The sequence below is a fragment of the Suillus subaureus genome, assembly GCF_016647635.1.
Source record: "Suillus subaureus strain MN1 chromosome Unknown BJ212scaffold_1, whole genome shotgun sequence".
Taxonomy (NCBI): domain Eukaryota; kingdom Fungi; phylum Basidiomycota; class Agaricomycetes; order Boletales; family Suillaceae; genus Suillus; species Suillus subaureus.
Window position 1 is genome coordinate 852115 of NW_024538557.1, and position 967711 is coordinate 1819825.

The 967711-nt window shown below is 47.5% G+C and overlaps 375 protein-coding genes and 8 non-coding genes across 383 annotated transcripts; 178 read left to right on the plus strand and 205 right to left on the minus strand.

Moving 5' to 3' along the window:
• Nucleotides 1–1001: 1001 nt before the first annotated feature.
• Nucleotides 1002–1635, minus strand: BJ212DRAFT_1252374 (uncharacterized protein; the record flags this gene model as incomplete). The annotated part of the gene is made up of 2 exons (XM_041329727.1): nt 1002–1161; nt 1472–1635. Coding segments are annotated over 2 exons (324 nt in total), but the record flags the coding sequence as incomplete, so codon positions are not given.
• Nucleotides 1636–3940: 2305 nt separating this feature from the next.
• Nucleotides 3941–4523, minus strand: BJ212DRAFT_1294408 (uncharacterized protein; the record flags this gene model as incomplete). The annotated part of the gene is made up of 4 exons (XM_041332202.1): nt 3941–4172; nt 4204–4214; nt 4298–4376; nt 4411–4523. 4 exons carry the CDS (start codon nt 4521–4523, stop codon nt 3941–3943), a joined length of 435 nt encoding a protein of 144 aa, XP_041199873.1.
• A 1057-nt stretch (nt 4524–5580) lies between these two features.
• BJ212DRAFT_1474219 (uncharacterized protein) lies at nt 5581–6513 on the plus strand (the record flags this gene model as incomplete). Its single annotated transcript, XM_041339054.1, has 2 exons — nt 5581–5914; nt 5978–6513. 2 exons carry the CDS (start codon nt 5581–5583, stop codon nt 6511–6513), a joined length of 870 nt encoding a protein of 289 aa, XP_041199874.1.
• Nucleotides 6514–11384: 4871 nt separating this feature from the next.
• On the plus strand, nt 11385–12228 carry BJ212DRAFT_1294410 (uncharacterized protein; the record flags this gene model as incomplete). Its single annotated transcript, XM_041332203.1, has 4 exons — nt 11385–11448; nt 11505–11773; nt 12022–12072; nt 12133–12228. 4 exons carry the CDS (start codon nt 11385–11387, stop codon nt 12226–12228), a joined length of 480 nt encoding a protein of 159 aa, XP_041199875.1.
• A 388-nt stretch (nt 12229–12616) lies between these two features.
• BJ212DRAFT_1294411 (uncharacterized protein) lies at nt 12617–13492 on the plus strand (the record flags this gene model as incomplete). The annotated part of the gene is made up of 4 exons (XM_041332204.1): nt 12617–12710; nt 12767–12966; nt 13019–13283; nt 13332–13492. The coding sequence occupies 4 exons, from the start codon at nt 12617–12619 to the stop codon at nt 13490–13492; spliced, it is 720 nt and encodes a 239-aa protein (XP_041199876.1).
• A 2615-nt stretch (nt 13493–16107) lies between these two features.
• On the plus strand, nt 16108–17914 carry BJ212DRAFT_1451888 (NADP-dependent oxidoreductase domain-containing protein; the record flags this gene model as incomplete). Its single annotated transcript, XM_041338834.1, has 12 exons — nt 16108–16390; nt 16442–16461; nt 16511–16608; nt 16658–16761; nt 16814–16854; nt 16905–17112; nt 17165–17231; nt 17282–17327; nt 17390–17445; nt 17498–17538; nt 17588–17721; nt 17773–17914. Exons 1-12 carry the CDS (start codon nt 16325–16327, stop codon nt 17912–17914), a joined length of 1023 nt encoding a protein of 340 aa, XP_041199877.1. The 5' UTR covers nt 16108–16324.
• A 214-nt stretch (nt 17915–18128) lies between these two features.
• Nucleotides 18129–19335, plus strand: BJ212DRAFT_1309923 (FAR-17a/AIG1-like protein). The gene is made up of 5 exons (XM_041333962.1): nt 18129–18376; nt 18435–18499; nt 18555–18598; nt 18651–18960; nt 19016–19335. Exons 1-5 carry the CDS (start codon nt 18234–18236, stop codon nt 19126–19128), a joined length of 675 nt encoding a protein of 224 aa, XP_041199878.1. The 5' UTR covers nt 18129–18233; the 3' UTR covers nt 19129–19335.
• Nucleotides 19336–20777: 1442 nt separating this feature from the next.
• On the plus strand, nt 20778–23355 carry BJ212DRAFT_1492550 (asparagine synthase; the record flags this gene model as incomplete). The annotated part of the gene is made up of 11 exons (XM_041341499.1): nt 20778–20943; nt 20997–21145; nt 21194–21755; nt 21806–22096; nt 22147–22249; nt 22303–22453; nt 22509–22550; nt 22604–22680; nt 22743–22861; nt 22917–22956; nt 23012–23355. The coding sequence occupies 11 exons, from the start codon at nt 20778–20780 to the stop codon at nt 23097–23099; spliced, it is 1788 nt and encodes a 595-aa protein (XP_041199879.1). The 3' UTR covers nt 23100–23355.
• Nucleotides 23356–23568: 213 nt separating this feature from the next.
• On the minus strand, nt 23569–27052 carry BJ212DRAFT_1474225 (uncharacterized protein; the record flags this gene model as incomplete). Its single annotated transcript, XM_041339055.1, has 5 exons — nt 23569–24169; nt 24218–24279; nt 24326–25135; nt 25184–25955; nt 26019–27052. The coding sequence occupies 5 exons, from the start codon at nt 27050–27052 to the stop codon at nt 23569–23571; spliced, it is 3279 nt and encodes a 1092-aa protein (XP_041199880.1).
• A 1720-nt stretch (nt 27053–28772) lies between these two features.
• On the plus strand, nt 28773–28862 carry BJ212DRAFT_t3. Its single transcript has one exon. It is a non-coding gene; the product is annotated as a tRNA-Ser (tRNA).
• Nucleotides 28863–28978: 116 nt separating this feature from the next.
• Nucleotides 28979–29063, plus strand: BJ212DRAFT_t4. The gene has a single exon. It is a non-coding gene; the product is annotated as a tRNA-Asn (tRNA).
• Nucleotides 29064–29141: 78 nt separating this feature from the next.
• BJ212DRAFT_1258156 (glycosyltransferase family 58 protein) lies at nt 29142–30673 on the plus strand (the record flags this gene model as incomplete). The annotated part of the gene is made up of 6 exons (XM_041329917.1): nt 29142–29268; nt 29320–29419; nt 29474–29776; nt 29829–30241; nt 30293–30428; nt 30481–30673. 6 exons carry the CDS (start codon nt 29142–29144, stop codon nt 30671–30673), a joined length of 1272 nt encoding a protein of 423 aa, XP_041199881.1.
• A 12-nt stretch (nt 30674–30685) lies between these two features.
• BJ212DRAFT_1443214 (trafficking protein particle complex subunit 10) lies at nt 30686–35190 on the minus strand (the record flags this gene model as incomplete). Its single annotated transcript, XM_041337792.1, is given in 19 exon segments — nt 30686–30913; nt 30966–31205; nt 31266–31349; nt 31405–31622; nt 31769–31829; nt 31880–32009; nt 32056–32186; nt 32294–32352; nt 32372–32533; nt 32585–32762; nt 32814–32933; nt 32986–33101; nt 33160–33443; nt 33491–33765; nt 33816–33977; nt 34031–34378; nt 34436–34625; nt 34674–34873; nt 34921–35190. 19 exon segments carry the CDS (start codon nt 35188–35190, stop codon nt 30686–30688), a joined length of 3456 nt encoding a protein of 1151 aa, XP_041199882.1.
• Nucleotides 35191–35296: 106 nt separating this feature from the next.
• On the plus strand, nt 35297–37021 carry BJ212DRAFT_1309984 (P-loop containing nucleoside triphosphate hydrolase protein). Its single transcript, XM_041333963.1, has 5 exons — nt 35297–35860; nt 35908–36086; nt 36137–36277; nt 36341–36481; nt 36538–37021. Exons 1-5 carry the CDS (start codon nt 35375–35377, stop codon nt 36935–36937), a joined length of 1347 nt encoding a protein of 448 aa, XP_041199883.1. The 5' UTR covers nt 35297–35374; the 3' UTR covers nt 36938–37021.
• A 39-nt stretch (nt 37022–37060) lies between these two features.
• Nucleotides 37061–37563, minus strand: BJ212DRAFT_1309987 (uncharacterized protein). Its single transcript, XM_041333964.1, has 2 exons — nt 37542–37563; nt 37061–37491 (listed from the first exon to the last, which is right to left on the minus strand). Exon 2 carries the CDS (start codon nt 37304–37306, stop codon nt 37118–37120), a length of 189 nt encoding a protein of 62 aa, XP_041199884.1. The 5' UTR covers nt 37307–37491; nt 37542–37563; the 3' UTR covers nt 37061–37117.
• On the plus strand, nt 37400–37825 carry BJ212DRAFT_1294417 (uncharacterized protein; the record flags this gene model as incomplete). The annotated part of the gene is made up of 2 exons (XM_041332205.1): nt 37400–37597; nt 37652–37825. 2 exons carry the CDS (start codon nt 37400–37402, stop codon nt 37823–37825), a joined length of 372 nt encoding a protein of 123 aa, XP_041199885.1.
• A 746-nt stretch (nt 37826–38571) lies between these two features.
• On the plus strand, nt 38572–39564 carry BJ212DRAFT_1474230 (uncharacterized protein; the record flags this gene model as incomplete). Its single annotated transcript, XM_041339056.1, has 4 exons — nt 38572–38862; nt 38918–38971; nt 39030–39497; nt 39550–39564. The coding sequence occupies 4 exons, from the start codon at nt 38572–38574 to the stop codon at nt 39562–39564; spliced, it is 828 nt and encodes a 275-aa protein (XP_041199886.1).
• A 385-nt stretch (nt 39565–39949) lies between these two features.
• BJ212DRAFT_1255919 (uncharacterized protein) lies at nt 39950–40826 on the minus strand (the record flags this gene model as incomplete). Its single annotated transcript, XM_041329767.1, has 5 exons — nt 39950–40031; nt 40085–40167; nt 40221–40510; nt 40582–40687; nt 40740–40826. Coding segments are annotated over 5 exons (648 nt in total), but the record flags the coding sequence as incomplete, so codon positions are not given.
• Nucleotides 40827–40988: 162 nt separating this feature from the next.
• BJ212DRAFT_t5 lies at nt 40989–41071 on the plus strand. The gene has a single exon. It is a non-coding gene; the product is annotated as a tRNA-Asn (tRNA).
• Nucleotides 41063–41998, plus strand: BJ212DRAFT_26470 (uncharacterized protein). The gene is made up of 4 exons (XM_041342784.1): nt 41063–41374; nt 41434–41518; nt 41566–41783; nt 41840–41998. Exons 1-4 carry the CDS (start codon nt 41183–41185, stop codon nt 41936–41938), a joined length of 594 nt encoding a protein of 197 aa, XP_041199888.1. The 5' UTR covers nt 41063–41182; the 3' UTR covers nt 41939–41998.
• BJ212DRAFT_26478 (regulator of Vps4 activity in the MVB pathway-domain-containing protein) lies at nt 41946–46608 on the minus strand. Its single transcript, XM_041342785.1, has 12 exons — nt 46413–46608; nt 46127–46356; nt 45993–46066; nt 45845–45936; nt 45682–45797; nt 45551–45633; nt 45459–45501; nt 45331–45406; nt 44586–45284; nt 44492–44532; nt 44273–44443; nt 41946–44224 (listed from the first exon to the last, which is right to left on the minus strand). The coding sequence occupies exons 1-12, from the start codon at nt 46440–46442 to the stop codon at nt 42058–42060; spliced, it is 3822 nt and encodes a 1273-aa protein (XP_041199889.1). The 5' UTR covers nt 46443–46608; the 3' UTR covers nt 41946–42057.
• A 1-nt stretch (nt 46609) lies between these two features.
• On the minus strand, nt 46610–48033 carry BJ212DRAFT_26402 (uncharacterized protein). Its single transcript, XM_041342782.1, has 6 exons — nt 47822–48033; nt 47556–47766; nt 47433–47500; nt 47329–47382; nt 47201–47275; nt 46610–47147 (listed from the first exon to the last, which is right to left on the minus strand). Exons 1-6 carry the CDS (start codon nt 47865–47867, stop codon nt 46702–46704), a joined length of 900 nt encoding a protein of 299 aa, XP_041199890.1. The 5' UTR covers nt 47868–48033; the 3' UTR covers nt 46610–46701.
• Nucleotides 48034–48446: 413 nt separating this feature from the next.
• Nucleotides 48447–50258, plus strand: BJ212DRAFT_1256504 (MFS general substrate transporter; the record flags this gene model as incomplete). The annotated part of the gene is made up of 7 exons (XM_041329794.1): nt 48447–48541; nt 48602–48700; nt 48749–48973; nt 49021–49471; nt 49523–49848; nt 49898–49939; nt 50003–50258. The coding sequence occupies 7 exons, from the start codon at nt 48447–48449 to the stop codon at nt 50256–50258; spliced, it is 1494 nt and encodes a 497-aa protein (XP_041199891.1).
• Nucleotides 50259–50490: 232 nt separating this feature from the next.
• BJ212DRAFT_1310045 (t-SNARE) lies at nt 50491–52281 on the minus strand. The gene is made up of 9 exons (XM_041333965.1): nt 52107–52281; nt 52032–52048; nt 51845–51974; nt 51560–51793; nt 51403–51511; nt 51274–51350; nt 51104–51223; nt 50965–51050; nt 50491–50915 (listed from the first exon to the last, which is right to left on the minus strand). Exons 1-9 carry the CDS (start codon nt 52128–52130, stop codon nt 50783–50785), a joined length of 930 nt encoding a protein of 309 aa, XP_041199892.1. The 5' UTR covers nt 52131–52281; the 3' UTR covers nt 50491–50782.
• On the minus strand, nt 52282–54398 carry BJ212DRAFT_1565310 (putative argininosuccinate lyase). The gene is given in 9 exon segments (XM_041341950.1): nt 52282–52734; nt 52784–52864; nt 52920–53063; nt 53121–53205; nt 53258–53604; nt 53651–53701; nt 53721–53903; nt 53965–54139; nt 54189–54398. The coding sequence occupies 9 exon segments, from the start codon at nt 54251–54253 to the stop codon at nt 52489–52491; spliced, it is 1377 nt and encodes a 458-aa protein (XP_041199893.1). The 5' UTR covers nt 54254–54398; the 3' UTR covers nt 52282–52488.
• Nucleotide 54399: 1 nt separating this feature from the next.
• On the plus strand, nt 54400–54471 carry BJ212DRAFT_t6. Its single transcript has one exon. It is a non-coding gene; the product is annotated as a tRNA-Glu (tRNA).
• A 648-nt stretch (nt 54472–55119) lies between these two features.
• On the plus strand, nt 55120–55402 carry BJ212DRAFT_1443221 (uncharacterized protein; the record flags this gene model as incomplete). Its single annotated transcript, XM_041337793.1, has 2 exons — nt 55120–55227; nt 55280–55402. The coding sequence occupies 2 exons, from the start codon at nt 55120–55122 to the stop codon at nt 55400–55402; spliced, it is 231 nt and encodes a 76-aa protein (XP_041199894.1).
• Nucleotides 55403–58037: 2635 nt separating this feature from the next.
• Nucleotides 58038–63511, plus strand: BJ212DRAFT_1294424 (armadillo-type protein; the record flags this gene model as incomplete). Its single annotated transcript, XM_041332206.1, has 13 exons — nt 58038–58555; nt 58614–58717; nt 58769–58830; nt 58890–59305; nt 59473–59672; nt 59728–59876; nt 59928–60258; nt 60319–60848; nt 61078–61210; nt 61994–62077; nt 62263–62328; nt 62378–62431; nt 62631–63511. The coding sequence occupies 13 exons, from the start codon at nt 58038–58040 to the stop codon at nt 63509–63511; spliced, it is 3528 nt and encodes a 1175-aa protein (XP_041199895.1).
• A 102-nt stretch (nt 63512–63613) lies between these two features.
• Nucleotides 63614–64243, plus strand: BJ212DRAFT_27278 (DASH complex subunit Dad4). The gene is made up of 3 exons (XM_041342795.1): nt 63614–63774; nt 63829–63873; nt 63931–64243. The coding sequence occupies exons 1-3, from the start codon at nt 63715–63717 to the stop codon at nt 64042–64044; spliced, it is 219 nt and encodes a 72-aa protein (XP_041199896.1). The 5' UTR covers nt 63614–63714; the 3' UTR covers nt 64045–64243.
• Nucleotides 64244–64273: 30 nt separating this feature from the next.
• On the plus strand, nt 64274–66028 carry BJ212DRAFT_1492606 (uncharacterized protein; the record flags this gene model as incomplete). The annotated part of the gene is made up of 6 exons (XM_041341500.1): nt 64274–64834; nt 64883–64943; nt 64994–65088; nt 65155–65214; nt 65264–65329; nt 65379–66028. The coding sequence occupies exons 1-6, from the start codon at nt 64663–64665 to the stop codon at nt 66026–66028; spliced, it is 1104 nt and encodes a 367-aa protein (XP_041199897.1). The 5' UTR covers nt 64274–64662.
• A 191-nt stretch (nt 66029–66219) lies between these two features.
• BJ212DRAFT_1310096 (uncharacterized protein) lies at nt 66220–67075 on the minus strand. Its single transcript, XM_041333966.1, has 3 exons — nt 66916–67075; nt 66517–66859; nt 66220–66462 (listed from the first exon to the last, which is right to left on the minus strand). The coding sequence occupies exons 1-3, from the start codon at nt 67060–67062 to the stop codon at nt 66287–66289; spliced, it is 666 nt and encodes a 221-aa protein (XP_041199898.1). The 5' UTR covers nt 67063–67075; the 3' UTR covers nt 66220–66286.
• A 119-nt stretch (nt 67076–67194) lies between these two features.
• On the plus strand, nt 67195–69637 carry BJ212DRAFT_1310097 (uncharacterized protein). The gene is made up of 8 exons (XM_041333967.1): nt 67195–67667; nt 67718–67804; nt 67858–67918; nt 67968–68035; nt 68091–68144; nt 68193–68261; nt 68313–69131; nt 69207–69637. The coding sequence occupies exons 1-8, from the start codon at nt 67613–67615 to the stop codon at nt 69425–69427; spliced, it is 1434 nt and encodes a 477-aa protein (XP_041199899.1). The 5' UTR covers nt 67195–67612; the 3' UTR covers nt 69428–69637.
• BJ212DRAFT_27481 (uncharacterized protein) lies at nt 69524–70319 on the plus strand. The gene is made up of 2 exons (XM_041342799.1): nt 69524–70198; nt 70249–70319. The coding sequence occupies exon 1, from the start codon at nt 69619–69621 to the stop codon at nt 70006–70008; it is 390 nt and encodes a 129-aa protein (XP_041199900.1). The 5' UTR covers nt 69524–69618; the 3' UTR covers nt 70009–70198; nt 70249–70319.
• On the plus strand, nt 70037–70458 carry BJ212DRAFT_1257777 (FUN14 family-domain-containing protein; the record flags this gene model as incomplete). Its single annotated transcript, XM_041329891.1, has 2 exons — nt 70037–70198; nt 70249–70458. Coding segments are annotated over 2 exons (372 nt in total), but the record flags the coding sequence as incomplete, so codon positions are not given.
• Nucleotides 70459–70534: 76 nt separating this feature from the next.
• On the plus strand, nt 70535–71071 carry BJ212DRAFT_1310106 (uncharacterized protein). The gene has a single exon (XM_041333968.1). It carries the CDS (start codon nt 70581–70583, stop codon nt 70938–70940), a length of 360 nt encoding a protein of 119 aa, XP_041199902.1. The 5' UTR covers nt 70535–70580; the 3' UTR covers nt 70941–71071.
• BJ212DRAFT_27650 (NOL1/NOP2/sun family-domain-containing protein) lies at nt 70950–73197 on the plus strand. The gene is made up of 6 exons (XM_041342800.1): nt 70950–71446; nt 71504–71609; nt 71668–71845; nt 71896–72266; nt 72319–72760; nt 72813–73197. The coding sequence occupies exons 1-6, from the start codon at nt 71244–71246 to the stop codon at nt 72905–72907; spliced, it is 1395 nt and encodes a 464-aa protein (XP_041199903.1). The 5' UTR covers nt 70950–71243; the 3' UTR covers nt 72908–73197.
• A 2166-nt stretch (nt 73198–75363) lies between these two features.
• BJ212DRAFT_1474245 (uncharacterized protein) lies at nt 75364–76544 on the plus strand (the record flags this gene model as incomplete). Its single annotated transcript, XM_041339057.1, has 7 exons — nt 75364–75486; nt 75543–75572; nt 75628–75696; nt 75753–75902; nt 75952–76079; nt 76125–76212; nt 76263–76544. The coding sequence occupies 7 exons, from the start codon at nt 75364–75366 to the stop codon at nt 76542–76544; spliced, it is 870 nt and encodes a 289-aa protein (XP_041199904.1).
• A 454-nt stretch (nt 76545–76998) lies between these two features.
• Nucleotides 76999–79896, plus strand: BJ212DRAFT_1474246 (nucleotide-diphospho-sugar transferase; the record flags this gene model as incomplete). Its single annotated transcript, XM_041339058.1, has 12 exons — nt 76999–77130; nt 77182–77306; nt 77362–77625; nt 77673–77859; nt 77917–78080; nt 78131–78256; nt 78308–78658; nt 78685–78743; nt 78794–78925; nt 78981–79036; nt 79147–79452; nt 79504–79896. 12 exons carry the CDS (start codon nt 76999–77001, stop codon nt 79894–79896), a joined length of 2295 nt encoding a protein of 764 aa, XP_041199905.1.
• Nucleotides 79897–80062: 166 nt separating this feature from the next.
• Nucleotides 80063–80963, minus strand: BJ212DRAFT_27705 (uncharacterized protein). Its single transcript, XM_041342803.1, has 8 exons — nt 80851–80963; nt 80787–80791; nt 80670–80730; nt 80591–80618; nt 80468–80529; nt 80393–80409; nt 80290–80336; nt 80063–80226 (listed from the first exon to the last, which is right to left on the minus strand). Exons 1-8 carry the CDS (start codon nt 80878–80880, stop codon nt 80201–80203), a joined length of 276 nt encoding a protein of 91 aa, XP_041199906.1. The 5' UTR covers nt 80881–80963; the 3' UTR covers nt 80063–80200.
• Nucleotides 80964–81061: 98 nt separating this feature from the next.
• BJ212DRAFT_1474247 (Alpha/Beta hydrolase protein) lies at nt 81062–81930 on the plus strand (the record flags this gene model as incomplete). The annotated part of the gene is made up of 2 exons (XM_041339059.1): nt 81062–81207; nt 81261–81930. 2 exons carry the CDS (start codon nt 81062–81064, stop codon nt 81928–81930), a joined length of 816 nt encoding a protein of 271 aa, XP_041199907.1.
• A 59-nt stretch (nt 81931–81989) lies between these two features.
• On the minus strand, nt 81990–83851 carry BJ212DRAFT_1256941 (pyridoxal phosphate-dependent transferase; the record flags this gene model as incomplete). Its single annotated transcript, XM_041329822.1, has 7 exons — nt 81990–82563; nt 82627–82799; nt 82955–83176; nt 83227–83360; nt 83427–83515; nt 83606–83705; nt 83755–83851. 7 exons carry the CDS (start codon nt 83849–83851, stop codon nt 81990–81992), a joined length of 1389 nt encoding a protein of 462 aa, XP_041199908.1.
• A 278-nt stretch (nt 83852–84129) lies between these two features.
• Nucleotides 84130–85957, plus strand: BJ212DRAFT_1443229 (uncharacterized protein; the record flags this gene model as incomplete). The annotated part of the gene is made up of 7 exons (XM_041337794.1): nt 84130–84166; nt 84223–84425; nt 84522–84757; nt 84824–84980; nt 85034–85213; nt 85280–85560; nt 85618–85957. 7 exons carry the CDS (start codon nt 84130–84132, stop codon nt 85955–85957), a joined length of 1434 nt encoding a protein of 477 aa, XP_041199909.1.
• A 493-nt stretch (nt 85958–86450) lies between these two features.
• Nucleotides 86451–87229, minus strand: BJ212DRAFT_1474250 (uncharacterized protein; the record flags this gene model as incomplete). Its single annotated transcript, XM_041339060.1, has 4 exons — nt 86451–86621; nt 86670–86815; nt 86895–87111; nt 87161–87229. The coding sequence occupies 4 exons, from the start codon at nt 87227–87229 to the stop codon at nt 86451–86453; spliced, it is 603 nt and encodes a 200-aa protein (XP_041199910.1).
• Nucleotides 87230–87767: 538 nt separating this feature from the next.
• Nucleotides 87768–89928, plus strand: BJ212DRAFT_1310146 (uncharacterized protein). The gene is made up of 7 exons (XM_041333969.1): nt 87768–88094; nt 88152–88342; nt 88397–88487; nt 88537–88565; nt 88612–88803; nt 88854–89532; nt 89590–89928. Exons 1-6 carry the CDS (start codon nt 87797–87799, stop codon nt 89529–89531), a joined length of 1479 nt encoding a protein of 492 aa, XP_041199911.1. The 5' UTR covers nt 87768–87796; the 3' UTR covers nt 89532; nt 89590–89928.
• Nucleotides 89929–90401: 473 nt separating this feature from the next.
• BJ212DRAFT_28472 (uncharacterized protein) lies at nt 90402–91055 on the plus strand. Its single transcript, XM_041342824.1, has 3 exons — nt 90402–90455; nt 90555–90815; nt 90878–91055. The coding sequence occupies exons 2-3, from the start codon at nt 90698–90700 to the stop codon at nt 91006–91008; spliced, it is 249 nt and encodes an 82-aa protein (XP_041199912.1). The 5' UTR covers nt 90402–90455; nt 90555–90697; the 3' UTR covers nt 91009–91055.
• A 2449-nt stretch (nt 91056–93504) lies between these two features.
• BJ212DRAFT_1257889 (kinase-like domain-containing protein) lies at nt 93505–94635 on the minus strand (the record flags this gene model as incomplete). The annotated part of the gene is made up of 4 exons (XM_041329899.1): nt 93505–93615; nt 93863–93954; nt 94057–94330; nt 94381–94635. Coding segments are annotated over 4 exons (732 nt in total), but the record flags the coding sequence as incomplete, so codon positions are not given.
• Nucleotides 94636–96568: 1933 nt separating this feature from the next.
• On the minus strand, nt 96569–99818 carry BJ212DRAFT_1257946 (P-loop containing nucleoside triphosphate hydrolase protein; the record flags this gene model as incomplete). Its single annotated transcript, XM_041329902.1, has 11 exons — nt 96569–96684; nt 97089–97105; nt 97249–97318; nt 97378–97570; nt 97620–97731; nt 97783–98213; nt 98273–98472; nt 98521–98685; nt 98739–99443; nt 99494–99686; nt 99741–99818. 11 exons carry the CDS (start codon nt 99816–99818, stop codon nt 96569–96571), a joined length of 2280 nt encoding a protein of 759 aa, XP_041199914.1.
• Nucleotides 99692–101113, plus strand: BJ212DRAFT_29332 (uncharacterized protein). Its single transcript, XM_041342846.1, has 6 exons — nt 99692–99697; nt 99749–100159; nt 100224–100447; nt 100547–100616; nt 100789–100879; nt 100937–101113. Coding segments are annotated over exons 2-6 (522 nt in total). The 5' UTR covers nt 99692–99697; nt 99749–100024; the 3' UTR covers nt 100939–101113.
• Nucleotides 101114–101288: 175 nt separating this feature from the next.
• Nucleotides 101289–103783, minus strand: BJ212DRAFT_1474255 (uncharacterized protein; the record flags this gene model as incomplete). Its single annotated transcript, XM_041339061.1, has 8 exons — nt 101289–101931; nt 102027–102361; nt 102416–102517; nt 102555–102603; nt 102849–103035; nt 103090–103138; nt 103203–103255; nt 103312–103783. The coding sequence occupies 8 exons, from the start codon at nt 103781–103783 to the stop codon at nt 101289–101291; spliced, it is 1890 nt and encodes a 629-aa protein (XP_041199916.1).
• Nucleotides 103784–103877: 94 nt separating this feature from the next.
• BJ212DRAFT_1583689 (pyridoxal phosphate-dependent transferase) lies at nt 103878–107695 on the minus strand. The gene is made up of 14 exons (XM_041342329.1): nt 107435–107695; nt 107354–107374; nt 107232–107297; nt 107168–107179; nt 107091–107115; nt 106926–107034; nt 106802–106873; nt 106613–106750; nt 106489–106565; nt 106358–106433; nt 106023–106304; nt 104598–105669; nt 104529–104539; nt 103878–104473 (listed from the first exon to the last, which is right to left on the minus strand). The coding sequence occupies exons 1-14, from the start codon at nt 107536–107538 to the stop codon at nt 104370–104372; spliced, it is 2169 nt and encodes a 722-aa protein (XP_041199917.1). The 5' UTR covers nt 107539–107695; the 3' UTR covers nt 103878–104369.
• On the plus strand, nt 107696–109214 carry BJ212DRAFT_1310197 (PPP4R2-domain-containing protein). Its single transcript, XM_041333970.1, has 5 exons — nt 107696–107951; nt 108002–108053; nt 108106–108154; nt 108204–108424; nt 108475–109214. The coding sequence occupies exons 1-5, from the start codon at nt 107894–107896 to the stop codon at nt 109034–109036; spliced, it is 942 nt and encodes a 313-aa protein (XP_041199918.1). The 5' UTR covers nt 107696–107893; the 3' UTR covers nt 109037–109214.
• On the minus strand, nt 109126–109737 carry BJ212DRAFT_1257301 (uncharacterized protein; the record flags this gene model as incomplete). Its single annotated transcript, XM_041329845.1, has 2 exons — nt 109126–109604; nt 109656–109737. Coding segments are annotated over 2 exons (561 nt in total), but the record flags the coding sequence as incomplete, so codon positions are not given.
• Nucleotides 109737–110592, plus strand: BJ212DRAFT_1310204 (translation initiation factor SUI1). The gene is made up of 4 exons (XM_041333971.1): nt 109737–109921; nt 109978–110109; nt 110164–110201; nt 110251–110592. Exons 1-4 carry the CDS (start codon nt 109894–109896, stop codon nt 110392–110394), a joined length of 342 nt encoding a protein of 113 aa, XP_041199920.1. The 5' UTR covers nt 109737–109893; the 3' UTR covers nt 110395–110592.
• Nucleotides 110593–111614, minus strand: BJ212DRAFT_1310208 (uncharacterized protein). Its single transcript, XM_041333972.1, has 5 exons — nt 111430–111614; nt 111124–111375; nt 110918–111072; nt 110791–110867; nt 110593–110741 (listed from the first exon to the last, which is right to left on the minus strand). Exons 1-5 carry the CDS (start codon nt 111587–111589, stop codon nt 110702–110704), a joined length of 684 nt encoding a protein of 227 aa, XP_041199921.1. The 5' UTR covers nt 111590–111614; the 3' UTR covers nt 110593–110701.
• A 60-nt stretch (nt 111615–111674) lies between these two features.
• Nucleotides 111675–112509, plus strand: BJ212DRAFT_1443241 (uncharacterized protein; the record flags this gene model as incomplete). Its single annotated transcript, XM_041337795.1, has 4 exons — nt 111675–111723; nt 111780–111881; nt 111941–112295; nt 112356–112509. 4 exons carry the CDS (start codon nt 111675–111677, stop codon nt 112507–112509), a joined length of 660 nt encoding a protein of 219 aa, XP_041199922.1.
• Nucleotides 112455–113561, minus strand: BJ212DRAFT_28149 (uncharacterized protein). The gene is made up of 4 exons (XM_041342817.1): nt 113324–113561; nt 113153–113274; nt 112703–113096; nt 112455–112654 (listed from the first exon to the last, which is right to left on the minus strand). Exons 1-4 carry the CDS (start codon nt 113432–113434, stop codon nt 112610–112612), a joined length of 672 nt encoding a protein of 223 aa, XP_041199923.1. The 5' UTR covers nt 113435–113561; the 3' UTR covers nt 112455–112609.
• Nucleotides 113562–113570: 9 nt separating this feature from the next.
• BJ212DRAFT_1258141 (P-loop containing nucleoside triphosphate hydrolase protein) lies at nt 113571–115230 on the plus strand (the record flags this gene model as incomplete). Its single annotated transcript, XM_041329915.1, has 7 exons — nt 113571–113603; nt 113656–114229; nt 114278–114570; nt 114629–114797; nt 114857–114925; nt 114984–115039; nt 115111–115230. 7 exons carry the CDS (start codon nt 113571–113573, stop codon nt 115228–115230), a joined length of 1314 nt encoding a protein of 437 aa, XP_041199924.1.
• A 434-nt stretch (nt 115231–115664) lies between these two features.
• On the minus strand, nt 115665–117200 carry BJ212DRAFT_28598 (putative delta 1-pyrroline-5-carboxylate reductase). The gene is made up of 6 exons (XM_041342825.1): nt 117087–117200; nt 116739–117033; nt 116521–116689; nt 116215–116464; nt 116096–116167; nt 115665–116034 (listed from the first exon to the last, which is right to left on the minus strand). The coding sequence occupies exons 1-6, from the start codon at nt 117109–117111 to the stop codon at nt 115907–115909; spliced, it is 939 nt and encodes a 312-aa protein (XP_041199925.1). The 5' UTR covers nt 117112–117200; the 3' UTR covers nt 115665–115906.
• An 89-nt stretch (nt 117201–117289) lies between these two features.
• Nucleotides 117290–117904, plus strand: BJ212DRAFT_1474266 (glycosyltransferase family 1 protein; the record flags this gene model as incomplete). Its single annotated transcript, XM_041339062.1, has 3 exons — nt 117290–117551; nt 117602–117740; nt 117793–117904. 3 exons carry the CDS (start codon nt 117290–117292, stop codon nt 117902–117904), a joined length of 513 nt encoding a protein of 170 aa, XP_041199926.1.
• Nucleotides 117905–118020: 116 nt separating this feature from the next.
• On the plus strand, nt 118021–119084 carry BJ212DRAFT_1256312 (uncharacterized protein; the record flags this gene model as incomplete). Its single annotated transcript, XM_041329780.1, has 5 exons — nt 118021–118134; nt 118189–118440; nt 118500–118583; nt 118623–118824; nt 118879–119084. The coding sequence occupies 5 exons, from the start codon at nt 118021–118023 to the stop codon at nt 119082–119084; spliced, it is 858 nt and encodes a 285-aa protein (XP_041199927.1).
• Nucleotides 118901–120089, minus strand: BJ212DRAFT_29016 (NAC domain-containing protein). The gene is made up of 3 exons (XM_041342839.1): nt 119596–120089; nt 119261–119543; nt 118901–119207 (listed from the first exon to the last, which is right to left on the minus strand). Exons 1-3 carry the CDS (start codon nt 119860–119862, stop codon nt 119188–119190), a joined length of 570 nt encoding a protein of 189 aa, XP_041199928.1. The 5' UTR covers nt 119863–120089; the 3' UTR covers nt 118901–119187.
• A 405-nt stretch (nt 120090–120494) lies between these two features.
• On the plus strand, nt 120495–120938 carry BJ212DRAFT_1474269 (uncharacterized protein; the record flags this gene model as incomplete). The annotated part of the gene is made up of 5 exons (XM_041339063.1): nt 120495–120551; nt 120604–120675; nt 120726–120782; nt 120835–120861; nt 120912–120938. 5 exons carry the CDS (start codon nt 120495–120497, stop codon nt 120936–120938), a joined length of 240 nt encoding a protein of 79 aa, XP_041199929.1.
• Nucleotides 120939–121398: 460 nt separating this feature from the next.
• On the plus strand, nt 121399–124533 carry BJ212DRAFT_28161 (uncharacterized protein). The gene is made up of 7 exons (XM_041342819.1): nt 121399–122039; nt 122093–122740; nt 122793–123425; nt 123476–123679; nt 123726–123877; nt 123931–124059; nt 124110–124533. The coding sequence occupies exons 1-7, from the start codon at nt 121464–121466 to the stop codon at nt 124378–124380; spliced, it is 2613 nt and encodes an 870-aa protein (XP_041199930.1). The 5' UTR covers nt 121399–121463; the 3' UTR covers nt 124381–124533.
• Nucleotides 124534–130952: 6419 nt separating this feature from the next.
• On the minus strand, nt 130953–132587 carry BJ212DRAFT_1256551 (major facilitator superfamily domain-containing protein; the record flags this gene model as incomplete). The annotated part of the gene is made up of 6 exons (XM_041329799.1): nt 130953–131636; nt 131690–131849; nt 131901–132035; nt 132096–132256; nt 132312–132377; nt 132435–132587. 6 exons carry the CDS (start codon nt 132585–132587, stop codon nt 130953–130955), a joined length of 1359 nt encoding a protein of 452 aa, XP_041199931.1.
• Nucleotides 132588–133130: 543 nt separating this feature from the next.
• On the plus strand, nt 133131–134069 carry BJ212DRAFT_1572588 (uncharacterized protein; the record flags this gene model as incomplete). The annotated part of the gene is made up of 2 exons (XM_041342074.1): nt 133131–133945; nt 134003–134069. Exons 1-2 carry the CDS (start codon nt 133506–133508, stop codon nt 134067–134069), a joined length of 507 nt encoding a protein of 168 aa, XP_041199932.1. The 5' UTR covers nt 133131–133505.
• A 1868-nt stretch (nt 134070–135937) lies between these two features.
• On the plus strand, nt 135938–136592 carry BJ212DRAFT_1572589 (uncharacterized protein; the record flags this gene model as incomplete). Its single annotated transcript, XM_041342075.1, has 2 exons — nt 135938–136072; nt 136128–136592. 2 exons carry the CDS (start codon nt 135938–135940, stop codon nt 136590–136592), a joined length of 600 nt encoding a protein of 199 aa, XP_041199933.1.
• A 2319-nt stretch (nt 136593–138911) lies between these two features.
• On the plus strand, nt 138912–139396 carry BJ212DRAFT_1294451 (uncharacterized protein; the record flags this gene model as incomplete). The annotated part of the gene is made up of 2 exons (XM_041332207.1): nt 138912–139245; nt 139302–139396. 2 exons carry the CDS (start codon nt 138912–138914, stop codon nt 139394–139396), a joined length of 429 nt encoding a protein of 142 aa, XP_041199934.1.
• A 660-nt stretch (nt 139397–140056) lies between these two features.
• BJ212DRAFT_1310283 (uncharacterized protein) lies at nt 140057–140478 on the minus strand. Its single transcript, XM_041333973.1, has one exon. It carries the CDS (start codon nt 140452–140454, stop codon nt 140158–140160), a length of 297 nt encoding a protein of 98 aa, XP_041199935.1. The 5' UTR covers nt 140455–140478; the 3' UTR covers nt 140057–140157.
• An 873-nt stretch (nt 140479–141351) lies between these two features.
• On the minus strand, nt 141352–141605 carry BJ212DRAFT_1474276 (uncharacterized protein; the record flags this gene model as incomplete). Its single annotated transcript, XM_041339064.1, has 2 exons — nt 141352–141488; nt 141542–141605. 2 exons carry the CDS (start codon nt 141603–141605, stop codon nt 141352–141354), a joined length of 201 nt encoding a protein of 66 aa, XP_041199936.1.
• A 329-nt stretch (nt 141606–141934) lies between these two features.
• On the minus strand, nt 141935–144870 carry BJ212DRAFT_1257435 (GTPase-activating protein gyp7; the record flags this gene model as incomplete). The annotated part of the gene is made up of 10 exons (XM_041329854.1): nt 141935–142207; nt 142264–142423; nt 142478–142514; nt 142568–142667; nt 142734–142822; nt 142877–143172; nt 143222–144308; nt 144363–144473; nt 144525–144651; nt 144706–144870. 10 exons carry the CDS (start codon nt 144868–144870, stop codon nt 141935–141937), a joined length of 2445 nt encoding a protein of 814 aa, XP_041199937.1.
• Nucleotides 144871–145589: 719 nt separating this feature from the next.
• Nucleotides 145590–146112, minus strand: BJ212DRAFT_1310290 (ribosomal protein S21e). The gene is made up of 3 exons (XM_041333974.1): nt 145991–146112; nt 145892–145937; nt 145590–145839 (listed from the first exon to the last, which is right to left on the minus strand). The coding sequence occupies exons 1-3, from the start codon at nt 146003–146005 to the stop codon at nt 145652–145654; spliced, it is 249 nt and encodes an 82-aa protein (XP_041199938.1). The 5' UTR covers nt 146006–146112; the 3' UTR covers nt 145590–145651.
• A 591-nt stretch (nt 146113–146703) lies between these two features.
• BJ212DRAFT_1474278 (uncharacterized protein) lies at nt 146704–147505 on the minus strand (the record flags this gene model as incomplete). The annotated part of the gene is made up of 3 exons (XM_041339065.1): nt 146704–147192; nt 147252–147335; nt 147389–147505. The coding sequence occupies 3 exons, from the start codon at nt 147503–147505 to the stop codon at nt 146704–146706; spliced, it is 690 nt and encodes a 229-aa protein (XP_041199939.1).
• Nucleotides 147506–149588: 2083 nt separating this feature from the next.
• Nucleotides 149589–152005, minus strand: BJ212DRAFT_1257508 (HSP90-domain-containing protein; the record flags this gene model as incomplete). Its single annotated transcript, XM_041329862.1, has 7 exons — nt 149589–149948; nt 150002–150396; nt 150450–150847; nt 150898–151189; nt 151210–151588; nt 151643–151887; nt 151945–152005. 7 exons carry the CDS (start codon nt 152003–152005, stop codon nt 149589–149591), a joined length of 2130 nt encoding a protein of 709 aa, XP_041199940.1.
• Nucleotides 152006–152226: 221 nt separating this feature from the next.
• BJ212DRAFT_1310302 (tryptophan synthase beta subunit-like PLP-dependent enzyme) lies at nt 152227–154432 on the plus strand. Its single transcript, XM_041333975.1, has 4 exons — nt 152227–152570; nt 152619–153197; nt 153257–153844; nt 153904–154432. Exons 1-4 carry the CDS (start codon nt 152520–152522, stop codon nt 154219–154221), a joined length of 1536 nt encoding a protein of 511 aa, XP_041199941.1. The 5' UTR covers nt 152227–152519; the 3' UTR covers nt 154222–154432.
• A 552-nt stretch (nt 154433–154984) lies between these two features.
• On the minus strand, nt 154985–155499 carry BJ212DRAFT_1474281 (uncharacterized protein; the record flags this gene model as incomplete). The annotated part of the gene is made up of 2 exons (XM_041339066.1): nt 154985–155079; nt 155136–155499. The coding sequence occupies 2 exons, from the start codon at nt 155497–155499 to the stop codon at nt 154985–154987; spliced, it is 459 nt and encodes a 152-aa protein (XP_041199942.1).
• Nucleotides 155500–155593: 94 nt separating this feature from the next.
• BJ212DRAFT_30262 (uncharacterized protein) lies at nt 155594–156843 on the minus strand. The gene is made up of 5 exons (XM_041342867.1): nt 156302–156843; nt 156189–156256; nt 156045–156126; nt 155935–155991; nt 155594–155875 (listed from the first exon to the last, which is right to left on the minus strand). Exons 1-5 carry the CDS (start codon nt 156736–156738, stop codon nt 155689–155691), a joined length of 831 nt encoding a protein of 276 aa, XP_041199943.1. The 5' UTR covers nt 156739–156843; the 3' UTR covers nt 155594–155688.
• On the minus strand, nt 156834–159159 carry BJ212DRAFT_1443260 (uncharacterized protein; the record flags this gene model as incomplete). The annotated part of the gene is made up of 11 exons (XM_041337796.1): nt 156834–156919; nt 156972–157013; nt 157068–157222; nt 157272–157396; nt 157456–157498; nt 157625–157757; nt 157813–157916; nt 158172–158385; nt 158492–158646; nt 158705–158849; nt 158901–159159. 11 exons carry the CDS (start codon nt 159157–159159, stop codon nt 156834–156836), a joined length of 1461 nt encoding a protein of 486 aa, XP_041199944.1.
• A 367-nt stretch (nt 159160–159526) lies between these two features.
• Nucleotides 159527–160615, plus strand: BJ212DRAFT_1310315 (HIT-like domain-containing protein). The gene is made up of 4 exons (XM_041333976.1): nt 159527–159947; nt 160002–160155; nt 160219–160401; nt 160473–160615. Exons 1-4 carry the CDS (start codon nt 159592–159594, stop codon nt 160506–160508), a joined length of 729 nt encoding a protein of 242 aa, XP_041199945.1. The 5' UTR covers nt 159527–159591; the 3' UTR covers nt 160509–160615.
• Nucleotides 160616–160664: 49 nt separating this feature from the next.
• BJ212DRAFT_30340 (uncharacterized protein) lies at nt 160665–162514 on the plus strand. Its single transcript, XM_041342868.1, has 9 exons — nt 160665–160868; nt 160930–160952; nt 161003–161147; nt 161198–161219; nt 161275–161541; nt 161590–161650; nt 161702–161723; nt 161773–162234; nt 162290–162514. The coding sequence occupies exons 1-9, from the start codon at nt 160803–160805 to the stop codon at nt 162359–162361; spliced, it is 1140 nt and encodes a 379-aa protein (XP_041199946.1). The 5' UTR covers nt 160665–160802; the 3' UTR covers nt 162362–162514.
• BJ212DRAFT_29995 (putative oxidoreductase C terminal-domain-containing protein) lies at nt 162510–164751 on the minus strand. Its single transcript, XM_041342861.1, has 10 exons — nt 164404–164751; nt 164286–164353; nt 164181–164223; nt 163758–164132; nt 163562–163705; nt 163311–163505; nt 163156–163260; nt 163004–163106; nt 162878–162953; nt 162510–162822 (listed from the first exon to the last, which is right to left on the minus strand). Exons 1-10 carry the CDS (start codon nt 164571–164573, stop codon nt 162698–162700), a joined length of 1404 nt encoding a protein of 467 aa, XP_041199947.1. The 5' UTR covers nt 164574–164751; the 3' UTR covers nt 162510–162697.
• Nucleotides 164752–165031: 280 nt separating this feature from the next.
• BJ212DRAFT_1474285 (uncharacterized protein) lies at nt 165032–165494 on the minus strand (the record flags this gene model as incomplete). Its single annotated transcript, XM_041339067.1, has 3 exons — nt 165032–165206; nt 165271–165417; nt 165472–165494. 3 exons carry the CDS (start codon nt 165492–165494, stop codon nt 165032–165034), a joined length of 345 nt encoding a protein of 114 aa, XP_041199948.1.
• Nucleotides 165495–165656: 162 nt separating this feature from the next.
• BJ212DRAFT_1310332 (uncharacterized protein) lies at nt 165657–168091 on the plus strand. The gene is made up of 3 exons (XM_041333977.1): nt 165657–166354; nt 166404–166678; nt 166752–168091. The coding sequence occupies exons 1-3, from the start codon at nt 165740–165742 to the stop codon at nt 167680–167682; spliced, it is 1821 nt and encodes a 606-aa protein (XP_041199949.1). The 5' UTR covers nt 165657–165739; the 3' UTR covers nt 167683–168091.
• Nucleotides 167931–168707, plus strand: BJ212DRAFT_30444 (uncharacterized protein). The gene is made up of 3 exons (XM_041342869.1): nt 167931–168231; nt 168301–168422; nt 168486–168707. The coding sequence occupies exons 1-2, from the start codon at nt 168127–168129 to the stop codon at nt 168418–168420; spliced, it is 225 nt and encodes a 74-aa protein (XP_041199950.1). The 5' UTR covers nt 167931–168126; the 3' UTR covers nt 168421–168422; nt 168486–168707.
• On the minus strand, nt 168697–172786 carry BJ212DRAFT_1443264 (uncharacterized protein; the record flags this gene model as incomplete). Its single annotated transcript, XM_041337797.1, has 15 exons — nt 168697–169240; nt 169294–169354; nt 169409–169535; nt 169583–169648; nt 169712–169837; nt 169872–169876; nt 169930–170018; nt 170072–170172; nt 170224–170297; nt 170359–170682; nt 170736–170919; nt 170966–171056; nt 171107–171651; nt 171702–172604; nt 172634–172786. 15 exons carry the CDS (start codon nt 172784–172786, stop codon nt 168697–168699), a joined length of 3393 nt encoding a protein of 1130 aa, XP_041199951.1.
• Nucleotides 172787–172930: 144 nt separating this feature from the next.
• On the minus strand, nt 172931–176717 carry BJ212DRAFT_1310340 (Utp21 specific WD40 associated putative domain-containing protein). The gene is made up of 15 exons (XM_041333978.1): nt 176344–176717; nt 176179–176279; nt 176009–176129; nt 175822–175873; nt 175542–175771; nt 175311–175489; nt 175074–175260; nt 174785–175020; nt 174485–174736; nt 174235–174429; nt 173995–174182; nt 173842–173945; nt 173645–173790; nt 173391–173598; nt 172931–173335 (listed from the first exon to the last, which is right to left on the minus strand). The coding sequence occupies exons 1-15, from the start codon at nt 176630–176632 to the stop codon at nt 173013–173015; spliced, it is 2811 nt and encodes a 936-aa protein (XP_041199952.1). The 5' UTR covers nt 176633–176717; the 3' UTR covers nt 172931–173012.
• Nucleotides 176718–176856: 139 nt separating this feature from the next.
• On the minus strand, nt 176857–180302 carry BJ212DRAFT_1572605 (MFS general substrate transporter). Its single transcript, XM_041342076.1, has 19 exons — nt 179787–180302; nt 179663–179736; nt 179548–179609; nt 179445–179485; nt 179264–179397; nt 179164–179211; nt 179086–179110; nt 178997–179025; nt 178928–178945; nt 178688–178857; nt 178523–178638; nt 178406–178475; nt 178349–178355; nt 178270–178292; nt 178184–178217; nt 177867–178134; nt 177736–177812; nt 177541–177688; nt 176857–177488 (listed from the first exon to the last, which is right to left on the minus strand). Exons 1-19 carry the CDS (start codon nt 179943–179945, stop codon nt 177153–177155), a joined length of 1839 nt encoding a protein of 612 aa, XP_041199953.1. The 5' UTR covers nt 179946–180302; the 3' UTR covers nt 176857–177152.
• A 2241-nt stretch (nt 180303–182543) lies between these two features.
• On the plus strand, nt 182544–185191 carry BJ212DRAFT_1474290 (uncharacterized protein; the record flags this gene model as incomplete). The annotated part of the gene is made up of 8 exons (XM_041339068.1): nt 182544–182705; nt 182760–182990; nt 183048–183441; nt 183490–184163; nt 184215–184409; nt 184509–184758; nt 184806–184840; nt 184886–185191. The coding sequence occupies 8 exons, from the start codon at nt 182544–182546 to the stop codon at nt 185189–185191; spliced, it is 2247 nt and encodes a 748-aa protein (XP_041199954.1).
• Nucleotides 185192–185449: 258 nt separating this feature from the next.
• Nucleotides 185450–187522, minus strand: BJ212DRAFT_31017 (uncharacterized protein). The gene is made up of 3 exons (XM_041342881.1): nt 186384–187522; nt 185816–186329; nt 185450–185766 (listed from the first exon to the last, which is right to left on the minus strand). Exons 1-3 carry the CDS (start codon nt 187090–187092, stop codon nt 185712–185714), a joined length of 1278 nt encoding a protein of 425 aa, XP_041199955.1. The 5' UTR covers nt 187093–187522; the 3' UTR covers nt 185450–185711.
• Nucleotides 187523–188381: 859 nt separating this feature from the next.
• On the minus strand, nt 188382–189098 carry BJ212DRAFT_1257724 (Spc19-domain-containing protein; the record flags this gene model as incomplete). Its single annotated transcript, XM_041329883.1, has 4 exons — nt 188382–188570; nt 188607–188771; nt 188826–188903; nt 188958–189098. 4 exons carry the CDS (start codon nt 189096–189098, stop codon nt 188382–188384), a joined length of 573 nt encoding a protein of 190 aa, XP_041199956.1.
• A 261-nt stretch (nt 189099–189359) lies between these two features.
• On the minus strand, nt 189360–189518 carry BJ212DRAFT_1199470 (uncharacterized protein; the record flags this gene model as incomplete). The annotated part of the gene is made up of 1 exon (XM_041329049.1): nt 189360–189518. A coding segment is annotated over one exon (159 nt), but the record flags the coding sequence as incomplete, so codon positions are not given.
• Nucleotides 189519–189694: 176 nt separating this feature from the next.
• On the plus strand, nt 189695–191038 carry BJ212DRAFT_31146 (GTP-binding nuclear protein RAN). The gene is made up of 7 exons (XM_041342886.1): nt 189695–189869; nt 190016–190053; nt 190110–190146; nt 190218–190477; nt 190534–190661; nt 190716–190815; nt 190874–191038. Exons 1-7 carry the CDS (start codon nt 189830–189832, stop codon nt 190913–190915), a joined length of 645 nt encoding a protein of 214 aa, XP_041199958.1. The 5' UTR covers nt 189695–189829; the 3' UTR covers nt 190916–191038.
• Nucleotides 191039–191160: 122 nt separating this feature from the next.
• On the minus strand, nt 191161–191943 carry BJ212DRAFT_1474294 (uncharacterized protein; the record flags this gene model as incomplete). The annotated part of the gene is made up of 3 exons (XM_041339069.1): nt 191161–191607; nt 191671–191799; nt 191863–191943. 3 exons carry the CDS (start codon nt 191941–191943, stop codon nt 191161–191163), a joined length of 657 nt encoding a protein of 218 aa, XP_041199959.1.
• Nucleotides 191944–193911: 1968 nt separating this feature from the next.
• On the plus strand, nt 193912–195062 carry BJ212DRAFT_1257103 (vacuolar import and degradation protein-domain-containing protein; the record flags this gene model as incomplete). Its single annotated transcript, XM_041329834.1, has 4 exons — nt 193912–194187; nt 194248–194572; nt 194673–194949; nt 194999–195062. The coding sequence occupies 4 exons, from the start codon at nt 193912–193914 to the stop codon at nt 195060–195062; spliced, it is 942 nt and encodes a 313-aa protein (XP_041199960.1).
• A 592-nt stretch (nt 195063–195654) lies between these two features.
• BJ212DRAFT_1443272 (FAD/NAD(P)-binding domain-containing protein) lies at nt 195655–197932 on the plus strand (the record flags this gene model as incomplete). Its single annotated transcript, XM_041337798.1, has 11 exons — nt 195655–195695; nt 195757–195817; nt 195868–195899; nt 196046–196456; nt 196517–196601; nt 196654–196743; nt 196902–196968; nt 197028–197200; nt 197257–197377; nt 197435–197487; nt 197549–197932. The coding sequence occupies 11 exons, from the start codon at nt 195655–195657 to the stop codon at nt 197930–197932; spliced, it is 1518 nt and encodes a 505-aa protein (XP_041199961.1).
• A 297-nt stretch (nt 197933–198229) lies between these two features.
• On the plus strand, nt 198230–200197 carry BJ212DRAFT_1474296 (CK1/CK1/CK1-G protein kinase; the record flags this gene model as incomplete). The annotated part of the gene is made up of 10 exons (XM_041339070.1): nt 198230–198326; nt 198379–198416; nt 198481–198550; nt 198607–198755; nt 198805–198904; nt 198955–199089; nt 199137–199307; nt 199359–199505; nt 199563–199588; nt 199640–200197. The coding sequence occupies 10 exons, from the start codon at nt 198230–198232 to the stop codon at nt 200195–200197; spliced, it is 1491 nt and encodes a 496-aa protein (XP_041199962.1).
• A 186-nt stretch (nt 200198–200383) lies between these two features.
• BJ212DRAFT_31327 (uncharacterized protein) lies at nt 200384–202019 on the minus strand. Its single transcript, XM_041342890.1, has 3 exons — nt 201631–202019; nt 201389–201577; nt 200384–201335 (listed from the first exon to the last, which is right to left on the minus strand). Exons 2-3 carry the CDS (start codon nt 201571–201573, stop codon nt 200699–200701), a joined length of 822 nt encoding a protein of 273 aa, XP_041199963.1. The 5' UTR covers nt 201574–201577; nt 201631–202019; the 3' UTR covers nt 200384–200698.
• Nucleotides 201343–202469, minus strand: BJ212DRAFT_31339 (uncharacterized protein). The gene has a single exon (XM_041342891.1). The coding sequence runs from the start codon at nt 202246–202248 to the stop codon at nt 201592–201594; it is 657 nt and encodes a 218-aa protein (XP_041199964.1). The 5' UTR covers nt 202249–202469; the 3' UTR covers nt 201343–201591.
• BJ212DRAFT_31326 (uncharacterized protein) lies at nt 202021–204371 on the minus strand. The gene is made up of 6 exons (XM_041342889.1): nt 203936–204371; nt 203775–203876; nt 203598–203725; nt 203130–203542; nt 202517–203074; nt 202021–202467 (listed from the first exon to the last, which is right to left on the minus strand). The coding sequence occupies exons 1-6, from the start codon at nt 204285–204287 to the stop codon at nt 202332–202334; spliced, it is 1689 nt and encodes a 562-aa protein (XP_041199965.1). The 5' UTR covers nt 204288–204371; the 3' UTR covers nt 202021–202331.
• Nucleotides 204372–204752: 381 nt separating this feature from the next.
• Nucleotides 204753–206074, plus strand: BJ212DRAFT_1310428 (uncharacterized protein). Its single transcript, XM_041333979.1, has 6 exons — nt 204753–204775; nt 204835–204906; nt 204964–205070; nt 205120–205251; nt 205297–205455; nt 205507–206074. The coding sequence occupies exons 2-6, from the start codon at nt 204847–204849 to the stop codon at nt 205988–205990; spliced, it is 942 nt and encodes a 313-aa protein (XP_041199966.1). The 5' UTR covers nt 204753–204775; nt 204835–204846; the 3' UTR covers nt 205991–206074.
• A 2082-nt stretch (nt 206075–208156) lies between these two features.
• BJ212DRAFT_1443274 (uncharacterized protein) lies at nt 208157–209469 on the plus strand (the record flags this gene model as incomplete). Its single annotated transcript, XM_041337799.1, has 9 exons — nt 208157–208404; nt 208458–208515; nt 208576–208668; nt 208717–208776; nt 208825–208874; nt 208925–208976; nt 209024–209236; nt 209296–209385; nt 209434–209469. The coding sequence occupies 9 exons, from the start codon at nt 208157–208159 to the stop codon at nt 209467–209469; spliced, it is 900 nt and encodes a 299-aa protein (XP_041199967.1).
• Nucleotides 209470–211709: 2240 nt separating this feature from the next.
• Nucleotides 211710–213543, minus strand: BJ212DRAFT_1310446 (uncharacterized protein). Its single transcript, XM_041333980.1, is given in 6 exon segments — nt 211710–211953; nt 211968–212186; nt 212234–212369; nt 212491–212720; nt 212779–213134; nt 213187–213543. The coding sequence occupies 5 exon segments, from the start codon at nt 213509–213511 to the stop codon at nt 212046–212048; spliced, it is 1188 nt and encodes a 395-aa protein (XP_041199968.1). The 5' UTR covers nt 213512–213543; the 3' UTR covers nt 211710–211953; nt 211968–212045.
• Nucleotides 213544–214275: 732 nt separating this feature from the next.
• Nucleotides 214276–214772, plus strand: BJ212DRAFT_1294475 (uncharacterized protein; the record flags this gene model as incomplete). Its single annotated transcript, XM_041332208.1, has 2 exons — nt 214276–214464; nt 214518–214772. The coding sequence occupies 2 exons, from the start codon at nt 214276–214278 to the stop codon at nt 214770–214772; spliced, it is 444 nt and encodes a 147-aa protein (XP_041199969.1).
• An 815-nt stretch (nt 214773–215587) lies between these two features.
• On the plus strand, nt 215588–217117 carry BJ212DRAFT_32153 (uncharacterized protein). Its single transcript, XM_041342918.1, has 5 exons — nt 215588–216032; nt 216092–216114; nt 216167–216202; nt 216254–216834; nt 216884–217117. Exons 1-5 carry the CDS (start codon nt 215727–215729, stop codon nt 216991–216993), a joined length of 1056 nt encoding a protein of 351 aa, XP_041199970.1. The 5' UTR covers nt 215588–215726; the 3' UTR covers nt 216994–217117.
• Nucleotides 217118–218858: 1741 nt separating this feature from the next.
• BJ212DRAFT_1474304 (uncharacterized protein) lies at nt 218859–220103 on the minus strand (the record flags this gene model as incomplete). The annotated part of the gene is made up of 7 exons (XM_041339071.1): nt 218859–218973; nt 219028–219155; nt 219210–219351; nt 219410–219582; nt 219635–219898; nt 219956–219984; nt 220037–220103. 7 exons carry the CDS (start codon nt 220101–220103, stop codon nt 218859–218861), a joined length of 918 nt encoding a protein of 305 aa, XP_041199971.1.
• Nucleotides 220104–220288: 185 nt separating this feature from the next.
• BJ212DRAFT_1310462 (uncharacterized protein) lies at nt 220289–222102 on the minus strand. The gene is made up of 8 exons (XM_041333981.1): nt 221904–222102; nt 221689–221852; nt 221550–221630; nt 221319–221491; nt 221093–221269; nt 220874–221043; nt 220604–220810; nt 220289–220498 (listed from the first exon to the last, which is right to left on the minus strand). Exons 1-8 carry the CDS (start codon nt 222030–222032, stop codon nt 220367–220369), a joined length of 1233 nt encoding a protein of 410 aa, XP_041199972.1. The 5' UTR covers nt 222033–222102; the 3' UTR covers nt 220289–220366.
• A 48-nt stretch (nt 222103–222150) lies between these two features.
• BJ212DRAFT_1258205 (18S rRNA biogenesis protein) lies at nt 222151–223599 on the plus strand (the record flags this gene model as incomplete). The annotated part of the gene is made up of 8 exons (XM_041329923.1): nt 222151–222283; nt 222339–222410; nt 222464–222639; nt 222685–222756; nt 222807–222931; nt 222987–223112; nt 223162–223407; nt 223455–223599. The coding sequence occupies 8 exons, from the start codon at nt 222151–222153 to the stop codon at nt 223597–223599; spliced, it is 1095 nt and encodes a 364-aa protein (XP_041199973.1).
• A 237-nt stretch (nt 223600–223836) lies between these two features.
• BJ212DRAFT_1443280 (nitrogen permease regulator 2-domain-containing protein) lies at nt 223837–226003 on the minus strand (the record flags this gene model as incomplete). Its single annotated transcript, XM_041337800.1, has 6 exons — nt 223837–224586; nt 224635–224780; nt 224828–224964; nt 225015–225112; nt 225162–225407; nt 225476–226003. The coding sequence occupies 6 exons, from the start codon at nt 226001–226003 to the stop codon at nt 223837–223839; spliced, it is 1905 nt and encodes a 634-aa protein (XP_041199974.1).
• A 50-nt stretch (nt 226004–226053) lies between these two features.
• On the plus strand, nt 226054–228191 carry BJ212DRAFT_1310474 (DNA glycosylase). The gene is made up of 4 exons (XM_041333982.1): nt 226054–226654; nt 226712–227132; nt 227186–227357; nt 227595–228191. The coding sequence occupies exons 1-4, from the start codon at nt 226224–226226 to the stop codon at nt 227759–227761; spliced, it is 1191 nt and encodes a 396-aa protein (XP_041199975.1). The 5' UTR covers nt 226054–226223; the 3' UTR covers nt 227762–228191.
• A 116-nt stretch (nt 228192–228307) lies between these two features.
• BJ212DRAFT_1310478 (signal recognition particle receptor beta subunit-domain-containing protein) lies at nt 228308–229541 on the minus strand. Its single transcript, XM_041333983.1, has 4 exons — nt 229326–229541; nt 229183–229277; nt 228912–229123; nt 228308–228854 (listed from the first exon to the last, which is right to left on the minus strand). Exons 1-4 carry the CDS (start codon nt 229444–229446, stop codon nt 228479–228481), a joined length of 804 nt encoding a protein of 267 aa, XP_041199976.1. The 5' UTR covers nt 229447–229541; the 3' UTR covers nt 228308–228478.
• On the minus strand, nt 229385–230752 carry BJ212DRAFT_32956 (uncharacterized protein). The gene is made up of 4 exons (XM_041342936.1): nt 230591–230752; nt 230447–230539; nt 230213–230389; nt 229385–230158 (listed from the first exon to the last, which is right to left on the minus strand). Exons 1-4 carry the CDS (start codon nt 230696–230698, stop codon nt 229703–229705), a joined length of 834 nt encoding a protein of 277 aa, XP_041199977.1. The 5' UTR covers nt 230699–230752; the 3' UTR covers nt 229385–229702.
• Nucleotide 230753: 1 nt separating this feature from the next.
• Nucleotides 230754–231926, minus strand: BJ212DRAFT_32412 (FRG1-like family-domain-containing protein). Its single transcript, XM_041342926.1, has 4 exons — nt 231175–231926; nt 231066–231126; nt 230941–231008; nt 230754–230891 (listed from the first exon to the last, which is right to left on the minus strand). The coding sequence occupies exons 1-4, from the start codon at nt 231858–231860 to the stop codon at nt 230876–230878; spliced, it is 831 nt and encodes a 276-aa protein (XP_041199978.1). The 5' UTR covers nt 231861–231926; the 3' UTR covers nt 230754–230875.
• Nucleotides 231927–231931: 5 nt separating this feature from the next.
• BJ212DRAFT_32625 (translation protein SH3-like domain-containing protein) lies at nt 231932–232988 on the plus strand. The gene is made up of 5 exons (XM_041342929.1): nt 231932–232035; nt 232178–232302; nt 232358–232569; nt 232623–232698; nt 232759–232988. The coding sequence occupies exons 1-5, from the start codon at nt 232020–232022 to the stop codon at nt 232759–232761; spliced, it is 432 nt and encodes a 143-aa protein (XP_041199979.1). The 5' UTR covers nt 231932–232019; the 3' UTR covers nt 232762–232988.
• BJ212DRAFT_1256528 (vacuolar ATP synthase subunit D) lies at nt 232970–233885 on the minus strand (the record flags this gene model as incomplete). The annotated part of the gene is made up of 4 exons (XM_041329798.1): nt 232970–233123; nt 233176–233425; nt 233477–233669; nt 233724–233885. The coding sequence occupies 4 exons, from the start codon at nt 233883–233885 to the stop codon at nt 232970–232972; spliced, it is 759 nt and encodes a 252-aa protein (XP_041199980.1).
• Nucleotides 233886–233994: 109 nt separating this feature from the next.
• Nucleotides 233995–234067, plus strand: BJ212DRAFT_t7. Its single transcript has one exon. It is a non-coding gene; the product is annotated as a tRNA-Phe (tRNA).
• Nucleotides 234068–234285: 218 nt separating this feature from the next.
• On the minus strand, nt 234286–236320 carry BJ212DRAFT_1443286 (T-complex protein 1; the record flags this gene model as incomplete). Its single annotated transcript, XM_041337801.1, has 9 exons — nt 234286–234414; nt 234468–234702; nt 234756–235231; nt 235281–235538; nt 235596–235847; nt 235898–235987; nt 236047–236099; nt 236152–236197; nt 236249–236320. The coding sequence occupies 9 exons, from the start codon at nt 236318–236320 to the stop codon at nt 234286–234288; spliced, it is 1611 nt and encodes a 536-aa protein (XP_041199981.1).
• Nucleotides 236321–236502: 182 nt separating this feature from the next.
• Nucleotides 236503–238217, plus strand: BJ212DRAFT_1294485 (ubiquitin fusion degradation protein UFD1-domain-containing protein; the record flags this gene model as incomplete). Its single annotated transcript, XM_041332209.1, has 6 exons — nt 236503–236511; nt 236564–236622; nt 236684–236814; nt 236871–237165; nt 237207–237861; nt 237912–238217. The coding sequence occupies 6 exons, from the start codon at nt 236503–236505 to the stop codon at nt 238215–238217; spliced, it is 1455 nt and encodes a 484-aa protein (XP_041199982.1).
• A 160-nt stretch (nt 238218–238377) lies between these two features.
• BJ212DRAFT_1256773 (N-myristoyl transferase) lies at nt 238378–240442 on the minus strand (the record flags this gene model as incomplete). Its single annotated transcript, XM_041329812.1, has 9 exons — nt 238378–238500; nt 238554–238829; nt 238881–239202; nt 239252–239422; nt 239477–239593; nt 239641–239732; nt 239785–239912; nt 239967–239997; nt 240053–240442. 9 exons carry the CDS (start codon nt 240440–240442, stop codon nt 238378–238380), a joined length of 1650 nt encoding a protein of 549 aa, XP_041199983.1.
• A 37-nt stretch (nt 240443–240479) lies between these two features.
• BJ212DRAFT_1310496 (ADP-ribosylation factor family-domain-containing protein) lies at nt 240480–241744 on the plus strand. The gene is made up of 8 exons (XM_041333984.1): nt 240480–240591; nt 240647–240705; nt 240761–240821; nt 240876–240941; nt 241003–241235; nt 241295–241373; nt 241433–241455; nt 241508–241744. Exons 1-8 carry the CDS (start codon nt 240549–240551, stop codon nt 241511–241513), a joined length of 570 nt encoding a protein of 189 aa, XP_041199984.1. The 5' UTR covers nt 240480–240548; the 3' UTR covers nt 241514–241744.
• A 267-nt stretch (nt 241745–242011) lies between these two features.
• On the plus strand, nt 242012–242944 carry BJ212DRAFT_1443290 (uncharacterized protein; the record flags this gene model as incomplete). Its single annotated transcript, XM_041337802.1, has 4 exons — nt 242012–242135; nt 242309–242439; nt 242474–242712; nt 242851–242944. The coding sequence occupies 4 exons, from the start codon at nt 242012–242014 to the stop codon at nt 242942–242944; spliced, it is 588 nt and encodes a 195-aa protein (XP_041199985.1).
• An 82-nt stretch (nt 242945–243026) lies between these two features.
• Nucleotides 243027–244515, minus strand: BJ212DRAFT_1256999 (glycosyltransferase family 50 protein; the record flags this gene model as incomplete). Its single annotated transcript, XM_041329828.1, has 3 exons — nt 243027–243603; nt 243653–244219; nt 244268–244515. 3 exons carry the CDS (start codon nt 244513–244515, stop codon nt 243027–243029), a joined length of 1392 nt encoding a protein of 463 aa, XP_041199986.1.
• A 244-nt stretch (nt 244516–244759) lies between these two features.
• On the plus strand, nt 244760–248275 carry BJ212DRAFT_1443292 (major facilitator superfamily domain-containing protein; the record flags this gene model as incomplete). Its single annotated transcript, XM_041337803.1, has 14 exons — nt 244760–244864; nt 245325–245402; nt 245478–245497; nt 245553–245660; nt 245710–245799; nt 245916–246002; nt 246052–246095; nt 247100–247151; nt 247211–247591; nt 247640–247680; nt 247828–247945; nt 247995–248024; nt 248060–248176; nt 248239–248275. 14 exons carry the CDS (start codon nt 244760–244762, stop codon nt 248273–248275), a joined length of 1308 nt encoding a protein of 435 aa, XP_041199987.1.
• An 89-nt stretch (nt 248276–248364) lies between these two features.
• Nucleotides 248365–251777, minus strand: BJ212DRAFT_1257897 (OPT oligopeptide transporter protein-domain-containing protein; the record flags this gene model as incomplete). Its single annotated transcript, XM_041329900.1, has 22 exons — nt 248365–248501; nt 248554–248690; nt 248743–249010; nt 249060–249134; nt 249187–249238; nt 249292–249306; nt 249362–249426; nt 249489–249568; nt 249622–249719; nt 249774–249968; nt 250031–250183; nt 250240–250297; nt 250345–250376; nt 250427–250477; nt 250534–250696; nt 250756–250885; nt 250945–250970; nt 251027–251095; nt 251146–251240; nt 251296–251403; nt 251461–251483; nt 251540–251777. The coding sequence occupies 22 exons, from the start codon at nt 251775–251777 to the stop codon at nt 248365–248367; spliced, it is 2268 nt and encodes a 755-aa protein (XP_041199988.1).
• Nucleotides 251778–252404: 627 nt separating this feature from the next.
• On the plus strand, nt 252405–253462 carry BJ212DRAFT_1294492 (uncharacterized protein; the record flags this gene model as incomplete). Its single annotated transcript, XM_041332210.1, has 7 exons — nt 252405–252517; nt 252607–252780; nt 252904–252925; nt 252984–253024; nt 253136–253192; nt 253219–253229; nt 253374–253462. The coding sequence occupies 7 exons, from the start codon at nt 252405–252407 to the stop codon at nt 253460–253462; spliced, it is 507 nt and encodes a 168-aa protein (XP_041199989.1).
• Nucleotides 253463–255012: 1550 nt separating this feature from the next.
• Nucleotides 255013–256167, minus strand: BJ212DRAFT_1474320 (uncharacterized protein; the record flags this gene model as incomplete). The annotated part of the gene is made up of 7 exons (XM_041339072.1): nt 255013–255120; nt 255174–255323; nt 255377–255563; nt 255603–255811; nt 255871–255912; nt 255964–256026; nt 256093–256167. 7 exons carry the CDS (start codon nt 256165–256167, stop codon nt 255013–255015), a joined length of 834 nt encoding a protein of 277 aa, XP_041199990.1.
• A 1001-nt stretch (nt 256168–257168) lies between these two features.
• On the plus strand, nt 257169–258867 carry BJ212DRAFT_1294494 (uncharacterized protein; the record flags this gene model as incomplete). The annotated part of the gene is made up of 8 exons (XM_041332211.1): nt 257169–257244; nt 257317–257340; nt 257410–257421; nt 257805–257884; nt 258059–258336; nt 258486–258606; nt 258734–258763; nt 258805–258867. 8 exons carry the CDS (start codon nt 257169–257171, stop codon nt 258865–258867), a joined length of 684 nt encoding a protein of 227 aa, XP_041199991.1.
• A 2188-nt stretch (nt 258868–261055) lies between these two features.
• On the plus strand, nt 261056–261295 carry BJ212DRAFT_1257001 (uncharacterized protein; the record flags this gene model as incomplete). Its single annotated transcript, XM_041329829.1, has 1 exon — nt 261056–261295. A coding segment is annotated over one exon (240 nt), but the record flags the coding sequence as incomplete, so codon positions are not given.
• A 381-nt stretch (nt 261296–261676) lies between these two features.
• BJ212DRAFT_1294495 (uncharacterized protein) lies at nt 261677–262155 on the plus strand (the record flags this gene model as incomplete). The annotated part of the gene is made up of 2 exons (XM_041332212.1): nt 261677–261763; nt 261820–262155. 2 exons carry the CDS (start codon nt 261677–261679, stop codon nt 262153–262155), a joined length of 423 nt encoding a protein of 140 aa, XP_041199993.1.
• A 23563-nt stretch (nt 262156–285718) lies between these two features.
• BJ212DRAFT_1310549 (uncharacterized protein) lies at nt 285719–286447 on the plus strand. Its single transcript, XM_041333985.1, has 2 exons — nt 285719–285904; nt 286049–286447. Exons 1-2 carry the CDS (start codon nt 285771–285773, stop codon nt 286410–286412), a joined length of 498 nt encoding a protein of 165 aa, XP_041199994.1. The 5' UTR covers nt 285719–285770; the 3' UTR covers nt 286413–286447.
• An 868-nt stretch (nt 286448–287315) lies between these two features.
• Nucleotides 287316–287695, minus strand: BJ212DRAFT_1215256 (uncharacterized protein; the record flags this gene model as incomplete). The annotated part of the gene is made up of 2 exons (XM_041329295.1): nt 287316–287384; nt 287435–287695. Coding segments are annotated over 2 exons (330 nt in total), but the record flags the coding sequence as incomplete, so codon positions are not given.
• Nucleotides 287696–288582: 887 nt separating this feature from the next.
• BJ212DRAFT_1256959 (OPT oligopeptide transporter protein-domain-containing protein) lies at nt 288583–291999 on the minus strand (the record flags this gene model as incomplete). Its single annotated transcript, XM_041329824.1, has 22 exons — nt 288583–288719; nt 288774–288910; nt 288963–289230; nt 289280–289354; nt 289407–289458; nt 289512–289526; nt 289582–289646; nt 289698–289789; nt 289843–289940; nt 289995–290189; nt 290244–290396; nt 290453–290510; nt 290558–290589; nt 290637–290684; nt 290740–290902; nt 290962–291091; nt 291148–291173; nt 291230–291298; nt 291349–291443; nt 291500–291607; nt 291665–291687; nt 291744–291999. The coding sequence occupies 22 exons, from the start codon at nt 291997–291999 to the stop codon at nt 288583–288585; spliced, it is 2295 nt and encodes a 764-aa protein (XP_041199996.1).
• Nucleotides 292000–293760: 1761 nt separating this feature from the next.
• On the plus strand, nt 293761–295256 carry BJ212DRAFT_1443295 (inositol polyphosphate phosphatase; the record flags this gene model as incomplete). Its single annotated transcript, XM_041337804.1, has 5 exons — nt 293761–293956; nt 294008–294290; nt 294340–294732; nt 294782–294914; nt 294960–295256. 5 exons carry the CDS (start codon nt 293761–293763, stop codon nt 295254–295256), a joined length of 1302 nt encoding a protein of 433 aa, XP_041199997.1.
• A 995-nt stretch (nt 295257–296251) lies between these two features.
• On the minus strand, nt 296252–298767 carry BJ212DRAFT_1257757 (major facilitator superfamily domain-containing protein; the record flags this gene model as incomplete). Its single annotated transcript, XM_041329888.1, has 10 exons — nt 296252–296513; nt 296563–296923; nt 296974–297037; nt 297084–297143; nt 297202–297610; nt 297662–297725; nt 297777–297936; nt 297993–298048; nt 298102–298457; nt 298508–298767. The coding sequence occupies 10 exons, from the start codon at nt 298765–298767 to the stop codon at nt 296252–296254; spliced, it is 2052 nt and encodes a 683-aa protein (XP_041199998.1).
• A 196-nt stretch (nt 298768–298963) lies between these two features.
• On the plus strand, nt 298964–299555 carry BJ212DRAFT_1474332 (uncharacterized protein; the record flags this gene model as incomplete). Its single annotated transcript, XM_041339073.1, has 4 exons — nt 298964–298969; nt 299019–299193; nt 299243–299406; nt 299472–299555. 4 exons carry the CDS (start codon nt 298964–298966, stop codon nt 299553–299555), a joined length of 429 nt encoding a protein of 142 aa, XP_041199999.1.
• A 369-nt stretch (nt 299556–299924) lies between these two features.
• BJ212DRAFT_1310582 (mitochondrial 50S ribosomal protein L3) lies at nt 299925–301301 on the minus strand. The gene is made up of 6 exons (XM_041333986.1): nt 301020–301301; nt 300772–300973; nt 300657–300717; nt 300499–300610; nt 300006–300449; nt 299925–299963 (listed from the first exon to the last, which is right to left on the minus strand). Exons 1-5 carry the CDS (start codon nt 301245–301247, stop codon nt 300102–300104), a joined length of 951 nt encoding a protein of 316 aa, XP_041200000.1. The 5' UTR covers nt 301248–301301; the 3' UTR covers nt 299925–299963; nt 300006–300101.
• A 124-nt stretch (nt 301302–301425) lies between these two features.
• On the plus strand, nt 301426–306389 carry BJ212DRAFT_1443298 (uncharacterized protein; the record flags this gene model as incomplete). Its single annotated transcript, XM_041337805.1, has 23 exons — nt 301426–301627; nt 301683–301789; nt 301846–302050; nt 302106–302466; nt 302516–302642; nt 302692–302908; nt 302962–303360; nt 303418–303541; nt 303597–303699; nt 303723–304347; nt 304400–304419; nt 304455–304569; nt 304636–304691; nt 304874–304938; nt 304993–305045; nt 305096–305157; nt 305211–305352; nt 305402–305548; nt 305598–305614; nt 305669–305810; nt 305860–306049; nt 306107–306189; nt 306238–306389. The coding sequence occupies 23 exons, from the start codon at nt 301426–301428 to the stop codon at nt 306387–306389; spliced, it is 3714 nt and encodes a 1237-aa protein (XP_041200001.1).
• Nucleotides 306390–306658: 269 nt separating this feature from the next.
• On the plus strand, nt 306659–306749 carry BJ212DRAFT_t8. Its single transcript has one exon. It is a non-coding gene; the product is annotated as a tRNA-Phe (tRNA).
• On the minus strand, nt 306683–308084 carry BJ212DRAFT_1310598 (XAP5, circadian clock regulator-domain-containing protein). The gene is made up of 5 exons (XM_041333987.1): nt 307762–308084; nt 307342–307672; nt 307169–307288; nt 306919–307113; nt 306683–306869 (listed from the first exon to the last, which is right to left on the minus strand). The coding sequence occupies exons 1-5, from the start codon at nt 308034–308036 to the stop codon at nt 306825–306827; spliced, it is 966 nt and encodes a 321-aa protein (XP_041200002.1). The 5' UTR covers nt 308037–308084; the 3' UTR covers nt 306683–306824.
• Nucleotides 308085–308161: 77 nt separating this feature from the next.
• On the plus strand, nt 308162–308711 carry BJ212DRAFT_1474337 (mitochondrial 30S ribosomal protein S13; the record flags this gene model as incomplete). Its single annotated transcript, XM_041339074.1, has 2 exons — nt 308162–308209; nt 308259–308711. 2 exons carry the CDS (start codon nt 308162–308164, stop codon nt 308709–308711), a joined length of 501 nt encoding a protein of 166 aa, XP_041200003.1.
• Nucleotides 308712–308824: 113 nt separating this feature from the next.
• BJ212DRAFT_1256257 (transport protein particle complex subunit) lies at nt 308825–309623 on the minus strand (the record flags this gene model as incomplete). Its single annotated transcript, XM_041329778.1, has 4 exons — nt 308825–308944; nt 309000–309236; nt 309295–309492; nt 309555–309623. The coding sequence occupies 4 exons, from the start codon at nt 309621–309623 to the stop codon at nt 308825–308827; spliced, it is 624 nt and encodes a 207-aa protein (XP_041200004.1).
• Nucleotides 309624–309739: 116 nt separating this feature from the next.
• On the plus strand, nt 309740–310850 carry BJ212DRAFT_1257513 (S-adenosyl-L-methionine-dependent methyltransferase; the record flags this gene model as incomplete). The annotated part of the gene is made up of 6 exons (XM_041329863.1): nt 309740–309775; nt 309835–309872; nt 309923–310101; nt 310157–310253; nt 310302–310731; nt 310773–310850. The coding sequence occupies 6 exons, from the start codon at nt 309740–309742 to the stop codon at nt 310848–310850; spliced, it is 858 nt and encodes a 285-aa protein (XP_041200005.1).
• Nucleotides 310851–310921: 71 nt separating this feature from the next.
• Nucleotides 310922–312562, minus strand: BJ212DRAFT_1474340 (mitochondrial chaperone BCS1; the record flags this gene model as incomplete). The annotated part of the gene is made up of 5 exons (XM_041339075.1): nt 310922–311312; nt 311367–311917; nt 311972–312286; nt 312340–312370; nt 312432–312562. 5 exons carry the CDS (start codon nt 312560–312562, stop codon nt 310922–310924), a joined length of 1419 nt encoding a protein of 472 aa, XP_041200006.1.
• A 219-nt stretch (nt 312563–312781) lies between these two features.
• Nucleotides 312782–314636, plus strand: BJ212DRAFT_1443304 (DnaJ domain-containing protein; the record flags this gene model as incomplete). Its single annotated transcript, XM_041337806.1, has 6 exons — nt 312782–312835; nt 312888–312926; nt 312982–313220; nt 313364–313542; nt 313592–313924; nt 313978–314636. 6 exons carry the CDS (start codon nt 312782–312784, stop codon nt 314634–314636), a joined length of 1503 nt encoding a protein of 500 aa, XP_041200007.1.
• A 434-nt stretch (nt 314637–315070) lies between these two features.
• On the plus strand, nt 315071–316209 carry BJ212DRAFT_1257463 (putative U1 snRNP protein; the record flags this gene model as incomplete). The annotated part of the gene is made up of 6 exons (XM_041329858.1): nt 315071–315109; nt 315161–315277; nt 315330–315615; nt 315665–315744; nt 315806–315937; nt 315994–316209. 6 exons carry the CDS (start codon nt 315071–315073, stop codon nt 316207–316209), a joined length of 870 nt encoding a protein of 289 aa, XP_041200008.1.
• A 707-nt stretch (nt 316210–316916) lies between these two features.
• Nucleotides 316917–320991, plus strand: BJ212DRAFT_34444 (uncharacterized protein). The gene is made up of 8 exons (XM_041342965.1): nt 316917–317751; nt 317811–319168; nt 319223–319359; nt 319414–319458; nt 319517–319873; nt 319925–320097; nt 320150–320675; nt 320767–320991. The coding sequence occupies exons 1-8, from the start codon at nt 317036–317038 to the stop codon at nt 320788–320790; spliced, it is 3336 nt and encodes a 1111-aa protein (XP_041200009.1). The 5' UTR covers nt 316917–317035; the 3' UTR covers nt 320791–320991.
• On the minus strand, nt 320974–325933 carry BJ212DRAFT_34473 (cysteine proteinase). The gene is made up of 24 exons (XM_041342967.1): nt 325386–325933; nt 325228–325319; nt 325123–325161; nt 324994–325071; nt 324816–324943; nt 324682–324766; nt 324537–324632; nt 324414–324481; nt 324181–324358; nt 324041–324126; nt 323880–323993; nt 323754–323831; nt 323646–323702; nt 323370–323594; nt 323233–323320; nt 322992–323180; nt 322843–322942; nt 322686–322793; nt 322493–322635; nt 322296–322436; nt 321980–322248; nt 321811–321927; nt 321502–321754; nt 320974–321454 (listed from the first exon to the last, which is right to left on the minus strand). Exons 1-24 carry the CDS (start codon nt 325771–325773, stop codon nt 321074–321076), a joined length of 3501 nt encoding a protein of 1166 aa, XP_041200010.1. The 5' UTR covers nt 325774–325933; the 3' UTR covers nt 320974–321073.
• Nucleotides 325934–326254: 321 nt separating this feature from the next.
• Nucleotides 326255–328476, plus strand: BJ212DRAFT_1452110 (Gaa1-like GPI transamidase component; the record flags this gene model as incomplete). Its single annotated transcript, XM_041338835.1, has 10 exons — nt 326255–326326; nt 326375–326469; nt 326524–326608; nt 326655–326814; nt 326866–326967; nt 327023–327124; nt 327177–327456; nt 327507–327578; nt 327630–327999; nt 328054–328476. 10 exons carry the CDS (start codon nt 326255–326257, stop codon nt 328474–328476), a joined length of 1761 nt encoding a protein of 586 aa, XP_041200011.1.
• Nucleotides 328477–328561: 85 nt separating this feature from the next.
• BJ212DRAFT_1256979 (TAFII55 protein conserved region-domain-containing protein) lies at nt 328562–330109 on the minus strand (the record flags this gene model as incomplete). Its single annotated transcript, XM_041329826.1, has 5 exons — nt 328562–328777; nt 328828–329246; nt 329301–329373; nt 329428–329577; nt 329627–330109. 5 exons carry the CDS (start codon nt 330107–330109, stop codon nt 328562–328564), a joined length of 1341 nt encoding a protein of 446 aa, XP_041200012.1.
• Nucleotides 330110–330513: 404 nt separating this feature from the next.
• Nucleotides 330514–331905, minus strand: BJ212DRAFT_1257447 (outer mitochondrial membrane transport complex protein-domain-containing protein; the record flags this gene model as incomplete). Its single annotated transcript, XM_041329856.1, has 5 exons — nt 330514–331015; nt 331066–331142; nt 331194–331439; nt 331492–331678; nt 331730–331905. 5 exons carry the CDS (start codon nt 331903–331905, stop codon nt 330514–330516), a joined length of 1188 nt encoding a protein of 395 aa, XP_041200013.1.
• A 79-nt stretch (nt 331906–331984) lies between these two features.
• On the minus strand, nt 331985–333715 carry BJ212DRAFT_1310621 (uncharacterized protein). The gene is made up of 8 exons (XM_041333988.1): nt 333646–333715; nt 333355–333584; nt 333124–333304; nt 332927–333071; nt 332758–332873; nt 332541–332707; nt 332194–332487; nt 331985–332119 (listed from the first exon to the last, which is right to left on the minus strand). Exons 2-7 carry the CDS (start codon nt 333478–333480, stop codon nt 332278–332280), a joined length of 945 nt encoding a protein of 314 aa, XP_041200014.1. The 5' UTR covers nt 333481–333584; nt 333646–333715; the 3' UTR covers nt 331985–332119; nt 332194–332277.
• On the plus strand, nt 333616–335451 carry BJ212DRAFT_34882 (Endonuclease/exonuclease/phosphatase). Its single transcript, XM_041342983.1, has 8 exons — nt 333616–333724; nt 333782–334179; nt 334237–334296; nt 334344–334425; nt 334476–334636; nt 334684–334798; nt 334858–335076; nt 335133–335451. Exons 2-8 carry the CDS (start codon nt 333808–333810, stop codon nt 335255–335257), a joined length of 1134 nt encoding a protein of 377 aa, XP_041200015.1. The 5' UTR covers nt 333616–333724; nt 333782–333807; the 3' UTR covers nt 335258–335451.
• On the minus strand, nt 335231–337149 carry BJ212DRAFT_34952 (uncharacterized protein). The gene is made up of 8 exons (XM_041342989.1): nt 336637–337149; nt 336311–336576; nt 336174–336261; nt 336054–336099; nt 335828–335998; nt 335673–335769; nt 335507–335617; nt 335231–335448 (listed from the first exon to the last, which is right to left on the minus strand). Exons 1-8 carry the CDS (start codon nt 336764–336766, stop codon nt 335356–335358), a joined length of 1002 nt encoding a protein of 333 aa, XP_041200016.1. The 5' UTR covers nt 336767–337149; the 3' UTR covers nt 335231–335355.
• BJ212DRAFT_34914 (Snf7-domain-containing protein) lies at nt 336517–338539 on the minus strand. The gene is made up of 6 exons (XM_041342987.1): nt 338187–338539; nt 337699–338124; nt 337522–337649; nt 337298–337466; nt 336637–337241; nt 336517–336576 (listed from the first exon to the last, which is right to left on the minus strand). The coding sequence occupies exons 1-5, from the start codon at nt 338475–338477 to the stop codon at nt 336885–336887; spliced, it is 1371 nt and encodes a 456-aa protein (XP_041200017.1). The 5' UTR covers nt 338478–338539; the 3' UTR covers nt 336517–336576; nt 336637–336884.
• A 63-nt stretch (nt 338540–338602) lies between these two features.
• On the minus strand, nt 338603–339924 carry BJ212DRAFT_1565393 (NADP-dependent oxidoreductase domain-containing protein). Its single transcript, XM_041341951.1, has 2 exons — nt 339225–339924; nt 338603–339171 (listed from the first exon to the last, which is right to left on the minus strand). Exons 1-2 carry the CDS (start codon nt 339885–339887, stop codon nt 338929–338931), a joined length of 906 nt encoding a protein of 301 aa, XP_041200018.1. The 5' UTR covers nt 339888–339924; the 3' UTR covers nt 338603–338928.
• A 756-nt stretch (nt 339925–340680) lies between these two features.
• BJ212DRAFT_1474352 (uncharacterized protein) lies at nt 340681–342282 on the plus strand (the record flags this gene model as incomplete). The annotated part of the gene is made up of 6 exons (XM_041339076.1): nt 340681–340975; nt 341521–341557; nt 341606–341663; nt 341719–341953; nt 342009–342196; nt 342250–342282. 6 exons carry the CDS (start codon nt 340681–340683, stop codon nt 342280–342282), a joined length of 846 nt encoding a protein of 281 aa, XP_041200019.1.
• Nucleotides 342283–342966: 684 nt separating this feature from the next.
• Nucleotides 342967–344332, minus strand: BJ212DRAFT_1294516 (uncharacterized protein; the record flags this gene model as incomplete). Its single annotated transcript, XM_041332213.1, has 8 exons — nt 342967–343122; nt 343178–343530; nt 343588–343633; nt 343685–343739; nt 343797–343868; nt 343895–344033; nt 344091–344160; nt 344219–344332. 8 exons carry the CDS (start codon nt 344330–344332, stop codon nt 342967–342969), a joined length of 1005 nt encoding a protein of 334 aa, XP_041200020.1.
• Nucleotides 344333–346085: 1753 nt separating this feature from the next.
• BJ212DRAFT_1572657 (uncharacterized protein) lies at nt 346086–348000 on the minus strand. Its single transcript, XM_041342077.1, has 8 exons — nt 347483–348000; nt 347353–347416; nt 347163–347301; nt 347056–347100; nt 346943–346997; nt 346846–346891; nt 346414–346787; nt 346086–346360 (listed from the first exon to the last, which is right to left on the minus strand). The coding sequence occupies exons 1-8, from the start codon at nt 347600–347602 to the stop codon at nt 346205–346207; spliced, it is 999 nt and encodes a 332-aa protein (XP_041200021.1). The 5' UTR covers nt 347603–348000; the 3' UTR covers nt 346086–346204.
• Nucleotides 348001–349402: 1402 nt separating this feature from the next.
• On the minus strand, nt 349403–350764 carry BJ212DRAFT_1294518 (uncharacterized protein; the record flags this gene model as incomplete). The annotated part of the gene is made up of 7 exons (XM_041332214.1): nt 349403–349552; nt 349601–349944; nt 350002–350047; nt 350101–350257; nt 350315–350453; nt 350511–350580; nt 350648–350764. 7 exons carry the CDS (start codon nt 350762–350764, stop codon nt 349403–349405), a joined length of 1023 nt encoding a protein of 340 aa, XP_041200022.1.
• A 499-nt stretch (nt 350765–351263) lies between these two features.
• Nucleotides 351264–352677, plus strand: BJ212DRAFT_35731 (60S ribosomal protein L7). Its single transcript, XM_041342999.1, has 7 exons — nt 351264–351354; nt 351406–351421; nt 351473–351565; nt 351742–351908; nt 351958–352095; nt 352146–352326; nt 352378–352677. The coding sequence occupies exons 1-7, from the start codon at nt 351338–351340 to the stop codon at nt 352516–352518; spliced, it is 753 nt and encodes a 250-aa protein (XP_041200023.1). The 5' UTR covers nt 351264–351337; the 3' UTR covers nt 352519–352677.
• A 159-nt stretch (nt 352678–352836) lies between these two features.
• On the plus strand, nt 352837–353992 carry BJ212DRAFT_1257429 (uncharacterized protein; the record flags this gene model as incomplete). Its single annotated transcript, XM_041329852.1, has 2 exons — nt 352837–352913; nt 352969–353992. 2 exons carry the CDS (start codon nt 352837–352839, stop codon nt 353990–353992), a joined length of 1101 nt encoding a protein of 366 aa, XP_041200024.1.
• BJ212DRAFT_1310711 (CTLH/CRA C-terminal to lish motif domain-containing protein) lies at nt 353963–355497 on the minus strand. The gene is made up of 5 exons (XM_041333989.1): nt 355305–355497; nt 355053–355239; nt 354467–355003; nt 354215–354411; nt 353963–354162 (listed from the first exon to the last, which is right to left on the minus strand). Exons 1-5 carry the CDS (start codon nt 355404–355406, stop codon nt 354115–354117), a joined length of 1071 nt encoding a protein of 356 aa, XP_041200025.1. The 5' UTR covers nt 355407–355497; the 3' UTR covers nt 353963–354114.
• A 942-nt stretch (nt 355498–356439) lies between these two features.
• BJ212DRAFT_1474358 (PQ loop repeat-domain-containing protein) lies at nt 356440–358289 on the minus strand (the record flags this gene model as incomplete). Its single annotated transcript, XM_041339077.1, has 7 exons — nt 356440–356471; nt 356533–356702; nt 356752–356900; nt 356955–357881; nt 357939–357991; nt 358044–358117; nt 358216–358289. 7 exons carry the CDS (start codon nt 358287–358289, stop codon nt 356440–356442), a joined length of 1479 nt encoding a protein of 492 aa, XP_041200026.1.
• An 870-nt stretch (nt 358290–359159) lies between these two features.
• Nucleotides 359160–360274, plus strand: BJ212DRAFT_1310723 (uncharacterized protein). The gene is made up of 2 exons (XM_041333990.1): nt 359160–359780; nt 359839–360274. Exons 1-2 carry the CDS (start codon nt 359218–359220, stop codon nt 360140–360142), a joined length of 867 nt encoding a protein of 288 aa, XP_041200027.1. The 5' UTR covers nt 359160–359217; the 3' UTR covers nt 360143–360274.
• BJ212DRAFT_1310733 (uncharacterized protein) lies at nt 360275–362419 on the minus strand. The gene is made up of 9 exons (XM_041333991.1): nt 361740–362419; nt 361542–361688; nt 361237–361489; nt 361039–361187; nt 360981–360989; nt 360808–360932; nt 360736–360757; nt 360616–360673; nt 360275–360564 (listed from the first exon to the last, which is right to left on the minus strand). Exons 1-9 carry the CDS (start codon nt 362276–362278, stop codon nt 360373–360375), a joined length of 1494 nt encoding a protein of 497 aa, XP_041200028.1. The 5' UTR covers nt 362279–362419; the 3' UTR covers nt 360275–360372.
• Nucleotides 362420–362897: 478 nt separating this feature from the next.
• BJ212DRAFT_1474361 (P-loop containing nucleoside triphosphate hydrolase protein) lies at nt 362898–365824 on the plus strand (the record flags this gene model as incomplete). Its single annotated transcript, XM_041339078.1, has 10 exons — nt 362898–363602; nt 363652–363859; nt 363911–364033; nt 364087–364191; nt 364250–364546; nt 364599–365010; nt 365063–365232; nt 365283–365348; nt 365402–365663; nt 365716–365824. 10 exons carry the CDS (start codon nt 362898–362900, stop codon nt 365822–365824), a joined length of 2457 nt encoding a protein of 818 aa, XP_041200029.1.
• Nucleotides 365825–365983: 159 nt separating this feature from the next.
• Nucleotides 365984–367250, minus strand: BJ212DRAFT_1256671 (uncharacterized protein; the record flags this gene model as incomplete). The annotated part of the gene is made up of 2 exons (XM_041329805.1): nt 365984–366386; nt 366445–367250. The coding sequence occupies 2 exons, from the start codon at nt 367248–367250 to the stop codon at nt 365984–365986; spliced, it is 1209 nt and encodes a 402-aa protein (XP_041200030.1).
• A 71-nt stretch (nt 367251–367321) lies between these two features.
• On the minus strand, nt 367322–370740 carry BJ212DRAFT_1310757 (uncharacterized protein). The gene is made up of 10 exons (XM_041333992.1): nt 370217–370740; nt 370105–370157; nt 370033–370047; nt 369951–369979; nt 369756–369898; nt 368375–369701; nt 368205–368318; nt 368109–368153; nt 367783–368062; nt 367322–367725 (listed from the first exon to the last, which is right to left on the minus strand). The coding sequence occupies exons 1-10, from the start codon at nt 370239–370241 to the stop codon at nt 367543–367545; spliced, it is 2214 nt and encodes a 737-aa protein (XP_041200031.1). The 5' UTR covers nt 370242–370740; the 3' UTR covers nt 367322–367542.
• On the minus strand, nt 370558–372120 carry BJ212DRAFT_1256622 (uncharacterized protein; the record flags this gene model as incomplete). The annotated part of the gene is made up of 3 exons (XM_041329802.1): nt 370558–370809; nt 370860–371066; nt 371119–372120. 3 exons carry the CDS (start codon nt 372118–372120, stop codon nt 370558–370560), a joined length of 1461 nt encoding a protein of 486 aa, XP_041200032.1.
• Nucleotides 372121–375026: 2906 nt separating this feature from the next.
• On the plus strand, nt 375027–377057 carry BJ212DRAFT_1443320 (uncharacterized protein; the record flags this gene model as incomplete). Its single annotated transcript, XM_041337807.1, has 2 exons — nt 375027–375500; nt 375540–377057. The coding sequence occupies 2 exons, from the start codon at nt 375027–375029 to the stop codon at nt 377055–377057; spliced, it is 1992 nt and encodes a 663-aa protein (XP_041200033.1).
• A 545-nt stretch (nt 377058–377602) lies between these two features.
• Nucleotides 377603–378958, plus strand: BJ212DRAFT_1256425 (nucleotide-sugar transporter; the record flags this gene model as incomplete). The annotated part of the gene is made up of 3 exons (XM_041329789.1): nt 377603–377754; nt 377859–378175; nt 378231–378958. 3 exons carry the CDS (start codon nt 377603–377605, stop codon nt 378956–378958), a joined length of 1197 nt encoding a protein of 398 aa, XP_041200034.1.
• A 101-nt stretch (nt 378959–379059) lies between these two features.
• BJ212DRAFT_1493018 (PNTB-domain-containing protein) lies at nt 379060–383557 on the minus strand (the record flags this gene model as incomplete). Its single annotated transcript, XM_041341501.1, has 18 exons — nt 379060–379385; nt 379441–379515; nt 379565–379922; nt 379969–380121; nt 380173–380252; nt 380300–380353; nt 380405–380992; nt 381051–381191; nt 381244–381396; nt 381444–381893; nt 381940–382018; nt 382075–382113; nt 382134–382205; nt 382256–382471; nt 382527–382589; nt 382713–382788; nt 382844–383261; nt 383458–383557. The coding sequence occupies 18 exons, from the start codon at nt 383555–383557 to the stop codon at nt 379354–379356; spliced, it is 3147 nt and encodes a 1048-aa protein (XP_041200035.1). The 3' UTR covers nt 379060–379353.
• An 821-nt stretch (nt 383558–384378) lies between these two features.
• BJ212DRAFT_1257822 (uncharacterized protein) lies at nt 384379–385648 on the minus strand (the record flags this gene model as incomplete). Its single annotated transcript, XM_041329894.1, has 5 exons — nt 384379–384666; nt 384722–384908; nt 384962–385052; nt 385107–385472; nt 385543–385648. The coding sequence occupies 5 exons, from the start codon at nt 385646–385648 to the stop codon at nt 384379–384381; spliced, it is 1038 nt and encodes a 345-aa protein (XP_041200036.1).
• A 1291-nt stretch (nt 385649–386939) lies between these two features.
• On the minus strand, nt 386940–388138 carry BJ212DRAFT_1443342 (pseudouridine synthase; the record flags this gene model as incomplete). Its single annotated transcript, XM_041337810.1, has 4 exons — nt 386940–387507; nt 387559–387713; nt 387771–387826; nt 387889–388138. 4 exons carry the CDS (start codon nt 388136–388138, stop codon nt 386940–386942), a joined length of 1029 nt encoding a protein of 342 aa, XP_041200037.1.
• Nucleotides 388139–388393: 255 nt separating this feature from the next.
• Nucleotides 388394–392199, minus strand: BJ212DRAFT_1310804 (uncharacterized protein). The gene is made up of 14 exons (XM_041333993.1): nt 392115–392199; nt 391856–392059; nt 391466–391799; nt 391143–391416; nt 390847–391086; nt 390597–390797; nt 390463–390539; nt 390224–390411; nt 390102–390175; nt 389941–390051; nt 389669–389894; nt 389481–389620; nt 388947–389411; nt 388394–388889 (listed from the first exon to the last, which is right to left on the minus strand). The coding sequence occupies exons 2-14, from the start codon at nt 391966–391968 to the stop codon at nt 388504–388506; spliced, it is 2829 nt and encodes a 942-aa protein (XP_041200038.1). The 5' UTR covers nt 391969–392059; nt 392115–392199; the 3' UTR covers nt 388394–388503.
• Nucleotides 392055–392800, plus strand: BJ212DRAFT_1310805 (uncharacterized protein). Its single transcript, XM_041333994.1, has 2 exons — nt 392055–392191; nt 392244–392800. Exons 1-2 carry the CDS (start codon nt 392072–392074, stop codon nt 392568–392570), a joined length of 447 nt encoding a protein of 148 aa, XP_041200039.1. The 5' UTR covers nt 392055–392071; the 3' UTR covers nt 392571–392800.
• Nucleotides 392801–392828: 28 nt separating this feature from the next.
• Nucleotides 392829–394217, plus strand: BJ212DRAFT_1421109 (uncharacterized protein). Its single transcript, XM_041337630.1, has 4 exons — nt 392829–393178; nt 393234–393589; nt 393663–393889; nt 393941–394217. The coding sequence occupies exons 1-4, from the start codon at nt 392971–392973 to the stop codon at nt 393954–393956; spliced, it is 807 nt and encodes a 268-aa protein (XP_041200040.1). The 5' UTR covers nt 392829–392970; the 3' UTR covers nt 393957–394217.
• An 895-nt stretch (nt 394218–395112) lies between these two features.
• BJ212DRAFT_1583771 (uncharacterized protein) lies at nt 395113–396669 on the plus strand (the record flags this gene model as incomplete). Its single annotated transcript, XM_041342330.1, has 8 exons — nt 395113–395163; nt 395212–395472; nt 395743–395763; nt 395806–395926; nt 396003–396052; nt 396114–396310; nt 396373–396414; nt 396466–396669. Exons 2-8 carry the CDS (start codon nt 395442–395444, stop codon nt 396667–396669), a joined length of 666 nt encoding a protein of 221 aa, XP_041200041.1. The 5' UTR covers nt 395113–395163; nt 395212–395441.
• Nucleotides 395138–395413, plus strand: BJ212DRAFT_1474372 (uncharacterized protein; the record flags this gene model as incomplete). Its single annotated transcript, XM_041339079.1, has 2 exons — nt 395138–395163; nt 395212–395413. The coding sequence occupies 2 exons, from the start codon at nt 395138–395140 to the stop codon at nt 395411–395413; spliced, it is 228 nt and encodes a 75-aa protein (XP_041200042.1).
• Nucleotides 396670–401744: 5075 nt separating the features above from the next.
• BJ212DRAFT_1310828 (N-acetyltransferase B complex non catalytic subunit-domain-containing protein) lies at nt 401745–405763 on the plus strand. Its single transcript, XM_041333995.1, has 19 exons — nt 401745–401865; nt 401913–401998; nt 402050–402188; nt 402245–402363; nt 402426–402500; nt 402554–402849; nt 402900–403123; nt 403178–403329; nt 403388–403730; nt 403782–403963; nt 404009–404056; nt 404104–404260; nt 404310–404410; nt 404465–404647; nt 404695–404959; nt 405007–405089; nt 405140–405214; nt 405276–405428; nt 405479–405763. The coding sequence occupies exons 1-19, from the start codon at nt 401823–401825 to the stop codon at nt 405590–405592; spliced, it is 2838 nt and encodes a 945-aa protein (XP_041200043.1). The 5' UTR covers nt 401745–401822; the 3' UTR covers nt 405593–405763.
• On the plus strand, nt 405764–407146 carry BJ212DRAFT_1310834 (uncharacterized protein). Its single transcript, XM_041333996.1, has 6 exons — nt 405764–405987; nt 406039–406149; nt 406205–406350; nt 406398–406554; nt 406603–406847; nt 406898–407146. The coding sequence occupies exons 1-6, from the start codon at nt 405931–405933 to the stop codon at nt 406974–406976; spliced, it is 795 nt and encodes a 264-aa protein (XP_041200044.1). The 5' UTR covers nt 405764–405930; the 3' UTR covers nt 406977–407146.
• Nucleotides 407147–407816: 670 nt separating this feature from the next.
• On the plus strand, nt 407817–408748 carry BJ212DRAFT_37681 (uncharacterized protein). Its single transcript, XM_041343050.1, has 2 exons — nt 407817–408425; nt 408481–408748. The coding sequence occupies exons 1-2, from the start codon at nt 407908–407910 to the stop codon at nt 408569–408571; spliced, it is 609 nt and encodes a 202-aa protein (XP_041200045.1). The 5' UTR covers nt 407817–407907; the 3' UTR covers nt 408572–408748.
• Nucleotides 408749–408925: 177 nt separating this feature from the next.
• Nucleotides 408926–415980, plus strand: BJ212DRAFT_1493063 (uncharacterized protein; the record flags this gene model as incomplete). Its single annotated transcript, XM_041341502.1, has 16 exons — nt 408926–409132; nt 409184–411586; nt 411634–412372; nt 412427–412539; nt 412597–412701; nt 412752–412922; nt 412970–413245; nt 413299–413385; nt 413434–413528; nt 413601–413680; nt 413708–414032; nt 414083–414761; nt 414817–414946; nt 415001–415155; nt 415205–415735; nt 415786–415980. The coding sequence occupies 16 exons, from the start codon at nt 408926–408928 to the stop codon at nt 415924–415926; spliced, it is 6237 nt and encodes a 2078-aa protein (XP_041200046.1). The 3' UTR covers nt 415927–415980.
• A 1982-nt stretch (nt 415981–417962) lies between these two features.
• BJ212DRAFT_1421123 (ribosomal protein L24e-domain-containing protein) lies at nt 417963–419055 on the minus strand. The gene is made up of 6 exons (XM_041337631.1): nt 418962–419055; nt 418858–418909; nt 418789–418806; nt 418665–418737; nt 418477–418613; nt 417963–418420 (listed from the first exon to the last, which is right to left on the minus strand). The coding sequence occupies exons 1-6, from the start codon at nt 419011–419013 to the stop codon at nt 418225–418227; spliced, it is 528 nt and encodes a 175-aa protein (XP_041200047.1). The 5' UTR covers nt 419014–419055; the 3' UTR covers nt 417963–418224.
• Nucleotides 419056–419063: 8 nt separating this feature from the next.
• BJ212DRAFT_1310850 (DHS-like NAD/FAD-binding domain-containing protein) lies at nt 419064–420457 on the minus strand. The gene is made up of 4 exons (XM_041333997.1): nt 420154–420457; nt 419711–420109; nt 419379–419637; nt 419064–419330 (listed from the first exon to the last, which is right to left on the minus strand). Exons 1-4 carry the CDS (start codon nt 420372–420374, stop codon nt 419235–419237), a joined length of 975 nt encoding a protein of 324 aa, XP_041200048.1. The 5' UTR covers nt 420375–420457; the 3' UTR covers nt 419064–419234.
• A 1976-nt stretch (nt 420458–422433) lies between these two features.
• On the plus strand, nt 422434–430499 carry BJ212DRAFT_1493066 (uncharacterized protein; the record flags this gene model as incomplete). The annotated part of the gene is made up of 17 exons (XM_041341503.1): nt 422434–422541; nt 422578–423426; nt 423481–423700; nt 423755–423886; nt 423943–424193; nt 424245–424297; nt 424348–424988; nt 425017–425087; nt 425146–425609; nt 425658–426267; nt 426316–426603; nt 426658–427299; nt 427354–428136; nt 428187–428429; nt 428479–430088; nt 430139–430259; nt 430313–430499. The coding sequence occupies 17 exons, from the start codon at nt 422434–422436 to the stop codon at nt 430472–430474; spliced, it is 7248 nt and encodes a 2415-aa protein (XP_041200049.1). The 3' UTR covers nt 430475–430499.
• On the minus strand, nt 430425–431300 carry BJ212DRAFT_1310865 (uncharacterized protein). Its single transcript, XM_041333998.1, has 4 exons — nt 431159–431300; nt 430583–431103; nt 430514–430560; nt 430425–430447 (listed from the first exon to the last, which is right to left on the minus strand). Exons 2-3 carry the CDS (start codon nt 431067–431069, stop codon nt 430517–430519), a joined length of 531 nt encoding a protein of 176 aa, XP_041200050.1. The 5' UTR covers nt 431070–431103; nt 431159–431300; the 3' UTR covers nt 430425–430447; nt 430514–430516.
• A 134-nt stretch (nt 431301–431434) lies between these two features.
• On the plus strand, nt 431435–436230 carry BJ212DRAFT_1257955 (SH2 domain-containing protein; the record flags this gene model as incomplete). The annotated part of the gene is made up of 12 exons (XM_041329903.1): nt 431435–431612; nt 431664–432075; nt 432131–432251; nt 432308–433024; nt 433081–433383; nt 433438–433770; nt 433819–434400; nt 434448–434624; nt 434676–435690; nt 435740–435910; nt 435963–436093; nt 436141–436230. 12 exons carry the CDS (start codon nt 431435–431437, stop codon nt 436228–436230), a joined length of 4230 nt encoding a protein of 1409 aa, XP_041200051.1.
• A 1021-nt stretch (nt 436231–437251) lies between these two features.
• Nucleotides 437252–438945, minus strand: BJ212DRAFT_1294539 (phosphoglycerate mutase-like protein; the record flags this gene model as incomplete). Its single annotated transcript, XM_041332215.1, has 9 exons — nt 437252–437477; nt 437529–437642; nt 437695–437790; nt 437839–437940; nt 437990–438180; nt 438218–438352; nt 438383–438443; nt 438495–438712; nt 438763–438945. 9 exons carry the CDS (start codon nt 438943–438945, stop codon nt 437252–437254), a joined length of 1326 nt encoding a protein of 441 aa, XP_041200052.1.
• Nucleotides 438946–439634: 689 nt separating this feature from the next.
• On the minus strand, nt 439635–441693 carry BJ212DRAFT_1310877 (histidine phosphatase superfamily). The gene is made up of 7 exons (XM_041333999.1): nt 441459–441693; nt 441195–441400; nt 440739–441143; nt 440584–440685; nt 440438–440533; nt 440274–440387; nt 439635–440217 (listed from the first exon to the last, which is right to left on the minus strand). The coding sequence occupies exons 1-7, from the start codon at nt 441642–441644 to the stop codon at nt 440037–440039; spliced, it is 1290 nt and encodes a 429-aa protein (XP_041200053.1). The 5' UTR covers nt 441645–441693; the 3' UTR covers nt 439635–440036.
• Nucleotides 441694–441794: 101 nt separating this feature from the next.
• Nucleotides 441795–442639, plus strand: BJ212DRAFT_1443335 (uncharacterized protein; the record flags this gene model as incomplete). Its single annotated transcript, XM_041337808.1, has 4 exons — nt 441795–441946; nt 442007–442166; nt 442258–442413; nt 442472–442639. 4 exons carry the CDS (start codon nt 441795–441797, stop codon nt 442637–442639), a joined length of 636 nt encoding a protein of 211 aa, XP_041200054.1.
• Nucleotides 442607–444987, minus strand: BJ212DRAFT_1493104 (signal recognition particle protein; the record flags this gene model as incomplete). The annotated part of the gene is made up of 10 exons (XM_041341504.1): nt 442607–442939; nt 442994–443123; nt 443174–443267; nt 443319–443630; nt 443678–443926; nt 443979–444087; nt 444139–444484; nt 444541–444639; nt 444692–444856; nt 444910–444987. 10 exons carry the CDS (start codon nt 444985–444987, stop codon nt 442815–442817), a joined length of 1707 nt encoding a protein of 568 aa, XP_041200055.1. The 3' UTR covers nt 442607–442814.
• Nucleotides 444988–445047: 60 nt separating this feature from the next.
• Nucleotides 445048–447468, plus strand: BJ212DRAFT_1443337 (WD40-repeat-containing domain protein; the record flags this gene model as incomplete). The annotated part of the gene is made up of 8 exons (XM_041337809.1): nt 445048–445200; nt 445256–445418; nt 445484–445923; nt 445981–446130; nt 446189–446875; nt 446927–447120; nt 447175–447305; nt 447362–447468. 8 exons carry the CDS (start codon nt 445048–445050, stop codon nt 447466–447468), a joined length of 2025 nt encoding a protein of 674 aa, XP_041200056.1.
• A 302-nt stretch (nt 447469–447770) lies between these two features.
• On the plus strand, nt 447771–449086 carry BJ212DRAFT_1256168 (S-adenosyl-L-methionine-dependent methyltransferase; the record flags this gene model as incomplete). The annotated part of the gene is made up of 7 exons (XM_041329771.1): nt 447771–447920; nt 447979–448118; nt 448159–448251; nt 448305–448325; nt 448373–448460; nt 448512–448821; nt 448875–449086. The coding sequence occupies 7 exons, from the start codon at nt 447771–447773 to the stop codon at nt 449084–449086; spliced, it is 1014 nt and encodes a 337-aa protein (XP_041200057.1).
• Nucleotides 449087–449471: 385 nt separating this feature from the next.
• BJ212DRAFT_1257765 (uncharacterized protein) lies at nt 449472–451765 on the minus strand (the record flags this gene model as incomplete). Its single annotated transcript, XM_041329889.1, has 7 exons — nt 449472–449625; nt 449678–450909; nt 450968–451162; nt 451214–451307; nt 451363–451414; nt 451463–451539; nt 451596–451765. The coding sequence occupies 7 exons, from the start codon at nt 451763–451765 to the stop codon at nt 449472–449474; spliced, it is 1974 nt and encodes a 657-aa protein (XP_041200058.1).
• Nucleotides 451766–452346: 581 nt separating this feature from the next.
• Nucleotides 452347–454281, minus strand: BJ212DRAFT_1474387 (scamp family-domain-containing protein; the record flags this gene model as incomplete). Its single annotated transcript, XM_041339080.1, has 9 exons — nt 452347–452400; nt 452456–452497; nt 452557–452707; nt 452767–452973; nt 453023–453067; nt 453118–453301; nt 453355–453558; nt 453611–453641; nt 454198–454281. The coding sequence occupies 9 exons, from the start codon at nt 454279–454281 to the stop codon at nt 452347–452349; spliced, it is 1002 nt and encodes a 333-aa protein (XP_041200059.1).
• Nucleotides 454149–455865, plus strand: BJ212DRAFT_1310936 (RlpA-like double-psi beta-barrel-protein domain-containing protein-containing protein). The gene is made up of 7 exons (XM_041334000.1): nt 454149–454233; nt 454298–454521; nt 454577–454669; nt 454721–454805; nt 454854–455058; nt 455110–455387; nt 455441–455865. Exons 2-7 carry the CDS (start codon nt 454408–454410, stop codon nt 455458–455460), a joined length of 795 nt encoding a protein of 264 aa, XP_041200060.1. The 5' UTR covers nt 454149–454233; nt 454298–454407; the 3' UTR covers nt 455461–455865.
• Nucleotides 455866–457154: 1289 nt separating this feature from the next.
• On the plus strand, nt 457155–458736 carry BJ212DRAFT_38670 (mitochondrial protein). Its single transcript, XM_041343070.1, has 6 exons — nt 457155–457366; nt 457417–457471; nt 457524–457581; nt 457638–457866; nt 457922–458125; nt 458177–458736. The coding sequence occupies exons 1-6, from the start codon at nt 457315–457317 to the stop codon at nt 458527–458529; spliced, it is 951 nt and encodes a 316-aa protein (XP_041200061.1). The 5' UTR covers nt 457155–457314; the 3' UTR covers nt 458530–458736.
• A 1293-nt stretch (nt 458737–460029) lies between these two features.
• On the plus strand, nt 460030–461219 carry BJ212DRAFT_1474390 (adenylate kinase-domain-containing protein; the record flags this gene model as incomplete). The annotated part of the gene is made up of 5 exons (XM_041339081.1): nt 460030–460301; nt 460374–460482; nt 460546–460610; nt 460664–460860; nt 460915–461219. 5 exons carry the CDS (start codon nt 460030–460032, stop codon nt 461217–461219), a joined length of 948 nt encoding a protein of 315 aa, XP_041200062.1.
• Nucleotides 461220–461635: 416 nt separating this feature from the next.
• Nucleotides 461636–462221, plus strand: BJ212DRAFT_1474391 (uncharacterized protein; the record flags this gene model as incomplete). The annotated part of the gene is made up of 2 exons (XM_041339082.1): nt 461636–461914; nt 461970–462221. The coding sequence occupies 2 exons, from the start codon at nt 461636–461638 to the stop codon at nt 462219–462221; spliced, it is 531 nt and encodes a 176-aa protein (XP_041200063.1).
• A 34-nt stretch (nt 462222–462255) lies between these two features.
• On the minus strand, nt 462256–466971 carry BJ212DRAFT_1443350 (uncharacterized protein; the record flags this gene model as incomplete). The annotated part of the gene is made up of 20 exons (XM_041337811.1): nt 462256–462595; nt 462645–462695; nt 462735–462907; nt 462962–463137; nt 463191–463269; nt 463331–463731; nt 463795–463889; nt 463945–464058; nt 464114–464250; nt 464319–464526; nt 464584–464785; nt 464895–465052; nt 465116–465224; nt 465270–465332; nt 465394–465493; nt 465547–465802; nt 465855–466022; nt 466085–466224; nt 466274–466620; nt 466683–466971. 20 exons carry the CDS (start codon nt 466969–466971, stop codon nt 462256–462258), a joined length of 3606 nt encoding a protein of 1201 aa, XP_041200064.1.
• A 59-nt stretch (nt 466972–467030) lies between these two features.
• Nucleotides 467031–468693, plus strand: BJ212DRAFT_39176 (mitotic checkpoint regulator, MAD2B-interacting-domain-containing protein). Its single transcript, XM_041343086.1, has 4 exons — nt 467031–467622; nt 467668–468068; nt 468136–468274; nt 468331–468693. The coding sequence occupies exons 1-4, from the start codon at nt 467076–467078 to the stop codon at nt 468336–468338; spliced, it is 1095 nt and encodes a 364-aa protein (XP_041200065.1). The 5' UTR covers nt 467031–467075; the 3' UTR covers nt 468339–468693.
• Nucleotides 468478–470192, minus strand: BJ212DRAFT_1443352 (histone-fold-containing protein; the record flags this gene model as incomplete). The annotated part of the gene is made up of 5 exons (XM_041337812.1): nt 468478–468527; nt 468597–468719; nt 468782–468886; nt 468955–469077; nt 470165–470192. The coding sequence occupies 5 exons, from the start codon at nt 470190–470192 to the stop codon at nt 468478–468480; spliced, it is 429 nt and encodes a 142-aa protein (XP_041200066.1).
• BJ212DRAFT_t9 lies at nt 469320–469417 on the plus strand. Its single transcript has one exon. It is a non-coding gene; the product is annotated as a tRNA-Lys (tRNA).
• Nucleotides 470193–470387: 195 nt separating the features above from the next.
• BJ212DRAFT_1474395 (uncharacterized protein) lies at nt 470388–471498 on the minus strand (the record flags this gene model as incomplete). Its single annotated transcript, XM_041339083.1, has 3 exons — nt 470388–470852; nt 471007–471250; nt 471341–471498. The coding sequence occupies 3 exons, from the start codon at nt 471496–471498 to the stop codon at nt 470388–470390; spliced, it is 867 nt and encodes a 288-aa protein (XP_041200067.1).
• Nucleotides 471499–471967: 469 nt separating this feature from the next.
• Nucleotides 471968–473950, plus strand: BJ212DRAFT_1493182 (uncharacterized protein; the record flags this gene model as incomplete). Its single annotated transcript, XM_041341505.1, has 9 exons — nt 471968–472138; nt 472197–472214; nt 472265–472360; nt 472410–472436; nt 472491–472588; nt 472639–472647; nt 472695–473198; nt 473249–473392; nt 473450–473950. The coding sequence occupies 9 exons, from the start codon at nt 471968–471970 to the stop codon at nt 473736–473738; spliced, it is 1356 nt and encodes a 451-aa protein (XP_041200068.1). The 3' UTR covers nt 473739–473950.
• A 353-nt stretch (nt 473951–474303) lies between these two features.
• BJ212DRAFT_1474397 (WD40-repeat-containing domain protein) lies at nt 474304–476487 on the plus strand (the record flags this gene model as incomplete). Its single annotated transcript, XM_041339084.1, has 11 exons — nt 474304–474323; nt 474377–474632; nt 474687–475056; nt 475105–475289; nt 475341–475627; nt 475677–475885; nt 475933–476021; nt 476075–476140; nt 476196–476237; nt 476296–476327; nt 476376–476487. The coding sequence occupies 11 exons, from the start codon at nt 474304–474306 to the stop codon at nt 476485–476487; spliced, it is 1668 nt and encodes a 555-aa protein (XP_041200069.1).
• Nucleotides 476488–477619: 1132 nt separating this feature from the next.
• Nucleotides 477620–478973, plus strand: BJ212DRAFT_1443355 (replication fork protection component Swi3-domain-containing protein; the record flags this gene model as incomplete). Its single annotated transcript, XM_041337813.1, has 3 exons — nt 477620–478141; nt 478200–478289; nt 478377–478973. 3 exons carry the CDS (start codon nt 477620–477622, stop codon nt 478971–478973), a joined length of 1209 nt encoding a protein of 402 aa, XP_041200070.1.
• Nucleotides 478974–479250: 277 nt separating this feature from the next.
• BJ212DRAFT_1474399 (alpha-N-methyltransferase NTM1) lies at nt 479251–480304 on the plus strand (the record flags this gene model as incomplete). Its single annotated transcript, XM_041339085.1, has 5 exons — nt 479251–479335; nt 479391–479407; nt 479461–480087; nt 480138–480235; nt 480283–480304. 5 exons carry the CDS (start codon nt 479251–479253, stop codon nt 480302–480304), a joined length of 849 nt encoding a protein of 282 aa, XP_041200071.1.
• Nucleotides 480305–480382: 78 nt separating this feature from the next.
• BJ212DRAFT_1583789 (uncharacterized protein) lies at nt 480383–481679 on the minus strand. The gene is made up of 3 exons (XM_041342331.1): nt 481034–481679; nt 480834–480974; nt 480383–480782 (listed from the first exon to the last, which is right to left on the minus strand). Exons 1-3 carry the CDS (start codon nt 481596–481598, stop codon nt 480553–480555), a joined length of 936 nt encoding a protein of 311 aa, XP_041200072.1. The 5' UTR covers nt 481599–481679; the 3' UTR covers nt 480383–480552.
• A 275-nt stretch (nt 481680–481954) lies between these two features.
• BJ212DRAFT_39915 (salicylate hydroxylase) lies at nt 481955–483971 on the plus strand. Its single transcript, XM_041343102.1, has 9 exons — nt 481955–482089; nt 482144–482279; nt 482330–482405; nt 482458–482526; nt 482583–482971; nt 483032–483049; nt 483102–483320; nt 483367–483507; nt 483566–483971. Exons 1-9 carry the CDS (start codon nt 482058–482060, stop codon nt 483848–483850), a joined length of 1365 nt encoding a protein of 454 aa, XP_041200073.1. The 5' UTR covers nt 481955–482057; the 3' UTR covers nt 483851–483971.
• Nucleotides 483972–483976: 5 nt separating this feature from the next.
• Nucleotides 483977–485012, minus strand: BJ212DRAFT_1256933 (S-adenosyl-L-methionine-dependent methyltransferase; the record flags this gene model as incomplete). The annotated part of the gene is made up of 5 exons (XM_041329821.1): nt 483977–484337; nt 484387–484487; nt 484545–484758; nt 484807–484887; nt 484945–485012. The coding sequence occupies 5 exons, from the start codon at nt 485010–485012 to the stop codon at nt 483977–483979; spliced, it is 825 nt and encodes a 274-aa protein (XP_041200074.1).
• Nucleotides 485013–486092: 1080 nt separating this feature from the next.
• BJ212DRAFT_39829 (uncharacterized protein) lies at nt 486093–486858 on the minus strand. The gene is made up of 5 exons (XM_041343100.1): nt 486739–486858; nt 486614–486688; nt 486503–486562; nt 486257–486336; nt 486093–486203 (listed from the first exon to the last, which is right to left on the minus strand). The coding sequence occupies exons 1-4, from the start codon at nt 486824–486826 to the stop codon at nt 486281–486283; spliced, it is 279 nt and encodes a 92-aa protein (XP_041200075.1). The 5' UTR covers nt 486827–486858; the 3' UTR covers nt 486093–486203; nt 486257–486280.
• A 1122-nt stretch (nt 486859–487980) lies between these two features.
• Nucleotides 487981–488400, minus strand: BJ212DRAFT_1311068 (uncharacterized protein). Its single transcript, XM_041334001.1, has 2 exons — nt 488254–488400; nt 487981–488200 (listed from the first exon to the last, which is right to left on the minus strand). The coding sequence occupies exons 1-2, from the start codon at nt 488266–488268 to the stop codon at nt 487985–487987; spliced, it is 231 nt and encodes a 76-aa protein (XP_041200076.1). The 5' UTR covers nt 488269–488400; the 3' UTR covers nt 487981–487984.
• An 898-nt stretch (nt 488401–489298) lies between these two features.
• Nucleotides 489299–490498, minus strand: BJ212DRAFT_40264 (uncharacterized protein). Its single transcript, XM_041343112.1, has 5 exons — nt 490234–490498; nt 490057–490185; nt 489868–490004; nt 489731–489821; nt 489299–489675 (listed from the first exon to the last, which is right to left on the minus strand). The coding sequence occupies exons 1-5, from the start codon at nt 490448–490450 to the stop codon at nt 489446–489448; spliced, it is 804 nt and encodes a 267-aa protein (XP_041200077.1). The 5' UTR covers nt 490451–490498; the 3' UTR covers nt 489299–489445.
• Nucleotides 490499–491386: 888 nt separating this feature from the next.
• Nucleotides 491387–493277, plus strand: BJ212DRAFT_1311072 (uncharacterized protein). Its single transcript, XM_041334002.1, has 7 exons — nt 491387–491478; nt 491536–492044; nt 492093–492254; nt 492317–492453; nt 492506–492593; nt 492646–493193; nt 493255–493277. Exons 2-6 carry the CDS (start codon nt 491840–491842, stop codon nt 492876–492878), a joined length of 825 nt encoding a protein of 274 aa, XP_041200078.1. The 5' UTR covers nt 491387–491478; nt 491536–491839; the 3' UTR covers nt 492879–493193; nt 493255–493277.
• A 1573-nt stretch (nt 493278–494850) lies between these two features.
• Nucleotides 494851–497528, plus strand: BJ212DRAFT_1294562 (uncharacterized protein; the record flags this gene model as incomplete). The annotated part of the gene is made up of 11 exons (XM_041332216.1): nt 494851–494933; nt 495144–495219; nt 495265–495411; nt 495454–495697; nt 495747–495876; nt 496105–496205; nt 496303–496465; nt 496517–496618; nt 496688–496946; nt 497001–497057; nt 497220–497528. 11 exons carry the CDS (start codon nt 494851–494853, stop codon nt 497526–497528), a joined length of 1671 nt encoding a protein of 556 aa, XP_041200079.1.
• A 2688-nt stretch (nt 497529–500216) lies between these two features.
• Nucleotides 500217–500427, plus strand: BJ212DRAFT_1311086 (uncharacterized protein). Its single transcript, XM_041334003.1, has one exon. It carries the CDS (start codon nt 500221–500223, stop codon nt 500380–500382), a length of 162 nt encoding a protein of 53 aa, XP_041200080.1. The 5' UTR covers nt 500217–500220; the 3' UTR covers nt 500383–500427.
• Nucleotides 500428–503089: 2662 nt separating this feature from the next.
• On the minus strand, nt 503090–503818 carry BJ212DRAFT_1443360 (uncharacterized protein; the record flags this gene model as incomplete). The annotated part of the gene is made up of 3 exons (XM_041337814.1): nt 503090–503199; nt 503238–503719; nt 503772–503818. 3 exons carry the CDS (start codon nt 503816–503818, stop codon nt 503090–503092), a joined length of 639 nt encoding a protein of 212 aa, XP_041200081.1.
• Nucleotides 503819–505683: 1865 nt separating this feature from the next.
• Nucleotides 505684–507940, plus strand: BJ212DRAFT_1311088 (ATP-NAD kinase-like domain-containing protein). Its single transcript, XM_041334004.1, has 10 exons — nt 505684–506155; nt 506206–506258; nt 506309–506384; nt 506442–506696; nt 506749–506910; nt 506961–507207; nt 507261–507327; nt 507380–507448; nt 507499–507873; nt 507922–507940. Exons 1-9 carry the CDS (start codon nt 505831–505833, stop codon nt 507688–507690), a joined length of 1446 nt encoding a protein of 481 aa, XP_041200082.1. The 5' UTR covers nt 505684–505830; the 3' UTR covers nt 507691–507873; nt 507922–507940.
• A 351-nt stretch (nt 507941–508291) lies between these two features.
• BJ212DRAFT_1210820 (uncharacterized protein) lies at nt 508292–509082 on the minus strand (the record flags this gene model as incomplete). The annotated part of the gene is made up of 2 exons (XM_041329228.1): nt 508292–508790; nt 508844–509082. Coding segments are annotated over 2 exons (738 nt in total), but the record flags the coding sequence as incomplete, so codon positions are not given.
• A 402-nt stretch (nt 509083–509484) lies between these two features.
• Nucleotides 509485–510137, plus strand: BJ212DRAFT_1443362 (histone-fold-containing protein; the record flags this gene model as incomplete). Its single annotated transcript, XM_041337815.1, has 5 exons — nt 509485–509496; nt 509554–509731; nt 509788–509892; nt 509942–510064; nt 510115–510137. 5 exons carry the CDS (start codon nt 509485–509487, stop codon nt 510135–510137), a joined length of 441 nt encoding a protein of 146 aa, XP_041200084.1.
• A 512-nt stretch (nt 510138–510649) lies between these two features.
• Nucleotides 510650–518709, minus strand: BJ212DRAFT_1294567 (glycoside hydrolase family 13/glycosyltransferase family 5 protein; the record flags this gene model as incomplete). Its single annotated transcript, XM_041332217.1, has 21 exons — nt 510650–510660; nt 510723–510828; nt 510864–511115; nt 511169–511357; nt 511408–511450; nt 511504–511576; nt 511626–511830; nt 511881–512201; nt 512255–512397; nt 512450–512708; nt 512771–513472; nt 513526–513811; nt 513867–515502; nt 515553–515820; nt 515873–516845; nt 516896–516960; nt 517010–517406; nt 517460–517878; nt 517949–518051; nt 518104–518254; nt 518304–518709. The coding sequence occupies 21 exons, from the start codon at nt 518707–518709 to the stop codon at nt 510650–510652; spliced, it is 7008 nt and encodes a 2335-aa protein (XP_041200085.1).
• A 644-nt stretch (nt 518710–519353) lies between these two features.
• BJ212DRAFT_1256743 (uncharacterized protein) lies at nt 519354–523337 on the plus strand (the record flags this gene model as incomplete). The annotated part of the gene is made up of 6 exons (XM_041329811.1): nt 519354–520944; nt 520995–522221; nt 522273–522491; nt 522559–522816; nt 522886–523076; nt 523128–523337. The coding sequence occupies 6 exons, from the start codon at nt 519354–519356 to the stop codon at nt 523335–523337; spliced, it is 3696 nt and encodes a 1231-aa protein (XP_041200086.1).
• Nucleotides 523338–523458: 121 nt separating this feature from the next.
• On the minus strand, nt 523459–526209 carry BJ212DRAFT_1493276 (tRNA methyltransferase; the record flags this gene model as incomplete). Its single annotated transcript, XM_041341506.1, is given in 14 exon segments — nt 523459–523612; nt 523661–523846; nt 523895–523977; nt 524036–524170; nt 524219–524390; nt 524444–524592; nt 524641–524692; nt 524751–524814; nt 524870–524985; nt 525039–525086; nt 525106–525207; nt 525257–525345; nt 525395–525492; nt 525547–526209. The coding sequence occupies 14 exon segments, from the start codon at nt 525815–525817 to the stop codon at nt 523459–523461; spliced, it is 1719 nt and encodes a 572-aa protein (XP_041200087.1). The 5' UTR covers nt 525818–526209.
• Nucleotides 525974–526640, plus strand: BJ212DRAFT_1474416 (tRNA intron endonuclease; the record flags this gene model as incomplete). The annotated part of the gene is made up of 6 exons (XM_041339086.1): nt 525974–526002; nt 526062–526077; nt 526128–526209; nt 526265–526344; nt 526395–526465; nt 526517–526640. 6 exons carry the CDS (start codon nt 525974–525976, stop codon nt 526638–526640), a joined length of 402 nt encoding a protein of 133 aa, XP_041200088.1.
• Nucleotides 526641–526974: 334 nt separating this feature from the next.
• On the minus strand, nt 526975–530476 carry BJ212DRAFT_1443366 (uncharacterized protein; the record flags this gene model as incomplete). Its single annotated transcript, XM_041337816.1, has 8 exons — nt 526975–527102; nt 527155–527284; nt 527332–527443; nt 527535–528150; nt 528207–528596; nt 528618–529284; nt 529332–530131; nt 530455–530476. The coding sequence occupies 8 exons, from the start codon at nt 530474–530476 to the stop codon at nt 526975–526977; spliced, it is 2865 nt and encodes a 954-aa protein (XP_041200089.1).
• Nucleotides 530477–530742: 266 nt separating this feature from the next.
• BJ212DRAFT_1257990 (uncharacterized protein) lies at nt 530743–531028 on the minus strand (the record flags this gene model as incomplete). Its single annotated transcript, XM_041329906.1, has 2 exons — nt 530743–530909; nt 530968–531028. 2 exons carry the CDS (start codon nt 531026–531028, stop codon nt 530743–530745), a joined length of 228 nt encoding a protein of 75 aa, XP_041200090.1.
• Nucleotides 531029–531256: 228 nt separating this feature from the next.
• Nucleotides 531257–534062, minus strand: BJ212DRAFT_1311145 (L-methionine transporter). Its single transcript, XM_041334005.1, has 15 exons — nt 533627–534062; nt 533545–533570; nt 533475–533491; nt 533309–533422; nt 533146–533252; nt 532881–533086; nt 532816–532827; nt 532535–532768; nt 532319–532484; nt 532055–532269; nt 531959–532005; nt 531863–531905; nt 531744–531807; nt 531610–531687; nt 531257–531555 (listed from the first exon to the last, which is right to left on the minus strand). Exons 1-15 carry the CDS (start codon nt 533916–533918, stop codon nt 531419–531421), a joined length of 1758 nt encoding a protein of 585 aa, XP_041200091.1. The 5' UTR covers nt 533919–534062; the 3' UTR covers nt 531257–531418.
• A 279-nt stretch (nt 534063–534341) lies between these two features.
• On the minus strand, nt 534342–535347 carry BJ212DRAFT_1311151 (mRNA transport regulator 3). The gene is made up of 5 exons (XM_041334006.1): nt 535179–535347; nt 535049–535127; nt 534882–534990; nt 534611–534826; nt 534342–534559 (listed from the first exon to the last, which is right to left on the minus strand). The coding sequence occupies exons 1-5, from the start codon at nt 535312–535314 to the stop codon at nt 534392–534394; spliced, it is 708 nt and encodes a 235-aa protein (XP_041200092.1). The 5' UTR covers nt 535315–535347; the 3' UTR covers nt 534342–534391.
• Nucleotides 535348–535375: 28 nt separating this feature from the next.
• Nucleotides 535376–536627, plus strand: BJ212DRAFT_1443369 (uncharacterized protein; the record flags this gene model as incomplete). Its single annotated transcript, XM_041337817.1, has 3 exons — nt 535376–535696; nt 535818–535950; nt 535999–536627. The coding sequence occupies 3 exons, from the start codon at nt 535376–535378 to the stop codon at nt 536625–536627; spliced, it is 1083 nt and encodes a 360-aa protein (XP_041200093.1).
• A 129-nt stretch (nt 536628–536756) lies between these two features.
• BJ212DRAFT_1257288 (kinase-like domain-containing protein) lies at nt 536757–537949 on the minus strand (the record flags this gene model as incomplete). Its single annotated transcript, XM_041329843.1, has 5 exons — nt 536757–536915; nt 536972–537223; nt 537276–537409; nt 537462–537606; nt 537659–537949. The coding sequence occupies 5 exons, from the start codon at nt 537947–537949 to the stop codon at nt 536757–536759; spliced, it is 981 nt and encodes a 326-aa protein (XP_041200094.1).
• A 656-nt stretch (nt 537950–538605) lies between these two features.
• On the minus strand, nt 538606–540972 carry BJ212DRAFT_40808 (uncharacterized protein). Its single transcript, XM_041343131.1, has 4 exons — nt 540733–540972; nt 540517–540680; nt 540077–540461; nt 538606–540027 (listed from the first exon to the last, which is right to left on the minus strand). Exons 1-4 carry the CDS (start codon nt 540873–540875, stop codon nt 538800–538802), a joined length of 1920 nt encoding a protein of 639 aa, XP_041200095.1. The 5' UTR covers nt 540876–540972; the 3' UTR covers nt 538606–538799.
• A 70-nt stretch (nt 540973–541042) lies between these two features.
• On the plus strand, nt 541043–541946 carry BJ212DRAFT_1311161 (RNA-binding domain-containing protein). The gene is made up of 4 exons (XM_041334007.1): nt 541043–541172; nt 541224–541280; nt 541328–541489; nt 541546–541946. Exons 1-4 carry the CDS (start codon nt 541076–541078, stop codon nt 541605–541607), a joined length of 378 nt encoding a protein of 125 aa, XP_041200096.1. The 5' UTR covers nt 541043–541075; the 3' UTR covers nt 541608–541946.
• On the minus strand, nt 541947–542845 carry BJ212DRAFT_1311164 (transcription initiation factor IID, 18kD subunit-domain-containing protein). The gene is made up of 3 exons (XM_041334008.1): nt 542431–542845; nt 542238–542349; nt 541947–542157 (listed from the first exon to the last, which is right to left on the minus strand). The coding sequence occupies exons 1-3, from the start codon at nt 542805–542807 to the stop codon at nt 541969–541971; spliced, it is 678 nt and encodes a 225-aa protein (XP_041200097.1). The 5' UTR covers nt 542808–542845; the 3' UTR covers nt 541947–541968.
• A 26-nt stretch (nt 542846–542871) lies between these two features.
• BJ212DRAFT_1565445 (uncharacterized protein) lies at nt 542872–544782 on the minus strand. Its single transcript, XM_041341952.1, has 7 exons — nt 544173–544782; nt 544050–544121; nt 543923–543996; nt 543761–543893; nt 543467–543711; nt 543277–543417; nt 542872–543225 (listed from the first exon to the last, which is right to left on the minus strand). The coding sequence occupies exons 1-7, from the start codon at nt 544639–544641 to the stop codon at nt 542971–542973; spliced, it is 1389 nt and encodes a 462-aa protein (XP_041200098.1). The 5' UTR covers nt 544642–544782; the 3' UTR covers nt 542872–542970.
• A 27-nt stretch (nt 544783–544809) lies between these two features.
• BJ212DRAFT_41579 (uncharacterized protein) lies at nt 544810–545771 on the plus strand. Its single transcript, XM_041343142.1, has one exon. It carries the CDS (start codon nt 544884–544886, stop codon nt 545553–545555), a length of 672 nt encoding a protein of 223 aa, XP_041200099.1. The 5' UTR covers nt 544810–544883; the 3' UTR covers nt 545556–545771.
• An 845-nt stretch (nt 545772–546616) lies between these two features.
• On the plus strand, nt 546617–552895 carry BJ212DRAFT_1256361 (uncharacterized protein; the record flags this gene model as incomplete). Its single annotated transcript, XM_041329787.1, has 20 exons — nt 546617–547813; nt 547862–548164; nt 548220–548351; nt 548404–548828; nt 548886–549009; nt 549066–549274; nt 549332–549475; nt 549527–549665; nt 549723–549891; nt 549947–550041; nt 550221–550816; nt 550872–550976; nt 551029–551065; nt 551118–551340; nt 551391–551518; nt 551706–551822; nt 551874–552074; nt 552124–552465; nt 552527–552697; nt 552737–552895. The coding sequence occupies 20 exons, from the start codon at nt 546617–546619 to the stop codon at nt 552893–552895; spliced, it is 5016 nt and encodes a 1671-aa protein (XP_041200100.1).
• Nucleotides 552896–553001: 106 nt separating this feature from the next.
• On the minus strand, nt 553002–553298 carry BJ212DRAFT_1256248 (dolichol phosphate-mannose biosynthesis regulatory; the record flags this gene model as incomplete). The annotated part of the gene is made up of 2 exons (XM_041329777.1): nt 553002–553178; nt 553242–553298. The coding sequence occupies 2 exons, from the start codon at nt 553296–553298 to the stop codon at nt 553002–553004; spliced, it is 234 nt and encodes a 77-aa protein (XP_041200101.1).
• Nucleotides 553299–553671: 373 nt separating this feature from the next.
• Nucleotides 553672–558444, plus strand: BJ212DRAFT_1257713 (TRAPP II complex; the record flags this gene model as incomplete). Its single annotated transcript, XM_041329882.1, has 15 exons — nt 553672–553831; nt 553883–554280; nt 554335–554702; nt 554755–554872; nt 554920–555799; nt 555840–556032; nt 556083–556215; nt 556276–556373; nt 556426–556848; nt 556898–557155; nt 557208–557527; nt 557585–557636; nt 557690–557876; nt 557929–558145; nt 558197–558444. 15 exons carry the CDS (start codon nt 553672–553674, stop codon nt 558442–558444), a joined length of 4053 nt encoding a protein of 1350 aa, XP_041200102.1.
• BJ212DRAFT_41612 (CybS-domain-containing protein) lies at nt 558364–559345 on the minus strand. Its single transcript, XM_041343144.1, has 6 exons — nt 559131–559345; nt 559041–559079; nt 558782–558973; nt 558590–558722; nt 558454–558537; nt 558364–558406 (listed from the first exon to the last, which is right to left on the minus strand). Exons 2-5 carry the CDS (start codon nt 559053–559055, stop codon nt 558500–558502), a joined length of 378 nt encoding a protein of 125 aa, XP_041200103.1. The 5' UTR covers nt 559056–559079; nt 559131–559345; the 3' UTR covers nt 558364–558406; nt 558454–558499.
• A 33-nt stretch (nt 559346–559378) lies between these two features.
• Nucleotides 559379–559463, minus strand: BJ212DRAFT_t12. Its single transcript has one exon. It is a non-coding gene; the product is annotated as a tRNA-Ile (tRNA).
• Nucleotides 559399–560680, minus strand: BJ212DRAFT_41707 (ATP-binding cassette transporter). Its single transcript, XM_041343145.1, has 5 exons — nt 560379–560680; nt 560246–560314; nt 560164–560180; nt 559815–560093; nt 559399–559746 (listed from the first exon to the last, which is right to left on the minus strand). The coding sequence occupies exons 1-5, from the start codon at nt 560504–560506 to the stop codon at nt 559547–559549; spliced, it is 693 nt and encodes a 230-aa protein (XP_041200104.1). The 5' UTR covers nt 560507–560680; the 3' UTR covers nt 559399–559546.
• BJ212DRAFT_1311192 (eukaryotic porin-domain-containing protein) lies at nt 560564–562154 on the minus strand. Its single transcript, XM_041334009.1, has 5 exons — nt 561879–562154; nt 561667–561824; nt 561516–561611; nt 560940–561461; nt 560564–560883 (listed from the first exon to the last, which is right to left on the minus strand). Exons 1-5 carry the CDS (start codon nt 562075–562077, stop codon nt 560800–560802), a joined length of 1059 nt encoding a protein of 352 aa, XP_041200105.1. The 5' UTR covers nt 562078–562154; the 3' UTR covers nt 560564–560799.
• Nucleotides 562155–563769: 1615 nt separating this feature from the next.
• On the plus strand, nt 563770–565839 carry BJ212DRAFT_1311212 (nucleotide-diphospho-sugar transferase). Its single transcript, XM_041334010.1, has 12 exons — nt 563770–563987; nt 564036–564175; nt 564229–564238; nt 564291–564321; nt 564382–564556; nt 564609–564629; nt 564683–564724; nt 564776–564868; nt 564919–565019; nt 565067–565148; nt 565197–565652; nt 565745–565839. The coding sequence occupies exons 1-11, from the start codon at nt 563857–563859 to the stop codon at nt 565379–565381; spliced, it is 1011 nt and encodes a 336-aa protein (XP_041200106.1). The 5' UTR covers nt 563770–563856; the 3' UTR covers nt 565382–565652; nt 565745–565839.
• Nucleotides 565795–567730, plus strand: BJ212DRAFT_1493351 (glycosyltransferase family 15 protein; the record flags this gene model as incomplete). The annotated part of the gene is made up of 11 exons (XM_041341507.1): nt 565795–565839; nt 565890–566209; nt 566258–566401; nt 566513–566543; nt 566592–566644; nt 566703–566776; nt 566821–566886; nt 566935–567027; nt 567081–567181; nt 567230–567398; nt 567448–567730. The coding sequence occupies 11 exons, from the start codon at nt 565795–565797 to the stop codon at nt 567495–567497; spliced, it is 1146 nt and encodes a 381-aa protein (XP_041200107.1). The 3' UTR covers nt 567498–567730.
• Nucleotides 567731–568403: 673 nt separating this feature from the next.
• Nucleotides 568404–572284, minus strand: BJ212DRAFT_1474430 (kinase-like domain-containing protein; the record flags this gene model as incomplete). Its single annotated transcript, XM_041339087.1, has 15 exons — nt 568404–568433; nt 568487–568644; nt 568696–568719; nt 568777–568956; nt 569018–569047; nt 569098–569164; nt 569223–569373; nt 569426–569555; nt 569615–569651; nt 569703–570908; nt 570958–571077; nt 571129–571302; nt 571357–571917; nt 571970–572060; nt 572112–572284. The coding sequence occupies 15 exons, from the start codon at nt 572282–572284 to the stop codon at nt 568404–568406; spliced, it is 3132 nt and encodes a 1043-aa protein (XP_041200108.1).
• Nucleotides 572285–572434: 150 nt separating this feature from the next.
• On the plus strand, nt 572435–573633 carry BJ212DRAFT_1474431 (uncharacterized protein; the record flags this gene model as incomplete). Its single annotated transcript, XM_041339088.1, has 6 exons — nt 572435–572649; nt 572702–572822; nt 572879–572976; nt 573027–573352; nt 573402–573554; nt 573608–573633. The coding sequence occupies 6 exons, from the start codon at nt 572435–572437 to the stop codon at nt 573631–573633; spliced, it is 939 nt and encodes a 312-aa protein (XP_041200109.1).
• A 167-nt stretch (nt 573634–573800) lies between these two features.
• Nucleotides 573801–579288, minus strand: BJ212DRAFT_1474432 (Sec23-binding domain of Sec16-domain-containing protein; the record flags this gene model as incomplete). Its single annotated transcript, XM_041339089.1, has 8 exons — nt 573801–574157; nt 574209–574366; nt 574420–575405; nt 575459–575731; nt 575784–576051; nt 576107–576582; nt 576633–578847; nt 578898–579288. 8 exons carry the CDS (start codon nt 579286–579288, stop codon nt 573801–573803), a joined length of 5124 nt encoding a protein of 1707 aa, XP_041200110.1.
• A 505-nt stretch (nt 579289–579793) lies between these two features.
• BJ212DRAFT_1256718 (armadillo-type protein) lies at nt 579794–581349 on the minus strand (the record flags this gene model as incomplete). The annotated part of the gene is made up of 8 exons (XM_041329808.1): nt 579794–579885; nt 579944–580072; nt 580125–580362; nt 580415–580621; nt 580671–580766; nt 580818–580937; nt 580991–581152; nt 581200–581349. The coding sequence occupies 8 exons, from the start codon at nt 581347–581349 to the stop codon at nt 579794–579796; spliced, it is 1194 nt and encodes a 397-aa protein (XP_041200111.1).
• Nucleotides 581350–581389: 40 nt separating this feature from the next.
• BJ212DRAFT_1493365 (uncharacterized protein) lies at nt 581390–582752 on the minus strand (the record flags this gene model as incomplete). Its single annotated transcript, XM_041341508.1, has 5 exons — nt 581390–581475; nt 581555–582257; nt 582306–582392; nt 582441–582638; nt 582693–582752. The coding sequence occupies 5 exons, from the start codon at nt 582750–582752 to the stop codon at nt 581390–581392; spliced, it is 1134 nt and encodes a 377-aa protein (XP_041200112.1).
• A 1557-nt stretch (nt 582753–584309) lies between these two features.
• BJ212DRAFT_1572723 (kinesin heavy chain) lies at nt 584310–588198 on the minus strand (the record flags this gene model as incomplete). Its single annotated transcript, XM_041342078.1, has 15 exons — nt 588007–588198; nt 587736–587927; nt 587662–587672; nt 587494–587567; nt 587285–587441; nt 587091–587234; nt 586808–587037; nt 585832–586728; nt 585512–585776; nt 585395–585459; nt 585188–585337; nt 584972–585133; nt 584775–584915; nt 584533–584719; nt 584310–584485 (listed from the first exon to the last, which is right to left on the minus strand). The coding sequence occupies exons 1-15, from the start codon at nt 588039–588041 to the stop codon at nt 584310–584312; spliced, it is 2886 nt and encodes a 961-aa protein (XP_041200113.1). The 5' UTR covers nt 588042–588198.
• Nucleotides 588199–588495: 297 nt separating this feature from the next.
• BJ212DRAFT_1443387 (transcription elongation factor Elf1 like-domain-containing protein) lies at nt 588496–588948 on the minus strand (the record flags this gene model as incomplete). Its single annotated transcript, XM_041337818.1, has 3 exons — nt 588496–588641; nt 588703–588828; nt 588879–588948. The coding sequence occupies 3 exons, from the start codon at nt 588946–588948 to the stop codon at nt 588496–588498; spliced, it is 342 nt and encodes a 113-aa protein (XP_041200114.1).
• A 91-nt stretch (nt 588949–589039) lies between these two features.
• On the plus strand, nt 589040–593047 carry BJ212DRAFT_42730 (P-loop containing nucleoside triphosphate hydrolase protein). Its single transcript, XM_041343175.1, has 8 exons — nt 589040–589624; nt 589675–590313; nt 590369–591006; nt 591062–591477; nt 591527–591979; nt 592033–592165; nt 592216–592367; nt 592428–593047. Exons 1-8 carry the CDS (start codon nt 589125–589127, stop codon nt 592956–592958), a joined length of 3462 nt encoding a protein of 1153 aa, XP_041200115.1. The 5' UTR covers nt 589040–589124; the 3' UTR covers nt 592959–593047.
• Nucleotides 593048–593385: 338 nt separating this feature from the next.
• Nucleotides 593386–593935, plus strand: BJ212DRAFT_1257712 (vacuolar protein sorting 55 protein; the record flags this gene model as incomplete). The annotated part of the gene is made up of 3 exons (XM_041329881.1): nt 593386–593551; nt 593607–593820; nt 593872–593935. The coding sequence occupies 3 exons, from the start codon at nt 593386–593388 to the stop codon at nt 593933–593935; spliced, it is 444 nt and encodes a 147-aa protein (XP_041200116.1).
• A 164-nt stretch (nt 593936–594099) lies between these two features.
• Nucleotides 594100–596156, minus strand: BJ212DRAFT_1474438 (uncharacterized protein; the record flags this gene model as incomplete). Its single annotated transcript, XM_041339090.1, has 4 exons — nt 594100–594450; nt 594504–595296; nt 595351–596048; nt 596121–596156. 4 exons carry the CDS (start codon nt 596154–596156, stop codon nt 594100–594102), a joined length of 1878 nt encoding a protein of 625 aa, XP_041200117.1.
• A 73-nt stretch (nt 596157–596229) lies between these two features.
• Nucleotides 596230–599259, minus strand: BJ212DRAFT_42723 (uncharacterized protein). The gene is made up of 6 exons (XM_041343173.1): nt 599050–599259; nt 598797–598940; nt 598574–598736; nt 597646–598519; nt 596800–597592; nt 596230–596747 (listed from the first exon to the last, which is right to left on the minus strand). Exons 1-6 carry the CDS (start codon nt 599068–599070, stop codon nt 596388–596390), a joined length of 2355 nt encoding a protein of 784 aa, XP_041200118.1. The 5' UTR covers nt 599071–599259; the 3' UTR covers nt 596230–596387.
• Nucleotides 599260–599650: 391 nt separating this feature from the next.
• On the minus strand, nt 599651–601119 carry BJ212DRAFT_1294587 (uncharacterized protein; the record flags this gene model as incomplete). Its single annotated transcript, XM_041332218.1, has 4 exons — nt 599651–599989; nt 600355–600430; nt 600488–600983; nt 601071–601119. The coding sequence occupies 4 exons, from the start codon at nt 601117–601119 to the stop codon at nt 599651–599653; spliced, it is 960 nt and encodes a 319-aa protein (XP_041200119.1).
• Nucleotides 601120–601836: 717 nt separating this feature from the next.
• On the minus strand, nt 601837–605274 carry BJ212DRAFT_1311265 (PGAP1-domain-containing protein; the record flags this gene model as incomplete). Its single annotated transcript, XM_041334011.1, has 10 exons — nt 601837–601874; nt 601924–602138; nt 602191–602763; nt 602817–603405; nt 603462–603611; nt 603668–604348; nt 604377–604772; nt 604867–604910; nt 604931–605025; nt 605119–605274. Coding segments are annotated over 9 exons (2850 nt in total), but the record flags the coding sequence as incomplete, so codon positions are not given.
• A 273-nt stretch (nt 605275–605547) lies between these two features.
• On the minus strand, nt 605548–607344 carry BJ212DRAFT_1311269 (uncharacterized protein). The gene is made up of 4 exons (XM_041334012.1): nt 606904–607344; nt 606618–606834; nt 605997–606566; nt 605548–605938 (listed from the first exon to the last, which is right to left on the minus strand). The coding sequence occupies exons 1-4, from the start codon at nt 607218–607220 to the stop codon at nt 605852–605854; spliced, it is 1191 nt and encodes a 396-aa protein (XP_041200121.1). The 5' UTR covers nt 607221–607344; the 3' UTR covers nt 605548–605851.
• A 243-nt stretch (nt 607345–607587) lies between these two features.
• BJ212DRAFT_1311273 (uncharacterized protein) lies at nt 607588–608780 on the minus strand. The gene is made up of 3 exons (XM_041334013.1): nt 608502–608780; nt 608273–608445; nt 607588–608205 (listed from the first exon to the last, which is right to left on the minus strand). Exons 1-3 carry the CDS (start codon nt 608535–608537, stop codon nt 607890–607892), a joined length of 525 nt encoding a protein of 174 aa, XP_041200122.1. The 5' UTR covers nt 608538–608780; the 3' UTR covers nt 607588–607889.
• Nucleotides 608781–608885: 105 nt separating this feature from the next.
• Nucleotides 608886–609337, minus strand: BJ212DRAFT_1311281 (uncharacterized protein). Its single transcript, XM_041334014.1, has one exon. The coding sequence runs from the start codon at nt 609299–609301 to the stop codon at nt 609110–609112; it is 192 nt and encodes a 63-aa protein (XP_041200123.1). The 5' UTR covers nt 609302–609337; the 3' UTR covers nt 608886–609109.
• A 623-nt stretch (nt 609338–609960) lies between these two features.
• Nucleotides 609961–611016, minus strand: BJ212DRAFT_1443394 (uncharacterized protein; the record flags this gene model as incomplete). The annotated part of the gene is made up of 2 exons (XM_041337819.1): nt 609961–610771; nt 610937–611016. 2 exons carry the CDS (start codon nt 611014–611016, stop codon nt 609961–609963), a joined length of 891 nt encoding a protein of 296 aa, XP_041200124.1.
• Nucleotides 611017–611701: 685 nt separating this feature from the next.
• Nucleotides 611702–613045, minus strand: BJ212DRAFT_1443395 (fructose-1,6-bisphosphatase class 1/Sedoheputulose-1,7-bisphosphatase; the record flags this gene model as incomplete). Its single annotated transcript, XM_041337820.1, has 7 exons — nt 611702–611842; nt 611899–612168; nt 612223–612322; nt 612372–612445; nt 612496–612751; nt 612810–612938; nt 612993–613045. The coding sequence occupies 7 exons, from the start codon at nt 613043–613045 to the stop codon at nt 611702–611704; spliced, it is 1023 nt and encodes a 340-aa protein (XP_041200125.1).
• Nucleotides 613046–613337: 292 nt separating this feature from the next.
• On the minus strand, nt 613338–615600 carry BJ212DRAFT_43196 (uncharacterized protein). The gene is made up of 4 exons (XM_041343182.1): nt 615511–615600; nt 614185–615458; nt 613890–614131; nt 613338–613837 (listed from the first exon to the last, which is right to left on the minus strand). The coding sequence occupies exons 2-4, from the start codon at nt 615388–615390 to the stop codon at nt 613354–613356; spliced, it is 1932 nt and encodes a 643-aa protein (XP_041200126.1). The 5' UTR covers nt 615391–615458; nt 615511–615600; the 3' UTR covers nt 613338–613353.
• Nucleotides 615601–615715: 115 nt separating this feature from the next.
• Nucleotides 615716–617143, plus strand: BJ212DRAFT_1311295 (uncharacterized protein). The gene is made up of 4 exons (XM_041334015.1): nt 615716–615864; nt 615938–616012; nt 616068–616093; nt 616158–617143. Exons 1-4 carry the CDS (start codon nt 615762–615764, stop codon nt 616818–616820), a joined length of 867 nt encoding a protein of 288 aa, XP_041200127.1. The 5' UTR covers nt 615716–615761; the 3' UTR covers nt 616821–617143.
• A 2177-nt stretch (nt 617144–619320) lies between these two features.
• On the plus strand, nt 619321–621085 carry BJ212DRAFT_1583818 (uncharacterized protein). Its single transcript, XM_041342332.1, has 6 exons — nt 619321–619372; nt 619421–619689; nt 619751–619934; nt 619994–620391; nt 620441–620564; nt 620617–621085. The coding sequence occupies exons 3-6, from the start codon at nt 619806–619808 to the stop codon at nt 620905–620907; spliced, it is 942 nt and encodes a 313-aa protein (XP_041200128.1). The 5' UTR covers nt 619321–619372; nt 619421–619689; nt 619751–619805; the 3' UTR covers nt 620908–621085.
• Nucleotides 621086–623627: 2542 nt separating this feature from the next.
• BJ212DRAFT_1474447 (Nucleotidylyl transferase) lies at nt 623628–624589 on the minus strand (the record flags this gene model as incomplete). The annotated part of the gene is made up of 3 exons (XM_041339091.1): nt 623628–623963; nt 624015–624258; nt 624318–624589. 3 exons carry the CDS (start codon nt 624587–624589, stop codon nt 623628–623630), a joined length of 852 nt encoding a protein of 283 aa, XP_041200129.1.
• Nucleotides 624590–625875: 1286 nt separating this feature from the next.
• BJ212DRAFT_1311316 (RNA polymerase III subunit Rpc25-domain-containing protein) lies at nt 625876–627290 on the minus strand. Its single transcript, XM_041334016.1, has 6 exons — nt 627165–627290; nt 626932–627115; nt 626790–626876; nt 626682–626745; nt 626405–626630; nt 625876–626353 (listed from the first exon to the last, which is right to left on the minus strand). The coding sequence occupies exons 1-6, from the start codon at nt 627186–627188 to the stop codon at nt 626270–626272; spliced, it is 669 nt and encodes a 222-aa protein (XP_041200130.1). The 5' UTR covers nt 627189–627290; the 3' UTR covers nt 625876–626269.
• Nucleotides 627291–627462: 172 nt separating this feature from the next.
• On the plus strand, nt 627463–628676 carry BJ212DRAFT_1294596 (mitochondrial carrier protein RIM2; the record flags this gene model as incomplete). Its single annotated transcript, XM_041332219.1, has 4 exons — nt 627463–627551; nt 627613–627795; nt 627859–628420; nt 628467–628676. The coding sequence occupies 4 exons, from the start codon at nt 627463–627465 to the stop codon at nt 628674–628676; spliced, it is 1044 nt and encodes a 347-aa protein (XP_041200131.1).
• Nucleotides 628677–630024: 1348 nt separating this feature from the next.
• Nucleotides 630025–630841, minus strand: BJ212DRAFT_1311321 (uncharacterized protein). Its single transcript, XM_041334017.1, has 2 exons — nt 630361–630841; nt 630025–630307 (listed from the first exon to the last, which is right to left on the minus strand). The coding sequence occupies exon 1, from the start codon at nt 630720–630722 to the stop codon at nt 630438–630440; it is 285 nt and encodes a 94-aa protein (XP_041200132.1). The 5' UTR covers nt 630723–630841; the 3' UTR covers nt 630025–630307; nt 630361–630437.
• Nucleotides 630842–632781: 1940 nt separating this feature from the next.
• Nucleotides 632782–635081, plus strand: BJ212DRAFT_1443401 (peptide N-acetyl-beta-D-glucosaminyl asparaginase amidase A-domain-containing protein; the record flags this gene model as incomplete). The annotated part of the gene is made up of 12 exons (XM_041337821.1): nt 632782–632915; nt 632968–632994; nt 633051–633071; nt 633124–633242; nt 633301–633456; nt 633507–633637; nt 633684–633764; nt 633824–633987; nt 634043–634460; nt 634514–634618; nt 634732–634786; nt 634834–635081. 12 exons carry the CDS (start codon nt 632782–632784, stop codon nt 635079–635081), a joined length of 1659 nt encoding a protein of 552 aa, XP_041200133.1.
• Nucleotides 635059–639034, minus strand: BJ212DRAFT_1311332 (formate--tetrahydrofolate ligase-domain-containing protein). Its single transcript, XM_041334018.1, has 13 exons — nt 638922–639034; nt 638733–638866; nt 638339–638677; nt 638056–638293; nt 637887–637998; nt 637442–637832; nt 637207–637390; nt 637099–637156; nt 636999–637048; nt 636069–636952; nt 635715–636019; nt 635495–635662; nt 635059–635438 (listed from the first exon to the last, which is right to left on the minus strand). The coding sequence occupies exons 2-13, from the start codon at nt 638864–638866 to the stop codon at nt 635383–635385; spliced, it is 2919 nt and encodes a 972-aa protein (XP_041200134.1). The 5' UTR covers nt 638922–639034; the 3' UTR covers nt 635059–635382.
• Nucleotides 639035–639386: 352 nt separating this feature from the next.
• On the plus strand, nt 639387–639964 carry BJ212DRAFT_1247793 (GrpE nucleotide exchange factor; the record flags this gene model as incomplete). Its single annotated transcript, XM_041329679.1, has 2 exons — nt 639387–639443; nt 639491–639964. Coding segments are annotated over 2 exons (531 nt in total), but the record flags the coding sequence as incomplete, so codon positions are not given.
• Nucleotides 639965–640070: 106 nt separating this feature from the next.
• Nucleotides 640071–641750, minus strand: BJ212DRAFT_43729 (uncharacterized protein). The gene is made up of 4 exons (XM_041343197.1): nt 640718–641750; nt 640387–640667; nt 640265–640338; nt 640071–640219 (listed from the first exon to the last, which is right to left on the minus strand). Exons 1-4 carry the CDS (start codon nt 641598–641600, stop codon nt 640135–640137), a joined length of 1323 nt encoding a protein of 440 aa, XP_041200136.1. The 5' UTR covers nt 641601–641750; the 3' UTR covers nt 640071–640134.
• A 47-nt stretch (nt 641751–641797) lies between these two features.
• BJ212DRAFT_1311338 (uncharacterized protein) lies at nt 641798–643404 on the plus strand. The gene is made up of 3 exons (XM_041334019.1): nt 641798–642873; nt 642928–643041; nt 643095–643404. The coding sequence occupies exons 1-3, from the start codon at nt 642025–642027 to the stop codon at nt 643290–643292; spliced, it is 1161 nt and encodes a 386-aa protein (XP_041200137.1). The 5' UTR covers nt 641798–642024; the 3' UTR covers nt 643293–643404.
• Nucleotides 643405–644770, minus strand: BJ212DRAFT_1311346 (uncharacterized protein). Its single transcript, XM_041334020.1, has 3 exons — nt 644688–644770; nt 643950–644635; nt 643405–643892 (listed from the first exon to the last, which is right to left on the minus strand). Exons 1-3 carry the CDS (start codon nt 644704–644706, stop codon nt 643443–643445), a joined length of 1155 nt encoding a protein of 384 aa, XP_041200138.1. The 5' UTR covers nt 644707–644770; the 3' UTR covers nt 643405–643442.
• BJ212DRAFT_1311351 (P-loop containing nucleoside triphosphate hydrolase protein) lies at nt 644771–648159 on the plus strand. Its single transcript, XM_041334021.1, has 16 exons — nt 644771–644872; nt 644928–645323; nt 645390–645798; nt 645849–645911; nt 645967–646103; nt 646160–646578; nt 646635–646747; nt 646809–646878; nt 646938–647007; nt 647073–647150; nt 647210–647299; nt 647359–647458; nt 647509–647588; nt 647657–647876; nt 647940–648090; nt 648137–648159. The coding sequence occupies exons 1-14, from the start codon at nt 644855–644857 to the stop codon at nt 647792–647794; spliced, it is 2181 nt and encodes a 726-aa protein (XP_041200139.1). The 5' UTR covers nt 644771–644854; the 3' UTR covers nt 647795–647876; nt 647940–648090; nt 648137–648159.
• A 2083-nt stretch (nt 648160–650242) lies between these two features.
• BJ212DRAFT_43973 (uncharacterized protein) lies at nt 650243–651244 on the plus strand. Its single transcript, XM_041343209.1, has 4 exons — nt 650243–650357; nt 650408–650483; nt 650546–650848; nt 650917–651244. Exons 1-4 carry the CDS (start codon nt 650285–650287, stop codon nt 651074–651076), a joined length of 612 nt encoding a protein of 203 aa, XP_041200140.1. The 5' UTR covers nt 650243–650284; the 3' UTR covers nt 651077–651244.
• On the minus strand, nt 651214–654594 carry BJ212DRAFT_1443407 (uncharacterized protein; the record flags this gene model as incomplete). Its single annotated transcript, XM_041337822.1, has 20 exons — nt 651214–651528; nt 651581–651761; nt 651815–651921; nt 651975–652067; nt 652117–652302; nt 652352–652523; nt 652579–652648; nt 652697–652815; nt 652864–652958; nt 653008–653105; nt 653156–653268; nt 653322–653418; nt 653468–653591; nt 653638–653754; nt 653807–653926; nt 654000–654191; nt 654242–654319; nt 654374–654420; nt 654473–654503; nt 654568–654594. 20 exons carry the CDS (start codon nt 654592–654594, stop codon nt 651214–651216), a joined length of 2382 nt encoding a protein of 793 aa, XP_041200141.1.
• A 1289-nt stretch (nt 654595–655883) lies between these two features.
• BJ212DRAFT_1257342 (uncharacterized protein) lies at nt 655884–656096 on the minus strand (the record flags this gene model as incomplete). The annotated part of the gene is made up of 1 exon (XM_041329846.1): nt 655884–656096. A coding segment is annotated over one exon (213 nt), but the record flags the coding sequence as incomplete, so codon positions are not given.
• Nucleotides 656097–668125: 12029 nt separating this feature from the next.
• BJ212DRAFT_1474459 (uncharacterized protein) lies at nt 668126–669308 on the minus strand (the record flags this gene model as incomplete). Its single annotated transcript, XM_041339092.1, has 6 exons — nt 668126–668248; nt 668303–668382; nt 668428–668909; nt 668963–669039; nt 669091–669149; nt 669203–669308. The coding sequence occupies 6 exons, from the start codon at nt 669306–669308 to the stop codon at nt 668126–668128; spliced, it is 927 nt and encodes a 308-aa protein (XP_041200143.1).
• A 733-nt stretch (nt 669309–670041) lies between these two features.
• Nucleotides 670042–670710, minus strand: BJ212DRAFT_1294606 (uncharacterized protein; the record flags this gene model as incomplete). Its single annotated transcript, XM_041332220.1, has 4 exons — nt 670042–670099; nt 670223–670265; nt 670326–670521; nt 670627–670710. 4 exons carry the CDS (start codon nt 670708–670710, stop codon nt 670042–670044), a joined length of 381 nt encoding a protein of 126 aa, XP_041200144.1.
• A 9144-nt stretch (nt 670711–679854) lies between these two features.
• Nucleotides 679855–680172, plus strand: BJ212DRAFT_1257044 (uncharacterized protein; the record flags this gene model as incomplete). Its single annotated transcript, XM_041329830.1, has 1 exon — nt 679855–680172. A coding segment is annotated over one exon (318 nt), but the record flags the coding sequence as incomplete, so codon positions are not given.
• An 858-nt stretch (nt 680173–681030) lies between these two features.
• BJ212DRAFT_1311412 (glycoside hydrolase superfamily) lies at nt 681031–684007 on the minus strand. The gene is made up of 11 exons (XM_041334022.1): nt 683397–684007; nt 683216–683343; nt 682911–683153; nt 682696–682858; nt 682527–682643; nt 682236–682474; nt 681965–682187; nt 681805–681911; nt 681691–681756; nt 681447–681633; nt 681031–681398 (listed from the first exon to the last, which is right to left on the minus strand). The coding sequence occupies exons 1-11, from the start codon at nt 683537–683539 to the stop codon at nt 681335–681337; spliced, it is 1680 nt and encodes a 559-aa protein (XP_041200146.1). The 5' UTR covers nt 683540–684007; the 3' UTR covers nt 681031–681334.
• Nucleotides 684008–684060: 53 nt separating this feature from the next.
• BJ212DRAFT_1443409 (uncharacterized protein) lies at nt 684061–686206 on the plus strand (the record flags this gene model as incomplete). Its single annotated transcript, XM_041337823.1, has 2 exons — nt 684061–684087; nt 684707–686206. 2 exons carry the CDS (start codon nt 684061–684063, stop codon nt 686204–686206), a joined length of 1527 nt encoding a protein of 508 aa, XP_041200147.1.
• A 1533-nt stretch (nt 686207–687739) lies between these two features.
• BJ212DRAFT_1474463 (uncharacterized protein) lies at nt 687740–689192 on the minus strand (the record flags this gene model as incomplete). Its single annotated transcript, XM_041339093.1, has 3 exons — nt 687740–688570; nt 688651–688965; nt 689022–689192. 3 exons carry the CDS (start codon nt 689190–689192, stop codon nt 687740–687742), a joined length of 1317 nt encoding a protein of 438 aa, XP_041200148.1.
• A 3051-nt stretch (nt 689193–692243) lies between these two features.
• On the plus strand, nt 692244–692644 carry BJ212DRAFT_1209915 (hypoxia induced protein conserved region-domain-containing protein; the record flags this gene model as incomplete). The annotated part of the gene is made up of 2 exons (XM_041329211.1): nt 692244–692301; nt 692367–692644. Coding segments are annotated over 2 exons (336 nt in total), but the record flags the coding sequence as incomplete, so codon positions are not given.
• A 447-nt stretch (nt 692645–693091) lies between these two features.
• BJ212DRAFT_1256476 (uncharacterized protein) lies at nt 693092–693438 on the minus strand (the record flags this gene model as incomplete). The annotated part of the gene is made up of 2 exons (XM_041329793.1): nt 693092–693247; nt 693304–693438. The coding sequence occupies 2 exons, from the start codon at nt 693436–693438 to the stop codon at nt 693092–693094; spliced, it is 291 nt and encodes a 96-aa protein (XP_041200150.1).
• A 2947-nt stretch (nt 693439–696385) lies between these two features.
• On the minus strand, nt 696386–697899 carry BJ212DRAFT_1257456 (uncharacterized protein; the record flags this gene model as incomplete). Its single annotated transcript, XM_041329857.1, has 4 exons — nt 696386–696903; nt 696926–697286; nt 697345–697683; nt 697735–697899. 4 exons carry the CDS (start codon nt 697897–697899, stop codon nt 696386–696388), a joined length of 1383 nt encoding a protein of 460 aa, XP_041200151.1.
• Nucleotides 697900–698203: 304 nt separating this feature from the next.
• BJ212DRAFT_1311444 (peptidase family M49-domain-containing protein) lies at nt 698204–701671 on the plus strand. The gene is made up of 20 exons (XM_041334023.1): nt 698204–698476; nt 698524–698740; nt 698800–698931; nt 698985–699151; nt 699210–699375; nt 699431–699489; nt 699543–699679; nt 699730–699894; nt 699945–699964; nt 700018–700023; nt 700079–700129; nt 700179–700203; nt 700259–700422; nt 700475–700503; nt 700552–700649; nt 700710–700744; nt 700797–700927; nt 700986–701079; nt 701135–701314; nt 701364–701671. The coding sequence occupies exons 1-20, from the start codon at nt 698301–698303 to the stop codon at nt 701478–701480; spliced, it is 2169 nt and encodes a 722-aa protein (XP_041200152.1). The 5' UTR covers nt 698204–698300; the 3' UTR covers nt 701481–701671.
• Nucleotides 701672–703702, plus strand: BJ212DRAFT_1311460 (phosphatase 2C-like domain-containing protein). The gene is made up of 10 exons (XM_041334024.1): nt 701672–702004; nt 702085–702099; nt 702163–702412; nt 702462–702522; nt 702574–702660; nt 702713–702827; nt 702880–703048; nt 703107–703144; nt 703198–703208; nt 703260–703702. Exons 1-10 carry the CDS (start codon nt 701678–701680, stop codon nt 703297–703299), a joined length of 1113 nt encoding a protein of 370 aa, XP_041200153.1. The 5' UTR covers nt 701672–701677; the 3' UTR covers nt 703300–703702.
• A 204-nt stretch (nt 703703–703906) lies between these two features.
• Nucleotides 703907–709583, minus strand: BJ212DRAFT_1474468 (glycosyltransferase family 48 protein; the record flags this gene model as incomplete). The annotated part of the gene is made up of 9 exons (XM_041339094.1): nt 703907–703962; nt 704011–704074; nt 704124–704197; nt 704251–704581; nt 704633–705477; nt 705530–705715; nt 705766–708445; nt 708494–709095; nt 709163–709583. 9 exons carry the CDS (start codon nt 709581–709583, stop codon nt 703907–703909), a joined length of 5259 nt encoding a protein of 1752 aa, XP_041200154.1.
• Nucleotides 709584–709848: 265 nt separating this feature from the next.
• Nucleotides 709849–712412, plus strand: BJ212DRAFT_1311466 (uncharacterized protein). Its single transcript, XM_041334025.1, has 2 exons — nt 709849–710758; nt 710814–712412. The coding sequence occupies exons 1-2, from the start codon at nt 710017–710019 to the stop codon at nt 712163–712165; spliced, it is 2094 nt and encodes a 697-aa protein (XP_041200155.1). The 5' UTR covers nt 709849–710016; the 3' UTR covers nt 712166–712412.
• BJ212DRAFT_1311470 (Retinoic acid induced 16-like protein-domain-containing protein) lies at nt 712413–715951 on the plus strand. The gene is made up of 9 exons (XM_041334026.1): nt 712413–712563; nt 712622–712743; nt 712803–712840; nt 712902–713162; nt 713213–714928; nt 714962–715033; nt 715262–715322; nt 715383–715389; nt 715561–715951. Exons 1-9 carry the CDS (start codon nt 712462–712464, stop codon nt 715909–715911), a joined length of 2730 nt encoding a protein of 909 aa, XP_041200156.1. The 5' UTR covers nt 712413–712461; the 3' UTR covers nt 715912–715951.
• On the minus strand, nt 715916–717309 carry BJ212DRAFT_1311472 (uncharacterized protein). Its single transcript, XM_041334027.1, has 2 exons — nt 716867–717309; nt 715916–716818 (listed from the first exon to the last, which is right to left on the minus strand). The coding sequence occupies exons 1-2, from the start codon at nt 717246–717248 to the stop codon at nt 716133–716135; spliced, it is 1068 nt and encodes a 355-aa protein (XP_041200157.1). The 5' UTR covers nt 717249–717309; the 3' UTR covers nt 715916–716132.
• Nucleotides 717310–717939: 630 nt separating this feature from the next.
• BJ212DRAFT_44858 (uncharacterized protein) lies at nt 717940–718920 on the plus strand. The gene has a single exon (XM_041343222.1). It carries the CDS (start codon nt 718132–718134, stop codon nt 718741–718743), a length of 612 nt encoding a protein of 203 aa, XP_041200158.1. The 5' UTR covers nt 717940–718131; the 3' UTR covers nt 718744–718920.
• Nucleotides 718921–719059: 139 nt separating this feature from the next.
• On the minus strand, nt 719060–719849 carry BJ212DRAFT_1311482 (uncharacterized protein). The gene is made up of 2 exons (XM_041334028.1): nt 719244–719849; nt 719060–719151 (listed from the first exon to the last, which is right to left on the minus strand). The coding sequence occupies exons 1-2, from the start codon at nt 719451–719453 to the stop codon at nt 719086–719088; spliced, it is 276 nt and encodes a 91-aa protein (XP_041200159.1). The 5' UTR covers nt 719454–719849; the 3' UTR covers nt 719060–719085.
• Nucleotides 719850–721585: 1736 nt separating this feature from the next.
• On the minus strand, nt 721586–722149 carry BJ212DRAFT_1311487 (uncharacterized protein; the record flags this gene model as incomplete). Its single annotated transcript, XM_041334029.1, has 1 exon — nt 721586–722149. A coding segment is annotated over exon 1 (191 nt), but the record flags the coding sequence as incomplete, so codon positions are not given.
• On the minus strand, nt 722085–722988 carry BJ212DRAFT_45029 (uncharacterized protein). Its single transcript, XM_041343226.1, has 2 exons — nt 722792–722988; nt 722085–722737 (listed from the first exon to the last, which is right to left on the minus strand). The coding sequence occupies exon 2, from the start codon at nt 722696–722698 to the stop codon at nt 722159–722161; it is 540 nt and encodes a 179-aa protein (XP_041200161.1). The 5' UTR covers nt 722699–722737; nt 722792–722988; the 3' UTR covers nt 722085–722158.
• A 1307-nt stretch (nt 722989–724295) lies between these two features.
• On the plus strand, nt 724296–726347 carry BJ212DRAFT_45656 (kinase-like domain-containing protein). The gene is made up of 8 exons (XM_041343253.1): nt 724296–724533; nt 724583–724703; nt 724756–724932; nt 724982–725218; nt 725273–725449; nt 725506–725580; nt 725628–725843; nt 725897–726347. The coding sequence occupies exons 1-8, from the start codon at nt 724412–724414 to the stop codon at nt 726170–726172; spliced, it is 1401 nt and encodes a 466-aa protein (XP_041200162.1). The 5' UTR covers nt 724296–724411; the 3' UTR covers nt 726173–726347.
• Nucleotides 726348–726389: 42 nt separating this feature from the next.
• Nucleotides 726390–728204, minus strand: BJ212DRAFT_1256717 (uncharacterized protein; the record flags this gene model as incomplete). The annotated part of the gene is made up of 13 exons (XM_041329807.1): nt 726390–726463; nt 726531–726677; nt 726743–726820; nt 726925–726971; nt 727023–727141; nt 727190–727266; nt 727319–727362; nt 727414–727624; nt 727676–727746; nt 727796–727833; nt 727885–727913; nt 727979–728032; nt 728150–728204. The coding sequence occupies 13 exons, from the start codon at nt 728202–728204 to the stop codon at nt 726390–726392; spliced, it is 1044 nt and encodes a 347-aa protein (XP_041200163.1).
• Nucleotides 728205–729031: 827 nt separating this feature from the next.
• BJ212DRAFT_1493618 (uncharacterized protein) lies at nt 729032–730692 on the minus strand (the record flags this gene model as incomplete). The annotated part of the gene is made up of 5 exons (XM_041341509.1): nt 729032–729607; nt 729660–730074; nt 730124–730214; nt 730266–730625; nt 730681–730692. The coding sequence occupies 5 exons, from the start codon at nt 730690–730692 to the stop codon at nt 729229–729231; spliced, it is 1257 nt and encodes a 418-aa protein (XP_041200164.1). The 3' UTR covers nt 729032–729228.
• A 474-nt stretch (nt 730693–731166) lies between these two features.
• Nucleotides 731167–732654, plus strand: BJ212DRAFT_1493632 (NAD(P)-binding protein; the record flags this gene model as incomplete). Its single annotated transcript, XM_041341510.1, has 8 exons — nt 731167–731172; nt 731204–731242; nt 731301–731324; nt 731372–731573; nt 731629–731751; nt 731797–731970; nt 732019–732102; nt 732153–732654. 8 exons carry the CDS (start codon nt 731167–731169, stop codon nt 732284–732286), a joined length of 786 nt encoding a protein of 261 aa, XP_041200165.1. The 3' UTR covers nt 732287–732654.
• Nucleotides 732609–738264, minus strand: BJ212DRAFT_1474479 (uncharacterized protein; the record flags this gene model as incomplete). The annotated part of the gene is made up of 8 exons (XM_041339095.1): nt 732609–732621; nt 732674–733941; nt 734000–735831; nt 735885–736488; nt 736754–736861; nt 736909–737542; nt 737593–737768; nt 737824–738264. The coding sequence occupies 8 exons, from the start codon at nt 738262–738264 to the stop codon at nt 732609–732611; spliced, it is 5076 nt and encodes a 1691-aa protein (XP_041200166.1).
• Nucleotides 738265–738979: 715 nt separating this feature from the next.
• Nucleotides 738980–740924, plus strand: BJ212DRAFT_45336 (Alpha/Beta hydrolase protein). The gene is made up of 8 exons (XM_041343242.1): nt 738980–739296; nt 739350–739418; nt 739471–739503; nt 739555–739637; nt 739695–739796; nt 739856–740061; nt 740117–740145; nt 740193–740924. Exons 1-8 carry the CDS (start codon nt 739112–739114, stop codon nt 740821–740823), a joined length of 1338 nt encoding a protein of 445 aa, XP_041200167.1. The 5' UTR covers nt 738980–739111; the 3' UTR covers nt 740824–740924.
• BJ212DRAFT_1294626 (RWD-domain-containing protein) lies at nt 740864–741902 on the minus strand (the record flags this gene model as incomplete). The annotated part of the gene is made up of 7 exons (XM_041332221.1): nt 740864–741024; nt 741076–741267; nt 741288–741432; nt 741482–741612; nt 741667–741732; nt 741786–741819; nt 741870–741902. 7 exons carry the CDS (start codon nt 741900–741902, stop codon nt 740864–740866), a joined length of 762 nt encoding a protein of 253 aa, XP_041200168.1.
• A 215-nt stretch (nt 741903–742117) lies between these two features.
• Nucleotides 742118–742650, plus strand: BJ212DRAFT_1474482 (uncharacterized protein; the record flags this gene model as incomplete). Its single annotated transcript, XM_041339096.1, has 3 exons — nt 742118–742316; nt 742370–742542; nt 742597–742650. The coding sequence occupies 3 exons, from the start codon at nt 742118–742120 to the stop codon at nt 742648–742650; spliced, it is 426 nt and encodes a 141-aa protein (XP_041200169.1).
• Nucleotides 742651–743662: 1012 nt separating this feature from the next.
• On the plus strand, nt 743663–743969 carry BJ212DRAFT_1257118 (uncharacterized protein; the record flags this gene model as incomplete). Its single annotated transcript, XM_041329836.1, has 2 exons — nt 743663–743777; nt 743827–743969. Coding segments are annotated over 2 exons (258 nt in total), but the record flags the coding sequence as incomplete, so codon positions are not given.
• Nucleotides 743970–744221: 252 nt separating this feature from the next.
• On the plus strand, nt 744222–745833 carry BJ212DRAFT_1311562 (uncharacterized protein). The gene is made up of 7 exons (XM_041334030.1): nt 744222–744607; nt 744656–744794; nt 744844–744852; nt 744921–745218; nt 745271–745355; nt 745409–745516; nt 745574–745833. The coding sequence occupies exons 1-7, from the start codon at nt 744424–744426 to the stop codon at nt 745636–745638; spliced, it is 888 nt and encodes a 295-aa protein (XP_041200171.1). The 5' UTR covers nt 744222–744423; the 3' UTR covers nt 745639–745833.
• A 177-nt stretch (nt 745834–746010) lies between these two features.
• Nucleotides 746011–747410, minus strand: BJ212DRAFT_1443423 (cyclin-like protein; the record flags this gene model as incomplete). The annotated part of the gene is made up of 7 exons (XM_041337824.1): nt 746011–746244; nt 746298–746364; nt 746427–746669; nt 746727–746896; nt 746944–747075; nt 747126–747207; nt 747268–747410. 7 exons carry the CDS (start codon nt 747408–747410, stop codon nt 746011–746013), a joined length of 1071 nt encoding a protein of 356 aa, XP_041200172.1.
• Nucleotides 747411–749656: 2246 nt separating this feature from the next.
• On the minus strand, nt 749657–751577 carry BJ212DRAFT_46292 (uncharacterized protein). Its single transcript, XM_041343275.1, has 8 exons — nt 751383–751577; nt 751274–751331; nt 751082–751221; nt 750914–751033; nt 750755–750861; nt 750481–750693; nt 750210–750425; nt 749657–750161 (listed from the first exon to the last, which is right to left on the minus strand). Exons 1-8 carry the CDS (start codon nt 751485–751487, stop codon nt 750071–750073), a joined length of 1050 nt encoding a protein of 349 aa, XP_041200173.1. The 5' UTR covers nt 751488–751577; the 3' UTR covers nt 749657–750070.
• Nucleotides 751578–752523: 946 nt separating this feature from the next.
• Nucleotides 752524–753760, plus strand: BJ212DRAFT_46304 (uncharacterized protein). Its single transcript, XM_041343276.1, has 2 exons — nt 752524–752813; nt 752872–753760. The coding sequence occupies exons 1-2, from the start codon at nt 752806–752808 to the stop codon at nt 753518–753520; spliced, it is 657 nt and encodes a 218-aa protein (XP_041200174.1). The 5' UTR covers nt 752524–752805; the 3' UTR covers nt 753521–753760.
• A 769-nt stretch (nt 753761–754529) lies between these two features.
• BJ212DRAFT_1443427 (peptidase M24, structural domain-containing protein) lies at nt 754530–756397 on the plus strand (the record flags this gene model as incomplete). Its single annotated transcript, XM_041337825.1, has 14 exons — nt 754530–754615; nt 754672–754724; nt 754784–754785; nt 754854–754917; nt 754968–755093; nt 755171–755259; nt 755313–755464; nt 755515–755588; nt 755636–755656; nt 755711–755858; nt 755909–756047; nt 756100–756117; nt 756189–756292; nt 756346–756397. The coding sequence occupies 14 exons, from the start codon at nt 754530–754532 to the stop codon at nt 756395–756397; spliced, it is 1128 nt and encodes a 375-aa protein (XP_041200175.1).
• A 610-nt stretch (nt 756398–757007) lies between these two features.
• On the plus strand, nt 757008–757305 carry BJ212DRAFT_1256787 (uncharacterized protein; the record flags this gene model as incomplete). Its single annotated transcript, XM_041329814.1, has 2 exons — nt 757008–757114; nt 757224–757305. Coding segments are annotated over 2 exons (189 nt in total), but the record flags the coding sequence as incomplete, so codon positions are not given.
• Nucleotides 757306–757500: 195 nt separating this feature from the next.
• Nucleotides 757501–760276, minus strand: BJ212DRAFT_1474488 (glycerol-3-phosphate O-acyltransferase; the record flags this gene model as incomplete). The annotated part of the gene is made up of 9 exons (XM_041339097.1): nt 757501–757962; nt 758014–758129; nt 758173–758321; nt 758380–758626; nt 758684–758840; nt 758892–759083; nt 759137–759900; nt 759949–760075; nt 760130–760276. The coding sequence occupies 9 exons, from the start codon at nt 760274–760276 to the stop codon at nt 757501–757503; spliced, it is 2361 nt and encodes a 786-aa protein (XP_041200177.1).
• Nucleotides 760277–760931: 655 nt separating this feature from the next.
• On the minus strand, nt 760932–768777 carry BJ212DRAFT_47034 (microtubule associated protein). The gene is made up of 15 exons (XM_041343281.1): nt 768084–768777; nt 767943–768022; nt 767524–767855; nt 767073–767470; nt 766523–767023; nt 766098–766466; nt 765856–766045; nt 765594–765803; nt 765215–765544; nt 763826–765162; nt 763493–763773; nt 762351–763442; nt 761998–762293; nt 761408–761950; nt 760932–761357 (listed from the first exon to the last, which is right to left on the minus strand). The coding sequence occupies exons 1-15, from the start codon at nt 768486–768488 to the stop codon at nt 761146–761148; spliced, it is 6576 nt and encodes a 2191-aa protein (XP_041200178.1). The 5' UTR covers nt 768489–768777; the 3' UTR covers nt 760932–761145.
• On the minus strand, nt 768636–771471 carry BJ212DRAFT_1493848 (uncharacterized protein; the record flags this gene model as incomplete). Its single annotated transcript, XM_041341511.1, has 16 exons — nt 768636–768907; nt 768956–769040; nt 769096–769269; nt 769317–769461; nt 769519–769655; nt 769709–769815; nt 769862–770006; nt 770058–770172; nt 770220–770287; nt 770342–770417; nt 770470–770562; nt 770622–770848; nt 770960–770997; nt 771044–771089; nt 771146–771250; nt 771304–771471. 16 exons carry the CDS (start codon nt 771469–771471, stop codon nt 768636–768638), a joined length of 2001 nt encoding a protein of 666 aa, XP_041200179.1.
• Nucleotides 771472–771662: 191 nt separating this feature from the next.
• Nucleotides 771663–774447, plus strand: BJ212DRAFT_1443431 (nucleolar complex-associated protein-domain-containing protein; the record flags this gene model as incomplete). The annotated part of the gene is made up of 8 exons (XM_041337826.1): nt 771663–771704; nt 771756–771988; nt 772038–772581; nt 772631–772910; nt 772972–773102; nt 773163–773537; nt 773594–773882; nt 773936–774447. 8 exons carry the CDS (start codon nt 771663–771665, stop codon nt 774445–774447), a joined length of 2406 nt encoding a protein of 801 aa, XP_041200180.1.
• Nucleotides 774448–774485: 38 nt separating this feature from the next.
• BJ212DRAFT_47210 (uncharacterized protein) lies at nt 774486–776003 on the minus strand. The gene is made up of 3 exons (XM_041343285.1): nt 775835–776003; nt 775058–775781; nt 774486–775006 (listed from the first exon to the last, which is right to left on the minus strand). Exons 1-3 carry the CDS (start codon nt 775877–775879, stop codon nt 774681–774683), a joined length of 1095 nt encoding a protein of 364 aa, XP_041200181.1. The 5' UTR covers nt 775880–776003; the 3' UTR covers nt 774486–774680.
• BJ212DRAFT_1217581 (uncharacterized protein) lies at nt 775860–776399 on the minus strand (the record flags this gene model as incomplete). Its single annotated transcript, XM_041329327.1, has 3 exons — nt 775860–775990; nt 776047–776214; nt 776264–776399. Coding segments are annotated over 3 exons (435 nt in total), but the record flags the coding sequence as incomplete, so codon positions are not given.
• A 507-nt stretch (nt 776400–776906) lies between these two features.
• Nucleotides 776907–779135, plus strand: BJ212DRAFT_1311697 (UEV domain-containing protein). Its single transcript, XM_041334031.1, has 6 exons — nt 776907–777156; nt 777213–777451; nt 777506–777778; nt 777829–778547; nt 778618–778720; nt 778805–779135. The coding sequence occupies exons 1-6, from the start codon at nt 776928–776930 to the stop codon at nt 778880–778882; spliced, it is 1641 nt and encodes a 546-aa protein (XP_041200183.1). The 5' UTR covers nt 776907–776927; the 3' UTR covers nt 778883–779135.
• Nucleotides 779121–782123, minus strand: BJ212DRAFT_1311709 (Man1-Src1p-C-terminal domain-containing protein). The gene is made up of 10 exons (XM_041334032.1): nt 781744–782123; nt 781621–781692; nt 781421–781570; nt 781336–781371; nt 781206–781286; nt 780997–781164; nt 780067–780939; nt 779914–780005; nt 779759–779862; nt 779121–779704 (listed from the first exon to the last, which is right to left on the minus strand). The coding sequence occupies exons 1-10, from the start codon at nt 782032–782034 to the stop codon at nt 779295–779297; spliced, it is 2277 nt and encodes a 758-aa protein (XP_041200184.1). The 5' UTR covers nt 782035–782123; the 3' UTR covers nt 779121–779294.
• A 440-nt stretch (nt 782124–782563) lies between these two features.
• BJ212DRAFT_1258139 (uncharacterized protein) lies at nt 782564–784350 on the minus strand (the record flags this gene model as incomplete). Its single annotated transcript, XM_041329914.1, has 9 exons — nt 782564–782617; nt 782686–782718; nt 782780–782801; nt 782859–782962; nt 783014–783546; nt 783593–783951; nt 784001–784008; nt 784071–784186; nt 784236–784350. 9 exons carry the CDS (start codon nt 784348–784350, stop codon nt 782564–782566), a joined length of 1344 nt encoding a protein of 447 aa, XP_041200185.1.
• Nucleotides 784351–788718: 4368 nt separating this feature from the next.
• BJ212DRAFT_1256241 (uncharacterized protein) lies at nt 788719–788959 on the plus strand (the record flags this gene model as incomplete). The annotated part of the gene is made up of 2 exons (XM_041329776.1): nt 788719–788782; nt 788832–788959. Coding segments are annotated over 2 exons (192 nt in total), but the record flags the coding sequence as incomplete, so codon positions are not given.
• Nucleotides 788960–791950: 2991 nt separating this feature from the next.
• BJ212DRAFT_1294640 (uncharacterized protein) lies at nt 791951–792505 on the minus strand (the record flags this gene model as incomplete). The annotated part of the gene is made up of 4 exons (XM_041332222.1): nt 791951–792122; nt 792176–792205; nt 792245–792351; nt 792404–792505. The coding sequence occupies 4 exons, from the start codon at nt 792503–792505 to the stop codon at nt 791951–791953; spliced, it is 411 nt and encodes a 136-aa protein (XP_041200187.1).
• An 828-nt stretch (nt 792506–793333) lies between these two features.
• Nucleotides 793334–794161, minus strand: BJ212DRAFT_1294641 (uncharacterized protein; the record flags this gene model as incomplete). The annotated part of the gene is made up of 5 exons (XM_041332223.1): nt 793334–793455; nt 793502–793727; nt 793779–793794; nt 793886–793913; nt 794005–794161. The coding sequence occupies 5 exons, from the start codon at nt 794159–794161 to the stop codon at nt 793334–793336; spliced, it is 549 nt and encodes a 182-aa protein (XP_041200188.1).
• A 1937-nt stretch (nt 794162–796098) lies between these two features.
• Nucleotides 796099–797059, minus strand: BJ212DRAFT_1294642 (uncharacterized protein; the record flags this gene model as incomplete). Its single annotated transcript, XM_041332224.1, has 5 exons — nt 796099–796158; nt 796229–796477; nt 796664–796751; nt 796824–796933; nt 796970–797059. The coding sequence occupies 5 exons, from the start codon at nt 797057–797059 to the stop codon at nt 796099–796101; spliced, it is 597 nt and encodes a 198-aa protein (XP_041200189.1).
• A 244-nt stretch (nt 797060–797303) lies between these two features.
• Nucleotides 797304–797892, minus strand: BJ212DRAFT_1474499 (uncharacterized protein; the record flags this gene model as incomplete). Its single annotated transcript, XM_041339098.1, has 3 exons — nt 797304–797612; nt 797667–797806; nt 797856–797892. 3 exons carry the CDS (start codon nt 797890–797892, stop codon nt 797304–797306), a joined length of 486 nt encoding a protein of 161 aa, XP_041200190.1.
• Nucleotides 797893–798209: 317 nt separating this feature from the next.
• On the minus strand, nt 798210–799081 carry BJ212DRAFT_1443436 (uncharacterized protein; the record flags this gene model as incomplete). The annotated part of the gene is made up of 6 exons (XM_041337827.1): nt 798210–798250; nt 798290–798540; nt 798592–798610; nt 798644–798734; nt 798864–798868; nt 798901–799081. 6 exons carry the CDS (start codon nt 799079–799081, stop codon nt 798210–798212), a joined length of 588 nt encoding a protein of 195 aa, XP_041200191.1.
• A 111-nt stretch (nt 799082–799192) lies between these two features.
• On the minus strand, nt 799193–799366 carry BJ212DRAFT_1210127 (uncharacterized protein; the record flags this gene model as incomplete). Its single annotated transcript, XM_041329215.1, has 1 exon — nt 799193–799366. A coding segment is annotated over one exon (174 nt), but the record flags the coding sequence as incomplete, so codon positions are not given.
• A 668-nt stretch (nt 799367–800034) lies between these two features.
• On the plus strand, nt 800035–801824 carry BJ212DRAFT_1474500 (uncharacterized protein; the record flags this gene model as incomplete). The annotated part of the gene is made up of 6 exons (XM_041339099.1): nt 800035–800247; nt 800313–800372; nt 800422–800732; nt 800788–800891; nt 800947–800985; nt 801172–801824. The coding sequence occupies 6 exons, from the start codon at nt 800035–800037 to the stop codon at nt 801822–801824; spliced, it is 1380 nt and encodes a 459-aa protein (XP_041200193.1).
• Nucleotides 801825–802458: 634 nt separating this feature from the next.
• Nucleotides 802459–803152, minus strand: BJ212DRAFT_1294644 (uncharacterized protein; the record flags this gene model as incomplete). Its single annotated transcript, XM_041332225.1, has 4 exons — nt 802459–802550; nt 802764–802919; nt 802980–803063; nt 803113–803152. 4 exons carry the CDS (start codon nt 803150–803152, stop codon nt 802459–802461), a joined length of 372 nt encoding a protein of 123 aa, XP_041200194.1.
• A 558-nt stretch (nt 803153–803710) lies between these two features.
• On the plus strand, nt 803711–805197 carry BJ212DRAFT_1294645 (uncharacterized protein; the record flags this gene model as incomplete). Its single annotated transcript, XM_041332226.1, has 7 exons — nt 803711–803839; nt 803952–803984; nt 804037–804147; nt 804172–804275; nt 804472–804569; nt 804625–805095; nt 805121–805197. 7 exons carry the CDS (start codon nt 803711–803713, stop codon nt 805195–805197), a joined length of 1023 nt encoding a protein of 340 aa, XP_041200195.1.
• A 2225-nt stretch (nt 805198–807422) lies between these two features.
• BJ212DRAFT_1256638 (uncharacterized protein) lies at nt 807423–808490 on the minus strand (the record flags this gene model as incomplete). Its single annotated transcript, XM_041329804.1, has 1 exon — nt 807423–808490. The coding sequence occupies one exon, from the start codon at nt 808488–808490 to the stop codon at nt 807423–807425; it is 1068 nt and encodes a 355-aa protein (XP_041200196.1).
• A 1906-nt stretch (nt 808491–810396) lies between these two features.
• On the plus strand, nt 810397–810787 carry BJ212DRAFT_1256736 (uncharacterized protein; the record flags this gene model as incomplete). The annotated part of the gene is made up of 2 exons (XM_041329810.1): nt 810397–810516; nt 810560–810787. Coding segments are annotated over 2 exons (348 nt in total), but the record flags the coding sequence as incomplete, so codon positions are not given.
• A 36-nt stretch (nt 810788–810823) lies between these two features.
• BJ212DRAFT_1311719 (uncharacterized protein) lies at nt 810824–811370 on the plus strand (the record flags this gene model as incomplete). The annotated part of the gene is made up of 2 exons (XM_041334033.1): nt 810824–811102; nt 811160–811370. Exons 1-2 carry the CDS (start codon nt 810903–810905, stop codon nt 811365–811367), a joined length of 408 nt encoding a protein of 135 aa, XP_041200198.1. The 5' UTR covers nt 810824–810902.
• Nucleotides 811371–811412: 42 nt separating this feature from the next.
• Nucleotides 811413–813738, minus strand: BJ212DRAFT_1421346 (sulfide-quinone oxidoreductase). The gene is made up of 10 exons (XM_041337632.1): nt 813443–813738; nt 813279–813394; nt 813212–813219; nt 812802–813160; nt 812223–812755; nt 812068–812171; nt 811989–812010; nt 811895–811927; nt 811500–811830; nt 811413–811442 (listed from the first exon to the last, which is right to left on the minus strand). The coding sequence occupies exons 1-9, from the start codon at nt 813564–813566 to the stop codon at nt 811777–811779; spliced, it is 1353 nt and encodes a 450-aa protein (XP_041200199.1). The 5' UTR covers nt 813567–813738; the 3' UTR covers nt 811413–811442; nt 811500–811776.
• Nucleotides 813739–813784: 46 nt separating this feature from the next.
• On the plus strand, nt 813785–815357 carry BJ212DRAFT_1311724 (uncharacterized protein). Its single transcript, XM_041334034.1, has 3 exons — nt 813785–814302; nt 814457–814594; nt 814649–815357. Exons 1-3 carry the CDS (start codon nt 813981–813983, stop codon nt 815155–815157), a joined length of 969 nt encoding a protein of 322 aa, XP_041200200.1. The 5' UTR covers nt 813785–813980; the 3' UTR covers nt 815158–815357.
• Nucleotides 815358–816648: 1291 nt separating this feature from the next.
• Nucleotides 816649–817906, plus strand: BJ212DRAFT_1443438 (uncharacterized protein; the record flags this gene model as incomplete). The annotated part of the gene is made up of 7 exons (XM_041337828.1): nt 816649–816733; nt 816786–817015; nt 817069–817129; nt 817180–817264; nt 817315–817384; nt 817434–817570; nt 817630–817906. 7 exons carry the CDS (start codon nt 816649–816651, stop codon nt 817904–817906), a joined length of 945 nt encoding a protein of 314 aa, XP_041200201.1.
• A 174-nt stretch (nt 817907–818080) lies between these two features.
• Nucleotides 818081–819563, minus strand: BJ212DRAFT_47567 (uncharacterized protein). Its single transcript, XM_041343296.1, has 6 exons — nt 819147–819563; nt 818994–819093; nt 818915–818943; nt 818711–818864; nt 818416–818656; nt 818081–818352 (listed from the first exon to the last, which is right to left on the minus strand). Exons 1-6 carry the CDS (start codon nt 819479–819481, stop codon nt 818204–818206), a joined length of 1008 nt encoding a protein of 335 aa, XP_041200202.1. The 5' UTR covers nt 819482–819563; the 3' UTR covers nt 818081–818203.
• Nucleotides 819564–819654: 91 nt separating this feature from the next.
• BJ212DRAFT_1474509 (Adaptor protein complex beta subunit) lies at nt 819655–822247 on the plus strand (the record flags this gene model as incomplete). The annotated part of the gene is made up of 10 exons (XM_041339100.1): nt 819655–819708; nt 819764–819869; nt 819927–819989; nt 820038–820114; nt 820164–820528; nt 820580–820794; nt 820851–821064; nt 821115–821472; nt 821525–821830; nt 821885–822247. The coding sequence occupies 10 exons, from the start codon at nt 819655–819657 to the stop codon at nt 822245–822247; spliced, it is 2121 nt and encodes a 706-aa protein (XP_041200203.1).
• A 178-nt stretch (nt 822248–822425) lies between these two features.
• On the minus strand, nt 822426–823480 carry BJ212DRAFT_1443441 (OTU-domain-containing protein; the record flags this gene model as incomplete). The annotated part of the gene is made up of 5 exons (XM_041337829.1): nt 822426–822497; nt 822556–822596; nt 822628–822982; nt 823032–823172; nt 823220–823480. The coding sequence occupies 5 exons, from the start codon at nt 823478–823480 to the stop codon at nt 822426–822428; spliced, it is 870 nt and encodes a 289-aa protein (XP_041200204.1).
• A 774-nt stretch (nt 823481–824254) lies between these two features.
• On the minus strand, nt 824255–825377 carry BJ212DRAFT_47801 (uncharacterized protein). Its single transcript, XM_041343302.1, has 3 exons — nt 825092–825377; nt 824770–825034; nt 824255–824719 (listed from the first exon to the last, which is right to left on the minus strand). The coding sequence occupies exons 2-3, from the start codon at nt 824920–824922 to the stop codon at nt 824537–824539; spliced, it is 336 nt and encodes a 111-aa protein (XP_041200205.1). The 5' UTR covers nt 824923–825034; nt 825092–825377; the 3' UTR covers nt 824255–824536.
• Nucleotides 825378–825861: 484 nt separating this feature from the next.
• BJ212DRAFT_1311752 (uncharacterized protein) lies at nt 825862–827119 on the minus strand (the record flags this gene model as incomplete). The annotated part of the gene is made up of 5 exons (XM_041334035.1): nt 827000–827119; nt 826708–826950; nt 826467–826657; nt 826002–826363; nt 825862–825945 (listed from the first exon to the last, which is right to left on the minus strand). Exons 2-5 carry the CDS (start codon nt 826902–826904, stop codon nt 825862–825864), a joined length of 834 nt encoding a protein of 277 aa, XP_041200206.1. The 5' UTR covers nt 826905–826950; nt 827000–827119.
• An 801-nt stretch (nt 827120–827920) lies between these two features.
• Nucleotides 827921–828687, minus strand: BJ212DRAFT_1311756 (uncharacterized protein; the record flags this gene model as incomplete). Its single annotated transcript, XM_041334036.1, has 3 exons — nt 828215–828687; nt 828051–828162; nt 827921–827973 (listed from the first exon to the last, which is right to left on the minus strand). A coding segment is annotated over exon 1 (186 nt), but the record flags the coding sequence as incomplete, so codon positions are not given.
• A 117-nt stretch (nt 828688–828804) lies between these two features.
• Nucleotides 828805–830830, minus strand: BJ212DRAFT_1311765 (P-loop containing nucleoside triphosphate hydrolase protein). The gene is made up of 4 exons (XM_041334037.1): nt 830570–830830; nt 830264–830522; nt 829764–830214; nt 828805–829711 (listed from the first exon to the last, which is right to left on the minus strand). The coding sequence occupies exons 1-4, from the start codon at nt 830606–830608 to the stop codon at nt 828934–828936; spliced, it is 1527 nt and encodes a 508-aa protein (XP_041200208.1). The 5' UTR covers nt 830609–830830; the 3' UTR covers nt 828805–828933.
• Nucleotides 830831–832446: 1616 nt separating this feature from the next.
• BJ212DRAFT_1311768 (uncharacterized protein) lies at nt 832447–835498 on the plus strand. The gene is made up of 10 exons (XM_041334038.1): nt 832447–832810; nt 832866–833021; nt 833076–833261; nt 833313–833537; nt 833594–833874; nt 833915–834191; nt 834238–834531; nt 834586–834838; nt 834873–834909; nt 835048–835498. The coding sequence occupies exons 1-10, from the start codon at nt 832651–832653 to the stop codon at nt 835399–835401; spliced, it is 2223 nt and encodes a 740-aa protein (XP_041200209.1). The 5' UTR covers nt 832447–832650; the 3' UTR covers nt 835402–835498.
• A 424-nt stretch (nt 835499–835922) lies between these two features.
• Nucleotides 835923–836630, minus strand: BJ212DRAFT_1474514 (uncharacterized protein; the record flags this gene model as incomplete). Its single annotated transcript, XM_041339101.1, has 4 exons — nt 835923–836155; nt 836187–836363; nt 836415–836552; nt 836609–836630. The coding sequence occupies 4 exons, from the start codon at nt 836628–836630 to the stop codon at nt 835923–835925; spliced, it is 570 nt and encodes a 189-aa protein (XP_041200210.1).
• Nucleotides 836631–838687: 2057 nt separating this feature from the next.
• BJ212DRAFT_1294657 (uncharacterized protein) lies at nt 838688–840516 on the plus strand (the record flags this gene model as incomplete). Its single annotated transcript, XM_041332227.1, has 6 exons — nt 838688–838846; nt 838962–839089; nt 839613–839674; nt 839972–840119; nt 840240–840351; nt 840403–840516. 6 exons carry the CDS (start codon nt 838688–838690, stop codon nt 840514–840516), a joined length of 723 nt encoding a protein of 240 aa, XP_041200211.1.
• A 141-nt stretch (nt 840517–840657) lies between these two features.
• Nucleotides 840658–841015, minus strand: BJ212DRAFT_1294658 (uncharacterized protein; the record flags this gene model as incomplete). The annotated part of the gene is made up of 2 exons (XM_041332228.1): nt 840658–840744; nt 840794–841015. 2 exons carry the CDS (start codon nt 841013–841015, stop codon nt 840658–840660), a joined length of 309 nt encoding a protein of 102 aa, XP_041200212.1.
• Nucleotides 841016–841620: 605 nt separating this feature from the next.
• BJ212DRAFT_48267 (uncharacterized protein) lies at nt 841621–842304 on the minus strand. The gene is made up of 2 exons (XM_041343311.1): nt 841872–842304; nt 841621–841825 (listed from the first exon to the last, which is right to left on the minus strand). Exons 1-2 carry the CDS (start codon nt 842213–842215, stop codon nt 841804–841806), a joined length of 366 nt encoding a protein of 121 aa, XP_041200213.1. The 5' UTR covers nt 842216–842304; the 3' UTR covers nt 841621–841803.
• Nucleotides 842305–842940: 636 nt separating this feature from the next.
• On the minus strand, nt 842941–843775 carry BJ212DRAFT_1258167 (GNAT family acetyltransferase; the record flags this gene model as incomplete). The annotated part of the gene is made up of 2 exons (XM_041329919.1): nt 842941–843627; nt 843695–843775. 2 exons carry the CDS (start codon nt 843773–843775, stop codon nt 842941–842943), a joined length of 768 nt encoding a protein of 255 aa, XP_041200214.1.
• Nucleotides 843776–844409: 634 nt separating this feature from the next.
• Nucleotides 844410–847101, minus strand: BJ212DRAFT_1294661 (kinase-like domain-containing protein; the record flags this gene model as incomplete). Its single annotated transcript, XM_041332229.1, has 8 exons — nt 844410–845823; nt 845876–845958; nt 846034–846112; nt 846175–846329; nt 846378–846469; nt 846521–846831; nt 846879–846949; nt 847006–847101. The coding sequence occupies 8 exons, from the start codon at nt 847099–847101 to the stop codon at nt 844410–844412; spliced, it is 2301 nt and encodes a 766-aa protein (XP_041200215.1).
• A 3959-nt stretch (nt 847102–851060) lies between these two features.
• On the minus strand, nt 851061–852332 carry BJ212DRAFT_1257146 (uncharacterized protein; the record flags this gene model as incomplete). The annotated part of the gene is made up of 3 exons (XM_041329837.1): nt 851061–851851; nt 851906–852159; nt 852208–852332. 3 exons carry the CDS (start codon nt 852330–852332, stop codon nt 851061–851063), a joined length of 1170 nt encoding a protein of 389 aa, XP_041200216.1.
• Nucleotide 852333: 1 nt separating this feature from the next.
• On the minus strand, nt 852334–854493 carry BJ212DRAFT_1311812 (uncharacterized protein). Its single transcript, XM_041334039.1, has 4 exons — nt 854088–854493; nt 853705–854042; nt 853447–853653; nt 852334–853400 (listed from the first exon to the last, which is right to left on the minus strand). The coding sequence occupies exons 1-4, from the start codon at nt 854302–854304 to the stop codon at nt 852717–852719; spliced, it is 1446 nt and encodes a 481-aa protein (XP_041200217.1). The 5' UTR covers nt 854305–854493; the 3' UTR covers nt 852334–852716.
• A 17-nt stretch (nt 854494–854510) lies between these two features.
• Nucleotides 854511–856163, plus strand: BJ212DRAFT_1311814 (uncharacterized protein). The gene is made up of 6 exons (XM_041334040.1): nt 854511–854566; nt 854615–854666; nt 854721–855372; nt 855423–855759; nt 855812–855954; nt 856003–856163. The coding sequence occupies exons 1-5, from the start codon at nt 854543–854545 to the stop codon at nt 855950–855952; spliced, it is 1206 nt and encodes a 401-aa protein (XP_041200218.1). The 5' UTR covers nt 854511–854542; the 3' UTR covers nt 855953–855954; nt 856003–856163.
• Nucleotides 856164–856369: 206 nt separating this feature from the next.
• Nucleotides 856370–859458, minus strand: BJ212DRAFT_1493949 (armadillo-type protein; the record flags this gene model as incomplete). The annotated part of the gene is made up of 12 exons (XM_041341512.1): nt 856370–857060; nt 857116–857286; nt 857340–857507; nt 857561–857875; nt 857925–858079; nt 858129–858277; nt 858330–858405; nt 858448–858550; nt 858597–858866; nt 858917–859152; nt 859204–859298; nt 859349–859458. 12 exons carry the CDS (start codon nt 859456–859458, stop codon nt 856692–856694), a joined length of 2217 nt encoding a protein of 738 aa, XP_041200219.1. The 3' UTR covers nt 856370–856691.
• A 402-nt stretch (nt 859459–859860) lies between these two features.
• BJ212DRAFT_1257744 (outer membrane protein Iml2/Tetratricopeptide repeat protein 39) lies at nt 859861–862618 on the plus strand (the record flags this gene model as incomplete). The annotated part of the gene is made up of 15 exons (XM_041329886.1): nt 859861–860034; nt 860085–860257; nt 860307–860332; nt 860486–860773; nt 860824–860872; nt 860919–861020; nt 861071–861169; nt 861220–861265; nt 861312–861416; nt 861475–861566; nt 861621–861652; nt 861706–861831; nt 861888–861971; nt 862026–862037; nt 862092–862618. The coding sequence occupies 15 exons, from the start codon at nt 859861–859863 to the stop codon at nt 862616–862618; spliced, it is 1935 nt and encodes a 644-aa protein (XP_041200220.1).
• An 89-nt stretch (nt 862619–862707) lies between these two features.
• Nucleotides 862708–863509, minus strand: BJ212DRAFT_1493953 (dephospho-CoA kinase-domain-containing protein; the record flags this gene model as incomplete). The annotated part of the gene is made up of 3 exons (XM_041341513.1): nt 862708–863029; nt 863084–863409; nt 863438–863509. 3 exons carry the CDS (start codon nt 863507–863509, stop codon nt 862708–862710), a joined length of 720 nt encoding a protein of 239 aa, XP_041200221.1.
• A 1716-nt stretch (nt 863510–865225) lies between these two features.
• On the plus strand, nt 865226–866764 carry BJ212DRAFT_1474526 (RmlC-like cupin domain-containing protein; the record flags this gene model as incomplete). The annotated part of the gene is made up of 12 exons (XM_041339102.1): nt 865226–865276; nt 865330–865428; nt 865482–865537; nt 865594–865627; nt 865683–865871; nt 865927–865938; nt 865992–866021; nt 866079–866235; nt 866285–866311; nt 866363–866496; nt 866549–866639; nt 866700–866764. 12 exons carry the CDS (start codon nt 865226–865228, stop codon nt 866762–866764), a joined length of 945 nt encoding a protein of 314 aa, XP_041200222.1.
• A 1278-nt stretch (nt 866765–868042) lies between these two features.
• Nucleotides 868043–869115, minus strand: BJ212DRAFT_1294669 (uncharacterized protein; the record flags this gene model as incomplete). Its single annotated transcript, XM_041332230.1, has 5 exons — nt 868043–868233; nt 868359–868458; nt 868653–868704; nt 868757–868782; nt 868894–869115. 5 exons carry the CDS (start codon nt 869113–869115, stop codon nt 868043–868045), a joined length of 591 nt encoding a protein of 196 aa, XP_041200223.1.
• Nucleotides 869116–869958: 843 nt separating this feature from the next.
• BJ212DRAFT_1452446 (uncharacterized protein) lies at nt 869959–870771 on the plus strand (the record flags this gene model as incomplete). Its single annotated transcript, XM_041338836.1, has 4 exons — nt 869959–870014; nt 870072–870221; nt 870279–870357; nt 870410–870771. The coding sequence occupies 4 exons, from the start codon at nt 869959–869961 to the stop codon at nt 870557–870559; spliced, it is 435 nt and encodes a 144-aa protein (XP_041200224.1). The 3' UTR covers nt 870560–870771.
• Nucleotides 870772–871814: 1043 nt separating this feature from the next.
• Nucleotides 871815–873928, minus strand: BJ212DRAFT_1257257 (amino acid permease/ SLC12A domain-containing protein; the record flags this gene model as incomplete). The annotated part of the gene is made up of 9 exons (XM_041329841.1): nt 871815–872016; nt 872069–872111; nt 872169–872293; nt 872340–872412; nt 872462–872710; nt 872769–872826; nt 872883–873304; nt 873422–873746; nt 873794–873928. 9 exons carry the CDS (start codon nt 873926–873928, stop codon nt 871815–871817), a joined length of 1632 nt encoding a protein of 543 aa, XP_041200225.1.
• Nucleotides 873929–874138: 210 nt separating this feature from the next.
• BJ212DRAFT_1257352 (ClpP/crotonase-like domain-containing protein) lies at nt 874139–875458 on the minus strand (the record flags this gene model as incomplete). The annotated part of the gene is made up of 9 exons (XM_041329847.1): nt 874139–874394; nt 874445–874526; nt 874574–874618; nt 874674–874745; nt 874867–874911; nt 874975–875085; nt 875159–875169; nt 875236–875311; nt 875365–875458. The coding sequence occupies 9 exons, from the start codon at nt 875456–875458 to the stop codon at nt 874139–874141; spliced, it is 792 nt and encodes a 263-aa protein (XP_041200226.1).
• A 1857-nt stretch (nt 875459–877315) lies between these two features.
• On the plus strand, nt 877316–879427 carry BJ212DRAFT_1294671 (uncharacterized protein; the record flags this gene model as incomplete). Its single annotated transcript, XM_041332231.1, has 8 exons — nt 877316–877441; nt 877474–877659; nt 877714–878231; nt 878285–878479; nt 878530–878641; nt 878692–878764; nt 878796–879055; nt 879206–879427. 8 exons carry the CDS (start codon nt 877316–877318, stop codon nt 879425–879427), a joined length of 1692 nt encoding a protein of 563 aa, XP_041200227.1.
• Nucleotides 879428–879761: 334 nt separating this feature from the next.
• BJ212DRAFT_1474530 (uncharacterized protein) lies at nt 879762–883114 on the plus strand (the record flags this gene model as incomplete). The annotated part of the gene is made up of 12 exons (XM_041339103.1): nt 879762–879778; nt 879828–879865; nt 879918–879973; nt 880024–880197; nt 880254–880320; nt 880375–880423; nt 880476–881015; nt 881065–881088; nt 881138–881765; nt 881815–882000; nt 882062–882833; nt 882903–883114. The coding sequence occupies 12 exons, from the start codon at nt 879762–879764 to the stop codon at nt 883112–883114; spliced, it is 2763 nt and encodes a 920-aa protein (XP_041200228.1).
• Nucleotides 883115–884378: 1264 nt separating this feature from the next.
• Nucleotides 884379–885725, minus strand: BJ212DRAFT_49634 (uncharacterized protein). The gene is made up of 3 exons (XM_041343335.1): nt 885561–885725; nt 885425–885489; nt 884379–885367 (listed from the first exon to the last, which is right to left on the minus strand). Exons 1-3 carry the CDS (start codon nt 885668–885670, stop codon nt 884571–884573), a joined length of 972 nt encoding a protein of 323 aa, XP_041200229.1. The 5' UTR covers nt 885671–885725; the 3' UTR covers nt 884379–884570.
• A 55-nt stretch (nt 885726–885780) lies between these two features.
• On the minus strand, nt 885781–887855 carry BJ212DRAFT_1311921 (uncharacterized protein). The gene is made up of 6 exons (XM_041334041.1): nt 887557–887855; nt 887148–887505; nt 887080–887094; nt 886912–887027; nt 886080–886861; nt 885781–886029 (listed from the first exon to the last, which is right to left on the minus strand). The coding sequence occupies exons 1-6, from the start codon at nt 887819–887821 to the stop codon at nt 885868–885870; spliced, it is 1698 nt and encodes a 565-aa protein (XP_041200230.1). The 5' UTR covers nt 887822–887855; the 3' UTR covers nt 885781–885867.
• A 1793-nt stretch (nt 887856–889648) lies between these two features.
• Nucleotides 889649–891113, minus strand: BJ212DRAFT_1294674 (uncharacterized protein; the record flags this gene model as incomplete). The annotated part of the gene is made up of 8 exons (XM_041332232.1): nt 889649–889769; nt 889821–889975; nt 890086–890205; nt 890251–890389; nt 890437–890627; nt 890675–890762; nt 890842–890973; nt 891025–891113. 8 exons carry the CDS (start codon nt 891111–891113, stop codon nt 889649–889651), a joined length of 1035 nt encoding a protein of 344 aa, XP_041200231.1.
• Nucleotides 891114–919921: 28808 nt separating this feature from the next.
• On the plus strand, nt 919922–920919 carry BJ212DRAFT_1474541 (uncharacterized protein; the record flags this gene model as incomplete). The annotated part of the gene is made up of 3 exons (XM_041339104.1): nt 919922–920074; nt 920125–920415; nt 920467–920919. The coding sequence occupies 3 exons, from the start codon at nt 919922–919924 to the stop codon at nt 920917–920919; spliced, it is 897 nt and encodes a 298-aa protein (XP_041200232.1).
• A 343-nt stretch (nt 920920–921262) lies between these two features.
• On the plus strand, nt 921263–921487 carry BJ212DRAFT_1258179 (uncharacterized protein; the record flags this gene model as incomplete). The annotated part of the gene is made up of 1 exon (XM_041329921.1): nt 921263–921487. A coding segment is annotated over one exon (225 nt), but the record flags the coding sequence as incomplete, so codon positions are not given.
• A 1603-nt stretch (nt 921488–923090) lies between these two features.
• BJ212DRAFT_1474542 (uncharacterized protein) lies at nt 923091–925668 on the plus strand (the record flags this gene model as incomplete). The annotated part of the gene is made up of 3 exons (XM_041339105.1): nt 923091–923142; nt 923194–923332; nt 925296–925668. The coding sequence occupies 3 exons, from the start codon at nt 923091–923093 to the stop codon at nt 925666–925668; spliced, it is 564 nt and encodes a 187-aa protein (XP_041200234.1).
• A 316-nt stretch (nt 925669–925984) lies between these two features.
• On the plus strand, nt 925985–926721 carry BJ212DRAFT_1474543 (uncharacterized protein; the record flags this gene model as incomplete). Its single annotated transcript, XM_041339106.1, has 5 exons — nt 925985–926239; nt 926286–926405; nt 926454–926471; nt 926524–926566; nt 926618–926721. The coding sequence occupies 5 exons, from the start codon at nt 925985–925987 to the stop codon at nt 926719–926721; spliced, it is 540 nt and encodes a 179-aa protein (XP_041200235.1).
• Nucleotides 926722–933027: 6306 nt separating this feature from the next.
• On the plus strand, nt 933028–933720 carry BJ212DRAFT_1294676 (uncharacterized protein; the record flags this gene model as incomplete). The annotated part of the gene is made up of 3 exons (XM_041332233.1): nt 933028–933088; nt 933151–933521; nt 933634–933720. 3 exons carry the CDS (start codon nt 933028–933030, stop codon nt 933718–933720), a joined length of 519 nt encoding a protein of 172 aa, XP_041200236.1.
• A 766-nt stretch (nt 933721–934486) lies between these two features.
• Nucleotides 934487–934681, plus strand: BJ212DRAFT_1227355 (uncharacterized protein; the record flags this gene model as incomplete). Its single annotated transcript, XM_041329465.1, has 1 exon — nt 934487–934681. A coding segment is annotated over one exon (195 nt), but the record flags the coding sequence as incomplete, so codon positions are not given.
• An 895-nt stretch (nt 934682–935576) lies between these two features.
• BJ212DRAFT_49839 (uncharacterized protein) lies at nt 935577–937919 on the minus strand. The gene is made up of 7 exons (XM_041343343.1): nt 937592–937919; nt 937182–937539; nt 937114–937128; nt 936947–937062; nt 936115–936896; nt 935742–936064; nt 935577–935682 (listed from the first exon to the last, which is right to left on the minus strand). The coding sequence occupies exons 1-6, from the start codon at nt 937824–937826 to the stop codon at nt 935897–935899; spliced, it is 1674 nt and encodes a 557-aa protein (XP_041200238.1). The 5' UTR covers nt 937827–937919; the 3' UTR covers nt 935577–935682; nt 935742–935896.
• On the minus strand, nt 937809–938725 carry BJ212DRAFT_1311944 (uncharacterized protein). Its single transcript, XM_041334042.1, has one exon. It carries the CDS (start codon nt 938388–938390, stop codon nt 938121–938123), a length of 270 nt encoding a protein of 89 aa, XP_041200239.1. The 5' UTR covers nt 938391–938725; the 3' UTR covers nt 937809–938120.
• A 1514-nt stretch (nt 938726–940239) lies between these two features.
• BJ212DRAFT_1443457 (uncharacterized protein) lies at nt 940240–944462 on the minus strand (the record flags this gene model as incomplete). Its single annotated transcript, XM_041337830.1, has 9 exons — nt 940240–941383; nt 941438–941664; nt 941719–941924; nt 941978–942433; nt 942482–942863; nt 942919–943128; nt 943189–943650; nt 943721–944303; nt 944368–944462. The coding sequence occupies 9 exons, from the start codon at nt 944460–944462 to the stop codon at nt 940240–940242; spliced, it is 3765 nt and encodes a 1254-aa protein (XP_041200240.1).
• A 1092-nt stretch (nt 944463–945554) lies between these two features.
• On the minus strand, nt 945555–949003 carry BJ212DRAFT_1474546 (uncharacterized protein; the record flags this gene model as incomplete). The annotated part of the gene is made up of 4 exons (XM_041339107.1): nt 945555–946921; nt 946974–948586; nt 948636–948703; nt 948755–949003. 4 exons carry the CDS (start codon nt 949001–949003, stop codon nt 945555–945557), a joined length of 3297 nt encoding a protein of 1098 aa, XP_041200241.1.
• Nucleotides 949004–951041: 2038 nt separating this feature from the next.
• Nucleotides 951042–951814, minus strand: BJ212DRAFT_1474547 (uncharacterized protein; the record flags this gene model as incomplete). The annotated part of the gene is made up of 5 exons (XM_041339108.1): nt 951042–951171; nt 951239–951400; nt 951454–951475; nt 951534–951556; nt 951612–951814. 5 exons carry the CDS (start codon nt 951812–951814, stop codon nt 951042–951044), a joined length of 540 nt encoding a protein of 179 aa, XP_041200242.1.
• A 1737-nt stretch (nt 951815–953551) lies between these two features.
• BJ212DRAFT_1474548 (uncharacterized protein) lies at nt 953552–954590 on the minus strand (the record flags this gene model as incomplete). Its single annotated transcript, XM_041339109.1, has 8 exons — nt 953552–953612; nt 953676–953791; nt 953853–953902; nt 953969–954069; nt 954139–954300; nt 954358–954367; nt 954424–954446; nt 954502–954590. The coding sequence occupies 8 exons, from the start codon at nt 954588–954590 to the stop codon at nt 953552–953554; spliced, it is 612 nt and encodes a 203-aa protein (XP_041200243.1).
• A 4142-nt stretch (nt 954591–958732) lies between these two features.
• BJ212DRAFT_1255842 (uncharacterized protein) lies at nt 958733–959623 on the minus strand (the record flags this gene model as incomplete). The annotated part of the gene is made up of 2 exons (XM_041329765.1): nt 958733–959385; nt 959425–959623. Coding segments are annotated over 2 exons (852 nt in total), but the record flags the coding sequence as incomplete, so codon positions are not given.
• A 13-nt stretch (nt 959624–959636) lies between these two features.
• On the minus strand, nt 959637–960088 carry BJ212DRAFT_1312028 (uncharacterized protein). The gene has a single exon (XM_041334043.1). The coding sequence runs from the start codon at nt 960014–960016 to the stop codon at nt 959810–959812; it is 207 nt and encodes a 68-aa protein (XP_041200245.1). The 5' UTR covers nt 960017–960088; the 3' UTR covers nt 959637–959809.
• Nucleotides 960089–961220: 1132 nt separating this feature from the next.
• BJ212DRAFT_1474550 (uncharacterized protein) lies at nt 961221–962713 on the minus strand (the record flags this gene model as incomplete). The annotated part of the gene is made up of 11 exons (XM_041339110.1): nt 961221–961260; nt 961319–961470; nt 961520–961605; nt 961679–961779; nt 961845–961993; nt 962044–962060; nt 962123–962139; nt 962211–962445; nt 962514–962546; nt 962592–962636; nt 962692–962713. The coding sequence occupies 11 exons, from the start codon at nt 962711–962713 to the stop codon at nt 961221–961223; spliced, it is 897 nt and encodes a 298-aa protein (XP_041200246.1).
• Nucleotides 962714–967711: the final 4998 nt, after the last annotated feature.

Below are 967711 nucleotides of genomic sequence, written 5' to 3' on the forward strand. Positions count from 1 at the left end.
AAGCAAACAGAGGTAGACTATTCTAAGGTAGAGTCGGAGGGACAGGAAGTGGACATAAGTCCGGAAAGAGGGTAAGTTCTGGAAAGGTGGAGCTCCAGCCTAGGGAATCAATCCCTAGGCCTGATGGATAGGACAGACTTAGCTGGACCAAAGTCTGAGAGAGGATTGGGCAGGTAGAGCAAAGTCTAAGATGATATTCAAACTAAGGAAACTACAGGAGTATCTACAGGGGTTATATACTGGAGGATATCTGAGGGGATCAGTAAGCAAAGGAGCAGGGCTATGTACGAGCATGTGGAAACACATTAGTAAGTAAGATGGAACATAACTAAATGAACTCGGAGATGAAGACTCATACAAGGATCAATCAGCAAGAAGGAACAGGAGGTAACCAAAAGCTGGAAAGGCAGAGATGTCTAAATGGGGATAGGCGCAGGATATTGGACAGAGGGTGGGAATAGGTCTGGAGTTAATATCCGGAGGTCCGGAGATCTGGGGATCCAGAAGACAAGGTGGATACAGGACCAGGATATGAGAAAGTGGATGTAGTCCGGAATCCAAGACAAGGTGAAGTCCGGATGTCTTGCTGGATGGAGTGTGCATAGGGTGGACAGGATAGGGTGGTATAGATCAGGCTAGCAGTGAGGATCCAGAGGTCCGGAGCTCAGGGGTAAATCCGGAGCAGAGTCGATCCTACTGAGGTGTGGAGCACACAGTGGAAGGGGATCTGGCAATGAGTCGGATATGGGTCTGGATGTAGGCTCGGAAGGCGTGGGAATATTATGGAAAGTGGGTCTGGATTGTGGGGTATGACATTTGCCCATTAGAGTACAGTGTAGATGTTCCACATGGCCATTTTGAGCAGAAGTATATGGTGCAGTAAATTGATGTTGAGACCCATGTGAGAGGAGCCACTCTCACATAGACTTGGATTTGAGTTCTCCATTGTCTGAGTGGTATATTCTGACCTTCAGACCAGTTTCAAGCTTGTGGGCCTGTTCCCATGCTTGAAGGGCTGGGAAGGTGTCAGATTTAGCTGCTAAGGGAACTGACCATGCATAGGACAAAAAATTGTCAATCAAGTCCATTACATATCTATTTCCTGCTGCAGACACAGTGTCTGGATGTTCCATGAGGCCTACATGCATGATGCCCAACTTCCTAGTAGCCTGATGTGACAGTCAAGTTTTCCTTGGGCTTAGATTTACTTACTTTCATTACCTTTACCTACCCCCACTTTCTTTAGCTTATGTTCGCATTTTTGCAGCTTATATAAGCATCTACCATTACATCTTACCTTTCACTCTTTACCTGTAGTTTGAGACTACCCATTTCATGATGATTTCCTCTACTCTCTGAGCTCTGAGTCTAGTACAGAAACCCTTGTGGGTCAAATAGCAGCTAGGTACAGCACTTTAGACCCAACATATTGGCTAGGTACTTTACCAAGTATCTAGCCAAGTTGTGTTACTCACACCAATCCCCCACCCAAACCTTTGGGACACTGGACCTGGTCTGTTTTCCAAGGATGCAAGTGTCACAAATTGGAGGCTCAGTAGAGAGATTGATGGGCATACCAGTTGCATTGCTGGAACATGCAAGATCATACACTGTGCGATAATTTGTGTGGCCAAGACAATGGTGCCAAGATTGTAAGGTAGGAAGACATTGAGCAAGGTAAGTGTGCTCTGCAGATAGCTGACTGGTGGAGAGTGCATGGAGTTTGTGGGAGGTGAGGGTACCAGACAACATGTGAGTACCACTGTGGGCTTGGACCCAGCAACTAGTGGCATCAAATGAGGCAATACAGCAATGGGCAGTGCAGAGTGCCAACACAGAGAGAAGACAGATAGTAGCAACAGGAATAAAGAGGACATGGTCAAGGGTAAGATGAATACCCTTGGTGATGACAAGACAAACAGTTCTGATCCTGATGGCCTGAATTGAGGGGCCACCCACACCACTAACCATATGAGGAGGGACAGGACGAAGGCTAAAGAAATCCTCCTCATTGTTGCTAATGTGGACGGAGGCACCGCTATCCAGGAAGAAGGGCACAACAGAAGGGTCTACTATGGTGCAGTGATGCTAGTTGGGTGCCTTATACATGATACCTGCAAAGTCCACTGACTTAGAGTGGTTGCACCAGTCAATACTGGTCTGTAGGGTGTCCACTGTGGCTAGGAGGGCTAAGAACTCACCATTGTCATTTGCAGATAGTTCCTGAATAAAAGCAGGGGTCATTGTATTGCATGTGAGGCCAGTGAATTTGCAAGATTCTGGAGTGGGCAAGATGCTGGTAGGTGCAGGGGAAGGAACAGAGGTGATATAAATAGCCTCACCAGACTCACTGTCGAGTAAGTAGGCACATCCACCCTGATCATACTGAACTTCTCCTGGTTTCCCAGTGGAAACAGCTCTCTTGCTGGTGGGTGTCATATCCCACAATCCGGACCCACGTTCCATCATATTCCCACGCCTTCCAAGCCTACATCTGGACCCCACTTCATATCCAGCTCATTCCCAGATCCCCTTCCACTGTGCTCCACACCTCAGCAGGATCAACTATACTCCAGATTTACCCCTGAGCTCCAAACCATTGGATCTCCACTGCTAGCCTGATCCATACCCCCCTGTCCCATCCACCCTATGCACACTCCATCCAGCAAGACATCTGGACTTCACCTCATCTCGGATTCTGGACTATATCCACCTTCTCATATTCTGGTCCTGTATCCACCTTGTCTTCTAGATCCCCAGATCTCTGGACCTATTCCCACCCTCTGTCCGATATCCTGCACCTATCCCCATTTAGGCATTCTCTGCTTTCCAGCTTTTGGTTACCTCTTCTTCCATCTTGCTTATTGATCCTTGTATGAGTCTTCATCTCTGAGTTCATTTACTTATGTTCCATCTTACTTACTAATGTGTTTCCACATGCTTGTACATAGCCCTGCTCCTTTGCTTACTGATCCCCTCAGATATTGTTCAGTATATAACCCCTGTAGATACTCCTGTAGTTCCTTAGTTTGAATATCAACTTAGACTTGCCCAATCCTCTCTCAGACTTTGGTCTACCTAAGTCTGTCCTACCCATCAGGCCTAGGGATTGATTCCCTAGGCCAGAGCTCCGCCTTTCCGGCACTTTCCCTCTTTCCGGACTTAGGTCCAATCCCTGTCTCTCCAACTCTACCTTAGGGTAGTCTACCTCTGTTTGCTTCTACATCAGACTTCATCCAATGTAGCCCCTATTCCTTCTGGACCTCTGGACCTCCTGTCCCTTGTACCTCCAGACCTCCTGTCCCTTGTACCTCCGGGCATCCTGTTCTTCAGACATTCCGTCCTCCTAACCCTCAGACATCCTATCCTCCTGTCCTTCAGACATCCTGTCCTTCTGTCCTCCATCATCCTGCCCTCCTGTCCTCCTGTCCTCTGGACCTTCAGACCTCCTATCCTTCCATCCTGTTTCCTGTAGAAGTATTACCTTGCAGTGGGAACTCTCCTGAGCACTTCCTGCATTCCTCTAGACATTTCCCATGCTCCTCCAGAAGTCCTCTAGCACTCTCCAGCAGAGTAGCCAGCCTCCAGAAGTCCTCCAGACTTCATTGGACCATCATTGGACCTCATACAAAATGAAGGGCACATACTTGGGTAAGGGGCACAGCATACAAGCTGAGGCCAAGCCCCTCTGAGTCAGTCTCTCTCCCCCTTGAGCAATATGGTTCTTAACAGTGGGCTTGCTGGTAGATCCTCCCTTACCAGCTGCTTCGCAAGCAGCACACTTACAGGCTAAGACTTTGTCCTGCTTGCCCTCCATTGTGCCACCCTTGGTGAAACAGTCCTTTGTGTAATGTCCTCACCTATGGCAGGTGGTGCAACAGAAAGCATGGCCAGTGCAGCTGCACTCAGAGCAAGTCTTAGACTGGTTGGACTGAGACTGCTATCCTCCCTTTCCAGTGGCCATCATAGCAAGGTCACCTGATCCCTTCATTTTCTCAGTGTTGATGAGCTGTTGCTCAACATCAAGTGGAGCACGAATGTTGGATGGACCATATGCATTGGTAGAAGAGCTTGTAGAAAGGGCATCCATGATATGATTCTGAATGTGAGGCAAGTCATCACTCATCACATTAAGCATCATGATGGTGAGGAAATCGTTCTCCTTGGGTAGCCTGATCACATATATGCATCAGACTAGCTTACCAAGTTGAGTACTGGTAGTGGAAAGGTGCTTGGAGTGGCAATAATGAACAGCAAGAGCCTGCTGAATCAACAGGATCTGTGCAATAGGGCCAACCTTCTCATAACAGGACTTGAGAGTGTCCCAGGCTAAGTATGTGTTGGAGTACATGCAAAGGAATTCCTGTTCTTCAGGACTGGAATGAGTGTGTAAAGTGGCAACTGATGCACAGATTGTTTAAGTTCCGATGGGCTGCACTCAAGGGGTCAACAGAGGGGTCAGGATGAGGGATGATACCAAGGATGTAGCCTCCACCATGCTTCAAGAGCAGGTAGTTCTGCATCTTATCAGACCATACTCCTTAGTTATTCTTGCTGTGGTCAAGGACTTCAATCTTTTCTAAGTCCATCTGGCTAAGCATTATGGCACTGACAGTAGGGGAGACAAGAGTTGCACTGGTAGAATTTCCAGGTGAGGCCAATCCCCCCCTTTTGTTACTGGAACTGTGTGAGCACATATGGGGACTGGCAACAGCAACTGTGGCATGATGGATGATGAAAGAGAGAAAGAGAGTTGGGAGAGGGTTTGTGTCCTGCTGTCCTACTACTTAAGGGTCTTATGTACAACACATATATAGTGACAACACAACTATACAGGATAAGACTTCTTGCCAGTCCTTAAGTACACAGTCTATGACTTTTCTAGTTTTCATGGTAGATAACATGTGAGTTCTTGGGAGGGATATGTTTCAATTATCCTCTTCTTGTTTCCTTGGTCTAAAAGCAACTAGTAGTCTGGAGTACTGCATGTGAACTTTGAATGTGTAGCACTTTGTATGCTTGTGAATTGTGTCTCCCTTCCTGAAAAAGAGAGAAGAAAGTAGTGTAGATGAAGCTTTAGCTTAGTCAGCTGTACTGTTAGTTATATAGTCAACCCCTGTAAGGTAGTATATAACCTGAATAGATGTTTCTTAGTCTTACTTCAAGGCTACTGAATGGCCTGCACTTAAATCTTAAATGTTCTCACACAGTTTGTCAAGTTTAACTTTATTTACACCAGGGTAATTGGACGAGTGTGCTCCTTAGCAGCCTCGTTCTTTGGGTCTTCCCAAAGCCCATCTTTACTAGGGCCTGTCCCTTGGTCAATTGTAGTTGATGCCCCATGCATCATGCAATATGACTAATTCATCTTGCACAATCATTATTGCCACCTCCTTTAGTGGAGCCAATGGTCTATGACTAGCAGGATGTATCGAGTTGGGGGGTCCTTACCTCTTCTCACTTGAATTTCTTGTCTTGCTAGGTACGCCATTTATATTTTGAGTAGGTTCCTCTTCTCACTTGAATTTCTTGTCTCACTAGCTATTTTGCACATTGTTTAATCCCATCGAAATCTTTCTCATGTCAGATAATGCAATCAAATCCTCCCATACTCTCTCCTCTGAGAATCACCAAGAGTTTGACCAAAACTCTGTTAAAGAATGTCTTAATCACATTGAGGACTTTAAGAAAGGCCTCACACAAAAAGGGGATGCCCTACTTGAAATACAAACCATACTTCAAAAGGCTATTGCAGAATCAGATTCCCTTACACAGCTCAACTTCAAACCTGGATTTAAGCATTTCCTTGAACTCCTTGATCACACCATTATCTCAGGTGAAGCCTCAGATCATTGGGAGGAACCTTCTCTCGAAGAACCTGAGCATCAGGAGTCCTCTGTTGTCCCCAAGGAGAGTCAGATCATTTCTAAAGAGAAAGAATTGCACACAAAGATCTGACAACAAATTCAATCTGAAGAGGCAGAAAGTGTTTTGTCCAGAGATGAGCATGAGTATGTCTTGCAAGGGAAAAGACGAAAGCTTACCCCTGATCGCCTTCAATTCTACCTGTGGCTTGAACCTGACCAATATCACCAGGTCTCCAACAAGCGAGCAGAACAACTCATGCTCGACTGTTATGAGGAGTGGTCAGAAGAGACCAAGTATTATCTAGGGCAAGTTACTTCAACTCCAGGGTGTCCAAGTTTCCCAACCTCTCAATGGACTCTCTTGCTCGACAGACATGCCCCAGATCTTGAGAAAGTCCTCTCTGGACATTACTCAACCACCATTGAGCTGAAGCAATCCCAACCTCTTGGGAAAGGATTTGAAATCACTTTATCCCAGCCTACCTCCACTCATAAAGTCAAAACTTATGGAGACTGGAGTGTTGCCACTGATCTCTGGGTTGAAGCCCTCTCCTTTATCATGCCCTGGAAAGAGTCAGAATTGTGCTCCTACAAATGCTATGTATCCAGATTCTTTGTCAATGTTCACTACAGTCTTCATTCCTGAATCATTGACTTTGACAAAGCTTGTCGGCTCAAGATCAAAGGGCAAAAATACCTCTGTTTCGATGCCATTAATGAATTCTGTCACCTTGAGATCACTCATCTCTCCTCCCTTGGAATGGTCGCTTATTCCGAGCTCCAACAACTCTCTTCTGGAGAAAGGGGTTTGGGAAAAGGTGTTGGGACAGGAAAGAAGTCACTTCGCCAAGACTCTTTCTCATGAGGTGAACCTTGCCATAACTGGAATTGTGGATCATGCAACAAGTCCACTGCTGACTGTATCCAATTCCATGTGTGCAGTAAATGCCGAGGAGGACATAAGCATGCTGAATGTCCCATGGCAAAGACAACTAAATGAATCCATTGCTTGAGGTCAGCATTTTCGGAGATGAATGATTTGGGGAGAGGAAATGAGATTGATTAGTGGAACTGCTCAATGGACTGAAACTGCAGAGCCTCTCCCATGTCCTCCTCCAGTAGAGTTCGAAAATTCTGCTGCTTTATCCACTATCACCAAGTATCCTCATCTCTTTCATATATTGACTCCTATAAACGTTGATTGATTTGAAACACTCTTATCTCTTGCCCAACATCCTAACCCTCCTTTTGTTCGGTCTGTCTGTCAGGGTCTCCATGAAGGTTTTTGGCCCTGGGCCAATACCCAGTATGGAGTCTACCCTACTACTTGGGATATTTCTTCTCCTACTCCATCCTCCAAGGTGGAACATCTTTTCTTGCAAGACCAGATCTTGAAGGAAGAGTCTGTAGGAAGATACTCCCCTAATTTTGGTCCAGACCTTCTCCCAGGGATGTATAGTATGCCAATCCACACCATACCCAAAGAAGGGGGAAAGTTTTGTCTAGTGACCAATCATAGTGCTAGTGAGTTCTCTTTGAACTCAATGATCGACAAAGAGGACATTGCTGGAGTTACCCTCAATAACATCCAGGACTTAGGAGACACTATTAGAGATTATTGGTGAAATCATCCCAATGACCTCCTCCATATTTGGAAGGCTGATGTCTCTGAGGCTTACCAGTATATGCCAATGCATCCTTTGTGGCAAATCAAGCAAGTCATCTCTTTCAATGGCAAAAGACGAGTTGACCGAGCTAATGTGTTTGGTGGGAGAGCTTCACAATGTATCTTTCATGCCTTCATGTCTCTGGTGATATGGCTTGCTGTCTTTGTACAACTCATTCAAGCCTTCATCTATGTGGATGACTCTTTCTCTTTCACCAAAGTTGGCAACATGGCATACTATGTCAAGTACCGCAAGATGCTACCTATGGATATGGTTGCTCTCCTTCTTCTTTGGGACGAACTTGGAATCCCTCATGAAGAATGGAAGCAGATTTTCGGGTCACCTCTGCCTGTTATTGGCTTTGAGGTTGACCCAAATTTGATGAAGATAACCCTCAAGGAGGAATCTAAGAGACAATTAGTTCAGGAGTTGTGGAATTTTGCAAGGTATAAGCAAAGAAGGTCACTTCAAGACTTCGAACATATTGCCAGATCACTTAACTGGGCATTGAATGTCTGCCCACTCTTATGGCCTGGCCTTTCGGCTGTCTATGCGAAGACCAAGGGAAAGACTAATTCTAAAGGTATGATCTGGCTTAATCAAAGCATTGTTGAAGAGCTACTTTGAGCAGCATTTCATTTGGAATGATTGGATGGTATTTTCCTTTTGAAATCTGTCTCCTGGCAATTTCGACCTCTTGCTCCCGATATACTCCAAGTTTACTGTGACACCTCTGGTTCTGGGATGGGTTACTGGTACCCATCCCTTAATCTTGGCTTCCAATCCAACCTCCCATCCCATTTGCCTGTCCAAGACATATTCTTCCATGAAGCTCTATGTGTTGGTTCAGCAATTCATGATGCCATCACTCAGCTTCCTTGGAATGGTCGATTTGTGGTGTTTACTGATTGTTAAGAACCATGTTGCTCAAGGGAGAGAGAGACTGACTCAGAGGGGCTTGGCCTCAGCTCATACGCTGTGCCCCTTACCCAAGTATGTGCCCTTCATTTTGTATGAGGTCCGATGATGGTCTGATGAAGTCCAGAGGACTTCCAGAGGCTGGCTACTCTGCTGGAGAGCGCTAGAGGACTTCTGGAGGAGCGCGGGAAATATCCAGAGGTGCACAGGAGAGTTCCCACTGCAAGGTAATACTTCTACAGGAACAGGATGAAAGGATAGGAGGTACAAAGGACAGGATGTCCAGAGGTACAAAGGGCAGGATGTCCGAAGGACAGGAGGATGGGATGTCTGAGGGCTAGGAGGACAGAACGTCCAAAGGTATGGAGGGCAGAACATCCAAAGGTATGGAGGGCAGAACGTCCGAAGGACAGGATGCCCAGAGGTATGAGGGACAGGAGGTCCAGAGGTCCAGAAGGAATAGGGGCTACATCAGATGAAGTCCAATGTAGAAACAAGCAGGGGTAGACTACCCTAAGGTAGAGTTGGAGGGACAGGGATTGGACCTAAGTCCGGAAAGAGGGTAAGTGCCAGAAGGGCGGAACTCCAGCCTAGGGAATCAATCCCTAGGCCTGATGGGTAGGACAGACTTAGGTGGACCAAAGTCTGAGAGAGGATTGGGCAAGTCTAAGTCAATATTCAAACTAAGGAACTACAGGAGTATCTACAGGGGTTATATACTGAACAATATCTGAGGGGATCAGTAAGCAAAGGAGCAAGGCTATGTATGAGCATGTGGAAACACATTAGTAAGTAAGACAGAACATAACTAAATGAACTTGGAGATGAAGACTTGTACAAGGATCAATAAGCAAGACAGAACAAGAGGTAACCAAAAGCTGGAAAGGCAGAGATGCCTAAATGGGGATAGGCACAGGATATCAGACAGAGGGTGGGAATAGGTCCGGAGTTAATATCCAGAGGTCCAGAGATCTGGGGATCCAGAAGACAAGGTGGATACAGGACCAGGATATGAGAAGGTGGATATAGTCCAGAATCCAAGACAAGGTGAAGTCTGGATGTCTTGCTGGATGGAGTGTGCATAGGGTGGACAGGATAGGGTGATATGGATCAGGCTAGCAGTGAGGATCCAGAGGTCCAGAGCTCAGAGGTAAATCCAGAGCAGAGTTGATTCTACTGAGGTGTGGAGCACACAGCGGAAGGGGATCTGGCAATGAGTTGGATATGGGGTCCAGATGTAGGCTCAGAAGGCGTGGGAATATTATGGAAAGTGGGTCTGGATTGTGGGATATGACAATATACCTAGACACACATCAATCTATCAAGATATTGTTAGTGTCTAGGTGGTGTGTAAGTGATAACGGAACATACCCTCAGTCTTGTGTAAGTGACTGAGGGAAAAGGGAAAACACAGAGAAACAAGTATATATATGCGTCCATGTTGGAATTCCAACCACTCTGCTGCAACTCTCTCCCACAGCTGAAATAACCCCTATTGAGGATCTTGATAGACTGCAAGTGATATCTTGAGTAATTACCAGGGTTGTTTAATAGGGTTGAGGTCTGAGGACTGGACTTGCCATGATAGAACACTGATACCATAGTTTTCAAACCATTTTATGATTAACTTGAAGTATGCTTAGGGTCATTGTCTTGTTAGAAGGTAATGTTTTCTTTGTTAATTCTTGATTCTTGCATGCTTCTGAGCAGATACTTTTCCAAAATTGAAATGTGCTGCTTCACATTCATCCTCCCCCCCACCTTACAGAGAATTCCTACTCCATTCCACCTCATACAACACCATACAATCAAGTTTCCTACTCCATACTTTAGTGTTTTCTTGACCTTTCTTTCTTCTAGTAGTTCTTCTGCATTTCATTACATATATTCCTGGCCATCTGGCCCCATCCTATTGATTTTTGTCTCATGTGACCAGGTAGCCCTATTCCAGTCCTCAACAGTCCAATATTGAGGCTTTAAAGCAAAGACTAATCTTCTTCCTATATAGGCTGAAGACAGGAAAGGCTTTTCTGCCTGTTTACAGCTTTAAGATTGGCTGCCTTAAGAGTACCCCTGACTATTTGAGTGGAGAGAGTAGTGTAGATGATGTAATTAATGAATTTGGTGGCTTGAGTAGCATTGGCAGCCTGCCTAGTTGGAATATTATGAACAAGAGATTTTTTGTTATATGATGTAAGCTTGAAAGGACAATCTAATTTGATATTTTTCTTGTCTGGAATGACTTTTTTATGATCCTAATGATAGCAACCCTGCTCAGACCAGTTTTAGTAGCAATCTGCCTGGTATACAGATTAGAAAAGCTAATGATGATAACAATAGGGGCTATTTCAGCTGTGGGAGAGAGTTGCAGCAGAGTGGGGCAAGATTGTTGATGAGGAATGCCTCAAATTGATAGATAGTATGCATAGAAGAGTGGCAGAAGTAATTAGAGCAACAGGAGGAAACACCAAGTACCAGAATTATAGAGATTGTGTTGGTCAAACTGAAAGTCAAAAAAAGTGTCTCAATGAGTCACCAAATTAAATTAACCATATCTTCACTTGATGCCATAATTTTCTCATGCTAGAGGGATCAAACATAAAGCTTAGAAGCAGAGCTTTTCCACACCTCCCTATGGCTTAGTCATACTCTCACACACTAGCTCATAATACAGCAATTACACAAAAAATCACAAATATTGAGACACTTTTCTGAGCCACTGTAAGTCTCACTTGTTTCCCAGCTGAGTATGCAAGGTCACCTTGATGGTGGAATTTCTGTCCTCATTTGATGTGCTGGGTCTGAAGCAGTTGCTTCACCTGAAAATCTTCCCATCAACCTCTACATTACACCTCATGAACTACAAGAAACTCCTGAGTAAATTGGTAGAGACCTTGCCATCTAGGTGCAGGTCTTTGCCCAGGAGTTTGCAATGCCACATCTTGAGCAGTTCAATCAATGCTGTGTCATCAAAAATATTCAACCATCACCATGCTGTAAGTAGTAGATCATTTTTGGCTTCACTGTTCACACAACTGACTCAAACCAACAGTTGCTGCAGCTCATGTCCATGTCAAAGGCCCGCAGTATCTACCTGGCCCAGTGGTTGCTACTGGAGCACATATGCAATGCTCTGCTCAACTGGCCCACACCTTCACAAAAGAATTGAAAGCAACTGCAGCACACAATGCTCCACCTGCAGGTATCCACAGGGGTGCTGAAATGGGCAAAGGTCTTGGCAAGAAAATTTCACCACAGCTGATCACCCAACACACACAAGTTCACCAACATAGGCATGCAGAAGTTTTCACACCTGGCAAGGTAATCAGTGATGGCCTAATTTTTTTGGTACCAAGACTGGAGCAGGATACTGCATTTTTTACCAGTGGACCACCACTCATTAGTATTGGACTGAATACTGACACTGCTCTGGATTTGATTAAGTTGGGGGATGAAGTCTTACCTAAGCTTTGTGTTCTAGTTCAAACTGTGCATAGCAGCTGATGGGAGGCAGTGTTCAGGTCTCCGAAGTGGGATCTCTCATATAAACATGCTTCCATTCTGTCTAGGACACTTCTGGCTGGCTTCAGGGCATGCTACCCAGCCCTGATGTTGTAAAGGTCAGTGATACTTATGTTGACTGCTGCTATCATACTAACTTAATTGAATGACCATAGCAGCTGTCATCTGTCCTCATGTCCATTCTGAAGCTTATTGGTATATTGATTTTCTTATGCAGCCTGTACTTTGTCGGCATCTTATTATTTTGGCTGTAGATCACTTTCCCCTTTTGAGTTTTAGTTATGAGCCATTTGTCCTGTTTTTTTGCCATGGCTTAGAAAAAATAAATGCATTGGTGTATAAAAAATATTCAACTTCAACTACAAAAGCTGTTTGCTGATTTTTGCCATCCCTCTGTGGGTGATGGTCTCCCAGTCCTTCTATGCTGCAAAGTGCATGAAATGCATTCAAGCACAACCTTGTAGTCATCCTAAGGTCACCCTCAGCAAAGAAGCTCACACAGCACTCAAGTTTCAATGAACCAAGAAGTCGCGTCAATTCAAGGATGTGCTTGGTGTTGCATGGGGCCAAATTGACAATGTTACAGCAACCATTGCTGCTACCCATCACAAGAGCTTCCATCATGTACAGCACAATTTATACATGGGTCAGGGATCACTCCATTCAAAGCATTCAAAGCCCAGCATTTGGAACACATTTTGCTGGAAGAAATCTCAGGAAGTGAAGAAAGAAAACTGTAAGTCTGCTGATTTATATCATATGCATTTTCATGACTTGATGTTGAATTAACAGGCAATGGCCATGGAAAGGAAGCACTCCAGTCACTGGTCTGCAACCACAAGGATGAATACCATGCTCTCACACAGGAAGAACAACAAGAGTTGCTCCAGGAATTTGCTGACCAGAAGGAGACCAAGGTCTCTGGGTTACATGTCTCAATGAAGTCAAAGGTTAACAACATAACTCAAATCCTGAAGGCAGCAGAAAATGAGGTATGCACCCTTTAATTGCAATACAATGTTACTAAGTGTCTCTCATTACTAGCTCAATAGTTTAAACTCTCACACTGGTGCCAAGATCATGTTGTATATGACACATGGTACTACTGATTTACCTCTCCACACAATCACCTTCACAACACCAGGTGTCAATCACTTTATGGACTCTGTCATCGGCATTGATACTCAGGACTTTCTCAGCAAAATGGAAGGGTTCACAACCCAAGGGATACAAGGTTCCACAAGCAACCATCAAAAAGAGGTTTCTAAGCTTCACAGAGACATTTGGGCAATCATCACTCAGAAATTGAGTAAGTTTTTCCCCTCTTTTGATGGCACACAATTCATTTTATTCATAGGGAAGGTGACCAGAGAAAGCAATGCCAGGATGCAGTGGGTAGATTATTTTCATAATGTGGTCAACAGCTATCAGGTCACCATCAAAGGATGGCCAGAGCATATCACATTTACAAACCTTAGTAATGCAACCAACACACTTCTGGACCTCCAAATTCTTTGAGACAGTTGGAAGTCAGGTGATACAAAGTGGAAAGTCTTGGACGACAAGGAACTTGAGCAACTCCATCACAAGCACAATGAAAAAATTGACAGTGGTGAAATTATCAAGTCTTGCAGAAGGACATGATCTGACAAGGGTAAGAAATGAATGTGATAGCTGACCCCAAGTCTCACAAGAAGCACAAGAGTGCAGAGACCATCAAGTCCAGTGATGACAAAGACAACCAGAGTCATGGACAGACACCAGATGCTTCAGGGGATATTACTGACAATAATGTTCCTGCACTATAACTCATTTCATAATGGTATTGCTCATGGTAGACTTGGTTGAATCTTAAAAAAGTGCAATGACATATCAGTTTGATCTACACATCACAGTGCAAGTAGAGTGCAATAAGGTGTGACAAAGTGAGAACAATGAAGGCACAAAGGAGGAGGAGGACAAAGGCACGAGGGAGGAGGAGGACAAAGGCACAGATGAGGATGGCAACAAATGAAAGAGGAGAATGACAAAGGCACAAAGGAGGAGAATGACAAAGGCACAAGGGAGGAGGATGACAAAGGCACAAAGGAGGAGGAGAATGATGAAGGCACAAGGGAGGAGGACAACAAAGGAGGGAGGAGGACAATGAAAGCACAAGGGAAGAGGACAATGACAAAGGCACAAAGGAAGAGGAGAACGACAAAGGCAAGAGGGAGGAGGATGACAAAGGCATGAGGGAGGAGGACAACAAAGGCATGAGGGAGGACAACAATGAAAGCACAAGGGAGGAGGACAATGAAAGCACAAGGGAGGAAGACAACAAAGGCACAAAGGAGGAGGAGAACAACAAAGGCAAGAGGGAGGCGTGAAATGGCAGGGACAATGAGCACAATGAGCATGAAATGGTGGGAGCTAGGAAGCATGAGAAGCCCCTGGGTTTGAATTGGGAAGCATAGCTGGCATTGCCAAGGGTGCTGAATTAAAATAGGAATGACACAATGAGGTGGGGCAGGATGCTTACCAAATATAGCCTATATGTGCACACCCCCACCATAATGAGGTGTATTGTTTTTTTTGAAGGTATCTTTGTGAGCTGGGGCACTATTTAATGCTGGTGTAGGGATTTGATGAAACCAAGCCCAATTATAGTTGGCGAGACACGTAATTACCAAGTATAATAAGGCTTATAAATTGGGCAACCCAGGTGTGTCAATGACAAGTTTCATGTGACACTACTTGACATAGCTTGACTACACTCTCATACATTATTGTTGTCAATTATTAAAATTATAATACATCAGTCATGTATATCACAGTACTTATCATCATTCTAGCACTTAGAAACAATTATTTTGGAGGTATGTGGTGTACAGGGGGACGATTAACATTTGCTGTGTCAACCAGTGGTTGTACACTGTAGTATTATTTCGAGTAGAATTTCAGTCAATTTAATTATCTCAAAGTCTTCATTAAGTCTATACTACAGATTGCAGGAATCCCATTAATGTAAGGATGCACGCTACTAGGAGTTTTACTACTACTGATATGTCTGAGGTCGCATTTGAGCTCCATCTGCCGGAAGGAGGAGGATGCCGAACCAACACTGACTCTTAGTAATACTATCATTCCAGGTAATCTGCAACATTTTCAGCAAATCTTTTGTAGCTTGTCAATCACTTCATATTATCTTCCATGAATTTAGAGTGTTGTAGATTTGTACCGCCTCTATATAGATCTTATTTTTGCTCATTTTTAGGATTTTGTGGTGTGGTGTCAGGTGAAAGCCGAGAAAATTCAGGGTCTGACTGCTAATCTGCAAAATATGGTCACGTTGAGTCACACCTCGGCATAGCACCGGCACAGTCAACTTTGACTCTCCGCACTGCGCTCTCGATCTGTTGGCGTTGAGTCGTCAAACTGGAAGCTTGAAACTTAATGCTCTGATAAATAATGAATACAGCAATATATTATCATCAAGTATCGTGATTCATGTAATTATTGTGAGTGTACTGGTGATACGGTCCTGAATAAGGTTCTTGGTCTTCTCCTCTCTGATAGCCTGAATAGCAGCAGTGAAGTTGGCTTCGCGAATCACATCTTCTTCAGCTTTCTTCTGACTGGTAGTATGCCTGTGGTTTGGTGCCATTGTAACAAGGATGTGAGAATGATGCAAGAGGAGACAACAATATTTGCAAGACTTCGTGCACTTGCTGAGTGTGCCATAGAGGAGATTGAATTTGTTACACACTCTCCTATCTACTGTCACATTTTCATACATGTCGTCAATTCTTCTTCTATAGCATCTTAAAATGACAGGATGAGCTTTATCGAAATTGTGTTCTGTAATCCTGACGAGGTGATTGTTGTGCTCCAGGTATAACTTCAGGAATATACCTGCAGGATCTATGGGATCTGGATAATTTATGTTCCTGCATGGTTACAAATTACCACTATTTCATCCCTCGCAGCTGCAACACGCAAGAAATTTTCATTCTACTTGTACAGTACATCATATATAAGTAGTCTACATATGCATGAATTTTTTTGAAGTGAGTTGAGCAGTGCGTTGAGGTGTTTTGAACATTTTGCATATTACATGCATGTTGCAGATTACCCGGAATGATAGTAGTGATCATGTCATCAAAATCAACGTTCTGACAAACGCGTGACGTGGTTACCCCCTTTCACAAAGCAAGTATGCAACCGCTCGATAATCAAATCTGCCGCAGACACTGCGTAACATCTCGGCCAGCTCATCATTCAAGTTGCGTACTTCCTAGGCGGCTATAAAGACCACTCCAGCTTCCTGCGGTCTATCGTCAATCCAAGATCTCACAACCTTTCATCAGAATGTCTATTCGAGCCACTACGTCTCTCGGCGGTACTGCATCTAACGTCACTGTCGGTAAAGTAGCTGTATGTATGTTGGTCTTTATCCTGTTTTTTTCACTGACCTTCCCCTCTTAGCATGGATTGATGATGATGACGTGTGTTTTCTTTTGACATCGTTGGATTAAGTTCACATAGATCATGCAGATGGACGCCCGAGCCGGTCCCAGATGAACAGTGTTTTGAAGCCATTAAGGCTGGCGTGGACGCTCTTCCTCCCGGAACAAAGATGTTCCTCAACGGAGGTGGGCAAAAGTCCCCGACATAGGACATATGTGCTAACTTCAGCCATAGGAGAATTCTACGGGCACGACTTAACGACGACGAACCTCGAGATGATCGCCCGGTTCTTCGAAAAATACCCCGACTACGTAGACAAGACTTTCTTGTCCATCAAGGTACGGTCTATCCCAGCTTCCGCCTTATTGTGATTAACTCCATGTGTTTCAGGGAGGGATAAAACGTGGTGGAGTACCAGTGCCCGATAGCTCGTAAGTTTTGGTTGCACATCATTATAATAAGATGCTATGTTGCCCGTCAGGCCCGCCAACTTGAGACGAAGCGTCGAGCTCATCAATGAGAAGCTTCGCGGCACTAAGCGCCTTGATTTGTTCCAGAGTGCACGTGTAGACCCCAATGTCCCTTTGGAAGAATCGATCAGGGCCCTCGTGGAACTCAAGAACGAGGGTAAACTAGATCATATTGGCATGTCTGAATGCAGCGCTGACTCTCTACGGCGTGGTAATGCTGTGCGTGGATAGTATGACTGTCTTTGCAAGACATTTGCTCAATATATTCCAGATACACCCCATTACTGCTGTCGAGATTGAGGTAAGCCCATGGGAATACGCAGAGGAGGCCAAGAAAGGTACGTCATCATACATCATGTTCCGTTGGAGTAACTCATCTTTCTCTCAGTCATTGCCACTGCCGAAGAGCTAGGTATTGCTGTTATTGCGTACTCGTGCGTGTCATACTAGCAAACGTCTGTCCTGACCTGACATACAATCCTTGAATCGTCTTTAGCCCGCTTGGCCGTGGGTTTTTGACTGGTCAAATCAAGAGGCCTGAGGACATTCCGGGTAATACCATCGGACCATCACATTTATCTGCCATACTTACCATATTTGCCAGAGGGAGATTTCCGCCGCTCAATGCCTCGTTTCCAGGAAGATGTAAGTTCTCCGACATGCACTTGATCATTACCTCATCATAGGTTTACAGAACTTCAAACACAACTTTGCCATTGTCGATGCGTTGACTGCGATTGCAAGGAGCAAGAATGTAACTTCTGCTCAACTCAGCATTGCTTGGGTTGCATCGTTGGGCAAGCACGTCATCCCTTTGCCAGGTTCCTCGTGAGTCCCTGTCCAGACATGTGATTGGTATGGGTCTTGACATTGGTACAGGCATGCAAAGCGCACTCGAGAGAATTGTGCTGGAGGAGATGTCGAGCTGTCTACTGAAGATGTCACAGAAATCAACAGTGTTATCAACGCTGCCGAGATCAGAGGTGGCAGGTATGGCCACGAAGCATACCTCTGGGGTTAGACGGCTTCTTGATCCTACTTGGACTATTCAAGTTGTACTTTTATTTGCCTTTGGACCGTTTGACTTCAAACAAATCATTTCGTTTCTTGAACGTAGCGTACCTCAGATCGTCATGCCTTTACTCCTGGCAAGAGGAATCTGCGTGTACAAAATTTGTGACCTGATCATGTGTATGAAGCCTTGTCGTGAGCAGTATAACCAGCGATCATACGATGGGCCTGGGCTCCTTGGCTGAGCACTATTACATATTCGAACTCCACGAGCGACTAGCCTGCTTTCCCTTAGACTTGCACAAGCACATCCTCAACCTCTCATTAATATGCCTCGCCCTGAAGCGTTGTTTTTACATGGAGTCGCTGTGGGCGTGATGACATACGGTTTTATTAGCCTCAGAACACTACCCATGGATGGCTGGATTCGAGCACAGAAGGGAGGGCACTTTCAATTTCTGACTATACAAGGGTGAGTGCTGCCTACCCTGGACCTTCTCCGAGAGAAGCTGAATCCAGTTCGTGGCAAGGCTAGCTGTCGCTTGGTTTACCATGGTCCTAAACCTTGGCTGTGATTTGCTGCCTTCATTCGCCGGTAAGAGCGACAGTCAAGTAGCTCTCCCTACTTGGATTTATGACCCATTCTCTAGCCCTTCGCGCAGTCAAGCGTGCTTCCCTCATGATGGCTCTTCCTGTAACTCTTTTTACCCCTCTGATGGTGTTGTTCGCTGATGAATCCATCCCAGCTCACATTTGTGATATCCGCAGTGTACTGGTCACTCCTGTTGTTTTTCCCATCATTGATTCTACAACGCCAGCTTCCGGGACTATCTGAGCCATCTTCTTCGTCGACCCTCCCTGCACTGGCACGGATTCCTCTTGACATAGATTTCTCTCTCCATCTCGCTCCTGTTGTCACCCTCCTTGCAGACTTTGTTTTCTTCGAGAAGAAATATACCAAAAAGCAAGTTCAAATCGGCTCACCACTCGCCGTCCTCGCCTGTGGAACATGGTATGCCTGCTGGGTAGAATATTGCGCTAGTTATAATCATACATGTGAGCATATGCATTTTCCTTTGGTTGCATGTTACTGAAACACCTCGATGTCCAGTCCCATACCCTTTCCTGACAGAGAACCCATTTAACATCCGCGTTGGCATTTATATATTCGTGTCCTTCCTTGCTTGGAGCTGTTTCCGCCTCATGAACGCGCTCCATCCTTAGAGGGTTATACCATCCTTATACCTTCGTGTAGAGCTGGGTGTTAACAACAGAACGTCAATGTTCCACATAATAGGCGGGGCTCAGTACGGTAGATTGTCGAAATGTGATAATAGTGCACATCTTGTTATGAGCAGTATAAACCGTTGGTGAACCCAACGGGAAGTTTGTCCGTTTTTCCTCGTTGTTTTAGAACCAATATATTTCGGAAGTATAACATTACCTAGGACATTGCACACAGGTATTACAATGTAAGGTGTTCGATCTCACCACGATACGCCAACGGGAATCTTGTTCTTTACTACTGGTGTATATTTGATGATTGAATATCGAGAGGATTGATGGTGGACCTTTAGATGGCACCAGTGCGCAGTTCTTTGGCTAGAGGTTAGTTGTGGCTTAGGATTGCTGAAACGTTGATGCCTCACCATGGTGCTCTTGTCCTACTTTCCTATCACCCCCGTAGTGTCAGTTGAACCACGAGCATACTCCGTTAGCACCAGAACGACACTCTGTCTTTGCGCAGACCCAGAGAAGAGATTTGCTGAGCCGTGTAGTGTTGTTTGATTTTTCCCGGCCACTATCATACCCTGTAGTAGGGCCTTCTGTCGTTTCCATGATATTCTCTGCACGATGAATGACCATATGCTGCAGGTCCCAAAGGGCTAGTCTTGGATCACCCAGTAATTAGTGGGTATAGGTAATCATTCTCGATGCCCGATTGAAAATGCTTAGCAAAATCGAATCAACGTTCTGCATTCCTCCAAGAATAAACGGTAGTCCCAGAGATTATAACAAGAAGCGCCATCAGAATGGGCAAGGTAGTATGCGCTTCCTTGGATGTTGATTGAAATCATTATTGACTACAGCATCTCCACTGAGAGTGTTGCCTTATTAATGATTGAGTCAGAATTTTAGAATGTCAACCAACTTGATGTCAATTTTGCCTACCAAATGACGGTACGTCCGGCAACTCCAGTAACAATGTTTGACTGATGCATGGCTGATATGAGGCCCTAGTGTCTGGACAATCTGGGAACAGTGTAATGTGTATGCGAACTGCACGCACTTGATACCCCACACTCGATGAAGAGGGTTACCAGGGTCGAGAGTGATGCTGAACAACACGTTAAAGCTGCCATATGAAGTAATCGTGCCGACATGTCTAAGGTCCCGTATTCCCTCGTTCTGACACTCCTCTCGGAGAATATTGTCGTCCAACACTGGACACCATAGAGGATAGCCGAAGTAGCTGAAGCCTCCTGAAAGTAAAATTCTTGCATAAGCTTGGCTCTCGTCTTGATGTCAATCGCTGGGGAAGATCTTAGTTGTTGATCATCGAGATCACGATACTAAGACAAATGAGATTCAGGCAGCTGCCACATCGTGGTTCCCACGAAGCGATTAACCGTATGTTTTTCGGACTCCATGCCATTGTCGATGTCTCAGACGTGCCGACGAGGATAATGAGGTATTAATCTTGAGTCATGATGAGCCAGCCTGTCGACAGCACTGAGCATGATGGGAACTGGCAAGGTTTGAAGATCTATTATTACCTAAGCATCAATTTTCTGAATTATCTTATCTGGTCGAGTCACTAGGAACTGCCAAAATGACAGAGATCGAGGTGTTTTATCGTTGCCCTCTCCAAAATGTGCGGCATACTTGCAGTCCATGGTATCGAAAACCCAGCAGCCGAGCGCACTCGATTTTTAGCTCTCTCAAAACGTCTTCGTCACCGTGGGCCTGACTGGTCTGGGTGTTTTGTCGGAAAGGAAAGTATACTTCTTCACGAACGCCTTGCTATTGTTGGTGTTGGTGCGTGACTTATCATCTATTCTATTATTGATCTTGACCCATTGTGGGTTAAGACACCGGTGCCCAACCCCTCGTCAGCGAGGACGGTCAGGTCATACTCGCTGTCAACGGTGAAATTTATAACCATCTAGCACTTCGTGCGACTCTCAGCTCAATTGCCAAGTTTAAGACACACTCTGATTGCGAGGTCATTATTCCTCTGGTATGTTATTCTATGCATCCGCCTGTAACAATTACTGATGGTCTGCAGTACAAAAAACATGACAAGGATCTTTGCAGTATGCTCGACGGGATGTTTTCATTCGTACTTTTGGATGAGTCTGTGACTCCTACTAGAGTGATTGCCTCCCGTGACCCCATTGGGATCACAACATTATACCAAGGATGGAGCTCGAAGCACCCTGGTGCAACGTATTTTTCCTCAGAGTTAAAAGCTCTCGTCGATGAATGCGACACGATTATTTCATTCCCCCCTGGTCATGTCTACGACAGCCGCGACAAGTCCACGACACGTTATTTCCAGCCATCCTGGTGGGATGGAGATGCAGAAACGAATCCTGTGCTCCCGATCACACCTGTAGATTACACCCTTCTCCGGGAAACCCTGGAAGCTGCAGTGCGCAAGCGGCTAATGTCCGAAGTGCCTTATGGTGTTCTCCTTAGTGGTGGACTGGACAGTAGCTTGATCGCTTCTATAGCTGCAAGGGAGACAGAAAAAGTTGCTCGGGCTCAGTACGAAGCTCGGCAGCGTAAGCTCGCTGAGTCCACCAGTGGCCCCCCAACACCAAGGATGGATGACCTGACACAGCAGGGTAGGCATACTGAATTTCGCTCCTCATTTTCACACTGAAAATCACCACAGCTATGTTGGCTTCTTGGCCACAATTGCATTCATTCTCAATCGGACTGGAGAACTCGCCTGATCTGCTTGCTGCCAGGAAAGCAGCACATTTCTTGGGTACCGTGCACCACGAATATGTTTTCACAGTCCAGGAGGGCCTGGACGCCATCCCGGACGTCATTTATCACCTTGAGACCTATGATGTGACAACTGTTCGTGCAAGCACACCGATGTACCTCCTCAGCCGGAAAATCAAGGCGATGGGTGTTAAGATGGTTCTCAGCGGGGAGGGTAGCGATGAAATTCTTGGCGGTAAGATGCCTTGAATTCGCCACCGCGAGCTTGATTAACATGCTGTTTAGGCTATCTGTATTTCCATGCTGCTCCAGATAGTAACTCTTTCCATCAGGAATGTGTTCGGCGCGTCAAGAATCTTCACACTGCTGACTGCCTGCGCGCCAACAAGTGAGTTTTGAGGATCCCACTTTTCCTCGGATCACTGACGGATCCGCGCATAGGTCAACAATGGCCTGGGGCTTGGAAGCTCGGGTACCTTTCCTCGACAAGGCCTTTTTAGAAGTCGCCATGAACATCGACGCGAAGGAAAAGATGTTTAGGAAGGACTTAAACCAAGCGGTTGACGAAGATGGTCGTCCGAAGATGGAGAAGGTCAGCTGGCCCACTGAGTATTCACGGACATTCATGCTTCATCGGTTTCTCACAGTACATTCTTCGGAAAGCATTTGACTGTAGGCCAGAGGGCACGGTCTGTCGATCCCGATAATTTCCACACTTGCCCTGCTCATCCTCAAACTTCAGGCTTATCTCCCAAAGTCTATCCTATGGCGCCAAAAGGAGCAGTTCTCAGACGGTGTTGGATATTCTTGGATAGACGGGTTAGCCTACACCTTTTTCCCATCGGCAGCGAGACACACAGGCTGACGGACTTCGATCACAGCATCAAGGATAACGCCGCTGCCTTTGTTTCTGATAAAGATTTCGCTAAGCGTACAGAGCGCTGGCCGGTCGATACCCCAGATACAAAAGAAGCCTATTATATTCGAGAAATATTCGATGGTGAGCGATATCTGGAAATAAACCGCTCCGAAGCACGTGTCCTCATGTTCGTCAGGTCTTTTCCCCTCTGAGGCCGCAGCGAGGACTGCAGTACGGTAAGTTTAAGTTAACTCCCTTTTGAGGGGTGTTTTCTGATTTCTATCGGACCAGCTGGATACCACGAGGCGACTGGGGATGTTCCTTGGACCCAAGCGGGCGTAGCGTCAGTATTCACAACGCGGCGTACGAAACAGACTAAATCGATCAAAATGGTGTCATACAATCGATAGCGAAGAAGCACGATTAAAACTGTATATAGAGTGGTGACTGCATCGTAGTAGCTCTAGACCCTGAGAGCATAGGGGAGCACATCTTAAGTACTTTAGATGAAATCAGGGATGATTGAATGACTGTCAATTGTTCGATGTTTGTGTTCCAAATAGAGAATGTGATAAAAATTGAAGGAGCATGAGGGAAGAACAACGAGAGTGATAAGGAATCATCAAATAATTGGGTACCGACTCTGACATAGCAGGAGTAAAACTCGGAGGTGAGACGCAAGAGCAAGATGAACGATGAATGAATGTGTGTCGGCTGCGCGATGAGGGTAAGGAAGTAATAAAGTAAGAGAGTGCAATATGCGATGATGAACGCCGTGAATGATTGTAGTGAAGATGGATGGACGAGGAAAGCTAGCGGAAATCTAGGCCTGATTGACGAAGGTCAGGCTACGTGATCAATGATGGATCCTGGGCCACTATTTGGCGGTACAAGCCCACTCCCGAGTCTTCAGATCCAACAGGAGAGACTTGCGGTTTGGTGGTGGTGGAAGTTGCGCGGACAGCTGCACTCGTTTGGGAGGTCTGACGTGACCGCTTCATGCCAGGAGCATGCAGATTGCCGCGTGTGCTCATATCCCAAGCGGGTCGCGTGACGGTAGCCTTCATAGAATGACTGTCTTCTGAAGCATTCACACGTGTGCGCGTGCTGGGCGTTGTTTGCGTTCGCCGGCTCATGGGGCGTGTAGAATGAGAGGCATGGTCTCCCGAAGCTAGACGAGTCCCAAACTTAGCGTTTGCAGAGGACTCCCTGCTATAGGAGGACGTGCCGCCTGGAGATACACGACGTGTTGAACCAACGACGCCGTGTTGCTTGGGCTTGAGGACAGGTTTCTGGAGGGTGATCTTGTCTGCACCCCAGTATGAAAAGCTCATTTTGCTCTTCTTGTCCGAGTCGTCTGATTCTCCCTCGCCATCTTCATCATCGTCAGGGAGAGGCACGATCTTAGGTTGCGCAGCAGACCGTGCTTCTGCTTTGGAGCGTACAACGCTGCAAACCGCTGAGCAGACATCAGTGATAGGAGCACAAAATACATACTCTTCCATCGAGACAACCCCTTCCTTGGGCTGGACGACATCTCCAATCGCCCAAGTCTCGATCTATGCCAGAGTAAGAACAAGTCGAACAGCGTCATCGGTGCTTTACCTTTAGAAACTTGTACAGGTTCCTCGGCTTCGTATGCGAATTTCTCCGCCCTGTCGAGGCATACTTTGATTTCCCTTGCATCTCTGGCAACGAAGTCGCCCTCGAATTCGACCCCGAAACCAAAGGTAACGACGTCGTCCCCGTGCGCTGGCACCGTAGGACAACATCATTAAATACCACGAGCCATAGGTCTTTCTTGCCCCCTATGCCTGAGCCCGTGCCCAGCACATCACTCAGCCGGCGGAATGACGTCTTGCCCTTTACGCCCTTAGCACTGATGACTGGTGGTGGGCTCGACCCTGGGCCTTTTGACGGACCTGAACCATGGAGAGACCCAAAAATCTGCCGTTCCTCCAGCAGCAACCTTGACGGCTTCGGGATCGCAAGCTGCTTCACCTTGTCAAGCCCCTCAATGCGTGCAAACACATCGCGCGTCTTGTCACGGTCCTCTTTCTGGATCTTCTCGTCCTCGATGCTGCGCACGATCGTCTCGACTTCTGCAACCATCTGCAGAGTACTCTCATACTCAAACGTGCTCGGATCTGTGTGGAAGAGTAGGTTTTGGAAGAGTAGAGGGTATTTGAGGAGACGCTGGAAGGGTTTCGAGAGGGTGATAGCAAGCCCGGTTTCGCCTTTATCGGCTGCCAGCTCTTCTAGCCGCTGCAGAGACTTGCAAACCTTGAGCCATTCAGCGGCATCTTGGTTCTTGGGCTTCTTGGCAGCGCTTGCAGTGCTCAAAGCGTTGTCCACCTGCTCAAGTGCACGCTCAAGGTGCAAGACATATGTTGCATAGCCTTGGAAGATATGTGACTAAAGTAGCATGAGCATATTATGTCGAAGAAGAACTCTGATACTCACACTCGAGACAAATACGTCCGCGAGGGACCGCACAAGAGGGTATTGCTCCTCGTACCGCTTCAACAGGCCTTCGCTGAGCTTGACGTGCCCATCAAGCACACCACTTTCGATGACTTCAAGGCATATGCGTAGATCCTCGGGTAGTAGGTGTGGAGGGACTGCACTCTGGAGGGGACTACTGGCCTGCGAAGTCGAGCGCTTGAATTTGCGCAATACCCGAGTGCCTTGTGGAGGAGTGGTCTTGGCACTGTCTTTGCGCTCCCGCTCCCTATCCTTGTCTCCCAGTGATTGAGAGGAAGCGGTAGCGAGCTTACGCTGAGGTGCAGGAAGGGATGCGTGCGAACGTGAAGGGAATGGGACAATATCGTGTATTTTGGTTGCTCTACCACCACTGCCTCCCCCATGATAAGGAGAGCGAGGATGGCTCGGATTAGCGCGATTGGTTTGCAGCCCCTCGCCTAATGTGTCCTCGGCATCCTCATCACTTTCATCATCAATTTGAGGCGTCGTGGTAGCGAGGCTGCGACCATCTGCAGGCTTTGGACCTGCATCTGCAGGCTTGGAGGCTCCATCAGCACGGAAGCCAAGAGGGCTCATGAAGCGTGCAGCGATGGGTAAGACGTCGATCGATTCCTGCGGTGACTCAACCCTGCCATAGTCATCGTACTCGTTGAATGGAGTCGGTGTAGGGCTGACAGGAGGAGGCGTGGCATAAGGGTGCAGAAGGGGCTCGATGAAGGATTCTTTCATTTTTGTGAGGTCATTTACGTATCTGTAACGAATACAACGATCGCATCAGGATCAGTGGATCAGTGTGTGGGGAGGGGCAGCGCACCGCTCTTCAGAAGCCACGATTTCCCATAGGACTTCTTGACGAGTGCGTTCACGGGGGCCAAGGTTGCTGACGAGGTCTTCTTCTGCAGCCTCGCTCCACGAGGTGACTGCAAGAATGCGGCTGCTGGCATTGGACATTTGAGAATAGGGCGTGGTGGAGCGCATTGAGCCTGGGTAAGGGGAAACTGCTGTGCGTGTACTCGTGGCTTTTGCAGTATTGGTTGACGGAGTAGGAGCTACGGTGGTAGACGTGGATGGAGAAGAACCAGTGGTGGTGGTAGTAGACTTTGCAGCGAGGTCTGTGCGTGATGTCGAGGCGGCTGTGGAGATGGAGCCACGCGTGTCTTTGCCATGTGTTGCCTGAAAACGCGACACGGTGGTTTTGAGCGGGGCGCCCGAGGGCGTCTGAACGATTTGAGAGGGGCTGAGCACCGATGTATCCGGAAGTTGGGTATTAAGAGGCGAGGGTGTCGGAGGGGGTGAAAGGAAGGCTACCTTTTTCTGTACATCATTTGATGTGGTACTACCATTTGCCTTGCGACGATTTGCAGGGTCCGGGTCGTGTGTAGGCGGGGAAATGGTAAGGCCGACGCCACTGTCGTCGTCAAGGGGCTCCTCGATTGGAGGTAAAGGACGAGCACAGATGTCAGGCAGTGGTTTATGCGATGAAATTGAAGTAGGAGTTCCTGCACTGGTATTGACTGTACCTGCACTATTGGAGCGTTGAATTTGAATCAAGCTGGGAGATGTGACATGTCTACTGCTGGCGTCGGTTGCTGGTCTACTGACAGGCTCAATAGAGAGTCTTTCATGGGTAGGAGGCCAGACCAGGAGCGGTGGAAGCTGGACTAGCTCACGCTTTTCTCGGCTGGGGGGTGAGTGGGAGTTGGTAGAGGAGTTGTCGCTGCGGTCCTTGGTCAAAACGGAGACATTGTCACGATCTTTTTCTTTTTCTTTTTCCTTGTCCTTGTCCTTGTCTCGGTCCCTGTCCTTTGATGTTAGGCCTCTGTTGAGCCTGTTCAGAAATGCTTTCATGGCCGTGGGGCCAGAATGAAAGAATGATAGTGACAAGAGCAGAACAAGTTGTGGGGTAGTGAAAGTGAAAGGTGATTACAAGCAATGACCACAGTAGAACCGACGTTGTTAATGCTGTACTGAGATGTCGTTGGTAGGATCACGACCGTAGTCCCTCATGTCAGACTCATGTACTAATATCCTTTCACGGCCAACCCTTTACATACATGCGAAACTCAAACTCACGCGGATACATTTAGCCTCGTGTTCATCGTCAAGTCTCTCGGAGCTCACTCCTGTCTTTTTCGGATCCAAGGCGCTTCTACAAATTTATGGTCTCCTTGCTATGACATGGTAGAGCTTGCTGTAACTATCACCAGGGTATATACATCTCCTTTCACTCGGCTGTCGGTCCAGAAATATTCATATCGTTCGCCCTCGGAACACCGTAGCTTCTCATAGTCGGCAGTTTTGCTGATGGTCCGTGTCCTTCCTCACCGTAGATGACAGCAAGAATACTGAATTTATCATACTTTCAAATTCCTAGATACGGTCGTGGGCGGCCTATGGCGAAACTCACTATTGGAATCAACTCGGAAAAGGTCGTGACGCCGCCTCCGAATCAGCAACTCACTTGATTGTGCTTGCACCCAACTTGCACCTCCCAAATTCAGTGCGGAAGTCCGATTTCCACTCTATCGTACGGCGAGTGACAAAACTGTCAAGACACGATGTCACTGAGGTGTATACCCTGCGAGAGTCTGGGGCATTCTTTCGAACGTTTCCTGTCGAGCGATGACGGAATGCATCCTCAATAACGCACCGAGTAGATGCCATGCTCATATGATACCCGTACGTGTCTGGTCAACGAACTTTCTTTGTGCTCCCATGTTCCACAGTTCCATGTGGTTAAACTCGGGATATGCGCTTTCTCATTTCATTCCATGCAGTCACAAACAGTGGTTTCCCAGATTTCCTCCGCCGTCTGGCAAAATGAAGGCACCAGGAGAGACTTGACGTCAGCCGAGGTTCGGCAAAGACCCACCTTCAATTTAAAATAAAGTCATTGTTCTATCGACAGCATGCATCTGTATCATCATGTTCATCATCGCTCTCGGAAGCTCCTCTAATGAACGTTCATGCTCACTGCTCGATCGACGTGTGCTTCAGATTGCTTGAACGTCGGTGGCGCGCGAAGGGAATTGGCGCATGCGAAGAGCTCCAGGACCAGTCCACGGTCCAACTCGGTGGTAAAGAGATCGAATATATATCTTCTTAATGGTAAACAACACCGTTGCATCGAAACAGTGTGCAGAGCACGGAAAAGACAAAGGGTGACGAGAATGCTGATCGGCCGCGGTGCTCTAGTCGAGGCTTCATCGATGCTTAGCTTCATCCCGGGATGGTTGTTGAAAATTTGTGGTAAGGCGCGAAACCATTTTATATGGTTTACCTGGCAAGTGATCTTGACGCGGCGTTTGCAATCACACCGGTTAGTAGTGTTACAGATATCTTCATATATTGCGGTCCGCGGATATCACCTCCAGGACCCACACGCAAGTAACTGAAAAGAGAACTTTGAAAGCCATCAGATATACAATATGAGGACTTCACTTATCCAGATCAAAGGGTATGCATAACCCGGTCGGAAATGATGTGCGCCACATTGTGCCTCGGTGACCATGGATCTATTGAATTAGCATACTTATATTTACATAGCCCCATCTCAACATGCTAACAAGTCACTTTGCCGGAGTGGTTAACGGGATCGCCTGCTATACAGCTAAGCGGTTGGGCTTTGCCCGCGAGTGTTCGAATCGCTCAGGTGACGCTTTTTTCAACCAATTTGAGACAATTAGGGATTTGCCCTTTTTCAGCTTTAAATCTTCACTTCGGCTAATACGATCCTAATCGGGTATATTGCTCTCAAAACATATGAAATACACATGCCCCATGGCTGAGTTGGTTACAGCGTCCGACTGTTACGCATTGTTTCATCGGAAGGTCGTGAGTTCGAGCCTCACTGGGGCAGTCACCTTTTGCATTTTTGCTCAGCGCTATACTTACCACACTCAGACTGACACTCCGAGTCTTGGATCATCTTCCATTCATGCAGGGTTCTGTCTTCAAGTACGTCAGATTGCTTTTTTTCAATGAGCAATATTTCTGGATTACTGCATCTCTTGTTGTTCTCGGAGATGCTATCCTCACTCAACTCATAATGCGGTTCGTTCCCTGTTAGCGTGTTTTACTAGCTCGCATAACACCATGACCGATTCGTCAAGCAGATACCGAAATCGACTGGGAAACGTACATGGTCCACATTGACCTTTACCTGAAGGGAGAGCGCAACTATGTCAATATCACAGGTCCCACAGGTCCTTTAGTGTAAGTTAACTTGACGTGAACAGAAGTACACTGCGCTTACCTTGACGAAACTAGCTATCCAGCTGGACACGTTTATATTCATCGCCTTCTTCATCTAATCACAGACTCGGGTCGTAATGTTGCGCAAGCCCAACAGATTTACGGCGGCCTATACGTGCTATCCATCGCCCTCGTATGCGTGATATATAAGAAAGCAAAGGTTCCAAATTGGACGCTTCTGCTACTACCACTCAGCAAAAGGCTGCATTCTATCTTCGTTCTCCGCCTATTCAATGACTGCTGGTCATTAATCTTCGTGCAAGCAGCGATTCTCGCATTCCAGAGCGCTTGGGATGACGTGGGCATCTTGTTATTCAGGTGAGCATTATACTTTCTTCACCCATGTTGAACGTCCATAACTTCCTACAAGTCTCGCTCTCTCCGTAAAAATGTCAGCAATACTGTATCTGCCAGGTCTACTAGTCATTCTCTTCAAACGACACGGCCTCTTTGCGACCGTCCGACACATGCTCGTCTTGGCGTGCACTCAGACTCTACTTGCGCGCTCTTTCCTAATTGCAAATACAAAGTCCTACATGCGAAATGCATTCGATTTATCACGCGTTTTCCTGTACAAGTGGACTGTGAACTGGCGCTTTGTTGATGAACGTACATTTTTGAGTCCCGCATGGGCGAAAGGCTTACTTCTGGGTCACGTTACGGTGTTGATTGCCTTTGGATTATTTCGATGGTGTCGCGGCGACGGTGGCGTAGCTAGAGTTCTGCAGAGAGGCCTCTGGCGACCCGGTCGGCCTGCTGGTTTGGCGCCTGTAGATCCCGATTGTGAGTCATTCTGGGAGTTCGTCAATTTCTGTTTGCTGACCTGTGCACCAGACGTTGTTACTGTACTTACGACGTCCAACCTCATCGGCATCATCTTTGCACGATCGCTGCACTACCAATTCTACTCGTGGTATGCGCAACAATTGCCTCTTCTTACTCAAAGAACAAGATTTCCTTTTATCGTGCAGTGAGTTTCTTCGTGCAGGAACGTGTATTTTTGCGGTCTAATGTGTGCAAAGAATGGCACTCATAGGCACAATCGAATATGCCTGGAATGTTTATCCATCCACGCCACTTTCATCTGGCCTTCTTCTCGCAGCAAATCTTGTGATGCTACTTGGGATTTGGTTCGGATACCCAGAAGGGAAGGTATTTTCAAAACGTTCAAACCTCAGTCAAGTCTCCCCCAAACGATTATCCCAAAAGCAATAGTAGTTGATACATTCATTCGTATTCGCTTCCCATACCTACGATATATGTACTTCTGCCACCTCTGGGCAGAATCAAAACCTTTTCAGCTTCATGGACCTGACAAGCATCAGCGCTTGGCACTGTAGATCCCATCGGGGCTTGCGTTGATATTGGTAGTGGCCGAACGTCGACCTTGGGTAAGGTAATTTCGCCATGATGCAGAGCTATCAATGTCAGCGGAACAGTGAATGAACCACCGTCCTAGATATCGCTTAAATCAACAGCGAGAATGGACTAATACCAGTGGACTTACAGTTGCAATGAAATCTCCACGCTTTCGTCCACACAAAAGCCAATCCTTCACTCGCTCTTCGACATCGTATCGCATCGTGTAGCAGCGCTGTTTGCCCTCTATCTCAGCCCAATGAAAAGATGTCTTGAAGATGAGAGTTGCGTTGATTGGCTGGCCTGCGTAGATTGGTGGTAGTTGATTTGACTGAATGTCACTGGGAAGTGAAGAGGGTTGGACAGTGATTTGTGCTGCAGTCACAATCTGGTTTAGACATGTCAAATTAATTCGGATATGGATTGGAACAACTTAGGAAACACTAACATTCATCCTTGGCACGTCAACCGGTATCTTGATCTCTCTCCAAGGGCAGGGTGATGCAGTCTCTGGGCGACATTGTGCCAATGCCTAAAGATCACGTGCGATGAGCAAAAGCAACAGAACCAGAAATCGACGAACGAACCTCCCGAATAGGACCTTGAAAATCCCCGCCATCTTCAAACGAACGAGGTAAAACGATTTCACCAGTAGCCCTGTATGCTTCTATCCATTCAGCGTTACTCTCCAGTTGTGCGACAAGTTTGTCGATGAGCATGCGTCGTAAAGAGACGTATTGGGGCTCCTCGACTGGCATACTTGACAAAACAACTTCCACTGTTTGTCGAACTAATGCCTCCACCTCTGGGTATTATATAGCTGCAGTCAAAGTAATACTGGATAGAGAGAACCTCACCGTCACGTAGTATGCGGTATTTGATGACAAGGTTCAGTGGATCAAGAACTGGGTTTCTCTTAGCACTCGACAAGTAAACTGGCTAGCAACGCACCAGGTCCATTCGAAGACTCTATGGAGAACAAGAAGTTCACAGGATATTCTGGCGTAACTGTCTATGTGGAGTTTAATATCCTCAGCAATCAGTGAAAATATAGAATCCTACTACGACAGGACGACTGGGACGACAACCTGAGATTTTCACCCCATCGAGACTTCGTGTACCCTTCAGCTCCGTCGATGAGATTCGAACATGCTGGTGGGAAGTTGCCGAAATAGTAAACTTGGAAAACAGTCTAAAAGGACTTCAGAACAAAGTGCAAGGTGATGTAATAATCGAACCTTTTGCCACGGAAAAAGTCTTCTACGTTAACTGCTATGGGTAGCGAGACCGCGACAACTCTTGAAGTCTGTAAGGTGCGGACCACACCCATCGAGGATTGCGTGTTATATGTCACATTTAGCCAGATTTTCTTCACTTCAGCAGTGAATAAGAGTCATCTTTTTTTAAGAAAAAACGCCTACCATTGCATGATATCTTGAAGCATCGGAGTGTGGTAGCGAAAGTACAACAGTCCACGTCGACGGGAGCATCCAGAAGGACGACAGCGTTGTCAGAGGGCTCAAGAGTTCCCGTACCTTGTCCTGGTTCAAAAACATATCAAAACGTATTGAAAAAACTGACCTTGGGCCTCTAAGCGTGCCGCTGAATAGTTAAATTGCACTCCAGAAGGTGGAGTTAGCTTAATAGTTGCTCTCGAGATGTCATTCTGGCCAGTGGAAATCACAAGTAAGAGGTGTGACGTCGTTCCAAGCTCAACTTGAATCCACAAGTTAGAATTAGTACGATCAAGAAGACTGTACCACTTACTTTGCTGAGGTTGACGTATCTGTACATCCAAAGCGCGCAAACTGCGCGGCACGCGGACCAATGAAATCTGGTTCTTCTTGGGAGTAGCGGCCGCAGTAACCGTATGTTGCCATTGAAAGTGGACACGCGACATTACTACTTCACTGCTCTCAAGAGTATATAGACCCCACGAAGATGACTATAATGTACGGTTCAGTCCACGGGAGACCGTTGAGATGGTCAGACGCACTGGACAAGATAGGGTCACGGTCGATTGACCAGGAGGAAGTTTATCCACCTTCGCAATGAACTTCAGACGTTCAGAATCCCGACCGCGCAATGTTATGTTAATTTCATCAACAAAGACATCCTTGAAATAAAAGTTAGCTCTGGAAGCGATGTCTAAACACAAGAACACGCACACATGGTAGGTGGTTTGAAACGGTGACATCGACCAAGGCTAAGTCTTCATCGTCACTACAGGTAGCATCGCCAGATACTTGAATTGCCATGATAGGATGGTCTGTATGAATCAGATCTATAATTTGTTAATTATTGATGATTCCAAATTGCCAGTACGTTTGGCAAGTACACACCTGAGTCTAAGCTCGCAGCAGCAGTGTGAAGTGCTCTAATAAGCTCCGTAACAGACTTCTCATCCACTTCCGATGTTAGCTCTTTGCTCGTGTCATTTGTGCATGTCCTAATATATGCAAGTAAGATATGTATCCACTCTCGATCTTGAGGATTTTCCAACTCTGCATGTATGTCGAGTGCACGAGAGAGCACGAAGGACTCCAGTGATACCCACATATGAGGTGCATAGTGAGCGGGCAATGATGTGAAAATCGCCAGAGCACTCGCTAGGCGTCCTCGATGGCTGTCCTGCAGTAAGCAGGCGGATCATATGTCGAACAACATGCTTACATGTCAAGAGCGGCAAGGAAGCCATGCAGCTTTAGCGCGAATTTGCGACGGCCAGCCTTCACGTACATGTCGATGGCACGATTTGAAGTTGCACAATACAAGTCATAAAAAACCTCCTTGTCCCCAATAGCTAGCACGACCTCGTGATTGCTTATCCGCCGCGTCGATGAACGTTTACTGTTTTGGTCTGGATGCAAGGCAGTTTCTTCCATACATGTGGCTGCAAAGGGCGGTTTTTTGGGTAAATGTCCTACTTTGACGCCAATAACGTCAAGCTGCAAAGAAAAATCAGGATATAGCGAGAATTTTAAAAATGATATCTGACCTGAGTCTTAGCTAATTCAAGGAGTTCACCTTTACTCGCACTGAATCGCGCGAGCTGAATGCCATCCAGTTCTGTCGCAGGAGCCCACATATCACATTGATCGACAACACTGAGAGCAGAAGAGAATATCCACGACTCAATAAAGTATTCCGGTAACTTGGCCTATAGAGGGCATGAGTTTCTACGATACAGAATAGTATGATGCGACCCCTGACCTCTACCTCTCGCAATCGTCTACCAAACATGCCCAAAAAGGTGGTGACCTTCTGGCAAATCTCGGACGGGCGACCCATCTTATTTAGCAGAGCGCACTGGCGAGCAAGCAAGTATATCCGGAAATCAAATACCGAGATAGAATTGGCGAGGATGAGGTCACGATAATGTTTCTTCGTAATTGAGAGTAGAGGCACCGAGTCATCCTTGTCCACAGGCTGGATGAGACTACCAAACCATGACATGTTCTTCTCTCTCAGAACTTGGATGAAGGATACCTCCAGCTCGTTGTACTGGTGTAGGGCATCTTCAAAAAGCTTCACTCCTTCAAAGGAGCTCGCAAGGCTTTCCTAAGAGTCAAAAATCTCAGCTAAGATACGTTCAAAAATGCCATGTATGAGACATGCCTTCAATATGAAAAACGTGCAGAAATTCCAACCAGGCATTTGCCTCTGACTCTCAGAGCGTCTGACCTCTTCCTCACGTTGAGATACGGATGAATCTAGAGCGGACAGCAAACCGTCCTTGATCTTGTTCACAAGATCAGCCCATATGACGGGACTGTGATCTCCCGCTGTCCATGACAACTGTACGCATCTGATAAATGTAAGCGTGAGGAGAGACGCAATAGGCGGGTAGTCGCACCGGTCTCGCTTGTCAATATTGAAATCTGCCTTTATTTTATCAAGGACAGAGCTCTTCATGTTGAAGAACTTGCGGTCTGTGGTCTTGATATCAGAACGAACGACATGCACAATGATCCATTCTTGATTCTTCCGCTGAGATATGGCAGAATGCCAGTCTTTGATCTGTTTCTTCACATTTGCTTTATACGAGTCATTATCCTGAATACCTCGTCAGATTACCGCCACCACTTGTTCACCATGTTTACCTCGCACGTTACAACGTACAGGTTGAGTAATGGCTTTTCTAACAGAGTAACTGGTACTTGTGACGTGTGTTCATCGCGAAGAGAATCCAAAGGAACAAGAGTAAGCTCAAGTTCCTGAATGGTTTTGAGATTCGGTCGGGAGGCTGACTTCCAGTGAATGCTCCGAAGCGGTAGTTGAGATTGCAAGGCTCCTAGCACTTGCCTCCAGCTCTCTGAAGCCAGAAATGATACTGGTGCAGAGTATGTCACTAGGACATTCTGATTAGACATTCGAAGATACCAGATAGGTGGTAACCTGGACGCAGCGAAGAAAGTAGCGCTACAGCTGGTAGTACACTGACAGACGCGGACGTCGGGACAAAGTTCTGTATTCTACTCAGTCAACGTGAGAAAAACATTTTATCAAAACCTTTGCTCTGAACCACTACACTGTCGACGACCACGGCCGGACAGCATGCCTTCACCAGAAGAAGCAAGCACGTCGACCACACCGCCAGAAACCTTCAAAGAACTGGGTCTCATTGATCCTTTACTGGAAGCCCTAGATAAGATTAACTTTACAAAACCTACTGAGATTCAGCAACAAGCACTTCCTCATGCATTAGAGGGTCGAGATATTATCGGCGTGGCGGAAACTGGTTCAGGAAAAACTGCAGCTTTCGCTCTTCCCATCTTACAAAAACTTTGGGACGAACCAAAAGGATTATTTGCGTGCATTCTTGCACCAACCCGCGAACTTGCATATCAGATAGCGCAGCAGTTCGAGAGTCTAGGTTCCGCTATGGGGGTACGGTCCTTGGTCCTTGTTGGAGGAATGGATAGGATGCAACAGGCTGTTGGCCTTGCTAAGCGGCCTCATATCATAGTGGCAACCCCCGGTCGTTTGAACGATCATCTTCAGAACACAAAGGGGTTCAGCCTAAGAAGCTTAAAATTCTTGGTGTGTTTTCCCCGGCCCTTGTAGCCTAAGTCCTCACAGTCGCACAGGTTATGGATGAAGCAGACCGTCTTCTCGACATGGATTTTGGTCCTGAAATAGACCAGATTCTCAAAGTCATACCCAAGGAGCGCACAACATATCTGTTCTCCGCTACCATGACCACCAAAGTTGCGAAGCTACAGCGAGCCAGTCTAATAAACCCTATACGGGTTGAAGTTTCTTCAAAGTACGGGCTAATCGCCGGCATCCTGAGCTGTACTGAGAGCATCAATGTAGATACCAGACCGTGTCCACCTTGTTGCAATATTATCTACTCGTCCCCTTGGTTCATAAAGATGTGCATCTCATATATCTCGCCAACCATCTTGCATCGAATTCCATCATAATCTTCACCCGGACAGTGCATGATGCCCAGAGGTGGGTGGTGCATTGCAATCATTCTGTTGTTCTCGGCTTATTTTTCCCATTACTCTATTCCAGATTGTCAATCATGTTGCGATCACTTGGCTTTCCTGCCGTTCCATTGCACGGTCAGCTGAGCCAAAGCCAACGCTTAGGCGCTCTGGGCAAGTTTAAGAGCGGAGACCGCAAGTTGCTCGTGGCAACTGACGTAGCTAGCCGGTTTGTTCCTTATTTCTTTTCCATCTCTGCATGAATTGATGTCGCTCTGCTTACAGTGGTCTTGATCTGCCTTCCGTTGACATTGTCATCAACTTTGATATTCCAACCCATTCCAAGGACTATATTCACCGCGTTGGACGCACTGCGCGAGCAGGTCGATCTGGAAAATCGATTACAATGGTGACGCAATACGACGTGGAGCTCATCCAACGAATAGAAAAGGTAATAGACAAGAAAATGGAACTTTGGCCAACAGACAAGGAGGAAGTAATGTTACTGAAAGAACGTGTGGATGAGGCTGCCCGGTTGGCCATCAACGAACTCAAAGAAGAAGCTAAAGCAGGTGGAAAGAAACGCAAACGTGAGGATGGCGTTGGAAGGGACGAAAGAGATCGTGATGATGATATTGTGGAGGCAGGTGTCCCGAGAAAGAGACATTCGAAAAAGGGACGATAAATTTTTCCTGTGTTCGATACTTGCGCGGGGAATCATCTCGTCAAAATAAAATTAGTCATGCGCAAGGTCACGTGCGTGGCAGAGCCCCACCTGTTGTTACATCTCAGCCCAATCTCTGTACACGGGGAAACACTACTAACAAATCTACTCGACGCGCATCTTTTTGAACTCTAGCAGAATTTATTCGAAGTCTGCGTCATGAGCTGCTGAGGCCCACCCGCCCTCACGGCTTATCCTGGACTTTCTCCACAGGTTTGAAACGATGTTTCGGAATCGGGTCGCATAACCCTTCGGGTTTGATCCCAAATAGCCTCGTAGTACCACCGCTACTGGGTGACTTCCCATATCAATAAACCTGATTTCTTTCATGCTAAATCACGAAACCGGAAGCTGCACATAGACTGTTGTTTATTACGCATTCTCTCTCCTCCATGGATGTCGATGAAGCACTAAAGGCTCCAGATGGGAAAGAGAGCCTATTTTATAGGCCTCCTAGTACTACTCCACCACCTCCTGGCATTTCTCTTCGTGGACGGTACTTGCGGGAACGAATGGTCAGAACCATACCCTCTCTGCGCAGCTCCGCTAGAGCTTCGGTTTGCAGCTCGTGTAACAGGGAGAGTACGCCAACCAGAATTCACTCCCGAAGAAATTGAAGAGGTATTTTTTCTTGTACTTATTTATTCGTTCTCATGCTCAATGCCATATCTCAAGAATGAGGAACTTGCGGAGAGAGGTCTCTCGCAATTGAGCCTCGCAACCCTGTACAAGGCATTCAAAGCGAAGCTTGCTTCTCGTGAGGCTGCGCGTCAACATCTGTTGACGACAACGTGGGAGCTTGAAGAGGCCGAGCACTACACATCATTCCTTGAGGCATTCCATGCCTAGAACAAACAGCTGTTGGGGTTAGAGGATGTCAAGTTGCAGAGAATGAGGGCGTGGTTTTCTTCCCGTAACTCGACAGAAGTTGCGGACGACACCAACTATCTTCAAGCTGTCTATGATGACGAATGCGAGATCCTCCGATCGCTCACTGCTCAAGCACAACAAGTCTCGAAGATCTTAGGGAAACGTTCTGATAGTATTTTTTCGGCGTCCACAGGTGAATCTACCAGCAAGTCACCCTTAGATGTGTCTTTGGTTGTAGATGATGGGGATAGCTCGGTTGATTTCTCGGACCTTGAAGACTAATCCATATCTACTATCTGGCGCTCTCCAATCCAAACATGGTGTGTGCATGTGACTGCAATTATGATTTCATGCACTGATTTCGTATCACAGTAGATACCTGCCCTGTCTAAATGCACATCACGAAACCGCCGCCCTCGCTCCATTCGAGGTTGCAGTAGCTGCACTCGCAGTCAAAGTTGAGAGTGCTGCAGTACACGCTGCATTAGCAGAACAAGCTATCTATGATCACATCTATCTCGATGCAAACACTCGCTTGACTCTCTGTTTCTCTTTTCTACGAGTAGAAAGATTAGAATACTGCTTTCATTCGTGATGAATGCGTACTCGTCGTCTGGAGCGCCTCTTATACAATCATCGCCATCATACGTGACTTAGAAGATCGTCTCATTCATCTACTCTGGCGTACAACTTGTAAAACCACCACTATCCTCAACAAAACCCACATGGTACGGTCGCGTCGTTCCTTCAGACCTATTAACGAGGTTCCACAGAAACGGCAAACTCGTCCAATCATTCTATACGCTCCAGTATACAACAGTATCTCCGCGGCATTCGCTTTCAGTTCGTCGTCTCCTTTTAATTCTCACCTGCTCACATTCCCTAATCCTCAGCGGCCATGGCCTTCGCATACTCTTCACATAATTTCACCTGGACAGCGACTACACTCATTTCGCTCTCTGTGCTCTCATACTTCTTCTATTTTGTGTCTCTTTGGTATTTATTCCTTTTACCTTGTACGCACCAGATCACACGTTTCGCTTCGAATCCTCTAAAATATCACATTCGCAGTCGGCTCCATCGCTCCTTGCCACAAAAACAGTCTTCCCTACGGCTAAATCTTCTGTGTATGCAACTTCTTTTCCTCTTCCTGGGAGTCGCGATTTCTCGAATGTTGCTTTAGACTCTGAATGCTCATCCCGATCTTTTCACAATTGTCACTCCCATTAAAATCAATACCTTCCGTGAGCTACTTTGGGAGCATCCAAACCATCCTTTTACCGGGTTTATCCTGCATGGTCTGCGTGAGGGCGTCTGGCATGGCACAGATACTGCTATGGACAGTGGTTACCCTTTGACATGGGATAACTCTTATCAACCACTCAAGAGTGAAAAGCATCGGGCTTTCGTTCAGGAGCAGGTTGATGAAGAAGTGCGGATTGGCTATTTTTCACTTCCTTTTGGTCCAGAGTTGCTTGCCAGCGTGTACAGCAGCACAGCAGTTCATGTTGTGCCGAAACACAACTCACCCAAACTTTGCCTTGTTATAGACCACAGTGCCAGAGAAATTTCCCTCAACTCTATGATCAACTTAGATGACTTATCTGGTGTCAAACTTCGCGGGTGTACCTCTGCAAGCAACGGGGAGATGGTCATCGGAGGAATTTTAGAGATATATTCGAGTTCACCGTTTCATTCTGCAGGCACCTGCTACCTGACTCATCAAACTTGGCTATGTTGTCACGACTGGAGAACAACAATTTTCATCTATTCCATCTTGACACACGTGTTGCACATCTTTCAATCCATTTAGTCCTTTAGTGATCTATACTCAAACTTTTGTACTTTTAACCCCGGTGAACCTGAGCTTTTCATTTGGGGATACTGGGCTTGTCAAATGCAGCTGTTTCTCGGCAGACACTCTCGAGCTAAGTGCTGAGGGTGTCGCGTTCCTCCTATTTTATGTTCTCGATGCAAGATTCGCAAGTCGAATGTAGAACTGACTAAAGCTTGGTCTAAAGTTAACAAATGAGCTGCAGTCCAACCTAGGCCAGATTACCAGAGATCACGAGTACGATATGGTGATCGTGATGGTCATTACATGAACATGAGATCTGAGCGGAGGATGTACTTAGTGCCATTGCGGACTAGCGAACCCTCGTGAAGTAGGCATTCATTCCCATGGCTAGCCAGTCAGTGTTAGTCTGCGGTGAAGAAACAAGGCCGGGGATCACTAACCGATGGAGGAGAACAGTTCCACGCGTTAGAGGTGCTACAATGGTTTCGCGTGCTTTCCCTCGCTCATCCTTGTAGAATAGTGTCTTGCACACACTGATCAGTCCCGAAATTTGCAATTATAGTCACGGATTAGTACCTCACCGCCTTCAACTCCATCCTCGATTCCAGTTAGGTAGACAAGCACTGTCCATTCAGACTTTGCTTCCGTCTCTGGGTCACGGACAGAATCGTCATAGTGGGGACCAAAGTACTGGGATGGCGTGTATTTATACATGCGAATATTTGAGTTGCATGAGTGAGGCGAGCGCTTTTCGCCAAGGGGAGGGCGGCGCCTGGATGAAGTCGGAGGAGGGAAAGATGGGAGATGTGGCAACAGAAGGGAATGTAACTTCTGAGCAAAGAAAACAGAGGTCACAGAGAAACGAACTAGAGTTAGGAGTGTGGGTGCACCGGTGAGCACTGATTCCTGCATGCAAACTACTGATGTAACTACTTACAATTGACCCTCTCAGCTTCCCCCTTCTTCCTGGGAGGTGTCAACTCCAATGGAGCATTGTCGATAAACTTCACAAAGCGTTTACATTCTTCAACAGAGAGAAATTCCTGTGTGTCAATTCATGATGCGCAATTGTAATCATACAGAAATGAGACGAACATCTATAAGGATGATCTGGTCTTCCAGCAGTACGCGACATTCGAGAGCTTCTTTCTGCAAGATGTCTGGAAAGGTAAGAGCTGGCGACACTGCAGATTTATGTGATGGTTGGACAATATCCCTTGATGCTTTCGATTTCTTTGGCATGCCAGGCGCCGCCAACTGCCTAAACTCGGTTAATGGGAGCTTGAAGGATACAAGGTACGGTACGGCACTGGCTAAATTGGACGAGGTGGCACCGACAAGACATGCCCCATGGCTGAGTTGGTTACAGCGTCCGACTGTTATTTACTGGCATCGGAAGGTCGTGAGTTCGAGCCTCACTGGGGCAGTCCTTTTTCATGTCTTCTAACTTTTTATTTGTCCGGATTTGTCACATGCGGCACCTCAGCTGATCCGTTCATATTTTTGAATCTTTTTGCACTCTTCAACGAACTCGATGAATGCAACAGACTAGACCTTTACTCGATTGTCATCCTGAGCTATCTGTTATAGAATGGCCTAGTTTTCGGGAGTATCGCGTTGAGAACTGGCAACTTGCTCGGGATGGGAGTGGGAATGTTGTTCGCGGTGCGACATCATGGGGGTGGATTGACCTTTGTCTGCCCGTGGTCATCTCATTCATTTGGCCAAGAGTCAGTATCTAAGACGCTCAGCTTAAGAGCTGAAAGCTAACAGTCTCTGAATTTTGTAGTTTCGCGGCAGCACCATATTGTGTGCATTTGTTGTCCTGGTAGTTGGGTTTACCATGTACTGCCGTTGTGTGCAAGTTCTTCATGGTATGTTCCGAAAAGTTGTGTCTGTGCATTCCTCATTTTTGGAACAGAGTCTGTGCTAGTGTTTCCAGCCTACGGTATACAGCTCGAGACGCATCGGGGATACCCTTTGCTAAAGCCACTCTTCGTGTCTAGGCGATTTATTCACGCATCCCTTTTAGAAGACTTCGTCATAAATGAGGGTTTAAGAAGATGGAACGTCCGCTATTATCTGGCTGCTGTTCACGGATCCAGCACAGACAAGATTGCTTTGGATGTCGCATTTGAGGTTAGCGATTTGCTTACTATCTTTTCTTTCCCTAATCTAATTTTGCCTTGATTCAGAATATTTTGCCCCACTTTCCCGTACTCCTTGAAGTATATCAAGGAGTGCAAGAACTCATGTTCTACAACCACACGGACAATATGCATACCCCCATATAATATACCATCTATTTTTTCCATCAAAAACAATCCTTTCCCTCACGCAGCGTTCTGGGCCTATTTCCTATAGTTTATCGCATTAGCTAGTACACTACCAGCAGGAACAGTTACGAGGACATCTATTCCTTACTCCCTTCCTCACTCTCATATGCGCTCAGAATATCATCGTAGCCTTCGTCGTCCCCTTCTTCTGCAGCACTATCTCTAGTTTCCCGCGCCTCGTGGAAGGAAGATCTACTAAGCCGGACAACCGATTCCCCCGAAATTTTCCGTGACCGTCCAACCGTATCCCCGGATGCTTTCCGCCTAGGACGTGGAGAATGCGACGAAAAATTCGGAGATGTTGATGTGGAACCAAATTCAGGAGCACGAGGTGTCATGACTATCTCTTGCTCCTCAGGCCACTCTGGAGGAGCGAGTGAGTTTGGGCTCACGTTCTTGTGCTCGGCCACAGAAGTAGGCCGGAGGTTGGCGTCCCGAGTTCGCAGGCTGGGTAGTTTTGGATGATGACGCTTCGAGCGCAAATGGGGATTCCTGGAGGGTGTCCAATCCTGCGAGTCAGAATTGTCCGTATCTTGTAGAGGCGGAGTCTTTTTTCGTAGTAAAACCTTGCTTGGTGTGGGTGACCTCAGAGGTATACTATCTTCGCTAAAGGAACTCTGCCGACTTTCGCCATTCACCCGTACCTTCCCTGCTTCGATATGAACCATGGTAATAGGTGTCGGAGGAATAGGTGGAGATGACACCGTTGTGGGTGAATCAGCGGGGGTGTATGCACGCCAGCCCCTGTCAGACGAGCTGTCCTCAGCGGCGGACCTAATATATGTTCTAGTTGATGGATCGCGTGTCGTTGCATCAGACACGCTTAAAGGAGAAGTCGTCCAAGGACCTCGCAGCGCGCGGGACGCAGGTGCCATTGGCGATATCGACTTGCGATTTAGTGCCACCCTCCGGCTGTTGCCATCAGATTCGATGTCAGATCTGGAGCCTATGCTTGGTTTCGAGTGTGGTCCGCTGAGGGCATCAGAAGGCGACAGCGATGAAACCGAAGACACCGAGTCAGTGCGCAGTCCGTGTCCTTTGCTGCGCGTAACATCCATCCAATCGCCATGTCGTTTGACTGGCATCCCGCCGTCCGAGTGCGCGGCCAACGGAGGTTTCGCGGTGATCAAAGAGCTTGAATTGAGTAGAAGAGGACGTGGTGGACCCCTGGGAGACTGTTGTGGGGCTGATGTACGTGAGGTTGTGGTGCGCGAGTTTAAAGCAGCCAAGGATGCCAGAGAGGCCTGCGCCTTGTGTATGAAGTTATCTTCTCGCTGAGGCTGGACTTCTGGGCTCGGAGGGGCGGTGTAAGTTCCTCTGCGCGGCAATGGCAAAAAGCTGTCTCGTGGTGATCGAAAGAATGCGGGGCGAGGAGGTTCTTCAAAAGTAGTCCCTCGACTGCTACCAGGAAGCGAGCTCCCTCTACTCCCATCTCTAGAATGGCTAGCACCATCTCTCAGCGGTGACCACTTGTCCGGAACTGAGGGCGGTAACTCAGATTTCGCGATCACTGGTGATGATGCATCTCCATTCGATGACAAGCTATTGCGTCGACTGCCCCATGCATCCATCGCTCGTGCGCGCCAATTTGTGCTTACTTTCGCGAAAGCCGCAATTGTGTCAGAGTCTTTGAGTTTTCCAGCATAACCCCAAATACTTGCAGGTGGTGGGCTTAGAGATGGGTTTGAGGTGATTTGCTCTGGGGGGATCTGAGGGGAATGAGGGAGTGGTGGTGACTGTGGTCGTAGCGGGGAAGTTGGCGATGGTGGAGACGGTGAATTGTCCATAGAGCTTTGGTTGGTAATCCCTCTCCAAACCGTATTGGCAAAACGCGAAGTCAGAGTTGGAGCAGCCGGAGTTTCTGTCTCATTACCGTCTTCGTGGGAGTCCTCTTCATCCGAACTCGAGTCTTCCTCTTCATCATCTTCCTCCTCTTCCTCGTTATCAGCATTAGCGACTTGGTTTGTAAACCCCTTCCACATGGTGGCTTTGATCCGAGCACCGAGGGTAGCATTGTCCGACTTCAGAAGTCTATTTTCCTCGATGCGCCTTTGGGCCAAATCGTGTGCAGTTTGCAAGACTCGGTCGATACCACCAGCTGCTTCAATCGGATAGGATTGCAAAAGAGCAATGCCCTCGAGGAAAGCATCACTGAACTCCCATGGTCGAAGCGGAGAAGAAGGACGAATGGTAGCATGCTCTTCAGCCCACAGTCCCGGAGACTTACCTCCAGGTTTTGCAAGTCTAGAAGGATTCAATATAATCGTCAGTTCATATGAATGATTGACCGACCTAAAAAGCGGCGCACGCGCACGGATCAGAAGACTCGTGCAGATATCAACGAGGGCGTCGAGTTTATGGTTCTCGTCTCGAGTTCTCATTGGATACGAGAAAAGCACATCCCATATAGGTAGGAGGGAAGTAAGAGGAAGTGTTTGCGACAAGAGAGGTGCAAGCCAGCGACTGCGAGCTTGTGTTAGCCATGAAATGTCAGATAAGAGTGCATCTTACTAGGAGTAATGTGGAAGCATAGGATCCAAGCCTTTGGTGTGCTGTTACATCTAGAGTCGGGAGTAGTCTATGATTCGCTAAGAAGAGCACATACCAAGCTCGCAGCAAGTTCTCCGTCGGCTTGTGCCAATCGATCGCTGAACTTCTTCATCCAAACTTTACCACCCTCCTGATCTGCCAGTTCAGAAAACTCCCCAACGAGAGCTTCGAACAACCAGAATGTATCTGCTTCAGCGTGAACTAAATCTTCTGGTTCCACTTCCTTGACAAGAACAGCGTACAACGGTACAAGTAAGGAAGGAATGTCTGGAGATTGGTTTGCTGGATTTATACATGAATGCAGATATAGCAGACGGAGGAGGGCTGAGATGTGCTGTGGATGCGCGCTGGAACCACCGAACGGTCCAGCATGTAATAATGTGGTGGGTGCCCCTGGTCTACGGGATGCAATGGAATCCGAGCTCGGCAATTGTGACAACTCGGGTGTGCCAGCGTCAGGCTCTAGACGAATTTCGGGAATACCTGCGGGTTTCGATGTGGAAATTTGCGCGCGGAGGACCTGTAGTCGTGCATCAAGAAGATGAGCGCATCCAATCCTTTCGGCCTCGTCAGCATTTTCATCTAATGGGGACATAATTGGACAGTTTGGGCCACTATCAAGCGTGTCGAAGAGTCCAGGGGGAAGACGAAATAGAGATTCGGATATTTTCATTAGCGTCGTATCTATGTTGCTCAGCGGCTTCGTGGGCGCTGGCAGGTCGTAAAGTGGTGATAACAAACGGCGAACGAGATCCTAGTCGATGCATAAGTGTGCGTTCCAAGACATGAACGGCACATACATAGTAGCTGTCTCGTTGTTTCCGATTTTCTTTTTGCCATGTTGACTTCAAGACCGGAACTGTTCCCAGTAAAAGCCTACATTGCAAGTCAGGTATGTCAGAGGTCAGTCACACCGACTTTCACGTACTTCCATATCCTAGGCCTAAGCCATGGAGGTTCATCGGGTAACCCTGGCGATTCGCATCAGATATTGCTCCATGACGATTTGTAGTTTCTTACCTTGCGAACATAGCCTCCGCAGACGAGGTAAGTCAACAATGGGTGAACCTTGTGGATCCAAAATTTCAGAGATCATATTCAAGCTAACTCGAACGTTGAGCTTGCCTCACAAAGAACTAGAAAACACGCACATATCCTGCCGGGGAGGTTCTGCGGCCCAGTTTACATGATACACCTTTGATACATTAGTCAGACAGTCATTCATCTTGGATGCAGAAGGGGTTGGGGAGTGTAGTAATTGCATGACCTAATAAGGCGTCAGTAAACAGGTACAGTAACCAAAGAGACACTTGCACGCAAAGGGACGTGTTTTTCGAGGCTATTGGGTGAACTAGAAAAATGATGATGCATGCGCTGAATTAACATATCCCGAACAACATTGAGTTCTGTTTGATTCCATGAGTACGATCGATCACACGAGACGGCCTGGTTTCACGCTTACCCTTAATACTAACACTGGGAGCTGCAGCTATGATGGAGGCTGCAGCCTCTGCAAGGACGGGGCTTGGCGAACGCCTAATGCACGGTCGCTGCGATCAGCTATAGCCCAATTTTATGAAAGGCTTGGAAACACACCCTTCGTCCAACTCGCCAAGATGCTCAATGACCGTGCTGACGTACATTTCCACCACTTCCAATAAGTCGCCCTTCGCATCATCTTGTATGAGATTCTGTGCTTTGGCGCGTGCAAGAGCAGTATTGTTCTGTTGCAATAGCGTTGCAATGTCGCGTCGGGTGATTTGTCCTTGAGAGTCTATTCGCTCTTGAATTTGACCAAGACGCTGCGATGTCGACCGCAGTAAGACCTGCAGGGAATATAAACTTCTTGTGGATGTGAGGTAAGGACAAAGACGACGCATACTTTAGTTGCAGTTGGGTCCCAGTTCGTCATGTTCGTCGTCAGTCACTCGAAAGCTTATGATCGAGTGAAGCTATAGGTATGTAGTCATGAAAGTTTGAGCGTAGCCTAGTGCAGCGCCTGGTACTCTCTCCGTTTGAAACGTCGGTGACAATATTGAGTTAATCGCACTTTGGCTGCCAGTACAGTCAGATCTTTAAATAGATCTAGGTCGATAGGGCTTTGCCGTGTTTACAATATTACATATTGATTGATTACTAGTACGTGGAATCTAAGTAGACTATCATGATAGTTACATACACCAGGGTGGTAGGGGTTTTGACAATCGCCCCGACTTGCGAGCATTACTTTCACCCTGTACAAATTCAGCGAATGACGGCGCGAGAGACATGTGTCGCTGAGGAGACTGCGAATCCCGTTTATCGAGTGCTCCTGGTTGCAAGACAACCGAATGCGGATCACGAGAGGCACGACGTGGCATGGCAGTGGTCGTGAGTGGAGATGCAATATTTGCCTCCGGACGTGGGAACAACACAGAGTCAGATGACAAAGTGCGAAGTGGTGGCATTGAAGCCCGAATGTCGAGAACAGGAAGATGGGGCGAAGCGATCGCCATTTCTGGGTCTACCACGAGAGGTGACCCTATACCCGTAAAGGTTTTTTCGCGCGACTCGACCACCACGGGTATCCTCGACTGGCGGTAAACCATGGCAGCAAAGTAGCTGGCATATAGAATAACTGCTCAGGCTGTAAGCGGTTGTGTTCACAAGAAAAATTAGCTTGCAACTGACATATGATAGGAACTACCCAACAGCCCATGAGCATGTAGAAGTTGATCAATTTGCAGACACCTTGCTGGTCGGCTGCTGAAGTCAAATTAGAACGGTACATAAATTCGAGGCATCTGTATCAGACGTACTTTGATCTGGGCATTGTATTTGAGGATTCCAGTAAGTGAAAGCGACAGCAGATCCTGGAAACAGATTATGAGGGTTGTTACACAACCGCTTACAGGTGCCGCACCTATTTGTCCTATTACAAGTAATAATATTCGAGCGGCATCCAACCACACTCGGAACTCAAGTAGTAATCTGCAACGCAATGCCTGTCAAGCACGCCGGTGTGGAAAATGTCAAAATGACCTACAGGAAAGGTAGAATCAGGATTGTTGTCGCATTGGTCAAGAGGAAGACAGCGGTTAACGAGCCTGATTGACATGGGCCCCATCTCAGCAGACATTCAGTACAATAACTGTGATTGGACAGCTCACGACTGCAGCGGTCAGATATGTCCCAGCGGGTGTAAACTTGAACTGAAAGAAGTACAGTCCACAGAAAGCTAATGAGAATGACGGAGCCTAATGAAACTGGTGATCAGATATTTACGCAGTGATCGATTGAGGTGACACGCACTGAAAGTTACAGCTCGAACCTTGAAAAATACAGGGAAAGATTCCATGACAGATCTATACAATGATTGTAGGGCCGCCGTCCGTTCGTTCGATAAAATAATGCAGGATGTGAGATAGTAGAGAATATTAATGTCAAGTACAAACGAGAACACCTCCAGAGGTGGCTCGAGGAAGGGACGTTGGAAAACACGGGAGCAGGGGATTACCTACACGCATCGCAGAATATAAGAAAGACTGAACAAAAAGCTGTGGGACTTCCAAAGCTTGTGGATGCGAGCAAGTCTATCAATTTCGATTCTTTTGTTCGTTACGTACATGCATGTTGTTCCCTATTTGTACAAGGATAACGTTAGTCAAGTACTTCAGGCATGTCATTGTACTAACTTATAAGAACTTGAGATCTATAGCTGAGTAGCTCCTATGTAGCTAGGTCGATGATCATGCATATGCCTTGGATGAAACCAAGATTGAAAACTCGCAGTTTGAAGAATGATCAGAAGAGCAAGTCACTATATGGGATTTCCCGAGAGGGACTGCAGCCACTGGGGTACTATCACTTATCCTCTGAGTTCTCATTCAAACAGCCCATTTCATGCAACGGAACACCGTCCAGTACATTCTATAACATGCCTCAGGTTCTTTCTGCACAGTCCCAGTCTCAACCCACTCATTTGCGTCGAGCTCGGCTCGCCCTCGCTTGCGTGTCCATTGCTGCCAATGCGTCTGTCATACCCTCGCGCGTCCAACCTCAAAGCTGACTTATATCATTAATTTAATGTAGGCTCTGTGGTGGAAGTGTTTTCACCTTTCCCCTCATGTCACCTGCTTTGGTCGATCACTTGAAGTTGACTCAACCTCAACTGACTACCATAGCCTTGGCGTAAGCTCATCTTCCAGCACACAAAATGATGGCTGATCGGCTTCCTAGCGGGATGATGGGCCAATATCCCTTTGCAGCCATCATAGGCAAGGTTGTCGACAAATACGGTCCTTGGGCCTGTTCCATCATCGCCAGTTGCCTGTTCTTCGCAGGCTTTGGATTATTTGCGAAGGAAATTGCTAACACACCAGACGACATCACCGTACCCTCAACATCTACGTTCCATCATCTCACCATCTACTTCTTTATCGCGGGACTTGGAACTGCCTTCTCGTCGGTTGCTCACTTCCTCGGGGTTTTCGACACTTATCGTTGTTTAGATATTTCTCTTCTTTATTTGCCGCCTGTAAGAACTTCCCGGATTTCATCGGCATAGCATCTGGAACTAGCATTACCTTGTTCGGCTTATCGCCGATGTTCATATCAATATTGGCTTCGAGGTTCTTCTCCCATCCTGACGAAGGCCTTGATATCACGCGCTTCTTACAATTCCTGGCCCTTTTTTGCGGTGCCGTTCATTTGTTCGGTGCCCTCACTCTCCATATCATACCTCTCCCCAAAGATTCTCCAAGTGTTGTCTTGGAGGATCCAGAAGGGTTGGTCCAAATCGACGAGCAAACAGCTCTTCTCCATGGAAAGCGCAATCATACTGCTGAAGCCGAGACTGGCATCGTCGTTGCTTCCCCCATCAAGAGTAGTTCGGTAGTTGACCTTACCAAGGACCGTTATTTCTGGGCTCTGGCGTTCGTCTTGTTCGTGATATTAGGTTCTGTGAGTTTGCTCTCACATCACTGGATTGACCTGATATTCTAACTTGGCAAGAGCGAAATGGTGATATCCAACATTGGCACAATAGTCCTTTCTCTTGCATCACAAGCTTCAAGCACAATCGTAGCTCCGTCTACTGATATGGCAACTGCAACACAAGTCCGCTTTCTCTCTGTTGCCAACACGCTGTCTCGTCTGGTTGTCGGACCTTTGGCAGACTTCGTTTCTCCCACAGCCACTGCATCTGGTACCCAAAATGTCCCCCGCAAGCGCTGTGTCAGCCGTGTAGCATTTCTCTTCTTCTCGATACTAGTGCTTGTATTGACCTATCTGTGGATGGTACTCGGCGTAAGGTCACAGGTGGACTTGTGGGCTCTTAGGTCAGTGACAACATCTTGAACCTGATCTGCACTCTCATCAGGTTATTAGTATCGGCGCTGGGATCGCTTACGGTTCAGCTTTCACAATCTTGTACGTTCCGTTAGTTCTTGTTTCCAGTATGTTCCGGTTGACGTTGTTTGGCTTGTTCTATAGACCGAGTCTGGTGTCGTCTGCATGGGGTATAGAAAACCTCGGACGCAACTTCGGCATTCTGACCTACGCTCCTTTCCTCGGTACTCCTGCATTCTCATACTTCTACGCCTTTAATGCCGCCAGCCACTCAAATGATGGTGTTGTCTGTAAAGGCATCGAGTGCTGGAGCACGACCTTTTCATGGTATACTGCAATTGCCATAGTTGCGTGTGGCGTCACAGGATACCTCTGGCGCAGTTGGAGAGACCAAGTATAGTCCACATCGGTGCATGTATTGGCAACATACATTATGGAGATCTGCGCAGTATTTTTGCATTTGTCTGATGTCTAGGCTGTCCAGTGCAAATTGTCGAATTATTGTGCCTGGTTATATGGATTTTCTCGAGCTTGCAGAATTATGCTTTCTGTACAATCTATCATACAATCTTGTACAAGGACCCCTAATTTGTTGTTTCGCAACCACTGCTCTGGGATACTTCATGCATTATGACTGGCCCTCCCTAAGAACAATCCCCGTGTGTGAACCTGTGCGGGTTGCATTCATAGCACGGCCCCTGGTGCCGAGGCTGCGCTCAGGTCTAGATTTCATGGTCTGTCTTTTAAAATGTCTTGATATCAATGTCTATGTGCAAACTGTAATAATAGAAACCTAATGTCCAATTGACTGATAGAGAAGGTAGATAGTAAAGAGCGTGAGCAACCAGGTAGGTGACAGGTTATTAAGTAAGATGGTGGAATAAGCATGAGGCGACAGGTGCAGACGAGTCACAAACAGACGTTTTACTTGTTCTTGATGACGACGACGACGACAATGGCAATGATTGCGATGATGACAAGTGAAAGGAAGAAGCAGATCCACCGCTTTTTGCGGGCTGAGCGAGCAGAGGTGACAGCTTTTCCCGTTTGCTGGAGGCTGCAGAAATGTTTAGAGACTGTACAATTATTCCAAGGGAAACATTTACCCGGATTCCATGTCTTTTTCGACGGCTTCTGCTGTTGTTTGAATCGTGTTGATAGTTTCATCTTGTTGTTCTACCAACATACTCATCTGAAAATTTCCAGAGATTAGCAGTTAACTCGGCTAAGAATGCCAGGACGCACATCGTTGAAAAGCTGAGCAAGTTCTGCAATGGTTTGCTCAATACGTTTGATATCCTGGTGCCGCTCCTGTACTTCCCGGTATGCTGCTCTTGATTCGCCGTATCGAGTGGAGTTCATCAACTAGTACGTGGATGAGATTCTGTTTGAAGGAATAGATGAAGACCGCATACAGCTTGGCTGAATATTTGCCCCCCATTCTCGTCGTTCACGACGGCCCGAACCTCTTCAGGCGTAGCATCCGGCTTAACTAGGGATTGTTAACCATAAGTGACGGACAAAGAATAATACATCCATCCTACCGATCTTGAATTGTCGCTCCATTCGCTGTTTGTACTTTTGGCGATACTGTTGCTCAACAGTCTGATAGGATTGGATGGCGTCAACAAACTTCGACTTGACGAGAGCCGTCTAGGAGCCAATTTAGTCACTCCTCTGCTACTGTAAAAAGTGGCACACTTGTTGTTTACGGATCTGGCCGTCACGCCCGCTGCCTCCCTGCCTCTCCAGGTCCTTTACACGGCGCTTGAGTGTCGCACTTAGGGCACTGGTATCCTCCACGAGCTCTTGTAGCTGAGAGGCATTGCGCTGCGCAGCAGTATCATCCGTGTTGTTCAGTGAACGAGAGTGCAACTCGTCAATGCGAGAAACGTTGGCGTTGAAAGTCTTAATAGTGTCTTGAATGGATGAAATCTAATTGTAACACATTAGTTGGGCGATGTAGTCCTGACGAGAAGCACCCACCTCCGCATAAAAATCCGACATACTGTCGCCTCTTGAAGTCAGGTTTGTTGAGCTATCCCGCACGTCAGCCATTTCGTACTCATGGTCGTCTTGCCTGGCATATGGATTTTGTCTTTGGTAGCCCGAATTACTGTAATCCCGTGAAGTCAGAAGAACCCGTATGAATTTGAATGACAGGCGAACTCACCCGCCCTGTTGTTGGGCCTGTAGTGCAGAATACATCAACTATACACCCTTGATGTGAAAAAAAGGATAAACGTACTCTCATTGCCGCCAACCTATCCATGTTATGTCGTCAAGGTATGTTGAAAGAAGGTAGATGTGTTTTGGAAAAAGATGAGGTGAAATTTGTGTATAATATATATAATCGTGTAAATGAACTGCAGGGTCCCGATGAGTCGGATGAGTGCTTGCTGGAGTATTAAGAACGAAGCGAGTACAGCCACAAATCACAGCATATGCATGTCACAAGCCCGCAGTATTAATTATAGTACTAAAGTGCTAGTGGTCCTCTCCCAGACACAGGTTCAACGGTTGTCGTCTCAGGGCTATGAGTTGTAAGGGCTCATGTACTACATTATTGATTGACTGAAGTCGCAGCGATTGACATCGGTGACCAAACAGATTTCGTAGTAGTATCAGTATTATTTTTGGCCAAGCGCTGCTCGCAAGACCGCGATCTGCCTGTCCAGCGTCTTGCGGCTTGGTCCACCGATAGATGTCCTTCTCTCAACGCTGGCTTCGAAGTCGAAGACTTCGACCACATCGTCAGAGAACTTTTCGTGTAGACCCTTGTAGTCCTCAACAGACAATCCATTCAACTGGCATTTTCTAGCCTCGGCCAAAGCAACGGCACGGCCGGAGACATGATGCGTCTCACGGAAGGGTACCTACTCAGTCGTCAATAAGTAATAAGCGTGAGCCGATAAGAATACGAACCCCTTTCCGGACGAGATAATCAGCAAGATCGGTAGCGAGGACATCCATAGTCAGTGCTTGTTGCATCTTTTCGCCATGGACCTATTTGACCACCACGTCACTGAGTGCCATAGAAATATAATGAAATTAGACGGACCTCCATAGTCGCTATGACACCCTCTGCGATCTTGAGCGATGCAGAGATGTTATCGACAGTGTCAAATAATGGTTCTTTGTCTTCCTGAAGATCTTTGTTGTATGTCGACGGTAAACCCTTCAGCGTCATCATGAATCCTGCCATCTAGGAAAGGGGTTGCACTGGTGAAAATTGATAATACCACAATACCACATGACGTACATCGCCAAAGATGCGCCCAGATTTTCCTCGCAATAGTTCAAGAGAGTCTGGGTTCTTTTTCTGGGGCATCATGCTCGAGCCGGTGCTAAAGACAAGGTATGATTACGTCTCAGACTGCCGTTCGTACAAAACCATACCTATATGCATCGCTGAGAGTGACGAAGCCAAACTCGGCAGTGGAATATATGATCAAATCCTCAGCCAGACGGCTCATGTGAGTCATGGTGAGGCTTGACCACATCAAAAATTCGACAATGAAGTCGCGATCACCGACCCCCCACATGCTGTTTTCGGCAAGTGAAATGAACCCCAGTTCTTTGGCAAGAAATTCGCGATCGATTGAGAATGGATTGCCGGCTAAGGCACCGCTTCCAAGTGGCAGAACGGAAATACGGGGGATGAGTTGTTGAAGTCGCTCAAGATCGTTGCGGAACGAAAAAGCGTGCGACAACAGGAAGTGTGACCACCGAATGGGTTGTCCTCGCTGCCTCACCATGAGCGACCCCCTTGTATGAGAAGCATGCACCTACTTGGAGATGGGTATATCCAGGGAGGAGAATATCTCTCTCCTTGTCTGCACGCTCTACCAGTGATGCGCACGAGACATTTAAGACTGGATTCGATATCATCCACTTCACCGAGAAGCCAAAGGCGCATATCAGTCGCCACTTGATCATTGCGAGACCGTCCAGTATGAAGTTTTCCGCCGAGTGAGCCAATCAGCTCACTTAGTCTGCGTTCGTTTGCAGTGTGGATGTCCTCATCATCAGCGGCAGGTTGGAACTGTGACGCAAGGTTATGAGATAAAACGCCGGATTGAGTGCCTCGTGAATGAGGTATGTACTTGACCAGTTGCCCATTCTCGACCGACAGCATCTAAACCTTGGGTCATTTTGACTTCTTCTTCCTCGGTAAGAAGACCAACGCGTCGGAGAGCTTTTGCATACGCGATGGATCCACGAATATCGGCAGCATGCATCCTCTGATCATACTTGAGGGACTGATTAAACGCATGCATTCTTCGAGACCATCAGAATATCAGTGATTCATCGCGAGTCATATGCGTACAGAGGATCTGTTTTGCCTGTAAACCTCCCGCCCCATAGTTTTTGTTTTGTGGGTTGATCGGTCATTGTGTGTCGACAGAGTGAAGGGTAGCTCACAGCTAAGTCACCTCTAGATCAATCTTTAAAAAGTCAATTAGACGCAAGGATGCCTCTCATTCAAGTCAGCGTTACAACGCCGGCTCATGAGTGCAATGTCGAGAGCTCATGATACATCGGATATGGTGTAACGGTTAACATTGCTGTCTTTCACACAGCGGCCCCGGGTTCGACTCCCGGTATCCGAATAATTTTTGTAACCATGCCAGTTCGACAACACCAAGTCACTTCAATAAGAATCCTATCTATGGCAAACAACAGTAATATGAGAAATGTGTACAGCAATTACTACTTAAGTATGGGGGTCCCAGAAACCCTGTGTGCAAGGTAATATGTTCATGGATTTTTGATCTGACTCTGTCAAAACCTTCGACTCGCCGATTTCGTGATGAAGCCCGTGATTTCCGAGTGTTTTAGTTACTAACTTAGTATGGCTTGCCACGGTTTGTTGAAATTGCCGGGTACTCGAGTTCTTGGGTTCCTTTACCTTCTTGCTACCACCGGTGGCTCTCAGTAAGCTCCTTTCGTTATTTTGTTATGACCCGGATCGCTAGAGTAAGGTCGCCGATTCGGACTCCCGCAGGATACCTTTACCCCTCTATGCCACGTGCTGGCGGCTATTTTGGGAGGCTTAGCAGTTACATGGCTGACGCGTCGTCGAAGCTGTGCGCCTTATAAGATCGACACACCTCCACCTCCCCTTCCCCTCCTGCCACCACCATCGTTGCGTATTCGAGCATCCTTCCCTCCACTCTTCACAGTATGTTTCCCCTTTGTTGATCTGATCTCGAGCTCATAGCCGGTCATTTACAGGTTCTCACTCACTTGCCACCACCATGCCTGCCAAGAAGCGTTGTCAATTCCAGTCTGAGACTCCTTGCAATTCCGCAGCTCTTCGCATAGTTGGCCAGTGCCCACACTGCAGGGCGGACTTCTGTGGCGCAGTTAGTAGATCGTTTTACGTCGTATGCAGTTCACTCATCGCAACCCTTTCAGCATCGCTTGCCTGAACATCATAATTGCAACAACCTGGAAGATTGCCGGCAGCAAGCCTTCGAACGCAACAAGGCGAAGCTAGAGAGCGAACGCACTGTGGCTTCCAAGATGGCTACTGCATGATGGTGCTCCCCCTCTACGTGCCGATATTATGTCGCTCCTCATTAACATTTTTCTTTTGCTGGCCTCTGCATTATTAGCATGTCCCACATCCCGCTATTTTATATTACTTGGTCTTTCATCTATTGCGTCCCATCCATCCATCCCTTCCTACACCGTGACACTTAGTGATACCTGGGTCACCTCTCCTCCAGCTATAGGACGCTCGATCTGTTGTGGGTTGTACTGCTTGTAACTTGGTTTGTAATAGAATTCTCACATACACACGTATACTTTGACAACGAGCATGCATGTTTGCATCACTCGGCTGGGCGGGGTTTATGTTGGACTTTTGTTGTCTAGGTATCTTCTGGATTTATCTTTCTTTACATATGTATTTGTCCGGTTTCTGATCATCGTCACGAAGAACTGCTGAATCATTATCCGCCTTTTTCACATGTCCGGAATCCGGATGGACGATCGCCAGCAAGTAACGAAATGGTCGATTCAAAGGGTTTGAGCTGGCGGTTTGCTCACTCAGAGTAGCTGCCCTGCAGCGGCATCGATAACGATAAGTTCAGTGGCCTTCCGCTGGCACGTCTCTGACTGCATTTGAAAAGTAGAACTTAAAACACTACCAGCCCTTTAGGCTTTGGCTCATCCGCATCATGAATCAAGCGATACGTCAAGATATGATCTAGATCTAAGACAATATTTTGGTTACTACAACCTGATTTAGCAGTCTATCGATTGCGTGATGTTCGTGCATGTTGCTAGATGTATTGCCCTACCCATTCAAACTCATTGTGGCATCAGTGAGGGCAGGTCGCAGCATCTGTTACTCCTGTCGCAGAATGCGGCGTCGCTAAGGTTCTCGGCAAGCCAACATGGTACACGGGAGTATATCAGCAGGCAAGTGGCACCCGTCACGATTGCGTTACTGTGCACGGCATTCAAACCCTTCCATGCTCCAGAACCGACCATTACACGATAGTTCCTTGCTCCGTCCGACAGGTGCGTATCAACTGCAACAAGTTTATCCTGTTCGCTGACTGATTGTCAGACTGAGTGAAGCGTGTAACATGGATATGCGTGACAACAACAAGCTTCAGTCCTCCCTGTCATCAAAGGTGTGTCCTCTTTACCTCTTTACCATACTCTGAACTCAATCACCGCGCCCAAGCCGCTCAGATCTGTAAATGATCTTACCCTAACCTCAATCATAAATATCTCTTATCGCGGGTTTACCGGGGATTTCACCGCCGGGACAAGGCCTGGCGCAGCTCATTCATGAATGATCTCAAATGACGCTGGTACTATTGTAAAAGGGCGCGCTGTTATCGTATAGACCATCTCCGGATCTGGTACGTATGACGCTTGTTCCTGAGCAACTCTTTATTATTGGGATAGCCATAAGCATGTTTAATGAAAGCGGTCGCAGTGAAAGTTCACAGCTGGCTAACAGAGCATTTTTAAGAGTGTCATACCCGACCTCTGGGTCACCCCTTACTATTACCCGGCCACCATGGCCGTGCAATTTGATGCCCTACGAAGGGCAGCGCTGCGCTCGGTGTTCTTCCTACACGCTTGTGCCCAAGTTGACCTCAATCGTGACTCATGCAAGCGGTGACCTCAACGACGACGCGTGGGCGGTACATCATGGAAAAGGACTCCTATGCCCATGTTCGTGTGTCAGGTCAGTGGGTTATTAAACCACTATAGCATAACAAATTGAGTAAAGTTGGAGCTTCGCCAGAGTACGCGAGTGGACTACACGTCAGTGCTAGGACCTACGAAGGAGCTAGTCGTCGGTTTCGGCGTGGCAAACCACTTCACACCTAACAAGTCAATTTCGTTGTGGACACATGGCTTGCGCTACTTACATCGGGGGGTATGACATATATCATTGGCATGCTCAGGTCAGTCAGTGGACTAAATTTACACGTTTGCGACGACATGTGTTGTACTCGAGGAGAGAATAATAAGACTACGGCGCTAGTAATGAAATGGGGGATGTATGTGCATGTGGATTATCATCGGTATTCGGGGAGCGTGGGAAAGGAAGGGAATCGAATACGGGGGAACACGCATAAAATGACGTCAATATGTGCCTTACAGCCGATGACATCACAAGGAAATTTACAGGTTTGCTATTCCGATTCTCCGGACTTGCCTAAACTTGATCCCATTTTCCGCGGTGTCAATTCTGCTTGTACAATCTCGTCCTCCCTCAGTCTCCCGTTCCGGTCCCTTCTTATTCTTTTCGGCTCTGTCTTGTAATTCTTTTCGTCCTGTCTAGGTACCTAGCCTGACCTTGGCTAGCGCTTCAATCCTCCGGGCTGCTGCTGCTGCTGCTTACTTGAAAATTTCACCGTGAATTTAGCTATTCACCACGGTGCAAACTCTCATCTGCAGGCAGTTCTTCAGTAATGCGTCTGTATTATTCTGTAATGAACTTGTGTACTAAACTGACCAAGATTGACTTGCTGCATTGTGGCCTTGCGTCATTTCTTAATTCGCTCTTTACTGGGCAGCCCGTTGTCCTCGTGTCCCCCTCACTTCACTCCCCGCGGTCCTTCCTCGAGGGGTCTTATAGGAAGGCCTCTTCCAAAGTCCGTCCCCATCATCTTTCTATTTCCTTGATGTATCTTATGCCAACATGGGTAATGTAGTGTCTCTTGTCGATATTCAACACAGCAACCCCGCCTCAGAGGAACCTGTACCACTGGAACCCATTTCGGAGGCTCATCAACGTCCTTCGGCTCCTGCAAGGGCAACCACTCCTCTTTCTCATATACGTCTGACTTATCCACAGGTGCTGGGCGCCTTCGCACTACCACTTATTATTTCCCCTTCTCCGGGTGAGAATCCTCTTGATTCCCCTCCGCTATCGCCCACACTTTCCTTCCATACTGCTCCTTCTACACCTGTCACCTCTCCGCAAGGCGAAGATCCACCACCAGATCCTCCGCCTGTTCCTATCTTTGGCAACTCCACACCGCCATCACCACCGCTCACAAACATTCCATCAATAGCCTCTGTTGAAATCGAAACAATACCACCACTCGAGGCCCTTTCATCGCCTGACTTTGCACTAGATTTCACCCTCGATGATGAGGGTTTAAGTACCCTTGAAAAGATATACCTTTTTTCTCGTAGTAGATCAGCGCATCACAGGTAGGCTTTGCGTAGTAGTAGCGCTTAAACACTGCTGAGAACAAAGTATCGCGTACAGGGTATTTATTTCACATGCTCTACCAGCATTCCTAGCGCAGGTATCGCCTATAGAGGCTGTCGAGTATGTCCTACCTCTGCTCCCGAGTTTGTCTGTTGATGAAGGTGTGTCCGTCGCGCAGTTCCGGGGTTCTCCGGCTTTAATGATATTTCTAGACGAGGCAGTGAAAGAGGCTCTATCAGCGGAGCTTGTTTCCATCATGTGGTGGTTTTTCACGGTCGGTTTACCTCATTATCGATTTTGACCCTGTGACATTGAATTTCATCGCACATGTAGCATTGTCACTTGGTTGAAGAGCCGAGCGACCCGTCTAATGCCGATTATTCTCAGCCTCAATCTGACGATCAGGTCACGTTAATTTCAGTCCAGGCGTTCACTCCTATTCTAGCAACGCTCCTCCTGAGCTCAAACGGAGTTGTCAGCGGCTCTGCGAGATCTGCCGTTGTTGAATTACTGGCAAGAATACATAAGGCTGATGATCTGGGAGACCAACACGCTGATGACCTATCTTGCGGATTATTCGGGAGACACGAAAGGATGCTGTTCGAAGAAGAGGTCATCCAGCAACTTGTGATAGGTATGGGCCGCCTTGAACCAGGCGAAGATGAAATAGATCCGGATGAAGTGTGGTATACACCCGCGTTAGAGGTTCCTCAGCCAGATCCTTTACCAAGCAACAGTCCCGTCAATCCGTATTTTCCAACCACGCAAACTTCAGCAACGCACATCCCCTGCGACGGCATCGACTCTACCGCCCATTTCTAACCTTCCTAGTCCACCAGCTGGTGTACCCCCGCCCTTTCCTGAAGCCGGAGTCATTGGGGTAGTAACATCACCCATTGCTGTATTATCTCTCCAGCTGGAGAATACTGGTCAACACAGTCCAATGCAGATTACTGAGGGACCCTGGGAGCACGACTCGATACCTACTCACGACTCACGCTGGATCTGCAAATTCTGATACTGAGATGGACGGGGAGGAAGACATGGATCCCGGCGAACAAGCCGCTGTTGGACGACTATCAAGCATGAGTCTCATTGCTGCCGTAGTTGCTGGGGGTACGTATGATACCAACTTCATCATATACCTTTGTCAACAACTCTTTTCATGCAGGCACACCGAGGGCCGATACTCAACGTGCTTTCGTGAGAGAAGTTGAACGAGTCGGAAGAGATCCTATCCACTGGGTCAGAAGAGAGGCGTCATTTGCGTTGGGTGCTCTTGCGAAAGTCGTTCCCGATGAGCTTATCATTGGCTCGCTCGTGAGTACGCTGCACTCAAACTTATCAACTTCTTAACACTATTCCCCATAGCTTCCATTGTTTGAATCCCTACGTGCCGATCCCGCATGGCACGTGAGGCATTCCTCCCTTTTTGCCTTGCCTGCGCTTTTGTCACGTTTGCCATCAAGCCTGCGCCGATCAATCGCTGTCTCTACTATCATGCCTCTGTCGCGAGACGAATCTGCTCCAGTTCGCACTGGGGTCCTGGAGGCCCTAGGAGAAGTTGTATACACCTTCCATGATGATGACCGCGGACCACCCGATGAACTTCTACGTCTGTTCCTTGGCATCGACAATAACTCTCCACCACGAGAACGTTATGTACACCCTACTCGACGATCACCATTACAGGTACTGTCCGGTGCGTATTGATGATTCATCAATCATGTGTGATGATTAACGAATACTTTTTTTCGTGCAGCAAATGCTCCAATGTTAATAGTTGATGATGACCCAGCTCGTCCGCTTGCGTGTGCATTTAACTTTCCTGCGGTAGCATTTACCCTTGGCCGAGCGCGATGGGGAGAGCTACGAGGACTATACCTCACACTCGCGCAGGACCGCTCGCCTAAAATTCGGCGAACATTAGCTGCGAGCCTTGGTGAATTAGCGAAGATTATCGGTCCAGACAATGCTCAACGAGATATGATGAGCCTGTGGTGGGATGCGATGCGATCTGAAGACGATCACGAGATTAAATTCAAAGCAATTGAGGCTGTCCCTCTCTTTGTTGAGGCTTTGGGCGAGGGAAGGGCGAGGGAGGAGGTGATCGCCGGTCTGCTCAATGCATGGGAGGAAGGCTGGTTGCGCAATTGGAGAGCGCGTGAAGGCGTCATCAAGATTATCGCTGACCTCGCTGGCGGACCTGAACGACCTGATAGCATACGTGCACTGTTAAGAAAAGCACTTGAAGACGACTTTGGTGCAGTGAGGGAGACCGCTATCTCTGTGGTGCGTGGAGGCTTGACAAACAGTGGTTCTGATTAACAAGGACTCCGTCCTGCTCTGAAGATCTGTCGAATAGCGCCGCAAGACGTCTGGAGACCTACTCTAAACCTGATCAACGAAGATATACTTTCGCTAGCTAACTCTCCAATTTTTCGGAGACGAATGACGTAGGTGTATCCTCTACTGCATTCAGCCTTTTACATTGTTCTACAGGTTTGTTGCATGTCAACAGGCTTTAGCATCCTCAGTAGGTGGGCTATCAATCTTAGTGGATGATGCAAGATGGCACACTCTCGAGCGGTTAAGCAATGATAGCATAGTGGGCGTTCGCATTGGCGTCGCTCGTTTATCTGGGTCGATACTTGGTATGCCTCTGATTTTACACCTTGTACCGCATTGCTTACTCTGCACTAGAAAACGCTTTGCGCCACACATCCGTAGTGCCCCGGCGAATCTTTGACATGATAGATCATCTGCAGCAGGACTGTTCTGCAGAAGTCCGATCTTATATTCCTAGTATGGCCGACCTTCAGCGAGGCCGGACAATATTCCCCTCTCACTCGGATAGTTTCTTGACCTTTTCCCGCCCACCCCCCTTGTCCTCGTAGAAGAAAAATCAAGAAGCCCGTCTTCCCAATGGCCGCTGGTCGAATGTTCGGCTGGATATCTCTGTCGCTCTTGACGAAGTCACCATCGGTGTATAATAACTTTGTTCTGGACTTCCATCTGTCTGACTTCATTTAACTTGTTATTACTCAATCACCCATCTGTATTATAAAGTTCATCTGTCATAAAAGTCAAACGCAGATTATGCATGATAATTATCGATAAATATCTGTGGGAAGCGTGTTTGTGAATGCTTGAATAGCGGTGCCGCGGACTTTGTAATCGGGTGCATAAGCATGGGACCTAAGTTAACGCAAGACGGTCATTCCTGCACAAAGCTGGATCTTTGTAGCTAAGCTTCCCTTCCTTGCTCCTCCTGCCGTGAGGTTTAATCTCTCAGGTCCTTTAATCTGCATATGTACTCCTAAAATCCTATCAATATCGAAAATGAAGTCTACTCTGCTTTTCGCTCGTTATATTCTGTTCGGTATGCCTTGTTTTCTCACCTTTGGATGTTTTGTCACATATCCTTCGCCCGATAGGTCTTTTCGTCGTCTGTAATGCCATCATATGCACCATTGCTGTATGGAATCGCAGCCTCGTCCAAGCTACAGGAAGCCAGACTGGTACGTAGTGATTCGTATGGGTCATGTCATCACTCTAAGATCCATCCTCAGTGCAAGTCGATGTCTATCTCATATTTCTGGGCGCCTTTAGCCTTGCTTTTATCTTTCCAATGCAAGTGTTCTGTGTCTGTTGTTCCCAGATACTGACATCTTCTCTAGTATTTTCGTCGACTTACTATGTACAGATCCATTCTCTTCGCGAGTGTGGATCGAATGTGCATGGGTAGCACTCATCTGGCTCATGCAGTTGGGTGCGTTTCTCCGTGCCCATCGGGAAAATATGTCTCACATTTACTTCAGGTGGTGCGGCCGCCGTGACCGCAATTGCACCGCATATTCAATGCTCCGCACAAGGTTGATTCCATCATCTTTTATCCGAGCAATGTGCTAATTATGCATCTAGCCACCAAAGTGAATGACAATTCTTGTTCGTCGACCAATGTTCTTGTAGCTTTTACTTGGATCTGTACTATTATATGTATGTTCCAGACTTTTTCATGTAGCCCTGCTGATTAGCCAACTGTACTAGTGCTTCTTTATCTGTCTCTTCTAGTCATAACAGCGGTTACGACACAACCGATCGATCCGGGCGTATGGCATCACAATGTTCGTTATCTCCGCATTGAGACCACTCGCCAATGCCTGCCTAGTGCTCAGAACTCGCCGACAACTCCCCGCTTTGTCAAAGGACGCGGAACATCGGTACCCCATAAACCCCGTTCGCCTCGCCCAGTTGCTCTGAATCCGGGCTATGAACATCGTGCTGGACTTGACTCTGAGTACGAGATCGAACATTATCGCCCTCATGAGCCACAACATATGCCCGTGGATTCTGCCTTGTCCTTACCTCAAGCGATACCTGCTCCCTCTGTATCATATCCTTCCCCCGCTCTCGTCTACTCGCAAAGAATTCGTGGTTTGATTCCTCCGCAGATGGATATTTTACCGGCACCTTCTCGACTTAATACGTCCATCAGCTATTCGAAGCCGGTCCAATCATCAATACCGACGCAGGAGGCGCGAGCACCCCCCTCATCTCCATCACCCTCATCTTCGTCGCCATTTGATTGGCCTCGAGCAAATGCTATGGGACAACCATTTAGGACAAGAAGGAAACCACCACCCAGCGCTTCGAACATGGTCCAATCATCAATTCCGGCGCAGGAGGCGCGAACATCGCCCTCTCCATCGCCCCCGTCTTCATCATCATTTGATTGGCCACGAGCAAATATCATGGAGCAACCAATTAGGGCGAAGAGAAAACCACCACCCAGCGCTTTCGAGTTTCCGGGACGAAGCGCTCCGTCGGAGCTCCCTCCCCTTGATTCGTTGACACATCCCCGCACTAGACGGCCTTCTGGTCCTCGCGTGCGGCCACCATCAGCTGACGAGACACAGCATCCTACACCTTATTTGGCCCACCACACACATTGATATTGATAAAACAGGAGCGTGAACTTTGAAGTCGAGTTAGGAAGTAGGGTATACATATACGATACTAGAGAACACCTTTGAGTCTTGTCAGCTGTCTTCTTTAAAGTCTACCAAGAGAGGAAATTGAATTCAGTGTACATCAATTTCGGGCCCGTCTGCCATCACCACAAATTTACAACACAGCAGTAAATTGTCAGTAAATCATGGAGAATCCTCACGCCGAACGACAAGCAGTATTGCTGGAGCGTATTCTCAAGAACGCTGTGAGTTTATCTATATCTGATGCTAATCGACCATGCTGATATCGCTACAAACAGTCAGCGTGCACCGAGATGATCCTCGAGCTGAACCACTGTGTGGAGGTGCGTATTGTCACGACTCAAATGCTCAGTATCATCAAGAGTCAATTGCACCTGCAGGAAATACTTCGTGCCAATGCTTCTGTGAAGATTGCAGCAGATTTGGCGACGAAATACCGCAAAAATGTTCAGTATAATCTAGCAGCAACAACTTTGCACTCGGAGGCTCCATAACCACCCAAGTTCAAGTTCCATTTTGTCGAGGTCCGTCTACACTCATCGCTCGGTTAGAAAGTATCTTCGATTCCCATTAAACAGTGTCCAAGAGTACAACATCGAGCCGGTGATCGCGTTGCACACTGAAGCTTCAAGATGGTTTACGCTCACACTCAACTTCCTTATACCAATCACTCAGCTGCGCCGTCTTTTCGCAACTATCCGGAGTCGTTAATGGGTCTACTGCTAGAGACGCCATAGATATTTGGTACCTCAGGCCTCACTGAGCGCTCAGCCGGCATTCTCATGCGCTTCGTCCTTGCGTTGTTGTAATTTCCTTATTTGGACAATGCAATTAGCTTCTTATTGTTACATGCACTCTTATTGTTCTCTATAATGTGAAGCTTGTCCCTCGCTTACCACGTTGACAATGGTCGATATTTAATGGGATCCTCTGCGGACTGATCCCCTTTGTCTCTGGTGGACCAAACAGTACTTGCTCCTAGAGGGGTGCAACCCAGTTTTATTAATCCCCGCTCCGCTTCGTTTTCACCTTTCACAGTTGTTCGACAGTGCACGACTTTCCCTACCGTCACTCTTTCTTTCACGACCAACAGCACCATTGAAGCCGACGAAATGCAGAATTCCTTCATCATCATTCGAGCCATATTTTTCAGTAAGCACACGATATCAGTAAATGCGATCCAGCCAGATAACATCGACGCAGCTCTCATCCTTTATTTCAATTTGTTAGCCATCATATTTGCGGGGTGGAATATCATGTCCTCTACTTCTTCTGGGATGCCAGGTTTGTATCTCAGTGTGGCGATGATAACCTCGACTGACGCGTTTGCAGTGCCTGGTGCAGCGGCATTCCTTGTTGTAAATGCTGCACTTATATTCGCCTTTACGATGCTGTAAGTGTCGTGTTGTTGACCCTACATAACCCCCTGACTTTTCTCTTTAGAGCATATTCGGCGGAGGTTATATGCCCCAAAGCGAGGCCTTCCCAGGTTAGATTTGAGTGTGGCTGGACTGTATTGATGGGCGTGCTTCAGCTAGGTAAACCATCGCTGGCTGTAACATCTTAAATCCATGCCTCTGACCACACCATCATTACGTTTGAAGCTGCCAGCATTTATGTCACAACCGTTAGTCCCCAAGCATTGTGTCAATCGCATTGTAAGTGTGGTTGATCGGTGATTTGTTGCGTAGCTGACTTCCTCTGTTCTTTTAGCCACGTGGACTATCTGCGCTTCTGCAGCACTACTTATGCCGATCAGCTGGTTGGCTACGTTCATCAGTATGTCATCATCAATCGTGGCTCATGGCTGGCACTGATGACGTGACAGTGCTCGTGTATTGTATTACACTATGCGTAATGGCAGCAACCCATGTATATTTCCTGCCTACCCTTTGGAAAATGCCTGTGACCGCGGTTCCTTGGTTCAATCTCACCGATTCGATACCTGTCTCTTTTCCCTCGCGCCCATTGTCGGAAATCTCATCGTCCACCTGGGCTGAAAGCGGCAGTTCTTGCAAGATCTCCAAATACATCGCGGATACTTGGGAAAGGCTCCATAGAGTCGAAGGACGTGACATCGAGCCCACAAAGCCTATTCTGTTTTCCCGCAGTTGTCCGTCCATCGATTCTACTCGACCGGCGTGGGCGAAGCAGCTTGAACTCCAGACTCGGCGTGGCGTGGACCAACCTTTTTTGACACAACGCGTATTGCCGTCCAGCAGCTCTCCAAAGGTACCCCTGCCGCCTCCAAAAGCTCGTGCTAGAGAGGTGTCGGGCCCGAATAACTTCAAGTATGCTGAGACTTCCATGGATTCGCAGTTGGATAAAAATAAATCTTACTCAACTTTCACGCCACGGACGCCGACCATCTTTCCAAAGAGGATTGCAGATCCTGATCTGCCCATCCCACGACCGCGATTATCTCAGTGGATACCCGCTGACCCGGCCAACGTTGCTGATCTTCACGCTGAACTCTGATGAGCTGACCCCATAGAGCTGGTTTTTGATTACCATCCTTGCACTTTAATCTTGTTAACTTCTTGTCCCATCAACATATCCAATTGTATATCTAAGCATATCAGATCTAGCTTCATTTGGACTTGGGTATCACCACGTTGTATTAAATATATCCACCATCGTAATACAGTTGTAGAATTTTGAATACTTAGGCCTCGACTTTCCAAGAATAGGTGATAGAAAGAGTCCAAGTCGTGTGTTCAAGAAATCCGTTCCAGCTCAAAACTCGGTTCCTTCGGATCCGCCTGTCTCCAACCAGGCCACCCGGCCACGCAGCTTGCGATTCTCCTCACGGGCCTTTGCAAGTGCGCTTGTGGTGCCCTCAAGCTGCCTCTTTGTCTCTTCGAGTTCCTGTGCTGTTTCTTCTTCTAGTTCGGCAGCTCCCACGGCAATGCCTGTTGGAAAGGTCATGAGACGAGACGAGAAAAATGGGTCTAATTTAGAATTACCTCCAACAAGCTTTACCAATCGCCACAGACGAAGAATGATCAGCAGTCCAGCCAATTCACGTTGGCGTCCCTTGAGAACGAATTCGAGTACGAAAGTCGTGACAATGATCGCGGTATCGAACAGATGAAAAGCTGCATGTGAAACACCTGAGAATGGGGTGTAGAAGCGGATTCCAAAAGCCCAGAGAGTAACTGGTATTTCAATAAGAAAGAGCGTGGTTATGGCAAGAGATATAGTGGCCAGGACTTCGAGCCACTCAGGGCCTTCGTCTGGTGGGGTGCACCCATCGGACAAAACGGTATAGCCTAGGTCAGCGAGGACACATGTAGCATCAATCACAATCTAGAGCAGTGCTGCACGTCAATAAGAGGCGAATATATATGACACCGGCTGCTCACCAATGCAATAACGAATGTGTGAAAGCGTTGGGACTCTAAAATGCACGAAATGTTCTCGCGCCAGACACCGAGAGTCCCTTTGGGCCGCTCAGCGAGCGCACCGTCCTCACTATAGAGGAGAGGCTGTTGTTCTCCTGGACTGGACATGATGGTTTGAGCTTGCTGTCAATATTTGTGCCTTCCGATCTGCTAAGCGTTTTCTACTTTGCCTCTTACGGAAGTTCGTCCCTATATAGCGAACACTGCTTTCTTCCTTCTTAGGAACATGCAGCCTGGGGACTACGCCCTCCTACGGCGTATGCCAGTCGCCATTCGCTTCTAGTGTTTACTCAAACAAACACCCTTCATTCTCAGGAAAGTTTCTATTTGAGCGAGTCTTGATTGCAAGGCAGTGTCCACGACCGCCACCAACAGGATGCGCCGAAAACTCGAGGCTGGCACCGCATACCAGTACCTAGGCGACTAAATTTGCCATGCCCCTTCCCAGGGATACAGTGCTGCTGCGGTATTAAATAAAACACCATGTAAGCTGTTGACTAAGAAAGCAAGGCTGGTCCCATCCCTGTGTCCGTCTGGTACTGACTGCGGCAAATTTGTTTCATCGTGGCCACGTTTTGACTTTTATTTTCTTCTTTCCTATATTACATTGAAGTTCTTCACCCTTCGATTTCGCTGACTACGTCAGTCCCCCCTTTTAATGGCTCCAAACACTTTGTGGAACAGATTTCGGAGATTTCGTCTCATTGTTCTCGGTGAGTTTCATATCTATGATATGGCTGATTCTGACCAACTGCCTTCGAAGCTTTTGCCTCGATTCTTTCGTTGATATGGTCCATCATCATTTCCGTGTACATGGCCAATAATTGGTCGGGCTACAATTCCGGCGAGCGTAAGTAGCATCACCACGTTTCGCAATGACCTGTGCTGAAACCGTCATCGCAGGCGGATTTCTCTTCGGTCTCATTGCTCTTGACTTCATTGGTTCGATTTTGTTGTATCTCATGTGAGTATTATCACTCCACTCTTATTCGCAATATGCTTACGGTGCCCAGGATTGTTGTGCAATATCAATTTTGGCCTGACGCCGCACGAACTATAGTACTTTTGGGTCTTAACGTCGGTTCGTGTTGACCGTGCTGTGCGTGCGGCAATGGAACTTACGTCGCTTTCTTTAGCTGGTGCTGTGGTCCTTTTGATTCTCAGCCCAAAATTTCCCTGCAGCGCTTTTGGTTAGTTCTCTCGACCGTGTGAGTGATTCGTAGGCTGACTGAACCCAGGCTCGACTGCAAAATGCCACAATATGACAATGACAGTCCTTATAGGATCTTGGGTTATTTCCGCACTGAGTAGGTGCTGGTTCACCCCGTCCTTTTGCACATAATGATAAATGATGACAGTGCTTCTGTATGCCATCTGCCTGCCTTTCGTGGCCTTTATCCCTCATACACCCAGCCCAATTCAAGTTGACGATTTGGAGAATCGGTCTGATGTTGCGGAGGTCACAGAGGTCACGAACGATCTGCGCATGTCTCATGCATCGTCTGCGTCCCAGGGGTGGCTCTTGAAAAACCAGGAAGGGACGTCTCCTGAGGTCTTTGTGTCGGAGCTACCGCTTCCCCAATACATCCCTACTCCTCACGATGTTCCTAGCAATCCTTTGTCATTATCCTCATTGCAAATGCCACAACAAGCGATGGGTGATGATCCCGTCGAATTGCAGGCGCCAGGTGCTGCTTCAGTCTACTCTGACGCATCTCCGTCCAGCTTTGCGAGAACCATCCGTGCACCAGATAATGTCGACAGAAACCTGAATACATCTGGCTCATCAGGCTCATCATCTCCACGACAATACCCACGTTACTCGGATTCTCTTGAGTCGTCCACTTTGCCCAACCGCTTCGTTGGCGATACTTTGGATGCCAATCGTAATTCAGTGGCCAGCAGCTTCTATGGATCGACTTATGAATTCCCCACGGTCTCCATACCACTGACTGAGGCATCTCATCGAACCCTGAGTGTGATCACGGGAAGTTCGACATCAGTGTATTCCCAAACCACTATACCTGCTCGTGCCAAAACTATATCCCCTGTCAATGCAAATACTCGGCAAACCAGTTTGCTCACATCACGGTCGATGTCGTGCTCCCCCCCTCGCCTGTCTGTACATTCCATGTCGGCTAGCGTCCACGATCACGCGGAGCATCAGGCTGCGGGAGGTGGTTACGGCGCTCCCAGCAATGGTTTTTTGTCTCCTCCACTGACTGCCCTTCCCACACCACGACTCTCCACAGGATCAAATGAACCTACATTCGAACTTCACCTTTCCGATGCCCCCAGAAGAAATTCTAAAGACAAGTTATCAGATTTTCCTCGGGATGTAGTGCAAGATCCTGTTCTACATCCCCCGATAGTACGACCCGGCTTGCAACATCTTCGCACTGATTCTTCGAATTCTAATATCGATCTAGACGAGTGGAGGAGACTCGTGCTTAGCGCTGCTGGACGAAAATAATGATGATCTTGGACTTCTTTCACTTACAGTAATTTATGAGAGCATTGGCATTTGATGGTCTGCCTATATGACCCGGACATCGTGTTTAAAAGCGCTGTCTGGACTTGAGCTCAAGTCCACGTACTTACCCGCTTGCCTTGTGAAGATGACGTCAACTTACTTACTCATATATTGACGGTTTACTACTAGTTATGGACTCCTTGAGCTTGTACATAAATAACAGCTTCAGCACCAAACCATTTCTAGTGTTACTTATGTCGTTCTCGTTTGTCCGGCCATTGCTTGGCTTCAGCCCAATCACTGCTCGTTCGAGTTTGAGCACTACTCAGTTTATCCGCCATCGCTCACTCTCAGGCTCTGTCATTTGTCGGCAACATTTACTTCCCGCACGCGCGTATGTGCCTCAGACATGGGTAGTGAATCGACTGGGAGTTGCACGCAAAGGGCAGCTCCTCCTGCCCAGCTTGCTCACAGCTACAGGGATAGCAGGGATCGTGCTTGGCATAGCAACGTGCACCGCGCCAATCATTCATTGTGACAGTAAAGGCACTGGTGCGATTGCTGTTGCTATGCCTAGCTGAACACGAGTTGATCTTGAGGCACCCAGGTTCCACACCCGCCCCGCCTCCTCAGGCCCCACTCCCGGAGTCCACTGTCAATCTGTATGAATTGACATTTGGTACAGCAGCTGGCATATGCGCGGGTGTGTTCGTCAAGAAAGGTGCAAAAATGGTCGCATTCTTCCTAGGTGGTGTGTTCGTCCTCCTTCAAGTATGTAATATGTGTTCTTGGTAGACAACGTGCACTTATTAATTTAACAGTACCTTGGGTCGATGTCACTCGTCCGTGTTGATTGGGGTCGCATGGCTGCTCGATTCGAGAACTTGTTGTATACGAAAGACGCGTTAGGCAACAAGAAGCCACCAACTATTTCATCACTGTGGAGATGGGTGGTAGACTTTTTAACAGCAGACTTTCAGCCAAGAGCGTCTTTCATTGCTGGGCTCGCGTTAGGGTTGCGCATCGGTTGAAGCGACGTGTAGAGGGGACACTATCCAAATCGGGAAAAAGAAAAAATAGCTCGTAATTTGTCTCAGTCTGTATTTAGCTATCTGTCCGCGCGGTCGACCATATCAATATCAACTAGCCTGCCATGGGAGGGCGACGAACAAAGTACAAGCAAGGGCCTCCAGCTCCACTTCGCAATCCGGATGAAACTCGCCCTTCGACAAAAAAGCTTGGAAAACGGAAGGCAGATGTAGATCATGAGCCTGAGCCAACTACCAACAGCCGTCCTATAAAAAAAGCTAAGGCAGATAAACCACCAGCCTCAAGGAAGCGGACAAAGGGTTCAGAGAAGATATCAAAGGTTAAGCCTACACCTACCAAAGAAAAAAGCAACCCGCTCTCGGAGGATGGCGAAAGTGATGGGTGGGAAGTCGCTAGCGATTTGGAAGATGTTGATGGGTTCGCGGCGGACGGTCTGGATGACCTGGATATGGATGAGGAGTGAGTTTCACTTCTCACTTATATTCTTGGCTAAAGTTTTTTGTCTTGCAGCGATGACCTTTTACGAGGGGACCCGGAAGAACTGGATCTTGGCTCAGACGACGAGGAAGTCGAACTGCTCCCACAAAAAGGCCGTAAATCTAAACAGGCTGAACGTCCAACCAAAATTATTCCAACAGCTTCAGATGAAGACTCCGATGATGAGTCCGACAACGAGGACGGGCCAATTACTGGCAAGAACATTGAATCCCGCTCTCGTGCACTCGATGAAAAGGCTCTTCGTGAGGCGGAGCTTGATATCGAGGAGATGCAGGATGCTGCCTTGGAGGGCAGCGACGAGGAGATTGACATGGAAGGGGAGGAAGAAACTGCAGAGGCATTTCACTTACCTACAGCTGAAGAGAGAGCAGAGGAGAAAAACCATGTTGCTGATATCCATGTCGTTCAGCGGAGGATGCGAGAATGTGTCCGTGTCTTGGGCAATTTCAGAAAACTGGGCGCGAATGGCCGGTACGTCTTTTAATCAGCCGCTTTTAATTGTGTCTGTATTTTCAATGACATATACAGGTTACGGTCAGAATATGTCGAGCAGCTCGTCTCCGACATCGCTAGTTACTACGGGTATAATGATTTTCTTGCCGAGAAGTTATTCCAGCTATTTCCAGTTTCTGAGGTGTGTGCTCTGTCTCTCTCTATAGTCACATGCTTATTCCGCATTACCCCTTTCGCAGGCTATCGAGTTCTTCGAAGCAAATGAGGTATCAAGACCGGTGACTATCCGAACAAATACACTCAAAACACGTAGACGAGACCTTGCACAAGCCCTCATTAATCGTGGTGTCAACCTCGAGCCGATAGGCAAATGGACTAATGTTGGTCTCCAAGTTTTCGAAAGCAGCGTACCCATAGGTTTGTATGGATCCTTTACTCCCGAACGTGCGGAACTAATTTCACGACAGGTGCGACACCTGAGTATCTCTCTGGTCACTATATGCTTCAGGCAGCTTCTTCATTCCTTCCCGTCATCGCATTAAAACCTCAACCGAACGAGCGTGTACTTGACATGGCATCTGCCCCTGGAGGCAAGACGACGCATATCGCTGCACTCCTACAAAATACCGGCATTGTTTTCGCCAATGATGCCAACAAAGCACGGACAAAGAGTCTGACGGCGAATGTGCATCGTCTAGGGTGCAAAAATGTCATCGCCTGTTCATACGATGGTCGGGAGTTTCCAAAGGTAATGGGTGGGTTTGACAGAGTCCTTCTGGATGCGCCATGTAGCGGGACTGGTGTTATCAGCAAGGACTCGAGTGTGAAGGTCAACAAGGTGAGGTTTCCAGCTTGTGGTCAAAGGTCTATTTACTGACATGCTTGTGTAGTCTGAGCGTGATTTCCACCTCCTCTCGCACCTTCAGAAGCAGCTTATCCTCTGCGCCATTGACAGTGTCTCTCCTGATTCTAAAACGGGAGGATTTCTGGTCTACTCCACGTGTTCCGTCACTGTTGATGAAAACGAGGCTGTTGTCGATTATGCGTTGCGAAAACGCCCGAACGTGAAACTGGTGGATACTGGTCTCGGCTTTGGTAGAGATGGCTTTACAAAGTATCGCGGAAAGACCTTCCACCCGAGCGTGAAGTTGACAAAGAGGTTTTACCCCCATGTGCACAACATGGATGGGTTCTATGTCGCAAAATTCAAGGTGGAAAAACGGGCCAAGATAAAAGCTGGTACGCAGGAAACCGGGTCGACCAATGCAGTGGATGCAGATGAACAGCAAGACGTTGGATTTGATTCTGACGAAGACAAGGCGTTCATTGAAGGTCTGTCTATCGATTTTACTAATCTATGTTACTTGTTCATGTATCTTCACAGAGGGCAAACGTATTCAGATGAAGGCCAAGGGTCTGCGCGTACCTCGCAGACGACAGTCAGATATAGCAGGCAAGGTGGTGAAAGCAGCCGCATGATATACGTCAGCGGTGCTTGTTGCATATATCTCAACGAGTATCACACATGATCTTCATCCCAAAATACACACATCATTAGTCTGCCGTTGCGGCAGAACACATAATGTATCCATTTTGTGCATGATAAGACATTTCGAAGAAGTTTTTCGGTGGCAGATGACTGAAATACCTTGCAAGGAAACCCAAGCGAATTTCTGACTACAGCCGGCAGGATATAGCTGGTGAATCGGCGGAGCCGGTCCACAAGCAGCTGCGAGAGGGCGCGGGAGGTTGCTAGGTGGTCCCAGGTACGCGAAGGTGGCCAGCTCTGAGATAGCGCAAGTAACAGGCAAGTAAACAAAGCATCAACATACGGACCTGGACGCAGATCACAAGGTCAGCTGTTTTTCGATACGAAACCTCCAAGATATTCCAGTGGCAATTTTTAGATGTACTACACCATAACCGGGTGTGCAGAATGTGGATGGACTGTCATCAGACCAATTTGTGGGCGCAGATTCCTAGTACGTCTGGGTTTTCGAAAGGAAATTGCAAGTAGTCCTCGTGATGTTTGGGTGGGGATGTACCGTGTATGGGAGGCTCACCTGGTAAGCAGAGGGTCTTTTAAGGGCAGTGACCACCACCTGCGTTGATTAGCACGCGAGTCCTGAGGCCGACAGGAATACAGATTTCTTTGTGCGCGAGTTGAGAGTTGGAGTTTCCAAACGGCAAACAAAGTAGTACCCTTCGAGGAGTCCGGACGCAGATCTGCTGATGTAGAAGGATGTGAATATACATTTATACTTGTCAGGATCCAAGTTAGTACGCGTGAAGTCGTCGTAGCACAGGCACTGATATTGTCGACGAATCTACATGTCAGTATGAAGGTGAGTCGACTTTTCGCTGTGACCGAATTGATGAACAATACTTGACAGCTGACGCGGATGTCCCCTTGAGGTGCACACGACCGAAATGGAATGTAGATCTAGATATGATTCAAGTGAGTGATGCACGCTGACGCGAGTCACTCGACTTGCATGATACATGCATACTAGTGGACGTGATAGTATGCTGCTGATGAGAAATACCGCGGTATAGTCAGACCGCATGAGTTTCTGTGGTTTGGTCACGGTGATGTAAGTCCCGGTAAAAGTGATTCTAGCCTCACCGATATTTATAGCTAGATGTAAAGTTCTCTGATGTGGCAGCACATAAGGTCGTGGATTAGGACTGCTGATACTTTGCAAGTATTCGCTGGCACTGGGTCCCTGGGTGCCTTAACGCTACGACTTGGGTGAAACGCCTCCACTTATCAATATATAAATAGAAAGAAGGAGAAGCAGAGGAAACTCTACGCCGTTGCACTGTACCTGAGGCTAATACCAACAGCGATAGCGCAGGCAGGTTATATAGTACTTGTCAAGCATAGTAACTGCTCATATGAAAATGAGACTTTATCCCTGAATTTGTGTTTTTGCTTGTCGCAGGTTCGATCAGGACGTCAAGGCGACTGGGCCAATATTAAGTGCAAACCTCTAGCAGACTCTGTTAGTATTCGTTACGTGTAACCTTAGCCGCTGGGGTGAAAGGGGTTTCAAGAAGACGCTATTGGTAATTGGCACAGATAAGGAGATCATGAGTAGCAGATGAATAGCAGGCGATGCGGCGATATCAAGGTCACATCAAATATCCTATGAGTGAGTATCCACGGACCCAGATGGGAACTTCAATTGTTCCACCTGTGAAGAGTCCTCCACAGACAGTTGAACTGCATCCGCAATGACGACAGCTGTTGTTGGTGCACATGTCGCCATGTCCACATTTCTGCAGCCACCATAGTCCTATTCATGTGTTTACCATGGTTAAAATATGTTTTTTTTTGTTCCAAAGGTGACTAGTACTCAAACAGGAGTCGAAATCGCGCTCGGTGGCGAGCGGATGTGATCGGTATCCCAGTCTCGTGATTTCGCTACCCTTGACGTGATCCGTAAGCACTGGAACCTTCCTTTGTGCAACCTGAGAACACCCTTCTTTGGGTTTGTCTCATTATGTGCACCCTACGCCCAACCGCACGGACCATTATTGACAGACTGTCCTCTACTAAATTACCTAGTGAGTTCCCCTGCTCAATTCTGCTGGGTGGTTTAAATAAATTTCACGCCTCGTGAGAGAATAACATAGCCGAAAAAGGCAATCAAACCAATAGGAAGAACCTTCAGAAAATTAGGTTACCTGCTTTGTTTGGCGCGTAAAGCGGAGCCAAATACGGATAAGTAGAGCCCGAATTTGACAACGACCATATCTCTTCCTCTCTCTTACTCCTCTCCTCTAGCCTCTGGCCCCAGCGTTGCGTAGCACGCCCTTCTCTCTCTTGTCAATTTATTATCTTTTCATGTTCGTATCCTTTACCGCGCTCTCCCTTCATCGTCTGACTCATTTGCTCTTGTTGACAGCTCACATTCGCATTTTTTGCTATAATGTCTGCTACTGAGGCCACCGCTGCTGTTTCCGTCCCTGCTGAGGAAGTCAAGGTCATTGAGACCCCTGTCGTTGACCCTGCGCCAGAGGCACCCGCTGCTGAAGAGGCAGCTCCTGCTACTGTAATTTTTTCAACTACCCTTTGTGGTTCCGCCCGACTCTAACCTTATGTACACAGGAAGCTCCAAAGGAAGAAGTCAAGGCTGACGTGAGTTATTTACATCCATTACCTTTGTTTCATAGGTTGACGCGTTTTTTTTCAGGAGGCCGCCCCCGCCGTCGAGGCTGCTCCTGATGCTCCTGCAGAGTCCGCCAAGGAGGAAGCCAAGACTGTATGCGTCCAATTCATGATTCTTATTGTAGACTTCAAATTGATTAACATATCTAGGAGGCTAAGAAGGAGGAACGCCCCAAGAGCCCGGGCCTCCTTGCCAAGCTTCTTGCTCCTTTTAAGGATGGCAAGACCAAGGTAGAGAAGAAGGTCAAAGCTCCCAAGAGTCCCAAGAAAGAGAAGAAAAAGGAAGAATTGAAAGAGGAGGTTAGTGTTCCATTTCACCCCAACAACGTGGTAATTGATAAGTATTTAGGCCGCTCCCCCCGCTGAGGAGCCTGCCAAGGAAGAGGTGCCTCCCACTGAGGCAAAGGTTGAGGAGACTCCTGCGGCTACCGAGCCTCCTACCACTGAGGAGCCTGCAGCTGAGCCTGTCAAAGAGACGTACGTGTTTCTCATCGGTTGACTTCATTGACTGACGAATCTTAGTGAGACTGCTGCCGCCGAGGCTCCTGCTGCAGAGCCTGCATCTGAGGCCGCCCCGGAGACTCCGGCTGAGGCCCCGAAGGAGGAGAAGGTACGTTGCTTGGTTGAAAATCATGTGCATGCTTACACTTACATTTACAGGAGGAAAAAAAGGAGAAGGAAAACAAGGCGGCCAAGGTTGGCCGCCGCCTGTCTGCGCGCGTGGGCGATCTTTTCAGATCCAAGCCCAAGACGGAGCTTTCGACTCCTGCCAAGGTGGATGAGCATCCCCCCGTGATTGATGAACCTGCTCCAGTTGCTCCTCTCGAGAACCCTGCCAGTTCGGAACCTGCTCCCGTGCAGGCTGCTGCACCTCTTGTCGAGGAGACCGTTCCCGCTGAGCCTGCACCTGTTGCTGCTCCCGTCATCTCGGCCGTCGCATAAGCGGTTAATCCGAGGCTTTTGGTAATGTCATGAATGACACGAGCGCATATTCATCTGCTCCTCTTTATTCCTTTGGTATGTTGAGCAGTCTTTCTCGCTGCACTTGGTTTTGGCCATTATCAGGATCCCTTCATTAGCTCTCATGTCTTTTTATCCTTTTCTGCTACCATACTCGTTGGATTTGGTCTTTGCTTTTTTTCACGACCCTACTCATCATGACTACATTCCGATCCGTGTTTCCACTACCTAATGTCGATCTTGATCATTGATACCCTTACTTTGCTATGGTCGGATCAGTTAACCATGTCATTAAAGTTCTATCCTGTAATGATTTTGGAGGGTTGTATGAACATCAAGAAACCCTTGAGTACCCTTTTGGCGAGTTGAAGTGTGACTCGACGTTGATGATAATCATGCCATTAATAAACTGGGCATTTCTTAACCTTGCCTTAAGATGTCTCCGAACACATCTTCCTCTACTGGCAAGGATAAATTGATCGTAGATGAAGAAGAGGTTCTTCAAGCTGTCATTCTAGCAGACAGCTTTAACAAACGATTCAAGCCGCTAACCACGCATAAACCTCGAGTGAGTCCAATTCCTGCATGACAAAGTCATACCAATATCATTCTCAATCAGTGCCTGCTACCGATATGCAATGCTCCATTGCTGGACTGGACATTCGAAAGCCTTGCTCTAGCTGGCGTACAAGAGATCTTCGTAATATGTAGATCACATGCGGAGCTGGTCAAGACTGCGATCAAGTGAGTCTCTGAACCGCCGTTCTCCTGTTCATGCCAGTGGTTGACTGCGATCCAGGAATTCAAAATGGTCTAAGCCCGGCGCAGGCCTGAAGATTGTCCCAATTGTGACTGCGAAAGAGACGTTCACGCCTGGTGATGCCATGCGCGACATCTACACGCATGGCATCATCACTTCAGATTTCGTCCTTGTCACAGGTGACCTCGTGAGCAACATACGTATAGGCGATGTTGTTCGCGAGCACAAAGAGCGGAGGAAAACGGACAAGGACGCCATAATGACGATGGTGGTCAAACAAAGTGGCGTAAACCATCGGACGCGGTATGTCAGTCTTCGACCAAGTTATCACTCCCCTCATTTCCCCCTAGTTCGAGAGGTGATTCGGCGGTGTTTGTCATAGATCCGGAAACGTCAAAGTGCTTGCATTATGAGGCGGTGACTGGGTATCCACCCAAGAAATACGCGAGCATACCACGCGAAATTCTGAATGAACACCCTGAAGTGGAGATCCGAAATGACTTGATTGATTGTTCGATAGACATATGTTCTGTAGAGGTGCGTTTGACATAGTTTTGCCTCGTTCACTTTCATTTATCAATCTCTTCTGCACAGGTGCCGTCATTGTTCCAAGACAACTTCGACTACGGGGATGTACGGAGGGATTTCGTTCATGGCGTCCTTACGTCTGATCTACTCATGAAAAGTATTTATTGCTACATCGCCAAAGAGGGTTATGCTGCTCGTGTCAGGGACACTCGGAGTTATGACTCCATCAGGTCAGTGTCCTAAACTTGTCCGATGATTCATCGCATTTGACAGACATCAGCAAAGATATTCTTGCAAGATGGACATTCCCTTTGGTGCCAGATGATAACCATCCTGGCGGCCACTCGTATGAACATCTACGGGGAAACAAATACATTGCCAAGGATAATTCAGTGATACTCTCTCGGTAAGAACGTTTCCAAATTTTCGATCATTTGCCCACTCATAGAGGCTTTAGGACGTGCAAGATCGGAAACAACACACTGATTGGCTCAAAATCGCAGATAGCTGACAATGCCCAGGTTATAGCATCTGTTCTCGGCCAGCAGTGTATTGTTGGTGCGGGCAGTATAGTCCGCAACTCTTATCTCTTCGATGGAGCAGTCATTGGACCGAATTGTGTTGTCGAGCACAGTATAATAGCGTCAGGCGTACACATCAAGGAACGCACTCGTGTTGAACGCGGATGTTTGATTGCTGATGGCGTCGTCGTCGGTCCGCAGGCGAAACTTGCGCCATTTTCAAGATTGTCTAAGCGGCGGCAGGATAGCGATGAGGAAGATGAAGAATTCGAAGATGCAGAAGAAGAGTGCGAGGAAGAATGACAATGACGAGAGTGAAGACGGCGACGACTGAAGATGAGGTCGACTCAGAGCTGGAGGACGTAGAAGCAAGTAGGTAAAGTCAACGTCTACTCGAAACCCTAACTCATCGTTCTTCCAAGACCAAGATCCCGAAGCTCTTGCAAAACTTGGTCCTGGCACCAATGCAATCATTTGGCCACTACCAACTGTTGACGAGGACGAGGACATTGATGAGCTGGAACACCCTGATAACCAGCGTTTGATGCGAATAGGTAGGTCTTGTTCATCAAACGACATCATCTGCTTAACTGTACGGTACTTTTACAGGCGATAATGCATCAGATCTCGTTCTCTCGGATCCTGGTTCCATCACTTCATCAGGAGTCAGAGTCAGAGTCGATGACTGACGATGACGACGAACTCTTCTACGGTTCCAACCCCGCTTCCTCGACCACTTCACTTCCGCTCAGCACGCCTTCGAATCTGGTTGCAGCAGGCAGACTCGGCAGTAATATCAGAATTCCAGCAGGAAGTCAAACAATCGCTTGATCGTGCGTTTGCCGAAGGCCATTCTGTTGATAACGCCGCTGTGGAACTGAAGACGCTACGTATGGCAAGCAATGTATCTCTCCGCCTGGTGCGAGAGGCCGTTATCGCAGCTATTGTTAGCCGAATCAAAATCATGGCAGGCGGAGGCATTCCGCAACGACAGGAGATTGCTAGTATGATTTCTCGATGGGGAGGGCTGATTGATAAGATTGGAGGGGTAGATCCGGTGGAAACTGTCGAGATCCTTCAGGTAAGTATCTTGTGAGGATGACTCGGAGTAGTTTTGAATCGTCCACCACAGGAATATTGCGCTTCATCGGATCGCTTGCCTCTGTTTGGCCAGATTCTTGCCGCGCTCTACCAGGATGACATAGTCGACGAGGATGACATCCGTGCATGGCATGGAAATTCCAAGTCTCAAGGCCAGGGCGTTAAGCCTACGTCTTTGCAAGACAACTATAACAAATGCTGGGTCACTGGAGCCCATATGATCAAACAGTTTGATGAGCAGGACAGTGATGAAGAATCGGAGGAAGACTCGGACGATGGCAGCGAATCGAGAGATCCTGTTGTCGAAAATCCAGTCACAAAGGAGCTCCCTTCGGCAGGCGCCAATTCTTCGGAAGAGAATTCATGCGAGGAAAACTCGGACGAAGAGGACGAGGGCAACACTGACGAGGATGACAGCGAATAAGATGACTTCTTTGCCTCTTGTAGAATAGCGGAAGGAATCAAAACCTAATGCGAGATTGCGTCAAGGGTCGACTGACTTCCTCAGTTCATTGCAACTAATGTCAATTATGCTGATTCGAGCCTTCCTCATGAGACTGAGGCAACTCTACTCCGATTGACAGGTGATTTACTGGGCGTTCAGTCGGTGGCAATTACTAGCGAAAGCATGTGTGTAATATAAAGTGTAGTGTGCATTAATGGGACAATGCCGAGAGAACGTGTTTGATCCCCTCCTGGATATACCACCAATAATTGATGTATTAAGTTCATCGACGGAGCATGAAAGGCTCGACTGGATTGAAACAGGAATAATGGATGTAAGACGGAAGAAATGGGTAGTGCATGGGCAACTCGCCTGAGGAAGTCCTTGCCATTCTCAATACTTCAGAATGATGTAGAGTGCTACAAGTGACATGATGAGAAGGGTCACGGCCAATAAATAGCAATATGTTACATACCGTGGATAATTCCTGGACTGATAACCGAAGAATGGTCAGTAAAGGCGGCGGACAAAGGAGTAAACAATGTCTCACAGATCTAAAGTAAAAACTAGTCAGTAGCGAACGCAATGAATCGTATGAAAGGGACTCACATCCTAAGGGGGGAGTAGGAGCGGTTATAGCCAGATTGTTTACAATATTATGCGATGGGCTTACCAAGAAGAGTTAGTAGGCAATTAATGAGCTATCACAGCACTAGTCAGCCAGGCGAATTCCCATGCAAGAACCGACTGACCAGGTCGGCTGTACACCCCCGTTCCAAGAATACGCCCAAAGGAGGAAGAATGATAGCAAAACTGTTAAGCCAGTGAGCTTCGAAGTGACTTAATTATGGAAGCGGTTGGCGACTTACATTATCTAAATGGACGCAGACCCATCAGGTTATACTATGTAGATAGAATAAGGAAAGTAAGCACCTTGCAAACGTCGGAAGCTGTGAACGGCATTTCGATTACAGGGCACGTCAACGTCTGAGTGGTGCCGTTATATAGACTGCACTCTCAGTGACGTCAAGCGAATTTGCGGCGTTGTGTGACGTCACGCGGACCAGGCCAGTGGCTGTGTTGAACTACAACCAAAACGTTTACGTCGTACAAAGTCAGTATATCCATTACCATTAATATTCCAATGGATGAATACACAGACATATCCTATATCCCCTCTGAACCACATGACATCTTCCAGAACTTCAACATCTACATCCCGAAACTACGGAATACTTCGGATGGGCGACCCCCTCTGGTTTGTTTCATACATGGAGGTGCATGGAGAAGGTGGGGTTTCCCCTCCGCGGATGATCTCATTCCTTACCGTACTTCCTCTTTAGCGAAGATAAGCTCGATCATGTCGGGTTGGCTCATAAACTCGCGAGTTTCACTGGATACGCAGTGGCAATCCCCAATTACCGCCTGTCCCCTCGTGAAACGACGGAGGACAATGCAATCCATCATCCCAATCACGCAAAAGATGTTCTACGCTTTCTTGAATTTGTTACCACCTGGGGAGGCCCGCATGGTACTAGTGTCTATGACTCAAACAGATTGTGTTTGATGGGACATAGCTGTGGTGCTCATATACTGTCATCGATCTTCCTCGAGGCTACCCAAGGCGAGGACCCTTTGCGTCCCTCAGTCGAGCTTCTCGAGAGCACAAAAGCCATAATCATGTCAGAGGGAATATATGACATCGATCTCCTTCTCTCGAGTTTCCCCACTTATAGGACTTGGTTCATTGAGCCTGCATTTGGTCGGCGGAGTACTTACGGGGAAGTTTCAGTCACAAAGATGAATCCGAGGGTGGACCACCCTCACTTGCACTGGTTAATCGTGCATTCCAAAGGGGATACTTTAGTCGATGAAGCTCAGAGCGAAGCAATGTATCAGCATTTACTTCCCAGTGTCCCCCATATCGCGAGGAACTTTGGAGATCTCATAGAAGAGCATAACGACATACTAAAAGCGTCGAATTTGTTAAACTTGTTGGACAATACATTTTAGATAATGTGCCTCCATGTACCTGATAATGCACTCGCAGAACAATATCTAAACCGCCCTTCCTACAGTTTTGCTTTCATCAAACCCTTGAATGCTTCTTCGAGACACAAGGCAGCTCTTTCGCAATCACCTAATGTGCTGTACAGGGGTGCGGGTGTTAAGCGAATCACGTCGGGTCTTCTCTCATCCCCGACAACGCCCATCGCAGACAATGCACCAAAAACCCTGCCCATCACGTCTGAATTAGGTGGCAGAAATAGAAGCGATAACTGTGAACCCCGAGACTCGGGATCACGAGGTGTGATGATGGTGAATCCGGGTTGGCCCTGTCGGGTAGTGCCATCCTTGGCATTCATCTCACCCTGTAATAGGCATTGAGCCGAAACCTCATTGATGGGGACATAAAATCTTGACTTCATGAGTCTCATCTCCAGTTCGGAAGTCAACCGAAGCGATCGCTTGCGCAAGGGACCCATCATGCCGACTTCCTTGAAGATCTGCAAAGAACCCAGAAGCGATACGGTTGCAAGCACCGAGGGATTGGATTGCTGAAATCCTTGCGCGCCAGGGATAGCTGAAAACCGAGGAGGCATGGCAAATCTGGTGGCTGGATCGTGTCCCCACCACCCTGCATACCTGGTAGTAATGCCGATTAGAATCCCCAAAAGAAGCAGTAAATCAGCAAGGTCAATTACGCACTGTGGTAGTAAGCTGTTTTCCCATTTCTCGTGCACGAAAAGCCCACCAATTCCGCCGGGGCCCGAATTAAGATATTTGTATGAGCACCATACAGCGAAATCGACATCCCAGTCGTGAAGTGCCATAGGAACATTTCCGATAGCATGAGCGAGATCCCAGCCGCAAACACATCCCTTTGAAGTAACGAACGAAGTAGTTAACACATGTTTGGCAGGGTGACGTGTGGGGTAATTCAATGTAGCGGATCTTCGCCTGCCTTTTCACGTCATGAGGGGGTGATGAAAATGTACGTAATAACCGAAGAAGAATGGTAGTTGGACAAATTTACCTGTGCCTTGGCTGCAGTGGTGATAGCCTTCATGGGAAACAATTGACCAGTGTAATACTGCACGCCGCTGAAAATCACCAAAGAAATTGAGGGACCTTCTTTGGCGATCAAGTCCATGATGTCGGACTCTCGTAGTGTAAACTCTCCTTGGCGAGGACACATTTCAACTATCGCCTCATTCGGGTCATACCCGTGCAAACGAGCCTGGGAAGCAAATGCGTACTATGCCGCATGTAAGAAATAGAGGAAGGAGTAAAATGCCAACCACTAACCTGATCCGAGGGAAATGCCCTGCCTTCACATAGAATCTTGAAACGTTGAGCAGTAGGTTTGTAAAATGCGGCCATCATCAGATGCAGGTTCGCAGTCAGAGTGCCCATGCACGCCACCTCCTTCTCTGAGGCACCTACATCAGGTACCGCATCAGAACTTCTCGATTCTCTGCAAAGCGTGACAATTAATAGTTACTTACCCACCAATTCAGCAAGTAGGGGGGTGACTGTATCGGCAATGTTCATCCACTGGCGGCCATAAGGGTGCGCAAAATGTCCTTCGACGGCTCTAATATTTTTTGTACCCAAGAAATGTCATGAAACAAACGGCTATCACGATAAGGGACGGTTCGTGGCCTCAGGGATGCGCGGCACGTACCGTGTCCCCCAAATATCTAACTCCTCCTGCAGAAGAGCCTTGGACCGTTTGTTTAATGGACCAAGAGAGTTCCCGCAAAGATAAGTGCATCTCTGATCAGCTGGAAGAACCTTGAGCAATCTGAGCAGTTACGTAAAGAAGTTCTTCACCATTTTCTTCTGGTAATTTTGCTCCAATATCCCTATTCGATGGGAGGATAAACTCCCTAGAGAGCATAACGTTAAGGTCACACCATTGCGGAGGCATCTGAGCTGCCGACAGCGTAAGTAGTACTGGTACTGAACAACTCGTCAACGGGTCGGATCAGGGTCGGGTAAAGAGCTGATCTAAGATCTTATATAAATTTCATTACTTCCATTTTTAGATGACTAGATTAATGTGAGCACTTCACTGTGCATGTGGCACTCGGTCACCAAGCGACTTGTTCATAGTCAGCCACGATGAGCGACAACATCACTCCCCGTAAAGTGGTTATTGTCGGTGCAGGTCCAGTAGGATGTCTTGCGGCGATTGCCTTTGCCAAGATGAAATGGCAAGTCGAGATCTACGAAGCGAGGCCAGGTAAAGCAGGACAATGTCAATGTTCTCGTCACGCAATGTCTTGATTTTTTTTCCAGATTTACGGCTATCATCTTCGAAAGCAGCTGCTCAACAGCGATCTATCAATCTAGCCATTTCATCACGTGGCATCGCCGCTCTACGAGCTGTTGATGCCTCTGCAGCTGAGAGGTTTTTGCAGGCTGTCATCCCCATGCGTGGGCGGATGATACATGACAGACATGGAAATTTACAAAGTCAACTGTATGACAGGGACGGTCAGGTATGTTTGTCTCACTCCTCAATCGCACGGTCCCTGTATTTTGCCACGGCTGTGCCAAGTATATCAACATTGTTCCCTGTTTGCTCATTTTCTTAGTGCATCAATTCTATAGACCGCGCTCTTCTTAACGTAGAGCTGTTGGAGGAGGCTTCGGCAGTGCCGAACATCCGTTTGACCTTCAAGCATAAGGTTCTTTCAGCTGATTTCGACCAAAAAGTGCTGTTCCTTCGGGATGGCGATTCGGAAACGGATATCCGAGTCAATTTCGACCTGTGTATCGGTGCAGATGGGAGTTATTCTATCATAAGGAGACAGTTGATGAGGGTTGTGAGGTTGGTAGACAAGTTTCTGCTCTCAAGATATGATTCCAGTGTGCTGATATTGATGCTTCTGCAAAGAATGAATTTTCAGCAAGAATATATTCCTCATGAGTATATTGAACTTAAAATGCCGGCAGGACACGACGAGCACGGCAATCCTGCCTTCCTCCTTGATCCGAATCATCTCCACATATGGCCTCGCCACTCCTTCATGCTCATCGCCCTGCCAAACAAAGTAATCACGCCGCAGCTTCTATGTGCTTCCCACCTAACAACATTCAATTTCAGGATAAGACATTCACTTGCACCCTCTTCGCGCCCACCGTCGAGTTTGATCGTTTGATCACTCGCGAAGACATCCTGTTGTGGTTCCAGAATCATTTTCCGGATGCACTGTCGCTACTTGGCGAAGACAAATTGTTGAAAGATTTTGAGCAAAACCCCCGTAGCCCCCTGATTACTACGAAGGTACCTCCCTTTCGTATTTCACACGAACACCAATTGAAAGCTAATTGCCGCCATTGGTGGGGGTAGTTGACGCCTTATCATTACAAAGATCGGTGTGTAATTCTCGGCGACGCCGCCCACTCAATGGTGCCCTTTTATGGCCAAGGGCTTAACTGCGGTCTCGAAGACGTTCGAGTGTTGCTCACGTTGCTGCAAGAAGAATGCGTTGTCCCTAGCAGAACTATACCCAATTCGGGAGACCCTGAATCTGATTCCATAGACCAGAGGCTATTCAAAGCATTGTCTCGTTATTCTGCAAGTAGGCACGAAGATGTCGTTGCCATATGTGAACTTGCAATGGACAATTAGTAAGTAAAGTCACTTGTGATACGTTGCTAGTTGTCATTGATTTGGTCGCGTATCAGCGTTGAAATGCGCCACTCCGTAACAACGCCTGCCTACATCATGAAAAAAGCGCTCGACCACCTTTTGTTCTCATTAACAACTCATGGCACCACGTTTCTTTCGTCTTTGGGTGACTCATTGTCTCGCGTTGCCTTTCCGACTACCAATCCTCACGGTTGGCTGCCTCTCTACACCATGGTTACATTCCGTCCCGATATTAGCTATGCTACCGCGAGAAAGAAAGCGGCACGACAAGCCATCATCCTCACCACCATAGCAAGACTTGGAACTGTTGGCATGTGTGCTACTGGCTTCTACCTTACGTTGAGAGCCTTACGTTGGATGCGAAGTCAAAGATGATATCCTGGCTGTTGTGAATTATTGGACCTCGTGTAATGCAAATATTAGACCGAAGCTCTTATTTAAAATCTAGAAATTTTTGCGGTCTCGAGCGCAAAGCATTTGAGCGGTGATTAATTTGGCATTCCGACCATGGAATTAACTCGCAGAAAAGAATATTGGGAGCGCGTGCTCGTTCTGACCCGATTCGTCCAAAGGAGAATGCCAGCTTTCGAGTCGACCCGAAATCCTTTGCGTTCACATGCAGACAAATATAAGTAGGGACGTGTGTACAGTGATCTGTGGCAGGGATTACATGACCTCCGGTTAAAGTGACATTATATAGTCTAGATATTGTGGGCCCTAGTAAAATCATAAAAGCAAGAAATTGGTACTAATCATGTCAAGCGTGAAAAAGAGCGCAGGAAAGCGATAGATCTGGAACGTGCAGATACGAACGAGAGCAGAGAAAATTACACAAAGCAGGGAGACAGAAACGGAGGACGTTAGCGTCTCAGGTCTTCTTCGGTGGCCGACCCCGCTTTTTCTTTGTACCTGATTCTCCAGCAGCATCAGGTGCAGGCTCTGAGGCTGCGTCGGGTACTGTCTCCAATTTTGTCTTGGGCGGACGACCGCGCCTGCGTTTGGCAGACGGTTCGCCATCAGCAGCTTCCTCCTTCTTCTCCTAGTACTATGTGAGCGCATGCAGAAAGGGTAGGAACGGGATATGCACCTTCGGAGGCCTTCCGCGTTTCCTCTTAGCACCAGCCTCTGCTGTTGCTGAGGTGGCGGACGTTCCCCCTGACTTCTTGTTCTTGCTTCCCTTAGGACGGCCACGTCCCCTTTTGGGAGCAGGAGGATCGCTAGCGTCTGCCGCGCCTGGACATGGTGGAAATGAGACGCATTTGACAAGCTAAGCTGCTTCTAACTGACAACGATAAAGTAACGGGTAACTCACCCTCAGTCTCTTCGACTGGCGGTTCCTCTTCGAATTCCTCCTGAGATTTATCGCGTGCTTCCTCTTGCTGGGGTGAGGCAGACATCTTGGACGTCTTGACACCGGGTGTATAGATCAGAGCAGGGAGCGACTGTATGCAGGAAAGAACGTCCGCGTCGAGGTGAAGGAAGGAAAGACGGGGAAAGGGTGTGTGCCCTTGTTTTATCGAATATTCCCCCTACCGAATATAGTGAGCATATATTGTTTCCCTCGCGTGGAATCTGGACCAAAAGTGGGTTATATTTATTATATCGATCAGCATCTTCTGTGCATTTGCCCCTGATATTCGGGGACATATACGTACGTAAATGGATGACTGAAGATTAGAGAAAATTCATTATTACAGAGAGGAATGAAGACACTCTCAGGGAGATTGCCACCGCCTGACAGCGATGCGGTTGTCGCTCGACTGTTGATCGTTGTTGACACAACGTGGTTTATTCCAGTACTAGCAACAAATTAATATATCGATTTATTGTGAATATGTCATGAATATGTTATGCCTTTATGTTAGCCATATGTACTTATGTCGGACATTTTTCTCCGTACACCCAGAGTCATCTTCGAGTTTTAAGGATACATAATACTTTTGACGGAATATAGCCATTCAGGCCGCCGATCGGCGATTCGCGGTTTAAAGCGCCACTCAGGGGTCGAATCCATGGCATCAGAACGGAGAAAAAGAAATATCGACGAGTGCAGATAATATTCTAGCATTTTTGTTTCTGGAGCAGCGGGAACTTCCCAGCATGAATGGACGGGCCGCGGAGTCAGTTCGGTCGCCGATATAATTAGACATTTCTCACGGTACATGGTAAGTATGCTGAGGAAGAGTCAATTTCGCTCTATACGTCACAATTAGCATGCAACCTCCTCGAGCTATCACTTTCACTCTGTTTTATAGTATTTCCTTAGTCCAGGCAAGGCTACTTTATTCTGGTCCAGAAGACCTCTATGCCTTCCCGAAGCATCGTGTAACGTTTCTGAATAATCTTCCAGTCCAGAACGAAACAGCTCAACACTGGCTTAACGAGGGACTACGGGGCGGTGAAAGCGAATTTTTAAATGACCGGTGGGATGAGTCTGCGTGGTTTTCCAATGCGGTATACAAGGAGATAGGTAGCTCTGAGCTGGAAATGTCAAATGACGCTTCGCAAATCTGTATGTCCCCTCGTGTTCAATTGTACTCGATTTAATCACAATCATTTTCGGATCTAGCACAGTCTCCGATACCAGATAATTCTGGATATATGTTAAATCATATGAAAATGGGACCACACAACGAGTTTATTTGTCTGGTTCCCCCAGCTCGTGATACTCCAATACAAGTACAGGAGAATATTGACCAAGATGCAGTCCTACGCAATGGCTGGGCACTGCTGGAACCTTTATCTGGAAAATGCCTTTATGTGCGATATTTAACTTGTTATTTTTCTAACATGCCGCTCAAATATGTCTTATAGTACCGGCAACCGTGGTTCACTTATTCATACTGCCACAATCAAGAAATCAGACAGTTCAAGGAACTCGCTCACACGCAGCCTCGCTCAGCAGGTAATATCCTTCCCATTTGGTGGTGTATGATTCACTCACACGTATACAGGAACTAATGAACCCACTGAGGATCCAGAAGTATGTGTCATATTATCTGATTAATGCTTTTTAAATGATTGCCTAGTGGGAAGCGTTTACTTTAGGACGTGCCCCCTCTGCACAGGATCCAGGAGCGGACATAGCCGTCACGGATCGGCACGCCCAGGGCGGACACCTTGAAGTTGCTCATGGTCCAGGCTCTCGTTATCTTGTACAACGGTGGGGTGATGGCACATTCTGTGATAAGACGGGAAAACCTCGCGAAGTTGAAGTTCAGGTAATGTTATTTCAATTTTTTTCCCTAACGCGCTCAAAATATTAGTATAGTTTCATTGCTCGATGACGATGGCAGATTCTATCCTTCTCGTACGAGAAGCAAAGACTTGTTCCTACGTGCTAATCGTACAAACTCCACGTCTATGCGGAGAACCTGGATTCAAATCGCAAATGGAATTGCCAGAGCAGACCTTTATCCGCTGTCGGCAAATCGTCAACCCTTCACTGGACTCTAGTCCCCAAACCGCCCATCTCGAACAGCGAAAACCTGACGGCCATCAAATACCACAAGATTCTGACCTACCTTCATATCTGAACCGTGAAACGCGTTTCGCCGTACCATCCCCCGCAGCTAAGAGTGCCCTGGGTCCCGGCGGAGGTCAAAGTGAAGACCTGTTGGATGGGATATTGAAACGCGCGCTAGAAGCATTGGTGAATATTCCGGAGCTTCAATCCTCGTCGGGCGAAAACCCTCAGGTCATATTAGGGCGCGGCCAAAACGGCGAGATTGTAATCGAGATTCTGGAAGAGATTCCGGTTGATGACCACGGAGAGTCTGATTTACAGGAAAGGAATATGGACAACTACGCTCATATAGCAGAAATCGTTCGAAAGGCCGGTTACCAGTTGAATGAAGCGAAGGACGAGAAGGAACAAGAGGATGATGAGGTCAGGGATGGCCAAAGGGAAGAATCAGAAAAGTTTCCCGAAAGGAAAGACGAGCTCTGAGGTGGGCAGGCATCTTACTGTTGGTTTAAGCAGCTCGTTAATTTCGCTTCTGCACTAGGCTCGAGATCTGATCGTTTTGATACTTTTTCTCTACTTAGAGAGTCTGTGGACTATCGCAGTGTGCTTATATTGGTTGATGTTCCAATTATCACAGCTTTGCCATCTTGCGTCCTACCCGACTCTAATTTGCATCTTATGGCTGGCTAACATGACACCCCCTGAGCCTCGTGTCTTGATGCAACATGCTAGAGACTCATTAGTTATCCACAGTCAGAAATAACATCTCAAGCACTGCTAGGTATGTTTTATTTGAAGTCGCCTCGGACCTTATTCAGTTTAATGTATGTCGTATCTGAAGCCGATCCAATCTTCCAATATCTGAACTCTATTTTCCCACTCACAAGTCCCATCGTTTTGCTGACTACACAACGTCATCAGGGACAGCTGAGTGTTTATCGATACTCATCCGGACAGATCTACGACTGTCACCGGACTTTCCGGTGTCAATTGCAAGCGCTGCCCTGGCATCTTGAGGATATTTCGGAATATAGAGAGTCCTGAATGATACAGCGAATAAGAATTTCAACACAGCTTCCACGGATCTCTGGCACACCATCGCATTATTATTATTTCCCAACCCCAAAAATTTAGCCAAAACTCACGTCGAATCGCACCAATCAAATTGCTTGGGTCGTCCACACCAGGTTCGTCGTCCTCTGCTTTTCTGCTGTTACCAAGCCTGAATCTTCGCGGCAAACAGGCGTGGTATCGAAGCTTCCTTCGATTTGATCGATAATCGAGGCGCTTATCGCCGCTGTCTCTAAAAGTCGGATCGCGCGTTCTCTGCATAACCTTGCATAATTCCTACAAGTTGAGTTTGCGCCCTCTGCAAGATTCGAAAGAATTTAATTGTAGCTTCATCAGGTGCGATCTTATGCAATTTCCCCCTGATTATCTCTTTCTCGTGCTCCTAGACTCTTCGAAATTCAGCGGCGTTTATTTACTGGATCCAATTATTGTCAGGTGGCGACCACTTTGAGTTCATTCAATCCATCAACATCCAAGAGCATGCGCTTTTTGACGGCGGTACGCCTAATTTCCAATCTCTCTCCGTCGTGGACTTTATTATTATTATTATTTTCCGCTGAAACGTTCTTGATTATTTGATGGTTGTGCCATATGCATCGCGAGCATCAGCATGCGTTTTCGTGATGCTTTCCATTTCCGCCAGGATATTGTTCGACCCTTCAGCACGAGCCCATCGCCAACTGAGGGAACCTGAAGGTAATGGTCTGATCCGATGTATCTTAGTAACCACCTGATCATCCTCCATTCCGTGTTGAAAGCGCCTAGACCAGGTTGCAGTGGCACTCCGCCAGAGCACAGTCTTAGTCGTGTGATCCTCCACTCTCACCTGCAGGACACTAGTGACAACTTTCATACGAAACGGCAGGATCACCGAAAACGATCAAGATAGCTTATCGCAAATCTGCCGCAGCTTCCGCCGGCAGAGACTTTGTGAGCGACCGGAAAAAAATACTTCAACGATGCCGATGGGTACGACTTTTGCTCAAAATAGTTTTACTGTCGACGGCAACGCCACGTTCTGCACCCGTCGGTACTCATCCTCTCCGAGATATATTTGCGTATTTCTTCTATTTATCGTCACTGAGCCCTCGAGGCGAATTTCAACCGTGCCACTCGTGAATATCATGTGTTTTTCCATCTCAGGATCTCGTGGATGCGCAGTACGAACGACGATTATCCGATTATTGTCTTACCCAGCACCTGATAGATAACAAGGGTGCCCACCCACCTCTCCCTGGCACAGACCCTAGACGGAACCAACCCCGAGTTTCTATACACGGCGACATTACCACACCCTCGGCGTCCCCGTCCCGATTTACCTTCTCGACCTCCTTGCAAAGTCCCATAAAGTTCAAGGGTATCTCCCGACCACAAATTCAGAATATATTTATTATAATTCAGGGGGGATTTTAACGCGTCTGCATGGCACACCCTCTTCGAATCCATACTTCAAATATCTTCCCACGCGATATAATCCATAATCGTCGTATTAAAATATTACCCTTCCGTTCTATCAAGCGAAAAGCATACCACACATTTGTAGGCGTAAAGCAACAAAGTTTAGAAAGACGAACAAATGAAATGAAATTTAATCAAAAGACGAGAACACATCAGAATGAAAAAGACGACCAGATAAAAAAAGATAGCGAATGGACTAGGTTAGGTAGACGAGAATAAGATACCTGATAGGCGTAGGGTCGTATCATGTGCCCGCGGGGGACATTATAAAAAGGAGAAATAGAATGGGAATGAACGTTGTGAATGATCTTTTTAGTGTCCGCTGTATGTACCGAACCGCGTGCTAGGTGTTGTGTTGTATATACATGCGAGGGAAGATGAGGTGCATATAGATCGAGATGGATGGGAAGATCTTTAAGGATGGGTGGGTTGGGAAGGCGTTGATGGTCAAGGTGAATGGGTGACCGAGGGGAATCAGATGAAATATTACATAGTAAGCGAGTCGGAATAAAATTGAATGATAGTGGCGCACGCCATGGTTGTGGAGCGTGAAATGGATGCAAGAGTGCCACTAGAACCAAGACATGAGGATTGTGAGCTGCGGATATAGTACATAACGAGCGAGGCAAAGGTGGATGATGATCGATGTGAAGGTAGAGGATGATCAGGGTGATGGTGGATGATGAAGCGAAGGTGAATGATGATCGATGTGAAGGTAGAGGATGATCAGGTGATGGTGCATGATGACTGTGCCGTCAATATGAAAGAGGGTAAAAGCACATGAATGGCATCAGAGCGGCGTCGATCCGAGGTAAACACAGCTAGCTCCATACGCACAGCCAGAACAAGCACGACACCCTCAAGTGTAATGCCAGCCCGCCTCCCAACTCAGAAAAACCTCTTCTTGAAACTCTTTTCCTCGTTCTGGATCCTCACATGCACGTGCTTGGGCGCACCGCTCTCCGTGCACGTTTCGATACTCCGCACCCACTCGTCCCCGTCCGCATCATCCTCCGCATCATCCTCATCCTCATTATCGCCCTGTTCCGTGTCAGATTCGTACTCCCCATCCTCGCAACCACATTCATCCCCCTCCGCCAGCGCAATGATCCCACCTGCATCTCGTCGACCCCATAGTAGCTCGCCCATGGTCGTACGCAGCTTAGGGTCCACGCACAGCATCCGTCGTAGCGCAGGTCGCGTTTCGCGCGGTAGCAGCCGGAATATCGAGTTTGGCGATGTCGTCGACGATGTACGAGGTCGTTTGCCAGGTGGTGTTATCGTGCGCTTTGACGACGACGGTTGAGCGGTGTGTGGAGGTGATGATGATGAAGCAGTAGCTGCCACGGAAGACTCAGGTATTGACGGTGCTGTTGTACCATTGGCTTGTACACCGTTGGCCTTCATCCCTAGGGCCTCCCGTGCGAAATCCCGTTCTTTAGGGGTCTTTCCCCGCCTATTGATGGCATCCTTTATCTCCTCCACGTTGTCTGCCCTTAGCGCAGGTAAACTCTCCGTCGAAACTCCAGGGCGCGCAAATACCAACACGCTCTTATCTACTTCCCCGCCCTCAGGAAGGACCGCACACTGCGAACTCGACATCGCAGGCAGTGTCGCCGTCCTTGTACCAGGACTAGGCAATCCCAACTCAATCGCACGCCGGCGTGGTGAGGTCTCGCTCCCTGCATCACTGCCAGTCGGTGACGACAACGTGAGGGTGCTCGCCGTAGCGGTGTACACCGACGCATTCGACAGCACCGACTTGCTATCGTCGAGAGGCTTGGAGCCGTCGGCATGGATACTCGGGACATCCAGGGACGTGCTCCGCGGGTCTTGAGTGGAGTCAGGACTCTCTGGGGCGCTTGTGGCGGGGGGATCTAAGGACACAGGTTTTGCGCCACTTGAACGCTTGTGTTTACGTTTGGATTTAGGGTGCGGACACTGGGCAAGAAGCTTCGGCCTCGATAAATGCTTTGAATGAGTTGTCACGTTCGCGATCAGGGACTGCCCATGGGAAGCGGCGGAGGACCATACAGACCTGTTGAAACTTTGTTAGCTTCTGCGAGAGAACTTTTTCATGTGGCGCAACTGTCGATCCGGATGGATAGAGCGGCCTAGATAGGGTTCATGGCAATGCCGGGGCGACTGTCCTCGGTTTTGGTCGAGAACACGACGCATGTGAAAAAGACCGCGGATCATCCATCCAACCATCCATTCATCCAGAGGCATTTCGCCCTCAAGCAAATACCAAACCATAAAAGCAGGCAAGAGGAACGACTACTCACAAAAATGACGCCCACGCTCCATACATCGGTTTTTCGGGGATCATAGGAGCCGCCTCCCAGGACTTCAGGCGCGAGGTACGGATCGCTACCAACTATACCCGAGGCAGGTATCAATCTTGCATGGGAGTGCGGACCCGATGGTGGGTCATTGGGATGTGGGGGTTGCGAAGGGCAAGGGGGATTGAGGGCGCCACTGACATATCCTGTAACTGCAGCCGGTAGCGAGCCGTTGGAAGTTCCGGTTCCAGGATAAGCAAAGACGACGGCGGTTCCGAAATCAATGAGTTTAACGACGTCGCTCTGTGTCATGACGCAGTTATCGAGCTTTAGATCTCTATGTGCTAGACCTAGAGAGTGAAGGTATGCGACACCGTTGCAGATCTGACGAAAGACGCAGAATATTTCTGGACGTAACATGCGGCCAGACATTACGACACTGAAGAGGTCGTAGGGAGCGTACTCCATGACCTGTTGGGGGTGAGGGGGTGGAAGTTGTTGTGAATGAGTGATAATCTGACCTCATAGTAATGGCCATGATCGCAGACGATGTCGACTGTTTCGATGACGTTGATGTGCTTTAAACAGGCGCCAACGCAGAATTCAGCTCTGACTTTGTTCTCGTACTCACGCTCGGATTCACCGGAACGTCTTGGGCGAAATTGCTTGACGGCATAGACGGCACCTCCTGCTTTAGTTCGTGCACGAATGAGGCGAACGGTGCCACCTGCGCCGGTACCGAGTACACGGCCCCACTTGCCATACTTTTTCGATAGATGTGCGTGAGTGGCTTCGGAGAGGGAGAGAATTGGAACAGTAGAGGGAGTGTCTGGAGGAGTCGGTGATGGACGTTTAGACGATAGAGATGTTGAGGGAGGAGAGGATTTTTGAGGGGAAGATTTGTCCTTGTCGCGGTTGCGGACCTTGTGTATGAAGCTGAAGGGGGAGGACTTGTGGGTTGTTATTATGGGAACTGCGTGGATTACGGTATTTGTGTCGAAATCGTCACCCCTTCGCTGATCTGCAGGCTGAATTTGTAGTTCTGAAGGTGTATTGGATGATGAAGCGTTCGAGGATGGTGAAGCGCTGGAAGAGGCAGAAAGAGGGTGAGGATGAGGGATATGGTGGTTGAGAAATCGCTTGAGATCATGAAGGGGGCCATGTTTTGGAGGTGAAGGCGTGCCTGAAGACTCCTGCTTGAGAGCGGTTGAAGATGACTTTCGGGGAAAGCGGAAACGTGACTGCGTTGCGGTCTCGGGAGGCTGAAAGCGAGCAAAAGGGAGTTAGTGGAGTTAAAAGATGGGAATTGAACTGACCTTATTTGCAAGACGACCATTGCGGTCGATATCTGGGACAGCGAGGAGAGATGGAGGACTAGTTTGATGGTCGTTGTCGCGGTTGTCACAATCTGGACTACTAGGTGGAGAAGGGTCATGACCAGGAATAGATATTTGCTGCATTGGAATTGCTGAGAGCATCGTGGGCGACGACAACGGCGACTTATTTGACGACGAGGACGACGGAGACGACGAAGATGATGATAGTGATGATGGTTGAAGAGTGTATAAGTAATTGAAAAGTTGAAGACTAAAACTATATCGCGTCAGAAAACCCACAGGCCCACCGATCTCGGACCGATCCCGGCATCCACTCGGCATATGCTTACAAATCAAAGAAATTACGTACAGCTTTTCACTAGACCTAGTTTCAAACTTCCTGTGAGTCTTGGGTTAACCTCACTCTCAGGCTTAGGCTTCTAGGCGCTGCCAAGATACCAGCCGAAGCTGGCTTGGAATCCATTCTATGATCCGGTTCGAGGCAGATTATCGAAGTCTCTTTGTTACGGTACTCCCCGAGCTTGCAAACCCCATTACTGGCACTCGGACATCACTGCCTGCACTAGTGCGGCTCTATTACTAGCCTCGTTAATACTCGGCGTACTCTATTCATAACCGAACGCCACGCGAAAGTGTATATATCACGTTGTCGAGATCAATGAAGGTGCTTATGAGTCTGCGCTTTCTGCATAGTGACCTCGCTCGACGCGACATAGCTTACTGTATCTCCCCGTATCCTTCGGTCGCGTTATTCAGCAAAACGCGATCGACATCCAAGGCGGCATCCAAGCCAAAACAGGCAAGAACATGAAAGTACTTTCTCACGCCCGAGGACTTGTCACGCTTGGCATGTCCACCCAATAACCCACCTCCATCATGATGTCTTCCTTTGAGCTCCTTGCTTCTTGGCTCAATATTATGGCTGATATCTACTCCAAGACAGTCCAAGTCTCCCTCTTGGCATATGAACCTCACCAGCCAATCGGTGTTTCGGCGTTATTATCCTGCGTATCACTAGCTTAGCACGCGCGTGGAGTACGGGTCAGCGCTCCTGTCTGGTAGCTTATCCCCGTAGCAACTGACAGTATGTAATGTACTACTCACCGGAGCGGACGACCATTTTCCCGAAAAATCCTCATGGGTCCATGTGACAAAGTACCCCTGCAGCACGCGCGCTCGACTAACGTAGCACAAGGTAGCAGTGCTTTGACTAGTCCAGTCACACCATTATAGTTAGACCCAACCACACACTCGTTTCGCCTCATTGGCAGCACTGCAAAATTCCAATCCATTATTCGCCGGTATACATTTAAGCCTGGCCTCGGATCAGCTATCGTTATCAGCGACCTCACTTTACACGTTAGTCCTAGTCTCAACCAACATCATCAGCATCTCGCTTCCTCTTCATCTCTCGTGAAACCTTGTGCTGTGCCGATTCGTGCTTTGCGAGTTCTGGCGAGACTTTGGACACGGGGCTCTTGGATATTTCTGCGTGAGAGGGTAGTTAGTAAATATGAACGAACGTTGGGTGTCGGAATAGGAATGCAAATATAAACAAAACTAGACACTAGCGTTGAACGACAGCAGAAAAACCCTGATAAAGAAGCTACACACGCACAACGCCACCTGACAGATGACACAAGACAAAAGGGTCAAGTTCGACAAGAAAATCACAGAAATAACCTTCCACTAACTGATGATAGACCAAGTGGGGACATCGATAAACATATCAAACATGATAACACTTGGTAAAAAGAGAAATCGCCGAGAAGAAGAAAAGGAACATTGCGGAGACAGCCAGCCATACGATTGATAACGATAGAACCAGAATAAAAAGGCAGCGTTCGTGGCAGCGGAACCAAAAGCGTATGAGAATGGAAAAAAGGTCGTACCTTGTTTGAGATCGTACCTATAGAAGCAAATAATCAGCCGTGTTCCGAGTTCAGAGAAGTAAAAGAAATTCCGGGTCAGGTAGCTATCGGTCTGCTCCCCGAAGGAAGATCCAGCAAATGCGGCAAGAACACGACCACAAAAATTGGGATAGATACGTACATGACTTCGTCGTCATCATTTGTCAAGAAAGTGATCGCCGTACCCTGTTTGCCCGCACGACCCGTACGACCTGCGCCATTGATATTATTGTAAAATCACTTAAAAACCTAGATAAGGGAGATGCCCTACCGATACGATGTACGTATGCCTCGATGGTACCTGCCATCTGGTAGTTGATGACAAGACTGACATCCTGGACATCAATACCACGTCCAGCAAGATCCGTGGCAACAAGGATGTCGGAGTCGCCAGAACGTAATGACTGTAGGGAAGCCTCACGCTGTTCTTGCGTTTTTCCAGAGTGTAGCGTCGCAGCAGACCACTAAATCAAAGTGAGATCAGCGACCAACTTTGAAACGACAACAACATACCCCAGCACGCGAGAGATCCTTTGCAACCATGTCTGCCGTTTTCTTTTGGTTGACAAAGACAATGATCGGTGATGGATACTGGCCACTGTTGAGAATCTCCAGCATCAATTGCCTGTAAATATGCATGATTAGTGCCGCAAAGACATGTACAAATGAGACAAACTTCTTCTTTTCGTCTCCATTGACAAATTCGACTCTCTGGACGACGGTATCAACCGCACGACCAGCCTCACCGATAGTGATGGTAGCAGGTCTCTTGAGATATTTCCTTGCAAGCCGTTCGACAGCAGGCGGCATGGTCGCACTAAATAGGGTTGTTACCCGAGTGCGACCCTTCTTCACTTCCTCGCCGTCGACGTCCATTGCCCCAGTATCCTCGCCTACCATCGTCTCGCTTGGGAGCTTGTCAAGGATGAACAACAAGTCCGTTTCAAACCCGAGGTGCACCATGCGGTCTGCTTCATCCATGACGATGTAACGACATTGAGAAAGTACGAGTACATGCCGCTCTAGAACGTCTTTCAGACGTCCAGGCGTAGCGATAATGATCTCGGCTCCTTCACGGAGGTTGAATTGTTGTTCTTCAACTGCGCGCTGAATATACAACAATGAGTACAAACTCCGAGACTTGAGAGAGGAGTAGGATGACGTACACCACCGACTATAGATACACAAGTGAAGCCCAGTGGTGATGCAAACTTGCGTGCCTCAGCCTCAATTTGCTGGGCAAGCTCACGCGTAGGGGCAAGGATGAGTGCATAGGGACCGAGGTGGCGGTTCTCGTCTGTGAAAAGTGGCATGTTGGAAATGAAGGTGAGCATAGGGATGACGAAGGCTGCAGTTTTTCCGGAACCTGTCGGGATGTTAGTACATGAGGAGAGTAGACAGGGAAATGATGTACCTGTCTCTGCAATACCTATGATATCGCGGTTCTGCAGTCCGATGGGAATTGCTTGTCGTTGGATGGCGGAGGGTTCTTTGTAACCAATCTTGTCGATGACATTCAATATCTTCTGTGGGATCTGTGACTCTGTCCATGAACGCAGGGGGTGAGGTATCGAACCACCTTGAGATTATCGTCAGAGCCCGCGACCAACACGCATGGACAAGCAGACATACCTCGAGCAGCAATACTAAAGTCCTCCCTGAATATCCGCCAGTCACGCTCCCTCATCTCTTCCAACGGCTTCTCCGACCAATGCCTCTCATCAAGACCACTCTTCGCTGCCATCCTTCTCTCCATTGCGTCAGCCAAGTTGGCAGTGGCAGCCCCTCGACCAATTCTCTCGCCACCACCGTCGTCAAATCCACCAACGTGACCACGACCAAACATCACCTGCGCACCCTGACGGTTCACACCAACAGCAACAGGAGAATCGCTCGAGAATGTGTCTTCCTCCACATTCCAGTCAAAGACGAATTTCCGGTCATTCATTTTGCGGATCTTGCGCTTTTTGGTGTTTACACCAAGATAGCGATCACGTACAGCACTGAGATCGCTCTCGGTCATGGGAGGTACATAGGATGTGCTGGGCTCCGAAAGAGGGTCATTCCCATTCGCATTACTGGTGCTATTAGCATTGCTAATGGGTGCAGGGGATGCGCTGGAGGAGACAGGACCGGAAGGCGGGTTTGAGTTTTTGAGACGGTCGGCCCTTGGACCTGTTGGAGCATTTGGTATGTGTTTCGATGGTGGGGGCTGCGCACGACGGTCATCCGGAGGTGGTCCACCTCCTCGACCTCTCCGTCCGTGTCCGTGTCCGTGTCCGTGCCCATGTCGGGTATCCTTTTCGGGATGTCCATATCTTGACTCTCTATCATCATCTGTTAGCACATAATCAATACGGGTCGCTCGGAATGAGAGGAAATCATACGTCGAGCAGGAGCACTGCTATATCTAGCAGCACGCTCCCTTTCTTGCTCCCGCTGCCTTACTTCCTCAGCTTCACGTTCTAGAACTTCACGGTCCGCTCGTGACTTCTCACTGCGTTCCCGTTGCTCTTTGAGCTCTGCAGCACGCTTGGCAATAGCTATCTTTGCACGCTCTTCTTTTGAGAGGAATTTAGGCTGTACATGAAGTTAATAATCAGCATTTCTCGTTCGTAACATGACCAGACCCACTTTTGCAGCAGCCTCACGCTCCTCCTTCTGTCTCTGTAGCAAGGACTCTATCGAAAGTGGTTCTGATCGTGCTGCCATCCTAAGTAGTGCTCCTAGCAGGTGAACTAAACGACCGGGGGTGCGTTCGTCACTGTAATTGAAAAGAAGCGTTAGGGTTCCGAATCGGGCGATGGAGCTCATTGTCGGGGCACGTGCGGCACGATGAGCACGCGCTCATCTATTTCAGTGATTTGATCCAAGTATCAATCTACCATCGAGCTCTAGCTCGAACAGCGAGCACAAGGATGGCGCCTAACGATATTGACTCGCGTATGCAGTCACCTCGCCCGGAGACGCCCGAGCCATCATCCAGGCAGGGCAGGCGAAACGCTCAGCTTGATGCTCAGTTGCTTGACGCTGACGGTGCCATTTCTGATAAAGTATGTTCTCACTCGCATTCTGACGTTGTATGTCGGTGCTGATCGATATGCATGGCTTGTGCAGCTCGAACGCTGTCTTCGTCATATTTTCGCCAAGTATTGCACGCCGTGCCCGGCGCGTCCTCCAAAACAAGACTCTACGATTCTCCTCACGCCTCCTGATGACGCGATTCTTGACGCCGCAGGGCTAGACGCGTGGGCACAAGACACGAATGGCGCACCGTTTAGTGAAGAGACCAAAGAGGAGCTCAGAGAGTTTCTGGACGTCACTGAAGAAGGCGAGCTGACGTGTGTGACGTCCCATTCTTTCATCTTTCCTGCTTTTCTAGCATACCTACGTGTAGTTGTGTCAACCTTCTTGGTGCTGATTCTTGCATTTTTCTGTAGGTTTAAAGGCTTCGCGCAGATATATCAGCTACAGACAGAGAGTGACGAGGAAGAAACATGGAGAGATCTGGTACGTGCACTGATTTCTCCAACTTTTCTTTCTTATGCCCATCTTCTTTGTTCCCTCAATGCCAACAATCTTTTGGTTTTGTTTCATTCGCATCCTGTTTTCATCCTCTCGGATCTTTCATCTTGGCCACTCTGCGTGAAGGGATAGAATCGACTCAACCTTGCGTTCTCAGTCAAACCACGGATTTGATCGTACCCTCACCCTTGTTTCAACGCGTCGGGAGGAAGAGGCTGAGAGCAGTCATACACCTCTTTTCATGTCATGTGCGTCGGGTTGCTTAATCTCCATCTTGACGTGAATACCAATCACTTCTCACGTAGGATGATACCACAAAAACGTGTACAACCTTTATACATTATGAACATACCAACCACCGACCAGCCATGACTTTACGATGCCCATTACTTGATTGCTTATCTAGCTGGAGATATCCTCCATATCCACGACCTCTATGATCTTTCGAACATTCCATATCCTAACCCGTGACCTGCTGGATGATGTTCACATACTAGATTTAATCATATCTAGCATCTGCTGGTCTTCATTCTAACTGAGTAAGGAAGCTTTTATGTAATAACAAAGGTACTACAAAAAGTTATGGTATCAACTGGATAATCCCGACGCCTGACGCCTCTACGCTCTATATCCTTCATACAACCCACAAGCTCACTATTACTTGACAGCCCCAGTGACCCCATCCCACCTTCCACGCCACACCTCTACGCCCTCCCATTCCCCAGCGTCCCACCCTACACCAACACCGGCACGCCTTAGCCTCTTCTCGGGGACGCGCTGGAACAAAAGTCCCCACTCCTCACTAGCACGTCTAAATGCGGCCGTGACGAATGTTGGGTCGCGCCTCTCAACAGCAAGGTAGATGACCGGAGGCTTGCAGGTTGGAATTCCAGGGGATTTGGAAGGGGGTGCAGGTGGTACTTCGATACCGGAAAGTGAATATGACGGGGAGAGAACGGAAGCAGATGAAAGAGCAGAAAGCGCACGAATCGTCTCGAATAGAGGAGCAACAAGTGCCGTATCATAGATCGTATCGCTCGACACAATCAGATCAAATGGCGGGGCGAGGAAATCGCGGCTGTCACCGCCCCTTGGCAAACCTGAAGGTGCTGGCGATGTGATCGATACAGGATCGTCCCATATCCATCCTGTAGGGTCGACACCCCAGTCCAGTTCACGTACATGGACACGTCCAGGGACGAGATGCGCATTGGCATTGACGTTGGAACGCAGAACGGATGCACAGATTTGCATGGTATCTGTAGCAAGGACATCATATCCCAGAGATGCGAGCGCAAGACTAGAGTTCATGAAGCACCCGCCATATGCGGCAGAATATGCGTTTATGATGGTGAGTGATCCTTTTCACGCTCATTTATGGACAATCAGACGCACGCCATGAGGCCGATCCCGCTGCCCAATTCTACGGCCTTGGGGCGTGCTGTATCGTATAGAACCGAAGCATCATTATCTGTTCCAGTCTCAATGGTCTTCCTGGATTTGCCCTTGAATTCGGCAGATAGGTAGACGGATAGGACTTGGGCACCAAGCCACAAAGCAGTCCCGTTGCTTGCACCGTCATCTCGCTGGACAAGATGGAATGCCACACTATTAAACGGATATGCAAGAACAGGCAGGTGTTTTGTGTGGTGAGCTGGTTGGATATCCGACATGAAGTAATCCAATGCCAAGCAAGTTGTAGGGTAACCGGAAGCAGTAATTCTGTATGACTGAATCTTAGGCCGCAGTTGTGACGCTTAACTTCATCATAGTGGCTCATTTACATTGGCTAGAAATGTCGCTCCAACGGGTGATACTTTAAAAAAAAGAGTGAGACCGTAACTAGACATATCTGACCATCCTTCAGCTGCATCCTCCACGGACTCCTATTCTCACTGTCAGTCAGTGCTACAGTAACGTCACCTCCAACGTTGCTTGCAGGGCACCATCGGAGTCTGTATATATGATATCGCTACAACAGAGTCAGTTCAAGTCGTCACAGGAGGAGAGTCACAAAATACGTTAATTGATAAGATTAATGCGTCGGGAAAACACTTACTTGAACATCAGCCAATCGCCCAACGAAGCAGAGAGGGACCCACAAGTATTGATAGAAGAGTTTGTGCATCTTTGAGATCAGCGTAGTCAGCAGCCGGGGGGGCAATGAAAACCATCAGTGCGATGCCTTTCGAATGACTCGGAACAAACTAAACTTACCCCTCAGGTACAAGAAAATGATCCTTCTTTGGTTCGAAGTGTATCTGCAGATCTGCAGATTTCTCGTTCTGGGCCTTGACCTTAAGTAGAGCTTTTGGACGCGCCGGCAAGCTACCCTTAGCAAGCCCAAGGCCGACGCGCCACCTTGCATCGACACCCATATAGAAGAGCAAGCTCCATATGCGTCCTGCAGAGATTAACACTCATGTGAGGAATGACTTAAGAGGTATGGCTTACATACCTTGTGCAATCAATTCCACGTATATTTCCTGTGCAACACGCATGCGTTTCTGGAACATCATGATCCTGCATTTTGGAAGTGAATTGGTTCTGTATATTTCCTCCATGATACACCTGGATTTCATCTGTCGGATAACCTAAAGATCGAGTCAAACGCCCGTCCTTCCCTAATTAATGTCCAATGATTAATTCTCACTGAGGGCTAAGGATTACCGGTACTCACTATAACGAAAAGCGGATGTCAATTTCAGCGACGTAAACCATGCATGGTTGCTAGTTGCCATACATGCTAGACGTATGTCGTCAAGGGAATCACACGTGTATATGGTGATGAATTTAGAGAAGGCTGAAAGAGCTTCTGGTCGATTATTCACGACTGCCCAATACAAGGGTGTATGACCGGCAATATTGGATTCTTGAAGAAGAGCTGTGAGCTCTGCAGCTGGGAGAGAAGTAGCGCAGGCATCGATAATTGGGCCGACAGAGGAAGGGATGAAATCCGGTGCGGTGACCATATCACGGATGAGAGATAGAACGGTGGTACGTATCTGCTTAGTCTGTTCCTTGGAAAATACAGGTGGCGGTCTGCATTGGACGGAATCTGTTGATATCGAGGACATGGAAACTGCATCGTATGATGGAGGTGCATTAAAATCGGACTTGCCATCATCAAAGAGTTCGAACTTCGTATCCATTGATGAGGTTGGAAGGAGACAATGAAAATAGGGGCTTTCCGACGATCACATGGACATGGCCTACAGCATGTATATGTGAACACAAAGACAAATACTAGACTCGAAAACGACTTTGACCTGACCTACGACGTCCTCAGGTTTCCCTGAAATACAGTAAGTATCGTGCAATTGTGGTTGATATCAATCCTGCCTGTACCGTACGGTTCTACGTGGGACGAGTCCAAGTACATCCGCCACATTCATCTTCTCCAGCGCAGGACGTCCTCTTCACGTCAAAGTGACAATTATTAGTCTCTGAAGCCACAAGTTGACAACGACCAAATGAATAAGTCCCTCGCCTAGCGACCTATCCACCTTGTCGTCGTGAAAAAAAATACTTCGAACAACTCCGAATCAGGACGGCTATGCCTAGTGAATTTTTCTGCCTGTGCTATATCAGGTTTTTGAAATAAAATTATCACGAAAACATCCATGCAGTTGATGCCTGGCGTATGCTCTGGTTGTTGGGTAATACAAATGGATAGCTGCACGTTAAACTCGAGTCCAAACCGTCAAATTACCCATGATTTTCCTAATAATGCTCCGTTCACTCCTGGTTAACTTCGTGCCGTCCTGCAAACTGTTCCATGTAAGAAATGAGTTGGTCCGTCTCTTCTTCTGTTACGGCGTTATATATGGACACTCGGACGCCTGGACAAATGAAACGTCAGTAATCAAACTGTGTAGAAATGATAATGTTCCATACCTCCTACGGAACTACATGCAAAAATTATGAGAATGTGGTCTTGGATGATGCGCAAAGGCAAGGACTCACCGATGGCCTTTGAGACCCTTCATGCCTCGCTCCTCTGCGCCAGAAATGAACTTGGCTAACAACCCTTCGCCAAGGACGTCGAAGACGACATTCATCTGGCTACCAGAGCCTTCCTTCACTTTACCTTTGAAGATGCCTTTGGTTTCGCCATCCTTGAGCACATCATACAGCTTCTTCGATTTACGGTTTGTGAGGCCAGCGTAATAGTCTAATCCTCCTAGCTGGAGCATATACTCAAGAACGAGACCGGTAATGTAGATGGAGAGGACTGGGGGAGTGTTGTACATGCTGTTATGATCTGCGAGCGTTTTGTACGAAAAACAGATTGGGACTGGGATCGCCCCGAGCCTCGCAGCGGCGTCGACGTCAACGATACAATCGTTTCTGACGATTAAGATGGTGAGACCGGCGGGGCCAACGTTTTTCTGCGCGCCAGCATATATGATAGCGTGGTCTGAAAGATGAGGAATCGGCCTCGACATGAAGGAGGAGGAATAATCCCCGACAAGTGGGATAAGTGCATTTTTTGGGAGAAGATGGAAGGGAAAGGAGGCTGGTGAGGTTTCCTCAGCCGAGAACTCCACGCCGTCGACGGTCTCATTGGCGCAGTAGTAGATGAGAGCTGGGTCATTTGAGAAGGAATACGCATCTGCGGTTGGGATGTTGTCAAAGGATTTCTGGTCTTTAGAGTATTTGCGAGAATCGGCTGCAATGTTGACGGTGCTCCCCATGCGTCTTGCCTCCTCAGCTGCCTTTTTGCTCCAGGACCCTGTGACCACATAATCCAGTACTCGGTCTTCATTTGTCAATTGAGGGTGGAGGAGGTGATGTCGCGCCAGCATGTTCAGCACGACGGCTGAGAACTGCGTGGATCCACCCCCCTGAGTGAATAAGATGGAGTGTGTGGGCTGGACGTCGAGAAGTTTTCTGATGTTTTGTTCGACGCCTTGTAGATACGCCGTGAACTCTTTGGACCGATGCGAAATCTCAGCGATGCCGATGCCAGTTCCGTTGAAGTTCAGGAGACCTTTGGTGGCTTCCTGAAGTACAGCGGCGGGCAGAGCAGATGGACCTGCGCCAAAGTTAATGGCTCTCGATTCCATGGTATGAAGACTTTCTTGGAAGAGTGAATATTGTGCGTGGAGGTATTTTGCACGTTAAGGTCGAAGACAAAACTAGTGGTCTATTTGGGGTTAATGCCATGTCACGGTGACTCGACGCTTCACACATATGTCAGAACCTTGACAACTGTCTGTACACCTAAACGCAAATTTGGTCAGTCGTCGCAGCAAATGGTTCTTCGCCCATGTCATACATGCAATACGTGATTATGTACGGCTTTAGAAATAGTCCAGTACAGGATAACGACAAAGTTCTCAAAGGTCCAGTGAAGTTTGAAAAATACTTAAAAACGGGGAGCGCCACCGTCGGCCTCATGTTCGCCTTGTCTCCCTGTGAGAGCTGGATCAGGCTTGCGCACACTACCACCAACCAACTCCACTTCTTCTCCCTCCGTGCCATCTGTATAGGACAGATTGTGGTGGCTAGTTGCGGAGTTGACAGTAGGCAGCTCCTCTTCACGTCGCACTCTCGGGGGATGCGGTTTGTGAGACATTGACGATGATAGCGAAGGAAAGTATTGGCGATATGCAAAATATGAAACAACCAATCCGAGGATGGCTCCAGCTACGACGTCCTGCCAGTGGTCTGTAAAGAAATAGGTGAGGTTAAACATGATAAATACTGAGACATGAACTAACGTCGGTAGTCCATGGTACGGGAAATGGCCACCAGGATGGCCCCAAAGATAGGAGTAACGGAGATCCATGCTTTGTGCTGAGAAATATATATTTTAGTGCGTCGCTGGGGTTGGAGACATTCGTTTACTTACAGCGTGGCCTCTGGTATCGAACAGGTGCATCTTTCCGGCTAAATAATACGATAGGAAGCCAAGTCCGGCATGAGATACTGGAAATATTTCACAACTTTATAAATGGATTGATATGACGGCTTACAACTGGCGTGGCCACTAGGGAAGCTCCTCCAACCATCGATCATGATAGCTGTGTCGGTGTTTGTGCATATTGCATCTGACGAGAGTCCATAAGTGGGGTCCGAGGAGCCTGGAATCGGCATGCATCGTGCGAGAAGATCTACAAGCCCCCGTAAAAATTGTAAGATAGGAAAAGCTGCATAGTACTAACCTGGACGGGGACGGCCAACAGTGATCTTCGTGAACTGAGTGATGGCCCCTGTGATGGCAAGCCCCAGGATGACTACGCAGTTCTGTGAGTTTAAATAAGATGACATGCACAAAAAAGAACCTACGCCCGAGTGCGCTGCAGTGGTAATCCCAGAAGGACCGAACAGTGAGTAAATTCACTACCAATTGAATGACGAGCGGCGCCACAATCGCAATGAAGTACAGGGCAATGTCCTAATCGCGAACTGAGATTACAATGTAAGGTTTTGAGGTCCCGTCATGAAGCCTACCGGAACACGTTCATGAACTGCAAACCTGGAAGGAGGTTAGACCACCTAAGGCAGGTCAGAGCTATGTCCCAACTCACGGGAAAAGTATGCTGCATCGAACAAATTAGCAACCGTACTTTGTGAAAGAATATGGAATCTCACGTTTCATCATGCACCGAAAATTCTCGTCGGAAGCCGTGAACGCCGTCGAGGACGAAGAACACAATCCTGTTATAAAGGCGTCAACAAGACTCGTAATTTGGTACACGAGAGGGAGACTGCACGCCAAAATAATCGTGATAGTCCTACACAAAGACAGATCATATTATGAGTATGGAAAGCAATATGAAGGTAATGCGACGGACCAATCGGGGGCATAAGACCTGATTAATTTCATCCGCCTCTTGTTGTCAGTTCGTTTGGTGGTCCTATCATAATTTGGGTTCTCCCAGAATTTGAAGGAGGCCATCGTTAGTTGTCGTGAAATTGCTCGTCAAAGAGTTGGTGGAGGGTTAAGCTAGGGAAGAGCAGGCGTGCATGCTCATGCATGGGAGCAAGTCTATACTTAAGTTAATTTGCCGTGTGTAAGACATTCCAAGCTTAAGCCTGCAATATTATACTCCGACTTCGCGAAAAACATTCTGCACTACCGTATCCTGATCGGACCGAGGTCATAGCATACGACTGTCGGAAGCACTACACTAGTAGAAGCACAAAATTTCTGGCAGAGCGTTTGAACTTTGAAACCCCCGTAGCACCTGGACCGTAGCCGCGGTTGTCCAAATTTCAGCCGAGACTCCAAAACACTGCCATCAACTGCGAACATGGCGTCCATGACAGAGAGCGCATATGACATATCACAAGGCTTCCGTTGGAACCCAGGTAAACGCGCTTTACTCACCACGAGGTCCTAAATTTACCACCCCACCTAGATTATGATACTGTTTTAGAGCAAATCGCTGACTCTGACATAGAAGAGCCAAAGTGCGCTCTTCCAGCCAACCGATCCACGCACTTACGACTCACAAGTCTTCAGGATAGAATGGAACCTGCTACGCGACATGATCAAATACAAAGTGGACGAGGTGATAACGCTCCTTTGATATTAAGTCAGAAGCTAACTTCGACATCTAGAATATCGCCCTATTTCTAGCAGATCCACCGCCTCACAATGCAATGGAGTTCCAACCGTTGCCTGAGGATCTCCTCAAAGCTGGTAACTTGAAGTTACCGCCGTTCCCGCTTCGCGAACAGAACGATCTCGACCATAGTGAGGTGCCGGAAGCGTACATGAACCACCAAGAAGCAAGCGAGATCAAAGCATTCATTTTCAGGCAACTGCATGAATTCGATGAGTGCGCACATATCTGCGTCATTAACGACATCTGATTGCAGATGGCTTTAGCGATCCTCCTTTTACAATACAACGCGTCTGCGAGCTCTGCGTACGACCGAAACAGCATTATAAAGCTCTTGGAAAGTATCTTCGAGCGGTAGAGAAATCATTGCTCGTTACATCCTCGTGGAACGCTTTCCCTGCGGAAGAATCTAATAACCAAGACGGCCCAACAATATCTTCATTATCCATGACAGCTGGTTTACTATCAGCACCGACTACTCCACTCTTCTCTCCCATATTCTTTCATCATGAAGATGCACGACGCTCAAAGTCACATAGTCCTCCTCCGTCACCTCTAACACTAAGTGGCATAGAATCTATGGGGCACGTCGAACCCCTGGAAGGGATGCCACCCAAAGCACTTGGCCTAGTAGACGAATTGGACGATCCAAGCCCAGGGCACTTGAGTAATCATCCAACAGCTCTTACAGCTGTTACTACGGTGGGCTCAAAGCCTTTCATGGATACCCTGGAGACAAGGTTTGTGAGAGGAGAGGGACAACGTGATACGGAGAGTGATGATCAAAGGATGGCAGACGGAACGGGAAACAAGGAAAATATAGGTTGACGGTGCTTTCATCTGAACTGGGAACGAAACAGTGAGAGCTGTGGCGTATACTCGGTGTCAAGGTACGCACCACCGTGTATTTATCCCATTCAAGTAAAATCGCGCTTGATTTTTTCGAGCATGGCCGTCATCCGATACTTCATATTGGGTTGCCCCTTCTCATGCCCCCGATCTCCAAAGGAAGCACCGCGCCCTCCCCTGGTGCTGCCTCTCTGCGGATTGGTACCGCGAGAAGGTTTTGTATGATGTCTATCCGCCTTGTACGTGTGGAGGGAATTGCGTGAGTAAGCTTGTTTGCCGAGTTCTCGAAGCGAAATCCTGCCATCAGCTGAGCTATTTGGATTTGGTTGCTGCTCGCACTCGGAATGACTGCCAGAGTGAGAACCTTGAACCTTGGAGTGCGATTCTTTTGGACTACTTCTATCAGGTTTTTCATGATGTGCAGGGGGCGGGCCGCCATTGGAAGGTACTTCGGGTTTCCGTTGAAGAACACCTTCCCGCTTTTTCTGGGCTTTCCACTGAGACTTTATCTTCGTGCTCTCAACCCATGACTGCTTTAGCTTTTTGGCTGAAAAAACAATCTGAGTATAGCTATGAGATGAAACTCACGAAAGCTCACCTCTATTGAACGGAAGGTGACCAAAAGTCGGAGGTTTTTTGCGTTTGGTCCCTTCGGTGATCATCGCTGTTGACGAGCTCGGCGGCCACCACAAGAATGAAGCCCAGATGCTGACTAATTATTGATCATCCAATTCCGGAGCCACACTACAAGTACAAGTCCATTCTTTCTCTAAACGACCATCTTGTCTCAACACATCCCCACTCAGTCCACAAGTTTATCTATCTCTTCACATCGCATGAACGTGCAGAATCTGAACTCTTTCGGTGAGTTTGTTTCACCAACTTTTTTCGATGACGTTGGCTGACAGGGCGCTTTTCAGATCCTTTTGCTGACGAGGGTGATCCTCTCGGAGGCAACCAAGACGTTGGATCTCAGCAGAATTACCTTCATATTCGTATTCAGCAGAGGAACGGAAGGAAGACTTTGACCACGTTGCAGGGATTACCCAAAGGTGAGGTTCAGGGCTTTTCACCAGCGAGTCATCATCTGATTGAGTTGTCTGCAGAATATGATCCCAAAAAACTCTTGAAGGCTTTCAAGAAGGTGAGTAAATGCGCTTCGACACTTTGCAGACGCTAACAATTTCACACAGGAGTTTGCTTGCAACGGCACCCTCGTCGACGACGAGGAGATGGGTCAAGTCATCCAGCTGCAGGGTGATCAGAGGCTTAAGATTGTCAAGTTCCTCACGGAGGAGGGCATTCCGAAGAACACCATCAAGCTGCACGGGTTCTAGTCCATGTCGTCCGGGAGAGTACTTGAACTCTCGAGGTTAACGCCGATGTTTCTATGTCAGCATGATTTTTCTTTCTCGCATACTTCTGGATACGTCTTGTTATGTATGTCGTTTGTACCATCACCGATTGTTGAACGATTAGATGTTTTCTCATGTACTAAGTTTAAAAAATCTGGACTTCGCATGTATTTCCAAAAGCGCCAGGAAAAATGAAGTAATATCTGAGAATATACTGTGTCGAAGTGAAAGCTGTCTCTCACAAGAGAGGAAATGCAACTTATCTTGCGGCGCGCTGGAGCTGAGCTGCTCACTTGACTTTATCTAGTGGCCGGTTGAATCCTCCGCGGCTAGAGGCATGCATGAGTATCAAAACGTGGGCATGCAAGCGCAGCTTACCGATTCATGTACTGACGCCATGTCCTGATCTTCTTAACATCGGCGAAGCCTTCTTGATTTCCGTCGACGTGCTTGCCCTGAGAATATGGTGAATTATATATCGTAGCAAGTTAAAAGATTGACATACCTTCGTGGTGCCAAAACCTGTGAGCCCCATTGCAGCCATCATACTCTCTTCATCGGCGTTGGTGGCATCCATGGCCTCCCCTTCTTCAGATAGGGCATCTGGATCAAGGTTTGGTCTCTTTTGAGAAAAGGAGGGACCAGCATCAGCAGGTGGGGCTGAAATTAACGATGAGAACTGCTATCGCACAGTAATATACGAGTTCTAACCTGGGGGTGGAGTTCTAGCTTGTGAAGGCTTTTCTAAAAGCCTCTCAGCATCATACCTGCCAACTTGTTGTGGGTGGTCACGTTGATTGTGGGGGTCCTTGTGTCTTGACTCCTTGTCTCGAGTTGGAGGCTCACGCCTTTCGTCACGTCTTTCAGGCCGTCTATCGTCTCGGCGGCTGTCTCGGTCGTAGTCTTCTCTTCGCGAGCTCTTATAGTCTCTATCTCTGTAATCCTTGTCATGATCTCTCCTGTCTGAATAGGTAGAATAAGCTGTTTGTGCAGCCCTGCAAAGGATCTTTGACATACCTCTCCTTGGACTGCGAGACCTACTGTCTCGTTTACGACCGCCATCCCTTTGACCTCCAGTTCTGTTGCCTCGTGAATGGCGGTCCTTGCCCCGTTCACGATCCCTGTCATCTCTTTCCCAGCTGCGTTCGCGCCTTCTTCCGTCGTGTCTGCTTGACATTGTGGTCACTGTCTAAAGTGCATATGATCACGTGGTCCTTCAAATCACAAATTCAATTTCTTGTCCTTCATTTCATTGCTTCCCGATGTTCAAGTCAACAGCCATTCGGCGCATGCTCCCGCGGCTAGTGGATGGTACGTTCGGATACTTGGTTTTTTTTTTGCTTTTCCAATGGTGTGATGTTACTCAGAGGGCAGAACACATATACAGTTGCGAGAGCTGCCACGTTCAGCTCTCCTCACTGACTTGCGCAGACTATGCATTCGTGACCAACTTCTAGGTGTAACGGATGGTAAGCCTTGTTACCTATAAAACTCGACGTATATAACGCAGTTCATTCTATGTCGCTAGTCGCCATCGACTATCATCGCTTCCTCCCTACAGGACGCGCATACCTCACTCTCGCTGATACAAAGCACCTGTACAAGAACCTGCAAGCACTGGACAAGGCATCCGTGGGTAGTCTACCAATACGGGCCTTGTCAGCCCCTCCCCCACGATCCGGCCATGGTCAGGTGGGCAGGACAGGGACGCAACGCAAGATTTTCTCTGGCAATGGTCCTCATGGCGGGATATCCTCCCGCATGAAGCATGTCGTTATCTGGGGCTTGCCTGGAAAAATCTCTGAAGAAGCTGTTGAAAATTACTTGCGTGATTTCCGACTGGACAATGTGGACGGTAAGAATGGGGCCGTCAAAGTCGAGCTGTAAGTTTAGTTTTATAACTGCAAACTGCGACTGCGACTGAGACATGATTTTACCTACAGCGCGACCAACACGTTCTCCTTATATTCACGACACCTGGTTCGGCCCACGTCGACTGCTGAAGCTCATCGTCTTGTACGGCAACTACACATGACATATTATGAACCAGAACACTGGGGAAGGAGATACCAACTGCGTGCTCGTGTCGTATACTGACCATCGACTTATACATCTTATAATTGCTATCGTATAGTTTCACATTTTGATGTCTGTCATGTGTCAAAAGTAAGAAAGCAAGCTGTAATAGCCAATGCATTCACATTCGTTCAACTTCCATGTCGTCCCGTGAACGATGGTGGCCCTGCAATAATGTCAACAACTGAATTGCCTGGGACCGGGATGAACATACCATACGAGCGTTGTCTCCTTCATCGTCTGGTGACCGCCCGCGTTTCCGTGAAACCGCCGTTTCAGTTTCTTTCCAGTCACCGCCTCCGCCAGCAACAGCACCTGGTCCTTCTTGCGCGTCCGCGTACCGTTCTTCCACTTCTCTTCGGCGTTCAGCCTCAAGCCTCTGCGCTTGTGCACCCCATCCGCCTCGTCCTGGATCATAATCCTGGCGGTGCTCGTCTCGTACCTGACCACCACTCTTCCCCCGTCCGAATTGCCTGCCCTCCTTATATCCCAGGTCCAAATCACACCGAATGATACGCTCGTCTAGCTTGGTGCCACTAACGTACTTCATGCTGGCAAGGGCTTCTGCATGAGTGTAGTACTCCACGAAGCAGAACCCGCACGGTGTGCTAGTCATGTCCTAGTGTCAGTTTCTGGTGGACTGCATGACTACGGCTAGACAAACCGTGTGTTTCTGTCAAGACCCATGATTATTCGCTTGATACCTCCACCGTCCTCTGGGCTGGCACATTTAGTGAACAACTCATATATCTGCTCCTCTGTGGTATAGAAACTTAAATTACCGATCTATGAGGACCGTAAGTGATGTTGAGACATATCAAGAGGAAAAGCTCACGTATAATGTTGTGGATTTGGAGAGAAGGTCGTTTTGTTTCGCGCGTTCTACTCTGCTCTGGGAGTCTTTGTAATTTGAAGGCTGATCCAGAGGCTGAACGACGTGCGCCATGGTCAGAAAGCTAAACCCAAAGGAGACTTTGTTGGAAAGTTATGTGGATGATAAAAAAGGAAAGTATTTACCACGGAAACCAACGCGTCAGCTTCACTCAAGATACGCCAAAACACTTACTTTAATACTTGACATCATGGAAGACGTAGGAATGGAGATTCAAAGAGAGGTACGTGTTTCAGTGATCAAGAAAGATGGTCAGTCTCATGAAATAATATCAGGAGCCAACCTTCGAGTCTGTCGTGACTGAGAAGGCCGCTCTCCATAAAGAATTACAAGAGGAGGATTTATATACCAAATACAAGAAGCTCGCGCGTCATCTAGAGCTCTTCGACATCCAGGAAAGCTACATAAAGGACGAGCAAGCGAATCTCAAACGCGAGCTCATTCGCGCTCAGGAAGAGGTGAAGCGCATTAAATCTGTCCCACTCGTCATCGGGCAATTCCTCGAAGCAATTGACCAGCACACTGGTATCGTGGGTTCGACCACCGGCTCGAATTATGTCGTGCGCATTTTGTCGACATTGGACCGAGAGCTGCTCAAGCCTTCGTCGTCTGTTGCCCTTCACCGGCATTCAAATGCCCTTGTGGACATCCTTCCTCCAGAGGCCGACTCATCAATAGCCATGCTTGGAAAGGAGGAAAAGCCTGATGTGTCTTATTCAGATATCGGTGGAATGGACTTGCAGAAGCAGGAAATACGTGAAGCGGTTGAGCTTCCCCTCACGCATTTCGACCTTTATAAAAAGATTGGTATCGACCCGCCTCGCGGTGTCTTGCTTTATGGACCACCTGGTGCGTTGCTTCCAAGCTCGGGTAGCACGTTCTAAAGATGATAAATAGGCACGGGTAAGACTATGCTTGTGAAAGCAGTCGCACATCACACGACTGCGTCTTTCATTCGCGTGGTTGGTAGTGAATTCGTGCAGAAATATCTGGGAGAAGGCCCTCGTATGGTCCGTGACGTCTTCCGACTTGCCAGGGAGAATGCCCCTGCCATCATCTTCATTGACGAGATAGATGCCATTGCGACCAAGCGGTTCGACGCTCAAACAGGAGCGGACAGAGAAGTACAGCGTATTCTGCTGGAGCTTCTTAATCAGATGGATGGTTTCGACCAAGGAAGCAACGTCAAGGTAAACATACACCTTCCAATTGGATTTCTGGATTTCCTAATTCTTTGCTATTTGACAGGTCATTATGGCCACGAACCGCGCAGACACGCTTGATCCTGCTTTGCTTCGTCCTGGTCGGCTGGACAGGAAGATTGAATTCCCCCTACCATCGAGGCGTGAAAAACGTCTTATATTCCAGGCTGTGACTAGTAAAATGAATCTTGGCCCAGACGTAGACCTCGAGGATTGTATGCCGACTTTTTTGTCAATAATGCTGATGCCTTTCGCTGAACATGATGTCATCTAGATGTGTCAAGACCAGACCGGTTATCTTCCGCAGAAATATCTTCTATTGCACAGGCAGCTGGACTTCAAGGTCAGGCTATTTTTTTTTGGCAGCTCCGCATTCTTAGTAATCGCTTTGCATCCAACAGCTGTGCGGAAGAATAGATATGTTATTCTTCCTGTTGATTTCGAAGAGGCGTGGAAAGTAAGTTGTTTGTGCCTTGTTTGGTCTCGCGTGTGTGTATAAAAATCTCACACTTTTTCTTTCTTCAATAGCAAACCGTCAAACGCTCAGACGATACTCACGAGTTTTGTGAGTCCTTCTCATTCATCTGTCCGCGATGCATGATACTTACGTCACGTCGTCAATCCAGATCGGTAGTATATGCATCGTAAGCACATTTTCGATAGTATCGATGTTTGATGCTGACCTCGATCAACCAGATACCACTGTATTCTACGATTGCAATTACATCTATTCCTCGCCTTCTCTTAATCGATGATGTCTGCAAGTCACAGCTCTGTCACTTTAGCGTCTCTCTGCTCTCATACGGAGGGGCGCTCATTCTTATGAGCGATACAAAATGACATCCTGTGACATATTTTTGCCCCACTTGCTCGCCTCCGTGGATGAGCTCAAGGCTCAGAGAGCAGTGAGGTTCACACGCGGGATATATCCTCTTGAGCTGAATCACTATCCCTAGCTTAGCTGACCTTGGCTATTGAAGCTAGGTACTCAAAGTGAGTAGTATGCGGTCATTGCAAAGACTATATGCTGATCACCTATCCCCATAGATGAATAAATATATTTGTTAGATGCCAAGTGAGATCTATGAGTAGATTGTTGCTCCTCGACACTCTGGGCGGCGTCGTTAACTCACACGACCGTCCTCATTTTACAGGAGCAATAGGTAAACAATGACTGAGCCAGTGTGCGCAGTCACCCTCACAGTCGTCGATCCTCCATTAAATTAGAGGTCTCGAAGATTTGATTGGGATACATGTTTAAAGTACAACAGTAGACGCTATCTTGCTTATTAGCTGACGTGGCAAGTCGTTAAACCATACAATTTTAATTTTTTGCGGGCTGGCCAAGTTCGCTAGCGCGCTCTGTCGCGACCTGAATTGCACGAGCAATGGTAGAGCGAACTTTCCCATCCTCCATGGCTAAGAGGCCCGCTATCGTACATCCGCCAGGAGCTGTTTAGTAAGTAAAGTATCCATGAGCACGATCGGTGACTTTGGGTGAAAAACTACTAACTTGTGACCGAGTCTTTAATTTGAGCTGGATGAGCTCCTGCTTGAAGAACCATGCGTGCCGCGCCTTGCAGAGCTAGGGAAACAATGAGCTATAATATGCTGTACGACTAGCAATCTCACTTTGTGCTGCTAATTCAAGGGCCTCCGCCCTCGGGAGGCCCATCATGACACCCCCGTCTGCCATAGCCTCCAAGAATATACATGCAAAGGCGGGACCAGATCCAGAAAGCGCAGTGCATGCGTCGAAATTTTTTTCCTCGAGGAAGCGACAGCGCCCAATAGATGAAAATATATTCAAGATGATGGAGCGATCGAGCTCGGCCTCCTCTGATATTGGTAGGTTGCTGACTACAGTCATACCTTCTCGAATCTATTTGCGTGTTCAGCGATTGTTCACAGACGCGAGGTACCAGAAAATACACGTACTCTGCATGGAGTGTTGGGCATTGCGCGGACAACCCTGGTTGTCGGGGGGACCCATCCAGTAAGCTGGTGTATAGTCACACCAGCGAGAATGCTGATGAGTAATTTGCCAGCCAGTGCTTCCTGCATTCCAACCTGAGAAAGGACAATATGAGCTTGGTGAGGCTTGCAGCTAAAGATCGTTCAGGGAAACGAAATATTCACGAACTGATAATACACACCACAAAATAATAACATCCGCTTTTTGAACTGCTGCAAGGTTCTCGCCGGCAACAACTTGAACGGAAGAACCAAGACCACCCAAGAGTCCAAATGTATGTTGGAGCTTTTGTGCACTCTCTTTCCTTGTCACGGTTGCGGTGAAAATGGACGGGAGTGAAGGATCAGGCGAGTCAGCTGTGGGAGTGCATGTGCCAGGTGTATGCGACTCCCACTTGGGGGTCTCGAGTGTGTTCAGCCTGGATTGCAAACTGGTGATCACCCCGGAGATGATTGCGACCCCCATAGTCCCACATCCTGGTAAATTGTTCATGAAGCGTATACAAGAAAATATACAGTCTCGCACTTACCTAGCACACAAAGCGTATATCCCATGGCAGAATACCGTCGACTGTCGTGATCACAATACAGATGGAAGGAACAAGAAAAAGTTTCGAGTCATCAATGCATCAGGGTCATCTGGAGCTAAATTCAGTCGAGACCAGCGGCATTCGTTAACTACCAGCTGTAGAAGGAAACGTTTTCCTGCTTGGGAAACCTCGAGAACCATTTCATGCTCGTATTCGCAACGGTAGGTTCAACTAGGTTCGATGCTCTTGTAGAGGCCACTATATCAGAAACTGTCCTCAGTACACTTCGCGACTCGGGTTACGATCGCCTCATTCTTCAGCGTGGTAATTCCGTCATTGAATCAGAAGAGTTCAACGAGGAGAATTGTACTATACAGCGATACGGTGTGGGTATAGAAATTTGGAGGTTCAAGCCTTCCATTCAGGCTGAGTGTGAGCAAGCTGACCTCGTCATCAGCCATGCTGGTGAGTTGTCTGCTCTCCTCGGACAAGCTGTACCCTAAACTATGAGGAAGGATCGGGAACGATTCTGGATGTCTTGAGGTTAGGAAAGCCTCTTATTGTCGTACCCAATCCAACCCTGTTGGACAATCACCAAGAGGAGTTAGCGTCTGCCCTTCAGATCCTAGGTCACTTGAAGGCGACATCGATTCAGTATGCCCTTTCATCTGTCATAACCAGGTCGTTCAATGAAGTTAACTGCCAGAGACCTCGCATCGACAATCGCATCGTTCGAACCTCGCAACCTAGTTCCGTTTCCTCCCTTCGACGGGACTAAATTCTCTAAGCTGGTAGATGAGGAAATGGGCTTTATCTAATGCTATAAAGAGGTGTTGAGTTCATGTTGATGAAGCAGTTGAAGGCGGATGCTCATTCAGTACTTTCCCAATATCCATGTCGTACCCGTACCACGACGATCTAGTCCATCTGTGAAATGAAACCTGTAAAAAGTGTCACGATTATCGACGATCCGCAAGTACACGAAGACCAACACGTTCATGCCGTGTATGACCAGATTGCCTCTCACTTTTCATCCACTCGGTACAAGGTGCGAACTGTTGCATCAAAAATTCAATCATCGTGACTCGATCGCGTCTTGCAGCCCTGGCCTATCATAGCCAAATTTCTCTCTGACCTCCCAACTGGCTGGATTGGTCTAGACTCGGGAACAGGGAATGGAAAATATCTTCCTCTGCCTGCAGATCGCCCCGGTAGTATACTAACAATCGGCCTCGATCGAAGTCGCAACTTGCTCCAGATCGCCCAGCACGCTGGGAGTGAGCCTGGGTGTCCGGTCACTCGGGAGGTTGTTTGGGGTGATGTCCTTGGAGATGGTTGGAGATCAGGCGTATTCGTGAGTAATAACCGCTCTCATTCATCGTAGGGCGACTGGTCTTGACCACCATCTGACAGGACTACACCATATCTATAGCTACGATCCATCACTTGGCATCGCATGACCGTCGAAAGCTCGCCGTGCAGGTAAGGGCTACTTCTGTTCATAAGCAGAAGACCTATCACTAACATGATCTGTAGCGTCTTTTACAGGCTGTCTCTCCAGTCCATGGTCGCGTGATGATCTATGTGTGGGCCATTGAGCAGGATGAGCTATCCAAACGGTCAATCCCTGCTAGCGACACCAATGGATCTGACAACCCTATGACTGGTGAAGATGTCTTCGTGCCCTGGGTAATGTCTCAGGGCCAGCACACTGCGAAAGGGAAATTCAAAAACGACGGTCGCTCTTCAGCTACATATAAAGAAGCCGCGCCAGCTACCCCAGTATTAGCAGTGGAGACTCCCGTATACAACAGATACTATCATATGTTTGCGAAGGGCGAACTTGAACAGCTCACAGTTCAAGCAGCTGACGAGTTTGGACTGATGGTTGGATCGCGAGAGAGCGCAAATACTAAGGGATGTAGAGGCGTTGAGATTATCCAAGAAGGATGGGAACGGTCAAATTATTATGTCGAGTTACGGCGCTGGGTATCTTGACTCATCATCCTATGTGGGACGTGCCCGATGCGAATTACTTGCACGAGCAAAGCAGTGATATGATACAGTGACGAGAAACCAGAGCACTGAACAAGACAGAAGATTATTCGCTCGCCGCCATAACTACAGTCAATAACGAGTCAGAGGGAGTCAAGAGGATCAGCAAATCGACTCACTGGCATTGATCAGATCTCCTCCGCTCTCTTTCAATACTCTGACGGCCTTAGCCCTTGAGCAGTTGACTTGTGCCATGACCAACTCGATGTCTTTAGGATCGACGCCCGTCTCATCAACTGGTCCGTCGTCTTCTGGTGCTTCGAGTTCTGGGATATCGTCGTCATCATCGCCCTCACCGCCCGCACCAGAGGTTTCAAGGTTCATGGCGCCTGCACCTGCACCTCCGGCAGAAGCAAGTTGTTGAGCCGTAGACATTTGAGCTTGCGAGTTCATATCCTCAATCTATGGAAACGAGACATCAACAACAATATATATATCCATCCGTCTTACATACCTTTGCTTCACCAAACACGATATAGCAGTCGCTGTTTTGCGACTTGTAGACATCGGGGGAAGAGAGAACGAACAACACGTTCTTGGGCCTACGGAGGGTCACGCGGGTGATGCTGGGGACCTTCTTCAAACCCAAACCAAGAAGAGCCTTTCGGGCCTTTCGCTCTGAACGAGATTGAATTTTGTCGAGAGCAGCCTGGGAGGTAGGGTCCTCCTCGTGCTCGTGGTCAGAATGGTCCGAAGGGAGTTCCTCAATGGTAGCGCACATCTAGGGGATGCGTCAGTGACGTGTTCTAGTACATCTGAAATGATCATCGTCGATCCATCCAAAGACTCTCATTTCCAAGCAAGTGACGTATCCTGAGGTTTTTAAGGTCTGAAATGGTGCTTACCTTTGTTTTTATGAGGTTTTTTGGGTGGATGTGTGCTCGTCGTTGTCAACAGCGAGCCAAGCAGAATCAACCTGTGAACCCGGCGTTTGCCGAAAAAGGCAATACCCGCACTCGCTGGCATATTTGCGCTTCTCATATGAGAGCCACAGAATTATCGTAGATAACTGCTATTCGGTTATAAAATCAATGCATGGTGATCTCCATGTAATTAACGTCCTCCTTCGCTTCAAATGACTCCATGAGGCCGCCACGACGTTATATACCAGACAGCCCAGTAACTTCCAGTGAGATATAAAGCGACAAGACATTCGCATTACACAAAAACACTCTTGTCCTTCATTCACCACGAGCACAGCAACAAAACATGTAAAGGTGCCTAACACGGCTGAGGCGGCAATCCTTCACCCCTATTGATAATAATATCCAACAGCATTTTAGCGCATTCCACGTGTATACGTGCGTACCTCACTTGCACGTCGTAGTTCTTCCTCCTGAACATATTTCAGACATGACCATACTGGAGTCTCATCATTTTTGCAGCCACCGCTGGAAGGATTTCCATCAGGTGAGGACACTTTGAAAATGTCTGATGATCTGTTTCGTTCACCATCAACTAGTGCGTGATCTACGACTTCGACGCACCCGCCGATGCTAGGTTGATCGGCATCGAGTATATTGTGTCTGAACAGGTAACGGTGGCATTCAGGCAACGATTTGTTCGCTACTGATTGTTGTGCAGATTTTCAAGTCGCTCCCCGAAGAAGAGAAGAAGTATTGGCACTCACATAAGCATGAGGTTTGTCATCAGACCAAGATCTTCCCCTTCATTTGATTCATGCCTCTGCCAGATGGAAAGCGGAATTCTTTGCCTCGAGGTAAGCTTTGGTGGTGCACAGGAGAATCATTTTATTAACCCCTCTGTTAGACGAAAGGTGTTGTTCCGAGTACTTGAGTGGCATGGAATGTCTATGCCTAATCTTTTTGTGGGTGTCGTGAACGACACGGTTGAGCAACCGGTCATGCTGCATTTGCATCATACTTACGGAAAGACGATCCATACATGGGCTTTCGATGAGTTTTTCAGAACTGCCACTTGGACCCTTACACTGGTATTAACCTGCCCAGCGACGAGGCCATCCATCGCCGGGATGAGCGCTCTGTAATTTCGTCCTCAGCGAAGAAGAAGCTGCGTGAAGTTTATTTGCCGGGGTATCAGAAAGATAACAAGACGGATCAATGGGAGGCGAGTGGTACAGGTATAACGTTCAGGCCGTTCCGAAAAAATACAAATTCAAGAACAAGGTCATGCGAGTATTTTATTGGAAATTTGACTGCTGGCATATAACTTGTATTATTATCATGACTAGTCGTGTAACAATTTGAAGTCGGGTGAGAGGAGCCATGTGAGCGCTTGAGCGCTCATTCGGTGCAACGTTTATGTAAAGCTACATAGTAAAACCCTGATCTCCCAGAGTTCATGTCGATAACAGCTCTGTCCCACCAGATCCGCATAATATTAGAAGAGGCTCCAGATGACGCACGACTAGAACAGGCTCTCCAGGCTGTAGACGAATTTGTCCGTGAATGTGCTGCATCTAAAGAGCCAGATGTTTTACTCTTCCGACTGGAAGAGGAACTCCAATCACTCCACAGCGATACAATCACCCACAATTCCCTCCAGCATACTGAAGTGCTACTGGTCATCCTATTCCGTTTGCGCCCCTTGTTAACGTCAATTTCGCTCATCTCTACATGGTTCGACCTAGTTCTTCGTCCCGCCTTACGAGAACCACGGCTTTCCACTCTGGCTGTCAATCACGCCAAGGAACTAATTATCTCAGCAGCAGATAGAATAGACGAAAAGTATCCTGAGAAGGTGGCCGAGTTTCGACGTCGCCTCCTTGACCTTTATGTTTTGGATGTATACAATGAAGGATCTGGTGACGACTTGCTGGAATGGGCCGAACTTGACCAGAAACAGAGGGGGAAAAGATCGCTGTGGAAGTTCAATCTAGAAGATATCCTCGTGAAGTCTGGGTTGTGTCGGCCTCAGGTATTCGACAGATGCACTTTGTCTCATCCAGACGTACTGAAGGATGTGCTTAGGATTTCATGTCCGCAATAAACTACTCCTTTGCAACACCGTCATCGCGTCTGCAACTATTGATCCTGCTCAATCGATACACTTCAGAGCCGTCATTCCAGTCCCTTGCAGCAGCACTCGCCGACCATCCTTTGTTAGACAGTCTCCTCAACTCGCTACTGCTGGACAATTCTTCGACGGTGTGCACCATTGGATTGACTGTCATAGTCAAACTTCTCCCTATATTTGCTGTTAAAGCATGTGAGAAGCTGAAGACGATGCTCCCTCGTCTTCTTGCAATTCTTGCAAGAATTATATGCTGGAAGGAGAGATCCGTTCCTAAACCAGCATTTGAGGAGGCTGAGGATACAGACGAAAGTTCTGCGACTGGCGATGCGCAAGCATCGGCGTATAACGAATTCACTGCATCATCTAATCTGCCCTTACGACCTGAGCTCGGCTGGGAAAGGCTGGAGCTTATGTTTAATACCGCATCTTCCGCCCCACCGCCTGGGATTTTTTTTTCCTGCCTCTACTATCTTTTCCCATGCAACTTACTCCGCTTCCTGCGTGGCCCCTCAGCGTATATTAACGATAGGCGCTATGAATCGCCCTTCTCTATTAGTTGGGAAGATGCACTCGATGAGGACAACATAAGGAGCAAATCGGAGGTGCGCAATGGTCATTTATTTTTTGATTCTTATAACTGAATGGAGCTTGCAGTCTCTTTTACGAGGAAGAATTGTCAATGCAAGAGTCATATGGGGAGATTGGACAAAAGAGTTGACAGAACCCGATACGTGGGCCAATTACAGTGTCTCTCGCATCGCGAGCGAGTGCATGATGCTTGACGTGCGAAACACAGCTCTAGGCAGCAAGCAGTTCTGTGCTGACATCGCGTCGGTTGCTGCTGAGTCATCCCTCCTCGAATCAACTACCCTATTTGACGGAGATACTTCAACGGCACCAACGCCTCACCCTGGCTATGTAGAGCTGCCAGCTGCAAAGCCCCGCGTCTCACTGGAGAGCATGATCACCGCGTCCGTTGCACTCAAATCCAATCTGGATGTGGAGATCGAAGCCCCAACGGCCGCCTGGTCATCCCTATTGTTCCCTACAGGGAGCAATTCTCCGACAAAGCGCGCTTTCGATGCGCCGCCAGATCCAAATACTTACAATGGACAACTTCCATCTCACGTTGCACAGGCAATTTCTGGTCTCCAGCGTGAAGTCCTACTTCTGCGAAATGAACTAAACTTTGAGCTTTGGCTTTCACGGGAGAACGTAAAACACATTGGACGCCTTTACCAAGATCGGATTTTGTCCAAAAATGCAGAAGTTGAGCAACAGGGGCTGGTGTGTGTCTCGTACCCGAATTATTCAACTTGCTGATCATCATGTAATAGTTCAACAAGTTACGCCACTACAGGGCCGAGGTCCAGCGGTTAGATCGCCAGCTGAGGGATCACAGGGAACAATCATCATCTGCAAAAAACAAATATGCTGATTGGAATACTGAACTGCAGAGCAAGCTGAAAGAGTTTCGGGAGGAGAAGAAGGCATGGGTCTTTGAAGCTGCTTCGCTACGAACGGCGAAGAAAGAAGCTCAGGTAGAACTTCATTCGACATTACGATTATGTACTAATTCTTACCCAGGCTCTTTTTGCTGCTCAAGGACAATTGCTCGCGGATGCAGTAAAACAAGTATTTGAGCTCCAGACTCAGAGAAAGGAAACCCAGCACAAAGTTGACCGTCTAAGGGATTATGAGCGACAGATCGAGCAGCACATTCGCATGCAACGTCTCTGGTTCGACTTCTTCACATTGGGTTCCGCTATGATGTTCGCTGACTTGTTTGTAGGGATGGAGACTTCCAGAAGTTCAATGACCGGGCTGAAGAGCTCCAACAGCTAAGAACGCAATTTAAGCAGGTGGAGCTGCATCTGGAGAGTTATCAGAAGACATTCGAACAAATGAGTGAGGACGCTCGGTACGAATTTCATTTGCTTTGCATGCATCCTGAACAAAACATTGTTGTAGGAGCCATCGACGACAAAACCAGGCACTAGAAGCCCGTCTTTCTCTACTTCAAAAGAGATGTGATGCCTCCCGACGCCTTCCCGAAGCTGAGATAGCAGCATTCATGGAAGAGAAGTCGGAGCTTGGTGCAGCCAACGCCAGGTTGAGGGATGAAAACGCCGATCTAAAAGACGAGATGGGGGAGATGAGAGCAAGGATGGAACTTATGAAGGCTCAGATTGATGGACATAAAGGCCTGATTGCCGAAACGCGATCCATGCCAGCATTATGAATCCTCGAATGTGGAGGAGGATTTTCTTACCTTGGAATTGGATTCCTGGTAGGGGCGGTGGCTTCGAGAAAGTTTTTGATGCTGATATTCAAGCTGAGGCAAGATCTAGTTACAACCTTAGTAATTACTGATGTACATGTTTAGGAGGAGTCCAGTCACGCGAATTGCGTCCGCGGAATCAGCTGTTCGCAGCTCTACGAATTTCAAAAGACGGGTATATGCTAGCAGTGCTTTTGAATCATGATCCTAAAACCATATGGCTCCAGCCGTCTGATGCACTTGGGGTGTGGTCTCTTCTATTCCCCATGTCGGGGTCAGGCCATAACGAAGCACTATCCCGGGCTTGAAATGATACAGCATGGTTCTCATTGACGACCTCCGAAGGCGAGAAAACCCTACTCTCCAAATAGGCGAGTAGTACATCTCCCGCGGCAAGAGATCAACCATCTCACAGGAACTCGTCAATTTTGATTTACTTCAACACCACAAGCAGGTCTACGCTTCACCTCCACGTTCCGGTCTAACCAAGATGTCAGCTTTGTCAAATTCTCCTTCCATTCGCCCACGACTCAGGGTAGAGCTGAAAAAGATAATGCAGTCTGTATGACTAAGGCCAACTCTAAAAGAAATAAGCCAGCAGAAATAGCCATCTTGCGTTCTACAACGGAATGGCAAGGAAGGTTCGCATTAGGTTAGGCCGGTACGTACCCCAGCTGCAGTGAAATGGAAATGTCCAGCACACGAGGGCATATAATTTCAAGCAGGCAGGATTGATATAGACATAGCGTCAGAGGAACATGACGAATTACACAACATTCACGTCTCCATCTTCATACTAATTGCTTGAAAGTGCTCAGAGAGCTCCCAGGAAGGAAAATATCTTCAATGTCAAGTTCCGAACGAAGAAATTTTGACTACTGCATTGTTTATACCCAGAAGATGCATTGACATGGCTGTAAACAGTTAACACGCTGTCGTTCGCTATTGGTGATCTTCCCATACACTAGGATCTCGGGGAAGTAATAGAGAAGCACCTACTGCGAGAAATGCAATTGCCATCAAGAAGTAGTATATTAACCAAGCATTATGCCCTTCCTGCATCGAATAAGAGAAGACCGAAGCCGCAGACGCTGGGGCAATTATCCTTGCTCCTGTGTTAAACATTTGGACGATTCCATTGGTTGCTCCGAGCGAGGCACGATTGGGAGCAGCTGCTCTGACAAATAATGCTAGGCAGGCTACGGGTTCTTCTCAGTTCAGTAGAATGCACGAAGTGCTAGATTTACATACGGTAGCTGTTACGCTCGGCGTTCGTGAGAACGGCTAAACGGTCACAAAGAGTCTAAAGCGTACACCTATGTACGAGTCGTGCGAGTTAAGCAGTATATTGCAGGCCCTGGTCTGCGTAGGTCAAGTTAAAGAGTACAAGCGTAAGAGATAGAGTATATATAAAGGAATTAAAGCGGAGCTTTAATAAATGAATCGGAGATGGAAAGTAAATAGCGAATCAGAAAAGAGAAAGGGAATCGTACGATAGAATGTTATAGAATGTTCTGTGAATGTGTGATAAGGTGAAATAAGTGAAGAGGTGAAAGGGAAAGAAATAGAACTGTAACATTACCCCTGTTGTAAGGGTAGTAGGCACCGACTACTATCAAAGAAGACGATGCGATCGTTTATAATTAGTAAGAAGGTCAGAAGCGTTACCTAGTTCAGCTTCTTTCATCCATTCGTTCTCGGAACTCGGGAATCCCTTCCACTTTACATAATATTGTCGTCTAGATGAAGATCCGCGGTGTCCGACAACCGCTTCTACTTCGTGTTCTTCTTCGCCATCGATTAAGTCAGGAGGAGGCGAGATATAATTAGGGCCGTGGGTATCGTTCTCTTTGTAGGGAGAAAGGAGTGCGGCATGGAATACAGGATGAATGCGCCATTGTGACGGTAGCGCGAGACGATAGGTGATAGGGGATAATACATCGGTAATGGTGAATGGTCCTTCGCGTTTAGGAGCGAGTTTCCGATTAGGATATCCGAGATGGAGGTTTTTGGCTTCTAGCCATACTTTGTCGCCTTTAGAGAATGGTACGAATTTAGACGTAATTCGTTGACGCATAGTATTGCGTGCGAGTTCATGAGCGGCTAGCGCTTCGTCGCGTGCTTTATTTAGTAATGAGAGTCGTTGTTCAATGTTAGGGATGTCGGATTTTGGATGGGAATCGGGGAGGTGACGTGGGTGATAACCCATCATAAGGTAAAAGGGGGAAGTGCCACGTGCTGAATGGTGTCGCGAGTTATGAACGAACTCGGCTAGTGGCAGCATGGGTGCCCAACCAGTTTGGTCGTTAGCACAAAAGATCCGGAGGTAGACTTCGAGTTCTTGGTTAACTCGTTCGGTCTCTCCATCACTCTGGGGGTGGAATGCGGTGGAAAGGGAATTCTTGTATCCGAGGAGTTTTCCGAGTTCGACCTGGAATCTAGAAGCGAACTGAGGTCCGCGGTCAGAGATAATTTTATCGTAAAGTCCGTATCTGGCGAAAACTTTAGAAAAGAAAATGTTCGCGACGCCTTCAGCGTCAATAGTTTTGAGACAAGGGGTGAAAATTACCCCCTTTGAAAGTCCATGGTCGACCACGACCATGATAGAATCGAAACCGTCAGAGATAGGTAAGTCCGTGATAAGATCTACTGAGCAGTGGGCAAAGGGTCGGTTGGAGATGGGAGCCGGGATAGGAGAGAGAGGGGGAGTCGAAGGGTGCGTGTTTACTTTATTCTGTTGACAGATGCAACAGCCTTCGACGAAGTTCTTGACGAACGTGGCTAATCCTGGCCACCAATAGTCGCGAGAAAGGAGTTCCTGGGTTTTGAAGCGTCCAGGGTGTCCGGCAGTGGGGGAGTCGTGGTGGAGAGAGGTAAGTTCTCGTCGGAGATCTCCGGGAGGTACGTAAGTGAGTCCTTTAAAGGAAAGAATTCCGTCGCTTAATTTCCAGTCGGAAAGAGCGGAACGGAGTGGGGGAGGAATAGAAGAGTCAGTGAGCGCTTGAAGCGCTGTATGTACTACGGGATCAATAGAGGAGGAAATACGTAGTCTGTCCGTAAAAGAAGTGTCAATAACGTTGATAAACATAGAGTCGGGGAGAAGTTGAATACTAATATTATCCTTTTCGTCACTATCGACCGGAAGGTGATCCGTTCTACGAGATAACAAATCGGGGATGATGAGATCTTTCCCGGGTACGTGTTGTATTTGGAGTTCGAATTGCGAAAGGAAAGTTTGCCATCTTGCTTGGCGTCGGTTAAGGTCTTGCACGTCCCTAAAATAAGTAAGATTCTTATGGTCAGTCTGAACGGTTACGGGGAACGGTGACCCAAGGAGATAATGTCTCCATGCTTTCAAAGCACGGACAATCGCTAGTAGTTCTCGATCGTAGATCTGATAATTACGTTCAGCTGGGTTAAAGGATTGAGATAAAAATGAACATGGAAGCCAGTCTCCGTTATCGTTTTTCTGGAGGAGTACGGCTCCTGTGGCGTAAAGCGATGCGTCAGTAGCGATCGCAAATGGGGAATTCTTGTCGGGTATTTGGAGAATCGGTGATGAGGTAAAAATACGCTTCAGCTTATTAAAAGCTTCCTCACGTTCGTAAGTCCAAGAGAATTCTTCGTCTTTCTTGGTTAGATCTATTAAGGGTCTGGCGATGGATGAGTAGTCAGCGATAAACCGTCGGTAAAAGTTAGCGAATCCGAGGAATGATCGGACTTCCTTTACTTTCGTGGGAGTCTTCCATTCGGATATACCTTTCAGTTTGGCGGGATCCATGGCGATAGAACCGGGTTTAATGATCATGCCGAGATATTCGATGTCGGTTACGTTAAAGGTGCATTTTTCGGGTTTAAGGTGAAGGAGGTTGTCGCGGAGTCTTTGGAGTACTTTATGGGTTCGGATTTGATGTGTTTCGTCGTCTTTAGAGAAGATCAGTATATCGTCCATGTATATAATAATCCACCCCTCCTGTATCATATCTCCGAACAAGTCGTTCATCATAGATTGAAAGGTAGCAGGCGAATTACACATTCCGAAGAACATGACGGTGGGTTCAAAAAGTCCTCGGGAAGTGGCAAAAGCCGCCTTCCATTGATCTGTCTTTCTCATCCTTACGTTATTATATCCCCATCGAATATCCATCTTGGTAAAGATCTTGGCGTCCTTTAGCTTATCTATAAGATCGGAGATTAGCGGTAGAGGATAGTTATTCTTAACCGTGTGTTCGTTCAAGTAGCGATAATCCTGGCAGGGTCGGAGGGAACCGTCTTTCTTCCCGACGAAGAAGAATGGAGAGGATTGAGGGGATTCGGAAGGAACTATCGTTCCTTTAGCTAGATGTTCGTTAATGAAATCGTTCATAGCCTTTTCTTCTTTGGCATTAAGCGGATAGATTTTGCATTTCCGCGGTTCAAACGATTCTTTGAGGTCGATCTTGTGGTCATATTTGCGTTCTGGGGGAAGGGTACCGTTAGCTACATCACCAAATACATCTTTGTATTGTCGGAACTCTTCGGGTACGAGTTCTTCAAAGGTTTTCTTTGGCTTTGTGGCGTCTTGGGCGAGCGTCTGTGAGATATTGTCAGTTTTCCGGATATAGGTATAAAAGTCGTCATCGTCATTGATGGGATCTAGAAGGTGTGGGAGGGTTTCATTAGCGGGGTCCCATTCCGGTTCCAGGTCTTCTAGTGCGTCATAAAAAACGTCTTCTTCTTCGATTTCTTCAATTGTGGCTTTCTTTAGGGTACGCTCCCTTAAGCGGACTTTTTGATTAGTCCAATCGATATCTGGGTTTTCTTTCTTTAGCCAAGTCATTCCCAGGATAGCGTCTTCTCCTCCTAGAGAGGTTACGAAGAAACGCTTCCGCATAGGGATATCTTTGATTGAAAAGGAAAGTTCACAGTACCGTGTGATTCTTCCGGCTTTGTTTAACGTGCCGTCTACGTTCCGCACAGGTATTGGGGTTTCGAGTTTGTGCGTGCGAATGTTTTCTTTGAGTATGAATTTCTCGTCGATGAATTCGCCTTCTGCGCCACAATCAATTAGAGCAGCGGCTACGGTGGTTTTTCCGGTTTTCTTGGATCTTATGGTGAGGGGTAAACGAATAGAATTAGTATCACCAATAGATTGCACTAGAAGTCCGATTCTGGGAGCTTCTGACACCGTGGCAGGCTCCCCTAAGCAAAATCCTCCTCATCGCTACTTTCTTCCTTCTTAACCGGCTTCTTACCGGATTTCTTCATTTGGCGTGCTTTAAACACTTTCCATTCTAGGAATTCTTTGTAGTCGTCGTCAGGTGACTCCTTGACTACTTTCCTAGTGGCGGTCGTAACCGTGGGATGGTTAGGGCAGTCTGCGGCTAAGCCCTTCTTACCGCATTTGAAGCAGAGGCCGCCCTTGCGCCTGCGCTCCCGTTCTTGAGGGGTTAGGTACGTTTTCCTCGTCTTCTTCTCACCTTCTTCATCGTCTACTTCTACTTTATCTATATCCATGGCGTAGGGATCTCTTGCCTTGGTATAGGAAGGAGGTGCTATTAAGGTCCTTCGTACCTCGACGTCTAAGGCTTTCTCTAGCCACGTCTCGATGGTGGTAGGGGTCGTTTCGAAGGCGTAAATAGCGGAGACTATCTCACGCTTTAGCCCGTTCCTAAAGAACATGATCTTGGTGTTCTCTTCGGTAATGCCAGTATCGGCTAGGATGGTTCGGAATAAGGATGCGTACGCAGCTACACTGCCGGTCTGTCTGAGGGAAGAAATACGGCGGATTGCCATTTGTTCAACGTTCTTAGGGAAGAAGGTGGATTTGAATTGCTTAGCGAAGTCAATCCAGGTTCCATAGTTCTTGCTCGTGGCCGCAGCTTTGAGCTGGCCTTCGGCCCATTTAGCAGCCTCGCCTTTGGTCATAAGGCTGAGGGCGAAGATGACTTTCTTTTTGTCATTATCGTATACTTCATCGTTCATGTCTAGGTACGCTTCTACTTGAAGCGTCCATCCCTGGGCAAGGCGAGTATCGCCGTTGAAGGGTGCGGGGGTCTTTCCAATTTCTTTAGGCATTGGTGCTGAGAGGGATCGTTCGTAGGTTTGGGTATGGAAATTCCAAACTTGGTTCTTTTGGGGCGATGCTAGCGTAGTAGGCTGCCCACTGGTCGATTGAGTATCTGGTGCCCTTGGCGTCTATCTGGAAGAACTCTTGTTCTTCTTCGTCCCAGGTAAAACCGGGAGGTGTCGGGGCGATCGGTGGTATGGTGTCTGGGGTCCTACTCGTCCCTTGTGATTACACAAAAGGGAGGAGCTTCTGGGTTCTGGTTCTTTCACGAGTTCAAGGGAACCGTGGGGTAGAAGATAACTTGACCTTTTGTTACGCTCGGCGTTCGTGAGAACGGCTAAACAGTCACAAAGAGTCTAAAGCGTACACCTATGTACGAGTCGTGCGAGTTAAGCAGTATATTGCAGGCCCTGGTCTGCATAGGTCAAGTTAAAGAGTACAAGCGTAAGAGATAGAGTATATATAAAGGAATTAAAGCGGAGCTTTAATAAATGAATCGGAGATGGAAAGTAAATAGCGAATCAGAAAAGAGAAAGGGAATCGTACGATAGAATGTTATAGAATGTTCTGTGAATGTGTGATAAGGTGAAATAAGTGAAGAGGTGAAAGGGAAAGAAATAGAACTGTAACAGTAGCACATGATCAGGCTGATCGTCAGCGCATGCTGGATGGCAATACATAACCACACTGCCCAACCTATCCCATGGGCTCGAGCCAGAGTATTGATCACTGGAAATAAGATGACGGTGGGTATGCTGGAACTAATGCCAGTGGTATAGATAGCTCCTGCACCGAAGCGATCATGTAAACGAGCGAAGAAAACCAGCTGAACCACGACCTGTGCGGCACTTGATGCCGCAAGTATAGCGCCGATGCGAGGAGGGTCAAGGGAAAGACCGCCAAGTGCAATCGGTGTCGCATAGAAAATAGGTAGGACTGAATTAAACGCAATGCGAAACAGGCCCATGGTGGCATTACTTGCTGTGACGGCCGAAACTTTCGGTGTCAACAAGGCGCGCAGCGGAAGCGGCTTTGATTGGACTTCTTCAAGATGGGCTTCTCCAGTATTAACGAGCACATTGCTCGACAGCTGGCGAGGCTTTGCGTATGACTGTCGGAAGCATCTTCTTTTGACTAGCTCCCAAAGTGGTGTCCTGGTTGAAACGCTCTTGTTGCCACACTTAGTGTGATCCAGATATGTGTTTCCAACATCACACTCACCTCTTTAAGACCGAAATACGTGACTAGCCAAACTACTGATATAAAAATTGTCGGTATAGAGCATGGTAAGAGATATGGGTAGGTTTTCAGGAGTTCCGATCGCCTAAAGATATCAGGGAATCTGTCTGCTGGTCGGGAGAGCGATCCCCCAATGAGTGGTCTAGATACCATGAACCTCAGTGCAAGAGTAAATGTACTGTACCATGCCTACCCAACTACGGCTCCGATCATCCACGGAATTGGCATATAACTGTATGCCTTGGGCATATTGGTTGCGTCAGTGATGTCCATCACCATGCTCTCGATGACACTACTGCTCGCGTCAAATGCTCCGCAGACAACACGACTGGTCAAGAATATCAGTAATTGACGGTCACAACTACTATTCGATATTTAACACGCTGACCTAACTACCAGACCAAGGAAGGTCTTCGACAGCCCAAACGAAACCATCGAAACAGAAAGTGCTAATAGAGCTGTCAGTATTACAGGCTTCCGCCCAATGTGGTCAGACAGTTGACCCCAATGAAAAATAGTCAGTGCATGAACTGCATAGTATGACGATTGCTTGGGAGAATATCAGGAAAGAAGGAAGGGGCAGGAACGATGAAGACAAGCTTACAAGGATGCCGACATAGTAACCAACGTGGGATTCGTCTCCGTGAATCACTCCGATGTCTCTAATGAGCTTGACAAAGTTCCGATTGTGGTCAGATTCAAGACCAAGCAAAGGGAATATACTCACTTGGGGTATAAACGGGGTAAGGGTCTGAGAGGCAAGAGGATCTGACAGCTGCGAGAGCAGTATAATCCATAATTGGTCCCAGGGCAGAGGTGTCCTAGTCGTTGGCTGCTCCGGTCGTTGTAGAAGAGGTGTCTCCTCGTCATCCTGCAGCATTATCATGGTGATACGAGAAATCTAGACAGAGGGAGAAGAGGCGATTGCGCGACAGCTGTCTCTAAAATTACCCTTATCCACCGTAGAGCCGCTGCTGGAACTGTACAAGAAAATGCTATTTAGGGTGAATTGAAATGGATTGAGATAGTCTAAGACTGCCTCACGCATGGCGGCGGGAAGCTACGGTTCAGAACTTGAAACACGTGTTGAGGCTGCGATAAGGAGTCCACAAGAACCTGCTTTCTCTCAGATCAGTGACAGGAATGATTAAAAGCGTCACACGCGGACATAATAGTAGGCACCTCCTATTACGCATGTGGCCCCGTATAGCCGCCTGTGGCCAGGAGGTAGGTACCCCGCAAGTACTGTCGCCCAGAGGATCTCAGGCCTATGCCAGCCTTAGGCTAACCCTCACCTAAAACACGAGATGAGATTAAATAGAGTAGACATAATAATAAAAAACGATGTTAATTAAAGGATCAGTTACGACGCTGGGTGCTATAGCATGAGGCGCAAGTACTGCTGGATTAAGTACGTCTACGGATGACACCGATACGTTGGCCAGGCGATAACGTATATACCCACTGTCGCTAATATCATTGAAACTAATACAGTGATACTCTGCCCATCGTCTATGTAATATATTGTATTGTCTGCACTGGCAGTTTACTGGCTCGCCACCGTGGTTAATACCAATGGTCGCAATGTTCCTTTCGAGTCCACCGTTATTGTTCGCTTCCATAAGCCCTTTCGTCGTTTCTTCCACTATGATCAATCCACAGGCCATTGTGGGTGTTGAAGATAACCACAAAGTGGTCTGTCCACGGCCCTAACTCATTTAAAGGACGCGGGTCTGTATGGTAGCCATCAACTTCGTCTCACTGAACGCTCTCCCTTGTCCTCACGCCACTGTTTACTATGTCGTCTGACCGTATTGTGCGTCTCGGCCCCAAGCTCACTCTCAGGTTCAAGACTTCCTCTCCAAAACCAGCAAATTCAGATTCGTCTTACCAGAGCTCTGTCTCGGCGTGCCCCCCAGTAGAGGCCCCACGAAGCCAGAAAAAGAGATCTCGAGATGCTCGATATGAAACCGACACTCCTGTCATCCCTTCCTCTGCCATACCGCCCACGCGCGCCATAGTACCATTGAGGCGAAAGATTACTACTGCGACGGATGGAAAATCGGTTGTTGGTCATTCACAAAACAATGAAGCAGTGGGTTGTGGTTATAGGGACGATAGCTACGCGTCGGAGCACCTCTCCCAAGATTGGGAGATGTCAACTCCAGCCAACCCTCCTGGCGCGCACGTTCCTACTCAATTTCTTCAACTGCAAGATGACTGGGAGATGGAATATTGGTGAGCATTTTATTCCTTTTTCAATGGTACGGGAGGCTGATGTCATGTCACAGATAGGTTTGGGTTGTACTATAGAAGGATTAGGAAGGGAAGTCTCAAGGGCAGACTGTTGAGGGAATCGTAGGTGTACAAGCGTAGGCGCTAGTGTAATGGTGTCGGGAAATGTACGTCACTGAATATCTTTTCGGACAAAGCATGGTCGTATCATCTCGCGACGGTCCGTGCAAGCGTTTCGATCGCTTGCCCCCCGATTCTCATATCTAAAACATGACTCACTTGATCGGTCCTCGTCGATTTTTCATATTTCCGCACAAATGCTTGCAGGTGGCGTGCCCAACAGTAGTACTGGTGAGTTGCTGCATCTGCTAATGATTGCCGTTAAGTACGTCAAATTTCCAATTCCGGTTCTTAGCCATGGATCTCCATACTCTTCATAGTATGGGCATCGGGGCCTCAGCGTGCGGCTCTTTAGCTAGACGATGAGTCGCGGCTTAGGTGCGAATATGATTGTTGAAGTCTCACCATTATGAAGCTCTTGTTCTGTTTTCCTATTACTTCCTGGAGCCGCTTCAGCAATGTCCATACTCCATGAGCACCTGACCGACGTTCTCTGCGCGCATATGTTGCATGACTCCAGGATGTACTCTTGTGGCATCCGGTGATTAGGTATAGAACACGATTCTCGATTTCCGATTGAGGATGATTTCTAGTGAAGTCGAACCAACATTCTGCATTGTCTACGACTTTCTCCAAGAACTGACGATGATTCTGGAGTTCATAACATCGGCACTCTGGAAGGACAAGGTATGCCCATTCCTTGGATGTTGCCTGGCATTCATGCTTGACCGTATTGTCATTAGGGACGGTGTCACTTTATAAATAATGAGCTAGTTCGAAGAATGTTGATTGAAAGAATGCTACCTACTGATCATGGTACGTCCAAAAACCCTTTGAATAACGCACCAGCCAGTTTGATATGAGCGACCCAGGGTTTTCATCATATGGGAATGTGGCAATCTCTTCACGATCTACATGCACTTGTCGAAAATAATTTGATACCCTGTGTCTCGATGAAGGGAGTCACAAGGATCAATTGAACAATACGCTGAACCTGCCATGTGAAGTGATCATGCCAACATCTCAATCCTTATTCCTTTGGACTGACACTCCTATGCGAGATTGATGTCCGGCTCTGGATGCCATAGAGGATAGCCGAAGCCTCGTTAAAGTAAGAGTTTTGCGCAAACTTCGCACTCGTCTTGTTTGTTGTGCATTGTTGGGGATACGAGATTAGGGGTATCACCCAAACCGCCTGTCGAGTGAGGACACGTGATTCAGAGCATTCGAGGCAGCACTTCAGAAGCTTCGGCAGAGAGTTTCCTAACATGCGGGGCCTATGATGCTAGAGCCTCTATTCCGCCGCTCTTTTCGAGGTCCCCAGAAAACTTTCGTGTGTTTCTTATCAACTGCTGACACGGTCACGAATTAGCAACTCATTTTTTTCAGGGTCCCTTCTCGAATCTCGCCGTCACGGTAGCTCTGAGTCTCATATGAGCCAAGTGCTTCGCATAGCGTTGTCATGGTGTGTCGTTCTGTGAACTTCGAGGCAAACTAAATTCTGAACTAGTGAAGAAGGGGTGAGTTTGAGCACCCACTCTTGCGTGTCATCGTGCTCCTCAATGCTCGTGGATCCTGGCAAACCATCATGCGCATGGGCAGTAGAATAATACATGGTAGGTCGACCGAGGAATTAGAAAAGTTCTCAATATAAAAATGGCCCAATTCTCTAAGTCGATGCGGCACCATGTTCCTTTGCCCAACCTTGAGGATATCCCATAGGACGTTCAGCGACTGGTGAGATCTGTCATTCTCGTAACCTAGGACTGCCGGTCTGTATGCTGATACTTTGTTCATATTCTCGTCTATGCATTGCCTGTATAAGCTAGCAGATCATCCATTGGACCGTCACAGTGGTCAATGCTAATGGTCGCAATGTCCTTCCGCATTGACCGTCATTGTTCATTTTCCATCGTTCTTACCACCATGATCAATCCACAGGCCCTCACAGATATGGCGATTGATACCATTCATGGCATTGTCGAGTCCAACGTCGCAATTGCGCTGTGGGTGTTTGAAGGCAACCACACAATGGTGCATCCACAGCTGTAAATAATTTTTAAAGGATGCGGGTCTACAAGGTGGCTACCAAGCTTACCCCACTGAACACTGCATCGCAGAAAAAACCTTCACTTCCTACTGCCTTATCCTCACACTACTCTCCATAATGACTCTACCTGGAAAGGTGATCCGAATCAACGAAAATGCCACCATAAGGCTTATGCCCACAAATCATCTTCCACCACGCCTGAAACGCCTTCTGCAGCGTCAGCAGGACTTCAACATTTCTGAGCGCTCTGACTCGGCACTCCCACCCGTAGAGGAGCCAGCTTCAAGCGCAGCAATAAGTCAGGCTGAACCAAACATACCTGCTATAACGCAGTCGCCTTCCCATCGGAAGAGAAAGACCCGGAGGAGTAGAGAGAAGGAGAACAATATTGCATCACCCATCGCCTTAAAACGCCGCCACCGTATTCGCGCAAGGCTCGACCATGGTGCAGCCTCCACCACACATACTACTATCGATTAGATACATACGATACCTCAGAGCTGCTTGACCTTGTTTCCCGTGTCTGAGACACGGTTTGTTTGATTTATGCTTAATATTCATGGACTCTCTATTTTGCCATGCGAGTGGTGTACTCAATGAGTAGCTTCCTCTGCTAGTCATTTATTATGTTATATGACGATTACCTACGGATTCAGGCTATGTAGCGTCAATTGCAATCAAATTCTAACGGTAGCACGAACCGAATTCAAATGAGGCAATCGTCACTTTCGAGCCTCTAACTCCCTTAAGCTTAGTCTACTCCCCTGAGTTTCCGATTGTTCACAATACACTTCTACTCTAGTCTTTTAGTTTCATATTCTTCAATCAAATGTGAGCGAATCTCCATGAACTGGGGGACTCCATCATTGATTCAAGGATATTTTCACTGTACTCCGAGGCTAACGAGGACGGCGGTGGTGACTCGGACTGTGGAAGTATTGGTATGCTCTAAGGCAAACCCCAACTCACGAATATTCGGCCAATCGGCTGCAACATCTTTGATGGGCATATCATCAATATGGTATCCCGTGGTGAATGGTTCACCCTTGCTGTTGGACTCCGAGATCCGAGTCGAAGAAAACCGACGCATCCGAGACAGGAACGGATAGAGAGGTAGCCTACGAGCACAAGCACAAAATCGGACCAAGGCGAGCGACGTTTTGACGTCGGCTCGCGTCCTGCATTGTTTTCATGTTTTTCTTTGATATAATAGCCAGTTGGCAATGTACTTACTATAAAAGCGCCTGCAGTAGCACACGGACATCTCTGTTCTTTGGAAGAGACCGAGATGTGAGTTAGAATTTCATTATCGATACTTATAGAGTGTAACGCGACGTAGTGTACTTGTCCTTACAGCGTTCAGACTTCCTACCTTTGTATATTCACCAGACTTGCCTTGTTTTTGTGCATCATTAGGAATAGATCTACAAGATCAGGGGCATTACCCAAGTTGCTTATAACCGACTTGGGTCACGTGAAGGTATTTTTTTCGGGGAATGTGGAGTCGCTGTCGGACTAGGTTACAACCACAGCACTCAAAAGTTCCAGGCTTCCTGCTTTTGAGAGAGGATTTCTTACGATGCATGACATATGATGCGAGAACTCAGAGCTGCGCCTTCTTCGCTTGTCTTAGGGTCTCCACAAACCTTGTGCGCAATTCATTTACTGCTCCGAACGCTCTCGGACACAGCCACGAATTAGCAACTGGCTTTTCAGGGTGTCCTACCCTGTTCTTCTCACACGAGCCAAGTGCTTCGCAAAGCGTTATCCTGGTGTGTCGTTTAGTGAAGCGAAACGAGCTGAAGTCTCAGAACAAGTGGAAAATTCGAGCATCCGCCCTTGCATGAGTGCCCCTCAGTGCTCACGGATTCCGATAAATTAAAAGCATTACTTCTGTTGCTGCATCCTCCTTGCAGTCTTCCCTTCAACCGTTCTCTCTTCTCTTCACATAATGCTGGACCTAAGATCACGCCTGTTCGAAATTCAACTCGGCAATCCAATACAGTACGTTTCCTTGCCGTCTTAAACTATAGCCAGTACTTTTCGCAGGTTGTACTATATGCTGACCATTATAACATGTATTCACAGACAAGAAAATTGATACATGGAGTATGCTGTTGACTTTTCAATACGAGGTCGAAGAAGAAATTATTGATAATAATGTGACGTAGGTCCTAGGACCAAATGCGACACCTTGACGAACATGGGGGGTAGAATAATATATGGGACATTGGACGAGGGATTGAAAAAGTAGTAAGTACTCGATTAAAAATGACCTATTCCTCCGAGTCGATGCCGCATTGCATTCCTTTGGCCAACCTTCGACGCGTCAACCTTGCGTGAATCCTACAGGACGCTCAGCAGTTAGTGAGGTGTATTGTTCTTGTAACAAAAAATCTAGGACTGATACTTGGTTCGTGAAGTCGTGTGTGCATTGCCCGAACCAGTTGGCAGATAATTCACTGGACCGTCGCGTGTGGTGGTCACTGGTCAATGCCAGTGGACACAACGTGCCTCCGCCCCATGATTGACCGACAGTGTCCACCTACAAAAGTGTCTGCTGTTCTTACCACCAGGATCAATCCACAATCCTCACAGATTTGGCGATGAATACCCCCATGACGTTGTTAAGTTCAAGTCCGCTGTGAATGCGAACACAAGCACACAACGATGTGCCCACAGCTCTCAAATATTTAAAGGATACTGGTCTAGAAGGTAACTATCAAGCTCTTCCCAGTAGTGAACGCTACATCGCAGAACAAGCCTTCACTTCTTACCTTGTCTTCACTCCTAACTACCATGATTCCCGGAAGAATTATTCGAATCAACGACAAGGTCATCTTAAAACTTTGGCCCAGGCTCGAGGGCCAGGTCATCAAGAGCACCCCATTATTCTCCTTGAAACTCAAGCCGATGACAGTTTCTCCGTACTATCCCAACCTGCACCCGAACGAGTTAGAACCTGCTATGCAACAAGTGGTCATCACGATATCGCCCTTGGCCAAGGCGACCAAGGACGATGAAGAAGACTATCAGGATGACGAGGATGACGAAGAAGATAACCTCAGTACTAGTTGTGATTCATCAGAGGATCAGGATGACAGCAGCTGGGAATGCCCACATCCCACTAGAGGTATGCATTGCATACTTTTTGCAATTGTTTTTTTTGGAACTGACGACATTTCATAGACCTACCCTGCAGTGAAGCAGGTTCAGAAGACATCAAGGACTCTGATTATTCTACCACCGCAGAAGTAGGACGGATGAGGACGAGGGAGGACTAGGTGTCAAGAAGTGTATTATATTTGGGTCAGGGACTCATGGAATGTCAAGGCATTGGACTCAGACACGGCATGGCCATCGATATATCTAAGCTTATGGACTTGTCATGCACCTGGTGTGCTCGACTACATAGTAGCAATGAATAGCTGGGTCTGCTAGTTATCTGTTATTGTATACATCTGGGTGTCCTCACTCTTTATCGCATGTGTCATCGTCCCCCGCGGTCTTGAAATATTTTAATTCATGCGCGCAAGCTTGCCGCAGTCGAAACGACGTTCAGAAATTTTAAATACATCTTGAAGCTGGAGTTATGAATTTTCAAGTGTTGTCGTGACTAAAGATGAGACCTTGAAATAATAAATTATATATAGCTGGCATACGAGCATCCTTCCCGGATTTGTAGATCGGACGATCTGATTACCGCGGATGTTGATCTGTGACCAACTTCGACCCCAGAACCGACGGCAAGGCAGAACCGCGGGGACGAGAGATCTCTCCTTCATTCTTTCTACCACCTCGATTCAAACAACTTATCATCGCTTACATTTTTTGATGAACGCCGTATGCATGCTCTATTACCATTGAAGAAACCGCAACAGGAACCTCAAATATTGGAAGGAGGGAGGACGCCTTCCCCCCTATATCGATAATGCACAATTATCATCACTGGTATACAAGACCCCCATCTAAGTGGACCTTTCTTTTACACAACAAGCATTGTTTTTGATCCCTCACTCTCAGGACACCCTACGCTATCAAACACTCACATAACCGCAAACTGTTCCACGACACCCTTCACAAGCTCCGTATCAGGTCTTTCAACCTCTATCATGCGGCGCTCCATCGTTAGCAGCGTCTTGAAGGCTTCAGGGAGTACTGAGTCAAAGTCGAACCCTGACACGCCATCCAGCGCGCTCGTCAGAGTCACCGCCTCAGAAAATTTTGCGGGGTGTGCGGTGGAGAGGATGATTTGGATGGTGTTGGGCGTGGGCGAGAGGACACCTGCGACGTGCAGCCCTACTGCGCTGTGTGGGTCTGTCGCATTCCTTTGGCCAACCATCGACACGTCAATCTTATGTAAATCCTACGGGACGTTCGGCAGTTAGTGAGGCGTGCTATCCTTCTAACAAAAAACATAGTACTGATACTTTCGATTTGTATGTGCGTGCATGTGATTTATTTATTGCCCATTTGGCCCACCATAGCCAAGAGACGAGCGCGATATAGATATCAGCAAGTGACGAGTCCACAGGATGCGGAGAAGAGAAGACGAGAAGTACAAAACAGCCATATGGCATGAAGGTGTACGAGATAGCAAGGTAGAACAAGAAAAGTAAAGAACACGACATATCGACGCTATCAGCTACAAGTCCTGAAGTGGCCTTACAAGCAAGGCCACTTCAATTTACAGAAGACCTGGTGGCTGACGCGGACGAGCGGGACTGCACAATATCCAGACCCGTGACTACGACGTATAATGCATTACCTACCCACGAAGTTGTCTCTCATTACACCTTGACATTCACTCACGGACGCTTCCTGGATGATCATTTCACCTTCTGTCTGACGAAAGTGGTTATTACCGTAACAGAATAGAAATCTGTTTGTCCTGGACTGCGCAGGTTCAAAACCTGTTGACAAATGATTTTTCCTTCTTATCATATCTTGACATTTATTCATGAACAGTTCGGACATTCATCTCAACTTCCTCCTGGCGAAAGTGGCTAGTAACCACAACAGAATAGAAATCTGTTTCTCCTGAACTGTACGGGTTCGCAACCTGCCGACAAACCATTTTTTTCTATTAGAACACGCTTTGAAGATTCACTCGTGGGTGAGTTCCTCGCAGGTGCATCTTAACTGGTCCTAGCCAAGTGGTTACCGCAACAGAGTCAAAATCTGTTCTTCTTCAAGTTGGACTGGACAGGTTCGAAACCTACCCACCACAAGGTTGTTTTTACTCCAAAGCACGAGTTTCAGGAACGTAGAGAGGATATGCCAACGTATTCGCAGTCAATTGGGCGGCCCTGGATTTTGTGGAAATATTGGAAAGTCGTATATGCCATGATGGTTGCTCCGTATCGGACTGCGCTCCTGTGGGTATGAAATGAGTCGACACCATGAAGCATAAACCAAATCACACATACTAAGGGAAACATCCGATGGAACATTTGTCTCATCGTAATCAGGTGAGCTCGGAATGGTTGACATTGTTTCAGCAAGTGGGAGTTGAGTGGGACTCTGGGCGGTCGTAGTAAGTCAGGACCCAGCTGGTAACAGCCCCTAACTTCGCAGAGCTTCAATCTTCTACCCCTAAATTGCAGTATCACAGCCAAACGCGCTAAACTGGAAGTTCCAGATTGATCACCAGGAGTGGTGATTTATATGCGTGCACAAGACTGACGTGCACTGAGACTCACAGATTCGAACAAGGAATCAACGTTGTCAACGGTAATATACACGTGCATTACAGTATCAGTCATGCCACACGGTTACACTACATGATAAATCAATGTCCCATCAAACCCCGCTCGTCGAATTCAGCGCCCAGTCTTTAACAAGTCCCTGAGATTGTCGCTCAGAGTAGGCATGGCTATCTTCGACAGAGACACCTTTCCCTCTGATTCAGAGGCAGATGTCCCTCGTCGCCGTAGCACACTACTCGTAGAATCAGTGGCTTCTTCCGCTCGCCTTCTGTCAATGTCTGCAACGAGCTGAGCAAATGATAGGAAGAGGACCTCCGCTTGGGCAAGAGTAGAATCGAGTTCAATGGTCATGCTGAGCTCATTGCAATATTTCAGGATCTCGTCGAACTGATCGAATACTCGGTTAGAGAGGAAGTCGCATGACATGCAATCAAGGCACAAACCTCTACAAGATATCGTAGAATCATATCACGATGAGACTCCAAGATTGCTAAAGCGACGAAGAGAATGAATTCGTTGCTGTAATAGTCCGTCCACAACACTTCCCATAGGCGCAAGACATCGTCAAAAGGGAATTCACGTTTGAAAGCAATGAGGACCCATCTGTGATAAACAGCGTCAGGGATGCCTTATCAGCAAGCTTCAGTGAAGACTTACCGGAAGCAGAAGAACAAATTGAGACCGTCAGTTTTTTCTGCAGCAGATGAGAGTCAGATAGTTATAAACATAGAAAACAGATTTAGTGACCTAAATGTCGATATAGATCAGGATCCATCACACAGATCAGCTCTTGGAGCGTCGAGAGCTGCTTTTTCATTCCACTCTGATCCCGAAGGAAATTTTGAATCTATTGGAAATGTTAGAGACAGGATCTTCATCAAGTATCAGATGCACTTGCCATACGATTCATTACTTCCACAAAACACCAGAAGGTCAGCTCCTCATCGGAACCCATTACAACGTACAAAGGAGCGCATAGGTCCGACATACCCTGTACATACCCTGTTTTCTCTCATCAGATACTGTATATGAATGTAATATTTCAAATGCGCTCACCAAGCTCTTTGTTGTAGAAATTGTATGTGAGCAGAATGCCTGCGAGACGATCGATGTGTTCATTACTGGGAGATTGTGCACCGATGTCCGACATCTGAGGAGAGATCGTCGTGTACCGACGGTTTCCATTCGGGCCATTGTCAGCGGTATCCTCATAGGAAGTGGAGAAGAGTGGCTGAGTGCGGTCTGTGCGGCGACAATCTACATCGATGCGATGACGTTCTTCGAGGACATCTGGTCGGTCAAAGACCTCGGGCACACCACACCACTCATCTTTGATCTCACGGTATCGCTTCCTACAGAATGAGTCAGAAGGCATGGATCTGGTGGTGGAGGCAACATCACCTCTTCTCCTCCCATTTCGCTTCCCTCTCACTACCAGTGATGTCCCAATCGTGAACACCAAGTATGAAGGGCCACACTTTCTTCCTGAGGTTCCCATCAGGAGTGATGCCCTTCCTGAAAACTTGGCGCCTCATCTCTTCAAGCCTAACTTTCGGTCGTCCATCTTTATCAAACCACTTCGCCCAAAGCGCCTCGTCTATCGGGTGTGCCGGGTCTCGAGAGGTTTTGGGAGAGGGAAGGTTGACCGTGGAGTGAAGAAGCTCGAACACGCCCAGCGGGGATATCTCCTCGACCACATTCGAGGAGGAAGGTAGTGCCTGAGCCTCTCGTTTACGTGCCCGATCGCCTTCTTCAGCAACTATGCGAGCCCAGCGTGCAAGATACACCCTCGCACTCTCAAACTCACCAACGCCCCCTTTTTCTACCCAACTACCCCATTCCAAGTCGCCGTTGGCATTGACCAGACTCTTGACAGGGTCTGGGAGATGTGGGACGATTGGCTTAGCGAGAGGATGAGAGAGAATGTTTTGCGCGGCGTGGCGTGTCGCTCTAGTGATATTTGAAAAGGATTGCAGCAGCGCCATCCGTGCTTGTGAGCTGGACTGTGTGGTCGATATGGAGGGTGGGTAAAGAGAGCGATGCAAAACAGATGAACGAGGGACATATGAGTTAGGAGGTGCATTTGCAGGAACATCAGATAATGGACGTGGTCGCCTGTGAGCAGGTACAGGTGAGTGCGAAGAAGCATACGATGACTGCGCAAGGATATCGTCCACAGCGTCGTCGTCAAATATCTGAGTGGTATGCGTGTCGAGGTCGGCTTTAGATGGGTCGACGATGAATAAGGAAGGTTGTAATGTGGAGCGGAGTAGGTGGGCATAAGATCGCAGACGAGAGAGCAAATCCTCGCCTCCCCAGGAGTTTGTGGGTCGAGAAGATGATGGTGATGATGTGGAAGGAGGGTATGCACTAGTGGAGTTGCGCCCAGTATGTCGAGACGGTATTGTCATTGAAAGCGATTCGTCATCATGGAAGTACAGAGTTGGGAGTGTGGAACTGTTTATGAGGTTTATACCGATGGTACCATCTGTTATTGATTGGTTTAGCCCTGTCAATGTCCAAAGATAACATGAGAACGTACACCATGATGAAAGGGTAGGTGGATGGACAAGAAGAGAGTATATCGAAGTCAGAGGAACCGAGAATGCATAGGACTCTGGTCTTTGTGTAGGAAGGTCAATCAGAACCGCATCTTTGGATGGTGTAAGGTTTTCGGGTTCAAACAGAGAAAAAAGCTGCGGACCTTCATCCTCCTCATCTAGTGTGGCCTTCTCCTCAATCTTCACAAACTTGTTCCATTCGTCGGTTCCCTTCTCACAAAGCAGTGTCTCTGGAATCCATGCAAGCAAATAGATAGGATTGATAGCCTCCTAGATGGCAGAAATGCATGAGCGAGAAATGCGAGACAAGACCTAGCTACTCACGCGCTTAACAAGAGCTACGAAACCTGGGATGTTATCTCTAGCGTATGCGGTCGGATTAACGTAGACCTTGGATTTGCTATAGAGAAGGCGGTATTTGCTCTCCTCCTCTGCAGAAGGGGATAATGAACCACTGCTCTCGCTTTGGGTGCGCTGAATCTCGACCATGGAATCGGACTAATAAGAGGGGCTTGAGTCAACATACCATAAAGCCAGCCAGTGGCGACTCACTGAAATTATGGACAAGGAACCGTCAGAGTAACAGGCACGATGATTCTTGCCCACAAGCATCAGTACTTGGGCCGCAAACTGCTATTCAGTGTTCGTTCGCTGCGGGCTGCGTGTTACAGAAATGTACTGAGTGCGAATACACCAAGTCTCCATTTGTAGCCCTCCCGCAGTTTGCCACAATTCCAGTACAAATTTCAAAAAAAGTTGTTTTCACTCCGTTTAGCATCTATGGACTACGGAGACATCACAATACTGACTACGCTTTTGGAAGTACACCACAGGAAAGAACGTTCTTCCTGAGCAGGTCTTTTTACCAATTATGAAGAAGATTCCGTCCAGGATGAATATTCCCCTCTAAACATCGACAATAATTGGAATCAGTCAAACAATCGTGACAGTAGCGCACAGTGACAAATATGTTGCCAACGAGGTTAGTATCAGACTGCGGAGCTGTTTGAGAGACCCTTCCTGTAAGTTAGAATACAAGATCTTGCAATTTCATTCGCTAAACACCAAATGGGTTTGATCCGCGCGCATGCGCAGTGCGCTTGCACTCAACATAGGCGTGAAGGCGTTCACCCCACAAGTTACAACATCAAGAGAGCAAGTAAAATGATGATATGACGAACACTCTAACACAACAACGTTTATTTTTGGTACGACCACACATTCCGGAGCACTACAAGAACAAACCATCAGTACAGTTCAGACAAATTCCTCATAGAGAACAAGACTTACAACCCGCCTTCGTTGCTAGCCGGTTAACAGAGTCATCGCCCTCCCCTTGTGATCGCACTTGTCCGCAGAGTGCAAATGAGGTGTAAGTGTTCAGGGCACGACCGTTAGCATCAACATCAGCGACGTTGATCTGAACTGAAGCGTGGTCCTTGGAGGTAATCAGGCGGTCTGAGCCATGGATGGGTTAATGCTCTAAGACGGTATTTGGCTCAAAACATACTGGTGGCTGCACACTTGCGGGGGACGTAGAGGTCGACGAGAACACCCTAATACCAAGGTAAGCTGTAAGATTAGGGTGTAGCATGACGACAATACAGACCTGGTCGTTTTCCATTGCGAGATCGAGATTTTGGCTATGGTGTGCGATGTGCAATCTGCAGGGATGATGCGTGGGATAGTTGTGAAGCAACTGTACAGTTAGTGCCACGTGGCATGCGATTACGTGGTATTTCCCCCTTAGGACCATGCTTTTGGCTCTTTTAGACGGACATTACAAAGGTCGAAAAGATACACGTATATTGTTTGTGTACTGTACCGTATCGTGACATGCAGTTTGAAAACGAAGCAAGAGCATCAGGAGGACAGGACTCGAGGTACGATAGTACCGGAAAAGAAATTCGAAAGATGGTAATGCAGATATAATGATAACAGAGATCAGGTGCGACTGTCAAAGTAGGGCTCTATAAAGCAGGAGCAACGAGCAGAGATCGGTGGTACGGAAGCGCAGCGAGCAGGTACAAATAAATACTATTTCAGATACAAAGAAGGCCCAATAAGAACAGCTATTGCTGATCCAGGGCGGAGCGTAGTCCATGGCGAAAGCGAAAATAAAGATCGTGCAATGGATGATTGGGCAGTCGTGGCAGGATACATGGTGTTCGTTGAGATGGCGCAATGGATGCTGAAGATGGGCGCGAGTAATCCTCGCTATTATAGGAAGATGCAGGTAAGATGGCGGTACAAGTGCTTTGCAGATGGCAGAATATTGGACGATGGCGTCAAAAACGTGTGGCCACGCATGAGTCAACGAAACTATGAGGGGCTATCGGCAGCTCCATGCGGAAAGACTGGCATGAGGTTGTGGAAAGTGACTCGCGTGGGGTCGAAAGGCACCCTAGGGGGCGGGGTCTTGAGACACTCCCGAACACAGTTGGGGGACTGGAATGGAAAAAATTGTCTTGATGGCGATTCTGACTCTGAATCATTTCCAAGAGGGTTTGAACGGAGCGATGACTTGCGACGGCGCACGGGTCCAGACGCAGGGATCGCGTTTGAAAAGGCGGATTCTTCAGCGCCAAGTGCGGGCAGTAGAGACAGATCTGCAGTATCGCAGAGATCGAACCGCGGAGGAAACTCCATAGCGGAGATCCACGGGAGACGATCAAACACGGGAGCACGACCATATACATCAAGAGGCGACTCAATCCGGGAGGGAAAGCGACGGCGTTTATTCATGGAGCGAGTGGTGCGGGTAGACCCCCGCCTTACTGCAGCACCACAAGGCATTGGTGACTTTGATTTCTAGGAGGCACGCATCAGCACTGCTCTAATAAAATAAAAATTACGCAAAAAAAACTGACCAGAGACAAAACACGAGGCTCATTTAGTGTAATTGGCGACAGCAGTCGCGGGGGACTTAAAAGCATCCTCGACGGTAAAATTTCCTGACGCATAAATCAGCTCGACTCGAGACCCAGAATATTACTAGAAAACCTACAGAAACTACTGTTGGTGGGACGTGGCATTGACGCGTCTCTGGGGAAGGAGACTGAAACGCGTCTTGAAATGAGGCATGGGTGACGCGTCGTGGCGATGGGGCAATTATTGACGGCATTCTTGAGGACTATGCCAATGGACAATGGTGTTGAGTGTCGTTGGTGTCGTTGGAGGGCAAATAAAGATACAGAAGGACGAAAGAACGTGGCAAAGCTTTATGTTTGGCCAGCGCAAGGCAGATGAACCATTATTGTCGTGCTAAAATGAATGGGAACAATGGAAAAGCTGTAAACAGGCGATTAGGGTCTGTTTCGAAGCCTCGAGGTTACCGCTCCTAACCTTACCTTAAAAGGAAACCTGACTCGCCTTTGGGCACACGCTTTGCCAATTTCCCAGGACCCATCACACGAAGGACTGACTCGCGTGAGTCTCATCTCGACGTCGTTTATACTTTTATTCGCATGCATTTTAAGAACGTCTGCATTAGACCAGCGGTTGCGTGTTACTACTCTCAGTACTGACACCAGTACCAGTCCTGTCACAAATTTCTGAACAACTATCGTTATCAGGCCCAGTCCTCATCACCATACCCCTCTCCCAGAGTATTGATAAGAGGCAGTACCTGTAAGTATGTGTTCATACCCTTCCAAGCTGATAAGATAATGGTAGATCTGCGCTCAGACTCCATGGAGAGTTTTTCGCCACTGGGGAAAATAGATCAGTACCTTTTCCTCATCCCGGAAGGATCATGCGCGCGTTAATCATCGCAAATCACGGACACAGCGATTAGTGCCCGTCGGATATCCCCCGGACTTTTCTGGATCAATCACGGCGGCTCTGCGCCCAGACACAATGGGGATCAATTGCAATACTCGACGTAGACCTCCGCATTTTCCAAATTCCGCGGAGGTCTTGGGTTACGGTGGTACAGCCTTAGATTCTTCTGCTTTCAGTTTTTCAAATGGAAACTGAAACTTAGAAGAATCCAAGTCTGTCAACACCCCATTTGCTGATTGAGACAGAGCCAAGCTTGGCTCTATACGCCGAGCCTGTTCTACAGGGAGTCATTGTTGACATTGACATCCCCCTGATGTCTATTCCACCTTTCCCCCGCTGCCAATGACATGGTACACGTTTTGCTTTTTGCTTGTCATATTTTTCATCTCGATGACCAACGTTTATGTTCCCCGTTATTCCTCGCTAATCCCTACTTAGATATACAGCCTTTGCAACATATTTTCATTGGCTAGCCCAGCGTGAACTGGACGCTGCTCATGCATCTTCATTGCATCCTCTTTCATCTTGTCTTTGACCCCTATTCGCCCGGGACAATGTCTCCGCAAGCCGTCGTCTGCATTGTGACAAACCAGGAAGCCTGTCATCTTGTGACCGTGTCCTGTGTCGACACTGAGGCCCTGTCCTTAGAATGACGAACTAGGGCAAGTACTCTCTCATCGCGTGCACCACGGTCGTAACGCTTACAAGGAGAGAAACATTAGAGAGGCCTTCTCAGGGTTTGGACAGGGACAAGGATAAATCCGTCAATGATTAGCCTGTAACTAAGTAGGTGCCGAAGGTAGGAAGACTCCAGCGGTGAGCCAAAGACCAGGCGGAGCCGCAGGGACGAGGAAGGAGGCACGTTGCCCAGACACGAGAACTTGAAGGCGAAGCCATTGTACTCGGCAAGAGAGAGGTTTTCAATTTGTCTAAATTCCGCATCGGACAACCAGCGCCCAAGAGCTTTGATGACATCCTCAGACGACGGCAACTCAGATCCACCCGCTACACGACCACTTTCCGGCTAGCATCAGACATGTGCCGCTGATATTAATAGTCACAACTGTGAGAATAAACAATCGATTTTCTTTATGTTTGCTGCTTGCCAATTCCCACAATGCGACGTCATGTGAAGAGATATCGACATTCCCATTCTTCACATTCGAACTTGCTTTGTCGAAGGCATCCGATGGGTGCGTTTCATTTTAATGACAATTACACTCACCAATACGAGGACGATGCGCGATGTGTATTGAGATTGGTCACGCCAGGACACGACCTTTCGAGTGAATGCTTTTATACTAAGGAATTTTTAGCTATTGTCTCGTAAATGCAACCAACAAAAGACAGAAAAAAATGCAGCGACGACCATGGCAATGATATGATGTAAGCTAGTAGTAAAATACACAGAAAACGTCAAACGTCTAATCAATCTCCTCCATTGCCGACGTCGACACGGATTCCAACGGCGGAGGGGCACTGGAGTCTTCAGCGGGTGCCGATTCTTCCTCTTCCTCGTCAACGTCGAGACCCAAGCTGATCATACGGTTGATGCGCTTGGCGAATGACGTAGGGTCGTCGAGTGAGAAACCGGAGGTGAGGAGCGCGGTCTCGAATAGGAGGAAGGTGAGGTCACGGACAGACTTGTCAGCCTTGTCCTCGGCAACCTTGCGCTTGAGCTCTTTGATGATGGCGTTTGAGGGGTTGAGCTCGAGGGTCTTCTTGGACGCCATGTATGATGACATCGAGGAGTCACGGAGAGCTTGTGCTTTCATGATACGCTCCTGTAGACATGTGAATGAGATTTGCTCTTTAGGTTGCAAAAGACAATACGTACCATGTTAGATGACCAACCGAACTGGCCGGTAACGAGGACGCAAGGAGAGTCGGTGATACGGTTGGAAACCACAACCTTCTCGACCTTGTCACCAAGGGCTTCCTTGATGGTCTGGCAGAGGTCGTTGAACTGAGCAGCCTCTTCTTCGCGAACTTTCTTCTCCTCCTCAGTCTCCTCGAGCTCGAGACCCTCTTTCGAGACACAAATAAGCTTCTTGCCCTCGAACTCTTTCAGCTGCGTGACAGCGTACTCATCGATGGGGTCAACGAGAAGGAGGACTTCGAAGCCCTTCTTCTTGAGCACTTCAAGGAAGGGTGAGTCACGGACAGCGGCAAGAGATTCACCGGTAAGGTAGTAGATCGACTTCTGGACCTCGGGCATACGCGTAATGTAGTCTGAAAGTATTGTAAGGGATCCGACCGAACGGTACACAGTAAGATACACTTACCCTTGAGCGAGGTCTGTTCCTCGAGAGACTTGGTAGAGAAGAAGCGGAGGAACTCAGCAAGCTTGCTACGGTTCTGAGCATCCTCGTGGATACCAAGCTTCAAATTCTTGCCGAAAGCCTCGTAGAACTTGTTGAAGTTGTCCTTGTCCTCCGAGATCTCAGTGAACAGGTCCATGCACTTCCTGACGATGTTCTTGCGGATGACCTTAAGAATCTTGTTCTGTTGGAGGGTTTCACGCGAAATGTTAAGAGGCAAGTCCTCGGAATCGACGATACCCTTGACGAAGTTGAGGTATTCGGGGATGAGATCCTCGCAGTCGTCCATGATGAAAACACGGCGGACGTAGAGTTTGATGTTGTTGCGCTTCTTCTTGGTCTCGAAAAGATCGAAAGGCGCGCTATAAGCCGAGTCAGTAAAGGTAATTGAATGAAGACAGACAATACTGACCGCTTTGGAATGTACAAGATTGCCTTGAACTCAAGCTGACCCTCGACGGAGAAGTGCTTGACGGCGAGATGCTCCTCCCAATCGTTGGTTAGTGATTTGTAGAAGGCACCGTACTCCTCGGGATTTATATCCTGAGGATTACGCGTCCAGATGGGCTTTGTCTTGTTGAGCTCCTCATTGGTGGTCTCGGTTTCCTTGACCTTCTTGGTCTTCTTCTCTTTGGGCTTGTCGTCGTCTTCGACCTCTTCGATTTTGGACTCCTCTTTCTCATCCTTCAGTTCCTCGTCGTCATCTTCAACTTCCTGTACTTACATGAGCCACAATCAGAGGGAGGCATCTGAAATCGGCTTACCTTCTCAACCTCCTTGGTGACAGCGAGTTGGATGGGGTATGAGATGAACTCGGAGTGCTTCTTGACGATCTCCTTGATCTTCTTCTCCTCAAGGTACTCGGTCTGGTCCTCCTTGAGGTAAAGGCGGATCTCAGTACCACGACCGAGAGGCTCGCCAGTCGTATCAGGAGTGATCGTGAAGGTGCCACCTGCAGCTGATTCCCAGATGTACTGCTCGTCATCGTTGTGTTTTGAGATGACCTGAACACGCTCGGCAACGAGGTAAGCAGAGTAGAAACCGACACCGAATTGACCGATCATAGAAATGTCGGCGCCAGAGCTGAGGGCCTCCATGAAACCCTAAGTTGCGTGGGTCAGAAAATCAGTCAAGACGAATGATTAGGGGATGCTTACTTTTGTGCCAGACTTGGCGATGGTACCAAGGTTGTTGACCAAGTCAGCTTTGGTCATACCGACACCGGTATCACGGATGGAGAGGAGCTTGTTCTCCTTGTCCGGGGTGATACGGATATAGAGGTCCCTCTCGGTCTCGAGAGCCGAGGGATCGGTCAAGGAAGCATAACGGATTTTGTCGAGGGCATCTGAGCCGTTTGAGATTATCTCACGAAGGAAGATCTCCTTGTTCGAGTAGAAGGTGTCTGAGGGGCACAAACATTAAGATTAAGATCAAAGCATGAAAGATAGAAAATACTGACTGATAATCAAGTCAAGGAGTTGACTGATTTCAGCTTGGAATCCAAAGCTCTCGGTCGCCATTTAGGTCTGAGGGGTAGAATTAGTTTAAGAAAGCGCGTCGTAAGATTGAGCTCACAGATTGGAAGATGAAAGATCTAAGTAAGAGGGAAAGATGGGGGAATGCCTACAGCAAAGGACGCGTTTATCTGGAGGGTCTTAAGTATCTGAATTTTTTGATATTCGAGAACCTTCGATACACAGAATTTCTCAAAACGCACATATTCCAGAACATTCTATCACTTCCCTTTTATAGTGGACTCGAGAACAAAGGCTGTACAAGCCTATCTAGAAGCACATCACTAGTACTACTACTGATCAATTGAAGCATCCTAAGTAATTTCTCATTTGTTGGATATATGGCTCTGTCGCAGCTTGCAGGCAAGCACTGGCCTTGAAAGCTTGATACCAGCAGCGCTGTAGATGAAGAAGATCAATGGATGATATGATCGATGAAATGAAGTCACCTGCTTTTTCGGTTAGATCCAATGCTCACTGACTCGATCCAACGCGACTTTCCACCTAGCCATCATTAAACATGAAGTACTTTTCGACCCGTGGAGGCTTAGTAGAACTCACCTTCGAGGAGGTAATTCAACTCGTCAACGTCCGACCCATTGATCTAAATTTTTAACAGACAGTGCTTGCCGGTCTCGCACCGGATGGTGGATTGTACATCCCTGCATCAATACCGCAACTCCCAGCTAACTGGCAGAAAGCCTGGGCAAACAAGAGTTTCCCAGAGCTCAGCATCGAGATCCTCTCACTTTTCATCTCTGTAGATGAAATCTCTCAAACAGACCTCGCTGCCCTTGTCCATGCCACGTACAGCGACTCCGCATGGCGCCATCCCGATATCACCCCTCTCCAGCCACTCACCACCAACAAGTACATCCTTGAGCTTTTCCATGGGCCCACGTATGCCTTCAAGGATGTTGCACTCCAGCTCCTGGGCAACCTCTTCTCCTACTTCCTCCAGCGTCGCAACAAAGCAAAATCTCCTGGAGAGGAGAGGGAGACGCTGACTGTCGTGGGCGCGACGAGTGGTGATACAGGGAGCGCTGCCATCTACGGGCTGCGTGGTAAGCCTGATGTGTCCATATTCATTCTGCACCCCAAGGGTCGTGTCAGTCCTGTCCAAGAAGCTCAAATGACTACTGTGACGGATGAAAACGTACACAACATTGCTGTGAAGGGAACCTTTGACGACTGTCAGGTGCGTTTGTCCCTCATTCAACTATTTCTCCAATAGCTTACATACATACAAACCTGCAGGACATCGTCAAAGCCCTCTTTGCCGATACAGCCTTCAACGCAAAACATCACCTGGGAGCTGTCAACAGCATAAACTGGGCCCGCATCCTCGCCCAAACAGTTTACTACTTCCTCTCTTACTTCGCCATTCGCCGTACCCTCCCTACGGATGCCGAGCTACAATTCATCGTCCCAACCGGTAACTTCGGCGATATCCTAGCAGGCTATTACGCCAAGCGCATGGGCCTGCCCATGGCTAAACTCGTTATCGCTACAAATGCTAACGACATCCTCACTCGCTTCTGGAAGACGGGGCGATATGAAAAGGTGGACTCGAATTCCTCGTCCGTTGCAGTGGGGGGCGTAGTAGAGACTCTCTCGCCTGCCATGGATATCCTCATATCAAGCAACTTCGAGCGCCTATTGTGGTACCTCGCCTTCGAGAACGTACAGAATACCAACCCCGGAGGGGACTTACGTGAAAAAGCCTGCCAGGCGGTGAAAGGCTGGATGGACAACGTAAAATCTATCGGGCGCATCGTCGTCCCAGATTCAGTGCTCGAGCTGGCGAGGAGGGATTTCACGGCTGAGAGAGTTGATGATGAACAGGTACACTCATGCATCTCAATCTCACGGTGTGAGCTAAGCCAACGTTATGAAATACATAGATCCGCCAAACGATCCGGGAGTACTACACTTCCACGCAATCCTATACCGCAGACCCACACACCGCAGTAGGGCTGCACGTCGCAGGCATCCTCTCGCCCCCACCCAACACCATCCAAATTATCCTCTCCACCGCACACCCCGCAAAATTTTCTGAGGCGGTCACGAGCGCGCTGGATGGCGTGCCAGGGTTCGACTTTGACTCAGTGCTCCCTGAAGCCTTCAAGACGCTGCTAACGATGGAGCGCCGCGTGATAGAGGTTGAAAGACCTGATGCGGAGCTTGTGAAGGGTGTCGTGGAACAGTTTGCGGTTATGTGAGTGTTTGATAGCGCAGGGTGCCCTGAGAGTCAGGGATCAAAAACAATGCTTCTTGTGTAAAAGAAATGTCCACTTAGATGGGGGTCTTGTATACCAGTGATAATAATTGTGCATTATCGATATAGGGGGGAAGGCGTCCTCCCTCCTTCCAATATTTGAGGTTCCTGTTGCGGTTTCTTCAATGCTAAAATAGAGCATGCATACGGCGTTCATCAAAAAATGTAAGCGATGATAAGTTGTTTGAATCGAGGTGGTAGAAAGAATGAAGGAGAAATCTCTCGTCCCCGCGGCTCTGTCTTGCCGTCTGTTTTGGGGTCGAAGTTGGTCACAGATCAACATCCGCGGTAATCAGATCGTCCGATCTACAAATCCGGGAAGGACGCTCGTATGCCAGCTATATATTATCTATTATTTCAAGGTCTCATCTTTAGTCACGACAACACTTGAGAATTCACAACTCCAGCTGCAAGATGTATTTAAAAGTGCTGAACGTCGTTTCGACTGCGGCAAGCTTGCGCGCATGAATTAAAATATTTCAAGACCGCGGGGGACGATGACACATGCGATAAAGAGTGAGGATACCCAGATGTATACAATAACAGATAACTAGCAGACCCAGCTACTCATTGCTACTATGCAGTCGAGCACATCAGGTGCATGACGAGTCCATAAGCTTAGATATATCGATGACCATGCCGTATCTGAGTCCAATGCCTTGACATTCCATGAGTTCCTGACCCAAATATAATACACTTCTTGACACCTAGTCCTCCCTCTTCCTCTTCCGTCCTACTTCTGCGGTGGTAGAATAATCAGAGTCCTTGATGTCTTCTGAACCTGCTTCACTGCAGGGTAGGTCTATGAAATGTCGTCAGTTCCAAAAAAAACAATTGCAAAAAGTATGCAACGCATACCTCTAGTGGGATGTGGGCATTCCCAGCTGCTGTCATCCTGATCCTCTGATGAATCACAACTAGTACTGAGGTTATCTTCCTCGTCATCCTCGTCATTCTGATAGTCTTCTTGATCGTCAGCGTCCTGCTGATAGCATTCTTCATCGTCCTTGGTCGCCTTGGCCAAGGGCGATATCGTGATGACCACTTGTTGCATAGCAGGTTCTAACTCGTTCGGGTGCAGGTTGGGATAGTACGGAGAAACTGTCATCGGCTTGAGTTTCAAGGAGAATAATGGGGTGCTCTTGATGACCTGGCCCTCGAGCCTGGGCCAAAGTTTTAAGGCGACCTTGTCGTTGATTCGAATAATTCTTCCGGGAATCATGGTAGTTAGGAGTGAAGACAAGGTAAGAAGTGAAGGCTTGTTCTGCGATGTAGCGTTCACTACTGGGGAGAGCTTGATAGTTGCCTTCTAGACCAGTATCCTTTAAATATTTGAGAGCTGTGGGCACATCGTTGTGCGCCTGCGTTCGCATCCACAGCGGACTTGAACTTAACAGTGTCATGGGGATATTCATCGCCAAATCTGTGAGGATTGTGGATTGATCCTGGTGGTAAGAACAGCAGACACTTTTGTAGGTGGACACTGTCGGTTAATCATGGGGCGGAGGCACGTTGTGTCCATTGGCATTGACCAGTGACCACCACACGTGACGGTCCAGTGAATTATCTGCCAGCTGGTTCGGGCAATGCACACACGACTTCACGAACCAAGTATCAGTCCTAGATTTTTGTTACAAGAACAATACACCTCACTAACTGCTGATCGTCCTGTAGGATACACGCAAGGTTGACGCGTCGACGGTTGGCCAAAGGAATGCAATACGGCATCGACTTGGAGGAATAGGCCATTTTTAATTGAGTACTTACTACTTTTTCAATCCCTCGTCCAATGTCCCATATATTATTCTACCATGCATGATGGTCAAGGTGTCGCAATTGGTCCTAGGACCTACGTCACATTATTATCAATAATTTCTTCTTCGACCTCGTATTGAAAAGTCAACAGCATACTCCAGGTATCAATTTTCTTGCCTGCGAATACATGTTGTAATAAAAAGCAGCAGCAACCAGACCACAGGCTGCGAAATGCATTGGCTATGGTTCAAGGCGGCAAGGAAACGCACTGTATTGGATTGCCGAGTTGAGTTGCGAACAGGCATGGCCCTAGGACCGGGATTGTGTGAAGAGAATAGAGAACGGTTGAAGGGAAGACTACGAGGATGCGGGAACGGAGGTAATGGTTTGATTTATCGGGATCCATGAGTACTGAGGGACGCTCGTGCAAAATTCTCCACTTGCACTGAGACTTCAGCTTGTCTCGCTTCATTAAACGACACACCAGGATAACGCTTTGCGAAGCACTTGACTCGTGTGAGAAGAACAGGGTAGGACCTGTTGCCAATTCGTGGCTGTGTCTGAGAGCCTTCGGGGCAGCATGAAGGAATTGTACGCAAGTTTTCTGGAGACCCTGAGACTGGCGAAGAAGGCGCAGTTCTAAGCTCTCGCACCATATGTCATGCATCGGATGTTGAACCATAATTAAGTATGTTGTCTGTGGCATTTTAAAGTACGAGCTGTTCTTTAATAATAACCAGATTAATTTGAACAACTACAAATGCAGCAAACAAGTCAGCCATGGAACAAAGTGACCAGGACTTACGTGGCCTCTGCATTCTTTTGCTCCGTGAAGAACGCCGGGCCATAATCAATGAGGATCTCGGTTCCAGAGTCAATGTTCACAACTGTATCAGTTGTCAGCATCCCGCGTCCGCGATAGTAGGGAAACCATCTGACTCGCAAATATTCCTATACGATGTTCCCCATTCACAAGTCGTGCTGTCGAATGTTTAATTATTGAAATGGACATTAAGAGATACAGATATTACACACCAAAAGCGCGACAATTACACTGCGTTTCGCTACTGGTATCACTAGCGCCCGAATGGTTGATGAATCTCGACGCGTTGCCTGCACGCGAACTATCCAGGGATAGTGTTTTATTGAGACCAAAGACATAACTTCGTCCAAGATGGTCTGCGACCTCTCTATTGACTCAGTGAGCTATAGGAAATTTCACAGATGAACGCTGCTCACCCGCGGCTGTCAAACGTCATTTCGTAGATAAGCTCCCCGACGTACTCCACGATCATTTCGCCCTGCTGGACCGGTTCGAGTAGGAATACACCTACGCCCCAACGACTTTCCTTAACCTCCAGTTTCTGTAATCGTTGATATAGAGTTACTCATGCGATCTGAGGCGTTGAATGTTCATGTATACCTTGAAATGACCTTGTTGAATCTGGGAGTTCCCGCAGGTACTCCTTTCCGGGTCTTCAACTCAGAGTTAGACGCATTCAACCCTTGCTAAATGCTACGCAACATACCTCTGCCAAGTGCAAGATATTAAAGAACGAATTGCAACATAAAAGATAGCCGGTATCACGCACCGACATCCACATTTTGCACAAAGCTCTGGATCGCACTCGCGTCGAGCTTCGACGCAAGAGCATCGCTTGGCCTTCACACAGCTCATTCCGTCGCGTGCCTTTGCACAACGACAACCTTTCCATCTCCGAGCGCCTGGTGAAGGGTGGCATTAAACCTCGTGCTGGAGACAACACAGACATAAACATACATTTGGCGGGGCAACGGCAGTTCCGCTGGCAATGGACCTTGTTCATAAAACATGGACAGTTAGACGAACCGTCACATGGCCCAGAGTGATGACAAGGTTCGTTCCTGTGGAAAGCATCCAGTACAGCATCCGATATTTATGCAATAGGAGTACACTACGGTGTGAACTTGAGCGGGTCAATATCTATCTCGTGTGGAGCGTCAGTCAAGTAATACGTGTCCATATGTATTCGTCCCTACCTCGAAATTCCAGAGATCGCGACTTCCCCTTGTGCTCCCCATTCGGACGCCCAGTTTGAAGCTCATCGAAGTCTGGATATAGTAATCTGCGATAATAAAGGACCTGAACCACAGTCAAACCAAAGAAAGCTCTCGTCATTTTCATGTTGACGGACCTCGTGGCAAGGCTTAAAACATAATTCAGCATGGTCACAAGGTATCATATCTGACTCGATATCTAAGATGCTTTTAAACGAATTGATGTCGTCTTCATTCCAGCAAGGGAGTACCTCGACTGTCCTGCTCTGCAAGAAGCAGCCAGCTTCGCAGGGGTATTCTACACGTTTCAGTAGCTCTGACAGCCGGATAGTTTGCTTACGCAGTGGCGGCATGGGGTTCATTTCAACTGCAAATTATATTGTTTTGGCATTGAAAAAGGAAAAAAAAACAGGAAGCCATACCATGAACAGGGCAAAGGGGCTCGATACAGTTGAGGTTAGGGCAAAACAATGCATGGGTGCGCTCAAGCCGATGTTGAAGAATACTACGAGACAGCGATGAAGAAGGAAAGCTGTAAGAACAAGGGATGGCGGTCCCGTTCCATTCAAGTAGGTCACTGTACATTTATTCAAAGTTTGGATGCGAGCACGAAAATTGATCGAAAAACCCCATACCGACGACGACTCAGGGTAAACAGTCCAGTTTTTCCTGGAGTTGAGAAAAGCTTGAAGGGAAGGACTCCCGTGCTGTCTATGTCCTCATACAGTAGACTGTGAACCGTATGGAGGCGATAGGCTGTCTCTAAAGAAATAACTTCTACTGTTCACAATAATGATGCTTCATCACATCCAGTGAATAGTAGGTACTCACAATCGGGATCATAATCATCCTGCCACGCAAACGAGCCATAACACAACGTATGATCTACGTGGTCGAAGGTTGGATCATCTGCGTATGGGATGAATGGCATCATATCGTCATCGTCTCCCCTAAAGATGTTCCTTGAGATGGGAGTACAATACTCATAGGACCTATGTGGCTCAAGAAGCTCGGCATGTATTACTTGAAGAGATATTGTGGAAGTTGATCTTGAGGTTCCATCTTCAGAGTAAGAGGTCACTGCTACCATTCTTTTCGTGTCCTCGTCTGGACCCTCACTAGCCTTACCGACGACATGGAGAGGTGTGTTATCGCCATCTGGTATGAGAACACGTGGACTTCGTGTGACGTGGGATAGAGAGCGGATGAAATGATCGCAGTATTTGACTTTCCAGCCACTGAATTCGGCCAGAACCTTTGCAAAGACAGTCTGCACCAGCTTATGTATCGGTGAATCATCACTTGGCTGCAACGTTTCCCCGTCCGTTTGCACAATCGAAGCGAGCGACATTTGAGTACTTTGCAAATGTGTGGTCGAGGGTGCTGGTAAACATGCATGGGGTAAACTTTCAATTCCTGTCGTATGTCACGGTCACAACATTCATGAATTGTGACATACGCGTATTTGTGACCGCCAGCTCCCCTAACACAACGCTGAGAGTTAGCTGAGAAGTCCCGCATCATGTCCAGCGCAAACATGACAATGTTTCGCGCCTACGCGCAAAAGTCTAATCCTGCTATTCTACCTCCATCAGTCCTTCTCTCACATTCCGAGACATGTTTGACGGTCTTTGACGCATTTCCGAAATCGATCTTCCATTTTCTCGTCATACCTCGTGTCAGGCAACCCTTCAACGTGTACCAACTCGCTAATCTACGTTCGTTGCTCAAATGCGAGAAAAACTGCGCCAAGGAACTCCTCACAGATCTAGGCCGAGAAGCGAACAATGTCAAGAAAATGATCGAAAGTGAGATGCTCAAGAAGTACGGATTCAAGTGGGAAATATGGATGGGTTTCCACGCAGTACCTAGCATGGAGTAAGTCTCGATTGGCTGGTCTTCTGACGCACTCACGTATATATGTATTTCTAGACACCTCCACCTCCACGTACTTTCTGCTGACCTATGTTCTCCGAGAATGAAGTTGAAGAAGCACTACAATTCCTTTCATCCAAAGCTCGGCTTTTTCATCCATTTGAGCGATGTTCTTTCTTGGTTCGATGCCGACTTGTCGTATTATAACACAGTGAGTTGTTTGTATTTCGCTCCCGTGCCTTCCCCACGGCGCTAACTGCTGCCATGTCTCTAGATCTCTCAGCTCAAGAAGAGCGAGTATGAGCCTTTACTTAAGGAAGATCTTTCTTGCTGGAAATGCGATCGCAACCTTTCAAACATGCCTAAATTGAAGTCACACTTGCAGGAAGAATTTGACAAACTGTCCGATCAAGAAAAGGCAAAGGCAGAAAGAAAGAGGAAGCCTGCCGATGATCCTGTACATAAACATCTCCCCCCCAAATGTCATTGAATGATGACGATTCGCCGCCGGATAAATTGGCCCGTGAGAATAAGGAGGAGCGAGGACCCCATAGTGATAACTGAATTCATTCATGTGTGCGCCATCCAGTGAGCTTGCTTCGGTCATTGACTCGGAAATTGTTCGTACCAGATGTTTTCCATAACTCCAATTCTATGATTTCTGACTTTCGCGCGAGACTACCACGTTGGACGCTATGCTATATCATTCAGATTTCGATTTCACTGATAAATCTATTTTTTGCGACTCCGGTCCGTCGAGGGTTGTTAGCATCATAGGATCCCCGGGCGCCCCGCCTTCCTATAGGTATTTAAACTGGCTGCAAGAGAAACAAGTCAACATTAGCTTTGACAGGAACTATGTCACTTTTTACACTTCGCTGGGGCATCATCTCTACGGGTTGGATCGCAGAACAAGTTGTTTCGGTGAGGAAATAGAACTTCGTGTCATAATTGCGTGAGTTATTGACCCCAGTTTGCCCCGAAGGATTTGCTTGTTGATCCTACCACGTACGAGCTCATATACTTTCTTTGAAATTGAGTCTCACGAGTTTCCTCAGGCGTGGTACCAATGATATAGTGCACAAAGTGACTGCTGTAGGCTCTCGAAGCGTTGAGAAGGCACAGAAGTTTATCAATGAGTTTGTGAATGGCGACAAGACCGTAAAAGCGTATGGAACGTATGACGAGGTCTATGCAGATAAGGTTTGTGGATCACTTTCGTCAAGTCTATTTGCCTCTTGACATCATTCGAGAATGTAGACGCTATTTATATAGGTATGACTTATCCAAGTTATGACCACAAACAAAATCAATATTCGACCTTACTTAGGCACACCCCATACGTACCATTACACAAACGCTTTGGATGCACTCAAGGCAAAAAAGCATGTACTATGCGAGAAACCAGTGACCTGCAACGCTGCCGAGCTGCGTTCACTCATCGCAACGGCGAAAGAGAATGAAGTTTTCTTCATGGAGGCACTATGGACGCGTTTCCAGCCACTCGCAAAGGAAGTCAAAGAGCTCATCGACTCTGGCACACTTGGCCTTCCCGTAATTGTCCATGCTGACTTCTCCGTCGACTTCGGCATTGACAGTGAGTAGCCCTCCTTGTATCGCAATATCCGTTGAATATCGCTTGCAGAATTGCCCCTGACTCACCGCATGCTCGATCCCAAGCTCGGTGGGGGTGCGATTCTTGACCTGTAAGTGCGATGTATTCCCCTCGAGCGCCAGTTTAACCTAAAGTCGCACAGTGGTCCGTATCCTCTAATCTGGGTATGTACCGTTGACTACATGGCATCCTCTGCTTAAGTTTATTATGCAGACGATTCTTGCTCTCTACGAGCACCCCGCCAATAAGCGCACGAAACCTTCAAACGTCACCAGTACCATGTACAAAACACCGATCACGGGCGTTGACTGCAACACATCATACATCATCACCTTCTCTCCCAACTCCAGTACAGGCTCTACTCTCGCCGCACAGGCAGTCCTGAGCTGTAGTATGAACGTAGCATCCCACAACCCAGGCGTTACCATCCGCTTTGAGAAAGGGACTATCATGATCGACGCGCCGGTACCTTGTCCACTCAGGTATACCGTGCAATACTTCCAAGAGGGCAAGCCAGGCAAAATCGCACGCGAGGATACCCGGACGTTTGAGTACGTCGGTTCGGGCTGGCATTTCCAGGCCGATGAGGTTGCACGATGCGTTAGGGACGGAAAGCTTGAGAGTGAGCTGTGGAGTCATGACAAGAGCATTTTAGAAATGGAAGTTTTCGATGAGGCGAGTTTGCATGACTGGGTTCCCTGTCCAAGTCTTGATCTGATTCGCATTGCAGGTTCGCTACCAGGGAGGCTACAAATTTCCTGACGGCATTGAGAAGGTACTACTTCCTGTGCGTTGTGGGTAGGGGAGGCCATGAATTAAGTAGGAGAAAACGTTGAAAGATAACAGAGAGAGACTGAAACAAGGTAGCACGAACTATGGTAGTAGTCAAAACAATGAATACACTTGCTGGTAGATTCAGTGTTAAGCGCATCGAGGCTCATGGATTTAGTGTTCAAAGCACTGAAAATTCTTGTTTCTGCTTCCCAGTGTGCTATAGGATCATTATGAAATCGAACGGGAAAGGAACAAGAAAATCAGAAGACATTATGTAGGTTGTGCACACCACCATCTATACTATTTTACAACGAGTCCGAACGATATCTTCGCTCAAGATTTCCAGCCCAAGTATATGGCCATCTTATTCAGCCTCACCTTCCTCCTCAAACACAGTAGCAGCAACATTGCTCGCGGCGAGTCTAGCAGCGCGAGAACGCTCGCTAGCCTCGCGGATGGCCCACGTAAGTTCGTAGGTCCTGCATGCGTCTGTAACGAATGACGTTAAATCGTGAATGAGTGACGAGTCTACCTAAAAACGCACCTTCGTAGGAGCTAAGGATTTGAGCAGCCTCAGGGTCCTCTTCGATGTCCTCGATGATGTCGATCCAGTTGGATACCTGTGTCATACGTTTGCCTTGGCTTCATCTTCAGGGATAGCACCACTTACCTCGGAGAAGAATGGGTCGTCATCGGGGAAAGTATACATTTGTTCGTGGTCGTCGCCAGGCCTGCGGACATACAACATAGGTTGAACGTAAGGGTTGACGAGCCTAGGAATATCATGAGAAGGTGATGTAGTAAGTTTGAATGGGAGCATACTTCAGGGAGTAGCCATCGGCATGGACCTCGAGCTCACAGCTGTAGTTGTGCCCTTGGAGGGTTGCAGTGTGAATGAAACTGCCAACCGCACCAGAATCATATTTCCTGTTGTCACGTTAGTATCTGGCTTCTCGAACACAACAACACGTCTTTACCAAGTGGCTGCAGTAACGCGGGGAATCCTGTTCTCCGGGGCAATTTTGCTTTCGTCAATGCGCACCTTCGAGAGATGACCAGCATTCTCGTCCCAATCAAGGGAATGAGCGGTGACGGAGGCTATGTCGACTTCCCCACCAAAGTACCGCGAGAGATCGCAGAAATGGGTTCCTTGCTCGATGACAGGACCAGCACTAATGAATCAATGACAGTCATTGGCTTACACGTTCTAGACCAGGACTCAACTCACCTCTTAGATTTATCCCACCAGTCAGGTTTCGCGATTGACTCGTAAGCACATGCATAACGAGCAATTGTGACCATCACGGTAAGCTCGTTCTCCTCAATGATCTGCTTCATCTTCTGAACGGCTTTCAGGTACCTTAGCATGTACCTGTGGAGGATAGGTTCATTTCATTTATTGACTCAACTGTCTATGAGCATACCCGACAGAACAGATGGCCTTTGAGTCGGAGATGGCCCTTGCGATCTGGAAAGATTCCTCCAGCTCGTGCTTTGGACCGGTCGCTATGGGCTTCTCCATGAAGATGGCTACGCCGGGGAAGTACTTCAATATTTGCATCTCAATGTCGCGACCCGGCTGAAGGGTTCCGCGAAACATCGGAGGAGAACCGACGACAATCGCGCGAGGACGGTCCTTGGCAGACATATTCTTAACAAAGTCCTCGAGGGTCTTGAACACACGCGTTGCCTGGTACGCAGAAACGACGAAGGAGTCACATTTCTTCTGGAGTACGGCAGTTGCACGCTCGATCGCAGGATCGATGAGGGCAACTACTTTGAGACGCAAACCGAGCTTACTGTGATGATTTAGGTGGCAGAGTAGGTGGAGACAAGGGGGGACTTACTGCTCGAAGCGGAAAGAGTGGTTCCAGGGTCCCTCATCGGATCCTGGGGTAGCGGGGATGAGTCAGGTACCCGTACGGCACGGATATGACACTAGTAGAACTCACCAAACATGATATTTCCTGCACCGACGAAGACGACATTGAAATCATTGGTACCGCCAACGTGCGTGGTTCTATCAGAGACAGATCAGTGATCGGGTCATACGAGTGGGAGGGTACTGACTTATCCATCGGGATCAGCCTCGATGGGTCGATGGAAGGGCGTCTAGATGGACCAGACGAATATCCTGATCCACGCCTATCGGCGGGTCTTCGTTCTGAGCCTCGACGAGAGGCAGGCTGTTTTGTAGAGGTCATCTCAAGGGTTGAGGAAAGTCTGCGTGTGGAGGCCATTGTGTCGATTTTGAGATAACGACGGGGGGGAATGGGTGGCGTATTGCAGAACCCGAAACCTGCACTCTTTATAGCAGTGTGGAGAATATATGACCAATTAGTAACTTAGGTTCTTCACTATACGTACTCGAGGAATGAGGCTGGAATGTTACTACGGTACACACGGGTAGCGTTGCTAGTTCGCACCCTGTCACCGGGACCGTGCACGATCGTGGTCCGATTTTTGGACTTTGTTAACTCGGACCATAAAGCGTGGTGTCATGCACGCTGTGTATCTCATCGGATGTAAATCGGATAGAATGTCTAAATAATGCTTATAACAACGACAAGGCAAGGAGAGTAGCGATGTGAGAAGGAATGAGGGGGTATCAAGGGGTTGAACCGAGTATTAGAGTCCATTTAAAGCTGGTCTTGCCAGCCATGCAGGTGAATGAACGGGAAAGGAATGATAGCCAAGATTACGAGCGTGCCGTGTTGTTCTGTTGTTGCTTCGGAAATCTGCTAGCTAACTCCTGACGTTTGCGTTCAGCGGCTTCTAACCGAGCAGTCATTGCCCTAAGCTCCTCTTTCAACTTCTCATTCTCCTGTGTTAGTTTCATCACGTTACTAGCTCGCTTCTGGACTTTCTCAACCCTGCATGAGGTTACCGTGACTGACTGTCCCTGTATTGGGCAATCGATGCTATGATCCGACTCACTGTGGTTCCGAAAATTTTGAAAAACCCATGATCGTGTCAAAGGAAAAAGTGAGATCAAGTTCCGCTGCTGGAATCTCTGGGAGGGCGGGAACAGGAGAACGGGGTCTGTGCCTTTGAGAGGGTGGCTCTAGGCGATTAATTGAAAGGCTGACGGTCTAAATGAGCGAACCTATGGACTCGCGTATGCTCTCTTTACCGCACCTAGAAGTGTTTACTGAATCCATGCTGAAGAGAGAAATTGAAGTCAACAGTAAGTAGCTTTGGTCAAACCAAATTTGTTTCGGAACTCATGACTATCCAACATCGGTATATAATTCTCACGTATATTTCAAAAGGAAATAAATTCTCATGAGTAATTGTCATTCGGACTTATTAATTACAAGTGACATTAGCGTTTAGCTTCAGCTCCCTCTTTCCTTGACCCATTTACTTCCTTCTCTTCGCTGGCGCTGTCGTTGACGACGACGACATGCCCAACCTGATGTCCACCGTCATTGACGGTCACGACGTGCTGGCGGCTAATGACCATATTCTAGGCCACCATGACTCTCACAGAAATGACGCCGACATTCACGACCTCAGCATTCCGCCTGCTCACTTTCACAACTCTATTGGCGCCAACATCCCTGTATCTATTAATGGATCCCACAATGTGTATTATAACTCTTACGCCGATACGTCCTTCCAGGACATCGGTCCATATCCCTACCCCTTGCAGCAAGGTCATGTACCGGATGCTGCTCAACTCGACCTTCAATATATCCTCTCTTCGGATATGTCGCATTCACACTCCAATGATTTTATACATGACCATCCTCAGTTGCAAACAAAGCACTTCCAACAATCGCAGGATCTTTCTTCCTTGGGTCCTCCTTCTGACCCTGAGTCACAACCTCAGTCCTCTCCCTCAATTTCATCTTCAGCTAGCTTTGCACATGCTCTCCACGATTTGTCACGCTCTCCAGATAATTCTCCCACTCCATATACTCCATCGTCACCCCTAAAAGTTGCCAGATACGCTCACGCAATGCTACCGCCCATTGTCCATTCAAGTCCCTCCAATGCTAGAAAGGATGAAACTGATGTGCGTTCTAGTACATTCTGATGTGCCTGTCACCTGATGGTCTTCTTAGAGCCGTTCCGTCAACAAACGCCTAAACTCCGGTGCTGCATCACAGGTCGACCCCTATGCCTCCGCATTTTTACACGACCAGTTGGGGGAAGCAAAATGGAACACGTTTTATGCACGGTTATTCGAACGTAGACTCGGTCCTATCAAGTCAAAGATGCGAGTCAAAACCAAAGGCACCGGAGGTGGTGGACTTAGTACTTCCAGTCCTGGCGCCACAGCAATTGATTTTCTCATCAAAGTCGAAGTTGTCAAAGAAGTGCTGCGCACCTACGTCCCGTGAGTTTCGCAGTTGTTTAATTGGCGAATTAACTAAAATTAAATGTCTCGCCTTGCTGTGCTCTGCTATCAGTCATCCGTACAATCCGCTGAAGTCCCTAACACATGTATTTCCGGGCTCTCCGTCAGGATCTGTTACCCTGACCCGCTCAACCATCCTGGTTCTATCTGGTTGGTCCAACACGCAGTTTTCGTATTGGGCTCGTCGCTCTGAAGGCATCTCTGTCCTAAGAGATCACGACGAGCGTCTGCAGTCAGTTGCAGTCGCCCTGGAAAAGCGCTTGAGGCAAGGGGGGGTGCTCCAAGACTTACCTGATGACGACGCCCTCAGTTCCCTTACCTATGGCCACGTGGCAGAGTCCTCACCAAACGTCACCGGCAAAGGTCTTGACATCATCATTGAGGAGGTAAAGAAACGTACTGGACTCAGTCCATTCCTTCGTGGGAAACATTCTTCCCTTGATCCGTTTGGCTCTACCAACAGTGATAAGGATACAGGACCAGGCCCCCCGTCTGGCCCTCCTTCAGGACCTGTGTACATGCCAACCTTCCAGGCAATGGAGTATTCTCATTCTCCTCCGGTATCTACGGAACCTCCTCGTCGGCCCAAGAAAAAGAGGCGAACGAGCGCTACTGAGTCAATATCTTCGCATGCCGGTTCTAGCGTAACTCACGCGGAGCTAGTGGCTAGCTCAGGTCAGTTGGGATACACGATGGAGTCAGGTGTCAAATCCGACGTAGCGAATATGATATCACCTGATGCGGTGGCGTCACCAGCTTCGCTCTCGGTATCACGTCCGCTGCCTCGGTCTCTTGGCGTCATGGATGATCCTATTGGTGCCTATCAGCTCCAGAGCAGTACGATGGATGATGCTGTGGAGAGCACCAACAGGGAGTACTTTCCCGTATCAGATTCTCGTTCTGACTTTGATGAGTTACGACACAAGCGGCCCTTCTCGTATTCTGACCTTTCCATGGAGACGCGACAGAGGCTCAGCGTCTAGATGATTTGACAAGCTCTAGACCATGATGTGCATGCCGTTTCCAGCCTTTCGGTTCTATGAAGTTCACGTGCCTCTCAGGACTTTTCCGCTGCATGCATACTTGCCTTCTGCATGCATGCTACTTCTCTTCTCGCTTCGCTTTCTCGATGCTCATCGATCATATGCCCATTCACTTTACCTGATCAGTCTACCTCCGCTCTCTAATTCTTGTACCACTATCAGGAATCATATTCAGAAAACTTATCAATCACCACTCTAGCTACGTACGATACGGATCATATCTCATTGCAGTACTTTTTCTGTGGCCTGTCCACTTGTAGTTCCCATGTAGTTCTAGAGCATCTTTCGCCGAAAACCCCAGTTGTAATAACCCACGCACAAACACGTTACTTTGCTTATGATACATCATTTTCGGTGTTCACCGATTACCATGTCCACTGTGTGATGTTGAACATCGGGCATATCATAACGACGCTGACGGCGGCATTCTTTGTCGTTGCAAGCTATGTGATCCTATTCAACACGTTTCTACCGCTCTCTGGTGTTTATGTACGTACTTGGTTATTCAAGAAAAGATGCCATCGTGGCGCATATACTAATGAACCGCTGACCTATCAGGCCCTTGACGTCCTCGCGCAAGACACCCATTACAAGTACTTTACCCTATTCATCATTCCCATGGGCGCGTACTTTGTGATTGCAAACTGGGTAGGCTGGCAGTACTACCAGAATTCTTGATTGTGAGTGCTGCTGCTGTTTGCCTCTACCTTCCTTGAAACTCCGCCGGCGTATGCAGGAATAAGGCGAGATTCCGGTATACGCCTTACACGACACACGGCACCAGATACTTGAGCATAAGCTTTCGATACAGGTATTGCAGGGTCTAGCCAACAATGGTGTACTACATGTGCATAAATAGGTATCCAAACGTGGTGCATATCGAGGAAATTGCACAAGGTGAATATGGAAGTAAATAAGTTATAAGTAAAAAGTAACAAGACTATCGGTATGCCATCATGGAGGTTCAGGTGTTCGTGACTTTTCCGTTAGGGGTCTTGGCCTCTTCTGCACTTGTCTCAATTCCTGCCAGAGTCGACTGCGCTCGGGCTCCTCCCTAGGTGTGGAGGTGTAATTTGACCTAGTAGGACTAACTTCCCTAGCATAAGAACTTTTGGACTTCGCAGGGCTGATAGCTCGTCTCGCCGTGAACCTGGGTCGTACAGGTGAGGACGGTGCCTGGGACGGTGGTATGGAAGTTTTGTTCGATCTCGTCGGACTGGGATCACGGGGTCCCCGACTCGGGGGCTTGGCGCTCTGGCGGCCAACAGGTTCGGGGCGGGTTTGGTTTGCAAGAAGACGTGCAATGCCAGGTCTGGTAATCAAAACAGAAGACCGAGTAGCGGCAGGGCGGCTCGGACCTACTTCCGAGCCTTCTGTTTCACTTTCTACACGGGTATTTTGACGAGGAAATGGGCTGCGACTCGTGCGTGCCGGGAGCTTGGGTGTCGGGTTGGCTCGCCCCGGACTAACGGACGGCAAACGAAGATAACGAGCGCGACTGTTTAAAGGTATTGAACAAACCTACGCAGTCATGTGGTGGAAAGAACTCACGCTATTTCCTTCAAGTGGGTTTTTGTTTTGTAGGCTTGGTGCCACTTTTCGAATGCTCGATCTAGATCACGAAGGTCATCCACTGGATATGATCGTCAAATAAATGAAATCTCACTTAGGACGGCATCATTATGAGTCTCTCGGGCTCTTTTGGCCAGAAGTGCCTGCGGCATAGCAGCTCTCCAGATAGCCCAATAGCTCATCTTGGTCCGTGAGGCCTGGAAGCGGATGGCTGGGAGAGACTGAACGGGTGTTAACAGACGTGTTAGGTATTATAAAGAAAACATACTCGGGTCTTTGAATGCCAAATACCAAATGCACGGAAGAGGAGATTCTTTTGATTCTGAATGGCCATCTGGCATAGCTATTATGCTTGAGTTAGGAAGGTATGCTTTGTCGAGGATGCTACAGAACTCACAAGGGGTCGAAGTTTCTCATCCATGTACCGTTCTCTCCATCTGTTCCAAGCAACCTGCACATTTGCCCGGTCAAATTCGAGTTCCTTTTCGCGCAAAGTAATGCGTTTATGACGTCGAGCACGGGCCTGCCATCAGCCAGCGATAGAACATCCGGCGGACGCTCTCTACAGGGCAAGAATTAGACGATCAGTTAGATGACCCCAACCTAAGTACTGACCGGCCCGTTTGATATCAAGATGACTCTCCATGAGGCTCAGGTCTTCAACATGGCGCAAACATATGTTCTTCCATTTCTTGAAGGCGAAGCTGAGGAAAAGGTCAGATGTATTGAAGTTGTGGAGGCGCAGACGGTCGCGTACACTATTAGTGCGTGGGCGCTCTTCTGGCTGACTTCTAGTTCCCGTAACTTGATTTCAATGACACGATTGGTCCATAGTCTTAGAGCATCCCGTTTTATTCGCTATAACGCAATTAGACTGAATTTCAAAGCTTGCAAATTCGTTCGACTTGCCAGAGATACGAGGTCATATATTTGCTGCGCTGCCAGCCGACGGAATCGCTTTTTTTGATATTTCTGGTGCCATGCTTCAGGTGAAATTAAGACATCAGAAACCAGCTGATTAGATCATAAACACGTCAACTTTACCTGTCATGAAAGCGCGAAGTCGACGGATCTCAAGGCCTTCGAGTTTCTTCAATCTTTGGTGTTCCTCAAACTTGACCTTCCAGGCTTTCAAAATCCTTCGCTGAAGAATGAAGTTCTCCACGAATCGAGCTTGTTTCAACAGCTTCATCTTTGTCCTCAGCTGGATACGCCATTTGAGTAGTGCATCATACTGCACACGAGCAAGGTTACGCTGAACAGCAAAGGCGCGGCGATTTTGGTAAATTGTATAGACCCGATGCCAAGTTCGCAGAGCTGAAGAGACACCATATGAATCGGAGCGCATGGAGAATGCAAGAGCATAATCTGTCACGACGTTAAAGATCTCTAGGATAATCTGATTGCTGAACTACGCTCACCTTCGAGATGCTTGCGTTCTCGCAAGCGATCTTTCCAAACAGCCATTGAATTTTTCATTAGACGCATGTCTCTCACCCTTTCGAGCAGTTTCCCGCGTTCGCGAGCCTTCCAAACCCTGACGACGGCTCGGAGCAAAAAAACATCTTGACGAGCGAGATATTTGTCGGCACGCTTTTCCGTGACCTACTGAAATGAGTATCGTTCAACGTTATTAAATAAGGGAACGTACACGCATTCGATCTCTGGTAGTTTTCCATGTGCTTATTGCTCGCTTTAAGATAGCAACATCGCGATAGGCACCCGCAGTCTGGCGCTCACGGCTACAAGAGGTGTTAGCTGTCTGAATGTGAAGAAAATTTGATCCACTTACGTCTGCTTCTTCCACAAGTCCATCACGATTCCTTTGATCCTGAGTGCCGCCTTGTGTGCAACGGTTTTTCCGGCATCTTTGGCAGCCATAGCTTTTTTCCAGTGCTTCCATGCTCTATGAGCAGCGCTCCCCTTGATTCTCTGAGAAAACTCATCTGCCGCAGAATCCATGCGATCTAGCTTTAACAAAGAGTTTTTCCATCGCAGGAAAAACCGTGCAACTATGCGTTCATTGTACTGCAGCTCGTTTAGAAGAGAGCGGTGGGACTGTTGCCATTTGGTCCATGCATATTTGACAAGTTTAGTTTCATGCCTTTCGCGAACCGTCTTCATCTTGGTGCGCATGTCATGACGCCACTGTAACTGTTTTTTCTGCTTATGTTTTGCACCCCAAACACCAAGGGCGAAGCGAAGGCAGCGCGCATCGGCAATAGAGGCAGCGCGAGCGTGCATTTCAAGACGCAAGGCAGTAGCATTCCGCCAGGAACGTAATGAAGAACCTAGGATTACATTATCTCGAGCTTGAGCAACTTGTTCGTTCGTTGTCTAGACTGAAGTATCACCACCTGACAGGATCACAATCGGAAAATGCCTACCGCTAGCCACTGGTAACCGAGAACCCAGATCCCCCAACAATGTTCGAGAAGTTTGTCTTCACGGAACTTATCCGCGTCTTCCTCGTCTCGTGACGTCTTAATTTTTTGCCATGCTTCATCTTCATTGATCACGCTTCCCTTGCGTTCGCGACCCTTTGTGATCGCACTGACTGCTACGGAGTTTTTAATCGGTGACGATGCACGAACTATCGGCCGATCCCGTGCTTTTTGAGGGACAGGCGTTGCAACAGCAGCGCGATAAGATGGCGGAGTAGTTGATAAAGAGCCTGGTACATCACCATCGTCGGTGGTGTCTGACATTCCTTCCCATACAGCTGGCTGGTGACGACCAGCGGCTGTTTGGGGACAGGGCGTAGATACACGTGTAAGAGTAGGTGGAAGGATATTGTTTGAATTGCGGCTTGCAGGCGTCCTTGTCACCCGTGTCAATTGTACTGATGCGTTGGGGCGCGTAGCCTGGTTCAGGCGTGTGAGGGGTCGAAGAGGGACCTGTTCGGATTCGGCATCAGAAAAAGGGGTTTCTGTTTCTGTTTCTGTTGCAGTTCCATCCTGTTCCTGATCTTGGTGTGAGTGAAGGGTAAACACATCATCGTCCTCGTCGCGGACAGGCGTTGCGAGACGGGCAGCTGATCTCGCAGGCTTCGAAGTCGGAACGGGTGCTCTGGCAGACGTCGTAGGGATTGGAATCTTCGAGGCACCGCTATAGCTATACTGCTGTTTCACCCCCTCCCATTTGTGATTCCAGCTTGGTCCCCGGAGTTTACAGAGCTCCAGCAGCCTCCCGTAATGCACCGTCTCTGTCTGATTATCCCAGCCCCGATCGTGCAGTTCATCGTTGTACGCCTTTAGTCCCGAGAGAAACGAGGTCGCGTTGGGGGAATTCTTTTGACGACTGCATCAAAAAACTCGACTTCCGCAGACGTCAGGTTGTGTAATTCAGATTTCGAGGCCGCCGACCCACGGGAGACATCAGATATTGTTGCCTGGAAAGATACTAATGGACGTTGAGCTGCAACGAGAGGCTTCGCAGGCGATGATGTGTTAGTTGGCTTGAAGCCGGGCATATAGACAAAATAGAGGTGTTAGTGGTGGTACATCGACCAAACGTGGCATCCGATTATGATCAACAGATGGAGACGCGTTCGCGATACAGGCACGTGCGCGTCTACATTTACGTAACATCAAATCGACTGTGGATCTTTGCAAGCACCTTTTTTTTCTGTCAAAGTGGTACAATTCGCTGCCTCTTGTTGTTTTTGTGTACTTGTAGTTAGGGGACATTAATATTGTCTATTGTGTATCCCGAACAAAACCAAGTGTGCCGAGTGACGAAGCCAGTAAATCCAACACTCGCCCACTCTCTTTCTTCTGGACTTGCAGGAGCTCCTCTAACTCAGCCCGCAGATCCTCATTTTCGATAATCACGTCTGCATGGATTCGCAGGACGACATTTTGTAGTGCTTGCACAGCTTCAAAGTCAAGGTGCGACTGCAGGCGTCGCTTGATGGCGCGAAGAAATTGCTGGAGGCTGTTGAACGAGACTAACGAGCGCAACTCCAAATCAATTGCTGCCGGCGAGAGGCTCTTGATGTAGTTAAACAACGCATCATCCGCTGAAAGAAGCCTTGGTTATCAGCACGAACAAATCGCGAACGGAAAGAATCATACAGCCGTTATTTTTATCTGACTCGACTAGTAACTTTTGTAACGTGCTTCGCGAGTTCGCAGCGATTTTGTCGAGTCTGCGAGTGTGTTTTTCCTGTGTCTCTTGCTTCTTCTCCTCGATCGCAAACCGATGCTCGACGCCCGGTAACGTAGGTAAGAAAAACGGGGCATGTTCGGGCTTCTTCGGCGGCTCTTTTGGTTTATTCCGTTGCTGCAAAACAGTTAATCCTAGCGTAAAACAAGAGACGAATACGAACCTGTATGACCTCCAGATTCAGTAGTGTCTGCCAACGTGCGCGAGGGAGTAACGTTAATGTCACAAGGTCTCCATCTAATTGAGACGGTGTAGAGAAGACGTCTGTGGGCTTATCTTCCACCCCCAGTGATTCCAAAGCTTCTAATGCTGTATATAAGTCAGCAATTATGCATAAAACCAAATGGACAAATAATTCACCTTCATCTTCTTCAGACCCTTGCATCGAAGGAAGCGCAACTTCAGCAATATTATCTTCTGAAATTGCACGGAATGCAACCTCCGAGTATTGAGATCGATTTGCCCTATTCAGTGTTATCAACTGAGATAAGAAGTTGATACGTAGTATCTTACCAAAGGAAAATGCCAACACTGTCGACGTGTGTGGTGGCCAGAAAGTCATTTGTCGGCGAGAACGCAATGCTCGTCGCGACACTAGGTGTGCGGAATGCGTTTATTAGCTGACCAGTAGGTATATCGAATGTCCGTATCACAGAGTCCAACGATGCGACTACTATCCAGCGTGAATCTGACGAAAACGCCTGTTACTGCTTCAGCAAAGTTCTGAAGTTCAATACAATGTCCGCAACCCACTATATCAAGTATTCGACCGTGGACGCCACATGCCAGTTCTCTGACGATTCTACGAGTCTCGATATCAATGATTCGAACAACCATATCATCGCAGACGACTGCAAGTAATCCAGAGTCTCGTTGTAACATTATCGAACTAACTGGAGTTGGCAAAACCACCACTTGGTCCAGAGTACAAGCGTGGAAGTTAAAGAACTGTAATCATCAGTCGTTGTAAGCTGAGAGCGGCGGAAGCAGCAAGAATTCTCACATTCATAGTGCCATCTGAAGTAGTGGCAATAACTGCGCGGTTCAGAGCATCTGAAGCTAGGCCAGTAATACTACGCTCGCTGGTTTTTTGTTTCGTCATGGACGAAAGCTCAAGGCGATCAATTACGGCTTGAGGGCAGGGTCCAACCTTGAACGACTTTCGCTTCAACCCAGACTGCATGTTCCACATGTGTATCTCTCCGGTTGAAGATCCCGCAAGACCGAAGTTTCCGCAAGCAGTAACACAGACACACTAAATTACAGGATTAGAATACAGAATAAAGCAAGAAAGACGACGTACCTTTACAACACCTGAGGGAGATTTCCTTTTGGAACTTTCAGCGGAGTTGAACGTGTGCTTTCCAACGCGCTTGTTGAACACTGTCCAAGACCGTACACACATCTCGTCAGCATGTGCAGTCAGAACGTCATCCCAGTCCTTGGATCGTGTCGACGAACAAGAAATAGAAGTGATGGGAGGGAATTTCAATGAAGCAAGGGGTTTTGATAGAGTCGTAGCTTTCCGTGCGAGAGATCCTGAACAGATTCAGGTTAGCCATCAATAACACCATTCTCTACTCGACACCTACCTTGCGACATCTCGTATGACCTCGAGTCTCGAACAACAGAAACATACCGCAAGGTACGGTCTGCCGACGCAGATAGCAATTGTTTACCATCTTCACCATAAAACCGAATGAGATGCGGGGGTGCGTGATGACCAGATCTGAATTTCAGGAGTCGAGGAACAGCGGTGGGGGATTCGTACAACCATTGCTATTTAACGATCATCAGTGATAAACAGACCTTCTTGTTCTCATAACTACCTTGACGCTGTTATCCTCACCTGAGCTGACGAGGACAGGCTGTCCAGGGACCCACTCAAGTGCACTAACAGCACCATCATGTGCACCCCGGATGAGATGCAGAAGCCGACCACCAGAATCCAGGTCCCAGAGAGCTATATGTCCAGATGACGAGGCGGATGCCAGAATCGAGTGACCATCTTGTATGCAGCGAGATCAGAATTTAATTTGCTCATGTCTGCAGCAACATACCACTCCGAAAAGATAAAGCTTTGATTCCCCCATTATCCATGTACATTCTCATGAGCCGTTCATCAGCACGAACGTCGTACACAGATATTTCTCCTGACATAAAACCAACACCGACCACGTCAATAGCAGGGGACTGCGTTAACGCCGTGATGGGACTCGACAATGAGTTCATATGCTGCTGAGTGGGTAATGTGCACAATTGAGAATTAAAAAATTTGTGTATACAGGTCCTGTAGTAGCCAGTTGAATTCAAGTAGTGGATTGCAGATATTCAACTCACTGTGTACGGATGTTCCAAAGTTGCATATCGCCCTCACTGCTAGCAACTAGAACTTTTATTCAGATATGTAGCAGGATGGAGAATTGATGTAGCAGTAAACCCAATATCAAACTGAATAGTTGCAGATAGGGTTCGTTCTGGATTAATGATGAGACAAACACTCGAAGTAATCGAACAGAGAGCACACCATTAGTTGATACCTCCCATATTAGCATCCGCCTACCACCTTCCGTCAATGCAAGTAACTGAGAGCCAAATAGAATGACAAATGCTAAAGGTGTCTGGAGCGGATTCGACACGCGTAAAACCTGTAACTGAGTCAACAACAAAGTACGTGGAATATCTGAAAGCTCCTACCTCTTTTCCTCGGAGATATTTGATTACATGTACACCAGACGCTGCCCAAACAGCATCACCATCCATAACTAGGCATGAAATGGGGTCTTGAACTTCCGGACCTGTGCACCATTACACAGGAAAATCAGACATGACTTCTGATCCTAAGATATACTAATAACTCACCAACAAATAACAGGCCCATCTTACCCCCCTCCCATAACGCCCATGATCTGCCGAGACAGGTTAAAATGTGTATCCGGGGTCCCTCGGTTGCATCCTTGTAAGAACGGGTTTGCATATAGAATGGTATGTGGTTTGTGATTAGACCTAAAGCGCGGAACGGCGCAAACAATAGAGGCACTCTAGGCAGGCGAGTGGGACTCGTCGCACGTTTGCGTTTTGTGCTGTTGCGAATCCTTTTGCGAGGGCGAGCTTCTATCATGTCAACATCTTCGGCGTTCTGAGTGGCCATGGACACCCTGATCGCCTGCGCTAGACTAGTAGTAAATGGAGAAAAGACCGACGAGAGTGAACGATCGCAAAAATGTATCGCTACTTCGAAAAATCATCTCACGTGACCTGCGATGTAGAGTTATAATTTTATACTTGCTAAATATAAACGCCGATGCAGTAATAGTATATAGTCAGAAGTCAGACCATGCAGCTTTGCTCCGTGGGTGTTTCACCCAGGTTGCGGTTCACTGAACTTTTATTCCATTCACAGCATGATCCAGATCATTGTTACCAGTGCACACGAAGGACGGACGTCTTGAGTCATGAGTATATTACACCATTAGCATGGATTCGTAAGTGAGAGAAGTACATACGATACTCTAGTCCATTTACAAGCTACATAATTTAGTTTCAAATCATTTCTATGCGAGCCATTAAGTGACATGCATCGCCCGAGGCCACCATTGATAAGGTATAATCAGGTATCGCCTGTTCGTCCACTTCCAGGCCCGAGACAGGGGTATCGGATGTCCCTCACTCTATGCTTCCGTCTTCTGCTTGATACTAGTAGTGTCCTCTGCCATGTTTGTTCGTGTGCGTTCAGAGGCGTCATCACGGGAAGCTTGTCTCTTCTCGCTCTCCAAAGATTCGGACTCCACGACTCGTGATTCTTCTTCTATCGTCGCTTGAGCAGCACCTTGCTCAATGTCTCCTAGCTTCTTCTCACCGCTGCGGATAACAGTGCGCTCGAGTGTGTAACCACGAATAAAGAGAACTAGAAAGAGACCGAACGCAACTAGTGGCACGTTGACCAACCAAACCGTGCTGATAGACCGCGAGTAAGCATACATGACCTCATTACGCACTGTTGGGTTCTGGTAAGATCGGTAAGTAAGCCAGAATCGAGATCATAAAATTGTTTCTGACAGAAATGGAAGAAATCTGCCTGACGCTATCATTCAAAGCCGCTGCAGAAGTGTCGATGGTGAGGCCCTGGATGCCCCGCAATTTCTGCTGGAGGACACTGGAAATGATAGCTTCCCCGATTGTAATACCTATCGTACCCCCAAGAGTTCTGAAGACCAATGAGTACCATGAAATGCACATTGTAGAGTCACTCACCGGAGGAACACAAAAGCACTTGTACTGGTAGCCATATCCTTGATGGGCATGGCCGCCTGTATGCCAATAAGCGGGGTCTACCACAGAGGCGATGATGAGTGTGGATTGTTATGATGATATAGTAAACTCACCTGGAACAAGCAACCGATGCCAAGCGCTGTGATAAAGGGGTAGATTTCCTTCTCTGCACTGTATAAAAAAGCTATAGTGATCACCTGACTTCGGCAATCATTATACACATACCTAGTACTCGTACTGGACAGCATGATCATGAGACCCCAACCAAGTGTCATGACAGTCCATCCGCACCACATGACGGGACGGTAGGATCCCGTCCGGGTCACAATTATTCCAGAAACTGCTGACATGAGCGAACTGCCTAACGAATAAGGCAGCATTCTGCGCATATTGGCAACCTGGAAACAATGACACATATTCAAATACTCACTTAACGCCAGAGCCGGTTGCCGATGCGCCAAGAACTGGTGTTGAGCTCAGTAAAGTGCATACCCGAAGGCTGTAAGACAGATCTACCTTGGTAATACATTGGAAGGTAGCTAGAAAACGAAAACCACATGAGGGTGTGTGCAAACTCTGTCTACAAAATACTCACTATGAACCTGGAATAGTCATATGAGTGATTAACAAGACCCAAGACAGATTTGCGTACATGACGTACCTGTGAAGAATACCACAGCATGCAAAAATACAGAAACCATTATCAAGCCAGTTGTACGTGTCTAGCAAACCATGAGAGACAACATGAACAGCTTCCTCGACAACTCACCTTGAAAAGACGAGGAGGGATGATGGGGGACCGCTTCGTATATATCTCATTAACGCCGGCAAGGATTAACAACGTGCCTCCCACAGCAAGGAGAGCAATAGTTTCGGCACTTTGCCCTAAAGACCAGTAAGACTTGGTTCTTTAGAACAGAAAAGATAACATTACATGTCGTTTCGCTCGAGTTGAAACCTATAAGCAGGCAAACGACACCTACAATAATCACGAAAAGCCCAACGAAATCAAATTCCCGGATATGGTCGCGGAATGGTCTTCCTTGATGGGGATTTAAATTTAGGAAGAAGAATAAAAGTGCCCCAGCTAAGCCGCCAGTCGGTCTGTCCAAGGACGTATTAATAATGAGCCTCTGATCTCACCACAAACATTGGAAATACATATCAAACGCACAAATTGATCCAGAAGCACCTGATACGCCTCGATTGAGATCTCGATCAACAACAGAGTGCGAATACTCACCACCTCCAAGTTACATGATCGGTAAAAACCTAGAATGCAGAAAACGTCATCAATTCTCAGATTTCTTCAGAAGATGCGGGGGACCTTACACCGCCGAGCAACGGTCCGATAACGCTGAAAAAATAGATAAGGTTTTAAACTTTGAGAACTTGACGAGACGATCTTACCTTGCTATGCCCCAGGTGGCACCGATGAAGCCACCATACTTGCCTCGGCTGAAAAATAAACAAAATAAAAAATGAACCAGCGTTGCTAACAAATACTCACTCTTGCAATGACACGATGTCGGATATGGTGATCTGTACGAGTTGCATGATGCCCCCGCCGCCGATTCCTTGTACGGCACGACAGACAATCAACCATGTCATAGTCTGTGCTGCGCCACACAACGCTGAACCAATCTGACTTATGATGTCAGATGAATAGGACCCATGTGCTGTGAACATACTAAAAATATGATGATGGATCCGTATAGTATGGGTTTGCGGCCTGCGGATCTCAATCGTTAATTTCCAACGATGTATGTGAGCATGCACTGAAATGACACTAGCCTACAATGTCAGATAGCTTGCCGTATAGCGGGCCTAAAGAAGCGGACGCCAACATGTACGCACTGTATGAAAAGACGTTAGAGTGTGACACCGACGCTAATTTACATATACGAACCTTCCTACCCAACTGTAGTTTTGCCCCCCTCCAAGCTCCGCTACGATTGTGGGCAGGGCGGTGGCTACAATAGTCTTGTGAAACGTGAGTTAGATTTTTACGAACAACATAACAATTTGCTTACTTGATCTAAAGCCGCCAAGAATACACTGCACATCAAACCGAAGAATACAATGCCTATTCGATTTTTTGGGACGACATGCTCTTCATCTTTTTTCCACGATGCACCTGGCTTCTCTTTCGCCTCTTGAACTGGAGATGACGGCTCCGCCATCGTTGTCATTTTGTGAGAGTCTCGTCACTCGAGGGCAGCGAGTAAATTTCAAGAACGGACTGACAGCGCCAACGGGGGATGGGTACAAGGGAAGTGGGTTCATATCTCTGGACGTCTGTGTGTAATACTTAAGGGTAGAGGTGTGCTCGAACTGTGCCGAGCCTTGCTCCGAGATGCCGTGTTCGCGCACTGAGCAAAACGATTTCGCTGACTCAGGTTCTTGTAGATGATTCACCAGGATTGGTCAAAGTTTGGCCAAAGATAGTAAAGAAAATCCTACATATGCCAAGGAAAGCCATAATACGCTTATTTATGGCACTCCGTGCAGCGTGATTCGCGTAAAAATGTTCAGTTCCGTGCCCGGCAAAGTCTAGGGGTAAGATTCATCCGCTCGACACGCACCACTGCATGTCAGGTCTTTGTCAGACATTCGGAGTTATAATTAGCTTCGGGACATCGGACACGAATTCTTCCACGGACAGACCTCTGTGTCCATTCTGTGGGGGCACTCTTTCATTTTTTTTACCGTTTTGGAATCTTCCATACTTGTCTGAGGCTGCGCACCGATAAAATCAGTGCCTTTGATGTTTCGGGAGAACTCTCACGTTAATTATCGCAAACCAGCTCCTCGGAGTCTTTAAGCTCATTAAATGGACCTACCACATTTTCTGTAGACTGTCTGTTTAATGAGGCAAGCCGTCGATTAGATATTTCTGCATCGTAGTAAATCTGCGTCCGAAACCCGATTCCAGACGCACATATCCACGTTGCGCTGATACCATACCAACAACAGGGCCTGGTGCTCGAGTCGTGGCCAGCCAAACGTATTGTGGTGACTTGTAGATTGGCGAACTGCTGAAACTCTGCGGGACTCTATCAATGAGCATTTATGTTAACAGACTGGTCATGGAAATATAAGACCTGGTTCTGGTTGACTGGAATGCCATGTATTTTTAACTCCATGCCATTTTGAGTTTTGTGACGGTTCCAAATCTATTCAAAGGTCTCTGTGGCTTAAGCAGCAGTGAACGTCGTTCAGCCTCCAAAAGCACCCAATAGCCCATGGATACTGGTAAAGCCAGTAACGAACCACGTACTGTGCCATCGACCACAACGCCAGTGCGGAAGCAGGAGTATGATGGCATGATTCATTGTTGCGATGCGCAGGGAGAATGGCAGAATGACATCGAGCGTCCTCCTCCCGTTAACTAGTACGCTTGAAATTAGTCTCCCCTAGACAACCCTTTATAGACGAAAGAAGATAGCTATTCCGTCTAATAGAAGTTAGAATATACATCGGACGTATTGGAAGATGTATCTCCGCATGGAGCCTGGATGGACGACTGGAAGTCATACAGGTGCAATAAGCACTAAACTCGTACTTGGTCCAGGATGAAGGAAATATGCGATAAATATGCAGGAGCTGGGGACCACGGCAAACACGTCCACAGACTGTTTTGTGAAGGTACTCGAATAGGGGAAGGGTGCAGAGCTCGATCTCAGCACGACCCTGGCGTTTGTGGAGTTTAATGCATGCGAATCCAAAGGCAGGGGAGGATAGCAGTACAAGCTGGCAAGGGACACTGCAACCGTTGTCGATGATTTCCTGGCATGTGACGGCTATCGCTCTTGGCCGTTCGACGTTAGAGTCGCTGCTGGAATCTTGGTGCTGTGTCAGGTCACCCGATGATTCAACCATCGGTGGTCAAATGACTGCATGTCAATTTCACCGGAAGCCCCAGCTGTTAAACATTCAGCGCTGAGGCAGTTGCAATAATCTCCAGGGCTTCTCCAACGATTCTCTTGAAACCACCACCCATAGCGAGTGAGATGTTTCCGACGTAGCAGGAGATCTGCGACCGAAAGAACAAAATCGCAGCACCAGCCGGGTCACTAGCATTGGCAGGGGGTCCAGACTGTGGCACGGCACGATACTCAAAACTCCAAGTACTAGTACGCGGGGCAATCAGATTAGTATTACCAACTGAGTCAAGCTGGCAAAATAACCGCCTATCCCTAGGGTACATGCATATATATAGAAGGACTTACTGTTGTTCACGATTCGATAGCGTTATGATAGCCAGAACTTGTGATTTAGTTCTGGAACCACGTGTCTTTCATCGTTAAACCTTGATGCACTGCTTAGTTGATATTGACTGGAACCTATTGGAAGGAATAACTATCTTCCTTCGTCTATTAAGGTCTGGCTAGGGAATCACTTTGTCGGTCCGCAATCAACCAGTGCTTGTTTAGGAAAACCAAACGTTGGTTTGAGGTTTGTCGTCGGTCTGGGCTGTCTGGAACCCTCTAATTCGGGATCCAGGGCCGCTTGTGTCACTACCGACGGACATAAGGTGTGTGATACGGGTTTGTGAGGTGCAACATTTAAGACCATAGGATGGGTGATTTGAAGGGCATGCAGCAGGATAGGGAGCAGCTGGGGTCCCGCTAGGAGATATTAACGGACCAATGAAAAGAAAGATGTTGCATTATGTAAGTGAATCTGATTGAAAAGGAGTTGCCGTTTATGAGAATACTTTGCCGAGACCCCGGATGGATGGCTCCCCGGACACCTCTGGAGACAACTGATCTTCTTCACAGACCTCGATGAGCTCACTCATTGGAGAGCCGTTCCAAGTATCGAGCTACCCTATTTCAACGAAGACAAGGCACGACAAAGTACACAATCCTACATATGCGTCATACAGCCGTGATTTCCCTGGACATGCAACAGTGACCGTCCAGGCAGAAGGCATACATATCATTGATGTGAGTTTTCCGGACTCCTGCAGAGACGCGTTGATGGAGATTTTCTGTTTTCAGCTATCTGAACTTCATACAGTGGCCTCGCACACCTGTGGATCTAATGTCGCATTCTCCGGACCTGCAAGCAGCCGGTGTACGCCAGAGGGTGATGGGCGCGTATGTACAACTTATGCACTCATCTCTTCTGCACCGGAGGTTGCTGTGAAGAACAGGAATCGGACAGTATGGATTATGAAGCAGAAAATCTTAGGTGGCACCTTAGACAAAAGTGACAAACACGAAATTGTGGTGCGTCTTACTCATGAAAACAACCCAAGTCATGTTCTACACTGACGCAATCGTTAGCTGCCTCACGAAGTCACGCATATCTACTCAGACGATAAAAGTTCAAAGATTTTACTCGTATCTTCTACTGGTGATATCAGCGTCGCAGATAATGAGTTGAACATCCAGTCCACTCTCATATGTCCGCATCAACAAAATTTCCTGGACGTGTTTTTCTTCCCTGGCACGTCATGTACTTTTCTGCCGCCTCATGAAAATCTCCCAGACACTGTAATAGTGTTCTGCTCGAGCTCTGACTCCACACTGCTTCTATCCATTGTATCTGTCACTGGCAAGGATATAACCATCATCGGCAAAAACCAGGTTTCGACCTCCCATGGAGTCTCAGGGCGGAAAATACAACACCACGTTATCGCCCTTTCATGTAGTCCCTGTGGGGTGTTGAGCTACATAAGTGAGCTTGTGTGTCTATTCTGGTTTGAAGATTTCTCACATCATCAAGATGAATCTCATACTTGGGCTGCTTACCAGCTCGAGGTAAACAGTCTAACAACATCTGTAACACAGATTGGCGAGACATTAGCTCTGGCTCAATCATCGCGTTTGAATGGTCATTCTTTTGGATGCGGCATGTGTCTCCTTTCAGTGGGTTCCTCGCTGGTTCTCCTCGCCACTATGACCGGTACGCCATCGTCAGAGATATCAATCCTTCTCTGGGACATGCGCTACGGTGTAGTTATTGCATCGCATGCTGTCCCAATCCCATCCGCTCTTGCGCCGAGTATCAAACTGGGCATTAATATGAGCTTACTGCTCGCAGATGCAGGGCAAGTATTATTAACGTTGTGCCCTGCAAATGTCTCACGGACCGCCTCGTCGACCTCCGAGTCTCCATATCGTTCGGTAGTTTACATCGTTCCCCTGGATCCGAACTTGAAATCCACCATTGCTGGTGCGATCGGAAAAACCCCCGCAACTTCTCAATGGCTAGCACCGAATCCTAAAGCTGAAACGCTAGCGGACAATGATCCTAGATCCATACTGCTTATCGACATGGCGAATCATTTGCAGCACAATGAACCCCATAAGGCGGATGAAGCATTTTTCAGATGGGTCAAGGAGCACACCTCAGCCAGTGAATCATCCTCAAGTAATGCATTGTCAATCTCGACGCCGGTGCGCAGTTACAGTCTCAATCGGAGTTTCTGATGCCAAGTTTGTTAATAGGACGGAGCTGCGTCGGAAGCTCTTTATGGCTATGGTTTTGTCAAAGAGCTTTTAGCCCTCTTCTTTGCAAAGGAGTACACTGAAAAGCCTCAGTACTCTCCGCGTGTCACGCGGCACTTGATTGAGAGTTGCGTCGTCAGCGCAGGCATGGTAGAAGGCAGGCTTCTCACAGCACTAAAACAACACGACGACTGGGTGGGTGGTTCCCGTCTCTAGCTCGATAAAGCCAATAATAGCTCGTGCAATAGGAAAGCATCATGCTGTCGTTCAACTCGGTAGTTGATATATCCGAAGGACGAAATGATCTCCCTAGCCAAGGCGCTTATTGATAAGCAGCAAAAGCCACAGACCGATCCGGAGGTTATGGATGTGGATAGTAATAAGACCTGGACCCCAACTCTATCGGCTTATATGCTGATGTGTGTCTCATATCCAACGTCTCCTGCTGCACTGCGTCTGGCCATCAGAAAACACCTGCCAGATGCGCAAGATCTCATTTCAATCTTAGAATTGTTGGACGGCTGGACGATTGGTGGAACCGAGGGTACATTCGTACCCTTTTAAAATCTGTGGCATCGAATGTTGCGATAGAACACCGTGGCGGAGCGGCCCCGCCGTACGATAAGGTATGTTTGCGCCCAGTAACCAGGATGAAGCCTGACACTCTACAGACAATATCCTTTCTGCAAGTCTTGCTGGACGCTTCGTTTGTTTCCTTGTTGCAATTCCCTCCATCGCATGAACTGCTTCGGAATATCATGTCGCATATAGAACCCGAGATAGAACTTCATGAACGTATGGGGTACCTTCGAGGGGCATTGGAACCCTTCGCCAGAGTTCAGAACCGAATAGTGAAGGAGAGGGCTGAGGGAACGCCGAGGGAAACTCCGAACGAATGGAGAAAAAGACGTAAACATCAAGAACAACAGATTGCACTTGGTGTTGGGCTGTACAGATTGGAGGAGCTTATTATCTAGTGCAGATCTGTGTCTCCGAGAATTATAGGTTGCATGGGTGTCTGCAATATCATCCGTGCACAAATATAAAGGGGCTCTAGCCGCTGAGGTTAAAAAATGATCAGATCATTAGAAACCTAAAACGACAAAATAGTAGGAATTTGCTACCAAACGATGCTCGCGTCTCGAGCCAATTACCACTTAATGCTCATAACTCTGCGAGATACGTAGGACGTGAGTATGAATGTAAGAAATGGTTTGGATTGAAATGGACAAAGTCCACTACATAAGAGGGCGTGGCCTCAGATGCTGAGCACTTGAAAATTGTCAGACCTTTGTCGACCTGGTTGGAGCTCATCATTTCACCAAAAGCCGACTGGTCCAATGTCTTGACACTACGATCGACACCAAAAGTTTCACTTCATGCCCGACCAACAAAGCCCAAGGTTGGCATTTTGAAATTCAGTAGCCAGCTGTCATGAAGGTTTTATGCCCGACAACAGATGTTACATCTTCCCCAATAATTCGTACATTTCGAGCATTACTGCTCATGAGAACTCAGCACCCCCCGGAACCTTGGAATTTCAGCGTCGAACCTACGCGTGTGTGAATGCGATGCACTAGTCTGGGTTGACATGAACGCACCATATCCAGTTCTGTTTTGTTAATTGTGCGTGGTTAAGTTGGCCCTGAGAAAGCGACCAGTTACGGATTGCCTTGGTAAGTTTGTCGTCAGGAAAGTTATAGTTGTAACGGAAAACGGTGATCATGACCAGATGAGTGCGCATTCTTGGTACATGAGTGACGGCGGAAACGCCTTCACACTCCATTATCCAGCCATTCTGGATCGAGGGGTCCCAAGAGAAGTGTTCTGAGGATAGGGACAATGCTGGACGAGGCGTGACCCCTGTAGTGTCCAGAGGAATGGACCAACAGTGACGATCACCCACCCACCTCTTCTCGTTTAAAAGAAATAGTTGGGGGTGAGTGACATGTTCCGGCCCGAATACTGCATAGACTCTCCAACCCCTCTGCACATACTTTTTAACGACATCCAAGCGATTCGACCCGGGGATCTGGATAGCCATTCGCTCCTCGAAGGTTGCAACAGGGTAAAAGGAATAAGCTGCATCGAACGTGATAATATTCATCACGCAAGCTACAAATAAAGTGTCAGAAATATGTTCAAAAGAAAGGCGACGATTTGACAAACTTGAATGAAATTGCGTGATAGTCTGGATAGGATTGCACTTTGTTGCAATGATTTGGACCTTGAGCACTACGGTCCCTGTGTCCATAGCTACAGAGCGCGTGAAGGTGTAAACACCTGCGACCTCAGAGTACTCCATGTCTGGTTCAAAATCGATCGTCATTTCTCCGTGGTCAGTGATTCTTCTTGCTGTACCATCCCAGTCAGCTGAAACTTCATCACGCCAGTCCCGTTGTTGTTGTTTCCACGCCTCAGGTTGGAATTTATACCCAACAGACTCGAGCCACTCCAGCGCCTCGTAAACGTGACCAGGATGAGCGTAGAGGTCAAGATCTGATTCGGGATAAAAGCTCCTATCAAGGAACTGCAACGTATTGGAGCCTGAAATGACTAGTCCGGTGCGTGCTTGGAGGGACCGAAATGCAAGGGGATCCGGGAAACAACGAGACAAGTGTCGGTTGATGTTGTACGCACGGCAGATAAAGTGAGTTACTGCCTCATGTGCGCGACAACATGTGCGCGAGAGCCATACGAGGGTGCGAGGGCTCAGATCGCATAAAATGAGGTCGTAAATTGGTGCTGTGGAAAATACTTCTTGCAGGAAGTACGCAGGTAACGGTCGCGGGAGTTCTGGCTCCCACATCATGCGATGGTGAGGGTAAGTAAAGGAGATTGAAGGGGTGCCAGGAGAATATCGTATACAAACACGCATATACAAGTCTCAGTTTTTGACTTCGACTCCATAACATCGGACCAGAATGAAATCCACTTGCTGGGATCTGATACGGGAGCCTATTTCTACGACCGCAATCTGACAAGTCGTAGATATGCCGCTACCGGGCTGCAGACGTGCCCATGTGCCTTGCTATATTCGCGTATGCTTTTCGCATATGACGGGCTATGCTGTAGCTGTCGGCATCCGACTCTTAGGGGGCGAAGTTCCTGCTGGTGAGGGGATTCCCGAATCAATGCAGAACATCGATCACTCAGGTAGGATATCGGAAGGCTCGAGTTTTTATCGTCTGGACGGATGCAGTGGTCACAGTTGAAAACACTGAGCTGGCATCCACCGTCAAGAACGCTGGGACACCAAAGGAAAAAAGGTGAAATACAACGTCTGAGAACGGGGCTCTGATGTGCCCAAGGTAGATCTGATGCTTCAGGGAGGCAAAGTCCTGACAAACCTCAGAGGCGAAGTGGTGATCCTAGCATTGGTCCGGCGCAAAGAGATAGGTAGACAGTGGGCATGTGTCAGCGCAAAGACGAACTGGTAAACTGCAAGTCCGCCGTCAGCTCGTATTCTGAGTACGGGTAACAAGTTTCCAAACCTCATCTCTACCCCTATTTACATCTGACAGTTTGGCAGGCGTTTGGGATACCAACTGGCGATCACTGTGGGCTGCTCCCGAAAGAACCTTGGTGACCTAGTGATTGATAGTGACAAATGAGAGGCTAATTGTTTTCAATACGCATTATCTGAGGATGCTCTAGCACCAGCGCGCAATCTCGAAAAGGTCAACCTGTTGCTCATGACAGGTGAACTCCATTGGAGAATGCGTCCTTCTCAAGTGCGCAGTCAAACCCCCAGTGCGGAGGCATGATATATTTCGGAAGATGTCAATAAAATGCGGAAAACATTAGCAAGTGTCCCTACACCACAAGGAGAATATTTTTCCTGCTCGGTAACCTGCTTCTGCCTGGTTCACATCTTGCATTTTTGTCGTACCAGCTTGGTAGACGACCTAAGGACACGTGCGCGTACTACACCTTCAAGAGGCGGTGGTAAGGGGAGATACCATGCGATTGGACCCCAGCGAAGGTTTGCAAGTAGACGAGAAGAATTGCAGACGTGAGCGGAGCGAACGGCCTCGTGAAGCTGCCCACAAAAGGGAATTGTGGGCCAGATTGGTTGTAAACTGAGAGCTGTGTGGATGTCGTTATTATCGGAGAGCAGCTGTGAATGGCACAGTGGAATCAAGTCCTCTTAGGTTTTGTATGTTGCTAAAAGTCTGGTTCAATATGACTTATTTCTTGAAGAAGTGTGCATACCAATGCTAATATCTCCGATTCCAAGACTTTCACTTCATCTTCAAGTCGCCGACGTTGCTTTGCAAGCATTTGAAGGCGTCTTTCTTCACGCTTATTTGAGGTGGGTGCCGTTGCGACTCTAGACTGCATAGCCTGTGCAACCTCAACCTTTACACGTCAAGTCATGATGTGCAAGACAAGAGGCGAATTGCGCACCTTGCTTTGAATCAAGCCCTCTCGACGATTCAGGGCGTTGAGACCTTTCTCTGCACGGTCGATAAGTTCATTGATCTGAGGCTCGATCTCGTCTGCAAGATCAGTTTTATATCTGTGCACTGTGCCTTCGTCGATTAGAAGGAATACCTGTAACACGAGTTACGGGGTGTGTGCTTGCAAGGAGAGCTAATATGGTGTTACCCTTTGGCTTTCAAGGACCTTGCGCATGCGGGGCAGATCGAATGTCCCGTTTCGAAGAAGCTGTTGGGCTTCATATGCCTGATAACGGTGGTGTGAACTGTAGCGCGTTATAATATGCACCTAGTCTCCCACCTCTTCGCAGCAATCTTCCATAGCAAGGACGCACTCGCGCAGGTTTGGCGGACAAACGACATTGACATCACCACGATATGGGTCGAGTCCACTTGTAAACACAGATTCCCTTGGTCTCGGTAACATCGACAACCTTGACATTGAGAATCTTAACAAGTCTCCACGTCGCGTCAACGGCGAGCCTCGTCGGCAAACGCGAGTCGGGGCTGGCGGAGTTTCAAAAATATGTATATAATGAGCTGTAAAATTGTGTTGTAAAATTTCTTCAGTGTCCATTCAACCGCCCGAAGCGTCAGCTAACAGCACAGAGGTTCATTCTTCTGCATGGCGTTGTTGCTTTCTGGTTGATGGAGCAAGGCGCTCTTCGGGGTGCTCACGAGATTGAGCATCGTTACTTGGTTCGCTCTCGTTATATCTTTTGCGACTGAGTCTGCCTTGCGGTATTGATTCGTTGCGGAGGATGGGAGTAGAGCTTTTGTAACGGTGCGGCGTCATATTCCTGTATCTTCCGTACCCGCTTTCCTTCGGGAAGGTTGCTACTATGTGGCTTTGACGGTCGGGTCAAACCATGACGCATACATATCCTTGTATTAACTAGTCTTTGTATATCCAATGAAACTCTGATGTTCTCAATACTCTGAATTGACTCTCAGTGATTTGTCGTGGAGGCTTGGATATAATTTTTCATCTTCATGGTTCAAGCTGGATGTACAAATCGTCAAACGTGAGAACATCTAGTTCGGCCAACTCAGCGGCTCCCAGATACGGGCAATTTCCCGTCAAAGTGGCAACCAAACCTTATCTCATCTCCTGATTTCTGTCCTTTCGACTCTTGTTCATCGTTTTCTTTCTCTGACAACGACAGTCTTATCATGGCACAGACTCAGATTCCTACCTTTAAGCTGGTCCTTGGTGAGTACTCGTCCTCATCCTGCCCGTAGTGATCATGATGCTGATGCTGTGTGGCTCATTCTTGATGATCTTGATTTTGCATGTCTCTCGAAACATCGCGTACTTCGTATTGCACTATCTGTCGCGTCTTTGATGGAAAAACTCAGTCGGTGATGGTGGTACCGGCAAGACCACATTCGTGAAGGTGAGCAATAGAGTTCCGCATCTCAGCGATCACAATCTGATTTCCCCGATACTTAGCGCCATCTTACTGGTGAATTCGAGAAGAAGTACATTGGTAAGTCATGCGCCTTACAATCGCAGAGCAGCTATCATAATCCAGTTCCTATTGATCCTCTCTTTGTATAGCCACTCTCGGTGTCGAAGTCCACCCACTTTCCTTTTCCACAAATTTCGGCACGATCTGTTTCAATGTCTGGGATACCGCTGGACAGGAAAAGTTTGGTGGTCTTCGTGATGGATATTACATCCAGGGCCAGTGTGGCATCATCATGTTCGATGTCACTTCCAGAATCACCTATAAGAACGTCCCAAATTGGCACCGCGATCTTGAGCGTGTTTGCGAGAACATTCCCATTGTACTGTGCGGAAACAAGGTTGATGTTAAGGTCAGTCACGATCATGTATTCTCTATAGCGACTTTTGACTCGATCATGTAATTCAGGAGCGCAAAGTGAAGACCGGCGCTGTCACATTTAACCGCAAAAAGAACCTGCCTTACTTTGAAATCTCTGCCAAATCTAACTACAACTTCGAGAAACCATTCCTGTGGCTTGCAAGGAAGCTGGTTGGGTAAGTCCATTCTCGACTAACGCTACTTCGATCTCGTTGATGAACATCTTGCAGTAACCATGACCTAGACTTTGTAGCGGCCCCCGCCCTTGCCCCTGCCGAGGCTCACGTTGACCCTGAGTTGATGAAACAATACGAGGAAGAGTTGAAGAAGGTACGTCACTATTTTCCAGTCTGTGGAGTGCTAATCGCTTAATCGTACCTTTTGTCAGGCTGAGGCTGTTCCCCTTCCGGAAGAGGAAGATGACCTGTAATCTCGTGAATCACCATATACTTACGCTTTGATACGACCGTTCCATCCATACTGTGGTTTTCATATTAAATCGCTCATCGACCAGCCACCAATCCAATCGATACATTCTTTCTTAACTCTTTTTCCTGCTTAGTGCAAATGCAGTTACCCACATTCATGGAGCGCTTTCGGAATGCACACACGGTTACTTCTCCTACAGGTTGTGGCAATAGAACTTGCGACAGACTGTTGAGAATACAGTTGTGATCATGCCCCGTTGCCCCCATCTGACAACTTCTCTATGCCCAGCATTAATCCACTGAGTTCTAACGGAGTAAGTTGGAGGTACAGATTTTGTGAAAAAATCCAGCCCTCCCGCTCGGATGCTTGCCATCGGATGAAGGTATCCAACGTAGTTTTTGAATCAAGGCCGATTTTCTTGAAGTCCTGAATCTTGTGCTCCAAGTTGGGCCGCAAGGAGCTGAGGAAATCCCTCACATAATCGACGGGGGGCGTATCGCCGCACGTTCCCCGTGGGGTCACGGTAACATCATGCGTTGTCCTCCCTTCTCTGTGGACAGAGGGTTCACACCTCGTCGACGTCCGGCGATCCTGTATACTTTTATTGATTAAAACCAGCTTGAGGCAAAAGTTCACTTGCTGCGGAGTCTTCATGATGAAGCACTCGTTTGAATCTGATAATTGCCTCACCATCTTGCTGATTGAAAGGCCATCAGATCATTAGTCGTGTTATCGATGCAGTGATAATTGACATACCCAATGAATGAGATCATCGGAACCTTCACCTCCAACGTCTCGCTCCTCTTCAAGTTCTCGATCTCTATTGATAGCCCTGCTGCGACGCTGCGCGGATTGCCGACGGGTGACACTACCAGCAGAAGTTACCTGAAATCAGTAAGCTTGATGACTAGACATTCGAATTAGGTTGAACGCCAGAGACACCCGCACCTTGCTGGCAGTGGGACCTGTAGTGGAAGAATATTGTGTGTGAAGTCGGCGTGCGGGGGAGCGACGATCACGGCAGCGCATTGCTATGATTGTGACGACTCGGAGCACTGGTGTGCAATGGCAGTTGGCCCTCTATCGAGGTCCTCATCTGTATCTTTATAGACAAGAAATTGACAAAGAAATCGATCAGATAAGAACGACTCATAAGGGGATAATCGACAACCACGATTTTTCAGGCTATAATTCCTTCCAGAGTCGTATCGCCCCCGCCGACGCTATGTAAAACCACTTACCCCGCATGCATTTATAATCTCCGAGGGCTGTCAGATCAGGGGCACATGCTTTGTCGCAGCGAAACATACCACACAAACTTCCGAATATTTACAAGATATCTCCGTGGATCTAAAAAAACAGCGATTAAAGACCGTACGTTGAACCGCGAAGCAACAATTGCATTGCTACTACCCCACCAGCTTCCCGCCGATAAGGTGTAATTCAATATGAATCGGCGATTTACGGACTTGACAAAAACTCGCCTTCGGTGTATGATATGGGCTCATACCAGCTCTCAGTGGCACCACGCGTAGACGCCGGCGAGTGTCTCCAAATGGACCGCTGAACTCAATTGCCGGGATAATTTTTTAGAATGATCTTCGAATGAGAATTGGAACGCTAGCATGACGAGAGAAAACACAGCAAATGAAAATGATGACGACGGGCCGGCGTGCAGCATGCACGACACGTGTAGGCGCTTGCTAGGAAGCCTAGGAACTGGGCTGTACCGATGGTCGATCCCTTGGCCACATTGGTGAGCGTAAGGCGGGTCTTGGCGGCTGCCATACAGAATCCAGGGTCTACTTTCAGGGTCTTCATTGCTGTACTGGCAGAGAATGACCTAGATAAACACTCATAGCCCTATCATGATGATAACCAACGAAGCAATATTTTTGGCACCAGTAACGACAGTATGCTTGCGCGTCTGAGCCTTTATTGCCACCATTCAACTGGTTGTGCAGAGGCCTGCCAACTACTAGGATCCGAGGATTCCGAGCGCCAACGGTGATATATATATCACGAATGCTTCGGTGATCTTCGGTGCATGGTCCTGAAATGATCTGTGGACTCGTGTTGAGCTGTCTAGTTGATGATGGCGACCCTGCAGCAGAAGCGCGCAAGTCGAAATTTAGTCACGATGATCTTGGGTGGAACGTTCACGGGTTGCCACCAAGTTGACTTATCATGTGCATGTGGTACCGAGTGCCGAGTGTCACTCGACCTATTCTTGAGGCTCGAGCGTCTGAGTATACGGTATTGTGCGAGATTCGAATTTCAACTCAACACGATGAGCGTCAACTTGAATAGTGATGTATGAACCATGCCAAGAAATGCATGGCCTTCCAAGCGCTAGTCCAGTGCGTAAATGAAACGATATATGGAAAATTCAACGAGGACTCAGCGACACTATCACCATTGCTCATGATATGAGTCCATTGGCGCCGGCAATTGTCAGGGCCTGAGCCAAGCCGTACATCCTCTGAGGAGCACGTGAACGGTCCAACTTGGGTACCAAATCTTAATACACATACCCAAGTTGCCAACCACGCGTCGCACCCACTCCAGCTTTTCCCAAGTTCAGCTTTCAACAATATGCCAGTCGAAAACATATACTCTCTCACCACGGATCAAATACCAGCAGAAGTTGCTCAGGCAACTAAATATTGCTTGTATTGCAACAACCCACTAGATTCATCCAATGCTGTGCTTATGCAGGACGACCAAGATTCCAACACTATGTGTGCTTGGTGTCGTGATATGCAACCAGAAGGACAGCAGGACAATGATGCCTTCGCAGATGATGATGCCAGCGCTTCATTTATCCGAACTACGCTTCCAACTATCTCTACCCAACTGAATAGCGGACCGCTCGGTCATATTGCAGACTTGCAAGGCATTTTTGGCCATGATATGGACATGGACGATGTTCCTACACCCAGTTCAACAATTTCTTCTCTCCGTACTCCAGGTTCTGTCCCATCTTGCCCCCATTCTATGTATTCACAATCGACCATACCCGCTACCCCGAAATCCATTCACGCCTATGCTACCACACCTTCAAGACCCCTGTCCCACCAGTCCCGCAACAATATCTCCACGAATTCTCACTCTCCGCATATAAATACCACCTACTCTTCTCCAAACCCCCTTCTCGACATCACGCATATTCGTGTGCGCTCTCAAGGCCATCACTGCTTGTATCCTGGTGCTCTGTTCCAGGGTACACAGAAAAGCGGTAGGAATAGCTACGAAGTAAATGTCAACATCGTTGTACGTCGAAGCCGAGGATTGATATTAATGACCAGCGAAGCTAACTCATTTCCCTACCAGGATGTAGACTTTTCTTCCTCGTTTCTTTGCGGATACCTCCGCATCCGCGGTTTAACAGATGACTGGCCTGAATTGACTACTTATTTTGATGCAGAAATCATAGGCAGTCGTTATGGATTCTTGACCCAAAATTGGGGCGCCAATGAACAAGAGGACATGGTTCACTGGCAGCGCTTCCCTGCATTCCGACATGTAAAAAACGAGTTAAAAAGGCCTAATCTGACCATCCCCGATCGCGATCGTGGCGCAGTCTTCATGAGATGGAAGGAACGGTTCTTGGTACCCAATCACAGAGTACAAGATATCAATGGTGCAAGCTTCGCAGGTGAGCGCCCGTCTTTTCATTAGGCGCAGGCCACAACGTGGCCGGCCCGACAAGGAACTGCAGCTTCTGACATAGCAATACGTGCTTCTACTATGACCAGGCTTTTATTATGTTTGTGTCGATTTCAATCCCCAGCCTCCTTCATCCGCCTCTACGCTTCGTCCGGTCACACAGTCTGTTCCGCTCGAGAAGGACGGAATTAATGATCTGCCGTTGTCCCATTCGCCGTCCCTCGGGAAAACGGAGACAATCCCTACTGTGCGGAAGCGGAGGGATTCTAGCGTCAGAGGAGGAGGTCGAGGCCTATCAGTTGGCCCACGATCGCATCCTCCTGCTGCAACAATGAGCGGATTTTATTTCCATCAGAATTCTGAACCGTACGTACATTTCATTTGTGAGTTCAATGCTTCTAATCGACCCTCCCAGATATCAACAGTTGTCACTTAGTCATGTCCCGGAACGCTTTAGCTCCAGCTTTGAGTTTCGATGAGAAGCTCGGGGGTGGAGCATTGCCCCGCTTGTATGGTAAAACACACTACTCGCAGAATATTGGACTGGACTTAATTCATCTGTGGCAAGGCTCTGTCTGAGTATGTTAATTTTTAGCTACCCTCTTGTTTGCTGTCCTGATATCATCTTTCACTCATACGCTATCTCTGTATTTGATGTGTTCTACGTGACATGCAATCTTATCTTTGTCTTCCACTCACGTCATCCTAAACTTAACCGTAACAACGGTTGTCAATCCTAACAAGCATCGCCATTTCGAATCATTCCGGATTTTGCGCGCCGACAAGCAACCAGCAAGTGAATACTAACAGCCGAGTGAGTCACAAGTTATTAATCATCCAAGGCAAGGAATATCTCACTACTAGTACTTACGAGGATACTTACGTAGACGTCGACGTTGTACTAAACAAATTGATCACATTACTCTCTCGCACAAGGATGTCAGCATTCTTATTTCCGGACTTGGTCCGAGAGGGTACAGCCTACTGCAACACTCCCATGGGTGTGTCGCCATACTACGCAACCTTGTTCTTTCTACCCACAACAAGCGAAATATTCTGCTAGACATTGACATGCATCGCGATACACCCCGAGTGGTCATAGTTGGTGCCGGGTACGTTCCTGCTGTTGTGTCGATGGCTAATGGGAGCATAATACTTATTCGAGCACAACAGCATTGCCGGAATCACCATGGCTGTGAACTTGAGAAACAAATTGCGCCACGATAACTTCGTAGTAAGTCATCCTGAACATTATCCTGTAGGATGAGAACTTGACCTTTTCAGATTTATGAGAAAGCAGGATCCATCGGTGGGACGTGGCGAGTGAGTTATTCAAAGCATTCTACTTAATCCGCGCAGAATGAAATTGATGTGCTTGGAACGTGGCAGGAGAACACCTATCCTGTATGGTCATGCCCTATCTTTTGAAAGTTTAAACTTGACTGTGGAATTTCCTTATTAGGGTTGTGGGTCTGATGTTCCCGGGCACTGGTACTTGCCTTTCGACGGAACCAAACCCATACTGGGAGAACTACTACATTACGCAGCCCGAGATACGCGCATACTGGGAGAAAATATATCGAAAACACGACCTGGCTTCCCACACAGTATTCAATACCCGCGTTACGCTTGTTGAATGGGACGAAGAAAACGGCGTGCATAACCTGACACTAGAAGATGTAATGTCTGGTCAGACTATACAAACCCAAGCGGAAACTGTCATCCAGGCTGTCGGCTTTTTCACAACGCCGATGTATCCCGATATCCCTGGAAAAGAGAAATTTACAGGACCACTCTGGCATTCTTCTCAATGGAGGCATGATGTAGATCTGAAAGGCATGACGGTCGGCGTCGTCGGCAATGGGTGCTCTGCGTAAATTGCATTCCTTTTCTGCCTATCAAAGGCCACGTGTTAAATGACTTTGCGGTACAGAACTCAGTTCATACCGGCTATTGCTGCCGAACCTACTACTCGGGTCATCAACTTTTGTCGCACCCCACAATGGATCGGAATGAGGGTATGATATTATTCTTGCGCTGAATACTGTGCTGAGCGGTTAAACACTGAAGTCGAATTATCACTACCCAGAGTGGGCCAAGTGGGCATTTGCCCATGTTCCGTTTCTCTTGCACGCATATAGAAGCTTTATGATGATAACGGTACACTCCAGAAATATCTTGTTTTGGCGGAGACTGACCTTTTCAATTTCAGGGTGATCTTTTATGGAACATTTTCTTGGCGAATTCACCTGTCAGTACAGTCTTCAAGAAGGTAATATAAACTTTTCTGTCTATCTGATATCTCTAATGATCATTAGGTCCTGACATGGTACATGCGACGAACCGCGCCAGCGAAATACCACGATAACCTGATTCCCACCTACCGTGAGCAATTTCCAATATTGATGATCGTGACTCCCCAAAAATTGACAACTGATAAATAGCTCCTGGATGCAAACGCTTGGTCCTTGATTCTAACTACCTAGCCGCTTTGCACCAACCCAACGTTGATCTGAACTGGACCGGAATCCAGGAAATCGTCGAGGATGGCATTGTTCTCAAGACTGGTAATAAAGTACCACTGGACGCAATCATCTTTGGCACCGGCTTTTACCTGGTGATTTTCAATCCGGCAATAACCCTCACGTGTACTTAATATCTGATATTGTGCAGGCCAAACGAGATGTAGTTTTCCGTGGAATCGGTGGCCATACTTTGAAGCATTACTTTGAATCAGAAGGTGGCTATTACGGGACAGTTTTCCCTGGGTTTCCAAACCTATTCACAATCGTGGGTTAGTGGTCGACTGATTCTTCCGTTGCAATTTGACATCATCTGATAACTTTGTCAGGGCCCAACAGTGCCTCGGCTCATGCTTCCCTTATTTTCATCATTGAGACTCAGGTATGTACTTTTCTAGAAGGTTGGAGTTACTGCGATCAAACGTGCGGTTTTGTCACGGTAGGTCAACTATATTATGAAGCTGATGAAGCCTATCATCAATGGTAAGGCAAAATCACTCGAAGTCACCCAAAAGGCTACAACCTACTACAACACCTGGATTCAAAGGCGTATGGCGAGCACGATATTCTTGTCCTGTTTTTCATACTATCGAGGTGACAATCGGACGGGCGCCAAAAATGTGGCCACGTTCCCTGGTATGATCTCACTCTACTGGTGGATCACGCGAAAGCCACGCTGGGATGATTTCAAGGTGGTGGGTGGAGAGCAGTGGTTTTACCAGCGAAGGAAAGTGGCATTGATGAACTATGCACTCGTTGGTTTGATGGTTTCCGTCGTTGGTTACAATTTCTCTATGCTATGGAAGCTTGTCCCCGGACGCTGGTGAGAATTCAAACGCAGTTTCCTTCGTAGTTTGCGCTGCCACATATATGTTATCAACTCATTTATAGTTACATGAAGAGACATGCAGATGATTGATTATTTACGGTGTCACACGCAATATTGATGGGTCAATGCAACTGTATAGGGAGTCGCTTGTTTTGGCAAGCTCGGTTTTGACCGAGGTCTGTACCCTCAACGTTTGTCCACCCCGCCGCAGAGGCAGTAGAAGGCCTGGAGGCCTTGTCCTTGCCCTGTCCACGGTCTATCTTTCTTCTGCATCATAACCTTCCATACACCTCTAATGTCTTCCAATAACTCTGGCACGGCGAATGTTGTCGGCGTGCATTACCGTGTTGGCAAGAAAATCGGGGAAGGCTCATTCGGTGTTATCTTCGAAGGTTCGCACCTCTGTAGACAGTGTCTCGGTTTGAGCTGATCATAGCGTCTTAGGAACGAACCTACTAAACTCCACGACCTGTCGCCATCAAGTTTGTGAGTGCTCTACTCCAGTGACATCTGCCATTGTTCCTTATATATCTTCTTTGGCTGCAGGAGCCACGCAAAGCGGAGGCACCTCAGCTCAGAGACGAATGTCGTTCATACCGCATTCTAGCTGGCTGCAGTGCGTACATTTGTCGGACTCACAAGTAAACGAAGTCTAATTCACGCGTATTGTAGCTGGTATTCCTCAAATATATCACTTCGGGCAGGAGGGCCTCCACAATATTTTGGTGATAGATCTTTTGGGTCCGAGTTTGGAGGATCTATTTGATATGTGCGGCCGCAAGTTTTCTATCAAGACGGTGTGCATGGCAGCCCGACAAATGGTGCGTGTTGCACAGTTTCAGATTTCTTCCGCCGTCTGACTATCAGCAGTTGTCCCGGGTACAAACTATCCATGACAAAAACCTCATTTACCGGGACATCAAGCCTGACAACTTCCTCATTGGGCGTCCTGGCACGAAGGCGGCCAATCGTAAGTTTCCTACGTTCATGGCGGATATTACATTCACATATGTCTCATAGTCATTCATGTCGTTGACTTTGGAATGGCCAAACAATACCGCGATCCTAAAACCAAGCAGCACATTCCTTACCGGGAACGGAAAAGTTTGAGTGGCACGGCACGATACATGAGCATCAATACTCATTTGGGGCGAGGTATGTGTCTTTCTGTCGTGATCGGTCGCATTGACTTATTTCTGTAGAGCAATCTCGGAGAGACGATCTAGAGGCGCTCGGACATGTCTTCATGTACTTTTTGCGGGGCAGTCTACCTTGGCAAGGGCTGAAGGCTGCCACCAACAAGCAAAAGTACGAAAAGATTGGAGAAAAGAAGCAGACGACACCTATCAAGGACCTATGTGAGGGATATCCAGGTTTGTTGATTCTTCAAGTGTCTTCTCAATGCTTCAGTAACTCTCGTACAGAAGAATTTGGTATCTATTTGAACTATGTTCGAAAGCTTGGATTTGAGGAGACCCCGGACTATGATTTCTTGAGGGAGCTCTTTTCCAAAGTCATGAAGAATAACAACGACCTAGACGATGGCATTTTTGACTGGAACCTACTGAATGGTACAATTTCCCTTGCATCTGGTAATCTTCTTATTGATCTTTTGTTAAACTATACAGGGGGTAAAGGTTGGGAGGCTTCGCAGGTAGGTGAAGTTTCATTTTCCCAAATACAAGGATTTCATCGTGTCGCGCAGGGGCAATCGCAAGTGCTTGCTCAAATACAGAATGCGGGCATAGCACCTGCGCCGCAAGACCGTCGAAGAGATTTGGAACGACGTCGAGATGTGGATTGGCGCCGCGCGTCTCAGACCGGTGGAGTCAACCTGCCTTCACCAGCGCTCGTTAGACACGGCTCGAAGCGCAAAGTCCCTAACGTGCTTACCCCTGGCGCAGGAAATGCACCTGGCGGCACTGCCACCCCTCTCTCTGCTGCTGCTCAGATTAACGTTCCAATCTCGACACCGCAAAACAGATCTAATAATGTTGGTGCGCAGCAACATCCTTACGCGAATGCAGTTACTGGTGAATACGGCTGGGACGCAGGCGAAGAACCATACGGATCCCAAGCATACGGACGCGCGTCTCCTATGGTGTCAACGGTTGGGGCCGCTCCACCCGCAATAAGCACAGTGCGTGCCCACGGCAATGAAGCAGGTGTTTCTCGCGGCGAGGACTACCGCCAGCAACAGGATGACGACCCTCCCCAACCAAAGTCAAGCATTTGGAGAATCCTCACATGCCGGTGCGGCTGATTGTCGCCAACTTCTGGCTCTTCCCCTATTTCTGTTCCATGCTATCATCAACGTAACTCATCCATCGTCAGTCATTACCTTTGACGCTTTGATATACCCATTCATTACTTGCACCTAATATCCGCTTTCACGGTTTATGTTTGGACACCCGCCATAACTTTGATCAAATGATCGAATCTTCCTCTTGACTATCCCTGTACGGCCTTACAGACTACCAGGAATGTGTAAGTAAATTGGTGACAGAAGTGGTATGCAGGAGTAATTATGCTTTGAGATATGTGCAGTAAAGCGGTTGGCCGAGGACAATTATGTGAAACTGACTATGGGATCAGATCTGGTTATTAAGGGTGAGATTGATACCGTGCAAGCTTAGTACTCCATGCCATCGGAGATAGACGAGAAGGTTTCAGTTCCCAAAATTGAGAGAACATTGCCTTGTCATTAGAGGAACTAACTTGGCTTTGAGCTCGGGTAGGATCCGCGACGAGCATTTCGGGCGGATCATTCAGATGGGGCATATGACTGCTGTGTCGTGTCCATACACGGTCCTTCCATCTCCAGCTCATGATGCGGCATATTTTGGATGGGGAGATGACGGCGACCCGCAGATTGATGTTCGATACGGAAAGAGTGGCCCGTCTCTTGCGTTTGGGTGCCTATAATAGTAGAAGAACTCCTGTCCATAGGTCGTGTTAGGAAACGTGGCTGGGTGGGAGGTACTGCTGTGCAGGATCTGACGCCAGTAAGAGAGCCTCGACCTTCCTGGTGCCTGTGAATCGGAGGAGCGGATGCAAAAGGATGGTTGACAGGGCCTTGTCCGAGAGCGTCAAGACTATCGCGCGTCTTGCGGGACTGTGCGCGGAAACTTTTTGCCATGGTCATCAATTCCACGTTGCGTCTTTGTATAGTGCACATTTTGTCCTCCAGTATTTCGTTGTCTTTCTCCAATTTGGCATTGACAACCCTCAGCTTTTCATTTTCGGCCAGCGCCTGGCGTAGCTGCTTCTGAAGCCCTGACTGAACGTTATTGGACACTGCTTGGCTCCCCGCTGCTTTCTTGGCGGGGTTGTGAGAGTCTGGGAGTAATTCGACGGAGAATTTAGGTTTGTTCGTGAGATAGACCTTGCCGTTTGACGCACTATGCAGCGCTACGCTCAGTTACACACCACTCTCCACATATGAACTTCTCACCATTTCTCTATTCTCATGGGCTCTTTTCTCGAGAGTCCATTGCTGGGGGGACCAACTACGCTGCTTCTTTGGAGGTCGACCATTTGAACCACCTGCAGAGGCATCGAGCTGCTCATACTCCTCGTCGACATCCCGCGTTTGGGTTCGAGGATGTGCGCCAAGTCTTGGAGATGTCCTATCTTCATCCGGCTACATGTGCCATGTCAATACCTAATATGTGAACACAGATGTGGAGCAAATACCAAAGATCCTATTTGAGTTGTGGTATCGTCGAACATGCTGGATGAAGGCCCATCACATGGAGGGTGGGGAACAGATACAAAGTCCATAACAAACCTTCGCTTCTTTCCATTTGCAAGTGGTACGCCTAGAAGCTTTCGAGTTGCGGGAAGTGATTCACGAACGCTGAAAACACCAGCTGCTGAACTACCTTTAAACTCGCTTGGGAGCGATGTCAATTCACTAAGACTTGCAGACTCACGGAAAAGCGATGCCGTAGACAAAGAAGACTTTTCAGGTCTAGTGAACGTTACCTCGGAACCAGAACTATTGGTCGTCTGCTTCAACTGGGGATGATGCAACCTTGTCAATGTGTTAGCTGTTGCGCGGAAACACTGAGAATGGGGACCTCTCACAGACGCGCTAGTTAGCTCTATGCATTTATCGTACCACCCCGGCGTAGTCGCATTCGGGTTGACAGATTTGCATGTACGAAATTTTGATGCGACGTATGCCAACTTCAAGCGGAAATCTGGGCGTGCGCCAGTCTCTTCGTCGTGCTGAACACGTGCATATCCTTCTCTGAATGCTGCCTTGGATTCCTTGTGGTAGTTATGCCACACTTTCGCATCATCTGACATCAAGAGTGCCGGTGCAGAATGTATATGGTAGCCCTCCAATATATGAGTCGTGCATCGTCCGACATGGCAGAGTGGGCAATAGATTATCGCACTTTGAGAACTTCATGCTGTGACAAGCACATGCGCAGTTGCTCTTCCATATCAGATGACATCTGTCGCCGTTCGTACAAAACGCAGGCAGCTACGAAGATGCCGACATGACGTGTTGATATGATAGAACTAAATACAAAATTAAGCAGCAGTCTCCCAAAAGCACGAGTATGCTCACTTTGAATGCCCCAGTAGACACTTGTAGTCCTTCGCGACATCAGGACATACCGCTCGAATGGCATGTAGGGCCTCATCGCGGACTCTTAGCAGATCGCCAAAAGGCCGGCATTGAATTGGATTCATAGCCCCGCAATTGCAGCCACGACCCTCGACGTAACAAAGCGGACAAACCACGATGCCATCTCCGATCTTCATCTCGTCATTGATCCCAGGTGAATGAAGAGCACAGGGCAAACACTCAAAGAAACTCTGGAAGATATCCGCGCCGCAGAAGTCGCAGCAGATATTGCTCTGATGGCTGGTATCAGATTGCGAAACATGCGGCATATCTTGATGCTTTGGTGAGTATTCTTCCCCGAGGACATCATCAAGCAACTCAAGTAAGTCATAGAGATCATCAGCGACTCGCTCAAGATCCGAGTTTACAGTGGGCGATGACCGGTCAAGGTGAGGAGAACTTGTCTGCTGTTCTTGAAGTTCCCGAAGAATCTGCGTCTGACGGTAAAGGGCGCGATATATATTCAACTTGACCTTGTATGTCTCCGGTCGGCATACACTGCATAAGTATGTCAATGAGACGCAAAACGCACTGGCATGGTAAAGAGACGTACCGATGGTATACAGGAAGTTCATGATAGAGAGAATTCGATAACCCCTTGAGAGTCATACGCGACCAGGATGTTTTCATCGTGATGCCACCATTGTTGATGACTTGGTGACAGCTTCTTGGGGGAACAAGTACTAAATCGCCAAGGGTTTGTTCTGCGATGTAGATTTTGAGTCTCGACTGCCCCAACTCTTTCAGGGTCACAACATGTGTCTCAAAGTCTAATTCCTCGTTCATCTTCTGGAAAAATTCAGCCATGGCTGGTGCAGCTGAACTCTCTGTCATGAACCAGAAAGACGATCCGCCATTCTCAGTATAGCACATAAGATTTTGGCCGGAAGATGCACATAGATCCTTGTGGAAAGGAGTAAACGTGTCCCCTACTCCGAGGTAGCACATCAAAGTCTGTACATCGCTCTGATCAAAGATGATTATCTGTATAGCAATAAAGTGTATCACGAAACGAACTGACCGAAAGGTACTTTAGGTAATCATTGGTTCCGTGAGGCAGAAGATCACTTGGAAGGACGCTAGACGTTGATAGCCAAGTTGCCCACTCATGAGGGCATTCCGCATCCTTGCCATAAAGTCGCTCGTTTTCTGGCGAAAGTGAGATGGCACAAAGAGCGACATTATACAGCGCACTCACCATTTTCGTTAACATATACTGGGGTCGCACGAAGTTTATGGATGAGCTCGGAAAGGGGCAGGTCGAAATCAGTCCAGGTGCGGACGTTACGTGCGGACGCCCCTTTGGATCCGCACATTAGTCGAGCGGCACGCGTTCGATCATGAGAAATAATGCCATACCTGGTTTCCCATGCACACTGAGCCAATCCAAGGTGAACAGATCGGCAGGCCAGCTGTAATGCTCATGAAATCCTTCAATGATTAATGGGGCACCAGATTCTTCGTGTGTCCGAATTGTCTGCATCAGCATCGGATCGTCAAAACGGACCCTATCCACTAAACAAAAGTTGGGCGATTTTTTGATCAACTGTGCGAGGGTCCAGCCCTTGGTGGAGATTAGTGGCTTGGTTAGGTATCTAGCACCATCGTTAACGATGGAGTGGCGTCTATGTGGGTCCGAACAGAAGGCCGGACTATGTGTCGCGTCTGATCGCAGCTCCGAATGTGAAATTGGTGCAGTAGTATCCGACATGGTATAACGAGGGATAGCAATCCTTCCGACTCCTTCGTCTTCAAAATGAGTCCTTTAGCGGACGGCAAGAAGCGAATTGTTTTCATCTGACCTTCGATTACATAATTAATGGCGTCTATTCTAACGCCAAAATGGGATAGCTTCACGTAAGTCCGCATCGCACTTATGTTCTGACCTTGCACCATGTCTAACACTGGAAACGAACAAGTCGTGCAGGAAGCAGAGTTTGACTTCTGGGACTTTGTCAACTGCTCCATATGTCAACTCCCGTTCACATCAAGCGATCGCGGACCACCCGTTCCATTTTGGATCACAGAATGTGGCCATGTTCTTTGCAACAATCATCTCAGTAAGATGCTTCCCCCCTGCCCTCAAATTTGGTGCATTGGAGACTCGTATTAACTTTCTAATTCATCCAATGAGAGCCAGATCAGAGCTGTGCGCGATGTAACGCCCAAAACATCCAGCTGGTTCCCCTACATCGAGATGTATGTCTACTTCTGTATAAGGACTCGGAGATACCTGGCTTACTTTTTGGGAAATGCAGCTGGAGCCCCCGATGTCAGATTGGTTTAGACCTCTCCCTTATTCACTAGATTCGATAGCAAGTGCTGTGAAAGTGAGTCTTCTTGATGTAGTTTCGCTACCATTTAGACTTCACTTCAACCTGCACCAGTTTCAACAGGACACATTCGCTGGTCTCATTCGCTACTATCGGCAAGCTTGTTCCCAGCTAAGCCAGACGTGCGAACGTATTCGAGCGGAAAGAAAGGCTCTTCGAAAGTCCGTAGACTGACAGTTTATAACACCACTAATCCTCACCTGGGAACAGAGAAGTAGACAGTTTGCGGCGAGAGGTGGAGCACCTACGCCAGTGCGCTTCTGGCTTCGACCCTGCTCATGCCCAGGAACCTTCATCCTTCTCCAATGCGAATGGCAAGCGTCCGATAATTGATGTCCACGAGTAAGTGAAAGACTGCATTTATTTGAGGTCTAACCACGCCACCAGTTTCAAGGCAAGCTCCAGCCCTAGGTCTATCGCGACCCCAATCGGGCCTAGAATCACACTGCCGCTCGGGGAGCAACCAAGTTTCACCCGTCAAGATCATGGACGAATTGCCAGCCAGGGCCGTCAACCGGAACGACCCGGCACGAGTCGTTTTGTAGAGTAAGAACATCAATAATTTTCCCATTCGTTGATTTCAGTGTTGTATATCAGACAATATGCATACAGTGGTGAACAGGGATCACGCATGCAAGCTCCTCAGCTCTCTCACGAACAATCGGTACCTACCCGGCGCCTGCGATTGGCGTCCGGGGAACAAGGTCATCATTCTATGCCACCTCCACCCCCGCCAGTGCCTGGGCCTCGGGGTCGCTTCAGACCTGCGATGGGTTCGACGGACACAAGAACCACAACGACCCCGAAACCCCAGACGGCTGGACCGCAAATGACACAACATCAGCCTCAGCAACGCTCATTCGCAGTCCCGCAGACTCCTCACCGCGCTAGTAGCACACACTTCACTGGCCAGACATCTGACCAAATGCGCTCACTCCAGTCCAACCGTTTCATGCCACCATCTTCGCACGGACCTTCAAACTCTGGTGCAGGTGCGGCAACATCTTCGAACGTTCCGGGGACCTCGTCTGGAAGACATAGGATGCCATTCGTTTCAGGGAGTACTAGTGGATTTGGGTGACCTTGACTTTGTCGTACAATCCTCTCGATCGAATATGCAATGAACCGTCTACTTGCAATTGTGTTATGGGACTCTCGATTGAGTACGTATAGGTACATGCAAGAAGACTATAAATAACCTCCCCGACTCCCAACGTTAGTGGAGGGGGGCTCTTGTCGAACGCGATATCTCCCAAAACCTCTCCAGGCTACACCTGGGTGCCTTTTGGGTTACAATTATTTGACGCCTTATCAATTATTTGTCAGAGGCTTGTGGAGTTGTTATTCTCTCGCTGAGCCCCTTTTTTCCGTCATGCATGTCTCGGTGGGCCACTCCTCTTGAGCGTTCCCATGGGGTGTTCTAGAGTTTTCGCGTTGACCTCTCTGTCGACATCTCTCTGGTACCTGGGCCTTGCTGCGGCAATCGAAAGTAAATAATTTTTTGTTCCGCCTCAGCATCAACATAAAACAGTAGCGCATGCAAACTACACACATCAGAACGATATCATAAGCTCGGTCTGCCACTTTCAATTCTTCCACATTTAACTTTCAAGTCATCCTTGGCCGCATTGGAAGAGCTGACGACCGAAGGAATGTTTATCGACGATTTTATGAGGCTTCAGCGAGGCTGGGGAGGTTACATTATTTTCCTGACTGTCATTCTGTCCTTAGCTTGCGTGTGTTCTTCTGGCCTCCAAGTCCGGCCCCATTAATATCATTTTTCGTTTGATGGTAGTTTTGGTCAGTCTGTCGAGAATTTATGTTGGCACGTACACATCTCGGGAGTATATATTATATTTGTGAGACGACGCTCGCGAGACGAGAAGGTGAATTCTTTTTCATGGACAGACTACCACATAAAAAGGAGGTTTCGGCGCAATGATTGGGGACTCCGAGGTACCTATACACTGCAAAAATGTTGTCAAGAGGTTTCGAACCAACTCCCAGTGAAACAGATTTTGGCTCTGTCGTGGTAACCACTCAGCTAAGACCGCTTAGGTGGACCTCTGAGGAAACCGACCACGAGTCGATATCAAGGGGTGTTCCGATAGAAAAAAAGCCTCCCATTCGGAAGGTTTCAGAGTCCAAGAGAAACAGATTTTGATTCTATTGTAGTAACTACTTCGCTAAGACCAGTTATGTGGACCTCTGATTCCGATAGAACAAAAGCCTTGTCATCGGCAGGTTTCGAACCTGCACAGTTCAAGAGAAACAGATTTCGACCACCTGGCTAAGACCAGTGTGAATGAACACCTGAGGAACTGCCCGTGAGTGAATGTTAGGGTGTATTCCGGAAGGGAAATGTCAGCAGGTTTGACAGATTTTGATTCTGTTACGGTAACCACCTGGCTAAGACAACTGGGTTAAGATGGATCTCTGAGGAAACCATGACTGGCGGCCCTCCATGAGCGAATCTTCAAGGTGTGTTCTGGAGCAAAAAAACAACCTGTTGTCGGCAGGTTTCGAGCCTGCGCAGTCCAGGATAAACAGATTTTGATTTTGTTGGGCCAACCACTTGGCCAAGACCAGTTAAGAGTGCCTCCGAGGAAACAATATGTCAAGGTGTGTCCTCGATAGAAAAAAACTTGTCATCGGCAGGTGTCGAACCTGCGCAGTCCAAAAGAAACAGATGTCGATTGCGCTGCGGTTACCACTTTGTCCAGGACGAAGCCGAAATCGAGCCGCCCAAGTTGAGATGAACCTCCGAAGAACTGTCCTGTCTATGAGTGGATACAATGAGGGGAAATCATTTGTCGGCAGGTTTCCAATCCACACCACCCAAGAGAGCAGATTTCTAATCTGTTCAATGGTTCCAGTTGACTATGACTAGCATGACTATTTGAGATAGACCTTGAAGGATCCATCATAGGCATGGTAAAAGGAAAAAAATAATCTCGAGCAGGTTTCGAACCCGCAACAAATTTCTAATCTGTCACGCTTACCAGTCGGTCAAGGACTCATCTTTGGGTCGAAGAACATCTTGTATTGAAGTTGGATCACATGAAATTGGCAGTCAACTAAGGTTACGTTTAATTCGATTCGGACACAAAAACATGCCCGAGCATCATTAGGTAATATTGTTTAAATTTGGTCGTGATGCTCCACTTCGAAACCGTGCAACTGCACAGCTATAATTCGAGTCCCGCAGCAACTCTGGTTTTGTTGTCTCGCACATCATCCATCCACTATGTCTCAATACAGAGACCCGTATCCTGAGCAGCAGCAAGGGGGTTATGACCAGCAGTATGGTGATGCATCATATAACCAATATGACACCAGGCAACCACACCAGGCGTATGACCAAGGAGACTTTGATCCCCATACAATGGGCGAGTACAGAGACGATCCCAATGCGAACCCACAAATTATTACCACATCATATGCTCCGGAAGTAAACCCTCATGAGCAATCGAACTTTGCGAAAGAAACTGGACGGTAAATCGCCAGCTCCTTGAGGCTCCCTGACCTATCTGACTCCATTTCACAAGCCAATCTCAGGATTTCAAGACCTGGAGACGTGAGAACACTGGTGGTCTATGGACAAGGGTGAGCAACTCAATGTCTCACTTATTTGGTGATGCGTTGGAACCTGAGCGCCGCTTGTAGGGCAGCCGAATTAGCTGCTTAGGGAGATTCTGCTGTTGCACGATAATGATTGCTGTCCTCCTCATTGTCAGCATATTGCTTGCACTGCTTATGGTGAGCCTTACAAAGGGAAATGTCTTCTATACTCAAATGTTCTTGCAGTGGGTCCGTCCTCCGGATGCTATTGTTGGTAATGTAGGGCCGTCTACCACTCAAAATGCGGTAAGGCAACCTTTCTTGGTGTTTGTATACGTTTCTCATTTCTATCAGGTTCAACTAGGCTCGGGAAGCATCACAGTTAACCTGGGCATTAATTTAACGTACGTTGACTATACACTTTGTCTGATCCATTTCATGACCGGAAATACAGTGTTGTCAACCCAAATTACTTCTCCGTGTCTTTCAAGTCCATAAATGCAAATGTAGTTTGAGCTCTTTTCACCTCATTTTATCGCTCACAATTCATCAGGCATATTACCCTATCAACAATACTCTTGTCGGAACTGGCAATGAGACTGACATCACCTTCAATTCCAACTCGCAGACCAACTTCACATTCCCATTCTCGCTGGAATTCAGTACCAACATGTCTTCGAGCACACAAATCTTGACTGATCTCGCTACAAAATGCGGTGTAGGTGGTGGAGCAGTGCAAGATATTACAATCGATCTTGATATCACGGTCCGTGCACGTACTGAAGTGTTATTTATGGAGTTCTCACTTGCGTTTCCTTTATTCAGCTTGGATTACGCGTCTTATTTTTCGTGGTTTACCCGGTGCTGAACATTCCCGCCAGTTTCGCGTGTCCGATAACTGCTTCAGACATTTCGGTATGATCAAATTTTCCTGGTGTAATTCGCGTTTGACCATGTCTTCAGAGTTTGATTCCATCCGTTACTTCATTACTGCCTTGATTCTCCTGGATGAACATGTTGCTGCGCAGCCCGCTTTTGTATATCTTCTTGGACATAGACATGCACGTAGTTACACCGATTCTGCCGCCAATCTCTATAAAGGACGGTCACTATCTTACTATTTGACGCTGGATAGGTTTCCCAGTCACGCCATGCATGTGCAGTTCCTAACTTTGGCTGCCAAAAATTCACTCGTCCCAGTGCCATCTTGTGACATCTTTACCATCAACAGACCCTCAACCATCGCTATGTCACCTCCCCTGCAGAGCGCTAACTAGTCAATGAGGCGTCGACTCAGAACCTCGCACTATCGGGAGTGGCAGCGAAAAATCTCGGCGAGTCGAAATGTCTTCCGTACTTTTTTTCGTTGGCTGGCTGTATATTGCAACATGATAAAGCTTTATGGCTTGACGGAAGTTGCATTTCTACAGCGCAGTGGTTATTTCAATGACAACAGAACCTTGGTGTTTAACCAAGCTCAAGATTTCTGGGGTCACTCAAATTTCAAGAATGCATGGGTAGCGCGCAGCCTGGCAGCGGAAGTAAGGTGCTGCCATAGATTCATCTATGATGCATGGTGCGCGTACTCTCTTAGAAGTATGTGCTCGTCCGTTCTTTTTCCCATACCCAGTCACCTGCTGCTTCGTACACCAGCATTCCGCCTTGATCCTGCCCATTCATGCACATGGATTTCCACTAGTGTGGTATCGTGTAACATTGGTACCAGCCTGTCCAGTTCATACAGAGTCCCAGCGTTTCAGCTTCATTCAGCATCGGGTTGAAGCCCTGTGAAGAAAGTGAAGTAAGTCCTAGATCACATGGTATACGGCTCTTTCGAAGTCGAACCAAGGGGTCACTTGATAAAATAGTACAGCCGCTCGACAATTTGTCCACAGCACGTCCAGATTCACAGCGAGCGACCCGTCCTTTCCCAATTACTTTTCGCTAAGCAACCTATAGAGAACCAGCTCGGTGAAATCTGCTAGCTTCCAAGAGCTTTGATACCACAGGACTTCTCGATCTCCAGCCTCCCCCGCAAAGAAAGTAGATATCACCCCACTGCCTGAGCTGCCAGTGCCACGCTACATGCAAAAAAAAATCATCTACCACGCTGGTGAATTTGTTGTCAAATCCAAGACACGAACTACTGATACTCACGCATATCCTACAGGGCAGTGTGTGCAATAAGTTTGATCCAAGCAAAGTAAAGGATATGTCTCACTTTCAGCATTACTGGTAAATATTGATGGTCAAAGCAGCAACACCGGTGAGGATAAATGAGAATTGCATCGTTTTTACAGCAGTTTGCGACACTAATGGCACTGGCGTGTTGTGGGAAAATCACGATTGAGATTTGGGACTTAGTTTTTTTTTACCATTCTGTGTTACATAATGCCGCGTCATACGGAGATCTTCATTTTGTTCTTTGGTGATTTTACGAAGCTTTTTGAGGGAAACGCCCGCACGATGGAGCTCACGGTGGATGGTGGTGTAGTGGAGTGCAATGAAGCGGTTGCATAACATGAGTCGAGTGATCTCGTCGAGAAACCAATCTGGCCGGTGGTGGACCAGTTCCACGAGGTACTGAACATCCTCAAGATTCAGCTTCCTCGGACGACCTGTGAATTCACTCCGTGGTTTGACTACATCGCCGGTGTGATGATAGAGCTTTCGGATGCGGAAGAATGTGCGTCTCGAGAAGCCGACGCAATCAAGGATTTCACGAAGACTAAGGATATCTTGCTCATACAGGCGAATGGCAGCGAGTTTGACGTCGGATGAGATCTTTCGGTTGACCATACTAGGTGTATTGTTGTCCGACGTGGTGCAATTGTTTGAATTTTTCTCTAAGTCTCAAAACGGTGAAAATTTTCAAAGTCCCAAATCCTCAATTATGATTTTCCCACAACATGCCAGTGCCATTATATACGCACACAGCTGTAAGTTGTGAGGAGGTGACATGGGATCAAATAGATTCGAAGGGGATGGTAGAAAGACGCCTGGTCTTTATGTACTGAATGTTGTTCTTCACGGTGACGTAGGAACAACCTATCCAAGCCTATCCACCATGATGTCTGCAATTCCAGTCGATTGCCACCTAATATCTACCTTGTGAAGCAAGATCCATTAGCAATTTGGAGTGGAATCATTATCGGCGAAGCAAAGTTAGTCCCAGCTCACAACACTCCTTTTTTACAGATGCCATTTGTAATGCCAGCGTATCGCGACCTATTGGTATTCTGGCGTGGAAATTCGCTGGTTATGCGCCTCTCCTGCGTACTTCAATTTCAAGAGCTAAGATAAGAATATGTGTTTAATACATGCACAAGTAACAGGAAAGGGAATAGTAAATTTTCTTATTCTTGTCCTTAGCTTGTCGGCAGCGAGGAAATCCACGGCCAAACTACCGGCAGCAATATCGATCTCATGTGAAGCCAAGAGAGGCCATTTTTGACAGTTTCCGGCTGATACCGTGATTGGATACTGCGTCACCACTAGATCCGCCTGTGATGTAAAAGTATCACTGAGGTCTCGTTACTCCCGCGAGGTTCACGTTCAATGCACCCTTCGAGTAGCTAGTCTCGCATGCGTGCCGGAATGAACCGCCTCAACACGACCTCGCGCACAGAATAATGTGCGAAGCACGCGGGCGAAGAGAGAACTTTTGGAGATACCCGTGATTCCGCAGGTATGGTGATGTATGATACGACCAGCGTCTATCAACCAGTTCAGACAGATATTAGTGACAGAGATGGGGACGGACCTTTTGAACTTGAGAATTGACCCGGTTTATTGTGCTCAGCCATGACCACGTGAATGGTTCTGCGTTCTGTAGCTTGAACGGTGAGTTTGCCTGATCTTCGGGGTCTTCATACACAGGGATGACAACAATTGCGAATCTAAGGAGATGTCAGCGGAACCGAGACAACTTTGAATGCAGAACGAAGTTCGCTGAGAGAACACTTGGGTTCAGGAGGAGAATAAAATGGAGGGTGAAGATTGAGTGAACACCACACGCACTCGGCATGCTGGAATACGGGGCCACGCTTGTACAGCAGGTAGTCGACGCAGAACTTGATGCCGCTTTTGACAACCCAACCAAGGGAGCGGTAGTGATGGTATGCGATATATGACACGAGAAAGGGATTGTCGAACCGTGGAGGTGACGGGATGTTCGGTTGTGGGACCGATGATGGTATGTAAACATTTTGGAATGTATTCCATATTTCAGCGAGGGTAAAAGACGTATTCTGGGTAAAAACAATGAAATTAACTAGCTAGTTTCGAGGAGGGAATAAGAGGGCATACGGTTTCGGGATGTAAGATTGTCAAGCAGTCAAGTGCCCAGACAAGGAAAAAGGCCTCTTGGAGCGAGAGTTGGAGATGCTCGAGGTCTTGTATAGGCTCAATCTTTTCCTCTTCGTCTGGTGCGACATCTAGAGGCGATTGTTCCGAAGGCACGGATGTAGATGCTGGTTTCCAGGTCGCAGCAGAGGGTATTATCCGTGTGCCATCCGGCGCAATACCAGGCGCGATAACACGACCTTGTTCATTGAAAACAGTCTCTGCTTCAGCTGCCGCAGCAGCAATTGCCTTTGCACGATCGAGCTTGAATTGCTTGCGCTCTGCACGGCGTTTGGCGGTGATCTCTTCGGATGTGAGTCCTATGCCAGTCGAGAGTTAAGATGTTCGGTGCAGTACAAAAGAACGACATACCCTTGCCCTTCATTTTTCTCGCATTTATTTGTCTCGCCGACCAACTGGGTTCACTCCTGGAGAGGTCTCCTTTTCCAAAGAACCCGCGCTGCCATAATAGGGTAGCGTCGCCAGAATCTGAGACCCAAGCTGAGCGGGTGAGCGGGTCGAATAGCGCGGTGCAGTGAGGATTGAGTGGCCGTGTCAGGGAGAGTCCAAGAAATTTGTATGTTAGCTCTGGAAAGATGATTGGGAGGGGATGAGCGTATACTCTAGAAGTCTCTGCGCGCCGCGAAGAAGGCTTGGAAGACGCTTTCGAACGGGAAGTTTGGTTGATCAGTGACATCACGGTGACTTGTCAAGGTTAGGGTTGTTTGCGTCTCTTGATCTTATCAACTCAAGTACCAATTTGACTCATCCAATGCCTGTGTTGCCAGTGAGCGACGAACCTTTACCAAGGCTTTATCATGCTTGAATGCTTCATTTCGTCTCGACAAGTTCTTATCCAGACTGATAATCCAGTTCATTAACTGGGGCATGTATTTTCCGGAACATCATCGACAATGCCCGCCATCTCGACGTTCGCGTATGCAGCTTTCGAGATGCTGTCATCCCACGCTCATTCTCAGTGAGCTACAACTTGCAGACGAAGTTTGACGATGATCATGACAAGTATTAAATTTCAGGGTGTCGATTCAGGCAGTTTTGCTGAAAATCGTAGGATTGATTTCACAATCACGTGACTCGACGCGCCTCGCCACAATCCAAGAGTGTAAATATCCGATGACCTGCGATTCAGTGCCTATTATTATTTTGCGCGTACACGAATTTCTTTATACGAGCTTCATCATTCTACCAGCCTTCACAACGATTTATACCTCTACCGTCCTCAATGGTGCTGCGTGCGTTACTGTCACCGGGTTCCTCGCGTTCTCGTTCTTCAAGAAAACGGTCGTGGACCACGCGACTTAGGTCATTCAGAAAGCCGAATGCGTGCTATCGTCACTATTAGTCTCGTCGCGGTAGACCTCGGCTTCTCGACGGAGATTTTCTTTCTTGCCTCCGGCAGAATCGCTCGGAAGTTACTTAGTGGCAATTTCGATCAAAAACATGCCCCCGATTCATCACCCTTCCCTGGCAACAACATTGCCGACATCTATACACATTTTGTCAAGAGCTCAGAAGCACAAGCGATTCCCAATCGAGTCCGGCGCAACGCTTGTAGCCGATGACGACGACTTCATCAACGACCTCGACAATGTGTCAGATTCCAAACAGTGGTTTGATGACGATTGCGAGGTACGAGGCTTTATGGCCTACTAAACATCTTCGTTTAATGCTTAAATCTTTAGGATCGCAACCTACTCCAAGGAACGGACATCGTCACCATCGAAAACTCCGATTATCCCTCTCGACAGTCGCAACTGGTACTCGAACCGTTCATTCTGGGGATGACGGCTGCACACCCCGACCTTCCCCTCCAAGATAGCTCAACGACAATAAAAGTGCTGTTTCTCAGCAGTACTACCCCGTCCCAGTCTATCACCCTACCGCCCAAGCCTCCAGATACGAAGCTCATCGTCAACCGGCGCCAACAGCAAGTATGACACGCCCGTCACTAAACTCAGTACGATACTCATGTTGGTTTACCCAGCACCGTGCCCATTTGCGGGCCGCACGCGCACGGACTTATATTAGTAAGTAATTTCTCGTGACTCCGCTTCACTCACCGATTTCATATACTGAGCCACCTCAAGCAACTCCGTGCCGGGATCTTCACCGATAAAGAAGTTCTTCTCGATGGCTGGGCCGATGCCATGGCAAAGCTCGGTATTACCTCCACGCTGGCACCCCCCAACTAGAATGGTACAGGCCAATCCACATTATTATTTACCAAAGACGCGCACCAGCCTCCCTCGCTGTCCCCTGTGACTTGGAGCAATCCACGAGGTTGAAGGCCACCGCTAGCCGCGCACACCATCTCAATGCGCCGCCTGGTATCTCCGCGATCTTCGACGTCAGAGGTCCCCTACGACCGAATCCTGCAACCTATCGACCTCTACGTCCCCTATGATGTGGAGCTTCACCGCTCAAGAAGTTGAAAGTCACCGCTCACTGCTCGCGATTCCGAACACACATCCAGTGTGTCTCTTCCGTTTCTCTCACCATGTAAACTGTTCTTTCGATTTATCTCTCTTTTTATCGATATGTACTTGATTGCGTTTTTCTTTTTTACTTCTGGACTTATCTCATTGGCAATGTATCCCATATGTTCGTGCATGTACGATGTCGAGTATTAGATAGTGTAGTTTCCGAATCCAATTCTCTCCTCGAGAACACGCCTGAGTTTTATCGTGTGAGGCGCAAATGAAACATGTTTTGAATTTTCGACCAGGCGTAGGAGCGCAGCGACAGGCAATCCGGATGTAGCCGAATTCCAATTTCTAACCTTGTTCCAACACATCACCCAACAGGAGTTCAAAACGCGGTACCCAACAAGAGTGCTGGAGGGCTTTACAGGATTTAGGCGGCCCTCGGTCAACAATCCCGGCTGAATTACCATGTCGCTCCACCAGCCTGAGATTACGGAGTCCCGTCCCAAACCCCTGCAAGGCCTCTTAGGAGGGATTGGCATTGCGCTGTCCGTTCATTCTCTTCTGGTGCTTAATGGATCTGTCCTCGGGGTTTCTGCCTTTGTTCACTGCTCACTTCGAGGAGATAAAGTAGCGATGGCTTCCGTCTTGGGTCTGGTTCTAGGTGGTATTGCAGTTGGTATCATCGGTGATATGGACACCCCGGCACCCCGCACGGCGTCTTTGCTTCTCCGAATGGTATTTTCTGGATTGCTCGTCGGTATTGGGACCAAGGTAATTTTAGCACTTTTTTCTCCGAGGGTGTAATCATTCATCGCCCAATTGGTCCATAGCTAGCCAATGGATGCACCTCAGGGTTCGCCTCCTCGGTATTTCTATTATGCGCATGCGTCTGATTATTTCTCAAGCCATATGATTTGCGGCTTGTCCCGATTTTCTCTTCGGTATGCTCTGAACTCGTCTCCTCAGTATTTGTGGATTCAATATATTCAAAGTTCCCTGGTGGCAACAACCACGTTCTTTGCAAGTGCTGTAGCTACAACCTACTCCGCTTACGGAAATGACGCTCTTGGAACATCTGGGTCTTTGGATTGGACCCTCGGTGATAACCAGGGACGACAGTTCCTGGGCGCAATTCTTTCCCTCGCGACCCTGTGGTTTGCGTACACGTGCTCGACTCTCAAGAATGGCACTGGCAACAGTTCAAAATTCGTGAGCTGGAAGATCCATTCTTGTGCTAATCTTGTGCCGAACACCCTCCAGTCCATTCTTCGGTATCTGGCGAGCTTGTTGACGTCATTGGCTTTCACGTTCTCCCTCCGCCTTGGCAATATGGTCGATCCACACAAAGTTCTGGCATTCTTGGCGTTACCGGTGTCCTCAGCATTCGACCCGACGCTGGCGTTCGTTGCAGGAAGCGCTCTGCCTTTGGCTACCCTGCTCTATCGGTATGCACGTGTGAAACAACCCAAGCTCGGTGGCAAATGGAACGTCCCGACCTCCACCAAAATCGACTGTAGGCTCATACTTGGTTCAGTAATATTTGGGATTGGCTGGGGGATCGCTGGTGTCTGCCGTACGTTGACCGTGGACCTTGGCAACAGTATTACCAATCTTTATTTCAGCTGGCCCTGCTCTAGTCAATTTCGGACGTTCTCTGTATGCTGGTATTGGTTTTGTGGAGTATGTGGCTTGGCTTTTGTCCATGGGTTTCGGTGGTATGCTTGTTAAGTGACGTGATCATCACAAGTCGCTTGATGCTGAAAGCTATAATCACTAGGATTTTGTCTCACATCACAGTTTTTTTTTGTCATATATTCTGTTTCCTTAATGCTAGCCTAATGCAATGCGTGTGTAACGGCGCCAAAGCCAGCCCCGATTTGCTTATGCCTGGCATATTGTGTCCATCAAATCAAACTAGTCTTTTAGTGTTCCGGAGGACGTTAACTAACTTGGGCAGCGTCCTAACCACTTTGAGATGGTTACCGCAACAGAATCGAAATCTGTTTCTCTTGGACTGCGCAGGTTCGAAACTTGCCGACGACAAGGTTTTTTTCCATAGGAACACACCTTGATACCCACTCATGGATGATTTCCTTGTAGGTGCATCTTAACTGGTCTTAACCAAGTGGCTACCACAATAGAAGCAAAATCTCTTTCTCTTGGACTGCGCAGGCTCAAAACCTCAGGCTGCCGGCAACGGGTTGCTTTTGCTATCAGAACACGCATTCAATGAAGATTCGCTCAAGTATAGTTTCCTCAAATCCTAGCGAAAGTGGTCGCAACAGCAGAATCTGAATCTGTCTCTTGGACTGTGCCAGTGCAGGTTCGAAACCTGCCGATGAAATGGTTTTTTTCTATTAGAATACACCCGAAGACTTACTCATGGATGGTTTCTTCGGAAGTCCATTTCCACTGGTCTTAGCCAGGTGGTTACCGCAATAAGGTTTTTTTCCCTATCGCAACACACCTTGACATTCACTCATAGAAAGTTCCTCGGAGGTTCATCTTCAGTAGTCCTAGCCAAGTGATTACTCGATTCAAGAACTGTTTCTCCTGGATTGTGCAGGTTCGAAACCTGCTAAACGAGAGGTTTTTTGACATTCACTTGTGGATGGTTTCCTCGGAGGTCCCCAGCCATTGTGCCGAAATCTCCTTTTTATGCGATAGTCTGTTCATGAAAAGGAATTCAAGGCCTTCACGCCTCGCGAGGGTCATCTCAGGAACATAAGATATATCCCCGAGATACGTATGTGCTAACATAGATTCTCGACAGACTAACCAAAACTGTGGGGATTTATAACCAAACGAACACAAGATATTAATGGGGCCGGACTCGGAGGCCAGAAGAGTACATGCAAGAGTGAGTCTGACAGTCAGGAAAATGATGCGACCATCCCAGCCTCACTGAAGCCTCATCATGATCGAATCGTTGATGAACACTCCTTCGGTCGTTGGCTTTTCCAATGCAACCGAGGATGACTTGAAAGCTGTATGTGGAAGAATTGAAAGTGGCAGACCGAGTCATATCGTTCTGATGCGTGTAGTTTACATGCACTCCTGTTTTATGTCGATGCCGAGGCGGAAATACTTTCGATTGCCACGGCAAGACCCGGGCACCAGACTGAGATGTCAACAGAAGCGTCAACGCGAAACTCTAGAACACCCCATAACGGAGAGCTCAAGACACCATGCAACCGAGGCATAACAAAAAAAGGGGGCTCGGTGAGAAAATGACAACCTAACAAGCCTCTAACAAACAAGGTTTCAAATGATTGCAACTGAAGAGGCCCGAACATAGTTGCAGCTGGCAGAGGTTTTGGGAGACGGGAAACCAGTTCGTGTTCGACAAGAGCCCTCCTAACGTTGCAAGCTCGTCATCTCAAGACGAATAATGTATATCATACACACCAACTACAATAGAGTAAATAATAACAAGCCAGGTCAAAGTAGTGTCTGTATAAGATCACACAATGGAATGAAACAAACATGGTTCATAACATCTGGTGTGCACATTCCTTCCTGCAAGGACAAAAGGCTCACGCAGGTGCAGGGATTACTGAAGGTCCCGCAGTAGGCGTTGCAGACTTGGAAGGACCCTTACTTCTTCCCCACTTCACATGAACTCGTTCGTCCATCCATGTCTAGGCCATTCGCCCAAGCTTCTGCTGCCCTCTCAGCAGAATCACGATCTTTGAAGTTGATGAATGCACATCTAAAATAGGTCTTGGCTTTGGAACACCACTGAAAGGCAGACATTCTAACGCACCGGGATTTTGCGACGTGGACGACTGACCGCAACTGTGACGAAGATATTTGAGGTAATGAATTGATGACATGAGTCCGTATGCTAAGTTCCGTTGCAGAGGCTGGGAGAGAGGAAAGGAACAGAGAGGTCTGTTGTGCCAGACCGTCAACCACTGCGCTAGAGAGGAGGGAAATCTCACTTACGATATTCTCGTCTTCTGGTGGCTTCAAACCTTGCGCCTCCGAATGATTGGCCAATATTTTTCGTGCAACTGGATCATTGTTACCATGATATCTATCCTGAATATTTTGGTGGGAAAGTGCGTTCTCAACAGGTTTTTCATGTCTGGCAAAGCAAGCCTTATCAGGAATTGAAGCGGGAGAGTCATTGTATGTGAGCTCACCGAAATGGGCACTCGTCTCCTCTGTTACACTCTCCTTTTACGAAGAAGGAACAGATGTGTGGGCGGTTGCGCTTGTAATATGGGTTTGTCCGAGCTAGCTGCTTCAGCATTTCCTTCCCAGCAGATGTAGCCCGCGTCCCAACTTGCATCAGGGATTGATTCCCATCCTCCATCTGAATATGACTTGACAAAACGTACGCGAGCCGATGCTGGATATCAACGCACCTTATTCTCCATGTTCTGCGCATAGTACTCCCGGTTGATGTCACTGGTTGGTGCTTCATTCTGAATGGCAAGGGCAGTGTCTCGAACTTGGGTCGGTAGTCCGTACTCAAGATCAAGAAGGCACGTCTGGCAGACATTTTTCACTTTGGCACACGTCTGACATATCACAGTGGTTTTGTACCGTGCGCCGGAGCCTGGATTCCATCGGAAAACTGTGAACGGGCGAGCACATGTGCCACATGAGCGACCAAACTCTTGTTTCGACTAGCCATCAAGCTAGGCAGTCAGTATGTTGTATTGGTCATAGAACCCAAGACTGACCATTCGGATGAACGGGTTAGGTCCCAGACCTGCTCAAGCGCGTTAGCTTCTGGTCTAATCACGTTTGATAAATAAACCCACATGTTTCACAAAGAATGGGAAATTCACTTTGCTCCCAACCAGCCTTGTTGATATCGGCCTTGGGCATCTTAATGGGAGTGTTAGGATATAAGCAACGACGTCGATGAAGTTCACTCGAAGACCAATGATGTTACGTAATCACAGTTGTCAGCACATCGCAATGTTGGCGCAATGGATATTGTTTTCTTTCGCAACTATCTGTCTACGGCGCAGAATCACAAGCCTGACCTGGAGGTAGGATCACTCGTGAACAAAGTGTGATGATGCTTGCATTTGAATGTCTACTATTACATTGTGGATAACCATGCAGAAATGTAAGATGCTATACCTTCACATGCCTTTGTAAGTGACGATGAGTGACAAGCTGAAAGGCAGAGTCGAAGCAGTGACCACAACTTCTCCACCATCAGGGACAAGATCTGAGACTTTCTTCTCTAAGTTCGGGCGCGTAGCTTTTTCCAGCTGGGTGGCTGTTGGAAATAAATTGGCTTTCCCGGTGTTGCGAGAGAGGGTTTCTTAATCTGACTACGCCAGGATGAGCCATGGATGTCAATGGGGAATGAATACATACATGTACTGCTTTTCGGTCAACATTTCAATGAGCTGCTCAACAGTCCAATCTCGACTTATGGATATCTCCAGGGCTTCACCTCCGCAAACAGGGCAATGATCGCGCTTTTCATGCTCAAAGGTGTATGAATATACTCCTTCGGTCCCAATAAGCATGAAGTAGTTGTTTAGATAAGCCGCTGAACTTGTTGCAATCTTGAAAGCCTCATTACAACATGAAGCTGCGAACGCTCTCATCAGACAGATCAAGTATGGGCGGGGGCTGACATACCAGCAATGATAGGCATTAGTGGAAGCGATTGCAGGGATGACATTCTTGACAACACCCTGCGTAAGTGACCAAGTCACGCCTTCAATCTTGAATTCCTTTGCACGAGCAGCAGCAATAGAATATAGCCATCCGATGTGCTCAGGATCATCAGTGTCGAGCTTCTTATCTACTTTTATGTGAAATAGAAGAAAAATGAGACGTGCAGCGAGACTGACCTCCATGCACACGAGGCCATTCGAGCACAGAGGCCCATTCTATACAGTGCTCAGGGAGACGGGGTGTGTTCGCGATGGTGCAGATGGGGAATGTAGTTGGTTTGTTCAGCATATCAAGGGAACACTCATAGCATGATGATACAGTCGGAAGTATGACTCGAGCTTGCCCCTTAAAACCTTCTCACAGCTATTGAGGTCGCGCAGAAGGTAAAAGAGACTTACTTACCTTCGGTACCACCGTCTATGAGGGGCTTTAAACTCTCAGGATTCTCAGGGTCCACTAGGTTAACAAGAGTAGCATTTATCCACCGACGCGCTTCCACAGAATCTAGACCACAGATGACGAGGTTAAACTGCGAATAATAATCGTCGTCCTTGTCTTGTATTTTGCCATAATACCTGCACGCCTCGCATATCAGAGATTGTGCGCCACGTGCGCAAGAAATTGCCAACTTACGGAGTGACCTTGACTCCTGGCACTCGTTTCATCACATACTCTGCAGCAACGATAGCCTTCGGTCTCCCAACGTCCGCGGGTCTTAAGGAAATTGATCCCTAGGTCGGTACACACATGCCATCTCATAAATGTGACATACCTGAAGAGAAATTGACGATTAAGATTGCTAATGTCGATGGTGTCCATGTCGATGAGATGGATGTCCTTGAACCCAGTCAGAGCAAGATTGGCGAGTATCTCGCATCCTAAACCACCTGCGCCGATGACGAGAATCTTGCACTTGTTCCGCAAAAAGTCCTTCACCTTTAGAGCATCTTTTAAATATGAGTTGTCTTAAGACTGTGGGACACTCACCTCATCCCCAGCCAGGAATGATGGATCAGTTCGAGGGCCAGGTCTGTCAAGGATCTGGTCAACATGGTAATACCGGTCTTGCCAGTCGCTTGAAGTCGCTGCACAGTTCACATGTATTTCCGTAGCCATTGAGAAGAGTGGAAGGAAGAATCGAATTGTGTTTGACCTGCTAGTGGCTGCCAACGAGGCGCCCACTAGGATCAATATTTCCTTACGTAATGAAAAAGTCTCTTCGAAGTCTACATCCATGGAGTCAAGATCATTGGTGAACTTCAGTGGACACCAATATTTGCGACAACGTCTAGTGCTCTCCATTCTCACCGGAAAGAATGTTCGAATTGATAAAATTCGCTCCCAGGATAAGGATCCTGGTCTGAGAGGTGTGTTTAGTTCTTTGCAGCCTGGTATTTCTTGACGAGTAGTGCCATCACTCAGACTACGAGGTTAGCCTCCTGCGGCTGCTGGAAAAAGTCACTAACGGGTCCGTAATTGAAATTTCAGTGACCGGTACGATCTACTTTACTGTCCATTACGCTGGAACTCACTCATATGCCCTCAAGGTACCGCTGTGCTTCTCAAACCAGGAGTCGTGTCCGGTGGTCCCATTATTCATGATTGTCCACTGTCACGTTCAATAGGTTATTTCTTGGAGCCGCTGATAATGATTGCGCCCTTCTCAAAGAAGCCGTTTCAGCTGACCCTGCGAGGCATAACAACAGATGAAAATGATCTTTCTGTGAGTAAGATCCCGTCGGATTAAAATACATCCTAACGGTGTTAGGTTGACCTCATCCGTACTGTCACACTACCTCATCTCCAACTTTTCGGTATCTCTGATGGATTGGAGCTTCGGGTGAGCGGGTTGTTCAATCTATGAAATTGCACCTTCATATGTCTGTACAGATAAAGAGACGTGGTGCTCCTCCAGAAGGTGGAGGGGAAGTACAGTTCCTCTGTCCTATTGTTAAAGAAGTAAAAACTCTGAACTTTGTTGATCCTGGCAAGATCAAACGAATCCGAGGCATTGCGTGCGTTCATCTTGCCTTTTCATGAAGGGCATACCACACTGAAGTATTTTCCCAGGCATGCCGTCCGTGTAAACCCGCAGTTCTCTAATCGCATGATCGACGCATCACGTTCGGTTCTCAACCGCTTCATCCCCGACATCTACCTGTACTCCGACGTTTATAAAGGAGATGAGAGCGGAAAGTATGTGGGCTAATTGAATATACTTCTGCTCTACTAATCGTGCATGAAGGTCACCGGGATATGCCCTGAGCTTACTCGCGGAATCCACTACATCTGCCATACATTGTTCTGAAGCTGTATCCACACCAGGTGAAACACCCGAAGATATAGCTCTGTTAGCAACTAGGGCCCTTTTGTCGGAGATTAGACATGGAGGATGTGTTGATAGAAAACATCAATCTCTAGTCCTGTTGATGATGGTACTAGGTAGTGAAGATATCGGTCAATGTAGGATGGAAGAGCCCTCCGTTAGAACGTGCGCGACATTTAACTCTCCTGCTTCTATCGCTCACATCATGACAGCATTCAATTTCTCCGTGATATCAAGATCTTCTTCGGCTCCGTCTTCAACATCACACCCATAGATCCCACAGATTCCTCCAACACCGAATTGCTCTACTCCTGTCTTGGGACTGGCTACGTGAATGTGAACCGGTCACTAGCGTAGCAAGCTGTCCAGCAAAAGTATATGTATTCATGCTTTATAATACCACGCAATGAATTCGCAAGCTAGATTGATCGATCACCATTCACAATACTCTGTCAAAATGTCCACACCAAACTTCAAACAAAATCATTGTCGAGAATTTCGCCTGGGATTCCTTCGTGATAGAAAAGCAAACATAAACACTTTACCAAGATTATCAAAGGACGCCGTGCAATGGATGCATGTGGCAGACGCATATCAACGATAAATAATGGACACTCTTCCGAAATCTCCATCTTCATCGCCTTTTCCACCTCCAATAGTTACTAGCCATTGACGTAATTGAGGCCATCCAACCTCGAAGCGCGTACAAAGTTCGTCTGTATGATGATCTCCATCGAGAAGTGGAGACAGTTCAGGGGGTGGAGGAGCATTCATTGGACCCGAAGAACTTTGTGAATTTAGGGCGCGAGTGCGAGAAGTAGAAGGGGACCGTGATGGCCGTGGTCTTGCAGGAAGTGCGTTCTGCGATTCCGATGAATGACGGTGCGCAATGCTTTGACTCCCGGCAACACTAGATGGTGGTGGTACATGACTTGTGGGCTGTTGATAAGTTGAATGTCTTCGGGTATCAGACATGACACGGCTACGGCGCTCATGATTGCGCTCAGGGCCCTCTGGGGAAAGAGGAGGTTGCCGCATGATAGGGCTGGGTCCAGCCCGCGGGAGTGTTTTGAAACGTAGCTGCTCGAGAACTTTCTCCGCTGCACTCGTTCGTTGTTGGGCTCGTGTGACCTCCATCTGGTTTATGGGAGAACCAAGCATAGGTGCAACACCAAACGCATCGGGACGACCACTAAATCGGGGAGTCTCCCCAATTGGAGCCGAAGAACTTGTAGGACTTGCGTTCGACGGGGAAGAAGAGAGGCTTTGCCTTCTTCTGCGAGTCGGTGACGGTACATCCGCAGGGAGTAAAATTGGCCAACGATGCACCCGTCGTAGAAATCCCTGGATGGACTTCAAATTCAAGAACATAGAACAATTGCTGGGAAATACCTTGATCACCCCGAAACTCGTGAAACGTCGAACGTCAATGCCAAGTTCAGAGACATTGTAGGTCTCCATCCAATCCAGTACCGTTTTCCCCGACTTAAGCCGCGAATATAAGCGCAGAAGTTTTGGCCAATCTGGTACTACTCTTCCTGTTCCACAAGTGAGTCAGGCATTCTCGTAGAAGGGATGTACGAACCAGGCGCGTGCTTCGTGACATATAGCCCACATTCGTCCTTGACATGGCACTCGTCTGCAAGCCATTGCACATTCTTACGAAGAGTGTACATGTTAGAGTATTGGAAGATGTCGACGGTCATGATGACTTGATAGTAACTGCGAGATCTGATGAGGATAGGATTGAAAGTCAGGGTGAAATATCTTACAGCAAGTGAGATATTGCTTGGCGGGTAAGCTCGATATCACAGTCGGATAGGTGTGCAATGCGACTGACGTGATTCACACCATCAATATGTCTGCACACCTTGATGCATAGCTGTCAGGACAGTCGATCTACAAATAATTCGGCCTACCTTGCTCATCGTTAGATCCCAATTATCTTCTATGCGCTTGGACAAGTTGATAAGAGCCAGAGGCACCTGCCAATCTTTTACTGGGGGTGGATTAGGATAAAAGGGAAAGATCTTCAGCTCTATTGAGTTGAAGGCATCAATTGGAATCGATGTTTCAGAATAAGAGTTCAGATCCTCGTATAGTTGCTCGAGGACAGCATGCATGGCTGGCGATGATTTTGAACAGGAGAGAAAACATGACTCTTCCTACAATTTCATAAACACGGGATTTTCTCGTGTAGGGTAAAGAGCTAACCTCAGCAGGCCGTCAGTACACGGCTGACTTTGCGAACTACTGGTTCATAGCAACTTAAATCTGCAGACCGCTCGAAGACAAAGCAGACATTGTACTGGAAGTAGTTCCGCTGGTAATTGCCAGGAAGCAAAACAGGAAAGCCCATGATACGGTATTTGCGGGTAGCGCAGATAACCAGCCGCCCACAAAGCTCTCCAGGAGGTATCACATACTTTGAGATGTCGTCGAAATTGAACAGAACACGACTAGAGGAAGAAGAGCGTTGATGAGGCGAAGGGACGTTGAGCGAACTCGCACGTCGACCACCATGAGAATTAACAGAAGGACTTGACCTTCGCGAAGGCCTTACTTCCGGTTCCAAAATGGCAGCGGCTATTGACGGTGAAGGGGAAGAGGTCACTGAATGGTTAGAGTTTTGATTTGCTGTCGATCCTGTGATGAGACCTTCTGGAACCTGATACACAATTTTTGGTCCCTTCTGTAAATCGAATACAGCGTAGAACACGCTTTGTATTCTGGGAAGAAACGTATCTCCTTCTGAAGGCATATAGGTCAGTGATAAAGCGAATATGGCGGTGGCTGTGAATTCGCGACTTGACTTAAATTAATATCAATACACTCGACCGTGACCAGACTCGTCGGACCACGTCTGCATATCAGGGGAAAACCACAGTATTTACTAGTCATACTCGTGTCCGCCTTGAGAGTTATCTTAGTCGTGCTCCTGGCGTTTGACTTCCACGACAAACATACAGTCTACTTTGATCATGGCTTCCCCAATTCCTGCTGGGTTTCGTGCCTTGCCACTGTCAGCCATACAGCTCTCTTTAGCAGCTGTTTTGAAATGCGGCCAGTCATTTCGTTGGACATGTTACCCCCTAACCTCGTCCCCTGGTACAGAATCATCTCCTACTCACGAGTACCGTCTGTGCCTAAGGGACCGTGTAGTATGCTTAAGACAGTCTTCCGACTATCTTTTCTATCGCTCTGTTTTTCCGGGAGAGCGTCTCTCTGCAGAACGGGAGAGAGTTGGCGATGAAGAAACGTTGATTTGGCTCAAGGACTATTTTCAGCTCGACGTCGACTTGGTAAAACTTTACGACCAGTGGAGTGACCGAGATCAAGTCTTCAATAAACTTAAATCTCGCTTTTCTGGAATCCGGATGTTGAGACAAGATCCTTGGGAGAACCTGGTATCGTGCGTAGCCTACTTCTGCACTGGCCTGGAGGCTTGACAAAGTTTTCGTCATGCCAGTTTCATTTGCTCTTCTAATAATAACATACCCCGGATCACCAAGATGGTGCACGCTCTTTGCAAACAGTACTCTCCTTCCCTGATTTCCTTGCCACCTCCCGAGCTCAGTGAAAGTGACTCCCAAGGTCATGCGGCGTATCACCCCTTTCCCCCGCCCTCTCTCCTTACCGCTCCTGGAGTCAAGTCCACTCTTCGGGGTTTGGGCTTTGGCTACCGTGCTGATTATATTCAGCGCACTGCGAAAATGCTCGTGGACACTCACGGTTCTTCGGTGTCCAACTCGGAGTCACGAGAGAACTGCGAGGAGTGGTTGACCGGATTGAGAGACATGAGCACCGAAGCTGCTCGTGAAGAACTTCTAAAGTTCGTCGGCGTAGGACGCAAGGTAGCAGACTGTATTCTTCTCATGAGCTTGGACAAAGTCAGTCGATCTCAGTTACGCTTGCATCTAATCCTGAATCTATACTGTCCTAGAAAGAAGTAATTCCAGTGGATACTCACGTTTACCAGATTGCCATCAAGCATTACGGGCTGCGTGCCGTAGGCGGCTCCAAAGGAAAAGGTGTCATGACCCCTCGAATCTATGATGAGGTGGCCACTAAGCTTGCCGACATTTGGGGTGAATATGCCGGTTGGGCCCACTCTGCACGTATCTATTCGAAGTTGCCTTTCTTTTTCACGTTGTTCATTCTCCTTTCCTTAGGTGCTTTTCACCGCGGATCTGAAAGCATTCTCTTCGTTCGGCATCGAACCACGGACGCCTGCTACATCTATCGTGGATGTGGGTACCTCGTCGTTGGCATCGTCGTCGTCATCCAAACGAAAACATAGCGAAACTCGAAACGAAGTTGAGATGCAGAGAAAACTCAAGTTGATGGGTGTTGCTGTAGCCGCTGTAGCCGCTATAGTGCTACTGTCATTGCTGCCACACATGATGACCCGAGTTGGCTCGAGGATGACTCGGATGACCTGAGTTCGGTTGAGGAGGAAGATACAAGTTCACCCACCAGCAGGCAAGTGAAGAGAAGGAGACGGAGTTTTGATCAATAGATGTTTTCTAAATCTGAGATGGCACTCATGAGTGATATATATTGGATCTATGCTCCTGTGGGGTTCATATTGCTCTCTTAGTAGCGTTGACCGTCCTAATGGCATCTATTCAAGTTACAGTAAGCTATACTGCGTTAGTGTGCACTAGGTCTGGATGCCAACCACGCCACCTGACCTATTCACATCTGTCTGTTTCTTGTGAAGAGTCTCATTGCATGGCGCGATAGGCACGTATATAGTACAATGTCCAGACTCCAATGTATACATGCAAACACTAAACGAAGCTGAGCACGAGATGTTGGAGAGGTCTGACACCCACTACACCATACAAATAAGATGCGTGCGTTCATAATCCTATCCGAAGTACTCTTCGCATTACCGAATCGCCATCGTTCTTCCTGAATAATGGCAGAACGGGCACTGTCTAAAAAGCTGCGGTGAAGGGTCAACCAAAAATTGTTCGAGGAATTTATACCATCAGTTTGTTTGTACTTGTGTACCCCAGGTATACTTACCTCATGCAAAACACCCCTGAAAGCAAATTTTGTGCGATCAAACGTCACCATGTACACTGGACAATCAATCCAATTGCTAATGGAGCATCCCAGAATTTTGAGTTCAAAATTAGAGTGTCTTGTATCAGAAAAAAATCATAGTCATGAGAGTTAGGTCATAGTAAAAGTTGCTCCCAGCCAACTGCGCAACGAGGCCAGGCCGTCAGTAGCTACTCCTTTTTTCATCATCATTGAGCTCTCCGACATTTACCCATGTTCCTGCAAAATCAACTTCTCCGCCTTCCCAATCGGCAAACTTGAAAATTCCGCCAGGACTACTGCAATCTAAACCTCCCATATCTGAACGTTCGCCTTCAGCGCCCAAGCCTTCGACCCCCATACCGCTGGACTGAGCCTCTCGTCGCTTCTCCAGCTCACGTTCAAGAATAGTTCGGACGCGTGAAATGGCAACCTCAGTGGGAGAGCCTGAAGACGCAGCTGCCTTCATAAGGTCGCACTTATTAGCGAGGATTAGAAGTGCGGGTGATAAATGTGAAGGAGGAAGCGACGTCATTGCATTAAGGACATGGTGGAGGTGTCTAGATGTTGCACTTCGTTAGAACTATTGTGATTATGAAAGAGTCAGATATACGCACTCTGCTACCGTAGACCCATTGCGCGATATGGTACTTGCATCCACTACGAAGACAACCGCTCTGGCATTCACTAAGTGCTCCTGGAATTGGTTTCTGATTCGAGGATGCCCAGGGATGTCGATAACCGGCAAGATGCCTACTGGCGAGAGAGGCATGATAGAAGTATTAACTTGCAGTGACGTGTGCGATGGTAGCGTTCCAGTAAATGCGAGCTAGATACAGTTGATTCAGGGATAAATAATCGATGTAACTTCAATGATAGATCACAAACAGTAGAAAGGATTGCTGTTTTGCCAGCGTCCGAGGGCCCAACAAGGAGAAGTGTGGTACCTCTAGACCTTGATTTTCTTCGAGAGAATGTGATAACTTCAGAGCGTAAGAATTTCTTTCAAAATAATGTCGGTTGAAACGCACCAATAAGTAAACCCACGACCAGCGCCAAAGAAAGTAGCAATAAGCTTTGGGGTGAAAGACCGTTGGTGAATGGAACCACCTCGGGAGTCATAGTCTCGTCGCTCAGTGACTCGATTCCCATAATATACTTAACGTCCCAGAAGGTGGATAAGTAGGAAGAATTACCCTAGTACTAGTGCTGCAGTGCGATAGAATGTCACGGACGTGTACTAAGTACTAACAAATGCATGCTTGTTTGGCGTTGTTGAAATCAGAAGCTACACAGCCACTACTTCAGAAAGAAATACCGTAAGGTTTCGTAAGGTTGTCGTAAGTGACATCAAAGGTGTAGTCGAAGAACAAGTTGAATGTGGAGCAATAGTAACTGTAGCATCAACCTAACTACGGCGTCTAGAGTTCAACGCTATCAGCATCGTTCCCAACTCCAACGCGTTCATTCTTCCGATAAATGTCTTGAGAAGAAAGTTACGTTGAGCCTTCTCGGGCCATGTAAAGAAGTCCTCCAGATGGTTTTGATCATAAATTCCAGCAGAAAGGAAATCCGGAACAAGTTTTACCAGACTGGGTGTCATGGAGTTAAGAAACTGAAAAACTGCATGAGAGCTTTGAACGGGTAATACGCCGTGCGAGTGTGCTGAGGCGGGAGAAGATAAGCTCCCGCTGCGTTGGGGAGCGATGACAGGAGAGCAATGCATTGTGGGTGACGCCGTGATTTCTGGACCAGATGGGAAGGCATGTCGATCACGGGCAGTAGCCCTCTTTCGAGTTCTCGTGGCTACACAGGCTTGTGAAGCAGCGGTATTGAGTTGACGGACGGACAATCGATTTGTGTTCTGTGGGGCATTTTGAGAATCTAAATATCTCGCGATACAAAGTACAGAGCATACTTTTGTGCGAAGGCGTCTGGGCTGTTGTCGGACTTGGCTGCCAGCCCTCTCACGAGCGATTTTACGCTCATACCAGTGTTTCCGGTATACTCGTTTCAACAAATATATCCTTAAGTACCAAACTAGAACCCAAGAATTGGGATACTTTTCTGCAACTTCTGGCCACGTAGCATGAACCTGAGACAAAGGGTGGAGTAATGAAGCAATGCGACAGGAGATTCGATTGAAGCTCACCGCCTGGTAGAACAAACGAACCATTTCGGGGTCCTGGTGCTCATATCTATCTTGTATATTGAGAAACCTGGCGGCTGAATCTATGACGAGAGCCTTTCTTCAAAATCAGTCAACCAGATACTCAGAAATTTATATGGCACGTACACGCAGTCTCTGCCACTGCCGTGAATCCATCTTGGATGCCATTTTGACATCCTGGACATCCTTACACTGTCTCGCGGGTTGGGAGATAAAGACAAGTTCTGTGCACATGTCTGGGGCTGGCGATGAAATGATAACACAAAGGGAGATGTCTTATACACCCCCGCTTACTCCACCTTTGGATGCGACACGCGCGTGAGCGGCGCGGGAAATACCCGCGAATAAATATAAAAGTACACTAGAAAGTACACGAGTCCGACATATGAATTGATAATTCAGCACAAGGTTTCAACAAAATCGATCACTGTGGTAAAATCAGATGAGAGATACATTCAGAATGGATCAGAACATGCCTCTTTAACTTCGCTCGTCGGTCCAGTAATGCCTCTGCTAAACGACCTTCTTTGCGTGCTCGCTTGAGCTGATGCATTATTCAGAATGTTACTGATAATCATATAAAATATGAATATCGACGAACCTCTCTCTTATCCTCTTTCGACACCACCGAGCGTCCAGCTCCCCAGGCTTGATGCATATGACTTTGAGATCATTCAGATCACAAACCGCTCATCGTAAGTGAAACGTACTTGGTGGAAGCCTCGTCTACGACTGTCAACTCTGAGCCCGCTTCTCTTTTCTTCTTCTCCTCATGGGCTTCCTTCTTATACTTGCTCTGGATCTTTAACCAAAACCGCTCCCGAAACCCGACTTCTTCACTGTCGCCTCGCAGCTGGAGCGAACCTCCTGCGACCTCGTCAACACTGAGATAATTTTCATACACGTTCATGAAGGCTACCATGCCATCGGGTAAAAGAACAGGTGTCCACTCCTCCTCGGGCCCTCGCGCTTCCCTAAAAGCACTGACAATACCATGCTTGTCACAAGACAGAAACTTTCCTTCGCCAGTGCCCGTCCGAAGGTTGATAGTAGCCGATCCCGCGACGCGCGTTGTAACCCAGACCTGAGCTACCTCTGTAGGTGTACGATCAAGTAATGGCGGGGAATCAGATGTCGAGTCCTTGTCCAGAGATGACAATATAATCTTGTTTCTTGTAGAATCAAAATTCACTGATATGGGCGAAGGATCAGAAGGGTGTATAATGAAAGTAGGCCCGCGAATTTCAGTTGCATTCTCTGGTAGAACCCAGGTTTCCGGGTCCTCATCTTCGTCTACACGTTTGTTGGCGGAGCCTTCATCGTGGTGTTCTCTCTTGCGCTTCTTCTTTACTTTGTCCCCTTTGAATTTGAGCTGTGTGGACCGAACTTTCTCCATCGACTACACGCGGCGAATTGTGTGCAGTCAGGAACCCTGCATCATATGCCGTGGTATATCCGGCAAAAACCGACGAGCAAACTTTGAACCAAACAATTCGTTCCATACACCCAAATTGAACTGCCCGACACCGTTATCGACGTCCTCCTCAAGATCAAGATGAAGTACAACCCTGGTCAGTGCTGTCTTTGTACTCGCTGGTGTCCGTTCTACTTGTCTATGCCCCTCGGAGTGAAATTTTATGCACAGGAGAAGTTGGATGGAGACTCGGAGACTTGGATGAGATCTGTTGGGTGAATAACTTACTGACGAATGAGTCTACATAACAGACGTCTCCTCTTCGCGGCGCAAGAACCGCAAGGCCCATTTCAGCGCACCCTCCTCGGTGCGCCGCAAGATTATGTCGTCATCCCTATCCAAAGAACTTCGGGCAAAATACAACGTACGTTGGATCTGTTGAGAAACGAGGCACGGGATGTTCATATAGTACTCACTAGACGCGGTCACTACCGATCCGCAAGGATGACGAAGTACGAATTTTGCGGGGGAAGTACAAGGGTCGGGAAGGAAAGGTCACTCAGGTGTACCGCAAGAAATGGGTCATTCATGTTGACCGTGTGCAACGCGACAAATCCAACGGTGCTACTTCTCCCATTGGTATCCACCCCAGCAAAGTCGTGATCACCACCATAAAGCTTGACAAGGATCGGTGGGTAATCCACGTTTTGTTTATGTTTATCGTTCTAAAGTTCTTTCCACTAGTCGGGCAATTCTTGACCGCAAAGACAGGTCAAAGACTGCACAACCCGCCGCCACTGAGGATGTTGAGATGGTGGACGTAAGTGACTACCGTTAGATTTGACAGGCAGCCATAAAGACTGACCGGTTCGTCTTCCAGTGATTTTCTGCAGGCGTATTGATTGTCTTCGGCTTTCCTTGTTGCATTCACAAAACCACCATGTATCTATGCGCACTATCGCACATGATATGCACCATGACCCTCCTGTTATACTTTAAGACAGCTGTCTCAGGCCATAGTGTACGGATTGATCCAAGTTATCTTTGCAGCTGGCATAGAACACATAGTACAATGCAATACTAACTATGGATCAGAAAATGACATCCTCGTCCTTGGTACTCAGCAAGTCCACTGTTGGTTCTTGTTGTACATCCAGCCGTTCCAACAGTCCCTCCTCTTCAGTTATAGCTTGCCTTTCTGCCTTCCCAGCATCTCTCTTCTTCTTGCCTTGAACTTTCTTAAGTCTACAAAGCATCGTTGACGTCTAAGCTTGACCAGAAGGCTCGATGCGCTCACCTAAAGAACTCCTCGCGATCCATTTCGTCTAGCTCACTTATGATATATTTGATGGTATTGTCCAACCGCGGAATGATTATATGTTCAATGGCGTTTACTCTCCGGTTTGTCGCACGAATAACTTCATCCAAGATAGTGAACGCCGTTTGTAGCGACGCAAGTTCCACCAGCGTTTCGAGAGCCTTAGCGTACACCTCCTTTGCTCGCAGAACCTGTTGACCTCCCCTACCAAGACCTGTTAGATTGAAGTCTGTGACGCGAAGATTAGAATAGAAATGCATAGAAGCTCCGAAGCAACTACCAGATCCCGGTACACGATCAACATCAAATCCTGGGAGGAGAACACCGGAAACGTTCTCTTGCTTCGCTTTGACACGGAAAGTGGCAAGTTTCGCTTGCTCCTGCACGATATAGGAAATATCTCCCGTAGTATACGTGACCTCTGCCATCGAGAACGACGCCAACTGCATCACTCTACCCATCTTCCGTTTTGCCTACCATTTAATTGTCAACAACTTGAACGGGTAACATCGGGTAGAGTAACGCACCTCATCCACCTTTCTCAGTATTGCACGAAATCGCGTGGTCAGGGCATCACGCTTCTTTGCCAGCAACGAATGCCCGGTCTCAGCTCCCTTTAAACGGAGTTTTGTGTTTGTCAAGGCCATACGCGTAGCGAAGACATTCTCCCTAGGACCTGCTCCAGACATTGTTGTGGGGAGTGCTGAAGGCGGGTAATGAATAGAAGCACGATAGAAGCGGCAGTACGGCTTCCCTTTCTAGGTCAGTTAACACACCAGAAACCCTGACAACATACAAGCCGGGATAGCTCAGCTGGGAGAGCAACAGACTGAAGTTCTGGAGGTCCCGTGTTCAATCCACGGTCCTGGCATTGTTTTTGCATCCCAATCAATAGTGAGGTAATTTTGTTTATCTCCGGTGCTTTCACTTCACAACAGATTCAGACATTTTACCTCAGTCACATCTGCACGAAGTTCACTCGAGCGTGCGTCGATGAACGAATGCAGAGTGTGCTAATCGGCCGAGTTCACCATTGTTATACTTGAAGACAGCCAACGATGTCTATTAGAATATCAGAACGTCTTATTATCATCTTGCTTGTACATAGTCGTCGATCTTCAAAAGTAAACACACAGTCTCCGTCGAAAGCTCAATCGCGCTCGTGGAGACGAGAAGAGGTTGAACAACATCCTCCTCAAGAATATTCGAGATTAGGCCCTAAGGTGTATGCAGTCAGATAATCGAAGCAACTCAAGGCTGCAACCACTTACTGTGCGGACGTTGATACCAGCATTCCGGTCACCTAGAGCATGTCGGTTGCGTAATTCCGTGACAATAGCAATCGGGTTAAGTCCAGCATTCTCCGCGAGCGTCGTCGGTATCACTTCCAATGCGTCTGCGTACGCTTGGAAGCAGTAGGCTTCCATGCCTTTGAGTGACTGTGCGTATTGAGACAACAGCCGGGAGACATGGATTTCAGGTGCACCGCCACCACCGATGAGCGCCCTGTTTATCAGATCAGAACCTTGACCCGTAGAGACAGGACACTCGAATCTCACCGTTTCTTTACGAGACACCGGACAACACAAAGAGCATCATGCAGACTGCGTTCACATTCCTCCACAACAAGGTTGTTGCCACCCGTAGCCAGAATACTAACTGTCCGCCCACGGTTCTTCACGCCAGTGATCTTGACAACTTTGATCCCAGCATTTGAAGTCTCTTCGACTAGATCTGCGTAACCAAGTTTGTCTTCTGTAAAGGCCTCGATATCGGCAATAGGTTTGCATCCGAGACTCTTGGAAAGAAATTCGATCTCGTCACGCTCAACATCCTTGACTGCAAGGATGTTGAGACGCTTAAGGAAGCTGAGGGACGTATCGTCGACTGCATCACGGAGGATAGACTTTTGGATCAGCAGGACGTTGCAATTCGCCTTCTTGATCTTTTTACAAATGTTGAGCAGGTACTGACGACCCTCTTTGATGACCTTGTCCATTTGTCGGTAGTCATTAATCACGACAGTGTTATCCATCTAATAAGGTGCTATGAGAACTGAGGCGAAAGGGGTCAAATACACATACATCAGGTTTGGGAGCACTGAGCTGGAACTGGATAATGGCAATCTTGGCCTTCTCCATGCGAGTAGGACCGCCAGCTGAAACAATTACATTTTGGTTGAGGACAACACCATCTACAAGCTCAGTGTCTTCGATAGTGCCACCGACTTTCTTCACAACCCTGATGTCACGAAGGTCTACAGTGGACGATTGAGGTGTAACCAACCGCGTCACAGCAGCCACTGCGATGGGAGCAAGTGTCGAAGAATATTGAGAGACAATCTAATGAAGCGCGCGTCAGCAAAGCGCTACCACGATAACTTCAGAGATCCTCAGCACCTTAGAGTTCAGGGAAGTGCTCGCTGCTCGGAGGAGACTGGTTTTGTCACTGAGATCAATTGGCGTCGATATCTCAGTGAGATATTCGACTGCTTTGACCGATGCTCTCAAAAACGATTCTGCGATGATGGTTGGATGTATGCCTTTCTGCAGCATCTTTTCCGCGGCCCCAAGAAGGCTACCTGCTAGAACAACGACCGATGTTGTGCCATCACCTGCTTCCACATCTTGAGCAGCTGAGAGGTCGACCAGCTAAAATGACGTAAGTAGATGATCAGCAAGCATCACGGCTCGGCGCGCACCATCTTGGCAGCAGGATGTAGAGCTTGAATACTCCGTAGAATTGTTGCACCATCGTTGGTGATGATGACCTCGCCCTTCGAGGTTTGAATCTACACAAATGCAATATGACATTTCTTCACCATCAACGAAGTAACATCAAGCCCCATACCATTTTGTCCATTCCCCTTGGTCCGAGAGATGTTCGAACAGCATCGCTGATGGCTACGAGAAGGTCAAGCATGCGAAACGATCGCAAATAAAACTCTTTACGTACCTTTAGCAGCGACCAAGTTAGACATCCGAAGCTCCATTGGCTTGACCTGTGGACGCGTTCATTCCATCGAGTCATCGCGATTATGAGTGACTAATACCTTGTCATTGAACGCGGCATTTGAGCCTGTGCGAGCTGCTTGAGATGCTGCTGGTGCGATCTTTGATGTCATTTTGACTTCGTCGAAGGCTCAGTAGATTTTAAGCGGTAGACGATGCGCGTAGACAAAACCAGAATCGCTAATTTATTATTAGTAGTCGCGGGGTTTGCCGCCGTTGGGTATGCGTACGCTCGACTTGAAAGTAACGTTGGCTCTAGCTACTCCTCTCTCACACTTCACGATCTCAGTTTCAGATGGACTTTGTGAGTACATCTAACAACAGAAATGATCAATACATCTGATCAATTCTCATAGTTTGACGATCAGGATGGCATGGCAGGTGGCCCAGGGGGTCTTTTCGCTCAGTTCGCCCAGTATGCCACCTCTCTTTGGCTCCTGTGTCAGGAAACCTGACCAGCAGCTATGTCATTCCAGAGGATTTGGAGTTCCTATGGGCACTCGAATTAACCGGCCAAACCCTCGTTCGTATAACGTGTACTTGAAGGCCTACAGTGTAGCGATGCTTCCTGGTCGGGAGCGAGAGAATCTTTCCTACGGAGGAAAGAGTGCGTAATTGGATCTCATCGTACACTGAATTTGTGTAGTAACGATTTTCTTGCAGTTATCATGCCTCCATCAGCCCTCGCACACTTGACTCACCTCGATCTCGAGGGACCTTGGATGTTTCAGCTCACAAATGCGACCAATCCAGCCGCATCCACACATGCAGGTGTACTCGAGTTTATCGCTGAAGAGGGAATAGTCCATCTCCCCTACTGGATGATGAAGACGTTACGTCTCAATGAAGGCGACCCAATTCGCATAACTGGTGCTGAACTCCCGAAGGGCAAGTTCGTCAAGCTACAGGCGCAATCTACGCATTTCCTTGAAATATCAGATCCAAAAGCCGTGTATGTGTACGTATTTCGGCATCACTGACTCAGCTAACATCTATCAGGCTTGAGCAAGCTCTGAGAAACTTCACTGCGCTCACTCAGGGTGATATAATTGAAATATATTATAACTCAATAATCTTCGGCTTTCTTGTGATGGAGGCGACACCCGGTGGAGGTGGTATAAACGTGCTAGACACTGATCTAGAGGTCGATTTTGCTCCCCCGGTCGGTTATATAGAGCCTGAGCGTCCGAAACCCGCCCCTCCTTCCACTATGGCATCCAAATTGAAGATCGACCTCAATTCATCGAGTCCCGGTTCCTCACGACCGTCTTCATCACTAGGTGGTGGTTTTGTTGCTCCTGGTGGAACAGCTGTAAGCAAAGGTGGCGATCATTGGGAGAGTTTCAAGGGCAAGGGAGAAACTCTCGCCGGTCGGAAGACGAAAGGCAAGGGTATCAGTCACCGGGGAGTCGAAGCAGTAGGGGGAGACAGCAAGATCATCAGAACTGAGTGTGTTTCAAGCAATCTGGTCGCGTCTGGGCATGCTAACGATCTCAACAGCCAACAGAAGATTATCAACAACAGCTCTGCTGAAGCAGATGTCAAGGTCCCCGCTGCACTCAATCTTCCATTCGGAAAACTGTTTTTTGGCTTTAATGTCGTCACATACACCCCACCAGAACCCAAGGCTCCTTCCTCTCCTAGCCCTTCAGCTGTGAGTTTTGAATATAGTTCCACCTCAAGTCGATCTCACAATTTCTTCAGCCCTCTTTCTCGGGTTCAGGCAATACCCTCACGGGCCGGCCAGTCACATCACCGTCAGGTGCGAAAGGAAAGGAAAAGGAGAAATCATCTGCAAAGTCGCAATCGAGCGAGAAGGTTTGGGGCACTGGCAATACGCTAGGTTCCTCTCGGTCCACCCACATTCCACCAAGCTTCCGTGGGCGTGATCTTGGTGGTCCTGGGGGTAGACCGCTTCCCCGACAAACGACGGCACAGTCGAAGCGACGCAGTCCGACGCCAGACTGGGGTGTAGACGATGACGACATGATTGACATTGACAGTGATTGAATTGGTGGTTGTAATATAGTTAATTCCACAAGGTGGAGAAGGCCAGACGATGGTTCGTCTGCATGTATGGAGGATGACGTTGTACGTAGATACTTGAATGATGGATGTGTAATTCATAAAGTGAGCAGATTGTCGGGCCCGAGTCAATGTTACATTGATGTTACAACATGACAACCCCGACACCCTTTCCTGGTTCTACACCATCAACGGCTGAAACACCTGCCAGAGGTGCTGTTCTCCAGTTGTACAAGTAAAAATTAAGGAGACCGTCCCCGGCGCCGAACTACCATAAAACATAAGGACTGGCCGCGTTCCCTTCATAAATAAAATACGTACCTTTAAGTTCTCCAAAAAGCTACAGTTGTCCATGAGTGTAAGGGCATTGAAGACGTCAAATTTGGCCTGGTTCGCGATGATCAGTGCATCTCCTACAAGAGCTTCTAATCGTTTCTTGAGGTTGTTGTCCGCTTCCGAGTCTTCAACAAACGCCACATCAGATGCATAATAAAACAAGTAGGCAGCTTCTAAGAGCCCATGTTTCGGATGATTTATAATCGTCGAGGGAAGAGAATAAAACGAAAAGAAGTCGGTAATCCGGCCGGTGTTTGCTTCCTATAGTGTGCATTAGAATAGTAACAGGAAGCACATGAATAAGAAATTGACCTCGACAACATACGTCCACACCACCTGGCCTGGTCTTCGATAATGCTCTGATGGTTCGTCCATACGGCCTCTCCCACTCAAAAACTGATGGCGGATCTCGTCAAGGGTCATGATTGGCCACATGCTGAACCTCTGCATGTAGCGTGTGAAGAGATCAGCGACATCTGAGACATCTCTTTCCTCCATTTCACGAAGGCCGCTCAGTTGAGGCTTAGCCACCAATTTGTAGACGTGAATCATTCGAGCAAGCGTCATGCTCCGAGGAACGTACGTAAATTTGACGTCGACAAGTTTCGGGATATTCAGTGAACGGTGGAAGTAACTGATAGACTCTTGAGCACTTCCGCTAACTATACAGAGAGGCGACATACCGGCAAGTGGACACAGGTGTCGGAAGAACGACGCCAGCGGTATAGATGGCCTGGAAGACACCCGTTAAATTCACTTGTCGTGTGACCTCCTTGATGAGCACGGGGGCCAAGCGTTTCGAGCGCAGCTTCTTGTGCACACACAGATAATTAATCTCGCACGCCCGAACAACGCTGGATGGTTTTAAGTTCCTGTAAATCATCACGATAAAGATGTCGATGTCTCACTTTCCGCGCACACGTAACGTAACCGGCACACCAGAGATAAAAGCTACCAGTTTTTTGTTCGAAGACACACGCACACCAATATGCCAATCTTTGAGGTAACCCGGGGGCTTGAGAGCCCTAAATGTTCGTCAGATGCACGTCCCACTATGCACTGACAAGCTTACCATTCAAGAAACTCGGCGCTGTATTGGAACCGGAATGCAGCCTCATCGTCTTCGACGTAATTGAGAGATAATAGATCGTAAACTTCTTTGATCTGTAGAATTGAAAGTCACAAAGACAAGACATGATAAAATTGATACACATACTTGCTTAGAGTCATTAATGTCTAATATGGACCATTCGAAATCTTTCGGCAGAGGGTATGCGTCTTGTCGCACTTCTTCTCGAGATTTGTCGGGTTCGATGAAACCGTCATCGAGCGAATCATCGTCACCTAGGGCCACCTCTTAGCACGTCTTAAAATCGAAATATATAACACAACGCATACCAAGCTGTGGGACTGGCTGAGTGGCCCAAAACTGTCTCGAGACTTGAATTCACGGTCCACATTTATACATGAGTTGTTGTACATACCTTATGTTCTCCCATAGCTTTCTTCCCTCGCCCAGCGATGCCCGATTTGCCTTTGATGACATCCATGATCTTCATCTGCTCCAATGCTTGCCTAACATTATCTTCATTGGTAGCTGGGGTATTCGGCCCGTGCTCAGCAGCGACACGATCCACGACGTGACTGATGAGCTCTTGTGGTATTTCGTTCTTGCCGCGCACCGCGTTGAGAACCTTTGCAGCCTTGGACTTTTTCTTCTTCTTCGGTTTGGACGATGAAGCCTGAGGTGTAATTGCACCATCCTGTTCATGATCAACCTCGGGTTCCGGGGTAGAACATCGATCTTCGGGGTCAGATCCTTGGGTTGTATCGATTATCTCTTTGATTTGCACCTTTTGAGAGGATGAAGACATTGGAGCAGCGTGGTGTCACAGAATGTTGTCACAGGACACGCAAGACTACTACGTGCCAAATTGAGCGGCTCTTTCGGTTATCCACTCTTGTTGCTCAACAATCACCATGTTCATCGTAAATTGGTTCTGGGACATTCTTGCTCAGCTTGGTCAGTCGTTCCAGCCCAAACTTTGTGTTTTATTGACTGTTCCACTTGGCTCTAGGGCTGATGCACAAGAACGCCAAAATTCTCTTCCTTGGTCTGGACAATGCTGGCAAGACGGTGAGCAGCGCGTAACTTGTGCGAACTTTGCACGGCCCATCGACATATTTTACAGACGCTTCTGCACATGCTGAAAAATGACAGACTGGCCACCCTTCAACCCACCCTTCACCCTAGTACGCCGTCTGCATTTTTAATGCTCTTCCTTCCGTAATGCTATGCACCTGCAGCTTCCGAGGAACTGGCAATTGGTAACGTGAAGTTCACTACATACGATCTTGGCGGACATCAGCAAGGTCAGTATAGCACCCTTCCCTGCGACCTCGGTTGTTTACCGAACACCAACTTGCGTTTCAGCCCGTCGCCTCTGGCGCGACTACTTCCCTGAGGTCGATGGAATCGTGTTCTTGGTCGACTCTGCAGACTTCGAGCGCTTCGCTGAATCAAAGGCTGAGCTCGACGCTTTGCTTTCTATTGAGGAGCTGGCCAAGGTTCCGTTCCTAGTTCTTGGCAACAAGATTGACGCTCCTGGCGCAGTCAGTGAGGAGGAATTGAGGCATCACCTTGGGCTGTACCAAACGACCGGCAAGGTGGGTTTTTGTATCTGATTGGTGTGGAGAGTTACTGATAAGGTGCGACGTGGTTGCAGGGCAAGGTCCCATTGAACGACATCCGACCCATCGAGATATTCATGTGTTCAGTCGTCCAGAGACAAGGGTACGGCGAAGGTGAGTAGCCTAATCTGTTACGGTTGGTGCGTAAATGACTGAATGACGTGTCCGCTCAGGCTTCCTATGGCTCTCGCAATACGTATGTACCCCATTCATGTATCTCATTTTGAACTAATATATGACCTTTTCAGATATGATCCTACGCCTTGGTTGGTGATTGAGGGGATTTAGTAGACCTTCACTAACTCCCGTTCTCCCTTGTCCTTTGCTTTTATTGTCGTTGTGGACTGTCATATGCTATTTTTCACGCTTCATACCTTTGGAGTTAACTAGCTCGGCAGACTTAAACATGTTGAGTAAATATTTGAGCATTGGTCAGCATGTCTTCTCAATGAGAGCAACTAATGATTCAAAAGATTGATCTTGTCGTTAGCTTTCATTGAATTTAAGTGAGACGAGACACGCAGCCAAACGTTGAAGCCTTAAAGCTTGGATGTTCGGTGTACGCGGGCCCATGTGAAGATCCTCATGGCATAACGCGTGACGCGTGCCTCGATCAGTTAGTGAAGCACGTCTCGTTAGTCCCTTCAGTCTCAGTTTCAGGACTTGTTCCCCATTCTTTCTTCGTCTCTGCGCTCATCTTCAATTTGCGCGTCGCTCAACGATTTTTATATCTACTAAAGAGCTCAGCATACATGAGCCCAAGTTTGAATTCAGATACTTGCATCTTTGCCGGCGACTCTGTGGTTGTAGTGACCACCACAAAATCGAGCCAGCCGCAATTTGTACCTCAGCGGTTATTCTCAAACACTGGGGAATGTTTTCATCTGTCTTGCACACTGTCTCGTTCTCACCATAATTTGCGTCAAGCTACTAGGTCTCGGGCGTTCGTGCGCCATCGTTTGCTGTAGCAGTGTAGCACCCCCACAATGTATGCCACTTATTCGTTTCTGCCTCCTTGCTGTGAATCATTGGTGTACGTCGACGTCCAGGTCGTTCCATATTCATACAAATGCAGACCACGCCTAACGACGATTCTATCAGATTCATACTGGGCTTAGGTGTCATGGGCGAAGGAATAGCCGAGTTCTGCGCATCGCGAACAGCGTTAAAATCATCACTTGTCATTTGTCTCATGGGCAGTCCTCGGGCCAGAGGTCTATTCGATACTTATGGAGCAGTTTCCTGCCGGTTTACCACTTTTCGGATCACGAGAAACTGCCGTCCCTCAGGACAATCGGATTCTCGATATGGACTCTGAGCCGATAGCAACGATCAAAGAGCTAGTTGACAGTCATGTTCGATTTGCGATCATGGAAGATGACGGTGATATAGAATATCAAGGGTTTAGTGACGAAGGCTTAGTTGAAGTCAAATGGAAAGAAAGCTGCAGAGGGTGTTCTTCTAGCGCGGACAATAATGTTGAAATGGGGAATTGAGAGGATATTGATGCACTAAATGCCAGAAGTGGAAGGTGTAGAGCGGGTATGTTCATACTTCCCTGCGGCGTTGCCTCTCGCTGGTGATAAACCAGACCTTGGATGAAGAGGAGGTTATTTGCAATAGATGAGGTTGCCAAGCTTGAGCAACGGCTGGCGACGAATGGAAACAATAAAGATTTTAATTGAGTCGCTCTCCAAGTGGCATCAGTACTTGGTAGATTAACAAGTTTACTCGTCCAGGATAACGCCGCATATGTCGGTATGAGCGCTACTCAGGTGCCTGAGTGTGCTGGTTACATGATACGAAGGGTGTATATCCACTCATGATGACCCCAAGTACCCATGCATGACCAGCGACATAAATCAAACTCCTGACCCAAAGCCCAAAGAACACATCATCACCGAGGAATTCCAGCTTGTATGCCTCTGCAAGCCACAGCGCTTGCGTGCCCATCCAGACTACTCCACACATCACCCACTTTTTCCACGAAATGGTGATGCGAGGTACAAGTAGGGGTATGAAGAGGGTGTACCAAATAAAGTATTGAGACGTGCACACGCGGTTGAAGAGCACGAATGTGAACGTCTGTACAAACCACACGAACGGAAGGTCGGCCGAGAGTCGGCCAAGGATGAGGCCAGTCCCGAGGGACAACGTCAGTTGGGGTATAAGACTCGTAAACGGCGAGCGGAGCAGCTGGCGCCAGATGGGTAAGTCGGCTGATGTACTTCCAGAACTAGAATATGTGAGGTAGATGAGGTAGAAGTAAGGAGAAAAGTTGTGCCGATGATCACGCCGGTCTGTATGATATAAATATGCCTCGTAGAGGAAGGGGTATCCCCACCTGTAGTAGTGAGTAAGGTTCAGTGCTTGGAGATGATGCAGATACTTACATAGCGTAGCATACTGCTCCCAGAATAATAAATGTCCCTCCGCTAAGCAGGGCGAAACAAAGCGCCTGTCTTCCAACCAGACGACGTAGATACGCAAAATCCCACCCTTCTCCATCGACATGCTGCAAGGTAATCACAGAGACACAGCTAACCCCATATATAATCGGGTAGATTTTCCAGTGAGCGCTGAGTCCCAGCATCACGGCGGCAGCGTTGTGTCGACGTTCAAGTGCGTAGAACAATGTCAAGAGGACAAAAGTGCAGAGAATCGCTTCAGAAGAACCACGCGTTGAGATAGTGAATACAAGAGGGTTCAAGAGGTGGGTTGCCGCTAGAAGAGTTGCATATGCACGCATAAAGCGTTTCGAGTTCTCTGCGGAGACATCTGGTGCCAATGATTTAGTATGGGGAAGGATGTGCAACATCAAAATTTGATAAATGAGGGCGCCGTTTATTAGATCGCATGCAGCAAACAAGTACTTTCCGAATGACGGGTGCAGCCACTCATTTGGAAGGAGAAGGATGGCCAGTAGTGGAGTATAGCGATAGGTCTCCCGAGCATACGGACTATAGAATCACTGAGCCTGACATCACCAAACAGACCAATAAACTTACTCTCCGACAGTAAAAAAGAGAGGTGCAAGTGGCCCCTTTGCAGTATTACCCTGCAGTTTGGGGTAAAGGATGAATCTGGCAGCGTCACTGAATACACGATAGTCGATGTCGGTGTACTTTACTATCGAATGCGCATCGTGCCATTCGCTGTACAGTATGAGCACAACACGAAGGACAGCAGAAATAACCAGCAGCTTTTCAAAACAAGGGATACGGCCCTGCCATGTAGCACTGGTGTTGGGTTGCATGTGGCCTTGAAGCTCAGTACTAGTTACTGCTAGTAGCTATAGGTCGGAAACTCCGTCGCGTTTGAAGTCACGTGATACGCGATGATTCCGAGCGCGCTAAGCCCACTAGCTGGCAGGCGGCCTGCCTACGACCATATTCGTAGTATCTGTCTGATGCTGGTACCCGAGTTCACCAACTCATCCACGGGAATATTAATGTCAGACGATCGCCCCCTACTTGGCGCAGGCATCTCCAATCCTCATTATGGCACTAGCAATGACTCGGATACCCCGCCACTTTTCCAGCATCGTCTCTGCACGGAGACGCCAAATCCTGTTCGGTTCAGAAACGGCCGTTTCGGGTACCTCGGTAAGTGGGTATAGAGTTCTCGTGTGTTAAAGGCCACCAACCTGGGATCTGAAGCTTCCTATCCCCGCTAGCCCTCCCCCAACCGTAAACTACCCTCCCGGTGGGTCATGGTTACTGTGAGCAGCTGGCCGGTTCGCCGTTTTGCGGTTGCAGTCGTGCCTCAGATCCTGTACTCCCACTGGGTATATAGGCTTAGTAGTATTATTCCTACACAGAACGAGAAGGTCGGCGCGGTCGGGGTAGCGGTAGCCCCTGATGAGAGCTTTCGCATGTTCGAAACCGCTGCCATTCCCGCCATCTCAGTGTCCCTCTTGCCCTAGCTACCAGACCTCTATCCTAGGAGACGGGTGACTGCAGCAGGTGCTACGAACATGGTCTGCCTCGCGACGTTCTGCTGGACGCTCTGGCTTGGGCTTCGCTTTCCAAGGCAGTCGCTAACGTACGTTGATCAACATAACAGACCAATTATGGAGAAGAGGCTTCTCGTAAGCTGGACTTCCGATTAGCCTTCCTGGTTTTGATTTACATCGTGAATTGTGTAAGTGTGATGCACCATATACAGGCTAGTGTGAAGTTCCGCTAGTGCCTACTAAGCTCTTTGTGCACATCGTAGATGGATCGTAGTAATGCAGCGTGCGTGGCACTCCAAATTGCCTTCGGTAGTGTAGCTTAACTGCACACTTGCAAGTGCAGCGAGGTTGCGTGGTTTCGAGGAGGACCTCGGCATGACAGGGAACCAGTTCAATACACTCATTAGCATCCTTTACGTGGGATATGCATTGATGCAAGCTCCTTTGTATGTATCAGCCTAATTTTCCTCTGTGGCGTTTCCGAGAATTCAAAAGCAACCTACTCTTAGATCGCATGAAAAGGCCATCAATACACCTCTCAAGCTGCATGGCACTATGGGGTGCCATTACCATTTTCATTGGTATGTGCCTTTTCCATCTAATCCGTATCGACAGTAACGAGGGTCATGGAAGGCGCATCACGAACGTTAGTATCTATGATCCCTGCAGCCCTGTCCGCTCTTCAGTTAGCATTACTTTAGGTATCATGCTGCTCTTATCTTGCGTTTCTTCCTCGGATCTGTTGAGGCGGCATTCTTTCATTGTGCCGTATTTCTTCTCTCACGATGGTGCAGTTACTCCATACCCTCCATCCAGCATATTATGAACTTAATCTAGGTACAAACGCGATGAGCTAGGGCTACGTACGGCGCTTTTTGATTGTAACAACTCGATCAGCTATGCTTTCAGCACCCTTGCAGGCTAGCAGATTAACAGGGCTAATTAGCAGAGGCTATCCGGGAGGTCAAATTAACCTATGTAAATTAGCGTAAATTTGCAAGTCTGCTGATTAGCGCTAATTTACTTGTAAATTTGACGAATTTAACTGTTAATTAGGGTAAATGTGGTTCTACGGCCATACATCCCAGGTTTTTGCATCAGGAAGTGCCTCTAACGACGACGACGCAACAATGGACGATGTTGTTAACACCTTGGCGTGGGGATTCACGTTTCGGGGTGTTTCGTCCAGGAAGTCCCGGAGATAGGGAGAGCGCAACTCAATATCTGCATTTGCCCCTCCAAGCAAGAAGTATGAGTCGTCAACCTTTTCAAGCTCGCTCGGCAGTCCTCGCTCATCGTTCAGCCACTCAACACCAGCATCGGGAAATTTGGGATCACCAGCATCGTTGGGTGGATTGGAGTTGAAGGGTCTCGGTTGAGGTGGATGTGCGCTTGCGGAAAATGGTTTCGTCCATGTCTCGCCATCGAACAAGCAATTTTTTGGCGGGATTTGCATTCTGCATAGTACGAGTGTGATTCACTGATTTGAGGTTGAGGTGCTAGCCAGAAACACATACCTCAGGTTTATAACGATGCCACTGTCGAACTTTGATATGATCTTGAAGTGTCCCGAGATTTTGATTAGCACGACACAGAGAGTTCAACCATGCGATGGTGGACATGGTGTGTTCGTGTGCAAGTGCTGTCTCCGAGTCAACCATTGGTGACCCTCGGCCAGTGTTTGACGTTGGCTAATGGCTTGCCTCAAAAATCGAGCAATATTGCAACATTCTTATTCCAGCAGATGAACACTTCAAGCAGATCGGCCAATACAGCATATCAAGCAGATTAACCCTAATTAACAGGGCATTTTGGGCCTCCCAGATTAACACAGTAAATTAGCGCTAATTAGCATACACCAAATTTACAGGACACTACCTTGCAGCGTCAGGAATTTTGGCAGGCCTAGACGGCACTTTTGGTGTTCCGGCTTGGAGGTCTGAGGCGACTTTCGTTTCCTCCCAAAATTGGAATTGGGCTGATCTTACTGCTCAAGGTGGCTATTCTTTGCGGAGGGTACTTTGACCATCGTTGTTGCAGTGTCTGCAATCTGGAATTTACCAGATTTTCCTTCCACGCCGAGTGTCTGGCTTACGCCTGATGAACAATCTTTGGCCAAGCGACGCATGGAAGAGGAAACTGCGACTGGAGATCGGCACCAGGCCCCCGTAAAGATATTTTCTGGATTAGTTGATGCTCTCATGGATTGGAAAGTATGGTGGCTTGGTGCTACCCTTTCTTTTATGGTAGCTTCTTTGTCATGCAGTAATTTGTTTCTAACACTATCCGCTACAATGGGTTACAACCCGACTATCAGCCTCCTACTCTGCGCACCTCCGTGGATTCTGGGAACTGCAACCTCATTTATTGTGGCCTGGTCGGTTTTTACTTGTTGGGATCCAAAGGTGAATTAGCAATGGCAAAGGCACTCCGATGCAACTGGTGACCGCTTTTGGCATATCGCCGGTTACTTGTCGGTGCCGTTGGATTTATCACTACTATTTCTACTATGGATACGGGTGTTCGATATCTGTCTATGTACGACTTTGATTTCCCTCATTCAGTCGTTTCATTTACATGTTCCGTGAAGGTTCTTCATGACCTAGGCTCCAGTTGCCTTTGTTATCTTTGTGACCTGGGTCTTGAATACCTTTTCCCAAACGCAGGCGAAACGCGCTGCAGCCACCGCAATGATCAACTCTATGGGGATATGTGGCAATATCGGTGCATCGTCAGTTCACATCCAACTCCTGTCTATGCTGCTATTGACACCGTCGCAGGTACTTCTGGCCTTCCAGTTGGGGACCTTCGTACGTCAAGTCATATCTCATTGCATCTTGACGAGCGTTATATGCATTGCAATGTGCTGGGCATTTAGGCAACACCTTGCCCGGTGTAATAAGATTACTGAGGCCGAAGAGCGGGCTCTAGGGCTACCAAAGGGTTTTAGATATCTCCTGCAGTACTCGCAGGCCCACTACCACGCTAACCATGTGACACGAACACCATGTTTGTTGTGCGCAGGGACACGACATTCGCATCTGACTCGAACGGGATCTAAATAAGTGAATCTGTCACGATGATATCACTTCATACTGCAAGGAGATGTTGCCGATACCTGCCGCAATCTATCAATCTAGTGTATGGAATTCAGAGAGACAGGCAGCGGTCGTAGTTTCCACCTTGGTTTGCACCCCACCATTCCGGAATAAGATGCGCTTTTCCAGCAGCTCCTTGAACTGCAAAGGAGAGAATGAATACCATGACCTGTGTTCCACCATCGAGGGCTATAGCACAGTGTGATGTTAACAGTCAAGATAAGATGGCCACGAAACGTACCTGCGCCGACTAAATAGTTGTATTTCACGAACCAACGCGGGTATCTAGTACGGAGCCACCACTGACACAAGAACGAGACCATGTAATAAGACATAACTGAAGAATTTATTCCGACGGAAAGTGCTCCAATGTAGTAACTGTGTAAAAAATGAGGTTTGAATATAAATCATCGATGAGTTCAGGGCGTACCAAATGATAGGGGTGTAATAGTAATCCATGCGCAGTCTCGGCCAGTAACGGTGAATAATCCAGAAAGGAAGAGGCGCAACAAGGCCAATGAGATAGGACAGAGGGACCCATTGATACCTTTTACCAGATGAAAAGAGCTCGTGAGCAAGGCCACCCCACGCAATTGCTTGCGAGTTGTATGATTGAGGTTGTTGGCCAGACCAGATGTTTGTTCCTTGTACAGATAGCAGAATTTCGCGTTGACTGTCGATGATAGAATTCATTAATACTAAAAGAAGTCAAGTGTGGCGAATGGATAAGCAAGACCGCTCTCTAACCATAGTTGAGAACGGCACCGAGTAAGGTGCCAATGATCTGGGCTATGAATGCAGCTCGAGGAGGCAGTTTGGCATCTGAGTGTCCGTCAGTGGGAAGTACCTTTCCCGACAAAGAATGTGCGCAGACATTGAGCAATCTTCAGATCACGCAGTAGCAGCAAAGCTTGAGACACAGTATTCTGGACGAGAACGCGAATCAAATGTGAATCAAGGCGACCATAGGGATACGGACATAGCTGTAAAGGACCTGTCAACGTCAACATCAGTATTGGTAAAAAATCGGAAAGTACATCAATACGAACAAAGAACATGTTCGCCATGGGCCTTCCGTTGTGCAGGTAGCCAGCAATCATCTGGACCAGGGTTTCTTCGCCGAAAGATCAGCTAGGATAGCTATAGCGCAAAAATAATACGTGCGGATAGAGAGACTAAAGCCGGTAATGGCGCATAACGCGCCGAAGAACAAGATAGACACGGCGGCCAAGAGGACCGCGATGACGAAGCCCCACCTCAAAAGACATGGTAAAATATTTCGTCAGATGGAGAATGAGATATTGCTCACCAAGGAAGCGTGGAATCTGTCTTGTAGATAACGACCAACCCGACAGTGAAAGAGAGAACAAGCGTCAAGAGGTACCAACTATTCGGAGCATCTGGATACTGTATTGCAATGTGTCACCAGAGAGGTCTCTATCTGATGTCAGAAGAGCTAACCTTCAGCATCTCCTGGTAGTGTGGGTCGAGGTCCTCAGTGTTGGCAGGGACTTCCCTCTGTCCACTGTGTTTCCAGAACTTCCAATCGAAATTAGCACGCCAACTCCTCAGCGTATCCATGTTCATCCAAATCCAGGCTGGACGAAGATCATCTTTATTCCATAGGAGGAGGTGAGTGAACGTCGCAGCCAATCCCTGTGGTGGAAATATGAGCGAAACACTTATAGTGTCAGTAGCGATCCTTCATGTTGACATACGAGGTTCGTTGACAGAAGGTTGATAATCCAGGTACCAGCATAGAATGGCAGTCCCTGTTCCACCACTAAGGTGGTATCCACCTCATAATTGGAGTTCATGATCAAAGTCTGGTTGTAGACAGTCCCATTCTCATAGAAGAGGAGCTGCGCCAACTGATCGCTGCATTGTCAGCCTGGACATTAGAAAGCGCGACAAGGATATTACGTACAAATGGGAAGTCCTGAGATTCCCAAATGTTGTTGTAGAATATGGCGACGAAGACGACCCTTCATCTCCCTCAGTAATATGATCCACCGTGACCTAATTCACATACATGCAAATGATGTAACCAATGAAACTGGAGAGCTAGGAGGGGTGTTATCGGAAGCGTCACATGTGCAGGATTGTCAGCCAACCTGAGCACTTAGTGGAATAGCCATCGGGTTGCCAGCATTACTCGAGATGTACTAAACCAAAGTTTAACCCCGAAGATCAATATATGTATCCGGACAGAAAGCTGTACCTGCCAGTCGAAGCATATCGACAATAGACCGAGGCCCTCGTTTCCATTGGAACCACCAAACACGCGAGATACAGCAGCATTGTTAGGAGCAGCGAGGCAGAATATTGAGAGACCGGTGAGCAGTGGGAATATCCATTCAGGAAAAATCTCCCATATAGAGATTCTGAGTTCGAGACAATTAGAAATTGAAGATTATGATTTATCGATGAATTTTAAACACACGCAGTAAAGACGAAGTAGAAGACCTTGAGCCTTTTGCGTGCTTCGATGCCATCGCGATAGAGAGCGTCGAACATGGAGAGTAAGGGGAGAACACTAGGGTACAACATCTTCGACGGATAGAGGAGGATCCCTGGTCACAGTGTCGTAATTTAAGCCCCAAAGTATAGCTGCTGTTGGACATAAAAGTACCTCGCATCAGACCGCCGATCCCATAGCTGTGGTTTGCGGTATCAGCTATGGGTACAGTAAGGAACGCGCCAGCGCAACGCACCCGAGCAGTTGAGAAGTAAACAACAAAAAGATTGATGAGACGGCATTAGGCGTGATGTTATAATACAAACTAATGAGTCGTGAATCATCACCGACAGAGGAATCGGATTGCGAGCCCACCGTTGGACAGCGAGAACTTCCGTAGCCAACGCAGAATTCGCAGCTGCACTGCACATGATGATGATGAATGCGTTCTCCTTCTTATTAAAGGGCCCCTGATATTCATAAATATGCATAAACGTCAAGGTCAGAGCCACTTGGAAGACGCACCGGATTCAAGTATCGGAGCAGTCCGTGGCGGGGGATGAATGTCTCCATCGCAAGGCCAATCACGTAGGATATGATGGCGAGGAACATCAAAGACACATTGATGGTTTGCTGGAGTGTCAACCCGAATGAGATGTCTGAGGGAATGTTTGAACAGGAAACTCTCACAGGTTTGAAGTAATAAATTTGAGCTAGGAAGCAGCGCAAGTGAGTAAGAGCCTTGACTGAATGACCTCGACTGCTTTACCCAGGGAGCCACCGAAGGCGGAAAGGCCAAGGCCGATGAAGAAAGCCCGAAAGGTCCAGGGATTCAGGCTAGGATCGTCGTCCACAGAAATGACGCGGGTTGCAATTTCTTGCTCGTTCTGAAGGACAACGTTCTCGTCTGTTTCAGCTTCTTGAGTGGAGGTCTCGATATCCCCTTTTATGTAGCAGGATTTTTCGTCGGTAGCACCAGGTGTCCATTCCACCGTATCAGTGGTCATAGCCACCAAGAGAGGATATGAGATACCGAGGCAGATCAAGGTAACATCTGGTCTTTAAATATGCAGCAAAGTCGACAAAACCTAGCAGGGGACGGGCCAGCAAGAAGCTGTGCGGAACCTATGTGGCGGAATATTCAGTCTATTATGATTATCACTGTGATCTGCCACATCGATTCTGTGCAAAAGACAACGGAATTTTGAGGAATTTCTCAACCAAAAGAATCAAGAAGTGGCTAAGACCTGTGCCAGCTTGTGAATCATGATCTGAATTTAGTCGATCTGCCACGTCAATGTCGACGATATCGCGTCACCAAGCTCTAGGTCCCTCACCAGCCAGTACGGGATTCCCTATCATGATACACTGCAAGCGCCTGCAATTAGTCGACTTAATCATGGATGTTTGACTGCTGTCCCCTTCGTTGTCAAAGTGTGGACCATCCCATATCAGTTTCCGCCAGCCAGAACCATTCGAAGAAATATAATAGTCGTTTATTGGGTCAGAAACTGTGGAGTCGGTTGCTCAGATCTAGCGCCTTCGTTGGGTGTGCAATTAGCCTATCATTGCAGCGTTGCGAAAAAAAAAAGACGCCAGTGAGTTCGTGGTTCCCGCAGGAAAAATGATGTATCATGTGCATGAAGACGAACAAATCTGCCCCTTTCCCGCTCCCTGTCGCTGTACGAGCAGCACATCTGTCATCATCACCGCCCAACAAGTTGAGGTACCAAATGATTGGGGCTCGGTGAGAAATACGGATGTTACTAACATCGGTTATTAACATCCGGTTATTAACCGGTTAATAACACCGAGGAACGTCGGATGCACTTTTAGCCTGTTAATAATTGTTGATAATTATATATGGGGAGCGGCAACTCAGCCAAAGAAAGTGTGGCATTATGTAAGCAAGAAATGCGGTCAACGACATGACCTTGAACGCTATAACTTATATATCAAACTACGACACTCGCGCAACACCAAAATACACAGTACAGCTGTAGAATTATAGTAAGTCAAAGTAATTAGTGAAATTATTACACTCAAAAATTCAAGGCTCCTCATCTTCACTCTCACCTGTCTCCAAAGGAATCTCCTGTATGGTTTCTCTGTGATAACACCACCTTCCTTCAGCTTCAAGGTTGGCTCAGACATGGTGTGTGAAACAACAAATTTGTTGACTGCATTCTTGACTGTGCAAACCTTTTGTCCAGGGACACAAGCAGCTTGCATGGACAGAGCTTTGGTCCTTTTGGTAAGTTCACCATTATGTTTTTTGAGAGTTCTGATGTGCATAACACTAGCATCAGCTTTAGCAGTCTGCTGACAGCATTCTGCTTTGGCTTCTTGTGCATGCTTTTGCAAGGTTTCAGCCTTTGCCTTGGTGCGCTTCTCATGCCAAGATGTGTTTATGGTGCATGATGTGAGTGCCTTCATCTGCTGCATTAGAGCTTCCAGTTGTGAGTCAATGTTTTGCAAGGAAGTGTGTGCTGGTGGAGGTTAGGACATGATGGAGGTACTAGGGGTGTGAGGACTTGGAGGGATGTTTTCATTTCTGGTGCATTTTTTTGCATGAAGCTGAGCTAACTGATCATTCTGGGCAGTAGAATGTCTCTTGGTAGATTTCCAACAGTCCCCTGGGTGGTATGGGGAGGGCATTGAGAGTTCTACAGTGGTCTCTGAGGATTTGTGATGCAATGCAATGTGTTTATTATGCTTATGTAATGCCATATCAGTCTGCTACCTGTGACTTCCCTGTTGTGACTGAACATGATATGCTGGGGGGTTGAGTGAAGCCTTCCAAGGCCTTTTTTCATGGTTTAATTGTAATGGCCATGGAAAATTTTGAAAAAGTTGGTTGCATGAGCTTTTACTGAACATTACAGCCTTACAATTCGCATATTTTTCCTTTTTTGCATGGAGAATACAATAAGCTTGATATTTTGCAACAAAGTCTCCATATGATGTAGTCTTCATAATGTTGTGCTTGATGTCCAGTGGTTGACAGTTTTATTAACCACCATTTCAGCCACACGCCCCTTTAGTGGGAGCATGCACTGAGTTTGAAATTGGCAGAGAGTTGCCTCTCCCCATTATATAGAGCATCCAGCATCAGCCAGCACCATGTAACAATAGCCTAGTAACTGAATCTTGTCTGAGAGCACTCAAATTGAAGGTGTTGAGTAACATGTCACAATTGTTACAGGTAACATTCAAATTCACAATGCCCAGCTTTTTTCTTGTCCAAAAATATGGCTGAGTCACTTGCAATGGAGGAATTTGTCAATATCTTCAACAAGCTTGACATTCTTCTCACCAACCTACCTTCCCAGCTTCCCTTGGCTAATGACTACTAGGACTCCCAGTACCCCTCCTTTCTATCATTCTCCTTGGATCCTAATATACTTGAGGAGACAATTGATGAGGTAGCATCAGGAAAAACCTCTCTCTCTAGTTAGAACAAGTTAGAACAAATTTTCGAAAGTTTTGCTAATTAGATAGATTTGATGGTCAGGAGAATTTAATTGGTGCCCTGCTAATTAGCACTAATTTCTGTGATCCTAGAGGTAATTATTGAAAGTCTTGTAGTATCCTTTGATTACAGTAGACACAATTTTCAGACTTGATAGCACACATAATGTTCAAATGAATTAGTTTTGAATTGCAATGGGTATCAGCACGAGCACAGTAAGATGTAAGCTAACTAAAGATGTAAGGAATGAGCATAGTTCAGATGTTACTATGAAACAATAAAATGAGTTGGATTGGCCTCAAAAGTCTGACTTGCCACCTGGTGTCTGACTACTCATCATCCATGCCATCAATGTCTAGGAATGTGAGGCTGACATCCTGAGCATAACCTCCAGGAGTGTCTAGGCAGAGAGAACTAGACAATGATCAGCAATACTGCTAGCAATGCTTACAATGACTTACTGGACTTCCTTGTATATGTCTGACATCATCTTGTGAAACTTGATGGGTGCTGTCTCTCAAAGTCATTCCAACACTGAGATGTGGTAGTTGTAGTTATTACAAAATTGATTACTGGTAAATTTGAATTCTTCACTAGACTTATTCTTCCTGGCAAGAAGAGCTGTGCAGATCTAGCAAGTCAAAACTGTTAATGGTTAAATGAGCACAAGAAATCAAATTTACCGCAGTGCAGACAATAGCTAACATGGAAATGGGGATCTTGGGGCGATGTGCCTTATTCTTTGTAATATTGAGGAACCACTGAGGAAATTAAGAGTCAATGGACGTCATATTTTTGAAAAACATCTCATAGAGGATGATAAAGATAGGATCTGTTTGATACGGCTTCCTGTGAACCAGGGATGAGAGCCCTTGCACCTTAATAATGTTTAGCATCAGTATGTCAAAGTGTGCTAAAGATGAGAATAGACATTGAAAGTTTGTGGGAAAATGTATAGATGGTCTGGAAGAAGGTGCTCAAGGATAGCACTGCACTTGGGGCTGAGCTGAAAGTAGCCTGCAATGTTCTTGAAAGCCATCTCCTTGATATCTCTGTGAAAGAGACTAGCACGAGCATTGATCTATAACAAACTGGAGTTAGCATCCATAATGGCATGGTGAAGAAAACATGTACTAGACCCACAAGTGCACCTAAGTACTCCTTGTCTGTGCACATACATTTCTCAATTGGTTCTGTCTTGAGATATTGTGTGGCATTGATAAGTATCTCTTGTGCATATGTATTCTTCATGATGACTTCAGGGTAACCATGACTGAAGGCAATGTATGCCTTCAGCTCAAGAATGCTGCATTGAATGACCCTATGAAGGTCAACATTCTGATCAGTAAGACATACTGACCCAGTCTTGGTGTAAACAAGATGAGCCATGGGATCATGATAGCCTTCCTTGGATTGTGCATTGGCAGTATTGCAGGTGCTGCCTTGAATATCTTCGGCATTCTCCTCCTTCACAGGTATGTCACTCTCATTAGTAAATGGCGAGTCTGCTAGGATCAACAATGAATCAAACTCTGAGATAGTCAAGACTGACTCATTCCACCTGGGGGTCTGACAAATAAAGAATTGTGTCTGAATCTTAGTAGATTGATAGAAATATTTCCGCTTACCTCCATGGCATACTTTTTCTCTCTGGTGCTTGTAACCTTGACCTAGTATTGAGGCTTGTCAGCTGCTTCAAGTTGCAAGGAAGTACTTGGCACCTTTGATGAAACCACCTTTGTCTGTTTATTCTTATGGTGGTCTGAATGTACAATCAAAGGAACCTTTCAAGTTGAATGATAATGAGATCCTCCTGGCACTCCTCATACTTATGCAAAGGTTTGACTCACCTCTTTGAACAGAGCCTGAGCAACAGACTCTTCTGGCTCCAATAGGTCCAATTCTTTGCTTCCACTGGATTCCATGTTGCTGGCATCCAAGTCACCATTACCATCTGATTCAGAGTCCTCTAGTAGTTTGAATGTCTTCAAGTTACAAACTACAAAAATCAATACTTGGTATGAATCAAAAAAAAGGGAGAATACTGCTCTCTAGTACCTTTCTCATGCTGTTGATGCAATAGTCAAGGAGGTGGCTTGAATTGGTACTGAGATGGTGGAGGTGGGGCAAGTTCTTCCTCATTACTGCTATCCAATTCCTCAATTACTTGGGAAGATTTTTTTTCTGATTTGCATGTCAGCAAATTTTTTTTCATTGTTCAGAGTCAAGACTTACTATGGTTTTTTGTTGACTTCCTTTGTTTTTCAGGCTGAGTAGATTCAAGTTCTTTGACTGTTGTTGGAGAGTGGTCACACTTAGTAGTGCATGACTTGCTTTGAAGTTGTTCCCACACTTGCCCAGCACTGATTGATCAGCCCCATATCACACCACTACCATGAGATATATGTACTTACCAGGATTTTCCAAAGTTTTGTCCTTTGCCTTGTGTCATGCTTAGATTCAGTGAGTTCAATTTAGCCTTGTGAATATCACTACTAACTTATGGCATGAAGCAGTCTGCTGCATTGAAAGTCAAGTTCAGGTTGGCATCTAATATAAGGCGGTAATCTTGGAATAAATAAGCACAAGATACCAAATGAATGTGGTATTGTCTTTCTGCTTCAGAAAGACTCAAAAGGTGAGTAAGTGTTCTTGAGTTTTGGTTGTAGGGATGACTGAGACATGTGATTTACAGTCTGATTATATATGATCCATTGGCTGAGCAAGGGTTGACATATGAACCTATCCTTGTCCAGCTTAGTTCAAGTCTGATTATGTTCCAGTGACTTTATGCCCCAAACTTTCAGCATCTGGTATTCTCTCTGGGTCAGTACTGACAATATGATACCAGAGCTTGTGTGCACATGTACTGATTCTGCCATTGGTGTGTTCCACTCCAGGACCTTTTCTCTCTCTAGTTATTGACATGTCTCCAGGATCCTACCAGTGGAACAAGGGCCAAGTTGTGATCCTCCAGCATTATTTTGTTTCTGGTGCTGGGGGTGAGCTTAACATGATTGTTGACCTGATATATTGTGAATATGCAAATAACACTTGGACCTTACTGTCTTTAGTGATGCTGCTAGCTGCTAGCATAGGTACTGAACTCAAATGACACTGCACTGTGCATATTTTGAGTTGTCGGCCACACAGACAAGGTTCCATAGCATACACAATTTGTAAGTGAAATTCACACTGACAACACACATTCATTTTTACCAAATACACCAGCAACCTATACCTGCACCTTTTTCACCCAGGACACTTACTCTCCTCTCACATATTCTCCATCACAGACAAGGCTTCACTAACAACACACGTGCATTTCTTACCAAATATCCCAGCTACATCCCTCACTCTATTCTTGTGTGTTCTCTGCTACTGCGATGCTAACAACACACATGTGTTTTTTTTTACCAAAGTAAGTCATTTTAATTGGACAATACACATGCATTTTTTACCAATATGCCAGCTACATCCTTCACTCTCTTCTTGCACGTTCTCTGCTACTGCAATGAGGCTTCACTAACAACACACATGCATTTTTCACCAAATACACCAGCTACATCCCTTGCTCTCTTCTTGCATGTTCTCTGCTACCATGATGACTTCACTAACAACACATGCACATTTTTTACCAAAGTAAGTGAATTTTTATAGAACAATACACATGCATTTTTTACTAAATACACTAAGATCATGCCTGAAATGACTTGCCCTGCATGTAACAAAAAACTCACATTGATAACCAGTTAGAGCCAGCACCTTGCTCAAACCAGCAACCCTGTTTTTCAAGCTCTCTACCTCTCTTCACAGGACTTCAACCTTCCCCATACTCCAGAACCAAATCCTCCACAGTTGGAAGGAGAATACTTTGGGATGGATGATGATCTTGAGTGGCAAGGGCTCAATGGCCAGATGAACTTCAATGATTGTGGTGATCTCACAGATGAGGAGCATTCAGATGATGGCAGGGACAATGATGGCTTCAATGAGTGGGAACCTCCTCCAGCACAAGGGCCTCATTCCACATGCCTTAATGGTAGTGAATCCAGCAACTCAGAATTACCTTGCATCCCTGATATGCCAGAAGAGTGAGAAGCTCAGTGTGAAGTAGAGCAGCAACTCCATGATCATGAGCAGGAGCCTATCATTGTTGAGTATCCCTGTCAATGAGCTGGACAGCCTGTGTTGATTTAACTTGGCAGTCCAGTAATTCCATCTACTGTGCTCATCTAGACAGCTCAAACACTGATAACATCTATGCTCCATTCACCTCAAAAATTGATTGGGAAATGGCTCAGTGGGCAAAATTACAAGGTCCCAGTTCAACTGCATTTTCAGATCTTCTGTCTATTGAGAGTGTAAGTTTGTCATGCTCTTGTCAAATTGGCACTATCTTATTCTAGAGCCTCTATGGTGCCATTCACTTATGTACTGCCAACTTTGTACAGATGCCAAATTGGCTGATTTTTTTAATCTTCAATTTAGACCCGAGATCTTTGGGTCCTTGACAGTCTTGTATGTACATATGGGTGATAGAATGAACAAGCAACAAATAGACCCATTGTCCCACTATCTCCATGACTTTGAAGCACAAGAAAGCTGCTGTCGCTCGTGCATGAGTTGGGAGGGCAGCACAAAGAAAGAATATTCCTCTCTTGCCATCTTCATCAGAACCAGCACCTGAAACTGATTTCAATCTCTCACCAACTTTGAGTCAGATTCAGACTGTGGATACACTGGAGGAGTGAATTGCCATGATTTTGACATGGATTCTAATGGATATGCAGATGAAGAATGGTCAGATAGTGATGAAGAAAGTATGGTTGAGTTTGAAGGTGATGAGTTGGAAAATAACCTGCAAGAGCTGAGAGAAGAGCTTAATGCTCTCATCAACTCCAAACCTTCAAAATATGGTTTGATTACTGGTGTGAAGACAAGTCAGCAGTGGAAAAAGGCAGAGAAGAAGAGAGGGTTTGGCCTGACTTCCAGCAGCAGAAGTCTTTTGTTCAGGAAGTCATTGAAGCTGCTGCTGGCCACCTTTGCATTTTCTTACTGAAATTTCATTGTGAACTCAATTTTATTGAGTTCTTTTGGGGTGTCATGAAGAGGTACAGTGGCTCAAAAAACTGTCCACATGTTTTGACATTTTTCACTATCTATGATATTGTGTGAGAACAAACAAATGCCTCAAGGACATGCTTATACTACATTGTAGTATGGCTTCAGGGCTTTCATTTGAGCCCTACACCGTGGGAATCGGTGGAGATATGGTGGAGATACAAGGCTCACAAAATGGTGACTCATGTGGACAGTTTTTTGACTCAAGTATTTTACAATAATAACCAGGTATTCTAGTATTTTGTATGACCTCCCTTGGCTTTAATTACTGCCTCTATCCTTCTAGGCATACTCTCAATTAATTTCTGGCAATCCTCAGCTGTGATCTTCTCCCATTCCACTGCTACTCTCTCCCAAAGCTCCCATACTCCTTTAGGGGGGTTTTCATAGGCTTGAAGCTTTTTCTTGAGTGTTCCCTAGAGATGTTCAATGACATTGACATCAGGAGACTGTGCTGGCCAGTCAAGAACATTAATGTTATGTTCTTCAAACCATTCCTTAGCTCTTCTGGATGTGTGCTTGGGATCATTATCCTGTTGGAAAATGATATCTTCTTCATCAATCCCTGATTCTGCCAAGCTAGGCAGCAAGTAGTCATTTAAAATGACCACATACTGCTCAGCATTCATCTTCCCCTCAACCTCAGCAAGCATTCCCACACCATTCCATCCCATACAGCCACAGCCCCATACCATTAAAGAACCTCCTCCAAACTTGACAGTCCCATTAACCTCTCTGTCTGTTAGGCCATCTCCCTTCTTTTTCCATACATATACCTTCCCATCTGACCCAATCCTATTGATTTTGGTCTCATCTGACCATATAACATGCTTCCAGTCCTCTACAGTCCAGTGTTGATGAGCTAAGGCAAAGGCTAGTCTTCTCTGCCTATGTTTGATGGAGAGAAGAGGCTTTTTCTTCTTTGTTACTGCCTTGAGATGAGCTGCCTTGAGAACATTCCTCACAGTTTGTGAAGAGACAGGGGTAGTGATAGTGGAATTGATATAATGGGTGGCTTGGACAGCATTATCAGCCTTTCCTGTAGTGATATGTTGGATAATAGCCCTTTTGTCAGTAGAGGTAAGCTTGGATGGATGTCCTCCACAAGAGTTTTCCTTGTCTGGGTGGCTTTCTTTGGTAAACTTGGCCACAGTGGACTTGCATACTCCAGTTCTAGAGGAAATTTGGCGAGCAGAGAGGCCAGCATAAGACAGAGAGAGGATATTATCTCTTTGAGCAGAGGAGATGGCTTTCATGGTGATTATGACTATGACACATGAGATATTCTGGTTTATATAGTTAGATATAGTCATAAAATAACATAATGACACCACTTCATGATTTTTGTGGTGTCATAAATAATGATTTATATAGTTTTTCTGGTTTATATAGTTAGATATAGTCATAAAATAACATAATGACACCACTTCATGATTTTTGTGGTGTCATAAATAATGATTTATATAGTTTTAATATACACTCAAAAAACTGTCCACATGAGTCATTATTTTATAAGCCTTATGTCTCCACCATATCTCCACTGATTCCCACGGTGTAGGGCTCAAATGAAAGCCCTGAAGCCATACTACAACGTGGTATAAGCATGTCCTTGAGGCATTTGTTTGTTCTCACACAATATCATAGATAGTGAAAAATGTCAAAACATGTGGACAGTTTTTTGAGCCACTGTATCTCCATGAAAACTGTGATTATACATATGCCATGCTAAAGGAGAATATGCCAAAGGCCATGGAGTCCATGAAGTTGGAGGTCATTTGCCATTGGGAATACTGCATGTACCAGTGGATGGATGCATACAGATTGGGGCTTGGCACAGCCAAGGCACAAGCTTGTGTAAAGGAGTTCAGTTTGATGAAATACAAGTCTCACAGGTGCATTCCAGAGGCCATTGCTCATGCATTTGATTAGTAGTCACTGATAGGCACCAAATTAGTAGCAGTTGCAGATTTTTAGCAATGATGAATCCCTCTAAAGGTTCAATTCAAATTAGTATATAGAGCATTTTTACGAGAGGAATTTTTTGTTTTTTTTTGAATATTATAAAAGTGTTGCACAAAGTTGGTGGTACATAAGTGAATGGCACCATAGATCAGTGAAAATATCAGACTCTCCTTCAAGAATTCACATGAGCTGAACAAGATTATTGACAGTGAACCTCTAGGCCATCCCAAATTCAAATGTGAACAGATCATTGTTGCTGATCAAGCATTTGATACTTATTATCATGATATAATTGAATGTATCAAAGTGCTCTTTGGTGATCTGAATTTTGCCCAGTATCTTGTCTTCATGCCCAAATGCCACTACACTGATGAAGACAAGACTGTTCATTTATATCACAACATGCACACCAGTAAGTGGTGGTGGAACTGCCAGGTTTGTAAAACTTGATCTGTGAATTAATCTGTAACTAGCTAACATGATATTCCTAGAAAAAGCTTGATGAGGAGCATCCTGGCATAACAGTAATCCTGGTCATAATCTCATCAGACAAGACCCAAGTGACCATGTTACACAACAAGACAGCATACCTGGTATACATGACTATCAGCAATATTCTGAAAGAGATTTGTTGGAAGCCATCACACCAGGCCCACATTCTCCTTGCATACCTCCTGACCACTCACCTCAAATGTGTCACAAACAAAGCTTCTCAGTGTCACATGCTTGCAAACCTCTATCATGCTTGTATGGGACATATTCTCGCTCCCCTCAGCACTGTTGGAATTGAAGGGATCAATATGCAAAGTAGTGATGGAGCCATGTGATGAGGTCATCCTCTGTTTGTGTGCTTTGTTGGAGATTATCCAGAGCAGGTCCTAGTGACTGGGGTCAAGACTATGACGTGTCCAAACTGCAATGTTCCCTCCGATGAACTAGGTTTATTGGCTGGGGCTGTGAACTTTCAACCATGAGACCTGGCTGCTGTGCTTGATGCACTTGCTACTCTTGATGACAGTGGAGTAGTCTTTGTTTGTGCATGCACAGAGGCTGGTATTAAGCCTATCATTCACCCTTTCTGGGAGCCACTACCATTAGTCAACATCTTTGAGTCTATCATGCCAGGCATTCTCCATCAATTATACCAAGGTCTTGTGAAGCACCTGCTTGGTTGGTTGTCTGATGTGTGTGGTGGTGAAGAGATAGATGCACAATGTCAATGCCTTCCCCCTAATCATCATATTTGACACTTTGTCAAGGGTATCACAACACTTTCATGATTAAGTGGTACCAAGCATAGACAAATATGTCAGTTCTTGCTTGGCATCATTGTTGATATCAGGCTCTCAAACAATATGTCCTCTGCTTGACTCCTCTGTGCTGTCTGTGGGTTACTGGATTTTATATACATATATCATGCAATACCCATCTCACAGTTCTGAGACACTGGTTTTCCTCAACAAGGCTCTCAAGCTCTTCCACAGGAACAAGGTCATATTTGTTGACCTTGGCATTTGGAACTCATTCAACCTACCAAAGCTTCATTTTGCACTTCACTATACTCATATGATTTGCACATACAGCACAACTGACAATTATAATACCAAATCCATGGAGCATCTCCACATTAACCTTGCAAAAGATGCCTACCACTGTTGTGCATGGTATGGAGTTCATACCATGACATATACAAAAAGAAGTATAGAAGGAGATGATTAGGAGAGTGTATGAGGATATATTTCTCACTTATGAGCTTAGTCATCTATTTCCCTTTATTTATTTACTTGTATTTATAGTTTCAGCCACTTGACTACATCAGTGAACCACTCAGATATGTTTGTAAGCATGTCATGTGACTGGTAATATTCTGATTTGTAAGGATTTTTCCATGACTTATCATGTTTTGTCATGATTTGTCATGCTTTGTAATATTTTACTCATGTACTTTAGTAAGCAGCTGATTCAGCACACCAAAAGGCTTGGTTTGTAAGCATATTCTTACCAATCCAGTGATGAGTCATTGCTTAGTAAGGATGGTTTCTAAAATGTATATAAGGACTCCATTCTCACATAATCAACAAGTTTTTCCCTCTTCTTTCTTGTCTCAAACCATGAGATTCATAAGATTTGAAGTGCAGGAGTTTTCCCTCTTTCTGTCTCAATAGTGTGAGATTATGAAGAAAGTGAAGGCCTCAAGATTGCCTTTGAAAACAATAGTATTTCTAGTCTAGATTGGTTGTATACTTACTATCTTACAGGGATCGCCTATACAACAGTCTATCATATTTAATTCAGCAGAGGTCCATATTACCTACTAGGTTTAAGTTAACCTGACAAAATATATACTTCCCTTTACTATCAAGAAGTGATCTAGCAAAGAAGTAATTTATTACCCTTTGGCCACCCACAAAAAACATGTTATCAAGTAGAAAATCTGTTGACCATGAACTTGAGGAGCTGGCACCTTAGTCTTATTGAAGTACAATTGTGATAGTCATTGTATTTCACCTCAACTTATATAAGACCCTCAAGTAAGAAAACAACGGTCTCAGAGGCAATCAAAGCATCAGCATCAGCTTTGACTTGGTCTTCATAATGCATATGTGAGTAAATTTTGACTTCCTGAGGAGCACATGTCCCTCTCATTTCATCTCCACCAGCCAATGTGGTCTCAAGCCTTAAGACACTGTGAGATCCACCTGATCAGGCCAGATGTGCAACATTTGTACACCACCAAAACCAGTTTTAGAAATTTTTTTTAACAAGGTATGTGTATAATATTGCAGTCATGCAACTCATGTTATGATACACCCTGCCCTGCTGTACTCCCCTCCCTCTCTTGTCACCTATTGTTTCCATCTGACTCATATTATGCTTACTGTATTACATTGTGTGTCACTACTGCCGCCATTAGATGCTGTCTACATGTCCTATTTCTGTATCCATTTCCTTTCTTGTATCTCTGACTTGTCACTTTATCCTTATTAGGCATATGCTTGTATTCTTACTTACTTGCACCTGCCCTAAACCTTCCATAGCTATTCCCTATAAATACATGACTCTACTGTTGTAATCTTACTAAGTTTTACCTGGAACTTCCTTTGCTTAAGACCACCAATCTTAAGTCATCTGAACTGTACTTTAAGTCAGAGGCACTCCCTCTGTCTTAGCTTACCTTGAACGTTTGGCTTATCACCTTATGTAGATTCTCAGCAGAGGTCCTGACTCTTATTGAGTTGTCTGTCATTAGAACTATCCTAGTTTGTAACAAAAGATTAAAGTCCAGAAATCCTGTGGTATCATCACATGTCACTGAACCCAGAACCAGAAGCTGTTCCCATTAGAGCTGCAGAAAGACTCGCTTCCATGACAGGAATTGCAGAGCACCCTGACTTCGTTAACCCCCATCTTTGGAGTGCTAAACCTCAGCAGAACCATACCACCTATCCCACCTTTACCGCCAGCCATGTCATCTACAAAAGCAACTGAGATCAAGATTGAGACGCCACCCATCTTTGATGGTGATAGAGAGAAATCAGAAGGCTTTTTGCTAGCATGCATTGCCTACCTTGACATTAATGATAAGATCTACATTGATGAGAAACAGAAGATCATCTTTGTGACTTCATTTATGAACTTGGGCAATGCCTAGTTATGGAAAGAAGACTTCCTTCATCTTGCTCAAGACCCCAAGAATACTATGACTGGTGGCACCATCATCAGTTATGGAACCTGGGCCGACTTCCTCACCAGCTTTAAGAAAGTGTTTAAACCTCTCAATGCTTCTGGTACTGCACTGGCTAAGCTGTGCGACTTGAAACACCATCCTGGGGAGCTTCAGACCTTTATCACTGAATTCCAGATGCTCATGCATTGCACTGGAATTAGGGAGAATGTGGCTAAGATCCAGTTTTTCTTGGATGGTTTGCACATGGGTTTACTCGTTAAACTCTATGGCACTGGAGATGTATCTGAATATTTTGATGTCATAGTCCAGACCTGCATCAACCTTGACAACTCCCACCAACATCTCATGGCTGTTTGCAACTATAACCAACCACAGAAGAAGAAGAGCTATGGTCCCTCCCACTACACTCCCTTATGCGACCCCAATGCTATGGAAGTTGATTGTCTCATGAAGGAAGAGAAGACCAAGCACTACCAGAATGGCAAGTGCTTCATGTGTCACCATAAGGGCCATGTATCCCATAACTGCCCAAAGAAGAAGAACAGAAAAGCTCCAGTTTGTTGCACTGAGCCTGCTGAAGATGACAAAGAAGCAGAAGTTTGTTGTATTAACAAGGATTTTTGATGTGGAAGACTGGATCAACACCAGTATCTTCCAATGTACCTATTAGACTTGTTTGTGGTGTAGGAATCAGAAAGGAACTTTGTGTTCCTATTTTGCTCATCTCCAAAACTCAATGAAAACCATCAAAATGACAGCTGTTGTTGACTCTGGTGCTGCCAGAACCTTTATTTCTGAAGACTTCATCAAACTCCACAAGATTTGCATGCATCAGCTTATGAAACCATTCCAAGTCACTACTGCAGATGGAAGTTATGCAAAAGGAGGCGCTATTACCCATTATTGCACCCTCATCATAAAGATTGATGAATGATCCATGCTTGGAAAGTTTAATGTCACTAGACTCAGTCACTGTGACCAGATTCTACTAGGGATCCCTTGGCTGTGTGCTATGGACCCAGTAATTTGGTGGAAAGCCAAAAGCCTTAAACTCTCTCATACTGAGAAGAGTGACCTCATTGAGGACAATGTCAACACCAAATGGAAGAAGAATGGCCTTCCCCCTCTCTTCCAGAAACCTGTCAAGAAGCCCATTGATAAGATGTGGAAGAACTCCCATCTAAAGAAAGAGATGACACCAGTTGTAATGCTGCCAAAGGTGCCTCCTGTGCAGTCCACCCCAATTAGAGAGCAGCCAAAGGCGCCTCTAGAACTACTCTCTCATGTGACTATCAAAGAAATCCTAGACAAAGAAGCACCCCTGGTATTACCCAACCTTGACCCCATCCCTGATGATGATGACAACTCTTTTAACACTAAAGATGATGTTTGGACCCAGGACTACACACCCCCAGTACACGAACTTGCCACCTACCACCTTGATGATGATGAATTTTTGGTTGAATACCCTGTCAATGCAACTGAGCTCCAGGTCATCACCAATGTTTCTATGGACACCCCATTAACTAAGGATGGTACTAGTCTCATGGAACAGAAACCCATGGTCACACCTCTGTCACAGCCCACCAAATACATCAAAACTAGTAACAAAGCCCAGCAGTTTGCATTAGCAGCCAGTGTGATGATCATACCAGTGCTAGGCATGTATGATCACCAGCATGGTTCTTCTCACTACCAGGAAAGGAGATAAAGCACTGATCATTAATCCATATATATCAACTCATCTACCTTTAGTATGCTCCTTTGACAATAGGCATGCACTCCTCCCACAACCTGCACTCCCATTTAGCTTTGGTCTGGTCCTAGGAATCCATCCTCCCATGTCCTATCCATGTTCACCTATCTCCACTGGTGCATTATTTTCCCAAATGTCATTACTAAACGAGCTGCAGGTCTTATTACATGTTACTCACATTCTGCAGCGCGTGATGTCTTATTACCTATAAACTCATCATACACTAACTATGCTACAATTCTCGCCTACACATTCCAGACCTTCACATGCTACAATAAAATGACTGCAGTACATATGATTGAGTTAGTTCCCTTCCCCCTGGACTCAGCCCTATAGGAGAGTCGCCCTTGCGTTATTTTTGTAGACCTTGTGCAATCCAATCTGTTTGCCCATACTTGATGATCACACACAATTTGACCGCTCTGAAATTTTGTACCACTAGGACCTTATACTTAGGCTCTTGAACACTTGACCTGTGACCAGTAACTTAGTGCGGTCCTTCTCTCACGCTATCTCTCTTGTGCCCAGCCACTCTATTGAGTGTGGTTGATTTTGTGCATGTTATATCTACCGCACCAGTATCTGGCATTCACTGCACTTGCACATATCCTCTAGTATTCATCTTGCACTTGTGATACTAACACTGGTCGATTTTTGCCCATGCTCACAGTCAATTCTCTGACATAGGAATTTGAAGGTATACATACATCCTGTGCTCTAGTTTCTTAGGCTGCTATAGATTTTAACTCCTTCACTCACTTGCTTCCCTTGCATATATTCAAAGGAAGTGCTTCAATAGCAGTCCTCTTGGGCTGATCTACTGACTCACACCTCTTAGGATAAGTAGCACTAGTTGCTAACAGCCTAGTACCAATTTCTTCTTCACACCAGGCTTGAACAGAAAAAGCACTTGTTCCTTCCTATCTCCATGACTTTGCTGACATCTTTGCCAAAGATGGTCTTAACCAACTACCACTGGAATGCCCTAGTATTGACCATCACATTGAAACTAAACCTGGTTTTGTCCTGAAAATGTCAGAGGTCTATCTGTTGTCTGAAACCAAGCATGCCACTGTCAAGGCATTCATTGATGAGAATGTAAAAAAGGGTTTTATTTCTGAGTTGAAGTTGCCACAAGCTAGTGGTTTCTTCTTTGTAGGAAAGAAAAGCAGCGACCTTTGTCCTTGTCAAGATTACCAGTATATTAATGACTGGACAGTCAAGAATGCCTATCCCCTCCCACTCCCACTTTCATTGGTCACTTGGTTACATGGTGCTAAATATTTCACTAAGATGTATGTCCAATCTGGTTACAACAACATCCAGATTCATCCAGATGATCATTGGAAAGCTGCCTTCACCACAGAATATGGCCTCTTTGAGCCTAATATCATGTTCTTTGGTCTCTGTAATTCACCCACCACTTTCCGAGCATACATGAACCAGACATTCCAGCAGGAAATTAATGAGGGTTGGTTAGTCATTTACATGGATGATATTCTGATCTTCTCCAATGACCTCACTGCCCATCATGCTTGTACTCATCATGTTCTGGAAAGAATTTGTGCAGAGCATCTGTTTTTGAAACCAGAGAAGTGCACTTTTGAGGCACAAGAAGTGGAATATTTGGGTATGATCATCCACCCAGGATGTATTACTATGGATGTTGCCAAGACAGATGGCATTCGTGACTGGCCTGTCCCTACTATGGTGAAAGAAGTCTGGTCATTCCTCAGGTTCTGCAATTTCTACCACAATTTTGTTCCTCATTACTCCAACATTGCTAGACCCCTGATCAACCTCACAAAGAAGGACACCATGTTCCATTGGTCTGACCTTTGCACCTCTGCGTTGTAGAGAATGAGATTCCTCCAGGCATATATTGCCCATATTTCAACTCCTGACAATTGGTACAGTGCACAACTTGCTATCTATGACCATCCTGCAAAATGTGCCAGAGGCATGATGCTTTCCTGCACTATGCGACACATTCCCACACACACACTTGGTTGCCCTTTGTCACACAGCATCCTGGAGCCTCCATCTATTGTCCAACCAGTTCCCTGGTGCATCCTTTCTCATTTATTTTCATTATCAGACCATATTTAACATTATATGACACTATATTTCATCATGGACCCTTTATTTACCTCACTTACATACATAGAGCACTCCCTATTCGCTTCTGAGCCCTGGGAGCATGCCTAGGCACAGCTTACCTGTGGCCTAGGGAAGTTTTCAGTATACAACAAACCACTATCATGTCAGTAGTCATCTAGCAGTTAGAATCCATTATCATGAGTTAGCATCCATCAGAGTTGTTGCCCTAGCTCTCAGCAACAGTCCATTATTATCAGTCACCACTCAGCAGTTCCAGTTTATGTCCTTCACACTGAAGGTTCAACAGCTCTGCTAGGCTGCAGAGCTAAAGAAAGAAAGAAAGCCTCTACCTCTGGGGTGAGAGGAAGGCTACTGACTCTCTAGATGTTGGTTGAAGTGTGCCAAGTGATGTGTTCGTTCCTTAGGGGAAGCAAAGAAAGCAAATATCCATCAAGTGACACCAGGTCAACTCTGGTGGAGTGCGCGGGAATGTCGAGCATGTAGGAGCGCGAAGTGTGGGAATAAGGCGCATGTAGTGCATGAACATATAAAAGACTGATAGATAGTGTGATGTTGTGAACTAAGACTGCTGAATGGAGGCTGATGATGATAGACTTGTGCTGAGGGCTAGGGTGATAACTCTGATGGATGCTAACTCATGATAATTCCGACTGCTAGACACTAACTGACATGATGGTGGTTGTTGTATAAAAAAAATTCCTAGGCAACAGGTAAGCTGTGCCTAGGTGCACTCCCAGGGCTTGTGTTAAGGTCATGTGCTCAAAGGGGGTTGGATCACAAGGGCTTGGCCTCAGCTTGTATGCTGTACCCCTTTCCTGAGTATGTGCCCTTAATTTCCAGGGGCTAGAACAGTTGTCTGGAGTTTCTGGGATTTGACTAGGGCGGACAATGGATGTCCGGATCTGAAACATGAGATAAATCCAATGGACATCTGGATGTTACTTGGACAAGTGGATAAGACTAATCCAGATGAAGTCTGGACTAGAAACTAACAGAGGATAGACTACCTTAAGGTAGAGTCGGAAATGTAGTCTAGGATGCAATCCTAAGACTTCAGAATATGACAAGAGACTTGTCTCAAGTCCGGAGGACACAGGAATGAGCAGGAACTAAGATGATATTCGAACTGGAGTATTTCTGAGAGTTACAGGAGGTTTATATACTGTAGGTATCATATAGGAATCAATCAGCAAACATAAAGGCTATGTATGAAGCATATGCAAAGTCTATTAGTAAGTAGGACAGATCACAAATAATGAACACCAGAAATGAAATGTATGTAATGGATCAATAATCAGAAGGGAAACATGGTTAACTGGAGTCCAGAGACAGGGGAAGTCTAAATGGGGTTGGGCACTGATATAGGGTTTGGATTCTGGAAGGAAGATAAAGATAGATCAGATCATTTGAGATCTGGATCTTGGATCCAGATATCCAGAGAAGCAGATTTAGTGTTGAGAGTCTGGAATGGCATATGACAGCTTGGAAGTGAACAAGGAGCACTCTAAGTATGTAAATGATGTAACTAAGGGTCCATGACAAAATATAGTGTCATATAATGCTAAATATGGTCTGATAGTGAGAATAAACGAGAAAGGACTCACTAGGGAACTGGTTGGACAATGGATGGATGCTCTGGGATGCTGTGCAACAAAGGGCAACCAAGCATGGGAAGAGCGCGCTAAGCACGTGCATGGGAATGTGTCACATAGTGCGGGAAAGTGTCACGCCTCTGGCGCATTTTGTGGGAAAGTTATAGATAGTGAGTTGTGCACTGTACCAATCATCGTGAGTCGAAATATGTGTGATATATGCCTAGAGGAATCTCATTCTCTACATCTCCTGGGTACTTTAAATACTGAGTGTGCCCACTCAGAGCGTGTCTGGTGAGAATGGTACACAATGATTGGCAAGTATGATGTGTGCATGTGGATGGTGGTGCAACAAAGTGCAATGAAGTGCAGGAAATGCATGATGTGCATGAGCATGGGAATGTATGTCACATAGTGTGAAGATGGTCGCATATGGTGGATTGTGTGAAATGACTCTGATGCATGGGATCATGATATGAGCTCTAGACTATGGTAGCAATGGTCATGCAAGGGGTACTTGGCTAATGAGATGACTGTGATGGTGCAGAATGTGTGTGGATATGTTGCATGAGGCACAGGAAAGTTGCGCATGGAATATGTGAACTGCAAGACTGCGAGACTGCAAGGAAGCATGAGCGGATGATTGCACAATGATGTCTGGGTCCAATGTGAGTGCAGGTGTATAGGGTGAAGGTGAGTGGTCCAAAAGCAATCCAATCTATGTCCAAACCAAGTCCCACTAGGCAATCTAACTATTAGGGATTGAATGGCATGAGTAAAACTATAAGCAAAAATGCAAAAAGCGTGAAAAGAGAGAGCAAACTGTGTGAATGTCCAAGTCTGACTTGGCTTCTTCATTCTACTGTCAACCTCCATTCCTTCCTATGTGTTGCAAAGTGTGAGACTGTAGTGCATATAAGGCACGTGGCACAGGAATGGTGCATGGTGCCACTTCATGCATTTGAAGAGAAATGATATCCTACTGAGCTAGGCAGGCACAATCTATGGTCTTTGTTTTTCTTCTTTTCTTCCAGTGGTTTTTCTATAAATGTATATATCAGCGCATTATTAGTCCTTTGGACAATGTTATGATGAGTAAAAATGGAAATTAAAAGTGCTGGATGAAACCCAGGGTAAAATGAAATATATCCTATGAAGATGGCAGTATATGGTATTGTGAATTGATAGAGTGCGAAAATTGGTGGTGTGGAGGGCGAACAATGCGCAAGGTGATGATGATTGGTGACTGAGGATGGTGGTATCTTCATCTTATGACTCTGTGACATCTTCTCCTACCAGGTATAATCTGGATCTTCTTCAAATGCAACCTGGTGGCAGACTGGTAACCAGTGGAATGAATTCTTGCACCTTGCAGTACAAGTTGAAGGCGCGCCCTAATGGGGCGATGCGAGGCACATGGAGGTGCTCTAGGGTCAAGTAATGTGCGCTTGAGCTGCGCACACAATCGCATTTTGGTGTGTTGTTCTCTATATCCTCTAACACAAGGATTGACTGATACATAGTTAGAATATTGACAAGAGCTGAATGATAAGTGAGATTAGGCGCGAATATTGCGCGACTGCATCTGATAGACTCTTTGTCAAGGGCCAATTGGCACCAAGACATAAATGAATAGCCCTTGGTAGGGCTTGTGAAGACGATATCAACATGATAGGTGGATGAGCAGAAAATGCAACTAAAGGTGAAATATGCGAAATCAAAGATGATGAAAAATGCGATAGGCATGTGAATATGCACAAGGTGAGCGTGTAAGTTGCGCCCAGGTGTCAGATTAAGGTGAGACCAATATGAGGTCCAAGAAAAGCAACTTGAAAATGATGAAGTGGTAAAAATGCGATAGCAGGAAGACTCTTCTGCAATGGTTGGTGCATATGGCATGGGAATATAGGTGCATGGCACGCGAATGCAGCACATGAATGATGAATTAATAACAAAGTGATGTGAAGATGAAGGTAAAATATTTGCAAAAGATGAATAGCTCCTTGAGAGAATAAGACATGAAAGGAATGAAAAAGGCGATGATAGGTGAGGATGAATATACAGTGCCTCCAAGCATGCAACCTGCACAACCTCAGGTGCAATACAGCACTCTGAAGGCGCCTCAGGGTCGCCTGAGACATACTCTACTTGGCGGATATGCAATGCAATGCACAGATGTTTCACTGGCAGATGATAGTCACTGTATGCTGAAAACGCGACAAGCACAGAATTGTTAGTGACAAGTGGGTTTACCAGAGACATACTCTGGTCAGAAAGCATCACATAATGAGTCTCTGATGTGATAGAAGGCTCCGGAATAGGCATGTGAATGTGCAATAGATGTTTAGAGTCATCCCTGACTACTGGCAATGAGATCTCTTCCAGAGGTGCTTCTGGAAGGATTGGGGTGATGGTAGGCTTGCATATTTCGAGCTAGGGTGGGGTGACTTCTGCTGATGGATACTCTGGTTTGGGTATTGGCTCTGGAGGTGTGTGCATGATGGGCACTTCAATATGGGCTGGTGATGACGCAATTTCATCAAAGGGCACTTCTTGAATGACTGGGATGAGGTTAGCAATACTTAAAGTGCTTTGAGGTGCTATAGGCGCAGTATAGGGGCGCACTGGAGTGCATTCTGGTTGCTGAGGCACACATTTGGACTCTTGAGGTGTGCATATGATGGGTGCTTTGACTTGGGCTGGTAGTAGGGTGAGTTTGATGACTGGTACTCCTGGGGTGACTGGAATGGGATTAGTGATACTTGGGGCACATTGATGCACTATAGGCATAATCTCTGGTCGCTCTAAGGCACATTCTAGCTCCTGATGTGCACACACAGTGGGTGCTTGGGTGGCAGGTCATACATATGTGTTTGTTCCAGTTTCTGGATACATGGACATAATCTTGTTAGTGAAATCTTCGAAGTTACCTTGTCTAAATTCAGGCAATCCCTGCCATAGCTCTCTGGAGTCCACATCATGAGTATACTTAAGAACATACTTAATGTGCTGGGCGCCAGATAGGTTGTTCTTCTGGCTGAGTCGATCTACATGCTGTAAGTGTGTGAGGACTGCAAATGGGTCTCCTGTGAAGCATGGTGCATTTGGGTACCTGGGCCAGGGCATTCCATCTCTGTTGACCAGGTTGCTCATGGTGCAAGAGTGTGCAAGTGAAGTGCAGGAAAATGTGAAAAAGCATGGAAAGGTGGAAAAAGGCGAAAAGCATGGATGAAGTATTGGAAGCATGAGTAGGCAGAATAGAGTTGAAGGGGGCACATGGATTTGCTGACTGTTCCCCTCATGGTGGGCTCCAGTTGAAGGTTCAACAACTCTGCTGGCTTGCAGAGCAGAAGAAAGAAAGAGGGCTCTGACTCTGGGGGAAGAGAAAGGCCACTAACTCTCTAAGTGTTGGTCAAAGTGTGCTGAGCGATATGTTCAACCCTTAAGGGAAGCAAGGAAAGCAAGATCCACTGGGTGACACCAGGTCAACTCTGGTGAAGCACTGAAAGTGCATGGGCAGGAATATGGAGCACATAGGAGCACAAAGCATGGGAACTATGCACAAGTTGTGTGTGAATGTGTAAGAACTAGTGAATGAGGTCATGATGGCATGAACTGAGAACTGCTGGGTGGAGACTGATGATAGTAGACTGATGCTAAGGACTAGGGCAATGACTGATGCATACTGGCTGAAGATAATAGATTCTCACTCTAGAGACTAACTAGATACTAAGTGACATGGTGGTGGTTGCTGTATGAAAAACTTCCTAGGCAACAGGTAAGCTGTGCCTAGGTGTGCTCCCAGGGCTCAGAAGTGAACAGGGAGCACTCTAAGTATGTAAATGATGTAACTAAGGGTCCATGACAAAATATAGTGTCATATAATGCTAAATATGGTCTGATAATGAAAATAAATGGAAAGAGATGCACCAGGGGACTGGTTAGATGATGGATGAAGGTTCCAGGACACTGTGTGACAAAGGGCAATTGAGTGTGGGAAGAGTGCACTAAGCATGTGTGCAGGAATGTGTTGAAGGTTCAACAACTCTGCTAGGCTGCAGAACAAAAGAAAGAAAGAAGGGCTCTACCTCTGGGGTGAGAGGAAGGCCTACTGACTCTCTAAATGTTGGTTGAAGTGTGCCAAGCGATGTGTTTGACCCTTAAGGGAAGCAAAGAAAGCAAGATCCACTGGGTGATGCCAGATCAACTCTAGTGAAGCATGCTGAAAGTGCGTGTGCAGGGATGTCAAGTGCATAGGTGCGTGAAGTGTGGGAATAGAGCATGTGTGGTGTGCGGATGTGTAAAGACTGAAAGATGGTGTGAAGACATGAACTGAGGCTGCTGAGTGAAGGGACTGATGATAATTGACTACTGCTGATGACTAGGGTGATGACTGAAGCATGCTGACTGAGGATGATGATTCTCACTATTAGATGCTAAGTGACATGATGGTGGTGGTGTATTCTGTGGTGGTTGGTTGGTGTATCAAAACTTCCCCTAGGCAACAGGTAAGCTGTGCCTAGGCACGCTCTCAGGGCTCAGAAGCAGGGAGCACTCTAAGTATGTAAATGATGTAAGGACAGGGTCCATGATGAAATAAAATATCACATGATGCTAAACATGGTCTGATATGAGAATAAACAGGAAAGGACTCACTAGGGGACTGGTTGGATGATGGATGGATGCTCCCAGATGCTGCACAACATAAGGTGACTGAGCATGGGAAGGGCGTGCTAAGTGCGTGCGTGGGAATGCGTCACATAGTGCGGGAAAGCGTCGCGCCTCTGGCACATTTCACAGGAAAGTCATAGCTAGTGAGTTGCACACTATACCAATCATTGTGAGTTGTAATATGGGCAATCTATGCCTGGAGGAATCTCATTCCCTACAGCATTGTGTAGTGTGGGAAAGTGTCGTGCCTCTGGTGCATTTCGCAGGAAAGTCATAGATAGTGAGTCATGCACTGTACCAATCATTGTGAGTCAAAATATGTGTGATATATGCCTAGAGGAATCTTGTTCCCTACAACACCATCTTTCAGTATCTTATATGTTCATGCACTCCTTGCACCTTATTCCCATGCTTAGTGCTCCTACATGCTTGACATTCCCACATGTGCACTCCCAGCACACTTCACCAGAGTTGGCCCAGTGTCACTTTGTGGATCTTGCTTTCCTTGCTTCCCCTAAGGGTTGAACATATCACTTGGCACATCTTCAACCAACACCTAAAGAGTTAATAGCCTTCCTCTCATCCCAGAGGTAGAGCCTTCTTTCTTTCTTGAGCTCTGCAGCCTAGCAGAGCTGTTGAACCTTCAGTGTTTACCACACTTAAGGAATGTTTCCTAAAGCAGCCCATCCTATGTAATCCAGACCCTAGCTGGCAGTTTGATGTGGCTACTGATGCTTTGCTTGTTGCAACTGGTGCCATGCTACTACAAACCAATGAGAATGGTGTTTACCACCTGTGTGGGTATCTCTCACAGACCCTGAACCCCATGGAATGCAATTATCAGATCTTTGATTGTGAACTTCTCAGTCATTTGTGCCCTGACTGAATGGTGTCATTACTTAGAGATGAATCCTCATCCAGTCATCGTCTTCACCAACCACAAGAACCTGCTCTATTTTTGTTCTGCCCAGAAGTTGACTCACTGCCAAGCTTGTTGGCAGCTCCTGCTCTCTTGCTATGATATTAAGCTCCATCATGTTGCTGGTACTAAACTTGCCACCCCTGATGCACTTTTGTGCCATCCTGACCATGGCACTGGGCACAGTGATAATGATGATGTAACCCTGCTGCCAGATACTATGTTCATGTGCCTTCTTGATGTTGAGCTGATGACCACTCTTGCGAACCTAGTGTAGAGAATGAGATTGCTCTAGGCTTAGATCACACATATTATGACCCATGACGATTGGTATAGTGCATGACTCACTCCCAATGACTGCCCCACAAAATGCACCAGAGGTATGATACTTTCCTGCACTATGCGACATATTCCCATGCACACACTTGGTTGCCCTTTGTCACACAGCATCTGGGAGTCTCCATGCATTGTCCAACCAATTCCCTGGTGCATCCCTTTTCATTTAATTTCATTATCAGACCATTTCTGGGATCATATGATATTTTATTCCATCATGGACTCTTACATTACATCATTTACATACATAGAGTGCTCCCTATTTGCTTCCGAGCCCTGGGAGCATGCCTAGGCACAGCTTACCTGTTGCCTGGAAAAGTTTTCATACATGAACCACCATCAGGTCAGTAGTGATCATCTAGTAGTCAGAATCCATTATCATGAGTTAGCATCTATCAGAGTCATCACCCTAGTCCTCAGCACACATCCTCACGACATCTTTCAGTTTCTTACACATTTGTGCACAGCTTGCACATTACTCCCACGCTTTGTGCTCCTATGTGCTCCACATTCCCTCACGTGTGCTTCCAGTGCACTTCACTAGAGTTGATCCAGCATCACTTCATGGATCCTTGCTTTCCTTGCTTCCCTTAAGGGTCAAACATATCACTTGGCACACTTCAACCAACACATAGAGAGTCAGTAGCCTTCCTCTCACCCCAGAGGTAGAGGCATCTTTCTTTCTTTTGCTCTGCAGCCTAGCAGAGTTGTTGAACCTTCACTGGACCCCTCTGATCCTGATCCTATCTTTTGCACCACTGCGGACACTCTCAATGGGTTGTCTCTCCCCCCTATGAAGTCTGCCCTTGCTGATTGGATGATTAAGGAGGACATCCTCTATTATAAGGATCATGCCTATGTCTGCCCCACTGGTTGGCACCAGATTTTGGAGTGTTGTCATGACCATGCTTCTACCAGTCATCCCAGTTGTTTTAAGACTGAAGAACTTGTGAAATGTGACTTTTGGTGGCCTTCTATGGGCTCCTATATCCAGAAATATGTTGATGGCTGCACTTTGTGTCAGCAGATGAAGTCTGACATGCACCCTGTGACCCCCCCACTTGTGCCCATTCCCTCTGTTGCCTCTTTGCCCTTTGCTCAGGTCTCCATTGATCTCATCACTGACCTTCCCCCATGTGTGGGTTTTGATTCTATTATGGTTGTGGTTGACCATGGCCTTATGAAGGGGGTAATTCTGGTCCCTTGCATGAAGACTATCACTTCTGAAGGCATTGCCAAGAAGTTTTTGAAATACATCTATTGCTGATTCAGCCTGCATGAGAAAGTTATCTCTGACTGTGGTCTACAGTTTGTATCAAAGTTCTCAAAAGCCCTTGCCAAGCTTCTAAGATACAACATTGCTGCTTCTACCGCCTATCATCCCCAGACTGATGGACAGACCAAATGTCTCAACCAAGAACTTGAGACTTATCTCCACATCTACTGTTATAACCACCCTGAAGACTGGGTAGAACACCTCCCTATGGCAGAATTTGTTCATAACCACCAAAAACACAACTCTCATAATGCATCACCCTTCTTCCTAATGATGGGATATGAACCCTGGGCTCTCCCTCATGTCCTTCCTGACTCTACCATGCCTGCTGTGGAAGAATGACTCTGTTATATCCCATATGCCGGACCTAGATCCCATAATATTCCCATGCCTTCTGGGCCTATTTCCAGACCCCACCTCTGACTCATTCCCAGATCCCCTTCTGCCATGTGTTCCACACCTCAGCAGGATTAGCTCTGCTACATATTTACTCCTAAGCTCCGGACCTCCAGATCCTCACTATGAGCCTGATCCATCCACCCATATCCTGTCTACCATATGCACATTCCATCCAGCAAGACATCTGGACTTTACCTCCTCTCAGATTCCAGACTACATCTACTACCTCACATATCTCAGTCCAGTTTCCACCTTGCCTTCTGGATCCCCAGATCTCCAGATCTCCAGATATTAACTGTTACTATCTCTGGACCTATTCCCACTGTCCATCCAAGATCCTGTGCCTATCCCCATTTAGGCATCTCCACCTTTCTGGTTCTTGGTTATCTCTGTCTCCATCTTGCTGATTGATCCTTGTACTAGTTTCATCTCTGAGTTCATTTACTTATGTTCCATTTTACTTACCAATGTGTTTCCACATGCTCATACATAGTCTTACTCTGTTGCTTACTGATCCTCTCGGATATCCTCTAGTATATAACCCCTGTACAACTACAGTAGAGTCCTCAGTCTGAATATCATCTTAGTTCCTGTTCTATCACCTTAGACTTGCCCAATCTTCTTCCAGACTTCAGTCCATCTGAGTTTGTCCTTTTCCATAAGGCCTAGGGATAGATTCCCTAGGCCAGAATTCCAGACCTTCGGATTTGTCCCCTATGTCTCTGTCCCAAGTCTAGGGATTGCTTCCCTAGGCTGGAGTCTTGCCTTTCCAGCACTTACCCTCTCTCTAGACTTTGGTCCAATCCTTGTCTCTCTGACTCTACCTTAGGGTAGTCTACCTCTGTTTGTTTCTATATCAGACTCCATCTGATGCAGCCCCTATTCCTTCCAGACCTCTGGATGTCCTGTCCTCCTAACCCTCAGACATCCTGTCCTCCATACCTCCATGTCCTGTCCTGTGTACCTCCAGACATCTTGTCCTCTGGACCTTCAGTCCTCCTGTCCTCCATACTTCCAGACCTCTGGACATCCTGTCCTTCCATCCTGTTTCCCATAGAGATATTACTGTGGGGTCTCTCCACTTCCTGTGCAGTGGGAACTCCTCTGAGTATTTCCTGTACTCCTCTGGAACTCTCCTGCACTCCTCTGGATGTTTCCTGTGCTCCTCCAGAAGTCCTCCCACACTCCACCAGAGTAGCCAGCCTCTGGAAGTCCTTCAGACTTCATCTAAAATAAAGGGCACATACTCAGGTAAGGGGCACAGCGTATGAGCTGAGGCCAAGCCCCTCTGAGTCAGTCTCTCTCTCCCTTAAGCATGGTTCTCAACAGACTCCACTTACTTCAGAAGGGTAGAGAAGAAGCGCTATCATGTCATAACCTTGCCATGCAGCGAATGGCAAAACAGACTCATGGGCAGAAGTATCACCCATGGAAAGTAGGCAATAAGGTTTGGTTATTAGGAAAGAACCTGATTACACAGTTACCTTTGTGGAAGCTTGTGCCAAAGTGTTATGGCCCCTTTCCTATCATTGCTATCTTATCCCCCATCATGTTTACACTCCAGCTACTGGCTCAATGGAAAGTCCACCCCACATTCCATGCTTCTGAACTATTGTCCTATCAGGAGAATGAGATCCACAGACCAAACTTCCATGAACCACCACCTGACATCATCAATAATGAAGAAGAATATGAAGTCGAAGCCATCTTATCACATAAGGGGCTGGGTAAATGAAGATGCTATCTAGTGTCCTGGAAAGGATACTCATCAGCTAGCAATGAGTGGATCCCTGAAGAGAACCTTATTCATTCAGAAGCATTGCTTCAACAGTATAAGAGGAAGCATCATGCATAAAGCATTCCCAGCTCACTATGTCTTCTGCATCATTCCAACTGCAACTTAATCTTCTGAATGCTATCACAATGCCCCTTGACGCCACTACCACAGTCCCTCCTTCCACTGTTCTGTCACCCACCCCTATGCCCTCCACCTCATCAGAACCCTCAGACCACTTCTTCCATATTATTGAACAGATTGATAACCAGGCTCTCCTCTGCCCCCAGCATGCCATGGAGATCAAGTGAATCCTCCTTGAGCAAAGCACCTGTGCTACCACAGTCATCATCACCATTATTCGTAATGCTGCTCTCATTGAGTGAACTGCCAACCTCATTGGCAATGTCTTGCAGCATCAGATACTCCTTAACCTTCAGAGACATATCCATTCTCTGTCAATGCATCTTGTGCCTGATGATATCAGGCAAGATATTATCACAGCTATCCATATTATCATCAAAAGAATTGCAACCACTGTTGCTTGTCCACTGTCACCTCATGTTGACCATGACATCCTACCAGCACTACTGTACTCCGCTCCTGCCATCCTTGTCCCCACTCGTCCAATGACTCCCGATGAAAATCAGGGTACTCCTTGTCTCACTCCTGTGGTACCTCTTAGTTAGGTATCACCTATCACTCCTATGGAGGCAGCTGAGAAATTGCCCTCTGCTTCTTCCATTCCATCACCCATGTTCTCCTCACCATGCCTGTCGCCACTAAGATGTCACCAGACATGCATCCCTATTTGCTATCATAACGAGTGAAGCAAGTCACCATCTCTGAAACCTCATCCCATCTGCATCCCATCCCTGCCAATACCTGCACCAGTTAGCACCTCCATCACCATTGTTAAAACTGAACCTGCCAACAACTTTGTCTGTCGCAACTGCCACCTTACTGGCCATCATCACAAGAATTGCCTGACTTACTACTGCTGAGTTTGTTGTGAATATGCCCCTGGCCACCTCTCCGTCTTTTGCAAACAACTCAAAGGTGTTTTCATTGTGCCAATGGTTTTCACTGATCCAGGCTTCTATGAAGCAGTCAGAGAATGGGAAGTGACTTGTGATAAGTTGATGAATGAGTGTTCTCAGGAAGAGGATGAGCTCCTCTACTCCAACAGCGATGCTGACCCTTGCTACTGGGCCAACCAGGATAATTGAAGTTGGTGACTTCAATGGTAAACAGAGGGTAATGTTATGATACACCCTGCCCTGCTGTACTTTTTTCTTTCTCTTGTCATCTATTGTTTCCATCTGACTCATATTACACTTACTGTATTACATCATGTGTTGCTACTGCTGCCATTAGATGCTGTCTACATGTCCTATTTCTGTATCCATTTCCTTTCTTGTATCTCTGACTTGTCGCTTCATCCTTATTAGGCATATGCTTGTATTCTTACTTACTCACACCTGCCCTAAACCTTCCATAGCTATTCCCTATAAATACACAACTCTACTGTTGTAGTTCTTTGCTTTAATCTTATTAGGTTTTACCTGGAACTTCCTTCACTTAAGACCACCAATCTTAAGTTGTCTGAACTGTACTTTAAGTCAGAGGCACTCCCTCTGTCTTAGCTTACCTTGAACATTGGGCTTATCACCTTATGTAGATTCTCAGCAGAGGTCCTGATTCTTATTGAGTTGTCTGTCGTTAGAACTATCCTAGTTCGTAATAACTCACAGATTGTCACTTCAGGATTACAAGTGCCACCTGAGACTTCTGTGTGTCATTTAGCTTGCCTTCCTGTGGGATATCAGTTAGACATGCTCTCTCCAGCCAATGACTCAAAAAATCATGGATCATAGTATTCCAAAAATTGTAGTAAACCTTTGTTGCCTGACAGGCAATATAGGCAGGGAGCTGACTTTGGAGGAAAGCCTCCTCCTTGGGAGTTGTCCAAGATTTTGGGCCTCATTGATGAGGCATTGCAGTAAGAACTTGCTTTTAGAGGAAATTACTGTGAGGGCAGTGATTTTAAGTGCAACTGAACACTGTAGAAAAAGAAAAAGAGTCTTTTATCACTCCAGACAAATGTCTGATAGTTAAAGTTTCACATTACTGTACATTACACACTACCCCCTTTGATATGAGTGCAAATGAAAAATGATTGTAACAAAGTACTCTCATGAATATGAGTGTGAATGAAATGACAAATGCTCCTGATGCAGATGATGTGAGTGTGGAGGAAGAGAACTAACTAATGTTGATCTGAATGGGGTATACCAAAAAGTACCCTCATCAATATGAGCACAAATGAAACAATACATGTACTTGATGCAGATGATGCAAGTGTGGAGGAAGAGGTATACCTAAGGTCAATCTGAATGGTGGTAACCTTCAGGAATACATGGAAAATTCATTTTGGAAGACCCCTCAACTCAGGGTTTGTCAGACATACAGTGGCTCAAAAAAGTGTCTCAATGTTTGTGACTTTTCATGTAATTGCTGTATTATGAGCCAGGGCATGAGAATATGACTAAGCCATAGGGAGGTGTGGGAAAGCTCTGCTTCTAAGCTTCACATTTGATTCCTATAGTGTGGGAAGATTATGTCATCAAGTGAAGATATGGTTAATTTAATTTGGTGACTCATTGAGACACTTTTTTGACTTTTAGTTTGGCCAACACAATCTCTATAATTCTAGTACTTGGTGCTTCCTTCTGTTGCTCTAATTACTTCCACCACTCTTCTATGCATATTATCTATCAATTTGAGGCATTCCTCATCAACAATCTTGCCCCACTCTGCTGCAACTCTCTCCCACAGCTGAAATAGCCCCTATTGAGGATCTTGATGGACTGCAAGTGATATCTTGAGTAATTACCAGAGCTGTTCAATAGGGTTGATGTCTGAGGACTGGACTTGGTATGATAGCACACTGATACCATAGTTTTCAAACCATTTTATGGTCAACTTGAAGTATGCTCAGGGACATTGTCTTGATAGAAGGTAACATCTTATTCAATAATTCTTGATTCTTGCATGCTTCTGAGCAGATAGTTTTCCAAAATTGAAATGTGCTACTCTGCATTCATCCTCCCCCCCACCTCACAGAGAATTCCTACTCCATTCCACCTCATACAACACCATACCATCAAGTTTCCTACTTTACATACTTTAGTGTTTTCTTGACTTTTCTTTCTTCTAGTAGTTCTTCTGCCTTCCATCATATATATTCCTAGCCATCTGACCCCATCCTATTGATTGTGGTCTCATCTGACCAGGTAGCCCTATTCCAGTCCTCAACAATCCAATATTGAGGCTTTAAAGCCAAGGCTGGTCTCCTTCTCCTATAGGCTGAAGACAGGAAAGGTTTTTTCTGCCTGTTTATAGCTTTAAGATTGGCTGCCTTAGGAGTATTCTTGACTATTTGAGTGGAGAGAGCAGTGTAGATGATGTAATTAATAAGTTTGGTGACTTGAGTAGCATTGGCAGCCTGCCTAGTTGGAATATTATGAACAAGAGATTTTTTGTTATATGGTGTAAGCTTGAAAGGACAATCTAGTTTGATATTTTTCTTATCTGGCATAACTTTTTTATGATCCTAATGATAGTAACCCTGCTCAGACCAGTCTTGGTAGCAATCTGCTTGGTGTACAGATTAGAAGAGCTGAGGATAATAATAGGGGCTATTTCAGCTGTAGGAGAGAGTTGCAGCAGAGTGGGGCAAGATTGTTGATGAGGAATGCCTCAAATTGATAGATAATATGCATAGAAGAGTGGTGGAAGTAATTAGAGCAACAGAAGGAAGCACCAAGTACTAGAATTATAGAGATTGTGTTGGCCAAACTAAAAGTCAAAAAAGTGTCTCAATGAGTCACCAAATTAAATTAACCATATCTTCACTTGATGACATAATCTTCCCACACTATAGGAATCAAATGTGAAGCTTAGAAGCAGAGCTTTCCCACACCTCCCTATGGCTTAGTCATATTCTCATGCCCTGGCTCATAATACAGCAATTACATGAAAAGTCACAAACATTGAGACACTTTTTTGAGCCACTGTAAGTTAAGTGTTCATTTCAGTGGTTTTGCAGATGTGGATGGCTCAGTGTTATTAGGCTTGGTTATGACAATCCTCCAAACCAGCATTGAATTGTGTCCTACTAGTACCTCTCACCCAATCTTACCCTATGATGTATAAATGTAGTATATTAATTCAGAATTCTTTTCTTTTCTTTTCTTTCACTCTCCACACAAACGACACACCAGCATGAACCTCAAAGAATAGTGATCATATCTAAGGGTCTGTACAGACAGCAAAATAAAACAGAAAAAGAAAATTGTCAGTCATGTGACACTATCACATGACCACCTGGAAACCCTAGATTCTCACCAGTGCTGGCAGTGCAGTGACAACAACAATGTATCCTTACCAGCATGTTTTATTTGACCTCTGGCAGCATGAGGAGACATGCAGATGCTGCCTGGTTTTTATTGTAACATGCGTAGTGTCCCAATTAGTGTACATGTATCAACTTTTATTCTTATCTCCTTCCCCCCACATCCCATATCACACATCAGCACTGTCAGGCTATGCATGGGTCTGTGAACTCCTTACAGGCCACCCAGGCCACATCAAAAATAATCTTGGTGTCAGCCTAGAGGTGTTTGAAGCATTGGTGCAAGTTCTCAAGACCAATGGTTTTACACATTCTCACAATGGTGTATCTGTGGAGGAACAGCTCACTATATTCCTGTACACCTGCATTACAGGACTTTCAACTTGCCATCTTGGCAAACGATTCCAGCATTCACCTGATACAATTTCAAGGTAATTCTCCTATGATTCATTTTATTGTGATATCTGATGTTGTATCAGATACTTCAGGCACTTGCTTGTTTTTTTTCTGAAACTGAATTCTATGATACCCAAGTCAAGTTCCCCACTGGTGAAACACCCATCTCTTTGACCATATACAATGACCCGCACTACCACTTCTTTCACAACTGTATTGGCGCTGTTGATGGTACCCATATTCAAGTATTCTCAGCAGACAAAGATCACAATACCATGCATAACTGGAAAGGCTACCTGTCACAAAACTGTCTCTTCATCTGCGACTTCAACTTCTTATTCATCTATTCACTTTGTGGGTGGGACAGATCAGTTGTGGATGCATCACTTTGGCACAATGCATGCCAAAATGACCTATGGATCCCAGGAGGGCTGTATCTGCTTGCAGATGCAGGCTTCAGGTCCTGTGATGCTCTGTTGGTCCCATACTGGGGTGTACACTATCACCTGAAGGAATGGTGGCAAGCAGATGTCTCATGAGTTTTCATTCTCTCTCTCTGTGATTTCTTTCTAATTAGGTACCTATGTAGCCCTCAAACTCCCAAAGAACTCTTCAACCATCGCCATGCTTGTCTATGCAATATTGTTGAACATATTTTTGGGGTCATGAAGTGCCAGTGGCACATTCTACAATTGCCCCCAGAGTATAGAATGGAAGTCCAAGCATGTATACCTGCAGTGCTTTGCGCATTACATAACTTTATTTGTAGATATGACCCAGCTGTATTTGATATCAATGACGATTTGGAGGTCTTTGGAGGTGATGGAGGTGATGTTGGAGAGTTGGCTGAAGGCCCTGCTGATAGAGCAGAACAGCAAAGAGCAGAGCAACATCAGGAGGAAATCACTGCTGAAATGTGGGAGGATTATTGCGCAGAACATGTACATTGTGGTCTACCTGTACCTGGTCAACAATAGTTTACTGTAGAGCTACGACACTAGGTTCATCACATGCAGCATGTGATTATGTCATACTCAGTGTCACTGGTTCAAATGTCCATGTGACCTGTGACCACACCCAAATAGATTCACCTGCAGATGCTTCACCACTTGCAACCATATGACATGCCACTGCTTTGTGATTGTGACAACTTGCTTCAGGATTTGCCTCACATAGTGCTGGTGGTGGTAACAAGTGGACTTGGAGACTCTGTGGCCTTAAAGCCTGCCAGGTGAGTCTATGATCCATTTTCAAGTGCCTGTCATTCTGACATGCTGCTTCGTGATTGCAGCAACTTGCTTCAGGATTTGCCTCACATAGCACTAAATTGTAACAAGTGGACTTGGAGACTCCATGGTCTTAAAGCCTGCCAGGTGAGTCCAGTACTAATGCTATTGGAGTCAAATCCCCGTTCAATGATGCTGGCGAGCATGATCTTGATGCCAGTGACATGCCAATGGATGCACTTCTTGACTATATGGCTTCCAGGGGTGAACAGGTCCATTCTGACTGCCATATCAATGCAGATGGTGGACTTTCATGTGCAAACCACTCCAAAGTCTATGATGTGGGTGACATTGCTGCTGAAGATGTGGAAGGTGGCTCAAACAGTGTTCCGAAGGTTGATTATGGGCATGGAAAGCATAGACACATCACAAATTCGATGTATAATGATTTTTGGTCCCATTAGTGCACAACCTATGTTTTTCCTATGTTTTTTTCTGAATATCACAAATTAGCTTCGTCCTGCCAAAATTCATGTGACAGTCACACCAAATAGATTCAATTCATCAAGGGCTGTGACCTGTGACAAACCTAGTGTCATAGCTCTACAGTACTTTGTGCTCAATGAATGAATCAAATGAATCAATATTTGGGAGTGCAACAAGGGAGGACATGCAAGTGTACTACAAACTATCTAATTATTCGAGGGAGTATAGACACTACTTGGATGTGGCACAGAGCTCCTTGAGCCTCCTCAATATCCACATGGACCTAAGTTGAGTGTCACTCAGAGCAACATATGCGACTGCACTGGCCTCATTTTCAGCACACGAGAAGTGATCAACCATGTCTAGAATGTCCTCTGCTGACAACCCTGGGTCATGATGAACGATGTCAATGGCTTGTGCCAAATGAGAGGTAGTGTTGGGGTTTGGTGAGTGGTGTGGAAATGGGGGCATGTGTGAGCTTTCAGTGAATATCTTGCTCAAGTCTCCTACAATGTCGACAAGCTTTGACATCACAGCACTCCCCTCCTGTTGGGCCTGCACATTAGCAGATGGAGTGCATGGCTTCTCCTGAGAAGTTTCACTGGCACTATGGCCAAGAGTGCTATGTTTGCACTTATTGCTGCTATGGCTGGCACTGGTCATCACAGAGGGGTTGGTAGAGGTGATGAATGAGTAGGGAGAGGTGGGAGTAGGAACCAGCAAGCTGTTGGAAGGAGAACCAGCAGTTAATAGTATATTGTCTGCAGAGGTAGATAGAGAGGAAAGATCAAGTGCATTCCCAGTTTCAGGAAGCATGGCGCAACTGGATGAAGGAATGGGTGGAGGAAGCATAGAAGAGCTGGAGGCAGGCACCTTCTTTCTGCGAAGAACGAATGCTCCTTTGGCTTTGTTCTTCCCCTTCTTATTGCACATCATTTCATCAATGGCAGCAAAGTGAATGAAGCCTTTGTTGGCAAAGGGCTTTGCTGCAGGGCGGCTCTTGAAAAAAAATATCAGGACTGATCACAAGTAGACCACAGCATACTCACCCTCACAAGTTCATTCCATACACTCTGGTTCTCAGGTGACACCCCTACTCCATCTGCATCACTCCATGTAAGACCGGAAGTGCTCTTGATGAACTGAACTTGGAGAAATGTGCCCTTAAGGTTCCCCCATTTGCTCTTGCAGGACCCAGGTAGTTTGTTGGAGTGCATCTTGGACCCAGAGGGAGCAGGGACTGAATTTACATACTCAGACGCACTCTTCCACACATGCTTGGGGAAGTTCAAGCTGTCACCAGAGGTAGAAAGCTCAGCAGTGAGATGATCAAGTAAAGCAGTCTCTTCAAATTCTTGCCAATGGTTAGAGACATTGGCATTGGAGGTTTGTGTGGTCTCTGGGGTGTCTACAGAGCCTTGGGAGCAGAGGGACTGTCCAGATCCTGCAGATCCTATGTCAGATTCCATTGTGTTAATTGATAAGTGCTATGTACACTTTGATATATCTAATATGTACCCAGGATTTCCCAGGTGGTCATGTGATAGTGTCACATGACCAATGTTTTTCTTTTTTCTTTTTCTTTTTCTGTTTTATTTCACTGTCCGTACAGACCCTAAATGTAAACATGATAAAATGTTTCAATCAGTACATTCAGGGATTTGTAAATGTTGATCTCTAGCGCAAAACTTTCTTGCTCATTAAGCAACAACTTTATAGTCACTTGGGTAAATCAAAGTCTGCTTGACAAGCAGTTTCAAGTTTTAGATTGTCCTAAGGTAAGGCTCGTACAAAACCAACCAACATCATGTGACAAAGTATACAAAGCATGACAAAACTACAGAAAAGACAAAGGCTCAAGAGATTCACGAAAAAGAAAAAAAACAGACTCCTGTGGATCATTGAGAAAGCTGTTTGGCACAGTTCACAGGAGTTATAATTGTAAAGTAGGTGCAGTGGAAGTTTTTGATGTTGTACATGTGTGTAGCATACTTCAGGCCAAACATAGAACACTGCCGTGACGCCGTCCGCCGGCTGCCAATTAGCATAGTCACATTAGGTCACAGTAGGTCACGGTTGGTCGGTTTTGTACGAGCCCTACCTTACATAGAACGTAACTCTCAGCATTAGGACAAAACTTGTAATTTTTTATTGCAAAAATACCTCAACCTAATGTAATAGACTAAGTGCTTGGTATTCAGAGATACAAGCAGCGGTCGTAGTTTCCGCCTTGGTTTGCACCCCACCATTCCGGGAAAAGATGTGATGTTCCAGTAGCCCCTTGAACCGTAAAGGTTAGAATGAATACCATAACTTGCGTTCCACCATCGAGGGCTATAGTATAGCATGATGTTGGCGGTTTTGAAATAAAAAGGCCACAGACCTTACCTGCACCGACCAAATAGTTGTATTTCACGAACCAACGCGGGTACCTAGTACGAAGCCACCACTGACACAAGAACGAAATCATGAAATACGTCAGAGCTGAAGAGTTTATTCCAGCACAAAGACATCCGATGTATGCACTGTACATATAATGAACTTAGAATAATGATTAGTGATGAGTTGAGAGCATACCAAATGATAGGGGTATAATAGTAATCCATGCGTAGTCTCGGCCAGTAACGGTGAATAATCCAGAAAGGAAGAGGCGCAACAAGGCCAATGAGATAGGACAGGGGGACCCATTGGTACCTTTTACCAGATGAAAAGAGCTCGTGAGCAAGGCCACCCCACGCAATTGCTTGCGAGTTGTATGATTGAGGTTGTTGGCCAGACCAGATGTTTGTTCCTTGTACAGATAGCAGAATTTCGCGTTGACTGTCGATGATAGAATTCATTAATACTAAAAGAAGTCAAGTGTGGCGAATGGATAAGCAAGACCGCTCTCTAACCATAGTTAAGAACAGCGCCGAACAAGGTGCCAATGATCTGGGCCATGAAGGCAGCGCGGGGAGGCAGTTTGGCATCTAGGTATCCGCCAGTTAGAGGTACCTTTCCTGACAAATAATGTGGACATACATTGAGCGATCTTCAGATCACGTAGTAGCAGCAAAGCTTGAGACACAGTATTCTGGACGAGAACGCGAATCAAACCCAAATCAAAGCGACCATAAGGATACAGACATAGCTGTAAAGGACCTGTCGACAACAACATCAGCAGTGGTCAAAAATTAGAAAGTATGTCAATACGAACAAAGAACATGTTCGCCATGGGCCTTCCGTTGTGCAGGTAGCCAGCAATCATCTGGACCAGGGTTTCTTCGCCGAAAGATCAGCTCAGAACAGCTATAGAGCATAAACAATACGTACGAATAGAAAGATTAATGCCGGTAATGGCGTACAACGCGCCGAAGAACAAGATAGACACGGCGGCCAAGAGGACCGCGATGACGAAGCCCCACCTCAAAAGACATGGTAAAATATTTCGTCAGATGGAGAATGAGATATTGCTCACCAAGGAAGCGTGGAATCTGTCTTGTGGATGACGACCAATCCAACAGTGAAAGAGAGAACAAGCGTCAAGAGGTACCAACTATTCGGAGCATCTGGATACTGTATGGCGATGTGTCACCAGTGAGGTCTCCATCTGATGTCAGAAGGGCTAACCTTCAGCATCTCCCGGTAGTGTGGGTCGAGATCCTCAGTGTTGGCGGGGACTTCCCTCTTTCCACTGTGTTTCCAGAACTTCCAATCGAAATTAGCACGCCAACTCCTCAGAGAGTCCATGTTCATCCAAGTCCAGGCTGCGCGAAGGTCATCTTTATTCCACAAGAGGAGGTGAGTGAATGTCGCGGCCAGCGCCTGTGTTGGAACTATGAGCAAAGCACTTTACATCAGCAGTAATTCATGGCATACGAGGTTCATTGACAACAGGTTAATAATCCAGGTACCAGCGTAGAATGGCAGTCCCTGTTCTGCCACTAAAGTGGGATCTACCTCATAATTGGAGTTCATAATCAAAGTCTGGTTGTAGATAGTCCCGTTTCCATAAAAGAGGAGCTGCGCCAACTGATCGGCGCATTATTAGCCTGGACATTAGAAAGCGCAATGAGGATATCACGTACAAATGGCAAGTTCCGAGATTCCCAAATGTTATTGTAGAATATGGCGACGAAAACAACCCTTCAACTGCCTCAGTAATATGATCCACCGTGATCTAATTCACATACATGCAAATTATGTAACCAATGAAGCTGGAGAGCTAGGGCAGACGTTAGAATTGTCGTACGGACTAGTGTGCCAACTAACCTGAGCTTTCAGTGGGACAACCATCGGGTTTATAACACCTGAGATGTACTAAACAAATCGAGTTCAACCCAAGTGTCAACCAAATTGAGATAGCAAACGTTACCTGCCAGTCGAAGCATATTGACAATAGACCGAGGCCCTCGTTTCCATTGGAACCACCAAACACGCGAGATACAGCAGCATTGTTAGGAGCAGCGAGGCAGAATATTGAGAGACCGGTGAGCAGCGGGAATATCCATTCAGGAAAAATCTCCCATATAAAGATTCTGAGTTCGAGACAATTAGAAATTGAAGATTATGATTTATCGATGAATTTTAAACACACGCAGAAAAGACGAAATAGAAGACCTTAAGCCTTTTGCGTGCTTCGATGCCATCGCGATAGAGAGCGTCGAACATGGAGAGTAAGGGGAGAATACCGGGGTACAACATCTTCGATGGATAGAGGAGGATCCCTGGTCAGTGTCGTAAGTTAGGACCCAAGTATAGCTACTGTTTAACATAGAGGTACCTCGCATCAGACCGCCGATCCCATAGCTGTGGTTTGCGGTATCAGCGATGGGTGCAGTAGGGAGTGCGCCAGCACAACGCACCCGAGCAGTTGAGAAGAGAACAACAAAAATATTGATGAGACGGCGTCAGGCGTGATGTTATAATACAAACTAACGAGTCGTGAATCACCACCGACAGAGGAATCGGATTGCGAGCCCACCGTTGGACAGCGAGAACTTCCGTAGCCAACGCAGAATTCGCAGCTGCACTGCACATGATGATGATGAACACGTTCTCCTTCTTATTAAAGGGCCCCTGATATTCATAAATACGCACAAACATTGGGGTCAGGGGCTACATGGAAGACGCACCGGATTCAAGTATCGGAGCAATCCGTGGCGGGGGATGAATGTCTCCATCGCAAGGCCAATCACGTAGGATATGATGGCGAGGAACATCAAAGATACACTGATGGTTTGCTGGAGTGTCAACCCGAATGAGGTGTCTGAGGGAATGTTTGAACAGGAATCTCTCACAGGTTTGAAGTAATAAATTTGAGCTAGGAAGCAGCGCAAGTGAGTAAGAACCTTGACTGAATGATCTCGACTGCATTACCCAGGGAGCCACCGAAGGCGGAAAGGCCAAGGCCGATGAAGAAAGCCCGAAAGGTCCAGGGGTTCAGGCTAGGATCGTCGTCCACGGAAATGACGTGAGTTGCAATTTCTCGCTCGTTCTGGAGGACAACGTTTTCGCCTGTGTCATCTTCTCCGGTGGAGGTCTCGATGTCCCCCTTGACGCAGTAAGATTTCTCCTCCTTCACGTCGAAGGATTTCTTGTTGGTGGCACTAGAAACCTTTTCCATGATAGCCATGGTTAGAGAGAGTACGATGTCCTAAAGCAGACCAAGGCAAAGTATCTGATATTTATCTGATATGTAAGCATGCATCAATGTCAACACAACCTAGCAAGGAACGGGCCAGTGGGCCGAGAAAGAACCGAGCGAAAGAGAGATAAGTCCTATTCTTGAGAGGTAGTAGCAACGCACCGGGTACTATGACAACTGCACCTCGAACTCGAATTAACACGGAAATGTGACCCACAAAGGACAAGGTCCGATATCCAATTGTTGGTCAATTACACATCTCATGGAAGATAAGGGGCTCGATGAAGAGCTCCACAGGTGCCAGCGAATGTTCCAGACAAACTTTAGTCTTGCGGTCAGGAGGCCAAAGCTAACTGGACTACGCGCAGAGTAGATTCAGTGAGCTGGCTCAGAGAGTCCAAAGTCACCAACCAGGGGTACACGTCAAAAGTTCGTCTTTTGACCTGATTGAAATTCGCTGCTTTTCAATCAGTCGAACCACAGCTGATTCGTTGCTTCAATTACATTACCAGGAAGACAAAAAGGCCATTACCTTGGATTTCAAATGGACCGATAGACCAAGGCAGCCAGACCTCATGGCACTGTCACACCGCTCAATTGTGGTGCACATCGCTTGGGCACCTCAAACCTCGTGCAGAATTCCTGCCGTAGTCTACAAAAAAAACGAAGTCTATTGCTCCTTACAAACACGATCCTTTTGACGAGAGGGACAAAAGCGCAAGAGGAAGGTTCGCTCAGTCCAAGTCTGAGGGACATGATAGATGAGTTTTGTGTCGAGGATCGGAGTATTGGCCACCAGATATCCGATCAGTCAAAGAGCTAGCTAAGATCTCCATAAACCCGCCTGTGACTTGTACTTGGTTGAACTGAACTGCCGGACCTTCGACTGTCCCGATCTTGCCCGATAAGAGGTTTCCATGTGTATTTGATATTCCGTGATGACAACGCTTGCGCAGCGATCAACTTGGCGTGGTCCTATTGGAACTCAACGGAGTTGAGGAGTGCTTGAGATCCGGCGATCTCCTGAACGAAAGACTTCTCAGACTCTGCTCTTGTTCGCCGTTCAAGTCACACATTCACATTGTCTATTACGTTGAAACCTGGCAACCAGATGGCTTGTCAGGACAGTGGACCGTGCGTACCTGAATAGAAGCTTTGGGTTTGCCGCTTCACCAGGCAAAACATGGAATTGAGAGTACCAGAAGGTCCCGTCCATCCGGAAAACTGAATGAAATGTAACACGCCAGTACTTACAACATAATTCAACCAAGATCTCCTGAGTCCTCTACATCACCCCATGGAGTGTGATGCATCTGCCTGTAGGGCTACGCACATGGAGGACCTACTTGTTGGCTACTGCACAAAGTCGACGGTAAGTAGTGCGACGCAGCATGACAGAGAAGAGCTGATAAAGTACCACCATCCTGCAAGCTTGCTCAAGCTGTAGAGCTGCATGATCAGGGCTACTTCATTGCACCATGGAATCCAGACATCAACATGATGTTCCATAACCCGCCACCTCTCTTGATTCATCGATTGGACTAGAGCAGGATGGTTACTGCGGTCAAGATCATGTGCATGAAGAGCTTGTCGATGAAAGTGGATGATTGGCTGACTAATGCCAACGACGTAACGTTCGCCAAAAGCGGGTCAGCGCTTCAGCAACCGCGTTGTGCTAACCTTTCGTCCGTTCACTTGGACCTGTCAATTCAACTACTCTAAAGTCCATCAAAGGCATACTTTTTTTCGATGTCCAGTGACGGAAATTTGCTTATTCAGGTCGGTTCATATAATACAAACCTCCAAGGCGGAGCTGGCGTGCCTCAGGATCTTGTCGATTGGCTCGTTCCAACACTCCAAGTAGCCTCTTTCCTCTCCAAGGAGCCTCGCGCACCAGATATTTTTGCGATTGGCTTCCAGGAACTTCTGCCCCTTCACCTTGGACGTATGTCGTCATGTTCGTCCACCATTATTCTGACATGACACATCCACCAAGTGGCTGGATTGTCCAAGGCTGTGATCGACGATAGGGACGCGCATATTCGTAGTCAGATTGAGAAGCATACTCCCGGTGAGGGGTCTTACACGCTCGTTGCGAAGGCTGTGAACGTTGGTGTCGCGCTTCTCGTGTATGCACGAGATAGTGGTGTCGCGCGCCGAGTTTGTGATGTGCAAACTCAATGGACCGGGACAGGCCCAGCTTATATGGGTAACAAAGGTGCTGTTGGCATACGTTTCCGCGTCTCAGACAGAGGGAGCAAAGCTGGAGAAGTTTTCACGTATGTTTCATGTTCATAATGGCTTGTGTCCCGAACAAACGCTTTCCAGGTTTGTGTGTGCTCACCTCACCGCACATGAGCCCAAGCTCGCTCGACGGGTCGCAGATTACCATCACATTGTTAGCACTCTTCTATTCCCTCCACTACCGTCATCTCCTTCCGCTTCCCCTACTACCATGTATTCAACGTCACACCTATTCTTCCTCGGCGACCTCAACTTCCGTATAACAATACCCCTGTCGCATCCACATGTGCAAACATCCCAACCCTATAATGTTCTTGCGATGTTGAAGGACGACGTATCTCGTGAACAGTTGAAGGAATTTGACCAACTTTTGAACCAGCGGAGGAAAGGGACGGCTTTCATCGGTTTGCGTGAGGGTTCATTCTGGACGTTCAAATGCACATATAAATACAAGCTTGGAGAGGTCGACCGGTACAGGTGTGTCATTTTTTATGATAATTTTCTCTCACTTACCCAGCCTTGACAGCACTAAACGGACCCCATCTTGGACTGATAGGATAATGTATGCGACTCATACTGATTCCCCTGACACGCCTGAGAAATCTAATATTACCAACATCTTGTACACATCAATACCGTCATACATCACGTCAGACCATGTAAGTTCTCATCACCATTTCACTTCGCATCTAATAGGTGAGCAGAAACCTGTCGTCTGCCTACTACTGCTTCCACCACCGGCCGCTACATCGTCCCCTGAAACATGCGCACCTCCCATGCTCCGATTGCCCTCGTCGTACATGCCTACACCTGATCCTCGTGCTACGCTGAAACGGTACACTGGTCGTACGCTTGATCGTATCATTGGGTCCATGTGGTGGCTTCTCACAGTGGTTGGAGCCGGCTCAGCCATTGTTGGGATTTTCAACTTCTTTCTGGGGATCGCCGCATGGAGATGGTGGAAAGTGCCAGGCGTATCTGTCACCGAGAGCCAAGGTTGATATAAATTATGAATGTTCAAGGTATACATGTAATGGCATTATGGTCTATCTATCTACGAATAACCGCCGGGATGACGACATGCTGTGTTGCTGCGTTCTGTCTCTTTTCACCGCGCCATGCTATGTTGTTCATGCTGCTCACTACTATGGTGACCTCCGCTTCATTTCAGGGCGTTGTTGGTCTTTAAAACGGAAGCAGGTATCAGATTGAAAAAAATAATTTTCTGGTACTGCTTCTGCCGAAGACGGAATCTATCTATTGGACGTGCGGACAACTACTGGACCACAAACTTTGACGACACCATTCACTCCTTCTCCTCGAAGGCGCCGAAACCCGTCTTGATCGTGCATTCTTTTCCCCTCTCAACGTCTATGCCGATGGATTTCCAACAACAAAATTATAGACTAACTACCGGGCGATTTTTGCAAGTATCGCAACTGATATTAATCGCATATTAATTCACTGACGAAGCCATGTAGAATCTTATTTTAGTTCAGACAACCTGGGCAGACTCCATTGAACACACCAGAACGTACGCTCGACTACTTGGCAATATTAACCTATCTGACCTCTCGAGAGAAATGGTATGGGTCAGAAACGCGCGCGCGCACGTCGTCGCGCTACATTGTCGCTTCCTCAAAGTCCAACCTCTCAATACATTTGAAAGCCACTGCATCCTGCACTCCATACAAACCGTTCGTTACGGACAATCAATCGAAGACAGCTTCTTGCTCCTCTGCGACCCACATATGCAACTACATTTAACGGATGCTTAAGGTTTGACGCTAGCGCAAACTGTGTTTGACCTCCGCACTAACCTGAATCACTTCGCTCACGGTTGCTTGTGCACAGCGTTGTCAAGAGTGAGAACGCGAAGAGACACTGTATATCACAGAGACGGACGCTAATATAGTATTTCCTGAGTTGTTACTGTAAACACAATATATTGTCGTAGAGCCGACCGAAGGGGAGTCCTTGTATTAGGTATAATTATCTATGTTGACTTCTGAGTGTCACATCCTCTCGGCTCTTCATCATCATCAATGAGAACAAGAGTATCCTCCCGAGTTATCTCAACACGGGTCACTGGAACTGTACCTTCAACATCATCCTCGCTCGTAGGTGGGTGCACTAGTGCTAGCAAGACGAGAGAAATTATCATCAGCACCACGGTCAAAACAAAAATTGCACCAGGGAAGGTCGCGACGGTCTTGTAATACACAAAGCCAAACATTGCGGGACCCAGGATCTGAGAACTGTATCGAATGCGTTAGAGCTCGAGTTGGCCAAAATTGACTCTCCTACCCGAGAGCTTGTACAACACTAATGGCGCCAAAAAGCCTTCCAGCTTCACCCTTTCCTCCTCTTCTGTTGTAAACATCGAGCGCGAATGCTTGGACAGCAGGCGAGTACCCGGCGCCTAGTGATTGCAAGATAGATCCGGAGGCGAAGACGAGACCATTGGAAGCAAATATCATTATCACGAACGCAAGAATGTCAAGAACGACAGAGATTCGAGCGAGATTGAGATCAAATTTCGAGGAATGAGAGGGTGGTTTTGCGTTGTTCTGCCTACTTGGATGGGTCTGTGACGACAAGTTCTGAAGTGGCTCATCTGGGGCAGTAGGGAGCTGCACGGGCGTCGGCTTCAGAAGCTTGATGATAACTAGGGAATTGAATTCGTATTGAACAAAAGTGCGAATTATTGGTACAAACCAGGCAAGATGACAGCCAAGAACAGTGCACGAACAGCTCCAGTGAAGGCCACGTAGTAGCTAATCTAGAAGGTTGTCAGATCTAGTGACGACATCCTTGCGTTCTCTTACCGTTTCCGATGACCACTTAAAATTTCCTACAGCATACTGTAATACGTACGTCACCAGACCCTACGGGAAAATTAGGTGTAAGTATTAGAGATACCATGAACATATAATGGCGGCACACCATCAGGGACATGGTGAATCCATAGCTAGCAGCGATGAAGCATAAACTCCAATCTCTCTTGGAGCGTTTGAGTGGATTTCCGTCAACACTAATAGGCTCAGGCAGGAGAACCGCTAGAGGGCTGAAGAACCTCATGGCACCCTTTAAGAGGGATGCAACCCTCAGAGTGCCATCATTCCGCCTTTCAAGTGACGCCTGTCGTCTTTTCTGGGCGCCAAATGCTCTCGCTTTTGTCTGGGATTCGGGGATGATCAGAAACATGGAAGCAGCGTGCAGCGCGTGGACAGTTGCAGCTAAATAGAACGTGGAAAGTGTCGAGCCCGTCGCCCGAATCAAGATGCCTCCAATGACAGGACCGAGGGCTACACCAAAAAACATGGTGCCCAATGCTAGAGAAAACATACCAGATCTATCGATGATTATTTATTTGAGCAGAACATAGGTGAATTTGCAACCCTACCGCTCAGAACGATGGGTACTGTCGGCGAGATAGGCATGGGAAGCCGCAATCCCAGTGGTCATCCCTTAAAGTACGTTAGACACTGACTTATCTCGAATGACATGCTCTGACTTACCACCAACCATACCGTCCAATGCAAACCCGAGTATCAAGAACCAGTATCCGCCCGGGAGCCTTTCCACAAAGAATGCAGTGACAATAAAAATTAAATCATTAGCAAGCAAACCGAGCATCGAGATGCCCATGACTGATGTTCGACCAAAACGGTCTGCGAGCTGGAGAGCGGGAGGTCACGGGAACATCAAAAAAAAACATGAATGTAGTGACTCACCGAACCCCACCAAGCGGTTGAGAGGCAGCTCAAAATACCCATAGTAGTGTTCAGAACTACCTCAGTATAAGTAACTCTCTGTTGTATAAAGAATGATAATGAAACCAACCTGCAGACAATTGCGCGACGGCAGCTTGCACGACTGGGTCGGACGCGCATTGGTCGCGGTTGGGGATGTGTGACTGTTGGTGGCCTGTATCTGCGGGGACGTATAGAGACACAGGCTGAGGAGACACAACTGGGGCACTGGGGTCATATAGAGTCGATCCGTCATGTAGGGTCCTCGCCGCGTTCATGGATAACATTGAATGTAGCTGAGCTAGACTCTGTAGCGTGTCGTTCGGATCATACTGTAACTCATTCCCGGGCGCATGAACACGACATGCGAGAACAGTATACATCTCCACCCGAGGACCAATGACTGCAGAGAAGCCTATCGATGCCAGAGGCGTGGCAAATACCAACCTGCTTTCATGGTCAATATTATCTCCGACACAGAAGACTCGCTCGCTGACCAGTAGGGGGACGGTCTTTTCCACCACGGCAGTACCTTCCATGCTGTAACTTCTTCGTCGTGTTCTTCGTCTTCTCGGTCAAGCTGGAACGACCTATCCTGGTCCACGAGCGTGCGTTCTGACTGTTGATGTGGGTGCACTAGGTCGTGCAGAATGTGTTCATCGACTGGAACACTAGGCAAGATTAACTCATCGGATTGGGGAATATATCCATCCCTCGAGGAAACCACAGACGTGTTTCTGGATGATCTTCGAGACATGGTGGCCGTTAAGGGCTGGGCGGCTGCGGACGGAATGAGGCTGTCATTCTTTATTTTAATATGCACCGCGAGGTGCTCTGCCCGAAATCACGTTGGCAAGCACATGTATATACTAGGCTAGCCGGACATCCAATTGTCATTTACCGATAAGTCGGGTTTCAGATTGTCGCTTACCTTATCTTATCCATCGTCATACATGGCGGTAAGCCCGTACACGCATCTGCCTCTTCTCGTTATAACTTTGTTTCTAGTCGACAGCAAGGACAGTGGATATCAACGAGGATGTCACGAAGGCCCTCAGAAAATTTCGGTTTCAGCGTAGGAGCCAGGGACACGCAGCAATCATCATCAAGATCAATAAGGCTGCTCTCAAGATGGTCGTAGACGAGGAGTATGACGATATTTCGATCGCAGACCTTGTCGAGGGTACGATCATCCTGGAACTATCTTTCGTCTCTTCATTTACATACTTCAGAGCTACCCCAAAATTCTCCCAGATATGTCGTGTTGTCATATGAACTCAAACACCGCGATGGAAGGACATCATTCCCACTCGTGTTTATCAACTGGGCTCCATCATCATCCGAGACAACCATGATGACCTTGCATGCAAGCGCCCTCCTTGACTTTCAAAGAGTCGTGAGTACTGCGCCAAAGCCTCAATTCTATCAAGATTTCACTCAATGACGCTCACAATGCTCCAGGCAGAAGCAAACAAGACTATCGAAGTTCGAGATGCGGAGGAAGGGCTCACTAAGGAAATCGTTGACGAGAAACTTCTAACTTAACCTGTCAGATTTATATCCGCGCCCGCAGTACAACAGGTCGGGCATACCGTGGACGTCACGCTTTTGCATATCATAATGTCTACAGTAGTTTCGGAACGTTCATCGACTCGATCTTGTTAGCTCAACAATAGAACCCCATTCTCATTCTAACGACCATGGGCTCTTGAATCCTACTAGATGGGTGAGTGAGCTAGCTTCAAGTTATATTTGATCTGCACGTGGACATTGCCGGAAGCCTTTGGAGTCTGGGAAGTTCTCTGTTCATCTACTCGGATCTCCTCCCCCACCCAACTTACAATGAGTGCAGATCAGTTACTTCTTAAGTCAAAGATCGGTATTCCAACCAACATGGAATCCAGACCTGGGACAGTGAGCTGGAACTTCATGTTGAGCAGGTTTGCGATCACACTGAATCACTCTTGCTTTGGATCATCTGACTCATACACATACCTCCACCATAGAAAAAATAGACCAATATATTCACAACAGCAATGGTGCAAAAATTAGAATAGGGAGCGCTTGAGAAACAGGTGAACTATACATGGTCTATTCCCTCGGAATGAATGGGCTACTCCGTTTTGAGGGAGCTTCGATAACGGGAGGAAGGGATTGAACCATATCCTTAGTACCAGCGGGGAAAGGTAGATCATCCACACCCTTGGGAAGGACGCTCTCGTAAAGACCTTTAGCTTGGTTTGCATTTGCGGGGCAAAGCATTTTCTTCTTCGCATCGCGAACAAGGACGTGTGCATCATCAACTCCTGGCACTGCGCCCTTGACAAAAATCAGGTCGAGGGTCGTGTCGACACGGACTACGGGAAGATTCTGGACAGTGGTTCGTTCGCCTCCCAGTCGGCCTGCCATCTTCTTACCCGGCCAGACTCTACCCGGGTCCTATAAGTCAGACTCAGCAGGGATGTTGCTCAGTTTAATAGACACGAACTTGGTGCTGTCCGGTCGCACCGGCTGAACGATGTGATACAGAAACACCATGGCTTGCACGTAGACCCTTGAAATTCCACCGCTTCATAGTGCCTTGAAATCCCTTCCCAATACTGGATTGCCTGAGTCAAACATGCAAAGATGATACGGAGAACTCACGAATTGGCAATCACGTCCACAAATTGCCCAGGTACAAAGTGAATGGCAGAAAGTGTTGTTCCTGAGTAACTTTCCTGTCACGGAAGATTGGAAAACGTGCTCTCGAGGAACTCACCGACAGGGACGTGTGCATCGGGGGTAATAGGGAACTCCTTCACGATATACTTCGGCTTAACATGAGCCTTCCGAAAATGACCCCTCATCTGATGCGTCGTTGTCCTCTTTGGACGGTCGGATGCACCAAGTTGGACTGCATGATACTCGGTGCGGTCTGGACGCACATGTACAATATTCTTGGTCACTTGGCAGTTCTCCAGCTACGACATATGAGAACAAGAGAAATGCACGTGCGAACCCGCTCACCTGCAGCACCGTGACCGGAACGCGCGCACCGTGGTCATCCCATACAGCGGTCATTCCACGTTTACGCGCAATGAGACCAGTGCGGATCGAATTCGGTGTCCATTTGGCAGACGTCACAGAAGAACTGGGGTTTACGGTTCGCGCCCATGCAATGCGGGTCGTACTAAAGTGTCGACGTTGTGAAGTGAGTTGCCATGGCCTGGGCGCGAGTGCCCAATGTCTAAGCATGGTCGAAAACAACCTTGACCCTGCGGCTTTACTGAAAGAAAATGTTGTCGGAGGCCGGAGCTTTATTTCCACACTCATAATTGAAGCCATGGCATTCAGTTAGTAACTTGAAACTATTTACAACTTATGCTAATTGGTTTGCATTCTTTGAACCTTTTCTTGTGTCTGCGCAGATGGAATGGAACATTGGCCTGCGGATGAACGACATAAATCATTGCCTGTGAAGAAGCAGGCCCGGGGAAGGGGAAACAAAAGGCTCCAGGTTTACGACACTCAGTATTGGAATCGTCCTTTCCTCGATTATGGCTCTTTTGGTAGAGCGACCCTCGTGTCATCCGATGGACGGTTAGCTTGGACCACTGTTGTCGATACATCAAATGGTAAGTTTGAACTTTGTGCATGAGTCAGGATGATCTTAGTTGACAATTCATTCAGCTCGAAGAGTGACACCAGTTGAAGTAGGGCGTTGTATCTTTCCTGCCACTCGACCTGTGAATCCGACGCTAAGTCGTCTTGCGCAGTGGAGGCGAATTGAGGAAGGAGTATGGATTTCATCCATGTTCTTAGCGTTATCTTGACATTGTGCATTCCCTAATAGCTCAACTTCGTTAGAACATGTTTCCCGGACGCTGATTTCCCTGCGGAGCTCATCAAGGCGGAATTCCAGTCCGACGAACGACAAAAGCGAGAGTTGCAAGCCTACGATCCTTTGAGAGGCAATCTCATTAGCATTGTACCATCTTCCAGCACCCCTCAAACATCACTGATTCTCTTTCCGGTGGGAGAAGCCAGCAACGAATTGAGTAGGCTGTCGTGCCAAATCTCGCCCTTATTTGTTAATCTCAGTTTCAATGCCAGATATTTCATTTGTATCCGCTACTAATTTCGACTCGACTTTCCACGCGCCTGGGCACGCTGCGTCCAAGTTCGAGACACCCATTCTCCAGATCTCAACTCCAAATGCATCAAATTCACCTCTGAAGCGTGGTACCAATCTTGTTTTGGTTAGAACACTCTCCGCAACATCCCTATTGAGCATCGAATTGGCGGATGAAGGCACCGACTTCAAGGCCACAAGGGAGGTGGACATATTATCTGATGACGCAGGAGGCAGGAGCGTAGTAGATGCTGCATTTTCACCCCGTGACTCGGATATCATTGCTGTGAACACCTCTGGAGCACTTTACAACTGCAGTATATATCGAGGAGCAAAAGCTGTGTTTGTAACTTTTTTTCGTTCAATTTCACTGAACTAACACCTTCATCAGACGGCGCATAGGGCTTAACCAAGTTCGTTTTGAGAACACACATGGGGACCAATTTTGGAGGCTTCGCCCATCTGACCAAGGCTACTTTCTTGCGTCAAGTAGCTGCATTCAACATCTTGATTTCAGGGTACGAATTCCAGTAGGACATCTCGATTTCTCGACTAACTCAGAGATAGTCGAGCCAGCCTACTGTCGATCTGTTTTCCACTGATCAATTAGGCTCTGTTGTGACATCTTTTGACTGGTTAGAGCGAGAACATCTCCTCACCGTTTCGACAACCTCGGAGCTCCTATGGTTGGATAATCGGTACCCCAAGAAGATGCTTCTGAGCTTTAAGCACAACCGAGCGCATGATAGGTCGCTTAATGTTAGAGTTGTACAGTTTGATAGTGGTACGGAACCAGCAAAATATTGGTCCTCTCTAGTCGCTTACTTTCCATTGTAGGCCCTCTAACTTTCCTAAGTTCGCTTAAAAACGGACTCATCACCATTTATGACGTGTCTCGAGGAAATGACAATCTGATCCACTGTCACTCCATTCCAACATCTTTACCTCACGACGAAGATATGGGTGCGTCTGGGTCGGAAAGTACATTTTTTGTCCAGCCCGATAGGACCACCTTTTCACTCTTGCGGCTCTCTGGACAAGGCAGTCTCCACTGCCAAGACTTTGCTGTATGTCGCAATGGCATGGACGTACTTCCAAGACAGACTAGTGGTACTAGCCACGAATGGTCCGCCGATGTGCAGAAACTAGCTCAAAGAGCAAGGGAGCTTCAACCTCAGTACGGGCCACTGAGTGCAAGGCATTTCTCAGAGTTAAACTTACGAACTGCGTATCAGAGTGAGCATTTGTGATTCGGTTTGGTCGAGCTTGTCCTGATACTGATATTGGTTGCAGAAATCTTCGTTATGGGAGGTGTTACGGAACAAGCTGCTTCTGAGGGCGAACTTGCCATGATGATAGACAAGTTGTCTCAGTTTTGGGAAACGACAAATAACCCTGACAAGGCAATGTTAACCTTGTGAGGCATGTTCAAATATTTGTCGTCCTTAGACGCTGATCCGTTATATTATCAGGTATGATGTCTGCCTTAGCGCTGACGAAGAGCCAGGCGAGGCTTCACGAACGAATTTTTTTGCTGGCAGGATCATCAACTCAAATCATGGGTACAAAATGTTTGTACGCAACGAGCTACTGTTCAGAAAATTACGAGTGGTGCAGCATGGTCTTGCGATTTTAAGCTGTTTCTCTACCGTATGGGGCTTGGTCGTGTGGACCACTGGCAGGAGATGCATAATGCCCTGGAGGCCTTCAGTTTGTCTTACTCGAACGATGTCACTGGGTCATTCGCACAACAAGAGGAAGAGTCACGAGAACAGCTCATCCTCGATTTGACCCTTTCCAGTATGGTATTTTCAGCTCAACCAGTTTCCATGCCCGCTGCTCCGATCCAGGTTGACGATGTGGAGAGTATGTCTCTTGCCGCAAAATCTCTGACACTTGACGACGAACTTCCCGAGATTCAGTTTGGCTACCTGCGTCCATATTCCAAGCTTTGTATCAACCATTACCCTAATGCTTCCAGGGACAAGGATGCCGTTGCGGAGCCTGCACAGGATGCGGATTTCTCCAGTCCGCTGGGTGTACGATTGTTGTTGAGGGAGTGGGGGGTTGGAACAGAGGTTGAGTCCTATACGTATCATGATCCATACAACACAGAAGGAAACGATCCTATTGGTCCTTCCCGAGAACGGACACTCCCCACCGCACCGGTTGCTACGCAAACGACGACTACAACATCACAGCGCCCTCCGCTGATTGTTGCAGGTTTCGAGCCCCGTCCACCTCCCATCCATGTTGCCCAGAATCACTGGGGAAGGTCCGGCACCCAGCCTCAAGGTGTCACTTTTCAAACCACAAATACTCAACATGAGGATTATCCTGAACCTTCTCAACCCTCCCAAGAGTTGATGACGAGTACCCAAGTGTTACCTGGACCATATGGCGGTCGAAATGCCCCGAATAAGAAGCTCGTGAAGAAGAGGCTGGGTGGGTTCTGATAAATATGTATCAGCAGTATACACCCTCGAGATTGGTACAATACACAATTGGTAGCATTTCCATTGGTTTCTCGGATCATGGTGGACAATGGTGTTATGTGTAGACGCGTCGTGAATACGAAATTTAAATATAGGCACATAAACCTGTCAGCCAAATATGGGTAATTTTCATGACGCGTGACACCTCCGATACTCTTCAAGCATATATCGAATTGCCCTTGAATATCCCTATCTCCTCTCCAGCTCTTCTTTCTGGCTCCAACTGAGATCACGCCCGGCCTTTCTCGAAACAGACTGGCAGAGGCACGAAACTGGACTTTTCGTCTGGTCCAGCGAGAAGAGTTATGGACGGAACAAGGTACGCCCGCAATCTGGACTTCTCGCAAGGTCATAGTTCTTGAAAAGTCTCTAGCCCGCCAATAAATCCCTGGTTCAACAGGGATAGTTTCAACGACGTTCTGAAGCGTATGTATGATGAAAATCACACATTAATTTTGCAATAACTCCTCTGCTAGGAAATAAGCCGGTGGTTTGCGCTCTCTCAGCTAGCTACATTTCAACCTTTGTTGGATATCCAGTGCGTTTGCCCTTTCTGCATCGAAAAAACTTGCGAATTTGGCTGTTTTCTAGTTGGATTCTTTGAAGTCGAGACTACAGACCACCAAGACAAGGATGCCAGTACTCAAGCTTGCTGGTATCGTCTATCGGGAAGAAGGAGTAACCGGCTTCTATAGAGGTCTCTGGATACCACTTGTCACGATTTCGTTTGTCCGTGAGTTATCGCACGCTGTCTGTTCTTTATAAGCCTAACGACGATCCAGGCGCTGCTTCATTCACAATATACAGTGGGACAAAAGAATACTGTCGTAAAAACAACTATTTTACAGGTGATAGAGCTTCTGATGCTGCTCTCGCGGGCGGTCTCAGTGGTGCCTTGTCTGGATCATTGATTTCATTTACTAGTGCACGTGCGTGCTCTTTAACTGTGTATTTCAAACATCTGACATGTGAAACTAGCTTTCGAACTTGTCAAGGTATTTTACTTGGCCAATTTGTTTGGGAAGGTAATCTTCCAAGTCTGTTGACAGGTTCGAAGGCAATTGGAATACAGCATAGCCGCAACTAAAGGCGTACAAATGGTTAAACCCCCAAATACTATCGACGCTGTCCGAGAAATCTTTCGAACTCACGGGCTGTCCGGGCTCTGGATAGGGTTCCGTCTCCACTTTGGCGAGTAATGTACTTTGCTATTCATTACTCTGATTGACCTGTCCCATAGTGCGAGATACAGCTGGCACTGCTTTATACTTTTTCGAATATGATGCTATGCGACATCTATTAGGCCGCCAGCGCTCAGGAGAGCAGGGACCAACGCCGGCATGGTTACCGATACCCACATCCTTGATTCCCTTCGTCTGTGGTTCGCTAGCCGGCGTGTCTTCATGGGCATTGATATATCCCCTTGATGTGTTAGTCCACATCTCTTTCCTTTCCATAAAACTCATCTTCTTTCCACCTTTTATCAGAGTAAAGACCAAAGTCCAGCAACGTGCTTTAGCTGGCACTCCTCCGAAAGGAGTATGGGAAACCCTCCGTCGCCTCGTGCGCGGTACGGCAGACCAATACAGACATGTTACTATGGCTCAAAATTCATTAGGTCCGGATCCTAAGGATCCAAAGCCAGTCCTTGCTGGCATAGCACGCATATATCGCGGTCTTGGCGTCAGTGCAGTGCGGAGTATCACGACGCACGGGCTCCTCTGGACGTTCTTCGATATCACGTCGCATTATATCGATCATCTACCCTGACTTTCAAAGCGTTATTAACGGGATCCCACCTAGTCCCATCTCACTTAGAGACAAGGCATGTACTATAGCATCTGGTTTAGGATTGCCTCGTCTATTCACTATAATCCATATCATCCGAAATACTTATATGTTACCTAAAGTTGCATGGCAGACTCTTTGTGCGATATAAACCTCAAGGTTATACTTATCAGATAACTTTTGTCACCATACTCACTCTGGCCTGGAAATGGGGAATGTACCAGAACAGATAATCTCCTTCCAAACGAATCGCCGGGGTAGCTCAGCTGGGAGAGCAACAGACTGAAGTAAAGAAAAGACGATGTCTTCTGGAGGTCCCGTGTTCAATCCACGGTCCTGGCATTTCTTTTTAGTCAAGGTTATAAGATTTATGACGTCTTCAAAACGCGATGTATACACAGTATGAACGTGACGATATCAAGCGATGGTGTACTTTCCGTAGTCTTTCTCTGGGTCGTATATCTATGCCTGGATTAACAGGATGTGGACACAGGAGGGATGCCTTGCTTACCTCCCATCGAGAGGCTGGAAAGATGTGCTTAAATCGTTGGTACCAGCTCCTCTCCACCACTTTACCAGCGTGTGACTCATCTTTCTCCTTGGTCGCGTCAGCAAGCAAGCGAATATCATCATGAACGTCAAAATTAAACAATGGTCCGCTCTTTCCACGAGCTTTGTTGATGATGAAGTCATAGAATGTGTGATGCTGTCGAATTACATTGAAATGAATAATCAACAGGGAAACTCAAATTCAAACTCACGTGAGGTATTATGAGATCCTCCTTGATGTACATCAAGTTGTCAACGCTAACGCCTCGCAATTCAGGGAACTGCTGCCGGCACTTCTCCAAGAAGGCGCTAATGGTATCACCTTTCTTACACTAAAGCATCCCGCGAATAAACGATTGAGCGCCAGATCAATATGAGAACATACCACGACCGACTTCCTGTGACCACTCCCATCCCAATAAGAATAGGTAATCTCGATTTCTTCTTGTTTAAGTTCCTCTTGTCTGCGAATCCATTCTTGGCGCAACCTTTCGCGCTCTTTCCTCTCCGCTTCCTCTCGTTCGCGGTCCGGGAGGAATGATGTATCAACATTAGGATTCTTACGGAACTTGGCGCGCTTGGACGCTTGTTCACCGTTCTCGACCTCAGGAGTTTGACGTGACGAGGTGTCTCCTTCAACGTCGCCTTCATCATCCATGGCAAATGATAAGGTAGCTTTTGTCTTCTTGCGTTTCTTTACCCTTTTCGTTTCGTCCCTAAACAAATCCTCCACGGAATATAAGCCATCTTTCCACAGTCGACACGACACAAGAGAGAATGGCAGTGGATACTGAAAATAACATACTTGAGTTCGTTGGTACGAGCAGCCTCACGAGCCTTTGCCTCCTCCAGTTCTTTCCTTCTCTGCTGAAAGTCCTCCAGCCTCACTAGACCGATAGTCTGGTTCTTGAGGGTCTCCTCCATGGAGTCATTTTGCCCGACAAACTTGTTGGCTGAGGGACGGGATTTTTCCGTTTCGTTGATGAGAGTCTGTTTTTGGCGTTCATACTCTTCGCGATTCTGAGCTCGCTGCTTGATGAAAGCATCCTCGCGACGTCCTTCGGCGTTGTTAGTAGCCATGAAGGTTTTGGTTGCGTGAAGCTTACGGTGTGAAGCGCGAAGTTGAGTCGCGGAGTATGAAATTACTTTTCAAGCTTCAAGCGTTGAAGTTCGGTATTCCCTTCTAATTGTTGTCCGAGTGAGCCATGGTCCACGTCTTGGGGGTGCAGCTCCCAGACTACCAGTATGCAAGGGTGCGCTATAGCTAATTGTTTCTAAAAGCTTTGCTCACTGTCAAGTTAGTTCGCCTTGACTGCATTCTATGGTATTGGCCATAAAACTGCACATCGACTTTGTGCGCGTCTTCAAATTCACGACAAATGCAAAGTTCGAAGTCTAACACCCCATCAAATCACAGAACTTGCTGCGTTCCTTTCCTCTCCTTCTACTTCAACACCTATTCCTCGCTTTCCATTAGCCACGTCGTCCTATAAACCTCCCCCGGCCTCCACTCCACTCGCGGTCCTGAAAGAGGAGACGAAGAAGCTCTCACAAAGGGCATGGGCAGATCCATTGAGAAACATCAAGATTGAGAGCGAAGCAAGGAGAGTGGTCAAAGATAATATTGCGCACCAACGCATGATAGGCAGTTACGTTGGCAAGAGGCATGCCATGGGTCTGCCCGTCCGCGGCCAGAATACCCAAAACAATGCGCGGACCGCGAAGAAACTCAACAGGGTCGATCGTCGTGGCTGAGGGTGTTCATTATGTATGTTCCTATATCCTCGGAAGTTTACCGGACCCCGTACTTGTCCCGTATCCGTCTTCTAGATAATACATTATTTCTAAGTACATCAGAGGTGGCTTCTCTAGTCGTCTCCGACCGGCACTTCTTCTTCCAGGTACTTCAGCAATGTCACCCGAATCTCCGTGCTCTCATCACCGCGAAGTACATCAGACAAAAATTCCACCTGCACCTGCATCTGAACCTTTGGAATGGGCGTGATACATAGTTGCGCCGATTATTTTAGTTTGTGAACTTACCATCTCAAGTGCTCCTCTAAGAACACCACACAGCACGTTACTAAACCACAGTCCTCCTTCCAAAGCTTCGTCAGGGAGTTCGACAAATTCAGCCAGGGGATTCTCATCCAGGGTCAGAATGAAAGACGAGCCAGGAACTCCTGACTGTTGAGCTGCACCGGTGGAGCGGGAGGAAGGAGGTGGAGCACTAGAGTGCGTAACTGTTGGTGTGATATTTAGAAAGGATTTAAACCCGACCTTCAAACGAGGTGCCTCTAAGAACGTCAGCTCAGGAGGGGTAGTAGTAAACGCACACCTTCGCCACCACCTCGCCTACTTCTCGGAAGTCAGAGCAGCGACCTAAAGAGCTCCTTGCGAGGAAGTCCTCAATCAGCCGTGTTCCAATGTTAAATCCCATTTTCTCGAGTTGCTTGTTCACTTCAGCATAATCTTCATAGTCCTGGATCAACTGGACGACAAGGGCGCCGTATGTAAGAGCAAACAGCTCTGAATTCTGTTTTGCGGTCAGTTGGGGCCTCATTGACCCAAAGACGCGACGCCAAGTCCAAACCTCACGATTTTATCTGTGCGACTTTTCCAAAGGTCCTCTCCGATGGCTTTGTACTGTTTGCTCGTCGTCGCCATCGTCGACAAAAGTAAGACGAATGACCAGCTGCCAAATTAGGCTGAATCGAAGATTGAACCCACGTGCCCGTCAACTCTAACAAACCTACTATCATCATCAGAGCTGCTCGAAAAACATGTCACGTCCAGAGTACCAGGCCCCACCAGAGATTGTATATTTTATTTTCGTCGACTCACAGGCGATGCGAGACTGATTTTTGGACATCTATAGTATTATGGCGACGCTGAAGCCAAAAAATATACTCAAAAGTATGCTTGTTCACATATGCATCCCCTTGCTGTTCTCAGTGTCATACAAGCACCCGTAATCAACAGATCCAGGCGGATATGACATACCGTGCTCTTGAGCTGCTCAATCTTCCTCCAGATGAGCCTGCTTTTCTGTTAGATATAGGATGTGGATCGGGGCTTTCAGGTGAGATTTTGGAGGAGGAGGGACACATTTGGGCAGGTGTAGATATCGCGCCAAGTATGCTCGGTGAGTACCAAGATCTTAGTATAGTAAGCACTAGACGTGGGCTGATCATAACTAGAGGTCGCACTGGAGAGGGATATTGACGGTGACCTTTTCTTACAAGACATCGGTCAAGGATTTAGTTTCCGACCAGGAAGCTTCGATGGGGCAATAAGGTTTGTGACTGGACTTCCTTTTCGTAATTTTATCTTATAGTCTACTAGTATATCTGTCTTGCAATGGCTTTTGAATGCTGAAACATCGCATCCAACGTCTTCACCACCACACCGTCTCACTCGTTTCTTCACGACTCTACACTCTGCTCTTCGAAATCCATCTCGAGCAGTCTTTCAATTTTACCCGACTTCCGACGATCAGATACAACTGATTACCTCGATAGCGCAGAGGGCCGGCTTTGGAGGAGGTGTCGTCGTAGATTACCCAAATTCCAAGAAAGCAAGGAAGGTGTTCCTATGCTTGTTTGTTGGCGGAGGAAGCACGCAGCAGCAAATACCTAAGGGCGTGGAGGGTGAAGACGACGAGCAAGTAAGATTCGAGAGAAGAAGGGAGAAGGAAAGGAAGAGGGATGTAAGTGGGAAGAGAAAAAACATGAAAGACAGGGACTGGATCCTGAAGAAAAAAGAGGCAAGTCAGGTAGAAACTGACCATGCCTATTTGCTCACTGACATCATTAGTTGTATCGCCAACGAGGAAAAGAAGGGGTACCAAGAGATTCAAAATTCACTGGCCGCAAGCGCAAGCCAATCTTCTAGTGGAATTTCTTGCAGTGTTTTACGAACACCGGATCTTCGTGAAAGGATACCATACAAGTACCTCCGTCTATTCATGTCCGTCTCTCCACAAATAGCTCGGGGAGGGTCTTAACCGCATCCTGAGCACTGTTCCTGATGAACAAGCCTTGGAGGGCAGCCATGCTAATTTCCCTCCCATTAGACATCTCTTTGGTAGTTAATCCCTCCACCTGCTGCCCCATGCGTTCTACAAGCTCCGGTTGCACAGACTCACTACCTCCGTAGAAACGTGTAAAGAGCGTGCGTGCCTGCGTGGGTGACGCATTATCAACAAGCACGCTTAGATCAACACGCCCCGGTCTGATGAGTGCAGGATCCAATTTTCCAAAGTGATTTGTCGTCATGAAGATAATGCGCTCTTCTCCCGAGGCAACACCATCCAAAGCATTCAAAAAGCCAGAGAATGTGACAGAGGACTGATACCTATTGCATGTGCTGTTAGCCGTGCGTTCCGAGGTATCAGAACCATTGGCTCACCCATCCTCGCTTGTTTGCACGCGTTTGTTGAATGCGGCATCCACGTCTTCGATGAGTATAAAGCTACGCTCCGGGGCATTTGATAACAGGTGATTGAGTTTATCGTCGCCGAGTCCTCGTTCCGACAAATTGAGGAGACATATATCATATGATAACGATCCTGCCAAAGCTTGAATATAGGAAGTCTTCCCTGAACCAGGAGGGCCGTGCAGGAGATATCCCCTTCGATAAGGAATGCCCCGGTCCGCATACCATTGACGTCGTCGCAAGAATGCCTTGACATCCTGTTCTACTTTTTCACTTACACCCGTATCCAGCACTACACTATGTAGTGGACGCTTTCGCCGAGGTTGACCAAATGGCTTCCATTCGATCCCCCATGCGGTTCTGATCACGAGTTTTCCTTCTTGACCGCGGAGAGCAAGGTCGCGTGCTTCTGTGAGGAGCTTCGAGAAAAGATGGCGATCTCTGGATAGTGTTGTTACTGTCACAGTTTCCCATGGCGTGCCCGACGTGAGTTGCATCGAGCGGGTCTCACGTTCTCTTTTCATCTTGATCGTAATGTTATGAAGATATGTTCCGGTGTGACACATGATGCGACTGACCTGCATCCAAGCTCCGCCGTACTTGAACCAATGGGTTCCTGGGCCTGCGACTAGCCTGAATAGAACAGAAGAACTCCCATTGCTGCGTTGCTCGACCGCAGTTTCGACACTAAGTTGATGGCTGCGCAACCAAGACTCGGCTCTTCGAGAAGAAGTTGGAGCAGCTGATTGTGCATTGTGTGCAAGCCATGCGAGAAACCACTCATATGCGCGGTCTTTGTTGTTCACTTCTAATGATACGAGGAGACGCCGGCGAAGTGCGGTAGTACCAAAGACCAGGCCTTGGCGAAGTACAGTTAAACCAACGCCGACGCCCTGATTGACGTGTCAAGTTGTGAACAAAGAAATTTTAGAAATGTAGTACGGACCATAAGACCGAAACCAGCTTGGAAGTAGGGGCTATACTTTCGAATAGCTCTCAGTAACTTGGAGGTCGCCATAGATATTACGGAGAACGTACTTATCACCTATAAGGCTGTTAATGATGGAGGATGAAGCTGCCCCTGCATCTTGAGGTATTGCAAGACCAGTACTTGACAAGCCTGGTGCATTGGCAACTTGGCCTTCCAGAGAAGCACCATGGACAGCCATGATGAGCCAGTATCAGTCGAAACAAAAGAAAGCTTGATAGGCAACTTGCCCGAGCTGGTCTCCCTAAAGATAGAAGGCTTCTTTGTTATGGACGAGCCTAGGCTAGTACGAAGTACTTCAAGTTGTAGAGCAAAAAAAAATCGGACCGATTCCCAATTTGGAGCGCGTTTGTTAGCGCGACTGCCCGTTTTTCTCGTTATCCTCTTCCATCGCGGTGCCATGGTCAAGCACTCGTCCGTTGCTGAGGCATACTCCATTCTCGGTCTTCAAGAGGTATAAGATTCTTATTTCTGTAGAAGTGAATATAATCAAAAATCATGTTTAGGGTGCCACTCTTGAGGAGGTCAAGTCTGCTTATAGGCAGGTAAGCTGTCCAGGCAAAAATACATCGGCAGCTATTCCAATAATATAATATTCAGCATGCGCTGCGCACTCATCCAGACAAAAATCCCAACAATGCCGATGCTACTGCACAATTTCAGGCAGTCGGTGATGCATACACTGTCCTCCAAAGGCACCTGAATCCACCTATGGGCCCCAGACGGATGCATTCTCATGGCATGGACGATGACGAATATGACGACTACGAAGGCTATGGGGACTACGAGGAGGATCTCTACGACTCTGAGGACGAAGCAGCCCGCACTGCATTTTTCAAGTACGTTATTACAGTCGCTTACAGACGTAAACTCCTGACTCATTCTTCACAGAGACGTTTTCTTCCAGTTTGTGAATGGGATACATATGCGGTTTAAACGACGTAAGTAATTTATTTCCCTAGTTGCGCTTCGATGGAAATAGAACGCCTGGTGTAGCCGACCCTCACCGTAATTATCGTCGTCGATCTCTCTCCCCTGAGACCCCCGAACAATATAGGGCTCGAATCGAACGGACTCGCGCAGAGCAAATCGAGGCTGAAACACGGCGCGCTGAAAAGGCAGCTGAACGCAAAGCTTTTGAAGCACGGCAACGCGAGAAAGGTATGTTACTCGTCTTCAGTCGCTACAATTATAAATTACCCCTTTCTAGAACGTAAAGAGGCAGCTGAGAGGCAACAAGCTAAAATTGCGTCTAAAAAGGCAGAATCTGTAGCCGCTCGTAAAAGAGCGGCTGAGACTGCTGAGGCTCAGCAACGGCGTATCCAGACCATAAGATCAGAAGCTTTTTCGGCTGCACGTAAGGGAGACGTTGTCAAAGTCAAGAAGGCAGTTTGGGAAGAGAATGTCGATGCTGCTGGAGGCGAAATCAAGCCTAGTTGCGAAACTTACGTCAAGAGGCCGCCTGAAGATCCGAAGGAAACACTGTTACATATTGCTACACAGCGAGGTGATGTTGACCTCGTGGAGTGGCTAGACGCCCACAGTCAGTCACGTTACTTTAATTACCGCTGTCACGAGTTAATTAACCCGTTCTAGGCGCAGATCCGGAAGAGCGCAACTCTGCAGGGCTGTCGGCCTTCCACTTGGCGCTTCAGCATGGTTACATCCCAATCATAAACCATTTCTTCCAGTCATATGATCCGAAGCAAGACGACGACCATAGTGCAATTTATAGCCTCTCACCACCAATGTCGCTTCTTTCTCTAGCTTTGGAATCTGGCCAGCCAGAGGTTGTGTGGTTGATCCTCGAGAAGGGTCTAGCTTCCACCCAGGATATCGGAAATGCATGGACACAGGTTACGTCTGGACAGACCAATCAGCCACTGTTCAAGAAACTTCCCCGAGATTGTGTCAAATTTTCAGAGATCCAGAACCTTCTTATGACGTTTGGAGGGTTCACACCGCCACCCACACCAAAGGTCTCGATCTCAAAGGATACGAGACATAATTCTCCTTCTCCCCTTTCGCCGTTTGCGCCGGACGGCTCTGCCAAGAGTCGTCAGCAGACTCGTCCCAAAAAACCAAGCGTCAACCAATCTCGTCCCAACGCCCAACCTGCCAAATTACCCCACAACAGCACCCCACTTTCCCCCTCAGAACCCGGAAAAATTCATTCGCGGGGTCCCGGTAGTGGACGTGGGCAGGGTCGCGGACGGGGTCGTGGACGGGGTCGCGGTCGCGGACGTGGAACCTAGATCGTTATTCAGTGATCCCATACTTCTGTTCCGTGTACTCCTCGGCATCAGCATATCTCATGATTCTTTCATTTCATTCTTTCATTACTTGGCACATACCTCTCCTTCGCATCAAGCCTCTTCTTGACGCACCATGCATCCATAAGTATCAATTGCGTCATCCCATGGTCTTGCTATAGCTGACATCATGATCGCTAGCTAATGTTTATATCGCAAATTTGTGTAATATTTACTCTATGCGCATACACCACTTGTATGTAAATTAAATCGTTCGCAGTATTCTTTGATGTGGCCTCGGCTGAGCAAGTATTATCATTAATGACTATTTGCTCTTGTTTGATTCCAAAGCTGTTGACAAAGACGGCCAAACATGTTTCAACTTTGGTCCTTTCATTACATCCAGCTGCCAATCTATACACCAAACCACTGACATCATGGGTCGACTAGCGGAGATGCAGAGGAAGCTCCTCGAGGTATGTCATTCATCTGGCTGCCGAAGTATTGTCTTTAATTTACGTGTCCAGCAAATGATGGGCCCTGAGGCAATGGGAGTTGCCAATGCCAACCTCGTCTGGTCTGATGATAAAGTTTGCCGGAACTTTCTGTGCGGGACATGCCCGCATGCACTTTTCACAAACACTGTACGTTGATTCGCTGCTTTTTTGAGTACTTAAATGGAACTTCTCGACTTAGAAAATGGATCTTGGAGCATGCCCAAAATCACACACGGAGCGATTGAAGACAGAGTTTCTAGCAGCTAGAGAGGTAAACCCGAGTGATCCTATATTTTCTCGTTTCCAAATGGAGTACGAGTCGAACATATTTGCCTTTGTGGACGAGTGCGACAGAAGGATTCGGGCTGCGCACCGAAGGTTGGAGAAGACACCAGAGGAGAACGCGAAGACAACCAATTTGATGCGAGAAATTGCTGAGATCGAGTTGGCTATTCAGGGTGGGACTGAGAAGATCGAGACCCTTGGTATGTACTTTTCCCTTTGGAAATTTGCCTGCTTTCTTACATTCCCTAGGTGAACAAGGAAAGGTTGATGAGTCAATGAGGGAGATGGCCGCCATTGAAGCTTTGAAGAGCGAGAAATCAGAAAAGGAGGTATGTTACGCCCTCGATTTATTTCTACCATGGGAACAGGATCTCAATCTGTTGGATCTAGCGCGAGCTTCAGCAACTCACGGATACGTCCGGAGCCTCCGGCCATCAGAAACTCCGGGTGTGTGACGTTTGTGGTGCATACCTTTCTGTGCTTGATTCCGACCGGCGCCTTGCGGACCACTTTGGAGGCAAGGTATGTTGTTTTTCATATCAATTCGCTTGAAAAAATATATTCTCACGTGTCGGTAGATGCACTTGGGTTATCACGAGTTGCGAAACATGCTAGGTAAGTTTCGGGAAGAACGTGAAAAGCGTAAAATGCCACCTCCGTCTTCTGCACCTCCCTCCGGCGCAGCCGGGGGTGCAAGCAAACCCGGCGGTGACCGAGGAAGCGATCATCGGTCATCACGTGATGATCGTGAACGTGAACGAGGGTATGATAGACATGCATCGAGATATGAGTGAGTTTGTTGGCGGCCTCAATGATAACGTTTAACTGATGATTCTTCCAGTGATCGTCGGAGAGATCGTGATCGCTCTCGATCTCCTGGCCGCAGACGATACTGATGTAGCAAGGTGTTTGATAGTGTATTACGCTTGGAAAGGGTTTGTAACCGGGGATACGAGCCATCGTGGGTTGCATCGTGGATCCGGTGAGGCGCCGAACTTTGAGATGATTGTAGTATGTATGTACATATACGTCGAAGGTTCGAGATTTTAAGACAGGCCGCAGCATAGAGTTGAATGCTACAAACATGCTGAGCAGGACGGCAAGACTCGGAAGACCCATTAATGCTAGTTCCGTAATCTTTTTCGACTAACCTAATGTAGAGATACCCATTACATTTATTTTGGTATAATTATGATGTTGTGCCTGTGACAGTTTAATCGTGACATTGGACAAGTGCATGCAATCTGCATGTTCTTCACTTTCTTGTGTCTTGCTACTACTATTGGATAAAGCCGCGCTTTTATTTCTTGTGTCCTTTCATCCTCATAAAACGCTTCTTGCATTCATCTTATTCCGTCGTGAATCTCACTGACAGTCAGTAGCTTAAAATTCGGGCAGTCTATAAGCATTTCGGAGCAACAATCGCAATCTTTCTCTTCAAAGGTTTTCCGTTGCTTTCAACCTCTGGACGCTCTTGTCGCCGTACCATTTCTTTCTATAGAAAATCACGCCTTGATCTTCTGCTCTCTATATCTTTTGCCTTAGTCTTCCATAACGGATCTCCCAGGAACTTTGCTGTCAGCGGCTGCCCACTGGTTCCGAAGCACATTTCCTTGATCAATGATGTCCCTTCATGATACGCGGGACCCAAATGTTCAGATGGACACTAGCTCCCTCCAATCGCCATCGAATACCCTTTCTCTAGGTTACCAACCTCTCGTTCCTCAACGCCCTAAGGATCCTCTTATACAAAATACCATGTCTCATACCCCGCGTGAAGCTATTTCCATCTTCCAACGACCGGCGGACCCTAACGCTCTCCACCTCTCTCTTGCAGATACCTCTCCTTCTTCCACTGGAATGCATTCAATGGATGTACTTGATACAACTACCTCATCGCGTGCACCAGCACCTGGCTTTATTTCTGATTTTCCTTGTCGAAATATCTCATACAGCTCAATGTCGAGAATGGATAGTCATCTTACCCTTCACTCCCCGCAAAGCGCCACCTCGGGCTCCAGCGGTCCTTCATCCGCCGTCCATGGCGTGTCATCTGCATATACCATGAGTACCTCGTCCATCATGGTCAATGGACAGTCTATGATCCAATCTGTGCATGCCGGGGCGTTGGATTCTTCAGGGTCTCCGGGGGCTTTGGGCAATCCAGCTTCTGAGCTGGCGTTTCCCCCTTTAAGCAATAGCTCGTCAAAACCGACACAAGACCCAGGTTTTATCTTTCCCCCCCCAGACGTGCCTGATTTGTTCAGTGGGCGCGACAGCTCGCCAGAGACACCCGGTGACTCACACTTACTGGTCGTCGGAGACATACTTAAAACGTAAGTTCTCGTATTTTCTGCTTCAAGACTAAGAATAATTGTGTTGGGTAAATACGCAGTATTGCGCACACCGCGCAATCAGCAAGTACAGCATGTTCTCGTGGTCAGGGTCTTGAGGCCAACGTCAGAATTGATGAGCTCAAGAAGACTATTACACTGGTCTCCGAGCTTATTGCTGCCACAAAAATTGCGGATACCCCAGCCATATCACGCAATCCTTCGCCTCGACGCTTTTCTTTGTTGGGCGCAAATTCCAACGTTTCCCCGTCCACACATGGCGTAGTTCCTCTAACGCAAGAGCAATTGGCGTCGGGCATGCACTTTTCCTCTGCAGCAGACTTAGGTACTATGGATGGTCAAAGTAATGGTGATCTTGCAGACATGTCTCGGAAACGATGTGCTTCGTCGATGGCCGGTGACCGTGTTATCAAGGCGCCAAAGCGTGAGCCGCAAGAGGACACGCCACTTCATATCATCCCTCCACCAGTGTCCAGCCAACAGCCCTTCTCTTCTGCTGTTGCGGCCCCCATGACTGACATACGATCTGCGGCTTCATATGCTCCTGCAAACGCGTCTGCAGATTCAGCTTCCCGGCCAACAAGCTCCGCAGGTCAACCTCCCATAGCAGGGTACGGTTTAATTTCACATCAACCGCCCGCCGCATCCATGGGCTTTTCGATACCCATATCTTCAGCACCGCCTCCCTCATCTACGGAATTCATTTCAACGTCACCGCTATCGACAACCATGCCACATTCTGCTCATTTCCCCCCTCCCCCCACCGTCCGGACCTCGTGGTCAGACAGTGCTGCCACATTACCTCATCGCAGCCATCAGCATTCACTTTCGGGTAGTTCCCTCAACGCCGGCATCAATTTTCATTCGATACCCAGCAATAACTCGCCTCTCGGACCACTCCCATTTTCAACAACCGGAACATTCCCTTCATCATCTTCACAGCCACGTTCTCTCACGAATACCGGCTCGGGCATTACCCCGCCAATTGGCAGGGTTTCTAGATCCAGCTCTTTCACGACTAGCAATGTAAATCCATTGGCGTTCGGAATATCCGAGGTAACTCCCTCCAATGCCCTTGATTTTTTGAATTCAGCACCGCCTACTGCACAATCGCTTGGGTCGCATAGTCCAACTTCATCTCTTGAAGGAGAACATGACGAGTCCGATGTCTCGCACAGCCCGCCTGAGTCCTCAGGATTGAGGACGATTTCTCACCATTCAAGTTCATCTCGCACTGTCACGGGGTATGACGTTCGTTCATGTTCTCTCGTTACACGACAATCTACAGAGAATTTGTCTCCGACATCAACGCAAGGGCACAGCAATGAAGTTCCGCAAGAATATCGCGCGGAAGTTGACCGTATCTTCTTCGAGTTCTTGAATAGTATTTGTTCAAATTGTGAGTACTTCCTCCGAATCATTTCTATCATTAATATAACCTCCTTTCCTGTAGTGGATGCCACCGATGCGAAAGGGGAGCCGATACATCAAACATTAATGGCAAAGAAAATGCAACGTCTAGATGAGTCACCTGATTTTCGACCATTTAAATTCCGGATACAGGCTTTCACAAATGCATTTTTGGAAGAGGTGTGTAATCTTTGGAAACACGAGGTGATCGATGAGACATTGACGCTCATGCAGCTGGCCAAACAAGGTTACCCAGAAGAGAAAATTCCTATGAAGAAGGCTAGCCCATGAGATCGATCATCTGATGATAACCTGACTGAACTTTGATTTCGTGCAGATCCGCAACTACCTATGGAACCAACCGTATATCTCGCGCTTCAACGAGGATGGTAAAAAGACCAAGTCTAAGGGTAATCATATTTGGAACATAGATGCAAAGAAGAGCCCTCATGATGGCACTTGGACTTTTCGCCCTTTTCATCGGAAAGTGGCTGGCTCACCGCCTGGTGTTGCTTACGTTGGCCTTCGGTGGTCTTGGGCACCTCGTATATGGGATCCACAGGCGTCGCGATCAAATTTGATAGTTACGTACACCTCGCCGTCCCTCCCATCCTGGCTATTTTGGGAAGACGATGTGCTGTCAGGAACGCCTCCTCCGGACGCAGAGAGCTGTGACATCACGGTTGTGGCCCGTGTACGTTTCATCTGTGTAGACGTCCATTATTATCTAACGCCAGCGGCGTAGTATGTTCAAGATGGGCAAGAAGAGCTGCTGACGCAGACCTTCCATCTTAATATTGTGCCTGTCTCGAACCTTGACACCTCGTTCTCTGCCTCGCGTCGCGGTTCTATGAATGGGGAGATGCACAAGCCACGTCGGGTGGCAACTGATTCCACAGTTCCTCAGGCATCTCCCAGGTCAGTGTCAGTCCGTATTTAAGGACGTCCACTCTCACGTGTTCCATTCCAGGCCGTTAAGGTCCCAACCATCGTCTGGTCTGGTGTCACCAGTTGCCACGCGTGATGCGCAAGTGATTCAAGTGCTGACGTCAGCTGCTCAGCGTGTCGCTCAAGAAGCTCAGTCCCAAATAATCTCTTCCGCGATACCAGGCGAGCCCGGCCCTGAGCTGCAGGCCCTCGCGAAGCAACAGCATGTGTTGACAATTACCGCACAAGCGTTCGACCAAGAAGTGACTGGTCAACAACGGTCGGAGATTGGCCCACAGGCAACTACTGTATTAGCAGCAGCGGCACAACAGGTCGTATTCCAGGCCGCGCGCCAAGTAGTTGCGGATCGCTCTGCTGCTGTTGCGAGTCAGATCTCCGCGGGTTTCACTCCCCCACCTGATGCTGCTACACAGGTGACTGTTAATGAAGTGTCAGTTGCCACGCAATCAGCCGTTGCACAGGCTGTCGAAATCACTGGACCGTTATCCAACGAGGTTGACGTCCTGATGACGGCAAGTTCCTTGTTGCAACAGCAGATTAGAGCTCCAGTAAGTCCATTTTCAGCGATGCTCGATTCCGCTCAACGATCAATGCCCATGAACTCTCTGCATTCCCACTCTGCCGGAACACTACCTCTAGCCCCATCATATCCAGCAACCATGACCGCTCAATCCAGTGTTGGTGTCGTTCATTATCCATCTGCTATGTCTTCTGGTAGCTTATCAAATTTTGGTCAACTATCATGATGCTCCGCGATTCTTAGCATATCTCATTTAGGGTTTTGGGACTCATTATGTGTCGTTGGGTTATCTGCTTATCTCACTTACTTCATCATCTCCTATAGAGATCCGGCACGGCATTCAATCATTATCGTGACTCCAGAGTGTAAAAGAAGGTCGAATAAGCATTATATGTACTTCTATATGATACTGAGAAATCGCGTTCCTCAGAGTCTCAAATCTTCCTGACAAAATCTGCACTGCTGTCTGTTTGGAGGGTTCTGCAGATCGCATACCCGACAGATCTGGGGGGACTCATGGTCAGACTGCAGCTCCCCTTCAGAGCTTACAGTAGCATCTGCAACGATGTTTGGATGTGACGAAGCCAACAGGGTGCCACCGAAACCTCGCTCTTCCTTGCGCCTTTTCTTTGCACGAGTGACGTCATCTGTTGTTGCATTCTCGTCGTCTTCTGCCTCTTCCCGAAGATCGAGGACATCGTTGATAAGGAGTCCAAGAGTTGCGACGGTGACCGAACTATCGTCAAGTTCCTGGCCACGGTGGGACAGTCGTTGACAGATTGTTGGGATCTTGAGCGCTTCATATAACTGTGACGAAAGTCAAGGAACAATCAACATACAAAACAGGCACTAACCATCACTTTGATGTCCTTCACTGTAGTCGATTTGGAAACAGTGATCCGTTTCTTTTCCACACCATCCTTGGATTCGCGTATGCGCTTTGACTGCCGCGTACCAAAGGTCCTATTAGATCCATATGCCATTTGAGGGTGCTGACCATTCTCCTCAGATTTATGGCTTTTGTTCTCTTGTGTTACAACATCTTTGGATGCGTTTTTCCCGCTCAACAGCCGAACAGTGATCTCGGCAACATCATAGTTAGACCGCCTGTGTGAGGTATCCGTATCGAAATAACAGGAGCTGGAATAGTCAGGAGTGCCCACCTCTTTGAACGACAGTCATGACACACAGGGATATCGTGCTCAAACTTGGTGTCAAATACGTTTGGTGGATTTTCGACAAGTTTCTTCTCCAGTGTGATGGGGAAGATGCATGGATACCTATAATCGGAAAAATCAGCCGGGCATATCGTGACATTCAAGTACCACACACAAATCTGCTAGTAGCATCCACTCTGTCATTTGTACAACCGCAATAGACGTGTCCCAATCGTTTGGACAATTAGGATCGAAAAGAAGGTGCCCATGCTCACACAGGAATTGTGAATTATTGACTCCTTCGGGACGTGGACCATCTGTTGGCCGAGTGACCCACTTTCTCCACAAACGCACGAAATGTGCGGGCAGAATAGCACAAGGGACATTCTCGAGAAGCAGAGTGTTTCCTGTTAGGGCGTTGTCGTGCATGTGACGTAGCCGTGCCTGTACAATGTCAGCCGCTAAGCTCATCAAGCCCACCTTCCACACACCTTCTCGTCTTCAGCTTTCCTCCGTAGCTCACGCTTATCTTCCCTGGACATATTTATGGTTGCCTCACAAACAGCACAAAGCTCTTCTTGAGTCGAGCGTGGTACCCACTGAGGGAACAAGCCTTTAATAATGTCACCGGCCTTGTGACCGTGTTTAGCAATGTTATCCCCCCACGGGATAAATAGAACGGTGCTACCTTGGTGGATATGCTCTTTCGTGCTGTAGACACCAGCGACAGTTGACCATGTTCGCACACAACATGCCCAAGATACTCTGGGGCATCGGGTGGCATATCTCCTTGCAGCAGTATGTGCATCTTGGGCTTCTGCAATCGCCAGTCTGTGGATGGTATTAGTGACGCACGCATACTATCATACGACAATGAGCACCTTTGAGCCAATTCTTCGATATCCAGTAGCCGGGTTGATCAGGAGTTTCATCACAAACCGCATCGAACTGTGCTACCAGTCGAGGATGTTCGACTTGATACAGTTTTTCTATTTGGGCAATGAAGAAAAATTGCGGAAAAATGAGACTCAAACATGCCTATGAATGATTCCCTGACACAAATCTCACAAACGTTATACACCTGGCATACCGGAGAAATTTCGGACTCGCCAAACTCAGCGAGCTTCTCATAGGCGCTCTAAAATTTTGGATTTAGTACAACACAGGAGATTGCTTAATGGACTCACAGCAGAGACACGCTTCATATTGTTAGCTCTTTGGGGATCTAGGGCGTCGTGCTGGCAAAGGATATCTGAAGTTGGCAAAATCTCGCGTGTGGTCTCTGGTTCCTCTCCACCCTTAGGTCTGGTTTTCGGCTTGGCAAAAGGTTCAGACAACCATCGTTCGAGAGCTTGACGGCTTATAATGACGGAGTCCTGGAAGCGATCATAAACAATGTGAACATATAAAATGGAGGAAATCAAACACCTCATCCATAGAATTGACGCTCCAAGAAGAATAGATATCTTTCATTTTCTTGAGCAACTCATTAAAATGTTCCTTTGCTTCTTTTTCCCTAAAACACATGATAAGAAGAAGTCGTTTCGAGTATCGAACTGGCTTGCCTCTTTGCATATGCATCACAGGCCATGTCATGAGCTGCATTCAGACTATTTACAACCTCCTGAGCGCGTGGGGGAGGGGAAAAACTTCCAGCATCAGCTGTCGTGGCTATATGCTCGGATTCTTGACTAGCAACGGTAGCTGCTGCCCAGTTGACGTTGTCTGGGGATGAAACATCCTTGCGGACATAAATAAGCATATAGACATCTTTCGATAAAAAGATATCCCTGGACAAGAGACTAAATCAGTGACACTTCAGCGACAAGTGTATTCAGTACTCAAGACCGTGCTGTTTTGCCTCAGGGATCTTAGGTTCCGTGGGTGGTGACGAAACTCTGCTAATCAGGTTCAAAAAGACCTTGCCAATAAAACTTTCGCGAACTTACTCGACAACGTCATCGTCACTATCATCGATCCGCCGCCTTTTCTTTGCGGGACGTCCACGGGAATTTCCAGTGCTTCCCCTGCCCCAATCGTTTAGTTCGATTTTTCGATAATTTGACCACACATACTTCTTGGGGTTCCCGTTCAAAACATCAACTATATCGCGGCCAGTATATCTCCTCTCTCCGAGTGAATCAATCTTCGTGACGTTTTCGTCGTCAAACTGAAACCACGTATTCGATCTGTGCCATCTTCAATACGTCACGCGAGCACTCGTCGAGTCACTCACGCGGTATCCAAAACTTGAGCCTCATAGTGACCGTGATATGCACTCGGTCCCTTGTGTAATAGAACGCCTCTGAGCTCATAGATGTTCTTTCTGGCACTTTTGTCGTTACTCGTTACTCTTCGGGCGGCAGCAGAGCCTACAAATTGGTCCATGTCAAGCGTCGTTGGGAACAGAAGATTGTGCTTAGACTTCTTGCGCTCCATGGAGGCAAAGTCGTAAACAAATCGTAAGAGGGAGAAATGGAGTACAGGGGGAAGGTTTCGCAACTCAGTATACCGTGTGGCATCCTGAAGCGACTCGCATCTCGAACACAGGTACCTGGTGAGCACGCGTGAGTGATGTATTCGAATAGACAGTCCACCTCTTCACGAACTTGTTGTCACCAGTGAGTTTCTCGTCCTGCAGAAGAGCGGCAATACGGTCCTCCAGCCGAGCGTTGTTCTGAGCGAAGGCTGCATTAGCCCGCAAGAATGAGCATGTGAAGGGCATCAATAACCTCAATATTTATTTCAAGTTCAAGAAAGTCCGTAGACCGTTCAGACTTATTGTGACAATTGCCACAAATCGTGCCGTATACTTGCTCCCCTTGAAACTTTAGCGACATAAGTGTATTGAGCACATTAGTCAAGGAGAGGATCTACCTGATTGGATACAAGTGATCTTAAAGATGGTGATGACTGTTTCTGGAATTCAGCATCGAGGTGAGACATAAAAAGCTTTGAGAATCTGTTTAATTTGTGAGGGATTTGTTCAAAGTTAACTAATAATGACTGACTCTTGAGCGTCTTGCTGTTCTGAGGTTGAAAGCTTTAAGCTTTCGGCAAGTTTTTCAGGATTAAAGACATTTTGCGTGCATTCCTGCAATGCGGTAAACGTCACTTGTAACTGAAATATGGGCGAATCCTAGGCGCAAGTTTGATTTATATGCGCTCATTTATCATCTGCTCACCAACCTCAAATACGTCCTCCTTATCTTGTGAAGGCTGACACATATAGACACCATTGCGAAAAGCCAGGTCTCGGAACCATACCTTGGCGCTTATTCTAATCAGTTCGAGATGATGAAGCGAAAAGATACCTACTTGAATGAAGGCGTTCGCATAGCACGTCGCGCCAAGGTTCTGAATTGCATATGTGAGTATGACTGGTTGTACAATCTCAAAGAGCACGATATAAATTTGTTTTACCTTTAAGCCAACAGGAAGTTCGGGATCTCGGGCGTCGAGCACTGGGTTGAACCCTAAGTCAGATGCCTTCAAGAATAATTCCCTGGCTTTGTCTAGGTCCATAACATGTGTGTTAATCTTGCGATGTAGAAAGTCGCGTTGGTAGTTCGTAAACTCACCTTCGTCTTTCCACGTCTCTTGCCCGAGGTAATTCAAACAATTGGGGTTGTTCTTGCACAACTTCTTACTGCATGGTGGTGGTTCATCATCGGAGACAACAATGACGTCGTCTCCCAGCTCGCCACCTGCGGATTCACGCTTGGGAGCAGGGCTGCTCTGCTTCTCTGGCTTGTGAGCGTACTTGTTGGCACAGAGCGGGTTGTTACTCCTCCGAGAAAGGCCACACGACATAAGGTGATGTTCCAAGGTGATCTGAGAGGAACAGGTGACCTCCGTGCCAACCCAACCCCATGGATCGCTGCCAGGTAATTTGCCTCGTTTAAGTTGTTCCCCTGCAGCGAGTCCCTTAGGAGCCGGTGACGAGCGATGTTTGCGCTTCGGAGGCATGACCGGTTAATGGAAGCTGAAAAGCGGATTTGGCTATGAAGATGATGGAGGGAGAAGAAAGAAACGTGGACGAGTTGAACCCGGAAACAGGGAGGAGTAACTTGACTTCCATAAACTCAAATAATCTGGTTCCGCCGAAGGTTCCGCGCTAACAAACTCGACCACGTTACGTAACTGGTGCTCTTTGCTTGAAACCACAGATCTCTATGCTCTGACTTGTTCATTGCATAAACGTGTCCCATCTTCACGCGTCTCCAGGATACTTGTGACTAGTCACCACCGTGACTCCATGGACAGAATACGAGGTTTCCTAAGGCGCCCCAGGAGGCCAGACGCGAATGTTGCAAGACTTCGACGGCGAAGACAGGCGGCTGCCTATATCCACCATAATTTAACAAAGTTGACGTTAGTGAAGTCTCCCTTGTTCGCTCTCTCGCTGAAGTTGTGCAGGACCACCTTGTTCATCATTGGATATGTGTGGATGTTGCTTATCCCTATACCGTTGCTCTCCCAAGGAACATACATAGACGAGAATGCGCTTCAGCCAGCGCAAGTACGTGTGCATATTGGTTGCTTGCCACATGAGCTAATGCAGCTACAGGTCAATACATATTGGAACTGGGGCGATGTTCACACAGCAGACTTGCAGCTATACCAACTGGATGGTATTCGAGAACGAAATCTCACGAGTGAACAGTATGACATTCTCCTCTTCGGATATTCGACTGTCATAGCTAATGTCTTCGACAGAAGAGCAGAATTCTTTAGGACTGAATTCAGTAAGCTTGGCCTTGCTGCTTCCATACAGAATTATAGTTTCAGTACCAGTAAAGGAGTGAGTTTTCTTGATCAGCAGTCAGTTTGTTATAATCATTTGCCAGACCGTCTCAGGCAACAATGTGTATGCTGTAATGTCATCGCCTCGAGCCGCTGGAACAGAAGCGATGGTGATCAGTGCATCATGGTTAAGCAGGGCAGGGCACGGCGCACTGAATTTGCGTGGGACATCTACTGTATTATCCCTCGCTGCATTTTTTAAAGGTAGGGTTATTGAGTGGCTTCCAAATCCGCGATATGCAACATGCTTGATAGATTATTCTTTATGGGCGAAAGATATCATCTTTATCATCAGCGACGACTACCTTCATGGAATGCATGCGTGGCTGAATGCATACCACGGCACAATACCGTCGAGTATGTCGTTTTGCATCTGCAGAGTCAACTTAGCCTTCATTTTCTTGCCCACTAGATCTTCATACAGACCCTCTCGAGCACACTTCGGGGGTCATTTGGACTGCTTTGAATATTGACTATAGTAGTCATTCTTTTTCGCACCTTGGTGTCTTCCATGGTGGGCGAAACACCTGCCATCTTATTCTCTGATTACTCACGGATGCCTACAGAGGGTTTGAACGGACGTCTCCCAAATCAGGACCTCATCAATTCTTTCCGACTAATCTCACATTATACAGGCGGCGTTCCAATGACAGTGTACGATCACCTGGAGCCGTCAGATTCTGTTGATCGATTGCCGGAACAGAGCGCTTTTCCGTCATGGGTTCCGCTTTTTATTCAGCAGAGTCCACAACTTCAGCAATACGGGTATCGCATGCGGAATGTAGTCCGACACATCGGCTACCAGGCTCGCGGCATGTGCAGTGGGGTGCATGGCCTAATGCATCAGTAATTTTGCTGTTCTTAGTAGCTAGTATGGGGATACTGACTTGATTTAGATTCCGTATCGACGCTATCACCTTGTTTGCCGTTCCAGCAGACGGACCGCATGGGTTCCATGCACTAGGAAGGTGAGTAACCATAATTTATCTATCACTCCCAACTACAGTAACACCTGCTAGAATTGTCGAGTCCACGCTCAGAACAATGAATAACCTTTTAGAGCGTTTACACGCTTCCTTCTTCTTTTATATCTTAACCAGCCCTGGGACTTTCATGAAGATTGGCATGTTTCTCCCGAGCGCCATCCTCGTCAGCGTTGCCATGTTATTCAAAGGCCTTGGCGAGTGGGTGACTGCGGGGTGGGTTTGCGAAATAACTCAGGCCTCTTCGAAAGGCAATGAGACTGAGAAGCCTAGCCCCACGAAAGGCACATGGAGAAACAGGCGACGACCCTTGGTGTCTGCGCTTATCGTTGTGGTGATAACTCATGTTTTAGGAGTTCTCGTATTCAACCTAGTTTGCAGTCGATGGTTTGCTGAGTATCCTTCGGTTAGTTGTTTGACTACCTGTCGGTGCTATACACTGACCCCATCCGTCCCATAGTTTCTTGCGCCAGCTATTTTTGCCGTTGTGTCTGTGATACCTCCAATGCTCCTCCCACTACTTTCAGCAAACGGTCCGGAAGCAGCTCCAACTTCAATGCTCCTGAAAGCGTCGAATTTATGCCTAGCATCGACAGTGATATCTATCATGTCCCTACTAAACTTTTCCCTCGCCGCCATGCTTGCTATAACCATGGGTGTCCCTCTGGCGACGTCATATACATCCTCGAGCACGGTGACCTCCCGTTTGCGATATGCTGGCTACTGTATGCTAGGATGGGGCTGGTTAGTATTGGTACCTGGAGAGGTTGAAAGCGCGATCTGGAATTGGGAGGTGCTAGGTGTATGGTTCGCGCCGTTCATATGTATCGTGTACGCCCCCCTCGTCATGCAAGCTGCTATTGTATGTCTACAGGGGTTATAGATCAATGGCAGCGTAATGTCAGAACGTACAAGCGATGGAGTTAAAATGCAAAGCAACCACAGCGTAATGAGTGTGTAGTACCGTGTTAACCAATGTCCATTGCGGCGTGGTCATCGGACCCAAATAGATCTCCCATTGTTTGATCTACGTCTTCCTGAGTAGGTCCCTCAGGGTCTGTGTCTGGATCTTCTGGTGCAATACCCTCCCTCTTCCGCCGTTGTCTCTCTTTCATCTCGTCTCTCTGGGCAACCTTCATCTCAAGGTCAGCTGATAATTTCCGTAGTGCATCCTCAAACCGTTTCTAGAAGCAACATGAGATTCGAAACATGAAAACAGTGTAGAAATAAATACCTTGATCAGAGGATTTGCAGAGCTGGCAATTTCAGTTTGCTTCTTCAACACGGCAGCTTGAAGGTCCCTGATTTCTTCATTCAACAACTTCCTCTCCTGCGCTTCTTCGTCATCGTCGTCCTCATCTTCTTCCTCACTTTCATCCTCTTCGTCATCCTCCTCGTCATCACCCTCACCCTCGTCATCTTCATCACCAAGGGCAAGATCTAGTTCTGCGGCGAGATCTTCGTCGATGTCGCCTTCGCCTTCATCTTCTTCTGCTTCCTCAGCTTCTCCCTCATCTCCCCCGAAGTCTGGTCCTGGTGTAGGAGCATCGCCTGCCTCCGAGCCAACGACACCCGGTGTAGGTGCATCCATGGGCTCATCTCGTTCGATGAATTCTGAGTCAGAAAGATCTGGGTTGACATTTTCCAGGACATCTAGCCGCAGGGCATCTCAAAACACACCCCAACTCTGAAGAATGATGATCATACCATATTTGACCTCTGAAGCAAGTTCATCTGTGGCCAACAACCGCTCGACCGCCTCCTCGACACTTTCAATGGTCTACTTGGCAACGTGGAAATCACGCGTATGAAAATGACAATACGGGGGACGTACCCTCTTGTTAACCCTCTTTCGAAACCGTCGTTTGCGAACTTGGTGCAACGGCGGCGTGATACCGTGCGGCCAGATGAATTCATCGACATTCACATTACGAGTTGTTGTGAACGACTCCTCATTGGGAATGCGGTTTTCAACCACAAGCATCTACAGGCACGTTAGTGGAACATACGACAGGATAAGCGAGACAAGTAACCTGACATATGTCTGCTACTTTGAACATTTGCTTGTTGTCCAAGGTCTTCTGAGCTTCAATGATACACGGAAGATCAACAAGCTTGAAGGAATACAAGGTATTGCCAATATGGAAGACTCCTCGGCGGGAGTCTAGGTAAAGTTCGAGCAACCCGACCATTGTCAGAGAAAGAGGCCACTCGCCTTTGAATTTAAACCATACATCATTCCCCACTTCCCTAGAGGAAACCATCTTGCGTAACTTTTCACAATCCTCCCCAGGCGGCATACGGATGATGAATTGTTCTTCAAAAGCAAGGTCCTCATCATCTGAGTCCAACTCCCGATCATATGAGCCCAGGAATGACATTCCGGGAGCCTGCGCAGCTGCTTTATCGCTGAGCTTGAGTTTTAGCTTTGGTTGGGGCCGGTTCTTTGCTAATGATGAGCGCGTCGTTCGCTCGGAAGGCTCGGGGGTGCCCCTTAGGCGAAGGGTTGTAGCCATTGCATGTTCTGCGGCGGCACGAAGGGGCCGTGTTCTCTGCGGTTGAGTTGGAGGGATCGGCTTAGCGCCATTGACGGTAGATGGGCCGGCTTGTTGTTCGTCAATATCATCCACGACTATAAGGTCGTCATCCATGATGTGGTCGATGGTCGCTCAAAGTTGGCTCAATGTCGTCCAAATCATTTCCGTCACACCAGATGTGACGGTCACAATGTATACTCGAGATTAATTCTTGTACAGGATCCTGCATGGTTAAGCAACGGAATCAGGATAGAACTGCGCGAGACTTAGAGATACACGAGGTACCGCCGCCATGGGTTTATGAATGAGGCGAGCATCATCACATTACGAATACAGTGCACCAAGTCGATCCACAAGCGCATCCAGAGACTAGTAGGATCACCCTACTCGTCCCCGTCCTGAACACCCTCATCTTCATCTTCATCTTCCTCTTCGCCACCTTCTTCTTCGCCTTCTTCATCCGTAACCACCGCTTCATGTTCTTGGTCGGCCCCACGCCTCTGCACACGTCGATGTCTCCCATTGGCCCTCACGACGGTGACCTTTATCCAGAGTTGAGCAGCGTAGCACGCCACGCCGCCAAAAGCAAGGGCAAACCATATCCATCTCATGCTACGAAATCGAAGGTCTACTTCATCCATCTCGCTCCTCATTTTGGGAGGGTTACTCAGGGGTCGTGGTATCAACGACAGCAACGACTGTTTTTGCGCAGAAACGACAAGATACTGGCGCGGCATTTGTGAGACTTCTGTCCGCACATTGTGCGCATGCTCTACGAGCGTCGGGTATGACTCCTCTAGAATACTTCGCATTAATTGGTCCGGGAATGGCGGATCAAGCAACAGGAGAATGTGCGAGGCTAGGTAAACATCAAGAGTCTTCGGCCTAATAGCGAGCTCAGACAATACAAAGGTAAAAACGCTGGTCTTACTCACCGCTCCCCAAAGAAAAACTTCTGCCCATTCAGTAACTTTGCATAAAGAGCAAACGATGTCTTCGCTTGCGTAGATACCTGTAAGGTAGTAAACATCAGGTCCGTCTAGGCAGACGAAGAGTATTTCACTTTGTCCCGTTCAAAAGCGCGCGCATACTCGTCTTTGGGGTCGTCTTTCTTCTGTCGTTTCCCAAAGGAGTCTTTCTCTGCTTCAGAGGCTGCCTGTGTCCACAGACCTGCAGCCTCTAGGCGTGGTCGATGCATTTCACGTATACGTCCAGGCACATAGTAGCGTTGCGGAATTGGAAGCATAGATGCCATAGTGGGATTTGTGAGTTTCCAGAAGTTGTCGTCCAAAGAATAGAACGAATATGCCTACGGGAATGTCAACCATTAAACGTTCTGCATATGTCATGTATGTACTCACCACGAGGTCCCCAATATTCGCCTCAACATGCGAGCACCAAGCGGTTCGCTTTGCTCTTTGTGGTGCATTTAGGGACGCGTCGAGATCCCTTGCACCTGATGAGGTAGACTTTGCCAGCGAGGAAACGAAGGAAATGATGGCTGGGAGGGATGACACTATGGCATGGCCATGTATGAGGAAGGGAAGCCTTCCTGCAGCGTGCTATGAGATATAAGCCCAAGCAATAAGGCATATAGACGCACCGCTAGGGGACACGTCGGGGTTAGTACATTCTACAACTTCGAATTTCCCTGGAATGGTCAGTTGCAGGTAGAAAACTGCTGCAATACATGTGGGGTCAATAGATGGGAGATTCCATCTAGAAGGCCAAATATGCAGCGTGCATAAGGTTGGTTGTGTAGCTGCCGTAGACATCATACATCCGAGAAGGCAGAAGGTTATGTACTATTTAATTGACCGGCATTGTTTGTCGAACGGCTTTAGGATTCAACATGTACACACAAATCCAAATACTTTCGCTTTGCCATTGCGCTATGACTATCCCTTGTTGTGAACACAGGTTCCAGCATCCCTTCCTCTGTAATTTGCATTGAAACGCCTTCCATACCATGTTTCCCTGAGGTTGTATGTAAGTCATGACATTCCAGACGCATGGTTAACCATTTTACAGACTTTGCACGAACGCCCTAATTATCATAACAGAAATATTCTCCAAGAAATAGACATCAGACAGCACATCGAAACAAACAACAGAACGAAATCATATGCTCTCGCTCAAATCACATCTCATCGCTCGGCTCCGTCCAACCTACTGCTGTGCTGTCCGACTCCTGAGGCGCACTGTGGGTCGAGTGGAGGACCAACTTGAAAATCGAGTAGTATTTCCCCTGCACATTTGTCGTGCCTTCCCCGGCCCCCGACGCTCACGGTCCTGGCACTGAGTGCAGGCCGCACTGGACCTTGACCGGGAGAGAAGCCATTCTTTAGTTCTGCGTTCTACAGGACAGACGAATGTGAGTTGGATGGTACGGTGAAACAACCACACTGACAAGTCGCTCAGACCGTTCAGCCTTTCTTGAGTTGGGAGGACTTGGGCTCGGGGTCATCGGCGCGTTAATCAATTGCGCAACGGGCGCGCTGGCGACCCGTCGCTTCGCAGGAAGACTTCTTGGCACATGCAGTTCAGCAGATATTATTCCTTGCGCCATCAGCCACCCTGCCATCGTTGCTATTAGGGTGAATCTTCACGAGGAACTCCAAACTCACCGGGAGACCTGTACCGGAACAGAAAGGTAACATGGGACCTATTACCGTGCTGGTCGGATGGCTTCACCTTCCACGTCATGGGTGATTGCATGTACGTGTTCTTCTCCTGGCCGTACCTTTGAAAATTTTGTCAGACACGAAAATATCAACGGAGTCTACTTGTGCGCACCCAACACAGTGATCGCCTGGGTGACTTTGCGAGTTCAAATCTGGAATACTCTGCAGTGGATTTGCTGCCTTCGACCCATCCAGCGTGACAAGTTTAATCTTGAGCATGATGGATCCAGCATCCTTCATGCTTTCCCCGCTTGTACCTGTTGAATATGAGCCTTGGTGCTAATGTACTGATTGTTTGTCATGACTTACTTGAGCTTGGCCTCTGTGCGAACATGAAGGGTCTTTCTGTTTGCGGACCTGATCTTACGCCATTCCTCCAAGCCTCCCCTTCGCCAAACAAGAACCGACCGGGAACTACGAATCCGTCAAGCGTAATAAACGCGCATGAATGCATCCTTGTTCCTTCGTCTCTCCAGTATACCGAAAAAGTCTGGTGGGATCGGTGAGGCACGTCGAGATTAGATGAACGAATCGAGTTACCTTTCCCACCTCACTTGGGATCCAACACGAGATTGTGTTTGGATTTTCGGCAACAGCGACAAGATACTCTGGAATCGGTTTGCCCTCGGAGATTATACATGCAGAGAAGCCACGATGCGTGAGCATGTTGCGTGATGCTGACCGTGTTTGAGGACAGGGATGATAAGTTAATTAAGGACCGTAAGCACCAGGGTCCAGAAATGAAGGTTGTGTCGCGTCGTGTCGAGAGCCTGAAAGTGAAGATGGACCGTTTATAACTAGATTGGCACTGATAGCTTTGGCGTAGCTTACACACAGACTATGTTACAGAAATAAAGCTGCTGCTCTTAGACTTGTCCAAAGCGCGAAAGTTTAAGTTGCAAAAGGCCTGGTAGGCATGGTTGGTTTTAAGCACCCCAAATATGCGCCCACAATTATGCTCGATTAGGAAAGACAGAACTTCCACTCGGGTTCATGGCATTGTTGACGCGACTTAGCCTCCACAATCCACAACTTTGTGCATTGTCCACTATTGGCCGACGACCAGCTTCACCACTATCTCGCCAACTTCACGCGTCTTTCTTGACCCGCCAAATAATGCCACCCAAAAATAAAACTGCAGCAAAGCGTAAAGCGGCATCCGAGTCACAATCGGATAATGAAGCCACACAGTCTACTTCAAAGAAGGCCAAAGTATCAAAAGACTTGCCAGAGTCCGCCGTTGCCACCAACGGCCAGCCTACTAACAAAGTACTACCTGTCAACATCAGTTTTCCACCTCGGATAGCAGGCACAGTTCGCCTGTCAACGTGGAATATTTGTTCGCTTGCATCGGCTTCTAAGAAAGTGCGCTCATTGGACTCATATTGTGCTGACTTCCTAATCATCTGTTGTATCCATCAGGGATTCAAATTCTATGTTGAGGCGGAGGATCCAGACGTTCTTGTGCTAACAGAGACCAAGGTACATACCAAGTTCTAGTCCTAGTCTTGCTAATACTCTCATATTAGGTAAACGAAGTCCCTGTAGACCCATTCCTGACGTCGCGATTCCCTCATTGTACCTGGGCTATATCTTCCAAGAAGACATACTGTAAATGACCTTCATTGGCTCCCCGCTTCCCTAATTTCAACTCGACGCAGCAGGAACAGCCGTGCTTTCCAAGCACAAGCCTCTATCTGTAGACACAAAGCTTCCGGGACATCCAGACCCAAGCAGCGTCAAGGGTCGTATCATCACGGTGGAATTTTCTGGTTGTTATATTGTAGCCACATATGTGACGAATGCTGGTCAGGGGCTCAAGGTTAGATCATCAGATATATGGCGTGCACACTTATTCACCTATTCCAGACCCTAAAAGAGAAGAACGTATGGAATGAGCACTTCACCGCATATATCCAGGATCTAGACAAGAAGAAACCTGTCATATGGATGGGTGACCTCAATGTCGCGCCAACTGCAATAGGTGCACGATTCACATCGTCGGCGGTTTTGGCTCAGTGTATCTTACATTTTTATATTCAGACTTGGCAAATGCAAAGTCAAATTGGAACAAGACACCTGGATATACAAAAGATGAAACCGAAGCGTTTCAAAATATTCTCAACCCTCCTGCATCTGCTGCTGGAGTTGGCAAATTTGTTGATGTCTGGAGGCAGAATCATCCAGAAGACAAACACTACACATATTTCTCGTACCGTTTTAATTGCCGGACCAAAGGCCTTGGTTGGAGATTGGATATGTGTAAGTTGCCAGTCTCTGCTAGGTGGTTGATCTTAAATCAGCATCCGTTTACACAGTCGTGGTGAGCGAGCGACTAGTGGAAAAGGTCAAGATGTGCGAGATCAGAAGTGAGATCTATGGCGCATCAGATCATGTGCCAGTGGTGATGGAAATAGAGAGCGACGTCGTTACGGGAGGCTAAACTCTGTAGCATTCGCGATATGTGAATATCCGCTATCTTCCGCACGTCGCGGTTTCCTAGTGAAATACATAAGACATAAGGGTGGTGATATGGACAAATCAAGAATCCGCATATTCTCCGAATCGTACATGGCCCGTCTCCTGGGCGTGCATTCTCGCATCCTTCTCGCCTTTCAATCCCTTGCCACAGTCCTGTGCGGATGCGTCAATTATCCGTTGTGCAGATCATTCGATGAAATTGCCTGCTTACTTCACACTTGATATCAAACGTTGCAGTGTTAGTATACGCTTTCTTTCCCCGCAGGATAGTAGCTAATTCTTTAGCAGCAGATAAAACCGGATCATCTTCGTCCGCGGAAATCTAATATCAGGGGTGGTTAACTCTAGAATGGCGTGTACGAGACTGATACGCTCACGATCGGAAAGACGGTCTGGTGCCATTCAGGCGGAGCGTCAGCCATGGGCGCTAATGACGCGGCATCATAATGAATGCCAGAATAAATCACGATGCAACTGCGTACCAATACGTCAGATGTGCTTCTAAACACTGAGGGCCACACAGGGTGCCTACCGGTTGCCCGTGCTCGCCTCTAATGGAGGCTCAAATCGATCAAATCTTCCGGTTTCGACATCAATAGATGCAATCTCCGTGCCATAATGCTTGGCGAGGATTCCAAGTTCAATTGCACCTCCCCATGTCGCAGGCTTCACAATGGTGGCAATGTATGCATCTCGGCTCAAGCTGCAAATTCGAATCAACTCGGTATTACACTGTAGTATGCAGTGATGCCAGTTACCCCAGAATAGCTTCGTTGTAGGTTTCCATGTCTGCTCGGATGCCATCTGCCACGACTTATGTAGGGATCGCCGATCAGTCAATCTGGCGGATTCTGAACCGATGTGATCATATGGCTGACCTTGCCGTATCTTTTGCGCCTTGCGGGAATCTTGCTCGAAAATGAGGGCGATCGACGAAAACAGACACGAGTTATCGTCTGGCACGATCTATGGCGCGTGACAGATGACCGATCAACATAGGAACGCGTTACCTTACCCTGTGCACTAACACACCGTTTGGTGTGTCAACATAGTCTGGACCGCTACTCCTCGGTGCGAGCCTGCTTGAATTTGGTTGCGACAAAGAGGCTTGAGGTGACTGGGAGGACACTGGCTTGGCCTTGGGTGGGGAAGGTGCCGGGGCGCGCACCGAGCTCGAAATGTTCTGGTTTACGATGATCTGATCGCCGGACTTTAATCCCAGACTCGAAAGCGGAAGCTCTGGGATAATTGTGAGCGATCGTGGTGGGTACCCCGACCTGACTAACATGCACAAAAATGACGGTTAAATGTACTTGTTACACGCGCTTGCATAGTACATACGTCCTTGTTGCGATGGTGGGATTTCAGACACTCCAAATATCTCCTGCTGAAGATCTTGAACTAGAGCATTATCGAGGTCAATCTGCAACGTCGTGATGCCCTTGGGGTGCCGCAAACGAATGGGTGCCATTGATTGTAAATGTGCGAGACGGTGTTAAACAGGGAATGAAACAGCCTGAGCTTGTAGGACCAGGTCATAAGGTCATCAAGTTAGGAACATTGTACACTATTTATAGCAAGGTGTCCTCTTATGCTGCCTCTGCCATCCGCCTGGGCGCTCCCTCAGCCTGTATTGGTGCACCTTCTGGGATATGAACTCCAATGCCATGAAGCTTCTCCACAACCACCTGTTCAGCCGCCTCAGCTCTCTCCTTCTCTGTCTCTTCCACCAACGCGTTTAGTTCGGCTTCTAGTTCCATGTCATCTATGCCCGTGTCTACTGCAGCCATGTCTCCGCCCATTCTGATAGCATCGTCTATCTCACGTGCATCAGCAGTCGATGTCGCAAGCGCATCCATTGTCTCTTCAATCTTGTCGCGTTGAAGGGAGGGGTGGCTAAGGATTGCTTTTAATGTTGCCGTCGAACTCTCATACGTCTTCATAATCTGAAGAGGTTACTGATGAGCAACGCGGAATTTACAGAAGAGGAGGATTAACTCACTTCCACATCACCCGCAGCCGTCTCAACACTAATCAATGTTGACTCTAGATTATTAAGGGATCCCAGACGCTTTGAAAGCAGGTCATCCAGATGTTTCTTAAACCGCAACTCTGCTAGTGCAATTGACTTGCGCTGCTGACGCAGGGCGTTTGAGATATTTGAGGTGGTCCTAGATGTATACATGCGTTATTCGACGACTTGCTGTGGAAAAACATGCTCCTTACTGATCAATTTTATTCTGGATGCTATCCACCTGCTCATGGAGATTTCTCACTGCTGTCTTAAGCTGAAGAATACCTCGATCCACAGCAGTGATTTCTCGATCATGGGTCGCTGTCACAAATTTAATGACCTCAAAGTGATATCAGCCAGCAGATAAGATATACGACTGAAATACCTACATCGCCATTCTGTATAACCACTCGTTTTTCCCGTTCGAGAAATTTGATCAGGACTTTTGTATCTATCTCGCTCAGCACGACTCCGGGTAAGACCTTGACCCCAAATTCCCTGCGAAAATCTTCGAAAGTATACAGGTTGTCAGCTGGGCTGAGTCCGATGCCGTCTCGCAGAGTTTCAAGGGTATCAGCTGCCTGTACGACAAGCCCAAGCATGACGTAGTCCCCTTCTATCTTCTTCCATGTCTCAGCTTCTGTATAAGAGTCTTCTGAGCGAACTATGTCAAGCTGCTCCATAGCCCACCATAGTGGTTTTCCGACCACGAAGGACGCAATTCGGTATGGGAACCAGCCAGGGTCGTACACAGATTGCTGTGAAGTAAGAAATTGGGAGAGTAGTACTAAATCGTTACTTCGTTGCATCTCAGCCTTTACTAGTGCAGTGCCGTGAGTCGAATACCAAAAAATCTAAGAGCTGCGTAATGACGCACTATGGTAGTTCCGAGGCCGAGAGGCTTGCCAACACCTTCATAGCGCAACTTATCCACCAGCGTTCTTCGTGCCCCTAGGATAAGTTTGTTGCTTGTTCCGTCAGGCCCGTCACTTCCCTGCCAACCTCGCGAAATGAAATCCTTGAGCGTGCCATGCCACCAGTCAACATATGCATGGAAAGAAGAAGGGTTGGAATGTTTCTGTCTGTGGATATCGGAATACAGCGAGTGTAGACGAGATTTTGATGTTGATACGTAGCTTGGCAGTGCAGACAGAGCTAGAGATGACATGGTTGTTGACAACACAGATGAATGCAAGGAACTTTTATATAGATATAGCGAAAGCCACGGCCCACAATCCACTTGAGTTGCGACTCAATTGTGCTCAAAGTCACGTGATTCACTATTACTTTAAACTCCTACAGGTTACAAGTGAGATCTACTCTCTCGGATGAAACCATTCCAAGTCCTGCCACAATAATCGCCGACTTACTCGGGCGGCCAGTTTCCAGGCTGAAATGGAAGATGAGCAGGAGAACGTGAGTCATCGTCAAGCTCCAAACTTACGAAGTATCTTTGGTGAAGTTTTCCCCCAGTAGTGTCTATAAGGGCGATCTCCTCGGGTGTAAGCTCTGGTACGTTCTGAGTGTCAAGGTATTCCCTGATGCGTTCGGCTTTCGACGAGGTCCTACGATGACGTAAGCATTAGAAAACCATAACTGGTGAATGTGGGGATTAAATCTTACGTTACCACAAGAACGCCTTTCTGTTGAAGCCATTTGTTCAACACCTGACCATCAGACACAGGGGCGCCACGAGTTTTTTCCAAGCGAGCGCGGATTTGCTCGACCACGGGGTCTAGTGGGCCACCTTTTCCACGGAAAAGAGGTGACAAACCACCATACGACGACGTAACGATTTTGTATTGGTCGTGGATGGCAAGATTCGGCTGCAACGCTTTCCATACATATGGATGAGCCTCAACCTATTGATATGGTTAAATAAGGACTATCACACCGACGGGCTCATAAAACCAACCTGGTTGACTGCGGGGGGTATAGTGGCAATTTCCAATATACTCTTCAGGTGGTCAGCAGTGAAGTTAGAAACTCCAATAGACTTGGTTAAGCCCGCCTTCTGAGCCTCTTCCATCCCTTTCCAGGTCTCCTTTAGCTTCCCGACGTGGTTGCTGGGTTGGTGGATAAGGTATAAATCGACATAATCCACTTTTATCTGCTTCAAGGACTCCTGGAGTGCACTCTTGGGAGTTGCACCAGGTTGCAATTTTCCGAGCTTCGTCGTTATGAAGAGCTCGGACCTGGACTTCCCAGAAGCTAATACCCCATTCCCCAACGTGTCCTCGTTGGCATAGACTTGCGCACCATCGAGATGCGTAAAGCCATTGTCAATAGCAAGGCGGATGGCCTCCTCAGCGTCCTTTTGATAGAGCGCAGTACCGGTGCCAAAAGCTATCCAGGGGACCTGGTACCCGTCATTCAGAGGGAGTGTAGATATGGTCATTATGGATGATGAACCTGCAAAGTGGCTTGAACGGAACCCAATTACTGTGTGATGCTTTAAATTCGGTCTCTCGAAGCACTTTAGTACTAGTGGCACTAATGAAGCGGATCTCCGTAACATGACTGGTGACCTATGGAGTGCGATAACGCAATTAAGATGCACCGTCCCCACGATTGCCATACCACCGTGAGATGGTCTATATTCTCAGCGATGAGGCACACGCTATGATAAATCTCCTATACGCGTGCCGAGGCGTGATATAATAATTGATAGACCAGCCCTAAAGAAACACGTGTATTTAACTTTGGGCTTACTTTCCCTCCAACATTTTTTAACAACTTCCAGGTGCTTGTATACCACATGTTCGATTGTCTGTACTACTGGCAATCTTTCATCTCGTAGTACCTCAGATGAGTACGGTTCACCCTTTGGCCGGCCATCCTAGCTTCTTGGATGCTTCGGTCACCAGGTGTACCAACATTTGAAAATTTTGTTGTTTTGATCTACACAATCTAATATCATCATTATTTTGGTGCATATCATCTAGGACCTCAGATCTCAGACGAAGTGCCCTACTCTGTAGAATGACTATGACCGCGTCATCCTGGTGCAATTTTAAAGGACGGTACCCCAACGCTTAGTAATCCTGTGCTTTGACCATGGGTTTCCTCGAATTATAGCAACTTTTTCAGTCCTCTCATACTACATACTGTTGCAATTGTGAAGTACGATATGAGCGAGCAATCAAATGACACCGACTCATCTGAGTATCGGATATATCCGAGTGGCGGAGAATTTAGGTAGTATAAGAATAATGACGGAATTCTCCGATGGAAGCTGATCGCTGTGTGAACTACCACAGCTGCTTGACTTGTATCACGCTAATACTATACTACTCAGAACCTAAGTCAAAACACATACTACTTCTCAGATACAACTTGCCTCTCCTCGCGCAGTAGCTGGGCACGATACAATGCCTCCCATCCAGAAACTTCCTACATCCGATACCCTCAGTTCCTATTACCTTGCTGCATATATTCAGCAATGTACTAAGGATAGAAGAGGCGATGACTTATTGCAGGCGCCCGACTCGGTGCCATATCGAGAACTGCTTAGCTCATCACTTGTATGCAAGGTAACAGAGCCCCCTCAATTCCAGTTCTTTGAGCACTATGATTGCATGAAGGATGCGGGTAGCACATCCCATGGACTCCCAAGACTTGTGCACTGCAGCCAAACCTGGAAGACCAAGCGCAAATTCAGGGGAAGTGCGTGTACCTCTCTGTTTCACATCATCAAGTAACGGGCTACTTCTTGGGAGACCAGAACAACAAAAACTCGATCATTACCCCTCGTCTTCCGCCTTCTTTCATCGGCAACAACATGAAACCATCCACTCGATGACAAGTGATGACGGATGACGGCTGCCTGTACCAAGCGGCCCAAACCACAGCCAAACAAGGTCACGTCGGCGAGCGCTACAGGTGCATTTTGTTCATGTATCTACTCATAGAATACAATCTGCATTTTTCTAATATTAATTCCATACTACATATCTGTATGTGTTACCCGCGGGTAAACCCTGCACGGGTGCGGGTACGGGTCTGAGTTGGCAACACCCGCAGAAAAACCCGTACGGGCCTTGGAGCGGGTACGTGTTTTTGCCAGGTATGGGTCTGGGTACAACCTTCGATACTCGGGGGTTTACCTGTGTGGATCCCTAGGCCAAAGCCCTCTAGGCTCTGGATGGGCCTGGCCTGTATTTTTACTAGGCCCGGCACATCATTATAAATTAAGATATGAAATTAAGCAGTCCGTCCCCTCATCACTCCTTCGATTACTCTGATCAAGTGAGTCCCTCAGTTTAGATCTTCTATCTTGTCTCACTCGTTCTCTAGAATATCTTGTTTCTGTCCAAGTCTCGCGTGGAATATTTCTACTACACCGATCTTTGAGGTGCGTTCAGATAAAGGAAGTTCATCATAATCATCCTGACTATACGATGCTACAGGCAGGTAACATGAGCAACATTACAATCGTCAACAACACAAAGGAGAAAATCACTGTTAGCATCACTAACACCAGTGACAGTGGGCAACCCGGATTCTATGAAATTGCGTCAAAGAACCCCAACACCTGGAAACGGAACAAATTGCAAGTGTGCTATGTGTTAAGGGCCGACAATGGAAAAACTGAGGTTCTTGTTGTGGAGCCCGGAAAAACTTATCAAATCGTTGAAAGTCACGGTGCGTTCGGACGTATAAAGGGAATTCATAATGATCATTTCGGACACATGAGCAGGCAACTTGAATATGAATGAAGTCACCATTGTCAACGACACTGGGGAGAAAATCGCTGTTAGCATCACTAACATCGGCGAGAATGGGCAGCCTGAGTTCTTTGAAATCACATCAAAGAACTTCAACACCTGGAAACGGAGCAAGTTGCAGGTGTGCCATGTGTTGAGGACCGACAATGGAGATACTGAGGTTTTTGTTGTGGAACCTGGAAGAAATTATCGAGTCAGTTGAAAGTCTTACAGGTAGAAACATTTGGCGGTGCCATGTCTCCATGACGTTATCATGTAATGTAATGACAGTGAGTGTTGAACACGGTCGAACACAGGTTTTTCATGATGCAAACATTAAATTCGCGCCTGACAATTTGCCCTCACGCGAGAGTGATACATTCCCTTATCTGTCAGCATCTGCATCTCTGATGGGCCAAAAGGTCATATCCATCCGGTATGGCTTATGGATGAAATACATTTTGCCATCACAAACATTCTGGCATAACAAGGTCCGCACAATACCCACGTGCCCCCTGGCAGAATGCACCAATCAACTCATACTGCGTTCGTGAGCATCTGTACAAAGTCATCTTCAGCAACAACACTGCAACGGTTAGGACTACCAGCAGCGATCGTGATTGCTGACGTGAAAGATGGCTTTCTCATAGTAGATCCCTGACAGGATGTCCTCGTGACAAAGAACGAAGCTAAGCGTTCAACGTTTCCACTCGCATGATCGTTCAGGTACACGACACTATTGCATTTCATAATGGTCCTCCTAGACGATAAAAGTTCCGATGGATAATTGGGAGCTCAACACTAACACCGGGGTTCAAGTGTGAGTGTGCAATGATAAGTACCGAAGAAATTGATAGATGAACACGAAGCTGCATAGATATATAAGTGTAATGTCATCAAATTATGAGGGGAATCACATCCAATGGTCGTCGATCATCTTCAAGCTCACACTTAGATTTCGGGAGTGCCACTGTACTGCCCAGGGCGCGACTGTTGGGAAAAGACATGCGATGGTATGGATGGGTTTTGGTATATGTTGCTAGATGCGGTGGTCAGGACGGTGGGGGAGGGAGGAGAACCTGGGAAAGTGGTCGGGTCAGAGGGATCCTTCACAAGGAGGTGAGATCAGTGTCGACACATCACAGAAGTATGAAAAACATACGTAGAGACGCGGTTGTTGCGTCATTTGTGGTTGCATTGGGAATGGATGAGGGTTAGCAGAGTAAACACTTTGGGTGTAGCCTGGACCTCCGCCAATGTCGCTGAAAGCGGCCGATGGCGCTGTGGCGGAGCGACGGCGTTTGACAAAGTACCACGTCGCAAGGCCTATGATGACTGCAGCTCCCACAAATCCACCAACAACACCCCCAGCTATAGCTCCAACGTTACTTTTTGATGATGTCGTCGAAGATCCTGTGGCTGCACCCGAAGAACTGGTCAAAGAAGCAGACACACTGCTCGAATAAGTGACCGAGCCAGTAGATTGTACGCTGGTTGCGGTGGATTCCGGGAGATCTGCAAGAAGGTGAGTGAAAGTGCTTCTGCGACGGGGGGTTATGCCCAAATACTAACCTCCAGCGCTTTGCGCTGCGGTGAGATCGAACCCGGCTGTGGTCACCTTCAGAAAAAATTAGATTACAACATGTGGGATGAGTAGTCGTGCACTAACGTTCAGGTATGCCCAATTCGGAACCACGGTGCCAGACGGAATGTTATTCGGATATCTGTCGGCCAGGTGGATTAGAGAAACTTGGAGAATATAAATGATCTTGCAGACTTACTCTTGCAAGTATACCAGGGAGCAATTGTAGTTCCATTGAGACCAGCTACGAGGCTCTGTGAAGTCAAGCGTGCTTGAGACGATTTGAGCACGACTCACTTCAGAAACGTGGCATTCTGGCAGGCACCGCAAGCGCTAACTAGTGAGTAGGTCACTGTACTACATTCGCATTTGTTGGCGTCAGCGACCGTGGGAGCCGCATAATGGGTGCCGGGAGGTAAAGAACTGACTGTAAAATCTGCGCCAAAACCAGTTATGCAAGGCTAAGGCGTACTAAGAAGCGGAAACTGCGTACCTCCACCCCAGCAGACACTCTCGAGATAGGAAGCAACCACGCAAGGGCTTTGTTGGAGGCTGTTGTCCATCTGCAGATCACCCAATCATGCATCAGAATCTATATCTTAAAACTAAGAAAAGCATTACCCAACCAAAGGAGGACAGACATGTCACATTGGATGTCTGCGCAAGGGCGCCTCTGGGTACAAGCGCTACTGCCAGGACCACTATCAACGACCATGCCTGGGAGAGCGGCGACATGGTGGATAGAAGGAAGGATGGGGAAGACGGAACGGGAGAAGCCTGCAAGTTACATATAGTAATTAGGCGCTTTGTTCCTTGTGGCAGTTCGACCTGTTGTCGGCCACATCAATCATGCCAAGATTGATTGAACACAGCTTTGAAAATGAGGGCCTCAGGGTTTTCGATAAGTGCAAACGCTCTGGTCCGTGTGTTGCCATAGCCCGCCACTGGTAATGTCCGTTTCCTGTCCACGGCAGACTTGTTTTCGAGTAAAATAAAGGGACATTTGAGCTCGGATCCAGATGAGTCCATCCAAGCATGAGTCAGTCCCTGTATCTATACTAGTACTACTATCCCTTCCGATGTAATCGGCACAGCCACGCAAACATTGTCACAGTATGTCACATAGGGCAGTTTCAAAGATTGAGTGAAATTCGAGCCTGGTACATTATATATGGATGGGGTCGTCTATGTAAAGTTCGATGGTGATACAATGAGACCACTGGATGATGATGATGTGGGGGCTAGCTAGAATTGATAGCTAGTACCAGAGAGTATTGAAACTCCGTCAGCAAGTGACATTCCTGTGTGACTTCGGCACTTCAACTATCTCACTCAATTCTGCTTCAATCGTGGTCGTTCAACTTCGTGATGAGTTGTATCAGAGAAAAAAAAAGATATCTATAAGGAGCTAGAAATACGAGTTTTGTGAAAGTGCCGACTTCTGTGGGTTGACGATTGCACCGGAAGGGATAGTATCAGGGCAATCAAGGGTCGGTTCCAATAGAGCCGAGTTTTGGTTTGGCTGTGTAACTCGCTAAGCGCTGTTCCTGCTCATTCTGTACCTCTTTTGCGACCCTTTTGTCGCTTCGAATTCTGAGATCTACAATACTTCGTTGATCTGTTGTCACCACCACCCATCATGGCTTCTGTATGAGCCTGAGCTGTTCGTTAACTTCAAGTTGAAGTGTCTTTATCAAATTGACCTCTGGCTCGTTCTCGCCTCTCGATACAATCTCGGCACATCTGCGGCTCTTGCAATAAGTATCTGAGTAAGAATTTCCCGTTCGACTGTATCATCAATGGCCATGCGTTTGTGTTGTAAGTTCGATAGAGTATGTCGTGAACGGTTGTCCGTATCCCACCGGGAGATCATCTAGTATCCACCTTGCGGCAGTTATGCTGAGGTAGCTCGTGCACATCTCGTACGTGTCGTATCAGCAGATCGGCGCAACCACTACATGATTCACGGCTTTGTTACAGGTACATAGTACTTGTAAGTACACCATTTCAATAGTCTCCGCGCCGTGAATTTCTAATGCCATCTTGCTAGACACTTTCTAAGAGTCCTTACCATGCTGATTGAGTCACGCTGTAGAAGCATCTGCTCGTGCTCGCGAGTCACATCCCGGGTTACAAAAGGAATGCGACATGTTCAGCGCTCGGTATCGCAAACCTTATTTCTTCTAGTACCAGTCACACGAAATCATAAGCTCGATTCATAGGCCATTGCGATTGACGCGTGGCGAAGCTCGTATGTCTCATTAACGAAATGAGTCTCTGTAGCCAATTAAACAGCTCAGCGCTAACTACGGTACAGACACTATCGAAAGCAGCCATGCCTGCCACTGGAGCAGGTCGCAAGTAAGCGTCAAACCGTTTGTTGGGCTGCAGTTCCAAATAACTTTTTGCGCGTACCGTTGATTGCTGTACACACTTGTAGTACTTATTGCACTTAAACCTACTGTTGGCGCTTTGCGAGTGGTCGCAACCTGTTAACTTGACTGCACTCTGAATTCGGTTTAAAGAAAATCCAACAAGTCCAGAGAGCAACATTCTGATTTTCGTTTACCAGAAGGTAAGTGACATAAAGTAAGATAAGCCCAAACTCTAGACCTGTGGAATGCTAGGGTACTGTCCAAGACGCGACTGTTGGGAAAAGACGGGTGAGGGTATCGACGGGGTTAGGTCTATGTTGCTAGATGAGGCGACAGGGCCAGCGAAGGAGTGAGGACGATCTGGGAAAGTGGTCGGGTCAGAGGGGTCCTGCGCGAGGGAATGAGACGAGCTGATGTATCATAAGATCATAAGAAACATACATAGAGACGTGATTGCCGCGCCATTGGGAATGTAGTAGTGTTGATGGAGTAAAAACTTTGAGTGTGGCCCGGACCTCCGCCTATGTCGTTGAAGGCGGTTGATGGCGTTGTGGAGGAGCGACGGCGTTTGACGAAGTACCATGTCGCAAGGCCAATGATGGCTCCAGCTCCCACAATTCCACCAACAACACCCCCAGCTATAGCTCCAGCATTGGAACTTGTCGAATCAGATGCTAATGTCGTCGAAGATCCTGTGGCTCCGCCCGAAGAACTGGTCAAAGAAACAGACACGCTAGTCAAAGAAGCAGACAAAGTAGTCGAATAAGTGACTGTGGTAGTAGATTGTACATTGGTTGCGGTAGATTCCGGGAGGTCTACAAGAAGGTAAGTGAAAGTGCTTTTGCAACGTAAAAGTTATGCCCGAATCCTAACCTCCATTATTTTGAGCTGCGTTGGGGTCGAACCCACTGCCGGTGACCTCCAGAGAAAATTAGATTACAACAATTGAGATAAGTAATCGTGCACTAACGTTCAAATATGCCCAATTCGGAACCTTGGTGCGAGCGGGAATGTCGTCCGGGTATCTGTCGTTCGGGTGTATTAGAAAAGGTTGCAGGATATCAATGAACCTTGCGGACTGACTCTCGAATGGATATCTGGGAGCAGCTGGAGCTCCAGGTAGACCAGCTGATAGGAAATAAGCGCCTCGTGAAGTCGAGCATACTCGATACGAATTGAATACGACTCACGACTCATACGAGGCGTTCTGACAGACGCTGCAAGCGCCTATCATCGAGTAGGTTACCGTATTGCATATGCAAGAGTTTGCTGAAGCGGCCGAGGGACCTGCGTAAACCCAGCCGGGAGATAAAGGAACGAAGTTCATAGCTGCGCCAGAACTAGTTATGCAAGGCTAAGGCATACTGAAAAGAGGCGTACGTGCACAGACGCTCCAGAGGTAGGAAGCAACAACGCAAGGATCCTGCCCGAGGCTGTTGTTCATCTGCAGATCATGAATCAGAGTCTATATCTTGAGGCCTAAAAATTTTTAAATGAAAGAGATCATTACCCAACCAAAGGAAGACAGGCATGTTACATCGGACGTCTGCGCAAAGGCACCTCTGGGTACAAGTGCTGCTGCCAAGACCACTACCAACGACCATGCCTTGGTTCGGAGTGGCGGCATCATGGATAGAGAGAACAAAGATGGGGAAGGCGAAATGGGCAGAAGCCTTTAAATTATGGCACTTTGTTCCTTCTAGCAGTTTGACGCGATGCCGCGACAGCCGTTCGCCTCGTTTGATTAGAAACGAGGACCTCGGGATTTTCGATAAGTTCAAACGTACAAACGCCTCTCCATTCCGGTAAGTAGCTCAGGGTAGAGACCCACCGCTGGTAATGACCGTTTCTTGTACACGATAAACTTGTTTTCGAGCAGGATAAAGCCTGCTTGGCTATCTGAGCGTTGGGATCCAATTCATGATGCCGCAATTATTTGATGTGGTGATGTCAAGGTTGATGTTATGTAGGTGACAGGCCCGTCGGTTCAACGAGCCGAATTTGGTTCGGCTGTTAAGCTTCCGTACATCATGGCTTCTGCCTGAAACTTCAACTTGGACTGTATTTTTTCACTCAGAATGGCTTCTGGCTCGTCCTTTGTTATCATATGTAGGCAGTGCAGCTATGGCACCTCCGCTGCTCTTGTAACACTCGAGGATCGATCAAGGTCTTTCCTCTAGTGGGAGTTCCACTGTATTATCACGCATTTTAAGCATGATGCATCATGGGTTCTATGAAGTATGTCGTGAACGGTTACCCGTTTTTGCATCGGTATCCGTTGTCCAGTACATATCTTCCTTGCGGCAGTTGGTCGAACATATACCGATGTACTAGTAAGCTCGTGCGCATCCCACCGTACGTGTCGTATCAGCAGATCACTTGTTACGGGTAGGCCACCCGTGTTTGTACCGTCGAGTGTATTGGTGTTTGAACAGTGACCACTGGACTGTCGTCCCTTAACAGTTATGCCAGAAGGCAGTGAAAATCAAAGCTCACGCTTGATTACCGCTGACAGGTATTGATGCTGATGGCGGAAACCCAGGTAAGCCAGCGGGCTTACACACTTTTCAAGCAAGGCTTATGCACAGTCTCCGCGCTGTGGCTATCTTGCTATTTTTCCAACACTTATCGAGACTATGATACTGAATTTGCTGATCATGCTGCTGTACAGGCTTGAACCCGGGCTAGCGAGTCACAGCGTGGGGGGGGGATGAATGCGGTGTCATCAGCATCGCAAATTCAAACCTTATCACGCGAGTACAGGCCAATCATATGGGTCACACGGAATAAGATCGTCCGGGTCATTGTGACGCGTAACAAAGCTCGTATGTCTACAGTGCACCATTAACGAAGTGAGTCTATGGAAAGCGGGAGTGATTAGCACTCACGCTTTCCATAAGTCACATCCCTAGAGTCACGAATGCCCTGGCAATATGAAACTGGAAGGAGGTTCGGATCACCGGCCGACCTGGTGAGTTGTGTAACTCAGTGGTGAGGCGTCGCTTGGTGCGAAACAGGCACCCCCACCAGCCTCCACCAGTCCACTGTTCCTGCTGACTGTTTTAGGCGTGCACTCCTGTGAAGGTGAGATGACTTTACGTGCGTGCGATGTGAATGTGCTGACGCTAACGCGAGCTGACACTTATTTAAAGTAGCCATGCCAGTGGCTTCCACATATGTTATGAACCTGTCACGACCAAGCTCGTAACAAGTCGCATATGAGCGTTGGACTGTACATCTGCTTAGTCGCCATTCCGAGAACTGTTTGCATGGTGACTTCGTAGTACCGTCGATTACTGCACACACTTGTAGTACTAACACATTGCATTTAATACTACTTTCGCCACTTTTCGAGTGGTCGCGACTTGTGAATTTGAGCGAGTTTCGTTTACCAGAAAGTAAGTGACATAAAGTAAGAAAAGCCCATGATTTAGACCTCCGGAGCGCCAGCGTACTGTCCAGGACGCGGCTGTTCGGAAAAGACATGTGGGGGTATGGATGGGTGTTGGTACATGTTGCTAGATGAGGTAATGGTGGGGGAGGAAAGAGAATCTGGGAAAGTGCTCGGGTCAGAGGGGTCCTGCGCGAGGGGATGAGCCGATGCACCATAAAATAATGAGAAACATACGTAGAGACGTGGTTGCTGCGTCATTTGGGGTTGCCCTTGGAATGAATCAGGGTTAGCGGAGTAATAACTTTGAGTGTAGCCTGGACCTCCGTCATTATCGCTGAATGGCGTTGTGGAGGAGCGACGGCGTTTGACAAAGCACCATGTCGCAAGACTAATGACGACTGCAGCTCCCACAATTCCACCAACAATACCCCCAGCTATAGCTCCAACGTTACTTTTTGATGATGTCGTCGAAGATCCTGTGGCTGCACCCGAAGAACTGGTCAAAGAAGCAGACACACTGTTCGAATAAGTGACCGAGCCAGTAGATTGTACGCTGGTTGCGGTGGATTCCGGGAGATCTGCAAGAAGGTGAGTGAAAGTGCTTCTGCGACGGGGGCTTATGCCCGAAACCTAACCTCCAGCGCTTTGCGCTACAACGGGATCGAACCCAGCTGCGGTCACCTTCAGAAAGAATTAGATTACAATATATTTGAGATGAGTAGTCATGCACTAACGTTCAGGTATGCCCAATTCGGAACCACAGTGCCGGAGGGAATGTTATGCGGATATCTGTCGACGAGGTGGATTTTATAAGCTTGGGGAATATAAACAACCTTGGAGACTAACACTTGGGAGAATACCTGGGAGCAATTGTAGCTCCAGCCAGACCAGCTACGAGGCATATTTATAAGCGCTCTGTGAAGTCAAGCATACTTGACACAACCTCACTTCAAAAATGTGGCGTTCTGGCAGTCGCCGCAAGCGCTAATCAACGAGTAGGTCACTGTACTACATTCGCAAGAGTTTGCTAGAACGACCGAGGGACCTTCATAAAAGTCACCGGGAAGCAAAGCAATTACTTCAAAAGCTGCGCCAGAACTAGTTATGCAGGTTCAAGGCATACTAAGAAACGAAAACTGCGTACCTCCACCCGAGCAGACACTCTCGAGGTAAGAAGCAACCACGCAAGGATCCTGCCCGAGTGAGTTGTTCATCTGCAGATCATGCTTCAGAATCTATATCTTGATACTCAAAAACAAGAGGGAAAAAACAGTTCATTACCCAGCTATAGGAGGACAGGCATGTCGCATTGGAGACCTGCGCAAAAGCACCTCTGGGGACAAGTGCTCCTGCTATTAGAACGACTGTCAAGGACCACGTCTTGATGAATGGTGACATGATGGATAGAAGGAAGGCGGAATGAAGATGATGGAATGGGGAGAAGCCTTCAAGTAATGGTACTTGATTCCTTCTAGCAGTTCCATGGGATTCCGATAACTGCTCAGTTTGATTGGACACTGATCTTTGAAACGAAGGCCTCAGGGTTTTTGATAAGTCCAAACGCCTCTCCGTTGCAGCGAGTGACTTAGGGTCAAGGCTCACCACTGGTGCCGAGTCCATTGTACATGCAGACTCGTTTTCGTGAACAGGACAAAGTCTGCTTGGCCGTTTGAGCGCTCGGATCCCCCGATACCGCAATCATACGATCCTGTGTCGGTGATTATGATGATAAGTATTCGGCCATCTATGCCACATACAGGTCGAGTATGTAAAGAAGGACCAATGAAAGAGCATACAGATCAGAAGCTTAAGATAGAAGTAGTGTCAGGTGCATCATACCGGTCAGAGCCGAGTAATCTCCTGCCATCCGTGAGAATATCTGACTAAGACTATACAGTTACCAGCCACCGCGAGGTTCCAAAGTTGTCTCCGCCAAGGCCTACAGCGCCGACAATATCCTCAAAACTCGCCATGGCCCCCTCGACAACGTGAGTCTGTCAAGTTTCTGAACGGTTAACGAGTGTTTACATCTTCACAAGGGTTCCTACTGTCTCGGTTCGTTCATGTGCTCGCGATCTATGTGATATCCATTAACTTCTACCACAGGACATCGAAGTTCCAGAGACCCTCCTTAAAAAGCGCAAGCAAAACGAAAAGGCACGGGAGGAGCGCCTTGCTGCCGCTACTGCTGCACGTAAGGTTCGTGTCAACCTGTTAATTAGAGCCTTGCTCTATGTATGATGCATACGATTATTTCGACCGAATGGCTAGTGGGATTCGTTCTGCATTGCTGCCTTCAAATTAACCATCTTTCGGGACTGATCCTTTACCTTAAAATTACTCTATTTCCGATTGCATACTAAATTTTGTTTCAGGCATCAAAGGCAAAGCGCAAGGTTATCTTCAAGCGGGCGGAGAGCTATGTCAAGGAGTACTTGTCAAAGGAGAAGGAAGAGATCCGATTGAAGCGTGCTGCCCGGACATCTGGCGACTTTTACGTTCCCGCCGAAGCCAAGGTTTTCTTCGTCGTCCGTATTCGTGGGTACGTACGGCTTCCTTTGTGATTATTCATTCTTCTCATATATGCGTAGTATCAACGAGATTGCACCCAAACCCCGCAAAATCCTACAGCTTCTCCGCCTTCTTCAGATCAACAACGGTGTTTTCGTAAAGGTCACCAAAGCTACCCAGCAAATGCTCCGACTGGTTGAACCCTACATTACATACGGGTAAGTTAACTACTTGGTGAATATGCACGAGGATTGATGAATTTCCTCAGCGAACCAAACATCAAATCCGTCCGCGAACTCCTTTACAAGCGCGGTTACGGCAAGGTCAACAAACAGCGTATTCCCCTGACCAACAATGCCATCATCGAGGAGTCCCTCGGCAAATATGACATCCTCTCCATAGAAGATCTTGTTCACGAGATCGCTACTGCCGGCCCTAACTTCAAGCAGGTCAGCACGACCATGTCATAAATATATTCTTCTACTGACAGACTGGAACAGGCATCCAACTTCCTCTGGCCGTTCAAGCTGTCGAACCCTAACGGTGGCTGGAGGACGCGCAAATTCAAGCACTTCGTGCAAGGTGGTGACTTTGGTGACCGAGAGGCCAACATAAACAAGCTCATCCGCCAAATGAACTGAGTGTATCTTTTATTGCGGTCCGAGGAGGGGTAGTGGCGGGATGGAGTAGTCGTAAGGTATGCTTGGCATGAAATTCATCATGTTCCTCTATTTTTGCCATGTATGCACTATGAAAACGCGTATGGATTTCTTCCAACACTTTAGCATTCATTGGCATGATATGAGATTTGTATTATTCTACGTCGCTGTAATGCAGCTCAGCTTGGTGGAGTCCGCGTCCACTTAATTACCACGGTGATAACGTCTGTTCTATTTTCACTCCTCGACTCCCAATCCATGAGGGACGTGATAATACGGTAGCGCAGTCTATATTCTGCGATGCCTTTACAACGAACTATTCCACAGGACACAAGCGAAACTTCTCGTCAAGTAAACAATATCCTACGTAATTTGAGGTGCGCTGCGGGTGGTGACATGAGCTCGAACGAAGCACCTCATTCCTTCGTCCAGAGGAGAACAATTTCGCCACTCGCGTAATGTGCAGCGTGTCCCAGCGAGCCTACCCACGTCGTTGCATGTCAATAACCTCCCAACCCTTCCGATCAACCTGATTTATCCTACTGCAGAAGACGGCAGGCGGAATGCAGCGGCTGCTCCTTCAGGGCACCATTCGACAAGACCTGGCCGAGTCGCAGGTCCTGATCCACCTCGCAGTTGGACAACACTAAGTTCATATCCGAAGATCAAGGAGGTAGACTTGTCGGACATAAACTCTCCTACTGGGCGTAAACATGCCCTCGACTTGGTATTCTCCCCTGACGGCAACGCGTCAGTGCATCCACCAGGCACTAGTGCATCTCTTCGTAGCCCTCAGATGGGCGAGTTCCCTACACTGGTACTACTATCCCTTCATGTCATCCGCATGGCATGCAGCGGATACGAGTTGGCTGAAATCAGGCCCTATATCCCACCTCACCTCCGTCGCGTCTTGATGCGTCACAGCGCAATAAACTGTCCTCTCTCTCAGATTGAGCTGAATGCAATATGCGGAGAAGAAGGGCATGCAGACGGAGAGCTTGTAGTCGTTGGGCCGCATGCTACATTGCGCAGCGACCATTTCCGGCGCATACATTCCTCAAGAGAATCCGAACGTGCAGCAGAGGAGTCTACGTGGGAGTCCCTTGCAATACAGGAGAGCGAGCCTAGTGCGCTCTTCTCCCTTACCCTACTGTCCACACCGTTAACCTTCGCCTTGAGCGACCTCCCGCCCACAATCACTTGCCTCACGCTCATAAATATCCCTAAACCAGTGTCCCTTCAATGGCTTCCATTGTACTGCCCTCTGGTCTCGCTGTTGGACCTGTCTTACAATAATTGGCTCATTCCAGCATCAGGGGAGAAGCTACTACAAGATTGCCCGTGGAAGAAACTGCGCTATTTGAAGGTCTTAGGGTTACGAGGATGTCACGTTTCATCAACACTTCTGTCGCAAGTCAATAGAGGTCGATGGGATGACGTGGACGTCATTCATTGATGTTCTACGTATATAATATACATGAATTGAACCACATATACGGAGATCTGGATCGGAGAGAATGGTACAGATTGCCGGTGGGTATACGAAAGTACAGGAGCCTGAGTAGAACGTAAGTAAAATCATACCCGGGCATCGAGGAATAAGCCCAGATCAAATGGTGGCAAGTACTGCATCCCATATTAGATCTCGCAGACGACATTTCACTGCAATAAAACTTACCTCAACAGGACTAGTCGATTTCTTCTCTCCTGAAGTTGACGCACTCCAGCTGGTAGGCTTTGGTGGGAGGGTAACTCCTGCAGGTCTGCTAGAGGTTGTGGGAACTTTGATATGCAGTTCGCTCAAAGCTCCCCAGAGACAAGAATTATATCGCACGGCAACTTCCAGATGGGATACAGATAGTAAGTTGCTGTGATCTGAGAAATGGGTCTCAGCACACCGCCATATCATGCGAAGAAATCAAGCACTCACAGAGTATTGCACGGTTTATCTGGTCTGCTACACGTTCTCGTCTTGCCTGGTCGAGATATTTTGACATAGGACTCATCTCTGGCACCTTATATGCGAGAAGCCCGCCGACGTTCTCCAGTTCCTTCAAATACGTCGCTTGGTCTTCTGGTTTCCGTAATAGTTCCACTAATGCATAGAGCTTCTGCGCACGCAGTATTAGCTCTGTCTGATAACGCTCATCAGCCATAAGATCAGGGTCACGGGAGAGATTCGTCGGGGGTTCTGGTGTTGCTATGGGTATAGTCCGATGATGCGGAACATATGGAAGAGGGATTGTACGGCAGGCTTCGATGAAAGCATGAATACGGAGGTTTAGTGAGAGGAGTGTCGGGTCCAAAACAGTACGGGAGGTGTACTCTATACGGTCAGGGGAAGAATCGACGGAAGACGACGTTTCCGAGAATGATACGCTCGATGAAGCGAGAACAATGGGGAAGTGCTCGTTGAGGAGGGCAGTAGCTTCATCAATTCGCCCCGAGAGAATTTCTGTTCGTACATCTGGACAAGAATATTAACATTAACGGACTCCACCAAGAATTCACCGCACCTTCACGACGCCGTATTCTCCGGAGGCCTTCATCCGTTAGGTCCACTGAGGTCCCTTGCAATCTTCTGTCAGGCGACGTGATTTCGTCTCCGTCCTTATCGAGGTGCCTCACGGCGGTATCCCTAGCAAATGCCTGCGCAGTCTTGGTGTAACAATTATGACAAAGATAATCGAGTACAAAGGCACGCTGTAGAGAAGAGCGAGATCAGTCACAGTGATAGAAGACGAAGTTCTTGGCGGATCGGAACACACGAGATGACCAGGTTGCGGTTTCGCGAATTGTTGGTTGCTAACTGGTGGAGACGGTGATGGGATGCGCGATGTAGGCGCTGGGCTCCTAATCATGGAAGACATAAAGGAGTTCAAGCGACACTGCTTGTTATGATGCAAATTTAAGAAGGCGCTGGACTGCTACAGACTACAGTCGACTCCGAAAGTCTTGACTCACGTGTTTGTGGCAGTTCAAAAATAGTGAAAATGTTGACAATTCATTTAAATCACTTCTAGACCTCTGAATGGCTTCAAACGCACTATCTCGCACCTATTTCTTACTCGAACTCCCCTAGGTCTACCAGAGGATCAATCTCAACCGAAAAGAACGAGCTCTGTACCTGCATTTGGAGGAAGGATGGGAGGTCGAGCACATGTCTAGGGTATCGTCAGAAAGTATAGAGCGATGGGAGGCAAATTATGATTTATATGGATGTATTAACCCTCGCATGCCACGCACCAATCACGGATGCGCCCCCGATTGCTGGATCACTTTAAGCTGTTAAGAAGTCCGCGTGCTGCTAGCTGGACACCCGTCGCTGTTGCATACTTGACAAGATCGGAAAATGGCTCGCATAGCCAATATCCACAGCAGCTCTCTTCCAAAGCCTCAAGGACCTTAATCTCGCCTACAAACACTCGAAGAGCGTTGCACTCAAGCACGAATGATAAGTCTCAGGTGGCAAGCCCCCTTTGCTTGATCGGGGGCATTCGAGTTGTCAAGTATTCTGTTGCTCATGCTGTCTCCAGTGAAGAAGTGGGCATCAAAGAGATCTCCGACATAGCCAAGTCCCTGAGCGTGAAGCTTGCAACTTCCGAGTCCTTCTTGTAAATGCCGGAAATGCTCAAGGCTGGTATAGACATAGTAACTATCTGTAACAATAACATGTAGAGTGGAGTAGCTAGTAGCTGCATTTGATGTATGGGGATGAATATAATCTACAAACGCGAACGGTTCATATGTGAAGAAATGGCGTAGCTATCACTTTCAAGTGGATCTCAAGTTCGCTCCTGAGAAGATGATGCTCGGAGGGTAACTCTCACATGCGTATATATACGTTCAACGTTCAACTCGTCAGGTCTTTACAATACATATGTTGGTATAATAACTCGAGTCTCATGCAATTACGGTGTTAAGTGGGACGTGAACTGGAGGTCCGAGTCCTAGAGTGCCGTACAACGCTTGCACTTCTACCACTGTAGTACGAACCAGAAAGAGCATCCCCTCCCAATAAACAAGCTTGCTCTTCAGCGAGGGAAGCGCTGTGTGCGATTGATGTACCACGGCCCCGCCGACGCGGAGGCTTCCCTCGGTAAATAAAGGATTGAGATACAATCGTCACATCAAAGATGAGTGTGCCGCCACTTCCAAGCAGGTATCTATAAGGTCATCAATGACAAAATGAATAAGATACGACAATGAACATACGGGATGCTCTCCTTGAAAAACTTAGTTGATGCAGGTGGAGGCATGTGTGCCTCTGGAGATGTCAATATCGAGCAGACATAGAAAAAGTTGCCAAGGAAAGCAAAGATAAAGAGATACATTGAAAGCCCCTCAACAGACTTTCTGACATACTGGAGAGGTCGTTTAGAGGAAAGTATTCCAACCATAACGAAAAGGAGACTCACGTTCTTCCATATCTGAGGAAGCCGAGAAGTCAAATACAATGAGGTACACAGCCAGGCGAATATTCGTCCAATGATACGTTCCGTAGATGGGGAGTCTTCTGATTGAGATCGCAACTCGTTTTGACTAAGTGTCAAAGGGAGTTCCACAGTCACAACTCCTGCATCCGATAATGACGCATGGTAGGCTGTGTCTTGCACGGAGGACGCTGTCATTGGATGGGGTATATTAACCTCGTCCACTAGTACCCGTCCGATGCTGTCACTCCTCCCTGCCAGAGATCTGGAGTGAGTGCTGGTTAGAGCTCCAACACTAAACAGCATCCCAAATCCAAGCAAAACCATGCTTGCCCCGCGTCGACTTGCACGCGAACTAGTCCTATGGCCACTCGTCGCACGTGAGTCGGGTTGCTCAACCTCAACCTCTTCCGCATCTGCCACACGCTGCTCTGGACGACCCCGGGAAAATGCTGCGAACTCGCACTGAGGAGCTGTAATTTGCAATGACTTTGGAACGACCGAATGATCGTGGCGTTCTTGGCTCCATGAAACGCGTTTCCGTCCAGAGTGGAGACTTTCTGAGAGTGCCGACAAGACAGCATCATCGACCTCATCCTGTGCTTCTTCGACGATTTGGGGTGCGGTGTCAACGAGCGGCTGATCGGCGAGATGCTTTCGTGAGACGCGATGTTCAGGATGTTGTTCAGGGAATGCGGCTAGTGCTGCGGCTGCGGCAACATTCCCCGCGACTGTCGATAATGTACGATAGTGTGATGCGTCTAATGAGAGTCGACGAGCAGTGGAGATGGTTCGTGACCGTGTGCGTACGTATGCCTCGGATAGTGTTTCTGGTCCTCTACCATGGTAGTAGTAGAAGTATTGAGCCAGTAACGAACAATCCACTATGCAAAAATAGGTCGCAAGATAAGTCTAAAAGCAAAAGCAAGTCACTATTATGAAGATACGGTATCAATATCAGTGGCCCACCTGGAAGGGAAGCTGGTGGGTGAGCAAACAACCGACTAAATTCGAAAAGTCGCCTAGAAAGTAATATCAGTGGACAGCGAATTGATCGATAAGGATGTATCATACCGAGCAACCAATTGCACAAGAACGGTAGTGCGAGGCCCTCACACGACTGCCGTTTGTGATTTTCTATCACTTGTCTACGATGGCGAATATGGCGCAATTCATTGTCAAGTCCGTGATATGCAACGTAATAAAAGTTGAATAAAAGACTGAGTACTGATCACTGATCACTCACGGAAATTGGGCGCCGAGCCAACATGCTATAGAAGTATAACCGAGCAACTCGCTGAATTTCGCTGCAAGGAACATTCTCGCTGTTTGGCCCACCGGAACTTGAAGGTTCGAGGTGAAGATGTAAATAAAGTGGGTTACGACAAGTCGAGCGCTGTGGATTGCCTTCAGTTGGTTCACACACGCTAGTGCGTGGCAGAACATCCAAACCGCCCTGTTCGGTCGTGGGCAACCTAACTCATCACTAGTCCATTGTGCATGATCAACGTTTCAGTCATCCTCCGGCATCCGACAAGGAACATGTGGTGCTGCAGAGTGCATGCAGCAATAAATCTTTACTAATTGCTCAAGTTCGTCACAGGCGCCTATCACTTGGTACTAACGTGGGCGCTCAACTGAACGGATCATTAGCTTCACCCTTTCTGAAACCAGGTGGGCCTCTAAACTGTTAAGTGCTCAATCCATGCTCTCCCGAATCTGATTTCAGTTGCCAAGTATCAGTATCTAATAGAATGAGATGGGTGTTATAATTCTACCTCGGAACTCTCGAGGATGGGCACCATTATCAGTGACTGGTGCACCGCCCCCCCGGAAGTCCGACTGAACGATACAATCAGTTCCTATCGTGCAGTACACTTTCGGATAAACTCATCGATCCCGCTATCGATGCTGCCGAATCTGACGTTCTAGAATTCATCTATGTTTGTCTAGGGCTATGGGGAGACCATGTGACTTGAACATGCGGCATCATATGGTCCTGGTTTGCGAGTAGGTCGCCAAGGTCCCTTGTCTCAGGCACATACTGATGCCGCTGCGAGCCCTAGTTTGTTTTATACGAGTCTTTTCAGGTTCTCAATCCGTTCTGAAATTCAAGTGGACCTCTACACTGGTAAGTACTTGAATCTACATTTCTTTGTCACAGTCCCAATCTCAATTGCTAGGCATTAGTGTAGATCAACGTCTGATAGAATCAGATTCGAGGACAAGTATCAGTCGCATTATCATCATGATTGCTACCTCCCCGGAAGTCTGCCCATCTGGTTCATATGAACCGACCACTGCGGACATTCTCATGGTCAAGAAATACTTCAAGTTATTTTCCATCTCACTTCCAGATGAACTCATCGATGACATTATCGATGCTGCCTCCTATTGGGCACACACATCTTTAACAGTTAATGGTCATATTGTTGCCTGTGCCGACGGAGACAAGATGTACATGCGTACATTGCCCCTTGCAGTGTATGGCACAGAAGGAGACTTCCTACTCGATAAAGAAAATTTACAGGGAGAAGGGTTTGTCCTGGGCGGGCTACCTCCAACTGAGCTGGAGTGGGCGGCGCCCACACGTGCCAAACCCTTTCGCAAGATCGAGTTTCAGCTATGGAGTCATGACCAGGGCTGGGGCGGTGAACTTGGTTGTCGAGGAACGTACAATGGTGCTTACTCCTGGTTCGATGCCAGTGTGGAGAGACTTCACTCCACTTCCTGTTTCACGGGAAGCATCGAGTGGCCCTCTTCATTCCTCTTCACCGCAGTTGATGCCCTGAATCTGCCAGACGACGTCACGTATGCTTGCCCCTGCTGATGCGCCGACCTTTGATGGCTAATCCAGTTTCTCCCTCAGATTTATTCAAAAAGATGTCAAGCGACCATTCTTACCTTCTCCTTCCACTCTCCAGAAAAATATTGTTGCGGAAGGTCGAACAACACACCATATCATCACTTGGACGGACCTTGATGATGTCAAAGAAAGTTCACCTGAAGCGATTGCAGCTGAAAATAGGGGACAGGGATGGAAATCATACGATGGTAGCTTTGTACGTGACTTGCAGGTCGGTGACTGCATTACTTTGTGGATGAGGGCTCGCTTCCCAGGCTGGAGCAACGATGCTGTGAAGGCGAAGATAACAGCATTTTGGGCAGTATAGACTGATCTAGTCGGTGTCAAGAAATGTGGACAAACCACCTCTTGTATTATGTATATCTGTACATTCGATGGGTATCGTCTTCTACACGTACAGGAGATTTCAATCAAGGCTTTCAAGATACAGATCACAACAGAGCCAATGATCCTAAACTCCATCGGGGGAGAGGGGTGACTGATATATTCTCTCGTCGGCTGCAACAATGCATGACGCGCACAACCTTGGAGTGACTCTCATTGCTTAATCCATCCTCTACATCGCTTGGAGCCACACTTGCATAAGAGCGCGGTGGGTGACATCTTTCGTTTTTGCTTCCCAGTGCCTTCAGCCATGTCTTCGGCAGCGCTTGGTTCATAATCAATAGTGAGCTCCTCTCCGATAGGTATGTCTCGTGCAGCAACGAACGCCACATAAGGCATATGTACCTAAACCAAAGTCTCGAGCGACAGCAAGAATTGTAGGTCATAGGCAATTACCTCTCGAATGGTGTCGAAGACGACCGAATAGACCTTCATACTGGGGGAGCATGAGTGACTACACATCAAATAATTGAATGTCGGCTCTCAGGGGCCCTAAGGCAGATCGTTTCGACTCACTTGACAAAGCGGGTCCAGTTACCTAGAGATTAAATTGAATTAGATTGAAGAAATCGCGACACGGGGCCATACCGCAGTCATAAGAATCGACCGAAAACTTGTCTCCTGCATTGTGCTGACCACGGACCTCTGTGCCATCAAGATCGAAAACATAACCAATGTGCTCCGGAGGAAGGTTCTCCACGTCTTCCCGACGTCTATGAAATCAAGTGAGGGCTTGCAGAAGCCAGGATGGCAGAACTCACAGCAGCGTCCTGCAATGAAGAATTCAGTACTTGGGAGTGGTGACATAATCATACGAACCCTGTGTATATTCCCAATACCTTTCCTTTTGGCAGTGCGACGAGGCAACGAGCACCCCAGCCGCATTGCTTTGTCTTGAAAATCTCGATTGGAATATCACGAGGCTTCTGAGCAACGCGATTACCGCACATTGGACCACATCTACAGTACTGTAACAACTTCAGTACGATCGATATGTCGCCTCGGATGAACCTGTACCTTGTTGCACTCAATAACTTCAACTCCTTGGGGGATACGAAATGCAAAAAGTCCCTGTACAAGTTGCCAATACGTTCCGCAACAGATAGAGATACTCACCCCGCTATAGGCGTATAACTTATGCCCTCTTTCATTCGTGATTTCCGATTCTGTCTGACAGTCGCATCGAGATGCTCTTTGACACGTCGTGCATGCACATGCAAGAAAAGCCCCTGGATCGACGTCAAAGATTGACTGGAGACCATCATTATCACTGGTTCATAAAATGAAAAGGGTCCAACAAAATGAGAGACCAGAGGACACACAAATGATATGACCTCTCCATATATTTGAATTTGTACAGATGCTGCCCAATGTCGCCATCTACGATCTCGCTGGAGATGTGTAGATCTGCGGCACCGGCTTCCTGCGCTGCTTGGTTCCAATTACTCTGTAAGTGCGCTCGCCCGCGCCTGCGACACATTAGTAAGATAGACGTGTAGGAACCCAAGAATAAAGCTCACAGAGGCTTCGCAGAGCGAACAAATATAATGTCGCCCTTCATAGCTGATGACGCGGGTTTTGAAGTGCTGGCCTGCCCATATTTGACAGAGTGGTTTGTAATAGCATTCTTAGATCCTTCTGTAACGCCTTTGGATATAGCCCTGGGAGATTCCACTGTGCTTGTAGACAAATTGAACATCAAAGAGCGAAAAGCGTCATCCCCTATGGAAGGTGACCTTTTCCTTGCAGAAACACCTCTTTTAGACAAAGACAAGGGATTCGAAGGAGTTGGTCCACGAGTACGTTTGGAAGAGGACGAACGTGGCATACCAGATGATAGGGTAGAACGCGGGGTACCTCGGCGCACACGCAGGCGAGACGCCGCATTGCCATCTTCAGCGTCGGGCTCATCTGTGCATCTGCATGCACTTTCTATTTCCTTGTCCCAGTTTGCCGCTGAGGGCTTATCAAGCCGTTTGTGTTTCTTCTCCTCGTATGCTTGCGCGCGCAGGAACGTGAAACGCTTATGCACTGCGTCATCTGGCCATGACACTTCCATGTCTAGACTGTCCTGGGCAAGTGCGTTACGCTTATTGCCCTGCACTTTGTTCCAGCGATTGATCAAATCACTGCGATCAGTTATATAGGTTTGCCAGGTCGTGTTTGTGCCATCCTTTCGCGACCAGTTTCCCCATCTCACCTGATTGTGTTAAGTACAGATCAAGTGTAAATTTTAGTGATTGTGCCTACTTCATACCTAGTAGACTCGTAAACATAGAGGCGGGTAGAATACAAGTGGAGCTTACCTTGAAGTGCCATCAGGATCAACTTCCTCACCTACGACCCCCTTGATTGGCCACTCTCCATTCTCATTCCCACCTTCCGCATCACTCCAGCTTTCCTCTGGAGAGGGAGATCGTTTCCATATGTCCATCATGCACCGAATTCACGACAGCGTCGAGGATAATATAGGGAACTTCCTTTGTCCAGTATAAAGGTCCGCCCTCTAAGTGATAGTATGACGGAAGCAAACTTGAACGCGTTGTTCCAAAATGATAGCCTAGTCATGTGACCGCTTGCTATTATCTACGCGTCCACACGCGCCACGTCTTGATTTGGTCTTGATGGCTTGACTTGAAGCTCGGACCCTTCGTCTTTCTTCACTTTTACCCACCATCATGTTTATGCTACGGCGCGCCCCAACGACTTCGGATGGGAAACCTGTAGACAGGTTACAAGAGAGCACGCGCGTAAACAAGCCATTCAAACCCCCATCGCTTGTCAACGCTTCCGAGCGCGTCCAGCCTCAGCGCAAGCGCAAGCGGGTTTCGTACAAAGACGCAGCGGTTGACGAGAACGACAGTGATGACGACGATGCAAGAAAGAAGAAAAAGAAGAAGGGAGACAAGGATGGGACTTACAACGAGGAAGAGTTGAAAGCTGCTATCAGGACCTTTCCAGTGTACAAGCCCAAGCCATTCGATATGCTGCGCAGGTTCTCAATGCCAACTATGATGAATAAGAGCGGAGAAAAGGTTCACATTCCGCCTACCAATGCATCTCTGGGGATTCGTCCACCGACCAAGATCCTCCCTCGCCCGTTACATGATCCAATGGAGGACCATGCCATTGTCCTCTACGACCCTACGATCGATGACCGCGAAACAGATGAAGAGAAGCAGGAAAGAGAGAAGGAGGAAGCTAAAGAGAAGGCAGCCAAAGAAGCACAAGAGAAGACTGCAGGGATGTATAATCCGCACAAGAATCTACGGACGCTCCTGGGCGAAGGCAAGGGCAAGAAAGAGAAGACACAGAAAGTCCCTGTAGTAATTGACCCTAGACTCGTGAAGGTTCTGCGTCCACATCAGGTTGAGGGTGTGAAGGTGAGCATTCCCTATAGCGTGCTTTTGCTGTACTCATCCTAATACGCAGTTCTTGTACAAATGTACTACCGGTATGATGGTGGATAACCAGTACGGCTGCATTATGGCCGATGAAATGGGTCTTGGCAAGACCCTACAATGCATCGCATTGTTATGGACCTTGATTAAGCAATCTCCTCACGCGGGAAAGCCCACAATAGAGAAGTGCATTATAGCATGTCCTTCTAGTTTGGTGAAAAATTGGGCGAACGAACTTGGTGTGTTGTTTATCTTTCAGTTCTTCCGAGACATCTGCTCACTTCTCTCAGTCAAGTGGCTGGGCAAAGATGCCATTTCAGAGCTTGCAGTGGATGGCAAGGGTGGCAGAGGTGAACTCCATGGGAAGGTTGTTCGGTGGGTAGAAGCAACGGGTCGGAATGTTACACAGCCAGGTTTGCCGTTGACCAGGTTAAAGATGGATGTCTGACGTTCATGTCTCTCTCAGTGATGATCGTTTCCTATGAAACCCTTCGTACTCTCACCGCACAATTGGCCAACTGTAGCATTGGCCTCTTGCTCTGCGATGAAGGCCACAGATTGAAGAACTCTGGTGAGCTCACTTTCACAGGACTTCATTGGAGTACTATGAATAACACGTCTTGTTTCAGGCAACCAGACATTCCAAGCCCTGAATTCGCTCAATGTCAAGAGACGAGTCATTCTTACAGGAACACCCGTTCAAAATGATCTCTCAGAATATTTCTCCCTCTTGAACTTCGCAAACCCTAACTTCCTTGGCTCTCGAGATGATTTTCGTAAAAACTTCGAGAACGCTATTATTCGTGGCCGCGACGCGAGCGCCAGTGCAGAAGTACAAGCTCAATGTGAGAAGAAACTCAAAGAACTTGGTGGTCTTGTCACTAAATTCATCATTCGGCGAACAAATGACCTATTGTCGAAGTACCGTGAGTCGTTACTTGTTGCGCTGTTGCGATTTTTACTCCAATTATCATGTAGTACCGGTCAAGTACGAGCACGTCGTGTTCTGTGGACTTTCTGACTTTCAGCTTGCCTTGTACCGCCTTTTCATATCCTCACCCGAAATTAAGGCATTACTTCGAGGCACAGACTCCCAGCCACTCAAGGCAATCAACATCCTCAAGAAGCTTTGCAACCATCCTGAACTGCTCAACCTTCCCTCCGACCTCTATGGTTCCGAAAAGCTTCTACCCGAAGGCTATGGTGGCGCGGGCGCCACGGCACGCGACAAAGGCAAGAACCAGACGGTGCGGTGTGATTGGGGAGGAAAATTTTTGGTCCTCGAGCGATTCTTGCATCGCCTCAAGACAACCACCAATGACAAAATTGTGCTCATTAGCAATTACACGCAGACGCTTGACTTATTTGAGAAGCTGTGTCGAAGCAAGAAGTGAGCCTATGATGTTTGACGATGCTTCGGTTTATGTTGATGTACGAACCAGGTATGGCTTCTTTCGACTTGATGGGACTATGACGGTTACCAAGCGCCAGAAGCTCGTAGATCAGTTCAATGATCCAAACGGGAAGGAATTTGTTTTCCTGCTCAGTAGTAAAGCTGGGGGATGTGGTATCAATCTTATAGGCGCCAACAGACTGATCCTTTTTGACCCTGGTTAGCATGTTCAATATGCTGGTTGGCTTAAACTGACAAGATTTGTGCAGACTGGAACCCTGCTGCTGATCAGCAGGCTCTTGCACGTGTATGGCGCGACGGCCAAAAGAAAGAGTGTAAGTCTGGCACGCGTCTATTTTCAGTGCATCATTGACCACTGTTATCATAGGCTTCGTCTATCGCTTTATCTCGACGGGAACGATTGAAGAAAAGATATTCCAACGCCAAGCATCAAAACAAGCTTTATCTTCTGCCGTCGTCGATGAGAAGGAAGATGCTGAACGGCATTTTTCGGTCGAGTCTCTTAGGCAGCTGTTCCTATTCAATGAGACCACAATTTGCGATACTCATGATACCTTCAAATGCAAACGCTGCAAGGACGGGAAACAAGTTATCAAGTCACCTGCATTGTTGTACGGAGATGCAAGCACGTGAGTTTGCCTCTTGGAAACGGGATGCATACCCCCTTACTTTTGTGTACAGGTGGAATCATTATACCAATGAGGAGCTGAAGAGTAATCATGACGACCTACTCCGAGCTGAAGTAGGCTTATCTGAGATCTCCTTCGTTTTTCAATACATCAGTCACTAGAAGATACCAGGGTTCTTATGATTATTTTTGTCCGTATCGTTGTCATGGACATTCACTGCTCACCATTTGTAACACTGTTTCACAGCACATACAATCATTATACTACAAAAGATAAGACTACAAGGTACAGGTATTAGTGCAAGGACTTTTATACGAATGCTATGTTATAACATCGTCCCAGGCTCCCCAGTCGTCACCGACCTTTCTCACTTTAACCTTCTCTCCTGATTCACCGAAGTAGGCAGCCGTATACCACATCTTCATTTCGTCCTCACTGAAGGGCCCGAAAGTCTCCTCGGTAGATTGCCCAGAGATGTCCCATTTGTACTCGTATGTGATGTCTGCAGATGGAGGCATCCAATTAGCTCCCATCCTTCCGCTAGAACGCACCGCGCGGACGAGTTCTTCATATGATCGAGAGTAGATGTCAGTGTCACCAAGCGACATGAGGTTGGATGCCAGATGGGTGATCGTGTCAATATCATTGAGACCCTTGGGTTTCTCTGCCGCCTTGTTGTCGACGGCCATAGCAGTATCATCTTTGGCCTTTCCATCGACTTTCCTGCGAGGTAGGTGCTGGAGTCAGCTAGGTCCTAAAGGGTGCTTGCTCGACAACGTACCTGGTGGAACGCGAATTCCGTTTCGCCTTTGCACCTAATCGTTGGAGTGCCTCAAGTACTGTTTCTCCTTTCTTGAGCATTCCGACGAGCTGCATTTCCAAAGCTCCCTTTCCACCGCTTTGCTCAAGCTCTATCTCCTCCGCTTTCATCTTTTCTCTTTGTATTCGTTCTTGCTGTCGTTTCCTCCGACGCGCCAGCTTGATTTCCTTGTCGTCTAGATCGTCCATCCACCGATCGTGTATGGCGTGTGCGTCAAATGACCGGACATATGTGCCATCAGCAGCAAATTTGCCCTCTTCCATCTCCTCCCGCATATTGAACGAAGATAGCTCGAATCCCATGCCAGCCTTCATCCGTCGTTCTCTTTCGTCCTCGTCTTCAGGCTCATCCTCTTCATCCGAATCTGAATCTTCCCCATCGTTGAATTCTTGTCCTTCTATGTCCCCTAGGCGTAAGAATTCTTCCTTCTTCTTCCCCTGCGCCTCGTCTTTCTTCTCTTCCTTGTCGGCCATTGCAAACATATCGTCGTCATCGTCCACCCCTTCCCCATCTGCGTTCTTTCTTCTGCTCAGTACCACACCCTCTCCATCATCACTCGAGTCCGAGTCGTATCCTTCGTTCTTAGCCCGTCCTTTACGCTTGGCTAAAGGATCCTCAAGTGCAGAGTCGACTTCCTCCGCAAAATTCACTGGGTCTTCATCAGGCTCGGTGAAACGCGTCTTTTTTGGAGCATGTGAAGATTTTTGAGATGTTGACGCGTCTGCGCTGGACGTTGCTGACCGCTTCTGAGCCGTTCGGGGTTGCATATTGTAGTGCCAGTTGATAAGGAGAAGCTATGTCAATGTTTGATGGTGTTTGTCACCACCTCCATGTTTTCTGGCCGCGTTAACATTGGTTGGATGTGCCATTGCATCAAGCCGATTACAGTACTAAACCTTCAGAGCGTCCACATTCTGCTGGAACTCTTCGACTCCTTTGACTTTTCATTAGATACGTGCAAACCGCATATGCAAAAATGGTCGTAGCCACCGAGAGTAGCTACGTAAAGTATTTCAAAAGCCATTCAAGAGTGTATAATGGAAATCGTAGTCAGTAGAATTACACTGCAGTGATTTGCATGACAGCATTCGCATATCCAGTACTGTCAGTGATCTGGACACGCATGAGGAGCACCGTATTTGCAAGACCTATCAGTATCTGTGGCGGACTAAGCTTGGCTGAGATTTCCATATTCTGCGAGCTAAAAAAGACAAGCAATTCTTTCCCAGCCTTGGTAACGAACTGAATTAAAGATAAAATAGGTTAGGGAAGCGAACCAGATGAAATGTAATCGCTTACCGTCTGGCCTGAATGCAGACGTTGTTGAAATACGTCGAATTGCGTCTTGTGACTATCGTCTGCAGAGGAATCGAGCACAACCCTCGCGCTGCCGAGGCCCGAGAAAGTGCTGACGATTCTGACTGCATCTTCTAATAGATAGAACGTTCCCGCTCGACCGTCCAGCGACTTATCAGCGTATATATCGGTGAATGAAACGCCTTTCATGTTGTTGGAATCTTTCAACACAAGTGGAACGGGAGCATTCGCATTCAGAATGAGCTTGAATGTAGGAACAGATCTAATGATAGTTAGATCATGAATCATCCGAAAATCACAGCACAAACTCGTTGACACCGTTAGGTTCTTGAGCCGGTTCCTGTAACTTATACCTACTGAGGAGTGAGATGGCACCACCGAGAAAAAAACAAGCAAAGCCGCACATTGGTCCAAAAATGGTGTTGTCTTTTGACGTCTTCCATGACGAGCTTGAAATGGAAGTCACCGAAGCCGAAGCCTGCATAGACGGGAACAGCTGCTCTTTGGCCTCTGCAAGACTAGGAAGACATATCATTCAAGCGAGGTCTGGTTACACTCTACGGCATTATCTCACCTCTTTCGAGCCGCTTCGTCTTCCACGGCCGGGGTGGCAGGCGAGGCTGCTTCTTCGGTCGGAACATCATCAGCGAGAGTTTCCACCGAGATTACATTCGTGGGTTGAGGTGACTGTTCGACATTCGCTTCATCTTCGAAGTCAGGCAACGCATCTGCATCCCGCTTCAAACCTGCTATCTCCAACAATTCCTGTCCGGAGGGAACTGGCAAAGGAGCAGGAGCGTAAGTGGACTTGGGTCCCACCTGGCCAGCTAAAGATGCAGTTGCTTGATGCTCGTGATCTGTCTCGCCTGCTGCATCTTCATCACTCCAGGATGTGATGGCAAATTCTTCCTCTGGAAAATGGGACGGTGCTGGATCTTCAATCGATTGCGACTCTTCTCTTACATCCTTTGCTCGCCCGAAGCGACCTTTCACGCTAGTTAGGCCGCCCTTCACAGCTGTCAACAGGGAGCTCCGGTTCTTGCCCCGGGAACCCACGGAACGTCCACCAGGAGCAGGTTTTGGTCGTGTTTTGCGGGATGTGTGACTACCACTGTCCTGAGATGAGTTCGAAGGCTGGCCAGAAATCAAGCGTGTCTTTGCGGGGATGGCAGCCCCTGAATTCTTGTCCATTAGTGGAGCAGGATCGATAAACTTGACCAAAGGGTTAGCCGCCCGAGCACGGTGATGAGGTACCACTGGCTCAGCGGGGGGCCCGGATCCTTCGCCGTTCCTCGGTTGCGAAGGAGAATCGAAAAGGGGGTCTGGTGAGCTACGTCCCTCGTCGGCAGAAAGAACTGCATCTTCAGTCAGTACTTGACTGACTTCGATGGTATCCTCGATATCAGGAGAGTAGCTGCGAAGGTCCTCGAACTCCACGACCGTCCCATTGACCTTGGGAGGTTCAACATGGGAGTTGGGGACATCCCGGGTATCAGGGTCATCGGGACTTGTCTGCATCAGCTCTCCTGCCACTTCCTCCACTTCTCCAAAGAGTTCCATGTCGAGCTCCCCTTCAGCGTCCGTATCAGTCAGCTTAGTTAGGGAAAGCTGACGCGCGCCACGGGGGCCTGGTGACGAAGCGCGCCTTTGTTTCGCCAGTGGTGATGATCTGGCCTTGCTTTTGGGTCCAAATGCCCTCACTCGTTGAGTCGAGGCATTACCAGCGGTGCCAGGTTCTGACTCGCGCTTTCGCTTCGCCCTCGGCTCTCCCGTGGCTTTTTGACGTCTGCGCCGCTTCTTGGTGGTCAAGGGTTCATCATCGGAGGCATCATCTTCGAATGTCTCAGAAGGTCCTTGTAGGTTGTCCCTACTAGACTTATTTTCAGGACGCGGACTCGCCCCTAACATATTGAACTGTTAAATATAAGCGCTCACTAGGGGTACACATAGCATACCAGGAAAGCCCGAAACATGAACCTCTTCGCCTGTCTCAAAAAGCAGTGGGTTCGTATGATCTCTGCCGCGGGTTAAAGCATGCGCCCAGAAGGTCTTGAGAAAATGCTTTGAGCCATAAGTAAAAGATCTTTCGGGTTCCCAACTGTGCAGTATATAAGTAAGGAAGCCACCCAGCAAGCAAAGTGACAGCCTACGTGCTATCATCCCAGCTATACCCTTTCCACTGCGACGCATCAGTTGAGCAAACCGCGGCCCTCTTATACGTTATGTACCCACTTTGACATGATATTTCTATTTCGACCAGAAATTTAGGATACATAATGTAACGTTGCTTTATCCTGGACTTACCCATATGATTTTCTTACCCCGCTTCGCTTCCACACGCGCCTTTGTCACAGACTCTGAACCATCATGAGTATGACCATAGAATACTGCAAAGAACAGGCACTCGGAGACTCACCGACTTCGTATTCTGCGTCACTCATGGTGACATGAATAGAAAGGTGACAGTAAGCCTTGAGCAAGGTTTCGCATTTTGGGCGTCGTATAATAATGTGGGAGAATATTTCCAATTGCGACTCCAAGCATCATTACAAATTTATTGCGGTGACGGACAGGGGACGGAAGCAAAAGTGTATCTACGAACGAGTTAGATCACAACATTCATCGCAAAGTCAAGAACAATTTGAGTCAAGTACACTATGATTAAACCAGGACGCGACAACAAGTATGTTAGCAAGCAAGAATGAAATACAGTAAGCAGGAAATAGTCAAAATACCGATGAGATCGTCGAGAGAGTGTCAACGACCGGGCAAGGTTAAAAGCCTTCCTGAAATGAGACAATCCTTCACCCATGGAACGTGAGCGAATGTTACGTCGTCCTGAAGGTCTTTAGGAAAATCTGTGGCTTCCTTAACGATAACATAGTCATACGCGGGAAGATCTTTGGATGCAAATTTGGCTTCAGTCACGGCTTCCACCCGAGAAGCTCCCATGCAAATCATAATCCAAGGAACGACTCGGCTCGCGTCTTGCGTAGCATCGGAACCACCCTGCGCGAGGAAATGGGTATCAACAGAGCAAATGGTAATGTACTGCATACCTTTCTCCCCCCGCGTGACGGTAGGGGCACGAGATCAGAGCCGAGGCACAGTATGGTCTTGCCAGAGAATAACTTGGATGCTACTGTATTCGACATGATATCAGTCAAGTGCTCTTTGCAGTTGCCCCAGTCTAAATCAACAAGTTGAGATACGCGAGCGCTCAATGTCTCTGAAAACCCAGCAGGAAGCAGTACGGGTTGCCAGTCCTAAATATAGCGGTTGTTACCAGAGGATCGGTGAGACTCAAACCCAACGTACCGGTGATGTTTGTTTCTTTAGATAATCATCTCGTATCCACTCATTAGATAGACATGGTATCCCAAGAGCGAGAGCCACCAGAAATTTGGGCTTCTGGTTGTAATCGTCGGCCAGGAGGAAAACACGTTCCAGGCCCTCGAACTCGGGCTTTGGCTTGAACTTGAAGTTTTCCTGGGAAGCTACCCAGCGTTTATTTGACTGGCTATGGGTACCCTCCATGGGGAAAATGCTTGACCAGTCGTCAATGACTGTGCCCCCATTGTGCTTGATAGCTAGCATCACACTGTCCTTCATTTGCTCGGGGTGCTTGATGCGAACGGTGAGCGTCACAACGAAACCGGTCTTCGCGAATGGCTTCTTATGCTTGAGCGAGGTGGCACTCATCAAGGACATCCCGGAAGGTGAGGGCGTAGCACGTAGAAGCTTCGGCCGAATAATTGTGACGATGGAATCTGCAGTAAGGATGCGGTCTTTCCAATGAGACTGGATAGCTCTTGAGGCGATCCGGACGTCCGAAATGGCGTAATCTGAGCTAGTGGTGTCAGAACCGTCGTCAACTTCGACAGTGACGGATCCTGATTCCATTTGACCGATATCTACCACAGTACCACGAAGATTGCCGTGGCAAAGGATCACAGCATCTCCGACCCGCAGTTCGCACCGACGAAGCATAACAACATCCACCTGGTCCTCGGTCTCATCGTCAAATTTGATGAGATATTTAGTACCGGTCTGTAACGAGTGGACGGTGCCTGCATAGTAATGACCATCTTGCCTCCATAATGCGAATACGCGAGTGGCGGGCTGAGCCGCAAGGGCACGGCCTGTAGAAACAGTGTGGCGAAGCCGTTTTGCAACTCGGGTAGCGGGTGCAGGAGTGTCAGCGGTTTTACTACGAGTGGATGCCTTCGATGGGACACGAACAGGCTTGACGTCCTCAACGCGCCTCCGCTTCCGCGATGAAGGTGCTTTGATCTCAGCAGGAGCGGGACCAACGTCCATGTAGTCATCATCATCAGCGAGTTCCGTCTCTTCCTCCTCCTGTTTCTCGGCTTTCGGAGTTGGATGTATCTCGTCCTGATCCTCATCAGAGGCCTCAGTATCCGAAGGGAGTTTACGCTTCTTTGCAGAGGATTCAGTACGAGTACGAGTGCTCTTGCGCGTACGTGCTGGTAGTGCTTTCCCTTTCCCATTCTTGAAGGAGTAAGGGACTACCTTGGGGGTAGCCACTCGCTCAGGCGCCGAAGTTCGATCTTGCTGGTCCTGCTCAGGAGCAGAACTAGGGATTTCTCCAGACTCTTCTTTCGCCTTCTTCTTTCCACGAGTTGAACTCTTCGGTTTCGTTGTGGAAGGCTTTACCTGTGGTTTCACAGACTGAGGGTGACCCTGGTTAAGACAAGCGACAAGAAACAAGGAAAGACCAATCACCTTCTTGACCAGCACAGGGGGTGGAGGAACAAATGGTGGCATCATCGAGGACCGCGTTTTGCCAGAAGCCGGGGCTGCTATCGACTTTGCAGCTGACCTAACCTGCAGAAGAGCAGCTAAAGGAATATCGCCCTCCGGATCTTGGCTGCTTTCATGCACCTCCACAGAGTCTGCAACAATTTCCCCCGAGCTAAGCTCTGACATGGGACTAAGAGGATGAAAAAGGCGTTTTGTGGGACTTTCGTTGAGCCTAACGTCTCCTGCGGGTGTGGCGGCGCTCGGTGCGGGCGGTTCAGAGTCGGGAACGATGTCAAGATTATCATATTCGGGTTGCGATAACCGAGGGCGATAAAAAGGTGCCTGTCTAACTGACGGAGGTGGGCCGATGTCCTCAGAAACCAAGTCTGAGGGAAGTGTTGCTACAAAGTTTGATGGTTGGGTCTCGGCATGATCATTTGGCGTCTGAACAGGTTCAAACGGTTGCATGGCTACTCTGTCGCTCACGGGGGGAGAAGGCGCACCGGCGCCTTTGCCTGCCATCTGTCGAAGTCTACGCTCCCGTTGTTCTGGGCGGATTAAAGACAGGAGACTACGCGGACCTGGCGAGGAAGTCGTCCCAAGAGTGGCACGAGCACTTCTGGAACGCAAGGTCGGCGCGTACAGCTCTTCCGCGACTGTGCTTGTAGCGGTATTATCCAGTGGTGTTGATGGTTGAGTGGGAGCAAACTGTTCAGGAATTGCCACAGGTTTCTTCTCTTCTAAAAGTTCATCTTCTGCTACAATAAGTGAAGATTGTGATGCATTGGCCTGGACCCCATATCGATTGCGTTGTGCTTCAAGGGATTCGAGGGAGTCCTCTGCATCAAACGGAAAGCGATGAGGTTGGAAGAAATGAATTCAACAAAGGCCCTCACCATCATTCAACAACTGCGATGCATCAGGATGGGGAAAGGTTGTGTTTTGGGAAGAGCCTTCAGAACCACTGGAGTGCGAAGGAGTAGCTGCCACAAGGACGCTGCCACTGGCTTCGCTGGCTTTCGATTGCTCATAAGCGCGCCGTATTTTATTCATCCATGAATCACCATCCTCCTCCTGCGACTTGGATGAATGGTCCATGGGATCATCCATGGCAAGATCCGTTGCAGTAGTCCGTCCTAGGTCAGAGAGTGGCACGTCAAAAACCTGAGTAACTTGCGCTATGTAATTTGCTGCAGGATCTTGTGATACTGCGCCACCGAAGGAATCTTGCGAGCAAAGGGAAGAAGATCTCTGGCGTCGGCTGGGCGCCACAGGAAGGGATTTGGTAGGTTGGAGAAGTGGCTGGGCAAGCTTTGCTGAACGAGGAGATTGAAAGGAAACAGACTTTGGGACTAAAAGGTAACAGGATCTTAGAGCAAAGAATACAAAGGCTGATTGGTGGCTCACCATTCGCCATTCCGATACCAGATGCTGTACGTGAATCAGGGTGGCTCAAAGAATCGGCATGGGAACCCTTTACATTGGCCGGTTTGGCAGAAGCTGCTTGCGGGGAAGACGAGCGGGTACGCGTAATGTTTTCGTGCTTATTCTTATTTGAGGCTGGAGTGTTTTCTTTCTGGGATCCTTCCTCGATTATTTCCTCCTCCCTGTGCAAAACTTGCGGCTGCGTCTGTGTTGGGGCGAGCCAGTTGAGCTGGTAGCGGGATGATGAACCTCGAGCAGGCGGAATCATCATAGAGTCAATAGAAAAATTTGTACTGAGATTCCTGTCTTGCTCGCATTCGTGATTCAAACCCCACTCATCGGTATGCTCCACAAATGGTTTTTGTTTCGTAAGTGCATGCTGTAGGAGCTGGGTCGGCTGCGACTCTACGGAATCACTAAACGGGTAAACTTTAATTGGAAAGTCCCGCTCAGCACACAAGGACGACGCGCCTGTGGTCGAAGATGTCCATATGAGCTTTGCGTTGTGCTGAGTGCGTATTTGTTGGCTGGAGTCACGTAGATACTCTGCCTGAGCTGAAGAACGAGAGACTGTAGATCTACGAAAATTCCTAATATAAAATTAGGGTACATTCACAAACTGGGGTGCGACAGGAAAAATGAACCAGATCTGCGCCTGGACTCTGGAAGCCAAATAGCATGTACAGTCACCTAGCTCAGGGTCCATTAGAAGTGATTGAATAGACACTGCCACTGACTCATTAGCTAAGCACGATTCAGCTACGGCCATCCGCTTATCTATTTCGTATCTGGTTACGAACAGAACTTGAGCAGATCTGTTCCGGACATTCTTTTATAATTCTATTCGAACGAAAGCGAATATCGCTGCCGAACGAACAGTCTTACGTAAGAAATCAATGCACGTGCTCTCGACGCGTTAATCTAATGGTGGTTGATTTTCTTGTTCTACATCTTCTCCGTATTTCAGTTCGTGCCAACCTATCTTTTCGCATTCGCTCCTTTAAACCTCTGCGCTGGCCGCCGAAAAGTAGGCTGCAATGTACCAGATAGACAAAACGAAAAAGAGTCGCTCTTTATCTTCCGCCGCTCGAACATTCCTCTCTGTGGATGACTCAGGTGCCGCCGCCGCCTTGATGCCTGCTATCAGCGCAGAAAAAATGACCACCACTAAGACAACTTCCAAGAAAACGCTTTTTAAGACAAAAGATAAAGCAAAGGCAACCTCCATCAGGCCTGTTCGTGTCGCGGACTACGACTCCCAGGAGATGACGAACGTACCGAATCCTGTACCAGACACTGGCCTTCCTCCTCCAAGCGACGATATAGTATATTTCACACCGCCGCCAATTACTGCATCTCCTTCGGTAATCCATCAGTCCTCGGGCCAGGAGTATCACGCTGCAGCGATCACTGGCAAGTCCATCAGCGTGATTCCTGTGTCAACCTTCACCCCGTTGCCACCACTACTATCTCTTGAGCCCACACCAACCTCAGGCAATGTGCATGCTATCGTAATAACATCTATTCCTTCTCGGACGAGTTCAACTCAGTCCCACAATGCTGTTCAATCAGCCCAAGTCCAAAATCCCTCGCCTTTGCACCAAATTTCAAAACCGGCAATAATTGCACTCTCTGTTGTTGGAGGTGTCGTATTACTGGGAGTATTCGTCGTGATAAGGTTTTTGAGACGTCCCCGCCGTCGCAAGTGTCCAACACCCTCTCTCCCCATTCTCCAAGATGGTGCCTTCTCAGACCACTTTGAGAACGAAGGATCCGGATCTCCGGTTTTCGGAGGCAAGGAGCGATTCTCGCCCTCGCTGAGGAGTGCACGAGGAAATACGGGGCTCTGGACATGGACTCAGTATCACTCTGGAATCCCAAAGCCGTCGCCAACTGTCACAGTCTCAAAGTCATCGTCAGGCGAGCCCGTGAAAGGATCAGGCAGTCAAGAGAACTTGCTTGCCGAGAAAAGGACCTCTGTTGGTGGGCAGGACCAATATCCTTTCACTGGACAAGGCAACTTTGGACAAAGGACCCAACCAACTCTGCAGCCTATCCAGAATGCAATAACTCGCGCGGTCTCTCGGCTCTCCACTGTTTCTATGTCTCTTTACCCGAACTCGCCAGGCAACACTACCTACTATGGTGCGACGAACGTGGGTGTAGCCATCGAGAGCACAGCGCCTCTGACAGGCGATGGTCAAACTATGACACGTGCAAAGGACAGGGTTGCGGCAGGATGCGCGCGCAACAGCATGGTCGCTCCCCCTAATGCCAAAGATGCCTCCTCACTGCGGCGCTCCCAGAGCTATGCCTACGGTGGAATGGACACCACTCCAACCTCACCTGGATACGGGAGAAGCGCGCAGAACGGGGGACGTACACGCATCAAATCAACATACTACACACCTGGTTCATATCCTCGCGCCTCCGCAGCTCCTTCGGCATGGCCAAAAGACCGCCGACAGCAAGATGGCCTCCACCCTGATCGCACTCATGGCTTGCAGCGTTCCGAGTCTCATCGAGGCCGTGAAACACAGGCGCTGACCTGCGCTCTTGGACTAGCTTCGCCTGTCCCGCCATCCCCTCATCCAACGCTGTACCCGGACGACTCCATGAGTGTGATCGGAGAAGGAAAGAAGGTCACCGTGACAGGTACGCGCAGCCACAAGAAACCGGTTCCCAAAGCTATGCTCGATTACGACAAGTCATCTTCACCTGACTCTGCAGCGCTTGGAAGTTTAATGATGGTGGACTTCGCGGCGTCAAAGTCGACTGCGTCGCTGGTAAATATACGTCCGTCCGAAGCGGCCAGGGAGATGCGTGAGGCACAATCTCAGGGAGGGCAGAGTTCCGGGGGGTCCGGTCAACCAAAGACGAGCTTGAAGAAGAGAGTGGAGGACAGACCACCGCGTGTCCCATCACCTCCGCCGTTGCCATCGCTTGCACAAATGGCACTTGCTCACGCGAACCCTGAAGCATATGCTGACTACCACAGCCCGACATACAGCATTTATGGGTTGTATGATGGGGACAGGAAAAGTCGCGGAACATCATTTGGATACTGATTTAGATTGATTCGCGCACAGACTATACGACAGACTGTCACCTACTGTAGTTTTGTATGCTAAGGTTCAGTTACAGCTGTAACTTGGCAAGGTCGGACTTATTAATATTACTACGTTTGTCCGGTGGTCTCCTTGTCAAGTGCCCCACTCTGATCGTGGTCAACGTTTCAACCTTGGCGCTCTTATCTTTGAATCGATCAGGTTACAGGAACTGTTCCCGGCAAGTCAACGGAATAAAATTGACAGCTGTACATGTGATATGTGGGAGTTGTTATGCTCGGATTCGTGAGAGGGTGTTTATAGCAAGTTCTTCCTTCTGTGTTCTTCCTTCCTACTGCGGAAAAGAAATTGCAACCAACTGCGCAAAGGAAAAAAAAAAAAGCCTGACAGCTGCGGACGACCCCAAACCAGATCGAGACTGAACTTGGAGCTGTTGCTGGGCACGTTGGGAGTCGGGAATACTAGTACTACGCCTTTTCACATACCACTTGTCTGCGATACCCCTTTGCACCTTTTCCCTTTCGAATACCCCCATCATATCTCTCATGTCCCAGCTCGCCCTCCCTGCGCACCAAGAAAATCATAGCCTTAAAGGCGGCGGCGACGACGACGACATCGAGTATGAAGAGCTCGGACTGCTGCCCGCAGATATCCCTCCTGTTCCCTCATTTCGTGGCATTCCATTGAAATACATATCGTGAGTGTCGCGTCTTTCTGTTGCGAGGTCTAAGCCTGGCATGTTCCTGCCAAGTTTTCTTGTCTTGAACCGTAGGCGACCTTACTCACAACTCATGTCTACAGACTCGTGACATTGGCGGTTCAGAATTCTCTTTTAACATTAATAATGCACTATTCGCGCGTGTCCATTCCTCCATCCCAGTCCTACTCTGCCCCGACTGCCGTTCTTCTCAACGAGCTTCTCAAAGGGTTCATATCACTCGCCATTGCTTTCGCTCGTATAAACCGTGTCACGCCTTACACGTCCGACACCCCACAGTTACCACTCGCTGCCAGCCGCTTCTGGCATCCTACAAAGGTCCTTCTGCGCATCCGACGACTAGGCAGAGAAGTCTTCTCACCGGATTGCTGGAAGCTGTCGATACCCGCCATCCTATATGGTATGTACTCCGCGTTGCACATGAGCTACTCTCATTCTCTCTCCGTGGGTTTCAGTTGTTCAAAATAATCTGCAGTATGTCGCTGCCACCAATTTGGAAGCGGCAACTTTCCAAGTCAGTTATCAAATGAAAATACTTTCCACGGCGGCCTTTTCAGTCATACTTCTGCGAAAGCAGTTAAGTGCTAGCCAATGGCTAGCGCTACTGTTCCTTGCTATTGGAGTTGGCGTGGTGCAGATACAGACTGGTGTCAGCGACACGAGCAAGGCGTCCTCGCTGTTGTTCCATGGAACCTCGATGAACGCCCTTAAGGGGTTTCTCGCGGTCTTTGCCGCGTGTTTCACATCCGGCCTCGCAGGTGTCTATTTTGAAATGGTCCTCAAAAATTCTCAGTCCGATCTTTGGATTCGCAACGTGCAACTCTCTGCATTCTCCCTTCTCCCTGCACTTGTTCCCATCATACTCTCACGACCATCTGAAACGGGACTCCTCAGTTCCTTGTTCGAGAACTTTGGCGCCTGGGCGTGGGCTACGGTCGCCATCCAAGTATTTGGTGGCCTGGTCACTGCCATGGTTATCAAGTATTCTGACAATATCCTCAAGGGCTTCGCCACAAGTTTGAGCATCGTGATCTCATTCCTGGCGTCAGTCGCACTCTTCGACTTCCAGATGACGTTCACGTTCATCCTCGGCTCTGTTATCGTCCTTATCGCAACATGGTTGTACAATCAGCCCGGGCGGAACCCTAGCACATCAAGACTAGTTTACGTGGGCAAGAACTAGGATGATGATAGTGCACATTGGGACATGTCACGTTTCCGAGCTGAACTTTTTCAGCCCGTTATCGTTATTCCGGGAGTGCTCGGAACACTTTGTCTTCGACCACTTATTTACTCCGATAAGGACGGTCACTCTTGTTACATTCGGACATGCATAGCTCGTTGGACGCTTAAGTTACGGTACACCCATTATTGTGTCCCCATCATCACGCTGTTTTAATTTGACTACAGGATGGTAGTCGGCCTACGATACACAATGTGATATACAATACAATCAATACTCCACGGAAGCTTTCTCGTAGTTTGTGTGATGCTCTTGTCAGAGATCTCGAAAGCGGTGCGGAGTATAATGTACAACATGGACAGGCCGACGGATAGATAAGATGAGAATATGCGACTTCATGCTCTCTGCTCCAAACCTCTCTTGAGAGCTGCAAAGAAAACCTCGTTAGCCAAAGAGAGCTATGGTCTCATACGTGTACCCACCATCACAGGTATCTTTAGCGTCACCAAACAACATTTTCGTGTTTGGCATATAGAACATAGGGTTCGGGACGTCAGCTGCAGAAACGTAAATCGACCAATTAGCAATGTCAGGTTTATCACGCACCATAACCACTGGACATTCCTCTCTTCATCACAATGACCTGTTTGCTCTTCCATGCATGCAAAACAGGCATACCAGCAATCGGAGAGCCAGGTTCAAGGGAGATAGGGTTTACAGTATCATTGGCGCCGATGACGAGCGTCACATCAGTCTCGTTGAAATCATCGTTGATCTCGTCCATCTCCAAGACGATATCATAGGGCACAGAGGCCTCGGCCAGCAAGACGTTGCACTGGCCGGGCATGCGACCAGCGACAGGATGAATAGCGAAGCGCACTTTGACACCCTTCGCTCTCAGCATAGCGCATATTTCTGCTATAGGATATTGAGCCTTAGCGACGGCCATGCCGTACCCAACAACCTGGACCTAAATTAGGGGTGTGGCAAACTGGCTCATCAAGGCTTACCAAGATCACACTCTCAGAATTGGCAAGAGCCTCTACCGTGTCCTCGATGTTCGTCTTCGTGATAGTGCCTTCAATTTGAGCGGTCTCACTCGGTGCAACAGTGCCAATGCCACCAAACAGGACGTTTATTATCGATCTGTTCATCGCCACGCACTGCGAGATATTGTTTGAGCTACTCTAAATCTGGGGGCATATAACACGCACCATGATGTATGACAGGATCGTACCACTGACACCGATCAGCGAACCCACTGTCGTAAGGAGGGGGTTATCCAGCATGAAGCCTATCCAAAGGTCAAACACATGCTTAAAGCTCGGCTCCGGCACTCACCTTCTGCGACCAGCGCAAACCCTGAATAGGCGTTTAAGACAGTGATGACAACGGCTTCAAACAGCATGTCAGAAACTGACTAAAAGTACTTGGAATCGTACATACGCATGTCGGCACCACCAATAGCAGCTGTCGTCGTAAAGCCCTTGATGAAACTGAGAACTGTGCTAGCTCCAAGATACCCTGCAGCAACCAAGGGCACTGTTGGTGCAGCAGTGACAAAAGCAGCCATGGTCAATGCATTCGCTCCGAGCAAACTAGAGTTAATGATGTGTTTTCCGGGCAACATCAGCGGCCTCGAGCCCATTTTTCCAGCAAGCTTCAAGAACGCGACAATGGAGCCAGTGAAGGTGATACCACCAATGACAACCCCGAGATAGGCAGTGACCAGGTGGAGCGTAGAGAGATGAGACGGATCAGCGAGGACACTGCCGATGGAAGTGAGGACGGCAGCAAGACCGACAACGGAGTGCAAAGCAGCTACCATCTGTGGAAGCTCGGTGGCCGTGATACGACGACCAAGGATGGTACCAATTGTACCTCCGATAGTGGCAACACCAGCAAACTGGGCAAGCAGGGCAGGGGGGAAGCCAACCGCCAGAAGTGAGGCAAGAATGCCCGATCCGACACCGAGTATTCCCAGTGCATTCCCTTGTCGTGCAGTTGCCTGAGATGCCAACCCAGATAAAGAGGCTGTAGGTCATACATAGCCTATCAGGTTCGTACTCCCCAAATAACAAAATGCGCCTACCAATACAAAGCATGCTGCTTGTCAGGTAACCTGCCTGTACAAGGCCAGCCATACCAGTGCTGGCAGCAGCCAAGAAACCACCGGTAAATACGACAGCTGGGACACCGTACAACCAAGAGTATTCAGGAGGATCCGTTGGTCCTGTTACGCCATGTTTAACTGCAGTAGCAGACGAGATCAAAGCTCGACTCACTCTTGAACATATCAAGCATCCGCTTTGTTATGACGAAACCACCGGCGACATTGACACTAGCGAGGAGCACGGAGAGTGCGCCCAATACTTGAGGAATGGTTCCTGGAAGATATCCTCCTCCCATGACGAACAAACCGCCAACACCAACCATACCTTTGAAACACTCAGTTTAATTTCACACCAAAAGAGAAGGTAGATACCAGATATGGCATTGGTAACGGACATCAGGGGGGAGTGCAGAGCTGGAGCGACACCCCAGACGACTCGGTATCCGACAAGACCTGCAAGGCCAAACGTGAAGAAGTTGCTCATGAAGGCGGCGCCGGTCATCTTGCCGAGAGCCACTACGGAACCCATTCCAGCTGTGACTGTAGCTATCTCGCGGGTAGCCTTTTGCCAGGGAGTGATGGCCAGGGTCTCTGCCTTCTCCTCGACCTTGGGAGTGGGACGCGCGGCAGGAGGAGGAGCAGGTCGGGGCGCAGGAGGGAGGATGGCACCTTGATGGATAACGATGGAACCACGAACGACTTCATCAGTAAGATCAATATTGAAGGCGTTGTTCTCTCCTATGGACAACAAAAACTTGGTGATGTTATTCGAATACAGAGTAGACGACTGTGTTGGAAGTCGTGAAGGAAGGTCAGTGTAACCTTGGTCCTTTGAGATTTTATTTATCACGCAAAGCAGATAGCACACCTATGATCGTCACGCCGTTCTTCACTACGAGTTTTCCAGGAACCGTCGCTTCGCAGTTACCACCAGCTTCGGCAGCCATCTAAGTATAACAGCCATCAATAGTGAAATTTTGATTCTTTGCCAAAGGTAACTCACATCCACAATAACCGAACCCTGCTTCATAGCTGCAACCATCTAAGACAACGGTCAGATACATCACAAATCCTCTGGTGGATACTTGCATAATCGAGAATCAGTTTGGGTGCAGGTTTTCCAGGAATAAGGGCCTATAAACATTGGTTAGCAGAAGGGCCAAGAAAAATCGCACGACACATACCGTAGTGATGACAATGTCGACCTCCTTGCACTGTTCCAAGAACAGCGCCATCTCGGCCTCAATGAACTCCTTAGACATTTCCTTCGCGTAACCACCGGCGCCTCCTCCTTCTTCCTCAATGGAGACTTCCAAGAACTCTGCACCAAGAGATTGCACCTGTTCACGAGCTGCAGACCGTGTATCAAACCCGCGAACAATGGCACCAAGCCGACGAGCCTAGCGTAACGGTATCATAAGCAAAACGTGAGCACAACAATTAGATTGTTCTTACAGTAGCGATGGCACTCAATCCAGCAACACCTGCGCCGATGACGAGAACTTTACCAGGTGGAATCTAAGGTCGTATGAGACGACGTTGAACACTGCGCCGCGGATAGCTTACCTTCCTAAAGAAGGCCAATTCCAGTTAGACATGGAAAGCAAAACAAACAATTGAGGCTGACCCAGCTGCGGTAACCTGACCCGTAAGATATCTTCCAAAATGATTAGAGGCCTCTAATACAGCCTTGTAACCAGCAATGTTTGCCATTGAGCTGTTAATGCTGGTCAATACTTGCTTCTCCATGCCAAGCCGTGATTGAGTCTGACCTCAGCGCATCGAACGTCTGAGCACGAGAAATACGAGGAATCATATCCATAGCAAATGCATTAACTTTACGTGAAGCCAGCGCATCTACCACGGCCTTGTTCTTTGCAGGGTATAGGAACGAAATGACCGTGCTTCCCTCCTTCATGCCCTTGGCCTCTTCAGCAACGGACGGTGCTTGTACTTTGAGCATGATATCCGTTCTATCGAAGAGTTCATCTCGAGATACGACAGTAGCCCCGGCTGCAACATATTCTTCATCCAGGAATTGAGCCTGTGCACCAGCGTGTTTCTCGACAAGAACATTAGTGAAACCTTTCTTCTTAAGGAGGGTAACGTTATGAGGCGTGAGAGATACCCGTCGCTCATCCGGAAATGTCTCTCGCGGTGCTCCGACTGTCAGAGACGCATAAGGGATGCCTGGCGTCAAAACGTGTTAAGGAGAGGCCTCAGGTTGAGATGAAGGACAAGTACATACCAGAAACCTTTGGTGCCTCTGGGACAGCTTTGGCTTCGTTCGCATTACGCGATGAGGAGTGAAATGAACGAAGCGCTGTAAGTAGAGATATGTCATTATGAGGCCAATCCGGAGCCAATTATATACAATTTCACTGACCTGAAGTGAGTGATCGGAGGCTGCTGCGCCTTGAAGTGTAGAGACTTATTGGCCGACAGCCCAGCCTCGCTGCTGGCGGCCTGAACGCCAGCATGGACATGGTCGCGGTTGACAAAAGAGACGGTCTAAGTTGGACGCATGTGTTACATAAAACACTCGTTAAATACATAGGTCATGATAACGGAGGTAAATAGAGATCATCATCGGAAAAATAAGGCCCGCGGCACCCTGGAGGCACCCTTCCTCACCCTTCCCGAGCGATTCTCAGCTAACCTGCTGGCATCGATAGTAAGTAATAGAAACTTGGGCCGGCTAGATATATAAAGGACTTGCATATCGCTGATCATCGAAAGCTGCCACGTGTATATAGAGCTTTGCGTACATAACTTACGGAGCTCAGCGATATGGTGACAAGTATTCCATGATCAAAGTTCATCCTGTCACTTTCGCGTACAGCATGAGAATGGAAACACGGGTGTGCGCCAATTGTGCTCGCACTCGCGACAGAAACATTATTAAATTTAGCATCTTCTGAAAGACCATGAGCTGAGTTCATGGCAAAGCGGCCTCCGATTCTCACAGCAACGTCACGGGCGGTCCGACCACTGATTTCTGGTCGTTTAGAGGCCAATCGCACACTTCGGGGGCAAAGGAGGTGCCCTAAAGTATGAGAAATCGGGCTTTGTTTAATTTGATTGTGGATTCATGGAGTATTTGCCAAGTAGTGTGCCACACAGCATCATGCATCAAGGGCCGTCAAAGGGCCGCCTGGAGTTGAATCTTTGCTACAATAATTGCATATGTACACGAAATAATAAACACGAAATATGTTCATCGAATGAGTATACCATAGCGAGCTCGGGCTTCCGACACATACATCATGCGCAGATGCTACCCGTGCGCTCAGTCCCTGACTTGCTCTTACCGCACCTTTCCGCTGACCTCCTGTTCAAGACGCACGAGGGCTTGCGTGTGCGAATGCTCCCACAAGGCCTCGGCTACTACAGGTTCAATGGGCGGGAGGGGCCTTCGGGGATGGCCGCCATAGCCGTACAATTTCTGGAGAAGGTATTTCGTTCCTGAAATCGACGCCTTTGCAATGGTGGCGTCTGCACGCCCAACGATGCCTTGCAGCCGCTGTGCCTCGGGAAGGAAGGAAGGATCAATTATCGAAGCCTCGCTTAACTCAAAGAGTTTGACAATAGCATACTTAAAACAAACGCAAATCAGGAAAGAGAAATTCCATCCGAAACTGAGCACGTACAGGAGCAACGTTTGCAAGGCCAGTAATAGCACCATCCCCATTTGAATACGCCGACGGCAAAAGGAAGTCGCTGAATCCGCCAAGGACAAGGAAAGGCGCATTCTTGTTTGTCCGGGGGTGAAGAGATGAAAACATCGGATCCGAGACCGTGGCTGCCACGCGGGTAAGCTTCCCGACATCTCCACAGCTAATCGACACGATCAATACACATTTTGCATGGACGATTGATGAGGAACTCACGTGAGCTTGACACCGCAGATATTCGGGCACTCAATAGCCAACTCAGTGATGAGGTCTGAGTCCAAGTTGATACCTCCACTGGCACCAGGGTCTAAGATAACGGTCAGGTACTTGTCATCAAATATTTTCAAACAAAGACACGCACAATTGTAGATTATTACTGGTATGGGACTCTTAGAGCTAACTTCTTGGAAGAAAGCTTTCAGTGCCTTCTTGTCGCCAGCAAGTGCACCAGCAAAGTAACCGCTGGTGATAGCGATGGCGTAGTCTGCACCAGCTGCAGCGGCTTCATTTGCTAGGTCTATGGACTCGCGAGTGCTGCCGGCGCCGATGCCGGCTATGACCGGAATGTTTAATAACCCCGCATGGTCAAGTGCCTTCCTTGCAGTCTTGATCAATATCACCCGCTCTTCATGTGATAAATGGATAGCTTCGCCCATCGACCCAGCCAAAAGCGGTCCAACTCCGGCAGTTGCGACACGGACGACATGGTTCTCAAAAGAGGGGATGTCTAAATGACTGATCAGTACTGCGCTCTGCGACTACGAGATACTTTGAGACATGCAACGGGAGACACTGACCGAGATCTTCGGACTCGGGAAGGAAGAACGATGGAATTGGCGCATAAATGCCAGGTTTCAAAGGGCGAACCGTTGAAGCATGTGTACCATTACCGTTGAAACTCATGATGAAGGAGATATCCGTGAAGGAGACACAATGACTTAGGTTTCAAAGGCCAGGGTATATAAGGACCCTGGACTTCATCATGATGGTGGCGATTCTCGTATGCCCGGGTTATACGGCCCGAAGCCGGATAACGCGGTCCCTTACGGGCCGTCGCTGGCGTTTTCAAGGTGCCCATTAGGCCACAAACGCCTTGTTAAAGAACATCAAGAACTGCAATAGAATGATGAGTCAATGTAATTGGTATCGGCCGCTGGCAGGCGACGGGGAGGTTGTCGCTTACCCACTCATTATTCTTCTAAAGCATTATCGCCACCCAGTGGCCGCATTCAACTCTCTACCGTTATATGAAACCTGCATGTTATGGAGTTCAATTGAGTTGATATTCTTCTAGTGTCATGTCGGCGAGAGAATTTCATAGCAAATTTGGTAAAGGTGTCAGTCGAGACAACTTTGGGAGATAGTTCGCGGATTTTCGCCGGCAATTATGGCCTCATGCACGCCTACGATAAACCAATTCACTTTGGCAGATTAGCTTCACGCGCGACAGGAGTATCCTGATGTGCTTTGCCCCAGGAAATTTCGCAGGTTATGAAAGTCACCTGACCCCACCTGTGAATCCAACAATTTGAGTGATCTCACATGTGACTGTATCTGATCCGTTCCACTGCCAAGAGTCTGCAAAATACCTGCGGGTAAAAATAAGGGTCAGAAGGTACCCATCAGTTCGCAAGCATGGAATGTACTGTTCCTGGGTTAAATGAAACAACGAAGACCGTACTGACGGATTCATACGTCAAGAAAATCATGCATCAAGGCGAAGGAGCCAAATCCGTACCTCATTTCACGGAAGCGGCTTAACAGCGCTGCGAACAACGATAAACACTTCTCCCATTGAAATTAGCAAAAATATGATGGGCCTCCGCATCCAGATACGAACATGAGGTTCTTCGAAACTCCTGATCAAACTTTGAGTAGCGTGAGGGTGATAAGAACCACACACTAAGCATCATACTGAGGCGCTCAAGCTACTCATTCGGATTGCAATGACTGCGCTCGCATGCCGCCCAGACCATCCCTAGGCCTTCGTCTTACTATGAAGGGACAATTATCTTCCTTCGATTGGTCTGGCCAGGGGAGACTAGGCCATCGTCAAGTGCATAGTGCTATAAATGTACGATAAGCTGTCTGCCCGTCAGATATGACGTCAAAATTTGCAGGGACAAAACCACCCAATCAAACGCAACCTAATACAGAGAATGACAGCAAGACAGCAAGAGGGCGTACTGTAATGTCAGGAAGTTTTTTGGGGCTTCGAACCTTCAATGATTTCCAGGCGATCGATGACTTCCCGCTCCCATTGTGTCCAGCCGTCTTCGCCTACACCGCCCTCGGATTCAGAAGCCCGCGAAAATACGTCCCAAGGAACACATCCTTTGTCTTCGGAATCGGCAGTTGGTTCTAGCGCAAAATGGCCTTGTCGAGAACGAGTCAAAGTTACAACGTGGGCAGCTGATCCGACAGCATGACCGAGATCATGCACAATCGAGCGTACATATGTCCCACCGGACACTTTCATACTGAGTACGAATGACGTCGGAGGCTCGTCACCCACCGCAGGCTCTAGTTCATCTTTGATGATAGGGTTTTCTTCGACTCCTTCTAAAGCCTTTTCCATTGCTTTTTTTTCATCAGAAGTGAATGCCTTTTCTGGCCAACGGAATTGGTGGTCACTTCCTTTCCATTCGAGAATGTCCAAGGAGTGTATAGTGACCTTCCTCTTCTCGATAGGCCGGGGCAGGGGTATGCCTTTCCGAGCATACTCGTACAACGGTCTTCCTTCCATCTTGAGCGCGGAGAAACTGACAAGGATAATATGAAATCAGGCAGGTGCAGGGAAATCACATATTTACATTGGGGGCGCTTGGTGTATTTCCCCTCTGAAATTATTTAATGCGGACTCCACGGCTTCTCGAGTGACATGTCTCCAGGGTGCAACACGCACTCGGCTACCTTCACTATCGTAGGTATCAGTTTCGCATCCCAAAAGCGCCGTCGTGCGGTATTCCTGATGAATCTCGGTGAACCCCCTTGAACTTAAATTCATCGACACATGGATGAATACCTTTACACAATCCAAGAATTCGTTGAGACGCTTGGTCCCTTTACCGATACCTACGACTGGATGAGAAGGTCAGGGATGAGATGACTCTAGGATCTACGGCAACGGGACGCGATCATACCCAGAACGCCATCAGCAAGAGGATCAAGCGTCCCCCCTTGTCCTATCTTCACTATCTCTCGTGCGCGTTTCCCCCTAGTAGGAATTTTACCTTTACCGCGTTTTTCTAATTTATCTGCTTCCACAAACAAACGCGAGTTGCCAATCAATTGTTTGAGATCGTTGATGACAGACATAGATGTCGGCCCGGATGGTTTCATGATAGCGAATAGCCCAGACACGGGCAGCTGTGGCAACGTAACTTTTGGCATCTCGAAATGGGAACCTCCGGCGCGGTCTGCGTGTAGTCTGGTGCAAGTGTGCAAGAATCCCCGAGGAAATCTTATTCTCTTTGTGGCACTTTGTTTGTACTAGTTGTACACACTAGCTCAGGGCCCAGCCTAGATCTGACAAACCTTAAAAAAGAAGCAAGTCTCGATCGATCAATGGCTGTGTCGAGGAAGTGAGTTGCACATTGCAAAGCGGCCCGGTAATTGTAATGCACTTAATTTCAGGGATTGCGCGATGCAGACCAAGAACTCAGTACAATAATGGTTAGTGGGAGATGCAACATGGCAAGTAGTATCTAGTCAATCAAGTCAAGGGTGCACAGTACGGCGCAGCGTATTCATACACGCTAGATATTCCCGCTCACCCAAGATCCCCCACAGATGCACCTCGCCGTCCACATCCTTTCCCAAGCCTTCCATCTCGGAGATGAATGTCCCCCAACCATCACATCACCTCCGACCTGTGAGCGCCCACCGCACCTCAAACAAAGTAGCCCAGGATTCTGCGTCAGAAGCCTTCCCTTTGTCACCACGTCCACCCCCGGATCGTCTCCCACAGGACGATCCGATGCTGACAGATTCGCAAATCCGTCGATAAGATCAGACGACTTGATGAACAAACTAGGCCTGTCTATCGCAGATGATATAGTGAGCGATCGGATGGTTTTCTTCAATTGTTCATGCTGCGCGAGCACAGGATGTCCCTCGGCGAACGAAGCCATGATTTCTTCCACTAAATGAGTTTAAGCTTTCAGCGTCCAATACATACATAGGGAATTGAGACACGCACCTGGAATTGCACTTGCTTCAGGGATCGCAGTGCTGAGAATGTCTTCGAGGACTTTCAAGTCCAAGCCTGATGAATTGATGAGGTCTAGCATGGTATCCCTCGCGAACTGCGAGTTCTCCCGTTTTGCTGTCATCGAGGCCAAATATTGGTGAAAAGAGCTGACGTGGAACACTACGGCCCTAAGATTTGTGAGAACAAGTGGATGGACTAGATGGAGAAGTATCGGCGCGTCCAATGACACTGGATGAGGCGATTGGTTCGTGGCTTGTTGAAAAGGGGATGTGAGCCAGTTTCGTAGAAATGGGTTATCGTCCATAGGTTCCTCCTTCGGCACTACTTCATTGGGATTTAGGCTCGTGTTTGGGGTTGGGTCGGCCAGGTCAGCCAGAAAGACGCATTCTTTCATGAGATCCTCCAAGAAAGCAACCACCCAAGTTGACAGGCTAATTAACTGCCAGACGGGCTCTTTTGAAAGAATGAAAGTGACTACGCTAAGTGTTTGTTTCAACGGTCATGAATCCGCAACAAACTCACCGAGGTCATATCCCTCTGACTCTTTGCAGTCTTCAAAAGCGGCGAGACAAGCAGAGACAGAACACACATTGAGAGCGTTTCGCGAGAGCATCAAATACCTCTCTTTTTCATCTTCGTTCTGCGTTCGACGTGCCCTCGCTCTGTTGCGCATCAGCATACATGCATTGGAAAATATGAAAATTCATCACCTGTAGATCTCAACAGCGACTCCCATCACGTCGACCATCGTAAACGGGTTCGCGGTGCCAAGACGAGCATTCACTTCATAGGAGGTCAACGTACCGAATAGCGTATCGTGCAGCATTGCGACTGGAGTACTTGGTAGAGACAGAATGTGAGAGATATCTGCTGTGGATCTTCGAGATTGAAGTGCAATAGTCAGGGCTTGTGCAAGTGGCAACTGATGCAGGGTGTCTAAGGTGCGTAAGTATCGACCCAGGTGGGTGGTAACGTTACCGACCTTTCGATCCTGAAGTAATCCGTGCCCTTGGAAGAGTGTAAACGGAGGTCTGCAACATCGAAACTGCACAGGCGAGTAATTTATTAGGCGATATGAATATGCTCAGAGGACCTGTCCCGGGAGAGTTAATCATTGCTCCGCAAGCGTAAAGATGGACTCACAATCGCTGCTCGTTCTGTTAACAGGTGCAAGAATACTTGGATGATCGTAGTCGGGATGATCAGAGAGGTCAGGTCTGCTAACAGTCAGAACAAGAGCATTGTTAGTAAAATCGATGGCTTACAGTTGCAAGGCAAAGAGATTGCCCACAGGGATGTCTTTCGGTTTGGCTGCGCCTCGTGGCAACGGACCCCCTGGGTTGGTTATTGCGACAATTACCGTTACCTTTCTCGTTGCGATCGACAAAGAGCCAGGGGCAGCAACTGTAAGAATGCGAGGAGAGAAAGACCGATCTCCGACAAGCCGAGCAGCCTACCCGTAGTTTAATCAGAAATTGGCTCGTGATGAAGTAGGAATACTCACCCAAGGAATTTTTCCATTTGGAGGAACGACCCTGACTATTGAATATGCAACTATGCGAGACTTTGGCAGCGATGCGTCTTTCAATCAATTGATTATTGAGTAAAATGAGTACTCAACAATGTGAGCCAACCTACATTCCCCGAAATCCAAGAATGATGCGACTAGATATGTTGTAGGTAGTTCTAGCTGACCACGTTGGGGTTGCTTGTCTTTCGTTGGCGATGCTTTGGGCGAAGTGGAAGTATCTGGTTTGAACGCAGGTACCGAGACGAACATGAAGTTTGTCAGGCAAGGCCCGGGATGATAGATGGGTGAGAGAGGTGCGGCGAAGAGGACTACACGAAGATATTAGAAATATGTGTTTCTACATTTTGGAGGACGTACACATGTACATGCCGTCGAAACGGAGTTTCACCTCACAAAGCTCGATCATTTGTTCCTCTTCGTAAGAATTCCAATCCAACAATGGCGGGCGCTCATCCAGTTGATTATCTATAGACATATCAAGAGAAAGTCCGAGATCGTGGGAGCTATCCGATGCTGCTGCTCTTAGGGTATCCGATAACGGATAGCGTCGGGATCGCATGGCGACCATAAACACAGACTCTGCAAGACGCGTACGATCTGAGACGTGTACGATGTCAGATGACTGCGATCAATGGCCAAAAGTACAGCTTCACCGTGGAAAATGAAACTGAAGGAAGCTGCACTGCAGAGCCTGGAAGTCTTGGGTCCACGGGGAGGATCATGAGCAACTTGGCTCATGTTCTCAGCAGTACAGGACGGCTGCACGAGGGAACAGGTCAAAGATTTTACACCTGGCGCATAAGTCCGCAGGAAGTAGACATTTAGTTGGTGAGCCTGGGTTACTGCGAGTAGGGTGGGGTTAGAGACAGGAGTCAGGGGTCCAGATTGAGTCAAGCGAGTGGTAGAACCATCTGGGCATGCGACCCACTAGTATGAGGTTTAATGATTTGAATGTGGAAAAAAAAGATGATGTCACCTCGCGTTCAGCGCCGACGAACACAGCATTGACTATACCAGCGCCTCGTTCGCAAGCCCAGTAATCTCTGATATTCCACTTGTCAATACTGTATCCACGTTGCCACAGACATGCGACACCGTCACGGTCGCGGCCTGGAAAGTATGCGAATAACCAATGGTCATTGGATGAAACTGTGATAACATTCGGAGGTTCATAAGCAGCAGGATTGTTCAATATTTGATCTGGAGATACGATGATAAATTGTTTTGAGGAAGAAAACAATCTTCCGAGTATTAAGGGCTGAGAAGGGTGCGGAGTGAATATGGTTGATGCATTGGACCACGCGACGGGTCTTAAAGCATAGGCAAATTAGATGAAAAGTTTTGAGTAAGTTTTATTGGAAGCGACCTTTTGAGATGATCTGCTAGGGGATGAAAATCCCACCAGTGTGAGTGCCAGTTTTGTGCATCAGCTTGCTTTGCTTTTCCCTTGGAAGGAGAGTTTCGGGCGTCAGGGTACATTTCTCCTTGAAGAGAACATGCGTTGACGGAACAAATAGATGACAACGGGACTTAAGGACTTAGATCTCCGTACTAAACCGTCTTTATCTCCCTATCGATCACCATGCTCAGCATACATTCCACTTCAGTAGAGCTCGAGGGTGTACCTACGGAAATCATGGTACAAGGATTTGCAGATCGCATCCTCGTACTTGTTACACAAATGGGCAAAGTTGGCAACTTGGTGCACTTTTAGCGTTTGCACTTGATTCAACTACTAATGAAGGATGTAAAAGATTCAAGCATCCATTCCATTGACGACACCCCTATTGTCGGCTCACGATGAGGAATCAAATTCTCTGACTACTGAATTCCCTACGCCCCCCGCAGCCATTCAACTTACACCACTACTCGGCGGGGCATCCTCTGAACATTTGCAAACGCTGCATTCGCTATACGCAGCTCAGATTGCCACAATTATCTGGATTGAGGAAGCAAAGAAGATGGCTGTAGACCGAAAAAGTGTTGTAGTTGGAATTGCACTTCGTAGGGAAGGTAATGCTGATGAAAGAAAGACATTCCATGGGGTGATGAATCATCTTTACCGCCTAGTTAATAGCTAGAACACATATCGATGGTATTTTCCATTTTTAGAATATACTAGGGTTAGGGTTAGGACTACCAAAGATCAAAAAAGAACGGCCTGCCAAGCCAGAGTGGCCGTGGCAGGACTGGAAAATATTGAGACGGTGCATGAGCCGGAGCCCATACAAACCGTAGATACCCTCTGTATGGACAGGGTCGCCGTGCTATGAAGGGTCCCCACGGCCCACAAACCCAGGTACTTGAAGGAGCCTATGCCATCAAGGTAAGTATGAGTTGTTACGGTGTCGACACCGCGCTTATATACACCACAAACACGCGCACGGACCATCAGTTACACACATTCCATTTATGGAAACCAAGCAAGAAGCTAAAACTTATTGCAAGTCAGACTACAACTTGTTCTGCTAGCGCTGCAACATGTCCCGAATATTTCGTCGGTCCCTTAGTTCCTTCAAAAGAGCTCCTCAACCGTTCCCAGTTGCTGAGGATAGTGCACAGTTTGCTGCTCACTTAAATAACGTCTTCCCCTCCCTCCGTTTTCCTCCCGAGCTTGCACAACGTATCCTCACCCATGGAAGTCACAAGGCAGCTATTCACGGTCATAATGGACGGCTCAGCTTCGTAGGAAAGACTTTCGCCATCCGTCATATGTATATCAAATACTTAATTGTTTTTTACAGGACGTCGCGTGCTCGAGTCTTATTATCTCCTCTTCCTGCATTCCGTTGCGCGGAACCAAAATCAGCACGACTATGAATACCTCTCTTCTCGTGCTCTAAACACCTACCTTCTAGGCGAACACGTTGCACCTCGGTGGTCCCTGGGTCGTATTCTGCGATGGACTCCTACTGTCTCTCAAGATGTTTTACTGGCCCACAAAAACATCAAAAAATCTTCTGCAAAAGCAAAACAGTCCGCAGATTTTGAACTAGAAAATGCACTAACGGGAAATCCTGGCATCGTTAGAAGTGTGGGTCTTTACAAAGTCATGGGGGACGCGGTGCAATCCGTGATGGGCGGTGTCTATCATCAATTCGTACGTCCCTTCGCGCTGTATCACTTTACAAACCTGAAGTGTTGTGATCATCACTCGCGCGTCCATTTCGCAGGGTGGTTCTGTGGCTCATCGCTTGTTTCACACTCGTGTTCTTCCCCATATTCTGTTGCCAGACAAGGCTGAGGGTGTTCCCGTGGAATTCCATCACCAGGCACTGGTAATTTGTGAACGCATGGGTGGCGTGGACGGGAACTTGTTAGTTCAGGAGCCTGCCTCAAATCGCGCTCTTTCGGAGCTTGAGATCGAGGCTGTGGAGACAGTCCAACCAAAAAGAGTTGCGTGAGTGTGTCCTTGGTGGATCTTCTTCTCTGTCTGATTATCTCCCTGCAGGGCTGCTAGCGCATGAGTGCACATGACTCTCATCATTTATCATGTTTATCTTATGGATCGCATTAATTGCAATAACATTTTAGCAGTCTTGCTGGCGTGTCACTTGAGAGCAACACATCATGATAATGCCGCCTATGAGACAATCAACTTTACTGATGCATGGGCGTAACGCCAAGAACAGACTAACAACTGTACCATTTGATTGGTGGCTAGCCATTCAGACACCACTATGTGCGTGGATGAGCAGGTAGCTAATAGAATAGTATTTGTTTCCTACTGCAGTGAAAGTACGTTCAATGGTGTGGTCACTCCTCCTAACGCTGGCGCTTTCAGTGTTATGTGTCATCACCCCATGATCACGGTTCTGGGAGGAGTCCGCAGATGAGAGCACATCAAATCAATCTTGTTCTACACATCTGGTCGATATTCTGACATCTCTGCAGCTCCTTCCGAGGAGGTCACCGCGATCGTCACCTTCATAAATACCCGTCATATTCCTTCATTATACGCACACTACCCACTCGAAAGCACATGCGTCTGGAGGTGTCGTGAATTCTGCAGCCAGACATCTTTTCTGCTCGGCTCGTCTTTCATCTTTTGTCGTCCCTTGTAATGCGCCTTGCCTCGCCATGACAGGCGCTCCTTGCAACATCGGTTGGCCAGTTGGGTTTCTACTGTTCGACAAACATACGTTCGAAAGGGAAGCTTCAAATTTATGCAACCGCGAAACATGCAGCACGAACACGTTTATCTTGTGCCGTAGTCTTCCCTGGTTAGACAGACTTCTATGAACGAAGGAAGAAAGTCATTCGTATACAAGTACTATTTGAACGAAATGGCAAATCGGAACGAAACTTTTGCGCAAATCCTCCGCCACTTCCCGCCCTAGTTTCCCTCTTAATAAATCCTCCGCCCATACATTCGACTTACTGTGACAAGCAAGTGCGCATGCAGGCTCGAGTCACTGTTCCGTGTTTTAACCCGTACTCGAATCGAATAGCGAAAAACCAGTTGCGATTGTAATTATTAGATAAAGAACGAAGCCTTGGGCGACTTACATTCACTGGCATTGCACAGGGAAGGTGATAAACTAAATACAATACCAGTAGATGAAACAACTTGTACGATTGGCACAGCCACTCTGGCCGCACGGAAAGAAGCTCAGACCCAGAATGACCAATCATTTTTGCGCCGAGCATGCCAACACCCGTCTTACTGTCACGGTAAGTACAACCCTTGCCGTTCGAAAAGCTTGCACTTATAATAACCAGTGGACTCGACCCGGTGTTAGGCATTTTCACGGGTTGCTTTGCCTATTACCTTCACGAAACGCATCCACGCACCGCACCCCCGCCAGACAAACAGCTTGCGGCACTCGTTCAGTGGAAATGGGCAAAATGGAAGCGTGAACGGGAGGAAAAGCTGGATGCGCTCGAGAGAGAGGCAGAAACATCTTCCAGAGTAGTCGGTTGACCACTTCTGGCTCAGTTATGCCTTGTGTATGTCTGGGATGTATGCAGTAATAGCAATTGGTATGTAGCGATCATTCCATGCCATTCTTTGAGCTCAGTTCTTTGCGTAGCGGTGGATGCTATCCGCTACAGTCAAAATACGAGCTGCTTGTGTTACAATGGGGCTAATAGAAATCATAATACGCGTGAATAGGCTTCATCAATATCATGATATGGTTGTGCCCTCATCAGCCCTGCGGCCGCTACTTTGATCGCCTCACTGCTTAGTAGGGGATGCGAATCACTACTCAGTATACAAAACATCCAACACCTATTGGGAATGATCACCAGGGAAGAGACGCAGATATGATGGTATGTCACCGTAGCCCGACTCTGATCAAATTTGAAGATCAGTTTCTGTGCTGGGTTTGCAACTGGCCACCACCATTGCACGAGCAGCAGTGGTACCACAACCCCTGCCTCTGGACTGGTTGGTGCCCGTGCGAGTGCAAGTGTATGGCGCAGGGCTGGTCAAGTACCTGCATATTAGATTCTTCATGCTTTCATCTTGAAAATGACATACACACGACAAACCTTGATTTTTTGTGCAGACAATGTCCGTTGCATCCACCCATCGAGAACAATCAAGAAAAAGACCAGAGTTAATCAAACTGGCCAACAGCGTTGCCACGATAATAGGGTGATAATGTCCTTGTATTTAGAACAAGGTAACAGTCAGGTCTGGGTGATTCACGGCAGAGAAGCGGACAACATTGAGCTCGCATGTGATGCTTGGCAGGGTCATGTCATGGTACTCAAGAATCAAGACCACATCACGGTAGACTCGCTCGTACCGTTAGCAGAAATTGACAATGTTTTATCGTCATTGTACTATGATCAGAAGAGTAGCACAAGAGGGGTAGATCTGTGCTGAATGATCTCAATACGATCGTTGTCAGCTAAATATCTTGCAATGAGCAGATTGATCCAACATGCAAAAATTATGAGCAGGTGATACGGCAGGTCCGTAGCCGTAAGGGGGGAAGTAGACTTCGCTGCTACTGCGATACGTAGGTACACCTACAAACCGCGTCTCAACGCAGAAGCAAGCCTCCCGCGACCGACAAACCTACAGAAGGCGCGCCGGAGCGGAAAGAGTCAACTCATCGGAAGACTAGCCGGGAGGGTGTCGGAGTAATGCCTCCGGACACCCGGGAAGATATGCGAGTGATGCGACACTTGGCGCCGAAAACACCGCAAAAAGATGTGGTAGTGTAAGACAAGAACTTGCGTGTTATGGGATTCACGGCAACCTGGTTGTTGGAAAACAAGTAATGGACGGGCGCTGTGAAGAGGACAGTGATGATGGAACCGACGTGTGATTCAAAGCGTAATATCGTGGTAACAAGGAGCGCACACAAGCGCCTATAATAGATTGGATTATAGGCAGAGGTCCTACACTAAAAATTACTCACCACAAGATCGACCACGTAACCATATACCCAAAGTACGTTCCTCATCGACTTCAAGTACTACTGACCGTTGTCTCCGTCTAGGTAAACGCGACATGTCAAGGGTGCCTAATGTAGTAAGAGACGCGTATCTTATGTTGAGAGGGCGGGCAGTGGCACCAGCACCGATGCGGATGATGCGAGGGCACACAGATAGTGTGCGTGCAGTGGCGTTCTTCAAAGACAGTCGAAGAGCCGTCACTGGCGCATATGACTATACCGCTTGAATATGGGACGTGGAGAAGGGAGAATTGGTAGGAGTGCTGTTCGAGGGACACCGTAGCTGGGTAACATCACTCTCCATATCGCCAGACGAGACGCGAATTGCGAGCGGTGCAGAAGATAATATTGTTATCATCTGGGACGTCGAGAGCAACCAGAAAGTATTGCAGCTGTAGAACCACGAGAGCCTGAGAGGAGTTTGATTGCTGTGTTTCTCTCCTGATGGCACGAAACTTGCTACCGGCGGCGGGGTATCTGACACTACAGTTATCATATTGAACACGAAGACTGGCGCTGTACTCCAGACATTCAAGGGACATTATAGTCATGTGCGATCTTTGGCATTCAGCCAAGATGGACTAAAATTAGCCTCTGTGTCAGGAGGTACCATCCAGGTCGGCCGCGCCGATAACATCGCCCAAGAACTTCTCAAGATCAAGGTTGAAACAACCATCAAAAGTATTGTGTGGTCGCCTGACGGCCAGTAAATTATCTCTGCGTTGGAGAACCAAACAATCAAGTTCTTCAACTCGTTTAACGGGGATCCGATCGGTCAACCTTGCATCGGTCACACTCATCATGTAACCTCGCTTGCCATATCTTCTAGCGGCTCTTTCATCGCAACTGCCTCGCCGGACGGCACTGTGCGGCTGTGGAACACAAAAACACACAGGCAAATAGGACAGTCGCTCGAACACGACGCTCGGGTTAATAGTGTCGCAATCTCTCCCAATGAAGAAATGGTCGTGAGTGGAAGCGATGGTGGGATCGTTTGGCTCTGGTCTATCAAGAATATACGTGAGCAATATGAAGCAGAAGAAAGGATAATAGGGGATGAGCGACTGCGACTTCTTTTTGGCAGCAACATGCGGGTACTGTACATCATAATTCTGCATTCCTGCTCATTCACACTCCGATTGTGTAACAGCTGCCTGTCACGTACGCGGCCACGAGAACAATATTCATAATGACGAGCTCGCTGGCGATCAACACTCTTTATTTAATGTGAGGTGTTCGCCTTTGATGCATCTACTTATCATGGAACGTGAGCTTGCTTCATGCAGATCCTCGGCATAAACACGACAGTCCCCAATGCATTCATTACTGGGGGCCTGCATCCTGATGACGGGCTGCTGACCCGGGAGACCGACACGGACGGCAACAACTACGACTCCTATGCCAATCGTTCAATTGTAAGATCGCGTAATTTCGAGTGGGACAACGCGCTGCAAGACGCAATTAAGGTAGGGCACTTCGCCTATCATGACGCTGTTGACGACAGGTTGACTCGGATTTTTCGTATAGTCGATTGCTATCCAACCCTCGTTATTGGGTTACATTTCCAAGGGCATCGCCCTCTGCGGCACCCAGCAGCTCTACGATGCAATGGAAGCTTTTGATCTCGCTTTCGTATTTTCGAATCGTGATCCGATTGCTATCGACTTTTTACTATTGATCAAGGTATTCTCGCACTGTTTTCATAGCCAGTCTTTCGTGATAAGACTTCGGTGTCATGTTTTCTAGGCTGTTGCACTTTTCAATGCCAGTCGCCATGATCAGGCAGTGCGACGAGTTCAAGAACTCGCCACCGCTTATCAACGATCCGATACACTTCTGTGCAGCGTTGTCAACGTAAGCCTTAGTTCAAACCTCACAAGTCTTCTCACTCTCGAACGCACTCGTCAATCATATCTACGCGTACAGCTTGCAACAATTGCTTATGATGATGGGTGGTACGACGAAGCAGCCGATCGACTTGGCGATGACATTCCCAGTATAACTGATTTATTCTCTCGCGGAGTGCTTGCTGAACCTAGATTGAAGATATTCACTGTGGTGCGTCACTACGACGCCGCGGAGGCCACTTCCACTGATTGATGATATACTGGACAGCTCTTCGGCTGGGACTTGGATTCGTTATGGCGAACCGTCAACCAAAGACGGTGCGACGCATTCCTCCGCACAGATAGAGTGTTCAAAGCTGTCGGGTCTCATCAGTATATGATACGCCGCACGATTGAAGAGGTTGCGACGCCCAGTTTTCTCGAATGGTCTACCGGTGAATACGTGAGGATCTTGTATGATTTGAACGTCGAGACTCATTCTGGTGTCGATTAGCCTTCAAGCAGGACTGCACTGCGCGCTGTGTCGCAAAAGGAGATGCTGCCGCCGCCATAAACAATTACGAGACGGCTATTGAACTGTATTCGGCAGCGATCGCGCTGGATTCTTCATGCCACATCCCCTTTGCACACCGCAGTAAGGCAAAGTTTACGCAAAACCTATATGCGGAGGTTCTTCATGACGCGGAGAAGGTGATATACATGATTTTTCCTAGCCATCTTGCTGACCGTGGTGCTGATTTTATAGGTCGTGGAACTCGATCCTTCGTCTTATGTTGGTTACGAACTGAAGCATGAAGCGCTTCAAGGTGTACAACGCTATGGTGAAGCAGTCCAAGCCTTCAAAATCATGCTCTCCAAGTTGGATGATTCCCCAAGACCCGCAGATACGACGTAAGTCCGAAAAATTTGCGTGTTAAGTCGAAGATGTCATTTTTTTTTACGGAGCTGCATCAACAGTATGTCAGTCCATCAGATGTAGAATGTGCTTTTCAGACAGCCATTTACGCACAACTTGAGAATGCCCCGCTTCGTCTAATTAACACCTCCACTGGGAGTTTGTGTGATCGACAGACACAGATTCATACCTTCATCACGAGCAACGAGTACCAGGAGCTTTTGTATTCATCAATGGCGCGTGCGCGCCTTCAAACGGGGCCCATCAAACAAGCAGTAGAGATGTACTTCCGTTGGGTCATGTTATCGCATAGGTGGGAAAGCAAGGAGCCGCTGCTGCACGACATCCAGGACAAGGCCGTGTATGGTTTGGATCCGGTCGGAACCGTAGTGGAGTTGCAGATGTTCTGCAAAACTGCTCGTGAAGCGGGGTATTGCTGGGCGTGGAGTGATACCTGCTGCATCGATCAGAACAATAATGTTGAACTCCAAGAATCAGTGAACTCCATGTTCGTCTGATATCGCCTCTCAGCACTTACCATCGTCTACTTATCGGATGTTCCACCTTCGTCAAAGTCTGACGCACTCGCGAGCAGCGCTTGGAATACACGAGGATGGACTGTCCAGGAATTCCTCGCTCCTAATATCGTTCTCTTCTACCAAGAAGATTGGACCCTGTATCTCGACGATTGCTCAAGTAACCACAAGGAATCAGTCGCTATCGTGCAGGAGTTGGAACGTTCAACGGGCATCAATAAACAGGCGCTCATAGCCTTCCGCCCGGGGATGAGAGGGACCCGAGAGAAACTTCAATGGGTGTCGAGCCGTATCACCACGTTGCAGGAAGACATTGCATACTCATTGTTTGGCATTTTCCGCATCCACCTCCCTGCAATCTACGGCGAGAAGAAACAGAACGCGCTCGGACGACTCTTGCAGGAGATCATAGCTCATTCGGGCGATATCTCTGCCCTTGACTGGGTCGGAAAATCTTCCGAGTTCAACAGCTGTCTCCCAGCTGACATTACCTCGTATAAATCTCCGCCGTGCATGTTGCCATCTCTATCAGAAGACGAAATACAGACATCGGTCTCCACATTGCAAAATATTGTGACTGCGGAGTCAGCTTTGAAACTGTATACCATCTTCGACAACCCCAGCGCTCCTCGTTTCGCTACTTCCAGATTACAACTTCCGTGCATCGCATTTCCCGTAATAGAAGTCAGACGGAGGCGCGGTCAAGACCAGGAGTCACGTTTCACCTATGAAGTCAAGGCAGACGGTCTTCAAGACCTGGTAATCACTACCCAAGACAAACTGATTCAGTTCTCGCGAGCAAGGCCCACTTGGCAGACATTTTTACTCATTCGTCCATCGAATCGTCAAGACCTCGGGCTCCCTGACTTTGCAGACCATACGCAGAGCGTGGACGAGTCTATGCTCGAGTCTCCGTTGGCCGATTCGTTCGGCGACTCTCCTGGAGAGAACGAGCCCATTGATATGGACTCTCAGTCACGAGAGCTAAGGTTGATCGTTCGCCTTGGAAAACCTTTTGGCGCAATTTTCTTAGCGTGGCGGGGAATACAAAAGAATCGTATCTGATCACAATATCATGGCGCAGGTCGGGGACATGGCTTCTGTTCATGACATGATGGACATCAGGACACTAGAGATATTGTGTTTGCATAGATTTCAGAGAAAGGGAGTCCTTGACGTGTTCTCATCGATACCTGCATGGAACGTATCCCCATAGACTTACAACAGGAAATCACGTCCATGTGCCCCTACTCTATGTACCTAGGCACAGGCATCGAAACAACGCAGGAACAAGTGCTGCAGTACTAGCTATGGTGCTTTCTGTACTCGTGAAAAGTAGACAGAAATATCCGCGCCGGACTCTGCCAGTACTCAGAAGTCTTGATTTGGGTGTAACCAGAAACAGGTCATTTATAGACCCAAATCTGACGAGATCCGATAAACGACAACGAGAGCTATAGAGACCGCACGGCCGCAATGACTGATCAAACTTTGTAGAGTTACCGCTTCGGGTCGCGGCGGAACGCTTGGCGAGAAAGTTTCAAAGCACTAAAAATTCGCGTGGCTCAACTCGAAGCTTCTCTTGCTGCTTCGTTGTACCCTCCACAAACCTCTCCAGTCTAGCTAGATTCTCTCGTCGAATATGTCAGAAGCTGCACTCGAACGTCAGATTCGTCCCATCTATGGTTGGCCATCGTTAACCTGCATGCAAGTCGGAACTGACCTATGATAGATGCTTTGGACCATGGATCAAACAAGTCTGCTATCAATGCATGCAATAAAGTGCTTAAAAAGTATACTAATAATACTCTTGTTAAAGTATGTGCGCTAGTATCCCTGTGGAGGCGGTTTAACATTTCATCCATGTAGGCCCTGAAAGCACTTGCATTGACGCGTTCGCAGAAAGTAGAGGAAGCGTTAGTTCTATGCGATGAGATCCTTGCTGCCACTGTCACGGATGATTCCACACTGTCCGTGATGACGCACGTCCTCAAGGGCCTTGCCAGAAGTACATGATGGTCCTAGCTCCCGCTTGCCCGTATTGAACTCATCTTGTAACAACAGACTCCGACATGGTAGCCATGTTTGATAACGCGTTTAAGCAACAACCTCAGAGCGAGGAACTCGGCGCACAAACGTTCTTTGCTCATGTACGAACTGGCAACTGGAAATCTTGCCAACAGGTGAGTATTTCCCACTGTTCCTTCTTCTGTATGTGTACAAGTCGAATCATGTTGTCCTTAAGGTTGCAACCCGAATGCACAAGCTATTCCAGGGGGACCGGTACGTATACTGGGCCGTGGTAGGCGCAATTCTCCAGGTTTGTCCATTGCATTGTGTTCCGAATAACATGTTCTAATTGTGGGGAGGTAGGCAAATGACCTTGGCACTCCTCCAAACATTCGCACATTGCTCTACAAGTTGGCTCACCGTCATGTCACATCATGTCCGACGCCATCATATATGGCCGTGGACCGCTTCCACTTGCACCTGATAATCCTGCAGGAGCTTCAACTGTGGGATGAAGCAAACACCTTGCTGGAAAGTGATATCGGGAAGTCGATCTGCTCAGCTAGTCTCGTGTGCAATGAAACTCGCAGGGAAATCTGGCGCAAACGCGGTCTATACAAGGACGAGGGGGAACGGGCTCAAGAGAGGATCAAAAACAAGTGAGCGGACATCGGATGTTACTTTTGATGTAATCTGATGTGCACTTCAGTGACCGGAATTGGCTGGAGTTCATTTCAGTAATCGATGCCACTTTTGCTTCAATGCAACAGCCCGATGTCAGCGAAGAGGAAAAGTCAGAGTGCTCCGAGAACATTGCGAAAACACGCGATTTCCTTACCGAAATCGCCAAGGTAGATGGCTCAAATAACCGTTCTGCCTCCTTGGCGCTTTTGGAGCTTGAGAAAAATGCGTTTTCCCACGGAATATCCTCTGGTATGTTGCTTGCCTTGGGGCCTCATGCACTGATTGATTTTGGGCCTTTAACAGATGAGAGCACTTTGGTTGACTCGATGGAGAACTACTTCTCCCAGTTTGGCGATAAGGCGTGTTGTTTCGAAGATTTGCGGCCTTGTGTAGACCTTTGCGCAGACGCAAAATTGCGATGGATAAGCTTCCTTGCATCTCAAGAGTCCTCCTTTGTGCGTAGTGTCTCCCCATCTAGGCTTTCCCGTCTCCTAAGTCCGTTTGGTAATGTAGGCTACTACGGGGGATCTGCAACGGGTGATAAACGTTCGGAAATTACAACGAATCAGTCTTACGGCTTCAGAACTATCCACAGACAAAGAGTTGTATTTGACATCCACCTATATCGAAGAGTACATGGCGGGACTAGAGTTGGGTTCCAGCTTGCCTGTAACCGAACTTCAGCCAGTCGATGATCTCGCGATCCTTGTCGGTCATGCATTTGTCAGCCTGTGGACAATGACCAAGGACGAGAGCTATCTATACAACGCCGCCGCTGTGCTGGAATTCGCTTTGACAAAGAGTCGTATGTCGTTCCAGATTCGGTTGCTACTTGTACGCATATACCGTCTACTTGGTATGTGTTCCTACGGATGTCCCAAGGTCTTATACCGATAAGAGTTTACAGGAGCCTCGTCATTGGCTCTGGACCACTACCGTGCCATCAATATAAAACAAGTCCAAAATGACACTCTTTCCCACTTTCTTCTCACACGGGCATTGACCTTCTCCCTTTCCGCAACTGGAGACCTAACATACCCTTCAGAATGCATAGAATCAAGCCAGATTTATGTCAGTAATTCCCAAGATGTGAGTACCCTTCTTGTATATTAGTCCCTCTCTCATTTTTCATAGACCCCGGATTTCATCATTCGTGCATTCACATCAGAGAAATACAGTCAGGTCAGATTTTTATACTCTTGTGCCTCCAGGATAGTTACCCTCCACAGATACCAGAATTTGTCTCTTTTGATGACAGGTTGGAGAACTCCCTCCAACGTGACGTCGTTAAGCTTGAGCACGTTCGCATGCGGATGACACATGAACCCATCAACTCTGATCTGATTGACATGGAGCTGATAGAGCTGAAGTTTGTCTTTGATCGCTGTAAGGGCCTCCAGTGTCATACACATACGTTTCTGACTTCTGTTCTCAGTCCACCACGACAACCGGGACTTTGGCATGCTGCCCAATTATCAACCAGCATGTCAACCTTCGCTGAACGACCAGACCCTGATGTTTGGCAACTCGACTGGAGTATGCTGTTTATCCGTGTTGATACTTGCATTTATTGACCTTCTTCTCAAATAGCAAGGATGGTTGTGGTATTTCATCAAAATCTACATACGTGCTTTCCAGCATGCTAGTGATTTGGATGATATTGTCGAGGAGAAGTTACTGATTGGTGACCGGCCAAAGAAGAGCCCAGAACCAGAAGTCCAACTTCCTCTCAGGGAACGTCTAGCCATTCGAAAACCTGAAGAAGCAGCAGAGGTAGGATATTATGGGTCGAGTCATGATTCACGTTAACAATTCATTAGTTGACGGCTGATGAATTGCAACTCATGGAATGGGCTACTGCTGTCAGTGACTGGCTCGAGCCCTATCACGACTATACTCGCCCGCCTCCAGCGGTGGTTCTTGCTGAGGCCAACAAACAGAATGAGCTTAGGACCGGGCTTCCGCTCAGGGGTGTTGACCTCAAAGCCCTAAATGGCGACGCCAACGCCAATGGTCATGCAAAGAAAGACGAAGATGCTCCTCCTGTGAAGGAACCGCCTCAACTGGTGGCACAATTCTTTGAGCGTACGTTCAGTTTACCTAGGCTGGCTCACTGCTCACTCTTTTCACAGATATGCACGCACGCTTCGTGCAGTTACAACAGAGCCAGAGCCTCCCCTCGGACCTACTACATGTAGCAACACTCACCCAAGAAGTACACTTTCACTCGAGTTCTAGTCTACGCTTTGTTCACTTTAAGTCTAGGCTTTCCTTCTCTTTGCGGTGGAATCTCATCGCTTCAAGACCGCATCTGTTGTCAAGATTTACAAATTGGGGGCAGTAAGTGGAATGATAGGCTTTAATGAAAAGACGTGTCCTAACCCATCTCCTCACATTTCAGCTCGTACAATCCCTCAAGGATATTCGCTCGAAGGCCTGCACGGTACTCAAGACAATGTCGAATGACCTTTTGAAGATAGCCGAGGTGGCCGGGTCGGCTGAACGACGGAAGAGCTTCGTCGAGTCTTGTAAACCTATCACCGACTTCCCGGAGGTAGGCGTACGCTTTCGATTATCAGATAATGTCCTGACATCATTCGTTAGCTGCATCATGATTTTGTGCTCAATATTGCAAAGAACGTCGGCGAGTCGCGTAAAAAAGTACTCGAGGGCGTTGGTAAAGGAATGGTCAAGATTTGCACCAATTACGGCCAGTAAGCCGGCCTCCATTTTCGATACCGACATCGCATATATTACTTTACACCCACACTGCTCCCCACTCACTACTCATGCTACTCATGCTACTGCCACACTACGTACTTAGGTTTATCGGATATAATTGTGACATATTGAATTATGTCATGCAATACGCGTGACTTGTGACTCTACGCGTTTCTGTCGTGTCTTGCTCACTGTGCCATCACGATAAGTTCGCTCACTGAAAGAACGTCAACGAGATGAGTCAATGTAAGCAGTCATACTATCTCTGACAATTCCACTAATTATACTGGGAAGTCAACGACTACTACGGCAACAGTGGTGGTGGAGGTGGGTTCATGACTGGTGGATCGCCATATGGAAGCGCAAGCGGTAGCCCGGGAGGAGCTAGTCGAGTACGCTGCATACGATCCTTCCAATTCTCTACTGAACTGAGTGAAATATAGAGAACCGAGATAGCCCACTCCCTACGACCTCTAACTGTACTTCAGCTCCTAAATGCAACCCAGGCGCATTCGGACGCGGAGTGGATGCTGGATGATACAGAACTCGGCCAGGTAATTTTTTGCATCCATTTTCACGTAGCTGGCTGGATGGACCGCGAATTTGCAGGTCACCGTCGTCGGCCACGTTGTTTCAATACAGAGCCAAGCCACCAACAACTTATACTGGCTTGACGATGGCACGGGTCGCATTGAAGCCCGACATTGGATTGACTCCTCAATAGAAGAGAGTGGATCGGGATCGAGTGCTATCACGTAAACTTCCTCCTTCGCAGGCCGCAGTAAAACTAATGCGAGAACAGTGAGGGATCATACGTACGCGTATCCGGCACGTTGAAAATGTTTGGCAGCAAGCGATACGTAAATGCAACTCATATACGGCCAGTCAAGTCGCCTCATGAGATATACTTCCACCTTTTGGAAGCGATGGCGGTCACACTAATATGGGCGAAAGGAGCGGTACGTTACACCAAATTACGATATCACTGATCTGATCTTCATGAGCAGCCCCCTCGCGATGGGCAAAACCCAAAAACAATTCCACAGGCCCAGGCTGCCGGACCCCCGGCGGCCGGAGGCTCTGCATACGCAGCTCAATCGCATTCCCCGGCTACGAACAATAGCCAATATTCCCATTTGCCGAAGTTGGAATATACGATCATAACGTTCATGCTGAGCCAACCTTCTAAGGAGGAAGGCGTGCATGTTGGTTCTATTGCGCGTGCTGTCGGAGGTGATGCTGTCACAATTAGGTATGTCTCACAAGACATGCTCGGCTCCGCCAGTCTGACGCAATCCCCAGTAATGCTTTAGATAAACTCATGGACGACGGCCTCGTCTTTACTACTATTGACGATTCGCATTTCAAGGTTGCTGATTGATGAATCTACGATGGTCATGTACTTTTGACAATGAAAGTTGCTTGCGAATACTTAGGTGTTGAAACTGCCGATATTCTCCTGATTGATGTAGTTGTTCTTTTTTTCTGCAAGTATCAGTAGTCACATCAAAATGGATGAATGATCCATCTCAGTAAACATTGTTACACAAAGGTCTTCGAACTTTGAGCTTCAAGCCTCAGGCCCAGGCCCAGTAGACGGTGTTAATCGGTAAGCTGGAAACGGTTTCGACGCGTCTGCGTAGTGCTCACAACGATGGAAGACTGTGAACCTTTGCTAGTAGAAACAACAGTCATCAAGTCAACTGAAACAGAATCAATTAGACCGATCACGGTCTACCAAGCGCTGCAGGCGGAACGCTTACCCGATGACGTTCAGTTCTCGCTCGGCGGGGCCAAGTTCAGTAAGGCGAGTCACTGCTATTTGACCGTTTCTGAAAGATCAAACATACTCAAATCCCTGAAGGTCCTGCTGGTCACCCATGTCACGTTACGATTCTCAGATACCAGTGATGCTCGAGGTGTTTATGACCTCGATGATGGTACCGGGAGAATATATGGGTCACGGATTAACAAAGCAGGACAAGATCATGCCTCGTTCTCGGCCATGATACGACAATTGTGCGTCGTAGGTTCAAGTTACAATACAATTCGAATTTCTAATCATATCACCATCCATCAAGTGATAACAGTCTAGCTTGTGTCATGGGCAATATTACTCAGCGTGGCCAACAAAAAATAGTCGATATCGAGTCCATGATTGGGGCAGGATATCATCAGGCTATGTATCATACTCTTGAGTGTATGAGGACAAGTTTGATGATCGAGAGGCACAAAGGACAGGTATGTGCATATTTCGGATTCGTGATTGACACATCTATTCCAACTTTGCACAGGCTCACAACACAGACGAGATGCTTGTCGTCCAAGAACTCGAAGGGGATGCGGAAGACTCGATAGCAGCCGACTCGCGAGCATTTGAACAATCTTATCGTTCATTTTTTGATCTGCCCCAGAATGATGAAGGTAGAAATGTCAGCTCTCCTCAGACTCCTGCTGGGCCATCACTGCAGTATGGCGATCATAGTGAGGGTCTGAGTTCCGCATCAACCTCAAAGCAAGCTGCATCCCAACTTCCTACACCACTTCTTGCACTTGAACCTGAAACTCCTCATTCTGCCATTGTTCTGGCGGCCCATCCTTGCACAGTCATGCGAACACCGAGCCCCCTTTCTTCCTTTGGCTCCTCGCTCCAAAATAGCTCTCATTATTCTCCACAATATTATAGCCAGCTAGCTCAATTGACAGCGACACAAGTCGCCATCGTGTCCAGCCTTTATCAGCTCCAGGATGGTGCTATCTATGGGGTTTGGATAGCTGATGTGTACGACCGTGTGACACAGGTGATCGAGACCACTCAGGAAGAATTCAGGTAAATGATTTGCGTTCATCATCGTGATAGTCCATGGTTTATTATTTCCGGCCAGTACCGACATAGAGTGGCTTCTCGAAGAAATATACATATTCAGACCACTCGATGATGACCGTATTGCGCTCACGCCTCGCGCATCAGTTTAGTTTCATCATCTGCACAAATCAGTGAGTCTCACTCAATTCAATGGAGCTTTCCTTGGGGCAATGTGCTCATGAGTATCTATCAACCCCCGTTTAAAATATATTCAGGAATGAGACATTGGGATTCCTGGCATTTGAGCTGTTAGTACATAGCTGTGAAGTTTGTGCAAAGTCCACTTTAATATTGTGACGGAAAAGGCAATTCCGAAGTACTGGTGTAGTACTTTCAGCCATACCCCCTGCACCTTTGCTGTGTGTGCCCACCTGGCTCAATACGTACTTCTACAATATTATGCAGAGTACTAGGTCATGAATCAATTTCGATCTTGAACTCATCTTCAAGTGACGCCCATTACTATGTCTACTTGGTATTCTTCCTGGTTCTCTGGGCTTCCGTCGTTCGACTTCTCCTTACCCTCTGCAATTCAGCGTCGGTTTCTTTCGTTTGTTCTCAAGAAGTCACTGGGACATCTCCTAAAGCCAGGGCAGCTCGATCTTCATCAGATAGACTCGCAGATAGGCTCTGGGGTTGTACAAGTCAGAGATCTTGAGCTAGACGACCAGGTTCGGGTTTTACCTCTTGGTTTAACTGTCCATTCATTGACTACTTCAAAGGCGATCAATAAACTTCTTGCAGGATCACCATTCAGACTCTACGATGGCTCCATATCTTGTGTAACTGCACGAATACCTTTCCCCAATCCTCTCACTTCCAGTGTAGGGCTTTCGGTACAGTCACTACACCTCACATTGCATGCCACCCCTCCATCCGACCTTGGCTCTCCAAACAGTGTAAACCTTGCCCAATCTGTTGCATCAGTAGCAGAGACATTCATCCACAGCGAGCTTACCCCTCGGGAAGAAGCCACGCTCCGAGAGTCTTTACATCCAGATTCCCGACCTTTGCACGCTTATGATGAGGGTCATCACCTTCCCGGAGGATTAGATTCATCTACCCGTGTACACCCTCAAGAAGAAATTGGCATTGATTCTGACCCTTCTGGGGTATCCCTGTTTGCCACCCTCTTCGAACATCTACTTGCACGCTTTGAGTTCTCTGCCGTGGACACGAAAATAGTCATTGTCCACCCCGGACACTCAAGCTTTACCCTGTCAATACCTGAAATTGCATATAGTACGGACTCGGGTGTCCCAAAGCAGCGAAGTACTGGAGATGGGCCATCGAGCAACGTTGCTCTTGAAAGATCCCCACGGAATGGTCACATACGTACAGTCTCAATATCAGGTGTCGCCATTACCTCTCGGGACATTCGAGCTACTTTACAAAACCCTGTCACCTCACCACGAACCATGTCGCCTGTGTCGCTCACTTCGTCCCATGTCACGCTGCACGATCATCAGCAGGCTCCTCGTCCGGTGTCACCCGCGTCATCTTATTCCTCCATTGATGAAGACACGCAGATGATGATGTCGCAGTCCATTGTTGCTCTTCCACCACGTAGTCAGTTTCGGGCTTCCCCGTCCAGCTCAGTTCTCAGTAGCATGTATCAGAGCGCGGTCTCTACTACTGGCTGCTCTTCAGCCATCCGTCTTGAGCCCCTCGGCAACTTTGGTACGGGAGATATGGCTCAGCCTCGCTCGTGCGATCACATAGCAGGCAAACGAGAGTCAGCCCATGTACCTCACTGGGCTACAGAAGATCTTGTTTTTTCTGTTGGTACAGACCCTATTGTAGTTCGACTACAAACGCCACCCGGCTACACAAAGGATGACGTCGCGCATCCTTCGACCCTTGAGAAAGTTTCGCCTCCCACGGAGAACATCGCGGTCAAGCAGGACGAGACCTTATGTCTCAGTGTCAGTGTTGGGATCGTGTCCTGCGCTCTTCGGGCTTGTCACGTTCGCATGCTATTGGAAATGCTCAATTACTGCGGATCCAAGGATGCTGGTACCACTCCACAACACCCTGAGACCACACCAAGCCCTCCGGCCCTCCAGTGCGGCTTGCACGCAAGTCTAAATATCCGTGGAATTGTGACCCTTTTGATCACTGAGGCCCTAGATCAAGAGGTTCCTTCGCTTGAAGCATTTTTCCAGTCTCCACTTATCCCTCCAAGATTGCCTTCGACATACTTACGCGTATTGTTGGAGAATGTTACGGGTTCTCTTGATTTATCCCGGGCTCCTGGAAATCAGACTGATGCAGCACATATTTCTCCGATAACATCCAACATACTCCTCTCAAATATCTCGGTCTTCATGTACCACACTTCCAGGACTGGCGAGAGGGACACGGCGCAAGTTTCGCTACCACTCCTGATTACAGATCATCGTCTGCACAATCAATATATTGTCAGTCATTGTCGCCCATTTTTCTCTTCGACAACTGTTCCAGCGCAGCCGCTTTCGGAAGTAACATTACCGACTTTTGAAGTGGTGGATTGGACTGCTGTGAAACTTGCAGGAGGCTCTTCAAAGTTATCGACTTGGAGAGTGAAGTCATCTACAGGGAAAGATCAACTAGTACACAGTCCACCGTCGAAATCTTCTGCATTTCCAACATCTCCACAACCACTCACGGTGGCGTTGTTGAGTGAAGAAGAACTTGAGGAGTTGTCCTTTTCTAGTGCTATTACCTTCACCGCTCGCGTCACCCCTACGAATACCCGCTCAGGGGGTTTGACCGACATCTTGGTTCGGATTGCACCATTGCATGTGTTCTTCGACGTTGACATCATGCTTGAGGGCGGTGGTGTGCTCAAGTTTCTTGACGAGGTCCTAGCAGTTGAAGGATCTCCTACTCGGGACGCTTCCGACACATCCCAAGGGCGTAGTTCACTGGACGACACAGAAGAGGAAGATTCAGCAAGTGATGATGAATTTAACACTCCATTCATAACTCCAAAGCAACTCGAACGCGAGAGGGAGAGAAGACGCTTGGAAAGACTTGTCCTCGAGGATTTGGATTTGGACATCGACTATCGGACCGGGGCACCGGCGAGACAGAGACCTCACAGCAAGCGAGTCACAAACACCAAACTCAAGGTAGATGGGAGCGTCATCTGCAGTTTATATATCTGATTTATCATGCTATTTGCTTGTAGCCCAAATCCAAGCAGAGGTCACATTCGAAGATCACCATTATCCTACCTGCCCTCCGCGCTGAGGTCCGATGCAGATCACCATCCCTTCAGCCCTCCAGATCAGGAGGCATTATACTGGATCTCCACGATGTACAGGTGTTTAACAAGCCCCTTGATCAAGAATCACCGACTATCAGATTCGGGGATGTTGGTGAATCAAGGAATCCCAGCGTCGAAAATCTGCCAGGACAACTCTTGAGTGGCCAGATCAGGGGAATTGTTTTATCGTATGCGCCCGTAGGAGATTCAAAGGCGCATGCTTTCATATCACTTGGTTCCTTACCACGAACGGACGACATTCACCCCGGATCGGCTTCATTGCTGTTGTCGGAACAGGCGCCGGACTCACTTCCCATTCGCTTTCAATTGACGCAGGTGGCTCCATCAAAGGCTGCTGTTTCTTCTTCGACGCATCGGACCTCAATCATCATCAATGTCCCATTAGTCAACGTCGTTCTTGAAAAACCAGTCTTCGATGGATTGCAAATTTGGGCTGACAGTGTTACACAAGCGGTCACCACTGCCGCGGAGGAAACAGAAACTGAAGTTGCTCAGAGCCGCAACCCGAGCCTGATTGGCAGTAGGTTTTTCGCTAAATCAAGGCGCGTTGGGAGTCGTGGTAGTGACGAGAGCAGCTTCGGCACTATAGCGCCGATACCGAAACAAAGCGAGACGGCTGTGAAAGTGATCATTGCTGAAGGTACAGTCGTTTTTGGCTTTAGTTATTGCTCATGCTGATATCTTCGAAACGCAGCTCTAGTAAGAATACTGACATCCCGTTCCCAAACATCTGCACCCTCAATTCGTCCTTTCGACATATCCGCCTCAGACATTGACGTCCTTGTTGAACTGAAACCTGATGGCAAGGTTTGTGGAATCGCAAATATATATCTTCGAATTCTCACTTCATTTTCTTTCAATTAGGATGAGACTGTCATAACATCGAGCTTGATGGACCTTCACGTTGGGGAGGTATCACCAAAGTGGGAGCTCGTACCTCTCCTCGTGTTGACATTACCTCGTAGTCTGGTGTGTTGTGCAGGTTATTTGTCGTAGCTGCGTCCCTCACGAAAGTCTAGTCCTCTGTGCCAAGGCCAATGGTAAAGGCTCGCTTTGCTTCCCTTATAGTTCCCGAAACCGGCGCAAAAGAGACCAAGATACGGTTGGCTCTATGGGGCTTCACTTGCCATGTTTATCCTAATTTGCAGTGGATTTCGGACTTAACCCAGTTTATGAAAGCTCCACCGGGGGTAAGTGTGCCCTCCTCGGAGTAGAATAGATTGATGAGCTTGTCAAGGTCTTCGAATCAGTCGTTCCTTCAGAACGAACGTCCCTTTCTTTTGCAATTGCAGACATATCGATCAAGACGTATGCCCCTAGCCACCCTGGCTCTGCAGTCCTGTACATTGGCGAAGCCGAACTAAACACTGAGCTCGCTGGTAATTCCAGCGAGTTCAAGTTCAAGTTACTAGTTCCTTCCTTGTCATTCTTATTGGTCGATTCTATGGCCGATGCTCCCAACGGTCCAAGTTCTGCCAAGACAAACGGAGGTTCTAGTCTCAACTTGTGGAAGGTGATTTCTCCTTCGGCTCACAAGTAAAACAATGCGATGATACTCGTTCACAGAATTTCGGGTTTGCATCCATTGCAGATGTCGTAGATCTGGACCTTGTGTTCAAGACTGATGACGCATGTGTCCCCCCAAGTGTTGGCGTAGGTCATAGCGTGCCGGGTTACTTTTCGTCCCTCAATCAAATCTAGGTACTTGTGAATCGTGTCAGCTTACGGGTGCTCCTATGTGCGGATACTATAGCTGCACTGGCAGGCTATATGGATGACTTCACGTCCATATTCAAGTCCCCTTCTCTCGCAGAGTACGTAATTACCTAAACTTCTTGTTCACAACGTTGCTTATAATCATTTCACAGACCAGCAGTGTCTAGAAAGAAAGTTCCCGCTTCACTTGTTCATCGTCCACCTGAACAAGGCATGATGGGTGATTGTTGTTGTTGCGGAACATGCGAGGGTAACTAAGTGTTCCTTTCAGCATCTCTCGACGAGCAAGCTTTCAGGCGAATTCCTGATGTCGGCAATGCAGCCGATATGATCAACGATGACTTACCGACGAATCTCGACTACCTGGACGAATCCTTTGGTTCGGCTGCTGGTTTGCGGGAGCTTAGGGATGATGACCTAGAAGACTTCGATGTGCAGGAGGACGGCCGAACAACACCAGTAGCTGGGGAAACGGGGGTCGTTTCCAAGGTAGGAGGAGAAACAATCCGCATCATCAAGCCTATCAATCCTATCGAGCATTATTATGACACGATTCCTCCAGAAAATACGGGTGATCTTGCTAGGTAAGTTTTTGCCTTTGACTTGTATTCTCTGTAATCGAGCTATTGAGCAGTCTACATGACACTATTCTCCGAGTGCGCATCCATGACTCTGACGTATCACTTTTCCTGCACGACGGTTATGATTGGCCACGCACACGAAAAATTGTGGAGCAAGAAATCAAAGACATGCGCAAGAAATTAGCCAAGATCAGGCAGCTGATTGCAAATGGCCAGACTCAAGACCCCAGCGTGGAAGAGACAAGCACGATGTTGTTTAACTCAATTCACATCGGCCTTGATCAGGACTTTGACAGTCTTGATCCGACAGCTCTTGTCGCCGCTATTGATGATGAACTCGAGAACGCGGAAACAGAAAGCCACAGTTCTTGGCAAACCCTCCCTCCAGCATCGCCCGGACAACAACAGCGAATGCCATCCACTCGCATTCATGGGCGAAGATTGACAAGGTCTAAGGGCCCAAGTATTGAAATCAAACTAATTGGCCTAGATGCTGAAGTCGATAATTATCGTCATCGTCTGAAAGATGCACTCGTCTCCAAGACACTGGTTGTAATAAAGGATGCTGAAATTTTGGATCACGTCAAAACGTCCACCTGGAGAAAATTCCTGACCGAACTACGGTCAGACTCTCGAGGCAATATTCGTGAGACGGACTCCAGTATGATTCGCATCGAGCTCAAGACTGTCCGACCGTCTCCTTCCCATCCCTCCGAGGAAACACGTTTACGTGTGAGTACTTGTCGAATTAAGGCGTATTGACAGGGCTGAGACGATATCACCATAGGCCAAACTCCTGCCGTTGCGATTATATGTTGATCAGGATGCACTCGACTTTTTGAAGAAATTTTTCGCCTTCAAAGATCCCGATAGTCCGTCTGCACCTCCTGATACTCCCAGCGAGGAGACTTATATTCGTGCGTTCCTGTTTCGAATGCCGAATGGATAACTATATTAATATTTGTCCGCAGAACACGCCGAGGTCTTCCCGATTGATCTCAAGCTTGATTACAAACCTCGACGCGTGGATTACAGGGCTCTGCGAGAGGGAAAAACGATCGAGCTCATGAACTTTTTCCATTTTGATGGCGCGGAGATGACTCTGAGACATCTGACTTTGCATGGGGTAGGTACTGCTTTGGCACGCTTTTTCATGAGTTCACTGGCCTTCACAGATCACGGGTTGGCCTCGGTTTTTTGATACATTGAACGACCTCTGGACGCCAGATGTCAAGGCAACCCAACTTGTGGATGTCATTTCTGGCGTAGCACCCATTCGTTCTATGGTCAATGTTGGCTCTGGGGTAGCTGACCTCGTTTTACTACCTATTGCGCAGTACAAGAAGGACGGACGCATCGTCCGTGGTGTTCAGAAAGGTACCAAGGCATTCGTACAGTCAACTGCAATGGAGGCGATCAAGCTTGGAGCTCGGCTGGCAACCGGCACTCAAGTCATCCTGGAACAAGCTGAAAGCGTGCTCGGAGGCCAGTTCAAGGATTCCATTACGGCCGAAACGTTCCACATACCGTATGACGATTCCGGGGAAGGACCGGATGAAGAATTGATCAGCAGATATGCGGCCCAGCCCGCTGATGTTACAGAAGGAGTTCAATCAGCATATCGTAGCTTGCAAAGAAACTTGCATTCTGCTGCACAAACAATACTTGCTGTTCCTATGGAAGTGTACGAGAAGTCCGGAAACGAAGTGAGTAGTATCTATAATATTCGCTCGATGCCAAGCTGACATCGAGTAAGGGTGCGGTCCGGGCTGTAGTGCGAGCTGTCCCAATCGCAGTCTTGAAGCCTATGATTGGCGCTTCGGAAGCAGTCAGCAAAACTTTGATGGGACTCCACAATACCCTGGATCCCAACGTTCGCCATGAGAATGCGGCCTAAGTACAAACATCGCTAACGTTCTGCTCGCGCACTGTAATATATCATCATAGTTGTATTAGAACTTGTATCTCACGGTGTACCACTAGCCTGCATGCGCAGCTCGTTAATCATGCTTTCACGCACTGTTCCTCTGTCGACGGAGTGTTATTTCTGCAAAATGTAAGCACGAATGACTGCCGGTTGCGTTCACCAGGTAATTTTATGTAGCTGTTTTCTGCTGTTCTTATTGCTGTACGAAATGCTGGATACTGGAAACACTCTCCGAATTACCTACGCTGGTAAAATATGACGGTCAAACGGAACTGAAAAGGTCAAAAAGTGATGTCACTTAATTTATACCAGTGACACCTGGTGCACCATGCAGCTCGGAAAGCGTTAGAATTATCAATACTAGAAGATTGATAGGAGCCTTACAGGGCGCACCAGCCTGCGCGCGTGTGCCCAACGCATCTCTAGGCGCATGAATGCTCTGGTGTGAGACGTACCCCACCAGTCCGCCGTTTCAGACGCGCCGCCTCTGAGAGTCCATGCGATGCATGCAATACCTATGAAGTAAGAAGACAAGACACGTACTCGGTCGCTTGCCGAGGCATATCCTTCTTGCTGCGAGAAGGTGATCAGCCTTGACAGTCACTCGAGATACTACTATGGGCATTTGGCTCTAGTGTTGAACGTGCGATTTCATAACGACTACTGGGAAAGGGGGGACAGGTAATGTGCGTATCGGTATGCCGCTATGAAGGAAAAAAAACGCTTCGACACTCACCCATAGTATTTAAGATCCAGAGGTTGGATCTTATATACTGTGGCTAAGGGTAATGCACGAATTCAGGAGATTCTGCAAGTCTGCTACGCGTAGCTAGAACTCAACGAGTTCCAAGTCGAAGGGGTTGAGACGAAAGAGTTAGATTTTTAATGTAAACCATTTTGCAATAGAGTCATTCGGGATTGCGTCGTTCTGAATTTTTGGCCCGGGATCAAAACAGAGTGATTTGAGGACTATTTGAGAAGATACGTGCCATTTTATATACTGCGCAGAGTGGTGAGTCAGAGGTTAAGGTGCAGATATGCGATAAGAGAAGGGAAACAAAAGAATACTTAAGTGATGATGACCACGTTCGATCAGAAATTCGTACTCACGACGTCCCTATGTGAAATACGAAGATGTAAAAGAACAATGAAGGAAGCAAACGAGGTTTGAAAGATAGGGGCCCCGGATGTATCCGGATGATCTCCGTCGGCGATATCCTTGTATCAACTTGTCACTCTCCGAACATCATATATTGCTCCTCTCTAAGCGCGTCCTGGCAACGATCCTTGTTCTACATCCCCTATCCAGCTGAGCGGCAGCGCTTTCTTTCTTTGTCTTTCCTTATCTTCACCGGTGACACTCCGGAAAGTTGAAACCGTGTAGATTCGAGCCAGCGGAATACCCTGGCTCGATTCTACACAGTTACAATTAAACATGTGTTCGCCCACACCGGACTTTGAGCTAAAATGCTCCCCAGCGAGAACGAGTGAGAATTCGTAAATCCGACGAAAATCACAGCGGAAAAAGTGTGGCTCAGACATATCGGGCTTATATTATAGATTTGGGTCTACAATTCTGGTTCTCCACAACCAAATGAAGCAGACCACCGGTAAGAGCACACTCTGAGTGACAGAGCCCAGTACCCTACACATCTTTTCGCGGTGTTTTCGGCGTCAAGTGTCATCGCTCGCATATCTCCCGGGAGTCCGGATCCATCACTCCGACACCTTCCCGGCTGGTCTTCCGATGAGTTGGCTCTTCCCGTGTAGGCATACCGGTCGCGGGAGGCTTGCTACTGCGCTGAGTTGCATTTTGTAGGCGTACTTGCGTCTCGCAGTAGCAGCGAAACCCACCTCCCCCTACGGATCTGTAGCACCACCTACTCATAATTCTCATTTTCGTTTTTATGTTGGATTAACCTGCTCATTGCAAAATATTTAACTGACAATGATCGTATTTGCCTTACCGATATATGTTCGCCCACCCTTCACTAACACTCCCAATACTTAATACATAATGTTTGCATCGTGTTTCGATTACAATCAGACACCACTACATGTGCATACCATCGTCATGTCTAGCTATCTAATAGTTATTCAACATTCCCCTGTCAGCTAACGCTGAGTCCCAGCCCAACAGCTGTTGCTTAACCTCGACGTTTTTGCGCGACCCCACCCGTCTCTACTGCATGCTTTCGCCCGAAAAGGATTGTATGTATGAATTAGTGAAGGTGTACAATGTATGATGCATGACAAGACAAATACAGATCAGTCAACATCCATGCCCATCGAGCGCCCTTCCCCTTTCATAAGTGCACTTCTGCTTTTCGCTGGCACTTTTATTTTCTCCAGCACTTCCACGGTTTCCTCCATTGCAGTTGGCTCAAGCAGCTTGACGGACACCGACTTCGCAGCCAACTTCTTTGTCCTATGCGCGCGTTGTTTCTCCCGAGCAACTGACATTCTGCAATAATACAAGTCAGTGCAAAAGACAAGCACCTGGGGACGGAAAGTAAGAACCTTTGCTTCCAGAATGCATGCTCTCTCCGCTGCTTAATCTGTCCAATACGTTTCATAGCGTTGATCGTCGTATGTATCAATTCGCGATCATAGCGGACAGGTACGTTTCTGCGCTTCTCAAAGTCGATCGTAGAGTCCTTGATTGCGAGAAGTGAGTAAAAGTTTCTTGAGATTGGGAATAGACATACGATCGTCATTTCTTTTCCTGCTGCTTTACGGAATGCTTTCGTCCATCTTACTTTGCGAGGGTTTCGTTTCATTCTAGGAGGATATTAGATATGGATAGGAAGATATGGCTGAAAAGTAGCTTACTTGAAGTTTTTGTGACATCTGAAGGTTTGATTCAATATGTGGGTTCTAGTTTTCTATCATAGGACTCACTTTGAAGTGCAAAACCGGAATACCTTCGAATCATTGCGGACGAAGGCACTTCCTGAACATGTCGTGAGATGTTGTATTGACAGTCTTAAGTTTCTGTTGCTCACCATGCCCAGGATACACGTTTGTTGAGCAAAAATAACATTTCTCGATACGCATATCTGCTTGCTACGCCTGTGGGCGAAATATGCAAAAGAAAGGTTGGCCGTGGGAAAAAAACGCTATCCAAATATTCACACTGCGATGTCAAGTGGCTGATCATCAAGCATCGCTGACGGTCCTATATCTTACTATTGAACTTGCAATATTTTCAAAGCAGATCGTGACTGATATATTATGGACCCAATGAGCACAGGCTGAACATGATGATGCCCATTCTATCATTGCTTCAACTTCTCGACCAGCTCTGGCACTACCTCGAAAAGGTCTGCTACTAACCCTACGTCTGCCACTTGGAAGATGGGTGCATCGGGATCCTACAGACGAATTATAAGAGGTTGGCAGTGTTGTACGGACGCACTTACCTTATTTATTGCCACAATGAGTTTGGAATCCTTCATACCAGCAAGATGCTGGATAGCACCAGAAATGCCCAACGCCATATACAGTTCAGGAGCCACCACCTTTCCTGTCTGTCCAACTTGCAGGGAGTTGTCTGCGTACCCTGCATCCACAGCAGCACGCGATGCTCCAACCGCAGCACCGAGTGCATCAGCAAGAGGATACAGAGTAGACTGGAAAGTCTCTGCGTTCTTCAATGCGCGTCCTCCAGAAACAACGCGGCTTGCAACAGCCCAAGTCAGGTCGATCGGATTTCGTCAGAGAAGTGCTGAGATGTTCCGTGGGTGCATCAGACACCTCAACAGAATCGAGGGCTTTGACTTCGCTCTCTGCTGCATCTCCTGCTCCGGCAGCCGCGAATGCGGTAGACCGGACAGTGAAGAACTTGATGGGGATGGAGGAGGATGCACGAACTGTGGAGATGGCGTTACCAGCGTAGATGGGACGGGTGAAGGTAGTGCTTCCCGATGCTGCGTCATGTTCGAGGGATGTGATATCAGATACGGCCGGAACATCTAGTTTTGCTGCAACTCGAGGCAGAATAGACTTGGCAGAGCTGGAGTGAGCGGAGACGACGTGCGTGAAGGGCGAATTCTGTGATAAGAGCTTCTCGAAGAGTGGAGATACTGTTTCAGGTAACAGCGTGCTGTATTGTGGGGATGCACAATGCAGCAGTGTGGTCAAACCGTTTAATCTAGAAGAGATCAGCTATGGATCTGAGGAAGTTCAAAAGCATACTTCTTAGCCTTCTCCACAACAGATGGCACCTCCTCCGAGCTGCCCACGACAAGGCCGGTGACTTGACCGCCCAACTGAGATGCTGCCGTCAAGGCAGAAAGTGACGCAGAGTCAAGGTCACCCTGGTGGTGCTCCAAGAAGACCAGAGCATGAGGTGACGCAGCTGTCGCATAGCTGCGAGCGAGCACCCTGTTTAGCAGTGGAATTCGTGCTTTCAACATGTTGAGCTGAGCGCTGAGGGCTTTGCCGAAGGAGATAAACGTTAACGAAATAGTTTATTTTTTAAGGACGAGCGATATGTTTTTGCAGCAAGCTGACTAAGTCTAATTCTACAAGTACACGCTATTATAAGTTATTGAATCAGCTAATGTTGTTTGTAGCTTGGAAATCTTTCAGCTGAAGTTGGGATCTGAGCCCCCGAACGAACTATATTTTGTGACTTGGGAAAAACGCAGGCACATGAAAAGACAAAGCGTTATATTTCAAACTACTTTCTCTGACTGAACACAAAACTAAAAGAGAGATAACATGCGCGGTCACGGAAGGTTGGAAGCAATGGTGCGTGTGCGTGCGTGGTAGACGGCGCATAATTATTGTGGCAGCTACAGGCAACCAAGGGGTGTAGGTGGTACGGGGCGAATTCCAGGAGTGCGAGGGTGGCAGGTAATAGGAGGTAAGCTGTGGATGTAGCTCAGATAGATAAAAAGAGTTAGTAAGGTGAGCATGTGGAACTGACTCACCACTTCATCATCATTAATTGATGCAAGGCGGATACTCCTCGAGACTCACGATGTCTACGTTACAAGGAGTAGCGCGTTGCTTCTTCTCATTGCTGATCATATTGAATGGGCGGCGGAAAGTGTGGAAAAGTAATACGGCGAAACCAAGTAGCGTGTGAGCGCTTGAGTGCTGGTGGGTGGAGGTAGCAGTTGAAAGTGCGCTAGAGGAGAAGGGTTGCGGAGGTGCGGGAGGAAATCGGAAGGTACATAGAAGCCCGGCGGAATCTAATCGTGATGGATTTAGTGCAACATTAATGTTGGCAGAGCTTGGGAGTTTTGCCGACCGGTCTGGCAAAACTGGTTGTGCCTGGCCCACAACAGAATTCAAGTGTAAGGGACTGGCAGAACTCTAGGCCCTGAGACTCACGGAGGTATGATTTAGATATAGCAATTACTGTCGAGATTGCACAGCATCCCTGACCTTAACTCTCGACCGAGCCTCATGATGTAGATGATCTTTTTGGAGTGTCTCGCTCGACGACGTTGCCGCTGAATTTGCGGTTCTCAAAGAGTAGAAAAAGTTCAGAGCATTGACGAAGTTGGAGTGCTCGAGGGAATGCTTTTGATTTTGGCAAGTTGGGGTCGAACAAGGAATAATTCTAGATGAGGTTAATCGAGGCACATCAATATTAGGCATATTGACTTTACGTAATCTAGAGTAGTTCTACCGACTGACCCAAGTATACGTAGTTCTGCCCCCACACTACTAGCTGGATTAAAAGAAATATGCTGTCAGATCGGCCACGCTGGTTGAAACAACTGTCCAAAAGCTGTTTCTACAGACAGTGGATGATCTCGACTACATATAGTAGTATTGAGCAGTACATCGATGTACAGACAGTTGATACATTAAGCTACGACGCCACTCCAACAAATGACATGCACCCGATTGGTTATTATCTTGTCAGTCCAATCAGAGATACAGTAATTCCAACGTCCATAGCGCCTCATCGCGCCACATATGACGACAAGTGTAACAAGTGTGGTGTATGCAAAACCGGTCACGTGTACTCCTTCATCTTCTCCTACGTAGCAAGCGGTCGATGCACCAAAGCTTTATATCGGATCTTGCACCACAAGTATAGTTCGACCACCCTTCTGATGACGCTTATAAGTGATCTCCCATTTAGAAAGAAGGAAGACACTTCGTGGGAGTCAGAGAGCCTATCTTTGACATGTTCTAGTGCCTTGTTCTATCGCCCGGGTCCACAAGTACTCTTTATTTATCAGCCGACCATCTTATTAATATTTCTACCTTTCCAAACTCCTCGTTATCGCGACGTTTGCGATATGTTAAATACGGGCTAATGTCATATACCTAGCCTAGCGTTTTACAACCTCGAATACACCTTGTCTGAACTCCTACTTCGAACTGTTCGCCAAACTTTAGTCGACGTCACAAGTGACTTCGTTCTAGGCCATTTACTCACACTGAGGTCAGTTGACTTGCAAGTCCAGACTGCATTCACTTACTGGTGTCTTATCATAGATTCAATAAAAGATGGACTCAGATGTGCACATGTTTCTGACAGGTTACCACCATGTCGCCTTTCCCGACCTGTCTGACGGCCGCAGCCGCAACCGCATTCATGATCACTCTGCTACTTACGTCAAGTCAACATCTCTTGACTTGACGGCTTTCCAGGATTGTGGTATAGATCTACCAGGATCCGCTGCCCTACTACTTGCCTCGTTTTGTAACATATTAGGCTTGTACTCCGCATCTTCCGACATCTTGCTTGGGATTCTATCAGCAGGCACAATTCTCCCCTGTCGTTTCTGTTGGAATCCCGAAACAGTTTGGGGCGACCTAGTGGATGAGGCTCGTCGTTCACTCGACAGAATCGCGGGCCCAAATTTCACCGAGTCTGAGTTGACGACTGAGCTCGGCTTGAAAGAGGACCAGTCACCGTTCACTGCCCTCTTCGTCCTTGATGGACCAGAGAATGTAAACATTCCCGACGACCTTCTTGGATCTCCTTTGCTTTTGTTCGATCCTTCGACAGCTTTGCTCTCTATCTGGACATCATCGCACCTTGTACATCCTGCCGTAGCCGATCAGCTACTTTCCCAGATAGCCTTTCTGTCGGTGCACGCAGCTCAAAATCCAATTTCAAAGATTTCATCACCTCCTTCCTACCCAACTGATTTTGCATCTGCCCTCCAATGTCTTTCCTCAGAGGCTCGTGCGTCTGTTTATGATCACATCCGTCCAGTTGCCATTGCCACAGACTTTATCCTCCCCTACGTTCAAGCCGATCCAGATTCCCCAGCAGTGTGTTGGTACTCTGCTTTGACAACGGGACCTAGAGACAATCTCGTCTCCGAAACATTGTCTTATGGCGATCTCCATGTCCAAGCCAACAAACTGGCTCGATACCTGATATCTCAGCAGTTGAAGCCCGAGGATAGGGTTGCTGTATGCATGGATCGCAATCCGCTGTTTCACATAGTCCTGTTTGGAGTTTTGCGCGCCGGAGGTTGTTATGTTCCGGTTGGTTACAAGAAATTATCATTCTTATATGCACTGATTTGATGCACAAAAAAGATCGATCCCGAGCTTCCTGATGAAAGGAAGTCATACATTGCAAAAGACTCAGGCGCTAAATTTGTCGTTTTGGAGTCTCATAGGCACTCCCCTGAGATATTTGGGGACGTCGTCCTCGATCTTGACAATGATCGTGTCTCACGAGACATACAGGCAATGCTTACAGCCGATCTAGATGTTGCACTTCCAAACAATCTGGCGTATATGCTCTACACGTCTGGTAAACAACATCAGATAATTAACTCGTATCCAGTCAATCTGACAACAAATTTAGGCACCACTGGCAATCCAAAAGGCTGTCTTCTCACCCATGAAGGTCTCGCGGAAGCGATACTAGCGCTAAGCTCCTTCAACGCCGCTGTTCAAATGGATAATATCCGAGATGGAAGGTATCTCAGCATTGCCTGTAGGAACGGTCTTTTCCCCTCATTTATCCTCCTAACTTGGGGCTCTGAACCATAGCTGTTGCATTCGACGTACATCTCGCGGAGATCTTTGTGTCTTTCTCTCTGGGCATGGTGGTAGCTTCTGCGCCACGAAGAATACTGCTGGAGAACCTTCCTTATTATATCAGTCTTTTGGGCGTGACGCACGTTGGAATCGTGCCCAGCCTGATTGACGCGACCATGGGCACCATTCAAGATGACGAAGCGATGGCTAATGGAATGAAACTGCGATTAATCGCCAGTGGTGGAGAGAAAATCAGCGACTCAGTGAGGGTCTTGCATGTTAATGCCCTATGGGTCCTGAAAGGCGAATGATAGATTCTAGACAAGTGGGCGAATCATCCCAAAGTCAGACTTGCAAACTTCTATGGGTAACTGATCTCTTTCTTACTGCTGATCTCTTTCTTACCACCTCCCCCAGGCCCAGCGAGGTAACCATAGGATGTTGTGCTCGTTTTATGGATGGCAACACACCCAAAAGCAACGTTGGGCCAGCATTCGTTAATGTTGCGTCTTATGTCGTTAATCAGAACCTCGATATCTTGCCGCGGGGAGCCGTCGGAGAGCTCATCGTTGGTGGCCCCCTTGTCGGGCGCGGCTACCACGGACGTCCGGATCTAACGGCTAAAGTATTTATCGAATGGCCGCAGAAAGGTTCTTGGGCGTATCGTACAGGGGATCTAGCGCGAATGATGCCGAATGGATCATTGGAAATAATCGGCAGAATCGATACTCAGATCAAGCTGCGCGGAGTGCGCATCGAGGCGGAAGGGATATCTGCTGTACTTCAGCGAGCTGCTCAGTCCTGCCTGCAGATCAATCTTGATGTCGGGACTATTATTGGGACCCATCCAGAGATTGGAGGCGGCAGTTCACCGCAGCTCGTTTCTTTCATTTCCTGGGACACGGGAGTATCGATTGCTACGAGACGGGGCAGTTCTAGGCCAGGACCAGTGAAGTTAGAGAAGGACCTCTCGCGCGTTTTGCATGATGCCTGCGAAAAGGAACTAGCAAGTTATATGCGCCCTGCCCATATAATAGCCCTCAGTTGGCTTCCGCTTAGTGCTAACGGCAAAGCGGATACCTAAAGTCTTGGCCTCCGTTTTTTCAGAACTGGAATTTAACAAATTGATCGGACTAGCTGAAGACCCTACTGGCCACGTTGACGACTGCAGACAGCAATAGCCCCACTTCTGATCTCGAAGAACGGATTCTGGAGCTCTTGAGAGAAAGCTTTGCGATTACGGGTTCTGGCGGACCTATTGGTGTGCACACTAGCTTATTCGCGCTTGGAATGGACTCCTTGTCACTCGCACGGCTTGCATTCACACTCAAGGGGACCTTTAATATCAACATAACTGTCGCAGAAATCATGAAGTCTCCCACTGTCCGGGGTCTGTCCACTCGATTGGAAGGTCTCGTCGTTTCGCGACCAGAAGCAGATGTACCGAATATCGACAACTTCTCGTCACTATGGATGCCAGAAATTCGGAAGAAAATGCCGCATCTCCATATAGAGCGTGTTCTTCCCTCTTACCCTATCCAGGAGGGTGTTCTTTATCGCTCTGAGAGCTCGCCGACGATGTGTGTGCAGCATGTCGTAATGCGAGTTCGAGATGACGTCTCTATACCGCAATTGCATAGCGCCTGGAAGAAAGCTGTGGCAGATATCGACATTCTAAGGTTTGAACCTTACCATGTCTCTGAATCTCTCTCATGGTATCATGATAGGACTGTATTTTTCTTCGGCAAGACCTTGGTTCAGGTGCTTTTGTCACGTACCACCTGTCACCTTCATTGGGAAGAATCTTCCGTTGCGGCGAGCGACGATGAAACCTTTTCCAACTATTTCTTTGACGAGGAAGCCGCGAAAGTTGCTGTGGAGATCAACGCCCTCATTACCTCTGTACCGCCCGTTCGTCTTCGGCTCTACCGCCAATCCTGCGGCACTTATATTGTATTATCTATTCATCACGCGTTGTTCGACGCTATCTCTTTGCCTCGCATACTGAAGTATGTCGAGGACGCATGTCTCGACAAGCCGCTTCAGAAACTAGCCCCTCCCGATCAGATATTGGAGCACGTAACGTTCCGGGACTTGACTCCTGCTCGGGATCATTGGACGTCGACTCTTCGTAATTTCAACTGGTCTTACCGCGATTTGATGAATGTGACCCAACCAGCTTCTCCTAAACGGACTTCTATCATCTTTGATACCCCGCTTTCATACTTCCAACAAATGCTTGCCCACTGCCAAGTGACATTGCAAGCCGCATTGACATGCACGTTTGCTTCGGTTCTTGCAAACCATCTGTGCCAGTCCGACGACTTAATCTTTGGGGTGAGCCTTACAATGGTTGATTTGGGCATTATTGACCATGCAGTTCAGACCATCAGATCAGGGAGGTTAGCACCTGCTGAGGGTATAAGCGACGCTCTCGTCCCTCTACTATCTCTTGTCCCTGTGCGCGTGAACCTCAACAACCCTGATTGTCTTCGTAAAGTTCAGGATGACATCATTGCCGCAATTCCCTTCGAAAATGTTTCTCTTGGGCAGGTGCAGAAATGGGTTAGACCGGGTGCTGCTTTATTCGATATTCTTTTCTCGGTCATGTACAAAGATGAACTTGCGTACGAGCTTTTTGATGTCGTGCGGAGTGAATTGCCTCAGCCTGACGTGAGTCTTCTGCCTCGTACTTGATCGTGTTTAACTTGAGCTACCCTCATTCAGTTCTTCCTGTCCGTGGAGATTGTGGTGGACGTTCCAAAAGATCAGCTCGTTGTCCGGGCAGCCTTCTATGGTGATGAATCGCAAGTTGCCAATATCGAATCGATGCTTCTTCAATTCGAGTCTGAGGCTCGCGGTGTGGTGACTTCTGGAGTACCCCATGTCGATGTTCCACAGAAGTCCCTAGTCAAGCGAGCGGAATCCGCACCATCAGTCAATACCGCTAATGGCATACACAATTCTAATGGGGAAAGGGGCATCAGTGTAGCTCTGCACTCTGTGAGGAAGATCATAGCCCAGTTTTTGGGCGTTGATCCCCAACGGCTATGGTCGAGAACATCATTTATTGCTCTGGGTCTCGACTCCATCAGGTCGGTGGGGCTTTCACGAGCACTCAGGGAAGAAGGATACCATGTAACTGCAGCAGAACTTATGAAGTCAGCATGTCTGGCTGAACTGGAGTCTTTACCGATGCTACTTCAAGATGCTGGTCGTGCGCAGTTGGAGTCGGAAGCTCGGGATCAATTTCAAGAAGAATGTCGCATACTAGAGTCCCATTTCGACGTCTCCACCTGTCGGTTCTCTGATCGTGATGAAGCCAGAATATTTCCAACGACTGCTTTACAGGCAGGGATGTTATCACAGGTAACAAACAACTCTTCTTCTTTAAGCGCAGTTGTTGATATGTTACTTTCTCAGACGGTTGTCTCCTCGGGTTTACTCTATAATCATGTATTCATGTTCAAGCTAACATCTTCCGTGGACCACGCCCGTCTTCGTCAAGCCTGTCAATCCATTGTCACGAGCTTTGACATCTTCAGGACAACATTCCATTACATCATCGACTTGGGAAAATGGGCGCAAGTTTCGCATTCTGATGCGCCCATGACTTGGATCGAGGTCCCTCTGCACGCTGGAGAATCTCTAGATGCCATGATCCAAACTGTCACTGGATCAACGAGCGTATCAGAGCAGGGAACGTTCACACCTTCATTGGCTTTTAGCTTGGTCGAACAGCAGGAAGACACCGGGATCAAGAACTACACCTTTGCAATTGCCATGCATCATGCTACATATGATGGTATTTCCATCGGAACGCTGCTCGAAGAGTTGGAGCGGGCGTATCTATCCCGTTCTTCCACGAAACTACCTCAGTTCTACGACGTGCTTCCTTTGATACTGCGAGAAGAACGTCAAAGCATTCCCTTTTGGGCCCAATACCTGCAAGACTTTCATCCTGTTCCATTACCCCGCGCGGAGTCTACACAGTCTTCGTCGGTCGTCTGTTCTCGTCGATTGAAGTTAAACCACCATGTTCTGAAGATGGCTGCCAGTGATGCGGGTGTCACCCTTCAGTGTTTGGGGCAGGCGGCTTGGTCAAAGTTTCTCTCATCGAAAGTGTCTTCCCATGATATCATGTTCGGGCACGTTGTCTCTGGACGCTCTTTCCCAGGCTACGAAGACGTTATTGGACCCATGTTGGTGCGTATTTTGACCAAGGGGCAGGCTTTCACTGACCATGCGGCGTGTAGAGCACTATACCATGTCGTGTTCGTATCGGCGAAACTGCGACCAACAGGGATTTATTGCGTTCTATCCATGCAAATAACTTGGCCGCGTTAGAATGGCAACATGCTTCACTTCGTGACATTCAGTCCGAGACGGGGCTCTTTGATCTATGGGACAGCATATTTGTCTTCCAACCTCTACAGTCCATATATTCAAGTTCTTTGTGGAGTATGCTCAATCCGGACGAGTTTCAAGCCAACGTTCAGGTACATAATTTGCATCTTCTGTATACTTTTACTAATCGGGCCACTTTAGTACCCGTTGAACTGCGAGTTTCACGAAATGGATGATGGGTTTTCTGTGACGCTGGCTTGCCTGCCAAATATCATGGACATGGAGTCTTTGGATCATGAAATGTCACGGCTTGAGGCTTTCCTCGGTATCATTGTATCCCAACCGAATGCCAAGGCCGTCGCGGATGTTCCCTTTGTCGGCAGAAAGCTTCCCCTTCGTAACGGTGTGCTGAAAGCCAGCATCGCACCCCGCAGAGAGATTGACCATTTACCTCCTGCGTTGGTCAACGTCCTGACGTCTGTCGCTAAATGCTCCGTGGACAAGCTTGACCCGGACAGACCAATTGCAGCTATTGGGATCGACTCGATCACAGCGATTCAGCTCAGTGCAAAATGCAGGGAAGCGGGAATTGCGTTGACCATTGCGGATATCGTCGCTTGCCGTACAATCGGTGATTTGGCTACAAGGGTGGTCGAAGTGGAGAAACAGCCAAAGACTACTAGTTCACCGCGTCTGGATCACTCAGTCCCTGAGATCGATTCTCGAGCTGTCGCTGACAGATTCCCATCCGAGCGGCGCGGAGACCTCACAGTTACTCGGGCAGCCCCTGGCATGAAATGGCTCATTTGCGCCTGGCAAAGAAGTCATTATGCGCGATTCCAGCATGTGTTCGCCTATAAAATGACCCAGAAAATAGACCCCGAACGACTGCGTAGCTCGTGGACGGAGTTCATTGCTCGACATCCCATTCTCAGGTCGACATTCACCTCCACAAAGTCTCATTCAGACGTCCACATAGCGACCTTCAGTACTGACAAAATGGGAAGCTCGTTTGCCGTTGAGCCCTTCGATGATTCTTCCGACAGCACGGATAACCTGAAGACGCGGATGCACGCAATCATCTCTTACCCACCTCCAATTGATGGTCCTCAGACCTGCGGACTACTTTTGAATGGCTCACACAGCCAATATCTACTGATTAGAATGCATCATTTCCAATACGATGCATGGAGTCTTGCCCTTTTGATTGAGGACCTCTGTCACATCTACCTTGGCCAACCCTCGTCGGTCACGTCAGATTATGAAACGTTCATGTCAACATTTGCACCGACACCAGAAAATCTCCGGAAACAGCAAGAATATTGGCGGTCCATCTTCTCACCCTCTTTCCGGCCGGCATACTTTCCTCAGCTCAGACCTCTCGCGGCTCAGGATAAGAATATCTCTCGAACCAATGTTATCGCGAGGGATGTGGTGCATGGGGCGTCTACTCTTGAACAGCGCGCTCAGGTGCATGGCGTGTCACTACAGAGCGTTTTGCTGGCATGCTGGGCATACGTCCAGTCTTCCTATATTTCGCAGGAACAAGTGACATTTGGGTTATGGCACGCGGGTCGAACAGGAGCTATCAAAGATATTGACAGATTGGCATTCCCATGCATGAACGTGCTGCCAATGCACACTCGTCTTGGAAGCAACAGCATCATAGACGTTGCTCGTAACATTCAAGATGACCTACGGTTGCGCACTCCTGTCGTCCAGCAGACCGATCTTCAAATGATAGACCAGTGGATAGGAGGCACCGGTGCACCGTTGTGCAATGTGTTTGTCAACTTGATTAGGCCGCTTCCGTCAGACGAGAAGGAAGCAAAATTGTTCGGATCGGCAGACGTCAGTAAAGTCCCGAACGATATTGCTTCGGATCTAACTCTTACCTACAGATCCCCTACATGATACCAGAAGGCGTCCCAGGACCCAATCCAAAAATTGTCGACTGGATCCCTATGTCGAATCTTATACAGGTCAGATTCATGACATATTTCTCGCCTGGAGATCATGCTGAATTGTAATTTAGGACGATGTTATGGTTGAAATTATCGTACACCCCTCGGAGGATACAATAACGATGGCGATAGAGAGTGCCCCAGCTATCATGGATACGCAACTCGCCAAGAAAGCTATTGACTACTGGTCAGAGATAGTCGGAGGTCTTTGGGAAGGTGCTCTGTCGACATGAGAACTATATTGATGTAATAGGTAGTACTCAAGTACTCACAGTCTAGATTTCATGACCTCTGCGGGCAGCGTCTAAGCATTCTTGCTCTAAGCCGCCATACCAGATAACCTCGATACCAGGCATCTTTCATCTTTTGCGCACCCTCACATTTGACGAAGTCATCTGGCTCTCGTACACCTATGATGCAACGTCTGATCCTGGCGCGAATGAGGGCGTCAGCGCAGGCAGGCAGGCCCGATGTTCTGACTGAGCATGGTTCAAGCGTGGTATAAACGTCTACGAGGGGAAGAAGGTCTTCTATGACTAGTGCCGCTTCCCATGGCCATGGAGAAACGAGAGATTGTAGCTGCAGGGAAGAGAGACCCTCAAGCTTGGCCAAAGCATTTGCCTCGGCATGAGTGTTCCCTGGCAATTCCCTCGAAAAACCCTTGGACAACACAATTGGTTCCGAGTCTGGCAAACGCACCACAAGGATGCATCCTACACAGAATGCTGTGGGTACAGGTTCGCAGAACGCAGCCTGCTCTAATGCCTGACGCACGAATGGATCGTGCTCGTGCTCTTCTGGAGTCGATGATTTAGACGTCGGCGTCATGTGTGATATGCGATTAATAAATACTGCCAGGTTGCTGCCAGAGCTTTGCATGTCAGCTTCGTTACTAGTGACCATTCTGCGTGACTTACTTGCTCCTGGAGGCTCAAAATAGGTCTGGGGACCTAGCAACAACGATGTACAACCCCGGCGGCCAAGCCCCATGGGTCATATGGCAAGACTAACTTTCGGCATTAATTCTTTGTATTACGTAACAGCATGTGGCGCGGCCAAGTCCGCGTAAATTCAGCACGTCTTGCTCATGAACCATCATGTCCTCGCCTTCAGCAGATCCTGTTGACCGTGTAATCGAGGAAGATGAGACAATGGCTTCCGTTCACGAGGAAGAAGGGGAAGGGGATGCCACTATGGCAGATCCCCAGGCCATTTCGGACGATAGCTCTGAGGAAGCGGAGGAAGACGAGGAAGAGGCGAGAAGAATCAGGGAAGGCTTTATCGTAGACGAAGATGAGGATGAGGAGGAAGACGATGACGAGACAAGGCATCGACGAAGGAAGCGGCGTAAGAGGAGACATCGAAGGCGCGGTAAGCATATGAATTGAGTTTGTTAATGCAATGTTCTGAGTATTTTCTCAGACGAGGAGGAAGCCTTGGAAGATGATGACCTTGAGCTGCTAGAGGAAAACACAGGCACTTCATTCAGGAATCGACTGACTCGTTTACGGCGCGGTCCAGATGGCGGTTCCCCATCCGCTCCATCGACCTCTAAACGCAAGCCAGTTGTGGAATCGTCGGAAGATGACTTAGATGACGAGGACCTGCCGCAAGTCCAGGATATTCAGCGTATTTGGGATGATGAGCGCGCCGGAGGTGGACGTGACGATGAGGAAGACATGGACGATTTCATCGACTATGAAGATGAAGACGAGGGTGCTGGTGCCATGGATGAGCAGGAGCGTGAGGAAAGACGAAGAGAGAGGAAAAAGCGAGAGAGGGAAAGGCGGAGAGCTATTGGCTCTCGTCCTGAGCTAGCTGGTATCGACGACATGTGGGTGAAATGTCGATTCCTTGTGTTACATTATTTGACATGGATGCAAATTCAGGGCATGGGACGAAATACATGGTGTCTTTGGAGACGGCCATGACTATGATTGGGCATTGTTGGGTGACGATGAAATGGATTTCGAGGAAGAGCGTCTCAAGCCGGAGATGAGATATCAAGACGTGCGTATACTCTTCACCAACTCCTCCTATGGAATATGTTTACTCTTCTTCATTAGGTATTTGAACCGTCAGAGATCCGTGCGCGTATGTTGACCGAGGACGATGATTTGATTCGGGCGCAAGACATACCAGAGCGTATGCAATTAGCAACTTCATCACTATCTCAGTCATCCACGCTATCCCTTCACCAAAGCCTCACTGAAGCTAATTTAGATGATGCAGCAATGTGGGTTACCGTCCGGCTTTCCCCTCGGAAGACCAGAGATTTCTTTAGTCCGGAAGGCCCGTACAATATGTATCGCGAGCCTTTGGTCATGGCCGTGACATATGCTCTTCGCTTTCTCTTCGTCCAGGAGTTTGAGGTCCCGTATATTTGGACTCACAAACGAGACTACATCTCATACTTCAACCCTCAAGAAATGCGCACTCGAGTCCAGCTCATCAGTCTCGCTGAACTCTGGCGTATATATGCGCTTGGCCAGAAATATCGGTCTTTAGCTCAAAGGAAGAACGCCTTGGCCTTGTCATATGCACGCCTGAATGTCGAGGACGAGTATTTTGAGCAGACAATTAGGCCAAAAATTGACAGCGTGGAGGTTGTCACTGATGCAACCGAATGGTTGACTATGACATATAAATTCAAGAAGCAGGATGCCTTTGACTTCCAGTTCCACGACGACGACGATCAAACGGAAACCAGAAAGCGAAAGGCTCCTAGTCGCATATCTGCGTATGAGGTAGCCAAGAAGAGTATAGTTTCTAAACTTGCTGATGTACGCCAATCCCTTCTTGAGACACATGCACACGTTCATGTTCTGCCGTATTACAGGGCTTCGGAATTAAACCACATGAGGTGGTTTACAACTTCGTTGCGCAAGAGAACGTACATTTCGTCGATGACCAGGAGCTGAATCCCATTGCATTTGCGGAGCAGTTTACGGATCCGGATGCCGCTGTGGCACAACCCGCTGAAGAGTTACTACGTCGTGCTCGGATGATTCTTGCGACAGAACTGGGCAAAGATCCTTTGTTGCGTCAAGCAATGCGTGATCTCTTCAAGACTGATGCTTTGATCTCTGTACTGCCAACAGAGAGGGGAATGGCTAAAATCGATGAGCACCATCCATACTTTGTGAGTAGTGCCGTGACTTCTGGTCGAGCGCCCATTCATCTTTTTATGCATCAGAATTTCAAGTACCTTCATCACAAGAGTATTACGCAGATGATGGACACACCACAGTTTCTTCATATCCTTGCGGCAGAAGCCGAGCTTTTGGTCACCGTATCAACATTCCTTACCAACGAGGCAAAGTCAAAGTTTGAGCGTAGACTCAATGATGCCTTCGCATCTGACAGCTATAGTGATACTGCCAGAGCTTGGAACGAAGAGCGATCACGTGTCGTCCAAGAGGCCCTTGAACAACACCTCATACCTGTGGGTGTTAAGTGGGCGCGAGAATGGCTTCGGGAGGAAGTAGAAGATACACTCGCAGCTCACTGCGGCAACGTTTTGAGAGAGGTGCCTTTTCACTACCTGACTGTTGATCTGTCATTGACTCATTCTCAGCGCATTGACGTGGCTCCGTATATCACTCCCGAAATGAAACCTGGTGACACTGCATCTGTGCTTGCCGTGTCTTGGGGCAAGGGGGACCCTCAAAAGGATGCAATCACCTTAGTTTTCCTGGACGAGGCAGGGAGACTGCGCGAGCATATCAAAATCGACAATCTTGTTGATCGTGATTACCAAGACGAGTTCACAGATCTTTTGAAGCGGAGACGTCCCGACGTTATTGTCGTGGGTGGTTTGAGCATGGCCACGACCAAGTTGTCATCAAAGGTTAGGTCTCTTGTTAATGGAGAACCATCGAATTCGGATCCAACAACTGGTGCGGACGGTTGGGGATCTTCAGAGGCCCCCAAGGAAGCAAACGAACAGGCGTTCAACATTCCTGTGATGTACGTCCGTGACGAAGTTGCTCGAATGTACCAACACAGCAAACGAGCCGCGGATGAATTCAGCGCACTGTCGCCTGTTGCCAAATACTGTGTTGGACTTGCTCGGTATATTCAGAGTCCATTGAACGAGTACTCCGCGCTTGGACATGACATTACTGCTATTCCACTTGAGGATGAAGATCAGCACTTGGTATGTAATGGATGCAGCCTTCCAGACAGATGCTGACGCGTGCGTAGATCCCTAAGGAGAAGTTACTCTCAGCTCTGGAGCGAACTTTGGTTGATGTCACGAATAAAGTTGGAGTTGATATCAACCGCGCTGTCAACGACTCCTACTATCAGCATTTATTGCCTTTCGTTTGTGGACTCGGCCCACGAAAAGCCCAGGTCTTAGTCAAGAAGATTTCTGCCATGGTCAATCCAAACTTTTTTTTCATTTGGTTGTTGCTCACGTACCGTCAATAGGGGGGAAATCTGATAAATCGTGACCAATTCATCAAGTCATCATTGTTAACGACCAAAATTTTCCTTAATGCCGCTGGATTCCTGCGCATCTCACGAGATCCTGAAGCCAAGCTTTCCAAGAATCGTCATGCTGACGATGACGTCCAAGATCCTCTTGATGATACTCGTATCCACCCCGAGGATTATGAATTGGCCCGCAAAATGGCAACTGATGCCCTGGAGTTAGATGAAGAAGACATTCACGATGAACATCCTTCTCACGTCGTCTCAGTCATCATGCAAGACGGTGACAACGAAAGAAAGTTGAATGAACTTAATCTTGACGAGTTTGCCGTCAGCATGTACGAGGCGAATGAAGACCGTAAACGTCACACATTGAATGTCATCCGGGAGGAGCTGCTGAAGCCGTTCTCCGAGCAGAGGGCTCCTTTCCCCTCTCTAGGGCCATGGGATATTCTCACGATGCTCAGTGGAGAGACCCCTCGAACTCTCCGTATGGGTCTCATTGTCTCGATTATGGTGGTCCGCCTTGAGCAAACTCTCGTTCATATTCGTTTGGATTCCGGTATCGAGGGCGTCATCGATATCGGGTACCTTACCGAAGATGGCAACATAGCCCCCAAGGATGTCGTTAAGAAAGGACAAACTATACCGGGTGTCATCGTCGATGTCAAGTTGGATTTACCTGCAGATCAGTTCTTCGTTAAAGTGTCTGTTCGCCAGTCTGATCTACGTGCGGGTGATGTCCTTTTCCGATCTGTCAAACGAGACGATCAATGGAACCTTCCACAGTTTGAACGGGATCTGGAGATGCAAGCTCGTAAAAAACGCGCAGAGATTGACCGGACGAGGAGAGTAGTCAAACATCCAAATTTCCACAACTTCAATGCCACTCAGGCTGAGAACTACCTTGACAAGCAACAGCGTGGCGATGTAGTAATTCGCCCATCTTCTAAAGGCGTTGATCACCTCGCTGTAACGTGGAAGGTTGACGACAAGCTTTATCAGCACATTGGTACGTCCATTAATCACCGAAAGTCGACTTCACTCTAATTCCACGACAGACGTTACTGAAATTAATACAGGCCAGGGAGGAAATCTACTCATCGTCGACGAAAAGCATCAATATGCTGACCTAGATGAATTGATTGTCAATCACGTACAGGCGACCGCCCGTAAAGTGGAGGAGTTGATGGCTCACGAAAAATTCAAGCACGGCTCCGAAGACGAACTTCGTACGTTAAAGGCCCCGTATTTCAATGTCGGGGATTAATCTTGATATTCCAGATCTGTTTTTGAAAAACTTCGTTGCAGCCAATCCTGCGAAGAGTATATACGGCTTCACCTTGAACCGGAGAAAGCCTGGCCACTTCAATCTATGCTTCCTTGCTAACAAGAACTCCACCGTTCAGACATGGGTAAGCAGGCATTACTTGTATGCATCTCTTGCTTAATTGTATCGCAGCCTGTCCGAGTTATGCCCGAATCCTATTGTCTATTTGATGCCGCAGTAGCTGGTGTTCCTGAGCTTTGCGACGCTTTCAAAGTCAGGTGAGCTTGAACGGTTTCTCCAAGCTACTTTTAGCTGAATCTTGTCCAGGCATCTACATCAATCTCAAAATTTAGCTGCTTCTGCTGCTACCGCTGGAGGGAAAACACCGTACGCAGGTGCTGGTGCAAGGACACCTGCTCGAACGCCCGCTCACCCAGTCCCTGGGCACATGTCCATTCGTCAAGCCGCTCGGACACCTAATCCCTACGGTGGTCGGACGCCTGCTCCCGGGATAGGAGCACCAAGCTTTGGACCAGGCGCTCCGAGCTCCAGCTTTAATATACCACCTCAGGCATCGTTTGGTTATCAAACTCCCGCATATTCAGGTCCACCACTACCTGGTATCCCTCCGGGAATGAACCCTCAACGAGCTGCGATGATACAAAATACCACGGGTTGGGGCCAAGATTCGGGTTGGTCATGATATGTCTGTTATTGTATTGGTTCTTGTTGTGTTCTTCGTTAGTTTTTCAATGCCCATTATACTCTTTAGATGTAACAAGGGTCCGCCTTCGGACGGAAGGACACATAATATATAGGAGCGAATCATTGAAATCTCTTTTTTTTGCGCAGTCTTTTCTTCGTCTGAACCTTGAAACGTTCAGAGTATATCTCTTTGGCGTACCGACAGCCGCATGCATAATTGAAAGGGGTCTGTGTGGGAATCAAGAGCAATGCAAGGGGGTTGCGTACGATGTTTGCTAAGCGGAGAGCCTTAAAAAGTGTTTGCGGCGCACTGCTATGCCTGGATTTGACAGGAGTTACGCGCAAAAAGATGATTTTCGAGGCGGATCATCGTCACTGGCTGGCATCACGCTATGCAGCACTCGGGAGCCTTGATGTATAGAAACATGGGTTTCATCCCTACTTAAGCTACCTCACTGGTGCGCCGTTGATCTCCTTTCAATTTTGCTGAAGTAGCATTTAAATGAAGCAGGTGAAAAATGATGACATTGTTACACAAAGCAGAAAATCACTGGAGTAAGTGTTCCAAGGACTAATGGTGATTCAAGGACCGATATGTTTATACCTTGAGCAACCATCCTTGAACATTCAAAACCTCTGAGTGGGCACCGCAGGCCGCTTGCCACGTATCATCACCGAACTCGATGTCGGTACTGAACTGATTGGCTCTTATGAATGCATCCAGTGAGCAAGTCCCAAATCGACGATCTTGTTTGGTTTCTGCGCAAGTCCGTAAGGGATATGTCTCTTCGTTAAGTACCAGTCGAATTTGTGGTCCGTCGAATCTTGACGGTGAATGAGTTGTCAAATTTCAGCTCTAACGAAGGAGGACCTACGACTCTTTACAAGTGAAACTTTCCCAGATCATTTGGGCGGCAAAGGGAGTTTGATACGATGTTCGGAACCTTCGGTGCTGGCGTAGGCCATCTGAAGACAGTGGGGGTTCGTCTCTGCAAATGAATATATGAAATGGAGTCTCCGACTATGAGCATGGAAATGTACCTATTGAGATTCATTGCAGCCATCGCAGCCATGATAGTAGCATCATGCCCGAATTCGAGATAGAGGGACTGGGCTTCCTCACTAGTGTTGGAGAATCTAGTACACGCGTTTAGAAGATTTATCTTAACATGCCTTAGAACGTACCTATTGATTAATTCCTTAACAAAGACGCTTCCCATGACACGTCCAGCATCATTGGACACCAGGTATCCGACACTTGCGACCATAATGAGATCCAATTCATACCTAAGTATAATATGTCAGTGTCGCACCACCAGTGTTCAAATAGTCTTACTCAAAATCTGCAAGTTCATTCGCATAGAAAACATCGCACCATGGTGACTCTTCCCCTGCGGCTAGGTCATATGCACATGCATACAAAGCTCCGTGAGTGTTGTCATCAGTCAAGGAAACACCATAAGGAAGGAGGTCATTCAAGCGCTTGGTGATGTTAGGGAGGTACGAAGTGCTCCACTCATTTGCCACCTAAACAATTAATATATTGTTAGACAAGGATTAGAACCGGTTTACTCGCCTTTGATGCATAGTGCCAGTCGAGGCCAGGGCACGAAGTCCAAGGAGTGATCCAAGACACTGGACCGGGTATATCATCGACTGTGCGTAGGTCCTTGCCCTCGACTTCGCGACCAAAACGTCCCTGAGCAAAAAAGTACATGGAATCAATCACTCTTTGCGTAGTGCTGGATAGCAATGTTTCCGTAGTGAAGCTCGGATACTTCAACCCGAATCTAGACAGCACATTAGCGCAACTCGACCAAACAATGGAGGGATAAACATACTCCACACCATGGTTGAAGAGCTGCTGACGCCCGATGATGGTCAGGTTTTCTGGATCCAGATGTGATTCATATCCCTTCCCAGTCTGGAGGAAACGGAGGTTCTCGGGCAGATAAGCATCCTGGAGAGCATCGTGACCATTTCTCAGCGTTTGGACGAGGGAGTTGATCAGGTCCATCTCTTCAGTACCAGCAGGTCCACGAGAGCCATGTCTGTGCATCTGCAACTGTGTCAAATGTTCGCGCTTCGCAAGGAGAAACTCGTCCATACCAGCATCACTCGATCGACACTGCAATTATCTGGTAACTCTGCCTCGACTTTATGAGAAGCAGGAGCTACACGGTACGGAGTCAAGTTTCCGAGTCTCTTGAGGGGGTCATCGTCTTCGTGTTTATGCGAATTGAACGTTAGAGACGCTAGGGTCAGCCAGTTTAGAATACCCTGGATGAACATTGTTGGGATACTAGACTGATAGGTCTATGAATCAGTTCAGTGCGGTCCTTTATATGCCCAGCTGAGCTTTACAACCTCCATCGTGTTACCGGGACGGACGCGAGAGATCCCGAATTCCAGTTCGGCTCGGCTCACGACCATTCTTCATGCCTGGATCCTTTCCTATATTACGATTTATGACAATGATGACAATATCTTCTTCTCACCAGTTCTCTGATGTGGCGCTCGCGCCACAGGGCGTTTGAGCTTGAGCTTATGGATGAGTTCCTTCAAACTTAGCCGGGACTCGGAGTCGCGTTTGTGCAACGTTAACTATTTTCTGATAAGTAAGCCATACCGTATTATCCGGATAACTGATCGGGTTAAAGCCTAATGTTGACCAGCAAAGATGACACTCTGCAATGGATACTTGAAACGGAGGCTTACTGAAGATTGAAACACTGCTCAGGCGATTTGCTATTGACATCAATTTTTTTTCCGGGGCCTAAGTATTTTGAGAGTTCAAGCGCTCATGCATGACATCAGTGAACTGAGGGAAATATAGGGGATAATCACAAGCCTATCAGTATAATTCTGCTCACATGGTCGTGCATGAGGAAAGACGATCATGGAGCAAATCATAATGCAGTCCAGACGTAATGGGGGGACATTCCCACGTTCCGAGGGCTTGAGACTCGGAGTCTATTATGTATAGGTATCTGAAGGATGTGGTAGACGAAGCTTTGATGCTGCAACTGTACCGGGTACGCTGTCATCACCGAAACCAACCTGCCAAGTTGATGTCGTGTGGGAGGACAGACTCCGACAGAAGAATAAGTGGATAATGCTGGCAGTATGGAGAGGCTGCGCCAAGTGATGTACTCATATTACCTCTGTACAGTAATTCCCATTGATCATGATGACAGTGTGCAGCGTTGATCGGATGGTGATTACTTGGTAACTTCAGAGTGATGTGGTCCAAAAAAACCGAGTAATTTCGGACAAGTCGCAATGGCCTCAGAGACTGTCTTATGCCGGATTTGTATTGCGGCCTCTACAGGACAGAAATACCTAGTGTAATGGCAAGAAAATTTTCGATCGCGTTGGTCGATTCACACCCCACAAGTCGCGTTCCAGGTCTTATCTCGGAACCGAATGCTTGTGCTGTAATGGTTCGCATTGACGAAAGTATCGAGGGAGCATGTCCCAAGTACAGGATCCATGCCTCGACCACAAATAGTCAAGGGCATGGTAGCATCGTTTAAAATTAGGCGAATTTGGGGTCCATTGTATCTGAAGGAAATATATAAACTCCAAGCATGGACTCATTGAAACAGTGTAATACTGACGAGCTTGTGCATGTGAATTTTTCCCAAACCATACTGGCGGCGAAAGGTGTAAGCTCAGATGTCCGAAACTTCCGCCCAGGACGTAGTGTGTCAGGGGACAGGGGTGGGTCATCCCTGGAAAATTGACATAGTAAAAAGTCCCCACCGATGAGTATGATGCTTACTTTGCTAGACCTAAAGCAGATAGAGCAAGCAAAATTGTGACATCGTGCCCGAATTCAAGATATAACGGGCGGCTGTCTCCCTTAGAATCTGTGAAGCTGTAGATAATGTGAATTGTTTTGTTGTGAAATATGGAACACGTGCATACCGCTCAATCAGCTTATTCACAAACACCGTCCCCACGAGAGGGGCCATGTTATGTGGTAACGTATAGGCGCATGAAGCGTCCATTAAGATATCCCTCTCGTACCTCGATAATAGTCATCATCAGAAAGCCATGCACGCTTAATTAATTGGTCTTACTCGAAATTAGCCAATTCGTCAGGTTGAAAGACGCCACACCACGGAGAAGCACCATGGGAAGCCAAGTCATAGGCACAAGCAAACAAAGCCCCATGAATATCATCTTCAGTGAACCCGACTCCAGGTAGAAGCATATTTAGGCGATCGGTGACTACAGGTAGGTAGTGTTTGCTCCACGTCAATGTCGCCTGCCTTCCAAAACTGTAGTCGAAGTTGGGACAAGCTGGTCCTGGTGCAGGAGTGATCCAAGAAACTGGATCATCTCTGTTATTGACAGTCACAATGCGAACATCTGAATCAAATCCGAAAAAACCCAGCGCAAACCAACGTGCAGACTCGACCACTCGACCCGAATCGCTAGATAGGATGACATCAGTTGTCAGGTGTGGGTATTTCAATGCGAGCCTTGCAGGTTATTATAATTATTGTCTTCGCATGAAGTTGAACCTGACTTACTCGACCCCATGGTCAAAAAGTTCTTTGCGCCCAAGTATAGTCAAATTATGTGGCGTCAGGCTGGAATTATACCCTGCTCTCAGAAACTCGAGCTCGCGAGGCAGTTCCACTTCCCGGATAATATCCGTTGCGTTATGGAGTGTCTGAATCAACCGCTCTATATATCTTTGTTCGCCAATGGGACCGCGAGAGCCATGACGGTGCATCTATCTCGCGGTTAGCCTAACATTTATGTATAAAGCCTACTGCAGAATTGCAACTCACAAGCATTACTTGGTCAACGGTGCAGTCGATGGGGAGTTCTGAATCAATTTCTGAAGCATCGTAATGACGAGCACGATGATACGGGGAAATGCTGCCAAGATGGTTCAGGACATCGTGAGTGATGTTGAAGTAATCCCGTACATAAGGCGTGGACGCAAGGAGGCTTAGAATCGCCTGCATACGCATGCCGAAGCGTGACTCGGACTCGGAGGTCTCGTGGCTGGTTGCCCAGAATAACAACGGTTGCAATAGTTAAACTAAGTTCAACAATTTAAATTTACCTTACGTAACACACGGCAACTCTTTCAAGCAGAACCTTGTCCACGTCGAACACTAATGTCCAACGACATTGAACTTGAAGACTTTTCTAGCAGGAGGCGCACAACGTACTCGAACGATGGAACTATTAATGTAGACTCGGTTGATGAAACCTTTGCCGGTCAGCAAGACAGGGCAATAGGTCTTTGGACTTGGATTTCAGCAGCCTTGTAATGCTACCCTGCTACCTCTTCGAGACTATTGTATTAAAACCTTCGCTTGCATTGCAGCTTCATCGTGTTTTCTACAAGCTTGACACTGTTTCCAAGGTTTCTCCTTTTCATGACGGAACCGTCAGGGGGACGAAATGTACTGTTGCCCCTTGAATCCTTTCTCGCGGAACAACTAGGCATTGTGATGGGCGCAATTGCACTCACTCTGGTAGTAACAGTGAGAAGTCTTGCAAGAGATCGCATGCTTCGAATTTCACTGATGCGGCCGGCACTCGCAGATTCCAAACGTTTCGCCTATCGGTGACCAGCACGATGAACATGTGAACTCCCATCCCCTCCTCGTGCCTGTCACTTCTGCCTCAGTTCTTTTGGCATTCCTTTCTTACAATAAAAGTGATGTCAGCTCTCTTGGCAAATTCATTTTTCTAGGGACATCTTTTGTCGGGTTATTCGGACTATGGGTGGTACGTGTTTTCAATGATGTTATTAGCGAAATATGCGCACACGATCTGGGGTCTTCAGCTTCTTTTTGCGGGGCCATCTGTGATCTCGAAGAAAACTGGAGCTGACAAGCGCACCTCCACATTCATATTCGGGAACAGAAACGCGGCTTCCGCCCGCAAGAAGGAGTGGAGTAAGCAGCAGACAAGGAACAAGCTGGAACAAGACCTCGTAAAACCCATCAAGTGACCTGCGCTGCCAAAGGCGCGACCCTTGATATAGAACAGACCAGCATTGTATTAATAACCATCCTTGATCATGCCAGTTACGGTTGTCTTAATTAGTAAAGTATTAGCAGTCTGAGAGGGTGTCACAAGTGATATTTTCATACATGTTCTCAGAAACCTGGACTTTATTCGGGAATTCATCGTCCAGCGTTGCCGCCCATACCCATCATCTTAAACATATCCGCGAGGTTTGGCATGCCACCTCCCATGCCAGGCAGCCCTCCGAGGCCGCCGAGACCATTGTTCATCTGTCCCATCATTCCTGGGGTGACGATCGACAAACTAGCACATGATAATCGATCGGAAAAGGACTTACTTTGCATCTCTTCCATATCAAATTGGTCACCTCCTTGACCCTGCATCATTGCTTTCATCATCTCCTGCATACCACCACCGCTCCTTAACTGCCGTTGCATTTGTTGCAGCATCCCCGGAGGCATTGCGCGCTAGAAGGGAAGGGTCAAACCCCGCTAGAATGACAAAATCGTCCACTCACTTGCATCGCTTGAATCTGTGCAGGGGTAGGCATGCCGTTGGCTCCACGCCCACGCCCCCCTGCTGCGCTCTGCATCTTCTGCATCGCTTGTAACCTGCGATTGTTATTTAGCCAATCATTTTTCAACCGAAGATCGGATCCGTACCATCCATTCTTCCCACCCGCTTGCTTGGCCATGTTGGCCATCATCCTGTACTGACAAAGCAACTCTTCGACTTCCCGCACACTCGTGCCACTCCCTTTCGCTACACGTGTGACTCTCCATGTGAGTCCCACCGGTTTACCATCTTTCCCCATTTCCATAAATAACGAGCCGTCCGAATCAAGCTCGGCCGATGACATGCTGTCAGTGATATAGATCATGCGCTTCATTCGCATTGAACCTTCTTCGTCTGAACCTTGAAGTAGTTCCTGGGGAAGGCCCGGTATCATCGAGGCGATCTTGCTTATTGGTCCCCTGGGGCAAAGTTTATGATTACGAAATGAACCTTAACAATAACTTACATGTTCATTACGTTTTGTATTTGCTCCCTCCAGTCCCTTATGCTGAGCTTGCCTTCCTCGAGTTTTTTCGCCATCTCCTTCTGTTTGTCTGGGTTTTGGGTGGCGAGATCTTGCATATGCTCCATGAGGCCCTGCACATCGCCCAATCCAAGAAGTTTGGATATGAATGGCTGAGGCGAAAATCGATCCAGGTCATGTAGATGTTCCCCAACCCCAAGGAAAATGATCGGGGTCTTCGTCGCGGCGACACTGAGCCATATCAGAAGTCAGGAACCCCAGCAGTGATTGAAAATGACCATACGCTGAGATGGCACCTCCACCCTTTGCATGGCCGTCCATCTTGGTGACAATGATGGCACCAAAATCAGCGCTCTCCTTAAACGCCCGGCTCTGTGCCTCAGCGGCCTGGCCTGGAGTCGAGATTCAGTGGCCGTTGTGACTGGAGCACAGGGAAAAATTACCTATACTGGCATCGAGGATCATTACAGTCATGTTGGGCTTAACGGCCTCTCCGATCTGTACCATTTCTTGAAATAGTTCAGATTCTTGCTTGTGACGACCAGAGGTGTCAACAATGATCACTTCAAATCTCTCTTTTTTGAATTTTGCAACACCTTGGGCTGCAATGGCAACTGGATCTGTTTCAGTGTATGAACCAAAGTAGGCTACTTTAGCCTTGGTTGCAGACTGTCTGGTTTGATCAAAGGCACCCGCGCGGAAAGTGTCCGCACAGACGATACATGACTTGAAACCACGTTTCTGATAGTAGACAGCCAACTTTGTGCATGTGGTAGTCTTCCCGTTTCCCTTGAAATTATTGTAAATGAGTGAAAGAATAGCCGCAAGTTGGGAGAGATGCTAACCTGAAGACCCACAGCCATAATAACATTCGGTTGGCCTTTCTTTGGTTTGTATGGCTCGACCCCTGGATCAACCAAGTGAACTAGCTCATCGAAGACAGCCTGAGTGACAAGCGGCATAAACACCGGTATAATATTCGACGGGCGTGCGGACCTTCTGTATGAGATTCTTCCGGCTGGAATCTTTTGACTTCTCTGAGCCATCCAAAGCTGCCTTTACCTTTACTTTGACTTTCTGTCGTAGAGACGCTACGAGTTTGACATTCACATCTGATTCTAGTAGTGCAGCTGTAATCTCCTTGAGCGTTGCATCTAGTACCTGTGTAGTAGTACGGTAAGTGAACGTATTTGTGAATCTAGAGCAAAATATGCCTTCTCATCAACGACAGGCGCCCTGTTGAGCGACGACAGGGCAGCATTAAGTTTGCGGCCAAGGTCAGCTAGAACCATGACAGTAGCAGCTGAGGAATGGTATGATCGTAAAGTTATCGTGGGAATCTTGATCATAACATGGCTCACAGCGACTCTGAAGGAGAAACTATCGATGACCTCGAATTCGATGCAAGAACAACGGATGGCGATGCTGAAGAAGAGAATGACATTGACGAGGATCTTCTGGGTGCTTTGGACAACGGTGTAGATGAGGCAACGGAAGTAGATGAGGTAGATCGCAATTCACCCTAATTACATCGCCAGTAGCCTTTAACATCGTGTGCAGGATTCCCCTTCGGATGACTCAGAAGATGACGATGAGGATGAGGACGAGTTAGAGCCTCTTGTTGAGGTCGGACCCTCTTCGCTGTCTGTCGCCGTCGTCCGACCCGATGCGAGTAAATCAGCTTCGGTTTCACCTAAACCACCAACCCCTGAACCGCCCAAAGGTACACCAGATTTCCATGTCCTGAATCTATTGTATCCTATTGCTTATACTTGTGACAAATACTAGTAATACCTCAAATTCACCAGCGATCACCATCCCCGGCAAGTGTTCGAAAGAAGACACTAGCGTTTCCCCAATCTCACAGCGAACTACCACCGCGAACTTTCACAGTGGAAGCAATATGTGCCATACCCCACCCAGTGCCTACACATGCACTTGCTTCGTCCTTCTGTATGACACACCTCCTTACCGGTTCGGATGACGGATTTATTCGTGACTACGACGTATTTGCTACTGTAAATGGCAAGACCACACTAACAGCACCGCAAAGACACCACTGCAATGTTGTCGAGGGAAACATGAAGGCCGGTCAGATACGATCTTGGTGGGAAAACCCAGATTTCGTTCCTCAATCGGGGTATCCTCCGATGGGCGATTCTTCTCCATGTCCTGTTTATAGTCTAGCCATGCATTCCGATGCAATTTGGGCTCTAGGAGGAGCTAATGTATGCTTTCTAGTTAGCATAATGTTTCCGACAGCACTGAATTGGGAACTTCTGCAGCGTGGCCACATCAATCTCTTTACAATACGACATGATCCGGGCCGTTTAGTCCACGTCCTGGCGAACGGACACCGAGGACCTATATCAGCTCTTTCCATCGATCATGACGAGAAAGGCTTCTTCAGTGCGGGATGGGACGGTGAAGCAACTGTAAGTTATAATTCTTGTAATTCTGATGGTGCTAGTGATCACTTAATTGGATATTCAGCAATGGGATTTGAATACCGGGCAAGGAATCCGAAAGTTTACTGCCCACGGCGCGCAGCTTGTTGCTATTGCTGTTCGACCGCTCGGCTCCCCATACTATTCCGACCCTGTATCCTCCGCGGGAAGCTATAGTTCCTACTCGGTATCACAACCTATGAGGGAGAATGATATTTCCAGGGCCGTCAACACGGAGCCACCAATCGCTATCACTGACGCTCAATTCAAGCAATCACCTAGCGTTTCTATTGATCCTCTTTCAAGCCACAAAATGCAAGACGCAGATGCTAAATCTGATGCTTCTTTTGATCCCTTGTTTGATGGTGAACCGGATGCTGATGGCGAATTTGACAACGAGAACCCGCCTTCTGATGAATTCGGGGCATTACGTTCTCAGGTTCCACAAAGGGACGGCTCGATTGCGGGCAATAAGTCGAACCTGGCTGTCCCTGAGGTGGCACCTCACCCTGGCCAACAGCAGGTATCACGATCGCCTCAAAGCTCTGTTGCACCTCCGAAAAATGCTCCACCATTGCTAAATCCTTCCAATAGTGCAACGTTTTCTCCAGATATTTTAATGATTGCCGCAATCGACGGACAGATCATGCTTTGGGACAAACGAGTCAACACACCAGGAACAGGTGTCGGAAGATTCTGGATGAGTGAAAAGACTCCACCGTGGTGTGTTTCTGTACGTATTCACATTTCCTCACTGTATCGCGTTCTTAAAGCGGCCTCCCAGGCTTGTTGGTCCACGGACGGGTCGCATATTTACGCTGGGCGCCGAAATGGGACAGTCGATGTTTGGGATGTCCGGTTGCTCGGTCGCTCTGGACCAAATTGCACACCAAGACTACTGAAGAGTCTTCGTAATCCACCGAGTTCGGGTGTTGTTTCTTGTGTGGTACCCTTCCCTGATGGCCGCCACATCGCATGGTGAGTTTGTTCGTGACGTTGACAAGGATGAGAAGTTGAGGCCCCGCGTACCAGTGCGTCGACAGATAATATCCGTTTGTGGAATGCCGCAGAGGCAGGTGAAGTGGACGGAAGTATGAAATCAAGGGGTGGAGTCCAATTCAAGATAATTCCAGGTCATCACGGGGGCTATGTTTCTCAGATGCGTACGTGCTATCCTATTGAATACATATACGTGCCCTGTCAACTGACTGTTCTAAAGTCGTAGATCCGGGTGGTCGTTTCCTTGTGAGTGCTAGCAGTAACCGTGGGTGGCATGGGGATTCCACACGTACCGTATTTGTGCATGACATCAAGCCAATACGATAAAGTTCATGAGTTTGGCATCACATTCACATCTCCAGATTTATGACAGCTCGGCTCTCAAAGCTCAAATGAAGAAACCTGAGCTGGTCCTGTCAAATAGGATTAGGATTGCGCTATTTCAAATCCTCTCATTCAAGTTCCGCGGTATACCCGCAAACCTTTTCGCGAGAATCACATCGTTGTCCACGCATGGATGCCATCTATGTGCCATCTCGTTATCCTTTTCAACTGAGATATAAGACTTGGGAATACTCCTTTCACAGCACTATGTTACTTTCTTGAATTCAGTTCCCCAGCGCTTGCTCATGCGTCTCAACTATCCCGTGATCTTCCCTCTCAACCAACTTACCTATGTTGGCGAGGATGACTCTCAATTCTTTTGTCAAATACATGGCAGGAGATTCAATACCCTCAGTTCGAGGTATATGCTACCCGCCGATGAGGAAGAAGTTAGGGTCAGACTGTTTCCCTATGCGACGTGGCATCGCTGTGATAAACTTGTTTCCATTCCAGCGATCAGAACTTCAACACAAGACGATACAATTTCTCTTCAATGGAAAGAATTATGTTGGCCCCGTCGCTGACATACTGAAACCGAAGGAGGGACAGGAGCGTTGCCGTGTTCTTGACCTGGGCACGGGAGGCGGTTTCTGGTGAGTGTTCTGGGAATTTTGTGGCGGGTTGGTGACTCAGGAATATACAATCGCATTACAGGGCTATCGACCTAGCAGACGAATTTCCTTCAGCAGAAGTGATAGGTGTCGACCTCGCTCCCATTCAACCACGGTAATTTACACTCCTTATCATACCATCGCTGGGCGTCACTAACATTTTTTCAGTGAAGTACCTGCCAACTGCACGTAAGTTATCCCCTCTCAGAAGTACTTTGTCATTAATGCGAAATTAGGTTTGAGCTCTGTGATCTAGATCAGTTTTATCTACCTTACCCGAGCGAGCACTTCGACGTTATCCATGCAAGATTCATGCATACAGGAGTAAGAAATACCATACCAGCGATTTGGTTCGCCCTGACTCACGAATTACAGATAGAGAATTATCCTCGATTTCTCCATGAAATCGCACGGATGCTTCGCCCAGGTGGACTCGTCATACTGATTGAGCCCGACACTGAACCAATTGCGGATGAGAAATCCGCGTCACATTTCACCCGCTCCGGACAGCCGTCTGGAATGCGTGGCTGGTTCACACTGTGGGAGAACTACAGGAGGTGCCTGCGTAATAAAGGCATTGACGTTAATATTCCTCCAGAGCTCTCCAATCTCGTTGCATCGACTGGTGCGTTCGATAGGATTGTCTCGCAGGAAGGAAATATCCCAATAGGGTTCTGGCCAAAGGGTATCAAATGATCGCAATGCCAAAGCCTCTTGGAGCTTATCGATTTGTTACAGATCCTGTCGCTCTCAGTATCGGTCAGCTAGCGTGGATGAACTATGACATCATGCTACCTGCGATGAAGCCTCTTTTCTTGTCTGCTGGGATGCGGGACTGGGAAGCAAGGAAATTGATCGAAGAAGCCCATCAAGATCTGTATTACCCTCTCGTCCGAGCTTCCTCGCGCCTCCATATTGTGCATGCAGTCAAGAAGGCTAAACATCCTTGACTGATTTCTACGTTTCCTTATCCTATGTTACTTGTTATCTGGGCATTGGAAAAGTACCATAGCTCTTCATGTACCCTACTTTTTCATGTTAATGGTTGGCATATCGTTCACATTTGATGGGAGAAATCACACAGGCCAACAATACAAGCATATCACCTCTGTTCCTTTATTTAAGTACACAAAGGACTGACCACCACCTATACCCATGACACAGAGAAAAAGCGATGACGAAGAGGCAGCAGTCGCAGATGATAAACATGCCACACAGCGCGTGAACGAAACGAAAGGACGAGCCGAGAATTTGCTCCAGAAAACAACATCTTGAAACTACTGAATCGCCGAATGACCCCACCGCCCCAAGCTACACCTCATGCTTCTTTAGTGCTCAAGCTTCCTCCTTTGAGAAATCGTGGAGCACAGCGAGGGCCTCGTTGACCTTGGCAGTCATAGCATCGGTGGATTGAAGGAGGTGGAAGAGCTCTGAGTTGTCCATCTCGAGCAACATGCCAGTAATCTTGCCAGCCAAGTCAGGTTGGGAACTACGATGAGCGATGTCAATAACAATGCGCAACTGAATCGATGATAACTTACGTCAGAATATTCATGTAAATGATCTCGCCGAGCATCTGCTTCTGCTCCATAGGAGATGCATTAGCCATGGCAGCCTGGATGGCGTCGGCCTGCGGATGAGCCGCGCTTGTTGGGGGAGAAGTAACTGGACCTGGAGCGGCAACAGCATTGCGAGTCTGAGGATTGAGCTTGTACTGTTGCTGGCTGCGAGCGCCAGGAACAGGAGCACCAGGAGGACGAGAGGGAGGTGCACCGCTCTGGGGAGGACCAGGGCGAGGAATAGCGCCATTGGCTGGAGGTCCGTTGGCACGAGGCAGGGGAACGTTAGGATTAGTGGGGGACGAAGCAGGTCCACGAGCAACGGGAGGACGAGGACCTCCACGCGAATAACCAGGCATGCCGAACTGAGGAGGTGCACCGTAAGCAGGCATGGGTATACCGGTAGGGGCTTGGCCGTTGCTAGGAGGGTAGCGAGGACGTGGGGGCATCATACCAGGTTGGCCATAACCCATCATGTTGCGACCCTGAGGAGGGAAACCGCCAGGCCCGGGGTAGTAGAGGGGAGCACCCATATAAGCAGGCCCTGGCATTCCAGCAGCCGCAGCCTGTTGCATGCGGATCTGGTTCCGCTGCGCAATCTGGCTTTCCAGTTGCTGCCTGCGAACCTCGCGGCGTTGAGCAAGAGAGACGTACAATGGCTTTGATCCAATCATCTTGTTGTTCATCTCTGCGACTGCTTTGGTAGCCTCGTCGGGAGATGAAAAGCACACAAATCCAAAGCCCTTCGAAGTATTCTTCTCGTCACGCATGACCTTGCAACTAGTGATGGTACCGAAAGGTTCGAACTCGGCGCGGAGCTTCTCATCATCGACGTCATCCTCCAAGTTCTTGATGTAAAGGTTGACACCCGCGTACTTGCTGAGCTTCTCCATCTTGGCCTGCTCGTAAGACCTACGCAACTCCTCCTCACGCTCGGCCTTCTTCTGGGCACGGGAGACGAAGAGTTTCTTGCCGTTGATCTCCGTGTCGTGAAGATTGTCAACAGCTCTCTGGGCTTCATCGTGCAACTCATAATTGACGAAGCCGAAACCCTTGCTCTTGCCCTCGTCATCGACCTGGATGACTGCGGAAGTCACGCTACCATATCGGTTGAAGAGCTCCTCGAACTCTTCTTGGGTGACCTCGAGGTCAAGGTTCTTAATATACAAATTGGTGAATTGGGCCTTCATCTCGTCGAGCTTGGATTGACGTTCCTATGAAAATAGGGGGAAGCTAAGTATGAGACTACATGTTCTGACAATTGACGCGAACCTTGCGAGAAATGTGGTGACCGACGTACACCTTCTTGTCGTTCAAGAGCATGCCATTGACAGCTTTGATGGCAGTGTCGGCAGCTTCGGCAGTCTCATAATGAACAAAACCATAGCCCTTCGAGCGACCCTGCTCGTCAGTGGCAACCTTGCACGACAAAACGTTGCCGAAGGCAGCAAACGTGTCATGAAGAGCCTGGAATGACCTGTAAGATGCTGACAAAGCAATATCTGCGCAAAAGCTTACTTTGTTGTCGATGGCCTCATCAAGATTCTTGATAAAGATATTGCCTTGACCAGTTTTGCGCAAGGCAGGATCACGCTGGGACCACATAATGCGGCTTTAATAGACTGTGATGAATAGTCCCATTCCTTCGTGGTGAGCTGGCTACTTACCATGCACGGTTCTTAATAAGCGAGTAATTGAGTTGCTCCAGGGCACGCTCACCTGAGAGAGATCAGGTTAGAAAACCAATCTAAGCTATAATTGACGTACCATCGCTGGTGTTTAGATAATTGACGTACGCGTATCCGAGGGAACGACGCGTCACCGCGTCACGGCAGACACGGATGCTGGAACATGCCACGACGCTTCAGAACCTAATCAACCAGGCGACTAAAACACGCACCTTGCAACCGGACCGATCATATTGAAGATCTCAAACAACATGGCTTCCGTGACGGTAGGGTCAAGTTCGCCAACGTAAAGCGAAGCCGAAGGAGAGGATGTGACCGAAGTCTGAGGGTTGTAAGATGGAGCTGGAGCTGGGCCGGCAGGTGCAGGCTCGGGTTGGACCATAGGAACGGTCTCGGGAACGGAAGATGAAGACATATTTAGTTTTCTGGGTTTTGGGGTCGTTACTGCTTTGAGGACTTTTTCTGCGACTGCACGGATATGAAGATGTAGATTGATAAACAAGATGAACGGAGATGATAAGAAGAGACGAACATACACAGGAGGCAACAAGGTAACCGCTTTTTTTTCTATAGTCTTTTTTATGAAATTTTTTGGTCTTTTAGGCTATTGAAACTGGTTAGCACACGACACTCGGAAGCATGGATGACGAGACTAACCAAGGTGGTGGTTGTAGAAAACAAGTGAAGCTGAACGTTTTTAGATCAATCTTCAATTTTCAAACTCAGCTTACTCAGACCATCCACCGGTGCTTGAAGCAAGGGTGGATGCTCAAACTTTCTTCTTGTTTCATCCAGCATGCCATTGTTTCACAAGTTTTGATCCGATCATCCCAAGGCCGTCCATTGTGCAATGATCATAGCTCAGATTCGTACAAGAGTTCGTGATCGGAGAGGTAAGTGTAAGTACATGCACGAATTTGCCACATGACCAGGTAAGTACTATTCGAGAAGGAAGCGTCATAATCAGCCTCGCGTGAAATAAGCCTTCGCGCCATGAGAAGCCAGCTCTGCTTTAGCCTGCAGGACGGCATCAGCGCCCTAAACCTAGCACACGTATGTCAAAGTAAATTACCTTGTCCATGGTGTGTCCGGCAGCTGAGTGGTGGTTCCATATCTGCAAGTATCCGGGCTAGTCATACCGCTACTGCGCAGACTGTGCACGGAGCAACGTACCTGATGGTAATAGAAGGCATTCCCTAATCCTTGCACTGTCCAGCCAACTGTAGCGATTGTGCCAAGAATGCCAGCGGCCCAGTGGCCTTGCGCGTACATCTGAATCATCTGAATCAACCCTGCAGACCCTGTACTGGGAATGCCGATGATCCTGCGCGGAATCAAAACACATTCAGCTCGACAGTCGTGCTTTGCGAGGCGTACACGCACATGTAAACGCTGAAGAGAAGGTGGAAGCCACCAAAGAAGAAATAGAAGTCTATGAAAATCAAATGCAGCTTAGCGCGATCGAGAGGATCAAAGTTTAGTTCGACGGACAATAGTAAAGTGCTTGCTCCTGCACGACGTGTCAATTTGAGAACATGCTTGTAGGATGTTGCAATAACACTGACCTTCATATAACCATTATATATGGGTCTAATGAGGTGTAAATCTCTGAGACCCTCGCATGGCATACATGACTTACCTATACCACAACAAGAACGATAGAGGCGCGATAATGAACACGTATCTAACGCCTCATTGAGCGAGGAAGAGAATACACACTAGAACCTTGCTCACCCTATACTTCCACCGAGGTCCTTTCCGCCATCGCTTGAACCAGCAATTAGAAGAAATATACAAGCCACCATGTTTATGATTAGGGTCCCAAAAAGGACAAGCCAAAGTTGGTACAAGCGAGTGATCAAAGGTCTTGAAGCCTCCGGGATCTCTTCGGAGATGGCATGGTAAATGAGGGGGTAAACTGGTATGGAGCATGAGTATACATTGCAATGAAATGCGCAGTCTGGCTCCTACATGGTGGCCAATTGTTGCGTCCATGGGTACGAATATGCTCTGCTCTCTGGTTCAGTTCGCGCTCACGTCTTTCCAAGTCTCGTTCTCGTCTGCTGATATCCTCAGAATGGGCGTCGTGTTCCGCAGCCTGCTTTGATGATGGGTCGTCAAAGGGATTCGTATCAAGCGAATGGCTCGAGGCAAAGGGGTTTTCAGTGAATTCGCCTTGGATGAATTCGAGTTAGGGGATAGGTATGAATTTTCAATGAAAACGCACTCATGACTTGAGAGATTTTTCGCTGGTGTAGCTACTTCGCTTTAGCTATGTTCCTGAAAGTAATCGTCCGTCGTAGAGGAGTGACACAACTAGCTGGGCATCGGAATATGCCGGGATAATCCCCTTTTTCAGAATTATTATTTTTTAATGTAATTATTATTATTATTCGACCATTAATGCCCGCCCAGGAACTTCTGATTCGTGGACATTTAAGCGGCCGACTTGTGCGTAGCCATGCACTGCTGCGGGGTTGAAGTAATCGAAAAAAAAAATTGCGAATGAAAAGATCATCTTACAGCAAGATTTCGTCACTCATTGGATATCATGTGGTTCCAGCACAAGTTGAGGAGCCCAGTCAAGCCTGGAGTTGTCCATCCACAGTATGCAAGGCTCCATAGTATGGAACAATAAAAATAAAGTGATTGCACATGTCCAATTGACAATGGAGGACAACGTTTTACCTTGCGATCATGACGTGGGAAATGAATTCCATTGATCTGGATATACAAGGGATAAAGTCTGAAAGACTGATTCGGAAGTAATAACCGTGTCTCTCCTCCTACCACTTTCTTTCTCCCTTCAATTACCGTCAGGTAAACGCATTCCTTGCGCTTTTTCACAAGGTCGGTTCTTCGCAACCGATTCATGCTGTTCGTGCGTGCTAACACCATTCTTTGACTTAAATAGTTGGACCTTTGCAAGTGTCCTGCCACTCGTTGATCACGAACGACTCGTCTTCACCCCCGCTCTCTCCACATCTGCACTCTTTTTCTCCTATTTAGATCATAATATTCACCATGATCTCCACGTTTGCAACAGTCGTCCTGTCCCTCATTGCTACGTCTGCAGTATCTGCGCTCGCCGTTCCTCGCGCGACTGCCCCCCAAGGCTGGGACACCGCAGCTCTTGAGGTTTGTCAATCTATACACTGTGACTATGGTCTTGTCTCCTGATGTCACTTTCCAGTCCTATGACACCTATCATTGCAGGTATATCGCACTCCAGTGCCAAAACCAGCACAACACGCAATTCTTTTCTGATTGCTGCCACCCCCTTGCGGTTTGTGTCACGTTACATGTCTTGGATTGATTTTGCTCATCAGCCATCTAGGCTGGCGAGAGTGCTAGCGCTCTTCCCGCTCAGTGCCAGTTACCCTCTGGCTCCAGCTGCAGCAGTGGTGAACTTGTATCGACTGGTGGGAGTGACGACGGTTGTGATGATGGTCCCTCATCGACTCCAACAGCTTCTGCTTCTGCATCCTTCACGAGCAGCACCACTGTGAACTTTACTCCTGCTCCCACTACGAGCAGTAGCTCAGCCCCCGTGAACGTTGCCCCTCCTCCGACTACAAAGCACACTTCCACGTACACTTCCTCTGCCTCGAACGTAGCATCGACAACCGCGCCATCGACTGGTTCTAGCGACGGCAGTCTCAACTATGGCGGATTGTAAATATGTTTTGTCTTACTATCACTCAAATACTCAAATTTGGGTTACAGTGCAACCTACTTCTACCAGAACGGCGTCGCAGGTGCATGTGGAACAGTTCACTCTGATTCTGACTTCATCTGCGCTATCGATCAGACCCGTTATGGCAACTCTGGCAATACTTCCCCTCTTTGTGGCCAACAGGTCCGAATTACAAACACTGACAACGGCAACACCGTTGTAGTAACCATTGCTGATGATTGCCCGACTTGTGCAAATGAAAACTCCATCGACCTCTCGGTTGCTGCCTTTCAAGCTCTCGACAGCCTCTCCGTCGGCGATATTCCCAGTACGTCTTGTCTCATGACACTTGACGTTCCTGGCTGACCTGACCCTTAATAGTTACATGGAGTTTCACCTAATTGTCCTTTAGCAAGCACTGGTTGCACCTTCCATCATCCACTGTTTTCAGTCCTTTCTTTGTCGCATTGATGCGTTTGTTTTGACGGGCTAGTCCCGTTGGAGCGCGGTAGCTGACTTGGCGTTCAGGAGACCAATGACCCTGGTAGCTCTTGGTCTCCACGCCCACGATCAAATGCCCATTCCCTCCACTGGCAACACATGCTCATTGTTCTTGTTTATATGGCTTTGCAATCACTCGGAATCACGCATATTCACGAATTTCATTTGTTATCGAGTTTTTATCATATTCAGGGCATGCAATATGTTCCATACATTGTTGATAGCTAGCTACAGTAGTGTTGGATGTTTGGTCATGTCATATTCACATAGACAACGCAGCGCGCAATGACAGATATTAAATCATTCGATTGACGCCGCTGTCACTGCACTAAAAGAACAAAGGGAAGTCCTGGTTGGTTAAAAGGTTGCTGAACTTTAGCGACAACGTGTCGATTTATGACTTATTATTAGGACCTTGTCACTTCTGTATTGTGGAAGGTTGTCGATGGTGACCGTTCGACATCAGATCACGGTAAAATTTCAATGCTCCCTATAGTTGTTCCTCATGGGGATAGGAGTATGATGTTGTCAGCGTCTGGCATCCGAGCAGTGTCACATGATGGTGACTTCCCGCAGGCAGCGTCATGGCAAGCCTCGGGCCTAAACGTCGTTCTAAATTTAAATATATGTCCTCGTGCCGACGTGCTGCTGTCACTCGTCAGTATTTTGCAAGTCCGCACGACTGCAAGGCCTCTTTCTGGTGCTCAAAACATGTTCTGTACACGCCTTTCAAGCACCGTGACTGTGTTGTAACACATGCCTTTTGACGCTTCAATATTGTACATTAGAATGATCTAGACAATTGGTCTGCAGTTTGGAAAACAATTTTTAAATTACAACGAGGTACGAGGCACTCCGACTTGTAATTAAGGTTTGAATCAAAATCTAAGGATTCTAAATTTTGGTCGCCCGTTATTAATTGTTCGAGGAACAACGTGACGTTTCACGGTGCGTCATGTTGGCATGAGGATTTTAGAACACAATATTGTTCTAAGCACTTAATAGCGCTGCTCAATTCATTCAGCTCGCCAAGAGTTTGCGTTCACTTGGGATCCGAACACTGCTAAGCGTTGCTAAATCTGACCTAAATGGGACTCGTGTCTAAACCTTACGGCGATATTGTAGCAAATTATCGACAAGAAGCTATCCTTGTTGATCGGCGAGGAACAGCGCACTAGTACTAAAAGTACTAAACCCTCGTGAGCAGTGACGCGTGACGCGTGACGATGTCGTCACACACCGTGATGGTCAATACAGTCCTCGAAACTTGTACTAAATCTCTTGTATGCCTAACCATATTACAATATCTGCACTGCCAGACACAATAAGGTCCGTTTGATCATCATCGAGTGTAAACATAGATCTCAAAAAATTAGCAATCAAGATATTGTTTACAAGCAAAAAAACAACAACAAAAAAGTTTGATTGTTGCATGAGGGCTGGGTGTGAAAGGATTTGAAAAATATTTGGAGGGTTATACACGATTAGGCTTAGATGATCACACTAATCAGTGACAGGATCACTATCAGTAGGCCAGGCATACACTCGGGCACGAGCCACATGCCAGTCATCGCATCACATGACGTATCATAGCTATCCAAGTACTTACCAAACAGTTGCAAATACCGTTATACGTAGGGTTTTGCAGACTTAACCGACGTGTCAACGTTGTCAACAGCCAAGTTTTATAAGTATCAAACATTACCTCGTTGTTGCCCCGTTTTGTACGAACAACGAGCTTTAAACTAGACTCCATGTCATCTCTTGCTCAAAAAATTCTAGTTGTTGGTGGCAATGGTTTCGTTGGTATGAGCTTCTAACCCTTTATGTCGTATTAAACCATTTATGACTTCCAGGCTCCGCGGTTTGTAAAATGGCTCTTGGCCGAGGCATGGAGGTTACCAGCATAAGGTAAGTCATTTGTGCAGAGAGTATTACAATTCTGCCATCCATGGCATGGCAGCTCTTCCGGAAAACCTTACAAAACCCCACAAGGCCATACCCCTGCATGGGTGGAAAGGGTGCGTGCCTCGCGTTCCCCACCCAACCGCCGATCAGCCCGCTCAAACCCCAACAGGTAGAATGGCGGAAAGCCGACGCCTTGAATCCAGAGTCATATGCGGACATCCTCCCCGGTGTTGACGCCGTTGTCCACACTGTTGGTACGCTTCTGGACAATACGCAGTACAAGCAGAAGATACAAGAAGGTGATATAATGGGCTTTATCAAATTCTTTGCGGGCCAGGGCAGCGGTCCGTCAGCAGAAGGTCAGCGGAGCGCTTACGATATCCTTAATTATGAATCAGGTGCGTGATCCTGAACAGCCTCGCTTTACTGGGCGCGGTGTTCACGCGTTGTCAGCCGTGCGCGTGTGTGAAGCATTCGTCGCGAGCGAGCCCGTATCCGGACTTACACGTGTTCGTCCCTTCGTCTACGTCTCCGCGGAGGACTTCAGCCGACCTGTCGTCCCTGTGCGCTATCTCGAAACGAAACGAGAGGCTGAGAAGCAAATTGAAGAAATTGTCCGAGATCACCCTCAATACAAGGGGGTGTATATCCGCCCCAGTAAGTATATACCATTAATAATTCGATCCAGTGAATGACGAACCGTACTAGGTTTAATATACCATCCGCATATCCGACCAATGACCGTTATTCCAGCTACAATATTCGATGTATCGGCACGGATCCATACCGCAGTGCCATCGTATATCCCGATGCCTGCTTCGGTTCTTCGGTGGTTAGCCACATCGGTATTCCCCAATGCCACCGAAAAAACGCCTTCCGCCCTGAATTCCATGGCAAACTTGCTCTCGATTCCGCCAATCAATGTCGATCACTTAGGCGAGGCCATTTGTATTTCCTTGGATCCAGCTAGGGACATACGTGGTGTCGTCGGTGTACGCGATATGCGCCAGCTGATCGGTTTATCCCAGACAGGACCAGTGGACTCGGCAGCAAACACCTAAAATATTACCTCGATGTATATATACCTTGCGAATCCCCTTGATGTCATACCGTACATTATTTTGTTTCCTTGTAGTGAATTCTTTGTCGATCGATTACTACACACTAGTTTCATGAAGAGAACTTGGAGAGATTGAGGAAGTTGGCTTCATGCAAATTGATAGCACTTTGAGTGTTTTAGTTGGTATAAAAATATTAATGACTCGGACAAGACTCGGGGAGCTTCAAACCTGTTCTCGTCAAGAACTGAACGTTTGAGGCTTCCGGGAGATATAGTATTACGGTAGAGTCTTCTGGCGAGTAGAAGTACTCGAGAGTCCGAATAAGACGCTGGCTAGCACTCGCTCGGAAAGGGATGCACCAAGAGGCAATATTAGCTCATGTCCGAACCTCGCTTGAAAACTTTGTACCTCGGTCACTGATTGAGAAGAAGACACAATCCTGCCGTACTGTTATTATGCATATGTAACGGCAATGCACGACATCTCGACCGGAGATATGATTGCATATTCCCACTATAGCGATCAATGATACATTGCTCTGAAGTTAACGTCCAGCGCTCAACTTCTGATAAGTAGAGCAAGAAACGTTTTAGGGGGTTTGCTGACATACTTTCGTAAATTCAACCCTCACCCCACTTGAGATCTCACGCGCATACGCACAGGAGATGCCGGACTTCGGATTTGAAAAGATCGGGCACTTAACTCATGACGAGGTCTCCAAGCCAGGTACTACGGGATTCCTGAGACCTAGATTGACCCATCTGCAAATTTTCCAGGTATATCAAATAACTATTTTGTAAGTAAAAGGGATTTCACCTCACTGACAGTCATCATCGCCGTACAGGAAAGCACATTGTTCGCCAATTCCTCGTAATCGGGCGCAATGAAGGTACAAGCTCACGCTCATGGATCACATGCATGTTGGTGTGAGTTTGAACATGACGCGTGACTAGCCAAAATCACAGATAATTACGAGATAGACTTAAGTGAGTGGTTATAGCGAGTAAAGACTCGACGTCGAGGGGCAAGACATGCCATCTCTACTGAGCGATCGAACCACTGAGGGGGACGTCGTTGAGGTTGATGGTGACTCGTCGACAAAGTACTGCGAACGTGTATCAAGTCCAGACTCAATTGCGTGATTTGCCCTTACTTACTTTGGTATGACACCTGACAACAAAGTCTCCTTATATCATTGAAATGGGGGATCCAGGCTTCTTCCCCACCTTCTCCCCATCACCACGTAACACCCCACCACTCTAGTACTCCTCTCAACTTGCCGTTGTGCAGTTTTCAACTTGTTGGTGAAGCGAGAAAGCGGATACTTGTTCGTATCTCGCAAGTACTGTAACTGACCGGCGTCTATCCGCGTACGTATCCCCAACGAAACAAAATTTATTATCCAAACCGTATCGGACGACATTAAAATAAACACATCATTCGATATCTCCCAACGGAATATATACCTAGCATAAGTCTCTAATCCCACTCGCTTCCCTCATGACCTTTCTGTTCGCTCGCGCACCGTCAATACGAATCGCCCCCATTTCAACTGCCCGCTCTATCTCCCATTCTGTATCAGTTTCAAAAGCACTCCCATTCTATCTCAACAATTTGCGCTCAACAGAGCAAAATGACGGCAAGGTCTTGCGTATGCTCATGTTCGGTAAACCCGGTGCTGGCAAGGGAACACTCTCAGCCCGCCTCGTGAAGAAGTATGACATACTGTCCCTTTCCACTGGAGACCTTTTGCGGCAGCACATCGCAGAGAGGTGAGGTCAATTTCAACGTGTCACATATGTGATTACGGTACATGGTGCTGCGGTGCTGACCCATGGTATTAGAACTGAAGTTGGCAGACAGGCAGAAGAAATTGTTGCACAGGGAAACTTACTTCCTGATGACGTCATGCTAAAAGTTGTCGCAAGTAAACTTGAGTCACTCAACAACAGGGTTAGTTTATCATAATTCCCTTCGACATGGCTACGGGCCTGAATTAGTGCTCCGTATTTACAGCATTGGATTTTGGATGGTTTTCCACGAACGTTAGGTCAAGGTAAACTGCTTGACGCCCATCTCCAGTTCGTAACTTAATTTTGTGCTGTCGGGCCCTGCATACTGACTACGGCCTCAGGATCCAGAATACCCCATTAAGTCTTGTAGTCAACTTGGATGTCGCAGATAATGTAATCCTGAGTCGGATATCTGACCGCTGGGTTCATTTGCCATCTGGCCGCGTGTACAACATGTCATACAACCGACCCAAAGTGGATGGCTTCGATGACGAGACAGGTGAACCCTTGACGAGGCGCCCTGATGATAACCCCGTACGTGGATTCAAAGCCTAAATGTTTGCATAACAAGTCCCGACGGGTGATTAATCAGGAGGTTTTCTCTCGCCGTCTCAAGCAAGTTTTATGATTCCTACGTCGCCCCTGCTCGCATATTACGCATCGCCGGCTAACAAGTCGGCACGACTTGTTGCTTTGCAAGGTGAGACGTCGGACGAGATTTGGCCTCAGCTAGACGCCGTTGTGCGGAGGTTGTTCCCCGGCATCCGGGAGCGCGCTTCAAGTATTGCCCAGCGGCGGTATAGTCTCAGTGACCCATTTACAATGGAGCAAGAAAAGCGAGCGATCAAGCGAGCAGCGGCTGTTGATGGGTCTAATCCATCTAATTTTTTGAATTAGCTGTGTTTCGTAGTTGAGTTTTGCTGTTCGTTTTCACCATTTCTCCGGTTGCAACTTGTCCGAGTTGATGTTGCATTTTTTGTTCTACCTACGTTTCCACTACGTCTTTTAAATATTTGTCGACATCACCATGTTTTTTTATCACTTGTATTTTTACCCTTGCAATTAAACCGATAGGAAGTCTGGTATGCTGCATGCAACAGTTGAATCGTTGCAATTGGTTACCAGGCGACTGCCTGACTGTCTAGAACCTTGACACGTATATATTGGAGGTAGTCGGGGAAGATGTTCCTGGTACCTACACCACATGGTGGCCAGACCATCGTTCCTTCCGTTATGCGTTGGACGAACAAGAATTGAAACTGTAACGAAATGCGTCCATGTAAGGGAAAGCTTTGTCTCAAGCCACCACCACCATGTCACCACGGATACCTCGAGCTCTCGCCCATCTTTCCGTGCACAAACGTCTTATCCACACGTCCAGGCCATCATCTAACTTCATCGGGCTTCCAGACCCAACTTCCAACCTCCGGCCTATCATATACACCACTGCCATCTCTTCATCTTCCCCTTCCGAGTCTAAACAGCACCCATACTCTCTCAGAGAATTCTCAGACGATACGGTAGACCACGAACTGCAGTGGAAACTCCATCGAGAACAGCTCGACGCGTTCAACCACGCATACTGGGCAGAGGTATGTTCTACATTAGCGTGATTCAGAACCAGCGATCCGAATTGATCACTATCAGAGTAACACTCGCTTCGAGGCTGCCAAATCCTCAGTCCTTGCTGCCCTCCCACCCAATGCGCCTACCGAAGCACACGAACACGCCTTGTCTGACCTTTACAAGAAGTGGGTGGTCCAGGAACGAGCGCGCCAGGATGAGTATGCCATAGAGCTCAGGAAACGGACATTTGAGGATCTCTCACTTTCTGCTAAAGTCGAATTTCAGAGGGCAAAAAAGAGGCTAGCAAGTTGGAGATTTCTATATTTTGTATAGATTTTGCAACTGCAGGACTCGTACGATACTATACTTAAAATCCTTCTCTTGTGTACCCCAGGTCCAGCATCACCAGCTCCCTGACACGATGATACACGTCTCCCAGTCTCAGTCCCTCGACTCCTGAGCTTTCAGCTCTGTAATCTCTCGCTAGGTCACCCACCATGTCCTCCTGTATGCCTGGGAAACGTGACTTGATTTCGGGCATCAAAGGCACCGGCAAGCATTCGTTCGGGTCAAGGTCGACACCTGGTATTTGACATAATTGGGGCGAGAGCAGAATAACATTGAACGTAGTGTAAAGCGCGGTTGCGCGGAAGCGGGAGGTTAGTTGGGCGTCAGTGATGTTGGCAGTTTCGCGGATAGAGTCCCAGCTGAAGTGACAATTAAAGCTGGCAAATAGGATACGGAAATGGAACATACTCATCGTGATTGTATATTCTACACCATACTCTTCTGAACGAGGATTGTCTCCTCGCGTCTGGAATATCCTTGTATGATAGTCGTCATTACAATGACAAAAAGCCATGATACGCACGACCTACCTCAGCATGCGCAAGCAAATGCAGCGCAGTAGCATAATTCTCCACGCCCTCCACATTATCTTGCAATGTGAGCATGTCTACCGCATCTTCCAAGCTGAGCGCCTTGCCCTGGAGTACTTGCCTCACAAAAATCTTCATTATCTGCTCATGGAAATCAGCACCACGAATCAAGAGAAACAATAGAAATCCACGCACCCCAAGCAGCCCGTGCCTCCGTTCTGCTCTCAGTCTCGTCCCTTTCGCCTTTATTACAGCATCCACTTGCGCGTCCAAGCTCTGTTTTTGTTTGCCCCGCAAACTGCTGGCAGGTTCCCGGAACTCCTGAAGCATTTTCTCCTGCACCGATATGAAATCCAGGCTATCATGGAACGCTGGACAGCATTTAGTCAAGCACATCGATATGAAAAGAAATTGAAAGACGTACCATCCAATACAGTCTCATCCGCACCTGTACCCTCCTGCATCTGCGCCAAATGCGCAAGCTTGCCCACGCTAAGCATAAACTACAACGCACACCGATCAACACCTGCCCCAATCCAAGCACCGAAATCCAAAATCACTCACATGCTTAACACCCACATCCCCGGCGCCATTCGCTTCTCTCAACAACCTTGTGCCAGCAACACTCCACCGCCCCTGCCCCAAATCCCTCAACCACGCCACCGCGTCGCATTTGCCTCCCTGCTCCTCCTCTGCCCAGTACTCATCCATATACTTCCCCCACTCACCTCTCCCGCTTTCCTCCATCGCAAACACTACTCTCGCTTCCCCATGCACCATACACCACCGTACCACCTCCCTTGCAAACATTCCGCCAAAGCGGTCGACATATTCTTCGATCGTGTGCGCGTGCGGATTGGAAGACGGTGGGTAGACGGTGTCTTGGTGTAACAGCGCGGCAAGAGAGCGGAAGTCGGCGTGGGATGCGGCAAGCGTAAGAGCGTTCAGTAGGTGGGATGTCAGGCCTGTAAATTCATGGGGTAGTTAGGGAGATGAAAGTAGGAAGATGGAAAGAAGGGAAGGCGTACGGAGAGTTTCGAGGATCTCGGGGCGGAGTTGGTCGAAGCGTTCTTTGAGCTCTATATGGTCCCTCTCGGAACCGGGTTCGTCTGCTGCTATGGGGCTATGCGTCGATTAGCTTTCTTCTCTCGTGTTATGTATTAAGACAAGCCACTTGCCTGTCGAGCCAATCCAATCTCTCTTGTACACATGCAAAAAATACTGTCGCGAGTTCCGGGAGAAGCTCTCTCGATGCGCTTTTAGTGTTTGCTTTACTCGGATCGAGCGCGAACCTATAGCAAAGGAGAGTTACGATACATAATATAAACGCATTCCAAAACTACGCACCTCGTGGCTGTATCGACAAGCTTCAACACACCATCGATGGCACTCGGACGGCTCGTCCACGGCTTAATCATAGGCAGCTCGACACCATACACAGCAAGATTATACGCTCTATACGAGAGCCCTGCTTGCAGAATCGTCTAGGGCCCACATCAGAACTATTCCAAGCACATACAAAACACGAGAGAGTGAGAGTATAAAAACTCACAACAACAGCCCCTCCAACTTCTCTCATGGCTCCTTCTCCAGTTCTCTCAACCCGTTCCACCATGAACGGAATCAGCCGGCCAATCTCTGTTACTCTGTATCTGAAGAAATCTCGGATGACATCGTGCGAAGCGGAGGGGTGCAAAAGAGGGTGGGCGGCTGTGAATGCGTGAATGGCATCAGTGACGAGAGAGTGGGAGGCCCCAGCGCTGTGTAGATATATAATCAGGGGAGTAAATAAAGGAAGAAATAAAGTGCGGACGCACTCTAAATGTTCATTCATCTTCAACCAAAGCTGATGACACGCATAAAGCTTCTCCGCATCCGTAGCAAGACGCTGGCGGCTGCGCTGCGACATCTTCCTGAGTGCTGCATTATCGTTGATGAAACGTATGAGCCAACTGAGCCTATCTTTTCGAGAGGTGAGTTGAGAGGTAAGGTCATGATTTGGGCGGATGATCTCTGGGTCTTTTCGGTTGGAATAAAGATGTCACGCCAATGATGGGAATCACCGACAGAGATCATAGTAGGAGACATCAGCGTCTCCAGAGTGGCCGGGAGAATAAAATGCACGTACCGCTCTCGAGGACGGCCCTGCTTAACCCCTCTGCACCTGTCATGAGCGCCTCTGGATCAACCTCGGGCGGGAACGAGAAATGTAGGGGGTTGTCAGGGTTGCTTCCGTAAAGTATGGCTTGTGTGAGGAGTGCTCTTATGAGGATCGCGCGGCCGGTTCTGTGGAGCCAGATAGGCTCAGTCATTAGAGTAAAGAAATAGAGGGAGAGGAGCGCGACTTACGCCTCATCGAATGTTCTGACCCTCCCCAAATCCACTCGAGCACGTATGAGCACGCCAGCTGTTAGTATGAGCACGTCCTCGGGCCCTGCTCCCTCCCCTTGTTCCTGTTCTGCAGGAAAAGAGTGCATTGGAGGTTGGGCTGGTGGGAGCACACCTAGTCCGAGTATCTGATCTGTGTTGGGGGCTTTTAGGGTGAGACGATCCTGGTAGGGAGAGTCTATGCCAGAAGGAGGTCAGGGTTGTTCGCTGGATTGTGACAAGCAGAGACGAGGACGTACCCCGAGCACAAAACACGACCACATCTACGAATCTAATCGCTACCACTGCACCTCCCCCAAGGAGTGTCAGACGAGGATGCGAGGGTGCCGATACGGCTGTCTATGAGCACGCCTTTTAGCTAGATCTCATGCAGAGCCAGGATAGAGTCCCACCGTAGCATATGGCACTCCCGTAACACCATCTATCTTCATGCCTCCACCTATGCCCTCTATCACACCTCCATCCCCACCTCCCACCTCAAACTTGGCCACCTCACCCCGCTTCGTGCTAGCACTAAGTCTGACGAGCGCATATATCCTTCTCGGTACTGGTGCGCCCATACCAAACCCGCCGTACTGGTCAAGCGCCATTGCAGCTGTCTCTTGCTCGGACCCGGCATATGAGACGAGGACAACAAGCGTCCCATCGCTGTAGATGCGGTAATTAGCTAAAATCTTAACACAGCATGATCAAAACGCACCTCTCCACGCCAAAATCAACACCCTCCAGATCCTCCACGTTTCCCACTGCCTCTCGGACATCCACTTCACTCAGTAACACCTCCTTATTCAAGCTCCACCTCTGCACGCGGGTCTCGCTGAGCGTCCATAGTTCCTTATCTGCTGTTATACCCCTTCCAACTTCGCCACTACCAGAACCAAGAGCAAGAGCAGATATATTCCCCAGTGTAGGCTGGGAGCAGGCGTGGACCAGAGAAGACGCGCAAGAGAGAGCCCAGGTGCGGGTGGCGGTGCAAAGAGCCTTGCTGAGAGCGTATGCCGCCCGCTTTGAGATGTGAGCGTGAGTCTAAATAGACGTCCATGTGAGGTAGACGCAATGTAAATTTGACCCTGCAAGTGTACGTCAACACAAAAGATATGAGCGTGCTGAGGCACATACGTCAACCCTAAGTAATCCAGACGTATACTCTCCCTCTCCGAGCTCGAGATTGATGCTTTCGAAGCTGCCGCCGCCTGCCAGACCGCTAGTTATGCTGTCCCAGAAACGGATGTCACCGCGAATGGAAAGAAGAACGAGACCAGGTTCTGAGCGTGACCTGGAAGGGACGAGGGCATGGAATGGTGCAGACAGCGGTTGTGCATAATCTTGAGAGGAAGGTGGACACGGGAGGATGTAGCATGTAGTTGGTTTGGGGTGATGCCAGACGAAGCAGGTGTTCGAGGACGCAGCAAGGGCATACCCCGTGATGGCATCAACTGCACCGGTCCAAGATTGAGAATAGAAATCTGTGTATGGCGAGGCTTGTTTTCAGCGTTTGGATGAGTTGAGTTGAACAGAATAGACGTACCAGCACCCTTTAACTCGCGCCTGACTTCAAACGGAAGTGCAGCATGAAAAGCAACGCTGATCTCGTCCGTGCGCGCATAGATGGTCTCCCTCCCTGACCCTAGCACACGTTCATTATACATTTGCACGTCGTCGACGTCCATGACGTCTTGTACTGCAGCGATGTCCTCGGTGCGCCTGGAGGGTGTACCAGCGGGGCGTGCACTGACCATGCGGCGCTGTCTAGGCGGCGTCACTGATTGACGCGGCGTAGCGTATCTGTGCGTTTTTCGTGGTGCAGGCGACGCCATCCTTGCCTAAGCTTACAGTGAGGTCCTCAATACAATACTAAGGAGGAAGTGATACAAACAACCATCAACACCTGCTCATCGCTCACCACGACGAACAAGACAGTATGCTAGGCATAGAAGACTACGGCAGCGATGTCGACAGTGACAACGAAGTGCCGTCCGCATCGTTACCTAAAGCAAAAGCACCACTACTAGCGTCGTCGAAACCCTCTGGTCTCTCCCTCCCTCCGCCCAAATCATCAAGTCTCTCACTTCCACCACCAGCCAAAACAAAACGCACAAAGAAGATAGAAATCACGCTCCCCTCACTTCCTTCCAATGAGTCTGATACAGACGACCGACCACCAGCCAAGAAACTCCGAATCACATCTAGCAAAGGGGCAGGCGCATCATCTCTTCTTAACATGCTACCCGCGCCTACCCAACCTCTGCCCGTCAAATCCAAGAAGGCTGAACGGGCACTTGGAGGAGGAAATGGTCCAGGGCTAGTGTTCCATGCACCAGTGAGCATGCAAGAGGATGGCGAGGAGGCATCCACGTCTTTCCTACCCCCTTCAATCAAGAAGGGCAAATCCAGCGTCGACCTAGATCGTGAGGACTACAAGCCACAAGCACTGCCAAAGGCGTCCTCTGTGGACTTCTTCTCTCTTGGTGTGTTCCCTACAACTCTGCGTCTCTCATCCTAATCCCCTACAGGTTCCTCTTCGAGACCCAATTCTACAGTATCCTCTACATCCATGGCAGCGAGCACATTCACACCAACCGTCTCATCTGCTCCTGAGGTGGCCTCATTCACTCCCCCGCCTCCAACACCTACCGACACCTACCCTGGGTACTACCTCCTCCCCTCCGGTGCCTGGGCCGCCTACGACCAGGCATACTACGCCGCATTTGTCAATAAATGGCAGAAAGAATATGATGCCCATGTCCGCGCGCTCGAGAAAGGTGAGGTGGAGAGAGAGGCAGAACAAGCAGCGGAGGTCAACATGCAGACAGAGATGGAGAAAGCACGGAAAGAGATAAAGGAGAGGGAGGATAGAAAGGCTCTTACGGGCGTCAAGACCGGGGAGCCAGAAAAACCACGGATGAACGTACAGGTCTGTATGCTGTTCTTGATGTTTCCGCTGTGTGGTAGACTAGTCCTCACAATGCTACTCTCCACAGGGCGCAAAACTAGGCTCCACGGCCCGCTCACGACACCAATTGACAACCCTCCTCACAGATGCTTACCACAACCGGGAGGCACTGGAGGAGAAGATCGCACAGGCACGCAGGAACCGGAAAGAGGCGGGAAACAAATATGGTACGTGTCTTTTCCTTTCCGTAGCGTCTCCGTTACACAACTCATCAATCCTGCAGGTTTCTAAGTTCTTGGAAACGATTATGCGTCATGTTAGATGATATGCTGTTGCTACTAGGAGGGTATGTATAATATCTACGAGATGGACTATGCTACATATTTAATAGATCCATATCTGTCCATTTACCATGCTTAACGCGCCAAGGTCAGACCCGGCTCTCCTCACTGCCGTGGCTTGCATGACTGCATGTCTCACCTGGCAGCAGAGAATTCTACCCAGTAACAAATGTTATCGTTTGCACCCACAAGGGAAAAGAACACGCACTTGTAACGCTCTTCGTTCCCTCACTAATCGCATGCTTCGCGAGCTCTCCGGGAAGAATGAGCCTCACTGCTGTCTGAATCTCACGCGAGGAGATGGTAGATTTCTTCGTATAAGATGCGAGTTCTGCACAATGGAAAGGTATCAGTCACTGCCAAAACAAAACAAAACCGACCAAAATGACGTACTGCTTGCCTCCGTGGCGATCCTTTCGAACAGGTCATTCACGAATGAATTCAAAACGCCCATTCCCTTGTTCGATATACCAGTATCGGGGTGGACCTGCCTCAGCACTAAAAGAGAAAACACATTAGCTAGTTATCACATCGCAATGCAAGCGAAAGCGAATAGGCGAACACACCCTTGTAAATATAACTGCTGTACGTCTCCCTCCTTGCCTTCTTGCGCTTCTTTTTCATGTCCCCATCCTCTTTAGAAGGTGCCTTCCTAGCTGCTCTCTGCTGTCCCGCTGACGACACGGGTGCTTTGGCAGCTTTGGAAGCGGGCGCCTTGGAGGCAACTGAGTTAGGCTGCGTCAAAGATGAGCGAGTTGTAAGTTCGAGCGTTAACCAACGAAGATACCTTGACCGGCATGCTTTCTCAGGGCAGAGTGAAAGAAATACAAAACACGTAAATGCCCCTACGAAGACGCGTCGCGCTTTATATCAAGCGACGCGCTCCAACCAAGCGGAGTCTAAAGCGCTGTGGCGGTCTTGCTTTTCGGGCGCCCGCCTAGCTCAATCGGATAGAGCGTCAGACTTTTACGACTGTCGGTTCTATCTGACGTAATCTGAAGGCTGCGAGTTCGACCCTCGCGGTGGGCTATTGTTCTCTTTTGCTTTTTGAACCGTGCAGATGACTTTTGTACAACCAGTGCCACTCCACTGATCATGGAATCACTTTCTCGAATACATCTAAAAGTATGTTTTTACTTTGGGGAATTGATATCAGCTAACTTCCATCACTCATGATCCATAGAACAGTGACTAATTTCCCGAACTCATTGTCAACCTCGTCAGAACTTCGCATCGAACGGTTCATCTTCTTTTTGTGCCGGTCTGCTTCCTGCCTCGTCGACTGGCATGAGGTCGTGGCGGTAGCAGGCCCTTCGTTGGGCCCGGTCGACTAGAGCAAAAAGGGAGTGGCCCAAAATACTATGACATTAACGCCCAACGGCCGGAACTACTAACTTAGTTCTGTCCCGAGGATATTTCGGACGAAGGAAGGTCCATGATGAATACAGATCTGACGAACCAGCTAGTAGTAATGTCGGTAATGTGTTGGAACGGGTCGTTTATTCACTTCTGCTAGTGGGTTGTCCGTTATGTTCTTTATGGAATTGCGTGCACCAGTGCTAGTATTAGAGTAGTCTCCCCTAGACAGACTAATAGATGAATGAAGATAGCATATATTAAGATGATGACTTACTAACCTAGTCTTTTCAACATCTTGATATTTGAGCAATGATGCATTCTCTGCCTCGCGGTTAACGCATGGCCGAGTGTGGCCTGAAATAAACGATGCGGAATACGGAGGAATGCCTGTATCCCTTTGATTGGTCCGACTTGGACTTGGCGAAACTAGACCTGTCAAACACATTGTGGTTCGAAAATTCATCACAGAAAATGAACGGAGGAGATTATCTTGAAGCAATCCACAGTCCATCTTCAGCGAAGTAAACGTATGATCAGAATAATATTTTTGAGACAGACGCTTGACGTCGGGAATCTGACAACCAGATAGGAGAGTCTTGATGTAAGAGGATGTTGCGATACATATCACTCAAAAATGATTCTAGTGCTTGCCTTCCTCCATGCTGTGCACTTCAGGCACCGACCGATTACGATTCACCCACCCTCCAACGATCCATGATCCTGCGAGTAAACCGAGCAAGACCCAAACTCCTCTGGTTTGTTCATTATTGAAGGGCCTAGACTTTGCTTGTACATCAGGCCCTTGCTCCTTGGCAGCCCGCACCACATTCGAGACCGCCTCGCCAACTCGAAAACCCGGCTGCAGCCCAAGGTCGTTGGCCAAGTCACGGAAAAAACCAGATTCAATCGCGGGTTTGGCTTGACCCTCGGGCTCAATAACCACCACTTCCTCAATAACCACCGTATCCTGAGGCTTCTCAAGCTTGTAGGTGGGACCACCATCAGGATGCGTCGCAGACCCCGAAACGACGTGTAATTTTGGGTGAGAAGGCTCTATGGACTCGGGTTTCGGACTGGAGGAATCCCAAAAATCGGGAACGAAGGGCTGAGGGGATGATAATCAGATGTGAAAATACAAGGTCATATCAAAGAGTTTGCATGTGGCAAAGACTCGATATGGTCGATAGGGAATAAAACCGTTAGACACGTATTTAAAATCGAACCGCCTCATCGATCAAGGAAAGAGGGGAAATACTCACTGCTTGAACGGGTTCGTTTGGCCCATCTTGAGAGAGATTGGGCAATCTGACCATGAAAAGGTCGGGCGTCTTTGAAGCACTCGCGGGCTGGGATGCAGGCGGTATGCCTGGAGATACAGCCTGTGATGGAGTGGCAGACGAAGACGCATTGCGAGATGCGGCGGGTGTAGGCTGCGAAAAAGGGAGAGCTCTAGATTCCTCAAACACCTGAATTCGGTTTATGATGTCAGATTTGTTGCCCTTGCTGATAGTAAAATCAGTTCGGATTCTAATGCGAATAAAATGAAGAGAACAAAGCGAAAGAAGTAAACCGTAGGAGCCGAAAGTCACTCACGTCGAAAGACCTCGAGTTTTCGCTTCATGACGCAAAGTGACCAGAGTCTCATTTTCCCAAGTTCGGGAGAGAAGAACCGTAGAAACAAAATTCCTGTGGTTTACTGTGAAGCGTGAAGCATTTGTTAGATTTTTCTGGCGCACGACAGCTCGAAACATGATTCTGATGTTTGGTTTGGTTGCACAGTTTGGAGCATGTAACATGCTCCGCGCTGTTACCACGTGCCACGCATCTACACAGCTTGATGTGCGCTCGAGTCACATCTGAAGTGATTATCGAATGATTGGTTTGACATTGGAAGACCTTTGTCAGGCTCGTATCGACGTCGGGCCAAGGGTTACCTACTGTGGATATTGATTATCATCAAACTGGCTAAAGAAAGTTCTCGTGAGTCCGGGTCCTGGGATTGGTTTGAGCGCTTGATGACTTGATCTATCTTTTGCAGCAATTGACTCCTTGCCTCGTGTTTCTATCGCGTGTTCTCGACCTGCTAATAATCAAAAATCCCTTTTCAGTTTGGCATGACTCTTTTCCTCATACTCTAATCCCAAGCCCTCCGTTATTTCAGCTATGCTTCTCTCTCCAGCGTAAGAAAAGGCCACAGATCTTCCAATTATTAGCCTTCAAATGTTTTCTTCATGCAGATCAACCAGCGCCAGTCTCCCCTCTCAATCTTTCTGGGGAAAGTTCAAGAAAAAAGACAAGGAAAGCGAGTTCCGCGAGAGGCAAGCCCAAATGGCGCTTGCACGACAGCGACTCCTCACACTTGCCTACGAGGATATGGAGACAGTCAGAGTGGTACGAACATTTTCCCTTCGCCCTTATATTCTCTTGTAATATCTTCCTTCCGCCGCAGCTGCCCAATAGTTTCCCCGTAAGTGGCGGTGGTCGTTGCCCGTTTCCGGCTGATTTGTTTCTGCACAGGAACTCGAAGCGGTAGCTAGAGATTGGACAAAACCTCCCCCAGATGCCATCTTCGGCCTGCGTGTTCCAGTTGAATTCGCATCCCTTCATGCCTCTGTAAGTTGGCGTCGTCGGGTTGGATGATATATTCTGACGTCATTGCCAGCGGCTGGTTTCCGGGCCCTATATCTATGTGGGTGATCGAGATCTATTTCTGATATAGATGGCTCATGGCAGATACGAGTAGTTGACCGGCGAGGATTCATACCAAATTGCGATAATGGGCGTGCAGGGGCTGCGGGTGGAGATTGTAAGCGACGCCCCTCCGCCACCTGATGAACCACCGTAAGTTTAATGTCGTGGTCATAAACTAGTCTAAGCTAACTGTGTCATAGGCCACCACCGTAAGTACACTTTTGAGGTAGTCGTGCACTGCTTGAGATGTCTTCAGTCCGCCGCCGGTCACGGAAATGCCTGCCACGTTTAACCTGGAGCTCGTGCCCGGCCAACACGTGGTCCTAGAAACAACAGTTGCTTCTGCCGACGACGTCGATATGGCCCGCATGGAAGACGGTACCGTCGTCGATGGCCAGTTCTGGGGCAAGCTGAACATAGTACATGACGGCGACACCCACACTGTTGACTTCACAGGCACCCGTATAGTCAATCCTGACGTCCCACCCGACATGCTCTTCGACTCGCGTGTCATGAGTAAGCTCACGACTGCTGCCAGGCCTTCTTCTGTCAAATGCCACCTGAGCATCCTTTCACCCGCCCAGCAGTATTGCGATGTCATTCTCTCAGTCAACCCGCTATGGAGGCTTGAACTTACATGGCCCCCTGCGCAGCCAGTTAACGAAACCAAAGTGAAGTATTTTCTACGTGTTCACCCTGGTGGTGCGCTCGAGCATTTTGAGAGTGAGATGGTCACAACGTCGTTATATTACGAAGCTGTGTAAGTGCTGTGCCTCTCATCCCTAGATCATTGATCCTTATACTGCGCAGACCCGACCCAGCGATGGTCGACCCTAATGATTTTATTGCACCACGAAACGGATACGCTATGTCTTTCCGAGATTTCGTGCCCCACCTTATGAGCGTCCTAGACCAGCTAGGCATGTCTATGCATGCGCGAACCAACTTCATCAAGTGCGTGTTCCCATGCCATTCGTCTGACATGCCTGACACTGACATTGACGCACATAGCAACAACATCTCCGCATTTTCAGCCCACAAAAACATTGCCTACCGCTTTCTCTCCCCCTCGAAGATAGCTGCCGCAATTGACATTTCAGTTACCTCTGACCCCTGCGTCTTCACGCGCCTATTTCTCATCTTCCGCGGGTTATCGGACGATGATGTGGGACTGTTCGCAGGTGCAGGAGAAAAGGAGGCGAATTCGGTCAACTGGAGGGAGATTGTGGGATGGAGCGAGAATTCGAAGGACACAACTCAGTTTAGGCTTCTTGAAACTTCTGTGTTTGAAGTTTCGTAGGAGGGAGATACCTTTGAGCCGAGGTGTGTTAGCTGGTCTTCCTGCCTCCAGACGTGTCCTTCATTTCACTGGTGATTCCTTGTCGCTTGTCAGCGACTAGCATTCTTCTTTTTCTGTTTTGCGACGCCCCACTTTTTTTTGAAACGTCTCTGCATTTGATATCTTAGAACATTATCGGGCTATACAATTGCTGTCCTGCACATGCTTTCTTGTCACGTCCGCAGCTATTATATCTATTCGATATCTGCTCCCCCTGCGCAACTTTATATTTCCCTGGTCTTACATCATTCTGACGACCCTGGCTTACCTACATGTTTCTTTTAGCGATTTCTCCTTATGATCATGTCGTTGTATCCGCAGTTTTTGTACTGTAGTCGATATCGAAATTGTAACAGTGAAGGATGAGATTGTATTGCACACGGTAATGCATGGTCACCTAGTAAGCAAGACAGGGGCCGTGACGCAAAAGCGCATGACCGTGACGTCACGCGACGCGTTTGATTGGTCTCACCTCACCGATGGCTTGATCTTGTCCTCAATTACCTACATACACCAAACGTACACGATGTCCGAGTTAACAGCATAGTAAGTCCACTTCATTTTTTGCGCACAGTCCAGTGCTGAACATTCAACTCAAGTGAACTCGAGCGTGAAGCCAACATCGCGCGCAACCGCGCACTCCTAGAGGAGCTTGATCTCAAGGACGCTGTCACTCAACTCGGCATTCCCCCCAAACCCAAGCCTGTCCCAAAAATAAGAGCGAAGCCCATCCAATCTGCGAAGAAGGTGAAACGAGAACGTGAAGTTGTAGAGGCGCCTCGTAGGCAGAGCGCACGTCTTAAGAAGGAGGTCGTGGACCCAAACGAAACCGCCGCCCAGAAGAAGCAGCGGGAGGTGAGTGTCAGTATGATTGTAGTCTTCCAGCATTTACGATTGATCACATTGCAGGAAGAACAGAAGAAGAGGCGCCAAATTGAAGAGCAAGAGCGCCTTGAGGCTGAGGAGAAAGCTCGTCTTGCAAAACGCCCCAGACATCAGGAATTGGATCTCACTACGTTGGGTGACAAACTAGAGGAGTCAGAACTCAGCTCACTCCGATCGTCTCTGCAAGCAGTCACGAATGTTCCGCTACCAAAACGTGCCGCAGATGCGGATGCATTTGTATTTCATGAAGACCAGAAGAATGAAACTGAAATAAAAGAATTGACAAATAAACTTCAGAAGATGAGGGTAGTGTCTCGCGCCAAGGTGACTGTGGACAGAGTCTACAGCGCTGCCTACCACCCCGAGGCTACCAAGGATCTAGTGTTCTTTGGCGGTAAGGTACCGTGGTCAAGTTATTGGCAAGTTGCTAACATGCATGTAGACAAACACGGTCAAATTGGAATATGGGATGCCAGAGCTCCCGTAGACGAGGTTGAAGATGAAGACGGCGACATCTCTGCAGACCATAGAGAAGGCGGGAAACATTGGCGCCTCCAGTGTCACTGGCCTGCTTCTTCGATATCGTCAATATCATCTATAAAATTCGACCCAGTTGATGCGCATAGTGTGAGGACCTAACTTATTCATAGAACGGTTGCACTAAGAGCATTTTTATAGCTATTTACGACCTCATACGATAGCACAATACGCCGCTTGTCTTTCGTCTCGGGAATTTCGCAAGAAATATTCTCTTCAGAACACCTGATCACAAGTATGGACCTTCCAGTTGGTGGCCACGAGATGTGGATATCTGACGCTTCCGGCGGCCTCACTCACCTTGATCTTCGGGAACCAAAGGACAAGGCCTGTTGGTATGGTTTGTCAGCTGCGAAAATTGGCACCGTTAGTATCAACCCGACAAGTCCGCATTTCTTGCTCACGGCGTCGAACAGTCGTGTATTGAAGTAAGATATGATCATCATCTATGCCCTTTTCTAATAGTAGGTTTCCAAGGGTGTGGGACGGCAGGAAACTACAGAAATTGACCTCTGCAACTGGCCCATATCAACTCAGCCAAAACACTGTCGAAGACTTAGTCTGTTCAAAGAAGGGAAAGGGTACCGTTCGCGGTATATTCCAACATGGAAAGTCGGTGAGCTCAGCATACTGGGACCCGAGAGGGAGAAGTATCGTTAGTACGAGTTACGACGATTCAATAAGATGTGAGTGATATATTTGCGTGCGTCAAGACAAACTGACGGTTTTGCAGTGTGGGATTTGGATGTCGCGAAGTACAACTCATCACCCGCTTTCCCCTCCTTCACGCCATTCCGCGGGATAAAACACAACTGTCAGACGGTAAGGATTAGCCTCATCATCGTACTCTCTTCTCCCTCACTGACGCTTTCCAGGGCAAATGGGTGACTATTCTTCGTGCGGTCTGGAATCCCAACCCAGACGTATTTCCCCACTTCACAGTCAGTGATTTGTTACAACCGGGCGCAGCCTATCGTCTGACTGATGTCATCGTAGATCGGGAATATGAACTACGCTCTAGATATATATTCATGCAAGGTACTCACACATACACTAGCTGGACCAGTTTAACTAGTTCTGATATTTTTAATTTCAGGGACACTTGATTGCGAGACTCAAGGACAGCCGGTAAGTGATCTGAGTCTTCGGTGACCATGAATAACTTTGTCATATCAGGCTCACTGCTACACAAGCTGTAACATGCTCCCACCCAAGCGTTGTCGAAAGATGTGCAACAGGAAACGCAAGTGGGCGTTGTGTACTCTGGGCACCACCGGATGTAGAGTGACAGTATCTAGTTCACACTGTTGTATGTTATTTACTCTGCCTTTTATAGCTCCTGGGTGAATTGATTCTGTCACTACAAACGGTGAAAAGCCCGTCCGTCGTGGGGTTATGAATACCAGGAAGTGTATGAATCATTTGAGTTTCAAAGGGATGTCTCGCAGTCGCCTACTTCAACGACTCACAAGTCGTTCAACGTTGAATGCAGACGTTTGCAATGTGCATCAGGCCTCAAAGGGTGTCGATGTGGGCTTAGTCTACTCCTGACTTGCGAATACCTGAACCTCTCTTGGAACCTCGAACTGTCTTCTGCATCACATTTCATATCTCAAACACAAAAGACACACATGACTGCTTCCTTCCTCTCGATCTCTTCCATCCAGATGGCTGTAATATCGTCTATGGCGGATGTGATAGGTTCCTGAGGGAAATGAATACCTGGTACGAGTAATTGTGCGAGCTGGGAGGTGAGGGAGTCCGATAGGTTAATTGTTATGTCACTCGATTGTGACTTCACTTGCACCTACCTATTATCTTGTAATTAGGTTTTCCGTACTTAGTAATAGCCATCTGAAGGTCTGGAGTCTGGATGAGACCTGGTTGCAGCAGGGTTTTGATATCGATTTCCTGACAGCGATTCCAGATTCTGTCGTGCGCACATGGTTGTCACGCGGGTGCAAAATAACGTTGTGCTCGAAAATTTATGCAGACAAAATCGCGAGACACTGTCGCAGCAAGTGATATAAAGTAATACATCAATCGACGTTTTCGGGGGCTAGTATCCAAGGCTGACCTTCTCAAACAGTGAATGGTGATTAATTGACTGCTGAACCTTTGTAATCGTCGCTTGATGTGTTACATGGTCCCAGGCTGTAGCAGCGACCTACCCTTGCCCAACTTGAATGCTCATGGATAATCATCACACATTCAAGCTCAACAGCTACAACGTGAAATAGCCATCCTTGCACTACCGTATGGTTGACGAATGATGGTTGCAGAGGAAGGCACGGCATACGCGGTGAATCCGGAAGAGAAAGCTGTGGGATTTCTGGCTTGACTGTAAACCGTGGAGGGGGAAAACATAACGCGCGTCGGACAAACAAATCAAAATAACGCGTCTTTACACCAGAACAGTCATGTCTCTTGACGACATCTGGGACGAGCCGATTTCTCCTGCTCGCGCTGTTACGCCGCATTCGGATACAGTCAGCTCTCAGAAACGCCCTAGAGAAACATTATTTCTTTCCGACTCAGACAACGAAGACGAGCAACCAGCGCCGAAGAGACCTACTAGCTCGGCGCCGAGACCAGACGTAGATGCGCTTTTCGCCGACATTGATAATGATGACACAGAGGAGGATGACCTAAGATATAAGCCCCTTGCACCTGCCCTTGACCTTAAGGCACTCCGCAAACAGGCCGAGGCAAAACACGCGTTGACACCCCATCAAATCTTGCCTAGTAGTTCCCCACCAAGAGATTTAGGTCCCGACGAAGAAAATGAGGGGGGAAAGGATAGCAAGGAAAAAGGAAAAGAAGGGAAAAAGGAGAGAAAGAAGGTTGTATTACTCGATGAAACAAGTTTGATAGGAGCATCGGGGTTTCCACAGCTCATTCAGAATATCAAGGATTTTAAGGTTAAAGGGAAAGGTCATGAGGTGAGTTACACTGACAGCGGGCTTGGGCACTGATGCAGATGTCTGGATATCTGTTTAGCATTCAGACCTCCAACGAATTCTCCAAGTGTACCAGTTTTGGTCTCATAGATTATATCCAAAGACACCGTTCAAGGACACCGTTGAGCGCGTTGAAAAGTTATGTCCATTCGAAACGAATGCAGGTACGGCCGAATATCAATCGCTGTTCGTATGTCACAATCACACATCAATGAAGGTCCGATTGAGCGTATGGCGTGATGAGGCGAAAGGCCTTGTCAATGGCAAGGAACCAGGAGGAAACGGTGGCGACAACGTTATCGACCTCACCGATCCAAACTTTGAGGGTGCAGACGTGAATGACGATTCGTCTTCTTTACGTGCCCCGTCTCTTCCACCCTCGTCGTCAGAGGCCGAAGACGATGATTTCGATATCGATGCTGTCGTTAGAGAGGAAGAGAAACGTCTCGCTGCGTTCAGAGCACAACGTTCTGTTTCCCCTGCACCTCCCGCACCAAAAGCCAAATATAAAACTTTGCCACCCGAGATCGCAGATGGGATGGACATCGACGAAGAGGCAATGTGGAATGACCTCGAAACATTTGATGACCCAATCCCCAACCCTGCTCCGCCGCCTCCAAAGAGCAGTAAACCAAGCCTCTTGGTCGATGACCAGGATGAAGAGATGTGGGATATGGTGCGGGAACTGGAGAGAGAAGAATATACAATATCGAAGCAACTTTCTGTGTCATCCGTGTTGAGCACGCCTTCGGCAGGGAACGTTAACACGTCTCTCGGGACAAATGACGAAGACTTTGATGATATATATGCGTAGATTCAGATGGTACGTAAATGAGCGAATGCCATATATTATAATCTTGTCGTTGAATACAATAGCCGAGCGTCTTCGTTCATCACGTTCGTCTTCCGATTCCAACCAATGTAGACATACTCCTCGATATTAGAAGGAATGTCTATCTTCATTCGTCTATAAAGGTTTGGCTAACTCGAGATCAACAGCATAAGGATGTTGTAGTTCAGTTGAAATCACGTGACCCTAGTCTTCATACACAGATCTCGGATGTGCATCATGATCACAGTAACGATAGATAATGTCTTCAACCAATCCAGTTCCAGACCTTGAAGCAGGTATCCAATACTGGGCCACCCAGCCCGCAAACTACGACGGCGTGCTTGGTCTGCTTCATTGCTAGCCACTCTGCTATCGAACATCGGCTAACATCACATTCAGGTGGATATGGAACGGGGGTGACTCAAATCTCACCCCTCGCCGAAACTCTGTACTGAAACATTGGTGACAGTCACTTCCTCGTGTCGATTCTCTTGGATCACGTCGCTTCCTCCTCGATCTCCTCCCAGAGCTATCCACAGTCCCATCGCCATTTCGGAGTCTCTCTGCCCCTCTGTCCGACACCAGACGTGTGAGAGCTCTTGATGTCGGTGCAGGTGTCGGACGCGTCACGTCAGACGTTCTCCTTCCTCTTGTTTCAGACGTCGTCCTGCTCGAGCCTGTAGAGCCTTTTATCAACGAAGCCCGATCACGCGGAAAAGCTAGCGAATCCGGTTTAGAAACCAATGACAGCGGGTATAGAGTTTTATGGAAGGGTATCGCTGATCGATCGAAGAGCGTTACGTTCTTCAAAGGTGCTTTGCAATCGTTTGACCCAGTTGCGCCAGGGACACCTCTGGATCGTGTTGGGTATCTGCCGCAAGATGGTGTTGATGATACAGAATCGAAATTCGACGTGATATGGTGCCAATGGTGCCTAGGCCACTTGAAAGATGATGATCTTGTGCATTTCCTGCAGAGGAGCAAGAAGGCTCTGCGTGATGCGAGGAGTCTCATCATAGTGAAGGAGAATATATGCCGCGAGCAAAATGAGCCAGTGACCGTTTTTGACGAGCAAGACTCGACTTTCACCCGGTTCGTAAGGAGCGATTTTGTTATACAAAATCTTATCTTTGCTATGCAGGTCAGACCTGGCGTTCAAAAATGTTTTCCGGGACTGCTGGTCTCAAGATGATCCAAGAGAAAATCCAACACGGACTTCCCGAAGGGCTGTTTCCTGTGAAAATGTACGTTCGCTCTCGCCGAACTCCTATCTCGTGCTTACTTGCTTCAGGTACGCACTAAGGGAGGCATGAGATGTCCTTCAATAGCTTATTGTCGTGGTCAGTAATGCATACATGGGCGGTATGTGATTGTGTCCGTAGTGCAAGAGTATGTACTATCGAACCAACACAAACACATTACTCATCTGATATCGTCTGAAATTCTGTTCCAACATCATTGCCTGCACAAACAGCTACGAGCGTCGGTGTCGTACGAGTTTGACGTTGTCGATGTCCCGAGAAGACTGCGAACGGAGGTTTGATGCGACGACATCGCAGATCTATTCATCGAACTGAATAACGCCAGTCATGCCAACAACCCCTTCATCGTTTTCGCACCACAATTCCGCTCTGTCCTTTGCCACAATAGCACCATGTATCGTCGCAGCACAATTCACGAAAATAGGATTGTGTGCGCGATAGCTAAAGGTGCGCAGTTGAGCCCTTGGGCGGTAGTAAATAAGGCTCTCTAAAAGTAAAAGGGCTGTCAGGGGCCCATGAACGAGTCTTTCTAGGGACAGGATTTATATGATATTGGCCGAGAAATAAAGTTCGAACTCACCTGGATATCCTTCAACTTTCTGCGCATAATCCTTGTCCAAGTGTATATGATGCCCATTGAATGTGAGAGCTGAAAAGCGGAATAACGTCGTCAGGGTCGGAGTGTAGGACAACGAGAATTCAGACTTTGGGAGATCCTTTACTGATTAGAGGTGTCTGTATCAGCACCCAGGTAAGTCACTAGTTGTTTCGAGGACTCGCCTTGACGGGGTACGCGGCTCCCTACACCAGCTACAGATGCTTGGTAGACATGTGCTCGTTCCTCCACCATCCCAGGTTCACTTCGTCCTTCCACAGTCACTTCAATTCTCTGTTTGACGAATATCATCGGTTTCCCGACCTCAAATCCTTTCTTCTCTACCTTGGCTACAGTAGACACTGCAGTCGCTTTCTCTCCTACTTTCAATGCTCGTTCCTTATTCCATGTCATGGTACCACCCGCCCACATCCGGCGTGTGAATGGTTCAGGCGGACAAAAGTCAGCGTCGGTCCCATCTGTGCGCAGTAATGCTTCGGAATTACGTGGGTGGAAGAAGACAAGGTGGTGTCCATATCCGAGAGGTGTACCTTCTACAGGGGATGCAAACGGGCGACCACGTGTGCCGTCGCGAGTGGGTAGAGTGATGTAGAGGTCCGAAAGGTGACCAGAATGAAAGGTATCAGTGAGCACAAGTGATTTCGGGGATGCTATCCAGGCATCGAGAGCCTGCAGGTTTGGAGAGGATGTTGAAAGGAACCGACGAGTAGGTCGGGTCCACGAGCACATATGTATATTCAAGTTTTGCTTTACCGTAACTCAATTGAACCTGTTCGATCGTTGATTGATTTTTCCAAATCAGGACTATCAGCAGGCTTCGGAGCTGCAAGTTGAGTTCCAACCATTCATTCCGCATGTGCGGCAACGCCCATTCAAGTTTTCTGACAGGCTCTATATGTTATCCAACATTGACACTGGTAATAGTTTCAGGACACTTTGTTACACCTTCGTTCATAGATTTTCATGTTGTTTTCATGCATGATTCAGATTTCAATCACATAAGTGAAGCCTCCCCCTGATGATACCCGACATAGTTCAATCGGACATACTAGTCCTCAAGAGAACAATGTTCCTCGTGCTACGTTGCAATACAAAATTGTACATTTTCTCACCTAGATCCACCTAACGGCCGCGCAACGACAGCACTGATGTATAATCAACCATTGGGGCTTATCGAACCACGATACCATGTCTAACCCAAAATTTAGGATCGCTATCTGGTAAGGTGCCTTCAGCTTGTTGTCGTAGTCAAGCTCATTACAATACTGCCCTAGCGGAGGAGGGGTAGGCGGTTTGACATTAGCTGTTGCTTTGTCCCGGCACCAGGATATTGCCGTCGACGTGTATGAAGCCGCGCAGAGCTTTTGTGAAATTGGGGCTGGTGTTGGTGTCTGGCCCAGGGCATTCAGGGTATGGATCTTGGAAAATAAAAGACATGCTAGCCTGAGACAATCATTCAGGTCTTACGGAAATTGGGACCCGATTTCGAACAGCAACTGCTTCAACGTTGCGGTTACGAATACACAGAGGAGTATGGTCAGTAGAAATCGTATACCATACATGTTCGAATCCACTGAGAGAAATTTAGTCCCAGCTGTTAAGAGCCGTAAAAGTGATCAAGCCGTCGGTATTGAGCTGTTTGACTTGATGACGAAAGGTCAACTTTCCTCTGTATTCAAATGCATCCCACCCTGAACACCGCTGGTAGAACAGGCAAACTTATGCGTTTCCATCGAGCTGACTTCCATGGCGTACTACTTTCATTTATTCCACCGTCCTGCACAGCGCACAACGCCAAGCGACTAGTATCATATACTCAGCCCTTGGAAGACTGTTCAAGAAATTCACCAATTACACTAACATTCAAGGATGGATCGACTGCAACATGCGATGTTCTAATCGGTGCTGATGGGATCAAATCTACAGTCCGGCCCTACATGTTTCGTGAACTGGCTGAGGGTATGGATCCCGATGAAAAGCAATCTGTGCTATCTTACATGAACCCAATTTGGAGCGGCGTCGCTGCATACAGAACACTAGTTTCCGCACAGAAGCTGCGCGCGCGTTGCCCTGACCATCGTGTCTTAAGGGAGTTTACCCAGGTAAGCCTAATTCCAGTTGTATTTCATACCATTAATTTGGCGCGGCGCTTTCATCCACAGTACATGGGAAAAGATGCTGTGAGACTCTCGAATCAGTGGTGTACACTGTGCTGAGGCTGATGCATCGTAGTACTTCCTTGCATACCCAATTTCTCTTGGGCAATACGTCAATTTTGCGGGTTTCACACTTGATCGTGACCTCGCTGGCTCGGCATATGAAGCTGATACAGATATTCCTCGTCCATCTTTCAAAGGAAAGACGAATGACGAGTGGGTTAGTGAACTCACTGCTCAGCAGTTTATTGAGCCTTTCAAAGACTTTGAAGAGGATGCACAGCACATTCTCGAGGTCTGTCACTCGTATCAAGTTGCTATTCATTACTGACGATCTCCAGTGTGTTGAAAAGGGCACGCTTTGGGCCGTGCACACCACGAAAAATTTACCATCCACTAATTTCGGGCGAGTCGCGATCATGGGAGATGCCGCACATGCAATGACTCCGTTCCAAGGCTCCGGTGCTGGCCAGAGTATCGAGGTCAGTTCTGCACGACTACACTCCGAGAAATTTACACCGTGCTGATTTGATTTGACAGGATGCTTACTTACTCATGACCGTTCTTGGTCACAAATCTACGACCCTAGAAACGGTACCTAGGGCCCTCGCCATCTACGACAAGTTGAGAAGGCCATTCTCATCGGAAGTGGCTCGGCGTTCAATGCGCAGTGGCCAACTATGCGCGTTTCAAGAGGACGTCCCTTTGCACGAGCTCGGTGACACAATCACCAAAAATTGGGAGTGGGCATGGCTGACCGAGCTAGACGATGCTTTAGAAGAAGCTGTCAGGCTTGTAGAGGACAGCTCGATTGATGTCAACTGAAAGATCTAATGTATAACTGGCAGATATTTGTAGCTTTACCACTGCAGTCCCGTGTCGCGAGTAAGGTTTTCTATACAACGTCTATTCTGACTCGGAGTTATGACTACTCGACTGTTTCCTCCAAGTCTACTTCTTCCTAGACACCACTATGTAAGTCTTGTATGGATATTGATACGTGCCCTCCTTCTTGTTAATCCAAACTCTACCATCTCCTCGCTCGAGGATACCTTTGACGTCCTCCACTACCTTGGCCTTTTCATCTGGAGGGAGTACAGCAATGTAACTTTTACTCTGAGCGCGATCCGTAACAATTTGCTCGCTAGCGAGAAGATGATATGCCCACTCTTCTTCCTCCTGAGGATGGAACAAGGAGACATACTCAGGTGTAGAGAACGTCTCCCTCCAGAGACCGAGACGAAACTGGGGCGTCCCTTTCTCATGGGCCTCGATGCGGTCACGGAGTTGAGCAACCCAGCCTGCACCGTCTCTTCAATGCTGTCAGAAGAATTGATACAAAGAAAATAGCAGAAGCGGACCTGTCTTCAAGGTTCCATATAAACACAACTGCGCCGTCCTTCTTCAAAATACGACCGAATTCAGCCGATGCTTTCCCATAATCGGGGCACCAATGGAATGCCTATACGTCCGATGAGTTAATACCTGCACCTACCTTTATATTGATAATACTACTCACCTGTGCGATAATGATAAGATCTGCCCATCCGTCTTCCACACCGGTGTTATCAAATGTCCCTTTGACAATAGAACTGCGATTATCATCGACAGTCTTCGTCCATACATCACGCATGCCGTCGCTAGGTTCGATAGCTCTCAGCGTACCAATGCTCGTAGCCCACTCAGAGTGAGCTAACAAGGCACGGGTGAAAATACCTGTCCCTGCCCCGATTCTGAAAGCCAATTGAAGGGAGGAAGTACAAGTAACGTGTGTGACTCACTCGACAATGTTCAAAGGTGCTGTGCTCTTTGATACTTGACGAATGTACGAAAGGCACTCAGCTGGGTACGAAGGACGAGCCCTACGCACAGCTTATGTATTAGCGCAGTGTGGACCACGCAGATGGTAGTTAACTCACCGATCATATAGCTCATTCGTCCCAGTGCCGAATCCTGTCTGTGCAATAGTATGGACCTTTGTCGACATGGTGTGCGTGAGCCTTAAACTTAACGTAGAAGACGCGAAAACGAATTGCTGAGCTCGCAGAGATACGAGGCCAGTGATCATGGATGGGGCCCGAGAGCCAGTGCAGAGGCGTTATTTATGTGCATGGCATGTCGGAAACCCGTACGATCTAAAAGCGTGTGACAGCAAAACGGTGAGGTCGCCGAACTGCCGAAAGCTCCTGAAAGTAAGTCTAACAGCTGTACTATTAGTAATTACTACCATTCGTCCGAAGATGTAATCGAGTCACCAATTTAAAGTCCAGGGTGGGGACCTCTACCGAACTTGGAATATCAGGAGCGGGCCTTCAACGGGCCGCCAGGTTTATGTACTCTTCGTGACACAGCTTACGAGATTGCATCCTGACCACCTGTGGCGTGATACGTCGTCGGCCTGCGCGCCTTGCTATCTCGTCATATGTACTGGAACAGTATATCGATGGGTACCCTCTATCCGAGGGGCTCTCTTTCATGTCATTACTTTTGTCTGGAATGTTTGTAGGTCCAAGGTTGGTGACTTCCAAATTTCTTGCCTAACCACTGGGGAGCTCAATTGAGGTCTCAAATACCAGTAATTCGACTCGCTAGCCGATGTACATTGCTAAAAGAGACTACCGTAAGTTAAGTTATTCATCAATCATCCCCTTCCATACTTCCACTGCCCTTCCTCTAGTGCCAGTCTGCCACTTAGCACAACATGAAGGAATCGTGATAATTAGGTGATCAATAGTTTAATACCTGTTGATTTCATCGCTGAAGCATGCTGCTGGCTACAGCCCTTAACTCATTCGCGGCAACGGTGACCCCCTCTCCCTGCTCTGAACCTCATCTGGAGTCGAAGCGACACATACGACTGCCGTCTGGCATGGCAGCGGCGATTTATCTTTTAACTCCCACACCGCCAATATTTGGCTACACTTCAGGCTAAGTATGTCCGACATATGGTCTTCGACCCCAAAGGAAAATAAGTGATTTTATTTTATTTTGAAAAAGAATATCAGCCACAATTATGGGATGACTCAATAATATTGTCAAACTCGACGCAGTAAATTTTCCCTCGTGCGTTCTCAACATTTGCTAGGGTGGCCCCACTTTCGCTCAACAATAGTGGATACCTTCCGGTTCTCCCCAACTTGTGTTAGTGCTGCATCTTCTCTGCCACTGCTGTGTAATACTGCATTAGCATGTTAGTAAAGATATGTCATCGTCAATTAGATGAATACTTGCCGGAACATTCCTGGTGCTCATGGCCTATTTGTCGTCGTCGTAGCTAATTGGGAAGTAGACCCCAAGAGCCTCATCCTCGGCTGAATAGGTACGTCAGCATTTTCGTGTTACAAATGGTCATGAATACTTGCAGCGCTTCTTATCGTCGTCGTCATAGCTAATTGGGAAGTAGACCCCAAGAGCCTCATCCTCGGCTGAATAGGTACGTCAGCATTATGGTGTTAACTGACGGTCATGAATACTCGCAGCGCTTCTTGTCGTCGTCATAGCTAATCGGGAAGTAGACCCCAAGAGCCTCATCCTCGGCTAAATAGGTATGTCAACATTTTTGTGATACAAATGGTCATGAATACTTGCAGCGCTTCTTGTCATCGTCGTAGCTAATCGGGAAGTACACACCACTGGCCGCCTCATTTTTGCGCTTTGCTACGGCTGCATGATATGTTAATAACTACAATGCTACTGATGTCGTGAATACTCGCAGGAACCCGTAATCACTCCTGGCATGGGGTATGCTACCGCAAGAGCCACCATGGAGACGAGTGCATTAAGCAAGAGAGAACGCTGCATGTTTGAAATCAAGGTTAGAGGAAGGGCTCCCTTCGTCAGTGCCTACGTTAAAAGTTCAGAGGTCTGTCTTATACCTTTTCGTAGGTTCGCTTAACCTGTCGGACCTTGCTGGAATACGACGTGGCACGACGTTCAACTGACCTACTCCAGGAAGCACCTTGCACCTTCATTTGTTTATTATACGGGTGCATGACGTGCTGTTTGTGACGCAATTATCGAGCTATGCATGAGCATGTCACAGACAGCGGCAACCGGTATCTGACAGCGTTAAAACATACCAAGGGCCAAATTGGCAAGACTTTTATTAATTGATAATAATAATGAGCAGCTTGGCCCACTGAGTCACTACGACTCGTCTGCCATTTCTGCAGTAACAAAGGTTCAGGGCAGTCATATAGCATAGCCCGTGAAACTAACGATTGCCTCAGGACCTGGCCCATGTCCCCGAACTGATAATGATAACTGTGCATCAAGCTGAGTCGAGATGGGTTGTCAGTGACAGTACAAAACTGTAACAGGTGACCGTCTTACAGGTAAACGTATGGCGCGTGATTGATCAACTTTGGAGCTTTGGAATATAGACCTGGAATCTTGACGTGTCGACGCTTAATGAACTGTGCAACGCACATTTTCAATTTCTCAGATCCTCTCATGTCAGAATCAGGTCATACGACTCGGAGATAGGGCCATCGCCTGGGAATACTAAGCGTGAGTGCGAATGAAGTCATACTGGTACTCCACTCCAGCCCGTCACGAGTACGGGCATTTGAATGCGTATGCATTTGCTTTCATACCGAAGCAGTGGACCCAGGCCGTGATCATGATGGTCATTTTTCATGTCTTTGGTCAGTTGCCGAGGGTCGTGCGACTCATGCCCTGTCATGCCCCGTAGTACGCAATGTATACCCCCTTTATGTAGATCCGATTTGTGTCCATTGGGAGAGGTACTCTATGGTGCGCGTCACTTAGCCACCACTACTTTTGAACAATGTTCTCACCCTCTTGAAAAAAAATCTGATTTTTATTTCCTCTTGTAAAAATGATCCTTTCAATGAGTAGAGTAAAGCTACAAGAGGAATTTTTGATTGAATCAAATCTGAGCGAGTTTTATAAAAACAAAAGGGATGATTTGGCCACCTAAAGTACTATGACTCCCCATCAATCGAAAATGCGAGCCAATGTCTCTGGAATACGTCTGTGAGACTTGTACTTTGTAGAGCTGAATTGCTTAACCTGAAACTGGGCATCCTTTGTGCTCAGACCTGTCCGATATGCCTCCATCCAGCAGTGGAGCTCCCTCAAATTTTCCTCAAGCTCGCTGCCCTCCAGCTCGCAGAGGCTATCGCACTCCGACCTTTCGCTATCAGCATTCGAGTCTGTTTCATATTCATCACCTGTATCTGACCAATAACAACTGACACCCCCAGTATAACCACACTCATACTCGGAGTCCAGCTCTATTGGGTTAAGCTCCCTGCCACTGAGTTTGGACGGCTCCGATGTTTGTTCCTGCAACTCGGAATAGGTTTGTGTGGGGGTGGCTTGAAGAATGGAGTTACTGTGCTCGGCAGTTGGAGCTGACCATCGCGCGGCCCTAGCGTGAGCAGCTGCTACCTTCCTGTGGTTCTTGGGCATCAGAGACTGGTAAAAACAACATCTGCACTGATAAATTGTCGTTGTCTACTGTAGCGCTACATGTTTCAAACTAATATCGAAGCATCCGTTGGAGTTGCACGCGCAGAACTACGTAGGGTTAGGGTTTAAATTTTTCTCAGATTGATTTGGCCACTGTTCAAAGGTAGTGGTGGCTAAGTGACGCACACCATATGCAGGATGCCAGAGCGTGTTCTCGTACACTTATGCAGAGTGTTACAGGAATCCATTAAGGTGCGAAGTATTTCTGGGAAGAATGGATCAGTACTTGGTGGTTGTCAGACTATTCTTCATATTTGACTATACTTATTATATCCTTGTGATGGGCGAGATTCCGTGTAGGCGAGGTTTAGGGCGGAATTATAATATTAATGGAGGTATGATTTGATCAAGCCGAGATCTTGATGCCTTGGCATGAATATGCACGTGAAATGTATAATATGGGACGTTACTGCAGAGCAAATCAGTTCGTTCGTTTCCCTGACAAGGGTACCTCACCTGGGCCAAAGGTGTTTCTCAAACGGCGCGTGGCGATGACAAATCGGATAAGATGGGCAGTGGCTTCAGGATCTGAGATTGGGTATGGGTATAGAAAAGGTATTACGACCTGAAACACATTAAATAATATTGAGGAATGTGTCTCTCTCTGGTACTGTGCATATTCTACAAGAAGATAATAAACCACACCTGCGAACCGTATGTCAGGCTAGCTACTGTGTATAATTATATCAGCAGACATAAATGTTGATCGCAACCGCTGTCAAGAGTTCTCCCGATGATCGTAGAACTACCTTGTTCGGTGAAGTCGTCGACTTTACACGATATTGAAGGGCAGTTTATTGTGCGACAGCCTGTAAGTACTATGGAACTCAACTTATAGCAAAGTTATGCGTCTTCGTGGTTACATTTTACATTCGTGGTGTGATACTATGCTCCCTGTGGGTCCTCTATGGGTCGAGAATACAATCAAGGGGGGGAAGGAAGGTCAACATTACCCTCTTGGCGGATCAACGTCGAATGAGGAACGTAAACACGGTGTCCATCTACCCAATCCAAGATTTTCTCGAGGTCCCTACATTGATGAGGAACGTTGAAGTTTGGGTAAGGATTATCGAGTCCCTCAACCCAATCGTAAGTAACTATTGTTACATCAGAGCGGCACATAATGACCTGTCTGAGAATTTCGACGCAGTGATCTGATGTACAACATTAGCAGGCAGGATGTAGGCTGGGAGGCGACAGTATGCTAACCAAGATGGATGCGCCATCCGTCAGGTGATCGGACGAAGTCAGGATCGTGTGCCGTGTAATGGTCACCCCAAGTGGATTGGCGAACCATGTTCTATAAGGGGTGAGTAAAGATCGAGTAGCCTCCTGTTACGACTGACTATGCAATGGAGCTGGTGAATGACCTCTACTGTCGCCAGATAATTTCCGCCGTACTCTTCCGGAAACCTAGCCATGAATTGGGCAGGTTCTTCCCCTGTTCTGAGTAGTTGTTCGAGCGTCATAGCCAATAGGCGCCCTGAAAAGATTGTCAATCAGTAATGACCTCGATAGTAAGAAAGATATGCAACCATCGGCAGTCACTCTATCCCAAGCTACTTCGAGATCTGGAGACGGACTGCCGCGATATGCCGAACGATGATCCCAACTTCCATTGAACCTCACAATGCCTTTAGATTCAATAGCCTCGTTTGCTGGAGCTGTGATGGGTCAGGAAGGCATTTCAGTCATGCCGTATGTCCACCTACAGTACAGGAGTATGTCACCCTTCAAAGGTGCCCGTGCCCATAGCGTGAAAAAGAGAAACGTTGTGGATATCAGTACACCATGTATGAGCCATAGCGATACGTGAAGGCAGCGGGACTTTGAATGAGATCCGGTTTCTATACCCCTATGGAGAAGCTTCGCATCCTCGTCGTCCGCTCCATGGACAGGAGAATACTGAGCAAAATATTCTTTGCCCATACCGTACGGAGGAAGAGGAGGGATCAGATGGACACATGAATCGGACAGGCAGGACGAAACTTTGAAGCACTTGCAACATACGGCCTGTGGACCTCGGAGACCCGGAAGTGCCAACAATTGGATCTGAACTAAGACCCTGCTTAAAATTTCGGCTATCCTGTGCCATCAGATCTCATTGAGCTGGCATAACATACGTGCAACCTTTTCGAATCGACACATTATGACAAGTAGATCTCGGTACCAGATTCTGGGCACTAGTGTTGACGGAGAATCAGCTTTTGGGTTGCTCAGTATACGTTGAAATTTCGAATTCATTGTGCTCGAAGAACATTCCCTGGAGATGTCAGCTCATGGCTATTTCACTCGCATTAGTGGCCTTGGATCGCCGACGACGGGACGGGCACAGTGGTAGATATGGTAGACGGACCATTTTCAGGAGAAAGACGTCCCAGGCAAGCCCGAGTGAGTGCTTCTGCTGTCCATATTCGTTCCAGTATTTGCTCATATATGCATACTCGATATTGGTATGTTTTTGCTTGTAATCTTGGCACTTCGTGTAAAAATTGATGGGTCCAATAATGGGTGAGGTGCAGTCCGAGATTGGCAGTCCCGAGAGGTGGTGAAAATATGTATATATGAAGCACAGGAGGATGTATCTATAGATTCTATACCAATCAGAATAAGCAGAACCAGATGAAGGACAATCGATTATCACTGAGCAGTTAGGCTAGTCCTGAGTCCATGGATTAGGGATTCCGCTACGTCGAGCTGTCATATCACTTTTCGGCTGCCTTGTATTCTGACGGGAGGCACTGGTCGGTCTTCTGAGAAAACCTAGATCATTTGCCGCGGCTGGCAGAGTATGCAGCCATGTGAACTACAAAGGGTATCGATACAAATGATTTATACTGTGAGAAAGTTATAGATACAGGCCAACTTCAAGTTGAAGGTGCCTTTAATAAGTTCCATCATGATCTCCTCCCGAACTTCATTATTTTGTCATAGCAAGTATAACATCCAGTGCATATGTGAACTTTTTGATCCGAGTGGATGACCTTTAATTAATATCGTGATCCAACTTCCAGGATATGGGAAGTTGCCAGCAAATCCCCTTCCCAGACAATATGATCGAAATGACATTTCAATATTGATCGACTCGTTTGGTGAGTAACGATCTTGAGAAGCGTGCCAGATTCCTTGATTACACGTTTCAAGTTGTTGTGTAGTCATCACTAGCTCTCAAAACAGGCTGCAGCGCGTTCACAACATGATATCTTGATATCCATCCTCCACATCAAAGAATCACAGTGAAGCATTTGCACGTAGTTTTCTTGACTATATCTCGCCGGCTGTCGTATTCAGCTCTGAGCAGTAGACGCAGCTGCTAACATGACTCAAGATTCTCCACACTCTCCTGTTGATGTTGATGAGGAGACAATCTTTGGTGACGTAGACAGGCCCGGTGCAAAACCTCATCTCAAATCTCGCATTCTTTGCCTGTGGCCTTGGTTAAGCATTGGTTCACTTATAGTCACATCTGTGTTCTCCTTCACGCTATGGATAACCACCCCTTCTGCTCATCTTGCTATATACTGTGAGTAGTCAGATGGCACTAGATGGTCAAAATGTTGACCAATTACAGCTCCAGCGAGTGCTGCCGTCGAGCCTGTTGTTGTAAGGTTCAATGGAACCATCGATTTCCCTTCTATCTATCGTATTAACGGTGGACCTCTCGAAGCTCCCGATTATCATGGCCCTCCTCCCCCAGAACTCGATGCTGCTTGGGCCAGGATTTCTGACGATGGTGTGGCATTCAATCTTATTCCATTGCACTGTCGGTCGTTATTCACTTCCATAAAATCACAGTGCCACCAATCCGGGTTACGATTGATGACCTACGTAAAGCTGGAGAAGTAGATCTACCAGCGAAGGTCAAGTATCCACAAAGTAACGGTGGAGGTTTCATGGCATCGTTGGAAGTCAATCACCAACTGCGTTGTCTGGTGAACTATGCTACACGTAGAGCCTGGTCATGTTTGGCTGATAACTCTGTAGAACTTCCTTCGCAAATCCTCTTGGCCCGACCATTACAAGTTGGATCCCTGGTTCCAGCGGGACCCCTCAGTAGTTCGAATGCATCTCGGTAAATTTTCCTCCTTACCCGACATACGTCCTGCTCATGGCAAACACCTAAGACGACTGCATCGAACTGATCAGGCAGTCTATTATGTGTGATGCCGAGGTCGCTATGATCACGTGGGACTGGGTAAAGAACCACACGAAACCCTACCCTAACTTCAACACCCGTCATGCATGCAGGAAATTTGACAACGTCATGGACTGGGCTGTCCAACATGCTGATCGATCCGAAGTTACTCGCATGGAGGATACGATCGACCTCCCTTTCCCTCATCAGTATAATACATGATGCGTCTTGCGGCATGAGAGACATCGCACCATGGTAAGCTACTTAATGATCGCACATGTTTGAGGTGATTGGTGCGAAATGTGACATGGAGTGACGTGGAGAGGCTATAGATGCCATCTTCCACGATGTAGTGCTTGCTTGACTACCAGGGGACTAACTGAATCGTGAAAACTAGGGAGCTAATAATTCGATAACTATTGACTTAACGTCTCCCAAGCATATCGCTGGTTGCAGTCCTGAGCCCCTTCAGCACAAGAGACCCATCTCTCTGCTCTGAACCTTGCTTCTCCAGTACTCCAAGAACATAATCCATAGCTGTGATGAAGCGCTCGAGTTCAACAATTGAAGGATTCTGCATATTTTTTTGGTCTCCTACATGGCATGGGCTGAATTCCTGCGAGGGACCTAGAAGTAGTGGGGCTGTAGGGCCAGATACCACTGCAACCTGCCGGAAAGAAGGCGGTCTCCGCGAGTGCGTCATCGACGGAGATGGTAGAATGGCGGACGCGTCGCTATCGGAGGTAGTATGGCTATAGAAGACAGGACTTGGGAGTTAAGGTACTGGACTCGGACACCCGGGCCCATTAAGCAAATATAACAGAAAACTTCCCTTAAGCTAAGGGACGATGAGACATGAAAGAACACCTGTGAATCATTGCGCATGCTACTCCATGAGAATCACTGAGATCTCCATCGACTATCGTGAACTCGGCAGGCATACTATTCAATGAGCACTCCACTGACGAATTTACTACAAACAACGGATGTTTTAACGTCGCGAACGAGAGCAATAACAAAACGTCGAATATTGACTCGACAGGCAAACTGAGGCGACTACAGCAATGTGCCAGAGTCAGTGGTCTTGAAGGCATCGCTGCATAAACGACAGCAAATGAATTGACTCGAGCCTATTCGAGCAACAAGGAGCATGGACGCGAGAGCCGGAAGTACATGATTTTAACTTGCTGCTGGGTATCACCGAGCAGTGCAACGCTGTGTTCCGAACTTCCAGTAGTATGTGGAACATCAATTATGCAACCATCAAGATAAGTACCACGACGAAACGGACTTCGAACAAAAAAGGGTTCGCCTGCTTCCTGTATGAAGGGCGCCAGCGGACAAAATTTGTATGGGTTTGATTATCAACGCTTTCACTTTCCGGTCGTGCGAGTTTGCTTTCGCAAAACCAACTTTCACTTTCCGGAACATATGATTATGTTTCCGTTTCGGGATATTGTGAGTTTGCTTTCGCAAAACGAACTTTCACTTTCCGGAACGCATGATTATGTTTCCATTTCAGGATAGATCATAAACTTATCTCTTTGATGATAGCTTATGCCTCTGATATCTGCACATGTGCAACGACGACTTGAGTTCCTCATCCTTCGACCTTAGTTTTCATGGAATGATGGTAAAGTGCACAGGCCAGTGCCAAAAAGTGCGAAAACTTGAACAACTCATGTTCTCTTCTGACCACATCCAATCAACCTCATTTAAGTGTGCAGCATGCCAAGTCTACAAATGTCCCAGTGCTGTCATGGAAGTGGGTGTCACTGCACTGGGTACATTGAGATGTTGGGGGTAAGTTTCTGAATCCATCTTTGATGTGAAGCTGATGATCTTGTTAGACATGTGCCTGCTCACATTCTGAGCAGGATCATGTGGTCATGGAAGTGCTGGCCCTTCCTCCCCATCGTTGTTCAGATTCAGCAGGACAACAATTTGTGACAGTGCATATTCAATATTTATGCATTCTAGCTTCAGACTGAAATGTTGTCAGAATGATTCTCCTGCAGACCCTTGAGCAATGTGTTTGCTGTGTGCTAGTCCATATTATGAGCATCTGCCACTTGCACCACTCCATCAAGAACCCAGCACACCCTCCTTTTCCAGCAGCCACCAACTCACCACAAGCACTTCCACAAATCTCTCCTTGCCTTCACTTTCAACTCCAGTCGCTTTTCCCAATCCCATGCACAGCTACCTTCAGCCTCCAGCCTCACCATTAGCATCAGTTTCAACCAATACTGGCCTACTTCTTGCACCAGCAAATATGTCAGCAACTGGCACCAGATGGCCTGCTGTCCCCCTCACTCCATGGAGTCCACCTGGACCACCAGTACCAGGAACCACCAATGACTGACATCTATCAACTCATGGACCTAGTGTTTCTCCATCACCCCTCTCAGTGATCCCAACCCTTCGCAGACATCAGGCAGCATAGTCTGTTAATGCTGTTGCCTCTTCTTTGACATGTCATATCAGTCAAAACTTCAGGTCATCAAATGTCATCCAACAGCGTGAAGTCACAAAGTACCTAGTGGTGGTACATCCTGAGCCTGTGAGTTGTCCACCTGTTGTCCTGATCTTTGCTTATCTGTCCTAGATGCATGGCACTGTTCACACAGAATATGAGCAGCTGTTCAGAGAGATGCATGCACTGATTCCACAAAAAATTGGAAGTTTTATCTTGCAGGCTCGCAACTTGGGCCTCATGTTTCAGATTGAAGGCAACTTCCAGAAAGATGACACAGTAGGTTTTTCATTCCATCACTACCTCTGTTCACACTTTGAGACTGCCAGCCTCATACTTTCTGGATCAAGTTCACCTTCATCATCAACTGGCCGACTAACACCAACCTCTCAGTTCCCTTGGTCATTCATGATGACAGGAAAAGGGCAATGTTCTGCACATGGGGCTAAGCTTCTTCCTTCAAGATCATCACCTGAACATGTGATGCATAGAGACCTTCAAAAGAATGGATCTAGACTCCCCGTGCCATCAGCACCATACCATGAGCATCAGCTTGTATTCATCCGTGAGTCAATCCTTACTCAAGTGCTATCCTGCTGACATTATATTTACAGTCCCTTTGTGGGATATCATTGCTGGGCCAGTCAATGGCCATGGCATGCACTGCTGTCTGGTGCCTCAGAGCTCCATGAAGACCTTGAGGAGATCAACTGCTCTTCTTTGTGTATCACTGACTCCAAGGAGGTATGCACTTATATTTGATAACAGGAACAATACTCAGGAGAGCATTACATTTGCTACAGCTACCTGATGTTCCAGTGGCTGATCAGACCAGGCAATCAAGTCTTTTAGATGCCCTCCTTGTTGCATCTGCATCTCTGCCATCACTTTCTAATTCTACTCTGCTGCCAGCGACTGGTGAACCTTCATCTATACCTGCATCTATACCATCATTGGCACTGACATCACCAGTCTCTTTGACTTCATTGGCCTCCTCTCCATTGGCCTCCTCTCCATCAACCTCCTCTCCATTGACCTCCTCTTCATCAGCCTCCTCATCATCAGTGTCTGTGGTAGCTGCTTGTGCAGTATGGCGTGCATGGTGCACCTCACTCAGACACAATCTTGACTCCAGTAGAGTTGCTGCTGGACTTCAAAACTGTGTTATAGATATCACTGCCCCCAGCACTATGCTAGCTGCTCAAGGCTTCTTGGCAGTGTGCAAGACTTTTTGTCAAGTAGGCACCAGTGATGAGCCAATTTTGCCGGAGGATGTGGAGATAACTGACTGCATGGCCTTGAACATGGTCATAGGCTTGATAACTGCAAATATGTAGGTTCAACCTTGTTATCATTGTCATAACTGCTAATCAACTTGTAACAGAGGGCATGGTGTTGGAAATGGTCCTATGCATACCTTTTGGGGCACCTTAATCACACTCATAACACAGTATTCTGGTCATTGGCAACTCATTTCTGATACTGGGTATTATGTGCCAACAGTAACATCACTTCGCCCATCAGATGATGACATTATTTTGTTCTGTGCCTATAGTCTCATCATCTGCACTGGATTCATACTGGAGATGGAGCTTCTTCCTATCTTGCCCCATGTACTTGTATACCTGCTGGACACATATCAAACCTCCATAGCACAACCATTTTTAGATGTTGTGTCTCCTGTGACAAGTCAACATCTTTGTTCATGGCCACCACTCATCACTGTCAATCTTTCCACAGGCCACAGGGAACTCAATGTCACATTTGCCTGTGACCCATACACAATGATCCTGGAAATAGATGGTACAGTACAGGTAGATCACTGATCACTGAACAGATGATACACATCTAACCTATCTACATTTCAGATCAGTCAATTATGCCAGCTGTCTGAAGCAGTGCAGGAAAGCCTTGGACAGCAGCTGGTATGACATATGATCTTTGGGAATGAGATGCCTCTTGTACATGGACTGCACCCAGTCTATGCTGCTCTAGGGTCTGCATTTGATCATGTCATCCACAATGACATGAAATTTTGTGACATGAGTCAGTGATTTAGCATTTGGATATTTCTAATCTACTATCAGTACTTTCACATCAATGGCCCTGGCTCCACCCAATCTATCATACAAGGGATGTTTGCTGGTCATACACTAACCTCCCCTGAGCAAGTCATCAACCTCATTTCCTATCAGCCCATTGAGCAGTGCTCAATCCATTTGTGCATGGGATATATTCCAGATCTGGACTATACTACCTTAGCTGAACAGTTCATGGAGCATCTGAAGTGCTACTTGTGTGGCCATGGTGCCCCTTATGCTTTAGATGGTAGTGCTCTCTTTGAGGAGCCATCTCACAGTAACGACACTTTGTTGAGATCCCACCTGTTCTTGTGAAGCTCCACTGCACATGAATATCTTCTGATTAATCCAGCACAAACAATCAATGTACAGTGGCTCAAAAAACTGTCCACATGTTTTTGCATTTTTTACTATTTACAATATTGTGTGAGAATACATAAAGACCTCAGTGACATGCTGATACCATATTGTGGTGCTGCTTCAGGGCTTTGGATTGAGCACCACATCATGAGAATCAGAGGAGACATGGTGGAGATACAAGGCTTACAAAATCATGACTCATGTGGACAGTTTTTTGAGCACATATTAAAACTATATAAATCATCATTTATGACACCATAACAATCATGCCACCATTAAATAAATTATAAAGTGGTGTCATTATGTCATTTTAAAACCATATCTAACTATACAAACCAAAAATTTCCATATGTCATGGTTATATTCACCATGAAAGCCACCCCCCCTGCTCAAAGGGATAATATCCTCTCTCTTTCCTATTCTGGCCTCTCTGCTTGTCAAATTTCCTCTAGAACTGGAGTATCCAAGTCCACTGTGGCCAAGTTCATCAAAGAAAGTCACACAGACAAGGAAAACTTCTGTGAAGGGCATCCATCCAAGCTCACCTCTACTGATAGGAGGGCTATTATTCAACATATCACTACAGGAAAGGCTGATAATGCTGTCCAGGTCACCTATTACATCAATTCCACCATCACATTCCCTGTCTCTTCACACACTGTGAGAAACATTCTCAAGACAGCTCATCTCAGGTCAGTAACAAGGAAGAAAAGGTTCTCCTCTCTATCACACATATGCAGAGGGGACTAGCACCCTTCTTTTTTCACATATATACCTTGCCATCTGACCCAATCCTATTTATTGTGGTCTCATCTGACCATATAACATGCTTCCAGTCCTCTACAGTCCAGTGTTGATGAGCTAAGGCAAAGGCTAGTCTTCTCTGCCTATGTTTGATAGAGAGAAGAGCCTTTTCTTCCTTGTTACTGACCTGAGATGAGCTGTCTTGAGAATGTTTCTCACAGTGTGTGAAGAGACAGGGAATGTGATGGTGGAATTGATGTAATAGGTGACCTGGACAGCATTATCAGCCTTTCCTGTAGTGATATGTTGAATAATAGCCCTCCTATCAGTAGAGGTGAGCTTGGATGGATGCCCTTCACAGAAGTTTTCCTTGTCTGTGTGACTTTCTTTGATGAACTTGGCCACAGTGGACTTGGATACTCCAGTTCTAGAGGAAATTTGACAAGCAGAGAGGCCAGAATAGGAAAGAGAGAGGATATTATCCCTTTGAGCAGGGGGGGTGGCTTTCATGGTGAATATAACCATGACATATGGAAATTTTTGGTTTGTATAGTTAGATATGGTTTTAAAATGACATAATGACACCACTTTATAATTTATTTAATGGTGGCATGATTGTTATGGTGTCATAAATGATGATTTATATAGTTTTAATATGTGCTCAAAAAACTGTCCACATGAGTCATGATTTTGTAAGCCTTGTATCTCCACCATGTCTCCTCTGATTCTCATGATGTGGTGCTCAATCCAAAGCCCTGAAGCAGCACCACAATATGGTATCAGCATGTCACTGAGGTCTTTATGTATTCTCACACAATATTGTAAATAGTAAAAAATGCAAAAACATGTGGACAGTTTTTTGAGCCACTGTATGTGTCCCCCAGCAAAAAGTCTAAAGAATCAAGTTATTGACTTCACTGCACAGATCAAGTTTGATTTGCATTGGCAACACAACTGGGGGTCTGCAGTCATAGGTTTTATTTCCTTCACAAACTCATTATGTATCATTAAATTTACAATAGGGCATACACACCCATACATGTTTTTACACATTAGATGTACTGCTGAATGAAACTACTGCCAACCTTATCAACCAATCAATCCCAGGTGATGACTCCGCAACTGATTTCGATCAATGGATCCACTCTGTCATCAGAGGAAATTCCTCTGACTCCTATAACCAGATATAATTTCACTGCACATTCATACATTTCTCTGTTCATGTTGCAGACTCTTTACATTATCAATAATGCTAAATGTTCTTCACCATCACAGATGTTCATTGTCATAGCTAATGCTTTCTTTTACTAATCTGTCAGTACCAGTCATGACTCATATTGCAGCAGCTCTGTCTTATCGCATTCATACCATCAAATCCAGTAATTTTGTAGAACAAAAAGTATTGTCTTGTATGATGCTCCAAAGCAAACTTTAATAGATTGTATGATACACTCTGCAGTATTCAGTCTGAATCTGTGTCAGGACCGGATGGTTGCAAAACACATGCATCCACTTTCTGGACTTGCAATAACTGTGGCATCTGTTGGCCAAGACACACAAGTGGATCTTGATGCTCCTAACAGTTTCCAGGACACCTATCTCTAACCCCTCAAGATATTTGACAAAGTTATTGGGAAGATTGCAGATGTATGCAGGCCCTCCTCTCAATCAGAACTGTACTAATCTAGTTCCACAGGTATATCCACATGCAAAGATCGCACTGGGCATGTTATCTTCTGCAGCCAATGTGTGTTTTCATTTTTTCTCTCCCTATTTCCCACTGCTCAGCAATCATTTGTGCAGATTATTCTAGTGCAAGTGGATTGCAACAAGCAGTACACAAACTCTCAAGAAGTTGTGTCAAGCACCTTCATATGCTTTTGAAATTGTATTTCTTGTAACCATGGACCCTGTCTTTATCACTGCTGGTTTTGTGACTCTAGTGATTGTCTATGGGGTGTACTGTCGATACTCTCATATCTCTTTGGCAGACGTTCCTGGCCCAGAGTCTGCATCATTTATCATGGGTATGTCTATATTATCTCTTGCTGGATCCCACTGCTGATATGACCACCAGGGAATCTGAAGGAACTCTACCAAGGTCAGGCAGTGGAGGCTGACTTCAAGCTCAGTTCAGGAATATTGTTCACTTCAAGGGGTCTTTTGGCATATGTAATGAAATCCACACTAGCAGCATACACTTCCTGATCCTCTGCCAACTCATATGAAGACCAATTGATGGTTTCCAACCCAGCCACCCTGCAATACATACTTGCAAAGTCAGGCTATCGGTTTCCCAAACTGCATGATCGCCATGCCTTCTCCCAGATGATGAATGGAAAGGGAATTTTCTCAGTAGATGGTAGGTCTCTAGCCACCAAATTGAAACATGGAATGTTAACTTTTGAAGGTGACAATCACAAACAACACAAAAAAACAATGCTCCATGGATTTGGAGGGCCATTCCAAATTCAAAGATGTTGCATTGACTGCAATGGATGTACAGAAGTTCATTCAAGTCTTTGGCAGCATGTTAAGAACTGTGTTGCTCAAGGGGGAGAGAGACTGACTCAGAGGGGCTTGGCCTCAGCTCATATGCTGTGCCCCTTACCCAAGTATGTGCCCTTCATTTCATATGAGGTCCAATGATGGTCCAATGAAGTCTGGAGGACTTCCAGAGGCTGGCTACTCTGGTGGAGTGCTAGAGGACTTCTGGAGGAGTGTGGTGTAGGAATTTCATATTCTGTGGGCTTGTATAGGCAGATATTACTTAGTGTTATGTTCGCACTTTTGGTGCTTATGTAATCATCATAGTTTTCACCATCTACCAGTACCAGTCTGAGACTGAGAGTTTTTAGCATGATTTCCTATCCTCTCTGAGCACTGAGCTTAGTCCAGAAACCCTTTAGGGTTGAATAGCAGCTAGGCATAGCACATTTAGCCCAACATTAGAAGTCTACTTTCCAGTTCTCTTCTTGTTGTGTTTCCCACAGCAGGAAACGTCCAGAGGAGTGTGGGTGAGTTCTGGAGGAACGCAGGAAGTGTTCAGGAGAGTTCCCACTGCAGGGTAATACTTCTACAGGAAACAGGATGGAAGGATAGGAGGTCCGAAGGTCCAGAGGACAGGAGGACAGGATGACAGGATGTCCAAAGGTACAGAGGGCAGGATGTCTGAAGGACAGGAGGATAGGACATCCAAGGGTTAGGAGGGTGGAATGTCTGAAGGTATGGAGGGCAGAACATCTGAAGGTATGGAGGGCAGAACATCTGAAGGTATGGAGGGCAGAACGTCCAAAGGTATGAGGGAACATGAGGTCCAGAGGTCCAGAAGGAATAGGGGCTACATCAGATGAAGTCCAATGTAGAAGCAAACAGAGGTAGACTACCCTAAGGTAGAGTCAGAGAGAACAGGGATTGGACCTAAGTCCAGAAAGAGGGTAAGTGCCAGAAGGGCAAAGCTCCGGCCTAGGGAATCAATCCCTAGGCCTGATAAGTAGGACAGACTTAGGTGGACCAAAGTCCGAGAGAGGATTAGGCAAGTCTAAGTTGATATTCAAACTGAGAAAACTACAGGAGTATCTACAGGGGTTATATACTGGAGACTATCTGAGAGGATCAGTAAGCAAAGGAGCAAGGCTATGTACGAGCATGTGGAAACACATTAGTAAGTAAGATGGAACATAACTAAATGAACTCAGAGATGAAGATTTGTACAAGGATCAATCAGCAAGACAGAACAGGAGGTAACTGAAAGCCAGAAAGGCAGAGATGCCTAAATGGGGATAGGCGCAGGATATCGGACAGAGGGTGGGAATAGGTCCAGAGTTAATATCCGGAGGTCTGGGGATCCAGAAGACAAGGTGGATATAGGACCAGGATATGAGAAGGTGGATATAGTCCAAAATCCAAGACAAGGTGAAGTCCAGATGTTTTGCTGGATGGAGCATGCATAGGGTGGATAGGATAGGGTGGTATGGATCAGGCTAGCAGTGAGGATCCGGAGGTCTGGAGCTCAGGGGTAAATCTGGAGTAGAGTCGATCCTACTGAGGTGTGGAGCACACAGTGGAAGGGGATCTGGCAATGAGTTGGATATGGGGTCCAGACATAGGCTTGGAAGGCGTGGGAATATTATGGAATGTGGGTCCAGATTGTGGGATATGACACAGCATCATTTTCCACAGCATGTCACATCTGTATGTATCAACACTCCCATTCTTACCTGCCAACTCTCTGCTATCCAGATAGTTTTCTGCACAATTTCCAAATATTCTTCATGTAGCATTTGGATGTGATATGAACTGGCCAGCTGTTCAGACTGTGCTCAGGGGGCACATAAAACCAGTTACTTTGGTCTTGTTCTCACTGGACGGCACTTGTATTGTCACTGGTTCAAGGGATGAGACTGTTTGATTGTGGGATGCAGGGATGGGGGAGCCAGTCAGGGAACCCTTGCAGGGGCACACTGATAGAATTACTTTGGTTTCGTTCTTGCTGGATGGAACACACATCATAACTGGTTCTTGGGATAACACTATTTGGCTGTGGGATGCTGTGACAGGGCAGCCAGTCAGCGAGCCCTTGTGGGAGCATACTTCTTTTGTTAACTCAGTCTTGTTCTCACCAGATGCCACTCGCATCATTACTGGTTTTGGGATAACACTGTTTGGCTGTGGGATGCAGTGACAGGGAAGCCAGCCACTGAGCCCTTGTGGGGGCACACTAACTCAGTCTCATTCTCTTCAGCACCCCCACAGATTGATATATACAAGTTTCAAGTATTAGGGTCAGCTCTAGAAGAAGCCAATGCTAATGTTTGAATCCAAAGTAGACAGCATGAGTGCATATTGATATAGAGACTAGAATCAAGAAGGGGCTGGATATCTGAGAGAAAGTTTGAAGTCGAGTGTTGGTAAATGGACAATGGGACTCAGGAACCTTGACATGGGATAGATCAGAATCAGGATGATTTGATACAAATGGATTGGTTGAATCACTGTCCTCAGGATTATGAGTATTGTGATGAGCCAGTAGATGCTGGTCATCCAAGTCATTCCAGTCAATGCCATAGCTGGCAATATCTTCTACCTCCTGGTCCTCAGCCGACTCAACAAACACCCCTTGATGCCCATGCTCAATGATACCTTGGATGAGCATGTCATGGGGTGACCAATGGGGCTCTCCGCAATGCCCAAGAACATGGTGATTCCATGAGGCTGCCCACTGGCCTGCATCATCATTGATCAAAGGGAGGAATAGGAAATGAAGTAGCCACAGGTGTGAATCATTGTTCACATTGAGGTTGTCGTAGGCTTTGAGAGTCTGGAAAAAATCCTTCCACTTCTGCCCTAGGCCATTTGTCACATCCACCCAAAGACATTCAATCTGGATGTTGTGAACACTCCTGCAGATATAATTAGAACAGGCTACCATGTGGAGAGCTCAATACTACTTACTTGCCCCATATGTATGAGCCATGCTCAATTCCACATACTTCTTCCATCCAGGCAGCAACAAGTAAATTTTCCATCCCATGGTCACCTCTCACTTGGCTTGGGTACCCATGAATCATAGCAATATCTTCAAATAAAGAGAGCACAGTCATGGAGCAGTTGTTATTACTGACACAGATTCCTAGAACATAACAAGAGAATCCATCAATGAAGCCATGGATGACTAGCTTCCAGTGGATGAGTCCTGCAAGTAAATTAGTAGTTTTACTACACTACCTGTACACAACACACCATGCTGTCCATCATGATGAACCAGGGCCATGGGGCCTGGGGCAGAATAGTTACAATGTTGGATTTGCTGTGGACCAAACATTGCAGGAGATGGACCAACAACTCGCAGATATGATACTTCTATACAACTGTGAGGGATGTGGTAGCCAAGTTGCAAAAGATAGCCATCATGCATCTGTCGTCCAAAGGATGGAAACTGCTGATGGAGTTCCAGTATCAATCTATCAAGTTCAGCATCTGAAATCATGGATAGATCACTCAAAGATCCTTGGTGGTATATTCAGTTGATACTACCATCAGGCTGCTGCTCATCCACATATACTGGAGGTCCAGGAGAAGAAAGGTTGAATTCGAGTAGTCGATGATGTATGGTGTGGGGATGACATTGATAGAGTTCAGCTAGGCGCCTCCTTGATACCCTTCCTGATGAGAGTACAGCAAGATCAGATGGAAGAATGTGAATGGTGGGTCTTCCAACAGTGCCTGTATGGGTATGACTTCCTAAGTTGACAGGGCTGGCATCTGGTGGATCAGATGATATCATGGTGGCAATATCTAGCTCTTGAATCATGTGATCCACACTGGCTTCAATAACATGTCTTTCTGCAGGTGGGATGATGTTCAAATGCTGGGATAGCTATCAGATCATGTCCTAAGTTCTAATGATACCACAAGTAACTACACCTGTTCAATAGCTTCGAGGAATTGAAGGCAGACAGCCTTTTGAGCATTCAAATGACCAATATCACCAAGCTGCGTTCTGAGTGTGACATGGACTCTCTCACCCAGTTGCATGAAAGAATCATAGATGTTTGCTAGTTGAATTGCCTCAGGCATGGCCCTCAGCAAAAACTGACCTTATGGTGGGGTTGGCAGGTTGGTCGTGATGATGTAAGAGACTGCCCGGAACTTCCCGATCAGGCGCTGAGAAATGTGAAAATGAAAGTCGCAAGGGAAAGTCGAAAGTCAACGTTTCAACGCCGAAAGCGAAAGCCGAAGTCAAAACTCTTACAAAGCAATGTGAACTCTTTATTTGGAGATGAAAGGTTTCAAGGAAAACCACGAAATTTTTTTATCCGCCCAAGTCCGTTATATTCCTGCGATGAGTGCTGATCATATTTTCCATTGCTAGTTGGCAACCGGACACCAACAGAGAGATGATCAACGCGAAGCTCTAGAACACCCCGTAGGCCCGCCGAGGTATGCATAGGGGCTCAGCGGAACGACAGCGTCACGGCCCGGGCCAAGACAACTTGAAGGTGTCAAATGACTCAAAGCAACTTTCATACTCCGTTTGGAGGTGCCGATGAGCGTGCCGTGTCTCTGACAGGCTTCATCCCAAACCGGACATTTCACTAGAAACTTTCAATCGAAAAGGCCCAAACACGGGAAACAAATGGGAAACCGATCGTGTTTGACAAGAGTCCTCCTCCACTAACGCTAGTTGGGCTAGCCGGGCCCCGGGATCTCAGATAGGCTGGGGTCGACTTATCAAGTGTCTTTTGAAAAGGGGGGCAGCCTGTGCAAGGAGCAAGGAATGTCCCGCAGGGTGTGCCATGGTACTACGCAACAAATCTTTTAAGTTGAGCTGGATTTGTAATGGGGACTGATAGAATTGCCGCAGTTCCGTCAACCTTAAATTAAACCTGTCGTGCTAAAACTGCCAAGGGCCATATTATAAGACAGTTCAGTTCCCGCAGCACAATACACATGCTCTTCCCACCATTAAATCATCGCTTATCGTATACGGATCGTATCTACGTCAACCTCCATGAACCAAGTTCTAATCGACAGCTGCGGAGTCTCCACTTCGCTTCGCTTTACTGATGTGTCATTCTTCATCGAACCTAACAATCCCGACGATCACAAATCCTCTTGCTGCGCAGGCATATACAGAACAGTTGAGTGCACAGAGGTGCCTCTTCGCAATGTCATTTCTGCCAAAGTTGCATCTGGCGCCATTGAAGTACAATACCTGGTTCGCAAGGGCAAGGAGAGCCGTTTGAACCTTGTAATGACAAGCGGCACAGTTCAGAACGAAGATAGCGCGCGTGCCAAAAAGTGGTGTGAGGCACTACTTCTGGTTGCATATCAGGGTTTGTCAGGCTCCATGGCACATGGCGTGTTTACTTATCTGGTTTATTAGGCGCGAATCCATTCAAGAATCTCAAGGTGCTCGTTAACCCTCATGGCGGAAAGGTTAGCTTCATCCAAACTCAATCGTATGCTTTCATGACCGTCATTCTCAGGGGAAGGGAAGAGCATTATATGTCAGTAAAGTAGAACCCATATTCCTTGCAGCTGGATGTACATTGGATGTAACATGCACGTCATACTTTCATGGCACGCTTGCTTCATACTCACTGGTGTATTCCCATACAGACACCACCCATAGCGGTCACGCTATTGAAATTGCTCGCGAAATGAAGCTGGGATATGACGCCCTAGTTACTGTATCCGGTGACGGTTTGATCCACGAGGTTCTCAATGGGATAAACCAGCATGAACACCGTGACCAGGCATTTTGTATACCAATAGCACCTATACCAACTGGCTCCGGTAACGGGATGTCTCTTAATCTATTGGGCCTGAAGGATGGGCTCGACGTTTGTGCAGCAGCTCTGAATGTCCTTAAAGGTGTGTTCCGTTGGTCGTTCTAAACGCCAGAGTTGCTGAGCATTGGAATCAGGACAACCATTGAAAACTGATCTATTCGCTTTCACCCAAGGAGATCGTTGCCGGGTATCATTCATGTCACAAACTATCGGAATAACAGCAGATCTCGATATTGAGACTGAACACTTACGATGGATGGGCGATATCCGATTCATCGTAGGCTATATCCGTGCTAGTCAGTCTTTGCTGTACTCCCCTATCATCTTGCTGACTCCTTTAACTCAGTTATTGCCCGCAAATCGTGTCCGATCGAGTTATCAATGAAGGTCGTCGATCAAGACAAATCACGCATGATGGATGCTCTTCATGCACGACGAGTGGGCGAATCACCTATCCCATCTAGCCTTCCTAGTTCGCTCCTCAGTGACGACAAGAAACCTGATAGTGCAAGCTCTTCACATGAGGAGGAGTGGACCCAATTTAAAAGACCTATCCTGTGGATGTACGCCGGCCAAGGGCCGTTCGTTAGTCGGTAAGTAGCAGTCTACTGCATTAAGAGATCGATTAACTCACGAGCCCGATTAGGGCTTTGATGCAGTTTCCCGTCTCTTTAGCTGATGACGGGCTTATTGATATTTCCATACAAGAAATAGTAAGTACGTTATGATTTGTTCTTTTGATGCCATCTGACACCTTGTTCGAAGACTAGTCGGAGGGCCCTCTTATGGGCCATGGACGGTGCCGAAGAAGGCCGAACGTACTGGATAAATACGGTAAATTCCTTATATTTTCGTTCGTGCGTATGACTCACCAGGTATAATAGAACCGGTACTTCAAAGCGTCTGCTTACCGCGCAAAGCCGCTCGCCTCCAAGGGCACGCTCGTGGTGGATGGCGAGCAGGTTCCCTTCGAAGCGTTCCAGGTAGACGTCCTCAGCAGGCTTGGCACCTTTTTAGCTCCGTATCCTTATTATGCGCCGGAGTTCCTTGTACGAGACATCCAAGGGAAAACCTAGGGGACCAGTGTACGATTATAATTTCAATGATACCCTTTTTGTACATTGGAATTGGCTATCGACGGTGGTTGTGATGCCTATGCCTTACTGACTACTTTATCCGTGAATACAGAGTTGTTAGCAATTTCGTCATTACTCTTGGGTTAAACTGATGGCAATCTAGCCATGTTCCTGAGTCTAGATGTATGTCCCATGGTTTGCGAGCGTATTGTTTGACTCATGTAGTCCAAGGCGGACAGAAAAGCGGAATGACCAGTGACCCAGTGCACCAATCTACCCCTCATCCGTCCATAATCTCACTTTCCACAAGTGCAATATCATCAGAGTCACCATCATTCTGATCATCGCCTGCCTCCGGTAAACCGAAGTAGTAACACAGGTTATCCCACAAAATAGACCGTGTTTCCATACTGCGGGACGCCAGCGCCTGCAGGGCATTGTAGCAGGGATACTGTGGGGGAGCCTGCTGGGAGCCAATTTCCTTCAGGACACGTAGAAGATCTTGAGGGTGTTCGTTCAACAACTTTTTCTTGTTGTTTTGTTGAATACAAATCTGCGAGTCGCATATGCATTGGCCTTCCTGTTGCTCGAACATCCGAGCGAAGTCCATCATAGAATGCCTGCCTCGTGCCAGGCAAAGCCAATCATCGGGCGTTAGGAGCCCCCATCGTGCGCTGCGTTCTCCAGGCTGCCACATAAGAACGTTCCCTTGAGAATCAGTAAGCGGAGGGGGGTGGGAACTGCGGAGGGCATCAAAGTCCATGAAAGGACTAATTGTAGATAGCATATAAAACGCGGCTGGTAAAATTTCTGGAATATTGGCCTCCCTGGCCAAGCGTATGGCAGAAGCAGGTTCTAACATACGATTGTCGATGAACTGACTGGCTGCATCATGTTGCGGTACTACGGATGCAGAAAGACCAGCGTAGTGCTCCATAAGTTTGTCCCATTCAGGGAGAGTGGATGGCCAGTCTGCATGGAAGCGAGCCCTGAGCAACTTCTGCAGGACGCGCACGAAATATTTCTGTGATAGCAGAAGGATCCCCTTGAACTTGATTGCAGCAAGAGGGTTTCGGTTCTCCAACATAGATAATATGGTGCTAAAAGTATTTTGCTTGAGAGCCAAGAGGGCCCATACAAGCACAGTGCTTACCGCGGGTAGTAAAGTGCTCGAAGAAGGTCTTCAAGATCTTTTGCATCATCCGGCATCCGTACCAAATCTACACCATCATACGTTTCTCTTTCTGCGGCAGAGGGTAGCGCAAACATGTCCGCAAATACTTTAGAGTGTGATCCAAGCACGGATTTGTGAACTCGGAACGCATGGGTTTTACCAGCATGGGCGGCTAAAAGGACTACACTGCCATCAGCATAGTACAGGTCTTCTGGACGCAAAAATTCGTCCTCAGCAGCCTACATTGGTTGTAAGTGCGATGGTGAACTGTTGGGATTGTCCAACTTTGTTAGATCTCACTTACCATTTGCCTAATACAAGATGCAGCTCAGCGGCGGCGATGGAGGCGTGACGGGTGTGATGGTGCGTGCCTCGACGCGTGACAAGCGCGGTCGTTGAATCACGTGGTGTCCCTCACGGGATCGGACTTTGAATCCAACCCTTCATAAGCTCAGTACACAGACGTCGCGTCCCCTCAACACTCTTCCCTTAACCACCACCCACCGCCGCCACTTGTACAGGCAATATATCTGGTGTGTATACGTTTGCGATATCGCACTGTAAATGCAAACTGACTCACGTTCACAGTCGCATACCTGTATACTCTGTAAATTAAAGCAATGGCACCTAAAGTAAGTTGATTCGTGATTCATATAGTTCTCATGTGTCAATTCGAGGACCCATTTTAGCCCGCATCCACCGCTGCCAAAGCCCCTGCATCCACCGCCTCCAAGGCACCAGCTAAGGCTGACTCTGGAGCAAAGGCTGCGAAGAAAACTGCTGCTAAGCCCCAGGCTCCCGCCGAGGGTGAGAAGAAGAAGCGCCGAAAGGTCCGCAAGGAGACATACAGCTCGTACATCTACAAGGGTGCGTTCATAGGTCATGGCAGCAATTATGGGCGACTGACTTTGTTTGTTGTGAAGTCCTCAAGCAGGTTCACCCCGATACTGGTATCTCAAACAAAGCCATGGCTATCCTGAACTCATTTGTCAACGATATCTTTGAGCGTATTGCTACCGAGGCATCCAGTATGTTTCCATCACTTGTCGTAAACCAGGTACTTATACTTTACCTCAGAGCTTGCGGCTTACTCCAAGAAGTCGACGATCTCATCGCGTGAGATTCAAACATCTGTTCGCCTTATTCTTCCAGGAGAGCTGGCAAAGCACGCCATTTCCGAGGGAACTAAGTCTGTCACCAGTAAGCACTCTCATTTAAGTTAGGTGATGATATTGATCATTGTTCTTCAGAATTCTCTGCCGGTTCCAAGTAATCTTTCTGCATATTTCACCGTGTATCGTTACCATACCGTGTACCTTTCGTTATTAGAGATACCTCCACAGTACTTTCATCGCATGGCTCAAAAATGAGCTGCCTATAACATGCTTCAATTCATATTCCTTTGACCATACAAAAACAGACTTGGAGTACCTGTTGGAGAGCTTATCCGAGTTGTAAGTCATCGTAGTGAACTGAAATTCGAGTGATATATATGTAAAGTCCATGATTTTGACAACACCAAAACACAGATCTATAAAAAATATTCGAAGTACATTGTGCACTTGTATGAGGCACTGGAGTTAGAGTATGTAAAATGATTTTTTAGTTGACCAAGTGTCAATAACCTGTGATGTGCGAGTATAAAGTTCAGATGGCACCTATGATCCAACAGCGAACAAAAAAATCCCGAGTGAATGAAAGTGTCCATGAAAACAAGCAAGTCCTTGAATGGAGTGATGGTTCTAGCATGTGCATGATTGATAACGGTGAATAGCAATAGCGTGATTATGGTCGAGCTGAAGTAAACAGTGATTAGCCAAATCAAGTTTCTCCACGGCCAAGTTGCACGACGACTCACCAAGTTGTTCTTTGCGGTAGAACCAGAAGTAACCTAGTACAATGACGATCTGGCAGATCAGCGCTATCCAAAATGGAGCGGAGGCCATCGGACTGCCTTTGAGACCCTGCGAAAAGTCCATGTTCCGACATCAGGGAATACGCTCCCTGGACCGATGCGGTTTGGTGCAGTTGCGCGGGCGGCCATGACACAGATAGACCCAATGACCTGAGCGAAAGCGAGCGTGGCACAGACGTGTAATCTTGACAACGTCTGCAAAAGAATCATTCCCAAACCGACACCCTGTATAGCGTCCAAAACGCCGAGCCAAAGCCACAGGGAAAGACCAAGGTACGGTCCCCCTGAGCCGGCCCACGGGATATAGAGTGCAAGAGACGAGGTGCCCCACAATGTCTGCGACACATGTTAGATGACTGAAGATCGATACAACATTGACAAGATCATACCTGACACCATCTTGGAGCACCGAGGCCGACAGCGAACACGGGCAACAACCAAGTGTGCGTCTTACTCAAAGACGTGAGGATATACAGCATGAGAGCCCAGACACCGATGAAAAAGAGGATGATGAGAAGCATGATCGCCCACTTCGGGATTGGAACACTCCACAGGAAACTCCAGTTGCGACCGTAGGGCTGCAATAATGTTAGAACATAAGGATGTCAAAGCACAGGACCTAACATACCCCACTGAGCCAATAATCACGTAAAACTTCAGATGCGAGGAACCTTGTGTGGAGTATCAGTATCATCAACTTTACCGTAAGCAAGAAAAGACTAACCAAAGAACTAGTTTCCTTCGGAAGAGGGTTCTGAGGAAGTTTGGAACTTTCGGAGGAGTTTGTCGGTAGTACTCTGTTTCATAGTTGGTATCCTCCTACTCGATAACTCGGATAGGACTTACCTGGCAGTCCGTACAACATCAAGTATCCGAACGCAAACGACATTATTGAGAGCGGCCACAAGACAATGACAATCCACCAAGGCGTAGTGTTCCCAGGCGTCGCAGTATTCAATGTGCTACCCCAGTACCACAGAGCAGCGATCCAGATCTGTTGAGAACCTTGCACAACGCAAGCGCGCAGGATCCAGACTTCAGTGGCGGCACCCTAAAGAACAAAAATCAGCTACATCAAAAGGACTCTAGGAAATGACATACCGCTTCCTCTCCAAAGTTCAAACCGAAGAAAATGAAAGCAGCAGCAGAAGCAACAGCATATGACCAAGTGGCAATGTCCGACAAGATGCTATGAGTCCCTTGAAGTTTCGGCGACAATGAGGGAAGGCCAATCAAAAAGAATGCTATGCCGTAGAAGAGCCAGGGAGCAGAAAGAACATAGACAGAAGGCTTCAAGCGGAACATCGTATACCAAACGAAGGATGCAGCTAAGAATACAGCGCTGAGAACATATAGCTGGAGGTTGTTCTGGTAGTTTTGACCAGTGAGCAGGGTCATCTGGTAGCTGTTTGCAGCAAGCATCTTGAGAACAAACGTGAGCTAATGGATGAGGATCAAAAATCAAAAGGTCTTACCTGGCCGAGAGCAATGATGAGAGTATACAATGGCCAGCCTCCAATTTGTCGAGCCATGGCAATTTGGATTCTGTTCATGACAACCATGTTACCATCAAATTCTGGCTCTGGATTGAATGGGTTAGAGCTAGGTGTTCTTGGGGCTGTACGCGTGGCGTCAGTAACGATTCACGTCCACAAGAAGGGTATAGTTACATGTTGGACGTGAATGCTCATTAAGTGTAGAGTGCTCGTTGATCGTGAGAGTACCAGGCATACTCCAGATAGACTCCCGGTGCGAGGAAATGTAACTGGCTGCACTGGACAGCTTGTCTCGTCTCACACGTTCAAAGAAGGCTTCCTCAGACTTGACGAGGTACTTCTCGATAGAGAGTTCACCCTTGGAGTTATTCGAGTTCAACGCTTGCAGCTTCTGTACGAACTCCGAGGCAACGCCGCCATCGGAATCCGTGAACTAAATGTTTTAAAAAGAGAGAATGAGATAATGGTGGTCACCAAAATTGTCGAGATACGCACCGCCGCAATAGACTTGTTCAACGGTGAGTTGGTCTTTTCTTCCACAATGCTACCAATAGACTCCATCGAAGCCACCCGAGAATGTGACCCAAACGGCCTTGCAGGGGGTGTCGGACTCAAGAAAGGATCTGGCGCATTTCGATGATCTTGTGCAATTGTCCTGTTCGCTTTCTCCAAAAAGTCACTGTACCCAGGCCGACTGCTAGTCGCGACACTATGCCGTGAGTGTTCCTCGTCAGAAGTGTCCGATGTATATGAAGAGTCGCGGCTGAAGTTGAAACGAGGTGGCGCCGTCAAGAAGCTCTCATCGTTAGGCGTTGAAACCTGACTCCACTGTCCTGGAGAACTAGGCATCAATCTCGGGGATGACATGGTACTCTGGGCATCCCAGTCAGGTTGAACAGGTAGTCCTTGATTTACAGGGTTCCAATCTTCTGTTTCAGCAATCGCATGTTGAGAGGGCACAGCTCCGCAGTCCGCCTCCCGCCAAGCATTTGAACCAGCTATCCTTCGGCTGGCGAATATACTCCTTCGGTGCATATCTTCCATCCGCTGGCGCCATTCGACGACTGGGAAACGCTGAACGGCTGACCGAGCACGAAGTATGGCTCTTTCTTCCTCCGTGGATTTCAACGCCAACTTGATCGTCTTTGAAAGCTGAGACAACATGTGGGCTGTCGAAGTAGATTCCACAGGGAACCACTACCAAAAATCTTGTCAGATCGTGTCCGAAAAAGATGGTGTTGGGCACTCACCCATCCAGGCATCAACCCAAGACCACCGAGCCGACTACCAACACCAAGAGCACCTTTCCTCCCGAATTCGACAGCGACCAATCCAAACGGTTCATCACGGGAAGGAATCAGAGCAAAATCAGCACCACTAAACAGATAAGGCGGCAACGCAGTAAACTCCGGTTTGGAGAAAACACGATCAGGGTACATCTCCATCAACCGAGCAAGTTTCTCCGCAGCGAACCGACCATAAAGATCGATGACAGGTCCGACGCAAATCAACTGTATGGAAGGGCGTTTCTCCAGGCTGCGAAAGGTCTGATCAGAACCGAGTTCCATAAAATCTAAAAAAACGGACTCACAGCGATGGCATGATATCCGCAATCAGATCGACACCTTTCTGCTTAGACCACCGACCAACGAACACAAACAGATCTGAGTTGGGATCCTGCTTAATATTCGCCCATTCCTGAGCCTGCCTCTTCATCTCCGGACGCTGCGCCTCAGCAGCTTGATCAATCTGCACATCACGCATAACCACTGGATTCTCGTCCAAAGCCGCAATATCCGTAGGATCAGGATTGGGCAGCGAATCAACATGCTTCAGGGTCCACAGAGCAGGGTACCGCGCCCAACTGCGCTTCCCATACTTGTCCGACACACCAGCGACACCGATACTCTTTTGATGAACGCTGATAAATGATGCAGCGGCGTGGAGCAGGTTAAACGTGTTTCCGAACTGGACATATTTCGTACAGTGCTCTTTGCTGATGTTGAACGCGGAGCAGACTTCTTTCATTTCTTCCTTTGTTCGGAGCGGCCATAGACCCTGGAACTCAGCATTGTGCAGCGAGAGACAGACGGGTACTACTTTGGGCAGGAGGTAGATCGGAGCGAGCGCGCCGTGGTAATCATTGACGTGGTATATGTCGACGACGGGGAATCGGCGGATAGTGGTTGCGATGGCTTGGTTCCATGTAGAGTAGAAGATGGCGGAACTGAGATCGTCCATGCGGGCTGGGTACGGGTCTGACTTGGTCTGTGCACGGAAAACGGGGCTGTCAAGGATAACATAGGTGATATTGTCCAACACGTGCGTCTCCACTTCGATGAGGTAAGGCTCATTGAAGATGACAACCTCGATAGGCTCTGCAGGTTCACCAGCGGGATAATCAAGATCCTTGACTTTTGGAATGACCCAGATCAAGTCAACGTCCGTCATGGCTTTTCCCATGAGCGACGACATCACACCAAGACCTCCGATCTTGACTTTGAGCTTCCAGTCAATGATCTCATACTCGAGCGTGGCGATGAGGACTTTGCGCCGCTTGGTCTTATCCTCCGGCCATCCTATGATTTCCGCATTCGGCTTGCTCCCGAAGATCTTCTCCGTGATCGGCGTCACGCTCTCTTTGAAATCCGCGGTAGACTTGTTCCCGAGCGATCCGATGATAGGGAAATACTTGCTTGCACCGGTATTCGTCTTCACACCGTACCGGTTATGGCGGATACCGTAGAAAGTATACATGAAAATGAAGACTGCGAGAATGGCGGTAATAAGGGAGATAGAGCAGAGAAGCCCGTACATGATGGCGCCCACAGAAGCCTGGCCACGAGGCTCAAGGGACCAGGCCAACGTGGAATCATCAACGACGAGAGCCCATGCGAGCGCAGGATAAGGGGGCGCTGAAAGGTTCAGGTAGTTGGGCGCAATGCTGTTTGGTGGTAGCCGATCCATAACGCCGTCCGCGTCGACATCGCCGTAGTAGTAGTCATCATATCCGAATACATTGAGTTGCAGGTACGTTGGCCACGCAGCCATGATTTCGAGCTCCCAAGTTCCATCGCCGATTAGGCTCATCTCATTGGTGATACCCTGGTCATAACCCCAGTCATTGAAAGGACCCCGAGCGAGGAACTGGGGAACGCGACGTTGCTGCTTATAGTTCAGATCTGCATGCACGACGACGCTGGCGGTAGTCGCCATACTACTCCAATCTACCGCACCGTCAACGCCAGGAAAAAGTAGCAACACTACGAGCACTCACATTGTACTATGAGATGTTGTCCCGTCCAGAAAGTATCAGGATTACTAAGGATGTCAGTGGGTATGGTTGTCACATTCTCCCAGTTCGTCCAATTAGACCAACTCTGTGCGTAGTTGCCCGAGTACCTGAACATATCTGCCCCATAGGCACGGTGTGTGAACGTATACTGGCCGTCAGTGTACTTGAAATCGGCGCTATCGTAATCGGACTCGGGGAAGACCATGACATTGTTGGCTTCGCCCTTCCGCAGCAGCAGATGATCGATGCTCTACAAACCATGAGCAAAACGCGACATAATACAGAAAAAAAAATAGACATACTCCAGTAGACATTGTCCCATCGAGCGTTGACGGATTATTAAGGATAATCTCCAAAATCCCATCCGTAACATTGGTCAACGTACCAGACCACGACCACTGTGAGTACGGAGTTCCCACAATGGGCGACATGACAGGATTTGTGACAGTATTGCACGCCACCGAATTGAGGTCGAGCACAGGCTGCCCACCGATGCCAGAAGACGTCATGTTGAAGGATAAACTCCCCGTGACGTTTTCACACGACATTGCCGTATTGAACTCCAGTTCTATGTCCACAACCGTGGCATTCGTTTGCCCCCGCGTGACTTCGATGCGCGCGTCATGCCCAGGTAGGAACCTTGTGAGCATAGGGGGAGGAGCGACCCACTCATCGATAGGGACCAAAGCCTTCATGCCATACGTGTTCATGTTCACCGACTCGAGACAGCCATACCAGGGTGCCGTACCATTACCATAATACGACGACCCCGAGTTCGCGAGCGTATAGTTCTCATACGGAGAAAGCAAATTCTTCACCGTCGTCCCAGCTATATACGGCGAGGATATCCACAGCTGGCCGCTGCAATCGTACGAAAACGTCTGCGAGCTGTTCTCGTTGGTGTACAACAGCCAGATCTGATCGGTGTGTCCCCCCGTCAGGTTTTGCACGTTCGGGATACCCGCACGTGACACAGACCAGAGGCCCATTTCGGTTGCGGTGTTGTTCGAACCTGGGAATTCGACAAAGTAGGTCCAGTTTCCACGCTGTACGAGGTCATAGCCGTCTTGGAGGGCATTGTAGGTTGTTCGGAGGTACATGAAATGTTTGAAGAGAAGACGCATGTCCATCGTGGGATCAAAATGATCGAGCGAGTTCCAATCGTCATCACATCCCGTTAAGGCGGACTCAAGCGGCATGTTAAAGTACTGGGCGGATCCAAGTTTGTAGCACCCGTGGCGCTGCCAGGCCTTGTTGCTCATCATAGCTTGACGGCTTAAAGTAGCAGTGAGAAAAGTAATGACTTCAAGGCGTTAGTGACCCACCCGAAGAGATAGTTTGAAGCTGTGGAGTCATAGAGATAGAAACCCTGCTCCTCGCCATAGTAGACCTGAAAAGGGTAAGTACTGCGGCGAAAAACGTTCGAGTATAGCTCCTACCAGTGGAACGCCTGGCATAACCAGGTATGCTATATAAGAGGCCAAGGCGGATCTCAATGTGCCATTCGCCAAACTGGGCCAGCGGAAAACATCAAAATTGCTCGCTCCGAACAAATGCTTCGGGTCGAATTGGCCGGTGTTTGGATTCAAGAAGTCGTTGTTCACGAACATTTCATTCCAAGCGGTGATAAAGTTGGTGTCAAGATCGTACGCTACTGCCAAGTTTCCGTCCATTCCGAGGAAACGGGTGAGGGAGCGGTAGATTGAGTAATGGAAGGCGTAGCCGTCGAGGCCGTTGTCCGACTGTGAGCGCAAGAAATACTGGTTGTCCGCTTCTGTCAAGTTGGCTGCCTGGAGGAATCCCGGCGGCAGCATAGTCGGGGTACGACCACGTCCCCTGTAAAGGCATTGAATTGATGTGAGTGGTGAGTGAAGTGGCGAGGAACTGACATGTATAGGGACCCAAAGGTGTCACCGCCGGTAACTTCACCGGTGATATAAAAGTTCTTCTTTCCAAGATTAGTGGCGCAAGCTCGAGTTGCTGTTGCCCAATCGGTCATACCGTCCACGGTGAGCTGTGTGGACTTGTCGACACGAATGGCATCGATATCAAGGGCTGTGATGGTCATGCAGGAAAAGGTAGTGAGTTTGGCCATAACGGAAGGCTTCCATTCACGGAGACGATCCTGGACAGATGCGAATTTGGAAAGTTCACGCTGCCAATCCGGGTGAACACCAAAGGCCTCCATATCACCATACTGATCAAAATCAGACTCGTAACAACCATCATAGCCTGTGACGGGCTGAATTGTGCCATCATCTTGCCAAAAGACAGGAAGTACACAAGAGTTGTTACGCTGATTGATGACCTAGGAGGAGATGGAAGGGAACTTGGTTGAGCCGGGTTCGGGCACGAGGCAGACTAAAATAACTACTTACGGAAAAATCAACGTACTCCTCGAATCCCCATGGAAGGTAATTTGGGTTTTTGTAGATGGCAGCATATTCATCGAGAGAGAATGGGGCGCTGACATTGAGAAAACTGAGTGATGTTGGGTGTGAGTGAGTGTAGTGGTTAGATAGTGTGATCATACCCTTCGAAGCCGATAAGGTCGGATAAAGTGCCAATGGTGAAATCCAACATGATGTACATGCCGCGGGCGTGCACGGTGTCGATGAAGTTTACCCAATCAGCAATAGTACCCCAATGAGGATCCAAGACGGAAAAGTCGAGAGGAGAATAACCTAAAGGAAGTGAATAAGAGTGGTCAATGAAATAGAGAGATGGACATACTATCGGCTTGCCATATCATATTTACGAATATTGTACCCGAGAGGTATATACCCTTCATGCCCATACCTTGGATGTAGTCCAATTTTGTGGTTAAACCTGCGAGGTCGCCACCGAAACGGAGTTGTGTCTCTCTCCAATCCCATTCGTATGGAGAGTTAAAGTACTGGTTGTTTGTAGGGTCACCATCAGCAAACTTATCCATTAGGACGGTGTACATGGGGACTGAGCGCCAGTTCTGTGGGGAAGGGGTGTAGGTGGTATTTGACCTTGTGGTAGAGTAATCTGTAGGGTCCTGGGCTGATTGATTTACATTGAGGTTGTAAGATGTAAGGTCTGGACGATAAGGGGAAGCCAATGCAAAGGAAGAAAAACATAGCGAGGAAGCCAGAGCGGTTAGGAACCGCATCTTGGACTTCAGGGCGGAGGAGGGGAGGAAGATGTTGTACCGAAGAAAGAGAAAAATATATTATTTTGAGTTGGAAGTTGGGGGTTTCAAGAAGAAACAGTATTCGCAGGGAAAAGAAGGGGAAAAGGAACGTTATACGCGAACCACGCGAGTTCGAAGCGGGACCGGAAGCACGGCGTGCAACTGTTTCCCATATGCGTAAGTACACAAATTTAAGTTGACGGGGTGGTGAGTCCTGACCGAGCACTGCCCCGAATCAACTTGGTTCGTTTGGTTTCAACGTAATGTCAGGTACTATCAACCTAGACCCCGATCGTGCCAAGATTTACTCCCATTGTATGATCAAATTGATGTATGCGGGCCCCGTCAGAGATACTACAAAAAAAATGAGACAATAGTGGATCGCACAGCCACAATATGTAGACATTGCAATTGCAATATAGCGCTGACCGAGTCCTCGAGTATTTCACATACGGCAATCTTACAAACCGAAGAGTGACACACAGCGCTTTCACAGCCGGTACGTTCAACTACGTTCTCTGGCGCGCATAGTACTGCCCGACGTCCTTGGTCAGTGCTACTCCGGTCAGTTACACTTTGGTTGCACGGACCTGGTCACCCACCTTGAAATAGCACCTCACTTGATGGCTGCCATTACCGCCAGTAACCTGCCTACACTAGACATTCTCCATTCTAAATCCTCAACTCCTACTCGCTCTTCACATCATCATCAACTCACAAACTCCCGCTCATTCATCACACTGACTTCACCAACTCAAATGTCATCTACCTCCGTCCTAGACCCGCCACACGGTACATCATTTTCAGATTTCATGCGCACCTGGAATGACGCCCACGTCGCGCGATGGCTCGCTGATAATAAATGTGCTACACATATCCCAACCTTCAAGAATAATGACATTCGCGGTGATATACTATTAGAGCTAGACCAGGACACTCTCAAAGAAATGGGCATCGCCAGTATCGGAGACAGGCTTCGCATAGTCAATGGCGTCAAGAATTTAAGGATAAAATGTTCACAGCGCACTACAGTCCCTTCCATGTCTGCCATCGCCCATACGAGGGCCTTCTTGGGCTCTCTTGACATGCGTCCCCTCGAATATCCCAGAACAAACGCCGCCGATCACTCCCACTCACGCTCAAACTCGCTAGAAGTATCCAGTTCTAGAGATTCATCACCAACTTCTCGCACCCATAAGCGTCTCGATAGCAACAGGCCCGCTCCATTGGTCCTGTCTCCTAGTTCAGGACGCCCTGATCTTCCCCGCATCATTCGAGAACCTCAGTCTGGCGACATACGCAACCCTCCCTCCATACGCCCACTTCCCCAAATCGGCCAGCCACCCCAGTCCACCACACCAAACAGCTACACTCCCCGCCCCTCCTTGCCACCTCTTCCTCCCCCGCCAAGGGGTCAACCACCTCAACCTCCACGCGCAAGCTCCCGCAATCTCCATCCAGTCATCGGCCCACGCACCCGCACTCCAAACCAAGCAGACGCAACCAACTATGCCAATTCACCCCTCCCACCAGCACCCACACCCACCCCCTCCACCATGCTCACAACTCCTACTCAATCCAACAGCTGGTCCTTTGGCCTCCCCCCAGATCCTCGATCAGGCCCGTCCCCAATCAAATCACCCTCTCCCTTGGGCTCACGATCATCCCCACGTTCCATTAACATTGCCCACAACAGGAACATCTCCTTCAATGGCGTTCCTTCACCTCTTGCCCCTAATCCCTCCAATTCCAAGCTTCCTCCTAGGCCTTCCACGACTGGAACGAGTACTCATCCGTATGCGTCTGTACAAGCTCCCGCATCTTTACAGGCTCCCACTCAGAATGGGTTGGCGCTTTCCCCAATCGTGGAGTCGTTCCAAGGGCAAACATCAAGTTCGTCATCAGGATCATCGTCACCCCCTTCATTCGCAGTCGGACGCGGTCCCTTCAACCCTCCTGCTCATAATACCACATTGGATGCCCCCCGCCGTAAACTCGTCAGGTTTTCCATGCCAGAAGAACAGCGGTCTTATACCGTTGATGTCGCTGATTGTGCGGGCGGTATAGAGGTGATGGAGAAGGTACTCAAGAAAGCTGACAAAGTGGGCTCGGCGCGGAGGAATGACGTCATGAGCCGCGTCGAGACGGATGATGGTGGACTTAGCGTAGACGGGTGGTCCGTATACCTCGAGTGGGACGAGACCAACGACTCGGGTTTGATTCATCCCTCTTTGAAAGTTTCGAAATCTGACATTTATGGACAGGCAAGCCACTCTCCGAAGCAGAACTTCTAGCAGTATGCCACAGCTCCTCTGATGAACCAGTCAAAGGACGCGGTCTAACGCTCCGCAAAAGCGGGCGCACAAAACGTTCTAAAGATCTGCAGCGAATATTCGGAGAGAACCCTCCAAGGAACATCAGTCCCACCTCTCCCAACATCCAACCAAGACCGTCCGAATCCGATCACGAGCCTGATGCTGACATGATCCTAAACATTGATGACTCGCAGGGTCAGAAAGCACGCGCGATCAAACGGGCAAGTACGATCAGCGTCCTCAGCGGCCTTGGCGTGCGCGACCCGGAAAAAGCTCTCGACCCTGGTGCATCGCCTACTCAAGGCCAGCTGAAACACCCGCTCCCATCCGTAAATTCCGGAAAGAAGCCTTCAAAGCTACGCAACTTCTTCGGCCAGCGTCCGCCGAGCGAGTTGATCACGACGCACTTGACGGAATACTTCCCGTTTACAGACAGGAAAATGTTGCGGAATGCACGGCACAGCATGATGCTCCGGGCTTCGAGCGTAAGCGGGGAGAAGAGGAACAGTACAATATCCCTCACGCCACCTCTTCCTTCGCGATTCAGCACGAGCACGCAAGGTTCAGGATCAGCACAGCGCTCGATGTCACCCTCACGGACGATATCTTCCAAACGGAACTCTACTATCTCTACTAGTTCGACGATACCAGACACCCGGTCTTTGGCAGCACCTTCGATCGGGGAGGACCCTCCACGAGTATCGATATCTACTGAGGACGGACGATCGGTGATCCTGACTGGAGATGATGTTGAGAAGCTCTCTTCACTCGATTCGAAACCGCAATTACTCCCTCCTGTGACCTTCCCTTCGATATCGCTTTCGGAGTCTATGGAAGACCTTACAGGTCCTCTCCGTCCGAGGTCGAACTCGAATGCATCTAAACGGATGAGTTTCATGACTGAATTGAGGAGCAAGCGTGATCGGTCGGATACTGCCAGTTTATTGACCGTGGATGAGATCACTGCTGAAGTGGAGAATCGGAGACAGAGTATGGCGGTTGATATGGGTGTTGAGGGCGCTGAAGACTGGACAAAGGTGGAGCCTGATATTGATGATGTCATCGGTTTTTCGGAGGGCGATGCTGTGCTCGAGGACGATGATGATGACGAGGATGATGAGAGTGAGGATGTTGAGGAGGAAGACGAGACTGGTCAGGCTATGAACTCTTGCGGTGGTAAGCTCAAAACAATTTCGAATGTATGCGCGATAACTTGAGTTATTTTAGGCAAGTGGATTAAAGGCGCACTCATCGGTGCAGGGTCATTTGGAAAAGTCTATCTCGGGATGGATGCTGTAAACGGTCTCCTGATGGCTGTGAAGCAAGTCGAGCTGCCAAGGGGCTCAGCTCCAAATGAAGAGCGGAAGAAGAATATGCTCAGCGCGTTAGAGCGAGAGATCGACCTTCTCAAAGATCTATCTCACCCAAATATTGTCCAATACCTCTGTAAGTCCGCGCATTCCACGCTATTTCAAATAATCATCAAAAAACTTACCCTCGGACAAAATAAAAGATTCCTCGGTCGACGACGATTTTCTCAACATCTTTCTGGAATATGTTCCTGGAGGTTCTGTCACTGCATTGTTGCGTAGCTACGGCGCTTTTGAAGAACCTCTCGTCAAGAACTTTGTACGACAAATCTTGCAAGGCCTCAACTATCTCCATGAACGCGACATCATACATCGCGATATTAAAGGTGCCAACATCCTCGTTGACAACAAAGGCGGCATCAAAATCTCAGACTTTGGCATCTCAAAGAAAGTTGATGGTAGTGAGTAGATGGTTGTTTCATATCGGCTTCTTGGCGTTCCGTTGACATGCGTGTGCTTGTGTTTGTAAGATCTTCTCACAGGAAAAAGAATGAACCGCCCGTCGTTGCAAGGATCAGTTTTTTGGATGGCACCTGAGGTCGTGAAGCAAACCGCTCATACTTCGGCTGCCGATATATGGAGTGTGGGATGCTTGGTTGTGGAGATGTTGACTGGGGAACATCCATGGGCGCAGCTGACCCAGATGCAGGCGATTTTCAAGGTTGGTGGTTTCTTTTGGGGCTTGGTTTTGCTCTAATGGACGTTCGTGCAGATCGGTCAATCCGCGAAACCTGCTATACCATCGGATATCTCTTCAGAGGCTCAGGATTTCCTTACCAAGACTTTTGATCTCAACCATTCAGCTCGTCCAAGCGCTGGTGAGCTGCTTCAGCACCCCTGGGTTGCCGTCAAGAAGCACACAGGATTTTCGAGTAAGAATGCAGCGCCCAGGTCTATTCCAACTATCGAAATATCGGCATGATACCCCTTTCTCTATTCGGATGTCTACCTAATGTCATTAGCATTACCATACACGCACACACATGTACCTTGTTACAATGCATATTTGCTGTATCGATGAGGTACAGGCTAGATTTTTTACGCTATTCATTTTCCTCTTCGCGTTTACGTTTCGTTCCGGAGTCTGCTTTCATACCGGGGCCCCAGTTGGGAGCTGGGTTCTGCTGATAGCGAACCAGTTTTACTTTTGACGCTTGCGTGACTGATCGAGGGTGTCTGGTGAAATTAGCCTCCTCCCTGCAGATTGTGATCAGCTGGCAGTCTGTTTCTCAGACTGGCACATGCCTTGCTTCCTTTGCGAGTAATTGCCTCGCGAGAGATGTCTCAGAGACCTTATCCATTCTCACGGGATGTTTCTTCACCCAAGACCTGAAGATATCATGCACATCTTGACGTGTTGCGCCAGTCTTCAAAGAGCCTGGTGAAGCATGTGAACGTGATACGGTGTGACCGGCGTTGAGGAGAGCTGACCTGAAATGACGTTTCAGCACATGTGTAATATCAGAGATAACGACATACGCCACGTCATCCAAAGGGGGACAAACCGAGTGGAAGAAGCCAGCTATCCGGGATGGGGTAAAGTAGAACGGGACGTGTAACTCCTAAAAGGTCGGAGATCGGTCGTCTGTCTGTGATGGAGATACGGTTCTCTGATCGTACCTCATTGGCTACTGTCAGCATCCCTTTCATGCGGACTGCTGTACCATATTTATCTTGGTTGCTCTCCAAGTGCTCAAGCACTTGTGAAATGAAACTGTTGTTGTGTAATGGACCGGACCACATCGGACCTGCGACCTTGCCATAACATGAATCTAACATCTAACCCTTGATCCGACTACTCACATGCAACGCAGAACCACACTCTGTGCATTTTTGTGGCACAGGGGGGCCCGCTTGAGTCTTGAACTGGAGGTTTGCATTACCGGTTCGTTCGTGAACTTTTTCCACGATCCGGCCCAACGGCTGCTGGTAGAATGACTGGCAGCCCTGGCATATGTAATATATTGCTGTTTTGCTAGGAACGGGAAGCGTGACAATGTGTCAACATCATGACATAACGCAACTTGCCTGGCAATCTTTTTGACCTCTATGGGCGCAGAGTGAACGCGTACGAAGAGGCGAACGTAAAAGTCGATAGATAGACATAGAAGCGGCTCGATGTATCTTCCGTACCGGCCTGCAGAAGTTGACAGTGTGTTTAACACGAGTCTGAGAGCCTTCAGGGACGTCAGTGAGGTATGACTTGATCATGGGGATGCCCATACCGCCTCGTGACAGTATTCCGCTTTGACAGGAATACCACCGTAATTTGAGAAGCTTTACGGCCATCCGTTGAACATTCATTCATCAGTTGCATGCGGGCCCAAGTACGTACCACTTCTCATGGTAATTTGTCGTCGCTAGAACTGACAAGTCTGTGCATGTGACGCACAGAAGTCCTGTGAGGTAGCTAAATGAGTCCTGGACATGAGGCACGTATTTTAGTTTACTTGCCTCCATCGTTGACACATTGGACAGCACCATCGATAAAAGGCGCAGCAGTGCCATATGGATCGAGGTCGATAACATCGACACGTGTCTTCTCTGTGCGATGGTTGTACATGAGTGCACTTACATAGTATGTACCTCAGACAAAACCATAGCTCGATAACCAGGGACTTACCATGCATCCCCCTCGTTAATTCTCACCTTTCCACGATCAGGAAGGGGCCTGGTGGTCCGATGATAACGTGCTGTCAGCTGGATCAGATGAAGGTCCAAGACCATTGAGTTCTACATTTCTCTTCATGGCAGCCGTAGCAGATGCAGACAAGTCGTTCGCAATGACGAATCTTGAAGGGTGATGAAATGTATGCTTGCTCACAAAACTCAGACACAAACCTCACAAGAGGGATCTCTTTTGCATAGCGGATGGACCGAAGACCAGTTGCCGACAATGCTTCCAGTAGCACGAACTTATGGGGTCGGTACTTTAGACGATGATTCAGTACTGTCATTGCAAAATATGAAGCAACCCACCAGTATCTCTCGTTTGTTGCCTTCAGATGTACTTCCGGTGGTAGGAACATCTCCTGGTAAACCATCACCCGGATCATTGCTCAGTTCAGTAGATTCCGCTGGTAATAATCATTCATTAACAAGACTTTGAATACCTCACAAGAGATACTCACTTTTTGCCTTCTTCTGCTGCCCCGTCTCCGCTTCTCCTCCCGCCTCCCTTTTCGCTCGTCTCTCCTGAGCCTGCTTCCACTTTGCTTCCTTCTCCCTATTTAGTTCTTCGCTCCATACTCTGATGCACGCGACGCTGAGATCCCGATTGAATTCCTGAACTGGATTCAGAAATGCCTCCTCCTTCGATGAAATCAGGATGTGGGACGTGTTTTCCGTGTGGAGCGTGAACCCTTCGGGCACCGTGATGGACGAGCTACCAACGTCTGACATAGTGCTCTTCTTGCGTGATATCTGCAATGCAAACCGTTGTGTACGACAATTTGAAGTGCTGAATCCGAGGCGCAGAGGCCTGCTGACAGCAAGGAGTAGAGACCTCACGATGCTAGCGATTACCAAGATGATATCTGGTTAACTCACAATGACTTGATGAAGACCTCGATAATATTTACCACCGCGTAATTCGCGTCATTTTTTACGTTCAAGGTAACCTTGACCATTATCTGCTCTCATGCAGAATCATCCATCTGCAAGTGACAAGTTGTTCACTACAAGACTGGATCCTCACCCCTTTTGCGTGTAGTACCCGGTGCTTTCGCAGCTGCTCGCAAAATATCCTGCAACCGGAGGCGCGCTGTTCCAGGTATACAATGACCTAACTCTCGGTACGCAGCCTTTGTGGGCCATGACCCATTCCGGTTGACGTAGACTCCTTTTCAGCACAAAGATGGACCGATGTCGAAGTTCTCGACTTTCCAGCTTGCAAACGAGCCGCGATCAAAGGCCAACGACCAACTCCTGTTAGCATCTTCTCGCGCCAGCGTATGAAATTTATTGATGTGCACGACAGGACACAGACCGAGGACCATTCATCTGCGTTGTAGTACCCTGCTCGTTGTCTGAGTCAATTTCTACATCGTGGTACGTCCGGTAGACCATCTCTGGATCTACTTGTATTCAGCGCATCCCTAGGCTTCGCGCCGCTTTTACTAGCCTTGATCCTTCACCCTCAGAGATTTATGTGGCCATTACCTCAGAAGACACGTCGACAGTCTATTACAAGATCAGCCAGGGAATCGTCAAGCCACCAGTTTAAGGCGTTCTGGCACGTTTCATTAGCCGTGGTTAGACTTCAGTGAACAGGAGTATCTAACTGATGGGTCTATCTGTACGTCAACGGACGAAGGATACATTGGCCAAAGATTCTAGTGGACTCATGTCCGGACAGCGACGATAACTATGCTAGGATGAGATGCAAAATGCGAGAAGAAAAATACCGGAGAAAGTCTAAGATAGTACGTGGTAATAACAATATGGTTCGATGAAGAGTGCAGTGAAATATTCTGATGAATCATCAGTGTTCAGAAAAGAATCCAGGGGAATGTGCGGATGAAGAGTGAAATAAAATGTCACGGTAAATCGTCAATATTTCAATACTCAAATTCCTCGGAAACGAGTGATATCGACCCGCGCATATCACCTCGCCACACTCGCCCAGGGTCGATCTGCGCGGCAATGATTTTGCGAACCATCGCATTGAGTGAGGTGGGACCGCAACCTGGGCAGAACAAATGAGCACCGTCGAAAAACTAACGAGAAATAGACCTTACATGCAACCATCACAGGACCTTCCGACTGCTCGACTTCATCTGCAAGGATCCTGTCAAGCTTGGGTTTACCAGGTCGTGCATGCTCTGCCACAACATCGATATCCAACGCTTCTTCCTCGCTGATGTCGAACTGGCCCAGATCGAGCAATCCATCGGGTGCGGAAGATGATAACAGACCCCGAGAACTGCCAGCATCTGATTTGCCTTCCCAGCTACCGGCGGAATACATGGATATTGATGCCCCTGTACGACCCGCTGGAGAAGGACGACCACCGAGAGAGAAGGCAGACTCGGGGTACGTCAACTGCTGACCGCGCGTCGGCGAATCGCCGTACATGGAAGTCGGAGACGCGAAGGTGTCCATTGATATCTCAGACCACCTCCTGTCCGTATTTATAGATAAAGGAAGTAGTCTGTCCGTAGAAAGTCCCGATGTGGCAGAGATAGCAGACACTCTATTCGCAGCGAGTTGCATGCTGTTAGGACGACTGGGAGGCTCCAACAACCGCACCGTTCTCTGATTGGTGACCTTCCGCGACTGAGCTCGTCGCAACTTGCCTTCCTTCTTCACCTTGCGGGATAAATTGTGTTCCCCGGGCAGAGCGGCGTCATCGTCACCATCGAAGTTAGTCAACTCGAGCATGTGGGACTCATGTGCAAAGCCAATATCTTCCTCTGGTGCCACTGGGTCCCCAGGTTCTCCAGTGTAGTAGCCCAGGTCAACATCACTCTCGTAATTCTCGGTGGAGTCGCTGGAATCAGAGCGGAGGGATGTAGGACCGCCGCGTGCAAAGGACGGGTGAGGAGGCTGCAGTTCCTTAGAATGAACAGGTTCAGAAGTAAAGAATGACCGCTGAGGAACCTGCAAAGGAAGCAGATCGGATTCCTTGAGAGCGATGGGTTTGAAGTTGGTAATAAAGATGTCGATTTGCAATGCAGACGATGGTACCAAGGAAAGACAGCGGCGAACAACAGAAGCACACCACTGTATATGAGCTATACAAGGGTAACGTTAGTTTATAATGATCAAATGAAAGTTTTCGAGAACTCACAATATTCACGGACAAGCCATACGAAGCGTACTCGTTTGGTCAGGAAGGATTTCTTCCCCCAACCTCCAGGATGGCCACCCAGACTCTTCCCATCCCGGCCAGAAAGGCACATACAAATGTACTGCAGCACAGACAAGCCGAAGCTCACTCCTGAGCCACCAGCGATGATCAGCACTGTCGAGTAGTTGCCCCAACGAGCGCGAATCGAACTACCAAAAGGTCCGTCCACATATGTCCTCAACAAGACACCATACTTGGGAAGATTTTCTGCGGCGGAAATTGGAATGTCACCAGGTGACCGCTCAGCGGTCATACGTGAAACCAAATCCCATAAATCTCGAGTCCAGCCGGTTCTTGTACGGATGAGCATAACGATCAAGCGGCCCTCACCTGTAGGTGACTCATAGTCACATATGGAGGCACAGGTGAAAGGATGGGTGGTGAATCGGGAGACGCTGGGGATTTTGATGAGGAAATGTTGACCCGGAGCCCAAGGTAGGAATCCAGGAGTTATAAGACGCAGCCGCACTGTATGACCAGAGAGGAGCTCGGCGTGGGCATACCCTGGAGGGGGAATATATGGAGAGGGATGGTATATTGCGGACCTAGCAGTGTCCGGTTCGAGCGATCCTGCGAGCAGACGACGAGTGGGAAGCAATGGTGAATGTGGACTAACTATTTGTTTGTCAGACTGATAATATGGGTTCAAAGGGCTCGGTGAACGGAAGGATTGCGAATCAACGAGTGTATGCAGTGACTGGAGGCGAAGACGTTCCATCTCGAGCGTGTCAGTAGCAGTTATTGCAGGGTGTGAACGCTTAGACATCGCCGGTCGCGACGAACTGCTATTTAGAATGGGGGCATTGGTGGCAAACCACCAAGTCCACCGCCAAAGACGTTCACCCACCCAAATTGCGAGAGCACCCCAACACCACCACCAGAGTGTGGGATGATGGAATGCGGCAGAGGCGAGCATGAGTGGGACAAGCAAAACATGCAAGAAATAGAAGGCTTCGTAGAAGTTCCTTCGAATGGAGTTCATGGACAGAACGATTATGGATGTCAGCAATGCAAACGCCTGGCTAATTTGTCAGACTATCAGCATGAAAGGGAAATCCTACTCACGATCCAGCCAAAGATGAAGGGTGTGTATGAGAAAGCGTAAACGTATGCGACACGACCAGTACTGGGTTTGTGATCTCGAACGAGCTGGACGCTCCAGAGAGCAACATGAATTGATGTAAGAAACCATATTAGCCTGCCTGTCCAACGATGAAGCCAACCGAGTTTGTCGAAGAAGAACTGTATCATGAAAGGAATGGCGAAGACTGCGAAAGGGGGCGCTTTGAGGGCGAAAAGCACGCAAAGAGGAAAGAGAGCAAACGCAATTTGTCCTACGCGTGCTGATGAAGTCCACCATGCTTTATCGATAGTGTATTGTGGTTGAAGTGGCAGATAGGGAGTGATGTTCGGAATAAAACTACGACGCTGGGGCTCTACGAAGGTAATGTCTCGGCGAACTTGCCACACTTTGAGAGTGGGAGAAATATAGTCTGGGCCGACAAATGCAAGGGCTAAGGATCCTCCCAGGAGCAGTGCCAAACAAAGAAGTTGGGCATTGGAAGGCAAAGAACTGGGTTGGCGTTGCGGCTCATTTCTTTTGAGAGCAAGTGCGATGTTATGCTTTTTTCTCCAAGTTCGCCGACGGAGAGTCCATTTTGTCCAATGGGCTCCGAGAAAACCACCTCTTGAACCTGTCCAGTGAAGGATGGCAAAGGCAAGAAAAAAGAGAACCACAACAATCCAGATAAGAAAGGAGTAGCGTCGACTTGGGACACTAAGGGAGTGAATTGTAAGGTATGCCGTGATCCATTCAAGGTCGTCCGAGAATGCAGGGGTAGGTAGGATCAGTAAGAAACGCGGTGCTGGATGCCGTCGCAGTACTAGGCGAGGACATGAAGTTGGCTCTAGGCTCCTCCGAAATCGCGAATTCGCGAATTCGCAGGCAAGACCAGTACTAGTCGTGGGGGTGAAAAGAAAGAAGAATTAGGCCGTAAGAAGAGACGAGGCCACCAGGGTCGGTTGAACTGGCTCGGAACCGGGTAAGGATTCAGACCAAGTTTACAAGGGGATGGCACAGAAAGGAGTGTGATTCATGGCAGTGAAAGTAAGACCAGGTATTCACTCGGTCAGAAGCCTGATGACAGCCTTTCAGAGACTTGCTAATTAATATCGGTTCAAACCAGACACACGGTTTCGGCCACCGTCATCGTTGTAATCCACTATCCCACGTGTACGACCCTGACGCGGACGTCAGACCCACAACCATAAGGATTTAACTATGTATTCGAATTCAGATTTAAATAGTACAGACGCCAAAACAGTTTAGTTTCTATATACTTAGTAGTCGCCAGGGGAATTATCCGGAAGCCTCGAGATGGACAAGGATAAGTGACGGGCATGAAATCCTTCTCTGATTCATAACTTAAACCGCTACTTCGGCCTCCAAGTCATCCTGAGACGTGACCGAGATAATCTAGAAGCCATACCATCGATAAGTCATCCGAGGTCCAGAAAACCATGATCTCGGCCTCACCTCTTTACCCGTCTTCCGGATCTTCTCTACCAGGGCGTCTTTTTCGATAGGACCTTTAACGTTCACGAGCTGGGTCTCCAAACTAACATCAAAACTCGAAACTGATCCTATCAACGTGTTTCATTCGGTCAGCCTTGCCCTGATCATTCGTCGTAACCATCGCACCTTCCTGCTGCGCCTTGGTCAATACACGAGTAACAGCTCCAGAACAACCTCCGCATGTCATCTATGCAATCGGCGGTTCGTATCAGATCAAACAGATCTATCCGCAACAGACCTTAACATTGAGCTGATACTTGTGCTCGACGACTTCGCTTGCCATACTTGATGTTATAAAAATAGATAATTAAGAATGCGGATGAAGGCTCGTCAATGATAACGTGTAGGTCCCTGTTTCACAACAAAGGCTCTTATATATGGCGGACCCAAATCGCGCAATCGCTGTTGTCGCCCACTGACTCGACGGAGCTTGCCGACATTTGTCCTAAGTCTCACGCACACTGCGCAGTACCTGCATAGCCAGCGCATGACCTAGTACTGAAACAAGTGTTTGTCGTGTACACACAAGAAGCGATGGTCAATATCATTAAGATTGTGCAACACTAGTCATCACTGATCATTGTCTGTTCAGGCGTGCACGTGAAGTCCGATTATCAAGCATCTCCACCTCGTCACCCTCCGTGGATACTGCCACCCATCCCGTGCCCGCGGACGGTTGGCCTCTAATTCTAGCAACGCAAGTACTGAAGAAGCCTGAAGAACACATCCATGTCATCATTTGATGTCAGGAGAAAACTAGTTACTCACCAAGAAAGGCAGGCAAACTGGCCTGATCACGATTCGGATTCGTCAAATAATACACTGGTATTCCTGCCAACACGAAGCCTGCAGATGACGAAATCAGAAGTTTCACAGTGGGTATAGGAGGACCCATCAATCACCTAGAACTGCCATAGCTTCTAGCGGTGCTGCGATAATTGGCATGCATAACAAAAATAGCGCAACCTGTTATTATGTGTCATAGTCAATGAGTCCACCTGGAAATAATCATAAACCTTACAGCACAAAACACCAGCGGGGTCACAATCCATGCTTTATAAGGTCTGATCTCAAGGTTAACTTTAACTTTGTAGCACAGTAGGTTCCAATGACTCACCTTTCCAGCATTGGTTCCTTCACGCGAAGTATGACAAGGCCCAGAACCTTTAAAAAGTAAATCAAAACATAACGTCCGTAGAGCACCCAAACGTACAGTAAGGAAGAAAAATGACCAGGACGCCACAACGGAGAAGTTGATCAGCGACCGAAAACCACCTCCTATGACGATAAACACAATAGTGATGGCCGCTTGGAGGAGGATCGCATTGACTGGTGTTTGCCTCGACTTGTTCAGGCGACCAAACATTGCAGGAAGGTATCCCTCTCGTCCGGCAACGCAGATGAGGCGCGCAGAAGTGAAGGTACTCCCTATAGGAGATAAATACGAGTACCTGGAAACTATGCAGGAAATATCTACCATTCAATGCTCCGAAGCAAGAGATGGCAACCATCACAGCAAAAACTACACCGCCTGCTGGTCCAAAGAGCGCTCGACCAAAGTCCAAGGCAACCGTGTTGCTCATACCAACAGTAACTTTGTCTAGCACCACGAAATACGAGATATTCGCTAATAAGAAAAGTGTCTGAAAGGGTTTAATGTCTATGCATCTCGAATGATACCTCTATTGCTTACCATCACAACCACCATACTTGAATGTATGGCTCTTGGGATATCTTTACCGGGGTTCTTCATCTCACCTCCGACGTAGTTGGCCTGATCCCATCCATCAAATGCCCATAGCCCAGAGTAAAGAGCTAATGAATATGCCGACGGACTATGGCTCGAGTCCTCGAATAGTGGTCGAGAGAATGATTCCGATGCTTTCCCCCGAATAAGTTGTACCATCCCTAGTACGATCACAAATATCTCGCAAGGAATGAGCCTCAACTCAGTACTCGTACCATAACACTCACGAGGGCGGCGATCTGAGGCCGGGCCGTTATTAGATAGAAGCGAGATCAACTATAAACGAACGCACCTTCACCGAGGTGAACACCACAGAAGCCCTAGTGCCCAAATTCCGCGTAGCTGCGCAAATCATGGTAACGCTGAGCACTGCTGCCACCGCAGTAAGTTTGATGGCCCATTGGGGAATGTCATCTGGTGCTACCTCGTCGTGAGCAGCGTGCCATACGAGCCGGTTCAGGTATTCGGCAAAGATGAGGCTTATGACCGCATTTCCACCTGTAATGCAACTGGATGTATATCTACCAATCTCACAGGAAGTCAGATAGAAAACAAACCAGGTTTCAATGCTGAGATCGCTGTCCAAGTGAACAGGTAGGATAAAAGTGGTCCATACGCATACGCGAGATACGCCTGGGCTCCACCGTTCAGTGGTATACTGGAGCTATAAACCAAAGTGTTTATCGATCACCAGTAACATGATACGTGGGATAGACGAACCCTAGTTCTGCAAAGCTGCTGGCTCCCGTCCAACCAAGCAATCCAGAGACAAGCCATACAACCAAGCTAGCCCCCACGCTCTGGGTATTCGCAACTACGACTCCTGGTGAGGAGCTAACCAACAGTTGCAAATTGGAGTTTGAGCTTGTCTGGTTGGTCTACTCACAAGATTCCTGATCCAATCTTCCAGAGAATATATCAGGTATGCGGGTATGGAATTAGATAAATGGACTTACTTGAAGACCGACGATGAGTCCAATACCTTTTGTGCACTGTGAACCGCTTGTATCACGTCAGACTGCCAGGAGAATAACTTACCATGCAGTAATGTGATGTTCTTCTCCCCACTTTCCCCGAAAGAGGTAGTATCCGGTTCACTCAAACTCGAGCTCAAGGGTAATAGGTCGCGCTGGAAGTCAAAGCCCGTTATTGAGTAGGATCTTGACCGCCCTCTCTCTGACATAGGTCCCTCCGAGAGTTCCAGGTTGCGTAGTGAGTCTGACGAGTCATTAGAATCGCGTGCTGAAGCGAGGGTGAGACGGTCGTGCTCCCCCGATAATTCGAGAGAGGCAGGTGGGGAAAGATCATCGGCATAGAACAATTCCTGCATCAAATGAGGGTTCAGTTGTTAGTGAGTGTGGACAGGAAAAACTGCTGTCTAAGACAAGTCGTGAAGCCTTCAGAATCGTTCAACGCCACGGTTGAGAAAGAACCACGAGCTCGTGACGTAAACGGGCCTCGTTAACTCGTGTAGACCCCATATGCAATAAAAATAAGTACTTGAGCTCGTCACAAGTAACAACTTTAACACAGTGCCGAAGATAATTGGGCGTCAAGGACCTCATGTAGAAAAAATCCACCAGGGGTGTGTACTAGTTCACACTTGTGTCATCGGTTAATTACTAAACTAGTTCCAAGATCATGTACAACGGCCAACGGTGACAATGCACCTCGGAGACCGAAAACAATGTCAATCGGTTCTCCTGTGTTCAAGTAGAGACTGTGCGACTATCGAATGAATATCAATACACCGCTCATGACATTGTTCCATGCACTGTGGTCCCTTGTTAGCGTTTACTGCGGTCAGTCGGAAAGTATTACCTTCAAAGACAAGTCAGCGGACACCTGTCCCGACTGCCAGATGCTAGTGATACTATCCAAAGCCGGCATGCAAGCAAGTATCACAGTACCGCTGGATGCTCGTGCTTCAGCTTCGCTTGGATCAAGTTGAATGTCATCTCCGACAATAGCCTGAAAACCCAGATATAAACTTAATTATAAACAAACAATAGAATCACGTACAGCGGAGCATGATGCAACTAGTCCCAGCATTTCGATTCCAGCATCAGCAAGTGCAGTGCTTGCAGCCAATGATCCAGATGCAATGCAACCTTCAATTCCATCGTTCTCGATGATCGTGATAAAAACATCAATGGTCGACTTTGGGAATAACTCCAGGCGTATTGATGATACGATTGCTTGATGTATTGCTACACCAATAGATCTATCCTCGGCGTCCTTGAGGGGCCTATGACATTCAATACGCTACGTGCATGGTTCAGGTAATACTTACGCGCATCGGTGCCCTTCGACGCGTACACGAGAAAGGAGCAAACTTGACTTCGACATTCAGCCGGCCCTTTTCGCTGTAGGTAGTAGTTTTAGACTGCCGTGGTCCGTACCTATGACGGTACTTAAAAAAGGTGCGCCTGATGAAGGCAAAAGTAGCCTCAAACGTACACAGCGCATGCAATTTTAGTTTTTTCTGTCTCGATGTATGCAGATCCATTGGCCTGGCTTATAAGACCTGGCTGTAGGACTGTCAAAAATTCAGCACATCATTCGACAAAGACGCAGAGAAGGCACCGACATATCGGCCTGATATCACCAGGTGCCCGACTGCGTTGCATTTTCAACTTGATATCCTCGCCATCGTCATCGAATATGGGCGGAAAGCTTTCTTCTGGTCCATTTATCCGCCGGCGGTCGTTCGCACTTTGAGCCATAACGTTGCATTCAAGTCGAAGAAACAAACAGCTCTAACAGGCTTACATAACCCACGATCTCATGAAGCTCTCCTTTTCCCTCCCCAAGACTGCAAAACCAGTCGGTGCAGCACCACCTCTCAAGAAACCGGCAGTGTTTGCATCACTCGGTGATGATGACCCTGTGGATGCTGCTCCAACTCTGTCCGACAATAAGGGCACAGCGGCGAACAAAAAGCTATTAGCTCAGAATGTCGAATCTTCGAAGGCCGCGAGGAAACGCATGGAGCAAGAGATGAAGGTTGATGCTACGGTGTATCAGTATGATGAAGTTTGGGATAGGATGCAGGAGGTCAAGCTCAAGCAGAAAGAGGCGAAAGAGGTTGACTCCAAACGACGAAAGGTGCGCTTCTAATTATCCGTGCCGCTGGAACTATTTGCCAATAGTGTTATATAGCCCAAGTACATCGAAGGCCTTCTAACGTCGGCTGCCTACGCGACGTCTAGATCATTTGCGTGCAGAGGAGAAGATGATGCAACTAGAACGGGAAGCCGAAGGAGACGAATTCGCTGACAAGGAAGCCTTCGTCACTCAGGCATACAAGGACCAAATGGCTGAGGTCCGGAGAGCAGAGGAGGAGGAACGACAGAGAGAAGGTATATTAAATCGCGACGATAACAACTTATTGCTTATTTCTGTTTTAGAGGCTGAGAAAAGGAAACAGAAGGGAGCACCAACTGGCATGGCCCATTTTTACCGTAAACTCCTGGAAGACTCAGAGCAACAGCACGAAGAGGCAGTGGCAGCAACAGAGACTAAACGCGTCATTGGCCCACGAGGGCCTGCTCCGAATCTAACTATCACCAAGCCTCCGGAACTGACACCAAAATCGGACCTCGAGCTTGCGCAAATAGCTAAAGAACAAGGCAAAGATGTTGAGCTCAACGACGACAATCAAATTGTCGACAAGCGAGAATTGCTTTCTGCAGGCTTGAACTTGTCTGCTCCCAACACCCGACGGCTTGGGCTCCAGATCACAAAACAAACTGCCAGCACGAGTGAGGTACAAACCCACCAGGCAGTAGGAACAGCAGCAAGCCGGAGAGAAATCAATGAACGCCGCGCACGAGAAATTAGGCAACAACTAGAAGAGGAGCGTGAACGGGTGTCAAAACAGAAAGAGACACATGAGGAAGAGGCAAGAAGGCGAACAATATTAAAGCGGAACACACAAGAGGACGTGGAGAATATCCGTGCACGTTACCTAGAAAGGAAAAGACGGAAATTGGAGGACGCAGTGGTAGCTAGCGGAAGTGACGATCCGGTATCATAAGCGTAGAGATGGGTCTTGAAGTGCTTATATGACAGTACTACATACTTGCAACGATCGCCCCTGCCCGATGTCAATGCCCGATGCCAAGTCTGATGTTGAGTCCCAAATACGTGATTAAAGAATAGTATGCTAGGGAGAGATGTGACGGCCATGCAGAGTTGTTCTCATCGTCGCTTGTATTCGTTGAAATTCTTTCAGTGCTGAAGCGGCTGATGGCCGCTTGTCAGGGTTTCCATGAAGCATCGGTTTGGCTAGACGCATAAGTTCGGGAACGTGAAGTTCAGCGAGCTATTTGAGTCATGCATCAGTCATAGTTCTGTGAAGAAGTCTGCTATAGTACAAACCTCACACGCTCTGAAAATTAGAACTCCTAATGCCCATACATCGATCATAAACGGGTTACTTAGCTGACCACGTTCAGCTTCTGGTGGGATCTCCGTCCCCCGAGAGTATAATATCCGCGGACAAGATATCTCATCTACTCGACGACTGAGCTCGTAATCTATGCAAGCATAACGCCCGTTATAGTCCGTGAGGAAGTTACGCGGCGAGATGTCCAAGTGCGCGATGCGATGACGATGCATGAATGCAATATGCTGGAGGGAACCTTTTAATACGGTATACAAACTCGATAAATCCTCTCCGTACCTCCATGCAATGGCGCAAAGATTCCATGAGGCAACCGAGACTAGCTGGAGCCTCTGGGAACATATTTGCCGACCATTCCTCCATAACGATGAAACATAGATCATCCTGGGGTGCATCAATGAGGTCAAGAATAGCTATATTTTTTGGATGGTGAATAGAGTTCAACTGTCTGTTGGGGAAGCTCACGTATACAGTGATTCGTGGGATCCCGTTGTTGAGCTGGCGCAGACAGATACCGGACGATATCAAGCTCCCTGCTATCCCGATGGACTGCCTTGACCATCACCTTCGTCCCATCAAGACAGCGGGTGGCTCTGAACAAGCCTTCTCGCTTGTTTGATCAGTGACATTGTGCATGGCACCTGACAGCTTGTAGGACTTACCAGACCAACGTCTCTGCAAAGAGCATCTTCGTCGCTCCTGGCAAGGGCGCGGTGATAGCCAGACAAATACAGGTGTAACCCTTCCTTCTCTATTTTGTTGCAATGGTGGCGATAATAATCTTTTACATCACGGACAGTGTCCAGACGGTAGCCCCTGTGTTCGATGCGGCCACGGTATTTCGCCCAGTCAGGCGAAACACGAGCATTGACTTCATCTTCGTCACAGGAAGATGGAGACGAGGACGTGCCGGACGCCAAGGATTCAAGGTCCCATTCAGTGGATGAAGCCATGATCAGATAAGAGTGGATTTTTTTGTGAAGGATGAGAAATTGTAACTGTCACGAAAACACAGGAAAGTGTCGAACCATGCACCTGCACGCACGATTAAAACTCAATGCCGTGGGTGATATAAGACGAGGTCAAGAGTCTCCCTGACGGAATACGGCATGTCAATTGGCATTTCACGGGGAGAACGGTTCGACGGGCACGGTCGAAGAGAACAGGCGACAGGAAACCACTGCCAAAAGAGATGCAAAAACCTGGGCGTGCGATGATTGCAGGGGAATAGAGTCAACATGATTTTATTTTCGAGGATGTATCTTCTCAGGCGGATAGAGGAGGTGTGACTTCTCACCACAAATCCGTACATTATATGACACCTGCTCCATAACTTCCGGTCTACAAAGAATGAATGATCTTGTAACCACATCTAATTAGGCAGTGTTTTCACCTCGTAGTAGCCCGAATTTGAATAGTGAAGCGAGCCTCTGCGAGCGGACCTCGCCGCCAGATATCAAAATCTAAACACGCCTTGATGGCAGCTGGGGGAAATGCACTACCAAAAGCAGTTACCGGTTTGGGGTATGTTGGCTGGGTCGATGTCTCGGATTTATTTAAGTCCGATCAGTAGGTCTTTACATATATCACACGCGTACGCGTCCAATCCATGCGTGCCGCAGATTATCTGAACTGACCAGCTCTGACTAACAGCCGATTTGAAGCCATTGAGGAGTGTTGCTGTGCACCGTCGTTATTAATAACAGTGATGTGCTCTGGGCAGGAGGCTGCAGAGCATAAATGTTGGGATACCAAGTGTATTGATCATGTACATCGTTACAATAGTTCTACAGGATAGACTCATTAGTCTTCCTTTGCGTTACTCATAGTAGGAATTCGCATATGAAACCTATTGGGGCCAACCGGCTGTTCGCTCGTCATTTCCCCAAGTAGTTGAGCTCCCGGCACCCCCGACGCCTGTATAATCGTACCCTGAATCCTCGCAGTCACCTGATCTGCTTTGTCTAGTCCAGTTTCCCGCCGAGGCCTGTGCAATAGATGCAACAGTCGATTTGTGAGGCGCCGTGAGAGGCTGATTGAGTATTTCCGTGGTGTCTTGTAGGGGAAACCCCACTGCTCGTATGGGTCACTTGAAGAGCTGCCCGTGTCACGAAGTCGCATGACGTACAGTTTAATGCGTGGGTCCCAGAATACAGAACAAAAGAACTCCGTCTCTTTTGACCCACTTAACTGGAAGGAGTCCGTGGTCGCCTGCTCGCGTGATATGAATACGAGATTCCAGGGGCGGATGGGGGACGGCTCGTAGGTGGTGCCTCTCGCAGTATTGAGCAGGAAGAGCAGACCCTGGGGAGATATTGGGCGCGAGTGTCCATACGTCACCTGCATAAGCCAGACTGTGGAGGTGCTATCGTCGAACATGATCGCGTCAATTCCAGGGTGCACGAGGGCATGCGTCGGGGAATGAAGAACGTGCGGATGATTCTCGGCTAGCGCCGCAAGTTCGCCTTGGGTAGAGTATGTATAGCTTGAGGGAAGTATGGCCTGCTCTTCCTTGCCGGCGAGGTCAAGTTTGGCACACAAGTTCAGGTCTTTGTGTGCTGGCTGGCAATGCCCCTGTGAGTCGAGACACCCAAGCTCGAAAGTCCCTCCGAACCTAGACATAAGCGCTATCACAGCCTGACGATAAAATATCTTGCCTGACTCCTCGGCGTCCTCTGAGTTAAGCAAGCTGCAGACAGCGTCCTTGGCAATGGAGGGGTCTAAGGAGGCGATCCCGTCTGCGAGGAGCCTACTGGCTACCTGTGAAACCGGGTAGGGTAGCGGCTCTGTGCGAGTATCTCCTGGTTGTACGGCGAAAAGGTTACGGCTGTATAGGGCTTCATGTTCGCGCAATACGGGATGCTGGAACCAGAAATTATCGCGAGCACACTCCAATTTGTGGAGGTAATAATCAGCATGGCTGGGGTGGCGAGACACTTGCAGGCAGGCATGCGCGTTGGACCCAAAATGGGTGTAAGACCATCGCAGAGCCTCTGGATTGTGCTGTTCGTGCGTGTTTGCAGTAAGAGCACTTGGGAAGATGGTCAGCCATCATGAAGAATGCTAATATGTCATTTTACCTCATGGCAACGATCTCGTCCCAAGTGCATGGTTTCATCCACCGCTGAAGAGAAACTTCATATCCAGGTGACCAGTCGATTTTGAAGCCAAAACTATCCAGCCAAAACGTGGTGAAGATGGCCTTGCCGCGCGTGCCCCACATCAATGCCTGAGTGTGTGTGGTGTTCGGGTGCGTGGTGGGGTCTTCATGCGTGCTGTCGACGAGGTGCCACACATCTTCGCGTTGGAATAGGGGGTGATACTCGCTGCCCTCCTGCGGGAGGGTGAAGAACCCGTCTGCAGTGAAGCACATGACGGATGAGTGTAGTTGGTCAATTTGATACGTCACCGGTTGACGAGCGAGAAGACGCTTCACGAGGATATATGCTAAAAAATGAGACTTTCCTAAGGATAATTAGTTGTATTGAGTAGAAGCGCCTCTGGAAGGAACTCGACTTACCAATACCTGCCGATTCATGCACTATGAAATTGCGCTCGATTGCGGAGATATGTTCAAAGAGCAATTCATACTCTGAACGGATGACCATGGAAGTTGCTCCGTTTGGTAACTTGGCATCAGGGCATCCAGATAGATTAACGGCGTCGAAGGTGAGTAGATGTATCCTGTATTAACCTCAATATCATTACAAGACCAAAAGAAAGGAAACCAACTGACCCATTGAAGCCCTCCACATCTAGAGCATAACATTTCACCCCTTGCTTTATAACAGACTGGTCCTGTTTCTGCCAAAGGAAATGATAGAGTGACAGGAAAGTCGAGTGTGATCCCAAAAATGATATGTTATCGATATCCTGCATCAGCGTTTGTGAACAAGGACGTATAAATGAAGGAAGTGAAAGCCGTCGCCATTAAGTGTGACAACATCCTCGGATGACGGATGGATGGATGTCTTACTTCTACAGTATTAGAGTTGTTTACTTGTATTGAATTCTGAAGCCGCTGACTAAGAAATTGAATAGCATCACAATTTGGCCCAACACTAAACTGTTAGTAGTCGATGGAAGAAGGCACCAAGGGTAAGAAGACCATTTTCATTGGGGGTATTGGGGATGATGTCGATGAGACGGTGATCTACGAGCATTTTGCGGCTTTCGGTAGGTGTTTTGTTTCGCGACAACTTCACACTGAACGCTTCGAAACCGCAGGTGACATCATTGAAGTCCAACTACCTCCAGCACCAGCTAATCCATCAAAGCCAACAGGCAAGCAGACAAATTTGAACAGTCATTCATATGCCGACTATCCGTAGAATTCAAACATCGTGGTTTCGCATTTGTGACATACTCTTCTCCTACAGATGCTCAGGATGCAATCGACAACATGGATCTCAATGAGTTACGAGGCAGGGTGTTGAAAGTCAACCAAGCTAAGCCTATGAAAGGCTTGCAACCTCCAGATGGGAATAGAGCTAGTACGTACTACTTATACAAGTTACTGCGACCCCCTCTCAGTCTTTCCTTCCAACAGTCTGGGAATCAGAAGAATGGCTGAAAGAGCACGCAAAGCCATTGGCACAAAGTGGAGGTTAGCAATTTTGCGCATATTCGTATTGTTTCACTGATATTCTCCAGGTGTGCAAGGTCGTACGGCCCAACGAGCCTCTTCTGCAGAAGCCGAAGAACAAGCCAACGATGAAGAGCCGGATGCAATGGAAGAGTAACCAGGCCACGGCAGCCTCAGTCGCCATTTCATGGCAAGTGGAGCAAACAGTTTCAACGAAAACCCACTACCTTGTTGTTCTCGGCAGCTTCCTCATGCCTGCACGATAGTACTTGATGTTGCGAGAGCGGAGACGCGGTATGATGTTGGCATCGGTGGGTGGTCTGTGATGCCAAGATATAAAAATACAGATGTAGTAGAAAATAAGACAGTGCTACTAAAGTAATTCTCCTAGTACTCCTTTGACTGCGTGATGTCGGATTCCTCGAACTGAGCCCGAGCACGTTTGATATCCTCCTGCATAAATAACAATTCTTCCATACGAGCCAGCTTTTTCGCATCTGCTAACCTCGACAAAGCTCGACGAAGATCTTCAATAGACAATCGTGTTTTCCGTTGTGGACCACCAGCAGTTTGACACTATGCCCCAAGTAATGTTTGTTTGAGTTTCGGCACTCACATGTCTGTATAATGTAATACCAAGAAACGAAGACACGCACAATATCTGCAATGAACTCGACAAGTATTTCTTCCATGACATTCACTGTGTCGTTGGCAGGATTCCGATCATCGCCGAAACCATACATGAGGTTTTTCACTGGAGAAATCTGGCTGAAAAGTTTCCTATAGAAATGACCTAACAGAACGCACGCTCTTTGGAAAAGAGGCCCTTGAAATTCGCCTGTTTTCTACCTCGCCCAGTACCTCCCTGCAGTGGCAGCAGGAGCAGTTTCTCGGGCATAGGTTGGGGTATAGGACGTAAATGTGGTCGTCTTCGGAGTGGCAGCGACTGGAGTGGGGATGGGTGTCGCAGCTGGCGGCGCCGTTGTCTGTACTGTGGGCCGCACTGCCTGTTGAGAGGGAGCTTGTGCAGGCTGCTGTGGGATATAGGTGTATGGATATGGCCATGCACCGTAGCCAGTCACACCTGTGGCGTAGCCTTGGTGGTAGGCTGGATAACCCGGAGTCTGAGGGTGAGCATATGCGCCTGGTGCACCTGGGTGATAATAAGGATATGTTGTTCCCGCTGGATGCTGCCCTGGCTGGTAATGTGAGTACGACATGAACATTGAACGCGTTTGTTTACAAGTCGAAGATGCAAAGGACAAGCCGTGGGACACGTTCCTATTTTGTGGGCTGCCCCTATGCGAGTAGTGACTGTACATAGGATCCGAGTAGACAACGACCTTGGTACAAATTATACAACAAAGATAATGAATACTAATATACAGATTACATATCCTGGTCGTCCTGATCGCCTCCTCTCTTCGCGTGCGTTTCGAGATTCCTGGCTTTATCCATCAACTCCCGAACTCTCTGCCACTCGAACTCGATTAATCCACGCTGATCAAACCAGTCCATCACTTTATCTGCATCTCGCATATTTTTGGGAGGTTCAATGCCCCCCGCGAAAGCGACTCGGACAAAACTACGATTGTCATCGAGGACTTCGTCGATTTGCCTCAGCAAAGAGTGATACAAGTGATACTAGTTTCAAAGTCGTCGAGCAATGAACAAAATACTTCGAAGATAGCTTACCTCCCAATGACTGAACTCGTGGAAAACTCGTGTCCGAGCAGCGCAGAAGCGGCCGAGATAAAATTGATTGTCAGAAGATTTGTGACCAATATCATCAGAATCAGTGTCTGATGAGCTCGATGACTCATCCTCATCCTCTGACTACTCGCAATCAGTTGTGTAAAACATAACTGGACGAGCTAGAACATACCTCGAAATCGTATTTATCATATGGCTTGCCGCTCACTCGGCCCATTAGTGTGGATATTCTCCCACCCAGATTGCAAGCATCACACTGAGGAGCACTGAACTTCATTCGTACTAATTCGAATGTGGGGTATCTTTCGAGCGGCCTCTTGAATTGAGGTTTCCAGACCGAGGATGTGACAAGAGAGTCCTTCATCCCAGATAATTTTCGTCGTGCTACCTGAAGTGGGACAGAGAAATATGTATCCGCTGCAGTCCGTATTAGCACTGTCCTTCGAATGACAATGAATATGCATACTTTCCAACATCTTCTTCATGAATGAGCGTCTGTCAGAAGGAGAACGAACAGCCATGTGGACAAATAACTGGCAGACAATCTTGAATTGATGGGCAAGATCTTGATGGGTGTTCATACTAAAAGCGATGGGTAGCTGTGTAGTCAAAACACCATGCTCGCCACTTCCGGTGACTCGGCGTCCGACTCTGAGGATTCGAGCTCAAGGTCTATCTCTGAGCGTTTCTTGCCCTTGAGACCTTACAGAATATTCGATGAGAAGAAATTTCATGAGTCAGAGGTATTGACCCACTCTTCAACTTCTCAAGATGTTTTTGAAATGTTGTTTTCTTGTCGCGAGCGCGGAGACGTGACTCAATGATGTCTGTGGAGGCAGCGATGTAGCACTGTAAGAAGGAAAGTAGGTAGAGCTTACCATTCTCGTCGACTTCATCGATAACACTTCCTTCAGGACTTGGAGGTCTGGCGCCCTTGACCAACTTTCGTTTGCGCGGTTGAGATTCATCATCAGAATCTGCTATTGCTTTCCTCTTCCTCTTCCCTTTATTGCTCCTTTTCCATCGCATAGGTATGCCAATACGATCCTCCAGAGAGTCATCGCTTGCTGCCACATCTGGCAGACTGTCTGTGACAACGAGTGATTTCTTGAGCCGTCTAGTACTCGGTCGGCGTGGAGAATCGTCTTCATCGCTGACATCAATAACTTCTGGTTCAAACTTTATAGCGCCGACATCGCTATCCTGTGCAAGATCGTCACTTGTGTCCGAGTCAAGAGCGATAACCTTATGCTTCCGCTTCGCCTGTCTCTTCTTCACAGGTGCTGGGGGTGAAATTGGTGCTGGAGAGGATGGAAATAGAAAATCGCCCAAAGTTTTCTGCTTCATCTTGCTGGGAGATGATGTTTTATCGAGCCGTGCGCGTGATTCATAAATGGGGTGCTTAGATACAGTCAATAGATTCGCCAGGGGACTAAATACTTAATGCTGTGGCTGTGAATGTGGAGGTGTGGTCTTGACCCACAGATTATGATGACTAATCGACTCACTTCGAATAGTAAGCGCTTTCGTGCAGTCGGCTCATGAAAACTCTGGACGAGTTTCTGACGTGACCAATAATCTAAGCCGCCATGGCCACACCGACTCGAGCCTCTATGAAGTCTACACCACTACTTCGCGTTGACACTGAGTCTCTCACACCTCCATCCCATATCAAGTCAGGTTATGATGGCTCTCCTGGCGGGACGAGTAGTGCCAGCCTTACTCCTTCACCGTCATTTTACATCCCGCTTTCACCCAATGTAGACAAACATTCGCCTTCAGCACAATTAGCCAGAATGGCACTGTCGCAACATGACTCCATGAATCACGCCAGAGAGGAGTCGAAAAAGCTCGTGGGGTTGCTTCTTGACCAGCTCTCTTCTAGAACGCGTCCTCCCCCAATTTTCGATGCGTTAAATGTTCATGCTACTCCATCGACTGAGGCAGGTCTTGGCCACATAATTGGAGCAGTACGCAATGTAGTTAAACAGAAGTCACACAAACGCTTGCAATCCATGAAGGAAGATAGTGACGATGAAGGAAGTGACTGTGTTGTTTTCTCTTCTGAAACCACTTTTGACCTCATGGTCCAATTGAAAGAGGTATTGCAATTTTCTGCTTCGCAGGGCTGGCAGGTGTTTGATCAAGGGTATGAAATCATTGTCTCAGCGCTAGTCAAAGCATCGCTGAAACTCGCACAGAGCTTCTGGACTGGGTACAGATACCAAACAATTCACCATTCGCAGCTCTATGAGACGTAGCATTAGTGAAAGGCGCTCGAGATCTCGTTCGCCTTCGTCGAAGGGACACTCGCAGGCTCCTTCGCTTATAACACTGTGCATCTCCATCCTTTCCTCAGTGATATCGGAAGACTGTCGTTTTCAAATTTCTTCGCCCAGACCATCGAAACCTCCAAACGCGCTGCAATCAGCGTGCCTTGACATTGCCCAATTTCTTGCACATGTCCACTCCAATGAACCATCAATAATCTCCCGTATCGCGTTTGCGGTTCTTCCTGCGTTCGGGACATTTCGAAGCGAGATGCATCCGCGTTTACTGTCCTTTTTCGACAATGTAATACTTAGGGGAGTGCTTGAGGATCTAAATCGAATCAGGGGATACATGCCTGCAGCTATGTCGGGTACGTTCAGTTAGATGAGTTCGGATAATGGGAAATTTACCGACAGCAAAAGACGTAGTTATCGATAGTCTTGGCCAAGGAAACCCCGTTTCTATTCAAGTTGAAATGGCCCTCGACGACGAAGAGAGTTCATCTCGCCAGACAGCTTCGTGGCAGCCTTGGACGTCTCTCGCCTCTGCGAGTTATACCCGTATCCAGGCCACAAGTGCACCTCTCCAGCCTCTGCCTGTATACTACCTGGCCTCCATAACCCCTCCGCTGTTGGCTGCCATTCTAGAAAACATCGATACTACGCTGCTACCCACGTATAGTTTATGCCGGCTGCTTGATACCATAGTCAACTCCAAGCCAGACTCATGTTTGGATGTATTGGAAGTGATAGCATATCATGTACCTCAGAGTCGCCGCGCTGCTCTATGCCTGCTGGCAACTTTTTGGCCACGAGCTCTTGGACATGTCGTCATTAGCAAGTCTCTGCCTGTCCTTGGTCAGGGGGAGCAACCTTGGACAGGGAGTATGCCCAACCCTCCACTGCAATCAAGCACTTCCTGTGCGCACGATTTTGTACCATGGAGATTTCGGCAGTCACAGCGGCCTTCGGTATTTGACGAAGCCTGTTCAAGTTCCTGTCAATCATGTGCTTCCTCCATCATGGGGTTTGGACTTCTCTGCTGTGGATGTATGTGCGCCGTGCACTTCGATTGCTACAACTACCCGGAAGGCAATGTTCATCATCAGTACGCTGCGGCGTCCAATTCGGAAACACGGAAATTGGCCGTTCACCGCTTCTGCCTCATTCCCCCATATAAGCGGGACGCCGACCTCATTACTGTGAAACGAGCTCAACATATTTTCAGATACGTCAATCTCTTTACCCTGCCCATTTGCTTTCATTGTTTTCTGCCGATATGGGGTTGTCAGGCGTTCCACTGTACGACATGCAAGCTTTTTATGCATCTCACGTGCCTCGATAGACCGCTCGCGATCTGTGGAATTGTAGATACCAGTTCCGTTCACACGACGGTATCATTGGATAGCATCAGCCGCACATTTGCGGATTACTACGGGGATCTCTTCCTCTCATCTGAAGACCTGGGGAAGCGGAGTTTTGAGGATATCTCTGTATCATCTGCCATGCTCTGGACGCAACTGCAAATCTATAACAATGGACTTGCCCTTGGTTCATTTGTTCTGGCATCAGACAGTCATGAAGATACAACCAAGGGATTCGAGCTGCAATTTCTGGTTGAACTTTACGAAGCTTACTTATCTTCTGGAAAGCTTCCCGTCTCTGCGACTCTCGGAGAATACCTTGAAGCCAACCGACACAACCCATCCTCTTCGGCGATTATGTTTGATTGGTCAACTTTAGCTTACATCTCCTCCACTATCAGGACATCGCACGATGTACAAACTCCACTGCTAGGTGCTTGGCCAGACTTGTGTGTGCCTGGCGAAAATATGACGACACAGGATGGCAATGATGCAGCACGTCATCCGTTCGAGGTCGTCACGTTAGGGCATCTCCGTAATTCCCTGGGATACGAATTTAATATGTTGTCCGAGGGTCCTGCGCGTCACTGTCTTTCTCATCTTCACAAACTTGGCTTCTTCACATGTGCAGATTTGCCTACGTGTGTACCCGAGCCTGGAAAATCAGGCCAACACTGCTACTTTCCACTGCCGCTTGGCTTTGACTTGTCCGCTAATGTGGAGACGCTAGTGTCAGCTATTGAGGCTTGCCTTTCCGATTTGGACCTTTCGGTTAACGAATACGGCTTCTTGCTCCTGGTGAGGCGCTTCTGGCCTAGCGGGCTGGCATCAGATTATGCCCTGCGCAGGTTATCTCATGCTGTGTTATCATGGATCTTTGCAGAGGTAATATATTTCTTTGATGACTGGTACTTGGTTCACTTTGTTTTCTAGGATGACAATTTGGCAAAGATTCTCCGTGACTTCATCCCACAAGGGATTGATCTCCCAGGTGTTAGGAGCGGATCCGATGCTCCTGTGTGGCCAATAACTTATCACGCGCGTCGCGCACCAAGTAGTTCCGTCAATAATGGCGGTGACTATGTCGCAGCCAGGCGTTCTCTGCTTTCAAGATATGCTGCCCGGTGGCTTCTAGCACTACATGATCAAGATTTTGTCGCTTATGTCCGATTATTGTCTGATAATATCCAGGATATTGCTTCGCATTATGAAAGCTCATGTCTCAATGTACACGAAGTCCGTGCCACTCCTATGAACGTATAGTTTGCAAACTGATTTGGAGGCCTGACAGTCACTGTCGACCGCGGAAAGGTCACTGCGCTTTATGATAAGATTGTGCAGGGCTTCAGTCGACTTCACAGTGCTTGATGATTTATTTCTCATGTGGCTTCAGACACTCAAACCTGAGGTGCTCGATACAGCGGTACGGGATGTGATACTTGTTGACTCAATGACCGATGTTCATTAATCCAAAGTCTCTTCCAGTTCTGCAACGTCTCCTCAATCGAGATTCAGCTGAGAACACATCTCGCCACACCACATTTGTTGACCAGATTTTTGCGCAAGTCGATGGGCACGCAGTGAAGATATCTGATCCATGGGGCATGGTTCGACGGGCGGCCAAGGACAACGGCCTTTTGGACAGCCTCCGCTGGCTGAGGTTATTTGCCCGTTCGGGTGTTGATATTGACGTTCCAATATTTGCTGAGTACAGCAAACTGTCGCGGAAAGGGCTTGTAACCTTGAAGCAGGCCTCGGTCTTCGCTGAAGCCACCTTAGTGTCCGTGTGGACGAGGTCGATGGGTCGACAAGATCTACAGAAATTGATCTCAACTATGATCGCTAGCCTACAGCCTGCTATCGAGAGTGCCCTCCGATCCTCAAGTGACGATGCTTTATGGTGGGGTTTCCGGATACCACTGCTTATGCTGCCTCATTGCTGACAACGTGATTGAAGTGCATCGACGTTCATCAGGCAATCCCTCACTACTTGCTTGTTGCTTTACGGATGTGATCGCGCCATACTTACTTCAAACGAAATGATAACAGAAGAAGATATCAAAAATCTTCCTTCAAGGCAAGTTAGATCAACCACGTTCAGCTCGTGGTCCAAAGCTGACCGAACATCAGGAGAAAGCAGAACACACGCACGGGTCATGCTCCCGACCCCATTATCATCAACGGCGAACTGATACTTGTTCTCAGTACTCTCGTCACCACCGGCACAGAACAAGTCGTTTGTCTCATTGCGAAATTCCTACATTCTTTTATTATGCATGCTTCGCTTCTTGAGGCACATGAGGTCGATAACTTCGTGTTACGCAATGGAAGCACCCTATATTCATGGTATGCACAATCATCTCTTAAGTTTGTGATCGGCCAGGCAACTCTTCCTTATCACAGTATCTGGCATTTTTATGGGATTCAGCATCATGAGATCGCAAGTATTAGGACCACCTTATTCCTTAGAATATTGATTGTCGATCCACAATCGTTTCACGAGTTTATGTCCTCGATGAGCGGACCAACAGTTGCATGGGACATCAGGTATCTACATTCTTGTCGCCTTTGAGATGCGAATAACGTGCTGGCAACTAGACTCCTGGCCCTGGACAGATTCTTTCGCATGGTACTAGACATTACTAGTCCTGACTTTGTGGTTAAAGATCGGCCCTGGAAACACAGCGTCGTTGACCTCTTCTACCATGCATTTGAACCGCTCTGGATCGACGAGAAGGTATGCCGACAGTAATTTATTTTGTCAGCACCTGACTGATGCAACCCTTGCCAATAGGAAGAAGTCAGGACAGCAGTTGACACCTGGTTGCAGACATTGCTTTCGGCCCATTTGGATGCCATTGCATCATGTTGGAATGATGCCTTTCCTTACCTACCTATGTCAAAGCGTCTCCGGCTGGTCTCCTTTCTGCTCCAGCTCCAATCACATTTCCCGACGTGGAGAGGTAACATTCATTAAACATCCTAATTCTACTGATATTAAGTGTGAATTTATCGTAGTGCTTTCCTGGAGCACAGTTATCGAGACACTGCTCGAATACGATTACTTACAACACAACAGCAACGATGAAGATGGCCCTGCCGCTGCTCACCTTGTTCGTCAAAATTTCTGTTAATGAATCAAGCACTCCGCTAACCATACATACCGACAGGAAATGTACGGGTTGAAGACTCAAAATGATGCCCACCCGCGAGATTTAGACCCAGAAATTCACTCCATTCAGGTGCGAGGGGCTGCTGTGTCATCAATGTTTCTGTTTGACTCCTCGAACAGCTATCGATTGCGTTGCTTGGGTTGCGCATGATGAAAAATGGAGTCGAGATCGACCTCACGTCATGCCTGAAGCTCAAGCTGTATCTGGCCAAAATGGTTGGCTTTAGTGGGGCGCAGATGGTCTCTGCATTCAATGGGCGGGCGTTCTCAATCCACTTGGATGGCTTCAGTGGCATTCCACAACAGTCTTTGCCGTGTGTGAACGAATTTGCACGCGTCTTGGATGCCCCCCATCCATTTGACCTGCCGCCTTCCCTTATGAGCAGTCCGTTTACCGAAGACGATAAACCCTGTCGCGTGCTTATTGGGTCCATTTGGATGGATGTCGTGCTGGGTGTTTTCTGCGCCATAGACGAACCACTCGAGCTCCCAGCTCTTACCTTGAAGAGCTTGCTGGAAGCACTAATGGCAATGATTTTTAAGCATGACTTCGATAGCCCCGCGCTCAGACATCTCGATGTTCTGCTCCGCAAGGCATTGAAGAAGACCTTAGATATGTTGTTAATTGACCTGAGCCATGACTTGCGTCAAGTGGCATTATTTGTGATAGAGACATACATCAAGAGAGGCTCTGCCATATCTGGCGCGCTAGTGACGTGAGGATGGTATACCTTTCAACTTCGTTGTTAACTGATCTAAAGTTGCCTATAGTGAATCAATTGAACGTGCTGTTGCACTGATTGCATTATTGAAACATAACACCGAAGATATGTTGGTTACTCAAGCAAAATCATTCATCGAAAACACGCTTGTCACGTAAGGTGGCTTTCACTGCTCGTTCCCTGCCCGTTGATAACCTCTGGCTCAGATTAGCACCAAGTGGAGTGTTCTGCAGTTTGTGCAAAGTATGTTATCCGCATGGTGGGAGTGTCTCAAACTGATCAGCATGTATTCAAGCGCCCGCTGAGCTCGGATTTTTTCATTGTAATACAATCCATCGTAGAAGATGAATTCCGCAGGGCACCCTCGTCACAGGAAAGCCTCCGAGAAGTTCTTTTGCAGAGCGTCGTGACACAGCCTCCAGACGCTGATTGGAAGATCAATCATAATATTGCTTTGAACGTGAAGGAATATACAGAGTTGGTCTACTTTGAAGGACTCAGCAAATGGTTAATCAAAGGTAAGAGATATCTCTCCCACTTCTACCACTCGTGCCAATTGGATTGGCAGACCTCATAAGTTGGCTTACGGTGACGGCACGCCGAGCATCGGCTCTGGGAAACAACGCCGGATTTGACCCCAATCTCCTGCTGTATATTTCCGCAACTCTTTTGCAGTATAACAAAGTGCATGCCGAGGTAAGATATACAACGTTTTTGACCCAAACCAATCGATGATCATTCCTGACATTTCCTTTAGGATCTCCTGGAGTGTACAAAAACGGTACTGAGGGTCGCATTATCGAGGTCCAATGTGGAGAAACAGAGTCTAATTCGAGCATCACACGCTGTCAGTTCGCTCAGTGACACATCTCTGAGTTCAAAGCAGGACTTGGTGTCTTCTAACACGAACCACGTAACGCATATCTTGCTGGAAGTACTGGAGGATGTTTTTCGAGCCAGAGCACGAGTCACGCCTTCCACTTTGAGTGCGATCGTCGAGGTAATTATTTTCTCTCAAAAGATGTGTTTCATCATCTGATCATTGCCTTAGACGATTCTTTGCACTGATGTCCGAATTGTTGGACTACGACAAGTGGCGTGCAGTGGGCTTTACTTTCTACACACTCATGTCTGGGTAATTTCTGAGTCAAGCGTGGAGTTATCTGCCTCGATTTCTGTTGCGCGATTGGTCCTCCATGCTGTAGGTGTTGGGCACGCGTCGCTTTCAGAGATGATTTCCGAAGGTTTCGAGGTACGCGCTCGATGCATATCGTGGACCCGAACTCAACGAACCTCACCAGAAATCCACACAAGCTGGCACAGTCGTCCGTGCTTGGAATATTCTACTGCTCGGTGTACTTAGCGACTCTGCTGACACGCACATCCGAGTCTTATTGCCGCAGTTGAATGTCTTCACACCGGCATATTACAAGTGCTTGGGCACATATGTGCTCGAAGGGACGACGCCTTCCGAATCTGCTGTGGCAGATGTAGAACACGCTTTCATAGCTCTCAAGTTGTGGCTGCTGCTTGCACAAATGCCACTTGCCAACTTAACGCGAGAGTCACCCAGCGTCAAGGCCATCTGGAACGAGTTGTGGCCTCCATTCGAAGCGCTGGTAAATCTCTTCAAAGTTGACAATGTCCCAGAAGATCTCTTGGTAAGATATCTGACTTCTGCCCAAGAATCCTGCGCTGACGCAGTGTCATCAGCCACTGGCCACAACAATATGGGCTTCTGTAGCAAACTTATTTCTCTTTGTGCTCCAATCACGCTCACCTGTAGGGTTGGACACTGTACCGTGTGCGGCAATGCTGAATCGCCTGTGTGACTCTGGAAGACGAAACTCCGCACTTGGCAAGGCATGTTCTCCTGTCTTGTCTTTGAACCATGCTTATTTTATTCGTATGTAGCTGTCCCGAGCTCTAGATGGAGAGCTTCTACCCGAATTGCTGCCGAGCGTGGTCATTGCTCAAGCAAAGCAGGATGTTGTGAATGCAGAGAAGTTGCGAGTGTTGGAAAGTGTGCAACGACCCGTGGAACGTAGAAGGGACATGCGGATTCCTACGTAGCCCCAATACAACATCAGTTTCGCAATAGATTCTAGGTACAGGAAATTAATGAATCTGAGGAAAGGTCGACAAAAGGAGAGGCGACGGATATGCATATCTCTGGGTATCAGGCTGCCCTGAGTTTCGCTTTTTGTGACTTCTTTCTATTCTCCTTCATGATTGTGGAGCCAATGAAGAAACCGATACCCGAAAGTCCAACTACGAGCGCAAATGCTGGCAGCCGTATTGCCCATTCACGTGCAGGAAAATAGTTGTGTATGGGGCTGGATGCGTCAAAGAAAGGCTGAAAAATGGGCGAGTAACTATCAGCTATATGGCCCGTCCAACGTAAGCCAAGCGAACTGACGAGTAAGATGGCCCATGTCGTGTAGTACGTGAATACGAAGCCGGCAACTAGCAGCATCACTCCTCCAAGAAACTTGTCGCTTGCACCCTTGGATAGTTGCTCCCATCAGCCAACCTTAAAACATCACATAGATTTACCGCTCACCATCGCAAAGTCTGTCAAACCTACTTGGAAGTTGAAGCTGAGGTCGAGTGTGATTATAAAGAATAGAGCAGTGCGACTCCGGAGTCGGCCAAAAGTTGAAGTTGAGGTTGGTGGGTTGGCGGACCGGCGGACAACACGACCTACATACATAACACGAGTGCGTAATTTGTTTCTGAGTCAAAATCATGCCAGCTCATTATCAACGTTTGCGAGCAGCTGAGCACCAAAAGAATCCGACTTTCGTACTTGATGATTTGAGCTTGTAACGAACAGCTCAAGGCATTCCATGAACTCTTATGCATTCGCAGCGCTTGCGCACATCCAAATCCTTGTCCTCCCAGTGGGCCCAATACCCCGTGCTGCCTTTGAGAAGTATGCGGCGGAGATCAGGACATTCGATTCAATTCGCTTAGGTGACATACCTACTGGCATGAAGGATGAACGAGGTATGCGAGTCCTTTTTGCTTACACGACAGTTGCTCATGGATCCGAGTCAGCTCGTTTCATGCCAAGTCCACTTTCCAGTGGTTATCTATATCTGAGCTACCCATCCCATCCTGCTCCTCCTCGCCATATATCGCTGTCCCTATTCCGACCGTCTCACTTTACGCTAGGCATAATCGGTGTCGCTGCGTGTTCATCCTCATATTCCCTTGCTTCTGCCCTTGAGCAATTCGAGAATACTGTGCTCGACATCTCTCCGGAAGGCTCGACATTTCCCTTGGCCAAAGTCTGCTTTGCCTTTGAGGATGAAGAAAGTGTTGGAAGCACTGGTCTCGGACACGCGTTACCTGGGATTGTTTCAATTCCGAGTGTGATGGGGAATAAGAAACTTTATATCGGTACTCTGCTCGCTGATCTGTGCTCTCACATTCTAGCTGAACTTGGTCGTGTGGTATGGATCAACTTTTCATACAGAGTCCTAAGGACCTTACTGACGGATTTATAGTATCATGTTCTGGAGAGTCCTGTAGGAAATGAGTATTTGAATTCGGCTCTTTTCCCGACACTCCCTTCTCCATCTGAGATACCGCTTTCTCTCAGTTTCGGAAATCTTGGATATCCTTCGTACTCGAGCCAGCCAGAACTCGATTCATCGAGCCTCGCGATGCCCGGCATCCAGATCAAGCGTAGTTCGACTGCCGGACCTGGTGTCAGTCACACAGCATCCCTTATCCAACGGCCATCCACACTTGGTCCCCCAGGGGTCAGGAAACGCGCTAGTGCAGTCGGTGCCGTTTCGTCACATGGAAGACTTTACAAGGTTCTCGGTGATTTCTTCCTGTTGGCTGGCAGGACAGAAGATGCATCGTTGTGGTCCGTGTCCTCTATTCATCTCGTCAGTTCATCGTAGTTGAATTCGCCTAAGGTATGCAGAAGCTATCGTGCTGTTTAAGACCGGGCAGGACCCTGTATGGCATGCCTCCGTGTTAGAAGGGATGGCGACGGTTTTTGTTCTAGATGCATGGTCGGCTGGCCAAGGCCTGGTAAGTCAGCTATCACTCTTGATGAGCGATGTTGAAATCGTATGCAGCAATCCTCTGTTAGTAACAGCGGTGTCAAGGAACCTTGGGCCGACATATACGAGCAATTGACTCAGGCTATAGCTCTCTATCACAAGGCTCCTGTGTCTTCTGAGCTTAGCCAGGATCATTCACTTCTGGCCTTGACATACTGCACAGCTGTTATGCGCCAAACATCCCTCCTTTTCTGCACTTGGTCTACCAAGGGGTGGGGTGCATTAGCTTTTGCTTCAATGCTACAGCCAGGGTCGACCTCATATATGCAGAAAACAACGTCTGATAGCTCCTGGACAAATCTGGAGCGCATAAGTACTGTGTCAGGCGTGTCTCGTTCACAGATAGCGAACACTGTATCGCAAGCACACGGACCTTGGCTACTGCATCTTGGTTCTCATGAGCGGCTCACTATTTTGCAATCTATGGCGAGCATTTATTCATCCCTTGGATACAGGCGGAAGGAAGCCTTCATTCTGCGCGAAGTCATCAGCTGCATCATGGATCTCATTGTTTGCGGCCGGGAAGAAAATGACCTCCTGCGGAAATCTGACGTTGGAAGCGCAGGCATGGGCAATCGCTCCGAGAATGGTGACGAAGTGAGCATAGTCGGGAAGGGGGCTGTTGGTGTGCGACGAAACGAGGTTCTGGAAGGCAATCAGAGCATCCTGAAACTCCTCGTCCGTGCCTGCAAGGTTCTTGGTATTGATCTGGAAGCGGTCTGCGTGGCAAAAGCAACAGACGATACCAGCAGCGAAGTAGGGGGTGAGGATAATAATGGCTCTGCCGTGGAGGACTTAGATGGCTCAGCAGATGCAGCAAAGGAATCCTTCGGGTGGCCAGAGCTTCAAGTTGGAGTTATTCGCGAGGCCATTGCTGTGGCAGAGGCACTTCCCGGTCAGTAGTATTTTTGACAAGACAACAGCCTCTGAGGAAGCCCCAGATCCGCTCGCTGTGGCGCGAATATCACTGTCTGCGTTGAGAACAATGCATTCCGTGTTGGCCAGTACTGATCAATACCATCTGTATCAAACTGCTGGACGTGCTCTTGCTGCTATGCGTCGGCGCGGTGACGCACCTGCAGTTGAGTACTGGGCCGGGAACCCTATCGCGAGTCTTGTATTACTGCCGTATGTGATTGTTACAAACGGTACAACCATGTTAACTCCCGCCCTTACAGGTTGGCCTTGCACCGCCTGCCAATTGAAAATCCATGTTCCATATTGACTGCAAAATCTTCTGCCACGAATTCGCTGCTTAGCGGTATCATTGACCCTTTCCTATATAATCCCAGGAAATCATCAGGACCACAGGTCAGTCCCTTGTTACCGACAGTGAGACGTATTTTCACCGCATTTTTGGGATGTTCATAGAGCAAGAACTTAATTGTTCAAGGTGAACCTATTGAACTCACGATCACCTTACGAAATCCTTATGTGTTCGATCTGGAAATCCAAAGTATTTCGCTCAGGTATAGCATTTGCTATGTCAGTTGACCAATGAGTTAACCTTGGGATCCTTAGCACAACCGGAGTGGAATTTGAATCCAGTCCTATCTCAGCACTCGTCATCCCTCCCAATACACTCTATCCAATTACCATCATTGGCACTGCGAAAACGCGAGGAACTTTGGTTTTCCGAGGTTGCATTGTTCAAGCCCCTTGGGGAGCTCCGAGGGAGTTTCTATTGCCTGTCCCGACTGATGCCGACCAGAATCTTTTTGCACGCCGTCGAAGTGCTGTGAAATGCGAAAGCGGTCGCACTAAGTATTGGGGCCTCGACTCTCGTCCGTGGGAGAAGGATGGGAGGCGACTCAGTACCTTACTCCCATCCCTCAAGAAACCACCTCAATTTTTACAATGTGTCGTTGTTCCTGAGCAGCCCCTCCTCCGAATCAGATGGACGTCGCTTACGCACGGAGCAGTTATGCTGTACAACGGCGAAGAGTATGTGTGCTTGTTCTCTTAAATATTTTTATTGATTGATGCGCTGCAGATCGACCATTCGCTTGACTTTGGAGAATATTTCCGCATTGCCGATTGATTTCCTTCGGTTATCTTTCGAAGACTCCACCATTGGTCCCGCACAGGAAGCTCTGTCCGAAGGAGAACTTTCCGTCTTCGAAACGTATGAGACAGAATACGATCTTCTGCACCGCAAGGCATTTTCATGGCGCAATGAAAGGGAGATCACCAACATTTTGCCAAACCAAAAGGTGGTTCTTTCTGTTACATGTGTAGGGAAAGTTGGATGGTATGTTTCTACTGATTCCTCGACCTTTAGCGGGCACTGAAATCATTGTTAGTGCACATGGTACCGTCCATATATCATATTCCCAGGTCAGTCGAGAGCACGAGGAACAGATGCCTGCATCCGAGGTGTTCTACACTCGACAGTTATCGTATCCGGTAACAGTGACTGTTTACCATATGCTGGAGTGTCATGATCTGAGCCTTATGCCAATGGTTGATGTGGACTACGATGACATTAGTCTCCGAGCTAGCAATTCCGTGATACACCTCCTTCCAGAAGTTGATGATCCGGCGGAATGGTGCTTGTTTGCAATTGATGTCCGCAACACGTATGGGCTCCCATTTGAAGTTACATTCGAACGCGAACAAGCTGGTAAGCGCGGGACTTCTATATCGTTCTAAACTCCTTCCTGATGCTGAAGTTCCACAGAAACGGAAAGTGCAGCTGTTTCATCAACCGTCCCTCCAGGGTCAATGTCGCGGTAAGTCGTTCACGAAACATTTACACACGTGGCCTCACGCCAGGTATATCAAGTATCATGCTTCCGGTTAGGAAGTTCAGGCTACCAGATAATCATATTTCGCAACCCATACCGACATTATCAGACCGTCAGTTCGTCGTCGGAAAGTCCAAGTTGTCGATAGAAGAGGAACAAGCTCAACGAGAGCTGTTCTGGTATCGTGAGGAGCTCCTCAAGATCGTTTCCGCTCGATGGAAAGAGGTCAGTCATTCTTCACTCAAATTATATTTGTCGTTGATATTTATCGGTTCAGACGAATGGTGATAGACACGGAGATCTCTCGCTGCGACAACAACGGTTGACGCTCCCGATGTTAAAGGCCTTGCGAACAGACGTGGTGCAAATGGACTTGACGCTAATAGTGGACAGCCCGGATGGTTCACCCCAAGAACTCGATTATAGTGGAGGCAAATATATCGCCAGTCCAAACGAGATGCTCTACCTTCGTGTCGAGGTTGTCAATCCATCATGTTCGTCATTTCTCGAGAATTTTTCTCACTCAGCTCTAAATTTGCCCACAGTATCGCCTCTTGTGATGACACTGGACTTGATTTTTGATCCAGCTGAACAGGTCCTTTCGGAAGGCGTTTCATCTAACATAGCAGTAGGGAAGCTGAAACCCGGCGAGACCAAGGCTGTGGAAGTGCCACTGTGCTTCCTCTGCACTGGTCGTTTTGAGATTGGGGTGGAAGCTCGGATAATGGGAGCTTTGAAGGACAGTCGAGTAGGTACTAGTAGAATTTGCATCTCTGTTAGAGAGGATGGATAGTACGATTACACTTAATTCGCGATTTCTTGTCTCTCGATGTAATCTGTATATAATCTTACGCTGTCCAGACCTTCGCAATCAGCTCCGTCAAACCTACAGGAATCTAAGTCAGATGAGGAACGAAGACAAGAATAATTTGTCGCACCAATATCATTTGTATTGAACTGATAAATGCCGACAAGTACGCCAACTGTCATTGTCCTCAGTGTCCAGGTCGTGATAGGGCTAAGGATGGGAAATTTGCGTTTGTGCAGGTAGTCCACAATCATTGAGTCGAACTAGCATAAAGAAAGTAACGTCAGACACTCGCAGAATACTACCTCTACGGCCCACGCACCCCAATATGAGAGTGCATCACTAAGCTGAGACCAAGCAATCCGTCGAGGACTGGGTAGGATGACCCGGAGGTCACAAAAGCTGCTGCGGTCATGGGTACGAGGGAGGCCGCAAGAAGTCGCTCGAATGCCCAGTGATACGAGCCATGCGTTCTTGATGAGGGAGGGAACTCGATAGGGTCGTTGACTGTGCCCTTTATGATAGCTGCCAAGTGAGCATAAGCTTGCCAGGTATCATACAGAAGGATTCATTAAACATACGTCCACCTGGCACATATTGGGCGGTCGAGCTTGCTCTCACTTTGATATGTAACATAAGTGAGGAGTAGGCAAGGTTCAAATTGTCCTTACCTTGCAATGCAGATCGCAAGACATTACGTCCAGTCGCAGGAAGCAAAGGTTCGGGGCAGCGTTGAGCGGAAGAGCATAGACGAAGCCATTGTCGCCGGCGGTGTCAACGATGCTAGTGAAGGCGAAGAAAAATGGTGGGCGGGCCGCGGTGCGGAGGAGTGTGGATAAAGCCGCAAGCTGTCAGCGGGATGGTTGGGTAGAAAGCGCGATTTCCCATATATGGATATCAACAAACGAAATGAAAAAATTAGTCCCACCGAGGATTGAACTCGGGACCCTTGCATGGAATGTAACCTCATAAGTACAACGCTCTGACCACTGAGCTATGGGACTATCGATTAGTGATGGCGTAGTGTGTGTTATTATGCAGAACACTGCATATCCAGATTTTAATAATCCAACTCTTGTTGCAATGTCTACGGTTCAGGCATAAGTGGCTCTTCCACACAACCAGATCGTGAGATCTGAAGGAATCTAGTTCCTACTCTTCTTGCTTGCTCCTCAGAATGGGTAATCCAGACTATCGCCTTCAACCCGGTTTGCGGGGACCTGAGGTTATTCAGAATGAACTCTTCCACAAGCTTAGTCGAGTGATGGTCGAGAGCTGAAGTTGGCTCTAGAGAGAAACAAGTCAGAGCACGTCTCAGTCATAATACAAACAATGCAATAGAAATTGAGTCTGACCGTCAAGTAAAAGGACTTCAGCAGTGTTCAATCCCATTGCAGCAGCCAATGCTATCCTTTGCGCCTCACCACCACTCAAGCTAGTCCAATTCCTGTCCCATAGCTCATCATCGATCCCCCACCCCTTGGAGATGTCCTTAGCGAGGGCGAGATCAGATTCTGAAGTCGATTTACGAGACTGAAAGGATGTGACCGTTGCCATAAAATCGTGTGGCGTGCCTGGCAGCAAAGCAGGCCTTTGAGGCACGTAGAATATCCGCGTTCTAAACGCAGGCACGCCTGGAATTACGGGACATCTTCATGAGCTTCCTGTGCGAGTGTTTCATGACTAGTCAGGAGTCATGCATACCGTGTGCCTTAGCTGTCCTGGCGATGGCGAACATCGCATGTCAGGCATGAGAGAAGTCGGCTTGAAGGTCTAAGAAGCGCACCGTCCTCTGTATAAGATCTCTCCGTCATAAACGTTCAAGTGGGCGATGCACTTTAAAAGTGTAGTTTTCCTGAGCCATGATGCATAAGTTGAGCCTCCAAACGAAATACCACAGGGAGAGAAAGTTGATGTACCCTGCACCACTCTTGCCCTGTAGAACAATAATATCCCTCTCGTTGACATCGAAGTCCAATTGAGAGAAGATGGTATGCTCTTTGTCCTTCCTGCAGGCAACGTTGCGGGCTTCAATCAACTTTGCCATGGTGAGTTTTCACCAAAGTCTTTTGGTATGACTTCAGTTGAGGGTTGTTGGTATACCATTCGGAAGGCGTTCGCCACCTTAATATCACTAAGCAGCACACCACATCTTTGTGCGTGTTCGGATTGGTGCACACTCTATCAGTGCTACGTAATGTACTCTCATTAAACCAGATGTTCTGCGGAGATGGGGATGCTGCCGGACTAGCTGACAACCACACTGGTACTGCAGAAATCCATGAGAAGAGATGTATGCCGTTAATAGGGTCCGAAAGTACGTGTCTAAGTATAATTAATTCAATGTTGAGGGGGCATACCCATCTCTTCCGGGGTCAAAGTAGAGCTCTCGATCATCACACCAACGCCAACCTTGGCAGCGTTCTAAATTTGCGGAATGTCAGTTTGGATAACATCGCAGTGAAGTGGGAGACACTTTCCTTGAAGTGATCGATCTCACCCGCCACCAAGAACGCAAAGGTTGGAGCAAAGCGTTGTTCAAGCAAAGCAGAAACCTTGCCTGTGGAGTCCAACTGTGCTCTGAAGGTCGCCATCCGGAGGTCGTATTTTGCACCGAGAGTGGCAATGGCATCTCTTCGTTGAGGAGAAGCCATAAGCTGAAGATCTGCTGCGACCTCCACTTTCTCGTGGAGCTTCTGCCAGTACGTAGCTTGTAGAATACCCGATGGTTGAACTTGTGCGGTTGCAATCCAATTTTTGTCATTGCTCGTGATCTTGGCTAGATATGACGTTGTGAACTCGGACATATCAGGAGTTGGCCGTTGGTAAAGTGTCTCCACGCCCAACGCAAGGTTTTTTGTCACAGACTGGAAGTAATTTCCAATGTATATGCCAGTGAGGTCTGCAGGCCATGGATTGACAGCTTTCGCGTTCAGGGAGTAATCTTGGCCCTGGTAATCGTGCTCCAGTTGGATCATGCTATGGCCAGCTTGTGATGAAAGCTATGGATGAGGATGTGAGAACGAACACATGTGACAATGGGATAGGAAACAAACCTGCGTCTGTATCTTTGTGATGGAGTTCTCGGCCCACCCTTGATTCATACGTGCGCTCACATTACCCTCATGGTCAACACTGCCTTGGAGGAACATCTGGGGGGAAAGGGTCAAGCAGAGTAACAAAGGCGAGCAAGACAAATTGGCTAACATCGTTGTTGGCGAAGACAGCGCCAAAGTTATACGATGGTGTCGAGACTTGCGACCCGAGAATGAAAGAGTGTGTAACCTGAAATGCCGGGTTCATCGACAAACTCTTCGTGAGATCAGCTCTAGCACCATCGAACATGAAATTCGTCAGGTGAGTCGCTACAAAACGTCAGATATGACTGAGAGATCAGACGACACAAGGAAAACGCGTACACTTGACCTCCTTCTGCAAATTCTCGACCGTACCCGGATTCGGGAGATCCAATGACTTGCGCCATTGTGAAAAGCGACTGAAAGCGCTAGTCAGAGGAGAAAGGGCAGACGTGTACAGTGACTTTGGTGCCTGCGGCACGGACGACGGCGATGGGTCAGTAGAGGCATCTTTTGCAGGGGGAAATGCGGGAGACGCCATAGAGCAAAACAACACGTCTGCAAACCGAAGTGACGAAAGCTTCAAAAAAATCAAGTGGAACAAACACTAACAAATTCGGCCTTAGCATTTTGCAGACACGTCCAATTGTAATTTGCTTATAATCATTCTATTACTCTTCGACGCTTCTTCAAGTTCTCACACATGAACGAGCTGCAAGGACGGTGCATTGTACGATGTCAATGAAGCGTTCAATGATAAGTTGAGGGCCGCTAAATACTAATTTGAATTTCAAAAGTTTACCCAGGCGGTAGCAGTTCAGTTCCGCGTCTCAGAGTATTGGAGCCACACTTCATACGGATGCAGCTAGTTCAGTCTCGTTATGATGCTACTCCTACCTTGAAAATTAGGCTAAGACCAGGTCCATCCATCATGATATCGCGGCGCGAACTGCCACTTGTTCTCAAGAGTAAGACAGATCACCCTAGTCTAGTACTGCTAGGCATATAGGCTTTTTTGCGGCATCATCAGCAGTTAGTTGTGATGCACAACGTATGCTCGTGCCATCTTCGAAGCTACGACAGGTGCGCCCGGTTGTGATTTTCAAGTTATAGTTCACGAACTTCTGAACGAGAGTTTTATCGCGGCTTCTATGTTTTCACGCGACGGGAAGGCCTGTCCTGGCCGCCTGCGTCCGAGAAGACTGTAAAGCAACAATTCTCCGAGTTCAGCCCAGGAAGTGCACTATTGGACTATACCATGTGAGTTATGATCACGCTTTTCATCCAGCTGATCTCTATGTTCCTCGGGTTGAGCGCTGAGCTTGAAGGCTGTTTCTCTTTTTGGCCAAAGGTGTTAGTTGTCACGCGTTAATATTTTACCGTGACATCTCCCAGCAAGGGACGCCAGCATGCTTGCGCTGACCGGCCTGTCCAGTATGTCATGTCATGAGTTAGCGTGTCCCCGCGCAGATACCGTTATCCGATCTTTATATAGCCTGTTAGGGCGGTGAGGTTGGCTCAGACAATGCAATGCAAAATCCCTAGATGCAGCACAGCGAGACACTAGTCCTAATTCTGAGTAAGTATTTCAGAAGTCTGTACTTTGTCGCGGCGCCACACCATCGACTAACGTCGAACTTGACTTGTGTGTCCTGACAGAAGCGCTTAAGGCAGTACCGTGGAAACACTGGCAGGTGACCGGATACCAGCTCTAGTTTCACACCCGTTGCCGTATCACCAGGTATCACCAGGTATCGCCGCTGCTGCGTCATTGCTGCGCAACTCCATTAATGGGAAGCGTGGCTGCGTGATAGTACATCTTTTGGCACAAAAGTGCATCGTTAGTATTTATTCTTTTCCCTTCTGTTCCCAGCTTCATATTAATATAATACATAAGTGCTTGTTATCTCAACAGTTTTTCCTCCCTAAGCTGACGATACTCGCTCGCTGACTAGCATCAGGGCGAAGTATGGCTCTCCCGTTAACTGCAGCACATCGTAGATCTATCGTCATTGCGTTCGCAACTGTGGTATGTCAAAGACATCTCGTTCTGCCACCTTATACTCAGCTTCACACATAGCTGATTGTGTGCTATTTTATGACTATTGGTCGCGAAGACGACTACGCATTTTCCAAAACTCTGTCCGCACAATGGTCGATACGGGAGGACCCTGTGGTGGTTCCGGATGTCAAACCGACAAACGAGACACCATCCGAGTTGTCTTCTTCATCGAAGAGCAAGCCGTCACCCTCCCTTGGACATGTAATTTCACAAATCCCTCCCCCTCCCCACCCCCACAGAGCCAATGCTACATTGGTAATGCTGGCTCGTAATACCGATCTCAATGGCGTGATATCAAGTGTAGAACAGCTAGAGGCGAGGTTTAATCGCAAGTTCAATTACCCCTGGGTCTTTTTGAACGACGTGCCCTTCACCACCGACTTCAAAAGGTATACCGTGTTACTATCTTGCGCAGTTGGTTTCTCATGCTTTGTTAGGCGTGTCAGCGTGTTAACCGACGCAGATGTATCTTTTGGTGTGATCCCTCGTGAGAACTGGGTCCAGCCGGACTGGATAGATGAAGGACGAGCTCAGGAGGGACGCAATAAGTTAGTGCGACAAGGTGTAATTTATGGCGGCAAGTTTATCATTCGTCATGCCTTCTTTGCTATCTTACCATTGAAATCATAGGCAGCGTTTCGTACGTATGTCCTTGTAACTCATTCAGGTACTCTCTCATCCTCAGTCATTAGTTACCGCAATATGTGCCGCTTTAACTCAGGGGTGAGCGCCCCGCTTCGCTAGTTTAGAAAGTATTTTCGTTGGCTGACCTTCTTTCTACAGTTCTTTTTCCGCCATGAGCTCTTAACGCCATATAAGTGGTACTGGAGAGTAGAGTCGGTTGTTCACTATATAGATGAATTGGGTTCTGACCTATTCTGTAGGCCTGACGTTAGATACTACTGTGACCTGGATTATGACCCCTTTCTATTCATGGAAGAACATGACAAAGTTTATGGTGAGTTATTCTCATTATAGCTGGTTGAGCTGCTAAATTTACGCAAGGGCAGGCTTCACGATATCCATGCCAGGTAAATTCCCATCTCCGCTGCATTAATTAACACATGAATCACGCTCTCAACAGAATGGGAACCAACTATACCCTCGCTGTGGTCCACAGTGAAAGGTAAGTACCAAAAATCATGTACGGTGACTTGAGAGTGAACTTATTTGGCAGACTTCATCACGGAGCATCCTCAATATGTGTCACCAGACAACTCAATGGACTTTCTATCTGACAATGCGGGCGATTCCTACAACATGTGTCACTGTAAGAGTCGTTCGATTCATGTTTAAAAATGGTCATTGACGCCCGCTCAGTTTGGTCGAACTTCGAGATTGCAGATATGGATTTCTGGAGGAGCGAAGCCTACACGAAATTTTTCGAGTACCTTGAGAACACAGGAGGGTTCTACTATGAGGTAAGCTTTATCTGTCTTTCTTTTCGCATTCGCTGACTGCCATACAGAGATGGGGAGACGCACCTGTTCATAGCATCGCCGCAGCCTTATTCACGCGCAGGGATCAAATACATTTCTTTAAGGATATAGGCAAGCTTTGTTCATGTTGTTTGGTGTTCATAACTGATCCTTTCGCAGGTTATAAACACGCTGAATTCGCTCATTGTCCGCAAGGTAGACTGTGGCGGGAAGGACATTGTTCGTGTGATCCAAATGATAACTTTGGTGCGATAATACTCCGTAATTCTCCTTGTGAGACTAACGACGGCACAGATTTTGCGCAAAATTCGTGCCTCAGGCACTTTATGCGGTTGACCGATTAGATGATTGAAAGTAGACGTTACAACTTCATACGTGTATTTCTACCATAGGCTGCTGTAGACTACTACAGGATAAACTAATCTAAGTTGCTTGACCCTAGCAATGCATATTTTTATGATCATGACCACATATATTGACCAGGCACGGTCAACAGGGACGATATGGTAACGATATGTCTGTTGATATTTTTCCTGGACCGAATGTACATCCAGAGAACGAACCACGTGGAGCTTTAGAACCGGCCCACGCCGCAAAGCGCAGTTCATTATAGGCGTGAGTTGGCTTGGCGCGGCTGACAATCCTTCCAGTGCGACTAACAGCGGTCTTACATCCTCTTCATTCATTCTCTTGCATTTACCATCCAGTAACTTCTTTGTGTTAATAAGGTTCCAAAGGGACTAGCGACTCTGTAAAGATGATGACGCCCATGCGTTATATCTTGCTTTTCTTGGGTACTATTGTGCGTGTTCATGCCAACTTGAAAATTTGGCTGGCTTGACGATGAAACAGATTTCAATTCACTACATTCTGAGCTTCACGCATGAAGAATACGGAAAAGCAACATCCATCTCAAATATAGCAGAGCAATGGACCGGTTCGAAGTCAGACCCTCCCTACAAAACACCCGTGCCGGATGGGTACTACAAGCCTGATGCACCCATGGACTTGCAAGACCGCAAAGCGAACGCCTCATTCGTCATGCTTGTACGGAACTCTGACCTTATAGGAATCATGAGCAGTATGAAGCAAATCGAGGATAGGTTCAACAGGAAGTTCCAGTATCCTTATGTCTTCCTCAACGATGAGCCCTTTACGCAGAGCTTCAAGGAGTGCGCTTTTTACGCTTGAATTCTTGAAGCTGCTGACAGGCCATGAAGTCACATACTGGCCCTGACCAATACCAAAGTCGAATTCGGTGTCATCCCGCCCGACCATTGGCACCAACCATCGTGGGTTGATGAAGACCGAGCAAGCAAATCTCGTGATGACATGGTTAGGGATAATGTGATTTACGGAGGTACGTCATCTTACAGTTTCAAGCCTAACGGCGTGCATGTAGTCTGACGACTTCCCAGGTAGCGTTCCGTGCGTATGCTAAGCCATCATCGGTGCTTCTGGCTGACTGCTCCTAGATACCGGAATATGTGTCGTTTTAACTCTGGTGTACGTGGTTCTAGTGCGTTTTGACGAGGTCGTCTAACCAGTTCTTAGTTCTTCTACCGACATGAACTCTTACAACAGTACCGATACTATTGGAGAGTCGAGTGAGTAGATCCGAAGGAGATGCGATGTAGTTCGGCTTATTTTATCTTCCCCAATCAGGCCAGACATCAAGCTTTTCTGCGACGTGGACTATGATCCCTTTCTCGTGATGCAAGACCAAAATAAGGTGTATGGTAAATCAATGATGCCTTCAATTATACACTGTCTCAAACATCAGCAGGCTTCACCATATCACTATACGAATACCAAGCTACTATCCCAACACTATGGAATGCTGTAAAATGTAAGTGTATTTGGCATTCACTATGATGTCAATCTTACCTTCCTATAGCTTTTATTAATGCTAATCCTGACCTCGTGGCTCCCGGCAACGCCATGGGATTTCTCTCTGACGACGCAGGAGAGTCCTACAATCTGTGTCACTGTAGGTTACTGCGCATCACACGTCTTCCCGTGCTAATAAAATTACGTGGCCAGTCTGGAGCAACTTTGAGATCGCGGATCTTGACTTCTGGCGAGGCGAGGCATATTCCAAATTCTTCGAATACCTTGATGAGCAGGGTGGATTCTATTACGAGGTGAGTCTTTTGTCTTTACATTTTGGGACGTAGTTTTATTTGGAATAGCGTTGGGGAGATGCACCAGTCCATAGCATCGGAGCCGCCCTGTTCGCGAAGAAGGAGCAAATTCACTTCTTCAATGACATCGGGTATCGACATGAGCCCTTCCAGCACTGTCCACAGGGAGATTTGCACGCAAAAGGAAAATGTTGGTGCGACCCTAATCAAAATTTCGGTAAGTATCTTTGCAAATGTTGGACCACTACTGAAGCTCATTTCTTCAGACTATGAGTGGTATTCATGCCTGAACCGATACGATAAGATATTCTCGTAGACCGAGACATCAGTGCCGTCATAGCGTATGTTCTTAGCAGTGGACGACGTGTTCCTACGACACTATAGATACCGCACTTCACGATCTGTATACTCAGGCATATTTACGATGGGCCGTATTGCACCTAGTCAAAGTTGCGGTGTTCGACTGAGGCTACAGAATGTATTGCGAGTAATATCGGTACTGCAAGATATGAACTTGGAATGCACAACTGCCCCGGTCGCTAGTCACGGAATCGTGAAGACGCATTTAGTTTGAGTCAAGGTGGGTTTTGAAGAAAATAGGTCGATCCATACATACATGACAGCAGCACGATATGCATCATGGAATTTGGAGTGACTCGTCTCATAGGGAGCTTATGTCGCCGGGGAAGAGCAAGATCGTGACTAATTGATTACTTAATATATAAGTTAAGGCTGAGCAGTGGATTCAAAGTGGGTAAATAAACATAAACAACACGTTCACGTATCTGTCATTAATATACCCTCACGAATCTCCATGTCAGCCGAAGCTAACGTCAGTCATTCAATAGATCGGAGGCGCGGGGAGGTTCTTGCAGACGGCGAGCAGTTTCCATTTTCTTGCTGATATATATATTTTTAACGTCATCAGCGCTGCGCACTGAGCTTCAGGGGCCTCGAGATGTGACGTTGTGGGCAGAATTTGAATTTCAAGCTGTGAGGGATCACTTCTTCACATTGCATGGCCACGAGCTTCTTCGAAGTTCTACTAAACAAGCCTCAGCTCTGTTCGAACCGGTCGTGCTCGGAAAACACAAAAAGCGTACTGTGAATGGTAGATTACCCCATGATAGCGTGTGTACCCAGCAGTGGGCGGTATGCTCCTATATACAACACTATAGATACCTCTGCAATCTGTATACCTCAGGTGGGAGTTTGACTAAGGCTACAGAATGGATTGCGAATAATATTGATACTACAAGTAGAGATCAGCTTGGAATGCAGAATCGCCTTGGTCTCTCTACTCACGGAATCGTAAAGACGTGTCCAGTTGGAGCCCAAGGAGGTATCGATGAGACGGTCGATATATTCACCCACAAGGGAATGAGTCAAGGCGGGTTGAAAGCGATCACGCAACTGAGCCGCAGTATATTCGCCGAACGCAGCGAAACACGGCAGCTTGGAGTCTAACACAGGTCATTGAGACCAACCGATTCCACCGACTGCGGATCTCTCACCTTTTTGCATCAGTTCTACTAGAGCTGCGGATGATAGATATCAGTGGCATGCACGGGACTGATCAAACATAAGGCACTGACTTATGATTCGATCGCAGTGCTTTCTCGCTGCCTCGAACCCCTCACGAAACAGACGCTTAAATTCCAAAAAAGACTCCCCATCCACACCCCCCAACACTTCGACATATTCCGGTGGCAGCTTGAATGGCGCAGCCTCAAAACCTATGTTACCCGGAGAATTGGACAACATGAACCCAAAGTCTATGTGAATGAGGTGCCCCTCTCGGTCCAGCAATATGTTCCCATTATGCCGATCCTTTACTTTGCAACAGGTACGTTACGATGGAATAACCTACAAAATGGGTTGAATATGGGAATTGAGGTGCTGAGAACAGAACAAACCTGCGAGTGACTTCGCAAAGTTGCGTTGCGCTCGGACGAACTTGGCCGTAGATGGATCACCATAAGTCTTGACACGTATTTCAGCACGTCACCGCTTGCGCAAAACGATGAAACGAGGAACCAACCGACTTGAAGTGATCTAGGAGAGTGACATATCCAAAACGGCCCTCCGCCAACCGTCTTGCGTATTCGGACTTCTTGATGGAGTGTATTGACACGGCGTCTGTTATGGTCTCCACCAAGCCCGATGATGCGCCAGTGATTAAAATTTGGAAGCTGAAGAAAGTTGAGTTTATGCCACTAACGTAACTTGGTGAAGCGAACTCACTAGCGGACCCAGCATTGACAGCCCTCTTCTTGCCAAATTTGCTCAAACTGCTGTATAAGCTGAACGGCGACCTGTTCTTGGCGAAGGTCGCCGCCAGTTTTAACGATCACAGAAACACAATCCCAGTTCGCTGGCGATGATGAGTTCAACGACCGAATGCAAATTTTCATAGTAAGGCTATAACTTTACCTAGATGACCATAAGGTGATCCGTGCTGTATTCGACTCTGAAAAGGCTGAAATTGCAGTCATACAATAGCAAAATTGGTCAAACTAACCTTCTTCGTCGCCCAAGATTCGCTGAATATTAAGGCGGAAGGATCGGCCTTGTTTAGCTCACGCTTGATAATGGTTTCGTCTTCAGCAGTCTTCAAGTTATCGCCCACATCACCAATGCGCATTATCCCTTCTCCTTCCCTGTGTTCTCGCATGCGTTCCATTCGCTCTTCTTCAAGCGCAATCATCTCCTTCATGATACGGTCCCTGATGGCGGCTGCCTCTGCATGCTGCACACGCATCCGGGTGGTCGCTGGTGAATCGCCAGCCCTTCCAGCGAGCGAGGGATGTAGTGGCCCGCTGTTTACCTGGTGATGTGGACCGCCTAACCAGCCAGAACCAGGGAGCCAACTCAGAGGGCCAGACGGGGAACCTGAACTATCAAGCGTCGCAGTTGAATCGGAAGAAGGCAATGTGGTTACTGTCTCGCGAACAAGGTTTGCATTGAGCTGCGAAAGCATGACAGCTGCCGTACGCATGCGTTCGGAGTAATCGTCGAGCGAGAGTATACGACTATCGCTATTACTATTGGGTGGTGGATCGGGTAGTTGGGTAGCTGAAGATGGTGTCGAAAACCGGCCACCAGTGGATGGAAAGGCGGGTGAAGAAGACACCGACAATATCCCTTCTGGGTTGGGTGAAGACAATGAGGAAGTTCGAGACCACGCGGCCATATCCAGCTCCTTGTTCTTTAGCACAGGTGGAAGCACAATGGACTCGGTGAGGTCTATTGGCCCGCGGAGAGACTCGCCGATCCCGTACAGTTGCTCGACGAGGTCCATCTCCTCATCTTCACCGATGAGAGAACTTGTACTGCTGGTAGCGGAAGCTATAGGGACCAACGAAGCTCCTGCCTCCTCAGCGGACTCCTTTCCCAAGGCATTTTCCGAGCCCACAACAGGATCCCCAAGGGGCTTGTGTTTGAAGGAAAGAGGTGACCTGGTGAAAGCAATAAGTTCTCTCGAAGCACCTTTGCGTTCGTTCTCCTTTGTTACTATACGCTTCAGCGTCTCCTTATTGCTTCTCTTTGTTGGATCGAAGTCGAGGTCGTCGTGCAGTATCTCGATGATGAGCAAATAAGGTGCTCGCTCTGCAGAATTGAGCACAACACTTTCACCAGGGGGAATTCGAACGATCTTGTGGTGCGGTTGAGAGGCATTCCGAGACGCAGGATTATCGGATGAAGAGCACCACATAGGCATGCACACCTGAGATCCTACATCATGAACTGGGTAGGAACAGAGAGGAAGATATTACCTCTGCGGGAAGCTTGTGGTTAAGAGCAGTTAATTCGGCTCTAAGGGCGCTTACTCGCGCAGGTTTTGGCACGACAAGTAGGCGATTAGAGATATATTCGAGCGTTATTAGGAATTGGACCTGTTATGCTTATGTAAAACCAAAGTCATAATGATAGCGGAAACTGCTTACTTCTGAATGATAATAGTGACTTCGAAGGAGATGTGCTTGTGAATCCAAATCATACCGTTGAAGGAGGTTATCGCCGAAGTTCAGTGTACTCTGCCGAAAAGGATGCTGGGTAGTTGGTATCGAGGGAGAGGATTGGTATGGGCTGGTAACGCGTGCTTGTTGTGAGGGATCAAGCTGATCGAGTGGATCGTCAGATAATGTTGACCGATGCATGTTTTGCAAATGAACCAGAGCGGGACTTGTCTGTGCGGCAATAATCGTCCGACGACGTTTGAGAATCGTTCGCTTCTTTGAGACTGCAGGACCATGGGGGGCACAAATATCATTAGAAGAGCGTTCATGAGAACTAGCCGTACGGTCATCTTCATTTTTTCCATCTGAACCATTGTCGTCATCATCCCCAGAGTCATTACGAGTGGTTTTCCCTGATCCCGAAGCAACGTCATTGTCATTGGTCTGGACGCTTTTCAGGTCTGACCCGTCCTCGTCAGCACGGCCCTGCTGTAATGCAACCTCACCCATGATCTCAGTAAGCTCAGGCATGGCAGGAGTTCCAGCTAACATCAGACCGAGTCCAATGAGTGCTGGTTCGACATGGGTTTTAACCTTCCGACGTGAGAAGCGCTGGAACGGCAGGTCCAAGCCAGAGTACGGACTAGAGACTAGAGTTGGAAGATCACCGAAGATGATTTCATGACATCTTTGCAACGTCCGTTGGCATACCTGAAAAGATGGAGAACTACGTGATGAGGAGAGATCTTGCAAAGAAGCTTGCATAAGCCAGAGGGTCTCCACAGGAATCAGCTGTAAGCTTAAAGCTACGGGGCTGTTGCCTACGTACAATCATGGCTATATGAGTGGACCGTTGTAAGATGTCTACTACAAAGCATTCCAGTGCCCGTGATTTAGAAGGCCGTGTGACGAGCAAATGACTAGCGAGACTATTAGTATGGTTCTCCGACACGATGAACACTGGTAAATACCATATGAAACCCCATACTTCGCGTAATTCTTGCGTGTCGAGCTCTTTCAACCTTCGGGTGAGGTAGTATGTGATGCCTATGTTGTCGGCATACAACATCAGATATTGTAGAGCCACATGAACAGAGAAGAAAGACGGTGATAAAAACAGTCGTAGGAGGAGGGCATGGGACATGTCTAACAGGGCTGGTCGCCGTCTAGGACGGTGAACACAGAGACTGATTCAAAGCTGTTCAGTGGCAGTTCCCACGGCTGCTACTTATTCCTTGTTACACGTTGACAACTTTGGTCCAACCCTGACTCTTAACAGCGATTCACTTTCATTATGCTCTGGCCCCTGCTCGTTCTTTCACTCTTGCCCTTATCATTAGCGGCCGAAAAATCAGCGCACGAGCAGCTGGTTGACCTCGCAGCAGCCGGAAATGGCCTCATACAGCTCAACGAACAGACTTATGATTTACTTGCCTCCCCAAGGCGCAACTGGTCGGCTGCCGTGCACTTTACTGCACTCAATCCCCAGCGGCGCTGTGCTCCTTGCAAGTCAGTGACAAGATTCTAAACACGCATCGGAAGCTAATTGCGATCTTTACAGAGAGTTCGAACCATCGTTCACTGCCGTAGCCAAAGCATGGGCGAACGCTCCGAAAGAACATCGGGACAAGCACTTCTTCGCTACTCTTGACTTCGATGATGGGCACGCTGTCTTCCAAAAGGTGATTGCCCCACCATATCCTACGAAGCTACGCGCGAGAATTAACGCACCCATTAGCTTGGCATGGCTTCCGCGCCAGGTGTTCACGTGTATCCCCCGACCGAAGGACCAGACGCGTCTGCAAAAAAGGCCCCCTTCAAATACGATTTCCAAAAGTAGGATTTTCACTAAACCCTTAATTTACAACCCTCAGTAGACTCTACAGTGGTTTCGAAGCTGGACCCCTCGCTGAGCAACTCTCTGTTCACACCCCAATCCCTATCCCATACAAGGCTCCCTTTGACTGGGCGCGCGCGGGCAGCATCGTTTCACTCATTCCAATCATTAGCCTTATCTTCCGCTTTATCAAACCAGTACTACAAAACCGCTGGGTCTGGGCCACTGGCACAATCGCTACCTCTCTAATCATGACCTCTGGCTACATGTTCACTCGCATCAGAGGTGCACCCTATACTGGCCCTAACGGCGCTTGGATCGCTCAAGGCTACCAAAATCAGTATGGACAAGAAGTTCAAGTCATCGCCATGGTTTGTACGTCGTCTCGCACCTTGCACATCAGGCTGGTACTAATTACTCGTAGATGGAATCTTGGCTGGATCCTTCTTGATGTTGATTGTCGTCACACCGCGCCAATTGTCGGCCACCCGTCAAAGAACCCAGGCATACCTCTGGACTGCAGTAAACTTCCTCATGTTCAGCATTTTAGTATCGCTGTTCCGCATCAAAAACCCAGGTTGGTCTATGTCACCGGCAAGCATCCACCCACAGCGCTAACATTTCTGTTAGGCTATCCATTCAAGCTCATTCTATAGAATTTTGTAGTTCATTTTGCAATGGCAGTCACACATGCACTTGAATTATAAAAAGCAAATAAAAATGTACATGCATGAGGAGAAATGAGGCGACGAACAATAAAAGCCACAAGATATCCAGAATAAATTGATGTAATGATTTCTATGATAAGATCCGTATGAGTGATCTACGAAGCATTCTCTTGCTGTTGGAAAACATCAACATAGCGGTTTCGTACATTGCGTTTGGTGGCTTGCGAGCGTGGGCGACTAGGTGGTGGAAGAGGTGTCGTGGGAGTCGATGGCGCTGGTGTATTGGGGAGAGATGTTGCTTCAGCGGGAGCAAGATTCGAACGCACCCGCATGGGTGGCTTAGCAGTAGGAGATGTGCTCAAATCAATAGCCGAAGCAGATCGGGCTGGCTGAGGTGCTGAACTTGCACCGTTGGCATGAGGAAGTGGAGCACTTGCTCGCGCTGGTGAGGCTGTCTGTGCTCTTGAAGGAGGTGGGGGTGGTGCAGCTGGCTGTGTGGTTTCAGCACCAGCCTGACAAGTGTTTGAGTGACATTATACATCTTAATAGCACTGGTCACATACCTTCTTGTTTACCCAACGCTTGAGGTCTTTGTCGTAATAGAAAGCCGACTCTTGCCCAAGACTGGCCTTGATAGGACCAGGGGCTGTTTCAGAACGCCTCCAGAACCGACCCAGCCAAGAGCTTGGTGCCGCTGAAGCCGTCGCTGGCGGATTGTTGGCTGGCAACAACAGTTATTAACAATGTTGTGACGAAGAGGTAACCACAACTGACCTTTCGTTTCCTCCGTTTTCTTGATGTCCTCTGCAGGCGTGGCAAGTTTTTCACTGCTTCCAGATTCAGTTGCTTCCTGACGACGTTCACGTCTGTTGGCGTTGTTGCCAAAGCCCAAATCCTCGTCATCGTCCCCATCCTCTAAGCTTGGTTGCGGCTGGCGATTCGACATGGATGTGCTGGGAGCCGCAGCCAACCCGGGGTCGTCCATCAAGGAGATGAAACCATCAGACGAAGCCCGGAAATGATCGACTGAGTGAAAAGTGGCCGTGGTCGGTGTGGGGCCAGAGTCCGAATTGTTGAGGGCAGACCACCATCCTGCCTCCTGCTGTTGTTGCTCGGGGCCCTCCTCGGCAGTCATCTCCAACGAGGGTTTTCGTGACAACGGTTCTCCATAGGCAGGGGCATAGCCATTTGTCATCGGATGCCCATTCATACCTGAGCCATGTGCGGAGTAAGGGTATGCTGATCGTGGTGGGTGCAAAGGCGCAGTCAAGGGAGGAGCTGGCGACGACGACTTCCGTGTGTAATAGTCCATGGCAGATGAGGCACGATCAATAGGCACATGAGAATGAGAAGTGGAAACTGCCATTGCGGAACCGGGTCTGCGGGGAGGCGGTACACCTGACATCGAATACTGGTTCATCACCCCCGGGGGAGGCGACGGACTGGCAGAGGTTGTCGCTGATGAAATCTCGCTAAAGTGAGAGAAAGGTCCTAGAGATGACACCTGACTCTTAGACGGTACTGGCGGAGGCGGGGGTTCGTCCCCTTCTCCAGCGATGAACTTTGTCAAGCGTCCCTCAAGCCAACTACCGATACTGTCAAGACTAGGTTTGTTCACCTTCCCACCTATCCAAGATCCGCTCTTTGCCATTTGTGGAGTACCGATCAAGCGATCCGTTAAGCCTTTCAACTGCTCGATAAGGACGGAATTGAGATAGTGTGATGGATGTGTCATTGCAGCGGTAATTGCCTCGCAATATCTGTAGTTCATTGATCAAGAAGATGCAGAATCGCGCTAGAAGATCCGACCCACCTACTAGCTGCCTGTATCTCGCCGATCTCTGCGAGGTACGAGGCCCTGATAAGCTTGTATGCCTGTAAATGCGGCAGACCGTGGAATGGTTCTTGTCCCTTCGTGACGCTCTTCAGCGAGAAGGCGAACTCGGCGATTTCGGACAGAATGATGGGGTCAGTGTCTTTATAGAATGAGAGCCACGCGTGTGGATTCCTCGAGCCAATAAGGACAATTCGACCCGATGGACTCCCAATGCCCCCTATTGGGGAAGTCTGAGGAGAGAGCAAGTAACTGACAAATGATCTTAGCGCAGGAAAGACAGGTGCAAGAATTATACAATTACCATACATGCGCAGCTTCGATCTGTTGATGCGATACAAGGTAGTCACCCAGTGCTGTCAGGGTTGCCGACCACTCAGGAGACAGAGGACTGGAGATCATTGATGCCACAAGCTCTGGCCACTTCAACAAAGCATTGGCAGGGATCTGTGCTGCCATCGCTGGTGAAGGAAAACTAGGCGACATTGGCGTGGTGTGCACAACAGCCGGTGTAGGGACTTGCAATGTAGCCGTCGTTCTCGCGAGTAGATTGGTGGGAATCAGTTCCTGGACTGTTTATCAAGTAGTTTCATATCAGAAGATTCAGCTCGGAAAATGATCACTAACCAGCAGTTGGTCCCTGACCAGAGAATAGACTGTAGACTACACGAAGCCATTCCCTTCCGTTACTGGGAGGAGGAACTGGTTCTTTTCCTCGTCCAACAAAGACCGTCCGCTGTGCATCATGAACGCCTAACTCTCCCTTGAGGAATTCATTGACAACATCCTTCCAAGCCTCCTTGTCGATGCTGCTTGCGATGACCATCGCGTGTGCCCACAGTTTCTCATCCAGCGCATAGTGATAAGCTTGTCTCCTTTCACCTCTCACAAGGAATTCCTGTATCTTGTCTAATGCGGATGGAAGGACCACAGAAACTGAGATGGGTGTCTCACTCGTGCCAGGGTGACCACCGTTGGAGCCAGGAATCGTACCAAGGGTATTGGGCATACAAGAAGCAAAACCCGGCGTCGAGATCTCACCACCCTCAGATGCGGCAATGCGAGGAAGCAGTGCCGTTCTTACAGCTGAGTCAATGTGAGTACTGAAATGAAATATTAGTTAAGGTTGCCTATCCATGGTTTGGTGACAGACCTTCCCGACAGTGCACCATCATTCTCAACCATGATCTTGAGCAGCTTGACCAGAACCAACTTTCCCTCAGTACGCTGTTTCTCGGTTCCGTCTGACATATACGTTGTCCCACGTGAAATTTCTCCAATCCGATCCTCCAGATACTTGACGACGCGTGCCTTCTTCGTTTTCACCTGAGATGACGCCCCAGTGCGCACGATACTGACAGGTGTACCAGGGTCAGAAAACAAAGGACCAGGATAAGTAGCGGCAGAAGGTTCAAGCGCAAATTCGGGGAGAAGTTTGTGCAACACGCGTACACGCACATCTGTCGAATGACGAGACGACAACGCAACGTCATATCCAGTGATAAGGTCAGGGGAGCTGTGGAAACACGTAATCATCTTGCCACCAAAACCAAAACTGATCACTGGAGCTCGCGTAGATGTCCGACCCAAAGGATCGTTTGAGCCTAAGAGAGAAGGGGAGGGTGCATATGGAGGGCGAACCGCAGGTGAAATGAGAAGCTCCTGACTATACGCAGACACTGCGCCGTACGAGCTTGGTTCACCAGGACGAGGCTTAGAAACAAACCCGTTAACTTCGCGCTGAGAGGGGATTCCCATAGACATGGAGGCCGTGGAATGCAAGGATCCATTAGAACCCGAACGATCACGATTTTCGGACTGAACCAGAGCCACAACATTCTTGGTAAGCGCATATGGATCAGGGGCCGGAGAGGTCTGACGCGAATGATGGAAGACGGGGGATGAAGTCCTCTCATACGTGGCATGCAATCTGGGCTCGTAACTGCTCACTGCAGTTGGAGCTGTCGAGCTGTAGGCACTCTTGACAGATCCTGCATGGCTTGCGAACGAGCGAACCGAACTAGGAGATGTCGCTCTGTTGGGCGCGGTATATTGTGATGGCTCATATGCAGAAGCCGGATGGGGAGGACCAGGATACATATCCTGTTCACCGGAATTGAAAGCGTTGCGTAAAGGAGAGGAAACCCTCTTTACCGGACTACGCAGGGATGATACATTTGAACCGTTAGATCCATCTCTGGAATGAGAAGGGGATCGTCGTAGCATTGAGCCTCGTATTATCATCGTGTCTTGGTGTTGATGCACCTTGCCTCTAGGTGAGGAAGAAGGTGGGCTGCTATGCGGCTTCGTGGAACCATCCAAACCTCCGTGCTCTGCAGGAAGTGGAGGCGTATAAGGATCTTGAACGGCATGGAGAGAAGATGATGTCGTCTCAATAGCCTCAGTCTGCAGACTTTCCGGGTCGTCCCAGGGCATATCATCAGATGTGTAAGCACGACTCTCTAAGTGCAGGTCATGACTTGGCAGCGGATATGTCTCAGTGGAAGGGGATGCAACTGGCATACACTCCGTAAATGAGCTGGATGAACCTTGTTTAGGAGTAGGTGCTTCATCAAGTAATTCCTGTGTATAAGAGTTTTGTGGAAGTGTCGGGGAATTCCTGTGTGGAGGAGGGGCAACCAATGGGGATGTGTGAGCGTCCGTGTGTGATATCCCACGTTGCGCGTAATGATCAGCAGACGGTTGAGGGAGCTGTTGTGAAAACTCGGGTGGCGAGGTAACACCCAAGGCGCCTGTAAGCTGACGTGTCACTTGCGCTCGCGGAGGTGCATGGGAAATTGGAGGTTGTGTCACGTTACCGGAGAGGCTGCCGTACCGAGTACTGTCAGAGGGGGGAGGGAGAGCAGCGGGTACAGCGGGTACAGGGGGGACTGGCGAGGGCTGGCCATACGATGGATACTGTCCCAAGGCCGGTGCGCGTGCGCTCACAGCACGCTTTGACACCTTCGGAGGAGGAAGAGGGGGGTCATACGCATTCGACTTCTGTGGACGATAAGATGCAGCCGACATCGCGGGAGGAACCTGTGCAGGAGGGGGAGGGATGCTAGGAGAAGCTGGTTTAGGAGGTGCAGCGTACGCAGACGACGAATAAGGTTGAGAAACCGAACGTGTCATAGGGTTATAGGGCTCGTATGCTGTTTGAGAGTCGGCGGGTGCAGCAGGTGGTTGCGATGCGCGAGTTGGTGCGGTATTAGCGGTGAGCTTGTAATGATCGTAGCTGCCATGTACCGGCGCATATGGTTGGCTCAGATATTGACTCCCGCCGTATTGTGAGGAATTGGCAGTTGATTCTGGTGTGTACTGGTGATAAGCACTCGCTGCACCGCTGGCACTATGACTTCCTTGTACTGTAACAAATTAACACTGCAGACGCAATAAATTTACACAGCCGACACACCTGGTTGTTGGACATATGAGGCCTGCGGTTGAGTTGTGGAGTAACCAGACGGAGAGGACCGCTCTTGAGACTGTTCGTAACCGGTAGCAGAGTATTGCGAGTTGTCAGGAACCTGGTCTACGGGAACACTGACATCGTGGTCCACAGCAACTGACCAAGGATCTTGTTCAAAAGGCTGAACGCCCTGGGGAATTTCTTCAGCGAACAAGCTGGAAGCGTCCTGGCCCATGTCAGATGAATAAGAAGCAGAATCATGCTGTCCATGCTCATGTACCGTCAACCCGGCAGGTGGTGTCGTGTCAGTCTCCTCATTGCCAATAACCGCAAACGGATCCGGCCCAGAATCGCCATCTGAACCAAATAGCGAAGCTGCAGCTTCCACAGTACTCATGTTTGCAACGTTTCTGTCCTGCAGGCCAGTAGAGCTCGTGGTCTTGAGAAAGGCAGGGTACTGACTGAAAGCTTTTGCGCTTGGCGACGTGACGGTAGTGCCTACTTTAGCACGACTAATAATACTCCTGTTTGTCACCGTTTACTTTCAACCTATCCGCGGGATCATTAGTTCATCCGAGTAACAAGACAAAATCCATGATGATTATAACTGGTGTGCTCAGGTATCTATACGATCGATATGTACCACGGCTGGGAAAAAATGACGACAAAGATGATAGCGACATGAAAGTTTGAATATCGACAGCGAAGAAGCAGTGAATGCAAATATCATACTGAATGAATGTAAAGAGTGTGCAATTAATAATGTTGATTGCGTGGATAATCGTGGTGAGTGATTGCGGAATGAGGAAAAATTGATGCGAATATACCATAGCATTGCGAGTGGAGCGAAGAGGAAATAGGGAGTAAAGCAAGAAGAAAAAAAATGGTCGTAGAGCACGCTATTAGTTGACTGGCTTGTGCAATAGTGAGGGGTAGTCCGCAGGTTTATCCGAGGCCTTTGAGGCATTAATCGTGCGCTCTAGAAGACGTTCAACTATTGGGCGTTGGTCAGATAATATTTCATTTATCTCGGTTGTATTTCATCAACATACTGGAAATAAGATGCTTGCTGTAAGCGCTCGAGTATCTGCGCATGCTAACGAGCTGAGGACGGATCTTAGCAATCAGAATCTCCTTCTGATCGGGTTCTGCCACAGTTAGTGCCCGCTGAAGGACGTAGTCTACATGAGCGGTCAGTAATTAGAATTTTAATATACCAACATAGCAACGTACTGGCAAATTGGTCCTTCATCATGGACACAATTGGGCTGACACCATCGGTCTTCGGCATGATGATCTCATCGATAAGGATACGACGTTCCTCAATACCGGCGGTAACGAGAGCCTTCTCACAGACGTTTGATGCGAACTTATGGCGAGCCATATTCAACATCTGACCACGAAGTTTGGCAATGACTTGATTCCGATCTTGAGGCTTGCCTTGCTCGAGCACAAATTGAACAACGTAGTTCTTTCATAACTCATGAGCAACAGGCAAAAATCTAACAATGGCGAGGACATACCCCGAATTGATCCTGCATCAGATTGATCATATACTTATGCAGTTCATCCATGAGAGGACGTGTTGTCTCTTCAGGTAGGTGCTCAAAGCATCGTTGCAATACACGACACCCATATGGATGCGTGGAGAGGTCATAAACGTTACCCCTGAATGAGTTGACGAAGCCCAGTCGCTCGTGCGACACGCGTTCGATCAACTTTTGGATGACCTGCGGATACATTAGCCTAAAGCATTTAAAATGTAAGGCGCGTGCTAACGTGGTTGCCGTTCGCATCCTTTACGCATTTAAGTACATGCGGATCCAGTTCCCTGACGAATGACGCCTGCTGATCTGGGAGGATGAATTCTACCGCCTAACAAATTTGAATTAGACACGGCAAGAATCTGCGAACGTGTATGCAGACCTTCTGCACAACACGACAGCCATACATCTGTAGTGACAGTGGTAGAATATGACCCTCCATCGTGTTGGCGAGAACAGTCTTTTGAACTTGCGTCCCGTGCTCAAATAGCTTTTGGATGACCTATAGAGACCGTCAGATGTGATAGCAAGCGAAATATAGTGCCATGAACATACATAGTTACCAAATACATCCTGAATGAGCTGCAAGGCATTGTCAGGGACGATTTCATCGAAGACACCTTGTTTCTCCTCCGAGGTAGCTGTCTCAAGCTTCTGTTGAATGAAGCGAGATCCATGTTGATCACCACTAAACTCGACAATATAGCTATAGATATCCTAAGATTTGATCAGTTTGCTGATCGCCATGATTAAATCGAACACACCCTAAGCTCCCATTTGCGCGCTTTGTTCGCTCTGAACTCGTCCAACAAAGGACTGCGCAAAGCCGAACCAACGTCATTTGCATCCTGGCGCCGCCCGGGGCGTAAGTTTTGATGATAAAACGGTATTCCGTGAGCAGTATGACTATACATAGCGCCATTAGGAATCATGAAGGGGAGCTGGGCACCATAATCAGCAGCATAACCCTGATGGGGAGTATATGAGATCATGGCGGGGCGCAGAATGTTTTGAAAGGCCACCTGTTGTTGCAGTCCATACTAAGGTTGAAGGGTCAGCAGCGCCCTAGATACAATCTAACGTAAATAAAAAAACCTACCTGTTTCTTGTCGGGCATACCACTGGCGGGCGCGGCAGCGCTGAGCTGAGGAGTTGGCATCGGAGAGAGCGGAGGCATGGTTGGATACATTATTGGTTGATGCGCGGGGTAGTAATATTGCGAGGGAGTTCGCGCGGAGGCTGAATAGTCGTAGTATATACTGGACTGTTGGCCAGTGGGAGCATTATGGTGTAACGGCTGTGGTGATACGCCAGGGTATAGGCTTGCCGCGGAAGTATTATTCATCCCAGCAGATGAAGGGTAGAGTGAAGGGTCCGTCGGGGTACTGTATCCATATCCATAATCCATGTAAGGGTCGCGTGTGGCGCCGTTGGTATAATACGACGAATAATCGGCCTGGGGGTAACTACCATACGGGGGACGTCCTTGAACCATCTGTGGGGGTGGTCGCACCTGGGGAGCAGCAGGGGAATGAGAAGCAACAGCGTTGGACGGTGAAGAGGCGGTTTGGTGACGGTATTGGCCGCTGACGTGATCGTCCTCGACTGCCATCCCTCTCAGACCCATAGACAATTCGTTTTCAACAACTGAAGACACCTGCATGGAGTCAAAGCCACCATTTTGACCACCGAAGGCAGACGATCCATAGCCCGATGCATTCGAAGAAGCTGCATATCTATTGGAGACTCCAGTTTCCTTTCCGAGAGCATTGTCGAACCTTTGAGGAGAGAATTGTCCGGGCTTTGCCGAGGAGCGATCGTCCTTGAGAGATCTGTTAGCACGCCCTTGAGATTGATTAGGAACACATACAATTCTTGGGCCTGACAACGCGGCTGCTTGCGCTGCGGTTGCTTGCCTCTGCCGAGCATGATGCAGAGACAAGGGGGAATTAGTGTCCTATTGAATGCTGAATGGCAAAAAAATGCTGTGAAAGAACTGACTAACCAACTGCGAGAACTCTTTCTTTTGAGGGCTTCCACTCAGCTCATCCCAGGTTCCGCTGGTCGGCCTTGGTGCACTCCAGCTTTCTCCCAGATTTCCACGGTAACCACTCTCAGCCTGGGATGGTGAGAGATCGGTCACACTAGCAGCGGAGGATATCGACGCATTCCTCTTGGACGCTGGTGTCGTTGATCCCCATACCTAGAATGACATCACGTAAGTAAAAGGGACAGCTTCGCAGGTTGTTCCGCCCACCTGCCAACCTGAGTTGAGACCCTTGAGACCGGAGGCCCCGGCTATCGTGACGCCAAACATGTTTGCTGTTGTCGGAGTCAGGTTCCTCTGTGACTGTGCCTTGGTAAGAATCAATCAAGCCAGAAAGCTATGAGCATACGTTATTCGGGGAAGCTGAAGGAGAGTGCCCAGAGGAGCGCGTGGATGAACCTGATGGCTTCCGAGAAGTGTCTCCGGGATGAGTTGACATGACAGACTGCAGGAGGAAAATGATTTGCGTGCTAGGTCCGGTAAGTTAAAGGGATGATGGTAGAAAACCGAGGTGGTAACTCACAGAAGAAGCAGAAAACAGCGAAGAGCAGATTATAGAGTTTTAAGTGGAATTGTGCAAACGAATTAGCTGAAAAAGGCTTCAGTTATGCAATGAAACACGTTTCGACCCAGTTACAAGTAAAAAACCGGAACGGAGAACGGGACAAACGCGCCTGTATGAGTCGCGAGTGCAGGATATTTGTCGTAAATAGGCCACGATGTGAACCATTTGAACATGACGCGTGAATCAATGAACGAGTGCGGATCAACAACCTACCAAAAGATATACGACAGCAGCAGGTATGGTCTACTCCAAAACCCCAGGTAAGCTAGTAGATGAAGAGAACGAGAAGAAGACACGTCCCCCGTTAAAGTCAGGCGCGCGTAAGACGAAAAACCGAACGATCGAGATGCGCTCAGGGATAGTTTATTTCTACCACGACTAATACTGAAGGGGTAGGCTGGTGATTTTTGGTTCCGTTACTTACAACGGGCAAATGGTTCCGCTCGGCAGGCTCACTTGCACAGCTGTAGGGCTTCTACCTGTTTATCCAAAAATCTAGGGCAAATAAAATATTAGCGTGATTCACGACGAATGGACCCTCATAATGGAACATTTACACACAGCCATCACAGGTCCCCGCTCATTCGCCTATTCCCGATGAAATTTTTTTGAGTAGAACTCAACGGCACCGTCCCAAATTCTGATCGTTCTTGACTTCCTTTGACAATCACATCCCTGCTTCTTGCGAAAGAAGCGCCAGAATACCTCCATTCCGCTTACTGAACCTCCACAACTATCATCGATCGGTTCCGTTACAAACGGACCGTGGTAACCGACCAGAATAAGTTGTGCCCCCCAGCGTACTACTCGGTGTTCATTAGCTGCGAGGGCAGTTCGATTGAGTGCTGCAAAGCGTGACACACCACAGCCCTGCACACGCAACTTTTCTTCCTCCCCAGGGACAGCCACCTGACACTATTGACGTCTTCGCATGCACAGCCAGAAAAGTATATAGATGTATATAGCTTATCTTTCGATATTTAACTGACAACTTTAGGTCAGGCAAAGAATGCATTATTAAAAACGATGAGATGATAGATGCAATGTGAAACAGATACAAAACAGTCGAGGTATAAATCCAAAGCGTCTAACTCCCCCGAGGATTGAAGAACCATGATGCACGCTTTGCTGCAAATGATCCGTTAGTATCTTAAGTGCCAAGCAGTGACCTAATTGATGGTACTAACCTCCACTGTCGGCACCGCGAACGCAAGATTAGACGCCAAGTTAGCAATCTGAGACAACCATTACAGTATCAAAATTTACCTTCCGTCCTCGTTCTGGATGCGAGTTAAAGAGTTTCCTGACGGTGCACCGCTTGAAACAGGTACAGGTGTGGCAACAGGTCCAGGCGTTGCTGCAGAACCCCCGCCACCCCGCAGTGGCTTGGCAATACGCCCAAAGTTTATTGGACTTGAAGTCTTCTGGGCTACATATGCTGGCGTTGAGATGGCATCAACGCAACCATGTCGTTATTCGGCTTACCTCGTGCCTGCTCTAGTCGCTCCTTAACTGATTGCAGCTGTGTTTCAAACTTCTGGTTTTGGATAGCTAGCCGACGGTCAGCGTCCTGTAAGAGAGTTTCCAAGTTCTGTATCCGCTCATTTCGCGCGAGTAATTTTCGCTCAGCGATTCCAGCCTCCTTTTTCAACGCCGAGTTCTGGTCGACGAGCTGCGAAAGTAATTGAGCTCGCAAAATATGTACCTGGGGTGAGATCTGGACCCACCTGTTTCTGAACTAACGTTAATTGCTCCAAGTTCCGCTCCAGGAATGCCATCTTCTTCTGCTGCGCTTTACTATTACTGTTTCGAATGACGTTGTTGTACTGTTCTTTGATCTCATCCAATTGAATCTCAAGCTCGACGACCTAGCACGTGCATGATAAGTAGAAAGATAAGAAAAGCTTAATATCTCAAAACAAACCTTCTCGCAACGGTTCTGCAGATCCCGTACGAGAGATTTCTTGACGCCATCGAACTCTGCCAGCTGTACGTTAATTGCTTTCCGGGTTCGCTCGAGGTCCTGCGCGCTCTCAGCCAGATTCTTCCCTCCCTCAATGCCCGCAGAAGTCACTGCAAACGCACGCTACACAAAGGACCGCTCAACTCACAGCTAGGATAAGAGCGGGAAATGTCATACCTTGAGCTCTTCATTGACGCTCTTCAGACTGTCAATGGATGCATTAAGAGTGCGAATCTCGTTCGATTTCAACTCCAATTGCTGCTTAAGATCAGCCACTTCGCTGATGTTTGCGTCGCGTTTAGCCGCGTATTGCATCTCTAGCTTGTTCTGCGCGATAGATTGCATTCAATGGACACGGTTATTCTTGACGCATGTATAGCTCACCTTGAACTCGGCCATGGACTCCACGATGTCAGCATTGCTTGTCTCCTCATCATGGATGGTTTTCTCTGTTAAGGAATAGTCGTAAGGTTTAGATACCCCGAATGTTTCACCACTCACCAAGAAGCTCCTCATAATCAGCTTCCAGCGATAAGAACCGAGCCTCGAGCTCGTCTCTGCGACGAGTAACCATCTCATTCTCTTCTTGGCTTTGCCGGAGGCGATCGACCGTCTCGCGTACAAGTGAATGGCTTTCTGTAAGCTGCCTCCTTGCAGCAACAACATCGTCAACGCTCAATGTCGAGAGAGCGCCTGCAGTGTCGATAGTATCAAGCTTAGCAAGAAGCTGACGAAGTTGCTCGTCTTTTTCGGAAAATGTGCCTTGCTATGAACAAATTAATGAATGAGCGGCGTGCACTTTTCAAGTAACGAAAACATACGGCATCGAATTTAGCCATCATTAACGCCATCTTCTCCTGTTTGCGCTTCTCCTTGTCCTCCGCCGATGCATCTCTTTGAGTCGAGCGCAGATCGGTAATGACCTTCTTGAGCTCTTCCAACTCACTCTTCGCATCCTGATTCTGCTCCTTCAGGATGTCTATGGTTATGATGCCCTCCTTGTTGTCGTAATCCAGACGTTCGACTTGCAGGCGAAGCTCGTTGAGTTGAGTCGACATCGATTTATTCTCCTTCGAAGCTGCCGCCTCCTGCTCCTTGAGGTATGCCAATTCTTCGCGAAGTTCCTTGGTGAGCTTCTCTGCGGCATTGAGCAGGCTCTCCCTCTCTGCAAGTTGGTCGCTAAGCTCGTTCTCTCTCCTGAGGAATTCTTCTCGCTCATCCTTGTCTAAGCCTACGGCCGTCGGTGTCTGCGGTCGACTATCGATGATCATCTCTGATCGGAGACCCTCCAATACAGGGTTCACTGGAGTCATGCTTCTTGTGGTAGAAAGCGTCGGGGATGAAGTCGCTTTCTTTGCCGCAGCAGCGCCAGTGGTCGGCTTGTCAGCGGAAGTCCACTCGCTCGGTTCGACATGGCCACCAGCACGCCAGATAGCAAGCTCTGCTTCTAATGACTGAATATATGACAGATGTCTAGTGTTCGCAAGCTGAGCTTTTGATAGAAGACCCTTGAGCTCCAACGGAGAAAGCTCCGCATTGACGCGAGCAGTGTTCTTGATTGACTTGGCTCGAATACCAAAACGGAGAGTCGAAAGCGTTTCAGACTCGTTGTATTGTGAAGGCGAGCAGTTGATGATCAACGTCGTGCGCGAGTTACCACCGAGAGACTCTTGCAGTATACGGGTGAGTTTCGAATCACGATACGGAATGTGTTTAACCTAGGAGGTAAATTAATTATCATGAACTCCTACCACAAAAAGGGGGAAGAAGGATCCTCTTGTACGCGCTCTTACGTACCTTCGAGTCCGTCAGGGCATTTATGACCATGCCGAGAGCAGAAAGTGACTTGTTGATCTTCTTTGCTTCTTCCAGAGTTTGTCCCGAAGCACCTGTCTTTCCCACTTTCTCGGATCCGGCAAGGTCGACAAGGTACAGGTTGCCACTCTTCTGAGCCCCAGTTTCGGTATTGCGTTGCTGGATCGTGATGAGAAAAATGGAATGCGACCGCGAAGATTCAGCGTTCATGTCTGCCGTTACGAGTGGCTTAGAAGTTAACGCCACGACATGAGGAGACACTTACTGGTCGAAGTGACGACTCTCGCGGCCCCTCCCTGTCTCATTATCTCGTAGACCTCACGAGCACTGCTAACATAATAATCCGAAAGATTCTTTACATACACGCCTCTTGATTTTTCTTCGTGTACCTGGAGGTTGTCATTTTGGGCTGAAGTGGATTTCATCACTGGATTCACAGGGAAGAATTCGAGATCTTACGGGCAAGGAGGTCGCGTATGCGTTCAAGGTAGATCTCCAAGTAGGATACCTTGACGACATATTCAAGGTGAGAGTCCGATTCTACGATTGATTTAAAAATCTGTTCCGTGATGCGGGGTATAATTCCCTTGAGATCCGATGAGTCAATGTCCGCGCCCTAGGGAACAAAAATCAGGAGTGAAATTTAAGATGATATGAATTGAACGTGCCATCATGGTGAATGTTTTTCCACTACCAGTCTGGCCATATGCAAAGACCGTGCCATTGTAGCCATCCAAGACATCTGATTACCGTATTAGCAATACCATCCTTCCACGAAATGATTTAACGATGTATGAAAGGCACTCGATATCACAAGACGGGGTGCCATTTCTCACCTTTCACAATGCTGCATTAGGAGGTAATCAGATGAGGTACACGACAAAGACGCGTGGTTCTCGGAGCCACTCACTCTTTAACACCGTAATCGAATACTTCGTGTTGTTTCGTGCCCATCGGAAAAACTCTGTCGAATGTGAATCCATCCTTCTCTGGCCCAGAAACGGCCTGTGAGTTCTTCATCTGCACGGTCTGGAGATTCTCATCGAAGGCGACTACGATATCGCCGCCCTCTCTGAGTTCGAGAGCATTTGGGGGCCGAAACCTATTCAGTCGCGTCAGTAGGCGATTAAGGAGATACTTCGTGCATCTTGATTGAATCCCGAAGCTAGGTTAAGACGCACCGACAAACAACCTTAATATTGGTCGAGGACGCCATAATGGATAGTGCGTCTGAGGAAGAAAGAAAGAAAATCTAAGGTACTTGTGTGGCCAGTGGTTGTGGTATCGATGAATGGTTCGAAGTCTAAGAAATGGTTTTGGACACAACTCGGGTCCTACCTGACGGTCGTGAACGCTAAATGAGAGAAACTGGCCAAAGGTTATAAAGCACGTGTTGCATTTGCCAAATCACTGTGACTATGTCTGCAGTCTACTAATTGATAGGCTTGTAAACTCAAATTCCTCCCCTTAAGCAACTCATCGCATGTCGACAAAGGCTACCCGCTCAGGATCTACCCTGGAATCCCTATCTTCCAATATTTTCGCAAATGAATTTAGGTGCGTCACAGAGCTTAAGGCCGGATGCCTCGGCGAAATTCTAAGTTTATAACCTGTCTTGCAATTGCTGTTGTACAGTGTGAGGAAAAGATAAGATAGTTACAAGTCCCAGATCAATCGTCATCACTCCCGACAGAAGGTGGTGCGGGAGCTGGTCTGCTTGATGAAGCAGCTGGTCTGTGAGTGCCGTGATCTTCTTTCTGTGCAGCATCAGCAGCATCTAGCCATTCTGAATAGATATCCACGGGCTCGGTCAAGTCTGTTGAAGAACGGGATCATAATCAGGAGGTAGGAACTGGGGTAATCCGACTGGTACGCACGGTTAACTTTGCTCTGATACCGCTGGTCGCATACTCTGCACACCAGCTGGGCGATGCCCTCTTTTCTGTCGACTCTGACTGTCACAGACTTGTCATGATGACAAAACAAGCAAGTGAAGGCGGTATCTATTGGACAATTCAGCTATGACAAATAGATCAAGAGGCATCTAACGCACCTAATGGTTCCCTCCTCCTTGCCGCTGTGGCCGCAGCTGGTTTTCTAGAGGATTTCTTGCGTTTTCCCATGGCCGCTCAAGCGTAAGATAAACTTTGTGAAAATTCGGACAGTGGAATAGAATTGTGGTCACTTCCCACGAATGCACGTGACACAGTCGCGTTGTTGATTCTTCAAGTAGACGCGTTTTGGGCCTTAAGCTTGATCACTTAACACCGTCTTCCCGCTGCTGTCGACAACATCCTCGATGGCTACGAGAAGACCGCTCACTTCCCGCCCAAGGGCACCTACAGTTAATACAAAACCCCAATCTTCTATGTCAAAGTCCAGATCTGCGTTGTCTACAATCACGTCACCAACAGAAGAGCGCCCAGAGCACGCACTCGCAATCTCATCATCCTTGAAGGGCTCTAAGTCCAATGGCCAGGATGACTCGGAGACTCACATCCATGTTGCCATTCGTTGTCGTAGACGTTCCGATCGCGAGATCCAGGAGAACTCCCCCATCATCGTCAGTTCCAATGGGGCAAAGAGTCAGGAAGTCACCATCGAGACCTCCACGCCTGTCTCTAGCCTAGGCATCATTACTTTGCCACCTACAAGAACATATCCGTTCGATCTCGTCTTTGGCCCAGAAGCAGACCAAGCTATGATTTACCATGAAGTTGTTAACCCCATGTTAGACGAAGTCCTCATGGGCTACAACTGTACTCTGTTTGCGTATGGACAAACAGGAACTGGAAAAACGTACGTTCCCTTCCTAATTACTTATGTTATCATTGTTGACGAGTTTACAGTTACACTATGCAAGGCGACCTGACGCCCACGCCGATGGGAAACCCATCTTCCCAAGCAGGCATGATACCGAGGGTCCTTTTCCGGTTGTTCCACCAACTCGAGACATCTGCTACCGATTATAGTGTCAAAATATCCTTCGTCGAGCTCTACAACGAGGAGCTTCGAGACTTGCTCGCAAGCGAACTGTCCGCTCCTGCAGGATCCACGCAGCCTATGGGAAAAGGTGGCCCCGCAGACAACCAAGCTGGCCTCAAGATCTTTGACGACACTAGCAAGAAAGGTGTTTTTATTCAGGGCCTCGAAGAGATACCTGTCAAAGACGCTGCGGATGCACTTGCCCTCCTCACAAAAGGTAGCCATCGTCGGCAGATTGCAGCCACTAAATTCAACGACCACTCCAGTCGTTCGCACTCCGTATTCGCGATCACTATTCATATTAAAGAGACGTCTTCCATGGGAGATGACCTCCTAAAGGTTGGGAAGTTCAACCTCGTTGACCTTGCAGGCTCAGAGAACATCGGACGCTCTGGAGCAGAGAACAAGAGGGCTCGGGAAGCGGGTATGATTAATCAAAGTTTGCTGACTTTGGGCCGTGTTATAAACGCCCTCGTCGAGCGTTCGACGCATGTCCCTTATCGGTAAGTGTATTCGATTCGCAAGTTATGGAGTCATAATAATAGGTTTAAATCGCAGGGAATCCAAGCTCACCCGCCTTTTACAAGACTCACTTGGTGGTCGTACAAAGACGTACATAATCGCCACTATCTCTCCTGCACGTTCTAATATGGAAGAGACCCTCTCTACCCTAGACTATGCCATCCGCGCGAAGTCCATCCGCAACAAGCCGGAGATCAACCAGCGGATGACCAGAAACTCCTTGCTCAAAGAATACGTGGCCGAGATCGAGCGTCTTAAGGCTGACGTCCTGGCCGCACGCGAGAAGAACGGCATCTTCTTCTCTGAAGAGACCTGGAACCAGCTCACGACGGAACAGGAGCTCAGACAGACGGAGATGGAAGAGGCTAAGAAGCAAGTGGAGATTGGAGAGAGCCAGTTAAAGAGCGTCAGGGAAGAGTTTGAGCAAAGCATTGCTTTGTTGATGAAGACGGATGGGGAGTTGAAACAGGTGAAGGGACAACTGAAAGAAGTCGAAGAAGAGCTGGAAGTCAAGGAGGGCCAACTGAAGGTGGCGAAAGGAGCTCTCGAGGAGGAGATTGTCGTGCGTCAGGCGTACCAGGTCACTGAAGAAAGGCTGGATGGGGTGGCCTTAGGACTGAAACAGGTTGCCGCTGAAAGCATTGATGATATTGGCGCGCTTTTTGAGAAGCTTCGTATGTGTTGCTTCATCATTCCTTGTTGGTCCGTCAAACTAACGATAGTCGCAAGAACGGAAGAACAAGACGTTTACGTCGAACATCAAAGCTGTATCCTCTCATGGAAGGTCTATCTCCTCTGAAGTGCAATCGCTCTCGACAAAACTCGAGGACTTCATGAAGACCGCAAGCCACAGTACGCAGACACTGCGCGCAGAGACGAAGCAGTTCCAAACGAAGGAATTCGAGATCCTTACAAGTCACTCCGAGCGTATTGACCAGCAACTCCAGCGCATTCAAGACTCTCTTCGGATTATCAACGCGAAGGATGATGTATCTGCAGAGGCCATTACAACTATGCAGAACTCGGTCAAGGAATCGCAAGAGACGATGAAGAGCTCATTTAGTGCCTGGTCCGATAGCTTACGAACTACATCTCAAATGATGTACAACGAGGTGTATACTGCGAATCAGAGTAACTTCGCATCGGTAATTATTGTTCTATTCATAATTGAATCATCCAACTGACATGACGCAGTTAGAGAATGTTTTGAGGGCTATGGGGACGCTTGTCGACTCCGCCGTCAATCAAGCAATTGACTTCGCCAAGGCTGATGGAGAGTTATTTTCGCAGTCAAAGTCCCTTGTGGATGACATATCAAGGGCGGAGAACGCTCATCTCCAGACGCAAAATGCGCTTTTTGTTCAATTAGTGGAAGCAGAGAAGGTGAGGTCTGCGAAGGCTAATGACGTGCTCCTGCAACGCATATCAGGCCTACTCGGGGAGTTCGTAGCTTCCCGCGATCGTGACCTGCGAGAAGCATTTGGCGCCGCCGCCGATGCCAACGCCACACATGAAGAGGAATTCAGCGAGTTTGGCCAGCGTCACGAACAATTGATAAATGAGGCTGTTGTACACGGCTCGGAAGCCATAACTTCGTTTGAGCGGAGAGGTACGGAAGGAAAGAGGACACGAGATAGTGCTCTTAAGGTCGGTGATTTCTGGCTTGGTGAATTTGGCCCTGCTGATCGCAAGGTACTCAGACCGTCGGATCTGTTCAAGTTGCCTTCAAGGACAGTTTGTTGGCTACGCAAAACTCAATCACAACAGCCACCACAACTTATACTGGCGAGCTGCAGAGACAAAGCCAGACCTTCCAGACCTCCTTTGGCGCAAGTAAGTGACCCTCTTTATCCGTGCCGCATTTGACTCTCATGTTCCTTGAGGTCTTGATCGCCATGATCGTGCCAAGAGAGCACGCATCGAGACTACCAATGGGTTGGCGACTGACGTACAGACCGAGTTACGGCACCTGCAGCGAGGCATTGCTTCCAGCTCAAGAAATGTTGAAGGCTTCGGCGGTCGTATGGTTTCGGAGGCGAGTAGAATTATCATTATCCATGAGGTACCCTTACCAACTGACGTTGATCTCTTACAGAGCACAAACTTATCAGACATGATTGAAAAGCACGGCAATAATACGACTTCAAGGCTCACCTCACTACACCAGACAGCCCGGTCACTACTTGACCAAGGTACCCGTGAGGACATTCCGACTGGAATGACACCGCGAAAACGGGCATGGGAATACGCAGATGAGTGGGAGCTGACGGAGAGTCGAGATACTATCCTTCAGCCGCGGAGGCAAGGAGGGCCAGTCAGACACACTTCCGAACCTCCTTCTTCGCAGCACCCCGTAGAAACCCTTCCAGAGCAAATGGAAGTCGACACGCCAGTCAGCGAGTGGTCAGACGAACCACAAGCTCCAGTCCCACCCTCACCTCCTACAGTCTCGCTGTCATCATTAACGTCCTCTACTGCCACCCTCGCTGAAATACCAGTCGCGCCTCCAGCAGTTCTCAGAGTCTTAAAGAAACCTGCTACTCTGAAATCCGGACTGCCGACGATGGGAGCGTTGGTAGATAGACCGCCAAATACTCTCCGAAACCCGTCCAGAAGAATCAGATAGTATTACGTGTTATATCTTTATTCATTCATTATACTTCAGATGCTCCGGTATTCCTCGCTTTCCATGTATCATCAATCGATACGACACCTCACATATACATTCGTTCAGATGTTTCAGCAGTCCATTCTATATATCATCAATCCATGTCAGGCATTCATTCATTATACTTCAGTAGTTCATGCATTTCTATATATTATCAATTGCAATGCCACGCATTCGTCGTACTTCGGATGTTCCAATACTCTATGCAAGTTCTATATCATTGATCAATGCCACAAACCTCCTTTCGCCATTACTTCAGACTTGCAGCAAGATTTTAATCGGCATGCTGTATCGTGATTATGTCAGCATCACTACGGGTAAGAATTAGTGCTAGTACGCTTGCAGGCTTCCCTCCAACACTCTCATTCTTGTCCTCATATTCACGATGCCAGCGGGGCTCAAGAGTGCGTATCGCTATCACAGACAAAATTGGAATGTGGTGGCTAAATCTTGTGCAGCTGTAATATTGCTATCATTCGTGCTCGCTGTCGGATTCCTGTTAATCATACTCTCATGTGCACTATGGGCCAACTGGCTGCCATTGTTAGTTGGTGCGTACGGCTTGCGTATATTTTTTCGCTAGTATTCTTATCTAGGCATTCTCAGCGTTGACTTTCGTACTTGCTCCACTGCCAAATGCCCTCTTTGCCCACTGCGGAGGGGACGAGTTTTCATCAAGTGACGGCGCTACGGGTGCTGTGGACCTTGGCCGCTTCTTGACTTCAATCGTTGTCGTTACTGGATTTGCGCTCCCCGTCGTCCTCACCCATTCCGAGGTTGTAAAACCGGGCGCTTGTGTAATGTCCATCATCGGCGGAGGGTACGTTCCTTTCGATTGCACCATTCTCAAGGCTGATTGTTTCTGGTGTAGACTGGTGTATGGTACCATATTGGCATATTCAGCAGCGTTCAGACAGGAAGATGAATACGACTGAGCGTTTATACGTCTGCATTTGAATGTTGCACTATGTGGATATATCTATATCATTACCATTGAATGCCAACAAGGGTTCGAATGGATGTTCTCCGTGCTATGGTAGGGATATATGACTATATTATTCTGTTGGATGCATAGCTTCCAGCGAACCCTGGCACATTCTCACTCGTCCGACTCGAGAATGATATTGCTGCCCTTTTTGACCGTGTCCACCATGCGTAACACAAGTTCGATCTTCGGCCAGAGAGTTTGATACATAGCATTATTCTCGTCATTTAACATCTTGGAGACCTCGTCCTTCATCTCCTGCAAGAGAGGCTTGATGGCCTTCATGCAGCTGGAAAGAATGTGCTCTTCGAGCTCTTCCATGAGATATTCGTGGGTTGGAATCACTGGTTGTGGAGGTGGTGGCGGAGCTTGTGAGATGTAAGCTTGTAGAGCTGCTGCTAAAGCCTCTACTTGTTCGTTATTTTGCTGGACCACTTTGGCGTCAGCCTCGGCTGACGACTTGAGCTTGAATGCAAACTAGTCAGCTTGACTTTTGCCGTTCCAGAGCCATTCCTTACCTTGACGATCTCAGTTTTGAGTTGCTCGTTTTCCTGCCTTAACCGCGTAGCTTCGTCGTCAGTGCCTTTGCTCTGTATCATCAAATTCCCAACCTCCTGCGCCACTTCTCCCAGCTGTTGGCCGGTCATATTGATTATGTCCAGGGCCTTGGCAGTCTCAGCTTGCACCACAGCAGTCACAACAGCTGACGAAGGATTCATATCATCTTCATCAGGGAATATCTCCACCTCTTCCAGCCGAGCATTGATACGAGACTCAATCTCATCCCCCATGATCGTGTTGCGTTGTAAGACGTCATTCTGGAGATCAAGTAGCTGGCTGTTAACACCGCTCAGGCGTGCTTGAATGCCATCCAAGGCACTGAGTGAGAAAGTGACTTCACTAGAGCCAGCCGTGGGGTTCTCTCCCCCTAACCTTCGCTTCTTCAGCGGGGGTTCACCTGATCTGGAGGCGGTGCCAGGGTCTTTTAACCGGAGGAGTGCAGAGAAAGATGTACTGAGCTCGCTGACTGAATCTTTCAGTTCTGATATTTGTTGCTTCATGCCGACAAACTTGGCCTCCACGCTCTGCAAGTCAGGTGGCTTCAGAGCCGGCCAGAAATCTGATGCGGTGAGTTTTTGGATGCTATCAGATATCTCGTTCTTCTTCGCCTCGCACCGCAACTCCGTCTGAGCTCTGGCACGAGCGTTCGACACGTCGGCCATGCGCGACGACTCGCCCAGTTTATTCAATTTCAAGTCTGCCTCTGCATAGCTCAACTGTTCGCGCGCCTTTACGGATGCGAAAAGGAGACTAAGGCGATCGATTAGCTCGCGAGTCAATAAGTATAACACGGAGAAAACGCACTCTACTCTTTCATGCCAGACTTTGCGTAGATCATCTCCTGATAATGCTCGGAAGTTTCCGGGCGGCTTTTGTGATATGTCTTTGTCTAGAGAAAGGAAGGATGGAGGTATAGGGACGGGAGGTAGTGGTCTTGTTGGCGGAGTTCCTTGAGGAGGGGGCGGAGGCGGAGGCATGACGGTCTTTGTTATGGACATTTGAGGCCGCGGTGGAGATAATGGTCCTGGTGAGCGAGCTCGGTCGCCACGCTTCCCGCGATCATCCAAAGGGGGAGTACGACGTCTAGAGAAAGACGACGACGATCCTGCTATGCTCGTGCGTCGGTGATAGCCGTCGTCCCTTCGTAGCTTTTCGAGTTTGTCAGATTCAGCCACTGATGTGGCAGGTGAACGTGACCGTTTGTCGTTTCTACTGTCCTGCCGATATGCTCGGGGACTTTTGGGTGGGCTAGTGTATCGAAGGGGATCGCGACGAGATTCTGATAATAAGGAAAAATCGCTTGGTCTTCTATGTCTGCTGCCCAACTCGTAGCGGAATTCGTTGTCGTTGTCAATAACCTCGTGTGCCGGCGGAGGGAAGGACGGTTCAGCCGTGTCCCATTCTCTTTCTGTCGGATGCACAAAGAAACAATCATTGTCATTTCTCCAGCAACCAGTCAATCCCCCTTTGACCCGCCTTGGTTTCTTGTCGTCATCCCAGAGCTAGAGTGGAACAAAGAAACGTAAATGTAGTAAGTTCTTCAGGCAAAATCTGGGCGTTCCGCCAACACGCACGTTACAGCGCTTTGTTTTCCAAGGACGTTGCTTCATTTCAGTTGTTTCAGTACGATGATGGTTTCTAGAGCGTTGGAGACAGTGAACTGCAACAATGGAGCATCCAGCCGGAGGTTTTGACCGACACACCGACTCATCATGTAAGTACAAGTTTACTATTAAGGGAAGTGACCGACTAATCCTTAACTAGTGTAGGCTGAACAGGTAAGATGGTTGTTTACATGCAAGTAGATAATGTGATAGACGGATGGTTTGACGAGGTACGCATTAGGATGCAGAGAGTTCTAACCTCGACGCCCAACGGTTGACGGCTTCGGCGATCTTTAAGCTGGGTTCAATCTTATCCCAGATTATCTCAAACACCTCCTTGTGAAAGTGCTGGTTTTCTGACCAGCAATCGTCGCGTAATCTATTTATCGTAGGAACGACTTCGCGTGATACAATACCGTGTAGCACACCATCAACTGCTGCACGAAGGTCGTCGAGCATGACTTGGACTGGGGGTTCGGCAGGGGGTGGAGGAGTGCGTTGCAATTCAGAAGCTGCCTCGAGTGAAACCCTGAGACGTTGAATGGCTTCGGTCTGTTCTTGGATCAGTTTTCTATTAGCAGCGGACGTCTCGGTGAGCTAAAGGAGAGACATAATGAGACATATTAAACATAACTGCTAAATGAGTTACCTTGGCTATCAATTCTTTGAGTTCCTCGTTCTCAGTTTTGAAAGAAGCCTGCGTTTTCTGTGTGTCATTTTGACGAATGAGTAGCTCTGCGACGTCATTGACAGGCGCTTCCATGGCCGCGCTTAGTTCCGCCGCTTTACGAGAAACATCTTCTATAGCGCCCGTCGCCTCGGGTGGTAAGATAACCTTCGGTGGAGGAAGCTTAGCACGTTGGGCCTTGGCCTCTGCTCGATCTTTGCGCAGGGTATCTATCTTCTGGTCGATGGTGTTGTTAATAGTAGCGAGAGGATTATTTGAAGACTCGAGCGTCAGCACTGTTCGCAGTTCCTCGAGTATCTCCTCCTGTTTGTCTAAACGAGATCGCAAGGGATCCAGACCATCTGGAATAGCTGATGGTTCTTCAGATGGTTCATCTTCATGAGGAGTAGGTTGCTCGGTATTCGGAGGGTGTTGGGTGGCGTTAGCAATAAGCAGTGGGCGGATATCTGATAACCAAGCCCCGACTTCCTCTGAGTAGCGCGTCACCTCAGTTCCAATATTGTAACGCTGCTCGTAATCTATGCCAGATTTCAACTTGTCTCCAATCTCCGCGAGCTCACTGATCGCCTGCGATAGTTTATCTGAGTGACCGGCGCAAATCTTCTCGAGCTCTGCCCGATGTCCATCCAGGCGGTTGCGGCCAGCTTCGCCGATGCGGGAATAGTTCGTAGACTTCTGCATCCTTCTCCAGTTTTGACGCTCTGCCTCTGCTTTTGCGAGATCTACCTTTGCTCGAACGGCGCGGTCGCATATTCTGCATTATTTGATTCAGCGAAGCTCTTGACTTGAACGTTCGACTCCACGCACCTGATAAAATCCTTCCATATCTCCTGCTTCTTCTCGAGGTCTGAGCCTCCGTGTTTCCTCTTGCGATTGACAACTGATCCTGTCACTGTCAATAGGGAAGGTGACCTATCACAAGCTTTCTCTGGTATCGCTATCGCATCCTGCCTCCAGCTCTCCACGTCCATACGGTCGTCCTCAGAGCGGTTGGTAGACATTGGAGCTGGCGGCTCTCTGAGAGTCGCGTTGTTTAATGCGCTCGTCTGGAGTGGTGGAAGGCGAGGTTTCTCAGAAGGCGCTGCATGCGGGGGCGCCGCCGTATCCACTTTCTTGTTCCATCTAGTATTTATCATTGGGACGTCATTCGTCCCGGTCATCTTCAAAGGACGCGTGTCTTCCTCGTCGTCTTGTGCACGCGAGCCACGGCGCGGAGGCCGTGGCGGTGGAGGGACTGGTGATGGTTTAAATCTGTGATTCTCTTGGTCGGCATCATTACGTTTCGGCTGTGCAAGCGACGCCATTTCAGTCGTGTCCAACGCGCCCCATCCACTAGCAAATTTGTCGCCACCAGGAGGATTACCCCACCCGTTATTGGAGGTGTCACCCCATGTGCCATAAATTTCCATTGCTTCTGAGCTCCTAGGTTTCTCCTGTGCGCGTGATGTCGTGTTCATCGTCTCTGCTGCGCCCCATGCACTAGAAGACTTGTCGCCACCGGGAGCATTACCCCATCCGCCTTCAGAGGGTTCCTTTGTACCGGAGTTGCCGCCCCATGTGTCGCTCTCACCCCATCCGCCTTTAGAGGAAGATTCCTTTGTTCCCGAGGCTGGTTCCATACCCCATGGATCGGCAGTGTCCCACAGAGAAGCAGTAGCAACATTGGCTTGTTTACTGGAATCTGAGATGCATGATACGTTAGATGTACCAAGTTACATAAAGGAGCCCAGTCTACCTTTTGCACTTGTACTTGTTATCGCCCAGCCCGAGTTCGAGCTTGGTGCATTATTGTCATGTCCTCCTCCAGTATCCCATCCCTGCGCCGAAGATGATCTAGACATATTAACAGATCCAGATCCGCGCCCTCTTCCACGACCAAACGATCCTCTCGATTCTCCCTAAAAGAAGTGAAAAGGTCAGTGAAAACGATCATTGAAAGCATACCAATGTTCACTCACAAAACTTTCACCTCTGCCCATTCCGCGACCTCTTGGAGCACGAACCTGGGCTGTATCCCAAGCGGGGTTTCCAGGATGAACATACTTGCATTGATCGCCCGTGTAACAACCTCCATTGCGACTATTACCACTTTCATCGAAGTACTAAATTGTGACTGTAAGTAAAAACGCGCGCGTTGACACGACAGGAGTCTCAGGGGAAATGAGGTGATGCTGGAATGCTACGGAGGAAGTGGCACGTTAATTGACTCACTAGACAGCGTGTCTGAGCCATCGCTGGAATTGCCTAGGCTCGCAAAACCCCTGATGAGTTCTGACAGGTGCAGACAATTGCTAGTTGGTGATTGCAAAAACTAAGAATGGCTGGAGAGAGACTGTTTTGAAGTGATCTATAACGCGATATGTAGGCGGCGACCCAGTTCAGGAGTTTCCACCTGAACTTATCAATTGGTCTAAACACAAAGGGTATAAAATACAAAGAACTAAAGCTTAACACGAGGTTTACGAAAATTTCCCACAGCCATAGAAAGTATGCACAGCGAAGGCCCGCCGTTAAATTGTATATTTCCAAGAACAGGGGCTATAAGTAGTCAAAAGATTGTAGCGTAACCTATACTACATACTCAAGAAAGCAGTGAATCCCATCGTCATGTCATAGGCCGTCTCAATCCGTACGTATCAAACGCAGTCCGTGAACCGTGAGTTGTCGTGTCGTGTGTAAAGGGAGATGGCAAGGCTGGAGTAGAATGAAGTCACAGGAAACCACGCAGCGATGAAGAAAAAGAAACAGAATAAAGATGAAGCAGGTGGTTAAAAGAATAAAGAAAAGAGCAAAGCTAGCGAAAAGGGTCCATTTACCACAACCAGCCACGTGAATTTGGTGGCGGTCGCCGATTCGGCCGGGCACCGCGGCGAAGTGTGACTGCTCTCACATCATCATCCTCGAACTCTTCCACCTCGTATTCATCCATCTCCTCAACCTGCAGGGGCTCACGAATGATATCTTCTTCAACAGTGATGGCCGTGGTTCTGGGAATTTGAGTGGTGTAGAACGATGAAAAGACTTCAGGCGTAGGGAATGCAGCAAACCGGGTGTTGGCAGGTGGGGGAACTGTGACAGTCGAAGCAGGTAAAGTTTCATATTGAATAATGGTTTTTGTTTCAGTTTCAGCAATTATCATGGGAGAGAGCTCCTGTGGAACAAGAAAAAAACATGGTCAGCAAAACTGTTCTTTCGCGGCAACGAGAGATCCAGTTGGCGGCATGGAAAATAACCCCAAAATTAAATCAAGATATGGCCATTAGCCGTCACGTGTACCGTGTTTCGATCGCGTCGTATCTAAAAGCAGCCATCACCACCAACTGGTCTCCACTTTACCGCAAGATGACAAGGGGGACGAGATGAAACCGTTGTCCCCCAAGCCCGGACGAAGGAGGAGATACAGACTGTTACACAAGATGAAGTAGAAAGATTTTCCGAATTTATTGATCGACATAAATAAACGGAAAATCCTCCTTCGTCTCAGAGCTCGGGACGGCGCGGGACGATTGGTGGTACCTTGAGTTTCCGCTTGCCACCAGCAGGCTCATAGAAAACTTCTTCCTCAAGAGAGGCTCCATCGTTGTTGATGAGACTGTACAAGAGCTCGGTGAGTAATTCAATCGTAACTGATTATAATGGAGGAACATACACGAGCTGTTCCATTATCCAAGCCTCGCGTCTGGAAGAATCATGCTCTCTCCTGTTAACACTCTCCTCGCGGCGAGTAATCTCGCGTTCTCGTTCGCTAACTCTAAGCTCGCGATCTAGAATCTCCTCGGCACGGGCATTGGCCTCCTTCCACCACCCTGGAGGTGCAAGGTCTGCTTCCTTTACGACTTCTTTAATGATAGTCTGAGCAGGTGCGAAATCTACGACCGTGGCGGTAGGGCAAACAGGGCAAATGATCGGGGACTGTTGAGCAGGAAGCACGCCACCAGGCGCGCCGACAAGAAGCTCTGCTTCGCGACGCGCTACTTCAGCTTCACGACCAGCAACAGAGCTCTCGCGAGCTACAAGCGCTTGCGATCGTTTGGGAGTTAGATAACCCCAGAGTCCAGATGCAGCAGGGTCTTCTGCTCCTCCTGCTGCTGCCTTTGTACCACTGGATGCGGGTAGCGAAAGCATGACTGCGAGAACTGCAAGAACTAGGGAAAGGACGAGTAGAAGGGTTGTTGAAGAAATGGTTCGGTGATGGTGGTGTCGCTCTGAGCGGTGACGATGCTCTCGCTCACGTTCACGTTCGCGGTCACGCTCATGGTGTGATGAAGAAGGGTTTGCCATTCTTGCTGCACCGTTTCGTACGCTAATTGAGCTAGAAGGCGAAACGGTGGTATGGGTTGGTGCGCGCAGGTTGGACGTCTTGAAAAAAAGGTGGGTAAATTCAAAAAGGGTTGCCGTCTAGATGACAACGGCAATCAGGTTCTAGAAGTGCAATTGAAATGCTGGAGTTTGGGGGGCAGCGCAAGGTGGTTGGAAGGAAGGGAAGAAACAGGTTGAAAAATGAACCAGTTGCTCGATTTGCCTTTTGCGTTCATCCCTTTATTTGCACAATCGTTTTCGGAACCAAACAACAACCATCAACCTTTTTGTTCGTAACATAAACGATAACAAATTTTGTTACGTAAATTCGTGTTGATGCCGGAGGTCGGTGACTGGTGACCCTCTGGTCATGTTCAAGTCGCACATATAGATGCAGTATACAATGCACCATCTCAACCACGCGAAGTCTCCATACCAAGAAACGACGATCTTTTACTGATCCGCGTCCTCGCACCTAATCTTGATGCCCTCGCCCAACACCTATGACTGTGGAGCAATCCCCCCGTGTAGACTATCCTGGAGAAATGGTGATGGTGATAGTACAACACTGGGAGGGAAAGAATACAAGGGCGGTAGCGAACACTTAATATATAATTCACAATAGCAAAAGAAGTTCTTTGAATTATGACGGAAGGAATTCTTGCGACATAGCGGGCTTTGGTGGGCCGGATCACAGGCGCTCATATCCAAGCCAGCTCATACCATAGAAGCGGACGGTGTGTCTTCTCCATGGTGTGAGCTGCCTCCACGTAATTATTTCATTAGCAGCGAAAAGTGAATATCTGCACAATGCAAACAGGTAGCCTTCAAATCATCATGTAGCAATGCGTCTACCAAAACGGACAGGGCTGAATTTTACGACTAATGCGCACCCGATGCACAAACTCGCAACATCGAACACCTTGTATGCCTCCCGGGAGCCAAGCAAGAACGACACACAGGCGACGATGATGTATCCCCAGTGAAGGTATGATCCCGTACTGTGGTGTATACCAATGAATCTCGATCTCAACCGCAACAAACAACACTCACTTTCCGTACGATAGCAAAGCACTTTTTCTGCGACTTGTGAACTCAACAAGTACAAGGAACGGTGCAACCTTGAAGACATTGTGATCGCCGTTGAACGGGGCCGTATACCCGGCGGTCATCAGGGTTCTCACCCAAACCGCAAGCACAGGCATTGACAATGGCAGAAGCCAAGTCATCAGCAACAGGAGATGCGTGTTCTCATGATAAGCTTGGGTGGCATCCAGAGTATCGGTGACAGTGACCAAACTCTGAGCCCGGCTCACGTCCTGAATTTCAGGTTCTTCGGAGGGCTCTATCTCTTTGGATTCAGTGTCCTGCGTATTCTGCGTGTCCTGCTCGCGGCCATCGAAGCGCTCGCGCAGAGGAAGCGATTCGACGGGTGTGCTTCGGAGAGAAGGCACAGAGCCAGGGTAAGGCTTTCGATGTGCTGAGCTCGCACATGTGTGTAAATGAATCAACCAGCATCCCATAAATGCAATTTGCCATGGGACCACCAGAAACACCAGAAAAGAGATGAAAACAAGAGAGACAACGGTGCTTCGTGGCATTGCCAGGTCATCGTATCGCCTGCTCCTGTGGAGCGGATTGTTTCAGTAAGTCTGTCCCTTTGGCTGATAATAACTCACTTCGGTGGTAGCAATCGAGTGAAGAATCTCAAAGGCCACATGAGGAGTAATATGAGCCACCAGCTAACACATACAAGACCTGTGGCGACAACCAGCAGGATTGGCGCAAGAAATCCGAGAAACGGTTCTCCTCGAGTTCCTAAGTAGTAATCAGGGCTCAAGGGCAACAGGGCTACAACAAAGGATGCGGCAAGCAGTTTTGGCAGAAGGCGACAGATGAAGGCGACCAACGATTGTGACACACTTGGCATCGCACCCTTCCCACTCTCGCTCCATGCCTGAAATATCAACAGCGCAACCACACCTACACCCCAGCTTATTAGGGTAGTAGGATACCTAGTAGTAACCCTCCCAATGGTCGTCCACCAGTCGATAGTCAAAGTAAATTCGTTGACATCTTCACAGCCAGTGCCGATCGAGTACATCCAGAGCTCTGAACTATAGGACGGAGAAAACCTTGAGAGGGGTATGTACGGCGCTGATGCATGTGTATGGAGAGCAACTGATGTCTCATGTTTCAGGCGATAATAATGACTTTCTGCTGGATGGGACTTGTGCACCAAAAGCGGGGGAAGCAAGGGCGGGGAACCTACATCAAAAAAATCATCAGCAATATTCTCGATCACTGAAACACCATAAACGTACGTGCACAAGACGCCGTGGGACGGACTGATTTTGGAGTGAGTGTGTATACCAAGAGCGCGTTCGAGAGCAACCTCGGAAAGGTAATGTGCCTTCGCACCAAACTCTGCTCAGTAAGTTGCAGCGAGAGCTTTGCATCACCAGCAACGATGTCTATCATGCAATTAAAATTTAAAAGAACGAATAACCCAAGGGATGTGAAAACAAACCAAAAACGCCAATATCACTTGAGAAAGTCCGAGTCTCGTCGAATCCTCCAAACACCCAGTTATCTTCACCAGCAGCGTTAACATGAACACCGATCCAAGCATCCTCCGCATCACTAGGTGTACGTGGTACAGTGGCCTCGAAAAGGACAACGCCCTCGCTCTCATCAGACCCTTCATCCGGTACTGGAAAAGGTTTTCCCAGTTGAGGACTTGGTAAGAGCTTCAGAGTACTGGGCTCGAGCGGTACACACGACACGGACTCTGAGGATTGTTGTGTTGTTGGCGATGTCGCGCGTCCAACGCAAAAGTAAGGTAACGCCTGCAGTTTGGTCGGATGCTGGGGTGCAATGGGGGGTATGCTGCCTCGTGATACAAACAAGACAAACGTAGCGTTCGTTTCAAGAGCACGCGGTATAGGGAGGAGGTATGTCCGAGATTCAGTGGGTTTTCTCAAGACCAGATTCATACCCTCAGGAAGAGCCTCGTAAGTCGTTGCCTCGGGAATATCTATGCCTGTTGCAGAAGGAAGGAAACGACCATCTCTACTAAGCCAGGTATCCAATATGGTCGCCATATCTACCTGGGAATTTGCTCCTCCAAGCTCGAGGGCAGCACGAGCAACCCGCCATCGCACCTGATGACACCATACCATCTCGCGATGACCAACCCCAGTCCACGCACCTTCCAGTGCAGATGTAGAAGACTGTACGACGGTAAATAGCACTTCCCAGATTGCCATCTCCAGGATCTGGTAGAATGCAGGACTCAGACGGAATCATCATGTCTGATGCTCCTCCACATATCGAGACGACGGGCGTCGGGTCATTCGCCAAAGATTCAGCATTTCGTCGGTATATCTCATCTATACGAGCGTCAAAGCGTGCGGGCGGTAGTGTGTGGGGAGTAGACATGGTTATCAATGCGGATATGTCGTCGGATGGGAGAAGAGCGGTCCCTACGATACCGCCCATCGAATGACCCATGACGATAATTCGGGTATTAGGGGGATAATGTGATAGGATGTAACGTATCGCCGCAGCGGAGTATTCGATCTGTGACTCAATAGTAGGTCCATGGAATGCCGAAAGGTCTTCGTTAAATTCCACTAGACAAATGAGACACGTCAGCCAGACTCTGTTGGTATGTGGTAGCTTATGGCGACACCAATTTGAGCTACATGAAGTTGAATTTGAGCCTACCAGCAAAAAAGTCCAGCGACTGAATTCCACGACCCGTAAAGTCGCTAGAGATGACAAAGGAGACGAAAAATATTGTCTTGAGGCAGAGGATGCAATGGACCGGACTTGATGCGACGAGCCAGCGTTTCCGGGAATGAACAGAACTGGTACACCCATGACCTTTATCAGTAGTGAGGTTCGGATATAATTATTTCGAGTCCTTGAGCATTAGTTATCGGATTGCAGCTAATGGAGTGGTTAATAGACACGCACCTGGTTGGGATCCCATCCCACCTCACGGTATAACCAGAGTGAATACCGGTGTGCTAATGGTGTCCATGAGGTGTTGAATTTGTGTTGGAGGAGGTAAGATGGAGACATCCATGACATCCGACATCCTTGTGGAGAAACTGTCAGACGGACGTCATTTGCTGCGTGGTAAGCAGATATATATCAGAGTTAGCGAGAATAACCCCAGGGTAGCCGTGAATGTGCTAGTCATGGTCGATGGCAGCACAAGTGCATGCCTAGTTTTCGTCTTCAAGATACGTCCTTGGAGCTCCTGTCTTTCAGGACTTTGGGAGGATGACGTCTTTTTGTAAAGGTCGATAACCAAGTAGTGGGACGCGACGCGGCGTTTATTTACTCAGCGCCGCAAATTCCGTGAATTCGTTATATGTAAGATTTCAGCAAAGTAGTTTTGCCAGCGTTCATATCTAATTATGTGTAAAATTAAGAGCAGTTTACAAAGGAATGGAACTCGATCGATTGACGAGTTTAAAGAAACGAATTACGTAGATGAATAATAAACGAAGGGTCGAGCACGAGCTGGAAACAAGCTGGTACGAATAAAATACACAAATCAATATATATATCAGGTCTCGGGCACTACGGTCCAGGATATTAGGGTGAATGTACTGATGATAGTCCAATCTACATGCAGGTATACTTTCTCATGAATGAATCGATGACTTGTAGCTATTTTTGAGATGTTGATCTAGGATCGCTAGTCTTCCCAGATGTTTATCATCTCCGATTGATGTGTCATGACAGCGACATCCTTCTTCACAATATTCATTCGCGGATATACGAACTGAGATAAAGATCATGTCAGCGGGAGACGTCCTGCCAAAGACCCGACGATAACTCACCCCTTCGTTATATTCATGCATGACTTCAGCTGCAAGAATAGCACGATCCTTCACAAGACCCTCATAAGCCTGTACGAGAAGACTAGTTTGCACGCCCACGGCACCCATCACAGCAGTCATAAGTATCCAATTCGTAGGACCCGTAGACATCCATATAAGAGCGTGAACAGGGGAATATACGCTGAGAAGCACACGCTCAAGCTCTCCTGGTGTCCAGATCTCGAGCTGTTGGATTTGATCTGCAGGTGCACCTCGCGCGGGCGAAGATGATGAAGGCGTGGGAGTGGAAATACCAAGCAGAAATTTCCAGAAGGAGATAAAACATGTCCATAGGAAAATGATGACGACTTTTACCACGCGCAGGATGCGGGTTTTGAAGGAGGCCATTGGAGAAGGCTCGTCGGAAGAAAGGGATCGTGCACGTGCGGGAGACGTTACAAACGTGGTATGTGGCGAGGACACGGGGTCCGCCTTGGTTCGACGATGCAGGCGATACGTTCTGCTCTGCGTGAAAAGGTGCATTGCATTCAACGTCGAGGCAACCAACAGAACACCTGTCATCGGAATGGTCTACGAAAGATATGTAAGGACGTGTAAGATTCAGTGTCGAGCGTAGCTTACCCAGTCAAACCAGCTTTGCTGGCTACGTTCCCAATACAAGTCTTCCCAGCCGATGTCTGAGTCAGCTGTGGCGCGTATCTGAGATATACGCAGACAAAGGTGCAGCAGGTGCATGCCAGACCCGATGAGCCATCCGGTCGTTCTCGGAGCCGGCATGGGTAGGTTGTGAGGAAACAATGAGATCTCGAACATAATCTGTGAAGGTAGCGCTGTAATTCTGTGCAATGACCAACGCATTGATAACTCATCAATTAACTATGCACAAACGCTCGAAACAATCACTGACCTCTCAAATATGCCTTTCTTTTTCACAACCTTCTTTGGCGGTGGCCTGAGCCCATCCGGGATGGTACTCATACGAGATTTACGCTTTGCGCTAAGAGGCGAAGCATAAGGTGGTGGTCTCCTTGACCGTGCGGCATCCCAGTCGAATGGCGTAGAGGAAGATATGGAAGGAGTGGAAGATGGAGACTGAACATATGACACGCGTGTGCGGGGCGTGACTGGGGTGTGAGCTACACCACTCAGCCTGGGCGACGGAGAGAGTGGAGAACCTGGAGTATTTGCTGCATGGTTGGCCTGGGCAAATCGGCGCAGACTCATTCTCGATTTTGGACAAAGTACGAGTAAAAGAAATCTGAGAACTGAAACTGCGTGCTTTCAAGGAGGCGCGTCACACGTAACGCGTCGGTCACGCGACTGAAATTAGTAGGCTAAGTCTAACAAGAACACAGACCAGTGAACCTGTATTTGAATTGTCGTCCTACTTGGCAACGGTGAAATACAGTTTCCCATTCAGATCATGAAGACGCCATAATAAGGAATGTTCAGCGTGAGGGAACCGACGACCATGCTTGGTAGTTAAAGACACCAGCTGCTCTAACTTATCCTCACCTGTGACAAAGGGTATAATGTGACCCCATTCTGCTTGCAGGCATACACCCAGGGCATAATTCAGATCTATGACTTCAGGTGGCATTCCAAAAACCGTCACAGGAGACGGAAATATCCCACAAACACTGACTTGCATTTATCGTATATCTCTATCTGACAAGGATGGGTAAACGATCGAACAAAAACCCAACACTTGACAGTCGCACGGACAAGAAATTCACATCAAGGCGGCAACCAGTGTACGCCAAAAAAAACTTTCCGAAACAGAATTAGCGGAAGAATAGAAACACAGCCGACAGATCACTCACTGCAGTTACTAACAAAAAATCATGAATGTCTCTATAAGTGTAGTGAATGGATATATACATGCTCCTGAGATCATTGTCCAAGCCATGATTTTACCATCGCTTCGACTTCCCATCCAGTTGTCTTGACACCAGCTGCATCATCCACCCATAGCTTAAACCAAAAGCTAGCACAGCAGGCTCCAAGGGCAGTTCCTGCCGCAACCTGCGGCCATGTGTGATGGCCCAACTGGACCCTTGACACAACTATCATGAATGTCCATGGTAAGATGACCAGTGGAGTGAACATAGCGGAACTAGGCAAGGTAGGGTGAACAGGTAGCTGGAGGCAAGTTGTCGTAATATATGTGGCAAAGAAGGTGCATGCGGATGCATGTGAGCTAGGCATTCTGCAGGAGTATGTTGACAATGCAATTAGACTGTATGCGTCAATGGAAGTGGATTGAATTTGCGCACCCATAAGATACCTTGCGTCCGGAGTGCAGCAATGGGCGCTCCTGTCGTATTGCCCTCTTAATGCACTTGGCAAGCGCTGAACATAAGACCGCGCCAGTCACGAAATATGCGACACCTGCCGAGCGGGTGTAGAGAAGGACTGCGGCAGTCAACGTGGTCACGATTTTGGATGTCTGTAGGAATTGAATTCAACACTTCCTCTCGGCCGAGACAGCAGGCATGTACGTGCCTGATCAAGAAATTTGAGCCATAGCACTGTACCCATAGCTTGGATAACCTGAATGCAGAAAGGTGAGCAACGGTGTTAGCACTCTCTTATTTATTTGATGGCCAGTGGCACCACATGCATGAACATGGTCATTTAGCTCCACGTACAGTTCTACCGAACAATCCCACATCGGGATACCTGAGCCGAGTACATTTACAGCTGTTTGCAAAAAGGTTGACAGTAGCGACATTTTGAGAAAGAACAAAACAAATAAATAATAGCCACATACATAGGGTCAAATAACACGCGCATATACTTGCAAACGCTTGACGCAATGTATGCCTCCCGTTTCGCGCCAGAGCTTGAGGACCCGCCAGAACGTGCATTCCGAATCTCCGACGCAAGCAAGAATGTCTTCGAGTGCAAGGTGTTGATGCTTGTGAAGATTAATTGCGGCTAGTCGTGACTGATTTTCCGATACATGATGGTCAATTTGTGATGTATATATGTGGCTATTAATCTATTATTTATTTGTTGTTCTTTTCTCAAAATGTCGCTACTGTCAACCTTTTTACAAACAGCTGTAAAAAGATATACAAAAAGAAGTTGCATGATCTGTTTGTCAAGGGTCATAAGTAGTCAAGAGACCACCAAGTAACCAAACGGGACAAAGAGACAAAGAACTCCAAAAAAGGAACCCCCGACGACGCAAGCCAGTAGTGCAGTAGCAAGGTCATCACACCCCTCAAGTTGCAAGCAGAGCTCGAGAGGACAAGGGCGGCAAAAATTTGATAACCAAAGAATGAGGGCGGTGCCCTCATAATAGTGGTTAAACTATTAAGAACAGATACTACACTTGATCTAAGCCAAAAGGCCAGAGTGGTAAGGATTCAAATCCTGACCAGCTCCCTTTTATATCTTCTTGAACAGCGCACGGACCTAGTTACTAAATCGAGAATATACCCGATTTAGGTATGGACTTGAGAATTCAACAAGGCCAAATAAACAGCTGATTATAGACGCAGCTAGCAGTCCATGTGGAGGACATGCGATAGAAGATACGGCATGGCATCGGTTATATATCGGTCGTAAAACACACGATTGTCATTCACGGTCGAGACCACATCCATGCCTGAACTTAACTTAGAATGATAAGACAACTCCTACCCCATGAGGCTCAAAAACGAATTCATGAAGATGTCTGCTAGCACAGTAAAAAGTCAACAATTCAAAAATTATCGATAATAATACAGAGTCTGGTTGAACAATACTTCATGGTGCCCACCAGTCTTCGCGGTCTCCACAAGATGCTCCATCGTCACACCATTATGCGATGAAAGGCCAAGCTCTTCATAACCAATACTCTCCCCATCACCCCGCGAAGGGATATGGCAGGAAGTCACCGGCGCCAAACGCCGAGAGCGCTGAAGCCTCACTCAGCAAGACTGTCACTCCACAGCGCTACGCCGTTCGTTGACCCCTATTTCGCTCCTGCACCCGTTACGCCCACCACAAGCCCCTTCAACCACCCATTCTCTCGACGAAGACCCTCGCACTCGCGTTCAAGCTCAACAACACGTTCCTCAAGCTCTTTTGCGCGCCGTTCAAGCGCAGCTTCCCGCTCCTTCTTCTTCAATCTGAACCGTGCGCTAGCAGCGGTATTGCGGCGACGCTTGTCTTCCGCCGCGGATAAGGGATTGGTGTAATCACCTTGGGTCTCTTCCCCAGTAGGCGAGACTGGGGATGCAGGGTCGAATGCCTCAGTAGACGCCGAGCTTTTGGAAGTACGAGCCCGCTTAGTAGCAGGCTGAGAGGCAGGCTGAGCATGTACAACAGGAGGAGGAGGGGGTACAGAGTATGTCCCTCCTTGAGCAGTATGCAAAGCAAGCAATTGCGCAAGTGAAGGCGCTGTCACATTCTCTGCGGGTGCAGGCGCCAATTGCGGGAGTGAGATTGGGTCGATGCCAAATCCAGCCAATAACGCGTTCAGATCGAACTGCGGGGATTGGGCCTCAGACTGGGGAGTGATGGTAGTGCTGGTGGGGTGCACCACGTTTTCGTGGCCGTCATGGGTAGGCAGGCCTAAAGGAGAAGCAGCGGCTTCTTCTTCTGATTCGTCCACTGACTTTCTCTTTCCTTTGTTACGAGCGAGAGGTTCATCAGTCTCAAAAGCAAGATTTGTCCACAAGTCAAGGTGGGCTGAGAAGTCAGGGAAAGGCGAGGATGCTAGTAGGTCATGGGTGTCTGGTGGTGCAGGAGAATTACTATGGACGAGATTGAGTCCTTGCAAGCTTCAGCGGCGCCATGGATGAGTCGAGATGGCGTGAGCTATTGTTTGATAATGGCGATGCGTGTAAGCCAGTTGGTGGTGACGATGGGGGTGTGATGAAAAATAGACTGATAAGATTTCTGGTACTTATTGCGTGCTCACTAAGCTGCTGTTGACAGGAACTGACTAATATTTCCAATTTTCCGATAAGCTGAGTCTGACAAGGCAGGTGACAGCGCAATGTTTGCTCGTGATTCTAGGAACCATCTTGGGCTACGGCGCCGATGGACCGACCTTCAAGATATCGCGGTAGATCAAGAGTATACCGGTAGAATGAGGCTTAGGAATGTCGGGGGGTGCGGCGCCACTAAACCCAAAGCCCTCGTGATTACTGCGTTGCCAACATTAAATTTAATATCAAGATTCATATTCAACACTCGAGCCTTGTTGCAACGTTGAGGACCCTTTTCACAATTACAATCTCTCGTACTGCCCAGCGAAAGTGACAGCGCGTGCTATTGCGCAATATCGTCAAATCTCATTCGTCAAGGTCTCCTATAATTCGAAGACCGAAGAGCTTACGAACTTAAAAATCTCGTCCGCCAAACACGGTCTACAAATTCACTATCATAATGCATCTTCCATGGCGCTCGCCCTCTTAGAACTGCTTTAATGCTTATGCATTACTGAGCACCGTAAGTCAGCACTCCTGAAACTGATAGAAGGCCTGACCTGTGATCAAAACCCTCGAACTAGTCTAGTATCATCGAGCTCCGAAAAAGCGTGTTTCCGAGGACTTTAAATTTCAAATCACCTCATTCGGTGCCAAAGCTCGAGGCTATTGCTGGCTATTGACGCAAAAACCACGCGGTGACGAAACAGGCTTGATCATACAATTAATTCCATTGAATACATACTTCGATACCAGCATATCACTGATCACTAATCTTGATTATGCACGCTCACTGGCATAGAATTTCATGAGGTCCTGTACATCATCCCGGCTTCCAAGGAACACAGAGCACCGCTCATGTATGCTCGTTGGAACAATGTCAAGGATGCGTTTCGTACCCGTAGTTGCGACACCACCGGCCTTCGCGTAATGTGGTTAGTAATGAACTAACCAGGGTAGACCCCTGAGACACTTACTTGCTCGGTCAGGAAGGCCATGGGGAATGCCTCGTATAGTAATCGCAACTTCCCAGACTTGCTCTTCTTATCGTCAGGGTAGCCGAAAATCCCTCCATATAACAGTGTCCTGTGCACATCTGCAACCATCGACCCGATGTACCGAGCAGAATAAGGAGAACCAGTCTTCGGATACTTGATCGAGTTTAGGTAGTTGGTCACGGGAGGGTAAAAATACATCGAGTTGCCTTCGTTGAAGGAGTAAATTTTGCCGCGAGGAGGTATTTTTATCTGGGGGGATAGATTTAGAACATTATGGGTGCGAGATAGGGGGTGATTCCCTACATCGGGGTGAGTGAGGATAAACTCTCCTAGAGCGGCGTCCAGTGTGTAGCCGTTGACACCAGACCCAGTGGACAGAACCAAGTTCGCTGAGGAACCATACCTAGATGGATGTGAGGACATTTGGAAAGACAACCATACAGACGACTAACATGGTGTATCCTGCAGCAACCATCTCATTTCCTGGTCTGAGCACATCTTCTATAGATCCATCAGAGTCTGGTCTCTGCAAAAGCAGGTCAGGGCAATGGAGACGTCAATGTGAAAGAGGCGCACCACAGCGTAAATGCCGAAAATAGTCCCAATGTTGACACCAGCATCAATGTTGCTACTGCCGTCAAGCGGGTCGAAAACTACGCAGTACTTTCCCCGGTTTTTCTCCTCGATGATGATAGCATTGTCAAGCTCTTCTGAGACCAAGACTGCGGTCTTTCCAGACGCCCGCAGGGCGTTGACCATGATGTCATTGGATAGAACATCAAGCTTTTTCTGCTCCTCGCCTTGGACATTGGTCTCGCCAGCAAGGCCGACACTGATCGTCACATCAGGGGTGTTCCGAGTACAAGCATTCGTGTAGTTAAATGACATACAGGTTAATGAGCCGGGCCTTTCGCACATTGGTTGCGATGAACTTGCTAGTCACTTGGATAGCGATGAGCAAGAGGGTGAGATCTCCCGTAGCGGTTGCTCCCAGTCGCAGCTGGTCGTCCATCACATGTCTGCGAGGCGTCGATGTCTAGCTTCACGCTCTACCGGAACATATCCATGCTCACCTGCTCAAGGTGATCAGATCCGTGCTAGGGGGTTGTTCTGAGACCGACGCCATTATAGTTCTAGGTAAGGTGTTGTAAAGTGCGAGCAAGGAAACATGGAAATGTTTCACAATACTTAAGCGTTATATTTGCCCGTCTGTTGTATGCGGATGGAAACGGACACTGCAATAAACACCTTGATGATGGATCCGCTTCCCAGTGACGTTGTCAAGATTCAGCAAGTTGTTCTCACAGTACCCACTGGATCCGGTACAGTCGGAGACCCTACTACCCCGAATGCGAATGAATTCCCTGTGATTATACAGCGGATACGTAAAAGCAGAATATGAATACATACACGAGCCGGCCGACAGGAGCTTGATCATCGTTTCCTCTTGATTCCTACCAAAGAAACCGGTTCCTTACCCTTGCGTGTCCGTAGTGGGATAGGAAAAGTGTCACTGTCCTCATCGTTGTCTTCCACGCCTGCAATACCCTTCCCACCATTGTCATCACTACCACTGCCTCTGATCCCGCTCGTATTGGGCACTATGCTCTCAGGTCTCCCAATCTCATGCCCAGAGCACCATCCATCATCATCGTCAACCCCCTCTTCTTCCTCCATTTCATCTTCGTCCTCGTCCAGCGCTCGTGAAGATGCCTGGGCAATTGCAGCAGCGATCTCTGCACTGATACTTGCCACTCTGGCTTCAAGTGGCTCACCCGGTGCAATAGCCGCCAAGGGCCTGGTTGCGACGCCCCCAGTCTGCGAGAATAGCGCAGAAATAGTGCGCACTGATTCTTCTAGCTCGAGATCTTCTGTTGTATCAGAAACCTTTTGTTTCTTGGCTTTGAAATTGTATTTTCTGCGTCATCCAATCAGTACCCGTGAATAAAGCATTAAGCTTGGACACCCACATGTTAGGATCTGGTTCCCATGTTGGATCGTGAGTTCGCATATGCTGGGTGAGCGTCGTGCGACGTGTAAACGTTTTCTCGCACTCTGGATCTTCGCACTTGTAGGGTCGTTTTCCTGTGTGTGTTCGCCGGTGCCGTGCGAGACTGCTCGAATCCCCGAAAGTCTTTCCACACCCTGGATATTCGCAAGAATGCGGTTTCTCGCCTGTGTGTACCCGTTGATGAACGTGTAATGCAGATCGCTGTGCCCGAAAGGTCGTAAGATACTGTGTGTAATCTGATAAATAATACAAACCTGAATGAATGTCTTTCCACATCCGCCATGGTTACAAACAAACGGTCGTTCGCCAGTATGGATCCGCATGTGCCTCGCGAGATCGCTCCTTCGGGTGAATGTCTTGCGACATAGTGGTTCTTCACAGGCATGTATATTTATTGCCTTTTCCTTTTCGCCATTTTGCTCCTTATCTTTATCCTTCCCCTTCTTTGACTTCTTGCCTTCGGGAGACTTCTTTGGTACTGTCGATGTAGAAGCAATGGGTTGTGGAGTGGGGCGCGATGGACTGGGTAGATGCTGGCTAGAGCGCACGGGTGACTGGGCAGGCGTGGTACGAGAACGAGATATGGGAGAAGTACTTTCGGTCGATGGTGCCTGAAGATGTCCGTGAGTGGGATCCGTTTCTGTTTCGGTCTCAAAGTGTGATGAAAGATGATTCAATATGTCACTGATATCATTGAATTCTCCAGGCACGCCTTCGTGGGCGTCTGGTACATCCGTCCGAGGTTTGTGTTGTGGGGAACATACAGCGTCATTCCCATTTCGGTCGTCATTATGTTCGTCATTCCTTATCTCTTGAGTGGGGTAGAGGAGGTCCAAGTCCCGAGGCCCCAATTCTCGAGGACCATCCACAATATAGTCATCAGCATCGCCAGCCGTTAGAGAATGGAACGCGGGGGCAGTGCGCGTGGTACGCAGACCATGCTCAAGCTCCGCGTCGTGGAGCTTCAATGATTCAGCACGGCGCTCGTGGGATGAAGCCTGCGCGTGTGCTGCTTGCAGCATGGCTGTGATACTGCGAAGATTAAGACCAAGACTAGAAATAGTATCACCAGCAGTTGTAGTATCGCTGACTTTCTGTGTATCATCTGGAGCGGAATCCTGAATGGGGGAATCGCGCTCGTGCTCGTTTTGTGCTTGGCGCTGCTGGGCGGCGGCACTCAGGAGTGCAGCAGATGCAGCCGTCGCATTCTGGTGAAGGAGACTGGCGATTTCGCGCTCCAGCATTTCTACTGAGAAGTGCTCGGGAGACACTGACGGGTCGAGGGAAAGGGGCACGCCACTGTGTGGCGAATGTTCGTGGTGTGATGAATCAGAGAATGAGGAAGGGGCGTGCACGTCGACCTCATCTCCACTATGGATCTGTTCATCATCAGAGCCCAAAGGCTCATCGTGTACGACATCTGAGAGGTCGAGCACCGGTTCGTTTTCATCATGGTCCATTATAGAAATTGTGAAGTGCCTCCAGCTCGGAGTGTGGACCTGGTGCGAAACAGGTCAAAATGTGATTCCTGCCGAGGACATTGAAACTAGATATATAGATCTAACAATTACATTACTCACCGAGATATGTACACGTCGCGCTCACCGATGAGCGCAGTATGGATGGTCGAGGTTAACGCTGAAGCTTTGAAGTCCAATAACGGACGGTACTTGAACACGATGTTGTGACGCTTGTTTAGGTAACGGCATCATTCACGTGTCGCTTCCTCTTTTGGAGATTGCGGCGGCCAGCAACACCAATGGCAAGCGCCAAGTCATGCTGTACCTCTTACTCTTACTCCCTTTCATGAACGTCGGTTACGACGAGCATCATGCCAACTGCGAAGACTAACAAACCGGCGAGACCCAAGGTCAGGCGGTATCATGCGTATGCCGTCATACTCTTCATTATGGGGACGCTCTTCCCCCCACTGGGTGTGTATCTTTGTGATCTTGTCTTCAGGAATGCTATCGTGGAATCGAGTGCTGATAAGCCAATTGAATATAGCTGTCGCAGCAAGGTTCGGTATTGGGAAGGACTTCTGGCTGAATCTTTTACTTACGATTTGCGGATACATTCCAGGTATGCACTGTGATCACAACAGCCTGATTGCATTTGAGTAACTTCCTTGTCCCAGGACACGCGCACAACTTTTATATACAGGTAACAAGAGCGCTAGCCGCATTGTTTTTATGAATTAAAGTACTGACGTGTTCTGAAATTGCAGAATGTTAGGAACAACAAGAATCACCGCCGCACACCCAAGTGGGTCGAGCGCTACGGCCTTGTCGACACTTCAACCATCAAGCGTCATGAAAAACGTTCCCAGTGGGCAGGGAGATACAATGACCGTAATGCAAACTCTGCTCTGGATGACCAGCCTCTAGAGGAAGGCCAAGTGTCGCCAAGCCGCTCAACAACACAGGATTCCTTTACCAAGCCAACCAATGGCGGTGCTCTCTGGAAGGCTGATGACGAATCATTCTACAATCCTGAACGTGAAGGTAGCATGCGCTCAGCTGAATCAGGAAGTTCTCGCTGGCATTACCCTGCCAACTTCAATGATATAGTTCCTGGTGCGGGAGACGCTCCAGCACGGAAGAAGAAAAAGAAGAAAGATAGGTGGGCAAGAACGGAAGATGCATATACCGCTCCCGAGCAGAAAAAACGAAAGAAGAAGTCAAAGAATCGCTCTATAACTAGCGATGGTGGTGATCTAGAGTCGACCTACTCGCGCAGAGCAGAGTCGAGTGTCGATCTGGAGGTGCCAGAAGATGCAGCCGGTGGAACATATGGGTCTGGGAGACAAGGCAATGGGCATGCAGCGGTGGAGAATGGCCATGCTGTCGCATTGCAGGGCGAGAGCGATGTATTCGACCACGAGTTCTGATAACACGTCCTCTGTATATCCTAATCAACACTCCACGTTAGTTTCTATCTATGATTGCATGCAGTATCTTTCAAAGATCGATGCACTTCCGAAGTCCCTCACATATTGTACGTACAAATTTATGCAGCACTCTCCTTTGTAGACATCTCTATGCATGTGAGTTAGATCTGTGCATCAAAGATACTTACTAGTCGAGGGACAACCTATTACCAGGACCAGTACTCGGCGCCTATGCGTGCTTGGCTTTCGAGGAGGAATAACAGAAATCACAGAGGGAGAACAGTAAAAACGGCTTATTGATAGTAGCCACAATTTGAAAACATGCCAGTGTGCACGTGTTTAGACTTACTGGTAAACTGAACTACTCCTATCTCCGAAGAACAGGTCCTAGGCTAGTAGACGAAAAAATAGATTTCGGGTACCCGATAGACGCGAAAGACAAAGTCTACTGATGAGCATGCTCATCCAATTACCCTGATATAAATAAAGCTAAACGCTCTTGTTGAGTCGTGGTATCACAATGCCATGAACCGAACGAAGGATGCCGAGAGCTGTCAGCGACAGGCTGCCATGGGGTGCCGAGGAACGTGACTCGAGAAGGTGTGTTTGGGGGGCTGGTGAAAGGAGTATGGTACGTGCATCGTGTTGAGAACGTTTCCGAATAATGTTAGATGAAGTTCGTGGTGATTGACGTGAGCAGAGCCCGTGGACTCGGAAATACGTAAGAAACGTCACTTATGCCAGCCGGTAGCACCGTATGTTGAACAATGATCTATCTCAACCTAGGTGGAAATGCTTGCTTGATCAGCACATGATCATCTATACGCACAACGACGAAAAACCAAAATTCTCTGAGCTCGCACAGAGCCATACCAGAAATACAGGGGGTTCCGTAGCATACGGAGGTCAAACCAAGCCGGCTAAAAGATAGGCTCGTTAATGTTGACAAGATAGGCAGTGTTCTTGATGAAGCACGTTGTTTACCACGGATGACTAGTATTGTAAGGCGCGGCGTTTCATTCAGGCTGCGTAATGAGGGTCCAGCACTTGTAGCTAGAAGTAGGATGTCAGCCCCTGATTAGAGAAACGAAATAACACTCGCTGACTTCGATTATTGGCGCTGGAGAAGCGCTCGATTCCAATGATCGAGAGGCAGGTCGGGGATTATGCGGAGGAGAGAAAAACGGTGCTGAAAAAGATCATTGTCTGCAATTGTCAAGGTCGTGCGCCGCCGATCAGTGAACTGAATCTGATGAACCAATTGAAACACCATAGTTAACTATCGATTGTCAACAATCACTAGGCTCGATACCAGCCTGGCTTATATAACCACGGACAAGTCGAGTGGTGACTACGTCAAGATTTCCCACTCTAGACTGGTCACGAGTCTAAACAATCACGATAATTGCCATAAATATTGTCACGGGAGTTACATGTAAATGTTTCAAGTTGTGTAGGTACGATGTGTTCTTATGGCGGCCAAGCAAGCTGTCGTGTGCTCGATGAACTTGGATTATCCTGCGAATGACAGATGTAGCCCAAGCCAACTAAGTGAACTGCGGGTTCGTCATCAGCGTCAAGGCGAGTGCAAAAGTTGTGTCACGCAATAATCAATAAAATAATCAATATAGGTGCACGACTTGATTCCTACGTACCAGACACTTGCCTAAGCTAAGTCAAATATCCATTATATGCTTTACACGGTGTCCTGCAGGCTGCAACTAGTTCGGATCATATCTATCATGAAAGTTTTTTGTCTGCGCTGCCAAATTTACGACGCAGGTTAGAAGAGTACAGACAACATATGACAACAAGGGAGCGTCTAGATAATATCGGGAGCAGAATCTACCCTTCTGTACTTCGCACGGTTACAATATCAAAGTCTCATTAGTTCACTGGTGTGTTTGTTGGTCGCTGACAGCCTCTGACAGCGCATACACGAGTACTAGACCTGGCAGCCGCAGCGTTAAAGCTTGAAGCTCGAAAGCCTGAAGAACGATATTTCATCCTCGATCATCATCAGCGACAGTAACTGGCGGCTCGGTGCGTTCCGCTGGTAAACTTTTCGAACTCTGTCCCCTGCTCTGCTCACCCCTTCTCCTACCAATCCAACATCTTCTGCGAGCCTCCGACTCTTATTTTAACTTGCGGTGTGTCCTCCGAGGGACCGAGCATAGAGCTTTAAACCCACTATACGTCCTTAGCGTGCTTCAGTTAGCGCGAATCCAGGTGCAGAAAATAAACGCATCCCACGAAGCTAGTCGATTTTAGCGCTGATCCTTAGTCTATATATACATGTCCAATCATAGGTGTGCGGCTGCGTACGGTGTTTGCGGATTTTGAGTGGATCCGACAGCGTCTGACAGCGTCAACGGGTTGTATCATATACTTACGCTCAGAAGTAACTGATCCGAGAGGGGACCCATCAGGAAAACGTAATTCATTACAGAGTGTTACAGAGCGCTCTGTAGCACTCTGTAGTGAATTACGTTTTCCTGATGGACTAACCACAGCTGTCCGCTATTCATTTTACCATCATCAAGAAATTCACGGTAAGTTTTCGAGGTCCTTTCATTTAACAAGAGGCTTTATGGTGCAAGGTAAAGGCAACGAGACTGCAGGAGGCTCCGGTAGGGGTGCAGTCGGCAGACAGATACCGCATCACGCTTGGGCGAGATTGGGGGTCAGTCCGTCAGATCAGCGTGACGCAGAGAGATATTATGGAAAACTCAACCGGACTAATAATCGCCAGCCAACCGGCGCGACCAATTGCTACTAACCGGTTAAGAGGTTAATTAAGCGGCACGACACCCAGGTGATTGACCATTTCCCAGCGGTGCTGGAGGTCTTAATCTCTACTGTAAGTGAGGTATGCTGTTCTCCAATTTTGGAACCGAAACTCTTAGGACTGATAAAAGGTCGCCCACAAGACTATTCAAACTCTCTCATTGGGCTTGCAGACTCGGAGAACCTACCTTCAACGAGATGGCTACGCCCACAGTTTCCACCTTCGTTAGCTCTGTGATCCTGGTGCCCATCGTCGTAGCGGTGAGCAGTGCTGCGATTTCATCCCTCCTATCCTACGAGATCGCTGGGCAGCTTGACTGGAGGCCGGTAAGCCCTTTGTTTATGAATTCCAACCTTACAGTCTTTCTGATTACATAGTGTAAAAGATCACCGTATGCGTAACATGTGACATTCTTGCTATCGGTGTTGACCACCTGAAGGATCAAGAAGTTGTCATCGGTGCTTGGGGTGCGGCTGTCATGAAGCGCTTTGCCCCCGTGTTCCACCTTGCCCGTATTTTTCTGGCATTTAATGCGTCGCTTCTTGTGATAGCTTTATGTCGAAGCCCGCCAGGAACGACGCTTGTCACCGCAGTTTTTGCTGCCCCCGCTTTTCTGTGGGCAACGCCGCTTGATCTTCGGCGGATCGGTGTAGTACTGAAGAGCTTCATATGGGCAAATTATGATCAAAAAGAAACGGAATACGACCCACCCAGATCTAATGAACCATTCATAATCAAACGAGTTCCTGGCATGAAGGCTATATTTGACGGTATCATTCGAGGGTATGTGCTGTCGCATCCTGACGGTTTGTGATTTTTGACTTGAAGATAGTTGTGGGACATTCTTCGTCGTCCACTCAGCACTGCAGTTATCATGGGAAACGGCCAATAACGCGCCTCCATGGACGATCATTGAGATTATCATTTGGTCGACGGTCAATCGCACTTGTCATTGCGTAAGACAATTTTCTTCTTATCAATGTACTCTCAGCTCAAGTTCTTCCCAAGATTATGTCAGACATACGTGATTATGACGAGGACGAGAAGGCCGGAGTCCCGACCATACCCATCCTTCTAGAGTCTCCTCTTAAGACTCGGATAGTCTTGACTATCGTTCAAGCAGCCGTTATGATGGCCTTCCTCCGCAATCCATTCATTGTAGGAAGTTCCTGCTTCGCAATTGCTCTTGTTTGGATTTTGGGGAAAGATTCTCCGAAAATTTACTTCCGTCTCAGTCTCCATTCACAATCGATATTCATCGCTATGTACGCAGTTATGTTCGCTTTGGACTTGCTCTAGACCACCATTGTATAGGTCAAAAGATTCTTAGAAAGCGCAGCCTCCATTCTCGGTTAACATTCATTGTACTTGTGCTGTTATGTATGGTCTAGACCATTGTTGTACGTCTTAGAGTTGAAAGATTTTCGAAATTTAGGTACTCACGTCTCAACCGAATTTATTCAAATCATGATCCAGAGTCCAAACTTTGGACCCCTTGATTGAACGATCCCCGTTTGGCATAGTCTCGGTCGAACCACATTGAGCGAGGGACTTTGCCAAAAACACCAAACCGAAAGTTGAAAAGCGAGAATAAGCGAGAGCCGCCAACTGCCATTATCGAGGTTGATATGATCACAATCAAATATTTTACCCAAATACAAAGTAGTACTACTGATCTACTGCTCCCGTTCAACTCAGTGGATGATCTGTTGCTCAAACCATCTGACGTACGAATCGTAAGTATCCGTAATGCGCTCAAGCTAAGCGTTCATTTCAGCGGTTTTGCTGATCCGGCTAGCCTCATGCCATGTACACTGTCAACTGTACGTTAATGATGACTCTAGATCAATAGTACTAGTATTGTTGGGTCTTCGAATTATCTTTCGTTTTAGGAGATAAGCTCGACCTAAACCGATGCGTTATGTAATGAACTTTATATCCTTACTCCGCACGTCGTTAGCTGCGATGAGCATGCGCTGTTCTAGATCACCGCACAAACCCAGTAATTTCCAGTCCTATAATCAGGATGCAAATATCCTTTTGGTCCCGCTTCCGTTTCGTGGTGTATGAATTTATACGCTATCGACAACGAGGGCGCTTTTGAATGGCGCTAAACCACTGGTTTGCTTGGCTGGCATGTGGAGCCACGGTCGGCCTCGCTGAACCCAGGGCTCAGCAAGGCTGACCGTAGCTTGACACCACATTTTGCAGGAATTCGTTACTGTTGATGTTGATATTCTCAGGACCTGAAAAGCTTCCGACTTTTTCTTCTCTTCCCCTCCACCAACCGTGACGGTGTACCCTTTCTTATCTCCGTCTTCTTGCCAACATTTTGTCAACTTGGTAACCCGCGCTCTTGTATGTTTGGAGTGTACTTGTATCAGTCCTATCTTTGACACCTTTCGCCGGAGATAGGAATTTTCTGCAGGACATGACAGCTGGGTAGTAGTTTTCTAACTACGACTCGGAGGCTTCTCGTTTGCTACGCGATCTGCCGTTTACATGATTCAATATGGGCCACCCCCTCTCATTGGCACCATGGCTTGAAACGATGAAGCTGAGGCAAGTATTGCATCTCGTGCACCACGGACACCACGTTCATGACATTACAGATTTGCATTTACTATATTACAGACAAGCACAAGAGTGCAAGAGCTGATAGTGATCGACAGTACTTACCTCTGTCGGCATTGGAGCGAGTGTGGAGTAAATACGATTCTGACAGCCTCAGCAAGTGCGCATGACTGGCCCCACGATATTAATGACGATCGAGCTTAAAGCTTGTTCGATCAATCCCCTGCCGTCACTATATCGTGAAGTCACACCCCACTCCCAATCTAGATATATGGGGTATGATAGCCGTGCAATGGACCGATGGTGTAACGCTTGATATATAGCCTTACCTCATGGGGCTCACTGGTAGTCTTGGAACGTTCCACTTGACTAGTGGCGCTGAATATCGCTCAATGTGATGGCGGTTCGATGGCTCTAGTCAGCTTGTGGATCCAGACGCATCACAAATGAGATCCTGCCCATGACATTGCCAGCCAGGAGTCATGATCCTGATCATTGGAACCCCTGATTTTCTGATCTGCGCCGAGACTCCGCTCAGACTATGATATCATTTCATTTTCGCTAGTGTGGAACGTTCGATTCACCCACTGGATTTAAAGAAACCGGTAGGTATTTTTACCTCGTGGCTCAATCGCTCAAGCACATCAATTATCTCACGAGGAAACATTCTTTCGTTCTGCCGCCCCCCTGACATTTGGACGGCATGAGATACAGTGTTTTCAAGCACAGCCCAGTATCTCGTTAAAGAAGTATGCACGGTCAGAGTCGCAAGGTTCGTCCATGATCTCTCCGCCAACAATTACTATAAAGCACACCAGCTATAGGCTAGAAGCACGCATCATCCTACACCCGTCTAATTTACATCTATCACGCAGGCTTCTCTCAATAACTATGCGGGAGCTTCCAACAGAGACCTATAAGGTCGACAATGTGCCTTTGACCTGCAAAGGCCAAATGTTATTTATCCCTTACAACAATGAAGATTCGGACAAGCCAGTGACCGTGACCGAGTGCACGACCATTATGCCTACTCTCTTGAGCATATGTGCTCCACTAGGGCATTTTGTTGCTTCCGATTACATCTGAGGTGCATCGCCGGGGACTCCCGGTGAGACCGCGCCCGGCTCGAGTTTTGGGCACCTGACTGCAAAATAAAATGTGTGGATCATGCATGGAATGTATGGATGATCGATACATTTCTTCCGTAAGCCCCCTCAAGTGGTCGTTTAAAAGCTCTGTCGGGACCACCAATGCGGACCCCAGCTTAAATTCAATGCACACACTTGTCACGGTGATTTCTTTCGTGAATGAGATGCTAACCGGTGTGCCTAGTATCCAAGATGGTGGAGTGAAACTGGCATTTCCGTTACAGGCTCTGGAGGAATACATGTTCTTCGTCTACCTTCAAAGTAAATATATCATCCGAGGTATCAACTGGAAGCTAGTTATAATTGTAGCAGAGACCCGCCGTCTCGAAGGCTAGTTTCAGCTTCGCCACTTTCCTTGTCCTTCCCCTTTTCTTTCTCCGGGCCCGACCCGTCGTCTAGGTATAGATAGTTCTGCTTTATATAATCAATAACGGCAGCTGGGATGAGGTACCGGACCGAGAGACCCCGACGAAAAAACAGCCGAACTTTCGTCGAGGAAACATCATTCTGGACCAGCTGAGGGATGGGATAAATGCTGTTGCGCCAGCGCGCCAAGCTGTCTGTCGCCTGATCCATACTGGACCCTGTGCGCTCGATAACAAATGTGCCATAGCGTCCGAGTATGCGATCGAGCTAGGAACCCACTCATTAGCTTGAGACACATACGCAACACGTGTAACTGACATCATTATGAGACCAAACACCAGGCTCAGACATGGTGCTGATCAAGTCCGATCCAGCAAGAAGCATGATCCGAACATCACGATGTTCGCCATCTCGGGTAGATATCCCGCCAAGAACGGTATTGATCTCGTAATCAAAGTGGTCGAGGACGACAGCCGTGCGTTGATAATTCTGGAATGCCTCCCACGAGTCGACCATTAGCCCTGAAGACTCCTGCTCTGTAGCGAGCGTGCACATATTGACCCTATTTCGTGTCAATATGTATTCGAAGATAAGATTGAGCAGCACAAAGACCGCACATACCGGTGATGGGCTCGAACCAGTCCTGGCTTCTTGTATTCCTCACTAACAGGACTGAGATATCCACCGACAATCTCAAAATTAGTGTTCTGCCGAACAAAGTCATTTGCCATCTCGAACATTCGGAGATGGTGATATGTGATGGGGTTGAAGGAACCACATGCTACAAGGACGATTGGCTGCTTGTCAGAGGCATGTAGAGTTCGATGGAGACGATGAGAGGTAAAGGTATAGTTTGGAGGATTTGCAAAGGTAGAGCTGCTTTGGGCGGCCATAGTGGTTGTGAAATGGAGAGGTTTAGGCCGCCATTTCAATGTAATCCAAGTCGCTCAGTCAACTGAAATAACTTGCTGTGTCACCCCAATAACATCGTTACCCTTTCTGGAAGTCACTACTCACGCGCCCAGTCATCCTTGAGTCATATCCCGCCATTCTGTTCCGTCCCGTGTTTCCATTCCGGGCTAGCGGGGACAGGCTCGCGCGATTCCCGAATGGCTCTTGACTCTCCTAGTCGGTACGCTAGCCTCTTTGCATTCCCTGTCCAACCCTTATTAGGCTTAAAGCTGTGATGCTCAGGCTATCCATAATACAGCAAATACTTGACAGCTTGGCTCCGAGGACTGGCTTGATTCTGCTACTCGGTAAGCAATCCACTGCCGTCAATATCATAGCCATCGTGTTGCGCGCCCGCGCACAATTCTTCTTAGGCTTATGTACAGTTGGTGCTAATACAGATCGACTTATGAACAGAATGGTACGATATTTATTGCTGCTTGAGCTTGAACACGTCACCACCACCAAGAGACTTTGCTGGTACACGGAATACTCCAAACCTACTAAGAAGGCTCGTGCAGAGCACCCGCCTACATGCGACAAGCCTCTAGACGAAGTCAGTGCTACATTCATAGGTGGTTGATCTCGGGACCATGGAGGAATGGGATTGTGACATAACTTGGCCTGCTACTACGTCTCGGAACGATTCACAAGCTGCGACGAAGGTGGGACATCTATGCTCCGCCTGTGTATGGGGAGAGGCAAATCTCAGCTAAATTTAAACTCGGCGCGCGCACCATATGTCGACCACCAGTGCAAAATTCCCTGGTGCTGTGCCGAGTCCCGAGGAATGTTAAGGTGGGCCCTGTACTGCTGAGCAATGCAGAATCCAGTAATCTGGTGGCTTGGAGCCATCATGCGCAAAGTCATGTTGCACGCGCGAAAGAGGTTCACGGAAGGGTCCCAGTAGGACAGTGGTGACAAGTGTCGCCAAGTATTTCTATTTCAACGCGTTCTCGATGCTGACCTTAATGAGCAGGTTATGAGGAGCCTTTGGTACGTGCCCAACAACGTTTGACCTACGCGTCGCTGAAAATTAAATAGTGTGAGTAGGAGAAACTCGTGAACGGGTGCGAGCTCCGCATCACGAACATTGTTTACCCGCTGCAAGCTCACACTTCCGCTATTGAGTATTGAGTATGTGCTTAGCGCACAAGCATTGCTGCAACAGAGAATACTGGATCCCAGAGTAATAACAATTTCCCTGCACACTAGATGGATGTTCTTGGTACCGATGTTATATGACTTCTTGGCCCTCAAAGGGATTGTCTCACAAGTTAAACTAAAGCTATTCATGCTCCGAGACTTCAAGTGGTGTTCACCTTTTCGGAAGCTTCCGCGTAGATATAGAGCCAAACAAGACACCTTTGTCAAGTCGCGCCCACCTCCGTTTCTACACCCCATCCTGATCTATATTCCGGAGTCGAGCCAACCAGGAAAGTACGAGCAACGAGTGCAAGGTTCCACACACCGGCTCGTCAGGGAGGCTTGCTGGTGCAAACATACGCGAGATGATGACTTGGTCCTCCACGTCGAGCGTAACAATGTGTGATAATGTTGAAATCGTGTGTAAATGCACGTTGGAATATCATTGCGATTGAAAGCAGAATGGAAGAAGCGAATCATTCCTCGTCCATAGCATCGCCATCAGGCTGCGCGCTCTTCCACCACGGGACAGGCCCAAGTCCCTGTTCTGCAATGGAGCACTGCAGAAAGAATCATTAGCCAGCGCACACGGCCCATACCTGCGAGCTCACAATCATGCTATATGGTGCGCGCCGGACCTCTCGTTTTACTGCGACACCCTCCGATGCTTTTGGTGGACCAGGTTCGTCGTCATAAAATTCATCAGCCTCAACGCGAACCCGTACTACTTCTCCTTGGTCAATATACATCCGGTCTACTGTTGCAGATTCCAAAAGCCCGTGCGAGGTTGTTGCTTCTGAGTCTGGTAGCCAGAAATGAGCACGCTCATTCGGGTCACTGAAGGCAGCTGTGAGTAGCTTGGAGAGAATGGTAGGTCACAGGACATACAAGGCAGATGGTTGTGGCAGATATGCTAAAGGCACATAAATGTCATCAAAAAATCCTACGCTCACTGGTACAATTAGTAATCACGAGAGAAGGAAATAGCGTCCATACATCGAATGCCATCTTCGTCTGATGACTTCACTTTAGCAAGGATCACTTCCGATGCGAATGGCCGAAAAACAACCATTCTGAACCTGACTGTTCATTAGGATGAGTCGCGGCCATAGGACAGGCTGAAATTTCGAGCACGCACCTTTATACCATAAACACCCATCTCCGTATCGTACCTTGCCTTCACCTGCTTCCACCAGATCAAACGCGCAAATACACAGCCCTACGTCGTGGAGGACTCTATTGGCATACTTTTTGTTTATTTCAGCAACGAGAGCTTGTGCTGGAGGCACACCAAAGTTTGCTGGCAGAATTGCAATGGTATCCTAGTAATAAGTCAATGATAAGTAACAAGACTGTCGGAGAAACGTTCACTTTTATCACGGATAGGACAAACATGTCTTCAGCAGCCTGTAACAGAAGGTCCTTCTATAGTGAACGACCTACTCGAAGTAATAATATGGTCACCGGGAAGAGTCACGTTCCATGATCAAAAACGCGGTTATCTGTATAATCTAATCATTATTTTCACTTACCACGTGACTTGTAATGAAAAAAGTTAGCGTCGTTAAAATTCCCCCCCGCTCTCCTTCTTACTTCTTCATAACTGTCTTTTGGATCTTAGAAGTTGGCGGACTTGTTTCCTTGGGAGGATATTCGTTAGATTGATACAATGGCCGATGTACCCTCAACTACGACAAACCCAACTGCATCCAGCAGTCTCCTGCCCGCAAAATCATTTCATCATTTCGTAGCGGGAGGGTGAGTTCACACTTCATATGTGCACTATATGTTTTCTTGACGTGTTTTCATGACGTGTTAGTCTGGGTGGAATGTGTGGTGCAATCGTCACGAGTCCATTTGATGTTGTCAAGACGCGGTTGCAGTCCAGTCTTTTCAGGGAAAAACACACTTCAGTCGGAGTTGTAGGAGGAGGAGTTGCGGCGCTCCCACAGCGCTCGGGTGGTTTGCTGTGGAATTTCGTCGAGACAGGACACATTCTACGGTGCGTATAATCTACATTCCTAACTCAACTGCGATCAAATGTTGAGGAGGACTCGCGATTCAGCGACATATACCGCGATGAGTCACCAAGAGCGCTCTTTAAAGGCCTTGGACCAACTCTAGTCGGTGTCATCCCCGCCCGTTCAATCAATTTCTATACGTACGGTAACGGCAAGCAAATCATTGCCAATTACTTTAACCACGGACAAGAAAACTCCTATGTCCACCTCGCCGCAGCTGCAGTTGCTGGTGTTGTAACGGGGACAGCAACGAATCCCATCTGGGTTGTCAAGACACGTCTGCAGCTTACAGCATCAGAACGTCGGCATCCCTCAATCACAAGTACGAATCCGGGAGCAATTGCTGGACCTTCACGCGCCGTCGGAGGCAGTTACAAGATGATCACAAAAATCTTCCGTGAGGAGGGCATCAAGGGCTTCTACAAGGGCTTGAGTGCTAGCTACTTGGGCGTGACAGAGGGAACTATTCAATGGGTGCTCTATGAGCGTCTGAAGCAGTTATCCACGAACACCGAAGGTCGTGGAGGTATGCTCGAGTGGTTTGGGATGCTTGGTAGCGCTGGAACCGCGAAGTGCGTCGCCAGTTTAATCACATATCCCCATGAGGTGCGCCTTTAGACCAGCATAAATGTCTTTGCCTTATATGGTACAGGTTCTACGGACGCGACTACGACAACCGTCTGTGAACGGCGTCGTGAAGTACACTGGTCTTTGGCAAACGCTGCGGACAGTCATTGCTGAAGAGGGAGCCCGCTCCCTTTACGGCGGACTGAGTGCACATTTAATGCGTGTGGTACCTAATGCAGCGGTGATGTACTCGATATACGAGGGCGTCTTGCGATGGAGCAAGCACTCTAATTGAATCTCAGGCTTCTGAGAGATTGGGATCCCTATCGGGATCCTCCAGTAAGCTATGTTTAAATTCATTTTTTTAACCTAGATCTACACCACTTACTATTGCTGATTGCGTCACCTTACTATTCTTCCCGCACTTTCACAGTCCCGCATCGATTCAATCGTACATTGTTTTCGCATACATTTGTATAGTACCCCACGTTACCCGTCGTAACTCACCACTCTATTGTGTGTTTGAACATCAATCTGCATCCAAGGAGCAGTAATTGCATTTGTTCTAATTGAAATGCGCCCGGATCGACAATCCAAATCATGATCATCTGTGCAGCATCGAGCCCACAATTGCATCAGCCATTGGCCCAAAATCATCATCCTCGTCTAACGTCTATTCGGTCACCTTCCCGACGCACATCACTAGTTCGTCAGAACCCCACTGTCCAGCGACGCTAATTCCAACAAGCCAACCGTCGGCGGCTAACCCGCCAGGGACACTCACCGTTGGTAAGCCAGCCAGAGAAGCGGAAACAGTTGTAACGTCCTATAGATATGGACCCAGACTAGAGACTGCATCTGAGTCTAGTCGAGGTGCGGTACGAATCGCAGAAGATGCAAGAGAATATCCATACCACCGTAATTCGGCGAGGGATTGGATAGTTGAGCATCGGAGACGCGAAAAGCAGAGTCAAAATCGGTCTTGATCCGTTGCTGGACGCACTGAGCTTGAAGAAAATCATTGTCAAATGCACTGTAACTAATAGCTTGGAGTCAAGGCTTCACAGTAAGAACGGATACTCGTACTCAGCTGTGAGTGCATAAGTGCCAAGGAGGATGTGTTTCTGCATGCACCTCCGCCCCAAAGCCTGCTGGGCGCGTATGTGCGTACACATTACCTGGTTTGGATTGATCTGTGCCAGGGAGCAGAGGGGAACGAGTACCTACGTAGGATTAGTTGATGAGAAGCAGACTTTCGTCATCACCAACCATATTGAAGCCCTTCATATCGCGCTAAATTTCTTGACGCTTCTGCGCTTGCTATGACGGAGTATGCACCCAACGCATATGGCGTCGATGGAAGAGAGATAGGAATCAATTGAGCGCCAAGGGACGACAGTTGCTCTAAAACCTTCTGAACCACGGTCACGATGGTTCAGAAGCGAAATATTCCTATCTCAAACTGTGAGTGCGTCGAACGAACTGAGAGTCGAGACGGATTTGTGGTATCCCAATCCGAAGCGACGAGAGGTCAGGTCAGACAGGTCCGCATCCAGAGTTGATGACAGTGATTCTGTCGAAGCTTTTGCACTCTCTCTTGTGTCGCTGCGGTAGGATCCTTTGGATCATATGATGAAATCGAGTCTGCTCGAATTGTCAACTCAGGTGCTCTCGCTCATTCTTGTCGTGTTCACTAAATGTGGTCTCACTGTGTCGACGGACTTGCCAGGCACACCGACACAAGTCAAGACTATCAGCAAAAGAAACCATACCCCATCTGCAGTCCATGAATTTCTGAAAATAGGAGTTGTAAAGTGACAGACCTGCTAATGAGGTCATACGAGGATTTCAAGCCCGTAATACCTAAGTATGACGCGGGAAAACGAACAGAGACACCTGTATCTGTACCTGGTGCACTGTCTCTCAGTGAGTGCTGTGCCACTTCGATAAGTTGATATCTCACGCGTCACACATACTAGCCGCAACAGCTACAGCATTTCCACCCGAGCTTCCACCCACTGATCTTCGTTCGCGCTCGGCTCATGGTATGGATTTTTCATCTGGAGAATGATACAGATTCACCACGGGGCCGGGGCGATGCAACTGATGCGAGTGGATGCTGTTCACGTCCAGGGACATGAGGGTATGAGTGTTGGCGAAAAGCTGCAAAACCCAAGAGGTAAGGTTTGCCCCACTCCAATTCATCGCAGTTAGCCTTCCCAATAATATTCAGACCTCCCACCTTCAGAAGCTCCACTGCCGTCGCCTCAAATGGTGAAGTGAACTCTGTAATAGAATTAGAACGAGAATGAGGCACGCTATTCAATATACAGAGAAGCATGCCCGACGAGCATTGTGCATATGCTATCCTTGACTGCAACTGTAAGATTACTCAAAGGTCTGATCCACCAACGCTCGAGTGCATGAGTCTGAAGAACTCTCATTACGGAAATTGTCAAAAGGACTTGTTTGTGTCTGTTGTTCAATACCTTCAGAGATAAACGTCGCCAAACTAAATAAGGGAGTTGATCGGGACTCATTTTTCTAAAATCCAGGTCGAGATGACCTTGATCTGGCTCCAACTCATCATATAGTCGATGGCGACCGTCGTGGGAAGAGAACGTCGGAAATGGGGAAAGATGCTGTGCTTCAGTAGAGAAAAAGGTGTTAAACTATCGGTTACTATCATTCCATTATGTCCACCATTCCGTGAATTTTGTCTACAGCACTCAATGTTAAAGCAATTGCTTAGCTACTTCACTAAGTATATTCTACATACTATCGTAGCATGTTCCAAGTGAAAAAAATCAAATCCGTTAAGAAATGATGGAGATCGTGTTTTTAGCGTGACAGCAGCAAAAATCACAGATCGGTGTCACCTGCCGAAGCTGCCGACGTCGGACATTGAAATTAACAGCGTGTTTCAATGCAGCTGCAATCCTGTCACCCGTGAGCACTGCACTGAGCTGGGCTCAATCGCTATGCCATGGGTTGCCGCCTGAGGCAAGTTGGTGGCGTCTACTGTCCCTGAGTATGAGTTCAGGATCCAGGCTGCACTCGAGGGTGTTACAAATGGCACCTACAAGAATTAAACAGTAGCTGCAAGGGTACACAAAGTATGATTATTTATTTTTCAAGTTCCTGTGGTGCTAATTTCATTGTACAGGTTGCACAGCAGACTCTTAAAGACCAGAGCAAGGGTCATATGTCTTGCAAGGATTTTTCCTGGTCATGGCAGCTCCTCCAGCTGTCTGAAGAGGAAGCTGTCAAGGATTGGCTGGCTCATGAATCTGGTGCTGCATGTCTTGTGCACCCTTGCGATTTATGTGCTCAGGTCAATGAGATTAGTGGAAGGATCCCTGGCAAGCATTGGCATCAGCAGCTTCAACTTCAAGCCAACCACCAGAACTTCCTGCAACCTCCAGTTCCTCCCAGCCTGGACACTTGCCACCACATTTCATACATCTGCCTTCTCATACTGGTTTCATCATTCCCGCACCACATCCACCATATTTTTTTGCTCAACCCCCACATCTGAGTCATGAATTTCACAATGCACCTATGTATCACTACCTACATTCACACACATTCCCTCAGCAATATTTTACACAGCATTAATTATTTGCATTTACTAGTTCTATATAATTCTCTGTACATACTATAGCTCACAGACTTGCTAGTAGTGTCCTAATTAACTGCTGTTAAAGTTCACGAATCACGAATAATGTCTGTCAAGCGGACTGTAAATTTGGCCAGTGTGACTGACTGTTACTATTCATGACTTAAGTGTGACTCACGGAATAGTGGACCGTAACGGAATGATAGTAACCGATAGTATACCTTCTTCAAACTCCCAGCCTCGGGCTCGCCAAACGGGGCTATTTGGTTTCATGCTCCCTTCTGAATGCCATGGGACATCTAGGTCACGTCTTTCCAATGGCCTGTGACTAGTACTTTTGACGCTAGACAACGGAGTAGAAGTCAAATTGACCACAGTAAACTCGTTCGGACTCCGGAGTCGGACTGCGAGTTTTTAACTTTACGGTAAAGTGTTGTAATAGCTAAATTTAGGAATGTACAGTCATAATTATTGACCTTGTGGTACTACAAGATAATTTCGCTTCGAGTCGCTTCGCCGAGTGTGGGTTCGGCTTCCAAGTTTCTGACCTACTCAACTTTTATAATTATGAATAAATCTGCGCGGTATCGTCATTTTGCGCGGTATCGTTATAATCATTCAACCTTTTTTTTTTAGCTGGGCAAGATCATCCTGCGAAACAAATGATGCTGCTGGGTAACAACATGATATCAGTCTCCACGTGTGCACGAACTCCGAGTCTGGGGTGTGTCCACTGCTTCCCACTGCTACCTGACACTAGCTGCAATCAACGCTGTCGAAGATGAGAGCATTCGCACCACTGGCAGGTGTATTGCTTGCCGCGCTCTCCAGTGCCCAGGTGCTTGTCGATTTCCAAGTCGCTGAACCGCCTCCGGTTCCAAACAGTGGGCAACAATGCACGATGATGATTCTGGAGTGAGTAAATCATTTTGAAGCGTTTCGAACTCTGACAGTTATTACTTCCTAGGCGCACATTTGGGAACTCATACGGAGAGTTAGTTGGTCTTTGACTGGTGAAAATTTCCAAGTTGAGCTGACCATTTACTTCAGTCCAGAGATCGTCGAGTACACGTGGGTGTCTGCTTGCGTTTTTTCACGTTGATTCTCATCCGACTCCATGCAGTCCGCCGACAGATTGCGGGGCGGTCGGTTCCTGGGCAGCAGTAACACTCAATTTCACAGTGACATCAAACGGGACCCAGTATGACCGCCTTGGAATCTTCACGTTCCAGAACACGGAAAGTATGTTCATTTTGACGGTCATGCATTGCATGGCGAGGACTGATACTGAACGTCCTAGTCTGGCGCACTTCAACTCCAGAGCCAACCGAAAACGGTATCATTTGGACTTACACGAAAGATGTCACTCGCTACATTCCCTTGTTCGACAAGCCCGGAACTTTCATTCTCGAGCTTGACAACATCGTCACGTCCACTGACACTGGGCAATATGCGAGTACGCGTGTTTTTGTTTCGTTTCAAATGATGTGCTAATTTACGCATCAGCTACACTTTATGCAACTTTCTATGCGTCGTCCGGGGAATATCCTACTGCTGGACAATCTAATATGATTGTGCCGATATCAACGATGCTAAACAACACTGGCAACGAGGCTTCAGTCCCACCAGCATTTTCTGTACGCCTTTCCCTCTGCATCATGAGTGTTAAGTAAACCCTTTCAGCTCAACGTGACGCTCCCGCAAAACACTGTTGAAATCTACGCCGAGCTCTATGCGTCCGGAAATGGAGACGAGGAATTCTGGGTGAGATGCAGTTTGTTGTGTATAAGGAAGCCGAGTCACCAACCGATTTTTCTCTCAAGTACTACAACACACCCGACGAATACCTCGGATATCTTCCGCCTGGCACAACATACGGTGGAGGCCCTTTCCGTGAGGTTCGTCTCCTCGTGGATGGCCAAGTTGCTGGTGTAGCCTTTCCATATGCTGTCATTTTCACTGGCGGCATAAATCCCGCAGTTTGGAGGTATGATCTTGTGCTTTCCCAGTTTCTCTCTCTCTTTTGATCATGTGGTTCACAGGCCCATCACATCATATGGTGCAATTGATCTTCCTACCTACTTCCTTGATCTCACACCATTTGCACCGGTGTTCGCCGACGGCCTCCCCCATAATGTGACCTTGGACGTCGCCTCCGCTGAAACAAATCACACTCTCAACCAGAACTGGTATGTTTCTGGACTCTTGCAGGTTGTCACGGACCCGTCGGGCAAACGAACGACGGGCAGCATCACGACATATGATGCTCAACCCTATGCAATAACGGAGACAACTGCGAGTATCGGCGGCACAGATGTCAATATTACGGTCAATGCTCAGCGCTCACTCAAAATCGAGTCTACCATCGTCAGCGGTAGTGGGACGACAAACAATGTCGTTTTCCAACAGAGCATGGACTTCACAAACACGCAATATTATCTCAATGACGCCAATATTCAGGTTGAGACCCACCGTCGTCATAATTTGCTCGTCACTCAATATATCTGTCACAGAATGTCGCGCAGATATCATCTGGCTCAGTCATCTCAACTCACAACGGAGTCTCAGTTCTTACCGACGACTTTAACTATCCCCTGTACATCAACGTGACAATCCTGGTTAACAATGACACCGAGACATCATGCAAGTTTCGCTCGGTTCAACCTGCGTTGCTGACTGACCGATTTGTGCTTCAGATTATACCACGTTTGATCACTCGTATAACCGTCAGCTTGTCCCTGCGCCTTTCATCTTGGGATCCGACATTAGTGAGCGCCAGCAGACAGGTATGATCTCTGTCTCTGCGTAGGACATGTGCTCAACCGTATTCTAGCGGGTTACCTCACCATCTCAACCACGGAAGTTACTGGTAACGGGACCAGCAACAACACCTTTTCGTACGTTGACACCAAGGGTAACACGTACGCTAGGGATGTAGAGGCTGCATACGACGTGATCACCTATGATGAGCAGAGCGGCAGCCTTGCAACCACTCCCCTACCCGCATTTCCTTTAATTTCCAACGCACAGTCCATTCCCGGTGCAAGACTCCCAGGTGGACAGGGTGTATTTAACTCGTAGATTAGTCATAGTGATAACATCATGAATACATGTGAGGAGCTATTTATTTAACGCATGATACATGTGTAACGCCCGACAAGACTGCTCTTCAGAGCAAATATTGGGACGCGCCAGTACCCTCCATCGTCTTAAATAACCCATATCTACAACACCTCGACGGCAACCTATGCACGTGTTGAACAGCAAACAGCTCCGTGTTGAGACGGGGCTTCCAGCGTGGAAGCTGCGAAATCTGATGAAGATTCGAGACGATGTGCGCTATGTACTTGTCGCGATAGTTGAGAGCGCGAGAGCAAAGCGTCTAGAACAATCCAACGACGCGCCCAGTTTGTGGGTCAAGTCCGACTTCCCAGAATCCTGCGCGGCGATTTCTTGTGAGACAAATCTTGGATAAAGCACATGGTATCACTTACCTGGCCGTGTACCAAGCCCAGGCATGGTCTGCATGTCTCCGAGAATAGGGTATAGGAAACCAGCTCCAGCAGATAGGCGCACTTCGCGAATGGGAACGGTGAAGCCCGAAGGAGCATTTTTAAGCGACGGATCATGAGAGAATGAATATTGGGTCTTTGCCATGCAAACTGAATGAACGGCATAACTATAACTCCACAGACATATGGAGATAGGACTTACTGGGCAGGTTGCCGTAGCCTTGACGAGTATAAGTTTCTAGCTGCTTGCTGGCAAGTTCGCTAAGCTCGATGCCAGCCGCACGGTATATCTCCTTGCAGATTATCTCGATCTTTTGAGCGATGGGGAGGTTGAGGTCATAGAGGAATCTGAAGCCGGATTCTCCTTCGCAAGTTGCAACGACTGCCTCAGCAAGGGCACGTGCACCAGCACCACCTTCTGCCCAGTGGTTGCTCACTATCGCGGCATCAGCACCGGCAGCGAGAGCCTGCTGACGGATGAGCTCGAGTTCAGCAGGGGTATCAGAGCTGTGCCAAAGTCAGCAAAGACCCACGCCAGACACAAAGTAGCACTAACGCAAATCGGTTGATAGCAATGATAACCTTGACACCGAACTTCTTGGAGTTCTCGATGTGCCTAGCGAGGTTTTGGCAACCTTCCTTGAGGGTGACAAGATCCTCCTTGGTGTAGGTATCAGCCAAAGGCTTGCCAGGTGTCACCTCAGGTCCACCACCGTGCATCTTGAGCGCACGGGTAGTTGCAACGATGACGGTAGCATCAGGCTTGAGGCCGCTAACACGACACTTGATATTGCAGAACTTCTCCATGCCCATGTCAGCTCCGAAACCACCCTCAGTCAGCACGTAGCCGACGCGGTCTGAAGAGTCGCCCTCCTCAGTTCCTGCGAGCTTGAGAGCAATACGATCAGCAAGGATAGAAGAGTTTCCGTGGGCGATGTTGGCAAAAGGACCGGCGTGGACAAAAACAGGGGTACCCTCGAGCGTTTGCATCAGGTTGGGCTTGACCGTGTCCTTCATGAGAACAGCAAGTGCACCTCCAACGCCAATGTCATCAGCAGTGATGGCCTCTCCACGCTTGCTCGTTGCGACAACCATGTTGCCCAACCTCTCGCGCATGTCAACGAGATCGGTAGTCAACGCCAGCACGGCCATACATTCACTAGCCACAGCGATGTCAAACCCAGCCTCGCGCTCATGGCCTTTCTCAGTGGGGTTACGGCCCAGTGTGACCCTGCGCAGGAAACGGTCATTTGTGTCGAGGACACGGTTCCAAGTGATAGTCTCGGGGTCGATGTCAAGGCGAGCAAAGAGGTTGATTTCCTCGGGTGTCAGGTCGTTCGGGTTGGTTTTGTCGATACCGAGCTTCTTCAAGCGCTTGAGCATCAGGGGTGCGAACTCGCGCTTGCCCTTCTTGGTGGGCACAAGACGACTGAAAAGACCCTGCAGAAAGTGAGCTTATACAACAAGTTTTACAACGTTGACAGACCTTGTCAGTCTGAGTTGCCTCATGAAACAAACGAGCGTCAAGAGCAGCGGCTGCGCTCAGTGTCAGGGGTCGAGTGTCAGAACAAATTCAGCGAGCTTACCCAGCAAGTTGTTGGCAGCTGTAACAGCGTGTATGTCACCAGTCAAATGAAGGTTGAACTAAACAAAGAACGTCAGGGCGAGAAGAGATCTAAAAAAAGACAGCCTACCTCATCCATAGGAATTACTTGACTGTAACCTCCACCAGCAGCTCCACCTTTGATACCAAATGTCGGTCCTTGAGAAGGCTGACGCACACATGCGAATGCCGGACGTCCAAGATGTGCTCCCAGTGCCTGAGCAAGACCAATGGTAGTCGTAGACTTGCCCTCACCCAGAGGAGTGGGTGTGATACTTTAAAATAGGTCAATCTCAGATAGCAAAATGTGTTCCAGTAATTCCTACCCAGCAATGACAATATATTTCCCATCTTTGCGGTGTGCCAAGCGGTCCAACACGCTGAGTTCGACCTTGGCCTTAAACTTGCCATAGCTTTCAAGTTCGTCGGGCAGGAGTCCCATCTCTTTCGCAAGCTGAGTGACAGGCTTCGGGGTTTGGGCCATAGCAATTTCGATGTCGCTGGGAACTTTCTCCTTGATGTCAAGTGCCAAGGGTTTGATCTTACGCTCCCGAGCCTTTTGCCAGAGACGGACAGCAGAATTGTATACATTCTCCATCAGTAAAGCGACAGTCATAGGACCGACACCTCCCGGAACAGGAGTGATGTGTGAGGCCACAGCAAACGCGTCTTCGTCGACATCTCCGACTAGGCGTTGACCTGATTTCTTAGTCGCGTCTAGAAATTGTTCATATAAATAACCCGGATCGCATGCCGAGACCAAAAACATACCCGGAACGAAATTGATGCCAACATCGATAACGACTGCACCAGGTTTCACCCACGAACCTTTGACGAATGCCGACTGGCCGATAGCAGCCACCACGATATCAGCTTGCCTAACCTGCAAGTAAGCGTAAGAATTGTGTGATATCTTATAATTACGCGAGATGCAACTGACGATCTGTTCAATGTTCTTGGTGCGACTGTGGCATTGGGTAACAGTTGCATCACGGCTTCTCAGGAGTGCAGCCACGGGGTTGCCGACGATGTCGCTACGACCCAGCACGACTGCAGTTGACCCAGCGATGGATACGCCGGTACTCTCCAGCAGACGAATAACAGCTGCTGGCGTACAAGGAACGAACAACGGGGAAGCAGCACGCGAAGACAGGTGACCGATATTGTACGCATGGAAACTAGAACTCTCAGATAAAATGATTTCCCATATGAAAACAACCTACCCGTCAACATCCTTCTCGGGAGAAACCGCCTCGGTGACAGCGCGGGTACCGTCCGCATCGACGTGAGGGCCAAGAGGCAGCTGAACAAGGACACCACTTATAGCTTCATCGTCCGAAAGCTTCTTAACGACCTGGATGATCTCGTCGGCCGTAGCTGCTTCTGGGAATTTGACGTGATTAAACTTGATGCCGACTTCCTCTGCAGCTTTAGCTTTCATGCGAATGTACGTGCTCGAATCAGGACGTTCGCCAGCTTGCACGACTACCAGCTGGGGCTGGAACCGAGGGTATTGGGCTTGGAATACCTTGATGTTCTGCGCGACACCATCGCGAATAGACCTAGACGCACGTGATTTGATCAAGACAGCTTTGACGTTGATCACGGATCACTTACTTTGCTATGGTAGTGCCGTCGATGATCTGGGCGGTCATGATGGTAGAAACAAGGATCGAACTTGGACGATTTCGAACCGAAGAAGAGGTTGAAATGGAAGATAAAAGGAAAGGCCTAAAGACTGCGCGAGGCATCTTAATAAATGTCATACCGAGTTGCCTCTTTTGGTTATACTGCAAGCACACCCACGAACGAACGAAAGTTACACACAACACTAGAACTTTTAAAAGATAGACAGTGAAATCAGAAAGATAGCGACACGGGAAAACAAAGAGCAGGAGCACCACGGATTTACAATATCGTCTATATTTTCTACTGATTTCTGAAGATATGAATTCTTGAAGCGGATACGTAAGTTGTTCCCACGACCCTTTCCCTTCCGAAAATTTTGGGCGCGTTTGGCTCCGTTCATACAACTAGAGCTCTTTCTCTTTTCTATCATTTATTATCATGAACGCTGCATACGTCCGACAGGCCTTTCGTTCTTCTACGGCTTCACTGTCGTCGAGAATTATCGGTCGCTCCTCACGAGATGCCCTTGCATCTTACGGTCGGCGAATAGTAGGCACACGACAGTATTCTGATGACAAAGCTCCTGCAGCGGAGGCGGACGCAGAGAAGGAGGTAGAAACCGACAAGACAGAAATCACGCCGGAGACTGAGTTGCTCAAAACCATTAAAGCAAAAGAAGCTGAAACCACGGACCTAAAAGTTAGCATTCCCCCTCGAACCCTGCGCGCGTTTTGATTGTTCTCCAGAGTCGGTTACAGTACCTGCAAGCAGACTTTTTGAACTTGCAACGCAATGCTTCTCGTGAAAAAGAGCAGCAACGCGATTTTGCTATCACCCGCTTTGCTGGTGACTTGCTTGAGACCGTAGATGTTCTCGCACTCGCTCTCAAATCCGTACCAGAGAGTGTCTTTGCCCAAACAAACTCTCCCTCCTCAGACTCGTCATCACCCGACTCAAAATCTGTCCAAACCTACTTGAAGGAGTTACATCAAGGCGTGGACATGACCCATCGTCTCCTCCTCTCTACACTCTTCAAGTATCATGTCAAACCATTCGACCCTACCGGTGACAAGTTTGATCCTAATCAACACGAAGCAATGTATCAAGCTCCAATACCCGGAAAGGAACCTGGGACTATATTGGAGTGCCAGAAAACCGGGTACATGATTAAGGATCGGCTATTGCGAGCGGCGCAAGTTGGTGTCGTGCAGGACACATCAGTGACCTATGCCATTGCTATAGAGCGGGGTTTAGGCGGGTGACGGGTGTGCGGTGCCGAGCAGAGCAGGTATTGGGAGGACTATTAGACACACTAGTAAGTACTCTAGAGCCTCTACGAGCGGTGTGGGTGGATTGCATGCACGATAGACATTATTTTAGCACATTTAATTCACCGAATCTCAACTCTGAACCGATCCCGCAAACAGGAAACGACCTGCGCATTAAGAGAGTTGGCCTCATCGTTCGAAAGTGATCTACTTAAAGGTTAGAAAGAAGCTTTCATAAAACACGGGGCTTACCTATCCATCGAACGATAATTGATTCTGTAACAAAGGCTCTTCCGGTTAGTTTTGGGGTGAGTGAAATTGTCAATCTGCTCGAAGGTCAGGTCAGGCCACACTCGGTTCAGAGCAAGACTCGCCAATTTGACGTCCTCCACCACATCTCCAGCGACGTCTCGAACAAGGTCGCAAAAATCGTTTTCATGAAGCGTCTGGCCACCGGGGAGCCAAAAGCTCACGTCCTTGAAACATGCCGGGTATTTCGAGTACGGTTTGAACGTGGTGATTTCGCCTTGTTTAAACTGCGAGAGGAAGCGGGGGTCCTGTGACCAGAACAAACGAATGTCAGGGATAGAATATAAAACCATCGCTATCCGTTCGAGTCCAAGGCCGAACGCCCACCCCAGCTTGTTGGAAACATCTAATTACGCATTATTCGTCACATTAATATATGTCAATTCATCAACGTACTCGCGTTATCGAGTGTTGGCTGATAAATGACTCCACAACCAAGAATTTCCAGCCATTTACCACGAAAGAAAACCTCGACCTCAAAACTTGGCGTCGTCCACGGGAAAGTAGCTTCTATCCACCGCACTTTAAGTGGGTTTTGGGCGGTAGCACCGGCACGTCCAGCAAACAAATGTAGCATAAGACTATTCAGAGACAATTTCAGGTTTTTCGCGATTAGTTCCGTGTGTTTTGGATCATGAGCTGGTTGACAAGGATTCATCGGCGATAGATGGGGGACATCTTCAATTTCTATACTGGATCGCTCCAAATGGGCTGCAAGACGTTCGTTGTCCTCCTCGATCTCTTTCATGCCCGCTGGGTTTGCTGAAACGATACGTGCACCCTCTGTCTGGTGGAATACGGGGTAATGCGACCCGTCTATCTCGTCGCGCCGGTACACGTCTGCGGTAAGCAACCACTTCGTCTCTCCTCGTCCGAACACCTCTACTTCGTGTGCAGAGGTGTGAGTGCGCAACATGAGGTCCTTGTTGACATAGTAGCTGTCTGTTACGGACCGACCAGGGTGGTCTGCTGGGAAAGATAGCAGATCAAAGTTTTGATATGGAGTGACGAGGGGAGAGAGCGAAGAGAGGTGAGCGTAGGAGGGGAAATGTGATTCTATGAGCGCTCGGAGTGTGCTGAGGGGATGCGAGGGTTGTGTGTGTAGCTTTAGTGGGAGCTTGGACACGATTGTGGGAGATATGTTTGTCATGTGGTCGGTGGGGTACTCTTCACCTAGTACGGCGACATGACACGGTCGTTGGACAGCCGTGTTAGCGAGATATCGTGAGGGTACTCCTCTCCCATGAATATTGCGCCATAGCGAGCCAGGTAAACGCATTTAGCGTGAATTATTCTCACTAGAAGCTGCCAATGAGTCCTCGTTGAATTGCTGTAAGCTCACCTGCTCTAAACATCACTCCGGGCCTCAACTTTGTTAATTTACGCGTTTGTTTGCACCTGTTGTCTAAAAGCTTCAAACAAATCCAAACTTGGTTATGAGCACAGCCACTTCGAGCTCTGATGTCCCGAGTCGCTATCAGGGATTCAGCAGACTCAAAGGTGAACAATTTCCGTGTATTAATGCACAGGAAGCTCATCAAAACCAGTCTTCGCTCAGCAAACGAAAATCAAAGAGACGCCTCGTCGATTCTGATGAGGAAGAATTTGATAATGCTGCTGACGCTCACTTTGAGTCTTCGCGCTTCAAACGCTCTCGTACTGCAGAACTAGAACCAGAACCGACAGGCCATGAACATCATTATATGGATAATGATATGGATGTAGATGTTGATGGGGAGGTGGATGCGGACGAAGAAACGCGTTTTCTAGCACACGACCCTATGGATCAACATGCCGACGCTGGCACCGCTCCAGTCGCTCTCGGTCAAGCTCGGAAGAAGAGTAAGGTGGATCCGAGCGCGAAGCGTATAAAGGCGGCAGGTTCTGTGACAGGAACGAAGAAGACGAAACAAGCGGTATTCTCCGACGCAGAAGATGCTGAAGTCGACATTGATGACCTTGTGGATGAAGATGATTTTCTTGACGAACCTTTCCCAGATGTCGAAGACGAGGGGTTCGAACCTGAAGCTGCACCAAAGCGTGGTGGAAAAGCAAAGGCATCTTCGTCCGCGAAGAGAAAACCTACCAAGATCAAATTGGTGTTAGGAAAGGGTGGCAAGCCGAAGGCTGGCAAAGACAAGGAGAAAGAGATCATGATCAAGGATGAGCGCAAAATTCCCCCTTCTGGCACCCTATCTGCGTCTACTAGCGTCACAGCCCAGAGCCAGGTCTCTGATCTCTTTGCGGATGATGAATCTTCCGTTCGTCCACCATCGGTGGCCGATCCTCCTGCCGCACCTGACCAGTCTGCTTTTCCGCTGCCAGAACTGAAGAAGCGCAAACTCCCAACAATTAAGAAGAATAAATCTTCTACCTCAGCTGCAACTTCCGCTCAATCCCAAACCGCCGCTGCACCCTCTAAGCCACCACCCTCGACTGATGACGTGACAAAAATTGGGGCTCCTCATCCGCAACGTAAGGCTGCAGGTCTCATGGGGGCAGCAGACTTTGACTTGCGAGACAAAAGCGTGTATGCTGAGCTCTTCAAAGGGGTGAGGTGATTTTAACGATGTTTTTGCACGTTTACATGACTATTTGCTCTGTAGGCTGGTGGTAGTACTCCTCGTTCTGGACTCAATAGGAGAGAAAAGGAGGAAGAGCGACGGAAAGAGCTGAACAAGATGCGTGATGAAGCAAAGGCTAAGCGCGCGGAAGAAGCTGTCTGTTTCTTTCTCTTGTTCGCACAGGATCCTTGTTTCTGATTCAAGTGCAGAAATATCATTTCGATCTGCAGTCACAAGCAGATCAGATCGCCGGTTTTGAACAGAAACTTAGAGCCAACAATTGCATGGCTTTGCACCCCAACTTTCTTGCTGCCAAGTTCCGAGAGGAGTACGACAAGGAGAGAACGCGTCTACGACACGACAGGGAGCGGAGTCGGAGTGCCACGAAAGAGGAGGGAGAGGCTTGAACTTAGAACCTGAGGGCTTTCATTTCTTGTTTTGCTTGACTTGTGCATCTTGCTTTCGGACATGCAACACTAAACTTGTAGATACATCACTGCAATATTACAAACTTCCTATACTCCACTACCTGCCCAACTGACACTTCACAGCGTCTTTCATCTTGATTTCTGGCCGACCCCTGGGGGTGACTTGTACATAGGAGACACGAGATTGGCAGATGTCTTTGTTACCTGGTCGAAACAAAGATCAAACCACTTCTTGTCAGCCGTGGGTTTGCTATGTGTCGACGTTGATTTGTCTCCCTCGATGCTGAGCCCGGAGAGCTGTTGTTCTAGGGAGGACGTATCGGGGAAGAATATTCGCAGCTGTAATTGGAGTCCATTAATTATATCGAGCAGCGCTAACGATTCCTTCCTGATCGTTGCGGGGTTCTGAGGAATATACAACGAGGAGACCAATTCGTCGGACGCAGAAAGAAGTGCATGTGACTGCAAAAGCAAAGCATCCAGAGCAAGGCTCGAAAGCAGTGGGGTCGGTGTAGACGAAAGTAGATCCAAGAATATACGCTTGTGCAATAATGTGGTTAACCGCAGTACGGAGTGAACCTGACAAATGACACGTTTAAAAAGAGCTAATTTGAAAGTAGCAGACAAGTGCTGTACATTTTTTGCACGTGCCAGCTCGTCCTCGTCCATCTTCGCTCCTGTGTCGCCCAAACCAAGCTCATCCCAACCGTCATCAACATCATCGTTTTCACTCCCTTCGACGCCGTCTATCATTTCAGATACTTCTCGAAGACTATCTTCAAGAGCCTCTCGGTCCTGCTTCCATCTTCGACGGATGGCAGATATGTTATCCTTTGGTATTCCGTTGGGTCCACGTGCTTTTGTTATTAGATCGTGAAGAGTGCCTGTCCGGACAAGATACTCTTCTCCTGCGGAACCATTCCTTGCTATCGACGGACCACGCGCAGCAAGGTTCAAAAATGTCTGCACGACTGCACGCAAAGCCTCAAAAATAGATGTCATCTCATGCTGCAGCTCCTTGATAAGCGTCGCCCCATGTAAATCAGGATTCAAAAGATGAATACAATGCGCGATGCCAGACGTATATTTCGTTAGATCCACGATCACGGGTAGAGAAGCGGAGTATGTAGGAGATGATGGTTTGAGCACAAGAGCAAGTTTAGTGCTGGAGTTGTATATCAGAGAAAGGAGAGAGTCTAGGTCTTTTAGGATCACAGCGAGATCGGAGGTTTGGGACTCGGATTTATCGCGCTGATTTCGGGAAGTGAGTGCGGAGAGTGCAGCGGTGCATGTCTCGGACGCAGATGTCAAAGCGACGATGACTGGTAGCAATAATTATTCAGAGCAAAATTCATGAATCAGTGAGCTGCTCACTTTTTTGCTTGTCGGTCATGTTCTGTTCCAAAACATGCGAGCAGCATCTAATCTGCTCCAAAAGCGGACTTACGTAAAGCTGTCCGTTTTTCTTGCGTGTATGTACGGTGCTGGACGCTCTTGTCGCAAGCATTAGCGCAACCATTTATCTCTAACTCTCTCAGTGCATGTCCGTGCACCTCCTAGTAGGTCATTGTTTGTTTAATCGTATGCTACTCCATTAACCATGTTATTTTGTAGCTACCGGGCATCCTGCGCGCCCAAGGGCGTTCAGTCGTTTCTCTCCCTCCAAAGTCATGCATACAGTTCCGCTCGTTCTCTAATTCTCGACCAATACAACCCTACTCAAGATTTACGCTCGCATCTAAAGCATCCTCGCTAATTACTCAACACCGAATCCAACCACTAACTGCACAGCCGTGTCTCCGACGTGCGCTGTCATTATTCCCTTGGTCGAAAGCATCGTCTACGCCTGCCCCAGCGGTCGTTGCGAAGGTCGCTCGCCTAGAAGCAGAAGCTAACGCAAGTCCAGATGATGTTGCTAAGCAGCTCGCCCTGTATCAAGTTCTTGTAGGCACGCAAGTAAAAGCTGGGTATGAAGTAGTAATAACTCGTTGGGAGAGGATGTGCGAATTCGTAAATATATTTTACATCTTTCATCAGTGTTCTTATTGGACTCATGGATTGTTTTGCTTTTGATAGAATTCAGCATCACCGCTCCTTCAGTCCGATGCAGCGTTCCAGCTGTATCTTACATCCTTGCTCAAGACTGGTCAAGACGTTTCAGTCAACTTGGCCGTTCGCAGACGTGATTCGCTTCTTGCTGCTGCTGGTACAACTACCGCTACAGACGCCTCACCAACTGATTCTCTTGCTAACACTTCGCATTCCCCTTCTGATGTTCCTTCAACATCGTCACCGACACCACCTCCATCTCGAAGTCAAGAGATTGCTTCCGATGTACTTGCTGGGCGCACAGAACCTTTACTTGCGACTTCTCGTCCTGACGGTGCCTCGGCTTCCCAGAGCACGGACATGGCGAATCTCGCAGCTGCCCTGAGTAAGGGTAGTGGCGTAAGCGGTAATCCGATTCATGTCACTATCAGTGAGCGTAAGTGGCCATCAACATACACAAATGCATGCTTCTCACTTTACTTCCAGCGAAAGGGTCTACAATCATGCGTCTTGTGCGGTTTTTAGTTTTGACTGCCATGGGTGGATTCTGTAAGTGCACATCAGATCATGAACTTCAGGTCATCAATCTTGTATTCTTCGACAGTCATTCTCGTTATCTTGTCTGTGCTCTTGGAAAATTCCGGCTTGCTTAAACCTGTTCCTCGGCAAGCAGAGTTCGAGCCACTTCAACAAAGGACTATACGTTTTAGCGATGTCCATGGTGTCGACGAAGTGAAAGAGGTAAGCTTTGCGGCTTATAAACTGCCTGAGAATACCTATATTTCACGTCCACATAGGAACTCCACGATATCGTAGAATTTCTCAAGGATCCCACTGTCTTTGCATCCCTTGGTGGTAAACTTCCAAAAGGCGTCTTGCTGACAGGACCTCCCGGTACCGGTAAAACCATGCTCGCACGCGCTATTGCCGGAGAGGCGGGTGTGCCATTTTTCTTCGCATCCGGTTCCGAGTTCGAGGAAATGTTCGTGGGTGTTGGCGCTAAGCGTGTCCGAGAGCTTTTCGCGACCGCTCGGAAGAGACAGCCCGCCATTATTTTTATCGACGAATTGGATGCTGTTGGTGGGAAGCGCAGCCACAGGGACCAACATTACATGAAACAGACCTTGAATCAATTGTTGGTGGAAATGGATGGTTTCTTGCAAAGCGAAGGTATCATTGTCATTGCCGCGACTAACTTCCCAGAAAGTTTGGACCTGTCAGTGCTAGGCTTGTCATATCTAGTGTTGAAGTGCCTAACAATTCTTTGTCTAGTGCTTTGACGCGCCCGGGCCGCTTTGACAGGATCATCGCTGTCCCTTTGCCTGATATCCGTGGTCGAGTCCAACTCCTTCAGCATTTTATGAAAGAGGTGGTCGCAAGTGTTGGTACGTTTTTTTTACTGCTCGGTGCAATCCTATCACTAATTCATGATTGGCTTACCTTTAGCTGTCGATCCGAAGGTACTAGCGCGCGGTACGCCAGGGTTCTCTGGTGCCGAACTGCAAAACATGGTGAAGTGAGTGCAGCATACGCTTTTTCTTTATCTCTCAGAGACTTTGACGCATTATATATTAGTCAGGCTGCCATACAAGCATCAAAGGAAGGTTATAATGAGGTCACATTAAAGCACTTTGAATGGGCCAAGGCACGTGCTCTTCATTTGCCGGCTAACTTGAGTCGATTTTCTAACCCTGTATCACATTTATGTAGGATCGCATTCTTTTGGGAGCCGAGAGGAAGAGCGCATACATTGACGAGAAGAACAAGTTATTGACCGCTTATCACGAGGTGCATCATCAACTACACGAATCTCGCGTGGAAATTTCGAAGCTGATAGATGGTGGTAGGGAGGACATGCCCTGACAGCTCTTTATACAGATGGTGCCATGCCCCTCCACAAAGTCACGTGTGTTCCGCGTGGTCATGCGTTGGGCGTTGTACGTGCCGATGGTGACCCTTCAGGCCTGAAAACTATGCTGATTCTCGCATTTATCAGACTTCCCAACTTCCTGAAGATGACCGGTATTCAGTAACGCAGACGGAGTTCAAAGCTACGATTGACGTTTGCATGGGTGGTCGCGTAGCGGAGGGACTTAGCGAGTTCTTCTCACCCCGATCTCCCACAACTCCTGACTTGGAATTTCAGTTTATGGGACTGGGGGCCTCACAAGCGGCGCCTCATCTGATCTCCAGCATGCCACTCGTACTGCAACCGCTATGGTCAAGGTTAGCATAAATCAAATTCCCTTGAACATTACGTGACCATCTCACCGCTACTTGGGTAACTTCTGTAGAAATGGGGTTTCTCGGAAAAAGTTGGCCCAGTATTCTATAGCGATCAAGATGAAGCGATAAGCCCTGCTACAAGGGAGAAGATAGATGCGGAAATCACCAAGCGAGTAACTTCTGTTGAGTTGTCGCCATTATGCTAAACGTCCTGCCGTTAGATTATTGCAACAAGGTGAGGCACGGGCGACCAAACTTCTAACGGAAAAGAAGGAGGAACTACATCGGGTGCGCGCATCTCTTTTTCTTGTTTCTCTTCAAATCTCACCAGCTTCCGTTTGGCGCTTGCAGCTTGCGCACGCCCTAGTAGAATACGAAACTTTGGATGCCGAGGAAGTAAAGAAGGTCATCAGGGGCGAGCCGATACGGAATATCAAGGAAAAGATTTCTCACGATGAGGTCGCGGAGGTTGCGTCAGAGGAAATTCCTGCACTGACATGAGGTGCATATTACTTTTTGCACGAACATTAGACTAAGTTGGGGATTAGGACGTATAATGCATGTTTTGTATATCTCAGGGCTGAGTTGGGGAGATCTCCTCGCTTTTTATGCGGTTGCCTTGTCGTGGGTTGAGATCTGCAAAGATGACCATCCAATGAAATTCGTGATATTTCCAATGGAAGGCAGTCCAAAGAAAATTTGGGGCGGGGAACATGTCATTTGTATCAGGTGAAAAGTTAGGAGGATGCCCCTGGCAAGCTTTACGCCGCGAGCTTTCTGGATCACCAATTAGTGTTGTACGTGAGTGGATCTTTGTTATACATAACCCATGACGTTTTCGTTGTGCATTTGTTGCCTCGTCTCTGATCCTCGACGACCGGACAAGAGCCGTAGCCATATATGATTGTCATCGCTATTACTATAGTGTGTATGGTCGTAACGAAACGTATCTAAACGTTCAAATCCGACCAAGCCTGCCATGGCAATGGCCTCCCTTCAGCTCCCGAGGTGGACATGCCACTTTTGGCGCCATTGATGAGCCAGTTGCCAGAGCTGAAGGCGGATATGAATAAGTATGAAGACGTCAACCATGCCACAACATCACACACTGACAGATGACCAGGTTTTTGATGTTGACAGATGCTGATATGATGACACCTAATCACGTACTGACGCAGCAGCACGCCACAGATTCAGAAACTCAAGTCAATCTAACAATAAATCCGGACCATGCTCTGATAACAACCGTAACCGTACAGGTGGTCACATCCTCGTCAGTTCTTCAATTCAACGTGAGTAAATTGACTGACATTCGCGGTACCATGTGAGCATTAAATTCAATGCGAAAGCCACGTACCTATTTGGCGAAGACGTTTTACCTCACGCTCGATGACTGAACGTCGAGCAGAGTACGGCGACAGGGGAACATCGTTTATCTGAGCTATACCGCATTGAAAGGTGAATTCGGGAGCCGTTTCCCAGTAGGTCTTGATCATGATGGCAAAAACAACAAACAATCTCTGCCAAGGTTAGTACCGGTACTGTGACTCTCACATGTTTCATCAAGCATGTGATAGCTGAATCCAATTGCAGGTTTGTTAACGGCGTATAGTCTCAACAAGGGAAGCTGTTATCGCAGATATACATTAGGTTCACGAATGATACTTCCTGGTGCCGCATCGATCGCCAAGAGAATGGGGATTTGTGTCATAGTGCCCGCACGTCACGATTGAAATGCCGATTCCAGCGCGGGGTTTCGAAGTCGTGGAAAACTTTCAGAGCAAAAGACCAAGCAAAGACTACCGATGACATTGACGCCGCGTCAATTCGGCTTCCTTGATCAGTGGTAGATTTTATCGATTGACAATTTGGTCCAAATAGAGAGGGGATCACAAGATATAGCCCTTGAGTACGGCAACATGCGAGCAAGAGACCTGTTTCATCTGATTGACCCATGGTCGATTTGTAGGAGCGCACAACGATATGAATCAGAACCATAAGTTGAGACCATGTTGCTTCCGAAATGAAGACAAGTTGAAGAGATTCTTCGGCGACAAATAACTGTTAACAGTGTTGAACTCGGGCATGTGCACCGGGTATGTGTGATCGAGCGGAGACAGAAAATGATTATCCACATGTCAAACTGTTATAGGAGCATTATCACAACTACCCTTGGGGGTGCGAAGCCGCTAAAATGCTTCAAGCATCTACTCTGACAAATCATGAGCCGACAGCTAGGTAGGCCATTACAAGGTCCGTTCATAACAGCTGGTCAACCTTTGGACTTTGTCGATGAGTTCCCTATACGTAGCACTCTACCGCTTCACCCCCCGACTCATTTTTGACGACCAAGTTCATGGTCTCACAAAATGTCGAATTATTTATAAACCTTGCTGGAGTCCTGGATAGGCCTTCGAGCTTTAGGGAGACCAAAAGGGGATTGATACCGGTTGATATCCAGGAAGAGAAGCTTGTCGGTAAGATCGTACCTTTGAATGCACGTTGAGAAAGGAGCCACAACTTTGGGAAACAAATTCCTTGAGCGGAATACAAGCTCACGTCTCCATCGGCCTCGCGCCCATCAGCATGAACGTCGATCAATTACAAACAAGGTCAAAGTGTGAAAATTTCGCCCAAAGTTCGCACCCTCATCTCTGAAATCTTGAGACTTGTACTTTTTTTTTGCCAAAAAGCAGATGAAAGGTCTCTCCTATAGGCCAAAAATTGGTATGACACGGGAGTTGGCGGACTTGTACCGCGAGATGAATCGTATGTAATATTAGTTAATTATACTGCGCAGACTCTCGGCTTAAAAGCAGGAGCATTCAAGGCTTTCCTCGCCTCTGCCTCTGTACACCTCAACATCAACGACCATTTCCTGCCCAGCGATCTGCGGTAAGCCCGTGCCACCTGCCAATAACGATGCCGCCGGGAAGATCTCACGAAGTCACAAAAAGCAGTGCCTTTGGTAAACTCAAAACTTGTCGCTTGCTTACTATTAGCGTTGTCCTACCGCCGCCGACGAAGTGTAAGACCTATTCAAACTTCTTTATCTTTACTATATCAAACTATCAAACTGAAATAGCTTGTCAGATGTGCTACCGACAGCTGCGATTCACCAAAAATGCGGCATGCGGTCATCTCACATTCGAAGGCGACACTTACATTGATTGTTTTGCACAAGACTGCAAGATCAGTACCAATCATCCGTCCACGTGCGGATCACCGGCGAAACCATGCAATTGCCGTCGGTATTACAGGTAAGCTACCATCATCATAGCATTTTTTGCTTCCGCGAAGCTTTGTGTCGCTTATTGTTATTCTCCAGTCAACCCCAGCGGCTGGTCACACTAGAAGTATACCGCATCCCTCAATTTAATTTTGGTCTGGTGTTGATCCGTCATGTTCACAGCGTCCGGGAACATGTCCACACTGCCCATCATGACAAGATGCAACTAATCCAACATACCTCACCGCTGGTCGTCTGACCTCAGTCTGTATATATATATATATCATGTCTTGGATCACCTAATATTCTTCCAATTATTCAGTTAGTGTTCATGTCTGCCACCCCAGTGGTTTCAAAAATCCCCTTCCCTAGAAATTATATCTTTACTATGTATAACTACACATCCAACCCCAATAACACGTCATCATCAATCCCACCGTCTCCATAGTCGACATCCATTTCGTCTTCCTGCTCTTGTTGTTGCTCCATGAGCAGCGCTTGTTCCTTTTGTTTCGCTTGCGCTTTCTCAATATCTTCCAGTGTCCATAACGATACACCAGTCTGATTTTCGTTTGGATTCTGCGAGATTGTGCGCATGAAGAGCTTGGAAAGTGTCAAGGCCATGTCCGTGGAAAGATTAGAAGCAACCTCGGTGATGTATTGGTTTATCCACCGGGGTAACTTAGCCCGTTTGTCGGCACGAGCAAAACGCTGTCACGATTGGCAAGTTAGTCAAACGATTGTTTGCAAAAGACAGACTAACCTTGTCCGCGAATACCATCAGACCCCAATCAGTCTTACCTCGCAGGACACGTCCAACGCATTGAGCAGCGTTGCGCATGGCATCAAAACCAAGGAACTCGGATTCTCTTATACGGTATGCATCACGCAAATACTCCAACCGTGCTTTTAATATCCGGCTCTCCGTGTATTGATATGGCACCCTATTTGCGATTTCATCAGTTGCTGGCTCCGATCTATGAATTTAATCACAAACCCAAACATGATCACAGCTCTCCCATAGTTGTGGTCAAAATCGATACCCTCTGACACTTTACCACGCGCGACCGACAGAAGAACGGCTCCTCGGCCATTATCGCAAGCCTGCAGTAATTCTGTGAGTGGCTGAACTTTTTTGTGGCATGGGCATCTCTCACTCGGCGATAGTTTTCCAAAGCGATACTCGTCTCGTTTGCATCTGGCGTTTCCACAAATATCAACTTGTTCTTCCAGACCTCGTTGAGAATACCCTAAGGAAATGATGAATGAAGTTCCATCTCTTGGGACACATAGATTTACCATATCATTCCAAGCTGCGACGATGGACTCCATGTAAAGGTAACTAGGGAAGAAAGCTACAATACCGTCCGGTACGATCTTGCTGTACTCGATGAGAATGCTTCCAAAGTTGCGGACTACAGCAGGGTCGTTTCTGACTTCGAAGCGTGAACTGATGGCAACTTGGTCACTTCCTCGCGTGATGACCTTCTATTTTTCAGTGGACAAGAGCACAAAGACTAACGAGACAACTCACCAACGGTAAGAAAGCATTGCGTGTGAGCGTCATGGGATATGTTTCTTGCACGACGGGGGTGAATTGCAGCATCTTCGGATACATGTCCAACGGGGATATGGTTCCTGAAGTAATTACGACGCTACTGAAATGCTCGAATACGGGTTTGATTGCGAGCGACGGGTCCAGGCATCTGAAATTAATGCTGAGTAGGCAATGAATTTCGGAACACGCAACCAAACTCTCACGTGAAGTGGAAGATGGGATTAGGGACGGTCGCATTATCGGTTTCGAATGGTTCAAGAATAAGAAGAAACCCTGTAACGGAGTTAATATATAGATATTAATGAGAATTAGAATTCGGACCCTTTTCGTAAGTTGCAACGAGCGTTGCAAAACTTGCAACCTTCTGCAACGCTGAGTGCTCATCTAGCCGATTCAGTTCCAATGTACGGATCATCGATTGTAGTCGCTCCGCACAAAACCTGAAGGCTGACATTAGAGAAAGTTGGCGGAAAGAAAACGATACTTGCCGTAATGGTCGCCGCTCAATATAAGTGATATCTTTCAAATGCTGTAGGAACGACAATGGCGTTTCGGCAACGACATGCAAAACGCGCATTCTAGTCTACGGTAACTGTCAACGGAGTATGCCACATGGGTGTCAGACTGAAAACCTTGAGATACTCCACGAATCGCTTCAAAAATGCCACAAAATGTTCGGCCTTTCTGATGTTTCCCGGAACAGCTTCTGTGAGGAGGTCGTCTGGCAAAACTTTCCTGGAAATCTCAGTATAATGGAGGGCCACTTTCTTTCTGACGAACCTGGATTAGCCATGAATGCGTCTTCGTCAGCAGCGTCAGTCGCTGACTCCTGTAGCCCCTCGACAAGTTTCGCATACTCGTCCTGTAGTTTGGCCGTGTCCGTTTTCTTGATCCTAAAAAGATGATGCTTGAGTGCTACGATCACAATGGTATATAAAACACTGACTCTTCTATTTTTTCACCCAATTTCACGACACTGCGAGCAGCTGAATCTAACATCGGTCGGGTCAAGTCAATGCTCAGTGACTCGATGCACACATTGTCTGGAATGAATTATAGAAAAATCAAACAGTTATTCGACAAGGGTCCTACCGATATTGTGGGCTTCATCAAAAACGACGATGGCATCTTTTGAAAGTTCCTTGGAAACTTGTTCGGCAACTTTGGGATCAAGCAGATAGTGAAATGAGTAGATGATGACATCCACGAACGGCATCTTGGACAGTTGATGAGGGTTACTGGGTGATATTGACGTCACTCACCATTCGCCGGACTGTGAAGTATGGACATGTCTTATTTTCACGCCCGTGCTGAAGAACATCAGCTAGTGTCCATATACCAGAGGGTATTAAGGACCCAGGTTCGCCTTTACCCAGGTTCTAAGATGACTCAATACCTATGGAGCAATTAATGTAAATTTCACTGCCTCACCTCATGCCAATCACACAATTCAACTGAACCTGGGTCTGCGCGACCTTTCTCACATGTAGCAGAATTGGTGAGGTCTCGACAACGAGCGTCAACTACCTTGCCCTTCTTCTCCTTAGAGACCTGGAAAGGTGACACCAAAAAAAGTAAGCTGTGGAACGGGCTCTTTCATGTTCATTATAAAGTGCGTACTCACATCTGGGTGTATGCAGAGGTTCTTCCTACTTGTGAGTCCGAGTCCCATAAAACTTTCTTCTTTTTCTTTCTGTTCAGGAGTCTCCGCAAACTTGATCCGGTATGCCATGAGACGCTTCAACTCGGCCAATGCTTTCTCGATCTCTGGAACCGTCCGTGAGCAATAAACAAGTTTCCGTTTCGTGGGGTAAAACTAGCGAGCAGCGCTCAAAAATCCACTGCGATGTGAGCTTGGAAACGTACCTGTTGGTATGACACAATTAGAGACAGCAATGAAACGGTTTTCCCTGTTCCTGAAGGCATTTCCAAAACGCAGTGCCCCTAGAGGAAAGCCGTCAGAATAGCAGGTCCAGAACAATATCACGTGTGCTGTACTGTTGCATCCAGGGTTCGTTTGAGATCACACATGTACGCATATTGTTCTGCAGGTAACAGAGTCAGCGTTAAGCATGGCTGGCATTTGAATGCACGAACCGGGGTAAATTCGGTCATAAGGGAAGATAATCTGAAGTAAAGGACTTCAGCATCATGATTCATTTATAACGTCCACCAAGCATAAGGATACAGACAGGTAGATTGTCGATAAAAAACTTCATGGACACCGAACTCGCAGATGGTGGCAAGGAAGTCTTAAGATGGACCAGAACTCTGGCGTCACGTCACCTTACACGTGACGCACACGTTGTCACCGAGTAGGTATTCAAACTTTCCGAAGGGCATGTCCGTCCAGGATCTGTTTGGCTCACTCGAGCGCCAAGTCACCATAATTTATATGTGAAAGGGTACGACAGAGTATGATACTACATCTGCCAAACCACTGAAATGAACACTTAACTTATGTGTGTTACAGATGTTGGACTCTGAGAGATCTGAGATGAAGAAGACCGAAGGATCCGACCTAGGTACAGAGAGTGAGTAAGTGAGGTATGAGCACAAGCCAAAATGGACTAAGGTGAGTGATGTATTGATGTTGGTCCGCGTCCTCCCTTTATTTTATATTTTGCATTCATATTCTACAGTAGTCAAGCCACCCAGCTTAAAAGGGCCACTTGTAGCGCTCAGGCATCTCAGTTCTTTTCAAGAGACTGAGATGTAAGTCCAGACCATCACCTGTATTCACAATGTTCTAATGCCCTAGTAGTGTACTTGTCCTTATAGACTCCTTGTCCCTCTTGCTCATCTAATCACTGCAACAGACACTTACAAACACTTATGACTTCAGACTGTAGCACACATGTGATTAGTGGAGATGCTTTCACCATTACTATTTTATTTTGCCAGTTTAAACTGATGAGAGATGGAGAATCAAATGTTTTGATCAATGGTAATCTATCACATCTCACTAAAGATAAAAGATGGGGTTGATTCTATTTATCTCTGGGATAAAATAAAATAAAAAACAGACAACATGATGCAGTTAAATTGCAAGCTGAGAACATAACACATAATGTAACTAATGCAAATCTGAGCACAATGAATGATACACCTCCTTGTCCAAGAAATTGATTAGGTAAAAACACTTGTATACCTCCATACTTGTCACCACACTCACTGTATGGTCAGTGTCTTAGCCATAGACAGGGATAAGCTCTACCACATGTGCAATATCTGTAAGAGGAATGACTGCACCCAATCTCATCTGCTGGCCTGTGTGCCCTTCCTAATATTTTTGGACTACTGTGATGGCAGGATCTTATGTTAAGGCCATGCTCAAAGGAGTAGGGGTCCACATGGGTATACCCCAGGGTGTCAAAGGCCTCACTTACTACACCCACGCCCTAACAAGGGGTACAGGTCTCATACCCCACCTGGACCTGTCAAGGGTCAACCCACACATCAATAGTCAACAAAAATGCATTATACTTTACAACACACACATAAGTAGCTACTGGTCAGTGACATCTGAAATGCAGTTCCAATCATCCTTGAACTCTTCCTCCTCTCCATTGATATCAGGCATATTACTAACCTTTATAATATCTTTAGTCTTCACAAGATTGAGGCTGCTCCAGGAGCTGGGGCAAAGCAGTGTGCAAGTTGATTGGGCTGAGAGATGTGAGTGGACATGCAAGAGTAGGAGATGTCTATGGCTAAAAAGCTATTTGACATCAATGGATATAGCTGTTAGCAACTATTTGGCCATTTATCAGAAATTATGATATAGAATAAAACTTACCAGGGATGGTCAAATATGTAGTTGAGTGCCATTTGAGACTATTGGTCTAATTCATTACACAGATCTGTTATCTTGGGAGGTGCCAGTGCTGGTAAAGAGTCATGGGTAATACATATACAAATGGTAGGTGACAACTTGGATCAGCATGACTTGACCTCAAAGGAGGATTGACATACTCACATACTGCAAATGGCAGGCAACAACTTAGATCAGCACACTCACAGTCTGTGAATGGCAGGCAATGATCAATATAGCTTGAGCTCAAAGTGAGGTTGGCACACTCAGAGGCTGTGAATGGTAGGTAATGACTTTGATCAGCATGGCTTGAGCTTGAAGCAGGATTGGTACACTTACAGTCTGCAAATGACAGGTGATGATTTGGATCAGCATGGCTGGAGCTCAAAGGAGGGCTAACACACTCATAAGCTAGGACAACAAGGCACTTCATCTGTGGGACTTGAAAACAGGTGTTGTGTTGAAGAAGATGGAGGGACATAGTAGCAGGCAGGTGTGGGCATTAGTGGTATCACAAGATAGGCAGTTGATAGCAGTCAGTAGGAGTGTAAGTACCACTTTAGAGTTTGTTTAGTAACTATTGTGTAAGCCAAAATTTTGAAATATAAAGTTTAGTTTATGACAAGCTGTAAGCTGAATTTGAATATGGTAAGCCCTAGCATACTGGCATACAGTAGTTTGACACTCAATACTAGTGCTACTGGTACTACCCATCAGTTTTATACCATGGACAGGTCTATTCATATACAGCCTCCTCATCAGCCCCTGCTTGGTCCTATATCAGTTGTTATGAACTAGGATAGTTCTTAATGACAGACAACTTGATAAGAGTTGGGACCTCTGCCGAGATTCTATGCAAGACAATAAGTCAAGTGTTCAGTGTAAGCTAAGACAGAAGGAGTGCTTCTATCTTAAAGTACAGTTCAGATGACAAGAGATTGGAGGTCTTTAGCAAAGGATATTTCAGGTAAAACCTAGTAAGATTAAAGTGAAGAACTACAAGATACATCATCAACTATATATAGTGAATATAGGTGGTTTAGGGCAGGTGTGGGATTGATGATGAGTCAGAGATAAGAAAGGACACGTCAGTGATAACAAGAATAGATCATCTAGCAATGGCAACGGCGATTGTGATGTAATACAAGATATGAGTCAGAGATAAGCCTGGTGGCAGCATCATGTAGCTTGTGGTGTAATACAAGGTAAAGAGAGAGAAAATGAATAGGGGTGTACATGATTGTAACATTAGTGGTTTCTCACTGCTCACTGCATTTGGCCAACTGGCCAGCTGGCACAGTAGACAGTCCATGAGTGAATGCTTTGCTATATTGTACTTCTCATTGGTATTCTTGTTGCTGCTACTGCACAAGTGGTTATTCCAGTGAAACAAACTTCCCAATGTGATGATCATGTTTAGGCTGGCCTACTAGGACCCCATTCTGCAATATATGACAAATCCTATTCAGTCCACACATCTCCTACCCATCTCTGACACTTTCCCGCCATCTCTGTATCTCCAATGCATCAGGCCTGTGCACTTGTCCTACTATGTCCAGTCCAGTCCCGCTTATCCCCACTGGTGCATAGTCAGTTATTTTCCATTACAGATTGAGTAGACAGTGTTATTACATAGATTCTCACAGGCCACAGTACCTCATGGCCTTTTACCTACATATCATTAGACCTGCAATTTCACTACTACTTTTGCCTATGGACTCTGGACTTTCATGTAGTTAGATATACAGTGGCTCAAAAAAGTGTCTTGATGTTTGTGACTTTTCATGTAATTGCTATATTATGAGCCAGGGCATGAGAATATGACTAAGACATAGGGAGGTGTGGGAAAGCTCTGCTTCTAAGCTTCATGTTTGATTCCTATATCATGGGAATATTATGTCATTGAGTGAAGATATGGTTAATTTAATTTGGTGACTCATTAAGACACTTTTTTGACTTTCAGTTTGGCTAACACAATCTCTATAATTCTAGTACTTGGTGCTTCCTCCTGTTGCTCTAATTACTTCCACCACTGTTCTATGCATACTATCTATCAATTTGAGGCATTCCTCATCAATAATCTTGCCCCACTCTGCTGCAACTCTCTCCCACAGCTGAAATAACCCCTATTGAGGATCTTGATAGACTACAAGTGATATCTTGAGTAATTACCAGGGCTGTTTAGGGTTGAGGTCTAAGGACTGGACTTGCCATGATAGAACACTGATACCATAGTTTTCAAACCATTTTATGCTCAACTTGAAGTATGCTTAGGGTCATTGTCTTGTTAGAAGGTAATGTCTTCTTCAGTAATTCTTGATTCTTGCATGCTTCTGAGCAGATAGTTTTCCAAAATTGAAATGTGCTGCTCTGCATTCATCCTCCCCCCCACCTCACAGAGAATTCCTACTCCATTCCACCTCATACAACACCATACCATCAAGTCTCCTACTTTACATACTTTAGTGTTTTCTTGAGTTTTTTTGTTCTAGTAGTTCTTCTGCCTTTCATCACATATATTCCTAGCTATCTGACCCCATCCTATTGATTTTTGTCTCATCTGACCAGGTAGCCCTATTCCAGTCCTCAACAATCCAATATTGAGGCTTTAAAGCCAAGGCTGGTCTCTTCCTTCTATAGGCTGAAGATAGGAAAGACTTTTTCTGCCTGTTTACAGCTTTAAGATTGGCTGCCTTAGAAGTATTCTTGACTATTTGAGTGGAGAGAGCAGCATAGATGATGTAATTAATAAATTTGGTGGCTTGAGTAGCATTGGCAGCCTACCTAGTTAGAATATTATGAACAAGAGATTTTTTGTTATATGGTATAAGCTTGAAAGGACAATCTAGTTTGATATTTTTCTTATCTGGCATGACTTTTTTATAATCCTAATGATAGTAACCCTGCTCAGACCAGTTTTGGTAGGAATCTGCCTGGTATACAGATTAGAAGAGCTGAGGATAATAATAGGGGCTATTTCAGCTGTGGGAGAGAGTTGCAGCAGAGTGGGGCAAGATTATTGATGAGGAATGCCTCAAATTGATAGATAGTATGCATAGAACAGTGGTGGAAGTAATTAGAGCAACAGGAGGAAGCACCAAGTACTAGAATTATAGAGATTGTGTTAGCCAAACTGAAAGTCAAAAAAGTGTCTTAATGAGTCGCCAAATTAAATTAACCATATCTTCACTCAATAACATAATATTCCCACGATATAGGAATCAAACATGAAGCTTAGAAGCAGAGCTTTCCCACACCTCCCTATGGCTTAGTCATATTCTCACACCCTAGCTCATAATACAGCAATTACACAAAAAGTCACAAACATTGAGACACTTTTTTGAGCCACTGTATAGGGTTGAGTGACCAGGATTACAATTGTCACTTAGTAGGAGGGAGAAATCCCTGATACTGGTCACCCCATACCAGTCCTTAGAGTTACCCTTGCCAATATATCTGTTTATCTGCTCTCCTTGACCCTGTCATATCTCATATGCCAGACCTAGATCCCATAATATTCCCACACCTTCTGAGCCTATGTCCAGACCCCACATCTGACTCATTCCCAGATCCCCTTCCATTGTGTGCTCCACACCTCAGCAGGATTAGCTCCACTACAGATTTACCCCTGAGCTCTGGATCTTTGGATCTGCACTACTAGCCTGATCCATACACCCCTATCCTGTCCACCCTATGTATATTCTATCCAGCAAGACATCCAGACTTTACCTCCTCAGATTCCAGACTACATCCACCCCCTTACATATCTCAGTCCTGTTTCTGCCTTGCCTTCTAGATCCCTGGATCTCTGGACCTCCAGATATTAACTGTAACTATCTCTGAATCTATTCCTACCCTCTGTCCAAGATCTTGCACCTATCCTTATTTAGGCATCTCTGCCTTTCTGGTTCTTGGTTATCTCTGTTTCCATCTTGCTGATTGATCCTTGTACTAGTTTCATCTCTAAGTTCATTTACTTATGTTCCATCTCACTTACTAATGTGTTTCTGCATGCTTGTACATAGCCTTACTTCTTTGCTTACTGATCCTCTTGGATATCCTCTAGTATATAACCCCTGTACAACTCCTGTAGAGTCCTTAGTCTGAATATCATCTTAGAATTGCTCTTGCATCTTCTAGACTTCAGTCCATCTGAGTATTGTCTTTTTCCATAAGGCCTAGGGATGGGTTTCCTAGGCCAGAAATCCAGATGTTGGATTTGTCCCCTATGTCTCTGTCCCAAGCCTAGGGATTGCTTCCCTAGGCTGGAGTCTTGCCTTTCTGGCACTTACCCTCTCTCTGGACTTTCATTCACTTCCTGTCTCTCTGACTCTGCCTTAGGGTAGTCTACCTCTGTTTGCTTCTACATTGGACAAAGTCCGATGTAGCCCCTATTCCTTCTGGACCTCTGGACATCCTGTCCTTTGTACTTCTAGATGTTCTGTCCTTTGTACCTCTGGATGTCCTGTCCTCTGTCCTCCTGTTCTTCCATCCTGTTTCCTCTAGAGGTATTGCCTTGGGGTCTCTTTACTTCCTATGCAGTGAGAACTCCTTTGAGTATTTCCTGTACTCCTCTGGAAGTCCATTAGACTTCATTGGACCATCATTGGACTTCATCTGAAATGAAGGGCACATACTCAGATAAGGGACACAGTGTATGAGCTGAGGCTAAGCCCCTCTGAATCAGTCCCTCTCCCTTGAGCACAGTTTTTAACAGACCTAAAACTATTGCTACTCATTCATTTGATGTTCCTTAATATCCCCAAGCTAATCCTGACACTTTCTCTTCATTTCCCTTACTCTCCCACCATCTCTGCATCTCCACACTAGCAGACCTGATTTCAGACCTTTGGACTTTTGACCCCTTGTGTAGTACTAATTATTGAACTTGACTAGACAGCAGAACCCTCAGGTCAAATGTTCTTGCTTGCAAGTGTAGCAGCTAGGCAGGACTAATAGACATATATTGGCTAGGTATTCTAACAACTATCTAGCCAAGTTGTGTTATCCACACTGAACCTCTAAGCCATATCACATATTTGCACTGCCTGGTCATGAATGAGTCATGCAACTTATTATTGGTCATCTCAAGCACATATACTGTGAGCTTGGGATGCATGTTCATGTTTTCAAAAGTCTGATAAATGAGCTTCATGCCCTCAGTCACATGGATTTGCAATATGTCTCACTTGAAGAGCAGCTTGCCATCTTCCTCTATTCTCATGTTACAGGATTCACATTCTGACATGTTGGCAAACATTTCTGGTGTTTGAATGATACAATTTCTTGGTATGCATAATTTATATGAGAAAAATCTATTGATTCCAATGCTCTTGTAGATATTTTTGCAAGATGCTCAATATATTTGCATCCTACCTGTTTTATCACAAGTATGTCATATCCACATATCTGGATCTCAGATCCAATCCTTATCTCATCTCAGATCCAATCCACATCTTATCTCTAATCCTATCCACATCTTATCTCCCTCCAACATCTCATCATCCATTCTGTCCACTCGTCCAGTCTGGTCCACAATTCATCCGAATCCACAACCAGCGCTCGTCTCTTTTCAGTAACCCCCTAACTCCAGTATTTCAGCTATCTGTACAGTGGCTCAAAAAACTGTCCGCATGTTTTGACATTTTTCACTATCTATGATATTGTGTGAGAATGAACAAATGCCTCAAGGACATGCTTATACCACATTGTAGTATGGCTTCAGGGCTTTCATTTGAGCCCTACACCGTGGGAATCGGTGGAGATATGGTGGAGACATAAGGCTTACAAAATCATGACTCATGCAGACAGTTTTTTGAGCACATATTAAAACTATATAAATCATCATTTATGACACCATAACAATCATGCCACCATTAAATAAATTATAAAGTGGTGTCATTATGTCATTTTAAAACCATATCTAACTATACAAACCAAAAATTTCCATATGTCATGGTTATATTCACCATGAAAGCCACCCCCCCTGCTCAAAGGGATAATATCCTCTCTCTTTCCTATTCTGGCCTCTCTGCTTGTCAAATTTCCTCTAGAACTGGAGTATCCAAGTCTACTGTGGCCAAGTTCATCAAAGAAAGTCACACAGACAAGGAAAACTTCTGTGAAGGGTGTCCATCCAAGCTCACCTCTACTGATAGGAGGGCTATTATTCAACATATCACTACAGGAAAGGCTGATAATACTGTCCAGGTCACCTATTACATCAATTCCACCATCACATTCCATGTCTCTTCACACACTGTGAGAAACATTCTCAAGACAGCTCATCTCAGGTCAGTAACAAGGAAGAAAAGGCTCTCCTCTCTATCACACATATGCAGAGATGACTAACCTTTGCCTTAGCCCATCAGAATTTGATTACACAGACTGGAAGCATGTTATATGATCATATAAGACCACAATAAATAGGATTGGGTCAGATGGCAAGGTATATATGTGAAACAAGAAGGGTGCTAGTCATCTCTGCATATGTGTGATAGAGAGGAGAGCCTTTTCTTCCTTGTTACTGACCTGAGATGAGCTGTCTTGAGAATGTTTCTCACAGTGTGTGAAGAGACATGGAATGTGATGGTGGAATTGATGTAATAGGTGACCTGGACAGTATTATCAGCCTTTCCTGTAGTGATATGTTGAATAATAGCCCTCCTATCAGTAGAGGTGAGCTTGGATGGACACCCTTCACAGAAGTTTTCCTTGTCTGTGTGACTTTCTTTGATGAACTTGGCCACAGTAGACTTGGATACTCCAGTTCTAGAGGAAATTTGACAAGCAGAGAGGCCAGAATAGGAAAGAGAGAGGATATTATCCCTTTGAGCAGGGGGGGTGGCTTTCATGGTGAATATAACCATGACATATGGAAATTTTTGGTTTGTATAGTTAGATATGGTTTTAAAATGACATAATGACACCACTTTATAATTTATTTAATGGTGGCATGATTGTTATGGTGTCATAAATGATGATTTATATAGTTTTAATATGTGCTCAAAAAACTGTCTGCATGAGTCATGATTTTGTAAGCCTTATGTCTCCACCATATCTCCACCGATTCCCACGGTGTAGGGCTCAAATGAAAGCCCTGAAGCCATACTACAATGTGGTATAAGCATGTCCTTGAGGCATTTGTTCATTCTCACACAATATCATAGATAGTGAAAAATGTCAAAACATGCGGACAGTTTTTTGAGCCACTGTATATCTGTCCTGCTCCCTGATCCATTACCTATGCTTCATCTCCGTTTCATTATTTGTGATCTGTTTCTACTTACCAATAGACCATCCATATGCTTCGTACATAGCCTTGGACTCTGCTGATTGATCATTCCATTAGATACCTATAGTATATAACCTCCTGTAACTCTCTGTAGTACCTTAGTTCAAATATCATCCTAGTTCTACTCATTCCTGTCCTCTGGACTTGAGTATCTCTACTCTCGTCACCCTCCGAGACTTAGGATTGATTCCTATAGTCTATCTATATCCGCCTCTGTCTCTGACAGTCCATTACCATTAGTTTCTAGTCTGGACTCATCTGGATTAGCCCTATGATACTTATTCCTCATCCGGAAGTTATCTGGATCTGCTATGCTACTCATCTGACCTTCCAGATGTGTTAGTCTTGCCTTCCTGAAATAAGGGGCAATACTTGGGTAAGGGGCACAGTGCACGAGCTGAGGCTGAAGCCCTTCAGATCCAGTTATCCCTTGAGTATGACCTTAACAAAGTATATCACCTTTCCTGGTGATAATGATCCTGTCCTCATCCAAATTTGCAACAATCCAAAACATTGGCCATACTTTGAGGGTGCTATAGGAGCACTTAATGGTAGCCACATCCATGCATTCCCTCCCACAGCTGAGCATCATGTCTATCATAACTGAAAAAGTTTCATTTTGCAGAACTGCCTTGTTGCATGCAGCTTTGACTTACTATTCATGTATACATTGACTGGCTGGGAGGGATCTGTGACTGACATGTGACTTTGGGATCAAGCATGCAAAGGTGGCTTAAAGATTCCTGCAGGTAAATACCTTCTTGCAGATGTAAGATTTCCCTCCTATAAAGAACTCCTCACTTCTTACTGTGGTGTTCAATACCACCTCACTGAATGGGTCATGCTGCTGCAAGGTAATTTTTCACTTGCATTTTTATTTTATTTGAATCAAACTAATATATCATTTGACTCATCAATAAAGAGGAACTCTTTAACCTTTGCCATGCCTCTGCATGAAACATTATCAAATGAATCTTTGGCATCTTGAAGTGACATTTTTGAATCCTTCTCTTATCTTTGGAGTACAAGATGGATATACAAGCTCATATTCCAGTAGCATTATCCATCCTACACAATTTTATTTAGATTCATGACTTATCTGAAGACCCTCTGTTGCTGATGAGTATTGTAAACAATAACCCAACTCATCAAGGAAACACTGATCTGGATGAGAGCAGACTGCTCATCTGAATTGCAAATGCATGCCATGATTACATTGCAACACACATGTGAGAGGACTATAAAGCTTTCTTACAGAACAATGACTTAGAAGATACTAATTTTGTTGAGAATGAAGATGATTTTTACCAAAGGCATGGGTGTGATAATAAGATCAATGCAGAATAGATTTGTTTATATTAAGTACAATTAAAAGTTCTATGTGAAAATGATACATGCTACAAGACTATTTGTATGAGAACAGTGAGAACACAAATGTAGGGTGTTAAGGTCATACTCAAGGCTAAATGGATCTGAAGGGCTTCAGCCTCAGCTCATGCACTGTGCCCCTTACTCAAGTATTGCCCCTTATTTCAGGAAGGCAAGGCTAATGCATCTGGAGGATTGGATGGATAGCATAGCAGATCCGGATGACTTCTGGATGCAGGATAAGTATCATAAGGCTAATCTGGACAAGTCCAGACTAGAAACTAGTGGTAGTGGACTGTTGTAGACAGAGGCAGATGCAGATAGACTATAGGAATCAATCCTAAGTCTCAGAGGGTGATGAGAGTAGTGATACTCAGGTCTGGAGGACAGGAATGAGCAGAACTAAGTTGATATTCAAACTGAGGTGCTACAGAGAGTTACAGGAGGTTATATACTATAGGTATCTAACAGAATGATCAATCAGCAGGGTCCAAGGCTGTGTATGAAGCATATGGATAGTCTATTGGTAAGTAGAAATGGATCACAAATAATGAAATGGAAATGAAACATAGGTAATGGATCAGAGAGTAGGATGGATATATAGATAACTGAAATACCGGAGTTAGGGGATTACCAAAAGGAGATGAGTGCTGATTGTGGATTCGGATGAATTGTGGACCGGACCGGATGAGTGGCAGATTGGATAATGAGATGTTGGAGGGAGATAAGATGTGGAAAGGATTGGAGATAAGATGTGGATTGGATCTGAGATGAGATATGGATTGGATCTGAGATCTGGATATGTGGATATGACATAGGGCTACAGTTTAGCCTACAAATAAGAAATGAGTAAACAAAAGTTAGAGCTACAGAGTAGGGTCCTCCTGTCTAGCATGAATGACCATTGATCATAAAAATATAATATGCAGCTCAGGATCATTATCATTTATAATTATATCACATGCCACTGGATCTGTCATGTGTACATACAGAGAAAGTACTTTATTGTCTACCCAAATCTCTGTGGTCAACTGAATGAGATTCAGTATGGATGACCTATGCTCAACCACACAAAGCTCATCAGTAGCACTGCTGAAACTCATATTCAACAAATCTAAAAGGTGGTTGATGGTGCCTCAAAGGTTTATTAGCACAGCTGTGTTGGCAGTGTCCTGAATATTCTTCTTGCTCACACTTGGGTATGTCTTGCTACTACCTATTAATAGCTTTGGCTTCTTATCTGATTCTAGCTTCATCATCTGTGAAACCAAAGTCTACATGGTGAAAGAGGAAGCTGAATGACCATGAGTCATTTGTGAATATGAGTACTTGCCAGTGCTAGAGCCTAAAGATAGAGCAAGAGCATCACTCATACCACTATTTGCAAGTGTAGGACTAGCAGGAATACTATTGCTAGAGTCATAAAAAGGCCATTCCAAATAAGGAAAATATCAAATTATATCACCCCTTTAAGCTCACACCATATGGTAAAAGATCTCTTGCATATCATATTTTAATTAGGGAGGCTACTAATGCTACTCAAGCCATCAAATTCATTTAGTCCATCATCCACACCACTGTCTCCACTCAAATAGTCAGGAATGTTCTAGGCAGCCACCCTTAAAGCTATAATCAAGAAGAAAAGCTTCTTCTATCTTCAGCCAATAGAGGGAGGAGACTAGCCTTTGTTCTAAAGTACCAGTATTGGACTTTGAGGACTGGAATAGAGTTATCTGTTCAGATGAAACAAAAACCAATAGGATGGAGTCAAATGGCCAGGAATATGTATGGAAAAAGGCAGAAAAATTCCTGGGACAAAGAGAAGTCAAGGAAGCACTCAAATTTAAAGGAGAAGACTTGATGGTATAGGGCTATACAAGGTGAAATAGAGTAGGGATTCTCTGTGAGTTGGAGGGAAGGATAAGTGCAAAGCAGTACATCTCAATTCTGGAGGAGGGTCTGCTTAGAAGCATGCAGAAATGAGAAATTGATGAAGAAGATGCTATCTTCTAATAGGATGTGGATCTCAGGCATACTCCAAGTCAGCTACCAAATGGTTTGAAACTATGATATTACTGTTCTATAATAGCCAGTATAGTCTTCAGACCTCAACCCCATTGAACAGCTCTGGAAATTGCTTAGGACATTACTTGCAATGTATCAAGATCCTTCATAGGGGCTATTTCAGCTATGGGAGGGAGTTGCAGCATGGTGGGGGAAGATTACTAATGGGTAATGCTAGGAATTAATAAAGAGCATGTCTATAAGAGTGGCAGAAGTGATTAGAACAACAGGAGGAAATACCAAGTACTAGAATTATAGAGATTGTATTGGTCAAAGTCAAAGTCAAAAAGTGTCCTAATGAGTCACCAAATTAAAATGTCCATGTCTTCACAGGATAACATTGGATTCCTACACTATATGGAACAAAGACAAAGTGAAGAAGCAAAGCATTCTGATACCTCCCTGTAGCTTGGTCATGTTTTTATGCCCTGACTCACAGTGGAGCAGTTATGTAAAAACCCACAAACATTGGGACATTTTTTTGAGCTACTGTACTTGTTGTTCTAGGTACATTCAATCTATACCATTTGTTCCCATCTGCTGAAACTTACTTTTCATTCTAGTCTTCAGAATCCATTGGCAGGTGAGCACAGAAATGTAGCACTTTTGATAGAGGACAAGAAAACTGGTTGAGTACACTGACAGGCAAGCACAAAAATGTAGCACTTTCAATAGAGGATGGGTCAACCTGGTACATGAGTATGGCATTATATCTGCACATTTAATATGTGCATATTGTGCACCCATGCGCACTGTCTCCTGCACTGCATGTCTCATCAATAGAGCCTCTGTATTTGATTCAACCCTTCTCTGCACTACATGTTTTCAAAGATTGAGAGTTTTGTCTATACATTCATGTTCAAAACCTGTATCAACCCAATACTACTAGATAAGTTTCACAGTTATGATTTTAGGCCTGCAACATGTTTTAAATAAGACTTAGGCTCACCATGTTTGAAATCAGACACCAGAGGTTGTATCAATGTTCAAGAATATAAAGTGACAATCATGACTGAGCTGGGAGTGGTATAAGAAGCATACAGTACAGGTCATTGTTCAAACAACATTGGCAAAATGTGCAACACAATGTAGTACACTTTGAAAGCTAAATAGATTGAAAATTTACATCCTCACAACATCAAGTGAGGGCCTTAAAATAATGAATCACAATGATCAGTAGATAGTACTTCATGCTTACATGAGTGCTTGGTCACATATATGCATGCTCAGTCTGCAAATAGCTGACAACCTTATTGCAGACTCTCTCCAGCATGCATTGGAATATGTATTCAACTTTCCCTAATCCCTGATTGTCTTGATAAGGGTAGAGTACCTGTTAATGTGAATAGTTAGTGTTAATGTTGGACAAACCAAAGGGATTACGTACCATGGTGGCATAATATGCATACTGACAAATATTCAAGTCCAATTGCTTGTTATGAGGGTGGACCCATGTGGTAATGGTAACTGTTGTTGGGTGAAACCATGTATGAGAGAGCAACATAACTCTACCATCTTCCAAGTGTGCCAAGTCTTTAATCTGAACCCCCCTCTGATCAAGCTCCTTCTCAGGGCCCCATTCATACATGGGTGAATCATGTTTCTGGCCTTCAATGATACTAATGTGGGTGGCAGCTATGATATTCTCATTCTGATCACCATAGGTCTGCAGCTTCTCAATGGCACTTTTGGAGGTCTCAGAAATAGACACCTCAAACAGCCATAATGGAAGGATATCATCATCACAGGTCTGAAGCATCAGTACTAAGTCTGGTATTCCAAGCTGGTATCTCTTGTTGGGAGGTAGATCTGATGTAGTGAGTGCATCTACCATACACACCATGTGGATAGGTAAGAAAACCTCAAAGTCTTCAGGGATAGTGAAAGAAGTGATGACAATCCCCATTGCAGTGCACAAAGGCACCAGGTTTGCTTCATAAATTGGTGAAGGCAGGGTGGCAATGAGTTTTTGAAGGTGAGGGGTATATGACAGTCTGAAGCAAACTACAAGATCAGCTTCAATTTGGAAAGGACCAGAAAGACTCACTTGTGAACCACTTTGCAATCAGATCTGATAACATCCAAAACATACATATAATCTTCTTCTGAAATGTTTAAGAAGACCTACCCTGGCAATCAGCCTAAGAAAGATAAGAAACAGGAAGCTTCTCATACCTCAAGTTCAGGTCCATCACTACCATTCCATATTCTACTGATAATCAGTTCACACAGGCCTACAGAGCTCAAGAAAATAAATTACATGGTCTGTAGATTGCAACAAACATACCAAGACCTTGTATCTTTGATTCCCCATTTTTGATATTTTCTGGCTTCAGTGAGTCTGGTATTGACTGAGGCTCATTTGTTACTACCAGGCCTGAAGCTGACTCCATAGCAACAGCAGTGGCTGGACTTTCCACAAGAATTTGTTATACAGTCCCTCTTGAAATTCACTTGAGATGACCCTCTGAATGGTCTAGAAAGTTTTGGCTGAGGCTGCCAGCCATTGTTGCACTGTGACAAAGGAACAGGAGGCATGGTTCTGCAAGGTGGCATTCTGTTAGAATCACACCTTATAAGTGAATACTGTGCTGTAAACCAGCATTCAGCTTTCCACTGGGGTTTCCAACTGTAACTTGACACATTTCAAAAAGTGTGAAGTAACAAGTGAAATCATGCATGTGATTGCAACATATCATTAGCTAGTGCATTGTGAGGATGCAAGGTAGGAGTATAGGATGGGTGATGTGACAAGTGTTAGATGAGATTAACAGTATGTACTGCAAAGCACAAGGAAGAACAAGAAATAAAATTAGTACAGCTGTCTGTAGCTCAAAGGAGATAGTATGGCAACTCAAATGAGAAAGTTAGCAGGGTTCTGAATCATAATATGATGAGAGTCCCATGGATTGATGTGTTCCGGAGTGAAGGGGTTATCGTCTTCTGTTTTATTGTGCCAAAAGACATCAGCCTCACTGACTGACACAAATTCAGGTAGAGATGACAGTTCATCCTTGAGTCATACACTGGCAGCAGCACTAGCATGTACCTGACTGTGAAATGACATCATCTCTACTGATAATGGTTAATAAGTAATCAGCCAATGGAATAGTGAACTTACAAAAGCTACTGGATTGAGCAGGCTGGATTGACAAGGGGAATTGAGAATTTGGGCTTGCCAAGTCTATCAAAAATAGTGGAAAGCTAGTGTCACATGCTAATTCTGACCATCAAATACATATCATCAAGTATCTGAGAAAATAGGTGGAGTGATGAACCTTTCTTTAGTTTATTTTGAGCCACTCACTTCATATCTGATAGTGACTGGTTGGGAGAAAGGACACTTTTCACTGTGAAACAGACAAGTAAGACATGCACAATTAGTATAATTTGAATGACTAAACACTCACTGTGATTGGTACTTTTCAGTGATCTAACCTTCATTTTACCTTTGGGGTCTGAGTCCTTGACTTCAACATTAGTCAGATCCAATTCCATCAAGGAACTTGTGAGCTCATTGTCCAACTTATTGACAGCCGAACTGTCCATATCAGACAAAAGCTGGTCACTGCCATCATGTTCAGAATCTGAACCCACAATGACAGGCTGCATTTTCCAAGATTCATAAACATTGTCAGGGATCCAATTCCTTATTACTGATAATTGGATTTGTTAGCACATAAATGTTGAAGCAAATACACATGAACCTACCAAACCAGAGATAACATTCATTGGGGCTGGCTTTTTCTCATCCCTTATGTTTTGTGAGGTCACTTCCAGTTGGAAATGTGACATTGACAACCATCAATGCCAGTCCAGACTTGTTCAGGAGGTGCCAAACAGGTGTCTCTTCTTGGCTGGGCCATGATTGTGATGTTCACTTCTCAACTTGCATATCCAGGTATTTGAAGACCTTTGGAAACCAGGTACATAGGTTACTGGTGATCTTTGAATATGACCATCCAGTTTTGACTCTAAATTGCTGGTCAAGGTAGCACCCATGGTTCCTCATGGCCTGTATCTCATTTTGGCTGCCCTTGCTTGGGGCTTTGGTTTCCCTGATGAGACCATTCCTCTGTCAAATGATATAGTATTAGTTTAATCCATTGAGGGTACTACTTGACTGACATTGACACCACAGGTTAGTATAGCAATTGATGCAACTCCAAACACAGTATTTGCCACTGCAATACTACTAGAGGCAGTGTTCTAGTGCACTTGACTTGCTGGGTATGGGCATCAGGAAATCAACCTGAAGTTGGTATGACCAGATATAATTGGTAATCAATAATCATTATTACATGTCATGTTTTAGCCTTAGATATCATTATCATGGTACCACACATATATGAATCAAGATATGACTATATTAGACATATCACCTTGATGTGTCTTGGCCATCAGAACATTGGCACAGACTTGTTTTTCTTAAATTTAGTTGGTAAAATCAAATAAAAAATCCACTGAATTATATAAGGTTGATAATGAGTATGACATATTGGTATTAAATGAACAAGTATTGCAAAAGAACCAATATTCTGATGTAGATATATCATGTCTTGTAATTGTATCAACAAGTTTCCACCAATTGGTCTTTACTACCACTGCTTGCATGACATTGCACTACAGGAGCCATGTCACATGATGCTTATGTAAGTTGTGGTTCATATTTTTGAGACTTGTCTTCTCTCATCTCATTCACACTCTAACTGTGCACCTTTTCTGGCCCTCCTTCCTGGCCCTTCTTCTTGGTCCTCCTTATTCCTGGTCCTCCCTGGCCCTCCTCCTCCCTGGTTCTCCCTCATGGCCCTTCCTGGCTCCTCTGCCACTGACAAGCAATATCATATGAAGCATTAACTAATTGTTAAAAACACACACACACACACCTCTGGCCCTTCCTGGTTCCTTCCTGGCCCTCCTTCCTGGCCCTTCTCCTCCCTGACCTTCTCTGGTCCTCCTCTCTGGTCCTCCCTAGCCTTTCCTGATGGTTCTTTCTCTCTCTCTCTCTCTCTTGGCAGGTAACTGACATGCCTCTATCTTTCTAACTTCTGTTCTACTGTGTCTCTCTTCTCTCCTGTATTAATACCACATATGTACATCCCAACCCCAATTAAAATTTGATTTGATATATAAAATGATAAAATGAGTGTCAATGTTAAGACTTTTGGCAATTCCATGGCAGTTTTGTTTGAAGCAGCCTGGCATTATAAAATTTTGTCAAGGATGGCAGATGTTTGCAATATGTATCATAATTGTACCTTTGGTGGTTTTCCCCATCAGAGTCCTCCTATCTATAGCTTTGTGAGGCTAACTGCAATTATGATAGAGATTATATGAATTTTATATTAGATAAAGCTTTATAATGCTATGTCATTGTCAGGTCAATGCCCTGATGGGGTTCATTTCTTTGCGATCCTAGAAATTATCAAGTAAATTTTTGAACTAGCTGTCAGTGTATCTCATACCTTTTGTAAGCCAGCTGATGGTGCTGGACCCTTGGCCAATTTATTGTAACCAGCAAGCTGAGTAGAAGATTGTTATGGTTCTCCCTAGCACCTTCACCTTTTCACACTTTCACCTTTTCATGATGTCACCTTTCACAACTTCACAACTTCACCTTATCACAGATGACATCATATGTTCTTTAGTGTTCCATCACATTCTATGGTATGATCTTACATAACATTATATCATTGGCTAGCTATATTAGAGCTCCACCTGAATACTCATATATATACACATAGTTACACTCATGTATTCCCTATCTTGACCTTAGCAATACTAAGCTTGTCTCTTGGTAGACTTGAGCGAGGTATTCATTGTTAAGTGTAACAAAGATAATGTCAATATGGCCTCTTCCTGGGCAGCACTGCATGAGAAGCTCCCTCACTTCATGGTGGATGACTTTTCATTGACAGTCCTGCCACCAGCTACTCAATTGAATATGTCCTTGATGGCAGCTGACAAACTTGGACAAGATTCATCTTGAATAACTTCTGGTTTGTAGCCTGATACCTTGCAAGGGTGCTTGCTATGGCCATGGCAACACTCCACACAATGACCCTTGTCCTGTGACTGAGCAAAAAATTCCTCACAGTCACATGGTTAACTGTTAGCCATGATACTTCTACAAAAGATACCTTTGTTGCTCCCACTGGCAGGATCCATGCTGCTACAGTGATACTACAGCAAGTGGAAGAGGGTGCAGAAAGACTGTGACTTCAAGAGGAATCAGTGGAAATGACCTGAAGTGAGTTATCAAGTCTAGTGATCATGTCTATTTAAGCTAATTCTGAGATCACCACCAGTTGGACTATGTGACACTTCTCATTCAAGTATTATTCAAGTAGTACCAGGTAAGTCTCATCACTCTCTACCAGCAGCTAAAAAAATATGACAACACCACTAACACTTAGCACCATAGCTTTGCTTGCTTAAACCATATCAATTCACCAAGCAATGGTGACCAATGGAAATAGTCTCAAAAACCAGGTATTCATTACCTTCCCACTCATCTGCATTGTCTGCAGCCAGCCTGCAATGATGTGGTGTTATGTCTTTGGCTACAACTTCAGTGAGAGTGGCAGAAAATTGCCAGTATGTTCCTTCATTGACAAAAGGGCTCCTTTGCAATGGAACACTGATGGCTTCATGGTAGACATGGTCTCTTTGCTGGTTATTGACCACCTGTACTATATCTTGAGATCCCTCACCATCATCACTGTCTTCTTCATCCATGGGATGTCCCGCTCTGGTCTGGTGTCACTGTCAAGTTGCAACATGGCCATAGACCCCATAATATTCTTCAATTACATCAGGATGTATCCCTTCACAGTTGTCTCAATATATGCTGAATTGTACCTGCCCTAAAAAACATAAATCCTGTTTTGATAATGTGTCAATATCATAGTTATGTCAATAATGTGTTTGTGATCTTACCTTCAGACTCTTATTGTTTGTATCTGGACCACTTATTGGATGACAATTTCATTTCACTTGGAAATCTGAGCAATCTTGACTGATTTTGCCAAGAAATAGTGTTTGAAGTAGCCAAATATGACTAGGGATGTCAGGGCAAAGTCCATGGTAGTTCTCAAGTTGAGTAAAAAATGCTCTCCATCTTGAAGCAAACTGGGTGCCTACCTCAACCCACAAATACTCAAGTCATGAATTATGGGTAGAACTGGTACTCAGAATTAGCATGTAATATGGTGAATCAACATAATTAAGTAGTATAACTCATGATCCCCACATGAATGATGCTTGGCATGGTCCATATTTCATTATCATATAAGTCACAACATCAAGGTTCTCTCCACCACAATCTCCTTGTATACAAGAGGGTGTCCCAAATTCTTATATTAAATGTTCAAAAAGATCTAAAACAGTAGTAGAGCAGTTGTTATTACTTGCTTTGAGTCCAGTTATCTGACAAGACTAGACATCAGAATCAAATACAAACAAGACACATTAGACTGAGTCAGACTGTTCTGCAAAACTCATCAATAAATCCATGAATCACAATTTCCCATTGAATCAGTTTATGATGCCCATCTATGTGCCACAGAGCATTGGGCCACTTCACATGGTATTTTCACCTGCGTTTGACTTGACAGTCTTGTAACACCTGACCCAAGCCATCCACTCTACAAAGTGATTCTGCAACTCATTGATGTTACACTTGGAGACCATATCTGCAAAGAAACCCGATTATATATCTAATGCCTGAATCCAGTCACTTTTTTTTGAACTTGCCAATGAGGATATCAAAGTCGGCATTAGTGAGTTCAGAGTACCTTTGTGTGATTCCATGGGCTTTCATATAGAGTCACAGAGTATTCCTGTGGATTCCTAATGTCTTGGCCAATTCTGTTGGGTTAATATCATGAATTTGACAGTGCTTCAGCAAGGAATTCAATATCAATGATTTTTTTCAGGCAACCTGCATGATTTGTGCACAGTAATGTTACTGGTTGGAGGAACACCATGTCCTTGTCCATACTTCATTGCAAAATCAATAACTATTAAAATTGAGGGAGTCAAGAGTGTGAATTACCAGTTTTGAGTATTTGTTATGATATGCCCTGCCCTGCTGTACTTTTTCTGCTTTCTCATCATCTATTGTTTCCATCTGAATCACTTTACATTTACTGTATTATGTTGTGTGCCACTCATGCCACCATTAGACGCCATCTACATGTCTTGCTACATGTCCTGTTTCCTTTCTTGTACTTCTGACATTGTTGCTCCATCCTTATTAGGCATATGCTCGTAGCTTCACCTATTCATGCCTGCCCTAAACTTCCCTTCACTATTCCTAATAAATGTGACTTATCACTGTGTAGTTCTTTACTTTAATCTTACTAGGTTTTACCTGGAACATCCTTCACTTAAGACCACCAATCTCAAGTCGTCTAGATCATACTTTAAGTCAGAGACACTCTCTCCATCTTAGCTTACCTTGAATATCTTGCTTATCATGAGGCATAGAATCTCAACAGGGGTCCTGACTCTTATCAAGTTGTCTGTTATTAGAACTATCCTAGTTTGTAACAGTATTGTATTGAAACAATGATAACTGTGCTGAGAGCTCCCCTAGCACATTTGCTGCATAAGATAGCCAATCACACATCCATTTCCTTGGGGATTCCATGCAAGTGCTTCTAGGAGAGGTATAGCATCTCCAGATAGTGTTTCTATATGAAACATAAGCTGAAGGGGATCAGCATCTTCTTGATTTAGAATCTGAAAGGCATGCTGGTGGATATCTGACAGTGTATCATGTGCAGTGAGAAAGTTTGCTGACAATGGAGCCTGAGTCACTGCATGAGATGGGAATTGAGGAAAAACCTCTGGTAGTATCATAGGCATGACAGCAATGATTGCAATGAGTTCAATGTTGGCACTATACTGCAGAGCATGAGAAACCCAACACAATTCAATGAAGTAGGCATGATTCAAGGCCCAATGTCTGACTTCTTGCCAATATTACCATATCTGAAAGTAATGTACCAACCTGACACCCAATCTATTACTTTCATGCTTCAAGTCATGTTTTTCAGGTGGGGTTTTTCCATTTTGTCATATCCCACAATCCAGACCCATGTTCCATCATATTCCCACACCTTCTGAGCCTATGTCCAGACCCCACTTCATATCTAACTCATTCCCAGATCCCCTTCCACTGTGTGCTCCACACCTCAGCAGGATCGACTATGCTCTGGATTTACCCCTGAGCTCTGGACCATTGGATCTCCACTGCTAGCCTGAACCATAATCCCCTGTCCCATCCACCCTATGTACACTCCATCCAGCAAGACATCCGGACTTCACCTCATCTTGGATTCCAGACTCTATCCACCTTCTCATATCCTGGTCCTGTATCCACCTTGTCTTCCAGATCCCCAGATCTCTGGACCTCTGGATATTAACTTCAGACCTATTCCCACCCTCTGTCCAATATCCTGTGCCTATCCCCATTTAGACATCTCTGCCTTTCTGGCTTTTGGTTACCTCCTGTTCTGTCTTGCTTATTGATCCTTGTATGAGTCTTCATTTCTGAGTTCATTTAGTTATGTTCTGTCTTACTTACTAATGTGTTTCCACATGCTCATACATAGCCTTGCTCCTTTGCTTACTGATCCCCCCAGATATTCTCCAGTATATAACCCCTGTAGATACTCCTGTAGTTTCCTTAGTTTGAATATCATCTTAGATCCTGTTCTATCAACTTAGACTTGCCCAATCCTCTCTTGGACTTTGGTCTACCTAAGTCTGTCCTACTCATCAGGCCTAGGGATTGATTCCCTAGGCTGGAGCTTTGCCTTTCTGGCACTTACCCTCTTTCCGGACTTAGGTCCAATCCCTGTTCTCTCCGACTCTACCTTAGGGTAGTCTACCTCTGTTTGCTTCTACATTGGACTTTGTCCAATGTAGCCCCTATTCCTTCTGGACCTCTGGACCTCTGGACCTCCTGTCCTTCAGATGTTCTGTCCTCCTAACCCTCAGATGTCCTATCCTCCTGTCCTTCAGACATCCTGTTCTTCGTACCTCTGGACATCCTGTCCTTCTGTCCTCTGTCATCCTGCCCTCCTGTCCTCCTGTCCTCTGGACCTTTGGACCTCCTATCCTTCCATCCTGTTTCCTGTAGAAGTATTACCTTGCAGTTGTTAAGAACCATGTTGTTCAAAGGGGAGAGAGACTGACTCAGAGGGGCTTGGCCTCAGCTCATACACTGTGCCCCTTACCCAAGTATGTGCCCTTCATTTCATATGAGGTCCAATGATGGTCCAATGAAGTCCAGAGGACTTCTGGAGACTGGCTACTCTGATGGAGTGCTAGAGGACTTCCGGAGGAGCATGGGAAACATCCAGAGGAGCATGGGAGAGTTCTGGAGGAATGCAGGAAGTGTTCAGGAGAGTTCCCACTGCAAGGTAATACTTCTACAGGAAACAGGATGGAAGGATAGGAGGTACAGAGGGCAGAACATCTGAAGGACAGGATGCCCGGAGGTACAAGGGACAGGAGGTCCAGAGGTCCAGAGGTCCAGAAGGAATAGGGGCTACATTGGACAAAGTCCAATGTAGAAGCAAACAGAGGTAGACTACCCTAAGGTAGAGTCGGAGAGAACAGGGATTGGACCTAAGTCCGGAAAGAGGGTAAGTGCCAGAAAGGCAAAGCTCCAGCCTAGGGAATCAATCCCTAGGCCTGATGAGTAGGACAGACTTAGGTAGACCAAAGTCCAAGAGAGGATTGGGCAAGTCTAAGTTGATAGAACAGGATCTAAGATGATATTCAAACTAAGGAAACTACAGGAGTATCTACAGGGGTTATATACTGGAGAATATCTGGGGGGATCAGTAAGCAAAGGAGCAAGGCTATGTATGAGCATGTGGAAACACATTAGTAAGTAAGACAGAACATAACTAAATGAACTCAGAAATGAAGACTCATACAAGGATCAATAAGCAAGACAGAACAGGAGGTAACCAAAAGCCAGAAAGGCAGAGATGTCTAAATGGGGATAGGCACAGGATATTGGACAGAGGGTGGGAATAGGTCTGAAGTTAATATCCAGAGGTCCAGAGATCTGGGGATCTGGAAGACAAGGTGGATACAGGACCAGGATATGAGAAGGTGGATAGAGTCTGGAATCTGAGATGAGGTGAAGTCCAGATGTCTTGCTGGATGGAGTGTACATAGGGTGGATGTTAAGGTTGTACTCAAGGGATAACTGGATCTGAAGGGCTTCGGCCTCAGCTCATGCACTGTGCCCCTTACCTGAGTATTGCCCCTTATTTCAGGAAGGCAAGACTAACATGTCTGGAAGGTCAGACGAGTAGCATAGCAGATCCGGATGACTTCTGGATGAGGGATAAGTATTGTAGGGCTAATCCAGATGAGTCCAGACTAGAAACTAATGGTAATGGACTGTCAGAGACAGAGGCGGATATAGATAGACTATAGGAATCAATCCTAAGTCTCGGAGGGTGACGAGAGTAGAGATACTCAAGTCCAGAGGACAGGAATGAGTAGAACTAAGATGATATTCAAACTGGCTACTACAGAGAGTTACAGGAGGTTATATACTATGGGTATCTAATGGAATGATCAATCAGCAGAGTCCAAGGCTATGTACAAAGCATATGGATGGTCTATTGGTAAGTAGAAACAGATCACAAATAATGAAACGGAGATGAAGCATAGGTAATGGATCAGGGAGCAGGACAGATATACAGATAGCCAAAATACTGGAGTTAGGGGATTACCAAAAGGAGACAAGCGCTGGCTGTGGATTCGGATGAATTGTAGACCAGATCGGATGAGTGGGCAGATTGGATGACAAGATGTTGGAGGGAGATAAGATGTGGATAGGATCAGAGATAAGATGTGGATCGGATCTGAGATCTGGATATGCAGATATGACAGTGGATGGGACAGGGGGTTACAGTTCAGGCTAGCAGTGGAGATCCAATGGTCCAGAGCTCAGGGGTAAATCCAGAGCATAGTTGATCCTGCTGAGGTGTGGAGCACACAGCAGAAGGGGATCTGGGAATGAGTTAGATATGAAGTGGGATCTGGACATAGGCTTGGAAGGTGTGGGAATATGATGGAACGTGGGTCCAGATTGTGGGATATGACAGCAGTGGGAACTCTCCTGAACACTTCCTGCATTCCTCTGGAACTCTCCCATGCTCCTCCAGAAGTCCTCCAGACTTCATCAGACCATCATCGGACCTCATATGAAATGAAGGGCACATACTCGGGTAAGGGGCACAGTGTATGAGCTGAGGCCAAGCCCCTCTGAGTCAGTCTCTCTCTCCTTTGAGCAACATGGTTCTTAACACATTTATCAAATCATTCCTTGTTTGAAAGTTATTGTGCTGGTCCAAGGTCAAGAATATGCTGTACAGACTCTGCAAATCAATTTTGTTGTCATCTTCCAATGTATTTCACAACATGTTTACTACCACAGAGAATGGACAAGTAGAACTGGATGGAATGAGTGATGATAGGCTCATTCACCTCAATGGACTGTCCTGGGAGACATTCAAACTGTTTCTTGAACATACCTTTGGAAGGTAGGTCAATATGATGTTCATGCTTCTTATTAGTATCAACCCATTGAACTATTTGTAGGGTGTGCACTGGCTCATATACTAACAATGAGCTCTCGAGATTCCTTCACTTTTGTGACATGTATCAATGCTGCCATGCATGAGAATTTGTTGTGCACTGTATATTTACTGCATGTTTCCACTTCTATCCAGCTCAGTTGATCAACCTGGCCATCAAATACCACGTCTGCTCTATCTTTCCTTTTACTTTCCAACAACTGGCAGAAACATCAATTTCAGAAATCACACACACACACACCAGGAGCTAATGGGAATTGAGGTATTTTTGAACATTGTTTACATTTAAGTGGCACTCAATCACCATCATCGGATCATAGCTGCAGAGGAGCCAAAAATATTGATGCACTCACATAATTGTCAAGACCCAACAGCTTGCAATGAGGATTGGCATGGTATTTGGTGGAATGGAATGGGCCAGTTCCTTCTCAATGGCAGGAATCCACAGCCATATAGTGATGCTGTCAAGTGCTTCAAGGAACTGAAGTTTGGACAGGTTAGTGAGGGTTGCAAAGAGCTGATGTTCAAGCTCCTGGATCAAGGAGCTGCCTTCCATCATGCTGAACATTTTATCTCTGAAGCTTGTCATCTTCTAGTTGTAAAGTTGGTTTTCAAGCCATAGTTTCAGTCATGTTTAGTACCTTTACTTTATCTCAAACATGTGGCAAGCCTGAGTCTTATTTAAAACATGTTGCAAGCATGAAATCATAATTGTGAAACTTATCTAGTAGTGTTGGGTTGATACAGGTTTTGAACATAAATGTATAGACAAAACTCTCAATCTGTGAATATGCATAGTGTGGGGAAGGGTTGAATCAAATGTGGAGGCTCTATTGACAAGATGTGCAGTGTGGGGGACAGCACACATGGGTGTGCAATGTGCACATATTAAATGTGCAGATATAATGCCATACATGAGAAGGATAGGCAAAAGCCCAAACCATCTGCAGCTACACAAAGCTGAGGCCAGGCTGGGAGATCACTAAATTGACATGTTTGAACTTTGGGAATATTGTAACAAGTCCTATAAGTTTATTAAAAATGAGCTCATTGTATGACACAACGTTGATAACTGACACACACGGATCCGCACACAGCCAGACGGAGACTGCCGAAAATTCGGATTCTCAGATCTCAGACTTTCTAATGACGTGTAAGAAGTACAGAAGTTTGATCACGAGTTTGAGTTTAGCGCGACAAATACGTATTGTCAACCCTATCTGCAATTGGAGACTGGAACAAGTCAATGCAAACCCATGTGGACTCTAGCGGCAAGTCGATATCTCCTGATTCACTAATGCCGCGATTTCTTGATCGTGCAATGACATTGCTCCATTAATTGCGCATGTCTACTGTCATTGGACCAAATGCCGGCTTGCAATTACATGTACAACAAATTTACAGCATCTTTCGTTGCTCCTTCTGATAATCGTTATCGATCGTATCTGTGAACCATGCTTGGCCTCACGATAACTTGATGAACTGACTCAATTGAAGCTGCAAACCGGTTCTACTATAATTAAGTACTGATATCATCGAGTCGCAACAATATATTAAATTACTACGTCACAAGGATTGCAAGAACAACTTCTACACGCGATACCTAAGTATATACTTGTATGAAGTTCCACGTTTGTAAAAACAATTGTACTGGGAGTCCGCACAGATAGAGTCCAAGAAGGGTGATGTGATTTCACCACTAGATTGTACAACAATGTGACATATGTCCATTGACTCCGGGAGCAAGTCAATATAGCATTCATTCAAATGAGGTCAAGACTCTTTCAGTCCGCGGCAATAGACTGGGACGCGCTCCCAAGGATTTGTTGGACAGTAGTGGAGCCAGTACTACGAAGAGGTTAGTACATGTCAGATTAAAATGACTGGACCACGAACATGGAGTAACCATCATTGGGGGATTCGCCAGTGGTTTCTTGGGGAGTGGGTGCCTCTCCTGGGCTACTCGGCGTAGGCGATTCGCTAGTGGTAGTAGAGGGGGTAACGGTAGTACCCGGTTCGGCTGTAAGGTCGGACTGACCCCACTGGTACTGGACTATGCCGTTGAGTCCCGCAGCAATACCAGCTAATCGAATATTTGTCAGGCCGGAAAAGATACCAAGGGTGATATTGAAGAACGCACTATCAAGCCATGACGTGTAAGTATCTGCTTGCTCTTGGCTGGTTACACCATAGCTTGTGGGATTCGCTGTGAAAGTAAATCAGCTAAGCGTGGCTTGTCGCAGAAGCTTCTTACGATCGGCATCAGCAAATGGAGCAACCGTAGAGTTAAATGGCACGAAGCTAGGAGCATTGGTTTGCGTAACGAGACCAAAGCCAGTGAGTACCGAAGGTTTTCCGACGCTGAGACAGATATCAGACATCCAGATGGCATTGGACAATCACAAGGTGCTCACGCAGAAGCACTTTGGGCCTGAGTGGTGATCCACTGGGCACCGTTTTGCTCTACACTTTGCCAAGGCGCAACGTTCGGGTCATCAGGACCATATGATTGCTGGTCGGGGAATAACTGGAAGGAAGAGAACCCGATATCTGGAATGTTCGAGATGTCTTGACTGTCGACGCCGTATGAACCATCATACAAAGTCCCCGTAGTCGAAGTCTGTTGCCTCTTGGTAGCTGTCAAACATAATCAGCCAAGAAACTGCTGTGATATGCTTGACTTACCTGTCGAAACCCACCGCCCTCGGATTCGCACACCGTCTTCCACCAGAGTCCCCGCACGTTTCGCAGCTTCCCTGTTGCGGCGTCTCCTCTCAGATTGCTCTCGAAGGATTTGCTCCCTGGTTACGGGCTTTGCTTGGCTGCGCTTCTTTTTACCGGGAGCTGGTGATGTGGCAGGAGGTGCTGGCGCTGGGGTCAGAGGGTACAACTTCGGACAATCTGTACACAAATATCCTCCGACACTAGATCAGCCGTCAAACGGTGCCTATAGCTGTGATCGACATTGTGACATACCCCGAAGAGATGAGATGATTTGGATCAATGCTGCGGATGTGCGCAGCTACCGTCGCATGCCAGGTCGTGATCGTTTCTGTCGTGCAGGTAGGAGATGCTGGCAAGGTAGAGTTGCATCTGGATAAAGTGTATTAAGCTGAACAGCTCTGCAAGATAAGCCATCACATACCTGGGGTCATTCGCCAATTCGTAACTGAAGACCGATGGACTATTCACGTAGCGGGAGACCACTTGCGTCGTGTAATTCATGAAGGACGTTAATATTGACGAATTGGTATAGAACTGGTCATGATTTTGGAGTCCGAATTGACGAACATATAGATCCATGCCACCTAAAGTCATGATCAAAACGATGCAGGGATCGAGAGTCTGATTAAGACCAACCGTAATTGTTAGATAGATAATTGCGAATAGAGCTGTTGTTCGTGCCCGATGTGGTGCTGTTGGTCGAGTTCACGAAAGGGTACCAGTTGTTCGTAAGAGATAGAATGACATATAGTCCTCGTTGCTCAGCCATTTGAATGACTGTGTCAAGCTTTTGGAGGCCATTCGGTCCGTCGTTGACGGAAACGGTGCCATCCTTGATAAGCTGGAACCAAGTGCCATTCACGGGAATGGTGTCCACATCTGACCGTGATTTATGGCATCAATGATCATTCGCATCTGAAGGGCAAAACAGTGGTAGATACCATTGAATGCCCATAATCTGATGACCTTGATGCCGAGAGCTGATATGTTCCCAAGCGTGTTCCATATATCCTCGTTCGTGTTTAGCGTAGGTAGCCAATAAGCGTTAGTACCGATGTACTTCAATGAACTGATTAAAGATGATTTAGTGCGGGTTCACATACAACAGGGGTTGGTCCATACCTCCCGTTCACCACAAAGCCAGGGCCACTGGTGCTAACAAAAGGACTGGAAGCCCTTTTATCAGTGGTTCGTGATGGAATGGCAGCTACCGTGGAGGCCCAAAGGATGCTGAAGAACAATGACACCCAAGGGAGGAACTTCATGGTAGTGCCTATACACACCAGAGGCAACCAGGTAGCAAGTGAGAGGCGAGAAACGGAAATGATTTATGCATCGAACTATAAGTAGGGTTGACCCTAGGTGAAGTTTATGTACGTGCCTGACAGGAAGGCGCACCGCCTCGAGCGAGAGCATCAATGACATGCATGTGACTCGTGTTTGTTTCGAATCGAGCCAGGCGTCAATATTACCGGTGTTCAATTCCGAATGAAATAGCGCGTGATGCAGTGATGTTGGAAAGAACCATCGGCAGTAAACCGGGAGTTGATCGAGTATAGAACACTGGCAAGCGGATGACCAGTCCATCCCTACCAGTGACGTGGTGAGAGCGCGCGACGGGGGGACAGTAGAAGCTTGACATTGGACTGACATGAGCTGGAAATGCGAATAAAAGCTCCGATCAAGCTGGCGGACCTCGGCGTGTTCACACACTGACCTGGTGTTCACAAGCCTGTCGGCAGACGTAGCTATTAAATTACTTGACCTGCTGCCGCCCGCAATATTAATGTTTCGATCCGAGTCGTGTACGGATGTTTGTTGCCACCGCTCTAAGTGAATCCACAAACAAACGCATGCTGTAGTTCTACCGATGCTACACACGTTACTTCCTTGCAGGTAGGTACGGCAGTAATAGATGACAGGAGTACAGCCAAGCACAGCAACACTTGTTACTAGGGTAGTGTTGCGAGCCCTTTCGCTACCTTCAACTTTGCTTCAGCTTGTCTTGGTGCTACCACACGAAGGCCACGTGATGAGGCTGTCCCGAAATCCACCGCAAGTGAAGACACCCTCTTTAGGAAATACACGACCAATCACGTGGAATGTCACATGAACACCGACATCGTCGGACTAGTGGTTCATATCTTTTGGATTCGGAAGCACTCCTTGAAACTTCGAAACTCATGTGGTCTTAGCTTTCAGCTTTCCGCATCAATAACACAGCTGGGCGCCGAGCGGTCAACCTCCCATCAAGATATTCATCTGACACGAAGTTCTCACAATCTTCCGAAACTTCTGCTGTTCATCAAATCTTCAAGCTTTAAGCTTGAGCTACAAACAGTCCAATGCTCAGAGCACTAACAAACTTGCCTATTCGTCCGCTGCGTATCTATGCACCCCTAGTACCTAGACATCGTCGGCTCAAATCACAGAGTTCGGGCAATCAGCCCACCTCATGGCGAAAAGATGCAACTGCAGATCAACCCATGCTCATCGAGGACCCCTTCACCCAATCGACATTGTTTACTCTGGACTTTTTCAAGCGCCTGGCAAAATTTTCCCTTATGGGTGTTTTGGCACTCGGGATCACTGGCTGGACAGCATTCGAGGGTTTACATATGTGGGTGGAGAACGTCGAACTCGCATGCGATCAAGATAGCGAAGTACGCAGGTGGGAGTGGGACCACGAGGCTGAGAAGTGGTCAGGTGGGGACAAAGGTGGGACAGACATAGCACTTGGATTCAAAGGCAGGCACGCTGTTCGTAGTGCATGGATCGCCGAGAACTGGGGAACGGGCTCAGGAGCGATCATCAGCCGCTCGAACACATTTTCAGGACGAGGCTCCCAGGGTACAGGTAGTCCCGACATTATAGAGGCTCGCCTGGAGGTTGCCCAAACATTTATGGCTCTTGCCATCAGTATTGCCGAAAGCAAAGTGTCGTCCGGAAAATTACGCCCACAAACTATGGGTGAGCTACTCGCCCGCCACGCTTCTATTCTCGAGCGTATGGGGACGAGGAGTGCACTTTTACAGGCCCGGCCCTGGTATGAGCGGGTGTGGGTTGGGCTGCCCGCCAAGGGCACAGATGCTGCACGGGTTGCATTAAAACTCGGGGACCTTGACTATCGTCTCGGTGACTTCGAGGACGCGCTTGCATGGTGGGCACGGACCATCAGCCTCACCCAGGGCACTCAGCAGGCAAATCTTTTGGCTCCTGAATTAGCACAGACCATCCCTTCATCTCCGAGTGCACAACGCACGCTTGCTTCCACGTTGGTATCACTTTCCGCCTACTATTCCACCTCTGGTCACCTTAAGCAAGCGCAGCATGTACAGGAGTCCGGACTCGATCTCCTACGCTCGATTCCGTCTCCTTCCAGAATTTCAACAGCATCTCCGCCACAGGCATTGCATTCACTATTTCTGCTTCATCGATCGTCTCTGCTTTCCATTCACCTCGCAGAAGTTCTCTACGCCCTCCGCGCAGCACCTGAACACTCCATACAATGGCTCACGCGCGCTGCAGAATCATCCGAGCGAGTTGCTCTCGCCCTTGCAGGTCTCCCATTCACCCATCCTGACGCACCAGGCTCGGCAATTCCCCATCCGCCCGCCTCGGAAGCATCCCTAGTTCCCGTGTATACTAAATCGCCTGCAATGCAAAAACCAGCTAAAAGCCTCCTCCGCGATGCTCGCCGGACGGCTGCTGAAGCCTGGAATCTCATGGGTATACTTAGGGAAGGCGAGAAAGATGGTGCGGAACGCGCCCTTGAGTGTTATGAACGCGCTCTGGGGTGGGCAGGTGTCGCAGCAGATCGTTCTGGCGGCATTGGTGAGCCTGGGGAAGGCACACCAGAAGCAGAGTGGAAAATACTTTGGAATAACTATGTTCGTGTGCGTGAAGCGACACGGAAGCAAATGGAAAAGTAAACAGAGCCTTAGATTGAATTCATTATTTGTTGTGCATGGCTTGGTATTTCGCGCATCTTATCTGCATCATACTATTCTCATTCAGAATCAATTAAGATATGTTATGGGCATGGCGCATGATAGTCAAACGTTATTATAATTGGGGTGGCGGAGGCGGTAGGCGGTGGGCGCTCGGACCAGTTCATCTTGAGTTCATGCGCTGATTTCCTGAATTAACGCAGGCCGGTATGTAATCGTTATAGCGGCACGGGGCACCGCATCACCGACCCTTCATTTTCGAACAAAATTTCCCCACAAATAGCTCAACTGTCCCTGACGTCGGCAGTCCTTGGCAGTCCAGCATACCCCAGATTACACGCCCACCCAGAATAAACGCAGATCCAGGTATATCGGTAGCGTGCAAACGAATACTGACAGTAACCGATAATACATACTCGGTAGCAATTGATTGACGGCCCTGAGCTCATGGCAAGGCGCAACATACTTATGCCATCATTCATTAATGATACCTATCATCACATGCTCACGACATTTTGCAGCTGTGCGAGTTGGCACTGCACTTCAAGTTGTATGCTCGATATCAGTTTCCTGTCGCGGGACATACCCGATGACACCCGCGATGTGAAGGTTCAAACGTTCAAGGTTGCTCCTGCATTACACATCTTGCTGTCGGATTACTGCCTCTTCCGCTTATCTTCCGCTTCCTAAAGATCGTGAATGAAGTGGCCGCCTGCGCTCTCCATCGCTGGCAAAATCCCATAATGGACAGTCTGAGGGCAAGTCTGTCACCGACTCTGGGCCCCAGTCCGGGGGATGAGGAATAGGGTGTGTGCAAGCCGCTCGGCTTAATCGAACGGATTCTTAGTTACGCCGTTATTCTTGATGTTCATGCCATCTCGCCCCTCCTGCCCTAGTGTCGGTGCGTGCCCATCCTCAACGTTGCAATGCCGTCACCTTCAATCATCATGACCACAACTACAACAAAATCTATCAAGATTGTACTCTCCCCCCTTATCTATATATGATGGGCCATCAGCATTTTTGCCTGCCTCTTTTGTGCATCCCGTGCCCGCTGTCACCCGGTCACTCTGATAGTTAATCAATGAGTCAGCCTGTCAGCGCCTTTACTGCCATGCATCATAATCAATAACTGCTGTCCCGTCCCTATTTTTTCCGTCCTCCATCCATATGTCACTACACAGTTTCATTGTAATAGTCTACTACAGTACATACAATTGAACCAATAGCATTGCATTGTACAGTGCTGTGGAATGGAGGATTAAGACTAAGTCACTGTTGTCGCTGTGTGGCGCTAAACTTTCATTTTTCATCGATGATAGTTCACAGGCACACGACGTGGTCCGTAAATTTCGGCCAAGCTTGTCAATCATTGCTGAACCCTCCTCTAGTGGTACAAGTCACCGCCAATGCATCACTCTGGGCTTTTATATCTATCTTGTTGTTAAAAAGACATGCAAATGGCTTGTAAGTATCTGTCTACAGAACAGATGAAATGCCATCTAAAATACGCGATCAGTGTCGTCCAAGCCCACTCATGCCCCATGCAACCTTCAACTGCACGAAATCAAATTTGCCCAATACCCTTAGCGTCAGGTCGCGGATAGAGGCCCAACTGAACGGCATCCACCAAGCATATGGATCATACCCAAGGCTTGCGAGTTTCAAAAGTCTCTTGGTGAAGCCGATGGTTTCCAGCGCTCGCGCGTGACGCGCTTCCGCAATTTCCTGCAAAATGGTATCATCCACATCGGGGTCTTCTGCACAGGCCTGAATGTGCTTTGTGATAGCCTCTCCAAGGAAGATCGCGTCCCTGATAGCCAGGTTCATGCCCTGGCCACCTGCAGGTGAATGTACATGTGCTGCGTCACCGACTAGGAAAATGGCAGCGCCAAGACGCGTAAAGGTGCGGTCAGCGATCGCTGAATGAGTTCTGAAACGTGTGGACCAGACCAGCTGGTCGATCTTAACAGGTGTCTGGTTAAGAGAAGGATCCGATGTTATACATGCTGGACCGTATGTGTCGATCATGTCCTGAATGTACTCCTTCGGTGGCGCATGGGGTGGCTCTCCGTTCTTCACCGGTATGGCGCAACTTACACGGAAGACAGATTTCGTGGTGGGCTTTCCATTTCGCGTCAGCTCCGCATTGAAGCGGTTGCCGAATGGTATAAGCATGAAGAAGCTGTCTGAGAAAACCGTGCCATTAAGGTGGCCCTCGAGGGTTGGTGGGCCGGTAGGCTCGGGCTCGAATGTAACATCTGCAGCGACCATTTGAGAGAGTACATCACTGACTAGATTTGGGCCTTCTGGATCAGAGAACCCAATCCCAGAAATGGTACGGATCTGGAGATTGTTGTCAGACACTCCATAAAGCTAAATGGGTAGGGACTGAAGTCTCACCAGTGAGCGGGCGCCATCTGCACCATGATGTATCTAGCTCTGATGACTTGACCGTCGTCAAAGGAGACGTCGGTAATGCGGGCATGCTTCTCGTTCTGTTTCATTCCAACCACCCTGTGTGGACGCTGCACTTGAACCCCAAGGCTCTGCAGCTTCTGCCCAAGCACAAGTTCCGTCACATTTTGAGGGGTAATGAGTGGGTAAGGGTGGGCAGAATATTTTTTTAGAGGACCGAATTTGGCCTCAAATATCTCTGAACCCCGGGATGCGATTCTAATACTCTTCGCCTTGATGGCTTGAGACAGTAAGCCGTCTGCTGCATCGATGCTGGCTAATGCCTATGATCATAAGGTCATCAGTGGGCCTTCTTATGAACGCTCACGCGTCAACATACCTCGACGGTTGCAGAGTTTATGGAATAAGCCCGTGATGCATTTTGTCCTTCGACTGCGGCATCGGCAATAACGAAGTCGTGACACCCGCGGTAGACGAGAGAAAGAGCAGCTGTGAGACCAGCGGGCCCTGTACCGATAATAAGCACCGTTGTGTTCTCAGGTAGAGACATTGTCTTGAGGAATAAGAATGATAAAATGATAGTGAGAACGAGTTTTCCATCAGCCTGAGGTGGCTCTTGCACCGGTATTAACGAGGCCACCTGCAACGTCGGACAATTTCCATACGGTCCTACCAGTCGGTATGGATGCTGGAAAGCAGGAGTGATCTATGAATCTGTTCCGGAAATGCAGCTTCTAGCAATACTCATCATTATAGCCTTCTCCAGCAGGCAGATCTCCCTAATAGAAGGAAAACCATTCCTTACCATTTCTTCCGTTCGAGGCTTCGTAATGTCTCTGACACCGACTCTCGGCGATTATCATTTGATTTATAGCACAAGTGGTGGGTATTCTGCCTCGTCACTGCGTTAGTCAATGTCTTCACCATGGATCTCGGCATCTGTTGATGATCCTGTTCGCCATTTAGAGAAGCTGAACCGCACCAACGTCCAGACGACGGTATTCATCGATTTACGCCACGCTATCGCATACTCTACAACGGACTCTCATCGAAAAACATACAGTGCACTCGCGAATCATGTTCGGCAACGTGCACTATGCCTATTTCATGCGGGGGGGAGTGTTTTGGGTGACGTTTATCCGCCAGATTCTCGCACATGAGTTTGGTGTGCTTGTTACCGAATGTTTACGCTGGTGAAAGGTGAATGATTTTGATGTATATTGATGTGCTGTTTGCTGCCATTATTCTTGGGGTCGGGGAGTGGCGCTTCCCAGCGCCGCTACGTGACGATGTAGTATAAGTGGTGGGTATTCTGCCTCGTCAGTCAAGGCGTCAATCAGGCGTCACATTCAAGTTCACATGTCACACCCGAGCATCAGTGCCGCCGCTCCGCGTAAAGCCTCACCCATGCGAGCCAGTGCGGCATCGGTCCTGCAATATGATGAGTTCGTCGGGGAAACAACACATATTTTTTGTTCTCATCTCAGTCGGATTGCTAATGGTGTCTCCTTCCATGCCAACAGTTGAACTATATTCAGACCTTGTACAGTGCTATAGTCGTCTGTAGACCCCCCATAATGTGCAACCGACGCACCTCTCCTTCCCAGATGTGGCCCTTGCACCTACTACGGTGTATTTTTGTGTCCGTAGTGCTCGTGGGTTACTATTTCATCAATCTTAACGATGCATAGCTACATGATCCCGCAGCTCTCCAAAGTGCATGGGATTGCATGCCCATCGGTAGCGCTTGACAACGCCCATTCTATGGTCCTAAAAGTAGCGCGCTACTTAGCATAGATACCGATAAAACATCTATGAGGACCTATTTGGAGGTACGCAGAGGAAGCAGCACGCCAAACACGTCATTATCATTGACAAATGCGGGTATATATTCCAAGTCAGGTCCGAAGGCTCACGTATACGTATTCTTATACCATTTTTATCCAGACCGACACCCGAGGAGAACGCGACCTTTTTTTTTGGTTTTACAGCAAGTCCCGACTCCTAAACACTATTTTGGTTTCCCCCCTTTGGACTCCCGGTGACGTTTCACGGGTTGTTCCCTCTTCAAGCTTCAAGTCCGGAAGCGAAGGCGGATAACTCATGGCTGAAGAACGAGCGATTCAGGCGGCCGAGCCATATATATACATTTCACTCAATGAAATAAATCAAATCAAATTAATTCGAGAGGGGGAAAATAGCACCGCAAACCTTGTCCGAAGCTCAAAACCTCGCGCAACAATATCGCGATGCGCGGAATAGTATTGTGGTACCAAAATTCGCATGTACCATTGTAGAAAAATCCTCAGGGCTCTGTCACAGTATCTGGTCTCATGCAATGACTATTTCAATTTTTCATCGGTAGAGTAAACTAACAGGATATAAAATAGGCATCTACTGTGCCCACGCTGCCATGGACCTGCAGCGCTGAAACAGATTCCTTTGTAAGAAAATCATGGTGCTCTCCGAAGTCTGAAGAAAATAGTCAGTGACTGCATTCAGAGGTTGTTCAGAAGTATGCTCTTGATGGCTCACATCTTAGTGCGTTTCGCCCTTGTAACGATGTAACCTATCAAAATAGTGGGTTGATGCACATGTCCTTGGTGCTACCACCAACACTGTAGAGTGATTATTTTCACGAAGAGACATTGGTAAAGACGGTATTATACGATAACCCTAGTTGTCGGTGATAATTTTGACACGACGGCCCCATTGAATGCTGACACACGAACGACGAACGAGTTGTTCGAAGGTCTGCAAATAAGGATGTTAGTGATGAAACGAGCGAGGGTATATACATACCGATATCAATGACTGACCCATATTTGCTCTCCGCTGGAAGCCACGCATCATGACCTGGCATGGCGCCGAAGAAGCTGGTAGTTTGACTAACTTCGTCTCGCTGAAAGAAGATACAGGGAGATTGTAGTAGGGGTGGCGAAGATGTCAGAGGGTGAGGCAACGTCCGAGAGGGCTAAAAAAACTGTGAGAAGCGTTAGGAGTCTTAGGACGAGCTGCGAGCAGAGAGAAGACATGGACAATTAATCTGTAACAAAGCAGGAACTCACCACAATTTTCAACACGCTTTCGAATAATAGAACCTGCAAAATTGAATTGCAAGTTCAAATCTCCAAACGAGGATTGTTGTGATTATCATTCACGGTAAAGCAGGTACTAGGGGGATAGCGAAAACCTGTTAGAACACTTCGAGATCAATGTATTTACTTACCTGACCATATATATATTGAGAAACGCGTAAGAATCGAACTGAAGACGTCGATTCAAGTCACTGATATTAGCTGGACCACCGTGATATTCATTGAAGGCGCGTTTAAGGCGCGTCACGAGACCGCGTCAAAATAGCTATGCTCTAATTGGTCGGGAATGTCCCGTGAACGCGGGATTCGGGATTGCAGCCTGCAACACCCTGCATAACCACCTACAACTTGCTTGCAACGTTAATTTCGTGAGGTTGTATCGTCTGCGCTGCACCCTCCCGGGCTCACTGGTTCAATTATAATATCTAGTTGTTTTTTTATTTGTGTCCAGGATGTCCACCTCTCCCGCTGCTGTTCCGACTACCCCGAGCCTTCACACGGGGGAGTCCTATCAGGAGAAAGCTTGGAGAAAATTCAGGGAGCAACCGTTAGTCCCTATCGGTGCGCACGCTACGACATTTCCCAATCACTTTGTCCTCCGAATCTGACGACTCGCGCTGTACTAGGTACCCTTATAACATGTGGTGCATTGATCATGGCTACCGTCAAAATGAGACGGGGCGACTCCCAATCTCTGAATAATTGGTTACGTGTTCGTGTCATTGCTCAAGGTGCAACTATTGCCGCTGTCTGTGCAGGAACCTACGCACTGGGTTCCACTGCCGGCGAAGAAACAAGACAGACGAGACAACTCGACGAAATACAGGCGCATAGGGAAGCTCGTGCTGGCAGGGATCGAAAGGAATTTGAGGACCGGCTGAAAGCTGCGGAGAGGCAGTGGAAAGAGACTGAGGGTGGTTTGTCAGGGAGGGACTCGAATACGAATGTTGCCAAGGGTGACTCAACCTCGAAAGCGCTACCATCCGATCAAAGCCAGATGCCTCAGAGTACTTCGTCACGGTCTGGCGCAAGCTGGTGGTGGTTCAAGTGGCCGTGGGGCGGATCCTCGGCTTCCTGAAGTACTTCACAAAGCAACCAGAAATCTTTGTAATACAACGATCTGAGCTACATATCTCTTCTACAAATGCATAATAATACAGTCGTCGGCAAATCAGAACAAACTCTCATTAAAGCAAGAAAACAGCATGTTGTTGAGGGCTGACCATGTGACAGTCAATGTAAGAACATGTTGTCTTCCTGCTGTTGTCTATTCTGTGCAGTGCGCACTGCGGCTAACATGCTCTTTATTATGTCTTCATCATCCACGCCTAGTATCTGGTAGTATCCTAGCTCACGCATCTCCTCGGGTACGCACGTCACTCTGTTCCTCAACAGCCAGCCGCTCACCGCCATACAGCTGATTCATGACTGCACACCGTCTTAATACTGAAAGCTCCTTCACAGCCTCGTTGTATGCTTGCGAGAGCTTGATGGGATCTCGTTCTGCCTAAGTCAATCACATCAGGATACTATTCTTGCTGAAATTATTGAGTCAGAACATACCTGTATCCCACGGAATGTGTCCTCCGTCCTCCGAACGAAGTAGGTGCGAAAGTTATATGAATTGAATGATTTCGCCGTCCGCAAGGTGGAGGCGTAGAGATCCAGTACGGCCTTACGAGCAGGTGGAGTCGCCATTGTTTGGAAACAGAGATAGGAAGCAAAGCAACTTGAGTTGGTTGGTGAATATGTGTACGACGCTTATATAAGCAGGAGATTCACTTCTGTCTCCGTTGTACTACTAGTCGTGGCTTCTTGAGACAAAGTACGTCAGGTTGTGGAAGGTTAGAACCGATAGCCAACCTCTCCTCTTGTCTCAGCCGCCCATATCATTGCAGGTAGCTAGACATTTCTTGATTATCTACCCATGCTCACTCAGTCACACTGACATATCCAATAACTCGAGGATCTTCTTGACTCTCCGGTTAACTTTGATCTCCAGATGCCAAGGCTTTGGACACCCCAACTTCTTGGTGCCCTCCGGCGAGCTGATTTGGGTGGCTTCTCAGGCATGTCCGAGTCTTCTCTTCAACCCCACCATCTCAATTTCAATGTCGGCTGGAGATGCCAGTATCGTATACTCACAGACCAACCACATAGATCACAGACAGTATGTACTTCTCATCATTATTCTGGATGTATTTGGATGTGCGAAATGACGCAACATCGCTATGAATCACCTCGTGATGGATTCGTTATCGTGCGTTTTGCATCAGCATTCATCAGATTCGCACTCAGATCCTTACGATATTTCTTTCAATCCTTATGACATTATACCCCGATGCCGAGGCAAAGGGCATGAGACGACCAATGTTGCGGGGCATCCAAGGTATTGTGTTCGTGGCCAGCATGGGGCATCCGAGTCTTCTGTTCAACGCTTGCTGCGTTTGCACCTGTCCTGTCTCTATTTCTGCGTTCCGGTGTCATACTGAGAACGTCGGGCCTTGTTCAGACTCGGAGACTTTGTCAGTGGATGAGCTGTTATCCTCCACCGAACCGGGGCAGCGACTCAGGTTGAGAGTGCCGATAAGCTCATCGAGAATCATTGAGACGCCGGCAGGTTTCTTCGGTGGACATATCTCGCATAGGCGGTGTTAGAACGATGATTTAACTGGTCGGAACTCCTCCAAATCTGGCAAGAACATACACACTTGGTATCGCGCGCGCCTTTTCAAACTCTCGTGTTGTTCAAGTATTCCGCGTGTGTAACACCGCCTCGCAGACCCATAATCATCCACTCGATCCAACCGAGGACTTCTAGTTCTACTTCGTTTCATATGATAGTGCTTATGGCTGTGAATCAAGACAGGAACGAACATTCATTCACATTACGGCGCAAGATGGTGGTGGTATATCTAGCAGAAACGCCCCCGTTATACGACCATCAAGTTCACCATCCCCTTACTCCCATCCCTTGAATATGACATTAGTTTCAAATTATCACAGCTGGTGGCTGACAACTGATTCGACTCGTTTTTACAGTTATTTTGTAGGTTCGTGAAAACCCGTTTGGCGTTGTCTCGATTTAATCATGATTGCGCTTGCCTTCTCTTCTAGGGTGATGTACAATTGAAGTGAGCAACATGGTATTTAAGAAACACTGATATCCTCATGCCATGTCTAGCATTGACATTCGGACAAGAGCTAGGTAAATGACATTTTCGGAGCAATCATCTGGCTAAGATTGGTTTTATGGATTGAACCAGTTTGGGTGGGCAGTGTCCCACGTCAAAAGAAATTCATACAACTGAATTGGGACAGAGGCAACGTCGGTCCCTCATGACTGTTCTATATTTCGGTGTAGGTAACTTATGTGCGATTGGCAAGTTATGCTGATTTTATATATAGATATGATACATTGGAATAATATCTGCACTACATCAGTGCTATTGACCTCGCTGAAACATGACGCAAGCGATCATGATCGCTCGGCTACATGCCATGCGTCAAGGATCCAGAAGGATGCTAATATTTCTCATTGTCATTTTCCTGGCTGTCAACATCCCTTGTAGAGTAATTACCACAATGGGCATGAGGTATATTTTAATTAGGAGGTATGCTCTTTTATGAAAAACTTAAGTGGATCAAACTTGATTCATGAATGATAGAGGGGCTAACCCTCTCTGGCACCAATCAGCCTTGCATATGAGGTAGAATTTCAACCTCTCGTGGCCATAGTTTGGGTCCTTTACGTTATACGGGAGGTCCTCGCGCAGCGCGGATTACCCTAAAGTACTTCCGTAAATTGCAACAACTCGAACGATCGACAGGGAGGACCACTAGGGATTCCTTCATGGTGTAAATACAAACTCACGTGGTTTGCTTCACAAGGTGAACTTGCACTTCAATGTAGTTATCTTTTGTCGCTGAAATTCTGCGCATGGTAGCCTTACTGCCGTTTCTTGTTTCAACCTCGGTTGTTTGTCTTCAACGATCTCGGTATGCTGATCTATCTCTGCATGCGACTACGGTTCACCGTTTCTATGGTACTTTTATTCCATGGAAACCCAGCTGTATGTGGATGTTCGTCAGATTTTCGCGCTCGTACAGATGGACCATGCCTCATCTTTAGCGTTCAAAAATATCACGCTAATCTCGTAGCCAACTCCAATGCAGGACCCGTCACGGTTTCAATTACCTTTCAGGAAGGCGTGCGTGTATCGACCGCGGCTGATGGTGGTGTGTAGCATGTCCCCGACACACCTCAGAGATTTAGACCTATTAGGTAGTCTGAAGTCGAAGTTTTATGTGGTACATATGCAAGTTACTTGCACTCTGAATTGTATCGGTCTACCTAGGGAAGACTGACTCTGCGCTTCGCTCTCAGAGCATGCATTCCCCACTTGATAAATGACTATTCCACGCGACCGCAGAACTTGTCCAAGTACGCATTCACTTGCAAAAAGAACAAGTATTAATTAAGAGTACATGGAATTACTGTGAACTAGGTGTACGAGCGCGCAATATCAAACAATGGAGAAGTGAAGGTATAAATTTCGAGTAATGGCCTCAATCATATCAAAAAAGGGAGAGGTGAGGGTAAAAAGTTCGAGCACAATTGAATTATATCCACAAGAAATGCTCACTACCTTGTCCCCAGTCCACTCATCGCCCACGCCATCCTTGCCTGCATGAAATCAAACTTGAAGGCAAACCACATCACCCAGTCCCGCACAGTAGTAGCCGAAATTGGGAACAACCATGATATCTTCTTATCTGGCGTCCCCAGAAGTGAAAGTAAGTTCTTAGTAAATGCAATCACTTCTAGAGCGCGTTTATGCCTCCCCTCTGCAAACTCATGCAAGATATAATCAGCATCGACGCTGGAGGGCTGCGAAGCAGACGCGTTTATATGCCTTATGAGAGCCTCTCCAAGGAACACTGCGTCACGGATGCCAAGGTTCATGCCCTGGCCGCCGGCGGGAGAGTGGATGTGCGCCGCATCTCCAATAAGAAGGATGATACCACCGTGTTTCGTGGTGGACTTATCGCCCCCTACTGTAGCACCCTGGAGCTCGTCTCCACCAAATCGAGCGAAGGCCTTGTCAGCGATGGCGGAATGCGTACGGAACCGAGTTGACCATATAACTTCCTTGATGCGTACTGGTGTGGAGTTAGGATTAACTGAGGCAGTCTGATGAAAGGATTGTGGGCCCGAATCGATCAACGAGGTTCTGTAGATACTCCTTACTCGGCGAATGCGGTATTTCTCCATCCACTAGAGGGACACCTGCGCCAATACGGTATATTTGAGCTTCGACTCCCTGCCCCTTCTTGGCGAGTAAGTCGTTGAACGACTTGGGCAGAGGTATGGAAAGGAAGAAGCTCTCGGGCGACAGCGTACCTAAAAACTCCGAGTCTAGGTCATTATTGTCTTTGCCTTCATAGACAACATCCGCAAGGACCATTTGATTCAGGTTGTTAATCCTATCACCCTTCTCGCCAGTCTCAGGGTCTGCGAACCCGATACCCGCCATCCGACGAACCTATCAGCGAAAAAAGAAACAGTCAGAACTAGTAAAAGCGACACGAGACAAGACTTACAACAGAATGAGCGCCATCTGCGCCGATGACATACTTTGCAGTGATGGTCTTTCCATCTTCGAATATGACATCAGTGAAATTGTCATCGTTTTCATTCATCTTCAAGGAGGCGACTTTGCATGGCCGGTGAACTGTCACGCTATAGCCTTTGAGTTTCTCACCGAGAATATGCTCAGTAAGATTCTGCGGGATGACGAGACTATACGGGTGGCGGGTGTGTTTGTTCAGAGACGAGAAGTTGGTGGAAACGAGTTTTGAAGAGCGGTTGCGAAAATTAACGCCTTTTGATTTGGTTCCCTTCGCTACGATTTCTTCCCCGCAATCTATAGTATCCAGTGCCTAAACAAGACAAATGTGTATTATGACCGGGAGTCGTGATGCATGTCGTACCTCTAACGTCGCGGCATGAACGACCAGAGCGCGCGAGGTATTCTCACCTTCCTCGACAGCATCCACAACGACAAAATCCTTAAAGCCATGATGGAGGAGAGAAAGTGCTGCAACAAGACCGGAAGGTCCTGCACCAACGATCAAGACAGTCGTACTGTTTGGCATACCAGTCATATCGGCCATACTGTGTAGAATGGAAATGGAATTGTGGTGCTAACAGCTACTTCAGCAGTTGGCTTTTATGCTGCCCGGCGGCCGAACAAATACGAATCGTGCGGAAGGTCCATCAGACTCTGCGAGAGCAGCGCATCATTGAGTCATGTTGAACGAGTTTCCTATAGCTAGATTAGGTGAACATAAAAGATGCATTAGGGCCATGACACGGCATTGACACAGCTTATGTGACGCGGCTCGTCTAGCGTACAAGTAAGTCGGAGTTCAAACTATCGGCCGACTCATGCCGCGATGACTGATTTTGCTGACGTCATGCAACTACGCGACGCGTCTCATTTAGTCACGCGCTTTTGATTTTCATCCAGTGCATCAATTGAGAGCTTGTTAAGTGAATGCTGCGAACCAGGCTGAATCGAGTCTTGAACTCGAGATCTTATCGGTCTTCAATCTCCCACCACAGTACCCAACTTCATCGAAATATGGTTTCCGCAGCTGCAGACCGCTTCTTGGCTGACAAGGCTCCTCCGATCTGCCGTGTCGAGGTTGCGAAGTCATTCTCACAACTCACGTATGTATATTTCCGTTACCAGGGGTCGGCTGTTGATTATTATGCAGACCAAAGGAGAAGCTCTACACTCATTATGTCGGACAAGCTTCATGGGCAGGCGCTCGGATCATTCAAGAACAGTGGACTCCCCAAGCGCTAAGGCTCTACGATCTCCTCATACTCACCTTCAGCTCCGGTGGGAAGTTAGCTGATTTGGATGCACTCAGTCAAAAATCTGGTATTTCCCATGAAGATTTTGAGCAAGTACTGCAATATTCATCCCAGGTGAGTACTCCGCGTCCAAATCGTCGTGTACCTCGTTCAACTGACCCCTTTGATTCAAGGTTTTGCACAACTTGGTAAATTACAAGAGTTTCGGTTTCACGAAGATCGTACCTCGCGTTTCCGAAGCAAAATTCGCTGCTGTGGTCGAGAAGTCAGCCAATGCAGCCAACGCCATCCCTTTGTGGAACGAGGCGAGTAGCTAAATGCACGTCGATATCCCAAGCTAATGAAATAATCTAATCAGTTGAAAGACCATATCTATGCACTCTCACCTGAAAATTCTCTCTCCATCGGCAAACCAAGGGATGGACATATCTCCAACTATTACCTGGGTCAAACAATCATGGACGAAGAGGTTGCAGCCGTTCAAGCTGCCGCTGAGAAAATCGGAGTCGATGTGCTGAACACCCGGTAAACTTGACACTCAAATCCGCTATATATATATCCACCGCATCTGATTTCCTTGTAGTATCCGCAAGAATGGGCCCCACGACTTTACCCTTCTCGTGGCCTCTGTCAACAAGACTGAATCCATCGTTCATGAGATAAACACTGAATTGACATCTATCAGATTAACGGTCGAGTATGGCGACTTCTCAATGGCATTAGCAAAGGCTGTGGCAGCTTTGCATGAGGTCGCGTCAACTTTATGTCCATCTACATCTTTTAATTTCTTACCTTCTTTTTCAGGCCAAGAAGTACACGGCCAGTGAAACCCAGACAAAGATGATTGAGGGCTACATTAATTCGTACGTCTCAAGTTTTGCGATCTTGTATAACCTTTGGTGTATAATTCAATCAGCTTCAAGACTGGGTCGATCGAGGAGCACAAGGCTGCCTCTGAACATTGGGTAAAGGACGTCGGTCCCGTCGTCGAAAGTTACTTAGGCTTTATTGAAACTTATGTTGACCCATACGGTGGTCGTGCCGAGTGGGAAGGTAAGCCATTTGTATTCACCGATATTCGCAATGCTGACTGCCTCTGATAGGTTTTACTGCCATCGTGAACAAAGAACTTAGCGCCAAGTATGACATACTCGTCAATGATGCACCGGAGTTAATCAAGGTCCTGCCCTGGGGTAAGGACTTTGAGGTTGATGTATTTAGAAAACCGGATTTCACTGCATTGGAGATTGTGAACTTTGCTACGGGAGGCAAGTGCATCTCGATCGCGAAATAATTTGGCTCATTTGAGATGACACAGGTATTCCCGCTGGTATTAATGTGAGTACATGGAGTATATTCGAGAGTAACTGATTGATGGCAACCCTACCTAGATTCCCGTAAGTATTCTCGGCTGGGGGTGAAATTATCTCACTGACAAGCAATATTGCTAAGAACTATTACGATATCCGAGAATCGACTGGCTTCAAGAATGTCTCCCTCGCTGTCAGTATATTTGCGGGAGTAATGTGTCCTATGCTTACCTTTCTCTTAGAACATCCTTTCAGCCAAGGCGCCGGGTAAGCTTTACCATCAGCCACAACTTGTTGCGCTGCTTAGTCTTGCTTTACGCAGACCAAGAAATCACTTTCATCCATCCTGACGATCTCGAGCTGTACAATGCATGGGATTCGCGCGCCTTTGAGCTTCAGGTTGCAAACCACGAGCTGTTAGGCCATGGATCTGGGAAGCTTTTCCAGGAAGTTGCTGACGGCTCAAAAAACTTTGACCCAGAGAAGGTTTGTGTTGCTTACCCTGAGTGCGGCCGCAATCTAAAGTTGCATACTGCAGATCATTAACCCACTGACTGGGAAGAAGATGTATGTCCATACTTTTTAGACTATGGAACTAACGTGAACGTGACATAGCACATCGTGGTATAAACCTGGTCAAACACCCGGTTCGGTTCTTGGCGAAGTTTCATCGTCGATGGAGGAATGTCGTGCGGAAACCGTTGCCCTCTACCGTGAGTTGTGGAGAGCTGTCCCGTGAAGTTATACGATTACTAAAGTTGCGTCGCTTTCAGTCGCAAGTAATCCAACGATCCTCAACATTTTTGGCGTGAGTCTTCCGCTCTCACTGCGCGTGCTACTTATTGATAGCCCTAATGAAGTATACGGATAAGAAGACTTGCGATGATGTCGTTTATATCACCTTCTTGTTAATGGCACGTGCAGGTCTACGTGCTCTTGAGTTCTACGATCCTGCCACGAAGAAACACGGCCAGGCACACATGCAAGCTCGGTGAGTTTCGCGGCTTCTACATTACATATGCCAGCCATCTGACTGTCTCGACACTTAGTCTTGGTATCACCCAGCACATGATTAAGGAAGGTTTAGTGACTTTCGAAGAGGTTCGCGGCGCAGATAATTCGCTAGAGAACCTGTATATTCGCGTCAGTTTCCTTGCACCACACCGTCAGATGATCTTGTCTTATGCCTTTCCATCAGCTTGACCGCCAGAAATGCTTGGCCCATGGACAGGCTGTTGCAGGAAAACTACTCATCGACCTTCAAGTCCGGAAGAGCACAGCTGACGGTGCTGGAGCACGGGACTTCTATACCAAGCTCACCACGCCTCTTCCAGGATGGGATGGCGAGATTCGGGATGTTGTTCTCAAGAAGAAACAAGTGCGTGTTCACCATGAAACGCAATCATGTGGCCTTACCGTTTTTGTAGCCTCGCATGATAATGATGCAGCCCAACACTTTTGTCGTGAATGGCCAAGTGGAACTGAAAGAATACCCCTTGACACCTGCTGGTATCCTTGAGAGCTATATTGAAAGATGTCTATGAGGTTGGCTTGTTTGGACAACTACACAGCCATATAACCTAGCACCTATATATGGACTATGGACTAGTATGTAAGAAATGAATCAGTGCTTGTACATAACCTGGATTGATGACGCGTCACGATGTGTCAGCGCGTTGGAGGTCATGTGTTTTCAAAATCAAAGTCCAGGCCGCTCCTCGCTAATTTGTTGTTCCCTTTCATGATGATCGGGACCCTTGGCCTATGGTCATCGTCAGTGCCTCGCCTACTCACGCCAAAGAGCACCTGTCAATTAGCATCTGTGTCGCAGCGTGCTAACCGACCAATAATACGTACATACTCCAGCAGAAGACCCGCCTCCCCGCCATCCCGACCCTACCAGTTTCATTTTGGCGCCAGCTGGGCAGCGAAGCCCCCAGAAAAATCGCGCATTCATGTACCTTTCTCATCAGACACTACGTTAGGACGCTGGCGAGATGAGATGCTTGGAAAATGGAAAAATGTGACGAGCAGGGATGCAGGAGAGGACTTTTTCTTCGTGACAGAGGTGCGTCCCGGATGGTCTAGTAGCCACGTGCTTCACTCAAAAGGTCTGTGTCGTTGCATGGATATTTTCTTATGTGACAGATGCAAAATAGTTCGGTAGGTAAGTTCATGCCCTCTTATGTATTTCCTGTGTGTTCATATGGTGCTTTCTATCGATAGGGAGTATCATTTGGTGTCGCTGACGGGGTGGGCGGATGGGTTGACTCAGGCGTTGACCCGTCACTTTTTGCGCAAACACTCATGTATCATGCACATCGTTACTCGCAACATGGATGGGCTGGTGAACCAGAAATTGACCCAACTCAAGAGTACGAGGAGCGTGAAAGAGTTGAAGGATGGGAGTTGACGCCGTATAAGTGTCTTGAGTGCGCCTACCATGGTGTATTGCGGGAGCGTCTTGTCAATGCAGGTCTGTTCCTCAAAGCTGTCACACATATCTATCCTGAACGTCTACTAAGGATCCAGTACTGCTTGCTTAGTCAGTCTTAACGCATCGTCAGGTGTATTGCGAGCTGCAAAGTAGGCGGACTTTACTACCAGAGGAACTCAACTGAGGCAGGCTTCACATAGTCTTGGTGACAGCGGATTTCTAATCATCCGATCGTCTTCGGTAATATACCGACAACCACCGCAAACCCATTTCTTCAATTGCCCATAGTAAGACGCTTTTTATTGACAAGCTTCCTGATTTGTATACTTTCATCAATAGCCAGCTTACAAAATTTCCGCCAAACATGGTACCGTCCACTCACTTTGCTGATCAGCCAAATCGGGCTGCTCAGTATGAGACCAAACTTCGGGATGGTGATATCATCATTGCATTCGTGCGTCGTTTCCAATTCTCACTTGATATTGTGCCGAAGGTTCCGAGTGCAGACTGATGGACTATCTGACAATGTCTTTACGCCTGACATTGTTGCTATCTGCTCTCTTGTAGCTCGCTCAGGTGGCTCTGAAGATGTACAAGCACAGATGATGGCTAACCGCATTATTGAGTATGCACAAGTGTGCATGCGAGAACGGAAAAAGATGACCCCATTTTCACGTAAGTCTTGCTTTTGTTCGCATGCCTCTCACCTTTCATGTATCTGTGTCGTTCGCAGGTGAAGCCTTACGGGAGGGACTTTATTACAGAGGAGGGGTGCGTTCTTAACCTAGACTTTTTTTCTGGGACTTAATGTTTTGAGCTTGCAGAAAATTGACGAGTGAGCCATTACTTTTAATCCGTGATTTTTTGCTGACACCGATGACTATAGCGTCACGGTTGTCACAGCTATAGTGCGCGAGACCGTATGATGTCTGAGCGCGACCTTCATTGAAGAGTACACATGGACAATCGATGCAACAATTCAATTCATATCATCTATTACTAATTACTCAGTGCCATTTTTCGACCTCTGCAATATTACGCACTTTTTGTTATAGCCCGAGATTGTCTGGCATGAGGAGAGGTCCCCAATCACCTTGCTTGGTAGCAGGCTTCACGTGACAATAGAGTGACATGCAATCTAGAGCGTACACCACGCAACCTTGATACAATCCGATCAGCAAAGTAGTCGGTCCGTCACCGACTGGTGATATCGTGTCGCCTAATTGTGTGCTTCAGCCGACATGCGTTCTTCCGGATACTGCAAATTCTCTCGTTGAATCTTCCATTTGGTCACAGCAGCAGTAAGTTGCTGCCCCGACCGAACGTCAGCGGAGGCTGATGATAAGAACGTATATAGTTTTTGCTGTGGAGAATGTAGGATCGCTAGTTCGCAAGTACGCGAGAATGGCAGATTGTCCATGCAGATTAGCTTGATCTATCGTCTACTATGATACACCAAGCAAAAAGTCGAAAGCTTATAAGGGGATATACAAATGCCAAGCCAAGCCAGTCCATGCGTAAGTGTCCCAGTAATTAGATATTCTGACAAAGAGTGCAATGGAACGTGATCTCGTTTCGGAAGAGAGCAGCTACAACCATGTTAGGGACAGATTGCGGATGATGTGAGGTGAACTTACGCAGAACAATTAGAGATGCCAGGCCCGACACTACAAGGATATAAAGCAGGGTATATTTAATGATCTGTTGAAGACTTTAGCCAGTAGAGTGAGGGGTGGATTATGGTACTCACAATCCATCGTCTTTGTCTCTTCTGCTTAGTCGAGTAAAGAGGTGCTCGAATCTGTTTGGATGGGCGGAGCCAGACTGTAACGAGTTCAGACTCACGAAAAGGTAAAGAGCTCGACAGTATCACTCACACAGCATAGTTGAATGCAGTTTGTCGACGAACGGAATGAGAACGGGTGGCGTCAAAATCACCAGGAGGATGTGACCGAGCAAGAAATCTGAGCTCCACAAAGACATCTCGACTATCTTCACGATGAATTCACGAGCTGGCTGGGACATGGCGGTATTCCCAAGGCCACGACCATACCATTTGCCAGACCACCACGCACGATTAGTTTCGTCGTGTTTGAACTCACGAGACAGGAAGACCGCAATGAGAATCTTCTGGATCGCACGCTGAATGGCAACGATAGTGATGACGCCGAGCACTGCATGAGATGCATCCCAAAGCTCAAGGAACCACTGCGACATATATCAACTCAGTGTCATTAGAGCGTAAATCAAATTACGTACGAAGAACTCGAAGAATGAGACAATTCCAAGCAGCGCTAAGAAGTGAGCGACGGCAGCCATGACCGAAGCAAACCTCGTCCATTTGTCGAACATGGGACCCAAGAACAGTGATATGAAAAACAGCGATATGAGAACGGCAGCATTCCAGACGATAGGACCAATCGCTATAACAGCTATCCGAATCAAAGGACTGGGGTTCTGCTCGCCATTGACGTTGGGGAATGACTTGACGAACATGTATGCGATGACGAAGATAGCCGCATGGCAGATCGGCCAAACGACCTCCGAGAAGACAACAGCTCGCCATGGAGCACGAGGGAGGTCTCCAGACAGCTTTTCTGATGGAAAGCCAAGCTTCTTCTTCTTGTACCCGGTGATCATAGTCCTAGAAAGACGGCAGTATCCATACCAACTACTCGCTTTCGACCTCGAGTTCCCTCGGGACATCCAACGCAGGAACTCGCGATAGTCGATGATGAAGTCGGCAAATGAGAACTGATGAGGGTTGAAAACAAAGGGAGCAATGCACAATGAGAGCACAGAGAACCAGAAGTATATGAGATGGGGTATCCAAATCGCCAGAGAAGCATAGAGAAGGATAAGCAGATTCCTCATGCCCATGTAGATACCTGGTCCTGCAAAGCGGGAATACAAAATGCTAAAGGATATTCGAGTTGTCGCAAAACCGCGGCCAGTTGCAATATAGCGAGCTCCACCGAATGTCAGATTGCTTAAGATTGCTTGAGAGTATATCTGTGTCGAGAAAACCTCAAAGACGGGAGACAGCGATAAGAAGTGTTTTCCGAGACGTAGCAGCGCTTTTCCAGTTCCACGCTCAACGAGTTCTGCAGCTCGTCAGTCAGTAAAGCTCAGCCCAGGGTAAAATGCATGAATTACCTTGTAAGAAGAGAGGCAAGAAAGCAATGAAGAACACCAAGAAAATGGAGACGATGCAGCGCTTGATCCATTCGAAGACGGGAATGAGGTTATAACACCCAGAACCCTGCTGACCACCAAGCACATCGCCCTGAGCATCACCTTGACAGATCGCGAGCTGTTTGTTCAGAGTTCCGATGAAGAGCACTACGATTGGTCAGGAACACAGATCGAATGTGCAACACATCGAGACTCACAAGTGACCATGAATACCTGGATCGAGTAGATGACCAAGATATTGTTGATGTGGAAACCAGGGTGTCCATAGTAGAAGGTCAAGAAGCGATCGATGGGCAGCTGCGTCCCGAGGTAGTAGTACTCCCGACTGAGCATCTGCTCACCCATGCCGGTACCGATCTTGGTCTGGAAGTTGAGAATCGTGCCGAACCCAAGATCACGGCCCTTTCCACACTGGTAGTACTCCGAGTGCTTGATACGACCACCACGCCCAAATGCGTTCATACCGGCGAAGATATCCTCGTTGAGATGCAAACCCTTCTGTGCCTTGGAAACTCCACCGCGTGTTGTCATAAAAATGGCATTGAGGAAATCAGGGTGTCCATAGTGCAGCTTGCCCCCAATCCACGCGAGCGCACGAGCCGTCATCGTACCGAATGTCTGTTCCTTCCCAGCAGCAATGTCACCCAACACCCCAATATTCTCCGAGAAGATGTACTCGCGTGTGCCGACGATAGCAACGGGGGATTTCTTAAACTCCTTGTGGCCCCATTGCGCATACGGACTCTGGCTTGAGATAGAGTACTCCTCAAACTCGCCAAGGATGTTCCGGATCTTGAGACATTCTTCAAGGTAGTTGTCTTGGTTGGCATCAATGAGCTGAAGGTATTCGCCGCGATAGAAAATGATGGCATGGTTCTGGTTGTCTGACTTTCCATCACCAAGAATAGGATTTCCGGGCAGCTCAATGCGGAACTTGGGCTTCCGTTTGCCCGTAACGTCGTCAATCTCTGAGTGGCCATCAATCAACGTCGAAAACAACCGGCCTTCACTGCCTTTTGGCCCAGGCTCTTCATCAAGGTACGCAATCTGCAGATCCGGATATGCGCGCAGCAAAAACTCGGCGTTCTCCTGCTCCTCCTTGTTGAACTTCGAGAACCGCTGCATGGAGATCGCGAACTTGAACTTGCGCCGTGCCATCCTCTCAAGCTCCCGCTCGAGCTTCTCCGTGTTGCCCCCAAACGCGGACACGATACCGGGATTTTCAACGCGGTAGAGAAGCTTGATGGCCTTGGAATAGTTCATCATGCCAGAGACAGTACGGTACAGCGTCTGCGCGCGCAGCGAGGCCCAGATACGTGTACGAAGGGTATATTCTGGGCTCGATGTTTTGAAGCCGATGCAGTAGAAAGGCAAGTCATCCGCTTTGTTGCTTGTCTTCTCGTTGATCAAACCCGTTCCATCCTCGCCCTCCCCAGCAAGGATCTTTGTGTCCTTCACGAAGTTGTCCCATTCTACAGAGTGGAGCTGCTTCAGGTACTCAAGCAACGTCACACGAGTATTCTGGTCTTCTTCGCGGATGATTTCGCGCAGGCTGAGTAGAATCTTCTCAGAATAGTGCGGAACGAGGACTGTGAATGTGGGCATGGCTTCCACAGGGAGAGGCTCAGGCAGTGCGGTGGTGAGGGAGCTAGCGAAAAACGAAATCCTGCGCTCAGCCTCACCGTTTGCGGGGAAGAACGTATCTTTATAGTTCCCGCCGTTCTGATTCAGGAAGAACGGAGGTGGGTTGAGCGTTCGGCGACCATCAGCAGTCTCAGCCTGGTGATACAGCAACCGCTGGACATGGTCGATCCCAAGGAGATGCTCGCGATACATGGAAATGATAATGGCGTTCCAGATCTGCGAGACAAGGACCTTGGGTTTGTATTTGATCTCCATCTCAGCAGTGGAGAGGAGCTTGGCGTAGATGCGCTTGGGAAGGCGGGTGTATACATCTTTCCAAGGCGTCCAGATCGACAGGCCAAGCGAGAAAGAGCGACCAACGGAGAAAACGACGACCCAGATGATGTACCACAAGTACGTGTCAAGGAAAAACAGGATCAAGTCCATAATATACATGATAGTCAATGTGAAGGGGACCTGTTTCGAACAGAGGGCGTTGCCGAAGAGCTTATCATTGCATCCCTGCACGGTAGTCCGCGCCATGACCGCGATTGGCGAGCTGAAGGAACTGGTGAGGAAAAAGTATGATTCTGCGAATTTGCACCCGAAGACTAGAAGCCAGAGCATAATGCTTGCAGTACGTGCAGTACGCGTGAGTTCCGGGTAAGACGCGGTAAATGTCTGCGAGGCCATGTACTTGCGTGACTTGCCAGCAACACGGTCACCAAACATGCGTCCAGAGGGGAACAATCCAAAAGAAATGGTCGCAACGACAGAGATGAAGAACTGCACAATGCCAACGATGACAGGAATCTGGGAGGTGGTGGGGGTTGGACGGCTCTCTACATATGCAATGTATACCGTCGGACCGCCCGTGAGCGCCAGAATGACAAGGAGGAATATGAATCGGGTTGTGAGATGGGAGGCATTATTCCATGTTGTGGGGATGTACATGAACTCGGCGAACGTGGCGAAGAGCATGATCAACGTGGCGACTGCGCCTCCGAGGGCGGTCGCGGACCAAGTCATTGCGGGTGAAGGGAATTGTGAAGTTGGAGGCGCGTACACCTTGGGGGAGTTGAATGCGGTGTAGAACCAGTATATTGCAATGTGGAGAATCCAGATGCGGTTAAAGTTGACAAGTAGATGCGCGATGGAACGCTTCTCCTTGTAGGTCTTGAAGAAGACCTTGCTCCAGTCTACGCGCTGCAGGTTCATGTAACGCTTGGAGGGTGCGATATCCACAAGGCGAGACTGGAGAACATGTTAGCTTGATGCATGTTGTGGGGGAAAATCACCTACATGGTTCTCAAGGACAATCCGTGCTAGACCCTCAGGATACCAGAAAAGTTGGTTAATGTCGTCATAACCAATGATCTCGTCATGATCTCTCTCCCTCCTCACGAACTTGCCCTCTGAAACTTCATAACCCTGGTCACGCATGAACGTGTATAGTGGCTTGATGATTGTGTGCAAGTATAGACCCTCCCGTACAGGCTCCACGCTATTCTGGCACTCGGGACTACGATAGTAATCATCTGCGCACTTAAAGATGAAGCACAGGCACTCGGGAACAAAGCGGACATTGCCCGCCTCGCCCCAACAAAGGAGGTAAAGCGCGATCTGGCGGAGCCTGTCGTATTGACTCATGCTGTTCATCGCGTTACGCCAGCGATTCAGTGCACTGTCCAAGTGTTTCGAGCCTGGTGTTTTGACTGAGCCGCCTCGAACACTTTTGAGGCGCTGCAAGCCAGGATTCTGGGTTTGCCCGACGGCGTCATCAAGGTTAAGCTGTGCGGCAAAATACCACTTGCGATAATTTGCATGTTGACCACCAATATAATCGGCATGAAGGGTTAACAGGCCTGATTTGGACTCATACGGGAGGCGCGGGAGTCGAGGGACTGCATTAAAAAATCAAACTGCAAAAATAGATTAGTACCTGTGCATGTCAGGGTTGTATGATATGACGAACCATGTTTCGCATGGAATCACGTTGGAACCCAAATTTTTGGGTGAGGTCTAGAAAAATGTCCTCTATTTCTTCCATGGAAATTGGTATTTGACGGTCGGGAGACCAGGCCGGGTATGGGTAGGTAGCCGAGTCGGCGAAGGGGGAGCCATATGGCTGGCTTGCCTGTGAGTTAATAGATGGTGCGTAAGAGCGACTGCCATGTCCAGCATCAGAAGGAGAGTCGCGACCTGCAAAGGGGTTAGAATCATAATATTGCTGGTTAGCTGCAAGACGAGTGGTGCTAGCGTAAGGAGTGCCGATCTCGGATTCATTGTCATAGTCTTGTCGAATAGGCTGTTGTTGGTAGAAATTTTGCTGGCCGTAAGGGTTTGGGAAAGGACTGGTAGGCTGTTGGGGCCCATGGGCTGGTTGAGCCATGTCAGTAGTCTCGACGGACAATTAGCGATCGAAGTAAAGAACGACTGTGGAAAGCAATAACAAGAACTGAAAAAGATAGGAAAGTCAGCGCCCAGCGGTGGTAGGGTAATGGAGTGAAACAATAATGCCGTGTGCATACAGAACAATCACTCGTGAGAAATCAGACTCAGTGGTTACCGGTAAATTCTAAAAAAATAGCAGTCGTTGGTCGACGACGATCACGTTGAGCAACTACAATTTTTCTGATGGCACTTCCACGATTAATTCTGCCCAGGTTTCCGCAGTGGATCAATCATCTTCCACAGGTCGCTGGCCGCGTCGTTGATCCGATCGCGTATATGATTGTCCTACCAAACAAATCAAAACATCCACAGTCTACACGTGATCTCATAAAACGCGTCGCGCTCCAAGCTTGTTAACTTCACTTAAACACATGTCTCAACCAATCGTGCTATGGGATGCTAAACGGCGCGCAACTCATGTTTTTGACGATGCAGGCATTTCAATCACGAAAACTGTACTGCCTCCTCCAGGTCCCCCAGCCCCTTATGACCGTGATATGGACCCCCCAAAGAATTTGAAGACCGTCCCACCCCTCGCGTACTTTTGTATCCTCGCTCTCATCCCTCACGCAGACCAACTGCACCACCTCCAGCATACGGTACCTTACAGTCGGGACGTTGTCAGTGCTTTGGTCCCACCAAAACCGGCCCCTTTTTCTGTCAAGAACAAGGATTCGCAACCGTTTTTCGTTTCGATCGTTAACCCTAGACTTCTGGCAACACTTGGCCAGGTTATGCACCCCCTTCCTAAAGAGTTCAGAGACTACGATATATCCCTTAGTGATGTCCATCTACCATTGCTTCAACAAGTGCCCAGTCGGGAGAACTTCTGCTTCGTAACTCTCTTGGCTCTACCATATTGCAAGGAAGTGTGCGACGACACTGTTGGTGTGATTCGCCGTTTGAACACCCTCGCTGCGTTGGATATAAGAGGGACAACTGTAGGATCCTACGGCCTTGCTGTGCTTGCTCGTGGCTTGTCATGGAGCGACGACGAACTGCAATCCAGGACTGGTTGCTGGGGACTCAGAATCCTGAGCCTGCATAGCTGCACCAACATAGGAAACGAAGCTCTCCCCATATTATCCAAGTTCCCCTTGCTATCATCCATAGGTAAGTTCCTTCTTTCTCTATTCCACACCAAAACTTATCCGTATCGTATCACCAGACTTGCGCTTCACTGGCTGCACGCGACACGCTGTCTCTAAACATCTTGCTGATGCTGGCTTCAGACCCTCTTCAAATCGTTTATTGTTTCATCCTATTCCACTCGAGGTCTCGCTCAAGCAGCTTGAGAACCTTTGCCCAACTGCAATGTACTCGTGCGGGCTTACCTCCGTATTCAAGTTGCACGTTGATAAGCTCAACCATTGTTCAACCTGGTCCGAGCACAAACCCAAACCGTACATCCTCCAAAACATGATGGAGGAATCAATAAGCCTAATAGATGCGGATTTTGATGAAGAAAACAGCGGGCCAGCTGAACCTGCCTCTCAGGATGTGCAGGCAAGCACGACGTCTACTTTCTACACATCGCACCTGCCTTGCCGAGAAAACCGCATCCGGGCGGCAGTCGAGGACAAGAAAGAGCAGCTTCACCAATTGGCTTTAGCGCGCCCTCCGCCCCAATGGAGTGTACTAGACGCACTTCAACCACCAGTACGACATCAACCATTGTATGATCCACATGAAGAGCCGCTGCCACCGAAACTCGAATCCATGGACCGCGCGCGTCTCACCAAGCGTACCTTATCAAGCGTGGAGGATATGGTTGCGACCCTGGCGGGCAAGAATAAGAAGCGGAAAGTGGAAAGTGAATTCGCCAGCGCGAGCTCCTTCCCAGTTTCCGTTTCGAAGCCGAAAAACCCCTTCGTCAAATCTGCAGGCTCGACTTCCAAATCGAACGTGTCAAGCGGCATGGTGCGATCCGTGTTCGCTGAGCAGAGAGATGCTGCCATCGCATCAGCATCTGTTAAACGATGCTGGAGTAAAGCTGAACCGTGGCCTAAGTTTTGCGATGGAAGGCCCTTGAAACCCTTGAAAAACTCCACGCCTTCGACTTCCTCAAGCAATACCGCTTCGAATGCGATCTCCAAACTCCCCTCCCCAAGTGGCAGTTCACTTCTCCCTGGTGCATCAAACCCTGTCCAGATAGATTCGAAGCCTCCTGCTAAGGCTAAGATACTCAGACCCATTACATCATACCCCATTCCGCCGTGTCCATCAGAGCATTTCTTGCTGGTGCCACAGATATATCCGAAGAATTGGGAGAAGAACAAGGGGGGTGCTGCCCACGCTGTGTTTGAGCCTTTTCCCGATTCGACGGCGCCAATGGATGGAAGCGATGATATCGTTGAAGTCGAAGGGATTGGTCCCATTCACGATGACGATCCCAAGAGGAATGAGAGGCCTTCGAGGAAAGTTGGGAGAGATCGTGGCGGTGTTAGCAGTACGGCGAAGAAAGGAAAGCAGAAGGCGACTGGATTTGATTGGAATAAGTGGAGACGGGAAACCATGTGATTGACTAGTATCATCTTTTCTTTGTGTACTATTCTTTATCGATCCTTTATGACACCTATTCACGGATTCCTGTTTCACGTACTTGTCCCTTTACTGACGACTACTTATTTAACCGAGTCAGCATCTGTACTTATATACCACATGCTCGCTAGTGCTCACTAGCCAAGTACTTATTCCAAATTGCAAACTTGAAGTTGACTTGTAATTTAAAGGGCACATCACGTGAGAGGTATACCTCCAGTTTAGCGGATTACTTTCTGAGTCCATACGGGCTAGATTATTAATGTCCGGGCACGATGGACTACTTCTCCAAGTTCCTCCGCGCAACGCCCCAAGCTTCGCCAAAGCCCGTTCAAGACCATGCAGCTGAATTCAGTGGATCCTGGAATGTTATCAAGGTACTACTCCCTTCCTGAATTTCCGTAGATCCCAATTAAACACTCAACATGTTCGTAGACGATACTCGAGCACCCAGACGAGCGGCAGCTCACTAAGGGCATCAAGTCCACCGATGCCCCAGCCCACTTACAATCCATGGTCGACGCCCTAGTCAGGGAATCGACTCATACCGAAGAAGGGTACGTGCACTGCAACCATGAAAGTCTCGTCGATAGTGTTGATTATCACTCTCGGTCAGCGCGACTGGTGCTTGCTTAGAATTTCTGCTCAAGAATGGTCTGCACCCCAACAACTACAATCTACCCCAGGTGCCTGTAGCTAATAATCATTCCTACAGACGTCTTGGGCACACTCGTGCGCCTCGCAGAGCCCGACCGACCCTCTGGAATCCAGGCCGAGGTGCTCCGTGCAGTGCAGAACATGGTTATTCTCATGGACGAGCAATTCCTCGTGCACTCCGCTGTACACCGCGCTGTCTTGCGCCTCCTGCGTAACTGTGTCGGAGACGACATCCAAGAGCAGCTAGACGGTCGGAACAGGGTTATGGGAGCTGCCAAAAATGCCGTGCGGAGCCAGCCATCTGATTACGAGCTTGATCGTGAGTGTTTGTCTCGTGTTTGACGATCTATGGAGTCTGATGAACGGTAGTGTTGAATTTACTGTGTATTTTGTGCAGCCGTATACGAACGTACCGCGAACTGTTGATGATTTTCTTCCATGATAAGCACTGGTACCACTCGGAGCCGCTTTTCTCTGTTGAAGAAGAGGACGAGGACGAAGATGAGGACGAAGACGAGGATGAGGATGAGGGCAAGAACGAAGATGGGAAGACAGGGGAACGCGCATCGCCGACACCTTCGCAGGCCACAATAACGTCTGCTCCTGCATCTCAGGTTGCTCATTCCCGCAAGACAGAATACGAGTTCCTCCTTTTCAACTATCTACTTCGATTCGTTCACCGTGAAGGGCAGATCGGCGACTTTGCACGTGCGGGCTTGCTCTTCCTCATGGATGTTGCGATATCCCCTGGGGAACCAATACATAGATTAGCAGGGGATGAAAAGGAAGCCTCTGGAGTAGAGACAGCAGCTGGGGATCCGATCACAGATGCAGCGCTTGCCTTGGCGGAGTATATCGTCGATGGTGATTTTTCAGACGTTCTTGGGGCAGGTCTGGGCGCAGTATACTCTTTGCTTCCATCGAAATTGGAGATAAAGTCACCGACTCAGGCTGATCCCTTGCACGGCAATGGCATGGTGCTAGGCTGCACAGGACATATTGAAGATGAGACAGAGCATGCTGAATTAGTGGTGGAGAATAACCGTGTCTCAGGTATCGAGGACTCTTCCAACCCAGACTTCAAATCTCGCCTCGATCACTTCCTCAAGTTGCTAGAATTTTTGCAGGACATTTTCCGCAGAAACATTGTCCATGATTCCCCCGAGTCCAGCCTCGATGCGTCTGCGTTGGTAGGCACTTCCATTGTGCACTCTATACTGGATGCCGTGCGTCGCAGCTTCCTTGAGAACATCCTCTACCCATCCATCCTCGAGTGTTCAGATCTCGACGGCAGCGCTGTTGCTGTGATGTCTTATATCGATATCGTGATTCGCACGCTCGAGCCAGGTCAGCTTTCTGACCTCTTCGTCGAATTCCTCATGAGTGAGGATAACGATGACGTCCCCCGCTTACGACCGCACCCTCGCATGCTCAATCTCAGCAGTGCTCCACCTCGCGCTGCTGACCGCCCAACAAAACTCCGCCGGCGCAAAAGTAGTGCGATGGCCCTGCTTGAGATGGAGGCTCCTGAATCGCAGAAACAGTCGGAATACTTCACCTCAATGGGACGGTTCACGCTGAAAGACTTGCTACTCACGAATTTGCGCTCGAAGAATCAGGCGACGGTCGCATCTGCTCTGCAGTTGTTCCAGTCGATGCTAAGCCAGCGATGTCACATTTCAGCAAGCGGCCTGTTCCTTGTCTTCCATGATGCGAATGCGACGAGCTATCCTGAGCCTGCCATGATTTTCCCGGATATCACACAGATAGTTGAAGAGGATAGCGATGAAGAGGAATTCGTTTATCCTGGTGCAGAGGAGACAGAACCCTCTGCAAAGCGACAAATGCCGCCCCTGCCCACATTCGTCCAGCCAGATATAACGTTCTCAACGCACGAACGCGAGATGGGACTCTACCTCACACTGGTCTCCCGTGTCGACCCCTCACACAATGATGATGCTTTTAGCACTGGCTATGATCACTATCTCCGCGACGCCACGTCGTCCATCCAGAATCATAGCTGTTTCCACATCCATGATGACGAAGTACATGGACGCACGTTCAAAGTGCAAGCATCGGCTCAATGTCAATGACCCCATTCTCTCGCTCGTCCTCGAGTCGATGCGCACATTTTTCTCAAATTCGCCAAAGATGAACATATCGCTCACGGGCGTGCTTGCGGAGCTAGCTGTCTGCCCTAACCGCTCCATCGCGGGGTGGCTTACATGTGCAGTGTCAGAGACTCTCGCCTCGTTTTCGGATCCCTATCTTGATGTAGATGATGGCCGAGATGATAGATCCATAGACTCCGTGATCGACGAGAAGTTTGCTACAGAAACTAATATGCTTCCTGCCATGAGGCTCGATGAACATACCCGCCCCGTTGTACACACTATCTTGCATGGCCTCGTTGGCCAGCTGGAACGCTACCGGCAATCAGTCGAAAATTTCGACCAATATCTCCTCGAACGGCGACAGGGTCTTTTATTCTCTGAAAATCTGACAGACGCACTCACCCTCTCACTTGAACCGGTCCAAGATGTATTGTCGCCTAACTTACCACCGTCGGGTTCTTGGGATGTCGTTCAAACTCCTGACACGCCTCCTCAACGCCCAAAGCCGAAGCCGAAGACCTCGGCTCTCGTATCTTTCCTGACCCCAAGAAAAAGCAAGGTTGCCCCACCCAAGGCGCCTTCTGAACTCACGACGCCTCCGAGGTCGGGCGGCAAAAACGTCGCTGCAAGTCCATTTGCTCCCATTATCAGCGCACCCGGGATATTGTCGTTGAACCCTTCGTAGCACCCGTTCCCCAGTCAGGTCCTTGGACATCAGCCCAGCCGTCGAAGTGGAATGCGGATGAAGATGATGTCTTCAGTGCTGGTAGCCAGTGGGGCGGGCATGCGGCTACTCGATCAGAGGGAGAGGACTTGAATGGAGGGAAGGCAACGCAAGTTACGTTGTCGCAACTGCTGGACAATGTTGTTGTCTTGGAGGAGTGCATCAAGGAGCTGGTGGCTATTATTCACGCCCGTCGTAGTTTAGGAATTGATCTAGTAAGATACGTTTGAGAGTCTCACCTATAATCTCATTATCATCTGTGGAGGCTGGAATCTGAGAGATTGGCGCCGTGCTAGCTGATCAGGTAAATCGTCAGCCAGTGTACGTGCTACATGCAACACAGACGAGGGCCCGGTTTCGATAGTAATAATTTAGAAGATATACATCAAGATGAACACAATACAAAGAAAGATGAGGCAGGGCATGACAGCAAAGATCTACAGAACAGGGGTTATTTGGCTTTCTTCGCTCTCCCGCTCCGTCTCCCCTTCGCCGGTGATGATCCTTCACCTGCTGGCTTGCGCTTATCCGAAAACATCCTCTGCTGTATCTTGGCAAATTCCTCATCATCGATGTCAGGAGGATCCTGGACATGAGGTTTCTTCCTTGGTGATTCTGCTTCAGCCTCAGACTCGTCTGCCCCCTTCTTCCGTTTCCTTCCTTTTCCTCCCTTCGTTCTGGATGACTCTTCCATATTTGAGTACTTGGCAGCCAGGTCGTCCAGAAAACCATTGCGGCCCTTCTGTCTCTTCAGAATGAGGGCCTGGAGTGCTGAAGTGTCTCCCTCGTCTTCGTCATCTGCTGATTTCTTCGCTTTCCCTTTCCCTTTTCTCGCTCCTGTCTTGCCGCTTCCATAGAACTCATCCCATACGCCAAGTTCCTTCGCAAGCTCTTCAGCCTCCTTTGCCTCTTTGTCACTCTGCTTCTTCCTCACTAACTTGGCTTTCTCGTCTTTGGAGCTTGACGCCCATTGCGGAAGACTCGGCAGATCGCCAGCTTGGACAAGATTTGACAGTGTGACTACGAATCTTGGCTCATCATCAATAGTAGAGTGAGGAATGTGCTTCATGACCTCGTCAAATAATCCTCCTGTTTCAAGGTACGCGGTCTTGAGGTCCTCGATCTCCTCGGAAGATCCTATAGGCAGAGTTGCTAAACGATCTACCAGATATCATTCAAACACACCTTGATATTCCTTCTTCATTTCGTCCAGTCTCCCGCGTGTGACGCGGTCAAATAGGTCCTCAAAGTAAGCTTCCCAACCGCCATCCTCATCCGCCTCACCCAGTAATCCTTCGTCAGTCTTTCCAGTTTTGTCATATTTCTTCCTCCGCTTTTCGTCGCTTAGTACGGCATATGCAAAACCAATCCTCTGGAATTGCATGGATGCCTTTGCCCGTTCCTCCTCGGTGGCGTTAATGAGTTTGTCAGGATGACACAGCAAAGCAAGTTTCCTGTAGGACTTCCGGATATCTTCTGCAGATGTATCTGATTTAAGCGACAAGACAGCGTAGAGGTCTACATCTTCTTCGTCGAAAAACTGGGATATGGGGTCGTTGTCATCCATGGTGGCAAGAAACGCGTTGACTGTCACACGACGCGCTGAAATGAGATGGGTCACGTGCTACCGTAACAGTCACGTTCTATGCCGTCCAATTTGCCCGAAATTGTTTACTAGTAGGAGCTCTTTATAAATATTCTGCCGACGTGCAGGTACTCCCAAATTTCTGCTGCACCTCCATCATCTTTTTGACGCCAAGGCAGGATTTCTAGCATCGTAGGTGGACTTCGTCGGCCCAGCTACAGTGCTTCGTACGTTTTTTTTATATCATTCCCGGCGGCGCCATCATGGCTTTCAAGGATCATGGTAACTGACTTCTGAGATATATATCGCAGTGCAATCGTGACAACACCCACAAAATGGACTGTTCCATGCACTTTGCGGAGCACGCTTCAGGGAGCACTGTAGGAAGATGGCTAGCTTCTATATCTTGCGTATCTAACGGCACGATTTTGATCGATTTGGCAGAATTGTTGTTGCTGTCGAATGGCAGAAACCTATCCATTTGATTATGACCATTGTATTATAACCCGCTGATCCTGGTACCGCATTGTGTTAGGTGTGTAGTTCACAAGCGCACGCACTAGTGCCCCAGATTACGATACGTGAGTTCTCCCGCATGAATTGCGGATGAACCATCTCTGAAACCGTCTCTTGGCACGCTTTGTGTTCCACTCTTTGCAATTCGGAAATCCAAATTGCTCCGCCTATGTTATTTGTGTTGCCGTTGATGGTAAAGAACAAGTGTTTCATTCTGTAACCTGGCCTCCGCTGACTCGTTTCTGCCGGTCGTGCCTGCTGCGGTCGTGAAACAGTACCAGTTTATCCAAAGATTGATCTTTGCCTTCAGTTTGCATTTGTGGCTAGTTTAACTGACCGACATTTAAGTATGAATATCTGCAACGAGTTCATTTCCCCTATGCACCAGTGCGATCTCTCCTTGTCTTTGTCCTTTCCTCTCTACGAGATGGCATCGACTCTTACGCTCGAACGCCTCTGCGAATTGCAGATCACCGTGTCATCTGATTCGGACTTGAACTTCCTTGATGGAATCGCTCAGAAGTGGAATTTGCCACGCCTTCGTCGTTCAACGGTTTATGAATTACTAGAGCCATCTCTTTGGATCCCATATTACATCAACTTTATGGATGCCTACGGAAAACACTTGTCGACACTTTCCATCTGTGCTCAGAACATGTTCAGATATGTCCAGACCGCTGTCCCAATCTGGAGCACCTTGCATCACCTCTCGCCAGCCTTCAATCTTCTGGATATGGCATATGTTCAGATGTTCCTGGGACACTGTTTCGGTCTGAAGTGTCATGCATCATTTTCACACATACATGGGAGAACCTTCCCGACTCGGTACAGCACCGCGAGACCTTGCACTGGGGTTTTCCAAGAGTCGACGTATAGTGTGATGCAGGGCTCATATGCAGGCGGGAGTACTAAGTACGTCATGTCTTTTGTTGCGGCTAGTGATGGTCGTGAATCATTGTGAGGCATAGACAATATCAATAGCGGTGTCGACCCAATGTCAGAGAAATGAGACTCCGATAGTGGTGGTGGGACTTTCAGAAGCTTCTCCTCGTTATCATATTCAGTATGTGACAGCGAAGGAAATTTGGAAACACTCAATCTCCTGCCTTTTTGTTATGATGCTCCTGGGGACGTTCTCTAGGACGAAACGATCGTAGATGTTAGGATGCAAGAAAAAAACATAAGAAGGGACTCCACTTTTGACTTGTCTAGAGTCATTAGATGAGGTTTTATGCCGCGAAATAACAGGTAGAATATCTCGAGTACAAGAGTATTTGATGCATTGAAAAGAGAATCGTTGAACTTATTGGCAACAATGGTCAGAAGCAAGTCTAGTGTGTGTCTCCGAGAGTGCTTTCACAAGTCTAATCTACAAACTCGAGTACTCCGCCTGGTCCGTGCTCAGGTGCGTATTTGCAGGGAGGTCTTGATAAATATCAAGTTCCAGATGAGATGCAAAACCAGATTCACTATCTGTTCGTCTGCTTTGCGGGCTGAGATGGGCAGGAGAACAATCCTGAAGAGGTCTCGCATGATACCTGGCGTCAGGAGCGCAGCCTTGTAGTTGAGATGGCTGAACACTAGCTGAATATAGTCCGTCCCTTCATCAAGCTCCTCATCCGGCTCCTGCAGCTCTTCCGCCATATCAATTGGCCAGGTCATAGCAGTCATTAAATCTGCACATGTGATGGCCCGTTTGTCTTCCACGAGTCCCTTGCCGCAGTCGCCAACGGTGTCGGTACAAGGTCGCTTGGGAGGATCCGATCGCCCAAAATATGCACGCCACCGTACGTTCGTTATCTGTGTCGTCCTTCTTCTTCAGATCTCGGAGACAACCGCTGACGCTGACTTCATCACCCATGCGGTAGGCGCCACCTTCGTGACCACCAAGTGCATTGACAACGCGTTGGACGACAGGCTCCAGGGTAGCTCTTTTGTCGAGTTCTTCATTCGTGGTATGAGTGGATAAAAATAATGTCGTCATCCATGGGCGAGTGGTGTTGTGAGCATAATAAGTCACCGACGCGAATGAACAGTACTAGTAAACTACACGGTCTGTCACACCACATGATGAAAGTCACTATCATTTACTAAATTAAGTGACTCCGACAACCGACTAACCTAATGAGGGAAATACCATAAAAGGGAAAACTAGTAGATACGGTACCACTAAAACTTGAAAAAGAATATCATAATCTTGAACGTGCCAAAGGTGCGACGAGCCTGTCATAATTTGTCGAATGAAAGAAATAGCTAGGTGTGATCCTTCGACCAATTTACAAAGTCCACCAAATCTGATTCGTGGTCTGACTCGGATTGTACCACTGTCGTTGGAGCAGCAGCAGAGCCTGAGCGGCGGCGACGGTATCCGCTGACTGGGAATCGACATGCCAAACACGATCCACGACAAGACTTCTCAATGGTTCTGACCTAACCCCCATAATTTCCGACTTATTTTGAGAACCAGAGTGATCTCCTTCAGTCGCAGGCTTGTCTTGAGCATCGGTTGAAGTGGACTCCACTCTCGCCGTATCATTGACAGCGGCCGGGCCTGCAAAGAAATTACGGCCATCATTAAGTGGAAGCTTGCAATTGAGAATGAAAAATGACACTCACTTTCAATGGGGTCATCGAAACTGTGGTGGACAAAGCCGTCAAGCTTGAAGGTGGCCTGGCGTCGCCGTTTACGACAACTTCTCGGAGTTGATGGGTCACAAAAATGAAACTTGAGAGGTTGGGTTTTCCCTACCACTAGAACGTCAGTCGTAGGCACTACCAATGAAAAAAAAATACGTACCCATTACTGTGCGAACGCAAGGATCACTCATGGCAGGATGAGAGGAGTCTACACTGTTTGCCTTATTTATATGCAAGTCATTCTCGTGAGAAGTAGTAGCCTTGGCACTGCTTAACTATTAACTAATGCATAACGCTATTAAAGTCTACCACAAAGTTGTGACACGGTATCATTGTAACACGCAATGTGTGGTAGCGCACTCCTCTCAACGTCGTTTACCGTTTTCTTTACTTCTCAATCAAGATGTTATCTGGGGTTATCCCCTTCCTTTTCGCTCTTAATCTTGGAGCACCGTGAACATCTACCCATTCATTTTTTTTCTTACATCCATCTAAGTGGGAACGTCTCACGAAGCACATAATAGTACCAAGTTGGTGTCATCACAAATCGGTCTTTCGTCGACAATACCATGTGAAAGTGGGTGGCAGATTTACGTGGATTGTTATGATGCTCGATAATATATTGCTTTAGATACTACTCTCATCTGTTCACCAGACCACTGACAATGATTTGATTCGGACTCGGCATTGCAGGCTTCATGACTAAACACATGTAACCGTAACCGAGTGTATCATGGCGTCAGTTAAGTGTCTGCGAGCAAGTTGTGAGGGCACTCGTTTACAAGTCACAGGTTCTGAGGGAAGTCCCGTAGGTTATCCATCCTTGGGGAACGACGAAAGTGACGGAGATGTCAAATGTCGCAATGGCCCTTGTACCGATTCTGATCGAACTCAGCGAAAGATACGATGCATGAACTCCGAGAGTTTTATTACATAATTAAAAATAAAGACACCGTTCGTTTGAAAAGTCACGCACAGCTTGCATGAACTCTTTGAGTGATCCAAAATGCTGTCCGAGGCGAATGAGCAAGTTCGACTCTCGCGTAAGAGATTGCGAACCAGCTGGCTCGTTGTCTGAAGGAGATAAGTCGAACTCATCATCTGATGGGGACCCAGGCTCAGGGGTATCGTCCGCGCTCTGCATCTCGTCTGCAAAGTCGAGCAGCCCCAGATCATGACAATTCTACGGACGAATGAGCAAGAAATTCTGTGAGGTGGGCTTTCCAGACCAGAATTGAACGTCCACCGTTGTGATTTCCAGGTCTTGGAGTCCGTCTGCCTCTATATGATAAGTGCAAGGTGTACTAACCCTCCGTTTGACTTTTGTAGCTGGAAATGCGGTGCAAGGCAGTTACAGTCTGACGTTCGCGAAACGAGGAACGCCGAGATTGTCAAGGAGGGTATACAGATTCAAAGCTGACTCCACAGCCACAATGTTTCGCAGCGTGGAGACTGATATCTGTATGTGTTATTCAGATAGAGATGGTAGCGTATATGGCAGAGCCTTGTGTAAGGGGACTTCGGCTGAGAGACAACTATTGAAGTTGGACAATTGTCCTACCCAGTCTATGGCTGTGATGTCACCCAAATAAGCGATGATGTCCTGCAAGAGTCGTCCGAATGCCTTGTCTTTTGTCTCCGTAGATAATAAGAAGGTTGACATCAAAGATACCAAACAAAGAGTAGGCGATGTCTTCCTCCCTCTTGGTGTCACGGTTTGACGCCCATCGGAGTTTCTCTCAGGCATCTATTGTCTCTGGACGGAAGTCGACGAGCACTCCAAATGCTGTTTGCAAGCGCGCCCGACTTTGCCGAAGGTAAGACATCCGATAGGTAGACGATGGTGGGCGTTGAGTAGTGATATCAGACGAACATGGAGTTGACTGATTCTTGGACCTCGACCGGTCGATGCACCATGTATCGCTCCACGCCCAGCGATACCCCGCATCGCGAGCAACTTTGCAGAACTTCTGCAATTTCACAACGGTTCCGACCGGATCCAAGTCGTATATGACCTTGTCCTGAATGTCGTGCAGCCCCGGCTCCGTGGTTCCCCAACTATGGGAAAATATGACCCAACTGAAGCACTTCACGACCGTTTCTTGATGAGCTCTGTTTGGAGGGGCGTATACATCACTAATGAATGCAAAAGCTCTTTGTGCTCTGTACTCTCCGTGAATGCGTTTATCTGCATCGACTGCACGAACGTCCAGTAGAAGTGTTGATGGGACGAAGTAGAACGTTTTCCAGTTGGGCGTGAATGGCTCGTTGAATAGCATCTTCTACTTCAGATGGAATGACGTGTCGCTGGCGTAGCTCTGCAAAAAATGTAAGTCATCTCCAAGTCGGTGCTTGAGTTGTTTGGGGCTTACGTCGTATCTGTGGGCGGGTGCATCATCCAACTTGAAGGGCATTATCTTGGAGGCCTCGAATGCATCATCATAGCGCTGTACACCACGAAGCGCTGCATGCTTCAGTTCGTATCCGAGATAAGACAAAGGATTGAGCCCAGTGACCTGTGAACATCATCACATTTGTCAAATTAATGATGGATATTGTCCACACCTTGTCCGCGTCTGAAAGGGCCTCCGCATAGAGCTTTTGGCCCAACTTCAACTTACTGTAGTGCGCAAAGAAGGAGGAATCCGTCCCAAGTATTGTGGAAATCTCTACTGCTACTTGCGATGCGTTCGTCTGGCCTCTGTAGAGTGCGATAAGACGCAACCTGCGGTACGCATCAAAGGAAGTGCTCTAGTTCTAGAACAAAAGCATTGTGAGGACACAATTTAAAGCATGACTATAGCGACTATTTGTCAATCTGAGAGCCTTCAGAGGCTGTCTTGAGATGCGGAGGTGACAAGGGTGCTGCGAGTAATAAGGCCACAGGCGATGAGCGTGTGTATTCTAGCGCTCCTTGCCGCCTGGTGGGCGACACCGTGGGATCATCAAATTTGCTAGTTCTCACGCCCTCAACAGTGCAGTTGCTCGCGCGCGCTCACGTATACGAAAGAACAATCAATGATCATGGATATAACTTATTCTACCTGACCTTCTAACTACTCGCTCACGAGTACCAGCATCGGCAGCTGATCAGTGAAATATCGTCTCCATGAAGGTCGGATCTCTCACCCAAATTGATCTTGCTTAGTTCCTACGGTCACGGTAACATCTAACTTCTGTGGTTGTGTAGAGAATAGCACGCACTTCTTGTTCTTAGGTCAATATGTAGGGCTCTACTGTCGCCGGTGTACGTTGATTCTCATGGCTTTTTGTTTTCTTTTGGGTGCTCAACCGCATTGTAGATCACAACAACAAGGTCGCTAGCCTAAGGGTGTCTAAATACGACATATATCTTATGCGGTCTCCGCGACCCAACACCCGCTTGATTGATCGCACGCTGATGCATTTGGTTGCAAATAACCTGTAATCATTGGCAGGGCTGTCAGGGGCCCTCCTCGTATCAATGCTTGTCCCTAACGAGTCTGTAATACTTCATATATAAAAGGTCCAACTCGTAAATTGTCTGCCGATTTTCTCTTCCATTCCACGCCCCTACCATGAAGGCCACCATGAGGGTCGAATGTCATCGGTGCATGTCTCGTGTTCCACAGGGGCTGATGATAGTTCATGAAATCCAATGCCGAAACAGGACGATGACACCCACGTTCAATCCTCATGCACATCCATCTCATCAACCGGATCCACATAATACTCACACGTCACAGTTGCAGAACCGTTACCTCCCAGTTAGTGTACATGATGACTCGATCGCTATATGCCCTAATGTTGTCTCCCGCAGCCGGTTGCACATCCAGCCGTCCCTCAGGCTTCCATTCCACCCCTCATCGCACCGGGCTTCCTAAGTGACCTATCAAACTCGGACCCATGGCAACGAAAGCTCAGGCAATCGTGTGACAAGCTTCTTCGGAAAATCGAGAAATCCAGCGAGCTCACGATGGAGGACAAGCAAACATGTCGCGAATACGTTAAAGATGTCAAAGTCTACCAAGTGTTTCGGTTCTTTTGTGCAAATCATGAAGAAGTTCATCATGGTGTTTCAGAATCTGATGGTATACACTTTCGCACATCTGAAACGCTGCACGAACAATGGATGGTAGGGTAATCAGTGATATCGGATCCATATAATGATCGACACGCTCTAGGCTTCTGAACGAACTGAAACAGCAAGTTGCAGAGTGGAGAAGCTTGTTTTACGATGATCTGATGAAACTAACCATGTATCGGACTATCAGGGATACTTTGAAGAGCCTTTTGGATCGCAGTGTAAGCCTCGACTTTTGGCTCCTGGTCACCCGTTCTCACATCTTCCCGACAGGAAAGAGATCCGTGCCCTATGCATGTATCAGTCAGATTTTTACCAAGACATATTGTTCCCCGCAATGATGTGGCATTGCTTCGCGTCCTTCTGGTCTTGTGCGGAAGAGATTATGAAAATGAGTTTTATGGCCTCGCACACAACCAAGCACAAGAGATGGTCGATCTACTTGAAGAGGTGAACTCATATCTCTGGCCTATTTGTGTGATTGACTTCAGACACCCAGATCCTGCGAGATCCTTCCACCGATCATGCCACACATGCACGGCTTTTGAGATATATCATACGACTATCACGAAAATCTGGTCGTTTGCCATGTCAGTTGCAGTTGGACGGACTAGAGCCGACCCCGATGCGTATTGTTGAGCAGGGCGGATCTGCAACTATCTTTACAGCGTCTTATAACCATCAAGCTGTTGCTATCAAGCGATCGCACCTGCCATCCATATCCCAGAGTCGCAAAGTGAGCGGTTTATCATCCGTCTTTCTACGCCCTACTCACCTGTCCCATGTTTAGGACTTTGTGAGCGAGGCGGTAATTTGGAGTCACTTGAAACACGAGAATATTGTGCCATTCCTAGGAGTCACAGACAAGGATTATAGATTGTGGCTCGTTTCGAGATTCATGTACAGTGGTAATGTGAGAACATACATCGAGTATATGGGCAGGGAGAACTGCGATCTTCGTCACCTGGTAAGTTATCTTACTCATTAACAGCAACACCCATCGATTGGAGGTTCTCTATCCAGGCAGAAGGAGCTGCGAAAGGTCTTTGCTATCTGCATACTTTTGATCCACCTATCGTCCATGGTGATCTCAAGGGAGTGAGAATTCTTCATGTCAGAAAAGTTCGCATGCTTATTTCATATAGTTCAATGTCTTGGTCGACAAACGAGGGAATGCTTGCATGACCGACTTCGGAATCTCGAGATCTGATGATACACGCCAAGGATTGGACTCCACCAATGTCGGCCGCCGAGAAACGCTTAATTGGATTGCCCCAGAGCTTATCTTCTTTGGAAATTCGGAAACTATGCGCGTGACGCTGGAAACTGATATGTATGCATTTGCTTGTGTGTTATACGAGGCAAGTGGTTTTGTCCTGTTCAAGTCATTACTGCCTGCTTCACCTCACTTTAGATCTATACCGGAGGCATTCCGTACTATGGAGAGAATATAATCGATTGCCTGAGGGAACGAAGAAGACCCTCGCTCCATAGATTGGGAGAACCTATCGTAAGACTTATTGAAGGATGTTGGCATCATGATCCAAGGTTTCGCCCGAAAGCCTCCGTCGTCGTCGAAGCACTGAAGAAGATGAAAAAGTTTCAATTGATTTCTTTGATAGGACTTTGGACTTTGGTGGTGGGAATTCGGCAGTGTTTAGAGTTCCAGTTTTCTGCCCCCCTTCTCTGATTAGCGTCATACTTAGATAGTATCATATAGAGTGATGGAAATCGAAGGGGTATAACTGACAGGAATTACGCAAGCTGTAGAACATTAAATAAGACAAAAGAGATCCTCTCCACTTCCAACCATCGAAGAACAGATCTTTACATATGCACCCTGTCCATATTCTCTTGATTGCAGTCCCCGAGTCATTGTGAAGTTCATGCTAAGTATGAGACATGTATTACTCGATGGATATCTGTGGCTGAAGAGGAATACCGCCTGGGGAATATGGCGACTGGCGCTCTGACATGCCCCCTGGGGTTTTCGGGGCAGGTAAGTACTGCGAGTTCCTGTTGAGGTCTAATAAAAAAAAGTCAATGACTCATTCTAAACGCGTCGACAACCTGCATCATGACAGGAGTGTAAGACTGACCTTGCGCCTTGGACTCGTGTAATCCCTTGTCAAAGTCACAGAAGCACTTGATTCCGATCGCGAGCGAGGCTAAGAGGAGCAGGAAAGCAACGACGGCTAAATATAGCCGCCAGATGTGGTTTAGCGTCATGATGAAACAGATCACGGTGTTCATGACTTACTGAAGACGGTCAACGTGGCGCGAGTTGAAATGTACTGGCTCTCGGAGGAACGCGCATAGAAGCGATCGAGTTTGTACACTGAGGTATGTGTCAACTCGCGGGACGATTAATACATGTTATACACATACAGACTAAATCATGTTATCAGTTGCCAGTCAATGCATTAAGAGGAAATACCTCACAATAGGACATCGCAGGTAACATCAATGCGAGAGAAATAACCATCAACCTAGCAGACAATTCAGATAATCACGCGAAGTGGACGCTGGAGCCATCGTACCATTTCACTTCGTGCTTGACAGCACGCGCGCAACCGGCCAAAAGCAATAAAACGACAGGAATTGCAGCGATAGTGACACCAAATTCAGCGGAATCCCTGCTGAGAACAACGATGAGAAGCTGCGAATTTTCAGTCTCTGGACAATCTTCAAGAGCCATAATTTTCACCTGCATAGTCACCCCCACGAAACAGAAGAAGTCGAATTTAAGTAAGCAGATGAAGATTTCATAGAATTGATACATCGCTATTTTGAGTCAGCGCCACATCATCAAGAAAACTGAACACATAGAGCTCACACTTGAATTTCGGGTTTGCCCCCACGACATGGAAGATAACCCATCTGCAAGATCCCAGTAATGAGCAGGACATGTAATAATCTGTAGGATCGTACCCGAATTCAGCATACAGCTGCTTGATCCAGAACATCAAAAAGAACCAAGACGCAGCAACTATGCAGGGAGCGACAATTAGGAACGGTTGGACCTTATTCCATAGATGATTGGGGTCTGTGACGCAATCAGACTGAGACTGGCAATTAAATATAGCGACGTGGGTTTCATGAAATTGAAGGGCGGAAAAGACGATGAGAGCTCCATGAAAGACTACGAAGTGTTCAGTAAGGACGAAGCATCTTCAGACAAATGGACACTCACGGACGATCCCCATGAGCTGGATAATGTTCCGTAACCGTAGAGCATCAAATGCCATTATTAGTTCGAATATCCTGCACTTTTGTCAATAGCTTGGAGGAGGTGGTGAGGGTAACTACATACTCTGCTAGAATAAAAAGAGCCAAGTAGCATGGCAATGTCTTCATGGTGTGAGCGGTTTAGCTTGTTAATGATGTACGTAGAAAAAGTACCTTGTACCAAATATCTGTAAAGGTCGTCCCTGCGTCGGCTTGAACCTTGATGTCAATTGGTTAGTAGACATATCAATTCGACTGCCGGTACTACACAAACTCACCATTCCGAACGTCAATGCGACCATAGTTACTACCACAACGGCCTCTATGGACACCTAGGTCAAACTTCGATCGAGAAGCTTCAAGGAAACGACTAACGGACTGCGACTGTGGCAAAGGTTCTTGAGTGATAATACCATAAGATAATGGAATTAAAACGTACTTGTGATGATGAAAGCCTTTTGGGCTCTTGTCCCAAATAACGGTTCAACAGCCATGGTGAAGCAGACCCGTAAGCCTTGGGCCGGAAAAATAAGAGAAGTTGGTGAGCGCTACGTTTGTTCGGCTGTTGACTCTGAGGTTGCCAAAACCAAGTTCCCAAGGTGGCTGTGTCTTCCTTCCTGTGTCATCCAAGCTCCTTGCCATTGCTAGTGTTTCATGCTCGACTTTGTATATACAGGTATGCACCGAGCGCAGTTTAACATAATCAATTGGTCGTGAATGAGCAGGATTCAGCGTATCTGAGTCGTGCTAGAGCGTGGTTTCCATGATCGAAGTTCGACACCGCGTTCAAGTTGCAATTGAATGACAAAGCGCATCGAAACTGATATATTCTCCGGCGCAGACGTCAAGTTGTTCACCTCCATACGCCCACACGGACGCCATGTGATCAAGACTAGGTCAGGCGACAGCTTGATACGACCTGTACGGCGTACTAGTACGTTCGTAAACTTCACAACGTTCTCGTCCTTCATGGGATATCCTCAGTCTTGGAAGCTGAGTTGATTATCACCACTGTGACCATCAAGTGCGTACCTCTCGCTAAGCGCTAAGCAAGCAAGTTTGCAACACGATTTAACACGACTGACATTCCTTGAGATAACATCGCGGAATCCAGCGACTTATAATCTCGGAGGGTATTTCGGCAAAAGTTGAACATTGTTATCAAGCAGCATTTGTCTTTTGTACCACCACTGTTCATCAGTTACCGGTCAGTCAATAGTCGGTGTTACCGGGAAGCAAGTTAATATTCCATGTTCTCTGATCCTCCGAGTCTATTTGTCTTCACCAGCTTTGATTATACAACTGCATGATATACAATATTATGCTTTGTAACCGAGTCGGCTGTTCAAACGTTCAATGAGATAGAATGTCGCAAAGTATCTGAGTGCCACATAAATGGTCTCCGATAGTACATTTGATAGATTATGATATCCTCAGGCGAAAGCAAGATGGTTCTCTGCGGTAGTCAAGTGGTATCACTAGTCGATTTCAAGAGAAAACCGGGCCAGTGTTATCAAGTCAAAAATCGTCCCCTCTTAGTGCACGCTGTTTAACAGCCGCGGCTACCAATAACTCTTCCCTCCAAAGCGTCCGTACATTCTCGCGCATCCAAGGAAGCCACCCGTGACCATACTCAGCGCTGTCACTCTTGAGATTGTCTAGGCTGGCGTGGGCTTTGGCGACAATTGCATCGCAAATCTTGATCAACGACTCCTTCCAAGCGAGTTCGTTTCCATCAGATATCATCTCTCGTTTGCCTTCTATGACGTCGCGCCACGGTTGAATGGCGTTATGGTGGATTGTATTATTTGAGACAAAGAGAGAATGAAGTCTTAATGCCGTGATCAGGCGCCATGACGGCTGCGCTGATTCCCTCGAGCAATATAGGGTCCAATCTCTACGGTGACTCAATGAGGCGAATTGATTGACCGAGAGTTCAAGACACCCACCCCCAATAACCTTCGCCTTCGAGGACGCTTTTGACGTGGGCACCAGATTTATGGTCGAGTATTAATGATTCCACCACATCTTGCACGTCGACTTCACCGTCCGTAATTTCAACTTCGCCTAATGACTTGTTGACAAAACCATATTCAACGAACAGCGTGCGGTTAGGATGAGCCCCGTAAGCCAAAAAGATTTCTTCGTCCTCTTGAACAGATACACCCGCTGGCGAAAGAAATCTAAATCCTTTCCCAATCGGCTTTATCGGCGCAGTGTCCCAAATATCGGCCTCTGATGGGGCTGGAGTCATATGCGGCCCGTTCGGGGTATGGTTGGCAAAGTCGAGGATGGGACATAAAGCTAGATTATCGGGGTCTTCCTTCGATGCTTTGAGGCGGTAATATATACAGCGCGTGTTGACTGGAGGCGACGTAGATGAGGGAGTTTTATGCATACAGAAAATACGTGCCGTTCAACCAAGCCCACACGTAATTGCTGATAGAATCATCGATATTGGCCAAATGGGTATCATATTTTGAAGATATGTACGAATTCGCAGTCTGCTATCGCTTTAGATGATGAAACTCAGTGCGGTATTGAGTATTTCCCACCAAGTACGCTCGGACTGCAGCCCGGTCTTGACAAAATCGGTCATGTAGCGTAACCAAGGATGCATGCACGCTCGGCGGGAGATACCCAAGCAGTGGGACTCCTCCAGACTCTATGCCGCTTTTTGATCGAACAATCCAGGTCAAAGGATGACTGTCAAACTCCCTAGGCAGTGTCGAGATGTAGGGTCCATAGTGAGGGTCTAGCGAATCCTCACTTCCATGTGGGCGGTTAATATACAGATGCAGAGATATCATTTGCATAGCGGTCAGCGGCGTAGGTCCAGATGTTGGATAAATGGACTTTAATGTCCTGATATTCATCAATGCCTGAGGCGGCACTGCAAATAGCAAGGAAGATGGCTGTCCTGTTTATCAGGGCAAGGTTCGATCCAATCCATCCACAATGAAAGCTCACAGTGCACAACATTCGAGCAAAAAGACCATTTCCAGCAGCTGTGCGTCCAGACGGATGTTAGATCGAGCGGTGGTTGTCTGACGAATGAGGTAAATTGGCTGGTGACTCAACTGAGTGTTTCTTTGCACTCGACAAGCAAGTCATTTGCTCCTGTTTTCATTCCTTGGGTCTTCAACCATGCCAGCAACTTGGACCATCGATAGTTCAACGATGATTGTGCGCTTGAGATGCTCGCCATCGTGGAAACGTTGATGTTATTCCTAGCATGTGAGAGCATGTGCCATGCAAGGTCGTGGGACTGAAGAAAATATGCATGTATGCGGCTCTCCGCGTCTACCTTCGGACCGTCCATGATGGAAATTCCGGCCCCGCGACAGCATGTCTTGGAGATTTATTGGTTCCTCGTGTATCTCTTGCATTCGGCGATCGGATATCCATCGTAGAGCGCTCGTTCACCCAACCTTTTTGCAATTTTTTACTCGAAACATGACCGTCTTCAACGCAATCTCGCCTCCTTGGCAAGACAGTCCTTATCACGGGAGCAAGTTCTGGTATCGGAGCGGTATGTATGACCTAGCTCTGAGATGAGAGACACCAATACTGATCTGATCGGCTCACAGGCCACTGCCGTCTTGTTTGCCAAGGTAGTCCGCTATTATATGCCATATTTCTAATCATTCATATCTCTTAGGGAGGTTCCAACGTTATACTCACCGCTCGACGAGCAGATGCACTACAGAAAGTTGCAGATGAATGTACAGCTGCCCACAAAGAAGCCGGCCTGCAACATGGCGGCAAATTTGTCACCATACAAATCGACGTTTCTGACAGAAGTCAAATCAATGGTTTCCTAGAGAGGATACCCGTCGATCTTCGCGAAATAGATATCCTCGGTGAGTAGATTCATCTGTTGTCGTGCTCATTTCTTACACATGAACTCGGTTGCAGTCAATAATGCCGGATACGTCGTGGGTGTGGACAAAGTTGGCGACCTGTCTCTGGATAACATGGAGGCCATGTTCGCAACCAATGTATTTGGCTTAATCGCCCTAACCCAGTTGTTCATCAAGGGTGCGTATTCCAGCCCTTAGCCATAACTTTCGCTCAGTGTCGTAGAATTCAAGAAAAGGAAGAGTGGACATGTTATTAACCTTGGCTCGATCGCCGGCAGAGAAGCTTACGCTGGGGGTAGCATCTACTGTGCAACCAAACATGCTGTTAATGCATTTACGGGCTCTCTCATGAGGGAGCTTGTCGACACTCCCATTCGTGTCACCGAAATTCAACCAGGTAAATAGACCACTATCGCAACCGTGGCTAAACTCAACTTATTGGTAGGTATGGTGGAAACCGAGTTCTCGGTCATCCGTTTCAAAGGCGACAAGTCCGCGGCAGACAAAGTCTACGAGGGACTTCAGCCTCGTGAGTGGTTTAATACCCCTGTAACCCGCATATACTCACATATCACAAAGTGGTGGCTGAGGACATTGCGGAAGAGATCGTCTGGGCTGCATCGCGCCCCCCACATGTCAATCTCGCTGAAGTCTTTGTGCTTCCAGTGAACCAAGCCAGTGCCACTCTCAACTACAGGGCGCCGAAGTTGTAACATCTCAACTCTGATTTGATACTGGAAATCATTGTATCATAGACATTCCCTACACGTCGATGGAAGCAAACGACACAATGTGTCAGACACTAAGGATCCAGTAACGACAGCATTGAAAAATGTGCATTAGAGCGTGGATAGAATATGCAGGCAGGCTAACTCTTCATTTTCTTGCTCCTCGATCTGGTGATTTTCGGGGGTATAACCTCTTTCATCACCACCTCAATGTCGTTGTCATACACAAACTTCTTCACCACGATGTTCTCTGGGTGAAGGTCAGTGAGTGGATACTGCTCGACATCCACCACGTTGCCCAGTGTGTCTAAACGAAGATTCTAAAGGAAGATGAGCAAGAACGTAGTACAAAAGTTCCGACAAGCCACTTACCTTGGACGTCGGGCTAAGCAGCCTTTCTCGATGACAAAGTCCTTGGTCCATGAGGTAGGTCGAGGATGGATCTCATCCAGATAAATTTCCGTGGATAACCCATGGTGCCACTTCACCCGTTTGCGCTCTCTTTCCTCCTCCTGCTGAGGGCCTCCCCCAAATCGCAAACGTTTGGTCAGCTGGTCAGACCTAACTGGCGTCTCGTAATCCTCCACTTCTCCTGGTCCTCTACGATGCTTCGTCCAGACCACCTCATCATTTTCATCATGCTCCCTATCAAATCCGAGGATGGATTGATCACCCAGTTCGCTAGCACCTTCACAATCACTCAATCCAGGCCCGTCTTCACTCCGCCTCGCCCTCCGCTCAGCTCGTTCAAGTCGTTGGCGATCCCTCATCTCTCTCTGCTTTTGTGATATCGTCCGAACTTTGACTGCGGGACTCTCTGGCCTTGTGCCCTCCTTGCGAATTACTTCCCTTTCCAGCTTCGCGAAAACTTCCTGGTTCTTTGTGGTGTTGGAAGTAGTGAGGGCTTGGAGGGCAACTGCGCTCATCCCCATGAAGCCGTCGCCCTCAGAGCGCCGCGAACGTCGAAGCTGGAGAGGTTGTGTTGATGTGGAGGGACCAAAAACGTCGTTGGCATGCTGCGCTGCATGCTTGCGTCGAGACGTTCGACGGCCCCGACCTCGGTTCTCTGGTGGCCGGTGTGAAGATGTTTCCGCTGTTTCTTTGGGCTCAACAACATCGTTTGAGGGCTTCGCGAGTTCAGGTTCTGGTAGAATAGGTGTGGAGGTGGAGTTGGGAGGTGAAGATGATCGGGTGATTGGTGCCTCAGACACGACCACGATCTGCGGGCTGCTGCTGCGGTCGTCGGCAACTGGAGAGTCATATGCAGTCGGTTTAGAGGGTGCTGCATAACGTGCTGATATGACTCCGGGCTCAACTTTGCGAAACTTCATAGGGCCAGGCGGCTTCCGAGGACTCGGCTCTGGTAGAGAAGGAGCTGTCGGTAGGAGTTCAGGTGCTAGTTTGGGGGCATACTTTCCCCCAAGCATTCCGGGGACAACCTGGCGAACCATCACAGGGTGAGTAGGGGGAGATATGACAGTCTCTTCTACGCCACGCTTCCGCTTCAGTGTCGAGAGCACTGATGGCTCTGCTACAGATTTCCCATCGAATTTTCGATTTGGTGGGGGGGCGATGACAGACGACTCTTCGGAACTGCTACTGCCATTGCCAGCAGGAGCCGATTTGAAAAATGGGGTACGCTGATGAGTACAATTCACGTCAGTACAATCCAACAACAAGCCCGTCTGGAGGGCTTACCGGTCCAGTACCAAAGGCAGGCAACTTCGTAGCTGTAGACGAAATCGGTTTCTTTGGCTGTGGTCTAGCATAAGGCTTGGCGCCAATTCGTGGTATGCGACTACCAATAGAGGGCTGTTTGAAGCCAGATTTCACAAGGCTGGACGATGATGCGGCCTGATTGGCAACCAAATCTTCTCCGACAGCCTCAGATCCTTCCGCCTCTTCAGGGATGGAGTGCGGGAAATCCGTTCCTGCCTTCTGCCCAGCCACAAGAGGGAACGGCAGTTTGGTGCCAGATTTCGGCTTGGAAGAAAATTTAAGGAATATAGGCTCTTTGCCTTTGCCGTCAGCGGCACGGGGTGATGGATCAACAGAATGACTTCGTAGAGGCTGAAAGGCAATGGGTTTCGGCTCCGTTGAGGCGCTTCGGGCCCTCGCACCTGTTGGTCGAGTTGGTGAGCGCACAGGACTGTTGAGATCTGTGATTAGAATACGCTTAGCGGGGCTACGCGATGGATTGTCCAACGCAGGGCGCGAAAAGACGGGTCCACGCATGCCCACAAACTGTGTTGACGCATCACGTTTCGCGGACAACAGCATTGTGTTCTGTGAGGATGCAGAGCCCTGCACGAAGGCATCTTGAATGGGCACCCTCCTCGCTGGTGTGCGAGACGCATCGTCGACGGTCAAGGAAAACTTGAGACGAGAAGAACCTATACTCCCATTCGGACGAATAGGCGTCGGAGCAACAACAAGTGGCCGCTGTACTGTGGCCAGGGGAGAATTTGGTTGCTGAAAATTTGACTTTGGCCTCTGTGGTGTCAACAGTGGAGGGTCCAAAGATACGAAAGAAAGTTCATGTTGTGGTAGCGAATACTGTCCCTCTTGGAGTGGCGTAGATCGCTCGGACGGCAACAAACGCGTTAAGACATCCGCGGACTGAGGAGAAAGGGACCCCAATTCTCTTTGCAAATTGGGGGTGTCGTGTTTCCCGTTCAATCCCCGTCTTCGTGATCGTCGTCTCTCTTTTTCCTCTACCAATCTTTGAATATCAGGGTAAGGATCTGCGTCGCCGTGTTCAACAGTTTGCTCATCCCGCATCAAGGGAACTTCCCCCTCGGGCGCGAGTATTGTCGCCTTTAATTTTCCTTTGATTTTCGGCGTTTCCGAAGGTTGCTGTGCGTGGGTGGTTTGGCTGGGGCGTGGAGTCCCACTAAGGCGTGCTGATCGTCGCACGGGTGATCTTGCATATTCCTTAGTAATATCCGCTGCGCCGGAGGTGGCGACTAACGGCGGAGGAAAACTGGGGTATGGTGGTCTGGACTCCGGGTCAGCCGGTGCACACCCCTGAGGAAGCTTATCTGGGCTGTCCAAGGAACTAGACTGTTCTACGCCGTCTACACGAGGAGGGGTAGGTATGACAGAAGGATGCTCTGGGGATTGTGAGGGGAGATCATCTACACTGGAAGATAAAGTTTGAATTGGAGAGCCACGGGGACATCCTTCTGCAGAAGATTCCGTAGTCTTGACTAGAGTGGAGCAAGATTCGAATGAGATGAGATCGGGCTGGGAGATGTTACCTGCAGAATCCTGTGGAGGCGAATTCTGATCATAGAAAGCCTGACGCTGAGGTGGTTCAGGCGACAAAGCACGTTCTGTCGCGGAGAACTGGCTCAGTCTCTCACGCAAATTTATGGGGCGAAACGGGCTAGGGGGTGCAGATATATCTGGAAATGGTGTGCGTCCATCCCTCATCACAAGACCAAAGTAAATGGTGGGATGAGCCCGCGGAGGAGGGGAAGGATTATCGCAAGCCCGCATAATTCGACTTGCAAGAACGGAGGATGGTTCTGGAAGTCCATGTTTGGAATTTAGCTGCGAAGAGCAGACGAACAGAGCTCACCGTTCTGGCCCAAGGAATCATTCTCAGGTGTGTCTTCACGAGATAGATGAGCAGCCACATCAAAGATCTCATCTGCATCTTCGTCGCTTCGTTCGTCACCTTCATCCGGTGCGCGCGTGATTTCTTGTGGCGATGGAGGGGCGAGGAGAGCAGGCAGTCCCAATGGACGAAGGAGAGAGTCGACGGTATCAATATTGAGTGTACGTCTTCGCGTGACCTCGCTAGCGATGAGTCTCTTCTCCGGTGATTGCACTGGACCGAAGTAGACTCTCGCAGTTGAGCAATTGACAGCATCACTGTCAGTGGAAGCAGGGGAGTTGGTGTTGTCGGTATTCATCAAATTGTCCACGATTGTTGCAATATTTATGGACGTTAAATGGAGAGCCGTAAGACATTCAGTACGGCGGAAAAGTAAAAATCGTTCAAGGCCTTGAATATAGTTGAGTGATAATCGACCAAAGTTGCCAGGCTGTTGGCTGTTCACGACATGCACAACCAACACAAACGTCCATGTACGCGCCACACGTGACTCGTGCAACCTCACCATATCACCATCACTTTCACTTTCAAAAGTCCAAAGGTTGCACACAAAGGCGTTTTTCATCTAAAAAAACATGACATGCATAATACGGTGCCTTCAATTTCTAAGGATACAGGAGAAGACAAACGCCAAGTCGAGCAAAAACAATACAGGGTACATGGGCCACGCCACTAAAACGTTGCTGCAGGCGGGATCACGAAACGATGCTGCATGCTGGACTTACAATCCACAGATCTATGCGAGAGGATGCAAATGGGCGTCTTGTATTACACGTATGATAGGAGTCCTTTGTCTAGGCGGAGGGCTTTCGTCAAGGTAGTGCCTCCACCTCCATCGCGGTGGTACGTCGTTCAGCGGAAGAATTTCGATGGGCGGATGTGATCGATGTCACACGATATTCTGCCTCATGTGAGCCATCCTGAGAAGTTTGTTTCAGCTACATTCGTATTAATATTCCCTGTCCAGACCGATGACGCCACCCACCAGTTGTTTTTCCTTGGCAAGCAGTTCTAATGTTCGCGTCTGCATAGCCAAGGACGACTTCATCGTCTCCAGCAAACCTCTATAGTCAACGTTTTCTTCCTTTACGGGAAAGGCTGTCGGCGAAGATGATTCCACCCGACGGCGTTTCAAATCTGGCGATCGTGACAATGCCTTGGACCCATGTTCAGCAGCAGTTGCTCCATTCTCTCTATCATCGCCGACTGAAGTATTCTTCAACTCTAATAGCTCGCTCAGCTCCCCCCAGGATTGGTCCTGTGCCTTCCGTTTAAGCAAGAGCGGGCTGTGAGATCGGAAATATGGGTGCAGAACCGTATCCGTTTCTTTATGCAACAATACGATGGCGCGCTCCAAGTTGATATCTGTCGTTCTGACAATGGTCGTCACAACATTTGAGAGCAGGCTCTCCCACAGAGAATCTAGTTCTCTAACGCGCGCTGCCACGCGCTCTTTGGATTTCGCGTGACTTGTTATAACGGCTGCCAAAGCAGGAGTCACCGCCATCGCAGTCGATGGCGCAGCTTTAGAAAGTTCGGTAGACAACTCTGTAAATGCCTTCAATTTGTCTTCTTCTTTATCAAGCTGACATGAATCCTGAACCAGCTGGCTGCACAGCCTGTTGCTTCTTAGCATTCCCATATGCATGAATCTCAGAAGATCTCTTACTTTGCAAGACGACTAGAGAACTCGCCAACGATGTCGATAGACCTCTTTTTGTCATCTTTTGATTGAAAAAACGGATTTCCTGGCGTCATCTGAGAAACATCTAGACGGTCTTTGCCGTGGCGAGTACCGCTTTCGAGATTGTCACCTGAATCCATAACTGAGGACCGGATTCCATGCTGATATCCGTCAGATTAGATCCTGTTGTCCGTAGAGCCGACATGGAATACTGACCCCCTCGGTTTTCTTAGATCGCTTTGAAGGATATGATACCCTCTCTTCGTCAGCCCTCTCCCGGGAAGACCTGCGGACATCCCTGGAGCGATCGCGCTCACGAACATAACGCTCCCAGGAATCGAAGTCCCTGTCACGGCGGTCACGCTGAATAGGTTTTACTTCACGGTCGCGACCACGCTCTCTATCGAGCTCCTCATGATTTCGCCTGAACAAGTCAGACTGCGGCACGAGCGGCGATGAACGAGGGCCTCGTTGTAAAGGACTTGTCGATGACGCTTTTGGTTTGTGTTTCGGTTTGGCCTTCGATTTTTCGCATTTGGTATCATTATAAGCAGACTTTTCGGGGTTGATGCGGCCTTTATCCCATTGGAGATCAGATGGATGAATAAACCTGCAGATCGCCAACTTGGGACGTGTACATGTTGAGATGGAGAGCATGACGCGTACCGACAACGACTCCCTTGATTGCAGAATGGCTTTACACCTTTACCATGCTCGTCAAAATACTGTGAACACGGCGGGCAACCAAGCGGACGCGTCTAACGCGTCAGCGGAAGATCGATCAAGATGGAACTGGGGAGAGGTACGTACACGACAGCGCATTGTCTTGTAGAGCGACATAATATTGGTACAAAGCTACTTATTGGCAGCAAGAGAAAGGTGTGTCGTGGCGGTTGAGAGTAGGCGCAGAATGATAGAAAGAAGGGCGGGGATGTGAGCTTTATAGCGTGATGCTGGGACTTCGTCCAGGGGTGTGACGGAGCGCGTGACTCGTCCGAAGCTCAAGCTTTGCGAGCTTCTTCGATGCTTCCGTTGCACCTCACCGTCAGATGGGCATCCGATCTCCAATGTTATCCACGACAGGAGGATCTCTTGAGCTGGCGACTCCGTATTGTCGTGTTTAACATTCCCTGTCTGATGCATATAGCTACATCAGTCATCTTGCCATCCGTGGCTGAAGCGTCCAAAATTCTTGTTTTCGTTGGTCCAGCTTGCATTCATGCTGTTAAAAAATCATGATCGATATCGCAATGATATTATGTCCAATACAATAGCGCGCGTGTTGATCCCTCTGCACGAGGACTCAAGTCGTAAAGGCGCCGGCTTCTCACAATGGACTGGTTCCGGTTTCATCGCCTCGAGTTACTACGTACGGAACCTACTATTCATCAAGATTTTCGTCCTGTCTAGTCTTGCTCTTGTCTGTCCTTGCCGGAAGTTTCTGCAAGCAACGCTCGCTCTGCTCAATCCCACCTCATCGTCATAAATTCTCTTGCAGCCTTATATGAGTTCATTTTTCAACTGGTGGAGTGCACGCTATACCACGGAAGTACGATATCCGAAAGAATCTGCTCTGGTAGCTACAAAAGAACAACATTCGAACACAACCAGTGTTTTTCTACGTGATTTCGTGGAGCGGCGATGTCCCTCGCTCTATTCGGAGTTCTGTCCCGCATGGTGGTTGCCCAAGTACGCCAAAATATTATTATTATTGAGTTTACGGGTTGTTCATACCAAGTCAGCGGCCATATGCAGACTCTCTATTGCGTCCTCGGAGATTTTTCAGCTAGAGATAAGGTGGTGTATAAACGGTGATGATATTCATATGAATTTTCGACAATGCGCTCTAACGCGATAACTTAGGACCCTGCTCCGCCTGCTCGATGGCGGAACCGTGTAAGTTCATTTCCGGCGTTTGTTTTGGATGATATGCTTCATATCAACTAGGGGTTTGGACTCCACACCAGCGGATGATAGCCATTTACCTCCCGACACTCCGATCATCGTCGTCTTGCATGGGCTCACAGGGGGTATGAAGACTTCTACGTGATAAACAGCCAGAATCTAATCATGTAAACCTTCCCAAGGTTCATATGAATCATACGTGAGAGCTATTCTCTCTCCCGCGTGCATGCCGGTCCACCAGGGCGGACTTGGATATCGTGCAGTCGTGGTTAATTTCCGCGGATGTTAGTCCCCATCCTGAATGGACCCACAAACATTGTCATGGATGTTGATTGTCTCGCAGGCGCAGGCGTCCCGGTCACGAGCCCACAGCTCTACTCCGCTGGCCATACAGATGATCTCCGTCAAGCTTTATTCTACATATCTCACCGATACCCAGAGGCACCTTTATTGGGACTGGCTTTCTCTCTTGGAGCGAACGTTATGACACGATATGTCGCGGAGGAAGGAGAACGTAGCCGTTTGAAATCAGCATGTGTTCTCGGATGTGTACGTGCTTCGCAGGTTTAAGCTTGAACGGTAACAATTTCATTTATCAAGGAAGCCCTGGAATTTAGCGGCGAATGCTTCCAAGTAAGTCCAACATCTTTCTTACGGTTCCGTTTCCTGACGCTGGCCAGGCTCTTGGCCACGTATATAGGACGTCATGTTTACTCGAAAGGCATGGGCCGAAATTTGGTTAATCTTCTGAAGCGGCACGTTAGCACGTTTGCCTCCGATCACGATGTCGCTAAAGCTGCCGCTGTGACTATCGCCCTCACTAAACCCACGATCGACATGTTTGACGAACACTTCACGAGAATTGGTGGTGGTTCTTCGCCTCCCTGGCCCTTCGCATCAGCAAATGATTATTACGAATATTCATCAAGCCACAATGTGCTTAACAAGGTCAAAATCCCACTCCTAGCAATCAACGCTGCAGATGACCCTGTAGTTCAGGATGTGCCAATGGACGCGGAAGGTAATGGATGGGTAATTATGGCTCTGACACCCTGCGGTGGGCATCTTGGATGGTTTGAACCAGACGAGGGGTGGGGACAGGTCAGGCGATGGATCAAACGCCCGGTGTTTGAATGGCTGCGTGCAACAGGAGAAGACTTTGTTCGTTCGCCTCCACGCTGGCGACCATTGCATGAGGAGGGCGGTTTTCTCAAAGAGGTTGGCATTGAGAGGCTAGGGTGCAAAGAATTAGATGGAAGCGATATCATTGTGGGTACAGAAGGAGAGGTCGGGTTGTTGGCTGGGTTGTAATCTGAGAAAACAGATATACTGTTAGATTTCTTATTTTATTCTAATCACTATCACTAAAATGCACTCTATCATCATCGTCATCTTCATGTGCGCGCAGCTGGCTCCTGTCGTACTGGCTAATATCAACAGAAACGGTGCCTTCTTCCACGAAACTGTCATCATCGTGCTCCAAGTTCTTGTTTTTCTCAAATAATTGGCGACCTAATCAAAAATTAGAAAGATGTCGTCAAAATACACTAGACTCCGAATTACCGGTGGGTCGAGTTGCTGCACGTTTCCATTCTTCCCTTTCTTTCGACGAGAGTGCGCGTAGCCTTTCCTCTTCGTCTTTCGCCTTCCTTTGTGCCATCTCGCGGGCAAATTTGATCTTCCATGCCTTGAACGACTCCACTGTAACTGGGGTTCCGCGAGTCCTGGCTTCTTCCGCCTGGTAATGTGAACTCCCTGTTGTCCAAATAAAACACCCGACTTTACCTCAATTGCCAGGCGTTCCTTCTCTGTTTCCTCGGCCATGAGTTGATCTGCCCTTTTACGAACGAGGGACGTCATCTGTTCTCTAAGATGAGATACAAGGGTGAATGTCATGGCCATGCCAACATTCTCTTCGCCCTATCGATCGCCATGAGATGCGTCATGGCATCCTGAAGACGTCACCCACAACTTCCGTAAGACTCTCTAGCAGATTTTCACGTTCAGTGTCTTCGAGGTCACCCTCGATCGCTACCAACGTCAGGTGAGGCAGGTCGTCAGGGTATTCATCGGGGTAATGGACGGATAGCTGTAGTTTGACTGTTTATAGGGTTTCAGGACTATGTAATGGTGAGGTTTGACGACAAATCTCACAGGGATGTTCGCCATCTATCGTTTCATCAGGCTCGACATCGATCTGGATCTCCCTGTCCGAAATAACTTGGTAAGGGTCTTAGTGAACTGATTTGTGGTCAAGATCGGTAAGGACGAACTGGACAACTCTGTAGGGTATATGGATTCAAGTACCTAAACATGCATTGAGCACAACACGAAGCTCTGCAACAAGAGGAATAGACCTCAAACTCCTCAGTAAGAATCTCTGCGGACATCGTTGTGTTCAGGAAATGATCCGATTACCGATCATAAGGTTTTGACCAAATATGGATAACATGGTGAAAGAGTCCGAAAAGCGTCAAGCTTTCAAACGTTTTGTTGGACCCGACCTTCTGCAGCGGCTATGTCCTGGCTACGAGGAATAACATCGGTAGCACTGAGCGGCACTGCAAGAGGAGTATTTTCTCAAAGATATGGGTTGTCGGTTCGAATGGTCTCCAATGTCCGCCATCCACCCGCTCTACTCGACAAAACCAAAAATCAGGACCGCATGTGGTCAAAGGCTATCCAGGATACCATCAACCGCACAGCAGGAACAACTCAAACAAAGAATCCACCAACCCCAGATGAATTATGGGCTGAACGGAGTCGGAGTGCGACTTTCAACCCTCCAGCTGATCCGTACACGGGTTTGTTCCCTAGCACTCTAGGTCGTGCTTACGTCTGATCTCAACTTGTCCAGGGAGAAGAGTTTTTGTGAACGGAGACTTGGGTGAAGCCTTTAGGAGGTTGCAAACGCGACTCAGACGAAATCGTGTAATTCAGGAGGTGTCGCGGCAAAGACGACATGAAAAGAAGGGCGTAAAGCGGAGACGTTTAAGCAGTGAAAGGTGGAGAAGAATGTTTGCCAACGAGGTATTCATTTTTTTTTGGCCCTGCTCTCTCAGGGTTGTGCTCATGCTTGCGCAGGTGCGGAAGAAAGTGCAACTTGTTAGCACTATACGTCGTCGTGGAGCCTACTAAGACTCATCAGTGCTTCCTCTTATCCTTGCAACCAGTGTCCCCGGTGTCTTCATATATTTCTCTGGCGGATTCTTTCCCCGCGGGACGCTAGCGTGCAAAATTACATACCTTGCCAACCTGTTTTTGGTATTATAATGATTCTTCTTTCATCAGACAAAGGCCGAAGCCGACGTTCGGTGCGTGGCGATTTGTGAAGTACCAAATTCTCGCCTTTTTCTCGCCCTTAGTTTTCTTGGTCTAGATTTTCGACCTCATTTTGTCCACTCCTCTATCTGGGAAAAGGTATAATCAATCTGATAGTCTGAGTGACGAGCCTCCTAGTACTAGCCCTTTCCAGCTCCACCGTCTAGGGGGAATATTCGCCGCGATGCATTCTTGTCCGACTAGTTCCGTCGCTGGACACGAGGCCGCCTCTTCCGACCTCATGGCTGCCACGACGAGCGATTAAGTCAGAATCTATTGGTCCCTCGTGCCGTGTGCTGATATCCTGAATCGAGACACGACTAGCACGCCTTTCCGTACTTCATTGCGGATCGGTTCGGTACCGTTCAATACAAACCTGCCGGCTGCTGGGGCTAGATATGTGGCGTGACCACATCGCTGTTGTGAATTGGGACCTCCGTGGAGTAAATGCAATAGAATGCGTGTAGGGGTGATCGGAATGCTCGGCGACCCTACGACCGGCGGTTGCGCACTCACTTTGAAAGGTAAAAAGGCTGCTAAAATTCACACCCTCCTAGCGGCCTCTCGATGCTCTCTTAGATTTCACGACGCATGTTGCCGCAGAATGGAATGCGATCCCCACGCGACATAGGATGATGTACAAATTTCCTCTACATAAGAAGCCCGCGCCTGATGACCAGACGTTAAGTCAATAGCACAATCCTCTACCACGACTACTACTGAAAAGCTCTTACCCATTTCCAACATTCCGCGCCGAATATGTGTCACAATGTTCGTCGGTGCTCTGATGCTGGACCCGGTCCCCGGATTGACCTGCTTCTTTCCATAGATCATTGATGGTCGATACCACACCGAATGTAGTCACTTCATTGCCATGTCAACGAAGTTCCAGGACTGTTTGCGACCAAATTGTCTCTTCAGTTCAAGACATATCCATCTTACAGGTGTGCCTCTCGACTATTTCCCGTTTGCAATGTATTGACTTGTCTAAAGCATGCAAGTCGCAATCTTGTATACGGTTGATGGCCCTGCCCACCAAGAATCCTATTCGCATAAGTCCTTCAAAATGCGGCGACTGTAACTTAAAGACCAGAGAAGAAGTAATGCCAATGGTTCGAGTAGCTGGGATGCGATAGTGGGTTACAGTTCAGTCCTCGACATAGATATACCATACGACCGCCGCTTTAATGCTGATACTGGCGATGCAGTCCGTGTTTAACTTACTAATTACTGGAAGGTTAATATTTTGCGATTATGTATTCTGCTCACTTGTTCCGTAGTCATGCTTTGGTATAGATCCACATAATGATAACCACGTATTCCACGGTAACGCCACTAAATGCCAAATTGGTCACAATTGACCTTGTTCTCGGTGACTAAAGTGCTACTCTCTTATACTTCCCTTATACTTTTGTGTCTAGTCCAAATCGGGCTACGTATAACGACCATCAAACGTCTATATGGGACACGCGGGAAGGTCCAGACCAGCTATATAGTTTGATACATAATAGCATGCCTGTACCCAACTCCCCGCTCGTCCTGTATATTACATGTGTTCTGTGACTCGTTCACAGTTAAAACTTTACGCTTATGACTTGGAGAGCTCCTGATAATCTGAGATTCTACATACAGGAAGCACGCCTCGTGTCCATCAATTTGAACTCATCTCAGCCCAGCGTTGATGCCGCTTTACATACTCTTCCCCGCCGATACAGGAAACTAAGAGCAATCCATCCACTTCAGCTCGCGCTCTTCAACGAATATTGTCAAGACTGTACGAATTCTCATATTACGACTTTTCCAGGTCTAAAAATGTTTCTAGGGGCAGAGGATTTTGTTCCGTGCATGTCGCTTGGTGAAGAAGATGAGGATAAAGAGACGGGTGAGCGCTTCACGGTGCCCTGTCCACCTTTCTATCAAGTTCCGTCTATCAGTCTGGCCCGGGCTGATAGCCTCAAGCGGTAATAATCATGAGCTTGACACCCTGCCGTTAACTAATCGGACTTGAAGATTGTTCACGTGGATAGATCTTCTTCCGCTGGAAACCGTGCGACGAGCCGTGCATCTCCTCTACCCTGAGACAAAAGCTTGGTCTTTGCTTCTGATGCAGATGATCCGGATCATGCTATCTTCAAATGTATAACGTGGTCCCAATTAGTGGATCATGATGATGAGCGGCATTGTCGGAATGCCATGAGCATCTTCATCCAGCCCCCTTGGGTCCTCTCTGTCCGCGATCTCGAGCTATTTGGCAAGCGTCAATCAGTATGGACGGCTAACAATGTCGAAGCATTCGCTGCTAACGTATATCACCAGTTCTTTGGGTCATCTTCAACGCCGTGGCACGAACGTCCTACTACACCCCATGAAAGGCTATGGTACAAGGTGAGACGCCGCCACTTTTACTCATTAATGACGTACTCACGCCACCCACCAGCTATGGGACTGCTGTATCACCAGAAGCTGCCCATGGTTTGTCGTAAGCACTTACACCCATTGGGTCTTTGGAGTGTTCTCGAACGGTGAGCTGGATTTAGTCGCTTACCAGCATTTTCCGCTGAGCCTCGGCATTCAGGGTGGACTGCAGCGTTTGTTTCTCCAGTGTATAGCCATGACTCTCACGATCCATCTGTTTTACAACTCCTGTTATTCTGGCTTTGTTCAGCAATGGGACTTCCTGGAGGTTGGGTGGTCCCAGAAGTTCGCATCGAACCAGCTTATCCTAGTTATCATCTCACAGCCTTAGTCGCCGATCTCGCCGTCACTGATAAGTCAACATTGACCCTCTGGGCTGGTGATGACTAGATCCGCGTCATTCGATTCTATTTGATTGAAGCAGGCTGCGTATGCGCGCTTACTATTATTGTAGGTATACCAAAGTTCTGCTATTTCCCTTCCAGTTTGAGAGGATTACGCCGAATGCTTCGTTTTCATCTCAGCCCCACCATGATAACTATCCTCTAGTACTCCCGATCAGTTAAAAACAGCCAAGGCACCTACAGGATTTTCAGAGATCTGGTAATTGTAATTCAATGTAACGCATCCCCAAAAATAGATGAACAGCAAATCACTATCAGCCGGAATTCTCGATAAGTATGCATGCCTCCCACAAAAAGACTTCGTGTAAACGTTGCGCCAGAAATTCTTTTGCGAGGCCGTGAAGTAGCTGTAACTATTCTAGCTAAGATCCAAGCGGCCTATCACTTTCTTCGCTGGTTCTGGTATGGCCCTTTCCGGTTGTTCAGCAACGTGCAATGGTGTCTTGGCGGGCGTATTACCCCCGTATGATGAAATTGGCGTCCTGTTACTGGTGCCTGCGGGGGGGACAGATGCCGATTGGAATAATGGCTGTGGAACCTGAGAAAAAGGTTCATATAGTGTTGGGCGCAGAGAACTTGTGGGAGGGGAAATCTGTGAACCCTATTCAGACTTTGCTGGGTCAAAATTACATTGGGTCATCAAACCATGGTCAAAGGTGCCACATGAGGTGCGTTCTGCATGTCTTGGGCCGAATAGTATTCAAGCAATATGCTCAAGGCATCTAAGGCGTACCAGAAATTCTCAGTTATGATTGGTAGCCAGTTCCGAACGACTTGCCTGAGACTTTAGCTATGTCATCTTCTGTGAACCCGTAATATTCAACTGCGAAGCGAGAAGCATCAGGTGAAGCGGGTTTATGAGAAGGAGGTGTCGGAAGGGATGCTGAAGGCGGAGATGCGGAAATTCGGGCGTCCAGAGAAGCCGAATGAGGACCATCAACAGCTCGCTGCGCCAGAACGTAGCAAGCACTTGCGATGATACGAGGAGGGAATAAGACGCATAGTGGTGTCCGATAACTGGCACGTGAATTAAGATAACGATTCGCCTCTGTAAGTCTGGGACGACTAACTCACGAATCATGAGCAATACTCCACGCGTAATCGTAAACTCGAGAGTCTTCGTGGTAGGCATCAAAAAGATCGATTAATTCGGCGTGAGGGCTCGGGGCTACAAAATCAAAGCAAAGTGCCTCGAGGAGAACTTCTTCCGTAAGAAGAATAACGTTTTGTAGTTGATCGACCTCCTGGTGAAAAATGAGCTCAGTTGGAGCAACAAAAATATGATACATGCTGGACTCTCGCTGTGTATAAGGGAGACATCCTTCCCTGTAATCTTAGCCTGGCACACTCTTGCGACATCACGAAGCTTGCGTCCACACTCCTCTGTCTTGGTTGCAAGAAATATGCAGGAAGCTGCAACGTCCTAGAAAGAACGTCGCCCGCATCATCTGGGAATTATGAGATAAAGAATACCTGTCTGTGATAATCTTCCATGGAATATCTCATAAAAAAGCGGTGAAACCAGGTTGCGGCCGTAAACATGGCGGAAGTGGGCCTGCGGAATGAAACACGCGTGAAAAGAAGATCGAGAGGCAGCAATTGACAAAGGGCTAACAGTCCAAGGGAGGAACCCAGACGGAACAAAAATTCGACGCCCCTAGATCGATCATACAACTCCTTCGCGACCGTGTAGGATGATGTGACAACACTCGGGGTCAGCTGGAGAGCTGATACCGGAAATACCCACTGGGACTGCATGATATGATGTTATCCCCCAAAGGAGAGCTGGCAGGAAGGAAGCAAAGAAGTGACCACGCCACGATTGCCTAAAGATAACGTAAAGCTGTGCAAGTTCTTGGGGCCCCCTAGCGCTAACAGGTCTCGTTAACTGCCTCAAGCCTTTGTATAAATGTTCTTAAATTTATTTCGCGTGAAGCATGCGAGAGCACGCTGATCACTCAAGAAGTGAAAAACTCTTTCATTTCGGCAGCCTGGTTGTATTTTCAATTCCAGTTTTATTCCGTCTTCGTGACACAGGTTAACAAATCCCGCGTTCGGGGACAATCAGAATTACAGCAAAAGTGGATTCTGAAGTCAGATGTTCTTTCCGAAGGTTACGGCCGCGGATATGCATCTCCCTCACCGTGCGCAGCAAGGTGTGCCTCGTGCCTTCTTTCAATATTTGTTTAATTGGCCTGGACATCCCTCTAGTAGGAGTCCCCAGCTTGAGCTTGGAAATCAGAGAATCATCTAGAATTCTTGCTTCACGATTAATTTGCGTTATTTCCGCTTACGAATTTGCTACTAACTGCACTTGCCTTCGTCCGAATATTCTCGACATGCAGAGTCATTAGAAGCATTTGTGGCTTTCACGCTTTGAAGCGTGTTCAAAGTACAGCTGTCTGTTGTGTGACGTGCCTGTCGCACGCCTTCTGATTCGGATGACTCTTTATTGGAAGTAAAGCTTGTAATTCCTCCACCACACAACCCCCATCAATTGGTTTGGGCTTTGGTAGGAAGAAACGTCACAGTGGGGATTATTCCGCTTGTCCTCGCCGCCCACATGAGCCAAGTGTTACGAAATAATTACATTACAGTGGCGGAAGTCCCTCTTTCCCCCTGGTCGCTTTGGCCCACTTCGCATCGCGTTCTTTCGGATCTCACACAATGGCAGACGCCAGCTGCCTGTCAAGATGACCAGCAAAATATTTCTTCATAAATCGCTATAGCAAACAATCCTCAAGATCTAGCAAAACATATAGTGGAAATTGTAAGGAAATATCATCCATCGATCTCTCCGCACCGCTATCCTAATCACCGATCATCGATGCATCTTCATCGCCATCACCCGAAGATACCGATGTACATACTGCCAGCACCTCTCTGGTCCTATCTACAATACAGCTTCTATAGCCTCTCGACGTCAAGCCCTATCTGCCTTGGCCTGGCTTGCACAGCTAGGACAAACCGAGTCGATGAAACGGTCTGCAACATGGTGGTCAGCGTTGAATCCAACATACCCTCGTAACGTTCAAGCCTCACTAAATTGTTGGGGGAACTGGCGACTATGACGTATCAAAGGATCTGGTCAGCTTCGCGACCCTTGCTAATGAGCGCCACGAGGTACCCACTATTGCCAGCATGTTGTTGTGCACGAAGGCGGCACGCAAGTACTTGGATGAGATGAGCTAAATTTGCAATAACGATCATCACATCGGATCTAAAGGCGTGTGAGCAGTATGTTTTCAATGTTCAGGTGCGTAGCTGACCATCTCGTCATCCTGAATAGCGTCAGCCACAGCAAAGGTATCGAGCCGAACATGCTTACCAAGTCGAAAACATGGCCGCATTGACTGTACGTATTACGAACTCTGAATAGAAGACAAGGACCAGAGTAAGCAATGACTCATAGATCATAGGTCGGGGATGACCTGCCTTCGCCAGTGGCACATGGAGGAAAGTTGGAGGACGGAGAGTGGACCTGATGTTGTTGGACGAAATGGCTCCCTCTTATAAGCCCCAGGACACATCAAACTCATGCGAAAATTTGAGGACAGATGGTGCAGATCTTGTCGGGGAGCTACTGATTAGGCATCGGACCGTTTGGACAGATCTGTAGCCAACTAGTTGCAGCGTCAACTTGTGGCACGGAGGAACCACCCGATGCTCCTCGGAACAGCAAATTTGGCTCCACCGGTCATTCTGGAATATACATATCGGGGTAGCCAGTAAAGAAATTGGTCCCGTTTATCTAGCGAATGGCTTTGCTAAAAAGCTAAAAACCCAAATGAGTCTCCACAGCGGCGACAGCCGAACTTCATCTAACGAAGGAGTGTTTCTGCCAAGTTCGAGGATCAAACACCGCAAGCTGCACCATGCGTACACTCACTCGTTGTCGGGACGGCATCCCGAATATCTTACATCACCGTCCAGGAAGCATATTGTATTTTTGAGTCATGATGCGATTGGAGGACACTGATGGGTTGAGATTTTCCGTTTTACTCCATCCTCCTGATAATTTTCAAAATGGTTTGGGCAGTCTTCGGAATTCCTCTTGGCAGCTGCTCTCGAATAGTTTGCACCAGTCTCGCGCTCATATCGCGGCCTGTCACATTATAATTCCCGAAAATACTCACCTTTATCATCCAGAATCAGACTGATGGCCCCGAAGCATTGGCCTGGGTCTCTCCCGCAGGATTACGCATGTTTCATCTCAAGGGCGGCCGCAAATGCGGTTGAACACCAGAAGAATATGACGTCCCTCCTCTTGATTAACCTTGCACCACAGAAAGATTCCGCTTACATGCAGGTTGATCTGCAACTGATCTTGAAAGTGACAAAGGCTAATTGTAAACTCTATCGTGCCTATCGCCGGACGAAGGCGAAGTTTGGTGATGAGGAATAAATGGACAATTTTGTTATCCTGCAAACATCCCCACAACATATTGGCTAACCCCTTCAGGAGTCAAGCTGCCAACGTCGGAGAATACCAGCGTAATCAGGTCCGGTCTGATATTCATCCATCAGAACGTGTCATGACATCACCAATTCTCACACCTGGTATAATCCACTCCAGGGTTGCACGCAATTTGTTCTGGTGTCATTTGTCGTATGTAGTCGGCATCACTGGACCTTTCATGTGCTGATTTGATCGCGCCCGTGGTCGGAGGTGACGCAACATTGCCTCCCGAGGACAAAGGAAAAGACAGAACATTGGATGTGTGCGTTGGCAGGTCATACTGTGATAGCGGGAATAGGCGATGGAATTTGTAACTGTAAAGTTAAGATCCATGAGTTCCGGAGAAATGCATCGCCATACTGAAATTACCTCTCAGCGAGGGCATAAAAAGGGATATTCGCGGCTTGTGCAATGATTGCGATCTGGTTACTGCCAACGGCATTGATCAGGCCGCCACTTTCTACGACAGCTTCTGATCCCACTAGGACAAAGTCTACCTTGTCCATGACATATGATGCCGCCGAATCTAGCACTACCGTGCAAGGTATACCTGCGGCAGTAAGTTCTTCATAGGTCCGTAGGCTTTCGGGGGGTACATTAGTCTTCTTTGGAGATACCAAAGTTACAGAGCATAGATGCGAACCCTAAGCCACGAGGCCGTGCTTCTGTCACGTAGACCGATATTCTCTTTCTCTCATGGGCACGTAGTAGGGTCTTCATCACGACTCTCGAATAGGAATGAGTCAGGATCTTCCCGTTGACATGAGGGATCATATAACAAGGAAGCACGTGCAAAACATACCACCGAATCATCTTTGATGAACCCCAGCGCGAGGTTCGCAATTTTATCGCGATAAGTGAGAGCCTCTGCGGCATATTTTTGGCCTTGTCTAACCAACTCCAATTTTAAATCGGAGAAACTCTTCTGTAATTGTCAGTTTGAGAGAGAAGATAGACGGACGGTACTAACTGCGGAGTCATGCGGGAGCAGTGTGACAAAGGCGATGAATAATTCGCAACCGGCGTTCAAACTGATCGGATTGGAAGTTGAGGCCTTCAAAGCTCCTGCACCGTCGTTTAGAGCTTTCACTAGCTCAAGCATGGTCCCAGCTATTATCTTCTGGGTTAACGTGGCACTGTAGGAAGAGATATGGCGCAATACCATCAGATGTCTCAATCAACTTGCTCAGGGCTAGGATCGCAGCCAGGGGAGCCGATAGCTGGTCTTGGTGTGAGCATTACAAAGAAATGGCAATAGAAGAAAGTGGTACCTCCTCATTCTTCAGAAATGAAGCGTAAGTTTCACAGATATTGAAAGAAACCACAGGGGAGGCAGAGGCTGATGTATTTGCCCCCGTAGTTGCAAGGCCCGGCATGACAAAGGGAGTAATTTGAAGGTACTGGGGAGGTATTAGCTGGTATTAGAGTTCCTTCAGTGACGTTCCTTACAGAGATGATGATAGTATGACTCTAAAAGATCACGTGAGGCCGGGGACATATAGGCGCTTGTCGTTTGCGGGACCACATTGAAGGTAATATTCTTGATTACTGTACATGTTTAGATCACCCAAAAGTTCTTGAGCGCTCAGAGAATTTAAGCTCCTGCATAGCCCAATCATTGAGACTCTTGGAGGTTTTATTTAAAGATCACCACTATCACATACAACCTGTGATGAAAAGAGCGGCCCGATGCATTTCCGGGACCTTGTCTGTTCTACCATTGCAGTCTTGTAACCAGAAATTTATCTTGTTCCCTTCTACAGGATCGTTATCAGAGTTCTCACAACAGACTTGTGGTGTTGTTGACGCAACCTTGAGTAACTGACATCCATGCAATGCACTATCATCACCAAAACTGTTCCTGTCACAAGTCATGGATGTTGAAGGGAACACATATGGTGACAGCTGGGATACCTGACCCTGCCGCGGACAGCCTGCGGATGACCGTTTTTTTTGACAATGTGACAACAGAAATTACTTGGCTCCCGCGCGCGCGAAACCATTTAGCCCAATTTATGGCCCCGTTAGTGCGGGAACACTGGGCGTCACTTTTAGGTACTCTTTGTCACTAGCTTTGGGCAGCCTTTGTCCTTCTAGCTTTGTCTCCGTTGCTATGCAGGTAGCTGACAAGTCTATCGATATCCGTGACCCGTAATACATAGTTAATGTTCTGCTAGGATTCGCTCGGTGAATATTACGTCGGGGAAAGCGTTTTAGAAGGAACAGTCATGATCAACGCAGAACGTAATCAATATATCAGTGCAATATCATCGTGCAAGGTGGAAGGTAATTTTGCGCTGACCCTGCGATAATTTTCGTACTAAATTATTCAACTTAGGGATGAATTATAAATGAATTAAAACAATTAAGACCGAATATGGAGATAAAAAGGAGTTAGCTGGAGACGAAAAAACGTGTTTCGTTCTCTGGACATGTCGGGTCGCAATCGCTACGAAAGGCCAATTATAGTGGCGGGACCCACGCCCGCCAGCGCACCCTTCAAAAGGCCGGAAACGCAATGCGGCGTTTATGTAGTACCCTTGTGCCCTCAAAAGCCAGGTTCACTATAGACTTACTCCTCGAGGTTACATATCTTGCCCTGCATCTTCCTTACTTTCTCTTTATCAATACATAACCTTGCTCCTGGTAAAGGGCAGGCCTCACTTTCTCCCGAACAATTTGACTTGTCTTACAATGGACAAGTACGTTTTTTTCACCTATAAATTTTGTTCAGAGGCTCATGTAACTCAATCTATCCAGTACCCCCAACATGCAGACACCTACATCGTCGACTGCTCAAGTTCATTTTTCCAGTGATGTCCGCAACATGGATAACTGGGCTCGCCGTACAGGCATTCCGTTGACCACAGCGGAAGCTTTAGGCACTACTTATGCTCGTGCTCATAAATGGTTGATGTCGCTCAGAGCCCAACTAATTCAGCACCACGGGTGGCAGGACGCCGAAGCCGCCGCTGATACTCGTATGCTCTTCACCGTAGAAGCGCCTTCTCCATGGCGCTCCCCCAATGGGCTCCCTTTGAGCCCCAAGTTGCGACTACAACTCCCCACACACGCATCTTCTTTTTTCTCTCCAGAGCGACGCGTTCAGTGGCAAATGGTGTTCCACAGTGACATCTTTGCCACTCAGCGACTTATCGTCCAACCCATCACCGACATCCTGAATCTCATCCAATGCCTACTCACTGGTGTTGTGACCCTTGTGTACGAGGAGCAACTACCTCAAGGCACCTATACCACCACTCGGGGTCTCCCGTCGGTGCAGTGGATAACCAATAACCAGGCCGCCCTCCTTGAAGTCTTTGGGCATGCCCATTTCAAACAACTCTGGAAGGCTGCCAACGACAGAACGACATCGTTCAAAGTTGACTTTGAACCTCGGCGCCGTTGATCGTGGAGTGGCACAAAAGCCCTTACCCTGGGGGCCAAGGCTCGCGTGCAGCAAGCGCCGTATTTTGTCGAGCGCGATCTCCATCTTTTCATTTCCCTACTTGTGATCCGCTTCGTTACCTGATTTGTGATTGTGCCCTTCGCCGCATTGTTGCCATATACTGCTTTCCTTACGCGTCCTCGGCATAATTTTTTATATCTCCACATAGACCACTCGCATATCGTTAATTCGCTTTATTCTGAATCATCTTATACATACCTATCATCGATCAGGTTTAATGCCCGACATCATATCCTTACAATCGAATACTTAGCATCACCACTGTCCGTCTAATGTTACAATGCGAATACTCACCTCGATCAATGTTTCGTGCCCATACTGACAAAGGCCTGTCGAGTAAGACCCAGTGTGGTGCTCCCCTTGACCCAGCTATGGTAGCCCGATGGCATGGCTCAGTAGTATTGTCAGCAAGGGACAGGAATGACTCAAGTTACTAGTATAGAGGACACACAACTAGCTTATGCGTGTTGTATGCCAGCCCCCCTATTTAAAATTCAAGGCGGTCAGCGATCTGATGGGGATGGTGCTGCGCCGATTGCGCCAGTGTTAAGTAGTGTCAGAAGCTCATTCCAACCTACAAAAGAGCGTGGGCTTGTGGATAATCTCGTAGCGAGCAGACGGATATTAGTAATCAGGCTCTGCATGATAGGGGGGACCTTGAAAGGTTTAGCGCCTTCAAAAAACACGTTGAAGGGTCGCACCAACGGTAAGATCAGAGGCACGTTGGGAGCGTGAGGCTTTGAACAGTCATGTCCTTGTGATACGATGATATGCTAATTTGAGAATATCACGACATAATTGTATAACATTAGCTTCACCATTATGTCGGAAGGTCATCATACCCGCGTCGCGTCGGACAAATCCGCGTCACGTGCATCTCAGGTTGCTTGGTGCAGCGCTCAGCAGTCACTCCTGGAAATTTTATCTACTTTCCTGCTCGACAGAGAAGATGACTTCGGCCACGGTGCTCTGCCAGAGCTCCAATTGTCCACATGGGAACCCACCATCACGGCTTGAATGCCCCACGTGCAATAAGTATGTCACACACCATGTTGCATCCTGCTGTCAGCGCTGAAATCGACTCACGATAGGCTGGGTATCCGTGGTTCCTTTTTCTGCGGACAGGAATGCTTCAAAGGCAACTGTGAGTAGATCACGATATCAATCTGTGTGGAAGCATTGAAAACGCCACACTTTTGACAGGGGTAAGTACGATGTAATCCCAGGCACCACTTGCACCTCATGTACATTTCATTCCCTCCACATCCACCAGAAAACCCATAAAATCATCCACGATCTTGCACGTTCCCCGGCCACTGCGGCTAACCCATCACAAGGTATGTCAGCAGAGATACTCGCCGGTCGTGGGTCAGCTGATGCGATACAGACGGCACTTTCCATCCTTTCCCGAACTTCGATTATGCGGGCACTCTAAGACCCGTATACCCCCTCTCTCCAAAGCGTGAAGTTCCAGAACATATTCCATGTCCTGACCACGCAACACACGAAGATGGTAGGATCTTGCGCCTTCTCAACAGCCTAGCATGCAAATTGAACATGACAATGACTAATTTCCACTCCCACCTACAGGAGTGCCGATTGCAGAGATGAAGCGAGCAGGTCAGCCTCCCCGTCTATTAAACTCGGAGGAAATTGAGAAGATGAAATTTGCGTGCAGGGTAAGCCAGGCTTCGGTTATGATGAACCTGACTTGATACTCATTTTTCTCAAGCTTGGTCGAGAAGTGTTGGATATTGCAGCGGCAATGGTACGGCCAGGTGTGACCACTGATGAAATAGATGCTGTCGTTCACCAAGCTACGATCGACCGTAACGCATACCCGTCACCCTTGAACTATCGTAATTTCCCGAAATCCGTCTGCACGTAAGATTGTCTCAAGCTTGTCTTCTGGTTTGACCTTGATATTGTGTCAGCTCCATCAATGAAGCCATATGTCATGGCATCCCTGATCGCAGGAAATTGCAAGAAGGTGACATCATCAACCTCGGTGCGTTCCACAACTCATCTGTTCATTATGTTCTGACCTTCAAATAGATATATCACTCTACTACAACGGTATGTGGAAACGTTGTGTTTTCATTTTATCCCATGTTTGACAACAAAGGTCAGGCTTTCATGCCGACTTGAATGCCACATACCCCGTCGGTGACATAGACGAAGACTCTAAGAAATTGATTCGAACCACTCGACAATGTCTTGATGAAGCGATTAAGATATGCAAACCGGGTGCATTGTTCCGTGACATCGGCAAAGTTATGTCAGTAATTTCCCTTCGGTACCGTTAACCCAAGTTTACGTTGATCGTAGCGAGCCAATTGCACGTGCCAACGGATGTGCTGTCGTACGGACGTACACAGGTCACGGCATTAACGACTTATTCCACACGGCTCCTAACATTCCACACTACGCAAAGAACAAAGCAATCGGTACCATGAAACCGGGAATGGTAAGGAAGCTAGCAACAAAATTTTTTGGACTACTAACCTCATCGAATCTAGTGCTTTACAATAGAGCCGGTAAGATGCCTCATGTTCACATTATATCATATTTGTTCCCGGGGCCGAACCTCATGCACGGTTACAATCAGATGATCAACTTGGGTTCCAATTGGGACACATATCACTGGCCCGATAATTGGACTGCTACCACGGTGGATGGGAAACGGAGCGCTCAATTTGAGGAAACCTTACTGTGAGCGCTATTTGAAGCCAACTTATCTGAAACATCGCTCATCAATGTTTCAGTATCACAGAGACTGGTGTAGAAGTTTTGACTGCGGGGAGCACGGATCTGTAGCAACAACTTGTCATTATCACTGCCAAGCGTGCACTCAGGGATAGATACTTATGTGTTCTGGTCAGTTTTCTTCCGTTGCACTCCGCTTCAAAATATTCCCTTCAGCGGCGAGGCACGACAAAGCCATCGAGATCAATTGAATGAACCGGACATTTACGGATGTGACATGTGTACCCTTATCTTTCATCGTTTCCCCTTACGGAAAAATATCGTTTCGTCTTTCAATATCCCTGCAATTACACCCGCTGACATTGACCCTTGGTAATAGCGGAAAGGGTGGGGAACGGTTTGGGCATTCCTTCACGTTCCTTACTTTCCCACCTCCACCTACGAGATCACCCTTGTCAGTCTACTGAGCGCCTCTTTACTGTCCATATGTCGGGCAATGACACTGAGACTGAACCCTATCTTTTCGTCGAGAAATGTGGCTCAACCCGAGGGAATCCAATATATGTGATCACAAAATACATTCCGTCAGTTGGCGTACTCGAATAAAATAAAGTGCGGAAAGGGCTAATTGAGATCCCAGCGCTATGAATGGTTATGCGAGTAGGACGGTGGGCACTTCATTTCTTTGTTCTGGCGACGTTATTCTAATGTGCATTTTTAGAGGGAAATTAGATGTATGGATTTAGGTGGCGAAGCTCTCGGTTCTTACAAGGCTCGCCAAGGAGGCTGTACGCATATACAGGTGGGTGACGTTGACAGCTGTCGCAAGTCTATCTCAACTTCTATCATCACACGTCCTAGTTTTTCAATCAGCCTGAATATCTCAAGTATGTCTTTCCGTTGCAAACACTGACGAAGCTCAATATATTTGCCACAGCTGTACTGGGTGTGGCATGGAGTTTTCCAAAGTAATGCTTCGCCAGAACGCCTACATCGAGATCAAAGGCCTCCCTTCCTAACCCCTCCAATACTTGGTCACCATTCCCATCCGCTATGATCGCTATCCTTGTTGCTCTGTGGAACAGATATGAACAGCTATACCTGGTATACACGCCTCCCCTCCCGCCCCATACAGTTTGGCAATCGCAATGTAATACTTCATACCATCACATGCAATTTGTACAGTCCTTTACCATAGTCACATTGTCCAGAAGTTAAGCACCCGAGGGTTGTCTGCTTGCCTCGTTGTTCAGGCTCGTGGTCACATCTTCAAATGTCTCTTGCCGATCCACGGACCCAATGCGCTCGACCGGAATGAGGTCAGATAAGCTCTGCTTTCGTTGCCGTGAGCCCTGTCGCATATGCAGGGCTTGCGAGTCGTTGTTGAGACGGAGACCGTGTGAGCTCGAAGAAGCGCTTGTTTGAGTAGTAGCGGTCATTCGAAGTCGCTGGAGATCTGCATATGAGCCTTGTCGACTGCGAACCTTGTGCCTCGACGCATCCTCATACGCGGATATATAGTTGACGGCATGGTCGTAATCTCCATGGTCTTCGTCATCTGAGAGGTCAGGTGTCACTGGTCTGCTACTGTCATGAGTTGGCGTGCTTCCTCCCCACGCGCTTGTTCCACGTTTAGCGCTACGGCTCCATCCGAAGAGGCGCTCATCGATCCATGTCTGTGCAACGGTCAGGGTGCCGTGCGACCAGAGAAACCTGGAAATTCTCACCATGGGATGAATCAGCAAATTTCCTTGAGCATCCACTTGCCCCACGCTACTTTTTCGCCGCCAAACCCCGGGATTGCCCGTTGAGGAGGTGCGCTTGCAGGGACCAAAATACGGAACTGGTATGGTGGTCAATACCAGGCATCAATCACGTTGCTGTACTTGCCTGATCGAAATCATCATAAATCTTTGGGCCAAACTCGTTGATGACATCGGCAACTTCATTAGAAAGTCGAACTCTCATGGCTTTCACTTTGTCAAAGGACCGCTGTTGACCGGGGATTAACGCCACTATCAAGGGCCGCAAAGATCTAAGGAAATCGAACCGCGTCAGTACATAATTTATGAGCGAGCCTTCTAAAACCTCACTTCAGTACGTCCATGCCAGCCTCGCCGAATTTTAGGGCGGCGTAATTCATGAACGGCAAAGCCAAAATCACCAAGAAGGGGGTCCATATCCTCGTGGCTAGAGAAGCATTGGCTTTCACGGCGACTATTGTCGCAACTACGGCATAGAATGCATACATGACTGGAGCGATACCAAGAGAAATGAGAATCTTCCACGTTGCGAGCACATCGCGACCAGCCACTTTGACTACTGATGCAGCCAGTGCCTCTAAAGGAAAGTTGGTGGTCTGAGTAATTAATCAAATGTACAGGCGTGAATGCATACCTTTAGCTTTTTGACGTGAAATAATTGATGCCAAGATGAACATAGGCCCATTAAGTATGACACCTGGTAAGGCCAATGACGTCCAGATCATCAGGAGCACGAGACGATATACGAGTAAGCCAAGCGTTTTCCAGCTCGCTTTCTGGGCTCGTGGGACCTTGTGAAAACGTAAGTTGATGCACAACTTGGGGATCGCCCGTGGACGTACTTGGTGATCACGAATTCCCAAATCACGAATCAAACGATTGTACTTCAAAACGTCTGTCCGAAGTTTCTGTACTCGGGGCTCATCTTTGAAGTGCGTGTAGCCTTCCAAGAAGCGCCTATTCAGTTCGACTACCTGTCCCAAGGTAAGATATTGCCCCGGTGTCTTGTATAATCGACGGACGGCTTGAATAAGCTTCATGGCATTCAGTTCTCCCTTACGCGGAGTAAATGACGACAGTGACGCACCATAAGTGTGTCATAATCTGGAGCACGAATCGTCACTGTTTTCAGCCCGTCATAGATGAGGTCCAAGAACTTTGCCACAGCTTCACGCTTTTTGTTACCACCCTCTTTAAACATCTCAACTAGCTCAGCAGGCACATCAAGAGCAGTTCCGAATTCCACAACAGCGCGAGAACGAAAGCGATGGGCATGGAAATATGATAGACCGACTGGTACGATCTTGACTTGCACAGTTGGATCGTTGGCCATGGCACCTAACGCCATGATGGAGACACCAGCTTTGAGAGGAAGTAGATCTGTTCTGTCGTGACTTCCACCTAAGAGGCCAACAGTGTAATGAAACGCCGCAATGAAAAAAAAATGAGTAGTGGACTTGCCTTCGGGGAATATGCCAATACACCCTCCCTCCTTCAATCTCTGATATACCCCACGATACATTTCTTGCTGGTTGATGAATGGCAGAACCTTGAACGCTAAACCCTTATTCCCATTTTCTCGACCTTCGTCAATTTTCTCCCGGATGCGAGTTGTTCCTTTGCCACTCTCCCCTCCAAATTCTTTCTTGACACGCAACTCCGTATCTGAAATGACTTCAACGACCTCGGCGACGGCTGAGTTGACTGACTTTGGAAGCATGATTTGCATTTTCGGGACAAACTCAGTTTTGAATTTGGTACCTTCCCCGAGGACTAGACACGAGTCATCCGGAGAGAGGTATACTAAGCCAGTTCCTGATTTGGCCTCATCTGAAGCTCGAGACACGGGAACTGAAAAAAGTCAGTAGGAAGTGGGAAAATATGACGCAATGAACGTACTACTGTCCATGAGGCGGGCAAAAAAACCTACTGCCTTCCGATCCATACTCTTAGCAGCAGTTAAAAACTGGACGTGACGGTGTGTCTCGCGGTAAACCTCTAAGGTGAGAAGGAGAGGATCAAGGAACTACACAGAGAAACGGTCAGCGGGGCTTGACAGTGACGTAGAATGACAATTCACTTGATTGCTATGAGGAGCACCGACAAAAATGACGGGACCCTGGTGAGGAATGTTAAAGGCGCCGCGCGGTCGTATCTCTCTGAAGAATATCTGCGTGACCATACGCCAGAATACCAGCGCAGCTTCATATGTGATTGCTGGAGACATTATGAACAGGCTTTATGAAAGTTAGTTATAAAGTGACTAGTCGTGCGACATATGATGGTATAAAGAGAGGCGTAGGCTTGGCGTTTGCCGTGCTTTAGGGGATTAATATTGCTGAGTGTCCAATTTTTGGGGTGTCACAACACGTCCAAATAGACTCCTGCTCGATCTCTGGCACTACACGTATCAAACACATATTGCTTCAGTTAGTCGTCATGACCCTGATATGACGAGCTTGACTATTTTGTGCGTAATTTGCGTCTTAGATAAAAATCGGATCACCACTGCTCACGTCAAACCTCTCACCAGATCATCTTTGGGAAGATCTGCGGCAACACATGCACATTGCGCGGCCTATGATATCAGTCGCATCCGACTCACAATCCGGAGTTGGGCCAGAGGGGGTGCATACGATACCGAATCGCCAGGACCGGATCCGAGCTGATACGCTCGCTGTTCCGGAACTCCAAAATCAAGATGTCGATTCCACGTTCTGCATGCAAGCCCTGACCTCCCCAATGGCAGAAATTGGCAAATATCATAGTCTGTGGTTTTGATATCAATGATAAATGCAGGGGAGGGGTATGATCACGCAAGAGTAGACCCGACGAGCAAAGGTATGCGTGTAAGTCAAGGTACCAAGGTCCTACGACAGGTTTACAGCCTAAATCTACATATTTTTGCCCGTGTTAGGTCTCCGCGGACGGTGATACATTTTCCGAGGCGTGACATGAAATAAACATACTTAACATTGTGCATTGTGCATCCTGATTAAAAGGGTACTTGAAGAGTCGTAAATGATTGAATTGCAAAAACAAAGCAGGAGTGAAAAGTGAGATGTCGACAGAATCCATCCATCAATCTGGCTCAAGTCAGCTCTCCGATATCCGGGGTCTTGCAGCACTTTGCGAAGATCCATTGCTCGTTGTGCTTGCACGATTATAATGGAATATGCCGTGCAGCTGATGCAACCGATCCTCTCCTGGCGGATCGGATGTATGGTGTGCAGATTGAGGCGACAATTCCCCTCGGCTTGGAGCAGGGGAACTAGGAACGGGGGATTCATGGCCATTTGATTCCAATTCTAACGAACTTCATAAGAATGAAACTGGAAACTGAAATGAAGGAACATACTTGACAGTGTACTTGCAACGGCCGCGGTTCGTTCCATATCCTCGGCCGCCCTACTCGCAAGTGCGCGGTTGATGTACTTGCGAAATGCAGGGCCAGTTGTCTCTAGCAGCTTCTCAACGCGAGGACGCTTGTGTGGGTAGTTCTTCAAGAACTGGTGCAGCTCAGTGATACCCTCCTTGTGCATTGCTCCTGTGGTCTCGCTGGAGATGTGATTTATGATGGTGATCAACTGTGCTTCTGGATCTGGCTCTTCCACGGGCGGCGAGAAACCATTGTGCGAAGAGACACTCGGACTTGTCCGGTGACTGGGAGAAGATTGCTGTTGATTGGCAGAAGAGCCTGCAGGTGATATGGGCCGACTGGAAGCTGCTGAGTATGGGCGTCCAATAGGCTCTGGTGGACTGTGATTTGACCGCATTGGGATGTCTACTGCTGCTCGAGAGGAGGAGTTGAGAATGCGGTAGACGTATGGGTATACTATAGTTGCTGATGGGTCGTCGAAGGATGCAGAAAGGAAGTCGTAAACTTCGTCGCCATAATGCGCTAAGACTCGGTTAGTCAAGATCCTACTTACGTGGGACTTCACATACCAACTACATGCTGAATAATGACTTTGATGGTTCTCAACGGCATATCCCCACATGGGACCTTGTTCGTGGCTCTGGCCCTCCATTCATTTGGAGGTACCGACTGTAAGAAGTGCTCGACCGCAGGTAAGAGCTCGACCGGATCGAGTTTTTGCTCCTTTAGATCTTGAGGAATGTTTCGAGCTAGCTTCCAAACACATTTCAAGACAAGCTCAGCAACACGAGCCTCTTTGGAGTCTGAGAGTGTTCCATTGCTCGGGAACGGCTTCACGATCTGCAAAAGTAGGGAAAACAGGGAACTAACGTAGTGTGTCAAAATTCAGGAAAGCAATATCACGGGTGCGAAATACACGCACCGGAATATGGACATCCTGCGTCCCGTGGCAAACAGCCTTAAGATAATCATGTTGATAAATCGCGATAGATCCTTGACCTTGGTGACGTGACTCTCATCAGTCTCCAATAATCTCAGTGTAAGCTCCTCTAATAGAGGTGTGAGAATGTCAACGGTTAGGGACTCAGCCAGGAAGATGTGGTCACAGAACGTGTTGAGTGTCTGAATGAGGTGCTTCGCCAATCTGAAGTTTTCATCAGACACTAGATCCTCGGGGCGTTCGAAAACATGCGCCATTTGAAGTGTGATGGTTTCTATAAGACCTTCGGTATGTTCCGCCAATTCACGATACTCCGGAGATGCGTGCCCGTCTTCTGGCTTTGTGATTAAAATCCTTTGGATTGTCTTGAGAGCATCTACGCTGCGAGTCGGATCGCTGCTCAATATGCTGGAGATTGTGATTGTGATGTCGTCGGGAGTATCGAACGCAGGGGCATCATCATATGTGTGGGCGCTATCTACCAGAGTCTCCACAGACTCTGTAGAGGGCATAGATGGAGCATTGTTGTGCGAGTGACCATTAGTGTTGTTGGCGTACGGCAGTTCTGAAGGTTCTTCTGAACGTGGGGCCACATTCAAGGATAATCCAAAGTTTGGACGAGGCTTAGGAGGTCCGAGACGTGATGGTAACATGCTCCTCGGGCGCAGGCCCAAAGGAGAGGACGGCGCGGCCAGACTTGAAGTCCCTGCCATAGCCGATGGAACGGCAGTACCTGGGGGTTTCGGTCGCATTGGAGAAGAGGGTCTGGCGATTTGGGAAGGAGCTGGAGAGGCAGGCCGCGGCGTCCTGGCAGGGGAACCGGGTCTAGCAAATCGGGAGATACCCGAGACAGCTGGACTTGTTGGTCGTGGTGAGGTCGGCGAATCTGAACGCATAACAGTGCCTGCCAGACGAGATATCTGTGCTGGGTGGGCGGGTGTCTGCGGCACCGGCTTGCCTGGGCTACTGGGTCCTGCGACGCGGCGTAGACGCTCTTCAAGCTGTGTCTTATCTTTGGATGACAATGGTCCCACAAGCGACCAGACTTTCTCTCCAATCAAGGAGTATACCTCACTACATCTCATCTATCAATGTTCAAGACAATGACGATAAACAAACTTTACCTCAGAGCCGATAGAGCAGACTTCCGCACAGCAGAGTCTTTGTCTGCAATCATGGAACCCAGGACAGGGAAGGCCTTGCTGGGCTGATTGCATGCAGACATACCGTTGCGCTTCAGGAGACTGCTTAATTCATCCAGAGCGCCCTGGCGGGTCTTTGCCACCTTAGATTTTAAACCATGCTCCAGCAGCAGGTCGAACACTCGGCTGAATGCGTACACCTTTGGCATCATTTGAACGATTTGCTGTACACGGGCGCGCACTGGTTCACGAGCGTCACCGAGCTAGCGGAAGTGTACGTTAGAACCACATACACTATGATTATCAGTTCCGTACCTTGTTGATCAATGTCGGGAGGAAGCACAAAGCCTCTGAGTCGTCTATTTGGGCGTCAACACTGCGTAGGAAGGCAAGAACAGCTTCGGCCACTTCTAGGCCTTTGGCACTCAAGTTGGACTGAGGTTCATGAGCCTTGATAGAAACATATTTCAGAGCGAGATCGCTGCAGGCCAAAGCGACGGCTCTGAGATCGTCCGGAGGGACCCCAAATTTATCGTCCCCAGACTCTGCGGCAGAGAAGAAATTGTGTATCGTAGTCAGTCCTGAGACATGATCGTTAACAGCGTTGTGGTCGTGACTGAATAGCTGAGTAACGAGATCCTTGGACGCGTGTGGCTCCATTTGGTGCTGCAGGAGATCCGCCAAATCCTTCCTGGTAGTCCCACCTTCGTTAATCCACCGTTGGGCATCCTTGGCTAATCTCGCACGCTTAGCCTCCATGTTCATACTGGAAAATGGAAGAGCAGAAACTATCGCCGGAGGAGGTACCATGGAACCCTTTGTAGCAATACTTGTCGCTCCTGCGCGCTTGGTGCCACCAACTCCCGACTTCCCCGGAAGGCGAGACGTCACAGGCTCATCCACTGAATCCGCTCGAGAGTCCGGTCGGGAGTTTGTCCCTTGTGGCAACTTCCGTCGGACACCCGTGAGTTTACTAGCTGCCGTGGATGGAACCGGAGATGATGGAGGGGGACTCGGTGATAACTTTGCAGGTACTGAGGAAGCAGCCTTTGAAGCGGAAGCTTTTGCTGGTGTTGTTACCGCTGGTGCAGCAATGAGGGGTGGAGCAGCGCTATCTCGAGCTGCTTGAATAATTGGAACAGCAGTCTTCCTTGACGCTGGCTTTAACGAATTGGTGTATTGCATGACTTTGTCGAAGCCAACAGAAGTGATCAGGTTGGGCAGAAGGGCTTGCGCGCCCTTCCTAACATCAGCGCTCCGATCATCGAGGCATGAGACCACAGTAGCAGCCCAACTACTTAGGTCCAACGACGAAGTAGGGGCATGGTCTTTGAGGTAGTCGGCTATCCACCCAAGAAGAGAGGCTCGTTGAGTTGGGTTAACCGCTTCTAGAGCCGTTCCCAAAAAATGGACCATAGAATCCAGTCCTTCACTTGCGGTTGCCATTGCGGTCAATGTCTGGATTGCTGCCGCGCGGATGGGTGCCTTTTGATCAGAAAGAACTGTCGCCACTGGTACTACGAAAAGTTTGTTTTGTTTTTCGAAGGGTTTGCCCATGCCGGTTGCGATACGAGCAACTATGTCAAGTGCAAGACTTTGCACAGCTTTATTGGTGTCCAGTACTCGGGCCTTAAGAACTTGTGCAATCTCGCCTGAAAGGGGCATGAGTATGAGCACCATTAACCTTAGCCAGGGGATCCTTGCCTATAGTTGGTTTCAGGCGCTTGTTTGCTCCTTGGTCCAGAAGTGCTTGGAGCATCTCCAGAGCCTCCTTCCTAGCTTTCCAAGCGTCACTCTTGGTATCAGTAAGAATGGTAGTGCCTTTGAGCAGTCCGTCAATCTCCACTCTCGGAAAGAGGTCGTCCAAAGGGTCAGGCCCCTTAGCGGTTCCTCCACCAGCCACAGGTGCCAAGGCTGCAACGTCGGCAGAAGTACGACTTGGCTCTGGTGCTGGTGTACCCTCGACCTTGTCGAATTCGCCTTGAATGGTCACTAAAAGCTGAGCATTCAGGTCCTCCAGGAAATCCTTGATACCTATGGGTCATGTTGGAGGATTCAATTCCGAAGATGACAGCACTCTTACTAGATCCTGCGAATAACTTGACAGAGACGAGGGTCTTTGTAGCACTTGTTCTTACAGCCGCATTAGAATTCTTCAGAGCAGTCTTCAAAAAGTCGATGAGAGGACGAAGGGAAACGCCAACGATGCCAAATTCAACAATGGAGGTATCGATCCATCCAAGTGCGTCTGCAAGGACTTTTGGGGCCTTCTGCTTTCCAAGGGGATCGTATGCTACTCGAAGGTCATCACAAGGCAGGTCCGCAAAAAAAAAGCATGAACGTGCCTTGGTTGAGGACAAACTGTAGAGATGTTTTCTCTGCAAAGGCTGTCAATGCATCACCGGCTGATTTCTTGAGCTTCATATCGCCCAACTTCTCAGAAAGATGACTGGTCGACAAAGCGACGCACGACCTTCCGAATGATGGACAGCGCTCGGCAAGAATGGTCAGGATACCGTACAATTTTGCTGACACCTGGAAAAGAATCACACGATGGAAAACTGCTTCTGAGCTCAGGTTGACGAACCTGGAAATTCTTTTCGGACCATCCCTTCTTCGCTATAGCTCGGACAACAACCTCGGCATCAACATCCTCAACAACACCTTCTATCCAAGTTTGCATTTCTTCGCATGCAGCAAGCCTGGCTTTCCAATTGGCATCCCCCAAGCCTTCCATGATAGTCGCTGGTATTAACTCGGCCGCAAGACCCTCAGCATCCTCAGGAGTATGTTTATATTTGAAAGTGTCAAAAGTACCAGGTGCAGCGGGAGCGGCAGGCTTCGAGGGTTTCGCGGCAGCAGTGGGAGTAAGCTTCTTGACAGGAGAAGCAGCCTTGACCGGAGGACCCCCAGCTGAGGAACTTGTTTCCAGTGCCTCAGAAGTCGGTGGAGCTTTCTTCTGATGTGATGGTCAAATGTTGAGAATATCCTCAAGATGAAGAAAATGCGAACCATCAACCGGGCAGGCGGTTTCCCAACCGGCTTCTTTGGATGTTCTTCGTCTATTATTGGTGCATCGGTCACCTCCGCTTTAGGGGGAGCATTGCCTCCTGCTTTCTGGGACGGAGAGACTTTTTTCTTTGGAGGTTCTTTCGCAGCAGCGGGAGCCTTTGGAGCGCCAACTTTACATTTAACCACAGCCTTCTCATATGCTTCTTTCACCTTCGCCTTGCGAACTTCGGCGAGCCCATCCATCAGAGCATTAAGCGGGCGCTCGCCAACCATCTTCATGAGGATACCTAGGCAGGCAGCGGCTTCATTGCGTGCGCCCTCAAAACCGTCCTCGAGTAAAACAGCGAGTGGATCGGTCAGCGTCTTTATCTGGCCAGTTTGCACCGGCGTCGTTGAAGTCGATAGCGAGCGAGCGAGAAACTTGAGAGTCCCTTCCTTTATTTGTGGGTTCTTGTTTCCCAAAGCTGGTATCAGATCTGGTATCATATCGGGTAAAGTCGTCTACAGAATTCATCAACCACAAATGGGGAATCCATTCAAAACAACATACCGTCGCGAAAACAGCATCTAATGCAGCTCCGATTGCGTCCGTAACATTTGCTTTCCGTTCTTTCAAGCGCTCCAGCATCAAAGGAATGACCGTCTCCCTGAGCCTGCCGAATGGAGACATCATGCCCTTTGCTAGACCCTCTATAACATGAGCGGCAGTCATGACACAATTGATGTTTGCATCTTTCGAGATGCATGTAGCAAGTGATTTCGCTAGTTCTCCCAGCTCAGGGGCGTCCTGGATGCGAGGGGTGGCATTTACAAGTGTAAGCAACTCGTCCAACACCTCCTTTCTTTCTTTCCATTTTGAAGACGTGAGGTTAGCTTGCATGTTGGAGGGAAGCTTTGGAATGATGCTAACTGGCTCTACCAGAGTGCGAGGATCGGGAAGATCCAGTTCTGGAAAGTGAGAGTTAAACATCAGCATCTATAATTACTGATGATATTCTGACCTTCTGGTTGCCCGCCTGCTTCAACTTCGCCATCATCAGCGGCATCGCCTCCCATTTCTGCCTCACGCTGGTGTTCTCGCGTGAGCCTTACAGACTTCAATGTTCCTTTGCCCTTCCCCGTATTTTCCATCCCCTCGAATGCCTCCTGCAATTCCTTGACCTGCACTGGCTTAAGCTCCGATAACCAAGGGTCTATCGCGGGACCGATATACTGATATAGTATATGGGTGAGTTGCGCGCCTTCTGCACGGACATTCTTGTCGGCATGCGCGAATATCTTGGGCAATGCTTTTAAAACAGGGGCCGGAGGAGTCACTTGAGTTCCAAAAGTCCTGCACAGAAATAACAGTCAGATCGCCCGGAAACGGAGGTTCAGAGTGTAGCACGGAGGTGCCATGGCGTAGTGGCAGACGACTTACCGAACAACTTCTTTCAAAGCAAATATACTTCCGGCGACGGTCTTTGGCTGTTTTGCAGAAAGACCGGGTATTATATCCGCCTGAGTGAATAAGATGTCTGTAAGACCATGGGTATCAAGAGAAGGCGGACACTGCACACACCACAACACCAGTAGCAGAATTCTCAACTTCCACATATTGAAGAATAAGTTCTATTGCTTGGTTCTTTGTACCGGCCCTCGCAGACCCAAGACATTTGTCAACTAAGGACGGCACGACAGCTTCTCTGGTCTTTGCGGCAGACTCTCCAGCAAACTTGACTAGTGCCACGAGACACTCTACACCTTTCTCTTGTGCCACAGCATTGGAATCTATGGCGATCTTCTTAAGAAGATCAGGACTGTTGATGTAGGGCTTAAATGCGGGATCGGTGTCGGATGCGGTGGTTTGGAAAGTCTTGATCAATGATTCGTATCCGCTTACACGGGCTTTCCAGTTTTTATGATTAAGCCTCTCTGATATTGGAAGGGAAGAGAAATCTTCCTCCTGAGGTGGAGGCCCGTCCATACCAGTTTGAAAGTTAACGAGAGGAGAGTAATATTGTTGGTTAAACCACTACCGAAACGCGCCCCATTGGGTCACAAAATGTGACAGGTGGCGTGACAATTCACATGCACGTAACAAAAACGCGTATATGATAATCGATGTATCAGTCTATCTAGAAGCCAACGATTTCCCGATCTCTGTAACTGTATCCCATACCCTCGTAGACTCCGGATCAACAGGATTTTCCTCGAAAGCTTGAGCCAGCTTTGTCGACTGCATATACCGTTCAAAAGCCCCCTCCTCTTCAGCTGTCATACCGAGATTATGATAAGCAACTATGAGTAGCTGCTGGACTTCTGAAGTAGCTTCAAGCATGGACAAGGTCATATAGTCAGCTTCTGCCATAAGCAAACATGGCAGTGCTTCTCGAATGCCTGCCTCTGCGAGGATTTAAGTGCCAGGTACGAATACGTTTGAAAATGTCATACTTGATGAATCCATGGATGCAATCATACACCTTGCAAGTGTGTGGTTTGCAAAAGCACGGTGTTCCATTTCCTGTCCGGACAATACCTGTTGTCAAAGGTTTTTCAGTACCCCCTATGACCCGCAGTGCGACAGGACTCACCTGTGGCATAATTCCTAGAATCAATTGCTGGCAATGATCTGACATTCCGAACTCTAAGCCAACATCGGCGAGGAATGTCATGCCTAATCTATACAACGGAAACCTGCCCTGAAATTCGGCTTGCCAAAGAGCTTGCAGAAGTGGTTGGATCGCCGCCACTGCTTGTCCGCGCCGCTGGTACTCAATCAGCCAGAGCCCGAGAATGTGATGTACTAGCTTACTCGAGCATTCATCACTTCATGTAATTCCATATTTAGGGCGGAAAGCGATGTCGAGCTTTCATCAAAGAAATATTCCTTCGAGACGAAGGTTGATGACGAAGGTCTTCGGGGTAAGAGAAAGTCGTCAAAGAAGCGTCGTTGTCCACTGCCATCAATTACCGTCGACTGGGCCAATAAAGTATAAGAGAAGAAGACTACGGACCGACGACTTGTTCTCAGGGCCAGTATATGCCAGATGGCTTCCGCCCACTGGTGGTACGCGTCCAATGAAAGGCCGCGCCACGTCTCCGAATGCAGTAGCAGTGCCAAAGCCTCTGAGTACAATCCATTTCTGGCGCGCTTAAAGAGAAAAGATCAGCATCTTATTCAATAGTTCGCAATCGGAGGCATACCCTATAAGAGCGATTAATGAGTGTGTTCAGACGGTTTGGGTCGTCTTTGCCGGCCCTCGTGATTAACAATACGAACGATTCCTCGACATCGGCAAGATCGTAGCATCCTGTACATGTCAGTTTTTAGGTCATGCTAGCTCTAGACGACCTCACCTAACGTTTGCCATAGTACAGCTTGCATTGCATTGTGACTGCAAATGTCTGCGTCACGAGGCATTGCTTGCTTGGTATCTACCCAGTGATTATGTAGGGCAATAGCCTCAGTCAATTTCTCATAGCACAAAGTCAGCGGTTGTCCCTAACAGGGCATTAGTGATAGAATTGTGCAGCATCATGGGCCGTCATTCACGTATTGCGGATCAAGTAGCTTTGTCACGTCAAACAACACCTCCAGCGGATGGAGGTCAGGCTGAATCTCATTTAAGACTGGAGTTTCGTTCAGGGATGGCAAGCGATGAAGCATGCTACACCAGAAATCAACACTCCACAGTCAAACGGGGAGATAAATTACCTGATACAATGCTGGAGCGTTATACGATCTCCACTTGTCCTAGCGACTGCAATAGCTTCACGAAGTAACTGTGTGTGGACGCTTTGAGAATTGTGAAGCATAAGGAATACTATCGAAGATACCTTACTGGCAGCAGGATATTCTTTTCGAGTATAGTGCATGCGTACCAGATTCAGCAACGCATGCTGTCGAACACCCCTGCAAGATACCCAGTGAGGTAAGGCGCAAAATCAGAGCAGACACGACGCACGAATCGTTGTGTTCATGAAAATGCTGTTCAAAATATCTACGCAAGTTCTCGGGACCTACGACATCATCTCCTGTTGCCAAACCTTTTTCCCACCTATTGTCCCATGATTACTGTATAGTCTTAGTCTGCTAGAAGGAAGAGCAATTGCTTACGCGTCAAATGGTTCAGGTCGCGCCCAAGATTTCAAGTCACTCGACGTCTTGAATAGCCAAACATCAGAAGTAAGCGGGTCCTTCTCTATTGGCCCATAACCTGCGTTGCTGGATCCATTAACCCACGCCTGGTAGTCTTTTTGAAGTTGCACGACGCCATAGAATGACAGCTTGATGAAACTGACGAAGCATCTGCGCACAAAGAACCCGAACAGAGATGTTCGACGCTATGGCCGACTTTCTAAGCCATAACGCTACAGGAATGAGCAACTGCGTACCAGAACGGCCGGCTGGAGACCATCAGTATCGCCCTCTACCGAGGAACGACTTTGGCTTACTTGGTCATCACTTTTTTCAACAAATATTGAAGGTGTGCCTGGGAAATACTCATGACTGAAAGGTAAATCAGCACAAAAACGTACTTAGGAAGAAGTTAGTTAGTTGATCCAGCGCTCGTAGCTGGGTTGCCTATGATCACATATCCGATGAGAGAGGTCCAGGAGTAATATCACGTATGAACCGACCACATTCTCCAGAGCGCCTATAAGTCCCTGGACAACGGGCGTATCTGCATTCGGCGCGACTTTGACCATCGCCAGCATATGCTGATGGGACCTATGTTCAATCACCTAAGGCAGACGTTATTGATTACAAATTTTCCTCGAGAAAAACCCAACCCTACCTCAGACGTTTCCATCAAGAGAACTCGATACATATAGAGCAAGAAGTCTTTTGGCAAAGTCTTCTGGAGTTCGTATTCCTTAAAAATCAACAATAGCATTGCTATGAGATCAATATGATGTGGCCTGAGGATATGGTGAACAGGTGGTGGGGTGGCTCTACCATCCATTGCGCGATACAGTACCACAGTAGTCTAGGGAGATAGGATTCAGTCGATGGTCAACGTTAACTGCCACACGCTGGAATGAGCGCGTCAGTGGCAGTGTCGCGTTCACCAGGTCTGTTTCCTTTCTGGGGTAGACATATTTTCGATTAGGTCTGCAACTACTTTACCGAAATCTTCTAGGGACCCAGAACTTCATGGCATTAAAAAGTAAAAAGCGGACGGCTCCTGCTATCCCGGTACGTCTGTATAAATTTTACTATGTGATCATAGCTGATAGTTGGGCACAGGCACCCTCCAAAAAGCGAAAGCTTCAGGCAAATAGCAAACCAAGGACTGGTACAACACAATCGAAGAAAGGGAAGGAGCGAGCTGCAGACAGAGGCTATATCGAGGTACCTGGAAACCACGGTGATGCGGACACCGAAGATAGTGATCTCTCCGAGGAGGATGCTGGTCTCCTCGAGGAGTTTGGAGACAGTGCTGGATTCTTAAATACGCTTGATCGCAAAGGCATATCAACGTATGTTTTCTCTTACACGGTGATTAAATTCTCATGACACCTTTTGCAGGAGTAAGAAGGAGACCGAGCGTCTGAAACAATTGAACAAGCCAGTTCGCAAGCCAAAAGTAGACGATGACTTGCCGTCAATCGACTCTCATGATGAGGACGAAGAGGCCTGGAGCTCTGGTATTGACGATGATGCGGACACAATTTCCCAGTCTTCTATCAATGACAGTGATCAAGATTCCGACGCCGAGATGTCTTACGAACGTGTTCCTCGGAAAGTTCAAGAATCACGCGAGGCAAAGACAGACCGTCACATTCAAGGGCTGCCAATCAAGTCAGCGGATGGGCGAATACATTCAACAGGCATGAAAACTGCAGCTCCTCCATCATCAGACGAAGAAGATGATGGCACCGACAAATCCGCGGAAGAGCAAGAAATGCCCGTTGAAGTGAATAAAATAGATGATGTCGCGACCGGTGCACGTTTTGGCCGTCCTGCCGTCATTGACATCGTTGGCAACAAATCGCGAAAAGCCCGGATACATGGTGCTAAAGACCAGATCGCCAGCATCTGCCAGGAAATAATTGCAGAACCGGAAAATAGCGTACGTACTTCACCCCCACGTCAACCGGTTTGCTTGACACATTTGACAGTTAGGATTACTTCGCCGGCTTCATACGTTCTCTCTGGATAAAATTACATCTCCTTCCCACCCAGAGCCGGTTCTAAACAATATCATTATCCGGAAGTTAGCTACTCTTTCTCAGCTCGCTGTTTTCAAGGACATAATACCCGGCTACCGGATACGAGCGTTAACCGATAAAGAAAAGGCTGAAAAAATCAGCCAAATGGTGGCCCGTACCCGAGAGTGGGAACAGGGCTTTGTGCTTGTCTATCAAAATTACCTCCGCTCGCTTGAAGCTGAACTCAAAGGTGACGCATGTGTTCCTGCTTTGATAGTGGCTTACTGATGGTTGTTGACCCTTCCATATAGCCAAGAGCGAACTGGCAGAGGTCGCACTTAAGTGTATGTGCACCCTGGCTACTGAGGTCACCCACTTCAATTTTAGAACCAACTTGATAACGTGTATTGTGGCGCGCTTGAGCAAGAAGTCGTGGGATGAGGTAAGTTAGCCTATATATGTCGTATCTTCCCCACTTGATAATTGATAATTGTCATGTCAGGCTTCTGATCTCTGTATGAACACGTTGATCAGTATCTTCCGACAGGATCAAACTGGCACCCCTTCCCTAGAGGCTGTCCAGCTCCTAAACCGCATGATTAAAGAAAGGCATTTTAATGTACACCCTGAGGTACTTACGTGTCTTCTGCATCTGCGCCTCAAGACAGAACTTTGCAATGTTCGTGCGTCGGATTCCAAAGTAGACAAAAACATTCAATCGAAGGGCAAGGCTGCGGCCCGCAGAGCCAAAGGCAAACCAACCGAACAACCCCATCTTAGCAAAAAGGCAAGAAAAGTCCTGAAAGAACGGAAGGAGATCGAACGAGAAATGCGGGATGCAGAAGCAGAAGTTGACAAAGAGGAACGAGCGAATACAGTGAGTTTCGTAATTCGTCGATATAAAAAGTTGACCGACGAACGGTTCCGGTGTAGCACACTGAGACCCTGAAACTTCTATTCGTGTTGTATTTCCGGATACTTAAACATCCCCGTCCAACGCCACTTCTGCCGGCAGCCTTGCGAGGCATTTCCAAATTTGCTCACCTCATCAATATCGATTTCTTCAAAGATCTAATGCAGGTCCTAAAGGATCTCATTCTCCGCGAGGCCCTAGAGGAAAATCCCAGCGATGACTCAGAACCATTTGATATCGATGCCACTACTGACATCCAACACCGCTTACTGTGTATCGTAACCGCGTTTGAGCTCCTTTCAGGACAAGGTTCGTCATTCATCCTAATAAATTACTCCAACCTTCTCAATGCCGTACTTCAGGTGAAGCACTCAATATCGACCTTACCGATTTCGTCAATCATCTATATGCCATCATATTGCCAGTCAGCATATCAATGCAAGTCGACGCACCTCCACCAAGTGTTTTCGTCTCAAAATTCGGGAACTCAAAACCGGCATCAATCGCGGACATGCTCTTTCGAGCGCTGGATATCGTATTTTCTCCGCGAAGTACTGGAAACACGGCAATACATTGGAGGTCGGCAGCGTTTGGCAAACGCCTACTGATTGCGTCACTCAATTGGCCCCCGAGTTCCGCCCTCCGCGCACTAGAATTTGTGGAAAGTTTGGTCGCCAAGGATCCGAAACTCGAAGCTCTATTATCGACCGAAGATAGGCGAGTTGATGGTGTATACCTCCCTGAAGTTAATGACCCTCAGTTGTGTCATCCGTTTGGAACAAGTTTCTGGGAACTATCTCTTCTGAAACAGCACCATTACGATAGTCGAGTGCGAGACGCCGCCCACAGTTTGTCCAATTATACAAGGTCGTAACAACACGTAGAATGCCATACATATTATGGTGCGCAGTAAGTCGTACACGGTATCTACATTAGCATGCAACAGATGATGGAAGATACATGTTTAAAGTTAAGCAAAGCAGATTAAAAGCTGATCGTGCGTTTGAATCAACATGGTCCGTGAATGGCTTCCGCCGCAAGTTTGATACAACAAAAAAGTTCAAACGAAAAGCGTACGGTGATAATTAAATAACAAGTTCGTTAAGTTCATGAAGACATCATATAAGGCGATCCATGGAATGGAACAGCTCGGAGAGAAGAATCCGTACTAGGAGTGAGTGCATGAGACAAAGACGTTGGAGTGGCATGGATAGTACGAGGTATACTGTGCCCAGGTGCACAAGTATAGTTTGGTATGAAAGCGCCACTAGTAGTTGGCACCTGAGTGGTGTCCGCGTGGCTGGTGTATTTTTGGAACCCGGTGAGCTCCACAGAGGGCAAATTTTCACACTGCCTTCTGTCGAGATCGTAGTAAATGACTGCTATGACTTGTTCATCAACCACAATTTTCTGTATGATGCATGCTTGCATATCTGTTGTCACGTTGTTAACGTGAGGCAGCCGGTTTGAAAACGTGTACTCACTTGGGTCCATCCACCGACTTCGGCTTAACTGGGAGTCGGGTAAGAGTAAGCTGATGTGATCCAGTTCTTCAGGTCCGGTGGCATCCGCAGCTATTATGGAACAATAACTACTTTCCCGAGAGACACACTGGTTTCTGACAAAAACAGCTGTGGAGCACCTAATACTGGAGGTACGTGGAGCGTCACATGTAATCGATCCTTGAAAGCCGTGGAGAGCCGGAGAGTATGGAGCCTCTATGGGAGGGAGACGGAGCTTGACACGCAGCGCCACAACCGAAGCGTTCAGGTCCGCTGGCTGTGTTTGCGAGGAAAGAGCATCCACCGGCACCGTGGCGGGCTGCATGCCCTCTGCCCAAAGCGACAATCCTGTCAAAATCGGCAGACGAAGTGCACAAGAGAAGGGTATCGATGAGTTCTGAGTCCGGGGAGAATTCGATAGGAGGAGGTCCGATGACATTTGATCAGCGGTGAGCATGGGTTGATTTAGCCGTTCATAGCCACGGCTGAAGTCGGGGTCCGCGCGTGTGGCAGTATATGGTACATTTGGGCATGACTGTGATGCTGTTGACCGGACCGGCATATCAGGGGTCCAGAGTGAAGATGCCAGCGGCGAGAGTCGCCGTTGGTCAGCGCCAGCAGAAGTAGACATCGACCTTACGCGACGGCATCCGTCATCGCCCGTTTGTATCCGGGGACTCGGATATGGCGGAATTGCGGGTTCGGTCTTTGAACCCATTATGGCGGGACTTGCACGAGGGAGATTAGAGCGGGACGTACGAGATACCGAACGACCGGAACGGTCTGATGCTGGCGAGTGATCATCAAGGACCATCGACGCCAACAGATGAGAATCAGGTGACTCCTCTGCTTTGACCGATGCGGGAAGACCGGTATCAAGGAATAGTTCCTCGCCACCAGCCACCAAGTGGTATTCTATGACGACAACTGGTTAACGACGGATTATTAGACGCTCGATGAAGTTCTCTGACCTTGTTCGCCTTTCCACATATTACGAAGTACTTGTATGTGGCTTGCAACCTGCTTTTTGGAACGGTCTATTCCAGCGCGCTGTAAGTACTCGACCAAGAATTGGTTTCTCCAACGACTTCTGCCGCGAGAGTAAGTTGCCCAAGGTGACTCCCAGTATTCTCGAAGACCTGAATAACAATTCAGACAGCGAGGAAGGAATGATGGCGCGGTACCAACCTTGAACGAATATTCTCTCTATCTCTTCTGGCCACACTTCACTAGAGCCATCTTTAAGTAATTTACGGTGTTTCCTCTGAGGAGTGAGGGTCGTTCCATCGCGTTCGCGAGAGACAGATAGTCGTGAAGTGCGCATGTCAAAATATGCTGCACCAGTGTTAGGGCAATGCTAGTGAGCGTATGCTGCCTAGTGGGGTCGTAAGTTGAGTGATAGCGAAGGAAAAGGAGGGCATGAAGGGACCTTTATATATCTGAGACCCGGTTTCGGCAGTTTCTTAAATGAGAACGAAATCAGCATAGCGTTGCGAGATTTTGACGACCAAGGCTAAAGATCCGGAAGGGGCATGAGGGGTCCACTAGTTCGGTTATGCATCTTATTGAAATGCCCTGGTTATTAGATAACGGATCGAGGAACTACTTGTGAGAAAATATACCCATTTTCGAGAGTCATTCTCTTTCATACTAACAATTAAGAATCTTTATCATAGAAATGGAAATTCACGGCCATCCTAGCGGAGTCAGAGGAAGCTGGTCCATCTGAAGAGGATCTAAGCGCCGTTACTTCGACCCTATAAGCAAAGTTTTGGGGATGTTACAGTATACGGTCGAGACTCTGGGATGGGAGGATGAACCGGGCCTGTTGCCAAGGTGCTCTCGGTCCGACATGTTCGTGCCGTGTTCAAGCGGAGAAATAAAATACCGACTCCGATCAGGCAATGATAGGACACAGCCACCACTTACCGGTACTACTGTAAGAATGAGTACCGAATCCTTAACCCAGAGATGGCTACGACAGAACGTCAGCTCATATACTCAGAAAGACCGCGTCCTTCTTGATTTTGATACTGCGCTCGTCCGTTTCACAACTCTACGTCCAAAATCAGATGTGTACAGTTCAGTGGTTATCAGATTCCATAGTGGAACCCACCAGTTGATCTTCCTACTCCAGCTTACGATGATGGTCGAACCCAGCTTCTACTATGTCTACATGGCGTCTTACCAATATCCTTTCGTGGCGCTTCATATAATATTCCAATCGCTGTATGGGTCACCAAAGAGTACCCCCGTCAGCCCCCAATAGTATATGTTGCTCCAACCCAAGACATGCTCGTTAGGCCGAGTAAACACGTTGATGTGAGTGGCAGATGTAAAGTTGAATATATCCAACACTGGGAAAAAAAGAGCGAGGTAAGTCCACTAGTGAAATAACTACCGATCAGAACAAATTCATCACCGAGCAAGGCGTGTAATCTATCAGCTTTACTCGAAGCATTGCAACAAGAGTTCTCCCGTGGTCCGCCAGTCTACGCCAAACCAAAAACAACTGCAGTTCCATCGCCTTCATCTTCGCCTTTACAAGGCTCTAGTGTCTCATCACCTTCGTCACCTGGCCGCGTTGCCCTAGGCGATGATCGACCAGCGCTCCCACCAAAGCCCAGTTCATCACCACATCCTCTACTTCCACCGAAGCCAGTAATAGCAGCTCCGATTGCTTCTCCTCAATACTCTTCCACAGTAAGAACCCTGTTCTTCATAAACGTCATTAATGAAATGGATGTTCATAGGCGAAATTGCTCAATCGGCCACCACCGGCTCTACCCTCCATTCAATCACCCCAAATCATAGGTCCTCCAACTTACAGCCGCCCTTCCAACTATCAGCACACGTTCAGAAACCACAGTGACGGCACCGTGCTGCAACCACCTGTAGTACCACCACGAGATCCCGCTCTGATACCGGATCATGACAGTCGCTGGTCCGCACCACTCGGTGGCCCAGCCATATCAGGTCAATTTAATCAATCACGCGCGCCGAACACGCCATCACCTCCGGCTATTTCACAATATCCACAGGGGCCGCTGCCACACCCACCAAACTTGTGGCAGAGGCCGACTCAGAACCTCCTGGATGAGGAGACTGCCGATTCGTCACCTTCTGTGCCGCAGCTTCCCACAGCAGCACCGCCACGCCCACCAAACCCAGAGTTGCTCCGCTTGCACGCCCAAGTACACGACAAGATCGCCTCGGAGCTTGCTTCTCTGTCTCAGGTCATGCTTCTCGATGCTGAACGTTTGCGAGCGCAGCAATCGGACCTTCTTACCGGAGAACCCGCCATCCGGGATGAGATGGCGCGTTTAGAAGCCGTTCGAGACGTTTGTAGTAATGTTTCTAGCAGACTGCGGAATACTATTGATCAAGGGGAGCGCAACATTGCTGAATTGCGCAGGAAGGGAGATCCCGAAGTCGATGAGTTGATCTGCTCCACGAGCATTGTACATAACCAGTATGGAATACTTTTGTTTGTTAATATCAGCGGCTACTACTGACCGACGTGAATTCGACTTTCTAAACAGGCTCATCAACTTGGTCGCTGATGATAATGCCATAGAAGATACTATCTATCATCTCCATAGGGCTTTAAACACCGGACGCATTGATCTAGAACGTTTTTTGAGGGTGAGTTTTTCAAGGTTTCATATCACCTAGTCACTTTCAACTGATGGCGGTCCTTCTATCTCTCTCTTCTATCTGGGCTCTCAGAGTACGCGTGTACTCTCAGAAGAGCAGTTCGCAAAGAGGGCACTGATGGAGAAGATCCAACAGGGCATTCCAACGTAATCTTCTGTAGTCTACAGCTAATTCCAGTGTTATTTAATCAGGGTCGTAGAAGTTGATAAGGATGCTCGATAATGTATTTGCCTTATTCGTACTATTCGAGCCCTTTTCCAATCGAATTTCTAATCTGAAGTCAAGAAACGGTGTTCGGTTCGCATTTGAATGAACTGGTAATCTGAACTGTGTGCCTGGCGAGGTGGCATGCGGGCGCAGCACTTTTGCAGAAGATCTGACACCGGGATTTGACCAGAAAAACTCCGATTGGTCATACGACAGTGTGGCTAACACTAGTATTGTGAATAAGATTGAGGGGATAAAGACGTTATATAGGAGAGAAACAACCAGGACACAAGAAGCAGACAACAATAAATCGATCAGCACTCGTAACTACTACTAGTTGTAGAACCAGGGTGCTTCACAGGCCATTAGTGTTCACTTCATCCTTTTGCGTCTGAAATTGAACCTTCCGAATGTCTGGTCCACCTGTAGATCCTACCCATCGCCAGACGCGCAGTTCGTCCCCACCTTGTACTTCTTCAAGGTTTGCCCTCACATTGGCATTCCCTTCGACCACACGCTCCACCTGATCCCATAGTCTGCTTCGAACTGATATTGAATGTTCATCCTGTAATATGAGATCACGAAGCTGTAGAGAGGACAAATACGGCTGCGGTGCCGTCACTGGATCCGTGTGGTGCGCAAGTTCTTGATTACGCAAAGTATCAAGTGCGATTTGCACTAATTCTGCCACACGTCTCCCTTCGATTTGGCGGAGCGCCCGGGATCGCTTTATGAAATACAACGTGCACACACATGCAATAGATGCTGAACAAAGTGTCATAAAGCTTCGGAACATCAAAATGGGTTCGTGAGCCTTACCATACACAGATGCTCGCCACTGTTCCCAAAGCTCCCTAGACTTGACAGTAAATTGACAGTTCCAAGTCAAGTGTGGCGTCTTATGAGCCAAATAACGATTGCCTCTACTCTCATTTAGAATATTAAGAATGCGCACCCGCAATGAATCAACTCACGTGCTATCCTCCCCAAAAATTACGGAACCCCATTGGACTAGCTGTTGTATGGCTTCATTGAACGTGTCATCAAAATTGGCGAGAAGATGCGGCTACCGGTCCAAGAATGTCATAGGCTCATTCAAATTTGAAGAAATGGCTTGAGAAACTTACAGCTGTTTTGCGCTTCATTGTATTCCTCACAATCTCGATTTCTAAACCCCATTTCATGGCCTCGCCCCCTTCACTATCGTTGACGATCTCCCGACCTTGTTTTTCCCCGATGCACACGCGTCTCCCTCGTTCCTGGCCGAGAAGCACTTCTATCGCTTTACCCAAGGCGCCTATATTCCTTTTCCGTTTCGGATCTTCGCTGCAACGTGGGGGAAACGCAACAGGTCCCAAACCCGGTAAGCCATTGGTAACGTTACCAATCGAGTTCCATATGGTTTCTACAAGAGGGGTTGCGGTGCCGAAAGGTGATAAGATGCCAAGAAGAGGGTGTGGACGGGATACATAACCAGGGTTACAGACCACTGAATGTTGCGTACAAGTCGCAAATTCTGGACAAGGAGCACATGTTGAGGGATAAAAGGCTGGAACCAATGGTGGAAAGGGACATGGAATTCCATCCTTGAACAACCCAGTATCCGATATGACCGACGGGAGATATAGAACTGTCTTATTGTCTTTGTTACAGGCCCGGACTGCCTCTCGCTGCGCTGCAAGCTCCCGTAGAGCCTGATTAGTGTTGTTGCCAGTATCACAGTAACCAATGGCGGATGATTCATCTTTGTACTGCTTCATAAAGTATGAACCGGCGACCATCACAATTAGGTAGAGGAGTGTCAAGAAACGAGACCTAGAGCGCTGCAGCGGAGGGGCTGGGCGCCGGCGAACCAATTGGTCACCACCAGCTATACTCGGATTGGATGCGGCAACCTCTAGCGAATCAGGTTCCCTGTAGCTGTCGCTGTAGCTTTCATCAGGAGTCTGGCCATCAACTACGTCTGTGGCGTCATCAAAATCCAGGCCACGGGCATCGACCTTGGATGTCAATTGAGTAAACGGCCTAGACCGATGTTCGAGGGGACTGAAACGAACCGTCTCAGACGGAGTTGAAATTTGGGGCGCTCGTGAAATCGTAGGAGGAAGTTCTGGTTCAAACTTTGACTGCGGAGGGGAACGCTGTAGATCTATTGGGAAGAGAGGCGCTTTCGGAGGAGATAAAGATGGAGATGCTTGGGGAGGTGCTGACATCGAGTGGCGTGACTTCCGACAGAACCACTTTTTCGAGTACTTTGAGGACGCACAGGAGACGGCCGTGCAGGCGAAGATGATTCAGCGCCAGATTGGAATATGTTATTGTCTTCCCATCCGCTGTCATCTGCAAGCTTGAAATAGGGTCAGATAGATACCAAACAACAACACCCCCTCAATTACCGAGATTCTGCGCGCTTGCGAGCCAGCAGCTTGTGACTGCACGAGTGGTTAGTGCACCTTACGGTCGAACATAGCGCTCACTCACACTCTTCTTGTTCCTGCCTACCTTACGCAAGGGTGGGTCTTCTTCTTCAGGTTCACTTTCCTCAATGACTGCGGGCTGCATGGCGGTGCGAGCAGTAGTTTGATGTGCGCCACCAAGTCTGGGTTGTGCCGACGAACGACGACGCTTCGGCTGAGGAACGTAAATTAGGATGGGCATGACATAGTAGATGACGACCATACCGGATCTGATCGAGGTGGCGGTTCATCGTCATCCGACGGTGCATGAGAAAGTCTCCTGGAAGATCGCCTTGGCTGATTTTCATTAACAAGAGAAGAGGCACGGCAGTTATACCAAGAAAGCACCTTAGTTGCACCACTGAGGGGTTTCCCTGTTATGCCATCGGTTATTCCATCATCGCTAGCAGTACTGTTTTCCTTCTTCAGTCTGTCCTTCTTGAACTTGGCTGCCTTCGGCTTGACCTCGTCAAGGAAAAGCTGCACCAATTTTGGTTTCGTGTAAGGAGTCGGAAATCTAATATTGTGATATCCAAGAACACCAAGAAGTTGAGCTACTGTAAGGGTAGCAGGATCAAATTCAGAGTTAAGATATTCGCCCAGGCCGATGACCTGAGCTGCAGTCATGGCCCTCGACATCGTGGAGCGTGTTGAAGCCGTTGTGGTAACAAGTCACGCTAAACGCGGCGTCACGTACATGGTCACATGTTCAGTCACACTAATCATTGTCTTCAAAGACTCGAAGTTCGCTCCGAGTCGGCTGATCAAAATTTGAAGGCTCACGCTGTGGACCCACTCACAAAGTTTGTTTAAGACTGAGGTGGAAACATGAATAGTCTCCGGAGCCGTTTACACGCATACTCGTTTAGGACGTCAGAAGGAATGGCCCGGATCTTTCAAGAGCATCTGACGAGCGAATACTTATCAAATTCAATATGGCACCAGAACCCAACCAGGGATCTCGAACAGGTTCTTACTCGCATTGAGATAGGGATATCGGTCCTCGCTGGAGTACCTCAAGGCGATACTCATGATGCTGCGGCAATTTGTAATCTTTCGTATTACAAACACAACGGTGCCAGCGACTACGAAGGGGTCACACACATCTGATCAATTCATTTATGAAACTGAGGGTATTATTGTTTCCGATAATTCCTTGATGTCATTATCACACAAACTTGGGACGGAATGGTCCCGAGGGGCCGAACCATTTTCCGTCAACCTGTGGCGTACGACGCAGCATAAGATACTCCGAAAGCCCCGTACGAACTGTCTCAAAAGACTCACCACCATACGATTCCAGTATGCCCAAGGAAAAAGGTCCTAAGAATGGCACAGACAATAAGCCTATTTTAGGAGCTACAACTCCAATTGTACTCCGTACCTTTTTGAAGTGATAGAATAATCTGAGCGATTTGGCAGGTTCAATGCAATGATGTAAGTGGGAATCACAGGGGACAAACCTTCTCCGCTTTGTCTGATCGCCCAGGTAATTGGCAAAACTCTCTTTAGGCACAAATTCATACTTGAATTCGACTAGCATCAATTCCCCATATCCCGTCAAAAGCTAAAGTTGGAATTTGGTCAAGTGGACAGTGTTATTAGGAGGTAGACGGACCGGGCAACTGGTATAGCCATCGTACTTGGCACTGCTCACTTTGCCAGTGTCCATGACCGAAAATAAGTTTTCCGTTAAGACAGGCGCTTGGGATGTAATGGCGGCAATCGTTTTGCTAGTAGGCAGGGAGGAGCAGTCCCCCAAGGCAAATATGTTTCCGAACTCGGGCTTGACATGTCTGAGAGTTGCCTGATCGACTTCTACCCAGCCCGCTGGATCAGCGATGGGCGATCCTTTGATGAAGTCTAGCGGTCCCATTGGCGGTGTGACATGCAGGAGGGTGAAATCACGATCCACAGTCGAACCGTCAGCCTTCTTGAAAGTTGCTTTCCTGTTCGCCGCATCGATGGAAATTAAGTTATGTTGGAACTCTGCTCCGATACCCCGCTCGATGCGCAGGGCGTTTAGGGCATCCGAATACTTCTTGACGCTAAACATGGTTGGCATGCCAGTCATGAAGTCGATTTTGATGTTATTTCCACGCCCAGATTTCTGGTATCTGTCCCAGGCCATCCACATGATTTTCTGCGGAGCTAAAAGACGGTAAGCAGCCACCATACACAGAGAAATTTGGCTTACCTCCTGGACATTTAATGACACCTGCAGGTTGGGTAAAAATAGCATTTCCGGACCTGAGAGCATCTACGTCGTGCCGGACTTTGTCGCAGGTATTGTAGGAGTATATTGATGAAACACCAGAGGAAGGATCAGCGAGAGCCTGGGGCAAGCCAGCGATGCCGTCCCAGTTTATCTTCAAACCTGCTGCCACTACAAGCGAATCATATGAAATTGTCCGACCTGAGGTTGTCGTAACTGACGAGGATTCCGGGTAGAATGACTTGACATTCTCTGCAATGTGCATGATATGTGGCGGGAATAGGGACGCGAGCGGTCGTCTGAAATCTGTTTTGCGGCCAAGACCAGCACCCACCAAAGTCCTGAAGGATACGTCAGGTTTCGTATCAGTCTATGAATAAAAACCCTTACCAGCCAGGCTTGAAAGGAGGAGCCATCAAAAGTAGCTCACATGAGCAGGTTAATGATTCCGAGTGCTTACTTGATAGTAGTGATAGTCTGCTGCGTCAAGGACCACTATATCCCCTGCATTCAAAGGCTTTCCAGCAGCCTTGAAGCGGTTATATATCTGGTTGGCAACAGTCAACCCACCGGAACCTGAAGATTCGTCAAAGCTCATTCAAGGAACTCCATCGACTGTGTGCACCTGCTCCGATAACAAGCACTCGAAACTTTTCCTTGGTGCTCGTACTGGCATACCTAGATAGAGCGAGAGTTTGTCGAGCACGTGGGCCTGCTACACGCCGACATGCAGGCAACATGTTCAACATATGGTGGAAGGCGGTCACGTCGACGGCAATACTAAACAGACAGACAATAATGTGGAAGGGCGTATGAATGGTGGTACGGGAAAAGAGAGGTAAGATACAAGTATGTGTGCGTCGAACTATATATGAGGATCAGCACCTGTGACTCCCACGTTAGCCCACTAATAAGAGGTGACAGACCTGCAATATCTCTGCCTGCAGCTGGGACTTGTGAGAAATCACTGTGCCCTCGAGGTTTAAGTTAGTGGGTATCACACCACCCAGGCCTTCTTTGAATGAGGTCACCAGGTAGCCGTAGAGTCCCACACACCCACTAACCAGTACTTGGGAGTGAGTAAGTGCATTTCCCCTCGGACCGGTGTTCTAAGAACCGCTATAGCTATAGTGCGTGCTTGTAGAATTAGACAAACCAATCACTGAAATCAGACATTGCCTGATTTGGGTTGCGCCACAACGCTTCTCAGACGTGTGATCGTTTGCACTATGTCATGCTAAGCTACAATTGAGTACTGGAATCTGACAGCAAGTAGCTGATGTTTATTTCAGTCTGACATTATCTATAGTATATCATCTATATAATAAAACGACACTCTCACCATCCATCTTAGTTCCAGAAATTTCTAATCAGTGTCACGTGTCTGCGTACAGGCCTTTCAGTGCGCTCTTTCATCAGTGGATTGACGAGTCCTCGATATTGTAGCCGTGAGAAGTATAACATGATTTAATTTTGTTACTGCTAAATATTAGCTTGTATATTGCGAGCAATTTGAGCTGCACATACATACAGATACATACCCATGTATGCTTGTAAATCCAGCTTAACATGAATGATTTATGACAATGCTGGGACATTCTGCCTCTGCAGCCAATGAGTAGTGGTAGTATACCAGAGCCAATCGTTTTGAGCTTTGACATCTTACCTGATCTTGTTTTTTAATTACAATGTTATTCAAGGCCTTTTCATGGAAAGAGCCTTGGGCATTTGTCAACAAATCTAGAATGCCATTAGATTTAGCCACAAAGCTATGACTAGGGCTGCACACCATCACTGTAATATATGGTTTGTATGGTGACTGTCGATGGGTACGGTTACCATACCAGTGGGTCTGCAAAGGGAGGTAGACACATATGGTGTATGGCAAAACTGTACACCGTACAAGCCATCTTCTATATGGCTGTCAATGGTAACTTTATGGCCTATACAGTCAGAAAGGGTGCCAGTTTATCTGGTAGCTTCTTGCCCTGAACTGCCATGCCCTGCACCACTGACAACGATGACAGCGACCAGTCTGATGGCTTTCTGTGTGTGCTTAACACTAATGGAAGCATCACTGTCAGTATGTTTGTTATAATATTTACTGAAACTTTCCTAGTTACTTGCTTTTTGTATCCTGAGCTGGCATTTCTGTTCACAATGTCCTTGCCTGCCAATGAACCACAATTTGAGACTGTCCTCGGTTGTGGGCTCCATGTCAAAAATGCTGCATGCTTGACTGAGAGTATCATGGTGGAATTGGAAGGTAGTCAAGACATTCCCGCTGTGAAGTCTAAGCCATGGAGAAGCAAGAAGACAAAAACCACCCAGAATCACTTTGATGGTCTTACCATTGAGGGTGACTTGGATGATGAAGGGTGTTAAGAACCATGTTGCTCAAAGGAGAGAGAGACTGACTCAGAGGGGCTTGGCCTCAGCTCATATGCTGTGCCCCTTACCCAAGTATGTGCCCTTCATTTCATATGAGGTCCAATGATGGTCTGATGAAGTCTGGAGGACTTCTGGAGGCTGGCTACTCTGGTGGAGTGCTAGAGGACTTCCGGAGGAGCGTGGGAAACGTCTGGAAGAGCATGGGAGAGTTCCAGAGGAACACAGGAAGTGTTCAGGAGGGTTCCCACTGCAAGGTAATACTTCTACAGGAAACAGGATGGGAGGATAGGAGGTCTGAAGGTCCAGAGGACAGGAGGACAGGATGATGGAGGACAGAAGGACAGGATGTCTGGAGGTATGAAGGACAGGAGGATAGGACATCTGAGGGTTAGGAGGACAGAATGTCTGAAGGACAGGATGCCTGGAGGTATGAGGGACAGGAGGTCCAGAGGTCTGGAAGGAATAGGGGCTACATTGGACAAAGTCCAATGTGGAAGCAAACAGAGGTAGACTACCCTAAGGTAGAGTTGGAGAGAACAGGGATTGGACCTAAGTCCAGAAAGAGGGTAAGTGCCGGAAAGGCAAAGCTCTGGCCTAGGGAATCAATCCCTAGGCCTGATGAGTAGGACAGACTTAGGTGGACCAAAGTCCGAGAGAGGATTGGGCAAGTCTAAGTTGATATTCAAACTAAGGAAACTACAGGAGTATCTACAGGGGTTATATACTGGAGAATATCTGAGGGGATCAGTAAGCAAAGGAGCAGGGCTATGTATGAGCATGTGGAAACACATTAGTAAGTAAGACAGAACATAACTAAATGAACTCGGAGATGAAGACTTGTACAAGGATCAATAAGCAAGATGGAACAGGAGGTAACTGAAAGCCTGAAAGGCAGAGATGTCTAAATGGGGATAGGTGCAGGATATTGGACAGAGGGTGGGAATAGGTCTGGAGTTAATATCCAGAGGTCTGGAGATCTGGGGATCCAGAAGACAAGGTGGATACAGGACTGGGATATGAGAAGGTGGATAGAGTCTGGAATCCAAGATGAGGTGAAGTCTAGATGTCTTACTGGATGGAGTGTACATAGGGTGGATGGGACAGGGGGTTATGGTTCAGGCTAGCAGTGGAGATCTGATGGTCCGGAGCTCAGGGGTAAATTTGGAACAGAGTTGATCCTGCTGAGGTGTGGAGCACACAGCAGAAGGGGATCTGGGAATGAGTTGGATATGAAGTGGGGTCCGGGACATAGGCTCGGAAGGCGTGGGAATATGATGGAACATGGGTCCGGATTGTGGGATATGACAAGGGAGTGATTATACAAGTCCTTCAAGTTTGCGGTCAGACACTAGTATGTCAGACTCTGATCAAGAAACTGATGTCATTGAAATTACAAATGAAGAGGTGAGTTTAATACAGCTCTAGAACATTATATGTGTGCTCAACCTTATGCAAAATAAGCTCACTCACTTATTACCTTCAAAAATGGTTCCAGAACACTTGAACAGGCACAACAAGTGCAAGCACTTGGCCAAAAGGTCAACTCAGACCACTTAGACACCCACCAACAGTGGGGCTTCAGCTGCTATTGCTGTAGGGATTTCATATTCTGTGGGCTTGTATAGGCAGATATTACTTAGTGTTATGTTCGCACTTTTGGTGCTTATGTAATAATCACAGTTTTCACCACCTACCAGTACCAGTCTGAGACTGAGAGTTTTTAGCATGATTTCCTATCCTCTCTGAGCACTGAGCTTAGTCCAGAAACCCTTTAGGGTTGAATAGCAGCTGGACATAGCACATTTAGCCCAACATTAGAAGTCTACTTTCCAGTTCTCTTCTTGTTGTGTTTCCCACATCGCTACAGCAGCTATACAAGAAAGTGTCATTGAAGAAGATGTTGCACCTGTTCGAAGTTCTGTCCTCTCTGCCAAGGTATAGTTGTTTGCTGTCCCATCCATAGAGTTCAGTATTAGTACTTACAATATCATCAGGCTGCCAAGCAGAACCCGATATATTATTTATATGAGGCTGTACAGTTGAATGCTGCAGGTCATGCTGGTGATGCAGGAGACAAACACTATAAGTGTTACTTGGGTAATTGGAAGGTCCTCACCATCACATGGGCAATGAAAAGCAGTCTGAATGGTAAGTAGTATCATTGCTAGCATATTTACTAATACAATATAACTATCAGGTTTGATTGGGCATCTAAAGATGCATTTTCTGCCTATGTATCAGTTATACCTAGTCATGAAGTCTCATGGAACACCTCTGACTGAAGACGAGCTCAAATTAGCACGTGGTGAAAAAGTTCTTGATCCAGATGCAGCAGCAGCATACTTGACACAACTCAAGCAAGCATCTGCAAATCTTGTTGATGCCTTCAATAAGCAAGTCAACAAAGCATTTGGAGACTGGAGCCAAGAAAAATTTGAGGACCTGCTTGCAAAATGGCTCATCACATGTGATCAACCATTCAAAGAGGTTGAAAAACCAGAGTTCAAAGCATTCATAGAGTACACTGCACCAAGGTTCACTCCATATTCCTGGATGGATGGCAATTAAGTGACGTATCATGAAGATGGGTGATGAGACTACTGAAGGAATCAAAAACATGATTTGGGTAGGTTGAATCATTCAAAAAAGTATTCATGTTTCTCATCTATTAACAGGAACTTGAGGCAAAAGTAAGCCTTTCTCTTGATGTGTGGACCTCAAGCAATCAGTTCATGTTCCTTGCAATTATCATGCATTATGTGACTAATGACTGGCAGTTGGGTATGTTCATCCTATTATTTTGTGTGCCCAGCATCTCAATTTCAACCAGAGGAGCTTTTGATCAATTTTTGTGAAATTATTGGTGAACACAGTGGTGTAAATCTTGCTGAAGCTGTTTGGAATACACTGGAACTTTATGGGCTCAAAGATTGGGATACGAAGCAGCATGTTAAATGATTATTCACTTCACTCATTCTGATATTGTAGATCATGGGTGTTGTATGTGATAATGCTACAAACAATAATACCCTACTTGAATCTCTTGAGAACTGATGCACTGCTGAAGGAATCAAATTCTCACACAAGAAAGCATGCATTCATTGCTTACCCCATATTGTACATCTATCAGTGATGTGACTTCTTGAGGGTATTGGTGCTATCAAGCCAGATTTGAGGTGTGGAGAGTCTGCCTACCAGGACTCAGTTACTGCTCCCATAGACTGTGAGTACGATGAAAATGCTGCTCTTCTTGATGAAGGAGAAGAGGACAATGAGCAGTTCCCAGCACTGCAGGGGGTTCTGTTTGCTGTAGACAAGGTAAACAATGAGACATTCAAAATCAAGGAACACATCACTAACAAATGAATCCTTTCATACAACAGCTTTGAAAGATTGTTCATTTGGTTCAGTCAAGCCCATAGCAACACAAGGCATGGCTTGCAGAGGTGGCAATGTCACTCAAGAAAACAGAGAATGCTCTCAATCAAGTGGCACTCATGCTTATTCTGGATGTCAAGACTCACTGGTCTTCAACTCATCAGATGCTTCATAAGTACAGTGTTATAATTTGTGATTGAGTGCTAATCAAATTTGCAGGCTGTGCATTGGATTTTCGAAAAGCTATCAATGACTTTGTGGCAAAGACATGTGAACTACACCAATACGAATTTTCTGATGATGATTGGCAGTCAATCGAACTAGTAACAGGGTGGCTGAAGGCATTCCGGTCAGCTACTACTCAAATGTCAATGACAAAGCACCCAATGCTCTCTTTGGCCCATGCTATATTTTGAGGTCTTGAGGAATTGCTTTGAGATGATCTAGCAAACCTTCCAGATTCAGCACCAGCAAAAATACAACTGGCATTGATCAATGCACATCGGAAGCTCAGTGACTACTTTTTCAAGATTGATGATTCACTGTATTATGTCTGGGCTTCAAGTAAGTTTTGTACTACAATTTATATTTCTAGTTTGATAGCTAATCTAGTTCAAGTACTCGATCCCCACATCACTTACAAAGGTCTCCATGATGACTGTGGCACTGATGACGAAAGTATGTGATTGCAAATTGACTCGCTGAAGAACAACCTACACACCCTGTATAAAGCTGACTATATTGCTACATCCATTGCACAGGACTGTGCACCATCTACCAGCACAGGTCGCCATGCAGATGTGTCAGATGGCAGAATGTCCCCATCAAAGGTGAACTTTACAGCAAGGTATAAGAAGCAGTTGAATCTGTCAGTGGATGAATTTGAGGAGTACCTGAAGCTTCCACAAGAGGACTTTGACCTTTGCAACCCCATTCAATGGTGGGCAGGTTGTCAAGCACAGTTTCCAAACCTCTCTTGACTTGCATGTGATATCCTTTCAATACCTGGTGAGTACTTACTCCATGTCCCAGGTGTCTGTACTTAGTTATCTTCTTTGTAGGATCTGCTGTTGCTGTTGAACTGAATTTTCTCTGGTGGTCGTGACACTGGTTTCACTGCGGTGTGCAAGTCTCAAGCCTGAGACTATCAGGACATTGATGCTTGTGAAGGTGAGGCTTCATTTGAGTCATTCATAGTTTATTTGCATTCCGTATGTATCATACATTACCATATACATCCATATAATAGTCTGTACCATACTGTCCACTTCGTCCACCACCAATGTCATGTATGGTATATGGGTTAGCCATATACCGTATTTATACCATATGCATATGGCCGCACACTGTATACAGTACAGTGTGCAGCCCTAGCTATGACATTCCTCCTTTTCAGATGATGAGGGGTGGTAGTAGACTTATCCCAATTATTTTGTGCATTGTCATTTGGGCCTATTTATTTGTCTCATTACAATGCTATTCAAGCCCTTCTTGTAAGAGGATACCTTTGGTGCTGGACAACTTTTCTGGCTGCAGTGAAGGTTCAACAACTCTGCTGGCTTGCAGAGCAAAAGAAAGAAATATGGCTCTAACTCTGGGGAGAGAGAAAGGCCACTGACTCTCTAAGTGTTGGTCAAAGTGCACTGAGTGATATGTTCAACCCTTAAGGGAAGCAAAGAAAGCAAGGATCCACTGGATGACACATCAGGAAAAGTACATATTACTTAAGCTTGCCTTAAACAGACTTAAGTCATACTTTTGTTACTTAGCAAAAATGGATCTACTTTGCCAGTACTTTGCCAGAAATTCAACTTTAAGATATTCAGAAAAAAATTGTTCAGTCATATTAGCATACATATTTTGTTATAGGCTGCACTAAAAAAATACAAGATTTACTAGGTGAATGATGCATGAGAGAGACACAAATGTGGCTAAGTTGATTAAGTAAGATTAAGCAACATGCACTTTTCCTGATGCCATCAGGTCAACTCTGGTGAAGTGTGATGAAAGTGCATGTGTGAATGTGGAGTGTGTAGGTGTGTGAAGCATGGGAATAAGGCACAGGGAGTGTGTGAATGTATAAGAAACTGAAAGATGGTGTGAAGATGTGAACTAAAACTGCTGAGAGGTGACTGATGATGGTAGGCTGTGCTGAGGACTAGGGCAATGACTGATAGATGCTAACTCATGATAGATTCTGACTCTAGATGACAACTAGTGGTAGATGATGGTGGTTACTAACTGAAAACTTAACCTGGCAAGAGGTAAGCTGTGCCTAGGTGCACTCCCAGGGCTCAGAAGTGAATATATCAGGAAAAATGGGAACTACCATATAGCTCCACAGAGGCTACATAGCACAATATATCCCAGAGCATATGCTTAATTGCACACCATTGCATCTCATATCTTGTACCTCAGCTATGTAGTCCTACTATGTAGCACTCCATTGTCTACCATAGTAGTAAGAAGTTTATATTATGATACCTCATAGCACTTGTGCACTCGCAAATTGCAGGCAGTTCAATGGCATGCATTCACAGTTTTTAATACTAAGCAAAAGTCACAGTTATTCTACTTGCCCTCAACTTTGAACTCACCACCCTCAGACTCTAACTCAGTATCCTCATCATCACTCCCATTTGCACCACTTCCCTGCTGGTACTCCTGGATGGCATTGTTGATCTCATCATCTGAGATACACTCTGCATCCCCAACTGGAAGTGGGTCCACTTTTGCATGCAATCTGTAGTGTGGTTGTCAAATTCACAAAGCTTGAATATTTGAAACAGCACTTACCTGCCATTGTCATTAAGCTCCTTCAGTATGCTATTGAGGATTCTGTGATCCTTGGTTCAAGTATAGAACTTCTTGAGGTTCGCAATGTGCTTATCATAAGCCTCCTTGTATTCATTGGACAAGAAGCTGATATCCATCTGTTTGCTGTCAGACCATTCGTCAATGCAACATTCTGCCTTCAGTGAACAATATCACCATCTGAAACAAATGAGTGATAGCATCACTCACTGCAGTATACACCAAAGCCAAGGCAGCTACAGGAAATGGTGAAAAAAACTTTTCAAATACAATGCCTTTGTCCTTCTTATTATGGTACCACAGTAAATTCATGGCTTTCTAATTTAACTTTGTCCAAAAGAGGCCACCACAATAGATGTTCTTCTTTGGGTCTCTGAGGTTCTTACAATCAAATATCAGCATGGAACATAATGCAGGATACCATCAACTCACTCAATAACACAAGCTGATGTAGGGATTTCATCTACTGTGGGCTTATATAGGCAGATATTACTTAGTGTTATGTTCGCACTTTTGGTGCTTATGTAATCATCATAGTTTTCACCACCTACCAGTACCAGTCTGAGACTGAGAGTTATTAGCATGATTTCCTACTCTCTCTGAGCACTGAGCTTAGTCCAGAAGCCCTTTAGGGTTGAATAGCAGCTAGGCATAGCACATTTAGCCCAACATTAGAAGTCTACTTTCCAGTTCTCTTCTTGTTGTGTTTCCCACACTGAATTTGTCCTTGAGCTGACAGGCAAGTTTCTGATTCCTAGACTTCACAGACTCCCAACCACCAGATTCAAAACCATAAACATTCTCAACCAGTGGTCAAACCTTTCCTTTCACCTTGCTCGTGAGATGGAATGTGTGACATGTAATCTCAAGCAACAGATTAGGCAGATGAGATAATGGAAATAAGTCACACACCATTTGTATAATCTTGCTATTGAAGCCCATCTCAATCTCATAGTAGCTACATGCCTCTTTCCAAGCTTCCTTCACCCACAACACTTGACTCATGTGATCTGGATAAGTATACTCAGATGTGAGCTGTGCACAAAAATGGCTGATTGCAAACTTGATGAGTTGCTGCACTGCTACCTTGTAATCATGGGCTGCAACACATCCCTTACTCTTGTGAATCTTGCATGGAAGTCACTGGTCAACTTGCTGCAGGGAAGGTGAATCTTCTGATTTGCGCATCCATTTTTGACTATGTGTGCTGTCACCCTCATCATCAGAGGGTGATGCTTGCAGACACTTCAAGTGGTGCAAATCTGAAAGATCATTTAGCAACTACATGAGCAATACAATACCACTGACCCTCATAGTTATCATTGTCCCCACAGTATGTCTCTCCATCAGCAAATACATCACTGTTGTCTGCATCATGACTGATGGGGGCTTTATTATTATTGAGATCCTGGTTGCTATCAGTCAAGTCCATGTCATTATCCAAATCTTGATGAGTATGGATGGACTGCACCTGCCAGAGTTGGAAAAGCTCTTTTGCATGAGCCACTGTCAACTTCCATGGTGGAGGCAGAGGCTTCAACTTATTGGTGAGTGCAATCAATGAGGCAAAGGTGATGAAACTTACACTGAGATCATTGGACCTGTGTTCATGATCAACAAAGTTAGATTCCTTATGAATGTGGTGTCAGCATCCTGCAGAGATTAAGTTAAGTCATATGATAGACAACTCACCTATGTAAGAGGATCTTCCTGCCAGCCACTAGTCACAGATGTTTTGACCAGAGCTGGTGTATGTACCTTCATGTGTGATTAGACTTTAGATACTGAATAGTCAAACAATCTGGACTTACTTGTGAGACACCTTTGGGCCATGGGATCTGCTTTTCTCACAGGGGGACCTTGCTGAACCAGGGCCTCAGATCCAACTGGCTGCTGGGTGGTATACTTCCTTTGGATAGGGTGATAGTATGCACTGAAAACTGTGTCCCATCCTATGTCCCTGACCATAGTTAGGTGATGGATGATAAGAGAAATCAAGAATGTACCTCGGTCCACATGATTTTTACATGAGGCCTTGATTTTGTCTTGATTGCTGTGTTAACAGGCCTTGTGCTACTCTTGCTCTTCCTTGACTGAGTGTAATATAGTTAGGCATAGGACTACTTGGACATAATCAACGACAGGCCTTGGTACAGAGCCTTCTCTGAAGGCTGGCATTCACAATGTTGTTGCTGAGAGGGAGCTGAATCAGGATTATTGAGAATGCTCCTCAGAGCTTGGTGAGTGGGACCTGTTGAAGACATTGTGGAGTAAGATTAATGAAGCAGGGATAAGATGTTAGAAGGTGACGATCAAAATTGGGGCACACCTTTATAATATTGCATCATGTCCAGTCACAATCAACAGACTGCATAATATCAACAATACACACGACAACAATGCATACATGTCAAGTCATAACATCAACAACACACTTGTGTCAAGTCATGCAGATGAGCAATGCACTAGTGATTGATATCAAGGAAATCAACAAAAAATTTCAATGTCTGATAGTATACCTGAGACTCAGTCAAATTATCAAAGCTATCACTCACAAGTTGGCTTTGTCAGCTTGTCAGCCTCCTGCTCAACCATCATGTACCACTACAATTTTTGCCTCAAAGGCAACTTCAAAAGTGCAAGAGCTGTTAGCATCCATATCACCAAAGTGGTAGCCTGTAAGCAACAGATGGCACAGGTGTGCGGGCATGAGTAAATCACAAAGACAAAACCTGGCAATGATGAACCTGAACCTCCCAACTATGAAATGGACATTGACAGAGATGTGCACTGGGATTTTGATGACCAGGGTGATGCCATACAGGAAGGGCCACAAACACATATTGCAGTGACCTATCTCTGTATTATATGAGTGAATGAATGTGCATAATATCCTGTATGATATGGGCCAGTAGACCATGGGCTGAAGGTAAAAATATCCCCGACTATGATGGATGGGCTGGGAGGGATATTATTCCCAATGGAGGTGGGTGAGCCCATGTGGGGAATATGTAGAGTAGATGACTGGGCCAATGGACATGAATATTCTATAGATAGATGGGCTGAGGTAGTTGGATATTATGTAGATGGGTGTACCAATGTAGATGTGTATCAGATAGACAGGTATGCTAAGGGTACTTGTTATCACATACACAGGTGGGCCAAGATGTATATTGTATTAGATAGGTGGGCCAAGGGTGGTATATAATATAGATGGGTGGGTCCAGGTGAATGATAATTGTAGACATGATAGAGCTTAGGTAGTTGTATATCATCCAAATCAAAGGAGGTAATATTTCAAAGTCATCTAATGATGAAGGTCACAAGTGCCAGAAAATTGAGCACCCAGTACAGACACAAACATGTAGTACCAACTACTGAGTAGCTAATACACATGACTTGTGTTGCCCTATGAGACGCCAAGTTTTGACCACTGAAGCTCAAGTGAAGCATACCGAGTTCTGAGACCTAGGTCTTGACAAACAAATATTTCTCCACCATCTTTTCACTGATGCCCTCTTGTTGCTCCTCAATCAATGTCTGGAGGTGTTCTCTAATCCACTTCAGTTCCATCAGTGATAAAACTGAGGTTTCATCCACCTGCTCAGGAAGAATCAGACCATCATCCTCAATGCCACCCTAGAACTGATTAATCATCACTCAAGGAAATTGTGTATAGTTCTTACTAGCCAATGCTGGTAGTGAAAGACATAGCAACCCATTACCCAATCCCATTGCCATAATTTATTCGGGATTGCAGTGCATCTGATCTACCATGGAGTATCATAGCTGGATATAATCCTGGAGGGATCTCCTGGATCTGTGATATCATGAAAGAGACATAAGTGGGATAAAAAGACATCATGATGGTCTGGAACTGTGTTCCAGGTGAGCTGGGGAAACAACTAAAGAATATGAGCAACCAGGTTTGGAATAACCGAAATGATGTGCCTTGCAGCTGAGTACTATAGGATGGGTGTCACAAAAGTCTGTTGGAAATCTCAGCATTGACTACCACAGTCATCAGTCTCTTACAGTGATCTCCCATTGCAGCCTGGCTTTAAAGTGCATGATCTGAGTAGCAGAAGGCTCCTCAGTGTTGGCAGCCTCCATCTGATATTGAGATATAGATGCTTGGATGTGTGATGCAGCCATTGACATTGTAGCTGCAATATCTGCAAGACTGAGTGTGAGGGGTTGGTATTCATTGCCAGAATCCTTGGTATCAAAAGGGGATACAGGAGAAGTATGCAATACAGGCATGGCTAATGCAGGAGTATGACACTGGAAATCACAATCACAATCACAGTTGGTTTGGATGTGAAGATATGAGCCACTGGTTAATGGATAAAATTTTTCAAACTCTGACATTGGTTGATCCAGGCATTTCCCAAGACTAAAATGTTTGGGTTGAAGTAGCTGTTTCATATCATTGGCAAAAAAATTCATTTATCTCCAGCATCTATGAACCTGCTCTGCAGGTCTTGAAATGCTGCCTGGGCATCCTGTGCCAGTAATGAATACATTTGGGACTGCCTTCCCAAGTAGCATGCATGACCTGGAAGGTGTTTTACCAATGATTCCTGCATCCTGTCACCCCATTATGTTGCTTTCCACAAGAAAAAGTTACATGTCCAATTCATCTCCAATTGGACCAATGTCATTTCTTCCTTCCATCAATCTCATAGGGCCTTTGCCTGAAGCCAATGAACTTGGTAAACTTTGGATGGGTCCCATTAGCTGAGCATGGGATATGTCAAGTATGCCTGAACTCACATTTGTTATTCCATGAGTGATCAGGACCCCCCAGGTTGACTTCAATGGACCAGAACTGAGTGAGGGACTCATTTTGCTGATCTCAGGCATTTGAATCACTGACAGCAGTGCTGATTTTGAGCTGCTCACAAAGCAGGGGTTTGTATTTCTGAAGCTGGTCTTGCCCCGGCTCAAGTTACATCATTTGCTTACGGGTCTTTGTATATATACTGGCATGGAGGGACACTACCTGCTGCACCAATGTCACCTGGGACCAAGCTTGAGTTTTCAGGGCTTGAGATTTGGCTTACCTAACTGTTGTTTGGAACAGGATTACCTTGTTGCACAAGTGAATTCAGAGGTTGTGAAGGACATCATTGGCCTGCCCTTCATGAAGTGACATCTCCAGTGGAATCAGATCCTCTGCCATACAGTGTCTACATTGATCTACCCCAAGGTTTGATGGCAATGGGATGACAGTGAGCTCAGGGGAGTTTGCCCATGTATCAGATGTGTTGGTGAAATCTGCCAGGTCATCATCAAGATCATTGAGAATATCTACATTCAAGTCATCAGGATCGTTGTCTGCATCAAATCCCTCTCCCAGATGCGTAAGAGCAGACTGAGTGAATCCATCTATCTGGCCTTGGAGATGATTGCATTGCTGGGTGATGTCTAACCTCTGTGTCTTGGTAGTTCTTCTTCCAATTCTTCAGACCTCAATGAGCAATGCAATTTGAGCCTCTTCAATTGCCAACTCCATTGATATCCATGTTGCCACAGATCTGCGAGCAGGTGCTGCATTATGGGTATTACCCTCCTCTAGCAGTCTAAGCTCAATCTCCTTTTTGCTCAGTGCTGAGTGCAAAAATTAATTCTGACTTTGATGGAGCCAAAGTCAACTTACCCCTCTTAATATTAATCTCATATACATTCATCACCATAGGATCATTTATTCTATTGGACTGAGTGATCCTCTTACTGGCTAATCATTCTGTCTTTGAATCTGCAGGTGCTGCTTCATCAAGTCTGTTAAAAGCCTTTTCACTTTCAGCAATGCCATTCTTCACCTGCTTGTCCAGAACCATTTCAAGAAATCAGCTTCAATCCACCTGAACCTGAAAGTACTTGTTGTATTGACAGTTGATATCATAGAAGGTGACAGCCCTGGTGATGCCTTCCATGTTGTGCTGGGCAGCCTCACAAAGGGCATAGTCCATGTTCATTTGTTTGCAAATGATGCATGGTTAACTCGTGAATGTCAGATGGCATGTTTGGCTTGTCTTTTGCCTTTCTGAAAATCTACCATTGAGTGAGGGACAAAGCAACTGTGTCAGGGACAGGTAACTCCCCTAATACCTGTGGACTCCAGCTTGTGCCAAGTCACATTTGCTTGATTTACTGCCTGGTGATTGTTGCAACTCAATTTTTTCAAAGTGTCAGCAGCCTCTGCAAGATGTGTTTTATACCTGTCCTTTCCCACCATAAATCCCAACTCATCAAAAAGCCAAACTTCATCAAATGGCTTGATGGGATGCAGGTGTTCGGCTTTGAAATTTCCATCCATAACAAATAATTGGGTGTATTTCCAGCTTGGAGTTGTTATTATCACTGAGGTGACTTTGGTATCGAACAAGAGTCACTTATCAAGTGATTCATTCCCTGACAAGGATATGTTAATCCCAGGCTAAGGACATGTGGGGCAAAACAATGTGAGATCTCCTGCATTTGGGTTGTTGGAATGATGGCCAAATCCATGCCATTTCATGGCCTTCAACTGCCTCCACTGTCAAGCAACTCTCATGAGCTCTCTGTATTGGTCCTTACCATGTGCTTTGTCAATATAATGTCCTTTAGATGATGGAGATATGGCATTACTGGAACAAGATGTGGAAACATGCTTGAGGTCATTCACTGGAGCTTGCTGTAATAGTTCATTGCTGAGGTGCCACATTCAAGGTTGTCCAATAGAAAATCATCAAGCACCATGAAGGTGAACAAAGTCTTCAGCTTGTTAAATGATGTGGGGAAAAATCCATGTTGAAACATTTGAATGTCTGGACTCATGGCATTGGGACAATCACAGCATTGAACCTCAAGGCAATGAACTCCTGACTTGTCAATGATAACCATTGTGTTTTCCTTCAGCTGGAACTTGGGTCCCAACACAGATGGTAGATCTTCAGGCTCAAGCTGGTCTTCATGTTTGTCTTCTTCAAACAAATCCCACCTATCTATGAGGACTGGACATTGTTTGCCATCATGATTGAGGTGTATGACAAGTCCAACATGAGTGAGACAACTCTGCTCAAAGAATTGACCATTCCATTGACTGATCCAGTGGAAAGGATTGCAATGATGTTGACTCCTGCAACAGCCAGTACAATAGAGTGGCTCCCCAAGACAATCTTGACATTTTTAGACCTTATCCTGGTCACAGACAACACATCTCCTATCTTCTGGTAGAGCTTCTCAATCCAGGAGGTGATGCAGATATGATTCCTGCCTTGGCAGCCATTGCCTGAGGTAGTCATTCTGACTCTGCATTTTTTATGCTTAGCTATCATTTGAATGACAATCCAACATTTTACATGAACTTGCCATGGTTTTTGGGAGTTGCAAAGGCTCAAATGAGCCTTGGTCATGCTTGTAAGCATTGTCAGGAAAGTCTTCCCAAGGAGGTAGTGCCTTAACAGGCTGAAGTGTTGGTGATTCTGGGAGAGAGTTAGGCATGAACCTGTAGGCATGTCATTTTGTGCTTACAAGTGGGACCTTGACCCAAGTTTTCCTACCTTTGCTGCCCCTTGCTTCTACCCTGTGGGATTTTTGCAATGGGGTGCATCTACCTATCTTCATCTTATTTTCTGATGTTGCAAGCAAAGCATTAGCTCAGGAAGGACAAATGAATGTTGTTCCAATATGATGTTATGCAGTCTTGATGCGTCATTACAAATTCATTTCCATTAATGGCATTGTGTCCAATATGGGTCAATTAACCAACTGTTAGGCTTTGCTCAAAGTTCAACTTGGAACCATTATTACTTCCACCTTGCTTATCCTCAGCCCATTCTGCAATCTGATTCACCATGGCAAGATCAGGTCATTCCACTCAGTTGACTTCTGGAAGACATAGGGCATGTCAACCACAGACACAGAAGCTCATGGAAAATGAAATTTCAGAGTTAAAGAACTACCTTCCTGAGTGTACTTCAGCAAAAAGAAAAGAGAAACAGGCAGTTTTCACTGCTAGGTTATTTGCTCCTAAGGTTGACCAAGCACAATGGAAGAAGAGGAAGCAGGTGATTTATCCTTGCTGTGTTGAAAAACTAAAATTTCAATATCTCATTCTTCCATCAATGCTCAGATGTACATGACTTGGTTGTTCAACAACAAGAAAAAGAAGGAAAGGAGAGAACATGATAAAGTATGGGAGGAAATGGACACCTAGGATGGTGATCTACCAGTGGAACCAGGAAGAGGTGCTACAGAGGATCGAGGATGAGTCTAGGGCAAAGCCAGGAGGTCCTGGTATGTTCAAGCATTATCAGGTGGCTGTGAAGAGAGTCATGGCTGAATTGTCTAATGACAAGTTGGAGAAGGTGAAGGAAACAGCTGAAGAATGGTCCAACAACTCTCCTCCTTCCAAGATACAGGCACAAGTCACTCATAAGAAAGGACCTGTGTATATGAAGCACTTTTTGAAGGAGATGTGGAGGCAATATGGGATGAGAGTGTTGGTGATGTCAGCTTGGAAGAATAAACAGGGTGAGGTGCTGTTTGGGATGTAAGTGAATTGTGTTGGTCATCACAGATCTTCAATCTCAATACATTTCATGCAGGCATGATGATAACGAGGCATTAGGAGATGGGGACAGCTTCATGAAGATGAAGGACTGGGAGGACATTGAGCCAGTTTGGCAGGAGTACATGCAAGAACAGTTCAGTGAGTGTTTGAACTCTGGCTATTAGAAGGAATTTGTTGATTATTGTGATGATAGGTGCTGGGACATGGAATGGAGGACAACAGATGAAGGGAGGTCAAAAAAGAATCAGAAAGCCTGCTTTCAAACTGGAAACTGATGGGGATGGGATGCCATTGCTTCCAGACATCACCTGGAATGAAACTTGAGAAGAAGAAGGCCATAGTGAGGGCATTTCTTACATTGCACTATTGTGAATCTATCATCACAACACCCAAGAATTTGTTGAATGCATGGACACAGAGATCTGTTCTGGGAGCAACAAGGCAGTCATGCCATGGAGTGCCATCATACAAAGTCAGGATGATTTTGTGACAAGAAAGTATGTTCCGGCAAATGTGGACTTGAAGGAGCCTTCCAAGTTGCAAAATTGGGACACTATGGCCTTACTTAATTTCTGGCATGCTCAGCAGGAGAAAGGCAAAGGTCTCACATTCCTGTTCAAAGCATGGAAGAACAAAGATGGAGACATGGTAGCATCAGTTGCATCTGGGAATTCACCTTCTTATTGGACTCATAAAGTCAGAAAGCAGATGATCCAAAGGCCTCAGAATTCATCAACTGACACCAAGAGTGATCCCAGGAGTAATCCCAAGAGTGACTCTCATCACATGGAGGATGATGCTGATGATGATGTGGCTGACAGTAGATCCCTGCAAAAGAGACCCAGAAGAGAGCCAGGTCCTTTAACAGCACATGAAGGGACAGCAGTCTTACATGCAATTCCAAAGCCTCACCTGGTCAAGCCAGCAAAAACTGGTGCACTGCTGACATCACGAATGGACAACTTCCTGGCTGGGTTGACTGATGGAGTCACCAGCAATGTTGAGGAGGATGTTGCAATGGAAGGGCACACATCTCTGGTGCTGAAAAACATGTGGGGAAAAAAGTGGTGATTAAGTCATTAGCAAGGACAACCTGGAGTAAGTCAATGCAACAGCCATCAGACAGTACCCCTTGAGTGACTAGAGCAAGGGGAAAGAAGTAATGGACTTATACTATACTCCCTGCCTTTATGTATATATCAATGTTATTCAATCTCTATAGCTCAGGAGTTCCTGAGTGTCAAACACTGAAGTTTAATTCTCACTTTGGCTCACCAAGTCCTGAGTGTTGAATACCAAAGTTCAATTCTCACTTTACTGAGGATGACCGAGTCCTGAGTTCAATCATTGAATTGAACTTGGGACTCAGTCATCCTCAGTAAAGTGAGAATTAAACTTTGGTGTTTGACACTTGGGAACTCCTGAGCCTCCAGAACTCAATTGGAAATGGAAAAGGAATGTGTCACAAATTCAGTTGTTTACATGATGTGGGTATGTTAATGAAAATTTGGAAGTTTACATGTGATTTGACTACTATCAGAAATTTGGTAATTTACATTTGAATTTGATCTTCAAACTGATTGATCAGGGAATCTACTACCTTGAGCATTTTGATGCTCATCTGTTGAGCTCTTTGCAACCTCTGGAGGTCTGCATTAGCTTTTCTGAGTTTGTCAGAAGTTTCTGCCCAAGCCATCTGGAAGGGTCACTTGGCCTCAAGTAGCAGTGGAATGGAAGGATCAAGAAGATCCCCAGTACAGTGTTTGTAATCACCAAGTTGATCTTGAACAGATTGCACTTGTAGAAAAATTAGTCCAAAGATAAATGATCTACTGTGTCAGATACTCACACCCAGTGTGTTCATATGACCCAAATGGTCAGAACTCCCAGACCATCAAATGTAAATCTTCATTAGTGAGCTCTGGCCATTGTGAATGAAGTCCAGTAGATGTTTTGTCTGCTTGGGAGATACATTAAGTATCTATAATCCTCTGGAATGAATGGACTCACATGACATAAACACTTCTGATGCAGCCAGAGCATCAATCTTAGGATCAGCAGAATCCAGCAACTCATCAACATTGATGATATCATCCTCATGCCTGAGATACAAGTCTGGATTGATGGGAGAACCTGGATGATCAACTTGAGCCAGAGGTGATTGATCTGCAAGGGTTTAGTGAGCATGAATGATGATCCTCCATCTTAATGAATGTATAAACTCACTGGTTATTGCAGCCAAGACATCCAGTGATCTGGATGACGCAGAATCATATCCTATGTCATCATCTGGCCCAAGGTATAGATCATCTAAGTGATATCCAGTAAATAGATAAGGCATGATAAAAATACAACATACCTAGTGATACCTGGGACACAGAGGACTCATCCACATCCATTGAATTGTAGTTGGTCACCAAAGGGTCATGAAATCAAACAGCTGACTGTGGGCTCATGTTGTGTGGGGAACTTACTGATTTGTTGACTGATAATTGAAAAAACTTCAAAGTTCAACACAAAACCGGCAATTGCCAAAAGTTGAACCATGACCAAACAAAGACAATCAATCATCCGGACCTCTGGACCTCCTGTCCCTCATACCTCCAGGCATCCTGTCCTTCGGACGTTCCATCCTCCTAACCCTTGGACATCCTGTCCTTCTGTCCTCCATCATCCTGTCCTCCTGTCCTCCAGACCTCCAGACCTTCAGATCTCCTATCCTTCCATCCTGTTTCCTGTAGAAGTATTACCTTGCAGTGGGAACTCTCCCGCACTCCTCCGGACTTCATCGGACCATCATTAGACCTCATATGAAATGAAGGGCACATACTTGGGTAAGGGGCACAGCGTACGAGCTGAGGCCAAGCCCCTCTGAGTCAGTCTCTCTCTCCTTTGAGCAACATGGTTCTTAATACCTGGAGCCTGAGGTGGAAGGGAGTTGGAAGAGGAAGTCTCCCATGATTTTGGTACTCTCCTCCCAACCACTGAAGTCTGCGATGAAGACTCACAAGCATGCAAAGTCATCTTGCTTTGTGAAGTCTAAGCCCCTCATGGAGTCAGAAGATGAGGAAGACATGAGTATTCAGGTATGCCATCTGGTTCATCTTTGACTTGTCTCACATTTTCTTGTAGCCATTTTTGGGTGGAGTGCTGGATGTTGTCCTTCCCCAGCTCTCCAATTCGCCTTGATCACCCCAGGTTGTGATGAAAAAACCCTTTGGCCCTGCTACAGTAAGTCACATTTATGCATTTGGGACTCGGGTGTATGCTTACAATGTAGCAGGTGATTACCAGCAGTCACCTGGCAGTTATCAAGCCCTCCCAGCTGACTCCCAAAACACTGGTGCAGGCACTCCTAGCCATCAATGCAGGTGATATTCTCATTCCTGGACTGGTGAGTACTTTAATTTATCTGAAGTATGTCCATTCACTAACACAACCCACAGAACAACCCATGCCAGGTTTGCACCAAGCTAAACTGGCCCTGCACAACTTGGTTGGACAAGAGGACCAGGAATCCATGTATGTCATGTGTCCGCTGCACAACAAAGAAGATCAAGTGCATCCCTGTGACTCTGGGTACCCTACTGAAATGCATTCATGCTTCCTCTACCACCCAGAACATGAGGTCCAGGACACCTTCCAAGGCTCCTTCCAAAGCTCCCCCTGCCTTCCAATCCAAGGCCTAAACTCACAATCAGTCTCATGGCAAGTCCAGAACTCTGGGTGTCACTGCTGTGACAACTCCCAAGACCCAGACACATGGTCGCAGCAAGACCATCACTGCCATCAAGGCACCTGCACCTGCACCAGCTTGTAAGTCACCCAAGTTTTTTTTTCATCACTGTCTGACCTTGATTTTTCCTTGTAGCACTTCTGTCTTCAAGTTCAGCAGTCCCTGCTTCAGCACCCAGTCTGGCAGTCCCTGCTGCAGCACTCAACCTGCCCATGCCAGATCTCCATGCCATGGCAATTGTGATTCAGGATGGTGCAGCTCACATCGCCATTCTTGAGGCTCATGTGGCAGAGCAGGATGGTAAGATTGATACCCTGCAATGCCTCCATGAAGGCCTTAGGCATGAAATCATCAACCAGCACCCCACATTCCCAATTCCCAAACCTCCAGCCAATGCAACATCCTTGTTGCTTGATCAATCCATCCCTGTGTCCATGTCACCATTTGAATCTGCACTCCCTCCTCTCATTGATCTCTCAATGAGAGAGATGATGCCCACACCCCTGAAATTCAAGGATGCCTCTGCCATTAAGGGCCTCCTGTTTGAGTATAACCAGGTTGTTCAACCAGAGGTTCCAGATATGTCCAGCAAAATTGTGGACCCAGGTGATCTGAGCAACCTTGTCCCCAGAATATGATTCTTCCAATGACATGGATGTTGAGGTGAAGGTTGAAGCATCTTCTGAGGAGGTTGACATGGCTACATAATTGCATAGTGATAGATGTATATACAAGTTTTCCAATGAATGTTACCTCTGCCAGTCCATTTATTGAATCACCAAGTGTTGAGTACCAAGTACTGAAACCTGAAACTTAGAAACAAACATCAAAACTCAAAACTCATACATTTTTACAAGTTTCAAGTTTCAAGTCTCAAATCACTGAGTCCCAAAACCCAAACATCAAACCCCAAACATCAAAACCTGAGACTCAGGAGTCATAAAAATGTAAAACTCATATATTTTTATGAGTTTTGAGTTTCAAGTCTTGAATCACTGAGTCCTAAAACCTGAAACCTGACACCTGAAACCCAACACTCAAAAGTTGTAAAAGTGTATGAGTTTTGAGTTTTGAGTCTTGAACCACCAAGTTCCAAAACCCAAAACTTGAAACTCAAAAAAATATGAGTTTCAAGTTTCAAGTCTTGAGTCTCAAATCACCAAGTACTGAGTACCAAGTACTGAAACCTGAGTACCAACACCTGAAACCTGAACATCAAAACTCAAAACTCTTCATTGAGTACTGAATACTGAATGCTGACACCCAAAGTTGTTTCAGTACTCATTATTTGGTACTTGGTGAAGAGTTTTGAGTTTTGATGTTCTGGTTTCAGGTGTTGGTACTCAGTGATTTGAGACTTGAAACTCAAAACTCATATATTTTTTTGACTTTTGACTTTTGGGTTTCAGGACTTGGTGATTTGAGACTTGAAACTTGTAAAAATGTATGAGTTTTGAGTTTCGATGTTGGAGTTTTGAAGTTTTGGGTTTTAGGTTTCAATATTCAGGGTTTGATGTTCAGGTTTCAGGACTTGGTACTTGGTAATTTGAGACTCAAAACTCAAAACTTGTAAAAATGTATGAGTTTTGAGTTTCAAGTTTCAAGTTTTGGGTGTTGGGTTTTGGGTGTTGGGTTTCAGTGCTTGGTGAATGTCAGACATGGTGTATTCATGCTTTCAGCTTTCTGTGGTCAATGGTAGGTATATGCACTCATATAGGGGTATGTACTCCATGTCTTCAATTCTCTGGTGCCTACATCAGCAAATTGATTTGTTTCTTATCCAACTATCTAAGCCCAGTTATGTTTATGTGTGATAGCAACTACCTCGCCCCACTCATTGATATAATATATATCACTACCTCAGCCTATATGTCCATACATCCATATAGTATACAAATACCTTGGCCCTTATGTCTATGGACCGTCTTCCAAGGTATCACTGGATTCTGAGTTGACAGGGCGCTTGGCTGTGTTGACTTTGATCAACATTGACAGAATCTGAGTCTGAATGTCATTGATGACTCAGATCAAAACTAGTGCAACAGCATTGCTCATATGTCCATATAGTATACCAATACCTTGGCCCATATGTCTACATGATATGTATCTGGGCCCACCTGTCTATGTAATATGCCCCCACCTTGGCCCACCCATATATATAATAAATATTTCACCACCCCATTGGCCCACCTGTATATATAATAAATATTTCACCACCCCATTGGCCCACCCATCTATATAATAATATCTGCCATATATCTCTCTTTAGCCCAGCTGTCTATAATATATGTCTATCCTACTCTACATATTGCCCAGATGGGCTCACCCATCTCCATCAGTAATAATATTTCTCCTGGCCCATCTGCCATTGTTGAGGATATTTATAACATTGGCATAGATGGGCTCACCCATCCCCATTGGAAATAATATCCCTCCTGGCCCACCCATCAACATCAAGGATATACATAACATCAGCCCATAGTCTGCTGGCCCATCTTATATGGGATATTATGTGGGTCGGGTGACCTATATAATATGGAGTTTGTCACTGAAGGGACTCTCAAACAACCCTCAGATTATTACTGCTTCCCCTTGTGGCCCTTCTAGTGAGATGGAATGTATGAATAGTACTGCTTCTTCATGGTCCATCTGGTCCTTAATTGTTGTTATGTGCCCTGCTGAGTACATCTCTTTGTGTGTGAGGACAGGCGCTCTAGCTAGAGTACTTTTGGTATTTCGGGTCAGCATAGTGCTTCTTTCTATGCTGACCTGCTGGCTTTTCCCTCATCCTGCTCTGATATCTCTTTGATCCAGGCTGCAGTGTACTCCAGGGTCTGGTTGGTAACGAGTGATATTGGGGTAACTGTTGCTTGATTGAACAGACCTAACACTTTATTCACAATTGCTCTCCAAGCAGCCTCTTTGCAGGAGAGTCATTCTGCATGGTTTGCTGGTAGTACACAGTTCTGACCGTTGTATCCATGAGTTCCACAATTGAAGCACTTGCTTGAGGCAATGACTGTGGTCCCTGGCTTTAGGGAGTATCCTGTCTCCTGTGTGACCCTTGTGTGCTCTCCCCACTTTGTGTTCCATTGTGCAATCTGTACTGTGTATGCTGCCTGACCTGCTAGAGTGTCTAGGTAGTGTATAAATGATAAGACAAGTTGCTGTATTGCATTCTTAAGGTCTTCCTTGATCATGAGCAATTGGGGGGATGTTACTGGCTGATGGGTGAATGTGGGCTGCTGGTATTGGTTCATTTGGGAGGTAGGCATGCATAAAACAGTGCTATTGCCTAAGGGTGTGTTTGGTGCTTTCATAGGGTTGATGGACATTTGCAAGAGCTGGTTCTGGAGTGCTACAAGTGAGTTCTGTGTAGGATTGCACTGTTGTAAGCACACAACATCTACACATAGCACATTGACTTCATATTCTTGTCTGTTATACTGCTCCTTCTTCTCTAGGAATCTATTGCCCTTGAGTCCTTTGACCTCCATTGTGAATGCAGCCCAATCCACATACTCATCAGCCTTTAACAGATCTTTGATGATGCTTGGCAGTTGCCCTCTGACCTGCCAAATTATTGAAGTGCTTGCTGCAATCCCTGCTCTATTAGCCAGCTGCAATGCCTTGGTCACCCAGGCTTCATGCATCCAGCACTCTCTGTTGTACAGTGTGGTCTTTGTTCCCACATCTGTGTCTGACAAGAGGTGTTCCATCAGTTCCCTTTTGAACTCTGCCTTAGTCTTCTCTGTGACTATAATTGGCAGCCATTGAACTTCAAATTTGACTACAAATGCTGCCCAGGTTGCTTTTGAACTTGCTGTGAGCACTTTAAACCATATCTCTGCATCTGACCCTGTCCCTAGATAATTACCAAATGCTTCTATCTTGTCTGTGAGCATGGTGATAGACTGTTGTCTCATGGCCTGGTTGAATGACTTGAGGAAGTCCATTGGGTTCTTTGACTTGCATCCATCTCTATGAAAGATTTTTGGCATTTCTGTTGGCATGTTCTTCTGTTGTGCAAGTGCAAAGAATATGTCAAGGTCATAGTCAGGGATTATTGAGGTAGATCTGAGTGCTTTTATTTTTGTGTAGCATAGTAGTGGCTCTATGTAGAGTTTGGGTAGCTCTAAGTCTATGACTGGGACATTGAGTTCTGGGAATGAGATGATGTTGTGTTCCTCAATGCTACTGAGTGAGATAAGCGATGAACTATGGGAGTGTTCTTCTGATATATCAAGTGGGGAGGACACTTCAGAGGTTGCTGTTGATGAGTTTGCTTTCCACAAGCCTGCTTTCTTTAAATCTTTTTCTGTTGTTGCTTGTCCATCGGCTTTTCTGCACCTTAAGCTATGTTTCATCAGTTTCTGATAGTGGTCCATGTAAAATGACAGCCTGATACAGTCCTTTTTTGTATTGTGCAGGTGTCTTTTATGGACACCTGCTGTCTAGCTTAGCCTTCTGGCATAACATGACGTAAATGGGGGCTTTTGTTTGATATGTACTTGTTGGCGAGCACATTGTCTTCTGGTGCTCTAACTTGCAACCAAATGTGCTGTCTAGTATGGCTGAGGCTTTTTGTTTTACTGAGGTGCAACTGAGACTGCAAGCTGAGACAAATGCTAAGGTGATAAGATTTGGCAAGTTCAAATATTCTCTGTTCACCACATTGGAGCAGGGGCCAGCAGCCTAAGCCTAGAGCAGAGCTGATGAGTGAGTGAGATGATGATTGTGTAAGCTATGTGCAAGCTAGCTGTGCTACTGGCTGACTAAGCTATGGAAGAGGCTGACTGACTCTTGGTGCAAGGCTCTTGCCTTTGGGACCCCTGATCCAGTGTCTGACCAGATCAGTGCAGCAGATCATGAGTCTAGCCAGCCAGCCCAGCAAAATAACCATGAGGAAGTACTTGTTGAGTTGCACATGGAGACCAGGAAAACTGACATACCTGCAGATGCAAATAATTCATCCTGGGCTGTGAGGAATCCAAGCTGACCTGTGCTAACATCTCAGGCCCCACTTAATGCTACACAGAAGGCATAAGCCAACACACAAAGAGCTTCCTGCAAGATTTCATCAGAACAATGGAGGGAAGCTGACAATGTACTCACTGCCACAATTCAATTGCTACTTGCAGAGCAGAATGAGAAGATTGAGGCTATTATGCTCAAACATGACATCACTCAAGACAAGGTCAACAAACACATTGGAGGCAAAAAGCACTACAAGGGGCATTGTAATGTGCAACTCGCCAATGCTCTGATGCACACAAAAACCCAGGAAGTCAACACAGGTTGGTTTTTGTGTTTTTAAATTCATCATGTATGATACTCATATAAACAAAATAGATTGTCCTCACAGGGCAAAACATACACTTGACAAGATTCAAGAAATGGTGAATGATGATGAGACTTTGCAGAACCTATCACCCAAGGATCAGCTGTTATGAACTAGGATTATTGTAACAACAGCAGCTTGATAAGAGCAATGGCTGAAGTTAAGTCAAGACCTTGCAAATGCAAGGGTCGTAAGACAAGACAAAGAGAGTGTCTCCAGCTTGAATATCAGTTCAGATGACTTAGGATTGGAGGTCCTAAGCGAAGGAATGTTCAGGTGAAAACCTAGTAGATTAAAGTGAAGAACTACAGGACACATCATCAACTATATATAGTGAATCGTAGTTACTTTAGGGCAGGCATGGGATTGATGATGAGTCAGAGATAAGGAGATAAGAAAGGACACATAAGCAATAAGTGATGAGTCATCTAGTGATGGCAGCAGTAATCATGATGTAATACAAGAATGAGTCAGAGATAAGTCTAGCGGTGGCATCATGCAGCTCATGATGTAATACAAGGTAAAGAAAGAAAGAAAATGAATAGGGGTGCACATGATTGTAACATCAGCAAGAATACATCAACCAACTTAATGAGCACCATGCCCTGCAGAATATAAGTGTTCATGAAAACAACACAGTGGCAGCCCATGATACTCAATCCACCTTAGATAATGTTTTTAGGATGGTAGGTGTGTTACACCACTTTCTAATACCTGACAAATTCATAGCTCAATGCTCTTGCTGTTCAAACTGGAATTTATGCATGTCTCTTTGCCTCTCATGGACATGTGTATGATACTGCTCAGGCAACATGGTTTGGGATGGACAATGTCATGGACTTTTGGGAGGATGTCCTCCAAATGGAGGCTGATGAAATTGCAAGGAAATTGGAACAATGGGTGTGTATGGCAGGCCAAAGTGTGTTACTTCACTTTTTTACTGGATACTTATGCTAATATATTCACAGTAGACATTGACAAATACAAGACAGTGCAGAATATACAATGTGTTTGCACTCATCTCCTTAATTCAGGTTTAAGTGCATTCCCCCCCTTCATTGTATCAAAATAAATGCTAACTGTAAGGTTTTTAGGGACTATAGCTAAAAGGCGTGATGTTCAAATCAACTATGCAAACTTCAATATTGCTATCAAGGAGAGGCTTGGGATCAATGTCAGAGGTTGGCCTGAGGGCATACCATTCCAGTCCCTGACCAGCTTAAATGATCTCAGTGCCCTCCAGAAAATCCATGATGCATTGAAGGATGGCTCCTGCTGTTGGTTCAGAATGTCTCCACATCAATGAGACGAGTACAGTTCCCAACTCACTGCACACTGCAAGAAAGGGGAGGTCATTGGCAAGCCACACAAGAAGCATGGTGATGCAGGTGTGCCATGCAAATGCAAGGGCAATGGCAAGGAGAACACATGTCTGAGGAAGCAAGTACAAGCATTGGGATCATCTATGCAAGCTCCAAAGAGTGCAGAATTTGTGGAGACAACAGACAAAGATGACACCAGTGAGGAAGAAGTTTAATTGTATAATTCATGATAGCTTAGCACTGAAAGGCTTGTTATTTGACTGAAAACAATGTATACAACTATTGGCTACCTATTGCAAAAGTCCGCTCTAAATTTGTGTTCATTTCGATGAGATACATGAGCTCACCATTGAGCACAGCGAGCACAAAGGTTCCGACATCGACAGCGGCTATGCCCGGTGCCGCCGGCATCTAAATATGGCAGCAGGCACACGGGTCACAGTAGCCGAGCCCCTCATAGTGCCAAGTACTATCCATTCACCCCCCAAGGCCCTTCAGTATTGAATAATTATTCATTTGGGTGTGTACAGCTAGAAACCGGTCTACTAAGACCTGCCATCAGGGCCCGCTGTCACGTCTAATTAGGCCCGGTACGTGGGAACATCAGGTGCCTCAACGTCATTATTACACAAACTTGGGACGGAATGGTCCTGAGGGGCCGAACCATTTTCCGTCAACCTGTGGCGTACGGCGCAGCATAAGATACTCCGATAGCCCCGTACGAACTGTTTCAAAGACTCACCATACGGTTCCAGTATGCCCAAGGAAAAAGGTCCTAAGAATGGCACAGACAATAAGCCTATTTTAGAAGCTACAACTCCAATTGTACTCCGTACCTTTTTGAAGTGATAGAATAATCTGAGCGATGTGGCGGGTTCAATGCAATGACGCAAGTGGGAATCACAAGGGACAAACCTTCTCCGTTTTGTTTGATCGCCCAGGTAATTGGCAAAACTCTCTTTGGGCACAAGTTCATACTTGAACTCGGCTAGCATCAATTCCCCATATCCCGTCAAAAGCTAAAGTTGAAATTTGGTCAAGTGGACAGTGTTATTAGGAGGTAGACGGACCGGACAACTGGTATAGCCATCGTACTTGGCACTGCTCACTTTGCCGGTGTCCATAACCGAAAACAAATTCTCCGTTAAGACAGGGGCTTGGGATGTAATGGCGGCAACCGTTTTGCTAGTGGGTAGGGAGGAGCAATCACCCAAGGCAAATATGTTTCCGAACTCGGGCTTGACATGTCTGAGAGTTGCCTGATCGACTTCTACCCAGCCCGCTGGATCAGCGATGGGCGATCCTTTGATGAAGTCTAGCGGTCCCATCGGCGGTGTGACATGCAGGAGGGTGAAATCACGATCCACAGTCGAACCGTCAGCCTTCTTGAAAGTTGCTTTCCTGTTCGACGCATCGATGGAAATTAAGTTATGTTGGAACTCTGCTCCGATACCCCGCTCGATGCGCAGGGCGTTTAGGGCATCCGAATACTTCTTGACGCTAAACATGGTTGGCATGCCAGTCATGAAGTCGATTTTGATGTTATTTCCACGCCCAGATTTCTGGTATCTGTCCCAGGCCATCCACATGATTTTCTGCGGAGCTAAAAGACGGTAAGCAGCCACCATACACAGAGAAATTTGACTTACCTCCTGCACATTTAATGACACCTGCAGGTTGTGTAAAAATAGCATTTCCGGATCTAAGAGCATCTACGTCGTTCCATACTTTGTCGCAAGTATCATAGGAGTATATTGATGAAACACCAGAGGAAGGATCAGCGAGAGCCTGGGGCAAGCCAGCGATGCCGTCCCAGTTTATCTTCAAACCTGCTGCCACTACAAGCGAATCATATGAAATTGTCCGACCTGAGGTTGTCGTAACTGACGAGGATTCCGGGTAGAATGACTTGACATTCTCTGCAATGTGCATGATATGTGGCGGGAATAGGGACGCGAGCGGTCGTCTGAAATCTGTTTTGCGGCCAAGACCAGCACCCACCAAAGTCCTGGAGGATACGTCAGGTGTCGTATCACAGTCTATGGATAAAAACCGTCACCAGCCAGGCTTGAAAGGAGGAGCCATCAAAAAGTAGCATGAGTATGTTACTGATTCTGAGCGCTTACTTGATAGTAGTGATAGTCTGCTGCATCAAGGACCACCACATCTCCTGCATTCAAAGGCTTTCCAGCAGCCTTGAAGCGGTTGTATATCTGGTTGGCAACAGTCAACCCACCAGAACCTGAAGATTCGTCAACGTTAATCAAAGAATTCCATCAATTGTACGCACCTGCTCCGATAACAAGCACTCGAAACTTTTCCTTGGTGCTCGTACTGGCATACCTAGCTAGAGCGAGAGTTTGTCGAGCACGTGGACCTGCTACACGCCGATACGCAGATAACATATTTGACATGATGGTAGTGAAACAACGAGGCGCAAGTTATGAATATTTTGATTCCAGGCCACACTGATGTAGAAGGTCTTGCGACATCGGTGCCTGGTATCACAAGAAAGTAATTACATAATTGATCTCTCCTCGAGCACTTCTTACTTGTCGGTGACACTATACAGCTAGGGGTGTTTCAATTAATTGATTTTGAAAGACTCGCCGAGAGAGTGCTCAGCAATCAAATTCGATTTCAATGTCAGACATGCTTACTATTCACTATTATGTAAGCGCTTTCTGTCGACAACACTACTTGAAGTCGACCAACAACGCTCCTTATTCTTATTTACGTTTCATCCAGCTGGACTGGATACTGTACATTAACATCCTTTTAATCTCTTTATCTTTTCGTTCCATACATCACTCACACGCTGGTCGTCCATGCAATCGAACCGTCCTCCCCTCCAGGCTGGAAAGCTCGGCCTGCCAAGTTCCCCCGCATGCACTCGTCTCAAGAGAGACGCGCCTTTCGTGGAAGGTCACTCGCGAAACCAGAGCCAGCCCATTTCGTTCACTACTACTCGTTCGTTACGCCCTCATAGGGCCGTCCATGTCTCCCGGGTATCCACTCGCTCTGGGCCTCGTACTATAGGAACCACTTTTGATTCTCGCTCCAAAGTACCTGCAGGCAGCCGCGACTCAAGCACTTCGGCCGGTTCCGAATCATCTACTTCATCCTTCTCATTCCAGGGGAGAATGAATAGTCAATTATCTTCGTCCACTAGCTTGGGGATTGTTTTGAGCCGCCAGACAAATCCAATAGACCTGATAAGTCATTCAAGACCGATTCGGATCAACATGAAGGTTCGCGATTCACAGTTTCATATTTCACTCTTCTGTTTATACTGTAATCTCAGACCCCCAGCATGGTAGATATTTTTCAATATTGGAAAATGGTGATAGTATATGGAATCGTGTCGCTGCGGCTGCCAGTGTCTTGACAGTCAATGTCAATAAAGCATGGTATTCAAGGATCCTCGCCTCAGACGACGAAGGTGGGTGTACATCAATCGTTACCCTTTGTGGTCTTGCTAAGTTTTCTATCATAGAAACGGCTCCTGGACGTGACTCGCATTTGATCCGCGTAATGAAAGCTTATCATCTTGCAAAAGCCCGTCACCCTTCAGATCTTCCTGACTGGCTCTTTGACGAGCGTGAACGGAAACCATCTCTCAGTTCTCGCTTCAGAGAGTCGCCAAGAGGTGCAGCATCTCACGCCCAATCTCTGTACCCTCCAGCGCTCCGTCATGTCTATGACGACACGGCCTCTCTTGCACCACGAACAAACCATTCACACACCACATCCCATGTCCTCACTTCCCCAGAAAAGACAGGTTCATCAAAGGCCGCGGATCGCCTGAAGGCATTCAGGGACGCAAAGCGTGCTGATTTGGGTGTGCGGCACGTTTCATCCAAGTCGGAGAGCTCGTCCTGCTCTCCATCACGAACTTATACCAACGTGGATGCACGTCATAATGACAGTCAGCAGGGCGTATTGTCTTCTCCTACCAGACGACCCGTACTGTCGGCTCAGCCGTCAAAGCCAGGCGCATTCTGATTCAGTTGGCATACCAGTCTTTCTCAGTCCTGAAGTAAGTTTCTATGAGCGCTCAGACACGTATGGATAAACATTTTTTAAATATCCTGTGTAACTTGGGTGTCATACATGTATGTACGGGTGTTTTAGACTTAGTTGACTTGACGGTCGAATATATGGATTCGTTTGAACACCTAGATTTTATCTTATCTTTATTATTGGTGAGTTCCGACGTTCCAAATCGAATACCTACAAAACTGACGTGACTTGTTATTGGAAATTCACAAGTCTGACAAAATTATGAGACCTTGGTTGCGATGAAGATAAGCTCCACACCGTTCCGCTGCTCGTACTGTAGCGTGCCGTTTCCAGAGAGACCAGTTGACACCGAGACAACTCCGCTAACCAATTTTTCAGGTGACGAAGACAAGATCTGCTGAGCAATGTTTAACTACCTTCCTTGCATTCAGGACTTCGAAGTAAGATTTACCAGCTAAATGTTCAAGGACCAGCTCATCGTGGATAGAGACTGTACTGTGGATTAGCCAGAAAACTCATAGTCTGTTCTTGCACGTAAGATCTCTCAAGTGACTCCAGTTACAGGGCGGAAATAGCCAGTTCCACCAGGTTCCACCCCGTCGACAACGGACGATCTTCGATCGAGAATTGTCCACCCCGAGTTCGAGTCGCTATGGTAAGTTCTGACACAAGGGCGAGACAGTCCTACTTAAACCTCGACCCCTGACTGTCAGGTCTCTTTACCTTTTCGACCTCTTCATCGACCCTCCTTCTCCTTTCTGTTGTCTTAGTCGAGTTGACTCTCGGCTCGCACACTTCGGGGTTCGTCCGTGATTTTTCTTTGCAGCTTGAGCTAAGCCCTGCTTCTGGTGCAGATCACTCTCTTTGATAGAGCAGGACTTCGCTACTCCTAGAGGGAGCACTACGTGCGCTCAGTCGCCAGTAGTCTTTGAACAAGGATTTTTTTTTTCAGTTTTCAAAATGGTCTTTATTGCGCCTCTTCTAAGCGCTGCAGCGATATGCGCCACCATAGCAGGGGCTGTTCCTCAACTTGATAACTCCCCCCGGCATGAATCACCTGCGTATGTGTTTTTTTTCCTTGTTTAAGATTTTTCTCATTCGAATGACAGTGCTACCTCGAGGACCACACCTGCCATGGGCGCTATGGTCACCCCTCGCTCCGAAGGAGGTTCATATGGCGATTCACAGGGAAGCCCACAAGGTGATTCACAGCAAGGCGGGGGTTATATGGACACGAGCATGACGATGGCGACATCTACCATGGAAGATTATGGTGGTATGGGTGGCACGCAGACGTCCATGACAATGTCCACAAGTTCTGTCGTGAGCGACTGTAGCAGTATGGCCAACATGGGTGACTCCAGTAGCATGGGCAGCGTAGCGACAACTTCAACACCCGATGCCACGTCGACTGCTATGAACACCTACTCCACACCAATGTACACCTACTCCACGTCCACCTACTCCACGCCTATGTTCACCTACTCTACACCCATGTACGGCTCAGGCAGTTCTGGAGGTAGTGACGGTGGCTCAGGTTATCAGAGCTGCATGCAGAGTGAGTTTGCGCGAATTTTGGGCAGCAACAACATGCTAATACCTCTGGTCAGTGTGTGCTGCATCTTATGCCGCTCCTACGATGGCATCATCTACGTGGTCCGCTCCCCCCGCCACGACTACTGCAGCGGGTGGTTCTGGTTGCACACACACCGTTATTGTTGCTCCTACCCAGGGCGTTCTGCGATATGTGCCTTTTGCCATCAATGCATCTGTTGGTGATACCGTCGCATTTGTCTGGAATGCCAACACACACACTGTTACAAAGTCATCCGAACTGGCGGTAAGTCTGTTCATGAATATCGATTTCGAATCAATATCTTAGACGCTTTTTAGATTTGTAATAAAACTTCGGACATGCCATTTGCTTCTGGGGTGCAGAATAGGAGCTTCGTTTGTACGTGTCTGGAGCCAGAAATTTGATGGAGAGACTGACCAGCATCTTAGTCACCCAAAAGGTCAACGACACCAATACAACATTCTACTACTGTGGAGTTCCTGGACACTGTCAGAAAGGAATGTTCGGTATCATGTATGATTCTTTCTTGTTTGACGTGACAGTTATCTAACTCATGGTCTCAGAAACCCTCCCAATGCTCTAATGGGTAGCAATGGAACGGTCTCCAGCATGATGCCTGTCATGGCTTCAAACGTGAGCACTGACTATATTTTTTTGATTTCCTAATCTCAATTGTCGCCAGAGCTCGAACATGACCGCAATGATTCAGTACACAAATATGGTGACGGCGAACAATACCATGGCTGGCAATTGGGGTGGAAACATCGACATGAGTGGCATGCCTCCATCGTCCTACCAATATATGCTCGAAAATGTGATGTAAGCTCTTAATTTTTCTCCCGTGCCGCCTGACATGACGCTTACGCATCTTGCACAAGGTATACGCGAACCTTCTTGGCCGCCAACCCGGAAGTGTTGTCAGCAGACGGTGTCGACCTGTCTAGCGCAGGAACCACACCACTCATAGTTCCAAACGACATTACCACCGCTGCCACCAATTCCTCCACATCTTCTGGGTCCCCCACTTCAGGATCACCGACTGCAGGGGCTACTGGCAGCAGCCCCTCACCAGCCTCGACAGGTGGTGCTGGGAGCCTCGGTTCACCAAGCATTCTCGTCAGCGTTGTTGTCGCCTCCCTTGCGTTTGTCCTATGAACGTCCTATAGTGGTTGAACGTGAAGTTGGCCATCTTTCTAACTTCTATTATTTGTTCTCATTTGGCAGACTGTTCGTCCTCTTACGCTAATACACTTCGTACCAACTAGAGTGATGCTGTTCATTGTGAACTTTTTTTCACCAGCCAGGCGCTGCGTTTTGTTTTGAACCATACTTAGCTCTGCTATCTTTGCATTAGCTTGCGTAGAGACACAGCAATGGATGTAGTTATAGAGAAGCTGGAATCCAAGTAGAGTCGAACGATATCTTCTGAATATCATGAGAAATGAAGTTCAGCTAAAAGCCGAATATATCGTCAATTTCATCTTGTTTCTCCCTGGCCTTCTTCGATCGCCCTTGGTCGGCAGGAGTAGATGATATCTTCCGCTTTGTCACAGTTTTGTCTTTTCGAGTGGACGATGTGGTAACAGTAACTTTTTCTACCACTGATGGCTCCGACTGATTAGATGCAATGTTGCAGGCACGTCGTGAGGGAGATGGCAACGTACCGACTGCAGCTTGCAAGGAATCAGAGTTTATGCTCCTAGCTTTTCTTATAACGGCCCTAGCATCGACCGATGTGGATGATGGTAGGTCAAGCGTCTCCTCTCTAGAAACAGCGGAACCAAAGTCCTCCAGAGGAATATCCGGATTAATGGTAGGAGTTGGCTGGTCACTCTGACGAGACAAAAAATGTTCCGACGTCTTGGAAGTCCTCGATCCAGCTATGAAACTCGGTTTGTGGGTCGGCTAGGAGATCACAGTTAGAATCAAACAACAACTGGTAGAAATAGACCAATTTACGTCGATAGCACTCAGTACTCGATCACAGGTAGCCTCGCAGCCTCGGACACAATCACTCATTTCAGTCAGCAAAGTCGCCATTCTTGAAGCAAGTCCAGCAAATAGTACAATTAGTTGAATGAATGCACCAGACTGCATTGCAAGGGAAAAATGGCTTTACCAAGCATTAAGCAATTAAAGATGCACAGATTGCCAGTGACTTACTAATAAGCTTCTCGAACTCGTTCAGATGTCTGTGAACAGCCATTATTAGGGCTACATACAGTAATATCTGCTCACTCACTTTGAGTATCAGGCAAGAATACGCCTTAAACCTCTCAGTGATGAAAGATACATATGACCAACTTGGGATATGATTCCAAGACCCTCTCATCAGTTTTTCGCTGTAAATGCTCGATCGCCTCATCGCATTCGCAAGCCAAATGAAATATCACACCTCTGAACAACGGTAGCACCATAAAACGATGCTCTAAGGAGATGCACATCCTCGGTCATATTTACTTCTAGCAGTCGCCAGCCATAACGTCTGATCTCCGAGATACGTTTGAAGAACAAAGCCGCTCGATGCTGATTTTTGCTTCTGTAGTAAAGCCTTTCGAGCACCTGCATTTCGTCCTGGTAGCTGGCGAGAGCGGCTTGCAACCGACGTGAACATGCTTTCAGATCTTTGAGAATGCCGTCAACAGTAGAGTGCAAGGAATTCTCGAGGGAACCCCTTTCTGAGAAAGAGGTAACTGTTGGAGCACAACTGCGCACGCGTCGTGCATTCATTTCGAGCTAGGATAGTTTGACAGAGTCCTCAGAAGTTAGGGCCATCTGCAGTTACCGGAAGCAAAATGTGATTGACAGTATTACGTACACATACGTAGGAAAGTTGACGTTAACAAAGTAGTAAATACTACTTCGGGTTCTCTATTCTTTCATCCACTGAGGACCAGTTTGCGATGTCCACGCAACAGGGTCAAGATGCCAAGTTCTTCCAGCGCGGAAAGATCGAGGTGCGACACTCTCAGACGGGTCGACTGGAACTCGGTGACGAACTTGATCATGTAGGAGTTCCGCGCTGAGCTGCAAGCCGCGGAGGCAAAGGATAAGAAGTACCAGAAACGAAAGACCGTCCTGAAGAAGATTGTGGCAAACATCACGATGGGCAATGACAGTGAGTATTCAAGATTCACGGTATCACTCGCTCATACATATGCGACATATACCCCAGTGTCACCTCTATTTCACGACGTAATTCAATGCATTGGAACCCCGTTGTTAGAGATTAAGAAGAGTGGGTAGGCATGTCCTTATAGTCAATATCATGCTGATGCCGCTACAGTGGTATACCTTTTCCTCGTCAGCTATGGGCGCTCGAAACCAGATCAGATACACCTCGTCATTCCTAGTTTCCTACAGGTATTGAGTTCATATTTGCCGTACAGGCTCATTCTCTAATGTGCTATAGGACTGTAGCGATCGTAACCCTCTCATACGAGCACTCGCAATCCGAACAATGTCCTATATTCCCATACCTGTGGTCACAGAAGCACTCGGTGATCAACTACGACATTGTCTCAAAGATCGTGACCCATATGTTCGCAAGACTGCTGCGATATGTGTAGCGAAGGTCTATACTGCTGACCCTCGTAAAGCCGAACGTAAAGGCTTCGTCGAACTTCTAAGAGACATGTTAATTGATGAGAACGCAACTGTGGTTGCAAACGCTGTGGCGGCATTATCGGAAATCGGAGATCGTCAAGACGGCGTCATATTCAAGCTCAACTTGACCATTGCGAACAAACTCCTCGGAGCATTAGGCGAGAGCTCTGAGTGAGTGTCTAGTCCTTTCTACTCTACAGAGACTTACGAATGGCTTTCAAGATGGGGTCAAATTTATATCCTTGATTCTTTGTTGCGTTATGTTCCAGAGCAGCACGCAGACGCCGAAATGATGGCTGAGCGTGTAATAGTGCAATTACAACATGCCAATTCTGCTGTGGTGTTGACGACCATCAAAGCTCTGCTGTACTTGATGAATTACATAGGTGATCGTCGATTGATAGACTACATCTGCAGAAAAATGGGCCCTCCACTTGGTGAGTGGGATTCCGAGTTTCCTAGGACTGCAGGAACTAACAGAAGGTACTTGAAGTTACATTACTTTCTTCTGGTCCTGAGGTCCAATACGTTGCCCTTCGAAATATTTTGTTGATCATTCAACGGCGACCTACTGTTCTCAAGAACGATGTCAAGGCCTTCTTCTGCAAATACAATGATCCAATATATGTCAAGCTTGCCAAGCTCGAGATAATGTACCGCCTTGCTCGGGAAGAAAATGCCCGAGAAGTTCTAGCTGAGCTAGAAGAGTGTGTTAACATGTTATCTTGCGTCAACGTGCGCTAAACAGCTGCCGCAGATATGCTTCTGAGGTGGACGTTGATTTCGTCCGGAAGGCTGTCCGGTCAATAGGTCGTCTCGCCATCAAAGTGGAACCTGCTGCAGACAAGTGCATAGAATCATTGCTCAAGCTCATCGAGACAAAAGTGACTTATGTCGTCCAAGAAGCAGTAATCGTCACCAAGGATATTTTCCGAAGGTACCCTGGAAAGTACGAGGGTATTATTCCAAAACTTTGTGAGAACCTTGATGCATTGGATGAACCCGAGGCGAAAGCTGCCATGGTATGGATATTGGGCCAATTCGCGGACAAAATAGATAACGCCGATGAACTTCTGGATGACCTTGTGTACAGTTTCCTGGATGAACCAGCTGAGGTGCGTATAGCTTCCTGTTTCCCTCCCAAACTTTCTGAGATACTTCTGTCAGGTCCAACTCGCACTTCTCACAGCTGTCGTGAAGCTTTTCATTTACAAGTCGCAATCTGAGGTTACGAAAGCGCTTGTTCACAAAGTATTAAAGTGGGCGACGGAAGATATTGATAACCCTGACTTGCGAGATCGTGGTTTCATGTATTGGCGTATGCTCGCGATGAATCCGGCCGTGGCTGCAGAGATTGTGCTTGCAGAAAAGCCTGCGATCACGACTGATTCAGATCGCATGGATCGTGGGGCTCTTGACCAACTCTTACTGCATACTGGCACACTCGGAAGCATATATCACAAGAATCCAGAGGTGACACGTCTGACATCTTTATTCATCACTTCCGACTCATATATGTGATCACAGACATTCATTCGAAATGCAGCGGGTAGAGCACTGATTGACAGCCCTGCGTTGAACGCGAACTCCAGGGCGGTGCTCGTTACCCTAGCGCGACCGCAACTTCCACCAACGGTCATCAGTGTATCAGGACCTGGTCCTGTTGAACCTACGCGGCCATCACAACCCGGTGAAGCAGCAGATAATGTACCTCTACCGACTATTATGGAATCTTCACGGAGTGATGAACGGGATTTACTAGATATTGAAGGTGATGATGGGGCGGGTGGCGACAGCGGAGAGGGGTACCCGGACGGTGATGATGATGGCCCGGTCACCAAAGCTGCAGATCCATATGCTTCTTGGGTGGTGCGTTTGGTGGTTACGTGACGGATGTACCACAACCTGTGGAGGGCGGGGGTCGTGGTGGTGATCTGGACTGACTTACTATTCTAACAACTTTGCATTTTGTTTAATTAGTTTACACATCTATATTGACACGTGAACAAGGATTGATTGGGTATTCCGCGCCCCTTCAAAACATAAATGGAGGATCGCCGTATGTGAATCAAGAGAACGCAGACTGAATCTTGCCAGCCATTTGTGAAATGGTAGTTTTGGGCCGTAGAGAGTTATAGTGCTGAAGAAAGATCATGATAGTCAGCATGTCACATCTTTGATGAAGCGTGGAAACATACCTCCCCTAGTCCATACATTCTTCTATGGAAACTGATACGAGCTACCTTAGAAAACAGCCGAGGCGACGGGACCTGGGTTATGCTCAACGATCCGGGGGACACCGCCTTGTACAACATGTATGGGAACATTATATACTCGACTGAGCGCCAGGATCTCTGGTTCTCCACCCCAAGCACCGGTGTCCTTGATCGTCATGCAGTACTGCTCAAATTGCTGTGGGGTCATGAAGCCTGCACTTGTTGCTCCAACACCATCTTCGCCAAACGCAGATGGTAGGAAAGGTAGAAAGTCATCTGGGTGGGTGTAGATGAAGTTCGATGCAGCAGCGCGGACGGTGACGTAGTTGGCTTGATTGGGAGGAAGTATATGAAGGATAGCTAGCTGGTCCGCTACTGCAGAGAACAGACAATGCCCATCTGGTGGTATCTGTTGACGAGTTTTTGGTGAGGTTCATTGATACTAACGAACATCTTGCCTCATGCATCTGGACCCCAAGCTTGTCGCATGTCTCCTTGATTGATATCTCTTCTTCCTTTGCCTCTCTCCCCAGCCTTGCGTCAGCCTCTGGATCAATAGGTGCATAATTCTGAGCTAAGGCTGCTGCTTTTTTCGCCTGCTAAATGTTAGTGTGTGATTGACGAAAGGTCCCAAAGGAATATTCACCTGTCGTGCTTCATGTCGGCTCCTACTATCCTGCTTTTTCTTGACTGATCGAGCATTGTCTCCAACTGCATTCTCTTGATTTTGTTGCATCTCCAGCAACACGGTAGCTGACTCTTGTTGTACAGTCTGATTCCGGGAGTCAAGCTCCGCAAACAGGTCATCCACGAGTGCATTATTATCCTCGGTTTGGGCCTGATCTGGCGTGCTGTTATGTGATGGGGAGACGAACTTCTTAATTTTATTCTTTCTCGAGCCTGCCATAGGTTCCTTGTCACACTATGGTACCGTTACGAGTATAAGAAGAGGGGAGCTTGCTGATAGTAATACTTGGTCGTCGAAATCAATTGCTCCATGCAAGCTATGCCAAACCAAAAGAGGGATTGGACATAACGGATCTAATCTTATTGTAGCTACGCCGCTGACACCCGAATCCCGACTCGGCGACTTGATCCGTTCAAGTTTCAACTCTGTAATTTTACCTTTTTTCAAGGAACTTTGCCCACCATTGTTTTTATTTCATGATTCCACTTCATCAGTTGTTGCAATTTCGAGATCTCAGGAATGAATTTTGCCAAAAATGATGCACGCACTGACTCCATGAAGTCACGGTGGAGGGAAATCGCGCCGAGAACTGCAATTTGGTGCGGCGGACGATAGAAGCACCTGGGATACACGAGATAAACTAAGCATTCGCAGGCGAAAGAAACATACAGGCGCGAATTCAAAATATTTCAGCTTACACAACTCCCACTCATCGATATAATATTCCCATAATTTTTTTGCAGAGAAAATGATGTTTCCTCCAGACAGAATCCTCCCCCACTAATCGTGGGAGTCGGAGAACACCACCTCCCTGACCTTTGTTGCGCAAACGCTGACTCATACATCGTAGTATTCAGGTTGATTCTCTTTCCCCTGAATGATCTAAAGGAAAGGAATGCAGACGGTCATGAACAACACCGCAGAAGATGATGCAAATGCTCACATCTATGAACAGTTTCCCTTCATGAACCCGTCGATCTGTGTCAGGCCGTGCAAATCATTTTCCGGAAGAGAGATGATCGGCATTGACTCCATTGTCCAGCCAAATGTCCCCGTTTCGCCAGGCAACCCTAACATTTCTCCCCAATCGGTATGCATGAGTCAAAATCAATTATTACAGGATCTCCCGCGTCGTCAAGCATAATGTTAGCGGGGTTGATATCGCTGTGCACAGGACCGAGTGTCTCATGCAGGAAATGGAGCCCTTTCGAAATACCATCGAGAATCGCGGCAGGGTTCAGGGTGGGATCTCTTTCCCAAACTGCTTCCATAAGGTCACGTCCTATAATTTTTCAAACATATGGCGGTGATGTGATCACCGTCACGAACACATCCATGGTAAACGCAAATGTTAGGGTGAGGGTGCCGCTTGAGGATTTCGAAAACTTTGGCCTCATGGACCAGACTATCTCCAGGGGTCCGGGAATCATGCTTGACCGGCTTATCTGTGTCATAGTCCTGCAGGAGTATGAGTGGACGCTTTAGAAAAGAGTCTGTGGGAGCCGCACTGCAGGAGGTAATTCAGTTAAAGATGGATGCCAACGGTCCCTTGAAAATATGCATAGGGATGGGGATGGATTCGGAGGCAGAAAGACTGTTGAGGTCAAATGGTGCGGCCACTGCAGAAAGCTTGGATTGATAATAGTCGTCACTCCTTCCATACAATGACAACATGGTCCAGCTTGTCATCTGAATTCCACATTTCATAACTTTTGACGAGCCCTCGTGTCATTAGGGACGATAAAATATGAATATCTTCCAACTTTATATACACTGGAACTGAATATCAGTGAGGATGAAACGATAATAGTGCAAAAGATTTTTGCTCACCAAAGGGTTATGACTAGACCGTGTTGTGACTTGGTCCCCAGAGTAGGCAAACCACATGGAATGAATCGTTCCTTGCTTGCCTTTTTCTGTGACTCAGTTGTAAGGAAAAATGCATACTCCGCACGTTGTCATGATACGATTATTTTTCTGGCCAACGTACGCCACTTAGGGCCCACGCGCTCACGGGATCAATAAGTGTCCACAAGCGCCCACATTAAAACATTGGTTTCGTTGTCATACGTCATTGATTAGCTGGAGGTGGGCGCCTTATCAACTGTTGTTTTCCTTAGAAGATCTTGGATCCTTTAATAAGTCTCATAGCTGTCAGCGCTGAAACCCACATGTTATCACGTACTGCTGATTAGTTGGAAGCAATCGGTGCTCATTGGCGTTCATGTCTGTGCAATTTGCCGCACGGCAAATGGGGGTAGAATAAGGCTCGACATGATGAGAGGGGTTCCTAATCAAGCGGCTAGTTTGGTAAACAAGTACTCGGCACCCAGATTAAAATACTGGGCAAGAAGCTGATAATAGGCGAGCGACCGGCCGTATCAACGCCAGTGAAAGCGGTGAATGAAGATAATTCAAACTCAGCCTGCAGACGACTCACAACAATAACGTCGATAACGAGCGTCTATCTGCCAAAATACACGAAAGGCTATCTCAAGCACTTGCTGTAGGCATACGATAGCTTGAATTCTATCCCAGAGCTCCACGGATCAGAACCCAACACGACATATGTTGGCGGTCTACAACGAATAACAGTCAAGTCATGCTATATCCTGAATGAGGTGCTCAGACACAATTGTATTGACTCTTGGATCGATGTCTCCAAGGATCTCGAGGGTCTCATACTATTCGGTCGGATATCAGCATACATCATGGTAGTCAAATACGAGCAGGTACGTACCCACAAACGCTTCGAAACCTCCCGTCCTTCCGCACTGAGAGTATAATCACTCACTTCGGTAACTTCGCAGCTCGACAGGTAGTGCCCATGCCGTTCCCTCTCACCTGGCTCGATTGCCGCATGGATAAGTGTCCGACTGCCCATCTCAGTCGTGCGTGCCACCAACCCTTTGTAGATTCTTACGGCAGACTTGAAGAGTGGATTTGATTCGATTTCTCGCGTAAGACGGGAGTGGCAAGAACCAGGATTGACCGCCGAAACTGCGACCAAAGTTGGTGTGGGAAGTCGGGAAGACAACTCACGGATAAACATCACTTCGAGGACTGCGCATGATGGTGTGGTGAGCACAATAATGTATGCAACTCTATTACTCACGCTTGGTTAGGGAGTAGCGGTTTATCATTACGCTGCTGCATGTTATTAGTGCTCCAGGAAAAGACGTTAATGAAACCTGCCTAGAGGTACAATATGCCTCATCGTTGATTGTTTCGATGATACTAGGCCATCTGTCCGCCCCTTTTAGTCTGTTGGCTAAATAATGAAACTCGCTAGACACAATAACCAGTCTTGAGGCAAGTTCAGGAGTCCCTGTCTTGATGAGGTGAGGCAGCATCAATAGGCTCAACAGAGCGGTCGACAGGTAATTCACTTGAAATCTATCGAAATTCTCGAGGCAAAACAACGGCGTTAATTGGAAAGCACTCACGTAGTTTCGTAGCCATCTGGGGTTTTCGTGTACTTCATCGTCGATATGCCGGCGTTGGCAATGAGAACATTGGCTGTGCAGCCCTTCGCTTCAAAATTGTCCACAAAAGAACGCACTGAATCGAACGAGCACAGCTCAAGAGGCCAAGATTCGATACCAGCCATGCCAGACCGAGTCTCCACATCTATACAAGCCATGAAATCACCCGATAACTTTCAGAGGGTTCATGCATACCTGCTTTTGATCGTTCACACTTGACTTCGTCTCTGCTGGTGATCAACAGGCTCTTGGGTTTCAGCTGTGCTAAATGCACAGCAGCTTCATTTCCGAGCCCGACATTGGCACCGACCACAACCAGCGACTGGTCACTGACGTCCGCAACGGAGATCGGAAGCTCTGTCCATTGCTCGCGAAGATACCCGAAAACGGTGAGCTTGCCCATTATGCCTTAGCTGTGCAACTTCAGGCTGTGGGGGGCTACTAGAGCTGGAGCAAATGATGACCTTACCGTTCCCAAGTAGATTGGTTTATATACCATTCCTATGGACATCGGCTCCATTCCGAAGTATGTAGATCGGCTCCATTCCGAAGCATGTCATGTGGATCGGCTCTCTATTTGTCAGACGCAAAGACTTGGCAAAGACCTTTACTTACATCGCTCAGGGACATGCAGACGTAAGTACGCGATTTCTGTGCAGCTACAACGTCATCGTAGGACGCGCCAGATCATCGCCAAATTCCATTTTTACTGCATTTCGGCCCAATTCGTGTTGACCAGCGTCCAGAGTGCTATTTGATATAGATGCAAGTCCTTGTGAATCGAGGTTTGTGATGTCTCCCTCGTCTCGACGATGCTGTCAGTTGTTTGTTGAATTTTTGTGCGGAGTGGGCAGCATAGCCGTTCGCACGCAGGCGATGACCAGAACGCAGCAGCCTCAAAGCGGTCTAAAATTAGAACGCATATGTCAGCGGGTACTTTGGTACGTTTCCTGTTTGTTTCCTGGAGACAAAACACTCTACCACCTATCGCTGGAGTGTTGATTCGCATTATCATATGGTGTGACCACCTACTACGGTCGAAACTGTACAAAGGTACTGTATCAGATCTCAAATGCACGCCTACACTGTAGCTGCACAGTAGATAATTATTACCACTCGCCTTCCCAACACATCCCCTTTGTAGGCAATTTCATCCACAGAAGAGGTCTGGTATCCCGAGTGCATAGGAGCTGTTGTTAAGTATGGTCCTCCTAGCAAAAATGGTGCCTGTACATTCAGACTGTCAGGCAATTGACGACATCACGGACATTCTGAGTTTGACACTGCAAGACCACAGGACGTACTAAACACGGTTTCTGCCTCCGCTTTGAACATCTCCGACGTTGCTGATGAGGATCCTTGCCCCTTTCTCCGGTGTAGCAGCCAACGTTCCGGGTCCTTCTGAATCTCGGCCATCTGAGGGAGAGCGGAGTCACATCACAGTTATACATGCCAGTAAACAATATACCAGAGCGTCCACCTCCTCCAATCCAGGGACAGGATGTTTAGGCTTCCTCTGGAACTTGTACCAGCGACTGGCAGATACAAATTTGAAGAATTATTGTGCAGCCGGCACAAAGAGAGCGTGTATCTCCGCCCTTGGCACCTCCTCAGAAGGAGCGGTCTGACTTCCCGTGTTCGATAGCTTGTGCCCATTCCTGTTGTAGACTTTGAAATTGACCTTGCCAGTACGCCATGTATATGTAACTTACATGCATAATGATTCTAATTTTTTAAAGTTTCCTTGCAATATACCATGCATTCCAAACTCGATATAGGTACCTCGCACACCAGTTTTGCGTGGTAAATGAGTTTCGGGAGACATTCTCGCTGATCACCAATTGAATTGCGCGCCTAGTCTCCTGTAGTAGTTAGACAGGCCTTGACAAGAAGAAGATAGTCGCAAACATGTATTGACCCTGAGGGGGAATAGAAGTAAACTATAGAATAGTAGAAAGAACGACCGTCTTCTTTCTAAACAAGGGAGACTATTATTGCCGAAGCGATTGAACACTAGTGCCTTACACTCACATGTGACGACCAGAGGGAATGCTGGTCGGGGTCGTACACTTACATTATACAGAAATAAAGACAGGATACAAATGGAATAAGATGTACAGTAAGACGAGCACACATCGAACACGGAAATCTAAGTAGCCACCTCGAGGCATGCTGCAACGCAAAGTGTCAAGTAGCTCCATCCACAACGCCTTTCTTGATCCCGCTGATCCTACCAGCTAACTCTTTTGCGACTTCTGGAGACATGTGGCAACGCTTGGTGAGGCGGGAGACAATATCCTTCCTCACACGTAAATTCCCATTCCTCACAATCGATGACACAAATAGGTCGTTTCTCCCCTTCCATGCTCGCTTTTGCCCGTTAGCAGTGATATTCTTGACCAGGTCCCAGATCGTGTCGTGCGACTCGGAGTTTCTTTGCAAGGTTGGATAGGTTTCGATGGTGGTGATGGCGGTGATACAAGCGTGACCATCGACGCGAATCTTCTTCTCACGAAAGATCTTCTGGTTTCTCGTCCACCAGCTCTCCATGTTCTGCTCTCTTTCAAGGTTCGTGATCGCTAGAACGATGGGAACCTTCTTGTCGCAGAGGAAATAGCGCAAGAGCTGGTAATTGCGTTGGTGCATAACTTTGAGTCTGCCTGCCGGCATGCAGAACAGAAGAAGATCGATGCCACCTTCTTTCTCCAAATTCTGAATAAGAGTATAGGTATTCTCGATGGCATCGAAGTACTGTGGGATTCCCAGCTGTGGTTCATCGAGTCCAACGGTATCAAACACCTTGAAAAACTCGCCACCGAATTCGAGGGAATATTCTTTCCAGTGCGTCGTGCAGGCTTCAATGCCACAAGAGGTACCTGCTACGTTCTTTCCCGCCATGAGGTTGATAAGGGAGCTTTTTCCTGCTCCAGTCTCCCCGAAGACTACGATGGTGTTGCGCTTGGTCCTACTTATCAATGTCAGGAAAATATGATACAAAGAGTGTAGGGGATACGTACCTTGGGACGTTGTGAACAGTGCCTCGTAACAATTCAGTGTGAACTCTTGTCTCATTCGAGAGGTAATGCCGCTCAATGAGCTTGCAGATAGCGGTATATGATTGGGCGCGGCGCTCCATGTGCGTAGATCCTGTCATTGCGGTAATACATGCATGGCCAGTGAAGGTCATCCCGAGGTTTGAGATAGTTCGCTCGTTAACCATCCACCACTCTTTCATCTCCGGCTTATAGGATTCTAAACATGTGACGACAAGGACAATTGGAACTTTCTTCTTCACTTGAGAGTGGATTAACTCGTAGTCCCGGCGGAGCGTCCGAATCGCTTTCTGTCCCCGTACGCAGTACATGATGAGATGGATATTGCCTTGCTCCGTCAGAGTTCGAAGGAGCTTCCTCAGAATTTTTCGAGCTTCCTTATCAGGGACTGTCCCTTGAGCGCACTCGCCCAAACCTGCAACCTAGTTCAGTAATAGCCGCGAAGAGCGGCGAACTGGACCGACCAGCTGTATCGAAAAGGTTTATGTTCAGCAACCCGTTCTGAATCATCAAACTGTCGTTCACAATATTGGTTCCGGTTGTACATCCCGCAGCATCAATGGATGTCACCGCCTTGTTCGTCCCAGTGATCAAATTTATCAAGGAACTTTTACCAGATCCGGTTTCTCCACAAATGACAATATTGAACGTGTCTATGCAATGTGGAGGTTTGCCGGTTTCAGTATGGCTGGAACCAGCAACAAATTGAAGTGAGAGGGAAGACTGGGTTCAAGTTAACCTTGGCTGAAGTAGAGTCAAATACCACTTACACTGGATGGTTGTGGCCCAGCAGGACTCCAAGTCGACATTACAATAATAACTGAAGACGAGAACAGGTGCCCGGAGATTTGGAGCTGACACAACCCGTAGTACTTCGCAGAGTCGGGGATTGATGACTGAAGAGGAGAAAGCGAAGAACCTGCGCATTCAGGGTTTTTGAGTCACGTCAGTTCTCCTTCGGCTATCTACCCCCCACTCGTAGGAGGGGGTTAAACGTTTACGGTGATCACTGCATTCCCAGTCTTTTTCCGAGTCTGCATTTGTGAATAATTTGTATATCTAGATATGTTTGAACATATTTGTTCAGATGAGTCAGATTGGTCACGGACTCCGAATCTGTGATGCCATCAGACGGAAATTACATGAGAGTCGTGTTTATTTTGAATGACGAGCTAGCGGATCAGAAGAAAATCGGAGGTCTCTCCAGATCTCGAATCCACGCCTACGTCGCAGCTGAGGCCTGAGACGATTGACAACATCACGGACCATAATATTCTGAGTTTGACACTGCAAGACCACAGGACGTACTAAACACGGTTTTCTGCCTCTGCTTTAAACATCTCTATCTGAGGAGGGGGTCCTTGCCCTTGTCTCTGGTGTAGCAACCAACGTTCCAGGTCCTTATTCTTCTGAACCTTGGCCATCTGGGGGGAGCATCAAATCACAGTGATACATGTGCAATAAACAACATACCAGAACCTCCGCCTCCCCCAATCCAGGGACAGGATGTTTAGGCTTCTTCTGGAACTCGTACCAGCGATTAGTAGGTACAAATCTAAAAAATTATTGTGCAGCGTCTCCGCCCTCAACATCTCCTCCAGTTTTCCCACCCACATCTCGTTCTGCTTTGCGCTCTCCATCACCCAGGGGCAACGCCCTCTGCATCACAACTGACGAGTTGCCTCAGGCATCAAGAACACTTGTCGTGTCTTCTTGTCCTTCGACTGAGCCTCACTACCGTCCTTCGCCATCCACCGGTCATCCGCATCAGTCATAACGATCTTTCATCTGTACCAACAACAGGCTTCCCATCAGGCCCCAGCATACATTTCGTAGGCACTTGGGAGGATGCGAGAGCAGAGGACCTAAGCTTGAATTCGGAAATCTCGCCATCAGGGAGCTTAGAACTGTCATCTGCATCACCAGCAGGTAGGGTGGGCTGTGCGCGGGGAGTCACGGATTTGCGGAGGGATTGCTACAACTGAGATGGCTGTGACTGTGATGATTAAGAGCCTTGTGAAATCGCCAACGGCGTGGAGTGCTCCTTCTTTATTGCCTTCTTTTTGTGAAATAGAAAAGATTCAGCCGATTTTAGTGGCATTGAAAAGATAACTTGAATCCGGAGGGAAGGCGAGTCTTGATGATGGTATCAGGTAGTCAGTGCCACAGATGACTAGGACAGCGACGAGTTAACAGGCAGAAAGGACAGAATCGCCAGAGAGCATGTATACACTAACAAGGGAGTAGCAATGACTGTTGGAGAACAAGGCTCACATGCTGACGTACTACATGCAGTGCGAGCACACAGGACACGGAGGGCTGTCCATTGATCATGATGCGTCCAATGTTATCAACAGTGGGGCTTATACAAGCTTATACCACAAGCCAACCGTGTCAGAACAACTGAAGCAAAATCTCTCTTATACGACTATGAGTCTACGGAGATTCTATTACACTTCCAACATTGGCGGAGTCATTGATATCAGCGTATGAACAGCACAGACGTATTGTATGAACGAAGCGTACAGCAAATATTGCATTAGAAATGAGGCCTAGGCTAGGCTGAAAAAATAGCCATCACAATTGAATCAGAATTCGATAGAACGGATACGCTGTACTAAATGCTGTAGTCCCCTTGCTAATAAGTACTAAGTACTAACTTGCAGTTGCACTGCCACACTTGATCTTTCAACATATGGTGAACTGTCCTTAACCGATTTCCCTCGGTCCACTCTATCAACTTCCTACGTGAGCAAGCGATTTTTGCTGCCGTCATAAACTCTTCATCCCTTCATTACATCAAGCCGACACACGATATACCACACCACCTCTGCCATCTGCAATCAGACATATGGACACTCCTCCGATGTCCCTGACTTGCGCTCAGTGCGCTCGGAAGTTGGGTGATCTTGTAGCGCAACTCCCTGTTAACGACATCGAAGAAACATGGAAGGAAGTCGAGTCAACCGCCCAACAACTAGCAAACGGGCTACGTATTCGAGATGGTCCTGGTGAGAGTGACATGTTTACAGCGCAGCTCAGGGGAAGTTTATGCGTTACTGATAGATGATAATCACACGATGTTGGGAAAAACTTTGTTGCCTCAGAATATCACTACTTTACTCAGCAGTGCGTTGAACGGTGCGCTTATCCCGGGTGCTAGCCGTACAGCACCTGTCTTCGAGATTCTTCGTGTTGGCGCGAACCTTTGCGTGGAGCATGGTTAGTTTCGTTTCTCAACTGCTTCTCGTGATAGTGTACTAAATAAGTGTTAAGACCAGAACCGGGGATACCTCCTCGAGGCAGGTTTCCCCCAGGCTGTCGTATCCTTACTTGAAGGCTACACAGACACTATTCCTGAAGAACCTCAGATGGAGATGGATCCGTTTCCTATGTCTATTGCACATTTACAGATTGTGAAGACTGCTGTCGGAGTCTTGCTGAATGCTACATTGACATATGGCATGTTGCATTCTTAAAATCATCACGGGCAGATATTGACTTGTTCTCTAGAACCAGTGAGAAACCGTCTCATATCGCTAGAGGTTGCGAAGACAATTTTCCGGCTATCCACCGCCTTCTATCCTCCCGCTGCATGGAAGAGAACCACCTCTAACCTTAATCTTCCCGACGCACCTCTAACTGACATTCCTTTTGACCGTATCACCGAATCTTGGACAATAAGAGCTGGTCTGTCGAGTTGGGCAGGAAGGTTGATATCAGAACTTCAAGATGATGGTGCAATTATCTCCTGATGTCATGTTTCGGCTATTCTTATGATTATTTTGCTCTAGTACACCCTCTGTTCTCCCAAGACGTGCTACCATATCTCGTCCAATCGCTTATCGCCTTCACGCCACCACTCTTGGCTGCGCCCCCTTCCCCTCACTTCGCACAACCTTCTCAACTACGGACGACTCTCCTCAATACAGATTTCGACCTTCTCTCAGAGTCGTGCTCTCACCTCGAGTCATCAGCGCTTGACGTGGCGGACGTGCGTCTTTCGCTGGCACGCGGTTTTACATTTCCCGCAGAACATCATGATATTCCCTGTTTTTCCGCGATGCTCGATTTTGTTGAAAAGGGGAAAATATCCTCCATTGTGGTATGTCCAGTCTGAGAATGGTCTCGAGGGCGGCGACATCAGTAAGAAAGAGAAGGCTTTCGATGATTGCAAGGCTGCCGTAATCAAGGCTGTCGTAGAAGTCTCTGGAGACGAGAGGAATCTCGATTTACTGTGGGACGACTCAGACGATGCGCAGCCAGGAGGAGAGTTTGTGTCACGAATGATTGACTGGATCAGAGCTTTCGTCAGTGGCGAGACTCCTGGCAATGGGAGAGATGACCTCGTCATATGTGCCACTTTATCTCTGGGTAACATAACCCGTGGAGGTAAGTGACAGATAGTAATGTGGATGACTGACCGACATTGGTTTAGAATCTCACTCAACAATTCTACTCTCTCAGCCACATGATATTGCTCGACTCCTCTCATCGGACGCTCTGCTCGCTCCGTCCACTGACATCAAACTAAAGCACGGTGTCATTGGCCTATTGAAGCACCTGGCACAGTCCTCATCTCAGATGCCATCCAATCGTGCAGCTCTCAGCGCGGCTGGTGTCATACAGCTCATACTCAAGAGCGGCGTTTGGGATGACAGAAGCGACTTCATGCTTGAAATAGTCCAGGTGAACGCCATTGGTGCTATAAAGCACTTGTGCAACAACAGTGGTAAGCATTTTCGACTTGCTTCTGTGATGATTTAAAATAATTGCCTCCTTGCAGTGGATAATGCTTGTAACTTTATACTGGAACCAGTGGATAGCCAAGACCCTCCTTCGACAGGTCTGTCCCAGTTGCTTGCCCTTGTCAAGCGCTCCGACACAGTCGCGATCAAGAGCGAAGGTACACGGATCATTGTGAACCTGATCAGGTCGCTCTGGACGAACGAGCGTAGAGATGAACTACTCGGCGAGGAGGAGCTACAAGCCAGACAACAAAAGCGAGTGAAAGCCATGGACGCTTTGCTCACTCCAGCGTGCGCAGAAGCTTCTGGCTGCCCTTATCGGAAGAAGCGCCAAGCATCTCATCCTCATCAATGAAGGCGTAGTAGGCATCAAGTCTACTGAGCATGCATCGCGACGGAGGTGGGCGAAGCGAATTTCTGATGTTGACTGAAAAAATGACTAATGTCGCTGCATAGGTGCACTGGTCCTGAATGCCTTGACTATTCCACTACCAGTAGAGGTGACGCCGTCTTCAACGGGGTCCGCCCCAGCGTCTACGATAGCTTCTACCAGCAGTGAAGCGATGGAATCCCCGATCGTCTTTTCTCCGACGGGCGCATCGAATAAGATACCATCCGTTCGACATGCCCTTGACCAGCTCGTCGTCTCTTTAAAGAGCGAGTCCACTCCTGCCGAGGTCCGAACAAACATATGTGCGTTCTTCGGCCAGATCAGTAAGCGTGGAACCGGAGATGGACTTCAGAGGCTGAAAGATGCCACAAGACCAATTCTTGAAGAGTTGGTCAGTGTTCACGGACAAAGCATGCTTGGGAGCGCGGCGAAGAAGGTGTTGGATATGTGGATGTCGGAATGAACTATGCTTGGAATATAAATGGAACGGCAGATGTTATCAATGTATTTTTGTGTTTTCTAGACAGTATGAGTATGAGTTGCGACGTTGTCTGAGAGAATATCTGCGTGTTGTTCAGCCCTAAGCAGGTAGAGCCTTTAAATCGACCTACAGATCTGGACAACCTGCAGACGAGACCGTATCACTAACAGAAGAGTCGGGACGAGGAAAATGAGCACAATACTGCCGAGTTTTATAATTACGTCTTGCATATCTCTTCTTGCACCAATGTCAACCTTTGACTGATTTGATTCGATTCTTGAATGTTGCTCGGGCGCGTACATTTCTGATCAAGAATTCAAGCACGAGAACGTGTTCAGTTGGTCTATTCTATTATTCTATGAATCCAATAATTAATTCGAGCAAGATCCAAGTGTAACCGACAATCCGAAGATAGAAGAGAAGAAATTGAGTGTCACAGGGACTACGAAGTAAATCTGGGGCAAGTTGGATCGCTACAAGGCCTATCATCTATCTAACATCTATCATAAACCTATTTCGTAGCACGTGACGTACGTGCGTTTAAACACGACAAGAACGGAGAACTGAGAATCGTCGTAAACGGCCACTGAGCTCACATCAGCTCCAAATCCTATTCGCCCGCCACTAAAAATTATTGGTTCGGCTCTTGGTTCGGTTTCTGGTTCGGTTTCTGGTCCGGCCAGGGGATGGGAGAGCGGTTTGCTTGACTGAATAATGGCAAGGAATAGTAAAGCTCCTGGATTTCCGTTCAGAAGGAAAGAACGTACCAGCGCCTGTCGAGTAGGGTGATGCTATATTGATCACCGCGTACTCGCCAAACGTGTTACCATTGACTACCACACTCTCGCGACCGTAATCGACTGGAGCCAGCTCTCTCGTTAACGGACGTTGTAAGGACGTGGGCTCTCCCGGTTGGGCGGCGGTATGTTCTAGCTTGGTTACGGCTTACTCAAATGGTGAGCGTGAATGGCAAGTTGGATATGTGAAGAACTTACTGGAGCCATAACTGTTGCTTGAACATATGTTGATGGTAACACCCTCGGCCATGTAATTCTGCTGTATGACGATGGTACGATTGTTTGCGTCCGAGGGTCGACTCGGCAAGGGTTTGTCTTCCTGACCGGATGATGAACCTGGCATTGCATCAGCACCTCACGGCGAAGGGGGATATGAATTATAGTTGCAGTACCTGGAGTGAATTCCGTTGCCATGTTGGCGATGAGGTAGAAAGTGAGTTTGGTGGTGATACAAAGATAAAAGGATTTACGATGAAACGGAGTTTTATCTTGTGCTTAGATAATTGCGATTGGATTGCTGTATTATCATAACACACCTTAAACGCACGTCAGAGTCCGTGCATACATCGTGTAGTTGTATGAAGTTCCTGCCGACACATGTTGGACAAGAGTTAATGTCGCAGTTAAACAAGATATTAACCCACAGAAGACGATTAAACCTCAGTGTGCGACGTCACCTGCATCAAGAACACTCAAGGCCCGGAATAAGCTACCTTTCAGTAAACATGGGGAGACTGGAGCTGATACGCGTGCCCATGCCAGCATAGTCCTCGCAACTTCCCTAATGCATGTATTCTCGACGAAATTCCAAAGGGGGTGCATGTAAGCGGTCATTGAGAGCCTCCCAGTCTGCATACCTCGAGTACGAGTTACGATAATATAGTTGTTCGTACCCAAGCGCCTCACGGTAACTTGTCACGGTGAGGAACCTATGTGAATCACTGAGCTGCGTTTTCACGGACATTGTGACAAGAGTGTCTCCTTTGATAAGGGTAGCCTATAAGCTGCGGTCACCCGGTAACATCATTGCGCCCTATGAAGTTCTCATAAGTCGACACGGCAAAGGCATCCCCACGAGGTTCTCGTAAATCGAGAAGGCGAGGTGTTTTCCACTGAGGCTCCTATGAGTTAACACGGAGGTGTTCCCCACGAGGTTTTCGTAAGTCAAGGCGAGGTGTTCCCCATGAGGTTCCCGTGAGTCAATACAGAGGGTGTTCCACACGAGGTTTCCATGAGTCGAGACTCATCGTGATGAGAACCTGCACCACGAGGGGTTGCACGCACGTGACGAGGAGGGTCTAGCGCCCTACTACGGCATTGCGAAGGCCCGCAGAGTGTGTGAAGGTAGCAAATCTTGTGGTCCGCGCTCATAGCTAGCGGACCCATAGGTGCCGCAATAGGGCAACTCTGATCGTACATGATGAACGTTTCAAGGAAAGACTGTGCATATAGTGAACTTACCTTGGAGGGACTGACCTGGGCGGGAACCCGTAACCTCTGGTATCGATCCAGTGGAGAGGATAGAATACCCTTAGTGGGGTCAGGTGCGTTGTGAAGGTCCGAGGGTTGTGAGTATGATTGGCAACGGAAGAATTGGTAGCGCTACGGGAGGAGAAACGGAGAGAATGGTGACAACAGTGAGCTCGAGTGGCAGCTTCGTGAATCATAAGTGAGGAGTGTAGAGAGAATTACTATGAAAATAAAGAACTAGTCTGCGACGCTGCAAAAGATATTGATCACCATGGCACACTTGATTGAAGTGCGAAGTGCCACTGTCAGTAGGGATGTTTTCGGGTGTCGAGAATAAGTCCTTTCTCCAGGACCCTGACTTACGCGCAGTTGTATATATGCGACCAAATTAACGCTGACCAAACCCTGACAAAGGGTTTTTAGCGCCCTACCGTAGGGTTTAACGACCTACTGACGCCCTACCAGAAGTTTTGACGCCCTACTCACGCCATTTTAATGTTGGTAATCGATCAAACCACCCAACAGCGGCCTGGCCAATACTTCCGCCAATACTGAATAGTGCAACCATGTTCCTGCTTCTTTTGGCCGACACGTGTTTCATTTGCCTCATCTACACAGCATCAGAGAACACAAGAAGCAGGAGCTTCATAGTTGGTGTAAACTTCAACCGTCCAGAAAAATCGCATAGCACCACTCGGAAACAAAGGCGGGACACAAAAAGCTTGCGGGGAGATGGGCACAAAATATCCCATTCCTTGAAGAGAAACATGTAAAAAATCTTCACCCACGGTGTCGATAGATAGACTGCATTCTGTTTACATAATGACACGCTGGGCATTGCAGGGCATTGCCCCATTGCATGCACATGTTTCGTAACTTTCGTTTGGCACTAAAAAGATCTGAGAGGTTTGAACATGCTAATTAGTTGCTTGGCTCCGGAATTTCCTGCAGGATCGTAAGGGAGTGTAACCAAGTATTCGATAGTATCGAATACATATGTAATGCATTGGAAGGATGCCACTAGGGAAGTTTCCTGGATGTGGAATTACCTTGCTTGCAAGGAACTTAATACCGGCACAATTTACTCGATTCTCAGCACTTTGACGCTGCATATCTGGTACCCCATGGGCTGTGCCGGGGGATATGGTGACGGATATAAGGTGTGTGAGATGATGTGTTGGTCTGCGAGTGCGTGACTTCGGCGTCTGAGTTGGGTACAATATGATACACTTCCTCCTCCGCCCCTCTATCTTCACAATCCCTTTCTAGTCCTAGTGTGGCGACCTTCTTGAAAGCGCCAGACTCCTCACTAGCGTCTCTATCCTTTCTCCGTACCCAGGATCTCGTCCAACGAGTATTGCGTTGTTGAATACTTCGCGCAAGTGGATGCGTTGGCGTGAATAGTGAGCAGTCACATAAGATGTACATTCACGTTTTAACGTGGTTCTCCACATGAGCAGGCAGTGCTACGAATGAAACATAGTACTCTCCGGCGAGGAATCCATGTCCCATGCGACACTGTAAGACGGCCGTAAACTTCGCGAGGGGTATTGGTGAAGTGTTTGCAGGGTTCGAGCATCGGCCGAAGCTCGTTTGCGAGAGCGAAACACCCAGTCTGCGTTGCCACGTCTCTCTGTCCAATTCTCTGTCCAACACTCAGTAGTACTTCTTCCCCGTTTCTTCAGCGTGTGCTTGTGTAGGTTAAGTGGAGCGCATCATTACGTCTAGTGGCTTCTTTCGCGAGTTTGTCAGCGCGTTTATTGCCAAAAATATTGTGATGCCCTGGAGCCCATGCGATCTGGACGTGACGAAAGGGTGATACGGTTAGGAAGCCTTTAATCAACTGTCTGGTCTGTAACGCGATGTGTTGCTGAGAATCGAGTTTGCGACCAAAAATCTTAATATTGTGCCTTGCATCGATTTTAGTGTTATTGACGACTTCGTCCGAGATACTCTGAAATTCCGATCCGGGCACTGTACGAATATTGGTGAGTCCTTCAAGACAAGGGTTTGCGATTCCTCCGTTCTTCTGGGGATGAAATTATCAATTTCCACAACATGGCCGATGTAAACACTTGAACCTGCTGAAACCCTGGCCCCAACTGGCCCGTAGTACGTGCAAACTCTCTAACAAGGGCATGGGGTCCTCGCTCGGGTGTTTCCGAAGGTTGCATAAGTGATGGCCTTGAGGTATGCCCCCCTAAAGCCGCATGACGGGGGTGTGTCACCCGGTCCACTCGTATGACTGGAGCATTGTCGTCCTCTGTCTTCTGCAACCAACTAAGTGCGCTTGCTTGTTGCGGGTAGCCCGCGTGACAATTGGGGCGGTGACGAAGCCACGGTTGTGAACCAGGCATTGATAAGAGCACAATCTGAGCGCGCGAAGGAGTGCTCACCAAGATATGTACAATCGCAGAACACGAGTCAAGACAGGTACACGCGTTGAGATCATGCACGTGATATTGTCCTCCACCTGGAGGCATCGGTTCCCATACTTCCTTGTGCTTCCTCCATGCTTGCATCAGACTTTGAGTCGCCGTTCTCCTCGCCCAGTCCAATAACAGAGGGTGTGAGTCTTCCGCCTGACACAGACAAAGTCGAGGACGAACAAATCAGCCGCAAAGCGCCATTGCTAGTGACCACCGCCTCCAGCGATGTCGAGAACGTACGTTTGAAGCGTTTATCGGATGATAACTTTTGTGACGAGTAAAAACAGCCTACAAGTAGAGAGACAACAGGCTGCTTCCATGCTTTGATCTGCCCCGCAACGGATCGTGGTTCTGAACTGGAGCCCGGCGAACGAGCTAGGGGAATAGAGTCTGCATCGTGAATCAAGTCATCATCATTGGTGGGAGCACCCGCGCTGTAAGTGGGTGCATTAAACCTCCAATACGCCGAGAAAAATAAACCGAGCACATGTCTTTACTCTCCACGAGAAGAACATCGATAACACATGACCCGGGTGAGTGGGTCATGAAGCTGATAGGTAATGTGGGCGGGCTTTGACGGTAGCAGGAGCACCCGCAACAGCAGAGGACTGGGTGGCGGGCGGTGGTGACTGATGAATGTAAGTTAAAATAATATAATTACGGGCAGTTGACACTCACGTTTTCGCAGTCATCCATATCCGAAAACTGGGTCTTAACTAGCGTCGAGGGAGGGCAATTCAACTGTGGAAGAAACATGAAAAAGAAACGTGGGGAGAGCTCATAGCGATGTCGCTCAACGGTTACGGCGCACGGCACGGCGGCGTGTGGAGTGAACAGAATGGTGGACAGATGTGTCACAAGACCAATGCCTGAAGACTTGGCAGTGTTCATGCAAGTCATGGACGAAGTATGTTCGGGAGCGCCACGTGAAAAGGGCATTAAATATGTGGACATCGGACTACACTTGAGCTTGAGATATGAACGGAATAACAAAATTTGTCGATGTATTTGTGTCTTCCATAGTAGACAGTATGAAGAACCTCGGAGCGCTGAGACGCTGAACGTGCCCACTGTAATCAGATGGCCTCATTGAACTAGTAGAGATAAGATCATATCACTATGAGACGAATCAGGAAGCATAACATTGCTGAGCGCTGAGCTCAGAGCTTTAGAGCTTTGTGCCTGGGACAAGCACATTTCGGAAGAAAGTCGTTTGTCTAACTTATGTAAGGATGGAACGTTTGATCCCGCGGAAGCAATTCGCGTGAACCCCTGTACATACGTGCTGCACCTGATGTCCTCTGATCTGAGTCTACCCTCCATTTGCAATTATACTCTGCCAATGTCTTCTGAGCTCCACATGTGATCGATGATCCCTCATTTCTCTCCTAACTATACTCCTGTTCTTTTACCACCATGGCTTTGGCGTGCTCTTTTCACGGCGTTGTGGGTATCCAAAACGCTACTCACAGGGAAAACTATTTTTGATTCACAGACCAGCTTGAACACGCTGTATTGAAATGGAAGGTGATGCGAGGCAAGCTCCGGTATGAGGGATTTGAACCTCGACAAATCTATGGAGAGCGGTGATGCGGACTCGCACATTTCGTACCAATCCGTTTTGCGCATACTCCAAAGCATAAGGGCCCGCTTATGCAACAACATTCGACAGATATCAAGGGCTGATGTTATAAAAAGCCGTGCTTGACGCTCGCATTCCCTTAGTAAAAACTACAAAAAATACTTAAAAACTTACCATCTCATTCTCATTCTTACGTAGCCACGCTTTTGATAGAAAGCTGTGGGATATAAGCGAAAGTCTATGGTGGGATGGAACTCACGAATGTCGGCGTCATTACAGTTCGGAATGGTCTTAGAACAGCCACTGCTCTCACTAATATCCGCGAGGGCCAGGATGATACGGAGACCAAGCTTGTTTCCCTGCTGGCTCTTGTCGACGGCGATATCCTCAATGTGACCAACGCTGCTGAGACCGCGGAGAAACATGCCCTCGATGATGACAGTGCCTACTCCGACGATCTTGTTGCTCGCCTCGTCGAGGATGACGATGGAGAAGTATGCGCTCGGGGTTGTGCGCATGGCGTGGAACTGGCTGACCCACGCTACTTCGCCGAGAGCCGATGATCGACTTACCCGGAGATCAGGGGGAAGCTGTGCTGAAACTTCCAGTGGAATGAGCTCTTAAGGGAACATAAAGCATAGGGATGTGAGGTCTGCGTGTGTCATGGACATCGTGTCAATTATCCCCCTCACCCACTTTAGTGGAAGGAGGGTTTTGTTGGTTGATATCGTCCAGGCACTTGTACCCTGAAGCGCGGGAAAATTTTACGTCCAGCGCTTTGAGATACTGTCGCAGTTCTGCCAGTCGGTCCTCGAGATTCGGTGACATGTAAGCTGTTGGTATTGTAGGGGAACATTGGGAGAGGTGCCCTGAAGGGGAAATACTAGCCTTTGTACGACTGTTTCCGAACGGAGATCTGGCAACAAAAGTATTTGATGATTCGATCTTTTAATCCCTTCGGGGTGGTGCTTCAGAGGGATCGATATCGATGTTGAGGGCAAACAACTTGAACGAACGCACAAGAGGTAGGGGAAATTACTACAATATCACCACCGTTACATGCTCAGCGTTACGGTCACACTAATTAAATATCATAGTACTTGAAAAAAAATCGCTGTAATTTTTCAATTCGCATGTTGATCCCAGCCCATGGTATTTACCCATATCCAGGGGTGCAATATAACTCTCTGGTCTATCGTCCGCGGTGGAAGGTGTCACTGGTTAAATTCATGAGCACGTGTAGCTATCGAAAGGGCGCAGCATTGGGGGAGCCTACTAAGTAACTTACATGTTGTCTGTTCATTATGGCTTGTATATTCTCTCTCCCTCCTTGCTCCCAATCGTCCCAACAATAACCGAAAATAACAAGATCCAGTCCATAGTCTTGTTCGCCAAGATCACCCTGGGGCAACTCGCGACCATTATGTACTTTGCCTCTCTCCTTGCCTCCACGATATACACGATACCATCTCATAATTGCCTCCTTCTTGAAACCCAGTCTCTCGGCAGCACGAATGGAAGGGGCATTCACGGAGCTACATTGCCACTGAACCCTTCGCAACCCCAGACCGCCCTGCGATGGCACTTCTAACGCATACTGCAAAAGAAGCCCAACAGCATTGGAATTGACATGGGTCCTTTGATATGGGGGAAGGATAATGACACATCCTATTTCTGTGGATAGATTCACAGAAGAAGAGTGCATATAAGATATCATCCCAGCGAGTTCGCCTTCCCCGTCTGCAGCCGAGGGTGGTTTTGTTTTATCTATGATGGCAAACAACACCGTTCCTGGGTCACGATGGATCACGGCCCCGAGGAAATTGGTATCAAAATCTTGCACAGTTTCGAACGGGCCCGAAGACATGTGTGCCCACAGCTCCGGGTGAGCTGATACGACGGAAAAAAACGGAGACGAATGTATTGATGCCTGTGGCAAGTCAGTCGGTTTGACTTACTTATTGTATGATGCTATCTGACGATTTGAATTAGCTTACCTTGAAGGGAGTCATCTTGACGCGTTCATTCGATAACTCCCGCACCGGGAAACAGAAATTGAGGTCCTTCGAGACGATCATGGTTGGTTGGACTAAAAAGGGGCGAGAGCTGAAGCGCTGAGCGTTCAGCAATGTTATACTTCCCAACTCTTCTAACAGTGATACGATCTCATCTCTACTAGCCTGTAGATCTGTTTCAAGGCTCTACTACGACCGTCTGGTTACAGCGGGCACGTTCAGCATCTCAGTGCTCGGTTCCTCATACTGTCTACTATACAGAAGACACAAGAACGCATTGAGAGCTATTTATATCTCGAGCTTCAAGCTGAGCATATTTCGGAAGAAGGTCGTCTTGCGTAACATCTGGTGTTTCGTAGGTCATATGTACTTATGTCATGGTGCCTTTAACTCCCCAGACGAGTACTTCTTTGCTCGATAATCTAGCAAAAAAATCATCATATGGCTGCAACATGCGGACGCCTCCCATGTTGAGCGTGACATTTGAGAGCATTTGAATCCCAACCACCATCAAATTGAACTTCGCCTTCCTACTGACCCTGCCCGGCTGCAGCTGGCCCTAACAATCACATCTTGTAGTGACTTCTCAAAGCATCATCGATAGTACCGATCATTATACGTGACCCACACCACGAAGGTGATCGTTAGAATATCAATGCAATAAAACAAAATGATTCTACACATAGTACACTACATGTCATGACCGCGACAATGCCTTCCGTGCCTCCTCACTCGCCTTCCGAGCACCTGCAAGCGACGGCCGAGTGCCATGACCGGTCATTCCTGCAACGTGAGGTTGCTTCCCCTGCTTGGCATTGTTCGCAGCTGCTACGACGCGCAAGAGGTTGCCGGGGCCTGGACGTTTCGTTGTCCGAAAAGTTCCAGGAGCCATCGCTCTTTCACGTTCAATGCGCTTGAGGAATGGACTCGGTAAATTTTCTTCATCAGAAAGGTCATATTCCGTCGGGACGGGGGGTGCTGTTTTTGTGGTCGTACAAGCATCTGTAGACTCTGTGCGTGAGGTTGTTGACTTCGAGGGCCGTGATGAGGATGCGAATCCTGTAGGGTCGGAGGCAGATGCCGGTAGAGTCGCAGTTCTCCGGAGAGGTGCACGTCGAACAGATCCTCGAGTGGACGGCTTGCGTAGACGTGTGGGGGGGACAACATTCGGGTTTCTTGATGACGAGGCTGAGGCAGTCATCTCGGGACTTGTTCGTTCTCGTTTCGACGGGGAAGGCGGTAAGTCGGCATCACCTTCCCCCTCTGCATCGGAGCTCTCAGCCCCCTCGTCAAAGTCAAATATCTTGGCGAACTCGATATTCACTTTTGGTGATTTGACAAAAAGCTTAACGAGCTGAGCTGGAGTAGGTGTTGCTAACGGTTCCCCAGTGTCTGTCAGGATGACACCTTTCATCGCTGAAAAGGGTACGATAGGTTTGACGGGACGGTTAATCGGCGTTTCGAGCGTCATGGTTGTGTTCATGAAAGAAACGTCCTGCGACCGCCGTTGGGCAGACCGAAGACGGCAGTCTTGAGTCATCTGGGCGAGAGGTGCAAGGAGGTTTTTCACTTCTTCTAGGGGTGTCTTGGCTTTGTGTCCTACAGTTGACGCAATCAGCAACTGGAAAGTATGAAAAACATCGTCTGAACCTTTAGCTTCGTTTGCAGCCGTCTCTTCTGCTGCTTTCAGCCTCATTTCCAAATCTTGCCTGGCTTCGTCCACTTTCCCCTGCTCTGCTTCGAGCTCTTCTTCCCGCCCTCGAACCCAATTCACCTTGTCCTCTAGTTCCTTCATCATCCCTGCCCTTATCTCTTGTTCTCTTGCTGTCCACCACGCAAATAACTCCTGATCACGCTGGCGCACATGTTGTTCGAGTTCTTCCTCACGCAGCGCCATCACTTCCTCCATACGTTTTCGCACATCACGTAGCCGTTGTTCTGAGAGGGCCTCTGCCTGTCCCAAGAGTTCGCGGAGTCGGACAATTTCGTGGTCTTTTTCGGATACAATGGATGCCAGCCGTGCTTCCCGTTCTGCGAGGGCCGCTTCGCGAGCAGCGACTTCCCGCTCTTTCGTAACAACAGCTACTTTATGTGATTTCACTGTAGTGAGCCTACAAAAGCCATTCAGAGTGATTCATTGCGAGTCTTGTGACAAAAACTAACATCTTTTCAGTCTCTGAAACCTTGAAGACGAGCTCTAAGCGCTCGTGTTGGAGAAGCTGAGCTGCCGAAGGCCTCATCGCGGGCTGCAAGGGGTTGTTGAATAAGCAGTACAACAGACAAAGACCGTAGTGTGCACCCCCGTATGATATGATACGTACATTAAGGTTCAACATTGCTTTGATGACACTTGACAGCGCCTGGCTGTACCCTTTTGGCAATGGAGGTATTCGGCCATTCCTGTATAGGTAGAAGTTCAAATTTTTCTGCCGCGTGAGAGGGAAGCCATCTATACAACTTACCGTATAAATATACTCAATTCTGCATGAGTCTTAGCTTCATGGAATGGCGGCTTCAGGGCGCAAAGCTCGTATATGAGGCAGCCCAGAGACCAGATATCGGACTTGGAATCGTAGGCCCGTTCTTGCATCAACTCAGGAGACATATAATATGGTGTCTGGTCTCCTGAATTAAGTCATGAAAGAGCTCCAGCCAAAAGGCTTACCCCGACGTATGTATTCGCAAAGTTTGCTTGGGACAGTGCTTTTGACAAGCCGAAGTCACCAAGCTTCACGGTATTTGATTGGTCCAGAAAAACTGCGGACGAAAGGTTGGTGTGAAGTAAGGAATGATCTTAAAATGACATACCATTATCTGGCTTGAGGTCTCGATGTAAAATCTGTGGCCGCTTGGCATCACCTTCAGACGTGCCACTACCTGTTCGTCCATTGCTACCAGGGTGATGGCAATAATAAAGCGCAAGCAAAATTTGCATGAAGTAGTTCCAAATCGTGTCCTCTGGCACGGGTCGGTTGTACTTTTGCGCCTGCTTTATGACAGTGGATAAGTCTCCTCCGCCACAGTATTCCATAAGGATGTACAAGATGCCTGCATCTCTGTCGACGTGACGGTCGTGATATCGTACTATATGTTCGTGGTGCAGATCTTTCAAGATGTTACTGAACAGCGATGAGTTGGAGCAGCGGAAATGAACTTGAACACTGACACTTCAGCGACGATTTGTTTCCTATCACGGTCGCTCATTCTCTCGAAGTTGAGCTCCTTTCTTGCAAGAACCTACCACGAAGAATGTCAATTCCATAACTATGTATGAATATCACCTGCGGACTTACCTGGCCATCCGACTTCCTTCTGACTTTACGAATGATTCCGAATGAACCATTGCCGATAATATCCAGAGGCTCGTACAGTTCTAGAAAGCTGCTCATGACGTTGCACAAAGTGTGCGGTGAGGGTAGTGGTATGATGAAACAACAACTTTACAAGATTCAGTCAAAATATAAATTTGCCAAAAGGCGCGAGTGGAACTAGTGCCACAAGTTTGAACATGTCACGCGTATCGATTATATTCGTCATGTGACCGTGATTTCTGTCGTGTTTGGCATGACTTGACTCATTCAAATTTCAGAGTCGGATTGACAGTCATTCAATTCGACCGGTCTATGGTTGACCACATCCACAATTCACATCTGATGCACATTGCACATGCACCACATATGGAGCTCTGGAGGGTGGCGGTGCCACACGCGCTCACCCACAGGAGAAAGCTTAATAGGTTGCAAGTCATATAGTTCTCAATAAATGCAGCGCAGGTCAATCTTCAGAGAGCTCTAGGTTGACCCACGTTTAAGTCGTACGTCACAAGCTTGTTTCACGGTCACCCATCTCCCAACGTTTGTTGACATCTCATTCAGCTGCAAGTATAATCTATATCCAAACTGCAATTGGCTATGATATGCTTGTCGTAATCGACTCTCCCGAATGGAACGCTTCTGTGTATTTTTGCTTTGTGGAAGGCAAGCTATTCATTTGGCAACTGATCTTGCGTACCGATTTTTCATCCGCAGTCATTCTCATCTAACATCTTTACGCACTATGCAACCAATCCAAGCTCCTGCTTCATGTTCTAGTGGGGTTGTTCTTGCCAATTATCATCCACTTGACAGGGAACATCTACTTCTATAGCCGACCTAATGCATTCTCTGGCGAATTGTCGTCGCTCGGATTGGATCGACTGCGACTAGCTGATTCCGTCTTGTTGGACAGTCGAAGAACTGGTAACTCCGAACGCCAAACACTGCACTTTTTCCTTCAACATGGGGTCTATCCACGCGATCTATACCATCCCCATTGTGTGCTATGATGTCTTCCTGGTTGTTCTCGCGGCTGCCACCCTCCTTGTGAGACACTTCAAAGGATGGATGGAAACGAGGCTTAATACCTATATGATACCAATGATAGTCCGATATCATATCATGTACTTCGTCCCGTACGCTCCTCTTCGTCTGATGTTTCAGAAGTTATTAATCGACTCCCGCTTAGGAATTTGACCGACCAAATTCCAATGGTGATATCGTGGATTCACATTCCAGTACGATACTCCCAAGGTTCTACACATCGACTTACGCATACTTTCACAGATGGCGGGAACGAAGCTCTCATTTTGGTACAGTGTCATTTATCCTCGCGTCCGTGTTATCAGTATTTGTGACATTCATGCCCTGGATGACTGCATATATGTCAGTAAAACGTTCGCAGATTGTGTGTGTTAGACCTCGCTGCCGAGGTCCGGGCAGTACGAGATGGAATCTGACATTCCATCAACTCGGTATGCTGGGGTCTGTCTTGCTTGAGTGTAGTGATGGAATTAACCTCCGATAAACACTTCGACGCACATTAGGCAAGCGCAGTATTACTCTATTAGTTCCACTCAATTATTTATTTCGTTCATTTTATTTTCCTGCAAATGGAGGTATATTCCCTGGGGAACAACCACATATGACTAAATAAAAGCATGCTGGACCTGGGCCCTGTTGAATACGCCATTACACTCATCATCGCGGAATTCCAACAGTAGGAGCGCAGTGACGCACCCGAAACCTCTCTTTTTCCATATGGCGAAGATTAGAGGCCAACTTAGTGTAGAAACCCTCGGGTACGTGGTTTCGGTGATCAACCAGTCTATGTAACTGTCGTTCAAAGCATACCATGACACATGCTCACATCGTTCGCTCACGTCGTCGCTCACGTCGTTCTAGGTCAGGTTTCGAAAGTTACATTTACTTATGAATTATCTAGCCCTCCATTCTTTGGGCCGTTCTTCCTCGTATCATGGCTAGTGATGGTCTTTCCGCTATGATGCACACGTCTCCGTAGAGGTTCCCCATCATCACCTCTCGACCGCCCGCAACATAATGCGAGTGGAAACTCCATGCAGAAGGCCTTGTGCTAACCAACATGATATCTGTCGCATCTTTGCCTTCCACCACATTTTCGTCTAACTTGGCCCTTCTTCTATCCGGCTCACCACGCGCCCCTACGAAACGAACAATTTCAGGACCCCCCAGTGTTTCCACCAAGTAGTGGACCTTGTCGTGGCTGGAAAGATCAACTATATGATCCGCCAAGAAACTGAATTCCGTCCATCCAACATTTCGATACAGGATGCGGACTGACCACGGGATGGAAAGGGAGCTTAAAACGCATGCGATCATTGCATCTCTGCCCTTCAGGTGGTTGCCGACATCAACCACAGACCCAGACGTAGACATGTACTGACCGTGAAGGCCAAATGCCAGATATCCACCTTCAGGCAAAACACCTGGATCCAAAAGCAATTCGGTGATACCTGTTGTCAGCGAGTTCACATCGTAGGCACCCTTTCTCTCAAGGGTGGCGAGGGGAATGTTACTATCGGTTGGAAAGTGTAGGCGATATGTAAGTATCACACGATGCCCTGACGTGATTTTTCTGACCGCAAACTGCACGTCGTCGTAGAACGCGAGAAATGCCACAGACGTCTGCGCAGTCCTTGCGAACAGTTCCGCGAAATCAATGGTCCATTCTTGATGTCCCTGGCGGAGGAGTAACGCTCCGCCTTCAATGTCCGTTGGGAATACAACTAAAACGGTTGCAAATCCTTTGGGGGTTGCCTCGTTTGTACATGGATTGATGGACTCCCTCTGACGGACGACTGCGGATGAAAAGCCTGTAAATTATGAGGCATTTCGGTTTTTTTAATTCGTTGCCACGAACCAAAAACATCGCAGAACTCGTCAAGGCTGAGAGAAAACATTCGTGCCTCCTTATGACTCTTGATAAGCCGATACTCGTGGAGACAGACATCTAACAGACTAGGTTTTTCGGGTGAGTCCTCTTTAGTTGCGGGGAGGACTGGCGGAAATGTTTCATAACAATCTGCGTCTGCTATGCTATTTTCAGTGTTTGCTACAATGAAATATAATAACTAACCATGAATCTGAAGGTGTCGGACAAGAAGTTGTAATGGTCGCTTGCTATTACCACCTTCGAGTAATTCACTTCGAATGACCTCAGTGAGACGGTAATGCTCCGCGTCGAATGTAGTGGCGATATCGATTGCGTTGAGCTGTGCTGGAGTAAAGCGAGAGTTATTTGCTGTTGGAGACTGAGCATGACAATAACACGTCAAGCGGTGGAGCTCTTCGGATGTTGCAGACAGTAAGTTCATTTTTCTGTTGGCAAAAAAATAACTTCGACTTTTCATATTATGTAGTATGTGGATGTGCGAGTCATACCCTGCGTGATCGTCAACTCCCGTGCTGTAAAACAAGGTGCATGTATCTGGTGTGACAGGAAGCGTTCCATAGCAATACGGTGGTATGGGCTTCATGGAAGCTTGAACGTTGTCTAACTTCCCCATAATGATCCATTCAAAGACCCCCAAATATTTAACATATTATAACACGAAGAGAAGACACGGTGAGTCAACATCCCGACGTAATTTTCGCGCAATAAGAAGCGCAATACATACCTGACTCATTCCTCGATCAAACCTTCGTCAACGTAAGGCTCCAAAGGGGTCTACGAACTTCAAGCTTCAGAATCATCTAGTTAGTGAGTCAATATTGGTCGAAAGTACCCCATTTGATGGACAGTGACGAGAAAGCTGCTTTCTAACATCTGACCTCAAATTAACGCAGACTATGCGATCACAAACAAGCTCACTCCCTTCATCTCTATGCAGAACAACTACAGTCTACTCTATCGCGAGGAGGAGCGCGAGATGGAACATGCCTTGTCAGATTCAAAGCTCGTACTAATACAAGACATTCGCAGGGACCTCCGCAACTATGCAAATGTCGCCATACAGGTTTCCCATCATTACCTTGTTCCCGTACGCAAGGTATTAAGAATGCACGTTTGTGACGGAAGGCATCTCTGTCATTTGGATGATGTCAACAACATCTTCCGAATATTTGGAGTAATCGCCAGCCCGCTTCTCGTCGTCGTTCCCAAGTTCATCATCAAACCGAACGAATTCAGCCCCTGGACCCATTTTCTCACTAGCGTCCCAGTGACTCCACACGAGGTCTTGCTGGGATAGATCCGATATGAATTTATGGAGCACGAACGTCTGCTCCGAATGAGACCCTCTGTCTCGATATAGAACGCGAATAGACCACGACAGAGGGAGTCTATTCAGGACGCGCGTAATGATTGCATCCGAGCCCTTCAAGCATGACCTGAGAGTGTCCACTCTCATCTCCGACGATACCGGATACTGATGGCGAAGTCCGAACCCGAGATAACCACCGTTAGGCAACACCTTTGGATCATTCACGAGTTCGGTAAGGGCGGTTTCAAAGGACGGTTCAAAAGGGCCAGGTGCGGAGATCATAGTAGCTGATGGACTGTCCCCGCCAGACACAAAGTAGAGCTTGTAACTCAACATCAGGCGGTGACCAGATACGATTGTGCCGATCTCACGTTCAACCTCATTGAAGTACGCTGCATAACCGACAAGAGGGATCTGTGCTTCCGACAGCATCGTTGCAAAGTCGACAAGCCACGCTCTTTCGTTGTTGCGTAGACTGCATATCCCCCCGGTATGCAGAGTCGGGAATACAATATCAAGGAAACCGAACATCTTGTCGCTGTTCGTGGCGTTCTTGTGTGGTCCGACAAAACTGCCCGCACCTAAGCATAACATAAATTAACTTCGACAAGTACGATATGCGAACATTCACTAACCATAGATATTCAATTCATATAATTCGAATCTGATGTCGCGCCCAACAGCGATGCCCTCCAGTAATGACTGGCCCACAACATCAACTAAGCCAGTGTTTTCCAATCTAAATTGGGTGGCAAATGCGGTGGCGTCTAGCCTGCCGGCCTTGAGTTTCTTGGGAACTTCCCCATGGTCATGACCATACACCGCAAGCTGACAAGCTTCATGCAGAGATTCAAGCTGGTCCTGCGTATGGAACAGCAGATTGATTTTTCTAAATAGTTTTCAATTCGTAGCCACCGGCGAACAATGTGTGACGTACCGCACACCGCTCGTCGCTGTACTATAAAAGAGCATAGATTGCTCGATAGCAATTTCGCAAGTTCCACTGCAATACGGAGGACGAACATCTAGCGTTGCGCGGATGCGTGCCAGACCATCAGACATGGTATGAACTGCAAGGGATAGACAACTGGGAATCCCTATTAAATATTTGATCCTACCCTCATCGTACCAGAATCAAATTCAGGTCTGTATGGACAAGATATCGTTATCAATATTAATGGAGGATGCTGCAGATCGGAGCGCCTGAGGTAAAATGCAGACTGCTAGTACATCACGATCACGTACTTGTATAGTCCCTGACTCATACGTCTATAGTGACACCACATGACTCATGAGTCAGTCCCTATCCTCTCAACACGTTTTCTTAAAGTCTGCTTTTCTAATATATAACTGCCTTTGTGCAATATTAACATGTGAAGATGCGGAGTTTGAGATCGAGATCTAACAGACGGGTTGCTTTCTGATCGTGATGTTGCAAGAAGTGAGTCAATTTCTGTAATCTAGACAGCCAACGAAACGATCCAGAACGTCTAATAGACGCTTACGTCGGCCCTTCGTATCGAAGACAGTAGCATGATCCAAGTCAGGATCGAAGAGCACTTCTAGCGTGTCCGTAGCCCAGTATTGTGAAGCGGCTGGTTCCTCTGTCAAGTATTTTCTGACTTGCTCTGAGTTCACGATTTGATCTTTTCCGCTCAGCCATACAGCGATGGGTCTTCCCACTAGTTCTTCTTTCCACAGTACATTTTCAGACCAAAAGAAGTGCCGCGACAAGGTCCGCGAGATATCCGGGTCCCTGGACGCGAAATACCAGAGCTGTAACTCGTTAGCAGAACGAGCTTGTCGGTAGACGAAATTAAAGGCGACATCGGGAAGATGGAGAAGAAATGGTATCGGGTCAACGAAAAGTATCGCTGAAATGCGAGGAGACAAATGAGAATGAAGCATCTGCGTAGTTACGACCGTCCCATAAGAGTGTGACAGGACGACAACGCGATCGAGTCCGAGATCATCCAGAATCTGGGATATAGCAGTGCAGGTGGCTGAGCTCGAGAGTGGAGAGGAGGTGATGTGCATGCTGATGGAAAGGAATTCAATTGCCAAAATTCCAATATCCGGATGCAGAGCGATGAGCTCCTCGAAGAAAGCCATGTATGGGTATAAGCCAATCTGCGGAGATATTACATTCATTCGCATGAATCGCTCAAGAGCTCACTCCAATGCCGTGTATAAAAAGGACGGGCAGTTTCGTACTTGATCTGTGAGGGCGATACCAGTATGGCAACTTGACTACTGGCGATCTTCGCGAGATGACACAACATGGGCGCATTGGAAATGATGCCACGCAGTCGCCGTCGTCATAGTGGTGGAATCCCTGGCACCAAAGTCTGAACGATGAAAAAAGATCCACCAAACCCACGACCTGAATAATCAGTAGGTCGTTGAGGTTCATTATATTTTGATGATTACTTACTAAATACCAGATCAATGGCCGGTGCAACATCAACACGCTGTCGATGGTGGGTCGCATGCATCGAGCCCCAGTGTTATATCCAGGGGCCAACTTTCTATCAACGATAACTTCTACCATCGAGAGATATTCCTCTAGTTCCTCCTCCCATTCCACTAGACAGGTGTCTCTTGTTGCAGAGAATAAAGCCCAGAGGAGCCAGTCCACAACGTTATCCCTCTTAAACTCTGCTGAAAAAAACCATCCGGAGAGGTAATCTGAGGTTGCCAAATAGCTCGAACATCGTTGAAATAGCATCTGCCGATATTCACGAGTGTGAATGGTGGGGTGCACTGCAGGCTAGAGAAGCAGCTCAAGATATCATGCCTGCCAGGGATACGGATACATCCATACCTTTTGTAACAGCCACCGTCTAGGTAGGTAGACCGATGTATAAAACAATATCTCCAATAAAGCGTACCGTCCCAATGAAGTTTGCCATCCGGTACCTGGTTGAGCAACGACGAGATATGCAACGTACAGAAAGCTAATTGGTGCCACCAGACGAAGAAGCCCTATGCTGATGAGTATAAAGATATATTCAGGCAGACTTTTGCCAATCATTGGCGTTGGCTAACGAAAATGAATGGCAGGTTGAAGTTATCGAGTTAAACTCTAATAGAGTTAGTCTCCTTTGGTGACAGTCCTTAGACAGTCTTTTCGGCGGGTCTAAGTAGGGGGAGCCCAAGGTGCCTCATTTAATTAATACATCGTTGTTTTCTCACGGTTACACCCATCAGCGGGTGTCGCCGAAAAGTTTCCCTTGCTTTCCACCATCATCCAACGGCGACTCATCGACGAAATGGCAAAGAAAAAGAATAAGCAGGTTGGTGTGCAACTTCTTTTTATACACACTGATTAGAGAGGTTTTTAGATCATCCGCCCATGGTGCTGGTATTGTGAAAGGGAGTTTGAAGATGAGAAAGGTAACCTTTTCCAACACGTCTGGAAGATGGAGTCTCATTTGCACGGATTTTTAGTCCTCATGCAACACCAAAAGGCCAAACATTTCAAATGCAACATGTGTCCCCGCAGGTTGAACACGGCTGGCGGTTTGGCCGTGCATATCCAACAAGTACATAAACTAGAACCAGAGAAGTGCTTCAAAGTCCATCCATATTTAGTTCGTTTTGTTGACTTTGTTTTGTTCAGCCTTCCACGGATCGAGAACGCTATGCCAGGACGTGATGGGTATGAGGTGGAGATTTTCGGAATGGAGGGCATTCCTGCACCTGATGTTGCAGACTATAAGCGCCGCAAGGAAATCGAACTTGGCTTAGCTGCAGGTTCTATATCTCAGCCTCAGCCTAAGAGACCTAAGATTGAAAAGAGGCCTTTATCGGAGGATGAACTCAAGGCCCAATTAGAAGCCCACAAGGCCTTGATGGGCGGTAGCAGCGATAATCCTCCTGCTCTTCCTGCAGCTGACAATAGCGCTGGCGCGGTATACGGCGCTCCTCCACAAGCATATGCCGCCCCTCCTACTCCAGCTCCCGGCATTCCACCGCCGGGGATGCCTCCCTCTGGTATGGTACCAGGTGCGCCTCCTCCATTTTTTCCGGGAGGGCCACCCCCTGCCGGCGCTTTACCACCATTTCCGCCATTCCCCGGCATGCCCGGTTTCATTCCAGGGTAAATCGAGTTTTTTTTTGCAGTAAATCGTGCGCTGATCTGTCATACAGACATCCCCCTCCTGGCTTCCCGATGCCTCCTCCTGGTCTCATGCCCCCACCAGGTATGCTTCCCCCAGGTGCGCCACCTTTTCCTCCCGGAAGTGTTCGGCCACCATTCCCTCCGCCGCCTTCTTTTGTGCCCGCTGGTTCAGCATCACCATTTCCACCAGTTACACCAGGATTTGGACCTGGTGCTCCTTTGGCGCCATCGGCTGCGGCTATTGGGCCACCTGCTGCAACTGCAGCGCCAGCCTCCTTTGACTTGCCAAATTCGGCCCTTGAACAGAAATATGCGCCTTTCAAGAAGCCGACAGAACTCAAATATGCAGACCCGAACTTTTCCCCTGTAAGTTGATGCAACTTTTCCCCACCCCTACAACTAATGAGGTGTATTATAGGAAGAGAAGCGGGCTTACACTAAAAAATACTATGTTGCTCGAGACTCGACGAATATGCTGCTATCTGGCATTGACTCTTCTGCACTTGCAACTGAAGAGACGAGAGGGAAGAAAAGGGCACGAGCAGAGGACTTCCTCTAGTGGTCAGGACTATACTTTGCATTATGCTCGATCCAATGACACCGAGGCAGATCGTCTTGACAGAGGGTCGTTACAGCCCAGGCAGCCAATGGAAGAGGGATACTTGATGGAGACTCACCAGTCCGTCCCATCCGTCTACTTCTTTTCGCTCATAGATTTTTGGCACTCATCACCTCCTTATACTCATGTCACACTGCACAGCGCGATGTTTGTTGCGATTTCTTCCATCAAGCCATGCGGTGCGGACTTCTTCTTTGCCTTGAGTTTCTATATCGCCAGAACGTATTTTACTGTGTATTACGGTCGGTCTTTTCTCTTCTGTTATAATATTCTTGTTGCGCAAACGGTATGTCTATCGAAGGTTGGTTTTACAGCGTGAATGGTATTCCGTACAAACATAATCACTTGATCCCACAAGGTGTCGCTGACGCTAGCACGAACCTGTACCATGAGGCATAAAACGTTGGCAGCTGAGACACTGTTCTCGAATATGCCGTTGGTTACTGCGCTATACACTGCAGCTATGCACCTGCTGATTAGGCGAATCATAGGTTGCGCAAAAACTGGCTTGACACCTCAAGTTTGTCTGCACGTCTACATAACGTAAGAACTGTACGTCCTCAAATAGTTGGATATTGCTTACCCTGCCACGCCCATGTAATTTCCAATGAGCAGGAACAGGCAAATGCCTGGAGATGTAGATAACATACCAAAAGCTACATTGTAAATTACACATCTGCTACAATAGATCTCCAATATTACTATGCTCTAAAAGATCCAAGACTGACCGCGCCAATTTCACTGCCTCTTTGTCGTCATCCATGTGTATCCGTTGGTGGCGTCCCCCAGGGCTCATGCTCACGCTGACACCCGCAGTCCAGTCACACATGTGCCGCAGCGTCGAAGTAATCCCTGCTTCGGTGAGCTCGTGCTTCCGACGAATATTGGACTGGACGAGGGAGAGGATGCAGGAGATCAGGGGACAACGTGTGTTGGACTTGGCATCAGTCATGCAGTCGTGCATGGCGTGGATGATGTGCGGGTGCGCGAAAATGAAGTCCTGTTCTTCTCGCGAGCCGTTTGCTATGTTCGCCAAAAAGCATGCTGTCTGTTTACTTGCTGTGTTAGCGAAGATTGCCAAGCGGAATCAAGTTGAGAATTACATGATGGGTCACATCATCGTTGGAGGATTCTAGACCAGAAGTAATACAATTGGCGAGAGTCTCCGTATCGATAGATTCAAATACGTAGTCCACCCTTCTTCGTTTTCTGCAAGGTTGCGCAGAATACTCATGGCTTGTTCTTGAATTCCAGGATTGGAATCGTTGCACAGCCTGTGGAACAGAGGTCAAGATGATCTATCAGCAGCACAGGAGTTGAAACGGACATGACGAGCCGGGGCCAGCACAGATGTGTCATTACCTGTCTGTCTTGTACTGGGATCGCTTGCCCGGAGGGTATTCCTCATTGCCCACAAGGCACCGACCCTCATATTTATGTCGTCAGAAGCAAGTAGTTGCATCAATCGCGGAAGGAGCCCTTGGTCCAATAGTTTCTGAGGAGTGAATCGCTTGGAAACAAGGTCTTTAAAAGAAATGTCGGACGCACCGGCCTTAGCGGTGAGAAATCGTTCACCAAGTTGCAAATAGTATTCAAAGCTGCATATGTCACTCTTGGATCCTCGTCTTCCTTCTTAAAGATAGCAAAGAGCTCCATTCCAATTTTGCTATCCACGATATTTGTACGGATGATAGAAACCGCGCGACTAAGTGCACGTAGGCACGTGCATGCTGCGTGGCGGATACCAATGTTCTTGTGTGACAAGGAGACTTGTATCGTGGGGACGAGGTGGAGATCATCTGCAACTTCCCGGCGAATGTTATTGTCAAAGAGCGAGATCGCTGCGATCACGGTCAACGTCGCCTGTAATTAAAAATAGGTAAGTACATCCTGGTAAAAAGATGGCACTTACTTCTCTGAGGGCAAGAGTGCTCTCAGGCTCATCTTCTTCCCATTCCGACGTTCTTTCGAGTGGAGTGATGTGCTTTGCCAATAAAACTACCTTTTCCAATGTTCCGCGTTCATAGACTTCTCGGCACAAATCTTTATCGTCTTTCACCAAATGATCTAATGCGAGATCAGATAACTGCTAAAGGCAAGAGTAATATTCTCCCACAGAGAGTGTAGCATGTTTTAATCTTGTTCTGCGGAGTTTCAGGTGACGAAGAGAGCACCCGGTTAACCACATGAATAACGTTCAGAGCGGCAGAGTAATCTATTGATCCTGGATGGTGGTTTGCATTGGCTCGAAGAACGTGAGCAGCGCTGAAGGCGGTCAACATTGAATCAAGGGTCCGAGATCAAACTAAGCACATACCAAAGAGATGCAGTAAGCTGCACATCAGTCGATCTACTTTTCGTCAAATTCAATACGATGTTCAAGGGGGTGTCGACTCGTGCCGGATCATCAAATTTGGTCCTAATCAAAGACTGACAATCGCGCTTACCTGCGTCAGGCCAGACCCTTGTGAGCGTGGTTGCAACTACAGTATTTTCCATTGCTAGGGATGATAATGCGCCAAGCGCGGCTTCTTGTAACTGTGAGGCATCAGATTCACTTGCTTCTGATAAATGATGGAATGACCTTTATATCCTTTTTTCGAAGGAAATTGACCAGAAGCCGGACCACCCATCCACCTTGTCTAGCTGATGAACTAGAATTTACCATTTCCTTTTTTTCCCAACCGCGTCTGCCCTTGATCTCTTTGGGACGTTCAGCAGGAGGTAGCCATTCTATGACGGCGTTCCGATGAGCTTCTGAGCGGACAGTTGTACTGATGAGCTGTGCAATAGCGATGTTTGTTTGTGATGAAGGATCGGCCAGGAGCGGGATAAATATATTGAGGCAATCAAACTCGAGTCCTGTTAACAAGACCACGCCTTGATTAAAGGAAATCGAGTCACCTCGAAAAGATAACTTAGTGCGACCTTAGCTTCACTCCGCAAATCGGGGTTCCACGTTCGAAGACCGAGTTGGGATGGGCCAACGACTTCAGCAATGGCCGTGGACAACACTCGTAAACCCCGCGCTAATGCAGATTTTAGCTGCACAGGATCGTGGGGTTTCATATTTGACAGCGCAAAGAGGAACGCATGAAGAGCATTCGCGCGGATCAAGCTAACTAAAGCGACCTCTGAACCTGGAATGAAGCATTGGTCTTTGAACAAGAGACTATCATATGAACACATACCATAGGAAATAGACGCGATCACATGGGCGGTTTCGATACGAATATCGTCATGAGACCCTTGTGTATCAGTATAGGACGTGAGGCAGTTGACAAGCCTAGCAAAGGAGCATGAGCTTTGCACTGTGCACAAGGCAGCGTCACATACGAATGAATGAGCGCTGTATCCTGAGCGAGGGCTAGTTTGGCGGCGGGGTTGCCGATGACAGAATTTTTCAATGTCTTAAGGGTGCTGGTGGTGATGGTTCGCACTGTCATCCGTTTAAACTACGTCGATGCAGTATGAGCGAGTGATGGTGATATTGAATCAAAACCTACTCAAAGTTTAACCCAGGTTGACTCGGAGTACTGAGTAATATTCACTTTGTGTGAAAGTTTGATGCTCCTTTGGGTGAGGTCAACGTTTGCAGTCCCGAGAGGTGGCTAGAAATGTATTGGTTGAGTATATACTAGCTACAGGAAGAGGTGTGTGTAATAGTCAGAGTATCATTACCTGTACTTTACCACCCACACCGTGACGAGCCCGGCTTCCGACCAACTTCCGACTGTCAGAGTTCTGGCCTCCGGCGGACCTGCCGATGCGGCGCTGTACTTCATTGACCTGTCACCTCGCTGCATTGGGCCAAAAGCTTTGAATTCAAACCACACCATTCACTTGCCATGGCGTCTACCCACTCAGCTGAGGATTTATTACGCTCAGCGACACAAGGATTTGATCACCTCTTTGCAAATGATATCGATGCAGCCAAGAAGGCGTTTGAATCCGAGGGCGCTCCTTTTCACTTGTTAGGACTTGGCGTCGTCGCATTTTTACAGGCAGCCCTCGGTATGGAGGTTGGTTGATCACTTAATGTATCATCTCTAGACAAGACTGATTTTTGCAGACGGGTCTAATGGAGGAAGCTACTCGCTGCCTTACAGCTTCGGAAGCAGGCGCCAAGAAGCAGGCACGTGCGGCAAGGTCGTTACCCTCAGTCCATCGATTCGACGCTGGAACAGAGTGGGAAGTCATGCATGCCGATGCCGTCGTTCTGCTTGGCCTGACCCATGCACTGAGGTATGTTTGAACATATTAACACATGCTCACCTCTTATATTCGGTTACAGCGAGTCGTACCGGGGCTACCTGCAGTGTTTGTGAGTCCTATTTCATATCTGTGTTCTGCTTGCAGCCAACGCTTTCACAGGTATGAACTTAACAGGCGAGTTTTGGAATTGAACTGTGCCATGTATGACTAATGTCAGAATAGTGCCCATTCCAAATTCAATAAGTGCGTTGTCATAAGTCATTCATACACCGTACAATCCATCGACTATCACTAGACTCTTCAAGGCTGTTTACCCCGATGGTCTTCAGTTCTACGCAACTCCAGCGACAACCCCTCTACCATCGCGTAAAGGTTCTGATGGAAGCCTGCATTCTTCAGTAATACGATCTAAGCCAACTACTGCGCTTAAGTCAGGCTTCTTCAGCAGGTGGTTCACTCCATCGACGTCACTCGCCGCCCCAGGAACAATTACAAATCCGCCAAGCGGGCCTATCGAGGAACTCGTATTGTCCGGAACTGCGTTTGGTACCTTTTTCCACACCTCTATGTTATCACATTGAATCCAAGGTTGTCAGGGTATGGGTTGTTTAACCTGGTGCTTTCTCTCCTACCTGCAAAGATTAGGTGTGTTGCTAACTGTGCGAGCAACATCCCCTTGACGCCGCTTCAGAAATGTAGTTGGCTTTTTTGGCTTCAATCACGATCGCAAGCTAGCTCTACAGGCTCTTGCTGTTTCTGCCGCCAGGAGTGATATTCATTCCGTGTTTGCTGGGTACGCCCCCTCCGTAGTCATTGATGCCCATTGTATTGATCAAATCAAAGGTTGGTTTTAATGACCTACCACGGAGTCGTTCTTCTTCTTTCTGGGTATCAAGCCGACGAGGCGCACATTATCAAGCAGTACAAGGCGATAGTTTCAAGGTCAGTAGTTTTCTCCTTCAGTTTATTCAATTAAGGCGTCGCAAAATCAGAGTAGATGATCGATACCCTGATGGTTCCCTGTGGATCCTGAATAAGGTTTGTTTTCTTCAACGTGAACCCTCTCATTCTCATTCTCTGCCAGGCAAAGATACAGCGCATGACATATGATACCGAAGGCGCGATCGAGACCTTGAGGGAAGGTTTGAAGCCTGAGAGGAAAAAATCTTTCCCTCAGGCTGACACATTGGTATGTATCAGATTGTAGCGGTAGTTTTCCAGTTTCTGATCCGCGTTTTTGTCTCCAGCTCACATTTGAGTTGGCATGGACCCTCCTTTCGCATCGTCGTTACGAAGAAACAGCAAAGCAGTTTCTGGACATCACTCGACTGAATAGCTGGTTCTCTGTCTCTTTTTCTTCGCGTACCTTCGAACTAACCTATCAATCACACAGGAGCCACGCGACATACTATTTCATTGCAGCTGGTGCGCCGATTCTTACATCATTCAAAGCATACTGTTTACCATTGCCTTACTAGGCTGCTACTTCTCATTGAAAGATCATGATAGAGCTCAGAACCTTTTGGACAAAATTCCCGAACAGCTCGACAAACGGAAGCTTTCAGGTAGAGATATGCCCACAGAAACCTTCATTAAGAAAAAGCGTTCGTCGTGCTCTGAGCCAATTCTTTGACATTCCATGAAGCTCACATTAGAATAGTGACTTTCTACAAGAGAAAACAGGCTCGCCTTGGAGGGGATGAGAGTCGATTTGTAGAGGCTATCAAGATCAGTCCCGCAGAAGGTTCGTTTCATGGCGTGTTTCTTGTACATTTTCTTACTATTTTATTTACAACAGAGATTGCTATTTGTGCGTATTTAAACTAATGACTTCAGCAACAAACATTGACTTGATCTTACATAGTCTGGAATACCCACGCACGTATTGAGAGCTCCGTCGCCATAGCGCATATCCAAGAGTGGTCCTCGCTGACCCCAGCTATCACTGATATCGAGAGCAAGTATTTAGTGAAACAAGTTCCAAAGACTGATACCGACGACCTTGATACTGTTGACGAACTTGCAATACGCTCGCTCCTCCTCGGCATCGTCCACCGTACTCTCGCCGAGTATGCGGCTGCGCGCGCATTCCTCCTCGATGCGCTAAATAGAGCCCCTAATGTCGAGATCAGCTCATGGGTTGGGGGTGTCACCGCCTTCGAGCTCGCCGTGCTCGATTTGAAGGAGGCTGATGTGAAGGCTGCAGACATGAAACCGGAGGAAGCTATGACGATGTGGGAAGGCGTGCTCGCCGGCGCCGGCGAGAAACTAGACCAAGCATACGCGATGTCCACGAAGCAGACGGACCTGTCATCGAGGCTTGATAGCCGAATTGTTATGCTCAGGGATGAGATTTCCGACAAGCGTGGATTGCTTGGGCTTCCTGCATGAGACGGGACAGCGTTGACAATACACATACCCTATCGATGTTTATGATACACATTTCGTACTCTGCATATAGTGTCTATGCATCATGATATCTAAATTCCCTCTAGTGGTCTCCGACTCCGTTGTCGCAATCGTTTTGCGGACCTCCATCCCAACGTCCATAGCGCAGAAACTAAAGCAAATGGAGGGAAAAACCAACTAAGCCTCCATGACCACCCAGCTGTCCGTTCCAGCTTCACAAGACACAAACGAACTTGCTGTTCCAGATCCTGCAAGGTGCCAGAATTATCAAGGACGATGTCGGCATACTCTACTTTCTGCGTTATAGGAAGCTGCGAATTAAGGCGTGCTGAAGCATCTTCGCGAGACGAATTATCGCGCATCATGAGCCTTTGCAGTTGAATGTCTGCTGAGCTGCGATGGGTCGTAGCTGCGGATAAAAACGAAAGATATTAGAGAGAAACGTACCAATACACCACGACAACTTTCCCCATCCATTTCCACAGCCCTCCTTCTATCAGAAGAGGGACGTCCACAACACATAATTTCTCCCCTCTCATCCAGCACCAAAACACATTCCAAAGAATGGCACGCGAAACAGCAGGATGGATGATAGAATTCAATTTCTTCCGCTTCACCTCGTTATTGAAGATAATAGCACCAAGTTTCTTTCTGTCGAGGGTGCCATCTGGGAACAGCACTTCAGAGCCAAAGTATGCGACGATTTGAGTGAGCCCTTTTGTTCCGGGTTGCACTACTTCTCGTGCGAGGACGTCTGCGTCGATGACGGGTATCTGTACGGGACTTGAGGAGACTGGACACGGTTGATTTGCCCGTTGCGATACCCCCGGTGAGACCGACGACTGGGATTCGTTTAGAAATCAGCGGGGACATTCGTATGGAGACTAAATACCCAACATTGTAGAAGTAAGGTGCTTGAATGACCGCTCCTGAAGCTTGAGATTTAAACTTAAATATTTAATGAACGTTAACAGCGACGAAGTTCTGTGACTGTCGAAGACTTCAAGTGGCTCGTGCTTCACCACGTGATGTCCACCCTCACGGCAGCCTGAGTGTCCTTGCTACATCTTATGACTCAAGCTCTCACTTAGCACCGACTGGATCGCACAATAAACAGTACACTAATTCTTTTGGCATTAAAACAATTGACCGAATCACCGCTCCCATACCACGAATCCCAATGCAGCTGCCACTAGATCTTGAAGACATCAGCGATTGATTGATATCCTGGGTACTACATACTCCTTCCCGAAATATTCTTGGGAATCTAGCGCACGATTCCAAATGACAGATTATCATATCACAGGATACCATCACAGCCAGCAAGCAGAGCTTTGCGCCGAACAATCGGCGCTTCCAGCTGTATGTTCCAAACTTTGGGGTTTAAGGACATCGTGAATCGTGACACGAAGCAGCTCCGCCTGACCGGCCATCGCCGCAGTTCAGTGGTTCTGCTTCGCAATTTGAAGTGACAGCTGCGCACTCCAAGGCTCCAACAGAATTCTAGAAGACCATGAGTCAAGCTCGAACCTGGTCGCTGTTAAAAGCCATTGACAAATATGAATTCACGGCGCGACTCCGCCATAGCACGACTCCACTTAAATATACCGGAAGGACGGGTAGTAGGTCACACCTTCCTGAACAACTCAGGCTTCCGTTAGATGTGATCAAACGGCGATCAACGAACGAACCTGAAATTGTTTGTCTCAGATCTGATTCGGTGCCCGAGTTGTATCATTGATCTCTAAGATGTACGCATGAGTCATGAGCATGCAAAACATGACTCTTACGATAGTTATCGGTCAAGGCGAAGTTCCACACGTGTTTCGACTCCACAAATTGCATTACAGTTCGAGAAAATGTCCATAATCTGGGGAATAAGATCAAGTTGGGCCTCTTTGTTTACCCGACAACGGGGGGTAGCGTGGGCCGCTTTGTAGACTAGACACGGTCGAATCAGATAGTCAGCTTCAGCCCTCAGCGGGCGTTAGAATAAAACGATGAGCCTATACCATGGAAAATCGACAGACTCGAAGATCTCCTCGGATTCCGTTGAGATTCGTTGCTTGCCCGCAGCCGATTTGGTGTCTCAAAGGTATCTGAGATTCGGGCACAACCTCACAATGGGGAGGCACTGAGCCAGACACGTCTCTGCGGGTGACCCACTCCTAGTGTCGAATGTGATCGCCCCCGTTAAAGGCCGATGTGAATGAAATACCAAAAAGTGACTCCATGATGAGGAACATATAGTCATGCCGTTGTCGCTCGACATGCCGGTGAGAACTTTGAACCATACCAAGATGTGCGTGGGTAATTTGTTCCCTGTAAGAGCGAGACATTATTCAGCACCTCCGACGCGGTGAGGACATTCTCCCCACAATGGTGAAGACCACTGACAGAATGAATTTGTTTCTAAGCTGAGTGTTGTGGGCTGATCGAGCTCCTTTACCAAGCAAGTGAGCGAAGGGTATATAAATTGAGATTTTTTCTCCACTGTCACGGTCGCCCACCATAGTTAACTTCATCAACTTATTCTTCCTCTTTCTTATCCCAGTTCTCAAACTCTCACCTAATCATATGGCCTTGAACATGACATCTCGAAATGTTGTGAAGAAGGTGCTGTCTATTGACACTCCTGAGGTATGTCAATCTCATCGACTGTTAATCTCATATACTTCATATCCTGTCGATAGGGTGCTGGAGCACGCGTGCGACGGTCCATTGGAAGCGCGAGCTTGCGCAATTTGACGCCTTTCCTGTTGCTGGATCACTTCCACATCACTGAGGGTGCCGTAAGTTGATGTCACGCATGGGCGCAATACAGATCATACAATTATTTTCACAGGGGTTTCCCGACCATCCCCATCGTGGTCAGGCAACCGTAACGTATATGCTGGAAGGGTGAGCAATTTCTGCTTTTAGCATATGCTGTGGGCTTAATGTGATGTTTTGTAAAGATCAAGTCGCCATGAGATTCCGCAGGACATTCTGGTACGCCCATTTCTATCGATTTATCTGATACGCGTTGTGACATACAACTTCACAGGGACCATCGAGGCCGGCGGTGTCCAATGGATGTGTGCCGTCAGTGAACAGCACTTATTTTGTATTCATCGTGAATCTTAACTGTCCCGTCATACAGGGAAAGGGGATCATTCACGCGGAGATGCCCGTGCATGGAAAGAACGTCCCTGAGCCTCGAGGATTGCAGCTTTGGGTGGACCTACCAAAGAACGTTAGTCCCATGCGTATGCTACTGCGTGATCATATAATTTACGAACGTGCTACAGGTCAAGATGACGGTAAGTCTAGCAGGGCGTAGAGGATGTAGTCTTTGTCATCACATTTGAAATAGGAACCGAGCTATCAAGAACTGGACCCTGAGGTGTATGTCGCATATGTGCTTTGAGAACTCTTTTTTCTCTAACGCTTGACTTCGCAGAATCCCATTGCGTATCCTGAAGGCAAAGATGGCAACATCAGCATCAAAGTCATTAGTGGAAAGAGCCATGGCGTTGAGTCACCTGTGCGACCACTTGGCGGGTGCTGGTACTTCCACGTGATGATGAAGAACGGCGCAACCATGTTCCAGGATATTCGTACGTATTCTTTGATGCCACACCTGAAGTACATTAACACTGTCGACAGCTGCTGGTTGGACAGCATTCGTCTATAGTATGTTGGCCGAATATGTTGGCTCTATCAAGGGCTGACCTGTCTCCTTAGTTTTAAAGGGTGCAGTGAGCGTCGGTGAAAGCGGTCCTGTCCATGATGCTTTCCACACTCTCGTTCTTTCCAACGCAGACGGTGAGACTGGTGTGCGATTAACAGCTGCAACCGAGGATACTTCGTTTGTCTTGGTATGTACCCTGTCTTTATAGAGGACCATTCCTGAGTTTATTTCGGGGAAAGATCGCTGGGGAGCCTCTCGATCAGACTGTTTTCCAGTACGGTCCTTTCGTTATGACGAACCAGGAGGAAATACAGAGGACACTGATGGACTGTGAGTGATGCACTGGAATGTTTGATAAGGTGCTCAAGGAATGTCCCTACTGATATCCAGACCGAACGGGTCGTAACGGATTCGAGAAAGCACACACGTGGAAGAGTAAGATTGGGAATATGTGAGAACCGCTGTAGGCATGGTGGTGTTCTTGTTCTACGAAGAGTAAGATTCTTTGCCACAACGTTTCATGATTTAATGTTGACGCACGTTCGCAGTTCTTTCTGAAGGTTTCTTGCAAATGAATAATACTTGGTCCCATTGCAATAGCACTGTAAAGATACTTATTTACATATTGAGAGGGCGTAGCCCTCTTTCGAAACACAATATTAATCGATTCGATATCATGTCATACCATTAATAACGAAAGCTTGTATTGGTTCGATAGCTGTAAGATTTCCCTCCCCCCAAAAAATTGGTTTTATCACAACAGTAGTGGACACAATCGATGAAGGTGCATCTCACGCTGACACGTGTCTTGCGTTGAATGAAATCGGGAGGGTGAGATGCACCACAACTGCCCATAGAACCAGTATGTCAGCTGAAGGTGATTTAGTGCACATATCACACAAATTCAGGGGCAACTTTGAATTGGTCACCGTGGGAAATTAGTTCCTCTATGTAGTATATAGGCCGCCATCAACCAACGATCGGAACTCCGAGTATCCAAATGAACGGTGTCCCTCTGAAGATCTGATTTCGAAGGTTCCGTTTCCGCGTGCTCCCTCCGACACTAACGGCGCGGGATCTGCACGTTCTGATCCCTCGAACGGACAAGTTGTTTTTCCGATAGTCAACACAGTTCTTCGAAATGTGTCTGTACTGATCAAGGACCAGGAAAACAGCATGTCCAATGCGCTCCTCATACCCTAGGTAAGCTGCGAGCGTACAAATACTGGGGTCGCAGGTAATCTAGGAGCTCAAGCACGGCGCACGTACCGGTCTGGTACTATGTAGGCACTCGGCGTTCAAAAGGGAACTCTCAATTATTCTAATTCACCTTGGCGCACGTGTAGATCCACATTGAGGTGAATGCGCGTTAATCCAGATAGATAGAGTTCACCGAAGAAACTTGCAAGAGTGCATTATTACAATTTCCATTCAAGGTCTTCAATCTGGATAAACGATTGGCCGCGGTCACTTCTGGCTCCGATTTCTCGAAAAGATCTCTGTGTTTCCCACCGGGGTCGCTGGGTCGTTATATATCAGACCTGAAAAATTCCATGGCACAACCCACCCACCCTTCCTGTTATTTTCTGACCCAAACTTATCCATCCATTTAACCCGGAATCTGCTAGTCATGAGTTTTGATTTAATATCCCCTTCAAGTTTCAGCAATATTATCTGTCGTGTAGCACAGAGTTCCAACGGCGATCAGACTTTGATCTGGGAATAATTGGAACTCAGATGGACTCGCGGCCAACGACAGTAGTTGGATTTGGTTGCGACGACTTCCTTTGGGGGAGAGTTCTCTGTACCAGCCACACGAGGGCGCCTCCTGTTGTAGAACCAGTTGGTTTCATAGATAAGGAGGCGCGTGTGCATGTCCTCGGTGCACCGCTGCTGGGCTGGCGCTGACTAACATCCTTAGAATCTGTACCAGATTTTACGGGTGTTATGTTGTCAGACGAAAGACAATACTAATGACAAACTGCAGGATCTCGACACTAAGGAGCCAGGTTCCTTAGAGTCGATGGCAACTCGTTCATGCACTAGTACTTTCTTTTACTTCCGGCTGGGAGCCTTTAAATTTGAAATGTAATACTTTGGTCGCCTTCGCTGGTTCAACCTTTCCAATTAGGTAGGGAATATGTGGTTTCTATACGCATCCATGGTCACTGAGTATTCTTGTGGTGTAAATTAACTCGACCTAACTTTCGTACCATGAACAAACATACACAAATCATTTACACGTTACGCAACTGAAATTTGATATGCAAGCGACGGTAGAAGAAAGTTGGCAGGGTGAGACAGGGTGAGATTCCTCCTGATTGGGAAGGGATTCAGAAGGACCCGGTGATAATCATAGCCCGGTTCAATCTCATTGTGGATTGCGCGCTTGTTCCTGGGTGACACAATTGTACAAAAGCAGCGGTGAGCACATAAGTGACACGCACCATAATCGTCGAGAAGCATTTAAAATCTAGGCGATCCAGTGTGGCTTGGCAGTGACATGGAAAAAATCGGTTCACAGAAGCTTTAACAGATCATGATCATTTTCCACATTCCGTCATCTTCAGCGCCTAGCACGCACCAGCACTCGTTGACTGTACGTTCCATGCTGTTCGATAACGCACGTTTGACCTTGACTGGCGTCCATGGTTGCAAGCTGATGTGATAGCATCAATATGTCATTTCCGATGGCCGATTGGCTCTCGCTCAGTGAAGGAATAGTAGCTGCGTACGCAGTGATGCAATTACGGCCTAGTGTGAGTTGCCCAAGATGTTGCGAGCGACGCAGATTGATTAATTTCATCTTTTCGTAACAGCCTCGAAGCGGAGTATGCGCAGTTGTGGATGGTGCTAAAGCTATGCTGTGAACCCCAGGGTTTATACTTACCTAATACTACGAGTCTGTGGAAGGGAAGATCCAGACGTATGGCATGAGTATGTACGCGTGTATTACGATACAGCAAAACCACAGGTACCTGTTTATGAAAAACTGAATAGTACTTAACAAAGATGGGTCATCGATATTCGATTCGGGCGCCGCGAGGTTCGGTTCCTTCGTGAGCAGTTGCGGCGGCCCGCACAATGTTGGAACTTCTGTGAGACCAAGTTAACGGAGAAACTCCAAATAACAGCTGGCCATCAAGCCAAGACTTCTGATAGGCATGCGATACAGGATTTCGAAGTTCATATAGGGAACCTCGAAGACTAGCCAAGTGGAACTTCTTAGAACCGCCAAGTGCGGGTCAGTGATGTGGCACGATAGCTGGCCAATAATCGGCTTTGTGGTGACGACGATGATCCTTGGCTTAACCAGACAAGGCCAACACAACCGGGTACATCGGAGACTGCTGGTTGTGTGGCAGTGGAGATGGTCTGAGTCACGTTTAAGCGCGTACATTTCGAACGTGCGAAGAGAGGTGAAACGCTGACTCCCATTATCTCAAAATGGAAATCAATGATCTTTCATAAAAAGCTCTCTCCCCAGGACTAGTTGCACTGACAATACCGCTTTCGCCCAGCCACATCCACAACCGCTTACTAGATATTAGTAACCACCAAGGGCCAACCGTTATATAAACCACAGAGCCTTCCCCCCCAACGCAGTTCTTCCGAAGTCACTTCTCTGTGCTACTCCACTTCAGCTTTCATGGATCGCTTCTTCGCCCCAAACACTTCAGAGGCATTGGCCCACACCCATTTAACGTATGTTCAATTCCTTTTACGGTTCTAGCATGACCTGATCCCTGTGTGACATCCCAGTGAAAATTGGTTCACCTGGGACCAAGATCATCCTTCATTCAACGAAACCCTCGTTGCAGGATGTGCATCCTACCAAGCATTCACGCGTTACCTCTCAGGTTCTGACCTATTCATCGTACCTCGGTCTCGTCGCGAACTTGAAGGTGTTTTGTAAGCACTCTTTTTTCTGTCTCGAACTTTACCCTCTCTTATTCGCTTGCTTGTCAGGCGACGTTACGCGTATGATAGCATACACAATGCCATAGCGGTATCACGGCAAACCCTTCAAAGAGGTGGATATAGCCGAGTCAGTGGAGCGCTATTTGTCATCGGTCTCCAAGCTGACCCATTTTGCCTAGACGTGTTCCCTCGCAGAAAAGTCAATTCGTGACGTCCTGAATACGAATGACAATGCAACTGTCCTACTCAATTTGCATATGCCGCAACCCGAGACGTTCACAGGAACGGACGTGTCCCTACCTAATTCAAATACCCGCATCAGGACTTGATGTCGTTTTCCTCGCATCAGATCGTTTCGTTCAACGGTTTATCCACGGCTCCCCACTGATATTTTTTCCACTGTGGCTTGTTGGGATCTTTGTTTTCGTTATCCTCTCGATCTCGTTATCTATACTCGCATCTGTAATACTCCCCACAACGAATCACCTTTACGCATTCTGTATGTACTACTGCAATTCAATCATCCATTGATTCAATTCATTATTTGAACTTTGATGGGTTTGTCATTCAGGGGATCCAACCAATGCGTTGCGCGCTATTATGTAATACCGTCTCGTTTGGTATACCAGGCACAAGAAGTCTGCAGCGTGTCACTTGCTCGTGTGGCATTCCCCGCAATGACTGACACTGCACTCCGCAATCCGTAATTACTCACGCAACCAACTATTCTTTGGCCGCCGACCAACAATATTAATGCAACCGTCTGCTGATGGCCTTGTGCGAAAGCAGCAGTCAAATGAATGCGTCGGAGCGGCGGGCGATGAAGAAAGGAAGTAGAAATTTATAGAGTGCGCGGCCTAGTGCTAGCCCGCACTGCTAAATGGATCTTTTCGGGACTGGCAGTCCCTGTGAGTTTGCTATCACGCATCGGCAGATACGTGCGAGGGGCCACGGTTCTAGGGATATCGATAATCTCTGAGCTGTACGGCACCCCGCGCGTATTGGAAGCTGAATCATGTCCAAGTCTACCACTGATCAACCCACGGCCGTGCAACGTTTGAACGGGAATTAATATTAGGTAGCGCTTCTTCTAATAAACGAGCATACATCCCGTAGATACTGCGGGCGGCATATAGATACTCAAACTGGATGCACACGTTTATCCGTCACATCAGTCTAGACGTATGTGAATATGGTTATCTCCCCATCCCATCAGCTTTACGCGTACCTACTATGTAGTAGTTCCTGCTCGAACGGGCACGTGAGATGACAGCGGACATGACATATGAATGAGAACGAGCGCCGTGACGCTATCAGCGTTGCGAGATAACGTTGGTGACAAACTTCCTCGTGCTGAATGGCCTTTCCGCTATGGGCAAGCTGAACCAACACCCCTATGACATATGACACGTTCAGGGAATGATCCAGTTCGTGTAGATTGTTATCTGTCGTTATGCAAGGGTCACCCTAAATTGCATCGCTGCTGGGCAGGTTTACACAAATGTAGGTGAATTCTTAACGCAGCATGGTGAGTTCGGTCGTTACGAACACCGATCACCAAACAAAAACGTATCAGCGCTGTGCTCACAATAGATCCGCAAGTCTCTGCCATCTCGACATCTTACCCTCTCGCGCCTTTTCCTCCAATATAAATCGTTCCTCTTCCTCATCGATCTCCCGTTTGCCTGTGATGAGATCGACCTTGAACGATGGTATAACCCGGGTCCTGTAACGAAGTTTATATCCAAGCCAGAATATAAAAAACAATGGGACTGGGAGGTACGATCTATATCAAAGACAGTGAAGAACCCTGAGAATGTGAATGTGAATACCCTCACGTGATGAACAGTCCAGGCGTAAAGGGCAGGAAAGTATTGAACCCTGCAAAACACGTTATCACGTTGGCTTCATTTCATATAACCGAATATGCCAGGCTACCTTTGAAGAGTAGAATGATTCCAGTTGAAATCAGAACGAACCAAGAGCCTAGCGGTTGACCCGGTCCCTTATACGGCAGACTGTCGCGCGAGATGCCTTGAGCCTTGAGCGCCTTCATAAAGTGTCTACACCTATTCACGAGATAGTTACCGAAGAGGAACGACTACTCACATGTGACTATAAGCGATTGTCATCCAGGTGATGGCCCCAAACGCAGAAAGGAGGTTGACCCCATATGCGAACACTGGTACCAGTATGAATCGGTGTGAGGTCACTGGCCAGATAGAGCTCACCCGTAGAGCTTGAAGTGCTCACATTCAGGAACGTCAAGCAGGTGAATAACGATACAACGAGCAGAGACACCCAAGGAACACCTCTCTTGTTTACTTTCGCGAATATCTGGGGTGCCTTTCGTTCTATCGCGAGACCGTAAAGTGTCCGGGACGCAATGTATAAATCACTATTGGCAGCACTGATGGTAAAGAGCAGAATCATCGCATTGATGACATGGTTGAGCCCTCTGATTCCGACCAGAGTTACGCCTGAACGGAATGAGAAAGTTGGTTCTATGGATCAGGAGACCCCCAATTGATGACTCACCAACAACGAAGGGTGATGCTGCTGCCCCTGCACGCGAGCTATTGGCAACCAACAATTGCTAGAAGTAGAAAGATTGAAAGCACTAGTCAGTCATCTCCTAATAGGCTTACGTACAGTGCTGGTGCTGGGCACGATAAGACTAATCGCAAATACGCATCCGATATAGAACACGAAGATGCGAAAAAAAGTCGACTTGATAGCTCTGGGAATCGTTTTCCTCGGGTTCTGTGCCTCTCCAGCCGTAACCGCAACCAATTCACTGCCAATATACGCAAATAACGCAGTGGTTAACGTGCTCCAGAATCCAAGAAAGACCGCGAGTTGCTCATTGTGCACCTGGTGGACAAGGTAGCTGCCCATTGGTCCGTTTGGTTGCCGCCAGTATCGGAATCCAATGCGATCATGTTTTGGGTTTCCTCCGAGGTCGATGATAATGCCAAGAAGAATCAAGCCCATCAGAGATACGACCTTCAGGCCGCTCATCCAAAACTCCAATTCTCCAAAAAATTGTATACCAAGCAAGTTCATGATAACAACTAGTGATATCAATAGACGGCTGAAGGAGATGTTGGCTCAACTCACCGAGGATGATGTACAATGCTACAGGTCCACTAGAATGAGATTCAGGTCAACATGTTGGATAGCGTTCGTACCTGCCCAGACCTCGATGGGCACCGAGAGCGTCCAATATTGCATCACAATGCCAGCTGCATTGATGTTACTCGCAGGAGCAATGAGATACTTGATAAGGTATACCCAACCTAGTGCGAAACCAAGGGCTGGGTCCACAAAACGCGTTGCGTACCCGGCAAAACCCCTCTTATGTGGGAGATACGCAGTCATCTCCCCCAGGGCCGCAAGAGTCAGAAAACAAATGAGACCGACGAACAGGAAACCAAGACAAAGACCGAGAGGACCACCCTGAACCAACGCAGTTCCGGAGCTCATGATTAAACCTGTGCCGATAGTCCCGCCTAGCTGCGTCTTGGTTAGTATGGTAAGTGACTGAAAAGCGGGCAACCGACTGCTATCATGGACATTTGACGGGCCTTGAGCCCGCGGTGCAGCGTGCTCTCATGTGGGTCTTGTAAATCCTCCGCATGATAGAACTTTTCGTTTACGTGCTCAATAGCAGACCCACTCAGGCGGTTGCTGGTCATAATAGTCTCGAGAGCGGAAATAACTGCAAAAGATAAGAAAAAATCGTGCGAATATATTACATCTCCTCGTAATTTCATTGCGTACAAAATACCGGTCCTGTTGGAGGGGGTATACGACTAAAATAGCCAGGTATACATGTGTCACTGGTCAGTCAGGTGCACCGGTCGGCGACAAGTCTCGCAAGATAAGGGCAAATATACATACATAGATCACAATTTATGCCTGATTTCTTTCTTGGCAATTTTGCTGAAGCGCTCAGCAGGTATTCCACTACTAAATCTCTCCGCTTGAGCATAACTTTCTCGCAGATTCACGGCGTGGAAGTCGTTCTTATCGTTCAAACCAGCTTTGATGAGGGTTTTGATGGCGAAGATAGAGGCAGGAACTAGACCATCAAGTTCCTTCTTCAAATGTTGGTGAACTGTAGAGTGGAATTCTTCTGTTGATTTCGATGGAAAAATCTTGCTGAATCATTATCAGCACGGGGTAGGAAAAGTCGGATGCGGAACACACACTTAACGAATCCACATTCAAGCATCTCTGATGCGCTAATCTTCTTGTTAAGAATGAGGGCCTCGTTTGCCTTGGCGATTCCCACTTGACGATATCATGAGGAAAGGTCATAAAACAATGAATTCACTTACTGCGGTTGACGAATGAAACACTAGCTCCTCCTTCTACTGCAATGCCTGGGAGGGTGCAAGTCTTCAGCATGTATCGAAGAAAACAATCAAACGCGCATACCCAGGAATGGGAAGCCGACATTCAACCAAGCACCTGGTACGGCGTATATAAAATCAAAGTTGCCAAGGAAAGCTACAGGAACCTATTGGAGATGGCGGATATAGCATCTGTGGTGAACGTACCAGCTGCTATGCCTAACCTCAAGGTCGTTACTTAACCTGTTTGCGAAACATTCAGAAAGGAAGTTGCATACCCATAACCGGGCCATTTAGTGCCGCAACAAGAATTTTGCTGTGAGCTATAGAGCTTTCATCGTAGGAATAATCAGTCGACGACACTATGGAAAGGTAAGTGATGCAACGTACTGCGTGTGTACAATCCGTGTTCCCAGCCACAACTCCATGGACAAGATAATCCCTCATCGAGCGTTGAGTCGGAGTGTTCGGAACGTCAGGGTTTGTCACGGTGCCTGCTCGCTTCACAGTCCGTACCACTTTCCGAAACAGTAAGCAACGAAACACTTGCTCTGTGGACTGCAGACTTACGCGCAGAACCACTTCCCATTTGCTGTGTAAAGATAAGTTGGTAGTAAGAAACTACTGCCACAAATTTGATGATTTACTTGCCTTGCCATACAGTTGCTACTACATCTTCTCTTTTATCGATGGCCCTTAATGAGTTAGCAAATTCGTCATAGTCTGCAAGTTGATAGTTGCTCAGCCAACGTAGTTTGTTCAAGCACACCACAAACCTTCTGGTCTCAATGCATTCAGACGGTGAGGTTCGTTCAAGGTTATCGTAGCGATGCCCTGAGAAACGTTCACCGAGATTTTACTTACGGGCATGGTTAGGATGATGTCTAAGAATGCAAGGATTTGATATAAAGAGACCTCAGCTGCGATGTATAAATACTGTGTCTTGAATACACATGTGTATGAATGAATAACCGGTTACAACCGGTTTCGGTGCGGCGTATAACTTTCTCGACGTAGGTAAATATCAAATATATACTTTACATAATATTCAACGTCGAACTTTCAAGCATTGACTTCAATTGAGCTACTCTCAACTTGAGCTTGAACGTCTGCAGCGATGTTTATCCTAGACATCTCTAACACGAGGCAGCGAACATCATGAAAGACTTCCCCCGCTATAAACGCCTTCATGACATTGACGTCGACGCGTCAGTCCCATTGAAGCATTTCTCTAAATTAATAGCCGAACTACCGTGACGACCGGACTAGTATTGTGGGCAGAGCTTATTTCTACCGGCAGAGCTGGTAAAACCTGGCAGATGGCCCGCAGAATCACAGACTCTTTTGATGGTACTAGAAGTGTCTAGATGGATGGAAAACCGCTAGGCCCGATATATATAATAATATTGAGTCCAAGTCCCATAATCGTTTGCGTTATGATCCGTGACCATATTCGCATCCTGCTACAAGTGGCAGCAGTCAGACAGGTCGGCTCCTCTTCAACACGCTGTAGTAAATCTTCTCCTGGCCCTTTCAAGATGTCCTTTCCGTCCACATCCCAATCCAAGGCAACCTGAAACTCCCGCGATTCCGCACAGCTGCATGTCTTAGAGTTCTGCCCACAACACCATACCCTTCCCTTATGTTTCAGCTCCGTACGGGCATGCACCACTGAACAAACACCTCTATCGCATCACCAAAGTCTCAAGCCATGTCTACCCGCTGCCACCAGCGCGAATAGACCGTCCACCAATTCCCGATCGCTTGCCGTGTATGCAAGGACAGCGTCATGCGCTTCAAAATGAACTAGGTTCCGAGCTAGTCACCTGAAGAATTTGTTGAACAACTGACAATGCATCAAAGCTTTACTCTACTTCATCGCGAGCACGCACAGACTGGAACAAATATTTGGAAATGTCACACCACTTGCAGACGACAACGAAGGAGTATGAACGATGCACTTATACCCTATCGCCCTTAGCTGGCTTTAATTATCCTCGCATCTGCCTGGACCGATGCAGGGACATCACATGGCTTGTAGAAGTATATACCTGTAAGTATGTTTTGTCTACCATAGGGCGTCGTCCCAACAAACAATAAACACTGATCCGAAAAAAATCCTGGACTGGCCTATCATCTGCCCTGATCGATCATATATCGATTAGGTCCAGTATACCTTTCCACGCCTTGATTGTGTCTGCGGTGGCCCGCAACTCAAATGGTATGAGTATCTTCCAGGCTGCCTATGAAAGACTATCAGAAACCCTGGCTTCAATATCTCTACCTTGAGAATATTCTTATCGGTCTCCCGTAGGCAGAGCAAATCTAATGACTTAGTGAGTGCGGCCAATAAAGTTTCCTGTAGTACTACAAATAGAATGAAATCAGTTGTTTCTTCGCTGCGTAAATGATTCGTAAAGTTCGGAACATTGTTCAGCGCTCGTGATACCTATAGACTGGCCTCGAGGATGTATAAGAGTATGTTCATGAGACCTTGAATAAGCTTCAACTAAAGCCAAATTTAGAAAGCAGAACGGAGTGAGCAACGACCCCCACATATTACACCCCCCCTTTCAAATTACCTAATTAGCATCTCGTGCCTTCGACCCAACCTCCGACGACAAGTCTCCAAGTTTGAAGCTGAAGCGCTGAAGCTCGAAGTCTTGAAGTCCTTTCGAAAGTCCTGTCGCTCCCTGATTCTCAAGTGCATTCGAGAAGTCGCGCAGAATGCCTACTGCAGTTAACGGTATAGCTACCAAGTCCAATGCCAACGGAAAGGCCATTAAATCCAAAAACCAGCTTCGGCGAGCAAAGGCAAAAGAAAAGAAAGTCCTTGCCTCTCAAACGACACCTGTGCGTTTCACATCTGTCTGAATTCGAAACAGCGAATCTATGGAATTGAATTATGGCTGCAGGAGCCCAATGGGAACTCTGACACGGTGAAGCAAGAGGAGGATGGGCCTTTTGGCAATGTCGAGTACGTGATTGAGCAGCTGGATGTCAAAGATCCAGCTCTTGTGGTCTTCTCCGACATTTTTGCACGTTTCCAGGCTCCTCAGGACTATGCAGAGGTGCGTCATATAATGTCCACCCACTCCCACTCCCTTAGTTCACGCAATATCTAGGCAAAGGATTCGGAACCCACAAAAGGGGAGGTCATCTACTCAGACGATGATATGGAATCAGACGCCGGTTCGGACGCAGAGGAGAAGAAACCTCTTTCGAAAAAGAAGCAACGCAAGATGGCTCGTCTGACGATTGCAGAGCTTAAGCAGCTGGTGGCGAAACCCGAGGCAGTCGAATGGACAGATCCTTCGGCCGCTGACCCAAGATTACTGCTCCATCTCAAGAGTTACCGCAACACCGCTCCTGTTCCTGCGCACTGGAGTGCAAAACGAGATTACCTGCAAGGAAAACGTGGTATCGAGAAGCCACCATTCCAGCTCCCTTCTTATATAGCAGATACGGGTATCGCGACAATGAGAGACGCAGTCAAAGAGAAGGAGGCTAACATGTCGTTGAAGGCTAAAACTCGTGAGCGAGTGCAGCCGAAGATTGGTAAGGTCGACATCGACTATCAAAAGCTACACGACGCCTTCTTCAAGTTTGCAACAAAGCCAGTGGTTACTGGCTTTGGCGAGATGTAAAATATTTAATTCTTTTCATTCGATTTTCGCTTATTCTTTTGCTTGTCAGGTACTACGAGGGGAAGGAGTTTGAGACGTCGCTGAAGGAGAAACGACCAGGAGATTTGTCGCCAGAACTTGTTGAAGCGCTATCGATTCCACCACTTGCACCTCCACCTTGGTTAATTAGCATGCAAAGATTTGGCCCTCCTCCGAGCTACCCGACCTTACGGATTCCTGGTCTCAATGCACCCATACCAGAGGGGTGAGTGTGGCACATTTTGACGAGCTCGAAGTCACTGATCACATCTTAAGCGCTCAATGGGGTTTCCATCCTGGTGGATGGGGTAAACCACCGTTGGACGAGTATAATCGCCCTCTATACGGCGATGTGTTTGGTGTGTTGCCGAAAGTCACTGATGCGAATGTACGTGAAGGAGTTTTCATTAAATACATTTCTCTTACTATTTTTCACAGATTGGTGAGCCAATTGACAAGAATACGTGGGGAGAGCTAGAACCGGAGGAAGGCAAGTTCATTTCTATCGTCCGTACTATCGCGAATGCTGAGAAAACCTGCAGAGGAGGAGGAAGAGGAGGAGGAAGAATCGGAAGAGGAGGACGAGGAAGAAACTACTGAAGGAGCACCAGTCGATGGCCTTCAAACACCTTCCGGCCTGGAAACGCCATCCGGCATGGCCAGCGTTGTCTCCACTGTTGCCGGGGGACTTGAAACACCTGACTTCTTGGAGCTGCGAAAGACGTCGTCCAGACATGCATCAGACGTCTCAGAGAGTGGACCGCGGTCACTATATCAGGTTGTACCGGAGAAACAAACATCCGTGCGTGGGCTCATGGGTAGTGAGCGTGGGTATGACGTCAGTCAAGTTACTAATCCGCACAACCTTCCCGTGCTTGGGGAGGAGCGGGGAACGAAGGCACGTCAAAATACTTTCTTAAATCTTCAACGAGGAAATTGATCACTGTTACAGCGTAAGGCAAATGGTGTCGACATTTCTATCGATGCAGGTGAGATGGAAGGCATGACGGAGGATGAGCTACGGCGAAAATACGAGCAACATTCACGAGGTTCGGCAGGAGTAGCGGGATCAAAAGAAGACTTCTCGGATATGGTAGCGAAGGAAATGGCGAAGAAGAAGCAAAAGATGGATCGCGAGCGGGATTCAAAGAAGGGCAAGGAATTTAAGTTTTAATCCAGCCCCCAGCGTCTTGTACATTTGCTGTTTTCCTGCAGGCTTATAGTATCGGTTTATCATTATATCTCTTTGTCTTTTGGCCTCATCATTATGAAGTTGTTAATTTTATAAATGGCGTCAGGGCATATGGATTTTTGATGGAAATGATGATCGTGCATAGGTTTATGTCAAGGTTGTGTGAAGAGTAGGCTGTGCATTTCGGCGCCTAGTAGTCGTCAGGTCTGATAAATCTGCTTGCAGTTGTGCGGAAAAAGTGACTTGAACTAGGCACGCGGCGCCTCCCCTTCCACTCGTTTCTCTCTCTTGCGTTGGATATCATATTCCTCAAGGAATGTCGCAAGTGAAGATGTGAGTCCTCCGATTCCTACTAGTACCGCCACTCAACAAGTACTCTCAGTGCACTTCAGCCACCTCCAAATGTCGATTTTGTCGTTGGTCAGTGCAAAACTCTTATGCTTGAATCCTTTTTATGACACAATCCTCTTAGGCTATCCCGGCATACCACCGGCTGCGAAAGATCGTCCTCAAGCAGCAGTCAAAGGTGTACGTGCTCGCTCTACACAACAACTAAGTTGGCTTCTTATGTATGTTAGGCTGTTGAGGTGCGCGTGGGGCCTCAGGGCGCCAAAGCAAAATGGGTCCGGGTCGAGCTCAAGAAGATAGAGACACTCCCTGGCGGTGGCCAGACAAACTCTTACTTCGACTTTGTCGGCTCAAGTCCGATAAATCTATGGCAGTCAAGCGATGAATACGGGTTACTGGAGTCAGTGAGTGGCGTAATCATCCCTGTGCAAACAGGTCGGGGGCTGAGAGCTAGCGACAGCAAGACCTCCCATTTCATATCCGTATACCCGAGTCCATTCCGCCAAGCATTGCTCTTGAAAGAGGCGGTGAGTGACTGCGCAAACAAAATTCTTGTTATCTGATGGTGTCTCTTTGCATAGCTGGGATCCGTTATGAGCTAGTCGCAACTGTTTGTACTCTTGGGAAGAAGTGAGTTTCCCAGTCAGATCTTGAGTCGCGTGAGTTGACTTGCCATCTGCAGAGGTTTCTTCCGCCGCCGTAAAACTGTTGTAACATCACAAGCCACCACTATCATTATCGACAAGCACGAACTCCACTCAACATGGCCTGTATACGCACAACCAGAATCACGCACCGTCAAACAAGAGGGTGTACATCTCACAGTGGAGCGCCAACGAACATGCTTTGGACCAGGCGACCGTGTGTCGGTCATGGGTATCCTCAAATGCGACTCAGTGCATCCAATTGTCCTCCGTGGATTCGAGTTTTCTCTCAAGGAAACAACCATATTCCGTGCTAGTACTCAGACCAGCAAGCGCAGTGGTCCGCAGTCGAAAGCTGGGCTGGTTGGCGAGCAAAAGGTGCCTCTTAACGTCACGTTGTTTGGTGGCATGCAGCACAAGGCAGAAGTTGGGTGTTTAATCCCGAACACACATACCACTACCACGCTCAACGCTGCGAGGCACATTGACATAACATATGCAATCGAAGTCAAAGCGTGGTATAATTCGATGCAGTCAATTACTATAGAGCTCCCTGTTATCGTCTCAAACTGGCCAAGGTGAGGACTTCAGTTAATATCTTATGGTATATATCTAACTTAAATACAGGAGCGTGTCCGAGGAAGCCGTTAGGTACGTGATGCTCGCTGTTGCGACCGATCTATACTAAAAACCATCTCAGGCGTATCGGCGTCGCCCCCAGCCTTTGTATGACCCCAGCAAGCACTGCAGCCACGGTCCCGGCTCGCCCTCTCACCGGCAACTCACAGATTTCCGATTACAACTCCTCCGCTCAAGGGCATGGGCGCACAGTCTTGACACCTCTGACCTCAACCATCAAGTACAATACTACACCCAACGCACAGAATGGCGATAACCAGCACGACGATCTTGAAGTGGATGAGGTCGGTGCTCTCCAGAGTCACCAGCCGCGTGTGCCGGGTACAATAGACCACCCAGGATACGGCTCGTCAGCGCAAATTCCCATGGGTAGCATTCAGGAGGACAGCGCTCTCGCCGTGCGTCCCGTCGGTGGCTCGGGCCGCAGACGACGTGGCTCGGCTGCTGCTTCCGGGACGCAAAACCGCCTTACAATCACTAACATTAGTGATCGGGATGCAGAGGTACGGGAGGCTGTAGAACAAGCACAGATGGCTGCCAGACAACAACATCCAACGACGCCGCCGATGAGAGGTCAACGTTCGTGGCTTTCCGCCGAGGAAGAGAAGAGGAAGCTGTATGAGAGTGCAAGGGCCAAGGTTGAGCAGGTCCAGGGTAGTGCTGTCATGGCCCTCCAATCTAGTGAAACTGTTAGATTCCAGTTAACATCCCAATCTCCTCCGCTAATTTTTCCTGTAGTCCCCACAACCGAAAGGTTCTCCTTCGCTCCATGCAGTCTGGCCAACAGCAGAGGAGGAGAAAGTCCGTCTGTTCGACAAAGCCCAAGCCATTGCCAAACGTACTCAAGCACTTGGTGCCTCAAGCCACAGCCGAGAGAGTTCGGAAGTCAATGGCTCGCCTGGACTCTCGAAATCCTCTCGTAGTGTCAGTGCTATATCAGCAGGTGCCGCCCTCTACCAGCACGCGGTATCCTCCTATGAATAAGAACCCTACGAGCTACACAAGCCCCAATGCCAGTGTGGATGTTAGCCCATCGCGCTCTCCCAACCCGCCCTCACCACCTCTTTCGACTTCCTCTAAGACCGTTCCACACTACCGGTCCGCTGAGGAGGAGAAGGCTACCTTAAAGCGGTACCAGGAGGCCAAGCTCGCCGTCGATCGGAGCCAGAACACCCAGTACGCGACTCGCGAGGGAATCTCGTCCTCAGCAGCACCCGTTGCTTACGATACTCTCTACCCTTCATCCAGCATTTCTCGGAGCGCGTCGTACGGCGCACAGCCAAGTGGGTCTGATATGCCTCCGCCGTTTGATGGGCCGAATGGCCAGCCACAGTATCTGAATGAAAAGGAGAGGCTGAGGAGGCACCACGAGGCACAAGATGCAGCTGCCATGGCTGCACAAAGTTCTGCTGCCGCTGACATGTCGCCCTCATACACCGCTTCCCCATTATACTCTCCTCCCGCACGATCCTCTACAACTAGCGCCCTGTCAGAGAAGGAACTACTCCGGAGGAGGTTTGAGGAACAAGACGCTGCAGCACTTGCCCAGCAGCAGCCTCAGTCTCCCCCTCCACGGGCCGTCAATGGCTCACGCCTCCCTCCTACCCCCGTTACGCCTATGAGTGGCTCAAGACCACTCACAGCAGCAGAGGAGAAGGCACAGCTACGTGCAAAATACGCCGCCGAGGAACAGCAGGCCAATGGCAACGTGTCCGCATCTGCGTCAGGTTTCAACTCTCACCACCCTTCGCCATCGGGTGCCGTTCACTCAGCCAGCACCGCCTCCTCCCCCGCTCATGCCACGTCCACCCGTTGAGTATATCCAGAGACTCAGGAGCAGGACGCTCGCGTGCGGTATTACGATAGCATGAGCATGGGAGTTGACAATTCACCTATGCGACTTGGGTCCCCGTTGGGGAAACCTGGGATACAGCTCGACATACGCCCGTTCACGCCATTCAGTGTTGGGCTGTATGACCCTGGCAGTCCTGCGGCACAGCGGCTCCCACCGCCACCTCCCTGGCCGCCGCAGAATTGATTTCTGCATTATGAATAACCATCTCAACGATTTATTTCTTGGATTTTTAGCACAAGCTATTAATGCATGTTCCTTGTTCTTCCCGATTGTGCCACTGACAAGTCGGTCAGTGTATTTCTGTCTATCGTTACATTTTTCGACGTATTACAGCACTACATGTGACAGTAACGTTATAATAACACAGAGTGGTAGCAGTATCATTATAGCTCTACAGTGTTCTGACATTCCTTACACATCATGTCGCCCATCCTGTTATTTATTCATCTTTTCCTTTTAGTCCTACTACCCGCTGATGATGATGTCGATTCTGTCGGACCCGAGAGTGAACCAACATCTGCTATGTCTGATTTGCGCTTGCGGCCCCGCGTGGAGTTCGCGCTTTGGGTTGTTTGCATCAAAGACGCAGCCATGTCTACACCGCCATCCTGAGAAGCAACCCCGTCAAGGAATGCATGCATCTCTTCACTCGGCACTTTTTTGTCCACGACTGCTCCACGCGCCGTCGATGGGTCCAGCTTGTCTGCCAACCTCAAGCTCTCCATGTCTGGGTCTTCTTCACCCTGGCCCGTATGCCCAGCCGTATCATGCGCCAGATCCATTCCATTAAGATATGAGCCGATGTCGAAAGAATCCTGCCCCCCTATCCCATATGGATCATCTAGATGTGGCTGCGCGCCGTCAGTGGCGTCGAAAGTCGACGGATCAAGGCCGAGGCTCTGAATAAGGGAATGGATGTTTGTCTCCAGCGAGTCAACATCTGTGTTGATTTCATGTGCTGTAGAGTAGCTCTTCTGCAGGTGATCGTCCTGTGCTTCGAAAGCCGCTAGGTCGGCGCCACCACTCTGCGGGAGGGAGTATGAGCCAGGGTAGTCGGTCTGAAATGCGGCAGGGTCGTACGGCATCAATTGCGCTGGGTTGGCGTTTGTGTGCTGTTGGGGCAGCTGGGATTGCAGCTGGGGCTGGGGCTGGGTGGGGAAAGGCTGCTGCATGATGGATTGTGGTATCATTCCTTGCATGGGTCCGTCTGAAAACGAGAACCCACCCCCACCAAGAGCAGCTATCAGTTTCTGCATCTGCACAGGAGACGAGAGCACCTGGGATAGTGCGGCATGGATGAGGGCATCATTCTGTGGGGAAGGCGGAGGGGGTGTTGTGGTTAGGGAGGTGAAGGCAGGCGCAGAAACTGAGTGCTGAATTGGGGCAGGGCGAGAGAATGAGTTATTTGGCGAGGTGGGTGATGCGGCATTTGTATTTGATGGGGTTGGATTGATGGGGTTGGCTGTAGTGGTGGTGTTGATGGGGGCGGTGTTGGGGCATGACGTGGTATTTGCATCTACTGAGGGTGTTGGGGCATCAGGAAGAGAGGGTTCGACAGACGCAAATCGGGGTGAAGTATTGCACGAAGGGCCATACTCAGATGGGATAGCGGAAGGTGTGTCCAGAGTTGCGAAAAAATCTACAAAATCATGTAGACTAGGGCGTCAATACCGAGACACACATGCAAACATAAGGACGTACCCATTTCAGAAGACTTTGCACTATCTATGCTGGTCCTCTGCTGGTCCTCTATGATCTCAGTAACGTCGACACCCTTCTTTGCACCACTCCCTCCGCTACTGCGTCCATCGCCGATCATCAACCGCTGTGGTTTCCTTGCAATGATCTCACCCCCCTCACCACCACTGACAACGCCACCTCCACCTATATCATCCTTGCGTATTGGATTGTCTGCATGACCGAACACTCCAGCAAGGAATTTGAGGATACGATTAATGGTGTCCTGGTGTTTCTTATGCCTCTCACGAGCAGCGATGGCTTCCTGCCAAAGATGTTGATTGGAGGACTTGAGGTCGTTGAGGTCAGCAGAGATGGCAGCTTGGTGTCTTTTGATCGCTTGAATACCATTCACGATTGAATTCATGTCCATCAATTGGCCAGGGGTCAAGGCGCCCACAGACGCAGCTGCCCCCACGTCTTTATTGGGAACTTCAGCGACGGCAGAAGCAATATCGGAGGTGGATGCGGCCTGCTTCTTGCGTTGGATAAGGCAGAGCATATCCGGTTGGCCACGGAGGAAATGGGGATGCTCGAAGTTCCAGAATTCGGTATCAGAGTCTGAACGGAGCACACCTTGTTGGAGATGAGGAATTTTGTGAAAGCCATACATGTTGAGTTGGCGGACAAATGAGGAGAAGTTCTTGTGTTTGAACCAGCGTCCTAGGACTTCGCTTGCGAAGCGCTCTTGGTCGAGGACTATGAGGTGTCAAATTCGTTGAATATTGAATGGAGGGGGCTGGTGCTGGGACGTACCAAAGAAAGAGTCACCGGTATCAGACCATCGAATGAGATCGTGGTCTGAGGGGTCATTAACCATTCTATAGAGCAGGATGGTTGTAGGATGTCAGGACTACAGCATTTGTGAGATTAGATTTGACGAAATACGCACTCATATAGTTTCTGGAGAAAGGCGGGCACGAGCTGACGTGCTGGTTTGTTCAGGTGCGACGAGCTAGCTCTGGGAGCTACCGCCAGATACATTTGTTGATCTGTACTCATATTCTAGTCGATGGAAGAGACGAGAGTGACTTTTGCTTTTGACAATCTCGGCCACAAAGAGCCAACACGTCAAAACATGCAAACCATAACCTTGTACATACGTCACCCGCGCTTAAAGTAAACTCTACTGCGATGGTTTTACGAGGACTACGTACAAAAGACGTATGGTATATATGCATGTGAATCGGGTAAGTATCCTAAAAATTATATGGCTCCAGCCGTCTGACACACTTGGGCTGTGGTCTCTTCCATTCCCCTTTATTTGGATCTGGCCATAAGGAAGCGCTGTCCCATTGGGCTTGAAATGGTGGCTCATCGCCGTGAAACCCAAAGGGCCAAGTAGGCAAGTAGCACATCTCCTACATAATGAGGTAAGTCATTTCACAGACAAGTAACTTGACGTTGTTACCTCAAAACCACAGGCCGGTCGGCATTTCACCCACACGTTCCAGTCTAACCAGGAGATTAACTGTGTCACATCCTCCTTCCATTCGTCTACGAGAGTACGTATGTGATCGGTTTTGGGGCGTTGTTCCGGAGGATACAAGGGGTCAACTCCAGTCATCATCCCGGATGCCCACATCTTCGTGACAACGCGGCATATTTCACGCGTAGTTTCCCGTACCGCCTGCAGGAGTAAATGTTCAGAGGGCATCAATGTCGGTCCACGAGCTACTATGGAGGCCGTGTGTGATGTAGCACATTCCCGAAAAACTGGTGCAGCCCACGAATTTGTCGCGTTGGCACTGACAGAGGCATTAGGAGGTAGAGCTGCAAACACAGTGTAGGGCAAAAGCACGGTGCGCAGTTGCCTCTGGACTTGTTGTGCGTGGCCAAAGATCGACATATTGTCCAGCGTCATGTTCACAAGGTACTGCATCATCTCCAGGCGGCTGGCATATCGATCAACCACTACCCGCAAGACGGTCTTCCAGTCAATGCCGCTGGGAGTCACGGGTGGTCGTACCAATGCTTGAGCTAACCTGTCTTGGACGCGTTCTGTATCCTCCGATGATATTCCTTCCACTCGATGATCCCATCGCTCCAAGCCTACACGGCGCGGAACCAAGGAGGGAACAAGAACGGTGTCGTAGAAAGAGACTAGCCCAGAAAAATCAAGCATAATCCGGGTTTCTCCTGGATACATTTCGCGCCGTGAAGTAGAATGCATCAATTCAAAATAATAATGCACTGATGTCCGAGAATAAATCAGACCAATGTACATAGTCATGGTCGCTTACCAGTATTAAGGTCCTCTGGAGGATCTGTAGGCGAGCCGGGAATGAGGCGAGTGCTCTCGAGATTTAAGAACGAAACGACCTCCATGTGAGAGGTGAAGTCGCAGATCATGACTTCACTGTGACCATCGTTAGTAACAAATCATGAAGGAACCACGTAAGGGTTCGCACAAATCCATCTCCATCCTATAACTCACAAATCAGCATCCGGCATCGATGTATCTCAGAATCCAACGAACCTCACGAAGCCATTCACGCCATATTTCTGACCCCATTTACACAGATCCATAATGCGCTGCTCTTCGTTGCCCACCCACTCGGGTTTCATCGTCGACCACGCTACGAGATCTTGGGTGTCCATCGTGCCCTCAGGGATTTTCGCAGCGCTGCTTCCGTCAAAATAGAGCACTTTCATCGGCTGAGTGACTTTAAGGGTGAGGTGCCAGCACCCCGTTTCGATCGACCCATGGCTGAAACCTATGGAGTGGTCTGGCTCCACAGACACCCAATCTAGAGCGGTCGGTAAATGGGGACCGGTGATGGATCCATGGTAGAGGAGAGTGCCTACGGGAATAGTCCCTGGGACTATTGTATGACCTGCAGGACGAGTTGTGACACCTGCGCGGTATTCAGTATTTTTAGACATACCAATACGATAACGCGTGTTTGGCCAGTGTTGAAGCAGGGAATTGGCCGTTTCGAACACTAGATGTCCTGTCGCGTTCACTACAGGTGCTTCACCGAGATCCCATTGTCCAAGATCATTTTCGACTTCCGTGTAAAAGGATAAAGGTGCATGACTCGATAGTGGTGTTTGTGCAGTCAAGACCCGTTCAAATGCAAGGAAAAGCCAAACGGCTGCGGCTTTCCTGGTAGACAGCATTCCGATAAAGGGCTGGCAAGGGCCTTGCATCAGTGAACCGGTGAACAGATGAGAAAGTTATGTAAAGCGATATATTGTAGAGCATCGCAACAATCTTCGTATATCTGCTGACTGCTTTCACATGGGAATATTTGGCATTGTCGAGCAAAGACGAATGAACAATCACGCCAGCCTGGTAATATTATTTGCTTCGTGACCGTTTTCATTTGGATGTACCTAAGATAAAACAAACGAGCATAGGTTCTTGAAAATCAATACGGACCGAGAATGAGAGGGACACAAAAGGAGGTTTTAAGGCGCAGAAGGCGAAAAACACTTTGGCGATGTCCCCAGCGATGCGGATGGCATATCATTTGCACATTAATTTTTTATTTAACATGATCCTACATCTGATCATTTCTTCGGGCAAAATCAAAAGCCTCCAATTTTGATCCAGTTCAAAGAGTTCTCGGTAGTGACAGTATCTATAAATGATTTGAAACTTGGTGTAGCGCTATAAGCTTACGTAATGATGGTGCTAAGTTGCAATCTGCGCAATCATTGGCATCTTTCACAATTTAACCCTTCTAGCCTGGAAAGTCCAAAGTTTCTGAAGAACTTGTCCACTCCTCGACTACGTGACGGATGCCTCAAAGCAAGTGAGCACAAATTTATACATTGCGGGCTAAAGGTGTTCAACTAGAATATTGCTGCTGATCAGGGAACCGGTGAACAGACTTCGCGCTAGGGACAATGTTTGTACATGCATCGGAATTTTGACATAGTATACGTAGTGGCAGTGCTACATTACAATCTCGCGGAATCTTTGGCAACTTGACAACTTCGCCCCTTCCTGTTTCCCTGGTCCGAAACTACTGACGATTTTGTGGACTACTAAGCTACCTCACGGGTCACTTAAGGCAGCATGAGCATGGTAACTGGGCATCAACATATCATAATCCGAAAATAACTAAAAGTACAGTTTTCAACACTGCTCCTCCGTTTCTGCATTACAGACCAGGTTAGTTTCATGAACCAAGACAACAAATTCCTATCAGGCAGGTAAAACAGCCCTCCTGGAGTTATCAGAACAAAGAAGGTTGGCGTGACTTAATCCGACATCTGAGCTCGAGCATATGTGACAGTGTATTATTGATAATGCTTTATTGAGACTGCATATGACCTCAAGGTGTGTATGTTTGCAGTGCTACACAAAGTTTTGAATCATCTACAAACATTGTCGTTACTGCAGCATCTTCAGGACTTGATCAAAATTGTAGACTTTACATTTTGCTCGGAGGGATGATTTGATGTGTGATTATATTCCAAAAGGTTCTCACTGGGCAACTGACATTTATCAGTGTCAGACTAGAAAATCCATCCATTGAGAAGTCATATCTACTCTGACATATCTTAGAACAGCATTCATGCTCATGGTCTTGATTGAGTGCATTAAAGCCATGAAAAAAGTCGATGGCTGATCATGAAGCCACACAGTGTGTTCTGGTTGGTGCATTTGTCACCACAGTTATATAAAGAGCGAACTTCCCTTCCATTTGGCACATTGGACGTCACAATATATTTAGTGTCAAATAGTATGTGAATGGTATGAGATTTTGATTGCAAATGACCTCCTCAATCAAGGGTATTGTAATTGGAAGCACATTTGGCAGCAGATGATGAGACCATGCAGGTGGTTGGGGAAGCCATTAAATTCATCCCTGGGCCCACATACAACACACAAATCAGGAGACATTCACATCATGGATGTCATTGCTATTATTATATAGGACCGGATTGAATATGGAGTGGGTATAATAATTAAATAACTTCTTAGGTAATGTAGTATGTAGGGAGGGTAGGACAAGCAAGAAAAAATTATTCAGGGTCAAATGCAGCATCCTCAATCAGCTGTCTCTGGGCAGCAAGAGCACTGACAGACATTTGGGAAACAATGTCTGATGTCAGATCTTCCTGATGGTTTCTGCCAAAGACCTTTCTGCACAGGGATTTAGTGATCTGGGTGAGTTACTGATGGTCGTTGGCTCACCTGGTCCACCACTCAAGAAGGTTAGTCATCCTGGCTCGCACAGCTGGACCTGGGGCATCCTCAAATAAGTCTATGATGTTGTTCCAGAAAATCTGATAGTTGAAGTCTCCATCTACAGTGCGCCAGGAGGTAATGCTAGAAAGTGCAAATTGGATCTGTCAAATTCAATGTCAACTTCAATTAGAGAGGCAAGCTGCATACGTGATCACACAAGGAGTCACCTTCCTCATACTGATGATGGAGGCAACACATGTCTTCACTTTACCTTGATCTGATCATCTCTGGGCATGTCGGTTGTTCTCAAGGATATCAGCGTCATCATCTTCACCATCAACTTCATTGGCAGAGGAGGGAGAAGTGAAGATAGCCTTGAACCCCTGTGATGCTATGTGATGAACTATGAGTCAGTTTAAAAAATCAGGCTGCTCACCCTAACTAGCAGCTTCAACTTCATGAGACCATGCTCCAGATTCTTGGTGTCAGCTTCATAGTTTTCATACATGAATGAGGGCCATGAATTCTCTGAAACAATGAAAGCAGTGGTATGGTCATGAATGCCAGCCCTGACACTGAACAAGATATTGGCAATGTATGAGGGACGAGAACTATCACTTACACCAGATCATCCCAGCACCATTCTGCTGGACAGAGCAGTTTACCACATGCATCACTTGTGAAACCTCGATGGTGTTTGTCATTGGTCCTGATGAGCGGGGTGGGATGACACTCAATGTTCACCCATGAAGCCACAAGCTCTTTGAGAGTTCCCGTGTCATCGCCATGAGCTGAGTCCACGCCTTGCTTGAGCTAGATTGAAGATGAGTAATAATTGGGGCAAAGATGTTTGCCAAAACCTTTTTGAGCATGTCCTCTGACTCCTCATGGTCAAAACTTGCTAGCTTATCATGAAACCATGGTAATGTCTTAGCGAGTTCGATATAGCTACATTGAATGTGATCTTGTCTGTTCATCATGATAGTAAACATGTGCAACAATATGGATAGAGAGATACATAACTTACTCCTTGGTGCAGTCCATGTCACTTTCTTCACATTGCCGATCATTTTCAGCAACCAGATCCTCTATGGGTGTGTATAGTACAACCATATGATGAATTGCTTGTCCCTGAGAAACATAATAAGTTGTCTTCCTACTGTAATGAAACATTAAAACCAATTTGAGGTCTGGTCGAGAACATGCACACCATTGTTTTGTTGCCTTGTCCTGCTTCAAAAGTTCGACTTCCTCCATGAGGGTGGCAATTTTCTGCTTTGCCCTGGCATGAGGAGACATTGGGACACAAAGGGATACATCAAGAGAAAGGCTGCCTGCTAAATGGTTCTCAGTGACTGACATATCGGAGATATATGAAAAATAATTGGAGAGAAGGAGAGGGGAAAAGAGAATGAAAACATGAATGAGGCCCTGCAAAAGGACTTGCGAGTTCTTATATGCCTGTCTGAAGACTGTAAATGAGTTGTTCTCAAATAAGCAGGAGAGATTGACCTTGGCAAGAAAGTGTGTCAGGCCAATCAAGAAACACATAAGTCATTTGAGCCTTTTTGGGGAAGTCAATCTGAAGGGGTGAAGTGAAGAGATAAACAAAATGACACTGCAACATGGTGGGACTGTTGGACATACATGAATATAGCTGAGACTGGGACCTGCTATGTGAAGTGACTGGGCATAGTGCATGCCTGGTGGCAAGATGGGCGAGTCTTGATGGTGTTGGCTGGAGTGGCTATATTAAGCCCATGCCTTTCCACATTTCCAAGGAGGAGCAATAGAATTAGAGCTTTGGAATTGAGGACATCACCCATCATGTGACACTGGCCCAACGAGTTAGATTTTACTATAGAATAGGCATGACAGAATAATTTGAGTGTGTACTAGAAAATGGCTGACTTGGACTCCGCTGCCACAGTCAATGATAGCGCAACTTGAACACCTTGATATTGAATACATACAGTTCACAGTCATGGTAACTCACATAGAATTTCGCATCCATTGAGTCCAACATAGAACAAGTAAATTTGAATAGGCATAGAATACACAAGGTAAGGCATGTACATACAAACACCATCAACATCAGACCACCTCAGTATCACCGGAGTCCAAAGAACCATCTGTTCTGGAGAAACCAAGAGGAATTTCTAATCAGGCGGACCTTCATCTCTGCCCAGGAAGTAATTTGGATCCCTTTGGGGCCTTGCAGGTATATGTCTTGGGAGGGCACATGTTTTCCGTATCATTACTATGACCACAGCCCAGCAATGTGCACATAAAGACAATGCACTTGAGTGAGGTGTTCACATACATTTTCTTCCAATCAGTCAGACACCCACACTGTGGACATTGTATGGGGAGTGTATTGCCCCATGGATGGGCAGTGGAGTGAGCAAATGAATAATGAGTACACTGCAAAGGCACCATTGGACCATTATCCCCAGATATCAAGGTCATCAGAATGACGTCCAAGTGCATATCTAATCCTGATTGGTTGAGAATGCTGGGGAATGCCTTGCACAGTGGAACTTTTCAATGAGGACAAGCTGAGTGTATGTGAGCATGAGGTGGCAAGTAAAGGGTGGGTGGAAGTGCTTCACTGTAAATGTGATTGTGGATGAAATCTGATGATTGATGACAGAGGCATGCAGACCACTAAAACCTTCAGGCTCATTGACAATGGCTCCACAGCATAAAAAAATAGGATTGACTCCTTTGTGCTTTGGATCACATTGTGCCACGGATCTAGTAAAATATCCATAAACTAATTAGATAGGGTTGAGCTTGGGATGGTGATAAGTAAAGGGACAGTAAACGTACATCAGGGACAGTGGTAGCAATGTACTGAGTGTGCTTTGGCCTGTTGTAGCCAAGAAATGGGTCCCCATTGTCATTGTTTGTGTGGTTAGTGATTGCGATACACAAATACTCAAAGTCCTGATCTTCCATGATACTGTCCATGAGCTTCTTGCATCGCTGAGAGTAGTCCTGGATTTTGTGATCAGTACCAAGGCTGAATACTACGTTGACCAAACAGAGACCGCTGCTCAGAAAATAAGGCATAAGGTATGAATGCACTGCATCAACTGGGCTCACATCATGCTCACAACTGATGATCTTGATGTTATGAACTTGGATAGAGTGTCGTTCCAATAAAGGAATCAAGGATCAAGGTCAATCAAGGACTAAGCCTTATTGAGTCAACGCCTCCCTTAGGAGCAATCGTCTAGACTCCTGCAGGATCTAGAGTTCAGGTATTGAAGAGAACTGAGTAGATTCAAGTTAGAGAAAATACAAGTGGTAACTAGGGTTTATATATGTAAAGGAATTGTGCACAGACCAAGCTGGGTAAAGGGTAACTAGTACTGGAAATGGAAGGTTCATGGGAAAACAAGGTATGAGTCAGAGATAAGAGAGACCATGAGGGAACAGCACAGTGAAAAGGAAGCATTAAAAGTACAGCCATATAGGAGTCTGCAGTGATGATGAGAAAAAGAGTGGGGCACTGTAACATTACCCCCCTGTCAATGTCTAAAGTCACTGACTTTAGTTACTAATATTCTGATAGTCGTTGGGATCAAAGTCAGCATCCTTTGCAAACTGCTTCTCATGCTCCTCTTGTTCAAGATCTTTTTGGTCTTTGTAGATTTTAAGCTGATGATGGAAGGCCCACAAGCCAGGTTTGGCATTAATGATATGGCATCCTTGAAGGGTAGGACAGTAAGTGGTAAGGTGCTTGGGAGCATGGTGGTGGCATTCTCGGCAGAAGTAGCAAGGGCAATGGATTTGTCAATGTCCTTCCTGCTGGCAGTATCGGCAGATGATGTCATAATAGTCTACACCATTCCTATCACATTGAAAAGTTTCTTCAGATGGGGCATGAGAGTCAGAGGAGGAGGCAGGTTTGTCTTCATTGACAATGATGGGTGGAGCAGGGGATGGTGTCATGGGATGAGAGAGGCCTATTCCAAAGGCAACAGTGTTTCTTTTCTTACCACAAGCGCAGCGTGGGTTTCCTGCAGAGCGAACTGTGAGCTGAGAAGGAGCGGGGACAGGGGTGTCATCATCAGAAGATTCTGATGGGGATCTAGGGACTTCTTGGGTAGTGAAATGAAGGGGTTCAGTGGAAACGGAGCATTCCAGTTTGACCATATCTGGGGTGAGAGCTTGCTTGAACCCTTTTTCTATAAGTCTGTCTGCGGCAAGTGCCTTGATCTTGGTCATGTGATAAATGATGGAACGTTTGGTGGTTTCTTCAGTGGGGGCTGTGATGGTATGGGCATAGCTAGACACCAGGTCTGCACTGCAGTGAATGGTCATCAAAGAAAGGGAATCAATGTCTTCAGAAAAGAAGTGATCTAAAGGTAAAACACAGGGAAGAGAAGAAAGGGTTGATTCAACAAGAGCTCATTTGTGGTGAAGTTCGAGCTGAGAGCAGTGGAGTTCAAGAGAAGAGTTTGAGGATCGTGAAGAAGGCATATTCTGGGATCAGGTTTCTAGGTAAAGAGTCGAGAGAGTCAAAGGTGGTCTTTATAGGTTTTGAGGATTTCCTGGGCGTTGTCTAGTTCCTTTTCAGGGAGCCAGGAGTTATCCGAAGAAGGGTAACCCTTCCATGATACGAGGAAGCATCGTTTTCCTTTTACATTTCCCTTATGGGCAAGAATGGCTTCTATTTCATATTCTTCTTGTCCATTGATGATGTCAGGAGGGGGTTTGGTGTGGTTCGGGCTGTGGACTTCTGTTTCCCAATAGGAGGATAACTCAGAAGCGTGAAAGACAGGGTGTGATTTCCAGGAGGCAGGGAGTCAGATCTTGAATGTGATAGGGGAGAGGATGGCTTCTACTGTGAAAGGGCCGTAGCATTTAGGGGCAAGCTTCTTTGAGGGTAGTCCAGTGATAAGGTTCTTTGCTGATAACCAGACTTTCTCACCAATCTTCCAGGGTTCAAACTTCTTTCCAAAGGTCCGATCAGACATGTATTGCATGGCGAGATTGTGACAAGAGGTGGCTTCTTCTCGGATCTTCTGAAGATATTTGACTTGATCTTCTGCTGCAGGGACGGCGGAGTTTGGGAGAATATAGGGGATTCCTCGGGGTTCATAACCCATCATGAGGTGGAAAGGGGAGACATTGTGGGCATCATGCTTTTGGTGATTGTGGACAAATTCAGCCATGGGTAGATGTTTTACCCAATCAAGAGGAGTAGAGTGGCAGTAAATGTGGAGGTAGGTTTCAAGTTCCTGATTTAGATGTTCAGTCTGTCCATCAGTTTGTGGGTGGTAGGTGGTGGAAAGTACAACTTCATAGTCAAGAAGTCTTCCAAGTTCTTTGGTGAATTTAGAGGCGAATTGGGGTCCTCTGTCAGAAATGATCTTGTCATAAAGTCCGAATCTGAGAAAGACTTTCTTGAAAAAGAGTTGGGTGACTCCTTCTGATGTAGTGCTTTTCTTGCATGGCGAGAGAATTACCCCCTTCATAAGGCCATGGTCTACCACGACCATAACCGAATCAAAACCGCCTGATTCAGGCAAGTCAGTGATCAGATTGACAGAGATCTGTGAGAAGGGGCGAAGTGCAGAGGAGGGGATAGGGTTTAAGGGTGGAGTGGAAGGATGAGTGTCAGATTTCATTTGCTGACATAGGGTGCAACCCTCAACGTATTTGCAGATAAATGTGCCCATTCCAGGCCACCAATAATCTCATTTGACTAGTTCTTTAGTCTTAAATCGTCCAGGGTGACCAGCGGTGGGGTGATTGTGGTGAAGGTGCAGAATGCGATGGCGGAGATGAATTGGAACATAAGCACAGTTCTTATAAAACAAGGTACCATTATCAAACTTCCAATCAGAGAGGGCAGATTTCATAGGGGGTGCATTTAACCCATCAAGGGCTTGTTGCGCAGCAAGGATGACTGGATCAGAGAGGGGATCCGTGGATTTCAGGGCATCAGCGAGGTCATAGTCAATAAGATGGGAAAACATGGTGTCCAGGAGAAGTGTGACATCGGAGTTATCTGAGGGGTCAGAAGAGTGGTCAGGATGGCGTGAAAGAGCATCAGGAGCAGCAAGTTTGCTTCCTGGGACATGGTGGAGTTCAAGGTCGAATTCATTCAAGGTCAACTGCCAACATGCCTGTCAGCGAGTGAGGTTCTGTGCGGAGCGGAAATAGAGGAGATTCTTGTGATCAGTGAAAACGATGACAGGATGAGGATTTCCTTCGAGGTAGTGTCGCCATGCTTTCAAAGCATGGATGATAGTGAGGAGTTCATGATTGTAGATCTGATAGTTTCATTCAGCAGGGTTAAAGGATTGAGAGAGGTAGCTGCATGGGTGATATGTGCCATTCTCATCAGTCTGAAGGAGGACTGCTCCAGTGGCAACAAGTGAAGCATCAGTCACGAGGGCAAATTGTTGAGAGGGGTCAGGGTTACAGAGGACAGGTTCTGAACAGAAGCACTGTTTCAGTTTCTCAAAGGAGTTGGTGCATGATTGTGACCATGTGAAGACAGCATCTTTCTTTGTTAGATCTATCAGAGGTTGTGCAAGGTTGGAGTAGTGGGAAATGAAATGACAGTAGAAATTGCAGAATCCAAGGAATGAGTGGACTTATTTTACTGAAGCTGGAATCGTCCATTGACTGATGCCAGATAGTTTGGCTGGGTCCATTGCAACTTGTCCAGGGTGAATGATCATTCCAAGATAATCAACTTCTTGGGCGTCAAAAGTGCATTTTTCGGGTTTCAGAAAGAGGGTTTCTTTTCGGATGATATCAAGGATACAGCATGTTTGTTTCTGGTGTTCTTCTAAGGTTTTCGAGAAAATGAGGATGTCGTCCATATAAATGATCATCCATCCTTCAGTGATTTCTTTCTGGAAGGTCTGATTCATGTAGGCTTGGAACGTTGCAGGGGAATTGCATAAGCCAAAGAACATGACTTTCAGTTCAAAGAGTCTGAAGGAGGTGGTGAACACTGCTTTCCAGCGATCATTGGGGTGAATCAGGATATTACTGTATCTGGATTGGATGTCCATCTTGGTGAAATACTTGGTGTCCCTGAGTTTGGCGATGAGAGGGGGAATCAGAGGAAGAGGATAAGTGTTCTTTATCATCCATTCATTGATGTAGCGATAGTCTTGACAGGGTCATAGAGATCCATCTTTCTTTCCTACAAAGAAGAATCCGCTGGCTTGTGGAGATTTCAAAGGTTGGATAAAATCTTTAGCAATGTGTTCATCAAGAAAAGCTTTCACAGTGTCGGTTTCTTTTGGAGATAGAGGATAGGTTTTCGCAGATTTCGGAATATATCCAGGTTTGGTTTCAATTCTATGATCAACACCTGGTTAAGATAGGGGGAGTTTGTTCAGGCTGTCTTTGGCGAAAATGTCAGCGAAGTTGTGGAGATAATCAGGGACAAGTTCTTCAAAGGTCTTCTTTTTCTTTTCTTGGGCATCTTTGAGAGTGAATTCTTGAGCTTTGTTGCTAGTCTTCAGGTATTCTTCATCTTCTTCAGTCTTTCGCATGTAGATCCAGGAGTTTCTTAAGGGGGATAGAGCCGCGGCTCATCAGATCTCAGAGGCAGAAGTGCCATCATGAGTAAGAGGTGTGTCGAAGGAGAGGTTTTCGAAAAGGGTAATAGAAGAGCTGTCTTTGGCATATTCGATTAATACTTCATCATCATTGATGGGGTAAGTGACAGGGTCATCAACTTTTCGAAGGAAAGTTGGTTCAGTGGGAATGTCATCCCAGACATTGTCCTTGGTGTCATATTGGGGTAGTGGATCTTCATCAGGATCTGGCCAAAGAGGTGGAAGTGGTTCTTCTTCTTTCTTCTTTTCTTTTTGGCATTCGAGAGTTCTTTTCCCATTTACAGGAAGTGGAGCATAGGCAGGTTTAAATTGCTCCAGGTCTTCTTCTTTGATTGTGACTTTTCTGCGGGGTGCAGGAGTGAAGCCCCATTTCTTCTTGAATACTTCTTCTAGTCGATGTGATCTAGGAGTAGAAGGAAGTCAAAGGGTATCTTTAGCCCAGTTGATATCAGGGTTCATAGTGGAAAGCCAAGGCTTCCCAAGGAGGATCATATCGTTGTCGCTCATATTCATGACATTGAATTTTCCGATCATGAGTTGATCATCAATCTTGATTGCGAGATGACAATAGTGGGTGATGGGGTCCTTGGAGATCTTTCCATTGGCGGTTCAGATAGGGAAAGGAGTTTCAAAATGATGTGTCTTGATTCTATGTTTTCCTACAAACATCCAATGGATGAATGTGGCAGCTGCGCCACAGTCGACAACAGCGGTGGTTTGCAATGATTTATCGGGATGTACAGAGGAAAAGACAGTCGCTGGGACCCTTAATTCTTTAGTTTTTCCTACATTGTGTGCGATACGTACATTGATACAAGGAGTGGCTAACATTGCAGTAGGCTCCTGGTTCAAAAATCCATTCTTTGGGCATTGAGATCTTCATCATCATCGAGATCTTCAATCTTGCTGGTATCTTCTTCTTTAGGTGCTGTACACCTTACCGTCTGCTTTCCTTTATAGTTATTCTTTCTGGCATCTCTGTTTTGGGGGTGGAATTCTTGATCATTAGATCTGTGACCAACCTTTCCACAGGAAAAGCATTTTCCTTGCTTCATATACTCCCTTTTAACATTCTCAGAGAGGCGATCAACGTCCATTGCATTAGGATTGTTGTTTCTAGGGGTGAAGCGCGGGGTGGATCAGCAATCATTGAATTGTGTGTTCTTGTTGTTCTGGGGTCGGTGGGCAAGGAGAAGCTGATAGGAGTTCTCAATGGATATCACCTTCTTGACTATTCCATCAAGGGTGTCAGGGATCTCTCCAGAATTGCAGAGTTTCATGATGAGTGGCTGTTTAAGGCCTCGGAGGAAGTAATCTTTCTGAGCATTGAAGCTATAGATCTCAGCTCAGTTACAGAGCTGTTGGAAAGTGGCTATGTGCTCACTTAAGTCATTGCCTTGTTTAAGGGCATGGAGCTTGTGAAGCACAGTACCAGCTGAGTCGATTGGGTTAAAGGTTTCTTCAAACTGGGAGATGAATTCATCCCAAGTTCCATATCTGTTCCTTTCTCCATGAGTGGATGTGGGATCAAGCTGCTGGGCATGTTCGATGAAGTCTTCCATCCATGCTGCAGCTGTGCCTTCTTTCATGAAAGAAAGAGCGAAGGCAATCTTTCTAGTGTCGGTGTCATAGATTTCATCGTTTGTATCTAGATAAAGTGTGATGAGGTGAAGGAACCTAGAGGTTCCATCTCGGTTTCCATCAAAGTCTGGTGGAGTGCAGATCTTTCTTTCGATTGGTTTAGGCATGTCATCATCAGTGTCTGAGTCTGTGTCTGTGTTTGGTTCAGGGGTTGGGAATCTAGGTGGTGCTACCAGTTCAATGGGTGGAGCATCAGGGATTTCTTCATCTCTGTCTTCTACAGGTGCTGGTGCACTTGTTTCAAAATGAGAAACGATAGTGCGGTGTGTAATGGAAGAGGGACCTGGGACAGCAAGAGTAGGGAGAACAAGAGTGTGGGGAGTGTCAAAGGATCCTCACGATGAAGAGGTTTGTCTAGGAGAGTTGGGTGGATAGGGACTGTATGGGATCCTGGATTGTTCAGAGAAAGCCTTCTTGCTTTTCTTGGAGGGTGCCACTTTGGCAATCAATCAGTTTTGTGAGTTCAAAAGGTAAAGCCCTACAGATGGAGGGTTTTGAAGGTAACTTGAATCTTTTGTTATGAACTTGGATAGAGCATTGTTCCAATAAAGGAATCAAGGATCAAGGTCGATCAAGGACTAAGCCTTATTGAGTCAATGCCTCCCTTAGGAGCGATTGTCTAGACTCCCGCAGGATCTAGAGTTCAAATGGGACAATGGCTAGCCTCCTTCCCAAGGAGCTAGAGTTCAGGTATCGAAGAGAACTGAGTAGATTCAAGTTAGAGAAAATACAAGTGGTAACTAGGGTTTATATACATAAAGGAATCATGCACAGACCAAGCTGGGTAAAGGGTAACTAGTACTGGAAATGGAAGGTTCATGGGAAAACAAGGTATGAGTCAGAGATAAGAGAGACCATGAGGAAACAGCTGTTATGGCGAACCGTAGGTCGACTAGGATGGGCGCGGCGATAGGTACTCAATAAGAGTACGCCTAAAGCCGGATCGTATCCTTACAAATGTAAGGTTCTTAAGACAGGTCGAAGAGAGTGTCTTCAACTTGAATATCGGTTATCGGACGACTTAAGATTGGGGGTCTTAAGCGAAGGATAGTTCAGGTAAAACCTAGTAGATTAAAGTGAAGTCTACCTAAGTATAAGACCTAGTTTATATAGTTGTAGCCTGCTTTAGGGCAGGTGCGTATTCGTCATCAAGACGAGTCAGAGATAAGAACCGAGTCAGAGATAAGGACCGAGTCAGAGATAAAGATGAGTCAGAGATAAGGATGAGTCAGCTAGCGACGGCATGCAGCGGTCGTGCTGTAATACAAATATAGGCGGACACTAGTCTAGTGATGGCACACCTGGTGCGGTCATGACGTAATACACATGAGTATGAAGAAAATGATAGGGGGGTAACCACTCGTTGTAACATTACCCCTCGTTTAGCGATGAAGTCACCGACTTCACATATCCTGGTTAGCCCAGTAGATGGGGTCCGCATCGTAGTTAGAATCAAGAAGGTCGTCTTGTTCCTCCGTGATAGTAGGTTGCGCCAGATGCCCAGCATGAGCGATGGCGTCTTGCTCAATCTCCCAGCGGGCGAGTGCTTCGTAGAAACCGGCGTCAGTCCATACCAAAGGAATGACCGCTTCTCCTTTTAGTTCTCTACAAAAGACCGACAGATGGCCTGGCGCGTACTCTTTGCAAACTCTGCAGTAATATGCGGGACAGTTCTTGTGACGGTGACCGGCAACGCGGCAGTTGCGACATACGACATTATCGACTGGCGATGTCTTTACAACTGTGACGGATGAAGATTGGTCTGGTGGGGAAGGTGACTGTGATCGTTTAACTGATGCTTTAGTGGGAGAGACGGAAGCGGCTCGTTTGGCGGCGAGGCGAGAGGATCTGCACTTGAGTGGGAGTCGTCATGTGGTGCGTACAATTGGGTCAGGAGAAGGAGAAGTTGGTACATCAAGTACGGCAATAGGAGGGATATGATCATCCTGGTGTTCCATGGTAGTTGTGACACTAGTTGGTGGAGGTACGGGGACGGTGATGTGAGGGGAAGGTGGTCGAGTGACAGGGTTGAGAGTGATACGCTCGGTGACGATATGGATGGCTTCTCTGATGGCGTCTCTTGTTTCTTCTGGTAAGAGTCGGATTGTGGTATTACGAATGCGGATATGAAGGTGACGGAAAATAGTTTGATGACGTTCGTCATCAAGGAGCGCGGCGGTGCGATCAATGAGGCTGGCATCTCTGATAATCCTAATTATAAGACCGCTAGAGATTGCTCCTCTTTCTCCAAGGAGACGATCTATCTCAATAGCGTATTGCTGCGAGGTAATGGCGGATTCGAACAAGGCACTGGTTTCGACTTGATCAATGACAGAGAAGTAGTCTGTGAGGGTGGAATCGTCAGTAAGGGTGAGGGTAGAGTCTGAAGCAGGCAGCGATGTTTCGGGGGGAGATGCGTGCAGTGCAAGGTTGGCGGTGGTGGCGGTCTGGTAATCTAGAAGTGTTAGGGGATGGGTGTTCCCTTCAGCGACAGTGTTCATGGCAGCTGTGAGTTCTTCAATACGAAGGATGCAAAGGCGTAGTCGTTCGATGTGGGACATTATTGGGAATTTCACAGTCCATGGGCCTTCTTATAGGCGACAAGGATATCGGAAGCATTCTTGAGATTCTCTTCAGGGACCCACTCATTACTGGCGGATGAGTATCCTTTCCACGATAAGAGATAGCGTCTTCGTTTACCCGTTCCTTTATGCGATAAGATCGCATCAATTTCATATTCTTCTTCATTATCGATGACATCAGGGGGTGGATCGTGGAAGTTTGGTCCGTGTACTTCTGTCTCGTGATAGGACGATAGTTCGGAAGCATGGAACGTGGGGTGAACTTTCCACTGAGGTGGTAGCTGGAGTGTGAACGTGATGGGAAACAGGATGGCGGTGATTAGGAATGGACCATATCGTTTAGGGGCAAGCTTTCGCGAAGGCAATTGCGTGATCAGATTCTTCCCGGATAACCAAACTTTATCTCCAATCTTCCAAGGGTGATACTTCTGTCCGTGAGTTCTTTCTGCCATACGCTGCATCACAAGGGTGTGGCAAGAGAGTGCTTCTTCTCTAGACTTCTGAAGCGAGCGGAGTCTGTCTGCTGCCGCGGGGACTGTGGAGTCGGATAGGGTATGTGGAAGGGCTCTTGGCTCGTATCCCATCATGAGGAAGAAGGGTGATGCGTTGCGAGAGTCGTGCTTTCGGTGATTGTGAACGAATTCTGCCATGGGGAGATGTTCTACCCAGTTTTCAGGATGACTTCGACAATATATACGAAGGTACGTTTCCAATTCCTGGTTGAGTTGCTCGGTCTGTCCATCGGTCTGGGGGTGATAGGCAGTTGACGCCACTATGTCGTACTTCAGGAGCTTAGCAAGGGCTTGAGAGAATTTGGATACGAATTGTGGACCGCGATCTGAAATGACCTTTTCGTGCAGACCGAATCGCCGATAGACGTACTTGAAAAATTTGTTGGCGACTCCTTCGGAAGTTATGGTTTTGGTACATGGGATGAGAATTACCCCCTTCGTAAGGCCATGGTCTACCACGACCATGACAGAATCAAAACCCGCACAGGGGGGAAGGTCGGTGATAAGATCAATCGAGACCTGAGTAAAAGGCACTGCGGCAACGGAGGGGATAGGGACGAGGGGGGGGGTCGTTGGATGAGTGTCGGATTTCATTTGCTGACAGAGAGCGCAACCCTCAACGTATTTATGAATATAGGTGCCCATAGCGGGCCACCAAAAATCACGCTTAACCAACTCCTTGGTTTTGAAATGTCCAGGGTGGCCGGCAGTGGGGTGGTCGTGGCATCGTTCTAAGATGAGGTGGCGCCCGGCAGGGCGGACGTAGGCATGGTTTTTGTAATAAAGGATATCATCATTGATTTTCCAATCAGAAAGGGCGGATTTCATGGGTGGAAGGGACAGTCCATCCAAAGCATCAGAGGCAGTGGAGAAAATCGGGTCGGGGTCGGCGGGATCAGGATTCACGAGTGTGGTCATGAGTTCAGTGTCAAGAAGTCAAACGAACATGGAGTCTGGCAAGAGTATTTCATTGGCGTTGTCGTCGAGGGAATCTGACCCATGGTCAGGACGTCATGAAAGGGCATCAGGAGCGACGAGTTTTGTTCCTGCAACGTGATGAAGTTCGATATCGTAACATGACAGGATTAACTGCCATCGAGCTTGTTGATGGGTTAATTTCTGAGCGGTCCGGAAATATAGAAGGTTCTTATGGTTGGTGAATGCGATGATAGGATGGGGGTTTCCTTCCAAGTAATGACGCCATTCGGTCAGAGCACGAATAACCGCAAGAAGTTCATGATCAAAGATCTGATAGTTTCGTTCTGCGGGGTTCAGTGTTTGGGACAGGTATGCACACAGATGATAGACGCCATTATCATCGGTCTGGAGCAGGACTGCTCCTGTGGCGACGAGAGATGCGTCGGTGGCAATGGCAAACTGTCTAGAAGGATCTGGGTTCCGAAGGACTGGCTGCTTCATAAAGTGTTCCTTTAGTTCGGTAAAAGCGGATGTGCATTGTTCTGTCCAAAGGAACTTAACGTCTTTCTTGGTGAGATCAATCAACGGTCTAGCGATGTCGGAATAATGGGAAATGAAGTTTCGGTAGAAGTTGCAGAAACCTAAGAATGACCGAACTTCTTTTACGGTGGTAGGGATAGGCCATTCCCGAATACCAGTGGTTTTAGCATCGTCCATCGCTACGCATCCAGGGCGGATAACCATTCCAAGGTACTCTACTTCTTGAGCATCGAAGGTACATTTCTCCAGTTTAAGGAAGAGCCTCTCTTGCCGAATTCTTTCAAGGATGCGTCGGGTACGTTTTTGATGGGAAGTGAAGTCGTTGGAAAATATCAGGATGTCGTCCATATATATAATGAGCCATCCCTCATTAATCTCTTGCTGGAACGTTTTATTCATGTATGCTTGGAATGTAGCCAGGGAATTGCAAAGGCTGAAGAACATAACATTTGGCTCGAAGAGCCCGTATTCCGTAGTGAAGGCAGCTTTCCATCGGTCGTCCGGATGAATACGGATATTATTGTATCCGGACCGAACATCCATCTTCGTAAAATATTTGGCATCATGTAACCAAGCGACCAGGGAGAGCGGTAATGGGAGTGGATAGGCGTTCTTGATGGTCCATTCGTTGATATACCGGTAGTCTTGGCAAGGGCGAAGATCTCCACTCTTTTTTCCTACGAAAAAGAAGCCACTAGCCTGTGGCGACTTTGATTCGGAGATAAATCCCTTCTGAACATTTTCATCAATGAACACTTTGACTGCCACCTGTTCCTTCTCGGATAATGGATATACTTTGGACGTCTTCGGAATAAACCCTGGCTTGGTGTCTATTCGGTGATCTATACCGGGTCGTTCTGGTGGTAACTGATTCAGACCATCTTTTGCAAAGATGTCGGTGAAGTCGTGAAGGTAGGAAGGGACAAGTTCTTCGAATGACTTCTTCTTCTGCTCGAGTCCGGCAGCTAACGCAAATTGCTGGGCTTTGTTGCTGGTCTTAATATATTCAGCAGGTCGCGGCAGGGGTGTAGTCTTGGTTTGTTCCGCAGCACTAGTCCCGTCTTTCGTTAGCAGGGTGTCCAGCGAGACATTAGTGATCACCCGGAGTTTGGTGGCATCGGCAGGGTACTCGACTAAGAACTCGTCATCTTCCAGGTGATAGGTGGAGACTTCCCGCACAGGTGGTGCGTAGTCGGTCATCCATACGTTGTTCTTTGTATCAAAGGAGTCGTCGTCATCATCCGGTATAGGGTCCAGTTTAGGCATTGCCAATGGGACCGCTTCTTCGTCGATTATCTCTTTGATCATGGCGCGCGGTGGTTCTTTGGTCACCTTCCTAGGAGGCGCCTTAGGCAGCACTATGACTGGAATCGGTTCCTTTTCTTCTACTTCTTTATGGAAGAGGGGAGGCAACCCATTCTTCTTTCATTCTCTGTCAACCTCTTCTTCGATCTGGTCACTCTTCTCTGTCCTGGAGAGTTCCAGCGTTTCCGCTTTCCATCTGATTACCGGGTCCATAGCGCGTAGCCAGGGGATTCCCAGTAAAATCTGATCATGTCGGCTGAGCCGCGTAATGTTAAATTTTCTGATCATAGACCGGTTGTCTATCTTAACGATGAGGACGCAATACCTGGTAATGGTGCCTCCTCTCGCATAACTTCCATCTGCAGTAGTGACCCGGAATGGTTTCGAGAGTTTATGTGTTCGGATTCCGTGAGTTTTGACGAACTCTTCGGAAATAAAGGTTCCAGCAGCGCTGGAGTCTACAACAGCTGTTGTTTCAATGGTTTTCAGACGGGTTTTGGAGATGAGAGAAATGGGGACACGAAGTTCCTTTCTTATTCCAATACTTTGTACAAGTCTGATGGGTACATCGGAAGATACTGATGTCGATCCAGTCTTCCACATTAAAAATCCTCGGCGAGGCAACGGACCATTGTATCTTCATCGTCTAGGTCACTATCGTTCATTTCCTCCCTTCGAACTGGGATCTTCTTCTTCTGCGGGCATGCTCTAGTGAGATGGCCTTTCTGATGACAGGTGAAGCATAGTCCCTTCTTCATATGGTCACTTCTTTCGGCTTCGGTGAGCCGGTCTACCTCCATAGCGTTTGGATCGTGTCGGTCAATGGAGGGTCTAGGTACATAGCGCTGTCCTGAGGGTTTGGTGGTGATTCGATGGTTGGATCTAAATGCGACACCCCTCTGGTAGTTGCTATCAAGTCTTACAACTGCAGCGATGTACTTGTCGAAGTCTGTAGGGATAGTTTCCATCTGGTAGACGGAATTAACGATTCCCTTCTTCAATCCATCATTGAGGAACGTGATTAAGACGGCGTCTTGCTTAACACCAGCTTGTGCAGCGAGGGTCTTGAAGCTGGCGATGTAAGACGTGATATTGCCCGTTTGTTTCAGCATCCTAAGTTTGTTCATGGCGGTACCGACAGCGTCGGCTGGTACGAAGGCTTCTTTGAACTTAGTTTCAAAGTTCGCGAAGGTTCCATAGGATTTGGCGGCGGAGTTATCGACTTCAGTGTAGAAGGTGAGAGCCCAACCCATAGCACTGTCTTCTGTCATATACGCGAGAGCGGTAATGACCTTCTTCTCGTCGGTGTTGTAGATCATAGCATTAAGCGCGAAGTACGCTTTTATTGCATACAACCAACGTAGCGCCTGATGAGGGCTCCCATCGTAAGTGGATGGGGCTCCGGCTTTCAATTCTGGGGTGACGGCGGACATCCTGAGCGTCTGGTCAAGTAATGCCTTCTTGGTTCAGGGGAACGTTCTTCGTTCTCTCACTGAGTTCTTTCTGGATTTCTGTATAACCTCTTCTGATGAGAGGGTCGGTGGGGACTTTAATCTTTTGTTACGGCGAACCGTAGGTCGACTAGGATGGGCGCGGCGATAGGTACTCAATAAGAGTACGCCTAAAGCCGGATCGTATCCTTACAAATGTAAGGTTCTTAAGACAGGTCGAAGAGAGTGTCTTCAACTTGAATATCGGTTATCGGACGACTTAAGATTGGGGGTCTTAAGCGAAGGATAGTTCAGGTAAAACCTAGTAGATTAAAGTGAAGTCTACCTAAGTATAAGACCTAGTTTATATAGTTGTAGCCTGCTTTAGGGCAGGTGCGTATTCGTCATCAAGATGAGTCAGAGATAAGGATCGAGTCAGAGATAAGAACCGAGTCAGAGATAAGGACCGAGTCAGAGATAAGGACCGAGTCAGAGATAAAGATGAGTCAGAGATAAGGATGAGTCAGCTAGTGACGGCATGCAGCGGTCGTGCTGTAATACAAATATAGGCGGACACTAGTCTAGTGATGGCACACCTGGTGCGGTCATGACATAATACACATGAGTATGAAGAAAATGATAGGGGGGTAACCACTCGTTGTAACAACAGCACAGTGAAAAGGAAGTGTCAAAAGTACAGCCATATAGGAGTCCACAGTGATGATGAGAAAAAGAGTGGGGCACTGTAACACTTGAAGTGCATGATGAGGATGGGCATTGTGGATATCTGGGAGCATTTGGACACTTCCAACTGTCCCATGACATGGAGGAACGAGGGTAAAACAGGTTTTGCATGCTTTAAAAAACCCTAAACAATCATGATTAAGGGAAAGAGTAATGATTGGTACAACTAAACTTACATAGTATGATGTGACTTCACCTGACTTTTTGTCCAAAGCCATGTGGCAGTGGATACAGCGGAATTGCACATCCAGCTGCATCACTTCTTGGGAGAAGCTACTCAGAATGACAATGCACTGAGTGCACATAACATGTGGACACCCAGGCTCATTGCACTCAAAAATACAATAGTCTTCACCCACCCTGTCTTGACAGAGCATACAGAACTGTAGAAAACATCAGTAGATGCCTGGTCTTTGGTTGGATTAAGTATCACTCACAAGATTTTTCCATGCTAGTCTTGGAAGGGCATCCAACTGAGAGCATACTATTTCAACAGCCTGGGCCTGGACATGGACTGGGGCCTTTATAACTTGAAGTGGGTTGTCCTTTTCCAGAGTCAACTTCATTCCAGATTTCTTGCAAGGAGCAATCCCACTGTTGGATTTCAAAGGTGTTTGCTTGGTGCAGGCCATGGGGACTTGGGGGCCAAACTGACTTGGATAGTCAAGATGATGAAATCAAGTGAACTCCAAGTCAGAAGTGCAAATGCAAAACACAACTACATTTACATCATTTGGTGACACATGACAAGGATGCCGATATCAATATTATAATGATGATGGTCAGAATTGTACATAAACGATAAACAATTTTTATTGGCTGACTACGCTACAGATGTAACTCAGGAACCATTGAGAATATTACATAATCAGATTGCTATCATGCTGCCTATCATGATGATACAGTTTTGACTCAGAAGTATACTTAGGTTGAAATTTTTTCTGCTGTGATGATCTGAGTCACTCTCATACACTGTGACACACATGGAGCACTGTACAGTGGCTCAAAAAACTGTCCGCATGTTTTGACATATTTCACTATCTATGATATTGTGTGAGAATGAACAAATGCCTCAAGGACATGCTTATGCCACATTGTAGTATGGCTTCAGGGCTTTCATTTGAGCCCTACACCGTGGGAATCGGTGGAGATATGGTGGAGACATAAGGCTTACAAAATCATGACTCATGCGGACAGTTTTTTGAGCACATATTAAAACTATATAAATCATCATTTATGACACCATAACAATCATGCCACCATTAAATAAATTATAAAGTGGTGTCATTATGTCATTTTAAAACCATATCTAACTATACAAACCAAAAATTTCCATATGTCATGGTTATATTCACCATGAAAGCCACCCCCCCTGCTCAAAGGGATAATATCCTCTCTCTTTCCTATTCTGGCCTCCCTGCTTGTCAAATTTCCTCTAGAACTGGAGTATGCAAGTCCACTGTGGCCAAGTTCATCAAAGCAAGTCACACAGACAAGGAAAACTTCTGTGAAGGGCATCCATCCAAGCTCACCTCTACTGATAGGAGGGCTATTATTCAACATATCACTACAGGAAAGGCTGATAATGCTGTCCAGGTCACCTATTACATCAATTCCACCATCACATTCCCTGTCTCTTCACACACTGTGAGAAACATTCTCAAGACAGCTCATCTCAGGTCAGTAACAAGGAAGAAAAGGCTCTCCTCTCTATCACACATAAACAGAGATGACTAACCTTTGCCTTAGCCCATCAGAATTGGATTACATGGACTGGAAGCATGTTATATGATCATATAAGACCACAATAAATAGGATTGGGTCAGATGGCAAGGTATATATGTGAAAAAAGAAGGGTGCTAGTCCTCTCTGCATATGTGTGATAGAGAGGAGAGCCTTTTCTTCCTTGTTACTGACCTGAGATGAGCTGTCTTGAGAATGTTTCTCACAGTGTGTGAAGAGACAGGGAATGTGATGGTGGAATTGATGTAATAGGTGACCTGGACAGCATTATCAGCCTTTCCTGTAGTGATATGTTGAATAATAGCCCTCCTATCAGTAGAGGTGAGCTTGGATGGATGCCCTTCACAGAAGTTTTCCTTGTCTGTGTGACTTGCTTTGATGAACTTGGCCACAGTGGACTTGCATACTCCAGTTCTAGAGGAAATTTGACAAGCAGGGAGGCCAGAATAGGAAAGAGAGAGGATATTATCCCTTTGAGCAGGGGGGGTGGCTTTCATGGTGAATATAACCATGACATATGGAAATTTTTGGTTTGTATAGTTAGATATGGTTTTAAAATGACATAATGACACCACTTTATAATTTATTTAATGGTGGCATGATTGTTATGGTGTCATAAATGATGATTTATATAGTTTTAATATGTGCTCAAAAAACTGTCCGCATGAGTCATGATTTTGTAAGCCTTATGTCTCCACCATATCTCCACCGATTCCCACGGTGTAGGGCTCAAATGAAAGCCCTGAAGCCATACTACAATGTGGCATAAGCATGTCCTTGAGGCATTTGTTCATTCTCACACAATATCATAGATAGTGAAATATGTCAAAACATGCGGACAGTTTTTTGAGCCACTGTATAGTAAGTCACTACTATCATTTCCATTGTCTCTGATTTACAGGGGCTTTTCTAAATCAGATCTTATGACTCTCTTGTCAATCGTCAGTGGGACCCAGAAGGGGAATGCGAAATGAAATCATGATGGCTTGGATGTGCCCGGGCTAGATGCGAAAACCCACAGTAGTACCAGTACCACAGGCTGCCAGAATTATCACAGCCTTGTGTTTGATTTGATTCAGTTTGCCTTGCAGCAACACTATCTAAGTATGTAAACATTTATCAAGTTGCACCCCCAAATCCCACACCTCCCATTCAGAGGTAGGTAAAATAAGGTTGGTTGAAGGTCAATTGAATCTTCTTTGACCTGTTACTGTCGCTGAAACCAAAATAGGAAGATCTGACATAGCGCTCATGCCTCATTGTTTGCTTCCTAGAATCATTTCCTATCACAGTCATATCTAACTAGAGTCCCATTGAGTTACAATGGCAGCAATAAAACTTACCCTAGGACTAACATTATGCAGGTTGATCTACTGCCACTGTCAGTTTGACACAATGCACTCTGGTGAGCAGCCTTCCCACTCCCTCAATGCTGCAGTGCACGCAAGCCCAAGTCCAGGTCCTTATCCCACCGTGATTGGCTCTGCAGCCAATCAACCACCAGCTCCCTCCTTCAACAGTGACCAGTTTCCACATCCCAACTTCCTCAATGCCCCAGGTTGGCGACAGCCCACCACCCCCAACAATCAGCTCGAGCCATCAGCATCCTTTTCCAATGACCAATTCTTAGATGCCAACTTACATCATGGACACATGGGCAGTCATCTGCCAGCCATGTCCTTTTCCAACAATCATTTTCCAGACACCAACTTCTATGACTCAGATGTGCACATGGGCGGCCAGCTGCCAGCTGTTACAACTATGTACATCCCTATTCATTTCTCCTTTATTACTGTGTATTACATCACAAGCTGCATGTTGCCACCACTAGACTTACAGTGGCTCAAAAAACTGTCCACATGTTTTGACATTTTTTACTATCTATGATATTGTGTGAGAACAAACAAATGCCTCAAGGACATGGTTATACCACATTGTAGTATGGCTTCAGGGCTTTCATTTGAGCCCTACACCGTGGGAATCGGTGGAGATATGGTGGAGACATAAGGCTTATAAAATGATGACTCATGTGGACAGTTTTTTGAGTATATATTAAAACTATATAAACCATTATTTATGACACCACAAAAATCATGCCACTATTATATAAATTATGAAGTGGTGTCATTATGTTATTTTATGACTATATCTAACTATATAAACCAGAATATCTCATGTATCATAGTCATAATTACCATGAAAGCCATCTCCTCTGCTTAAAGAGATAATATCCTCTCTCTGTCTTATGCTGGCCTCTCTGCTTGCCAAATTTCCTCTAGAACTGGAGTATGCAAGTCCACTGTGGCCAAGTTTATCAAAGAAAGCCACCCAGACAAGGAAAACTCTTGTGGAGGACGTCCATCCAAGCTTACCTCTACTGACAAAAGGGCTATTATCCAACATATCACTACAGGAAAGGCTGATAATGCTGTCCAAGCCACCCATTATATAAATTCCACCATCACTACCCCTGTCTCTTCACAAACTGTGAGGAATGTTCTCAAGGCAGCTCATCTCAAGGCAGTAACAAAGAAGAAAAAGCCTCTTCTCTCCATCAAACATAGGCAGAGAAGACTAGCCTTTGCCTTAGCTCATCAACACTGGACTGTAGAGGACTGGAAGCATGTTATATGGTCAGATGAGACAATCATAGATGGTAGATGGAGGTATATGTATGGAAAAAGAAGGAAGATGGCCTAACAGACAGAGAGGTTAATGGGACTGTCAAGTTTGGAGGAGGTTCTTTAATGGTATGGGGCTGTATGGGATGGAATGGTGTGGGAATGCTTGCTGAGGTTGAGGGGAAGATGAATGCTGAGCAGTATGTGGACATTTTAAATGACCACTTGCTGCCTAGCTTGGCAGAATCAGGGATTGATAAAGAAGATATCATTTTCCAACAGGATAATGATCCCAAGCACATATCCAGAAGAGCTAAGAAATGGTTTGAAGAACATAACATCAATGTTCTTGACTGGCCAGCACAGTCTCCTGATGTCAATGTCATTGAACATCTCTGGGGAACACTCAAGAAAAAGCTTCAAGCCTATGAAAACCCCCCTAAAGGAGTATGGGAGCATTGGGAGAGAGTAGCAGTGGAATGGGGGAAGATCATAGCTGAGGATTGCCAGAAATTAATTGAGAGTATGCCTAGAAGGATAGAGGCAGTAATTAAAGCCAAGGGAGGTCATACAAAATACTAGAATACCTGGTTATTATTGTAAAATACTTGAGTCAAAAAACTGTCTGCATGAGTCACCATTTTGTGAGCCTTGTATCTCCACCATATCTCCACCGATTCCCACGGTGTAGGGCTCAAATGAAAGCCCTGAAGCCATACTACAATGTGGTATAACCATGTCCTTGAGGCATTTGTTTGTTCTCACACAATATCATAGATAGTAAAAAATGTCAAAACATGCGGACAGTTTTTTGAGCCACTGTATGCAGTGTAGTTTATCTGAAGTACCTTGTGGCAGAAAATGCAATCATTTATGAAGAGCACCTGGGCTTATTCCTTTGAAGTAAATTCTGTTTCATCACTGTCATACTCATGTCCAAGAATGTGAGTGAGGAGATGATCTTTAAGGTGAGGAAGAAAGTCCTGTGAATGAATGACATCAGAAGGTAATATATAAAAGTTAGATCAGTGAATACCTCTAACACAGGATCATTCACATTCCTCCCAAGCTATTGAGATACATTTAAAAAGTACCTTGTGCTTGTGGTAATGTGATAGTGTGCTTTTGGATCAGAGAATGCCAATGGCTCTGACTCTTCAAAAGTAACACTAGGAAGGTCATTTGATTGAGCTGTAGTGTGATGTTGGATCATGCCAGTGGCCTTGGCCTTAGCCTTCTTTGAATTTGCAGGCAGCTCATGTTCTGCCAGTTAAAACAAAATTCTCTCTTGGCACTGTTGTTTTGCAATTCTGGATGTGAACTTTGCCTTACTGACCCATGGATAGAAATGTTTCATGTGACAGTGTTCAAGCTTGCCCTGGTAAAATATATTAGGAACTGTTGGCATTCAGAGTGTGTACATACAAGTTGAGTGGAATTGTTATCAGTAGTACCAAAGCACCTAATTGTGGAGACATGGTCACTGAGTGCATGGAGTTTATATGTCTGAAAGTTAAAATATCAGGTTTTTGCTCTGCTGGACATACTAGCTCTTGAGGACATTATATTACCACCTTTTGCAGCTGCTCAGGCCTTGTGATGCCCATGGGCAGCTTCCTCACTAGGAAGGTCATGGGTTGTGAACTCTTTTACAGCTCCTGACATAAATTGTTAGAGATATTTTCCAAGACATGTTGTTAAGGTGTTGAGAAATGCAAGAATTGTATCCATGTGCATATGAAACTTTGCAAGTCCATGCCATGTGGCAAGCTCAAAGAGAAGGTCAAGTAGCATTTCATTCCATGGCAATGGAAGTAGCCCCTCAAAAACTGGTAACACACACTAAACAAATAGTTATATAGTTACTGTTGGCTTCACATCAGCCAGTTTACTTGGAGTAAGTCCTCAAAATCCCCAGCAGCAAGTCATTTCATTGCTGATGCATTGGAACTGAATCACCAGATTGTACCTTGTCCAAATGTCAGAACTTGTCAATACCTAGATAATAGTTTGAAATAAGCAAATCAGCACATGTAAGACATGTTGCCTACCTCTTGTTCAATCTTCCTATGCAATCATGACCATAGGTATACAGAATGCAAAGGAGATGTGTGAAGACAGCCTTCCAGACACCAAATTCAAATTCATAAAGCAAATCCAGGACAAAGAGCAAATAAAAATTAAAACCAAAACACCTAAGACATGTAGAAAAAGCATTCTGTTGATATAGTCAGCATCCAGCAAAATGTTCAAGTAAAGATAGATGTGTACCATTAAGGCAGTAAGTGAATTTGGACCCAGTATTCTTTTCACAAAGATGCTTGTGATGTTCACACCCTTGACATATAACCAGTCACAGTGAAGGATCAATTACTCAGCTATGGCACTGCAAGGGATACCAAGTCAGAGTATATGTGTTGTTGTCTCAGCTCTGCCTAGGCTGCTATACTTTGCAAAGGCAAGTGCATTCAACCCAAGGGGAAGCAAGTGCAATACATCCACAGGTCATGTGAAGCATGGGAAAGTCATGCACACAAAGGCAAAGGCACATGCAACTAGTGGTAGGGTGCGTGAAGCATGGGAAAGTTGTGTGCTAATAGGTAAAAGTGCACAAAGAGCTAGGAATGTAGTGAAGACTAGGGGAAGATGGTGGCTGATACTGATGGGCGTGAGAATGATAAATGTCATGATGATAGAGCGTGATTGCCAATAGCTACTGACTATGGCTCATAATGCATGAACTATGCTAAGGGATGCTAAGGGATGCTAACTGGGAACTAAGTGGTAACTAACTAAGTGATAAAAATGCGAAGTGCCAACATGTAAAAGCCAACTAAGCACATTCCCACAATGTGGAGCCAACACAAGTAAGGTGCAGAAATGAAGAAGATATACAGTGGCCCAAAAAAGTGTCCCAATGTTTGTGGGTTTTTATGTAATTGCTTCATTGTGAGTCAGGGTGTGGAAATATGACTAAGCTATAGGGAGGTGTCAGAATGCTCTGCTTCTTCACTTTGTCTTTGTTTAACATAATGTGGGAATCTGATGTCATCATGTGAAGATATGGACATTTTAATTTGGTGACTCAATAGGACACCTTTTTGACTTTGAATTTGACCAATACATTCTCTATAATTCTGGTACTTGGTGTTTCCTTCTGTTGTTCTAATCACTTCTATCACTCTTATGAACACACTCTTTATCAATTCCTAGCATTACCCATTAGTAATCTTCCCCCACCATGCTACAACTCCCTCCCATAGCTGAAATAGCCCCTGTTCTCATTCTCAGCTCCTCTCATCTGTCTACCAGGCAGAATTCTACTAAAACTAGTCTAAGCAGGAATACTACTGCTAGATTTATCAAAATTGCCATTCCAAATAAAATATCAAATTACATCACCCTTTTAAGCTCATACCATATGGTAAAAGATGTCTTGTGTATCATATTTTAACTAGGGAGGCTGCTAATGCTACTCTGAGTTAGCATCCATCAGTCATTGCCCCAGTCCTCAGCAGCAAGTCTATCATCATCAGTCACCACTCAGCAGTCACAGTTCATATTTTCACACCATCTACCAGTTTCATATACATTTGCACACAGCTTGTGCTTTATTCCCATGCTTTGTGCACCTATGGGCTCCATATTCTTGCACATGCTTCCATCACACTTCAGCAGAGTTGATCTGGTGTCACCCAGTGGATCCTTGCTTTCTTTGCTTCTCTTAAGGGTCAAACATATCACTTGGTGCACTTTGACCAACACATAGAGAGTTAGTGGCCTTTCTCTTCTCCCAGAGTGAGAGCCATCTTTGAATGATATAGGGAATGATGCCACAAGTTCATGCTGTGAACTGTATGCAGATAGATCACAATACAGGGCCCTGTGGGCATCCAGAGGCATGAGTCTCTATAATAAACCATTCTAATCCTGCCTTGCAAGCCACCACTGTCTTCATGTTGATAATTTTCATGCTAACACCTGTCAGCCTTTGTACCTAGCTCCCTGATCTTGTCCTTTTGAATCAAACACCAAGGACATGGGCACTGAGTGAGAAATTTGATGTAGGATAGAAGAGTCCTAGTATCTCTGCATTAGTATGAATGGGAAGTCCAGTGGCTTTCATGTACCTCTGTGGGTAGTCAGCTGAGTATGAAAAAAGTGTGGAAAGACATGTCAACTTATCCTGTCAAGGCATTCAATAATGACACCAAATTCATAGGCATGGATGAAGTTGTTGTCCATTGGAAGAAGCCAGATGGCTTGCATCAGTTCCTGATGGCAGTAAGTCAATATATCCACTGTCATAACCTTGCCAAACACTTGACAATAGCAGTCATGAATGGCATCAGTGAGCTTAAAAAAATACAATGAATTAGGTTACAGGAAAGATTGCAGCAGATGAACAATGATTGAACTTACTTTTGGTATATATGCTAGGTGGTGTGCTGCAAAGGATAAAGGTTTTCCACAAACATATTTAGATTAATACAATTGTTTCTTTCCAGACATTGAAAGAGAGTGCTCCCTATTGACTCCTTCACCCACATCTCCCATTATGTCACTCACTTGTGGTTGTGGTTGTAGTTGTGACTGTGGTCCTAGCAGCTGTTGTGGTTGAGGCAAATGTGGCAGCAAATGACTCTGTTGATCCTTGACTTTCAAGTTTTTTTTTCATCTTGTCACATTGTTCTTGATGTTGTCTGCACTTCTCATGTTTTTGTATCATTACAAGTTGCTTGATCAATGAATTTTAAATGAATTGCAATATATGTTTTCTAAGTCAATACATGATTGGGAACCATTGCATGACAATCAAGGCCTGAACAGGTCTGAAATCTCTTGCATTCTGGCCAGTTCTTACAAGCTCTTCCTGGCTATACATGATCCACAAGTTCTTGAATGATTCACCTGTCTTGTTACAACCTTACATAAAACCCAAACCATCAAAGCTCATGCATGGTGTCTCACCAGCCTGGCATCATCTTGTGGCACCTAGTGAACCTGGTGTATTCATACATGACAAGGTGACAACATACATCAGCAAACCACCCATTTTGGATACAAGATTCCCACAGTGACACAACTGGCACAGCCCCACAGCAGTACAGTGCACAGAGCACACAGGGCTATAGTGTGACATAGTCTCGCACAGTGCAAAGGGTCATACTGCTTGGTGATATAAATTCACAAATAAATCAATGCCTGCTTGTCTTTATTCATATAATGAGTACTACTGCCAGTGACACTCAGAGAATATGTTCAACAGCTCAATATTCATTCAACTTGAATCAAGCCTGAGAACTTTGACACTCAGGCTACAACATACAAGGACTCCCCTTCAGTCAGCTCTATAACAATATATTGTGTTTACAGTAGTAACTCAGGAAATACTATATTGGCATTGTCTCTGCAAATAAACAGTGTATCTTTGTGTTCTCACTTTTAACAATGCTGTGCACAATTGACTGTGAGCAAAGGGATCAGTCCAGAGGTTGAGCATGGTTTACATTAGTGTCAAACCTTAATATTATACATTGTTGCATATGTGGGTCACAGAAGAAACTGTCTTCAATTCACTGTCCATGACAAACAGTTTGTATGGAATGCAGGGGATGCAGTGGCTTTCAAATATATTGAGAAGTTTGACTTAGCTTGAGAAAGTGACAATGCAGCACAATGATGTGCATGCATGTGGATATTAATACACAACAACACAGTATCATGACACAGTGGACCAAAAGAGTGGTGAAGAGAAGACAGTAATACATGTAGAAAATGTACAAATGTGAATATGTGTGTACAAATCATCTACAGATGTAGACCTATAACTGCTAACCTGTTGTCAAACAGACACAGATCTTAATAGTGCATACTCATCAGCCATTGCATGGTGATTTTTAGAACAATCTTGTTTACCTGATTTGATGGATGCAGGACAAGGAGACCAAAGTGACTGCCCTGAGCAGACAAACTTACACCTCATCAAGTGAGCATGCATGCACCCTACATTAGCTTCTGCATCTCCAAATTTTCTCTTTGCCTTCTTTACTTGAAGAAGTAGATGGTGTTTGCACATGCAAAATTGATGAAGAACTCATTCAGCAAGGTCCTTCTCAAGGTGTTGAACTTTGAGATTGGCTCGTGCCATCTCAAGCAAGTATACAGCTTCTTCTGAAGTCTCCAGCATCAATGTAGTATGAGTGCCAAATTGCCAGACCTGTGAATTATGGTGTTTGTACTGTAGAAAGTTCTAGTTCAAGGCAAGTGTTAGAATCAAACTCATTACTCACCATATTACAGTAAGCAACAAAACTGTTGCAATGTTTGCATGATTTTGATTGCTCTGACCATATCATTACAGGGATTGCAGCTATCAAAATATAAATGAGAGCAATATTGTAGCCCTACATCCAGGCTACAATAGTTGTACTACATTGAAAGTGTGAAAACATTTCCTTAAAATAATACATGCAATTTACCACAGGGTATGCATTACAACAGTTTTATTGCTGATATTTTTAAATAACAAAATCCTACCAATAGACACCACTTATGTTATTTAGCATGTCTTACAATGTCATGTGACATGTAAATGGATCAACATGATATAAACAAAACCAAACATTGAACTTTCTCAACACTTATCATCATGAAAGCCCTCTCTGCTGAACAAACCAACCAAATCCTCTTTCACCTTGATTTAAACCATTCTACAAGGGAGATCTCACATGCTACTGGCATATACCACAGTACCATTAGCAGAATTTGCTCTAAACTTCGTCCTGACCTTCAAAAGTCCTCTGGTGGTCGTCCTTCTATCCTTTCCTCCTCTGATGTTTGGCATGCTATTCAGTTAATCAGTATTGGCAAGGCTGAAAATGCCACTCAAGTTACCAGAGCACTTCAGGACATCAAGAACCAGCCTGTATCCTCTCAGACAACACATCATTATTTGAAGAAATCTGGGATGAAAGCTATAGTCAAGCAAAAATGCCCTCTTCTCTCCAGGCATCATAGGCAAGCAAGACTAGACTTTGCCATTAGTCACCAACACTGGACTGTGGATGACTGGAAAAGAGTCATATGGTCAGATGAAACCAAAATCAATTGTTTGGGGTCAGATGGAAGGAAGTGGGCTTGGAAAAGGGCAGGAGAAGGCCTAAGTGATAGGCTGGTAGAGGGAATAGTAAAGTTTGGGGGAGGTTCAGTGATGATGTGGGACTGTATGACTTGGCAGGGTGTAGGGCTGGCCTGCAAGATTGATGGTAAGATGGATGCTGACCTCTACACTAGCATTTTGGAGGATGAACTCCAACAATCCCTCAACTATTATGACAAGTCTCCTGCAGACATTGTCTTTCAGCAAGACAATGACCCCAAGCACACCAGTAGGAAGGCCAAGAAGCAGTTTGAGGATCATGGATATGAGGTCATGATATGGCCTGCACAGTCCCCTGACCTCAATCCAATCGAACATCTGTGGTTTTTCTTGAAAAGGAGGCTTGCAGAGTACCCCAATCTACCAAATGGGATAACAGAACTTTGGAAGTGTATAGAGAGGGAATGGGGGCAGATTGATGCAGCCACATGTCAGAATCTCATAGAAAGCATACCAAGGAGGGTTGAGGCAGTGATTAAGGCCAAGGGAGGATATACTACCTACTAATACCTTACAATATTTATATCTGGAATCAGTAGCAATAAAACTGTTGCAATGCATACCCTGTGGTAAATTGCATGTATTATTTTAAGGAAATGTTTTCACACTTTCAATGTAGTACAACTATTGTAGCCTGGATGTAGGGCTACAATATTGCTCTCATTTATATTTTGATAGCTGCAATCCCTGTAATGATATGATCAGAGCAATCAAAATCATGCAAACATTGTAACAGTTTTGTTGCTTATTGTATGTACTTCCAAGTATTCAGATGTATCATCTGGAACATTGGAGCCTAGATCCACAGAAAGAGTCACATAACTTGAAGGTTTTTGGCCTCTGAATGTCAAAGGTGAGAAAATAGATGACCAGGATGATTGTGATGATGCATAGCTTGAATGATACTTTGACATTGTAGTTACGGTTCATGTTGTGCTGGAAATTACTGATAAGACATTCAACCCAAATTGAATTGGACTGTGACTTACTTCATGTCTTCAATATGTGTTGCCCATCCTGCAGCAAGCATCTTAAAAATGAGGGACATTTTCTACAACATCTTAATCAGCCTGCTTCCTGCTGTTACAAGTGGGATGGTACTAACCTGGTTTGCATCTCAAGGCCACAAGTCCCAAGTCCTCTCAACAAAGATATGGATTTGACCTTGGACCCGGAGTTTAGTGTGAACTTGAAGCATGTATTTGATGCAAACATTGAAGCAGAGCCTGAGGGTGGTTTACAAGCAGATTATGGTGAAGAAGTGGAGGTTTTTGATGGTGCTGGCAAGAGATGGGTATTGGACAGACCTTCATGGACCAGTTCAGTGAGAATAAGTGTGCTGTGGAGAGGAAGGAAAACCAATACTGGCCTTTTGCTAGCAAACCAGACTGGGAGATGGCATTGTTTCTTCTCTGGTCTAATCTTAGCATGGTTGATATTGACGAATATCTTAAGCTTGAATTTGTGAGCTCTTCTGTCTAAGTTACTTGGTCTCAACTTACTAGTATGTTCAGACCAAAACACTGCCATTGTCATTTCAGTCTTCGAGAGAACTCCAAGGATGCTCTGAATTGCTCCTAGCACCCCCTCAATGGAAGTATGAAACAGTTACAACCAAGTTTCCAACAACAAAGATCCTCCAAATATTTTATCAGGACGCAATTGAGTGCTTACAATCACTTCTCAGCCACCCACTGTTGGCTACCAGCTTTGATTTCATCCCTCACAAAGTTTACAAGTCTGCTGAACATGCTGTCCAAGTGTATCATGGATTTATGACAGGTGACCATGCTTGGAACCTTCAGGTAAGGTCTCATGTTTCAATTCTTTGGTCCACATAGCTAACAGGATCACAGAAAGACCTACCTGAAGATGCATCACTCCTTGGTATAGTCCTCTCCTTGGACAAGACCAAGGTTACTAACATCACTGGTAACTGTTATGCACATCCACTTCTTGTTAGTCTTGCTAACATTGATCCCAGTGTGCATGCCAAAGGCTCCTTACATGCCTATATCCTACTTGCTCTACTTCCTGTTGCAAAGTTCATGCACAGGAACAAATGCATGCATGGGGTTCTCACAGACCGCTTACTCCATCACTGGATTGACCTTGTTGTTGGGCCATTGAGGCAGGCAGTCTGTCTTGGTGTTATGATGAGTGATCCACAGGGGTTTAGCAGGTATTGCTTCACTCTCCTTGTTGCTTATGTTGCAGATACTCTGGAGAAGCTTGTCATTGCATGCACTATGATAAACTCATCACCTGTCACTATGGCTACCCACAAAGACTTTGGAGACCCAATCTGACACCCTCCTCATAATGGATTATCCACCCTTGCCAATATCCATTATCGCATCTATCTCACCATCTGATCTTGTCACATTCTTTGAGGCTTGTAAGCATTATAATCTAAATGGTGTTGACTTGCCATTCTGGAGGAATTGGCTTGCCGCCAATCCTTCTTCCTTCCTTACTCCAGAGCTACTTCACCATCTTCACAAGATGTTCTGGGACCACAACCATCTCTGGTGCACATTGGTGGTTGGCTCACAAGAAATTGATTTTCATTTTGCACTGCTCCAGGTGTGCGCTAGTTATCATACATTTAAGAAAGGGATCTCCACTTTGAAGCAGGCCACAGGATGACACCATCACAGTGTTCAATGTTACATCATTGGCATGATTGCTGGTGCTGCCCCTGCCAACTTCATATCTGCTATTCATGCTCTTACAGAGTTTAGATACCTCACTCAAGCCCTGCATTTCACTGACAAGCAAGTGGTAGAGTTGGACTGCTGTTTTAAAGCCTTCCACTGGCTCAAACATTCCATTGTTGATGCTAGGTGCTCGTTAGGGGAAAAGGGGCAAGGATAAGCCATGGGTGATTCCAAAACTTGAGTTGCTGCAGGGGGTAATACCCAGTATTTATTCACATGGTGCTGTTATGCAGTGGTCTGCAGACCCTACTGAACATGCACACATCAGGGTTGTGAAGGAGCCATCAAGGGCAGGGAACAATCATGACTATGACACACAAGTGTGTCTCCACCTTGATTGTTGCGATAGGTGGAGCACTTTGACCTTGCACTGCAGATGTGTGCACAGGAGGATCATGAAGGTCATGAAAGTGATGAAGACAATGAGAGTGGTCTTGCTCATCATTTTGTCAAGGACTACTTTGCTTGCACACACAACCTCATTAATGGTGTCCATCCTCAAGCTCCCTGTCCCTATCAAACATTCTCAACCTCAATCAATGCTTACCATCTCAACAATCTCACCCACCCTCACAAAAATGACAGTAGATAAGGCTTCTGAAGACTTCTCTCTTCCTGACCTTCATCCTGCAGTCTTCAATCATCTCAACCAGGATGACACTGATGTTGATCATTTCATTGTTGGTGGCAGGCACTGTGCATGCCCTGGCTTCCCCCTCCCCTTTGAACACATTTAAATATGGTGCAAGATACAGATGCAGTCAAAATCTTTTCATAACCCTGAACATCTTGAGCCCCCACAAGCACTACACATTGAACTGCCCTCAAATTCCTGGCCATATGGCTGATATGACTCTGTTATTGTTAGTACAGGCAACATACACAAGTGGCCAAAAAGTGGCCTAGACAGTATGTTTTTATACCTATACTGTCATGCTACTGATCTTGATCAACACAGGACACTTTGTTACTCATCTTCATCTAATTTTTCATCTCATCATGACACTTTCATATTCTCAATCATATCTTGCATATGTCAAACATTTAGATGTTGTGACTCTTGACAAATCTATGGGTATATATATCCTCAGGTGTGCCCAACAAGTGAATAATGACCAAATTGGCAATGTTATCCCAATCACTCAGATTGTGGTGCCCATCCACGTTAGCCTGCATTTTGGTTAAAAAGCCAATCCATGATTGATGATGCAAAGCAGTATTAACCATATCACAGAGTTTTACTTGAATAAGTTCTGGAATAAAGAGCTGTTCTTTGCACTTCATGTGACTGGTAGATAGACAGATAGGGGGTATTAACTATTTCAGATTGATGGCTTTTTTTTCATTGGCCAGCCCATCATGAGAGCCAATGGCATAGCACCCAAACTTTGAACTATGTAGGCTTGCACATCAGATCTGTTGCTTTGTACCTACCACAATCTATAATGGCTGTGGTCTTTGGAGACCTTGTTGGAGGACCATACTATTATACTCACAACTCCAGAGGCAAAACTCCCATGTCTGATATGAAGAGTGAACCGACTTCAGGCATGCCCATCTTATCCATGCCATTGTGGATCTCTAGCAGATCAAGATGATGTGGCCCTAAGACAGAGACCCTGCATTCTGTGGATGTAACTTGTATGCTAATAGATTGCTTATTTTACAAATCTATAGACAAACCATTGAATACTTCAATAGTGGCAGCAGAGACTGAAACTCCAACAGTTGCAGCTAAGCCCCAAACTGATACTGCAGTCATGCAACATGATCAGGTTTTGGGCATCATGAATGTCATCACTGCAGAACCAGGTAAGGGCGCTTGCCCACTAAGATCAGTTGTTTCTCACAGTTTGCTGCTAGCTGGGTGCTACAAGCAACTCATAGATGCTCTTCAGCAGGTCTGGGTGGAACCTGTATGCTTTGTCAATGTCTCTCCTGATGATCATGTGTGCATTTTGGAGCACATGGACTCTCTGACATTTTCAAACTATCACACAAAGTATGTCATGTCAATTGTATTTATTTGCATAAACATTGTCATATGTTAACATCATAGGATGTTGTATTTTCCTTGCAGAATGATTATCATCATGTATTTTCCACACCCTGTCCATGAACAAACCATGAGTGAGATGTCTTTCATCATCTCACAAGCTCTCCACAGCATTTGGTATAACTGAACACTCTTGAAGACCTGTGTCTCTTCCAACAGTTGGATCTACTCTGAAAACATTTTCACCATACCTGACATGCAGGTAACCATGACACCTACAACCACAATAGCCACTGAGACCTAACTTCTCTGGATGGTTGAATCCAGATTCACTCAGTCTTAACCTGCCATCATGGCAAAAGTGGGAGATGTGCTTCTATCGCACAAAGAACTACTTCTTATTCTTATGATCTTGGTTAAAGAAAAAAAGAAATTTGCCACCCCACAGCAGACTCTGATGCTTGGAAGGAGACACAAAGAGGGATTGGTGTAGACTTACAGTGCCTTTGCTCCCACACACACTGCCAACAAGTTATTCAGGCCTGTGGTAGTGTTGGGGCATGAGTGGATTGACATTGAGTCTGTCAAATATTATGTTTGAGTTAAATCTGGAGATCAGTGTATTGATATAACCACTGATCCTATGGTGCATGGAGTAAGTCTAATGTTTTGATAATGAGAATATGAGTATGCTGATGTATATTTACAGACACTATTTCTGGATATTAACATGGGTGATGTCACTGATGCATTGAACCATGGTATGGATCATGTGAAGGCCACCATGAGCCACATCCTTGACACTATCAAATACAATGTAAATCACCAGCATCTTCTCACCCCAGCATGCTCACATTCAATTGGGAGCTCAATAAGTCCTTCATATCAGTTGCTGCTTATCAAACTGCCCACTTCTACTACTGTGATTGGTACCATCACCAATTCTCTGGCATGAAGTGTCATTGTATGGGCAATCCTACCATAGATGTAAGTACCAGGCCCTCAATCAGGAGAGCCTTATCTTCTGGACATGTCTGGGTGAACAATCCAGAGAGTGCCGAACCCTCAATCAGCCACATATCCATCTCCAACACTAGTGATGAGACTACTTCCTCCTCAGAACTAGCCACATCTGGAACCGAGTCTTCCTCTAAGCTAAGTGATAATTCAGATGTGTAGGTCTCAGTGAGGGGGATGAAACTTAACCTTTGAATTTTGTGCTCTCTCTGTAAATGCATATGTTTCACCACTTATTCCTGTTCTTGTAGGCCCTGCCTTCTGTTGTTTTGTTGTACCTACATACTATAGTCTAGCACCATGTTCCACCACACTCCATTCACAGAGTTTCAAATGTGTAGCACTACTAGCCTGTGAAATGAACACATTGTGACAGTGTTTGTGTTCACATTCAATTTTTGATGGGTAAATGCAAGACCATAGTAGCAGCTGATCTTGGTAAGTATACTAATTTCTATCTAACAAAACTGATATGTAGTACCATAGAAGACCTACATCGCTCTAAGTGAAGTAACATTGGTCAAGGTGGATGCCTTGGCCAGCTTCAAAAGATGGAATGTTTGCAGATGAAACAACAGCAGCCAGTGAAGGAAAACCCTGCTCAGAACATGCTGAACAGCCAGCCTGTAAATTTTATGGCACCAGAGGCACCCAGACCCAAACCAAGGGCAAGACCAATCAAGGTGGTATCAGGCAACAAGAATGCAAAATCTGGGAAAGTGAGCAACAAGAAGACCAAGTGTCCTTCAAGCTCCAGCTTACTGTGGGATAAAAGGCGTGTCATGGAGGACAGACTTATTTTACATCCCTGTGGTGTTGACTCAAGGTTTGGCTAGGTTTGCTCATACATCCTCCCAGCCCAACACCCCAGAATGCACCCTCACTGGTGCCCATTTACAGAAACACAACAATCCAGGTTCTGATTTATGTTCTGACACTAGTTGTGCTATAGCAGCATCCAACCTGTCCCTCCTGAACACACCTTCACTGGTGCTCATTTGTGCAAACATGATTATCCATGCTCTCACTCTGGTCGTATGCAACTGGTTTCCAAACTCATCCCTCCTCAACATACCACCACTAGTGACAACAATCTGCCTACTGACCCAGACTCTGATGCAAATGCTGATTATGTTCATCCATCCCAAATGGATGTTTCAGATGCTGAGGCTCCTCTATGTGGAGATGAGGGCTATGACTCAGGAAGAGATCATGACATGGATGCTAACGGTTCTGATGCAGATACTAATGGTTCTGATGCAGACGAGTGGAATGGGGTGTATGCAGACTATGACCATGGCATTGATAGTGCAGAGGGGGACTAGGATGTTGGTGGCAGACCTGATCTTTATGACCCAAATAAGGATCATGATACCTCAGATGATAGCAGCAATGGTGAGATATCCCATGTTTGTGTCTGACATGCTACTTACTTGCCTGCTCAACTTATACAGACAAAGCTACTTGCACATACTCTTGAGCTATTGGTAACCCATGAAATGCCAAAGATGTCCTCAACAATCATCACACAAGGAACTGTTGCCCTCATATACCATACCCAGACAAGCTTGAGAATTTACATCAACATGCTACTACTCAAGATTTGGCTGAACCTTCCAAAGAAGAGAAGGTTGTAGTACCATGCAAGAGAATGCAGATGGTCAAACTGACCACACAGAATATTTGTTTCTATCTCCTTCTTGGAGGGACATTCTAGAGGCTGCAAAGAAGAAGTCACACCTGGGTTTACTCACTAGCACAGCCTCAAAGCACAGCAATTTTCTCCAAACCAAGGTCATCAAATATATCTTAGAAACACTTGATAATTTTGGATCTCAAGGTATAGGTGTTGACAATGGATACTGGGATGAACACAAATCAGATATGGCAGTCTTGGTATTTTTTGTTCTTACTCTGTTTGACAATGCTAACAATTATGTAGCTATGGGACAATCGTGCTACTATGCATTCTGAGATGAAAAAGGTTGCATGTCCAATTGTTCTAGCTCATTATGAAATTCTTCCAGATGATATTGACAATGAGGATGACTGTGAGCAGGAGGTATGTGATAATGTCAAAATATTGTTGCAGGATGGTAGTTTCATACAGGATGGAGTGGATGCACTGGTTAGTTGATTAGAACCAGCCATGCACTTACTGACTCAGATGTGTGTATTAGGGCAGGACCAATAACCTTGCAAATGAGGCCCTTGGCATCTTCTGTATGTCCTATTTTTACAAGGGCAAGAATACACTCATGAAGACATTTCCAGACTTATTCACCAATACTGTTCCCAAGGGTGCTGTTGCACTTGTAGCAACTGTGGTACATGATCACAAGCTCACTGTAACTATTTTCATCCACTCATCTAACTAGCTCACTGCTGCTATCAATGAATACAAGACTGGCATCTACAAGCAAATGAAATTCGTGGCCAAGTTATATCAACCAATCTACAATCATCAGCTACAATAATGTAAAGAAGGACCACTATCATGCCAAGAAATGCTGGGCTGCCTGAAAGAAATGGGCTCATGCTGCAGGGTACAGGTCAAGCTTTTTTAATTTGTATTATTTGTTGATGGCCATGCAGAATTCTGACTTGCAATGATCCAAACAGGCACCATGATTGGGGCTTGAAGCTCCAACTAGACTGATCATGTCTTAGTATTTCCATAGGATACCTATTTGTAGTATGACACAATGATGATTTGTTTGGTTTTAATTATCATGCACTTTCTGTTGTGATTCTGTGAGCATTCTGTGATATTCCTGTCTGGGCTACCCAATTGTGCTGTATTGTATTGTCCTAAGTACCTAACACTCTGTACAGCTCTGTACAGAGAGAACCCTTGCTGTGGGCTCTGTGACTCTGTCCAGCACTGTCCAGGGTTGTACAGAGGACTTCTGGTTTGCTGATGCTCTAAGGTGAGCACCCTGGTCTCTGTTTGACAAGTTCAAGGAGGTGATAGACATCTCTTGTGTCATGAGATGAAGGTGGGAGTGGGAGCACTATAAAGACAAGGTACACTATGCTTTTTATCAGTGGAGGCTGATATATAACAACATACTACTCACATCTCAGTTTCTGCTCAAGAACTGAGATGTCTGACCACTGAGGTGATTTACTTTATAGTGAGTGCATAAGGAACAAAAATAAGTAGAAATCTTGACATATATTTCAGGGCACAGCTCAATGTCAGCCTGACACTGCCTATTGGCCACATTTGGCCTTGCACTTGGACCATCACTCTTATTGTCTCCTCCTTGTACCTATCTCGGATCCTTCAGCATTTTCTTCATCTGCTCTTTTGGATCATTCAGATTCCAAGAACATCACTATAGTTTAGAGCTGTTGGCTGACCACAACAGAGACTCTTGGGCTTTGATACATGGCCAGTTGCATAATACTGCTTCAATACACAGAAAAAGGTTGGACAAGAGAAGTTGTCTGCTGTACAAGCAGATAGCTGCAAGCTTGAGGTCATCACTGATGCTGTGATAAGGCATATTGCTGGCAATTTGAAGTATCAACAAATTTACAGAAATTTACACTAAGTTTTTCTAGTATCATCATGTTTTCAAATAGCTGTAATTGAGTTGGCAGTCTTATTGAACATATGCTAATACTTGTTCTCCAGCTATTCTGGATGAAATATATGTAGAGTGGTGAGTGCTGGAGTGCATTGTGCATTCTGGATCAGATGATAGTAATGCGCTTTTGATATACATTAGCATGTAATGCTGCTAGGAAATTTCCAACAATAATCTTGAGTAATGAGTGACCTGTTACTGTTCCAGAATTGTTCAGTTCCCAAACTCAAGAAGAACAAGGTACATGCAAGGTGATGTTACATTGTCATGCCTGACCCCCAGGACCTCCTCACATATATGTAACATGAAAAATCTAATAAACCAGACTGAAGCTTGACCAAGGCACTATATAACATTCAATCTTTGTGGCAAGTTAAGATGTGCACCCACAATGCACTCACTGCAAAGGTTCATTGACAGTTTCCACACAACTCTAATAGCCCAATATGCTTATAGGATGTGATCCCTCTGCCCTCTGCAAGTGAATGCAATACATCCTGCTCCATTGAAGACATCGGACTTGTGAGCTTGATGTGTGTATCATCAGCAGTGACACTGGAGAGCCTGAGAGGGGTGAATGGGTGGTGGATTTGATGCTGTAGTGACATATTGCATGCAGCTGTGATAGTAGAGTCAATGCCAAAGTTTTTTATGGTTCAAATGTAACTTTATTTACCTGAGAACTGACGAGGAGTATGAACAGTGCTGCCTCACTGAGACTATATCAAAGCTGAGGTTGTTGGAGTGCCACAATAATCCTCGAAGTATGGAAAAAGTTCCACATGTCCATTGGGCATTGCTGCAACTTAGTTGCGGTGCACTCACAGTACCAAATCATGTAGATCCATCAGCTGATGGTGGTTATGATACACTAGTCATGAGTAATAAGGGTGAGCAGAAAGACATCAGAGCATGCTGCAGGAAACGACATACCACATGTAAGAACATGTGTATATCTAGACTTGAGAAGAGCTGATTCTCAAGCCTCACAAAGATTTACTTGAGAAATGTGTTAAAATACAGTAAATACTAGGAGACAGAGGGAACACATACAGGAAAAGCCACAGTGGCTAGGAGATTGATGGCAATATGCCATTGAATGGCCTTGATGATTAGTTTCAAAGTGCACTGGAGTGCATTGCTCCATCATGAGAGCACAAAAGCACTCCCAGGTAACCCTGCAACAGAGAACCCAGTCCTTGGGCTGATGAGCAAGAATACGATCCCCAGTGACTCTGTTAATCAGGCTAACTACAAGTCAGCTGATGAGGAGAAAAACAATAAAATTATGATGCACTACACTATTGAAACGGTGTGAAGAAGAAATAGGTACTAGGCTGTTAGCAACTAGCACTACTTATCCTATGAGGCATGAGTCAGTAGATCAGCCTGAGAGGACTGCTATTGAAGCACTTCCTTCGAATATATGCAAGGGAAGCAAGTGAGCAAAGGAGTTAAAATCTATAGTGGCCTAAGAAACTAGAGCATGGGATGTATGTATACCCCTGAATCCCTATGTCAGAGAATCAACTGTGAGTGCAGGCAAAAATCAACTGGTGTTAGTATCACAAGCACGAGATGAATACTAGAGGATATGTGTGAGTGCAGCAAATGCCAGATACCAGTGTGGTAGATATAACATGCACAAAATCAACTGTGCTCGATAGAGCAGCTGGACACAAGAGAGATAGCATGAGAGAAGGACCACACTAAGTTACCAGTCACAGGTTAGGTGTTCAAGAGCCTAAGTATAAGGTCCTAGCAATATGGAACTTCAGAGTGGTCAAATTGTGCAAGATTGTCAAGTAGGAGCAAACAGAATGGATTGCACAAGGTCTACAAAAATAATGCAAGAGCAACTCTCCTATAGAGCTGAGTCCAGGGGAAAGGGAACTAACTCAATCATATGTACTGTGGTCATTTTATCATAGCGTGTGAAGGTCCAGAATGCATAGGTGAGAATTGTAGCATAGTAAGTGAGCACACAACAAGTCTATAGGTAATAAGACATCATGCACTGTGGGACATGAGTAACATGTAATAAGACCTGCAGCTTGTTTAGCAATGATATTTGGGAAAAATAATGCACCAGTGGAGATAGGTGGACATGGATAGGACATGGGAGGACAGATTCCTAGGACTGGACCAAAGCTAAATGGGAGCATGGGTCATGGGAGGAGTGTGCACCTATTGGACTAAAAGCAGATGAGTCAACATATATGGATTTAAGTGATCAGCACTTTATCTCCTTTCCTGGGAGTGAGAAGAACCATACTAGTGATCATATGCACCTAGCACTTGTATGATCATCACAATGGTTTCACTGAGCTCACAGGAGAAAATACTAAGCTCTGCATTGGCACTCTGGAGGGCTTGGGATATACAGAAAATTTCTGGATAGGTTGGCATGATGAAGTGCCATATAGGAGAAGATAGCAGATGAGTGATATGCCATGCTCATTGCTCTTATATAGTACTGACCTTTCAAAATGAAAAAACCACAAGTCCCCTACCAGTGGTCACAGTACAGGTTGTACAGCAGCTGATATCAATTAGAGACCCTGGAAAGACACTGTTAGTGGCTTGCACTAGAGTTGAGTGGTGCACAATTCCATGAGCCTGCCCAGATTCCCTGGTAGCTAAATCTGTTGCCTTGACAGGGGCTTGTGTGGTGTCATGGCAATGCTCATCAAGTGCAACAGATGCATAAGCGATGCAGTGGTGAGGGTCAATATGGGCTTTAAAGCAGGGTAAGTGTTGGCAAGCAAGTGACTGTTGAAACTGAGACTGACAACCCTGAGTTCAAGAACATGATGGTGGTTTTGCATTCAATAATACAACAGCAATTCTGTGTTTGATAACATGATAGACCCTCATCTACCACCTGGGCATTAACAAAAAATTGGTGGGTTAGTGGCCAGTGCTGGCAACTTCACATTTGATAATGCAACAGTCAACTTAAGGCCAATGTTGTAGTGACAGTGGCTGAGCACTCATGATGTAGGTACTGATTTCCTCAGAGTTGTGGTGCTCTCAAGTGTCTGAACATTGGCCAGCATGATTGAAGTCCAAACACCATTGACCATATATTAAGAGGTGTGTAGAACAAGTGGATCTAATGGTATGTCACACCTTACTGAGCTTCAGCACTCTGCTGTTCAGAATGCACAAGCTCTCCTTGAAAGTGCTGGACCGTCGCCTCATGACTTGGATTCAGTCTTACCATCACTGTCACCATCACTGTCACCATCACTGTTGTTGCCTCTGCCTCTGAGTCTTGTTCATATTGCTTCCACATCACCTCATCTCTGCACTGCAACTGCACCAGTTACCCAACATGCCCGCCCAAATGCTGCTATCAGCACACACTATATCCCACTGAAGGTTCAACAGCTCTGCTGGGCTTGCAGAGCTAAAGAAAGAAAGAGTGACTCTCTAGGTGTTGGTCGAAGTGTGCCAGGCGATGTGTTCGACCCTTAAGGGAAGCAAAGAAAGCAAGATCCACTGGGTGATGCCAGATCAACTCTGGTGAAGCGCGCTGAAAGCATGTGCACAGGAATGTTGAGCGTGTAGGTGCGCAAAGCATGGGAATAAGGTGCATGCAGTGTGCAAATGTGTAAGAGATGATGATTGGCTGCTGCTGAAGACTAGGGTGATGACTCTGATGGATGCTAACTCATGATAATTCTGACTGCTAGACACTACTAGACATGATCGGTGGTTGGTGTATTCTGTGGTGGTGGTTGTAGGTGTCTGAAAACTTCCTAGGCCACAGGTAAGCTGTGCCTAGGCATGCTCCCAGGGCTCAGAAGCGAATAGGGAGCACTCTAAGTATGTAAATGATGTAAGGACAGGGTCCATGACAAAATAATGTATGGTACGATGCTAAATATGAGAATAAACAAAAAGGGACACACCAGGGGACTGGTTGGACAATGGATGGATGTGCTGGGACACTGCACAACAATGTGCGACTGAGTGTGGGAAGAGCGCACTAAGCGCATGCACAGGAATGCATTGCGCCTCTGGTGCATTTCACAGGAAAGTCATAGCTAGTGAGTTGCACACTATACCAATCATTGTGAGTCATAATATGGGTGATCTACACCTGGAGGAATCTCATTCCCTACACCGCCTCCTGCATGACCTTTCACAGATGAAGATCATGTACAGGAACTTCATCACATCACACACAGGACCTCCACACATGCTGTCATTGAACATCCAGTCAGTGTGATTATTGAATATCCGCAAACTGGACAACATGCAAATGAATCTGTCACCCACATCTTCCACATTGATCCAACTACTTCAGAGTCTTTCCTCCATCCTCAGTCAAGTTTCCAGTACTCCTTGGGTGATGGGCATGGAGGACAGACAATCAGTCAATGTCTTATGCTTTGCAATGCTGAAGGACATCCTGTTTCATGCAGCAACCTTAAAACATCTTGTACAAGTCTTTTTTTTCTTCATCAGTTGATGCCTCTCATATGTCTATTCAGGTAGAGGCCTTAAGATACACTCAGCATGTAAGCATGACATATCAATGCATCACTTTACTAATATTTTTGAGGTTGCATCTCATTTTCAGACCATGTCTCAGACAGACTCTAACAATCCTGCCAGCACTGCTGACAGGGAAATCTTCGAATGAACACTGGCATTGTACATGGCCTTGTGCAAATGTGGCTGCCCTGCAATTGACAGCATTAATAATAACCTCACTGAGAGTGTGATAGATAACTCAGATGGTATCTTGGCCAATGAATATTTCAACAGTGCAACCTTTGATGATGATTCAGATGGTATGGATTGCTTGCCGTTGAGTCATTGAGTGAAGAAGCCCAGGTGTGGTGGAAAACTTATCATGCAGCTTGATGCCTACAATCAACCATTTGTCTGGTAAGTTTATTCATGGATTTGTTTTGCAATAGTCTGACTGATATGCAACAGATGCAAATTGTGCTCCCATACTTGCCATAACCACCTGTTCATATGAAACCTGCAGAAGTGTGACACATGCTACCTGTGAGCTCTCCTCAACAATGACAACATCATTATTTCAGAGTGCAAGGAATTAGCCAAGTCATGAGGATATGGTCCACTCCTGCCATGCAGTTATGTTACAAGCCCATCCTCCCAAAGGCAGGTTTGTTGTGAGTTTTTGCTTCCCTTCATGTTTACATCATCAAATTCATCTTCATTCACTAGCACACCTGCACCGCCAAGCAGACGGCAAGCTCAAACAAGGTGTCCTGCAGAAGTGGACACATAATTGCACCACAAAATTCAACATCTATGTCCCTCACAATCTCGTAGCTTGCCTGCACATAATTGTCCTCTGCAGCAACCTGCACTCACACCCACCTCCCACACCCGTCAAAGTGCCAACACCACTTGTTGACATATTTCATGAGCTTCTTGCACCCATGAAATGGAAACTCATAGATGCAACACCACATTGGATTTATTTGGACACAGCATTCATCCAGGGCCTTCACAAAGTCCTTGGCTGGGACTTTCCAGATGGCCACAACACAACACTGCAAGATCTTCATCCATCACTGGCCAATCTTGATCACGTACGGCATCTGATCAATATTCTGAGGTCCATGAAGTATCCCTGTGGAACAGGATTTGAAGGCAGGTATTGCTACTAGATCTCTGCTGCTTATACTGATGTGGAATTACCAGGTGCACTATCTCCTTGCTGAGGAGCACACAAAGCTACCTCTGGAACAATGCTATGTGTGCTGTGCAGAGACACACATCATCAAATGAGGAGCAACACTCAAACTCATCATCTGCATGACACCACATATGTCACTGCACCTCATGCAAGCTACACACCTGTCCATCAACACATTGTTTAAGTGTGCACAAGGATGGCAAGAGTTTGAAATTGAGTCATGGAACATTGAGCACCAATGATGTAAATCTCATGCACTGTTTATACTTTCATGCATTAATGTCTCATTTTCTAGCCATCGTCAGCAGTAGAGCATTTACAACATCACAAAGTGCTAAAGTTCATCTCATTCTCTTTGAACAAATTTTTGAGATTGCATCCACTGACACTGGGTTGCCTGTGTCATCCAACCACATCCATGGCTGTGGGTTCAAGACAGTGATTGCTGATAGCCACAAAGGTCAAGGGTTAGGTGCATGTATCAGCCATGCAGACATTTTTTTTGGTAAATAACTAATAACCATTAACATCAAAGGTTTGGGAATGTATTGTGCACAATTGTCTCACTCCATCATGACACCATGCCCATACAAGTCACAACATCATCTCTGCAATCTGGGGCTGTATGATCATCTCTGTCGATTCTACCAGCTTTGCATGGCACATTTTAAAAGAAATGTCCATGGCCTTCACACCCATGTTTCAGACAAAGTATATGCAGCAATGCTGAGCTTGGCAACATCTGAGCCCCATCCAGATATTCAGAAGATGTTGGATATCATTTGCGATGGTGGTCCCAAAGCTGCAGGTGAATTATCATCAATCAAACACTTCATAAAAATTGACACATCACCAGCATGGTTGAAATATAAGCTTGAAGGCACGAGATTCGCATTTCTGGCAATATATCAGCCAGCAAGCCTGATACCTCTTGCTTTTTGGAAAGCATTACCTGCAACAACCAACAGCAATGAGCAATCTCATCATAATGTGTATTGCAAAGGCATTCACTTGACTCTATTAGCTGGCCTCATGAAAGGCATGAGATACAATCAGGGAGCAACAAACAGTATGGATGTTCACACCACATTTGGTATATCAACTTGAGATCAAGACACAACTTATATTCAACACATGAAACAGTGCATTATGTGACAAAGTATGAACTTATATTATGCTCCAAACACTAGCTCATTTTCATCAGTTTGAGTGCAACAAAAATGCCACTCCTCACATATAGTGAACACAACACAGGATACACATCCACAACCTGCTATAGTGCGTGCCATTACAATGCCAACAGTGCAATGTGCACATGCCAAAGAGCCAGTAGTTGAACTGCTGTCATTCTTGCTCCACAAGCCACCATCTCCAGTGCAAATCAGCACATTTAGTGCCCTGTCATTTGCATTAGTATCCAGTGCTCGCATCATAGACTACCAACCCACGACAATTCAGTCCCTGCTGCTACTCACAATTGCAGACAACTCAGAATGCCACATCAGAATCTTGTCATATAGTTCTCTGGCTGGGGCACTCAATTATTAACATGTGGCAGAAACATTGTCATACCATGTACCTGCCCCCACACTCTCCACAAACAGTCACCTAGCACCATACTTTAGCTGCAATATAATCATCATAGCTGAAATAAGGATGAGAGTGTTATCAAGTGTCAGAGAAGGACATATTAAGAGAATTTAAACAGACCTCATGGTTGTGCGCCCATTTCATCACACATCTATTTGATGGGTGTGGGTGACACAGTACTCTGAACAATGGGAGGAAGGACACACCAAAGGAGAGGCTTTGCAGCCATGCACCCATTTCATAACACATCTATTTAATGGGTGTGAGTGACACAGTGCTTTGAAAGATGGGAGGAAGGACACACCAATGACAGAGGCTTTGCAGCTGTGCACCTGTTTCATAACACATCTATCTGAAGTGACACAATGCTCTGGATGATGGGAGGAAGGAAGAGAAGTAATGTGGCAGACTGCAGTGCCTGGTGTATGTTCGGGTTAGGGTTCCAGCTGTTCGGATGAGTATTTCTAAGCAAGGGGAGGTCCTGGGGGTCAGGCATGACTAAGTAACATCACCTTGCACGTACCTTGAGTTTGGGAACCGAACAATTCCGGAATAGTAACAGGTCAACTATGACTCAATAATCTTGTACATGCTTAAAGTAAACTCTACTGCGATAGTCTTACGAGGACTACGTACAAAAGACGTACGGTATATATGCATGTGAATCAGTTAAGTATCCTAAAAACCATATGGCTCCAGCCGTCTGATACACTTGGGCTGTGGTCTCTTCCATTCCCCATTGTTCGGATCTGGCCATAACGAAGCGCTGTCCCGTTGGGCTTGAAATGGCTCATATCTGGGAGTCGGGAGAAACCCAATGGGCCAAGTAGGCAAATAGCACATCTCCTACAAGACGAGGTCAGTCATTTCACAGAAAAGTAACTTGACGTTGTTACCTCGAAACCACAGGCCGGTCGGCATTTCACCCACACGTTCCAGTCTAACCAGGAGATTAACTGTGTCACATCCTTCTTCCATTCACCCATGAGAGTACGTATGTGATCAGCTTCGGGGCGTTGTTCCGGAGGATACAAGGGGTCGACTCCAGCCATCATCCCGAATGCCCACATCTTCGTGACGACGCGGCATATTTCACGCGTAGTTTCCCGTACCGCCTGCAGGAGCAAACGTTCAGAGGGCATCAATGTCGTTCCACGAGCTACTATGTAGGCCGTGTGCGATGTAGCACATTTCCGAAAAACTGGTGCAGCCCACGAATTTGTTGCGTTGGCACTGACAGAGGCATTAGGAGGTAGAGCTGCAAACACAGTGTAGGGCAAGAGCACGGTGCGCAGTCGCCTCTGGACTTGTTGTGCGTGGCCAAAGATCGACCTATCGTCCAGCGTCATGTTCACAAGGTACTGCATCATCTCCAGGCGGCTGGCATATCGATCAACCACCACCCGCAAGACGGTCTTCCAGTCAATGCCGCTGGTGGTCGCGGGTGGTCGTACCAATGCTTGAGCTAACCTGTCCTGGACGCGTTCTATATCCTCCGATGATATTCCTTCCACTCGATGATCCCATCGCTCCAAGCCTACACGTTGCGGCACCAAGGAAGGAACAAGAGCGGTGTCGTAGAAAGAGACTAACCCAGAAAAATCAAGCATAATCCGGGTTTCTCCTGGATACATTTCGCGCCATGAAGCAGAATGCATTATTTCAAAAACATGATGCACTACCGAGAATAAATCAGACCTATGTCAAAACATGGACATGGTCGCTCACCAGTATTGGGGTCCTGTGGCAGATCCGTAGGCGAGCCGTAACCGATGCGAGTGCTCTCGAGATTTAAGAACGAAACGACCTCCATGTGAGAGGTGAAGTCGCAGACCATGACTTCACTGTGACCATCGTTAGTAAGAATCACCAAGGAACTACGTAAGGGTTCGCACAAATTCATCTCCATCCTATAACTCACAAATCAGCATTGGGCATCGATACATCTCAGAATTCAACGAACCTTACGAAGCCATTTACGCCATATTTCTGACCCCACTTACACAGATCCATAATGCGCTGCTCTTCATTGCCCACCCACTCGGGTTTCATCTTCGACCACGCCACGAGATCTTGGGTGTCCATTGTGCCCCCAGGGATGTTCACAGCGCTGCTTCCGTCAAAATAAAGCACTTTCATCGGCCGAGTGACTTTAAGGGTGAGGTGCCAGCACCCTGATTCGATTGACCCATGACAGAAAACTATGGAATGGTCTGGCTCTACAGACACCCAATCTAGAGCGGTCGGTAAATGGGGACCTGTGAGGGCTCCATGGTAGAGGAGAGTGCCTACAGGAATAGTCCCTGGGACTATTGTATGACCTGCAGGACGAGTTGTGAGCATCTGCGCAGTGTTCAGTATTTTTAGACATACCAATGCGATAACGCGTGTTTGGCCAGTGTTGAAGCAGGGAATTGGCCGTTTCGAACACTAGATGACCTGTCGCGTTCACCACAGGTGCTTCACCGAGATCCCATTGTTCAAGATTGTTTTCGACCTGTGTGTAAAAGGATAAAGGCGCATGACTCGACAGAGGTGTTTGTGCAGTTAGAACCCGTTCAAATGCAAGGAAAAGCCAAACGGCTGCGGCTTTCCTGGTAGACAGCATTCCGACAAAGGGCCAAGGGCCTTTGAGTTGTAAGCTTAGTTATATACCTCATCTGTCAAGGGCGGCCGAAAGTTATGGTCAGATTTTCATTCACGCGACCATCGCGGGCCATAGTGAGTGCTGCTGAGAAGTCGAATTGCCAACCTTGGCCATCGTATTAATCGATGAATTAGATAGCAGTTTTCAACGTTCATTCTTCTATAATTCAGGATTGTCTTGCACCCATTTGAAGGAATGATTCGGATGCAAAATGGACGCAATAGTGTGTAAGTGATACTGTAAGAAGAGCGACGATCATGGGGTATCTAGCCTGCCGGACCTCATCAGAAGGAAGATAGTTGTCCATATGGTCATGTTCCTTCCGAGTCTAGATGGTAATCCGAAAAGGATGCCCAGAAGTTGTAAAATGATCACGGATACGTGAGCTCTACCTCCAATTTCAGGATCACTGTAGGTCCGTAATACCCAGTCCTGAAAGTATAGCGTCCAAATTACGAAGCTTACGTGGCACGATGTGATGCGTATGAGCACATACCTTGTCAGCATCGGCGAGGATGCGGACATTAACTGACTCAGAAGCGCAGCCCATCAACGGTTCCGAATTTGAATCCTGCGAACACATGAGTGAGTGGATATCAATACGCTGACCTTCAGTCCAATCCCTAATTATATATTGTCTGCTTTCTGGTCGACACAAGCTTCCACTTCGCCGCGGCGAAGAAGCCCACGACAACTTGACCTCGCATGTCCGAAGATCGGTGGCGAGGAAAAACAGCACTTCGGCACGAACGTGCATTATTTCAAGTTACAGAATGTCAGAGATTTGACCGGTATGGGACAATGTCTGAGCCAGAGTACAGGCCAAAGTCTGGGACACGACGACAACGAACGGTACTCTAAGCGGAGTTTAAACACTGCCCAGTGTGTCCCAATCAATCCCGCTAACGCGCCCGCCCCCGCCCAACATCCCGCATTACTTACTGCATGCATTGATGCTCTACCTCAACTCTGTCCGCCCATCACCTTTCCCGTCCGCTGCCCACCTGGTAATAATCACTGTGATGTCTTCCTTGCAATAAGCAGATCCTGCCTTTCTTGCCAGCTTCTCTCTGTCCATCGGCAATTGGCGTCTTTCTTGATTGTGCAGGCCGCGGCGCTGCTATTCCTCTTTCGATCTGCTGCAGCGACCCGAACGGAAACTCGGGCAAGCCAATGGTAAAGGTAGTGCTCACCGTGTGGTTGATTGATATTAGATTAACAGTCTATAATGACATATTGATGCATCAAATATCTGCTGTACGAGTGGGCCTGCCGTGTCCCAGACTTTGTCTCAAACCGGCCATTTCAGAGATGTCCTCCAGTCACAGCACCTTGACTCGGAAGTTCCTGCCGGGTTTGCCATGTCGTTCCAAGACCTATTGCGCCTCTGCAGGAAGTCACCAAGGTGACGTCAACATCCTGCTAACCTTCATCCCGCTGCTAATACAATACTTGGTGCAGATTTAGTTCAAGATCTCATCCGTCATCTTGTCAACGTCTTTATTCTCGCTGTTTCATGCAAACCTCCGCGAGATTCCGTCAGAGGGAAATCGGCGCCACTGGTTGCGACGATGATCGATCATGTACCGGCCAAGTATAACCCGGAGACTCTTACGAAGTGTATGCGCCACTGGCAGTGGCAGCAATCCACGAACCACTGCTACTGCTACATCTAGTCCTGCCCCGAGTTGGAAAACCTCTACTAATATCATTTAATGTTGTCTAATTAGCATTTTTAGGAGATTGGATGGATTATGTTACCCACGCGATAATTGTCGATAGTTCCAAAGCTCTTTAGAGGTTTAGTTCTAGATACTGATTGGTAGAGTTTCACGATGGTCGCCAATCTATATTAGTCAGAATCCAGTATTGTACCAATATTTGTTTAAAATGCGCATACCTGAGTCAATCCTCTCCCCAAGCTAGTATTCGTAGCCTGTCTCGTCCAGATACACGCCAGACGTCACCCACATCTACCAACGCCAGTAGAAGAGCAGTTTTATTCGTCTATAGTTCAAGGCGATAATTGTGTTACAGCCATCCATACGTAGTATTTATACACAAACCAACCAGCGTAGGAATGCAGATATGTAGAATTGGAGAATGAAAAAAAATGAATAGCAATATTTCCTGCACTGGCCCTCTGAAACCACCGCAACTTCACCTAGGCGCTTGCCCAAAGGGGGGAAAAGTAAGTAAGGAGCGTGACATTGAAAGAAGCGCGACGAGGGGTATCATCGGAAAGGAATGGGTTGTGATTGTCTGGCAAATAACCTGGCGCATGGCGTGGCAGAAGAATAGATAGACAACAGAAAGGAATAATTTCATTCGATATGCAACAAAGCAGGTCGTGAGCGGGGTCGTGAGTGTGCTTTTAATTGAAGGTGCCCATGCTGGACGGCGGTGTTTGCTGGTATACTTGGTACATATATGCCTGGTAGAGGTGCTGGGGAACATTCTGAGTATTGAAGCTTGGCTGACCCATGTTAAGGATGCCACCAGGTGCGAGATTGGGAGATTGATTGCTATATGGGATGGCAGAAACGGGGGTGGGAGTCATGGAAGGAGCAATTGAGGGAAGTCCGCCATTACGACGAATAGAAGAGGTGCGAGGACTGCTCATGTCCGGAGAGCGAAGGGCAAAGGGATTGAAAGGATCCGAGGAGGGCGAGAACGCAGAAGGTGGCTGAGAAATACGGCCGCGTGGCGCAGGAGCTTGACCATATGCAGGATCAATGTGTAGTTGCGGGGGCCCAGACTGGGGGTTCTGCCCACCCATCTGCAACGCAGCCATCATCGAAGCTAAACCCTGATCATTCGAAGGGTAGCCAGACGGTAGGCCAGGCACTCCATAGTGATTCTGGTTCTGACCCTTCTTGCCAGGCGGACCATTAGTGGTGTACGTGGGCTGGTAGTTTGGGATGGGAAGACCAACTTCTTCAATCAGCCGACGATAAGCCTGAGTAGCGATAACCTTGAGCTCGATTAATACCCGCTTAGTGGCCTCGATATAAGTTGGCTTGTCAATAGGGTCGATGAACGGGCTAGTCAAGATCTTATGCACAACCGCCACACCGTTCACTTGGTCGCCCAACACGTCAGTAAGAACATGGTCCCCAGGAGACGAGAACAACGCCTGGACGATTTGACGAGAGGCTTCAAACTCAATCTTCTGATTGACAATCCTGAGAACGGTTAAAGATGCCAATTTGTGCGTGCACAGATGCGATAGGTGAGGCGTGAAGCGAGGCGCGAGAAGGTTGTACCGCGAAGGGAAAGAAGACGTGTCAAGCAACCATGTCAGCAGCAGTGCGCCGTTAGGGTTCGTCGCCAGAGGGATAGAGTTCAAGATCACGGCAGTAGCAATACGGCGTTGCTGGCTCAGCGTGATATGTGGGCTCTCGAGACACGCTCTCATGCTGCGTGCACCGAAGCGGCCTTGTGCGATCTCCCACATACGATCGACCATAGCGTCGAAGATGAAATCATTGGCAGGAGCCCCAAAACGCAGACAACACCTAATGATCGCTCAGCAATCGATGACACGGGCAAAGAAGCATGGATGCACTTACTGAACCACATAGTTACCAAACTGATCAAGCAGCAAAGGCGGAGCATATGCCCTCAAGTTTTGCACGATGAGCCCGACCTCCTCGGGAGTCTGAACACACTCAATGATCTTCTGTGCAGCCCAAGTACCGTTCTTGTGGATGCCAATCATTGCCAAATGAGGCGTGATTCTCTCCAGCATGGCAAACCGCGGCACAGGAGAGCACTTTTCAAACAGCTTTTGTACGACCTGCAGCATACCCAGGTGAGCCACGGCAACCGGACTCGGCGTGGGGATACCCACCGTGTTGCCCAGCCAGTCCGAGGCCAAGTCGACAATCTCGCCATCCAAAAAGTCACCAGCAACTTGATCAGTTTCCTCCACCGTCATCGTACCAGAATCCAGCCTCTTCCGGAGTTCGCGCAATTTTGAAGCATCCCAACGCCTGTTGTTAGGTCTCTCAGAGACGAGTGGAATCGTCGTGTAGTACATCGTCGGGGGGCGGAACTCTACGAACGCCGTGTCAGAGGCCCCCTGAAATCAGCCACCGAATCAGACGTACCAGACAATGACTGAATATCAAAATCAGCATCAGGGCTACCAGCCGTCAACTCCTTCATGATCATCTGCTGCTCCGTGACTGATGGCAACCATCCAGCAGGCTTCGACAAACCGTCAGAAACATACGCGATATTGTGCATGCCAGAGCCAATCATGCTAAGCAAGAGATTCGAGCGGTAGTTCTCCACCTGACCACCAAGCACTTGCTGGTCTGCTGGGATAGTGGACGCACCCTTCACGCTGCGAAGAGCGTGGATAGTGGCCCCAACGCTCAAATCACCAATACCTTGCACTGCAACGCTGGGACTTTCATCCTGCGTGCCGTTGCCTTCCTGACCATTCTTGACAGGGACCTTGGCAAAGCCAATACGGATAGCACCAACGTCGCTACCAAGGACATCACGACCATTCAAGGCTTTCCTGGCGCGCACAGCGTCATCAAGACGTTCAAAGTTGACTGCACAGAGGGTTAACATCAGAACACCCCACAACACTCAGCACTCACTGAATCCACAATTTTTATGCGTCAACACCCTCGCAGATTCGATAGGTCCATAAGGACTGAAAACGCTCAAGATCGTCGCAGGTGTTGTAGTGCTTGGAATAGACCCAATCCATAGCGCACGAGTAGGTGTAGACTGCAGCTGCGCATCCAATCCTCCAAGGCCAGGGCTGTTGGCCTTACTTAAACCACTGGGAGACGTGGCGCCAGAACTCGTAACAGTCGTGCCCTTAGCAGGGGCAACAGGAGCACTGTCCGCCTTCCCAAAGCCAATGCGTACGGTCTGCCCGTTCGGCATACCGATATTCCCGCCTAGACGATTGAGTACATCGTCCTTGGCTCGAATAGCGTCCGCTTGATCAACAAAATTAACGAAACCGCACTCCTGGAACCAATCAACACATCAGCACCTCTTCATCCAATCAATCTCAATCACGTACCTTCTCCGGCAAAAGCCTTAAACTCTCAATAGCACCATACGGCGCAAACACATGAATAAGCTGCTCGCTTGTGACAGCACTATCCAAATTCCCAATCCATAACGACCGCGTAGGAGTTTGGATCTGCGAGTTATTATTCACCTCGGTCTTGGGAGACACAGCCCTTCCCTGCGAATTGGGCGCAGCGAGGTACGACGACGCACGACTCAACTCGCTATTAGGGAAATGCACCGTCGGCGAAGACGTCCCCCGCGCACCCGACATCTTCACATCGCTCTTCAAAATCCCAGTCGGATTAGACAGATTCGCAAGACTCCCGCTCGCAGCTGCGAGATCGTTGAGATAGGGAGATTGGGCTTCACTGGTCGTAGCGCGGCGCTGAAGGGTACGAATGGGATCATCGAGCGTTCCTACGGAGATTGCTCTGGGCCGGGATGAGAGCGCACTTGCAGCCGTTAAATGGTCGCCCTGCTTGAACCCCTTTGCCACGTATGACGAGTGGAAGAGGCTAGCGTCTGACATGGAGCCATCGTACAGACCCAATCGTTGACGGTCGTACGGCTGATTGTCATGCGCATCAAAGTACTCCTCTTCCTCCTCTGCATTAGGGGTGGCGAGGAGAGACGAAGCACCAGACGAGCGCGTACGATACGGGTTTGAAACCGTACTCGCCCTCAAGCGCGGTGGATTAGCCAGGTTTCCAGCGATAGCAGCTTGAGCTTGGGTCCGTAGCTCAGATATAGTAGCAGCGGGTGGCGGTCGGTGACTGTCAGTCCAAGCCAAGATAATCCAAGGTATGAACGTCAAAATCATCGACCGAGTCTGCGGAGGTAACGGAGCGTAACTCATCCAGAACAGGAAAGTTGGACCCTGATCCATTAGCAGAGGATAACCATGACGATGAGAATATAGACGGGCCGAATGCATTGGAAAGACCGGCTGAGGGTAACGTTAACGAACCTGACCTCAAGCGACTGTTACGCTCGGAACCGACTGACGTAGGAGCTGCCTGTGGGGCCGCTACAGTAGTGGTATGCCGGATGGTAGAGCGAGAGGGAACGAGGATGCTAGGAGGCGTGTTGGCGGCCTGCCTCTGCTGCAACTGTTCGGCAAACGATTCCGTTGAGGGAGTAGCACTACTCAGGGTATTAGATGCAGCAGCGAAACGCTGCGCAGCGAGATGGACATCAGAAGGCAGAGTTCCGGCTCGGGCTCTCCTAAAACCCGGTGGATAATTAGAAGCGGACGTTGTAGAATCATCACTGGGGGAAGCGACGGTGGTGGTGAAGTCGTTTGGGGGAGAACCGCTCGGAGGAAGAGCGCGCAGCGCAGGTGGCCTATATCTAGCACCGTTCAGCCGTTCTTCCGCCTGGATCTCCCGTGCCCTGTTCACGAGCGTGGTAAACGAAGCAGATCGGCTAAAAAAAAGCCAGGAAAAATAAGACGTACCTCTTTGCATATGCAGCAGAAGGGGCTGGGGGAGGGGTCTTTCCCGAGGAGACTCGTGAATAGGAGCCATTGTTGTCAGAGGCAGATAAAGACATTATAGCTAGGCTTATTTTGGTGGAATTAGGATTAGCGTTGGGTGGATGGGATGATTAACGGACGACGAGTCCGTTGTTTTTGTCGTGCAAATGATAAGACTTGATGCCCAAGCTGGACCTATGATTGAGATGTGAGCCTAGACGAGCAGGGTCGTTTCGTTCGTTTTCACGGTGGCAGTCGCGAAGCGAGTCGAGACGTGAAATTAGCCTATCACAAAAAAAAAGGAACGGAATAGAAAAAGCCAAAAAAGAGTTAAAGCAAGGATATTGGATTGGACAGTCAGTCCAGAGAGGATGTACTTTAGAAAGCCTGGCGACTGGGACCAGGAAAATATGCAAGTACTAAGTAAGATGCTACAAATTCGCTGGTTGGGAGAAACTTGGAAAGAAATCCCACTCTAGGTTTTCACACTCCGCTATTCTTCCCAAGCGCCATCATGAACTTACGAATAATTTCTTTGTGTTACGCCCAAGATTCTTGTTCGTCCACCGCATCAGACACACTAGTTTCATAAATTTTCGAGAACTGCCAGTCACTGCCTCATCAAGCGCAGCATTTCTATCCAAAGGACACTGATTGGTGATTAATTGATTGATCATCATTCGTTTAAACGCTTCCTCATTACTGCACTGGTGCGTGCAACAAGCGAGTAAACTATGAGTGGGGGCTGTGAGCTATAACATACAAACGAAAGCCAGAGGATGAATGTGTATGCTGCAATCGACACATGCTCGCAAAAATGCAAAAGTAGGTAAAAGGCGAGCAAAGGGTTGACTGGGGAACCTAGAATACTTGGCGCATCTCTGCGCAAAGAGGTATATGGGTCAATATCTGATACAGCTCTAACGAACGAAGCTAGCAAAAAAAAAGCAACAAAAAAATCAGTTCAGAACGAAAAACTGCAAGCAAGCAGTCAAGCAAAAGAGAGGGGCTTGAGACCTGAGAAACCCTGCAGTAATGAGGAGTCGAACAAATGCAGTTTGAATGCCGGACGAGTAATGCACCGAAAGTTGATGGAGTAGCGAACACAATGGAGTTTCGGACCGTCGATGGAGTGGCGGACCGTCAATGGTGGCAGACCAGATCAAACCTCACGCATGTCTCGGCCCCCTCATCCGGGGCCGCACACCACGCGTGCGAGCAACAGCATCCGCGACCCGTTTCGACCGCCTCAACGAACGGCCATCTTTCAAACTTCTTGGCTCCTCTTCCATGATCTCCACATCCACATCCCCGTCTGCGTCTGCGTCCGTGTATTTATCGCATTGGTTGTCCGCGTTGTGATCACGTTCGCCGTCCACATCTTGATCTCGTTCACCTGCGTCTTGATCCCGACCATCCATACAGACATCATCCTCGCCCCCCTCCTTCTCCTCCCAATCAGGACACACGCACAACACACGGAACATTTCTGCCTCCGTAGGACTCAGCGGCGGCTCTCCGCTTCCAGTCCCATGTCCATTTCCGAGATCGGCGCTTCCTGGTCCAAAATCGGTGCGTCCAACCCCGAGACCGGTACTTCCACTTCCAACGCCAAGACCGGTGTGTTCGCTCCCCAAACTAGCGCGCGCACTCCCAAAGTCAACACCGCTCCCAAAATCAATCCCACTACCCAAACAAGCACTCCCATTTCCAGAACTAGCACTCGGTCCTAACCCCGACGCAAGCACTGCCAGCGCAATATCAAATGCAGGAAGTACAGGCTCTGCTTCGACTTCTGCTTCTGGCTCGGTGTCTTCGGGAAGACTCCATACTTCGTGGGCTTTTGCTATAGATGTGAGAAGTGCGGGACTGGTGGACGTGGACAATGAGGATGGCGGTAGCGACGAGGATGGATGTGAATGTAGCTCCAAAGACGAGGAACGTGGATGCAACTCCGAAGAAGACGGCGGGGCGTACGATTCGGCCCTTAACGGGGGCGAAGTCGACTGAGGTGGAGATAACACAGACGACGCCCGTACCGACACCAACGACGAGGGAGCCGACGAGCCTTGACTACCCACAACCTTCCCACGCTCAAAACACACCCCAAACTGTCCCAACATCCTCCCGGGTTTACTCGCCCTCCAGAAATCCCTCAAGGCACTCGGGAACCGCATCACAAGCTCATCGCTCAGGAACACCTCCACGCTTATTCTTAGCGTTTCATCTTGAGAGCAAGGTCGTTCTGCACGTTGGGCACCCGCCTGAACACTCGTCCTCAAAAACTCCCTCGCACAATCCAACGATACCCATACCCCTGTCACAGCCGAATTCGGATGCTCAAACCGCACAGCGCTCGGTGGAAGAACCGGGACCGCAGCGGCACAAGGTGATGACGATGGTGAAAACGCAGCAAGCAACGGCGTAAGGTTCACGAAATCCGTGTCTAGCCTCCTCAGAAGTGTCCGCGTCGTGTGAGGTGCGCGAAGAGGCAGCGTAGTTTGGTACACCGGTATTCCTGGGACTCGGTTAATGGCTGATACAGACCACCAAAGAGAAGAAATGGGACGAGATAAGATGCGGCGTACCTTCGACTTGCGTAGCGCTAACAGGTGGATCGCACGGCACACACGTGTGGACTACTACTACTTGGTCTTTGCATTCGGGGAGAGACTCTGGATCGGCCATTTGGCAGTCTTTACTGGATGATGAGGAAGCACCAGGTGCGGGTGATGCGAATCGTGTCCGTCGAGATCCCCTTTCCCACTCTAGCTCGAGCTCAGCGATGTGGACACTATCAGGACCAAGTAGTTCTGCATCTTGCCAGTCCAGCACGCTGTTCTTGCGTTCCAGAGACGGTTTCTTTACATGCGTGGGCCGAGGAGGGGAACTATTGACCCTCGGTGACGCAGACAGTGCCGACGAATAATGGAACGTAAACCCCGTGCTCGAACCCGGGGACGTTGGAGAAGGGGTGAGTGGTGACATAGGAGAGAGCGGGAACACACTCCACGGTACACTCGTAGGCGACAATGACAATCCATTCAGCGCCTCTGATGCATCTTCCTTCTTAATTTCAACATCCCCACACGCACCCGCCCAGCCGCTATCAAACTCCCACTCCCACATCTCAAGTTCCTCCACTTTGACCTCTGGAGTAACCGTATGGCGACTTTCATTTTCCCGCACCACCGAAGCGAACCCAGACTCCGGGCATGAATATGACCGCGCACGATTAAGATCCAGGTCCTCCCAGGCATCTAGCATATCTCTCACGTTTTGACTTGTGTCAATGCTATTATCTTCTGCTTCGTCTTCTACTTTCACGCTCACACCTCGAGATTCCTCTTCATCGCTTGAGAAATCAAAATCGATATCCTCCTCGTGGTCAGAATCTGGCGGAGGTGATGCGCTTCCTCTGGATTGGTCGATGGGCGGCGGGGGAAATATGTATTGGAGGGAGGGAGGGGATACGGGGGTGTAACATGGGACTGCGATTGATCTGCGAGGGTAAGGTGGGAGGCACGATGGTTCTGGACTGGGCTCTGCTGGGGACATGTCAACATCCTCGTCAGAGGATGTATCATGGGAGAGATCGATGATGTCTGTGGAATCTGTAGCAGTGGGAGAGGGACGGAGACGTAGGGTAAGTTTGACTTTTGGAGGTCTTTCAGGTTCGTCTTCTTCTTCATCAGAAGAACTGGAGGCACTCTCTGCATAACCGCTATCTACAGGACTTGAGCTGGGCGATAGACTGGCCCTCTCTGAGAGTCTGTCAGTGGCGCGACAGCGTCTTGAGATGAGTCTTTTGCGTTTCTCTCCGCACTTTTCCATTGGATCGTGAGATTGTTTTCGAGGCTTTGTATTTGAAGTGGAAGCGGGGTAATTTGAAAGAAGAATACCAGCACGAGAGAAAGGACAGGATACGCCACTAGCTTTTGAAAGATACCATACGATTGTGCCACGACGAAAGTTTGTGTGGCGACCAGGAGGGATGTTCTGATTTGAACACGTGGAGTCGAGTGGCTGCCTTTGTAGGGGTGCGCCTCCTACACGAGAATGAAGTGCAGGGACGAGATCGTCGTCAACGGGTGTGCCAGAGAGGGTGTGACGAAGAAGAAGAGGGTGATCCTGTTGAGCCTCGCATCGAGAGAGATGATTTCGGATGTAAGTAGTTATTGCTTGCGACGCAGCAGAAACACTAGGGTAATTGTGAGTAGGGTGAAGAGAGAGAGGAGAGGAGAGCATACTTCTGACACACGAGGCCGAAGTTTAAAGTCATTTCCGCAAGGTCCTTGATCGTCATGGCACGATTGTCCTAGAAACACACGCGTGAAGGTATGGATAGGAACGAGGAAAAGGGACTGACCACGCTGAGGAAGCAACGTCCGATAGCATGAAATACTTTACTAGTGGCGTCTTCAGGGTGTAGCATGACATTTGGTAGTGGAAATATTGGGAAGTGAGACTGATTTGGAGATGGTTCTGCTGTTGTTGGATGTGGTACAGGTTTTATACGCCTTGGTTGGGGTGATTGACGAAGACGAGCGCTTGGTTTAAGGATTGAATTGTTCCTTATTCTTGTACCGTAATTGTGTGAATGTGAAGTATCAGACATTATAAAGCATTAGTTGTTGAATTCGTTAAGTCGACCAGCGAAGAAGGGGCCTTAGTGAGTAAGTGAATGGATGGGTGGTGGTGGTAAGAGGAAGAGAGGCGTTACAGACCAAAAAAACTAGATTACTGCGTATCCCCCCGATCAAAATAACGTAAACCCCTTTTTGATTATGTAAATAAGTAACTCAACTTTAATTTCACACACAACGTGAATTGCTCCGTCTAATGCCGTCATAGAGAAAACTAATTTAATATTCCCTTTGTCACGTCCCTATTGTGTCTCACCCACGTTGTCCCTCAACCTTATCCTTCTCTCTTTTCGCTTCAAGTGGTAACCACGACATCCACTATTTGCACGACTCACCCCTTGCAGACTCACACCCATCTTACCATTCTCACAGCACCAGTATTAAATTTGGCACGTTCAGTCATATCCTCCGTGTCAAGCAAAATCTTAGTTTGGTGAACCGTGAGCGCGTTGATACTTGATGGTAGCACGTTGGATTTGATCATAGCGCGTGCAGTGAAATATCTACTGCATTCGTCTCGTCCTCTTACGACCCCACTTGGCGTGCTGCGATCTCGGTAATCTCCTGAGTGATGCGGATGGGATTGCCAAGCCGTACTACGCCCGTGCGTCACTCTTGAGGCGAATTTGCGCAATTAATGACGCCGTTCACAATGCCAGGTCATGATTCGGGGCAGAGGCTGTGTAACAGTACTGCGGCGGCTGCCTAGAGCGGATCGTCACTCGCTTAATATGTAGACCTTGTTAAACTTCTGCAGGGGTATGAAAGAATGCAACTCTTGAGGATCCGGAAAGAGAGATCGATACTCATATGAGTTAGTCTCCCAATAGAAGCAAGTCGTCGATCGACGATGATAGAAGGAATGACTGTCTTCTCGCCTGCATACAGGAGACTAGACGAATTCTCCATATAGAAGTAGAACCTAGAACTTATAAGATCAATAGTAGCACATTCTTCGCCCGGACGACCCTTTTGGAATGATGGTAAAAGCTCACTTAATCGCAGTACTCGGCTGTAAATACTCGACATGATAACTGAAACTGCATCAAAGTCTATGCGCCACTGATGTCCCTGGATGCTCATTAAAGGGTAGGCGTCTTTCAGCGGACCGCGGGTCTTCACCCGAACAAAAACAAAACTCAACTATGAATCGGTCGTGCAAAGACGGTCAAAGGCTGTGGACTAGTTATACTAACTGCTGCCCGGTAGGTCGGATAGATTGCAACTATAAAAGACATAGAACGCACGTGCCGCAGTATTTGGATTCTCACGAAAGGCCATTCGAGCAGAGATCAAAATGAAAGCGCAAAGCTAAAAAAAAATCACGAGTCATTCTGGATGTGTACGATACATCCCATTCGAAATAACGGCGAAGTCGCTCGCGGAAAAACGTAGCAAGTTGTGAGAATCCACCGGAATCTACTCACGTGCAATTTTTTCGGGCGACGAGCGAAACTGGTAAAAAGAATGAAACAAATTCAACGCTACCAAGAAATTAGAACACTACTGAGATATGTTCGTTGTTATGAATCCGCCCGCATGCTTCAGTACTTTCCCCAGATTACACGACGGAACTCAAAAATATCCCATGTACGGGTCGTAGCCCATTTGGTCCTGAGCAGGTGACCCTTCCGTTAGCTAATAGCAAATGGAACAATGATCAAAGAACGAACCTTGAATTCGCCTGTGTCAGAGCTGGTTTGACGCCGAGGTTTGGTTATCATTGGTCTCAGGGCAGGTGTAGATGACTCACTCAAAAAACAGGACCATGTAATAGTGATCATCCAGAGTGAAGTTGAACGCTTTTTGACCTTCTACCGCAGGAGGCGTGGGACGTCCGAGCATCAAGCCACACAGAATACTTATACCCTAGAGAATCAAAGTCAAATCAATCTTCTGCGAGAAAAGATGGATCGCTCGCATCTGCTTTGACATAATCACTGCCCGTTGTAGCGACAGCCAGCTTTGAATGCTGGACACGGCCAAAGTACATCGTCAGCTACCCGATGGTTAACCGGCATTGGAACAAAATGGTGAACCTGTGGCAGAATGGTCAGAGTCGTAGATGCCCTGGCGATAAGGGCGCTTCGGCATGTCTTTCCAAATCTGAGTGAAGAATCCGCGCGGAAAGATGAGATACCTGCCATTTCCGATTGTCAGCGATTGCTGACAGCGTAACAGGTTTGGTGGTGAAAAGTGATGCTTACTCTCCTTCAACTTGATAGGTATGAGTATAGAAGTCTCGGTAGCTATACAGTTTCTGCCATATAGCAGTCCGGATTTCTGCCCCAGAGCGACTGACTCGTTTAATGGACCACTCTGTGCGGAATTCTGTCTGGACCGAGGTCCCCAGTATGATCGACGCAGAACTGGCAGTATTCAAAACAATCAGCAGCCACTACAGCAGGATTCATTAGCTTACTCGTCCCGAATCCCGACCAACGCTATGTGAAGGGTATTTTTCATAAGAATCACATGACAAAATCGTTGAGTTGGACACACCACTAGAATTCGGATCCTTGATACTGCAGGCCATGACATGAGCCCCATATTATGCGAACACCGAACGAATATACTGACGTGCATCGATAGTAGCCATCCCAGGCTATTGTCCAGTGTTCAGTTGCGTTCGGCTTTCGGTCAACAGTGACAATGTTACTTCCATTGAATGGGGTCATATACTTTCCACTCGCAAGGTTTCGGATGGTATACGTATCGATCGGCTCGCCAGCTGCCTCGACGAGCCAAAGGCGGGTGAACACACCACGGTCCAATTGTGTCATTCCACGTGTCCATATTGTATTCATGTACTGTGATATTACCTACACCATAGAGAAAGAGGATCATTAGAAGCAGCTTTGACGGCTGTCCGAGTCTGAAATGAAGGTGCTCACTATTGTAATCCTCTTTCGAGAAGCCCACAGCCATGTGAACAAGCCAGCCAAGTGTCGGGTAAAGGGACACGCTTACCGGCGAGAACAAAGTCGCGGTATAGTATGGATCGCTTTGCACCCCAAAAAAGCACATGTATCTGAAAAAGATCTGCACGGCGATGACAATTAATAGGGATAAAGGTCATATAGGTCAATGAGCATACAAACACCAGGAATGAAAGGCGGCATGCTGTAAATGAGGCGCAGTGGGGATGTGCGGGTGTCATCTTTCAGGGTTATATAGCCCTCAAGAATAAGGTGATCATCCAGCATAACTAATCAGTGGAAGAGCCGAATGTGGCACACTCTAGGAGCGCTGACTCGGAGTAGCTTGAATCAATCATGACTCAGTCAAATACATACGTGGTTGCGCCCTGTATATCTTTGGAATGTTCCTATCACCTGAGATACGATGATTGCGGGGACCTTATGTCTTTGGAAAGTTCCTATCACCGATCCGTTGATTAAGTCAGTTCCGGAGTTTTTCTCAGTTGAGCCTCCTCGGACAAGATTACAAAGAACGCAGAGGCCCAGTCTAAGTACTACAGAAGAATTTTGGCGGTGTTAGTATTAACAGACCAGTTGGCCAGGTTGGACTCGACGACGGGAATAAGAATGTCTCTGGTCTGGTCGAAATCTATGATGACAACAAGCATTGAAGCATACCAACACCACGAAGGCAATGACGTTGTGGCTGAGGTGCAGTGAGGAAGTGCGGATGTCGTCGTTCAGAGTGGTGTACCAGGTCTGACGCAGGTCATCGGGAGTGCCAAGAGTACTGGTGAAGTGACAGGAGTCCCGGCTGGATGTGTTCAAGTTGTAGTCAGTCCTCGATAGATAGACTCGGAGCCGCAACCTCCCGCTATATAGAGGTTTGGGCTTGGGTTTCCCTTTGCAGGACTCCCCAGTACACTGGCCTATCAAGAAGAACGCAAAGGAGTTGCAATCCAGGAATTAAAGAATACCTCAGTGTGCAATCGGTCTGCAAGGTGACACGTCACTAGCAAATGCATTTCATTGACAAGGTGATTGCTCGGAATGAAGAATAAGCATCAAGACCACGATTACCATATGGGTGAGAGATGAGCGCTGGGACTGGGACAAGAATGTGGAAAAGTAAACTGACCGCGCCGCTGAGGAAACAGCGGCAGCCGATAGCAATATTAACATACCCGCATCTTCAGTATATGATTTAGCATAGCAAAAGAGATGAATGTGAGGAGCGTGGGATCCATTCCTGCGCTCAAATGTAGGTGTACCGTCTTGAAACGATATCCGTGTTCTCATCGTGTACGCAACATATGACTCATAATTCTGATACATGGGATGAAAGTAGTCTGTACGAATTTGAATATATATATATACATATTGTATCCATTTCTTCAAGGGCATCTACGGGCCATAGTAGCCAGAAGCCGGCTGTGGGTTGGTAAAGCAGCTCATCGAAGGTTATCCACATGCGAACTGACCTATCGACGCGGCATGGTTCTGCAATACGCTCCGGGGTTCCACCAGCGTATGACATAACTCAAAAAAGTGCCAAAACTGGGTCATAGCCCATGTCTTCCTGAACAGGTGAACCATCTATTAGGCGACAACAAACGCAACAGCGATCAAGAAACAAACCATGAATTCGCCTGTCTCGGGCCTTGTTTGACACCAAGTCTGGGTTATTATTGATCTGAAAACAAGGTATAGGCCGGGCACTCACTCGAAAAACACAATTTTCTCATAGTCGTCCTCTAACGTGAAGTTGACTGCTTTTTGTCCTTCTACCGCAGGAGGCCTGGCACGTCCAAGCATCCAGCCACAGAGAATGCCTATATCCTGGGGAATTAGTGTCAAATCCATCCCTTGTGAGAAGAGCTGTAAGTGAATCGCGACTCACATCCGCCCCGATTTTGTCACTTCCCCAAGTGGCAACAGCTGCTTTGAATACTGGACATGGTCAAGGAAATACTCAGCTACTTGCCAAACAATGGGCGCCAGAACAGAATGATGAACCTATCGCAAAACTGTCAGAGTCGTAAATCTCCGGGCGCAATTTGCGCTCCTGGATGCTCTTCCAGATAACCGAGAAGAATCCGCGCGGAAGGATGAGATAACTGTTCCCGAAAGATTGTGTCAGCGATCCATGGCAGAGTGTCACGTCGGGTCACGCGAAAGCCGCTCACTCTCTGTCAACTTGGTAGGCATGAATATCAAAGAGATTATTTTCGAAGTGATATTTGAGACTGGGGTTCTGCCACATAGCAATTCGGGTTTCGGCCCCAGACTGGCTGACCCGTTGAAAGGACCACCGTTTGTGAGACTTCGGCCCACGTAGGGCGTGAAGACTGTATACCAGGAGGTATTAAAAACAATCAGGCCCAGGGGGAGTTCCGTGCGCTTACCCAATCAATTCTGCACGAAGGATGATTACTTTCAATAAGAATCACGTACAGCAAACTTAGACGCACTCTTGGAAGATGCATGTGTGAGGCTGCAAACTATGCTATGAGCTTCGCATTATGCATACATCAAATGAATGCACAGACTTGTATGCCTGTGAGCCAGCTGGGACTCCCGTTGGGACTTCTGTTATTATCCAATTTCCGGATGTCTTGAGGAGTCGCTTATGACGCATGTGAGGAGAGAGAATTTTGACAAGTCAATATATTTCACACAAGAGATTAATACGAGGGACGCGATGTGAAGACAAGGTACTGAGTAAATGGGCAAAGGCGCGAAGCGCTTCCAGCCCCGATCGAAGATCTGCCTAGGAGAAAAAGGTGAGCTGCGAATCCCCAAACGGTTAGGAGTCCGTAACGACGCAATAGCAGCGAAGCCGTGACAAACCCATCAAGGTAGGAGGGAAGGGCTACTCACAAGGGAAGGTATAGCTAATGAGTCCTGGGCATTGAAAAACGGATGAATTCTCCATGGAGGGCTGGGGTGGCTTGCATGAAGGGAGCCATAATTTGCGCATGTTTTCGTAGATACAATTGAAATGCGTCGCTGGCCCAGCGGCCCTTTGTCTTGACGACCTCGAAAGGTATGTTCCGCAGTAGGTACTCCAGGGTTGAGCCGATCTGAATTCCGTGTCCCTGGAGGGGATCTAGACCGGCACCTCTGGCTGCTTGGGCTAAGCAGTTGATGAACTTGGCTTTTGTGAGGGGGCAGTGGCCGTTTTTGTGACGATATGCAAAGAGGGCGCCTCCTGCTGGAGGGTTGTTGATGGCCAGGTGGTGGAGAAGTGCTGCCTCTGGGTCGGAGATGCCATTTTGCCTGGCGAACGAGACATCTTCGCCCTCCATTGAAGTTTTCGTTCGCGGGAGGTGGAAGACTCTCATTTTGAGCTGGTTGCGGTCATGCTCGATGGACGAGTCTGAGGGTTTGACATGGTGGTTGGGATTGAAGGACGTTAGGGTGGGAACGGTAAATTCGCCGACCCTGGCAGTACAATAGAAGGCGGTTGTCAAGCAACTGTAAACTGATGAGTCAAGGGGGGAATTGATGTCGAGTTGACCACGAAGTGTGCAAATGAATTCGACTGTGAACGGGCGCCTCTTCTTGCATTTCGAGGATGGTGGGGCTAAGTTCTCGGCTGCTTTGAGGAGTGCATCAGTTTCCTTGTCATTGAGAGCCCAGCGCATACCGTGCAAAATGTGCCATGCTCGCACACCGAAGATATAATTGGCTATTGTCTTTCCAGAGTATGAGCCTGCGACGAAGGCGATGAAGGTGGAGATGAGGGTTGAGTCTGCGGGTGCACGATCGTGTTCGGGAATTGAGCGTGAGTCACAGTAGACGTGAAAAACCAGCAGCCCGGAGCCGTAGGACTCGCGGGTGCTTTCAGCCCATGCATGCAGCATGACCTCTTGTACCCTGGCCATGTCACTTGGAACGAGGGCGCTGGGGGTGGGCCTTGGCATGAACGGTGTCCATAAACGAAGCCTGTCTTTTGCTGCGCAGTGAGGGCGAAGGATGGAGGGGGTTGGGGTAAGGTCAGCAGGGTAAGCTAATCGTGGATGGAGAAAAATGTTTCGTCAGTGGTTGGGGGTTATAACTCGACAAGTTTGCAGTGGGGGAAACATACTAAGCTTCCGCTGCTTTGTTAAGCTCTTCTCCTTCTCTCTTGAGCCAGCGGTTTGTGCCGATGCGCTCGATGCGACTTGGGGAGAGATGTCCTTTGGGGGGAGCATGAATCGTGACGACATGGTTGCGCTCTGAGTACGGTCGGCAGGTCTCATTGGCCTGTAGAGGGGCGTCGAAGTCAACAATGAGGCTCCTGAGAGAGGGATGGATAGGAAGGGGGGGCAGAAGTAAGGAGTGAGGGGGGTATTTTCCACGGGAGGGTTCATCGGCTGGGTTGGATGCGCTGGGTACATAGCGGGGGAGGATGGTGCATGCGGCCGCTTCTGCGATGCTGTGGACACGCTTAAACACGCCATTGGTTGCCCGGTTACGGCTACAGCCCTTCCACCATCCCTCAACGACTCCTCGGTTGTCTCCGTAAACCTTAAAGCAAGGTATTGGGCTGGGTGCAGGTGCTCGGGTGACGGCGAGGACGAGGAATTCGAAGCCGACGGCTTCAGCCCATCCAATGTCGCGGCTGTCAGCTTTCCAGCCAGGAATGAGTCGCCAAGCTCGCCACCAGCCGTTAATCCAAATTGCGATTCCCATGCCTGAGCTAGCATCCGAGAAGGCGTTGGGGTCGAAGACTTTGCAGGGTCCTGGGATGGTTCTGCTGACGGAGGGTTGGCATAGAGTTGCGGACCACCATCTGAGGTCAGCAGCGCAATTATGAGGTGGGGTATGTGGCACGAGAGGGTGGTCACCGAATAGGGGGAGCATGGCTTCCAGTTCTGTGAGGTAGGCTCATCTGGCGGGAACAACAAGAGAAGCATGTAAGAGCTTCCCGAAGAGTTTTTGGACTTCGATGAGGGGGTGGCGGGGGAGGGCTTCCCAGGAAGATATTGCCGCCAGGTACTTCTCCTTCTTGCTTGCCAAGATCTCGACAGTGCATGTTTCGAGGTTCCACATGAAGCCTGTGAACAGGGGCTTTGAGCTGAAGGGAACATCTTTTGCAGGTTCCCAGGGGGTGCCTGTTTGCGTGGAGAAGAAGTTGATGTCATCCAGACAGCAGGAAAATTCTGCGTCTCGTGGGGAACGTGGGGAACGATGGGAGAGATCGCGAATCGGGAACGAGCAGTCCTCATCAAACTCTTCAGAGCTGTCATCTGGGAGCTTGACCCCTTGGTACCATCTCCTGCCACCATCAGTGCGAAGGCCGCCGGCATCCTGGATTCCACGAGCCCACACTCCTCTCTGCTGGTTGAACTTCTTGAGGTATTCGAGGCGTAGTCGGAAGAAGAGGTGGTCGTCGACCCACTTTGAAAGTGGGCCAACTCCCTCACTGTGGAGCAGGTCTGCCCCTGCATCGGCCAGGCCTCCATACGTGCCGGCTGCAGAAGAGCAACCAAAACAGAAGCTAGTGTCAATAGCGAATTCGTTATCGCCTGTGCAAACCACTGTACCTGGGTATTGGGAGGGATGCAGAGGTATTGTCCTGTAAGCTTCTGCCACGTCGCATGTTGCGCCTTCTGATCCAGGAGGCAAGCGCCAAACCAATAAGCATATCGTGGTGAAGGTTCCATATGTGCACGGGTAGAGATTCGAGTCGATAAACGAGTTGATGGATGGGATGGGGTGTGGTAGGGATCTTGCGATGTGCGACAAGTTTTGGATAAGCCTGAATTTTCCTGGCCTCCCTGGTTTCGGGATGAGAGAGAGGGGGGCTGTCTGGAAGGGACCGATGAGGGCCTCGACGTCTGTAGCAGATAGTGGGCCCAGATAACAGCCAGCTTCGAACTCACGGGAAAGAATTGTGGCAAACGCATCAGCGTGCTTGGTGATGGAAGGGTGATTAGGGGGGGTATGGGTATTTGTAATGCTAGGAATACTGCCATGAAAACCGTATTGTAATGAATGTGGGATGTGAGGGTATTTAAGTATGAGGCACGACTTGGTGAGTGCGAGAAGCCAAGTGCTGGGATTATATGGGGTGAGAGCTCTGATTTTTCTGTCCTCGAGGACAGCCTTGAGCGCCGTGATCCGCACTCCCGCAGCCTGAACATGCGTGGATGTGCTCTTTGCTGGTGTTTGCGCAGCCGTTGGGGTGTTGCCAATCGTAGCAGAGCTGCAGGCCTTGGGTGTTGATGAGGCGACCCTCCGCATTTCGTCGGCAGAATGTGGGAGTCTTTCCATCCCACAGGAACTCGCTTTTGCATTTGTGGATGTTGTGGGGGAAGCGGCCGAGGCATAGAGCGCAGGCGAAGAGGCCAACTGACGTCGCGCTGTTCTGAAAAAGCTGCTTGTCTTGGGTGAGCCACTTCTGGTCCTGACAGGGATGCTGGTGTGTGGATGGTGATGTGCAAGGGGGAGGACGCCCTTGTGTATTGCAGGTTGGGGATCGTGAGCGTGAGCGAGTCGCGTAATTGCTCCCCTGCGGTTGGTTATGGTGAGAGGATGCTTGATCGTGGCTGGATTGGCGATGGGTCTGCGAAGCGAGTTGGAACTGGGATGAGGGGGGAGCAGTGGATGGTTAAGGGCCGTTGGTGTTACAGGAGTGGGAGCATGGCAGTGAGCGCCGTTGGGGGCAGTGGCAGCGTTTTTGGAAGTGGGTGTGGAAGCGATAATGGAAGCGGGAGCAAAACGTTGCGAGTGGAAGTGAAGTGAGTCAGGGTCAGCTATTGTGGTTCTGTTGGGTGGTAAAGGGGGGGGGAGACTGACCTCCACAAGGGTTTCTTGGCGAACTTTGTTCCATACTTCTTCGCCCATGTTCTTCAAGAGGGTGAGGTTGAAGACGCTAATGTCGAAGGCATTGTCGAGGACAAGGGTGTCGTGCCAATCGCGACGGACGCGAGCTGCATATAAGAGAAGTGCTTGTTCTCCGTATGGTTCAGAGCAGGAGGGATGAGACACAATGTTCATGAAGAACATCGTGAGAGCTCGCTGATGCTTGTCTGGCCATTTGAGCTTGTTGATGTACAACAGGAAGCTGTTCTTGGCGAGGTCGAATTGGCGCCACTCAAGACTGTGGTCTTGGATGGCTTTGCGGGAGGCTTTGAAGGATGCGACTGGTTTGAGGGCAATGAAGTCTTCAACTTTGGTGAGGCCAAAGGTGTCGTCTGCGCTGGTCTTGGCATCATCGGCTGTCTCTCTGCATCCATCTGGGCTGAAGTACCAGAGTTCAACATACTCAAAGGACTTGAGTTTATGGATCGCGTATTGGGAAGGGCGAGGGGTAAGGGTGTCGCCAACGGCCGCCCCAATTTTGAAATCGTTGATCTTTGGTTTCTTCTTCTCTGCTTCGCAAAGTTCTGCTTCGCAAAGTTCTGCTTCGGCTTCTTGTTCCAGGCGCAAGCATTCCTGGTCTACTCATTCCCACTCTGTTTGTGCTGCGTGAGCTGCAAGACGCTGGTCTTCGTCAACTTGCCTTGTCCATGCAACAACTCTGAGGTCACGATCTTGTTCCCATGCAGTGGCAAGCTCGTTGGTGACTTCTTCGTGTGTCATCTGAGTTCCTCCGATGATGCGATTTCTAAGACCCTCGAAGGTGGGTGAAGCAAAATCAGGCTGGATGTCTAGAACCGGGTCCGAAGCGATACGGGCCATATCGGATTAATGGGAATGGTTTGGGGTGATATTTATTAAGAGGTAGAAATAAGGAACACCAGTAGGTATGTTGGTGCTGATAGGGAACAGAAAATAGCTCGAATAGACTTAGATGTCTACGAGCGTGGTGGGGGAGCGGAAACGAGAGACGCTACCGGCGTCTTCCGCTCGCCCAAAGACAATACTCTAATCCTGCGCTCGTGCCTCGCTACGTAATAGAGTGGCAATGACCCTCGTTGTGTGGGAAATCTGAGCTCCGTCGGGTGAGGTTATATACTTTCCGCTATTGAGGTTCCGGATTATATATGTGCCCTCGTCACGGTCACCGAGCTCGACAAGCCAGAGCATGCGAAACACCGCTGGATCACTGGCATCATTCCACGGCTGGTTCATCTTGACGAGTCTTACATATTCTAGTAGAAAAAGGTTTTGATTAATGACGGCTTCGACGGCTGTCTGAAATGAAGACGCTCACGCCGAGCGTCGAACGGATCTTTAAAGGATTCCAAGTTCACGTCAAAATGTAAGTCAAATCCTAGGTACAGTGACACGCTTGCCAGAGATGAAAAGTGGTTCATCTACGTTCTTAATAAAATCTGTGCAATGATGACAATCAGCAGGGGTCTGGATCATACAGGTGAACGAACATACAAACACCACGGACCAACGACTCAGGCATGCTGTAGATGAGGCGCAGCGAGGATGTGCGGAAGTCGTTATGCGAATTGGGGTTATATAGCCCTCCAGAAGAAGGTAATCATCGACAAAGTGGATTGTGACTCGCCTGATCAGTAGAAGACTCTATTATTGTGTGATTCAAGAGGGATGGATGACAGCTTGACTGTAATTTGACAAAGCCATATACGGATTCCGTCCAGTGGTGAGTGCTCTGGAGTATTCTTATCGCAGATACGATAGTAACGGGGATTTTGACACAGCCATGGACGTGATATTGATATTATTACCCCAGATCTGCCGGTTAACTGCGCCAGCGACAGGGGTCAGCGTCTGGAAGAGAACCCTTATTAAGAGACAATCCTAGAGATAAACGATCGTAAGTAACTAGTGTTAATGAAAGACGACGCGCTGCATACGACAGAGACAAACATACCTCTTGGGTACACAAACATGAGCGACACGACTCAAACTGCAGAGTCCGTGAAGAAATCGGAATGGAACAAGTCGATTGTGCCATCCCACCTTGATCCAGTCTCCCGTAGTCACGTTAGACCTTGAAAGGAAAGGGAAAAGCTGGAAACCTGCCGTAGTCGCAGGAAAAGGCAATACTTGTAAAAAGGTTTTGACAGAGAAATGTATATTTCATTTGCGCATCAAAGGATTAACTAATAACCATATCTATAAGGGAATCTACGCATAATTGAAACCCATCATTCCAGAATTGATAATACACACCAACAGATTTCAATGGCATTTGGGAATTTGGAATGTTGCCAAAAAATAGTCTCTATATGACTTCATGTCACATTTCACGGCTTCACCCAGGGCATGATAGAGCTCAAAAAAATGCCACGATCGGTTGGTAGTCTTGAAACTCCTAAACCTTCTTTTAGCCAACAACAATGAGGAACGGGGGGGTCTAGGAACGAACCTCGAAATCGCCTGCCTCAGGCCCGGGGCTGATTTAACACCGGGGTTTAGTTATCATTAGGCTCAAGGCGGTATAAATACACTGACTCAAAATACCGGATTTGGTTATAGCCATCATTATCAGAAAGAGTGAAGTTGTAGTGCATATATTTTTCAAGATCCCCCGGGTCCGAGTCATCACCCGTATCTGAGGATTCCTTGAGCTCTGCGATCACAAAGCCACAGAGAATGGCTGGACCCTACAATACCAAAGTCAGACGAATCCTTGGTGCGAGAAGAATTGCTCACATCCTCTGCGTTGGGGTCATACCCGGGTAGTTTGAAACCCGATTTGATATTGAGGCTCCCCCAGGTGGTGACAGCCGCTTTGAAGACTGGATGGTCAAAGCAAATAGGCAAATAGTCAGCTACCTGGCGGGTAATGGGCATCAGAACAAAGTGATGAACCTGTCGCAATTTCGGAAGAGTCATATATACCAGGCCGCGATGGTAGCTTCGGGATGCTATTCCAAATGGCTCGGAAGTATCCCTCTGGGAGGATGAGATAACTATATTCACAAGAATTTGTCATTGATAGTTAACATCGCATTTGGTCATGCACAAAGTTGCTTACATTTTGTCAACTTGAGGTTCATTGAATTTCAAGTTGATACTCTTCAGAATTTCCTTGATATATTCCCCAGAGCGGCTGACTTGCTGGAACAGCCAGCGTCGGTTGTTCTGCCCCAGAAGGGCAGGGCTACCATTCATCAGGCCTAGGGCCTTTTAAAACCAATCAGTGGAATGCAAGTTTCGTGAGCTTACGAACTCACGCGAACGCCTACCAATGCTGCGCGAAAAATGGGTTCTTCATAAGAATCACATTTAACAAAGCCATTAAGTCGAACACACATTTAGATCGAACATTCCTAATGCTGTAACCATGCATAAAACATGCTATTAGCCCCGCATGATGTGAACACAGAATGATTGTACTCACCCATACAACCTCGAGCCAGGTGGGTCACCTGTGATTGTCCAAATGTGGGATTGGTCCTGCGGGTCCCCGACACTAATGTGAAGTCCGTTACGGTTGGCAATCATATACTTTCCGCTTTTCAGGTTCCGAAGGGTATACATGGTGTTGTTGGACGCTTTGACGAACCAGAGCTCTTGGAACACGTCTGAGTCCAGATCCTTTGCATTCGGCCCATTCCATGGAAGCTTTGCACAGACTGATACTAGTAGACAAATGTGATGGTTAGCGTCAACTTCGACGGGTGTCTGAAATGAAAATACACACCGCCGGTACTCGGCACTTCAGTAAGCCCGAGTCCTTGTCAATGTGTTGGTCAAATGCTGAGTAAAGTGACGAGCTCACTATCCCAGCAGAGGACACCACCAACGTCTGCATTCTGAATAAAATCTGCGCAATGATGACTATAAGCAAGAGTAATAGTTACAGGGAGCGATGAACATACAAACACCATTATGGAGGAACATCGTGACTCGCAGTGAGGATGTCTTTCAGAGTTGTGACAAATGGGTTATACAGCCTTCAAGAAGGCACATGCGAAAAGTGAATTGTAACAAATCGTAACTCACCTGAACAAGGATCTATTATGGTGGAGGGCTGGATGACCGCTGAATCGCTGTCATATACTGACGTGGTTCTATCCGGTGCGGCGGTGCAACCCCGGAATGTCCTTGTCGCAGATACGATGGTCGCGGGGGCGTAGTATATGCCGTAGACGTCTTATTGATATTCTTACCACACTGGAATGAGCTAGGGGTCCCTACTCCAACACCGCAGATCTGCAGATCTGCCGATTCACTTTCAACTGTGGTTCGGGGGCACCAGGCCAATGCTGTGTACGATGGCTGTGTTAGTCTCTCCTAATGTACACACGCTGAATAGCCAAGTTTAGGACGACAGATCCTCCTCATCACTCGAGAATCAAGGCCACTCTCTTCTTCATGGTTAGAGTTTGCGGGGGTGGTGCACTTCGTCTGCTCCTCTGGGTTGATCATGGGTGACGCATGTTGAAGTGAATACAGGGTGTAACGTGAGACTGCGGAGTTGATCTGCCAAGGTAGGGTGGGAGGCAAAAGAGTTCAGGTTTTATCCCGGGTTTTGCTGTGGACATGTCGACGCCATAATGGTCTTCATCATCAGAAGGGGACGTCTCGTGAGAGATCGATGATGGGGTTTGTGGCAGCGGGAGACGAAATATGAGTTTGCTTTTGGGGGTCTGTACCACTGTCCTCCAAGAGAGCTGGAGGCACTCTCTGCATAACGACAGGACTCGAACTGGGAAATGGACTGGAGGAGATATGCTACATCTATAGCGGTGTGCCTCCGGTGTACGGTAAACAGACACGAGATCATCCGAGTCCTCAGCGGGGTGCCAGAGAGGTTCGGGGGTGACTAGTAACGGAGGAGAAGGAGTTGGTCATCATGATGATGTTGAGCTTCGGGTGAGACAGCCGTGAATGTAACTTAGTAGTAATCATGGGTCGGCAGTCGGAATGCTGGGTATGCGATATGAACATTCCATCGGGAGGGATGAATAGTAGTGCTAGTGAGATGAAAGGAGCCTGGAGAACTGACATATGAAGTCGTAGTTGAAACGTTGAGGGTCGTCTTTCGAAATCCCTGGATCTAGATGAATGCCAGAGAGATTAAGTAGAATAGAAAGACAAGTCTGCATGTTTTGGGATGGGGGATGTCACTATGTCCGAGTCAGCACTCCCGGCCTGACCAGTACTCCTGGTACTCAGCCGCCGGCCAGACAGACACTAAGTCGTTCCTTCCATCAAGGTGAGCTAGTACGTCCGTGACATAGGTCTCTCAATGACATCAATATTTGTTCGGACGTGCACCTAGTGACCTCCATCAGTGAACGCATGAATACTCGATATTGTAGCTGTGAAAATTATATGAGGGTTTATTTTTGCTCCTGCCAAAGATGATCATGTATACTGGGTGACTATCCGTAGGCTGAAATATTGCGGAATAAAATAAGATAGAATAAAAAAGACCATTTAAGGAAATTGTGCCGCGATGCCGCTGTCCATTTGCGTCGAATTTGCAAAACATTATTTTCTGACCCCCTTACAGATTATTCCGGATTATAAACGACGGATTAAAACCGTTTTGGGCCACTACGCCCAAGCTATCCGCTGACTAATCATACTTGAAGGTCCCCGCCTGACACATGTTCAGCATGGCGATAGTCGCTACCTGGTCCAAACATTTTCCAATATACGCAGTCCAATCCCTGAGCTCCCTGGTGAAGTTTTCAGCTGAAGTTTTAAGATTACTATCAGCAGACGACGCCAACACGTACCACTGCGACCGGCCAGGGTACGAGGTGAGCAGTGCCAACACCATTCTCTCCCTATAAGTCTAGAGTCGCAAAAACCATTCGTTCCCCAAGTTACTGCGACTGTTTTTTTGTCATTAAATACTTTATTCCATGTGTGTACTAACGTATTCGTGCGACCACCACAGGGCCGTTCTACTAACTACAAACGTCTAGAATCATTTATGCATCTGACAGTTCAGGTTTTTGAGACGTATAAAAGCACACATTGGAGGACAACAAGGTAAGCATTATTTTCATTAAAACTACAGCGTGCAATGTCTGACATTCCCCCTCCACAATCCATGATGATACCTCCTGGTAGTACCCCATCTTACCCCAAATTACGCTATGACCACGCTGGAAATGCATTCGCCCGTGATAATTTTGGCGCTTGGGTGTCTCATCCAGGCATCTGCAAAGTAAGTCTTATCAAACGATTGTTTACTGGTGGCTGATACTCGACTTACTATAGACTCTTACAACTGATCGGTCCTTTCGGTTCGAACATGGCGACGGTCCGGGTTATCAGGTACGTCGAGTATCATATGATGTTTTTGACTCAACTAACTATATACATGCAGCCTGCTTCTACCTACGCACTCACTCCAGCCTTCCAGTCCCACGAAGGCACACCTCCACCCTTGCTGGTGTCCAGTTCTCGCCCTGCTCTACGTGAGGCGCCAACCATGAATATAGCTAACCCTGCGCTCCTCCCCCTACCTCACTCTGACGATATGGACTTGATTTACCCTGCCAGTATTGCGGAGGCCTGCGGCTATACTCCAGCCACCAAAACAGCAGGCGCTCGTCGCAAGGCCAAAGCCCCAAGGGGCAAAGGCAAGGAGAAGGAGAATGCTGGATACGCTAACCCAAAGAAGCGTTCTCGAGAGGACAGAGACAAGGATGATGAAGCGGAAGCACGAGCGAGGCGAGGCCGCCCTCAGGGGTCCAACAATTATACTGCCTTGGACATTAAAAGTCTCCTCGACGTAGTCCATGATGAGCTCCCTCTCGGTCAACGCGGGTGGCAGACTGTTCAAGTTAAGTTCGGCCAATGGGCCAAGGTGAACCACCGGCCTGAACGCAAACTCACTTCACTCGAAACAAAGTTCAAACAGGTAAGATTCAACTTGTCTCATGACTGTGACATTGCTCACAAGTAGAACTACAGTTGGTCAAGACTACGAAGCCGACTGGAGATGGTGTGTGCCCTCCAGAAGTCACACGTGCCCATCACATCGAACAACTCATTAACGAGCGCACAGGAACCCGTGACCTGCATGACACGGATTATGACGCCATGGAAGATGGTGACAGTCACTCTGTCGTCTCTGACCAGAACCAGGATGAGCATACCTCCCCCCCAATTCAGCATACAGCGATTGCCCGCTCCACTCCTCATACAGACGCCCCAGCTCCACGTTGCAATACTCGAGGAGCGGCAGCTACGGATTTACTCACTCAACTTTCCACCGCATTTGACCCAGCCACCCAACGCAACCGTGACGAAGATCGTGCCAATCGCAGCCTTGCCACCACGCAACTACTTACCCAAAGTCAGCAGCTCCGTGATTCCCAAGCCACTATGGAAACCCTGCATGGCCAACTCTTCGATTTGCATGCTCGCATGTACGACATTGAACGTGAACGTGATCGGGCCGAGCTTCGCATCGAGATGATGCAGATGAGCAGATCCACGCGCTGTCAGCATGTTCGGATGCCCAAATGCAAGAATTTGCATCAAGAGTGGTACCCTGAGGGTGGGGGATCCATTAGGTGGCTTACTGATGAAGGTGAAAGTACCGCATCTGAGGGGCCCAAGCCACCACGCCTTCAAAGATGTGGCCCCTCTGGACGTCCCAAGTATTCTGATCGCCCATATTTCGAGGACTTCGCTGATGAGCCTATCAAGCCCATTCAAAAGGAGGGGTCAGTAGAGATTTGATTGTGCTACAATGCTTACAATGTACCATGCAAAGATTGCTGCTTCTCACCATTCTGCGTCTTGCGCTCATTCCATCTTGAACGTCTTTCCTGTCTGCCTTCTCGTCCGTCTCATCATCTCCATTGAAATTGGCATTGCAGGTACTGGACAGTTGGACGCTACAACATTCTACGTCTTGCGCTCGTTCCGTCTCGAACGTCTTTTCCTTTGTCTTCCCCTTTGTCTGACCTCTCGTCTGTCTCATCATCTTCGTCAAAATCGGCATTGCAGGTACTGGATGGTTGGATGCTACAACGTTCTACGTCCTGCGCTCGTTCCGTCTCGAACGTCTTTCCTGTCTGCCTTCTCATCCATCTCATCTGCATTGAAACCAGCATTGCATTCCTCATCTGATATCATCATTACAAGTTTTACATGTTGTATCTACTGGAATTCCAATATGACATGGAAGCGCGAGACTCGATCCTTCTTCCTCTGCTCTGAAAATAGCATGTTTTCGAAGTCTCGCCACACATCTAGATCATCCTCAGTAGCCTGCCAATGCTTCATGTACACAGTCCGTATCTGATTGATCCCAACACATATGGCATGCAGGTTGTGCAGCCGAAGACAGATTTCGATAAGGTCACTGCGAGCTTCTTGGTTAGCGATGTCGAGTGGTATGTGTAGCCTTCCAAAGGCACCTTGGATAGCTCGCATGCCCCATTCTGCTGTTTGACGGTAAGAGAGTAGTTCGCGGTTGAATGCCATATGCTCCTCTATCTTGGCAGCTGAGCCACGCAAAACTTGGCCATGTTTCAGAGGTGCGCGAATGCGTCCGTCAATGGAAGTCGTCCCATGAGGGAACGCAGTATCTGCGACGATGTAGTAGTCAGGAGGTGTGTTGAGTCGAAGTTGAGTATAGATGTGAGAGGCAAGACGAGAGTCATGCCAGCTGCCAGGTGCATTCGTCCTTGCCGCAATCACAATGCCTTTGTAAAGTAACTATTGAGTACAAATTGTTGGAGAAAGACCAAAAAACGCACCTTCAGCAGAAAATGCTATGACTGAACTGATAAAATGTTCGGAAAGCCATCTGTTGTAGGTAGCATTTTCAATATCAACATCGTCTGAAGTCTGCACAGGGAGTTTGAGCCCGTCGATGCTTCCGAAAGCACCTTGCAAGCGTGAGTGACACGCAACTACGAG

What these genes read in the sequence shown, in the direction of transcription:
- BJ212DRAFT_1310106 (XM_041333968.1), top strand. Translation starts at nt 70,581, where the DNA reads ATGGGAGGGCGACGAACAAAGTACAAGCAAGGGCCTCCAGCTCCACTT.
- BJ212DRAFT_1311332 (XM_041334018.1), bottom strand. Translation starts at nt 638,866, where the DNA reads ATGCCTCGCGCAGTCTTTAGGCCTTTCCTTTTATCTTCCATTTCAACC. An exon ending in ATTGCTATCAACCGATTTGC is followed by an intron (nt 636,020 to 636,068) that starts GTTAGTGCTACT and finishes ACTTTGGCACAG; the next exon opens with CTCTGATACCCCTGCTGAAC. An exon ending in TGGGCTTGGTACACGGCCAG is followed by an intron (nt 635,439 to 635,494) that starts GTAAGTGATACC and finishes ATCGCCGCGCAG; the next exon opens with GATTCTGGGAAGTCGGACTT.
- BJ212DRAFT_34473 (XM_041342967.1), bottom strand. Translation starts at nt 325,773, where the DNA reads ATGCCTCCGAAGCGCAAACATCGCTCGTCACCGGCTCCTAAGGGACTC. An exon ending in ATATGAAGCGTGTCTCTGCT is followed by an intron (nt 322,943 to 322,991) that starts GTGAGTCCATTA and finishes CCAAAATTTTAG; the next exon opens with AGCGCCTATGAGAAGCTCGC. An exon ending in TGGATGCTACTAGCAGATTT is followed by an intron (nt 321,928 to 321,979) that starts GTGTGTGGTACT and finishes TTCCGATTATAG; the next exon opens with GTATCCATGCATCTTCCCCA.
- BJ212DRAFT_31339 (XM_041342891.1), bottom strand. Translation starts at nt 202,248, where the DNA reads ATGTCAGATGATGCGAAAGTGTGGCATAACTACCACAAGGAATCCAAG.
- BJ212DRAFT_30262 (XM_041342867.1), bottom strand. Translation starts at nt 156,738, where the DNA reads ATGCCACAGACAACATACTTAATTATGGTTCAACATCCGATGCATGAC. An exon ending in CAAGAAAATTGATACCTGGA is followed by an intron (nt 156,127 to 156,188) that starts GTATGCTGTTGA and finishes AATGTGACGTAG; the next exon opens with GTCCTAGGACCAATTGCGAC. An exon ending in ATCCTACAGGACGATCAGCA is followed by an intron (nt 155,876 to 155,934) that starts GTTAGTGAGGTG and finishes TGGTTCGTGAAG; the next exon opens with TCGTGTGTGCATTGCCCGAA.
- BJ212DRAFT_32625 (XM_041342929.1), top strand. An exon ending in AACTTCGGGCAAAATACAAC is followed by an intron (nt 232,303 to 232,357) that starts GTACGTTGGATC and finishes AGTACTCACTAG; the next exon opens with ACGCGGTCACTACCGATCCG. An exon ending in ATAAAGCTTGACAAGGATCG is followed by an intron (nt 232,570 to 232,622) that starts GTGGGTAATCCA and finishes TCTTTCCACTAG; the next exon opens with TCGGGCAATTCTTGACCGCA.
- BJ212DRAFT_1310621 (XM_041333988.1), bottom strand. Translation starts at nt 333,480, where the DNA reads ATGCTCACGCATCGTGGCTTCTCTGCATGTATAATCTCCGAGGGCAAA. An exon ending in TCCCAAGTGAGGTGGGAAAG is followed by an intron (nt 333,305 to 333,354) that starts GTAACTCGATTC and finishes CGATCCCACCAG; the next exon opens with ACTTTTTCGGTATACTGGAG. An exon ending in CCAGGCGATCACTGTGTTGG is followed by an intron (nt 332,874 to 332,926) that starts GTGCGCACAAGT and finishes AAATTTTCAAAG; the next exon opens with GTACGGCCAGGAGAAGAACA.
- BJ212DRAFT_1310302 (XM_041333975.1), top strand. Translation starts at nt 152,520, where the DNA reads ATGAAGTACTTTTCGACCCGTGGAGGCTTAGTAGAACTCACCTTCGAG. An exon ending in TAGAACTCACCTTCGAGGAG is followed by an intron (nt 152,571 to 152,618) that starts GTAATTCAACTC and finishes AATTTTTAACAG; the next exon opens with ACAGTGCTTGCCGGTCTCGC. An exon ending in AGAGAGTTGATGATGAACAG is followed by an intron (nt 153,845 to 153,903) that starts GTACACTCATGC and finishes TGAAATACATAG; the next exon opens with ATCCGCCAAACGATCCGGGA.
- BJ212DRAFT_31326 (XM_041342889.1), bottom strand. Translation starts at nt 204,287, where the DNA reads ATGTCGGATACTACTGCACCAATTTCACATTCGGAGCTGCGATCAGAC. An exon ending in CAGTGTGCATGGGAAACCAG is followed by an intron (nt 203,877 to 203,935) that starts GTATGGCATTAT and finishes GCGGATCCAAAG; the next exon opens with GGGCGTCCGCACGTAACGTC. An exon ending in TGTCTACTGGGGCATTCAAA is followed by an intron (nt 202,468 to 202,516) that starts GTGAGCATACTC and finishes TTTTGTATTTAG; the next exon opens with TTCTATCATATCAACACGTC.
- BJ212DRAFT_43729 (XM_041343197.1), bottom strand. Translation starts at nt 641,600, where the DNA reads ATGCGTTTACCTGGCTCGCTATGGCGCAATATTCATGGGAGAGGAGTA. An exon ending in GCCAACACTCGATAACGCGA is followed by an intron (nt 640,668 to 640,717) that starts GTACGTTGATGA and finishes ATGCGTAATTAG; the next exon opens with ATGTTTCCAACAAGCTGGGG. An exon ending in TGGTGGAGGACGTCAAATTG is followed by an intron (nt 640,339 to 640,386) that starts GCGAGTCTTGCT and finishes ACCTTCGAGCAG; the next exon opens with ATTGACAATTTCACTCACCC.
- BJ212DRAFT_28149 (XM_041342817.1), bottom strand. Translation starts at nt 113,434, where the DNA reads ATGGCGCACGTCGTTCAGCCTCTGGATCAGCCTTCAAATTACAAAGAC. An exon ending in GGTCTTGACAGAAACACACG is followed by an intron (nt 113,097 to 113,152) that starts GTTTGTCTAGCC and finishes GGACATGACTAG; the next exon opens with CACACCGTGCGGGTTCTGCT. An exon ending in AAGGAGACAACGCTCGTATG is followed by an intron (nt 112,655 to 112,702) that starts GTATGTTCATCC and finishes ACATTATTGCAG; the next exon opens with GGCCACCATCGTTCACGGGA.
- BJ212DRAFT_26478 (XM_041342785.1), bottom strand. Translation starts at nt 46,442, where the DNA reads ATGACGAACTGGGACCCAACTGCAACTAAA. An exon ending in AAAAACACGTCCCTTTGCGT is followed by an intron (nt 45,798 to 45,844) that starts GCAAGTGTCTCT and finishes ACGCCTTATTAG; the next exon opens with GTCATGCAATTACTACACTC. An exon ending in GCGGAGGCTATGTTCGCAAG is followed by an intron (nt 45,502 to 45,550) that starts GTAAGAAACTAC and finishes GCGAATCGCCAG; the next exon opens with GGTTACCCGATGAACCTCCA.
- BJ212DRAFT_1311562 (XM_041334030.1), top strand. Translation starts at nt 744,424, where the DNA reads ATGACTTGGAGAGCTCCTGATAATCTGAGATTCTACATACAGGAAGCA. An exon ending in ATGAAAGGCTATGGTACAAG is followed by an intron (nt 745,219 to 745,270) that starts GTGAGACGCCGC and finishes GCCACCCACCAG; the next exon opens with CTATGGGACTGCTGTATCAC. An exon ending in CTTTGGAGTGTTCTCGAACG is followed by an intron (nt 745,356 to 745,408) that starts GTGAGCTGGATT and finishes CTCGGCATTCAG; the next exon opens with GGTGGACTGCAGCGTTTGTT.
- BJ212DRAFT_41707 (XM_041343145.1), bottom strand. Translation starts at nt 560,506, where the DNA reads ATGGCAAAGTTGATTGAAGCCCGCAACGTTGCCTGCAGGAAGGACAAA. An exon ending in CAGGGCAAGAGTGGTGCAGG is followed by an intron (nt 560,315 to 560,378) that starts GTACATCAACTT and finishes ATCATGGCTCAG; the next exon opens with GAAAACTACACTTTTAAAGT. An exon ending in TGAAGTCCTTTTACTTGACG is followed by an intron (nt 559,747 to 559,814) that starts GTCAGACTCAAT and finishes GTTTCTCTCTAG; the next exon opens with AGCCAACTTCAGCTCTCGAC.
- BJ212DRAFT_1311346 (XM_041334020.1), bottom strand. An exon ending in AGCTGGCACGTGCAAAAAAT is followed by an intron (nt 643,893 to 643,949) that starts GTACAGCACTTG and finishes GTCATTTGTCAG; the next exon opens with GTTCACTCCGTACTGCGGTT.
- BJ212DRAFT_1310865 (XM_041333998.1), bottom strand. Translation starts at nt 431,069, where the DNA reads ATGACGCCGACGTCTAAATCATCGACTCCAGAAGAGCACGAGCACGAT.
- BJ212DRAFT_43196 (XM_041343182.1), bottom strand. Translation starts at nt 615,390, where the DNA reads ATGGACCATGATGAAAACGAACCGGTGCTCGACCTCTCAGATGTCGTA. An exon ending in GTGGAAAGACATTCATTCAG is followed by an intron (nt 614,132 to 614,184) that starts GTTTGTATTATT and finishes TTTCGGGCACAG; the next exon opens with CGATCTGCATTACACGTTCA. An exon ending in TGGGAACCAGATCCTAACAT is followed by an intron (nt 613,838 to 613,889) that starts GTGGGTGTCCAA and finishes TGGATGACGCAG; the next exon opens with AAAATACAATTTCAAAGCCA.
- BJ212DRAFT_1310315 (XM_041333976.1), top strand. Translation starts at nt 159,592, where the DNA reads ATGTCCAGCGCAAACATGACAATGTTTCGCGCCTACGCGCAAAAGTCT. An exon ending in CACGCAGTACCTAGCATGGA is followed by an intron (nt 159,948 to 160,001) that starts GTAAGTCTCGAT and finishes ATGTATTTCTAG; the next exon opens with ACACCTCCACCTCCACGTAC. An exon ending in GGAAGCCTGCCGATGATCCT is followed by an intron (nt 160,402 to 160,472) that starts GTACATAAACAT and finishes TTGGCCCGTGAG; the next exon opens with AATAAGGAGGAGCGAGGACC.
- BJ212DRAFT_28472 (XM_041342824.1), top strand. Translation starts at nt 90,698, where the DNA reads ATGGTTGTGCCATATGCATCGCGAGCATCAGCATGCGTTTTCGTGATG. An exon ending in CCAACTGAGGGAACCTGAAG is followed by an intron (nt 90,816 to 90,877) that starts GTAATGGTCTGA and finishes CCGTGTTGAAAG; the next exon opens with CGCCTAGACCAGGTTGCAGT.
- BJ212DRAFT_1311709 (XM_041334032.1), bottom strand. Translation starts at nt 782,034, where the DNA reads ATGTCGAGGGCCATGACTGCAGCTCAGGTCATCGGCCTGGGCGAATAT. An exon ending in CGCCTGCACGGCCGTCTCCT is followed by an intron (nt 781,165 to 781,205) that starts GTGCGTCCTCAA and finishes TTCTGTCGGAAG; the next exon opens with TCACGCCACTCGATGTCAGC. An exon ending in ATTTTTGGGGAGGATAGCAC is followed by an intron (nt 779,863 to 779,913) that starts GTGAGTTGATTC and finishes AAATGAGAGTAG; the next exon opens with AGGCAATCGTTATTTGGCTC.
- BJ212DRAFT_1311086 (XM_041334003.1), top strand. Translation starts at nt 500,221, where the DNA reads ATGGACCCTGTCTTTATCACTGCTGGTTTTGTGACTCTAGTGATTGTC.
- BJ212DRAFT_1310474 (XM_041333982.1), top strand. Translation starts at nt 226,224, where the DNA reads ATGGCTTCCCCAATTCCTGCTGGGTTTCGTGCCTTGCCACTGTCAGCC. An exon ending in CCTTGGGAGAACCTGGTATC is followed by an intron (nt 226,655 to 226,711) that starts GTGCGTAGCCTA and finishes TCGTCATGCCAG; the next exon opens with TTTCATTTGCTCTTCTAATA. An exon ending in TTCTCATGAGCTTGGACAAA is followed by an intron (nt 227,133 to 227,185) that starts GTCAGTCGATCT and finishes ATACTGTCCTAG; the next exon opens with AAAGAAGTAATTCCAGTGGA.
- BJ212DRAFT_27278 (XM_041342795.1), top strand. Translation starts at nt 63,715, where the DNA reads ATGGAGAATCCTCACGCCGAACGACAAGCAGTATTGCTGGAGCGTATT. An exon ending in AGCGTATTCTCAAGAACGCT is followed by an intron (nt 63,775 to 63,828) that starts GTGAGTTTATCT and finishes CGCTACAAACAG; the next exon opens with TCAGCGTGCACCGAGATGAT. An exon ending in AGCTGAACCACTGTGTGGAG is followed by an intron (nt 63,874 to 63,930) that starts GTGCGTATTGTC and finishes TTGCACCTGCAG; the next exon opens with GAAATACTTCGTGCCAATGC.
- BJ212DRAFT_48267 (XM_041343311.1), bottom strand. Translation starts at nt 842,215, where the DNA reads ATGCGCACAACCCCGAGCGCATACTTCTCCATCGTCATCCTCGACGAG. An exon ending in GTAAGAATGAGAATGAGATG is followed by an intron (nt 841,826 to 841,871) that starts GTAAGTTTTTAA and finishes AGGGAATGCGAG; the next exon opens with CGTCAAGCACGGCTTTTTAT.
- BJ212DRAFT_42730 (XM_041343175.1), top strand. Translation starts at nt 589,125, where the DNA reads ATGGCTACGAGAAGACCGCTCACTTCCCGCCCAAGGGCACCTACAGTT. An exon ending in CCAGACCTCCTTTGGCGCAA is followed by an intron (nt 592,166 to 592,215) that starts GTAAGTGACCCT and finishes ATGTTCCTTGAG; the next exon opens with GTCTTGATCGCCATGATCGT. An exon ending in GCGGTCGTATGGTTTCGGAG is followed by an intron (nt 592,368 to 592,427) that starts GCGAGTAGAATT and finishes GATCTCTTACAG; the next exon opens with AGCACAAACTTATCAGACAT.
- BJ212DRAFT_1421346 (XM_041337632.1), bottom strand. Translation starts at nt 813,566, where the DNA reads ATGTCAAATATGTTATCTGCGTATCGGCGTGTAGCAGGTCCACGTGCT. An exon ending in TGTCATTAAATGTGCAGGAG is followed by an intron (nt 812,756 to 812,801) that starts GTAAGTCAAATT and finishes ACCGTCTTTTAG; the next exon opens with CTCCGCAGAAAATCATGTGG. An exon ending in GATCAAACAAAACGGAGAAG is followed by an intron (nt 812,011 to 812,067) that starts GTTTGTCCCTTG and finishes CACATCGCTCAG; the next exon opens with ATTATTCTATCACTTCAAAA.
- BJ212DRAFT_1309987 (XM_041333964.1), bottom strand. Translation starts at nt 37,306, where the DNA reads ATGAAAGAAATCAGGTTTATTGATATGGGAAGTCACCCAGTAGCGGTG.
- BJ212DRAFT_1311151 (XM_041334006.1), bottom strand. Translation starts at nt 535,314, where the DNA reads ATGGCTCAAAGTGCGAACGACCGCCGGCGGATAAATGGACCAGAAGAA. An exon ending in TGGTGATATCAGGCCGATAT is followed by an intron (nt 535,128 to 535,178) that starts GTCGGTGCCTTC and finishes AATTTTTGACAG; the next exon opens with TCCTACAGCCAGGTCTTATA. An exon ending in ACTAAAATTGCATGCGCTGT is followed by an intron (nt 534,991 to 535,048) that starts GTACGTTTGAGG and finishes GTACCGTCATAG; the next exon opens with GTACGGACCACGGCAGTCTA.
- BJ212DRAFT_1311338 (XM_041334019.1), top strand. Translation starts at nt 642,025, where the DNA reads ATGGATAATGATATGGATGTAGATGTTGATGGGGAGGTGGATGCGGAC. An exon ending in ATGCTGAGCTCTTCAAAGGG is followed by an intron (nt 642,874 to 642,927) that starts GTGAGGTGATTT and finishes TTTGCTCTGTAG; the next exon opens with GCTGGTGGTAGTACTCCTCG. An exon ending in CTAAGCGCGCGGAAGAAGCT is followed by an intron (nt 643,042 to 643,094) that starts GTCTGTTTCTTT and finishes ATTCAAGTGCAG; the next exon opens with AAATATCATTTCGATCTGCA.
- BJ212DRAFT_1311472 (XM_041334027.1), bottom strand. Translation starts at nt 717,248, where the DNA reads ATGGATGACAACGACCCCATATCCCAGTTTTTCGACGAAGAAGATGTA. An exon ending in AATGAAGAAGGAATATCAAG is followed by an intron (nt 716,819 to 716,866) that starts GTGTGTTTGAAT and finishes CTCTGCCTATAG; the next exon opens with GATCTTCCGAGGAGATCGAG.
- BJ212DRAFT_1572657 (XM_041342077.1), bottom strand. Translation starts at nt 347,602, where the DNA reads ATGATGCCGCCACTCCGAACCAAGGCATGGTCGTTGGTAGTGGTCTTG. An exon ending in CGCAGCTCAAAATAATGGAG is followed by an intron (nt 346,788 to 346,845) that starts GTTAGGATTCGG and finishes ACCTTCTTGTAG; the next exon opens with ACCTCCCGGAATCTACCGCA. An exon ending in CGCGGCAATCACGTCTCTAT is followed by an intron (nt 346,361 to 346,413) that starts GTATGTTTCTTA and finishes TCCCTCGCGCAG; the next exon opens with GACCCCTCTGACCCGACCAC.
- BJ212DRAFT_1311412 (XM_041334022.1), bottom strand. Translation starts at nt 683,539, where the DNA reads ATGAAGTTCCTCCCTTGGGTGTCATTGTTCTTCAGCATCCTTTGGGCC. An exon ending in AGGGCGGTGGGTTTCGACAG is followed by an intron (nt 682,188 to 682,235) that starts GTAAGTCAAGCA and finishes TATGTTTGACAG; the next exon opens with CTACCAAGAGGCAACAGACT. An exon ending in TCCATTTGCTGATGCCGATC is followed by an intron (nt 681,757 to 681,804) that starts GTAAGAAGCTTC and finishes TTACTTTCACAG; the next exon opens with CGAATCCCACAAGCTATGGT.
- BJ212DRAFT_49839 (XM_041343343.1), bottom strand. Translation starts at nt 937,826, where the DNA reads ATGCTGTCTACCAGGAAAGCCGCAGCCGTTTGGCTTTTCCTTGCATTT. An exon ending in GCCACAGGACCCCAATACTG is followed by an intron (nt 936,897 to 936,946) that starts GTGAGCGACCAT and finishes TATTCTCGGTAG; the next exon opens with TGCATCATGTTTTTGAAATA. An exon ending in GACCGGCCTGTGGTTTCGAG is followed by an intron (nt 936,065 to 936,114) that starts GTAACAACGTCA and finishes CTCGTCTTGTAG; the next exon opens with GAGATGTGCTATTTGCCTAC.
- BJ212DRAFT_1583789 (XM_041342331.1), bottom strand. Translation starts at nt 481,598, where the DNA reads ATGTGCTCGTGGACCCGACCTACTCGTCGGTTCCTTTCAACATCCTCT. An exon ending in GAGCCGCGTACCCCGTCAAG is followed by an intron (nt 480,975 to 481,033) that starts GCGAGTCCTCGA and finishes ACCTCTAATCAG; the next exon opens with TAAAGGATCTCCCAAAGTCT. An exon ending in GAAAGTTGAAGGATATCCAG is followed by an intron (nt 480,783 to 480,833) that starts GTGAGTTCGAAC and finishes TCCTGTCCCTAG; the next exon opens with AAAGACTCGTTCATGGGCCC.
- BJ212DRAFT_1565310 (XM_041341950.1), bottom strand. Translation starts at nt 54,253, where the DNA reads ATGACCGATCAACCCACAAAACAAAAACTATGGGGCGGGAGGTTTACA. An exon ending in ACTCTCAGCGATGCATATAG is followed by an intron (nt 53,206 to 53,257) that starts GTATGGTTTTGT and finishes CCTTGTCTTTAG; the next exon opens with CACCGGCTCGAGCATGATGC. An exon ending in GTGTCATAGCGACTATGGAG is followed by an intron (nt 52,865 to 52,919) that starts GTCCGTCTAATT and finishes GTGGTCAAATAG; the next exon opens with GTCCATGGCGAAAAGATGCA.
- BJ212DRAFT_34882 (XM_041342983.1), top strand. Translation starts at nt 333,808, where the DNA reads ATGGCATTGTTGACGCGACTTAGCCTCCACAATCCACAACTTTGTGCA. An exon ending in TTGTGCTAACAGAGACCAAG is followed by an intron (nt 334,297 to 334,343) that starts GTACATACCAAG and finishes CTCTCATATTAG; the next exon opens with GTAAACGAAGTCCCTGTAGA. An exon ending in ATCTTCCAAGAAGACATACT is followed by an intron (nt 334,426 to 334,475) that starts GTAAATGACCTT and finishes AACTCGACGCAG; the next exon opens with CAGGAACAGCCGTGCTTTCC.
- BJ212DRAFT_30444 (XM_041342869.1), top strand. Translation starts at nt 168,127, where the DNA reads ATGTTGAACATCGGGCATATCATAACGACGCTGACGGCGGCATTCTTT. An exon ending in TACCGCTCTCTGGTGTTTAT is followed by an intron (nt 168,232 to 168,300) that starts GTACGTACTTGG and finishes CTGACCTATCAG; the next exon opens with GCCCTTGACGTCCTCGCGCA.
- BJ212DRAFT_1310850 (XM_041333997.1), bottom strand. Translation starts at nt 420,374, where the DNA reads ATGTTGAAAGCACGAATTCCACTGCTAAACAGGGTGCTCGCTCGCAGC. An exon ending in GCCCTCGATTCTGTTGAGGT is followed by an intron (nt 419,638 to 419,710) that starts GTCTGATGCACC and finishes GGCTGTTGCAAG; the next exon opens with CCGCGTTGTTTCTGGAGGAC. An exon ending in TCATTGTGGCAATAAATAAG is followed by an intron (nt 419,331 to 419,378) that starts GTAAGTGCGTCC and finishes ATTCGTCTGTAG; the next exon opens with GATCCCGATGCACCCATCTT.
- BJ212DRAFT_1310828 (XM_041333995.1), top strand. Translation starts at nt 401,823, where the DNA reads ATGTCAGAAGCTGCACTCGAACGTCAGATTCGTCCCATCTATG. An exon ending in TTCCCACGGAATATCCTCTG is followed by an intron (nt 403,124 to 403,177) that starts GTATGTTGCTTG and finishes GGCCTTTAACAG; the next exon opens with ATGAGAGCACTTTGGTTGAC. An exon ending in GAAGTTTGTCTTTGATCGCT is followed by an intron (nt 404,261 to 404,309) that starts GTAAGGGCCTCC and finishes TTCTGTTCTCAG; the next exon opens with TCCACCACGACAACCGGGAC.
- BJ212DRAFT_1311482 (XM_041334028.1), bottom strand. Translation starts at nt 719,453, where the DNA reads ATGACTGCTATGACCTGGCCAATTGATATGGCGGAAGAGCTGCAGGAG. An exon ending in ACGAACAGATAGTGAATCTG is followed by an intron (nt 719,152 to 719,243) that starts GTTTTGCATCTC and finishes TCGAGTTTGTAG; the next exon opens with ATTAGACTTGTGAAAGCACT.
- BJ212DRAFT_31017 (XM_041342881.1), bottom strand. Translation starts at nt 187,092, where the DNA reads ATGCGTGTTTGTATACGATATTCTCCTGGCACCCCTTCAATCTCCTTT. An exon ending in TATCACGCAATTTCATTCAA is followed by an intron (nt 186,330 to 186,383) that starts GTTTGTCAAATC and finishes CTTTATTTGTAG; the next exon opens with CTTGCGTGATGAATATTATC. An exon ending in ACAAAACAGAACTGGATATG is followed by an intron (nt 185,767 to 185,815) that starts GTGCGTTCATGT and finishes ACACACGCGTAG; the next exon opens with GTTCGACGCTGAAATTCCAA.
- BJ212DRAFT_1311768 (XM_041334038.1), top strand. Translation starts at nt 832,651, where the DNA reads ATGGACACTCCTCCGATGTCCCTGACTTGCGCTCAGTGCGCTCGGAAG. An exon ending in GCACTTGTGCAACAACAGTG is followed by an intron (nt 834,532 to 834,585) that starts GTAAGCATTTTC and finishes GCCTCCTTGCAG; the next exon opens with TGGATAATGCTTGTAACTTT. An exon ending in GACGCTTTGCTCACTCCAGC is followed by an intron (nt 834,839 to 834,872) that starts GTGCGCAGAAGC and finishes CCTTATCGGAAG; the next exon opens with AAGCGCCAAGCATCTCATCC.
- BJ212DRAFT_1311316 (XM_041334016.1), bottom strand. Translation starts at nt 627,188, where the DNA reads ATGTTTGTCCTATCCGTGATAAAA. An exon ending in TGGGTGTTTATGGTATAAAG is followed by an intron (nt 626,877 to 626,931) that starts GTGCGTGCTCGA and finishes CCTAATGAACAG; the next exon opens with TCAGGTTCAGAATGGTTGTT. An exon ending in AGACGAAGATGGCATTCGAT is followed by an intron (nt 626,746 to 626,789) that starts GTATGGACGCTA and finishes TAATTGTACCAG; the next exon opens with TGAGCGTAGGATTTTTTGAT.
- BJ212DRAFT_26470 (XM_041342784.1), top strand. Translation starts at nt 41,183, where the DNA reads ATGCAACAGACTAGACCTTTACTCGATTGTCATCCTGAGCTATCTGTT. An exon ending in TTGTGTGCAAGTTCTTCATG is followed by an intron (nt 41,519 to 41,565) that starts GTATGTTCCGAA and finishes TTTTTGGAACAG; the next exon opens with AGTCTGTGCTAGTGTTTCCA. An exon ending in CTTTGGATGTCGCATTTGAG is followed by an intron (nt 41,784 to 41,839) that starts GTTAGCGATTTG and finishes GCCTTGATTCAG; the next exon opens with AATATTTTGCCCCACTTTCC.
- BJ212DRAFT_1309923 (XM_041333962.1), top strand. Translation starts at nt 18,234, where the DNA reads ATGCCTCGCCCTGAAGCGTTGTTTTTACATGGAGTCGCTGTGGGCGTG. An exon ending in CAATTTCTGACTATACAAGG is followed by an intron (nt 18,377 to 18,434) that starts GTGAGTGCTGCC and finishes GTTCGTGGCAAG; the next exon opens with GCTAGCTGTCGCTTGGTTTA. An exon ending in TTTGCTGCCTTCATTCGCCG is followed by an intron (nt 18,500 to 18,554) that starts GTAAGAGCGACA and finishes CCCATTCTCTAG; the next exon opens with CCCTTCGCGCAGTCAAGCGT.
- BJ212DRAFT_46292 (XM_041343275.1), bottom strand. Translation starts at nt 751,487, where the DNA reads ATGCCGGGCCTTGCAACTACGGGGGCAAATACATCAGCCTCTGCCTCC. An exon ending in GTTGATTGAGACATCTGATG is followed by an intron (nt 751,222 to 751,273) that starts GTATTGCGCCAT and finishes AGAAGATAATAG; the next exon opens with CTGGGACCATGCTTGAGCTA. An exon ending in TGCTCCCGCATGACTCCGCA is followed by an intron (nt 751,034 to 751,081) that starts GTTAGTACCGTC and finishes CAATTACAGAAG; the next exon opens with AGTTTCTCCGATTTAAAATT.
- BJ212DRAFT_1421123 (XM_041337631.1), bottom strand. Translation starts at nt 419,013, where the DNA reads ATGCGTATCGAGAAATGTTATTTTTGCTCAACAAACGTGTATCCTGGG. An exon ending in AAACGTGTATCCTGGGCATG is followed by an intron (nt 418,910 to 418,961) that starts GTGAGCAACAGA and finishes CGACATGTTCAG; the next exon opens with GAAGTGCCTTCGTCCGCAAT. An exon ending in CATGCATTCTGGAAGCAAAG is followed by an intron (nt 418,421 to 418,476) that starts GTTCTTACTTTC and finishes GTATTATTGCAG; the next exon opens with AATGTCAGTTGCTCGGGAGA.
- BJ212DRAFT_1310733 (XM_041333991.1), bottom strand. Translation starts at nt 362,278, where the DNA reads ATGGAAGTGTCATGGCCAGATGACGCAGTGCATAAGCGTTTCACGTTC. An exon ending in GTTCGCTCTGCGAAGCCTCT is followed by an intron (nt 361,689 to 361,739) that starts GTGAGCTTTATT and finishes AATGTGTCGCAG; the next exon opens with GCGCGGGCGAGCGCACTTAC. An exon ending in GGTCGATTCTTATGACTGCG is followed by an intron (nt 360,758 to 360,807) that starts GTATGGCCCCGT and finishes TTTAATCTCTAG; the next exon opens with GTAACTGGACCCGCTTTGTC.
- BJ212DRAFT_49634 (XM_041343335.1), bottom strand. Translation starts at nt 885,670, where the DNA reads ATGAGTACAGATCAACAAATGTATCTGGCGGTAGCTCCCAGAGCTAGC. An exon ending in TTTCTCCAGAAACTATATGA is followed by an intron (nt 885,490 to 885,560) that starts GTGCGTATTTCG and finishes CCTGCTCTATAG; the next exon opens with AATGGTTAATGACCCCTCAG. An exon ending in TACCGGTGACTCTTTCTTTG is followed by an intron (nt 885,368 to 885,424) that starts GTACGTCCCAGC and finishes GACACCTCATAG; the next exon opens with TCCTCGACCAAGAGCGCTTC.
- BJ212DRAFT_1310834 (XM_041333996.1), top strand. Translation starts at nt 405,931, where the DNA reads ATGACTGGTGGATCGCCATATGGAAGCGCAAGCGGTAGCCCGGGAGGA. An exon ending in TCGGGATCGAGTGCTATCAC is followed by an intron (nt 406,351 to 406,397) that starts GTAAACTTCCTC and finishes ATGCGAGAACAG; the next exon opens with TGAGGGATCATACGTACGCG. An exon ending in TAATATGGGCGAAAGGAGCG is followed by an intron (nt 406,555 to 406,602) that starts GTACGTTACACC and finishes CTTCATGAGCAG; the next exon opens with CCCCCTCGCGATGGGCAAAA.
- BJ212DRAFT_45336 (XM_041343242.1), top strand. Translation starts at nt 739,112, where the DNA reads ATGAGTTCATTTTTCAACTGGTGGAGTGCACGCTATACCACGGAAGTA. An exon ending in CTTGCATGGGCTCACAGGGG is followed by an intron (nt 739,638 to 739,694) that starts GTATGAAGACTT and finishes AACCTTCCCAAG; the next exon opens with GTTCATATGAATCATACGTG. An exon ending in CAGCATGTGTTCTCGGATGT is followed by an intron (nt 740,062 to 740,116) that starts GTACGTGCTTCG and finishes TTATCAAGGAAG; the next exon opens with CCCTGGAATTTAGCGGCGAA.
- BJ212DRAFT_1311088 (XM_041334004.1), top strand. Translation starts at nt 505,831, where the DNA reads ATGAACCAAGTTCTAATCGACAGCTGCGGAGTCTCCACTTCGCTTCGC. An exon ending in TTAACCCTCATGGCGGAAAG is followed by an intron (nt 506,259 to 506,308) that starts GTTAGCTTCATC and finishes CGTCATTCTCAG; the next exon opens with GGGAAGGGAAGAGCATTATA. An exon ending in ATATTTCCATACAAGAAATA is followed by an intron (nt 507,328 to 507,379) that starts GTAAGTACGTTA and finishes CCTTGTTCGAAG; the next exon opens with ACTAGTCGGAGGGCCCTCTT.
- BJ212DRAFT_27650 (XM_041342800.1), top strand. Translation starts at nt 71,244, where the DNA reads ATGCAGGATGCTGCCTTGGAGGGCAGCGACGAGGAGATTGACATGGAA. An exon ending in CGAAAGCAGCGTACCCATAG is followed by an intron (nt 71,846 to 71,895) that starts GTTTGTATGGAT and finishes ATTTCACGACAG; the next exon opens with GTGCGACACCTGAGTATCTC. An exon ending in AGACAAGGCGTTCATTGAAG is followed by an intron (nt 72,761 to 72,812) that starts GTCTGTCTATCG and finishes GTATCTTCACAG; the next exon opens with AGGGCAAACGTATTCAGATG.
- BJ212DRAFT_1310146 (XM_041333969.1), top strand. Translation starts at nt 87,797, where the DNA reads ATGCAACCTCCTCGAGCTATCACTTTCACTCTGTTTTATAGTATTTCC. An exon ending in TATCTGGAAAATGCCTTTAT is followed by an intron (nt 88,343 to 88,396) that starts GTGCGATATTTA and finishes TATGTCTTATAG; the next exon opens with TACCGGCAACCGTGGTTCAC. An exon ending in AACCCACTGAGGATCCAGAA is followed by an intron (nt 88,566 to 88,611) that starts GTATGTGTCATA and finishes ATGATTGCCTAG; the next exon opens with TGGGAAGCGTTTACTTTAGG.
- BJ212DRAFT_35731 (XM_041342999.1), top strand. An exon ending in TTCGTCGTCCGTATTCGTGG is followed by an intron (nt 351,909 to 351,957) that starts GTACGTACGGCT and finishes ATATATGCGTAG; the next exon opens with TATCAACGAGATTGCACCCA. An exon ending in CCGGCCCTAACTTCAAGCAG is followed by an intron (nt 352,327 to 352,377) that starts GTCAGCACGACC and finishes AGACTGGAACAG; the next exon opens with GCATCCAACTTCCTCTGGCC.
- BJ212DRAFT_1565445 (XM_041341952.1), bottom strand. Translation starts at nt 544,641, where the DNA reads ATGAAGCAGAAAACTTTGGGCGATTTTCTATTTCCATCCTCTCCAGCA. An exon ending in ACATCTTGAGAAGTTGAAGA is followed by an intron (nt 543,997 to 544,049) that starts GTGGGTCAATAC and finishes ATATTCTGTAAG; the next exon opens with GTCTCAAGGGCAAGAAACGC. An exon ending in CATGAAGAAGATGTTGGAAA is followed by an intron (nt 543,712 to 543,760) that starts GTATGCATATTC and finishes TACGGACTGCAG; the next exon opens with CGGATACATATTTCTCTGTC.
- BJ212DRAFT_32153 (XM_041342918.1), top strand. Translation starts at nt 215,727, where the DNA reads ATGTCGCTCCACCAGCCTGAGATTACGGAGTCCCGTCCCAAACCCCTG. An exon ending in GCCAATGGATGCACCTCAGG is followed by an intron (nt 216,115 to 216,166) that starts GTTCGCCTCCTC and finishes TTATTTCTCAAG; the next exon opens with CCATATGATTTGCGGCTTGT. An exon ending in GGGGATCGCTGGTGTCTGCC is followed by an intron (nt 216,835 to 216,883) that starts GTACGTTGACCG and finishes TCTTTATTTCAG; the next exon opens with CTGGCCCTGCTCTAGTCAAT.
- BJ212DRAFT_1310097 (XM_041333967.1), top strand. Translation starts at nt 67,613, where the DNA reads ATGGCTCCAAACACTTTGTGGAACAGATTTCGGAGATTTCGTCTCATT. An exon ending in GGGCTACAATTCCGGCGAGC is followed by an intron (nt 67,805 to 67,857) that starts GTAAGTAGCATC and finishes CCGTCATCGCAG; the next exon opens with GCGGATTTCTCTTCGGTCTC. An exon ending in GGAGCATCAGGCTGCGGGAG is followed by an intron (nt 69,132 to 69,206) that starts GTGGTTACGGCG and finishes GACTCTCCACAG; the next exon opens with GATCAAATGAACCTACATTC.
- BJ212DRAFT_40808 (XM_041343131.1), bottom strand. Translation starts at nt 540,875, where the DNA reads ATGCAGGATATCGATAACATATCATTTTTGGGATCACACTCGACTTTC. An exon ending in GATGTGGAGGGCTTCAATGG is followed by an intron (nt 540,681 to 540,732) that starts GTCAGTTGGTTT and finishes AGGTTAATACAG; the next exon opens with GATACATCTACTCACCTTCG. An exon ending in GCATGAATCGGCAGGTATTG is followed by an intron (nt 540,462 to 540,516) that starts GTAAGTCGAGTT and finishes AATTATCCTTAG; the next exon opens with GAAAGTCTCATTTTTTAGCA.
- BJ212DRAFT_47210 (XM_041343285.1), bottom strand. Translation starts at nt 775,879, where the DNA reads ATGATCACTCGCCAGCATCAGACCGTTCCGGTCGTTCGGTATCTC. An exon ending in TTCCGGTCGTTCGGTATCTC is followed by an intron (nt 775,782 to 775,834) that starts GTACGTCCCGCT and finishes ATGGGTTCAAAG; the next exon opens with ACCGAACCCGCAATTCCGCC. An exon ending in AAGTCGGTGGATGGACCCAA is followed by an intron (nt 775,007 to 775,057) that starts GTGAGTACACGT and finishes ACGTGACAACAG; the next exon opens with ATATGCAAGCATGCATCATA.
- BJ212DRAFT_1311470 (XM_041334026.1), top strand. Translation starts at nt 712,462, where the DNA reads ATGGACTACTTCTCCAAGTTCCTCCGCGCAACGCCCCAAGCTTCGCCA. An exon ending in AGAATTTCTGCTCAAGAATG is followed by an intron (nt 712,841 to 712,901) that starts GTCTGCACCCCA and finishes TCATTCCTACAG; the next exon opens with ACGTCTTGGGCACACTCGTG. An exon ending in ATCTGATTACGAGCTTGATC is followed by an intron (nt 713,163 to 713,212) that starts GTGAGTGTTTGT and finishes GATGAACGGTAG; the next exon opens with TGTTGAATTTACTGTGTATT.
- BJ212DRAFT_1310757 (XM_041333992.1), bottom strand. Translation starts at nt 370,241, where the DNA reads ATGAGTGACGCAGAATACGAAGTCG. An exon ending in TGACGCAGAATACGAAGTCG is followed by an intron (nt 370,158 to 370,216) that starts GTGAGTCTCCGA and finishes ATGATGGTTCAG; the next exon opens with AGTCTGTGACAAAGGCGCGT. An exon ending in AACACCATTTTTGGACCAAT is followed by an intron (nt 368,154 to 368,204) that starts GTGCGGCTTTGC and finishes ACTCCTCAGTAG; the next exon opens with GTATAAGTTACAGGAACCGG.
- BJ212DRAFT_40264 (XM_041343112.1), bottom strand. Translation starts at nt 490,450, where the DNA reads ATGGGCAAAGAATATTTTGCTCAGTATTCTCCTGTCCATGGAGCGGAC. An exon ending in GGATAGAGTGACTGCCGATG is followed by an intron (nt 490,005 to 490,056) that starts GTTGCATATCTT and finishes CAATCTTTTCAG; the next exon opens with GGCGCCTATTGGCTATGACG. An exon ending in CGGATGGCGCATCCATCTTG is followed by an intron (nt 489,676 to 489,730) that starts GTTAGCATACTG and finishes GTTGTACATCAG; the next exon opens with ATCACTGCGTCGAAATTCTC.
- BJ212DRAFT_1311281 (XM_041334014.1), bottom strand. Translation starts at nt 609,301, where the DNA reads ATGAGGGCACCGCCCTCATTCTTTGGTTATCAAATTTTTGCCGCCCTT.
- BJ212DRAFT_1583818 (XM_041342332.1), top strand. Translation starts at nt 619,806, where the DNA reads ATGGCTACGCCCACAGTTTCCACCTTCGTTAGCTCTGTGATCCTGGTG. An exon ending in TTTGACGGTATCATTCGAGG is followed by an intron (nt 620,392 to 620,440) that starts GTATGTGCTGTC and finishes ACTTGAAGATAG; the next exon opens with TTGTGGGACATTCTTCGTCG. An exon ending in TCAATCGCACTTGTCATTGC is followed by an intron (nt 620,565 to 620,616) that starts GTAAGACAATTT and finishes GTTCTTCCCAAG; the next exon opens with ATTATGTCAGACATACGTGA.
- BJ212DRAFT_1311765 (XM_041334037.1), bottom strand. Translation starts at nt 830,608, where the DNA reads ATGTCGACTTGGAGTCCTGCTGGGCCACAACCATCCAGT. An exon ending in CTGGGCCACAACCATCCAGT is followed by an intron (nt 830,523 to 830,569) that starts GTAAGTGGTATT and finishes ACTTGAACCCAG; the next exon opens with TCTTCCCTCTCACTTCAATT. An exon ending in ACTGTTCACAACGTCCCAAG is followed by an intron (nt 829,712 to 829,763) that starts GTACGTATCCCC and finishes ATTGATAAGTAG; the next exon opens with GACCAAGCGCAACACCATCG.
- BJ212DRAFT_1311724 (XM_041334034.1), top strand. Translation starts at nt 813,981, where the DNA reads ATGCAATCGAACCGTCCTCCCCTCCAGGCTGGAAAGCTCGGCCTGCCA. An exon ending in ATTCCAGGGGAGAATGAATA is followed by an intron (nt 814,303 to 814,456) that starts GTCAATTATCTT and finishes CTGTAATCTCAG; the next exon opens with ACCCCCAGCATGGTAGATAT. An exon ending in CCTCGCCTCAGACGACGAAG is followed by an intron (nt 814,595 to 814,648) that starts GTGGGTGTACAT and finishes TTTCTATCATAG; the next exon opens with AAACGGCTCCTGGACGTGAC.
- BJ212DRAFT_1421109 (XM_041337630.1), top strand. Translation starts at nt 392,971, where the DNA reads ATGTCCCGAATATTTCGTCGGTCCCTTAGTTCCTTCAAAAGAGCTCCT. An exon ending in TGGACGGCTCAGCTTCGTAG is followed by an intron (nt 393,179 to 393,233) that starts GAAAGACTTTCG and finishes TGTTTTTTACAG; the next exon opens with GACGTCGCGTGCTCGAGTCT. An exon ending in GCGGTGTCTATCATCAATTC is followed by an intron (nt 393,590 to 393,662) that starts GTACGTCCCTTC and finishes TCCATTTCGCAG; the next exon opens with GGTGGTTCTGTGGCTCATCG.
- BJ212DRAFT_1311812 (XM_041334039.1), bottom strand. Translation starts at nt 854,304, where the DNA reads ATGATTGGCAAAAGTCTGCCTGAATATATCTTTATACTCATCAGCATA. An exon ending in GCTGTTACAAAAGGTATGGA is followed by an intron (nt 854,043 to 854,087) that starts TGTATCCGTATC and finishes AGCTGCTTCTCT; the next exon opens with AGCCTGCAGTGCACCCCACC. An exon ending in TTTTTATACACGGCATTGGA is followed by an intron (nt 853,401 to 853,446) that starts GTGAGCTCTTGA and finishes ATATCTCCGCAG; the next exon opens with ATTGGCTTATACCCATACAT.
- BJ212DRAFT_28161 (XM_041342819.1), top strand. Translation starts at nt 121,464, where the DNA reads ATGTCGATAACAGCTCTGTCCCACCAGATCCGCATAATATTAGAAGAG. An exon ending in CTGGGTTGTGTCGGCCTCAG is followed by an intron (nt 122,040 to 122,092) that starts GTATTCGACAGA and finishes GGATGTGCTTAG; the next exon opens with GATTTCATGTCCGCAATAAA. An exon ending in CGGCGAAGAAAGAAGCTCAG is followed by an intron (nt 123,680 to 123,725) that starts GTAGAACTTCAT and finishes ATTCTTACCCAG; the next exon opens with GCTCTTTTTGCTGCTCAAGG.
- BJ212DRAFT_1311072 (XM_041334002.1), top strand. Translation starts at nt 491,840, where the DNA reads ATGACTCAAGATTCTCCACACTCTCCTGTTGATGTTGATGAGGAGACA. An exon ending in GGCCAGGATTTCTGACGATG is followed by an intron (nt 492,255 to 492,316) that starts GTGTGGCATTCA and finishes ATAAAATCACAG; the next exon opens with TGCCACCAATCCGGGTTACG. An exon ending in AGTAGTTCGAATGCATCTCG is followed by an intron (nt 492,594 to 492,645) that starts GTAAATTTTCCT and finishes CAAACACCTAAG; the next exon opens with ACGACTGCATCGAACTGATC.
- BJ212DRAFT_1310208 (XM_041333972.1), bottom strand. Translation starts at nt 111,589, where the DNA reads ATGTCAAGCAGACACGACGGAAGAAGGCGCGAACGCAGCTGGGAAAGA. An exon ending in AGCTAGAACTCCACCCCCAG is followed by an intron (nt 111,073 to 111,123) that starts GTTAGAACTCGT and finishes CGTTAATTTCAG; the next exon opens with CCCCACCTGCTGATGCTGGT. An exon ending in CAGGTTTTGGCACCACGAAG is followed by an intron (nt 110,868 to 110,917) that starts GTATGTCAATCT and finishes CCATATTCTCAG; the next exon opens with GGCAAGCACGTCGACGGAAA.
- BJ212DRAFT_31327 (XM_041342890.1), bottom strand. Translation starts at nt 201,573, where the DNA reads ATGAAGATAGGACATCTCCAAGACTTGGCGCACATCCTCGAACCCAAA. An exon ending in CCCATGAGAATAGAGAAATG is followed by an intron (nt 201,336 to 201,388) that starts GTGAGAAGTTCA and finishes AGCGCTGCATAG; the next exon opens with TGCGTCAAACGGCAAGGTCT.
- BJ212DRAFT_1311921 (XM_041334041.1), bottom strand. Translation starts at nt 887,821, where the DNA reads ATGCAAGGCCCTTGCCAGCCCTTTATCGGAATGCTGTCTACCAGGAAA. An exon ending in AAACACGCGTTATCGTATTG is followed by an intron (nt 887,506 to 887,556) that starts GTATGTCTAAAA and finishes CTCGTCCTGCAG; the next exon opens with GTCATACAATAGTCCCAGGG. An exon ending in TCCAGAGGACCTTAATACTG is followed by an intron (nt 886,862 to 886,911) that starts GTAAGCGACCAT and finishes CTCGGACATCAG; the next exon opens with TGCATTATTATTTTGAATTG.
- BJ212DRAFT_47034 (XM_041343281.1), bottom strand. Translation starts at nt 768,488, where the DNA reads ATGGACGGGCCTCCACCTCAGGAGGAAGATTTCTCTTCCCTTCCAATA. An exon ending in CAAGTTATTCGCAGGATCTA is followed by an intron (nt 765,545 to 765,593) that starts GTAAGAGTGCTG and finishes CATGACCCATAG; the next exon opens with GTATCAAGGATTTCCTGGAG. An exon ending in GCGCCTGAAACCAACTATAG is followed by an intron (nt 765,163 to 765,214) that starts GCAAGGATCCCC and finishes TGCCCCTTTCAG; the next exon opens with GCGAGATTGCACAAGTTCTT.
- BJ212DRAFT_1311273 (XM_041334013.1), bottom strand. Translation starts at nt 608,537, where the DNA reads ATGGGTACAGTGCTATGGCTCAAATTTCTTGATCAG. An exon ending in GGCTCAAATTTCTTGATCAG is followed by an intron (nt 608,446 to 608,501) that starts GCACGTACATGC and finishes CAATTCCTACAG; the next exon opens with ACATCCAAAATCGTGACCAC. An exon ending in GGACGCAAGGTATCTTATGG is followed by an intron (nt 608,206 to 608,272) that starts GTGCGCAAATTC and finishes ATACTCCTGCAG; the next exon opens with AATGCCTAGCTCACATGCAT.
- BJ212DRAFT_1311466 (XM_041334025.1), top strand. Translation starts at nt 710,017, where the DNA reads ATGTCTCAACCAATCGTGCTATGGGATGCTAAACGGCGCGCAACTCAT. An exon ending in CCCCTTGCTATCATCCATAG is followed by an intron (nt 710,759 to 710,813) that starts GTAAGTTCCTTC and finishes TCGTATCACCAG; the next exon opens with ACTTGCGCTTCACTGGCTGC.
- BJ212DRAFT_1565393 (XM_041341951.1), bottom strand. Translation starts at nt 339,887, where the DNA reads ATGGCAATCGTGGGGACGGTGCATCTTAATTGCGTTATCGCACTCCAT. An exon ending in TACCCCCCGCAGTCAACCAG is followed by an intron (nt 339,172 to 339,224) that starts GTTGGTTTTATG and finishes CCATATCAATAG; the next exon opens with GTTGAGGCTCATCCATATGT.
- BJ212DRAFT_1311295 (XM_041334015.1), top strand. Translation starts at nt 615,762, where the DNA reads ATGCCAACTGCGAAGACTAACAAACCGGCGAGACCCAAGGTCAGGCGG. An exon ending in GACGCTCTTCCCCCCACTGG is followed by an intron (nt 615,865 to 615,937) that starts GTGTGTATCTTT and finishes AATTGAATATAG; the next exon opens with CTGTCGCAGCAAGGTTCGGT. An exon ending in CGCACAACTTTTATATACAG is followed by an intron (nt 616,094 to 616,157) that starts GTAACAAGAGCG and finishes CTGAAATTGCAG; the next exon opens with AATGTTAGGAACAACAAGAA.
- BJ212DRAFT_1310290 (XM_041333974.1), bottom strand. An exon ending in CCGCAAGTGTGCAGCCACCA is followed by an intron (nt 145,840 to 145,891) that starts GTATGTTTTGAG and finishes TCCATGGCTCAG; the next exon opens with ACCGCCTGATTACCTCCAAG.
- BJ212DRAFT_38670 (XM_041343070.1), top strand. Translation starts at nt 457,315, where the DNA reads ATGTCATCTCTTGCTCAAAAAATTCTAGTTGTTGGTGGCAATGGTTTC. An exon ending in TGGTGGCAATGGTTTCGTTG is followed by an intron (nt 457,367 to 457,416) that starts GTATGAGCTTCT and finishes TATGACTTCCAG; the next exon opens with GCTCCGCGGTTTGTAAAATG. An exon ending in CCCCTGCATGGGTGGAAAGG is followed by an intron (nt 457,582 to 457,637) that starts GTGCGTGCCTCG and finishes AAACCCCAACAG; the next exon opens with GTAGAATGGCGGAAAGCCGA.
- BJ212DRAFT_29995 (XM_041342861.1), bottom strand. Translation starts at nt 164,573, where the DNA reads ATGGCCTCCACACGCAGACTTTCCTCAACCCTTGAGATGACCTCTACA. An exon ending in AGGCTGATCCCGATGGATAA is followed by an intron (nt 164,354 to 164,403) that starts GTCAGTACCCTC and finishes TGTCTCTGATAG; the next exon opens with AACCACGCACGTTGGCGGTA. An exon ending in GCCGATGGCTACTCCCTGAA is followed by an intron (nt 163,107 to 163,155) that starts GTATGCTCCCAT and finishes TGATATTCCTAG; the next exon opens with GCTCGTCAACCCTTACGTTC.
- BJ212DRAFT_1312028 (XM_041334043.1), bottom strand. Translation starts at nt 960,016, where the DNA reads ATGAACCAGCCGTGGAATGATGCCAGTGATCCAGCGGTGTTTCGCATG.
- BJ212DRAFT_27705 (XM_041342803.1), bottom strand. Translation starts at nt 80,880, where the DNA reads ATGCCGTTCACAGCTTCCGACGTTTGCAAG. An exon ending in TTGCCTACTAACTCTTCTTG is followed by an intron (nt 80,530 to 80,590) that starts GTAAGCCCATCG and finishes CTCCCCCCTTAG; the next exon opens with GATGTGAGTCCCTTTCATAC. An exon ending in AATGGCAAGGACTTCCTCAG is followed by an intron (nt 80,227 to 80,289) that starts GCGAGTTGCCCA and finishes GTTTCAATCCAG; the next exon opens with TCGAGCCTTTCATGCTCCGT.
- BJ212DRAFT_1311444 (XM_041334023.1), top strand. Translation starts at nt 698,301, where the DNA reads ATGCTGCGAACCAGGCTGAATCGAGTCTTGAACTCGAGATCTTATCGG. An exon ending in CCTTTCAGCCAAGGCGCCGG is followed by an intron (nt 700,204 to 700,258) that starts GTAAGCTTTACC and finishes TGCTTTACGCAG; the next exon opens with ACCAAGAAATCACTTTCATC. An exon ending in CCACTGACTGGGAAGAAGAT is followed by an intron (nt 700,504 to 700,551) that starts GTATGTCCATAC and finishes AACGTGACATAG; the next exon opens with CACATCGTGGTATAAACCTG.
- BJ212DRAFT_39176 (XM_041343086.1), top strand. Translation starts at nt 467,076, where the DNA reads ATGCTAGGCATAGAAGACTACGGCAGCGATGTCGACAGTGACAACGAA. An exon ending in TGTGGACTTCTTCTCTCTTG is followed by an intron (nt 467,623 to 467,667) that starts GTGTGTTCCCTA and finishes AATCCCCTACAG; the next exon opens with GTTCCTCTTCGAGACCCAAT. An exon ending in AACCACGGATGAACGTACAG is followed by an intron (nt 468,069 to 468,135) that starts GTCTGTATGCTG and finishes TACTCTCCACAG; the next exon opens with GGCGCAAAACTAGGCTCCAC.
- BJ212DRAFT_39829 (XM_041343100.1), bottom strand. Translation starts at nt 486,826, where the DNA reads ATGCAGCGTTCTCTCTTGCTTAATGCACTCGTCTCCATGGTGGCTCTT. An exon ending in AGGAGTGATTACGGGTTCCT is followed by an intron (nt 486,689 to 486,738) that starts GCGAGTATTCAC and finishes CATATCATGCAG; the next exon opens with CCGTAGCAAAGCGCAAAAAT. An exon ending in CGACGATGACAAGAAGCGCT is followed by an intron (nt 486,563 to 486,613) that starts GCAAGTATTCAT and finishes ATACCTATTTAG; the next exon opens with CCGAGGATGAGGCTCTTGGG.
- BJ212DRAFT_47567 (XM_041343296.1), bottom strand. Translation starts at nt 819,481, where the DNA reads ATGAATGCACGACGCGTGCGCAGTTGTGCTCCAACAGTTACCTCTTTC. An exon ending in GGTGCTACCGTTGTTCAGAG is followed by an intron (nt 819,094 to 819,146) that starts GTGTGATATTTC and finishes GAGCATTTACAG; the next exon opens with CGAAAAACTGATGAGAGGGT. An exon ending in ATTCTTGCCTGATACTCAAA is followed by an intron (nt 818,944 to 818,993) that starts GTGAGTGAGCAG and finishes GGCTGTTCACAG; the next exon opens with ACATCTGAACGAGTTCGAGA.
- BJ212DRAFT_1310496 (XM_041333984.1), top strand. Translation starts at nt 240,549, where the DNA reads ATGTTCATCGTAAATTGGTTCTGGGACATTCTTGCTCAGCTTG. An exon ending in TGGACAATGCTGGCAAGACG is followed by an intron (nt 240,706 to 240,760) that starts GTGAGCAGCGCG and finishes CATATTTTACAG; the next exon opens with ACGCTTCTGCACATGCTGAA. An exon ending in TCAACCCACCCTTCACCCTA is followed by an intron (nt 240,822 to 240,875) that starts GTACGCCGTCTG and finishes ATGCACCTGCAG; the next exon opens with CTTCCGAGGAACTGGCAATT.
- BJ212DRAFT_1310877 (XM_041333999.1), bottom strand. Translation starts at nt 441,644, where the DNA reads ATGCGTATGCAGGCGATTCTAAGCCTCCTTGCGTCCACGCCTTATGTA. An exon ending in CTTTTTGACCATGGGGTCGA is followed by an intron (nt 441,144 to 441,194) that starts GTAAGTCAGGTT and finishes ATAACCTGCAAG; the next exon opens with GCTCGCATTGAAATACCCAC. An exon ending in GTGAATAAGCTGATTGAGCG is followed by an intron (nt 440,534 to 440,583) that starts GTATGCACGTGT and finishes CATTATCTACAG; the next exon opens with CTTCACAGATTCTAAGGGAG.
- BJ212DRAFT_34444 (XM_041342965.1), top strand. Translation starts at nt 317,036, where the DNA reads ATGATGTCCCTTCATGATACGCGGGACCCAAATGTTCAGATGGACACT. An exon ending in GTCGGAGACATACTTAAAAC is followed by an intron (nt 317,752 to 317,810) that starts GTAAGTTCTCGT and finishes GTAAATACGCAG; the next exon opens with TATTGCGCACACCGCGCAAT. An exon ending in GAATAGTATTTGTTCAAATT is followed by an intron (nt 319,169 to 319,222) that starts GTGAGTACTTCC and finishes CCTTTCCTGTAG; the next exon opens with TGGATGCCACCGATGCGAAA.
- BJ212DRAFT_29332 (XM_041342846.1), top strand. Translation starts at nt 100,025, where the DNA reads ATGGCGCCTAACGATATTGACTCGCGTATGCAGTCACCTCGCCCGGAG. An exon ending in ACGGTGCCATTTCTGATAAA is followed by an intron (nt 100,160 to 100,223) that starts GTATGTTCTCAC and finishes TGGCTTGTGCAG; the next exon opens with CTCGAACGCTGTCTTCGTCA. An exon ending in AAGAAACATGGAGAGATCTG is followed by an intron (nt 100,617 to 100,788) that starts GTACGTGCACTG and finishes TTGCGTTCTCAG; the next exon opens with TCAAACCACGGATTTGATCG.
- BJ212DRAFT_41579 (XM_041343142.1), top strand. Translation starts at nt 544,884, where the DNA reads ATGGCCACACCGACTCGAGCCTCTATGAAGTCTACACCACTACTTCGC.
- BJ212DRAFT_1311192 (XM_041334009.1), bottom strand. Translation starts at nt 562,077, where the DNA reads ATGGCGTCTCCCGCATTTCCCCCTGCAAAAGATGCCTCTACTGACCCA. An exon ending in TTTGCAGAAGGAGGTCAAGT is followed by an intron (nt 561,825 to 561,878) that starts GTACGCGTTTTC and finishes GACGTTTTGTAG; the next exon opens with CGACTCACCTGACGAATTTC. An exon ending in CTGTCTTCGCCAACAACGAT is followed by an intron (nt 561,612 to 561,666) that starts GTTAGCCAATTT and finishes CTTTCCCCCCAG; the next exon opens with ATGTTCCTCCAAGGCAGTGT.
- BJ212DRAFT_41612 (XM_041343144.1), bottom strand. An exon ending in TGATGCACTCTCATATTGGG is followed by an intron (nt 558,723 to 558,781) that starts GTGCGTGGGCCG and finishes TCTTTATGCTAG; the next exon opens with TTCGACTCAATGATTGTGGA. An exon ending in GTTCAATACAAATGATATTG is followed by an intron (nt 558,538 to 558,589) that starts GTGCGACAAATT and finishes AGATTCCTGTAG; the next exon opens with GTTTGACGGAGCTGATTGCG.
- BJ212DRAFT_34952 (XM_041342989.1), bottom strand. Translation starts at nt 336,766, where the DNA reads ATGGCACCCATTCGTTTGCGGCACCCCAAGGGCATCACGACGTTGCAG. An exon ending in GGCGCAAAAGATACGGCAAG is followed by an intron (nt 336,100 to 336,173) that starts GTCAGCCATATG and finishes AAGTCGTGGCAG; the next exon opens with ATGGCATCCGAGCAGACATG. An exon ending in TACAACGAAGCTATTCTGGG is followed by an intron (nt 335,999 to 336,053) that starts GTAACTGGCATC and finishes TCGAATTTGCAG; the next exon opens with CTTGAGCCGAGATGCATACA.
- BJ212DRAFT_47801 (XM_041343302.1), bottom strand. Translation starts at nt 824,922, where the DNA reads ATGGAAGGAGTGACGACTATTATCAATCCAAGCTTTCTGCAGTGGCCG. An exon ending in TAACTGAATTACCTCCTGCA is followed by an intron (nt 824,720 to 824,769) that starts GTGCGGCTCCCA and finishes ATACTCCTGCAG; the next exon opens with GACTATGACACAGATAAGCC.
- BJ212DRAFT_42723 (XM_041343173.1), bottom strand. Translation starts at nt 599,070, where the DNA reads ATGGCTCAGACACGCTGTCTA. An exon ending in TGGGCAGAGGTGAAAGTTTT is followed by an intron (nt 598,737 to 598,796) that starts GTGAGTGAACAT and finishes CACTTCTTTTAG; the next exon opens with GGAGAATCGAGAGGATCGTT. An exon ending in ATATGGAAGGATTTTATCAG is followed by an intron (nt 597,593 to 597,645) that starts GTGCGTGGAGTC and finishes CAAATAATGCAG; the next exon opens with AATATGCGACCGCGCCGTTC.
- BJ212DRAFT_1583689 (XM_041342329.1), bottom strand. Translation starts at nt 107,538, where the DNA reads ATGGCCTCCTTCAAATTCTGGGAGAACCCAAATTATGATAGGACCACC. An exon ending in AGGTCTTATGCCCCCGATTG is followed by an intron (nt 107,375 to 107,434) that starts GTCCGTCGCATT and finishes GTCTTTGTGTAG; the next exon opens with GACTATCACGATTATTTTGG. An exon ending in TCGATACCAGAGGCCACGCT is followed by an intron (nt 106,434 to 106,488) that starts GTAAGTAAACGA and finishes TATATTTCTCAG; the next exon opens with CACAAAGCATGGATCTCCGT.
- BJ212DRAFT_44858 (XM_041343222.1), top strand. Translation starts at nt 718,132, where the DNA reads ATGAATATCTGCAACGAGTTCATTTCCCCTATGCACCAGTGCGATCTC.
- BJ212DRAFT_45656 (XM_041343253.1), top strand. Translation starts at nt 724,412, where the DNA reads ATGTCAAAGTCTACCAAGTGTTTCGGTTCTTTTGTGCAAATCATGAAG. An exon ending in CGCTGCACGAACAATGGATG is followed by an intron (nt 724,534 to 724,582) that starts GTAGGGTAATCA and finishes GACACGCTCTAG; the next exon opens with GCTTCTGAACGAACTGAAAC. An exon ending in TGGTCGATCTACTTGAAGAG is followed by an intron (nt 724,933 to 724,981) that starts GTGAACTCATAT and finishes TCAGACACCCAG; the next exon opens with ATCCTGCGAGATCCTTCCAC.
- BJ212DRAFT_1310204 (XM_041333971.1), top strand. Translation starts at nt 109,894, where the DNA reads ATGAACGTGCAGAATCTGAACTCTTTCG. An exon ending in GCAGAATCTGAACTCTTTCG is followed by an intron (nt 109,922 to 109,977) that starts GTGAGTTTGTTT and finishes GGCGCTTTTCAG; the next exon opens with ATCCTTTTGCTGACGAGGGT. An exon ending in GTTGCAGGGATTACCCAAAG is followed by an intron (nt 110,110 to 110,163) that starts GTGAGGTTCAGG and finishes AGTTGTCTGCAG; the next exon opens with AATATGATCCCAAAAAACTC.
- BJ212DRAFT_32412 (XM_041342926.1), bottom strand. Translation starts at nt 231,860, where the DNA reads ATGGAGAAAGTTCGGTCCACACAGCTCAAATTCAAAGGGGACAAAGTA. An exon ending in GTAGACGAGGCTTCCACCAA is followed by an intron (nt 231,127 to 231,174) that starts GTACGTTTCACT and finishes ATGATCTCAAAG; the next exon opens with TCATATGCATCAAGCCTGGG. An exon ending in CGAAAGAGGATAAGAGAGAG is followed by an intron (nt 231,009 to 231,065) that starts GTTCGTCGATAT and finishes ATAATGCATCAG; the next exon opens with CTCAAGCGAGCACGCAAAGA.
- BJ212DRAFT_28598 (XM_041342825.1), bottom strand. Translation starts at nt 117,111, where the DNA reads ATGGGATATACGCTTTGTGTGCTAG. An exon ending in ATATACGCTTTGTGTGCTAG is followed by an intron (nt 117,034 to 117,086) that starts GTAAGTGCGAGA and finishes ACAATTTACCAG; the next exon opens with GATGTGGGACTATGGGGGTC. An exon ending in GCGGATGTTATTATTTTGTG is followed by an intron (nt 116,690 to 116,738) that starts GTGTGTATTATC and finishes AACGATCTTTAG; the next exon opens with CTGCAAGCCTCACCAAGCTC.
- BJ212DRAFT_1311944 (XM_041334042.1), bottom strand. Translation starts at nt 938,390, where the DNA reads ATGTCCGCATCCTCGCCGATGCTGACAAGGTATGTGCTCATACGCATC.
- BJ212DRAFT_1310462 (XM_041333981.1), bottom strand. Translation starts at nt 222,032, where the DNA reads ATGGCTACGGAAATACATGTGAACTGTGCAGCGACTTCAAGCGACTGG. An exon ending in CATTCCTGGCTGGGGATGAG is followed by an intron (nt 221,853 to 221,903) that starts GTGAGTGTCCCA and finishes GATGCTCTAAAG; the next exon opens with GTGAAGGACTTTTTGCGGAA. An exon ending in CCGAAAAGCAGTACATGTAT is followed by an intron (nt 220,499 to 220,603) that starts GTATTCATTCCC and finishes ACAGCCACCCAG; the next exon opens with CTGGAAAAAGCTACGCGCCC.
- BJ212DRAFT_1310446 (XM_041333980.1), bottom strand. Translation starts at nt 213,511, where the DNA reads ATGTCACTGATCAACCAAACTTCCCGTTCGAAAGCGTCTTCCAAGCCT. An exon ending in GAGAAAAATGAAGGGCAAGG is followed by an intron (nt 213,135 to 213,186) that starts GTATGTCGTTCT and finishes CGACTGGCATAG; the next exon opens with GACTCACATCCGAAGAGATC. An exon ending in CAATCTTACATCCCGAAACC is followed by an intron (nt 212,721 to 212,778) that starts GTATGCCCTCTT and finishes GTTTTTACCCAG; the next exon opens with AATACGTCTTTTACCCTCGC.
- BJ212DRAFT_1310598 (XM_041333987.1), bottom strand. Translation starts at nt 308,036, where the DNA reads ATGGCTACTAACAACGCCGAAGGACGTCGCGAGGATGCTTTCATCAAG. An exon ending in GTCACAGGAAGTCGGTCGTG is followed by an intron (nt 307,289 to 307,341) that starts GTATGTTCTCAT and finishes GGGATGCTTTAG; the next exon opens with TGTAAGAAAGGTGATACCAT. An exon ending in AGGATCTCATAATACCTCAC is followed by an intron (nt 307,114 to 307,168) that starts GTGAGTTTGAAT and finishes GTAATTCGACAG; the next exon opens with CATCACACATTCTATGACTT.
- BJ212DRAFT_29016 (XM_041342839.1), bottom strand. Translation starts at nt 119,862, where the DNA reads ATGTGCGCTACCATTGAGGAACTCCCTTCGGACCATTCTGACCACGAG. An exon ending in TCGTGTTTGGTGAAGCAAAG is followed by an intron (nt 119,544 to 119,595) that starts GTATGTAAGACG and finishes TCGTTTCCATAG; the next exon opens with ATTGAGGATATGAACTCGCA. An exon ending in AGGAGATCTGATCAATGCCA is followed by an intron (nt 119,208 to 119,260) that starts GTGAGTCGATTT and finishes TATTGACTGTAG; the next exon opens with TTATGGCGGCGAGCGAATAA.
- BJ212DRAFT_1311697 (XM_041334031.1), top strand. Translation starts at nt 776,928, where the DNA reads ATGTTCGTGCCGTGTTCAAGCGGAGAAATAAAATACCGACTCCGATCA. An exon ending in ACGAGCATTGTACATAACCA is followed by an intron (nt 778,548 to 778,617) that starts GTATGGAATACT and finishes CTTTCTAAACAG; the next exon opens with GCTCATCAACTTGGTCGCTG. An exon ending in ATCTAGAACGTTTTTTGAGG is followed by an intron (nt 778,721 to 778,804) that starts GTGAGTTTTTCA and finishes CTGGGCTCTCAG; the next exon opens with AGTACGCGTGTACTCTCAGA.
- BJ212DRAFT_1310283 (XM_041333973.1), bottom strand. Translation starts at nt 140,454, where the DNA reads ATGGTTGGCCAAAGGAATGCGACAGACCCACACAGCGCAGTAGGGCTG.
- BJ212DRAFT_1311269 (XM_041334012.1), bottom strand. Translation starts at nt 607,220, where the DNA reads ATGAGTCTGCGCCGATTTGCCCAGGCCAACCATGCAGCAAATACTCCA. An exon ending in AAGAAAGGCATATTTGAGAG is followed by an intron (nt 606,835 to 606,903) that starts GTCAGTGATTGT and finishes GTCATTGCACAG; the next exon opens with AATTACAGCGCTACCTTCAC. An exon ending in AGCAAAGCTGGTTTGACTGG is followed by an intron (nt 606,567 to 606,617) that starts GTAAGCTACGCT and finishes TATCTTTCGTAG; the next exon opens with ACCATTCCGATGACAGGTGT.
- BJ212DRAFT_1310428 (XM_041333979.1), top strand. Translation starts at nt 204,847, where the DNA reads ATGTCAGATTGGTTTAGACCTCTCCCTTATTCACTAGATTCGATAGCA. An exon ending in GAAAGAAAGGCTCTTCGAAA is followed by an intron (nt 205,071 to 205,119) that starts GTCCGTAGACTG and finishes ACCTGGGAACAG; the next exon opens with AGAAGTAGACAGTTTGCGGC. An exon ending in GGCACGAGTCGTTTTGTAGA is followed by an intron (nt 205,456 to 205,506) that starts GTAAGAACATCA and finishes GTTGTATATCAG; the next exon opens with ACAATATGCATACAGTGGTG.
- BJ212DRAFT_34914 (XM_041342987.1), bottom strand. Translation starts at nt 338,477, where the DNA reads ATGTCATCTCTAGCTCTGTCTGCACTGCCAAGCTACGTATCAACATCA. An exon ending in TGGTTATACAGAATGGCGAT is followed by an intron (nt 337,650 to 337,698) that starts GTAGGTATTTCA and finishes TATCACTTTGAG; the next exon opens with GTCATTAAATTTGTGACAGC. An exon ending in CGGCTGCGGGTGATGTGGAA is followed by an intron (nt 337,242 to 337,297) that starts GTGAGTTAATCC and finishes TAACCTCTTCAG; the next exon opens with ATTATGAAGACGTATGAGAG.
- BJ212DRAFT_1310096 (XM_041333966.1), bottom strand. Translation starts at nt 67,062, where the DNA reads ATGTCCAGTCCAGGAGAACAACAGCCTCTCCTCTATAGTGAGGACGGT. An exon ending in ACACATTCGTTATTGCATTG is followed by an intron (nt 66,860 to 66,915) that starts GTGAGCAGCCGG and finishes GCACTGCTCTAG; the next exon opens with ATTGTGATTGATGCTACATG. An exon ending in ATTGGTAAAGCTTGTTGGAG is followed by an intron (nt 66,463 to 66,516) that starts GTAATTCTAAAT and finishes CCTTTCCAACAG; the next exon opens with GCATTGCCGTGGGAGCTGCC.
- BJ212DRAFT_1310723 (XM_041333990.1), top strand. Translation starts at nt 359,218, where the DNA reads ATGATTGCTACCTCCCCGGAAGTCTGCCCATCTGGTTCATATGAACCG. An exon ending in AATCTGCCAGACGACGTCAC is followed by an intron (nt 359,781 to 359,838) that starts GTATGCTTGCCC and finishes TTTCTCCCTCAG; the next exon opens with ATTTATTCAAAAAGATGTCA.
- BJ212DRAFT_1310332 (XM_041333977.1), top strand. Translation starts at nt 165,740, where the DNA reads ATGCCCAACCTGATGTCCACCGTCATTGACGGTCACGACGTGCTGGCG. An exon ending in CTAGAAAGGATGAAACTGAT is followed by an intron (nt 166,355 to 166,403) that starts GTGCGTTCTAGT and finishes TGGTCTTCTTAG; the next exon opens with AGCCGTTCCGTCAACAAACG. An exon ending in GTGCTGCGCACCTACGTCCC is followed by an intron (nt 166,679 to 166,751) that starts GTGAGTTTCGCA and finishes CTCTGCTATCAG; the next exon opens with TCATCCGTACAATCCGCTGA.
- BJ212DRAFT_1311460 (XM_041334024.1), top strand. Translation starts at nt 701,678, where the DNA reads ATGATGATCGGGACCCTTGGCCTATGGTCATCGTCAGTGCCTCGCCTA. An exon ending in CATTTCTTCAATTGCCCATA is followed by an intron (nt 702,661 to 702,712) that starts GTAAGACGCTTT and finishes TTTCATCAATAG; the next exon opens with CCAGCTTACAAAATTTCCGC. An exon ending in GTGATATCATCATTGCATTC is followed by an intron (nt 702,828 to 702,879) that starts GTGCGTCGTTTC and finishes TTCCGAGTGCAG; the next exon opens with ACTGATGGACTATCTGACAA.
- BJ212DRAFT_31146 (XM_041342886.1), top strand. Translation starts at nt 189,830, where the DNA reads ATGGCACAGACTCAGATTCCTACCTTTAAGCTGGTCCTTG. An exon ending in GCAAGACCACATTCGTGAAG is followed by an intron (nt 190,054 to 190,109) that starts GTGAGCAATAGA and finishes CCCGATACTTAG; the next exon opens with CGCCATCTTACTGGTGAATT. An exon ending in CTTGCAAGGAAGCTGGTTGG is followed by an intron (nt 190,662 to 190,715) that starts GTAAGTCCATTC and finishes AACATCTTGCAG; the next exon opens with TAACCATGACCTAGACTTTG.
- BJ212DRAFT_1311351 (XM_041334021.1), top strand. An exon ending in GTGTCGACGAAGTGAAAGAG is followed by an intron (nt 646,104 to 646,159) that starts GTAAGCTTTGCG and finishes ACGTCCACATAG; the next exon opens with GAACTCCACGATATCGTAGA. An exon ending in GTGGTCATGCGTTGGGCGTT is followed by an intron (nt 647,300 to 647,358) that starts GTACGTGCCGAT and finishes CGCATTTATCAG; the next exon opens with ACTTCCCAACTTCCTGAAGA.
- BJ212DRAFT_1310804 (XM_041333993.1), bottom strand. Translation starts at nt 391,968, where the DNA reads ATGTACCCTGACGCCCGAAACTCTCCTTCCAAGGGAAAAGCAAAGCAA. An exon ending in TAACAGAACGAGCAGCGATT is followed by an intron (nt 390,052 to 390,101) that starts GTGAGTCCATCT and finishes CTCCCGGGACAG; the next exon opens with GTCCTCTGAGCATATTCATA. An exon ending in GTCGCTGTTGAGATCTACAG is followed by an intron (nt 389,621 to 389,668) that starts GTGATGAATTTT and finishes GATGCGCAACAG; the next exon opens with AGCGAGGGCACGTCGAACGC.
- BJ212DRAFT_1310478 (XM_041333983.1), bottom strand. Translation starts at nt 229,446, where the DNA reads ATGGGAATCGAGTCACTGAGCGACGAGACTATGACTCCCGAGGTGGTT. An exon ending in GGTCGTGGGTTTACTTATTG is followed by an intron (nt 229,278 to 229,325) that starts GTGCGTTTCAAC and finishes TACGCTCTGAAG; the next exon opens with TTATCACATTCTCTCGAAGA. An exon ending in AATGGGTCTACGGTAGCAGA is followed by an intron (nt 228,855 to 228,911) that starts GTGCGTATATCT and finishes TGCAACATCTAG; the next exon opens with ACACCTCCACCATGTCCTTA.
- BJ212DRAFT_1310549 (XM_041333985.1), top strand. Translation starts at nt 285,771, where the DNA reads ATGCTTCACCACTTGCAACCATATGACATGCCACTGCTTTGTGATTGT. An exon ending in GTGGCCTTAAAGCCTGCCAG is followed by an intron (nt 285,905 to 286,048) that starts GTGAGTCTATGA and finishes AGCCTGCCAGGT; the next exon opens with GAGTCCAGTACTAATGCTAT.
- BJ212DRAFT_1310936 (XM_041334000.1), top strand. Translation starts at nt 454,408, where the DNA reads ATGATCTCCACGTTTGCAACAGTCGTCCTGTCCCTCATTGCTACGTCT. An exon ending in GGGACACCGCAGCTCTTGAG is followed by an intron (nt 454,522 to 454,576) that starts GTTTGTCAATCT and finishes GTCACTTTCCAG; the next exon opens with TCCTATGACACCTATCATTG. An exon ending in AGTCTCAACTATGGCGGATT is followed by an intron (nt 455,059 to 455,109) that starts GTAAATATGTTT and finishes TTTGGGTTACAG; the next exon opens with TGCAACCTACTTCTACCAGA.
- BJ212DRAFT_1311321 (XM_041334017.1), bottom strand. Translation starts at nt 630,722, where the DNA reads ATGCTTCTCTGTATATTGAATAGCGTGCCTCATTCTCGTTCTAATTCT.
- BJ212DRAFT_30340 (XM_041342868.1), top strand. Translation starts at nt 160,803, where the DNA reads ATGTCACTTTTTACACTTCGCTGGGGCATCATCTCTACGGGTTGGATC. An exon ending in ACGAGGTCTATGCAGATAAG is followed by an intron (nt 161,148 to 161,197) that starts GTTTGTGGATCA and finishes ACATCATTCGAG; the next exon opens with AATGTAGACGCTATTTATAT. An exon ending in AAATGGAAGTTTTCGATGAG is followed by an intron (nt 162,235 to 162,289) that starts GCGAGTTTGCAT and finishes TTCGCATTGCAG; the next exon opens with GTTCGCTACCAGGGAGGCTA.
- BJ212DRAFT_27481 (XM_041342799.1), top strand. Translation starts at nt 69,619, where the DNA reads ATGGACTCCTTGAGCTTGTACATAAATAACAGCTTCAGCACCAAACCA.
- BJ212DRAFT_1310711 (XM_041333989.1), bottom strand. Translation starts at nt 355,406, where the DNA reads ATGTCTTCCATGATTAGGAGCCCAGCGCCTACATCGCGCATCCCATCA. An exon ending in GATAAACCGTGCAATACTCT is followed by an intron (nt 354,412 to 354,466) that starts GTGAGTGCTTGA and finishes CCCATTTCTCAG; the next exon opens with ATCACAGCAACTTACTATCT. An exon ending in AATCGACTAGTCCTGTTGAG is followed by an intron (nt 354,163 to 354,214) that starts GTAAGTTTTATT and finishes TATGGGATGCAG; the next exon opens with TACTTGCCACCATTTGATCT.
- BJ212DRAFT_37681 (XM_041343050.1), top strand. Translation starts at nt 407,908, where the DNA reads ATGCTTGTCGTCCAAGAACTCGAAGGGGATGCGGAAGACTCGATAGCA. An exon ending in ACCACTCAGGAAGAATTCAG is followed by an intron (nt 408,426 to 408,480) that starts GTAAATGATTTG and finishes ATTTCCGGCCAG; the next exon opens with TACCGACATAGAGTGGCTTC.
- BJ212DRAFT_26402 (XM_041342782.1), bottom strand. Translation starts at nt 47,867, where the DNA reads ATGGAATCTTTCCCTGTATTTTTCAAGGTTCGAGCTGTAACTTTCA. An exon ending in GGTTCGAGCTGTAACTTTCA is followed by an intron (nt 47,767 to 47,821) that starts GTGCGTGTCACC and finishes CAGTTTCATTAG; the next exon opens with GCTCCGTCATTCTCATTAGC. An exon ending in AATACAATGCCCAGATCAAA is followed by an intron (nt 47,276 to 47,328) that starts GTACGTCTGATA and finishes ATTTGACTTCAG; the next exon opens with CAGCCGACCAGCAAGGTGTC.
- BJ212DRAFT_1310197 (XM_041333970.1), top strand. Translation starts at nt 107,894, where the DNA reads ATGGCGTCCATGACAGAGAGCGCATATGACATATCACAAGGCTTCCGT. An exon ending in TCAAATACAAAGTGGACGAG is followed by an intron (nt 108,155 to 108,203) that starts GTGATAACGCTC and finishes TTCGACATCTAG; the next exon opens with AATATCGCCCTATTTCTAGC. An exon ending in CAACTGCATGAATTCGATGA is followed by an intron (nt 108,425 to 108,474) that starts GTGCGCACATAT and finishes AGATGGCTTTAG; the next exon opens with CGATCCTCCTTTTACAATAC.
- BJ212DRAFT_43973 (XM_041343209.1), top strand. Translation starts at nt 650,285, where the DNA reads ATGAAAGGTCTCTCCTATAGGCCAAAAATTGGTATGACACGGGAGTTG. An exon ending in CTTGTACCGCGAGATGAATC is followed by an intron (nt 650,358 to 650,407) that starts GTATGTAATATT and finishes GCTTAAAAGCAG; the next exon opens with GAGCATTCAAGGCTTTCCTC. An exon ending in TTCCTGCCCAGCGATCTGCG is followed by an intron (nt 650,484 to 650,545) that starts GTAAGCCCGTGC and finishes AGTCACAAAAAG; the next exon opens with CAGTGCCTTTGGTAAACTCA.
- BJ212DRAFT_1309984 (XM_041333963.1), top strand. Translation starts at nt 35,375, where the DNA reads ATGCCTTCACCAGAAGAAGCAAGCACGTCGACCACACCGCCAGAAACC. An exon ending in TAAGAAGCTTAAAATTCTTG is followed by an intron (nt 35,861 to 35,907) that starts GTGTGTTTTCCC and finishes ACAGTCGCACAG; the next exon opens with GTTATGGATGAAGCAGACCG. An exon ending in GCAACTGACGTAGCTAGCCG is followed by an intron (nt 36,482 to 36,537) that starts GTTTGTTCCTTA and finishes CTCTGCTTACAG; the next exon opens with TGGTCTTGATCTGCCTTCCG.
- BJ212DRAFT_1311814 (XM_041334040.1), top strand. Translation starts at nt 854,543, where the DNA reads ATGGCAAAGAAAAAGAATAAGCAG. An exon ending in CAAAGAAAAAGAATAAGCAG is followed by an intron (nt 854,567 to 854,614) that starts GTTGGTGTGCAA and finishes AGAGGTTTTTAG; the next exon opens with ATCATCCGCCCATGGTGCTG. An exon ending in GGAGTTTGAAGATGAGAAAG is followed by an intron (nt 854,667 to 854,720) that starts GTAACCTTTTCC and finishes ACGGATTTTTAG; the next exon opens with TCCTCATGCAACACCAAAAG.
- BJ212DRAFT_1311212 (XM_041334010.1), top strand. Translation starts at nt 563,857, where the DNA reads ATGCTGGCTCGTAATACCGATCTCAATGGCGTGATATCAAGTGTAGAA. An exon ending in TGTGCCGCTTTAACTCAGGG is followed by an intron (nt 564,322 to 564,381) that starts GTGAGCGCCCCG and finishes TTCTTTCTACAG; the next exon opens with TTCTTTTTCCGCCATGAGCT. An exon ending in TTCCTACAACATGTGTCACT is followed by an intron (nt 564,869 to 564,918) that starts GTAAGAGTCGTT and finishes ACGCCCGCTCAG; the next exon opens with TTTGGTCGAACTTCGAGATT.
- BJ212DRAFT_1310582 (XM_041333986.1), bottom strand. Translation starts at nt 301,247, where the DNA reads ATGCTTAGACATTGGGCACTCGCGCCCAGGCCATGGCAACTCACTTCA. An exon ending in GTGGACGTGATTGCCAATTC is followed by an intron (nt 300,611 to 300,656) that starts GTGAGTTCTCCG and finishes CAGGCAATCCAG; the next exon opens with TATTGGGAAGGGATTTCAAG. An exon ending in GTGCGACCGGACAGCACCAA is followed by an intron (nt 300,450 to 300,498) that starts GTTCGTGTCTAT and finishes TCTGACTTATAG; the next exon opens with GACCCGGGTAGAGTCTGGCC.
- BJ212DRAFT_1310805 (XM_041333994.1), top strand. Translation starts at nt 392,072, where the DNA reads ATGCTCAGCATACATTCCACTTCAGTAGAGCTCGAGGGTGTACCTACG. An exon ending in TGGGCAAAGTTGGCAACTTG is followed by an intron (nt 392,192 to 392,243) that starts GTGCACTTTTAG and finishes AGGATGTAAAAG; the next exon opens with ATTCAAGCATCCATTCCATT.
- BJ212DRAFT_32956 (XM_041342936.1), bottom strand. Translation starts at nt 230,698, where the DNA reads ATGTGCACAGAACTTGTCTTTATCTCCCAACCCGCGAGACAGTGTAAG. An exon ending in GGCAGTGGCAGAGACTGCGT is followed by an intron (nt 230,540 to 230,590) that starts GTACGTGCCATA and finishes TTTTGAAGAAAG; the next exon opens with GCTCTCGTCATAGATTCAGC. An exon ending in CCAGACGCCTTCGCACAAAA is followed by an intron (nt 230,159 to 230,212) that starts GTATGCTCTGTA and finishes AATGCCCCACAG; the next exon opens with AACACAAATCGATTGTCCGT.
- BJ212DRAFT_1310340 (XM_041333978.1), bottom strand. Translation starts at nt 176,632, where the DNA reads ATGGCCACTCAGAACGCCGAAGATGTTGACATGATAGAAGCTCGCCCT. An exon ending in TGAATCTGGAGGTCATACAG is followed by an intron (nt 173,599 to 173,644) that starts GTTCGTATTCGT and finishes ACTGTTTTGCAG; the next exon opens with CAACGGAATAAACCAAAAGA. An exon ending in GTCAGATAAAAATAACGGCT is followed by an intron (nt 173,336 to 173,390) that starts GTATGATTCTTT and finishes GGCTTCTTTCAG; the next exon opens with CGGATGATGCGTTGTTTAAC.
- BJ212DRAFT_45029 (XM_041343226.1), bottom strand. Translation starts at nt 722,698, where the DNA reads ATGCTATTCAACGAGCCATTCACGCCCAACTGGAAAACGTTCTACTTC.
- BJ212DRAFT_1311164 (XM_041334008.1), bottom strand. Translation starts at nt 542,807, where the DNA reads ATGTTCATGTCGTACTCACATTACCAGCCAGGGCAGCATCCAGCGGGA. An exon ending in GCAGGGAGGTACTGGGCGAG is followed by an intron (nt 542,350 to 542,430) that starts GTAGAAAACAGG and finishes GAAACTTTTCAG; the next exon opens with CCAGATTTCTCCAGTGAAAA. An exon ending in TCGAGTTCATTGCAGATATT is followed by an intron (nt 542,158 to 542,237) that starts GTGCGTGTCTTC and finishes CTTGGGGCATAG; the next exon opens with TGTCAAACTGCTGGTGGTCC.
- BJ212DRAFT_39915 (XM_041343102.1), top strand. Translation starts at nt 482,058, where the DNA reads ATGTCTAACCCAAAATTTAGGATCGCTATCTG. An exon ending in TCTGGCCCAGGGCATTCAGG is followed by an intron (nt 482,280 to 482,329) that starts GTATGGATCTTG and finishes ACAATCATTCAG; the next exon opens with GTCTTACGGAAATTGGGACC. An exon ending in CGAATACACAGAGGAGTATG is followed by an intron (nt 482,406 to 482,457) that starts GTCAGTAGAAAT and finishes AGAGAAATTTAG; the next exon opens with TCCCAGCTGTTAAGAGCCGT.
- BJ212DRAFT_1310045 (XM_041333965.1), bottom strand. Translation starts at nt 52,130, where the DNA reads ATGGATAGGTTGGCGGCAATGAGA. An exon ending in GGAGCGACAATTCAAGATCG is followed by an intron (nt 51,351 to 51,402) that starts GTAGGATGGATG and finishes AACAATCCCTAG; the next exon opens with TTAAGCCGGATGCTACGCCT. An exon ending in TTGCTCAGCTTTTCAACGAT is followed by an intron (nt 51,051 to 51,103) that starts GTGCGTCCTGGC and finishes GGAAATTTTCAG; the next exon opens with ATGAGTATGTTGGTAGAACA.
- BJ212DRAFT_1311161 (XM_041334007.1), top strand. Translation starts at nt 541,076, where the DNA reads ATGGAAGAAGGCACCAAGGGTAAGAAGACCATTTTCATTGGGGGTATT. An exon ending in TAATCCATCAAAGCCAACAG is followed by an intron (nt 541,281 to 541,327) that starts GCAAGCAGACAA and finishes GACTATCCGTAG; the next exon opens with AATTCAAACATCGTGGTTTC. An exon ending in TCCAGATGGGAATAGAGCTA is followed by an intron (nt 541,490 to 541,545) that starts GTACGTACTACT and finishes TCCTTCCAACAG; the next exon opens with TCTGGGAATCAGAAGAATGG.
- BJ212DRAFT_1311145 (XM_041334005.1), bottom strand. Translation starts at nt 533,918, where the DNA reads ATGCAGGAATTGTTCTATGCCGATGATCTTTCCCCACCTGCCTCTCTC. An exon ending in GAACATCACATTACTGCATG is followed by an intron (nt 533,571 to 533,626) that starts GTAAGTTATTCT and finishes AGTGCACAAAAG; the next exon opens with GTATTGGACTCATCGTCGGT. An exon ending in GGTCATTTTTCTTCCTTACT is followed by an intron (nt 532,006 to 532,054) that starts GTACGTTTGGGT and finishes TACTTTTTAAAG; the next exon opens with GTTCTGGGCCTTGTCATACT.
- BJ212DRAFT_1572605 (XM_041342076.1), bottom strand. Translation starts at nt 179,945, where the DNA reads ATGACAACGATGGCGGAGCCGTCATCTCCAGTTCAAGAGGCGAAAGAG. An exon ending in TCGGACCGTTGCTCGGCGGT is followed by an intron (nt 179,026 to 179,085) that starts GTAAGGTCCCCC and finishes TCTGCATTCTAG; the next exon opens with GTTTTTACCGATCATGTAAC. An exon ending in AGTGCTTTTGTGTTCCTCCG is followed by an intron (nt 177,689 to 177,735) that starts GTGAGTGACTCT and finishes ATTGGTCTTCAG; the next exon opens with AACTCTTGGGGGTACGATAG.